At 37.4% G+C, this 1,153,433-nt stretch overlaps 1 non-coding gene across 1 annotated transcript; it reads left to right on the top strand.

Annotated features, from left to right (window-relative positions):
* Positions 1 to 385,581: 385,581 nt before the first annotated feature.
* Trnav-cac (transfer RNA valine (anticodon CAC)) lies at positions 385,582 to 385,654 on the top strand. The gene has a single exon. It is a non-coding gene; the product is annotated as a tRNA-Val (tRNA).
* The last annotated feature ends 767,779 nt before the right edge of the window (positions 385,655 to 1,153,433 follow it).

The raw sequence follows: 1,153,433 nt of genomic DNA, 5'->3' as shown, positions 1-1,153,433 counted from the left end.
GTTCTGGGCGAGGGTCCTGGGCCCTCACAGAGCCATCTCAATGTTATTGGGCTCTCCAAGACCTCCTTGGGAGTGACTGGTGCACGTTACTGCTGTGCACCAGTGTCTGTTTCCCCTTCCTTTATGCACACGTGCATAGCATACTTTCCCTTAGATTGTGCCTACTTCTGGCCCATGAAATAAAGATGGACACAGCATGTGTCAATATGGGCCGAGGCAGGGACAAACCCACATGGGACTCTCTTAGTCTCTTTCCTCCCCTCTTGCAGTGAGTATTTTTGCCCTTATTTTTATACATATCCTCTTACACTTGGGTCCTGGATTTAATTTGTAATATATGGACTCTGATTTAGTGTCACAAGATTTTTCTATCAGCCTAATTGGGTTGGAAGCTCATTGACAGAATATGTAAATCTATATGAACAAAGCATGCTGGATCACCAGAGTCTCTCAAAGTCACCCAGACCCACATGTGACTGAGCAAGAGGAAGACTTCTGTTGTGTTAAACCAAGGAGACTTGATGGTTTTTTGTTACTACAGCAAATCCTTGTCCCATCCTGATAACTGTGACAAAAATTGCATTGGTAGGGTTTGCTACTTATGTATGGCATTTGCCTGTGGTTGTATGACCCACAGGAATGAGTTTTTAAAGAACATTCCATAGTTCAGTGAAGACAGTGACCCATAAGAGGAAGAGCTCAGTTTTCCAATAATATTTGTATTAGCCAGTATTCTGATGCTATGACAAAATGCCTGAAAAAAAAAAAAAACAACTAAAAGGAGAAAGATCGATTTTATTTCACAGTTTCAGAGGTTTCAGTCCATGGTTGGCTGCCTGCATTGTTTCTGGGCCTGTAGTGCAGCAGTACATCATGGCTGATGGACATGGCAGAGTAATTAGAAAAGTCAGAGAGGGAGAGAGAGAGGGCTGGACAGAAGAGTGAGAAAGAAAGGGGCCAGTGACAAAATATGCCCTTCAATGACATATCTCCAGTGACAAACTTCCTTTAATTGGATCCCACCTCCCACAATTTCCACCTCCCATTTGTGCATTAGGTTATAAATCCATTAACACGGAACTAGAGCCCTCATGCCCCAATCACTTTTAAGTCCTACCTCTGCACATTGCTGCATTGGGGACCAAACTTTCAACGCAGGAATATTTTTTTTTGGGGGGGGAGTGATATTCCATACCAAAATCATAACAGGATTCAAGGAAATTAAACTCAAGAAGTGTAGGAATAACAGGCCCATCTAGGGAAGTTCAAAGCAGAAGCATGCCTAACATGTGTGATGTAAGAACTGGTCTGATTTGGTTTGCAAGGAATGGAACATTTCCTCATGTTTCAGAAATCACATCAAATTCAATTTGAGCAACTAGTTGCTAAGCATCATTCCTAAGGTGGATGGTTGTTCACAGCCCCGGGGGCCTTATTATGACAGTGCATCCAGGTTGATTTCATTCTGCTGACACTATTGCCTGAGGTCTCTCTTGGGTGACCAGAGTCAGATTTGCCTGTTATAAATATCAGAATTAGTACTCTCTTCACTGGTGTTAGCAGCTCTCAACCAATGGGTGAAGAGGGTTGGCCCGTGAATAGCCTCTGCACAGGGGGTGATCCATGCTGTGTGCATGCTGCTTGCTCTGCAGGGTCAAGTTCCAGTCACTCTCAATGATTCCCTCTCAATAACACCTTTTATTGGGTATGTCCTATGACTTGTCTGTTTTCTTACTCAGCTGGGGCTGAGTTGTTCTGGGGTCACTTCCCACAAAACACTTTGCACTCAAATACTCCTCTCAGGCTGTGTTTCTGGGGAATCCCAAAGTATGATAATTCTTTTTGAGGATGACTGTCCATGTGACATGTGAAAAGGGATAAGCAACAGGAATTTGCTACATTCTTGCAAGGAAAGGGAAAGGTAATCATGTAAATACTGCCTTTTTTTTTGGGCAATGTGCTCCATCATGTTTTCAAATATAATTGAAACAATCACCTCGTGAGGCAGATTTTTATCCTAATTTCGCAGAAGAATGATTGGCGTCATTTCTTGGCCTTTTGGCTAAGATCAAGTGCAGAAGAATGATTGGAAGCTCGAAGAAGTTAAAGCTAAAAGATGGAGGAAGAGTTTGCAGACTGTAGAGATTTGGGGGTGGGTAAAAGAGACCATAGGGAGCAGAGGAATCCTAAGCTTTGGGGACTCTGTCACAGGTCATGCTTCTGATCATCTCTTCCTACTGGGGAGAGTTCAATTGTTTTCCATTCAGTCTCAGAGATGATGATGGTGGACAAAATTTAGGCACCCCTTTTATCTCACTGAAAACAGCTCGGTTCATGAGGTTCTAAAGGATTTCCAGGGATGACCTTTCTTCAAGCCTACCCAGTACTTCTGTTCTTAATTGGACACGAATCCACTTGGGTTGTGAAGTTAATTTCACTATATGGCCTCTGAGTTAGTGTGCCCAGGGTGCCATAACAAAGTGCCACAGACAGGTTGGCTTAAACAGTGGAAATTGATGTTCTCCCAGCTCTGGAGGCTAGAAGTTTGAGAACAAGGTGTCAGCAGTGTCGGTTTTTCCTGGGGCCTCCCTCCTTGGCTTGTAGATGGCCATCTTTTTCCTGTGTCTTCACACAATCTTTTTTCTGTGTGGGCCTGTGTCCTAATATCCTTCTCTTATAGGGACACCAGTCATATTGGATCAGGGCCCACCACTATGTTCTCATTTTACCTTGATCATATCTTTAAAGGCTTCTTTCCAGTTACATTTATGTCCTGAACCAATAGGGATTTATGAGTTTTGGAGGGATACATTTTAGCCCATAATAGTCTCTACATGGAAGTTTGACCTCATTTTTTCTCTCAATCTTATTGGTTTGGAAGCTCTTTGACAGCATATCCTCATTAGTTTCTTAATTTGTGTGATGAGAGACGATGATAAAGCACCTCTTAGGCCCTATGAATGGAAGAAGAAACGTGGCTGAATGAGAGGTATGAAGGAGTGGGAGGGGAGACACTATGATATCATGTGGGAAGAGTATTCTAAATCTTGGGGAAGGGCAAGAGCATTTCTTGTCATCTGTCCCCACCAGGTCTGTCGGATGCCCTACACATATTCCTCTAAGGGCTGCTCGTGGCTGACTTACCTACATCCCTGCCTGCCACTCAGGCTCAGAATATCTCAGGCCTTTTCACCAGTGGGTCAAGGTCAGGCGAAGGGAGGCTCTTGAGCTGCCAAGAGGAGTTAGAAATTGGAGAAATTGCTCCCAGGGAGCTCTAGGCGAGGCCTGAGGCTGGCAGCTTAATGGAGCTGAGAGAAGGATTGGGCAGGAGCGTTGGGTGGCCTGAGCTTCCAGGGCCTTGAAGGAGTCACTGATAGGTGGAATGAAAGCTTCAACATCACCTGGAAATAGCACGCTGGGCAGGAGCAAACACGGCAGGCTCTCCTCTCAGGAGTTTGCAGCTTTGATTGCACTTTTGGGGTCAGTTTTGCATAGAGGATGGCAGGAGTCAAGTCTTTTATGAGGTCGCAAATACTATTGTCTCATGTTGAAACAATACTAGGGACTATGTTTACAAAGGGAATTTCATAGGGGCATTTGGACGCACAGGACTTAGAAGGCTGAAAAGGAGTGAAAAAATAACACCAGGGAACAGGGAGGTGAGGGCTCACTACAGACTATGGGAACGAGGGAGAGAATGGAGTAGCCCAGAGAAGATCCCCCACAGAGTCAGGGCTCCCCAGCTGGAGCTGTTAACCCAGGAGCAGAGACGGGGTCTCTGCAGGGCCAGGTGCTCCCCAGGTACAACCGATGCTTTGGAACTTTGGAAGCTCAGACAAGAGGCTCAGGGAAGATCAGATGTCTCCAGGCAGAACATTACCTGGCAGCTACAGGTACCTGGAGGGATCAAAACAAAGTTGGTCAAAATAAGCAGGGACTAAAATCAATTTTAGCTGCTGAAACTAGGGCCATGCATGGTGCAAAAGTGGCAGAACAAAGCAAAAAGACCTCTTTGCTCCTCAGAGTCCTCTCTTACAGTCTCCCTCTAGTGGCCTCTACGGGTAGGTGCCATCTGACAGAGGAGAAATGCAGTTTGCAGAGTTCCTATTCTAGAATCCCCAAGCAGAGAATAGAAGGTGGATTTTGAGAGGTACAGTCTGTTGGGATGTTATCACAAGACTGAAATAAAACTGGTAGATTATAAACATCAGCAATGCATTTCTCACATTTTTGGAAGCTGAGATGTCCTAGCCAAGGATCTGACAGATCTGGAATCTGCTGAAGGTTCAATTCCTGGTTCATAGATGGTAACTTTCTGCATGGTGAAAGGAAGAAGGGAGCTCTCTGGGGCCTCTTTCATAAGGGTGCAAATCCCATTCACAAGGATTCTCCCTCATGACCCAATTGTCTCCCAAGGTTCTGCCTCCTAATGTACCATCACCTTAGTGGTTAGGTTTTAACACAAAAAATTTTTGCGGGGGACACAATATTCAGAGTGCAGCAGGAAGTATACCCTAGTAACTGGCATGTAAGTTCATCTCTGGAGCTGAGCACCTTGATTTGTTGCTGTGGCTCAAGGTCAAAGTCCATGGATGTTAGAATCTCAAGGTCAATATATGAAGGAATTCTCTGGTCAAGTGAGAGGAATATAGACTGAGAAATCCCATGAATGTTGGATCTGCTCACCCACAGAGTTGAAGCTGCATGAGACATTGAGTGCCTTAAGCTCTTGCTCCCTATGTCCATTGGGATCCCAACTCTTCCCTGATGGGCAGCATGTGACATCTAGATGTGTGTGGTGCATGGCGGAGTGCCTGTCTCTTGTAGATGCTCCAACACCAGAGTTCCTTTCCTGTTCACGTATTTCTACCTTTTCGATGCTATGCAATTCAGAAAATTTCCCACAGGGACACAGCCAAGGATCTTTTCTGATTCAAAGCAGACCTGTTGAGCTGGCTTCCTGGCTGTCTTTGCCAGGAAGAGGTTTTTCTCTCAGGAGTGACAAAGGCGAGGTTCAGAGGGATCCAGCATCAAATCCCATCATCACAATTCCACAGCACGAGTCCCCCAAAAGAATAAGGCTAGCCTTGGAATCTCTGTGGAGTGTGAAGCAAGATTCCTCTTCCTAGATGCTTGGCTTTCATCTGCTCCTAAGCTAGTTAGCTGTAAGAGGGAAAAATGCTCCCAAGATATTGCACTTTAATTCTAATTTTGAATGCACGGTTTGAAAGCTCAGTTGGCGTCATTTTCAACCCTGGCGAGGTGCCGCAGGGCCTGTGGTCTTTTGGGGGGAATTTAAATCCTCGTTTTCCTTCTTTGAGGGGAACCCTTCATTTCTGGGAACTGCCTCACGCATCTCTCAGATGTTAGCCCACCAAAAATTAGCACAGAATTTTGTTGAAGGTTTTAAAACAGTGGTTCAGTGGTAGAGCACTTGCCTAGCATGTGTGAGGCACTGGGTTCAATTCTCAGCACCACATATAAATAAATGAATAGAATAAAGATCCATCAACATCTAAAAGAATATTTTAGAAAGTTAAAAATAAGAGAGAGAGAGAGAGAGAGAGATCTCCAAAGAAAAATGAGATTGTCCCCCAGGAGGAGTACCAAACCACCCGCCTGAGATACTCCCCCCCCCCACCCTCTGTGACTCCCCCTCTCTCCTGTTCTTTAAATGGCTGTTTTGTGAAAAAAATTTTTTGACAGAGGCAGCCTGTACCTCCTGCATCTTAGAATAGCATTTCCTCCAAACTGCTCAGGGGAACATTAGTTCCACGGAAGTCTAAGTGAAGTTATTACACAGAAAAGATGGTTCTGTGGCCAAATAAATTTGGGTTGAACCCAGTTAAGCAGATTTCTCTATTAAAGGACTCTGCAAAATGCCTTTGTAGGCTAACACACTCTGTGAACCACCGGAGGGAACCACTCTCTGTGGAACTCCCTCCCAATTGCACTTGACCTCCAAACTTTTGAATTTTTTTTTCCCCTATAGCACGTTTCCGCTCCAATTCCAACACTGCCCATTTGAAACCATCTTTCTTCCTCTGTGTGATTAAGATGTGGCTGGTACCGTGGCGATGTTCAGAGCTGGGGACTTTGCTCTTTGTCTGGGACAGGAACTTTAACTCTGGTCACAGGAAACTAGAAAGGGATGAGTTCTAATTCCTGACTTGCAGGTTCTGACTTGCAGGTTTCTATGGATGTACCCAGGAAGGACACCTCCCAATTAAGAGTGTGCTAGCACTGCTAAGGGGCTCTGAGCACTTTCTCACTAAGCCATATCCCCAGCCCTTTTTATATTTTTTTATTTTGAAACAATGTCTCCCTAAATTGCTTAGGGCTTTGCTAAATTGCTGAGATTGGCTTTGAACTCGTGATCCTCCCGCCTCAGCCTCCTGAGCTGCTGGGTTTACAGGCGTGCACCACTGTGTCTAGCCCAAATACTTTTGTAAAAGCTCACATCTTTGAGCTGCTGCTAGCTCACTTTTCGTTATGCTGGGGTCAGCAGCAAATTCACAGCTTGAACTCTAGACTTTCATTCCCTACATTTTCTGAGGACCTCAGGAGTTTATGTGCACTGGGAGTAGATTTAGAGTATCCACATGCCATCATACACTCTTCATGCATGTCCACAGATCACATCTCGACACGCACGCATGCAAGCACACACACGGGAGTGCTCAAGCCCAGAGCCAGTGTTAGGACACCCTTCTGAGTTAGAAAACTGCAGTATTTGTCCTGCTACATTATCCTGTTAGGACTCAGTAAAATGGGTGGATGCAGGAGCTTTTGAAATGCTGATATTTGGGGACAGTAAAGCATTTGGTTAGAACCCTTCTCCAGTTGTATTAAACCGGACATTTTCAACTACTATGCACTTTTTTCAAAAGTCCACTGAGAATCCATCCCTCCCAGGATAAAGAAAGAAATGCACTGAGTGAGCAAGAAGGAGCTTGAACTCATTTGTTTTAAACAAGGGTTTAGAATTGCGCCTGGAGGTAGTAAGCAAAGCATGAACAGGTCACCTCTGGGAAAGGAAAGGAATGCAATGGTTTCACTTCCAGGACCAGCAGCCAATTGTCAGCTGAAGGTCTGAGAGTTAGTAAAGGTGCCTTCTATGTGGTTATCAGAAACTTCTTAGAGCTGGGTGCAGTGGTGCACACCCGAAACAGAAGCATTCCAGGAGACTGAGGCAGGAAGATTGCAAGTTTGAGGTCCAATCAACAACTTAGTGAGACAAAATAACAGGTGGTAGAGCACCCCTGAGTTCCATCTCCAGTACTGCAAAAACAAAACTAAATGAAATCTTAGTCAAGGTATCATCACATGGGGGGCCCTGGGCAGCTAATGCGACAGTGGACAGAGTTTGTGATGTATGAGGGTATAATACTGCATTAGAACAAAAATCGTAGCTGAGAAGCAACATGGAAATTGGGTTAACAGGTGGCGACCTGTTAAACCACCTGACTTCAAGTGATGGCTCAGCTACTCACCAACTGGATAAGGCACAATCTTTCCTTGAGCCTCAGTTTCTTCATTTATAACACAGAGGCAATGGCACTCTTTTAGTGAAACTGTTATAAAAATTAGAAAAAAAAACATGTATGGCCTGTGTCTCAGTGATCAGCACGTGGATGACTGAAAAATGGACACAATTTTGCAGATGATGAGGCTGCGTCTCTCAGGGTATTGGGGATGAATGCTGCCCAAACTGTGCCGATAGAGATGACTTCCAAAGAGGAATTCATTTCTTCCTGAAGAGAAGGGAGATGAGCTGGGGTCACATACATTTCCTGTGGAAGAGCTTCCTTTTAGAGGCTAGGATATGAAATCTTTCTTTTCATTGCAGAGTATAAATATACTCGCAGAAGGCTAGAAAGTAGGTGGACGAAATCAAGTAGCTTAAAGGTGGCATAAAAGAGAGATAAAGTACAAAGCCAGATTAAAAAAAGGACACCATTTTATATCGAGTGAATCCACACAGCATCTCATCCACCATTTTTCTGACTGCCTTTCAGAATTTATTGGAACCTAGGTTATCAGTGAGCCAGAAGGCCAGCTTCAAAGGCAGACAGGAGGAAGGGACCTCCCTCCCTCCTCCTGTCTTGCTGTGATGCCCCAGGGTGCAACTCAAGCTTTGAAAAATGCATAGAGTGTCTGGGGCATGCACTCCTCAGCCTCCTCCAGAGCCAGCCCACCCCTGGGCACTTCCTTTTTTCCCTTTGCTAGGTTTGGGGGGCCCCTTGCTGTGTTTGCCCACACTGACCCTCAGCTTGCCGCCAGGTGATGGGTTTCTCTGTGCAGAAATCTGCTCTGCTTCTTGCTTTGTACTTTCCCTCCTGCTCCCTGATATGGCACCTGGAAAACCTGGCTCACAACCCCCCCCATCTCTTCCACAAGCTCTGGTTCTGTGAGAGGGCTTCCTAGGGGCCTCTTGCACTCTCAGGAGTATATGGGATTAAACAGGGAGGCAGGAAAAGAAGGGAGGCTTAAGTCACTACCCAAAACATGCAAGTGGATAACGGGTACAGCTGCGGCTTATATGAAAATAATGAAATAAATGTCTTTAACGAAATAAAGACATCTTCTAGGTGGATGACTCTCAAGCTGTGGTTGGAAGACCGCTGGCTGGTCTGCATGACCTCTCCAAGGACATCCTCAAAGTCAAAACCATTTTCATTACCCTGCTAAGCTGTTGGCTGCTCCTTCTATTCTCTTTCCCTCATGAGTTTCCGGAAGCTCGATGATATGCGATGGCATCATGTTCGCGTGGGGTGTGTACTTTTGTGTTTTAAAAAACTTCTGTGTGATTTTCTAATTTGACAAGGGTTGACAGATGGAAAGCACGTAAACAAAAGCGCTTTGGTGGCTCTCAAGACGTTTGAAGAGTCAAGGGGCCACAAGGTCAAGGTACTTGAGAACTGTTGTAGATGATGGTTGTGCTTTCGACTAAGGGGTGTAATTGGGAGAGAAATTCACCCAAAGTGAAAATTATGAAGATTCTGCATGAGGATTGGTGCAGAAGAGATAAAGAGCCCCTGGGTTCATGAATTGCACCTTTTACTCCTTTGTTTATTCCAGAAGGCATTTCAGTGATTGTTTAAGCACTCAGGCTCCTGCACCAGACTGTGTGTGTACGGATCCTGGCTCAGCCACCTTTTTAACTCTGTGACTTTGGGAAAGTTAATAACTCTCCCTGTGCCTCAGTTTCCTCATTTGAAAATCATTTTCTCATGGGATTATTGCCAAGGCTTAAGTGAGACGATGCTGGTAAACTGCTTACCCAGTGCGTGCCTGTCCTGGGGATTCTCTATTTGTCCCTCTCTGCACCTGTTCTGCACCACTCCCACATTATGCATCGTTCTGTACCTTACTTTGGATCCTGTGGGGTGGTAGCGAGAGCAGAGATAACTCTAAGGACTCCAATATTTAAATTTCTTTGCCCTCTGGTTTGCTATAGAGTTTGGGATAGCACTAGCAGGAGATGAAAGATGGGAAATAAGATAGGAACGTACTTTGGGGCCAGCTGTGCTGATAGGATCCCTTTCAGCCACAGCTGCAGCTACAGGTTCTGTGTCTGGGTCCTTGTCCATAGCTCAAGGTCCCACAGGGTCCTGGTAGCACGATCCTGTCCTCTTCCTTGTAGTCCTGTTGTGCTGCCAAATCCCACAAGCTTCTCCTATCCCTACCACAAGGTCAGCAGATGCTCGTCACTCCTTTCTGGTCCCCTTACCTCTGCATATAAGCCCGTGTACACCTGTGGATAGTCTCTTAGTTTTCTTCAAGATACCCTTGTTTCCTGCTGGCCTCCTAGCTGACACACTGGCCAGCTGCAAGTTCTCAGTCTGCTTTGATGGTGACCAGGACTCTGTCTCTACTGTAAGTAGGATGCTTTGGCTACGGCCACTGGGTCCCGACTCTCCTCTGGGCTCTTTCCCATGCTGCATACAGACAAGATGGTATTTGCTCCCAAAGAGCTTGCATCCTGAGTAACAGGATTGGACCATTTATGGACCAAAGGGTTCAACAGAAGCCCAGAGTCATGGATGCCAAAGGCCAATGTGGCTGGTGCGGAAAGTAAGTTCTGCTGCAGTTTGGAGGAGAAATTGGTGTTTAAGAAAGGGATTAGGCTGGGAATGCAGTTCCATGGCAGAGGGCTTGTCTAGCATGCACGATGCCTGGGGTCCATCCTCAGCATCACACATACACACACAAAAACAGGGGAAGCTGCATGGCTCAGATAGGGAGGTGGTGAAGGGCTATCTGGTGGATACAGATGGAGCCTGTAGAGGATGTGGAGTGACCTTGCTGGCGTCAGATCCCAGTACTGCACAGACGCAGCTGGTATGGTTTGGAGATGGTATGTCCCCACCAAACCTCGTGTGTTGAAAGCCTGGTCCCCAATGCAGCAAAGTTCAGAGGTGGGGCTTTTAGGCAATGACTGGATCATGGAGACTTGATGGCTGGATGGGCTTCTGGGAGGTGGGGCCAAGTTGGGGGGCATGCCCTGGAAGGGTTTATCTTCTCCCAGACCCTTCCCTTCCCTCTCCTCCGCCATGATGTTTCTGCAAAGGAGTCAGCTGGCCATGGACTGCATCCCCTAAAACCATGAGCCCAAGTAAATCTTTCCTCCTCCAAGTTGTTATTTCGTCACAGCAGAGGGCAGCAGTGACGGATGGAATGTACTGTGTGGTCCACTTGCAGGGTAGAGGAGGGGGAATGTGGCAGAGGTGAGGTGGGGTCACCGCTCAAGAGGGGAGCTGGGTCCACAGGGTGGGGAATGGCAGGAAAGGAGGGCAGGGTCGGGGGAGGGCTGCTTTCTGGGACAGTCATGTTGCCGAGTCCAGCTTCACCTCTCCAAAGTATGGACCCTCCCTACCCCAGGTCTGCAGATGCCTGTTGGGACTAGGGGACGGCCCCTTGTCTCTGCCTCTCACTCTGTGGATGACCTTGGCAGGCCAGTTTTCCTCTCTGGGCTCCAGTCCCCTCATCTGTAAGACAAGGGTGTGATGTGTGTGGTCCTTAGGGAACCTTGAGATTCTACCTTGTAAATATCACCTTGACCTTCACTCCCTGTGATGGTGCTTCAACGGCAAGGGAGCTAATTTTCAAAGAGGAGACCAATGAAAGGAAATTCTTTTCTTTTTTTTTTTTGTATCAGGGATTGAACTCAGGGACACTCAATCACTGAGCCACCCCCTCAGCCCTATTTTGTATTATTATTAGATACGGGAGTCTCACTGAGATGCTTAGCACCCCACTGGTGCTGAGGCTGGCTTTGAACTTGTGATCCTCCTGCCTCAGCCTCCTGAGACACTGGAATTATAGGCATGTGCCACTGTGCCTGGGTAGGAAGTTCTGACAATACTTAGCTCCTGCTATTTCCTAAGTATTATGCTAACAATGTCTCTACAGTGTTGTATTAGATAATTTTAACAGCCTTCCCTCAATTAGCCTTGAATTTGACTGAAGTAAGAGAAAACTAGGCTTAGTGTGGTTTAAGTCAATAGGATATATTTTTCTCATATAACAAGAAATCTAGAAACAGTTGTTTGCTGGCTTTGATTTAGTGACTCCAAAAATGTCAGGACAGAGGAGGGGATGGGAGGGGGCGGGGGTTAGCAAGGATGGTGGAATGTGATAGATATCCCTATCCAAGTACATGTATGAAGACATGAATTGGTGTGATCATACTTTATATACAAGCAGAGATTTGAAAAATTGTGCTTTATATGTGTAATAAGAATTGTAATGCATTCCACTGCCATGTATTTAAAAAATAAAATCAACAACAACAACAAAAAATGTCAGGACAGATAAAGATGTGTTGTCTTTTTTTTTTTTTTTTTTCCTTATGGACACAGAAGGGCTGCTGTAGCTCTAGTCATCACATTTGTGAAACAGAGTGTGGGGGAAGTAATACTGCCATGTTTGTCTGTTGGTTCTTTTTTTTTTTTTTTTAATCAGCAAAGGAAAACACTGCTACTCTCCCTCATTGATAGAAAGGAGACTGAGGCCTAGAGAAGTCGAGCCATTTTCCAGACACTGAAGATTCTTCCCTAGAGCCAGCTCCTCCTCCTTTCCATCTTGAATCAGCAAAACCTGCTCAAAGGGTACCTTACTCCACCTGGAGGCCTCTGTATTCATGTGCGATTAAATATCAAGGCAGGTCAGTGGTCAGAGGGGAAGCCACACTAGGGGTTGTCCACTTGGTCCACTAAAGCTGGATGTGTATGCAGAAGCTAGACCTATAGTTCTTGATGGAAATAAATGATCCTGGTGTAATTCAGGAAATGAGCCCAGCATTAGTTGTGACTGGAGGATGGATAATGATCTCCCAATGGTCCTGCTTGAGATTTTGGTGACCCCTGCTCCTACCCCTCATCTGCTCTATCTGGAACCCTCTCCTCCTCCTTAGTCTCTTGCTGGACTCCTGACACCCAGGAGGAATATTTCCATCCAGGCTGCTTTCCAAGTCAGCTCTGCCGTATCCTTGACCGGGACCACCTGGACAGGCACAGTCCCAGTCTTGGACTCTAAGGGTCAGCAAAGGCACAGGGTGAATGTGGTTTGTTGTTTTGTTCTTTCACTGGAAAATTACCAGATAATTATTTATTTTTTTTTGGTAGAAATTTAATTTAAGTGGAAGCAGAGACCTTGAAACAAGTTGCAAATTAGAACTCAGTGTGGAGAATTGGAAACACTAAGACCAAACCTTCTGCTGCTTTGCATTTCTCTGTCAAGAAGTGGGTGCAAGACCAAGGACGAGTGACCAGGGGTCAGCCCAGGGCAATATCTGCATCCCTTACCTGCGGTGATTTTGTTCTAACAGTGTTTGGTTTCAAATGTGGCTAAGGGAAGATCATCCTTCTGGTATTGGCTTGCATCCAGTATGCTGTTTCCGGGGGCCATTTGCCCATGTTCTCCCTGCTACCTGCAATACCTGCCCTACCTGGGTCTGGGTGGCACTTGCTCATATGGGGGATTTATGACGCTGTGCTGGAGTCCGCAGAATCTGCAAAGGGCTTCTTTTTTGGCTTCATGTTCCACCTCTCTGATTAGCTCTTTTTCTTTCTCTTTATGGATTTGTGAGATCCAGGAGAATTTCTGGACTCCATCCAGCCTAGTGCCCGGCGCAGAACAGCACTCAATCATCCAGGGTGTGCCTGCTTTGAACAAACAGCAAATGTATGCAGGTAAACAATCCACAGCTGGAGGAAGACCAGCCACGATTCCTTCATGCAAAAATAGAACCCTAGTCTCCATAGGGGTCACTCTGGGTCTGTAGCCCTCTGTGTGAAGCACAGCCCCTCTGTGTTCCTTTCTTGAACTTGTTTTCATTTAATATTTGCACCTAGATGCACCCGTTCCTGTTGGAGGGCTTGAATAGCTCACTTGACATTTTCCATTTTTTGGATGATTGTTCCTATTAAACTGTTATAATGAAACAAATGAACATTACTTTTTCCTCTTCTTCTTCTTCAAAATCTGTTTTTAAATGGACTGTGTACCAAGCTTGCAACAGCAGTAGATATTCCCTGGATGACTGAGCGGGTGTTTTGAAAGAAACTGCAGTGTGGGGCTGGGGATGTGGCTCAAGCGGTGGCACGCTCGCCTGGCATGCGCCGGGCACTGGGTTCGATCCTCAGCACCACATACAAATAAAATAAAGATGTTGGGTTCACCGAAAACTAAAAAATACATATTAAAAATTTTTTTTCTCTCTCTTAAAAGAAAAAAAAAAAAGAAAGAAAAACTGCAGTGGCCTTTAGAGCCAGGTCCTTGAGAAGATCTAGTCCATCTGTTTCATTTTGAGGACTGGAAAAGGAGACTAGTAACTGCTCCATTCACACTGTTAGTGGCATTACAGCTAGGAGCACTTATCGTTTGTAAGTTTACTTATTTTTCAATTACCAATGAAATTGTCTTGCACTTAAGCTCTTCTAAACTGTTGAAGTGTACAAACAAGGTGTTTTATTGCATAGGAGGGTGACTACGGTTAACATGAATGTGTTGCATATTTCAAAATAGCTAGACGAGAAGATTTTGAATATTTTTACTCCAAAGAAATGACTAATGTTTGAGGTGCTGGATATGATAATTGCCCTGTTTGATCATTGCACAATGTAAACATGTATCTAAACATCACACTGTACTCCGAAAAGATCCATAGTTATGTATTAACTAAGATAAAGTAAAATTTGAGCCTGGGTGTGGTGGCACACGCCTGAGATTCTAGCAGCTCTGGAGGCTGAGGCAGGAGAATCGCAAATTCAAAGCTAGCCTTAGCAACTTGGTGAGGCCCTAAGTTATTTAGCAAGACCTTGTCTCAAAATAAAAAATATATATATGTAAAGGGGTCTGGGGATGTTGCTCAGTGGTTAAACACTGCTGAGTTTGATCCCCAGTACAAAGAGAAAAAAGAAAAATATTAGCCCATATTTTGGGAAGCCTAAACAATGATGATATTTTATTACTTTTATAAATCAGCTTTTCTATATAAATATATTTAATAGTTATTTTTTTAAAAATGTAAACCTTTATTTTTATTTTTTAAGTGTTTTAAAAAAAATTATATATGACAGTGAAATGCATTGCAATATTTATTATACATATAGAGCCCAATTTTTCATATCTCTGGTTGTATACCAAGTATATTCACACCATTCGTGTCTTCATACCTGTAATTTGGATAATAATGATCTTCACAATCCACCATCATGAACCCCATGCCCCTTCCCTTCCCCTCCTACCCCCTACCCTATGTAGAGTCCGTCTATTCCTCCTATGCTCCTGCTCCCTATCCCACTATGAATCAGCCTCCTTATATATATAAAAAAACATTCAGCATTTGTTTTTTGGGGATTGGCTAACTTCACTTAGCATTATCTTCTCCTCCAATGCCATCCATTTAACTGAAAATGCCATGATTTTATTCTCTTTTATTGCTGAGTAATATTCCATTGTGAAAAAATGTAAACTTCAAAAGAAAAAAATAATATATATATATATATATATATATATATATATATATATATATATATATATATGAAGAAGAAAGTGAAGAATCACCCATAACTCGTCTCCAGAGTAAAGTACTGTTAGCGATTTGGTATACAGTCTTTCAAATGCTTTTTTCTTTAAATAAACAAAAAATGGGATCACACTCTGAATCTTGTTTGGCAACATTTTTTTTTTGGTCACTTATTAATGTATCTTAGACATTCTTTTGAAGGAAGAGGAGGAACCCACAGCAGCATTTTGAGTGGATTGTAGCCATTTTATGCATATGTCACAATTTATTTATCAAAATAGTTATTATTAGACATGCAAGTTGTTCCCTGCTTTTTACCATTTTACATAGTACTTTGACAAATGCCTTTGACTATGGAAGAATACACTTTTGTGCTAATTTATTATTTTGTTAGAAAAAAATTCTCATGAGGGTAATTTATAGGTCAATGTGCTTTCACATTTTAGATATTTGACATGGACCTCCAAATTGCATTGGAGAAAAGTAATGTCGGGTTATTTCTTACACAAGCGTATGAGACAGTTCATTTCTCTGTATCCATGCCTCATTCCATTCACATTTTCTTCTTATTTCATCAGTTTGGGTGAATTTATGTCTTTCATTGATATTTTAAAATTTACTATCATATAGTTGTACATAGTTTTTTTTTCCCCTTATACTGAATAAACAACCATTTCATGTTTGTGATTGTAAGCTCTTTCTCATTCTTAATATTTTATTAGAAGAGCAGAATGCTCTGGGCATGTTTCTGAATTGTTGCTTTTTCTCTCTCCTGCTGTTAGCAAAATTAGATTTTTCTGCAGTCCTCACTGAGAGCACTTGCCAGACCTCCTGGAGGTACAACTTCTGGAAGGATGGGGATCCCCCTAGGACTCGTACCCCCTGGAATTCTAAACTCTTGAGCTTTGTCTGCAGAGACCCTCTAGCCACTTGTCAGTCGTAGATGGGTTCAGGTTCTCCTACACTGGCACTTGATCCAGGGGAGGTTTCTTTTGCTCTGGGAACTTGTGATTCCTCATATCCATCTGTCTGTCTTCAGTTTGGTGGGGGCAGTGGATTATCCTGGGATGATATTTCTCTGGTGGACCTAAGGAGAGTTGTTGATGTTCGGTTCTGGCTCTGTTCTGGTTGCGAAGATGGGAATGACAACTCCCAAGTTTCTTCCACGTGGGAGCACGTTAGTCTCTATTATAGGTCTTGTCACAAGAAAAATCTCTTTTTATCCATTCTACTTTTTAGGGTTTGAGTGAATTATTTCTAGCTTTTATATTCAACAATTCCTTCTTCTTTCTTTTCATGGGTTTTATTTTTCTGTTTTTTTTTTCTAGCTTTTGGAATTAGATTTTTTTTTCTTGGTTTATCTTTCTATTTTTCTTCTATTCCCTTGTTCGACCAGTCTCTTTGATTGAGTCATCTGCATGCTGAGGTCATGATGCCCATTAGGGCAAGGAACCTGTGAGTTTTCTTTATACAGGGGACAGAGTGAAGCTCAAAGACAGTGGCTAATCTGCTGTGGTTGAATACATAAAATGAATGAGTGAATGGATGTTAGATTTAGGGTTCCATCCTCCTTAATCTGTATATTTTCTGTGTTTAAATTTATTTGACTGTTTCTTCAATACTTCAATATTTCCAGCTGAAAGTGTTGAGTTTTTTTTCCCCAAACATATTAAATGTGCTATTTGTATCAGGGTTTGTAAAATTTAATCTGGCCATCATATTTTTACTAAGTTTTTACAACATGATGGATTGATTTCCATTCAGTAGAAGGTACCATCTTTTATTTAACCATTGGCTGTCAATATAAGTTTGAGATATTGCCAATTACTTTTGTTCTTAATAAAAATCACATGAATATTTTTATGCATGGGAGTTTTTAAAATAGTATAGAAACCTTCTTGGCCATAAAATCAGTGTAATAAAATTTATGGGCTAAAGTCTTGAATGTTTAATTGTTATATTTTGACAAATGGTTTTCAGTAAGCATAGTACAAAATAAGTCAGCTATCAGCAAACCACAGAAGTAATCCTCTTTCTATAGTTGTGCTGATTTGGGGTGCTGTCCACCCGGCCTGCCTTCATCTCTGGCCCAGTGTTCCTGCTACCTCACTGTAGCACACTCTGTGCCTCATGAGATCTTTGGAAACTTTCCCAAGTTTCTTGAATGGAAAGAAGCAGAGAATAAAAAAGATGAAGAATTAAGATGATACACTTAATCACGTATGTGGCTTATTCTTCTATTTTTTAAAAAAGGATAAGATTGACTGAGCCTTTTTAAAGTCACAGAAGTACAAAGAAGAAAATAAGCCCCAAATGGCCCATTTATTATTGAATACATTTCCCAGGTTGGAAAAGTCAAACCGTGCAGAGTTAGAAGGAAATGGAAAGTGAAAGCCTCATTTCCCATTTTCTGTTCCTCTCCCTGGAGGTAACTACTTCCAAATGTGTCTTTGATTCTTTCCAGAACAAATTTATATACACTTACCAGAAAATTTATTGCATTTCATAGAATCCAAGACGCTTTGGTGGCAGCCCTTTCTTTATCTTACTGGAAAGCATCAATGGTCATTCTTCACACAAACTCTGCAGCTTGTTCATGGCTGGAGAGGAGTGACAGGGCTTGAGTTATAAGTGGCGTCTTTTTTTTTTTTTGTCTAAAAAATTCCCAAGTGCATCTTTAGATTAGTGAACTGGAACATACCTCCATATATTTTTATATGCATAAGAATGTCATGGTTTTCTCACCGTTCTGTATCTTTCAGGGAAGCTAAATACATTTTCCCAGGTCGCACGAGTCATGGTATTAGCCAGGATTCAAAACAGATTCAGCTGCTGTGGACGCACTGTGATAGCTGGCCCAGCTGGGGTCTCTAGCTAAAAGTGCCAGGGAAGCAGAGCTGGATTCAATGTGAAGAGACAACTCCAATAATGTGGTCTGCGTAACTGATCATGTGGATGCAGTTGTGTTTCAGCTGGAGGACCTTCAGTTCTAAGTATTATGGAAATATTCTATTCCAGATATAAAGTTGCAAGCTATCTTAAATGTCAAATAGGGGAGCTTTCCATGGACAAGCTTGGGGACAGGTTAAGAAGCCAATAGTCTGGTGTGCTTTGAGCGGGAGGCAGGAAGCAGGGTTATTGGTCGACTCTTGCCTCTGACCCACAATACAACACTGAGCAAGGCTGCCTTTGTGCCTCAGGCTTCTCATCTGTAAAATGGGAGAACCTGGACTTCATGATATGGATGCACCTTCGAACCCACAGATTCCATGACTTAAGTTTTTATGAATCTACAGTTTTGTAGGGTAGGAAGAAAATCTTATTAGATACTGATGTATGGGGTGGAGCCTTTTTAGCTTGGGTGAGATCACCCTGGGAACACTCCCTGTTTGGATCTCTGAAAAGGAAACACAGCATATTTGCCTTCTCTTCTCAAGACTTCAGGGTGACTGACAGCAAAGATAGTGAACAAAGGTGTAGAGGTCAGAGATCAAGATGAACTCCACTTATAACAAAAGTGATGTGCCACGTTTCCTGATTCCCAATGCTGAAGTCTCTCACTTGCAGTTGACTCCCATGGAGGTCACAGGGTATCACGGGATGTCACAACTAGGATATCTGCTTCATTCCAAGGGTGCAAGTTGTCAGTGCAATGAACCTGTGTTTTTACCATTCCATAGGAAAGGGTGGATTTGGAGGATGGGGTTCCTGAGAGCAAGAACTCATTCACTCACTTTTATTTGTGTGTGGGTTATAGTCTCTTTCTGGCTTCCTGTCATATTCACTCATTCAATGAGTATTTGCTGAGCATTTCCTATTGCTGAGATGCAGTAGTGGATAGGAAAGCAATTTGTTCTAATAGGGCTTCCAGACTACCAGGGGGACATGCTATCTATCTATCTATCTATCTATCTATCTATATCTATCTATCTATCTATATCTATATCTATATCTATATCTATATCTATATCTATCTATCTATATATATAGATAGATAGATATATAGGATTGAATCCAGGGGCACTTAATCACTGAGCCACATCCCCACCCTTTTTATAATTTATTTAGAGACAGGGTCTTGCTGAGTTGCTTAGGGCCTCACTAAGTTGCTGAGGCTGGCTTGCCATCCTCTTGCCTCAGCCTCCTGAGCCACTGGGATTACAGATGTGCGTCATCGTGCCTGGCCAAAACACGCTCTTATGTCAGGAAGTGCTGGGGAAAAACCAGGTAGGCTAAAGGCCCAGGGTGACCTAAGTGGCACTGAGGTAACCATGGTGGCTTTTTGAGATAGGAACCTGGAGGGAGCCTCCATGAGGGAAAGTCACTTCTGAGTGAAGAGAGTCTCTCTCTCTCTCTCTAAGTATGGGAATAACAAGAGCAAAGATCCCAGAGGGAAAATGAACCTGGAATGTTCTAGAAACATCAAGAAGGTCTGAATGGCCGAGAAGAGATTAGTGGGTGATGAGACCAGACTTACGAGTGATCCTGCTTCTTATGAGTCACTGAGGGGTGAGAGGTGTGGAGCCTGCTCTGCTTTCCGTTTCAGTCTAGCTTGTGTGGGAAGTTCAGGGGTGAGACGTGGGACAGGGGAAGCAGCTATGAGGTTCCTGCCGAGTCTGGGAGTAACAGTGGCATCTGTGACTGAGGGTAGTGGCAGCCAAGGTGGGAGGTGGCTGGGATCTAGATGTACTGTGCAAGAAGAACCAGGAGGGGTCACTGCCTGGGTGGATGGCAGGGGGGAAGGGAAGAACAGCTCCAAGTTTTGGCTTCAGCAACTGGGGGAATTGACAGCTATGGACAGAGGTGGAGAGGCTCAGAGAGAAGGTGCTGGAAGGAACTGGAAATCAGTCACTCACATCCGAAGGACCCATTATACATTCAAGGGGAGATGCCAAGTGTGGCATCGGATATGCGAATGTGGAGCTTAGGGTGGTCTGGATCAGGGGAATAGTTATATATCTTCAGCAAATATGCAGAAACTATGAAGGCCAGGAACTGGGCGAGTTGTAAAGCAGTCTTGCAGCAAGCTGAGTTGGGGAATATTCCATCATTGCCACACTTAGGTTGGCTCCGGGTTTGGGGATGTTGTGGGAGGGCCCTGCTTTGGCCAACAGTTCCTTCTGACTGTCCCTTCCAGCCTTTGGGGGACCCAGAATTCTAGGAATCATTGGGAAAACGGTGACAATATAGTGCTTTCACCCTGCTTTAAAGCATATTACCATTTGATTTAAAAACTGCAGGTGGAGAGAGAGGAGTAGCAGCATTCTAGAACTCCAGCACATGGAGGTCCCAGTTGGCAACCCGTATGGAGAATGAACTTAAAAGTATGTTACATGAGCTGCAAATACTGTTCATAGAGATGGAGCTCCTTCTTGTGACCACTGCACCTGGGTTTTATGGATACAGGCTTTGCTGGTGGCAGGAGTTGGGACCCAGGGCCATGGAACTCACCGGGATCTTTAACCCATCTAAGTGGCTTCAGCTGATCCAACAACTCTAGCTGGGACTGCAAGTGGAGTTGCATATAAAACAAAATATGTCTGAGTATTTGCTGCCCTTCATCCTGGTCCATGGCCGGGCCTTGAGAGGTGCCATCCATGTTACTGGATTGGGATGGTAGTAGTAGAGGATTAGAAGGATCAGATACTATCTATATCCTAAGCCTACTGGGTTTACTGATGGTTGGGATGTGGGTGAGAGAGAACACATACATCAAGGGTATCTCTAAGAGTTTCGACCTGAGTTATTGCTGGACTGGCATGAGAAAGAAATAGGAATGAGAAGGGGTGTGGTGAGGGTGAGCAGGGGGGCTGGAGGTATGCACTTGGGAAACACCCAAGTGTAGATGGCACTTGAAGCCACAGAACTGGATGAGCCCATGGAGGAAAGGAGTGAGCCATGGGGAAGAGAAGGTGGCGCCCTGTGCAGAGGAGGTTGGGCATTGTTCTTAGGGAAAATACTGGCCTAAAATTCCTTTCTAGTTGGGGCTAAAACTTGTCACATGGCAAAACCTCTTTCCCCATCCAAGAGGGTAAAGGTACCTCTGTTATCTCCGCAGAGCAGACAGGGCATTCAAAGGGCTGTGTGTGACTCATGTGCTTATCAGAAGCTTTTCGCCCATAACACCCCCGCTGCCCCCCACCCAATGCCTGTCTTTTTGTCCTTTCTTTTCCCCCTTTGCCTCGTTAACCTGTGTTGGCAAAATGCACAGGAAGGCTAAAATCAAAGCACACAGTATTTTAATTCTTCCAGCAAGAATGCTGGTCCCATAGATCTGCTTTTGGAGGAGGATAAAGAAGAAAATGTCAATTTGCTCCCAGGCTCGTACCCAAACATACACTGTGCATTATCTCAGCCATGCAAGACGAAAGGTGGTCCATGAATCCCTCAGAAAGTTCTGTGCTTTAGGTCAGTGGTGTTGGTTGGTCTGTTTTTTCAACTGCAGACTTGTAAGTGCTACAATGTGGATGTTGAATGCCTCTCTAAGGCCCTGTGTTAAAGGCTTGATCTCCAGGGTGGTGCTATAGGAAGTGATGTGGACCTTATGGGAGATCCTCAGGTTTACTGGGGTGTGAACTGGAAGCTGATTGTGGAACCCTGACCTTCCTCTTTGTCTTTTGTGCTTCCTAGCCAGGAAGTGAGCAGTCTTCTCTGTCATGCACTCCCAACTATGGCCATCTAGCATGCTCCCTAGAGTCCTCAAACAATGGATCTGTCAGATCTTGGGTTGAAGCCTTTCAAACTGGGAGCCCAAATAAACCTTTTTTGCTTTTTTTAAGTTTTTATGTCCAGCATTTTACTATAGTCATGGAAAGCTGAATAACACAGTAAGACTCCTAGGATTTCCTCATTCAGAGTTTAGTGTAGGCACTGAGTGTGTCTAATCACTCAAAGAAACAAGAGCCCTAGACCTATAGTGTGCCCACTATGTGCCAAGATATTGGACAGGGTGCTGGTAGTGAACAATTCTGGTTCCTTTGATGAAATGGCTCCAGAGACTGTCCGAGTGCTTCTCTGGTAGAAAAATCTATTCTACCCTGAGAACCCCAAGTACTAGGCAATCTTCAGGCCCAGAGTTGTTACAAGGAGTTGGCTTCAGTGCCCTCTTGGTAGATGTCACAGGTAAGACAGACACTCAATGAGTTCTCTTGAGGACCCTTCAGTATTATTTCCACCAAGTTTCATTTCCCAGATCCCAGATTCTTCATAGCACTGGAGAGTGGTACTTCCTATTGACTGGAGTGTAAGATCGCAAAGCAAAGGCAAGTCAAGTGAGGATTCTTAAAGTTCCAGAAGAGTGGGCTGGGGTTCACAGGTGAAGTAGGCTGGTCTCTTATCTGCTTGTCCTTCCTCCAGATTCCTCATAATGATTTCTCCTTTTTCCACCCAGCATAGACCTTCTGCAAAAATGTCAGGCTGCTAGAGACTAGTCTTCATTGTTTCAAATCTGGACTGTCCAATGGGTAGCCATTGGCTGTCACTAGAAATGTAGTTTGTCAGAACTAAGATATTCTGTAAGTATAAAATATATACCAGATTTCAAAGGCTTAGTATAGTAAAAAAATGAGCTATTTCATTTGTAAGTTTTTATATCGATGACATGGTAAAATGATAAGATTTGGGAGGTATGATGTTAAAAATATGTATTATGAAAAAAATTTGTATTATGAGAGTTCATTTTACCAGTTTCCTTTTCCCCTTTATAATGTGGCTACTAGGGAATTTAAGAAGACATGTAGGGCTTGCATTATGATTCTCACTGGTCAGAGCTGCTCTAAAGAGCAAAACAGGCAGTCATCTTCGACAGCACAGGTGACTTGTCATTGGGAGTGGTATTTCCAGAGTGAAAAATGGGACTTGCCACTGCACAGTGTGATCTGGCTTTTCGTGAAGCCCTGTGCATAGAACGACTTCCAAGACCCACAGTGATGTCCCCACTCCTGCTCCCTGCCCCTACCTCAGCACTGCCTTCCTCCAGCTCCAGTCATGTGGGACAACTCACCCAGTCACCCCTGGTGCCAAGCTGTTTCCCTGGCTTTGGTGTTTTCATGGAAGGGGTGAAGTGGTTTGAATGTCTGGGTTGCCGATATTCACAGATCCTAATCCCAAGTGGGTGGTGTTAGAAGGAGGGCCCTCTGGAGGTGATTAGGTCATGAGGGTGAAGCCCTTATGAACAGAATCAGTTCCGCAGAACATCATGGTGGAAAGATGTGAGAGAAACCACCAATCCCTTTGGCCATGTCTGTGAATCAGAAGGCTGGCCTTCATTAGACTCTGACTCTGCTGGTAACTTGATCTTGGACTTTGCAGCCTACAGAACTGTGAGAAATAAGTATCCATTGTATTAAAGCATCCAGTTTCAGTATTTTGCTAATGGTAGTCTGATGGGACTGTCACAGGGGTGAAGCATCACTCCTTCAGATTGCTAAAGCTGCAGAAATGGGGACAAAGACATAATCTATTACCTAATGTGTTAATCAGATTTTCAATGCTGTGAACAAAATACCTGACAAAACAAGTTAGAGGAGGAAAGATTCACTTAGGCTCATGGTTTCCAAGGTTTCAGATCATGGTTAGGTGACTCCAGGGTGTGGCAGAGGAAAGCTCAGCTCAACTCGTGCCATCCTGCAGGAAGAGGAGAGGGAGAGAGGGAGAGAGGGAGAGAGGGAGAGAGGGAGAGAGGGAGAAAGATCAGGGGCATAGTCTCCAAGTCCACAACCCCAGTAACCTTCTTCTTCTAGCCACACCCTACCTACATACAGTTATCACCCAGTAGCCCATTCCCATTGTTAATCCACCAAATGGATTAATCCACTCTTGAGGACAAAGCACTTATAACCCAGCCATTTCTTGAAGGCCCCAGCTCTGGACATTGCTACATTGCCTACCCATGAGGTTTTGTGGAATGTTTCAGATCTAACCCATAACATGGCTGTCCAAGCTGCCAAACCAAGGAATCTCACACTCGACTCTTACTTTAACGTCCATTGTGATTTCTTAAAGTGTCCATGTGTCTTAAACTTGAGTTTTCCTTCTTTCTCCAACATCATTCTTACTTGATCCCTGGAACAGCAGAAAAAGGTTAAATCCTTTCCCAGGCAGTGAACTGAGGCTGATATCTGTGGGGACAGGGAAGGGAAGTGACATTTTGGGGCTCCTTATTTACCAGGCACTAACTGGTTTTTCAGATCCGAGCTTTACTAACTCCTCACAACAGCCCATGAACAGGTGCCATCATTAATATTTAGAGGGTAAGGAGCCAAAGCTTGGCAAGGACCAGCACTGTGATCAAGAGCCCTGTGGCTGGGCTATGCTCAGAGTTCTTGGGTACATCTTCTTGACTGAGGGGTCTCCTTTCTCTGTGCCCTGTTGCCAGTCATAACTCCCTGCTGCTGGTGTCATGGACAATATTGTCAGCTTCTTGCTTTTCTCCTGTGATTTGCTGCTTTTGATTTGCTCTAATCTACAAGATGAGAAACCCCACACTTGTTCAGCTAGTCTGCAAAGTGAGGTGTGGGGCTCCTGCTATGTTCCCGCTCCATCTCTGGATTTAGAAAGAAACCCAGGCTCATTGATGGTAGGCACCAAGTACACTTTATTCACTGTGACCGTGGCTCCAGATTTCAGTCCCCATCCAGGGACTCCTCTCACGTGCCGGCTCTACTCATGAGTTGCCTGCATTCTAATCCTCTGGCTCCCAGTAGCTACTGTAGGATGAACTTTTGATTTGGTAACATGGGCACCATGTCCTCTGGCTTACCGTTGACTATCAGCACACAGATTTCACCTCATCCACAGTTCTGAAGAAGAGAGAATTTTGCTGCCTTCCCAGTCCACAAGTCTCCAGTGCTAAAGTAGATTAGGTCCTTGTTGGACCTCCAGGGTCATATGGGGGGCAATCGATAACCACATACTAGAGTTTATTTGCTTGGTCACTTAGGGGCCAGGTTCTTTTTCTTATTAGGAGACAAAAAGTAGCCTGAAGTTTGAGACATCGCTATGAATATAGTAATCCCTTCTTTTTTTTTTTTTTTTTTTTGAGAGAGAGAGAGAGAGAGAGAGAGAGAGAGAGAGAGAGAGAGAGAATTTTTAAATATTTATTTATTTTTTTAGTTTTCGGCGGACACAACATCTTTGTTTGTATGTGGTGCTGAGGATCGAACCCGGGCCGCATGCATGCCAGGCAAATGCGATACTGCTTGAGCCATATCTCCAGCCCCATATAGTAATCCCTTATTATCCTCAGTTTTGCTCCCACAGTTTCAGTTAGTCAGTCAACTGAGGTCCAGAAATATTAAAAGGAACATTCCAGAAATAAACAGTTCATAAGCTTTAAATTTCACACCATTCAGAGTAGTGTGATGAAATCTCATGCTGCCATGCTCCGTCCCTCCTGGGGGTCAATCATCTCTCTGTCCAACATTTCCGTGCTATGTAATCTACTTGCATCTTAGTCACTTATTAGCTGTCTTGGCTATCAGATTGAATGTTGCAGTATTGTAGTGATTGTTAAGTCATATATAGGAGTTGGTACTAACTATAGTTTCAGATAGCCCCACTGGTGGGTCTTGAAAGGTATCCTCCATGGATAAGGATGGGCTTTGCAATTGTGGCCAGTTGTTAGAATGCAGATATGGTAATTGCTGAGGTTTGAACAAGAGATGTTCCCCCAAAAGTTCACGTGCTAGGCAATATGAAGATGTTTAGAGGTGAAATGATTAGACTTTGAGAAGCTGTAACCTTATCAGTGCACTAACTGATTTGAGGTACTAATAATCTGAACTGACTTCTGGGTAGTAACTATAGACATGTGAGCCACGACTGGAGGAAATAAATCACTGGAGATGTGCCACTGGGGACATCTCATCCCTGGCTCCTTGCACACACTGTCTCTCTGATACCCAGCTGGGTAAGCTGAGCAGTTTTCCTTTGTCATGCCTTGCCACCATGATGTTCTATCTCACTTTGGGCACAGAACAATGGAGCTGGCCAACCTTGGACTGAAACTTCTGAAACCATGATCCCAAAATAGACTTTTCCATTTCTAAGTTGTTCTTGTCAGGTCTTTGGTGATGAAAAACTATCAGAGAAGCCTTTTCTCTCTGAAGGGGATAGATTTCAAGTCTCCCACTGAATGACTAAGACCAAGGAGAGTAGCAAACCCTATGTATACTATATTTTTTCCCCATGCACACATACCTGTGGTAAAGTTAATTTGTAAATTAGGCATAGTAACTAGATTAACAAAAATAATATTAAAATTGAATAATTATAATATAATAAAACTTTTGAGAATAGGCGTGTCTCTTTTGAGAGAGTCAAGACAAATACTAATGCTTTTGTACCATATTTGACTGTGGATAACTGAAACCATGGAAGTGACACCATGGTTAGGGGAGGACTATGTCACATATACATTTGATTCAACAATAGAAGTATACTTGGAATTTCAAAGGTATGTGTGCATTGGCTTTAGATATGCATGTATAATTTTTCAGGTTCTTTTTATTTAATAACTAATGACTCCAAAGAATAAATATTTACTAGATGCCCAGATTGTTGTTGTGGAGTTTAGAAAGGAAAAGATTCTGTTACTTCTGTTCAGGCAAATCCAGAGGAGATGCTTAAAGATCAACCCCAGACCCATAGTGGTGGAGGGCATCGAGGGATGGAGTCTTTTTTTCTTTTTTGGTTTGTTTTGAAAATTTATTTTATTTTATTTTTTAATTAGTTACACATGACAGTAGAATGCATTTATGCACTTTGATATATCATACATAGATGGGATGTAATTTCTCATTCTTCTGAGTGTACATGTTCCAGAATCATATTGGTCATGTAGTCACATATATAAATACAGTAATAATGTCTGTTTCATTCTATATTTCCTATCTCCACATATCCTCCCCTCCCCTCCCATCACTTCCCTCTATCTAAGGTAACGCTATTCTTCCCTAGTGCCTCCTGCCTTATTGTGAATTAGCATCTGCATATTAGAGAAAACATTTGGCCTTTGGTTTTGTGAAATTGGCTTATTTCGCTTAGCATGATGTTCTCCAACTCCAGCCATTTACTGGACGATGCCATATTTCACTTTTCTTTAAATCTAAGCTATACCATTGAATATATAGACCACATTTTCTTTATCCATTCATCTTTGAGGGACACTAGGTTGGTTCCACAGTCTAGCTATTGTGAATTGAGCTGCTATTAACATTGATGTGGCTGCATCACTATAATATGGTGATTTTAAGTCCTTTTGGTATACAAAGGAGTGGGAGTCCTTTATCTTTAAGATAAACTTAAGCCCCATGACCAGTCCTGCATCTTCAGCCCAGACCTTGCTGATGCTGATCAATGCAAGCAAGTTCTGGTGCTCTGAATTCTAATGTGGGAAAACTCCCAGAATTCCTTTCTTCATAATTGCTTTCTTCTTTACCTCATTGTCCCATTTTGTGCTGGTCTGTATTCTGCCTTTGGCCTTTCCTTGTGATTGATGCTTGAGGCTTATCCATAGATGTCAGCATAGGTGTCATCCACTAGATGACAGCATTTAGGAGCCCTAGCTGAATTCTTGGTGTTTTGTAAAATGACCTTGAATGGAGGAGAGAGTTCACGGGGCTCTGAGAATGAGAGGACCAAGAGAGGGGAGACTCGAATTCATGCTTTATTTTCCTCTCAATTTTTCCACATGTAGATAAAGATCATGCCAGCCAGTGTAATTCCTTTGTTAGGTGCAATAAATATACAGGGATTTACTTAATATTTTTGGAATGCTGTCCTGTCTTTGTGGTCCTTAAGTCTGAGTCCCTTGATCATTTAGGATAGTTTGCCCATGTTGCATTTCCATGAGGCATAACTTATGAATGATAGAATTCTAGTTTGAAGGAAAGGAAGTTGGTTTTCAGTTCTAAGTGTGTGTGTTGGGGGAAATGCTGCAAATATTATTAATTGATGCAAATACTAGGAGAGTTGTCCATCCCAGTCTGGCAGGACTGGGTAAAGGGGCCATGGAGCTGACCAGGTCAAAACTGATGAGCCTCTCTTGAGTCGTTGGAAAGGCACAAAATTCATATGTGGGACCATTTAATGCTCTTTGGCAGGGAGAAAAAGAAAAAAAGGGGCTAGTCAAAGTCTCTTCAAAATCCGATTTGGCTTTTTTCCAATGGGATCATTTATCTTCCCCGTATCTGGTTTTGCCAGTTAAACACTAATGATGCACATTCTAAGACATGATCTGTGAGTGCAATTTATTTCTGTATTCAAACCTCCCTTAAGAGTTTTTGCTAGAACAGATATACTGGAATAATATTAGGGATTAAATAAAAGAGGCACTTCAGAGGAAACAAATACACCAGTGGCAACTTCACTGGAGAAACAATTTTTACTTGTCTCCTCACACTCAAATCCAATAGTCATTTGCTTGGAGATTTTAGCTTCCAGAGATAAAAGGAACATATGGAAAAATCACTGATCAGTTAGTCGTAGCTACTGTGCACGAAGTGTAGCAGACACTGTATTAAGCGTGTCATACTCATGATCACACTTAATACATATTACAGCACCACAGGCCGGCTGCTGGTATACCCATTTCACAGACAAAGAGTTTGTTTCCTAAGCCTCTGAGTTCACTTTTTCTGGAGACTGCCTTTTGCTCAGCCTAGGAATTCCCTTTGCTATGTAGGTCCCTAGAAGGCAGCTCATGTCAGAAAGGTCAGACTGGTGGGCTAGAGTGGGATCCAGTTCCTGAAGTGTTCAGGGGGACAAACGTAGAGGACACACCCTTGCAGGGAAATACTCTGTGTGTCACCAGAGACTTTTCTGGAAGCCTTCACTCATCAAGTGCTTGGAGTTCATTTGGCATTTCTGCATGAAGTTTCCATCACCTATCCAATTACCATGAGATTATTCTCATTTGGGGTTCAAGCTGTTCCTTTGCATCTTGTATGTCTTGAGGTGCTTATCTCTTGATGAGACCACAATGGTGATTTTACTTTCTTTTTTAGTTTTTACTAGTTTTTTTCTTTTTATAGAAAATTGTTAGGGAGATGCGGAGATTTCTCAGGTGCCCCTTACCCCTTCACAATCATTGATTCCTCTTTGTCAACATCTCATCAAAGTGGTAGATTTGCTACAAGTGGGCTAATATCTAATGACAATATCCACAAGATTAATTCATTTCCTGGGATGTTTAGCTCTTCATAGGAATACAGTGGTGGTTCTTTAGTCAGAAATATTTCTGAGCCCTTTCCACTGGGACAGATGAATGTGAATTTAGATGTATTCTTTGTCCTCAAAGAGCTCACAGTCAGAATCAGAAGACAAATGTGTAAGTAGATATTTATAAAACACTGGCATGTGTAGGGATAGAGAGAGAACTTCAAAAGTTAAAACAGAGGTTAAACCTTATTGGGAATGTCAGGGAAGATTTTTCTGGAGGAAGAGATGTCTGAACGGAATCTTGAAGGTTAGGTAGGATTAGTCAGATGAGGAGAGTAAAAATAGAAAAGATAGCAAGATGTATTTGTAGAAATTCAAGCTGTGGGGTACTGGTGACACGTAAAGGGAATGTCAGGAGACGAGATCAGTGAGTTGAACAACAAGGGAAGAAGTTTGGACTTTGGTTGTGAGGAGCCTGCGAAGCGTGTTAAGTTGGGAACTTAAATGTTCATATGTGCATTTAGATAGAAGACCCAGTGGATTAAAGCAGGCAGTGAATTCATGCTTCCTCATTTATACCATAGACAGACATTTTAGAGAAGGTCATGAAGGGACTGTTGACTCCATGATTTTTCCCTTTGTTTTGTCCATAAGGGTCCTTGTGTGTGGACTCCATGTGCCGAGTGTCTGCAAACTGCTGTCCCAATCACTCTTCCTTTGGAATCGGCTGTCATTGGTGGCTTCTTTACTCTTGATCACATTCCTTTTTTTGAGGTAAGAAAAAAAAATGACCTTTTAAAGTCCCAAACATCAGGGATTATATTTCAACTTTGACATTCACTGTTGATCCCAAGCCTCAGTTTACTCATTTGTAATATGAGATGATAATGGCCACCCTTTGGGGCCCTGGGAAGGAAGGTTGTCAGCAGAGTGCTGTGGACATGAAGGTGCTCTGGTGTTAATTATCTCTCTGTGTAAATATCAAATACCTTACTGCTCTCTGAACTCAAAGTCACCTTTCCAATATTTCAAGGGCAAGGGGAGATGGGATAGGGAGTAAGACCCTGGGGGCTGTTTAATGAATGCTACCTCCTCCTATGTGTCAGTCATTTTGCTAGGGGCTTTGTGCACCATAAACTAATGTAAACCCTTGTATTGACACTTCAGGGCAGGTGCACAGGTTTACACATGAAGAAATGGAGTCCAGAGGAGTGGAACGCCTTGGGTATATCACGTGGATGTAAAGTCTGACATCTTGTTAAATCTTGTTCTTTTCATTATGCCAGAACTCTTACTAAGTACCAGGAATTTTTCTGGGCTCCATGAAACAGTAGAGTTGAGTAAGACATGAGACATTTCCCCAAGACGCTCATGAATCTGTGAGAAGATATTTATAGCGCAGTTAGAAAACAGTGTGGAAGTTCAGACACAGGTGTACTCAGGATGCTATCGTAACCCAGTGAAAAGATGCCATCGTAACCAAGTGAGAAGATGCCACCATCTGCAGGTCTTTGGTTTCTTTAAAGTTCTTTTTTTTTAAAGAGGGGGGGGGAGAGAGAGAGAGAGAGAGAGAGAGAGAGAGAGAGAGAGAGAGAGAAAGAGAGAGAGAGAGAATATATTTTAATATTTTTTTTTTTTAGTTTTGGGAGGACACAGCATCTTTGTTTGTATGTGGTGCTGAGGGTCGAACCCGGGCCGCACGCATGCCAGGCGAGCGCGCTACGGCTTGAGCCACATCCCCAGCCCCTCTTTAAAGTTCTTCTGAGGTCTGGAATTGGATGCTAATCATTAGACAGAACTTCAGGGCCGTTCCAGGGACATGCTTTAATGGAAGAAGTATTGGCCACATCTACAAAGACTTCCTCTCTGTGTCCTCCTGGTCTGTGGGTTAAGCCATTGGAAGTCACTTTGGAAGATTTGTGTATCGTTGAAAAAGCCTTGTCTCTGCACGCTTTCCATCCATTTGCTTCATCTGAAAGCTAAGTTTTCTTTTTAATAGGGAGAGGAGCACATTTCTCTGCCACCTGTTAGTGTTTAGCTTGCCACTGTGGCTTATTACTGCTGCCATCTGCTGCCAAGAAGTGTGCATTCTCTGGGTAGGGGTTCCTAAAAGTCATTCGAGTAGGAGAGGCTGATCTGGGAACAAAAGTGCAAACATTTACCATCAGCACAATAACACCCCTGGTTATTAGGCTTTCTTCTCTGATGGCCAGAAGTGTCACCTCTCCCTACTCCAAGCCACCTACTACCATCCACCCATGTTCTTCATAACCTTCTTTATGTTACTCCTAGTTGGCATGGATTCTGGGTCATCTCATCACTCAAAGTCACTGCTGAGCAGATTCAATCACAATTTAGGAACTATTGAGCAACTGACAACACATCCGTTTTTATCTCATGTACTGAATATTGGGAGCAATTTGACATTTAAGGAGACATCAGACCTTCTGAATTTTCTGCTGTGAAAAATGAATGAATATAACCTCATTCAGTTAAGTTTATTCATTTCCATAAATCTTTTCTAGGCACCATTGAGGGCTACGGTGATGAATAAGACATGGGTCCTGCCTCAAGGAGCTCCCTAGTCATAGTGTTGTACATGATCCTGTGTGTGTGTGTGTGTGTGTGTGTGTGTGGACAATTTCAAATGAGAGGGGATGTGTTCTATTGTGGGGAGAAGCATATGTAGGTCTCTGTAGTACCCCAGAGGAAAGAAATACATTCTTCCCTATAGACCTGGGGTCATGAGGTGAAGAGGTGAAACCCTTGTGACAGATTTGCATTTAGGAAAAATAAAATCATTGGCTGCATTGTGGTGGGCTAGTTAGGGAAATTCCAGAGCAGGAGACTCGTGTAATAGTCCAACTATGAAAGTGGAAAGAATATGATTCAAGAAAAGGCAGTATCATCAAGAGCCTCGGTGATACATTGAGTGAGGCAAACGAGGAAGAAATTGATATCAGAATGACACCAAACATTCTGACTTCCACAACAGGATGGTTAGTACAGCGATAGACTGAGATTCAGTTCTCAGATCCCAGAATGGAGGGCTGGTGGAGAAGAGCAATGGTTTGGTTTTAGAACTTTCGCGTGTAAAATGTTTTGGGAACACTTGAGGGGAGGTGCTAATTAGGCAGTTTTACATAAAGACCTGGAACTCAGTAGAGAAGTCTGGGCTGCTTTTATAAATGTGTGAGTCATTTTTGTTCTGGTGGTAACTGAAGCTGTGGGCATAAAAAACAGTGTTAATTGAGAAGAAAAGGAATGCTTGGGACTGGATTTTGAAGGATTCCACTATTTATGGGCTGAAGCAGGAGGGTAAAACCTGGAAAGGAAATGGAAAGGCAATGGCCAAAGAATAGAACCAGAAGGGTGTTCGATTATGGAAACCCAAGGAGAAGAGGGAAGATCAACAGTGCCAAAATACCACTGAAGCTTTGATTAAAGACAGGTTGGAAAATGTCCACGGATGGCATCTGCATTGACCTTATTGGACACAATAGCAAAGGCTCTTTAAGGTGAATGATGAGCATTGGGTCCAGATCTGAGTGGCCTTGGAGTGCATGAGATGTGAAGGAATGGCATCAGTGAGTGAGGCCAACTCTTTCTGGAGGTTTGATTGTGCAAGGGACCAGAAAGATGGAGTAGTAGCTGGACTGCACTCTGGGGCTGAAAGTAGGCAAACCAGAAAAGGAACAAGCAGAGAGCGGTTGTGAATATTGTAAAGAGAAGGGTCACTGGTAGTAAGGGATTCTGAAGGTGGGATCCAAAGTTCAGATGGAGGAATACTTGTGCCAGCTTCTGTCCTGTTGGCGCAGTGAAGGAGGAAGAGTTGGCTTCCCTTGGAGGAAAGTCTCTGAGTGGTTGGTTGTGGGCGTTTCCTGTCTGACAGCATCTGTTTTCTCTCTGAAGTAGGAGGCAGGATCATCTGATGAGAGAGAAGAGCGTGGGTGGGTATAGGAAAGGAAGCTTCAGAATAAAGTTTGGGAAAATTGCTTATAGAAAGTGCAGGAATGATGTCATAGGTTTGCTTGGCAGAATTGTGAGCTCCCTTGAACTTGAGGGTCAAGAGTATGTGGTTGTACTGAGCTGCCCAGGTTGGCTTTTCCTGCTTGGATGTAGGCATGGAGGTGGAACTCATGTGGCTTTTATCTGGATGGTGCAAAAGGAAAGCAGCAGGAGGGTCCGAGATATTAGGGTAAGGCTGAATAGTATTGAAACCGTGAACCGTGGAGTCTAATTTGAATTCATTAACGAAGAAAAGAGGGATAATGACCCGAGAGAAACTTTACTTCAAGAACTGTCATGATGAAAGTAATTGAGTGAAGAAGGTGGAAGGGGAAGAGATTGTGGCTGAAAGTTCTTGCAGTCGTGATTCTAGAAATGTAACCTTTACATTTCTAGAATGTTCTGGATGTTCTGAAGTGTGAGGGGGAGAGGAAGAGACTGTTGAAAGCAATAAGTCAAAGTGAGTCGGAGACCATCTGTGGGGTCATCTGTGTGGGTGCTGACATCACCTAGGAGGATGGCAAGGCTGGGAGGACAAAACGAATGAAGGAGAGCTGCTGGGAGATTAGCAGACAAGAGTGACCTCGAGGGGAAGGCGGCTGGATGTGGAGGTATTTACCTAGGAAAACCTAAAAATGGTTCTCAATCTCCCTCCAGAAGGTATTGGAAGTCATTAGAGCTATTCTTAAGGCATCTATGCCTATGCTTGGTCAACATTATTGGGAATTCTTGATTTGCCAGGGCATTGCTAGAAACTGGTGTGACAGGTGAAGGAGGCACGTTTCCCAAGGATCTTATCATCCAGCAGAAGACACAGATACAAAGACACGAAACTTCTCGATGCAATGAGTCGTGCTATTTCTGAAGGAAGGAAACGTTTTCATGGTGGCATGGAGGACTAATGAATGATGTAGAGAAGGGGAATGAGACATTTGGAATCAGATACCATTTGGGTTAGATATTGGAAACTGAGTAGTTTTACCAGCTGGTGAAGGCTGATAGAGGAATGTAGAGTTCAGTAATCACCAGGAGGAAAGGTCCAGAAGTGTGAGAATATTTGTGGAATATAATGCCTCTCAGCTGCATCTTGTCTTACCTACTAGGACGTAGTGATGGTTCGCTACCCTGAGGATGAGTTTCTTAGGAGATGAAGTCACAGGAAACTGCATGACCTATGGCCATGAAGATGGCCAGGAACTGTGGCCTTGAAGGGTGAACAATGAAAGAGGCATGTGCAGTCCCCTAACTCATGGAGAAGGAGGGAGATGTGTGGGCAGAAGAGTGCCATCAACAATTTTATACCCAGAGGTTCTCGTCCCAAGTGTACATGTGAGGAGAGACAGTTTTAGATTCATCAGAAAGAGCCCCTTTCATCTGATGGGAATAATTTTAGAAAGCCTATTACCCCGGAAGACAGTGAAGGCTTAACTAATAATTATTAAGGGATACTCATCAATCTTCATCGTTGAGATTTTTTTTTCCTTTTTTTTTAAAATACAGTAAATATATACAGTAAAGGCTATAGATTAAAATCTTGACTTTCCTTGAATATCACTGTATTTGACATCAAGTAAATGATTGACTTGGCTCCTATCCCATCTCTTGTTACATGTTTTTTATTTCCTTTGTGACTATTTATTTCTGACCTCTCTATCCTGTTGAAACTATAATCTTGATCTTATTCAGAATAAAGATCAAATAAAACCACTGTTAGGCCTGGTATGACTGAGTTCTGGTACTAGATTGAGCTCTGGTTGTGGAGGGCAGGGATTAAGTGCCCCCAATATTCATCTGTGTATTTTTAGTACTGAGCACTATGTAAATATTGGGTTATAAAGGGCAATTACAGGACTCATGTGCTAGCATCCTAATTCTGTGTCCATTGCAGGCATCACCAATTGATCACTGCACATTTCCCCCATGGTGCCTGACTGGCCTTAGAATTCTCAATTTAGTACTCTGGACAGTCACCACCAATCAATAGTGCTGGCCCATGAGATGAAGATAATATCCATTCTAGCAGTGCTATAACACATTACTGTTCAGTGGGTCATTTAGAATAACAGAAATTCATTCTTTCACAGTTATGGAAGCCAGAACCTAATATCCAGGTATTTTGAGTTGGTTTCTTGTGGAGGTTCTGAAGAAGAATCTGTTCGGAGCCTATCTCATAGTTTCTGGAGATTTTTGGCTTTCTTGATTTGTAGCTGTATAATTCCAATCTCTGCCTCCATTGTCACTGGGGCTATTTCCCTCTGTGTTGCTGTGTGTGTCAAATCTCCCCCTCCTTTCTCTTACTAAGACACTACTCATTGGATTCAGCGCCCATCCTAAATCCAATTTGATCTCAACTAGAGATTCTTAATTATATCAGCAAAGACTTATTTTCAAATACAGTCCTATTCACAGGTACTAGGGATTAATACTTTTTGCTCTGGGAGGCATGCTAAAGCCAAGGGGCCATGTTAAACCCATATACCATCCTTTGATGGATCAAGTGAGATCAATTGGTGATGCCTGCTATGGTTTAGGGACCAGTACTTTCCCTGGCTCAGGCACATGCTTGTCTTTCCTGTTCCTCAGTGCCTAAGTCCTTCTGCACAGCTTATCCAGTTTCTATAGTCAGCTGAGCCTTTCTTATGTTCTCTCAGTCAATCTTCCACCACAGGCTGAAGACCCACTCCTGATCCCTGTGCTGGAAGCTCTGGGTCATGCTCCTTGGTACTGACCACTGGCAGCCGAAGACTTCTGCTGTGAGACTGCCACTGGCCTGTCATGGCTTCTCTCCAAATTCCAGCAGCTGTCTTCCTACATGGATGGACTTACTTCAGTCTTGTTTCCTACCACTATCCAGAACCTGCTTGATGTGTGTCGGGGGCTCACATTTTCCTATCTGGTTTTTTGGTACCCAGTGACTCCTCACTCATGCTACTTTCAGATGGCCTGATGTTTTGATCCGGGTTATGACAGCTGTAGTCTGGCAATCAGATCTGCCTAACCTCAGGCCCAACCCAGGATAGAAGAACCCTTCTGATCTGGCTGCTGTCTAAATGCATAGATACACAAGGGGCTTTATCTGTGCAACAGAACTTGCTCCACATCTGCTGTATTGTGCCTGGTCAATCTTGCTTCTATTCTGGGTCCTGGGATCCACTGGTCCATCTCTCCCAATTCTGCTTAACCATTTCATATAATGTCATGGGAAAAGGCTTCAGCAAAGTAAATACAACCTGGATTGTTCCTGCAAAGTTTATTAAGAATGTGCTTCCTGGTACCTGCATATGTGGATTTTTAATTTTTTTTTTTGGTACCAGGAACTGAACAGGGGCACTTAACCACTGAGCCACATCCTCAGCCCTGTTTTATATTTTATTTAAAGACAGGGTCTCACTGAGTTGCTTAACACCTTGCTTTTGCTGAGGCTGGCTTTGAACTTGTGATCATCCTGCCTCAGCCTCCCAAGCTGCCAGGATTGCACATACGTGGATTTTAATATCATCACTGCTACTTACTGCTTAATTACCTTGGGTGGGCTGACTGGCTTCTTTGTGCCTCAACTTCTTCCTATGTAAAATGGACATAATAATGGAATCTATCTTTAGGATTCTATTGGTTTCTTTTGCATCAAGGCCTCTTCTTTTATTGAAAGCCATTAGATGAGATGACAATAGGGAGGATTGTAGTTATATATTTTGTCAGGATGCCATTGAAGACACTGGCCTGTACATGACACAGGGTTTCTTTTACATGGCTCTGGAGGAGAAATTCCTCCCAGCTCACATTATTGGGCAAAGCTGGATCATTAAAATTAGTTGTTTTTGTATTAGTGCCATGGGGACACTTGTGACACTTCCAGTTTTTTTTGCGGTACTTTGGCTGCTAGAAAGCTCAGAGCCCAATTTGTGGTCTTTCTCTAGCAAGTGGATTGGACAATATTATTTATTTCCATGTTCTCTTTCTTTGGCAATATCACTTCAATTTTTTGCAATGGATACATTTTAAATTGCAGCCCTACTCATGATAGCTGTTCCACCTCACCCTTGAAGGTAGGCCTCAGGCTACCATTTTGACTGATGTCATCTACTTCTGTGTGTACTGAATTGTGTTGCCTACTCCGACTCCCAACATTCATATGTAGAAGTCCTAAAATAATGGTATTTAGAGGTAAGTTCTTTGGAAGGTAATTAGGTTTAACTGAGGTCATAAAAGTGGGGGCATCATGGTAGGATTATAGGAAGAGACTCATAAGTAAGAGAGCTTGTTTCCTCTCTCTCTTCTTGCATGTGCTCAGGAGAGGTCATGTGAGGACACAGAGAGAAAGTGGCCATCTGTAATTCAAAGAAGTTCTCATAGACACTGGCCTTACTGGTACCTTGATCCTGGACTTCTAGTTTCCAGAACTGTAAAGAAATCAGTTCCTATTGTTTAAGGCAGGCAGTCTGTAGTATTTTGTTATGGTAGCCTGAGCTGACTAAGACACTCATGCCTGGGCTCAACTAATCACTGGATAAAAAGTAACCATCTATGACAAGCTACCCCAAAGCTCAGTTCTTCCTGGGAGTTTGGGGTTGGACCAAGAGAGAGTGTGGCTTGAGTCTAAGAAATCAACTTTGAGACTCAGGCAACCATATGCTGAGCATCAGGAAAGCCATGAAAGAGAGACAAGCAGATACACCAAGAGAAAGAGAACTGAAAGACAAGTCCTTGACATTCCTTGGGATCCAGAAAAAAACCTTGTTGCTGGCTACTGTCCTTCTTGGGACCCCATGACTTTTTGTTCTTCAATTCATGGATTAATTTTAAATAATTTTTTATTGCAAAAATCCCTTCCCTTTTCCCCTTTTCTTATAAAGATAGCTTGGGATCATTTGTGTTATTTGAAAACAAACAAACATTCCCCAGTGAGTCCATTTTTTTTTCTGGATGCTTCACCTTTTCAATATTTACCTCTTGGTGCTTTTCAGTCTTTTAAAAGGAACATCAGAATCTTGTGTGGGATTTTAAGTGTCTGAAAAGAATTCAGATAATTTCTTCTGACGCTGGGTAGGAGCAGCTGAGATAGAGAACAGGACAGGGCCTGGGAAGAGTCAAAACCATACAGGTGCTGCTGGTTGACAGGAGGGCCCTTCAGAGGTCGGAGACTATCTTCTGTCACAAAGGTAAATCAGGTTGGCCTGACATGACTTGTTTTTAGAGCATATGATTAACTCTTTTCCTAGTTTGCTCTTGTTTTGCCCAGAGTTGCAGATTGGTGAGTTATTTGTGCTTTTTCCTTAGAACACACCATGAATAGTCTCAATTATTGCTCCCAACAATCACGATTGCTGTTATTGTGGATTTATAGAAGCACTTACGTTTCTAAACATCCTTTTATGCCTCTCCATTTCTATGGTAACTTAGATAGGCTGCTCAGTACACACGGGCATCTCTTTGGGAAAACCTGATAGAAGAAAATCTGAATTTACAGAAGAGATAAATAAGAGGGTGGCTATTCACATGGTTTTTATAGGGGATTCACAGATAGCAGTTTCCCCTGGTGCCTTCAGTGCATTCCCTATTTTCGTTACAGATCATGAACAATGTCTTACACATAATAGGCTCTGAATGGAAATTCTGCTGATTGATTGATGAGCCACTTGGGAAGCAGAGAAATGTGAAGCTAGGGTTATAGTTTGCTGCTGCCAATTGGAGATAAATCAGAATGGAAAAGAAAGCATCTCTGAGCAGATAGCCACAATCAGTGGGGAAATGGGACTTGATTTTTAAAAAATGTGATTCACATACAGTTTTTAGGAAGCCGCTTGCTGCATAAACAGGGCTATACATGAATTTTTCACATCAATGTCTCCAAAGACCCAAGAGACCCTTGTTTGGGTCATGCATTCGGGCTACTTCCATGCTGGGACAAAGCATTTGTGCAAACAGGAGCTCATTTTCATTTTCTTGGGCTGAAACCCTCCCTGGGGAGGGGTTGCATTTTGCAAACTTGAGAACTTGAATAGCACGCAGGGAGCAGGGGCTGCTGGGATTCTCCTTCTTGCTGGGTGTTTATATTAGTAAGGATACTTGGTTGCAAAGAACAGATGTTCACTGGAGCTTGTTTGAACAAGGAAGGGAAATTTATTATAAGGAACAGAGTTACTTCCTCTGCTCCAAGGACAGGAATGCTGCTGGACCTCAGTCAAGGTTGCCAAGGAGGAGGAAGCATCTGGAATGCAGGCAGCTCCTATCTGTACACTTGTTTCATCTTTCTCCTTCAGGTCTGGCTTTATCTTCCTCTGCACACACATAGTGGCACACTGTGGAGAAGGAGGCCACCAACAACCCAGAGATACCTAGAATAGTGTTGATGTCAGACTTCATGACATCGAAAGACAATGTGTCCTGCACAGCCATATCAATGTTTATAGCAGCACAATTCACAATAGCTAAACTGTGGAGCCAACCTAGGTGCCCTTTAGTAGATGAATGGATAAAAAAAATGTGGCATATATACACAATGGAATTTTACTCAGCAATAAAAGAGAATAAAATCATGACAATTGAAGGTAAATGGATGGCGTTGGAGAATATAATGCTAAGTGAAGTTAGCCAATCCCCCCCAAAACAAAAAACAAATGCTGAATGTTTTCTCTGATATAAGGTGACTGACTCATAGTGGGGTAGGGAGGGGGAACATGGGAGGAATAGATGAATTCTCAATAGGGAAGAGGGGTGGGAGGGAAAGGGAGGGGGCAGGGGATTAGCAATGATAGTGGAATGTGATGGACATCATTATCCAAAGTACATGTATGAAGACACGAATTGGGTGTCAACATACTTTATATACAAACAGAGATATGAAAAATTGTGGCATATATGTGTAATAAGAATAGTAATGCAAAAAAAAAAAAAAAAGAAAAAAAAAGAAAAAGAGAGTGTGTCCTGTAGCAACTGAGACTCTGAGAAATGTAGAGGTCAAGAGCTACAGGTATGTACATTGGATTCCATGTGAATTCAAGCATCCCTTGTGTGTCTCTCCCTCTGACAGGTGCTCCGAGTGCGAAGGAGAAATAGTACATAACTGTCAAAGAGGTGAGCAGGAGCCACACCATCAAGAACCTTGTGGGGTCTTGTAGACTGTGATTAGGACTTGCATTTTAATTACAATTGGAACATATTGAAGGTTTTCGTCGGGGTTGGCTTTATTAATGTTGTGAAAAGACTACTCTTGCTTCTAGGGGAAGGCCGGATAGAAGGGTTGGAGGAGGGATTGTGAGACCAGTGTGTCAGGGTCTGTCACCACAGTGGAGGGGTGGTGCTGGCTGGGGTTAGTGTGGTGGCGTGGGGGATAAGTGTCCAAACTGAGGGTTTATTTTGGAGGAATAACCGCTAGGACTGGTGAATGAGTTGAATGTGGAGAAGGAAGGCAAGAAAGTACTCAAGGATTTAATTTTTAGGCTTTTAATCAAGCAATTAGGTGAACTGTAATGCCATTTTTTGAGAAGTAGACAGCTGAGGGAGATAAAGCGTATTTGTGTAGTTTGTGATGAGGGAAAAATTAAGAGTGAAGCCTGTCTGATTCAGTTGAAAGTGAGGTTTCTTCTGGAAAACCAAGGGCACATATTGGGTAGACCGAGGAAGATAAGAGTAGGTCACTGGATCAGTGCTGCCCCAAAGAAATACAATGTGAGCCACCAATGTGATTCACATATGTAATTTTTAAATTCACTAGAATCCATATTAAAAGGGTGAAAAGAAAAAATGTAAAATTAATTGAATATATATCTTATTTAATCTCATATATCCAAACCATGAGTTTCAGCATGCAATCAATATGCCTTAGTTAGCTTTTTAGCTGCTGTGACAAAAGTTTATTTAGGGGCTTATGGTCTTAGTCCATATAGAGCTGGTTCCATTCCTCAGGGTTCAAGGTGAGGCAGAATATCATGGCGGAAGAGTATGGTAGAGGGAAGTGACTCACATGATGATCAGGAAGCGCAGAGAGACTCCACTGGTCAGATACGCGCCAGTATATCTTCACTCCTCCAGTGCCCCACTTCCTCCAGCCACACCCTACCTCTCTTCAGTTGCCACTCAATGCCATCAGGTGATTGGAAGATATTGAAGGTTTTCGTAAGGGTTGGCGTTATTAGTGTTGTGAAAAGACTACTCTTCTTTCTAAGGGAAAGCTGGATGGGAGGGTTGGAGGAGGGATTGTGAGACCAGTGGTTCAGAGTCTCATAACCCCAATCATTTCTCCTCTAAACCTTCTTGCATTGTCTTACACATGAGGTTTTGGGGGACACTTCACATCTAAATCATAACACAGACTGAAACAGGTGGTGAGATAGTTTACATTTTTTGATACAATTTCTTCTAACTCTGGTGCATATTTTACACTTTTAGCATATCTCTATTCATCCTAACCCCACTTCAAGGGCTCAATAGCACATGTGTCTGGGGGTTGCCATATTGAAATGTGGAGCTCCAGAGAAGGTTGATGCTTATAGATATACATCTGGAACTTGTCCCATGAGGGATGAGGTTACCTAGGAACACCTAGGGAGTGTAGATGGAGAAGAAGGCAGAGGATCAGGAGCAAGCCTCAGGGCACTCCAAAGATGATGGGTAGGACAGAAAAGGAAGAGCCCACAGAGGAGGCTGGACTGAGTAGGCAGATACATTAGAGAACTGGGAATGTGAGGAGTTAAAGGAACCAAGTGATGCCAGCACTCTGAAAGGCTCCACAGCTGAATCGTCAAGTGTGAGCTGGCCAAGAATGGGAACTTGGATTTCTGAATGCTAGGAGCAGCGGAGGGGCCAAGACAGGAGAGGCAGGCAACGAGGAGGGGACCATAAGAGTGTGGATTTACTGGAGCACACTGAGGACGGCAGAAGAGGTGGTTCAACGGTGTGGGTGCTAGAGGTCCAGAGAGTCTTGTATCCCTGATGAGGACCCAGAGGTTCATCCTCTAGTCTCCACTAGTCTCAGCCACATTTACAGCCACACTGTGAGAGCGACATTCACATGCACCATGCTTCCCGGGGTCACATGGGGATCTGACGCAGTCTCCTGAACACCAGAGTTTGTCCTTGCTTCTTCCTACTCAAGAACATGAAGTGATAAGAGAGTCATGCTCTCTTTGGGAGAATTCTTTTACCTTCTGAACAGAAATCTCTTTTTAAATTTTAATTTCTCTTAATGAATTATTTGCAGCACACCTCCTAGGTGATGGCAACAAAGCACCACATCCCCAGGTAGCAGCTGAGAACTTGTGCTGTGGGTCATAGGAGCCCCGGGAGGGCTTTAAGCTCAAAAGAGGCAGTGTCACATTTGCATTTGAGAGAGACAGCCAGCAGCACTGAGAAATGGGAAGCCCTGCCTGGTGGTCACAGACCGTGTTCCGGCCAGCTCCTGCATCTCCGCAGTTCCTTTGCATCCTTTTATCTTTTCCTTTCACCTTCCATAATGAGCAGATCAAAAGCTGTACCCCGTTCAATGGCTCAGGATTCCTGCACAGACTTCTTTGTAGGCAGATTATTAAACAACACCCAGAATATGCCAAACACATGCATTACAGATCACAGGGAGACAGCGAAGGGTGTGAACAGAACAAAGCAGGTGCGGGCCCAGCAGCTTCAAGCTGTACTTGATCTGCCTTCAGACACAGCCAATTCCAGGGGGCGGGGTCATTAGAAGTGGCCTCATTTTTCCCATTTATTGGCTCTTCTTTCCCCATTATATCCCCTGGGATGCTGTCAGCTCCAGATTGTATTAATGAAGATAGGCCACTAGCCCCCACCCCCCGCAGATAGTTTCAATAAGGCTCAGTTGGTAGAGTGCTTATCTCACATGCACAAAGCCTTGGATTCAATCCCCAGCACCCCCCCCCAAAAAAAAAAAAAAAAATTGTAGGATTTACTTGCTCACATTCCAGGGAGTTTAGAGATAGTAGCCTTCTTGGATGTTGTGGTTTAGATATAAAGTATCCCCCAAAGACTCCTGTGTTGAACGTGTGGTCTCTAGTATAGCAACCTCCAGAGGGAAGTGATGGGACCCCAAGGGCTCTGACCCCATCAATGAATTAATCCATTGAAGAGTCACAGCTGGGTGGACTATTGAGAGACGGTGGAAACTGGGGGAGGTAGAATCTAGTTGGAGGGAGTGGGTCCTCTGTGGTGTGACCTTGGGGACAATATCATGTCCCTGACCTGTTTTTTCTGCTTTCTGGCTGTCACAAGGTTAGCAGCTTTCTACCACTATAACCTTCCACCATGATGTTTCCTTACTTCTAGCCCAAAGCCATGGAGCCAGCGGATCAGGAGACCTCCAAAACCATGAGCCAAAATAAATTTTTCCTCCTTTGAATTCTTTTCTTAGGTATTTTGTCACAGTTATAAAAAACTGACTAATACTGGATCAGGTGTAGTTTTGGCTCCTTAGGAAGCTAAGATGGGTGGACCACTTGAGCCCAGGAGTTTGAGGCCAGTCTCAGCAACATAGTGAGACCCCAACTCAGAAAGAAAAGCAAAAAAAGGAGGGGGAGAGAGAGAAAGAGAGAGCGAGAGAGAGAGCGAGAGAGCGAGTAAGCAAGAGAGCTTATAACTGTTATAGATCCTACTGAACATGGATCAGGAGAGTCCTTTTCATAAGATAAAGTGAGGCCAGTCCTGTGGGCCCTAAGTACTATTGTTCTTTGAATGCAATGGGTGTCAGTTTTACCCACCTCTAAAGTTTGAATTGAAACACATGTGTTCCTAAACCTAACACATCACATTTTTTTAAGTGGTGTTGGATTCAGAGCCAAGGGTGGAGGAAGGGTGGAGGTTTTTCTCCCCTGATACACTTCTTTAGAAGGTAATTGGCGAGGATGGGAATTCACATTTGAAATCAATATTTTGGAAGACTTAATGACAGCATGACAATTGCGCATTTGTGGATTTCAAAAGGGCAGCTCTGTGCAAATCAGAAAAGATGGAGCAAAAATCGGTCATTTCATGTCTTGCTGGAGAAGAGCATTCACCGAGAATGTTAACAAGCAATGAAGCTGCTGGGAGAGTCTCCCTTTCGCATTCCCCCCCGCCCAAGATTCTTGATAGCAGATTCAGGGTACAGCTGTTGAAAACAGGATTCATTAGTTAAAAAGCTGCAGCAACTTCCCTTTGTTTACAGAAATAAATTCTTACTTTTCACCAAGACATCTAAAGCCCTTTGCAATCTGGGCCAGCTTGCATTTCACATTCACTTTGCTAAAAATACCCATTGCCCTCTACAGGTTGCTTGTTTTCGAACACATATTCATCCAACAATTTTAATAGGTCCTCACAATGCATCAGCCTCTATATAAGGTACAGAGAAGACAGTGGTAATTAAAACCACACTCTTTCCTCTGTCGGATGCCCATCTGACATGACAGGAGGAGCCAAGGACAGCAGCAAGACATCAGCATAAGGCTTGGGTAGTTGGGTTAGGATCTAGGATCAGTCACATGTCACAGTCTCTGTGACTTTAGAGAAACCATTTCTCCTCTGCAAGTCTCAATTTCTGTACTATATAAAACGGATAAGAATACTGTATCTATCCAAATGATTGATGCTGTGATTAATAAGTATCTTAGTTCATTTTGTGTTGCTGCAACAAAATACCTGATCCTGGGTAGTGTAAAAGGAGAAGAGATTTATTTAGTTCATGGTGCCAGCATTTGCTGGGCTCTGGTAGTGACTTCTGGGTATATTACTACATCATGGCAAGGAGTATATGTGAGTGGGAGAGATCACATGGCAAGACAGGAAGCCAGAGACTGCTGAAGGGACAAGTTTGCTCTTTCTAAAACAACCTACTCTTGATGGAATTAATCCAGTCCTGAGTGATTGTGTTATTTCCTTCCAAGGGAGGTGCCCCCCTGACCTCACTACCTTCCACTAGGTTCCACCTCTTAAAGGTTTCTCCATCTTTCATATTACCATAGTGGGAACCTAGTATCCAACACGTGAACCTTGGGTTTCAACCCCATCCAAACCATAACAATGAGACAATGTATGCAAAGAGTTGATCCAAAGTGGGTGCCGGCTTCCAAGAGCCTTGTTACTACTGTTAAAGTCATCGCTGCCCAGCACGTCCTTCCTCTCCCACTTTCAAGTGGCCTGGAAACAGAACCCTGAACCCAACACTGGCCCTGCCTCATGCATTCCCCCAAAGCCGTCTTCCCTGGCAAGTGAGGAGCTCGGCATGACTAGGCAGAGGGAAGCGTTCAACTTCAGAGAAAGTAAGAGAGATGGTGTGACTGAATCCGGCTTTCCAAATAAGAAGACGTTTCAATGAATGTGAAAAATCAAGGAAAGACCAAAGAGAAGGGTTCTCAAGCCAGATTTCAGGAGGCTGAGAGCTGAGGCAGAGGCATGGAGATGGTGTGTGTGTGTGTGTGTGTGTAGCAAATGAGCCTCTCACCAAGCCCCCAAAGACTTATGTGTCCTATGAAGCGGATCAGAACCAAGAGAACCTCAGAGAAACCCGCAGACTCCTGGAACTCACAGCTGGGGACACTGCCCATCTGAACTTGTTAGTATATGGAGAAGCACTTTTGCTTGAAACTCAAGCTCATTTGAATCAGATTTTCCTGCAGCTAAACACATCCTAACTAGTGCCCTCTCTACCAGACTGTAAATTCCATTCTGGCAGGAATCTCAGTCATCTTATTTATTCTTGAAATACCTAGGTCCTAGAATAGTGCTCAGCATAGATGCATACATTTGCAGAATAAAATATGTGTAATAAGGTGGTTCTAATAATGTTATTAGTAGAGAGAGATGAAATTGATTAGAAATGATTCTTTAGAAGTATATAGTGGTCTCTCTTTAACCCTGGAAGTTATAGTACAATACTCCCAGTGGATGCCTGAAACCATGATAGTACTTGACCTCTGTCTATCTATCATCTATCTATCCATTCATCCAATGTTTTCTCCTATACTATGGTGAAATCCAATGTATGAATTAGGGACAGTAAGAGATTAATAACTCATAATTAAATAGAATAATTATGATAATTTACTATAATAAAATTATGTGAATGCAGTTTTGTCTTTCTTTCTCAAATAGATTTTTGTACAGTACTCACCTCCCTTCATCTTACTGACCACGGGGAAATCATAGAAGGTGAAGTGTCGGGGGTGTTCACAGGATAGAAAAATCACTATAGTTCTCCTCAACTACACCTTTGTAAAGTATGTAACTGCAAAAAGACATTTTTGAGACAACTGAGGAAGTGAGATTATGGGTTAGTTCTGCACCCTCCAATACCAAATATAATGCAGCATACACAGGCAATTTTAAGTTTTCTGGTAGTCACACTAAAGAAAGGGAAATAAAAGGAAGTACTGGGGACTGAATGGAGCAAATTATATTCCTTATAATGTGTGATTATGTCAAAATAAACCCCACTATTTTGTATAACTACATTGTATTAATACAAACTTTAAAAAAGAAATGATTAAATAAGCGAGAAGACATTACATTAAAAAAAAGGAAAGGGAAAGACACATACATGGAAAATAAATTTTATAATATTATTTTGCTTCAACAATTATAACCAAAATGCTGTTTCAATGTATAATCAATTTAAGAAACAATTAACTAAGTAATTTACATTCTTTTTTTGCTGCAGCTGAAGCATGAAATTTGAGTTTCCAGGGAGCAGGCCAAGACTCTGGGCCTCATGGGCTCTTCTGATTCTGGTTAGACCAGTCATTTTCTGGGTTGCATTGGCCGTTGGTTTTCCTTTCTGGGTCTCTCTGTTCTTTCATCTATAAAGAAGCCCAAAGTGCATAGTAACCTGAAGCTTTGGGACAAATGTTTGGAGGATTGTTAGTGACTCATAGTCCCTGTGCAGAAGATGAAATTTGGAGAGGTTGAGCATCTTGCCAGAGGTTGGGATTGAAACTAAATTTGACTGGAGTGTGCTCTTTCTCCTTCTTTGCTCCTTAAATCTTCTCTTTTTTGGACTGGAGAATATTTCACTATTCCAGGGGCAGAGGCCTCCCAGGAAGTAAATACCCTCTGTTATGACTTGCATCTGGAATGTCTCCCAAAGGCTCATTGTGTTGAAGGTTTGGTCCCCAGAGCAGCAGTGTTCAGAGACAGGACTTTAGGGGAAGGAACTGGATCATGAGGGCTCTGACCTCATCTGTGGGTCAATCCACTGATGGGTTCATAGCTGATGGCATTATTGGGGGGCAGTGAAAACTGCAGGAAGTGGGGTCAAGTTGGAGGAAGTAGGTCATAGGGGTGTGTCTTGGAAAGCCATTCCTGTTTTCTGTGAGAACTTTGCTTGGCCACACCCTTCTGCCTTGATAGTCTACTTTATCCCAGGCCCAGAAACCATGAAGTTGGCTGACTATGGAGACTGAAGCTCTGAAACTGTGAGCCAAAATAAATCTTTCCAACTCTTTAAGTTGATTTTTTTTTCCAGGTATTTTGGTCACAGCAGCAAAACCCGACTAGTACACCATCTTTCCTCCTAACTCTAGGATCCTGGTTGAAGCAGGAGGACTTTTCTCTCCTTTGTGGTCGGCTGGGCAGAATCTAAGGGAGACTAGAAGGTGAGGGTGGGTGTGGTGAAAACAGTATCAAATGCCCATTTGTTTTTTTTTGTAAAATCACATGGAATAATGCATGCCTAAGTAGTCCTACCTTAGAAAGCAAAGGCATGCTTTCCTCCTAAAAACAGGGGGGCTGGATGTGGTGGCACACGCCTGTAATCCCAGTGGCTTGGAAGTCTGAGAAAGGAGGATCTTGAGTTCAAAGCCAGCCTCAGCAATGGCAAGGTGCTAGGCAACTCAGTGAGACCCTGTCTCTAAATAAAATACGAAATTGGGCTCAGGATGTGGCTCAGTGGTTGAGTGCCCCTGAGTTCAATACCTGGAACAACAACAACAACAACAACAAAAAAACCCAAACAAACTAAAACCCCCTAAAACCACCACAACAAAAAATCTGGATGGGTGGGGTGGGTGGTCGGGGCTCTGCTTGATATTTTTAGCAAAGACTTCTGTTTAGTGTCCACAAGACTAACCTTGCAGGGCTGGAGTTGTGGCTCAGTGGCAGAGTGCTTGCCTGGCATGTGTGAGGCACTGGGTTCGATCCTCAGCACCACATATAAGTAAGTAAATAAATAAAATAAAAAGATCCATTGACAATAAAAAATATTTTAAAGAAACAAACACTGACCTTGCCAACATTTCATGGGACTTTGCATTTGCTGCTGCAGGGCCCTGGGAAGAAAACAGTATCTTTCATGAAGGGAAACTCCCCAGTTGCTTCAGTGGTATTGTGTTTGGAATCTGCTCTGCACAGCACCAGTACCAAGGGACAGTCAGAGGCAAAATTTGTTTGAACACTTCTGGCTCAAATAATTTCTTCTTAGCGGAGTGACTGAAACATGGTAATTTAGCAATTGACAGCCATTTTTCCAGTAATAACTGAAATAATAATTCATAATTAAGAGAAGTTCTAATAAAGGATCACATTTAAACTAGATACAAAACATTTACCCCCTGCCTCTGCCTCTTACTTATTTTATTCATTTGAAATATTTCTCATTTCTTTATTTCTCCTGAAACCAGATGAAAAGAGCTATTTTGCCCCTAAGTGAAAATAAGTACAATTTTCTTCCAGCAAGGCTCACCAGCAGTTCACCATTGACTTAGCACAAAGGCCAATTAACAGACAATCACCATCATTTTCTAATCTCCAGTGCCTTAGGAGTGGCTGGGAGTTGAAATTGAGTTGATTCAAGAGGGGCCGGTTCTGGGCTGAATTGTTCTCCTTTTTACCAGAAACGTAATGCCCATGTTTGGGGAGGGCTTCCAGAGAAGCAGGTGGCAGGTTCCTCATTAGCCCACTGTGTCCCTGCTCTGCCCACATCACTTTGATGGGGACTTTGAAGCGTGGCAGCGTAAGCTTCGAAGGTGACTGTAATTAAGTTCCTGCTGCAGGTGCCCTAGGCTTCCTAGAGTCTCACCTGGGTTGCAGGGACCTCTCATGGGGTGGGACAATGCTGAAGTGGCATCAGGATTTGCTATGAGAGTTAATGCTACTTCTAATTTCTGAGACAACTCGGAGACACCAAAGTCATAGTGAGCTGGGAATTTATTCTTAACGTTAATGGAAATAATTTGTGAAAACCATTTTCAGCTGTCCTTGCTCAGAGACTCTTGTGTTTTGTACTGCCGACACCCATTTAACCAATCATTTTTTTTTTATAGCAGGAGCAACTTAACCTTAAAAAAGAGAACAAGATATGTGCTGAATTACAGGAAGAAGCAAGCACTCTCGGCGTCTCTGCTGTTCAAGAGAGTCTGACGGCAGGAACAGGCATGATGGCTCCTTGGCCCGACTCCCTCCAGTAAGATTCACCTTCTTCAAGGGGGAAACTGAGGTGAGGTAGTTAGGAGATGAGGGACAGGGTTGTTGCTGCATCTCTCCAGGGCAGAAATGTGAGGGCTGGAACCACCTCGATAAGAGGAGGGGACAGAAAGGATAAAAGTGAGATACCTCATCTATCTCCCAGTATGTACTAAATGGGTGGCCACTGAGGGACACCAATGGCAAGGGTACAAAAGGAATAAGGATGGTACCTTCTGGCATTCCACATGCCAGGCCTCTTAGGGTAACCCAGCTAAGAGATGTCAGACCCAGAAAAGGTTTGGGTACAATTTCTTTGTTTTCCAGCCCCTCCTAGAGGCTACCAGAAGTAGCCTTAGAAGAAGGTGATTTTTTTGCTGCCTAAGGATACCTCTCCATCAAAGGTTACAGAAACAGTATTTGTAACTGTACCATTTGGATTCCCAGGAAGAATACAATTCTCCTACACTCCTAGGAGGACCAATGTGTTTAACCAGCATCTCCAGTAGACGCAGCATGCCTGATAGAGGGTACCTTAACAGGGACTCAGGACAGGTTTCCAGAGGAAGCCATGACAATGAACTAGACAAAGAGATCCAAAGTATATACATGTCGTCCAAAAGAGTGATTGTTAGAAAAAATAAAGCAAGGTAAGGAGGCAGGGCTTAGGTGTTACCTTGTTCTGTATGACCAGGGAAGACCTTTTTGAAAAGAAGACATTTGGGAAAGACTAGAAGGCAAGGGAGGGAGGGGGAGGGAGAGGGATAGAGGGAAGGGGGGAGAGAGAGAGAGAGAGAGAGAGAGAGAGAGAGAGACAGAAAGGAAGTTGGTGGATGGAGATATATGGGAGGGAGCATCCAAGGCTGGAGGAGTGGCAAATGAAACATCCCAAAGGCAGGAGAATACTTGACGGGTTTGCAGAATGGCAAGAAGGTCAGTTTGGATGTTGTTGTAAGTAGCATTGGTGCTGAAGAGTTGCTGGAGTGAAAAAGAGAAAGAAACATCCAGAAAAATTTTGAGAATGTAGGGATTTTTAATGACTACTGGACAGAGAGTGTGGTGGGAACTGTGGAAACTGGAAGATGACTCAGCTTTGGGGACATAAAGAGATGAATGGGGGGTAAGTCTAGCACTACAGGATAATTGGAAATTCAGGTTACCTGGGCAGGTATGATGAGGTCGGTGTGGTGGGTCCAAGCTAGATGGTAGGATAGCATGAGTTTTGGTGGGAGGAAGGGCTAGAAGGGAATGAATGGGGTTTTCTTTGTGCTACATAGAGATGAGGCCTCCTTTTACTGGTCATAGGGGAACTGGGTAATATTATTGGGAACACAGAGTTCTTCACTCATCAATCAAATATTGGGTATATCCACCCACACACTGCATATGTGCCTTAGGACATTCCATTAGTTTGAAACTTAATATTATCTCATGTGAATCTATAATGGCCTCCTCTAAACCCCTTTCCTACTGTGATTTTTCAGGAAAAAATCCTCCATCATCAACCAGTTACCTAATACAAAACACAAGTTACCTCCTCACCCGCTCTCTCTCCCACTAAGTCATCCATCAAGTCCTTTGGATACAACTCACTAGGCATCTGAAAATGGTCCCCAAGTCTCTCCTGGCATGCACGTTCCTATGTCCCAGGCCCCATCTCTAGTGGAGGTGGCTGCAGCAGTTGTTCCCTGGCTTACTCCCCTCTACGCTTGCTCTGCTACAACCTTCCTTCCATCCAGCTTCCTCATCTCCTGTCTGGCTAAGCTGGTCCAAATGGCTGCCCACTGTCTTGAAGATGAAATCCAAATCCCATGGCTCATAAGGTTTCCTGATCTTTCTTCTTTCCTCCCACCATTCCCTTGCTCTTAAACAACGCCATGTCACATTTTCAGTAGATGTGACAAACCTATCTCACGCTAATGATCAAATCAGACAGCTCCTGTGTCCCCAAAATTCTAGAAACCTAAGTGAAACTTAAGTAGGTGTCTCTCTCTAGCTAAGCTAGCGCTTTTCATGGTGGGAGCAGATGGCTTCTCCCAGTCACATCTGAGCAGTTTGGTTGGCCAATGGGGAATGGGAGTTACCTCCTTACCTGCCTTTCTGGTGGTTCTAGTGGAAAGGGTATCCAAGAAGGACCTTGGTTAGTAAGAGTTGCCCACCTCTGGGGCTGGGTGGTTGGGTATTTGGGGCATGGGTCCCATCTGGCGAGGAAGGCTTCTAGAAGATGCAGGACTGTTTTTCCCTGCAAGAGAAATTTGCAGAAGGAAGTTAGTAGATGGCAGAGGCACTCTCTGTAAGTTCATATTTTGGGGTTGATGGGTCCACAAAGGCAGGCCCACATCCTTATGGAGGAGGTGAGAGAACATTTGTCAGAGATATTTGAAAAGACAACTGTAGGAGGTTATGGTGTTTTGACTGATGGCAGGGTATTAATATCAGTTTCAAAAATATACCAGGGAGATATAAAACACCAACTTCTTAATAATAAAAATAAATATTTTCAATTAAAAATAGTGGATGTTGCTTTTCAAATGCAGAGCCAAAATTTCACAGACCCAAGTTTCTTACTATTCTCAGGAAAAAAAAAAAAAAAAAAAAGAACAACAACAAATTTGCTAGAAAAACAATTTGCAAAACACTCATTAGTCCAAAAGCGTCCCTGAGAATTCTCCCTCCAGGCTTCTAATGGGCCATGAAACTTGAATTCAATAAAAAATGATTTAACTGTCAGGCGGGTGAACTGGGTAGAATTCGGCTTCTTTGCTCTCTCATTATGGAGTATATTTTTTGGGGGAGGCTGTTCGTGTAAATACTATTTGTTCAAAGAAGCTCTTTGTAAAATGGCATTTTGTTTCACGGGGGGTGGGGGAGGGGGAGTCTGTGGGGGTTGACCTGTTGTCTCTTTTCCTGGATGCTCTCTGGCCTCCTCCCACCCTCTGTGGAATCCCGGCCACCTCAAACCCAAGCTGTGTCTTACTGGATGTGCACGGTGAGTCAGCTGGTCTGGGGAATTCTCAGAGCTCGTCCATTAGGTTCTTGCTTTCCAAACCATTAATTTTGTTGTTCTAGGCCTGTCGGGAGCTCTGTTGCTGCTTGTAAGAATAACAGCTCACTGCCAGCTCTTTCGGCATCTGGTACCCAGAGTGGCTGTTTTGCAGATGCTCTGTCTCCATAGCATTGCTGGCCTTTGGTGTGCTTGTGCATGGTGGTCACAGTTTAATAACCAACTCAGCAGGAGCAGGTGCCTCTCTCCCTGAAGGACAGAGTGTGTCTTCCAGTTATGTGGTGCCGGAGGGCTTTGGGCACCTAACAGGAATATTTTCATCGGAAGATTCAGCTTAGTCTCCGAAGTGGAAGGACATTGGAAATTCTTCCTAAACATTTTACAAAGACCTGGAGAAATCTGTTTAGGACCTAGTGGTTTGGATTTCTTGTTTCCTGTTTGGTTTGCATCTCTTGCTAGCACTCCACAAGAAGCGCATCCAGGAACCTGGCCCTGACCTGTGGCTTGCCTCTGCTGGAGGGACTTGGGATTCTTGGCAGCAGCCATTCAAGAGCAGCTGTGCCTGTGGAGGCTGGACAGAAGCCAGCTGGTCAGCACAGAGAGGTGGACATGGGGGACATGTGGATGAAGAAGAGCAGATGGGTCTTATCTCCTTCCCTTTGGTCCTACTGGATCTGGAGGGCAAATCAGCACTTTGAGGGCCAGCAGCTATCTAATTTAGTTTGGGTGACAGTTCTCCCCTTCCCACTCTGATGAGCCTTTTTCGGCAAATGTCATCCCAGGTGATTTAACAACATAGTCACAATTGGGCTTCCGGATAATAAAGTAAAGCAGAAAAGGACTTTGGCACTCAGTCCTGCTACTTCTCAGCTGGGTGACTTTTGAAAATTTTCTTAACTGCTCTGAGGCTTTATTTCCTCCTAAACTGGGGTTGTTGTAAAAATTCACTAAATTGAGATAACATGTGAACCTCTGCTTTGGGCAGAAGGCCTGTCATATAGTGAGCATGCTGATTACTAAGCTGTTGCCTCTTGGCTCCAAATCCACTCTCCTTCACTCTGTGGTCCTATGCCTGCCTCTCTGCAAACCGTATCTCCACATTGCTAGCTGCTCCCTGTTGGGGTCTATCATTAGCAGGTATTATGGGATGGGGGTTGGGGGAAGGCCTGGCTCTTTGCTGTTTGTCCCTTGCTCCTGTGAGCACCACCCCAGCAGTGCTCCTGCATCTCCTACTGCGGGAGTTCCAGCTTCCATCTTGTTCCTGTGCTCCCAGAACCAGCCTCCTGGGGCTCCCTCATGGATACCAGCAGCAGCCCAACAGTTTTCTCCCCTCCTTGTGGATGGGTCTTGGCTTCCTGGAGACCTTTCTTATCTAGGCTCTGACACTGCCAACACCCTCTTTGTTTCTGCAGATGTAGGCATCATAGAATGGTCAGAGGGCTGAAGCCCCGTTGGCTTTAAGGACACAGGAAAATGCCCAGAGCCAAGGACTGAAGGAAGCTTCCAGAAACCGGGAATGACAAAGAAACAGATTCTCCTGTAGAATGCAGCCCTGCAGACACCTTGATTTTACCCCAGGGAGACCCATGCCAAATTTCTGCCCAACTCAACTGTAAGGTGATCCATTTGTGTGGGTTTAAGTCATCAAGTTTGTGCTGTTTTGCTAAGGCAGTTAATGGGGTTGACGGCCTGCATCTCATTGGGGGTTCTTCTTCCTGCTCTGGAGAATCTAAGTCACTCTAAGACATAAAGAATCAAATAAGTAGTGAAGAGCAAGACACAAATATTCAGAAATATATTTACAAAAGGCGAAGCCCCTGGTAGATCTAGTCCACATGGGCTCTGGACAAAGAAGAGATGGCTACGGGGGTTTATTTAAGGGGGTACCTCAAAGGTAGGGATAAGGTTTCAAGGGTGGAGTCTTGCTTCATGATGTCTGGTAGTCAGAAGGTTGATTGACATCTTGGCAGGTCACACCCATCACAGGTGCTGTGTGGGATCTCTGGCAGAGTGTGAGGGGGAAGTTCACGTGCATCAGGGGGTCAGTCCCTGTGGGGGTGCCTCTGGATGTTCTCAATGCCAGAATTATACTCTCATGATGCTACTATGTGCATCATAGTCCACAAACAGCCCATGGATGACTTGTGACAGGAAGTTATAGAAAACTAAATTTGTACACCTATAACCAGGCTCAGCATTGACCCTGGCCATAAAGTCTGACGAAGGAGGAGATAACTAATGCTCCAACATAATTGCAAAACGTGGCCAGTTTATACCAATAGAAATGGATTCTAAGAAATGTAGAAATGGATTTTAAAATTTTAGACAAAGGAGGATAGAATTAACAATAGATGGGGAGAAATGTATTGATATGGGAGTACTTAGCCCAGATCTCGACATGTTGGTGTGTGAAGCTGGAAATGGATCTAATGGCTTGCTTGATCGATTGAATAAAACTAAAAACAACACAGTGTTGCCTCTTTCAATGATGTTAAGATGGCAGAACTCTCCTGGCAGGATGTGGGGAAGGAATCCAAAGGCTTAGGGAGATTGGGATTGGAGTGGAATTTATCATGTGCTAATTGTGATTTCTCCTTCACCTTTTCCTACATCTCCTGAGGTGGTCCAGAGGACAATCCCTTGATGAAATGATCAGGAAGTGTGTCAGTAGCCTTGGAAAGCTTTGTTATAGCCTCTGGAGCCAGGGATGGCGGGTGACATTGGGGGTGGGGGATGGTGCCTCCACTTGGGTGGATGGTCTGATTTCAGTAGGGAGGAGGGGATTCTGGAGTGGCAGGAGTCACATGCAAGGTGGAACTGCCAGAGACCAGGTGAGCACATTTATCATATGGGCAGCAGGGACAGCTGGGGACCAGAGTATTTTGGCCTGCAGTTATCTTTAACAGTGAAGCTGTCCCTAGGAAAGCAGCAGACGGGCAGCCTACTAGAAAGTGACTTGACCTGTGCAACAGGAAGAACTCAGGGTCTGTTGGCCAGAATCCCGATTTCAGTCACCAAAATGTAGTCACGTTTTTTTTTCACCCAATTTTCAGATTTAAGTGGGTTCACACCCTCAGCCTCTTGATTCAAGGGAAGATTAGATCCTTTTGAGGAAGGACCTCCCAGCCCTGCCTGATGTAGACCTTATAAAACTTCCTCTAAACCCCAATCCCTCTAAGTGAGCCCCACCCTGGCAAACCTGCCATCTTCACGGACTGGGTACCAGGAGAAGTGCAACCTGTCTCTGTGTCCACCCAAGGAGGTACACTGAGCTGGAGGCGTCAGGCACAGATTCTCGTGAAGAATGTGGGTTTGGAGTAGGGCAGACTGTTCTTGAATTTCAGCTTGACCACTTACAACTGCGTGCTTTGGATCATGGTGCTGTGTGGGGCAGAGACTCAGTTTCTTCACTGCTACAGCAGAGAGCCTGGAAGTTAAGAAACACCTGGAGTCAGACTCTCCAGGTTCAATTTTGACTCCTCCACCTATTTAGCAGCTCTGTGGCCTTTTACTTAACTTCTCTGCATCTCAGTTTCCCTACTTCCGAAGAGATGCTGTAATATCTACCCACTGGCTTCTTGTGAGGGTTAAATGATATCAATGGATACCAGTGTGTGGTCTAGAACAAGCGCTCAAAAGTGAGTGGTACCATGATTCCTGCCATATTAATGATCTAGGAGAAAGAAAATGTAGTAAGCGAAGGCAAAAACAGCTGTGAATAGAAGTTAGGTGAGGCTTTTATACGAAAGGCCTGGTTGACTATGCTTCATTACCACTCACCCCATCCCAAGTGTGAGTGTGCGTGTACACACACACACACACACACAGCATGCCACAAAGGAGCAGACAGCAAACAAGCCAACTTTATGTGTGAAAACGACTGTGCTGCTTCATCCTCCGTTGCATGGTGCAGGTGAGTTGGCAGGGGTGTTAGGAGTGATGGGCAACAGAAGTCTCAAGATGAGAGGGAAGCTCATCTCTTGTAGGGATTGGGAGGCACCGTAGGTCTTTAAGCAGGGGAGCTGTGGGGAGAGAGTCATACGCTAGCAGGGGTTTCTGTTGGATTCAGTTGCGCCCCTTGCCTGCCTCACATCGGCTCTCAGACATACTCCTGCCTTACGCTGCCGTCCCCTCCTCTGTAGGCCTGAACTGATCCTGACATTTTACAAGTGTCAACATGAACAATAGGAATTATAACGTTCTTGTGTGAAGGAGGGTGCCCGGCATCCATCGGAGGAGGCCTATTAGCTACCAAGTGCCATGTGAAGGGCCTTACATGGTGCGGGCATCTCAGAATGACCTTGGGAGGATGGAACTATGCACTTGACAGTGAGAAAGAGAAAATTAACCCCAGCCACAGCACAGCCATGGCTGCAGCAGCAGCAACAGCCACCTCCATAACGACGTTGACGGAGCTGTGCTGGGCCCTGAGCATCCTGATTTGACCTGCATTCAGTTGTTTAATCCTTGCAGTGAGTCCAGGAGTGTGTGACTTTGTCATGATTCCTATTTTGCGGTAAGAGAATCGAGGTCCAGAGTGGGTGTGGAGATGCATCCAGTAAGTGCCACAGCTGGGAATGTAAGCCAAGAACAGTCCGATTCTCAAGCTTCAGTCTTCCCACATTAATTTTGCTGAAGAAAAGGGAGTCCAAATGAACACGACCATGCTGAGAGTGGGCCAGGCTCTGGTGGGAGCTGGGATGCAGAAAAGAAAAAAAAGCGTGAGGTGGCCTGTTGTTTTCCAAAAGAGAGAGAAGGAGGAAATTTCCTTTCTCCTTGAAACCCAGATTCATTTGATATAGACCAGAGTGAGAAGCTGCTTTATGTAACTTGCCACAGCCCCTGCCCTAGGACCACCACACCAGACTGACCTGGTATTGCAATGTCCCTCTTGGATCCCTCTGCTCTTCTTGTCACGGCAATGCTATGTTTCTGTTTGGGCAGCTGGAACATGCCAGGCATGTGCTAAACCCCGACATGTGGTACTTTCTTGTACCCTTTCCACCAGCTCCGAGGTTGATGGATTTATTCCCATTTATGGAGGAGGGCATTGCAATATCAGGAAATTGTCTGAAGTCTCTTAGGTGGTGCTTATCTCTATGCCTTTTGGGTTTTCAGGCAAATCCCCTTTCTGTTCTACATGGCTAGTTCCTGGAGGAATTAGTTGAGGAACTTCTTCCAAAATATTCTCTGTCTCCAATTGGTTCTGAGACTCTTCCACTAGAAATGACAGGAGCCTGCTGAACTTGTAGATTGTGAATGCCCAGATGGCACAAACTGTCTTATCTACCATGGAATCTCCATCCCAGGGCTGATAAATGGGTAACCAGAAAGCAAACATTATCTAGCTCATAGGTTTTTACCCACAAAGGATCAAGACCTGTATCCCCTTCAAGTGGATGGGTTTATGAGGCCCAGGAGAGGTGGGATCTGGCTCCGGTGTGTAGAATACAGGCAGAGGTGCAACCAAGGTGAGCCACACCTTGCAGTTAATTATGAAACGACTCCATGGTGGCCCCCTTCCCTCACTGCATCCTGGAGTCCAGACCATTTCTGTGCCCAGGGATCCCATACGGCTCCCAGAAAGTTTTCTCTTGTTCTTTCATGGAAAAGTTTGAATTGCCAACTCTTTGATGACATCACCTCCAAGAACATTCTGCCCTCACTCCGCCATGCCCAACTCATCCCATTACAATTTCAATTACAAAGCTCATTTTCCCCCATTGGCCTGAAAGAGTCAAATAAATTCTCTGTCTGAGTGCATTTTTTAAGTGGCCATGGTGTTAGCTTATTTATTCTCTTCCTTAACACATAAATGGCTTCTAAAAAGAGGAGTTTAATTTTGCAGCTCACTGGCCCATCCTGTGCACCAGGAGCTCTGGTGGTTGCAGTGTGCTGTCTCCTGTCACTGCTGTCAGGAGACCAGGGCTGCCATTTGATTTCTGGGGACTGGAGATGGATGTGTCGCTTTAGAAGATTTTCATTTCTGCTACCTTTAAAATAATGACCACCATTCACAGACGACGGCTGTTTTGCATGCATTTGAATCTCTGCGCATTCCCCTGTGATGTGCCATCCTGAGCGTTGGACTTAGTGGAGGGAGATTCTCAAGAGGGATCTGCTGCTGTTCGGTCTTGTGACATTGGGCCTCAATTTTTGCTAAATCAAAGAACCTGATAGGGTAATATTTAAGATTCCTTTCCTTTTAAATTAGCTTCAATATAATTTTCTATGTGCCAAGAAGTCTTCTAGGCATGAAGATGAATTAATAAAGAAGTCCCTCTCTCATAGGCCATACATTGGGGACATGAGTAAATATTGTACAAATAAATCCATAAATGGTATAATGAGGTAGGGGGCTTAATGGAGCCATGTGTCTTGAGGGTATTGCTAAAGGAATGGTAGATACTGCCTGGCAGGAGTAGGTGTGTGGGATGGGAAGGAGAGGGGCGAAGAGACAGGCATGGCTGCAGGAGGTGGTGAGGAGGGGTCTGGGTCTGGGGATACAGGTCAGTGTTTCCTGGACAGGTGGGGCTGGGGAAGAGGTGCAAAAGCACCTGTAGCAGGCTGCTAAATACCTCCAACTGAAAATCTAAGTGTCACATCAAATCAAAGCTTTGTGAATTTGGGAGACTTGAAGCTTTAATTGGAATTCACAGAAAACGAAGCACTTTTGACAATATCAAGTATTTTTTTGTTTTTGTTTTCTTGTTGGAAAGTCCCCTTTCTAGGTCCTCCTTGGGTGCTATGACAGGGTTTAGTAAACATTTACTTAAAAACCCATATAGTAAATATTCGACTTTGCAGGCTGTACGATCTCTGGTCTGGGAACTGCTCTACCATTGTGGCCTGAAGCGGTCATGGACAAATACATCCATTACTAAATATGGTTGTATCCCAGTAAAACTTTATTTATAAAAGAGGTGGCTGGTTGGATTTGACCCAGGGACTCTAATTTGCTGACTCTTTTCTATACGAAGATACAATTTAAAAAAATTCAATAGCTCTATTGTTGGTAGGACAGTTTTACGGCAGTTTTATCTTGAAATTGTACATGGGATGATCTTTAAATGGTGTTCCTGATCTTCAGTGGGCAATTGGTGGTTGCTGCATGAGACTCTGACAAAGAAGAAGCTGTCTTGGGCAGGGAGGGGCTCTGTTCCCATCAGGCCTGGATCACTGCCTGATTATGCAATCAGTAAAACTTCCTGACTTTCCTTGGAATGCTCCCCTTCCGTCTCCCCATCTCCCCCAGCCAGCTGCCTCCCTGACGCCCACAACTTCATGCTGCTTCTCTGGTTTCTCTGCCTGGGACTGTTCTGTCCTTTGTTCCCAAGTACCTCCCTTGGACTGAGTCCCTACCTCATGCTGAATCCCATACCTTATAGTGATTATCTGATACATAAAGCTTAGATTGGACCGTCTCCTGCCTACCCTCCTGGGTCTGGGATCTTCTTTCTATGTTGGAGAAGAAAGGCCTGTAGGAACCAGGAGACCTAAGTTCAAGGGTCAACTTGGTTTTTAACTGGCCGTTAGAAAAATCACTTTTCCTTTCTGAGTGCCTCATCAGAAGAGGTTGGCTTTAGAACATCCAGTTTCACTTCTGCTCTTGTACATCATGACTGTGAGGTACAGTTAATTATGGAAGTAAAACTTTGATGGATTGTTACCATTTTTTTTTTAAAGAAGGAAAGAATTATTGAATTGTCAGAGGGAGGTTTTGATGAGAACATTTTGGGGGCTTCAGACCCCAGTTTATAGCCAAATGTCTGCTATGCTCACAGATAAGGAGAACCCTACCTGTGGGACACTGGACGGCTGGCCTGCAGCAAGATGTCCATGTGTCCATCTCTCTGGAATTCATTCTTTCATACTCCTTGGGCAGGGATGAGATCTGGTTTATCCATGTGAACTCCCCACACCAGCAGGTTACACAGTATCCCACACGTTGTAGGTGATCAGTAATTACTGGTTGAATTGAAAACTTTATGAAAAATTTTAATATTTGTTTGGGGGACTTACAAGTGACCCCAAAGTAAGAAAGTCTACGTTCGACAGGTGAAATTATCTTTTCACAGGTGAAATTATTGGGCAACCACAAAAACATCAATAAGCACTTAGCTTGTGCTGAGGCTTGATATTCATTTAGTCCTTGAAAGGGTGTATATAAGTTCTATTTTACCAGTGAATAACTATATTAAATCAATAGGATAAGACAACTATTTTTTCTTTATAAAATAGATCAATTGTATGTGCTGAGTTCTATTTGCTTCCGTATATCTACATTTATGTGTAATTCTAAAGATAATGCCAGGCAGGTCTTCTCATTATCCTCATTTCATGGGTGAATACACTGAGCCCCAGAGAGGTATCCTTCTTTGCCTAAGGTAGAAGGGGCACTTTGGGACTCCAAAGCTGATACTCTGATGATGTCAAATATGACTTGGATTTTCCTAGAAATCAGCAAAAATCCTTGATGAGTTACACAGGATTTTTTTTTTTTTTATGGGAATCTGTCCTAGAAGGTGGACCGGAGGACCTAGAAGAAATCCTTGATAACACTAGATCTATGTAAAGATGGTAGTTTGTATAAAGGTTTGTGATTAATGCCCTAAATTTTGTTTCTGATAATCAACCCTGGTTTCACTTTAGAATCACTTTTTATCAAATAAAAAAAAAGTGCCTATGCGTATTTCCGCCAAAGAAATGAGAATCTCTGAGTCTGAACATTGATATATTTTAAAAATTCAGTTAAAAACCCTCTGTGGCAAGTATAGCTATGGGGGGAGGGTGGCAATTGGGATTCTGCATGTGCTTCTACTTGTGTGGTTTGGAAAATTAATTTCCCACAGTCCAACTTGTCACGGAGGCCACACTCATGATACTTGGATGTGGGAGGGGATTCCATGACCCTTAGACCTTCTTCCTCAAACACAATTTATCCTAGATGCACATATAATGGAACCTGGGTAGCAGAGAATTTCACGGGGTACTTGCTGATAGAGCCCTTGGCTGTGGGCCTCCTGTGTGTCTGATTGAAGGGTCACGGGTGTGGTTGGTAACCACCTTTCTTTCCAGTGGCCTCTGTGATCTTTGTCCTCAGTAGGTGCCCCACAAGTGGTAACTATGATTAGAAGCAGCATTTTCAGAGAAGGACAATGAACATGATAATTGAGAGAACAGGAACTGGTGACCCACTTAATTCATTACATTTGTTGAGTGTTGGAAATTTACTTTGCAAATCCTTCCCACGTTGTCTATTTTATTTTATTTTTTTGGACAACATTCCCTTTAGCTTCCTGCAGAAGGGTCCTTGTGACAGGACCCTTTGACTACTTTTCCAGCCATTTTTCATGGTTCCTGCTCTGAGAAACCCATGCTCCAGCTATTTGGAGTCATGCACAATATCCTATGGGGGCCATATTCCTCATACCTCCACATCATTGCTCATACTGACTTTGCTCCCTCTGGAGTTCCCTTCTCACCTCTATTCACTTGGTAAACCCCTGCCATCCTTCAGAGTTTAGGCAGAGCATTCTCTTCTTCTTGGATATGCCCTCTGCCATCCTCAGCGGAGCAGCCTGCTCCTGCCCCAGCACCCTCCCTTGCAGCTCACGGGTCTGGTTCATCCATGTGCTTCTCTCCACTAGACTGCTAGCCCCTCAAGGTCAAGGTCAAGAATCTTATTCAGTTCATTGTTTTTGTTTGTTTGTTTGTTTTTAACTGCTAAGCACAGTGTCTGGAAAACGGTATGTGTTTGTTTAATCAATATTTGTTGAGTTACGGAAACCTTGTGACAGAGTTTTTGAAAGAGCAGGACAAGAGTAAGCAGTTTGTTGAGTCCTAAGTCAGTGGCTGTTTCTTGCAATATGATACTTTGAAATGGGACTGCTCTATTCTCAAACTGCAGGGTTCCAGCATGAAGGACAGACCCCAAATGAAATGGAAGCCACGTGTCCTCCTAGGAGGGGAACAGGGTGCTGGGGAAATGGGACGGGGAGTGAAAGAGTTGCTTTTTACTCAGAGAGCTTTTACATTTTGAAATTTGTGCCATATTGTATGCACTGTCTACTCACCAATAAAATAAAACAAGATAAAAACCATTACCTGCATGATGGTTACCAACATTTGTCTTTTGAGTGACTTATATTTGATTCCTATCACTTTCTAGCTGGGTGAACTTAGGTAGGCAAATTGCTAGCCTCCCTGAGCCTTGACTTCTCTATTTTACTGTAAATGTAATTATGACATCGACTGCAAAGGGTAAAGAAAAAGAAATAGAAAAAGAAAAAGAAAAAAAAAAAAAGGATCCACTGTGAGCCACGGGCAGGCCTGGTACTCACAGCTGGGGCTTAGTGTCCTCTTTTGATCATAAGCAAAGCCAGAAATTGTGGACATCAGACAAGGCTCCTCTGTGACTACAACTGAGCAAGATAAGCATGAGCTCACCTCAAATACAAACAAAAGGAGAACATGGTCCAAACCACTACAGTGACAAAGCATCCCCTATGCTGTCTAATGTGAGTTACTGCTGATCACCAATTACAGCTTTCGTCTCCATCTGTTCTTTTCACTTTCTAGATAAGAATGATCAAGTTAGTAAATTATAGAATTTCTCCTGCTTTCTGAAAGCATCCCATCCAGAGCCAAATATCCCTGTCTTGGATTCTTCCCCAGATCTCTATCATAAGCCCAAATCCTGTTAGAAATTCTAACATCCTCTTGCTGAGTTGGCCTCCCACTGAGGCATGGTATGTGTTCTCCTTTGTTGCAATGAATTAATAAGCTCAAATACAAGGTATTGATAGTTGTTTTAAAGATTAAATGAGGTCACGTTCATAAAACATTTAGGACATTGTGGGACACTGATAGTCCCTCAATGTATGCTGGATTATCAACATGATCATCATTATCAAAATCATCAACTGTTTCTTCTGCCTCTCTTTGCACATCTGAGTAATTTGTTAGATATTAGCAAAGTTAAGAATTGGCCATAGGCTCTTGAGTCTTATACCTGAGAACTTTCAACTGCATCATGGGGATTGATGCTTTTGTACAAAAAGAAAAGTGAGGTACGTTAGCCAAGATTCTCTGGAGAAACAAAACCAATAGCAGATAGATGTATAGACACACAAGAGTACATTCATTTTAAGAACTGGCTAATTTTATAACGGAGGTCCGAAGTTCTACAACAAGCCATCTGCAGGTGAGAGAACCAGAGAAATCAGTGCCATCTTTCAGTCCAAGTCACAAAGCCTGAGGACCTGGGGAGTCAGAGCTGTGGCCCTCAATCTGAGACTGAAGGCCTCAGATGTGGATGTGGAGACCCTGGTATAAATTCCAGAATCTGAAGACATAAAAACCAGGACCTCTGGTACCTGAAGGTAGAAGGTAGAGATAGCAGCTCAAAGAGAGAGGGAGAGAATTTATTTGTGCTTTACCTTTTTGTTCTGTCTGGGCCCTCCATGGGTTGAATGATGCCAGCCCATGTTGGTGAGGGTGGATCTTCTTGCCTCTGTCTGTTGATTCCAAGCTCATCTCTTCCAGAAACTCCTTCACAGACGTAACGTTTTACCAGACATCTGGGCATTCCTTAGCCCCGTTCAGTTGACACATAAATTTAACCATCAAAGAACCCCAGGGAATCTAGGTTAAAATGGTCATCGTTGATGTTTAATCTTGCCAAGAATTTCCTGGGTAGATTGAAAGCATATTTTAGAGGTATTACAATCCTTTGTGGAGCTGAAAAAAATTCAAGCAGAAATAATAAACGGTTTCTTAAAGAATTAGAAACTGCTCAAGAATCTATGAGAGGATAGAGAGGATACTTGCTCTCTCAGAAATGGTCAGGAGTGACCTTTAGGGATGGACGCATCTGTGCAAACTGATCCATATTAGTAAACCCTTCCTAGAGGCGGAGAAAGGAAAATATTCTTTTCTGTTTGCTTGGCCACTGTTTCAGGCAAGGTTTTCGCTGCTGTGACCCAAAGACTTGACACGGATGATGAGAGGAGAAAAAGTTTATTTTGGAAGCTCATACTTTCAGAGGTCCCAGTCCATAGATAGGTGGCTCCATTCCTTGGGGCTTGAGGTGAGGCAGGACATCAAGCTGGGAATGTGGGCGGAGGAAAGCAGACGGGAGCTTGGCATCCAGAAAGCAGAGAGAGATTCTACTTGTTAGATACAAAATCTACACCCCCAAAAGCAGGCCCCCAGGGACCCACCTCCTCCAGCCACACCCCATTTGCCTTCAGTTACCACCCAGTTAATCCCATCAGGGATAAATTCACCGATTGGGTTAAGACTCTCATAACCCACTCATATCACCTCTAAACCTTCTTGCATTGTCTCACACATGAGCTTTTGGGGGACACCTCACATCCATAATAGGCACCATGCAAAATAGCTTTTGTCTCTTTGTGCTTACGTCCTTTCTTTTGCTCCCAGTTTGGGCTTAGAAATGAGAAAGCAGTTATTGTTTGTGTTCAGGAATAATTAGGAGATTTTATCATGTAGAAATGCCAATTCTCTAAAGTCTTGTGAAGAGGGGGGATAAAATACGTATGCTTTATGATTAAAGCTAAGTAAAGTGATATGGAGGAAAAAATTTCAAAATCTTGATGCCGGTTGCCTCCATGTGGCAGGAGGGTGGCTTATTCTTCTACTTTTAAAAAATATTTTCTAAATACTCGAAGAGGAACATGTATTGTTTTTATGATGGAGAAAGAACAGGGATAGTGTGAAATGTTATTTTGTGCATTAATAGCGTTGTGATATCTTGTGGGACTAAAGATGATGGCGCCAAAGATTCACAGCAGGACAAGAGGCACCAAGTGACAGAGGCAGTATTGTGCATAGACTGGATAGGGGAGTATGGGAGGGCAGGGGTTTCCTGCTCATCCACAGAGAAGCACAAAGCCGCTGGGTGTCTGCCATGCCTATGTCCGCAGCATGTCAAGCATCACAATGACACTATTCAAATGAAGAAGGAGACTGTAGGCCAAGGTGAGTAAGAAGTAGCCTCTGATTTCAGGCCTGTGGTCAAGTGCAGTGCTGCTTTATGAGTATCCTTGGTTCCCACTCCCTGGAATGGTGTGTTCAGGGAAATGCAAGAAACTTGGTTTAATTAAATCTAGGTTTTAGTTCATTTTCAGTTGCTATAGCAAAATATTTGAAGCTGGGTACCTTTAAACAAAACAGGCTTATATAGTTCATAGATCTGGAGGTTCAAGCTCTGGGAGGATTTTATGGCAGATGGCATTAAGAGGGCAGGATTGTGTGCAAGAGAGAGAGATCACACGGTGAGACAGGAAGCAAGAGAGCCTGGGGAGGGCCAGTCCTGCTCTCTCATAACAACCCACTGTTGTGGGAGCTAACTGGGGTCTTATGAGAACTACTATGTTAATCCTCCCTTGAGGGCAGCACCTTCAATAAACTACCATCTCCCAATAGGCAGGGAATTCAGAGAAGAGGGGGCTAAGGTTGACATGCATGCGAGGCCAGCCTTGGTTCTCTTTGTCTGAGCGATTGAACTTGGGTGTCACATCCTGGAATGTGACAGTATACAAGGCATGGCGTAAACACAACAGATCTTGGGGCATGAACTGGCATGAATTTTTGTGTGAGTGTGTGTGTGTGGAAGAAGGGAAATTCAAATAATCTGAAATAATTTAATTGCTAAGTAATTTTACATCATTACTTTTATATTAACCAAACAAAGATACATTAAGGACTGAAGTGTGAAATCTGCATGAATTCTTAAAAGATAAAACACGAGAGTACAAAGAGATTTTGTGCCTGCTGCAGGCTGCTTCATGGTGTGTCTTCAAACCCGCAGGGATTCAGTCTCCTTGGCCAATTGGACGTATTTTTTCCATCAGAAACTGAATTCATGGAGCAGAGAATGGAAAAAGTTCTGGGATCATGAATTGGGAGGATTGTGGAAAGGAGAGACTGAGGAAGGAAACTGTGATACATTTTTTAAAAGCAAATCATGGGCATATGATGCTTACATTAGAAAATCACATTAGAGCCAAGGGATGATCTTTAAAAAATCATTTTAAGAGGGATACAAATAGGGTATTCTCTGTGAGCTACACAGATGAAGAACGACTTGAGTTGCTACATCATCCAAACTTCACCTCAGCCAAATCGTTTGCCAGCCTGAGGCAGCATCCATCCATCCATTCCACAAAGATCGATCAAGCCCCTACCACATGGAAAACCCTCTACTGCCTACCGTTCCTCCTGAGGAGAACAATTTCCTGCACTCCTCAGGCTCAGAGCTTCCAGATTCTGTGTGTGGGGGGAGTGCAGCCTGAAACTGAATTATGACTATGATTTCCAGCGTGTCCTTGTTGGTCTGTATTCTGTTCTTGTTCTGCTCGACTTGTACTACTAGTAGGCTCTGGGCAGGTATGTGACTATACTGTTGAATGGTCTGTCAGTTCATGTCTTGCTGCTATAACATAATACCATAGACTGTGTAAGTTATAAAGAACAGAAGTTTATTACTCCTGGTTCTGAAGGTTGGGAAGTCCAATATCAAGGTGCTGCCATCCAGCGAGGGCTGTCCTGCTGTATCTTAATATGGCAGAAGGCATCATATGGTGAGAGAAATCCAGAGAGATGGAACTTGTGGCCAAATCATTTCATAAGGGTTAATTCATTCATGAGACTAGAGTCCTCATATCTTAAAAATCTCCATTTAAGCCCCACCTCCCAACACAGTTACATTGGGCATTAAGTGTCCAACATTTATTTTTTGGGGGGACACTGTCAAAACACGGCAGGGTCTTCCTATCTTTGTGCCTTTCCCCCATCTACACCACTCTCTCTACTAGCAGTGCCTCTCTCTTGGCACGGTGTGGGATTCGCTAATGCATATGCAAGGACTTCATCATCTGCAACATGTTCTTCTGTGCTAAGCGAATAATATAAATAATAAAAACAATAATCTCAAAGTGTTATTATTGTAGTCATTAAACTATTATGCCATTATAATCAGGTTTTTCTCAGCTGTGGAGCTAATAACATCAAGGTGAAGAGGTAGATGCTTTTGAGCAAAGAGCTGAGAGAAACCTGGAGTAAAGCTAAACAAAGTGGTGGTATAAAGGAATTTGCACTCACCTCCACATGGCTGATTTCTGGGGGTCACAATGCCAACTGGGGTGTGAACAATTCTTGGCCATGTGCTCCTGAGAAATGCCTTGTATCTTGGGATTTTGCTTCATGGTTTGGGGGTACAATAATCTCAGGTATAAAATAAAAATTAGTTAGTTAGGAATGTAGAACCATCCTTCTCCCATGTGGTGATGTCCTCGCTAACCACACTTTCTTTCAGGAACAGGGCCTTTGGTGGATCCTGAACAGGAGGAGGTGTATGGCATTACCCTGGGAATAATGGGCTGAGGCTGTGGCTCCTTTCCCGGGGGGCGGAGGGGGTCCTTCTTCTCCTCTGCTCTTCACACCCACCTAGAGGTAATAGAAACAAAAAATTTTGGAGGGTTCACTATGCCTCAGCCTTTGTCTATAGCCTGTACCTACACTAGGTCACTTCACCCTCCCCCAAACCCAAGTAGGCAGGTGCTACTTCATCACCATCTTATAGGTAAAGCAAGAGAGGCACAGAGCGTAACTGATCCAAAGTTACACAGTCACACAGGTGAAAAGGATACTGGGATTTAAATGAAGAGCCTGTTGTCAAATCCCTCGTGCTGAGGTGTCGCTCAATGTTATTTTATTTTAACCTCTGGTGTTTTGAATAATGTGTCCACTTACCATTTTGGGGGTTTTGGGATACAGGGAGCTCTAGAACCAATGAGAGACACCATCATGAGTCAAATATTCTATCTATCCATAACTATCTCTTTGTCTCATTGTCTATCCATTTGTAATTCATCTATCTATAGCTGTCTGTCTCTATCTATATCTATCTATATCTGTCTGTTTATCTATCTATATCTATCTATCTAATCTGTCTTTCTATCTAATCTATTTTTCTATCTATATCTATCTATATAATCTGTCTATATCTATCTATCTATCAAATCGGTCTATTTTTCTATTTCTGTCTATCTATCTATCTAATCTGTCAATCTATATCTATCTATATATCTATCTTTCTATCTAATCTATTTTTCTCTCTATATCTGTCTATCTAATCTGTCTATCTATATCTATATCTATCTGTTTATCTATCTATCTATATCTGTCTGTCTATCTATCTATCTATCTATCTAACCTATCTAATCTTCTGTCTCTTTCTCTTTTTGCTCATTTTTTTCAGAGTATGAGTGGGATGGCTATTGTCATGTGGTAGAAAACCACAGGTTTTCGGATCAGAGACACCTGGATTTGCATCCCAGTTTCCATTGTATGACCTTAAATAAACCAATCTCCATGAACCACAGTTCCCGAATTTGTGAAATGATGACTATAATACCTATTTTTATTTTTTAATTAACTAATTACTTTTTAAAATTAATAAAGATTGTGCATATTTATGAGCTATAACAGGATGTTCTTATCTATGTGCAATATTATTTTTATTGCAGGAATATTGTGGAATTAGAAATAATGGTCTGAACTTATCCAGCACAGAGTAAGTGCTTCATAAATGTTAACTCTGCCCTGAGGAGAGTAGAGAAAAAATAGACTGCTTACTCTCTGCTTACATTTGAATATAACCTGTTATAAACTAAATGCACAAAACCATAATAAATGAGTCACCTGCTCTCTTGATTGCTATTAGAGAGGCTCATGTCGCTCCTATGACAGTGAACATGAGATGGCAACACCAGAGTATCCGTGAGCTCTGCTGCTCCTGGAAGAATGTGTCTCATACCAGGAACATATTAATCAGCCTAGGCTAGGCAATGATGCAGTGACAAACAACTCCCAAATCTCAATGCTTAGGCTTGATATGACAAACTTTTATTCACCTTTCACTCCACAGGTATACTATGCTAGATGGAAGACCCTGCTTCTCACAGTCTCTAATGGATGATGGATGCCTTGTCGTTATGTAGCTGATCCATCTGAGACATGCGGGCTTCTTGGTAGGATACTGGCATGGGAGAAAATGAGGCTGGAGGGTTTTACATCAAGAGTTAAATACCTCAGGCTGGAAGAAACATACATCACTTCAGCTATCATCCCTCAGGGCTGCATGGCCCTGCCTAATTGCAGAGAAATCTGCCTTCGGGCCCAGAAGGAGATGAGAAATGGATTTTGATAATCACTCAAAGATCCTCTTCATAAATGAGCTTATTTCTGACCAGTTAGACATTTCTTTGCAGCTTAGATCCCAATCAGAAAGTAATGACTTCTTCTAAAAGATACTGATGCTTCTTACCTTTTTCACTGCAGACAGGAGGGAGCCCCAGAGAGACTTAGGACACAGAGCACTCAGATCATAGGAAGAAGTCTCTTGGGTGGAGGCTTCTCTGGATTCAGGCATTGAGAGCACCAAGCCAAGGAAGTAGCTCTGCCCTAACTCCTTAAAGGGCAGAGCCTGAACCAGGCTTCTTTGGCTTCTTTTAATATTAGAAATTTTGAACAGTTGGAGATGAAGGCATTAGAGATCAGAAACTAGAACATCTGGATTGTCTCCTGGGTTCAATGCCATTACATGAATGAATTTAGCCCCTGACAGGGTTCAAAGACATGAACAACATTACTAATATCATTCAAAATAAGGAATGTCCAAACACTGGACATTTTCTTGATAACTCACTAACGCTGTATCATTCATGGTAATTTTGAGGCTTTTGAAGGGATATTCTTTTGTTTTTGAGCTGTTCCTCAAAACACAGGGCATGGTGTTCTGGTGGAAGAATGTGGGTGTGAGATTCCTGAAGTATCACTTATTAGCTGCTTGGCCTTGGACTTACCCTCTTGCATTCTCAGTTTCCTTATCAGTAAAATGGGTATAATGATAACCCTAATCTTGCAGGGCTGTCTTGAACATCAGATGAACTAACACTCATGAAGGAGTCCAGTGCTACACACAGTCAGAGCTGATTAAAAGCTAGCTATGATGTCATGTTCTATATTCACTCACCCATGGTTAGTTGGGATTTAATTTATGCTCTGTGTGTTCTCTGTAGCCTGTCCTGGGATACTGGGATTTACATCACAAAATGATGCTATTCCCATCAGTGAGGACCCTTTCTGGACCAGCAACATCCAAGATCCTGCAGTGGTTCTTAGCTAGTAAGTAAATCCTCAACTTGTCCCCAAAAGAAACTTGGTAATGTTTTCTTCCTCTTCTATCAGACGCCCCCCCCCCCCCCCCACCGCACTCAAGCCGTCTGGTTTCTGCCCACAGAATCAGTGAGGGAATTAGGAAGCCCCATTTCCAAGGTGAGTGGAGAACATGCTGGAAATGACAGTTGCTGCCCACCGAGCAAGTCATCTGGAGGTGGAAAACTAGAAAGGAGACAGGAAAAGGGGCAGAAATAGCCTCCATCAGTAAGTAGTTTCATTCTGAATCACGTTTGCTCATTTAAAAAACAGATTCCCATTGAAATGCAGCAGCGAAGCAGCACTTGGCTGGCCACCCAGGCCCTGCAAGAAGGAGATAACACAGGTATTTATTTGAAGACCCTTTTCCACATGCACACAGGACAACTTTCTCTAGCTAATTAGAAAAGTAGTTGCACTGCCAGCATTTCCCATCTCCTATCAATCTCTGCAGCAGACAACTGCTTGATGGAGGTAAAAATTTCAGTTTTGATGGTGTTTGGGTAATTCATGGGTGTCCAAATTAGAAAGTGATGGGGATGGAAAGGACCTTGGCGAATCATTTAGACAGAAGCTCACCTTTGCCCACGAGCTGTCTCTTGCGGCACATATATGCCTCGTCACAATAATGATCTCCATCTTTCCACGAATCCTTCTATTCAACAGCCATGTGTTGAGTAATAGTGCCAATAGATGGCTAGCGTTTATTAAGTATTTACTCGTATGGCAGACACCATGCTAAGTGCTTTACACAAATTGACTCATTTTCTAATAATAATGCCCTGAGAAATAGAGTATCACTATCTTATTATATAAATGAGGTTTGGGAAGGTTGAATTTGGGCACCAAAGCTCTTGCTGTGACTGGGACGTGCAAGGAGCTCATGGACAAGTGAACACAGTGTGCTAAGCATATGCAGCCACAGGACTATGTGTGGAGCTGCACCGAAGGCAACTTAGCCCAGTGTGCAGATGGTCAAGGCAGACATCCTGGGGGGGGGGTGATGTGTGGACTGAAACCTGAGTCGAAAACCTCATCTACATAATAGGATCGTGACAGGAAAGTGATTCCTTAGGGGATTATTTGTATAAAATTAGGAAATTTGTGAAATGCACTGTATCCATCATTGTTATGGTTTAGATGTGAGGTGTCCCCCAAAAAGCTCATGCAAGAAGGTTTAGAGGTGAAATTATTGGATTATAAGAGCCCTAAACCAATCAGTGAATTAATCCCCTAATAGGGATTAACTGGGTAGTAACTGAACGCAAGTAGAGTGTAGCTGGAAGAAGTGGGTCACTCAGGGTGTGTTTTGGGGTTTATATTTTGTCTGTGGTAAGGGGAGTGCGCTCTCTTTCTCTCTCTCTCTCTCTCTCCCTCTCTCTCTCTCTCTCTCTCCCCCCTTCTTGGTGGCCATGTCCTGACCTGCTTTTCTCTGCCACACTGTTCTGCCATGATGTTCAGCCTCACCTTGAGCCCTGAGGAATGGATCCAGCTGTCTGTGGATTTAGGCCTCTGAAACTGTGAGCCCCCACATACACTTTTCCCTCTCAAATTGTTCTTGTCAGGTCTTTTGATCTCAGCAATAAAAAAGCTGACGAAAACAACCTTGTAAGTAGATACTTAATAGCCAGACAAAAGCCCTGCCTCAGTTCCCTTACAGGGGGTGTATTTCACCAGCAATTCTGGCTTGCTTCAATGGTTGGTGCCATTGTGGCAAATTGAGATAAAAGCTTTGGAGGTTAGAAAAAGAAAAGGGCTGGATGGACTCACAGGCCTAGTCCCGGTGCATGGAAGAACCTCCCTAGAATTTGGTCTCTGGGCACAGTAGGATCAAAGACCAGGTGAAGAAACACTTTGGTTGAGTAATGAATGGGGTACCTGGTTCATCGTGGCAACGGTGGGAAGAAGGGGAGAGGCAATTATACTGGGGAGGAAGGAGGCTTACATTTCAGAAACACTACTCTGGCTACAGTAAGGAAAATGAATTGCCTCGGGAAAGCTGAGTTAGGGAGACCAAATTAGGAGCCATTGCATTCTGTGGGCAGATGAAGGATGACGGAGGTCCAGGAGGGGACAGGGGTAGGAGAGATGGCGAGGAATGGGTGACTTGATGCAGCACCCAGAGTGTGAGGATGGACTGAAGAAAGGGAGGTGAGTGAACAGGAGTAAAGTGGCGCCCACGTTTCTGAGTTGGTTTGCTGCATAGATGCAACTGGCATTTCAAATTAATGGGTGTAACCATGAAAGCGACTTTTTAAATCTTCCTTTTAATCTGCTAAATTGGGATGGAAACTTGGGTCGGTCTCATCACTTTTTAAATCTCCAGGTCTTTAGTCAGTTCAAGTCAAAAAAAACATGGCCTTAATTATCAAGTGGAATGGCCAATCCAATACAACAATGAGTGCCCCAGTCGTCATTTAGGTGTGGGGCCTCCAATTTGCCCAGCTGGGGTGTCTGCAGGTAGGATTTTGCCTGTGCAGAAGGCAATATAATTAGTTTCTCTCTGTTCCTAGCTCTTATTCTCATCTACTCTTCAGCTGTTGTCTCTGATCCCACCAGGGTAGAAATGAGGGTGGAGGAGAGAGACAGGGAATGAGAAGTCTTTAGTACACTATTATGGTTTGCAGATGAGTGTTCCCCTAAAAGCTTTGTGTTAATATAGTAAGTAAAATGATTAGCTCATGAGAACTATAACCTAATCAGTGGATTAATCCATTGGATGGATTATTAATTTGAATGGACTAATTGGGTGGTAATTATAGGCTGGTGGATTGTGGCCGGAGGAAGTGGGCTACTGGGTTCATTCCTTGGGGATTAGATATTTTGTCCCTAGCTCCTTATGCTCTCTCTCTGCTTCTTCCTGGCTGTCATGAGCTGAACAGTTTTCCTCCATCATGCCCTTCTGCCATGATGTTCTGTCTCACACAGGCCCATAGAGATGGAGTTGACCAACCATGGACTGAACCTCTGAAACTGTGAGCCCAAAGTAAACTTCCTCCTCTAAGTCATTCTAGTCAGGTGTCTTTGTCTCAGTGATGAAAAGCTAACACATCCATTAATCTCTTAGTGAAATGGACATGTCCTTTCTTGGCCTGGCAGACACTCACTTATGGGGACTTTTAGAGATTATTTGGTGTCTTCCTTCTGGGCCTCTCGTTCATGGGAAATGCTTCTCTTTCAAGAGAAGATGTTTTCAATCTTTTCTGAGCTTTTGTTTCTGCCTCTACATCTTGTGGTGTCTCCATGCTGAAGCTCCTCCCTGGCATATAAGGTCCATGGTTGGTCAACTCCATCTCTATGGGGGGTTGTGGGGAGACAGAACATCATGGTAGAAGGGTTTGATGGAGGAAAACTGTTCAGCTCATGACAGCCAGGAAGCAGAGAGAGAGAGAGAGAGAGAGAGAGAGAGAGAGAGAGAGAAAGAGAGAGCGAGCGCATAAGGAGCCAGGCACAAAATATCTAATTGATTTTAGGATAACCCTGGGTCAGCATTTCTGTCCTGATACAGTTCCAGCCATGAACTTCACTCGCCTTTGATCTGCCCTCAGAGTGGAGACACTGACTTCCCAGACACTGGACTAAACTCTGTCTCATTTAGCTTTGGTTTCCCCAAGCTGAGTCAACCTTGCTTTGTTCTTACCTGCATGGAGAGCAACTCAAAGCCTCCTACCTGTTGGAGTTCCTCAGAGGCTCCTCTCCATTCCTCACTGAAGTGTACGGTGTGGAACTTCCCGTTCCCCATGACCACCCTAAAATAATCTTGTTTCAAAAACAAGTGAGAGTACCAAATACTAGCAGACATCACTAACAGAAAGGTAAGAACTTGGCACTCCTGGGTTCTACTTTCAGTTCTGAGGGAGGGTCCCGATAATCCTCTCATTCTTTGACCCCCTTCCTTCATGGAGGGTCTCAGCTTAAGGACAGTGTCTACAGTTTATCATCTGCTCTATGGCAGATAGGGTGCTGGAGTTAAGTATGCATCACCTGATGTGGTCGTTCCTTAGGGCAAGGCCATGAGGAAGGTATAGGACTCCATTTTAACAGATGAGAAAACTGAGGTCCAAAGAGGTGAAGGGACTTTCCCAGAGCAGAAGAGCCTAACAGTTCACCTGGACTCTGCTCTGTCTCTCTGTCTCTTCCTGGCTGAATACAAAAGTCAGAGTCGTGTGGAGGCTCTAGTCTCACATCTGTCTCTTAGTCAGCCTGAGCCTGGGTCATTGCTGTTCTGTCCCACCTAAAAGGCCCACCTGGAGCACTGTTCTGGAGGTCCATTGCCAAGACCCCTGTCCAGAGTTGGCCAAGGCTGCTGAGACTGGCCCTCCTGACCCAGTCACTTCCACATGCCTTTTATTGATTAACAGAGACTACCATGTTCAACTACAGAATCTTCCTGTTTCCACGGCTCCTCATCCGAAATACAGGGACAGGATTTCTTTCTTACCTGGACCAGGCACGCTTAGTGCCAGACCATCCTAGAGGAGGTGGTCAGGGTGTCTATTTTGCCTTTCCCACCTTTACAAATTGGAGGAGGATGAAGCACTTGGATGTAGTGGTTAATATTTTCTGTTTTTTGCTAAAGGTCAAACTGGCAATGCTGCTCTGGCCATTTCTGGCATCTCCAATGAGTTATTTATGTTTTCATTAGTGTGTCTATGTACCCAGCACACACACCATTTATATACACAGAGATGAGATCTATGCATTTGAAGGATGTTTATGGCCATAGCCTTTCTGCTATTTTGAAAAAAAAAAAACCTCCAGGAAATATGGTGTTTTTCTCAGAATACCAATATAATAGTTGATATAAAGATTGGTGATGTGTAAGCTTTGACATTACATAAATATATATGGGCATTGTAAAAGTTAACAACCATTTTATTTATAATTATATTGCAGATTGATATTTTTATATCTACATTGTCAATGGTAACCTTTCTGTGTTCTCTTCAGTCTTGGCCCAAAATGTTTAGACTAGATTTTTATGTTTGTGTTTCCTACTGTAACATCAGGGTACACACTGCCTTTCCTAGTCACAGGAGTATTAGTGTCACCCATTCATTCCACCAGGAAAAAAAAATCTTGTCCCACTAGATCCATGATTCATGGGAGTCTGGTGCACAGTTTGATATCTCTTCATTGCCTGGAAGTAGACTATGATTTTTTTTTAACATACACATAAGACTATTTCTCGATCACCACATATATAGAGAGAGATTTAAAAAAAGTTATTTGGTTGGAATGTGAGCCACGGGACTATGAGGTACTCATTATCTGACTCTTCCAGATATTCAAGAATGTAAGTTTCAAACTGTGCTCTTTGCATACATATGAGAAAGTATAAGGAAGATGGCTGTCTGTCCTTAGCTTAGCTCTTCTCTAAGAGGCAAAAAAGCCCCATCTTAAACAGTTGATTCTCTCTACAAAAGACTTCCCATTGAACAAGGAAGTAGTGCTTTGAACTGGCAGGAAGCCATATTGGTATTGCTTTTAAAGTGGAAAGGGAAAAGCTATCTTTACATAACAAGGAGAACTACTGACCCCAGAACAGTCCTATTTTCTTTCTCGATGGGCACCACATTAAACAATACCTAGATGATACTGATGATTCTCCTGGCGGCATCTCAGTGCATGTGGATGACCAAGTATACTTTTATACAAAGTTAGGACATATAGATTCTGTTCTAGATTCTGCTTCCTGTCAGCTCTGTAACTTCCTTAAGCCTCAGTTTCCTCATCAGTCAAATATGGCTTTGAAAGGTACTCCCAGTCTACTTCATAAGATCACAGATGTAAAAGATTGATATGAGTGCAATGCATCATCTTTCTTTTTTGCCCCATGGAGTTGAGATCAATTCGCTAATGTTCCTTGGCTAAATTAAATCACTTGTTCTCTCATTCAACATATTTTAATCTAATTGTTAAGCTAAGGCTTAAATCTCTGTGTAAATGATGCTATCAGATTCAAGCATATGGGAAGCCCCTGCTGGTAGTGGCAGTTGTATTGTTTCTGATGGGTGTGCTTAATTTGCACACCACACCTCAAACTAGTCAAAGGCTTTCTGTGAGAGGTGCTGGATGGGCCTTCTGAGAAGGGATGTCTCACCATCTCCTGGCTTGAGAAAGATAGAAGTGGCCCCTGAGGAAAGAGTCTGAGTCAGATCATCCTGTGTGTTCTTTGTCCACTTGAACTCTTTGGGGTGATTTATTGCTCAGCAGATTGGCCACTCTTTAAGCGGAACAGGTACAGACATTTGAGTCAGGGATAACTGGGAGCCATGCACTTTATATAATAAATAATCATTGGGGATTAAAACTATGGCAGAAAACAGATAAATTCCCTATTCCAAGTCTCACCGTATGGTGGAGACTTCTGACAAACCCTCTAGGAAGGTATTAGGATTTCCACTTTCCCTATGAGGAAAATCAGGTTTGAGTTGTAAAGGGGACTGCCTAACTCGACACCAATATCATGTGGATGGTAAGAAGGAGAATCAGACCTTGGTCTCTAAGTCCTTGTACTCTCTCCTACATTTTGCCTTTTTCCCCATCATGTGCTTGGTTCGTGTTGAGTCAAAAGCTAGTGATGACCACCAAGTGATATCTAGACTAGCAACCAAGGCAGTTGGATGCCTCTGAGCCCAGGTGACACCACCAAAAGAGTGATGTCTGCAGTGGGTTGGAGAGTGGTGGCCACCAAGACTGCAGGTGATCATTGTAATTCTGGAAGGAGGTGGTACAGGTGGACTCTCCTTGATGAGGCCCTAAGTGCTTATGGATTACAACAGCCCCATCTCATAGGGTTTCATGTGTCTAGGTGAGAACCTTCCAAGGAAAAATGGCTCATCCACTACACGTCATCCAGGTCTTTCAGTTGTGGGCTATCTGACCAAAGGGTGACACAGATTTAAAAAAAAAATGTAAACATTTAGCAAACATTCAGTCTTTCTGAGGAAGTAAGTGGTTGGACTTCCATTTGCTTCTCTGCATTACTTTGCCAAAACTTTACATTTATCCTCAGGAGCAGCCATAGGAAATTATTCCCATTTCAATGCTTTCTAGTTTCAATCTATTCCCATTTCAATCATTCTAGTTTCAGTGCTTCTTGGCTTATAGACTTTCATCTTTTACTCTGGTCTGCTCGAATGGTTAATTTTATGTGTCAACCTGACAGGGCCTAAGAATGCCCCGATATTTAGCTAAACATTATTCTGAGTGTGTTCATGAGAGTGTTTCTGGATGATTAGCATTTGAATGGGTGAAATAAGTAAAGGAGATTTCCCTTGCCAATATGGACAGGACCCGAATAGAACAAAGGGTGCAGGAAGGAAGAATTTGTTTCCATTTTTTTCTGCCTCACCACTTGAGCAATACAGTGGATTGAATGTATTGGATGCTGTGTTTCCCCCCCCCCCCCAATCCACAAATTGAAACCCTAATCTCCAGGTTGGTCTGAGGAGGTGGAACCTTTGGGATATAGTTGGGTGATGAGGTTAGAGACCTCATGAATGGAATTAATGCCCTTATAAGAAGAGTCCAGAGAGATAACTAACTCTCTCACATTAGGACATAGCCGTGAGTCAGACATCTGTAATCCAAAAAAGGACCCATACTATAAGCCATGACCTCAGATTTCCAGCTTCTTCAACTTGAGAAAAGAATGCATTAGAGAAGCCCAAACTCACTACGACAGTCCAAACTCAGCTCATCTCCCCCTCTCCATGATTTCTCTGTTGATGGCTTCAGCCATATACAGAAAGCCCCTTTCTGTGCCCCTGTACCTATCAGCCCCCATTGCATTATCAATGGCACAGTACATTCCTCTTTGCATCTTACCTGTTTGTCTATTCCACTAGATTGGGAATACCTCCTGCAAAGGGTCATGGATTTATTTTCTGTCTCCATAAGACCTATAATAGTGTCTGACATGATGAGATGCTCAGGAAATGTTTGTTGAATGGAAAGTAAATCAACGAGTGAATGGGCACTGAACAGTGAATTGAAGGAAGCATTTTCAGGACTTTTTAAACACTCCCCATAGATCTTGGACATGGCATGTGGAAAGCTCAGATACCTGATGAGTTCCAGAAGTTCTATTTACCTTTCAATTTGGTTTTGAAGCATGTTATTCTGCTAGATTATGTTAGTGGCCGTGTTTGGACTATTAAATGTGGTTCTGTCTCAGGGGCCAGATGCCAACTCCCTGTCAACATCAACAGTTGTAAGTTTAGAGATAGTAGGGTCTCAGTATATTACTCCCATACTAATAGCAAAGGAGTTTAAATTTTCTGTCTGGCCCAGGTGAAGAAAAGGTTCAACTCCTTGAGGACAGGACATAGGTCTCATTTATCTCAAGAACTATGGCACTGGTCACATGACTTGGCCTATCTTTGGTGTAAATAAATGTTTGTTGAATGAAATGAGCTTGGAGTTATGACTGGTAACACTTTATGCAAAATCCCATTTAAGAATGAAGAAATGCTAAACTTGGGAGAAAACAAAATACCTTTGGATTTTCAAATGACTGATGATAACGTTAATGATTGGGAAGGTCATGATTTTTCTCTCTTCTCTGCGATGAACTCTGTACTTAGAACTTTACATTTATCATCTGAGTTAATCTCTGAATTAAGTCTGCAAATTAAAATTGTATCCCTTTATGGATGAAGAATTAAAGCTCAGAGAAGCTGGGTAATCTGTTTAAGTTCACACAGCTGGAATACACTACAGTTGGGATTGAAACTCGGAGCTGGTTTGAAATCAGTGTTTTTGTGGAGATGACTCAGACTTTATGGTTGGTGATCTAGAGACCAAGTTACCCCGAAGAAAATAAGAAGGCTTTTAGGCATTTAAACTTGGACTCTGCTTGGGGAATTCCTTCAGCAGGAATTCACCTTTGAATTTGAGTCTGATTGTAGCTTGTAGAGGGGTTTCCGGCATGGTCAGAGAGTACAGACTTCCACTGATGTTCTGTAGCCTCAGGGGTTCTTGCAGGGTTGAGATGGTCTTTGAAACGAAAAGATCAAAAGCACAACCTCTGACTTTCAGATATTGTTCCAACCTCCAGCATTCCTCTCAATTCACTGCAATCTGTGCCCTTTTCTTCTTAAAAGATAATTTAGACTCTGGCAAGATGGTTGCCCATTTGGTTTGCGTGTGAGAATGCAAGTAGATGAAATTAGCATTGCAGGCACTTGACAGTTGCTTTATTAATTAGACTGCTTTATTTAGCAGACACTTTTCTATCATCCTCCTCTTGCATATGCAGAGTAGGCAACTACTTATGTGTTGTGAATTGAGGAGTTCTGGGTTGGCCTCCTCTCGTCCAAAAATAGCTCCCCTATTAGCTGTCCTCAGACCTAGAGTCTTCCTATAGATAAGCTTCTGTGTCCTGGCTAGTTGTAAATTTCAAATTAACCCCAATGGGGTAGAAAGGAATCCTGGAAGTTGTACTTAGAAAAAAATGCTAGAATTTCTCTTGTGCAAGCTCCCACCTGTTCTAAAATAACTTTTCTACCATTTTTTTTTCCAGATCTGGCCATCTAGCTATTGCATGAATGCTTATAGTGGAGGGGTGGCCTCCTATCATAGTTAACTCTCTCTTCTGGGTAAAAAAATTCTTTCTTCTGCAGAGCTCACATCTGTTTCTGTAGATTTTTTGTCAACATGGAGAGTGTACCAAAAAATGGTGAGGATATATAAAGGTTAGTAGGCAGATACCTCTGCATCTCCTAATTTCCCCCACTCCTTGGAAGATGACTCAGTTTTCTCCATCAATGCTTATCAGTGCTTTTCACTGTGAAGCTCAGATTTCCCCATCTAGTCTGTGAATTTATGTATCACTATCCTCTCTAAAATATTTGAGATTTTCTGCTCTGGGGATCTCTCTCTTTTAATGTTAAATGTTCTTTCAACATTTGATGCTCTCTTATTTATCTCTAAAACAAAACTCAAAATCATCACTTGATCTTTCTATTCTTATTCAATTTTTTTCTTTAAGTATCAAATTCCTTGACTGTATAGATAGTCTTCACTTCAATTTCCCTTCATTTCTCCTTCCTTCCTTCCTTCCTTCCTTCCTTCCTTCCTTCCAACCATCCATCCATCCATCCATCCATCCATCCATCCATCCATCCATTCATCCTGCTTCTTTAGTCAATCATCTGGTCACAAAGGTGTTTTCTAAGTTTTACCTAAATGACAGAAATAAGGAAGCTCGTTCTGTGCTTATGGGAAATTGGAAGCTGATAACAAAGCCTCATGTCTGCCCTAAGCAAACAGCCCATTTGCCTGCCCTCCATTGCCATTTTGCTACCCATAATATCACTAGCGGTTGTCTCCATGGCAGAGTCTTAAAAAGAACCATATTTGAAGACTGCGGGGGAAACGTGGCTTTCAGACACCCTCCATGAGTTACAGGATATAGAGGTGGTGCTGAGGCTATCATCTGCCACCACCAACTAACAGATCACCTTTTTGCCTCTTCAGCATCTATGAACAAACCTACGTTTGTATTTAGCTTTCAAAAGACCAATGACAACACAAATATGCTTCTACATAATAACAACAAGACTCTCCTACAACATAAGTGTTCTCATTCTCTCCAGGAAACAAGAGAAACAAAGTCACAATTGTCACAGTAACTAGCTCTGCATGACATTCAAGTACCTGTATCAGTCATGATTATCTATAATAACTTATCACTTAAAGACTAAATTGTAAATTCAAATATGACCAGCCAAACTGTACAAAATAATGAGGGGAATAGAGACTGAAAAATAAAATATAATAAATGTAAGTATCCGAACACCAATCAAGGATATACACAGCTATTGTACTTTTAGTTTATGTAATTGGTGGAGGACTTACTTGGCATTTGAAATTTGCTTTTTTCCACTATCCATTCCAGTTCCTCTTTGCCCCCTACCAGACTTTTAGATGATCAAAGTTCTTTACCTGATGGGGTGACTTGAATTTTTTACTTTGAAAAAGTCTATATCTGACTGTTGAGTTTGACAACCCAATAACTTTTGCCATTGGGTATGGGATCAATAGACAGTTCCACTAGGAAATTCTTGACATATGTGGATTATTGACATAGTGTTCCCTGCCCCTATTATTTAAGAGCACTTCTATTTTTCTTTCACAATGAATAAATATCATCAAAGACAACAAGAAACCATTTTCTTTGCCTTTTGGACTGGAAAGCCAGGTAGCCGTCTCAACTTACAGTTCAATGGAATGATTGTTGAGTTCCTCAGTGAAACTATTACTACCTCAGCAACCAGCAGATCTCAATGTTAAAGCGTCAGAAAGAAGAATTTTGAAAGTTGGTTAGAGGAGTAACAACAAGGGTGGCCACTCTTGCTTTCATCGTCTCCCGCCATTTTATTTTGATGTCAGAGAGGGAGTCCTTTATAGGTGGCTGATTCACAGCCTACACTGCAGTTTTTAAAGATTGCTTCCTGATTCTGAGCTACTGCCATAACTGAGTTTTTATTAGGCCACTGCAATATTCTAGAAGGTCAGTGGTTTCAGAGTGATAGAGAAAATGGTTAGAGAAGTGAACCCTGAGGGCACAAGTCCATCGCCTGACTCATCCTGCTGAAATGAATTTCTTTGTAGGAAGCAATGTCATATGGAAGTAATATTATGGAAATAAAGGTATTTGGTGGGTTCAGGGATAAATCTATCCGAAGCATAGGGATATATAAAACAAATCCAAATCCAGAATAAGTCTATTTTAGTGAGGACAAATTGCTCACCCTTCACTAGAAAGAGCCCAGTACAATCTAACTGCCAACAGGTGTCTGGCTTCTTCCCTAGGGAATGATGTCATATTGTCAACATGGTTTCCATTTCTGATTTTGGTGGGTGGGGTATTTGGCAATGGTAATAACAGCCAGCAGAGATCCATATTGTTGAATTAATGTATAACTTCAATCAATGTCCTGATCATGCCTCTCAGGAGCCCCCTGGCTGGTGGGGAGAGACCTGAACCTGTCTAGAGTGGCTTATCTTCTCTACTTAGTTATTGAGATTTACTTCCACAGTAGGTTCCCCTTGGTGAAGGGTTGACGGAGTCACAGACAGCTCTGTTCTCAGTGCCTCTTCTTACATGTTCATGTCCCTAGTATTTCTTTCTCAGAGCTCCTGGTCACTTCTCTGATCCAAATCCATCCTCTCAAGCCTTTCCCCATGTGGCCAAACCATTGGTTATTGCTCAGGAAGCAATGGAGATCTATATCGCTGACCATCTCTCCTTGAGGGCAAAGTTTGATCCTTCGTGTTGTAAAACTGTTCCTTGAGTGGACTTTTGATTGGCCACCTATTTCTATCTAGAAGTTCGAGTACTGATTGAGGAAAAGCAGGACCTGAGGGTCAGAATGGAGACACTTATATGAATTCTGATGAGACCCATATTTCAACCCTCCACTCTGTGCTGAGCTCTCTTATCAAGAGGGTCTGGTCTTCTCTTGGATGCAGACACTGTGATGACCTCCCTGCAGGCATTTCACTTCTCAGGGCATGTAGAACTCAGCAGCCCCCAGGAAGATGTGCAATAGCTGTTGATAATCTCAGCTGTTCATCTCCAAAGGGGTGCTCTTCTAGAAGCTTCTGCAGCACTTCATGCTTACCTGCCTGATGCAGGAATAACAAGAGCTTTAGCTGTTTTCCCTCTTCCAAACTTCTGTGGTGCTTCTCAGGGAAAGATTCAAAAAAGGAACCAATCTGGCAAAAGAGTCTAAGAGATGTGGTTCTTGGGCCTCTGCCCAAGTTCTGCCAGGGAGAGCTTAGGATAGCAGAGACAATGACAAGTCCCAGCAGCCACCATTCACGCGAAGGACCTGGCAATGGGAACACTTTGAGGCTCTGAGCATAAGGAGAGGTGTTGACGAGGGAAGGAGGGAGATTTCTGTGAACCAGCTATTTGGGAGTTTAGAAATACAATAAAATATCTTCGATTGGGCAAAAGTTTTAACATCACCAGAAACAGTTTCATAACTGCCCTTGCTTGAAAAAGTAGTTTTCCAGGACAGAAAAGTGATATAGTCAGTCTCATACAAATGGCTTATGTCCTGGTAAACACTGCTTAAAGTTTTAAAAAATTAAAATTTCCAAAGATTCCTTGAAAGTGGTTAAAAATGTAGCTCCCTGTGCAAGTAAACAATTCTCTGTGGGATTTGCAAGAGTTGTTTGGGTTTATAAAAACGCTGAAGCCTTTCTCTCATGGATGTGTTTTCTCCTGAGCATGAAATATGTTCCAGTGGAAGCCAGAAGAGTGATAGAGCCAAGGAGTGAGTGAGACACATGTGTTCATTGAGAGGTTTCGACAAAGCATCCGGATGGGGGCATCTGTTATTAACAGTGGGAGCTTAATTGCACTCTTATTTCTCTTGGCCCATGCCGAGAAATAAGCCCAACCATCCCCTTTGGAGTGATTGCTGAAATGTGAGCTCTCTGGAAAAGAATAGGGCTTAACATTTGAAAAATGTGTACTTTCTTGGCATCAGTGCCCAGAGTATCTGAATCCTGAATGATGCATACATGATTACTTCTGATTAATATTTTAATTCTCAATATTGCACCAACAGGGAGAATTTGATGACTTCTATAATAATAGGGACAAGGATTTTGATCCAGGCATCAGAAGCAAACTTCACTATATCTGCAAGGACCCCTGATGCCCCGGGAAAACCCAGATCTGCCTTCATATACAGAAACCAGGCTCCAGATTCACTAGAAAGGAGTGGGTCTGTGTTGAGATCCTTTTTAGGGAACTAGGATAAGCTCAGAGGGAGCTTCACACCAAGGAAAGAGATCCCACAGTTGGGCCCAATCCTACAGTTGCAGAGTTGGAGAGGACCTCTTCCTGGGCTATTGCGGCTACCCCGGTAGGCAGGAAGATGGCACTGCAGGTTGAGGCAGGGTAGAAAGTGAAAGCTGCAAGGAAGGGCACCCTAGGATTCCAGAAGGAGCATGCCTGGTTCCAGCAGGGGCCTGGGATGGGAGGGTCAGGTCTGCTTTGTGGCTGGTGGCCGGGTCCTGGGGTTGCTTTTCCTACTTGTGCTTGTGGAGGTGGAGTTGACAAGTCATGGCAATGGTGTGAGACTTGTTAACACCTCAAGACTTGGTGGTGTCAGGAATTGTACCCCTGTGTGGCTCTGAGGAGCAAATGACAAACAGCCTCCATTTGTAGACTTTTCTTCTTTGTAAAGGTCCTTCGATGAGCACTTTTTGTTTTGAAAGCACGGTGCTGGGCACCAATTTGCTGGATGTGTGTGTGTGTGTGTGTGTGTGTGTGTGTATGTTTAAACCATCATAAGACACAGGGGATCAAGGGATGTCATGACTCATGAGGACTCAAATGCCTTCTCCCACTCAGCTCTGATGTTCTCTGAGTTAATGTAACTCTTATGAAGATTCACTCCCTTTGAAACCTGCCCTATGATTTTGCAAGCATGGGTACAGGAGTAAAGCAAGTTTCTCTTTCCTGTTTGTTCTGGTTTAAGTGCTGAGATGGTCTTTTTGGATCAAGTTAGAGCCCGTGAGCATGTCTGGTCTAATCTCTCTGGACAGGGAGATTTCAGTGTTCTGACTGGCTGGGCCTGGCTCATGCATCTGCTAGATAAGGGATAGGAACAGAATTATTGTACCTGAGCCACTTAAACTGAAGGGGGGAGGATGGGTAGATCCCCAAGATAAATTAGGGTCTATAACCAAGAAAAGAGGTAGGAAAAAATAACAAGTGTTTATGGAGAACAAGGGAAATTAGGCAAACAAGCCTAGTTCATAAAGCCATCAGCATGTGGTGTGCCACTATTGTCTCAATTATGGATATCGTTTGATTAGAATGACTGCCTAAAACTCTGACTTGAGAAAAATTCTGAGGCTGAAGTTTTGCATCCTGGCTTACAGTAAAAATCAGTGCCTCATGGATGCAGAAGCGAACGCTGCTGCTATAAGTGTCATGTGTTTGTCAACCCTGACCTAGAAGGTTCTTTCTTTCACCCTGCAGATCACATATGTGTTTTAAATGATATGTTTTTGTTTTTTCCTTTGAGAAAGAGAACATGAATCTAGGAAGATCTCTTTCCTACTGGAGATGAGCAATATACTCAAGTGTCTCTTGCTTTGATGAAAGTTCCTGGGTATCCTGCTCTCCACTTCCTTCTGTAGAAATCAAGGTAAAGCAGAGAGCTCGGCAAGTATTATCAAGATCTGGGTAGAACTATGGAGCAGCACCAGGGAGTGCTTGAATGCTTTTGCTTCTAGCACAATTACATTGTGAATGAGCCAATTGTGTGGAAGATGTAAAATGTTTCCAAGTGGATTTCTCATCTTGACAAACTCCTCCGCTAACCACCAGGGAGCGCAGAGCTCTTTAGCAGTTAACAGAACAGGCGCTAAGGATGAGAAGTTGGGATGCCAGTGGCCCCAGCCCTCCCCGCACTGAACAGTACAGTCAGCTGAGTCCACTGTGTTCTGTGGCCACCACTCCTGGCCTTGTGGCACACTCCTATGCATGGGCTTCCTGCTCTGCATTTCCTCTCTCAGCTGACGTTTCCCATTGTAAGACCTTGAACTTCATTTTTTACCACCATTGCTCAGGCACAAGTCAGTTTCCACCATGGTCATCCTATGAGGTTGGCAGAACATGTGTTTTTATAATCATTGCTCCAGAGTATAATATCCCATGTCCATTTGCTCATTCATCTAACTTTTTCCAGTATTTCCTGTGTGTCAGGTACATTGCTAAGTGCTGAGCACGCAAAGATAAAAATGCTGTTCCGCACCCTTGACCTTGAGATGCTCACATTTACCCCCTGGACACAGGGCCACCGAATCACTGTTCTTGGAAGTACAATTTATTCCCCTCACCCAATGCAGATTCTCCTCCTAAGATCCCATATTATGCATTCCACTGGAGGATAGGGCTTTCCTAAAATGATCTGCTCCTGAAGGCAGCACAGGATTTTTGCAGCAAGACATTTCTCTAACAGTTACCTGAGGTGTTTTTCCTGCGTGGAGAAGAAGTCCTGGTTGTATGGATGCAGAGAGAACTTACTGGTAGGAGGTTATCCCAAGAACAAAGGAAGATAACTCCCTAAAAATTTCTCTGTTCAAATGGTTGTTGATATCTCTCTGAAGAATTTTTAAAGAATGGTCTATAAACACCACACTTTGGAGTCATGTTTACAGAACCATCTATCATGTTTGCAAAGATCTTGAGGCAGGAATCTCTGGGCTCTGCATAGACCCAGCAATGCTATCCTCTGGGTATTGTGCAAGATGCCTTTGAACTACTCCACAGTGAACCAGGGAATCCTGGGGCCTCTTGAATCCTGGGTCAAATACCAGGAAATTCTATGCTCTTCTCTCAATTGTAGAAGGTATTAGAAAGGACATTAAAGTTATTTTTCTGCAATCATCTAATCCAATGCTTAAGCCAATGGTTTGTTTTTAACCACTTTCTGGAAAAGTTGTTAAAAATAAAGGATATTTTTAAGTTGATAAAGAGAACATTCTTATTTTTTTCTTCCAGGGTCAGGCTGTCCTAGCTGGAGATAGAAATGTTGAGGTAACGTGTGTGCACCCTTTTGGAGGAATTCTGCCACTTCTACAGAAAAGCACAAACCCGCCATCCTGTAGAACTGGGAAGACGTCATGGTGAGCCACAGAAGGCTCTCTGGACAGCCTTCACTCTGGTGACCAACAAAGAGCCTGTCTGTGGATGGTGGCCCGTGCTGTCATAGACAAAGGAAGCAGAATAACCCTCCACACTGCTAGCGGGTTGCTTTGCCTTTTTATGCTCTACTCTCTCTCCTTGGGCAGTTGAGGGCTTTGGGGAGCATCAGGCTGGTAGAGTTGGAATGGGGTTGTGACCAACAGTTTTTTTGTCCTTTTCATGCCTAATAAATCTACCTGGAGAATCCGGAAAATCACTCAGTCCCACAAGGCTGAGTGACATTGCTTTCTCCTCCAGAGCATACTCTCTGGGGATAATTAGGATTCAGTTATGCCAAGTCCATTTAGATTTTTAAAAATTCTTAAACCTTTCTGTTTGACCCAGTGCTGCCCTGACAAAGAATACAGAGGGTCTAGTTAATTTTATCCCACAGTTTTCAACTAATATGAGGCAAAATCCAATTATAGATGTGAAATTGCCTTCTTGACTGCATGCTCATGGTTGAATGTCACTGAGTCACCATGCACTCTTAGGAAGAAACAGTTTATCTTCAACATCCTCCGCAGTAAAGCGCCACCTGTAGCAGTGAATCACTGAGAACCGGAGGCTGTTTGAGCTGAACCTTTGCATACTAGCAGCCTCAAGCACTCTCACGGTCAAGGCCTTCGTTAATCTCTATTCACGGCAGATGTTACTTATTGTCAACTACTCACAAGGGCTCAGATCTGCTTTTTGTTGTGCTGTCCTTTGTAGGCATCCAAATGCAGTGGGACTGGTCTCCTCTAAAACCGGGCTTCTGGGGGCTGCTGTCCACTGTCCTGAGAATGGCTGTGTCTATTTTTTGGAGAAACCTGGGTTTCATCCCCTGATGAGTCCAGACCTTGTAAATTCCTTTATTCCTCTGTCCTGTCTGTGTCCCATCTATCTTGGTGATCATCTTTAGTCTACAGGACACTGAGGAATCTTTGCTATACCAACGTTGGTCTGGGGAAACCTGGGTGACCTCTTTCTTCTCCTAATATTTCCAACCATGGCCAAAGGGGTCCCATGTTGGACATGGTGATTCTTAAAAGGTTTTTAAATTTTTCCATCTGTGTCTTGGGGGGGGGGAGCACAAAATGAGCTTCATTTTTCTTGGATTCTACAAAAATTTTCATATGATTCTGTTTCAGAGTTTGTCTTAGAAATAAAGGGAAGGAAGTAGAAGGGAGAGAGGTCTTCTCTTTCTCTTTTTATTCCAAAATACTGTGTCCTCCTCTGCCTTCCTGCCTGGCAGGACCTTCCCCTGCATCATCAGCTTCTTCCTGAGATGGCATCTACCTTCCCTTTCCTGAGGCCAAGCTAAAAGAAAACTCAACACACACATAAAAACAAACAAACAAAAAACCCCTAAACAATCCCAGGATATCCCAAATGCCAGTGGATATTTCAAAAATTGTCCTTGTTGCTAAAGCAAGCTTAAGATTAAAAAAAAGTTCAAGCACCTCTACTCCCTTCTCCTTCCCTATGAGAAGCAAATGCAAAGAGCCAAGGGAATGGGTATGATTCTTCAAGGTCACAGATAACAAATGCAAATAGCCACATAGGTTCAGGGTGTTGAGGTACCACCACACTGGGAAGACAATTAAAGGGGTTTTGCATAAAAATAATTTTTGGCATAAAAATGATCTCTCCTTTCTTCTATCTGGGTTCTGGGTTTCTTTTTTTAATTTGGCAAAGGCAAAAAATTTTTTAGTATTTTTTTCTTTTAGATATCTATGACAGTAGAGTATATCTTGGCATAATATACATACATAGAGTATAGCTTATTCTAATTAAGATTCTATTCTTGTGGTTGTACATGATGTGGAGTTTCTCTGGTCATGTATTCATATACAAAGACAGGAAAATTATGTCTGGTTAATTCTACTGTCTTCCTGGGTTCTGGGTTTTTACGATGTGCCTTTGCAATCTCTCACAGCTGTTTCTGGATCTTGGCCACTTTGAACCCAGGCACTGGATCAGTAAGAGGTGGCATGAGAGGTCAATGGAAATGCATGGCAGAGTGTCCCACCTGAATTCCTTTTCTCAGAAGGGGTGATCATCTTGCCATGCCTTGAGCTCATCTTTAACTTCTGAGCTTTCTGGCTGAGGGCCGTTAGTTATCACCTTGTCAAGAATTATCCCCCCAGACCCTGTGCAGAATGACCACCTATACCTGGTGATCTGCTCTGAAAGTTGAAAATTTCTGAACACCCTCTGAGACATAAGGTAGGCTGAACAAATAGGAAAGAGGGCAGAAAAGAGAGTTGTTCTCACCTACCTACTGGGATGCTGAGCCAGGCGGGGACTTTGCTAAGCCCTGTTGCCCTCCAGCAAAGCCTGGGAGTGTATGAAGTACTCAGAGGTCCACTTTGATTGGAGGTTGAGTGGCAGGTGAAAGCCAAGGACTGGATCCATTTGGCTGTGAATACTGCTCACTGGCAAACTGAATTGACTGTAGCTTTCTTTTTTTGTAGCCATTTTCTTGATGTCAGTTTTACAAAAGCTCCACATTTTTTTCTTCTTAAAGGATGCCTTTTCACTTGGCAATCTATCTTATGATTCCTTCCTTGTTATTTCTTCGGCCTGCTATTTAGCACTGACTTTCTACAGGTGTGCCCAGAGCCCACAGTCATTCATCAGAGTGACTTCCTCTGAATCTGTCTCCCACAGGAGCTGCCTGCATGTCCTCCTTTTGTTCTGATATGACAAGATGACTTTAACAGCCAAATCCCCACTGTTAATTCATGTGGGGGAGATAGAACCTTCTGATGGATTCCCTTTCCCTTCTACCACACCACTGAACACACGATTTGATACTAACTGATTCTACACATGCGGTAAAACATGAAAAGATCACAATGCCTTTTTGGAAAGTTAAGCAAGCGCCTTCCAATTTTTTGATGCTGCTTTTCTTCCACAAAAATTAACCTGGAGAGTAGTTGATTTTCTTCTCTCAAGGAAGCTCTAAAAAGAGAGAGGAGATAAAATTGTGTTATTGAGGGCCATCCTTGAACTTGGCCTTATATCAGCTGCAGGAGGAACAGGGAGCCTTGCCTTGGAATTCACCACATAAAAGAAGATCAAACAGCTCAGAGAACCTTGGAGAAGTCTCTGCAGCCACTGGAAGTGCTTTCTGTGCTCGAAGACTTTGTAAGTCGTCTCCTTCTAATCATTTAAAGGCTCCTGAAATGTCTCTTCTTTTTTGCCCACTCATTTCTGGGAAGTGAAGGGTCATCAGTATTAGTAAAATATTGGTTTTGCTAACAATGAAATTAATGATGATGATAGCTGCCATTTGTCGGCACCGAGGTTGCCTCAGAAGTGCTACGGTGGGCACTGTTGTGTTTAACACTTGCCATGATTCTGCAAGACAGACATTATAATCTCCAGAGCACAGCTAGAGAACAAGGCTCAGCGCAATTAAGTTACTTGTTGAGGAACCCTGAGCTAGCAGTAAATGGCAGAGAATCCAAACCCAGGGCTTTTTGACTTCACACCTGTGCCCTTTCTGCGATTGCAGTTTAGTTCAATTTTATTGCAGGTCTTTTCTCTTTCTTCAGTCTCTCTTGTCAATGTCAATAGTACTTCTTTGATTTTCCTGAAAAAGGCTTAATAAAAGCAATGGGTCACGGTTTTGAGCAGTGACGCCTGAAGCAGAGAGAACATCCTTAGAAGATCTCAAGTGGTAAGTACAGGAAGCACACACACATGCACACACACACACCACTCTTATTTATTTTATTTCAGAAAGGAGTAGCTTATTTTGTTTTCATTGTGAAAGATTCAAACAATGTGGAAGTATACAGAAAAATATAGCTTTGGGTAGATTTTTTTCAAAAGTATAGATGCTGTGATTCTCCTTGGAGATTCTGATTAGAGGATGTGAGATGAGGCCTGGGGCTGGGAGAGGCCTTTCTTTACTTTACACAACCTGTCCAGGTTATTCTGACCCCTGATCCCAAGCCTGAGCTAAATAAGGATGCCCTTCTCTAGACCAAGGTCAATCCTTGCAACAATGGTTTCTCTACTGGCCTACAGTGCATGTCCTTTTCAGATCTCTTCTAACTCCCTTTCTGAGTGGGAAATAGAGCTGCTGCTGGCTTGGGAACAGGAGCATTAGAATGGAAGATGAAAGATGTGGAGGGGCCTGAGTATTTCAGACATCCTTTCCATCCCTTAAGATATAATACCTGGAATTGGCATGGCAGACATTCAGTACATCTTGATTTTCCAGGAAATTGTATTATCTTCTTTCTGAGATGCAGTGTGATACATCAGGAAGAATGGCTCTGCATGCATGAGGCAGACATGCTTGGCCAGGTGTTGGGTTCTTTTCCTTAAGCTGATGTGTAGGGACATCATGGGAACCAGTGGTCTTGACATTAGACTTCCATGTATGCATTTAGCCCTCTCACCTCCCTGGGCAACTTCCTTAATCGCTTTTGATCTCAAAGTCTTCCCGTATGAAATGAGAATGGGAATGAGTAGAGCATTCATTTAAGAGTTGACAAGATAATCTGTGCCGAGTGCTTGATGCTTTGTCTTAGACTTCTAGGCTCTATTTATCTTGTTCAAGTCATTTAGCTGCTCTTGGAAGTGAACTCTTTCTTGAAAATTACCTATAAAAACATCTATCAAATGTTCTGGTTTATTGTAAATATGCAATAAATCCTTGATCCTTTTTTAATCATTATGAAAACACCAGACTATATAAAAGAGTGTTAGGGACAAGAAAGGCCCTGCAGTCTAAGCAATAAAGAGGAAATCCCTTGAGATTGGCCACCTCTGCTCATAGATCTGTCTTCCTTTACCTCTTCAAGGTGATGAAAGGCTCAATACTCTTCCTGGTCCCAAGGAGGCAGGAAGCCTTTCAAAACAGGTAAACTACAGGAGCAAAGCACATCTTTGGTCCAGTCGAGATGTCAGTGCCTCCATCTTCAAGAGAAGAATCTGTTCCACAACCATTGTAAGGAGACCAGCAAACACTTGTAAGTGGTGCAAGTCACGTGTGTGATTTATGGATGCCCAGTTATTTAATTTGACTGCTGCCCTGGAAAGATACCTTGGATGACTGAAGTGTAAAAGAGACAGGGAGAATAGTGTCCGTGGAAGTTCCTTGACCTTGTTTGTATGCTTGTTTATGTGCTTATAAAACCAAGGTATAAAAGAAAGATTAAAAAAAAAAAAACAAAAAACAAACCTCCAGCAACTTGTGGTTTGGGAGCCGTTCTCTACTTCAGAGAAGCATTTGAAATGAAGCTTTTCAGACTCTTTTCTCCAACTTCACCCCTTCTCTTCTGTCAGTGGCTGCTGACGATGGGGACCTTTACAGGTCAGCTCATCCATCCTCCAGCCTGTTGACAGATCTGTTGCTCTGCAAAAAAAAAAAAAAAAAAAAAAATCTCAGACAGATGAGCGACTGTCCCCCTTTTCAGAGCTTTCCTGAAAAATAGAACATCTTTCATGCTCTGTAACCCACAATGGTAAGTATGTCTCAGATTAGCACAGCCTTCAAAAGCAGAATACTCAAGAGTTCCATGGGGGTGACATGGATGTCATGATTTAGATGTTAGGTGTCCCCCAAAAGCTCATCTGAGAGACAATGCCAGAAGGTTTAGCGGTGAAATGATTGGGTTCTGAGAGCCTTAATCCAATTAGTGAATTAATCCCCATCAGGGGATTAACTGGTAGTTGAAGCCAGGTGGGATGTGGCTGGAGGAGGTGGGTCCTGGGGCATGCCTTTGAGGTCTATATTTGGTGAACTGAACTTGCTCTTTCTCTTCTTCCTGGTATGATGTCTTGAGCCACTTCCCTCCACCACAGTATTCCCCCATGATGTTCAGCCTCACCTCCAGCCCTGAGGAATAGAGCCAGCTATCCATGGAATGAAACCTCTGAAAAAGTGAGGCCCCCAAGTCAACTTTTCTTCATTAAAATTGCTCTTGTTATATCTTTTGAACACGGCAGCAAAAAAGCTGACTAAAACAATCGATTATGCATCTTCAACTAAAGAGGACATGGAAATCAAGTATGTAAGGGTCAGAAATGAACAACTCTATACTTGCCCTGTGACCTCACTGACAATACCACCTATTGTTTCCACGGGAAATCACCTCCACTTCCAGCAGCTGTTTTTCAATTTGATCTAATGTTGCATTACCCCATTCAAGGTAGTCAATTAAGCCATCAAGACCTCCATTTAGGATAGGCAAAATAATTTTTTCCCTGTGCAGAGCTGAACCTTAGTAGACCAAGTTGGCACTTACCCTCCTGGGTGTGGCTTGAGGGCTCCCAAGTCCCTGGTGCTTAGGATTTTTATATCCCATATATTTTTAGTTTCCTTATTCAGTACCCATGCACACATACACTCTTAAGTCATTCCAGTGTTTCTCCCTGCAAAAACTGCATATATTTCCTGGAAGATTTTGTGTCTGGTGCTGTTGGATGGCTCTAGGCACACTGGGTCAGTGTCAACTAGTCACACCAGATGTGTCTGGCTTGCTGGAACTGAGTGCTTCTCTCTGCCCTCTTGATTGATCTCTGGTCTCTGCTTTCACATTGGGAGGACTGGAGGATGGCCTAGGAGAACTTTCTGTCCATTGGTACTGACATAACTGCATCACCCCTGTCCAAATTATCCCATGATGACACTAACAGTCATGACCCTCTGTGATCAATGTTCCTGCCAGGCACTTACCCCTTAACTGGCTTTGTGAGTTAGCATGCCTTTGTTTGTAAGTAAGAGAAGACGGTGACCAAAATTTGGTGGAGTGATGAAGAAATTTATTATTGAATCTAATGATGCAAATGAAATATTGCTCTAGGTCTGACACAATAAGAAGCCCAGGGATGACATTGAGAGGAGTCTCCCCAGTCTGCCATCCTCAGTGTTTTCCCTGAGACCTCCAGATGTCTCCCTCTTGCTCATAAATTGACTTCTGTTTTCCAGCAGCTACATTCAGATCTTGCAATGCCCGGGGCATAAAGACATTGTTTCTTCCAAGGTCTCCTTCTGAAAAGAGAAAGGCCTCGTTTACCAGAGTCCTTGAGAACTTTCCTCCTGCGTCACTGGCCAGCTGATTGCATGCTGATCCATCAATTTTCACAGCAATAGGAATATGACCCAAGATTGGGCTGAGGCTGAATCCATATTATCCTGGGCACCCAACCCTGAGGGAGGAGGAGGGACACCACTATCAAGGGTGTCTATAAGCAACTGAGCAATCTTGGACAAATGTACTTCTTTTTTTTTTTTTTTTTGAGAACTGGTTCATGATCATAGTGTTCATTTGCTTGATTGACAGCAATGGCCTGGGGTTTACACTGACTGCTGAAATCAAGAGAGACATGATCTTCACCCAACTCCAAGTTTAATTTTAAGAAAGGTCAGGAAACAGGAAATATCACAGCACACACATTAACAATGTAACTGAGATCTCTGGGGGTTCCCAAACTTTTAAATATTTGCACATTACTTTGTACTTGAACAATTCATTACCACAAGACAAAGCCAAGAGGGCACAGACAGTGACCCATTCTGGGGATCTATGACTTTTATACCCTGCTACACCTGGTTGAGGGGTGACTGACCAGAGGTCATCCCCAGTGCAGCTGCATCTCATCAGTAAGTAGTCTCTTATCAGTTGCAGGTTACTCAAAAAGTAACCTGAATGATGAGGCTCTGGTGCTCAGTCTTCACATTTTCTTGCATTTATCTTGGAGGTATTATACTTCTCTAAATTCCTTAAGTGAGCTTTGCAAGAAAGATTCAACTGAAGATCAAATCTGGGGTTCCCCTCAGGCTAGAGAAAAGGCCACTACTAGCCATTGACCCTTCCCTTCCAAGTTTAAAATGCATGCTATATTAAGCATTCTAACAGAGTGATAGGAAAATGATGTGCACTAAATAAACACTAGTGTCCTAACCTTTTCCTTTCTGCCATTCACTGTCATTTTTATTCTCCTCTGTGCCATTCTCAGTTAACTGAAAGAGATTCTGTTCAATGGTTTTGTGTGGTCTTTCACTTAGATTTGGGTCCATTAATATTCTTTCTACAAATGCATGGCAGTGAGCATTTCTTTTAGAATTTTTGTCAGGTTTCCAAGCAGTTGAAGGGTTCTGGGTATTTCTGAGGAAGCAGTTGGTTGCCATCACTTATCAAACCCCCCCTGGACCCAGCCATTTGAGCATGGCCATAGCTCAAGAAGGTGACAGTAAGATTTAGGGTGCAATTCTTCTTTCAGACATGTTTGTGTGTATATGGTTTCAGGCTTAAAGGGAATAAATTGCTAATGGAAAGACTGTCACCTCCTACCTGTGTAATTTCAGGAAAGTCACTTAGTAACCAATGGTAGCCTCATTTCTCTCATCATGGAGAGGGGGACAACATCACCTGTTGTCCTAGTCTGTACAGGTGGTGCTGTGATTTAGATATGTGGTGTCCCCCCAAAAGCTTGGGTCCAAATGTATGGAGGCAGCCAAAAACGGACTGAACCTCTGCAGCCATGATCTAAAATCAACTTTTCCGCCTTTAAGCTGTTCTTGTCAGGTCTTTTGCTCATAGTGATGAAAAACTAACTAAAGCAAGTGGCTGAAACCAAATAATAAACACTGGGTAGCTTATAGACAAATGGGAATCGATTTGTCACAGTTGTAGAGGCTGGAAAGTTCAAGGTCAAGGTGCTGACAACTCAATGCCTGGTGAGGGCTCTTTTCCCAGGTTTCAGATAGCTGTCTTCTCCCTGTGTCCTCACCTGGTGGAGAGAGAGGGAGGGAGCACAGAGGGAGGGAGGGAGGAAGGGAGGAACTAGGAGAGGGAATTAGAGAGATGGAATAGAGATGGGGAGGAGGGAGGGAGGGAGGGGAGAGAGAGGGGAGACAGAGAGATGGGGAGAGAGAAAGTGGGGGGGAGAGGGAGAGAGGGAGAGAGAAACTCTGTGGTCTCTTCTTTTGTCTATAAGCTACCCAGTGTTTATTATTTGGTTTCAGCCACTTGCTTTAGTCAGATGGGAAACTAATCCCATCACAAGTCCCTACCCTCGTGACCTCATCTAAACTTAATTGCCTACCAAATATTCTGTCTCCAAATACCATCACACTGGGGGTTAGGGCTTCAGTGTATGAGTTTTGGGGAACACAAATATTTAGTACATAACATTAATCTTTCCCAGGATGAAAGATGTGAGAGTAGAGGAGAAAAATCCTGTAACAGACAAGGGAGGGACCCTCTGTAGTCTGAATATTTGTGGCCTTCTTAAATTCATTTATTGAAACCATAACCCCCACAGTGATGGCAGCAGGTGGGGCCTTCAGGACATGATCCTGCTAAGAGGGTGGAGACCCCTTGAATGGGATGAGTGCCCTTATAGGAGCTTGCTGTCTTTCTGTCACATGAGAACATATCAAGAAGTTATAGCCACTGAAATAGACTGAGACAGGAACCCTGCTGGCAATTTATCAAATCACATAGACCATCAAGAGAAAGAGAAACAGTCTGTGCAACTTATGCCTCTCTTAGAAGGAGGGGAAAGCCCTGCTCAGTCCAGGAGGACCTGTCCCCTATGCATAGATGGATCCAGACACCTGCTTAACCCTTCTCTCCATATCTCTGGCCCTGAAAACACCTGCAAGCTAAATCATGGTCCAGGGGGCAGGCTGGGATGGGATTGGGGTGGTGGGTACCTGCTTTCAGTGCAGTGAACCAAGTGAGCCTGGTACTCCTTTAAAGTACAACAGAGGGAGGTAAAGCCATCATCTCCACTTCATAGATGAAGAAATCAAGGTTTGAATGGTAGAAAGCTTACCTGAGACCACATTCTCATCAGGTATGACGGAAGATCCCTGTGTCTCCAACTTTAGCGATTGATTGCCCACATCCTTTCCACCCTGCTTTAGCTCAGGAACAAGTGACGCAGCTGGAGAACCATTAATTTTCAACAGACCTGACTTCCCTATTAGTCCAGCCTCTGGCCTGAGGGCCCACCCCTGGATACCAAAGGACCGCATTTCAATGAACAGAACAGAGTCAACTTTTCTAGCCTTCCGTGGGGCAACCGAGGGGACAGAGCAAGAAGGTTCTTATTCTCAAAAAGTCTGTGGTCTTCAGGGGTGCAGGAGGCTGGAGGATGGTTCTGCAACTATTCACTGCTGTCCCCACCATGGGAGGAGCCTATTTCCTCTTTATGGTTTTTGCCTTGGCCATGAGACTTGATTTGGGCGTACAGCCCAAATGGGATGGAAATATCATCAGTGGCTCGGTTCTGGGCTGAGGCCCTCGGAGGCCCCGTGTCCTCCTGCTTGTCCTTATACTCTCATCCATGTCCATGAATGACTATGCCCCAGGAAGCGAGCTGGTCCCAGGAGGATGAGAGACATCAAGCAGACCCGGGGGCTGGCCAAACCAGCAGAAACACAGACGTGAGTGAGAAATAACACTTACTTTTTTACACCACCGAGATTTCATGTTGTTTTGCAGCAAAAACTGACTGGTACCTGGGGAGACATGAAGATGATAAAGTATAACAGTAGCATAATGTATGGGAGGAGGCAGAGGGGCATGATGAATGGCATCTTTCCCCGGGCACAGCTGCAGCCGTGTTGGTCCCTGCACGGCAAAGCTCGCTTCAGCAGGGAGCTGGATTCTGCTTCGGAGCCCCCTGCTCCGCCCCTCCCTGCTGCAGTTAAGTGGGTTATTCTCTGAGAAACAGGACTGACTCTTCCAGGTCCTATTGTTTAATTTGCCTTACTCATCCCGTGCAGTTAGGGCCTCCCTAGCAACCTCCAGGCAAGTCAATTACCAGCCTCCAGTTCGGCTAGAAACACTGCAATTATTCAGGAAGGCTTATTGAGCAGTGCACATTTTAACCTTAAGTGTTATAATTATGTCAAAACTTAAATGACAACCATTTGTCCTTTAGATAGCTTTGTGAGGGATCTGGAGATCTTTTATATTTTCCTTTTAAACACAGTTAAATTGCTAATGTCTCCTTTGCCAGATCTTAATTCTGAGCTTACATGTTAGTAAAACCAACCCAGTAATTACAGTGAGAGCAAGATGTCAATAGGGCAGCGCCACCGGGGAGCAGAAGGTGATCATGAGGGGTTCCCAGAAAGGTGACATCCTGAGGAACCACAGGAGATCATGTAGTTCCAACCTGGCACTTGTGTGTTTAAGTCTAGAAAAATAAAGGGTTGTGCTTAAAGTCACATAGCCCTTGGTTAGGGTTGGGATCTAAGATTTATGGGGCATCTTCCATGACGTTTCTACTGTCTTTTGAGTTTCTTTTTTTCTTTCCTTTTTTCTATAGTTGGTGAAACTGAGGCTCAGAGAACTGAACAATCCACCTCTTCCCACCTAACCCCCACAGAGAGGAAGGAAGGGTTTTGCTCCCTTTTTTACTACATTTGAACCCTTCAAGGTAATAATTAAGTTCAAGAACATCCAAATATCATCACTCATTGTATTCCAACCTATGCCACAGTCACGAAGTTGCTGGACAAGATGTCTCTTTTATTTCAGTAGATGTTCACATGATGTTCTACCACATATTTGGCCTAAAAATGGGGTTTTGTTTGGTCCATAACAGTGTATGAAATTAAAACAAAAGTTACCAAATTCAAAAATTGAGATATTCCCCATTAAAATCTTAATTTCTTTTATTTTCGTTTTTGAAAGAATCTGAGAGCTGACAATACTGACAGCATTGAGACAGGACATGCCATTGTCACCACCACTCTCAACCTCCCTGGGTCTCCATTTGAAGAAGTCTTCAGTCATCTTCTTGGCCCCAAAGATCTGCCATTTGCGCATGGTTTGGTGTAGGGTGTGGATGATTCCTGAGGGAATAAATGATTGCTTTCTCCCAGGCAGGGCTTTTGTTTACTTTCTAGCCATTTCCCCTTGCATTTCTCCCATCTCCTTCACATTTCGGAGATTTTATCATCACAGGGTAGGAAAAGCCAAGGCCGCCATTTTGGTGACCCTCCTCCATCAGAGGAAACAATTAGGTTTACTCATCTCCTGAAATGGTCACCCCAAGAGAGTGGTTTGCATTTTGGACAAAAGGGAATTACTCTGAGAGAAGAAGTCTTTATTCACTGGGTTGGGGGGACAGATGACTTCTAGAGAATACTCCCTGTAAGAACGGGGCACTAGTAAATAATGAAAGCAGTAAGGATGAAGACAGTGGCCGTGGTAGTAATGTGTGGACCTGATAAACTGATGTGACTCCATTTTTGAGAAACCAGCCTCTACCTCAGAGCAAAGCCTGTCCAAGGGGGGGGGGGGGGGGGGCGTGACCTTTGTCCTTGGAAAAACCCACAGAGCACTCCTAGGCACATAGCCACCCTGCTGAGTTGTTTGTCTGTAAATAATAGGAGAGATCTGCTGTGTCAGGTGTTCCTGACTCAGTTATGCTAGTTCCTAGAAAGACCAAAGAATGTTTGGGGCCCAATGCCTGACCCTGAAGACCCATAGAAACCCCCTAGCAACCACCAATCAGTGTGAGACAGAGAAGATACCTGGGTTGCCAGATGACCCCCCCAGTAGTCTCGGTGATTGATAACATGTTAGGAAACCGTGTAGTTTAGCACGTACACCCCTCGTGGCTTAAACCAATCAGTTCAAATGTATCCACCCCTTGAACTAACCAATCATCGTTACCCGACTTGTTCCCAACAGTGAATGTGCTAATCAATGTTAAGAGTTGTTGTTTGATTTTCCCGTGGTATGGAATGATTTGCTGTGTCATGTTGTGACACATAGAGTATCCCCCAAAACCAATAAAATCTCACTGAACAAAGGACCAGGACTCACTCCTTGGGACCCCTACATTGAGAACAGTTGTGAGTCCAGGCTCGAGCTTGCAATAAAGACTCTTGTGTGATTGCATCGGATTCGGCTCCTGGAGGTCTACTGGGGTCCCACAAATCTGGTATAATAGACCCACGAGAGCATGAGTAGCCTCCCAACAGCCTTTGGCACTGGCATGATGCTGGGTCCTCCTTGCAGAATCCTCAGACCTGAAATGTGGGCCACGAGGAAGGTTTTTCTCACCACTGGACAGTGCCATTTTTTCTGACTTTGTGTGAGTTTTTTTCAGGCAAGTCTTAGAAGAGCAATGCTACTTCAAGAAGCTCCATCTTTCTGCTCTAGTGAGGGCGTCTTTCACGATTATTACGATGCCCCGTTTTCCTCCAGCGTGCCTATGGAATGTGTAATGCGTTCCCAGTAGTGGGGTTTCCTCTGAAATCTTCAAAGGAATGAAACTTGGCCTCAAAAACTATCACAAAACTAAATTAAAAGGCATATGTAATGATTGTTTCCCACACTGGGTTTTGGAGTAAGAGAGATTGGCTTCTAATCTGGATCTTGCCATTTCTTGGTCATAGTGTTTGCTTTCTGTCTTAGCTGCTCCTCCTTCTTTCTTCCCACCCTCTCTGCCTTTCTCCCAGTCAACCTTCTATTCTCCCCTTCCTCATCACATCCTCCTTTCTCTTCCTTCTTTCCATTAAATTAGCATTTATCTGAATAGTTGAAAAAGAAATACGTTTAAAAAGGATTTGAAGCGCTAAAGTTAATGCATTATTAAGAACCAGATATTTAATGTGTAAAGATCATACTTCTGTGCTCTTTCAACTCCATATCAACATTCTGGGGTAGAGAAAGCTCTTGCTGTAAACTTCATCTTCAAGACATGGGGACTGTTTAATTGCCCCTCTTGAGATTCACTGTGCTGTTGGGTGAACAGCTGGGTTGAGGATCTGTCTCTTTAACTTGCTCCTCTCTATGGATGTCTATGAGCTTCTATTTCTGGTGACATTATGAAGCTGTCCAGGAGAAGTATCCATGGTCACCCAGGGTGCAGAGGAGGAGCTGAGAATATGACTGTAGCACCAGCCTGAGAGGCATTTGCTCCAGATCTGGCTGCTTTATTAGCTCAGTGAAGTTGGGCAAACTGGGGGCCACTCTGACCTCAGATTCAACACACCTGTAAAATTCATAGAAATGGGGCAAGAATTGAGTGGTCAGTATAAGTTAAATCCTTAAACTAGAGCCTAACATGGGCACAAAAAGACCTCAAAAATGGTACTTGATACAGTTACTCATTGAAATTTGCATAGCAGCTGCTTTGCTATTCAGAACCTGAAGGAAGATTGGGGCTGGAACCTAAGCTAAAGTATAATAAAGGTCTGATTATAATTATTGTTAGGAATACAACTGACTTTCTTAGAAGGCTCTGATGGCTTAATGATTTTACTTATTCTAATTCATTTGTGCTGGTAGAACTATAAATCATTGACCTCCTACCCCAAACTGTTTTCATGTTTCCCATAGATAAGGTGGTCTAAAATCCAGAAAGACAAATTTTCTATGATCCAAAAAGGTAGACGAGTAGACCCATCTCACTATTGAATAAAATAGAAAGTATCTGTGCTTCATTTTAACCCTTTCTTCATAGCCCAGGGCTCATTTTATTTCTTTGACTTCTGGGTTAAGTACCAGCATATAACAGACCAAAGTGGTCAGAAACCCTTGTTTTAGGCATCATGGTGAGTATATGTTGTATGTTAGTGTGTTGCTGAAAATAATTCACACTGTTAATTTTACTTTGATGTGCATGTTATAGTTAAACTTTTTGGATTGGTGACTTCTTACCAAAAAAAAAAAAAAAAAAGTCTCCTGGATTTTAAGCTGGGGATGAGGCTTTACAGGCTCAAGTCCATATCTGGATATAATCATCACCTTATCACTAAAGCAAGCAAATTGACACAGACTGAGCACACCCACCCTCAGTCAGAGGAACAGCAAAATCCAGTAGGAGTGTGAAGGAGAGTGAAGCCTTTATCTTACATTTTTACATTCATAATATACAGTGGAGGTGCAAGGGTGATATTTTTCCCCTTTATACAACCCCTTTTCTTCCTTATTATATAGTTGTAGATTTTGTTTTATTCTAGGAGGGCTTAATTTTTCACCCCAAAATGGTGACATAGTGACACAAGGATGGCTGTGGGTAGAGGGTGAGATGATCTTGGTGGGTCCACACTGCAGAGCTCTGTGTGTGTACACGTGAATGTGTGTGTGTGCCTGTGTGTGCGCACAGGGAGATATTTCTTGGATGAGCTGAAGACACTTGTACGCTCACCCCTCTGTCCACTCAATCCAAACAGGACTCGCACCTCCCTGCAGTGGGGCTCGTATCTTGGACAGGTCATGGAAACTGCTGTCACTTTTAGGTAATAAGACATCTTTTGACAAACAGCTTCACTTCTACAATTAAAATAAGCAGACTGTGTCCCAGAACCTAGAACTTCTTTCAAAGTGAAATCTTCCACTGACTCACAGCTGCACCTGCTTGAGACAGAAAGACTGAAGTGGGGCCGAGAGAGGGTGGCTTTCTTCCCTGTCACCAGCCTCGTTCTTGACGTTTTCCTCCACAGCTCTGTAGCTGCAAATTCTGGCTCCTGCAGGGTTGGAGCTGGAGGTGGGGGAGAGGAGAGGTGGGGCAGGGAAGGCTTCCTGCCCTTGGCTGGTGCAGATTTGCTGGGGCATTGGGGCTGCCCTGGTGGCTGCTGTATGGCAATGGCAGCTGCCTTGTCCTCCTGTGGGGCTCTCTGGTGACTTTTCCTGGGGTTCCTTGTTGGGCATGGCAGGCTCTAGTTTGGGTGCTGTGGCCTCCTCTCCAGTTCACAGATTCCTCACACTTGTCTCCAACACCTTCTAGTCTTGCACGGTCCTCAGACTCCATGAGACACAGGATCACAGTCAGGGTATTGCAGCTTGTGCAACTGGTTTGTACTTATTTCAACGCTCTGGTGTTGCCATGTAGAAATTCTTAATAAATGTTTTAGCTTGTGTTTTAGAAGTCCAATGGGACAATGCCACATGCACATGTCTGCTGAAGCCCCATGCAAAATACAGAATTCAAGGTGCCCTGTGTGCATAGCATCCTGGTGGACCCATGGCATGTGTGTGTCCAGAGAGAATCAAAGCCAGGATGACGTCAAATCTTCCAGCTTCTATGGAGTGTTGGCAGAAAAATGCACACATTAAGAGTGAAAAAATAAAAATTAAAAAGTTTGAGTTTGTTTTGTGCATGGGTTCTACTCTTTTGGTCAGAATGAAATACATACACATGTACAAGCTTTAAAATAAAAAAAAATTGCCCCCGAAGGGACTTAAGTTCAACGCTCTTTCTTATGTTTGCACTTACACCTGGCATTATGCAATGTGAAGAGAAAAATAGCACCTTAAATATATGTCTGTACAGGACTGTGCAGATGACAGGTGGCTTTCTCTGCTTATTAAAAGCTAGGCTCCAGAGAGTTTCTTTCGTCCTCAGGTTTATAATATATGGTGGAAATGGATTTTTTCCCTTCTAAACAACCCCCCTCTCTTTAGTAGACTTATAGATTCAGTTTTCTTCTAAAATAGGTTAACTTTTACCCAAGTGGTCAAATAGTTAACCCAGTGCTTGTGGAGGCAAGTTGAACTTAGTGAGTCCAGGGGGCAGAGCCATCCGTGTGTACATGTGTCACGTGTTTGCACTTACGTGTGCACACGTGCATTGGGACACAAACAAGCCCTGTCTGCAGTGGCATTGTTTCTAGCACATCCTTCAGAGAGGAGTCTTGAGTGATATTCCAAGTGCATCGTGATCTTCTAAATACTGAGCTCATCTGTGCTGCTAATGGGCTCTCCAAGCTGAGGAGAAGTGATTGCTCCCATTAGTCTTGAACAGAATATCAAATATATTTGATCTTCAGAGCACTTTGTCCCAGAGTAGGTCTCTGAAAAATCAAAGCAAATTGCATTCGGCTTAGGAACCAGTAGGACTGTTTACTAAATACCTAAAGCACTGTTCTTAGTGTGGGATTTGCAGACCACCTGTCCCAGAACCGCCTGGGATGTTTGCTTGTTAAACAAGTGTTTTCTGGGCTCCTCCCCAGGCCCGCTCAATTAGAAAATCTGGAGACGAGACCAAGAAAACTTTTACCAAAGCCACCATAGGATTCTTATGCACTTTAAATTTGAGATTTGGTGAGAAGGGCCCCTTCTCCCTGTGAAGTTGTATAGCTTCCTGTGTGGGGTGCTCTATCCTTGGATTTGGTTCTTGCCATGTTCTATCACTTTCTAGCTGAGGAAGTTACTTAAAACCCTATTAATTTTGATTTATATAAAGGGGTTTAGAGGGTGAGAAGTCATACCCTAAAGGATTATGACAAGGTTTAGAGCAAATACTATGTGCAGCATACCTGGTACTGCCCCTGGCATTAGTGCGTACTGATGAATGGTACTAATGAATGGCTGGTTATGGTCAGGCAGTTTCCCTGTCCATCAGCTAAGCCTAATTCACGTCTTGAAGCACCTGGGTTCTGAGGCATGCAGATGTGTGAGATGGTGCAGTGGGCTCTGGACCTACATCCCAGCAGGAGAGCAGGTGTTGTCAGTTGCTGCCAGATTCAGGAGTGTGGAGGAGACATGGACTCATGTCTAAACTTCAGTTTCTTCATCTATAAAGTGGGAGCTTAACACTGACCCCTGTTTCATGTGTTTTCTGCCCAGGACTATTTTGAGAATCAGTGAGCTACTGTCTGTGCAAGAATTGCAGGCACAGAAGTGGTTACCATTATACAAAACAGGTAAGGCTCCAATGGCATTCCAGAGCAATGCTTGGTGTGACTGGCGGAACTCTTGGGCAACATGTGGGTATCATGCGAGGGCCGCGTGGGGTGTCTGCCCCACTTGAGAAACAGCTCAACACCCTGCTGCTGGTGAGGAGCTTATTTGCATTTGTTGAGTCCTCGCTGCAGATGGAGAGGATCAGCAAAATTCTAAGGAGATTTTTGTTGTCGGGAAACAAATTCCATTGCCATATTTTCGGTTCTGTTGTCAGGGCCAGCTGGGTCTGGTCTTGGCTGCCATTTGAACATTTTTCTTGGTAGTGAAGAGTGTTGGAAAGATCCTTCCCACTCCCCGCCTTTGCCAGCTCCTCCCAAGGCTCCCAGGGCAGGGGAAGTGGAATCCACATGCCTGGGCACTGTGTGGCCAGACGGGCTGTTTGTAGGTGCTACTCCAGTTCATCTTCACAACTCCATTCCGGGCAGGTACTTCTGTGTTAATGGGTGAGGAAACTGAGGCTCAGAGAGGGGATAGCTCATGATAGTGAGTATCAGAGCTTGTAGGCAGCAATGTCAGGATTTAAATCAGGCATTTTCTCCTGTTTCAATGTTCAGCTCTGTGTTCCCTCTCATAAGCCTCTGTCCGTCTCTGCACACTGAAAGGTTTTACCCAGCTGTGACCTCAGATGACTTCCCACTTGTGCCCTCTCTGAACTCACCCCCAAACGGCCCTGCAGCATGTGCTGTGGAGTGGCTGAGGCATGTTATCTGTGATTGTGTTTTGGCAGAAGGGAGAGTGTCACTTGGTTTTCTAAACAGATAAGATCCTCAGGGGTTGGATTTATTTATTCATTTAACAGACATGAGTTGGACATCTACCACGTGCCAGATGCCATCCTAAGCCCAGGAATACAGAGTGGGCAAAGCAGACCTGGATCTATCGTTTGGATGTGCAACACTCCCCAGTGAAGGCTTGGTTCCCAGCTTGTGGTGCCATTGGGAGGAGGTGGAACCTGCAGGTGGGCAGCCTAGTGGGAGGAAGTGAGGTCACTGAAGGCATGTCCTTAAATGGATACTGGGACCCAGGCACTTCCTGTCTCTCTTTGCTTCCTGGCCACCATGAGGTGAGCTGCTTTGCCCCATCACGTGCTCTCTCCCATGATGCATGGCCTCGCCACAAGGCCAGGGGATGAGGCCGAGCAATGATGAACTGAAACTTCTGAAACCATGAGATGAAATTAACCTACCTTCATTTAAGTTGATGTTCTCAGGCATTTTGTCACCGAGACCCCAAACTAACACAGGCACATTTCATTACTTTCTTGGAATTATATGTTAGTGGAAGGCAGATGGAGAATTCAACCACAAACGTACCAACGAGCCAGCTAACACACTCATTCAGCTTGCTAGGTGGTAAAAAAAATGCCACGGAGACCAACAAAACAAGAAAAGGTTGGGAAGCATTGCAATTTTAAAAGGGATGCACGCAGCCACTGGACATTTGCCAATCGGCATTCGAGCAAATTTGTCTCTTGTCAGCAGCAGAGAAGTAGGGACCTGCAGGACACTGGTGCTAACTGAAATAAGCCAGGCACAGAAAGGCAAATGGTACACAATCTCACTTATACACAATCCGAAAAAAAGGAAACCACAGAAACAGAGTTAGAACAATGGCTGGGGTTGGGGCAGGTATTGGAGAGTTATTGGTTAAAGTATAAAGAGGTGCAGTTAGGAAGAATAAGTTTTGGAGTTCTATCATATAGGTGGTGACTGTAGTTCATAATATAATATGATTGAAAATTATTAAGAAAGTAGGTTTTTAATGGTCTCATCACAAAATAGTGTATGCTTAATGGATACACCATTCCACCATGCACACATATACACAGTATTATCCTATATACCCTAAATATCTAGAATTTATCACTTGTCAGCTTAAGAAATTTAAAGAGATAATGTAGAGGAGGAACGGCAATTGCAATGGTTTTGAGATTCAACATGCAGGTCTGTTTGCTGAGTGGAGAGGAAGTTTGTTGGCTGGCGTGGACCAAATGGGTCAGGAGATGATGAGTTCAGAGACATCATGGGTTGGGGCAGATGATGGGGTGCTCTGGGTGGATATGACACATCCAAATGACCATGCTCTGTATTATGAACAAGAGGGGGATTGTGGGAGACCAACCTTGCACTTGACTGAGTCACACTACCCAGCTGGGTGCTGAGGCACTCAGTCACAGAAATGTGGCAGAGCTTTCCCCACCCTTCTTGGGTTCAAGGGTCGGTGTCTCCAGCATGGGTGTGTCTTGCTACAGCCCCATGGGTGAAGCTATGCTCACCTGTTCCTTTGTAATATAACCCCTTGCCCTGTTTTAGGATAGAATCTTCCATGGAAGTGCCTTGTGTGTGTCTTACTGTGCCCTTGGGTGTGGCCTACCCAGGTGTCAGTCAACCTGCTGACAGTGGACATCATGAAGATAGACTCAGCCCCCTGAAACCTGACCCCTTGCCTCATTTGAATAGCTTCTCCTCAATAAAAGGGGTCAGCACGTGCTCTCGCTCTCTCTCTCTCTCTTCCTGCAGACCCTTAAGGTCAGAGGAGCCATCTCAGCGACCCTAAAGAAAAAGGTATTTGTGTCTCTTGTGTGGTTATTTCGTGCAGCCCAGTTAGCCCAGTTTAACTGGAGTGACCCCTGAGCCTTTTAGTCACGAGAACAGAAACCTGGCAGGGGAGTTAAGAGTCAGGTCCTGAACTCAGAGGTGACATGGCCTGAGTCACATTTCAAAAGGATCCTTCTGCCTGCTTTGCAGGCAAAAGCCGGAAAGAGATAGTGAGAAGTTAGAAACCTATTGCAATAATCCAGGCAAGTAGATTAGTGCCTAGGTCCACTTCTGCCTGTGATTCTTTCAATTCCATTCTCCCTCTGCTAAGGCTCATAGAAGACAAATCATAGGTGCTCGATAAAAGCAAACCATGGGTGCTCAATAGAAAATGTGTTGCAAAGTGAAAGCAAGAGTGGTAATGTAGCCTAGTGGCTAAAGAGTGTGGGATTCTGAGACTCAGATCTTAGTTCTACCTGTGTTAGCTGTGTGACCTTGATCCAGTGACTTGACTTCTGAGCCTCAAGTGCCCTATCTACATGTGGGAATGACGACATCATCCACCCAATGCACTTTTGGTGAGGAGGGCTTGCAATGATGTATATGAAGTGCTTAAAGGAGGGTTATTCATGCTCAATAAATACTCCGAATTACCACTTCAAGAGCAGGCTGTATGTGCGTTTGTTGAAGAGGGAAGGAACATGCTTACAGGATAATACTAGAATTTTGGTGAATTATTTGGAAATGTGGGAAATAAAACAGTAGTATTCCTTTTGCTGCATTTCCATTTGAGTGATACACTTTTTACATATAATCATTTTTATTTCCTGTTGCAAAATCAGATTTGGGTTTTGGTGCCATAAGTGACACATGGCACAAGCCAGAGGTGGGTTCGCGTTTCTCCCCAGTACGGAGCAGCCCCGTGTCCTTCTCCTTTGATGGAGCTTCATGGCAACCACATTTAAAGTTTATTGCTAATGTGATTAGTTTCTAATCAGAGCCGACCGAGATTATTACCTAATAGTTATTGCTCTGTACTTCCAAGCAGATGTCAGAAATAATGAGCCAATAAAACTGCTATTAATTTAGACTGAATGACAATTTTAGACCCTCAGAGCTGAAGATTAGGGGCCTCATAAAAAGCAGGGCACAAATAATTTGAGTGTTCAAAAGTAATAACAAAAATGGTGAGGATATGAATTAATAGGTAAGTGTTTCTAATTTAAAAATGGAGCATGTGGCTTGGAATATCAACATTTCTCCTGCACTCTCCCTGGATCATGGAGGAGAACTCGCCATTCCAGCCGCCAGGGCTTGGGCACAGGAGCTGAGGGGGATGTTCTTCGTGGGAAGATGTGGTGCAGCCGGGAGGTCTGTTTTTCATGGTCCTGTCTGGTTTGGGTGAGGGCCCGGGGCCAGGTTGACTGGAGCTTGGAAGAGGGGAGCTTCTCCCAACACCAGAGGGAGCCACCCAGATAAGTCTCCATTCCACTGCCTGGATCTACTGCTTCCCGGTTGGACTGACCTCCCTGTGCCTCTCCTGACACACACCCTGCTCTAATTTGAAATGAAATGTTCTCTCAAGGACCACGGGTTAAAGACCTCTGGAGCTATTGGGAAGAGGTGGAATCCTCAAGGATGGGACCTTCCTCGTAGTAGGAAGTTAGGTCATAGAGAGTATGAAGGGAATATAGGGACCCCAGCCCCTTCTAGTCCTCTCTTTTGCAGTCCTGATCATGAGGTGAATGGTTTCTGTGCCAGGCACACTCGCCATGACGTGCAGCCTCATGACAGGCCCAAAGAAATGGTCATGGACTCAAGCCTCCAAAATTGTAAGCTGAAATAAACCTTTCTTCTTTTTAAGTTGATTATCTCAAGTATTTTGGTCAAAGTAACGAAAACTAGACTAATAGAAACTTTATTATAGATGATTATATTCCTTGTAATAGATGTCATTTGTCATTTTGTGCACACCACTGGGAGTGTGATGCTTGTGTTGAAATCCCAATAGCATCACTCTCCGAGGGAGTGATTTTTTTTTTTTTTTTTGGTACTGGGGATTGAACATAAGGGAGCTTAGTCACTGAACCACATTCCCAGCCCTATTTTTATTTTGAGTCAGGGTCTTACTAAATTACCTAGGGAGTAGCTAAATTCTTGAGGTTGGCCTCTAACTTGTGGTCCTCCTTCCTCAGACTCCTGAGTTGCTGGGATTATAGGCATGCACACACCATCTGACTGAGGGTATGACCTTGAGCAAGGTGTTCATCATTTTTTAATTTCAGCTCCCTCATCTTTTAAATTCCCCATATTAATAGTACTTACATCACAGGATTACCAATAAATATGGACAGAAATAACAGACAAGAGGAACTTTGCAAGGCCCGGCACACCAATGACTGGGATAAGCTGCTGCTATGACATAAATGACACACAGGCTGTTGCCTTCACCTTTCTCATCCATTTCCTTATGTGGGTATCTATTTACCAAGGAGGAGGATTATGTTAGTTTTCTGTGACAAAATACCTGAGATAAGCAATGTGTGAAGAGGAAAGGTTTATTTTCACTTGAGTGAGTTTCACAGTTTTGGAGTTTCAGTCCATGGGCATTTGGGCCTGTTGTGGCACAGTACATCATGGTGAGAGTGCATGGCAGAAGAGAGCGGCTCACCTCACGGTGGCTGGGAAGCAGAGAGAGACAGGAAGGAATCAGAATCCCAATATCCCCCCTATATTGATATGTTCCCAATGACCAAACTTCCTCCCACTAGGCCACACCTCTTAAAGGTGCTGGGGTGGGGGGAGGTAGTAAGGGCTTCAGAAGATCCCACAGAGCCTTCCCTGAGAAGATTGCTAGACACATAGATGTGCTCCATTTTCCACCTGGTGGAATGTGGGCAGAAATGAGGTATCCCCCTCTCTCCTCCCCAGATCTGGCCCATGTCTCTCCCTGCCAGTCCTCTAGGCCCAGGAGACTCTTCCTTGGCCACTGGACAAGTGTAGAAGATGTAGCCATGTTCTTGGAGGCCCTGGGCTGGGAGGAGCTTGGTCTTAAATGACTGAGAGAGTGGAGGTCGCTGGATGGGTAGGCCTCAAGATAGTGAGACCCTCCAGGGGAGGGGATGTTTGTTACAGCAGCAAGGTTTTGCTGACTAATACAGACAGACAGGACTTTGCCAGGTTCCAGAGCAGGAGGAGGATGCTGCAGACAGAGTGAAGAACAGGAGCCCTGGTGGGTGTGGAGGTGTGAGAAGCCATGTGTGTTCTCTGGAAACTACAGGGGACCAGGATTTCAAGATGACATAGTGAGAAGGCTAGGGGAAGAGATGAGGCTGAGGTCACCTTGCCATCTGGAATCACATAGGAGGCATAGAGAGCATGGGAGGGATTAAAGTAAGAACTCTGATGGCAATTTTGTCAAGCATGCCATTCTGGGGCACTTCTCTAAGGGAGGGTGGCAGAGAGTGGTATGGACTCATTCCAGGCTGATGGTTAAGGAGGCTTTGGGACTCACTCAGGATGGGGGTGGAGTGGGTGAGAGGGATGGACAGTACAAGACCTGGGACTGGGGAATGGATTGAGAAGGCAGGAGCAGAACAGATAGAGTGACTAGCTAGGTAAAAGTCAAGGGACTTGGGGTTGAGGTTGTGGCTCAGCGGTAGAGCGCTCACCTAGCACATGCGAGGCCCTGGGTTCGATCCTCAGCACCACATTAAAAAAAATAAAGGTATTGTGTCCAACTACAACTAAAAAATAAATATTAAAAAGTCAAGGGATTCAGTGTGTGTGTGTGTGTGTGTGTGCGCGCGCGCGTGTTATTTTAAATTATATGGATGGCCCCTGACACACAATGATTTGTCTTATGATTTTTGATTTCAAGATGGAATGACCACTTTGTATTTTTTAATTTCCTTCTTTCTTTTTTCTTTTTTTAAACTTTCAGTACAGTATTCAATAGATTAAATGAGATATTCAATGCTTCATTATAAAATAGATGATTTTGTTCAACTGTGGGCTAATGTAGGTGTTTTGAGCACGTTTAACACAGGCTAGCCAAAGCTTTGATGTTCACTGGGTAAGGTGGATTAAATCCATTTTCAATTCAGACTATGTAAATCTGTGATGGATTTATCAGGATGTAACCCCATTGTAAATCAAGAAGCATCTATCTATATTGCAGGGGTAGGATAAGATGTTTTGATATATATCTGCAAAGGGAAATGATTGCTTACAGTTATGTAAATGAACCTATCCATCACTTTCCAAGGATACATTTTATTGTGTTAAGAGCACCTAAAATCTACTCATAGTAGATCCTAAATATACAATATGGTATCATTAAGATCACTCCTCATGCTGTATTGGGGTGTCTAGAGTTTTTCCTCCTATATTACTGCAAGTCTATGCCCTTCGACCTGCGCCCTTCTCTCCTCCCATTTCCTCCCCATCCTGCCCTTCCTAACCTAAGTGGTTATTTTGATCTGGGTTGAGGTTGCTCTGCTTCTATATCCTTGTGGCTATCCACTCCCTTTTATATATTTCTTTCCACTTTGTGGGCAGTGATGCTCTGTCTGCCACAAGTGTTGAACTTGGTTCTTCTTTTCTCAGTCAGTCCATAGCCAGGGCAGACACTGCCCTATCCTGCCCCTGACTCACTCTCCTAGGGCAGATCCCAGGGATGCACAGAGGGATCTGGGCATCCAGGCTGGCCTGTTCCCACCCCTGCTGGTGCTCACATTTTTGCACTCCCTAGTTTCCCTAGGGTGTTAAGCTCCTCAATTATAGGTGGGGTGTGGGGGTAGAGTAAACCCTTCTGTTGGGTCTGTTAATAAACTCATCCCAAGCCTAGAAAAGGGGAAATTATTTGAAATTGATTTGAACCTAGTTTTAACACGCTCAGCGCAGTCACCTTCTTTTGGTGCTCTGGTTAAAACGTGGTGTGTTAATTGACTTGCCTGTCTGGCCTGATTATTCTTGTTGCTGTAAAAGTAGAAATCAATATTAATATTTCCTCATTGTTAACTGTCTCTCTTGAGCCAATATTTTCCCCCTCCATCTCCTCCCATGACTCTGTTACCTTTGCATTTCTAATTGTGTCTGGAATTTATGGAGTGTCTTATTCTTTTTTTTTTTTTTTTTGTAAAAACACAGACACTTTGTGATGATGCTGCGTTTCCCACTGCATCTGTGATCAGTATTTGGAATAGATTGGTTTTCACGCCCAGCTCCTGAAGAGCACCCTCATTATCTGATAAGAGAAGATTATCTTCATTGCCCTTTCTGGGGTAATGAATCCTTCCCATAGCTGGGCTGGGAGCAGAGGGCATGTTTATCCGATGTGTGCTTTGGAGAGCTTTTCTGGGCACTTGGCAGTGACTCCTTGCTGTTGTGTGGCTCCCTGTGTGACCATGACCTCTGCAGCACGGGGTGCCTGCTCTTCCCCTGCCCGGGCAATAGGTGAGCTCACCTGTGCTTACCAGGATGTTTTTTTTTTTTTTTTTAATTGGTTGTTCAAAACATTACATAGCTCATGACATACCATCTTTCATACATTTGATTCAAGTGGGTTATGAACTCCCATTTTTACCCCAAATACAAGTTGCAGAATCACATCGGTTACACATCCACATTTTTCCATAATGCCATATTAGTGACTGTTGTATTCTGCTACCTTTCCTATCCTCAACTATCCCCCCCTTCCCTCCCCTCTTCCCTCTCTACCCCATCAGCTGTTGTTCAATTCTCTCCCTTGTTTTTTTTTTTTCCCTCTCCCCTCACTATCTCTTATATGTAATTATGTGTAACAATGAGGGTCTCCTGTTTGACCAGGTGTGTGCCTCCACGGCGCACGGTGCCCTGTGGTGTCTGTAGGTGGCGCTACTTCTCAGTTGTAATCTGGGTTCACAATTATTGCTTGTGCTGACAAGAGTCTCATTCCTCTCCTCGCACTCCACATTTGGTGCAGCTTAGTGATCTTATTATTCCTCTAAGAATGGCTCTCACACTATTGGAGCATAAAATCTTAATTCCTTATCTCTTTGGCCTTATCTCGAGGTACCCTGTGATGGAAACCTGAGAGCTTGTGGTGTAGAAACTGCTTGCAACCCCTGAGGTGCCTTCTGAGGACCCTCTTGTCCTTCTCCAAGCCTCTCCTTGAGAAGCCTCCTGTGTCTCGTGGGGTGCTGGCCACTTTCTCCCTTGAGAGTCCTCGTGTCTCTTTCCTGTTTTCCCACTGTACTCCCGAGCTCCCTCAGTGGGGCTCTGTCTTCTCCATCTCTCTATATCTGCTATCTGGCATGTGGCCTGGTGTCCAGATGTGCTTGGTGACAGTTTGTTGAAAGGCATCTTTTCATTCTCTGGCAAGATGGCCCAGACGGTGACTGTGTCACAGGTGTGGTTTCACTCCTGTGAGGAGATACCCAGCCTCTCTTTCACAGACGGATCACTCGGGGCACAGGCAGGATAAGTAGCTTGTCTATGGTACATCAGTTTGTAGTAGAGGAGATAGGAATAGAAGGCAGGACTGTGGTGCTTGATTCCTTAGAAAACTTGGAATGGAACCACCATTGACCCAGGTAGCCCACTCCTGGATCTTTACCCAAAGGACTTCAAATCAGAGTACTACAGGGACACAGCCACATCCATGTTTACAGCAGCTCAACTCACAATAGCTAAACCATGGAACCAACCTAGATGCCCTTCAATAGATGAAGAGATAAAGAAACTCTGGTATAAATGCATAATGGAATATTACTAAGCATTAAAAGAGAATAAAATTACGGCATTTGCAGGTAAACGGATGAAGTTAGAGAATATCATGCTAAGCGAAGTAAGCCAATCCCCCAAAACCAAAAACCAAATGTTCTCTCTGATAAGTGAATGCTGATCCATAATGGGGAGAGGATATGGGTTGAATGAAGGGACTTTGATTGGGCTAAGGGAAAGGAGGGAAAGGGAGGGGGCATCGGAGTAGGAAAGATGGTGGAATGAGACGAACATCAGTATATGCATGCTGCACATATGGTGCAACTCTACATCGTGTACAGCCAGAGAAGTGAAAAGTTGTGCTGCAATTGTGTATAAAGAATTGAAATGCATTCAGCTGTCATGTATAACTAATTTGAACAAATTTTAAAAAAAGATAGTTTAAAAAAAAACAACAACTTTGCCTTATCCATTTTAGTACATGGCACTTCTCTCCTCTCTGCTTGACCAGACCCTGCATGGGGACAGGCCCTTGTCCTCTGTGCTGGCATTCCTGCCTCTCTTATAGGTTTATATTGTGGTAAGAGGAGATGGCAGTCTTCATGAGGTCTGGGAGGTAGCAAATGAGCACTGTGTGCTGGTTTTTCCCTTTCTCCTTGTGTACACTCTCTGACTGTGTCTGCCCTGCTCTGGGTCTCAGGACCTGAGCTCTGCAGACCTCTCTTTGCTCTCTGACTGACATGAATTTGGCCCTTGGGAGACACTAGGTCTGGGAAGAGGAGATAGGGTGGCTCCTTTATTATGTTCCCAGAGCAATGGGCTTCAAACTCTCTCCTAAAGGATCAGATGCTTTGTAGACCAAAGGACAAAATATTACTTCTATACAGGCAGTCTCTGGTTTACTTTAACCTGTGATTTTTCCATCTATATGATGGTGCTAGAGTGATATGCATTCAGTAGAAAGTGTACTTCAGATTTTGAGTTTTGATCTTTTACCAGGTTGGTGATATGTGATATGATGCTCTTTGGTGACACTGTGCAGTGACAATAGCCACAGCTCTGTCAGCCCCATGATCACACTGGGAAACAACCAACACTATTCATTGTGCTGTGTTGCTAAGCTGGGCTGTTTGTGAGGCGAGGTGTATGCAATGCATTTCTGACTTAGGTATTTCCAATGTATGATGGTTTTATCGAGTAGTAGCCCCATCGGAAGCCTTGAAACAACTGTACTTATATAATCATCTAAAATAGAGCCATTGAAAAAATAAAAAGCCATTATTAGCTCATGAGCCCTTAAAAAAATAAAAACAACAATGATTACTACAAAAACCAAACCAAACCAAAACAACAACAAGAAGAAGCAACAGTGGATGGGCCAGATTTGGGCTGGAGGTTGCTGACCTTTGATCCAAGTCCAGAGTGGTGGTTGCCAAAATTGAACATGCATCAGAATCACCTGGAAACTATTCAGTCACAGACAGATCCTTTTCTGACTTTGTACATCTGTGATGGGGGCTGAGAATTTATCTGACTGACAGGTTTCTCTGTGGAACCCCTATTTGAGAACCATCCATATAGAGACAGCACTGGCAAGCTTTTTCCCCTGTTCCAGGGACTCTGTTCCTTCCCTTGACCCTTTTGGGCCTGCTGGGTGCTTTCCCATTCTTTGTTGGTTACCTTTATGCTGCCCAAACCTCTGCCCATCATCCTTCTCCAGACTCTCTTCAGCTAAACCCTTTGTGTGCGCCATCTTTGTTAGTTGGACGTTTACAGATATACTAGAAGTATTTTCATGTTCCAGAAGTGTCTGGGTAAGTGTGCCTGTGGCTTTTTATGTACATCCTTTGGAGAAGATTTCATCACTAATTTATTCTTGTACTGATTTCATAGACATTTCTTAAGAATCTCAGTCTCCTCCCTGTGTGGTTGTGTGGAACTGGGACCAGTAATATGATACACAGGAGAGACTGGAGAGCCATCAGGAAACAGGCATCTGTGATGCTGTGGGCTACCTATCTCCACGGGCTTGGGTCTGAGTGGGCTCTCCAGAGGAGGCAGCCTCCAGTGTGACTTGAAAGGAAAGGCAGACACAATCAAGGATGAGTTAGAGGGTTCTCCACCAGCAGAGAGTGTGTGGAAGCATGGATCAGGGGAGCCATGGGGGCTATGATTTGACTGAAGAACAATGTGTGTCTGTGTGTACCAGGGGTGGGGGAAGCAGGGTCTTGGAGTGGCAGGTAAAAGGGAGAAGTGAGTAGAGGCCAGATATGGGGCCCTGATTGTTTCTTGGGCAAACGAAGTAATGCTAGTGGTTTTAATCAGGGGAATGATGTGGCATGAGTTTGTAGTAGAAAGATCTCCTCCATGGAGAACTGTATGAACTGACCAGGGAGAAGCTGGTGGCTGGGGAAGAAACCATCCTAAGAGGCTGCTGGGCTGGTTTCCCACTGATCTGGGCTGGGTCAGGGCTGAGCCTTGAGGTGATGATTGAGAATAAGCTTTAAGATGGTGTCAAATCAAGCCACTGCCATGGAGCCCTGTCCCCAGTGAGTTTGTGAGATGTGAATGTTTATGTCAATGGCTTTGCCTTCTTCCCCTGGGAGGTGGTATTCTTTTTCTGGAAGAGATTGACCCCCCACAACTTCATTTGATGGCTTCATTTCACAAAAATTAATAACATCAAGGAAGTGGACCATTTAAAAGAGTTACAGCATCACAAGGCAGGGAAACCATGATACCTCAAGGTCTGTGATTCCTATGAAGCAAACACTTCTCTGAAACATTTACCCAACACCTCAGAGAGCTCCCGCCAACAGGACTACCTTTGTGGAAAGGTCAGACTTTTTAAAGGTTAATTGTTACCCTTAAGAAAAATGCAAAACAAACCACACAGCTGCATATTTAATAAGTGTTTGGGTACAGCATTTCCCAGCAGCACGATTCCTGGTTATTTGATTTAAGCAAACGAAGAATAGTCTAGAAATAAAGTGCCCATGGCTAGCTCTGACTTGAGGGAAGTGAGCTAGCCATCTTTGCCTGTGGCTTAAGGAGAATTGTCATTCTTCTAAAGAGTTCTTTCCCTATCAACCATAAAAAGAAACAAGCCTGACAGTAACTTGGCCGTTGCTAAAATCCTTGGTCTTTGCACTAGGGGGGCTGACTAGGACCTCAGGACCTCACCTTTGGGTATCACCCATCTGTCCTCTACTCTTTCTGTCTCAGAGTCTCCTCAACCCTCAGTGGCTGAACCGTCACCTCTCTGAAGTAGGTTCTCCTTCTGGCTGCCTCCTGTTCCTTCTGCATGGTTGACTGAAGAGCTTTCCTCTGATTTTCTGCAGGTGCTTCCAGTGCACTTTGTCCAAACCACACTAATGTCTCTCTCCTTTGGCACCAGTTCTGCCCTTGACCTCTGTCCACCACGGAGTACTCCCCTCCTCCTCAAGGAGGTCCCAGGGACTGACCTCACCAACTCCATTGTCTGCCTGACTCCATTTGCATCTTTTAACTTTTTTCCTCCTGAGCCATTTTGTTCTGCAGTCACTTTGAATTCCCAGGAGTCACAGGTCTGTTTGATAAGCATCTTTATGACAAGGGACTGAAACTACCCCCCAAATAATGTGGAGCTTTACAGAACAAATCATCCCATGATAGGACTGACACCCCCCCATATGAGAGCAATTATCCCATGAGAGAACTGAGGCTGCACAAAATCAGTCCTGAGGTGATGATCACCCAGACGATGGCTGGCCAGGATGACCTACACCACCAGTTCTGCAAACCTTGCAGCTGTGTAAGCCCCCAATCCTTATCTTTCTTCCCCTTTTCTACAAAAGCTCAGTTTCTGTCAGCTCTCCTGAAAACAGATCTTGGATCATTCCAGTCCTGTGTCTGCTTTTCCTGAAGCTGATTCTGATTAAAACTGTGGTGAGCCGTTTCTGCAGACTATGGTCGCCATTACAAGATGGCGCTGGCTCCGCTGTGGTCTGTGACAAACAACTCCTTATTTGGGAGAGTTGGCACATGATTTTTCACCACCCTATGAGAAAGCTCCACGTGGCAGCTTTGCATTGGGGCTTGAGATGCTTTATTAAGGCTGGGAGGGGCATCCGAGAGGAGGAAGAAGAAATATCAAAGGCCTGAATAAACTGCTGAAAGAAGATTCCTGAGTTGCGTCTTCCTTGCGGGCAAGGGGTCGCGACATAAAACTCCCTTCCTGCCCTTCACTACTGCTATCTCTTTGATTAGTGCATTGGAATGAGTGGCCAATCCTTTTGGGACCACTGGAGCTAGGGCCTTTGCCCAAGGACATTGGCAATACTCCCTGAGCTTATCTTGCCCCCAAACCCCCGACTTGTATTCTTGGGTTATTTTTTCACTACTTATTGTCCTTCTAGAATCCTGTCTACCCAGGTGACAATTTCTATTGACATTTTCTTTACTATCTACCTCAGGATGGTCTCCTTTCATTTAGAAGGCCACACTCTAGCCAGACCTTCTTTCCTGGGTCACTAGAATAATTTCCTAACTGTCTCTTCTGCAGCTCGTTCTTTGCCTACTGACACAAGACGCGTGTTCTTGAAGATCCATTGGGATTCTGCAAATGCTTAATGGGAATTTTTTGCTGCTTTCTTATTTTCTGTCTATGGAATGTGCTTTGGTTTGAAAGTTTTTGCCCCCTTCCCAAACTCATGTTAAAACTTAATCCTCAGTACAATCGTGTTGGGAGATGTTACCCTCATGAATATGTAATGTCATTAGACAAGTTTGACGGTAAGTTTGCCCTCTTGCTCTGCCCTCCCAGTTTCAATCATGGGTTGATGAAACCAGAAGTTCCTCCTGGATGTCAGTGTCTTGATTTTTTTTTACTTCCCAGCCCCCCAGAAATATAATGAAATGAGTTTCTGTTCTTAATAAATTACCCAGCCTCAGGTACTCATTTGGGGAAGAACAAATGGAGACAGAGATGGAGAACCAAATGGAGAATAAGATGGAGACAGAGCATAATGTGGCTACAACCCTGTTATGGTTTGGATATGAAGTGTCCCCTAAAGACTCTTGTTAAAAGCTTTATCCCCAATGCAGCAATGTCTAGAGGTGGGCATTTGGGGAAGTGACTGGATCAGGAGGGCCCTGACCTTATCAGTGGGTCAACCCATTGATGACTTCATACCTGAGAGGACTAGTGGAAGGTGGGAGAAAGTTTTTGAGGTTAGGTTAGTGGGTCCTTGGGGATGTGCCCTTGAGCACTCTATCTTGTCCCTGGGACCTTAATCTTTTGCTTTGTTTTCTGACCTCCATGAGGTGAGCAGCTTTCCTTCTCCTTCCATGATTTTCTGCCTTGTCTCAGGCCCCAAAGCAATGGAGCCAGTCCACCATGGACTGCAACCTCTGAGAATATGAGCCCAAATAAATCTTTCCTCTTAGTCATTTTGTCACAGTGATAAAAATCTGACTAACACCAGAACCTAAAATCATTGAATTGGCATTGGAATAGGGTTCTAAGAGAGGTAGGGAAAGTTTTGAAGTACAGGTTGGAGAACGTGCCTATATTTCCATGAACAGAGGAGACTCTCTCAATCAATTCTGATGAGGACTCAGAAGAGAAGAGCTATAAGGAAAGTCTGAGACTCTTAGAGCTTCCTAAGTATTCATGATGAGACTTTGGTAGAAATATAGGCCGTAGAGATGATTTTGATGAGGTCTCACATGGAAATAAGTAGCAAGTTATTGGAAACCGGAGAAAAGGCCATCCTTGTTATGTAGTGGCAAAGAACTTGGCTGAATTATGTCTGTGTTCAAGGACTTTAGGGAAAGCAGAATTTAAGAGCAATGAACTAGGGTATCTGCCTGAAGAAGTGTCTATGCAAAATATTGAGGGACTATGTGACTCCCTTTATGCATAGTAAAATATGAAAAGAGAGAAACAATTTAAAGGTAACATTTATAATTTAAAAAAAAGAATAGGACATAAAGATTTGGAAATCTCACATCCTCGCTATGTGAAAAATAAACATCCTGTCTAACACAGAATGCTACTCCACTCCATAAAACCTTTTTGGACATTTCATATTTCCTTGACTCCTCTCCACAGTACTTGGGTTCTGATGGGTGCCATGGGGTTGCTTCCTGAGAGAATTCACATGTATTTGGAAGGGAATGGGTATAGTTATCTCTCCAGAGCCCTAAATCGTTCTAACCACAGTTTGGGAACCAAACAATTACCTGTCTCTCCTGGAGGGTCCGCCTCTTGCCTAAGCTCTAGCTATCTGAATTTGAACTTCTAGACCACTGTTAAGTTTGCTTCCTAAAGGTACCAAGTGATCACAACCTTCTATCTGTCTTCCTAAACTGACAGGAATTGGTCTCAACCTTTCCGTACATTCTCAGTTTCTCTATCTGTGTTTTCCATCAATTGTTTCCTTACTAGTTTGTTTCAATTGGATCTCATCTTTCTAAATTCCATCATGAGGGCTTGGCATAGAGCTCACTGCCAAAGTCTGAATCTCTCTTCTCCCGCTTACTGGGCATTCAGAAACCCACCACATGGACTATGCTACTGTCGACATTCCTGCATGTCTGTTCGAAGGCTGTTGAATATTATTCCCTAGAAACAGAGAGATTTGTGACTTTTGACCTTGAATCATTCTGGACTGTGCAATTTTTCTATTCGTCACTATTGCTTCTCCACATCTGAAGCCTGCCTCCCTCAGAACAAACACTTCAATGTCATTCTGACTGCAGCTCCAAATCCTCCCCTTCAATCTGGCCCTGTCTTCCCACAGATGCTGCATCTTGGCTCCCATTCATATGACTGTGACCAGTGAGTCCCAGCTTGCCTGGTAGTTAAACCTGAGCTGGAGACCACATTCCAGGAAGTCTGGCCCAGCAGCTGAAGCAGAACAATCCTTCTCAATGATCACAAGCAGAGACGTTAAGGTTCTTTCCTCTTTCAGGATTAGGTGTCATGAGAACGTGCATTAGTCATCAATTTCCAGTTTCATTGGTTGGTTGTTGGTTTTATTTCTTATCTTTTATCACCCTGGTTGTGGCGTACAGAATGCTCGCTCTGTGTTTTTCTTTCCACCCACCTTGACCTGGATATCAATTTTTACATTATTACGCTGATCGCAAGGTTATGTCATCACTATTCTCTGACCTAGGCACCAACATAGCCTATGAAGAAGGAACAGTCACCTTTTCTCCTGGAACCGTAGGTCTCTGGTATGGCAGTCAGGTGGAAGGTAACTCTGATTCAATTCTAGAATGATAATTCATTGATTTTGTATTGCATTGAAGTCCAGTTTCTTTGTTTTAGGATCCTAGGTCTGTGCTTAATGTTGGTAAGATGTCAATGGGGCTCTGATGTCAACCATGCCTTGAATCTTCAATTGTGTGTACTGTATGAGACCAGAGCTCTCTACACACCTTCTGTGAATTTCAAACTTGAGTCTTCATGGTAGCCTACAGGCCTCTCGACTGACCTGATTCAAATTTATGCCTGTTCACCAGTTTCCTCCAAAATTTTACTTGAACCACGATTATGTGCTGCCTTTTCTGTGTTTTTGTTTGATTATTTGTTTTATTTATTCACTTATTTTGTTTCTGGTTCTTGGTAAGGAAATAGCCATTGCAGGTCAGTCAACTTTCCCTGTTTTTCCTCCCTCAATCATGACAAATAAAATGTTATCAGGTAAATAATTTTAAGTTGGAATTTGCAGAATTCATGATATTATTCCAAACTCAGTTGTGGGTAACATTTTAATGGGTTTGAATTTATAAGCAGGGAGTTTGGTGGTGAGTATTTAATAGTATTTGGCTTAATAGGTTAGTTCTAAACATGATAAGTGAGAAAAATGGTCATTAAGTCATCTATTTCCATGTTCACATTTGTTTCTACATTTGTTGGATTTTTCATTATTCCTCAAATTTCTTTTTTTTATTAAAATACTTGCATTCTTATTATTAACATTCACTTATAATTAAGATTTATAACATGCATTCGGCAAACTAATGGGAGTTGCAGTTGGGAATTTGCTTAGTTCAAATTTCCAGCCATTTAAAAATCACCATTTACTGCAATCTTGACTTTAACATTGAGGCATAAATATTTTTCGCATACATGTCTTATTCTAGGGGCCAGACTACTTTCTAGACAGTATTCTTTCCAAACACTCAGGGAGTCAGAAAATGTGGATGTGATTTGTTTTCATAGGAATTTCTATAGAAAAAAATTTTATTTATCTGTTTGGCCTGAATAATAATAATATCAAATTTCCTTCTTCTACTCTTGTCATGAGACTTAGAATCAAACATGTGCAATAACTTTCAGTTCCTGCCCTAGACAGCAGAATATTCCCTCCATAGTTTTATGATCACAAATATGATTTTCCACTACAATTTTAAGTTATAATCCATTCTCTTTTAATGATGTATTGCTACCTTTATCTCTCTTTGTCTATAATTGCATTTTAAAAATATAAAATGTCCATAATTTTGTCTTCTTTTTCATACTTTTTTCTTATCCTAAACACATTTCAATGTTTTTCCAGTCTTCATAAGTAGAATTGTCAACGCGTGTATAATAGTCTATCTGTATCTTCAACAATCAAAATTTTCATTTTCCCTCTGATATCTTACAAGTACATTTGCACAAAATGTTGCTTCTAGACTATGATTTTAGGGGAGCCGCCTGGATGCAATGCCTGGCTTCTCTCTGCCTTGGCTCTATGATTTAGCCTGAGTTCCTCATCACCCAGTGTCCTCATCTGCAGAAAGCTATTAATAGTCCCTCCTTGTAGAGCTGCTGCAGGGATCCCATGTGTCATTAGATGAAAAGCCTTTGGATCAGTGCCTGGCATAGACTAAGCCCTCCATAAACATTATCTATTATTCCTTTCTGACTCTTACTCTTATTTTTGCAATTGTCCACATTGGAAATTATCATCTAGTCCCCCAGGCTATCCGTGTCTCTACGTAGGTTATGTGAGACATAACCTTAATTCTCTTCACTTTGGGGTTTATGGAAAATCCTCTGGAAATTCTCCACTTTTTGATTTAAGTGGTTTTCCAGGTAGAGTCAAATAAAATGTCTTTGTGTGGAGGCCAGCTGGCCACGTTGCATTAATTACAGAAGTAACAATAGCTTTCCCTATGGAAGCAGCTGTTACTTTTGAAAATTTAGGTGACAGGTGCTTTGTGGAATATGCTTTGTTTGAAAACAAGTAGTTTTATTTCTTCATAGGTAGGTACAAACCAAGGAGCAACCCCAAATGTGGAAAGTTGTACAGAGCAATGCGAACGCTTGCGTATCTGTTATGTCTATTTCCTTTTGTGGAATCACAATGACTGCATTGTTGGGAAACCAATCATGCTGACATTCTGAATGAATTGATCTTTGACTAATTTACTATTAGCCAGTATCCCTATGGCTAGCGGTATTGCTTCCTTGTCTTGATTAGACAGTTATGAAGTTTGACAATTTAATTTCTTTTCTCTATGTCTCAATCTTTCATTCATCAAATGGAGAGAATGAATGAATCCCTGCTGAACTTTACAAGGATGTAAAACACTTTGAAATGTAAATATAACTGTAAATGCTTGTGTAAAATAAGCTATAAAGTATTATGCAGATATCTTATTAAACTAAACATTTCCTTTGAAAGGAGATAAAGGTTCAGAGATTATTTTTAATTCCCATTTTTGGGGAGCTTATCTTTCAATTAAAACTAGGAATAGCAGCCTTTGTGAATGAGGAAGTCTATTGAGATGTAGGGTTTTATTCACATGATGGAAGGACCCCTGTTCGGGTCTCTGTGTAATATAATACTGCCCTTTCTTTTTAGAAATACCTTTACTTTTCAGACACCACCTAGGTGAGTAGGTGAGAAGACTAAAGTCAGATTCACAGTTCTTCTCCCACTTTATGCTGGTGAGATCATCTCTGGGTAAATTCCATTTTGAACCAGCAAAGACAGAAAGTGTTGCATGTAGAAAGAACAGTACAATTAAAATTAGAAGGCCTGTATTGCTTTTGTTTCTCCAGAGTAATCATCAAGAAATCAAAGACCCTCTCCTTACCATCTCACACATTCATCCTCTTGCTGATTTCCTCTGAAATCTATTGCATGCCCAAATTATCCATATACCTATACACTTCTATTCAGAGTATCACTGGAGTCAAATATAACTCTTTTGTAGTTTTAACTATAAAAACCTTTCTAGCTAGCTATATAAATGTAACCTTTTTAGCTAGCTAAATTGCTTTCTAGCACTTCCTTGGAATTGCACAGATACATTTTGGTTCTATCGCACAGATTATCATGTCTCTGGGTTTTTATTTGCATATTAATCTGATATTAAGCTTCAATTAGAAAAGATAGTTATTAAAATAGAAATTTCATTTCATGCAATAAGATTCTCCTAAGGCCTTAGGAAGTTCTTCATTTTTAAGGAAAGAAGAATATATCTGAAAAGTACAAAACATACATGGAAAAATTGTTATAGGCTGAATTGTGTAGCTCAAAGCATGATCTTATTTAAAAATAGGGTCCCTGCCAATTTAATTAGTTACAATGAGGTGATACAGGATTGGCATAGATTCCAATTTCACGATGACTGATATTCTTCCAAAAGAGGGAAATTTAGCAAACACAAGGACAGCACCATGTGACAATGAAGGCACATGAAGGGTGATATTTCTATAAGCCAAGGAACATTAAAGATTACCAGAAAACACTAAAAGCTACAAAAAAGGCATGGAGAAGATGCTCCCTCACAATCCTCAGAAGGAAGAAACCCTGTCAATGCTTTGATCTGGGATTTCTACCCTTCAGAACTCTGAGACAGTACTTGTTTTTGTTATGTAAGCCTCCCAATCTGTAGTGGTTTGTTAAAGCAGCTCTAGCAAACTCATAAAGATTTGGTAACAGGAAATGTGGTGCTGCCGCAACAAATACTTAAAAATGTGGAAGTGGCTTTGGAATTTATTGAGGGGTAAAGATTAGAAGAGTTTTGAGGTCCTTGATAGAAAAATCCTAGATTGCGTATAGGAGAGATAGCATTGTTAAAGGTGCTTCAGGTGCGGACTCAGGTGGAAATCAGGAGCACGTTATTGGAAACTGGATGAAAGGAGATCCTTCTTATAAACTGGCAGATGAGTTGGATTAATTGTTTTCAATTATTTGGAAAGTAGAACTTGGACACAATGAACTTGGATATTTATCTGAGGATATTTCCTAGCAAAGTGTTGAAGGTAGGGCTTTGTTTCTCCTTGCTGCTTATAGTAAAATGCAAAAGGAAAGAAATAAATTGAAGAAGGTCCTGCTTAGCAAAAAGAAAGAAACTCTTGATGATTTAGAAGAGTCTCTGCTTGTCTTGATAGTGTACTCTGGAAACAGGACCAACGGTGTGGCTGAACAACACCATTTGCCAGAGATTAGGTGTGTGGTTTGTGGACCCCATGAGCCATTGCAGAAGACGTGCTGCCATTCTGGACTGAAGGAACAGAGAAGAAGGAAGGTTGTTGGGCATCTGGGATTCTCCTGGGCAGGAAGTTGATTGATGGAACTATGTGGCTGTTCATATGTGTTTTGCTATTGGTTCTGTGTGACTGGCATCCTTGGTGAAAACAGGTCACTCCTGTTCATTCTTCTTTTCTGTCTTTTATGTTTCTACTTTGCTGTGCTGTCTAAAACGTGGTTTATCATAAGAAGGAGAAGAATAGAATAGAATACAGCTGTAGACCCTATAAGCTTGATATCTGAGTTGCCAAACCACAGATAATGAGTTCGCAGATCTCTCTGCACAGCTGGCCACTTAGACACATATTGCTGTGAGTGACTAATAACACTAGGTCTTCTCCCATCTCAGCATTTTGTTCTGAGTGCTTGGCTCTGATCACAAAGAGTGTTCTTTCTGACTTTTTCCTCTTTGGGCTGCTGGGGATGTAGATTATGAGGTCTGTATTTGGAGCACATCCCACTGGGGACCTAAAACATGAAGTGCACAGCATCATGTTTCTCCTGACCATCGTAGGTCTCACGTGGTCCTGGCTCCTCCAGGAAAAACTCCAGCTTCTGATGCATCCTCTTATTATAGTTCTAATTCTCATGCCTGTCTCAAATGACCCACCTTCACCCAGGATGGTTTGGACCTTCGGTGGCCACTCTGTGGGAGGATGGAGAGATACTTGAGAAAAGAAAGGAAATGTGATTTTATAAAACCCCATGGGCAGCATTTTTTGATTGATATGCAGAGGCCTCCGAACAAAATTCTGATCCAAAAATCACTTAGAGTCTTTGGACAAAGTTAATGAACAATATGACTAAATTGGGCAAAAAGAAACTAGACTCATTTCCCTAGTGGATCCTCCTCCATCTCTTCCAGTTAGGTACTTGCCTGCATCCAACTCTCCCTCCTTTCCCTTATACTGTTTGACTCTTTCCTTCTTCACCTCTATCAACTCATCCCTTCTCTTCCTCATGTCCAGACTCCCTATCATTTGCCAGTGACTCTCCTAAACCCCTGTGTTAGTCAGATTTTCATTGCTATGACAAAATACCTGAGAAAATCGATTTAGAGGAGGAAAGATCCATTTTAGCTCATGGTTTCAGAGATTTCCATCCATGGTCATTTGGCTCCATTGCTATGGGCTTGTGGTGAAGTGTAGCATCAAGGCAGGGAGAATATGGCTGAGCAAAGCTGCTCACCACATGGTAGCCAGAAAGCAGAGAGAGAGAAGAAGGGACTGGAGGGCATGTCCCTAGTAACCTATTTCCTTCAATGAGAAAAATATGGGAACTTAAAGAAATGGTCTAGCATATCACTAAAAACAACAGTCTTAATCCTCAGAGAATTTAAAGACACCATTATAAAATAGCAGTGATGAGCTCCTGATTTTGAAATGGAAAAATGAGAAATCTCTGGTTGAACCCTACACTCTGATAGTCCTGGTGCTCCTGAGAGTGCCACTTGGTGATACTAGATTACTCTTAACTGGTATTTGTTAAATTTCTCCATGAAACTAGTCATCATGGCATAGACCAATCAGTTACTATCCTAAATCAACATTTGTAAGAAAACTTTAAAAAGACATCTGAGGTTCTTCTGGTGTCACGTGTCATTTATCAAGACCTATTCCTATAAAATTTGTAATGGTAGAGCCTGGCCAGAGCCAGATCCTTGAAAGCCCTTTGAATATGCTCAGATGGATTTTATCCGGCTTTCATACTCCATGGGATTTGAATATGTTCTAGTGACTGGGTGTCTATTTTTAGGATGAATTGAAGCATGTCCATGTCAAAAACTTACGACCCTTACTGTAGTAAAACAATTGCTTGATTTTGAATTTCCATCCTGGGCACATCAGCTTTTATATCAAGTGACTGAAGCATATACTTTATGGGAACCATTATGGAAGAACTCTGAAAAGCATTACCTTCCCCTCAAAGACGACTCTTGCTCTTACCATGCATAATTCTCAGGAATGTTGTCTTTTAAACTAAAATTAGCAACATTTTCAGAAACTCTTCAGCTGCCTTGCCCAAAGTTGCTTCAAAATGCCCCTTATGGCTATGTAGCCCTTCTCTCCGGAAAACGTTGTTTTCCCTCCATTAATTGGTAATTTGAAGGCCCATGTACTTAGAGGTTTCACTTCCAGTACTAGACACTGCCATGTTGCATGCAGACACAGCAGATTAGTGCAAAGAACCCATGTTACTATTTCCAGGATATCTTCAAGAGTTAACCCATCTTCCCATAATATATTGCTAAAGCACCTCCTGATAATCTTCAACCAGGAGAATTTCAATAATATTGGAAGACTCATCAGAGAAAATTGTTTTTATAGTTTTGATGTGTGTCTCTTCAAGAATTATGTTAAAATCCAATTCCCATGGTAGAGGTATTAAGAGGTAGAAGCTTTTGGGAAATGATTGAGAGTTTTCCTCCATGAATCGATTAGTGACCTGAGAAATGGGCTGTAGGAAACAAGATTAGGTCCCTTTTCGCCCTTCTATCACTTCTGCCCTGTGAGGACACATCCTTTATCCCATCTGGAGGACACAGCAACAAGGTGCTATCTTGCTTGGCAGGTGAGACCAGACTCCTCAGGAGACACCAACCTGCTGGTGCTTTGATCTTAAACTTCTGCCTCTAAAATGACACAACTTCTTTTGTTTCTAAATTTTATAGTCTGTAGCATTTTGTTATTGCAGCACATATGGGTGAAGACAGGACCATCTCATGTACTGGTAACCAAAAAATATGTAGTAGTAAAACTCTAGGAAATCGATACTTAGGTGAACAAACCCGCAACTAAACAACAAAATAATCAATTCAGATTTCTGTAAGTTGGATCCAAACAGACCCAAAGTCTGCTTCCATAAAGGCTGAAAACTGTGGATTCTTAAGAGACTTTCCAAAAGTTCATCTTCAGAAATAGTGGACCTAAGACCTTTGGAAGGCGTATATGGCCTCAGATAGTAAAAAGCATCACCCCAAACTTTGGATCAAGACCTCTAATTCCTGATTTGATTTTCATCTTCTTGCTTATAATCATCCTTATTATCATTTTCTTTATGTATTTGGTTGTTATTGACCCACATTGGCCAGCTCTTTTTCCATTTATCATAAGTATTTGGTCCCAACCTACACATTCTAAAACCATGCATAGACTATTTCAAAGAATCACCAATCCCCCTCAATCTTCTTGGCTTCTGGGCATGCTATCTGTCAGCAGACCCCCATAGAAAAAAAACCTCTGGGCAATTTTGGTCTCATCAAACAAGACCATAGGCAATCATAGCCAATAGAACGCCCACTGCACCTTCATGGAAAGCTGATTGTAAACAAGCCAATCTGTGACTCTGCTAGTATCTCTAGCTCTAATACAAGGATTATTACATTGATTGCTCCAACTCTAAGCAACTCCAAATTTGAATTCAACAAATTTTGTGGGATGATGGGCCACATTCTTACTACCTGGGAGAGACTAATAGAGATCTGAATGTTTTTTCAGCTAATTTTAAACTTTTGGCTTAAATCTCATTATCCCCATGTGTCCCTACTGACTGATATTTTCTTTTCAGCATGATGATTATTCTTTTTTTTTGTCTCAGAGTAACTCCTCACGCATTTAAAAAATAACATTTAAAGATGTCCTGTATATATAGTCTCTATTTCTGTGAATCACCAGTGCTGGGAATTTTGACTCACATGTGGGCTTCCAAAAAACCACCTTTGATTATTCAAAATAGTCTATTTACTGACTCACTGTTTATGTGAAGAATTAGATCAATGTTCCCAAAGGGTAGTAACTCTGTTACAGAGTTTATTAATGATACTACCCCTGCCCTGGATGGGATAAAGATTAGCCTCAATTCACTGGCATAAGGAGTGGTGGATGATTACATGGCTGTAGATGTTTATGTTAACTGTTTGTGGTAGAATCTATGCCATGGTGAGTTTGTCTTTCTGTACTTGGAGCCATCAAATAGACAATATGAAAGAGGCCATATGGAGAAAGCTATTTGGTTGTCTATGGTTGATCTTCACAGTCTGTATGGGATTTTTTCTTGGCTTAGGTTGAACCATAAAAGTTTCCTGGATCGAAATCATCTTGTAGAGATTGTTCTTGCATTTGTCATGTGTCATGATGCTGGTCTATCACATTCTATTTAGAGTCTTAAATGGTCCCATACAGCCATCCATTCTCAGATGATCATCATGATGACATGACAGCAGAAAGGTTAAGATCTCCTAGCCACCTATGGAGACGACTCTACCATCCTGGAGTGGTGAAAGCCTGGATCTCTAGCTTTCTTGGAATTGGCCAACCTTTCTCAAGAAAGAGACCGATCAAAGGGAGGGACTGAGAGACTGACTATATAAGTGAACAGTGGTCAGGTCATATGTGTCAATAGATCTGTGGCCCACATCAGCAGCAGGAAGTCCAGAAGCCAAACCACATCCTCTACAGCAATTGTTTCAGTGTGGTTGAGACTTGATCAAGTGTGGACGGCTTCCCTAATTTTTGCCCATACCCTGACTGGCTTCCAACTTGGAACTCACCAGAGACAGCCAAATATGGTCCCCTACATCAGTCACATAAGGTGTTCTACTTCCACTTCCCTGTGCAAACATCATCCAACCAGAATGCATTGGAAGTCTTTTCCTTTTCCATGCCCCTGCCTGCCTTTGAGTCGCTGCCAAACTCAAGGGATCGTGGCCAACTCCCTTGATACAGTAATCTCTGAATAAACAGACTGTGTTTGTTCTCAGTTTCATGACTTTACTTATTTCCATACTTCTTAGCAAGAAAGACTAAAGGGCAATCTCATAATTAAGAACAATGTGCATATGGGTGTGAGGGAGGAGAAAATTCTGAGTCAGGTAGGAAAGAAAAGGTTAGTCTGATTTAGTACAAGGGTGAAATAGACAATATTTTCAGAGTTGCCTTTTTTAAACTTTCAAGTTTAAAAACCTTTTTTCTGGTGCCTTGTCTCACACATGACAGACAACTAATGCATGGTTGTTTTTTTTTTTTTTTCAATGAATGAGGAGATGGAGATTTGCTTTTCATTCCTTCTATTTCCCACAGTAAATCCTCAGCCCCTACGCCAAGGGACATTATGGAGCTATTTTCTGCTGTCCCTGGGGCAGAATGTGATTAGTAAAAATTTGTTCAATATTTGTTTTTCCAACTTCTCTTTTGAGCTATGGTTGGGTTTTATTTTTGTAGGAACCCTTGTTTTGAAAAAGTTGCTAATTCATATTAGATTCCTTTTATTTAAAGGAATTACCCTGTATGCTTGCAAGGACAGGCGTGGTTGAGAATATTTCTTCCCAGGAAGTGATGTAGGTAGTATTCCCCAATTGTTAAAGTTAATTGTATTGAGGCCTTATGAGATCCACAGTTCATTTATATAGTAAGAGGATTATGAGAGGCTAAAATAAGTTTTAGTAAAATAAGCAAAGATAAAGCATGAGTGGACATTTTGACTTTACATCAGAGCACATGCATGGAGAGAGAGAGAGACCTCTGGTTGGACATGTCTTTACTCTGAGCCATGGCTTCCTGGTAGGTGTGGTGTGCAAAACTCACCATAGACTTTATCCAATCTTTTCCTCCATCTCTTCCTCTAAACAGTTTCCTCTCTTCAGTTTTTATTGTGAAAATTTTCTTATCAACTTTAAATTTTTGGTCTATGTAATAGAATACCATAGTGTGTGCACATGTGCGTGCACACACACACATTTATTTTAAATGGGGCTCACTTCTTTTGAGACGGCTTCCCTAACTTTCCTGGAATTGGGTCCCTCCATCTGTGGCTCTCTTCCTTGACACTCTGTACTTCCCTCCTATCACTTGTCCAGATTGGAATTTCATTCCTATTTCCTACCATCTGATTGACCTTTGTGCATGCTTTCATATCATTCTTGGCACATAGTGGTGGTTCAACAGATCATGGCTGAATTAATGGAATAAAGGTACTGCAATTAGCTAATGACTTAGCTATTTCTACACCTCTTTCCTCATTAGGCAGTGCTGGTTCCTCAGAACCTAGGGTCGAGCTGATGCACACTGGAAGCTTAATAAATGCTCACTTTTGAAGTGAACAGGTTGTATATATCTGGCATCATTACACCATCCCAGGGGGCATGTGAACCAAGAAAGCACCAAAAAGCTTGAGGAGAGGCAGGTGAGAAGCTTGCAAACCAAAGATGTGGCCACTTCAGAGCAGCTGGCTCCATTTCTTGCAGATGATCAGTGTTAAATGAAGGGCTAAGTCACCACCTGCAGTAGCCCTGGACATATTGTCATTTTGATTAGAAATGAGCTAGAAGATTTTCATTAAAGTGTAGTGAAAATTTTGGTCTGGGTATTAGATACCTGACATCTCCCTTCTATTTTGTCTTTAGTTAAAGATGAGCAAAGACTTTTACTCTTTGTACTTCACATTTCCTCACTTTAAGTGAAGACTTTGGTACAAAAACACTCTTAAATTTCTAACCCTAAAATTCTCTGTGCCTTGTAAAACAAGACAGTGTGCATGACATGAATTTTCATTTATTGTACTTATTTCAGCCACACTTCTGCAAGTTTAGTTTCATATTTTGGAAAAAGTGGAGCACTTTTAAGAGTATTTTGAAGACAGAATACTGCTGACTTAAAACATCGCCAGAAAACAGTACAGTCATGTGTTGCTTAATGAAAAATACGTTAGGTAATTTTTCATTGTGCAAATATTATATAGTATACATAAACAAATATTATATAGTATACATGTCACTAAGCAGGGTAATCTTATGGGACTGCTGTCATATATGCAGTTCTTTGGGAATGAAATGTTATGTGGCTCATGACTGTGTTTTCATACCCAACTTGTATTCTAAAGCTAACACACTACAGTAACATCTCACTCAGAAACATATTATCAATTAAAAGTCCATCATTCTAATTTTCTACTTCTGTATATATGATAAATATTATGTATGTATGTGAATTATTTTATCTCATCCATCAGAGAGCCATGGTGGTACAGTTTATGAGTTTGTGTGTCACACACAATTGGGTTCAACTTCATCTGTGGCACTTACCGGATGTCTTATTTAACAATTTATTTTACTGAATCTAAATCTTCACTTCTTACTCTAAGGAAGAATTCTGATGATATCTGTACCCCATTGTAGTTTTTGTAAGGATTATAAGCCTTAACACAGAGTGGGAGGGAGTAGGTGTGACGAAGCTCCATCAAGTTCCTGATACTATTGTGCATAATAAGTGCTCAATCAATGCAGGTCCCTCAACTTGTACTGCTCTCAACAAGCTTCTATAAGCCAGAGACTCTTTCTTCTTCACACATGCTATTCCCCCATGAGCAGCAATTTCAGAGTAGGGACGTAACATAGGCTGATGATTGGAGTGAAAGACTGCTCCAATTCCAAGAAGGAACATAGAATTGAAGAATGTTTTCTTTGGTCAGGGGAATTAGGAGGGGGATTAAACCTATAAAATGTAAATGTCACGGGGAACACTCAGAAGATGGGAGACTTCAATGTGCAGGGTGAAATATATTAGAGGCTGTGCTGTCAGGATCGACCAAAAAACTATTATCCCATTAAAATGCATCTCCTCTGGCTCCTCTCTGCAAGGTGGCACCGTTGTAAAAGTGTTGTGCATTATTTCTCAGTAAATCACAATGGAAATGCGGTGGAATTGTGCATGAGAACTTAAAGGATTCATCATGGTTTATTCCATTACAATAAACACCAAGAAAGTCATAATGGTATGCCATTTATTATATAGTCTCATCAACATTTTTATATGTTAGACAGAGTCTCCACAGGCTTGCTAATGGTATATAGGCCATAAAACCTTTACACAATAATGTTTAACTGTATCTGAAATACTGGAATCTTCTGGTGGTTGCATAAATGATCTGCTTCTTAAATCTTCTCTAAGAGAACATCAGAAGTACAACAAAAGGCCTCTGAGATTTTCTTCTTCAGAACAGGTAACAATCAGTCTCCAAATACTCATTGCCTGGATGCCATCTGCAAGGCTACCTTCTGGCTGTGTGTGATGGCATGTGTAGGTGAGTAGACATGATGACACCAGGTATTTCATATCAGCCAGCCAAACAAAAGGTAAGTGGGGACTTGGGTACACAAGTCACCCAAATCTCAATTGAACTTCCTTGTTGGGTTTTATTTTGGTTTGCTTTCACTGGGTCTCAAGCCAAATTTATTTTTTATTTAACTCCTAGAAAACAAGTATGAATGCATTGAAAAGGGATAGATAACATGTTTTTCATAATGAACCTGGAATGAACATGTTCTTCCACACTTGGGTAACTGTCATTGAATTTCTCTCCTCTCTCCTTCCTTTGGCTTGGCTTCATTCTTCCTCCTTCTCTCTTCCACTCATCACTTTTCTTCCCCCAAGTTTGGGAAGCACATTCTCCTTATAACTGCATTATGAAATGGAATAGCCTTTAGGCAGAAAGGAATTTTGAGATATCCTCAGATCCGAGCCCAGAGTTTTGGATTTAATTATACCTGAAAGGCCACATAGATGATTGTTGATCTAGCTCTGAACCCTCATTGCCTCATTCCCAGCATAAGCAGTAATGAAAAACAGTAAACTTCTCTATAGAAGATAGCCCACATCTTGCTTTAGGTCGTATGGTAAGATCCATCTCGGTAACTGCAGAGGAACATTCAATACCAATTCTCCATGCACACATGAAGCCATCAGCACATGTAAGGGTCTTATGGGTCCATAGCCGTGGGCATTAATACACAGAGTGATTGATATCATCACTCTATAAACCATAATTTATTGTCTGTGCTTCTTCCCAACCTCATGAATACTGATTGGTGGAGGCAGAACAAAGCGGTGTAGAATATGACTCCAACTGAGCATCTTCCACATGAAAATGAACATAATATATGATGCCTAGCAGATTAGCCAATGCATGTGTCAAAGGGAAGCAGCTCAGATAGCCTGGAAATTAACATTGATCTTTACTGTTCAATGGGTCCCTGAGTAGTGTTTTCTGTACGCTTATCTTTACATCTTTTATAAGTCATAGTGGCAACAGGTGTATTTTATAACTTAAAAGGAACAGAATCATATTCTTATGACATCAGACTTGTGTAATGAAGACTTTGTGCCAAATTGGGAGGGAAAAGGGGGTATTTTGCTTTTAAAAAGTATGTTGCATGCTCAGTGAAATTAGCAGGCTTTGAAGCTGGACAGGGCAACCTGAATGCTCGCTGAGTCCGGAAGGAGAGGTAAATCATTTATCTTCTCTGAACTGCAGTTTCCAAATTTGTTAAAGGAGCTGCTTGTGATTTAGTGGTGATGCAGAAAGGAAGGGGGCATAAATAATCAATAAGCTGCAGTTATAATAATAATTAAGAAAGTGTTTGCCTGGCAAATGCAGAGCATTAACTAAATTACAGGGGAAAGTTAACATTGCATAAGATACATATTTGGCACTATTTATGTGCAATTGATTTGATCATTTAAATGATGCTTACTAATAAATACAGTTTTTTCAAACAGCAAATAAGAAGGCATAGTATAACCAGATTCCATCTACAAGTATCTGAAAATACTTTGAGTGCTGACCTGGTTAGGACATAGAAAAGATAGAAAGCTGAAGTCCAGCTCCCTGGCTTCAAACCCCACCTGGGCTGTTCACTGATGGTGTGCATTTAGTTCCTCTTTCTAATCACTTGTAAGGATTCATGTGAGAAATAAGAAGAACCACAGCACATATATCATAAGACTTCAGCTATAATTAAATGCAATCCATGCAAGCATGTGGAGACAGAAAGTGCTCAATAAATATTTGTTATTTTTAGTGTTTTTGGTCTCAGTAACTGTAACTCAGTTACAGTTACTGGACAATGAGAGAAAGCTAGAAGAGTCAACCCTGATAATGTAGGATAATTGTTGTGTCTTGGAGGCATTTTCAAAAATAACTGGCCAATTAAAGAGATGGACAACTCACATTTCACTCTTTATTATTCCACACAAACTGAAAAATGACTCTGGTGCTCAACACCACCCCTGTATAGAAAGTCTTTAACTCAAGAAATGAGAAATTCAGATGCCATGTTACATCTAAAATATAAAAATTGGTTTGGCAGTGATTGGGGAATCTAAGAACTGATTGATTTGAAGCACAAAAAAAACCTTTGTTACCCCCCAAATTAAACTGGCATAGTACCAAGGGGACACTTCACTGAGCAGAGGCTGAAGTCCAAGGTGGGCAGAGAACAGATGGTGGTACAATGAGACCAGAGATGGTCAATGTCTTGTCAGTATTCTTGACTTCTATAATTCTGCCAGAACCGTTGGTAGCTCATGCATGAGCCTATTCCCCCTTGAGAGTTTAGGCAGGATGTGTTCTCATTAAAGTCAAAGATAAAACGATGAGTGCTCACTGGAGAAAATTTTTTTGTGGATATCATCAATTAAATCTCAGTGGTTTATAACTATATATTTAATTTCCTCCCACAGAACGTCGTAAAGAACTACAACACCTTAGAGAGCCACAAGTATTTTATGATCTGAAGAGCCCAGGAGATAAATAGGAAAACCAGGAAATCCTATAGAATAGACGGCAACTTCACTCACATTTTTAATTTTTAAAAATAATTGGCATTTTTCCCATGCTTTAATGACCTAGATTTTTCTTTGAATCCCTGGGAAACTTGAAGAATGCTAAGAAAGAAAATAAATTTGAGAGAAGAGACATTTCAAATTTGTAAAGATGAACATATGGCCTTGTTGGTTACTATGAGTCCTTAGTTCTACCTACCACTGATACCTGAGCATGTGTTCCTGGCTTGACCTTTAGTGACACTATTCTTATTTCTCCTATAGGTGCCTTCCATTAAGCCTTCTAGTAACCTTTCACTAGGGGGAAAAAAAAAAAAAAACCTGGCCCCTAGACTAATGGGTTTCAATCCTCTTATTTTTCATTGACCTTAAATTTAAGTCTGTTTTTCTGCACCTGCTCTCTGGGACCCTTTCTTTAATGAACCTATAGGTCCTTCTGATGTATGAGCATGGGGGTAGGAAAGATGGTGAAATGAGATGAACATCATTACCCTAGGTACATGTATGACTGCACATGTGGTACGACTCTATATTGTGTAAGACCAGAGAAATGAAAAGTTGTGCTCCATTTGTGTACAATGAACTGAAAAACTTTCTGCTGTCATGTATAACTGATTAGAACTAATACAAAATAAATGTTAAAATATTTAAAAAAAGAAACTTGTTTTGAGATGTCTTTACTTCCTATTACTTCATGGACAGTTTACATACCTGTATGCAAAGATACTATATTCCTTCCATTTTCTCATTTTCACATGGAAAAAATCAGTTTTAGGAAATTAAATGCTAAGTGGATCAATCTATGCATATGATCAAACTGATCAAATTATTATACAATCAATGATCTCACCTCAACCTAAAACTTAAAACAATCACGCATAAAAATAATTTCTGCACATGTGCAGTGGAAATTTTGCCTCTATCCAAGCACAGTGCCCAGTCCTGCTCAAGAGTGACTACTGCACACTAGGTCTTGTAAATATGTCCAGAAGTATTCGTTCTATGTGCACATACAAACACACATGCACATATTTTATGTCCTCTTTTTGAGCACAGAAATAAAAATACACAAATAAGATAACATTGGTTCAATCTATATTTTAAAGAATATATAAACAAATATAGATGCACTTCATGCTTTTTGAAAAAAATCATTATGTAATAATGTACTAGACTATACAGCCATCCCTCTGTATCCTGCAGATACCCAAGTCTGAAGATGTTCAAGTTTCATACATAGAATGGCATACGTTTAACATGTAACCTACACACATTTTCCTGTATACTTTATTTTTTAATTGTTCTTTTTAGATATACATGACCTTAGAGTATATTTTGACATGTCATACATACATGGAGTATAACTTCCAGTTCTTGTGGTTGTACATGATGAGGAGTTTCACTGGTCGTGTATTCTCATGTATGAGCATAGGAAAGTGATGTCTGATTCATTCGACTGTCTTTTCTATTCCCATCCTGCCTCCCTTCCCTTCATTCCCCTTTGTCTAATCCAGAATAGCATAATAGGAGTTCTATATACTTTAAATTATCTTTAGATTACTTATACTACCTAACAGAATGTTATGTAAATATTGTCACATGGTATTGTTTAGAGAATAGTGACAAGAAAAAATCAGGTTCATGTTCAATACAGATGCTTTTTTTGTTGAATTAGTGGATGTGGAATACAGACATGGAGGTCTGAGTGTGCATGTTACATAAAGGGTTTTCACATTGTGGCTGGAGACCCACTGCCTGTTTTCATGGGTAAAGTTTTAATAGAACCCAGTCACATGCATTTATTTGCGTTTTTTATGGTTGCTTTGCCATCACAATGGTGGGGTTGACTAGTTGGGACAGAGACTGTACTCACAAGCATGAAATATTTACCATCGGATCATTTAGAAAACTGTTCTCTGACCCCTGCAATGTGATATTATATGTCATATGACAAATTGAACAGTGCACAGGAGTGTACAGCTGGATGTGCGTCAACCAACAGAACAGTCACAGGTCACCAGCATCCAGATCAGAAATAGCATTGCCAGTGTCCCCTCATGCCCATTTCCCACCCATACTGACAGTATTATTACAATTATTATTATTTTGGTGGTACTGGGGATTTAACCCAAGGGTGCTTTATCACTGAACTATATCCCTTACTCTTTTATTTTTCTTCTTGATTTTATTTTGCGACGGGTCTTGCCTTAGCAAGATCCTCAGGATCTCACTAAATTGCTGAGACAGGACTCAAACTTGCCTCCTCTTGGTTCAGCCTCCCCTTTCAGAGTAGCAGGGATTATAGGCATGTACCACCACACTAGGCGGGCAGTATTCTTTTTAACTACTTTATAATATTCCTCTGTTTAGATGGACCTGAATTTGTTAAGCCATTTACTTATTCATGGGCACTTATAATGTTTTCTTTCTTTCTTTTTTTTTGTTAAAAATAATGTAGCATTTGCTGGGTATGGTGGTACATGTCTGTAATCCCAGGAACTCAGGAGGTTGATGCAGTAGTATCACAAGTTTGATCCCAGCCATAGCAATTTAGCCAGAGCCTGTCTCCAAACAAACAAACAGACAGACAGACAGACAGACAACTCCCTCTACCAAAGCCATTGAAATGTCTGGGATAAAGCTCAGTAGTAAAGCACCCCTGGGTTCAATCCCTAGTTTAAAAAAAAATGAAGCTGTATTTAACATTTTTGTAATTATATTCTTCTGATATTTGGAAATTGCATTTCATTTTAAACCTAATTTTTATTATTATAATAAAATTCAACATTTGTAAAATTTGATTTTTATTTTTAAATTATTATTTTAATTTGGGCTAAGATTTGTTAGTTACATTTCTTTTGGGAGGGATAATCTCATGACAACTTTTTCAATATTTTCTGCATTAGTCTGTTAAATGTTTAGTCTCCTGTTTGTGAGAATTGATTCTTTATAATTTCTGAGGTTAACATTCATTGTGTCTAAATTTGTTGACATTTTTATACAGGGACAAATAAAGCTTTCAATCCTGTACGTTTTTTTAATTTTCAGTTTATGTGGGGCTTTCAATTTTCATTTCTAAGGTTATAAATTTCTTCTTTCCTTTTTTGTTTATGTAACATTTTTTTTCTAATAAGCTTCTATGATCTATTTACCCATTCAATGATTTTCTTTTATTTTATTAATTTATTGCTTTAATTTTTCAAATTACTTTCTATGTTCTACTTTCTTGGAATTATTTTGCTATTAATGTCTTCATAATCTGATCAGTGAAATTATTCTAATTAATTTTTATTTATAAATTTAATATTTAAGACTAAAATTTTCCTGCAAACACAGTTAAATACAGCATTAAAATACCGATGCTTATTGCTATCAACTTTAAAATTTTCTAGATATTGTGCAATTAGACTTTTTTTGCTTTCATTCCTAGATGACTTAAGAGTTTCAGAAAATATCAGTGATTTGGTATTTTTGTTGTCTTTTCACGCTGTTAACTTCTAAACGTTCATAATGGTATCAGAGAGATCAAAGGATGTAAGTTAATACATAGTGTACATTGAAGATTTCTTTGTGGCAAAATATATGACCAATTAAAAGTCACGTTCCTTTGGCCTCTGAAAAGAAGTTTTGTGCTGTGGCTTCATGATGTAGAGTTTTGTATGTCGATTAGATCTCACATTAATCAGGTCACTGAGATCTGTAATAGTGTCATTAATTTTGTTCTACCTTGTTTTCAATGGCCAGAGCCCAATGTGTAAATGCACCCTACGGATTCTTTCCCTTTCTCTTTCTCTCTCTCTCTTGTTCTTGCCTCATAAATGTTTATGTTTTCTTGGGTGAAGATTTATGGCAGACCTTCCTTGTGAATGGTGCCTTCCATCATTGTTAAGTACACTTCATTTCATTTACTGCTTTATGCTTTGCATTCAGCGAGGACTAATATTAATAGTTGACTCCCGAATTCTTTCATTTCCATTTGCTGGTATGGTAGGTCATTACCAACAATTTTTCTTTCAAAATTTCTGAGTCATACTTTTTTAATGTCTTTTTTGTACGGCTGGGATGGATTTTCTGTTCTATGAAACCTGAGAAATGGTTTCTTTTAAAAGATAAACTCATCTTAATAACACTGATTGATATGGCGGTTACATTGGATGAGTTCATCCATTTTTAGCTTATATATATATATATTTTTTTTTTTCTACATTTTGGTAATTGCCATTTAAACTCTAAAGAAGCGTGGAACTTTTATACTGTATACAAATGTATCAGAATGTCTTCTTCACTGTAAATGAGCAAAGCTTTGATCTTTGCCTTCTGATATTTGGAAATTGCATTTTATTTTCAACCTAATTTTTATTATTATGATAAAATTTAAAATTTGTAAAATTTGATTTTTATTTTAAAATTATTATTTTAATTTGGACTAAGATTTGTTAGTTACATTTCTTTTGGGAGGGATAATCTCATGACAGCAATACAAAATCCATATTTTGTATTTTCTTTGCCCTTACATGTGCTTGTGTTCTTTCGAAAGCCTGTGAAGTTTATGCTTTGTTTTTAGTTTTTATGGTCAGTATTGTTATTATCCTGTTTGTCAGGAGCCCTTGGTGGGCTGTGTGTGGACTATGTTGCCCATCGTAGCCCAATGAGGGGGTAAGTCTGGCATTGGGAACCTCCCTGGCACACCCACAGGGATTGACCACCTGATGCAGGTGAACTTCCCCCTCAAGCTCTGCCAGAGATCCCACACAGCACCTGAGATGGGTGTGACCTGCCAAGATGTCAATCAACCTGCTGACTGCAAGATCCAACCAAGCAAGACTCTGTCCTTGAAACATTATCCCTGCCTTTGATGTCCCTTGATATAAATAAAGCAGGTGCAGGCTCCATTGTGCCAGAGTATAGACGCTCCATCTGTCTGATTGGCTTGCCCGTCCTGTCCTGCCCCCACTTTTTTTTTTCTGGTGCTGGGGTTTGAACTCAGGGCCTTGTGCATGCGAGGCAAGCACTCTACCAACTGAGCTATATCCCCAGCCCCCTGCCCCCTGCTTTTGAAACTACTTTCTGTGTCCTGTAGTTTTCTCGTTGTTCTATTTTCTTAGCTTTTATTTCTCAGCCAGCCCATTCCGCCGAGGGGAACCCCATTTCCATCGCCTGCCGGGACCACAGGTGAGACCTGTTGTCATTATTTTTCTGATAACTATAGTAATACATTCAACCCTACATTTCTTGACTTATGATGCTCTAGCATATAAATTCATGTCCTACTACAACAGAAAAAATAATTAGTATAGTTATATATTCTTTTACTGCCATTTGCTTCTTGACCTCTGATGTTTGACCTGCTTCTTTTCTACCTTCTAGGGGAACCTACGCCCCACCTTTCATCTACCACCCCTGCCTCTTTACAAATACCCCAAGTGCTGTGAGTTGATCATAGTCCCATATAGGAGTATCTTTGTACCTTAAAAAATGTACTCAAATTTCTATTTTTTTGGTTTCCTGTATTTAGCAATACTCATGGTATCCTTGGTATGAGGAATGAGCTGATCAAGAACTTACCTGTCCTCTTACTTTCTTCCAAATGCTGAATCAGTATGGGTACTTTCAATGTCTCCTAATTTCATCAAATTGTTACACCTGCTTTTTCATAGACATGAATTTGGGTTATAGTTGTTTTGGGGGCTGTTTTAGTGTGTATATACACATCCATCTGATAAAAATCACAGATTTATATAAGTAAAAAACAACATAATTCTTATGAAATAATTACATTAGATATTTTACAGTGTATGTATATATATATATATATATATATATATATATATATATATATATATATATCTCATGTAAGTTATATGTTTCTTAGATCATGGCAAAATACATGTTATATATATAAAATTTTTAATTTTTACCATTTTAAAGGGTATAATTTAATGGAATTTAGGACACTCCTAGTGTTGTGTGACCCTCACCACTATCTAAATGCAGAACATTTCATCCCTCCAAAAGGAAATCCCATGCCCATTCCCCTTTACTCTCTCGCCCTGAAAGCCGCCAATCTGCTTTTTATCTCTCTCTATACCTTTGCCAGTTTTGAACACTTCATTTAAACGGAATCGCACAATAAATAGCCTTTCATGTGTAGTGTCTTTCACGTAGTACATGACCCAGCAATTCCAGAAAAATACACAAAAGCACTGAAAACAGGTTCTCAAACAAAACAAATGTTCATGGTAAGACTCTTCACAGCAACTCAAAGGGAAACCAGCCCAAATTTCCATCAGCTGCTAAATGGACTATATCATGCAATATTATCCAGTCTTAAAAGGAAATGAATGGAATGTGGGTAAATGCTACACCATGGATGAACCTCTAAAAAACATCACATATTGCTTATTGTGTTGTTAGGAATGACTTGCATATTAATGGAAATTCTATATTTCTGTCTGGAAGACTTTGGTGCTCCAAAAGCCTAAAGTCTTGGAAGAAATTATTAAGAAAGGCAGACAGTGCACCCCCAGTCTCCCTCGCTGCCCCCAACTAGAAACCATTTCCTGTGTAGGTGGGAAGCGATGAGATCGATGAGGTTGAGAGGAACGGATGAGAGTAGAGTTTGGACAATCCAGAGAAAGGGATCTTGGGTCCTGCGTCCTCACCAGAGTCCCGGGCAGGGAGCAAGACCCAGAGAGCTTTGGAGGACTCAAGAGCAGAGGGTTTGCACGTGCAGTGGTGGAAAGTGACCCTGTTCTGGAACAAGAGCCAGGGTGCCTCAGCAGTAGCCAAGCTGGCTGCAGCTCTGGGGCCCTGTTGGCCTGTAGGCACAATGGCCCTGCCTTTAGATCTCATGAGAGTATGGGAGCAAGCCAGCAGAGGGCGTGTAAGTGGGCACAGAGCCACCAGGCCAGCAGCTTCCGGGGTGTGCCAGTGACTGCAGTTCTGGGAGGCCTGGATGTCATGATTTCTTCTGTGGATGTGGAAATCCAGTTCTAGGTGGCTTTCCCTGCCTCCTCTACAGACAGTTACAAACACTCATCTCCTTAGTGTACGCAGACCTTGGAACCTGAACGCGGTCTCGGGGAAAGTCGGAGGGAAACCAGAATCAATGGAGACAAATTTCCCTTCACTTCATTGGCTGGATTTTAGTTGTTACAGAAAAAGAATGATCATTTCTTTAAAAAAAAAGTCTTTTTTTTTTCCCAAGAGACATTTTAGGTTTACAGTAAAATCAAGCAGAATGTGTTAAGTTGGATTTCTGTTGTTATTATAATAAATACCTGAGATAGATCTGCTTAATGAGGAAAGGTTTATTTTGGTGTCTAATTTCAAAAGTTTCAGTCTAGGGCTGCTTGATCCTGCTGATTCAAGCACATGAGGAAGGAAGCAGCTCACCTCATGGCAGCTAGAAAGAGAGAAAGAGAAAGGGCCCAGGGTCCCAATATCTTCTTTAAGGATCTCCACGATCTAACTTCCTTCTATTAGACCTGACCTCTCTTTTTTTGGAATGGGGGATAGAGGAATTGACCTCAGGGGCACTCGCGCCACTGAGCCACATCCCTATTCCTATTTTGTATTTTATTTAGAGACAGGGTCTCCCTGAGTTGCTTAGCATCTCGCTTTTGCTGAGGCTGGCTTTGAACTCGTGATCCTCCTGCCTCAGCCTCCTGAGCTGCTGGGATTACAGGTGTGCACCACAACACCCGTCAGACCCCATCTCTTAAAGATTCCACCACTTCCAATAGCAACATGGGTTGGTGACTAAGTCCCTTTAATACATGGGCCTTTGGGGACAATTATCTAAATCATAGCACAGAAGGTTCAGAGATTCTCCACATGCCCTCATGTCCCCATATATTCATAGCTATCCATTAGAGTAATATGTTTGTTAAAATTCAGAAATTTGCACTGACACATCATTATTAACCAAAGTCCATGGTTGACTTTAAGAGTCACTCTCAGTGGATTAGGGCAAATTAATAATGACATGTACCCTCTATTATAGTCTCACACAGAGTAACTCACTGCCTTGAAACAATCATATGCTTTGTCTATTCATCCCTCATTTATAAAACTTAGGCAACTGCTGATCTTTTTACTGTCTACATAGTTTTCCCTTTCCCAGAATATCATATAGTTATAATAATATACAATGAAGCCTTTTTTTACACCTAGTAATATGCATTTAATTTTCCTTCATGATTTTCTCATAGCCTGACAGTTCTTCTTCTCCTTCTCCTTTTTCTTTTCCTTCTTCTTTTCCTCCTCCTTCTTCTTTTGGTATCAGAGGCTGAACTCAGGGGTACTCAAGCACTGAGGCACATCCCCAGCCCTATTTTGTATTTTATTTAGAGACAGGGTCTCACTGAGTTTCTTAGTGCCTTTCTGTTGCTGAGGCTGGCTTTGAACTCGCAATCCTCCTGCCTCAGCCTCCTGAGCCGCTGGGATTACAGGTGCATGTCACCGCACCAGGCTTCATTTCTTTTCAATACTAAGTAACATTCAATTATCTGGATCCACTTTAGTTTATTTTTCCATTTACCTACTGAAGGATGTCATAGCTGCTTTCAAGTTTTGATGATGATGAATAAAGCCGCTAGAAACATCTATGTGCAGGTTTTTGTGCAGCACACATCTTCAACTCCTTTGGATAAATGTCAGTGAGTACAATTCCAGGATCATATAATAAGAACGTACTTACTCCATTTGGCAAGAAACTGCCAAGTTGTCTTCCAAAGTGACTGTGACATTTTGCTTTCCCACTAGCAACAAACGGAAGTTCCTGTTGCTCTATGTATTTGTCAGCTCTTGCTGCTATCAGTGTTTTGGATTTTAGCCATTCTGATAGGTGTGCAGTGGTACCTTATTATTTTAATTTGCATTTCTTGATAACACATCATGTGGTGCATGGAATATGTTTTCATATGTTATTTGTCATCTGTATGGATCAATATATTATCATTTTATTGTGTGGGTTTTTAATTGTTAGAGAAAAATAAAGAGAACGCCAACATTATTTTTTAAAAAATTTATTTGTTCTTTTTATTTATACATGACAGTAGAATGTATTTGCAAATTATACATACATGGATTGTAACTTATTCTATTTAGGATCCCACTCTTATGGTTGGACATGATGCTGAGTTACTCTGGTCCTGTATTCAAATACAAGGCTAGGAATGTTGTGTCTGATTAATTTTACTGTCTTTTCTTTCCCCCTCCCCCTCCCTTCCCTTCATTTCCCTTTGGCTAATCCAGTGGATTTCCATTCTTCCTCTCCCCTCCCTCCCTTTTTGTGGGTTAGCATCTACAAATCAGAAAATACATTCAGCCTTTGGCTTTTTGAGATTGGCTTACTTCATTTAGCATGATATTCTTCAGTTCCATCCATTTACTAGCAAATGCCATTATTTCACTCTACTTTATGGCTGAATATTATTCCATTGTTTATATATAACACATTTTCTTTATCCATTCATCTGTTGAAGGACACCTAGGTTGTTTCCATAGCTTGGCTATTGTGAGTTGAGCTGCTATAAACATTGATGTGGCTGTGTCACTGCAGTATGAGTTTTTAAGTTCTTTGGGTATAGATTGAGGAGTGGGATAACTGGGTCAAATGGTGGTGCCATACCAAGTGATGTAAGGAATCTCCACACCACTTTCCATAGTGGTTGCACCAATTGGCAGTCACACCAGCAATGTATGAGAGTACCTTTCTCCCCATATCCTCACCAACATTTATTCCACTTGTGTTCTTTATAATTGCCATTCTGACTGGAGCAAGATGGAATCTCAGTGTAGTTTTAATTTGCATTTCTCTAATTGCTAGAGATGATGAACATTTTTTCAGATATTTTTTGACCATTCATATTTCTTTTTCTGTGTTTGTTCAGTATTTTAGCCCATTTATTGATTGGGTTATTTATTTTTCTAGTGTTAAGTTTTTTGAGGTCTTTGTATATCCTGGAGATTAATGCCTTATCTGAGGTACTGGTGGTAAAGATTTCTCCCATTCTGGACCTCTGTTCACGTTCTTAATTGTTTCCTTTGCTGTGAAGAAGCTTTTCAATTTGATACCATCCCACTTATTGATTCTCAATTTTACTTTCTTTTCAGCAGCACAAGGAACATTCTCTAAAATAGACCACATCTTAGTCCATAAAGCAACTCTTAACAAATACAGAAAAACAGAGGTGATACCTTGCATTCTCTCTGATCATTATGTAATAAAATTAGAAATTAATGATAAAATAAAAAAGCTACTCTAACACCTGCAGACTAAAAAGTATACTATTGATTGACCAATGGATTACTTAAGAAATCAGGGATGAAATAAAAAAAAAAAAAACTTAAAGGTAACTGAGAATAATGAAACAACATATCAAAATCTCTGAGATACTATGAAGGTAGTGCTAAGAGGAAAGTTCTTTGCATTGAGCTCATTCATTAACAGAACAAAAAGTAACCAAATTAATAGCATAATTTTACATCTAAAAGTGCTAAAAAAGAAGAAAAAACCTCACCCAAAGCAGTAGAAAACAGGAAATAATTAAAATCAGAGCTGAAATTAATGAAATCAAAGCAAAAAAGTTTTCAAAAAAATCAATGAAACAAAAAGTTGGTTCTTTGAAAAAATAAACAAAATTGATAAACCCATAGCCAAACTAACAAAGAAAAAGAGGGAGAACCCAAATTACTAAAATTTATGATGAAAAAGGAAATATCACCATAGACACCACTGAAATACAGAAGATAATCAGAAGCAACTTTAAAATCTATACTCCAATAAAATAGAAAATGTTGAAGATATCAATAAATTTCTGGAGACACACAACCTATCCAAATTCAATCAAGGGGGCACAGAGAATTTAAACAGATCAATTTCAAGCAATGAAATTAAGGTTGCCATCAGAAGTCTACCCACAAAGAAAAGCCTAGGACCAGAGGGATTCACACCTGAGTTCTACAAGACCTTCAAAGAATTCACACTAATATTCCTCAAATTATTCCATGAAATAGAAAAGGAAGGAACCCTTCTAAACTCATTCTATGAAGCTAATATCACCCTGATACCAAAACCAAACAAATATCATCAAGGAAAAAAAAACTTCAGACCAATATCCTTGATTAATGTTGATGTAAAAATTCTCAATAAAATACTGAGAAATCACATACTAAAACATATTAAAAAGATAGTGCACCATGATCAAGTAGGGTTCATCCCAGGGATGCAAGGTTGGTTCAATATATGGAAATCAATAAAGGTAATTCTCCACATCAATAAACTGAAAGACAAGAATCACATGATTATCTCAATAGACACAGAAGAAGCATTTGACAAAGTTGAGCATCCATTCATCCTCAAAACATTAGGAAAACTAGGGAGAGTGAGAACATATCTCAACATTGTAAAAGCTAGATACACTAAACCAGAGGGCAATATCATTCTAAATGGAGAAAAGTTGAAAGCATTCCTTCTAAAAACTGGAATGAGACAGGGATGCCCTCTTTCACCACTCCTTATTCAACAGAGTCCTCAAAACTCTAGCCAGAGCAATTAGACAAAAGAAAGAAATTAAAGGGATACAAATAAGAAAAGAAGAGCTCAAATTATCCCTATGTACTGAGGACATGATTTTATTTTTAGAATACCCAAAAAACTCTAGTAGAAAACTTCTGGGACTCATGAACAAATTCAGCAAAGGAGCAGGGTATAAAATAAACACCAATGAATCAATAGCATTTCTATACACCAAAGATATATCAGCTGAAAGAGAAATCACAAAAACTAACCCCTTTATGATAGCCTCAAGGAAAAAAAAATATTTGGGAATCAAACTAACAAAAGAGATGAAAGACCTCTATAATAAAAACTACAGAACACTAAAGAAAGAAATCAAAGATCTCAGAAAATGGAAAGGTGTCCCATGTTCCTGACAGGCAGAAGTAATATTATCAAAATGGTCCTCCTACCAAAACTGCTATACACATTTAGTGCAATTCCTATTAATCTCCCAAAAATGCTCTTCACAGAAATATAAAAAGCAATCATAAAATTCATTTGTAAAAATAAGAGTCCAGAATAGGCAAAACAATCCTTAGCATGAAAAGTGATACAGAAGGCATCACAATGCCTTAGATTATAGTACAGAGGTACAGTAACAAAACAACATGGCATTGGCACCAAAACAGACATGAAGATCAATGGTACAGAATGGAAGACACAGAGACACACCCACATAAATATAGTTGTCTTATCCTAGACAAAGGAGCTATAAACCTATATTAGAGAAAAGAGAGCTTCTTCAAAAAAAATGGTGCAGATTTAGCTACATAAGCAAGGACTCATCATGTATCATTTGCAAATGGAAAAGAATGAGGCAGAAGCACAGCAAGAATCCTATCCCACTGTCCCATGGCCAAATGACCAGAGGTGCCTAAAGGCCATGACTAGAGGAGTCTATCTAGGCTGCCATTTGGAGAAAGAGAGTAAAACTCTCCAAAATGTCTTAATTAAAGCTCATCATGCAAACTTATTGGGAGACATGCAGGGATTATGAAAGTGTGACTAGATAAAACTGAAGAATAAACACTTTGGCTTCCAAAGGACACTATGTGATTCTGAGGATGAGGTGGCCATCTGTGGGGTGTGCTGGCCAAGCCTGTATTATCTAGAAGGACAGAATTTGGGTGGAGGGTGAATCCGTGAGTCCTTTTTCAACTCTGAACAAAATACAACAAATAAACAATCATTCAATCGGGCAAGCTAGCAGCTTTTCAAGCTGAGTCTGCAATCTGTTTTAGAGATTGGCTTCACCATTAGGATGTTCCACAGCGGAGTGACGTGACCATTTTTCTCCTTTCCAGCTGTTTGTTATTGTTTAGACATACTTTTTGTGTTAGATATAAAATTACCTGACAAGGTAAAATGAGATGATGTTATCTGTTTAATAAACGTGTAATGGCCATGCTGGTTTGGGCAACATTGATGGATCAGCCCCTCTTTGGGATCCAGAGAAATGATTAGAAAGACCATTAACAAGTCTCTTCTTGCCTCTGGGAAGGGAGCATGACAAGATGACATCATCGTGCACACAGAGAGTCTGTGTGATCCTTTCCTAAGTGGGAGAGTGTCCGATCACTTCTTTCAGGACATTCTGTGATGCCCTAGGGGACGGTTTACATTCTGTAGTCAGCTGACCTACCAAAGAGGGGCAGCAGGTAGTTCAGCTATTTGGACTCATTTGATGTGCAGTACCAGTGCTCTGAAGACCTTTCAGTGGAGGATGACAGATAGCCAAGCTAGACAGCCAATGGTGTTTGATTATATAGACTCTGATGGCATCGGAGACCACTAGGGGCCTCCCAGGAGGTAGGCTGCTGCAGTGGGTGGGTCAGTGCTTGGAGCTCAGAGGGCCATGTCCAAATACCAGCTGCAGTGCTGACTGACTCGGATGGCCTTGTCTTCATCCATTGATACTGCTCTTACCACACACTACACTAGAGACTGGGTAATTTATAAGGAATAGAAATTTATTTGACTTATGGTTCTAGATGTTGGGAAATCTAAGCACATGGCCTTGGCATTTGGGGAGGGCCTTTGTGTTGGGTCAACCCAGAATAATGGAAGATCAAGAGAGTGTGAGAGATGGAGAAATTTTGGGAGCTGAATTTACCTTTTATTTTTCTTTCCCCATCTCCTGGGGGAGTCTTTTATTTCTAAAAATTTTCTGGGATGAAATTCCTAGTTCTGAAAGAATAAAGTAGAAAAAAAAAAGGATTCCACCAAAGCATCAAAACAACTACATTCGCATTCACTACATTTAATATTACATATTGAATTATATATCATACACACCATTTAAATTATATATATATATAAATATGTCATGCATGAATTATATACCCAAACATATTGTACATAAAATCCTTTTATCAGGAGCCTATTCCCAAGATAACTAACCTGCTTCTGTAGTAACCCTGTTAATACACTTGTGAGCGTAGAGCTCTTAATCACCTCTAAAAGTCTGCCCCCCCCCCATACCATCACAGTGGTGATTCAATTCCAACATGTGTTTTGGAGGGAGCATTCAAAACACAGCGTGCCTTGGATGAGTTATCACTACTATCCTGAATGCTAGATTTATCACCTGGAATAGGGACATAAACTCTATCCCAAATCCTCCCATGAAATCATTACATGAAATGAGAACCGACTATGCAGCAGAGTCAGTTAAGAAAGACACGTTCATTGTTACTTATTCGGCAAATACTAATGGAAAATATAGTATGTGCTAGGCACTAAAATGAGTACAAATAATAATAATGACAGGATGGAAAGAAAGTGTGATCAATACAAAAATATGTATTTTATCTATTTTTAAGGTCTTACTATTGTAAGGCTCACTGAGGGCATACAGAAAAGAAGGTTGTACTGAAGGGATAGAGGAAGCTTAGCTAACAGAACTGTTTGTGCTCAGCTTTGAACACCCAAGCAAGGGAATGACAGGCTCTCGTGTTATGTTTTTGTTCTATGACCAAAATACCTGACAAGAACAACTTAACGTAGGAAATGTTTATTTTGGCCCACAGTTTAAGATATTTCAATGCATGGTCGGCAGACTCCTGTACTCTGAACCTGAAATGAGACAGAACCTCATGGCAGAAGGGAGTGGTGGAGGAGGTACAGAGAGGGGAGGGGGTGCAGGAAAGTTGAACCCTTGCAAGGCAAGCCCCAGTGACCCACATCCTCCAAGGGACCTGTGCCCTACCTGCCTGTAGTTACCACCAAGTCCATCCATTGTAACTAGGTAGATTTACTATTTCAGCTCTTATAATATAATAATTTTACCTTAGGTTGACTATTCCTATATTAATACAGGAGCTTTATGGGGGGACATCTCGTATCCAAACCATGATACTCCCCTAGTAAGCAATAGAGAGAAGCCCAGCCCTACCTCCTGGGGTTGATGGTCTCCTAGGCTAGTGTTCTTTTTCACTGATGAATTCAGCAACTTGTTCTGAACTTTGAACAATTAAACACCACTCTGACAGTAAAGGCATTTAGGAGAGAAAGGCGTAAAACCACAAGTAAATCAAATATTAAAAACCATTTCAAGTGAAGCCTTCCATCAACCTCTCAAAACCAGGATTGACATTCCAATTCTCTCCTTAAATGATCATGTCCAACTTAAAAACAAAGTCTAAACTATGGAGGTTGGGGATGAGGCATAGAGATTGTGTTACGTGGCAAGAGTTATTTAAAATCACTGAGATAATAAAACCTTCATTCTTTAACAATAGTGAGATAATGAGATGTTAATACTTCCAAGATTTAATAGATTATTCTAATGAATATAACTGACAGCTTTGAACTGTATATAAAAACTTATTAATCTTTTGACAGATGCTGAGGGTTTTCTTTCTCTCAGTCTAAGTATATGATCAGAGAGTTATAGCTGAAATCACTCATTGACATTTTCATGGCATAGTACAATACTGAGGTGTTGGGCTGGGGTTGTGGCTCAGCGGTAGAGCGCTTGCCTAGCACATGCGAGGCGCTAGGTTTGATCCTCAGCAACACATAAAAATAAATAAAATAAAGGTATTGTGTCCAATTACAACTAAAAAATATTAAAAAAAAGCAATATTGAAGTGTTCTCTCTCTTTCTTTTCCTCTCTGCCCTCGTGTGTTTATTGAGTTAAATAAAACTTTGCAAAGCAAAAATTAGTAGTGATGGAATAGATTAAGTGGTGTGGGGGTCCAGGGATAAAACAAATTAAACACAAATGATAGTGGCTTTTATCCACTGCTCAGTAGGACTCAGTCTTATAAATTGAACAGGTTCATTCATTTCATGAAGCTGTTCTAAACATCTTGTTTGTGCCCAGCAAGATTTTGATGCCAGGGGTAGAAATTAACTGGAATGTGCTCTCTGACCTTAAAAATCTCAGTATGGAGGGAACAGTTGTGATGGGTGACCATGGACTTCCCTCCAAACAAGGAGGAAAGCAAGCACCTGGGATGGTAAAGGATGCACGAAGGGGCAGGGTGATGGATGGAAAGGCTTGGGACTGTTGGAACAGGGATACCAGAGAGAGTGAGCAGGAAGACAGAAGGTAGTGTATAGAGGGTGAGCTACTTAATAGGAAGACTGGATGGGGTACAGTTATTGATAATGAGTGTGTTTATAACACTGGTTTCCAAATTTTTTTTGACCATGACTCAACATAAGAGAAATCTATTATATTTCTTGACTCCAGTACCCAAGCATATAATTGAAACAAAATTTCATGAGATAATTCTTACCCTTACTGTCATCAGTGAATGCTGATATTTCCTCTTCTAATTTATTCTATTTTGTGTAATATAAAGAACGGATTTAAAGACTTAACTACTACATTGCCACTCTGGCTTAAAAATCACAGAGGATGAATGGCTGACAGGGGACAAGGGATAGGAGCCAAACCCATGGGTGGTGACAAAGTAAATTAATAAAGAGGCCAGAGTGTTAGATGAAGTAATCAAGGGTTTTTAAGTCACCAAGGATCAAGAGAGGAGTAATGGCAGAGAGAAAGAGGGTGGTTCAGGCGACAGATCTTGACTGAATAAGGGGAAGGAACCAGGCAAAAGGCAGGGGACCGATACAAGGGAAGGGTGGGTTATAGTCTGATAGAGTGTGCTTCAGAGGGGCTGGGAAGACGTGAAGAACCCGCTGTGGAAGCAGTTTTGAGGTGCAACAGGACATCTGTCCCATAAGACATGGGTGAGAGGGAGACGCAATTTTCACCTAGAAATTTTTTTGTGGGGAAGATACACCATCAGTTAAAATAAGGTGTGAGAATGTTCAGAGTGAGGTAGGGGTAGCAGGGACCTTGCCCTCTGGAACTCAAAGTCTCTCATCAAGTTTGAGGGATCAAGGAAAGGTGGGAGCTGGGTTAGTTTAGGAGATGTGTCGACCTTTGAGGGCAAAAGTCTCAGGGAGGAGTCTGGGACTGATGTGGGAGTAGAGTAGAGACTAAGGGGCTTCCACAGGGCTCTCTGGGGTGGAGGCTGAGCATCCTTTATAAGTCTGTTGGGCAGTGTGGAGCACCAAGTCAGGGAGAACTTTGCGGGTGCATGTCTGATGTTTCCACCAAAAGGAGATGAGAGGGAGAAACAAGATACCACCTCTCTCCTCTAAAGAAAGACTGAGATGTTTGATCCAGCAGCTGATTACACCAAAGTCTCAATGCAGGTACCGGTCGCCAAGGGAGAAAAGAGAAGCATTTTCCATTTCTCATTTCTCAGAGGAGGTGAGAAAGTGTCACACATAGGATGAAATCTAAGTTGGGTTTTGACTAGTGAAGCCTGCTCTTGGTTATAAAATGAAAAACAAACAAACAAAAATAGTCCAAAAAGTGAGAAGAGCCCTTCAGCAATGACAGAGAAAGCATATTATAGTAAATATATAAACCAGTAACACAAATTATAATATATGCATGTGTAAATAGGTCATAATGAATCCCACTATTATTATGCATCAATAAAAAATTTTAAAAGAATCACAGGATGCCCCATATATAAGAACATATTTATATGTTGATTCTTGGGATGGTCCAATAATCTGCCTATCTTCAGGTAGGTGACCTGGTCAAGTGAATGGATGTGGTCAATGCTCACAGCTTTACCTAGAAAGTCTTCAGCTTTCCATGGGAGGAGACCCTAGCCACTTGTTCATAGTTGTTCCCCAGAGGTGTCCCTGCAGGGCAATGGGCTCAGAGAAGGCAAATCATAAATCTTGAGTTACTGGATTGTGAAGATGATCAGACCCTGGCTGTTGGTCCCAGGCCACTTATTAATTTCATTCTTCTACCAAGTTCATATTGAGCAACCAAAAACAAGGAGGAAGATTGTGTGGATGGAAAATCCTCTTGGAGGAAGTGAGACCTGAGTTGGGTCTTGTCACTGCCTTACAACAAACCAGAGCTGCAATTCATTAATGCATCAAAATTGTAATTAATATACATATTTTTTAAAATTCTAATTATTGCACTGCTATTTTTTAAAGTGCAAAATATTCTATAATAGAAATACAGTAAGGGAAAATATCATTTCCTAAAGAGTTTCCATGATTGACTGTAGGTGTGGTGTGTTTGTGAGCACCACATTTGGGTATCAGAAGCACAGAGGTTGTGGTCCTCAACAGCCCCATGAGGGGTAACTCTAATGCCTCCTTCTCGAGGACTTTAGGTGGGATAGTCTCTGCTTCAGCATCTTAACCTGTAAAGCACAGGGGTTCTCATCTATCAAGATGACTATGTGTGATAAGCCATTGTTATAGATCGTGGCCGCCATTAGAAGATGGCGTCGGCTTCCACTGTGGCCTGTGGTAAACAACTCCTTTTATGGAGAGTTGGTGCGCAATCCCTGACCGCCCTATGAGAAAGATCCACGTGGCGGCTTAAGATTGGTATGCGGGAGGCTTTATTAGGCTATGCTTGGGCGCTCGGCGGGGGGTCGCTAGAAGATGATACTTGAATCAAGGCCTGAATAAACTGCTGAAAGAAGAATCCTGTGTCGTGTTTTCCCTTGCCGGCGAGGGGTCGCGACACTTGGTGGCCCGTACGGGGAATTAATATTCCTCAAACCCAGGATCCAGAACTTTCAGCAGTCAGGGTGGTGCACCGGTAAGTTCCCAGGTAAAGTGGGAATCCGCAAGCTAATAGCGGGACGCTCCTCTGTAGAAAAAGAGAGAGCAAGGATTTCATAGAACGGGACGCTCCTCTGTAGAAAAGGAGAGAGCGAGGATTTTTGTACTTTCACTTTCATTATATCTTTGGAGACATTATGGGCGTTACCTCTTCAAGCCCAATTTTGTTGGCCCTAGATGGGTTGCTACGTTCAAAAGGACTTAAGGTAAAGCAGAGTACTTTGCAGATGTTTTTGAGAGAAGCTGATATAGCGGCTCCTTGGTTTGCTTTTTCAGGGAGTCTTACGATTGCTAGTTGGGACAAATTAGGGAAAGATCTAGATTTCGCTCGTGAGCAAGGCACCTTAGAGGGTGGTGTTATACCACTTTGGAAGTTAGTTAGAGGATGTATAGTAGATAGTAAATGCCAAGAAGCTGTGAGTGAGAGTCAAGCTATTCTTGAGCAACTACATGAGGAAAAATCTGAAGGATCACATAGTGAAGTGGCAGAGAGTATTAAGAGTAAGAGTAATGAAAAGGCAAAAAAGCCTGAAAATAAAAATAGGAGAAGGCTCTACCCAGACTTGACCGAATTAAAAACGCCTGAGAACACAAGCGACTCAGAGAGTTCTGAGGACCTTGATATATTGCTACAACAACTACGCAAGATAAAAATGAAGAAGAAGAAAAAGGAGATACAGGGCACGCAGGCCTACTGTAGGAAGGGGAAAGGATCTAATATCAGTCAACAAAACTCTGAGGAGGAGGAGGTAGAATATCTAGAAGAAGATATGGTGCCGGTTGCCCCACCCCCATATGTGGGGGGGAGCCAAGGTTCCGGGAGATCTTTTCATGTGCAAGTTTGGAGGACAGTTAATACAGATATGGGACTTGCATACCCTGTATTTCAGGACAATAACAGGGGAAGATATCATGAGCCTTTAGACTTTAAGATAATTAAAACCTTGGCAGAATCTGTCCGCACTTATGGCATAGATGCCGCTTTCACTCTCACTCAGGTGGAGGGACTTACTAGATTTTGCATGACTCCCTCAGATTGGGCTAGTCTAGTCCGCGCTTGTGTTTCCCCAGGGAAATATTTGGATTGGAGAGCATTTATGTTAGAGGGTGCAATAGAGCAAGCTGCCCAAAATCACGCAGCAGGACACCCTGCCTGGGATAAGGATATGCTTTTGGGGCAAGGCAGGTTTGCTAATCAACAAACAGGATACCCCCCTGAGGTATATGACCAGATTAATAACATTTGTATCCGTGCATGGAAATCACTCCCAAATAGAGGAGAAGTGTCTGGCAATTTGACAAAAATTATACAAGGCCCCACAGAACCTTTCTCAGACTTTGTTGCCAGGATGGTGGATGCCGCAGGAAAAATCTTTGGTGACCCTGATAGAGCAATGCCCTTGATTAAACAACTTGTCTTTGAACAATGTACTAAAGAATGTAAAGCAGCTATTACTCCTTATAAAAACAAAGGCATAGAGGCCTGGATGAAAGTCTGTAGAGAAATAGGTGGGCCATTAACTAATGCAGGCCTTGCTGCTGCTGTCCTTCAATTATCACATAAATCCAGCCCTGTTGCCAGAAAGTGTTTTGGGTGCAGCGCTCCTACAAATTAGCTCAGGGAAGCACCAGGGCTCAGGAACATTGACAAATACTTCTGAGCTTAATATTACCACTATGGCCATTATTTCCCAGGTGTTAATTCCGTTGTCTCCTTCTAATCAGACCTCTAATGCCACTCATTTTAAGGCTTCTCCTTATTGCACTCCTAAGTGTGGCTTCCCCCCAATATTCACGCCTTGCCAAGATCATTCTTGGGAGAAACATCAGGTCGCTAAAGGTTTCTCTCTTTCCCCCTCTCTTAAAAGATACTTGTATAATTCTTCCAACAATAATTCCTCTATAAGAGCAGGTTGGTCTTGGTTTCAATGGTTGATTTCCAATGGAAAGGGAGCCACAGCTGATATCTCTGCTTTGGCTCAATTACGAGGAGTCCAAAGTTGGCTGTTTAATGTTTCTGGCAGTACCCAAGACTTGGAACGAGGTAGGAGACTCGGAAATTTTTCACGTAATTCACAATTAAGTAATGCTACGTTACTCTCCGCAGCAGTCTGTCTCCAATCTCCGTTCCTGTTTCTTTTGGCTAATGATACATCACAGGGGATGCTTAATTGTTCTAATGTTACCTGCTATTTGTCTGAGTGTTGGAATGACTCCTGGACTATGGCAGTGATTATGAAAATTCCAACCTTTGTCCCGATCCCGGTTACTGCAGATCCAGAATCTTTTCCTATTGTTGAACTGATTAGAGTCCATAGAGATTTTGGAATTATGGCAGCTATAGTGACAGTTGTGGCGGTATCTGCTGCTGCAGCAGTTACAGCTGGAGTAGCCATGGCCAGCCAAGTACAAACTGCTGCCACTATTAATCAGGTTATTCAACAAACATCCACCATACTTGAATCTCAAAGTAGAATTAATCAACACATTTTATCTGGGATTCTGGTTGCTAATCAAAGGATAGACCTGCTTCAAGCTCAAGTTGAGGAATTGTCTGTTCTAGTACATTTAGGTTGTGTTGATCAACGTGCACATTTATGTATAACCTCTGTCAGATTTAATGATTCCAGGAATGCCTCCCGCATCATCGGGGAGTATCTATCCGGAACCTGGTCCATGGAAGCAGAAAACTTGATCCAGTCTCAACTAACGCAGATTGCTGTTTTGAATAGTACCCGTATCGAACCAGTGACTTTGGGTCAATTCACCAGTTGGCTATCCTCTGCCTTTTCCTTCTTTAAGGAATGGGTGGGAATGGGCATTTTTGGTGCTATGTGTTGCTTCGGTGTTGTGCTTTGTTTGTGGCTTCTCTGTCGCCTTAAAACTCGCCATGCAAAAGAGAAGGCTATGATCGTACAGGCTCTTGCGGCCTTGGAAAATGGCATTTCTCCACAAATCTGGCTTGCACATCTTAAACAGTGATTTCTGGGCAGGGCCATTGCACCCCAAGTTAGTTTCACATTGCACTGGGATTGGCATGTCCTCTTTCTTATTCTCTCCCAGTGCTGAATAGCCCTTGCACTCTGCAGGTCTTGTTACCATTGCACGCAGATGGGTTTCAGGACTGGTCTTTCTTCTCTACTACAGACTCTTTACCTTCCTCTGGGGCTTAGGGATTATGTTGCCAACTTAAATTTTGTTATTATTTACCAGGCTACTCGTGTTATCCTACTTCTCGCCATCGTCACGATGCAGGATGCAAAGCAAGGCACTGCACTTGAGTGATTCCTCAGCGGACCTCAAGGAAAGCATGTCCTATTGCATGCGGGTTTGACGTCCACGCCCCGCCCTACAAAAAAAGGCGTTGGCTAATATGGGATCAGGTCTGGGGAAGACGCCTCCTTAGGACTGAACCATACATTGCAGCCACTTCTGCACAGTGGGATAGGACCTCTACTTTCGCCTGCATTGTTATTTAAAATAGAAGGGAGAACTATAATAAGCCATTGTTATAGATCGTGGCCGCCATTAGAAGATGGCGCCGGCTTCCACTGTGGCCTGTGGTAAACAACTCCTTTTATGGAGAGTTGGCGCGCAATCCCTGACCGCCCTATGAGAAAGATCCACGTGGCGGCTTAAGATTGGTAAGCGGGAGGCTTTATTAGGCTATGCTTGGGCGCTCGGAGGGGGGTCGCTAGAAGATGATACTTGAATCAAGGCCTGAATAAACTGCTGAAAGAAGAATCCTGTGTCGTGTTTTTCCTTGCCGGCGAGGGGTCGCAACAACTATGAATCTGAGGCAGACAGAATGCTAATGTACATGGAGTCAGAAAATTAAACTCACTAGCCATATTGTTAAAATAATAAAACGTCTTGGAAATCAGAGATTTCATTTTCGTATTCATCACTGATCACTGAGTTATATTCCTGTGGTCAAATAATGAGTTATATTATTAGCTACATAAATAATGAATAACATAATCAGTTTTTTAAAAAGCTATATTAAAGTGGAGGAAATTGACTTAAACTCCAAATATAAGGAGGTAGAGCTATTCTTTAAAGCAAGTTAATTTTTTTTCCTTTTTAACTGATACACTTTGGACCTGGCTAAAAGATAAGTATGAAAGTAGGAAATGGTCTTAGAGGCTTTTTAAAAATAGGTCTTAAATTGCAGTTCTGCATAGAAGCAGGAAACTTGATGATACAATGTATTTGTCTTCTCTTAGATTCACCTTTCTCTTTTTCCTGACTGCACAGGTGTCTTTCATGTTGAGCTTTTTAAATGACTAGCTTCATTTGCAATTTGCTAGAAGGAGGTCGAATGCAACTTCTGATTTTTGAAAGGAAATATTTTAGTGTAATAGAATGATTGAATACAAGGTACTACTGATACAGTTTCTAATAACTTCCCCAGAGATTAGAGAGAGAAAGCTGTGAATAGAAAACATGGTTATCTGAGTTTTAAATGTATATGGTTAAAATGAAAGAGTTTTTTTTTCTTTAGATAGAGATTGATATGGGTTTAGAAGTTGGGCACAGCAGAAGGGAGAAATAATAGCTTTAGCTGCACTGTTATCTGCTATTACTTATCATCGAGAATCAGCTAATGGTTTGCAATTCTTCCTCTTCTTTATTTAATAGGTTGGGGTCACATCTGCATATCTGTGATGAGAATCCAGCCACAAATAACTGTAGTTGTTCTAGGCATCTGCTGTGTAGTCATTCTAGATGATAGAAGAATAACAGAAAATATTGTAAAAAACAGCCTGCATTGTGTGGTTTCCTTAAGTGTGAAAAAGTAGTTATAAAAATCATTATTCTAGGGCACAGTAGAAGGTAGGTAGACATTAAATGATGGCTATTATTATTATGAGAGTATTTATTAGAAAGTAGGGCTTGTGGCAAAACAACCAACCAAGCAAACAAAAAACAAAAAAATCTCAGGTTTCCCCTTTCTGTTTTTTCTTTATTTACAATGTATGTTAAACTTTAGAAAAATAACAGATGAATCGATAAATAAACTGTGATATATATATATATATATATATATATATATATATATATACATACAATGAAATATTACTCAGCCTTAAAGAAGAATGAAATTATGGCATTTGCTCGTAAATGGATGGAGCTGGAGAGTATCATGCTAAGTGACATAAGCCAAACCCCCCAAATCAAAGGCTGTATGTTTTCTCTGATATGCAAATGCTAATTCACAATAAAGAGGTGGGGGCTATGGAAAAATAAAATTACTTTGGATTAGGTAGAGGGGAGTGAAGGAGGGAAAGGAGAGAGGAAATGTACCTTTTTATATAACAGGAAGTATAGGGTAGGAAGGATAATACAATGAAGCTGACATTATTACACTATGTACATATAGACTACACAACTGGTGTGATTCTATATCATGTACAACCAGAAGAATGATAAATTATACTCCATTTATGCATGATATGTCAATGTGCATTCTACTCACAAGTATAATTAATTAGAACAAATAAGATAAATAAAAAAGAAAAAAGTTATAAAGAAGTTGGTATACTGAAGAAAGGGGGAAATAATAATAACAATATGAAGAATGCCCACAACTCTTTACTTAGATTCACCTTCACCTATTGTTATTTGTTCTCTCTCTTTACATACATCTTAATTATCTATCTATCTATCTATCTATCTATCTATCTATCTATCTATCTATCTTGTAATTATCTGTCTTTATATTTTTCCTTCATCAATACATAATATATTTCATATACCATGGCCCTTTAAATGTAAATACTTTACTAAATATTTCCTAAGAATATAGATATCTTTGTACATAAGCAATGCCATCCTCAAATGCAACAAATTTAATATCAGTAGGATGCTTTTATCTAATTTTACCCTTCATGTTCTGATTTTGTCAGTTGACCTAATTTTTTTCATGGAATTTTTTTTTACCATAAACTAGAGAACCCAGCCAGGATCAGATGTTATATTTGGTTGTCATGCCTGGAATATTTCTATATCAGTCTTTGTATTTTATGACATGGTGTTTCTGAAGACCACAGATTCTAAAGTCAATGTTACATAAAAAGGTACATTTCCTCTCACACCTCTGCTGTCCTGTCCTTCCAACCCCTTGTAGATAACCAGTATCATGGTTTTCTAGATTATCCTTCTTGTGCTGCTGATGGTGAAGATGGGTGCATGCAGACTGCTTTTTTATTTCTGTTTCTTATTGAAAGGTAGTTTTTGTAAGGATTCTGGTTGTGGAAATGTACAGAACAGTATTCCTCTGGTGAGCAAACTGCTGGGGGTAACAGGTGCCCTGTTTTCTACACTTGGAATATTCTGCAGTTTCTCTCAGGGACTACTAAGATAACTAATATATGCAATGCCTAGCTGCCGTGGCAATGTCCTGCATGAGGAGACTCTGTGCTAGAGTCTTATCAGCCTCAACCTTGATCTCAGGCACACACACTCCTGGGAATACAGGAAACTCTCTTGTTAAACAATCACAATATTTCACCAAGCTCCACTGGGCCTGAAACTGTCCACATAACAGTAGTTTTAAACAATGGACTTTCTTGAGAGCTACACAAAACTCCTAACATTTATTTGCACAATGCAAATATAGTATGTAACTGGGGAATAAGCTGCATGATGTTGCTGACTCTGTAACCTGCCTAATGACACAATGAACATTAATGGACTACTGATGCCAGTGACCTAATGTAACCTATTGATAAAAATAATGCTGGAAGCTTGGGTGAGGGCTTTCTGCCTCTCTGCCACTCTGCCATTCTGCCATTCTGCCACTTTGCCTCTGCACCTTGCTTCTGTCTCTTTTTGTTTTCTTTACAGGTTTTCACTTTACAAGCTTTACAGTATCTTCTGGAAATCGCTTCACATTGGTTCATAAAATCATCTTTCTTATTTTTCATAGCTATATGCTACTCTATTGTGTGTGTGTGTGTGTGTGTGTGTGTGTGTGTGAGAGAGAGAGAGAGAGCGAGAGAGAGAGAGAGAGAGAGAGAGAGATTATACCCAAATCTCAAGTCTCTCTATATCTGGACACTGGTGGTTTCCAAATTACTATTTAATAAGACCAAATAATGTTGCAACAAGTAACAGTACATCTGGATGTGTATTGCTTGAAATTTATATTCAGGTTAATAGGAATGTTGAAGCTAAGGATGAATTATGCATATGTAGATATATTTTTAGAATTACCAAAATCTATAGAGGTATTCAATTTGGTATGGGCACCTGTACTGGACACAGAGCTGGGAAAACTCTATGGTGGTCCCTGGTGATGTACAACATTACCAGCTACCATTAAGTCTGGTGCTTTTAGTTTGGCTGACTCTTCTGTCTCTTTAGTAAATATTTCTTGAGAATATGGAATTTTTGTTCACAAACACAATGCTGTTTTCAACTTTAGCATCTCTTCCTTAGTCATCAAACCTGCTTCAATTGCTCACTTTGAGGAAAAGTGATGCTGACTAAGTTGGGAGCTGTCTTTTGTTATTTTTTCTTTTTTTCCCCTTATTTTTTAATTGGTGCATTATAGTAGTACATAATGGTAGGATTTGATGTATTCATACATGCATGAAATATAGTGATATAATTTGTCCAGTATCATTCCCCAGTATTTCCCCCTCCTCTCTGTGCCTTCCTGATCCTGGTCCTGTTCCTCCATTCTACTGACCTTCCTTCAATTTTCATGAAATTCCCTTCATGTTTCCATTCCTTTTTCCTCTTTAGCTTCCACATATGAGAGAAAACATAGAACCCTGACCTTATGAGTTCAGCTTATTTCTCTTAGTATAATTCTTTCCTCCTCCTCCTCCTCCTCCTCCTCCTCCTCTCTCCTCCTCCTCCTCCTCCTCCTCCTTCTTTTCTGATCATGCAGGAGAATTTCCTTCTTTTGAAGAGGACCTAATGGTGAAATCAGAAGGTGGAATAGGGCCAAGAGCCGAGCATGGAGCAGCAATGAATAAATCAGGGAGGGGATCAGAACAGAGCATTGGAAACATTTACTCTGTGACAATTTGAGACAGAGAATGCAATTGGGTAAGGAAAAACCATGGCCCAGGGCAGAGGAGAGTGAGCTCCACAAGAATCTGCAACTGCTGTGATTCATAGGAGGACTGTTTACATTCAAATGACCATCAAGACAGAAGAGTGATCAACATTATCAAGCATCTTCATCTGTGCTTGGATTAGTTGGGAGACACCTTCAGCAGCTAAATTTAGCTAATAGTTATTTTTCATTCTTAGACTACTATTCATTTTTTCCAGCTTAATTCAGCTCAGTGCTTACTGAAAATCAGGGATTATATTAGATGATGTGGCTTAAAGGCATATTCTCCCCAGCCCCTGCCTTCTGGGGTCTCCTGGTCATAAGTCCTCATGTGAGTGTGATACCCATAGTGACAGGAAGCTCCACCACAACCAGGTAGGTGTAGAGCAGGTGGTACTGGGATTCCTGGGACTCTTGAGGAGCACCAGACATTCCAGAGGAGGTGGTGGCCATCTAGCTAAATTTTAGCAAAATAATGAAAGAGAACCAGAAGACAGGCAATGGGATTTCGGCAGAGAGAACTTTCTCTAGACTGCAAATATAGCTTCGAAGAACAAAATGACAGGTATGCCTGTGTTCAGCTGCATACACAGGATGCCAAGTGGGATGCAGAGGGAGAGGGGGGAAAGACTGTCTTTAGACCCTCTTGTTACTTTTTATGGTCAAGGGGATATGCAGGGATTTTTCTTTTGTCACTAACCCAACTATCTGTGCATTGGTTCTAGTTGTTAACAATCAGGAAAAGCAGTGGAAATAATATTAATAATAACATACAGATGATCCTATAAGTAGATCCTATGAGAATCTATAATATGCTGATTTAGATTCTTTTGATAGGGTCACATCCCAATAAAACCAGTGTAAAAGGTGCATGGATCATAAGTAAAAAATGCATTTCATACAGACAAGCTGCCTTAAATGGGCTCAGAAAACTTACATTAGCCAATGATTGGCAAAACAGAGAGCCTATTTTATAATACAGATATTGTTGAATAATCTCACGGATTTATTGAAAAATTGTCCTGAAAGTGAAAAACAGAATTCTTGTATGGGTACACTTTCACACCCTGGTAAAGTTGAAAAATCAAGTCAAACCATCAGGGTCAAGACCATCTGGAGTCACTTCTCCTCCTCCTCCTCCTCTTCCTCTTCCTCTTCCTCCTACTCCTCCTCCTTCTTTATAATGACAGAAGTTCATTGCTCACAGCTCTGGAGTCCAAGATCAAGGTCATGGCAGAGTTGGGGTCTGATGAGGGCCTGCTTTCTCATAGACAGTCTCTTTTCACTCAAACCTTACATGGCAGAAGTGTGGAGGGTCTCTCTAGGGCCTCTTTTGTAAGAACACTAATCCCATTTATGAGGGCTGAATTACCTCCTAAATGCTCCACTCCTCCTACTCTCACCTTAGGGCAAGGATTTTGGAAGGATATAAACATTCAGACCATAATAACATCGTTGCCAGATTCTGCCAATTCTTTTTCACAGTACTATGCTTTTACCAATTTATACTTCCACTAAGAGTTTCTCAGAATTTCCATTTTCTTACACCCTCACTTCAACTCATAAATAGTTAAAATATAAAAAGTAAGAAGTGGTGCCTCAGTGTACTGACCTGTGTTTCCCCAGTTGCCAGTGATTTTGAGAGTTTTTTTTTTTTTCACATTGGTCATTGATGTTTTCTATACATAGCAGGTTTCTACCTCATATGTGTTTTTATGTCATTTGTGTAATTTGCTTGTTTTTTAAAAATTATTTTATTTTAATTAGTTATACATGACAGTAGAATACATTTATGCACTTTGATATATCATACAGAGATGGAATGTACTTTCTTATTTTTCTGAGTGTACATGTTTCAGAATCATATTGGTCATATAGTCATATATACACATATAGTAATAAAGTCTGTTTCATTCTACTATCTTTCCTATCCCCACATCCCCTTCCATCCCCTCCCATCACTTCCCTCTACCTAATCTAAGGTAATGGTATTCTTCTCTAGTGCCCCCTGCCTTATTGTGAATTAGAATCCACATATTAGAGAAAACATTCAACGTTTAGTTTTGGGGGATTTGCTTATTTTGCTTAGCATGATTTTTCTCCAACTCCAACCATTTACTGGCAAATGTCACAATTTCACTCTCTTTAAAGCTGAGTAATATTCCATTGAATATATATACCACATTTTCTTTATCCATTCATCTATTGAGGGACACCTAGGTTGGTTCCATAGTCTAGCTATTGTGAATTGAGCTGCTATACACATTGATATAGCTGTGTCACTACAGTATGCTGATTTTAAGTCCTTGGTATAAGTCAAGGAGTGGGATAGCTGGATCAAATTGTGGTTCCATTCCTAGTTCTCTGAGGATCTATGTACTGCTTTACATAATGGATGCACCAATTTGCAGCCCCACCAGCAATGTGTGAGTGTGTCTTTTCACCACATCCTCGCCAACATTCATTGTTGCCTGTATTCTTGATGACTGCCGTTCTGACAGGAGTGAGATGAAATCTTAGAGTAATTTTGATTTGCATTTCACTAATTGCTAGAGATGTTGACCACTTTTTTATATATGTATTGGTCAATCATGTTTCTTCTGTGAAGTGTCTGTTCAGTTCTTTAGATCATTTATTGATTGAGTTAATTTTTTTTTGGGTGTTAAGTTTTTTGAGTTCTTTATATATCATACAGATTAATGCTTTATTAGCGGTGCATATGGTAAAGATTTTCTCCCAATCTGTTGGCTCTCTCCTCACATTAGTAATTGTTTCCTTTGCTGAGAAGAAGCTTTTTAATTTGAATCCATCCCATTTAGTGATTCTTGATTTTACTTCTTGTACTTTAGGAGTCTTGTTAAGGAAGTCAGATCCTAGGCTGATGTGGTGAAGATTTGGGCCTATTTTTTCTTCTATTAGGTGCAGGGTCTGTGTTCTAGTGCCTAAGTCTTTGATCCACTTTGAGTTGACTTTTTGTGCAGGATGAGAGATAGATGTTTAATTTCATTTTGCTACATATGAATTTCTAGTTTTTTTCAGCACTATTTGTTGAATAGGCTTTCTTTTCTCCAGTGAATGTTTTTGGCACTCCTGCCTAATATGAGATAACCATATTATGTGGGTTTGTCTCTGTGTCCTCTATTCTGTACCATTGGTCTAGAAGTCTATTTTGATGCCAATACCATGCTGTTTTTGTTACTATAGATCTGTAGTATAGTTTAAGGTCTGGTATTGTGATGTCTCCTGCTTCACTTTTCTTGCTAAGGATTGATTTAGCTACTCTGGTCTCTGATTTTTCCAAATAATTTTCATGATTGCTTTTTATACTTCTAAGAAGAATGTCATTGGGATTTTAATAGAAACTGGATCAAATCTGTATAATGCTTTTTGTAGTACGTCCATTTTGACAATATTAATTCTGCCTATCTATGACCATGGAAGATCTTTCCATCTTCTGAGATTTTCTTCAATTTCTTTCTTTAGGCTTCCACAGTTTTAATTGTAGAGGTCTTTCATCTCTTTTGTTAGATTGATTCTCAGGTATTTTATTTTTTTGAGACTATTGTGAATAGGAGTAGTTTTCCTAATTTCTCTTTCAGTGGATTTATTACTGATGTATAGGATGAACTTGATTTATGGGTATTAATTTTATATCCTGCTACTTTGCTGAATTTATTTATTAGTTCTAGAAGTTTTCTGATGGAATTTTTTGATCTTCTAGATATAGAATCATATTATCAGCATATAGTGATACTTTGAGTTCTTCTTTACCTATTTGTATTCCTTTAATTTCTTTCTTTTGTCTAATTTTTCTGGCTAGAGTTTCAAGGATGATGCAGAATAAAAGTGGTGAAAGAGGAAGGACATCTTTGTCTTATTTTCAACAGGAATGCTTTCAATTTTTCTCCATTTAAAATGAAGCTGGCCTTGGGTTTAGCATATGTAGCTTTTATAATGTTGAGATATGTTCCTGCTATCCCTAGTTTTTCTAGTGTTTTGAACCTGAAGACATGCTGTATTTTGTCAAATGCTTTTTCTGCACCTATTGAGAAGATCATATGATTCTTTTTTAAGTCTATTAATATGATGAATTATGTTTATTGATTTTTATATGTTAAAACAATCCTGCATCCCTGGGATGAATCCCACTTGATCGTGGTGCACTACCTTTTTAATATGTTTTTGTGGGAGATTTGCCAGAATTTTACTGAGAATTTTTGCATCTATGTTCATCAGGGATATTGGTCTGAAGTGTTCTTTCCTTGATGTGTCTTTGTCTGGTTTTGGTATCGGGGTGATATTAGTCTCATAGAATGAATTTGGAAGGGCTACCTCCTTTTCTATTTCATGGGGTACTTTGAGGATTGTTGATGTCAATTCTTCTTTGAAAATCTTGTAGAACTTGGCTGAGAATCCATCTGGTCCTGGGCTTTTCTTGATTGGTAGGTTTTTGATGGCATTTTCAATTTCATTACTTGAAATTGATCTGTTTCAACCATGTATGACCTCCTCATTCAGTCTGGGTAAGTCATATGTCTCTAGAGATTTGTCAGTGTCTTTGATATTTTCTATTTTATTAGAGTATAAATTTTCAAAATAGTTCTAATTTCTAATTATATTTTGTATTTCAGATGTGTCCATTGTGATATTTTCTTCTTCATCTTGTGTTTTAGTAATTTGAGTTTTCTCTCTTTTTCTCTTTGTTAGCATGGTCAGGGGTTTATCTATTTTATTTTATTTTTTTAAAAGAACCAACTTTTTGTTCTGACAATTTTTTCAGTTGTTTCATTTGTTTCAATTTCATTAATTTCAGCTCTGATTATAATTATTTCCTGTCTTCTACTCCTTTTGGTGTTGATTTGTTTTTCTTTTTCTAGGGCTTTGAGATGTAGTCTTAGGTCATTGATTTGTTGACTTTTTATTCTTTTAATGAATACACTCAATGCAATAAACTTTCTTCTTAGTATTGCCTTCCTAGTGTCTCAGAGATTTTGTATGTTGTATCAGTGTTCTCATTTACCTGTAAGAATTTTTTTTATTTCATCCTTGAATTCTTCTACTATCCATTCATCAATCAATTGTGTATTATTTGGTCTCCATTTGTTACAGTAGCTTCTATTTTTTATTTTATTGTTGATTTATAATTTCAGTTCATTGTGGTCTGATAGAATGCAGGGTATTATCTCTCTCTCTCTCTCTCTCTCTCTCTCATATTTACTAAGAGTTTCTTTGTGGCATACGATATGGTCTGTTTTAGAGAATGAGCCATGTGCTGCTGAGAAGAAAGTATATTTGCTCATTGATGGATGAAATATTTTATATATGTCTGTAAAGTCTAAATTATTGATTGTATTATTTAGTTCTATATTTTCCTTATTTAGTTTTTGTTTGGAAGATCTGTCCAGTAGTGAGAGAGGTGTGTTAAAGTCACCCAGTATTATTGTATTGTGGTCTATTTGACTCTTTAAATTGAGAAGGGTTTGTTTGGTGTACACAGATGCTCCATTGTTTGGGGCATAAATATTTTAATTGTTATATCCTGCTTATATATACTCCCCTTAAGAAGTATGAAATGTTCTTCTTTGTCTCTCCTGATTAACTTTTGTTTGAAGTCTAATTTATCTAAAACAAGAATGGAAACCCCTGCTTGTTTACGCAATCCATATGAGTGATATATTGTTTTCCCATCCTTTCACCTTCAGTCTGTGGATGCCTTTTCCCAAGAGGTGAGTATCTTGAAGACAGCATACTGCTGGGTCTTGCTTTTTAATCCAACCTGCCAGTCTATGTCTTTTGAATGATGAGTTTAGGCCATTAACATTCAAAGTTATTATTGAGATATAATTTGTATTCCCTGTCATTTTGATTGAGTTATGGTTTTTCATTTGTTTTAGTTTCTCATTTGGTTGAGTGTCCCTTTAGTGTAGATCCTCCCTTTGCTGGTTTTCACTTCATCCTCCTGGAATATGTTGTTGAGAATGCTCTGTAGTGTAGGCTTTCTAGTTGTGAATTCTTTTAATTTTTGCTTATCATGGAATGTTTTAATTTCATCTTCAAATATGAAACAATTCTGATGGATATAAAATTTTTGGTTGGCATCCATTGTCTTTCAGAACTTGAAATATATTATTCTAGGACCTCCTAGATTTAAGGGTCTGGGTTGAGAAATCAGTTGAGATCCAAATTGGCTTCACCCTATACATAAGTTGATTTTTTTTCTCTCACAGCCTTTAAGATTTTATCTTTATTCTCTGTGATAGTCATTTTAACTATAATGTGTCTTGGTGTGGGTCTGCTGTAATTGTGTACTTTTGGGGTCCTGTAAGCCTCTTATATTTGATTTTCTATTCCATCCTTTAGGTTTTGGAAATTTACTGCTATTATATCATTGAAAAGATTGTGCATTCCTTTGGTTTGTGTCTCTGCTCCTTTATGTATTCTGATAACTCTTAAATTTGGTCTTTTCATGTTATCCCATAATTGTTGGATATTCTGTTCATGGTTTCTTATCATCTTCTCCACATGTTCAATTCTACTTTCAAGAGTATATATTTTGTCTTCATTATCTGAGATTCTGTCTTCCAAGTGGTCTAGTCTGTTAGTTATGCTTTCTATTGAATTTATAATTTGGTTTGCTTATTCCTTCATTTTGAGGATTTCTGCATGTTTTATTTTCATGATCTCTAACTCTTTATTAATGTGATCTTTCACTTCCTGTATTTTTTCTTTGATTTCACACCTTATACTATCCTTTACTTCACATATCAACTTAACCATATACATTCTGAACTCCTTCTTTTCTACTGTGTTATCAGTGGCTTCTGTTGTTGAAGCATCTTGATTTTTTGGAGTGCTTTATTCCCTTATTTTTTCATATTGTTAGTATGTTTTCCCATCTAGAAGTATGGATCTCAGGCAGCATTAATTCTACCCTGTAGACCTATAGTGTCCCTGAAGGTTTTCAGTGCTTTGCCTTTAATGGTCAGACCAATATCAACAGCATCCAGTGTACACATTATATAGCCTTAAACCTAATAGCTCCCACTAAGGCATCTACTGCTTTCTCACATTAAATCAAAGTGATTAGTTCAATAACTACTAGTTCTATAATACAAACACAATATTTGTTAAAATGATTTACAATTTCAAATGGTGGGTGAGAAAACAGAGGTAGTATAGTATGAAATGTTCTTGAGGGAGGAAGATAGAAGCTAGAAGTAAAAGTTCATAGGAAGAATGGAAAAGGAGCTGACTGAGATTGGCTATTGGTTGGAGAAAAGTTGGAAAGAAAATAGACAAGAGAGAGGAAGAATATGAACCAAGAGAAAAAATTAAGATGTAAGAATACAACAAAAATGCAAAATACCATTCATATATCATTGTCCTCCACACAATGATGCATAAAAAGCATCCTGTTCCAAATATGGTAGAAAGATTAGTAAATCAAAAAGTAAAATAAAAATAAAATAAATCTTGCTGGAAAGTCAAACTGTCAGTGTTCAACAGTTTCTCAGCCCTGTCTGTGATATCTCTCAGGATCACCACACCCAGATCAGACCTTGCAAATCCAGTCTCTATCCCACCAATCTGGACTTTGGATATGTCAGGCTTGACCACACAGTAGTCCCAAGATCTCAGTGCTGCTCCTACTTGCTGAGAGACCACCAGGGATACACTCATGCAAAGGAGCAACCCCGAGATGCAGCAGCCAGACAAGGGTCACCAGCCCTCTCAGCAGGAAGACCCCAGGCTCCTCCAAACCTGCAGGCAAGCCCACATTGGACCTGCAGGTAGCATCAGAATTCGCTGGAGCCATTTCTTGAGAAAGGAATTGTACAAGTGAGACCTAGAAATTGTCAGGTCTAGAGAAACAGTGGTTTCATGATAATTGGCCAGGAGGTCCTGGGAAGAGTGCTGCTTGAGTTTGAGCTTAGTTGGAATCGCTGTAATTATCACTCTCTTTTAGAAATCATCACATGGATTATTTGGGGTAAATATAAAGCATGAATTCTCCAAGGCAATGGGTTTGTGACATCTTCTCCACAAGGTGAGATTTAGCGCCCTGTAGATAGTGTCAGGGGTACTCAAGAAATGTTAGTCCTTGGAAATTCAGCTTTGGTCATTTTACTGTAAGTGATATGTGGGTCTGACCAAAAAGATTCCTGTTATTATTTAATACAGTTCTTAACAACACTATGTAGTTCTTTCGAAGTCTAAAACTAAGTGTGACTTTTTTTTGATTTGTTGAAGTTATAGCATCCGAGTTAGCAACAAACTGGTTTTCAGTTAGAGCCCCAACTTTCCTGTTACCCTGGAGGAGATTCTGACTACTCACCAGCTACTGAAGCTTCCACACCTTCAAGGCTGACTTTTCTCTCTTCCCCGTCTGTTCCTCTTCCTTTCTCTGACTTTCTGCCACCTGTTTCTCTCCCACATCGCATACTTTTCAATCTCAGCCGGGGCATTATTATATGATCCATAATTCCAAGTTGATGATGGATTGACCTGATCTATTAATGTCATTAAAACTTGTGAGTTTCCTTCTCTTCTTTTGATATAATTGGTAGAGCTGGCAAGAATTCTCATCTGGATATAAATGGTGGTGTCTGCTAGGTGTGTTCTTCATTAAGTTGACCCACAGAACATTCTGGAAACCACTGCCAACCCTCTATTTGGTTATACAACTCCCTGTTTTCTGAGTTTTTGTGTTTTCTCTGCTTGCACACTTGAAGCTAATTGGGTTTGTTCTTTCTTACTCACACAAATGAAAACAAATGCCCATTTGCAGATTAGAAGCAACTGTACACTGAGCAGAGAAATATAGTATCATACAAATGAGCACTTCTGAAACTCAATAGAAAGTGTAGCCTACTATGTATGATAGGATAATTATGTGTAAGTTTCATATTCATATATTAACCCCACTAATCTGGGGTTAGAGTACCTGTGAGAAATTGTTGATTTTTGTAAGATGATGTTGATTCTAGTCACATTATTAAACTGTATTGATTTTTTTCCTTCTCTAATTGTTCTTTTTTTAAAAATTGATCTTATTTCTTTAAGTACATGACAGTGGAATGTATTGCAATTCTTATTACACATATAGAGTACAATTTTTCATATCTCTGTATATATATAAAGTATGTTGACACCAAATATGAGTCTTCATACATGTACTTTGGATAATGATGTCCATCACCTTCTACTGCCCTTGCTAATCCACTGCCCCCTCTCTTTCCCTCCCACCCCTATTTTACTAATAGAATGATTCTATGCTCTAGCTAGATGACTATATTGCATAACAATAATAACAAAAATATGATTTCCTTCCTTAGATCATTGGCCATGACCTCAGTACAATGTTGAATCATACCAATGACAGTGGTTGCTTTAAATTTTACAACACTGAGCTTAACATTGGCTGTACATTTTTGAGAGACAACTTTTTAAGTTAACAAAGATTTCACTAGAGAGTTGTCTTTAAAAAAAAACTGGAAGAAGGGTTGAATTTTATCAATATATTTTTTCAGAATCTGTTGAACTGATAACATGATTGTTATCCCTTACTCCCTCTCTCAAATGTAATATAATTTCATGTGGTATAGTGAATCACTCTGAGAACATTTTTTGACATGGAGCATGCTCACTTCCTGAGACAAATCTATGGGTATCAAGTTGTTTTTGTAGTTGTATGCTGTCAGGTTTTATTTATTTATTTATTTATTTATTTATTTATTTATTTATTGCTTTATTTTACTCTGTTGCACTCAATTTCTTAGCAGCTTTCTGTTGGTCAGCTAGCTTTTGTCCAGTGCAACATCATAAGGCTGTTGGTAGAAGTTGGGCCTCCTTGGCCTTTCTGTACCCTAGAGGAATCGTGGAGCTAAGTTTTGTTCAAATGCCTCCTCAAAACAATTTGCTCCTGTCTCTATCTTATAATAATGATGTTGGTTATCGGAAAATTATATTTACTACTTTTTACTGAGTCAATTTTGACAATTTAAATTTTCCTGAGAGATGGCATTAGAGCAGATATGCTAAGTGAAGCTAGCCAATCCCTAAAAAACAAATGCCAAATGTCTTCTTTGATATAAGGAGAGTAACTAAGAACAGAGTAGGGACGAAGAGCATGAGAAGAAGATTAACATTAAACAGGGATGAGAGGTGGGAGGGAAAGGGAGAGAGAGAGAAGGGAAATTGCATGGAAATGGAAGGAGACCCTCAGGGTTATACAAAATTACATACAAGAGGAAGTGAGGGGAAAGGGAAAAATAATACAAGGGGGAGAAATGAATGACATTAGAGAGGGTAGAGAGAGAAGAGGGGAGGGGAGGGGAGGGGAGGGGGGATAGTAGAGGATAGGAAAGGCAGCAGAACACAACAGACACTAGTATGGCGATATGTAAATCAATGGATATGTAACTGATGTGATTCTGCAATCTGTTTAAGGGGTAAAAATGGGAGTTCATAACCCACTTGAATCAAAGTGTGAAATATATCAAGAAATTTGTAATGTTTTGAACAACCAACAATAAAAAATTAAAAAAATAAATAAATAAATTTTCCTGAGAGACCTTTTTCTCTTTCATGTTTTCAGATATTGGGAAAAGGTTGTACACATTCTTCTCCTATCACTTTAACAGTTTCCTCTTCATTGTCGTGTAAAAATGACTTCCAAGAGTGTTCCTTCAAATGTTTAATGTTTTGGTTCATCTTTTCCTTTTGTGTCTTTAAATAATTTTTCCAGGTTATCTCTTGTTAATCAGCTGTATTTTTCAATAATTTTTGCTTTAAATTGTGTCAAAACCTTTCTCCTGTTTATTAAGGTTTTAGAAAACCAGTTACTTTTTTCCATTTTTTTTTTCTTGTTTCCTAATAAAGAACTGCTATGGTTGAATTGAGGAGTCTCCTCCCAAGCTCCTGGTGTTAATGCAGGAATGTTCAGAGGTGAAGCGATTGGCTTGTGAGACTGAAACCTAATCAGTCCATCCTCATTGGAATGGAGTGACTAGGTGGTAACTGCAAACAGGTGGGCCATCGCTGGAGGAGGTGGGCCCCTGGTGCCCTGGGAAGGTGCATTTCCCAGTGGCCCTTTGCCCTTTTCTTTCTCACTCTGCTGTCTGATTCTGCCATGAGTGGAGAAGCTTTCCTCTGCCATGCCCTTCCTCTGTGATGCAGAGAAATGGAGTTGGCCATCTGTGGACTGAACCTCTGAATCCATGAGTCCCAAATAAACATTTCCTCTTCTAAGTTGTTCTTATCAACTACTTGTGATAAAAAGTAGTTATGATGCAAAAGCTAACTAAATCAAAGACTTGCAAAAGCTAACTAAAGCAAAGACTTATATTTCCTCTCATTAACGCTTTGGTTAAGTCTCTCAGTTTATATGAGAACTATTATGAATATTTCTGTGAAAATTTGAATTTTTGACATGTTATTTAACACAGTAATTAATTTAGACCATGTTTTTGTCATCCGTGTATATGGATTTTCTTTTGGATACCATTTTGTTGCTCTTGTCTACTTCGAATGTGTTTGGTTTAGCAAATGTAGCCTCTTTGATTTTTGCTTTTTAGAATTTGGTAAAATTTCTTTTGTGGCTTAACACATGATTGGCGCTGTCAATGTTTCATGTATGTCTGAAGAAAAAGTGCTGTTCTTTTAGGGACAAATTTTTATCTATATTTGGGTATACATCAAGCTTTTTAAATTTTATTTTTTCCAGTATCATCTTGTTTTCTCAAGTTTTACTAAGGTTTGTTTAAATCTACTTTCATGCCTTTGGGTGCCAATTTCTCTAATATTACCCACACATTTTTCTTTATATGTTATGCCATATTTTTCTCTATGAATTGGACTTTTTTATGTGATCAACATGAAATATTTTCACTTCCTCTGTGCTTATATTTCCAATATTGAATTATGTTAGTAGTTAATGTTAGAAATTATAAAACTACTTTCTTAGTTCTTTTATTTACATTTGAACTGCAAATAGATTTCCATCTTTATTTCAGTTTATCTTAATGTTTCATTATAGGTGTGTCTCTTTTTAACAACAACAAAAATCTCATCTTGTTTGTTATTCAATCTGAGTTTAGTTTTGAAACACAACATTTGTTTTTGAAGTAAAGCATACATATAACACAAACTATGCATTTTTTAACAATTTTAAGCATTTAAATCTATGATATAAATTATATTCTGAATATTATATAACCATCACCACTCTGTTTCCAAAATCTTTGTATCATTCAACAGAAACTATCACCATGAAGCAATAGCTCCTTATACTTTCCTTTCCCCAGCCTCTGGCAAGCTCTCATCTACTTACCGTCTCCACAGATTTGCCAGTTACTCTACATATTTATTTGTAAGTGGGCTGGTATAATATTTATTCTCTTGTGTCTGACTTAATTCATTATCGTAGTGTTCTCAAGGCTCTTGTATGCTGTTGTGTCTTAGAAGTTCCCTCCTCTTTTAATTGAGTAATAATTCATTGTATGGATCTAACACATCGTTTAGCCATTCATTAGTTGGACAGTTGAGTTGTTTTTCCCTTTGCGTTTTTCTGAATAGTTCTGCAATGAATGCTGACATATATGTTTTTTGAGTCCTTGTTTTTATTTATTTTAGGGTTCTCTCATTAGTTCTTCCTGGGATTGGCCTTGCTGGCTCATATGATAATTCCATTCAACATTTCAGAAACTGAATAACTGTTTTCCATAATGACTGTACTATTTGACAACCCCACCATGAATGTACAAGGTTCTTGATTTCTCTAAGTGCCTGGTATTTTCTGGTTACAGCCATCTCAGTAGGTATGAAGTGGTATCTCATTGTTATTTTGATTCGCATTTCTGTGAAGATTAGTGATGCTGAGTTTCTTTCTTTTATGTACTTCCAGGCCACTAAATATCTTCTTTGGAGAAATATCTACTCAGATCCCTCACCCATTTTAAAAATAGATTGTTTTTCTTATTGTTCTCTTGTTGTTGAGTTATAAGCATTCTTTATATATTTGCATATTAATATCTTATATTTGATTTTCAAATATCTTCTTCCATTCTACATTTTTTTTTTACTTTCTTCATAAGGTCCATGGATGCAAAAAAAATTTTCAATTTTAAAGGCGGCTGATTGAATCTCTGCTCATGTTTAATTTCTGCTCATGCTTTTGGGGTCATAGCTAAGTCTGTTGCCAAATTCATAGTCAAGAAGATTGACCTTATGTATGCTCCTAAAAGTTTTTTTTGTTTGTTTGTTTTGGGTTTTGTTTAGCTCTTATTATTAGGTTATTCATTTCAAGTTAACCTTTATATATGGTATGATGTAAGATTCAATTTTGTTCTTTTGAGTGTGTACACTTGTCAAATATCAAGTGATCATAGACGTATGGTTTTATTTCTGACTTGTGTGTTTCATTGGCTTATATTCCTGTTTTGATTATTGCAGTAATGTTGTAAGTTCAAATTTTGGAAGTGTGAGTTCTTCCAACTTTGTTCTTTCTCAAGATTGTTTTGCTATTTGGAGCCCCTTGCAATGCCATAAAAATTTCAAGATTGACTTTTCCATTTCTGCAAAAAAGAATATAGGAATTTTGGGAAGTGTTTTACTGAATCTTTAGGTTGCTTTGTATACTATCAACTTTTGAGCAGTTCTTACATGTAAATATGAACATCTTTCCACTTACTGAGCACTATTCACAATATCAAAGATGTAGAATCAACCTAAATGCCATTTAAGGGAAGAGTAGATAAAAAAAATGTGGAGTACATACACAATGGAATACTCTTGAGCCATAAAAGGAAATCCTGGTGTTTGCATTAATGGGAATGAGCTTGAAGGACATTAGGCTAAGTGAAACAAGCAAGGTACAGAAAGGCAAATATTGCATTATCTCACTCAAATCTAAAAATATATCTTGTAGAAGTAGAGAGTAAGTTAGTAGGGAGAAGAATGGGAAGGAAGTGGGGAGGGGAGATGAAGAAAGGTTGTGTATAGATAGGAAGCAGAGATCCTGGTTATCTATCACACAGCAGGGTGACGGTAGCTAAACATATTCAGGTTTTCTTCGCATTTTTTTCAGCAATGTTTTGTTGTTTTCACTATTACAAATCTTTCACATCTTTCATTAAATTTATTCCCAGATATTTTGTTCTTTTAGATGCTATTGTAAATAAAATTGCTTCTTTATTTCCTTTTCAGATTTTCACTATAGGTATATAGAAATACAACTGATTTTTCAATCTGAGTTTCTCTTTGTTTCAATTCACATTTATGTTGATTTAAAATATGTTTGGGCTTATTTTGTCCTTTCATTTTTCATTGGTGGTATATTTTGTGATTTCTTCCCCCCCCCTTCTTTCTTTTTGTATAATTAATTCTAGTGGTTTTGAAGAATGGATTCAAAAAATCTTTGAAAGAATATCTGTTCTTTTAATGGTTTCTCTTAAATTAACAGGTATACTAAATATTTACTATATATATATATATATATATATATATAACATTAATTTCCAGAATTAATTAGAAACTATATCTTTGCTTGGAAAAAAGCAAGAATCATGTCCTGTTTTAATTTCCTTTCCTTTTCCTCCACCCACCTGATATAATGTAGGGTTTTAGTTATATTATTATTATTGGTTATTTTAATTTTTCTCTCTTAGACTTAGTGATAGGTTTTAACCATCACTTTTTCTCATAATCATTTCCCTATCTACTATTATTTCTTGGATTTACTTTGTTTTCTGTTTTGCCAGAGTGCATCCTATGGTAATATTCTAGACTAATCTGTGAATAGTAAACCTAGTTATCTTCCTTAATTCTACATGTCCTTTAACTTTGCTCTCATTCTTAAATAATGAATAGCTTGAATAAAAAGTATTGATCCAAATTATTTCCTCAGTTCCTTGGAGAAATTATTTTATTGCATTTCTGCACTTAATGCTGTCAACAGTTTTACATCAATTTACTTATATTTCCTTTGTAAATAATCCTTTTTTTCTTTCTAGAAATTTTGAGCATGCTCTTTTTCTTTGGTGTTCATCATGATACATAAGCATAGATTTTCCTGTGGTATGATTTGGATTCTGTTTGAGGTTTCACATTTCTTTAAAATTCTAAGACATTTCTCCTGTTATTGATTTGTGTGTGTTTCTCATTTGTTTTCTGTTTTGAGAGTTGTTATTAAACAGTTACTAGAATATTTGTATATCACTTCTACTTCTCTTTCCTGTCCCTTTCTCTCCTCTCTCTCTTTCTCTCTTTTTCTTCCTTTACTTTCTATCTTTATGTGGTGTTTTCCTGAAGGTCAGATCAACGTTTCATCTCACTTAAAAAAAATCTTATCGTGACTTATTTGCAACATATTAAAGGATACACATTTTGTACATAAATTATTTATGTACAAAATAATGAAGTTTTAAAAAAATAAAAGAGTGCCAAAATATCTGAAGTCTCTTGTGCTCCCTTCCTCAATTAGCAACCTTCTTTTTTACCAGAAAGAATCAGAATTTTTCATTTGGTGTTTTACCATTATAATAGTCCTTTCATGTATGGTATTGCTTCTCATTTTTGGAGGGTGGGGGTGGGTACTGGGTATTGAACTCAGGGGCATTCAACCACTGAGCTACATCCGCAGCCCTATTTTGTATTTTACTTAGAGACAGATTCTCACTGAGTTAGTTAGTGCCTCAATTTTGCTGAGGATGGCTTTGACCTCAAGATCTTCCTGCCCCAGACTCCTTAGTGTCTGGGATAACAGGCATGTGCCACTATGCTGGCAACTTCTCATTTTTAATATCATATATATATATATATATATATATATATATATATATATATATATTTATATAATTTCCAGAATTAATTAGAAACTATTGTGATGTATTCCTTTGTAATTTTGCTTTTTATAAAAACTCAGCATTACATTTATGACATTCATCTATCTATTTATAGATAGTAGCTGCAGTTTATCCCTTCAAACTATTGTTTATTTATTTATTTTTATTGGTTGTTCAAAACATTACAAAGCTCTTGACATATCATATTTCATACATTAGATTCAAGTTGGTTATGAACTTCCATTTTTACCCCAAATACAGATGGCAGAATCACATCGGTTACACATTAAAGCGGTTGATTGGGCCTCCGTTTATTTATCCATTTTCCTCTTGGTAAACGTTTGGGCTGTTCCAGGTGTTTGCCATCACAGGAAGGCTTGTGAACACCGAGGCTGGCCTCTTTCTTATTGAATTGCAGATTGCCTTCCATATCCTAGAGAGGAATACTTAGAGGGTGATATGCATTCCAAATTCTGTCTTCCCAGGGGCTAATAGGTTATTTTTGTACTCTTCAAATGGCTTCTTTTAATAAAGACAAGTTTTAAAATTAGCGTGTAGTCGAATATATTAATTACCATCGTTAAAGTTTGCCCTTGTTCTGTCTTATTAAGAAAGACTTTCTTAAGTGAGGTCATAAAACGTACTCCAGTGCTTTCTTCTATTTTCAAGAATTGATTTTTTCATACTAAGTCTTGATTGCCTATGATTGATTATTGCTTATAGACTAGTTAAGAGAACTAATTTTATTTCAGTTTCCATAAATTAACCAAATATCTCAGTCTATTTGCAGCATCACGTAGCTATAAACAAGGTAATAGGATAAATGGCCATTGGGGCTGTTGAGGCAGGAAGATTGATCTCCCATAGGCAGCCAGGATAAGGGCCTTGGAGAAGAACAGGAGGGGAGAGGACATCATGCCAACCTGAAAGGAGACACTGGGTCTGAAAGGCATCCTGTGACTTGCTGCTCCCTTTCACCATTCACCATTAACCTGGTTAGTGGTGAGTTAGAAGATCTGCTTCTGTTTCTCACAGTTTTACCATGGCAACCCTTCCTTAGTTACCCTTATCCTTACCCCTACCAATGGTCAACCCCTACCCAAAATGCCTCCTCTTCCCAGACATGTCAAACCACAGGATTGGACCAGTCCTTTTAATTATGTAAATAAGGGATTGAAATTATGCACTTCTCATTGGTTTATGAAGCTGAAGAGCTTGATTGGTCCACCCTGGCATCTCTCCCCCAACCTGTGCTGGCCATCAGCTAGGCCTTTCAAAACCACTTCCCTCCCTCCCCTGTTGGTGTCATCTCTTGGAGCCCCTCCCTTTTGGGAGATCTGCCTTTTTTCTTCCTATTATTCTAATAAATAGTATTGCTTTGTTCTCACCCTTATGTCTGTGGATTTCATTCCTTGAATTTGCAAGACAAAGAACCTGATTGCTTAGATCTGTGTTATACTACTATGTACATTATGACCCTGAGTGATTTAGATATGATTGGCATCTACCAAGCTTTGAAAAAATTGTGCCATGTACAGTTTAACTCTTATCAAAAAAGGAAGATCCAGGCCAGTCAGCTTCTGTAGTCTTAGCCCAGAATGTGACAGATAGAAAGCAGCACAGGATCTTCCAGGTCAGAATGTCACTGCTGGGCAGCAGAACAAGATGTTAGTCCCTTCACACAACTATGCCAGAGAACCTGGGGCAGTGAGACTTTTTGGCTATTACTCACTTGCAGAATTCTTTGCACTCCATTGAGTAACCTGTACTTAGGGAATAGCTTATTTCTTTGTATTCTTAAGTTATAATCATTAGCTTAATATTTTGCAGGATCTTTATGTTGTAGGGTGTCACTTGAATGTTGTGTGCTTGCTATTTTATAATAGGTCTCTGATGGAGAGTATAGGAAACCCATCTGTTTGGGCCCAAAAGAAGAGAAAGAAAGATACAATTGGCTGCCATCTCTGTCAATCATCTTAGGTATAGGAGGAGGGGCAGTTGCTAAGTAGAGTTCATAAGGTTTGAGTGTGAATTAATTTCTTTTCCTGTCTTAGCTGAAGACCACGAAGTTATTATGAGTAAAAAGTGACTTATGGTATTCTGGATAGACAAACAAAGAGATTTTGTCAGAAAACAAAAACAGAAATGAAACACCTCCTCTAAATGTTTTAAGAATTACTTCTGAGCTAACAGTGGAAGTGAGCCATAAAAGAGCAACTTAATTGTTCTTAAAAACCTTTAAAGCAGTTTTTCAGAACATAGGCACAGAACCCTTAGACCTGACCTAAAATGACCTTGAGAACCAAATGTCTCTGTGACAAGAGGAACCTGAGATAGGAGAAGAGGGCCTCAGAGACCTAGATTAGAAGTAAGGTCAGACCAGGGTTCCACCTAGATGGCATTTGGGGCTCAGACTATTCCACCAAAATTTCTTGTTACAACCAATCACCTCTTTATTTCTTTTTTTAAAACTTTTTTTTAACTTGTTCTAATTATTTATACATGGTAGTAGAATGCATTGCATTTCAATGTACACAAATGGAGCACAACTATTCATTTCTCTGGGTGAACACAATGTAGAGTTGCACCACAAGTGCAGTCATACATGTACCTAGGGTAATGATGTTCATCTCACTCTACCATCTTTCCTACCCTCATGTGCCCTCCCATCCCTCCCTCCCCTTTGCCCAATTAAAATTTCTCCATCCCCCCAGCCCCTCTCCCCCGTTATGAGGTCAGCATCCACTTACCAGAGAGAATACTCAGCCTTTAGTTTTTTGGGATTGGCTTACTTTGCTTAGCATGATATTCCCAAGCTCCATCCATTTGCCTACAAATACCATAGTTTATTCTCTTTTAATGCTGAGTAATATTTCATTGTGTATATATAACACAGTTTCTTTATCCATTCATGTATTGAAGGCCATCTAGGTTGGTTTCACAGTTTAGCTCTTGTGAATTGAGGTGCTATAAAGATTGATGTGGCTGTGTTACTGTAGTATGCTGTTTTTAAGTTTTTAGGGTGTAGACTGAGGGATAGCTGGGTCAAATGGTGGTTCCATTTCAAGTTTTCTAAGGAATCTCCATACAGCTTTCCAGATTGATTGCATCAATTTGCAGTCCCACCAGCAATGTACGTGCATGCCCTTTTCCCCCACATCCTCGCCAGCACTTCCCGTTGTTTGTATTCTTGATAACTGCAATTCTGACTAGAGTGATATGAAATATTAGAGTAGTTTTGATTTGCATTTCTCTAATTACTAGAGATGCTGAACATTTTTTTTCTTCTAAGAAATGTCTGTTAGTGCTCTGATGTGCATGTGGCAAAATTTTTTCCCAAACTGTAGGCTCTCTCCTCACCTCATTGTTTATTTCTTTTGCCAAAAAAAGATTTTTAGTTTGAATCCATCCCATTTATTGATTCTTGATTTTATTTCTTGCACTTTAGGAGTCTTGTTAAGGAAGTCAGGGCCTAATCTGACATGATAAAGATTAGGGCCTACTTTTTCTTCTATTAGATGCAAGGACTCTGGTTTAATTCCTAGGTCCTTGATCCACTTTGAGTTGAGTTTTGTGCATGGTGAGAGATAGAGGTTTAGTCTCATTTTGCTGCACATGGATTTCCAGTTTTCCCAGCACCATTTGTTGAATAGGCTATCTTTTCTCCAGTGAATGTTTTTGGTGCCTTTGTCTAGTATGAGATAGCTGTATTTATGTGGGCTTGTCTCTGTATCTATTATTCTGTATCATTGGTCCCACAAGTCTATTTTGGTGCCAATACCATGCTGTTTTGTTACTATAGCTTTGTGTTATGTTTTAAAGTCTGATATTGTGATGCCTCCTGCTTCACGTTTTTGCTAAGGGTTGCTTTGGCTATTCTAGGTCTCTTATTTTTTCCAAATAATTTTCATGATTGCTTTTTCTATTTCTATAAGGAATGATGCTGGGATTTTAATTGAAATCATGTTAAATCTGTGTAGTTCTTTGGGTAGTATGACCATCTTGACAATATTGATTCTGCCTATCCAAGACCATGGGAGAACTTTCCATCTTCTAAGGTCTTCTTCAATTTCTTTCTTTAGTGTTTTGTAGTTTTCATTGTAGAGGTCTTTCATCTCTCTTGTTAGATTGATTCCCAAGTTTTTTTTTTATTTTATTTTTTGAGGCTAATGAGAATGGGGTTGTGTTCCTAAGTTCCTTTCAGAGGATTCATCACTGATATATAGAAATGCATTTGATTTATGGGTATTAATTTTATATCCTGCTACTTTGCTGAATTCATTTATTAATTCTAGAAATTTTCTGATGGAATTTTTGGATCCTCCAAGTATATAATCATGTCATCAGCAAATAATGATAGTTTGAGTTCTTCTTTTCCTATTTATATCTCTTTAATTTTTTTCATCAGTCTAAATTGCTCTGGCTAGAATTTTAAGGACTGTGTTGAATGGAAGTGGTGAAAGAGGGCATCCCTGTCTTGTTCCCATTTTTAGAGGGAATGCTTCCAATTTTTCTCCATTTAGAATGATGTTGGCCTTGGGTTTAACATACATAGCTTTTACAGTGTTGAGGTATATTCTTACTATCCCTACTTTTTCTAGTGCTTTGAACATAAAGGGTGCTGTATTTTGTCAAATACTTTCTCTACATCAATTGATATATCACATGATTCTTATATTTAAGTCTACTGATGTGATGGGTTACACTTATTGATTTCTGTATGTTGAACCAAACTTGCATCCCTGGAATGAACACCACTTGATCGTGGTGCATTATTTTTTAAAAAAACATGTTTTTGTATGCAATTTGCCAGAATTTGATTGAGAATTTTTCCCTCTAAGTTCATCAGGATAATTGGTCTGAAATTTTCTTTCCTTGGTGTGTCTCTGCCTGGTTTTGATATCAGTGTGATACCAGCTTTGTAGAACGAGTTTGGAAGGGTTCCCTCATCTCCTAGTTCATGGAATAATTTGAGGAGTATTGGTATTAGTTCTTCTTTGTAGGTCTTGTAGAACTTGGTGGAGAATCCATTTGGTCCTGGGCTTTTCTGGGTTGGTAGGCTTTTGATGGCATCTTCTATTTCTTTGCTTGAAATTTGATCTATTTGAGTTGTATATGTCCTCCTGGTTCAGTTTGGGTAGGTTTCATGCCTCTAGAAATTTGTTGGTGTTTTTGAGGTTTTCATTTTACTAAAGTATAATTTTTAAAATAGTTTCTAATTATCTTCTGTATTTCAATAGTGTCCATGATGATATTTCCTTTTTCATCATGAATTTTAGTGATTTGAGTTTTCTCTTTCCTTCTTTTCATTAGGGTGGCTTGGCTGAAGGTTTGTCAATTTTACTTATTTTAAAGAACAAACTTTTTGTTTTGCCAATTTTTTGAATTGTTTCTTTTATTTCAATTTCATTGATTTGGGCCCTAATTTTAGTTATTTCCTGTCTTCTGCTTCTTTTGGTGTTGGTTTGTTCCACTTTTTCTAGGGCTTTGAGATGTAACATCAGGTCATGTATTTGTTGACTGTTTCTTCTTTTAATAAATGAGCTTAATAAAATGAACTTTCCTCTTACTACTGCCTTCATTAGTGTCCCAGAGATTTTGATATGTTGTATCATCGGAGTTCTCATTTACCTCTAAGAATTTTTTTTTTAATCTCCTCCCTGATGTCTTCTGTTATGCATGTGTCATTCAATAACATATTATTTAGTCTCCAGGTGTTGGAGTAGCTTCTATTTTTTATTTTATCATTGATTTCTAATTTCATTCCATTATGGTCAGATAGAATGCAGGGTAGTATCTATTGTTTTTTGTATTTGCTAAGACTTGCTTTGTGCAATAATATATGGTCTATTTTGGAGAATGATCCATGTGCTGCTGAGAAAAAAGTATATTTGCTTGTTGATGGATGGAATATTCTTTATATGTCTATTAAGTCTAAATTATTGATTATTTTATTGAGTTCTGTAGTTTCTTTGTTTAGTTTTTGTTTGGAAGATCTATGTAGTGGTGAGAGAGGTATGTTAAAGTCACCCACTATTATTGTGCTATGATCTATTTGATTCTTGAAGTTGAGAAGGATTTGTTTGACATTCACCCTCTACTTCTGTTTCCCTGAGATTGCATGAATTCATTTACTATGGCATGGAGGCTGAATGGGGAGATAGATTTGAGCTTTTTTCCTGTTTCTTTGCTGGACACACTTTAACAAAGCTCTTTGTCTCTGCAAAAACCTGAAGCCATGGTATCAGCTTCTTTATGCTTTGCCCATGCTAGGTGTCAAGAGGGCCTCTCAGCCTATGTTCATTACAGCACTGTGCACATTACCCCAATCATTTCTTTTTGCATTTTTCTTTCTACTGCACTATGCAGTCTTATACTTGGACATATGCCCTTCGCCTGTGTATCTTCTCTCCCTCTCTCTTTTTTTCTTTCCTTTTTTATTTTTTAAAATCTGTTCTTAATTAGTCATACACGACAGCAGAATGCATTTTGACAGATTGTACACAAATGGAGCACCACTTCTCATTCCTCCTGCTGTACAGGGTTCAGAGTCACACTGGCCGTGTAATTATACATGTGTATAGGGTAATAATCCTATCTGTTGAACTGAATTGACATAAATGTAAGATCTGATAACTAGAGAAGAATAATAGAAACCCTCAAATAAACTTTTGGGTTCCAATGCTACTTGAGTCATTTATTGCCTTGATACTTCGGAACAGTTAATATCTGCATCTTACTTTACTGTTCTATGATATGAGAATCATAACTAGGGTTCTGTTGGGATTAGAAAGAATCACACCGTTCATTTGAAATGTCACACAGTTGAGCCTATATTTATATTTATTTGTGATGCTTATATTTATATTCCTTCTCTTTTTTCAAAAAATGTTTTTTCTCTTGTTTTCATTTTTAAAAGAGCGCTGTTAATGATGGTATCTTCTGTAAGCAAAGGATGAAACCACATGTGTTCTTTACTCCTTGGTCCTCTGCTGTGTCCTTGTATAGGGAAGACAAAGTGGATGAAGTGTTGGCATCTGGTTCCAGGGACCAGAGGCCACTTGAGAGCTTTTGAGAAATGTAGAATCTCAAACAGTTTGAATCAGAGAAGTGCATTTTAGGATTTTGTCCTAGGAGATTTAAATGCCCACTTAAGTGTGAGAAGAGCTGAGCCAGCACAAAGTGCTGAACCCAGATTTGCATAAGCCTAAGAAATTTATTCTAGGGTTGTGCTAATGAAAGGGGGCTGATGAGAACACACAGACTGATCCATTAAAGGAGGGTGGGCTTTAACTGCTCTGACTGATTCCACATCCCGTGGCTTGTATCATTGGTGTGCCAGCTTAGAGCAGCTGGACTTCGTGGTAGCCACCATCCCCAGAGAAACCATCCCAAATGTCCCCTCTGATATATAGCAGTGGCTTATTTCATTTTTCCTTCTAGGGTTCTTTCTTGTGCCCATGTCAACAGAATGTAAAGTCTTGTGACTCCCCAGGGATTCAGGGGACTGAAACTATACTCCCCTGCCTCCCTTTTTTTTAGTGTTTTATTAAAGAAAAAAAAAACTTCCAAAACAAAGACTTTAATATAATATATATTGATTTGTGGTGTTCCAAGTCTCATAGAAAACATATTATTACCTTTTGAAGGGAAAACCTTCAGTGACACTTTGAGTCAAGCATATTGGCCTAGTGAATCATATTTTGTTGTTTTCTTAAAAAATCTGTACATTTATTTGAGATTTGAGGTGCTCTCAGATCAATCTGATGTATGTTCTCTAAAACTAATCATTCACGAGCAACTCTGCAGTTTCCTTGGTGGCAGATGAATGTAGACTTACAGGGCCATCGAGATGAGGGCCTTTTGTCCTATCTTGTGTGATAACTGACAAAATCCCACCACAGAGAGTTGGGCAGATGCTTAGGAAGCACTTTTCAATAGGAAAAAAATGACTATTTTCCAGCTTATCTTTTATGTGTTGGTTCAGCAAACATTTCAAACACACTTGTAATAGAACCTGATCTCAAAGTAAAAAGATGAGAAAGAGAAAGCGTGAGAATTTCTGCCTTCAAGACATCAAGAATTTAGGAAGTGGACAAATAGTGTTCAATTAATGGTCAATGAAAAATGGTACAAGCGATTGGACTTAAGTAGAATGAGAGGAGTAAGGTACATAGAGAGTGCAGTCTGTCCCAAGGAAAGCAAAGGAGATTGCCTGAGAGGGGATTTGAAGTCACTGAGCAAGTAACTAAACTTAACTGTGTATTTTCCAGAGAAGACTCCATGAAGACTAAGGTGAGCAGAAGCACATGCCCCTGGAGAAAAGAGAGATAGGAAACAGTATTCCATTAGGTAGCATCCTGTGGTAGAGGCTTATTTCAATTAAAATTAGTAATAAGCGATTCATTTTTCATTGAATTTGGTACTCCTAGGGACACACTCAAATACAACTATCCTAAAAGAGAAAAGCTTTACAAAAGTATATTTATCTTTGCTACACACACAATGTGATTTGATCTTTTCTTTCTTTTTTTCTTTCTTTCTTTCTTGTTTCTTTAATTCTATTCTGTTTCATTGATTAAAACGATGGTCATCCCTTATTAACTTGATGACCATTCACTAGGAAATTTTTAGCCACAGTTTGAAAGACAAACTGGTGAGTCTGAGGATGCACGTGTAGGTGATGAAGCTGGAGAGACAGCAAGATCCAGACCACCCACGGTGGTGTTCTCATCAGCCCCCTTTCATTAGCAGAACCCTAGAATAAATTTCTTAGGCTTATGCAAATCAGGGTTCAGCACCTTGCTCTGGCTGAGCTCTGGCTCAAATAGGTAGACTTATTTGAGCATAAATGTCGCTAATATAAGAGAATGGATAAAATGGATCCTCATCTATTTGTCTTTGCTTTTTCTTTCCAGCACCTCATCCTCCCTGTCAGTAAAATTTCTCGTTTTGTATTCCATTATCTCCAGACTGATGCCTGCAGGTTTATCTTATAACCCAACTCACTTAAACTGTCTATGGGATTAGATTTAATCTGACTAAAATTTATATGTTGGCTTACTTAGTTTACCAACTATTCCATGAATCTTGTAATAATACTATGAAGTTAAGATTTTAATCTATGTTTTACAGTTTAATAAATGGAGACTTGGGGGAAGCTAACCGACTTTCATAGGATCCCACAGCCAGTTAGTGGTAGATCTAAGGATATTCCCTTTCTTCCATACAATCCTCAGTCCTTGATGGATTGATAATATCTTTTTACATAATGTAGTTGAATTTTAGCAGATATTTTCTGGAAATCATATTACTTATAGGTGACAAATATGATAAAGATATTTCAGATTAAAGACCAGTTAGAAAGGGAGGCCATTTTGTAGCCCTCAACTGACACCTGCTACACCCAGGGATGGCTATCTGGCTGCTTGTACCTGGAGTGCATAAAGGCCTCCATAGATCTGCACGTGCTGATGTAGTTAGGCATTTCTAGAATGTCTGTGCAATTTAAGTTCTGATATTCCACAGGGTCAAATGTAGAAAGGCTCTATCAAGTTGCCATGGTAAAAAGGCCAAATGAGCTACACTCATGATATAGACTCAAGATCTCAGGGAGAACATTCAAATCAGGAGAAGCAGCTCCTTTCGGTAGCCTTTGAACCCCAGCCATGTAGGAGGCTGTTGGCTGTGCCAAGAACCTTTTCTTATTCATTTGTTCAACAAATACTTGTTGAAGAACTAAGAAATGACAGGATCCAATGGGCAAGTGCAAAGGTGTGGAATAAGTTCAGATTCACTCATCCTACTTCCCTAAGGGGCATCTCAAAGGGGAGTGATGGCTACTGTCACAGATGAGGGAGTGTGGCACTAAGACACAGTTATCTCATTGCATACACTGGATCTACCCAAATTAGAGAGAGATGTGATATATCTGCAGTACCCAGGAAGCTCTGGGAGCACCGATCAGCTCAGCCCCTCACGTCCACTTCATTACCTCATCCTTTGTGTAGGGACAAGCCAGGCTATAGACCTATGCGGACCTTCCACCCAAGTGAGGCCTATAGAAACTGTCATTGTTCTGCCCTTGATTACTTGTGCTTGGAATGCATAAACGCCTATTCTCCACAATTACATCAAAGTGATTTTTCAAAACAAAAGGTAGATCATGTTATTTACTGCTTAAATTCCTCCAGTGGCATTTAATTCTGCATATGCATTTTCACATATAAAATCATTCTTTAGTAGGGAGTCCGGTGGTAGATGCACAGTTTATCCTTTACCCCAAATTTAACTCTCCTTGGTCAAATACCAATGGTGTTCTTGACTCTTTTCTTCTTGTGTGTTTGAAAACGAAAATGTTTTGTAGATCCTCTGACTTCTTCTCCCTGTTTTGTTTATCTTGCCACAAGATCTCACTGCTTTTTCCCCAATACTTTCTTTCAAATTTTTATTTTATTTTATTTTTTCAAAATAATACACATATATTCTTTAAAGGTCAAATTGTATTAGAGAATTGTAGCAAAAATAGGATTTTTCCAACTGCACCATTTCTTACCATTACTGTCTCTAATTGTTGCTTTCATAGACAACATTTTCAATATTTCTTGTTGATTATTTTAGTATTTTCCTTCATATTTCTAAAAAGCAGACTTAAATGTTATGTATTGATTTTTCAGTTTTAGTTATGATCTGCTAACTGCAAAAATAAAGAACTGCATAATCAATTTTTAAAAAGCCATATTAAAGGGGAGAAAATTGACTTAAACTCTGAAGACATGAAGGTAGAGCTGTTCTTTAAAACTAAGTTAATTTTTTTCTTTTTCTTTTTAACTGGTATGCTTAGAACCTGTCTAAAAGATAACTATGGAAAGAGGAAATGGTCTTAGAAGTTTTTAAAAATAGGTCTGAAGTTGCCATTATGAATTCTGTTTTAGTTTTCTGTTATCCTCCCCATTTTTCCTCCCTGGTCTTCCTTGAGCATTAAGCTCAAGTTTCCCTTCTCAGCTGCTGTCCTGGAACTTAGCACAGAAGTTAGAGAGGGAGAAAGAGAGAAAGAGACAGGAGTTGAGGCCAGAGGGCCCGTGGGCTCTGTTGAAAGGGTGGGTTTTATCTTCAATGCAATGGAAAGCCATTGGAGAAACTTAAGCAGTAAATAAACATGACCTATAATTTTGTTTTGAAAAACCAGTTTGATGTAGTTGTGGAGAGTAGATTGTAGAGATGGGAGAAATAAGAGACCATTGAAGAAACTATTGCGATAATTTTGAGGAGATACAAAAAATGGCTTTGTCTGGTGTGGTTGGTCAGTTTGTGTACAACATGGGACGTGTTGGATTCAGTGTCAAGGACTTGGGAATAAAGGAGAGCGGAAGGAAGGATTACTCCCAGGCTTTGGCTTCAACAACTGGATGGATGGTGGAACGATTTGTTGAAATGAGAAAAATTGGAGGTGAGCTTCTGCGTGTTACTGAGCTAGAAAGGAGATGGTCATCAAGGATTCTGTTTTGAATACATCAAATTGAGATTGCAATTGACATCCAAGAGGAAATGGCAGGTAGGTGGTTGACAAGACTATTAAGGAGCTCACAAAGATGCCTGTGTCTAGATGCCCGATAATGAGTGCCACTGGTACGGGAGTGGCATTTCAATCCACAGGACTGGCTGAGATCATATGGGCAGAGTTTGCGGATAGAGAAGAAAGAAGAGCTAGTTCTGCATTCAGTGTGCTCCAAGATCAAGGGATCTAGCCCAGGAAGAGAAGATGGAACAAACACTAAGGACTGAGGGCTAATGTGGTAGAAGGGAGACTGGGTGGTTGTGATGTCGTTCTCTTGGGAGGAATGCATGTTTGGAGAAGTAGGGAGTCTTTAGTTGTGCCCAAAGCTGATGACATGTCAAATAACAGAGAAGAAAAAGTTGCCTTTGACCACCTGGAGGATTGTGGTATTGGAAAGAATGATTTGCCTACTGTGTGGCTTTGGGACTATGAATATAAAGGGCTTTTTGAAGAATAATCATGAGAAAATAGGAGCTGAGATGGGTATGCTGTACCAGAGCTCAGGAGGCAGTGAGAATGTACCATAGAGGGCTCGACCTCCTTAGGCAAGTCAGGAAGTTGCCCTGAGAGCTAACAAAGATTGGGGGAATATAGGAATGAAGCATGAGGAGGGTGGGAAGGCGGGCTGAGGGGTACTCAGAAACCTGAGTTTCGTAAGATGTGCTCATCTTACTTGCTGATCCCAAATGCAGTGGGAAGTTATTGACAGATCCTTCCTTCCCTCCCTCCCTCTCTCCCCTTTCCCCCTTTCTTCCCCTCCCTCTCTTCCTCCCTCCTTCTTTCTTTCTTTTTTGTTTTAATTTTTATTGAGGGAAATTTTATATAATATCAATTATTTTTAAGCAAACAATTGGGCTGCAGGTGTAGCTCAGTGGAAGAGCACTTGTGTAACATGCATAACTCCCTGGGTTCAATCCCCAGCTCCACATAACAAACAGACATACAGGTAAGTGAGTAGCATTTAGTACAGTCATGATATGGTCTTACCATTTTATTCCAAAACACCTGCATCATGCTATAGCCATGCCACTCCCTATTCTACCTCCCCCAGCACCTGGATCAGCAACCTGTCCTTAAGCCAGTCACAAAAGACCCATAGTATGTGAATCCACTTATATGAGACCTCCAGAAGAGGCAAATACCCTATACAGTGGGCAGATTATTGAGAAATTTTCAAGAAGAGAGTTTTGTGGCTTTGAAATGTCATATATATATTATATGAACAGCAGACCGGGAGGTGGATGAGTTTGGCTAAAGAGAAACAATGAGAAGGCTTATACTACAGTCCAACTGAGAAACCAGAACAGCTTATTCTTAAACATCTGGGTCAGTGAGGGAATTATGTCACAGAAGTCCTTCACAGAACAAAGAAGCAAGTTCAACAATAGAAGTAAAAGTGTTTTATCTTTGGAAATGAGCGTGATTTTTTACATTTGACAATATCTCGTGTTAATTTATTCCATTGACTAATTGTTCTTTGGTGAAATGGAACTCATTTACCATTATGTTTGACATGTTAAATTAATCAGATCTTTTAAAAGGTTTCCAACTTTTGAAAGCCTCAGACAGCTCAGGATTGTATCCACATTTATCAAAACTATTTTTGACATGATATGCAAAGAAAAATAGCCTCTTCCATTTTCTCTATATTCCAGAGCAGGAGCATTTACTGGGTTGCAAATGATTTCCCTGTTAATTCAAGATAAAGTGATTTTCTTAAACCTCTTTTAGTTAGACATTTATTATTTACCAACAGGAACCTCAAAACACAACATTCTGAGAGTTGAAACCCACATAGATCACTTTCTAATTCCTTTTATTTCTTATCACCTCATTTCTGATTTTGATTTTCATAAAAGGTTTTCTCTTTTCTGTAATGAGATCTGTTGTGTGTCACACGTTTTCCATGTGCTGCCATTTTCCTTTAATGGAACTCCATTTGAAGTATCCATTTTTGGCTTGGAACGAAATGAGATTCTTTTGCAGAGCTATTGCATTAACGATCCCTGTTGTGCTTGTTCTAGTTCTTCAAAACCCAAAGTGATATACTTAATGGATCTTCTTCTCACATCTGACCCATCTTTTAATATTTCTGACTGATCCTAAATATTCCCTTCCCAAATCTAACCTTTATGCCTTTTTACTCACTAGTCTCCTTCCATCTTAATGCTTTTCTTAGATATAGTTTATCACTATCCGTAAGCTTCAAATGTGGTTCTTAATTTAGAAGATGCAAATATTTAAGAACAACTTTTGTGAAATTCAACTTTTGTGAAACTCAACTTTAAGAGGACCTTTTCAGTCTTGAATAAAGCTCTCACGACTTCTCAGGTTGCCATACATAAGGTCTCAACTGGAATGAATGCCCATTGGTCTCCGCAATGTTAAGAGGGTGTTTAATGGCTCCGAGTAGGATTGTCTTTGCTCTCTGACTGTCTCCCTTTCTCTTTTCAGAATTTTCTGAAGCCTCTGGACCTCTCTTTGACCTCATCTCCTGTGCCTCTTCCCATTGTTCTCCTCCTGGGAGGTCTATAGTTGCACTTTAATCTATTGTCCACTTTAATCCCAAAGTTGTCCCCAGTCCCCTCATCAACTCTCTCTTCCTCTTCATCACAGCTGTAATAGTCTATATCTACTGTTTTTATCCACTTGCATGTTGACCATCCTTTGAACCTGCTAAATTATCAGGCATCGTTCATTCTTCTTTTCACTAACCAACAGACAAACACCTGTCATGCACACAGGAGCCCTGTGTTGTTGACTAGGAATCTGACCATGAATCAGACAGATGTATGTCCTCAAGCAACTCCCATAAGGACAGTATGTTAATACTGAATCCAGCAGGACGATGGCCTTGAGGCTTTGCTGAGATGGAATTTGTCCGTTTAAAAGGGCTATTCGTATCAACAAAGTGTTAAAATATTTTTCTGTGGCATTTACAACGAATTTTTGCATTATTAAGTGCTTTCTAGTAGCCTGGCATTATTCAGGTCTACTGCACTCATTAATCTTCAGAGCAATCAAGGGTGGGAAAACATTATTATCCCCATTTTGTTGATAGAAAATCAGAGCTTCGGAAATTTCAAACTTGTCTAATATGGCACAGCTAATAATTAAGTTGCAAAGGTGTATTTTAACCTTTTATCATAAACATTTTCAAACATGAATTTAGCACCTCTCTCTCATTTGAATCATTTGTCTACTTTATGGCATTTTTCTTTCATCCATCACCCTCTCACCCTCCCCCCACTTTTGGCAGACAAGTATTTAAAGTGAATCTAGGATGTCATATCACTTCACCTGTATGCACTTCAGTATGTTCCTGTAATTGATATGAACTCCAATGAAGTATAAGTGCAACATGAACATCCTAATGAACAAAATGAACAAATTTCCTAATAATGGCTGCATGTCCTCTGACACTAAATTTATTCTCACTTTTCCCTGATGATCCTAAGAGTTGTTTTATTATTATTCTTTTTAACAATTAAAACATAAAATACGTTCACACACTGCACTTGGCCAAAATAACTATGAAGGCTCATTTTATTTTTAACAGTTTCCCTCTTTTCCTTGTTCTTAGGCCAAGGTTTTTTTTTTTTTTGCTATAGATTTCCCCACATTCTGTATTGGACTGGTTATTTCCATCTAAGCTCCACATTTTCTATATTCTATCAGGTCAATCTAGTGGCATCATTAGATTCAGGCTGGTGCGTCTTCTTTTGACAACAGTTTTCTTTAGAGGTGATACTGTATTTCACAGCAGGAAGCACAGAATGTCTGGCGATCTCCTTTCTACAGATGTCACAGTTGATAACTCTGCTCAAGTGTTGTCAATCTGTCACCCTTGGTAAACTCCTCCGTGAACCTTTCACTCATGGTATTTAAGCCATTGATAATCAATGATCGTCCAGTCAATTATTTCATTAGGTGTCACAAACCCTGCCATTTCTGCCTCATTCAGTATAGAAGTTCCCCCATGTCCATGGGGCATGGATTCCAAGGCCTCATGGATGCCAGACCACATGTAGTACTGACTCCTATGTATTCTGCCAATACCAGAAACAACTATTAAGTGACTAACAGGCATGATTTCATCATGCTACTCAGAATGACATGCAATTTAAAACTTATGAATTATTTATTTCTGGAACTTTCCATTTAATATTTTTTGGACCATGCATGGTTGACCACAGGTAGCTAAAACTAGAAAGTAAAATGGTGGAACTGGGAGGGTGGGGTGGGCTACTGTAGTTAGCATTCTCCTCTAATGAAATTTTTCCCTTCGTTGATTATTTGGTGATCCCCAAATATGGTTCGTATCCAAAAGTCATGCTAAGTGCTTGATGCTGACCCCTTATTGCTAAGTTTCAGAATAATGAATTGGTATATTATTAAGCAGGAACTCAGGACCATATGACTCCAGACCTTTTCAATTTCTACTTAACTGGAGAGTTTAAAATCCTACAAGAATAAAAGCAAAACTTACAAGTCCTCCTTCTTTTTGGCAGTCAGGAGGTTAAGAATCCAGGATGTCTGAGGCTCCTTCCTGCTGCTGTTTCAGGGGAAATGTCAAGGGGTCACCCAGGGCCACTTCATGGCAGGCTCACTAACCATGGTAATCACTACGGATTCTCAGCACTTAGGTGGTCAATAGCTATGTTTAATTAATCTGTTGTCTGAGCAGTATCCATTCATTCCCCTGTTCTCCTTCCCCCGGCTCCTGGCCACGAGGGCTAGAAGCATGTGCTTGCTGTGGTCTCCCCTTCTCCCTCACTTTCCAAAGCACCAGGTATATTTTAAGGAAGAGGGGAATTGTGTGAATAAGTGCAGTATTTCCTCTCCAGCCCCAAGAGAGTTGCCTTTGTCAGCATCAGCAGAAAATTGCAGATTGGAAGTGACTCGATGCGCCTCCTGAGCTTGGCCAGGCACAACAGCTGGAACCAAGCATGTTTCTTTGTGCCCATGTGAATGCCTGAAAATAATTTGTTTTCCCCTCCTGTGCTTTTAAAATGAAAATGATTTAAAAATAAACCCTCCATGAGTCTCCGATGCAATTACAGGAGGTTCAGTTCACTGGTCCTGTGCTTGTGGCTCTTTGAAGCTGGGGAGATGTGCAGGGATGTCCCTGGTCACCCTTTCCCTTGGAAAGGTTGTGTCCTCTTCATACCTCCATGTTGCAGTGTTCTTACTGATGATCCTAGAGGGGAGGGGAGAGATATTTAGAATTGTCGTATTCCAATGCTTCCCCAGTGCCCTCTCCTCTTGGAATACTTAAAGGAAATAGCAATTCCTGCATGACCATATTTTGGAGAGGAGAGGAGTAGTGTGTTAGAGAAGATGGCATCAAAGAATACAGAGAGAAGGGTAGAGGGTTGGATATGTAGAAGGAAAAGTTCTAGAGTGGGGAAGGGTAGCTGTCTGCATTTAGGTGCACCTCAAATGGACTAAGAGATTTCCCTCTTCTTTATTCCTCAATTCCCCAATTGGAATGACTCTTTGCCAATGGGCCAATGTTGAGTCTTTGAAAGAGCCAACATCTGTCGTGGGTGCAGTGGGCATGGACATAGGGTGCCCCTGCTTCTTTTCCCTATACCCACATTTATGTGGGCTCAGACCAGGGTTGTCAGGTGAGAAAAGAGATATCTGCCTTGTTCTCTGAAGCCCAGGTGGGGCCACTATAGCAGTCTTAGAGGCTATATCCTCACAACATGGCCCCGTGGTCTGAACTGGCATCTTATGTTTCCTGTCAATGGATAATGTCTTCTGAGGCAGAATTTGGACTCAGTATTATCTGGGCCAAGCTCAGGGCACCTTTCCCCAACAAACACACATATGTGTAAATGTGGATGCCCCTGCCTTGACTAAGTCCAGCTACTCTTTAAAATTCAGTTCCTTCTCCTAAATTTTTTCTACAGTAATGACTGACTTCTCTGTGACAGAAACATTTATTGTGTATATTTATGCATATATGGACTATGGTGAGGATTTAATTAGTGTTTGTTGGATGAATGAATGAAAGAAGTAGTGACCAAATCACAACAGGAAACACTCCCCAAAATTTACTCAGGAATTGATGGATGAAATCTCAGATTTCTTCTCAGGGTTCTTCTGTTTGCAGATCTTCTGACTAAGTTAGTAATAATTGTTCTCACTTGCAGACACCACCAGGAACCCACTCCTGTAGATACATCATCTCTGATTATCACCCCCATCTTGAATTAGTACAGTTGGATCATTTAAAAAAATTTTTTTTAAATGTAAAAAATTACCGATCTTTATTTTTTCAGAGAAGTTTCATGTTTATAGCAGGAAAGTCCTATGTAGCCCATTTCCACACATGCACAGCCACTCTCATTATCAACACAGTTGGATCATTTTCTATTTGAGGATACTGAGGTCCAGGGAGCTGAGCACAGTGATGGATTAGATGGGACCTGAAATTGTTCTCTTGCACTGCGTGGTTTCCTGAATGTTCATGCTGAACAACTGATCAGAAGTCAGTTTGGGGTTTCTCTATGGAATCATAATGAGTGTCTCCATGCACAAGAGCCTATATGCTGTATGTAAGGGGCTCACAGCACCCAGCAGATGCCTGGCTTACTGTCCATCTATGGACACCCACAGAGCTGCATTCACTGGGAGGCAGTATCCAGTCTTACTCCCAGAGACTCAGTGTCCCCCTTCCATCCACTCAGAGAGAGGACAGCTTTCTACTTCAAAGAAGGTGTGCATATAGTAAACTATCTCTGTGAACAGTTATTCTAGAACCAAGAATTTAATGAGTAATGTTTTGAGCTAAAGATTAGGTCAAAACTCATTTGGCAAGCCAAATCTCGTCTCTCCTTTGCATCCAGTCCTCCAATGATCTGTCACACTTAAAATAAAATCCAAATACCAGACCAAAGTCACCATGCCAACAGGGCAGGGCCCTTCCCTCTTACCTCCTCGTACCCTGTCCCCCTGACTCACTTCCTCCTGGACCTGTGACCTCAGGGCCTGTGCAGTGTGTTCTCTCTGCCTGGGGCTCTCTTTCTTCATGTCCTCGTAATTCAGATGCCAAATCACAGTGCTCTTTCCTGATGGTCCTATCAGATGAAAGCCATTCTTTTCCCATTGGTTTTCATGGGGTCTAGGAACAATGAGGGTCATTTCAGACGACACGAGTTCTGTGTGTTGTTATAGCTCTCCTAATTCTCTGCTATTACTGGTTTGACTCTATTTCCACCACAGGCTTAATATGTGTCTTGGACTCTGGCTGCATCTCTAGGGACTGGGCTTTGGTAGGGTTGTGAGGCTGACCTGGTTAGTGACTGTCAGCTTATTTGACTTTCTGGTTCTTGGTTCTATGACCACAGCTCAATTTTGTTCCCTGCCCTCTTATCTGAGTCCCTCCTTCCCCCCATCTCAGAGCAGATGGAAAAATTCTGCACATAACCCTTTATAGAACATGGTAACCTAGAATGTAGCTACTTCATCAATAAAAGATATGCCAAGCAGGAGAAGTTTTATGTATTCTTTTTAGCAAAGCCTTTGGAAACGTCGGTCAGAAACTACTCATCATTGGATGCTCTGCTGCCAATGATTGAGCCACTGTGGCTCAAACAGTAGAGATGGAGAGATGAGCTCTGTTCCAAAGAGTTTATAAACATATGGAGGAAACAGGCAAGCACATGAAGATGGGCAATGAGTGATGGGGGGCAGAACTCAAGTGAATGCTAACCCAGGGTGAGCAAACAGAGTTCCTGGGTCTGTGCAGCAGCACCTGGGAGCTTGCGGAAGTGCAAGTTCATGGACCCCACCTAGCCCTTCTCAATACCAATATCGATAAGGTAGAACCCAGGCATCTAGATTTTTTTTATTGTTACTTTTAAAGTTGATGTACTTTTAGACTGATAGAGAAAAAAAGAAGCAGAAATATGGAATTCCCATATCCCCCATTCTCTTCTCACTTTATTCTGTTATTAATCTGTTGAATGACTTGGTACTTGAGTTAAAATTGATGAGTGATATTGAGATATTACTATTATTATTACATGTTTACATTAGGCTTCCTCCTTGATGTTATCCTTTCTGTGCATTTTGACAAACACATAACAATGTGCATTCACCATTAGAGTATCATACAGATGAGTTTTACTGCCCTCACTTTCCCCTGTGTTCTGCTTATTCACCCTCTCCCACATCTCTCTAACTTTTGGAAACAACTGATAATTTTCCTATTTCCATAGTTTTAACTTTCCAGAATGTCCTATAGCTAAAATCATATGGCATTCTCAGATTGACTTCTTTCACTTAAAAATGTGTATTTGTTTCCTCTGTTTATTTTTTATGATCTGATAGCTCATTTGTTTTTAACATCTGAATAATTCTGTAATATATAAATATCAAATACAGCTTTTTCTTATGTTCATTTATTGAAGAGCACTGTAGGAGTTTTGTGTTTGGGATTGGGGTCTAACTGTGACTGTGACATGCTTGGTAACCAGGAAGTTTCTGTGCAAACACACAGAATGCCTGGCTGCTAGGAAATTTCTGTGCAAGACACAGAACACCTGGCTACTGGGAAACTCCTGTGCAAGATCATGGGATGCCTGCCTGCTATAGCAATGCTCTTCACGAGTTAGCCTGTTTCCCAGGCTTGGAATGCCCAGCAGCTACCCCTTGAAGCTATTAGGATAACTATGCAGGTGTGCTATCTGGTTTCCATGGTAATCTCCTTGGAGGAAAGGGGCTCTGTGTTTGTATTAACCTGGACCTTACCTCAGCTAGCCCTCGAGGTTAAAGGAATACTAGTTAGAATGTAGTCATGGTAACGGGTAATATGTAACCTTTTTTGGGTTAATAAACATGGCAGCAGAGAGGAACAGCCATCTTTGTCTGCCTGCTTCTACACGGTGTGCATGTGTCTGTTTATTTGACTCTTCACAGGTGTTCTCCGTAGGTATTCTTAACAGAACCTCTCAGTGGTTTTCAGTTTTGAGCGATTATGAATAAAACTGCAATAAACATGCATGTGCAGGATTTTGTGTGGATGAAAGTTTTCCACTCGTTTGGGTAAACAATTAGGAGTGACATTTCTGCTCTGTATGGTAAGACTTTCTTTAGTTTTGGAAGATCCTGCCAAACTGTCTTCCAAAGCATTTTGCATTCTCACTAACATGAATGGGGGTTCTAGTTGCTTCACATCCTTGTTAGCTCTCAGGGTTGTCAGGGTTTCAGATTTAACCTTTCTAGTAGGTATGTCATGGCATCTCATTGTTGTTTTAATTTACAACTGCCTAATGATATTTGAGATTGAGCATCTTTTAATATGCATATTTGTCGTCTGCATAACTTCTGTGATGAGTTGTCTGGTATATCTTTTCCTTACTTTGTAATTGGTTTTCTTATTGTCAAGTTTTAAGAGTTCTCTGTATATTTTCAATAAAAGTTCTTCATCACAGATATATATATATATATTTGGCAACTATTTTCTCCCAGTTTGTGGTATGTCTTTCCACGATCTAAAATGCCTCTAAGAGATTCACTTGGCATTTGGGAAACAAATTTAATTTAGACTAAAAATCTGGGTGCTGTAGGGTTCAGAACAGAGGCTTGAAGTCATCACAGATAACTCCATGGAGTTGCTACCTGCAGCCACATAGAACAGTCTTGGGACTCCATATTACCAATGAAAGTGTAAGAGAGAATAGGATGAAACAAAACAAGTAAATAAGGAATGCTATAAGTATATGGTACTTTAAGTGAACCTTAAATATGGAGAAGGCTTTAGATTGGTGGAATGGGATGGGATTCAAGTGATTAGAAAAGTCTGAGTAAAGGTCACTGTATGATCAGGGATGCTCTTGGGGGAAGAATAGAAATTAGAGGATAAGAGAATTGCTCTACTTACACATAAATGTATACGTATATTGTTGTGTATGTGTGTTTGGATAGCATGCTTTAAAACTTCTGATGGATTCTAAACATACTTTTATACTTTGCTGTCCATTTTGACAATTGGCCTGGTATTTTTATTTAGCTCTCCTGCCTCCTTAAGCCATGAGAGTTGTGAGCTCCTGGAACTCTCAGGGTAATGCAGGTATTATTTCAAGATCAGCCAAAGGAGTTTTAAAGCCATTGTCCTTTCACTCCCTAAGTATTATTTCCCACACGTATCTGCCATTTTCCAATCTTATCAAAAGCTACAACCATGATTAAAAAAAAGGGGGGTGCATTTTCCCTGTACATCTGAGAGGAATTGCTGAGTTCTTCAAAGTTCCCACCTGATGCCCTTTTCTACTTTCCTAAAGGTTTTGGCAAGTTGAGGTCTATGGAACTTGCTAAAGAACCCAAGGATGATACCTAGATAGAGACCTTTGTACTTTGAATATCTTGGTGCTATCCTCATAAAAAAATAATATGTGTGATCAAGTTCCATAAACAGCACTAAGATAAATGTAGGAAAGGTGAAGGATGTTGTCCCTAATTATAGTACATAGGGTTACACAAGATTGAAAAACGGGAGTTCAGTATTCAGACATCACTATGCCATTGTACAGGGAGAGGCAAGAAGAAGGGAAACTCATTGATCAGTGAAGAGTCTCCTTTACCATCCCAGGGGGTTGAGTGTGGATTCTGGATGCCCACCAGGAAACTTCAGACAATCAGCTCCAATTGCACATGATATGCCCCCCATCATGTGCCTGTTGCTTTAGAAACTTGCATGACCTAATGGAGAAGCAAGGGCACCTTGAATGCTTTCTGCAGAGGAGTGTCACAGTGGGACACTCACCATGATATAAAGAGCTAAGTTGAAAGAAAAGTAGATGTTGTGTTGGAGAAACAAAATGCCTGCTGATTGCATATTTTTCCCCATTAATATCAACGGAACATTTTCCATTTCTCTCAGCTGCTCTGAATTCCAAGCTGGGTGTCCTTTTTTAAGGTCCACAATTAGTCACCTGATGGAAGGAGGGCAGGGGGTGTGAGTGGGGAGTGAGCAATTGGAGTTGGTAAGAGAACTGAGGCAGCAAAGTCCGTGGGGAAAGGCACAATTATAGCTGCAGGAGAGGCTTGCCCCCATGGGCAGTGACTTCCATTTACCCACAGGTCTCCATTCTGCTGCATGGAAATAGGAAAATAAGTAGATGGAACAACACATTCCTTCCCCTGTGTCAGCCACACAATCTGAAGGCTGATGTCAGAGAAATCACACTGTTAATGAATTTCAGTTTTCAAACAAGAAATGTTCATCTGGTTCTCTAAAGAGAAACGCCTGTACCTGGAAGAGGTTAAACACACACAGGGGGAAGAGACTGGGAACATGCTTCTTCTGTATCATTTACTCTCTCATTTTCACGTATCAGCCGGGGAGCCCTGGAATCACCTCGCCAGTCGCCACCCATAAGAACTCCATTCACTTCTTTATGTGGTTTCTTCTTCTGCTTCTCACTGTGAGGAGTGGATAGATGGGTGTACATTCAAACTATATGTTTACAGAGAAAAAAAGTACACTTTTGAATTCTAAATTTAATATCTAGTAACATAACTGTGTATCTTTGGAAAAAACAAATTATGAGCAGCTTCTTTGTTCTTTTACAAACCATGTCTAGTGTGTTAGTCAGCTTTCCCTGACTGTAACACAATACCTGACACACAAAAAAACTTATAAGGAAGAAAGTTTTATTTTGGCTGATGGCTTCAGAGGTTTCAGTCCGGTTGCTTAACTGCTGTTTTGAGGCCTTTGGTGAGGCAGAATATCTTGGTGTGAGAGTGAGGTGGAGGAAACTGCTCACCTTGTAGCAACTGGGAGGCAAAGAGAGAGAGAGGGAGAGGAAGGGGCCAGGGTCTCAATATCCTCTTCAAGGGCATGGCTCCCGTGAACTTGCTTCCTCCCCTTAGGCCTTACCTCTCACAGGTTTTACCACCTCTCAATAGTGTTGAGGGCTGGGGACCAAAGCTTTTAACACATGGGTCTTTGGGAAACATTCCTGTCCCAAACTATAACATCAAGAGAAATGTGTACTCATTTCTGAAGTTTCCTTTACTTGAAATCAATTGATTAAAATATTAGTTTGCCACATTCTGGTTAATAAATAAATAATATTTTATTGGGAATTTAGGAGGGGCAAGGCATTTTGAGATATAAAGATGAATAGGGCATTGTTGTTGGACTTTAGAAGCAGAGATGGTCAGTAGATTCTATTCACAGAAGAAGCCACAGGGAAGCTTTTGGTACTGACTTTGTGGCATATTATTCCCTTCATAACAATGCAAAAAATAATAGCATGCAATACATTAAAACTAAAAAAAATTATCTCACTTAGCTACATTATAGTGCTAAGTTATTAATTAATCAAGCAGTTAGTTAATTCAAGTATTTATTGGGCATCTATTAAGTGTCAGGAAATTTCACAGGGTTTACTTTTATATCAGATAGGGATAAAGGCAGTATAGGAAGAAGTAGGTTGAGGAGATTGTTACGGTTTAGATGTGAGGTGTCCCCCAAAAGCCCATGCAAGAAAGTTCAGAGATGAAATGATTGGGTTATGAGAGCATTAACCTAATCAGCGCATTAATCTACTGATGGAGATTAACTTGGTTGTACCTTTAGGCTGGTAGATTGTGGCTAGAAGAGGTGGGATCCAGGGGGCATGACTATGATGCACATATTTTGTCCCTGGTGAGTGGAGTTCTCTCTCTCCTTCCTGATTGTCCTGTCCTGAGCTGCTTTCTTCCTTCTATCATGCACCTCCATCTTGATCTTCTGACTTACATTGGGCCCCGAGCAATGGAGTTGGCCATCTGTGGACTGAGACTATGAAACCGTGAGCAACAAGCAAACTCAACTCCTCTAAAATTATTATTGTCAGGTCTTTTGGTCACAGTGGTGAAAAAGCTAGCTACAACAGGAATAGAGACAGATTAGAGAGTTATTTTCTACAGGATAATCAGGGAAGGCCTCTCTGACAAGGTGACATGGGAACAGAGAGGGCTGGAGTCATATAGGTATCTGGGGAAACAGCAAGTGCAGAAGGTCTCAGGAAGCAATTATCTGGGCTTCAGGGCACAGCCAGGAAGGCTGGTTGGCCACAGAAGACAAAGAGCAGAAGTGAAGGCTTAGTATGTGTGGGTGCATAAGTCCTGGCTCATACAGAATGACTGGGAAGCCTGGAGAGAGCGGTTACATCCTAAATATTATCTAATGCAATCGACAGTGCAGTACTATAAAATAGTGCTATTGAAATTTTCAGACTTTAGGGCCACCCTGGATAAGGAAAGAGGGAGGGTGAACCAAACGAAAGTCCAGACCTGTCAAAGTACTAAGAATATTGAACTTGAGGTGGGTCTTGAGCAGAATCAGGGCGTGGTCCAGTTTTCATTTTACCAAGTCACTCACGTGTCATGCTGGGAATAGCTTGGAAGGTGGCAAGGGGCAGAGCAGCTGTTTGAGTCAGCTTTTTTTTTTTTTTTTTTTGGTGACTGTGACCAAAAGACCTGACAAGAACAATTCTAGGAGGAAAAGTTTGTTTTGAGGCTCATGGTGTCAAAGGTCTCAGTCCAGAGACGGCCAACTCCCTTGCTCTGAGCCTGAGGAGAAGTGGAATATCATGGCAGAAAGATGTGAAGGAGGAAAGTGGCTCAGAAGAGGGCCACCAGGAAGCACCGAGAGACTGAGCTCAGCTCACAGAATGTCTACCCCAAAGGCATGCACACAATGACCACCTCCTCCAGTCACATCCCCCCAGCCTGCACAGACTGCAGTCACCACCCAGGAAATTGCTCTCAGAGAGTAGCACACTGATCAGATTAAAGCTCTCATTACCCAATCCTTTCACCTGTTAGGGTTTAGATTCTAGGTGTCCCCAAAAGCTCATGTGTGAGACAATACAAGAAATGATTGTGTTAGAAGACACCTGACCCAGTCACTGCATGAATCCTCTGATAGGAGCTGACTGAGCGGTGACTGAAGGCAGTAGGGTGTGGCTGGAGGAGGAGGGTCACCAGGAGCGTGCCTTTGGGGTATATATTTTGTGAGATGAACTTAGTTTCTCTCCGTTTCCTGGTGCCATGTCCCCAGTGGTTTTCTGCTGCCACACCCTTCTGCCTGTTGGTCTGCCTCACCCCGGGCCCTGAGAAGTGCAGTCAACTGTCAATTGTGGATTGAGAACTCTGAAATCCTGAGCCCCCAAATATGCTCTTCCTCCTCTACATTTGTTCTTGTGAGGTCTTCTGGTCACAGCAATGAAAAAGCGGACTCAAACAACCTTCTTGCTATTGTCTCACACGTGAACTTTTGGGGGACAGCTCCTATCTAAACCCTCACACAGGTAATGAGTTCCAGTGGAAGTTGATGGTGGCTTGGACTAGAATGGAGATGGTGGGAAGGGTAGGTTCTAGGTCAAGGTGAATGGTAGAGCCAACATTAATGCTGCGTTGTCATGTGGTATGAGAAACCAAAGAGCAAAGGTGACTCTAAGCACTGTACTGGGTGGCTGGAAGTCTGTGAGAGGGCACTCACCAAGATGGCAAGGCTGAGGGGAAGTACATGTTCTGGTAGGAGGAGGAGTGAGTTTGGGCTTGCATTTTAGAACAGGAAGCTAGATTAGCAGGGGCAGCTGGATGCAGGAATCTGGATTTGGGGTGGGGTGGGTCGATCATTGTCTGAGAGTCCTTGAGAAACTGATGTGACTCCATTTTTGAAACCCCAGCTTCTACCTCAAGGGCTGTCCTAAGGAAGGGGGTGTGACCCTTGTTCTGGGAAAAACCCACAGAGCACTCCTAGGCACATACCCACCCTTGCTGAGTTGCTTGTCTGCAAATAACTGGAGAGACAGGTGTCCCTGACTCTGTAAGGCTAGGTGAGGACCCATAGCAACCCCCTAGCAACCATCAATCAGCATGAGACAGGGAAAATACCTGGGATGCCAGATGACCCTCCCAGTAGTTTATGGTGGTTGATAACATGTTGGGAAACCATGTAGTTCAGCACGTACACCCCTCTTGGCTTAAACCAATCAGTTCAAGTGAATCCCCCTCTTGTAGTAACCAATCACCCCTACCCAACTTTTTCCCACCAGTGAATGTGCTAATCAATGTTAAGAGTTGTTGTTTGATTTTCCTGCGGTATGGAATGATTTGCTGTGTGATGTTGTGATGCATAGAGTATCCCCCCAAACCTATAAAATCTCACTGAACAAAGGACCGGGTCTCACTCCCTGGGACCACTGCATCGGGAACGGTTGTGAGTCCAGGCTCAAGCTTGCAATAAAGACTCTTGTGTGATTGCATTGGATTCGGCTCCTGGAGGTCTATTGGGGTCCCATGAATCTGGCATTACATCCTCTGTGTGTGAAGGTTATTGACAGCTGTAGGTTGGGCTGAGATTCCCTGAGGAAGGAGTATAGAGAGATGTGAGGAGGGGGGTTGGCCTGTGGCCCACACCCAAGTGAAGATGTTGGGAAGACAGGAGATAATTTGGAAAAGGGACTGGGAAGGAGTGGCTAGTAAGAAAGAAGGAATAAACAAGAGAAAACGGACTTCTGAATTCCACTAAAGAAACTACTTCAAGGAAATAACAGTGATCTTTGATGGGCTCCTGTGCGGGGCAGTTTTCACTTTGTAAAAAATCCTAAAAGTTGACTTTTATGCCTCCATTTATTTATTTATTTATTTATTTATTTTTGAATCAGTATTTTCAACTGTTCACAAAATATCTGTGTGTTTGGGATGCTGTAATAAAATATCATGGACTATAAAATTAATAAACAATAGAAATTTATTGTATCACTATTCTGGGGACTAAGAATTCCAAGATCAAAGCACCAGCAGATTTGGTGTCTGGTGAGAGCTGCTTTCTGCTTCATAGACGGTGCTTCTTGCTGTGTCCTCCTGGGGTGGAAGAGGCATATAGGTCCCTGGAACCTCTTATTAAGACATCGGGACCCCCAAAAGATCAAGAGACCAGAGACCAAGATCCACGTAAGCAGCAAAGAGGTATTTATTGTGAGCTAGCTCACTCCTCTGTGCACACACAGCAACTGGTGATGCTGAGAGGTCCTGAGCCCAGGGTTTGCAGCAGTTTTATACACTCTTTGGGGAAGGCAGGGACTTTTTATACATCATAGCATCTCTTAGCCAATCATCACACACCACAGGAAAGTCATAAAACAACTCTAAAACATGATTAGCACATTCACTGGCGGGAACAAGTTGGGTAGGGGTGATTGGTTAGTACAAGAGGGGAATTCCTTTGAACTGATTGGTTTAAGCCATGAGGGGTGTGCATGCTGAATTACATGGTTTCCCAACATGATATCAACCACTATAAACTACTGGGAGGATCATCTCAGGTATTTTCACTGTCTCATGCTGATTGGTGGTTGCTAGGGGTTGCTATGGGTCCTCACCTAGCCTGACTGAGTCAGGGACACCTGGCGCCTCAGATCTCTCCTGTTATTTGTAGATAAACAACTCAGCAGGGTGGGTATGTTCTTAGGAGTGCTCTGTGGGTCTTTCCAAGGACAAGGGTCACGCCCCCTTCCTTGGACAGGCTCTGTTCTGAGGTAGAGACTGGTTTCTCAAAAATGGAGTCACATCAGTTTCTCATGAGGGCTCCACAGTCAATCACATGCTCATGTCTCCACTGCTTTATACATCATATTGGTGACTAAGTTTAAGTATATAAATTTTGGAGGGACACAAATATTCAGATCACAAACCAGGTATAATTGGTAGAGAACTAAAAAAAAAAAAATTTACATTGAGATGACTGCTTGAACCTGGGTTAGGCTGTGTTACTAGTTCACTGATCTTACAACATTTGTATCTCACATTTTGTACCTCAGCAAAAAGACAATTTTCTGTATGTCATTGACCTTTGGATCTGATAACATGTCATTGAAACTGCAAAAGTTAAACTCATAACTGCCACAAGTACACAACAAAGAGTTGCAGGTGTTGTGGTAGAAGAACATGTACCATTTGGGCAGAAAAAAATAGGAATAATCAATTTTGCTTTTATACAGCTGCTTATTTATAACTCGCCTTGTTCTAAACTATAATCTTCCAGCAGGTAAAATCGGTGCCTAAAACACCCATTGTCTACAGAAACTTAGACTAAGTGCCCGGGGGTGGAACAAAGATTTAAAAACATGTGGAGGCAGAAATCTTATGTTTGACTCACTTTGGCCAATTCTACAAATCATCTAAACCTTGTACAACTCTCAAAGTTTTAGTTTTTCACCCATGTGTTCATTTAGACTCTAATCCCTCAGGGCAAATCTGGCCCCCTGGAACATTTTGTTTGGTGAACCCCATGTTGCCTCACATTTACAAGCTGGGAGTTATGTATGTCCATATTTCTGTTTATTTTTGAAAACCTGAGCCAATAATAGTCACAACTATTAATTTATGGATTTGAATCACCTGAGTAATCACTTCAATGATTTAATTACTAAGACTTATAGACATTTGAGTTTGCAATCATTGACCCACAGGCTTTTTATTTATCATATAAGTCATTACAACATGAGTCTTCTTGAAATATAATCCTATGTGGGTTATTCAAACCTTTTTTCAAGATGAGACAATCAATTTTTGTGTGTGCAACACTGTTTCGGATGCTGGAAAAAAAGTCACTTAAATAATTATTCTTGACATATCAACATGAAATATATATGGTTCTGATAGCTCATAAATATATGCTGCCATATTTTTCAAGGTCAAAACCTGGTAAGCGATTGATAAATTGGATCTAGTATGTTGGACAAAATGTCTGACTGCATCATGTTCTAATCTTGGAAATGGCTTTAATTAGTTGGTTTTGGAGGGGGCCCACCTGTGGCATTCCAAAATATGCCATTTGGGCGTAAGAATTATTTTCAGCTGTAAGGAACTGAAAAAAAAAAAAAAGAAAAGAAAAAAGCAGAAGTAGAAGGAGCTCTCTGCCCTTTTGCCTAAACATAGGGCATAAGTTTCTCATGTGAAAATGTCTTCCTGTTTCCCTCTTGTTATTGGTAAGAAGAGGACAACCCTTATCAATGGAGGCAGAGATGGCACCAAGCTGCACCTACATAAATAAACATTACTAAATAAAGTTTTGGAAACCATGAGTTTCCCCATATATTTACCCTCCCCTAATTTTTCGGTTGATATTTTTATTAAATTATTTACTTATTCTAATTTGTTATACATGATGGCAGAATGCAATTCATTTCGTATTACACATATAGAGCACAATTTTTCAAGTCACTGATTGTACACAAAGTATTTTCACACCATTTGTGTCTTCATACATGTACTTAGGGTAATGATGTCTATGGCATTCCACCATCATTCCTACCCCCTTGCCCCCTCCCTCCACCTCCCTCTCCTTTGCCCTATCTAAAGTTCCTCCATTCCTCCCATGCTCCCCCCTCCTATCTCCATCATGAGTCAGCATCTTCATATCAAAGAAAACATTCAGCCTTTGGTTTAATTTATCAAACCTAGAAGCTAAAACTCACCTTTTCTTTGTGTAGTCTCATCTCCACAATTTTTAATCATTTGTTAAAATGCTACATAAGCCCTGAAATCTAACCCCTCCTTTGAGGTTTTTCACTTCTTTTCTGCAAAGCTTCCCATGCATCCAAAGAATATTTATATTAAGTAAAATTCATGTGCTTTGCTCCTGTTAATCTGATTTTGTCAGTTTAATTCACAAGCCCCAGTGAAAGAACATAACAGAATAGAAGAAAAGTGTTTCTTTCTTTATAGTTTATTCATTCACTTACTTTTATATTGATGCCTTTTATCTGGCAAATGCTACTCGGTTGAAAATTAGAAGGGAATAAACTTGTTTAGCTCACATTGTGTTTCAGTGGGAAGATAATACAAAATTATATCATCATGACTCAACAGGATAAATCCTTGGAAGGTGTCAGCACAAGGTGCTGCAGAATCACGGACAGGGACTGTTAACCTCATTAAGAGAAGTTATCTAGGCCTGTTGTTTTTGTTTTTTGTGGTGATGGAGATTGAACCAGGGCCTTGTGCAAGCGAGGGAAGCACTCTACCAGCTGGGCTATAGGCCACCTTTGGCGCAAGAATTAAAATCAAGAATCAATAAATGGGATGGAATCAAACTAAAATGTTTCTTCTCAGCAAAAGAAACAATCTGTGAGGTGAATAGAGAGCCTACCTCTTGGGAGAAAATCTTTAGCTCTCACACATCAGATAGAGCACTAAACTTTAGGGTATATAAAGAACTCAAAAAGCTAAGCACCAAAAAAAGAAATAACCCAATTAATACATGGGCCAAGGACCTGGACAGACACTTCTCAGAAGATGATATACAATCAATCAACAGATATATGAAAGAATGTTCAACATCTCTAGCAATTAGAGAAATGCAAATCAGAACTACTGTAAGATTTTATCTCACTCCAGTCAAAATGGCAGCTATTATGAAAACTAACAACAAGTGTTGGCGAGGATGTGGGGAAAAAGGCACACTCATACATTGCCGGTGGGACTGCAAATTAGTGCAGCCAATCTGGAAAGCAGTATGGAGATTCCTTGGAAAATTGGGAATGGAACCACCATTTGACCCAGCTATCCCTCTCCTCAGTCTATACTCAAAAGACTTAAAAACAGCATACTACAGGGACGCAGCCACATCAATGTTTATAGCAGCACAATTCACAACAGCTAACTGTGGAGACAACCTAGATGGCCTTTAGTAGATGAATGGATAAAATAATTTGGCATTGGGGCTGGGGATGTGGCTCAAGCAGTTGCGCGCTCGCCTGGCATGCGTGCAGCCTGGGTTCGATCCTCAGCACCACATACAAACAAAGATGTTGTGTCCGCCGAAAAACTAAAAAAATAAATATTAAAAAATTCTCTCTCTCTCTCTCCTCTCTCTCTCTCTCTAAAAAAAAAGAAAAAGAAAAAAATTTGGCATATATACACAATGGAATATTAATCAGCAATAAAAGAGAGTAAAATCATGGCATTTGCAGGTAAATGGATGGAGTTAGAGAAGATGATGCTAAATGAAGTTAGCCAATCCCCCAAAACCAAATGCCAAATATTTTCTCTGATATAAGGAGGTTGATTCATAGTGGAGTAGGGAGAGGGAGCATGGGAGGAGTAGACGAACTCTAGATAGGGCAGAAGGGTGGGAGGGGAAGAGAGGAGGCATGGGGTTAGAAAGGATGATGGAATGGGATGGACATTATTATCCAAAGTACATGTATAAAGACATGAATTAGTGTGAGTATACTTTGTGTATATGAAAAATTGTACTCTATGTGTAAGAAGAATTGTAATGTATTCCACGGCCATATGTAAATAAAATTAATAAAAAAAGAAGTTATATAGAGTGAATAACTCCTAATTTTTTTTGTTCTGGCCAACACCAAATAAATATCATGTATATTAAAATTGTTACTCTAAAATTGTGTGTGGTGTTTAAAAGGTCCCTATCAGATCCCATTTAAGGAAGGAGGAAGAGGTCCAAAGAATTTATCTGAAGTTGGTACCCAGAGTTAGAGTTGTATAACAACCCCAGGGGACTTTAGCAAAGAACTTTCCTGCCCTTGGCTTTGCATACACCATTGTTGGAGCAAGTCATTTATGGTCTATAAGTTCAGCCTGCACATCTATTAATGCAGCATTAGTTTAGATTAGCCTTTCTCAACTAGGGCTCCTCATATGAATTACAGAAAATGACTTGAGTGACAATTTTCTCAATTTTTCCAAGGATGGTGTATAAGTTATGTCATTTTAAATGCATGGAAAAAGAATTAATTTATTCCATACCGTGGCTACCTTGAGGTATTAGGGTTTAATTCTCTGAAGAACCCTGCTGGGCTCTGTGGTTTTTAATTGGTTCATTTGCTGCTCTATCCAGAATTCCATGTTATAAAGGAAGAATGTAGGTTCCTAGGTGTCATTAAGTGTCTCTTCTGTCTGTGACAGAAGCCTCACTGGTTTTAGGGTGCAGCCTAGGGGGATTATTGCTGCTGGGGCCAAGGCTCGAATTCACATAATTTAAGATTCAGTGGCTTGAGAAAAGTAAAGAAGAACCCTGGTGATGTAATATGCTTTCAGGGCTAAAGCCCCTGGTAGAGAAATATGAACAATCCAGCTCCTTGCTACATCATGGAGTCCTGGTTCCAAGAGAGCAAATTAAAATAATAACAGAAAATGGTAGGTACCCACTACAAAGAAGTTGGTTTTTATACTACCTGACTAAAACCTTACAAGAATGCCTGAGCTGGTCTTCCTGTTTCCCATTAAACAGTGAGAAGATTCAAAGGAGTTCAGTGACTCACCAAGATCCAGTCCTGCTTAGTGGCAGGGGCAGTGTTATGGTTTGAAGTTGGAATGTCCCCTCCAAAGTTCATGTGTCACACCACAGAATAATGGCTCTAGAGGCTGAGGCAGAAGGATCCAGAATTCAAGGCCAGCCTCAGCAAAAGCGAGGCCCTAAGTAATTGTCTCTAAATAAAATACAAAATAGGGCCAGGGATATGGCTCCGTGGCTAAGTGCCCCTGAGTTCAATCCCAGATACCAAAAACAAAAACAAAAATGTCGCGACCCCTTGCCCGCAAGGAAGACGCAACTCAGGAATCTTCTTTCAGCAGTTTATTCAGGTCCTTGATATTTCTTCTTCCTCTTCTCGGATGCCCCTCCCAGCCTTAATAAAGCATCTCAAGCCCCAATGCAAAGCTGCCACGTGGAGCTTTCTCATAGGGTGATAAGGGATTACATGCCAACTCTCCAAAAAAGGAGTTGTTTATCACAGGCCACAGTGGAAGCCGGCGCCATCTTCTAATGGCGGCCACGGTCTATAGGAACGGCTCACCACACAAAAACTGTAAAACAAACAAACAAACAAAAGATGATCAGAGGTGAAAATTGGATTACGAGAGAGTTGCAATGTCATCAGTGGATGAATCCACTTGATTGATTCATAATTTGAATTGATTTATTGTGAGGTGGTGAAAAACATCAGTAGATGGGTTTGGCTGGAGGAAATAGGTCAATGGGGCTGTGGCCTTGGGGACTATATCTTGTTCCTGGCCCCTTTCTATTTCTGCTTCCCAGTTGCCATGAATTGAGAAGCTTTCCTTGCCATGCCCTTCTGCCATAATGCTTCTGCCTTGGAGCTAGCTGACCAGGAACTGAATTCTCTGAAACATGAACCAAAGTAATTATTTTTCCTTTAAGTTATTTTCGTGGTATATTTTGCCACAGTCACGGAAAGCTGACTGACCGAGGCAGATTGCAAACCAACGTGTCTCTGTAACCTTGATAACCTCACACTGTCCAGCTTCTCCTTCAAAGTCAACAGTGATCCGGTGATGCTTCTTAGAGGTGGATAATGGCAAAAACATCAGATTGTCAAAATATGGAGATTAGATAAGTAACTGTGATAACTAGGCTGAGGCTTGGAGGGTACCAGGGTATTGAGTGGACGTATGTCAGTTAACCAGTCACTAAGCTTAAGAGAGAATCCCCAGTGCCACCTCCAGGAGCTGCCAAAAGACCAGCAGCTGTCTTGGCTGGAATTGATGCAAGGGCCACTGGAGCCTGTAGTCCAAACCTGCTCTGGAAATCAGATGGGGAAGGTCTGGATTGTGGTTGTACCTGCTGGAGGGTAAACCTGTGCTCATATTTTTGCTCATGAGCATTTGTTTTGAAATGGTCAGTGGATCCTGAGGATTCCGTGCATGCACCCTTCCAGGTTTCTTTCAATGTTTCTGTGCAAATCTCTCCCGCATTTAGTGAGTTCTTGACTTATTCCAAGGATTGTCTTGGGGCCAAGCATGAGAGTGCCCAAGAGTGCTCATTCTCCCGGGGCAGCCCTTCGCTGGTGACGGACACACAGAATCATGGTGGCCTGCCTCCCTTTTTCAGGTGACATGGTGTTGAGATGACCTCAACTTCTGAGTGCTCCTGAAGGATTAGATGAAGCTTTTTCTTTTTTTTAAAAAAAAAATTTATTTATTTATTTATTTTTAGTTGGACACAATACCTTTACTTCACTCATTTATTTCTAGGTGGTGCTGAGGATCGAACCCAGGGTCTCGCACATGTGAGGTGAGCGCTCTACTGCTGAGCCACAACCTCAGCCCCAGATGAAGCTTTTTCTGTAGGATGATTGTCTGAAATCCCTTCCCTCTCTCCCTTTCTCTCCCTCTCCTTCATTCTTCCTCCTTACCAAGTAATTTGCTCATCATTTTTGTCTCAGAAGCCGCTTCAGGGGGAAACTCATTTAAGACATACAATATTCATGCTCGTATGTTACATGTTTATATATTCAGCTACGTCCAAAGAACATGGAAAGTTGTGTTTTCATTGAATAAAGAGCCTAGGGTTTGGGGCCAGATGAATCTTGCTCAAATGCAAACTGAAACACCACTGTAGAGGGCGTTGGTCATAGTAGTATGCTCCTCTGGTTGCCCATTTCATAACATGTTCAATGTCAATAATGACATTTAAATTGGAGGAGCACCTGGGACTCAATGGCACTGCTTATTAAAGCCCCAGACAAAATAAGGTTTGAGACATCCCAGGAAAATCACAAACAAATAGCATTTAAAACATCAAGTTCATTGGAGTATATTTTTGCATAGATCTCTTATATCTATAAAAAAGGAAAGAAAAATCCCTACAGTGCTGTCCTTTCTAGGCAGACATTGCCCGCTTGGAGTGCTATATTGTTGCTGCCAATTTGTTCTCACCCCAAGGAGGTACCATAGCGTATGGACAGAGAAATAAATATTTCTGTTTGTTTCTTCATTTAGTATATGTCAGTCCTGCATTGATCTTGGCTAGTTCCCTCAGAGGGAGGCATGTAGAAGCAGCTTTCACAGCACAGATAAATATTAGAGGCATATTTAGTTCCCCACGGTGAGCAAGGCTGACGAGACAAACAGGCCCATCATGGAAGGATGTATTTGAAGGTACATTAAGGTCCAGCCATCAAAGCTACCCACCTGTATGCCCCAAAGACTGCCTTTCAGCAAACTCAGCCACCTCTCCTCTTCCTCTGGGCTTTGGTAGCGTAGGTCACGCTGAGTCTCATATTCTTGATGGTTTCTCCAGCCCAACATGTCTCTGCCCCGATTCACTGTAAAATGCTCTACTCACTGGAGCACATGGACATGTTTTTCTTTCCTGTGTTTTATAAAGAGTGAGAATTTTTTTTTCTCTTAAGACAGGGATGGGCTTTGTGTGGGCATCAATCTGCCTTGGGAAGGGAGTGAAGAAGACTTGAGCTTGTATTTTACAGGTCCCATCTCTGGCTTGGGATAAGGGTCCGTTTATTGTCTTATAATCATTCTGAATATACCAACCTGCTTTCCCCACCTCAGCCTTGGTTCGTACCATTTTCTCTACTGGGAATTTCCACTCCCTCCCTCACCCTTTGCCCATCTCTACTTACCTGGTGATCAGGTACTCGTACCAGGATTCAGCTGTAGCAGGGCCTCCTCTAAGTGACGTTTTTTAACCTCTAATTAATTTAGTCACCATGTCTTACTGCTCCCTCTGGCCCTGTATAGACTCCCACTGGAGCAGTGGTAGCTGGGTGCCCAAGACTGGGATAGCCCATGAGCAAGTATCAAGAAATTCACTTTGGGTGTTTGATGCTAAGGCACGTGATATATACTCATTCCACATTGGTTAGTAATGGAGCGGTCATAATGCCATATGCATTTACTGTGGCATGCTGTGTGCAGAGAGCACTCTGTTAGAGAGTAAAGAGGATCATTGAGGAAATAATAATAATAATTATTATTATCAGAAGAGAATTAGAAGTGCCCACAAAGGATCATGCCAATTTCCCAAAGAGTATATTTCTGTCTGTTAGGTTCACTGATGTTTCCCACTCTCCTAGAATAGAAATTAAAATGTAGTAGGCCCTCAACAAGCATGGTGTAAATAAAAAAATGCATTTTACCTGGTACAAATTATAGGGCTCCCAAGTGATGAAAGCTGTTTTACATCATAGAATGAGAAATTTGTTGCTTTGGATCACCAAGTCAGGCCTCGTTGTTTGAAAGGCCAACCTCTCTGGGAAAAAGCGATAGAGACATTTTCTATCTTGGCCTGACGCAACAGATACAAATTAAACCCATTTAAGATTGATTTTCAAATGTTCTGGTTTGCTAGAAGCGCAAACGGTTACCTGGAGGCCAAGGGAATTTGGTTTCTTTCCAACTCAAACACTCTGTGAGAAGTGCCTTTGCATGCTAGGTTCTGCCACGTCGCCATCAGCGGCCATGGCAAATATGTGTTGAGCTGTAGATTCCCAATTTAGGGAGTTAAGTAGAAACTGTTTTCCTGGTTGGAAGTCATTTTGTCTCTTCCTGGGTTGTTAGGTATTTCATCACAAGGGTAGCTATCGCCTCTGCTTTCTGTAACCTGGTAGTTTGAATAGAGGGCATTGAAACCATTGGTCCTCTTCAAGAACAGCCTGTGTCTCTGGAATAATTCCTAAAAGGCTCAGAGTGGGTATCTCTGCTGGGATTTTTTTTTTAATGGCAATATGGAATAATTCCTTGGCAGCCCAGGACCGCTTTGATTCTAAGTGAAATGACCAAGATAATTCTGTTCCAAGACTAGGAATCCAATGGGATTGCATTGAGCTGTTAAGAGAGAGCCTTGATGGGAGGAAACCAGTAACCAAATGTGGAGACACTTGGCCCATGTTTCCACCTTTCAATCTGCTATTTGTTATCCTTACTCTTTTAAGCCACGTCTTTAAGCATCGTCTATTATAGCTTATATTTGTAGGAAAGCCAATTTTGAACTTTGATTCTTAGAAAAGAATATGTTTCTCTGTTCAGGCTTAAGGACAAAGATATCTTTGCTTCACAGTGTCAGCATTCTGAAAGAAAGGAGAGGGAAAGAGAGTTGGAAGAGGCAGGGGACTGGCCTTGGGGCTGGAGACGGGATGGGAGACACAGATGGAGAGAGGTTCAGAAAGTAAAGCCCTGGAGCTCCTGGAGAGAGAAAAGAACAGGTGGTAGCTAAACATCATTTTGCTAGTGCTACTGGATAAACTGAAGAATCTCCATCAGTCTTCTTGCTCCTTATGTCAAAATGGGCATGTGTTTGTGGTTGGGCAGCGGAGACATGAGAAGAAAGGAAATTAAGATATGGGGAGTCCCATGGGGTGGCTTGGGTTTCCTAAGTGACAGGGGAGGCCAGGCAGTCCTATGCCTGCATTCCCAAGTGTCTTTCCTTCCTGACTGTCTCTCCAGCTGGCTCTGCCTGGCCCTGGAATGTAGACTGGCATCCACTAGGATTTGTCCCCAGGAGAGCTGTGCATCACTGTGCGATCCTGGAGATGATGCTTTGCAGTTAAGCTGTCCCCAGGGACTTGGCAGATTTAGCGATTCACCCTCCTGGAAAGTGTGACTGTATTCATATTGATGCCCCTGGGAGAAGGGTTATTGGAAAAATGGAATCATGGGACAATCTCTTTTACTGCCTCAGTCCATTTGAATCCATGCACTGCAGGATGCATAGGCAGTTTTATTTATTTATTTTTTTAGCTTGCTTCTTTTGTGAGTAAAAGGAAGGAAGTTATGCTTCCTGAAATGAGATCTTAATTTTTCAAGAGGAGAATCAATAGGCTGCCTCTTTTCAGGGGAGAGCCATGATGCTACAATTGGCCAGAGACCTGCTAACCAACAGCATGGTGGATTCACCTCTATCTCTCATCCTGTCCCCGTGTGCAGAGACCTGAGAAGGAAGCCCGGCAGCTCCTCTCACAAGCTAGACCCTCATCCACCTGATCCTCATTCAGACTGCAAGGTGCTTGGCCTCTCAACCTATGGGCAGGGGCTTTATACTGCCTCACAGAAACTCTTAGAGGTGTGGCTTGTTGTCCCCCTCTGTCCAATGACAGAGGAAATCTTGACATATAGGACTGGTGAACAGTGAAGGTAGGATTTGAACCTGGATTTTGCTCATCCAAAAGCCTATACAGTTAGCAAGTTACCTTTCTTGCTTATGTGTCCATGACCAGTTCAGAATCAGTAAGTCCAGCCTGCCATTCTGCTTCTGCATTGTACAAAGCAACAGTAGCATGTAGTGGCAGAAGTCTGATTTTCTTGAATAGAAATAGTGTATGGTGGGATTTGTTCTTTAAGATGGATTAGGATTGAGGACTGTGGTGTGAATGCAGAGAAATTGTTTTCCAGAGGACTCACTATCTATGAATTCCTAGACACTGCCTGCTTCTTCAAACCTTTCTTCCTAGAACCTGAGACTCCCACAGAGCATGTGGCAGATTTAGTTTTCAAAGTGGAAGATGTTGTTCTTCTTCACTAGAAATCCAGGTATATCAGAGCGGTGCTTGTGAGTACCACATCATCATACAGTCTACAATTCCTCCTTCTGTTTTAGGAGACAGTTTTAGGTAGCTTTGGAGAGGAATTTCTGATCTTCCACAGTGGGGCCAACCCCAGCTGACCATTAGAGCCAGTTGCCTCATTGAGGCAGGTACACTGCCAAGGTGTGAGATCCACTTACCCACTTACTGCAATGTGACCTCAGCCTGTCTCCGACCAGTTAGGTCTCCACTTCCTCATCTGTGAAATGGAGATAATACTAACTACTGTATCATTTCATATAAATCCTTAGGGTTTATATAAGGGAAAAATGCATTTGTAAATAAACTACACTCAAAGATGCCTGGCCCATAATTAGTTTTATACAGGAGTATAAACACGCATGTCAGGGTTGGGATTGATTGTGATATCTTATGGCCATAATTTCTAACCAACCCAGTTTTCCCCTAGAGGCTCTTTGGAAATATCTATAGACACTTTTGATGATGCATTCCTCTAATCCCAACAATTTAGGAGGCTGAAGCCAGCGCAAGGAACTTAGAGAGACAGGATCTCAAAATAAAAAATAAAAAGGAGATGTATGTAGCTCAGAGGTCTCACAACCCTGGGCACTACAAAAATGAACAAAAACTGGCATCTAGTAGGTAGAAGTCAGGGTTACTACTTATATAACCCTTCAAAGAAAGAGTTATATAGAGTTCAAAGTCCAATAGACACTAGTATTGCTGTATGTATATACGTGACTGTATAACCAAGGAGATTCTGCAACCTGTCCACTCAGAAAAATGAGAATTCATACCCCATTTGATTCAAATGTATGATATGTCAAGATCATTGTACTGTCATGAGCAACTAATAAAAAAAATAAGTCCAGTAGGGCTGAGGCTGGACCCCTGCCTTAGGGAATGCTTGCAGCTGGGCACCAGGTGTGTATAATGGAGCTTTTCTTTTCCCATTTATTCTCAGTGTGCACCATAGACGGACTTCATTATTTTGTGTGAATTTATAGTCAGCGGCTTCTGTAGGATGCCCCTGTTCTTTCCTTTAGGAACGCACCAGCTGTTGGGCCTTTGTGGGGAACAAACTATCTCATCAAGTGACATTGATCTCAGTGGTCCCACTCTAAAGTTCTCTGCAGAGCTGCCAGCAGGAGATGGATGAGAATCAGCCTTCATTTGGGGTTGGATCTTGGGGACTAGTCATTGAAAAACCATTGGGCCAGTTTCTGAGCTTCTGTGTTAGCCCAGTCAGTCAGAAGGTTCTAGAAGTTGGAGTGAAATCTCTGAGAGCAGTTCTTGACCAATGGTAGAGAGCAGTGTTCATTTAGCTTCTCTTATGTCCTTGAAGATCCTAGCCATTGGGGTGGTTGGTGCCATGAGTAGGAGAAGGGAAATAACAGACATAGAGAGGACCTTTCTGGAAACTGTCTTTGAGGTCTCCTTGGGAAAGCTGCCATTGCTACTAGTCAGTTTATTGTTATTGATACGTAATTTATCTGAATTATTATGACAATAGTTTTGACTCCATGTAAATAGCCCCCAAAGCCTGCAGATTCTGAACTCTGCATATTTTCTATTCCTGCATAAAAGAGCAATTATCTCAAGCATTTATGATATTGTCCAAAATCTTCCCAGCAGATGTTCTGGGCATTACACCTGGGTTCGGAGAAGTCTTCATTGGAATCAAATATCTCAGCATTAAAAGCCAAACTTTCAAAATGACATCTTGTGCTTGTGTGATATATAGTACAGGCTTAATCCTTATTCTAATGTTTGACTGACCATTTTTCCATTTTCTCAAAGCTCTTTAACTGATTCTCCTATTTAGAAAATGCCACCTTCCTCTCATAGATGACTTATGATTTTGGAATAAGAAATAGAAGCAGGAAGGAATTTTCCATAATAGCAATGCAGTATTTTATTTTCAGGATTACAGAGTGTTATTGAACATGAACGCAGTGTGCCTGCAACCTCATGGGACTTGCATTATATTAAAAAATGTGCATTTGATAAAGCCTTGGATATGAACTATGAGTCAGGGCAATCTTTCAAAGCCTTTGTGCCAAGTCTTATGACAGCAACAAATACCTAAATATCAGATTAATAATTGCATTCTGACAAGTTTGCAATCATGGCTACACATCACCAAAAGTGTTTATTCAGCACCTCTTAGGGAAAAAAAAAGTCAACAGAGCCTTTGTGTGAGGTGTTTTCAAGTAAAAAACAAACAACAATAAAATACAGAAAACAAACAGAGAAAGTATTTCCAAGTCATTTGTTGAGCATTTTGCATTATTTTTTTGTAGGGAGCGGTAAGCAAGGGTATCTTGTATTGTACAGGCAGTCAGACCTATGTAGAAATTTTAATTCTACCTCTTAGTACCTCCACGAACTTGGCACTTTATTTAACCTCTATCCTCCAGTTTAAAAAATTTCTCCTATATAAATTGGGAGAATAGTACCCTCCAGGTGGGTTTTAAAGATGAAATGAGATAGTGCATACAAATATCCTTGCACAGGTAACTGGGGACGCTGTGGAGAAGGTAATGTGTACTTTAGGTGATAATTTACAAAGAAGATATTTTGAAATTTTAATCTTCCAATTATTTTCTTTTTATGAATCTTTGGAATTGGGAGAGGCAGAAAGAAATTGGAAGTACAACAATTTTCTAACCACATCCAGCTAAGGTGAACTTAGTGGATTGTAGAGAACAAATCTTTTCCGAGGAAGCTGTGAAGGATGAGTTGGGTATGGGGTACACAGCTATATTCTCAGTGACTAGGGAGGCTGAGGCAGGAGGATCACAAATTCGAGGTTAGCCTCAGCAACTTGGCCACACCCTGTCTCAAAAGAAAAACATAAACAATGAACTGGGGATGTTGCTCAGTAGTAGAGCACGCTTGGGTTCCATCCCCATTGCTGGGAAAAAAAAATAAGAAAGAAAAGAAATGTGAAAAATGTAATAGACCATATTTTTAGGTACTATGACCAGTTGATGACAATCACAGTATGAGCAGATAGAACTTTGTTGGATCTTCCAAAATGCTGATGAATAGAAATGACCCTGACAGGGAGATAATTTGCATAAATGCATGGCTATTATTCTTCTCGCTTCTTCATTTGAGTCTTAAGATGAAGGAAAATTATAAAGGGCATTTCAATTTCTTTGTCCATATTGGTCTTCAATCCAAATTGAAAAGCAACCATTCGATAATCCTCTGTCACTTACTAGCTGTGCAATTTTGGGCAAGATATTTCATTATTCTAAACCTCTATTCTTTCATCTATAAAATGGTTCTAATCAGACTATCTTGTCCCCATGTACCATTGTGAAGATTCAAAGAGATAATACATACAAATACTTCATAACAGCAAAGCACTTACTGTTTTTATCTTTTCTCCAAGAATTCTTTTCTGTTTGCCCTGGCTCTTTGATCAAGTTTTCCCAGGGAGGAATGTTTGAGTGGCAGGTGACTTTGTAAGCCTCTGACAGCTACTGCTGAAATGGCTTAGGTTCAGGAATTCTGCCAGTTGTTGTGATGACCTTGCACTATAGTAAAAAATGGGGTGTGAAATTGACAGGAGAGGAAAACCATCTGTAATTAACTACCTTGTCTTTGAACTCCTGATTGCATCTGTCTATACGTGTGTGTGTGTGTGTGTGTATACATATATATTTCTTTATAAAGTATAATGAGGTTAAATGTTTCTGATGAAATTTTTTAACCCTTCTGTGACATTCTTCATGGCCATCTTTCCCGCAGTTCTTTCTGGAATAAAACTTTGCTGCAACACTTTCTAAGGAATTTTTAAAATACATGTATTTTAACTTTGGCTTTACATTTTTTTTAAAGTCTCACAATGGAAATATTCAGCATGATTTACAGCAAAATGAAAACTTCAGGAATTATAGATGCTTTCATCCTGGGATAACATTTGCTGTTTGCTGGGAACGAATGTCAGCCATAAAAAATAGATAGGAGCTGTTTATTTAGTGTTTTCATTTGTTGTAGCAAATCTATCTGTCAGGCGAATTTGACAACAAGATGAGCATCCACAGTTTGATTCACACAGGAAGAACAGGAGGAACTCTGCAGAGATTGGACTGCAGCCTGGTATATGAGAAAAATACAGGTTAATAAGGAAATCCAAATAAACCACACAGCCAGAAGGCTTACGAGAGGACGGGGAACGCCACTTTTGCCTGCAGCCATCTGATAGTGACATGCATTTTAGAAGGTCTCCAGCTTTAAATTTGTACCACCAAGGGACCTCTCTTCCAACTTGGGTTTTTTTAGGGTTACAAATTACTTTTACATTATTTGGACAGCTTAGTTCCTTCAGAATTTCTTAAAGGCAAAGACTAGTAAGGGAGATGTTATTAATTTGTTCAAAAGGGCTTCTTAAATACCTACTGTGTTCTAACAAATGCTAATGGGTGAGAGAGGAATGAGACGCATGGAGTTTGCTGGAAGGAGACAGGGATTGGGAACATAGTAACTCACATGAAATCATTCCCAGTCCAGTTGTACTAGGGCAGTGGGATAGGCTGGGGAGAGGCTAAGGAAGACACTTAGAGATGGGGTAGGAGATATTCAGTTTATTGAGAAATGTTTACAGGGGAGATCCAGGGATGACGGCTGCACAGGTATTTCACCAGGAGGTCCAGTAATAATAGGCTGTTGGAGGGTTTCACCAGAAGGTCCAATGGGGATGGGCTGGACAGTGCATCTCTGTTTCATATAGTGCTTCTCTCCGAAAAATAGCACCTCTGATCCTCCAGGATGCTTTGTCTGAGGCAGCCCTTTCCTCTTCATGGTGTTCTGCACCCATTATCACAGGGGTGGGGTTTCTACAGGTTAGTAACAGAAGCAGCATTAGTTTAGCTGGCTTTGTCCCCTTGTTTGATCAGCACCCCAAGGAACTTGGGGTACATGCAGGGAAGAAATTCTGTACAGAGAACATTAACAAGCTTTAACTCCCAGCATACACCACAAAGAAAGCCAGTGTCCTTCAAGGTAATATCTATCTGGACATTCTGGAATCAACTCACTCTCATTGCTCCCCACATTTAACTAGGTTTTTGAGAATGAAAAGGGACATTTAGGGACATGCTGTTTTACTATTCTTGGTTCTTTTTTTTTTAAGGACAATACACCTATAAATATGCAAATGGAAAGAAAATATAAGAAACATTCTGGAAGTAGTAGCTTGTGGTACAAAGAGGGGGAAACAGGAAACAGGAGGGCGTTTTCATTTTCATTTGTGGGTAAGTCTATCTGTATCAGAGAAAGCTTCAGAGAAGAGGAGACTGATGAGTCTTGAAGAATCCACAGGTGCCTGTTAAACCAAATTAGAACAAGCCCTATGGGGAAAAGCAGTATTTGAGCAAAGGCACAGGATGTAAATCCTATGACCCAAATATTAGGATCCACATTTTACTTAAGTCGAGCACGTGAGTCACGTCCACTTGTCATAAAAGATGTGGAAACCAATGCTTCTCCAGTGCATGGCACAAAGTAAGCACTCAATAAACATGTGTTGGATGGACATTGTAGCTATGCTCAGGTTAAATTTCAATCATACTAGAATTAGCTACTTTTTATAGATTGGACTTTATTAAAGTTCTTTCAATAGGCCTTATATAATAGACGACATCGATTTTAATAAAATGTGGATTGATTAAGGCAAAATGTCAGTTTTCTGCCCTGAACACAATCTCCCAAGTCATTAAACAACATTATAATTTTATTAGATCAATTCTATTCATTCACTTTAATTAAGAATAGCTTTTCATTTGACCTTCATTTTATTCTGGAGGGCATTTGATCAAGATTTAGCAAAGAGTTAAATACTTGACTCAAAAGCATTCTTTGGATTCTTAAAAAAGAAGAAGAAGAAAAAAAGCCATAAAATTTGCAAATGTGCTATTTTGATGGTTTTACCTAAACACGTAAATGAAATGAATGAATCCCATCACCCTAAATTTCAGTTTGAGCATAAGAAGGACAAGGACAGCATTTCAAAGTTATTTTATAAGTCAAATTCTTGTCTGTATGTCAGGTTCTAAAAACAAAATTATAAAGCAAAAGAGGTTGGTCTTTAGAACCCTCTGTGTTCAAGAGGTTTCTTGTCATTTATATGCTTACTTTTCCCCCCACTACTATTAAATTCAGTGTTGTTTTTTTTTCCCCAGAGAGAATACATAAAACACATGTTCCCCAAGATGCTAATGATAATCAAATTTCATGTGCTCCCTTGTCCAAGAGTTTTTGTATTATAATAGCAGGAAACACTTGATTCTTCAGCTGTAAACATGTCTCTAAATCCAGCTGGTTGTGACTGCAGGCCCTCACCATGGAACACCTGAAAGTGGTTAAAACAGTATGCCTAATGAGCTCGTAGCTCCTGGACAGTGGGGCTGACCCCTTTCTCTTGTCACTGCTGTGTTCTGATAGCCCCCAGTGTCCTGTCTGCAGGCTTGGCTCAAAGAGTGATTATGATCAAAGCATATTCAAACTAATTATCTAATTTTGATGAGCTATTTGTTTAATTTTGTGGATATTCCATTAAGTGGATGACCTTGTGAAGCATTGCAAATAAAGGAGAAAGAAGCATAACAAATCTTCAGGTACAATTAACTTGAGTCCCATCCAGTTCTCTTATTTCACATGATTTTTCTTAAAAAAAAAAAAGAGGCCTGTGAGGTCACATGCCTGTCATCCCAGTTACTCTGGGGGCTGAGTCAGGCAGGTTCCAAGTTCCAGGCTAGTTTCTGCAATGTAGCAAGACCCTATCTGAAAATAAAAATGAAAGGGCTCGGAATGTAGCTCAGTGGTAAAACCTGGGATCCATCCACAGCATCTCCAAAAATATTAAAAAAGGAAAAGATAATGTGCTTCTTAGATTCATGAGTTTCAGAGCACGTGGTCACTATTGGAGATGGAAAAAGAAATCAAAGTGAAATAATGATATTTTAACTCCATGCAATAAAATTCTAACAACGGATACCAGTCTGTTTCTTTTCTCCCTCCATGATTTTCTTTCACCTTTGTCTCCCTATGTTATTAATTTTCTGATTCCTTCTTCCCCAACTAGAACAAGAGGATTTTGAGAACAAGACCTGCGCAAATTATTGAATAAATTAATGAATTGATGAATGAATGAAAACAATTTTGTTGTGAAAATTCACATAACATTTTATCCTTATACTCCTGTAAAATAATAAAAAACAATCCAGAAGAGGTCAATGTAGTAGAATAAAAAAAAAAATTCAGGATGATATGTCTTAAAAAAAAAAAAAAAAACCTTACATGACTTTAGTGCAGTTTTCTTAATGATAAAACAAGACCTCTTATCTCTTCCAATATCATTTTGCAACTGTTTATTGGAAACCTGTTAGACAGCATTAAGCTAAGCAATGTGGAGAACTAATAAAAAAAAAATATGCTACAACATTCCTGTCCACAAGTGGATTATAATCTGGCTGGGAAAACAAAGTGGGTGTTGATCACAGTATGTGAAAATATCAAAGATTCCTAACTATGAAATAGTCTTCACAAGCAAGGGTTCTGCTATAAGCCAGATGCAAACCAAGTGTGTGCTTCAGGAAGCTTTGGAGGAACTTGGCCAAAATTACTAGAGGCTGGGAATTGTGGCGGAGGTATTACAGTAGTTTAGACAAGGAGTATTCCAACACAGTCCTGCAGAATGGGAAAGCTCTAGTAGTTGACAGAACAGTGGGTGGACTATAGTTTACAATAGCCTATTATATATGTTATGGATAACTAGAAAAGAAGAGCACAAAAGTTTCAAATATGAAGTAATGGTAAGGAGATGAAAGCATTAATCACCCCGATTTGATCAATATATATTGTATACCCACATGGAAATATCATGCTGTGCCCCATAAATCTGCCCAATTATTACAAGCTAATCAAAAATTTTTTAAAAAGTTGTTTAAGGAGATGGAAATGTTAACTGCTGTGATCATTGCATACTGTTATCTACATATATTGAATTATCACATAGCAGCCCATCAATTTGTACTACTAAAATAATTAAAAAGTAAAATGTGAAATCGCCCTAAAGAAAAGAGCAAAGCATTAACTTGTGTTTAAGAGTGGGTGGTTCATGGACACAGCAGAAAGGAGGAAAATGGGCTTTCAGCTGTGGAAGCAGAGTGCATGCAATTGATCACAGAAGAGGCATCCACCCAATCACGACTCAGGGCAATGGGCAATTGGTCCCCTGGAAACTGCAGAGAACAGTGAGGTTGGACTTCTGCATCTGAATAGTGTTTGGTTAAGAACATGAGCTTTGCAATGTAACAGTCCTCAGCTGCTTAGGGAGCAGCTCAAAGAAACTGGGTTTAACTTCAGCCCAAGAAGAAACAGAAAGGACCGTATAGCCTAGGCAGTGAGCATCCCTTCTGGTCAAGTTTTGATCACCTCAGCAAAGACAATCCCTTCAGGTTTCATTATCATTTTTTTCCCTTCTTTTACCTTTTTCCCACCAAGAATAAATGTATGTAGGTGTGTATGTGATAGATATTTTTCCTCTTAATTTTTTTTTGTAACTTTTCACTTTCTTTTTCTTCATTTTTATTTCCCAACTGCTTGTTATTTAAACTTGTTTTAACTTTAGAGGGGTAAGGTTTTGTTTTTGGTTTGACTTTTTCTCTTGGCATTTTTTTATTAGAGCCTTACAGTTACACATAGGAGGTGGGTTCGTTTGGACGGAAGTATACCTGTGTGGAATCTGATTTCAGTCCCCATTCCCCCTGATTTTTCTCTCCTTCTCCTTCCCCCTATTCGCTTTCCTCTACTGTACTGATCTTCCTTTCACTTGTTTATTACTTTTTGTTGGGTAGTTTCTAAATATACATAAAGGTGAAATTCCCTGTGGTGCATTTATTTATGCAGATAGTGTGATTTTTGTTGAATTCATTTCACATTTCCTCCCTTTTCCACCCCCTCTCTCTCCCCCTCCATCTTCTTTTTCTATTCCACTGGTCTTCCCTTTATAATTATGATATCCAGTCCCCTGCCACCGTCTTCCACATATGAGAGAAAACATTTTAACCTTGATTTTCTGAGTTTGGCCTATTTAATTTAGCATGAGGCTCTCCAGTTCTATCCATTTACTGACAAATGCCACTATTTCATTCTTTTTTTTTTCTTTTGAGAGAGAGAGAGAGAATTTTTAAATATTTATTTTTTAGTTTTCGGAGGACACAACATCTTTATTTTATTTTTATGTGGTGCTGAGGATCGAACCCAGTGCCCCATGCATGCCAGGCAAGCGCGCTACCGCTTGAGCCACATCCCCAGCCCAATATTTCATTCTTCTTTAAGGCTGAGTACCACTCTATTGGGTACGTATGCCACATTTGCATGATCCATTCATCTATTGATGGGCATCTGGGCTGATTCCATAATTTGGATATTATGAAATGTACTGCTACAACCATTGAAGTGGCTGTATCAGTATAGAAGCTTGTTTTAGTTCTTTTGGATATATACCCGCCCCCCCGCCAAAAAAAAAAAATGGGATGGCCGGGTCATATGATGGTTCCATTCCTAGTAATTTTGAGGAATCTCCATACTGCTTTCCAGAGTGGCTATACCAATTTTTGGTCCCATCACCAACTATTAGTGTACCTTCCCCCCACCACCCCCCCGCCACATCCTTGCCAACATTTATTGTCATCTGAATTCTTGATAATCGGAATTCTGAATAAGGGAGATGAGATCTTATGTAGTTTTGACTTGCTTTACCCTGATTGCTAGAGATGTTGATTTTTTTTATATATTTGTTGTCCATTTGTGTTTCTTCTTTTGAGAAATGTCTGTCGAGTTCTTTTGCCCCTTTATTGGTTGGGTTATTTTAGGTATTATGTTTTTTGAGTTCTTAATATATTCTGGATATTAATCCCCCAACATAGAAGCAGCTGGCAAAGATTTTCTCTCATTCCATAGGCTCTCTTCATACCTTTAATAATCTCCTTTGCTGTGTTTCTACATAGTCTTTTAACTTGATGGCACTTCAATTATTGATTTTTGGTTTTCTTGAGCTTTAGGGATCTTGTTAAAGAAGACAGTGCCTGCACCAGCACAGAGTATTGACCCCATGTTTTCTTCTAATAGTTGCAAGGTTTCTGATCTACTTTCTAAGTCACTGATTCAGTGTAGTATAATGTTGTGCAGGGTTAGAGATAGGGATCTAGTTTCATTCTTCTACATATGGCTATCCAGTTTTTCCAGCACCATTTGTTAAAAAGTATATATTTTCTCCAACATATATTTTTTGCACTTTTGTCAACTGTCAGATGGTCATAAGTGTGTGGGTTTGTCTGTGTTTCTTCTGTTATATTCCCTTGGTCTTCATGTCTATTTTGAGGCCATGCTGGTTTTATTACTGTAGCTCTGTAGTATAATATGACATGGGTATTCTGATGCTTCCTGCATGGCTCTTCTTGCTCAGAATTGCTCTGGTTATTCCGGTTCTCTTTTTATTCCAAATAAATGTTTTGATTTTTTTTTTTAGTTTTGTGAAGAACGTCAAATGTATTTTGATGGGGATTGCATTGAATCTGTGTAGTGCTTTTTGTAATATGGCCATTTTGATGGTATTAATTCTGCCTATCCAAGAACACGAAAGTCTTTTCACCTTCTAGGGTCTTCTTTGATTTCTTTTTTTCAGTGTTTTATACTTTTCATTATGGAGAGCCTTCACCTCATGGATTAAACTAATTCTCAAGTATTTTGAGTTTATTGCAAAAAGGATGATTTTTCTTCTTTCTCAGCACAACTGCTATTAGAGTATAGGAAAGCTATGGATTGATCTTATATCCTGCTACTTTGGTGAATTCACTTTTCAGAAGCCTTTAGTTAGAAGTCTTTTGAGTCTGCTAGATATAGGATCATGTCATCAGTGAACAGGTAATATGACTTCTTCTTTTCCTATTTGCATCCCTTTAATTGTCTTCTCTTGCCTGATTGCTCTGGCTAGAGTTTTGAGAACTATATCAAGGAGAAATAATGAGTGTAATGTTGAAGTGTGTTCTATGTATTCCTACTTTTCTTAGCATCCTTTTTTTCCCTCATTTTTATTTTTATTTTTTTAATTTTTTTTTTAAATTTTTATTGTTGGTTGTTCAAAACATTACATAGGTCTTGATATATCATATTTCACACTTTGATTCAAGTGAATTATGAACTCCCATTTTTACCCCATATACAGATTGCAGAATCACATCAGTTACACATCCATTGATTTACATATTGCCATATTAGTGTCTGTTGTATTCTGCTGCCTTTCCTATCCTCTACTATCCCCCCTCCCCTCCCCTCCCCTATTCTCTCTCTACCCCCTCTACTGTAATTCATTTCTCCCCCTTGTATTATTTTTCCCTTTCCCCTCATTCCTCTTGTATGTAATTTTGTATAACCCTGAGGGTCTCCTTCCATTTCCATGCAATTTCCATTCTCTCTCCCTTTCCTTCCCACCTCTCATCCCTGTTTAATGTTAATCTTCTTCTCATGGTCTTCGTCCCTACTCTGTTCTTAGATACTCTCCTTATATCAAAGAAGACATTTGGCATTTGTTTTTAGGGATTGGCTAGCTTCATTTAGCACAATCTGCTCTAATGCCATCCATTTCCATGCAAATTCTATGATTTTGTCATTTTTTTAATGCAGAGTAATACTCCATTGTGTATAAATGCCACATTTTTTTAATCCATTTGTCTATTGAAGGGCATCTGGGTTGGTTCCACAGTCTTGCTATTGTGAATTGAGCTGCTATGAACATCGATGTAGCAGTGTCCCTGTAGCATGCTCTTTTTAGGTCTTTAGGGAATAGACTAAGAAGGGGAATAGCTGGGTCAAATGGTGGTTCCATTCCCAGCTTTCCAAGAAATCTCCATACTGCTTTCCAAATTGGCTGTACCAATTTGCAGTCCCACCAGCAATGTACAAGTGTACCCTTTTCCCCACATCCTCGCCAGCACTTGTTGTTGTTTGACTTCATAATGGCTGCCAATCTAACTGGAGTGAGATGGTATCTTAGGGTGGTTTTGATTTGCATTTCTCTGATTGCTAGAGATGGTGAGCATTTTTTCATGTACTTGTTGATTGATTGTATGTCCTCCTCTGAGAAGTGTTTGTTCAGGTCCTTGGCCCATTTGTTGATTGGGTTATTTGTTATCTTATTGTCTAATTTTTTGAGTTCTTTGTATACTCTGGATATTAGGGCTCTATCTGAAGTGTGAGGAGTAAAGGTTTGTTCCCAGAATGTAGGCTCCCTATTTACCTCTCTTATTGTTTCTTTTGCTGAGAAAAAACTTTTTAATTTGAGTAAGTCCCATTTGTTGATTCTAGTTATTAACTCTTGTGCTATGGGTGTCCTGTTGAGGAATTTAGAGCCCGACCCCACAGTATGTAGATCGTAGCCAACTTTTTCTTCTACCAGACTCCATGTCTCTGATTTGATATCAAGCTCCTTGATCCATTTTGAGTTAACTTTTGTGCATGGCGAGAGAAAGGGATTCAGTTTCATTTTGTTGCATATGGATTTCCAGTTTTCCCAGCACCATTTGTTGAAGATGCTATCCTTCCTCCATTGCATGCTTTTAGCCCCTTTATCAAATATAAAATAGTTGTAGTTTTGTGGATTGGTTTCTGTGTCCTCTATTCTGTACCATTTGTCCACCTGCCTGTTTTGGTACCAGTACCATGCTGTTTTTGTTACTATTGCTCTGTAGTATAGTTTGAAGTTTGGTATCGCTATACCACCTGATTCACACTTCCTGCTTAGCATTGTTTTTGCTATTCTGGATCTTTTATTTTTCCATATGAATTTCATGATTGCTTTCTCTATTTCTACAAGAAATGCCGTTGGGATTTTGATTGGCATTGCATTAAACCTATAGAGAACTTTTGGTAATATCGCCATTTTGATGATGTTAGTTCTGCCTATCCATGAACAGGGTATATTTTTCCATCTTCTAAGATCTTCTTCTATTTCTCTCTTTAGGCTTCTGTAGTTTTCATTGTATAAGTCTTTCACCTCTTTTGTTAGGTTGATTCCCAAGTATTTTTTTTTTTTTTGAGGATATTGTGAATGGAGAAGTTGTCCTCATTTCCATTTCAGAGGATTTGTCGCTGATATACAGGAATGCCTTTGATTTATGCGTGTTGATTTTATATCCTGCCACTTTTCTGAATTCATTTACTAGCTCTAGTAGTTTCTTTGTAGACCCTTTTGGGTCTGCTAGGTATAGAATCATTTCACCTGCAAATAGTGATAATTTAAGTTCTTCTTTTCCTATTTTTATGCCTTTGATTTCTTTCGTCTGTCTAATTGCTCTGGCCAGTGTTTCGAGAATTATGTTGAACAGAAGTGGTGAGAGAGGGCATCCCTGTCTTGTTCCAGATTTTAGAGGGAATGCCTTCAATTTTTCTCCATTCAGAATGATGCTAGCCTGAGGCTTAGCATAGATTGCTTTTACAATATTGAGGTATGTTCCTGTTATCCCTAGTTTTTCTAGAGTTTTGAACATAAAGGGATGCTGTACTTTGTCGAATGCTTTTTCCGCATCTATCGAGATGATCATATGGTTCTTATTTTTAAGTCTATTGATGTGGTGAATAACATTTATTGATTTCCGTATATTGAACCAGCCTTGCATCCCAGGGATGAATCCTACTTGATCATGGTGCATGATTTTTTTGATGTGTTTTTGTATCCGATTCACCAGAATTTTATTGAGGATTTTTGCATCTAGGTTCATTAGAGATATTGGTCTGTAGTTTTCTTTCTTTGAAGTGTCTTTGTCTGGTTTAGGAATCAGGGTGATGTTGGCCTCGTAGAATGAATTTGGAAGTTCTCCCTCTTTTTCTATTTCCACAAATAGCGTGAAAAGTATTGGTATTAGTTCCTCTTTAAAGGTTTTGTAAAACTCTGCTGTATACCCATCCGGTCCTGGGCTTTTCTTAGTTGGTAGTCTTTTTATGGTTTCTTCTATTTCCTCAATTGATATTGGTCTGTTTAGGTTGTCTATATCCTCCTGACTCAATCTGGGCAGATCACATGACTTAAGAAATTTATCGATGCCTTCACTATCTTCTATTTTATTGGAGTATAAGGATTCAAAATAATTTCTCATTATCTTCTGTATTTCTGAAGTGTCTGTTGTGATATTGCCTTTTTCATCCCATATGCTAGTAATTTGAGTTCTCTCTCTTCTTCTCTTTGCTAGCATGGCTAAGGGTCTGTCGATTTTATTTATTTTTTCAAAGAACCAACTTTTAGTTTTGTCAATTTTTTCAATTGTTTCTTTTGTTTTGATTTCATTAATTTCAGCTCTGATTTTAATTATTTCTTGCTGTCGTTTTGCTCTTCTTTTTCTAGGATTTTGAGAAGAAATATGAGATCATTTATTTGTTGTTTTTTTCTTTTTTTAAGGAATGAACTCCACGCAATGAATTTTCCTCTTAGAACTGCTTTCAATGTGTCCCATAGATTCCAATATGTTGTGTCTGTGTTTTCATTTATCTCTAAGAATTTTTTAATTTCCTCCTTGATGTCTTCTATAACCCATTGATCATTCAGTAACCTATTGTTCATTCTCCAAGTGATGCAAGATTTTTCCTTCCTTCTTTTATTGTTGATTTTCAGTTTCATTCCATTATGATCAGATAAGATGCATGGTATTATCTCTACTGCTTTATATTGTGTAAGAGTTTCCCTGTGACATAATATATGATCTATTTTTGAGAAGGATCCATGTGCTGCTGAGAAAAAAGTGTAACTGCTTGATGTTGGGTGGTATATTCTATATATGTCAATTAAGTCTAGGTTATTAATTGTGTTATTGAGTTCTATAGTTTCCTTATTCAACTTTTGTTTGAAAGATCTGTCCAGTGGTGAGAGAGGTGTGTTGAAGTCTCCCATGATTATTGTATGGTGGTCTATTAGACTCTTGAACTTGAGAAGAGTTTGTTTGATGAACATAGCTGCACCATTGTTTGGGGCATATATATTTATGATTGTTATGTCTTGTTGGTGTATGGTTCCCTTGAGCAGTATGTAGTGTCCCTCTTTATCCATTTTGATTAACTTTGGCTTGAAATCTATTTTATTTGATATGAGTATGGACACTCCTGCTTGTTTCTGAAGTCCATATGAGTGATATGATTTTTCCCAACCTTTCACCTTCAGTCTATGTATGTCTTTTCCTATCAAATGCATCTCCTGTAGGCAGCATATTGTTGGGTCTTGTTTTGTGATCCATTCTACTAGCCTGTGTCTCTTAATTGGTGAGTTTAAGCCATTAACATTTAGGGTTATTATTGAGATATGGGTTGTTCTTCCAGCCATATTTGTTTATTTATATTACTAAACATGGTTTGTTTTCCTCTTTGATTATTTTCCCCCCTTTACTGTCCTACCTCCTACTGTTGGTTTTCATTGTTATTTTCCATTTCCTCTTCCTGTAATGTTTTGCCCAGGATGTTTTGAAGAGATGGTTTTCTAGCTGCAAATTCTTTTAACTTTGTTTATCGTGGAAGGTTTTAATTTCATCTTCCATCCTGAAGCTTAATTTTGCTTGATACACAATTCTTGGTTGGAACCCATTTTCTTTCAATGTTTGAAATATGTTATTCCAGGATCTTCTAGCTTTCAGAGTCTGTGTTGAAAGATCAGCTGTTATCCTGATTGGCTTGCCCCTAAATGTAATCTGCTTACTTTCTCTTGTAGCTTTTAAAATTCTCTCCTTATTCTGTATGTTGGGCATCTTCATTATAATGTGTCTAGCTGTGGATCTCTTATAATTTTGCACATTCGGCATCCTGTAGGCTTCTAGAATTTGGGATTCTGTCTCATTCTTCAAGTCTGGGAAGTTTTCTCGTATTATTTCATTGAATAAATTGCTCATTCCTTTGGTATGGAGTTCTATACCTTCCTGTATCCCAATGACTCTTAAGTTTGGTCTCTTAATGTTATCCCATATTTCTTGGATGTTCTGCTCATGGTTTCTTAACAGTCTTGCTGAGCTGTCTATGTTCTTTTCAAGTTGAAATACTTTGTCTTCATTGTCTGATGTTCTATCTTCTAAGTGTTCTACTCTGCTGGTAGTACTCTCAATTGAGTTTTTAAGTTGGTTTATTGCTTCCTGCCTTTCTAGGATTTCTGTTTGTTTGTTTTTTATAACCTCTATCTCCCTGTATAGTTGATCCTTTGCTTCCTGGATTTGTTTGTGTAATTCCTTGTCGAAGTGATCTTTCATTGTCTGATTTTGCTGTCTAATGTCTTCCTTGAGACTCCAGATCATCTGAAGCATGTATATCCTGAATTCTTTATCTGAAATTCCATCTGCTACAGCTATTACCTCTTCTAAAGTTGAGTTGACCTCCATTGCTTGTGGTCCTTTCTTTCCTTGTCTTTTCATACTGCTCGCGTTTCTTTCTGCTTGGTGAAACTGTTGTGTTTTTGAAATTTTCCCATTCTATATTTATATTGCTCTTGTGTAGTTGAAAAGTCTTCCTTGTGGGGGCAGGTGGCGGCTGTGCTTCTCCTCCAATTGGGGTGATCTCTCTACCATGCTGATGGGCCGCTGGGCCTGTTCTGCCGGTCGGTCGCAGGTCTGCCTACCTTGCGGGCATGGGTGGCGGCTCTGCTCTGCCCTTAATCCAATTGGGGTGACCTGACTACCACGCCGGCAGGCCGCTGGGCCTGTTCCGGGCGCGGGCGAAGGCTCTGCTCTGCCCCTACTCCCATTGGGGTGACTTGTCTACCACCCTGGCAGGCCGCTGGGCCTGATCCGCCGGTCGGTCGCAGGTCATTCTTAGCATTCTTAACATCAATGGATGCAGGATTTTATCAAAGGTTTCTTCTGCATCTATTGAGATGATCATGTAATTCTTGTTCTTAATTCTATTTAAGTGGTAAAGTACATTTATTGGTCTGTGTATGTGGGGCCAAACTTGCATCCCTGCTACATAATATACACTTCATCATGGTGTATTATGTTCTTGACGTGTTTTTTAATTCAGTTTGCCAATATTTTGTTAAGGATATTTGTATCTTTGTTGAACAGGAATATGGGTCTTTGTCTCATTTTGGTATCAGGGTTATCCTGTCTTCAGAGAATGTATTTGAAAGTTTTCCCTCCCTTTTGATTTCATGGAATAGTTTAAAAAGTTATTAGGTCTTCTTTAAAGGTCTGGTAAAGCTCAGCTGAGAATCAATCTATACCTAGGCTTTTCTAAGGCTTTTAATTGCTGTTTCAATTTTGTTATTTGATATTGGTATGTTCAGTTTTTATTTTTTATGTCTTCCTGGTTTTGTTTGGGTAGGTCATATGTATCTATAAATTTGTTGGTGTCTTTTAGATTTTCTAGCTTATTGGAGTATAAATTTTCAAAATAATTTCTAATGATCCTCTGGATTTCATAGGTGTCTGTGGTGATATCTGCTTTCCCATCTTTAATTATATTACAGAACTATGCTAGAAAACATGTCATGGAATTTGCACCAAAACAGACATGAATATCAGTGAAACAGAAAAAAAGACACAAAGACAAATCCACATAGGTACAGTTATCTGGTACTTGATAAAGGTGTCTAAAGCATATAATGGAGGATCATTAGAGAACAGCCTTTTAAACAAATGATGCTGGGAAAACTGAATATGTATATGTAGAAGAAATAAACTTGATCTCTATTTCTCATCCTGCAATTCAAAGTGGATAATAATGCCAGACTCTACCACTGATGCTGTAGTAATAATTAAAACTATGGAAGTCAAATATAACACCAAATATTTGATTTTATGCCAAACATAAGTTATGCTAACTCACTCTTTTTACAGATGGAAATTGTTGATCCTACCAATTCTGTTTATTGTGCCAATTAACATTGTAGATGTCATAATAGCAACCAAATTCTTAGTTTATTGATACATATTGTTTATATAGGACATTGCTAATATTTGGCTTCCCTGAATCTGTGAGGTACTGGAAACCAACAGGGGCACTCTAAGTACATAGGGTAGTTACTCTGGTGCTTCAGATCCATTTGGAAATATGGGTAGAAATACAACCAGTATTAAAAAATCAAGGGAACAAACTACCCCAAACAACCCAGAATGCCTCAACAACAGACTCTATTGACTTTAAAGTAAAGCAAATATCAGAGAAAAAATTTAGAAGGTTCATAGTTAAACTGATGTATAGGTAAAAGATGATATAAGGATTGCAATCAGAGAGAAAAGCATGAGAAGAAGATTAACATTAAACAGAGATGAGAGGTGGGAGGGAAAGGGAGAGAAAAGGGAAATTGCATGGAAATGGAAGGAGACCCTCAGGGTTATACAAAAGAACATACAAGAGGAAATGAGGGGAAAGGGAAAAATAATACAAGGGGGAGAAATGAAGGTCAGTAGAGGGTGTAGAGAGAGAAGAGGGGTGGGGAGGGGAGGGGAGGGGGATAGTAGAGGATAGGAAAGGTAGCAGAACATGACAGTCACTAGTATGGCAATATGTAAATCAATGGATGTGTAATTGATGTGATTCTGCAATCTGTATATGGGCTAAAAATGGGAGTTCATAACCCACTTGAAGCAAAGTGTGAAAGATGATATATCAAGAACTATGTAATGTTTTGAACAACCAACAATAAAAAAAAAATAAAAAAAAAGAAGTGAAAGATCAACAAGGAGATTGAGATTCTGAAGAAAAATCAATTAGAAATCCTTGAAATGAAGAAATTAATAAACCAAATAAACAATTCAATGGATAGCATAACCAATAGACTAGATCATTTGGAAAATAGAGTTTCAGGAAATAAAAACAGTATTTAATAATATTTAATCTTGAAAATAAAGATGCTCATGGAGAAAAGGTGTTGAGACCATTATCAAAAATTTTAAGAAATATGATATAATATTAAAAGGTCAAATTTAAGATTCATAGGTATAGATGAAGGATCTGAAATGCTATCTAAAGGAATGCACAATCTTTTCAATGAAATACTATCAGAAAATTATTTCCCAAAACTTAACAATGAAATGGAAAATCAAATACAGGGGGCATATAGGACTCTGAATATACAAAATTACAACAGCTCCACTCTAAGGTAAATTATTATGAAAATGCCTAAGAATAAGAATAATAATAGAATTTTGAAAGCTGATAAGTCATGTTTAGAAATAAAACAATCTGGATGTCAGCCAGTATTTCAACCCAGACCCTAAATACTAGGAGGTCTTGTAAAAATATATACCAAACTCTAAAAGAAAATAGATTCCAAGCAAAATCTTGTATCTAGCAAAATTAAGCTTCTGAATTGAAGATGAAACAAAACCTTTCACAATAAACAAAAGTTAAAGGAATTCACAACTAGAAAACATGCACTACAAAACATACGCAATAAAATATTTCATGAAGTAGAAATGGAGAATAAGAATAAAAACTTTCAGAAGGAGAAACTACACTGTAAAGATTGTCAAGCAAATGGAAATAAAATTCAACTGAAAAACCAGAAATAAATAAAAATTACAGGGAATAAGTGTCATATCTGAATAATAACACTGAATGTTAATGGACTAAACTCATCAATCAAAAGACATAGGCTGGCAGACTGGATTAGAAAACAATATAGAACAATATGCTGGCTCCAAGAGACTCACCTCACAAGCAAAGACATCCACAGACTAAATGTACAAGTATGGGAAAATACATATCATTGATGGATCTCATAAACAAGAAGGGGTTCCTATTCTCATCTGATAAAAGTTGATTTCAAACCAAAGTTAATTAGAAAGAACAAAGAAGTTCTCTTCATACTGCTTAAGGGAATCATACAAGAACAGGACATAACAATCATAAATATTTATGCCCTCAACAATGGAGCATCTATATACATCAAACAGACCCTTCTCAATATCAAAAATCAAATAAATCAATACACAATAATACTGGGTTAATTTAACATACCTCTCTCATCACTAGATAGATCATCTAAACAAAAACTTGATAGAGAAACTATGGAACAAAAAATTTACAATTAATAATATAGACTTAACATACTTATATAGATTATTTCATTCATCGATGACTGAATACATTTTTTTCTCAGCAACTCATGAAACATTTTCTAAAATAGAACACATCTTAGTCCACAAAGAAACTCTTAGTAAATACGTAAAAATAGAAATAATACTCTGTATTCTATCAGATCATAATGTAATGAAATTAGAAATCTATGATAAGATAAAAAATAGAAACTACATTAACATTTGGAGACTAAATAATTCTGAATAGTAATAATAATAATAATAATAATAATAATAATAATAATTCTGAATGAATAGTAAAAAAAATCAGAAGTGAAATTAAAAAAATACTTAGAAGCAAATGAGAATAGAGATAAAACATATCGAAGTCTTTGGGACACTATGGAGGTGGTTCTAAGAGGAAAGCTCATAGAATTGAGCTTATTCAATAAAATAATAGAAAGATACCAAACAAATAATCTGACATTACATGTTAAGGCCCTAGAAAAAGAAGAAAAAATGAATAACAAAATCAATAGAAGACAGGAAAAAATTAAAATCAGAACCAAAATCAGTGAAATTAAAAATTGAAAAAAAAAATTTCAAAATTTTAACAAAACAAAAAGTTGGCCCTTTAAAAGAATTAAATTGATAAATCCTTAGACAAGCTAACCAAAAGAAAGGGAAAAAGCTCAAATTGTTAAAATCAGTGATAAAAAAAGAAATATTACCACAAACATTACTGAAATATACAGGTTAATCAAGAACTATTTTGAAAATTTATACTCCAATAAGCTAGAAAATCTTGAAGACATTGACAAATTCCATTGGTCTTCACATCAATTTATGAACAAATGTCCTCAATAAGACTCCTACAGTGCAATAAATAAAATCAAGAATCAATAAATAGGATGGTATCAAATTAAAGAGCTTCTTCACAATGAAGAAAGAAAAAAAGAACAAGAGTAGAGAGCCTACAGAATGGGAGAAAATCTTTACCACCGGCATCTTAGACAGATTATTAATCTCCAGGATATCTAAAGAACTCAAAAACCTAACACCAAAACAAAAACCGAAATAACCCATATAAATGAGCTAATGAACTCAATAGACACTTCACAGAAGAATAAATATGAATGGTCAAAAAATATGAAAAAAGATTCAGCATCTCTAGCAATTAGAGAAATCCAAATAAAAACTACACTGAGATTCCACTTCATCCCTGTCAAAATCGCAATTATCAAGAATTCAAGCAACAATAAATGTTGGTAAGGATGTTGGGAACAAAGTTCACTCATATATTGCTTGTCAGAGTGCAAATTGGTGCAACAACTCTGGAAAGCAGTATGGACATTCCTTAGAAAACTTGAATGAAACCACTATTTGATCCCATTATCCCAAAATCAGTGGGACACAGTCACTTCAATGTATATTTAATGTATATTAAATGTATAAGCAGCTCAATTCAAGCTGTGGAACCAAAGTAAGTGTCCTAAAAGAGCTGAATGGATTTTTTAAAATGTGACAAATATGAACAATGGAATATTATCCAGCCATAAAGAAGAATGAAATTATGGCATCTGAAGATGAATGGATGGAACTAGAGAATATCATGCTAAGTGAAATTAGCCAATTCACAAAACCCCAAAGGAGAAGAATGTTCTCTCTGATATATGGATGCTAACACACTTCAAGGGAGGGGAAGTTTAGAAGTTCATTGAACTAGACAAAGGTAAATGAAGGAAAGGGAGGGGGGATAATATTAGGAAAGACTGTAGAATTGGGCATAACTTTCATATCCTCAGATATAAACACATGACCAATGTAACTCCTCATCATGTAAAACCAAAATAATGGGTTCCTAACTGGAACAAGTTATACTTATTCTATGTATGTATAATATTTCAAAATATACTCTGCTGTCATGTACAAAAATATTTTTTAAAAAGTCTACTACTAAAAAAAAAAAAAAAAAAGCTCAGGACCAGATGTATTCTCAGGAGAGTTCTACCAGACCTTTAAAGAAGAACTAATATCAATGGTCCACAAATTTTTCCATCAAAGAGAAAAGAAGGGAACTTTTTCCAACACATTCTATGAAGTTAATATTACCCTGATACTAAAATCAGACAAAGATGAAACAAAGAAAGAAAACTTTAGACCAATATCCTTGATGAACATAGAAGCAAAAGTAATGTGCAAATCACATACAAAAACACATTAAAAAGATAGTAAACTCTGATAAAGTAGATTTTATCCCAGTAATGCAAGTTGGTTCAAAATACTAAAATCAATAAATGAAATCCATTGCATAAATAGACTTACAGACAAAATGACATGGTTATCTCATTAGCTGCAGAGAAAGCATTTGAAAAAATATAACATCCATTTATGTTTGAAACACTAGAAAAATATGGATAGAAGGAACATAACAAAATATTGGAAAAGCTGTATATGACAAACCCTAGGTGAATATCATTTTAAACAGAGAAAATTTGAAAGCATTACCTCTAAAACAAGTACAAGACAGGAATGCCCACTTTCACCACTTCATTATTGAAATTGTAGCCAGAGTAATTAAGTGAGAGACAGAAATAAAATGATAAAAATAGGCAAAGAAGAGGTCAAGCTATTTCTGTTTGCTGACAAAATGATCCTATATTTAGAAGACCCAAAAAACTTCACCAGAAAACTTTTAGAACTTATAAACAAATTCAATAATGTAGCAGCATATAAAATTAACACCAATAAATCAATTGCATTCCTATACTCCAATGGCCAATCAGCTGAAAGAGAAATTAGAAACCATTCCATTAACAATAGACTAAAAAAAATACTTTGGAATAAATCTAACAAAAAAGGTGAAAGAATTCCACAATGAAAACTACAGAACACTAAAGAAAGGAATAGAGGAAGACCTTAGTAAATGGAAAGACCTCACAAATTCTTAGATAGGCAGAATTGATACTGTCAAAATGGCCATAGTACCGAAAGCCCTGTACAGATTCAATGCAATTTCATCAAAATTTCAATGATATTCTTCATAGAAATAGAGAAAGCAGTCATAAAATCCATCTGAAAAAATAAGAGGCCAAAATATAGCCAAAGTAATCCTTAGTGAGAAAAATGAAGTAGAAGTTATCACAACACCAGATATTAAATTATACTATAGAGCTATAATAACAAAAACAACATGTATTGGCACCAGAAATGGCAAGAAGACCAATGCAACAGAATAGAAGACACAAAGACAAACCCACATAAATACAGCTATCTGATACTAGACAAAGGTGCCAAAAGCATGCCGTGGAATAAAGATAGTCTTTTTAACTAATGGTGCTGGGTAAACTAAAAATCCCCATGTAGTAACATGAAATTTGATCCCTATCTCTCACCCTGCACAAAACTTAATGCATGGTGGATCAAAGAGTTAGGAATTAGACTATAAACCCTATGCCTATTAGGAGAAAGTGTAGGCCCAAAACTCTAACATGTTTGGCTCAGGAACTGACTTCCTTAACAAAACTCCTAAAGTGCCAGAAGTAAAACTAAGAATCAATAAATGGGATTGTATCAGACTAAAAACCTTCTTTACAGCAAAGAAAATAATAACAAATTTGAATTGGGTATTTACAGAATGGAAGAAAATTTTTGCCACCAGCACACTTCTCATAAGAAATATGAACAGTCAACAAATATATGAAAAAAATGTTCAATATTTCTAGCCATTAGAGAAATGCAAATTAGAACTACACTGAGTTTTCACATCACTCTAATCAGAATAGCAATTATCAAGAATACAAGAAAAAATAAATGTTGAAGAGGAAATGGGGAAAAGGTACACTCATTGCTGGTGGGAGTGCAAATTGATGCAACCATTCTGGAAAGCAGTATGAAGATTCCTCAGAGAACATGGAATAGAACCACAATTTGATCCAACTATCCCACTTTTTGGTTTATAGCCTAAAGATTTAAAATTGTCATACTATAGTGATATAGCCATATCATTGTTTATAGCAGCTCAATACACAAGAGCTCAGCTATGGAATAAATCTAAGTGTCTTTCAACAGATAAATGGATAAATGAATTGTGATATACATCATATATATTAGATATTATTAGATATAATATATAGATATAACAGGATTTATAATTATAATTTAATTTTAACATAATATTATAATTATAATATATGATATATATTAGACTATTACTCAGCCATAAAGAAAAATGACTTCATGACATTTGCCGGTAAATGGATGGATCTGGTGACTATCATGCTAAGTGAAATAATCCAGTCCCCAAAAACCAAAGGTCAAAGTTTTCACTGATGTGTGGAAGCTCACCCACAATAAGGTAGAACAAGAGAATAATAAATATTTAGTATATTAGTCAAATGGGAACGAAGGGAAGGAGCTAGAAAAAGAAATACAGTGGGTGAATCCAAAATAATTTTCCTATATACTTATATGAAAACACCATTTTGAATCCCACCATCATATACAACCATAATAATAGGGTCCTAACTAGAATAAGATATATTCCATGCTTATACTATTATATCAAAATGAACTCTATTGTCATTTGCAACTAAAAGAAACAATAAAATTTGTTCAAATATATTTCTAGAAATTCAACAAGGTGAGAGTAGTAAATTAAGGGAATACAAGTAGGAAATGAAAAAGTAAATCCAACAATTCCACCACAAGACTTTAGATCTGGTAAACAAATTTAGCAACATAGGAGGATATAAAATCTACATACAAAAATCAATAACTTTCTCATACTCTAATAATGAATATGCTAAGAGAGAAACCAGGAACACTATTCCATTCATAATAATCTAAAAATACTTACAAATAAATCTTAATAAGGTGGTGAAAGAACTCTACAATGAAAACTGTAGGATAATAAAGAATGAAGTTGAAGAAGACATTATGAGATGGAGAGTCCTACTATGTTCATGGATAGGTAGAATTAATATCATCTAAATGGCCATATTACCAGAAGAAATTTACAGATTTAATGCTATCACCATCAAAATACCAATGACTTCTTAACACCACTGGAGAAATCAGTCTCAAATTTTATATTGAAGAACAAGGGACCCAGGAGAGCCAAAGCCATACTCAGAAATAAGAATGAGGCTGAAGCCATCATAAAACATGATCTCAAATTATACTACAGAGGTCTATTAATGAAAAAAAAAAAAACATGGTATTGGCATAAAAACAATTTTGAGACCAATAGATTAGACTTGGAAACAAATCTACATAAAATCTACATAAATGTAGTCATCTGATACTTGACAAAGGAGCCCAAAGCATATTTTGGAGAAAAGATAGCTTTTTAAATAAATGGTGCTGGGAAATTGGTTATACATATGCAGAAGAATAATATTGGATCCCCAACTTTCTACCTGTTCAAAAATCAACTCAAAGTGGACCAAAGACCCAGGATTTAGACCAGAAACTCTGCAATACTAGAAGAGACCATAGGGTCAACACTCCAACACATTATTACAGGCACTCACTTATCAATATTCCTAAAACTCAAGAAATAAAACCAAGAATCAATAAGTCTGATAGGATTAAATAAAAAATCTTCTGCACAGCAAAGTAAACTTTAATAGCATCAAAACATAGTCTACAGAATGGGAGAAAAATCTTTACCAGCTAGTATTCTGGCAGGGGATTAATAACGAGAATATATAAAGAACTAAAAAACTTAACAACAACTATAATCTAACAACCCAATCAATAAATGAATAAATTACCTAAAGAGATATTTCTCAAAAAATAAAAATGGGCAACAAATATTTGAAAAATATTTAACATCCTTAGCAATCAGGAAAATTCAAATCAATACTACATTGAGATTTTATCTTGCTTCAATTACAATGGAAAACATAAGGATAAAAATAATGATAATTGTTGCCAAAGATGAGAGGGAAAGGTACAATGATACACTGTTTGTGGGATTGAGATTAGTATAGCCATTCTGGAAATCAGTATGGAGACCCCTCAAAAATACAAGGAATGGAACCATCATATGATCCAGCGATCCCATTCTTTGGTATGCATCAAAAAGAACTAAAACCAAGTGTGAGGAGTAAAAATTTGTTCCCAGGATGTAGGCTCCCTATTTACCTCTCTTATTGTTTCTCTTGCTGAGAAAAAACTTTTTAGTTTAAGTAAGTCCCATTTGTTGATTCTTGTTATTAACTCAGAATAGAGAGGAAGAGCAAGAGAAGATCACCACTAAACAGGGATGAGGGGGGGAAGGAAAGAGAGAGAGAAGGGAAATTGCATCGTAAAGGAAGGAGACCCTCATTGTTATACAAAATTACATATAAGAGGAAGTGAGGGGAAAGGGGAAAAAAAACAAGAGAGAGAAATGAATTACAGTAGATGGGGTAGGGAGAGATGATGGGAGGGGAGGGGAGAGGAGGGGAGGGAAGGGGAGGGGAGGGGGGATAGTAGAGGATAGGAAAGGCAGCAGAATACAACATACACTAGTATGGCAGTAGGTAAAAAAGTGGATGTGTAACCGATGTGAATCTCAATATGTATATAGGGTAAAAATGGGAGTTCATAATCCGCTTGAATCAAATGTATGAAATATGATATGTCAAGAACTTTGTAATGTTTTGAACAACTAATAAAAAAAGAAAGTATAAAAAAAAGAACTAAAACCAGCATATTATAGTGATACTATCACTTCAATGGTTATAGCAGCACAATTAAAAATATCCAAAATATGAAACAAGCCTATGTGCCTGTCAATAGATGAATGGATCAAGAAAATGTAGTATATATACCCAGTGGAGTATTACTTAGCTATAAAGAAGAATGAAATAATGGCATTTGCCAGGAAATGGATGGAACTGGAGACCCTCATGACAAGTGAAATGAGCCAAACTCAGAGAGTCAAGAATTGAATGTTTTCTGTCAGATGCAAAAGCTAGTAAGAAAAAAGGAACAAAAAAATGGTATCTCATTCCAACAGAAGGGAGATTGGTAATACAGAAGAGAAGACCAAAAGGGAAGGAGAAAGGGAGGAAAGGATGAAGAGTGAAGTTGACCAAATTATGCTCTTTGCATATGTGAATATATCACAAAACCTTCCAAATTTAAATATAACTATGCTGCACCAATTAAAAAATAAAGAAAAAGAAGTGAGACCAATGCAGTAGAGGAAGTGATCAGGGGGAGGGAGGAAGAGAGGGAATGGAGTAGTATTAGGATTGAAATGGAGACACCTACATTATATGCATTTGTGAATATGTTAAAATGAAACATTCTATTATGTATAACTATAATGCACAAATTTGTTTTTAAATTTAAAATGTGCACCACAATGGTCTGGCAATGGTTTTTCTTTTTAGGACCCAGAAAGTGCAACCAAAAAATTAAAAATAGACAAATGAGATGCCATCAAACTAAAAAGCACTTGCACAGCAAAAAAAACCAAAGTGAACAACAATCTGTAGGAGAAAATACCATAATATGATAAAGGGTTAATATCCAAAATATATAAAGCACTCAACACCAAAGCAAGAAAATAACCCAATTTTTAAAAATACACAAATGACCTAAAGAAACATTTTTTAAAAAACATTTAAAATGATATATGAAAAATACATGATATATGAAAAAAAATTTTCACCATCATTAATCATTAGGGAAATGCCAATTAAAACCATAATGTGATATCAGCTCACACCTGTTAGAATGGCTTTTATCAAAACGATGAAAGATTGACGTGTTGAAATGGATGTGGAAGAAATTCATATATCATTGGTGGGCATATAAATTAGTACAGCCATTACTGAAAATGGTACTGAAGAAAGAAACTAGAAATACAACTTACATATGATCCAGTAATCCAACCTTTGGGTGAATAGCCATAAGAACTGAAAGCAATATTTCAAAGGGATAGCTGTCTTTCTATTATCATTGCAGCATTGTTCACTATAACCAAGCTCTACAAACAGTCTAAGTGTCCATCAATGGATTAATGGATAAAGAAATACACACACACACAAACACACACACACACACACACACACACACACACACTAGAAAATTATTCAAACTTAACAAGGGGGAAATTCTGCTATTTATGGCACCATGGTTGAATCTGTATGAGACATTATACTAATTAAAATAGGCCAGGCACAATAAGAGAAATACTGTATAATCTTAGACACATGTGGAATGTGTAATGATACTGGAGGATGCACTGAGGAAGGCAGGAGGGGATGGGGAGTAGGTCAGAGGGTATTAAGTTTCAGATAGACAGGAGGAATAGGTTTTGAGATCTACTGCATAGCGGGGTGACTACAATCAATAATGATGTATCATATATTTGAAATAACTAAGAGTATAAATTTCAAAGAGCTCACCATAAAAATGGTGGTTAAGCAAGGCAATAAGGTCTGTTAATTGGTTTGAATTAATCATGCTACATTGTATCAAAACATCACCTTGTACCCCATAAATACTCACGATTCTGCTTTTTCAATAAAAATAATACTAATAAAAGATCCTTTAAAATTAAAAAATTTTAAATGTTTCTCGACAACAGGAACAGAGCACTACAAAGCCCTCAGTCCATTTTTTCTAAATATGACTTTCTTCCAACTGAGATTTTGTGATAGATCTGGCAGCAATGATTTCAAGGTTTGGCTTGCTGGTCAATGCTGCTCCTAACTGTGGCTAAATAAATGGAGTGAAGATATCTCTGCTTGAGCAGCATCAGGAGATGGGAGGATAAGCCACATGAGGAGGATGTACTCTATAACAATATATACAGTGGCTTCGTGTTCAATGAGCAATCCTCCTGGTGCCTTTAAAATAAACCGTGTTGATAGAGAAGTCTGCTTGATGAGTGATTTTTTGAGAATGTAACCATTTTTAAAAGGAAATACAAAATTTCATTCTTCTTTTAAGTCTGTTTTCCAGCTTTGTAACACTTCTGGAGCATGAAAAATATATTTTAAAAATGCCTACCCAGATAGGTTCTAAAAAGCCATGTCAGCTCCAGAGATACTAATCTTCCTTTAGACAAGCCTGCCACAAATTCACATGTGGTGTAACACTAATTAAAGTACACCTGAATTGTAATTGCGGGTTAGTTTTATCTTCTGCTTGGCAGGGATTCTGTCAGAAATTCCCTTTCTTTCAAATTTAAATGAACACATCACATGCATTTTCGTTGGATAACTGAGGGGCAAACCAATTATTTTTGCCATAGTTATTTTTCCCCTTGTCCTCCAATAAAACATTGTCTGTGGGTAGAGAGAATAAGATTGATATTTTTTAGAGTAAATCTAAGAAAAAAGGTGTTAACTTATTTTTGATCAATACCCCAATAAGAGTAAAAGATTATTATGTGGACAAACTTTAACTCTTTGGAAGAAAGTCACAGACTGAATTGTGTACCCCAAATTAGTATGTTAAATTCCTAACTTCCAGACTTAGAATCTTCTAGGAGGTAAATTGGGGTGGTCCTAATTGCAATGGTCGGAATGTTCATCTCTCTCTAGAATTCACATGTTGCAACTAAACCCCAAGGTGCTGATATTAAGAGGTTGGACCATTGGGAAGTATTTGACCATAAGAATTTCTGAGTTCCTGAATGGGATTAGTGATCTTATAAAAGGGCTGAAGGAGCAAGCTTGTCCTGTTGGTTCCTTCCATCTTGTGGGGAAAGAGCAAGCGGTATCATCTATAAAGCACAGAGAGGGACTTCACCTGACAGGGGATCTATTGGTTCTTTGATGTGGATTCCCCATTCTCCAGAACTTTGATAAACACATTTTTATCATTGACAAATCACGCAATCTAAGTTTTTTTTTTTTTTTTATATCAGCATGGATGAACTAAGAACCTAATCCAATATAACTGGTGTTCTTAGAAGAAGAGTTAATTTAGACATTGTTATGATTTGGATCTGAAATATCTCCCCAAGTACCCATGCATTGAAGGCTTGGTTACTAAGGCAGCATGCTCAAAAGTAGAACTTTTAGGAAATGATTAAAACCTCATCAATGTATTAAATCCATGGATTCATTAACAATTTGATAGCACTAAGGGGAGTTGGTAGAAATCTTAGGAGGTAAGGCAGGGTACCTAGAAAATGTAGACCAAGAGAAAATGTCAAAAAATGGGAGCTAGTGAGCTTGGCTCTGTCACAGATCTCTAAGTTTTCTTTCTCTCCAGGTCTTTATTCTGTATTAATAGCTTCTAAAGGATGGATTATGTTATGTCCCTTATGCAAATGGAATGAAAATGATGATTAGAAGGCCAAGTGATATGTCTGAGATCTTATTGCTGAAATTTGATGGAGCCAAGAGAGAAATCCAGACCAGAATATCTCTAAACCTGGGCTCCATACTAGTGTTAACAAAGTGAGCTTCCTGAAACATTATTTCCAAGAAATACTTTTTAAAAAGAGGAGTTGTAGTCAAATATAGTTCAAATACATCACACATAATAGTTTCCCTTTGTACATTCAAAATGGACATTGATATATTAAAGAATCTGAAAAACTCAAATTCCCCCCAGGTCCTTCCTGGAGTCTGGTTATTCCTGTGAAATGGGAGCTAGTAGGTTGCTGTACAGCACAGTGGCAAGGGCCAGACTCCAGGTTCAGCACTAAGGCTACTGTTCTGATGGACTGTCATTTAGTATCCACGTTCTCCATTTCTTGCCCATCATTATTGGCTTCCCAGGGGTCTTGATGGACTGCTCCAAACCCTGTGCGTATTTCTGTGTAGATTCATGGATGGACCCTACCTGGCAATAGTTCTGGCATCTGCCAGCCAATCTAGTGGAATCCCTGATCAGGTTTTTAGTCAGCTTTTTGTAGCCGTGATAAAATGCCTGATAAGAATAACCCAGAGGAGGAAAGGTTTATTTGAGCTTATCGTTTCAGAGTTCTCAGTCCTTGGTTTCCTGCCTCCATGGCCCCAGGTGAGGCAGAACATCACAAAGAATGAGCCTGGGGCAGGAATGCTGCTCAGCTCACAGCAGCTGGGAAGGAGGGGAGGGAAGGGGCTAGGGAGAAGACCAACCCTTCCAAGGCATGCCCCCTGTGACCTGCTTCCTCCAACTATGTCCCACCTGCCAGTAGTCTATCTGTCTATCATTTGGTTAATTTATCAAATGGATCAATCCACGGGTCAGAGACTTCATGGTCCAATCATTGTCTAAAGCCTCATCTCTGACCTTGCTGCATTGGGGACCACACTTTCAACACATGAGGTTTTGGGGGGGGGGTCATTTCAGATCCCATCCATAACACCAGGGTAGCCTCATCCCTGGTGAGAGTGGAGGCACCCTTGCTGCTGTCACTGGCCCCCCATCAACTCAGCCACACATGGATCGCTACTACCAATTGCTTACTGCTTCCTGTTTTCATAAAGTTCCCCTTGATGGCCAGTTTTAGTACAAAGACATTAGTACAAGACAAAGATTTTGGCTTTGAGAGAACCAAGGATGAAAAAAAAAAAAACAAAACAAAAACAGATGGGTAGGTGGTCAGGGAGTCCTCTGCAAGCACCCACTCGGTATCATGAGCTCCACTAGCATAGGATGGGTTTGAATATCTCCAAACCTATGCTCCATACTAGTGTTAACAAAGTGAATTTTTTGGAACATTATTTCTAAGAAATACTTTTTTAAGAAGAGGAGTTGAGGGGATGCTGAGGCTTTAGGTCTCTCTAATAAGCAATTCTGTCAAAGTTCATCTCCATTAAAGGAGAGTAATTCATGAAAATCCTTCCAAAGCTGAGTCATTGTTAGAAGCATTAGGTTTACTAATAAAATGAGAATTAACACTGATATAGCATTTTCTCTGTGCTAAGATCTTTCTAGATTCATAATTAACCCAGTAGAAAATTGCAATTATTGCTAGGCATAGTTGTGGCACACACTTGTAATTCCAGTGATTTGGGGGCCAAGCCAGGAGGATCTCAAGTTTGAGGCCAATCTAGCAATTTACTGAGAACCTCAGCAATTTAATGAGACTCTGTCAAAATAAAGTAGTGGAATAAAGTACCCCTGGGTTCAATCCCCAGTACTCTCTACCCCCCACCTATGAAAAAGAAGAAGGAGAAGAACAGGAGGAGGAGGAGGAGGAAGAAAGAAGAAAGTTCTAATTTTTCTAATTATCATCATTATCCCCCTTTATAGCTGTATAAAAATTGAGATAGAAAAAGGTTATTGAAGTTACTTATAGAGTCAGGATTTGAATCCAGTCAAATGACTATAGACTCTACGTTGTTCATTGCCAAATGATTTTACCAGTTCCTGGCCAGAAAAATAAAATTTAACCTTAAATTAGTTATGATATGCCAATAGAAGATTTTTATGACATAGACAACAATAAAGATGCCAAATATATTTTAAAAATCTGAGACCTTATAATTAAAAATTTTAGCTCCTTTTCTAAATTGGCTGCTGCTTTTGCCCAATAACTATTGGTCCAGTAGAAAGTGAGAAGACTCCTATAGCACAAGAATTAAAACCAAAAATCAATAAATGGGATGGACTCAAACTAAAAAGCTTCTTCTCAGCAAAAGAAACAATCTGTGAGGTGAACAGAGAGCCTACATCCTGGGAGCAAATCTTTACCCCTCACAGATAGAGCACTAATCTCTAGGGTTTTTAAAGCTAAGCACCAAAAAAACAGATAACCCAATCAAAACTCAGTAATAAAATGAATATAATGAATATTGTCAATTATAAGAGGAAATCTGGACTCCAAAGACTACTTGTAACTATTGATTCAATGGGAAAGTCGCTGGAGTGGTTTGATATGCTTTTCTATGTCAAAATATGACTCATGTTACAAAATATCCCAACGGAATAATTTTGAGGAATTTTAGAATGAATCAGTAATTGGTTTATGCTACAACTCCTAAAAATGAGTAATTTCTTTTATAGGTTAACTTAATTAGGATATATTAGTGTTACTGTACCACTGGCTAAATATTTTGAATATATGAGTGCTAAATCTTACATAAGTAATTCTGGTCGCTCCACTCATTGAGAAGCACAGTTCCATATCATGGGATGTATAGGTTGGGTAGTGTGTCCCTAATATAATGTCCACCTGAAGTTTCAGAATGTGAGGAAATAGGATCTGTGCAGCTGTTATTAGTTAAGGTGACATTATACTGGATTAATCCACTCAATCCATTGACTGGTGTCTTACAGAGGGATTTAGTTGGCAGCATCACAGCAAGGAGATCAGCGTGTGAAGGTGAAAGTGGCCATTGTGTTGCCTTAAACCGAGAATGTTGAGATTGCTGTCAACCAGCAGAAGGTACAAGAGGCAAGGAAGGTGTCTTCTCTGGAGCCGTTGGAGGGGGCATGATTACTCCTTGACACATTAATTTGGGTCTTAGTTGGCTAGAACAGGGAAAGAATGAATTTCTCTCATAATTTGCCCAGTCGAGGTAGCTTCTTACAGTGGCCCTAGGAAACGCATGCTCCTGCCTCTCTTCATCTACTCATTCCTCAGGTCAACTTCAATTTCTGTCTCTTCTGCAAAGCCTTCCTACTGCATGCAAAAGATACCACTTTTTTTCTAACCCCTAAGAGGGTTGTCTGGATCAAGCTTAATCATTTAGAATTCAGCGCAGGCTTTACCTCTCCAAGTACATCTTCCCTGAATTCTGCCAATACCTTAATAAGCAAGGGACTTTTGTTCTACGCTCCCTCAGCTCTGAGGTTTTGACCTTTATCACTGTATCATCATGTTATCTCATTGTGTACTTATCTGTGAGCCACTTGATTGTGTCTTTTATTTGTACCTAATGCCTTAGACCCTCAAGTGTGTGCTGGTTGAATGATATGCATGAAGGAAGCCTGGAGTTCAAGGAATTTTGCTCAATTGTTTTAATTTCCCTTAGCTCTTGCCTTTATTTTCTCAGTGCCTGTGGGCTTCCAAGAATTATAAACTTAATGTAATAACAGATCATAAGACTGGGTATTTTAATACCCCCAGCATCTTCAGAGAAGTTGAAAACGTATCAGAGATGTTTACAACATCCCTTCGAATTTTTTGTTATGTAAATACCTATTATCTTCATCTGCTTCTTTTAGCTTTGTTCTCTTGATGTTTATTTCTTCTTCATTATTTTAAATTATAAAAACATTGCTGAAATTGTATTTGATCATTATTTTTTAAAATAATATTCATTAATTTTTATTCTACTCTGCTGATTTTTTTAAAAAAAATTCCAGTTTCTCAGTTCACATCCATATTTGATGTTTACTAACTTTAATCACAGTTTTACTGTAATCTTGTTCTGTGATTCTGTTGCTGTTGCCTCTCCATTTCCATGGTAGTAGTGTATCCTGAATGAATCTGTTTTATTGGTCCAATCTTCTCTCTCTCTGTCCCTGCAGCAATACTGTGATGACTCCACGCATAGCATTGGTATATGCATTCTGGAATTCTTAGCAAAGAGCACAGACTAAATATGGTTAGAATATATGTGTCCTGATATTGACTCTCAAATAAAAAAAAAATCCATTAATTCTTGCTACCTAGTTTTGTAACATCCATTCATATAACAAATATCTGTTGAACATAAGCTCAGGGAATCAGGTAGAAGAAAACACTGAAATCTGGGCTCTTATGAAACTAATACTGGGGATGTGGGGAGGGGAGAAACAAAAATTAATCAAACCAAGAATTGAACAGATCATTTCAGGTGGTGATTAAGTAACAGGAACATAGTAAAAATGTGATGTGCTATGAAGAAAACAGAACATGGGGCTTTAGTAATTAGTAACTGGTGGTGTGTGGAAGAGGTTTTAGATTAGGTGATTGGGGAAAACCATTTCTTAGGGGGCAGCATTAAAGTTGAGACTGAATGATGAAAAAGTGCCAGATACACAAAAATAGGGGATCAGCAAGTGTGAAGGACCTAAAATGAGAAGGAAATGTCCTATTTGAGGAGGAGAAAAAAGGAGAGAGTGGTAGGAATCTAACTCAGAGAAGGACAGAAAGCTGGACTCATAACAGGGCCTTAAATTCTTGATAGGGAGGTTGGATTTGATTCTAAGCAAAGCAATGGAGAACACCTGAGAATTATAAGAAAGAGAGTGACGTGATTTATGCTCAAAAGGATTTTTGTGTGATAATTGGGTTGGGGGGCAAGTGTAGGAGCATAAGACAAGTTAGGGGGTAACTGCAGCAGTGGAGAGGTAGACTGATGGTGGCCTGAACAGCACAATGGCAACTGAGGTGGCAAGGAGTGTGCAGAGTCAGGAAGGGTCTGGGGATATAGCTCAGTTGGTAGAGTGTTGCCTTGCATGCATAAGTCCCTGGGTTCAAACCTCAGCCCCACAAACAAACAAACTGAGTCAGGAAGTTTTAGGATAGAAACTTATAGATGTATTGGCTGTATTAGGAGAGGAAAAGAGATGGGTAGATGAAAGCCTGAGAATATCATTGGATGATGGTGACGTATTCCAAGATGAAAAAGAACATGAGGAGAAACAAGTTGGGAAGTGAGTAAATCAGGGACCACCATGTGTGAGATGCTATAAGACAGAGTGAACAGCTTAATGTCTGAGCCTGGAAGTTTGGGGGAGAACAGAACTGTAGATTTGAATTTTAGAATCATTAATATATAGATAGTATTTAAAGCTGTGAAAGCTGAATATGTTCCCCTAGAGACAGTGTATCCATAAAAGAAGACACTTAGGCAAAGATCCTGGAGACCCCTAGTACTTAAAGTGGGATAAAGTGGACGATTCTGCACTAAGGCATGAAGAATATATTACAATCATTAACAAATAGGCACTTAGCAGAAGTGTATGAAGGAAAATCTGACAGTATTAGAGGGAGAAACAGATGATTCAACAATAAATAGGTGAATTTTTCAGTACTTGGTTTTCAATAATTGATAGAACAATTAGAAGTTCAACAAGGAAATAGAAAGGTTGAACAACACTATGAACCAACTAGAAATAATAACCAACTAGAAATAGACATCTACAGTACATTCCACCCAACAATAGCAGAATAAACTGTTCTGAATTGTACAGAAGATATTCTACAGGATAAAACATGTTAGGCCAAAAACAAGTCTCATTATTTAGAAGAATTTACAACAAAGTGTGTCCTCCAAACACCATAGACTGATAGCAGAAATCAGTAACATAAGGAAATTTTGGAAATTCATATATATGGAAATTTTAAAAAACTACTTCTAAATAAGAAGCTAAACAATAAAAAAGTCAACAAACTCAAAGTTGGTTTCTTTGAAAAGATCAACAAAACAGACAAACTTTTAACTAATCTACACTGATCCAAAATAGAAGGAAGAACTCAAATTACTAAAATATATGTGAAAGTGTGACTGTAACCACAGACTTCAGAAAAAAGGAGAAAAATTTATGAGAGAGTAATATGACACTAAATTGTTGACACTAAATATCAACAATTAGATACATTAAATGAAGTAAATGATTTCTAGATAGACACAAGCTATTAAAACTGACTCAAGAAGATAAAGGAAACGTGAATAGACATAACAAATAGAGGGTTTTCTATTAGGTATCAAAGATTTTCAGTAAAGATATCAGGACCAGATGACTTCCCCAGTGAATTCTAAAAAACAAGTAAGTAAAAATAAATACCTTCACAAACTATTCCAAAAATAGAAGCAGAGGGTGCATTTTTCTCCTCACTCCATAAAGCCATAACTACCCTGATATTAAAACAGATGAAAACTTTACATAAAAAACAACACAGGTCATCATCTCTTATGAATCTAGATGTAAAAATTCTCAGCAAAATACTAGCAAACTGTATCTAACAGCATATAAAAAGGATTGTATGTCATGACCAATGGGGAATTTCTTTTTGAGTAGTGTGAATTTGGTTTAATAAACAAAAATCAAACAATATGATATGTCATGTTAAAAGAATTAAGGGCAAAATCACATGATAATTTCCATTGATGCAGAAAACGCATTTGTCAAAATCCAATACCCTTTTAGAAAGAGAGCACCAAAGAAACTTGGAATAAAATGATACTTTGTCAATATGATCAAGGGCATCCATGAAAAACCCACAGCTGACATCATGTTCAATAGTGAGAGATTAAAAGCCGTCCCCGTAAAATCAAGACCCAGACAAGAATGTTCATTCTTGTGAACTTAACATTTGATATTGTATTAGAGGTTCTAATTCAGGGATTTAGGCAAGAATGAGAAGAAAAGAAAAGAAAAAAAAAAAAAAAAACCTCTTCCAAATTGAAGAGGAAGAAATCAAACTGTCTCTATATGCAAATGATATGATCTGGCATATAGATAATCCTAAGGAAAGAAAAGTCACTCTAACAAAAAACCCACTTTACATAATAAATGAATTCATAAAGATTGCATGATACAGGATCAATATACAAAATGCATCTCTCTCTCTATTGTAGCATATTTATATTAAAATGAAACAATTCTGCTAAAAGTTTCATCAAAATAGGAACAAGCTTATCCAAAGAAAACTCAAGACTTGCAAACTGATGAGAGAAAATAATGTTGAAAAAATTAAGGAGTATCTAAATAATTGAAAAAAATTCATATTTATGAATTGAAATACATAGCTAAGATATTCTTCAAATCTTTCTACTGATTTGAAGTAATCCTTGTGAAGATTCTGGCTGACTTCTACCCCTCCCCAAAGTTGACAAGCAATTTATACAAATGCAAAGGTTACAGAATAGTAAAAACACTCTTATTAAAGCATAAATTGGAGGCTTCACACTGCTACTTTTAAAACTTGGTGCAAAGCTATAATAATCAAGTCTGTGTTGTACTGACATGCTTATAGTCATTTAGGTTGATAAGATAGCAGGAGTCCATGAGTTTACCCTCTTATTTACAATCAACTAATTTTTGTTATAAGCACTAAAGTAATTCAATGGGGGAACTTATTCTTTTTAATAAATAATGCTGAGACACTGGAATTACATTGGATGGTTGCTTCACACCATACAGAAAAATTAACTCAAAATGAATTTTAAAATAATTCTATAATACTCTTATAGTTATTATACCAAAAGAACAGCCACCAAAGAAAACAACAGATTAATTGAGCTTTATCAAAATGTGAAACTTTGGTGCACCAAAGGATACTACTATAAAATGTAATTTGAGAAACCCTACAAAATGGAAGAATAGAAGAAAAAATATCCCAAATCAGATTTTATTGCTTGAAATGTATAAAGCAGTCATACAACTTGTGTGAGGCAGAATAGTGATTCTCTTGAGATGCCTACGTTCAAATCCCTGGAACCTGTGACTATATTACATCACATAGCAAGTGGGACTTTGTGATGTGATCAAGTTAAGGACTTGAGGTGGCAATGTTATGGATTATCTGGGTAGACCCAGGGTGACCCCTAAAGTACTGACAATAGGGAGGCAGAAAGATCAGAGCCAGAGAAGGAGATGTGCCAATGGAAGCAGAGGTCAAAGTGACATAGTCCTGGATCAGGAAATGTGGGTAGTTAAAAGACAGAGAAAATACATAGGAATGGATTCTTTGTTTGAGCTTCCAGGACCTCTTTAAGCATCTAGAACTCTAGAAGGAATGCTGCTCTGTTGGTACCTTGAATACAGCTTAGTAAGACCCATTTAGAACTTCTTACCTCCCAAAGTGTAAGGTAGTAAGTGGGTGATATTTTAAGCCACTATGTTTAATTTTTGACAGCAACAACAGAAACTGATATGGTATTTGGTTCCTGGATATGGGGTGTGCTTGAAACTAATGCAAAAAAAAAAAGTGTGGAGGCGGTTGGAGGATGGGGTAGTGGGCAGAGGCTGAAAGAATTTGAGGATCATGATAAGAAGCCTAAACTTCCTTAAACAGATTGTTATTAGAACTATAGATGCTAAGTCCTCTGTTGATGGAGGCTCAGAAAGAAGCAAGGAACATGGTAGCGAAAACATGTATAGTGTTACAGAGTATCTGAGTCATTATGGACGGAATGTTGGTAGACACATAGATGGCAAAAGTGCCCTTGATGAGGTCTTAAAAGGAAATGAGGGGCATGCTATTGAAAACTGGAGGAGAATCCTTGTTACATAGTGACAGAAAACTTAGTGGAATTTTATTTTACAGTTATGGGAGAAGCAGAATTTTTTATATTTATTTTTTAGTTGTAGTTGGACACAATACCTTTATTTCACTTATTATTTTTTTTTAATGTGGTGCTGAGATTCGATCCCAGGGTCTCGTATGTGCTAGGTGAACACTCTACCGCTGAGCCACAACCCCAGTCCCAAGAGAAGCAGAATTTTTAAGTGATGAACAGGATATTCAGTCAAGTTGAATGTTGAAGTTGTGAGCTGGCTTCTTGTTACTTACACTAAAATATGAGAGGAGAGAGACACAGTGAGGGAAGATCTGTTGAGCAAAAAAGGAACCAGGACTGGGTGATGATTTGGGAAATTCTCAGTCTATGTAGATTGCAAAACACACTAAAATTAGGAAAATAAAGTCAGTACTGAATGCCTTAGAAGCAAAGTCAAAGAAATAGCTGGATTATTCTTTTCTAGTATTTAGGAAGAATTAAGAGGTCAGCGTCTTTAATTCATAAAGACAGCTCTTTGAAGAAACTGAGTGTGTGGCTTGGACATTTATGTAGAAGTCAGGGATGGAGATGGGATTATCTAAGAAAGGAAGGTCTGTGGAGGAATCTATAGTCTAAGGAAGCGAATCTCCAGGTATACATAGGAGACCCATGTGGTTCTTGAGAATGTTATATCGGCAGAAACACATCATCTTGGACAAAAGCAAATTAATAAGTGAGAGAGGATGAAATGAAGGAGGTTATCAGACTTCTGAAGTTCTATAGCTAGGAAACAGGTTGATAAAGAGTTAGCTGCAAACGTCTTCTACCCTCCATGAAAAAGCAAAAATGATTTATGAACTGGGGCAACAGGCCCACAAAGACAATGGTGACATGTTCTCAAGCATTGACAATGGGGTAAAAAGTTTTTCTTTGAGAGTTACAGTGTAATAAGAGTGCAAATAACAATAGCAGCAGCAGCAGCAGCAGCAGCAGGAAGTAGTGTCATTTATTAAACACACTCCATATTGCAGGTATCATTGTCTACATGTTCATGTTATCTCACTTGATCATTCTGCCCATTCTATGAAGTAGAAAGTCTCATGCACATTTTAGAAACATGTAAATTATTGTTTGGAGAGACTAACAATATTGCCCAGGTTCACAGAGCAGGGATGGAACAGGCTGCTTTCAGAGATTTGGGTTACACTGTACTATATGTCCTTCTGATCCTAAAATGGATTAAGGTGACATATGAAAATCATCATGTGAGGAAAAAGGTACACTCATACACTGCTGGTGGGACTGCAAACTGGTGCAACCAATATGGAAAGCAGTATGGAGATTTCTTGGAAATCTGGAAATGGAACCACCATTTGACCCAGCTATCCCTCTCTTCAGTCTATACCCAAAGCACTTAAAAACAGCATACTACAGGGACATAGCCACATCAATATTTATAGTAGCACAATTCACAATAGCTAAACTGTGGAACCAACCTAGATGCCCTTCAGTAGATGAATGGATTAAAAAATGTGGCATATATACACAATGGAATATTGTGTATATATGCCACATATATACAAATGGGTGGAGTTAGATAATGCTAAATTAGCCAACCCCCAAAAGACAAATGCCAAATATTTTCTCTGATATAGGATGACTGACTCATAGTGGGATAGGGAGAGGGAACATGGGAGGAATAGACAAACTCTAGATAGGGCAGAGGGGTGGGAGGGAAAAGGAGGGAGCAGGGGGCTAGCAATGATGGTGGAATGTGATGGACATCATTATCCAAAGTACATGTATGAAGACATGAGTTGGTGTGAACATACTTTATACAAAAACAGAGATATGAAAAATTGTGCATGTAATAAGAATTGTAATAATAAATTCTGCTGTCATGTATTTAAAAAATAAAATTAATTTAAAAAAATAAAATTAATTTTAAAAAATAAAATTTAAATTAAAAAAAAAGGTACTTTCAGACCAATAGAGGATTCTTCAGCAAATTGGATTATAGCATTAATATAAGAGAAGGACTAGAAAACAGAAGTTAGCAGTTGCTCCTACATGCACCTACTAGAGAAGAAATTTTAACTAAGATTTATGAATATTTAGATCCTCTGCCCCTGCTAACCTTACAATGAAATATGTTGCCTTAGCTCTCAAATTATCTGGAATCCAGAGGATCCAAATACCCAAATGTTAGAGTCAAAAACCTCAAATTCCACACTCACCAAAAAGTTGACAATTTTAACATCTTCCTTGTAGATTGGTTCCAGAGAGACAATGCAGAGAGCACATAAGCCCAAGGAAAGGGGTCTGTAGGAAATCTCTTTTTCTCACTTCAGTCACTAAAATCAACAATATGGGAAGGGCATGGGTTGACCTTGTGATGTGGTGGTTAAAGCATCAACCTCAGAGGACGAAAACTTATGTCTGAATTATGGTTCCATCATTAATTAGTCATGCAGCTGGGTGCAATCTGTCTCATAGGAAAATAGCGAGGACAAAATGTGATGTGTTCATCCCAGTATTTTACACAAATTAAGCATTCAGTATAGTTGAGCTATTGTCATTATGATTATACCTTAGTCTCTGTATCTTGGCTAATTTGTCATCTCTCTAAAGTGACAGATTCCTGAGCCTATAAAATGGAAGAGAAGATCCGGGACTCCAATAAAACCCAGGAATCCCATGGAATTTCATGAAACAGAAAAAATTCAGAAAATAAAGCTAAAAAGGAGACAAAAAGAACTGCTTATTATTCTTGCTTCCAAGTAATATTGTAAAACCTCAAACAAAACAAACAACAAATAGAGCAAATCCAACTGTCATCTAACTTCACTATCATTTCATAAAAGAATGAACATCAAAATATAGTAAGGAAATAATCTCAGAGTAAAAAATAGTTCTTGGAATACATTTAACTTTCTGAAAAAACCCACCTAATATAACCTGGTTTTCCTGTTGGGTAGAGATGGTTGCTGTACGTGGACCAGCAATTAGAAAAGATTGGTAGAGGCCACTTGGACAGGTTTGTAGTCATCCAATAAATTGATGTTACTGGTAGTTACTGCAAACATGCAATGAAGTGTAGAAATATTTATATTCAATATTTTTCTAATGTTTCTATGGAGCTTTATTTGTTCTCATAGTTTTGTGGACAAATATTTACATAATCTGATTATGCTAGGTTATAGAGCTATTGCCAGTGCTGGTACAGAAAAGAACATTGAAATAATTTAAATACACACACACACGTGTATACTGAAATTATATATGTGTATATGTGTGTGTGTGTGTGTGTGTGTGTGTATCTCATTCAGCATGTGTTTTTACATTTCTGGTGGTGTTTCAGGATTTTATGTGTATTATTTCATCAAAACTCTTCAACATTGTCTGTAGTAAGTAAAATTATTATTCTCATTTACAGGCAAGATGTCCCTGACATATAGAGATTAAGAGTCACAATATAGTAAGAACTGAGTGGAACTGAGAGTTTCTCTCATGCAACATCTTACTCTATCAGAATAAAATTCCTTGAATGCAGTATACTAAGTAATCCTCTGGCTGAATTTTTTTTCCTACTTATAGTAGGAAAAAAGTCAAAGTAGGGCCTTTAGACTTGCAGGTGATGAGAATTGGCTTTTGGGAAGCAGCAATACCTTCCAGATGATTGTATTTATTTGTGATCAAAATTAAAACCAACTATAACCTAGACCAACTAGTCATCTCTTCATCTGCAGAACTTGCCATGAATATGAACTATATTATTTCAGCAAAATACCATGTTATTAAGATCTAGGAAAGCACATGTTACTTAGGAGTGCAGAGAATTAATCCCTGGCTCACCCTGAGGTTCACATCAGAATCAAAGAGCTGATGCTTAAATCTACTCCTGAAAGGTGAAGGGAATTTCTGAGAGAGGAAACAGCACCAGCCAAGGCATGGGGATATGAATGGCAGATGGGAACCATGTGACTCATGGTTCAAGGTCAAGACTAACCTAGAAAAACTGAGGGAAAATATTCATATGGAAGTCTACCATTATAATGGAATCTGAGCAGAAGAAAACTTTTAAACTTTGCTCTCTCCGCTGTATCCTGCAGGGTTATATCTATAAACAGAAGATGTTTTTAAGTGACCAGATACCTACATCTAGCTCTGGTTGTGCTGTGTGCTTCTTTTCTATTTGGTTAATTAATTCAAGCTTTTAATAAATCTAACCCCAGATTTAAAAAACACTTATAAATAGGAAAAATGAAAAAATAAAGACATCATCATATCAGGATTACTTACACCTAGAATTTTTTTTAATATTTATTTTTTAGTTATTGGCAGACACAGCATCTTTGTATGTGGTGCTGAGGATCGAACCCGGGTCGCACACATGCCAGGCGAGCGTGCTACCGCTTGAGCCACATCCCCAGCCCACACCTAGAATTTTTAAGCTCAGGCATGGAACTTTCTGGGACTTCTTGCAGTATAGTTATTTTCTCTCTAGAATCCTAAAGGACAAGACAATGCTATTGTGAAAGAGGGCTGGAGTGTCTCCTGAGAATGAGCACCTCTTCCTCCCGTGGCATCTCAACAGAAGTGTGCTTGCACTATTGGATTAGGAAGTGTTTTGCAATTAGTATGATTCTTGTGAAGGTGTGTTAATACTAAAGTCTATAACAATGAAGTCTACTGTCTCTGAAACTGGGCTTGTTTGGGATTATTCTGCTGTTGTGATTTATTATTCTACTCCTCTGCCATGTGGGAAGTCATGTAGTCAATAAAATCTCTTAAAATCCTTCTAAGCAGTTGGCCTCTGTTTTAATGTAATTACCTCAATATATAGAAGCTCTAACTAAGAGAACACACTGATTAAAATTAACTCTGATCAAGAGCTAAACATCTTGAACCTAAAACTGGAAATGATAAACCTCTGATAGGAAAGAAATGGGGAATGAACAAGTTGTGGAAACAAGAGGCTGGTGGGTGGTGCACGTGTTGTTAGAATGAAGGGGAAATACTTTAACAAAAAGGCTGCCCCTGCTAATTATAGGCATCTGTAATTTGGCTCAAGTTAAAAATTCTAGTTCTTTCTTTTTATCAGCTTTTCTGAAATTCCAGATTTTATTTCCCCTTCAAATAGCACTTTGTATCAGAATAAAATTCCTTGAATGCAATATACTAAGTAATCCTCTGGCTGAATTTTTTTTTTCCTACTTGTAGTTTCAAAGTAGGGCCTTTAGACTTGCAGGTGGTGAGAATTGGCTTTTGGGAAGCAGTAATACCCTCCAGATGATTGTATTTATTGTGTGATGAAGCAAGGAGCTCATTGTCATCCTCCACAATAATGGATTTATTTGACAGCTTTGATGTCTCCACTTGAACAGAAACACTGCTACTGCTGCATTCAACAGCAGATTTAATAGGATACCTTTTGGCTAAAATTATGGAAGAAAAACTTTCAGAGACAGAGTGAGCAGTGCGTTAAGTTGGACCAATCTGATGAGGTGAGAGTTCTTTGCCCTCTTTTGTGATCAAAATTAAAATTGATTTTTCTCTACTGTTTTGGTCGGGGAACTTTGTTTCTTAAGCCATCAATTTCTTGTTTCCATTTTTCCATAGGAATTTGGACACAGGAAAATTTTCAGAGGCAATCATCCACTGATAGGAGATTTAATTGAGAGATATATATATATATATATATATATATATATATATATATATATATATATATATTTGACATATATACATATGTCAAATGTCTTATATTAATTTTCTAATGAAATGTTTCTGCTAATTTATAATTACTTGAAAACAAAATGCACTTACTCTCATGTATAACTAAAAAGAATAGATAAAAAAGATTAGTTTGAATAAAGAGATAAATTAAATAGTGTTTCAGTTATCCAAACATGGTCTACTTCTCTATATCAGTACAATAGTTTCCAAATACAACAAGGTGGATTAAGGAATTTTTATTACCAAAAAGAATTGATAAATGGGAATAGATAGCATAAGCTAAAGGACTTCCTTCAGAGAATGTGTCCTGTGCATAGATTAAGTTGGCAGTAGCCTAATTCACAATGAGTTTAGAATACTCTTAGAGATAACTCTGCTGTCCTCAGACTTTGCAGCTCTCCTTAATTTCCATGATGTCACAAGTTCTCAAACTGGATCCTCTTGGGGGAGAGAGTTTATGGTGTGGATCTTGCTTCTTTTCCAACACCTAGTTCAATACTCTTGCCTTCTTGATAGAGACCCAGACATTGGCTCCACTTCTTACGCCCACCGGTGGTGATTGGACCAAAAGTAAGCAGAAACACACCATGAGAGAAATGGACCATGAAACCTGGCTCATAGAGATAAACTGGGTCCATCAGCTTTTCTTGGTGCTCTTAAGTGAGAAACAGTAAGACCCTGAGCCAGTGGACAGACAGACTGTGAGGAAGTTCTGCTGAGTTGCTGATCTCAGTTAACCCCACATATAAACTGAGGACATAGGCATTGAACAGAGGGCGAGGAAATGGGTAAAGAAGAAAGATAGGGAGCAGCCATGCAGAGAGAGCGAGCCTGGGTTTTGGAAAGGAGAGACAGACCTAAAGGAGAGGCCAATGGCCCGTGGGAACACTATTTCCTTCTTTGGTGCTCCAGTTCCTTTCTGGTTCTCATCCATGTGACAGTCCATCCATCCTTAAAATAATCGCCTCCTTTCTCCCTGGTAACTTCAAATAAGTTGCAGCTTTTTACTACCTAAAAGCTAAACAAAAACCAAATATCAAAAGTGTCTCCAGTTGCAAATATGTTTAAAAAGTACTGACATGATATTGTGTAAGTGTCCATTGGTTAATGGGCTTGCATAATAAAACTAAGGAACCCAGTGAGTAAGGGATCCTGGTCAGGTGGGAAAAGAAGGCTTGGGGAAGCTTTATCACCCTGTGTTGGTTATTCTCCTGAGTAACTTTCAGGCTGAAATCTAAAGAAAAGAGAAAGATACATGGCAAACAATACTTTTCTCTCTCTCCACCCACCTCCAATAATAATGGTTTACGCTCAGTTATGCTTTGGTATTGTGCTCTAAATTCTCATTGAGACATCAGGACAAAGACTGGTTCCTGAGGCTCACACTTGCTTTCATATTGAGCTGTGTTGCACCTACAACAGTGTTTGGGTTCCTTTAAAGGAGATCTATGTGAGACATTTCTTTCAGAGCTAAGTGCTGGGTAAGATCTTACTTCCCCTAAGAAACTGTCAGGGCTTCTCTTCATGAGCATCAAAAAATCACTGAAATGAATTGGGTGGCATCTTTATTTAAAATTACTTTTATTTTAATTAAAATCATTTTAAATTTTTAGTGATTTTTTTACATCATTATTGAGTCACCATGTCATATGATACCTGTTTTTGTTTTGGATGTCAGAAAGTCCTGGATGACCTTTGTCTCATACACACACACACACACACACACACACACACACACACACACATTTGGTAGCAGTGATTGAACCTGGTTGCACTTAACAACTGAGCCACATCCCCAGCTACCCCTCCCCCATTTTTTTTTTTTTTGAGACATGGTCTTGCTAAGTTCCTTAGAGCTTCACTAAATCGCTGAGGTTGACTTTGAATTTGTGATCCTCCTGCCTCAGCCTCCAGAGCCACTGGGATTACATGCATGTGCCACACCACCCATATCTTATATCTTTATTCTCTTTTTTTCTCCCATGATAGACTCCTGGGTTTAATTCTACTAAGCTTCACATTAACATACTAGCGGTAATTTGGTTATTTTTATTTTAAAATTTTAATTTCTTTAAGGTATGTCAGATTCTCAAACTCAGACTCTTCCCCCATCAATGTCTTGTTCATGCCATTTCTACTTCTTCTGCCCAGAAAGTCTTTGCCACCCCCACCTCCACCCACCAGAACACTTCAACACTTGCCCCAGGCACCACCTCCGGGAGCCCTGATAAGATCTTCAGACCCCAGTTCTGTGTGGTTCTCTGGTAGCGCATTAGGGTGAATGAAAGAATAATCATTCTATTTCTATTTGCAATGTACAAGCAAATGTGCAACAGGAATAAACTATAACTCTGATCATTTGATCTACACTTACATGGAAAAATCTAAAAAGAAAAAAAATGAGATTAATTTATATTGTTGCATTTAAGGACTTGTGTTGCTATCAGTTTATCTTTTATCCTTTTAGATTCTACCCATCCTCAATGTTTGCAGAAAGTCAATTTTGGACTCCACATTAATTTCATTTCCTAACATAATGAAACTCCACTGAACAATTTCACTAGCCCTGAAAAGTGTTTGGTCATTTGGGGTTGAAAATTAGCATTGGTCTGAAATATAACAAATCTCCCATTTAAAAATAAAGCCAAAGAGAGTTTTCTGGTTTTACTGCACATAGTGATCATTTGGGTGAAAAAAAAGTGTCTGCCCCATCCCTCACAGCACCAAATCTCATCGCCTTTCCTTCACTGCACAGCTTGTTAAATGTGAACAGTGCCTTGGATTTCACGGCAGTGTTAAGATTCTCACTGAAATTGCCTTGGAACTTGGTGGCCCCTAATTAATCCAGTCACTGCTAGACATTTGTGTGATATTGTTTATAGAGTTGACAGAGAAAAACCACTGAAAATGCTGCCTGGGCTGAAAATGTCATGAAACTGGAAACATGGACTTAAATGAGGCCGTGTTCAGTGTCTTCTCGGTATGCGCAGAATACAGCCATTGTGGTTATTATTATTAAGAATGTCGTTATTTTTAAAGAGCTTACAAAGGACAAATGTGTAAGGAGAGTTAATACCATGCTGACTTTGGATCTGGTTCTTTGAGGGACTTGCTGGAGGCGTATGAGCATGCAGACCTTTTGTTGATTTCAACCTGAAGGAAACAGGAAGAGGATAGAACTGTGGACCAAGAACCAAGCTAAGAGGTTATTGGAATCATCCAGGTCAAAATAGTGGGCCTACTAGATGTACAACAGAAGAAAAGAGGGTAACGATCATGATGGAGTAGATACCCCTGGGTCATTTTGTATTTTGCTATTTTGTGACTCTAGAAACATAAATTGAGTCCAGTTCTTACTTCTCTGGAGTTTCCAAATGTAACATGGGTGTCCTTACTTTATTTTCGTTAGGTGTTCAATGCATTGTCTGTTTCTTGGAGTTCACTCTTTCTTCTGGTTTCTAAAGAGTTGAGCTTATTCAACCAAAGCAACTACCCATTTCTTTATACAATTTGGTAATCTGAAAGTTGTCTGGAGCTATCTTGAACAATTGCACAAATTCATTATTTTACCAAATCCTGGAAATGAAATGAAACATTATATCCATTCCTATGTGTTAACAATATGTGCCGCCCTTCATCTGGCTCAACTTATCAGTAATATTAAGATGTCGCAATTTTATTTTGGAAACTGATCTGGCCTATTGAGTATGGCAGAATGTGATATAAACTAATAATGCCTGGCCCCTCCTGGCTTGCGGATTAAATGTAGATCTTGAAAACAGTCCTCAGAACATCTGAGCCATGGAGTACAGCCTAGTGATATAACTTACCCATAATTGTTTGTCTTAAATGGAAGTGTATTTTTTAAATGAAGATTTGTGACTATTGTGTTCATTTTTAAAGTCTCATAACTAGATTCCAGTTATAGAAACCTGGTTTCCTACGCTATGTTTTCCTTAATGTGCAAACAGGCAACAGGACATTATTCCTCATCAGCGCTATTAACACAAGGATAAATGCTGTCACTTTTTCATCTCCTGTCCCTTCTCAGTGCCTGGTCTTAGGAGACAGTAGATTAGTGCTGAAGCCATATACACTCAATAGCAGCCTAATTTGGCATATTAATATGCCATAGGAAAAAAAAGCCCTTACTGATAATTTACATACCAAGCAAACCATTCATTTAGGAACAAAAAGTCCCACATGTATCCATTAGTCATTTTCTGAGTTTGTACTGTGTATGGCAGGCAATAATTACTGCTGGAGTCTTCTGAAATGAGGATGGCTCTGTTCTCATCCTGCAGGAGTTCACAGTGTGATGAAGGTGACAACTCTATAAATTATTGTACAACAGCAGGAAGTGTTGAAATACAGATGTGCAAAGACATATTATGATGTGTCTGGAGGGGGCCTCACTGAACCCATTTTGATTGGGGAAACACAAAATCATAAGACCGCCCCCCCCCCCCCCCCCCGCCAAAGGCAATCTCCGTGGCAATTTCTGAGGTCATAATGCAAAGTTTTAGTTTCTTTTTACAGAGAAGTAAAATAGATCATCTTTAAAAATGAATCATAACAGCATGAACAGACCCTCTGCCATCTACTAGCTTAAATTAAAAACCATTCTTTCTGTAAATAATTAGTAAACCCCTATTATGGGTCAGATTCTTCTTATTAACTTAAACATTATGACCTGTGTTCAACATGATGGATGCCGGATACATACTACAGTGTCTTTTTCTAAGTCTCCACATTCATTAGTTCTAGCCTTCAACTCTTAAGTTTCCTTTTCCTTCTCAAAATAATAGTTATTATGTTATTAATGTCAAATTTGTAATGGGTAGAACTGACCAGAATTCAAAAGGGATGACTTTAGTGGCAGTTGCACTTGCAAACAGTTTATGTTCTCAAAAGATTTTTCAACCCAGAAATTATATATATATATATATATATATATATATATATATATATATATATATTATAGTTATATTATAGTTGCATTATATATATATATATATATTATCCATAATATGCATTATATGCATAAATGTATATACATTTCTCTGAGGGACTTGCTGAAGACATATGAGCATGCAGACCTTTTGTTGCTTTCGCTCTGAAGGAAACAGGAAGAGGATAGGACTGTGGACCAGATCAGGGGAATATATATATATATATATATATATATATATATATACACACACACACACACATATATATATATATATTATGCATAAATGTATATACACATATACATACATACATATATATGTGCATATATCTATTTTTTTCTCTAATAGAAAATGGTGGCTAAGTATTAATGAAGACCATGGAAATTCCATATATCCAAGAATAGAGAGGAATAGAGCCAAGTTCAATAGAGATGACAGGTCCTGGGCAGTAGTCTATTCTAAATGACAGATTGAACTATTGCAACAGCTGGCTATGAAGAGGGCAGCATTGATTGAAAACATAAAAAATAACATTTTTCATTCTTTTTCACAGGCTTCTCATTCTTTTCTGGGTGGTGTGTATGAAAAAATAAGTTCTGACTATTTTCTGCCATTTGAGTTTGGTAGAACTGCTATTCCTGCAGTCTTTATTCACAGTGTTTAGATTTTTTTTAATCACTTAACATGCTAAGAACAAGGAAAATGTTACCCATATTCGAAGAAAAAATTATAAAAGTCAGCCAATAGAAACTGGCCCTAAGATGATACAGAAGTTGCAATTGAGTATGTCGAAGAACTTAAGGAAGTTATATACATGATAAACAGATGGGGTGATTTCTGCAGATCAATAGAAACTGCCAAGAGAAATACCAACTGGAAATACTAAAGTTGAAAAATACAGTAGCTGAAGTAAAAATTTTACTGGAATGATTTAACAGCAGATTAAACTGGTGAACTTGAAGGTGGATCAAAAGAACATGTCTAATGTAAAATATGGCAGGAAAACTAGGTGAAGAAATCTGAACTGAACCATGGAGACCTGAGCAACTACCAAGCAGGGTAACCTATATGTAACCTGAGTCTCAGGAGAGGCAAGGGAAACTTTGAAAAGAAAATGGTTGAACACTTTTCAAATTAAATGAAAGACATCAACTTATATTTAATGATCCATAAGTAAGATAAATACAAAGAAAAACACCTGGAATACCACAAACTGCTTAAATCCAAAGATTAAAAATTTAACCTTGAAAGCTGCAAGAAAAAAAAAAAAAACAAGCTTTCATATTATACATTAGGAGCTATGATACAATAATGGCTGCAATTCATCAGACCCTGGAGGACAGAAGTAAATGGAATGTGGTGCCAAAAGGCTAAAGGAAAAAGCTGTCCACACAGTTCTACATTCAGCAAAAAAATATCCTTCAGATGCAGAATTAAATACAGTTGTCTCAAGATGAACATAAACTGAAAAAAAAAATCATTGTCCTCCATTTTATTCTGTGAGAAATGCTGAAAGAAATTCTGAAATTCTTCAGGCTGAAGAGAAATTATACCAGATGGTAAATTGAATCTGTATGAGGTATGAGCTTAATGGAAAAAGCAAATATCTAAGTCAATATAAGAGACGAGAGAATTTTCTTTCTCTAATTTTTTAAAAATGAAAATGTGTGGGATACTTAAAGCAAAATCATGACCTGATATTATAATACTTATAATGTTAATAGTTATATATGATAATTATAGAACAAAGAATGGCACTATGGTATTAGAAAGTGTTTTAGTCAGCTTTTTCACTGCTGCAACCAAAAGACCTGACCAAATCAACTGTAGAGGAGGAAAGGTTTATTTGAGGGCTCTCGGTTTCAGAGGTCTCAGTTTATATGAGGCTGGCTCCATTCCTCGGGGCTCAAGGTGAGGCAGGACATTGTGATGGACGAGTGTGGTGGAGGGATCCTGCTCACATGATGATCAGGAAGCAGAGAGAGTGGTCTCCACTTACTGATACAGATATCAAAGCCATGCCTCCCATGCCCACCTCCTCCAGCCACACCCCACCACTTCAGTTACCACTCAGTGAATCCCAAACAGGGGATTAAGTCACTAATTGGGTCAAGACTCTCACAACCCAATCATTTCTCCTCTGAATCTTCCTGCATTTTCTCACATGTGACCTTTTAGGGGACACCTCACATTGAAACCATAACAGATGTTTATGCAATTTTTACATAAAATAGTAGTAAAGTGTTATGTCTATGTATTCTATCTTATGTTTAGGATATAAATTGTAATTTATAATAAAAACATTGAGAAATAATGCACAGAGATATAGCTAACATGACAATAGAGGAATCAAAACAGAATACTAAAATATTTGATTATACTATCACATATAATATATAACATGACGTAAAGATAACAGCTTTGAATCAATAATGATTATTATTAATAAGTAATTTTAATAAATAATACACTAAATAATAATCAATAATTCAATAAAAACCTAATAATTAAATGGAACCAGAAGCACAAAAAGTAATTCACAACAAAAGCAAGAAAATGGTCAAGAAAAATGGGTAGAAGCAATCTGTGAAGGAAAAATTCATAAGAACTTTCTGAAATTATTAAAAGCTGTGTTGTTATTTGAAAAAAAAAGCTGGTAATAAATTTTTCTCTATAGAAAACAGTTTTTAAAATTTTCTAGGAAGAGTGATGTCTGACAGTGAATTCGAATTTTTTTCTTACCTTAAGCTATAAATTCATCTCTGAACCCTCAAAACATTTTATTTTGCTGAAGAATCTTATGTTAATAGTATTAGAGGAATGTTATAACAACTATTGCCATTAATGTTGTTTCTCCTACTACTTTTCTTCAATTTCTACTATTGTAGAAGTCTGCAAACTATGGATCTACTCTGGGCCAAGAGCTGTACATACAGTGTTTCGTTTTTTTTTTTACTACCAGAAATGTGCTTTTTTTAATTTGTATTCTTTTTGGTTATAACGATAGCAGAATCTATTTGGATATATTTACACAAGCATGGGATATATCTTATTCTAAGTAGGATCCCAGTGTTGTGGATATACATGATGTTGAGATTCACTGTGGTGTATTCACATATGTTCATAGGAAAGTTTTGTCAGATTCATTCACTGTCTCTCCTTTTTCCTATCCGTCCTCCTTTCCCTCCATTCCTCTGTCTAATCCACTGAACTTATATTCTTCCCCTTCCTCACCCTTGTTGTGGGTGAGCATCCACAAATCAGAGTGAATATTTGACTTTTGTTTTTTTAGGATTGGCTTACTTCACTTAGCATGATATTCTCCAGCTCCATCCACTTACTGGCAAATGCCATAATTTCATTGTTCTTTATGGCTGAGTAATATTCCATGTGTATACATATCACACTTTCTTTATCCATTCATTTGTTGATTGGAATCTAGGTTGGTTTCCATAACATAGCTATTGTGAATTGTGCTGCTATAAACACTGATGTGGCTGCATCATTGTAGTATGCTGATTTTAAATCCTCTGGATATACCAAGAAGTGGAATAACTAGGTCAAATAGTAGTTCCATTCCAAGTTTCCTGAAGAATCCTCTTATGGATTTCCAGAGTGATTGCACCAGTTTGCAGTTCCACCAACAATGTACGATGATATGTCCTTTTCCCACATCCTTGCCAACATTTATTGTTATCCACATAAGTGCAGTTGTCCCATACTAGACAAAGGCACCAAAAACATACATTAGAGAAAAGATAACCTCTTCAACAAAAGGTGCTGGGAAAACTTGAAATCCATATGTGGTAGAATGAATTTTAACCCCTATCTCTCACCCTGCACAAAACTCAACTCAAAGTGGATCAAAGACCTAGGTATTAGACCAGAAACCCTGCACTGGCTAGAAAAAGATGTAGGCTGAACTCTCCAACACGTCAGCTTAGGAACTGATTTCCTCAACAAGACTCCTAAAGGACAAGAAGTAAAAATCAAACATTAATAAATGAGATAAAAAATTAGACTAAAAACTTCTTCATAGAAAGGAAAAACAATCAAGAATGTGCATACAGAGCCAACAGAATGGGAGAATATCTTTTCTACCTGCACCCCAGTTAGGGAATTAATTTCCAGGATATACAAAAAACTCAAAAAGCTTAATACCAGAAAAAAAAAATCAAACCAAACCAAACCAATCAATAAATGGGCAAAGGAACTAAACAGATACTTCTCAAAAGAAGAATTACAAAGGGTCAACAAATATATGAAAAAATGTTCAACATCTCTAGCAATTAGATTAAAAATTAATTAAATTAAAACTACACTGAGATTTCACTTCACTCCAATCAGAATGGTGATTATTAAGAATACTAGTGTTCTATCTTTTAATCTGGATTGAAACCCATTTCTTGAATAAAAAAGTAGGGTGACTTGGGACACTTAAGTGTCCAACCCAAATTACACATCTAGTGAGTGGTGGACAGGCAAGATGACCCTGACCCATGACTTTAACGTGGGCTTATGCTGAAGGAAGAGAGGTGTTCTAGCAAGTGAAAAGTATTCTAAAAAGAGGGAGTGGCCACCTTGAGCCTCAAGGGTCATGATGGGAAGCAACTGTTAGATATTCATAGGAATGAAGACCACTGTCCACTGGAAGATGTTGAAATATACAGTCGGTGGTTTTCTGGGTTATAAGCAAACATGATTGACAGGCGATCATGATCCTTTAAAAAAGAGCGAGGCAAAAATTTGAGGTAGTATATAAACATAATTAATGGGAGAATAATTAACACACATATATGTGCTCTGACTCATAAAAATAATTCAGGAATTCAAATTTAGAAAGCAATGGACCCATTTATTAAAAGTTAACCCTGAGTCTGGACAGAGCGATCACCTTGGTGTCTATTGTTCCTTATACTTTTTAAATTTCAGATTTCTACCTGAAATATGCATTGTTTATAAGCAGAGACATATTTCTAAAAGGAAAAAAATAAATAAATGAAAGCATTTCAACAGCTCCAGGAAGAAACGTAAAAGAATAAACATAATTTCATGAAGCTTTAAAGAGTTTCTCTCATGGCAACTGCTTCTGAGAATCTGATAGCTTCTCTGAGGGAAACTCCTCATTAAACAATTTTCAATAATGTGGTAAGGAAATACAGCAAAGTTATTAAAGAGATGATGGCCCTCCCAGGATACACATACCACAGGGGCCAGAACCACTCTTCAAATATATTTTCATTTGACTCCTGCTCCTGTGGACTGAAGCTGTATTATCATACCTAATTTTTAAAGCTGTTTAATGGGGGTCATTCTTCTTGCCTTGAAACTGGTTTATTTTATTACTTTGGAGCCTCTGTGGAGTCTGACGATTTTATGTTCTTTTGATACTTGCATATGGTTTGGTTTTTGCTAAATCAAAGAATGTGTGATGACTTTAGAGGCTTCTCACACCTCACTGGCTTAGTGGTGGCTAACATTGCCTAAGGGGTAGAGTTGCTAATTATACAAATTATAAGTACGTTTTAAATGGCAAAGTCCTGGAAGTGGCCATGCATCATGCAGTACAATCACGCCAAAGGATACTTGTGTCTATCTATCTATCTAGCTCGCTAGCTAGCTAGCTACCTACCTATCTATCCATCATCTATCTATTCATTCATCCATCATCTATCTCTTAAACAATTAGAGCTGATGGGTATTTCAGCAAGGTCCAGTTTTCGGAAATGAAGGGGAATAATTGAACTAGAGTGTTTTAGTTAAAGACAGAGTGCTTCTCTCTCACTGAGTACGTATTTTGCTTATTAAACAGTTCTGTCCCAGGTTTTTTGAAATTAATCAACTCTAGCCAAAGGAGTTTGTATGACTAGTTGAAAGACTGCAAAGGTATGGAATGTTTCAGATGTACCTGAGTGAAAATTCTCTTCCCAGCTCCTCTAGCTGTCTGATTAAAAGCAAGGTATTCAGTCTCTCTCCACCTTATCTTTGGTACCTGTAAAAGGAAGATTCTTTGAACCAGCAGCAATTTACTTGATGCCAAGCACTGTGCTATGTGTGCATTGGATCATGTGCTTTATTTTTTCATCTGGATTCACTTGCATTTCAGGGAGGGTTATTGGTTTGTTTTGGGGGTTGAATGAGAGAAGTTTTGTGAAGTACAAAGCACAGGGTCTAATATCTCATAGGAACTCAATAAATATTTGCTCAGTTCTCCAGTGTCCTTTGACAAGGGCAAGGCACACCACGAGAATTAACTCAAATCATAAATTAATGATTTTAACTTTTTAAGCACTTATTTATTTTCTACCTGTAAAGATGCATTCCTTTTCCTTTCTCTGGTGAATTTTCAGCCTATATTTCAGATTCTTCTGTATTGACTCTCGGAACACTTATTTTTCTTCCTTCAAATTTCTGTGTCTCATAATTTATGCCTTTTGGGTCTGACTCCAAACATCATGCATTTGGAATTTTGCTCTCTGCTGTGGACATTGTTGGACAGGACTTAGAGTGTAATTTTACAGTTTACTACATTAAGTTTCAGGGCAAAATATTTTCTCCTCTGTACCCATTTCCTCATCTACAAAAAGAGGAGGGCATTAATTAAATGTACTCTGAGGGCTAATATAAGGATTAAATTAAATAACACTTGTGAAAATACAAAATGCATATATGATACCATGGATAATCCAAAAGTGCTAGTTCCTGTTCCCAATTGTCCCCCAAATTTATCATTTTTGAAGCACAGAACATTTAAAATTTTTGTTTATATCTCATATTTGCCCATCTTCATGAATCATTCTGGTCATGTTGAAACATGAACTTTCCTACATAAATGTGCTGTTTTTCTAAGATATACATTCTGAATTTTTTTAAAAAAAATTATTTTAATTAGATACATATGACAACAGAATGCATTTTGATTCATTGTACACAATTGTGGCACCACTTGACATTTCTATGGTTGTACATGACGTAACGTTGCACCATATGTGCAGTTGTACCTGTACCTGGGGTGATGATGTCCATCTCATTCCACCATCTTTCCTGCCCTTGTACCCTCTCCTCACCCATCCCTCCCCTTTGCCCCATCAAAGTTCCTCCATTTTTCCCATGTTACATTCTAATTTTTTTAATGTAATGAAATATTCATTTCTTAATACTTAACTAAGGTACCACTTCCTTCTGGAAGTCTCCTGCCTCCCTTAGGCTGGGGTTTCCCTCCTTTCCCAGCACAAACACACACCGTGTGTTCCTGTTGACTTGATTGTATTTCATTGATTATGTATGTGAATTTCTCCTCTGGTGAATAAAAGTCTTCTAGAGAGGTGATTGATTTATCCTGGTATCTCTAGAGAATGCTTCAGACCATAATACATGGGTATACAATGACTATTGGTTGGATTAATAAGTGATGGAATAGATATGGAGAAGACTCTAGGGAACTGAGCACTGTCACAGGGCAAAACTCATGCTAGACCAAAGGGATGTCTGATTGCCAGAGTGAACCATTGGCATTAAATTGCCCCAAAAATACTATTAGCATTTTGGTGATTGATTTATTACTCCAACTTTGCCACATCTCAAACTCTCAAATACAGCAAAGGACACACCAACAATTGCTACTGGTTAGCTACCAAGATGTCCTTTGGAAACATAAGCAGGTAAGAGCTTGCCTTTTTTGGTCATTGGTTTATGTGACTTACAAACACTGTTATGGTACAAATGCCACTGTATTTGTATGCATGCAGTAACTGATCTATAAAACATATGGCATTTTGAAATATTGATCTCTTCAGTGCCAGCAAGTAAGAGATATTAGTGTAGCCTGGGATTCCATTTGTAACTGTGGGATTAGAGTCAGAGAAGTGGAAAATTGGAACAGACCAAAATTCATGTGAAGTGGAAAGTACAGCTGGCGGTCTTGCTAAAGAAGGAGAATAACAAATAAGGGAAGCATTATTTTAAAAGCTGACTCAACCATCAAATAGGAAAGGAGCAGTCAGACGAATAGGCTTTAACTGCCTCAGCTTCCTGCGACTCCAGGTTGGTTTTACAGACTTAAATTCAGCACAACAGCTGGAAAAGGCAACACTGCATTCATTCAGAAGCAAGAAAAGGTGTCATCCCTATGGGGTTCCTGTTACTTCTGTCAAGCAAGTATGTGAGACGGTGAGTTCAGAAAGAAGTTAATTGTGGTCAGAAAAGATAGAAAATGTTAATAAGAGAGTTTTCCTAAAGCTTAGAATTTTATCTAAACTGGATTTCATAAATTTCTTCCAGTTATCCCTGGCTCCGTGAAGTCCTTCTAGATCCTTATTTTTATGTTCATCTGAAGGACTGACCATCTTCTTTTTTTCATTGCTTTTTATCTCTTTGGAAGGTTCTGTGATGACACCTTGCACACTTGCCATCCTGCATTTACATGCTCCCTCTGCTTCAGGCAGGGACCAGGTTCCATTAGTTTCTGCATCTAGAAATGGCATATTGGGCACACCTAGCCGGCCCAGGAAGGTGCTCCATAAGGACTTTTTAACTGAGTGGCTGATGAATAAATATAGAAGGATTTTAGAAATATTTAGTTCTATCCTATCCATTGGACCTATAAGTAACATTTATCTAAGTATTTATTCCTCATTTTCAGATGAGACTGATTCCTCCTGGGTTGCAGGGAAAAACTAAAACCCCCAAGATCTTTGTCTTTAAGAAAAAGCCTAGTAGATAATACACTAGATAAAATAGGAAAAGAGGCAGAACGAAAAGAAATAGTGCTCATAACACTTACAAAATTGAGGAATGTTTTCTCCTTGGCAGTTCTCCTCTCCTTGATTCTTCCTTCTCTAGTAGCTTTTTATGGGCTAAAGGTCTGCCATGTTCCTGAAGTGAAACCCTAAAAGATCATCTAGAAGTTTCTAAGGAAAGATTTTTACCTTAAGTGGCTGTGTTGGTCAGCTTTTTGTTTCTGTGACAACATACGTGACAAGAATAACACGGAGGAGGAAAGATTAACTTTGGCTTAAGGTTTCAGAGGATCTGGTCCATGGCCAATTGGTCCATCACCCTGGGCCTGAGGGGAGCCAGAATATCGTGGCCAAGGGACATGATCAAGGAAAGCCACTCAGCTCAAGGCAGCTGGGGAGCAGAGAGAGATGGCGGAGAGGACAAGGGGACAGAAAGAACATCACTCCTTCTAGCACAGCCCCAGGGATCCAACTAGATCCCCCCTTCCTCGTGGTCCACCTAGCTCTCCATGTATTAGTCCACCAATGAGGTCAGAGCCCTCATGAGCCAATCATTGCCTAAAAGCCTCACCTCTGAAGCTTACTGTACTGTGGATCATGCTTTCAGCACAAGAGCTTTAGGGGGATCATTCCAGACTCAAACCGTAACAGTGGCAAACAGAGTCACCAGTTATTTTGTTTTCTCTCCTACATTTCTTAGTCATCTTTCAGGTAAAGAGGGCCATGTGTCTGCTTCCGGTCCGAGAACTCTTGGGAAGTGCTGTATCCCCTTTCCACAATAAAGCAATAAAAAGCCCCCGTGCAATTTTTTTCTTCTTTCTTTATCTCTCTTATAGCAAAAGAAAAGGCTGCATCTTACAGATGGTGCCCTAGAAGAACAGTGAAACCTCCCATAGCCCAGGACTTTGACTATAACACAGCCCTCACCAATCCGCTGGGGACTTGTGGCATAATGGGTATTAAATTTGTGTGCTATACAGCTGCAATTGTGAGGATGGGGATGGGTGCTATGGTTGCATCAACTAGGCTATTCTGACTCATTCCCATCCCTTTACCAGTTTTCAGTGTTTCTGTTTTGTATATGTTTACAGCTACACTTTGTCAATCCAATATTATCTTTTATATTTCATAATGTCATGGATTTATTATTTTAAAAATATTATTCACCATATTAGGGCCTCGGAGTGGAGACAGTAGCAGGTACTTTTGCTCAGAGGCACTTGTGATATAATTTCAGAATATACATGTCTTGGATACATTTATGAATGGTAGGTTCATAGGACTGAGTTGAAATGGCTTGCAATGTGCTCTTTTCCTGTGAAGAAAATGTCTTGACACAGATTGTTTTTCCAATAACATCATTGTAGTGCCAGAGGAAACTCACCAATTGACTTGTTAGTGTATTTTGGTTGAGCAAAATTATCACATACCTGTTATATGCTTGATCATGTATTTGCTAGGATGCTATAATGGGGGGTAGAGAGGGAGAACAAGATGGATTATAAAACACAGATGCTGTTTTCTAAAAAAAAAAGAAAAGAAAAACATCCTTTATAGTTTTGAGGAAGAAAAATACAGATACAGTTAAAGCAATAATATAACAAAAAGGAAAACATTGAGTAAGTGTAATCTTCCATTGAGGCCCAAACACATGAATAAAAGTGGATCTGCTTTGGTATAATTGGAGTCTACCATCTTTTAATCTCCATGGTGATCACTTTGACTATTGTTCTTGGAGAGTGCCTGCTTTTCTTTGCTGAGCTCTAAATGGATGAGAAGGAGTAGATGAGAGAAGGTTTCTCAGAGAATTGCAATTTGAACTTGACCTTGAAGGAGATGGTACAAGGAAAGAGTTGGGAAAGCAGTCACCACTTTGAGAATAAAGATTAGAATGAAAGGGGTATGGATGTAACCGCCTGGGTGGACCAGGACTGGAAATTGTCTGTTGGAAAACAATAGAAAAGATTCAGGCTGTGGTGAGTCTTTTTCTCTCCTCAGAGATATTAGTTAACCTTGTCAGTTATTTAATTTTGTGCGTCTCCATTGCCAATTTTGTATTTTATGGGACGCTTTTACATTGTGAAAATTCTTTCATTTTTTAACAAGATATCTGTGTTTTAGTCATTTTAGTATCCACACAAAGCTGTAAACTCATTTCCCAATCTCTCTTTACTATCCTTTATCCTTTTTTCCCATTATTCTTTCTCTGACTGTTAGCACCAGATAGCTATAAAGTCTCAGGTGTAGCCATGGAGTTTCTAGGAGGATCATTTATATTCTGGATGGACTCTAACAGGATATTTATCCTCTCATGTCTTCATTCATCCTTCTGTTGTTGCATAAGTGTTAACTGATTGTCAGAAGTGGTACCAGGTGTTAGGGACAGAAAGAAGAACAGCATATTCTCTGTCCTCAAAGTATTCCCAGGGAGATAACTTTAAAATATGCTTCAACAAAGTGGGATGATTATGTCCCTCTGCAGAAATTCAGAGTGTCCTGTTTTGTGATCTACTTCCAAAGTTATAGCTGCTGTGAACATTTTTGTCACCCTCACCAGAGCCTAGGACCTTGTCCCTCTCCTTACCATTTTAGGGAAAAGGTCAAGTGACTTCTTGATATTGCTGGTCCTGGATTGTTCCCTCTCCATTCTTGGCTTCCTTGTTCCTTATTCATATCATTTGAATATTTGAAATATTATTCTGTTTGAGTGGGGTCTGTCTCTTTAATGCAGGGTGGGATGTAGATGTGTTAGACTAAGACACCACAGAGGACACAGAGTCCAACAGAAATATATGATGGGTGACCACTGGCTCAGGAAGGTGGCATTCTAGCTGGTTTTGGGAACATATTGAAAACTAGCCCTGGGGCAGGCAATACACACAGCTGAGCAAGTCAGGGAAAATAATAGGGTGCAATGATAAATATACCAAAGTTATTGCATTGGAAAACTCCAGTGATCAATATTCACATTGCCTTCTTAGTAATAAAACCATTTCCAATGGAGTTTAGGAGCCCATTCTGGTCTTGAGGTGGTAGCTAGACAAGATAAAGTATTAAGGTGTTGGGAAGTAGCTCTTGTAGGATTGCAGATTAGGCAAGGTCTTTGGAGTGCTAATCTACTGTTGATGGCAATGACACTATTTTTTTTTAATGTTAGCAAAAGAACTTGCAGTTCTTATAATTGCTGCATTTCCTTTGGTAAGCAACATCTAATCCTCAGTTTCCCCATCTATAGACACTGGGGATAATGGTATCCACTCTTGTGTGAGGGTCCATGGGAAACATATTCTTGGTGCAGATGTGTTGATGGATTTTGGAGCTCAGCACCTCAGTCTTTGGTTCATTATGTGCCTTATAGCTTGAAGTTTCTGAGGTGTGTGTTTTTGCTTGCCATGTGACAAAAGTCTGACTTTTAAAATAGCATGCATTTCAGAGTAAGTGACCTTGGTGCCAAGTAACCTGGATTCAAGGGACTCAGCAAAATTGTTCTAACGAAAGGACGTCTTTCTCAAACTTTGGGTCTGGGTGGCAAAGTGGCTAATAGCCCCATCTTATAAGTATTTAGCAACCCTAAAGGGCTTTGACCATTTTAATGAGGGAAAGAGACTTCTTAACATTGCTCTGATCTGGATCAAACCTTAAGAATCCTTGAAATGCCTATGCCTCCAGCAATGTTCCTCTATTGCTTTAAGAACGCAGACTTAGCTTATTTGTTGCATGAGAAATTTAGAAAACTGTCCAAGTAATCAACCTAATAATTTATTCAAAAACTGGACCTGTGACTTTTTCCATTTCTGTAAAGTTATTTTTTCCCTTCAGAAAATCCATTTTAATGAGATTGTATCAAAAATTACTTGTAGGGAAGGGTTTTACTGGAAACATATCCCAGTAAGTACCTTATCTAAAAGGACTAAAGGGCATAGAAAGCACAGATTTGTGCACCCATGATATCAGTTACAGACATATAAAATAAATAATAATAAGAGTGTAATGAGAATGGAAAATTCCATTGCACAAATGCTGCTAGAAGCACATCAGCATTAAAATATAACTAATGACAATCCAATTAAGTCAAGTATTTCCTCTTTGGTTTAGGGTTACTTGTTTGAAGCACTCCATGGCTCCATCCAGACCTTTATATTTGCTCTGACCAGAATTGGAGTCATGACTGAACATCATTTGCAATTTTATGGAAAATTATAATGCAGTATAACATGCTTTCAAGATATAATGACTATGTATTTGGAGAGTAGAGTGAATTATTAAATCACAGACTTTGAATATTTCCCTAAAATTGTTATGTGGATGAGTCAGTTTGTTAAGCTTTGATAAGAAGTTGCATTGGATAGTGTTGAAGTAAGATGAAAGGGGCACTAGACTTGCCAGATCCCTGTGACATCTGCAAAATGTTTAATCGAATAGGGTCTGCAATTGTGGAATAGTCGCCTCAGGTTTTCTTTCTTTTTCTCTCTTTCTTTTGCATTTTTACACTGTAGAAACATCTGTCAGTCAAAGATTTGGAGGACATCATTTCATCTGCGCTGTCCTTCTGTGTGCACAAAGGATGGTGGGAGTGAGGGGCCTTGGGTGGGGAGAAGTGAGGCTGGGAAGGGTTAATTTCTGGCTCTTGTACATGGATCATGGTGAATGAGGTCCTCTCAATGTCTGAAAGCATGTCTGGCACATGCTTTCTTTTTCATTATAGGCCCAGACTTAATAATGACATCAACCATCTTTGCTAAATTTCCAGAAGGAGTCATTAGACCAAAGAGGAAATTAATTTGTTTGCTTAACTGATTTTATTCATCTGATTCATTTGTATTGCTATAAGAGCTATGTGAGCTGCTACTAATTTTCAGGCAACCTTTAAGGTACTGACAATATGAAGATGAATAAGATGTGGCCCCTGCTCTGGGTAAACTTACAGTTCACTGGTGGATGACACATATGTACACAAATCAATGCAAGTAAGTGTAGAGGGTGGCCTATTGCAGAGATACAGCATGAAGTAGAGAAGTTGCCAATTTCCACTGGGAGGGGATACTTTGATTGTTGAGGGTTTTGCATGATGGTAACTGTTGATCCAATAGACAAAGGTGGAGCTCAGGAAAAACCTGATGTATCCAGTTTAGCTTGGTTGAAGAAGGACTGGAAAGCAAACATAGAGATTAACAGAGGATGGTAATGAAGGCCTCTAACACTTTTTTTATTAGTTGCTCAAGACAATACAATGATCTTGACATATCATACGTTTGATTCAAATGGGGTATGAATTCTCATTTTTCCACATGTACAAATTGCAGGATCACATTGGTTATACAGCCACGTGTATACATACAGCAATACTAGTGTCTGTTGTATTCTGCTGCCCTCTAACACTTTATTAAGGAGTTTAGACTTTTTATAAGCTCTGGAAAATGACTTAAAGACAGGATATAAATATGGTCAGGATTATATGTTAGACAGGTGCCCATGGAGAGGAAAAATCCGATGGCATGGGTGCAATTGGAGATAAGGAGGAGATGAGTGAGGAAGATATTGCAAGGGTATTAATGCTAACATTTCCTGAGCTCTTAATGTGTGCCAGACTTATTATATGGATACACCAATTTAATTCTTACTCTAATCCTGAATGGCAGTTTACTATTATTATTAATGCTAGTTTCTTGAAGAGATACTAATGTTTGTGTAGGCTAAATAATGTGATTGAGATGGGAGAGTAATAGTCAAGTTGAGAATAACTCAGATTTTTCATTACAGATTGGCCCTTTTTTTTTTTTTTGGTAAATATTCATGGCTACCATGAATCATGCCAAGGAAGAGCACAGGGAATGAAGATAGGGCCTGTTGGGCAGACATTCAGAAGGTAGAATCCAAGAAAGCTAATTTAATTGATGCAACTGTTTTCTTTCTCCTATAAATATGCCAGGTCATCTAGTCTAATATTCTGAAACTCCAAATTCACTGAGTTTTGAGACTAGTTTTCATTATAATAGTAAGTTTAAATTTACTGTGGAATAATCCATGAGCTCTCTTAAGAGCAAGAATATTCTAGGCTTTTTTCCTACAGAATGGGAACAATCTTTACCACAAGCACACCAGATAGAGCACTAATCTCTAGGATATAGAAAGCACTCAAAAAGCTAAACACCAAAAAAAAAACAAAAACAAAAACAAAACCCAAATAACCCAATCAATAAATGGGCCCAAAAATTGAACAGACACTTCTCAGAAGAGGATATACAATCAATCAACAAACATATGAAAAAATGTTCAACATCTCTAGCAATTAGAGAAATGCAAATCAAAACTACTCTAAGATTTTATCTCACTCCAGTCAGAACTGCAGCTATCAAGAATACAAACAATAATAAGTGTTGACAAGGATGTGGGGAAAAAGGTACACTCATACATTGCTGGTGGGATTGCAAATTGGTGTAGCCAATCTGGAAAACAGTATGGAGATTCCTTGGAAGACTTGGAATGGAACCACCATTTGACCCAGCTAGCCCACTCCCTTGGTTTATACCCAAAGGACTTAAAAACAGCATACTACAGGGACACAGCCACATCAATGTTTATAGCAGCAATTCACAGTTGCTAAATCATGGAACCAACCTAGATGCCCTTCAGTAGATGAATGGATAGGAAAACTTTGGTGTATATACAATGGAACATTAGTCAGCAATAAAAGAGAATAAAATCATGGCATTTGCAGGTAAATGGATGAAGTTGGAGAATATAATGCTAAGTGAAGCAAGCCAATCCCCCCAAAACCAAAGGCTGAATATTTTCTTTGATAGGAGGATGCTGACTTACAATAGCAATTGGGGTGGTGGGAGCATGGGAGGAACTTTAAATAGGGCAAAGGGGAGAAAGGGGGATAGAGGAGACAAGGGGGTAGGAATGATGGTGGAAAGAGTTAGACATCATTACCCTAAGTACATGTATAAGACACAAATGGTGTGAAAATATATACAATCGATAGTAGAGGGAACTGGGACCGAAGACAGAGCAGGCCCAGCGGCCTGCTGAGGGGCAGAGCCGCCCCCCACCCCCCTCGCCTGCCAGGTAGGGGAAGGGGGACCACCAACAGAAAAGGCCCAGTGGCCCAGGGCGGGACAGAGCTTCCAATCACTCCTGCAAGGTAGGCGGGCCTGCGACCCACCGGCAGAAGAGGAGCAGTCGCCTGCTGAGAGGCTGAGCCGCCCCCTCCCCCTGCGCCGGCATAGTAGAGGGAACTGGGACCAAAGACAGAGCAGGCCCAGCGGCCTGCTGAGGGGCAGAGCCGCCCCCCACCCCCCTCGCTTGCCAGGTAGGGGAAGGGTGACCACCGACAGAAAAGGCCCAGTGGCCCAGGGCGGGACAGAGCTTCCAATCACTCCTGCAAGGTAGGCGGGCCTGCGACCCACTGGCAGAATAGGAGCAGTCGCCTGCTGAGAGGCTGAGCCGCCCCCTCCCCCTGCGCCAGCATAGTAGAGGGAACTGGGACCAAAGACAGAGCAGGCCCAGCGGCCTGCTGAGGGGCAGAGCCGCCCCCCACCCCCCTCGCCTGCCAGGTAGGGGAAGGGTGACCACCGACAGAAAAGGCCCAGTGGCCCAGGGCGGGACAGAGCTTCCAATCACTCCTGCAAGGTAGGCGGGCCTGCGACCCACCGGCAGAAGAGGAGCAGTCGCCTGCTGAGAGGCTGAGCCGCCCCCTCCCCCTGCGCCGGCATAGTAGAGGGAACTGGGAACGAAGACAGAGCAGGCCCAGCGGCCTGCTGAGGGGCAGAGCCGCCCCCCACCCCCCTCGCCTGCCAGGTAGGGGAAGGGTGACCACCGACAGAAAAGGCCCAGTGGCCCAGGGCGGGACAGAGCTTCCAATCACTCCTGCAAGGTAGGCGGGCCTGCGACCCACCGGCAGAAGAGGAGCAGTCGCCTGCTGAGAGGCTGAGCCGCCCCCTCCCCCTGCGCCGGCATAGTAGAGGGAACTGGGAACGAAGACAGAGCAGGCCCAGCGGCCTGCTGAGGGGCAGAGCCGCCCCCCACCCCCCTCGCCTGCCAGGTAGGGGAAGGGTGACCACCGACAGAAAAGGCCCAGTGGCCAGGGCGGGACAGAGCTTCCAATCACTCCTGCAAGGTAGGCGGGCCTGCGACCCACCGGCAGAAGAGGAGCAGTCGCCTGCTGAGAGGCTGAGCCGCCCCCTCCCCCTGCGCCGGCATAGTAGAGGGAACTGGGACCGAAGACAGAGCAGGCCCAGCGGCCTGCTGAGGGGCAGAGCCGCCCCCCACCCCCCTCGCCTGCCAGGTAGGGGAAGGGTGACCACCGACAGAAAAGGCCCAGTGGCCCAGGGCGGGACAGAGCTTCCAATCACTCCTGCAAGGTAGGCGGGCCTGCGACCCACCGGCAGAAGAGGAGCAGCGGCCTGCTGGGAGGCAGAGCCGCCCCCTCCCCCCTGCGCCTGCAAGGTAGTCGGAACTGAGACCACCATCAGAACAGGTCAGACCTGCAACCGAGAGACAGAACAGGCCCAGTGGCCTGAGGAAGGGTAGAGCCGCCCCCCCCCACACGCCTGCAAAGTAGGCGGACCTGCGACCCACTGGCAGTACAGCCCCAGAGGCCTGCAGAGGGGCAGTGCCGCTGCCTGCGCCTGCAAAGTAGGCAGAACTGCGACCACCGACAGAACAAGCCTAGCGGCCCGCAGAGGGACAGAGCCGCCGCCGGCGCCTGCAAGGACGGCGGACCTGCTACCGACTGGCAGAGCAGGCCCAGCGGCCTGCCGGCGTGGTAGGCACATTGCCCCAATTGGCGGAGGGGCAGAGCCGCCGCCCGTGCCTGCGAGGGAGACTTTGCAACTATACAAGACCAATATAAATATATAGGGGGAAAATTCAATAGCACAACAGTTTCACCAAGAAGAAAGGAACGCGAACAGTATGAAGAGACAAGGAAAGAAAGGACCACAAGCATTGCAGGTCAACTCAACTTTAGAAGAGGTAATAGCTGCAGCTGATGGAATGTCAGATAAAGAATTCAGGATATACATGCTTCAGATGATCTGGAGTCTCAAGGAAGACATCAGACAGCAAAATCAGACAATGAAAGATCACTTCAACAATGAATTACATAAACAAATCCAAGAAGCAAAAGATCAACTATACAGGGAAATAGAGGTTATAAAAAACAAACAAACAGAAATCCTAGAAATGCAGGAAGCAATAAGCCAACTTAAAAACTCAATTGAGAATACTACCAGCAGAGTAGAACACTTAGAAGACAGAACATCAGACAATGAAGATAAAGTATATCAACTTGAAAAGAACATAGACAGCTCAGCAAGACTGTTAAGAAACCATGAGCAGAACATCCAAGAAATATGGGATAACATCAAGAGACCAAATTTAAGAGTCATTGGGATACAGGAAGGAACAGAGTTTCAAACCAAAGGAATGAGCAATCTATTCAATGAAATAATTCGAGAAAACTTCCCAGATTTGAAGAATGAGACAGAACCCCAAATCCTAGAAGCCTACAGGACGCCGAATGTGCAAAATCATAAGAGACCCACACCTAGACACATTATAATGAAGATGCCCAACATACAGAACAAGGAGAGAATTTTAAAAGCTACAAGAGAAAGGAAGCAGATCACATTTAGGGGTAAGCCAATCAGGATAACAGCTGATCTTTCAACACAGACTCTGAAAGCTAGAAGATCCTGGAATAACATATTTCAAACACTGAAAGAAAATGGGTTCCAACGAAGAATTGTGTTTCCAGCGAAATTAAGCTTCAGGATGGAAGATGAAATTAAAACCTTCCACGATAAACAAAAGTTAAAAGAATTTGCAGCTAGAAAACCATCTCTTCAAAACATCCTTGGCAAAACATTACAGGAAGAGGAAATGGAAAATAACAATGAAAACCAACAGTGGGAGGTAGGACACTAAAGGGGGGAAAATAATCAAAGTGGAAAACAAACCATGTTTAGTAACATAAATAAACAAATATGGCTGGAAGAACAACCCATATCTCAATAATAACCCTAAATGTTAATGGCTTAAACTCACCAATTAAGAGACACAGGCTAGTAGAATGGATCGCAAAACAAGACCCAACAATATGCTGCCTACAGGAGACGCATTTGATAGGAAAAGACATACATAGGCTGAAGGTGAAAGGTTGGGAAAAATCATATCACTCATATGGACTTCGGAAACAAGCAGGAGTATCCATACTCATATCAAATAAAATAGATTTTAAGCCAAAGTTAATCAAAAGGGATAAAGAGGGACACTACATACTGCTCAAGGGAACCATACACCAACAAGACATAACAATCATAAATATATATGCCCCAAAAAATGGTGCAGCTATGTTCATCAAACAAACTCTTCTCGAGTTCAAGAGTCTAATAGACCACCATACAATAATCATGGGAGACTTCAACACACCTCTCTCACCACTGGACAGATCTTCCAAACAAAAGTTGAATAAGGAAACTATAGAACTCAATAACACAATTAATAACCTAGATTTAATTGACATATATAGAATATACCACCCAACATCAAACAGTTACACTTTTTTCTCAGCAGCACATGGATCCTTCTCAAAAATAGATCATATATTATGTCACAGGGAAACTCTTAGACAATACAAAGGAGTAGAGATAATACCATGCATCCTATCTGATCATAATGGAATGGAACTGAAAATCAACGATAAAAGAAGGAAGGAAAAAGAATATATCACTTGGAGAATGAACAATAGGTTACTGAATGATCAATGGGTTATAGAAGACATCAAGGAGGAAATTAAAAAATTCTTAGAGATTAATGAAAACACAGACACAACATATCGGAATCTATGGGACACATTGAAAGCAGTTCTAAGAGGAAAATTCATTGCTTGGAGTTCATTCCTTAAAAAAAGAAAAAACCAACAAATAAATGATCTCATACTTCATCTCAAAATCCTAGAAAAAGAAGAGCAAAACAACAGCAAAAGAAGTAGAAGGCAAGAAATAATTAAAATCAGAGCTGAAATTAATGAAATCGAAACAAAAGAAACAATTGAAAAAATTGACAAAACTAAAAGTTGGTTCTTTGAAAAAATAAACAAAATCGACAGACCCTTAGCCATGCTAGCGAAGAGAAGAAGAGAGAGAACTCAAATCACTAACATACGGGATGAAAGAGGCAATATCACAACAGACACTTCAGAAATACAGAAGATAATCAAAAATTATTTTGAATCCTTATACTCCAATAAATTAGAAGATAGTGAAGGCATAGATAAATTTCTTAAGTCATATGATCTGCCCAGATTGAGTCAGGAGGATATAGACAACCTAAACAGACCAATATCAATTGAGGAAATAGAAGAAACCATCAAAAGACTACCAACTAAGAAAGGCCCAGGACCGGATGGGTATACAGCAGAGTTTTACAAAACCTTTAAAGAGGAACTAATACCAATACTTTTCAAGCTACTTTGGGAAATAGAAAAAGAGGGAGAACTTCCAAATTCATTCTACGAGGCCAACATCACCCTGATACCTAAACCAGACAAAGACACTTCAAAGAAAGAAAACTACAGACCAATATCTCTAATGAACCTAGATGCAAAAATCCTCAATAAAATTCTGGCCACTCGGATACAAAGGCACATCAAAAAAATTGTGCACCATGATCAAGTAGGATTCATCCCTGGGATGCAAGGCTGGTTCAATATAAGGAAATCAATAAATGTTATTCACCACATCAATAGACTTAAAAATAAGAACCATATGATCATCTCGATAGATGCGGAAAAAGCATTCGACAAAGTACAGCATCCCTTTATGTTCAAAACTCTAGAAAAACTAGGGATAACAGGAACATACCTCAATATTGTAAAAGCAATCTATGCTAAGTCTCAGGCTAGCATCATTCTGAATGGAGAAAAATTGAAGGCATTCCCTCTAAAATCTGGAACAAGACAGGGATGCCCTCTCTCACCACTTCTGTTCAACATAGTTCTCGAAACACTGGCCAGAGCAATTAGACAGACGAAAGAAATTAAAGGCATCAAAATAGGAAAAGAAGAACTTAAATTATCACTATTTGCAGATGACATGATTCTATACCTAGCAGACCCAAAAGGGTCTACAAAGAAACTATTAGAGCTAATAAATGAATTCAGCAAAGTGGCAGGATATAAAATCAACACGCATAAATCAAAGGCATTCCTGTATATCAGCGACAAATCCTCTGAAATGGAAATGAGGACAACCACTCCATTCACAATATCTTCAAAAAAAATAAAATACTTGGGAATCAACCTAACAAAAGAGGTGAAAGACTTATACAATGAAAACTACAGAAGCCTAAAGAGAGAAATAGAAGAAGATCTTAGAAGATGGAAAAATATACCCTGTTCATGGATAGGCAGAACTAACATCATCAAAATGGCGATATTACCAAAAGTTCTCTATAGGTTTAATGCAATGCCAATCAAAATCCCAACGGCATTTCTTGTAGAAATAGAGAAAGCAATCATGAAATTCATATGGAAAAATAAAAGACCCAGAATAGCAAAAACAATGCTAAGCAGGAAGTGTGAATCAGGCGGTATAGCGATACCAGACTTCAAACTATATTACAGAGCAATAGTAACAAAAACAGCATGGTACTGGTACCAAAACAGGCGGGTGGACCAATGGTACAGAATAGAGGACACAGAAACCAATCCACAAAACTACAACTATCTTATATTTGATAAAGGGTCTAAAAGCATGCATTGGAGGAAGGATAGCATCTTCAACAAATGGTGCTGGGAAAACTGGAAATCCATATGCAACAAAATGAAACTGAATCCCTTTCTCTCGCCATGCACAAAAGTTAATTCAAAATGGATCAAGGAGCTTGATATCAAATCAGAGACGCGCCGTCTGATAGAAGAAAAAGTTGGCTACGATCTACAGTCGGTGGGGTCGGGCTCCAAATTCCTCAATAGGACACCCATAGCACAAAAGTTAATAACTAGAATCAACAAATGGGACTTACTCAAACTAAAAAGTTTTTTCTCAGCAAAAGATACAATAAGAGAGGTAAATAGAGAGCCTACATCCTGGGAACAAATCTTTACTCCTCACACTTCAGATAGAGCCCTAATATCCAGAGTATACAAAGAGCTCAAAAAATTAGACAATAAGAGAACAAACAACCCAATCAACAAATGGGCCAAGGACCTGAACAGACACTTCTCAGAGGAGGACATACAGTCAATCAACAAGTACATGAAAAAATGCTCACCATCTCTAGCAGTCAGAGAAATGCAAATCAAAACCACCCTAAGATACCATCTCACTCCAGTTAGATTGGCAGCCATTATGAAGTCAAACAACAACAAGTGCTGGCGAGGATGTGGGGAAAAGGGTACACTTGTACATTGCTGGTGGGACTGCAAATTGGTGCAGCCAATTTGGAAAGCAGTATGGAGATTTCTTGGAAAGCTGGGAATGGAGCCACCATTTGACCCAGCTATTCCCCTTCTCGGTCTATTCCCTAAAGACCTAAAAAGAGCATGCTACAGGGACACTGCTACATCGATGTTCATAGCAGCACAATTCACAATAGCTAGACTGTGGAACCAACCTAGATGCCCTTCAATGGATGAATGGATAAAAAAAATGTGGCATTTATACACAATGGAGTATTACTCTGCATTAAAAAATGACAAAATCATAGAATTTACAGGGAAATCGATAGCATTAGAGCAGATTATGCTAAGTGAAGCTAGCCAATCCCTAAAAAACAAATGTCAAATGTCTTCTTTGATATAAGGAGAGTAGCTAAGAACAGAGTAGGGTCGAAGAGCATGAGAAGAAGATTAACATTAAACAGGGATGAGAGGTGGGAGGGAAAGGGAGAGAGAAGGGAAAATGCATGGAAATGGAAGGAGACCCTCAGAGGTATACAAAAGTACATACAAGAGGAAGTGAGGGGAAGGGGAAAAATAATACAAGGGGGACAAACGAATGTCAGTAAAGGGGGCAGAGAGAGAAGAGGGGAGGGGAGGGGAGGGGAGGGGAGGGGGGATAGTAGAGGATAGGAAAGACAGCAGAATACAACAGACACTAGTATGGCAATATGTAAATCAATGGATGTGTAACTGACGTGATTCTGCAATCTGTATATGGGGTAAAAATGGGAGCTCATAACCCACTTGAATCAAATTGTGAAATATGATATATCAAGAACTATGTAATGTTTTGAACAGCCAACAATAAAAAATTAAAAAAAAAAAAAAAAAGAAAATATATACAATCAGTATCTTGAAAAATTGTGCTCTATATGTGTAATATGAAATGAATTGCATTTTACCATCATGTATAACAAATTAGAATTTAAAAAAGAATATTCTAGGCTTTTTAAGCCAGAATAAAAACCAACATGAAATCCTTAAAGCTACCATGGGTCAAGGATCCTGTGTGCATCCTTTGAGGTCATGAAACGGTCTGTATTTGTTTCTATCTTAGTATTCACCAGGCTGCATTGGAGCAATCTGATTGCTGCTCTGTCTCTTTCTCCAAATTTATGTATTTGAGGGCAGGGATTATTTTCCAGTTCAGGTCAATTCAACAAACATATGGAGAATCTAGGTGTAGGTGTGATTTTCGGCTCTGGCAGTAAGTACATGCACAAGATGCAGTTCTGTTCCCAAAGCGAGGCAGGGAAAGCTGCCCTATCATAGTGCATTTCAATGCAGTGTGGTGAGAGCTCTCATGGCAGCATGTATGGGGCCAACAGAAGTCTAGAGGAGATACACTGTACCATGCTTAGTTTGGAAGAGAGGAACAGATTGGGCAGGTTTCCCAGAGGAGATTATTATGAGATAAAGGTTTACACCAGTATATTTTATTATTATTCAGGTATGGTCATGTCAACAGAAAGGGAGATGATTGTCATTGAAAAGATAATTTATTTTTCACAGTTCCCAATAGGAGAGGCTACATCATGTCCCATAGGGCTGGCTACTCAGGAAACACCAGGAACAGTCAGAGGAAGAGAAAGTGAGGAGAAAATGAGACTTTGTTCTTTTTTCTGTAGGGGAAGGATGAAGGAGGCAAGATCAACAGGGTTAGAATTGGCTAATCTAAATAATTTCATCAGGCTCTGAAGTTAGGACTGTCTCTAGTGTCTGGTGCCAGGCCCTGGAATGATTAGGACAGGGAGGTAGTAGCCCAGAGGATGAGAACCTGTAAGAGAGGTGATTGGGGTATGAGCTGTGGATTGGTTGTTTTGCATAGGGAAGGTCAAGGTCTCAGATGTCAAAACATCAGAATTCAAGAATGTAGTAAGGTATGATTAATGCAGTGCATCTTGGGGTAATGAAAAAGAATTATCCAGGCAGAGAATTGGTCAAGGGCACTCAGAAGACCTAAAATGACCAGAGAGGTTTTGAGCAGTGTGGTGCAATGTGTCCCTCAAATGCCCATAGTTCAGGTTCAGTGGAAGTGAACCTGAGAAAAACCAGAGACAAAACTGAGGCGAGCATCTCCTTCCTGGGAGGTCTGCATTTTGAAAAGAATTTTAGGCATTGAAACAGTTACAAGAAAAACCAACAGAAGGCTACTGTCCTTAGTCTACATGAAAGAAGATGGAGATTTAGACAAAGAATTTGACAGTGGAGAGGAAAAATGATGGCCTTCTGTGGAGGTAAAAATAGGATATATTGGGGTTGACTATTGGAGTGGCATTCATTTTGTACAAGGTCTTGCTGCGCAGGTGGTTCTCAGATAGCACTTATTAAACTCATTTCTGGGCCAAAGATACTCCCTCTCCAAGGCCTTACATACATCACTTTATGCATTCATTAGAAATTATTCCCCTGACTTTTATAATGGAATTTCCTTAAAGTGACTAAATCTCTTACAAATCATTGCTTTTGGTCCCTTTTTAAAAAAGTGAAAACAAGTCAGACATGATGGCCTATGCCTGTAATCCCAGGGGCTCAGGAGGCTATAATTCAGTGGTCAGGCACCCTTGGGTTCAATCTCTGATTAATCCACGTCTACTGAGGGGGTGGAGTCATTATACCACTTGGAGAGCCTCCAAGAAAGCCCCTCCCACTTTGCAGAACTGAAGAGATGATTTACAGGTTGCGCCCATCTGTTCGGCAGCAAGGAAACTTTGGACTTTAGTTTTATGGCAAAATGTGCCACAGACATGTGACTTTGCTATTTTTTTGGGCATTTTATTCTCACCAGGCTTTTGAGAAACTAGACACACGGTTGAAGAATCTAATTATTATCCTGGAGCCAGGTAGGAAAAGCTGAAACCTTCCTCGTGGATGAAAGCCAGTAACATTCACATCTGCTTGTCACTGGCTGGTGCTCAGTCATTACCAGGCGACTGGTGTAGAGAAGGTTTCTGGTTTGGTATCTTTCTCAAAATAGAAACAAAGGTATATTTTTTTGATACAGAAAGGTGTTTTAGCTTAATTTTCAGACAGGTCTCTTCTCTCATTGCAATGAAGATTTTATTATATAGGAAAGTACTGCATACAATGTAAAGAACTTTATAGAGGTTATTTTGCTTAGTTCTCAGAACAGCTCTGGGAGGAAATATATAAGGAATTTAATGAAAAGGCAGCAACAAGCCTTATTGGACTTGTCCACAAGAGTCTCATGGCAAAAATTTAAATTAGGTTTATTTGACTCCTGAGCTCATGCATTTCCCACTATGTGATTGGGTTTATGATTATTATCAGTATTGTATTATTTTATTATTGCAAAAGTGATATTTACTGATTATAGACAATTTGGAAAATAAGAAGAAAACTCTACCTATGACCCACTATAATTAATATTAGTGTATTTGCTTTAATTTTTTCTTTCTATTTTTACATTGCTGTGAATACTCTGCAGAGATAATTTTATATTATTTGGAAAGGTTTTAAATCATTTTTAGAGAGAGAGAGTAAAAATGATCTGAGAGACTGAAAATAGGAGGAAACATAAGCTGGCAGAAGTTGGAAGAGATGTTAAGAATTAAGAAACTCTGCAAACTGAGAACATGTCAATCATTCTAACTTATTTTGAAATACTTTTGTAGTCTGAAAGTAAGAGCATCCTATCACCGCCAATACCCATAGTTACAAGACACCTGTACCATTATGCAGCCAAACTTCCAGATTCTCAGTAAATTTCTATTAATTTCCCTGCCTTCCATATCAGTCAAATATTATAATAACTAGGTTATTATGACAGTTGGATTCCTCTCTCTAGATAAGGAAATGGTCACTGAAGAGTGAAGTTGTGTGGACTGTATCTGTGGGACTATAATTAATAATGAGATCTTGTTAAGCTCATCCAATAATAGCATTATGATAAAACTAAAGGAAAAAATGGATTCCATTACCTGTATTTAGAAACTCCTTCTTACCAATATTTTGAGATGGCAATCAGGAGCCAACTACTCCCTGGTGACTGATAAATTTGAACTAAAGTTTAATAATTATTTTCAAAGAGTTAATTATTATAATCTAATGCTCAGCTTCATTGCTTCAATAAATGGATCCCCTTATTTTAGCCATGCAAATTAGCATGTACTCTGGAATCCAGCCAAGGGAGGTTTTAGGACTCATGGGAATATGAGAAGTTCTACCAGCTAACTAACTTCAGTGGTGATATTTTCCTGATGCAAGATTTTTGTGTTAGCTGATTATAAAGTATTTTGGCTATTTAGCAGAAGTCAATACCAAGAATCAGTCTATGTGGCACAATACTAGAATTTGCAGAAATACGATTGGAACCATGTAGGCTTGATATGGGAGGGTGTGGTCAGGTGGATTGCTTTGTCTGAAGCTGGAAGTGCAACAGTGTGTGCTGGCAGTGGGGTAGATAATGCACTATTGGTAGAAAAGGCCAAAATCATAAATAAGAGATGATGCCAAGTTGAGATCAAACAGTTGGGTAAGTGTTGGGAAAACTTCCAAATTCTCAGATGGAGAATGAGGTTGGTTGAAGAACCAAATGTGGGTCATGTATCTCAAAGAAACACTGATATTAGGTGGCTAAAACTTTGAGACATGTCTTCTTGCTATTGTAGAAAATATAGTGGGGTCACAAAATTTGCTCCAAGCAGGTGATTCTCATTCCTCTAGGGCCATCTTAAAGGACCCATAGTGTTGAATGTTGTAACCATCTACAGATGATGAGTTAAATGTAGGTAATTGGATAAGGCACAGCGATACTCTGATTGTTAAGCTGACTGAAGACAGGAATGGTAAATGTTTAAAATAATGAACAATGTAGGAGCACAGCAAACATAGAGCTGTCATTACTGGAGCCCAGGAAAAACATATCAAAGAACTCTCAGCTGCCCTTAGTCAGATTAATAATTTCCCACCCACCTGAAGTAACCTTTCTGCTAGCCCTCCTATCCTCATTTGGAGGCTCTGGATTGTGTAAAAGTCAGATTTTTTTTTAATCTTCCAGATATTACAGCAGAAATCTCTTCTTTCCTCCATAGTAGTTATTTTTCGTTCTGGTTCTGTTTTTTCTGTGTTTGTTTTGGACAACACATTTTAATGTCACATTTTCTATCATTTTTTAATATCTTTCATCATTATTTTAGACATAAGTTTCTTGTTTTCCTGATCATAATCTTCCTGGCCGCAGAAAGGAAGAGTTGTATGTCTGCACTTCTCCTGCCATGCTGATACAATGCTCCACAGACAACATTTACAAAAGAGGTGTTTCTTAGTGGAGTGAGAATCAACAGTTACCTTTAAATACCTTCCAGTGTCTCCTTGTTGACATATTACCATTTTAACTTATTTAGAAGATTTTTTTTTTTCGCTCATGAGAGAGAAAGGAGAAATCCATGTGTTATAGAAGGCCTAGATATGGGGTTAATTTTGTGACCCTACTATATTTTCTACTTATAGTAAACTGAGAAATCATAAACAAGCTTAAAATGAAAGCAAAGACAGTGTTTGTTCTGGTAGAAGATATAGATTCAGTTAAAAACCAAGCAAGTAGTCGCACCAGGGGAAGAGGAACTGGGTTTCTAAAGGAAACAAAGGAGGACAATGGAATGAGGTGGAGTGACATCTTCTGAGTGGCTTTTGATTGGCCCTGGTAGTTCTATAAGTAGTTTTGGATAAGTTAAATTGGTGCTGGTCTCTGCTCATATGTAAGCTGTACTTGATGGGTTGCCAGGAGGCGGTTGTGCAGGAGGTGGGGTGGAGGTAGGTGATGGGTGGGAGGATATCAGTAGGCAGAGACTCTTCTGGAATAGTCCTTAAGTCAGTGGAAGCCTATGGTTATGCAACTTAAATGCTGAGGAACTTATGTCTGTGAGGCAGACTCCAGCCTGTCCAGTGTGATCCCTGAGGCCCACAGAACAATTCTGCTGTCTTGACCAAACTGCAGCCATCTTGATTTTTATTTCCCCATTCCTTAGTTGATGAGATAAAACAATTTATGTAAAAACACTTTATGAAAGTGTTTTTGTAAGGCCCTTCAAAGAAGCTGTCACTTTAATTCCATTAAACTTCTGGGAGCTCATGATTGCTTTGTAGGGTTTTTAAAAATACTCCTATTATTTGTGTTCATGTAGTTTGTTCTTTTCATCTAAAGGTATTCCGTGTGCATTGTACTGGAATCTAACAATATTTGAAGTGACTGTATGAGTTTGCTTGAGCTGCTATAATAAAAGGTGACTTAAATACAAAAACTTATTTCTTACAGTGCTGGAGGCTGAAAGATCAAGTTCAAGGTGTGCACAGGGTTGGATTCCTCTGAAGTCCCTCTTCTTGGCTTGCAAGTAACTGTCTTTTTGCTGTGTGCTCACATGACCTTTCTCGGTGCAAACTCTCCTGCTGTCTCTTCCTCTTCTGATAAGGACTCTAGTTACACTGGATTAGGGCTCTACTGCTATGATCTCATTTAACACTGATGCTTTGAAGGTTCTATATCTGAATTCAGTCATAGGTTTAGACTTCAATATATGAATCAGGGGTGAGGACACAAGTTAGTGACTTAACAGCAGTGACCTTATAGTGTAGTCCAGTCCTCCGATTTTGTACATGAGGAAACTGAGGTCTAGAAATGGAAAGCCTCCAGACCACCAGGGACAGCAGGGATAGGAGGTGTAGCCTTCGCTTGATTGTGATGCTCTCATGCCTTTCTTCCCATGTTTTTTTTTTTTTTTTCCACAAGCTTCTGTTGAGTTAGTACACAAGGAAAACAGGACACTTAGATGCATTTATTTTCATCTTAGGCCTTCAGGAATATGTGTGCAGAGAAATAACTTAAGCTTTATTTAGAATATATAGCAGATACAATCCCCCATCGATAATACAAGGGGTATTAATAATAAATCTTCTTAAGACTTTTTCTGACTTCTAAAGTACAGCATACATATTTTCTCGTGTGTATGTGTTGCATGTGTTGTGTGCTTATATGTGTGGTGAGTATGTGCATGAATGTACATGTGCCTGCATGTGTGTGTGTTCATGTGATAAAAGAGAAAATATCAGATTTAGACATGACCACATGTCTTTTTAGCTTTTTTTTCCCACTAGAAAATGGGAAAATGAGGACCAAGGATAACAGAAATGCAGAAATAAGAACGGAATACCTTCATGCAATTAAAAACTAGTCCTCTAACAAGTAGATCTGTAATTCTTCATAAACATATTGCTTAAGACAATTTATCTGGACCAGACAATTTAACCTTCATTTCAACATCGGTGCGAATTGTGGATTTGGAGGGGGGTGAGTGCTTCTGGGAGTTGTTGGGCTGTATGCTACCTGCCTGCACCCTCATTTTCTGACAGATTGTGCTTCTTCCACGGCCAAACTGTCCCACTGCCACTCCTTCCTCCACCACCCACATGGAGGGGGACCAAGGGAACTTTCTGACTTCCTAACTCAGATAAGCTATTGACATAAGACAAATATGGAATAGGTCTATATATGCCATGAAAAATAAGGCATGATATTTAATGGAAGCTGTCATAGACTTACTAGCTACACATACACCTGTTTATCCATTCTTAGTGACAGAACCTACCTCTCTCCCTGCTCTTTTTAAACCAGGCATGTGGCGTAAAGACTGAGTTTCCCATTCACCCTTTCAGCTAAGTGTGGAAATGTGACTAAGTTCTGAAAAGAGAGATTAAAAACATCCTTTCAAATGCCAAGAATGCAGTCGCAATGGCTAGAATTCAAGCAATCATCTTGCACCATGTGATAAAAGGTACTTCTGAGGATGAAGAGTAGAAAAAATGGGAGGAGTGTATGTCCTCCATGATTTTATGAAGCTGTTTCATTTGTCTGTTCCAACTCTCCTCAAAAGGAAAAGAAACACAAATGACCCACCTCTCACTTATTACATTTACTTTGTATTTCTGACAGACAGACAAACCTCACAAATTCAGGAGTCCTTATTAGGCAGACAAGTTAAAGACTCACCAAGAGTCAGCTTTTGTCCACCGTACGAATGCACAATATTTCAGCTTTTTTGTGTTAGTGGGTTAGTCTTACAATAAAGACATTATTTATTTTATCACATTTATTAACTTCAAATGACAGACTAATTTTCACAGATTATTTTCTTGTATAGATTTCTTTCTCTCTCTCTCTCTTTCTTCTTTTTTTTGGCATTTAGAAACCTAACACTCATTCTACAAGTTAGCTAAATACATGAGGGCAAGATATGTCATATTTACTACTTAAAATGTGGTCAAATGGTTTTGTTCAGGGAAAGATAATCTGATCATGTGCTCAGGCTTGTCAGTAATTTAGGGAAATCTCTAGTTGTGGCCAGAGTTCCCTTTACAAATCACACCTACTTTGTCTCTGGTTTGTTTAACATCACACGGAACATTCAGTTGATGTCAAATTAATAAAATTTATTGTGCCTGATGGGTTTAGGTACTTAATACAGAGCCTCACTTAAAATAATCTTCAGTGCAGTAAGAACTTTCCTAAAATGTTCTGAGTGCTGGGCTGTGATTCCATCAGCATTTTTGCCAGCAGGAAAAGGGAGGAGGCAAAGAGAATCACCTCCACCCTGCCCTTAAAAGAAATTGCTGGAAATCCTGTAGGACACTTTGGTAAAGATGGGTGGAAAGGAGAGTGTTTCACCTCACTGTAATGCTGGATATTCAAATTGTCCTCCATTGATGTTGATGCCATTACGTAGTAAATGTGGTATTTCCTTGGAAAATAGCAGACATTAATTCTGCCTGAAACTCTGTCTTCATTTTCAAAGCCACAGTTTTGCCAACCCTGTCACTGCACTCCATAAAAATACATTTTTCTTTCCTTCTGTAATTGATTAAATGGATTAATGTGTCAACATCCTTGAAATTTTGAATAGACTTCGTTGATATGGAATTTGAATTATGTTTATAATGAAGCCAGAGATTAGCAAGCCAACATTGACTAAGCACCCGCATTAATAAAGGGAAGACCAGGTAGAGAAGAGAGGCTTACAATAATTAGCTGTTGCTTTTTTTTCTTTCTCTTTTTTCCCCCTGTATCCAGGTGTTGAACTTCGTTCTCTCCGTTTCTTTCTCCACAGGAGGGGCAGCCTGCAATAAGTAGTGGCAGCAAGATGGCATCTCCCACCGAGAGACACTTGTACCACTTAGAGATGAGAAAGATGCACTAACTAAGGTGGGCATTTTCCGCTGTGAGTCTGTTTGTGCATGTCTAAAAATATCCCACATCTGCACAAGGACTGGAGACTCTCAGCATGTCTTGGTGGCAGTCTTTGTAGGGCTTTCCAGCGAGCATATTACAAGAGACCTTTGACATGAAGTTGAAAATTCACATTAAAGAAGGCTTACAAAAAACAAACAGTTATATCTATCTAAATGAAGTTGTTTCATCACATAACACTAATGTTCTTTTTCCCCTTGTACAGAAGCAGTAAGTCGGGAAGGGTAATTTGGGGGAATCTTGAGATTCAAGTCAGGAAATATGTACTTAATGTTGGCCTCTAGAGAGTGCGTGGTACTGATCCCAGGTTTATTTATTTATTTTTATTTTTTTGTACTAGGGATTTACCCAGGTGCCTTCAATCTTTGAGCTCTCTCCCTACCCCTTCTTATTTTATTTTTGAGATGGGGTCTTGTTATGTTTCCCAGTTGGCCTCAAATTTGTAATCCTCCTGCCTTAGCCCCCCAAAATAGCTAGGATCAGGCATCACCATACCCTGTAAAAATGACAGTTTTTAAACAGAAAAATAATGCACTCAGAGATGCACATGTAGAAGCCTGGATTGGCAATAACCTTTAAGATGGATAGCAGATGGAACCTCCCCAGGAGAGGGTAGTAAGCCCTGATAGAGGCTGTGAGAAGCTCATCTCCTTTTTATAATATATTTTGGGAACAGTTACAGTGGAGTTGTGCATACAAAGATGAAATGTCCTTGAGGAACGAGTGTAGTATTGGAGGTATAACACGACAAGTATGAGATTTAAGAGAGGTGAGAGGAGAGAACCTGACCAAGCAATAGTGTATGATATGGTAGGAAGGGATGGCAATTAAGGTTAGGTGAGAAAAGAAGAGTTTCTCAATGGAGGATAGACCTATCCAAGATAGGAAATGGTGATACACAGCTAGGGAATGTGAAATTAAGGGGAAAGCAGATCTAGTGAAGAATATTTATAGAGAGATGGGAAGGAACCCATAAGAACACAAAGGAAAATATGGAACAAGGAAAGCAGATACTATAGAATAGGTCAGAATAAGAATAAAGTGAGAATAAGGTGGGAAGATTAGTCATAGATTAAAATGGAGGTGACCCTTTAACTAAAACACCAGGGGGATATAGGGGGCTAGACAAAAAAAAAAAATACAGGCACTGTGGGGTTAAGAAAAGAGGTGATGGCACAGCAGTGCATTAGATGAAGGGGGTAGAAATAGGGGTGATGGGGCGAAAGAGGACAACTTTATTAGTACAGTATGACTTTTCACCAGAGTGAACAAGGATCAAGATTTAAGACAGATTGATATGGAGAAAAGAAAGGTCAAATGGGGTGCTCTGAGAATGCACGGGGCAAGGGGAATCTCAGTTCCAGGGAATAAGGAGAAGGTCTGAAAAGTCACACCTGATGGACGGTTGGGATAAATGGAGAACCCTCAAAAACCAGTTAGTGCACTTTTATGAAATACTCAGATACATGAGATTTGTGATAGTTTTTTTATAATATAGAAATTGGCATGTAAAATAGGTCCTAGAATGAATCAATGTAAAAGGTACTGGTTGGATTAATTCATTCATTAAACTAATGTTATGGAACATTTACTTTGTTCAAGAGACTTTTCCAAGTACTCAGTGTTCCACAGAGCACAGAAAAGATCCATGAGTCTTGAGGTATTATAGCCTAAATCTGGCATAAGACGAAGAAACGAGAAATGACAATACTATGGGTTAGGGATCATTCTTGTGAGCCGGGGGGACATAAGGCATGCACATCCTATCTTAAAGGATATATACTGTGAATGCATAGTATAAGGAAAAGCTTAACAGTACCAAGTACATATCATTTACAAGAAAGCCATAGCCCCCACAAACACCAGTGAAGGGGTCCAGAAGAGGCCTGGAAACTATAGACTGGACTTGGAGGGGAGTTGGAAGTGGGGTAAACTGAAGAAGATGGTGTGATGGTTAATTTCAAGTACCAACTTGACTAGGCTAAGGGAAGCCCAGATAGCTGGTAAAACATTACTTTTGTATTTATCTGTGAGGATATTTCTGGGAGAGACTGGCAGGTGTTGCAGAGCTGTGGATTCAAGCCTGGACATCACTCCAAAACCTAGGTTGTTTCTGTTTCATCCAACCTCCTGGAGAGCCACGTAGGGGGCACAGATCCATCTCTTCTGAGTAGACTGAGGAAAGAAGATGTGCCTTCTCCATTTTGGCTGGGGATCTCTATCATACTGAAGGTGGGGGAAGGGCATACTCTGTCTTTTCTGGTGTTGGGACGTCCATCTTCTCCTGCCTTGGACATGAAAACTCCTTGTTCCTGAGACTTTGAAATTTGGGACTTAGACCAGCAAACCCATTGCCACTCACTCAAAAAAACAGACATACACAATTCTCAGGCCTTTGGACTTAGACTGGGTTAGACTATGGCTTTTGGGTTCATCAGCTTGCAGGCAGCATATTGTAGGTGGTGTTCTTCTCCAAAATTGTGGGACAATTCCCATGAAAGATGCTGTCTTATACATCTATGTGTATACAACTGCTTCTGTTTCTCTGGAGCACCCTGATTGATAAAAAAGAGCCATACACAGTGGTTTGTCCCTACATGAGGGAAAGACTGGAACAAGTTAGAAACATCCACAATAAGGATTGAGTAATAGAGAAAGTTAAAGAAATATAACTGGCCTCCTTATTGCTTTTGGCAGGTGGGGGGTAGGACAAGAGAAGAGTTGGGTCCGTGCCCCCTACCTGGCTCTCCAGGAGATTGGTTGAAACAAAAACAACCCAGATTTTGGAGTGATGTCCAGACTTGAACCCACAGCTCTGCATCAACTTTTCTGAACCTCTGTGTCCTCATCATGAATGTTGTTATAATATTAAACTTTCAAAGTTGTAAAGATCAAATAGGATAATTTAGGAAAAAAGTGCTTGGTCAACTTACCTTGGGAAACGATTATTGTTTGACTTTAAGATGCTTCCTGGAGTAGTCCCAGGCAGAAACACAGACAGCCTGTGACCAGCTGTCATCTCAGCCCTTCCCTGCAGCAGCTCTCCCAAAGAGAGTGGGAAGTCATTAGCCCATCCCTGAAGGTCAGACCATCCAAGAACCTAGCCACTTTGTTGATCTCAGAGGTAGCATTTGGGTAATGAGTTTTCAACACTTGTCTGAGACTTGGAAGCTTTATGAATTCACATCTCAAACAAGAACTGAGGCGTCGATGACAAGCATCTGTGAGACCAGCAGGAGGGGACTGGGCATTTCTAATCTGAGAAGAAACACTTTGGGGTGCATAACACTGTGGCAAGCCTAATCCAACATTAATTAGAAGTTAATGATTTTACAAGATCATCCAAGAGTTTCAGCCGTCTGTAATCATGACATGCTCATTTTAGAGTAATGTTTTTCTCTAAAATTTTCTGTCACTTTCTCCCCAAACCTTTTCATCTCTTCCATATCTCACATACCCTTCACTTTCAACTCCTTCTTAGTATCATATCCAAGATTCTTTGGAATACCTGATGTCAGTTCTTGATAATGTGAAGCAACTCAGACAAAGTTAAAGTTGTCACTCGAACCTGGGAGTTTTCAAATTCTTGGGCATTAATCATGAGACTGTACCATGTAGGAAACATGTTTCATTACGGTTACTTTTTTAGATATATGATATGTTGTCCCCATCCCCAGTTTTCTAAAACAGGGTCTATGCCCATTTGAACTGGTTCACTCATTTTTAATTTTTTTTTTTTTGTTTTATAATTGTTAGATTGGTTCCCCATTCACTCACTCAACAAACATTTATCCATGCAATGAATACTTGTGGAAGGCAATCATGGAGACACATTGCAAGATTTACCTGGTAGTTAGAGTGTGCAGCCCACGTGCATGATGGTTTGAAGGAAAAAAGGGCAGAAAGGAAGGACACCTGTGGACCATTGACTAAATATTTCTGTTCCCTCCCTAGTTTATAAGTTGAAGCATAATCCCCAGTGTGAGGGTATGTGGAGGTGTATTCTTTGGGAAGTGATTAGGTCACACAAGCCTTTGTTCTATTAGTGATTTTATTAAAGAAGCTTGCAAGATACCCCTTGCCACTTCCGCCATGTAGAGATAGGGTAAGGTGTGGTCAAGAGGAGGCAGGATTCACCAGGCACTGACTTGATGGATGCCTTGATCTTGGATTTCCCAGCCTCTAGCTGTGGGAGAAACAAGATGCTGTTGTTCAGAGGCCACCAGCCTGTGGTATTCCATTACTGCAGCTTGAATGAACTAAGGCGAGTGTTGATTCAGGTCCTGCACAGGGAGAGGGATGGTTGTGCAGAACCTTACAGAGAAGTGAGCTGTGGGTTCAGGAGGGGCTCGTGGGACACATGGCAAGCAATGTTCATAGCACATGCAAAACCCTGGAGGTAAGAGGTGCTAGGCATGTCAAAGCCAAATATCAGATTGAATTTTGTGGGTGCTGATTTGGGAGCCCCATTGAGAAGAACCTTCAGTTCTATACTGAGAAGCTTGAACTTTTATCACACAATTTTAAAATTTTTATGGGTGCACTGTAATTATACATAAAAGTAGAATTCATTGTGATATATTCACACATGCACAGGATATAATTTGTTCAATATTGTCGCCCAGTATTGCCCCCATTCCTCCCCTCATCCCTCCCACATGGGTCCACTTCTGTTATTCTATTATTCTCCCTTCCAGGGCTATAAGATCTCTTTTTCTTTTTTTTATTGATTTTATTTTTTTTAAATACAGCGGAATGCATTACAATTCTTATTACACATACAGAGCCCAATTTTTCATATCTTTGTATATAAAGTATTTTCATGCCAATTCATGTCTTTATACATGTACTTTTTTTTTGCATTACAATTCTTCTTACACATATATACCACGATTTTCCATATCTCTGTTTGTATATAAAGTAGGTTGACACCCAACTTGTGTCTTCATACATGTACTTTGGATAATGATGTCCATCGTATTCCACCATCCTTGCTAATGCCCTGTCTTCTCCCTTTCCCTCCCTCCCCTCTTCCCTATATAGAATTCATCTATTCCTCCCATGTTCCCCCTTCCTACCCCACTATGAGTCAGCCTCCTTATATCACAGAAAAGATTTGGCATTTGTTTTTTTTTTTGAATAGGCTAACTCATTTGGCATTATCTTCTCTGATGCCATCCGTTTACCTGAAAATGCCATGATTTTATTCTCTTTTATTGGTAAGTAATGTTCCATTGTGTATATATGCCACATTTTTTTTATCCATTCATCCACTGAAGGGCATATAGATTGACTCCACAGTTTAGCTATTGTGAATTGTACTATGATAAACATTAATGTGCCTGTGTCCCTATAGTATGCTGATTTTTAATCCTTTGGGTATAGTCCGAGGAGAGAAAAAGCTGGGTCAAATGGTGGTTCCATTCCCAGATTTCCAAGGAATCTCCATACTGCTTTCCATATTGGCTGCACCAATTTGCAGTTCTTCTAGCAATGTATGAGTGTACCTTTTTCCCCACATTCTTGCTAACACTTATTGTTGTTTGTCTTCATAACAGCTGCCATTCTGACTTGAGTGAGATGATATCTTAGAGTAGTTTTGATTTGCATTTCTCTGATTGCTAGAGATGATGAGCATTTTTTCATATATTTGTTGACCATTCTTTTTGCTCTCTGACTTCCACATACAGGAGAAACCACATGATCTTTGACTTTCTGAGCCTAGTTTATTTTATTTATCATGATAGATTTTACGTATCAAGACAACACCGAGAGATTTGCATTTCCTGATGTTTACATTCACAGGAATGGAGAGGTTACACATTGAGTATAAAAATTCATTTTAAGATTTCTGAAATTAGTGTGGTATTAGTCAGGTTTGAAGGAATGCTGCAGGTTCCCTTCTCCTAAATATCTCCTTTAGGGCTACCTAAATTCTTTACTGAAAATAAAACAAAAAGCATTCTTTTTTGTAAGTAAAAGTGTTTTCTTTAAACAAAACACCCCGGATGAATTCCAAATCTATCAGTCATCCACATCTTACTGTAAATGTGTCTTCCAATTATAGACGAGAATGTGGATTGGTGAGATCTTGAGTTTTAGCAGTGTGATGATATGGGTAGGATCATTTGGTGGCCGAGTCATTGGAGGAGGACAGGTGGAAATTGAAGTGTATGGGGCAGGAGAAAGATGTGCTTGCTGAAGCAGGTGAGTGTAACTTAGAAGGTAGAAAAGGGACCAGGTTCCAGATTTAACCCATTTAGAGTTTCTTCCCAGAGTTGACTCCGCGTTGTTACATGACTTGTTAGGATAAATTTTATTACCTCTGGGAATTTCGTTACCATTCTCAGAAGGTGTCCCATGGAAAGCTCAGGAGAGGGAATTACAGACTGGAGTTGTGCGTTTGCAGCAATATCTTCTTAGAGTCCTGACTGCTTATCAAGAGCTGCTATAAATCATGACCTTATTTGATATGTCCCTGAATTAAAGCCATCCCAAAGGAGAATCTAAACAAATGGCAGTTCACCTCTTTCACAGTAGAGACTTCCCTTTTGATCCCCATAAAGATATGGGTCAGGCTTACCTATAAGTTCAAAGAAATTTAGCAGTGTAGAAATTATGCAGTGGATGCTTTCCAAAAGCTAGTCTTATACCCGTGACAAGAGCAGGTGTCACATAGCATGTGGCCTTTCCCAGTGGATAGTCAGCCAGCATTTTGAGCATTCATAAACTCCGAAAATTAATGCGGAATTAGCTGAAGTGAAGTTGATGTACAGCATGACAAAGAAATCATCAAATGAGTTGTAGTGGGTGTCCTTAGCAATCAATCAATTCATTCAGTTGATCAATTAATTTACATATGGACTCAATGAATATTTATTGAGCACTTTGTGCCAGGAACTTAGAAATGTATTAATATTCCTTGTGTTTTCTTCCAAGGAACACTTTACATTAATTAACATCTTCATTCCTTTGTTCAACCATAATTCATCTCTGCCTACCTCATAGAAAGTGGGAGCATTTTTGGATCTTTCAGTCGAGAGCTATAAGGCTGGTGGGGCAGGAATATGACAACTTTGATGCAAAAGAGAAATTAATGTGTGGTGGGAGGGACTCAGATGGAGAGCTGCAGGTGCACTGGAGAGGGGAGCACTACTTCCAAGGGGGGAAAGCAAGGCAGGTGTGCAGAGGGGCCTCTTGCAGAATGTGAGGATTTTGACATGGTGTAAAAAAGAAAGAAGATTCTTGGTGGGAGGTCAGTAGCATCAAAGGACAGAGATGGGATAGCAAAGATTGGATAAGGGGGATGCTCAATTTTGTCCATGTTCTTGCCATAGCAGGTAGGAAGAGGAATAATGTGAAATAAGATCTGAAAAGTCTGTAGCAGAAAACTACAGACACCTTGAGTAGCAGACAGAGGTGCTTGGATTTCATACATTTCTCAGAATTAAAATGGTTTGGCTAAAGCTGTGTTTCATGAAACTTAATCTGGTTGGAAGCATATGAAGTCCTTAGACTAGGAAAGATGGTGGTCAGAGAGTGAGGGGAGTACAGACCTTGTGATACCTTCATTTTCAGGGTTCAAGGATACAAAGCAGGGTTTCCCAGCTCTGCACGGCTGACCATCTGGAAGCATATAGCTTTACTGTGTAGGGCTGTTCTGTGTCTTGTGGAATGCTTAGCAGCATTCCTGCCCTTCCCCTGGATATGAGTACAAACTCTCCCTGTTCTGAGAACAAAACACTCTCCACACTTTGTCAAATGTCTCCACGGGCCCAAATCAACCCCTCTGAAAACCACTGTAGCAAAGGATTCAGAAGTAGTCTAAGAGGATACTAGTCAATAGTGGAGTGAAGATTCAAACCTGGGCCCTGCAAAGGCACAAGACCTTTTCCACCAATCAGCACTGTTGCTCACACCCCTATCCCCATTCCCCAATGCCTACACTTTTACAGACACACATGCACTCGCATACACACGCACATACACACACACACACATACACAAATACAAAGTGCACATACACAAGCACATATGCACATATCTACAAGTACACACACTGATACCTAAGCACACAGATATATCCTTGATTAAAATGAAACCTACAGGGCCCTAGGCATCTGGATGGGAATGAGAGTGGGCCTGGAATGGCAGGACAGAGGAGGTGAATGTGTACAGCTGGATGGAGGTCTGCTTTGGAGCTTTTGCTCATTTCTTATAGAGTCCTAACTCCTAATAAAGGAGGGCAGTGTATACTGTGGTTTTGTGTGATGGTGATTGGACTGGCAAGGAGAAGGCTGGGTTCTAGGCCTGGCAATGTTGGGATACCTGGGGATCACAGACTGCACCTCCTTGATGGCTCCCTGGCCTGGTCTGCTGTGGACTCAGGGGTGCCTGAGATGGATGGTAGAAATTAGCAAGAGTCTGGGAGCATTGAATTTCATCTCACCACTTTGTAGATCTCTGACTCCAGAGAACAGCCCAGCTCATTTTCTCTGAGTCTCTGTTTCCTTATCTGTTAAATGAGCATAGCACAGTTGTCTTCATTACATGAGTTAGGGTATTATAAAGAGCCTGATAGCATCAGTCACGGTGTAGGCACTTGACAAATGGCAGCTCTTTTATTATTCTTGCTATAAGCTTACATAGTACAGTCACATTGTATCTAAGATTATTTATAAAATAAGCAGTCTGAGCTCCTCAAGACCGGTGACTCAGATCATTTATAAGTTTATGCATTTATACATGTCTCATTTCCCTGGGTTAGGGTTTATCCAACATTGCTGGCCTACATTTAGCTTACTTGAATACTTTGAGTGTTAAATTTCTATTGCTGATAAAATTTCCTATTTCATAAAATAGAAAAATATATTATTTATCCCCAAGCTTCTAGGTTATTAGTATTAACCTCACATTTGATTGACCAAACTAAAACCTTCATTGTTTTTCTCTGAATTTTAGTGGCCCATGTTAGTGGTCTTTTAAATAAACTTAAATTAATCTGATTATGTGCCTTTAAAATTCACTTGAAATAAATCTGTTATGAGTTTTGATAGTTCTAAATCATACTTCAAATGCATTTGCATATATGAGTATGTGCAATTTTGTGTTCTATGCTGGTACACACACCCACACACTTATTGTTGCCCTCTCTCTATCTATTCATCTTGCAACCTTATCCACACAGCAGTTGACATCAGTTGTCCAACACAATTCATTATTTCTCTTGTCCTTTACCTTGTTCAAGTAGGATTTTTTTTTAAATTTTCTTCCATTACTTTTTCAAGAACCACATTTAGACTTTCTGCATGTTAATTGCCAGATTTGCTCAGGTTGATTTATAAGCTGATGAGCTTTTAAAGACATTTCCTATAGGACATTTGTTTTCTTTGACATTGTTTTGCTGCTAGATTCTGGGTTTTTGTTACCCAATGCCATGATCACTGCTGATTTTATTAATTTGTTGATGCACAGGAATGTGGTTTGAATAAACATTGCCAACTTTATTATAGCATGTGTTTTTCTTTCAGGTCATTTTATAGATTATCATCTTATCTAGTTTCCACTAAGCAATTAAGATAAGAGAGTCTTAAAATTAAGCTTTGAACAAAGATTTCAGAATCATCAGTAAGTAATAGGAAAATTGCTTACCACAAGTATCACTGGATTGCTTTTTATATCCCTCCCTTCATTTCTGTGGAAGCATATTTGTTATGATTTTGGTATTAGCTTTAAAAATGCTCCTCTATATCATAAACTAACATCAATTTCCATGCATGTATGAGTTTGTCGGGATTAACCCAACTACTATGTATAACTATAAAGCTCTAATAATAATTTTTAAAAAAACACATCCCTATACTTTTCAAAGTACTTTGGGTCTATGACAGAAAGCAGTTTCTATTCTAATTTTGTTTTTATTGAAAGATCTTTTAAGTCAGACATACTTTCATTTAATCCTGGTTTCATTGTCTGTGATCTGGGTTGACTTGATAAATTACTCATCATCTATGAATCTTGTATCTTTCTGGCCCATAAAATAAAGACAGTGATACCCCATTCATCCAGTGCCTGAAGTGCAAATGCCCCTGCTAAAAACTCGCTGACTAGCAGATTTCCATGGATGATCATAACCATCAAACTGCTTCCATCTCAGAGAGGTTCTTTCCTGGTACAAGATTGTTCTTTCTCTTCCTAAAAATGATTTTTCAGTGCCTCCCCTTGGTGTCCTATCCTTATGCTCTACTTGAGTCCTTGCCTCACACTTCAGTGGGGAAAACAATGCCCCAGATGTGAGGTCATCTCTCTCTTCCGTTCCATCTCCCACCACACCTGTGTCTGCACACCTGCTCTGTGCTTCCTCTTGTTGACATGAATGACCTGGGCTGTAGACCAACACTTCCAGATGGTGACCTGGTTCAGTCTTCCTTCCACACTTTAGAACTTTGATCCTGTAGTCTCTTTCCTATTCTTCATTTTTTTCATTTCTTCTCCATGGATCATGACCATTAATACAAAAATGAGTTCTGGTGTGATCTAGTTGCAAATAAACCCTTTAGTGGCCCAATATTGCCCTTTATCTATCGCCTCTTTTATCTATTGTCTTTTTTCTTTTTCAATAAATTTTATTAAAGGAATCACTACCACTGATCTTTCTTCCTTGATGTCCTCTCTTCTCTGTTCACTGGGCTTATATCTTTTCTACTCTTTTGGGCCAAGAGGACCCTGAACTTCCTTCTGGCCAAATCCAATGGCTATTTTTGGCCCTACCATCCATTCACAACCTCTCAGCGGCACTTAACACTGTTAACCACCTCCTTTGGAAATGACCTATTATTTTGCTTTTCAATCACACTATAATCTCAGAGTTTTCTTGATGTTGCCCTGGACTTTCTCCTCTCTTTGCTTGCTGAAAGTAGGACATTTTCCTCAGTCTTTGCTGCTGGGCTCGTTTCTCTACCAGCTCCCTGAGTATCACAATGCCCATGGGTACTAGGAATAACTGAGCAAAATGTAGGAGTCATGCTTGATTCTTCTTCTTCTTTTTTTTTTTTTTTTACCATGACATCCAATACATCATTAAGTATCGTTAAGTGCTAGATGATATACCTCCCATCTGGCTACTTGTATCCATGTCCATTCTCTCCTGGTGAATGACTGTAACCATATACTCATGGAGCTGCCTGTCTCCATTTGGCTTTTATAGAACAAAATGTTTTTTTTAAAACCCAAGTCACACAAAACTCCTGCATGGCTTTTCATCATCCATAGAAATGTCATCTTTGGATAATGATGTCCATTACATTCCACCATCCTTGCTAACCCCCTCCCCTCCCTTCCCCTCCACCCCTCTACCCTATCTAGAATTTATCTAATCCTCCCATGCTCCACCTCCCTACCCTGCTATGAGTCAGCCTCCTTATATCAGAGAAAACATTTGGCATTTGGTTTTTTGGGATTGGCTAACTTCACTTAGCATTATCTTCTCCAACACCATCCGTTTACCTGAAAATGCCATGATTTTATTCTCTTTTATTGCTGAGTAAATTTCCATTGTGTATATATGCCACATTTTTTTTATCCATTCATCTACTGAAGGGCATCTAGGTTGGCTCCACAGTTTATGTACATGTATGAAGATACGAATTGGTGTCAACAATACTTTATATACAACCAGAGATATGAAAAATTGTGCTGTATATGTGTAATAAGAATTGGAATCCATTCCGATGTCATTTATTTTTTTAAAAATCAATTAAAGTGTTCATTGATGCACCACTAAGTAAGAAAATGTATTATCTAACTATACATAGCATCCATTAAAAAACATGGATAAATATGTGGTATATATCTGTATTCACGTTTTTGCAAATTATTTTAAAGTTCTAGAATGCAAATGGGTGACAAGATTGCATGATTCGTTTTTTCATTGTTTATGAATATTTTCTATTATTTACAAATATATATGTTGTCTATTGTATTATTAAAGGCTAATAAATATGCATTAATATACATTTTAAAAAAGAAATATCATCCACTCTCCTTCACATAGTCTTTGTGTCTGATTTATCCCTTTGCCTTATACCACTGAGTCCTCATCCATCAAATTCTTAAACTCTTTAAACTCAATAAAGTTGACCTTTGCATCAGCTTGTTCACTCACAGATTTGGGGTCTCAAGTAAATATATTATTTTTAATTACTCTACAAAAATGTTCATTTCCCATTTTCATTTGGAAATATAATTTTGAGTTATGTTTTTGGGTGATCATGGGAAATCGGCATTCAGTTTTTCTCAAGATTCATTTTGCTGGAAGTCTTTTGATGTTGTACAGCCTAAGCCTACAAGACTTGGGCTTTGTAGGTGATGTAATGAAAAAGGTCTAAGAATAAGAAAGTAAGGAGCAGAATGTTGAAAGCATAAATTTGAAGGTAATTCAACAAGGTCTTTTTGCTAAGGGACAGATTTTACATATCAAGTTATCAAAAGATATACAACTGTTCTTCTAAATATTTCAGAAGACTGCTACAGGAGACTTTCTCTCAATTTTTTTAGTGCATAAAATAACATTGTGACATTTCATATAAATTTATTTTAATTGAATTATAAATTTTGTTAATAGTTTTATGGTCTTACAAGTAAAATAATCATTTAAATTATTTCCGTAATATTTTTGACATAATAAGATCTTATTTTCATTGCTCTGAAACTCATATTTTTTACTTAAAACATATCCAGTTTAATATTTAAGTATATGACTCATTATTTTTATGGCTATAAAGCAGTGATTGAGACTGATTTACCTTAACTTGTTCATAACTTTTCTTGTGGCGTTTAGATTATTTTCAGTTTTTATGTTACTATAAACAGTGCTGTAATAAATATATTTAGATACCTACCTCCTTTAAGTATGGAAATTTTAATTTCTATAGAATTGGGTCCCAAAAGGAAGATAGCTGAGTCATTGGTTTTGAAGTTACCCTCTTGCTCCTTTGATTTGTGAAAACACTTTGACTTTGAACATTCCACAATAACCGGTGAGACTTAGCATTTATCCATTTAACAAATACTTACTGAGTGCCTGATCTGTGCCAGATGATAAGTTAGTGTTGGTTTATTGGCTCACGACAGATGATTAGGCATGACTCTAATTCCAAGTTCAATGACTTTGTTAACATGTTGCTAGAAATCTGACAAGGTGAGAGGCTTTAAACCTCATAATCAACAAATGATAGCCCCTGCCCAGCTGTCTGGAAGTACTTGCTAATACACCACTATATGTGCCAGAGCCTGGGCTATGCAGTGTGAACACATCTGTGATCAGTGAGACAAACATTCCTGCTGTCATAGAGTTTGCATTCTTTGGTGGTCAAGAGAGAAATGACTGTGAAAATAAATGAACCAGGCTGGGGCTGTAGCTCAGTGGTAAAGTGCTTGCCTTGCACACGTGAGGTACTGAGTTCCATCCTCAGTGCCACTTAAAAATAAATAAAATAAAGATATTGTGTTCATCTACAAAAAATATTTTAAAAAAACAATAAATGAACAAACAAGTAAATCATGTTGTAAGTTAGAAGACAATATATTATGAAAAAAAAAGTAGACCAAGATAAGGGAGATTAGGAGTGTGTATGTGCTTGTGTGTGTGTTTGTGTGTTTGTGTGTGTGTGTGGCATGTATATGTGCTCTCTGTGTTTCGGGGGAGCTATGCAATTTTACATAATGTGGCCAGAGGTAAGCCTCTTACGAACTAGACATTGAGCAGATTTGAAGAAGTAAGGAAGAGAAACCTTAAAGAAAAGTAGTCAAGGTAGAGGATACATCAATCTGTGCAAGCGCCCTAATTAGGAGTGTGCCTTGTGTTCCTTGTGTTTCTCTGAAGCAGCAAAGCAGGCATCGTGGCTAAAAAGGAATGAGCAAGAGGGAGAGTGATAGAATACTGAGAGAGGAGGAGCCTGCAAGCACAGGAAGACCTTTGACTTGCACTTGGACAGATGTGGAAGCTGTTACAGTATAATGGACTGAATGTTTTTCTCTGCAACAAATTCATAAATTGAAATCCTAACAGCTAATTTAATAGAGATAGGAGATAGGGAGGTGGATTGGGAGGGGACCAGGTCACAAAGGTGGAGCCATTATCTGTGGGATTAGTGCCCACATAAAAGAGACCTCAGAGAGTTTTCTAGCTCTCTTTCTACCATGTTGAGATCACAGGAAGAAGTCACTAGTCTGCTACCAAGAAGAGTCCATCACTGGGACCTAGCATGTGGGTATCTAATCTTGGAGTTCTAGCCTCCATAAAAATGAGAAATAAATGTCTATTGTATACAATTCGCCCAGTTCATGGTATTTTGTAACAGCTGTCTAAATGGACTAAGCCCAGACTGGACTCAACAGACAGATTTTGATCTGAAAAGTGACCTGCCCTCTCACTGAGTGCACTTTCTTAAATTTATGGATACTTTGAATTTTTACTTTTGAAAATTGCCTACTTATATTCCATCAGATCTATCTACTGGATCTGTTTAATCCTACTCTATACTAATATGCAAGAATTCTTTAGACATTAGATATAATTATCCTTTTCCTGTCATATGCACTTGAAAGTACTTTCTTTTAGGCTAAAGTTTGTCCTTTGACCTTGTTTATGGTTTCTTATACTCTATGGTTCTATCATTATGCAGCAAATATGAAATATTCTTTCTGCTATCTGGGCTGCTGTCTGTTCAAGAAGACCTCTTTACTATGAGATTATAGTTAGAGTTAATATTTTTGCTTTCATTTTTTTACAATAAGATTCTAAAATCACATGTAACTTAATTTTTCGATCTAAGAAATTCACTTAAATTTCTTCAAGGTCAGAGGTGGGCAAATTATGGCTTACAAACCAAATTTGTCTTGCTGCCCATTTTCTTAAATAACATTTGTTTGTGTATCTTCCCAAAATGGCAGAGGGCTTGTGAAAGAATTTATGGCTTGCAAAGTTGCAAATATTTACTGTCTAGCCACTTACAGGAATATTGTTTTGGCTGATTAATAGACAATTATTTACATGTTACCATTAAAAAATCACAATTTCCTTATTAATTAAAATATCACATTTACCATATGTTAATTATCAGTTTTGTGTTTTATCTTGTGACAGTTACATTTGATTCTGTTCACACATCTATTGTATAATTACCCTTTTTATAATACATTGGGCAGATTTAAAACTTTGAAAAGCAAGTTACTGTTTAGTATTTGCTTTTAAATTTTTTTTTCTGGGAGTTGTGATACATTTATTTTCCATATATACTTCAGGAAAATATTTCCTATTTAAAACATTGGGATCCTAGTATCAATTTGAATAATATTGGCATCTTTGTAATATTAAAAGTCTTCCAATCCAGAAAACATGCTATGTCATCTTCTTTGAGTCCTTAAACAAAATTTTATAGCACTCTTCATAGAGGTTCAGGAATTTTAAATTAAATTTAATATATGATATTTTGTAATTTTCATTAATTTTGTAAATAGAATTTTCCTTTTTGCATACATATTTCCTTTTTGAGTTTTGTCGAATATGTAAAATGTTTTTATTAGTGCATTATAATTAAACATAATAGTGGTTCATTGTTAATGTAATCAGACAGGCACACAACATACTTCGGCCAATTTCATTCCCAGGTGTATACCTATTTCTAATGCAGAAATTTTAGTATTAAAACTTATTCAACTCATATTTAGCTACTGAATACATTAGCAAATTGTTTTATTATTTCAAATGTTTTTAGTAGTCTTCTGTGTTTTCTAGGCAAACCATCAAAGCTATTTTTGTTTAGTGATGTTGAAAAAACTAATGTTCCTAATGTTCCTGCTTTTTAACCACGCTGATTTTCATATTTCATCATTATTACTATATTCCTTTATTGAGTATTTTTAATTAGACTTTGCCACATTTAGAATTTTTGTTCTATTCCTTTTATGCTAAGAATTTTCATTAGGAATAGTTTCAAATATTATGTTAGCACATGTTGATGTAATCACATAGTTTCTGCTTTTTCCTTTTTAATTTTTTGTCCTAATAACTTATGTTGATAAATTTATTCATGCTGAATCAGTAGTCATGAGGTGCACTTTGCTTAGTTAAAATGTGGCATTTTAAAATATGATGGTATATTTGGTTTAATTAAAATCTATTAGGAATTATTATTTCTATCTTTATAAGAGAAACTGAGTTTTCTATGTATGATAACTGCATCAGTTTTGAGATTTTCATCTGTCTTGGGAGAGTTTACATAAGTAAAGGATAATTGTCCTGAATCAAATTGTGTGAGCCTATTACCCTCCCACATACATACTCATGTGGAAATCCAATCCCCAGGTGACTGTAGTGGAGAGATGGCCTATAGGAAGGGGGTACTTCAGTTTAAATGAGGTCATAAAGGTGGGGCCTGGATCCAAAAGGATTAGTGTCTATTGTCCTTTTCAGAAGAGACAGAAGAACTCCTTCTGCCCCACCACCTCCAGCAAACATACCAAGGAGAGATTATGTTAACACAAGAGCCACTGTAAACCAGCGAAAGAGTCTTCATCAGAAGCAGAATCCTTAACCTTGGACTAAGCATCCAGAACCATGAGCAAATAAATTTATGTTGGTTAAGCCACCTAATAGGTGTTATTCTGTTTTGGCAGATGAGCAGACTGACACAGTAATGTAACTGCTAGTACTGCTCCTATTTAGAAAGTTATCTTGAACTCAGTTACAGAATCTTCTGTAGATTGGACCTTTTAAAGTTGTAGACCTTTATAATCTATTGTAATCCATTTTTCTTAAAATGGACAAATCTTGCAAATTTGTATTTTTATAAGCACATCTTAATATTTTCAACTTCACATTTTAAGGAGTTGAGCAGATATCTCCTATAATAGCTACATTTTATACTATGAAGCTTTCTCATCCTTAGTGATATATATTTTAATTTTCGTTCTTTTGTTTTAATCAGTATTGCCAGGAAATGGCTATAGGTATCTTCTCGTTAGAAAGGGCTAGGTTTAGGAATGGATCCATCATATGATGCAGTTATACCACTCCTCAGTATTTACCCTGAAGATTTAAAGTCATTATAGTGATATAAGTACACCCATATTTATAGAAGCACAATTCACAAAAGCCAATCTATGGAACCAGCCTAGGTGCACATCAATGGATGAATGGATAAAGAAAATGTACTATATGTCCACAATATACTACAGTTTTGAATCATAAAGAAAAATGAAATTATTACATTTTAAAAAAATGTATGGAACTTGAGAACATTATGCTATGCAAAACAAGCCAAACTCTAGAAGGTCAAGTGTCATATGCTTTCTCCCACATGTGGAAACTAGAGAAGAAAAATGGGGAAAAAAAAGGTGTGTGGGGGGGTGGGATCTCACAAAAATAAAAGATCAGTAGAACAGAGGAAAATTTAAAACATTAAAAAAAATTTAAAAAAATAAAAGAGCTTGTTTTAGAAAAAAAACTTTATATTCTCTTATTTCATCAATTTCAAATTTATTTCCACTAATTCCTTGTCCTGGTTCATATAAATTATATAAATTTATTCTCTAATTTTTGTCTCCTCCTTCCTGTTAATGGCACTATTAATAAGTATTTTTAGGAGTATAAATCATTATTGTTATCCCACATGTTGAATTATAAGGCAATCTCTTTTTTTAAAAATTTTTATTTCTGCCTTGCTCAATTTCTAGAACACTTTTATCTATTTATTTATTTTGCATGAACAAATCAATTAAAAATCTGCAAAGTCACTTCAAAATCATTCTCTCAGCCTGGCCTTTTAAGAAGGATATCTCATAATTTCTAAGAAGAAAATTTCATTTGGTTATATTATTATTGAGGATTTCTAGTATGATTTTGTAAAATAATGCAGACTTTAAAATATCCTTCTGGCATCTCCTCCTGTTTTCCTGTGCAGTGAATAACATGAGTTTTTCTTATACATTACTCTATAATCTTAAAAAAAATAGGTTATTCTCTATCTTTCCAGTGTTGATCGGTTGAAACTTCCAGTTTATCAGCTCGAGGGAGGACTAGGGGATTATTGATCTCAGGTGCTCTAGACCCAATACGGTTAATTCTCTCAGGATTATTGGTGTCATCCTAGAGTGTCCCTTCTCCAAGGGACTCCTCGTGAGCTATTTGGTAGTCAACAGACTCTGGACAGCCGAGGCATCTTTACCTTAAGGTAACTATAGACCTGTCATACTCTAGGTTCTTTCTTTGTCACCTGTCCTACCAGGATGCCACCAACTAGCATCTTGTTATCTGGGTGCTCACAGGCAGCCGCAGAACACAGCAGCCCAGGTGAGAAGGGCAGAGAAAGGGGACCAGACACCTGAGGTTTCTTGCTATTTTATTTCTAAGGCAACTTAAATAGCTCCTTGGGCTACATTCTAGTTGAACAACTACTGCTTCTTTTTTCTTTTTAAAATGTCTGTGAAATATCATCCTGCCTTAATTGGATGCTCTATCTTGCTCTTTCTCTGGTTAGTTACCCTTCCTAGCTTACCACTTATCAGCACTATCATCATGAGCCCATTGAACCCCTCTTGGCTTTATCTTCATCTCAGCATGTCTGGTTCTCGTGTGAGGTAGTGGCAGTATTTGCCAAATGACTAGCAAAGTTCATAACAGGGGAGGTGGATATTGTCAACCACTGTTGACATTATTATTAATTACTTAGCCATTATTTTGGCAGTTCGCCTCAATTAGGCTGTCTCTGAAATGGAGTTAACTCTGGTAATAAAGGAACCCTTTCCTCTTCTTGACCTTGGAGATGCTCTTTGACAGTCCAGACCGCTATGGGTGGGGGGACCATCAGAGTTTACTGGCTCCAGTTCCTTGATCTCCTCTAATCCCCTGAAAAAATAGTGTCAGAGGAACTATCCATAGAGGTCATTTAGAAATACAATGCCACACACAATATCACAAAATGGGGTATTATTTAAATTCTGGCTTGGCCAGTGTTAGAAGTTGCAGTGTTATTTTAGCAATTTCAGCAGGCCCCGGAGTGCAAATAGTTGTAATTAAAGGCTTCCAGTAACAGCCCTGTCAAGTCCTTGTGTGTGTATCACATTTGGCACATGTTTCAAAGCCGAGAGCGATATTAAATAGACCATCTGTTGGTTTTCATTAGGTTTCCTCTCATCAACAGCACTATTAAATATAACTGAACCCATTTAAAAAACGTCCCTGACATCTGTGCTTCCAATTGGAACATTGATCAATATTAATAACAATGCTACTTCACCTGAATTTATTATTAATGAAAAGTTAAATACAGCATAAATATGAATGTTTGCCCTACAACACTTTTAATACTACTTCTCCAAACAAAGCCAGAGAAAGCACCCCGTCTTGCGAATTGGAAATGACAAAAAATAAATGCCTGAGTACGTGTGTGCCAATGAATCCCCTGGGTGGCCAGAATACCTGCAGCATCTGGACATGCAAAATTTCTCTTCAGCAAACCCTTCCTTGCAAACTTAGCCTGGTGATCTCTTACTGTCCTTCAAGAATCAGCTTAGGCACCACCTCCTCTTGGAAGTCTTGCTCCTCTTTTTGAGTATTGCTTACTTCCTCCTCCTCCCGTCTTTTAAATATCTGTCTTCTCACATTTCACTCTCTCTCCAGGAAGAGTAGAATCATGCCTTATAACTAGACATTAAACCCTTTGCATAGTGGATGTTCCCATTAAACAAAAGAATAAATAAATGAAAGTTTGAATAAAATGGAACTATAGAAGAAGGAGAGGAAAGGTAGTGAAGTGAATACTTACATCCTTTTCTGGCACAACACACAAGGAACGTGGCAAAGCTGGAGAATTTGGAGGATGATTCCGATATCAACTCTCAACAGAGGGGGGGTCTCCTTTTTTCTTGTTTCTGTTCTTCCTCTTTGCCCCACAACCCTGATCCTATATGCAGATTCGGTCATTGTTCATTTTCCTTCTTTGGGAACTCAAACACATTTTGGTTCAGTAGAGAGGAAACTGGGATGTGTGCATTTGCCTTTTCTCAGTTTGGTTTGGTTCCAGTAAACCCACCAAGCTGAGAATGTCTACTGTGTAAAATAATCTTTTGTTTATGCAAATACTTCTTAAATGGGAGAATGGGGAAATTATTAGAGTATTGTGGCGACTTAATTAAATGACACATGCAAAGTGTTTAGAGGAGTGTCTAGCGCTGAATAGATGCACAATAAAATGGCAGTTGTTGTGACAGCATTATTAGTATTGTTATTACTTTTCACTCATTATCACCTACTGATACATAGAATTTGGTGTTGAAAGCACTCTCCATGTACAAGCCAAATCCTAAGAAATTTATCATCAATATGGAGAGTTTAAGACTTAAGTTATATTTTATGATACAGGGTAAATCAGGGCATGCATGGTAAGTGATAATAGTTACAATGGAGGGACCACTAGTTGAGGAAGACTGTATGGATTTAATGTATATCCTGACCTGCTTCAAATTCCTTAATAAAATTCAGATTGTCTTGTAGGGGACCCATCAAGAGTTTTGTAGGCAAAGTAGATCTAAGGATGCCAGTGGGAGGTGGGGCCCTACAAGGAAGGCTCAGACATGTCTTCTTTGGACTGTTGTGGATGCTCAATGACAAGACGTCACACACAGCTGCAAGACTGAGGGAGAAGGCTTTGTATTACCTGCTACCCCAGGGTTCTCTCTTGGAGTGAATAACACTGCTTAAAATAAAATAAAGCAATAGGTCCAATTTGGTAACAAATATTAACTGAAAAGCTGGAAACAAAATTGTTTTTGAACATCTTATATATATATATACATTGTTACTTCTGGCCTCTTTTTTGTTTGGGGCTCAAGTGTTGATTTTCCATTTACTTGGTGTCTCAGTATTGCCCTTCAGCATTTGATGTGTTTTTCATCAAGATTTAAAAATAGTTCTTCAGCATGGTAATAAGGCAACCAAGACATCCCTAAGGTCAATATGAAATTCCCTGCTGATACCCAGCATTGATCAAAGGTAACAGCTAAATGTTTTTGTGAACTTTGTACAATGGAGCACACGATCACACCTACCCTTACTATTTTATAAAAGGGAATATGTTACATGCTATCTAATACTCTCTCTTCTTCTTTAAAGAAGATATTGATTTAAAGAAAAAGCTATTGACAGAACATGAAAGTCATTTCACAGCATTTTTCGGGATGTTTGGAGAATGTTGGTTGGGATATGTCCTTATTACACCAGAGTTGGAAGAACTCTGATGACCGTATATTGTCAATTTAGGACAACTTAAATCATACCTTAGTTTACATACCTTATATTACTTATTCAGATAATTAGGATGGGAAGATTTCTTGGAATCTTTTGAAAGATTTCCCCTGGATGATTGCTAAACACCAATCTTCTTTTGTTTGTATAAGATCCTAAACAGAGTCCCTTTGCCAGTTTAGTCTTCTATAGATGATGGTGGATTGGATCTTGAGGGTCTGTTTCCCTAGGGCTTCAAAAAAAACCACAAAAAACAAACAATTGACTTGATGCAACTGGTACACAGCTGGTTCCTTAGAGTGACAATCCCCAAACTTTATGGAACACCAGGGTGCTCTTAAATATGGACCTAAGCAGGTAGACACAACAGACTCAGGGGAAGTGTTCTGAATGCAGATTTCAACCTTCCAGATCCACATTCTGACAGTTCTGGGAGTTGGGATAACTGACATCTACTCCTCTAAAACCCGACCTCTGGCAAGTTATTTGTAGACTTCTGGTTGTTCAAGACTCTGAAGACACTTCTCAGGGAAAGAATAAATGTGGGCAATGCTTTCCCTGAGAAGGAAAGGAGTGGGATCATGACCTTGAGAGAGCCAGAGTATAAGCACCACTCCCTATGCGTGGCCATACATGATGTCTTCTCTCCCTGCTCACTGTGGAACACATCAGAACCCTTGGAATGTCTCTCAAGACAAGTGGAGAGTCAGACCTTCTGAGGTTTTCAGATATGGCAGAATAAATATGGGCAATGCAGAATCTTACCCTGGAGGACAGCCTTTGTCTGGCTCTGGGAACCAACAGGACAGTCTTGGGAAGACTGGTGTTCCAAGAATTTGGCCCTTGGCTGAGCAGGAACCATTGGGTATAACTTCTGTCCAGTGGCCCTCAGGCCAGTCCCTTGGGAAACATCTTCTGTTAAGGTATTTCAGTTGGAGTCAAGGGTCAGCCAGTATCAAAAGGCATCAAACCAATGCAAACCCAAAGCAAACATTCATGTTTGTTCTTTTAATGGAAGCTATTTAAAAAAAAATCATGACAGTTTTGATCAGTGTATATGAGATGGTTACTCATATATACGGATAGTACTATATAGCAGATACCTAATGCTCCCACTTTTATCCAGTAATTTTGATTCTCAGTTTCTATCCTAGGGGATAATCTGAATCTGAAATATAAATGATTACATCTAGGATACATACCAAATGTTATTCATAATAATTGAAAGGCAGAAACAGCCTAAATATAACAGTTTGGTAAGTTAAGAAAAGCTACATGAGGAAATACTAAACAACCATTAAAATATTTATGAAACTTAGGATATGAGAATTTGTTCTTGATACAATGTCAAGTGGAGGAAAAACAGTAGAATATAAAAAAGATGCTGTAAACCACATAAACATGCATATAATGATAAATGATGGGAAGGAAATATACCAAAATATAAATGGTGGAATATTCTTCCTCAAATCTGCCTTTTTTACCACTCTGTCTAGACTAAGTTCCCAGAACCACCCTTGTTTTCTTCTGTAGAACAACATTCTTTTTACTGATGAAAAAGTACCTGTTTGTTTGCTTATAAAATAGATCTTCCAAGAAACTGCAATATCTTTTAGGGTGAAGAATACTTCCATTTTGCCAAAAAATTGCAAAAAAATCTAGTTCTATAAATTTTAATTGGCTTTAATTTTAGATTCTAGAATAGAGCAGCAGAAGAGATTTAATAAAGAAGATTCAGAATGTCCCATCCCATCACCTGTGCAGGTTATATTTATAGCCAGAGGAAAAGAAATGACATGGAAAAACAACCTGTTTGGCTGCAGTTTCTAGTTGCCTTAAATGCTCCTATTTGAGGAGCATTTAGTTCCTGGTTGGCCAAAGATCCAGCTGCTATGATCGGCCAAGATTTTTTTGCTAAGATAAAAGGTTACAGTTCACTATGTACAGAGGCTGCCTTGGGCCAGACTTTATCACCCAAGTATGGAGACAAGTTTAGGCCAAATCTCAAGTGTTGGTGGTGCCCAGGTAGCCCACTTGGCTACCTGGTAGTCCTGCATGGGCAAATAGTTGGGAGATCTATTCTGACGCTGTGGCCTGGAATCCTGGACTGGCATAGTGACTGTGACGCCCACACAGGAGCAGGAATATTGCTCGCAGAGAAGCAGTATTCTCACTACTTGAGTCCCAGGTCACAGAGCGACACAGAATGCTGCTTCCCTCTGGCCCGCCATTTTGGATCTCCCCAAATGAACTCAATTTCATAGTTTTACCTACTTTCATTTATTGGTAACTAGTATGGGTTAGTTCCAGAACAGTAGACACTCAATGAATTGGTATGTTCTAAGTCACATTAGCTGATGGTATCTGTACTCTATACATTTATTACAAATTATATGAATAGACACATGCATATGTGCTTATCATCTTCCACTCATCCCAGAGTTCCACTTGAAATTTGAGATTTACTCCTTTTCTTTGTTTTTCCCTTCTGCCTTTTAAACACACCCTCTGATAAATAGCAGTTGGATAGGGTAGTAGATTTCATTTAGTCATACCTTACCTCAGTAGGACATCTTTTCTCTTGGTTACTGGTATGAGGCTATTAAAGAAATGACCACTCTGATGAAGCAGGCAAAGGGCCATCTTGGGTCTCTGATATGAATTGGCCTAAGTACAGTCAAATAGCCCTGCAGGGTTTGACCAGTAGGAACCATGGAGCAGGTCAAAACAGGTGATCCTTATCTTACCTTCATCTGAGGACTAACCCTGTCTTTAGATGTTTGTGAAAGATAAGGTAGGTATATGTATGTGTGTGTGTGAGACAGGGAGGAAAAACTAATGATAGATGCTCAATATTTGATCATAAAAATTGTACTCCAATTTATGCATAAATTTATACATACACATAAATATATATTCTAAGTTGTTATTTCTACATACAGAATTATTCAATCTTACTGACATACTCATTTATTTTTTTTTCAAGGCTTTTCAGAATTTTGATTTCAGAAAAAAAAATACCAATACATCTTTGTGCACTTCAACCCAATAGGAGCCCTCTGGTTGCTTTCTAGAAGCCAAGCACAAAGGGCTCACTTTGAGATCACATGAGAACAAAACATTAGTGTGCATGGATGAATCCTAGTTCCCTCCCCACCTCTCTTCTTCCTTCTCTCTGTGTCTCCTTCCTTTTCTCTCAGTCTCACCCTCTGTTCCTTTGCAACTCTCAAGTAGTAGCAGAGATTTAGGGAGAAGCAGATGAGCAAAACAGATTGGGTCCATTAACCTTGAAGCTGTTGTGCCTCTGAATTAGCATCTACTCTGGGTGTGAATGACTGTTGATTTCTATGTTTAAAAAAGCTGTGATCTCTTGAAAATTAGATTTAGGAGTATCTGAAATCGGCAGGGGGGCCTTTTAATTACATTTCTTTGAACAAATATTTTATCAAGCGAAAATTAACACACAATGGAAGTATTGACTTGAAGTCTTCCCTGGCATGCCAGTGTTGAGGCTTAATGTCTATTTTATTTCTTTAATGACAGAACTGGGGTTGTTAATTAGCTAGACTATAGAGATGACTCATCATCTTCCTGCTGGGTCTCTTACTAAGGAAGGAAAAGGAGAAGCTTACTTTTACCCACTCCCTGTCACCACTACTGTGGTGAGGTGTTCTGAAAGGTGGTGCATTGGGGGAGATCATTGTTTTTAATGTTTTGTAGAGAGGGCTCCAGGCAAGGCTGTCATAAATGGAGGAAATGCGCTCTCCCCAGATCTTTTGCTTCCTGATTTGAGATCTTTGCTTCAACACATGCTCCACCATTCACCCTGGGGCCATCAGAGCCTGTGCTGTGTTATTTTGTCTGTTGGCTTCCAAACCTGTGAGCTAAATTAACCTCTTGGCTTTATAAAGTTAACTTCTCTCTGACACTTTGTTACAATGAAGGAAATCTGACAAATGCAACTGCTAAAATCTCATATTCTACAGAATCCATACTTTTCTATTCCCAAGATTTCTTATTGAAATATCCATCTTCTTATAATACTTTTGATTTCATTTAATTTCTGCAATAATTTCTTCTTTCCAATTCTTTCTTTCTCTTTTTGGCCAGGGATAGTTCTGATCTATACCTATTGTCCTAGAATAACTATTAAAATGTGCCCATTGATGCTTAGGTAGGTCTTGATTTGGTAACAGGTGGGTGGTCAATCTGACTGATTTGAACCAACCAAGCCCACCTTCCCAACCTTATCTGCCATGCTTCCTCTTGCTCACGGCACTTTCTCTTATTTCCTTAGACCATTTCGTGCTTTCCTGCAACTTTGAATATGTTCTTTTATGCGAGCATGACATCTTCTTCATTCTTCCTATTTCCTCTTCCTCTGAAATTGCTTCTAAAGCTTTCTCAAACTTTTAGATCTAAAACAGCATTTCATGTTTAAAAGGTTATTAACATTGATTATGGCTATAATTCTATAATTACTGCCATGTTTGTCTTGTTGATATTTACTTCTACATTATATTCTACTTATCTCATAATATATATATTAACAAAAATATGTTAGATACATTAAAAAATTGGCTTGTGGTAGTTGAGAAGGTGTTTGGGTCCTAGTTCTGCCTAATTCCAACAACCAACGAGAGCAGAACTCTATGGCTCCTTGGGGTGGATCTCTCTACTCCTTTTTCTCCCCCCCCCCCCCCCAGAATCCTGCTTGGCTGGTAGCTATATATCTCCAGTGAAAAATAATCCTGCTGAAAGGGGTACCTAGAACAAGTACATATTGAAGAAGGAATAGCTTAGATTAATTGGTAGGCTTTAAGATGTATTTTTCTCTCTGAAGTGACCCGATGGTTGATTTTGTCTTTAGAAAAATATTAATTAACAATAAAAACATATATCATCTTTACTGCACTATTAGATCTTTCTTTGAACGGACTTTAGGACAACTTTTTTTTTTTAATATAGGAGGAAGAAAAATACCAAGAGAGGCAAAGAAATTCATCCAGAGTCACACAGGTGCTACCCAGAGATCCTGTGAAATAGAGTTCAGATCAGTTATCCTCGATTCTTGGACCTGAGGTCTTATTCATAAGAGAGCTCTATGTAACATTCCTTGGCCACTTGGGGGAGGTCATGGTGGAGTGCCAAAAACTCTTTCATCAGAGTTCCAGACTTGGTTACCTCAGAGAATTGCTTTCCACTTGGGCCAGTATTTTCTTGCAAGTACTCTGCTGCTCATTCAACTACAGGGTCCATAATGCATAGAAAGGTATGAAAGGATCAGCTGAGGCAGCACATAAGGAGCAACTTAAGACATGATTAATTATTTTCAAGCTAACTCATATGCCACCACCAGTCTGTTGCATATCAGTGTTGACATGTGTTGTGAATTTGATATTTCCTCCTGCCCTAAGATCATATGTTGAAGCCCTCACTCTCAATGTGTTGGTCCTTTGGGAGGTAATAGATTTAGATAAGGTCACGAGGGGGAACCCTTATAATGGAATTAGTACCCTTATAAAAAGAGGAAGAGACAGAAGAGATTTCTTCTTTCACCATCTGATAATACAGCAAGAAGAAAGCCTTTTGCAAACCAGGAATAGAGCTCTTATCAGAACACAGTCAGGTCAGTGTCCCCATCCTGGACACCCCCAGATCCCACAACGTTGAGGGATAAATGTCTGAAATTTAAACAACTTAGCATCTGATATTTTTGTTATAGAAATTTGGCCTAAGATTATAAAAATACATTGAAAATAATTCCAATGTGAAACCCAATTGGCAAATTGCTATGACAGCAGAAATTTGAAACGTGTTGATGAAAGAAAAGATTCCTGATAGTTAAACAGGTAATAGAAATTTGCTCATTTACCCAGTGGCGACCAAGCAATTAAAAAGCATCTCTGTAGATGGACACTTATTAATAAAAAATAGTTTGAAATGAGGTCCTACTTCTATTTCCTTTATAAATTCTTAACAGGAAGGTCATAAACTGAAATTTTGAATTAACAATAATCCTGGCCTCTAATATTTTCTTTTTCCCTTTGGTATTAAAAGTTATTTCCAATCAGTATTTTTAAGTTCAAGAAGCCCTGGAGATTAGTCAACTATAAAAAGTCACAGTTTTGAGTTAAATACCCATGCATCACTTACGACCTGGGGAATCTCCTTATACTGCCATTATTATTTCTTGGTGATACATGTAGCCCCAACATTTATCTGATGAGAAAGGGCAGAATATCTAGAGCCAAGCAATATACAAAACTAAGAATTGTCTTCCCACAGATGTTTTAAAATTTTTTGAAAAAAAGTTAATTTACTTCTTTGTTTCTCTATCAATAGAGTTGACAGATTAGCATATTTAGAAAATAATGGTGTATGCATGCATGCATTTAACAGTAGGCCTTTGAAGAGGAGACCCTGATCAGTGGAAGTAGAAAGAGAGATTTGCCCTGATAACGCAAACCTGGTGTGAAGGGAGCATGTTGGTAGATCATATGGTGCTTTAACCACATAGACTCTCTGAGGCTACCTGTTCATCTTGGAAACCTAGTTAGATTGCAAATTTTGCTAACTGTTCATCCTGGAAACCTAATTAGACTGCATTTTTCAGCCTCCACTGCAATTAGATAAAGTTCTGTGATTAAATTCTGACCAGTGGAATTTGAACAGATAATGTGGTATGGTATTTCTAGGCGTGTCCCAAGAAACTACTGCATGCAATTTTCCATAGCTAATTCACTTGGAAAGTAAACAAATTGATTTTATACCTTGACCCAAGCCACCATACGAAATCCCAAACTCCCATTTGATTTTTGCCTGTGGAGTCAGTAGTGCTGGTCAACTTCCCTAATGCCTGTTGGAATCACCCTTACTGCCAATACTGGATTCTACTGTTAGCAGGAGTATAAACTGGTGCAGCATTATGGGAGACAGTTATCCATGGGCCTCTTGCATTGATGTAAGTTTTGCAAGCAGACAGTTTCTGTCAGACTATATTTTCAAGCACGTCTATAGAGCAAACCAAGATACATGTTTCCCACTGGAGCAGAAGACAGATTGGTTTAATGCCCAGGATAATAAAGATAATGTTTCCCTCTGGCTTGAAGGTCAAACAGGTTTGATTGTGGGCTTTTTAAAAGATCAAGGTTTCCTAAACTCAGGGTTCCTTGGGTACATACATGTACATGCATATATTTCATGTAAAAGTTTTCAAATATTAACCAGTAGCATTTCATAGCTTTGGGGGGAGAGTTGGGAGAACTTTATTACGTATTATTATGTTCAAACATGATATAAGTAAAAACATTCTGCATATTGGTGAGAAATGATGAGAAAGGGCAGAATATCTAGAGCCAAGCTACATACAAAACTAAGATGGAATTTTCTTCCCACAGATGTTTTAAAATTATCTGAACAAAAGTTAATCTACTTCTTTATTTGTTTCTTTATCAACAGAGGTGGCAATATTAGCATGTTAAGAAAATAATGGTGTGTTTGCATGTATACATTTGACAAAAATCCCTCGGTTTCTGGTTTATGAATATTTATTACCATCTTTAAAAAGAGGTTAAATGAGAAAAACAGAACCACAAAGAATATAGTCATGCAATTTTGTCTTGAACAAGCTAATAAACTGCAAGCTGAAATAAAAACAGGAGTATAAAATGACCTAGTCCAGGAAACACTCCAAAGATCTTCTGATAAACTGGTAAGTATGATATTAAGGGAAAGGTACTTTGCAATCGAAAGACTTCAAAGGTTGCAAAACAGAAATTCAATGTTTTTCCTACTGTCAGTAAACAAAGAAATCCATATATATTTTCTTTCATAAATATACAATTCCAGCAACTCATTTTTACAGCCATTTTCCACTAAACCATCTTTCATTTTGATAACATAATTATAGTGGAACACAAAATTCTGTACTGAGGCTGAGGCTTCATTTAAGCTTCTCCAAGCTTCCTATTTAGAGTGCACTTGTTCTTGACCTACATATTGCTTAGCTTTTGATAGCTATCTTCAAAGAAGCCTCATTAATCTATTCATTGCAATTTCATTACCCCAAACACAGTCACACACACACATGGCCACTCCCTCTCTCATTGTCAATCCCAATTGGTGACTCCTCAGGGAGAATGTGTCCCATTTTTCTTTTTTAAGCCGCATATTAACAAAAAGGAAAACAAAAGAAGGCTCAACTTTGTAACATGGAAGAAAATTGGCTAATAAGCAAAGCTTAAGTGACACAGTCAGCACATGTGGGAACCTTTGACCACCCTTATGGTAAGGTCAGGTGATTCTGATTTCACATTTTTGCATGATGTTGTATGTGGGGGCTCACTCTTGAGGAGCCACCCAGTAACAACCATGGTATTTTAGCTTTTTCATTGCTGTGAGCAACAGACCTAACAAGAACAATTTTAGAAGAAGAAAAGTTTATTTGGGGGTTCGTGGTTTCAGGTCTCAGTCCACAGACAGCCAGCTCCCTTGATCTGGGTCCAACTTGTGGAAGAACATCATGCTGGAAGAATGTGGTGAAAGAAAGAGGCTCGGGACTTGGCCACCAGAAAGCAGAGAGAGAGCGAGCTCCATTCACCAAGATAACTGTGTACCCCAAACGGATGTCCCAAATGACCCACCTCCTCCAGCCACATCCTACCTGACTATAGTTACCACCCAGTTAATCCTTATCATGGAATTAATCCATCCATTATGTTAATACTCTCAGAACCCAACCACTTTACTCCTAAACTTCATTGCATTGTCTCACACATGAGCTTTTGGGGGTCACTTCATATCTATGCTATAATATGGGAATCTTAGAACTTATAATTAAGATTCATTAGAATCTTAATTAGGGGTAGAGAGAGAAGATGGGAGGGGAGGGGAGGGGAGATAGTAGAGGATAGGAAAGGTAGCAGAATTCAACAGTTACTAATATGGCATTATGTAAAAATGTGGATGTGTAACCGATGTGATTCTGCAATCCGTATTTGGGGTAAAAATGGGAGTTCATAACCCACTTGAATCTAATGTATGAAATATGATATGTCAAGAGCTTTGTAATGTTTTGAACAACCAATAAAAGAAATTAAAAAAATATTATTGCCAAAATTTAAAAAAAAGATTCATTAGAGAAACCATTGATCATCTTTACCTGGCTCTGTACAGAATGAATAAATTATACTTTTATTTGTATCTTTTGTAGTATCTAATCATATTTTGTTTGGGTCTCCACCATGTTAGATATGTCCTACTTACTTTTTTCAAATTTATAGGTCCTCAAAAAGTACCATGAAATTATATCTCCCTCCAAGGCTGCATTTGGCTTTGGCTTGGCTATTTGGAATTCATAACAATTGGTGTTGCATTCAAATAGCATATTTTCTATTGTTTGGGGCATAGAGATTTATAACAGTGCGTGAGAAGGTTTCTCTTTTGACATATCTACATTGATGAATTAAGGGGAATACTTCTCAATCACAAGCTTCTGCCCAAGTTCCCTTTTGAACAGAAGCATGAGCTCTCTGATGAGAAAAGAGATAAAGGAGCAGGTGGATAAAAGAGGAGATGAGCATGGAGTACATTTCTCAGACTACAAAAAGCTTCTACCTGCATCCTGGCTGGGGCAACTCCACTCTGTCTGGCATCAGCAAATCTGGTTGACATTTGTGTGAGTTCATCACTAATTACCCCCAGATTATGGGAAAAGATTAGCAGTTTTGTTTACTCTCCAATAAAGAAAGAAGAAAATTATGGATTTTGCTCTAAAAACTTTCCAAGGATCTCCTTACCTGCTTCAGTATGGCTCAGAATTGCCCTCCATTGAAATAAGCATATGTATTTTTGTAGGGGTGCCTGCATGGGAACATCCCTGGGTTTCTCTTGAACAAAGTCAAGAATGTTCCCTGAATTCATGCATCAGAAGTCATCTATTTTAGGAGTTGCAGGTGAATCTTCCCACAGAGTCTGTAAAGCCTTGGTGATATCATAAAATCCTCATTTCCTGTTTTTTTTATTACCAATTCCAAAAAGGTTCGCCTTCTTAAAAGACTCTTTTCTGAGAGATTGACTCTAATTTTCATGAGTTCCTCAGGTCAGAGGATGGGTGGTCTGGCCCTTGCCTCACACAGTTCTATATGTACCACATGCACGTAAGTTCTGGGTGTAGTTGAGGACAATTACTATAAAGCAATGTTTTAAAAACTTTCAAAAGCTGTATGATCATTTGAAGTGCCTACTAAAAATTACAGCTCAGGACTCCATAAATCTGGGTAACAACACTAAAACTCTGATAATAAAAGTACCGTACCAATGGTCATTATGATGTATATGGTCTTGAGTTCACCCTTTGAGGAGTAATGCATTTGAATGACAGACACTGGCTTGTGAATCAACAAACCTTGTTGAAGTTTCAGTGGCACAACTTAGTACAAGCACTACTTTGATTATGTTGATTTTTTTTCCATACCAGGGATTGAACCCAGAGGTGCTGAACCAATAAGCCATATCCCAAACCTTGTTTATTTTTTATTATATTTGGAGACAGCGTCTCACTAAGAGCTGAGGCTGACCTTGAACTTGGATCCTCCTGCCTCAGCCTCCCTAGCTTGCACCACTATGCCTAGTAATTATTTGAATCTTAAAAACCAGACTCGCTGTGGAATTACATGGACTGAGGTTCATGTCCTGACTCTTAACTTTCCTGTTAGCACTTTACTATTTCTTCATGCTTACAATGCTGCATAGTATGTGCTGAGGGCCATTGCTAAGTAAGAATGACGCATGGCATGACCCAGGTCATTTGCAGTGACATTGCATGTAAGGTGACCTTGCTCAAGGACCAGGGCAGATCTGGGTTTAGGGCGGATTGGGGTTTAGGGCGTTCCCGGTTTAGGACAATCCGGGTTTAGGGCGGTTCCAGGTTTAAGGTGTACCCTGCTGGGAATAGGGCGTATCCTGCTGCCTCAGGCGCGCCTGCTCCTTGAGTTCCTGTTGAGTTCTCGTGGGATTGAGAGAATATTTGGGATTTTGCCCAGAACGTGGATTTCCCCCAGAACGTGTGTAGAGTGCCGGTGTGAGTTCGGGAATAAAGAGTTGCTGTTTGAATCTACAAGGTGTGTGGTGGCTCGTGATTTTGTGCCCAGCCAGACTGCGGCATTTGGTGGCCTGTACGCGGAACGTCTGAAACTTGGAAGTAAGTGAAATTGCTGGCTTCTGAGAGAAGATGAGAGAATGGGTGACCATTTCAAAAAACAATGTGTTCTTGTTTTGATTTATTTTGTTTTTATTTCAAGTTGCCTGTTCCTAGAACTTTCTCAGGCAAACTGGGGAAAATGGTTCACTCAAGGTTTGAAGTTGTTCGCCTCCGAGGAAGATAAATTGTTAGAGAAAGGAGGCACCCCAGTAAGACCAAGAACAGTTAGGACATATGTTGATACAATACAAAAATGTAGCCCATGGCTTTTTAAAGATGAGTTATTAAGTATATCAATGGGACCATCATGGTATCCTGTAGAAGGATTTTTCTTCAACAAGAAAGAGATGGGTAGTTTTGTTTACTACATTTGTCTAAGACCTTGGTTTTTACAGACATCTGATTAATTTACAAAGCTAAAGTGTTAAAATAGCAACCACTAAATATAAAATCAAGTACTCTTTACTTATTAAGTTACATAAGTTAATATATTTAAACATTATGTGTGTTTTCATAAATTGGTGAATGGAAAAAAAGTTTAATATTGCTTTGGTCTGTGTCTTTGCTGAAACAAGGTTACTAAGTGTTAAGATTCTATCATGTGTAATTTATATACAAAGAGTATAAGAAGTTTCAGTTGGGTTTCAATTATATTATTATAGTACCATAAAAAACATGAAAGTATTTCATCTTATTAAAGTGGAGTAATTTGTCTAAATTCAAAAATTTTATAAGAGTTGTTTCAGAATGTGAATTTATAAAAAGGGTTAATGGCTACAAAAGAGATATAAAAAGATTCAAGATGTGGAAATATATTTTAATATGGAAGGTTAAAAGAAAAAAAAGTGTATCTAGATGAGATAATCTCTGTGTGGTAAAGTAAAAAGTTGTAAAATGCCATTTAAAAAGATTTTGAGAAAACTAGAATTACTTTAAAAGCTTGAGAAAGGAAGAAAGAAGAAAAAGATATTTGTACATGGAAGATTGACACAAAGCTTCTTAATGGAGTTAAAAAAAAAAAAGCCTTTGGTTGAAGGGCAGCCATGTAAACTAACATTGAAGCAATTTAAACAATCTAAGCCTCGTTTAAAAGAGTGAAGCTGTAGGTGGTGAAAAAGTACATTTAAAAGTACAGTATAGATGATAATTGGAAGGCTTTAAAAGGTTAAATTAAAGGTGGTTAAGATGCCTTCATTGTGTAGGAAAGAGTGCATCATTCAAAGCCTAGTTAATCTTAAAGGCATTACTTAAAAAAAATAAACACATGAAAATGGGAAGATAATAGGATAAAAGATACTTAGATAAAGAAGATTAAAAATTTGAAGTGAAAAACTTTAAAGACAGAAGTATAGAAAGTTAAAAAGATAAAAAGATAGAAAAGATGTAGGAAGATAAAAAAGATGTAGGAAGACAATAATTTTAAACCCACAAAATAGGAAACAAAAGAAAACTAAAAGAGAAAAAAAGCAACTAAGGGTGAATGTACAAACCTTAGGAAAAAAAAAACAACTATAAGATAGAAATAAGATAAAAAATGGTTGAAAATGTCAAGTAAGGTATTTCAGATAGAAAATGCAAAAAGCTAAGACAACTATTAGATACAGACATATACTTATTAAAGCAAAAAGAGGGAATTGGAAAGGGGTATATATCCCCCAAAGATAAACTTAAAATAACGCTTTTTACTCTAAACTTTTTAAATTTGGATTCATCAGGACTTAGTGCTGCGGAAAGACATATGTATCCAAAAAATGTACATAAGCCTAAGGTACTTTGGAAAGATATTCTAACAGGACAATGGAAAGGTCCTGACCCAGTGATTGTCTGGAGTCGGGGTTCTGTTTGTGTGTTTCCACAGGGAGAACAGCAACGGATTTGGATTTCAGAGAGACTAACCAAAGCAATTTCTACAGACCAAAAAGAAGATGATTTGACTCAAATCCATAACAGCTGATATCCAGAGCTCCAGCTTGGCTATTCTTACATCTGTGACAGTGATTAACCAGGATGCTTTTTTCAATATCTATTTTATTATTGCCTTTTCCCACATCATAAAGTTCTATTTTATTTTTTGAGGTCATACAAACCTAGGTTAATGTTTTTCTGATCAGTTTTATTTTTTGACTGTGGAGTTTTTAAACATTGCAATGGAGATTTCACCTGTGTAAAGCTACAAGGCCTTTACTATTGTCTTATGTGTTGTACGTTTGTGTGCACTCTTGTGTTTTGTGTTGTATGTCTGTGTGTGCGTATGTCCATATTTCTTATATGAGGAGCGCTCATGAAAAAATGGATCCGAATTATTAGTATTTTTTTTATTCACATGATTTAAATGGTTTAATTTAAATTAGGTAAACAGCTGTTAAGGATTGTTTTTAAAGGAGGTTAACAGATCTGTTTGTTTACTTTCACCTTTCCTTTTCATCGTATTTAATAATTCTGTTCAGGATAATGTCTCTTTAGCATCATTGTCAGAATTCCTATCTCCATCCCAGTGCCGGTGAAGACAAAGATAAAACCAAATGACAGCTTCTATGATAGCTATCACAGTAAACTGTATAAACTGATGCATCAATGAATATAACTCAACAAGTAATGCTCAATCAAGGAGTCGATTTACTTTGGGAGGAAATGGACATATTGATAGACTCCTCCGCTTTGAACTGCTTGCAGAACTTGCCTGGACTATGTATCACTTGTATACATTGTGAACTATCGTTTGGTGCAGCGAATTGTGGTAGAGCTGGCATATCTTTGCTAATGGTGTCACCAGTGATGCAATTTTTCCAAAGGAGCTGTCAATTGGCTTGGTGTCGTGGCATTTCTGTATCCTCCTCCCTTCTGCTAGTGATGGTCTAAAATTTGGGGGCCAACAGAGGTGAGGCAAAGAACTTCACCCCCCCACTGGCACCAAGGCCAAAATTGGGGGCCAACAGAGGTGAGGCAAGAACCTCATCCCCCAACTGGTGCATAGGCCTATCCACGAGTATGGCTGTATGCTGGACCGGTAGTCAATGACGGGTATGATCCAATTGCAGTGGTATCAACCTAAGACAGGAGGCTGACGCCTAGAGGTCACTTTTTCCCATGACAGGTAAGAACCATATGTTGAATTGGACAACCTACCAGGCAGGGTCCTTAAGCCACATTGCTTGTTGTTTAATTAATCAGAAGGGGGGGGATGCTGAGGGCCATTGCTAAGTAAGAATGACGCATGGCATGACCCAGGTCATTTGCAGTGACATTGCATGTAAGGTGACCTTGCTCAAGGACCAGGGCGGACCCGGGTTTAGGGAGGATCGGGGTTTAGGGCGTTCCCAGTTTAGGACAATCCGGGTTTAGGGCGGTTCCAGGTTTAAGGTGTACCCTGCTGGGAATAGGGCGTATCCTGCTGCCTTAGGCGCGCCTGCTCCTTGAGTTCCCATTGAGTTCTCGCGGGATTGAGAGAGTATTTGGGATTTTGCCCAGAACGTGGATTTCCCCCAGAACGTGTGTACAGTACTGGTGTGAGTTCGGGAATAAAGAGTTGCTGTTTGAATCTACAAGGTGTGTGGTGGTTCGTGATTTTGTGCCCAACCAGACTGCGGCAAGTATGGGTGCAAGGAACAGGTCATTCTGGGGTAGCTTACAAGTGAAGAGTCAATAAAGAGTGGTTATTCAGATGTCTTGGCTTTCTTCAGAGATACATTTGGAGCTGGGTCTTGCGGACCCCACTGTGGCTATATTCCAGAGAAGGAACTTTGCTCTCTATTGCTGTCTCTTTCAGGGTTAAACATGAGATGGACCTTGACAGTTATTAATCACATGAGCTATCAGTGATGCATAATGATCTGGGAATTCACCTGCTACTGTATCTAACTACAATGTAATAGTGGCTTAAGGGCCAGCTCTTCAGAGGTGTGATGAGAAATTCAACCTGCTCACTACCTGGAGACCTAGGGAGCATAGGGTGCAGCTTCTCCTTGGGTGAGAGAAGCATTTCTGGTTTCATCGAGTTCATTGCTAGGCAATCAGAGACAGCTCCCAGGAAACTTTGCAGAGACTCCATATTATTTCCCAGGGCTTATATGCGCATCGAGTGCAATAATAGGTGACAGGACCAACTGTTCAGATCCACAGTAAGTGTTTAATATTGGTTTCACTATTATTATTCATACTTCACCCCTATTCTGTATTCTATAGGGCCAAAGACACTTTTTAAAAGCTGTGTCTCCTCTGTCCCAAATAGGCTAATTGTTCATAATTGTTGATGTCAATGCTTTTGTTGTTATTAATCCCATTCTAAGTTGTAGATTCTCTTTCTTTTCCTGAGGGAAGTTTAGCCTGAGTGAGAAATTTTGTTTCCTCCTCTGGTTCTTAAGTTGAAGCCTATTATAATCCTAATGATTTGCCTTACAGTTTCCTGCATTCGAATGGTTAGAGGCTTTATGTGAGTAGCTGAATTGGTAAACTCCTTTTCCAGGGAAAGAAAGACCGAATTTTGCAAATATGGATTATTTGAAATATTATTTTTTGAAAGGCTTGCTTTGAAATTTTTAACAATATATCACATCTATCTATTCATTCACGCTTGCAAACTTTCTTCACAAGACTTTGTGTACTCTCATGGAATTATGTATAATCTATGACATTAGCATATGCAATTCAAAATGCTACAGGTTCAAATTTTAACAATAGTATAAATGATGTATATGTGGTTATGTGTATGTATACATGTATACTACACATGCGAATGAATTGCGTAAATATTCTTTAATGGTGCTGAATGGCCAGAGGATGAGTGCTCTATTAGCAATTGTTTTGTTCATTTTCAGTTTTGAGAATGAAAACTACTGTTTAGGGGGCAAGATGAAGTTCCTCCATCATGCTGAAGATTCTTCCATGTTTTCGCTGAAAGGAACTTTTTGTTCAACGTTTTAGAGGAATCGCCAAGGGCTCTGTTCTCTCAAATCGATTGATTGTCGTCTCAGAAAACACTGAATACTGCTCAAGGGGAAAAAAAAGAGTTAAAGGGAGAATTTCTGGTGTTAGAGAAGGGAAGGACACAGATCCACTCTTTCACTTCCACCATCAGAGGAAAGCACATTTCCACGTACATCCTTGCACATAGAAAGAAGGAACAGGGGACCCCCAAGCACCTGACTCTCCTTCCAAATGAACATATCTAACCTTGTGCTGCTGCTAAAATCTATTCTCACTTCTTTAACAGTATCACCTCCCCTATTCTTGAATCTGTTGTGTTCCTAAAACAAAGGCCTAACTGGGTTGAATTTTTTGTGGAAAAGCTCCTGTGCCTTCTGTTTTTTCTTTTCTTCTTTTCTTTTTTATTTCAGTGCTGAGGATGGAACGGAACCCCTGCTAGACAAGCACTCTACCACTGAGCTATATCCCCAGCCCTCTCACATTCTATTTCTTATGGAATATAAATTTAAACTCTGCAGCATGAAAATTCCTTCCTTCCATGATCTAGTCCTACAGAGGCTTCCAACTCCAATTTCCATTGCTATGGTTTGAAGGTTGGTGTACTTATGCTGTAACTTAATCTCCACAGTGATGCTTAAGAGGTGGGCCCTCTGAGAGGTGATTATGTAAATAAGATTGGGTGCTTTTGTAAAAGGGCTTGAGCATCACAGCATTTGCTCTCCTTTTCCCATTCCACCATGTGAAGATGTAGTAAGAGACACCATCTTGGCCAAAAAGGCTCTTTTACCAGACCCTGAGTCTGCTTGGTTTCGTTATTGTCTTTGTCGGGGCCTTCCTAGCCTACAGACATGAGAAAAATGAATTTCTCTTCTCTACAAATTGCCCCCAAGATATTCTATTATAGATAAACAGAACAAGGGCTCATAACTCTTCGTGTTGCCTCTATACTACAGAAACCAAACTATTCACTTGTTCCAAACACATCACACATTTTCACATTCAGTGTTTGCTGTCATGCTCTTTTAACGTCCACCAAATATGATTCTGCCCTTACTTTCTTCGTAGGGTTGTTGCGTGGGTATGTTTTCTGCCACCTCTTCCATGGCTACTACCTCTCTGTCCACTATCCTCTCTTGGACACTCTACCACAGAGCTGACATGCTAAGGCTGCCTGCTTGAATATTTGCCTGGGCAGGGGATGTGCTTTCTGCACTTCACAACTCCACACCCTGCTGAGTTCAGCACATGGACTTGCATAGAGATCAAACAAGAAGGAGGGATTATGCCCAGTGCATTAAAAGCTTTAAGAATCCTCAGCTCCTCAGTCCTACTAGCATATCTGATCCTGTGCTAGGAGCTGAATACTAAATGACAAAAAAAGAGAACAAAAGAAAATAAGATACTTAATAAACTGGTCAAGTATGTTGCATGAACTTATTTCTTAAGGAACTTGAGAAGGATGCATTTGGGGGACATTGAAGAAAAAATAGGCAAGGTTTGAGATGATGCATATTTCATTGTTTGCTATATAGATGGTTTTATGAATCTAATTCATTTTAAAAAATGTGATAATTGATATTCATCAGGCGTCAGTATGTAGTGTGAAGAGCTTGCGTGCTAAACAGTGTTGGGTTAAATATTGGCTTCACCCCTCTATTACGTTGTGACCTCAGAAGTGACCTCTAACTTACTCTGAACCACAATTTTCTTATCTCTGAAATAAGGGCAGTGGTAACTGTGCTGGAATTAAAGTAATACATGCCAAGGGCCTGGCACAAGAGCACTGCCATTTTTCAAATTATTCGCAGGAGTTACAACAACATAAAGTTAATGTAGATTTTATTGAATGCCTATAATTCCTTTAGATTTTGCAGTATATTGTTCCTAAATACTCTTTCAATAGCCTCTGTGTGTTTTCTGTGTGTTTTCATGCACATGTGTGTATAAATATATTTTATAATATCTGCCACATACAGAAACTGAATAAAAGTTTGTTAGATATCCAGAGAACCACCATTGTTTGTGATCATGACATTTTTATTGTCCATAAAGATTCAGGGAGCAGGGACTATTGAAGAGTTTAGTGTACACCTGCTACCCTCAACCCCCAGCAACCCTGCCCTCCACACAGTCCCTAGATAGGTCTTTAATTCTATAGATTTAAATTGCTGAACAATTATTATACCCAAGATATAATCTACCTACCACAATTTTTTCACATCATTTAAGGTGCTGATTGACATTTATGAGGATATTAATACAAACTTGAATAAATTGCTAATAAACTGCCACTGTGAGACTAAAATCGTACATGAAGTCAGAAATGTTTCAAACTTGGCAGCAACTAAACTGTACTAACTGGAAACTGGAACGGAAATGATCCTTTTGTCATTTGACATTTTGAAATCCATTGACCTTTATCTCACTTGCAACAGTATTATGGTTTTATTTTATGTGCTTTCTCACTTTATCCCCAGCTGGTTTTTTCCTTCTTTTTGATTTCCAGAGGATAGGATACACCTGCCCTAGCTGTGCTGCTGCTCCTTGGTAGTCGTGTTATTCAAAGTCGTGCAAACATGGGGTTAGAGGCTTGAGGCCAGGCGTCAGTAGGTGCTGGTGCATAGGGGTCCTAATGTTTGTTGATTTCTTGCAGAGAGACACCGCTGAAACAAGGGAATTTCTAAGTGAAATAAAGGAGGAGAATCAGAATTCTATAGGAGGGAGGAAGGACTGAAAAGGGTTGGAGAGAAAGAGAGAGGGAGGGAGGGAATTACAACTTTTCATTTCTCTGGTTGTACACGATGCAGTGTTGCAGTCATACATGTACCTAGGGCAATGATGTCCATCTCATTCCACCATCTTTCCTGCCCTCATACACCCATCCCACTCCTCCCTCCCCTTTGCCCAATAAAAGTTCCTCCATGTTTTTCATGCCCTCCCCTCATTATGGATCATCATCCACTTATCAGAACATTCGGCCTTTGGTTTTGGGGGATTAGCTTACTTCACTTAGCATGATGTTCTTCAACTCCATCCATTTACCTGCAAATGCCATAATTTTATTCTCTTTTAATGCTGAGTAATATTCCATTGTGTATATATACCACAGTTTCTTTATCCATTTAACTATTGAAGGGCATCTAGGTTGGTTCCACAGTTTAGCATTTGTGAATTGAGCTGCTATTAACATTGATATGGCTGTGTTATTATAGTATACTGGTTTTAAGTGGGTTGGTTTTAGACTGAGGAGTGGGATAGCTGGGTCAAATGGTGGTTACATTCCAATATTTCTTAGAAATCTCCATACTGCTTTCCATATTGGTTGAACCAATTTGTAGTCCTACCAGTAATGTATGACTGTGCCTTTTCCCCCACATCCTCACCAACATTTATTATTGTCTGTATTCTTGGTGATTGCCATTCTGACTGGCGTGAGATAAAATCGTAGAGTAGTTTTGATTTGCAATTCTCTAATTATTAGAGATGTTGAACATTTTTTTTATATATTTGTTGATTGAATGTATACCTTCTTCTGAAAAATATCTGTTCAACTCTTTAGCCCATTTATTGATTAGGTTGTTTGGGTGTTTTTGGTGTTAAGTTTTTTGAGTTCTTTATCTTAGAGATTAGTGCTCTATCTGATCTGCATGTGGCAAAATATGCTCCCAAAATGTAGGCTCTCTCTTCACCTCATTGATGTTTCTTTTGATGAGAAAAAACTTTTTAGTTTGAGTCCCTCCCATTTATTAATTCTTGATTTTATTTCTTGTGCTTTAGGAGTCTTATTAAGGAAGTTAGGGCCTAACCCGATGTGATGTAGATTAGGGCCTACTTTTTCCTGTTATGAGCAGCGTCTCTGGTCTAATTCCTAGGTCCTTGATCCACTTTGAGTTGAGTTTTGTGCATGGTGAGAGATAGGGGTTTAGTTTCATTTTGCTGCATATGGATTTCTAGTTCACCGAGCACCATTTGTTGAAGAGGGTATCTTTTCTTCAATGTATGTTTTTGGCACCTTTATTTAGTATGAGATAACTGTATTTATGTGGGTTTGTCTCTGTGTGTTCTATTCTGTACCACTGGTCTACATGTCTATTTTGGTGCCAATACCATGCCATTTTTGTTACTGTATCTTTGTAATATAGATTAAGATATGTTATTATGATGTCTCCTGCTTCAGTCTTCTTGCTAAGGATTGCTTTGGCTGTTCTTGGTCTCTTATTTTTCCAAATGAATTTCATGATTGTTTTTTCTATTTCTATAAGGAATGACATTGGGATTTTAATTGGAATCACATTGAATCTGTATAGCACTTTGGGTAGTATGGCCATTTTGACTGTATTAATTTTGCCTATCCAAGAGCATGGGAGATCTTTCCATCTTCAAAGGTCTTCTTTAATTTCTTTCTTTATTGTTCTCTAATTTTCACTGTAGAGGTCTTTCACCTCTTTTGTAAAGTTTTTTTTTCCCCCAAGGCTATTGTGAATGGGATAATTTTCCTAATTTCTCTTTCAGAGGATTCATCACTGATGTATAGAAATGCACTTGATTTATGAGTATTAATTTTATATCCTGATACTTTGCTGAATTCATTATTTACTTCTAGAAGTTTTCTGATGAAGTTTTTTGGATCCTCTAAGTATAAAATCATGTCATCAGCAAATAATGATAGTTTGAGTTCTTCTTTTCCTATTTGTATCCCTTAAATTTCTTTTGTCTAATTGCTCTGGCTAGAGTTTCAAGAACTATGTTGAATAGAAGTGTTGAAAGAGGGCATCCCTGTCTTGTTCCAGGTTTTAGAGGGAATTCTTTGCAGTTTTCTCCATTTAGAATGATGTTGGCCTTGGGGTTTAGCATAGATAGCTTTTACAATATTGAGATATGTTCTCACTATCCCTAGTTTTTCTAGTGCTTTGAACATGAAAGGGTGCTGCATTTTGTCAGATGTTTTTGCTGCATCAATTGATATAATAATATGATTCTTATCTTTAAGTCAATTGATGTGATGAAGTATATTATATTATATTTATATGTATGTTGAACCAACCTTGCATCCCTGGGATGAAACCCACTTGATCATAGTGAACTTTTTAAAAAAATATGTTTTTATATGTAATTTGCCAGAATCTTATTGAGAATTTTTGCATCAATGTTCATCAGAGATATTGAAATTTTCTTTCTCTGATGTGTCTCTGCCTGGTTTTGATATCAGTATGGTACCAGCTTTGTAGAATGAGTTTGGAGGGGCTCCTTCCTTTTCTATTTTATGGAATAATTTGAGGAGTATTGGTATTAATTCTTCTTTGTAGGTCTTGGAGAACTCAGCTGTGAATCTGTCTGGTCCTGGGCTTTTCTTGGTTGGTAGGATTTTAATGGTGTATTCTATTTCCTTGGTTGAAATTGACCTGTTTATATTGTGTATGTCCCTTTGACTCAGTTTGGGTTGATCACATGCCTCTAGAAATTTGTCAGTGTCTTTGATGTTTTCTATTTTACTGGAATATAAATTTTCAAAATACCTTCTAATTGGGTTCTGTATTTCTGTAGTGTCTCATGTGATATTTCCTTTTTCATCACATATGTTAGTAATTTGAGTTTTCTCTCTCCTCTTCAATTTGGGGTTCGTCAATTTTATTTATTTTTCTAAGGAACCAGCTTTTTGTTTTGTCAAATTTTTGAATTGTTTGTTTTGTTTCAATTTCATTAATTTCAGCCCTGTTTTTAATTATTTTTTGTCTTCTACTACTTTTTGTATTGGTTTATTCTTCTTTTTCCAGGGCTTTGAGCTGTAATATCAGGTCATTTATTTTTGACCTTTTCTTCTTTTAATGAATGAACCTAATGCAATGAACTCTTAGCACTGCCTTCATAGTGTCCCAGAGATTTTGATAAGTTGTATGAGAGTTGTTATTTACGTACAAGAATTTTTTATCTCCTCCCTGATATCTTTTATTAACCATGTGTCATTCAACAGCATATTGTTTAGTCCCCAGGTGTTGGAGTAGCTCATCTTTTTAATTTTATCATTGATTTCTAATTTCATTGCATTATGGTCAGAGAGAATGCATGGTAGTATCTCTATTTTTTGTATTTGCTAAGACTTGCTTTGTGGTATAACATGTGGTCCATTTTGGAGAAGGATCCATGTGCTGCTGAGAAGAAAGTGTATTCACTCGTTGATGGATGAAATATTCTATATATGTCTGTTAAGTCTAACTTATTGATTGTATTATTGACTTCTATAGTTTTTTTGTTTAGTTTTTGTTTGAAAGATCTATCCAGTGGTGACAGAGATGTATTAAAGTCACCCAGTATTATTGTGTTGTGGTCTATTTGGATCTTGTAGTTAAGAATAATTTGTTTGACATACATACATTCTGATTCATTCTTCATGATTGGGAAATTTTGTGATATTATCTCATTGAAGAGATTGTGCATCCCTTTGGTTTGAATTTCTGTACCTTTCTCTATCCCAATAATTCTTATATTTGGTCTTTTGATGCTATCCCATAATTCTTGGATGTTCTGCTCATGGTTTCTTACCATCTTCACTGTGTGGCCAACTTTATTTTCCAGATTGTATACTTTGTCTCCAAATGATCTAGTCTGTTGGTAATGCTTTCTATTGAGTTTTTTATTTGGTTTATTGTTTCCTTCTTTTCAAGGATTTCTGATTTTTTTTTTCAGAATCTCTCTTTCTTCAAGTAATCTTTTGCTACCTGTATTTAATCCTTTATCTCTTTGTTGGTGTAACCAAAGGTTGCCTGTATTTGCTTTCTTATCTCTTTGTTGGAGTGATCAATCTCTGCCTGTATTTGCTCATTTAGGTCATTCTATAATGCACAGATCATTTTAATTATGCATAGTCTGAACTCCTTCTCTGACATTTCATCAACTTCATTGTCCATGGAGTCTATTATTATAGTATCCTGGTTTTGGGGAGAACTTTTTTCCCTTGTTTTTTCATATTGTCTATGTGTCTTCCTTTCTTGCAGTATGGATCCTAGGCATTACAGTTTCTACCCTATAGTATTATAATATTTGTGCAGATTATCTTTACCTCTTCTTGGTGTTGGACATCTAGACCCTGCTGGTGTCCCATTATGGATGCTACTGCAACTAATGGTGGTGGCAGCAATAGCAGAGGTAACTCAAGATAGGAGTGGAGGTGCCTCAAGATGGATGCAACCTCTTTCAGAGATGGGGTTGAAAGAGTGGGCCCTACACTGGCTGTGGGCTGCCTGTTCTGAGATGCAGCTGCTTCTAAGCCCTGTCTGTTGTTGCAAGGTGGAGGCTACTTTGTGGGGAAGGCCATGGTAATGACTGCAGTGTCCCAAGATAGAGATGGGTTAGGTCTGGGCTCCCCAGTGAGCGGTGGTGAGGTGCATACCTGGCCTAATCTGGGCATGGGCTGTGGCATGGGTTTGCATAGGCTGTCCTGGGCCAGGGTCTGGGCTCTGGTGTGGGTCTGCTGGTCAGCAGGGGTGTTTATGGGCCAGGGCCTTAGCTCTAATGTGGGTCCACTGTTTGGCTGGATGGACCGGAGCCTAACATGGGCCTACGGTCCCTCATCGGTGGCAGGGGCTGTTCTAGGCCAGGGCCTGTGCTCTTGAGTGGGTCTGCCACTCAATCCATTTGGGGGGGGTCCTCTTTTCAATTCATTTAGAGATTTAAGAGTGTAAAAATTAGTGCTTGTGATCAGCATCTGCAACCAGCAATTAAAAATCAACATCATCTTGGCAACCATAACACTCTGCAAACTGACATCTTGATTCCCTGTCTTGTAAGGGATTCGGTATGCCTAAGTAATTCAAATTGTAAAGGAAAAGACATGATCTCTTGAGGTGCCTAGCAACATGTAATACATAGTAGCTACTCAATAAATGTTTGACTGGCTCACCATTCATAATCTGAAATGAGAAGAAATTGCGGATCCTGTTTAGAATTTCCCAAAGTCCCAGTGTATTTGTATGTCTGGATGTTTGTGTGTGTAGGTGCATCTGTGTATTTCTATGGTCTGAGAGAAGTCATGTGTGTTAATCAGTTTTGCATTGCTGTGACAGAAATACCTGCCAATAACAATAAAGAAGAGGAAAGTCCTGTTTGGGCTTGTGGTTTCAGAGGTTTAGTCCATGGTGGACCGACACCATTGCTCTAAGCCTAAGGTGAGGTAGGACATCATGGTGAAGTTTATGATGGAGGAGTGCTCTCAGCATATGATTATAATGGGTCAGAGACTGAGGACGGGCAAGTGGCCACAGGTAAGACAAACCCTTCCATCCAGGGCATGCCCCAGTGACCCACTACCTTCAGCTGCCCCCTCCACCCTTACCTACCCAGTCAATTCATTTAACCTAGGATGGATGTATTTATCAGGTTCCTGTTCTCATTGATCTAATCATTTCCACCTCTGAATATTCCTGTATTACCACAGGAGATTTGGGGGGACAACTAATATCCAAACCATAACACCATGAATGCGTTGTATAGTTTTAAAATTGTATCTGCTAATTTTACATGTGCATCTGAGCCTTGATGGTTTTTCCCCAGCTGAAGAACTATTGTAGAACACGGGGTATGATGTTCCCCCTTGATTTGATCACCACAGGGCAATATAGCGTACAGATTCAGAGCTTAGGCACATAATCTCTGGGCCCAGATCCATTTTTCCTGCATACTAGCCACATGATATTGGGCAAGTTACTCACCTTCGTAGGCTTGAATTCAGCAATACTGACAACATATTTAGAATAATGCTTACCACTCAATAAACGTCAGCCAATATTATCATGAACAGTGATATTATTTTTATCTAAATTTATAATGAGGTAGAATCTTCTGACTTTTTAATGTATAATAAATATTTGGATGGTCTCAATGCACCTTTAATATTATACTACCAATGCATACAAGAATAATAAAATTTCTACAAATCAGGCAATCCTTTGTGTCTCTAATTATCATCTCTTTCATCAATGTACTTTTTAAAAATGCATCTTCAAAACATTTCAGATGTACCGCTTTTCTTTTTCCAGAGCCACGGAAATGGGTTGCGTTATGGTCTGATAGTGTTACTACTGTAGTTGATGTCAGAGAGAGGACATTATATTGAAACTAATGGTCTTCACTAATAGTAAAAGATGTATGTCCCATGTACCTGAAGGAAGGCCTCCTGCAGTAAAATAGGAGCTGTTCATCAGAGAAACCTTTCAGGTATCATTTAATTTGAAAAGAGGGAGGAATTAAATTATCCAAGGAAGGGCACAGAGAATCCACTGAAGGCAATGGAATGAAATATTGATTTAATTCTGAGTCACATGCAGACTGAGTTATGCCATATTCCCAGAGCCTAGGCAGAAGCACAGGGCTCTGTATATTTATTTACTCTTGTAACTCTAAAGCATTATCTCTCTTTGCCACCACCAGAGGATGACAATAGCCAAGGAGATATTTAAAAGAAATGTTTTAGAGGTTACACTGCAAAAAGGAATTATGGTCAAGTACTGTAGAGAAAATAACTGCATTTGAGAATTTGAAGATGTGAGAACTGGTCATTATTCTGGATGGGAACCTTAATACAGTCAAGCCTCAGATTTTAATGGAGATGTCAGGAATTTCTGTTTGAGTGATGGCTAATAAGTATATGGTAGCTTAAATGTGTGTAAATTATAAATGTATAATTCTAGGTTTCTGTTATTATTAGAAAGAATAAAAATTTGAATTTAGGAAGAGAAAAAATTTGAGACCAAGTGAATGAAAAGAACACATAGATGCTTTATAACGTGCACTTAGGAAAGAGAAAGTATGAGATTTGGGAAGGGAAATTATAGATCCAAGCTATAACTTTGAATTCCAGAACTCTTAAGTAAACCTCTCTTCTCCATAAAGTTAGCTGGTCTGAGATATTTAATTATAGTAACAAAAAAGACCAATGTATGCAGTTATATCCTTCAATGCTAGCATTAATGGAGATCTGCCAATACTCTTTTTCCCCCTATAGATTAGGCATAATGATACCTAGTTCTTGATTATTTATGATGTTGTAGACTAAATGGTACAAGTAAAGCATTTAGCACAATACTGAGTAAACATGATTGCTAGTTATATTTATTATGTGAGAACAGGAAGATGAATGTCCTCCTGCCATCCAGTGTGTACTGGAAGAAGGTATCCTGAAAGGGCTTCGTCTAGCTCTATGGGCTGAGGGGGAAATACTCTTGGGGGTCCAGGGAACATTTACGCGTAACTACTGAAAACAAAGCAAGTTGAAGATTGCCCAAACTCTCCTTATCTTGAGCATTCAAGTCCCTCTGTTATAGAATGACACTGAAAGTTTAGTGTCAACACAACAATTCTCTGCTCTACCATTAGAACTTCGTCCTGGTACTTATTATTATTATAGATTATGTTGTACTAAAAGAGCATAAGTATCTCAAGAAATATTCCAGTGAAAAAATATATTCCACTGCTTTATTTTTTTTTAACCTAAGGCAAATCACAAGGTTGGAGGGCAATCAGGAGAATCAGTAAGATTTCCAGCATCTCAACAAGGAACACTGATATTAGCCTTCTAGGATCTTAACCAATGAAGTAGACCATTTCGCCTCCAGCACTTCTAGTCTCGCAGTTCTTTATCATTTTCTCACCTAATTTTCACTTTCTCTTCTCTCCCAAGCATTCCACTTTCAGGAAGCAGAACCCAACATGTAAAAGAAAGCAAAAATGGATTCTGCAAGGACACACAGTAGGGATTCCAATGGCAAGAAGAAAGTGGGTAGGAATTTGATTCTTGAGTGAGGCTCTCTCTTTATTCTTCTCTTCCACCGTCTTGGTATGTAGGTAGATGGCTCTGAGCTTCTCACTTCAACATTCCCTTGAAGGACCATAGGAAGAAGCATCAACAGCCAGGAGGGAGAGCAGAATCTCTAGACCTGATGGTTGCTGAATTTACAATCCGTCTCAGCCCCACTTTGGATTCCCTGTGCTGCAGTGATTTCTACACCCAGACAAGGATATTTTCCCCGAGCATGTGAGAAGCCCTATTCTCTGTGTGTGTCTGGTCCTCTGGCTGTCAGACAGCAAGCGGAAGAAAGTAGAAGACAAATATTCCTTTTGCAATTTTCCTTTAAGTGGACTTTCCCACCTACCTCAGGGACTAATGCATGCAATAAAAAAGTGATTTTGACACTTTAGTTCAATGCTTACAGGAGGAAGCAAGGCACACGTACAGAAAGGATTGTTTCACTGAGGCAAAGGAAATTGTTGTAGGTACTTTGGAAATTTCACTTCCTCACACAACTCAATGCTGGTCTCCCCAAAGTACAGTTGCATGGACTTTCATCAGCAGGGTCAGTCAGACAGTAAATCAGCCCTTTAGCCACTTATTAGCTTCTATGAATAAGTGAATGATGCAAGCACATTTTTGCATAACTCTAAGTTATTGAATAGTATAAAATGTTTATTCAGCAAACATTGAGTAAGCTCTGAGAGATAATTGTGCTTGAAATCTTTAGAGTTCCCCCATGGGTGTTCTAGGGTGCATAGTGAAGTAGAATGTTCTTACTAAAGAACATGTGTGAACAGGACAATGATACAGGTTTCATTGCACATTTGAATATTAAATGTTCCTTGGGGCTGGGCAGGGAGAAAGGAGAGCTTATGTTTAACTCAACGTTTTCAAAATTATCTCTTTCCAGAACACATTTTTTTCCCGCTCATTGCATCAATTAATGTTATGAAAAGTAAATGTTTGTTAGGAAGTACTGACTGGTGACTTAGAAATCATTATATTGATTAAGTTGCCAAGATAATTTGTAGACTCTGTGAATATTGCACTCTTAATTCATCCTTGGATGGAAAAAGGGTTTAGCAAAGGTGGGATTTGGCATTATCAAAAGAAGAGACAGAAGGTTCATTGAATTGAGCTTTTTTGGGGGGCGAGGGGAAATTGGAGGAGTCTTGAGATGTTTCCAAAATGATCAGTGGAGAATCTTTCATTCAAGATTATTTACATTAATTTCCAAAGGAAATTGTAAAAAAAAAAATTGGATAGTTTTCTAGCAAAAAAAGTGTTAAGATGTTGTGTAAATATTTTCATTTAAACATAAAGCTAGAGATAGATAATTAAAAATTTGTGAGGATATGATCATTCATTTATCTTTTTAAATGGCTTGTGAATTCATCTAACATTCACAGAGCATCCACTCTGCGGTAGGCAGCACCAGTCACTGAGGATGCTGGGATGAGCCATCAGACTCAGGCTATGCCTGCCTGATACTGAGGCCTATGAAGCTCGCCTCCCATCTACTTTTGAAAGAAAAAAAAATAGACTCAGTCCTGTCGGTTCCTCCTTCGAATGTCTGATTCATTCCATGTACTCTAGTCTCGGGCAGACCTGTGTCAAAATGCTCACAAAAGATTTTCCCATTTCACCGCCTTCCATTACAACAGAGCTATCCATGTCTCTGTGCTTGTGTCTCCTAAGTTAATCATTCTGACTGATATGGTATTTTCTGACTGATATGGTCAGGATGGTAAATACAGAATGATTAGCATTTATAGAAATTTTGAATCTTGCAGAGGTCTCCAGGTAGAGAAATTTTACTGTGTTCAGAAGTTTTGTCACTGGAAGAGTAAAAGGGCACAATTTACTAACTTTCCTCCAGGGGAAATATCATGTTACTTCTGAGTACCAATTCTTCTGTGTCCTACTGAGGAAGGAATCTTTTTAAAAAAACACTCAGGAGGGCAATATAAACAGAACACATGTTTATATTTGATGGGGAACGTATTAATTTGTTGTCCATGAAGCATCTTGGTTCACATGTGTATTTGAAGAATTTTAAAACATCTCTTCTACCCAAATACATGTTCTCAGAGACAATTAAAATTAATTTATATTCTTCTAATTTGACATAATTGCCAATAGGCCACAATTATTTGGGGGAGGGTTTTAATCAAATCAATATAACAAATGAACTTATAAATGTCTGCAGGATAAAAGGGAACTCCAACCTTCAAGTAACAATGAGTTCAAAGTAATTAAGTCAGGAAGATTAAACAAAAACTCATCTTGCATTCCAGAACATGGTGTACAGCTTTTTTAAATTTCCATGTTACTGAATAATAACAGCCTTTTACAAGTAGATGGGTTTGAAAATCCATCTATCACAGGCAAAAATGTGATTAGGAAAGGGCTTGTGGACTCCATATCACAATACTGGATAAAACAACCAGTGATTCCTCTTTGTGTCTTCTTGCCTCAGGAATCAGGCACAGAATCTGGAATCCCAGGTGGAGATAGTCTTCTTCTGACATGGGGACCTGCCTACCATTTTGATCAAGTCTAGGAGGAGTTTTTCCTACAAGGGTTACCTCTTTCGACTGAATCCACTGAGTCCTTTGCATGGAAGGGGAGGAGGAGGGGACTAGCCTTTAAGTAGAAGTATAAAGTGTGCTCATAGGGATCCACTCCACAAATAATCTGTTTTTATCTAATGGGATAAAACCCAAACTCCTTATTGTGACACTTCTGGTCTTTTCACCATGTACAACACTCTATTCTGCTGTCCCCTACTTTTCCTCAGACTGTTCCCCTTGCATGGATGCTGTCACCCAACCCTCAGTGGCTAATTAAGTGAGAATGTGTAACAGAGACTTCAGCAAGCAAATGAGAGGTCAGAGAGGACCCAAGCTGGAGTTCTGGATCTGTGAACTCCAGGTAATACTATAGGCTTTAGGTGGAGAACTTGCAAGAGGTACAACCCAAATCGATATAACAACAAAACAAAACAAACAAAAAACCATGTGAATGTCTGAAGGATAAAATAAAAACCTCCAAAAATAAAAGTCAACTACAAAAATTGACTAACTTCCATAAACACTGAGACTTAATGCAAATTATATTATTCCTAAAAGGACTAAGATTATTCCCTAACTGCCCCCCAGAGCATGAGATGACATAAATTTCACATCACAGGACCAAAGAAATGAAGGGATGGTATGGACTAATATGGAAATGACATCAAGATCATAGTCCTATGTTTTGAATAATAGAATAGATATGAATTAAATAATGTACCTCACTCAAATATTCTCACCTGAGATTTATATGCACCATAGAGAAAAAGGGAAATAATAAAAATGTTAAGAATAATAATTACAAAAAACATATATAGTGCAATGAAGTCAGTGAAAGTGGAAGAGCAATAATTTTTGATGGATGGAAGAAAAATAAACACACCAAATTTATGTAATGTAATGAAATCTGTTCTCAGCATCACAAGGAAATTCTACACAATTTTATGGCAACATATTGATAATGCAGATGTAATAGACAAATTCCTGGACACATTAAACTACCAAAACTGATTCAATAAAAAATAATGAGAGTCTAATGGAGTTATAAAATTAAAGATTGAATTACTAATCAAAACACTTCCAACCAAGAAAGCTAGTATGCAATGGCTTCCCTGGTGAATTCTGCAAAGAAGAATTAACACCAACAATTTCAAACTATTTTAAAATATAGACTAGCAGGAAACACCACCCAATGCATTCTATGAGGCCAGTTGAAGTCAGACAAAAGCATCAGGGTTAATATCCTTTAAAAATATATTTTCAATGTCCTCAAAGAAGAACTAACAAACTAGATCTAATAACATATGAGAACTACCTGTCATGTCCGAGTTGGATTTTTCCTAAGAATACAGAGTTTGCTGAACACACACACATACACACACACACAAAATCAATCAATAAAATATGCCACACTAATAAAAGAGAAAAACCACATGATCACCTCTCAAAGGAGAAAACAATTGATAAATCCAAAACAAATGATTCTCTCAGAGAAGAAGGAATAGAAAAGAACTTCCTCAACCTGACAATGGACACCTCTCAAAGGCCCACAGCAAACATCACACGTAATGATGAAACACAGAACACTTTCTCCATAAAACCAGGAAAGAGACTGGGACGTCCACTATGACCACTTCTGTTCAACAGTGTGCTGGATGCCCCAGCCATGGAGCTAGCCCAGGACAACAACAACAACAGCCCAAACAAGAGGCATCCACTTGGAAAGGATTAAATAGAACTATTGCAATGACATGCCTTATATATAGAAATTCCTAAAGAACACACACACACACCCCATAACACACATACACACATATACAACTACTAGAGCTAATAAACAAGGTTAGTGAAGTGGCTGAATAAACGAGAGATATATAAATGTCAGCTGTGATTCTCTCCATTAGCAATGAAAAACCTACAGATTAAAAATAAGAAAACAATTCTATTCATTAATTAATTTGTTTGTTTGTTTATTATATTTTTTGGTACCAAGGATTGAACCCAGGGGCACTTAACCACTGTGCCATATCCTCAGCCTTTTTAAAAATATTTTTATTTAGGGACAGAGTCTCACTAAGTTTCTTAGGGCCTCATTAAGTTACTTAGGCTGGCTTTGAACTCATGATTCTGCCTCTGTCTCAGAATCCTGAGTTTTTGGGATTACAGGCATGCACCACCATACCAGGCTAATTTATTTTTTTTTTGCATTTATTGGTATGTTACAGTTGTACGTAATTGTTGGGTTCGTTTTGACATAACCATATGGAGTTTATTTTATTCCATTTCAGTGGCTAGTGTCCCCCATTTCCCTCCCCTCCTTCCTCCTCCTATAAATATATATGTCAATGTATGTATCTATAATATTATACAGAATAGTTATAATATATATATTTTCCCCTTTTCCTCTTCTACTGTTCCCTTCTTTTTATTCTACTGATCTTTTCTGCTATTTACTTTTAGGATTTTTGTTGTTCTTGTTATTAGTGTCTTGTGGATGTACATAATGGTGAGATTCAGAGTGGTATATTCATATATGTACATAGAAAAGTGAGGTCAGATTCATTCCACTGTTCTTCCCTTATCTCATCCATCCTCTCCCCCTCAGCCACCTTCATCTATTCCACTGATATTTCTTCTATTTTGATGGATCAATTCTATTTCTAATAGCATCAAAACTTAGGAAAAAATCTTAACCAAGAAGTGTAAGACTTATAATTGACAAATACAGAAAACTGAGAATTAAAGACCTTAATGAAAGACATTGATTGGAAAACTAAATAATGTTCAGAGGACAATAATTCCCAAACTCATCTGTAGATTCAACATATTTCCCCCTATCAAAATTCCAACTGCCTTGTCTGTGGAAATAAACAAGTTGGTTCTAAAATTGTAATGGAAGGGCAGGGGACTCTGAATACCCAAAACAATTTTTTAAAAGAAGAAATTCGGAGGACTTACACTTTCTGATTTCGAAAATACTATAAATTCCAGGAATTAGGAGAGTGTTCTAGTGTTAAATAGATGCATAGATCCATGTAATATAAATGAGATCCCTTTTATCTATAATCAATTGATTTTAAGCCACAGTTTAGAAAGAATGACTAAAGGGTAGAAATAGCCTAAATTTATATTACCTGATAAATAGATGAACAATGTATATATATGCAATGGAATCTTATTCATCCATGAAAATGAATGAAGTACTGATTCATAATGTCATGGAATAAACCTTAAAACCTTCATGCCAAGTGAAAGAAGCTAGACACAAAAGGTACATGTTGTACTATTCTTTCTATATGAAATATTCAGAATAAGAAAATCCATAGAGCAGAAATAGTATTTGTAGCCAGAAGTTGAACAGAGAAGAGAATTGGAAATAATTGGTAACAAGTACAGGGTTTCTTTCTTAAAGCAATGGAAATATTCTGGATTTAGATAGTAGTGGTAATTGCATAATATTTACATGTGCTTATTATTAAAAAATACTGAATATATGTTTTAAAATTTAAGGAAATTTAATGTGATCTGAATTATACCTTAGTTAAAAATGCAAAAAAAAATATATAGTGAATCATTTAGGTGTCCAGTGAAGGTCCAAGTGCTCTATGTGCATTAGCTCCTTAAATCATAAAGATCTTGTGAGGTTATTACTGTATCTCTCCCCATTTCTCTTCTGGGGAAACTCATGCATGAGAAGCATCAAGAGGTTAAAAACTTTGCCCATCACAGTCAATGAGCAGAGGAGTTAGGAAGATGGGCAGAGGGATGTCCTGGTCCATCCTGTTAACAGGGAGTAGTGCCCAGGAAGGCGCAGTACTAGGTATTTAATGGTGTTCTATTTGTTCCTTATAAGAACCATATGAAGGAATTTTCATTATAACCACTAAAGAGATGAGGAAAGTGAGACTAAACAGTGGTAGCTTTGCCTGGGGTCACACCCACTAAGATGCAGGAATTCCTAGACGGTGAAACCAGATTGAACAAATGGCCAGTGTATGGAGACTGTTAGGTTGTTCATATGCCCTGAATGTCCAAATCCCTCCTGGGTTTTTGTCTTTTTTTTTTTTTTGGTGCTTCAAGCCTCATTGTGTTTGTCCCTATCAATTTCCTGGATCTTATAAAGCCAATTCCCCTGCTAAATAAATTTACTTTTTTAAACAGAGCAGGGAAATGTCTTAAAAGGAAAGTTTTGTAGACTGATGATAAGGAGGCTGAACACAGGCAGGAGTTTTACATTAAACAACTTTGTTTTTATCTGAGTTTAGAAGGAAGGAGGTGGCCACATCTTCCCCAGAGGAGCCAATCAATCACTCCTGTGTAATCTGTCAAAAGAAACTTCCTTTTAAGACACTTCCTAGCCTAACTATGTCTGTCAATTCAGCAGCGTGATGCGTGAGGTCTGTTCACAAAGAGAAAGAAAACTATAGGGTGCAGAAACAACTGAGAGGAACAGATGAGTTTTAGATTTCCTGGGGATAAGGTTACCCCACTCAACTCAGAGGTAAAAAAAAAAAATGGATAAAAGTTCACTCTTGAAAAGTAAATAAAACCAGAAGAAACAAAACCTAAATTAATTCTGTCAACTTCTGGCATAGCTGTGGCTCCTGGACCTCAGTGGGGTAAAAGGGAAAACATGGACACTGAAACCAGGTGTATCCCTGTTGGCCTCTGCCTATCTTTATGAACTTGAGCACGTCGCCTCAGTTCTTGGATTCCTAGTTTCAGATTCTGTAAAATGGCATTAATGATACCTGCTTGTCAGGGTTTGTATGTGGATTTCCTAAGATAATGGAAAACTTTGAGAATGATTTACAGCAGCATGCTTTGGGACTTTGGTGAGTGCAGTGTGCTTTCCCCTTCCCTTATGCACCTGTGACCTTGTGAAGCAGGCGCTTGTTGTCCATGGGTAGGTCCCATTTTCCACCCCCCCTTTGCATCTTCTGGTTCTCTAATGTTCTGATGGATGGGCTTCCAAGACCTTCTCACATACACTCTACTTTTGGGAAGGGATTAGCGGGGAGATAAAGTCTCTTTCTTCTTACTTTAAATTTCCTGGTAGTATAGGAATTCTAGAGCCTTTACCATCCAGCCATGATTTCTCTGGTTAGTCAGGTTTTTTTTTTTTTTTTCTGCTGGGACTAAAAGATCTGACCAGAGCAATAGTAGAGCAGAAAAAGTTTATTTGAGGGCTCACAGTTTCAGAGGTCTCAATCCACAGACAGCAGGTTCCATTCCTCCAAGCGCCAGGTGAAGCAGGACATTATGGCAGAAGAGTGTGGTAGAGGCAGCTCACAGGGTGCTTAGGAGACAGACTGAGAGACTTCACTCTCCAGATACAAAATATATACCCCATAGCTACACCCCCAATGAACCACTTCCTCCATCCACACCCCACCTGCTTCCAGTTACCACTTAGTTAATCACATCAGGGTTCCATTCACTGATTAGGTTAAGGATATGACCCAATCGCTTCTCCTCCAAACTTTCTTGCATTGTCTCACATGTGAGCTTTTGGGAACACATCTAAACCATAACAGTTTATAATGCAGGTGTTATTCAGATACAGTAGTGGGGCCAACCAAGAGATGATCACCATTAGTTTATTACTCACAGTTCTCAAGTAGAGGAGGCAAACCACGTTACTGGGAGCCACATGGAAACACACAGATCAGTCAGGAAGTGGAGGGAGTGAAGGGAAACTGACCACAAGAGTCTTTAGTCTAGTTAGGAACACCTCTGCTGATAGGCGCAGGAGCACAGGCCAGGTGACTCCCAGGTCCGCCCTACCGACCAGCAGACTTGGCCTAGCACTTACTCCTGGGCACACCTGGGAACCATACCCTATAGCCCACCTCCATCTTGGGACCCTGCACCCATTGCCCTTTCCACACAGTAGCCTCCACCTGTGACAACAGACAGGGCCTAGAAGCAGCTGCATCTTGGAACAGGCAGCCCAAAGCCATTATAAGGTCCACCCTTTCAGCTCCACCCCTGAAAGAGGTTGCATCCATCTTGGGACAACCCCCCCCACACTGCTATCTTGATTTACCTTTGCTATTGCTGCCACCACCTGTAGTTGCTGTAGCATCTATCATGGGACACAGGGAGGGTCTGGAAGCCCAGCACCAAGGTGAGGTACAGGTAAGCTGCAGGGACACTAAGATTATAGGGTAGAAACTGTAATACCTCAGACCCTCACTGCAAGAAAGGAAGACACAGAGACAACACACACACACACACACACACACACACACAAAAGGGAAGAAAGTGCCCCCAAACAAATGAGGATACTACAGTAATACAATCCATGGAAGGCACAGTTGATGAAAATTCAGAGAAGGAGTTCAGAATATACATAGTTAAGATGATCTGTGAATTTAAGAAAGACCTTAATGAGCAAATATAGGTAAACATTGATCACTCAAACAAAGAAATAAGGGAGTAAATACAGATAGCAAAAGATTATTTCGAGAAAGAGAAAGAAATTCTGAAAAAGAAAATCAGAAGTCTTTGAAATGAAGGAAACAATAAACCAAATAAAAAAAACTCAATAGAAAGCATCATCAACAGACTAGATAATTTAAAGACAAAGTATACAATCTGGAAAATAAATCTGACCATGCAGTGAAGATGGTAAGAAACCATGAGCAGAATATCCAAGAATTATGGGACAGCATCAAAAGACCAAATCTAAGAGTTTATTGGGATAGAGAAAGGCATAGAGATTCAAACCAAAGGAATGCACAATCTCTTCAATGAGATAATATCAGAAAATTTCCCAAACATGAAGAATGAATTGGAAAATCAAATACAAGAGGCTTCCAGGATAGCAAATGTACAAAATTACAATGGATCTATACGAAGCCACATTATAATGAAAATGCCTAGCATACAGAATGAGGATACAATCTTAAAGACCACAAGAGAAAGGAATCAGATCACATATAAAAAGGGAGACCAATTCATATCTCAGGAGATTTTTCATCCCAGATCCTCAAAGCCAGGAGATCATGGAACATCATCTACCACGCTCTGAAAGAAAATGGATGCCAACCAAGAACCTTATATCCAGCAAAATTAAGCTTCAGATTTGATGACAAAATAAAAACATTTTATGATAAACAAAAGTTAAAAGAATTTACTGAGAGAAAGCTTGAACTTACAGAGCATCCTCAGCAAAATAACCAGAGCGGGAAATGAAAAACAACAGTGAAAATCAGCAATAAAAGAACTATACTAAAGAAAAGACCAATCAAAGAAACAATTCAAATAAAATCCAAAAATAAACAAAAATGTCTAGGAATACAAATCATATTTCAACAATAACCTGAATGTGATAGGCCTAAACTTATCAATTAAAAGACATAGACTGACAGATTGAATTAAAAAAAAAAAGACCCAACAATATGCTGCCTTCAAGAGACTCATGTCACAGGAAAAGACATCCACAGGCTGAAGGTGAAAGGGTGGGAAAAAACATACCACTCACATGGACCACGTAAACAAGCAGGGGTCTCCATCCTCATATCCAACAAAGTGGACTTCAAATTAAAGCTAGAGAAAAGGGATAAAGAAGGACATTTCATACTGATTAAGGGATTCATACATCAACAAGACATAACAATTATAAATAGCTATGCCCCAAATAATGGGGTATCTATGTATGTCAAACAAACTCTTCTCAACTACAAGAACCAAGTAGACCACCACACCATAAAACTGGGTGACTTTATACATCTCTCTCACCACTGGATAGATCTTCCAAATAAAAACTAAACAAAGAAACTACAGAACTCAATATTACAATCAATAATTTGGACTTAACAGACATATATAGAATATTCCATCCATCAATGAGCAAATAAACTTTCTTTTCAGCAGCATATGGATTCTTTTCCAAGATATATCATATGATACGCACAAAGCAAGTCTTAACAAATACAAAAAAATTAAAATAAAAATAAAGAGCAATACTACCCTGCATTCTGTAAGACCATAGTGAAATAAAATAAGAAATCAATGATAAAAGTAAAAGGAGAAGCTACTCCAAAACCTGGACACTAAACAATACGCTATTGAATGATGCATGGCTAATAAAAGACATCAAGGAGAAGATAAAAAAAAAGTTCTTAGAGGTAAATGAGAACTTTGATACAAATTATCAAAATCTCTAGGATAATATGAAGGCAGTACTAAGAGGAAAGTGGATTGCATTAGGTTCATTCATTAAAAAAAGTAAAACTCAACAAATAAAGGAACTAAAATTACATCTCAAAGCCTGAGAAAAAGAAGAAGAAATCAATCCCAAAAGTAGTAAAAGACAGGAAATAATTAAAATTAGGAGAGAAAGCAATGAAATAGAAACTGAAGAAACAAATTAAAAAATTCACAAAACAAAAAGCTGGTTCTTTGAAAAAAGTAAATAAAAGTGACAAACCCTTAACCACCCTAATGAAAAGAAGGAGGAAGAACACTAAAGGAAATATCACTGCAGACACTATTGAAATAAGAAGACAATTAGAAACTATTTTGAAAATTTATACTCCAGTAAAATAGAAAACCTCAAGTACACCAACAAATTTCTAGAGGTATATGATCAACCCAAACTGAGTCAAGAGGAAATACACAATTTAAACAGATCAATTTCAAGCAAGGAAAGAGAAAACACCATCAAATGTGTAACAACCAAGAAAAGCCCAGGAACAGACAGATTCACAGCTGAGTTCTACAAGACCTTCAAAGAAGAATTAATACCAATACTCCTCAAATTATTCTATGCAATAGAAAAGGAAGGAACCCTTTCAAACTCATTTTACAAAGCTAATATCATCCTGATAACAAACCAGGTGGAGACACATCAAGGAAAGAAAATTTCAGACCAATATCCCTGATAAACATTGATGCAAAAATTCTCAATAAAATTCTAGCAAATTGCATACAAAAACATATTAAGAAAAATAGTGCTCCATAATCAAGTGGGGTTCATTCCAGGGATGCAAGGTTGGTTCAACATACAGAAATCAATAAATATAATTCATCACATCAATAGACCTAAAGATAAGAATTATATGATCATGTCAATTGATGCAGAGAAAACATTTGACAAAATACAGCACACTTTCATGTTCAAAACACTAGAAAAACTAGGGATAGTAGGAACATACCTCAACATTGTAAAAGCTATCTATGCTAAACCCAAGGCCAACATCATTCTACATGGAGAAAAATTGGAAGCATTTCCTCTAAAAATTGGAACAAGACAGGGATGCCCTCTTTCAACACTTCTGTTCTTGTAGTCCTTAAAACTCTGGCCAGAGAAATTAGACAGACAAAAGAAGTTAAAGGGATACAAATAGGAAAAGAAGAATTCAAACTATCATTATTTGCTGATAACATGATTCTATACTTAGAGGATCTAAAGAACTTCACCAGAAAATTTCTAGTATGAGTAAATGAATTCAGCAAAGTAGCAGGATATAAAATCAATACCCATGAATCAAATGCATTTCTAAACATTAATGATGAATCCTCTGAAAGAGAAATTAGGAAAAGTACCCCATTCACAATATCCTCAAAAAACAAAACAACAACAGCAACAACAACAACAAAAAAAAAACAACAATTCAGGAATCAACAAAAGAAGTGAAAGACCTCTACAGTTAAAACTACAGAACACTAAAGAAAGAAATTGAAGAAGACTTTAGAAGATGGAACCATCTCCCATGCTCTTGGATAGGCAAAATTATTATTGTCAAAACGGCCATACTATCCAAAGTGCTATACATATTCAATGCAAGTCCAATTAAAATCCCATTGTCATTCCTTATAGAAATAGAAAAAGCAATCATGAAATTCATTTGGGAAAATAAGAGACCCAGAATAGCCAAAGCAATCCTTAGCAAGAAGGGGGAACCAGGAGGCATCATAATACCAGGCCTTAAACTATACTACAAAGATATAGTAACAAAATGGCATGGTATTGGCACCAAAATAGACATGTAGACCAATGGAACAGAGTAGAAGATGTAGAGATAAACCCACACAAATACAGTTATCTCATACTAGACAAAGGTGCCAAAAACATACATTGAAGAAAAGATACCCTCTTCAACAAATGGTGCTTGGTGAACTGAAAATCCATATGCAGCAAAATGAAACTAAACCCCTATCTCTCACCATGCACAAAACTCAACTCAAAGTGGATCAAGGACCTAGCAATTAGACCAGAGACCCTGCTCATAATAGAGAAAAAAGTAGGCCCAAGTCTTCTTCACTTTGGGTTAGGCCCTGACTTCCTTAACAAGACTTCTAAAGCTCAAGAAATAAAATCAAGAATTAATAAGTGGGGGGTTAGGGTTGTGGCTCAGTGGTAGAGAGCTTGCCTAGCATATGCAAGGCCCTGGGTTCGATCCTCAGAACCACATAAAAATAAATAAATAAAATAAAGGTATTGTGTGCAAAAAAAAAAAAAAAGAATAAGTGGGAAAACTAACAAATTTCTTCTCAGCAAAAGAAACAATGAGGTGAAGAGAAAGCCTACATTTTGCGAGCAAATTTTTGCCACACATATCAGATACAGCACTAATCTCTAAGACATATAATGGACTCAAAAAACTTAACACCAAGAAAACAAACAACCCAACCAACAAATGGGCTGAGGAGCTGAACAGACACTTCTCAGAAGAAGATATACATTTGATCAACAAATATATGAAAAAAAATATTCAACATATCTTATAATTAAAGAAATGTAAATCAAAACTACTCTAAGATTTCATCTCACACCAGTCAGGATAGCAGTTATCAAGAATACAGACAACAATAAATGTGGCGAGGATGTGGGGCAAAAGGCACACTTACACATTGCTGGTGGGACTGCAAATTGCTGCAACCAATCTGGAAAGCAGTATGGAAATTCCTTAGAAATATTGGAATGGAACCACCATTTGACTCAGCTATCCCACTCCTTGGTCTATACCCAAAGGACTTAAAGTTAGCATACTATAGTAATGCAGCCACATCAATGTTAATCACAAGAGCTAGATGAGGAGCCAACCTAGGTGTCCTTCAATAGATGAATGGATAAAGAAACTGTGGCATATATACACAATGAAATATTAATCAGCATCAGAAGAGAATAAAATCATGGCATTTGCAGGTAAATGTATAAAGTTGGAGAATATTATGCTAAATGAAATAAGCCAATCCCCAAAAAACAAAGGCCAAATGTTTTCTCTGATAAGTGGATGCTGATCCATAAGGAGGGTCAGCATGGAAAAAAATTGAGGAACTTTGGTGGGAGAAAGGGAAGGGAGAGGTGGGGAGGGCTATGGGGGCAGGAATGATGGTGGAACAAGATGGACACCATTACCCTAGGTCCATGTATGACTCCACATATGGTGCAACGCTGCATCATGTACAACCAGAGAAATGAAAAGTTGTGCTAAAATTGTGTACAATGAATCACAATGAATTCTGCTGTCATATATACCTAATTAAAATAAGGAATTAATTTAAAAAGGAGTTTTTAGTGTAACTTCTGTCAGAAGGAAAGAGTGAAGCAGGGCAAACTGGCCTGAGTTGGCTAGTTTGAATCATTTTAGCAGACTCCGAGGTATAGCGACTGCCTCTTGTTGTCTGGTAGCTGTGCCTGGGTGATTAGAGCTGGGCTGGGCTGGGTCAGAGAGTGAGAAACCAACTGTAGGAGGTGGTTTGTATATGAAAGGCAGACTCTCAGGTGAGATGTTTATTAAATCTGAGAATTGGCTACCCTTGGAAGGGGCAGTCTCTCCAGGGTCCATTCAGAATGTCTTAACATCAAATACACAAACTATAAAATATGTTTACCCCAAGGCCACATCCTACAATAAAAACAAGACACGATTTGGTCTTACAAATCCAAATTCTAGTTCTAACTGATAGAAAATATCTGCTCTTTGGCAAGTCACCCTGTTATGGTTTGGATTATGTTAACAACTCCTGTGTTCATGAAGGAATATTCAGAGGTAAAATAATTAGATAGATAGCTGGGGTGTAACTAAAAGAAGTCTGTCACTAGAGGCATGACCTGGAAAGCTCTACCATCCTTGAAGTCCCTTAGCCCCTCTCTCTGTTTTCTGGCAGCCAGGAGTGGAGTAGTGCTCCTCCACCAGCCCTCCCACATTGGGCCCAGAGCAATGGAGCTGGCTGACTATGGACTGAACCTCTGAAGCCATGAGCCAAAATAAAGTTTTCCTCCTCTAAATTGTTCTTGCTGGGCATTTTGGTCACAGTGATGAAAAAACTGACTGATACTTTATTTCTCTGCATCTCAGTTTTCCTGTAAGTAAAATAGAAGTAGTTCACAGGGTATTTATGAGGATGATGTGATATGAAGTATGTCAGTTTCCTATTGCAGAATTGGTTCCAAGACAAATGATTAGAGCAACATGTGTGAAGGAAATGCTTCTTATGTTCCATATACTAGTCTGGTATGGCCGTGAAGAATTTAGACAAAGCTCTTCCCTGGTGTAGCTTAGATTCTGGAAACGGTGTGATAAGCAACAAATGAACAGGTTAAACGTATGGTATGTCAGGTGACAATACGTGCTCTGGAGAAAGAAAAGGTAGAGCGGGTTGTTATAATTTTTGCAGGGTGATCAGGGGAGGTTTCACAGGAAGGCAACATTAAAACTAAGATTTAGAGTAGGTGAGAAATAAGATGTTTGAATATCCGGGGGGAATGATACTCAGCAGAGTCATCAGCAAGTGAGTGGGGTTGTGCCTGGAGCCTCAGTATTGTGGAGGAGGACCTAGAGTTTGAAGAAAGATGGATGGAATGGAAAATGGAAAGAATATTAATCAGAGAGATCCTGAAGGGCTTCACAGGCCAGAGTGAAGCTCTTGGTCTTTACCAGTGAAGTCGGGAGTCAGCGCTGGAGTGACCTGACCTGGTATGACAGGACTTAGAAGAAATGAATCACTTGGGTTCCTGTGTTATAGGTAGACTACAGAATACAGGTAAACTACCCTCAGGGGAGAATTGCGATGATCCGAGTATTTTCTGAGATAATGCTAAAATGGATGGGACATTGCATCACAGGGGACTTCATAAGGATTGGATGCTGAATGACTTTATGGATTTATGGATGACAGGATTTGTTATCAGATAAGATAAGGAAGTGTTTGATAAAGAAGTAGTAGTTAAGTATGACTCCAAGGATTTTGCCTTAAACAACTATCAGAAGTCGTCATTAATAGAAATGGGAAAGAGGGTGGGACACCATGGTTTGAAATGGCAGGGGGCGGGGATGGGACAAAAGTAAGGCTGGATGAACAGGACTGAAAATACCTATTGGATATCCAAATGGAGAGGCCGAGAAGGCAGTTTTGTATATACACCTGGGGTACATGGAGGAAATCTAGACTGGAAGTAAAAATTTTAGGGTCATTTGCATATAGATTATATTTGAAGCCTGGAGACCTGATGGAATAATAAAGAAAGTGGACTCAGAAAAAGTAAAATAATAGGATTTGAGAACCCTCTAGGCACAATCCTCAGTCCTGACCTGTAAATCCATCTGCTACCCATCATTTCAGCATTGCTATCCTATTTGCTCTCCTTTGTTTTTTTTACATAGCATTAACCACCTTCTAATTACTATTTTATTATGTTTATTTTTCATTATTTGTCCCTCTCGAAAGCCTCCTCCCTTCCCCCCTGCTGAATTTAAACTCCTAAGGTCTTTGTGTATTTTATTCAGTCATCAAACATCTGACGTTAGGATACTCAAGAAATGTTCATTAATTGAAAAAAGAGAAAAATTAAAAAAGTGACTTTACTCATTTCTCTGTTGAAGGTCTTTTGACCTTAAAAGTTTGACTTTTAAAGGTCAACTTATCAAGAAAAGCTAAACCTTACCAACTTTCATATAAGTTGACAGTCTAAATTTTGATGACAAGTTTGAACAAGACCTTAAAAGCAATGGAATGAAAAAGCAAGAAGAGAACAAAAAAACAGAAATAATCTTGCTGGAGAACCCTGGCTCCTGAACTCTGCTCTGATCTGTTTGGGAATACCAAAAAAACCTAAAATGACTAAGACATCTTTGGGATGTCTTGGGACAAACCAACAGGAATAGCTTTGCTAATAAACACTGGCTTAATTCCACATAAATTTAAGAATGACCTTAACAAGTGTTAACTCTTCTAAAAAGTATGTTATATATTGAGGGTGCAGAAATGAGTAACTATGGCCAATATGCAGTTGAGATATGGTCACTTCAACAATAAGGAATGGGTGCAGACTGGAGGACCACAGGACAAGAGTCCTGGACTTGCATGGCACAGTTAGAAAGGTCAACAGGATGTCTTGTGAATTTTGAGGGTTGAGGAGCTTGAGTTTGTCAGTCACAGGCCTTTTCTGGAAACTTCTGTTTTGGTCATATGGATCCAGTCAGTTCATACTCCCCTCTTTACAAGTGGCCCAGAAGAACCACAGAGTCATACATATACAAGGCTCAAAACCCAAACCTTTGTTCAGTAACTTTTCATAAACACTTACAGAAGGTTAACTTTAGTTTGAGTACTGGACACTAGAAATGCCAGATTGAATACTCCATGGTTTGGGACAGTTCCATTTGGGATTTGGAAGTGAAAATTACAGTCCACAAAGATGTCTTTGCCCTACATCCCTGGAGATTCTATGCTGATGAATTATAGGCTTCCTTAAAGATGCATCTTGCAGAGAGGTATCAAAACTGGGCTCCTTCAAATTGTTTTCATGTTCACTTTCAATACTCAAAGTCTTGGCCATAAACTTAGTACATCTGGATTTTGATTATTTCATAGAAAGGAAAATGAGACACATTGTGCTCACTGTGGTTAAAGGCAATCGAAATAGAAAATCAGGTATTTTGTAAAATCCACAGATTAACAATAATTCAAGTTGTTAGTAGAATTAGAGATGAATAACTTATGTCTTTATAGCCAACAGGAATTCAAGGAAAAATATGCAACCAATGGATCTTCAGTGTAGCAACATGTCTCACTGAATGTCAGGTAGGCAAAAATATTTCTTTAGTTACCTCTTTGTGTATAACGTGGTGTGATGTGACAGAAATAATAGCACGAGAGGTGGCCCATAGCCTGCAATAGATTGCAGTGTAGTTATGTGGATAAGGGGATCAAGTCTTACATATTCATTGATGTGAAATTGTGACTTGGTTTTTAAATCATAGTAGGAACTATGTTACAGTCTAAGAATACTAACATAAACTAGCATAATGCATGCATAAGTCTATGGAGTCTGATTCTTATTATACATTCAAAGAAACTGAGGCAGAGAAGACCTGTGTAACTTCCTCAAAACCATGGAGTTAGTGAGTAGTGAACTCAGTATTTAAACCCAGGGAGTCTGGGCTTTTTGCTATCATATTAAACCAATCTCAGAAAACAGGCACACAGAATTAATGATCCTGGAGATCTGCTAATCCATATTCAGAGTTGTTTTCTTATAGTGGGACAGCACTTCTTGGAAGGAAGTTCTTTTGTTTTGTCTAATGAGATTCTTGGGAATATCTGTAAAGGGTGATAAACTAGTTCTCTCTGGCTATGTAACAAATTGTCCCAAAAGTTAGGGACTTAAAATAACAAACATTTATAATCTCAAAGTTTCTAAGGGATGCAAATCTGGGCATGGCTATGTAGGTGCCTCTGACTAGGGTCTCTTGCAAGATGGTGATCAAGGTGTCATTGGGCCCTGTGATCCTCCATGATAACTGGATTGGAGAGGACTCACTTCTAAGCTCATTCAAATGGTCATAGGGAGAATTCAGTTCCTGTGTGCTGCTGGACTGAGGGCCTTAATTAAGACTGTTGGCCAAAGACCTCTCTTAGTTCATTGCCATATGGGTCTTTCCAAGGGCAGCTCATACATTGTTGTTGGCTTTAATCAGAGCTTGCAAGATAGACATGTTTATACTAGACAAAGCCAACATCTTTTTTTGCAACCTAATCTCTGCAAAATCATCCTGTAAATTTTGCCATGCTTTATTAATTATGTAGGTAATTATGCAAGTAATTATGTAATTGGTAAGTCTAGCTCACAATCAAAGAAGGGAATTCATGACCATGTGAGTCCAGGAGGTGAGGGTCATTGAGAGCATCATGATGCTGCCTGCCACAGGCTGAGAGTGGACTGTCACTTAATTCAGAGGACTTGGTACAGTCTGCTGCCCAGACAACAAGGAACTGCTCTGGCAAATTTTCTGGATCTCTGAGAAAACTCCTGGGGAGGAGCGTGGGGGAGGTGGAGTCCTGGGTATTCTTGGCCAAGCCCTCTGTGCACTTGGCTCACTTGTCTGCCATCTGAAACAAGGACAGGAGATGAGCACAGTTCGTCCAGGCACCGAGCCTGCTGCAGTGTTTTGAAAGTCACAGCTTATTAGGGACTCCCTGAGGGTCCATGAATCTTGCAGGAAATCCGCAGGGTCCACCTTTGCATGGTGGCAAAGGTGAGCCACAGATGTCTCAAGAAGGGGAGACGGAGATGGTTCAAGAAGGGAGGCCCACACTGGCTCCCTCACTGACATTCTGCATATTCTAAGTCACATGCAGTATTTTTGTCTCAATTTTGCATTGTGCTTTTCAACTTATTTTAGCTCCTCAAAGGATAAAGATGCAGAACTGTTAAAAGCTCATTCTCTATTGGGAATTGGGTGGATTTGCTGGGGCTTAAGGTTTTGTCAGCCACGGTGGATGGTTCTTCTAGGTTTCTGGCCTTGGATGGGTCTGGCTAAGTTTTCCATCTTACCTTATTGTACACAGAGGGAAGGATCTGGGTAAGGACACTTTCCCTGTTTCTGGATATATCCATGGAACATTTGGTACATTTATTTAAACACTTTGAAATACTGTGCATGGCCAGAGTTATCATTATTTGGGCAGCAAAAGAAATAAGTCTAAAATGCCTGCTCAAAGCTGCTCTGGCCACAGATGGGGAAAGAGACAGGGCCCGAGGCAGGTCTAATAGACTGAAGAGGAGCGAACTCATGGCAAGACTCTTCCCCACTGAGGAAATGAACGCAAAAGCAATAAAAAGTTGGACAAACAAAAAGAAAACACCTCAAACTCTTCAACTGCCTGGGCTTATTGCTTGTACTCCCATCACGAGCAATATGATTCATTTCACATATGGAATTTCAGCAGAGGGGCTCCACTTTAACAAAGTCTAAACCTTCTTAAATGTCTACTCCATGCCTCATATGTATTTTTAAATACACCAAGAAATATTCTCAATAATTGCAATTGGGACAAGAAAGAAAAGCCAAAATAGTTTTCTTTTTCAAAACTGTCTTGTTGTTTGGTGGTCAAGAGTAGCTGGAGTAATGTTGGAGTTGGCGGTCAAGTGGTTCACACTCAGTGTAGTAAGGGGAATGAATGAAGGTCTTGAAGCAGAGCAAGCCCAAGTTCAAATACTGACTCCCCCTTTACTTTAGTAAAGTTACTAAAACTCTCTGAACCTCAGTTTCTTTATTTGTAAAATGCAGCTCAAAGAGGTTATCCATGCCTGGTACTCAAGAAGTGTGAATATTTGATAAGAGGAAGTTGCTTCTTTCTACTGCAGTAAGGGACAGTCAAATGTCTTTGTCTAGATTTCTGCATCAAAAGAAAGTGCACAAAGTGTGACAATCTTACATAGCCTTCCATCTTTAATAGAAATTGTTAGATTCAAGCTGGGCTATCAAAGTTGGTCTTTCTGGGAAATGTCAATAAAATTACTTCTCCCTAAAATGTGTTTCCATCAGACTATTATCCCCCAAACACGGCTGGGCTTTGATGAGGGACTCCACTGTGGCAGAATTTTCCATCATAATGGAAGGCCAGGGCCACTGAATCAGTATCAGATAAACTCATGACAGTTCACTCGAGAATACCGGCCTGATTCTCTGAAATTACTGAACATCATTGTGTGAGGGGGAAAAAAAATTGCCTTTTATTTTAAGGAAATTTTATCTGTAGTTTAAAATCTAAGGGGCTTTTGAAAAATGTAGCGAGACACAAACAAACTGAGAAAAAGAATACAAAATTGAATTACGTGATGCACCTTGAGAAAGAAGCATTTCAGAAACAAAGATCCAAATAGCATGGAACACACAGATCCAGCTAGGAGGAAACTTAATGTCCCCTCAGGTTTTCCAGAAAGTTGAATGGACATTGATGGATTTGTTTTTCTTTCAGATTAAATTGAACTTCTGATGTGAAAGTAGTTTACCAGTTCCTGATCTTGAAAGCCCCATTTTTTCCCCTTAACTAAATTTCTCTTGTATAGATGTCTTGTCTCTCGAGCAGCTTAAAAAGTGGTACACTGGGGTCTGGGAAGATTTAGGAAATTATTTATTTAGAAAAATTTGTGAGGAAAAACAGTGTTTGGCAAAAGTTACTTTCCCTCCAGTGAAGCAGAGTCTGGCAAATAGACCCTCTACTGGGCTTGAAAGTGGCTCTTGGGCTCAAATGCCCAAAGATATGCAAAAACAACTCTTCAGCAATTTTTCATAACTTGACAAGACAAATATCATCAGGACGGAAAGTTAACATTTGTGCAAATGAGGACTGCCCTTCTAAAGATGGAGATGGCACATGGGGACGCTTTAAGTGGACGGCAGTGTGGGCTGATAATTAGAGGATGTGCTGAGCACTGGCTTTTCCTTTACCTTCTGTGACGTAATCTTATCTTTAGGGTCAGTAGTTTAAGAAAAGATGCTTATTCTAATTCATAGTTCAAGAAAATATTTTAATTTCAGATGCTAACAAACATATCTAGACCCGGTAGAGATATCCACGGAAGTACAAAACAAATGTTCCTGTTCCCGTGGAGATTTACAGCATTCCCAAGGAATAAGTCCATGGATTGCTTCATTGTGTAAATTCTTGATTACATTCCAAATATAACAGGAAAATTAGGCAAAACGGGGCAGTTTTATTTTAGAATAGGTTTTTTGGCAATGATACCTTTGACACTTGGGGTTGGATGTGGGTGTAGTCCTGTGCATTTTAGGCGATGCAGCAACATCTCTGGTCTGTGCTCACCAAATGTCAGTGGAAATTCTCCTTGCCCTCTCATGACAATAATAATAAAAAAATCTGGATTTCATCAAATATTCCCTGGGGACAAACTGACCATCTTGAAAACGATTATTTTTGAGTATATCTTCCATGCCCCAAATTATTTTCATTTACTCTCTCTTATCTCAGAATCTACACTAAACTCTTCTTTCTCCTCCTCCTTTGTTAACACACCATCATGCTATTTAATAATCATGCTTAGGACACTGGACTCCCGACTTACATACAAGAGATCTTTACCAAGTATAGACTGAAACCTAAGGCATGTGTCAGAAAGTGAGGGGGAAGAAACCTGAAAGGTAAATGGAAGCAGAAAAGATCAGGAAGGGTTTTTAAAGTCAAGTTAAGCTGCTGGAAACACACACACACACATGCGTGTGCACACACACAAATATATGTTTATATGGTCATGGATAAGACAAGGCCGTAGCCCTTCAAGGAATTACAACCTAGTGGGGGAAATGTTGCTTTATTTTTGGAGAAAAACCATAAAAGGCAATCTAACCCATGTGCCAAGAGAATGGCAGAGATATTAAAAACAACATGGAAATCACTACATTGGACCAAAAAGAATGTACAGCATCGTTTTGAGATTATAAGAAGGAAAGCCAGTCAGAGGTAATGGATTTAGAAAAGACAGAACAGGGACAGCATGTATTTTTGTGGAATTCATGTATATGTTGGCATATTTGAAATATGTATGTGTTGGCATATTTGAAATAAGCAGAAAGTTTGTGTATAAGAGCAAGAGGATGGATTAGCTATCTATTGCTGCTGTAACAAATACCACCAATTTAACAACTTATAAAAACACCCATTTTTATCATGTTCTACAGGTTAGAAATCTAGGTTGGCCAGACTGATTCCTCTGCTATGAGTTTCAGAAAGCCAAAATCAAGATGTTTGGCTTGTACTCTTAGCAAAAGATCTGGGGGAAAAAAATTGCTTTCCAAGCTCAGTATGTCTATCAGCAGAATCTAGATCCTTGCAGCTGTAGGATTGAGTTCCTTTTTTCCTTGCTGGATGTCAGCAGGGACAGCCCTTATCTTCTAGTCTCTCTCTCTCTCTCTCTCTCTCTCTCTCTCTCTCTCTCTCTCTCTCTCGTCCTTGATTGAGGGCCCTGTATGACAGAATCAACAACAGAGCCTCAAGTCCTTCTGCTGCTTGGAATCTCTTGGACTAATCCTTCTGCCAAATCTTTTCTGATTTAAGCCACTTTTAAGGTGATTGGTAGGATTTGCTCAGACCTACCCACATAATTCAGGATAATCTCCCTGTCTCATGGTGCCTAACTAACCACCTTATATAAATTGTCATGTTCACAGAACACAGAGATTAGGGCATAGACATATTTTGAGTTGGGGGATGCTATTCTGCCCACCAGAGACAACTGGAGGAAATAGTGAGCCATGCACAGCAGACTTACACCTGTGGCCCTGGAAACAATGGGGCCCTATTGAAAGATTTTTGCCCCCAAAGCATTTCTAAATAAACTTTAAATTTTGGAATAACTTTAGATTTGTATGAAGTTATGGAGCACACAGAGTGTTTCTATGACCCCTTCATCTAGTCCCACTTCATCCTTTTGTATAAGCTGGTATATTTGTTCAAACTGATAAATCAACATTGATACATGACTACTAACTAAACCGCAGTCATTATTTGGATTTCCATGTTTTTTCCATTCATCTTCTCTCTCTATTCCAGGATCAAACCCAGGATACCACATTGCATTTAGTTGTCACACCTCCCCAGAGTCTTCTGGCTTGTGAGTTTCTCAGTTTCGTTTTTCACAGTCTTCACAGCCTTAGAGAATTCTGAACAAGTATCCTGCAGAATATCTCCTGTGATGGTTAAAATGAATTGCCAGCTCAACTGGATTAGGTGACTTTGGGGTATGATGATGAGGTTGTTGCCAGAGATTATTGGCATGTGGGACAGCTGAGTGGGGTAGACCGACTCTAAATGTGGGTGATTGCAGTGCAGTGGGCTGGGGGCCTAGGTGGAAGGAGGGGGGCGGAAGGAAGAAGCCAAAGGAAGGAGACTGTTTTTCTCTCTCCTTGGCTACTTGCTTTGCTGCTGCAGTCATCTGAGGATGTAGGATTCCAGATACTTCATTGTTCCAAAGACTCCAACCAGTAATTCTCTAGAGTTCTTAAGACTCTAGTCCTAGACTGGGGCTGTAGCCATTGGTCCCTCTTCTTCTAAAACTCCAGCTTCTTGGGTGGAGCAAGAAAATCCTGGTTCTTCCAGCTGCCGCAGTCTGGCTGGGCACAAAATCACGAGCCACTCAAGCAGGAACAAACTTTATTTCCAAAACTCCCGCAAATGCCACTTCACACACGCTCCCCGGGAATTCTCCCGTGAACCACGCAGGCGGTGTTCTCTCGGGACACACTACACCAACAGGAAATCCCTCCTCTGGAAATCCCTCCTACCGCACTTCCCCAACCAATGGGAACTCTCCCGGAGTCCTGGGAGAGCTCCAAAGTAGCAGGCCCAGGCGGACAGCAGGGGTCTAATATCCAATTGAATGCACATCTTAACATAGTCATTATCATCTCAATGGCTTGCTGGGGTCACCTTTCAACCAAAAATGCCATGTCATTTCTACTTGGCTATGGCTCTCAGTATCCAGCTTTCTGGAGAAATAGAGAGCTAGCTGTAGGAAGGAGAGAGTGAGGTAGAGGGGGAGAGAGAGACCAGGAGAGTGATGAGGAAACTTCAAGAGCACCTACAAATTACCCTTCAGGAGAGATCTGAATGTTTTCAGAGTGCTAATCATGCTCAATAAGGTAACATCAGTGACAATGAGTTCTAGGTGGCAAGGTAAATTTGAAAGATAATTCCAGTTTTTTACTTGGATTATTTTAGCTTCCAAAGGTATTATTGTTCTTACCTATGAGATCATTCATCCAGAAAACAATTGGAAACATGGAACTGCATGTCATAAGGAAGGTCAAGTTGGAAGAGACAGTCTGTTTGCAATAAGGCAACATTAAAATGGAAAACTTACTTCACAGGTCTCCAAACATGTTCATTCCCTAATCACTGCAATTTATTCAGGGAACCAAACTTCCATGCCAGACATTTCTTTGGCAATCCTTATCCCAGCCTTTCATTACAACTTCAGAATAAAAGCAAACTGAGGTCAAATGTCAGATTCCCACAGGAAGATAACCTGGGCCCTTTGTCTAATGAAATCTCAGCACCTGTCAGCTCACTGCTCTTCAGAGAAATCCAGGGTGGCTATTTTCCTTAACTTCAAAATTTAGCACTTTGAATGGAGCCAAGTTCCTTACAGCTGCTCTTATCTCCTTCTCTCCAGTGATCCAGCAAACTGAGTTATTTGCTGGCAGCCCTGACCCATGAGGGCAGGAGGTATATATAATATTTCTCTTTGCTTTTGCAAAGTACTTTGAATGGAACTGGAAGCATACCATATATTTGGGAGAAAACATGAGCTTAAAAATCAGGTAGACTTGAGTTCAAAACCTTGCTGTGTCATTTGTACTTAAGCAACTGGATAAGTTGTATTGTCCTTTGGACCTGCAGATTCAGCTGAAATATTGTGAAAATAGTGCATATCTCATAGAGAAGTTGTAGACATTATATGCAGCAATGTATTAAAGCTTTCAGCATAGAGATTGAATGCAGTAGATACCTGATAAAGATTAGAAAAAGAAGCCACTTACTTATACTTACTAAAGATCAAATATTGCACAAAGTAATTCTGAATTTATTCATTGAATCCTCAAAAAATCCATTAAGATCAGTAGACCACTGCCATTTCCATTATATAGAAGAAGAAAGTGAAAAATAGACTTTTAAAATGACTTGTCCTCCCATGTCAGGAAGAGCTTGGACCTAATTAAAACACTGATACTCTGGCTTCTGAATCTCTGCTCTTAAGCACTATGGTATACCATTATTATGCATATATCACATAATATTAATAAATTATAACTGTTATAATTGTTTAAAAAGCTTCCTGAAGTTACCATAAATGTAGGACAAGTCAAGAATATCTTGCATACCCACTTTTACTTAAAGTTCTCTTAGCTATTCTAGTCAATACAAGAAAAATAAAATGCACAAATATAGAAAAAAATTTCAACTGTCAGTTTTTTTAGTATAAAAACTCAAGATAATAACAACTCTAAATAGAAAGATGCATGTTTACCAAAAGAAAAGTTCAAATTCAAAGGCTTTCCTATATAGAAACTGTATAAGGCATTCTTGAGCATTCATGAAGGTCACACACAGAGATGATACTGACTGTTGTTTGAGATCTCAGCAGAGAATGTCCACACAAGCACCTGCCCAGGGCCTCATTCTCCTGGTAGTGTCAGGATCAGGATACCACTCAGCTTTTAATGCCATGTTCCTTTAAGTCTTTCATAATGGTCTCCTTGAGTCCCATCAGGTTTCCTCAAGAATCTTCTAGACACCTTCCAACTTTCCTAGTGCTTCTCAATTCTATAAGCACTACACATTTGAGATTATAGTTACAGTAGCACCCCACTTCTGGTACCAAATTCTATTCTATTCTTGACCCTGGATAACATATTACCAAAAAAACTTTGTTGTGTTCAGTAGATTCTGTTATTTTTCCTATGAGATTGTACATCAAGTATTTGAAAAGGTCCTAGCAGAGCAGGTCTTACTTAGTTTTTCTAGGAGGCTGCAGTCAGATGGCAGCCTAGCCCCCAGGAAGACAGTTATCATAAAGCCCAGTTGGGCTTTATGTTCAGGATGTGGTATTCATATCATTGGCAGTTTTTCTGGCAATCATCAAGGAGCTCAGCTATTTATGCCCACTGTACTGTCAAATGTGACCTCTCTTTAGCAAAGTCATCTCAAAGTAGTTGGCCTTTGTAACAAGGCTGGTTTCCTTCAGCGTGACTGATCTACAGAGTCGGTAGGAAGCTGCAAACTTTTCTGACCCATACCCAGAAGACACATACAAACACTTCTACCTTACTCTATTTCATGAAACCGTCACAAGCTTCAAAACTGGGAACACAGGCTCCACTTGTCAAAAGAAGGTCTGTGGAAGAATTTGGAGTCATGATTTATTGCCACATTAGTCAAGGAAAGTCTCAGCTGGAACTAATTTATGAAGTTTTTAGTCATTCTGAGAATCTCATGTATATAAATATGTTGTAAAAGTGGTTCCTACAAATAAATTCTTGTTTTAAAAAAGATTATATTATATAAATAAAATACATAAGAAAATATTAGTTAATGAGTAATTTGTCCCCTTCAAGTATTTAGAAAGAGAAAAAGTAAATAAATCTGATGGAGTGTAAAGGGAAAGATTTATATAGATGAGAGTCTATATTCATTGAGGAAAAAATGAAACAAAAATTGAATCAACAAATGTTAAAAGTTTCTTTGAATGTACTAACAAAATGTACCCCTCACAATTTCAATTAAGTACAAATAATGTTATAAATGAAAACAGAGAGGGTTTGTGATGAAGAATAAACTAACAGATTACATGACATAATAAAAATCATGGCAGAAAATTTAAAAACTTTAAATAGTTTCTTAAACCTTAGCTACAACACTCATCCCTCCAGCTTCTAGTGATGTAAATGACTCACAGGTTCCTATTCATTCTTTCTTGCAGAAACCATGTTAGCAAAGTCATGCCCACTTCTCAGGAGAAGGTCACCTCTAATGATTGGTGGATGCCAGATATAAATACTTGGATTCCTGGTCTTATGTGGGACACTTTTGAAAGATATCTGGCTCAAGAGTGCCCAAGGGGTTCAGATGAAATCTTTGTTATAACAACATTACGTTTCAATTTTTTTCCTCTGCTCAGTTCTGTTTCCATTACTTTCCCAACAGGTTTTGAACCTGAAAGCTGTCCTCAATACATTCATCATACAACAATCTCTCCCCTAGAGGCTGCTTCCTGGGAAACTCAACCTGTGACATAGATCTAAGGCCCTAGCATTCTATTTAAGGATTTTTCTTCATGATTTCTGACAAAAGGTATTTTGAAAGATAGAGTTGAACAGATGAGGCAAAAATATTTCGCCTTGTATTCCCTGACTGTTTCTCATGACTTTTTTTAATGTTGGGGATTACTACACATTAGGGAAAGAGTAAAGGGAAATAGGTATGGGAAGGTCTTGGTATGACCTGGTCATTTCTCAGGGTCCTCCATGTAACAATTTTATCTGAAACCTGTTAATGGATTCCCTCTCTTCCTAATCAGTTTCAAGCCATCATCTAGGCTAACTTCAGAAAAAGAGAAAATATATTGTTCTGTATAAATGAGAATACAAGAGGTGATATTAAAGGTTGGAAAGTTTCATGAAAAGTAATACAGAAACAGAAATGGGAAGATAGATGACCTATCTATCTATGGAGAGAATGAGTTATATAAAGTCATGGCCGCCGGCACATACTAGAAGTTACAAGTTGAGCGATGGCAAGAAAACAAAAGAGGGCTTCTTCTTCAGTGTTTACATCTTGTTACAGTTGGAAACTTAGGTGTTCGCTAAAGTTACAGGGAACTTTTTCTCTAGGTGTGGGCTTCAGGGCTGCACCATTGGGAGATAGTGAAGCTTTGAGAGGTGGGACCCAGTGGGAATTCTTTAGGTCTGGGGGTTGTCCTCTCAATGAGGATTGTGGGACCCAAGTCCCCACTTGATGTCTCTTTGCTTCTGGGGCACAAGGGATCAGTTTTGTTCTGCTATATAATCCCTTCCATTGCCACCTGCATTCCCACCAAAGGCCTAAAAGCATGTGACCCACTTGATCGTGGTCTAGATCTAGATCCTCTAGAACCACCAGCAAAAAAAAAAAAAAAAAAAAAAAAAAACCTGTTATATTTCTGTATAAGTTGATTGTTCCATGTATTTTTTATAATAACAAAAAGCTACCTAACATGTATCAATCCCTGGGGTAGCTATTGACTGGCTCTACTTGGACCATATACCACCCAAGTGGACCACATGGTACAAAAGAAAGTGGCATTATGATAGATCAGACCTGAGTGGCTGCATCCCTATAACTAGAATGAGGCATTGGTAGCAGAGCTGTGTTCAAGGAACAATGATTGATGGCCAGAGAATACCAAATTAAGTTTAGGAGATCTCCAGTTGGAGTACTGTAATACCAGAATTAGGAGAAAACATTAGCAACTGTGATGAATGTGTGAATTTCAGTTGTGAGATTATATAAGGCTCAATAGGATGGTCTTTGTAACCAACTATTGCACAACCTCATTGCACAACCATGTTTCCCTCAAATCTTTAAAACAGGTTTGCCAGGGAGGGTGGAGCATGCCTGCAATCCCTGTGACTTGAGAGGCTGAGGCAGAAGAATCTCCAGTTCAAAGATGGATAGTCTCAGCAACCTAGTGAGGCCCTGAGCAACATAGCAAAACCCTGTTTCTAAATAAAAATAAAATAATAGAACAAAAATAGCTGGAGATGTCGCTCAGTGGTTAAGTGCCCCTGGATTCAATCCCAGAACCAATCTATCCATCCATCCATCAATCAGTCAATACATACATACATACATACAGGCAGTTTGTTAGTTTCCCTTAGAAAAAAGAGTTCCCATGAATCCTGAAGGTGCTACCACTAAAATGTATCCTATGAAGTATGCAGATTCAAATGGTGCAAGGGTAAACTGTAGTTTAGGTCTGTTGTATCATCCAGGTTCCCCATTGCAAGAGTTCCTCCCAGGGTGGGATGGGATGTGAGCAGTGTTTACCTCTCCCCTGAACCACTCATTCAAGTTTCCTGTCACATTGGTTAGCATTATTCTGGTCTAAATGATTTACTAGTGAAGTGACCGGACCTGTATTCCTGATCCCTGGGCCACCACACCTCTTGGATCTCTGTTGTGCTTTTCTATCTAATGTCAAAATTGGGTAAGGGCTACAAGGAGATGCTGTTTGGATCCCCTGGGGAATACACACACACACACACACACACACACACACACACACACACACACACACTCTTTCCTGCCTTTTTCATATATTAAAAGCATTCTGGTAACCAGAGCCATTTATCCTAATAGGATGTTGACTCCTTTCCTTGCTGGTCTTTTGGCAAGAAGAATCGGAAGTGACCAAGCAGCAGCTGTTACTTGGGGGGAGTAGAACTCTAGCTGGGTTTTGTGGTAGGATTGTCCCCCATGTAGGAACTGGAGATGCGGAAACGGGAGGCACAGTTTCACCAAGGGGGAAGCCCCGGTGATGGCTTGTGGCCCCTCTTCCTTCCACTCTGGGTAGGCATGCTGTCACTTTTCCTTTTGTGTCTCCTCATAAACTCCATAGGGCATCTTTTCTCCTTGATCGCTACCTTGTGAGGCTCTAAGCAAAGGTCCGTTGGAGCTGTGCCCTGAGTCCTCATCGAAACTGTGAGATGATAACTGTGATCACCCTCCGCCTGGAGTCTGAGACAGAGAGCGTTCCTGCCTAGGCCAGTGAGGGTCAGTTTTATGCATCGACAGTACCTGGATCTAGTCTCCGGTTATGCAGCCAGATACTGACCTAGGGATTGCTGTGCAGATATGTTGAGCATGTAATTAACATCCATAATTGATTGAATTTATAGAAATCATACTAAAAAAAAAAAGCTGGGTAGGCCTGATTACAATCAGTAGAAAGGATTTAAGAGCAGAGCTGAGATTTCCTTGAAGAAGAAATTCTACCCAGTGTACAGGAGTTTTAGTTCTTTCCAAAGAATTGCCAGACTTCTTGGTGACCTGCCCTACAAATTTCAGACTTGCTTAGCTAACTCCCACAGTCCTGCAAACCAATACCTTGAAATAAATCATATGTATGTTAACACATATACGCATATATTTGTATGTGTGCATATGGTTATATTTCTAAATGGACACACACACACACACACACACACACACACTGAATGAATGTGTATCCTACTTGTGTGATATTCTGGAGATAATCTGATCTGGAGATAACCTGATTGACAAACAGGCCCTATTACAGTTTGGAATCTTTTGGTTTTCTCAGAGCCCATCCTTTTCTAATGAGAGCTTTGACCTTGTCACTACAAACCTGTTAAGGTAGAAAATTCAATCTCCTCTTGAATTCTGTTACTTATAATTAAACCTCGGACCTAGTCTCAGCTTTTCTTGTTACCCATTGTATCAGATGAGAGTCTCTTTAAATACGCTTAAGGATCCTCTGTCCTTAGTATTTAGGATTAATCACCTTCAGCTTTTCTCCATCTATTTTCAAATTGTTCATTGCCCACAGCAACATTCATTTAGTTCCATGGTCCTCATAATTACGCATTCTCAAATATTCCGAATCATCTGACACAGTGCATGTGTCAGGTGTTTTTTTCCCGCTATTATACTACCCCAGTTAGTCACTGAGGAGTGTTCATATTTTCCAGGTGGAAAGTTTACTATGGGAATGCTTTTAGAATGCATGTCTGTGGAGGAAAACAGGCAACAGAATTAGGCAGGATGATTGCCACAATAGTATAAGCATCAGTCAGTCCTCTATGAAGTTAGGAAAATGGATTTCCTGTTATGGTTTAGATGTCCCCCAAAAGCTCACGTGTGAGACAATGCAAGAAGTTTTGGAGGAGAAGTGATTGGGTTATATCCTTAACCCAATCAGTGAATTGATCCCTAATGGGATTAACTGAGTGGTAGCTGGAGGCAGGTGGGGTGTGTCTGGAGGCCATGTTTCATTGGGGGCGTGGCTATGGGTTATATATTTTGTATCTGGAGTGTGGAGTCTCTCTGCTTCCTGATCATTTGCTCTTCTCTGCCACTCTCTTCTGCCATGATGTTCAGCCTACCTAGAGTCCTGAGGAATGGCGTCTGCTGTCTATGAACTGAGACCTCTGAAACTGTGAGCCAGCAAATAAACTTTTCCTTCTCTACAGTTGTTCTGGTTGGGTCCTATTAGTCACAGTAGTGAAAAAGCTGACTATAACTGTTTCCCCTTCAGGCTCATGTGACATTGGATAAGGAGGTTGGGTACTTCCACTTTTGCATTTATCACTGGATGTGAACTTAAACCCGGGGAAGGATAAAAAATGTGAAAGGAAGTTCTTTTCAGCTAAGGGCAAGTTCCAGGGAAGAAATCTGAAAGCTGTTGGCTGCTAAAACTACCCACAATAGAGGTCTGAGGGTTTCTGTCCTGCACACCTTTTAGGGAGGTGCCCTACAGCATTCATTACAACCTGACATCAGAATCTATGGCTATAGAAAACAACCCAACAGGCTAAGAGCCACACACATGGATCATATCTTTAAAAATGTCCCAGTGTTGGTCACGGGGAATTCACAAGAATATAACAACCTTGAAGTTGACTGGAGTTTTAAAGTTGTGATGGTGTCAGAGAAACATAATATTTCCAGATACAGTTGTGTTGTCTCAATTAGTAAGATACCACAAAGATCCATAGAACTGTACCTAAAGGAAGTGAGATTCCCAAAAGATACAACTTTAGGAATTTAACTTGTTTCCGTGCCTCTGTTTAACATGATGATGGGGGTAAAAGTGCCAGAAAACAGTAAGGCAGCCAGACTGACCAATTGAGGATGTTGTGAGCTCCATTAGAGCAGAGGGATTTTACTTGTCCTGTCCAGAATTATGTGGCATGTGCTATCGATGAAGGACCTCTCTAAATTATTTCCTTTTCTCTGTTTTATAAATGGGAGTACTCGGATTGTTATTTTCATTCCATTTTTAGATTCATATGCTTTAGATGGTGAAATTGATCATTTATTCTATTCCTAGAGCATTGAAAGAGGATTTCAATAGGCAGAGTCAGAAAGAATATCCATTTCCTCTGAAGCTCAAGGTATTCATGCCACGCCATCAGTGTGTAGCATCTGGTATTAACTTTGAACTATAATCCCTTGGGAAATGTTGAGCATAATATTCATTGTACACAGATACTTGTGATTTGTTAGGTGGAACTGAATGTTTGAGAAGAAGGGTCTGAGTGCTTTTGGGTCACTAAAGGGAAGATTTGAGCTATTGTTCCAATTTTAAGTATGTTTCTTCAATATATAGTCCCTTCCCTTTAAGTTACTCTTATTCTATGTTCTAAATTGGTTCATGAATCATAAAATTCCTCTGGACTGCATCATTTATAGGACTGAAACGTAACACAAATGTATCGAGTAATGCTAATCTGTTTCTTGGGTCGGGGTTGGTATATAAACTAAACAGGGTAATTAAAGTTCTGCCCTGTGGTTATTGTGTGGACATTAGATGACAGTCATTCTTTTTCAGTGGGGGTTGCTGAAACTGAGTATTGAATATGGGATTACAGGTGACCCTTCAGCTCAGTGCTTGGAAAATGCTACCTACAGGAAAGAGTGAGATCAACACAGACATCTAAGAAATAAAGCAGAAAAGAAAGCACTACTGAGTCCAGGTGTAATAGAAATCACCTCTAAATTCAGCCTTCTGGGTTACATGAGGATGTACAATTTCCCTTTAGTTTAAGATAGTTTTAGATGGTTTTTTCTACCCCACATGATCAAGAGTCCTGACTAAAAAGACCAGCAGTAGATCTGCTTATTCCAGCCAATGAACTTTAATCAGCTGCTGTTCTTGCTCAGATCTTATTGGCATTGCCCCCGCATAATTTGTTCTTGGTTCCCGAAGTTCTCCCTTCACCTGACCTGTGTAATCCTCCCCTAATACTCAGACCCCCTCCTCTTCCTGTACAAAATAGCAGAATCAAAAGCTCTGAGATTGGTGCTGTTTTGGCTACTGGTTGATTGTACCTCTATAGGTAAGTTTCTTTACTTCTCCATGACTTTATTTCCTCATCTCCAAAATGAGAATTGGATGCAAAATTACTCCTAAGATTTAGCATTCAACTCTAAAGTCCTGTGATTTTATAACAAGAAGAAGCAGAGAGAAGAAATTGTGCAGTTAGAAGTTGCATAAACTTCAGCACATGCTTGATTCAAATGCAGACGCACTCAGGTGAGATAATTTTTAATTTCCTTTTTTACTGTTGGGTAAGGTCATGATGTTCTATAATATGTGCATTTTTCCCCCAGAAAGATAGAAGGAAAACTTGAAAAAAAAGCTATAAAGGACTCAGCAATGCCCAGCATTATTGTTGCTTGAATTCCAATTACTGGGGAAGCATTCTACACATTTTTACTCTTCACATTTCAACATGTCATCTCCTCTAAGTGGAACCAATTGCATTAAAGCAGTCATGAAACTATAGTCATCCTCCTCTCTTCACTAAAAATGCAATCATAAAAATTTTAAATGCACATATTCATTTTCCTCCCCTTCAGCCAAGCAAGTGCACCTTTTCAGTATTCACTGCAAAAGTGATTATCAGGTCTCTGTCTGTGAAAATCTTAATGGAAAAATTAGATACACAAGAGACTCCCGCTAAACTAAACATTTGATTTTATTACTTGGAAAAACAGTTGGTATTCATTTTTGCATCTGCCACTGAAAATCATTCGAGCTTTGTTAATTTTCCTGCTTTCCATTCCTTTCTTACATTGTGTGTGTGTACGCACGCATGCGCATGTTTATCATGTACGTGACTTAGGGAAAAGAGAAGGGAATCTTTCTCAGATATTCAAGCTAATACTGTAGCAAATATTTAAACTGTAGAATTTCAAGATTATATATACACACCAAAAGGGTTTTAACTTGCATCTAAGAATTTTTTTCACCTTAATTTGTTCCCAATCAATTACATCTGACTCTAAATCCCCTATTTGCCAAGTTAGATGAGAAGTTTAATTCCTTTGTTTTGGAGAAACTTCACCCTCTGGATCATCATTTCAGATTCCCTAGAGTCTACCACACTCAGAATGTTCAGTTCATGTCCCCTGATCAGCAGGGATATATATAGTCATCCAAGTCATCATGGTTTCCTGAAATCCATAGCAATATTATTTCCATATCAAGCTTGTACGGCAATCATTAGAATGAGGCTAGGACTTACCTCTTTGAGCAGAGGCATCTTACCATGCAGCTTGCTATGGGAAATCCTACCAGGTCTCCAGGGTGCTGAATTGGGAGCAGAGTGATTGCTACCTTCACCTGTGAGGTCTCTTATCGATCCTACTGGCTTCCTCCTTTGGATAGAAATCTAAAAAAAATATCTATATCTATGTTCTATCTATCCATCTATCTAAACCTTGGCCACACCTAAGCTTTGAAGTCTTCCCTCTCTAGGTTTTGAGAATAAAGATCAGGGATGGCTATCTTCTGAGAGTTTGAAAACTTCATCATTGAGTCAGGATAAATAAAAACAATTAATAACCCTCTTAGACAAAGCCCTGGTCACACACTGGAGAAAAGGGGAATGACCATTTCTAGTAAGTACTATTTAACACAGTTTCAGCAGAAAGATTATTCCTATCTGCATGAAAATTCCCAATTCTTCACTTAATTGTGTGACTTTGGGCTAATTACTTAGATTCTCTGTGTATGTTTCCTTATTTTTAAGTAAGGTTATATTACTTAATTTAGAAGACTGCTATGAAGGATAAATGTGCTATTATTTGGAAAGCATTCAGACAGTTGTCAGATACCTAGTTCACACTATGGAAATGTTAATTAACCATTAGCCACATTCTAAGCCTGTCTTTTCTGGATTTAGCAAGCCCTCAATGTCTGATGGAGAATCTGAAAACATGGTCTTCAGAATCAAAGTTTAAATCTTTGCTCTATCAATTGTTGGGCCATGGGGAATCCATATAACCTCTCAACTTTGGTTTTCTCATCTGTCAAATAGGATGGTTGCACATATTAAAAGAAACACTGTCTGTGAATCCCTTGGCAAAAAGTTTAGAAGAGGCTTTACCCTTGACCACAGAGGAGAATTTATTTCCTCCTTTAATTAACCACATCTAACTCTGTTATCACATCTTTGCCAAAGGACACCTTGCTTCATCTACGTTCTGGATATCTGATCTCCCATTTTCCTGATCACAGGGTAGAACCAAGGTAGGCATATGACTATGTGTAACTTCTTGTTGAATTCAGTTAACTCAACTGGGACCACAGAAGCAGCTCTAGATTATCTTTTAATTGGTTGTCCCCTGTCATCAGAAGAAGTGTACCATCTGTAGGCCAGAGCTGGTGGCAGGACTCAACCCCCCCAGCTACATTCATTTTTCATGAAGTGGAGCCTCACTAGGAGAGAGTTCTTGCCATGGATGCTCTGTCTCCAGCCAAGCAACCAGGCTGCCTGAATGGAAGCAGATGCAGTGTGCTTGGCCTGGTGGAGTCATCAGAAGGGCCTCCAGGTTGCCTGGGAGGATGCATCTGGTCGTCTTGCTGGGCCAAGTTTAACACATGGGCCTGTTAACAATATTAATGACTGTCCTCAAATGGGCCCAGCCAAATGTCATTTATATTCAACAGTCTTCCAACTCACTCTGTGTGGCAAAGCTGAGTGGGAGAAGTAAGCAATGTGCTTTTCATGTAAATAGCATCAATTCCCCCATGCAAGAAGATCTCAGCTCCCATCCATCACTTTGGTGCTTATTTCTTTGTTGGCTTATTTATAATTCAGTTAATCACGTGTCAAAGACTTATGGCTGTTGTTCTGTGTGCCTATCCCTTGGCCCAGGCACTTTGTGGAGCACCATAGAGGAGAACTGTTTGCCCTGGTATACTGACTTAACAAGCATTCTTTCATTTAACCATAGTTATCAAAGAATACTGACTCTTGGATGTGTTAAGCATTGATGATATGTCAGTGAACAGGACTATAAATGAAGAAAGAGGAGAGAAAAAGAGAGCCTGAAGTAGTCACAGGGCATTTTAGAGAGGAGGAAGGAATTGGGCATTGATTAAATGATGGGATACAGTGGAATAAGTAATTTCTTTTCTGATTTGTCACATTTAACTTAACAGCTCACCAGTGCCAACCCTCAGAGAGACAATGCAAAGAGCTTCTCTGGGGGGATCATTTTCTGTCTTATACTTTTCAGATTGTCTGCTATTTGTGGTTGTAGTTGCAACTGGATTGTAAGCATGTCCATTTCTCTACCCTGGGTTACTACTGGAGATTGTGGCAACAATTAGGATTGTTGATAAATGCTACCTTCTGTGCTTTCTTTCTGGACACATGGAGGAGTTGAACTTTCTTTCCCCTTTGAAAGTATGCCTGGCCATGAAACTAACTCTGGCAAATGAAATTCGAATGGAAGTGAACTGTGTTGCTTCCAGAAAGAAACTCAAGAGCCAGTGTATGATTCTTAATGATCCTTTCTTTTACCATGATCATATAAACGTGTGCAACAATGGAAACCCATTAGTCTGCACACTCTGATGACAGAGCCACTAGCTAATCCACACTGGCATTAGTGTGAGGGTAAAGGGCATGTCTGATATGTTAGCTCGCACAGATTTGGGGGTTGTCTTTTGTTAAAGCATAAGCTAGCAGATTCTGTCTGAACTGGAATTATAAAACAAAACAACAACAACAACAACAACAAAACACTTGTAACAGGGACTAGGGACCAGTCTAATGGTAGAAGTGGTGACTACCCCCATGCAATGATGAGAATCTCTCCAATTAAAAATTAAGAAAGCTTCATTTTCCCTATAGTCAGAGAGACTGTAACTCCTACTTCCTTCCTGTATCTCCTTCAAATTATGGCAGAATACTTCCTGTTAGAATGCAAATGGGATCCCCTACAGCTGCTAATTAGGCAGCCTCACAGACTGAGTTTGCCAGCTGTGTTTCTTTCTAGCCCAGTGGTTCTCATTCTCTGCTGTGGTCTACTGTTTCAGTCAGATACAAGGTGACCTAACTTCCCCCCCGCCCCTTGGTGTTCAATGTGAAGAATTTGATGGGAGAAATATTTTTAATTATAAAAATTCCTCCATGAATTGTATTTATATTTCATACGTGTTACTGCTTATTTCTAGTAAACTATGGTCCAAAATTTCACCTGTAATTATTTCAATTACAAGTACAGGTATCTGACCTGACTCATGGTGTCATGGAAAGAACAGAAAGGTGTTCAGGTCTTCTGTGACTTGAATAAGCTTGAGAAACATTTTAGATTATTACTTATTCTGTTCCATGGTTCAGGGATTCAGAAACTTGGATGTCTCTGTCCCCTGGGAAGATATGTTAAACATGGAGGTTTGCAAGAGGAAACAAAACTCACCAGGGAATTATGGTGTAAGAAGACCACAAACAGGTCATAAGCCCGTCTTCTAGACTTGGTGCTTTAAACTGTTGGCCTTTACTTCTGTGCACTTGCAAGATAGAGAGGGAGGTGCTGGGGATATAGCTCAGTTGGTAGAGTGTTTGCCTCACATGCACAAGGCCCTGGGTTCAATCCCCAGCACCACCAAAAAAAAAAAAAAGAACAAACAAACAAAAAAAGAGGGAATGGGAAGAGACAGGTGAAAAGGGAAAAAGTGTTCTAAGGATCAAAGAGTTTTAGCCCTTGGGAGAGAGAAGTCAGAATAAGGCACAAGGGAAAGAGTACTTGATTCGGCATCATGTGAGAGGGAGACAACCTGTGACTACAGAACTTCACTGTCAGGGTGGAGTACTAAGTTGCCTCTATTTCCTGTTTGGTCCAGAAAATTCTTGCTCAGAAACAGAAGGGTGCAAACCCAAAAAACAACTTCCCTGATGCCTCAGGAAATTTCTGCAAACCAATTTGTGCAGGCCAATAGTCTGCTCCTTGGCTCACCTGTGTAGTCTAGTCTATTCCTCAGACTCAAGACCTCACCCTTTGTGCTGCCAGTCCTATATTAGAATGACAATTGATTCCCAGGCTCGAAAGATATGCCATAAACTATTTAGACCCAGACCCCCAAACTCTATTAATATTCTGCTAAGCTCCTCCTTGTCGGCCACTACTAAATGTTGACATAGTATTTCCCATTATTGCACTAAGTAACAATTGGTGAAATGGAGTAGATTAGGATGGTTCATCCAAGTCAGAGATGGCATTTTCTTCTTCTTTAGAAATGGAAAGGCTATCTCTGAATATTTGCCCCAAAGTAGCAAAATACTTTCTAAAGAGCAAATTTATTTTCTCTCACATATTTATTTATGCTTGCTAATTAGCTAGTCCAGTACCAACTGCACAGGGATTTTGATTGTGTTGATGATGTACGTTCAAACAAATTAAAAGGAAACAAATGTGCCTGTTTTGGCCAACTTGCCCAAGTTTGAGATTGAGTCTGCATTATATCTCTTCCCAGGGAAAATTCAAACAGTTCTATAAAGAGACATATAGCTGGCACAAATGGGAATTCCACAATCTCATATGCTCCTGCTCCCTGTTTAAATTATCATTCCCAGTTTTATCAGTGCTGGAGAAATAGATGATGTGTATTTTTTGTTGTCCATGATGATCTTATCCTCACAAAATACAAAATGGATTTGGAAGTAGTTCGATTTTTCTTTGACAAAGCTTTGGCTGTAACACAATTTTGTTTGCAAACGAAGATTCTGCTTTTTGGGTTTTATCCAGTCTTAAATTAATTAGCCTTTTCCAATAATCATAGCTGGCATATCTCACATTCTAACAGACGGCAAGGACACATTCTGCTCTTACACTGAGATGCTTTTTGCAAATCAGATCCATCTCCAATAGACCAGACTCCAGTTTTGGATTCTTCCATCTAAATATAGATAGAAAAGAATATTCCCGCTCACCCAGCAGACAACCCCTGACACTGATTGAGCATCTACCATGGGTGCAGTCTTCAATTCTTGACTCCTTATCATAGTCCCATGACTTAGTTACTATGATTGACCTCATTTTAAAAACAAGAAAGTGGAAGGAGAAAGAATTTAAGTGAACTTCCCTATGATGGTAGGGATGATGTGGGGGAACTGGGTGAGACATCTCCCTGCTGTCCCCACAACCTGTGCATCTACCACACTCTCTACTAAGGTCTGGAGTTGATGCCTTAATGCACACCATGGTTTCTCTTACTAAACAAACCTAAAATGTCTTCACTGGGATTGATTCACTGTTTTTTTAATTTCCCTTAATAGCTGGGAAAAGGAATAGCTCATCGTTTTACATCTTGTGTGATCAAAAAAGGTGATTTCTTCCAGATAAAGGGGTGATCTGCTGACAAGCGAATGTAAACTTTTACCGCCAAAGACTGATACACAAATTCTCATGAACAAAAGGACAAAGTTGCACTCTACCAGCTGAGGGACTTCCCTTCCTCCTCCTGGGGCCCAAAGTTGTCTGGACCTGGATCTTTATTGAGATTGCTGTCACTTTGTTCTTCTTATCAGGACTGGATGTCTGCAGGCCCTGACCAACTCTTCTCCCAGGTCCTCTCATACCCCCAAATTGGCCATCTGTTGCCACATCTTTCTTCTCTTTCTGTACAATTTTTTTTTTCCATGAAGACATGCTGTATCTCATTCTCTATTTACAAAACGATATGCCTAGTGGTTTTATATACATTTATAATTCAATTTTCTCTGTGTCCTATAAGATTAATCCATTCCTTTTACTTATATTAGATCACTTGCCCACTAGCACAATAAAGGTGAAAGAAAGATAAAATTGGATTAGGCTCATAAAGGAGATTGTAGTGAATAAGAAATCAGAAAGATTCTTATTTTTTATAACTGAAAATATTTTCCAGGTGGCTCAGAGGCCTAGAAAGGAGGTGGAATTGTTTCAGTTTTAATGCATACCTATTCAGGCTTCCTAATAAATCACTGTACACATATTTGATTTTTCAGCCTACCCATCCCACCCAAACTTAATTTGAAAAATGCAAAGATGTATGCTTCATCTGTGGGTGAATGAGTCTGTTTAATTGGCAAGTTGTCATAATTTTTTGTAATTATGTTTTTTTAACTATGTGAAAAAAAGACAAATTGCAAATTATAGTAACATCATTTGTCATTTGGTATAACGATGATCTCTGAATTATAAGTGCTATGTGCACTAATGCATCTGCTATTTATCTGTGACAAATAGGATGATCAGAACCTCTAATAGATCGTACTTTTTCTCTCCTGGCAGGTTTATTTATTCTCCTTTCTGTGTTTAGAAAATCCACTCTTCAGCCTCTACTAGTACCCAAGGTAGAGATTTAGAACCAGGATTCAGAACAAACCAATTTTTTTTTTTTCTGGAAAGCAAACCAAAGAAGATTATGATCATGATTGGGAAGATGGCTATGTCCTTCCAGATAATTTGAGGAGGAAAATCAGACAATTGAAGCCACCATTTACTTAGAGCCAGCTCTTCATTAGGTATGCATTATTATCCTTGTTACCTCCAGGGAAGAGAAGTTGGGGAGGAGAGATGGTATGAGTGAGTGGAGTTTCAAACAAGGTTATATTGCATCCTATAGACATGTGTCCTTTCATGTGGATTAACTCTATTATATAAGTCAACTCACAGGTTGTGGGTGTTTGTGTGTGTGTGTGAGAGAGAGAGAGAAAGAGAAAGAGAGAGAGAATAATAATAATAATAATAATAATAATAATAAGACAGAGACAAGGTACAGAGGAAAGGAAGGTGGCAGAGTGGCTCTTTGTTCAAGTTGCCATGTTTATTTATAACAATAAGTTGCATTAGGTCATTAGTACCCTAACCACCTTATTGTTTAGAGTATCAGTAAGATTGCTTATTCTGCAGTTACATTTTATAGTTAAAATCTGCAATATTAGGAGCTTTGTGTAGTTCTCAAGAAGGTCCATTGTCTGAAGTTACTGTTAGTTGGGCAGCTCTAGGAGCACCAGAGCTTGGTGAAACATTGTAGTTATCAAGCAAGCAAGTTCCTTTATTCCCAGGAGTTATGTGCCTACAATTAAAGTCGAAGCTGATAAGACTCTAGCATGGAGGGCATTACCATAGCAACCGAGCATCCTATGCCTTTGCACAGAAACTTTCCCAGGCACCAAGCATGCCACAGCCATGAAGTCATCAGGGACCCCCATCCCAAGCACAAAACCCCTACAGTGAGAGTGTTTAATTATCTGGTTTATAAAATTATCAAAATAGGGATTACAATACAAAAAATCAAAATAATTGTTTCTACAGGACAGTCATTGAGAGAGCAAGGAGATAGCAGAATAATAAAGATCACTTAAATTTAATTTGCTAATGTCTTACTTCTATTTTAAAAAGGAAATAAAAGAAGGAAAGAGAGTAATGGAATGAAAAGAAGCTACTCTCCTTGAGGAAATGTACCTAAGTAGAACATTATATTTGTGTACCACATTTGTTTCATTTCTTCTGAAGTGTCTTTCCCCCGCTGTCCATCCTTGCTTGGTGGGGTGTCATCTCTCTGGAGTTCCTTCCCTTCTCGGAGATGAGCTCAAGGGAAGCTAAGTGACTTGCTCAAGTCACAGAGAATGAGCTTACCTTACTGAGGCGAGATGATTCTATTACACATGCATGGCTCTGTGTGACCATAAGATGACACACTCCCTCTGTGAACACATTGTTAGAACGCTTCATAAACAAATTTCTGAAGGTGATAGATTAAGAACATTTCACCAAAAAATGGAAATCACAACATTGTAACGTAAGTCAAGGTATGTTTACACATCGTTACCTGCTCAAGAGTGTGAAAAGAAGGAAATTAAAGGTAAATGCTGGATATTACAATGAAAATAAATAGAAAATTTAATTTAATAATCAAAGTGTAATTTTCTAGTAATGTTTTACTAGAAAATAAATTTCATATAGTACAACATTCCTTTACAAAACACAAAAATCAGTAATGGTGTTATGACGTTCATCTTCAGAATTTATGTTTATAACTATAATTTATCTTATTCTCATTAAGAATAAGGCTATAATTTAAAATACTCTCGGTTAAATGCTAGGTGATGTCCTAGATTTGATCTTGGAACACATAAAAGGCCTTACCTTAGTGGGGAAAAAAACTGACATAAGAATACAATCTGTAGTTTTGTTCATAGTAGTGTACTTTTGCTGGTTTCTTAGTGGTGACCAATATACTGCAGAGGTAGGAAGGTGTGATTATGTTATTTTCAAACATAAGAAGTGTCATGGCCAGCATTCCCCAAACAGAAGAGAGGTTAGCAAAAGAACTGCAAATTTCTTTAAGCAGAGTTTTATGTGACACAAGAGCCTTCAGAAATGAAGACCCAAAGATCCAGGGAGAACTGTCTATTTTTATGGATAGGTTTGATGAAGAATGGAGAGACTTGTAGAAATATGATTGGACAAGAGGCTATGATTCAATGGTAACACAAAAAAGGGAAACCCAGCAAGTCATCTGCTCAGATATATCACAAGAATCCTTTCCTTTGGGTATATGACAGGGCACCTATCAGGGCAGAAGGAAAAAGATCAGAATGAGAACTTCTTAGGTTTTATGGCTTGTATTGGGTAAGGAGAGTTCAAGTTTGTATGACCTGTTTTGGAAGAAAGTTTTAATTTCTATGAATCTCTTCATGGGAGAGGGATGGGAGACAGGCAGGCAAAGATGGTCAGAAAGACCTTTGGATCTGAGGTCCTTCCAGTGTCCTTTGGCTTAAAGGACATGCTAAGGCACCATACTTTGGGGTGTCATGATCTGAGCCCCAATAATACTGTTATAGTTAAAGCTTTGTCCCAGGGTTTCATAAACTGACTTTCAGACCACTCACATATAATCAAATCAAGCCTTTATTGAAGCACACCGGTGGTGGCTGACCAGAACATAAAGCTGTTCCCCTGATCAGCCCTGAACAATTGTAAGGGCACTCCTTATAAGCCTGAAAACCACAAAAGGGATGTTCAGGGGGTCTAGCCAATGCAAGTAAGCCGGGTTACAGAAGCGGGACAGTGCAGTCAAGCGGAGGGAAGCCTAACCAATCACAGTTATCCCAGTCACCCCAGTTACAGAAACAGAGCCCCGTTACCCTAGTTACAGAAACAACACCCCATTAGGTAGTTCCATGTTCTTAAAGGTTTCTATAGCAAAAGGAAAAGAACATCTTTCCCCAGTCATGACTCTTCGACTTAGCATGGTTGTTTTACAGGATGAAGTCATAAAACAAAATGGAGTCACATTTGCTCCTACTATCACAATATCATGGAGGTATAAGATGTTAACAAGAGTGGGAACTGCATAAAGGACAGACGGGGACTTTTTGAACTACGTACATTTTCTGCAAACCTAAACTTATTTCAGAATTAAAAGTTTATTAAATAATTCTGTTTTGAGGACTAAAGTGTAGTCTAATTCTCCAATCAATAAGGCTCAACTTAAACCTTGTTTTTCCTCAATGTTTGTTCTTAAAAATCCTAGAACTCTGGGGGTGTCACTTTTACCTGATAATTATACTATTTCATAAGTAATGGTTGAGCATCCCAAATATATTTAGCATTTTTTTCGGTTCTCTTTGGTTGCTCCTAAAGTATAGTTTGACATGAATTCATGAAGTCCTTCTTTACAGTCATCGCTTCTCTGTAGTATCAAATCTCATTTTGTTTTCTTACCTAACTTTTTCAAAGTAGGCCATCATGTATATATAAATACGTTCTCCATGACACCTCTCAGCAAATGCCCTTCCCCATTCTTCAGAATTCTGTTCTTGAGGGTCCACCATCTTTTCTTGGTCTATGAACCACTTGAGCTTAGCCCAGGCCTGGCTTGTGATCAAGGTTTCACAAGGATCTGTTCTCAGATCTGACAGCAGTTCATACATGATCTTCCGGGGGAAAAAAAATAATAATAAAAACAAAAACAACAACAAAAAAACCCCCAAGACCTTGCCCAGTTGGTAAACCATAAATTTGCTTCTTAAAAATGTAGGGTCCAACTATATTTCCATTCTTATTTAGCAGGTTCTGTGGTTTTACTGAACAATACATTATACTGGTTTCCACAGTCATGTCATGGGACTTTTGCTTTTGACGCAATTTCAAATTGAATTTTGTTCAGAACTCATTTTCTCAGAAACTTCCATTTCTTCAAAGGTCCTAACACCTGAATTGAGGTTTTTTTCCAAGAGATCAATGTAGGGATCAGGGAAAAAGTTTCTTCTTTGGAAAATGCTTTTCTGTATTTTTAAAACAAATGAAATTGGGTACAAGGACTTTATCATTTTGTTTGTTCATATTTTTATTCTGAAATTTTTTATAATTCTTAATTTTTTTATAATTCATTTATTTATTCCATAATATTTATTATGTACCTACTTTGTGCAGGACCCCTGGCTATAGGACAGGGGCAGCAGATGGACCAGGACTCTGTTGGCTTACTACATATTTGTTTGTTGGGGGGGTGAATGGTGTGTGTGTGTGCATATAGGGGTGCACAGGTGTTTAGGGGTAGTGTGTGGACAGTAATTAAGAAAGACTAACTGGGTGAGATAAATGGAGTGATGGCTTGGTAGAGAAGGCTACATAAACTAGTGTGGTTGGGAACGATCTTTTAATTTAGTGGTCTTTGAGCTTAGCTCTGATTGAGACAAAAGAGTTGGACTTTGAAGAGCAAAGAGCTGACATTCCATAGAAAGAAGAGCAATTGCAAAGGCCCCCAGACAGGAATGAGCTGGACAGAGGTCAAGAGTCAGAACAAATGTCCAAGTGACACAAGTTAGTGACCACAAGAGTGGTGTGGACAAAAGTTGGAGCAGTTGGGCTGGGCTCCTATGCTTGGTTCGCTTGGACCACATAAGCAATGGGTCTTTTCCCCTCTTCTGGTGAATGCAGTGGAAGATGGGACATACATTTTGCTTTCTCTCTTTCCCCAAAGAACTCAGAGTCTAGTTAGACTCTTATAAGTAACTGCGATACGTGCAATATTTGAGAACAACTCTTAGATACACAAAAAGTGATGTAGGAGCTCAGGGAGAAAAGGAGACCTCAAAACCAAAGGGAAGTTAGAGATATTTCATGGAGTTCACGGTCCTTAAATTGGCTTTGAAAGTGGAGTTTCCCCCTATGATGCCTATTCTGTGTTAGACAGGGTCAAACATTGGCTCTATAAAGAAGAGTGAGACATGCTATTCTTCATGGATTGGTGGGAGACACTGGCAGACAAACATGATGTCACATGGTGAGTGAGTGAAAGCACAATACACACATAGAGGTATTATGGCCACATGCGTTTGTTGTATTGGGCAACATGTGCATGAGTTCACTGCCCCAGAGAGAGAAAGCCAAGGTCTAGGGAAAATATGCAGGTAAAGAAATGGTGTGAGGGAAGCACAGAAATTAGAAAATGCCAACTGGTAATGGAATATTTGATGGGTATGATGGCAGGGTCACACTTTTGAACTCTCTGTGCCATAACATCTATCTTGTAAAGTAGACTTCCCATACTACATTCTATGAATTTACTACCTGTCTTCTTCATTATTAGGTGTACCTTGCACATGGTGGGCAGTTAATATAATTGTGTCACACTGATAATAAAGCAACATGAACTTCAGCATCTGCTTCTAGGTGTCAGTGGTTTATGGTTTGCAAACTGCCATTTGACTGACTGTTCAATATTTCCCTTAAGTAGCTTTACGGAACATGGTCAGGTGACCTATTGAACTTGCTCAGGACTCCCAAGCACTTCTGAAAGATCAGTAATCCTATAACAGCAAGTTGTACAAGATTCTATAAAACATTTCAAACACTACTTAGATCACATAAAGAGATTGAATTGACAAAATAGGTTATATCAACAAAGCTGAGATGATGTCTTTCTTGTGGGTTTAGACTTCCAGCATTTCTAGGGGGTCCTGAAGGTACTGTGTCTGTGAGTAGGTCAGAGGTACTGGGTTCTTCTCTGCTGGCTCTGGTCCACTTCTTCTGGTTGCTTTGCCAGCCATTTTTTTCCCTTATTAGAATTTACAGTTGGTTATGAAATATCTCCCATCTACTATGCATCCTACATAGTTGTTATGGTTTGGATCTAGAATGTCCCCCAGAAGCTCATGTGTGGTCCCCAATGCAGCAATGTCCAGAGGTGAACTTGGGGAGGTGATTACATCATGAAGACTGTGACAGTCTCAGTGGATTCATCCATTTGGTGGGTCAATCATTTGAATGGACTGTTGGAAGAGATGGGAACTGCGGGTAGGTGAGGCACTGAGGGAGGAAATAGATCACCGAGTTCTCTTGTGGGGCTCTTGGAGGACTAAGGGACTCGATGGTTTTCTCTGGTACTTGGCATCTTGTTTCTTATCTTGCCTTTTGTTATTTCTTCCTGTCTTCCTTAGAGATTTCTCATCATATGTCTTTAAACCAGGTATGTACATCCTTATGTCACAGGAATATTTACCAGGAACATGGATAGTATAAGAAAATCAATGTCTAGATTCTCAACTTCTCTCTGTCCTTTTCCTTTAAGATCATTCTGCTCAAGGCTTCATTGGCTGATTCTTCTTTCTCCATTTCCCTATCTTGTTGATCTTTTTCTACTTTACAGAGATCTCTTGTAAAAGAGAAACCTCTCCCCGTCTCCCCATCTGGAATTCTCTGAAGAGCTGTAATTCAGTGTGTGCAAACCTCCTAGGCTTCTAATAAGGGCAACTTGGGAATGACTCTGTCCTGGGAAGCAGGGCTTTATTTTACTAGGAAGTACACCCAGGCGAGGTTTCCCAAGGTGAATTCTCAGATTTCAAACTCAGCAGTGAGAAGCTCCTGAAAGGGGTGTGTATTAATTAACAAGTTTATTTAATTTTAAAAACAAAATCAGTTTCTTTGACTGACGGATTTGACAGTGAAGACTGGAATTGTCTGAAATTTAATGAAGTAACTCTGAAGATTTTAATTTAAAAAATATATATAAACATTATAAAACATGTAATACACTGAAAAACATATCTTTTGTACTTGCTACAATTATGCTCAAATTCTCAGATGTTAAGTTTATAATGTCTCTATGGTTTTCACAGTTTTTCCATAGGGCATGTGAACCAACCAGCTCACTGTTGAGTTTCCTATTCTCCACTTAGCCACTCATCTTTCTCTTTTTGTATTTTTCTGTCAGTCTTATCAGCAGTTCCTCAAAGCTTATATATGATATAGAAATGAAATTATTTTTAGAAAAGATCTGAGCACTTAGAATGACTTGTTCATCTGAAATGTGGTACGTTTATCAGTTTTTTACGCAGATGGAATAAAGTTGATTATGTGGCTCTTTTTCATATCCTGACATGATCTACTTTTACAGGCATTACACTAAAATATTCAGTTTGCACTTTCAGGGAATCAAAGCCTTAGGGAATTAAGGGGCTGCATAAACTAGTGGATTATTAATGAGCCTGTAGCTCAGTAGAAAGATAATTAAGAGTTTATTCAGAGAAAGACCTAATTCAGGGCAGGAGACCAAAAGATGGGGTCTCAGGCTTTAATTCACAAACAAAAGGCTTCCCTCAAATCCGGTTCCTTCTGGATGAAAGCAAATCCAGAATCAGTTGTCAGAAATATCCATGTTTAACGGAAAAGTTATTTTTAATGTATGTCTTATAACATTTATACCCAAGTATCTAAGGAAAATTGTGGTATAACCCAGAGATTAATTCAGTCGCAAATTTGAGATGAAACATAGCCCTCAGGAATAGCCCAGTCTGCTGAGATCTATCAAAGCGCTGGCACAGGTGGACACACCTTCCCCTCTGTCAGCCAACATGACAAATAGACTCCTGAGATCAGAAGACTGGTGGAGATGGAATAGGCATGGTATAATTATATATTTTCTCCTTCTTTGAACTTTGAAAGTAGGAATGCACAAAGAAAAGTTATCTTAATAAGTGAAAAAAAGTAGCTTTGCCTCTAGGACCAAGAAAAGCCAATGGTACCTGAGCAGCAAGCACCTTTGCCCAACTGGAAGCCGTGGTGATACAATGCAAAAAGGTAACTGCTTTGGATTGTGGATGTGCTCAGCCAAGAGTACACAAGTCCTGAGAAGTGAGGCACAGGTGCCGAGGGAAAGGGAGAGAGTGAGGGTGCTTGATTTAGAGTGACAAAAATATTAGGACCACATGTGTAGGGAGACTTCCGTGATGACTAGAAAATAAATAGGGATTAGACTCTAGAAAGACCACGGGGACTTTGCTAAGGTAGAAAGCAAACAATTTGAAAGTTGCTAGGATACTTAACTATAATGAATGGCAGATGATAGTCAACAAACTATGGCTCACGGGTCACTCCGGATCACTGCCAATGTTTGCAGGATCCAGGAACTAGAAATGCTTTTTAAATTCTGGGTTGGTTAAAATAAAAATCAGAAGAATGAATAAGATTTTGTGACACATAAAATTATGTAGATTTAGGATTTCAGCATTCATTAAAGTTTATAATCCAGCCAGTTTATTTATATATGTGTTATCTACATGAATAGTAGCAGAATTGAGTGGTTATAACAGGAACATATGACCCACAAAGCCTAAAATATTTACTGTCTGAACCTTTACAGAAAAAATTCCAATTCCTGGTTTAGAAAAGGATGTTGAGCTTTCAACAGATACACATTTTGATTCTTTCACTTTTTCTGTCACTTAGGTGGGTTAGTTTGTCCCAATGTTGTTTGATCCTCTGTAAAATGGGGATCTTGGTGGACCTTTGGTGTATTCACTTGGCATAAATTGTTGTGTGACTACTGGACACAAACAGCCTATTTTCCTCCTACCTGATAAATCTCTCTTTTTTTTAAAAATTTTGAATTCTATCTCATCTCTTTTTACCCCCAGGAATTCTAAATTATTTAATAGTTCACACCTTTCCTATATAATAAAAATTGTCTGAGATTGTCTTATGCATTGACTTAGAAATATTTTTAAGAAGTCAAACAAATTTCTTTAAAATCTAAAATAATCTTCCTTCTCAAGCTCTCTTCTCTTTCTAAACATAGCTAATAAACATTTTCTTTCATTGTATCACCAATCTTCTCTATTTGTTATCTCTATTTCTTTGTGCTCTTGACTCTCTCTATTCCCATCTCTCTTGTGGACTCCTGAGTACTAGGTCAACATGGACTTCCCTGTCCCTGGTCTTGTGGACAAATTTCAGTCTTGATTGATCTCCAGGACCTCATTATCTGTTGGTCTGGACCATTTCCTCCAAATTGGTATTGTCTTCTCTTGGACCGACTCAACCTGGTTCCTCCTGTTTCATTTCTCCTCTTTGCCCTCTCTTTCTACCGTCTATTAAATACGCCACATCCTAAAGACTCTTTCTACTCCACGCCTCCTTCCTTGCCATGTCAACAGCACATTTGATTTGGGCCACGATGGCTGAAGTGCATGCCTCATGCACCAAACCTCCACTGACCGTCTCCTTGACCCTTCTTGTCTGTCTCAAAAGCTCCTTAAGCCCTCTCCCTTCAAAACCAAAGGTGGAGACAACTTGTAAGCATGAAGAGTCTAAAACCTGAGACCATCTCATTTCCATTTGAGAATGAAGGAAATGGGACCAAATTGGTATTTTATAATGAAAAAAAAAATTGTCAATTAGGCTTTGGGTACTTATGCCCAGTCACTGATTCCATGGTTTTGCTTTGTACTTGTCAGATGTGCTACCTGTCAGTAATAATACTACCTCATTATCTGATTAAGGGGTGTAGGGTAAATAATTGGAAGTAGGAGAAAAAAAGTTTTAAAAACTCAGGAGTGTTTATCACAGAGGAATGATAGAGGGGATAGTTAGAGTGCTGGAGAATACTACATCTTCTTCAGTGCATTAACAAATCAAACACCACTTCTTCCTTTCTCTTAGTTCTTAAGTATAGACATACTTTTTTTTTCCCTTTCCAAGATAAATTTTACCTTTCTTATAGGACTTATATCTGTAGAAAATTTATGTGAATTGAAATAAGGACTGATTTTTCCTCCTTAAGCTTTGATAATCTGATTCAAATACAGAAAACAGAATGTTATTTTTTTCTTTTGAGTAATATACCGTGCTGCATAATTTGGACTTGGACTGGAAACTCTAAAATTACCCAAAGAAATGTTTCTCAACTTTGCATTCATAAAGCATGAGTGGTCTAGAAACTGGATAAAGAAACAACTCTGCACACTTGGAATAAAGAACTGTTTCCCCACATTTAGAGAATCAATTGAACAAATGGATGTTTTCTAAATTTTAAGTTTCTTATAATGCATTATTATTCACTCCAGTTTTCAAACAAATAATCCTCTAGTACCAGATGGTAATTAAAAATAATAGAAAATGCTAGTCAAATATTCATGTGTCTATTTCTGGGTTAGTTGCTTCCATACTTCCTTATAGAAACACTTTCTAAATTTCATGGAATTTAATATATAATTTAATTTATCATAATATGATTAAATATTACTGTATTGTATTATATACTATTATACTATTATAATAGTATATATAGTATATATTATACTATAAAGTGGTGTGACTTCCTGGTGTTCTATCACCAAAATGAGTTTGAAGGGGTCTAAGGAGAAGCTCAGTAGCAGAGCATTTGCCTACAGTGTGCAAGACCCTGGGCTCAATTTTTAGCTCAGCAAAAAGTTAAAAAAGTAAGTTTGAGAACTATGTACCAATGTGCTCTCTTTTAAGTAAGTTGGCATCTTGTGATCGATTTGCTATGTCTCATTGATTATCCACCGACTTCATGCACCTTGACACAACAACATGGCAGCAGAGCACGGCACTCTGGGCTATAAAAAATCCAGAAAGGAGAAGGAAGGAAGATGGCGGCGAGGGGAGTGCATTGCCCCCGTGTGCTGCTTCACTGTGTGGGAGTATGACAAGTCAGGACGGCTAAAGGATATCTTGTTGGGAATTTCCAGCAATAGTGGGGTGCTCCGGAACCTGGAGGAAGGATTTCCATCGCACGAGGATCAGCTACGGGGACTCAAACGCAAGAGGTTTGTCGCACGGAGGGTAACACTGCTTATTCAGCAAATCGCCCCGCGGCTAGAATCTGCAGCGTGCGCTGGGATAGAGACGCAGGGTTACAGCGCTGCAGTTTCTGCCAGCCGCGCAAGCACCGTACTCAGGGCTGAATTCTGGGTTCGAGACGGGGGAAGGAAGCGGTCCATCTCGGTTCTCCACACCGGTCAGACCACAGAGGAGGCCAGCAGCCACCATGTTGGTAAACTGACGTCACCACCGCTGTTTTCGACTGACCGCAGCTCATTCAGCCATAGAACAGGTAATTTCAGGATGCAATTCGCCTGCGGCTTGCAGACAGATTGCTAGGGCTCAGCGCCTGGGTGCTTCTTAGAACCTGATCTTATCAGAGTGAATAACCAGCGCGGGGCGGCCGAGTTCCGGCTCCCGGAACCGCCCTGGCCCAGGGCTGCTGAGCCTGCGGAGGCTGCTTCTTGGACCCTGCTCCTACCAGAGCATACAACAAGCACTAAGCAGCCGAATTACGGCTCCCGGAACTGAGCCCGCGGGGACTGCTTCTTGGAGCTTACATTTATAGGAGCTTACACCAAGCAAGGAGCGGCCGAGTTCCGGCTCCCGGAAATTCCCTGGCCCGGGGCTAGGAGCCCGTGGAAACTGCTTCTCGGTCCGGGTCCTGCTGAGGGCCGGTCAGGACTCACCCGGTGCTTTGGTTGCCCGGCAAGGGGAACGAAATGCTGCCATTCGCATAGGATACCAACATGGCAGAGATCTGATGTCTGCAGAAAGCGGCGGAGGAGGGAACTTCATCAATACCAGTGGTGACATAAGCAGTTGGTCTCCTGGTAGGGGGGGTGAGGCACAGTCACCCGAGTCTCCTCAATTTGTCGTCGAGCCAGAGGGAAGGAGCTGGGCAGCCGCCAGCGCCCGGAGCAGGCCCAGCGGCTTGCCAGCGTGGTGACCGCGTGACCCCAATTGGAGAGGGGGCGGAGCGGAGCCGCCACCCGCAACCGCAAGGTGGGCAGACCCGCGACCCAGTGGTACATGGGCGTGGTAGGAGGGGCAGGGCAGAGCCGCGGTTCGCGCTTGCAAGGTAAACAGACCTGTGACAGCCTGGCGGGTCAGGCCCAGTGGCCTGCCAGTGTGGTACACACATCACCCCAACTGGAGTAGGGGCAGAGCAGATCCTTCTCCCACGCCCGGATCAGGCCCTGCCGGTGTGGTGGTCACGTGACCCCAATTGGAGTGGGGGCGGAGCAGAACCGCCACCTGTGCCCGCAGGGTGAGCAGACCAGTGATCAACCTGCAGATCAGGCCCAGGGGTCCGCAGGCGTGGTAGGAGGGGCAGGGCAGATCCGCTGCCCGCGCCTCCAAGGTAGGCAGACCTACAACAGACCTGCGGATCAGGCCCAGGAGCCTGCCGGCGTGGTACAAACACCACCCTAATTGGAGTAGTGGCAGAGCAGAGTCGCCGCCCGTGCCAGGAACAGGCCCAGCGTCCTGCAGGTGGGGTAGTCACGACACCCCAATTGGAGTAGGGGCAGAGCAGAGCCTCCACTCGTGCCCGAAAGGTGGGCAGATCTGCGACCGACCAGCGGGACAGGCCCAGTGGCCTGCCGGTACGACAGACACGTCACCCCATTTGCAGTAGGGGCAGAGTAGAGCCGCCGCCCGCGCCTGCAGGGTAGGCAAACCTGCAACCGACCGGCGGATCAGGCCCGGTGGCCTGCCGGCATGGTACACTCATCACCCCAATTGGAGTAGGGGCAGAACAGAGCCGCCGCCAGCTCCCAGAACAGGCCCAGTGACCTGCCGGCGTGGTAGCCACGACACCCCAATTGGAATAAGGAGAGAGCAGAGCCGCCGCCCGCACCTGCAGGAAAGATACGCAAGCAGTATGAAAAGACAAGGAAAGAAAGGACCACAAGCAATGCAGGTCAACGCAACTTTAGAAGAGGTAACAGCTGCAGCAGATGGAATGTCAGATAAAGAATTCAGGATATACATGCTTCAGATAATCTGGAGTATCAAGGAAGACATTAAACAGCAAAATCAGACAATGAAAGATCACTTCGACAACGAATTACGCAAACAAATCCAGGAAGCAAAGGATCAACTTTACAGGGAGATAGAGGTTATAAAAAACAAACAAACAGAAATCCTAGAAATGCAGGAAGCAATAAACCAACTTAAAAACTCAATGGAGAATACTACCAGCAGAGTAGAACACTTAGAAGATAGAACATCAGACAATGAAGACAAAGTATTTCAACTGGAAAAGAACATAGACAGCTCAACAAGACTGTTAAGAAACCATGAGCAGAACATCCAAGAAATATGGGATAACATTAAGAGACCAAACTTAAGAGTCATTGGGATACAGGAAGGTACAGAGCTCCAAACCAAAGGAATGAGAAGTCTATTCAATGAAATAATACGAGAAAACTTCCCAGACTTGAAGAATGAGACAGAATCCCAAATCCTAGAAGCCTACAGGACGCCGAATGTGCAAAATCATAAGAGATCCACACCTAGACACATTATAATGAAGATGCCCAACATACAGAATAAGGAGAGAATTTTAAAAGCTACAAGAGAAATGAAGCAGATTACATTTAGGGGTAAGCCAATCAGGATAACAGCTGATCTTTCAACACAGACTCTGAAAGCTAGAAGATCCTGGAATAACATATTTCAAACACTGAAAGAAAATGGGTTCCAACCAAGAATTGTGTATCCAGCGAAATTAAGCTTCAGGATGGAGGATGAAATTAAAACCTTCCACGATAAAAAAGTTTAAAGAATTCGCAGCTAGAAAACCATCTCTTCAAAACATCCTCGCCAAAGTATTACAGGAAGAGGAAATGGAAAATAACAATGAAAACCAACAGTGGGAGGTAGGACAGTAAAGGGGGGGGGGAATAATCAAAGAGGAAAACAAACCATGTTTAGTAACAGAAATAAACAAATATGGCTGGAAGAACAACCCATATCTCAATAATAACCATAAATGTTAATGGCTTAAACTCACCAATTAAGAGACACAGGCTAGTAGAATGGATCACAGAACAAGACCCAACAATATGCTGCCTACAGGAGACGCATTTGATAGGAAAAGACATACATAGGCTGAAGGTGAAAGGTTGGGAAAAATCATATCACTCATATGGACTTCGGAAACAAGCAGGAGTGTCCATACTCATATCAAATAAAATAGATTTCAAGCCAAAGTTAATCAAAAGAGATAAAGAGGGACACTACATACTGCTTAAGGGAACCATACACCAACAAGACATAACAATCATAAATATTTATGCCCCAAACAATGGTGCAGCTATGTTTGTCAAACAAACTCTTCTCAAGTTCAAGAGTCTAATAGACCACCATACCATAATCATGGGAGATTTCAACACACCTCTCTCGCCACTGGACAGATCTTCCAAACAAAAGTTGAATAAGGAAACTATAGAACTCAATAACACTATTAATAACCTAGACTTAATTGACATATATAGAATATACCACCCAACATCAAGCAGTTACACTTTTTTCTCAGCAGCACATGGATCCTTCTCAAAAATAGATCATATATTATGTCACAGGGAAACTCTTAGACAATATAAAGGAGTAGAGATAATACCATGCATCTTATCTGATCATAATGGAATGAAACTGAAAATCAACGATAAAAGAAGGAAGGAAAAAGCATACATCACTTGGAGAATGAACAATAGGTTACTGAATGATCAATGGGTTATAGAAGACATCAAGAAGGAAATTAAAAAATTCTTAGAGATAAATGAAAACACAGACACAACATATCGGAATCTATGGGACACATTGAAAGCAGTTCTAAGAGGAAAATTCATTGCTTGGAGTTCATTCCTTAAAAAAAGAAAAAACCAACAAATAAATGATCTCATACTTCATCTCAAAATCCTTGAAAAAGAAGAGCAAAACAACAGCAAAAGAAGTAGAAGGCAAGAAATAATTAAAATCAGAGCTGAAATTAATGAAATCGAAACAAAAGAAACAATTGAAAAAATTGACAAAACTAAAAGTTGGTTCGTTGAAAAAATAAACAAAATCGACAGACCCTTAGCGATGCTAGCGAAGAGAAGAAGAGAGAGAACTCAAATTACTAGCATACGGGATGAAAAAGGCAATATCACAACAGACACTTCAGAAATACAGAAGATAATCAAAAACTATTTTGAATCCTTATACTCCAACAAATTAGAAGATAGTGAAGGCATAGATAAATTTCTTAAGTCATATGATCTGCCCAGATTGAGTCAGGAGGATATAGAAAACCTAAACAGACCAATATCAATTGAGGAAATAGAAGAAACCATAAAAAGACTACCAACTAAGAAAAGCCCAGGTCCAGATGGGTATACAGCAGAATTTTACAAAACCTTTAAAGAAGAACTAATACCAATGCTTTTCAAGCTACTTCAGGAAATAGAAAAGGAGGGAGAACTTCCAAATTCATTCTATGAGGCCAACATCACCCTGATCCCGAAACCAGACAAAGACACTTCAAAGAAAGAAAACTACAGACCAATATCTCTAATGAACCTAGATGCAAAAATCCTCAATAAAATTCTGGCGAATCGGATACAAAAACATATCAAAAAAATTGTACACCATGATCAACTAGGATTCATCCCTGGGATGCAAGGCTAGTTCAATATACGGAAATCAATAAATGTTATTCACCACATCAATAGACTTAAAAATAAGAACCATATGATCATCTCGATAGATGCGGAAAAAGCATTTGACAAAGTACAGCATCCCTTTATGTTCAAAACTCTAGAAAAACTAGGGATAACAGGAACATACCTCAATATTGTAAAAGCAATCTATGCTAAGCCTCAGGCTAGCATCATTCTGAATGGAGAAAAACTGAAGGCATTCCCTCTAAAATCTGGAACTAGACAGGGATGCCCTCTCTCTCCACTTCTGTTCAACATAGTTCTCGAAACACTGGCCAGAGCAATTAGACAGACAAAAGAAATTAAAGGCATAAAAATAGGAAAAGAAGAACTTAAATTATCACTATTTGCAGATGATATGATTCTATACCTAGCAGACCCAAAAGGCTCTACAAAGAAACTATTAGAGCTAATAAATGAATTCAGCAAAGTGGCAGGATATAAAATCAACACTCATAAATCAAAGGCATTCCTGTATATCAGCGACAAATCCTCTGAAATGGAAATGAGGACAACCACTCCATTCAAAATATCTTCAAAAAAAATAAAATACTTGGGAATCAACCTAACAAAAGAGGTGAAAGACTTATACAGTGAAAACTACAGAACCCTAAAGAGAGAAATAGAAGAAGATCTTAGAAGATGGAAAAATATACCCTGTTCATGGATAGGCAGAACTAACATCATCAAAATGGCGATATTACCAAAAGTTCTCTATAGGTTTAATGCAATGCCAATCAAAATCCCAACGTCATTTCTTGTAGAAACAGAGAAAGCAATCATGAAATTCATATGGAAAAATAAAAGACCCAGAATAGCAAAAACAATGCTAAGCAGGAAGTGTGAATCAGGCGGTATAGCGATACCAGACTTCAACTATACTACAGAGCAATAGTAACAAAAACAGTATGGTACTGGTACCAAAACAGGCGGGTGGACCAATGGTACAGAATAGAGGACACAGAAACCAATCCACAAAACTACAACTATCTTATATTTGATAAAGGGGCTAAAAGCATGCAATGGAGGAAGGATAGCATCTTCAACAAATGGTGCTGGGAAAACTGGAAATCCATATGCAACAAAATGAAACTGAATCCCTTTCTCTCGCCATGCACAAAAGTGAATTCAAAATGGATCAAGGAGCTTGATATCAAATCAGAGACGCGCCGTCTGATAGAAGAAAAAGTTGGCTACGATCTACAGTCGGTGGGGTCGGGCTCCAAATTCCTCAATAGGACACCCATAGCACAAAAGTTAATAACTAGAATCAACAAATGGGACTTACTCAAACTAAAAATTTTTTTCTCAGCAAAAGAAACAATAAGAGAGGTAAATAGGGAGCCTACACCCTGGGAACAAATCTTTACTCCTCACACTTCAGATAGAGCCCTAATATCCAGAGTATACAAAGAACTCAAAAAATTAGACAATAAGAAAACAAACAACCCAATCAACAAATGGGCCAAGGACCTGAACAGACACTTCTCAGAGGAGGACATACAGTCAATCAACAAGTACATGAAAAAATGCTCAACATCTCTAGCTGTCAGAGAAATGCAAATCAAAACCACCCTAAGATACCATCTCACTCCAGTAAGATTGGCAGCCATTAGGAAGTCAAAAAACAACAAGTGCTGGCGAGGATGTGGGGAAAAGGGTACACTTGTACATTGCTGGTGGGACTGCAGATTGGTGCAGCCAATTTGGAAAGCAGTATGGAGATTTCTTGGAAAGCTGGGAATGGAGCCACCATTTGACCCAGCTATTCCCCTTCTTGGTCTATTCCCTAAAGACCTAAAAAGAGCATGCTACAGGGACACTGCTACATCGATGTTCATAGCAGCACAGTTCACAATAGCAAGACTGTGGAACCAACCTAGATGCCCTTCAATAGATGAATGGATAAAAAAAAATGTGGCATTTATACACAATGGAGTATTACTCTGCATTAAAAAATGACAAAATCATAGAATTTACAGGGAAATGGATGGCATTAGAGCAGATTATGCTAAGTGAAGCTAGCCAATCCCTAAAAAACAAATGCCAAATGTCTTCTTTGATATAAGGAGAGTAACTAAGAACAGCGTAGGGACGAAGAACAGGAGAAGAAGATTAACATTTAACAGGGATGAGAGGTGGGAGGGAAAGGGAGAGAGAAGGAAAATTGCATGGTAATGGAAGGAGACCCTCAGGGTTATACAGTGGAGGAGGTAGAGAGAGAGGAGGGGAGGGGAGGGGAGAGGTGGGGAGGGGGGAGGGGGGAGGATGGGAAAGGCAGTGGAGCACAACAGACACTAGTATGGCAATTTGTAAATCAATGGATGTGTAACTGATGTGATTCTGCAATCTGTGTATGGGGTGAAGGTGGGAGTTCATAACCCACTTGAATCAAAGTGTGGAATATGATATGTCAAGAAATTTGTAATGTTTTGAACAACCCACAATAAAAAATTAAAAAAAAAAAACAAAACAAACAAACAAAAAAAATCCAGAAAGCATACAATATGTTGTAATGTTTTCAGTAAATTAACTTATTAATTCAGGATTGCAGGTTCACAGTAAATAGCTGTTGTCTCAGACTATGATTTGTCACCATCATTGATCTAAGCCCATACTTTTTTTTCTATTTAGTTACCTTTCATTTTATTTTTTAAACTTTGTTTCCCTGTGATCCCCCTTGCTAATTCTACTGTGCTCTAATTTTGATTCCTCTTTACTGGTTACTGCTCTTATTTGATATTATGTTCCTCTTCCCTCCCATTTTTCTTACAATTATTTACACTTATGCATCTATGAACTGTAGAGAACTGAGTGTTTTGTAGGTTCAGAGGCTTATTTTACTGATTTAATTAAGGAGCATTCAGTTGTGATTTTTTTTTTTACTTATATTGTTTTTGACATCCATTCCTATTAATATATGTAAACCTAGTTCTTTCCTTAGAGAATGTGTTTTGTACTACAATTTGCATGTGGTAATTTAAAAGTATTATTCCCATGTAAATTATTTTCTACTCATTTTTACAAATCAAGCCATGATGAATAGACACATCAATGTCTTTTTATCTACTAAATGAGGGTTTTTCTGATGGTACATACCCAGGAGTAGAATTGCTATAAGATAATGTATATCTTAATTTAAACAAATAATTCCAAATATATCTGAAAAATGGCTATTTCAGCTTTCAATCCCATTAGCAATAAGTGAAAACCCTGGCTTGTACATTTTTTTTGGCAATTCTATTTCTTTTATACTGATATTCCTTATTGTTATTCAATTAATTTCTCTTAATTTGTGAGGTAGAACATTTATCCATATTCTTAATAGTCACTCGGGTTTAACCATTATTAAATTGCTGCTTATTTCCTTTGCTCAAAATCAATACTGTATGTTTTTTGATTTTCTTTGGAGGAAAATTTAGTTGCCTTCTTTTTTTCCCCTGATACTTTATAAGATAATCACATACACATACTCCCACCTGATGCATATTCTCTGAAGTTTGTCAGAAGGAAAGAAAAGTCACAAAAATAAAGTGTTTTTTATCTGTCCTTTAATTGTATTTATATTTCTATTTAAGCATGCTCTATGCATTTTAACAACAGTACTGAAATGTAATCGATATTCAATAAGCTGCACTTCCAATTTATTTCTTTTGTTTGGTGTTTGTTCTTTTAGTGTTATACCAAAGAACTCAATGCCGAAATTTGAGCTTATACAGGTTTACTCTTATGTTCACTCTTCATAATTTGGTGCTTTTTCGAATTAACCTTTTTTGCCTGTAATAGAAGGCAGGTGTTAAACTTCACTCTTTTGTACATGTCTGTCAAATTGTCCCAGCACTGTTTCTTTCTTTCTTTCTTTCTTTTAAAGAGGGGGGGGGGGAGAGAGAGAGAGAGAGAGAGAGAGAGAGAGAGAGAGAGAGAGAGAGAGAGAGAGAGAGATATTTAATATTTATTTTTTAGTTTTCAGTGGACACAACATCTTTATTTTATTTTTATGTGGTGCTGATGATCCAACCCAGCGCCCCGTGCATGCCAGGTGAGTGCACTATGGCTTGAGCCACATCCCCAGCCCCCAGCACTGTTTCTTGATGACGTTATTTCCCTCCATCAAATGTTCCTGACACTCTTGTCAATAATCAACTGATGCCTATTTTCTCTTCACTCTCAATTATACTCATTGATCAATATGTTCACCCTGTGGCCAGGACTGTGCTGTCTTGATTCATGTTGTTTTGCATTACTTTTTAAATTGGGAAGTGTGAGTTCTCCAACTTTATCTTCTTTTGCAAGGTTGTTTTGGTTATTAAGGATCCAATGCAGTTCCATATGAATTTTAAGATCAGATTTTCCAATTCCTACAAAGAAAACTAGTAGAATTCTGTTGGGAATTATATGGAATATGTAAATAAATTTGGAGAGTATTTTCATATTAACAATATTAAGCCTTCTAATTAATAAGCATAAAATAATAGTCATTTATTTAGATCTCTGAATTAAAATTTTCTTTCAACAGTATCTGTGGCTTTCAGTGTGTAGGTCTTGCACATTTTTCTTAAATTTATTTCTAAAATTTTATTATTTTTGATTTCATTGGAAATGAAATTATTTTCTTAATATTATATTTGTATTGTTCATTGCAAGTATATGAGCTATTCTGTGATTTGGGTATATTGCTATTTGGCAAACTTGATGGAGTCATTTATTAATTTTAATGAGTTCTTAGGATTTTATATGTATGTTATATGATCTACAGAGATAGTTTTATACATATATATATATATATATATATTATATGTAGAGATATATAAAAACATGCATTTATATAATTTATATAATTATATATATAAATGAGAGAGAGAGGTTTTTGTTTGTTTGTTTTTTAACAATCCAGATGCCTTTTAATACTCTTTTGTTCCTAACTGTCCTGTCTGAAGCCTCTAGTACAATGTTGAAGTGAAGTCTCAGGACAGGGTCTTGTTTCTGGTCGTATGAGAAAAGTATTCAGAATTCACCTGATAGGATGGTGTCCTTTGTGGTTTTCTCACACATGACTTTGTTAAGTTAGAGAAAGTTTACTTCTGTTTCTAGTCTGTTTTGTGCTTTCAACATAAGGTTGTGTTATCCTTCATCTGTGTTTTCTGCATCTATTGAGATGATCATATGTCTTTTGATTTTTTAATTTTAATAAGATATTTAGATATTTGAACCACCCTTGCATTCTTGAAATAAATCCTACTTGGTTAAAGGGTTAAAACATATAGTCCATTTTTTGTTTTTTTCTTTTGTACTGGGGAATGAATCCCAAGGCACTTTGCCACCGAGCCACATCCCCAGCCCTTTTTTATATTTTATTTGGAGACAGGGTCTCACTGAGTTGTTTTGGGCCTTGATAAGATATATATAATTCTGTTAATGTATTCATTAGCAGGTTAGTGTTTTGTGGAAAATTTCTGTGATCTATATCAGAATTGGTTTTTAGTTGTCTTTCTCATGATGTTTGTGTGGTTTTAGTGTCAGGGCAATACTGCTTCATGCAAAGAGGGATTGTTTCATTCTTTTGTACTTTCTGGAAGAGTTTGCAAAGGAATTGATGTTAATTCTTGAAATAGTAGAAATGCCCACTGGAGCCAGGCATGGTGGCTCATGCCTGTAATCCCAGCGGCCCAGGGGGACTGAGGCTGGAGGATTGCAAATTCAAAGCCAGCTTTAGCGATTTAGTGAGGCCCTCAGCAACTTAGCAAGCAAGATGTTGACTCAAAATAAAACATAAGAAGGGCTGGGGATATGGCTCCATAGTAAAACCCCTGGGTTCAATCCTTGGTACAACAAGAAAGGAGGGAGGGAAGGAAGGAGGAAAGGAGGGAAAGAAATACTAGTGAAACTATCTGTATACAGGTTTTTCCTTGTGGGCGTCCTTTGGAATACTAATTTAAATTTGTTACTTGTTATCGCTCTGTTCAGATTGGCTTTTGGTTAGTAGTCTTTTTTTTTTTAGAAATTTATCTATTACATCTAATTTATCTAATTGAAAGTAGTAAAATTGTTCATAGTACTCCTTTATAATGCCCTTTTATTTTGCAATGCTGTTAGCAATGTCCTCTCTTTGATATTTGATTCTAATAATTTGAATCTTTGCATTTATTTTCCCTTTGGTCAGTCTACCTAAAAGTTCATCAATATCTTTGGTCTTTTTCAAGAACCAGCTTTTGGCTTCCTTACTTTCTATTCTTTATTAATTTCTGCTCTAATTTTTATTCTTTTCTTTTTCTGCTTTAGGTTTAATTTTCCTTTTTTCATATTAGAAGATTAGATTTTTAATTTGAGATCTAGTTTTTTTAATATGGACATTTTTGAGCTGTAAATGACCCACTAAACACTGCTTTTTCTTCATCCCATCTTTTGGTATGTTGCATTTCTATGATCATTAATCTCATTAGTATTTTCTGATTTTCATTTAATTTTCCTTTTATAATTTTTTTTAAATTCATAAGCTATTGTGAAGTGTATTAACTTCCAAATACATTTTAGTTTCTTAAATTTTTCCTGGGCTGTTGAATTATTTTATTCCATTGTAATAAAAAGTATATTTTGCATAATTTTATCCTTTTAAATTTATTGGTGTCTGTTTTATAGGCTAGCATATGGACCTTCCTTGAGAATGCTCCATGTGCACTTGAGCAGAAAATATATTGTGTTGTAGTTAGCTGGGAAATTTATCTTGATGTCTATTTTATAGTATTTTCCAATTCCTCTACTTCACCTTTGATAGTCTGCCTAGTTGTGCTAATAAAAGTATGATATTGAAGTCTGTAACTATTATTGTCTATTTCTCACTTTGTCTTTTGCTTCATGATTTTGAAGTTCTGTTGTTTGGTGTCTACGTTTATAACTGTTGTGACTTCCTGATTCATGAGCCCTTTTTTCACTGTAAGTGTCTCTATTTTTCTGGTAATTGGTGTTTTTTAAAAATTGTAAAGTATATTCTTTTTGGAATTAATAAAGCCACCCTTTTTTTCTTTTATTTGATATATATACATATTTTTGAATATATATTATATATGTGTGTGTGTATATATGTATATATATCAAATAAATATATATTAGAATCATTTTCAATCTGCTTGCATCATTGAATCTAAAGGGAACAGTATATCCTGTGAACAGTATGTTTATTTGTTTTAAATATATCCTGCCAATATTAACCTTCTGACTAGATTATTTTAAATGATTGATATAGATGCATTTATAGCTGCCATTAAAACCAAAATAACCTCCTGCCACCTACAGCCTGGTACATGGGAGCACTAATTTTTGATGTGATATTTATAATTATAAACTTGCATACATATATATGTATATTTTATGTGGGTTACTTTTGTCTTTTCTTTCTTTTTTTTTTCACTTTTGTGTCAAAAATGTGCTTTTAGCAGTGCATGGTGGTGCATGCCTATAGTCTCAACTTGTCCAGGTGCTGAGGCAGGAGGATCACAAGTTCCAGGCAAGCCTCAGCAGCAACATGGGAAGAAAATCAATCAGTCAATCAATCAATCAATAAAAATAAGGTCTGGGTTGTAGCTCATTAAGTCAGTCTAAAGAGATTATCTTCATTTTGTGTACTCAATTATTTCATATGTATCTTACAAATGTTTTGCAAATCTAACACACTTAATGAAAATTTTATTAGAAGAATATTAAATTTATAGATTAAGAACTGACATCTTTATACTATTAAACCTTTTCATATACAAACAAGTTATAATCTCCCTATCACATTTTCATTTATGTTAATAGAATAAATTTTTTTTTCATAAAGGTCTTGTCCTCTTTTTTCTTATTTAATTCCCAAGTAGTATAATGTCTATTTTGTTGTTGATGTTATGTATTGTTTCCTATTCTATAGGTTTTTCTTTTTTATTATGGATATTGAAATCTATGAGAATTTTTACATGGTTTTGTTGTTTAGCAATCTTGCTGGACTTTTTTTTAAATTTTTTTATTAGTTGCTCAAAACATTACAATGATCTTGGACTTTTAATTCTAATATCTTGTCAGTTTTATTTTCCTGTCAGTTATATCACTTGCATATACACTGATTTTATTTCTTTTCTTCTATGTTTTATAATTATGTTCTCTCTTGTTGCAGTTATCCTTGTCTTATTACTTACATTAAATAAAATATGTGGGGTTTTTTTTTCACTTCCTGTGTGAAGTATGACATTTTCCATATGGTTTTCTTATAAATAATACTTATCTAATTAAAGAGATTATTTTAAAGTTTTTTCTCATCTACAGGTATTTTAAATTTGTGAATATTATTAAATTACTCATTACTTTTTGTCATTGTTGTGAATTTTTACTTTAATCTCTTAATTGTGAGATAAAATGACAGTCTTGTAATTATTCATTTAATTTTACATCCCTAAGATATGATATGAAATCATGGATATGAAATCATGATTTTTTAAAATACACCCTTGGGTTTCATCGGCAAATATGTTATTTAAGAGTTTTGCATCTTTGATCAAAGGAAAATGAGTTGTCATTTTTCCACCTCTTCGAATATTACTAGCTGATTTAATATCAGTGTTGTATTAATTTTATTTCAAAACTGGTAATTTTTCTGTTTCTTAATTTTCTGAATAACTCCTTTATGACGGTGACTTTTCCTTTCAGAGTGCAGGGAAACCCCCAGTAAGCCATTTAGACCTGGGAATTTGGTCTGGGGGAGCAGAAAATGCTTGATGATGATTTCTGAGTTTTAACAGTTTTGTTAATTTGTTAATTTTGTTATTCAATTTCTATCACTTTTTTGTGCCCATTCTAGCAATTAGTGCTCTTTTGATTGTATATATTGATCCATGTTGATTAAATTTTTGGTTTGCAGCTTATTCTTAACCAAAATGTTCTTTTATTTTTAAATCACTTAAATAATAAATAGTAGATGTTCTCTTATTATTTCACATTTGTGATTCTCTTTCTGTCTGAGTTTGGGTAATTCATCTCTCTCTCTCTCTCTCTCTCTCTCTCTCTACTGTTTACTTGTGCTCTATTGATCCCTGTTTTCAGAAATTTCTCTTATTAGTTGTTCTAATTATCCTTATTGTTTCATTGTTCCCTAATTTGTGGATTTGAGATTTCTCAATTTCTTCTCTAGATTCTTTATATTGGTGTTAGTGGTTCATTGAGTTTCTTGAGGCAAACACTTCTTAAACTCATTTATTTTTGCTATTTGATTTTCATTGACAAATACTCAGAAATACTTCTTTGCCCTAGAAAAATGAATATAAACATTTTGATATTTTGGAATTCAACTCTTGTTTATCACTAAGTGCTTCAAAGTTTCCTCATGATTTCTACTTTAACTCATTGGTTGAATGGGAATATGCTTCTAAATTTTCTAAACTTGAGAATATTTTTAGGTATCTGATACTGATTTTGACATTTATTGGATTGTGGTCAGAGAAAATAGTTTTTGTGTTAAAATGAACCAAGATTTCCTGTGGCTTATTTAAAATTAATATGCTTTTAAGAAAAATATAAAATCATTTCAATAATGCAAAATTGTAAACATATATATTAGACTGCATTCGTTGAACATGTTGCACAAATCTAACTAATTTTGAGTATGATCTTTTGAGACTGTTTGTGTGTGTGTGCATGAGTGAAAACTGAAACTACATTTGTAGATTGTATACTTCCTATAGTCCTTTGTCCTTAGATATATTATGTAGTTCAAGGCTATGTAATCATAACTAATATATGTATATTATCTACTTGCTATAGATCTTTCATTTGATCAGTAATCACTTTTCTTTTTGTCACATTTCCATTTTTATTTGAATCCTATTTTGTCATAATAATAACCAGCTTCATTATTTTAACATTTATTGGTTCTATTTTCCCCATTTCTCTGTTTTCAATCTTGTTGTAACACTTTTCCTCATTTTAAATACATACTTTTAGGTCTATTATTGTTAGATTTTTTTTATTTGCCTTTTTCTGCCCTTGACAGTTAAACATTTCATTTTTTCATAGTAATACTTGGTTTTAATAACTAGGCCTTTAATAACCAAGGCCTTTATGCACACACATTTTCCTGATTATTAAGGATTATCAGTACCTAAATAATCTCCTAGGAGATAAAGTAATAATTTAATCACACATGTCACCCATTCTTTACTTCTCCAAGCCACCAGGCCAACTCAACCTCAAGTTTGAATCTCATATTGATTGTTACAGATTGGTAAGTTTCTTTTTTTTCTCACTAACAAAAATATATTTTATATTTTACAATTGTACTTCATTGGTTCTAAGGCCCCTTTTTTTTAAAAAACAACATTTTTATTTCTTAAATTAGTATCCTTCTAAATGTCAATATGGTAGGCAGGCTGGTAGTCAAGGTTTAATCTTTTTCTTTTTTGGTGGCACATGAAGCAATGGTGTATACTAAATGTTATTTCTAGTTCAATCAAATACATTATTTTTTGCTTGCTTTTGATTCTATTTTTGTTTTCTCATGGAATTGTTTAATACATTACTGTAACTTTTATCCACATGTTATCAGAGAGAGTCTTTCTATCACATGCTTTCTGAGAACACGTGTGACTTTGTGGTGGGTCCATCTTGACACCTTGGCACTCCATGAAGTCTTTTCCCTGAAATCTAACATCTTTTAAAAATGCATAATTATTTCTTTTTTAACTTATTCCCTTTTCTCTCGAGACAATGTGGCACTTTTACCTTTTCCTAATCTTATCTTTTGTGTTTTCCATTCTTTATTTCTTTGTGCTGCTTTTTAGAAGACCTCCTTCATCCCATCAGTTTATTAACTTGCTCTTTACACTCGTCTATTTTATATTTCAACTTACTATTATCGCTTTGAGCAGTTTTGCTTACTAGTATAGGAAAACTCAATTTTATTTTGAAGATAAAAAAGAACTTCATACCCTATTTGAATCAAATGTATGATATGTCAAGATCATTGTATTGTCTTGAACAACTAATAAAAAAAAAAAAAAAAGAACTTCATGGTACATGTGTCCAGGATATAACAGCCTTCAGCTGAAGTATGAACAGGGTTCACCTCTGATCTTCACTGCTCAGACTAATTTCTATTATGGTAGGAAAATTTCTGTGAGCTTCACATCACATAATCCGGAGTCATCATCTAGAAACATTTGTGTTCTTCAGGTTCTTAAAGAAATCAGATCTCCTTTTCAATTTCAGTACTTTAAGTTACATGCCAACACACAAATCAATCACTGTCATGAGAAGATCAACAGATATTGTATATCCAAGGCCAAATGCGCTTGAGAACCATACATGTCCCAATGGAACTCATGGGCCACTGGGCTTTTGGGATATTGTATGCTGGAGAGGCCTCCAGTTGGTGTCCATGAGTTGTTTTAAAACTTATTTTTCCTATTCAATATTGCCCAACCGTTTCTCAGTCAGAACAACCTCTCATTGACATGATGGATTATAAGAGTTTGATTCATTATCCCTTGATGGAAGGGAATCCTTTCAGAGACTCAACTACTCAGAGCAGAAAATTAAAATGATGTAGAATTTTGGGTAAAAAAAAAAACACCTATTATTATGGGATAAAATTTCTTCTAAATCTCACAGTAGAAGAAGACCTATTACTTGTTGGTAAGAACATTTTTCCATAGGATGTAAAGCCATCTAATGAAAACAATTATTCTTGTTTCTTTATTCGGACAGTATAAAAATAAATAAAATTAGAATGGTCCTTTCATGAATCTTGAAGAATTTCTGACAAGGGCAGAGATAATCAAAGAATTTTGATCATAAGGGGGAACTGAAATTTGCAGGTAGAAAAAAAGTTAATATGCTTGTAATGTAACATTAGAGAATGTTATACCAACCTAAAATGTGTTGCTATTCCCTATTCTTATTGTTGATTTACTTTTAAAAATTTATTCTCCTTGTTGCTTATATTTAAAGTCAGTTCTTTTAGTAAACTATTAAAATGTATGGGATGTAGTTCAATTACATTTTGTTTCAGAAAATCAACATATGTTTGATTTTCAAGTTTTATATTAGGTAGAAAATGTAAATAGCATCAGTTTGTTGAATAGTATAAAAATCTGCAAGATATTTTGGCATCAGCAATTTTGTCAAAGTTTTTCTGAGTCATTTTCTTCTCCATTTCCATGTACCTATATGTGCACACACTTAGGTACTGTATCAGGCAATGTGAAAATGGGCTATATAAATGACTTTATTCTTTTCTATATCTCATTTGCAGTTTAACTGTCTCTAATCTTGCACTTGAGGGCTTATTCAATCAAATTGCTTGCAGTGAAATGAAACTCGACTCTTATCTCTCACCAGTTACAAAAATGAACTCAAAATGAATTAAAAACTTAAATATAAGACTTTAAACTATGAAGATGCTAGAAGAAAACATTGGGGAAATGCTTCATTGGAATGTGCAAGGATTTTTCTTAAGTACAGGAATCAAAAGCAAAAGCAGCCAAATGGGATTTTATCAAACTAAAAAGATTCTGCACAGTAAAGGAAATAATCATCAGAGTGATCAGGATTGAGAATTTGCAAGCCATATGAATCACAAACGGTTAACATCCAGAATATAGGAAGAACTCAATAAAACACAACAGATATGCAATAGAACTAAGTATGCATTTCTGAAAAGAAACATACAACTGGCTAATAAGTATATACAAAAAAAATTAACAGAACTAATAATCAGAGCTATGCTAATCCAACCACCATAAAATATCACCTCACTCCAGTAAAAATGACAAAGATAACAAGGGAGCTGCTGAGGATGTGGAGAAAAAGGAACACTTTCATGCAGTTGGTGAGAATATAAATCAGTACACTCATTTTGGAAAACAGTATGGATATTCCTTAAAAACTAAAAGGACTGCCACTGGTCCAGTAATCCTCATACTAGGCATATATCCCAAAAAAGATGAAATCAGTATACCAAAGAAACATTTGCACTTCTGTGTTCATTGCAACACTATCCACAACGGGCAAGAAATGGAAACAACCAGTGTCTATCAACATATGAATGGATAAAGAAAATGTGCTACCCATACACCATGGAATACTCTTCTGCCATAAAAAAAGAACAGAATTTGTCATTTGCAACAGCAAGGATGCAACTGGAGATCAGTAGTTAAGTGAAACAAGTCAAGCATGGAAAAACAAGAACTGCTTTATCTTATAAGTGGAACCTAAAAATGTTGATCTCAAAGAAGTTGAGCATACAATGGGAGTTACCACAGACTGGAGAGAGGGGATGGGAAAGCAGGGGGTAAGGAAATGATGATCAATGAGTACTAAGTTGCAGTTCAGGAGGTAGAAGAAGTTCTGTGCTGCTGCACAGTAGGGTGACTGTAGAGAACAAGTCTATAAAGTATGTGTATTTCAAAAAGCTAGAAGAAAGTATTATAAATGTTTTCACCATAAAGATATGTAGTTGGGTGTTATAGTGCACACCTGCCATCCTAGTAGCTTGGGAGGCTGAGGCAGGAGAATCCCAAATTCAAAGCCAGCCTCAGCAACTTATTGAGACCCAGCCGCAAAACATAAGAGGCTGAAAAGACTGGGGATGTGGCTTGGTGGTTAAGCACCCCTGGGTTCAATTTCTGGTTGAAAAAGGTATATAAGGAGCTAGATATGTTTAACCTGCTTTAAGCATTACACAATGCATACCAAAATATCATATGGTACTCCATTAATATGTTTAATTTTTGTTTTTATAAATAAAAATTATTTAAAAAAAGAAAAAAACCTTACTCTTTCAAGCATGTTCACTAATCTGCTTATGAGAATTTTGAGCAGGGAGATCTCTGTTCTTGCGTACCCATGTCTTAATCATGTCTCAAATCCACTCCCATCTCTGTCTTAGGAATTTTCCACATCACTTCAGCTCCAATTCACTGTGATATTGTCCTCTGTTCAGTTCCCGCTATTTCACATGTCCATTATAAAGTTCCCTCACTTATATCACAAACTCTTGTCCCTTCCTGTGTGGAGCCTGCAGTCTAAACAACTATAGTGGGTGAGAGAAGCCGTGGAATGATTGAGTCAGAGGGGGAAGCTTAAGGCACTCCCTTTGAGGAAGTCAGGAACACAAAGCCAAAACAGAGATAAGCTAGCGGAGAAGAATGAGGAACAAGGTGTCCAGACAAAACTGGAAGTGAGAGAAAGAGGGAAGAAGGATGGAATGAGTAGGGAAATGCAGTAGTTCAGATTAATTTAGAAACTGGGATCTAACATCACATTTTACTGCATAATGTATAACATTTGTTACTTAAGGATAGAATATATATTCAGTGGTTGCTGGCTTGGAGAGTGTGAGTATAGTGAGGGCAGAGATCCTGTGTGTTCATCCTGGACTGTACCAGTGCTTAGAACAGTGCCTGGAGAGAGAGAGAGACTTGTCCATTTAAAAAGACTCCAGACCAGGGTATGGATTCCTCTTGACATAACTGCATCCGTCTTGATTCCTAACCACCATGATTGCTCCTGAGTAACCATAGTCTGTCTTCCCTGCATGGTTTCCCAGCTTCCTACAAAACAAAAAACATTAGACTGGTGTGTGGAGTTTTATACACAGCTGATGGTACCAGGGGTTTTCCTCTTTAATTAGTTTGAGATAGAGGAGGTCCATTGTGATTTAGATGAAGTCACTTTCATCCTGACCCATCTTTGGGTCCCATCTTTTTGACTGGAATTGCAGGGATCCACTGATCTTGCTGCCACCCAGGAACATGCTTCTGCCAATATGTCTATCCCGTGTGCTCCTGGATTCTCCTGCCTCTTTCTTCAGTCTTAGTACCATGGGGCCAGTTCTCATACCCTGGGACTGGGTTGTTCTGGAAAACTGGAAAAAAAAATAATGTTTAGTTAAAAGCAAACCAGAATGATCTTGTTTCAAATATTATGACCTTATTGTGAGAAAAAAAAAAAAAAACTAGCTTGTGCTTCATTTTGTGGGTGATTAATAAACATTGGGTCATTGTGAGAAGAACTTGGCTCACTGTGGAGGCCAAATGACCTCTTACATAAAGTTATGCATAGAAACCAAATAGAAAGATCAAATTCAGATTAACTCCAAAACTACTTATAAAATAGGAATTAGCACATCCTTTGACTAAATGCTACCTATGCTTATGTTGTCTAAACTAATCTTCTGTCTACAGTATTCTTATGTGTATATACTTCTTACTTTTGTCAATTTCATGCACAAAAATTATGCAAATACTCACTGTCCAATAGGACCACAAAAGAGACCCTAACTAGTGACTTGAAAATTGCTCTTTCTTGCAATTTACAGGAGCCACATCTTTTAGTTGTAAAGATGTTGGCACTTTGATACTCAGCAGATATCCTTCCCTTCAATGTCCAGACTCTGTGTTTAGGATGTGAGGGAGAAAAGGCATGGCTTTGAATGGTCTGTCATGATAAAGAGGAAGGTCAAGTTAGGGGGGATTGTGGATCATAAGTAATAATAATGGAAGGTCTTTTGGATCACTATTTGGAAAACTAGAGTCATGCCAGCTAGACCACTAGGACTTGTTTAGGGGCAGAGGAAATCTTAAACTTTGGCAGGAAACCCAAAGTTATAATGTGGGAGAAATACAAAAGTCTGCAGTAAGTATAAAGTAGTTATAGAGAATTTGATTAATTTACTAACTATAAGGAACCATCAAAATATTAAAAAAAAGACAAGTGAGGATACTGTATAGAGTGTGCCTTTTTCTTATGTTAAAAAATTAATTTTAGAGTTGAAATCAAAAAATTAAATTTCCCAATTCTTCAATTGATAACTCCTGTATAAAAAATTGAATCTTTTAAAAATAATTAGTAATACATCCCAAAGTGTATGAAAGACAAAGAGAAATTTAAACTCTAGTAATGATATATTATACACTTGAAAATCCCCAAGAAAGTGAATTTTAAAGGTTGCAAGCACAAGAAATCATAATCAGAAATATTTAAGGTAATGGCTATATTAATTAGTTATATTGAATTATCCTACATTTTATTCATAAATTATAACATCACTGGTACTGCAATAGCTTGAACCAGTTGCATAATTTAATCAATTTTATAGCAAAAGCTATAAGTAAGCAGGGAAGGAGAGGATGGGGGCACTCCTGCAATCCAGTTACTCAGGAGACTGAGGAAGTACGATCTAAAATTCAAGGACAGCCTCAGCAACTTAGCAAGATCTTGCCTCACAATAAAAATAAAAAGCAGCTGGAGATGTGGCTCAGGGGTAAAGTGCTCTGGATTCAATCCCCAACACTAAATAAATGTATAAAGAAAGCTGTAGGTGATACCAAGAAAAATCAAGAGAAAAACATTGTAAAAAGTAACACTTTTTCATGTATCTTTCCCAACTCATGACAGAAAAAGTGGACAAAAAATAAGGTTACAGATGATCTACTGTGGCATATTTTATAGAGATCACAAAACCTATTATTAAAAATATATATATTTTCAAATAGTAAAGTTGAATCACACAAATCATACTAAGGTTAAAGTCATATAGTAAAAACAGAAACTTTTGTTATAATGAAATAAAACTTTAAATTAATAAACAAAATATTAAAAATCCACTTGGAAATTTAAAATTAACTAATTTAGATTTTAGTGAAAACATTAAAAGTAAGTTGCACTTTGTCAAGCAAGCTTCACCTCTAAATAATTCACGTGTCAGAAAAAAAATTTATGATACTATTACCACCATAAGAAAATTCATAATATTTTCATATTATCTTCTAATATACGTTCCTTATTCAAAATCTTCTATTTAAAAAAAATGTTTTTGATGACTTTGAAAACAAAGTCAAACATTCTGTGAAGTGTTTCTCACTACATTTACTTGGTACCAACTAAATTTTGCTTTTTTAAAAATACCTTTATTTTATTTATTTTTATGTGGTGCTGAGGATCGAACCCAGTGCCTTATACATGCCAGGCGAGTGCTCTACCGCTGAGCCTCACCTCCAGCCCTAAATTTTGCTTTAAATATGTTTATCACATAGGTAGCCACATGCTTAAAATTTACAGAGTATACTACAGTAAAAACTTTCTAATTGTGTTATTTTCCTTGTTTCACTTTCCTCAGGCTACCAATAGAATCATTTTCACATTTTGAAAGTATCTTTCTTCCCTAGATATAAATATGTATCTCATATATACTTTTACCTTATATTTTACTAAAATGGTAGCATATTGATCAATCAAGGAGAGAAACCGTATGATCAATCCATAGAGGTTTAGCCTCTACATTATAAAAGCTCAAACCAATATTCTTCATTAATTCAGATGCAAAAAATATTTAAATGTATTAGCATATGAGATTTTACAATATATAGAAAGAATTATATACCATAACCAAATGAGATCTCTTTTAGTATGCAAGTATTGTTTAGTATTTGAAAATCAATCCATGTAATCCACCACATTAACAGGCTAAAGAAAAGTCATGATTATATTAATTGATAAAGACAGAAACATTTGACAAAAGTTAGCACCCACTGATGACAAAAACACTCAGAAAATAGAAATGAGGAAAATGTTCTCAGCTTGATAAGTTATTTACATTAGCCAAAAAAAAAAAAAAAAAAAAAAAAAATCCTACAATTCACTTTATACTTAGTAAAATACTGAATTGTTTCCCCTGAAGATCAGAAACAAGGCATGTATATTAATCGTCAGCAACCTAATGCAACACAGCACTGGAAGGTCTAAGGGCCAGAGAAGAGAACAGAAAACACATGGAGAAACCAAGTCAAATGTACCCAACTATGGTTAACAAAGTTGCAAAAGCCATTCAGGAGAGGAAACCATACCAAGATTGGCGTTGAAACAATTGGACATCCATAGCCAAAAAGTAAGCAAGACTTCCCCTAATTCTCATATGCTTCACAAAAATTATTGGATAGAAAGGTAAAACATAAAACTATACTACAAGCAATCATTGGGGTCTGTGGTTATGCTGAAAGTCCTTATTACTTTATACCAAAAGAATAATCCCTACAAGGAAAATTTGAGAAAATGGACTTCATTTTTTTATATGTTGATGGACCTTTATTTTATTCATTTATTTATATGCAGTGCTGAGAATCAAACCGAGTGTCTCACACATGCTAGGCAAGTGCTGTACCACTGAGCCACAACCCCAGCCCGAGAAAATGGACTTTAAATTAAAAATTTGCTCTGTAAGTAATTCAGTTAAGAGGATAAAAAGTCAAACTCCATAATGAGAGAAAATATTTGCAACTCACTTATTCTAGGAAGAAGTATACTGATAACATATAAAGAATTTATAAGTCCCAAGAGTAAAACACAAACAACCTAGTTTGAAAATATCTAAAAGACATGAACTGACATTATACCAAAAGGGCTGTAAGTGGCAGATAAGCACATGAAAAGATGTTCAACATCATTAACCGTTGAAAAATGCAAATTAAAACCACAAGGAGATGTCTCCACATATCTGGCTGAACTGCTTTAAAAAAGCAAGGTGGGTGGGTATGATGATATAAAGTGTTTGCAAGAATTTGAAGAAAAGTTGTGGGTATAATTTTGAAGTCAAACATTATGAACATTTTGCATTTTGCTAGATATTCCCCAAAATGTTTTAGCAGTTAATAATATCAGCAGAAGTAGAGCCCTAATTTTCCAAGATCATGAAACATGGTATGCTATCACACATTTTTTCTTTACCCATCTATAAGTGAAGAATGATTTGGAAACTTTCATAATTACCATTTAAAATTGTTAGTACATGTGGGGAGCTGCTCTGAATGACCACACCTTCCAGTCCTGGAGCAAGAGACTCTGACCAATCTCTACATTTTGGGGTGACTTGGGCGTTGTCCCAGCTTGGATAGCAAGGTATGGTTCCAAGTGTAGGTATCACTGTGGGGACTGAGCTACACTCACCTATTCCCTTGTAAACCTACCCCTTGCCTCATTTGAATGGCTTCTTCCCAACAAAAGGGCTCAGCACTTGCTCCTCTCTCTTTCCAGGGACCCCTAAGGTCAGAAGAGCTGTCACAGAACTCAAAGAAAAAGGTATTTCTCTGTCTCTGTGTGATTATTTTGTGCCAGCCCAGTTCACCTGGAGTGACCCTGAGTGTTTAGTCATGGAACACAACAAGCTTGACTATAAATTTTATATGTATTTTATATATTTTAAATTTTTGAAATGCTTCTCGTACAATTTTGGCTCCATTTTTTAAACTGTGTTGTTTTGTAATTTCATTCAATGGAAAAGAAAGCATTTTCTTTCCTGTGTATTGCAAAGCATTCTCCCTTCCCGTCTACATTAGGACTTTTACATCTCTTGTATTTGTTCCTGGAGATCTGTGGTTTACGGTGCACTGTCACTGTGGAGTGAATGATTTGAATTTCTCTAATTTTTTGATTATAAGTTTTACCTTTTTGGGGAATTAAAATTTTTGAAGTACAGCATGAGCTTATTTATTTATTTTTATTGCTGCTTGCTACGGTTTTCTTCCCCCAACAGACTCAGAGGGATGTTTTTTATTGGGCAACTTTGGAATACAATATAGACTCAAAGGTGTTTTATATATATATAAAAAAAAAAACCCAATAACCTTTATTGCACATGCTTCATAACTAAAAACATTATCTATTTACTTATTTATTTAGATATGCAGTGTTAATGACATGGTATTATAAACACATAGATTTTTGGCTCTCCAAGGATATTCCATGGATTACCAGTCTTAGGATCACCTGGGAGCTTGTAATAGATATGAAATCTTAGGCCCCAGGGTAAACGTACAGAATTAGAATCTGAATTGTAACAAGACTCCCAAATCATCCTTGTAAACATTAAGTTTGGAAAAGCACTTCCATAAATTTTTTTTTCAGAAAGCCTCAGGTAATAAATGCTAAGATTTTAGAACATGAAATAAATTTCATAAGGGACCTGAAAAGAAGAGGTCATTTTCAAAAGAGTCTTTGAAAAAAAATGAAGTAGAAGAAATTTAGAGTTGTCCCTAGGTTATTAGGATGGAAGAAATGGAAAATCATAGAAATAGACTATTGAAAAATTTAATTGTCTATCTTCATAACCAAGACTCACTATTAATGCTATGGAAAGAATTCCAAACAATGAAAACAACAAAGAACCCAACAAGAAGTGTTAATTGGTTGCTTTGCTGAAGCAAACTAACTTAAAAAAAAATGCAAACTTTAGGCTTAAGGAAATGCAAAGAAAGCAGACACGGGGCAGTAAGACTGGAAGCATCAATGGAAAATAAGTTTATTAAACTCATTGTTATTTTCAATAGCTGCCTAGTTCAGGCTCCATTCCTCTGCCAGGGGGACTTTGGGGGGCACTCCCCTCAATCTTTGTATTGCCCTCTTCAGAATTCAACTGACAGTTTAGTAGCACAATGTTCTAGGTGTCTGGGTCCAAATGACAGTCTGCTTATCCATTTCTGTTCATTTAATATGTGTTTTCAATTTTTATAATATTATTTTAGCCCTCTTAATGCTTTGTTCTCTGAAGACAGTCTTTCCTTGTTTGTGGGCAGGAAGTAATCTTGTAAGAAGAAAAATTTAAACTCTTGAGGAAAAGATTTTGACTTCTATTTTAAAAATGTCCACCACAGACAGCACAATGTTCTTCACATGAAAGCAGTTTGAAAACTATGTATCTTACTTCTCTGAAGATTTGGGGAGTCATTACATATTTACACAAATATGTAAAGTTATTGGAAGTTATTTTCTTACAATAACTTTATATATTTGTATAAACATGTAATGACTCCCCAAAATAAAAATATAAAGAGTATTCTGGAGAAATGCAAAATAAGAAACAGGAAGACTCCATCTCCACACCTAGACAATAACTGCAGCAGCAGAATCTCTCTATTTTGGAACTCTGCAGCATATTAAATGCTTGCAACATCCAGGGAAAGTCTTGAACTGTACATCATGCTTAATTCCTGTCCACATCAGTTCTTGGCTCAACAGTGGCTACCCATCCCCTGCACGCCACCCCCCCCACCCCATGACAGGCAGCTGTGCACCTGTTCCAGGAGTTTTCATTAAGCTCGTGGGACTTGGGGTGAGCAGTAAGGATCTTGCCTCTAAACAAACTTGATTGCTTATTGCTGCTTTTGATTGTGAAACCACAGGCACAGAGGTAGGAAGCCACTGTTGCAACCCCTCTCCATTATTGCAGGCCTGTGGCCCTACCACCCCATACTGAAGATTTAAATGGCCAGTATGTTTTTCCTCCTTTATTTTTTTCTTGCCCCTTTCAGGAGACAGACATTTAAAGAACAGGACATTTAAAAATGACAGCAAATACAAGGACATTTAGAAAGTTAATTTATATGCCCAGTGAAAGATATAGCCTCAAAAAGGTTTAGGAAGACCTTGAATTGACACTGCAAGGTGACCCTGATCACAAAGTTAGCCTACAACAATTCGACATGAAAACAATAGCAAACCTTGGAGAAGGGAGTTTATTTTATTTCCAGTGACCACATCAAGTTCAAATGTCCAGTTTAAATGAAGAGAGAGAGAGAGAGAGAGAGAGAGAGAGAGAGAGAGAGAGAGAGAGAGAGAGAATCACAAGGCATATAAAGCATGAAGAACATACAGTTTCTTTAAAGGATAAAAATTAAATCAACAGAAATCACCTCTGAGAAATACCAAAAGGAGGGCTTCTAAGACATGGATTTAAAACAACCATAGTTAAAAATACTCAAAGTTATAAGATAAGTTATGTTATAAAAGTTATAAGAAGAAAGATAAAAAGTTATAAAAGTTTTAAGAAAACAACAAAGTACATGTATAAAGGCACAAATTGGCGTGAACATACTTTATATACAGAGATATGAAAAATTGTGCCCTATATGCGTAATAAGAATTGTAATGCTTTCCACTGCTGTCATGTAGTTCAAAAATTTTAAAAAAATTTAAAAAAGAGAAAGCTTAAAAACTAAAGCAAGCATGCACCAAATGGAAAATAACAATAAAGAGATTAAAAACTTAAAACCAAAAAGAAATTCTGGAGCTAAAAATATCAGTAACAATTTTTTTTTAATTGAGGAAAACATAAAGGAATTTAAAAAGTAATTTGAGCAAGCAGAAAAAGAATGAGAGAACTTAAAGATGGGCCCATTGAAATTATTGAGCCTGAGGAACACAATGGGGAAAAAAAATGAAGAAAAGGGAATGATATAGGCATCTGCTCAACTGCATTGTAGATTCAAAACTCCTTATTCCTTTACTTTCATTTTATGATGGGGCAGCTTCAAGTAGATCCACATATGCACTGTGGGAGACCCAGAATTACAAGAGAGAGAGAGAGAGAGAGAGAGAGAGAGAGAGAGAGAGAGAGAGAGAGAGAGAGAGATGTGTCAAGAAATTGCTTTAAGAATGATAAATAATGATAGAAAATAATGATAGAAATGATAAAAAACTGCCCAAATGAATTGATGACAGGAATACACAGGTTCAAGAAGCTCAATGAACTTCAAGACATTCACATGAGACATATTGTAGTAAAATGTCAAAAAGACAAAGAAGGCATCTTGAAAGCAGTAAAGTGGTTTGTCACATACAAGGGGTCCACAATCACATCATAGGCAGGTTTACCATTAGAAACTTTGGAGGTTAGAAGTCAGTGATACATTCAAAGCGCTGAAGAAAATCATCCAAGGATTTGATATCTGGCAAAACAGCCCTTCTTCAAAAGTGAGGGAGATAATAAGACAGTCTCAGGTAAATAATATCAGAAGAAATTTGTTTACCACTGTTTTCCCCTGCAAAAACACAATGCTAAAGAGAGTCCTGCAGGTTCAAAGAAAGGACACTAGACAGTAACTTAAAGCTAGAAGCAACCTAATTGTCCACTCCTAGATAAGTGGATAATTAAAATGTGATGTACACACACACACACATACACACATTTCACCAATCACAAAACCACTGAGCTGTACACTTAGAAATGACTAGGATGGTCAATTTAATGTTGTGTATACTTTACCACAATAAAAACCACTTAATAATACAAATACGAGAGATTATTGCTTAATGGGTCTTATGTTACAGTGTTTCAGTATGATAATATTTCTGGAGATAAATGATAGTACCGGTTACACAACAATGGGAATATTCTGAATACCACTGAACTGCACACTTCAAAATGATTAGGATGATAAAGTTTATTTTATTTGTATTTTACCACAAGCAAAACTCTGAAAAAAAGTTCACATAAAACTTTTGCGTGCTAAGAGCTTAAAACATGGCCAGGATAAATCCTTCCACTTGGTTAGGATGTACATTTACTTTACAGCAAATTCAAGGCAAGTAGCATCCATAATAAGGAAGCAACCAATAACTCTTTTCCTTTTTCCTTTTAGAAATCTGTGGGATGAGAAGATTTGGACATTGACACACATTTCAGTCTTGCAGAGGCAGCATTCATCAGTGTCTCTTTTATAACACACACGGGAATGTGCTTCCTTTTGCCGGAAGTATCACTTGTTAGTGTTGAAACTTGAAATTTTGCATAGGGCTTTAGAAACTATTGCTCACTTTATTGAAAATATGAAATCCCTGAAAACAAATTACCAGTATCAAGTAAACCTTAAGAAAATAATGGTGGCAATATATAAAAGTAAAGCCATTTCAAAGTTCAGTATACTTCAGATTTTTTCCAAGCTTAATTAAAAATGCATGCTCATTTTAAAAAATTGGGGGGAAAAGAAACAAAAAAATAGAGAGTAGGACAGATTTTCATAGTTTCACACACAGTTGCAATTGCATTTTTGTATAACTGTTTCCAGAATATGTCCCTGCATTTTACAGATTTCTTAAATGTACTAAAAATGTGGAATTATTTTCAGGTTTTTCATTTAATATAAAGGTTTCTTACATGCATTAATTTCTGGAACTGCTAAAGTGTGTGTTCAGATTTTTTTTTAATTAAGTGTTTAGCACTCACTATGTTCCCAAACCATTCTATATGGTGAGCAAGGTTCAAGAAAATAAAAGTCAAGAAATATGGAGTCTTTAATTTGCAATGCAGATGAGCAGATGAAAGTATGAATAAGAAGGGGAGTTTCCAAAAGGGGAAAATCTTTAATATTCTCAGCAGAGTTAATCAGTCCCTCCCACTATACTTGCTAATTCAGGTCTTTACCCTCTATTCTAAAATGTCCCAAAGCTCTTAACTGATTTGGTGATGAGACCTGAGCTAACCTGAACTCATTTGGGAGCAAATATGATCAGAACAGATGTGAGGCTATTTATTGACTCTTGCACATTCAGTGTGAATATTCATAGACTACCTCAAAAACATCAATGTATTTGTTTATCGGGTGCTGCCTTACAAAAAGGTCATGATACCATATATATCATAGAAGCACTGCATTACCTCTTCTTAACATTGAAAAGTTCTGAATTCCAAAACTAAGCTGGCCTAAGGGTTCTGATAGGAGACTGTCCACACCAATTTCACACGGCTCTCATCTTAGTGAATTGCCATGCCTGATGTCATCCTTGATAGACTGGCTTCTTTAAGGTAGAGACTTATTTTCATCATCTGTCCCCAGTACCTTGAGCCTAATGCATGCTAAATTAATGACCCCTGTGACCTACTGTACTGGACAGAGAAGTTCATTGTCAAGTACAGCAGAGCATGAAGAACTAGCATCAGCATGTGAATCACAGTACCCCATTTCTTAACTTCTGGACTGCAGGGAACATTGGCATTTCAGGACATGTCCATTGCTATCTTGGGCACATCGGGTTTCCTTGGGGGTTGAACTTCAGCTAAAATTTGAAATTTTAAGCGCTTTATAATAGCAGTATGAAGAATGTGATATGTTTATAAAATTTCAAAATTTAACACATTTCTAGATGATTACATCGTCTAGATTGGCAAACGTCCGCTGTTAGACTTTTGCTTTTTTACTGTCTCTTGAATCTATGACACTAAGTCGCTGACTCATGTTTGGAAAATTTTTAATTTTGTCTCCAGGTCATCACAGCCAGGGTATTCTTGCTAAATACAAAGTTGTGTTTTGCAAATACAAGCACATATTTCCTTAGATAAAAATTTTAAAAATACCTTTGATGTCAGTATTTCTAAAATTTCCCGAGCTTTGGGAAGTAGTGCTTATTTCTTTGTGTTACATTGACAAACACTTTGTTCAAAATCTGATCTCTTTTTAGAAGAATGACTTAATACTAGAGATCAGAATCCTATTTAATATATAAAGTAATTTTGGGTCAAAGTTTTTTAAAGGTTACTGGTACTGTTCTTTCATATACATTTAGTTTATACTAGCAAACTTCTGACGATCAGAAAGAAAACACAAATGTCAGAACATTTAAACTATTTACAACCAGGAAGATCTCCTGGCTACTCAGTTCCACTTTCCTCATGAAACATACCAGCAGGGAGGGATTTGCATGTGATCAGCAGAACTGAATGGGCCCCTGGGCCCCTGGAGCCCTGTCCTTTCCATCTTGCTTCAAATCAAGCTGCAAATTACAGTAGGCCCCTCAATGAGGGAGTCCTATAGATAGAGTGTGTGCTCATAAAACAGCTATTGATTAAAATATTGCCATTAGAAACAAACCACAAGTACAAGGAAATGCCAGGATTTTCAGAAAAAAATATTATAAAATTAGGTCCCTACTCTTGGAATTATCTTCATATTTTTGTGTGTTTTTGAATACCATTAGCTATGCTTTGAATACCAATGTAGACCTCACTGAAGTCCCTCAAAGAAGCGCCTGAGGTAGAACAGAAAAGGGCCATTTGCTATCATTCCTATATTTGTTCCTTATACATAATGTATAATTTTTTTCTGGCTGCTTTTAAGATTTTTCTCTTTATCACTGAATTTCAGCAAATCACTAATGATGTGTTTGAGTGTGGTTTTCTTTTGTTTCTTGTTCACCAAGATTCTGAAATCTATGGGCTTATGGTTTTTGTTAAATTGGGGAAAATTTCAACCATAGCTGCTCGGAATGCTTTTTTATCCCCATCCCCCTTTCTCTATTCTCTCTTTGAGATTCTAATTATATTAGGTTGCTTAAAATTGTCCCACAGTTCATGGATGTTTTTGTAGGCATAGGAATAGGCATAGGAATGGGCAAATTTGAACTCTGTTTCTTTTATATTCCCACTCAATACATTTCTTTCTTTCCTTCTTTTTGGTGGTCCTGGGGATTGAACCCAGGGCCTTATGCGTGCTAGGCAAGCACTCTACCAATGGATCTATATCCCCAGCTCCCTACTCAACACATTTCTGATATGAGATGTGGTTCCCCCAACCTCGACCCATCAAGCGAACAATGCTGCAGGAGTGGACACTTGCTGAATATCCTCTAATTCAATTCAATTCTGAAACCATCTACCTACAAGAGAGCATCAGATCCCAGAGGCCGAGGACTCAGTCCCCTGCCCACACACCCATTTCAGATGCCAGTCCCAAAAGCCTGAAGTCATTTTACTTGTGCTTCAGAACCACCAGCCACTGGGGTTCCCACACTCCTCTCCTTGAGTCCAGTTAATTCAATGGAGCAGCTCAGCTCTCAGGGAAACACATTCCCAGTGTACCATAAAAGATATTTCAGGTGGCACAAAATGAAGAAAGATGCACAGGGCCAGGTTTGTAGGAAAAGGTTGGCAGCTTCCATGCCCCTTTCAGGTGTACCACCCTCCAGGAACCATCATACATTCCCTTCTACGAACTTTGTCTCCTTGGTATTTTATAAAGGCTTAAGTACATAGGTATGATTGATAAAATCATTGGTCATTAGTGACCAACTTAATCTTCAGATCCTCTCCCCTCCCTAGAGGCTGGGCCTGAGGTGGGGCTGAAGGTCCTAATTCTGTAATTCTGTTTGGTGTTTCCTGGGATCAGTCACTACCCTGAATGCACCTAGGGATGATCAGCTACCAGTCATCCCAAAGCACACCAAAACTCTTACTGCTTTGGAGATTGTAAGGGTTTTGGGAGGTGTATGACAGGAAATGGAAATAGATATCTGTGGTATATTTATAACATCACGATGCTCTATTCCTTTTGGTTTTAACCATCTTTTTTCTTTTTATTTCTGTATTTCGTTTTGAATAGTTTCTGTTGCCATATCTTCAAGTTGACTAATCTTTTTTTTTTCTTTTTGCAGTGTCTAATCTGCTGTTGATCCTACCAAGTGTATTTTTAATCTCAAGACATTATAATTTGTACGTCTAAAAGTTCGATTTTGATTTTTAAAAATCTTTTTGTCCTTTTCAACACGATATTCTCTGTAGTCTTTTGAGTATAATTAATAAAGTTATAGTAATTTTTATAGTCTGTCTACTTATTCTGTCTTTTATATTATGGGTTAGTTTTTTTTAATGTTTATTTTTTAGTTGTAGTTGGACACAATACCTTTATTTTATTTATTTTTATGTGGTGCTGGGGAACAAACCCAGGGCCTCACATGTGCTAAGCAAGCACTCTACCACTGAGCCACAACCCCAGCCCCCTATCGATTAGTTTTGATGGATTTTTGTCAAAATCATGGGTCACACATAGTTTTCTGATTCCAGATATACCTGGTGATTTTTCTTTTCTTAGAATATCTGACTTTGTGAAGTTTATTTTGCTTAGTGCTGAATATTTTTGCATTTCTATGAATATTGTTTAGTCCTAATTTGGGATGCAGTTATTTTAACCTGGAAATAGTTTTAGCCCTTCATGTCTCACTTTCAAACTTTGTTGGGTGGGACCAGAACAGAATGTTTCTCCCAGAATGAAATGAGGCAAAATTTTTCTGATGCCTTTCAAAGGATGAGGTTTTCAACTCTGCCTCCTTGAAGCAGGACTTATTTCTGGACCTGTGTGAGCTTCTATATCTTTCCCTCTAATTTGGGAAGTGATTATTTCCTTGGTCTCAGTGGTTTCTCCAGTGATCATTAATGGGCTAATACTTGAGTGAGACCCTGTGCACATTTCTGGAACTCCCTTCTTTCTCACGTACTTGAGCAACATTGGCCCCTGTAGCCTCCAGCTGCATCTCCTTATTACCAGAGTCCTAAACCAGAGGTGCAATTCTAGGAGTCCTGACAAATCAGATCTGGCCACTTGCACCAAAAAAATAAATGGAAAACATAATGGTTAACAGCAGGAAAGGAACTTTAATCGGTATGGCCATATTGGAGAGGCAAGGTGAGATCAAGGATCTCAGCCCTGTCTTCAGGATACTGATATGAGCTTCAGGTCTAAATGAGGAAGAACTGTATAATTGTATGTGCAAGGAAGCAGCCTTGGTCAAATTGTGGCCTGATTACTATCTCAGTTCTGGTTCTGACTGGTGGATCCAGAGTAATCCTTATTACTTGAGTCTGCAATTTCTATTTGCTACTCAGGATGTTTGGGCAATTTTGGTTCCCATGTGATGCAACTGCTCCTGGTTAGCAGGGTCAGTCTCATCATGGGGTGATCTCCCAGACCCTTGCTATTCCTGGAGGTTATAGGCAATGAATGAGACTTACAGGTGCCACTCCCTAGGTTTTTATCGGGGTGTTGTAGAGGGGGCGGTGAAATCTCCTTACAAATTTTGAAAATACCTTAGTTATTCTAATCTTGACGTGCTCAGTCTTGAAAGGAGATGTGATGGATTAGGTAAATTTAGGACTAATAAACCTCACACCAGTTTTTAGATGAATGCTCCTTAAATTATTAACATTCCTATGAACAGAGCTGAGCAGGAATATGAAGACAGATACCAAATGAAGGCAGAGATGCCTTTATTTGTTCTGCTTTTAGTTACTCATGGGGCGCCTGAAGACCCCAATGAAGAGTCTGTGCTGTTAGCCAAAGGAGCTTCTAATTCACTATTATATTCTCCACTGAAGGACACTCCAGGCTACAGCTTATTACTGCATTGTGAGCTTGAAAAACCCTCTCCAGGTAGAAAACTGATTCAGGTGTGGCCCACCTCATTTGTTTCCCCCCAGTGACTGCCCTTTGTTTCCTGAAGTTCATTGTCTCTGAAACCATGTTTCACCTATTATATGTAGTATCTTAGTTGTTTCTGGTGGGACAATAAATCTAATCCTTGTTGCTCCATTTTTTCCAGAAGAGGATATCTAAAAAGAGTAGTTAGAATCAATAGCTCAATTTGGTGGCGGGATTCTAAAAAATATGACACAAAGCAGTTGAATTGATCTATAATTTTAGAAAGATATTTTTGGACAAGCTTTCAAAGGGACCTAAAGTTAACACACACATACAAAAAGGAAAGTGTTTTATTTGGCTTTAGAGGAAGGGAAATGTCCTGTCCCATTCATGAGCACAGCCATAGTTCTGAACTAGAAGATTCAACTACCGGCAAGAGGAGACTGAACTGAGGAACCACACCAGGTTGGGAGACCAATCAGAATACAGGAAACACAGCCCAGACAAGAGCTTGTAAAAATGCAAAGTGGAGGAGATAATGAAGGAATGAAAAAGAGCAGTAGAGACCCATCCTCCACAGGTGGCCAGAGTGAGGACAAGATAGGAGCTGGAGATGGTCTGAGGTCTGATTCTGGCTCCCCGGGGCAATTACGTACAATTAAGGGAAATTAGAAATGCAAGATTAAGAATAGGTTTAGAGCCAGGCAAGGTGGCACATGCCTGTAATGCTCTGTACTCAGAAGACTGAGGCAGCAGGATGGCAAGTTAAAAGTCAGCTGTGGCAGCAACTTAGTGAGACCCTGTCTCAAAATAAAAATTTAAAAAGGCTGGGTATGCAGCTCAATGGTAGAGCATCCCTGGGTTCAATCCTCATAGGATTAAAAAAAAAAGATTGGAAAGGAGATTTTATATATATACATGTGTGTGTGTATACACACACACACACACATTATCTCCTATATATACAAATATATCTTGCATTTGATTATTTAGAGTATTGAGATAATCAAATGTCTTATCCCAATAATTTCTACCACTGAGAAAATAACCTTCTTTCCCCTATTTTATGGTAGTTTTCATAAGCCTTCTTTATCCTTAGTGCTTTCTTGTAATTAGCAATTAGTTTAATTTCTTCTCATGTCTAACTTAATTTTTTAAAATAAAAGCAAACATGATTTTATTTTTTCTTGTTTTTCCCTCAGCATAGAAATAGGTCCTATACCTTATGGAAATTACTTAATTGATACCTTGTGTTGTTTTCCTTGGACTAAACAGGCCAATTTATTTGTATCTTTCCTGTTTATGATACCTGGTTGAAACTCGTTTGAATGAACTGTGCTTTTGCCATTAGCAAAGGCCATTGCTGCACTTTGAAAGTTCATTTAAAAAAAAAAAAAACTACATGCTTACAAATTGATTTGCCCTAGTTCCAATGAATTATAACTAATCAACCTGAGTACGACATCAATTGCTGGTACCTTCTGTGACCTGTGCTAGGTGTAACGTAATGCAGCCTGGAGGCTCAGGCAGGAACTCTGCCTCTCCAGCCCCAGAGCGCCACTTGTCCTCTCTTCACATCCTGTCTCTCTGAGCCAGGTCTATTAGGAGCCATGCTCAAATTAATTTTTTGGTTTCAGCACAAATGCATGAGGGCTTCCATTTGAAATGTGACCTATTCTACTGGATGCACTTTATTTTAAAATCCCTTTCACATTTGGGACCCATAATAAGAAAAAAAATGTTTTCCCCATAGTGATAAAAGTGAGAAAACTGTCTAAAATAATATCTGTATGTCATATGAGGTCACACCCGGAGGTATTGATAAAAAAAGATGACGCAACTATTGAATGTCGCAGGACTTTCCTGAGTCATTTCATTTTGAATTTATTTGATCATCTTCATCTCCATTTAAATCTTTCTAAGAACTATCCACAATTAACTATTTCAAATTTTGAATTTTGTGACAACCCTGGAGATCCTTATATTTATTTTGCTTCCATCTTTTTGAGCCAGCATTTTTGTATGAAGGCACACGTGGATGTGTGTAAACTGTGTGGGTGAGTACAGGTAAGGGTCAGCATGTGCATGTGTGTGTGTGTGTGTGTGTGTGTGTGTGAGAGAGAGAGAGAGAGAGAGAGAGAGAGAGAGAGAGAGAATGTGTGTGTTGGCAAAGATGGCAGAATTGTCTCTCCTGTGATTTTTCCCTAGTGCTCAGATTTGGAAACAGTGAAACAGCTCTAGGGGTATAGAGAGCACTCCACTGACCTGGGTCCTACTTCTCAGTTTGCACCTTTTCTTACCAGATCATAGCATTAGGTGATCAATCAATACTTTCTATGATCTGCTATTACCTGGCCTCTCCAGACTCATCCCTTACGACTCTGGGCTTAAAATTCTGGTGTTGTGAAAAGCTGCCAGAAACTTCCAATCCCAGACATGTCACTTTTTTCCCATATTTACCTGCCTCAGTTATTTCCCCTTCTTTTGTTTATCTAATAATTCTCATTCACTTCGTAATTCTTTTTCCTTTTCAAGATCAACTCTTTCTCTTCATAGGCAGTCAGTCTTGCTGGGCTATATATCAAAGTGCTCTGTCTTCCTGTAGGCAACAGTTAAGAATCTCTTGAGAGGAGAGATGTAAAGAAGAAAAACTGGTGCTTCTCATTCACCCAACTCTGCTTCCTGTTGAGAACACTGGTGTTCCCCAGGGTGTCCTGCTTTCGTTCTTGTCCCACGCTCGCTGCTCTGGCCTTACCATCAGTCTATAAGCCAGAGAGAGTAGTGTCCACCTGGCATCTCAACGTCAATCCCTGTATTCCCCATCCTTCTCTCTAGTTATTCTGAGACCACATGACTGGTTCTGGATGATGGATTATGAGAAGTCATGATGTGTTGTTTCTGAACCAAGAAAGACAAGAATCAATGTGCCTCAGTGATCCTTCCCTTTCAACCAGGCTACCTTGAGGCAAAAACTGCACAGTGGAAATAATCTACATCCCTGGGTTACTCTCTGGCAAATACCCCATCATATCAGGTTATGATGAAACCTCTGTTGAGTTCCATCACTGATTTTTTTTTTTTTTACTGTTCTTGCAATATTTCTTGCAAATTATGCCAACCAATTTAATTACTCTCTATTTTTCTGGTCAAATAATTTCTTGCTTTGCTTACCAGGCTACTCAGCTTTCTGTTACTGTAAAACAAACAAACAACAACAACAACAAATACCTGAGATAATCAGATTAAGAAAAGAATAGGTTCTTTCTGTTTTACACTTTGGATAGTTTCAGTCCTTGGTCTCTCGGTGTCATTACTTCTGGTTTGTGGCAAGAAGAGTGAGAGAGCACTTTTTGGCAGAGGAAGCTGCTTACCTCATAGCAGCCACGGAGGGAAAGAGAGAGGAAGAGGAGGGGCCTGGGTCCCAATAACCCCTTCAAGGACACATCCCCAACTACCTACCTTCTTTTCACCAGGCACAGTCTCCTGAAGGTTCTAGCACCTCCGTACAGTGCCATAGACTGGGGACCATGCCTTCGACTTATGAGCCTATAGGGAATATCCAAGATCCAAATTGCATTGGTTACCCAGGGTCAATTCCTTTTCTTTGTTCCTAAAAAACATAGATTGATAAATCATCCATTATGTGCTCAAATCAACACATTTCTACCATTATTTGTTCCTGACATTGCTTCCTACACTAGACTATGAGGGGCTTGAAGGTGTTTTCTTCATTTTTGTATTGCTGGTGGCTAGCATAAAGCTTGATACAGAAAGGATCTCAGTTTAGGAAATCTTACAAACAGAGGAAATCCTTTGCTTGTTGGTTTGTTTAATTTGATTTTCATTTGGCTAGTTAAAAATGACATTTTGATCTTTTGGGATAAAAACACTTTCTACTTCAGCCACTATCTGACTCTGATGAAGTGATCTAACATTTCTGATCCTCTGGTTCCTTATCTAGAAAATAGGAACAAAACAATTACCAACTCTATCGAGCTATTGGTAAGATTAAATAAGATTAAGTGACAAAGTATACACAAAGTGTTTTGCAGGTACCTGATACATAGTGTAGTAGCAGCTGAATAAACAATAGCTATTATTACTATTGTAAGGGTCATAGCTCTTTTATGTAATGTGCTTTTATTTTCCCTAATCATAGATATAAATGCAGCTTAGTTAGCAAAATAATTCAATGGACTTTCTCTTAGACCTTTTTGTTTAAATGTAGTTATTTTCACCATTTCTAAAACAATGTTATTACCCTCATTTTTCCCCTTCTATATTGTTATTACACTGTTCCACAAAAGTTTTTCTATTGATATAAGAGGGAATAATCTTCCTTGAGACCTTTTTCATAACATTTAAGACCTCTTCTTAGTCTTCAAATGAAATTGTTATTATAAATTGTTGAGAGATGTAGTTTTGTAAATGAGAAAAGATAATCTTTTAATATCTAAAGATGGAGTGGTGGCGTCTATTTTTCTACATATCCACTTCCTGAGGACTAACTTCTTGGCAGAACTGACTGCGGGATGGTTTGCATTCTGCAATGTGACCAGAAATAATGACTCAAATTCAATAGAGGTCAGAAATGATCAGAAGTTAGAGCTCCTTGGCAGCCTCTTGATGTTCAATATCAAGCTGCTTTCCTAAACCTCTCCCAAATACATAATGAAACAAAAACACCCCCCACTTTCTCACACCTGCCATCCTGCTACCCACCCTAATTGCAAGTCAAAAAGAAATAGATTTAAATGAGCTGAGAGACCTTACCAAGCTCTCCTGGGTCAGAGGTGTGTTGCATTTGCTCACCTAGAGGAGCTTGCTTTGCTAATGTACCAGTGCCATAAATTACTCCTGGAGGAAATCACTTCATTATTCATGACTTAAAGGTTCCTGCTGCAAAATGGTGATCTATGTCATGTACTGTTGCATTACCAATTCAATTATTCTTTTGTCACGCAAACTCCCTGAGCTGTTGCAAGGGGTGGGGCAGGCTCTTCACAGCCCGCAGTGTGCGATGCTGTCCAGGAACAGCTTCTCCCCCCAGTCTGCAGCACACTGGAGAATTTATGAAATGACTCTTTGGGAGATGTCTGCCAATGATGGCAAATTGATGATCACTATCTAAACATTTAGCAACCCTTCAGTTATGATGTGGCCATCTTTAATTTGCCTTTCTTTCTTTTTGTTTGTTCGTTTTTATTTTGCTTTTTAGTTGTAATTTGCCTTTCTTAACTGATAGCATTTCATGTGTTTTGAAATGAATTTGGAGTTATGGGAGAGAACAAATCCTTCCTTACAGAATTTACCCTAATCAAATTCATTTTCTTTTCATTTTCCATTGTCTTAATGCTCTGAAACCAACTTTGCATGAAGTGATAGGCCAAGGTTTTTGAAGAGGTCCTCCCTCCACCCCCCACCGTTTTTTTTTTTTTTTTTTTTTTGTTGTTGTTGTTTTTTTTTTTTTTTTTGTATTATAAAGAAAAGACTTCAAGGCTGATAACCTGAAGACAAAAAAAAAAAAAAAAAAAAAAAAAAAAAAATTGGCAAGACTCAATTTTAGCCACATATTTGTGAATCAGAGAATCATCACAATTTACTGATTTCTTATATTAGAAGAGAAATAGAAAGTTGGGATTAGGAACCTCATGGGCAGGAATTGATCAAGGACAGTATGCTATTTTGCTCATTTATTTACCACCACCCCCCCCCACTTCACACACACCCTCAAGCCTCCTTTTTAATAGAGCCAAGACCTCTGGAGGAGTGAATTAACTCCATTCTACAAAAGACTTGTTCTCAGCCTGAAGTTAGGAGGGAAAGGTTAATACTTACTACTATCATATCTGTGGGAAGATATATTTAATCCTTAAAGTTGATCCATGAGTAATTAATTCAAATTCATTTTTGAAAAAATAGAAGGTCAAGAGAAATCTTACTCAAGATCAGGAAGATCCACCTATTTTGTGAAGTGTACTCAGCACACCCATAAAACTAATAATATTATAAATTGTTGGGCTTTCACATAAGTGATTAGTCTATGGTTAAGATAAAGGTGGATCTGGATTTTGTGCCACCTGAAAACATTCCAATTTGAAAACTTGTTTTGGCAAAAATGATGCGAAAATTCTAAACTGAAAATTATGTTCAGGGTCTTAAAAGGAACCCACCAAGTGTGGTACATTGAAGATTAAGCTTTCAAGCTGCATAGAAAATTTGCCTTTGAAGAAGTGTCGAGAGCAGATAAAAAAATATTTCCAAGTGTGACCCAGGGTCTCTTTGGGTCAACCATAGCAGTTGTAGGCAGTTCCATCTGCATCATCTCAGTAAAGCCATCTGCTGCTGCATGGCCAATTGCGATGATTTTCCCATGGCAGAATCCAGGCTACATGGTATGTGCATTAAAAAACAGAAGGGTAGTCCTGCCTCCAGAAGCACCCAATAATCTTTGCTGAAGGGGCCAATGTTCCCAATGGAGAAATCTTAATTTTTTTAGAGGAGTTAATAATCCATTCACACAGTCATCCAGCATTTTGGGATTATATTTCAGAGTAACTCCCATTACTGAAGCTCTAAGTCTTTTAAAACAAAATAAACAACAGCAGCATAAATAAATAAATAAACTTCAAATTATTCAAAACTTCTGCTCTGAATTAATGTAAGCTCTTTAGGAGAGTGGCTTTCAAAATTTTTGGTAAACACACTCAGACAAATAATATATTTTAGGTTATGATTTAGCTAAATGCATGAACATGTGTTTGTAAGAGTGTGTGGGTGTGTTTTTACAGTACTAAAGTGATACACACTTACATGCACTGAAGTCTAGTAACTTCTATTTTACTCTATTCTAGTTTGTTAAAAATGTCTTTTTCTTAAAATTTCCTGATTTAGAACATACAAAATTTTAGGAGAGGCTTAATTTTTTTAAAAATAAATGTCCCCTGCTGTTGGTTGTTGATCACAGAAGCAAATCATATAATCTCCAGGTGTGGAAAGATGAACTACGAACTATCAGCACTGGCAAACTGGTGGCATGAACAATGTGCAGTTGTTTGAGGTCCTCCCTGCCTGGTAACTATTTTTTTCCTGCATTTTCAATCTCACCTTCCTCTGTCTCTATGTCCTTCTGTTGTTCCATGGAGGACAATATGCTAGCCTGCATCTGTATAGAATGAAAGTCTTACTTTTGTTCTTTAACTAGGACTTCATTAAGCAGGAGAGGGGATTTGGACAGACCAGGTCTTGACTATAGCCTGTGAAACACAATCACTTGGGCTGCCACCCAGTCTGTCTGAAAATAAGAAAGACAAGAGTCTTCACCACACTCATTTCATTTAGAAAACAAAGGCACAAAGGACTGATGAAAGGTTCTATGCAATAACCTTTCTTGTCAACCAGAAGTAACTGTCAAATATATGCAACTACAATTGACTAGGTACTATGCCAGGCACATTACCCAGACATTCGTGATCAATTTGAAAGGCAGAAATCATTATGCCCACCTGATTTGCTTCTGTCATAAACAATCAACAGAATGGGAAATTTATCTTTAAAAAATTAAATCTGTCCTAAAATTATGTATGTTCAAAATCAGGAATTTTTAAAGAACAAAAACATTTTAATGAACTAGAATGGAATAAAATAGAAGTTACTAGACTTCAGTGCATGTAAGCATGTATCATTTTAGTACTGTATAAACACAAACACACACACACACATATATATGTATATATATATACACACACATATATATATAAAATCTGGTTGCAGCATGTCTGCTTCTGAAAAATGTTAAGTGCAATGTTTCATCGTCCTTCTCCAAGTAAAACTTGGGATATTGCCCAAGATCTACTCTGAATTTCCTCCTCAGAATCAGAACTAACTCCATATAGGACAAGGTCTACTTTGTCCTTCAATCATGGGCAGGGAATAAAAATTTGTCTTATGCATGAACTAATATATTGTTTGTAGTCAAACTAAGTGAACAACTATAAGTGAAAAGTTTATTGAAAGGAACTCCACATATATATACATATATATATATATATATATATATATATGGAAATATTAAAAGTATATTTAACTATATATAATAAATCATACATATAATTTTATATATAAACTATATTATATTATATATGTTTATATATTATGTAATTTATATGTGATATAAACATTATGTAAAATTCATCTATAAATAAAATATAATTATATATCATAGAAAATGATATATAAATAATATATATTTATTATATATTATTCATTATATATTATTTATATATCATTTTATGTGCTATATAATTTTATTATTGTATAATATGCATTATACTGTGTATATAAAATGTTATTATTTCTTTTATCAGCTGTGGTTCTTGAGTTTGAGGCAATTGGAAAAGTGTCCACAACCCTATTATCTCTTGTAAACCTTCTCTCTTTTAATTTTTTTTTGGTTTTCTTTGATAACTAGGAAGGCATGTTACATAGTTCTCAGTATGTCTAGTTTTGTTATCATGTTTGTTGGAAAAGAATGGCAACATAATATTTAAGTATTTTTAAAAGTCCCAAGTCCAAGTCCTAAAATATATAGAGAGAAGATATTATTTAAAGAAATAAGTATCTTGATACTTTGCAGGACATCTAGGAGGAGTAAAGTGTGACCTCCCCATTCTCTGTATCTCCACACACATATCATAGTAGGGCAAAGAAAGTCCACAGAGGCAGACTGGCACCTGGCAAATGGGTTGGTCATACAGCCCAGGCGCTGTGTCTGACAGCTATATATTCTGTGAGAAGGTGACAGTTCCCTACGTATAGCCCTCTATGTATATGAAATATTAATCATGATTAGAACTTATGAACACTTTAGAAATGGTCAAAATATGGGTAAAATGAGATTGGCTCAGGTGTTATTTGAAGCATTACAGAATTAAAATAAAGGTCTGATTCTTTTTAATTTGAAAATGAAACATATCTCTGTATATGCAGGAGGTATTTAAATAAGGAGGTTAATTGGATTTTGAGAAATACTATTTTTCTCCAATCAAAAATAATTTACGTAATTTTAAGCACTTGGAACACTTGTAGTAATAACATGAGTGTTTGGTCTAGGAGATTAAAGAGAAATAAAAAGACAAAGAGATGGAGCCAACATAGGAAGAAAAGTAAACAGAGAAAGAAACTTGAAGATTAAAAAGCCTTAGGGATATTTGAATCAGTGCAAAAACAGACTTTGAAGGAAGAGAAATGATGGCTAAATCATTACATTTTCAAGTTCTAAGCTAGAAAGGTCAAAGGGTAACAATAAATACACATAGAAAAAATATGCAAAGAATTTTGTTGTATATGTTAATAAAACTAGAATCTTCTGGATGCTCATGTTTCCAAGTGCTCTGCTAGGTACTAACAATATTTATTTTTTTAATTAATTTTTAAAATTTGTATATGACAGCAGAATGTATTACAATTCTTATTACACATGTAGAGCACAGTTTCATATCTTTGGTTGTATACAAAGTATATTCACACCGATTCATGTCTTCATACATGCACTTTGGATAATAATCACATTTCACCATCATCTGTAACCCCTTACCCGCTTCCTTCCCCTCCCACCCGTCTGCCCTATCTAGAGTTCCTCTAATCCTCCCATGCTCCCCCTCCCTATCCCACTATGAATCAACCTCCTTTTTTTTTTTTTTTTTTTTATTCATAGGAGCTTTATTTGTTATAGTAAAAAATCAACCACTTCAAATCCACCAGAAGATGTCATGGTTTGGATAAGGTCCAAGTTTGTCCCCCAAGGGTTCATGTGTTGGGAGCTTAGACCTCAGTGTAGTCATGCTGGGAGGTGTTGGATGTTTAAGACGTGGGACTGAGTGGGGGAGGTCATTGTCCCTAGAATGTCCATAGGACTCTGAGTTGGTTGACCTGAAAGAGTTTTCAATAAAAGAACAAAGCTGGCTCTTCTTGCTCTGCCTCACAATCTTGTGACATGATTTCTCCCTGTCTCACCATTTTGTTTTTCATCTGCCAGGACTTCTCCTAAAATGAGATCGTTCTATCACCATACCCTAAACCTTCAAAACCGTGAGCTAAATAAACCTCTTTTCTTTGACATTTCTTTTTTTTTTTTTTTTTCATTTTGCATGGTTTTATTTATCTTTTTTTTTTTTTTTTTTTTTTTTTTCTTTTTTTTTAATTTTTTATTGTTGGCTGTTCAAAACATTACATAGTTCTTGATATATCATATTTCACAATTTGATTCAAGTGGGTTATGAGCTCCCCTTTTTACCCCATATACAGATTGCAGAATCACGTCAGTTACACATCCATTGATTTACATCTTGCCATACTAGTGTCTGTTGTATTCTGCTGTCTTTCCTATCCTCTACTATCCCCCCTCCCCTCCCCTCCCCTCCCCTCCCCTCTTCTCTCTCTGCCCCCTTTACTGACATTCGTTTGTCCCCCTTGTATTATTTTTCCCCTTCCCCTCACTTCCTCTTGTATGTACTTTTGTATACCTCTGAGGGTCTCCTTCCATTTCCATGCATTTTCCCTTCTCTCTCCCTTTCCCTCCCACCTCTCATCCCTGTTTAATGTTAATCTTCTTCTCATGCTCTTCGACCCTACTCTGTTCTTAGCTACTCTCCTTATATCAAAGAAGACATTTGACATTTGTTTTTTAGGGATTGGCTAGCTTCACTTAGCATAATCTGCTCTAATGCCATCCATTTCCCTGTAAATTCTATGATTTTGTCATTTTTTAATGCAGAGTAATACTCCATTGTGTATAAATGCCACATTTTTTTTATCCATTCATCCATTGAAGGGCATCTAGGTTGGTTCCACAGTCTAGCTATTGTGAATTGTGCTGCTATGAACATCGATGTAGCAGTGTCCCTGTAGCATGCTCTTTTTAGGTCTTTAGGGAATAGACCGAGAAGGGGAATAGCTGGGTCAAATGGTGGCTCCATTCCCAGCTTTCCAAGAAATCTCCATACTGCTTTCCAAATTGGCTGCACCAATTTGCAGTCCCACCAGCAATGTACAAGTGTACCCTTTTCCCCACATCCTCGCCAGCACTTGTTGTTGTTTGACTTCATAATGGCTGCCAATCTAACTGGAGTGAGATGGTATCTTAGGGTGGTTTTGATTTGCATTTCTCTGACTGCTAGAGATGGTGAGCATTTTTTCATGTACTTGTTGATTGACTGTATGTCCTCCTCTGAGAAGTGTCTGTTCAGGTCCTTGGCCCATTTGTTGATTGGGTTGTTTGTTCTCTTATTGTCTAATTTTTTGAGCTCTTTGTATACTCTGGATATTAGGGCTCTATCTGAAGTGTGAGGAGTAAAGATTTGTTCCCAGGATGTAGGCTCTCTATTTACCTCTCTTATTGTATCTTTTGCTGAGAAAAAACTTTTTAGTTTGAGTAAGTCCCATTTGTTGATTCTAGTTATTAACTTTTGTGCTATGGGTGTCCTATTGAGGAATTTGGAGCCCGACCCCACCGACTGTAGATCGTAGCCAACTTTTTCTTCTATCAGACGGCGCGTCTCTGATTTGATATCAAGCTCCTTGATCCATTTTGAATTAACTTTTGTGCATGGCGAGAGAAAGGGATTCAGTTTCATTTTGTTGCATATGGATTTCCAGTTTTCCCAGCACCATTTGTTGAAGATGCTATCCTTCCTCCAATGCATGCTTTTAGACCCTTTATCAAATATAAGATAGTTGTAGTTTTGTGGATTGGTTTCTGTGTCCTCTATTCTGTACCATTGGTCCACCCGCCTGTTTTGGTACCAGTACCATGCTGTTTTTGTTACTATTGCTCTGTAATATAGTTTGAAGTCTGGTATCGCTATACCGCCTGATTCACACTTCCTGCTTAGCATTGTTTTTGCTATTCTGGGTCTTTTATTTTTCCATATGAATTTCATGATTGCTTTCTCTATTTCTACAAGAAATGCCATTGGGATTTTGATTGGCATTGCATTAAACCTATAGAGAACTTTTGGTAATATCGCCATTTTGATGATGTTAGTTCTGCCTATCCATGAACAGGGTATATTTTTCCATCTTCTAAGATCTTCTTCTATTTCTCTCTTTAGGGTTCTGTAGTTTTCATTGTATAAGTCTTTCACCTCTTTTGTTAGGTTGATTCCCAAGTATTTTATTTTTTTTGAAGATATTGTGAATGGAGTGGTTGTCCTCATTTCCATTTCAGAGGATTTGTCGCTGATATACAGGAATGCCTTTGATTTATGCGTGTTGATTTTATATCCTGCCACTTTGCTGAATTCATTTATTAGCTCTAATAGTTTCTTTGTAGACCCTTTTGGGTCTGCTAGGTATAGAATCATGTCATCTGCAAATAGTGATAATTTAAGTTCTTCTTTTCCTATTTTGATGCCTTTAATTTCTTTCGTCTGTCTAATTGCTCTGGCCAGTGTTTCGAGAACTATGTTGAACAGAAGTGGTGAGAGAGGGCATCCCTGTCTTGTTCCAGATTTTAGAGGGAATGCCTTCAATTTTTCTCCATTCAGAATGATGCTAGCCTGAGGCTTAGCATAGATTGCTTTTACAATATTGAGGTATGTTCCTGTTATCCCTAGTTTTTCTAGAGTTTTGAACATAAAGGGATGCTGTACTTTGTCGAATGCTTTTTCCGCATCTATCGAGATGATCATATGGTTCTTATTTTTAAGTCTATTGATGTGGTGAATAACATTTATTGATTTCCTTATATTGAACCAGCCTTGCATCCCAGGGATGAATCCTACTTGATCATGGTGCACAATTTTTTTGATGTGCCTTTGTATCCGAGTGGCCAGAATTTTATTGAGGATTTTTGCATCTAGGTTCATTAGAGATATTGGTCTGTAGTTTTCTTTCTTTGAAGTGTCTTTGTCTGGTTTAGGTATCAGGGTGATGTTGGCCTCGTAGAATGAATTTGGAAGTTCTCCCTCTTTTTCTATTTCCCGAAGTAGCTTGAAAAGTATTGGTATTAGTTCCTCTTTAAAGGTTTTGTAAAACTCTGCTGTATACCCATCCTGTCCTGGGCTTTTCTTAGTTGGTAGTCTTTTGATGGTTTCTTCTATTTCCTCAATTGATATTGGTCTGTTTAGGTTTTCTATATCCTCCTGACTCAATCTGGGCAGATCATATGACTTAAGAAATTTATCTATGCCTTCACTATCTTCTAATTTATTGGAGTATAAGGATTCAAAATAATTTTTGATTATCTTCTGTATTTCTGAAGTGTCTGTTGTGATATTGCCTCTTTCATCCCGTATGTTAGTGATTTGAGTTCTCTCTCTTCTTCTCTTCGCTAGCATGGCTAAGGGTCTGTCGATTTTGTTTATTTTTTCAAAGAACCAACTTTTAGTTTTGTCAATTTTTTCAATTGTTTCTTTTGTTTCGATTTCATTGATTTCAGCTCTGATTTTAATTATTTCTTGCCTTCTACTTCTTTTGCTGTTGTTTTGCTCTTCTTTTTCTAGGATTTTGAGATGAAGTATGAGATCATTTATTTGTTGGTTTTTTCTTTTTTTAAGGAATGAACTCCAAGCAATGAATTTTCCTCTTAGAACTGCTTTCAATGTGTCCCATAGATTCCGATATGTTGTGTCTGTGTTTTCATTAATCTCTAAGAATTTTTTAATTTCCTCCTTGATGTCTTCTATAACCCATTGATCATTCAGTAACCTATTGTTCATTCTCCAAGTGATATATTCTTTTTCCTTCCTTCTTTTATCGTTGATTTTCAGTTCCATTCCATTATGATCAGATAGGATGCATGGTATTATCTCTACTCCTTTGTATTGTCTAAGAGTTTCCCTGTGACATAATATATGATCTATTTTTGAGAAGGATCCATGTGCTGCTGAGAAAAAAGTGTAACTGTTTGATGTTGGGTGGTATATTCTATATATGTCAATTAAATCTAGGTTATTAATTGTGTTATTGAGTTCTATAGTTTCCTTATTCAACTTTTGTTTGGAAGATCTGTCCAGTGGTGAGAGAGGTGTGTTGAAGTCTCCCATGATTATTGTATGGTGGTCTATTAGACTCTTGAACTTGAGAAGAGTTTGTTTGATGAACATAGCTGCACCATTGTTTGGGGCATATATATTTATGATTGTTATGTCTTGTTGGTGTATGGTTCCCTTGAGCAGTATGTAGTGTCCCTCTTTATCCCTTTTGATTAACTTTGGCTTAAAATCTATTTTATTTGATATGAGTATGGATACTCCTGCTTGTTTCCGAAGTCCATATGAGTGATATGATTTTTCCCAACCTTTCACCTTCAGCCTATGTATGTCTTTTCCTATCAAATGCGTCTCCTGTAGGCAGCATATTGTTGGGTCTTGTTTTGTGATCCATTCTACTAGCCTGTGTCTCTTAATTGGTGAGTTTAAGCCATTAACATTTAGGGTTATTATTGAGATATGGGTTGTTCTTCCAGCCATATTTGTTTATTTATGTTACTAAACATGGTTTGTTTTCCACTTTGATTATTTTCCCCCCTTTAGTGTCCTACCTCCCACTGTTGGTTTTCATTGTTATTTTCCATTTCCTCTTCCTGTAATGTTTTGCCAAGGATGTTTTGAAGAGATGGTTTTCTAGCTGCAAATTCTTTTAACTTTTGTTTATCGTGGAAGGTTTTAATTTCATCTTCCATCCTGAAGCTTAATTTCGCTGGAAACACAATTCTTGGTTGGAACCCATTTTCTTTCAGTGTTTGAAATATGTTATTCCAGGATCTTCTAGCTTTCAGAGTCTGTGTTGAAAGATCAGCTGTTATCCTGATTGGCTTACCCCTAAATGTGATCTGCTTCCTTTCTCTTGTAGCTTTTAAAATTCTCTCCTTGTTCTGTATGTTGGGCATCTTCATTATAATGTGTCTAGGTGTGGGTCTCTTATGATTTTGCACATTCGGCGTCCTGTAGGCTTCTAGGATTTGGGGTTCTGTCTCATTCTTCAAATCTGGGAAGTTTTCTCGAATTATTTCATTGAATAGATTGCTCATTCCTTTGGTTTGAAACTCTGTTCCTTCCTGTATCCCAATGACTCTTAAATTTGGTCTCTTGATGTTATCCCATATTTCTTGGATGTTCTGCTCATGGTTTCTTAACAGTCTTGCTGAGCTGTCTATGTTCTTTTCAAGTTGATATACTTTATCTTCATTGTCTGATGTTCTGTCTTCTAAGTGTTCTACTCTGCTGGTAGTATTCTCAATTGAGTTTTTAAGTTGGCTTATTGCTTCCTGCATTTCTAGGATTTCTGTTTGTTTGTTTTTTATAACCTCTATTTCCCTGTATAGTTGATCTTTTGCTTCTTGGATTTGTTTATGTAATTCATTGTTGAAGTGATCTTTCATTGTCTGATTTTGCTGTCTGATGTCTTCCTTGAGACTCCAGATCATCTGAAGCATGTATATCCTGAATTCTTTATCTGACATTCCATCAGCTGCAGCTATTACCTCTTCTAAAGTTGAGTTGACCTGCAATGCTTGTGGTCCTTTCTTTCCTTGTCTCTTCATACTGTTCGCGTTCCTTTCTTCTTGGTGAAACTGTTGTGCTATTGAATTTTCCCCCTATATATTTATATTGGTCTTGTATAGTTGCAAAGTCTCCCTCGCAGGCACGGGCGGCGGCTCTGCCCCTCCGCCAATTGGGGCAATGTGCCTACCACGCCGGCAGGCCGCTGGGCCTGCTCTGCCAGTCGGTAGCAGGTCCGCCGTCCTTGCAGGCGCGGGCGGCGGCTCTGTCCCTCTGCGGGCCGCTAGGCTTTTTCTGTCGGTGGTCGCAGTTCTGCCTACTTTGCAGGCGCAGGCAGCGGCACTGCCCCTCTGCAGGCCTCTGGGGCTGTACTGCCAGTGGGTCGCAGGTCCGCCTACTTTGCAGGCGTGTGGGGGGGGGGCGGCTCTACCCTTCCTCAGGCCACTGGGCCTGTTCTGTCTCTCGGTTGCAGGTCTGACCTGTTCTGATGGTGGTCTCAGTTCCGACTACCTTGCAGGCGCGGGGGGGAGGGGGCGGCTCTGCCTCCCAGCAGGCCGCTGCTCCTCTTCTGCCGGTGGGTCGCAGGCCCGCCTACCTTGCAGGAGTGATTGGAAGCTCTGTCCCGCCGCGGGCCACTGGGCCTTTTCTGTCGGTGGTCACCCTTCCCCTACCTGGCAGGCGAGGGGGGTGGGGGGCGGCTCTGCCCCTCAGCAGGCCGCTGGGCCTGCTCTGTCTTTGGTCCCAGTTCCCTCTACTATGCCGGCGCAGGGGGAGGGGGCAGCTCAACCTCTCAGCAGGCGACTGCTCCTCTTCTGCCGGTGGGTCGCAGGCCCGCCTACCTTGCAGGAGTGATTGGAAGCTCTGTCCCGCCCTGGGCCACTGGGCCTTTTCTGTCGGTGGTCACCCTTCCCCTACCTGGCAGGCGAGGGGGGTGGGGGGCGGCTCTGCCCCTCAGCAGGCCGCTGGGCCTGCTCTGTCTTCGGTCCCAGTTCCCTCTACTATGCCGGCGCAGGGGGAGGGGGCGGCTCAGCCTCTCAGCAGGCGACTGCTCCTCTTCTGCCGGTGGGTCGCAGGCCCGCCTACCTTGCAGGAGTGATTGGAAGCTCTGTCCCGCCCTGGGCCACTGGGCCTTTTCTGTCGGTGGTCCCCCTTCCCCTACCTGGCAGGCGAGGGGGGTGGGGGGCGGCTCTGCCCCTCAGCAGGCTGCTGGGCCTGCTCTGTCTTCGGTCCCAGTTCCCTCTACTATGCCGGCGCAGGGGGAGGGGGCGGCTCAGCCTCTCAGCAGGCGACTGCTCCTCTTCTGCCGGTGGGTCGCAGGCCCGCCTACCTTGCAGGAGTGATTGGAAGCTCTGTCCCGCCCTGGGCCACTGGGCCTTTTCTGTCGGTGGTCACCCTTCCCCTACCTGGCAGGCGAGGGGGGTGGGGGGCGGCTCTGCCCCTCAGCAGGCCGCTGGGCCTGCTCTGTCTTTGTTCCCAGTTCCCTCTACTATCTTCCCAGTTCCCTCTACTATCCAACCTCCTTATATCAAAGAAAACATTCGGCATTTGTTTTGGGGGATTGGCTAACTTCATTTAGCATTATCTTCTCTAACGCCATCCATTTACCTGCAAATGCCATGAATTTATTCTCTTTTATTGCTGAGTAATATTTCATTGCATATATATGCCACATTTTTTTTATCCATTCATCTATTGAAGGGCATCTAGGTTGGTTCCACAGTTTAGCTATTGTGAATTGTGCTGCTATAAACATTGATGTGGCTGTGTCCCTGTAGTATGCTGTTTTTAAGTCCTTGAGGTATAGACTGAGGAGAGGGATAGCTGGGTCAAATGGTTGTTCCATTCCCAATTTTCCAAGAAATCTCCATACTGCTTTCCAGATTGGCTGCAACAATTTGCAGTCCCACCAGCAATGTATGAGTGTACCTTTTTCCTTACATCCTCGCCAACACTTATTGTTGCTTGTATTTATAATAGCTGCCATTCTGACTGGAGTGAGATGAAATCTTAGAGTAGTTTTGATTTGCATTTCTCTAATTGCTAGAGATGATGAACATTTTTTCATACATTTGTTGATTGATTGTATATCATCTTCTGAGAAGTGTCTGTTTGGGTCCTTGACCCATTTATTGATTGGATTATTTGTTATTTTGGTGCTTAGTTTTTTGAGTTCTTTATATACCCTAGAAATTAGTGCTCTATCTGATGTGTGAGAGGTAAAGATTTGCTCCCAAGATGTAGGCTCTCTATTCACCTCACAGATTGTTTCTTTTGCTGAGAAAAAACTTTTTAGTTTGAATCCATCTCATTTATTGATTCTTAATTTTAATACTTGTGCCAAAGGAGACTTATTAAGGAAGTTGGGGCCTAATCCCACATAATAGAGATTAGGGCCTACTTTTTCTTCTATTAGACACAGGATCTCTGGTTTTATTTCTAAGTCCTTGGTCCATTTTGAGTTAAGTTTTGTGCATGGTAAGAGATAGAGGTTTAATTTCATTTTGTTGCATATGGATTTCTAGTTTTCCCAGTTCCATTTATTGAAGAGGCTATCTTTTCTCCAATGCATGTTTTTGGCACCTTTGTCTAATATAAGATAATTGTAATTTTGTGGGTTAGTCTCTGTGTCTTCTATTCTGTACCATTGGTTTACCAGTCTGTTTTGGTGCCAATACCATGTTGTTTTTGTTACTGTTGCTCTGTATTAGAGTTTAAGGTCTAGTACAGTGATGCCTCCTGCTTCACTCTTCCTGATAAGGATTTCTTTGGCTATTCTGGGTCTCTTATTTTGCCAAATGAATTCCATGGCTGCTTTATGGTCATTTTGATAATATTAATTCTGCCTATCCAAGAGCAAGGTAGATCTTTCCATCTTCTAAGGTCTTCTTTGATTTCTTTCTTTAAGGTTCTGTAATTTTCATTATATAGATCTTTCATCTCTTTTGTTAAGTTTATTCCCAAATATTTTATTTTTTTGAGGCTATTGTAAAAGGGGTAGTTTTCCTCATTTCCCTTTCTGAGGATTTGTCACTGATATACAGAAATGCCTTTGATTTATGGGTGTTAATATTATATCCTGCTACTTTGCTGAATTCATTTACTAGTTTTAAAAGTCTTCTGGTGGAAATTTTAGGGTGCTCTACATATAGAATCATATATATCATCAGCAAATAGTGCCAATTTGAGTTCTTCTTTTCCTGTGTGTATCCCTTTAATTTCTTTCATCTGTCTAATTGCTCTGACCAGTGTTTCAAGAACTATGTTAAATAGAAGTGGTGAAAGAGGATATCCTTGTCTTGTTTCAGTTTTTAGAGGGAATGCTTTCAATTTTTCTCTATTTAGAATGATGTTGGCCTGGGGCTTAGCATAGATAGCCTTTATGATGTTGAGATATGTTTCTGTTATCCCTAGTTTTTCTAGTGTTTTGAACATGAAGGGGGTGCTGTGTTTTGTCAAATGCTTTTTCTGCATCTATTGAGATGAGCATCTGATTCTTATCTTTGAATCTATTATAGTGATAAATTGCATTTACTGATTTCCATATGTTGAACCAACCTTGCATCCCTGGGATGAATCCCACTTGATCGTGGTGCATGATCTTTGTGATATGTTTTTGTATTTGATTTGCCAGAATTTTATTGAGAATTTTTGCATCTATGTTCATTAGAGATATTGGTCTGAAGTTTTCTTTTTTTTTGATCTGTCTTTGACTAGTTCTGATAATGGTCTCATAGAATGAATTTGGAAGTGCTTCCTCCTTTTCTATTTCCTGAAATAAATTGAAGAGTATTGATATTAGTTCTTTAGGTCTTGTAGAACTCAGTTGTATATCCATCTGGTCCCGGGCTATTCTTGGGAGGTAAGTTTCTGATGGCATCTTCTATTTATTACTTGAAATTGATCTGTTTAAATTGTGTATATCATCCTGATTCAATTTGGGCAAATTATATGACTCTATAAATTTGTTGATGCCTTTGATATGTTCTATTTTATTGGAGTATAAGTTCTCAAAATAATTTCAAATTTTCTTCTGTATTTCTGTGGTATCTGTTGTGATATTTCTTTTTTCATCACGTATGTTAGTAATTTGAGTTTTTTCTCTCCTCTTCATTAGCATGGTAAGGGTCTGTCAATTTTATTGATTTATTTCTAAAATTAACTTTTTGTTCTGTCAATTTTTTAATTGTTTCTTCTGTTTCAATTTCATTGATTTCAGCTCTGATTTTAGTTATTTCCTGTCTTCTACTGCTTTTGTTATAGATTTGTTCTTCTTTTTCTAGGGCTTTGAGATGTAATGTTAAGTCATTTATTTGTTGACTTTTTCTTCTTTTAAGGAATTAACTCCATACAATGAACTTTCCTCTTAGAACTGCTTTCATAGTGTCCCAGAGAATTTCAATATGTTGTATCTGTGTTCTCAATCACCTCTAAAAATTTTTTAAATCTCCTCCTTGATGTCTTTTGCAACCCATTGTTCATCCAATAAAATATTATTTAGTCTCCAGGTGTTGGAGTAGCTTTTATTTCTTATTTCATCATTGATTTCTAATTTCATTCCATTATGATCTCATAGAATGTGTGGTAATATCTCTACTTTTTTAAATATTTGCTAAGAGTTGCTTTGTGGCATAATATATGGTCTACTTTAGAGAAGGATCCATGTGCTGCTGAGAAGAAATTTCATCCTTATTGAAGGATGAAATATTCTCTATATGTCAGTTAAGTCTAAGTTATTGATTGTATTATTGAGTTCTATAGTTTCTTTGTTCAGCTTTTGTTTGGAAGATCTATCTAGTGATGAAAAGGGTGTGTTAAAATCACCCAAAATTAGTATGTTGTGGTCTATTTGACTCTTGAACTTGAGAAGAGTGTGTTTGATGAATGTAGATGCTCCATTGTTTGGGCATATATATTTATGATTGTTAAGTCTTGTTGGTGTATGGTTCTCTTGAGCAATATGTAGTGTCATTTTTTATCCTTTTTGATTGATGTTAGCTTGAAGTCTACTTTATTTGATATAAGAATGGAAACCCCTGCTTGCTTCCGCAGTCCATGTGAATGGTATGATTTTTCCTAACCCTTCACTTTCAGTCTGTGTATGTCTTTTCCTATTGAATGAGTCTCTTGGAGGCAGTATATTGTTGGGTCTTTTTATTATTATTGTTATTTAATCTGCTACTCTACGTCTTTTGATTGGTGAGTTGAGGCCATTAACAATCAGGGTTATTATTGAGACATGATGTGTATTCCCAGCCATTTTTGTTTATTTTTGGTATTTAATGTGACTTGGTTTCTGCTATGATTATGTTTTCTTTTAGTGTAATCCTTCCCTCTGCTGATTTTCATCATTGCTTTTTATTTTCTCTTCTTAGAATATTTGCTGAGGATGTTCTGTAGTATAGTCTTTCTCACTGTAAATTCTTTTAACTTGTGTTTATCATGGAAGTTTTTTATTTCACCATCAAATCTAAAGCTTAGTTTTGCTGGATATAAGATTCTTGGTTGACATCCATTTTTTTTCAGAGTTTGGTATGTATTGTTCTATGATCTCCTGGCTTTGAGGGTCTGGGTTGAAAAATTTGCTGAGATATGAATTGGTCTCCCCCTATATGTGATCTCTTGTGGCTTTTAAGATTCTATCCTTATTCTGTATGCTAGGTATTTTCATTATAATTTGCCTCGGTGTGGATCTGTTGTAATTTTGTACACTTGGTGTCCTGAAAGCCTCTTGTATTTGGCTTTCCAATTAATTCTTCATGCTTGGAAAATTCCTGATATTATCTCATTGAAGAGATTGTGCATTCCTTTGGTTTGAAACTCTGTGCCTTCTTCTATCCCAATAACTCCTAGATTTGGTCTTTTGATGCTGTCCCATAATTCTTGGATGTTCTGTTCATGATTTCTTACTATTTTCATTGTGTGGTCAACTTTATTTTCCAGATTGTATACTTTGTCTTCATTTTATCTGACGTTCTTTCTTCCAAGTGGTTTAGTCTGTTGGTTATGCTCTCTATTGAGTTTTTTGACTTGGTTTATTATTTCTTTCATTTCAAGGATTTCTGATTTTTCTTCAGAGTCTCTATCTCTTTCTTGAAGTAATATTTTGCTCCCTCTATTTGCTGTCTTATCTCGGTTGGAGTTGTCAATTTTTGTCTGTATTTGCTCATTTAGGCCATTCTTTAATTCACAGATCATTTTAATTATGAACCTTCTGAACTCCCTCTCTGAAATTTCATCAACTTCACTGTCCATAGGTTCTGTTATTGTAGTATCCTGGTTTGTTTGGGGGCATTTTTCTCCCTTGTTTTTACATGTTGTCTATGTGTCTTCCTTTCTTGCAGTGTTTTGGATCTGAGATATCATGGTTTCTTCCCTATATTCTTATAGTACCTGTGTAGATTCTCTGTACCTCACATTGATGTTGGGCTTCCAGACCCTACTGGTGTCCCTCAATGTATGCTACTGCAACTAAAGGTGGTGGCAGCAATAGCCAAAGTAACTCGAGATCATAGTTGAGGTGCCCCAAGATGGAAGCAATGTCTTAAAGAGATGGGGCTGAAAGGGTGGGCCTCACACTCTCTTTGGGATGCCTGCTCTGAGATGCAGCAGCTTCTAGACCCTGTCATCAAAAAGTTAGGGGCTACTGCATGGGGAAGGCTACAGTGATGACTTCAGTGTCCCAAGATGGAAGTGGGTTAGGCTTAGGCTACTAAGTGTGGGGGGTTGCCACCTGAACCTACCCTGGACCTTGTCTTGCACAAGTCGGTGTGGGCAGATCTGGGTGGGGACTGGGCTCTGCTCTAGTCTGCTGGTTGGAAGGGATGGTCCTGTGCCAGAGGCTGAACTCTGGTGGGTGCCTGCAGGTGGAGGGGATGGACCCAGACCTACTGTGAGCCTGGGTCCTATGCAGGCTGGTGTGAGCGCGATACTGACAACATTTAAATGAAATACTTGGTCTAAGGATCACATGAATGAATTCTCTCATCTAGTGAGGAGATGGATTAAAGGAAAAAAAAAAGCTACATAAATGCAATATGCTAAATCCTTAAAAAGATGTATGTAAAATCCCATGGGAACACTATCCTAGTTATCAATTTTATCAACTTCACAATTGAGTCCTTTATAATAAATGTTTGGAATTCAGTTCTCACTGGATTTCGCATGTTCCTGCATGTCCCAGTCTTCCCAGAGAAGAAGCGTGGTGGATCAGTAGATCGTCTTGGAAGCTAGAGATAATGTATCCTTCTAGAATGACATAGAAGTATACTTTCCTGAAAGAAAGCCTTCCTCCCCTCACCAGAGATATTTCACTTGCATTTCAGTATGAGACATGCCTTTTCATTCCTTCTCCTGGAGGAGAATTACTGACATTTCAGGGTAGGGTAGTTGGACATCTCTCTACACAGGGTGGGATGGGCAGATGTGTAAACAGAATCTTCACAGCTCAGCATCCTCATTTTGAGGTTCCTCTTCTGAGCTGTAGGTATCCCATATCCTATTACATGTGCACTAATATCCTGCTCTCATTGTGTCCCTGTGGACATGACAGCACAGAAAACCTGGACAAGATACTGTCCTGGCTGCTGTTTTCCTGTGAATAATAAACCATTTGTTTCTGGTTACTCTGACCCAAGAATCTTGAGGTCTCATGCACATACACAAATGTGTACATGTGCACACAGGGGTCAGTCTATGCATGTAGGTGTCCACCTGTCTATCATTGGCCAACTGTATATTGCATTTTACTCACTGTTAAGAGAAGTTTATCATTGGGAGTTTGTGTTAGTCAGAGCTTAGTCACTGTGACAAAACACCTCAGAAAAACAACTTAAAGGAGGAAACATTTACTCTGGCTTGTGATTTCTGAGATTTCAGTTTTTGATCAGCTGGCCCCTTTGCTATGGGCCTGTGCTGAGGCAGAGCATCAAGGTGGAGAGGGTGTGGTGGAGTGTAGCTGTTCACCTCGTGGCAGCTGGAAAGCAGAGAGCAAGGGAGAGAGAAAGGTACTGGTGACAAGATATCCTCTTACTGGACATAACCCCAGTGATCTATTTCCTCCCATTCAGCCCCAACTCCTAATGGATCCATCACCTACCAATAATACCAGCAAATTATGAACCGATTAGTGGGTTACCATTGATGTGATAAGAGATTTCACGATCCAATCACTTCTCAAAAGCCTCACCTCCTACTGTGGGGACCAAGTATACAGCACATACGCCTTTGGAGGACATGGCAGATCCAAACCATAGCAGGGTTGAATTGTGCCTCATCCCAAGTTCATATTCTGAAGTCCTAAAGCCACTACCTCAGCATGTGACCCTATTTGGAAATAGTTATAGCAGATGTAATTCGTTAAGATGGGGCCATTATCATGGGTTCTAGTCCAATATGACTGGTGTTCTTATTAAAAAAAAAATGAGGACATATGGACACAAAAACATAGAGAGAGAACACCAAGTGAAGATGAAGAGGGAGATCAGAGTGATTCTTCCACAAGACAAGGGATGTCAAAGATTGCCGGCAACTCCCCGAACCATCTCTGGAAGAAGCACGCGGAATGCATCTGCCCTCAGGAGGCAACGTAAGCCTCCAGAACTCTGAGAAAACACTTCTGTGTTTAAGCCACCCAGTATGTGGTTCTTCATTATGGCAGTTCTAGAAAACATACACATTTATCAATACCTGTTTTACCCAACTGTATTAATTATAGTCCTTGTTTCCAAAGGGAGTGATAAAATTCAGTTAATAATTAATGTTCTCCTCCCACCACTAAATGGTGACTGACGCCTTTCATTCCATCTGCTCTGTCCTCAACTCTCAATCACTGGGAGTCTCAGCTTGTCAGGAGACTCCCTTTGTCTCAACCTGGCTGAATGTGTGGCTGATGTATGGTGAAGTGTGCTTAATGGAATGCAGGCCCCAGAGACCATCGTGCACTCAATATGTCTACCTGGCCTCTCTGTCTATCCAACCTTCTTACGTTTTTTTTTTTTTTTTTTTAAATCTCTGTCGTTTAACCTACCAGAAGATTCATAATTAATTCACTGTTGCTGGCTAAACTAAGCTGGAGTGTTTTGTGGAAGTATGGCAAAGGTCCCGCCTGGATCAGGAGTTAGTCGGTAATGAGTTTGAACTCCAAATTGGCTACTCCTTCACTACCTGAGTAATTCACTTGGCATATCTAAGCCATACTGTCCCTGTGATTTACCATGGCTACTACATCCATTTCTGACAGTGCTGTGGCGATTCAAAAGAGACAATTTGTACAATAAGATGTTCATGCTATATCAGTATGATGACTTTTACAAACTCAATTATCATTTGCAATGTTTTAAAATGAAACACAAATGCTTGTTTTTTTGATCTTTTTCAGTTTCTCATCATATTAGACATTGCCAGCCCCTACCTCATTGTGGAAACTCTCTTATTTCTAGACTTTGATACAACATGCTACCAATTTTATTGTGCCTCTTTGATTAATTACTGCTCTTGACCACATTCACAGGCTCATCCTTCTGCATGTGAACACTAATATTAAATGTTGAAGCTTTGAAGGCTTGACCTTGCTATTATCCCAGTGCATTTTTTATAAGGGCAGCCCGTCCATATGCACAACCCATCATCTTTGCCATGAATAGGTATCTCCACTCCAGCGATCTCTAAACTGTAGACATATACGTCCAGCTACCCACTTGAACTCCCTTCTTGTATTATTCAAGTTATTCACGTGTTCATTAAGACTGCTAAGTTCCTCCTAAGTTCCTCCTATTAGAAATCAAAGTGTCCTGTTCTTCATTCCTCAAATCTACTCCACCACAATCTAGTAAATTATAATTTCTTTATCATATAAAAACCTTTAATTACATGTAACAGAAACATAATGTCAATGTAAAGTTATTTAAAATTAATCTTTCATGTCAAATAATTTGCAACCCTGGTATGTAAGATATCCAGGGTTGGTTAAGTCATAATCAATATTTTTCTCTATTTTTCTCTCTGCAATCATTAACACATCTGCCTTAGCCTCAGACTATTTCTATCATAGTTGTAAGATTGCTGTAGCACATCTCAGTTCCACGCACAAATTCAACAATGCCCACTGGGGGAAAAAGGCCATTTCTTTTCAGGCATCTCTTTTGAGAATGCAGAACATTTTCCCACAGCATCCTGGTTGCCTCTGCTTACATGTCATTTGCCTGAATTGTATTACATGCCCATGCCCAAATCAATTACTGATAAGGGAACTGGAACCAGCTTACCCTGAAGCATTGAGAACTGTAGGTATCTGAACAAACTCAAGTCTTTTTTCGGTAAAGAAGATGATGGAAAATAGATGTTGGGAAATAACAACAGTATTTGCATCACTTCCCCAATATATCTCAAAACTACTCATTCTCTCTTCTCAATTTCAAACACTTGAGGCTCATTATTGCTCTTTGCTAAGAGCTGGACTTCTCTTGCAACCAGGAGCAGTTGTCTTGATAACCACATTCATGAGATTCAGTAGGCTTCATCCTACACACAACTTATGTAGTATCAAGAAAGACTATAAGGACTGGGGTTATAGGTCAGTGGTAGAGCACTTGCCTAGCATGTATGAAGCACTGGGTTTGATTCTCAGCACTGCATATAAAATTATATATATATCTCAACAAATTAAAAAAAGTTTTTTTAAAAAAGACTATAACATAGTCAAAACACAGAATTAGGAATTATAACCTTGGGGCACAGTTTCTAATTTCCCAACATTGCTTTACAGTTAGCATGAGTGTTTTGTGACAAATGATTCTGAGAGTATATGGATGTCTTCAGAGAAGCCATCAACTGTGACATCTTTCACATTTTATTCATTGCAGAGTACATGTCATGGTACCCCTTATCCACAGGAGACACATTCCAAGACCCTCCCTAAATGCTTGAAACTATGGGTGGTACTGAGCATGGTAAATACTATGTTCTTTTTTTTATATCTATATATTTTTTAAGTTGTATATGGGCATTATACCCGATTTTATTTTTTTATGTATTTATTTTTATATGGTGCTGAGGATTAAACTCAGGGCCTCACATGTGCCAGGCAAGCTCTCTGCCACTAAGCCACAACCCCAGCTCTGTGTTCTTTGTTTTAATACATGCATACCTATGATAAAATTATAAAATAATTAAGTTAATTGGGTTATTTTCTTCCCTGTGAAGTGCCTGTTCAGTTCCTTTGCCTATTTATCAATTGGGTTATTTGTTTTTTTGGTGTTAAGTTTTTTGAATTCTTTATATATCCTGGAGATTAATGCTCTATGTGATAAAGATTTTCTCCCATTCTACAGGCTCTCTCTTTAGGCTCTTGATTGCTTTGCTGTGAAGAAGCTTTTTAGTTTGATTCCATCCCATTTATTGATTCTTGATTTTATTTTTGTGCTTTAGGAGTCTTGTTAAGGAAGTTGGTTCCTAAGCCAATATTATGTAGATTTGGACCTACTTTTTCTTCTATTGGAATCAGTCTCTGGTCTAATGCCTAAGTCCTTGATCCATGTAAAGTTGAGTTTTTATGCAGGGTGAAACAGAGGGGTTTAATTTGATTTTGCTACATATGGATTTCCAGTTTTCCCAGTGTTTGTTGAAGAGGCTCTTTTCTCCAATGCATATTTTTTGGCACCTTTGTCTAGTATGAGATAACTGTATAATTCTGTGGGTTTGTCTCTGTGTCCTCTACTCTGTACCATTGGTCTACATGTCTGCTTTGGTGCCAATACCACGCTGTTTTTGTTACTATAGCTCTGTAGTATAATTTAAAGTCAGGCAAAATAATAATAATAATAATAATAATAATAATAATAACAACAACAACAACAACCCAGTTAATACATGGGCAAAGGAAATGAACAGACAACTTCACAGAAGAAGAAATACAATTGGTCAATAAATACATGAAAAAAATGTTCAACATGTCTAGCAGTTAGAGAAATGCAAAGTAAAACTACATTGAGATCTCATCTCACTGTGGTCAGAATGGCAATTATCAAGAATACAAATAGTGAATGTTGGCAAAAATGTGGGGGGAAAGGTACACTCATGCAATGCTGGTGGTACTTAAAATTGTTGCAACCACTCTGGAAAGTGGTATGGAGATGCCTCAGAAAACTTGGAATGGAACCACCAATTGAGCCGGTTATCCCACTCCTCAGTTTATACCCAAAGTGCTTAAAATTTTAAAATCAGCATACTATGGTGACACAGCCACATCAATGTTTATAGTAGCTCAATTCACAATAACTAAACTATGGAAACAGCCTAGGTGCCCTTCAACAGATGAATGGATAAAGAAAATGTGGTATATATTTGTAATAGAATATTACTCAGCCATAAAAGGAAATGAAATTATGACATTTGTCAGTAAATGGATGGAACTTGAGAATATCTTGCTAAGTGAAATAAGCCAATCTCAAACAAAACAAAACAAAAACAACAAAAAAGGCCAAATATTCTCTCTGATTTGTGGATGCTAACTCATAATAAGGGAGTAGGGGTAGGGAGGAAGGAATACAAGTACTTTATATGAGACAAAGGGGAATGAAGGAAAGGGAGATGGAATGGGACTATGAAAGATAGTAGAATGAATTGAATATTACTTTCCTATGTGCATATATGATTACATGAACAATGTAATTGTACATGAGTTTCAACCAGAAGAATGAGAAGTTATAATGCATATATGTACAATATGTCAAAATACATTCTATTGTCATGTATAACTAATAAGAACAAATTAAAAAATGAAATAAAATATTATAAATTATAAGTTCATTATGTTATAAACATAAATTAGGCAGAGTAAAAGATTAATAATAACTAATTATAAGAAAGAAAAACGATAATTACATACAGTAACAAAAGTTATGGGAATATGATCTTCCTTTCTCTCTAAATATCTTATTGTTCTCTATTCAGACTACTTGTGATGATGTAAGGTGTCACAATGGCATGGGATGAGATAAAGTGAAGTGAATGATACAGGCATTGTGACATAGTGTTAGGCTACTTGAACTCAAGCACTATGACACTACAGCAGTCAATCTGATACCCAAGTCAGTTACTATGTGACTCACTGGGGGTAGTGTGCACCATGTGGATACTCTGCACAGAAGGATGGGTCATGTCCCAGGTGGGACAGAGTAGGATGACATGAGATTTCATTACCCTACTTAGAGAAGGATGTGACTCAAAAACCTATGAATTTTTTATTTTTTGAATTTTCTATTTGATACATTTGGACCACACCTGATTGACTACAGGTAACTGAAATCGTGACAGTCAAAACCACAGATACGAGAGCACTGCTATAGTTCTGTCAGGGATAGTGACTACTGGTTGTGAGCGAGTCTGTATCTCAAAAAGTATAGATTACTCAAACACCATAGTAGAGCTGCTTGGCTTAGTACTTGGCAGGTTCATCAGGGTAGTATGTAAAGCTACATATTCCTTGAGTCAGAATTTCAAGGAACATTCAACCATGCATCAAAATTTTAGTTTTCTGTGGCTTAGACCACAGTTTCTCAAACCTCAATATTATTTTTGGTTTTTTTTTCTTTTTTAACATTTATATCATTTATACAGAATGGAGAGCTTCACTGTGGCACAACTATGGTCAGTCAGGCTATAGGATTCTTCATTGTGGGGGACTGTCCTATGCATCATAGGATGACTGAATAGCATCTTCAGCCCTTGCCCTCTCTAGACACCAGTAGAAATCACTTTGTTGTAACAACCAGAACTTTTTCCAGACACTGAAAAATGTCCCTTGAACAAAATTGCACCCAGCTGAGCACCCACGGGGATACAGCAAAGGCTTTAGCTGCCAGGTTGTTTCTCAAAGCTGAGCTGCATTCCTTGCCCCCTTGAAGTAAGGCATGGCACAGAGACTTTTCTTTTCTCCAGTGAAATGTGTGCAAAGGTTATGAGGTCATTTGTTTGAGAAATACTTCAATTCAGGGCGCAATTCTCCACTCTCTCTCTCTCTCTCTTCTGCCTAGGATTTGTAAACATTTGTAGACATAGAGTTGCCATGAGGTTGTGGCAGCCTGAAATACTGTGCCTAAAGGATAGTCACCCTGGGTAGTCACCAGGCTCCAATAGATACTGAATAAATGACAGATATACCTTTGTTTTTGATGTCATTGAAATCTGGGGGCTGTTTGTGACTTCTGAATAAACCTATCACAACTCCTACAACACCCTACCCACTCTACTGAAGCCAGAATTAAAGACAAGGCAGCCAATACAGATAGACAAGGAGAGAATGGAGGCTAGTTTGGGTTTGGGAAGTTGGAGAATCCCCTGAGGCATTAAAATGTTGATACCTTCAGAGCCCTTCCTCCACCCTTATCAAGATAACCTGCCCCTGATCCAACCTATTGCTAAGGTAACCTGTCCCACCTGTCCCAGGTATTGTTCCTCCCTACAGAGAGTTTAAAAAGTTGTTAATTAATGTGTCCTGGACTACCTCCCCAGCCCCCTGTCCTGGTCCATCTACCCATCTGATTGTCACCTTTTGGCCATCCCACCTGTGCTTAGTCACATAGGCAGGAAGGAGAGAGATAAGGGGAAGAGAGCAAGAGAGTGAAGGAAGCCTAGAACATTTTTAAAAGGCATAATACTCTCCTTGGGATACCAGGATACTAGCTATGGCCCCCTCCTCCCTCCTGGGGGAAGCCTGTATGGCCCCTTCTTAAATAAACCCTGCTTTATATGCTTACCTCGGCGTGCTTCTCTAATGTCATACTTCAACACGTGAGGGAGCAGAATTGCTACCAGTAACCAGCAGTATCATTACCCTTTCACCATCTCTGGTTTAGACAGTTGCAAAGATCTCTGAATTGCTCTTCCATGCACTTAATTGATCTCTTCCAAAGAAGTATTCATACTGCCAGCTATATTGTTTTAAATATGCAAATCTGACCATGCCAGCGCTCAGTTTATAGCTTCTTACTGACCTCAATAACTTCCCATTATTTCTAGGATTAAGTCTAAATTGCAAGTCTAATCCCCAAGGCGCTGCATTATCTGGTGCCCTGCTTCACCTCCAGACTAATTTTTTTTTTCATTAGTCTCTCTCAATCTAGTCTCTCTCAATCTCCTTAATCTAGTCATACTGATTTCAATTCCTGAACATTTTCTGACCTCAGCCCCCTCACTGGCTATCTAAATTTTGCCTGTTATATCCTTCCCTCTTCTAGTTAATCCTAATATTTTCTTCAGAGCTTGAATCAGTTGTTACTTCTTCAGAGATGGACTCCTGAACCTTTCCAGCTAAGCCAGTTTTCCAATTAAAGGGTCTTTCTCACAATACTATGCACGTCTCTCTGTAGTAAAGTTTCCTTAATTTGTAGGAGCACTTGGTTAATGACTGTGTTGTCTGCTAGACCAGAGGTCCCTGAAGGTCAGGGCGATCTTTATTCATCATTGTCTTCCTTAGCTTGTGCTCCAGGGCTCAATGCTAGTAAATCCCCACTAACATGGGGTGACTAAATGCTCTAAGTAACTGCTAGTTCCACTGGAAGGAAAGAAATGTCCAAGGTCTCCCTTCTGTTTTTCTTAAGCTTCCATAAAGTTTCTAGTTACAAAAATGAGATTGTTTTTAAAACCATAAATCTACCATATTGCTTGAATGTCTGAATGGATCTGTGGCCATAGACATTTAATGGAGCACTCATCTGAAATAATCAACCGGAACTATGAACTTCATTTATTTACAAGAACGATGACCTTATTCTTATCCTGCACTCTATCATAATTGAAGCAAACAATACAGCGATTCAGAGTTGGCTGAATTATTAATAACCGATACACAGAGTTGAAGAGCAGAGGTTAGAAATATATGGTCATGGGCATTTGTCTTTGCTCATTTATTTTGCTTAAGAATAACACCTCATGTTAGTATAATTCCTTTAAATTGTAAAATCACTTTTAATCCAGCTGATCCTGGTTGAGTTAAAGCAAAACTATATCTTCATTTTGTAAGAGTAACTGTGGCACAGAGAAGTTGGGTGATTTAAATAGGTCAAAAGTCCATGTGAATAGTAGAGTCAAGATGTAGCACTTTGCTGCCCCTCCCCCACCCTTGTATTATATGACTTATATACTTGCTGACATTTGTGGTAGGAGAAATATATGGTTGGCAAGACAGGAATAGGAAAAGGAAACTGGAAATGAGTTCATGGAGACCCTGAATTTGATGGTAGTTCCATTTACTAAAACAAATTGTGTATAGTAATGTTTTACTAAAGAATTGTGTATAGTAATGTTTAACCCATGCTTGATTTCCATGTAACAAGCATTCATTAAATGTTATTTTAGATATTTCTTAATATTATTATTCATCAAAACTTAATTACAAGAAATGTCTTATGATTATCTCTGCTGCCACTTCAGTCACTTATTTATACAAAAATATTACACAGAATGTTTGAAACAAGAAGGAGAAAGAGAAAAGGTTCCTAGTAGTTATCTATTTCTGAGCATCTTGACTAAGTCTTATTGTTCTGTAGAAAAGAGAGACCTAGAGGATACCTTTTTTTCTAAGGGAGTAATAATCAGTAATAATTGCCTTTCTACATGCAATTTTAGGGTAGTTTGTGACATACACAGATAATGTAAGCTCCAGTGTGGGGAAAAGTTATCTGAAAGTAAAACATGGTAGAAATCCAGTAATGGACACTCAGTGCTGGGATTGATGACTGTACAGTTTTATTTTCCAATGGGGAATTCTAAGAGAATAAAACAGGAACTTTGAGCTACGGTGACCTGAATTTGATACCTGGTGCTACCATTTAGGACTATGTTCAGGCAAATCTTTTGAGGTGTCTGAAACTCAGAGTGTCCATTTATAAATAAGATTACCATGGGGTCAAGTATGACTGAAAGATACAATGTATGGAAGGTACTGAGGGATGTCCCTGGCATACAGTAACTATTATTACCAGACTTACACAGCTGTAATAGCCTTTGCAACTATACCACGTGAAGGAGGTGAGGACTAGAACATCTTCTGTTCTCTGAGACAGCAGTTACCCAAGATCTCAGGCAAGTCCATGCAAAAAGAATACAGAGGCAACAACTTTGCCCTCAACTTTGCCCTTGCAGCTATAACAGGGCAGAGCCGTAGTCTGAAGACAGGAACTGGGGTGAGTTGAAGGGTGGATAGGACTTGGAAAAATATTGCCTAGGCTTACACTTTGTGGTTTAATTTTAGGGCTGTCTTGCAAAGATTCATTTTCCTCCTTTGCCAACCATTTAGTTTTACAACCCACTGTTTCTGCTCCCAAATTCATGACATATCTCAGGAGATTTTTCCATATGTGAGGGACAAAAAAAAAAACAGCCAGATGTGCTCCCATGTTCTGAATATGTGTAGAATGGATGTAATAGTGTTTCTTTTAAATAATAGCAAGCATTTTCAGAACACATTTTATACCTAAAGAGTTTAAGTCTCTGAGATTAGGAAAAATACCATTCCAGTATAGAACAGCTGAACAAACTAGGCTACAGAAATATCTTCTCCACTGGTTGAGCTCATACCCAAAGACCTCATATCCCAAGAAATTACTCAAGAAAGAGGAAGTAGGTAGAAATCAATTTTAATTCTGTACTTTTTTCTGCCTTGTTTTTTGTCAGAAACTTCACATATTTTACCACACCGAATAAGCATGAAAACAATGTCTCATAGATCTTAATATATTTTTTGTCAGCAAAGAAAATAAAATCAAAATAAGGAGGATATTGCTTTAATTCAAACTAACTTTAGTGAATACTAAGACTTTTAAATTTAATTTGATCATTTAAGGAAAGAGGAAGCTTTGATTTCAATCCCAAATGACTTTCTAGTTTGTTTATGTATGTTTGTTTAACATCATATTTTTTCATAATTGAATAAATCTTAGAGTGGAGTTAGAGTTCAGCAAATAAGAACATTATATTAAAAATTCAGCCAATATTTCTGTTTGGTTTTATATCACCTGAAAATAATAATCCTTCTGGCATTAAAACAGAGTTTACCTATCCTCTAATGCAAACTTCCACCTAGAATCTCCACAGTATACTTGAAATGTATCATTCAGGCACTATGTGATCACTTCTGGTGTCTGGGAGCATGTCACTGGAAGACAGAACGCAAAGCATTTTTCATTAGTCTGATGGTTGATCTTTGTCTTTTTCTCCAGGTCCAAATAGATTAAGTAACTTCCTTTTTCCACATAAGATGGAACTAAAAATGAGGATTCTTACCCTTATTTCAGTACCTGCATTTGCTGAATAATTGGCAGCTTTCTAACATAGCATCTTATAGCATCATCTGTTTAATTGGAAAAGCAATTCAGGAGATAGTCCTGCCATGGGGAGGAAAAGTCCCCTGAAGGATTAGGAAAGCAACAAAGAAGTGACCTATAGGCTGAATATTTGAGTTTTTACTTTTATCACTTTTATTGATTTCATAATAATTATCACATTCTGTTTCATTTCATTTTCCTGTAGTCTTCTTTGCATTATTATATACTGAATTTGACTTTATATTTTCTATTGGAAATACAGATTTGTACCCAGTGGAGATAGGTACCTAAGGTGGTCCTAGAATACAATCCGCAAGGTTGCCTGGCTGGGGAGACAGAGACCCAGAAATTTCTGGACTTCCTCTTCCATCAAAAAAGAACAACATCTAAAAACAAAGCAAAACAAAAAAGGGTCAAATCTCCAAACTGGCTCCAGGAACTGTCCTTAGAGAAATTCCTCCCTGTATAGTAAGAATTAAAACTCAAACGGAGACAACTGGCAAAAGCAACTCTAATCCTCAAAGGAAAGCCAGACCAGAGCCACAAAACAAAGAGCAATATAAGAAAATGCTACAATAATGGGAAAAAAAAATCACGACAGCAGAAGGGGGCCAAGGGAATGTGTGTTTTTTTTTTTTTTTTTTTTATGTAGGACATACAAGCCAGAATTGTGTGCTTTGAAAGCTCCCCAAGAGATCACACATGAAATTACAACCTGCAGAACAATTCTTGGGGCAGAGGAGACTCTGGGTTGAAATGCACAGCAGAAGATCTTAGGGCTTTGTGTCAGGGTGGCTTTAAGCCACCACATCTGACAGCATCCTCCTCTAGCACAGGGCTACCAAAGAGTTGCTTCACAAGCCTGTGGAGAGCGCCCTCCCCATCCCAAACATACTGCACCTGCTCCACTCAGACAATGGGGCTGTGAGTAGAGAAGTAGGAACCCTGTGAACCCAGGAGCCCAGAATCGCACACGATGAAGGCTTGTTGGTTTATTTATGTACTTTAAATTTTTTTTTTAATTATTGTACAATTGGCCCTCCATCCATGGGTACTACATCCATGGATTCAACCAACTGTGAATTGGCAATAGCAAAAAAAAAAAAAAGAGAGAGAGAGAGAAAAAATTAAGTGTACTATGTTTTTGGGCCTATAATGGTTGCATTTGTACTGATCATGTACAGATTTTTTTTTCCTGTGATTATTATCCATACAATACAGCCTAACAACTAATGATGTGGCATTTGCATTACATTAAGCATTAGAAGTAACCCAAACATTATTGGAAGTAAATGGGAGCATATACATAGGTTATATTCAAATAGTACAGCATTTTTAAAAGATTCTTGAACATACACAGATTTTTGTATCTGCACTGAAGTCCTAAAGCCCATTCCCTGCAGATACCGAGGGATGATTGTATGAAGCAAAAAACTTTGGTATACATTCACATTGTAAAATGCTACCGTTAAGAAAACTTTTTTAAAATAAATATAAACTGGGTGTTACAACTTTAGTCTTATACTTTTTTCCATTCCAACTTTTGCCACTGTCTCTCACTTACTCAGCGATGCTAGAAGAGCACAGATATTTTTAGGATCCAACTACGGAGAGGTTGAGTCAGATGTGTGTGCACTTACTTCAGTAAATCTATTTTCTAGTGTATTTATTATTCAGCTAGCACCTTAGTATGCAGTGTAGGAATGGTGTCTAAGAGGGACCCAACCACTCACTATGCCAAGTCAGCCAACATCATGACAAAAAGGTCCAGGGTCCAAGTGGTAAAAAAATCAAACTGTCATTGAGGGTCAGAAAAGAAATGGGTATGTATGTAGCTAAGGGGAGATAGGCTAGATATGTGCAGAATTGAAAGATAATCTAGGGAAATTCTTCCAAATATCATAGTCCATATAGGAAATAAACTTGATATATTTCTCCCAAACTTGAAAGTGTAATCTTAAAAATTTTACATGGTCATACCAATAATAACCTTGTTATGGTTTGGATCTGGAATGTCCCCCGAAAAGGCTCCTAAATTGAAAACATGGTCCCTAATGCAGCAACTTTAAGAGGTAGGACTTTAAAACTTACGAGGGCTCTGAAATCATCAGTGGATTAATCTGGATTAAAATTAAATGATAAATGAATGGACTGCTGGAAGCTTGGACCTAGCTGGAGGAATAGGTCACTAGGCGTTTGCCCTGGAAGGACTTGTTTTCTCTAGCCCCTTTCTCTCTCCCTCTTCCCTCTCCCCCTGTCTGTCCCTGTCTCCTTCCTAGCTGCCATGCGCTGAGCCATTTCCTCCACCTTAATATTCTGCTTTATCTCAAGCCCAGAGAAATGGCATTGGCCTGAAATCTCTGAAACAATGAATTCAAATAAACGTTTCCTCCTGCCGCAGTCGGGCTGCAGCAAAATAACTGGGGGGTGACGAGCAACTTGTGTACATTGATACAGCAGGAGTGGGAGCCGTTTATTGTAGGACAGGAGGGGTATATATACATTCCACACAGCTTATCTTAATTAACATAAACTAGATACAGCAGTCAACCAATAAGGAATCTCCACACTTAATGGCTCACTGGCGTTACTTCACAAACCACTCCCTCTGGCAAAATGCCAGGCGCCATCTTGACTTGTTTATAGACCCTAACATCCTCCTTTAAGTTGTTCTTGTCAGGTGTTCTGGTCACAGCAATGCAGAGCTGACTAACACAAACTTGTATAGCTAAATGAAACTTTTTAAATAAGATCAATAAGTAAGAAAATAAAAACTGAATCAAGTTACTAGAGACAATGTTCAACTATGTTCATATTCTCTTTACACAATAGAGATGCTACAAAATTTATGTCATGCAAATGGGCAAAGAGTTAGTAGAATAAAGGTATTAGATATGTCAGTTAATTGAGCAAAATAATATGGAGTTTATTCACATTTGTTTATTTTTAATGATTTGTATTGAGATTTAATAATTTGTATTGAGATTTAACTTTTGTGTTTTGTTTGGACTTTCAGTACTAACATTCCAGCTAATTTTGCATTTTGGAGTTTTGTATTCTTTTTTTTTTTTTTTGTAAGAGAACGTCCTGAATTTTTAAGCTTCTGGTGCCACAAATCCTACATCTGCTTTTGCTGCTTTCATTGCACTTACATTTCTGTGTCGTCTTTTACTTGATTACATGTCTCTGTTGCCTCCTAGGTGGCAAGGACTAAATCTAATTATTTCTAATATCCTCAGCACCTAATTCAATAAGACCTAGCAGTTGTTCAATATATTGTTGTTGATTAGAAATCTAGTTGATGGCTATTGTGAAGAACTCGGAGGGTGGTGATGTTATGCCCCTGATAAGAACACTAAAGCAATACCAAGACCCAAAGTGGTGTTTTCTCCTCAGGCCATTGACTCAGGAGGATACTGCTCCTTTCTGTGTCTCACTGAAAGGCAGGAGCAGACTCACCCCTGGCATCCAGGAAAGAGGGAATGAATACCACAGAGTCTCCCCAACCTGGACATTCATGTGTCTCCAAGGGAAAAAGATATGCAAGAAGGACATTTCCCTCAAGAGTGAGATTGGATTGGAGAAGGTATGGCCCTTCATACTGTATTCAAACCTGGAGAGTCCAACCCAGTTGTGTACGTTTGAGCTAAATTTGATGCCTCCCAGAATGCTCAGGTGAGGTTTGCCCTGTGTGTTCATAAAAATGACAGGTGTCATGCTGCTCAGCAGAATTGGTGTGTGGAGTGTGGTGGCTTGGAGACCTATAGAATGATTATCTGAACTAGGATACCTTACAGCACAGCAGGTAGGAAGACAAAAATGGGTGCCATATCTGCTCCCCTAAACCCCCTTCTGGTTACTAGTCAGCAGAGAAATCTGCAGTTAATAGGTAAAATTATGCCCATATAAACTTGGTGTTCATCCATGGCATGTATTTTGTTAGCTTCTTTCTATATTCTTATTGTCAGAGACTTGGCCATGTTGTGAAAGGGGAAAGATCATACTTTTCTCCTTAAATAAAATTGCTACATAAGACACAAGAGCCCTAGTTAAAGTTAAATCTCAAATAAACAACATGTTATTTTTAAATTATATATTCCTCATATATCATGGGACATACTCATACAAAATTGTCTATCTGAAATTAAAATTTAATTGAGCATCTGTCAATTGATTTGCCAAGTCTGGCAAACTTTCTTAGGAGCTAGATTTTCTTAGCTATGATGTCTTTAAACTTGTGATTTGTTGGAGATAAATGATAAGTGTATATCCCAATGTAATGCCTCTCAACAGAGAGCAAGGAGATGCCCTTAACATTAATTTATCTTCTTTTATAATATGCACCACATACCTTATACAAGATGTTGTTAAATGGTAACTCTTATGAGGGAAAGCCTAGAAGAGGTGATAGAACAACTTTAATGCACACTGTCTCCAATTAACAATCCAGGGGACCATATTGGCTTTAAAAAAAAAAAAAAAAAACCTAAATTCTCTGTGACAAACTCTACCTTTCTTAAATGTGCCTCTAAATAATATATACTCAATTATAGAATTGTCCCTTATTTCCATTCACAAGATAAGAGTAGGGTAACTGCATATGCGAATATGTGTTTTGCATTACGATTGGCATATTTTAGATACAAGGTATTCTAGAAAAATAATACTCTTGGAGAAATTTAGAGTTAAATCTTGGTTTCTCTCTTACATGGGATCTTAAACTACCCCTTGGTGCCTCCCTTTCCTCATCTGTAACTTGTATTGAAAAGGATACCTGTATCCTTTTAGTTAGAAGTAAATAAAAAGTAACATATTCTAGGTCAATATTTTATGCAGGACCTGGGATATTACCAGACCTATTAAACATTAGTGATGACTAAGTATTAAGCCAAGAGAGAAGAGATAGGATGAATCATTATATGTAAGCAGAAAGAAGAAGCTGAAAAGAGAAAAGAACGCTTGGGGAAAATATTGAAGATACTCTGACTTAGAGGTCAAAGACATAGGACAAAAAAGGAGCAAAACACTGTCCAAAGTTGGGGGCACGGTGGACTTACAGAGGATACTAGTGGGAACTGAATAATACGTGAAGGGTTGAGGAAGTCATGCAGAAGAAATGACCATTTTATAGAAAAGACTACTGAAGGATGTTCAGTCATCCCTGCATATCCTCAGGGGGTTGGTTTCAGAAATCCCATGCAGATACTGAAACCTGAGGATGCTCCAGTCACTATATAAAATGGAGAAGCATTTGCTTATAAGCCTCTCATGTCTGCCCCCATCCCGTGGTTCATCTCTAGATGACTTATAATACCCAAGGAAATGCCATGTAAATAGTTATGTGAATAGCTGTTCAGCTGAGTTATTTAGGGAATAATGAGAAGAAAAACAAGTCTGTATATGTTTAGCACAAATGCAATTTTTTAAATAATATTTTTAATCTATGGTTTGTTGAATCCAAGGATATGGAACCTGTAGGTCTAAAGAGCTGACTGCACTTGGAAGCAAATAACAGAAAAATACAAGGTCTGAAATCAACAGCATTACTTCCTCTGGAGCAGGGAGGTCTATTTCTTGTTGGGATTAAATGTGATTGCATTTTTGGCGCTTAGATCAATAGTGATCATGTAGTAGGTGATCAACAAACACTACTGTCTCTCAGTTCACCAATCACCCTTTTAACCCACAACACTTTAATGTGGATGTTTTGGAGTTTAAAGCTTATTTTAGGTAAATTGAACAAAGTTAAACTATATATATATTCTCATATAAGGTGGTTCAGTATTGAACTGACTGTATGAATTAAAATAGGCAGAGCGTGGAAAAAAAGCCTCTAAGGAAAATCAAAGGCAGTCAGAGCTCAGCACACCCCTCACCTTTAAAGTGAGTTGGCTTCTTCTCCATCATCATCCTCATTTGTAGGGGTCCTTGGCTCCATCCCCTAGAAGTTTATTTTTGAGAGGGTCCTTTTAGGAAATAGTCTTTAATTCCAATGTCCCTTAGTGGAGTTTGCATTTAATTTGGCATCTCTACTCACCCATAATTCCCTCTCTTAGATGGTGGCAGCTTACCCATTTACTAGCAATATGGCAATTTTCCCTTCAATGGAAATCTCTTTGAAGTGTCTACTTAGGAAGCTATTTATTTGATGTGGTTGACATGCTAATAGGAATAGATCTGGGTTTGCTGCAGTAGTATACACTGAAAGTGGAAGAAAATGTGAGAGATGCTGGCACAGGGACATTGCATATTCCAAGTCCTACTATTGAATGCTAAGTGGAAGACAAAGGGATTCCGAGCAATAATTAAAAAGGTCTGAACTTAAGTCTCCTATGTGTTAGAATTGAAGAGGCTACATTATTCAGTTTCTCTAAATAAATCACTGGTTAGAACTGTAAGAGGAGGAACTGGCTTGGATTTGTGTTTTCTACGATCTTTTTCTAGTCTATAATTAGGAGTTTGCTCATTTGTACATATATGTTAAAGCTGAGGCCCATGCATTAATTTGATTAATGATGAACACCATCTATTCATGAACAAGGGATTGGGGGAAGGGGAATAGCTGAGGTACAAAGCTTACAGTCAGAAGAGAACAATTTGGACACAAAGTAATAGATGATAGGCTGTGACCAGGGTGACGGTTGGATCCAACAAAGGGCTATGAGATCTAGGCCAATTTAAGTTGGGCTGGTCTAGAGAAGGACACAGAGAGAAAAATGATGGTGGACAAATATTTATCTGTTTTGCAATAATCTTGGCTCATTTTCCTTATGTCTCTCTTGAGTTCATAAATGAGAGCAGACAGCTGCTTCCAACTTTCTATTTCAAGGAAAGAAATGTTGACTCAGTGGAATTTCCAAGAGTTGTGGTTGGGTTGAGAAGGCATGGGCCCTCATAGAAGCCAGCTATTTTCAAGTCTCAGGAATCTAGTGCAATGTTTGTGTTTAGGGGACATTGTGCGTCTCCCGATGTTTAGCAGATAAAAAGCTTTTTTTTTTTTTTTTTGGAGTATCTTTCATAAAGAAAGATTAAATAGATGGCCTCCTCAGAAGACCACATACCTCTCATGCTCCAAACCACATAAGCTCAGCCACAAAAAGAAGACATAGTGTACCATAATTATTTTTATTAAGGAGTCTACTTAGTTTCAAAGGGAAAGCCACAAGCAAAATGAAAATCAGTGAATTTATTCAAATGCATATTTCACAGGCTCTCTCCACCTGGGGATAAGCAGCATGTAAGGAATGATTAACAAGAGGCCTGGTCTCTACCTTCATTCATGTTGTGGCATTTCATGCTCTTAGGTCCCCACAGGATATCACACGTGTTCCTAAGTATTTCATCTGTCAAACTTTCCTTCTCTTGTTCTGACTGCCCCTCTTCCACTGCTTGCTTTCCCCACCTCTTGAATTGATGCTTGAATGATTGATGTCCTCTGCCATGATTTCCTGACTTGGGAAATCTGTTCTGTTCTTTAGATCCATACACTGCACAATCCCCCATTCATGGGGAAAAGTGTCCATCTCCTCTTGATGTACTCCTGTTTGATAGGCAATGCATTTCTGTTTTTCAGAACTGTACAGAATTTTATGACAGAAGACATTGCTGAGTCCATATAGGTTTGTCACATACTCCTCACTGTCCTCTGTCAGTCCTGACGAAGCTGGAACTGAGAACAATCTGTTGATGGACAACATCTTGTATGTTCCATTTTTCCTCACTCAGATTCATAATCAAGGCTCTTTACCCAAACTTGCTTTTCACTGGGTGAATTATTTTCCTGGAAGAGTCATTTTCTGCTACAAATGTCTTGCAACACTATCATTTCGTTAGGCATACTTCAGAATTGGTCACAAGTTTACAGCTGAGACCATTCCCTGGAATTCAATGTGTTAAGATGATCTTGCTTTTGTAACTTCCCCCAAAGTAAATACCCTATGTAGCAGGCAAAGAGAAAGATGCTACTGATTTACTTAATTCATGGATTAAAAATTGGAAGAATATCTGTCAATAATTCTGAAATATAGGATGAATAATGAAAAGCACCAAGTTCTTCTTCTTGGTCCATTTACAAAAAGCCCTCAAGTCCTTGTGGGAATTTTGCCATGTAATTAGTGAGCAAAGAAAAAGAAAACTAAAGGGTAAACTGTGTAACATATTAATAATTTAGTTATTGAGACATACTTGTGATGTATTATGATTCCTGTTTTTTATATGAGGAAACTTAAGTTCATGGAACATAATGGGATACCCATGATACATATCTAGAATTATTATTATTATTATTATTATTATTATTATTATTATTATTATTATTATTATATAATACACAGTTCATTGTGGGGTATTTTTAACTCACCGAATTCAGACTTTAGATTTTAAGGCTATCAAAAAAAGTTTTAGATATTAAGCCACAAAAATACATATACAATTAAAGGAAATCAGGGAGGTGGGTTTTCAAAGCTAGTAGTTAAAAACCCTACACTGCTGCTGTCTAATCCAAGAGTTCCTATAAGGCTTTGTCTAATGGACTGAAGCAAGACAATCCGGCTCCCGAATCTGTGCCAATAAATGAGAAACTAGAAAAGAGTACATCTTGGCAAATAAAAGAGGGATACATTTATTCATCTAGACCTCTCTTGAAAAAAGAATGAGGGATGGCAAACCCAGAATGAGAAGGGGAAATTCCAGGAATATGTATGGGACCCCGTTTGATGTTTCTGTAATCTTGCTTGATGTGATTTGGGCACACGCTCAGTTCCCCAGTTTGTTGGACTTGCAGTTATACAAACCTCCAGGAGGACAGCTGTGAGCTGCCCCTGAGCAATCGCCACTGTCGGAAATGCCACCCCAAAACCCATCTGTGTGTCTTCAGGAGGCTAGAAGAGGAAGGTAACAGAAGTTGAATCCACTGGTGGGAAAGAACATGAACGTGAGAATCAGATAGACACGCTTTCAGGCCTAGGTTTGTTCTTTGGTATTTAATCTTGAGGAAGTTACTTAACTTGTATGTTCCTCTGTGTTTTGGTCAACATTTTTTGCTGCTGTGACCAAAAGACCTGAAAAGAACAATTAGAGGAGGAAAAGTTTATTTGTGGGCTCATGGTTTCAGAGGTCTCAGTCTATAGATGACCAACTCCATTCCTCCGGGCTCCAGGTGGGGCAGAACATCATGGCAGAATAGTGTGGTGGAGGAAAGCAGCTGGGAACAGGATACCAGGAAGCAGAGAGAGAGAGAGAGACAGACAGACAGACACTGAGCTCAGCACACAAAATATAAACTCCAAAGGCACACCTGCAATGACCCACCTCCTGCAGCCACACCCTGCCTTCCTATAGTCACCATTCAGTTAATCTCTATCAGGGGATTAATTCACTAATTAGGTTAAGGCTCTCACAACCCAAACCTTTCACCTCTAAGCTTTCTTGCATTGTCTCACACATGAGCTTTTGGGGAATATCTAACATCTAAACCAAAACAGTTTTATCAAAAACATGATGGGGTATTATTCTCTATTTCATAATGTTAATCGTAAGTCATATAATAGAGCTGTAAAGGGGAGCCTCTGACAAAATTAGCCCCATGAATCATGATTCTTTAATGAACCCAGTTGGGGGAAAAGGGAATTACCATTTGTAACTATAAAAGTTCCATTTTCATGGAAGTACAGGCTTCAAATTTCCTGTTTTTGCTCGGCCACCCTGTAGGGAAGTCATAGAAAGAACACTTTAAAAAGTAAAAGAAAATGCTATTTCAGCTCAAGAATGCTCAAAAGCCACTATTAATCAGAATTCAGATGTTCTAAGCCAAGAACATGTTCTATTGGGTAATACTTGGGATACATTATAACCAGTAGTATGTCTGTCTAGAAATTTGTTTCTTTGCATTTTCTTTTTTCTTTTGAACATGTTATGTACGGTATTTATACACATTTCTTTTCTTGTTAGTAAACAGTTTACTGTGGATAATGGGGAAATTGCAAATTACTATACATTGTCATAGTAGCGTTATTATTCATTAAATAATAGTTTTCATCTTATTTAATTATTTCCATAAAACTCATTTATAGCTTAAAGCCCTAAGGAATTTTCCTTAGTTCATTGCATTAGCTTTTTTCATTGTCATTTATTTTGTACCTGATTCTCCATTTCTTCTCTTTTCAAAATTCCTTTTTTTTCTTCTATTGTTGGTATAGTTATATTTTTATTTCATTAATCCTTAATATGAGCAGTTTCATCTTCTAAAAGCTCTGATAATTCAATCCATTTATCTTTCACTTAAATAGAAATCCATAGTTCATTTTGTGCATTTTTTGTTATGAACATATAGGTTGGAGTGTAGGTAGATAGGGAGAACATAACTGCAGTTGTATTCAGTTGTTTATTATAGAATGTCTTAATCTATTTTTTTGTTGTGGCAATAGAATAATTGAGGCTGTCTGTCTTATAAAGAATAGAGGTACATTTGGGTTCACTGTTCTGGAGGCTGAGAAATCCAAGAGTATGTTGCTGGCATCTGCTGGGATTCTTGTGAGGGCCTTGTGCTGCTTCAACTCATGGTGGAAAGCAGAAGGGCAAGTGCTAGATACAGACTACATTTGTGCAATTAGACTGTGATAATAACGGACAAGCTCATCCAGGGATCATCATGTCCCCTTCCTTGAGAACTCCATTAACTTCTCTTAAGATACCAGCAATCTCTCAACACCATTATGTTGGGTACCAAATTTTAACATAAATTTTGTAGGGGACAAACTGCAGTGAAATCATAGCAAATAATTTGGGCTCTATTCTTACAAGTTTTGCTAAATGTCCTGCATCATAGTTTATTATACCCAGGTGTGTGTGTGTGTGTGTGTGTGTGTGAGAGAGAGAGAGAGAGAGAGAGAATAGTAAGGTATGACATAGGCTTTGCTTAGTTCTCTCAATCCAGCATGTGGTGCTAGAAAACTAAAGTAGAACAAAAGAAAACAACAACAACAACAACAAAACCTGATTGCTGTATTTCCCACTTTTGATGAACCAAATGGAAGGACTGGTCTTATTGTATTAAGAAGAAAAAATTCAAGTTTTCTCTGAGTTCTTTTCTTGTGCCTTCAGTTTAGCTCTCTCCAACTGAAGATATTAATCAGTTTCTTAGGCTTTGTTTGATGGAGACCTTCTTTCCATAATACACCTTCCAGAAGTGAAGATCTTTACTGAGATCTTCACTAAGTCACATTCTCACCTTATCCTTCTACTTTGTTCATAAAATTTCAAAGTTTTGAAATATTATTGCATATCTTTTCCCAATTAAATTTCACCATTTTTTTCCAAAATTTATTTTATATAGGAAATAGATTCTGTGATCCATAAATTGTAGTTCTATACATAAAACCAAATACGTATGTTGATGATAGAGAGTTAGAGAGATAGATGATAGAGGAAATGCCTTAAATATTCCATGAGAAGCTAAGTAAATTGTAGTACAACTGTAATGTGGAACAGCATACAATCATGAAAACCATATTTATGGAGACTTTAAAAAATAACAGGAAATGCTATGTTAAAATGTAAAAAGCTAAAATAATGCACGCAGAGAAGAATAACCTTAACTATGTAAAAAATACAGAGTTTATGGTTCAGGGGATCTGACTAAACATATGTGTTTACTTCTTCTTCATCCAAAAATCCCATCAAGATGACAGAAGGAATGTAATAATAGCAATAAATCAATGTGGCAGTGATATACAGCCAGAAAACGTAGCTTCCTGCATATCAAACTAGTACAAAAACTTCAGAATTTTAGAAACGTGTGACATTTGATGACCACAAAATCCACAGGAGTTGCTGGATGACCTTGCTGCTTACCACCAGACTAATTGCACAAATGTAACTTGTTTCCAAAATGTCCCTTTTCAAGAATTTGCAGTAGCTCCCTGTACACTCTTCCTTCTATTAGCTCCTCTGCCTGACATTTAAAGTCTTCCAGGATATGGTCCAACCTTAGTTTGATTATGTTGTCCTTCTCCAAGTGCGGATCCTCAGCTAAAATTAGGCTGCCATCCTATTTTTTTACTCATTCCCTTCCTAACTATTGCCTCTCATCTTTCTGTCTCCTAAATATGCTCATATTCTTTCTCCAACCAAAAATGTAGCTCTCCCTTCTCTACTCCCTGTTATTCAAGCTTTCCCTATTTCTGAGGTTCAAGACATCAAATTTTCTCTGACCTCTGGGATTCCCAAGTAATGAATTCCTTTCTATAAATTTACACTGATTGGATTCCGTTTGTTGATTATAGGTTTGATTATTTTGTTTTTCAGCGATGTGAAACCTCTTGCGTTTCTTAGCAGATCTCGTAACTCTAGACTGTGGATACAGAAGATATTTGATAAATTCTAAATTCTTTCTTGTTCTTTGGATGCATCATGCTATGGTCTGTCTCTGGGTTCTGGTTCATGCCATTTCCTTTACACAGAATACCCTCTGCTGCCTTAACTTTCTTACATGCCCTATTTCCTCATAGAGGAGTGTTTTTGACTTTGAGTTAACCTTTTTTGTTATCTCTATATTGTACATTTTCTTCAAATACAGGACAGGTCATGTTATGATTTTTTTTTTTTTTTTTTTTTGCTGGCATCTCACTCTCTTTTTTCCACTAGAACATGTGTGGTGGGAAAAATTCTCTAATAGCTACAAGATTCCCACCACCTGATGTAGTCTCCCCCTTGTGAGTAGATAAGCTCTGAGAAGACAGTGGGTCACTGCCTCCATGATCGTGACTAATACGTTGGCTTTCATGGAACCTCTGAGAGCTCTATGAAAGTTGCTAAAGGACAAGGACATCAGAGTGGCCTCTAGGAGTTGAGAACAGCCTCTGCCTACCTATAGGCAAAGCAGTAGAGCCTTAATCTGTCATCCACATGGAAGAATCCTGATGCCAATTTGCAGAGTATGGAATCACATCTTTCCCCTGGTGAAGTGTCCAGAGATGGATACGACAGGCCCTCACCTTGATGTCAGCCTTAGAAGACTGTTTATGGAGGACTGTACTCAAACATGCTGGACTCCTGAATCTTAAAACCCATGAGATAATAAATTGTTTTATTTCAATCTGCTAAATGTTTGGTGACTTGAGACAAGTCTCTTCAACACATGCAATTCTTTGGAAATGGTGACAATTGAGGTCATCTGGGAATGTTTCCTGGGTGGTAAATCATGACATCCTCAGCAGTGAGCTCCTCACATGATCCTGCCTTCTCTGAATCTCTGATCACAGTGCCAAGTGCAGAGCGAGACTATAACACAGATTTTGGTGAACTCACCTGAATGAAATATCCCTGCTTTGTTCATAGTAGGTACAAGATTCAGTGATAATATTTGGTTTATGGTCATAATCACTAGGCGTTTATGTAACACACAAGCTATTGACCATGTATATACCTGGCTTTCTTTTAGATAGTTGGAATAAGATGGGGTGCAAAACAGGCAAGGATCTCTGCCCTCCTCAAAATGAGCAAAACCGATGCAAATAATAACTCATATATGCATATATGTATGTGTATCCACATGTAAGTATATGCGTGCACATATAAACTTGTATGACATATGCATGTGCACATATATACATGTATATACACACATTTATTTGTGCATGTATTTTTTAGAAGGTGATGTATGCAATGAGGAAAAAAAGCAAAGATCTTGTTTAAGGGAATCAGGATTTGGGGAGAGTGGGACTGAGGACCAGGCTGCAATTTTAAATGGGACGGCAGAAGTGAATCTCATTGAGCAGGTGTGAGCAAAGACCTGAGAAAGGTGAGAGGGATAGCCATTCCAGATGAGGGAACAAACAGCACAAAGTCATGAGGGAGGACTAGCCATGCTAGTGTGTTGGAAAGCACTGAGTGCAGGACAATAGAAACAGCAAGTGAGGGGAGGGTGTGGGAGAGAGAAAGCTGGAGGACAAATGGGAGTTGTTATGGTTTGAAAATGAGATGTCAACCGAAAGCTCATGTGAAACACAATGCAGATATGTTCATAGGTAAAATTATTAGATTAGGAGAGGTTTAACCAAATCAGTGCATTAATCAATTTTGTGCATTAATAACTGTTAACTGCAAGTAGGTGGTGAGTGGCTGGAGGTCAACTGGAAGCATGGCCCTGGGGATTATATTATTTCTGCATCCTCTTTCTCTGCTTACTAGCTATCATGCCCTTGTAACACGATGTTCTGCCACACCTTTATCTCAGCGCAAAGGAGTTGGTTGATCATAGACTGAAACTCTGAAACTGTGAGCCAAAATAAATATTTCCTCCTCTAAGTTCTTGTTGGATGTATATTGGTCACAGCTACACAAAGCTCACTAAAACAGAGGCCAAGTCATTTAAAACTCTCGAACTTTGAGACTTGGGGTTTCATGCATAGCAAGGCGAATTAAAAAGAAACTCTCATCAAATGCTCACTTTGTGCCATGCACTGAGGTAAGTGTATTATGTTCATTTGTTTTCTCACTGGTCCTCATTAGAATCCTATTTTTTAGATAGCATTATTAATAGATATCATTTCATTAATGAGCACACTTAGTTTAAAGGAAAGTGATTAACTCATAGAATATCCTATAGATTGTAAGTTATGAGAACTATCCAGGCTGTGTTTTACCACATTATTCTGAGTCTCAGTAGATTGGCTTCCATTTATTTTGTTGCATCAAACAAACATGGCATAGACATATGACCAAAATTCACTGCTTGCAAAGGCTGAGATGGTTCTCTGTGGTCTGAATATTTGCATCACTCTCACATTGTAGGTTGAAATCCCAACCCCAAGGTGATGGTGTTTGGAGGTGGAGCATTTGGGAGGTAATTAGATCACAAGGCAGAGCCCGTGAGCCCTCATGAACAGGATTAGTGCCCCTTCAAAAGAGTTCTGAAAAATATTGCTGACCCTTTCCTCATGTGAGGTCACAGCAAGAAGGCACCATCTATGAACCAAAAAGCATGTCCTCATCTCAGTGTTCTTTCTTGATCTCCCAGTCTTCAGTACTATGAGGAATAAGTATCTATTGTTCCTAAGCCATAAGTCTATAGTGTTTTGTTTGAGCAGCCGAAATGGACTGAGACAATTGGTGAAAAGTCTTAACATTGTCTCATCTCCTAGAAAGTACACTTTCAATCAACTGAGAAAATCTATACAGTCTTCATTTACTCTTATTTTTCCCACCCAACAAATATTTTCATGATTCCATATTACAAGTTAGTTTCTCTGAAAGGCCTTTGGGATCAAGCCCTGTGAAAAGAAGGGACAAGGAGGAAGAATGGACAGAGAAGAGGTTTTGACACAAGCCCAAGAAGAACCTCTACTAATTGCATAGGAATTCAAGTGGATCTCAGTTGGGATTTTATTCTCCTGCACCAATCAATCACCGGTTGTGAGCATCTTAAGGTTCCTCCAGGTCACGGCAGAACCGGTATCTACCACAATACACAGTGCTCCAAACACTGTTCCTCTGATTACCTGCATTGTTCTGGGCTCTACAAGGAAACCATAAGTAGATCTGTAATGTGATCTCACTGTTGTTGGAGAAGTAGCTCCGTTTCATGAAAAAGGAGGCAAATCCCCTGACATGTCTGCTATATTTGTGTGCAGAAATATATTTGGTATAGATCTATAAATTTAAGCTAATGAGATTTTTTTTACTGCTTTGCTGCTTATAATGTTTTGAATATATATAAAGATTCTCAAATGATACTTATCATACTTTTGGGGGGAAGAGGAGAATATTCTAGACTTGCGAAATCACATGTTGTGTGGGGGGGTTGTATTTAAAGAATTAGAGCAGAAATAGCATAAGGAAATATTTCACTTTTCCTGAATTTTTCTTCCTCATTCATGCTCACTTCCTGTCTTCCCCTTCATGGTTGCTGAGGGTCTGCTCTGTCGGTGGCTGTCAGGAGGACAAGTGTTTGAGTGTCAAAGGGCATATCTCACTGCAGCTGAGCTTCTGTGGACAGATGAGGAATTGTAAGATGGTATTGTTGCGCAGGTCATCTTTGATGAGCAAAAAAATGGAGCCCAGCTTAGAAGCATTCTTATTCCCAGATTTTTCTTTCCTTTTATTCCTCCTGAAAGAAGAAGAGTGATATCTTTTGTGTTATGTGTTATATTGAAGGCTCCCAGGTAAGCCAATCACAAAGCACAAAGAGTGAAATTCCTCTGCTTTCCACAGTTGGTAAGCAGAGAATTTAGAAAGCATCCCACCACCATTGTATCCATCTCATTATTAGGAAAGTCACTAACAGGATTCCACTCAGTTTATAATAAAAGAAAACAACAACAATTTTATCTGTGAAGTAGCATGCTAGTCTGATTGTACACATTTGAAAAATAAAGGTGCTATTTTGTATAGTCTTATTTACTGAGAAAGCAGTGACTTGCATTTTTATGTGAACTTTCTGTGGCTTTTATGCATGTTCAGGAAAGTTCAGCATGAAATTTCCATAACACTGAAAATCTGATAAACCTGCCTGCCCTGTTGGTATACAACTTTCCTTTTCTCAAAACTACCCATTGATCAGTCCTGTTGTATGTCTCCTATTATTTATTCAATGTGCAAAAATAAGCTTAACTCATAAAAATTTCAAAACCATGGTGTACTGACAATTATTGTTAACATAAATTCTCCAAAATAGTTTAAAGCAAGGACAGTCAAAGTAACCTTATTCCACTATTTAGCACCATAGGAGGCAACATGGATTCTCTGAACTTTGAGACTATTAGGAGATAAGGGCTTCCAGAACCTTATTACCCAATCATGGAATCAAAAAATGTGCTCAGCTAAGACACAGTGATGGACAGATCTTTCACACACATGACTGACAACATCAGCTTTCATGAAGCACAAAAAACAGTAAAGGAAACAAACTGATTCATGATTAACTAGGAAGAATTATCTGGATATATAGAGCTAATAGGTACCCTGGGAGGAATTTATTATGTTTGACCAGTAACTGAAACATTTACTTATTCAACAATCAAACATTTACTGAGTGTCTATTGGGTAACAGAAATTAAGGATACAGAGATTACAAACTCAGGCAGGCCTTGACTTGACTTACAGAGAAATAAATGAATTTCTAATACAATGAAACATAGGTGTCCCTAGAAATAGCTCAGAGAATATAAATGATATAGATAGAAATATGCAAAGATATAGGCTGGAAAACAAGCTCAGACTTGCAGATAAGGTAGAAGGTTTTCTTTTTCTTTATGGGAATTCCATGCAACCTCAAGTTTGAAATATGAATATAAATAAGCCAGGAAGCCTATCCACAGGCATCATGGCGATAGTAGGGCTGGTAGATTGGAATTGCATGAAGAAGAGAATAAATAGCCCATGAAGAGTCACCAGGTGGCTGGACTAGAAAATTAAACAATCCAATATGGCAGGAAAAGAAATCACAAGGCAAAGTAATGAGAGGTGAACCTGGAGGAAGAAGGCAAGGACTGGATCACTAGGGCCTTGCAAACTTCTACAGAGGAATTAGACTTTATTCTGAAGACAATAGGGAGTCACTGAAAGCTAAGCAGGAAAATTTCACAGATGTTTTTGCATGGGAGTTACATAGAGTGGTGTCAAATCTGTTAGGGTCCTGAAATTAAATTAGATGTCCAGACGAGTATTTTCCCCTAATGAACTAGAATCAAATATAATGGAAAATAAGATATGAAAAGCATTGTAAGTAGAATGTCTAATACTTTATTTCTTGTAAAATGTGTGTGCTGGATACAAAGTGGATTTTTCTTTTTAATGGTTACAGTCAATATAATTTGAGACAAAGCATTTTAGAAAGATCTTCCCAGCAGCTGAAAATAGGGAGTCCAGATATTTCATATTCTTATAATTACGTGATCAAAGAAAAGAGATGGACACTTCAGAGTCCTAGGAAGATGGGAAGAAATGTCATTTCAGTCTTGTGATGTCTCTGCGGTAGAGGAAGCCACAACATTTACAGTAAGAGATAGGAATGTGTATGATCTCCCAAATGGAACAACTCCTTTGATATATCCAGAACTGCTTTGCTCTTTCCTCCACCTAAGATGATACTGTTCCATTTCTATGTCAACATTCCATTAGTCAAAGGACAGCTAGAACTATGCTTGTTTCCATGAAATCTCTTCAGATCTCTGCATCTAAAAATAACTAGTGCCGTTCCTTTCCTGCCTTGTATCATTGTTATCTATGAAAGGTGTCTCATAGATCTCTTTCCATCACATCACCCTGTCGTAAAGTGTTCAGGGCAATCAGCACTATTGGAAAGCAGCTTCTTCTCATGTCTCTTTCATCTTCTAGAATGTTCAACCCTTGAGAGCGGGAATGTTACTGTCTAGCTCACTACCTTGAGGGCTAGCAGAGGGGCTGATGTGGACTAGAGATTGAATAAACATTCTTCAGTGAAGGAGCAGATGTGCTCACCTTTTCCAAGCCTGAAAGGAACTGGGGCAGAGCTGGTATGTGACCTGCCCCCTGATTTTGCAATACACAGGAATCAGCATTCACTTCATTATTACAACCCCAGTATCTTCATCCTGGTTCATTTCCTCACCACACCAAATGGCTTCTTTAAGCAGGAAAGCCCCAGACCGTGAGATTCAATGTTAAATAAACGCCCTTTTGAAATTTTATTTTGAATAGAAATGAATTACAGTAATAATTTGACTCTCCTGCATTAATTATGTAAAATATCTATGCCTTTTATTCAGTGACTTTAGAAACTTTTTTCAAATGTGAATCTAATCATTCAATGTCTGCATGAGGTGGAAGAAGAAGGGCATACATATTCTGGTGATTCCCAAACTGGCCATGTTGGCAATGGTTCCTTGAGTTCTGGCCTTATAATCTTTGGAAGGATTTCCAACCTTTTACCTAGATTTTTTTTTTCTTATTTATTTTTAAGGAGCAAGCCAAAATCAGGCTGAGAATATTTAATTATAAGTTGTGGCTTCCTTCTGAATTAAAATAATCAGTAATACAATTTCACCAAGCAACTCACAAGGCTCTTGTTTTTAAGGCTGACAGCACTTTCTGACTTAAAAGTTAAACAAATCTAGCATTTGACTAATTATTAAAGAAATTTGCTATTTAACCCTTTGTAGTCTCCCTGTTGAGAATATTTGGAAACTTGGCAGTTGAAGACAACTACAACAGACATTTCAGTATTAACATGCAAGTATCTACAGCATGATGGCCATGCAAAAGGATGATAGAATTAAAATGATTTCTATAACCTGACCAGGAATGATTACCTAAATCTCATGTTGGATTAATTGCTTACATATGATGTCATATTGTGGTTAATGAAGAGGAACTCTTTATTGGAATCAGAATATGAGAATTCTGATTACTATCCTACCATAAATCAGCTGTGCAATAATTAGAAGATACTAAAATGAAACAACTATAGGGAAAATGCAGTTGAGTTATAGGAAATGAAGACATATTTGAACTTGAATTCCACTTTCAACACTTACCATCTTGGTAGAGTTGAGCAACCTTGTACACCTTTGAGAGCCTCAGTTTTCTTTGAAGAGAGATGAACCAGGAAATTCTGAAAACTCACTGGTGTGCCATGCCAAGCACTTAAGAAAAAATACTGGTGATTCATTTTGGGGGAAATTAAATTCAGCTGAACTAAAAATGTGGCATATATACACAATGGAATTTAACTCAGCAATAAAAGAGAATAAAATCATGGCATTTGTAGATAAATGGATGGTGTTGGAGAAGATAATGCTAAGTGAAGTTAGCCAATCCCCCAAAACCAAGAATCTTTTCTTTGATAAGGAGGCTGACTCATAGTGGGATAGGGAGGGGGAACTTGGGAGGAATAGATGAACTCTAGATAGGGAAGAGGGAAGGGAGGAAAAGGGAGGAGGCAGGGGATTAACAAGGATGGTGAGATGTGATGGACATCATTATCCAAAGTACGTATGAAGACATGAATTGGGTGTCAACCTACTTTATATACAAACAGAGATATGAAAAATTGTGGTATATATGTGTAATAAGAATTGTAATGCAAAAAAATGAAGTACATGTATAAAGACATGAATTGGCATGAAAATACTTTATATACAAAGATATGAAAAATTGTGCTCTATATGTGTAATAAGAATTGTAATGCATTCCACTGTCGGGTATTTAAAAAAATAAAATCAATAAAAGAAATATAAATTAAAAAGAAAAAAAAGACAACTCCCCCCCCCAAAAAAAAAATAAGTAAATCCAGCTAAACTGAAACACCAGCGGGGCTAGTTCAGAAGAAGGCACACAAGATTCAGAAGATGTGGGAAATGATATTGAACAAGCAGTACATGGAGGAACAGGGGAGGCTCATCGTGGAGAGGAGAATGTCTCAAGGAGACACATACTGAGAGTCAGAAACAGGAGGCCTCTTTCAACGCTGCCATTCAATGTGCAAGTTCCAAGAAGCTGCTGACTCTCCTATTTTGACCCATGTTTTTTTGATTTGCAAAAAGAGTTTTGAAGAACTATCTTTACTCTCTAACATTGATCTGAATCTAAGGATAAACAGGACAGGTATTTGTGGATTTTTAAGAGGATCATAAAAGAAGAGACTTGGTTTTTGCTGCAGCGGAAGACAGAACTACTCAGAAAAGATGTATAGAGAAAGAATGTTGGCCAACATATTCAAACAATTAACATTATTTAAAAATAGATAGGCAGCCTTGTAAGGTAGTAAGCTCTTACTCTGTAATTATTAAACTTCTGTCTAACCTTAGACATTATTCCTTCTATTTAGAATATCTTTCCTCCCACCTTTTCACTTAACTAATATATATTCAGACTCAACTAACTTATTACCTCCTTGGGTTTACTTTCTAGGTGCTGTGTCTAATGAAGTCATTCCCCTTTTGTCCCTTCGGGCTCCATTGCTTACCTCTATTGTTAGAGCTAATCTTGGGGGGAAAAAAAGGTGTAATTACCAGACAATTTGTCATGATGAGATATTGAAACCTCCCCAAATAGAAAAAAACTTGAAAATCATAGGCTATCGATGTGATGAGATGCCTCAGTCATTTAAAATTTTATCCATGTTTTTTTCAGATGCAAAATTATGTTATGTTACAATATTGCTTAAAAAAAAGTAAGGTACAAAGTTGCCCATGTAAGGGTATTTTAACTGTTTCAAATGCAGATATAAATATTTAAAAAGAAATATATAAGTTAAATTGCTAGCTCATTTTTCTCAAAGTGGGCAAATCTTTATGGATAGATTTTTATTTTTTTCTCTGAACTTTTCTGTTTTCATATTTGTCAAATAAGTATATTTACTTTTATAATCAGACAATTGTTAAAATGGAACAACAATTAATTGTATTTTGAAAACCATGAGAATAGTGTTATTCATGTTACTCTGAATGTCTGGAATTTTATCAGATCTGAAGGATCCATGCTGTATGTAGGAGTGAAAATATGTCATGCATGATTTCTGATTAATAGTTCTTTTTTTGGGAGATTCTTTTGCTCTTTATCCTTACCTAGGACCTGGTGTCACAGTAGAGCAGAGACCCACGCACAATGAAGTCATATAGGCTCAGTTCAGAGAAATTATATTATTTAACCCACCTAAAAAAAAAATGTTCCCCATGTTTTTGCAAGTTCTTCATTTTACCTCACTCAACTATGACTAAAATACTGGATAGATTATTTGATTTGCTGATTTGGACTTCTACCCACTTCTCTCATTTATTTCGGTACCTGTTTTACTCTGTCCTGATCATATAACTTCTTCCAGGGCTCTTGGCATGAGGCAGTCAGGGTCTGTTTTGCTGGAAATTCAAAGAAGACAAAAGCCATCAGTGTGGGATCCAAAAGAAGGATTGGGGTCCATTGTGAGGTAACTGAAATAAGCTAGAAAAACTCAACTTTGTGAGAGTGAAGCTCCAGCTGTACATCTGGTACAATCTTCCTCAACCAGCAAACATTGAGAAATACCTTACAACATCCCAGGATCAGTGCTAGGAGCCTCTAGAGGTTCATCAGCAATGGCAGCAGGCACAGAGGCAGCCCATCAATTGCAATGTTGGATCATATGTGCAAAAAAAAAAAAAAAAAAAAACATATCCTAAATAGAATTCAATGCCTATATGAATGTGTCTTTAAATTTAGGCACATTAAAAAGTATTGAGTTTTAAGATAGAGTGGAAATATAGCAAAATATATGGGGGAAAGGAAGAAGGAGGTTTTAGGTCAATGAAAAGTGCCTGTGTAAAGCCTAGACATATTACTAGGCATATGTGGTGAGAGATTAATTTATTTTATTCATTAATATTTAGAGCCTATGTATATTAGGTACTGGACTGGGAACCATTCTACGTAATGAAAATCAGCTTCCCACCATGAGCTGATACAGTTTGAGGGAGGGGAAAAAAGAAACCTATTAACAAGTGAAACCATAATACCTATTATACCTACTGCCCTCAAGAAAGTGAAGCATAACTTCCCACCCCTCAAGTGTGACTTTCTTTCAAGGATCACAGGATGGAAAGGAGTGGGGCAGTTACTTCACAGTGGAGAAGCCTGAGACACACTGTCTCTGCCCCAGGACAATGTCAACATCACTGGTCCTAAATCATGTGACTGGTAAGAGTCTTTGATATGATCTGATGGAGATAAATAGCACTTTACCCCTGACCCTTCTCAAAACATACACCCCAGTCTAGTCATGAGAAAAACAGGAGGCAAATTCCCACAGAAAATTGCATAATAGGTTGGACCAGTACTACTGAAAAACGTTAAAAATCATCCAAACAAGTAATGTGTAAACATTATCATGGCCCAAAGAAGCCTAAGGAGACAGGAAAACTGAATGTAAGGTGTTTTCCTGGAAGATAAAGAGGACATTAAATAAAAACTAAGGAAATATGAACAAAGTATGGTCTTCGGTTCATAATGCATTGATATTATTCATGACAGATGCACCATAATAATGTAAGTTGGAATAAGAGGTGAAACTGAAGGTGAAGAGTCCAGACCCTCTGTACCATCGTCACAATTTTTCTGTAAATCCATAACTCACTTCAAAAAAAAAAAAAAAAAAGACCATTCAATCCAAAGTCTGTTGATAATAAATGCTATGAAGCACAGTAAGCCAAAGAATGGTGTTAGTACAGGATGGAGAGATAGGAGGTTATTTGGAAGAAGCCCTCTTGTTTATAGTGGGGTTGCAGAAGAGTGGATGGAAGAACAAATCTTGACTTACTATAGTCACAGAGACAAAAATGCATTTCACCAATGTCCTTTTATGGACAGGCAACCATGGGTTCAAATGTTTGCCCCCAACTGGAGGCTACCTGGGCATTCTTAGCAGTGCAAAAGGTAATGTTGGATGGAGGGAGTGAAGTTCTTACAGTCTCTAGTAACTCCAACTGTGAACATAATCAACACAAAGAAATCAGACCTGGACAGCAAACTAAATCATGGGAAGAAGTGAGGACTTAGGTCTTTAGGCATCAGGATGCTGTTATGGCTTGAATAATAACCTTCCTTCTTCATCCACTGCCAACTATATATCTGTTATGAGCAGTAAATGAAATCACTGCTCTGAACTATGTAAACCCTGGATGGTGAGATGGTGCTTTTGGGAACCCTGTGGTGGAGGAGTGCCTAGGAGAACCCCCATTTGCAAGATGACTCTTGTTAATGGGGAGAATTTTGTGATTGCCTTGGAATTCTCTAGTTCAAAATCTTTAAATTCAAATCCCAGTTGCCTGAAGGTAGAATCCCAACCAAGCTGTTTTGCTCAACTTCATCCTGTTTACCTCAAGAAGTTTTTTCACACTGAAACCCTTTGATGCTCATATATGGTAAACATACAGGACCTCTTGGTTGTTAGATCCAGACAGCACCAAAGCTGGATTGCATCAAATCCTGCTTCCACTTAGAAATTATAGAAAATAAAGACAAAGACTCCTTATCATTTTCTCAATCCAATCACAGCCTGTGTTCGGAGAACTGATTTGTGCTGCATGAGTTGCAGCATATATCCATTACTACTCAACCTTATTTTGATGGCTTAAAACATTAGGTTTGTTCTCTCACAGATATAGTGGCTAGAGTTTGAATTGAAGTGTTTGGTGGGTCCTCTTTGAATGCTCTTTGAAAGCAGGATTTGATGCAATCCAGTTTTGGTGCTGTCTGGGAATATATGCTCCATGCTTCTTTCCTGGTCTTACTGGAAAAAGTGTCTTTATAGAAGTAATTAAGTTAAGGATCTTGAAATGACATCATTGACACGGGCACTAAATTCAATGGCAAATCATTATAAGTAAAGTGAGAAAAGACACAGACATATAGAGAAAAATGGCATGTGAAGATGAAGGTAGACACCGGAGTCATGTACCTACAAGGATTGCAGCAGTAACCAGAAGCCAGGAGAGAGGTACGAAACAGATTCTGGCAGTGTATCCATAGGGAATGGGCCAAACACTTCTAATTTTAAGCTCTAGCTTCTAGATCTGTCAGAGAACAAATGTCTTGGCTTTTTTTTTTTTTTTTTTTTTTGTAGCAGGAATTGAAACCAGGGTCACTTTACCAATAAGCCACATCCCTGCCCCTTTTAATATTTAATTTAGAAACAGGGTCTCGCTGATTTGCATAGGGCCTCACTAAGTTGCTGAGGCTGGCTTTGAACTCACGATCCTCCTGCCTCAGTCTCCTGAGCTGCTGGAATTACAGGCATGTGCCACCACTCCCAGCTCAAAATCATATCATTTTTAAGCCAGTAAATTTGTGGTAATTTGGTACATCCATTCTCAGAAACTAATACAGGTGCCTACGTGTTAGAGTCTGTAAACAAGTCTGGATGGCGCCTGGCATTTTGCCAGAGGGAGTGGTTTGTGAAGTAACGTCAGGGAGCCATTAAGTGTGGAGGTTCCTTATTGGTTGACTGCTGTATCGAGTTTATGTTAATTAGATAAGCTGTGTGGAATGTATAAATACCTCTCCTGTCCTACAATAAACGGCTTCCACTCCTGCTGTATCAATCTACACAAGTTGTTTGTCACCCCCTGATTATTTTGCTGCAGCTGGACTGCAACACCTATGTAAGAAACAATGTGTTCACATACATAAACACACATGGATGATGTTCAGACTTTTAAAGTACCTAATTCTCAAAGACTGGTGGTCAGGACAGCCTGTGTTCTCCTCAGCCCCCAGTGTTTAGTGAACTGATATAAACAATAATGTGTGCTGGTCTAATATTGTGTTAGAAATTAATATATGCTTATAAATGAATGAAGAAAAGTTTGGAATGAATACATTGCCTGAGAAAAAAATGGACAAATCTATGGAGGTGTTAGGAGTTCTTCATGAGATCAGCAAGGACTGATTGATCAGCAGGACTTGGGTTACCAGGGGACTTTCAGTCTGACCTAATTTTGTTCCTTGATCTAAGATGATTCTCAACAATATAGTACTACAGAGGACAATATAGACTCTGCAGAAGTTCTCTTGGACCTCTGTTTTTGTTCTTTTGTCTTTATCCATGATCTGGTGGTTTCCAGTGTTTCCCCCTAAAACAGGAAGTTTCCTTAGTTTTCACTCCGTAGGATGGACATGCATCTCTGACCCTTCCCACTGTCACCTAGAGTAGCTCTGTTCTCCTGTTGGAAGAACAGGTCTTGGTCCACCAGGTAGACACTTCTCTGCTTTCTCCATAATAGGTGATGGACAGTTCCATCGTTTGTTTGTCCATTCTTCTGGCCAATATTGGATCTCTTCTTCTCTACCAAGCATTGTTTTAGATTCTAGGTACAGGGAAAACACCTCACAAAGCACATATTTTAGCGGATGAAAAAGAATATTATCATGTAAACACATAAAGATCATCTCAGGAGACAAAGTAAAATAAGAGAACAGACAAAGTACTTTGGATAGGGTGATCAGAGGTAAATACTCAGGGGGTGACATTAGAACAAGGACATATATTAGTATGCTTATGGGGAAGACTATTCATTCCTGGTAGAGAGAAGAAGAAGTGAAAACCCTTTGGTGTAATGAACTTGGCATACTGAGTAACAACAGGAAAGTCAGAGTAGGTGTTGTTGACTGAATTAGAGACAGAGAAGGGTTCGAGAGATTGGCATTTATTTATTGAGGTACTGGGGACTGAACTCAGTGGCACCCAACCACTGAGCCACAACCCAGCCCTATTTTGTATTTTATTTAGAGACAGGGTCTCACTGAGTTGCTTAGCACCCCTCCATTGCTGAGGCTGGCTTTGAACTCATGATCACATGCCTCAGCTTCCCAAGACGCTGGGTTTACAAGGTGTGGGCCACCATGCCCAGCAAGATTGGCTTTTATTCTATATACTATTATTTCATTGATTATTTTGAGATAAAACCACACTGTGTTGCTCAAGGTGATCTGGAACTCACAAGCTCAAGCCACCCTCCTGCCTCGGCCTCCCAAGTAGCTGATATTCACCACCAGGCCCAACTGTGTTTTTATTTTTAGCAAAGGTGGTAAAGTAAGGACTTGAATGGATTTTTATTTTTAAAGTACCATGCTGGTTTTGGAGTGGAGAGGAGATGTCAGAAGGCAGGAGCAAACACTGGGTAACAATAAAAGAGGCTTCTTTAGGAAGATCGTGGCCCAGAGGAGAGCAGCAAAATAGGAAGTACTGAGAGGCCGATTGATTTGAGGTCTTCAGGAGGGTGAACAGAAAAAGTGGATGGATTAAAAACTTGATGTGAAAGAGAAAAAGCACAGCTACACAACTGGGTAAATATTGATGCTATTTATTGAGATAGACTGGAGAAGAGTCAGGTACAGGCAGGAGGTGGGGAGCGCAGTTCTGTTTTTAGATGTGTACATTTGCAATGTATTTTTGGATGCTAGATGAGACACAGAGTGAATAAACTGGAGGGATTGAGGCTAGAGTTACAATTATGGTACTTACTGCCACAGGAAGGAGTGAGTGGAGAAGGAATTCCCAAGGTGGCATGGAGAGATAACAAAGGACTGAAATTGTTTTCAAGTCTGCAAAAAAAAAAACAAGTAGTGCTGCAACCCAAAGTGTCCCCAGTGTAAGAAGGATGGGCACATCACTTCTGGAATTACCATCAGTGGGGTCACTGCACTTACATGGAAATACCCCATGGACCCCCCATTAACAAAGACAATTAATATGCATTAATAAAATGGTCAGTATTAAATTGAAATTGTCGTTTGCTTTTCTTCCTCTTAGGTAAAATTAATAATCATTGGTGAGTTGTGGGGTATGTGTGCATGAGTGTGTTACAGGTATCACATGAGTATATGAACTCTTTGGAAACGGATGACAAGTTGGGATAAGAAATATAGGAGAAGTCATTCATCTTGAAGGCTTCCTCCTGATATTCCATCCTAAGAAATATTGAGAACCACACTTTATTAAAGTTGAGACTATTAAGTTCCGGTATTAAGTCGGTATTGAATATTTTTGAGTTCAGAATAGCAGAGGATGGGACAATTCCTTAGGAATATTTGGAAAGAAGTTTGAGGTGTGGTACCCAAACAATGGAGGTAAGGGCTGGAAATATCAGTTGAGGAGTTTTTATATGAATGAATGAAACCATGTGAGTGGGGCATGTTTCCCGGGAGAGAAGCCCACAGAAAAGAGACCATGACACCCACCTTGTCCCTGTGTGAAGAACGTGCACGGTCCTTGAACTCTTAAAAGGCCACCGAGAAATGTTTTTCCAAGAGGGCTGAACGCCTGGTGTGTGGCAGTTCTTAATAAATATCTTTCCAGTTCGTGAAAGAATGGAGAGATTGAAGGTCATAGCCCAGAGGAAAAATAAACAAACACAAACGACCTGGGAACCCAAGCAGGAATCTGAGAAGGAAGAGAGACATAGGACCAGAACCCGGATGGGATGATGTCAAGAAACCCAATGAGTGGAGAACGTTAAGGATTTGGAGTTGTTTTGCACTACCGAAAGAGGGAGAGAAATTCAATTAATGATGCATCAGTGTCCATAGTTTATTGATGAGCAGGAGGACAGCAGTTTGAAGAGTATGCAGTAAAACGGGAAAATAGAGGAGCAAGAGCAACAAATCTGGGGAACAAAGCGAGAGTGAGTCTTGGAAGCTTTCCTGGAAGAAGTGAGGCTAGACTTGAGTCTTAAATGACTAATAGGAGATTCCTGGGAAATAGGCGAGAACTCAAAATATTAAGTTTTTGTGCCTGTTTCTCCTCCACTAATCCTGCACAGCTACATGGAAAAGGATTTTCACTCCCAAATGTTATTGTATGCTAAAGAATCTTGTATCAGTCAGTCAGCTCCTAAGGGTGACTTCACAATTTTTTGAGCACCTACTATATGCCAGTCCCCTGTATAAAGTACTATGGTAGATACAAAGGTGCCAGAGACATGGTCCCATCCTCAAGGCACTGAGGCTGTATTTGCAGATAAAAAAAGAAATCGAGGTCCACTTACAGAGCACCAACTATGTGCCTGGTCCCATGCACTGGATTATGGGTACAGACATAAGACAAGCCTTTAGGAAACCCACAGTTCAGTAATGCTTGGATATACATGTAAATAGACCACTATAATGTCTCATGATAAATGCTGTGACAGTGTACTGTGGGACAGAGGAGGGCACCTAACCTAGATCAAGTGAGGGGTCATGGAAAGCATAGAACAAGTACATTTGGGGCAGAGTCTTGCAGGAAGCTCTGTCTAGGAAGTTGTCCAGGTGAAGCTATCTTGGAGCAGTAGAATGTTCTCCAAGGGTTAATGCAGAGATCTGACGGAGCATGTGGCATTTTTAGATTTAGAATAAACAGCTGGCAAGATTCAAAGGTGAGAGTGATTGGGCAATGGGCTGAAGAGAGAAAATTTTAGATAGAAAGTAGGACTTTCAGATTATCCGGAAAGTGTGACTTTCTAACCTTTTAGTGATTCCATATTTCTCAGCAAACCTTCAAATAACATTATCTTTATTAACGGCTTCTATAAACCGACTGGTATGTTGGAGTTCTGCTTCAGCACATCTGGATCCCAAATGGTTGTCGTTAGTCATTTCAAAGCCTTGGCTTATTTTATTTATGACTTGCTCCAATAAACACAGTATTCCTACATGGCATTTAATGTGAACTTTTGTCAGTGATTACTATTCAACACATGGCCTCTAATCTCCTTTGCACCCCATAGTACTTAATGAGCACTCATTCAACCAGAATTTATTGAGCGCACGCTACGTGTCCGGAACTGTGTTAGGTGTTTTACAGCAGTGTTTCTCAACCCTTTAGATCCACATTTCCTTTTACTCTACATTAAATATCATCCTCTCTTTTAATAGCAATTGAAATTGCAAATTTTGCTGTAATTTTAAAAAAAATGGATATTTGTAGAAGAAATTAGTTCTGATCTGGGGAATCTCAAGGGCCTATCTTGGCTCCTAGAATGATGATAGAAAGACAATAATGAAACTTCTTGCTTGTTTGAAACTTCTCTATCCTAAGTTTGTGCTTTCATTTAACTAATATTTATTGAACATCAAGTATGTACCTAGCAGTGACCAAATTTGGGATCATTGATGAATTTAATAAATAAAATGACATAAAATAGAGCTTATATTCTAGAAGATTCAGACAGTAATACAAATATAATGAACAAATAAATATGTATAATATTTTAAGGTCATAAGTACAATGGAGAAAATAAGAAAGGCTAAAGAAAATAGGAGAGCTGAGGTGGGGTTGGGTGCTCATCCCTGGCTTTATTGAATAGGTAACTTTTGAGTAAAGGCATGCAAAGAGGTCAGGAAGATATCTACAAAGTTTCTTTTCCTGTTCAGGTCTTGTGTGATGGCTGCTAACACTCATCATCTGTGCCAATAAAACCAAGTAAATGCACGTGGAAGATTGCTACACAGGGGAATTGGATCCCAAATGGTTGGATTGCTACACATTGGACCCTTCTTCCAAAGACTGAGCATTGGTTTGTTGAGAGCCACAGCCGAAGGGGCCCCAGCAAACTTCCAGCTGCCAGCAAACTTCCAGCTGCCGGCTGATGATTGGCTCACAGCGGCCCCAGCAACATCTAGCTGATTGGCTCCTCTGCGGTGATGCTCATTGGACTGTTTCCCTGCCCTTTCAGACCACGGAGCTGCTCATTGGGGGACTTTTTTGGCTCCGCCCACGTGACCCAGCCAATCGGCCTCAAGAGCAGGAGGATTGTGGGAGGTGGAGAGAAGCTTGTGTGGGAGAGAGAGGCTTGTGGAAAGCCGGTGGTGGCAGTTGAGGCACTGAGGGTTTTTCCTGAGAGGCTGTTTTGTTTGGCGTGTGTGGTTCTAAAAATAAAGTTAGTTTCTTTTGACAAGTGGCTCCTGATTGTGCCCAGCCAGAATGCGGCATTGGTTAATTAAGCTCACAGATGGATATAGAGGTGGCTGTAGAGGACCCTGGGACCTTACTACCTTGGTGCACACCCTGACTCTATTGTATCCAAATGTTTTGAAGCTAGTTGCTTAATCTGCCTGTATCTCATTTCTTCACGTGAAAGATGTAACATGAGTCTTTCCATCAAAGTGATGCTGTGAGAATTTAGTAATTTCATACGTGTGGCACAAAGAGATCTGGAGGATCAAGATGGCTGATGGCAGGCACTGATGTGTGACACACAAGAAGTTTCCAGTGATACCAACTACTATTATTTCTACTCAGAAGAGGGTTTTCCTCATGTATTGGACAAAAATGTTTAGGTACAATGTCAGAAAAATATCTTCTGCAGGCAGAGTCGATGAGATTTGATACTCTCCTTCAAATCATTTTCAAGAGCTTTGTCCTTGAGGGTCTCATCAATCTGAGAAGATATTTTAGTGCCAGTTCTCACTGTCCATAGATATATTTTGGCTATAAATGATTGAAGTATATCATAATAAGCAAAGATATTGGTACTTGTCCCTAAAGGTTTTATGTTCAGTATATTCAAAGCTCCAAAATATATGTTTTTATACGCTGAAGATAGCTGTAACATAATTTGGGGAAGTTTGGAGCAAATGATTGTTTTAATGGTGTGTACAAAATAACTTATTTCCCATTGACTACAAAAGACCTTGCAATAGAACTTTGTGATTGGTTTCCAGATCTGTACAGATAAAGACAATGCTTTAAATCTTTAACCTATTTGTCCTTAACATCATTAATGGACGACTGTCACAGCAAGGATAAAGACCTCTGGTGTATTATTACGCATTGTCAGAACCAGGTAGATAGAGAATGATGGGGGAACTTCTTAAAATTGAAGTGAGTTTAAATGAGTTGAATTTGTTTTGTTTTTCTTTAAAAAAAGAAAGGAAGAAAGAAAGAAAGAAAGAAAGAAAGAAAGAAAGAAAGAAAGAAAGAAAGACTACTATGTATAAAATCTGGTTACTCACACTAAAAAATATGTACTCATCATTAATTTCCAACTTGACTTATTCACTCCAGGATTTCTGACATACTTTAAAAAAAAGAGTTTCGTTTTTATTATTTTAACAGTAGTAACTACAGAAAGCATTAATTCTTCTTCACTTTGTTGAGCACAATCCCTGTTATCACTGTAGGCTTTAAAACTAAAAGCAAGAGAAAGTAGAAACTATAGGTTTGAGAAATGTTATTGATCTCTTTGGTTATATTAACAATTTGACACTTAGCTGAAATGTCTTCTAAAACTTATAATCCAAATTTTTTCCCCAAAGCAGTCAGTACATTTTTAAGTTCTCCATTTGAAGTTTTATTTTTTCAACTTAAAAACATTTTTTTCTATCTAACACAAATTTTTGTTAATCTATATGAATTCTTCATACTCTTTATTTCAATATTGCCAAGCTTCATGTGTAGGGAAAATTCATTTTAGAAAACCATGCTAAATCAATCAAATAAACAAAAGGCATCCGTTTTAAAATATAATATAAATGCAATTATGGTTTAATTCATAAATTGTTGTGATCCTATAATTTTTAAGTGAAGAAAGTTCAGCTTAGGTTTAAGACCTACAACAAGAGAAGAATTTCTACATTGTTCTTTACAATGTATATAAATAAACACTAACTAGGAATGCACTGAAGCTTAGTGTTGGCCTTGATATTTAAACAAATGGTGGCACCTGGCTTCTATTTCAGTCTTCAAAATGCTGAATGAATAAAGTTCTACATCAGTGTAATTTTTATTCTATGATCAGGTAGATTGTCACCAATTTAATTGCAAAGTGTTAATATTATAAACAATGCATATGTGTAGATTTTTAGTGTCTAAATATTCTTTCTCAGGTATAGAAAGATTGTTACCAGTTGAACATTTCTCTGCCTAACTCATACTTGGAAATTTTCAACTTGGTTGAAGTGTGGCTGTTTATTTATTATCGTTTTTATTATTATTATGAGTATGGAATCTTACAAAAATAATTGATGTGGATTGTGAAGAATACTAACTTTATATTACCCAGCAATGAAAATTTGAACAGTGAGTCAGGCACAGTGGCGCAAGCCTGTAATCCCAGCATCTCGGGAGGCTGAGGCAGGAAGATTGCAAGTTCAAAGCCAACCTCAGCAAAAGTGAGGTGCTAAGCAACTCAGTTAAGGGCTGGGGATGTGGCTCAGTGGTCAAGGGCCCCTAAGTAATCCCTGGTACCAAAAACAAACAAACAAAAAATGATCTTGAACATTTCTTTCGTGGTATGTTTTTATTACTGATCCAATCTCCTTCATCTTTTCCTTATTCTTATTTTCTATTTCTTCATAATTTGATTTTGGTAGGTTGTGAGTTTTTAGAAATTCATCCATTTCTTCTAAGCTACTAAATTTGATCACCTATTTGTAACTGTCAAAGTCTTTTTATGTCTGAGACATAAGTTGTGGCATCTTCTCTTTCATTTTTTATTTTGGTTCTTGTTTTTCTTTTCTTAGTTTGTCAGATTAAGAGTTTGTCCCTTCTGTTCTTTTAAAGATCAAATCTTTATTTTGTTAATTTTCTATTGTCCCCTATTTTTGAATTATTTTATTTATGCTCCTATCTTTACCTTTTCTTTTCTTGAGCTAACTTTGGGTCTACTTAATCCTTCTTCTTCTAGTGAACAAAGGTATAAGATTAAATTATTTATGTGAGATGGTTCTTTTATTTTAATACAGATGGTTAGCACTATAAACTCTACCATTAGTACTGCTTTTACTGCATCTCATAAGTTTGGGTATGTTTGCTTTCATTTTCATTTGTTTTGAGATAGTTTCTAAATTCCTCTTTGACTGTTTTGACCTATTTGTCCTTCAAGTCTATGTTGTTTAACTTCCACATATTAGTGAATTTTTCTGTTTTCCTTCTGTTGTATTCATTCTACTGAGATTGGAAATATACCTGCATGATTTCAAGATTCTTAAATTTATTAACTTGTTTTGTGACCTGATATGTGATCTATCTTGAAAAATAGGTATACTTGATATGAATGTGTATTCTGCTTCTGTAAGGTAGAATGTTCTGTTTATGTCTATTAAGTCTCTAGTACAGTCTAAGAACTTACACTGATCTTTCTGAAACTCTTCAAAAAAATTTAAGAAAATACACGACTTCCAGATTCATTTCATGAGGCCAAAAGTATCCTAATTCCAAAGACAGACAAAAACTATAGCCAGAAAAAGAAAACTATAGGCCAATACTCTTAAAGAATATACATGCAAAAAATTCTTTACAAAACACTAGCAAAACAAATTTGACAGTATATAAAAAGAATCACTCTCCATAATCATGTTAGATTTGTCACTGGGAAGTAAGGATGGTTCAACATAGGCTATCAATTAATGTGGTGCTTCAATTTACTAGATGGAAAGATGTCACAAGAACATGAATTGAAATATTTAATGTCCATACAACTCAACATGATCTAATAGATAGAATGCAATCTGTATCAAAATTCCAGGAAAAAAAAACACACAAAATATCCTTAAATTCATATAGAACCAAAAGAAAAGACTCCCCAAAAGCCAAAGCAACCTTGAGAAAGAACAAAGTTGAGGCATTTAAAGCAATAGAAGTTAAAACAATATGATAAGGACATAAAAATAGGCATATTTGCCATTGGAATAAAATAGAGAAACCAGAGATAAATCCATGTATGTACAGTCAACTTTGACAAAATTTGATCTTTGACAAAAATGTCAGGAATACACAGTAAGCAAAGGATAGCCTCTTAAACAAGTGATGTTGGGAAAATTGAACATCTATATGCAGAAGAGTACATTTGGGCCATTATCTTACACAAAATCAATTCAAAACAGATCAAAGATTTGGACACAAGACCTGAAATTATAAAAATGCTAGAAGAAAACAGAATAAAAACTTCATGGCATTGGTCAGGTAAAAATGTCTTGAATGTGACATGAAAAGCACAATCATCAAAAGCAAAACTACACAAATTGAATTGCATCAAACTAAAAAGCTTCTTTCCAGCAAAGGAAACACTCAGCATAGTGAGTAAACAGCCTATGAAATGAGAGAAGACATTTGCAAACTAAGTATATTATAAGGAGTTGATATGCAAAATATGTAAGAATCAATACCATAACAAAACATAAAATTACAAAACAAAATACAACCTGATTTAGAAATAAAGACAGGAACTAAATGTCTTCCAAAAAGTCACACAAAAAGCCAACATATACATGAAAAGACTATCAACATTAATCATCAGGGAAATGCAAATCACAACCACAGAGGAGATCATCTTACATCGAACTATCACCATGGCTAGTCTAAACAAACAACAAAAGTGTTGGTGAAAATTTTGAGAAATCAGAACCTCTGTACACTGTTGGTGGGATATTAACTGGTGCAGCCATCACAGAACAAAGTATGGAGATTCCCAAGAAAATTTAAAATTGAACTACCAAACCATCCAGGACTCCAGTTCTGGGTAGATATCCCAAAAGACTTAAAATCAGGACTTCAAGAAGACATCTATACTCATGTTACTTCCATTTTTTCACAGTAACTGTACAACAACACAAGTGAGACATCCATCATAAGAAGAATGGATAATTAAAATGGGAGAGAGATTCATACCACGGAATATTACTCAGTCTTAACAAAGAAGGAAACCTTGTCAGATGTGAAAAGATGGATGAACACGGAGGATTATTGGCTGTGAAAAGCCAGTAACTGAAGGAAAAACTCAGCTTGATTTCACTTACATGAGGTACAGCATCTAAAATATTTAACCTCATGAAGGTAGATTGCAGAAAGGTGGTTACCGGGGCCAAAGTGAGGTGAAAACAGGGAATTGATGTTCAATAAATGAAGTTTCCATTGTGGAAGGTGAATAAGTTCTAGAGATTCACAGTACAATGTTCTGCCAGTAGTTAACAGTATTGCATTGTATTGTACTCATAAAGATTAGTTGAAGGTAGATCTCTATTTTTTTGTTCTAAAAAAATAAACAATAAAATAATAGATAAATATTTTTTTCTAAACATAAAAAAAAACTAATAATAAAATTAAAAACAAAGAACTCATAAATATTTCAAAGTAAAAAATTTTAAAAGAGGCGGGGAATGTGGTTCAGTGCTCAAGTGTCCCTGGGTCCAATTCCTCATACAAAAAAATAAAATATAATAAAAGTTATCGAGCTGAAATTTACAAAACAAAATTATCCATTTTAAAGCAAGCAATTCAGCATATTTGAGTATATTTACAAAATGTTAAACAAGCACCATTCTGTATGTTTCCAGAATACTTCTGTAACTCCAAAATAGACTCCATTACAAGTTCTTCTCATTTTCTGCTTCCCCCTGACCCTGGCAGCCATCAATTTTTTTTTTTTTTTTTTGTATTTCAGTAGATTTAACTATTTTTAATATTTCATATGTATGCAGTCATGCAACATGTGACTTTTTATGTCTTTCAATTGGGTTTCAGTTGGCCTTTCAATTAAGTTGTTTTTGAGATTCACCTGTGTTAATTTAATTACCTCTTTAAAAACCTGATCTCCCAATACTTTTGCAAACTGAGGTTAGGAGTTAGGCCTTAAAGGTATGAATTTCAGGGGGGTGATTCAGCCCATAACAGTACCCTTTAAAAACAAACAAACAAACAAATAAGCTTGACAATATGTGAGGATATTTTCTGGGCTCTGTATTCTATTTTGTCAGTCTTCATGGTATAATCATACTGTTCTCATTATTGTAACTTTAAGTTTTAAAATCAGGCAATGAAAGTACTTCAACTTTGTTCTGTTGAAAGATATTTTTCTCATCATGTTCCTTGTGATTCCATGTGAATTTTAGGGGTTTTTGAAAACATTCTGTGAAAAAAATATTATTGGTATTGTGATAAGGATCATATGGAATTGATAGATGGCTTTAGGCAATATTTTCAACTTAAAAACATGAAGTCTTTCAATCTATAAACACAAGATGTCTTCCATTTCTTTACCTCAACATCAGTTTTTTTCATTTTCTGTGGGCAATTTTCTCACCCCTTTGGTTAAGTTTATTCCCAAATATTTTTGATATTACTGAGGATAAAAATATTTTTTAATTTCCTTTTTAGGCTGCTTATTCTTTTCCAAGAAACTGTATATAGAATGTTGATTTTGGTTACTGCAACTAATTAGCTGAATTTGTTTGTAGTTCTAACAAATATTGCATGGAATTTTCAGGGCGTTCGAAACATAAGATCAAGTTTTGTGCAAACATAGATAATTTTGCTTCTTTCTAGCTAGGATAAGTTTTTTTTTTTTTATTTTATTTTCTTAATTCTCCTGGCTTTAAGTTCTAGTACTATGCTGTGAAGAAGTAGCAAAAGCAGACATTCTTATCTTATTCCTGATCCTAAGAGAAGAATCTTGCAGTCTTTCAGTATTGAACATTAGCCTGCATTTTTAAATATATTTTTTATTGGTAGATAAAGTTTCCTTCAATTTCTAATTTTTTGAGTGTTCTTATCATGAATGGTGAGGAAAGTTGTTAGATGCTTTTTTCTGCATCAATTGAGATCATCAAGTATTTTTCCTTTCATTGTGTTAATTTATTTCATTTATGTGACATATTATAATGATTGATTTTATTATATTGAACCATTCTTGCATTCCAAGAATAAATCCCATTTAGTCATGGTACATAATATTTGTTAGATTTTGTTGAATTTGTTTAGTATTCTATTGAGTTTTCTTTTTAAAAAGTCAATGTTCATAGGGATATTTTCGTGAAATTTCTTTCAATACTTTTATATGGTTTTGGCATCAGAATAATGATGGACTCAGAATTATATAAAAATATCCCTGTATTTTTTAAAAATTATTCAAAACCTTCTGATCCAGGGCTTTTCATGGTTGGGAGACACCCCCCCCCCCCCCTTTATTTTGTTTTTTGAATTACTCATTCAATTTCTGCTTGTTATATCTATTCAGATCTTCTGTTCTTTTTAAATTCATTTTTGTAGCTTGTTTGTTTCTCAGAATTTATCCAGTTGATCTACATTTCCAAGTCTGTTAGTGCAGAATGGTATTCTTTCATAATCCTGCCACTTCTTAGAAGGTTACTTTCATTTTTACATCTGACATTAAGTATTTGTGATTATGTGATTATCTATATTTTTCTTAGTCATTCTATTTAACTGCTGGTTATTTTATTTTAGCTTTTTATAGAACCAACTTTTGATCCACTGATTCTATTATTTTTCTGTTCCCATGTTAGAATGTGGCATTCTAAATCAGAGTGCTCATTACCTTTGTATGACCTAATTTGCCAAGGAAACTCTCAGCTCTTCCTGCTGGGTTTACATGAACTTTTGTGTATCTCAGCCCTGATCCTTAGCCCCAGAGGACTCTGGATGGTTGTTCACCATGGGATATTTTTAAGTAATGCCTGATCCCTTTCCTCTCTGATTGTGTTCTCATTTAGGTGAAGCAGACGTGAGCACACTGTGCAGTCTTTCAGGTAGCCCTGAACTGACTAGGACAGACAAACATGATTAATTTGAAAGGCGTTGCAATAAGCTCCATCAGAGACCAGGGTCCCTCAAAAGAAATACAATCTTTAAGGCAGCAATGGCTCAGAGAAGGGTGTGCGAGGGCAATTAAAAATAACACAAAGTTTTCCTATCATTGATCCATCATTGATTTAGTTGTTGCAACCTTTCAAATTTTCAGAATTCTGACAAACGTGGTTCTAGCAAATATGTTTTTTTATGTTTTTGTGGAAGGACAGGATTTTATAGCAGCCTATTCCATCAGTTTGAGAACCTCACTTCTTCAGTGTTATTCTTTTCTTGGAGGGGGTATCAAACCCCAGGGTTGCTTTGCCACTGGGATGCATCCCCAGTTCTTTTTATTCATTTATTGGAGGGGAGACCAGAGACTGAACTCAGGGAAATGCAGCCCCTAAGCCACATCCTCAGCCCTATTTTGTATTTGATTTAGAGACGAGTCTCACTGAGTTGCTTAGCACCTCGAAGTTGCTGTGGTTGGCTTTGAACTTGCAATTCTCCGGTCTCAGCCTCCCAAGCCGCTGGGGTTAGAGGCATGCTCCACTGCACCCAGCTCCAGGCTTATTCTTGACCTTAGAAGCTAATTTTATAATGGCAAGGATGAGTTTTTTTGCCTCAATATACTGCTAATTTGGAAAACTAGGGCTTTTGACATTTGGCTAAAATAGGTATTGATTGCACCTTATTATGAGCTTTGCAAAATGCTCACTATTGTAACAAACTTTATTTACCCGTAATTGTCCCAAAACATAATGTGAAGAGTATTAATGAGGTTATTTAATTTACCTTTAGGGGAAATGAATGGTATTGTTATTGGCTTAGCTACCTGTAATAGTTACTTGTGTGTGAATCCTGAAAAATAAACTTGTTTTTCACATATAAAACCTGGATCTGAAATCTAACATTTGACTCAATTTAACAGTATCCAAAGGCAGATTAAAATATTTTAATGTGATAAAACCCTGTTTTCTAGCACAGAGATTTTAAGAAAATTTAAAAGATGGAAGAGGTAATAAAAATAACTTCCTTGAGTCGAAACCCAATATAGCTTCTAAACCCAATAAACAAAACAGTATTTTAGCTTAGTTACACTTAGCAATAGAAAGCTTGTTTATATGTATGTATATATAATGAATATACATATATATACATATATGTGTATATATATATATATATATATATATATAGAGAGAGAGAGAGAGAGAGAGAGAGAGAGAGAGAGAGAAAGCACACACGTAAAAACACAGCATTCTTAAATTGAACTTAATGTACAAAGGCCATTGCCCCAAATTAACACATACGTTGGTCCTCTGGACCCTGGTTAACAGCAGACCTTGCCTGGAATGATTTACCTTTTGTCTTTTCCATTTGTTTAGTATCAAGCACATATTTACTGTATTTGTTCTTCAAATAATAAGTATATTTTACATAAACATAGTTTTAGGTATCCCAATATCAATCTGCATTACTATATAGAATAGACTCATTTAAACTGAAAACACCCTTATCCATCAAATGAGTTCTGATAGGTTTCCTTAGAAGGTGACTGGTCCCCTCACTCCTCCTCCTTATTGCCTCAATAAACGAGAACTCCATGGGATGTGAACGTGACATTTTAAGAACTCTTTCTGTAATATTTCAGAAGACAAGTCATGTACTCAAAAGATCCTGAAACTATAAAATATTAGTGCCCCAAATCCCTTAGGAACTGATGATTTTTTAAATAATACTTCAACTTAAAGACTAAGAAATTGAGGGTTAGTGAGACATATTGTGACTTTCTCAGGTCACATAATGAGACAGAGAATGTAATAGCTACATAGCAATAATGGAGGGCGGGTGGGGGATTAAATGATGAAATGATCACTGTAGGTAACACTTGTAAAAAGGCAGAAATGGAATGGACTTGAATTGTTTAAAAGCTATTTAATATATCACAGCATTTAAACTTTCATAGCTCAGAAAAATAGAGTACAGTATTCTAAATAGGGGACCATAAGAAGATAAAAAGAATGGGTAACTTGTTCTCAAAGATCTGTTGGCCCTTCTAGAAAGCACTTGTTGGGAAATGTTAAGAAGTGAATAGCCTTTAGGAGAAAAACTTTATATATTGTTGTTTTAGCTTTTTCGCTGCTGTGACTAAAAGACCCAAGCAGCACAATTATACAGGAGGAAGATTTATTTGAGGGCTCACGGTTTCAGAGGTCTAAGTCCATGGAAGGCTGGCTCCATTTTGGGGGGCTCGAGGCAAGGCGGAACATGGTGGAAGAGTGTGGCAGAAGGAAGCAGCTCACATCATGGTGATTTGAAAGCAGAGAGAGAGAAAGACTCCGTGCTACAGATACAAAATATATGCCCATAGCCACACCCCCAATTAACCACTTCCTCCAGCCACACCCCACCTGCCTCCAGTTACCACCCAGTTAATCCCATCAGGAATTAATTCACTGATTAAGATAAGACTCTCATAGCCCAGTAATTTCTCCTCTGAACTTTCTCATATTGTCTCACACTTGAGCTCTTGGGGGACACCTCATATCCAAACCATAATGATTGTACAACATTTGTTTGCTCACATTTAAGACCATCTAATTAATGAGTGCCATGAAGTCCAACTGACAGGGATATTACTATTACCTCAACTAAAAAACATTGCCTTCCAAGCTCCTGAGCACAAGAGGGATTGAATGTGTCTACATTTGGGAAAAAAAAAAATAAATCTGTATAAGCAAGTGTTTCATGTGTGGTTTCAGTGATGTTTTTTTAGTCAGTGTTTTTGCCACTGCGATAAAAGGACCCAACCAGAACAACTGTAGAGGAGGAAAATTTTATTTAGGGGATCTCAGTTTCAGAGGTCTCAATCCACAGATAGCAGGCTCCATTCCTCAGGGCTCAAGGTGAGTCAGGACATCATGGTGGAAGAGTATAATGGAAGGAAGCAGCTTACATGAGGATTAGACAGCAGAGAGAGAGGTCTCCACTTACCAGATACAAATATATACCCCAAAGCCACGCCCCCAATGCCCCACCTGTCTTCAATCACCACTCTATTAATCCCACCAGGTGATCGATTCACTGATTGGGTTAACGCTCTCATAGTCTAATCATTTCTCCTCTGAACTTTCATGCCTTGTCTCACATGTGAGCTTTTGGGGGACAGTTCACATTCAAACCATCACATTCCACCCCTGGCCCCCCAAATCTCACACTCATCTGACAATGCAAAATACATTTAGTACATCCCCAAGAGTCCCATAGTCTCAACAGTTCTGAGTTCCTCAAAGTTCAAGTTCAAAGTCTTCTGAGACTGAAGAAAATCTTGCATTGTGAGCTCCTGTAAAATTGAAAGCAATTTATAAGTACCTGGTATATAAAGGTACAGAGTAAACAAAAAATATTCACAAAAATAGGGGCATAGAAAGAAGGGATGGGACCAAAGCAAGACCAAAATCCAGCTGGGTAAACATGCCCTGTAGCTCCACACCTGGCATGGGGAGTACATGGCACCGCGATGTTATCTTCAAAGGGCTTGTGTAGCTCTCGGCCCTGTGTTCTTGGTTGCAGCCCAAGTGGCCTTTCTGTTGGATTGTCTCTGCTTGAGTCCTGCAGCTTTCCTAGGACCGTGTCCCACCTGACTGGCATTTCTTAATCACAGAGTTCTTCACTGCAGCTCTGGCTTCCTTCTCACATCTCCATGCTTTGCCCTCCCAGGGGCTGCCCACAGGGACTCCAACCCCCTTGCACTTTTCCTGGACTCCCAGGCCTTCCTTTGAAATCTCGGTGGAAACCTCCATGAACCCCTAACTACAGCATCTTGCAATCCCGCAGAACCAGCACAACATGCTTGACACCAAGGACTGTTGACTTCTCAAACAGTAGTAAAGTCTCCTGGGACCCCGAGTACAGTGGTGTCGGAGTGCTTGGGTAGCTGAGCATGTTGAAAAAACTTCCTAGACCCCCTTGTGCAAGAAGGGTACCACACTGGTCTCTTCTCAAGAGAATTTTTACTTTTACTTCCTTGAGTCTGAGATGGGTATGGTCTTGCCAATTCCTGAGATGCCCTCAAGCCATGTTTCTTATTGTCTCTGGGCAAGGTCTTTAGCATTTATTTAGTGGCAGTATTGTCTTTAACAACTGCAACTTCCTTAGCCCCAGTTTTACCCCAAGAGTTCAAGTCCAAGTTCTTCAAATCTTTCTGCTTTGCTTTCTGATCCTGAATCTCACAATAAACTTGGCTAAAAGCCACCACTTCCTGAATGCTATGCTGTCCAGAAATTTCTTCTAGAGGCCATTCATGTTATGTTAAGTAGATTAAGTAGTCCATTGCTTTTAAAATCAGTCTCACAAAAAGTCTCAGGACATAGACAAAATGCAGACAACTTCTCAGCCAGAACATAACAGGAATGGCATCTAGTCCAATTACCAGTAGTGTCCTCCTTTTCCTCTAAGTCCTTTTGAGCCCTGTCTTTACTGCCCATGGTCCTATTGGCATTCTGGTCTTCTGAGTCTCCACCAGAATTGGTTATTAAGCTCCACTTATCATAATCTAAAGTATTTCCAGCTAGCACTGCTAAGTATCTCAAAATTCCTCCCACCAAGTCCAAAAAATTCAAAAGACTTCAGAACCACATGGTCAGGTTACTTATAGAAACAGCCCTATTCCTGGTACCAATTTCTATATTAGTCAGGGTTCTCTAGGGGAACAGAATAAATGGGAAGTATGACTCTAAAACTGGGATTTATTAGATTGGCTTACTTGACCAGAAGCTGGATAGTCCACAATGGCCATCTGCAAGCTGGAGAGCTGGAGGAACCTGTGGCTGCTCAGTCCAAGAGGCTCAAACCTCAGAACAAGAGGGATCAATGATGTTACCCTACTCTGAGACTGAAGGCTCCTGGAAACTCCCTGGAGACTCACTGACAGAGTCCACTTTGGAAAGTGAAGAAGCAAGAGTCTGATACCCTCAGGCAATCTTAGCAGCAATCAAGAACACATTCAAGAAGAATTGAACTTGCATCTCTTGCTGCTTACTTTTTCTTCAAACTTTCATTCTATCCAAGCCACCATCCTATTGGATGGTGCTGCCCACACTTGGGGGAGAAGTCTCCACTTCAGTTTGCTATCCCACATGCCAATCATTCCTAGACACACCCTCACTGACACATCCAGAAGCATCTTTGGGATCTTTGGCATCTCTGGGAAATCTGTTGGCATCTCCAATCAAGTTGACAATTCAAATTAACCATTATTAATGTTGAGACCAACAATAAGATATTAAGGAAAACTATAAAATGGGCTAACTTCAATGACATTTAAACTCATTTTCATTATGAATTTTTTCAATTATATAAAAAGGATAGACAGCAGTATAAAAATATTGAAGTGTTCCCCAGCATGATTTATGAAATGTTAATATTGCTATGCTTGTTTCAGATTATTTTTGCTTGTAGAAAAATTTAGGGTACAATTGAAGCTTCTATTCACTTTATTTCTAGAAAGTACCTCCCAGAATTAACATTTTTTTCTGAAGTTGGGGTATATGTAGCCTCTCATAACTACTTTATCTTTTTTTAATGTTTTATTAGTGCACTATAGTTCTACATAATATTGAGGTAAATTTTGACATAATTATGTCATATAATTATGCATATAATTATGCATATAATTTGTTCCATTTCAATCACTAGTATTTTCTCTTTTCATCCTCTCCTCCTTCCTCCTGTTCCCCTTCCTTTACTATATTGGTTTTCCTTCAACTTATTTATTGCTTTTAAAACTGGTGCTTTATAGGTAGACATAAAAGTGAAAATCACTGCGATATATTAATATATGTACGTAGCAAAATTTGGTCAATTTAACTACTTAATCTTTACAAAATGTGTTGATCTCTGTAATGAACACACAGTACTATTTTCTGTATTCTTTAAATGTATATAACTGACATTTATAATGTATCCTTTTTTAATTTGACTCAGTGTTGATAATAACTTATCAATGTCGACACACGCAGATTTGATTCATTTATCTGTGCTTGCTAATTTAATCTATTTTAAACTGGTGTAATAAAAGAATAACAAATTATCATTTTTTTCCTTTACTGGTATACATGTTGTTTGTCTATAATTATTTCCTATTACAAAATTCTGAAAAGGACATTGCATTATTTGTCTCCTTGTGCAAGTTTTTGAGAATTTCTCTAAGGCAGCTACCTAATAGTGGTATTCTGAATTGTAAGGTATGCACATCTTAAAATTTATGAGACATTGCCCTAAGGCTTTTCAAAATGACTGTGCCCTTTGTGTGCCGTATGGGACAGATATGTGTATGTACTTGTCAAATTGCCAGCTTGCTGGTTCCAGATCATCATTCATAGCTTTGCAGGTGACAAGTCACATTTTCTAGATGAAAAGGGTGCTGTGTTCTCTGACAACGTTGGCTTTTCCCTGTCTGATGGGTGAAACTATTCAATTCACAGAATATGCTAAAGTTTATCCACTCTTCTTATTTGTTGTTCTTTAAAAATTTTTCCTGTTGCCAAAATAAGGTATAGGGATTTACTACATGGCCTTTTCTGTGCATACTTGCTGCATATGAATCACATGCTTACCTGTGACATTCTGCAAGAATGCATTCAGTACTGGAGGAACACTGCCCTCAAACCTGCCCAGTCAACTCATAAAGATTCTTGGGTCACAGTCCTACTGAGTTCTTGAATCAACCAATGGACAAGAGTGGTTTTTAGTTGAATCATTGGTATTATGCCACATGCTAAAGGAACTAAAAAATATGAATTATCCAAATATACTGAGAGTCATTTAGGCATTGGAGATTTACTACCAAGAGTCCAAGAACCACTGAAGCTTGAAGCAAGACTGCCTCACAGGGTACAACAAAAGTCGGAGGGTCCAGACTGGATCCTCCTGAATGCTTTCAGGCAAACTCTTTCAAAAGAATGGAAAATGACCACATTCTTTCTTGATGCATTTTTACTCTTCCAATCAGATAAGCCTTTTATTTATTTATTTATTTATTTTTTATTGTTTACATGCGTGCCAATAGTGGAATGCATTACACTCATTATTGCCAATTTATAGCATAATTTTTCATAAGCCTTTTCTATCAATGGGAGAAGGTGAATGTTGTCTTTTGGTTTCAGGCACATAATCCAGGAGAAGCAATTCTTCTCCATTCTGCTCCATCAGCTCTCACTAGGTGGTGAGTAATGAATGAGGACCTACAATTGAGATCTTTCCAGTCAATCCAAGGAAAGGTAGGATCAAATTCTGTCACATAAAACCACTTTTGATCAATAAGAAAAGGTGTTCCTCTGTGTTCATGCAGGAATACCAATGGTGCATGTTTTAGTGGGAATGATTCAGTTGGAGTTTGGCCCATTAATCCTTTTATCAGGACAGACCTCTATAGGCAGCTCTTCTTACCTGACCATAGGTTGACACTGTCTGCTAATAATAACCCCATTGATTACTATGCTATTCCAAAGAGAGACTTGGGGAGGAGCAGAGATGCAGTGATGCAGACTCACATTCCTATCTTCTCACAATTCTTTCCAATATTTTTATAGATAATTTTAACTTGCAGGGGATTAAAATGCAATTCAGTAAATTTATTTCCCATTTGGTTCAATTGTGTTGTGAAAGTTCCATTTTTAATATCATTAGATTTCAATAAACAAATCTTTGCATATTTTATTGTAAAGATAGATATTGACCATAAAGTTATATGACAAGACCTTCATTTTTAAGAAAGACATGTATTTTTAGTCATTTTAGCTCTGTAAGCATTTTTATGCATGATGCATTCTGCTTTTTGGATTGCTTCATTTCTTCATGTTGCATTTTTTTTTGTCTGACATGTGCCCAAGAATGTAAGGATGTTCTTAGTGCTTTTGATACATAATGAACGAAGAATTAAAGGCTTACTGGCAATTTTGGAATTCCAGAAATCTAAACAGATTCTTTACAAATATGGAAGATTTGTGCCTATGATTTTTAAGTTAGATAATTTTTAAGTTAGATATGATATTCAAGCACTAAGTATTTCAGGTGTTGGATTGAGTCTGTGATCTGCTAGAGTTTGGAACCTAAAAATCACCTCTTCTATTTTCCAGGATGCAAAATATTAGAGGTAGCAAAACAAAACAAAACAAAACAAAGAAAGAAAAAGAAAAAGAAAGAAAAAAAAACAGTTGGTCAAAGGGAAGTAGCAATATCAGTTTTATTGAGCAATATGATTTTATCTGAGTCATAAAAATAACTGCAGAGTCTGGCTTTGACCTGAGTCTCATACTGCTGTTCCTACTTTCTCTGTATTGGTGGAAGGGGGGTAGAGTCCCAAGAAGAGGCAGCGGAAGCTGGGCTGAGGAGTGCAGATCCCGGATCTTGATTATGCCCATCTTGAAGACACTGAGAAGGACAGTGGCACTTCGACTCATCCTTGAAACCATGGAACAGGCAATAGAAGGCACAGTGTGTCCCACACACAGAAATCCTGCACACACTTCCCAGACTGGAGGCATGTCAGGTTCGTTTGAATCTGTTTATCTTCCTGTTAGGAAAAGAGGAGATGGGCCTATCCTCACAATGAATGTGAAAGTGAGGATTTAAAGGCAGTCCTTATGAGAACCCTCAAAGAGAATTATGGGTGCAGTATGATTTCACATAAAGGACAAGACTAAAGGACTTTGATTCCCAGACATTTACCAATAATTCTCCTTGAACAGATTACTTAATTACCTGAACTTTAGATGGTGAGGACTCTAACGCTATTTCATGGTATTGTTGAATGAACTAAAGGAGATAATATTGGTGAATGATTTTTCCTACTATGGAGTTACCAAATAGTTGACAGAAAAGTAAAGAAACATCAGACAAAAGAGATTCATCACCTCATTTTATACTATACCCTAGAGGTCAGAATGGGTAAATTTTAAATGCTGTATAGACATTTTCATTAAGAAGTCAATGTTTATGGAATCTTATGTGTCCTAAAGCCACAATTTATATAAATCAGCCACACATAATTGCTCACATATGTTCAACATTATTACACTAATATGAGTTAACTTGTTTTTTGTGTGTGCACATAAAATTAACAGATTTGTTTCTTACTTGATAGGCTTTGGAGATGTTGTAGCTGTTGAGTTCAGTAGCTGTGTCTATTCTGTGCTCTCTAGACATGTTCAAGGTTTTGGTGGCCACATTGTCTCTAGGGGCTGACATGTTAGGCAAATTACATGCCTATGTTCACTGCTGTTGATTGAAAGAAAAAATCAGTTTTTCCTTCTAGGGTGTGCATACAGAAGGGAGGTTATATAACAACACAGCAAGAAGGCAATTATCCAAAGCCAGAAGGAGAAGAATCACCAGAAATCATCCTTGTAAACTTGTCTTGGACTTGCAGTCTCCAGAACCATGAGAAACTGAATGTCCGTTTGTTAAGCTACAGTTTGTGGCATTTTATTATTATCAACCCAAGCAGATTAACATAGTAACTTTTTGAAAACAAAATAGCCTTATGAGGCAGAATTGTAAACTGTCTCAGTATTGAAGGCATAACCAACATAGACAGAATCCATTGTCAAAGTCAATGGATTTATTAATTCTAGGCATTTTAAGAAATTTCTGCTCAATCAATAGCTGATCGCTAAGATAACTGGGTAAAATCTTCAGTGCCCTCTCACTATAAATACAGTTTAGACAGTTCTTTCCCACAAGCATCAACATCAGACTATGTATGGGGAATAGGATGTGGTTTTCAGAGTTATCATATCACCTAAAATGTTAAGTTTTCAACAAAAAATTCTGAATACTTCAAATTAACAAGAAAGCATGGCCCATACAAAGGACAAAAGCAATCAATAGAGAATTGGGGAAGCTCAATAAGATATTAGACCTAGTAGACAAAGACATCATATTACCTGTTTTAATGATGCTCAAAAATCTAAAAGAAACCCTTTTGAAGAACTCAAGGAAAATGTGAGAACAATGTCTCACCAGATTAAAAAAAATCACTGAATTGAAAGAAATGATTTAAACAAAAGCAATCAATTATGTATAAGTCGTCATCACTGGCATTAATAAATTCCTTCTTGAAAACTATGAAGGCAAAAAGAGAGGAAGATAACATATTCATAGAGCTAAAATAAAATGAATGTCAATCCAAACTTCTATGATCCAGCAAAATTGTCTTTCATTTTTTTGAATTATCACAATCTCAGAAAAACAAATGCTGAAATAAGTTGCTGTTAGAAAATGTGTTCTAAGAAACAAAGTCCCTCAGGCTAAAATAAAAGAACACTGAAGAGTAACTTGAATCCACTAGACAATAAATAGCACAAATATAGATAGGTACATAGGTACATATAAAAGACAGGATCAGTGTATTTCCATGTTTGCAAACCATTTGCTGGTATATCTAATGTTTTAAAAAATATATAAAGCAGTAACTATACATTGTGCTTATAACAGATGATGGGCAAAGGCGTAACTTATATGACAAAGCATAAAGAAGGGAGAAGGAATGGAACCACATAAGAGCAAGGTTTTTACCTACTAATGAAATGGTCAGTGTTAATCTGAACTAAATTGTTATAAATTAACATGTTAATTTCGATCCTCAAAGGAACCACTGATAAAATCATTAAAAGTGGATAGTAAAAGAAATGACAAGATGACACTACAGAGGAAAATACCTATTTAACACAAAAAAGGCTATAGTAAAGGAATTGAGGAACAAAAAAGATCTGGCATATAACAACAGCAAAGTGGCCAACAATTGAAAACTTGTCAGTAATTGTGTTAAATGAAAATGGACTTAACTCCAATCGTAAGGCAAAGATTGGCATAATACTAAGACAAAATCAAAACCCAAACTATGGCCCACAATATGCTTCATACAAGATACTTTACATTTGAGGATACAAATACATTAAAATTTAAAACATGGGAAAAGATATACTAGGCAAATAATATCCCAGGTCGCAGAGGCTATGCTAGTCTCAAAGTGGATTTTAGGACACAAAATTTTACCAAAGATAAAGAACATTATATATCATAAAATGGTCAGTTCATTGAAAAGATAAAATAATTATAAACATATATATCCATAATAACAGATTCCAAGAATAGATGAAGCAGAGCATGTCAAAATTCTAGGAGAAACAGACATTCCACAATAGTACTTGTAGACTTCAGTCCTCACTGAGTAATGGCTAGACAAGTGGATAAAAGATCAACAAGGAAGGAGAAAACAGAAGATGTGATCAACCAGCTGGGCCTAACAAGACATCTACAGAACCTCAACCAACAACAGAATCTTAGACTGTGTTCTGTTGTATAACAGAATAGAATGTATTCTATACAGAATGTGCATTGTTCTCTAGGGCACCTTGAACACTCTCCATCGCAGGCCATGTCAGGAGACAAAACAAATCTGAAGAAATTTTCAAAGATTTATTTTTACAAGTGTGTCTCCAACAACCAAAAAATAAGATTTTAAATTATTAATAGATTGAAAATTAGTGAAAGTCACAAATTAAAAGCATATTTCTAAATAACTATCAGGTCAAGAAGAAAAAATTTCTTTGACATGAAGAAGAATGAAGTTTTAGTCAGCTTTCTCACTAGTTGACTGAAAGACCCAACAATAACAATCTTAGAGGAGAAAAAGTTTGCTCACGGTTTCAGAGGTCTCAGTTCATAGACAGCTGGTTACTATTGCTCTGGGCCCTAGTTGAGGCAGAACATCATGGAGAAAGAACAGGGCAGAGGAAAACAGCTCAGGATATGGCCCCAGACTGCTGTGGGGAGGGGGATGGTGTATGAACCCCAAAGCCATGCCCGAAGGGACCCATCTCCTCCAGCCACACCTTACCTGCTTACAGTTACCACCCAATTAATCCCTATCAGAGGATTAACACACTGATTAGGTTAAGACTCTCATTACGCAATCGATTCACCTCTAAACTTTCTTCTATTGTCTCACCCAGGAGCTTTGGGGGACACCTCATGTCTAAACCATAACAAATGACAACACAAAATGAAATTTATTGGAGGCAGATACTGCAGTACATAGACAAAATTTAAAACCATAAATATCTATATTTAAAAAGACCTTGATAACATAATCATCTACCTTAAAAACTATAAGAACAATGAATCTAAAAGAAGAAAAGGAAATAATAAGTATTAGAAAATAAATAAAATAGAAAAGCAAGAGAAAAATCAATAAAACCAGAAATTGATTTTTAAAAATATATTTTAAAAATTGGCTATATGGTCAAAGAAAAATGAAGAAAATTGTCATTACTAAAATCAGAAATGAAAGAAAGTACATTACTACTAATTAAGGAAATAAAATTATTATATGAAATAATGTAAATAATTATATACCTAGTAATTAAGTGGTGTAGATGAACTAAACAAATTCCTAAGAAAAAGCCTATAGAAATTAAATCAAGATGGGAAAAATTTTGAATAGACTTTTAGTGAGAAAATATATTGAAGTAATCAAAAATTCCCCACAAAAGGAAAGGAAATCTCAGATTTGAGGAATTCCATCAATCACCTAAAGAATATACATCAATCATCCTCAGACTCTTAAAATATAAAATAGGAAGCCACCTCAATTTATTTTATGTGGTCCTTATTCTCTCCTTCTCCTTCTTCTTCTTCTTCTTCTTCTAGTACCAGGGATTCAACTCAGGGGCACTGGGTCTCTGAGCCCCATCCCTAGCCCTATTTTGTATTTTATTTAGAGACAGGATCTCACTGAGTTGCTTGGTGCCTAGCTTTTGCTGAGGCTGGCTTTGAACTCAGAATCCTCCTGCCTCAGCCTACCAAGTCACTAGGATTAGAGGCGAGTGCCACTGCGCTTGGGTGTGGTCAGATGTATTTTGACACCAAAACCAGACAAAATCATCACAATAACAGAAAACTACAGACCAATGACTTTTATGAAAACAGGCACAAATATCTCCAAAAGAATACTAGCAAACAAAATCCAGCAGCATTTAGAAAAGTGTAATACACTGTGACCAATCAGAACTTAGGAATGCTGGGATGGTTCAACATATGGAAATCAATCAATGTAACATACCTAAGTAATGTAACATAGACTAAGGGGAATTAAGAAAGAAAAAAAAAAAAAAACAATATGACTATATTAATTAATGCAAAAAAATCATTCAAGGAAATTTAAACATTTTTCATAATTGAAAATAAAAGCTCAACAAATAAGGGATACAAGTGATTTCCTTGACATGTTAAAGAGCATTTATGAAGAAACCCATAGCTAACATCAGACTTCATCTTGAAGACTGAATATCATCTCTTCTAATATCAAGAGCAAGAAAAAGATGGCTGTTCCTTCAATTTCTGCTTAACACTGTAGTATATGTTTAGGCCATGGCAATTAGGTAAGACAAAAGAAGGCACTCAGATCAGAAGGAAGATGAAAATGTGAGATAATGTGCATGTGTGCGAGCGCTCGCACACACGCGCACGCGCCTTACAGCTAATAAATTAATTCAGCCAGGTTGCAGGCACCATATTAACATATAAACCTCAGTTGTATTATTGTATACTATCAAAGAACATTTAAAAATTCAAGGAAACAATTGCATTTACATTAGTAGAGAAAAATTGGATTCTTTAAAAAATAACAAAAAAGATGCGAGTCTTCTGTAAGGATTCTGGCTGTGGATATGTACAAGGCAGAGTTACTCTGGTGAGCAAACTCCTGGAGGGTAACAGGTGCCTTGTTATCCACACTTGGAATATTCTACAGTTTCTCCCTGGACCTAGTAAGATGACTGATATATGCTCAGTGCCTAGCTGCTATGGTAATGTCCTTCATGAGGAGGCTCTGTGGTAGAGTCTTATCAGCCTCAACCTTAACCTCAGACACTCAGCTTCTGGGAATAAAGGAACTGTCTTAGACAACACCAATGTGTCACTGTGCCTAAACCTGCCCACATAACAATAACTTTATACAATAAGAAATATATACGAATGATGTCAATGACATAATGTAACCTATGGATATAAATAAAGCTGGCAGCTGAAATAAGCAGCACTTTACTTTGCCCCTGCACCTTGATTCTGTCTGTTTTTTTTTTCCTGACAGTCTTCTGCAACAAAACATAGAAAACACTGTGAAAAAAAATTATATATGACTTACGAAATGGAAAGAATTGATGGATTGAATGTCGATCTTTGATAAAGCACACACTGTATGAACATCAACCTGATATCTCTCACTCTGTTTCTCTCTCTCCCTCCTTTACAAAAATACATAAGCTGATACTAAAATTTAATGTTAAAAATACTTCAAGGGACACACAACATCCAAAGCAGCCTTGAAAAAGAACAAAACTGAAGTGTTTATATATCCGATTACAAACCTATGAGGCTACAGTAGTCAATTCAGTGCAGTACTTGAATACAAGAAAAGACACACAGATATATAACATAGAATTGTGGGTCCAGAAGTAAATCCTCATATTCATGATCAATAATTATTCACCATGATTACCAAGGAAATTTAACAGGAAAATAATTATCTTCAATAATATTTTCTGGGGGGATCCAACATGGCGGCGGACGGGGAGGCAGCGCTTTCAGTACCTCTTCAATAACGGGGCCAGAGAGACGCATTGATACGCTTAGATTCTACCTGCTGAGAACCTCCTAGCAAAATTCCACTGAAGAGAGACCGGCCGGGAATTAGTAGGATTTTTGGAGGTGACAGTTTGCCCCAGACGAGTGAATCTCCACCACGCGGCGCAGAGGTCCAGACCTGCCAGCCGCCGCCCGCGCGACTTGGTGACCAGCGGCCGCCCGCCAGCACGGCTCAGCGACCAGCCTCCGAGGCGCAGCTCAGCAGGAGCGGTGCAGGGACTCTAGGAAGAGGTCTCTAGCCAAGCCTTCATGAAATAGTGAACCAGGAGCTGAAACCAACCGAGATTGGGTCAGACCAGAGACAGACCAGTCCCACCCCTCCCTTCGGACACTCCGGCAAGGAGCCTGGGGCCCGCCATAGCAGAGAGGTGACCTCACTGGAGTTCAGCCGATGGAATTCCTTCCCAGCGGAATCCACTTTAGCAGGTGTGTGACTCCCACCCCCACCAGATACAAGCAGCCGGGAAACCTCGGGAATCTCTCCAGGGGCGTAAATGTAGGGGCCGAGGGACTCCCGACCCCCAACTCCCCCTACCGCCAGTGGCGTGCGCATGACTGTAGGGGCGGAGGGAAGCAGAGAAGACTCCCCACCCCCAACTCCCACAATGGCCAACAGAGTGGGCGTGACTGTAGGGGCAGAGGGAAGCAGAGGGCATCCAAATCCCCAACTCCCCTTACCACCAGCGGCGACACCCAAGGTCTTAGCCGCGAGTTTCCAGGGGCGTGCCCACCAAAGGGGTCCGTAAAAATTAAACTGCGGGTTCCCAGATCACCGCTCCACAGCACTGGGGCTTAGATGAATGACAGAGAGAGTGCTCAGTCGTTCGGGAAATAGGACACACGGTGGGGCTGCAAGTGTAACCAGATCCTTGGGGAACCGCCTCCGGTGAGCAGGACCTGGCTGGCTGGCAGGAGGAAGGGGAGGAGGGGCCAGAGAAGTGAAACGGCTCTGGACTAACAGGATTGAGAGACTCCCAGGAGCCGCCTTACAGGGATTGCTGTCGGCACATAGAGGGCAAAAGCTCGGCTCGGAGGGCACAGCTCCGCCTACTGGAAGAGAAGAAAATGGATCTCTAAGATGTCACTTTTTTTCCTCTTTTTTCTTTTCTCCCCTTTTCCTTCTTTCTTTCTTTCCCATTTAAAGTTTTATTGTTCTTTCCATTCTCCTCTAATCTATCTGTCTCTCTCTCCTTCTTTCTTTTTAAGAGCACCTTCCTTCCCCTACCCCCCAACTTTCATCCCAAGCATTACATCTTCCATTACTTGTAATTGTCTAAATGCAAACAGGTGAATGTTTCGAGGCTGTCTATAGGGCTCCTAAATACCTAGCTACTACCAAACACCCTGATCCAATCGCCTGTTAATATCCCCCTTCAGTAGAGCAATCTTCCAAAGTAGCCAAGACATACTAACCCTCATACCATCATAGCACCTAACCTAAACATAAAGTCCTAAGACCAAACAACAAATCACTATATGCATACAGAATCCGGAAGCCTTATTAATTGAATGAATCAGCTTTAAAGTAAAATAAAGCCCAACATTTCTAGGCATAGTCTCCCACCACAAAGGAGAGACCACAGAGATATACAAAACCAAAACAAATTTATAGGAGAAAACAGAAACATAGCAGTTAAACAAAGTTGGAAAATAACGTGAACAACATGAAAAAACAAGGGAAAAAAGGATTACAAACAATTGCAGTACAACTTAAATCTACAGGAGAACCTAGAGGCATCAGAAAAATGGACAGAGAAAGAACTCAAGGCATACCTGACTCAGATGGAATGGAATCTTAGAGAAGTCATGAGACAGCAAGTCGAAACAATGAAAGAATACTTTGAAAATGAATTGCATAAGCAAATTCAAATTGCAAAGAAGGAACTCTACCAGGAGATAGAGATCCTAAAAAAAATCAAACAGTAATCCTAGAAATGCAGGAAACCATAAACCAAATTAAAAACTCAAATGAGAATATTACAAATAGACTAGATCAAATAGAAGTCAGAACATCAGATAATGAAGACAAAGTTTATCAACTCGAAAAGAATATAGTCAATGCAGAAAAGATGTTAAAAAATCACGAGCAATCCATGCAAGAGTTGGGGGATGTCATAAAAAAACCAAACTTGAGAGTCATTGGGATAGAAGAAGGTATAGAGGTTCAAACCAAAGGAATGAACAATCTATTGAATGAAATAATCTTAATAAACTTCCCAGATATGAAAGATGGAATGGATTGCCAAATCCTGGAAGCCTACAGGACCCCAAACATACAAAACCGTAATAGACTAAGTCCAAGACACATAATTATGAAGATATCCAACATACAGAACAAGGAGAGAATATTAAAAGCTACGAGAGAAAGGAAGCAGATTACATTCAGGGGTAAACCAATTAGGTTAACGGCTGATTTTTCATCACAGACTTTGAAAGCGAGAAGATCCTGGAACAACGTATTACAAACGCTGAAAAATAATGGATTCCAACCAAGAATATTGTATCCAGCAAAATTAAGCTTCAGATTTGACAATGAAATTAAAATATTTCACGATAAACAAAAGTTAAAAGAATTCGCAGCCAGAAAACCAGCACTGCAAAGCATTTTGAGCAAAATACTACAAAAAGAGGAATTGAAAAATAGCACCCAAAACTAACTGTGGGAAGTATCTCAGTAAAGGGGGAGAAAAATAACCAAAGAGGAAAAACTAGCCAAACTAAAATAAATAAATAAATAAACATGACTGGAAGTACAAACCATATTTCAATAGTAACCTTAAATGTTAATGGCTTAAATTCACCAATCAAGAGACATAGGCTAGTAACCTGGATTAAAAAAAAAACAGATCCAACAATATGCTGCCTCCAGGAGACTCATATGATAGGAAAAGACATACACAGGCTGAAGGTGAAAGGTTGGGAAAAATCATACCACTCACATGGCCCACAGAAGCAAGTAGGAGTGGCCATACTCATATCAAATAAAATAAACTTCAAACCTAAGTTAATCAAAAGGGATAAAGAAGGACACTATATACTGTTAAAAGGAACCATCCACCAACAAGACATAACAATTATCAATATATATGCACCAAACAATGGTGCTGCAACGTTCATAAAAAAAACTCTCCTCAAGTTCAAGAGTCAAATAGACCACAACACAATAATTATGGGTTACTTCAACACACCGCTGTCTCCATTAGACAGATCCTCCAGACAAAAGCTGAATAAAGAAACTATAGAACTCAATAACACAATCAATAACCTAGACTTAACCCACATATATAGAATATATCAACAATCATCAAGTGGATACACGTTCTTCTCAGCAGCACATGGATCCTTCTCAAAGATAGACCATATATTATGCCATAGGGCAACTCTTAGTAAATATAAAGGTGTGGAGATAATACCATGCACCTTATCTGATCATAATGGAATGAAAATGGAAATCAATGATAAAAGAAGGAAGGAAAAATCCTGCATCACCTGGAAAATGAACAATATGTTACTGAATGATCAATGGGTTACAGAAGACATAAAGGAGGAAATCAAAAAAATTCTTACAGATAAACGACAATATAGACACAACATATCGGAATCTATGGGAAACAATGAAAGCAGTTTTAAGAGGGAAATTCATTTCCTGGAGTTCATTCCTCCAAAAAAGAAAAAAACTAACAAATAAATGAACTCACACTTCATCTCAAAAGCCTAGAAAAGGAAGAGCAAAACAACAGCAAATGTAGTAGAAGACAAGAAATAATTAAAATCAGAGCGGAAATCAATGAAACTGAAACAAAAAAAAATCATTGAAAAAATTGATAAAACTAAAAGTTGGTTCTTCGAAAAAATAAATAAGATCGACAGACCCTTAGCCATGCTAACGAAGAGAAGAAGAGAGAGAACTCAAATTACTAACATACGGGATGAAAAAGGCAATATCACAACGGACACTACAGAAATACAGAAGATAATTAGAAAGTATTTTGAAACCCTATATTCCAATAAAATAGAAGATAGTGAAGATATTGATAAATTTCTTAAGTCATATGACCTGCCCATATTGAGTCAGGAAGACACACACAATTTAAACAGACCAATAACAAAGGAAGAAATAGAAGAAGCCATCAAAAGACTACCAACCAAGAAAAGCCCTGGACTGGATGGGTATACAGCGGAGTTTTACAAAACCTTCAAAGAAGAATTGATACCAATACTTTTCAAGCTATTTCAAGAAACAGAAAAAGAAGGAGCTCTTCCAAATTCATTCTATGAGGCCAACATCACCCTGATCCCGAAACCAGACAAAGACACTTCAAAGAAAGAAAACTACAGACCAATATCTCTAATGAACTTAGATGCAAAAATCCTCAATAAAATCCTGGTGAATCGAATACAAAAGCATATCAAAAAAATTGTGCACCATGATCAAGTAGGATTCATTCCTGGAATGTAAGGCTGGTTCAATATAAGCAAATCAATAAATGTTATTCACCACATCAATAGACTTAAAGATAAGAACCATATGATCATCTCGATAGATGCAGAAAAAGCATTCGACAAAGTACAGCATCCCTTTATGTTCAAAACACTAGAAAAACTAGGGATAACAGGAACTTACCTCAACATTGTAAAAGCTATATATGCTAAGCCTCAGACTAGCATCATTCTAAATGGAGAAAAACTGAAGGCATTCCCTCTAAAATCTGGAACAAGACAGGGATGCCCTGTCTCACCACTTCTATTCAATTTAGTTCTTGAAATACTAGCCAGAGCAATTAGACAGACAAAAGAAATTAAAGGCATAAAAATAGGAAAAGAAGAACTTAAATTATCACTATTTGCGGATGATATGATTCTATACCTAGAAGACCCAAAAGGGTCTACAAAGAAACTACTAGAACTAATAAATAAATTCAGCAAAGTGGCAGGATTTAAAATCAACACGCATAAATCAAAGGCATTCCTGTATATCAGCAACAAAAGTTCTGAAACTGAAATGGGGAAAAACACTCCATTCACAATATCCTCAAAAAAGAAAAATATTTGGGAATCAACCTAACAAAAGAGGTGAAAGATTTATACAATGAAAACTACAGAACCCTAAAGAGAGAAATAGAAGAAGATCTTAGAAGATGGAAAAATATACCCTGTTCATGGATAGGCAGAACTAACATCATCAAAATGGCGATATTACCCAAAGTTCTCTACAGGTTTAATGCAATGCCAATCAAAATCCCAATGGCATTTCTTGTAGAAATAGATAAAGCAATCATGAAATTCATATGGAAAAACAAAAGACCCAGAATAGCAAAAGCAATTCTAAGCAGGAAGTGTGAATCTGGAGGTATAGCAATACCAGATTTCAAACTGTACTACAGACCAATAGTAACAAAAACAGCATGATACTGGTACCAAAACAGGCGGGTGGACCAATGGTACAGAATAGAGGACACAGAGACCAATCCACAAAATTACAACTTTCTTATATTTGATAAAGGGGCTAAAAGCATGCAATGGAGGAAGGATAGCATCTTCAACAAATGGTGCTAGGAAAACTGGAAATCCATACCCAACAAAATGAAGCTGAACCCCTTTCTCTCACCATGCACAAAAGTTAACTCAAAATGGATCAAAGAGCTTGATATCAAATCAGAGACTCTGCATCTGATAGAAGAAAAAGTTAGCTCCGATCTACATATTGTGGGGTCAGGCTCCAAATTCCTTAATAGGATGCCCATAGCCCAAGAGTTAATAACTAGAATAAACAAATGGGATTTACTTAAACTAAAAGTTTTTTTCTCAGCAAGAGAAATAATAAGAGAGGTAAATAGGGAGCCTACATCCTGGGAACAAATTTTTACTCCTCACACTTCAGATAGAGCCCTAATATCCAGAATATACAAAGAACTCAAAAAATTAAACAATAAGATAACAAATAACCCAATCAATAAATGGGCCAAGGACCTGAACAGACACTTCTCAGAGGAGGACATACAATCAATCAACAAGTACATGAAAAAATGCTCACCATCTCTAGCAGTCAGAGAAATGCAAATCAAAACCACCCTAAGATACCATCTCACTCCAGTTAGATTGGCAGCCATTATGAAGTCAAACAACAACAAGTGCTAGCGAGGATGTGGGGAAAAGGGTACACTTGTACATTGCTGGTGGGACTGCAAATTGGTGCGGCCAATTTGGAAAGCAGTATGGAGATTCCTGGGAAAGCTGGGAATGGAACCATCATTTGACCCAGCTATCACCCTTCTTGGACTATTCCCTGAGGACCTTAAAAGAGCATACTACAGGGAAACTGCTACATCAATGTTCATAGCAGCACAATTCACAATAGCAAGACTGTGGAACCAACCTAGATGCCCTTCAATAGACGAATGGATAAAAAAAATGTGGCATTTATACACAATGGATTATTACGCAGCACTAAAAAATGACAAAATCATGGAATTTTCAGGGAATTGGGTGGCATTAGAGCAGATTATGCTAAGTGAAGCTAGCCAGTCCTTAAAAAACAAATGCCAAATGTCTTCTTTGATATAAGGAGAGCAACTAAGAACAGAGCAGGGAGAAAGAGCATGAGGAAAAGATTAACATTAAACAGAGACGAGTGGTGGGAGGGAAAGGGAGAGAGAAGGGAAATTGTATGGAAATGGAAGGAGATCCTCATTGTTACACAAAATTACATATAAGAGGTAGTGAGGGGAAAGGGGGGAAAAACAAGGGAGAGAATTGAACAACAGCAGATGGGGTAGAGAGGGAAAATGGGAGGGGTGGGAAGGAGGGATAGTAGGGGATAGGAAAGGTAGCAGAATACAACATAATATGGCATTATGTAAAAATCACCAATGTGATTCTGCAATTTGTATTTGTGGTAAAAATGTGAGCTCATAACCCACTTGAATCAAATGTATGAAAGATGATATGTCATGAGCTTTGTAATGTTTTGAACAACCAATACTACTACTACTACTACTACTACTACTACTACTACTACTAATAATAATAATAATAATAATAATATTTTCTGGAACAACTAAATATAAAAATTTTAAAATTAGAAAAAAAATTGTATCCTCACACTATACACAAAAATCAACTTAAAATTAGGAGATAATCAGTTATCAAAAAATTTTCAATGAGGAAAAGCCCAAAACCTTTCTATCAACCATTTAAGAAAAATTAACCAATTCTCTTAAACATAAAATAAAATAGAATGGAAGAACTACTTCTTAACTCATTTTTTGAGCATAATCCTGATACCAAGATGAAACACATCACATGAAAAGAAAATCTAGACCAATGTCCTTTATGTAAGAAAAGGCAAATGGGTTCACCAAGATACTGCAAAATTGAATCTGGAAACATATTAAAAGCAAAAAAGGAATGAGAACTTGAAAACTTGAAAGTTTTTGGTTTTTGCAAAAAAAAAGAGAAATAGTTTTCTAAAAAGAATGTACAAGGAAAATATGCAAAGAATATACAAGGAAAAAAATTATATGTGACCTAAGAAAAAAATTGTCATTGTATTTTGGAAGCAGATAACTCATCTGGTTTCACAGGTTCTCAGTTGGACAGCAATTTAGCCTTGAAATGAATTGTGCCTCAAATCTCATCTATACCTGATTTAGTTGGTATTTATGAGATTTTGAATTTGGTGCTGGAATGACTTGACTTGGGGGTTTCGGGATTGAGCAAATGTATTTTGCATATAAGAAGACAATTAATTTGGAGGGAGGTGGCACAGAGTGGAGTATTTGGGGTTCAATTGTGTTTCCTTTCAAGGAGTAAGTTAAAATTCTCACCCTGGTACTTGAGGATTTATTTGATGTAAGTTCTTTAAAATGATTGTGAAGATAAAAGATTATGAAGAGGGAGGAACATGTGAGGTCACCAGGAAAAGATGCCCATCTATAAGCTGAAGAGGGAGGTGTCAAAGGAGTCAACCCTGTGGATTCTTTAGACTTGGATTCCAGACAGCCTCAAGAACTGTGAGAAAATGAATTTCTGTTGTTTAAGCTACCTTGTCTGGGATACTTTGTTATGAAAACCCAAGCAAACAAATAGAACAGGGAGCTTTGAAAACAATATGCTAATAAATAAAAGAAAGTAGACACAAAATATCATATACTATATGATTCTGTTTATATGCAATGTTCAAAATAATAAAATTCATGGATACCTAAGGCAGATTAGTAGTGTCAGCCCCCTGGCCAGGGTGAAGGGGGGTGGATGTTGAGAAATGGGAAGCAACTATTAATGAATACAGAATTTATTTCTAGTTCCCAAATTACATGTACTAGAAACCACTATATGGTGTATCATGTAAATATATCTCAAGTAAAAAGAATCAAATCACAAAATTTATAATTTTATGTTCATAAAGCTTTAATCTCTCTTCTGTAGTTTGCTGCTTTGTCTCAGAAAGAGATAGTACTTCCAATGGCTGGGTGGAGTCTGAGTCATTTTCTACAGGGATGAGAACACCTCCTTCCACATCCTGAAAGTGCATGTGCAAGACCTTAGCATGTAAGTGTCCCACTGTTCCAAAGTTCAGGTGAATCAAAAAGACATACAACATGATCTTGGAATCCTCAGCCAAGAAAATATACCATTCCTCTAGGGTAAAAGAGTTCTAGAATCCAGCTTGCATTTTGTAAATCCATACTGCTGTTTCAAACCCAAGTCACTCACAGATCTTTACAGGTTCACATGCAGAAATTAGAAATGAGGGGGGGAAAGGAAAGGAGAAAATTGAATAACTTGTCAGGATGAAATGATGTGGATGAAGCATTCACCCTGTGGATGAAATGCTTCCTAGGACACTTTCTGGAGAGACTGTCACACTAAACCGAGGGGGGTGATTCTTCTAACATGGTTTTCATTTTGCCAAAGATTTTTCTCACTCTAGTAGAGTGTCAAGAACAGATTGGCCCCTTCCACCTGCTGTTTCCACAAGCTCTGTCTTTGAGACCCTATAATGAACAACGGCCTTGGCTTTGTTATTTTCTCCCAAACTGGGGAGAAGATCAAAGCCATCTTTCTGTTTTTTTGTTTTTGTTTTTTTAATTTGTTAGTTTTTCTATTCCTTCTATCTTATTTCATCTTTCCACTTTAATGTCATAAAATTTCAATCTCAAATTAATCTACTGCTGTAGGATGCTGAGTATCCTCATTGCTGACTAAGAAAACAGAATCTAGGTTAGATACACAGGTCCCTCCAAGCTCTGCCTTTTTTGAGTTGAGCTCCAGTTTTGGCTTCCATATGTGAGACTCTAAGAGATGAAAGGTTGGTTGGCAGGTCAAGGTCTCTAAAAGCATCTTTTCCATCTCCCCCCAAATAATCTCTTCTAACAGAGTGGATCATAGTTTGCTTTGTTAAAGATCATAAACAGACCCTCTCTTACCCACAGGTTGATTCTTTGGACAGTAACACTAGTTATAACCACAGCTGATCACTCTAACCATCAATGCAACAGCATCTTCCAAAATAGCCATGTGCCTTGATTGCTCTCCAAAGAGTTTTCTCTCTGGTGAGATATTTTAGTACTCACTGGATCATACTTGCATCTCTCTGTTTCTACTTCTAAACCTCATCTCAAAGCAGGTGTAGGTGTTGCAACCTAATTGGTCTTAGATGTTGAGTGGAAATGACTAAAAGCTGGAGGGATCCCTGAACTTTAATTTCTAGGCAACAACCTATACTCCCTGCTTCATTTTAACCTCATATGGACAAATTAATAAGGTAAGTACAGACTGTCTTGGAATTGTCTACTGAGTTCTCTTTTTTCCCCTAGTACCTTGTGGCTTGCTTATAAGTGGATTCAGCTTCCTTGGAACTAGTTGGGTCTCTCTGCAGACACAGAATGGCAGGCACTTCTTAGGCCTTGAATATGAGCTATATTGATTCAGTGTTTTATCAGCATTCTGCATAGAGTTGTGCAGATATTGATATTTTCATGATAATTTTGCTGTTACTTCTTATAACTTTTTCAAACCTTTGGGATATGTAGTTGGCTAATAGGTTAGATATGAGGAAATTGGCTAACTATAATACCATAACAAGATTTCACCAATGGAGGGGATTTGGTTTAGAGTTGCAATATTCTACTAACTACTGTTATCAATTTTGGCCTAGATAATTTTGAAAACAAAAACAAATCTACTTGACTAATAATAAGAATCATAACCATGGTGAAATGTGATAGACATCATTATCCAAAGTATATGTATGAAGACATGAATTGGTGTGAACATACTTTATATACAAAGATAGCAGTAGTTTTGTGCTGTATATGTGTAATAAGAATTGTAATGCATTCCACTGTCATGTATTTAAAAAATAAAATCAATTAAATATTAAGGAAGAGAAAAATGCAAAATAAATAAGAATCATAACAACGAGGAACTATGTGAATATGTGTATGAATGCATTTGTCTCTGTGAGTTTTTAAAATTTGTCTAGAGAAACCAACACTCTAGCAGTGACCTCAATATTTATGACACTTAGTGAAATTTAGCAAAAAGCGACAGCCATTGAAGACAATTTTATCAGATGCCCAGAATGTGGCCTTGAAGCTTATCTGAACCTGCTCAAAAAAATCTGATGAATAAGGAGTATAATGAGCTTTCAATTGGGAAGATAAGAGATGATGATCATCATCTGTGATTAAAGAGAGCAACGTCAGCTTCTGTGGAAGGACCAGAGAAAGTGACTCTCAGCTAGAGAAAAGGCAACTTAAATAGCAACACGTGTCATCGCCTCATGGGAGAGTTTGCCACCAAGAGCAATGGTCTTAAAGGAGAAATAAATCAGTTAATGCATGGGTAAAGATAAATGTGAAAGGCACTACTTAGGCCCACTTTCTGTCTTCAGTTGTATACGTGTAATAAGGATTCTTTATGTTTAAAATCATGAGAATTTATGCAAACATGATGGGAAGTCAGGGTGGAAGAGACTTTGGCTAGACCAAGGGTTGAGGCTTCTGTCTTTACTAAGGACTCGACCTCCATGGCGGATGGTCAGTAGTTTTGGAAACAGTATGATTCTGCCCTCTAAATATGTGGTCTTTCCTCTGATAATCAGCCTCATCCTGAAGCTGTCTGGGGCATGCCAACAGTCACTTCATTGGCATAAACTTAGATGTGGTTGAAAGGAGCTTATGATGAGCATCATAAGAGGCTCCTCACATCCTTATCACTCATGGGATTCTGAATGTTTCAGAAGCTCTGTGCCAGGACCCAGGGGAGAAAAACAAACAGATAAGCATTTCTTATATCACAATACCAAACCAAACATCTTCTAAATCATGAAAGGAACACTTGGAAGGTACTTTAATGGTTCTGCTTTCATTCAACATATTTATCTCAGCACCAGAGAGATCCAGCAATCTGACCTAGAGGGTTACCAATCCCTCCTTGTACGTATCTTCTGTCTATCTAGGCTCTGCATTTGGTCCTAGTAGGATACATTCCAAGAATGTGGAAGTCTTTTCTTTCTTTTATTATTTTGTTTATGACAGTAGAATGTATTACAATTCTTATTAGACATATAGAGCACAATTTTTCATATCTCTGGTTGTGTACAAAGTATATTCACACCAATTTGTGTCTTCATACATGCACTTTGGATAGTAATGATAATCACATTCCACCATTATTTATAACCCATGCCCCCTCCCTTCCCCTCCAACTCCTCTGCCCTACCTAGAGTTCGTCTATTCCTCCCATGCTCCCTCTCCCTATCCCACTATGAATCAGCCTCCCTATATCAAAGAAAACATTCAGCACTTGGTTTTTTGGGATTGGCTAACTTCACTTAGTATTATCTTCTCTATCTCCATCCATTTACCTGAAAATGCCATGATTTTATTCTCTTTTATTGCTGTGTAATATTCCATTGTGTGTATATGCCACATTTTTTAATCCATTCATCTATTGAAGGGCATCTAGGTTTTTTCCATAGTTGATCTATTGTGAATTATGCTGCTACAAACATTGATGTGGCTGTGTCCCTGTAGTATGCTGTTTTTAAGTCCTTTGGGTATAGACTGAGGACAGGGACAACTGGGTCAAATGGTGGTTCCATTCCCAATTTTTAAAGAAATCTCCATACTGCTTTCCACATTAGCTGCACCAATTTGCAGTCCCACCTGCAGTGTATGAGAGTACCTTTTCCCCCACATCCTCGCCAGCACTTATTGTTGTTTGTCTTCATAATAGCTGCCATTCTGACTGGAGTGAGATGAAATCTTAGAGTGGCTTTGATTTGCATTTCTCTAATTGCTAGAGATGATGAACATTTTTCATATATTTGTTGACTGACTGTATATTATCTGAGAAGTGTCTGTTCATGTCCTTGGCCCATTTATTGATTGGGTTATTTGGGTGGGTTTTTTTTTTTTTTTTTTTTTTTTGGTGCTTAGCTTTTTGAGTTCTTTATATACCCCAGAGATTAACTAAAATCAAGAATCAATAAATGGGATGGACTCAAACTAAAAAGTTTCTTTTCAGCAAAAGAAACAATCTGTGAGGTGAATAGAGAGCTGACATCTTGGGAGCAAATCTTTACCCCTCACACATCAGATGGAAGTCTTTCCTTTTCCAGAAAAGAAGATGCCCAACTGCCTTATCTTTCACTGGCCTTTGATGCTGCTTTCTCATCCATTTCTTATCAGAAGACCAGTTCCTACATCTCTTTCTGTTTTTTTCTTTAGATATCACTTCCACCCAGAAACCTTCATACACTCTTCCCCTGGCCAGGTCTGTATGGCATGTCCCTTCTAAGGGTTCTCTAGTTCTCTTCTGTACAATAAGTAGCTATGGACCACCTATTTTGTGCCAGGTACTAGGTTCTTGGGTTACATCTATGAGCTAAACAAAATTTCTGTCTTGGCATCTCCTTATAACTAGATGTTGGAGTTACATGTATCTCATTAGATTGTAAAAATGTATCTACTTTCCCTGTCTAGCTCTCATACTTACTTAAGTAGCTTTGTAGAAACAGGATTCATCCAATTATTTCAAGGTTTCATTTAAAAAGCCTGACATAATTTTTGGCACATTATTGATGTCAGTAAATGCTTGTTGGTAGAACTCAGAAGCGATCAAATCACTTCCTTATTTTTTTTTCTTTTGTTCTCTATGGTTTCATATATCAAAAATCCCTTGTGAAACTGTCTAACAAGTCAAAATAATTTATAATACAAATCTCTTTGTTGGATTTAAGCAACAATGGAGAACAATCCCTGGGGATTTGCCAAGTTCCCCTTGGCCATACTTCTGATTTTTGGCAGCAAAATTCTCTGCTACTCTGTATTAATATTTCCTAGAGTTAGGATATTTGCAAATTTGCTAGTGTTTCTAATGCTTTAATGAACAAGGTATAACTTTAGTAAATTGAATAACAGTAACTGAATTTTATATTGAGATTTTTTTTTTCTTTTTTAGCATGTCCAAAGATCCTTTGTTACCTTAATTTGTCAGGCACCTTGAGCTGGGACAGAATGCAGTCAGCCAGAGAGTCCACACTTTAACGAGGTTGAAATAAATCTTCCCTCTGTTCTGCTTGGGTTGTGTGATTTTGGGAGATTTGCTTAACATTCTTCAGACTGGCTCTTCTTATTAGCAAAACAGGAATTCTGATGGCCTCAGAATTATGTGAACATTCAAAGAGATATGGAAATTGTATACCTCACCAGTAGCGTGTCTGACACATAGTAGAATCACTGTAAATGTTTAGTTCCTTCCTTCTCCTAAGGGGGTGGCTTTGATTTTATGAGAAGGATTGGGGAAGGAGACATTAAAAAGTCAAATTTGGGTGAGAATGCTAAATGAAGACATTTTGAGGTACAGGTTTTAGGTCTCCCTTAGCTCAGCCTTAATTATTCAAAGGACTGAGCAGGAGTAACTTAGGGTAAATGCATCATTTTTAAAAAATTACCTGCTTAATCTACAGAGGCTCTTTCACTTGCTCCAGGCCTATAATTAAGGCTTGTCTGAATAAGAACTAGTATTTTAATCGGGGTATAAGAGGAGGAAGATGAAATGCAGGGAAGATGGAGTTCCCAGCTTTCTTCGAAATGAAAGATTACTCACTTTAGAGAACAGAGTAAGCCTTCAAAAAGTGCTTACAATGGGGAAATTTTAACATTTCCCTTTAACTACACAAGTAACATCAATGTGCTAATTATTCTAAAATGAGCTCAGAATTTGCTGTATGGTTACGCTTTATGAAATACTTGAGCCCCATTACACCAGAAATAAAATGCGGCAAATTCGTTTCTGTTAATTCATGCATAATTGAAGCAAGGGTCGGTTTGAAGCCTCCAGAATATGCACATTTTGGTTTCTTTGTTCTCATTGCTTTTGTAGTTAAAGGTTTACAACAAAAGGGGGTGCATTCATTGCACTCATAACTTTTATGAACAGTTTAAACGCATAATGAAGATGATTCATAAAAGTCTCTAATTGTATAAGCACATCACTAAGTACAAATTGTAAAATATCTTGTTTACTTTTTATATAAATCCACCGTAGATAAAAGAATATTGCAAACATATCATGCATTTGTGTACGATGGATATTGGATCTAATTTCCATTTAAGCATATGGACCCCATATTATTGGGATGAATTTTTTCCAATTGTTTTTTTAACAAAAATCAGAAGAAAAAAAGTATACTGGTAAGATCTTGAAAATTATGAACAATGAATTTCTTAACTAAAACTTTAAGCCAAATCCCATTGAAGTTATGCAATAGCTATTGCCTAATGATGGAATAGTATAAGCCAAACATATTTGCAGCTGCCTTTTCTCCTATATGTCTCCTGAACTGAACCCCTTTCCCCCGGTTCCCTAGACAGTGATCCAGGAATGAATTTCATTAGGCATGTGTCATTCACCCAGTATTTTGCTAATTCATTTGGAAATGAATATATTGCATAAGGAATTTACAGTGAACATCTCCATCCTCTGTAAAGTCTTTGTGGCAGCATTAATTATTGTCAACTTAAAAGCCATGTTGAGGTATCCTAACTGTGAAAAATAGGAGTGTCTTCTTTTTTTTTTTTAGCCAAAATAACGATGTCCACCCAAGGGGGAAAAACACTCACAAATTTTCATTGCTTTGGGTAAATGGCATCTGAGGGTCTGGTTTTATAGATTAAAAAAGAAGGAGAAGGAGGACATGGAGGTTATCGTAAAACAGTTCTTAACAGTGGTATTGGTCGACAAGAATAGCACAGAACATTGATTGATCACTGGTTACTTGCATTACACATTCCAGTAAAGAATTTGCAATAAGCAGGAACAAAGTATCATTCAATTTATCTATTATTCCCATGACATCAATATATCTACAAGGAACTGTTATGGGGTTAACAGATTAACCACTTCATTGTGAGGCTCTGGAATCCAGGCAGGCATGACTGCTACCTACTACCTATGTCTGCCAGGCTTAGTAGGGATTTACTGACCCTCTTTCTTTCATTCAAGTCTTCACTATCATCCCATCCTACAGGAGAGAACCAAGGATCATTTATTCACTGTGACACTGAAGTGACATGAGGAAACTGAGTTCTAAGCCAGTTCTTCAAAATGTCACCTGGGTTTTTTCCACTAATTGGGCTAGTGTCCTGGATTGCAGGAAACTACAGAATATGTGGGGATTCCAGGGGCTTGGGTCAAACTCTGAATTGTATGTGTTTATTTGCACAGAACATTCTCTTATTGTCTGTGTGTGTGTGTGTGTGTGTGTGTGTGTGTTGGGGAGGAAGGGGGCAAATACTTTCGCTGAGTTGAGCTTATAATTGGATGCACTCTCATTAGTATCTCCTTACAACACTAATGCTTACTATTTGGGATTGTATAGAAAGTTAATTCTAAGGCTTATAGAGCAATGTCAGTTTTGAGAATCAGCCCAGCTTAATACCACTGGGACTAATTGATAGAGGTTCTCCCAGTGATTAATCAATCACACAGATGACTAACATTAAAGTTGGTGGTGCCATGTCAATGCCTAAAGAGTAAAGAGGCAGGCTCATTAACCTTCTTTATTAAAGCAGAATTCCTTGGGAAACAACATGGTCCAGGAGAAACCATAGAAGATTTGGAGTCAGACAAACATGGATTCCAATCCTAATGTTTTTGTTTATCAACTGGATGACTTTAGAAGAGTTACTTGAAACTACTCAAAATTCTACTTCTTTCTCTACGATATGGAGACACAAACCGTATTTTTGAAGTTGGGAAAAGGAGTGAAAATAATATATCTGAACTACCTGGACCATAGGTTTTCATAACTAAAGTCTAATTTTTTGCATATACACTCTGTCAAAATTCTTAGTTGAGCCAAAATAACTATCATTTAAAATTATAGTCATAATTCACAATAAGTCGAATAAAATATTCTTGGAAGAATGAAGGACAATCTAAATATATGTAGTCTGTATCCTTCATGTAGTTGTGAATACCATGAGAGCCGGCTTGCGGCACCTAAAGCCATCTAAAGAGCTCGTCCATAGAACGCTGAACTGATTTGATTTTCTTGATCCTCTGGAGTTATACCTGAGCCTAAACTACAACTGTAGAAATAGAATAACTAAGCATGGAACAGAAGCCAGCAGCCCCACATACTAGCATTCTGTTCCCAAGGTTCTCTGCTCTACAAGACTGAAGGCTCTGGAATATTGCTTTAAACCACACTTTGACTAAACCTCACTCCACTTAAAATCTAGATTTCAATAATAATACCTATAATTAATAATCGTAAAAGAGGGTGGGTTCACTTCCAGAAATGTATATGGAGAAATAATACTTACAGGTTGAGCTTCCCTGGTCAAAAATTTAAAACCCCAAAATGGTCCCAAATCCAAAACTTTTAAACTGTTGACATGATACCACAAATTAAACCTTCCATACCTGATCTCATGGGTTAGGCTTCATTAAAAAAATAAAAAAAGAGAGAGAAGAAAAAAAATTAGAGCACTACAAATTTTGTAGAAAATTAGCATCATGCTATGCTTATAAGGCATATATGAAACATAAATGAATTGCGTGTTGAGACATGGATCCCATCCCCAAGATAACTCATTATGTATATGCAAATACTCCAAAATGTGAAAAAAAAATCCCAAATCCAAAACACTTTTAGTCTTGAGCATTTCAGAAAAATATTGTGGAAGATGTATACATATGTATGTGTGTGTTCATGAGTGTGTGTTTAGGAGGAGAGGGAGAGATCCTTCTAAATAGATACTGCTTGAGAGTCGATTAATAATAGATGTGGGCTAAAGGTACAAAGTTTTTTAAAATTTTTCTTTATTGGTCGTGTAGTATTCTTTGCATTGATGCTGCTATTGTTTGAATGTTTTCCCTCAAATTCATGTTTTGGAAACTTAGTCCTCAGTGCAACAACAGTATTGGGAAGTGTACTGAATGGGAAGCATTCTGGTCATAAAGGCTCTGCCCTGGTGAGTGGATCAATGCCCTATCAAAAGGCTGTGTTTGATCCTCCTCTCTTTTGTTCTTCCCTTCCACCTGCCTTCCTGCCTTCTGCCATGTGAGAACCTCACTGTATCCTACATGCCAGTGTTTTAATACTGAACTTCTCAGACACTAGAACTGAGGTAATAGATTTCTGTGGTACTTTGTTACAATGGATATATCCAGTTTTCATGCATTCTGTAAGAAAGACTGTTTGAAATGTTTTCTTGTTAAAGAGTGTGTACATGCCTGTAATCTCAGCAACCTGCTAGGCTGAGGCAGGGGGATCACAAATTCAAGACCAGGCTCAGCAATTTAGTGAGACCCTATATCAAAACAAAAAATTAAAAGGATTGGGGATGAGCTTCAGTGGTAAAACATTCCTGTGTTCAAACCTCAGTACCAAAGGTAAAAAAAAAAAAAGTGTGTATAAAAATTTCATTTCAAACACACATTCCCACCAATAGTATATGAAAAGTATTCAAGTTCTGCATTTTCTAGATCTGGGGGCGGGGGCGGGGTTGTTGTTATTGTTGTTGTTTTTGAAGAGTTATCAGTATGACAAATAAAAATGGCATTTCATTTTATTAAGATTTGTATCTTTTCAATTACTAGTAAGCTTGCTTATATTTTTGAAGGAAATGGAGACTTACAAAACCCTCAGGGAAAAAGGAAGCTCAGGAATTTGACCTGTAGCAATCTCCCTTATCTGCCCAAATATCCCTGCCTGAGGAAAGTAACTGACCCACTCCTCCCATGACACAACCCTGCTAACCCCAATAAAACTCAGACCCTTGTCATAGCCAGTCCCCATTTTGCTTCTTGAAAATGTGTTCCTCCTTTGTTTAACAAAGCATTGCTGATTTATTGAGGTCTGTCTCCATTTTCTTATTTATTTATCTATTTATTATTTGTTCTACTTAATTGTACATGAGAGCAAAAGACATTTGTGCACAAATAATTTCAATTCTCTGGTTTTACACAGTATATAGAACACTATGCATGCAATCATACATGTACCTAGGATAATGGTGTCCATCTCATTCCACCATCTTTCCTACTCTCATAACTCCTCCCCACCTTCCCCTCCATTTTCTTTTTCTTTTTTCTTTTTTTTTTTTTTTTTGTATTTTCTTTTATTTGCTTTCATTTTTAGTATGGTTCTGGCCCACGAAATGAATCAACTGATGAGTGAGATTTCTTCTGATCTATGCCAACACTTCTGAGCTCAGCCAGACATATGAAAAGCCAGTACCTTCTGTTATGGTGAGCATGTGTATGACTACTGCTTCTGAGCAGCGAGTCCATGTGGACTCTGTCCTGATCTCTGCTCTGAGTATTTATTTCTGCAAAAGCAGACTTCTGCCTAAATAAAATTAAACAAACTTTATGTTTTTTTTTTTTTTTTAAAGAACTAACTTGGGAAACTTCACTTTCAAGATACCTTAAAATAATTTAGAGATACCCTAAAGAATGTGAAGAAAAAAAATATAAAGCAAGTGTGTGGAGTTTCAGCTTTAGACAAAGTTTGAAACATGAAATCATCTGTATTTTCGGTTGCACAAAATAGCTCAACACAGACTCAGCCCAGTGTTTGAAGCGTGTGTGATGTTGGGGCTCAGAAATGACATCTCAAAGTCAAGTGCTTTGGATAAGGACTTGAAGATCAGGAACAGGTCCTCATTCCCCCAGCATTGAAGATTAAACACCTGAGAATTGCCAAGGAAAATGTAGAAAGCAAGTTTTATTTAAGAGAGGGACAGATGTAGTCGCCTTTCCCAGAGACAAGTAGGGACCAGAGGTGGGTGGTGGGTGCTGTAGGGAGTGTTTTGCTCTTTTAAAGACCCCAGAATCCTGCTTTTCCCCTTCTTCTCCTCCTATGTGCCTAAGGGCAGGAAAGGCAATCCCTCCTGTTAGGAAGTGAGATCCCTGTAGATGGTAGGTGACAGGTGTTAGCAACCCATTGAGCTGGAAAGTGTGATTCTGAAGGTTAGCTCTTAGCAACTTAGTGATAACCAGCCATTATCCTCTCTGGAACCTCTTCATTCATTATCTACACTGAATGCCAAGCCTTCCATCACTTGACATAGTTTGCTAAGGAATTTTCTGTCCCCTCAGTCCAGGTGGGCCTGCAGGCATATTGCTTTTGGGCAAAGAAAGCATGTTGGGGGTCAACACAGTAGGCCCATTTTATAGAATTATTCTCTTAACCTCATGTTCCCACCATCCTCCTCTGTTTGTCCCCTTATACTTTGACATGTTGGACACTTTGAACCAAAATAAAAGTAATCTCTGGGTCAGCGTCTGTTACCTGCCCATCCTCCCCCTTCTTTCTCTTTCAGGTGCAGGAAGGACTTTCTCTGAACGTTCTCTGAGTCAGTACAGGCCAGAACTTCCAGAAGGTTAACCTGCAGGAAAGAAGACTAGAGTTGACACTACAGGACAGACCAGATGAAATTTGTCCCAGACTATTGTCTGCCCATTTATCTCTCCTGAAAACACTTACTCTCTCTGTAATTGCCTTTATCCCCAAATGCACTCTCCTCCACGAAGATGCTACCACCATGAGCTTCCAAATCTCATTGAGTTATTGAGAACTCACTTTCCTGAGATGTCCCCATGCACATAATAAAAGTGCATGTCTTTTCTCCTGTTAATCTGTCTACTCTTTTATTTCAGCAAACTTCATTAAGGAAACTTCAGAGAGTGGAGGGGAGGCTCTCTTTTCCTCAATAGAGACAAGCCACAACTAAATTGCCCTGGTAATACAAAAAAAAAAAAAAAAAAAAGAAAATGTCACATGCCCCACCTTCCAGGATCTTAAACAGTCAAGAGGAGGAGGAGATGAAAAGGAGACAAGCATGTTTCAGTTCCAGGAGTCCTGATAGCAATGAGGAATTAGCTTAGGGGAATGTATGGGGCGTGTTGCCTAGTTATTGTGTCCCCTAGGCGAAGGAAAATAATTAACTTTCTATGCTTCATTGTTCTTAGTTGGGAAGGACCCCTGTAACGAAAGAGAGTCACATGGAAAAAGCAAACAGACTTTTAATAACAGGTATATCTCCTACCTAAGTGGGAGGAATCCATGTAATAATTGAGTAAATCTCAAAGTGGCCTAAATTCAGGCATAAATATCTTCTTCAAGTAAACAAAGAAAGAAAGGTTTAGGGTTGGGAGAAGGGATAGTAATGGGGAGGTAACCAAGAGAAGAACACCAGGTAAGTTTTGTTATGCAGATTTGTTAGTGCCTTTTCAATTGAAGATCCTCATATCTGGAGATTTGGAGTCATCTCTCTCTTGCTGGGACTGAGAGGAAATCACCCTTTATAAAGGGTGGTTTTCTTTATAAATGTACACATCTTTTTTCTTTTTGGTTGTGGGAAGGATGGACCCCAGGCTCCTCCATGCTAGACAAGTACTTACCACAGAGCTACACCCCTAGCTCTGGGTATAAATTTTTCTTCTTACAAAAGAATAAGGTCCTCTTTTATTTTCAGAGCTATTCTGTGTTTCTGTTTTCCAAAAGAAGCAGCTCAAAATAATCCTTATGTTAAAGAGGCATATTTTCTAGTTGCATATTCTGGTCTCCAACAGTCAAAATTTTGGTGTAGCATATCCTGAACCCCACAACTCCACACAGCTGCAAACTTTTCTAGAAAGAAATTTGTGTGTGTGTGTGTGTGTGTTTGCATATCTGTGTGTGTGCCTGCATATTCTAAGCCTTTATTGAATTCACTGCTTATAGAGATAAATGGCCAACTCTTACCCAACAATTTTAATATGATTTTATGATACTGAGAGCCAGAGGAGGAAGAGATAGATTATAGACTACTCCATAATACAATTAGAATAACAGGAAAGGAGGGAATTAATAAAGATTGTAGTTCCACATTTGCAAAAGAATTGCTGTAACCTGCACAAATATGAAGGTTTTCCAGATACAGGTGGCCATGTAGGTGAAGGCGCTAGAAATAGGATGGAGCTGTTATTAGGTTCAAAGCAAGAAGGCAGAGACTAAGACAGAAGAAATCAGCAAAGCTAATCACACTTGAGGTCCCTACTTTTAGTTCCAATGATTTCTGGCATGGTTTAAATTAGTTGACATAATATTTCCTTTTCTATTTATGTTTCCATGCTGCCTTTACTCTTTCAGGTGCAGTGAGTAGAGCTTCAAATGAAAAAGGGAAAAATGGCTTTTGTGCAGAATTTTGGGGGGGAAGAAGAAAAGCCAAGAATTGAAAAATGCCAGAAATTTTGTCAAAAAAAAAAAAGTGCTCTTGATCAGTTTTGCAAACCTAAACATTCCCCATAATTAATGCAAAGAACTTCTTTTGTGGCATTTTTAGTTCCTCCCTCACTTGTTTGGTTCCAGTCACACTCTGATGTTTGCATTCCTGCAAATCCTTCCTGAAACTCACTGCTCCTTTTCATTGGTGGTCCACTATTCTGTTTGACAAACTTCTTGAGGTGATTTTGCACTTTTTGAAAACTGAATAGTGATCTCAGGGGAAAGGTGCGGACTTTCCAGAAAGGTGTGACTACTGCAGAAAAGTAATGTTTGGAGATGTAGATTGGGGACTCAGGGCCCTCAAATGTTTGATTGTAGAATTTGGAACTTATTGAATAGACCTCAGAGGGCCCACATGAAAAAGGTGATGCTTTGGTGTTTTTTATTTATTTATTTATTTGTTTGTTTGTTTTGTGTGTGTGTGTGTGTGGTGCTGGGGATTGAACCCAGGGTCTTGTTCATGTGAGGTAAGCACTCTACCAACTGAGCTCTACCCCCTGCCCTGATGCTTTGGTGAGATTTTTTTTTTAATTTAAAAATAAATAAATAGATAAATAAATAACAGCAGAATGCATTATAATTCTTATTACACATATATATCACAATTTTTCAGATCTCTGTATATAAAATATTTTGACACCCAATTCCAGTCTTCATACATGTACTTTGGATAATGATGTCTATCACATTCCACCATGCTTTTTTTAATCCCCTGGTCCCTCCCTTTCCCTCCCATCCCTCTTCCCTATCTAGAATTCATCTATTCCTCCCATGTTCCCCCTCCCTACCCCACTATGAGTCAGCCTCCTTATATCAGAGAAAATATTTGGCATTTGTCTTTTTTGGATTGGCTAACTTCACTTAGCATTATCTTCTCCAGCTCCATCCATTTACCTGCAAATGCCATGATTTTCTTCTCTTTTATTGCTGAGTAATATTCCATTGGGCATATATGCTACATTTTTGTTTAATCCATTCCTCTACTGAAGGGCATCTAGTTTGGTTCCACAGTTTAGCTATTGTGAATTATGCTGCTATAAACATTGATGTGGCTGTGTCCCTGTAGTACGCTGTTTTGAAGTCCTTGGGTATAGACCATGGAGACAGATAGCTGGGTCAAATGGTGGTTCCATTCCCAGATTTTTTGGTGAGATTAATCAAATGTAAACCTAGAAGTTGAATGTTGGATAGAAATAGAAGGTAAGGCTGAAGACAGCAAGATTATTGCAGAAATATTACAAAATAGTATAGAAATATTATAGAAATACTATTACAGAAATACTATCATAGAAATATTATAGAAATGTGGGTGTAAACTCATATTGGAATTAAGATTGTAGAAATAGAAGATTAATTTCTGTTGGACATCTGTGTTGGAAGCTTTAAGAAGATACAAAGCTGAACCACACACCTCTTGTCTTCTCCCACCATCGACAACTCATTGCAATTTTTGTATAAGATTCAGTCAATCATGACTTACTGGAGAAAGCTTCCTTGACACCAACCCATTTTGACCTTGGTATCCAAATCCATACTCTGACAATCCTGATGCTTTCCACAGTAGAATGATCTTCACATTGTTATAGTGATATTTTTATGTGTATGTCATCCACTTTCAACTGTGAAGTCATTGAAGGCAGAGACGGTGCCTCAATCATCTTGGTGCCCCTAAGAAAGTTGTGCAATGCAGTTACAACAGTCATGGGAATGTTAAGGTATGGGAAGAAGCATATGTTTGATAAAAAAAAAGTATTATTAATGACTTTAGTGAAAAGAAAGTTGTTACCACTAGCATGAGAGCTGGAAAGTCAATGGAATGGTGGATTTTCTTGGAGAAGTTGAGTTCATTTAAACAGACATTGTATGTGAGGAGATATTTGGTGTCTGGCAGAGATCAAAAGAAATCAAAGGGACAGCATCATCAAGGAAGGGAGGTATTGTATGGATTTGAAGGAAGTCTAAGTAGTAAGACTAAACAGACAGGAAAGGACATAAATGAGGAAATACAGGCGCAGCGCTGAAAATCAGAGAGATTGATAATGTGATGGAGAAACCAGATCTGATTATACAATAAAATTATAAGAACATTATGATGAAGAACAAATGCCTAGGGAAAGGGTCAGTTTTCCTCCTCTGTCCCCTTTCAACAAGGAGCCTAATTAACCATGGGATTGGTTACCTATTGGATTGTAAATAGTCCTCTCTAGAAGTGTGACCACTCCCTCTTGAAATGTAAACACCCCTGCGCAGGCTTTTAAGGCCAGAGAATCAATAGATGCTAATTAAATTCTGCCTAAACTATAACCTTCTAGGCTTAGTTCTTAAAAATATAGCTCTTAGGGAGGCAAACCCAAGTTATCCTGAATTACTCCCGGGGTGAAGACCACTACCTTTGCCCTACTACACCTGTGAACTACTTATTATATATTCTCTGGGCCTGGTCTTTGGTCACATAGGCCAAGAATTCAAACCCACCAGAGTTGTAATGGTTAAGAAATGTCAAATTTCCTATAAAAGCCCCAGGTAACCTTAGCTCAGAGTCCAGAACCTCAGAGCACTAGTCCAACTACATCCACAGGCATAAATAAACCTGAGTTTTCCAACCCTTCCAGGGTGCTTGGTCTCTTGCGAGCATCATTTCCATAACACTAATATGTAGAAAGTTAAATGTAAAACAAAGTTGGCTCTCCAGTTCAGTTTGGGAACAGAATAATCTGAGCATTCCAGAGTTCAATTTTTATGTGGTTTTGACACTATGACATAGGATGTACCTGCTGTTCAAGATGATCCAGGAACCAGGGCAGGACACTAAATACAGCGGTTCAAAATGAAGCTCAAGTTACAGAATTTGTCCTCCAGTGAATACTTCTGGATGGACTTTATAGAGTCCAGGCAATTATTGATTCATTAACATATCATTATTAAATGTTTATTAAGTGGTAATCAGAGTAGGAGAGTTGGTAATGAATGTGTGCTAAATAAATGATAGATGCTTTGGGGATTAGAGAAGTAAAATAGATGCTGCATAACTAATTCTAAATGGAATACAAACATTTAGGGAGGACTAGGCAGAGTTCCAATGAAAACACATCAATTGATGTTGACTTGAAAGATGGATAGAATTCTATCAGACAAACACTGGGAGAAATTGGGAAATGCAAGAATCTATATTTACATCAGAAATTAATAGACGTATCTAAGAAAAACCCTTATACAATTCACCCCTCTTCCATAGCCCATGGTGACCTTCCATTTTATTTATGAAGAACATAATACAAAGCAACCACTGGGACTGAAAATCACTAGATCTGGAAAGTCCCCTGGACCAGATTGAGAACTGGGAGCCCAGTGAGCCTTCTTATTATTTAATGAGGTAAATTTGGGCAATCTGATTCCAATTTGAGTTTCAGTTTTTCCATATATTAAAAATAATATTATACTCATAAGATCTTAAATTTTTTTCTGGTGCTTTCTGTATTTTAACCATACTTGGGTAAAACACCCTGAAGAAGGTACCTGACCAACCCCACGTGGTACCTTTAGATTTTTCTCCCCCGGATGTTAAATAACTATATAGTGGGCCATTTAAAATATGAAATAAATGATGAATAAAATAGGTGGTTCTACGATCTCATAATTCTATAAACTGAGTAATAAAACTCCCTATATGAGAACTGGGTGGGAGTTCCTCTCCTTCGGCAAATTAAATCAACCCAAATCATCAGACCTTTAATTTCCATTTTAAAGTGAGAAAATACACAAGCAATCATCTAAAAATATAATTACAGGGTGAAATAAATAAGGCAGAGTGTGTATGTATGTGTGTATTTTAAATTACCCTTTTCAGGATAAATGGCTTTGGGGAATTATTTCTGCAGGATGAGTTCCTCTACTCATTGAAGAGCTTCCCCTCAAATGTATTCAAATGGGGGTGGAAAAAAAAGCATATTTCCCAGTGCTAAATTAATTGGCAATCAGAAAGGAAGAGAGGTCTCAGTCATTGGGTCCTCACGATGGGTGTGACCTCCAAAGCTAGCATCTCAGTTTGTACTGCTATAGTCACTTTTTACTGAAATAATGGGCCAGCTTCTTCTTCTTCCTCTTTTTTATTTTTTTAAGAAAACTATGAATTTTTCTTGAAAGTACAGACTTGCCAGCTTGCTTTACTGTTACGATTCAGAAGCGGCATAAAGTCCTCATTAACTGATGCCAACCGACTGGGAAGCGAGTTGATAGATGTCTTCTTACTGGTGGGAATGTAGGCAAGGCTCACTTAACATCTGCTGTGTGGAATTGTGACAGCCTGCGATGGGTGCTGTCACACTGTAAGCAAGCGGGCTGCAGAGCCAGTTTAGCTTCTGTTTAGCTCCCTTTCCCAGCATAATGTGTGCACAACAAAAAGTAATGGAATCCATGCACAGCCCTGAGTGTTCCTGCACATCCACATTATGTGAGAAAGGAACATGGAACAAAATGGTCACATTAAGGGCATGACAAATGATCGAGCAGAAATCTGTTACTTTTAGCCTTGTTGTCAAACTCACAGCATCCCATCTCAGAAATACAGGGTCTTCTGTAGAATTTTGCCTGCAGGTTCTTATTTGCCCCACAGGGAGAGGAAGAGGATGTTTTAGAAGATGGGGGTGAGCAGCGGAGGACATTAGCATGTCCCCCAGGCATTAAGAGCTATCAGCATGATTCTGCAAGACAGACTTAGTAATGTCAAGCATTTGCATATTTGGGGGAGCTTTGGAAGCAGGCAATCATGAAATTACTTAAATGCGAGCAGAGAGTTTATGTGAACATTTTTCTTGGGTCCAAATACACCAATTGGTGAAAGGTTAAGATAAGCTGTATGCATCCAAGTATTCAAATAATAGAGATCCCTTCCTCCACTCATCCCTTCATTCACTGTACAACTATTTATTGACTGATTGATACAACAAAGAAATCAACCCATAAAGTCCAGCTTTTATAAAGTTTCTTTTCTAAACAGATTCTCCATTCTAGCACTTTTATGACTTTAACATTTTATGTGGAGTTGTACATCCACACACGTGCGCACACACACACACACACATCCCACACACATGCACATGTGTGTACATGAATACAGTGTTTCCATCAGATAGCTTATTAATAATCAGAAATAAGAAGCAGTAGCAAAAACTGTTACCAGTAGTTCAGCCTGGGAACCTGCCTGGGTCCTGGATGACTGGATTTGGTCATCCATTGCAAAAGAAATAAGTAAATGATATTAAAAAAGTAAAGAAGAAAACAAAACAAAACAAAAAACAAACAAAAAAAAAAAACCAAAAACAAAAAAACAAACAAACAAACCTGTAATGCAGTTTGGAAAAAACTGGGGAGAAGCTGTTAATTTGTCTCCACCAATCTTATATTAAAAGTTAAAAGTTATAGAAACAAAAACTAGGAAATATACATAAGTAGATTTAGCAAGGCTGTGCTAGCCAGATGTTTGTCTGGACCAGGGGATAGCTTCTCAGTTTCCATTTTCAGCAAAAGAAAGTTTAAAGAGAAAAAAATATATATATACCTTTTGTAACCAGAAAACGGGAGTAAGAAAATCAAGTTGGGTTTATTAATTTTAAAAGGGCTCTGTGACAAAGCTATCTGTAGATTGTTTAAACTACAAATTACTGAAAAGTTACAAGGTGGTTTATAAAACTGTAGAGAATGTAGGGAACCAGGTTTAGTTATAAAGCCAGAAAAAAGGACCATGGCCAATAAACTCCATGGAGCCAACAAGGGAGGACAGTAGAAGAGAAAAAAGGATGCTCTGCTGACACAACTTCTGCATCTGAGCTTGTGAAGATATTGCCTCTGCTGTCTGTTTCTCAGGGTTACAGCCAATGAAGCAAGTCAAGTGACCTAGAACTTGACTCCTAGTGAAATACACACTGTCTTTGGGTAAACGTCAACAGCCTAAAGAAGGCAGCTGCTTCCTCTCCACCTGTTGATCATAGCTTCATGAGAACTGGACAAGTTTGATTCACCTCCGTCATTTCTATTACTAGCACTCAATGGGCTCCATCGCAGGTGCTCATCAAAAACAGAAATGGAAATACTTCTTAGGTGTGGTGGCTAAGGCTGCTTGACACTCCACACACTGCATTTCCTTTTTATTTTCAGTTTGATCCACCTCCTGATGTTTTATTTCTAAAAATAAAAACACTGGTTTCTACAAGTCAGTAGAATAAAATGAGTCTTTGGTCTCTTCCAGATAACACTGGGGTCCCGCTGAGCTGAGGCTACCCAGGAAAGTATTTCTCCCCCACCCCCTAGCAAAAAAGTCCAGAGTGGGAAATGAGGTAGACAGCACTCTGCTTGGCTGCTGGAGCCAGATGACAGATGACTCTCCGTGCCTCTCCTCTGAGGCCAGGCAACAGGCTTGGATTGACACTTTCCTGAGAAGTGTTTCCTAAACTAGTGAATTTTGCTATTCTGAAAACGTCACCTGGAGATTTAGAGTGGTCTGCCAGGTGTGTGTGTGTGTGTATGTGTGTGTGTGTTTGTGTGTGTGTGTGTATGTGTGTGCAGTATTAGTGTCCCACCCTGAAGGAGGCTCACAGCTCTTGGAAGGCTCATTATTCAGATAGACATTTAATCACAGGGAGTTGAGTGTCAAGGTCAGACTCCTTGAGAAGAGCCAGTGTGAGAAACTCTTCTACTTTCCAAGCTAATTTCATGTGTGCCATAAATCTTAGAAAGTTAAAAAGAGGGTGGGACTCTCCAGGTATTAACTTTAGCAACATTTTCTTGTAACTCTATGCTTTCTCTTCTTTGCTATTAGAAAGCCGTTCAGAACCTTTATGCACACAGGCTGGAAGAAATTAACCTACAAATCAAGTTCAGAAAGTCAAGAGTTTGATAGATAAAACTATAGCTGTTTACAGTTCTGAACAACAATAACAACAAAATATTATCTTTCTGTGACATGGTTCTATCTCTCTACCTTCCAAATATAGCAAAACTCAGCCCTCAGATATAAATAAATAGATATGCACCTACCCATTGGTGTATACCTGTGCACCACAAACAACATTCACAGTAACAGGAAGATAGAGAATCCACATTTATATGATTATCTAAAATGCCAAAGTGGAAAATGCTTTACTTGATTTCTGATTTATTCATCATTTATGCAATAAAACTACCACTTTTTAAAAATTTTACAGATGATAAGGTTGAGTCTCAAAAAACTTTCATAAACTTCTCCAGACAAAGCCACTAAAGAAATGGCACAGTCAAGAGTTGAGCCAGAGCCTCTTGGATTCAGAGCCACTGCCTTTCTCTTAAGTCATTTGTGTTAGTACTGTGGTGTTTTCATGGGGCATCCATGACCTTCAATAATATGACCCTCTTGCCAGGATCAGGTACACTCAAGAGTGAGAAGTATTTTTACATTTTTTTTTTCAGGATGTATTTTCAATGTGCTTTACTGAGGTTTTTATTTATTAATTTTAATTTTTTTATTATTAGTTGTTCAAAACATTACAAAGCTCTTGACATATCATATTTCATATATTTGATTCAAGCGGATTATGAACTCCCATTTTTACCCTATTTCAATGTGCTTTACATGCTGTTTTGATGATGTCATTTGAATATTGATTATCATCTGTGGGAACTTATTAGGTCTAGACTGCATACACGCTTTCATCCTATGCTTGAAGAACTTTGCCAGACTTGAAGAGAGAGAGAGACTATGAGTGAATTTGGGACCTAGACAAGGCAAGCTATGTGATTGCAGCCAAGTTCCTCAGGGGATAGATAAACTTTGTCATTTCTAGGGCCTGGGGATGTGGCTCAAGCGGTAGCTTGCTCGCCTGGCATGCGTGCGGCCCGAGTTCGATCCTCAGCACCACATACAAAAAATTACAAAAAAACAACAAAAACCTTTGTCATTTCCATTTTTCATCTTTCATCAATTTCAGATTCTTCTTCACCAAAATGTCACTTTAGTCTCCTCCTGCAAAATCTGCTCTTTCCTTTTCTTATTTTTAAGCAACGTGCCACGTCTTTTTATGAAAGTGTAAAAACTCATCTGCCAGTGTTCTATTCCAAGATGCCCAGATTAATATAACAAAGAGAGACTTCAGATTTCTAAGCCCACTCTTCATAAATAATCACAAGAGTTTCCTCAATGCACAGGCCAAATGAATTTGAATTCATTTGTAAGCCACTATTATGGTCTAGATGAGACAGTGTTGACTGAAATTAAAATTTTAGTTCCAGAAATGGAGAGTGAATGAAAATTTGAAAATATATTGGAGAGGGATAAAGGGATTTTCCTACAAAGTGAAAGATTAACCCTATGGACAGGAATGTGAGGTTACAGAAAAAAAAAAGCATCAGAGACAAAGCTGAAGGTTTGTGGGTAACTAGTGAATCTCAGTACCGACTGAGATGACAAAGTATAAGAAATGTATGTGAAGCAGCGAACCCAGTGTTTCAGTTTTACTTTATTAAAATTGAGTTGTTCCTTTCCCAAGTGAAAATGGTAATTAGGCCATTGATGTATTAACGTCAAGCTCACTGGAGAAGTCAAGCTGAAACACAAATGTGAGAATAATCGCTGTGCCAACAATAAATATTCTATATCCACAAATGTCTTATTTTAACAAGTAGCTATTCCAACATATTTATTCATGTGTATTTGAATAATACTACCCATGATACCCAATTAGTATAAATGCCCTTTGGAGATAAAAGTCTATATTCAAAGCAATTTTTTAAAATTAAAAAAAAATAAAAAGAAATTTTACTTTTTCTGATTTGCCTGCCTGGATACTTTGAAGAGTTTACTTGGTAAGAAAACAACAGGGTTCTTGATAAAACATGATTTTTTTAAAGAACATTGCTGGGCTTCAGGGAGAGATACTACTTTTTTTTTTTTTTCTTTTCAAACTTGAACTGAAACCTAAGTGGGCAGCAGTAAGCAGAAAGTCAATTCTAAACCTGGATTTATCCTGAGGACAAATAATGACCATGTTACAGGAATCAAGAAATACAGATCAAGAAATAAGAAGTGTGCTCTCAAGGTGAAGGAACAAGTTTGATCCTTAAAGGAGCTAACAAGGGCTCAGCTCCTTCCCACCGATTCTAGATCCTGGAAGAAACAATTGAATTTCTGGGTGATGGCATTCACCACAGTTACAACAAGGATTATGCTGATCAAAATCAAGTATATGCAGATTTACAATCAAGTTTTACCAGGAATGAGAGCCAGTAGAAGCAAAAAATTGCCTGTGTAAGTCCCCAAAATATCAGGTGCTGGAATTATCAAAGATGGAATATGGAATATTCAGATAGGAAATGTTTTAAGATATTAAAAATAGAATAACTGAATGAGTAAATGACTATCAAAATGATAAAAAAATAAATCAAGAATTAACAATATCCTTCCTTCCTCCTCCTCCTCCTCCTCCTCCTCCTTCTCCTCCTCCTCCTCCTCCTCCTTCTCCTTCTTCTTTTTGTACCAGGGATTGAACCTAGGGGTGCTTAACTACTGAGCCATATGCCAGCCTTTTAAAAATATTTTATTTAGAGACAGAGTCTCACTGAATTGCTTAGGGCCTCTCTAAATTGCTGAGGCTGGCTTTGAATTCCTGATCCTCCTGCCTCAGCCTCCCAAGCCACTGGGATTACAGTCCTGTGCCACCATGCCTATCTGAAATTCTTAATACAAATTTAATATTAGGCTCTCATGATTCAACAGGTGAATCATGCTAAACCTTTAGGAACACATTATTTTAATCACATAAAAATTTATTTCAGTTATCAAGAAAATAAGAAACGTTTTCCAACTCATTCTACATAGATAGTAAAACTGATGAGAGAACCTGATAGGGCAGTAAAAGAAAACTAGAGTCAATTTCCCTCATAAACTGAGAAAAAAAATAAAATGTTAAATCCTGCTTTTTTTTTTTTTTTTTAAACAGCAACTCATGATGAAGAATTGAAGAATTTGGCTTTATCTCAGGAATTCAAGGATGCATCCATATTAGAATAATCTTTGGAAATTACCATAATTACTGGTACAAATAGGGAATAATGAGAATGCACAAAATCATCTGATAAAATATAAGATGATTCATCAAACCTCAGTAAGTTAGAAATACAAAGGGACTCTCTTGACTTCATAAAGTGCATCTATCCAAAACTTAAAGCAGCTATTATTTTTATCAAATATTACTCTTTTTAGTGAAACATATTAGAATTATTTATCTTCCTCAATGACTTATGCTCCTTGCAGTAGAAGAAAAAAAAGTAATTAAAAATGTATAACAATAGGAAGGAAAAATAAATTTCTTACTATTTACCAATGATATGATTGCATACATGAAAAATTCATACTCCTTAGGTCAATTATTAGTAAAGGGGGCTAATAAGAAGAAATTAATTAATTTTCACATAGACAAAAGAAACAGGTGATTAAAGTCAAGGAAATATATAAGAACATTAGCAACAAGAAATAAGGAGTCATCTTGTAAACAAAGACTAATGACCTACCTGAACACATACTAAGCACATTGAAGCCATGATCTGTCAAAAAGACTCAAAAAGATCAAATGATGTCTGATACGGTTTCCTGCAGCCACCATTCTCTGGGACAATGTTCTTGCTGCTTCCAACACCAGTAGAGAAATCCTAAGAAATGGGCTGGGAGGAAGAGGAAACATTCCTCATGTAACTCATGATCAGTTCCTCTCTGGACTTGATCAGTAGACACAATGCAGTTGAAGTAAAAGCTGGCTCTGGCTTTATTCTTCCCGATCAATAATCAATGTTCAGGAAACACCACATGTGATCAGGGGTCAAGGGTCCCAGACTTAATGGGTGATCAGGAGTGTTTGGGTGAAGTTAGTGATTCCCACACTTGAACATCCATTAGAATCACCTGTAGAATTTGTTAAATCACATATTTATGAGTTCACCCAAGAGCTTCCCATTTGTTAGATCTGTGGTCAGTCCTGAGATTCGGTATTCCTACCAAACTTTCAGATCATGTTGAAGCTGCTGGTCCTAGGAAGACTCTAAAAACTACTGTCTTAAATACTTGGTTATATGCAGTTTTGTTTTGCTATTTCATTTTTTTGTTTGTTTGTTAGTGTTTGTTTTGGAACTGGGAATTGAACCTAGAGGTGGTTGGCCATTGATACATCCCCAGACCTTTTTAATTTTTATTTTGAGACAGGTTCTCACTAAGTGGCTAAGGCTGGCCTTGAACTTGTGACCCTCCTACCTCAACTTCTGGAGTCACTGGGATTAGGGGTGTGCACTACTACACTTGATACAGTTTTGATTAAGCTTTGCAGGAGGAACAAGTATTTCTGAAATGGAAGAGTAAGGTAAGGGTGAGCATAAACAACCAAATAACAAAAATTGTTATGAAGTAACATTAGAAAACTGGTGAAGGTATAAAAAATTAATTAATGACAGTGATTCCAGATACAGATTCATGTATGTATAGAATTTCAATATATAAAAGAGGTGGCAGTGCAGATCACTGGGAAATAAGTATGCTAGCCATTAAGAACAACAAAGACAAATGTGACTAATGTAGGAAAAAATGACAAGGATGTTTATATCACATCATACACAAATTTCAGATATGTAAAAGAAAAAATTTTGAAGTAAATATGGGGAGCATTTTGGTGAACTTGTGCTGGCAAAACAGTTCCTAATTAAACATAAATGTTAACAATAAATTAGGAGATTTTTGTTAACTTTATTTACAATATAATTAAAAATCCCTAATCATCAAATACCCCATTATAAAATTGAAAAACTAAAAAAATTGGGAGACCACAACTAAACTATACTTATATCAGGAGCTAAAATACAAATTTTTACTGTAAAATAATAAGAAAATGACAAATAAAATGCCCTATGATGAGGAACCTCAACTACAAGTGGACTTGAATTAGATTTGAGATTAGATATGATTTGGGACTTTGAATTTGTGTGACAATTCAGATTTAAATGAATAGTTTTCTTCTTCTTCTTCTTCTTCTTCTTCACTTAAGCTGATATGAATAGAGTCATAGAAATTTAAAAGGAGATGAATGTATTTTGCTTTGGAGAAAGATGCAAATTAGTGGGGAATCAGAGAGTAGAATGAATGAAGGAAGAAAGCCAGGAAGTTTTCCAGGCTACTCTATATTTTCCCCTTTCCTGTGAATAACACGTGTGCATTTGATGAGATAGTAAGTTACTTAAGCAGACAACATTATATGGCACAATGGGATAGCCACTCCCATGCTTACAAATCACCATATAAGATTGTCTGAGCCAATTGCAGTGATTTGCCTGCAAGTTTTAAAGAGAAATTAGCCAATGGAATAAGATAAGAAAAATACATTAGGGGCATAAGAGTTGGAAATAAAAATAGAAGTAATACCACCTTAACTTGTAGATACTACAATGGTTTAAATAGCAAAGCTCAGTGGATCAGTGATAAAAAATAACAAAAAGTTAAAGTTTTTAGTGAAGTAGGAGGATATAAAACCGATACTCAGAAATCATTAACTTTTATATACTCAAAGAATGACTAGTTGGAAGCTACAATATTCAACTAAAGTTTATTTAAAATATAGTAAGAAAAGCATACACGGAAATAAAATTAAAGATAAATGGATACTATCCTTATTTTTAAAATGTCAGAGATTCCTAAAAGACAAGTAAACATGAAATAATAAAAAGTTACTAGGTAGTATGATTCACTATTATAAAGAAATCTCCTAAAGCAAATAGTATAACTAATATAATTCCAATCAAAACTCCAACATGTTTGTTTCTAGAACTATGCAAATTGTGTTAAAGTTCATTTGGAAAGTAAATAGAGAAAATAATAGGAAAAAATTAATAAAGAAAGCTACAAGGGGGAAACTAGACTACCAGACATACAATAAAACTTCACTACAAAACCTTATTAATTGAATCAGTAAGACACTGGCTCATGAATAAACAGACCAGTGGGGTAAAATAGAAAATCTGCATATATTTTAGCATATGATAAAAGTTGAATATCAAAACAATGTTATAAATATGTTCTTACAAATAAACGATAATGGGGCAACTGTCCAGTATTTTTAAAAATTATATCTATTTCTACATCATATATTAAAATAAATATATCAGGAAGCTTAAAAAAGATATTAAATAATACATGCATTTTTAAAATAAGTAATTTCATTTATAACCTGGAGATAGTTAAATTTACCAACTATGAATCAGAGTTTATTCATAGAAAAAGTAATTATTGGTAACTATGGCTATAAGAAAATGAGACAGGGAGGGAGGGAGAGAGTTGCATTATAAAAGAAAAAGAGACTTAGAGTCAATTGAAAATGGAAAAATTAATTACCCCAGTTCACAAAATATGGACAATTTTCCTTAAATACAATTCTCTCATAGCCAGAAAATGCAAAAGAAATCCACCTACTATTCCCTTTTAACCAATAAATTTGTCAAAATTCCAAGACTGTAGATTATCATATGTCCTCAATGCATTTTCCAGAGCAATAACATTCTAGAAACACTTAGCACTCCTAGATACCAGATCCTGATTTCTAAATGCTGCTTTTTACTAAAAAGAACCAAGGTCTGCTCATTGTCCTGAAGAAGCAATGATGGGATTAGAAAATCACCATTTGGTAATCATCATACTAATAACTATTTGAAATAAAAATCATAAATGGATGTTAAATGAGTATTTGAAAATGTAATAAGAAGTAGAATATTTGCATAATCAAATTCTCTTTCCATAATATACTTATTAATTACAAAGGAGAAATTGTAAATTGATGGTGAAGTAATCTGTCAGACAGAACCTTAACCAGAATGATCAAAGGTGATTTTAACCAAAGTGATGAAAGGTGACATTACATGTAATGTGCAGAAGATAACGTGTGGCTCCTGAAGATAACATGTAGACCAGAAAGAGTAAAGAATTACATTTCTCATGTTCTCATGATAAATGCATGAACTGTACATAATCACAAGGAAACATATAAAGATAGTAGAGAAAATTTCTATGAAATAAATGTCCTGAGGTCTTAAAACTATCAAGGCCAGGGTTAATAGGCTGTGAAACAGATTCAGGTTAGAAGATAGCAAAGACACACACTGCTCAATGTAATGTGTGATCCCGCATCAGATGATGATGATGATGGTTATTAATATTCCTCTAAAGATTTTATAGGGTCAACTGGCAGAATTTGAGTAAAAACAACAGATTAATTCCAATATTTTAAAAATATTATTTTACTGATTTTGATAATGGTGCATAATTATGATTTTAGAAAATATACTTTGAGGTATTCAGGAGAAAAAGTGATTCGTGCCTTTGACTTGCTTTCAAGTTATCCAGAAAAATATTTAGAAAGATTGAATCTAAGCTTAAGAATTAAGGCATAATAAAAGAAATATGGTTTTAAAATATTGATATTGGACAATCTTGGTGAAGTGTACATGGAATTCTTTCCACTATTTTTGTGATTTTCTGAAAGTTAGAAAGTATTCAAAATAAGAAAGATGAAACACAAAGTAGATTTTTGAGGCATGTTTCATCATAGAAAATTAGATTCTATTGCAATGAGGCCAAAAGAAACTGAATTTTTGATATTTCTTTGTTTTAATAAACAATAAAATATATGCATGATTGCTCTAAAGACTGAAAGTGAAAACAGAGAAAAAAGTCAACAACAAAAATTTAATGTCTGATCCAGTTGCTGCTACATTCCAGTAACCATATAAAAATGTTTAGACATGAATTCTAATTTATAGATTTATTGCTTGCTCTCAGTTTAATGACAAGTACCTTGAGGCCATCAGGCTTGGATGGGAAAGAGATACTCATAATCAGATTTTTTGCTGCAGATCTCTATCTTGGCCTTTATAGCTTAAAGGCTTTTTCCTAACATTTAGGTCTAGAGAAAACTTCTCTAACCCTTGATAAACTTCTGCTTTTGCACTCTTTCTATATTTACTTTCATTTTGGCTTTCAAGTCAATAACTCTTTTAAAAAAATATTATTTTATTTTTGATTAACATGTATTGAATTGTGCATTTATTTATGGGGTTCAATGTTATACTTAACACATGCACATGGCATGCATGAATCAAATCCAACCTCCATTATCCCCACTCCTGCTCACCTTCCCAAACTCCAATCAGTAGTCCCCTTTCTACTTTCAAGTCAACTTTCTTGTCTTTTTCTATTTTCACATATGAAGGAGAACATATTAGTATCATTCCTTCCAAGTCTGCCCTCATCTCACCCAACACAACCTCCTCCAGTTCCACCCACTCTGTTGTAAACAATAGACTTTGACTCTTTATGGCCAAAGAATACTTCATTGTGTCTGTGTACCACTTCTCCTCATTAATCCATCTGCTGATGGGCACTCAGCCTGATTCCATGTCTTAGCCACTGTATAGGTTTGCAACAAACATGGATACCTAGGTATCTCTTTGGTGTGCTGACTTGACTTCTTTTGCATACATGCCTAGAAATGGAACAGCTGGGTCACTTTTAAGGAAGCTCTGTACTTTTCTTCATAATGGCTGCACTAATTTACATTTTCAACAACTGTATATAAGGATTCCCTTTTCTCCACATCCTCACCAGAATTTGTTATAACTGTTATTTTGTAATAACTGTAGGTTTGATTTGCATTTCTTTGAAGACAAACGATGTTGAGTATTTTTTTTTTTTCATATACTTGTCTACTTGTGTTTCTTCTTTTGAGAAGTAAATATTTAGATAGTTTGGTCATTTTTAAATTGGATTATTTTGTTATTGTTGTTAAGTTTTTCAAACTCCTTATGTATTCAAGAGGAACACGTAATCCTGGGTGGTAATCCTTTGTCAGATGAATACTTGGGCAAATCTTTTCTCCCATTCTTTGAGCTGTTTCTTTGCTTTGTTGATTGTTTCCTAAGCGGAACAGAATTTTTTTGTTTTTTGTTTGATGTCAACTCAATTGTCTACATCAAATGTTTCCTGTACTTTTGGAGGTCATAGTCAGAAAATTATTACATATTCCCATGTCTTGAAGTATTTCCCTTATGTTTTCTTTAACTAGTTTCGTTTCTTATATTTAAATCTTTGGTCCATTTTGAGTTGATTTTTGTATAGGGTAAGAGTTAAGGGTCGAGATTCAATCTTCTCCATGTGAATTATAGTTTTCTCAGCACCATTTATTGAACAGGTTGTCTTTTCTCCAGTGTATACTTTTGGCACAATTGTTGAGTATCAGCTGGATGTAGATGCATCAGTTTATTTCTGGGGTCTCTGTTCTGTTCCTTTGGTTTCTGTTTCTATGCCAGTGCCATGCTGTTTTGGTTGCTATGGCTTTGTGAACAATGTCATTGGTATTTTTCTGGGATTTCATTGAATATGGAAGTCACTTTGGTAGTATGAACATTTTAACAATATTAAGTCTTCTGATCCATAGCATGGGAAGTGTTCTATTTTTTTGTGAGTCATCCTCAATTTTGTCCATCTGTGTTTTGTAAATTTTATTGTAAAGGCATTTCACGTCTTTGGTTAAATTTATTTCCTAGGAACCGATAAACAAATTCAGTAAAGCTGTAGGCTAACAATCAACATACAAAAATAAGTAGCATTTGTATGCATCAAAAACAAGATGACAGGGAAAAAAGTCCCATTTTACAATAGTTGCCCCCCTCCTTAAAAAAATTGTGTTTATTTGTAATCTATTGTTAGTCCCAGAAGTAACAGACTATCAATATTTTATTTTCTTCCTCTGTCTCTGGGAGCCACAGGCTTAGAAGATTCTTGGTCCATCTTCCAAATAGTTTCAAGTCTCCAATATAAAAGAGATTCCAATATCTCTAACACCTAGCATACAGGGTCATCCTGAGCATTGATAGGTAAGAGAGAGGGATGGTGACCAGTTAGATTTCGTAGGCAAAATCTGGTCTGTAGCTGTATGGCATATCCATGTGCTTTCCATTTTTCAGAATTCAGTCATGTTTTAACCTCTCTAAAGCAAAGCACAGCTTTCTGTGCAGTAGAGAAAAAATATTATGGTGATCATTCTCTACTCAGTCTATACTTTATATAACAAGTATGTAGGATTTTATCATTTTCTCTCAATATTAATGTATTCTCGTATAACTCTTTTAAAATATATTCTGAGAATAACTTCATTATGGTGAAATACAAGTAACAAAATTGATCATTTTACTATTTTTAAGGGTAATAGGTGAGTGGTATAAGGGATATTCATGTTGTTATGCGACTATCACCATCACTGAACTCCAGAACATTCTGTTCCTCTCACACTAAAACTCTGTACCAGTACCTATTCTTCACTCTTCTGCTCTCTAGCAGCTACTATTTTGTTTCCTGTATCTCTAAACTAAATACACAAAATACTCTTAAGTGGATTCATATAGCATTTTTTCTTGTATGTCTGGCTTATTTTGCATAATTTATTAATATCATAGCCTCTGCCAGAATTTCATTTTCTTTTAAGTGTAAAGAATATTTATCGTATCTATATACCATATTTCTTTATTCCTTCATCCATGAGGGAAATTTGGGTTGTTTCCCTTTCTTTTTTGGAAAATAATGTTTCTATGAAAATTAGCATACAAATATCTATTCATGCCCCTTCTTTTAGTTATTTTTGGCTTAATATTTTGAGAAACAGCTATACTTTTTTTCTATAGTGGCTGTATTATTTTACATTCCCACTGGCAACACCTAAGGATTCCAAATTCTCCCCATCCTTATCAACACTTGTTAAACCTATTGTTTCTTCTTATAATAGCCACCCCAGCTTGGATCAGTGCTGACTACGCTTTTGACTGCATTTCACTAATGATTAGTCATGTTGAGCTTCTTTTCTTGTGCTCTTGGAAATCTGCATATTGCCTTTGAAGAAATGTCTGTTTAAATCCACTGCCCATTTTTCAATTGGGTTATTTAAATTTTTGTTATGAAATTGTAGGAGTCCTTTTTGATATTCTTGATATTAGTCCCTCATGAGAGACATGATTTATAAGTGTTTTCTACCATTCTGTGGATTGCTTATTCTTTCTTCATAGCATTCATTGATGAACAATGTCTTTAATGTTGATGTATAAAATTCATCTGTTTGTTTCTTCTGTTGTCTGAGAATATAATGTGAAGATTTCCTATTAGATTTCTTCCAAGAGTTATTTTTCAGTTTTAGATTTTTTAGTTTTGCTTTTACATTATGTTTTGATTCACTTTGAGCTAATTTTCTATATGATATAAAATAAAGGATCTAGTTCTTTAATTTTTATATGATATAAAATAAAGTCCCAGGCTCTTTCAATATGACTATCCAATTTCCCAACATATGTTAAATTGGTCTTGGCACCCTTGTCAAAAATCATTTGACCATATATGTAAGGATTTATTTTTGGGTTTCCAATTTTATTCCATTGGCTTATATGTCTGTCTTTGTGCCAGGACCACATTCTTGATTACTTTAGTAAGTTTTTAAATTAGTAAGTGTGAGACCTCCAATTTTGTTATGAATTTTCAAAACTATTTTGTCTCATTATCATCCCTTAAGATTCCATGTAAATTTTTGGATGAATTTTTCTATTTCTGCATTGGGATTTTGATAGGTATAGCATATTCATCATTTTAGGTAGTATTGACATTTTAACAATATTAAATCTTAAATTCATGCGCATAAAGTATTTTCACTTATTTGTGCATCTCCACCATTTTTAAGCAATGTTTTACATTTTCATTTTACATTATTTCCCCTCTTTAGTTAAGTTTTACTTCTAAGTATTTAATTCTTTCTGATGCTATTTTATATGGCATCATATTCTTAATTTTCTATTTGGATTATGCATTGTTAATATTTGGATTTGCAATTAAATTTTATGTGTTGATTTAATACATTGAAACTTTGCTAAATTCACTTATTCTAAATTGTGCATGCATGTGAGTGTGTGTTGTATGTGTGTATGTGTGTGTGTGTGTGTGTGTGTGACTTTGGGATTTTCTATAGCATAAGATCATGTCATTTGTGAATAGAGAAAATTTTGCATCTTCATTCCCAATTTGGATACTTTTTCTTATCTAATTCTGTGGTTTTGACTTCCAGTTCTGTGCTGAATCCAAGTGGCAAAACAGGCATCCTAGCCTTGTTGGTGATCTTAAAGAGAGAGTTTTTAGCCATTAATAATGATGTTGCCTGTGAATTTTTCATAGATGGCCTTTAAAATGTTGAGACATTTCCTCCTATTTCTGGCTTTTTTGTGTGTTTTTATTATGCAAGGACATTGAATTTTGCCAAATATTTTTTTCTGCGTCAATTGAGTTGATATGTTTTTCCCTTTGGTTCTGTTAATGTGATGTATCACATTAGTTTATTTGCATATATTAAACCGTGCTGGCATCCCAGGAACAAATTCATGATATATTTACCTTTGAATATGTTGTTGAATTTGGTTTGGAAGTAATTGTTTTGATGATTTTTACATCAGTCTTCATAAGGAATATTGGTCTATGGCTTTTTTATTTTGTAGCATCTTTATTTGGTTTTGTTACCAGGGTATGCTAGATTTGAACAATGAAAAAATATTTCCGCTTCATTGATATTTTGTAAGAGTTTCAGCAGAATTGTCATTAATTATTTAAATGCTTGGCAGAGTTTTTTCTTGTTTTGTTTTGTTTTTAATGAAGTCATCTAGTCCAGGACTTTTCTTTGTTGAGAGGTTTTTGATTACTTATAAAATCTCCTTACTAGTATTCACATTTCTATTACTTCATGATTCAGTCTGGGAAGGCTGTGTGCTTCCAGGAAATGATGTATTTCATCTAGGTTATTCAATTAGTTTGTGCAGGATTATTTATAGCATGTTTTTGTAATGCCATTTGTTTATGTGAATTCTCTATTTTGTGGGTTGGCAAATGGCATTACAAATTCACATAAAGTTATTTATTCCTAATTTTTATTTGGTGGCCATTCTTCTAGTTTAAAAAAAAATCTGTAGATTTAACTCTGTGTTTTTTATAAGAAATTGTCTAATTCTATTTTTACCATTAAGGAAATTTGTAGGTTGACATTTATTTTTTCCCTGAGTACTTTGATTCTATTATTGCATTTTTTTTGCTTTCATTTGTTGTGAATCATAAAACATCTAACTACATTAATGATAAGACATTCTCATTGTCAATAACTGGTGAGTAAGCCGTTTTTTCTCTTTTTGTTCTCTTTGATGCTCTATGGTTTACTAGTATATATCTATTATCTATTGATTTAGATTTATTCTCCTTCATAGTCAATGTTTTTTTCAATTTGAAACTCATGATACTTGGATGTTATAGGAAGCTGTCTAAAACGTTTTTGAATATTCATTTTATTCTTTGCTCATTTGTTTCCTTGTATACTTCTGTAATTCTTATTAGGAATATATCAAACCTTCTTAATCTGTATTTCATTTTTTTTTTTTTAAGTTCTTTCTAACATTTCTTATCTTTTCAGTTTTCCGCATAGTGTTTGAGGGTTTTGGGTTCCATGGTCATAATATCTTTGAAAGTTTTCTTCCTTTATTTTGACTCTCCTTAACACAGTTTAAGAGAAATCTTCTCTTTCCCCCTAATCGAATGAATCCTTTCCCCCAAGCATTTCTCCTATGTTCCTGTCCTCCTTGGTTTCCTTTCATAGCTCTTACTGCTACTAAAATGTTGGCTCTTAACTCTTTCCTGCCTTCCTTTCTCCTCTCCTCCTCCCTCTCCTTTCCACCTTTTGTCTTTTCCTCCTCTTTCCTCCTCACCACCCCCTTTCCTTCCTTCTTCACTTGTTGGACATTTTCTCTCACAAGCCAGTAGTAACTTCTCTGTTTTGTTCATGGTTGTTCTTCTAGAATTCCCAGCAGCACTTGATACCTAGCAGATGCTCAAAAAATATTTGATGAATGGATGATTATTTTTATGTCTTTCTTTTAATTCAAAATCTGTGCTTTTTCTTTTTAGAAGGTGTTTTAAAATATTGATTTCTCCAACTTTTGAATATTTTTATTAAACATACATTTACCCTCTTTTGGACTTTTTTTTTTGTTACTTTAATTACTCTCCTTATGGTTTGAATTAGTGGGCTGTCTTGGCCTAGCATCCTCCAGAGGGTTTGCAATCAAAGGCTGTGCATTCTCTTTGAGGAACAGTTCTTTTATCTCCCCCGCTCTTTTTGGGCTCCTCTCTGTTTGTGTTGATGAATGTCCTTAGTATCATTGGCTAAAGTATCAGAAGTAAATATAATTTATTTCTCTATTAAAACAGAATGGATAATATATGGTTTATGATCGTAGCTTCCTAGACATTCCAAAATCAGGCATGGGAGGGCCATGGAGTGGACTCAAAGGCTGCTCTCCTCAGTGCTCTCAAAGTTCACACGCTCATCCTAGGGGTGCCGTGTTGAGATCCTGGTTATCAGGTTTTCTGTATTAACTTCCATCATCTTAGGTGTGTAGTTGGCTTGAAGCAAAGCTTTCAAAGTGGTCAATACATTTTTTACCCTTTTTTGGGGGGGCGTGAGAACTGTGTTTTAGCCCCTCTTTAGAAACAACTTAGTTCCCTTTTCCGTTTATGGAGTTTTTCCTCTGTTGTATTAAGAAGGCAAAGTCCCAATACATCTACCTATTTTGTAATCAGAAACCCAGAATTCCAGTTTATGGCTTCATTCAAATTATTGATCTATATTCTAAGCTTTATAATTAAAAGAAGAAAAAGGCTATACATTTTATGTGGTCAGAATAGAGGGAGTAGGAGGAAATTAAAGCAAGAAGTTATATAAATTTAAAAAGTGTTAGGCATGCACAAATATGAATAATACATAGAGAAAGAATGCATATACTACACATATAAATTATCAAATTGTTTTATAAAACCATATTAAAGATCGGTCAAACGAGAGATAAAACACTGTCAATAGCCCCTTTGCTTGTATGCATGACTATAGTTTGCTATCATTGCTGCAAATATTTCATTATCTTAGGGACTGGCAAACTATGGCTGATGGGTCAACTCCACCCCATGACCTGTTTTTGCAAATAAATATTTTTTAATGTATTTTTTAGCTGTAGATGGACGCATAACTTTATTTTATGTATTTGTTTTTATTTGGTGCTGAGGATCAAACCCAGTGACTCACATGTGCTAGGCAAATGCTCTACCACTGAGCTACAAACCCAGCCCTGCAAAGAAAATTTTATTTGGATACAGCCATGCTTTATCATAATACAAATTTCTGATGTGACTGCTTCTGTGCTAAAATTGCAGAGTACTTGTGACAAAGATGGATCTAAACACTCAAAGTGTTTATTATCTATCCCTTTACAAAGAAAGCTTTTCAACCCCTTTATTACGTGAATATATTGCATTGTATTATCCATATGTTATTAACATATTCTGGTGTTGATAGAGATATAAATTATTATTAATCTCTGGTATGTCAAGCAGTGTTGCTCTGAACATTCTTCCACACTTCTCCTGGATCACGTATCTGCATGCCTTTATAAATGGGTATATTTAGGAGAGGAATGATTGGATTTCTGGAAGAGATTACCTCATAACAATAAGGTAATGCAAACAGTTTTCCAAGATATTGAAAGTCTATTCATTTTACATCCTTAGTAACATTTGATATTATCAGACCTTTTAATTTTAGTTATTTTGATGGATGTACAATTGCAATCTGAATTTTCTTAATGGTTAATTATTTTATAAACCTGTTTATTGACCATTTAGACATTCTCTTTTGTAAAGTTCATATTGAAATTCTTGTCTAATTTTCATTTGTGTTGTCTGTTTACATCTAAGTATGTGTAAGTATATAGATATTATATGGGATATATTCTTCTTTATATATTATATGTATATGTAATAAGTATATGTATATGTATGTGTGTGTGTGTGTGTGTGTGTGTGTGTGTATAAAATCCATGTTTTCCCCTTGGGACTTTCACTCATTTAATAATGTCTATTAATGAATTGAAATTCCTAATTTAAATATGGGCCAATTCATCAAGATTTATGATTACTTATTCTTTTTATTCCTTATTTAAAGATAATTCTCTATTTCAAGGATATGAAAATAGTCTCTTATGTAACCCTTTAGTTTTAGAAGCTATATAGCTTCACATGATTCATAATATATTGAGAGGCAGGACTTTCTCCCACTTCTCTATAATGACACATTTTTAAAAACTTTAATAAATTCATTGGTCCGTTTATAGGGCCTTGTATTTTGTTCAGTACTACACTACCTTAAGTCTTTTACCCAGAAGGACTTAGCCAGAAGAGCAAGTCCTCCTGATTCGCTTTTCTTCAAAAGTATCTTGGATGTTTTTGAGACTTTGATATTCTATATTAAGTTTAGAGTTATCTTTGTAGTTTATACACAAATTCACACATAAAACCTGATTTTGATCTTAATAATGTTTCCATGTATTTTATACACAGATCAATTTGGGAAATTTTTTATTAACCTTTTTGTTTTAGCTTCTAGGAGGCTCTGAAAAATGCTTTTGATTTAATGTTAATCTAAGTATTTGAACTTTCTCCCTGTACTTGAACTCTGTTTCTATTTTTGCATGTTTCTTTACAGTTGCATCAAATTACATTTGGAGTGAAATGAGGCAAATATTGTGGTTTAAAATTGTATCAACAGAGTGTGCCTAACTCAATATCATCAATGTCTATCTGATTAGGGTGATAGTACTAAAACCTATGTTACTTTAAAAATAGAGATTTTATTTTTGAATCCAACATATGGAGATCTTAATTCTGGTAGGGCTTAGATTTTTTACAGTCATCAATATTTTTACAAAATTAGCAGGTGCTATTGTTTGGATCTTAATTATTCCCTAAAGGCCTGTGTATTAAATGTTTACCCTCTCTGCCAGGATGGTGCTTTTGAGAGGTGGTGGAAAGTTTAAGATATGGAGCCTACTGGGAGGTCTTGAAGTCACTGGGGGAATGCCCTCCGAGGGGACTATGGAATCCTATCTCTTCTGTATTCTCTCCTTTTTCACACAAGGCCAAGAGATGAATCCACTACTACACATTGGTGCCATGATATGCCACATAGTCCTAAAACATTGGAGTCAATCAGTCTCTGACTGAAACTTCCAAATCTGTGAGCAAAAGTATATCTTTCTTCTTTTTAAATTAATTTCTCTTAGGCTTTTTTACAGTAACAGAAAGCAGAGTAACAGAGTAGTTATTTCTAATAGACAAGTTTGAGCATGCTGTATGGAGATGGGGGCTTTTTTATATCACCTCCAGCTTTGCACAGTACCCTGACACTTGTGCTTGGAGTTCAGTTATTTAATTTCCAAATAAATAAATCATGAGCATATCTACCTAAACTTTTTTGTACCATCATAAAATTATGCTACCATGAGGAGATAGGTGATATAAGCACAGCACTTTAGGATTATTTTTTTCTTTTATTTAATTTTAATACTATTAGTATTTTGTGCATGAACATAATCCTAACCAATAAATCTGGTTCTTGGTGAACAATTTTCAAAGCATGTGCTTGTCTTCACTGAACAAAAATGGGAGAGATCTATTGGGGTAAATTAATGAAGTTCAAAAGCAGTACATTTAGAAAGCCCATAGCTCTTCAAATATGAATTCAAAAATTTCTTTCTTTCTAATCCAATTTTCAGATATATCAATATTGGGGAAATAATTCCAAAAGTTTTTTTTTAAGAATTTTTTTATTTCATTTTAGTTAGATGTAATATTGGGGTCCAATTTGATGTAATTATAAGAGCTTGGAATAAAATTTGCTCCAATTCAGTCCCCACTACTTCCCCTTCCATTCTCCTTCTCCCTCTCCCTGTTCCTTTTGCTTTATTGATATTACTTTATTTATTTATAGCTTTATAAAAAATGAGTGCATTATGGATATACATAAAGATGAAATCTGCTGTGGTATATTCATATATGTACATAGGAAACTTTGGTCAGATTCCTTCCACAGTTTCTCCCCTTTCCTGTCCCTTTCCCTTCCCTTTCAATCCCCTTCCTCTTCTCCATTGCTCTCTCTCTCAAAAAAGATGCTTTAAAGATGTTTTATAAGTAAGGTAATATTTGTTGGGTTCACATATCACATTACAGGCATTCCACCTTTTGCAATTTAATTCCTTTAAATAGTGTATGAATTAAGCAAATTTTTCTATTTGCAGATGAGGATATTTAAATCACTGAACTTAATAAAAATTCCTATGTACAGAGTGAGTGCGGCCTGAGTTTGGATTTGAATCTTGGTTTTGGTTGTAGTATCACATCACATTCTTTCCACCATTCATACTGCCAGAGGTAGTATGGTGACATTGTTGACAAAGGTGTAAGAAAAGGGAACCAAGGTATCTGTGACCTCAGAGAATCACTTCACTGCTGGGTGAAACAGATAATAATTATTTCTACTCCCTTCCCTGGACTGTTATGGCTTAATTAACATTCATAAAGATGTTATGAATGAAATCATTGTCGTCACTAACAGGCATTTATGCCCCCACAGTCTCTGTGGACTTTTTGTCTTTTATCTCCCAGTCTGCCCTCGCAATGGAGCTTGTTGAATTTATGATCATCTTGGCTTCTTTACAGATGGGAAATGCCTCCTCACTGAGCAAGATTTGGCTTTTTTTTTTTTTTTTTTTTTTTTTTTTGAGGTAAGAGGGATACAAATAAAATGAGCCCTGCTGGCAGAGAAGAACATACTGACTGATGTAGTCAATCTATGAGAAAAGCTGTCCTGCTAGGGGCACTTTGACCAAGAGGTAGAAGGACACAATTAACACCAGCCAAGGATCATTTTTAACAACTTTCACAACCACAGTATTGTGTTCAATAATAACCATTTATTGATATTACTTTATTTACTTATAGCTTTATAAAAAATGAGTGCATTATGGATATACATAAAGATGAAATCTGCTGAAGTTCAAAAGCAGTACATTTAAGAAGTTCAAATCTTCATCAGTGATGATCATTTTAAAAATTTGTTATGTTTAATAAAATATTTGCAACTAAAAAAGAGTGTATTTGAGGATGAAATTCAAGAAAAAAATATTGCAGATCGAATTAAAAAATTCATTTAGCAAACAAATCTAGCATGCCTTGCATTTGACATTCTGTTGTACTGTTTTATATTTTACAGAAATTCATATTGAAAATAGTCAAGAGGAATTACAGAATGAAAGCCCACTCATGTCCGGTTTGTTTCTCTTAGAGTCCTTCACTGTGGAGTTTATTTTGACTCTTCTTTTTAAACACAAGAGTAGGCACTTCCTCTGGAGGCAGAAACTGTCCTCTAATGAACTGTGCGCTAAGTGAGCTCAAGTGGTTCCAAATCGTGACCAACTTGCTCTCAACACTAACACCTCCACTGCGGCGCCAAGTCTATGTCCTTCAGGGCCCATCTAAATGGTTAAGAGCTCTCAAATTGATTTCCATATAGAACACAGTATTTATTAAAGGGTAAGTGATATAAACTGTGCTCATTTGGTACAGCATTTGTGATATCAAAACTCAACAGCATCTGTTACAAATGCTTAGAACTTAAGTCATTTTTTTTTTTTTATGAAGAAGAACTACCTCTGCCAATAACACTTTTTAAGTAGCTAGTCTGTTACCCAATCTGGAAGACTTTGAAGAAAAAAAAAGATGGTTTCCTATATAAAACACCTTTGAAGGAACTAAGTAAAGATGAGCAAAAATGAGACCCAGGCTTCCAGTGTCAACTGAAGAATTTGTGAATGAATAGAGGAATGAAAACCTATGGTAGGACCCTGTGTTCCAGAAGAAGCTAAGGTGGCCACTCAAAAGGAAAACCGTAAGATAGAAGGCTACTTAGAGATGAGCCAGGGACAATGGGGATAACTGAAAATTCTCCCTCTTCTCAGTACTCTGGGGCTATGAATATTATTCAGCTGGGTATTGATTGTGATCAGAGTTGATAGTTGCAAAATCCTGCATAAGGAAGCACAGGATATGGAATGCCACAAACATTCCCTGCAGGAGAAAGCCAGGTAGACACTGAAGGCAGGCATTCCAATGGATGCCATCAGAACAGCAGCCTGGATTAGTAACATAATCATAAGATCTTAAGCAGAGCTAGGCTTGAATTCAGGCTCTGATATTTATTGGCTGTATCCTTTTGGCCAGTATACTTAACCTTCCTGACTATTAAAGTCTTTCTTCATTTACAGAATGTGGGGACGACATATAGTGTCTCAGGATTGTCATGAATGCAAGGGAAAACATTGTATGAAAACCTGCTGTCATGTTCAGCCCATCCACATAATGTTACCTATCTAGCTCTGGCAGCAGTCAAAATGAGCATGGAGGGCCACAGTCACAACCCTAGGAGGAGCCCAAAGGTATATCTGCAGAGCTGGGAGAATTTGGAAGTCAGTAGCTGGGGGCTCCTGAACAATCATTCTTTCACATGGGAGTCAATAGAATAAATTCCAGCTTTGTCTTTGCCATTGACAGGCTGTGTGTCCACTGATTTGCTACTTTGCTTCTCTGGGCCTTTCAGTTTCATCTAGAGAAAGGTTACCGTTTCTGGGCCATTCTGAATCAACTATTTTATACCAGCAATATTTCCATCACGATAATTTAAGTAATGATTGTCTTTGTGTTTAAGCTATGATGCTAACAACAACAACAACAAGAAAACACTATCTTTGTTTTGTTTGCTGCCTCACATCCCCAACTTTAATTGCATCTGACCCCACACTGTTCTCAATCCCACTGTACCCTGGAGACTCATTGCCTTCTTACCCCTTCATGCTGGTAAATTCCAAAGATTGCGTGGGACTGTGTTTTGAGCACAGTAGTTAGAAAAAGAGAAAAAAAAATGGTGCCATAGATTAATTTCCTAGACTATAGGGGAATTGGATTTTGTCTGGGTGGGTGGCCATCAGAGATAAGATAGCTCAGAAATATGGTTAGGATGCTAAAAGTGCATATCATTTATCAATGAAAAATATCACATATGCAATAGTTGTTTTTAGAGTTCCAATGTAGTGGCACTTGTTCTTCACCTATCCATTAAACTATTTAGTTTATATACATTAATTTATTGACTATTATGTTCTATTTTAGGAGTTGGGGATAAAGCACAAGATCAACACTGGAGATAAAGATAAATAAAAATAAGTAACTATATGTATCATGCCACAGTGGCTGGTTAAGTGTCCCAAAAGCAAACCATGGCAAGTAGCCAGCTATCGCTCCAATGATAAGGCTTCCCAGTATCCCTGATCTTAGTGGCTTTTATAACAACAAACGTGGATATCTTCTGCTCATAAGCAAGTAGCTGGCTGGAGTGAATCACTTTAGGCTGCTGTCAGGTTCAGATCTCCTTGTATTTGCAGCCATGGGAGCATGCTCTCTGTGGAAAATACAAATAGAAGAGGGTGAGTGGAGACTCCTGTTGCTTCTTAAGGCTTCAAATGGAAATACCATGCTCAGGTTAAAGGCCCTCAACCTATCGGCCAACTCAAGCTCAATAGGCAAGCCTGGGATAAAACAGGATATAAAGGGTATTCTTAGTGACATTGCAACATTATGTGGCAAAGGCATAGGTATATTGTTCTATTAAAGGGAGGAGTAAAGAACTAAAGACAGCAATGTAGTCTAGCACAAAGGAAAGAGGATGAAAAGTATAAATAGAGGAGCCCACGGTATTTTGTCCACAGTGATCCAATAGACCCCCATATAAGCAGAGACTTTGACAAGGTGAATGGGGTGAACATTTACAGGGAGAATATTCCAGACAGAGAGAGCAGCTGGTGAAAACTACCTGGAGCAGGAATTTGCTTCAGAGTTCAATGTGGCTGAGCTGGAGAGATGGAGGAGATTTAGTACTAGGTATGTTGAGGAAGGCAGGTCATAGTGGAGGGCTAGCGCAGGTAATGCAAGAGCTTATGAAGATCTCAGCCCTTCTGAATGAGACAGGAATCCATTGAAAGGCTTTGAGCAGAAGAGGGATGTCATTTGATCTAGGAGGTGGTAATATATGGGACTGATGGCTGTTTTGAGGGTAATTCATGGAGCTGTAGGTAGAAGTGTGGAGGTCATCTGGAAGGTTACTACAATATTCCCTACAAAGACCCACAATAGTTTGGTCCATTTTGGCAAAAAATGAGGAGACTCTGGATACATTATCAAAGTAAAGCTGATGAATTTTAAAGGTAAACTTGATATGCAAATGGGTCAGATGAGAGAGAGAAAGAAGTCAAAGGTGATTCCCAAATGTTGAGCTTGAGACTGGAAAGGTGCATTTCCATTAATGGAAATACTGTCAGATATGCAATTTGGGAAATCTGGTTCTCATTCATGAGGATAGGAACCCCTTTTCCTTTGTTCTGAGTAAACAAGAAGCCTTTATCAAAACAATGCTTCTACTGAAATAAAATCCTGTTTAGGTTTCTATACATTCTACTAAACCAAACCACTGTGTCATGTCAGCTAGAATTATGTCTGCGTTGACTTTTGCTCTACTTTGATTTTAAAAGTCATGAGAAAGGGATCCCACAGATAAATAATTCATGGCATCTGCATTTAAAGTTAATTTCAACCAATAGCATGTCATTAAAATGAGAATGTGAAAATAGTTCAATTTATTTTTTAATTAACTCTCCAGAAGTAATAGCTGACGATTGTCCTTGATCAGGTGAAACACTATACTTAAACACCTAACGGTATTAAGTATTTAATGTAAATCAATGAAAACAACTTCCTAAAATGTATTAGTTACTTTTATCTTTCTAGTCAGTTTTTAATAAAGATCAGAACTTACAAAGAACTTCCAAAATACTCTTTGGCTAGATTTGTCTATTTTTCCCCCCAGTAAATTCACAGTGGCATTCACTCTGGTGTGTTTACCACACCCAACCCCTAAAAACCAATTTCTCTTTTCTTTCCTTTCACTGCTTATATTCCACCCTATCTTTCAAGAGTCAGCATAAATCCCACTTCCTACCTGCAATAACCCTGCTGCTGGCCCACACTGATTTTGTATACTTCAATGTCATATTTTTATATGTAAATTAACATTTTCACTTATGATTGCAATAAGCTTTGGAAAAAAGTAAGTCATCATTCTAAGGACATAAATATTTAGGGGTTTGGGGTGTTATTTCCTCTTTTCCTGTTATATTCCTTCTTTTCAATGATTCTCAGATTTTGAATCAAAGAGTAGACACATAACAAGTCTGTGTCCTCTTTGGTCACACGTGGCATACTCTGAATCACTGGACCATTAAAGCCTGATCATGGAGTTTATAGAAAAGGTGAGGCTTGGAGGCTGTGTGAGGAGAATTAGGAGAGCAATCTATGCTCTTTTATTTGGTGTGGTCCTGGATGCTATGGAAGAGTTGGGCTTGATGCTTGAGATGTTTTGCTTGTGTCCAGTGCACCACTTACTATGTGATACAAGAATAAGAAGCTATGGTGTAGACAGGGAGAGGCTGAGTGGAAGTGGATCTTTGTTGCTGATGGACTAAATGAAACGATGATAAGACACAAATGAACACATCCTGAGAGACAGTGTTGCTGCAGAATGGCAAAGTAGCTCATAGATTCTATGGTCCATGAAGTACGGATTTATCTGTCCTCTTTCCAAGCCTCTGCCCCACACTGATGTGCTAGGAAGAGGTGAGGTGTCGAGAAGCAGGTCCTGCCCCTCTCCATGCCATGCTGCTAGAGCTGCAAAGCTCTTCCTGTCTGGAAATTTTTGATTAGAAAAAAAAAAAACTGACATCATTATACAAAGTACATGTATGAAGACTGGAATTGGGTGTCAACATACTTTATATACAAACAGATGTATGAAAAATTGTGGTATTTTTGTGTATTAAGAATTGTAATGCAAAAAAACAAAGTCCATGTATAAAGACATGAATTGGTGTGAACATACTTCATATACAGAGATATGAAAAATTGTGCTCTATATGTGCAACAAGAATTGTGATGCATTCCACTGCTGTCATGTATTTAAAAAATAAAATCAATAAGAGATTAAAAAAAATAAAAAATAAAAAGGCACACACACAGAAAAAAACCTGAAGGTTGTAGGTGGACAAAATAAGGTTAAGAAGCAACAACTCTTTCAATAATCAAAAATAAGTCTCAACTTTATGAACTCAGGTTGAGATTTTGCTAGGGAAACCCACTACTCAGAAAAGAAAGAAACATTTGACAAAAGTAGTTAGTAGTGTTTATCAGGAGAAATAAAAACCTTTCACGCTTGAAGCCCAATAACTTGTTTCCTTATTAAATTAGTTATGTTTTGAAGCTAGTTTTCTTCTGAAGAAAATGAATAGTAAAACCTACCTTGCAGAGTTGCAGTGGCTAGTAATAGTGGTCAGGAAATACCATTTAGTAATAGTCATTCTATTTCCTGACCATTAGTAATGTCATTAAAATGAGAATGTGAAAATAGTTAAATTTATTTTTTAATTAACTCTTCAGAAGTAATAGGTGACGATTGTCCTTGTAATGTTATATTTTATAAAATGCTTCATTTTATAAAAATATAAAGAGAAAGAACTTTGAATGCTGAAAACAATATACTCCTTTTATTGTGTTCTTTTAATTTACTTATGATGAGACTGAATGTCCTTATTCTTCATTCCATTAAGTAATTCCACTAGTATAGTGGAATATAATTCCACTAGTAATAGTGGTCAGGAAATACCATTTAGTTAGGTAGAACTAATATCATTTAGTTCTATCTAACAAACCATATCTATTGGTCCTGTTCAGGGTTAATGCAAGTTAAATGGTTCTAAACCATTTTTTGTGCACACTATGTGTACCAAATCCTCTTGTGTACATGGTTGAGAAAAGATTATGATACACACTGAAAAGGTTCCTTACCACTTCTTATCAGCTTGTGATTACATTTGGAAGCTTTCCTCATAGAACCTAAACATGCAAACTTAGAGTTAGCCTGAGCTTTTCTTTAACATTAATGGAATGAAAATAAGACATGCAGTCTTATCATAAGTAAATTAAAAGAACACCACAAAAAGAGTATATTGTTTTCAGCAAAGTTCTTTCTCTTTATAGTTTTTTTGTGGCAATGCTGTTGATATTTCAAGATTCAGACATGTCTGTCCTCTTACTATGTTAAGGTAAACAACTTCTTTATATTTCTTTCTTTTTATGTAAGTAGGCCTCCTCCTCCTCCTCCTCCTCCTCCTCCTCTTCTTCCTCCTCCTCCTCCTCTTCTTCCTCCTCCTCCTCTCCTCCACCTCCTCTTTCTCCTCCTCCTCTTCCTCTCCTCCACCTCCTCTTTCTCCTTCTTCTTCTTTTTGGAATGAACTTCAGAATCCATAGAACAATTCAACATCCAATCAGTCATTTAAGGCTGATATTCCAAATCAAAATGATTAGAATTAGGTGATTCTGATAGTATTCTTTGATTATTACTTTTTAAATTTGACATGCTGAAGAGAACATTGTTTTATGTCTTTAAAATCTTATAAATTAAAAAGAAGACATTTAATGAAAATCCAATGTGATTCTTTTGGAAAAGGGTTATTTATTATATAAATCAATGGAAAGAAAACTAATAAACATTCATAAACAACACAGTTTTGTTCATTTCCCTGGGTTTTCTTTTACCTCAACAAGCAAGTAGATACTGTTTCATCTCAGACCTGATTTAGGTTTAACTCTTGTCTATTAATAAAGTAAGTTAAGATGTACACGATATTTTAAAACGTAGCCAGGCAGGTGAAAAATTGTGCTCTTTGGAATTATCCAAATCTGCATTTGCATTCATCACCTATCAATTCATCATGGAATGTTCTTCCTGGACATGTTTCTGGACTTACTCTAAGTCTCAGTTTGCTGTTGTTCAAATGGGCTAATAATGAGTACTGTTCAATGGACATTGTCTGCCAAGTGATGAGCCCAGAATATTTTATTTTATTTATTTTTTCTCCAATATTTATTGGTTTGAAAAGCCTTCATTGTAGATTATTTAAAAACAGCTTTGAACATATGAAAACTGTCATATTTAATTACAATGAGTGTTTTATAGAGGATATTCATTATTTAGACACTGAAATGAATAAGTATTTCTCATTTTGTGATTTTTTTCCACATTCTCTCCAGCATTTATTATTATTTATATTCATATATATGCATGAGACAGCAGAATGCATTACAATTCATATTACACATATAGAGCACAATTTTTTATATTTATGGTTGTATACAAGTATATTCACACCAATTCGTGTCTTCATACATGCACATTGGATAATGATGTCCATCTCATTCCACCATCATTGCTAACCGCCTGCCCCCTCCCTTTCCCTCCCACCCCTCTGCCCTATCTTGAGTTTGTCTATTCCTCCCATGCTCTCTATCCCTATCCCACTATGAATCAGCCTCCTTATATTAGAGAAAACATTCAGCGTTTGTTTTTTGGGGATTGAGACCAGAGTATTTTAAATGGTATGGCATCATTTGGGGCATACTTTCAGATATACGATGAGTATGCACTCACAAAGGATATATCATATTTTGCCATCACCATGTTGTAGGAGCTGATTTGATGAGAGACATTTTAATGCAGTCAAAATAAACGAGTCATTAAACATTAATCTTAATGGATGAGGCAAATAAAACCTCTTTGGGAAGTGACTGACTTGCTCAAGGTCACATACTAGTTAGGACATAAATGAGGCCAGGCTCTTAGTCTCCTGAGCTAAATGTGTGTGTGTGTTTTTTTGTTTGTTTGTTTGACTTAAGGCATGTTTAATGAAGGTAATATCCAAAAATAGTACAGAGGATATTTAGAGGATATTAAGTCTTTTTAACAATTGGATGTTGTTTTTGATGAATTGCGTGACATAGTCATTGGACAAAATTAATAATTATCTCTCAAAAATTGAATATTGAAAAACAGAATCAGAAAACCGAGTTGTTTAAGTATAGTGATGTCTGTGATTATAATCACATTCAATATATTATCTTTAATACATACTACATTTAATATATTTGACATTTTATTTACTCTTTAAGTACTAAATATCAAGAAAAGGCAGTAGTAAACCTATTTCTAAATCACTATTTTTTCTTACAATTTAAGGCACAAAATAAACCCTCCCTAAATTAATGAAATACAATGAATCCTCCCTTCTTTAATAGGTTGGAATCCTTGTATGAAATATGTGATCATCTTTGGGATTAGTTACTTGCCCTTGCAGGGCCTTTTTTCCTATATATAAAATGATAATTTGAGCAATTTTGCCTCTAGGATTTCTGTTAAGTTTGTCACTTGCTCAAAATATTTGGCAATCTGCCTTTGGGGAGATGACAACTATTTATCATTGACTTTCCAACCATACCTTCATCTTAGAAATTTCTTTCACTTCACATATTTCTTGGAGGGCTACTGCATTTGTACAACATAAACCCAAACCTATGGTCATGACTGATGGCCCCAGAATGGAAACCTGACACAGAATGGAACTAACCCACACCCTGCACTGAGCCTTTCAGATAAGTGTTTTTTGAGAATTGGATTTATTCACTGGATTGTTTTATGTACAAATAAATGGAATGTACTTCACAGAAACTTGAATGAAATCTGCGGTTATATATGGGAAGGTGGTTTAAAGACTCAGGAAGAATCTTTCTGAAGAATTGAAATTGGAGCAGATTTGCCAAGAGATGTACAAGTCAGAAGGAATCTTGCACCTCCAAAGAAAAAGAGTAGAGCCCAGGAACGGGAGGGAGAAAGGAAGATTTGAGTTCTTGCTACACATAGCCAAGATGTCTACTGTGTGTTTTGGTGGCATTTCAGTGAATCTCTCCAATAAAAACTCATATTTGGGTCATCTTCAATCAGTTTTGGTCTTTGCAACCAGAGAAACCTGATCCCAAAGCAATCTTCTTTCGCTTGTCAATTAAACTTATGGCTGCCATTTAAAGTCAGGAATGGTGTGGAAAGGTGCCATAAAATTCTAGGAGTGTCTCCATCTTTGTTATAGAAACCTTGACTTGAATAGATGCCCAATAAATATTTGATTTGAATTCTTAATATTAAAGGGAATTGTGTTTTTGAAACGATAAGAACAAAACTTCTATGTAGTAGCTATTTTTCCAAGGCAATTTCTTTTTTAACATACAACAGAGGGGGTATTTCTATTATATCAATTGTTAAGAATCATTATCATGATTAGAAGTGAAAAAAGAGAGTGATGAGTTTTTTATTTTAATCCAGCTTCAAGAAAATTGGATTCTCTGTTGAGTACAGAACAACAATCGGAACCTAACAGGCTGTAAAAATATTGTTTGCTCTGTTAAGAAAAAGCCAAAAAAATTTATTTTATTTGAAAAATGTTTGGTAGATACTAAAACATCTGGTTAAAAAGTGAAATCATCAGTGACACATCTGGGTGTTTGCTCCATAAGATGTCAAACATGAGGATAATTAAAAATATAGAGCCAGATTACTTAAATGTTACTCCTTCATCCAGATGTTTGATGGTGTGTTAGACAAAAAACTTTACATGTCAGACATTAGGGTTATAAGGAATATCTAAATACCACCATAAATAAAATAGCATTTCTTATATGGTTCATTGGAAAGAATACATTAACCAATAATTAGAAACTGTGTTAAGTAATTTGCCTGTTGGTTAAAATCTTTTTTTTTTCATTTAGTCAGTAGGAAGTAATAAAACACAGAAACATAGAATGAATATTCCCAGAGGATAATTGGTCCAGCTGATTGAAAAATACATGAGTGGATTTCATTTCCAAACTGATTATTATTTTGTTGTTATACACATAAATATCAATGAGGTAGCATTTTTGGCTATTAATTAAAGAACATAAGAATTGATTTTTGGAAATGCATTAGGAAGAGGGACAAAATTTTGAATTTCAATCCTTGGGGTATGTTTATTCATGAAAAATAAAGTGTAAGTAGATGTAACTTGCATTAAAATTTAACTTTTGAAGTACTAAATGGCTTGGCCATGTTTGGGCCACAAATGCTGTCCCATGGGACAGTGGGAAGCTCTAGGGAATCAAGAATAACAGAAGGCATTTGGCTGATACTGCAGGTTTATGCAGACCATGGACTTCAATCGAGGAAGGTCAATGAATACAGAGAAGGAACACTGTACATTTGGGTGGTGAGCTACCATCTCCGGATTCAGAGGAAGTTAAATAATGCCATGAAGTCAGTTTTATAGACAGAATCTAATACTGTCTCATGGCCCAAAGCAACAAGTTTGTTATTTTTTTTTTCTTTTTTTAATTGGCTTTCTTCATTCAGCTGCATTAAAATGTCTCCCATCAAAATAGCTCCATCAAAATATTGGTAACAAATTAAGATCTATCCATTGGGAATATCCACCCACAATGAAGAATATACATTTTAAGTTCCGTTTAGATAAGAGGTCACTGGAGCTCAGAGAAGCCCAGTTACACAGCCAAGTACAACATTCACTCTTGAAGTAAAAAACCATGAACACAAATTCAGGTCTGGCTAGTTCAACAACCTCATGTTTTCATTTGCCACAGGTCCTGTTAAAGCATCAAAACATCAACTTTCTTATTCTGCACTGAGATGATAATTATTACATAGGAACCGTTTTCTGCATTAATGTAGATTATAGAGGCACATCACAAGCTCAGTTTAGAAACAGATTATTGAAAATATCTACAGTATTGTACAGAGTGTTATATGGGTGAAAAAACAAAAGTATTGGATTATCAAAATAGTGGTAGGTTTTGTTTGTCAGAGAGAGTTAGGTTTGAATTTCATTTTTAACACTCCATACTGGGGCAGATAACTTAAACATTTATTTGTAAAATAGAGGTAGCAGTAATACTATATTTTATCTAGATTGCCACCAACATAGAATAATCAAATTTTTCAAAATGTGTAACTCATGAACCTGACTTAGTGTTTAACATATAGAATTTAATAAATATGGAATGAATGCTAACATGAAGAAATCAATTATATATACATATACATATGTGTATACATATATATGTATATGTGTATATATATGTATATATATACACACACACACACACACACATACGTACCCACATACATGTGCATTCTTATCAATTTCCATCAACATCTCCCTCAAAGTCAAGGTCAAGATTATGTATGGTGGTATATTAGGACTAAAAAAATATGATTATTCATTCAAATATCTCACCATACAAGATATTTGTTTACTCATTTTAGATACTTTTTCTTAAGTTGTGATATTAAGAATTGAACCCAGAAATATTCTACCGCTGAGCTATAATCCCAACCTTTCTTTTTTTTTTTTGGCGGCGGGGAGGGGGACAGGGTCTTGATAAGTTGCCCAAGCTGGCTCTAAACTCACAATCATCCTACTTCAGTCTACTGAGTAGCTGGGATTATAAACCTGTTCCACCATTCCCTGCTCCTTCTTAATTTATAAGCCTCTGGGGGGAGCCTTAACTGCATGGAACCAGTGCTTTGGGCTAGGTCATTAGTATAGAAAGAAATGAAGAGTCAATACTATATCTAACTGGTTAAAATCCAAGACAGCATAATTCAGAAGTCAACTGGAACCTCCCAACCCATCATAATAATATTAGAATTCTTAACACTCAATATTCAATGAAATCCCCCCCCCCTTCTCTGTCTCTCTCTCTCTTTAATTTTTTTGGTTTGGGACAGCTTTTAACAACAACAGAAGTGTGTGACGTATTGTAATGAGGAGGGAATTGAGTTTTCCTGATGAACTTTGGTTCAGAATCTGCCTTCTGCCTATGTGTTCAGTGTGGTTATTATTTTCCTTGTATTTTATGATGCCTTAATTTTATACCAGAAAACCCAGGCATGACATTCATTCTTTTCTTTAATATTTGCAAATAGCTCTCACTTATTTTTACTGATGACCCTTAATTTAGGATGCTTTGACTTATGACTCTTTGCAATCTTGTGAAAGCAGTGTGCATTCCATTGAGACTGTTCTGCAAACTTTGAATTTGGGTCTTTTCCTGGGCTACTCCTGTGCAGTGCAGAGCAACATCCATCAGAGCAATAGCAGCTGCAGCTCCTAGTAAGTCCTGTGTTCATGAGGGGAAGCAGCTACACTCTACAGTGTGCTGTTGGCTAAGTTTGATGTTTGCTGGGTTAGGCATATTCAATGCACTCTCAACCTGCGAGGTTTCCAACTTATGATGAATTTATTGGGGTGCGTGCAATTTCATCAGAAGTCAGTGAGTATCTGCATGTTGCCACTTCTACTAAAGATATGATAAGAGAGGATGTAAGAGTAGTATTTACATTACAGATTATCACAATTTTCATAAGTGGTTGATAAAACCTACTCTCTAACGTCCTTTGCCCTTGACACTATGAAAACTATTTTCATCAAAAGCCTCAGAAAACAAACTCGGCTCCTTTCTCTCCATTTTCCTCCACCATGTCTCTTCCTTTTCTCTTCCCCTCCCCCAGCACAGGTATCTCATAAGGTATCACTTATCCATCTTTTGTGTTCTATTGGTGTTGTTTTGAAGGTTTTAGTTGGTATTGCAAGGTGACTATCCAATATTTTCTTATATAAAGAAAGATCTAGAATTGACTTTTGTCACACTATTATTTCATTTATTTCTCTACTTTAGTGTAAATGGTCCCTCTGATATTCACCTAAGTATTTTTCAAAGCATATTTAATACCCCCAATTGGTGACTTTTAGATTTTATTTTAAATTAAATTTATTAATATATATTAACACTGTCTGAATATTAAATAACTCCTACACAAAATGCCCCAGGAAATGGCAGGCACTGTGTTTCATATAATTGTTATAGTTCTTCCAGTTTGGATGCCCAAATACTCTCATCAAAGAAGTTATCTGTGGAGAGGAGCACTGCTTCCTTTTCATTCTCATTTGAAATAGAAAGTGTGAAAGACCCAGCAAGATTCAGTAATTGGCTGTCATACACTATTTAGATGCAGCTTTGAAGAAAATCCACTTCCTTTTCTACTGTTCTCCGTTTGCACCACAAAATATTCAAAATGGACAGATCAAAGTGAAATGTCCATTTTTTTTTATATTGCTTCTCTTTCATTTCTGATACTTTTTCTAATCCTTCTCTGGGTAAAGGTCAAAGATTGGGGGGATTTGAAACGCAAAACAGAATTGGAACAGAGATGGATTGTGTCTGTTGGTTGATCAGGAGACAGAAGCAGGACTTAAATTAGAAGAACTGGAACTGCAATATTTGAAATACTTGTAAAACATGTAATGTTGTCTTTATATAGCTGAGAGCAGGAATTTACCATCTGAGAGAAGAAAATGTTAGGTCTTGGGGGAAAAAAATGGAAGAAAGATATTCTTGTGAATTTGTTTAACTGAATGCTCTGTAAAGTTATTGATTACATGCCTGCGGTCCAAAATGGAATTCCACCTCTGAGAGATTGCCTTCTCCTGACTTCTGAACAGAATTGCCTCCAAGAAGATGGGTATGTGTCTGTAAGGAGACTGGCTTTATTTTGCAGGTGCAGTAAAGAATTAGTTTACATCATAATTATTCTCCTCTAGCTAACATCTGAGACACATGCACTTTCAGGTTATTTCACGTTACTTGATAGAAACGAGTCTTCGTTTTAGCTAACAACACTTGACAAAGATGCTTGGAGATTTCTCTCTTTCTTTCTGGATCTTACCTTGATATTACTTTTAAAAATTACTCAACATAAACATATGCTTAATTCTGTTTTTATTTTTTAATTGACTGAAATAAATAACTTTTTTGAGTTGTGGGGTCTTTCAATATTGCCCAGGCTGACTCCAAACTCCTGGGCTCAAGAGCTCCTTCTGTTTCAGCCTCCACAAAACTGGGACTATAGGTGCCATTGCCCCCATTTAAAGAATGGTCTCAGGCTGGGGATATAGCTCAGTCAGTAGAGTGCTTGCAGCTCTTACAGAAGACCCTGGGTTCAGTCCCCAGCACCACACACACAGATAAAAGAATGGTCTTTGCAGGTCACGGTGGCACATGCCTGTAATCCCAGAGGCTTGGGAGGCTGAGGCATGAGGATCGAGAGTTCAAAGCCAGCCCGGCAACTGCAGCAAGCAATTCAGTGAGATCCTGTCTCTAAATAAAGTACAAAATAGGGCTGAGGATGGGGTTCAGTGGCCAAGTGCACCTGTGTTCAATTCCCATACCCCTCCCCCCAAAAAAAGAATGGTTTTAAGATTAACAGGTAGGAAAGTGAGACTCAAGCAGAATCTTATGGTTTGAGAATATAATATCACTGAGACTTCCACTAGGTAACAAAGCATCTCAAAATGGCAACATGTATATAGGATTCCGTTCTAGAATTGTCTAAACATACTTATTAACACTATTCTGAAGGGTCACTCTTAACTCTTTCAAAACTAGATTGCTTAAGGAAAGGAAAGGGATAGTTTGGTATATTACATCATATAATATTAAACATATTTTTAATATTTATTTAATATTTTTAAAGGTGAATGTGAAGTCCTCTTATAAATATGATTCTTGTCCCTATACTGTCTCTGAATAAAAGGACAATTGGTTTGTCTTTAGATGAAGTTGTCTTCATGTTTTTCATCTTCATTCCTTATAGTTTCTTCTTCATGATAATGTATCTGTTTATAGCTTGCAGACTATATCTGATGCATTTTTAATCTTTAGTGGGGCATGGCAAACGCACAGGTGATTAGAAATTCCAAAAGAGCATTTTTTTTTCACCCCAGCAAGGTACTGTCCTTGCTTTTTACTCTTTGTTTTCTTTGGAAAACAAATACCACTTCTGGCTGCTCTTAGCCATCTCCCTCCACTGTGTTCTGTTCTGTGTCATTAGCAACAGGCAGCTGGGTAAATGTTGGCCCACATCCAAGAGGATGATTGCTTTTCATAGGCACTGGCTTTGCTGTTGGCTCTCTGACTAATGGCTTCTGTTTTTAATGGCTGAAATTTAGTATGATTAACTCTCCGGTGATTAATAGATGGTGTTTCTGAGAGCTAAATAATAAAGAAGCAATTAAACAAACCTGATATGTTGTCTTTACCACAAATCAAATAACACTTTTTCTTCCCGTTTCTTGGACTGTGGTTTGGAGGTCAGAAAGCTATTCTGACTCGGGAACAGGAGCCCTAGACAATGGCTCTGGAGGAAGGGAGGACAGGCAACACAGCAGGACACTCTTGTCCTTTGTTCTCACTGAGGTTTGTATTTTATGGTGTTCCATTTGGAAAATAGAACAGTCCTTGAAATCATGAGCCCTGGATTCTTCATCTCTAAAATAGGAGTAATACATAATTTGTGTGGTTAAGTGACGATTAGATGGCACAGCATATATAAAGCATCTTGCCCAAGGCTGAGTGTTCCCCCGAAACATGCTGTTTCCAGCCCCCTTTCTTTGTCCAACCCTAACACTCCATATTCTTCTGGGCGTCAACGATATTTGGAGAGAGAGTGGGGATCCTAAGAAACTCTCCTTTGCTCTTTAGCACTCCAGGGAAGAAAAAAAATGGTTTCTCCCTCCCCAAGATAAAAATAATTGTCATTTGTAACATGACCACTATTGTAAGTCATTATTATTTTTTTAAAAAGAGTTTAAGCCATGAATTGGCATATTTTTGACCTTCTTTATCAATCTCCACATCAATTGACGTTAGTTGTGCAGAATTTCAAGATCTCACCAGAAAGAATAACACCAAAACAAGTAGAAAGAAATGAACAATATAGACAAGTGATCTATTTTGTACTTTAAACATTTAAAATGTCAAATTTTTTTTTTCATGGCAGAATAGGAAGTTTTTTTTTTTTTTGTCTTGGAACAAATAAGACTAGATCTACTTATTAGTCATTTGCTTGGGTATAACTCAGTGACAATACCAAAATCTCAAGATTAACAAGGAATAATTTCTTGTTCACATAATTTTGCAGCTTAAAGCATTTCCCAATTTAACTTTTATAAGTTGGGGATGAGAAATAATCCCAATTATCAGCATTTATCTGCAACTTTTCTCTTGTTTGATGTATAATTTTCATATCAAAAAATGGATGGCTATAAATGTTCATATTAATGAGTTTTTAATAATAGCATATGTCCATGTTATTACCACCTAAAACAATATTCTAAAATTATCTAGAATATGTTCCATCATCTCCAAGCCTCTCATTTGTCTCCTTCACCTCTGCCATGACAATTTCTTCCACTATTGGTTAGTTTTGTTTTATCTGTAAATCAATTTAAATAGGATTATGCATTGTGAGCTCTTATGCATCTGATGGTATCCATCCAGCGTAATCTGTTTCTTTTACAGTTGTATTTTATGTGTGTCAGTTGCTAAAAACTTTTTGTTGCTGAGCAGTTTTCCATTGAATGAATATACAATCCCACAATGTATGTGCTCATTCTCCTGTTGACCAACACTTGGCTCCTGATTTGGACTCCGCGAATAAAGCCACTATTCAATTTGTAAGGGTTTGGGGAATGTATATTTTTATTTCTCTTGAGAAAATGCCCAAGAATGGAAAGGTTTCACTTTCTAATTATCTCTAAATTGTCTTTTCATTATCTCAACAGTCTTTCAAAGAGGGGAAGTCTTTAATTTTGATGAATTCCAATTTATCTTTTGTTTATTTATTTTTTAATGGATTGGGCTTTTGATATCATGTCCAAGAGATTTTTGCCTAACTAGTGTTTTCTTCTTCTAGTGGATATTTTAGTTTTTCCTTTTACATTCAGATGCATGATTACTTCAAGTTTATTTTTTTTGTATATGATACGAGGAATGTTTCCGAATTTTGTGTTCTTGTCTTTTTGCTTTTGTTTTACCTTTGCATGTAGACACACCACTATTCATTCAGCACCTTTGTTGAATATTTTATTAGATACATAAACATTGTAAACCACTAGGCTTTTCTGACATATTTACTCTTTCTTTATAAAATGACCTGTATTTCATTGTTCTGAAGTCTACTTTTTCTGATGCTAATATTGACAATCTAGGTTTTTCTTCTTATTATTTTTCTTAAAAGCAGGGATTAAACCCTGAGGTGCTTAACTACTGAGCCACATCCCCACACCTTCTTTCTTTCTTTCTTTTCTTTTCTTTTTTGAGTCAGGGTAGGGCCTTGCTAGGTTTCTGAGGCTGGCTTTGAACTTGGCGATTCTGACTCAGTCTCCCAATGGCACTGGGATTACAGGTGTGCACATGGCACCCTGCTGCCAATGTAGTTTCTTTTGGCTAGTGAGGAAAAAATGAGTCAGAATTCTTTTCCTTTTATGCCTATTTGTGTATTTGTAATTAAAATGAGCTTTTTCCCCTCTTCTAGGCTGCTGAATTGGTTTCTTAGGCTTTGCCACAGCAAATTACCACAAATGAGTGGCTCAAAGAACAGAAATGTATTCTTTCACATTTCTGGAGGGCACAAGTCTGAGATCATACTGTTGCTGAGGTCAAGCTCTCTCTGGGGTTTCTACAGAGAAATCTTTTCTTGCCTCTTTGCTTCTGTTTGTGGTTGGCAATCTGTTATTTCTTGGTGGGCAGCTGTATTGTTCTCGTTTTTGTCTCTGCTTTCACATGCCCATATTTTCTTCTGTGTGACTCTGCTCACATGGCCTTCTGGGTCTTCACAGAAACTTTTTAAAATAAAAACTTTTTAAAATTATTTCCTTTTAGTTATACATAACATTAGGACTCATTTTGACATAATTTTTAAAAATCATGGAATATAATTTTTTTCAAATTCAGTCCCTAGTATTTCCCCTTTCCCTCCCCTCCTCCTTCTTTCTGTTCCCTTCCCTGAACTCGACTGACCTTTGTGCTTTTTGCTTTATATTTTTTCTTTGGTTAGTGTCTTGTGGATATATATGATGGTGAGATTCACTACGGTATATTCACATATGTCCATAGGAAAGTCTTATTTTCTAAATCATCTGAATACATTAAGGTGAGAGGCTGGTTTGGCTCAATCTGAGATAAAATTCCTCTCTGTGTGGGGACCTATAAAACTAGAGAAATAATTATGTGCTTTGAAAATAGAATGGTGGACAGTTATGGGATAGACATTGCCATTCAAAAAGGGAGAGCGAGGAAGTAACGAAAGATTCACTGACTCAAAGAAATTTCAAAATCCTGCATAACAAGCATTAGGTTTTAAAACCTGAATATAGTCCTCCATAGCTTACTCTACCTTTGGGTCTGAAGAAGTTCATTCAGTCCCAGTATCTGGGCCAGTGGGGACCTTAGCAGCCTCTCTGTCCTCTGAGCCACTTTTGGCACATTCTTGAAGGATGTGCACATTCCATGACTGTTAGGACGGCCTTAGGCCTGAACCTAAGCAACTCCATTTTAAAACGCTCCAGTTTGAAACCTGCAGTCTCACTAGGCACAGCCGCAGATCCCTCCAGTATGGCCTCAAACAAGTCACTTCCCCTCACACGGATAACAGAGTGAAGCCCCTGGCAGGCTGTCCTCCTCTGATAAAAGGAAAAGGTGAAAAGATCAGGGCGGAGACCACCAGACCAGATGTTTCTGACCCCAGGGTAAATGATGTCACTGAGAAATTTGGTGGTAGCTGATAAGGATTGAAAAGGGGGTCAAACCCCCCCCAATTTTAGTATAAATGATAGAGCAAATAAACAGGGATTCAGCCAGCCCGTAACAAGGATGCACTTGAACTGGAGAGCCTGATGAGGACCTGACATCCCATCACTTGTCATCATTTCCTGAGCCTCTATGTGAGCCTCACCACTCCCAAACTCTACTGCCTTGTCTGGACCTTGGTGAGAGCTGCAACGTCTCCCTACACAACTGGTCGTCCACTCCATGCCAGGAAAAGCCTGCCTTGGTTCCGGACTTGATCACCGTGGTCTGAGTGAGTGTGCATCTGCTGGACTTAAAGCCTAAGGCTTAAGACTTTTGAACTTAGCGAGTAGGGGGAATGTCAGTCATTAGCCTATCATGATTAAGTGTGTTTTGCAGTGCTTAGAATTAATCTAGAATTGTTTGCTGTGAATTGATTATGTCTATTGCAGTGCCTAGCATTAAGGATTGTCGTTTTCTTTATTAAGAACCTATAGAGTGAAATTGTATTGCGTAATTTGAGTGAATAAAGCACTGAAAGGGGCAGAAGTGCATGGACATTCTTTATTTCTCCCCTCAACTGCAGATGTCACAATTTTGCCCCCTCGAGACAATGACCCAACCAGGTTCATCAGCCTGTGTCCTGCCTGCAGAATCCCTCAAGTCTGACAGAATCTACTCTGTGTCTTCTCATCTCTACCCCTTCAGTCTAAGCTGATGTTGCTTCTTGTGCTCTAACACACAATACCAAAAGCAATCCTAAAGTCATACGGTCCTTAGTTGGGTAGTTTTATATTAGTGACTCAGTTTCTTTGCTTGCTTTAGTTCTGTTGAGAGTACCTATTACATCTCGAGTCCCTTTAGCAAGTTGTATTTTTCTAAGATTTTTTTTTTCTATTTCCTCTAGTTTGTCTACTTTTTTTGACATACAGTTTTTTATAGTATTCCCTCATAATTCATTTCTTTCTGTAAGGTCAAAAGTAATGCCTCCACTTCCATTTCTAATTTAAATTATTTCAGTCTCTTCTCCCCTTTTTTTTTTTGAAGTATAACTAAAGATATATATATCCCCTTCCCTCCCTCCCTCGTTCCCTCTCTTCCTTCATCTACACCCTCAGCCATATCAATTTTCTTTATCCTTTTAAGAAACAACTTTTAATTTTGCTGATTCTTTTAAAAAGGAAAACCAAACAAGCAATCAACCAAACAAGAACCAAACAAACAAAACAAGAGAGAGACAGAGAGAAACCAACAAACAAAATATCCAAATACCTTTGCTGATCTTTGTCCATTGGTTCCATGTCTACAGCCTCCCTCCATGCTCAGCCAGGTCCCACCGAGCCAAGGTGACAATGCAGGAGGACATCTTGGCGTCCTCTCAAGACATTTCTGAGTACGTGTCCTTGGGGCATACTTGCTTTCTTTCTAAAATCTCCAGCTGCCATGATATCTTGGGAATGGTTGATTTGCAGTGTCTTCCAGCTCGACTGGCTGCTTTTCCAACGTGAACCTCAGTCAGGAGAGACAGAGAGGAACATTTTATGCTAGTCTTTCAGGTAGCTCTAGACAGAGTAGAATTTACAGCACGAAAGTTGCAAATAAGATTTTGTTCCTCTTACTCTGGAACCATGACAAAGGGTCCCGTTCTGGGAACACAGGCCACAGCTAGTCCAATAGCCAGACTGCTGAAAGGCAGTCCGGGTGGCACAAACTTTCCTACCACTCTGAAGTACCTTTTTCTTTTCAACATGTGTTTAGTTACTACACTATTTTTTTTTCTCGCTTGTTTCTTAATGTTTTGTTGAGGAGCCAAAAGGTTGGAGTTGCCTAGTCCACCATTTTGCATAGATTAGAAAGTTCTGGATTATTATCTTTCGAATACTTCTTTTGTCTCATTTGCTCTCTCCTTTCCCTTTGAAACACTTATTATAGATAGTCCTTGATTTACGATGCCTCTACTTATGATTTTCTGATAGTTTGGTGGTGGGATATATACACATATTCAGTAGAAACCACTCTTGTAATTTTGGACTTATATGATTCCCTGGGCTAGCAACATATGGTTGCAATATTCTGTTGTGAGGTGGGGCCATTGGAGCCACAGCTCCCATTTGGCCACAGGATCATGAGGCGAAACCAGTACAGTGTATGTATTGCCAAGCTAGGAAGTCCAGGAGATTAGGTGCATTCTATGCTTCTTTGACTGTTGCTGTTTTCAACTTAACACTGGCTTTATTGGACTGCAACCTCAGCGTGAATCCAGGATCATCCGGTACGTTTAGGTTAGACATTTCCTGTTACGGCTCAGACTGTTGATGTGTTGTTTATTTTATTTCACTTTATTATCTAGGTTTCATTTTTGATAGTTTCTATAGTTGCATTTTCCATTATCTTTTTAATTTTTTCTCATTTTTCAGATAAAGCAATTAAAACTCAATGAGGTTAGAGTCATAAAGCAAATAATAAGAATTACAGTTTAATGGTTACTTAATGGATGTCGGGCACTGTGTTCCTTTGTCCTTTCATCTCTGTGATGATTCTATGAGGTGGATTATCTTATTGTGGATCAATTATCTTATTGTGGATCCAATTATCTTATTGTGTATCCCACCCAGGGCTTTGTGCATTCCAGGGAAGAACTCTACTGTTGAGCTACATTCCAGGCCCTAGTTGTATTTTCAAAGTCATGAAAATTTCCTTTGCTCTATACAATCAGTTCTTAAGTCCACATAATGAATTCCTCATTATTATATTTTTCACTTCTAATATTTCCATTTACCCTTTTTTATTGTTTCTGTTTCTCTACTGAAGTTCCCTATTTCTCTGTCCATGTTGTTTAGATATTCTATTAGACTCCACGAGTGTTTTTATTCTAGTTATTTCTTCATGGTGATTTCTGACAGGCTTCTTTATTCTAAATATATGGCTTGCATCCTTTCTTTGTCTTTGATGATGGACCATTGTTTTCCTGACTTTGACCTCTGGTGTCCTAAAGAGTTTAGTTTTGGAATGTTGTCTAGCTGTTGGCTTCAGCCTGCTCTCTCCAGGGCTGCTAGGTGGTCCCACGCTCTAGGCCTGGGACCTATGATTACTAGCTGAGACTCTTTGTCCAACATTTCAGATGGGTACCCTGCACCCTCTGTGACCTGTATTCATTGCCTCTGCCCAACACCTGTTTAGACTGATATATTCCCCTGCACGTAGTAAGACAATTATCTTGTAGCTGAATTGAAACATACTAATAAATAATATAAGCCTTAGAATAGACGGACTTGGATTTAAATCTTCACACCATCTTTGTGAGCTGTTTGATTTTGGAAACATTGCTTCATTCTTTCAGGACTCAAATTTTTCACTTGTAGAATAGAAATAAGATAATTCACCTCGTAGAATCATCACAGAGATGAAAGGACAAAGGAACACGGTGCACAATGTCCATTAAGTAACCATTAAAGTATAATTGTTATTATTTGCTTTATGACTGTAACCTCATTGAGTTTTAATTTCTATATCTGAAAAATGAGAATTATGCCATACAGTAGTAGCTAGTATCATGTACCTTTTGCTATAAAATTGCATAAAAATTTAATGACTAAAATTTTGAATACAATTTACAAATTATCCATGTTCTTACATAGATCATATTCTCACAGAAACTCTCAAGGTGAGTGTGGTATTCCCCTTCTGTAGCTGAGAAAACTGATACTAGAAGGCATCAGACTGGTGCCCATGTCTCTATAACCCTGGTCCTGTGCTTTTTATGCTGCATGATTCTCAATTCTATAGGAGCAGGGCTGGAGGAACTCAACCGTTCCTATTCTTTAGGCCAATATACACAAATGGTCTCATGATTTCTGTTCATTTCCCTTAATGCATTATAAACACCACTGATTTGATGTTTTATGGCCTTCTGGGCAGTGTTTCTGAAAACTGTTCCATGCTGCATTTCATTTCATAATCTCTTGTCTTTATTTCCAAATGTAGCTATTTGTTCAGCCTGGTTTTGCTCTGCGAGGTGTTATTTACAATACCTACTAATTTAATCCTTGTTCAGGGAAAACTGGGGAGCAATTGCTGACTTCCGTGGATCATTAAAAATTCAAGCCTGAAAGAACTCACCTACCACTATAATCCTACTCTGCTTTTTAGCCAGTGACCTGTGTCTATATAGTGCTATGTGTGCATGTGTGTCTGTGGGGGAGGAAGGGGTCTCATTTCCATTTTACACAATAATTTGTGGTGTTTTGATTGCTTTACAGTTCTTCAAAGATTTCATTCACCACATACCCATACACAGATGAGCAGATATTATTCACAAACTGTTTATCATACAGCTAATAAAAAACAGTAAAATATTCCCCCATCACAGGATCTGGATATAAACGCAAATGCCAACAAACTGTGACACTTAAAATTTGAGAATGTGAAAGCTAAAAGAGAAATCACTCAGTATTGCCTCTGCTCACAACCACCAAAACTAACATCAAAAGCAAGTCACATGAAAACAGTCAGTGCATGGTGGCATTGGAATCAAAGCCCAAAACCCACCTTCCTTCCATCCCCGGGCTTTCCAGAAAAGTGCCCTTGTTCTGCCTTTTCATTTTATTTTAGCCCTCTTACCTGCCAGTGTTTTTATCTAGGTGGAGTTGGAGGCTTCATTACAGAGAAATCCGCTCCCAGGACTAATTTGAAGTACTTTTTTCAATGTGTAATGAATGCCTAGGGCCATCTTCATTTAATAGAAGCTTTAAATTGATGCAGCACATCAATCAGGTCATGGAATTTAGCACTGAACTCAAATATATATTTATTTAATTAGAAGTAGCATACACTTTTGGAAAGAGCTCAGGCTTATGAATTATTTTGAATTCTGTTTCTAGAGTTTGCTACTTAAACAGACTTTGGAAACCCCCAAATTAGGAAGATAGGGATTCTGGCTCCTTTGACCTGCCTAGGAGTATTATGGACAGAGGAGGTAACACCCATGAAATTCCTGGCTCTTATCCTAATGCATTTCCTACTGTGTTTTTTTTTTTTTTTATTTCCTAAATGTGGATTTAGAGTGTCGTTTCTACAACACATTGAACACATTGCTTCTTCTTGTGAAGCATGTCTTCTCTATCCAAAAATGAACCAGGGTAGTTATGGGGCTGAACTTTAGAAGATGTCAGAAGAAAGTGTATACATCTTTGCTTTGCACTGTGAAGTGCCCTAAGGGATCAGATCTCAGTGCTGTCCTTACCATGGCTTGTTCTATAAACATGCCATGGTATTTGCTGCTTAACAATAATCAATAAGAGATTGATTATTGTTAGTTGTGCATTAAAGGAAAGTACTTGGATTGCAAGTAAGAGGGAGGTATGTGTGTTGAAGACAGTATTATTAAGAAAACAAACATGGCTTTTTCTGAGAATAAGTAAGAGAGAAAGTCAAATCCTTGAAAAGGAAAAGCAGGGGAATAAAGGTTCAGAAGATTTATAAAATATCTAAATTCATCTTCCAAATAAATATTTTTATTTGGATAATCTCTCTTCTAAATGTGAAAATAGCCTTTCCAAAATATTTGGAAAATAACAGGAGAGAATGACTTTCAAATGGGAATCAGGGATTGTGGCTGAGTTTCTCTCTTGGTCCAGGATTGGACAGAGGAGACAGTACAGAGAGCAAATTTCCAGTAAATTTGTGGCTTCCAGCTTGCTGATGAAGCCATTCATTGCATGTAGATATTTGCATTTGCAACTGTGAACTTATTTTCTGGCATTGTAACTAAAATGTATTTCAAGGATTCCTCAGTAGAGCTAAAATGAAAGGCAAAGTAAGTGAGATCCTAAATTTCGTAAATATATATGAAACACACACACACACTTTATGAAAAATGAAACAACAAAAAACTTCAAATGAAAGAAAGATAGCCCTCTCACCACCACTATTGGAAAAATCAAACCTACCAAAAGGATCACTATCTTGCAAGAGAAAGAAGTTTTTCGTATTCAGGGCTAGAATGTCTGTGCTATATAATATTCACGTTTATCATCCATTCAGCTTTTGTTAAGATCTTTCAACTTAATCTAGTATTTCAATACATTTCTTTTTTTAAAAAAAATCATATCATATTGTGTTCTTACGATCACGGAATCATCTTTGAACAAGTATTATCTGTCAAGGAGAAAAACATCAAATTGGAGTAGCATTGGTTTGGTGCTCTTAAAATGGAATAGGGAGACCACTGTTAATCAGATCTCAGGCACACTGGCAGCTGACCTTTGGACTGCACTGTAGATACCCCATCACTACCACCATTTAAACCACAGTATCCCTTAACATAGTCATCCTCTGCTGACCTTATGGACAAGGGCCCCTCCTCCCAAACTACCTAGAGATTGAGACCACACCCAATCCCTTTCTTATAAAACAGTTGACTTCTTGCCACACTAATCATATTTCCTACCAAGTGATGAAATCTCTAGTCCCCACTCTCTGTGGTTTAAAGCATTTTCAAGATTGCTAGGGTAGGTGTCCTTCCAGAAAGCAACTTGAATGAGTCACAGATAAATGTAATTTTCTTTTTCTTGATTTTATTCTAGCTCCCACTACTATGTGGAACATTTTATATTCTTTGTTGTTTGTTCGTTTTGTTTTGTTTAAACTCCCTAAAAATCCTGTGAGGTTGGTGGTGTTCCTTTCATTTTATGATGGAGCCAACTGAAGCTGGATGGGGTCTGGCAACAGATGCAAGGAGAGTTCCTAAGTGGCTGGGATTGTTCTGGAGCCAAGTCCTCAGACTTCCCTGCAGTGTACATCCTGAACCAGCAAAGGGCACACTCCCCCCACCCCTCTGTAAGAACACTTCTAACCTCAACTCTCTGTGTTTCTAAGACATTTCAGAGAGCAAGACTAATGTAGCACTAAAGGATTTTCTACCATCAACCCAAACATTGTTTCACATCCCTTCATCTTTCTCGAGGTGATAATGAGTAGTTTTGACGGAGAGGGAAGGGCTTAGGAAGCCAGGGCAAGATGGTGAGTGGGGAGGTGGGGGGCAGGGCCAGCACAAAGGAGCATGGAGAGGGTCTTCTGATGAGGTCCACGTCCTGGCTGACATCAGTGCTGGGGGACACAAGCAGGGGACTCAATCAGGTAGACACTTTGCACTCATGCTCCTACGTAGCGGATCCAATAGAAAAACTAAAACAGAAGCATGAACAGAGAGGGTGTCAGTCAATAATAGTGAGGAGCCAGTGGACAGAGGAGGAGATAAGGAGAAAATTCTAGAGACTATAAAAAGAACAGGCCAAAACTCCTCCACCAGATTCCCAGCTCTGGGGACCCCTTTTCTTCAGTGCCTGTCTCTGTCGCTTTTGCAATTAACCAGCTGCTTGCTTCCTATCTCTGTGTCCTGTTCTTCAAGTTTTGTTTTGTTTTGTTTTGTTTTTGCTGAACAGAGGGAAGAACCCAGCACCCCTAGACAGAAACTTGATTTTTAAAATTATTCATGGTTTTGACATTTTTTGAGAAATTCGCATTTCATGTAAACACATCTTGAGGGTGGATGACTTTTATATGACAAGAACTAAGACATTAAAATATCTAAGTCTCAGGAATTCAGAATCATGTAAAAAATGCAACCCATGTGTTTGAGAACATCCAAATATGATACCAGTGTTTTCCTTTGTACTCAGATGCCATAGTGATAATTTTGTAGACAATGCTATGTTTCAATTTTTTCTGAAGATCAATTTTGAGAAATCTCATATTGTTTGAGATAAATAACACTCAAATGAATCAAAGGCCCACATTATTTATCTTCAGTATAAAGAAAAATATATAATTTCTTGTTTTCTACTAAGGTTTGAAAAGTATGACCTTTTCTTTGACATCAACTTTGTAATATTTACTGATAAAAATAAAATTATAATAAAATAATAATGATACTAGTAATAAACATTCTTCAAAGGCTTATATTAAGCTTTACGAAAAAAAAATGACTTAGATGCATTATTTAATTTCATCTTTTTTAGAATCCCCAAGAGATTCTAAAGGGGCTTTTAGAGTCATTTCACAGTTAGGCTGAATTCACTCAGCTTTTAAGTGACAGTTCTGGGAATTTTTTACAGTTAGACCAATTTCACTCAGTGTGTGACAGTTCCAGGAACTTTCTTCTCGAGAGCCCAAGATCTTAACCATTAATTATATGGTCTTCTACAAAGAAAGGAAAAACACTATGGAAAGATTGTGAGTTATACCTTGTGATTTAGGGGATTAAATTGTACATTTTTTTCTCACCATCTTATTTGTATATTGTAGCCAGTGCCATGTGTCTTAAACATGTTTATCAAGATTCAGTTTTCAAAATATTTGCCTTTCATTTTTGCTTTATGTTATAGTGTGATTTTATTAGCTTTTTCATTGCTGTGACAAAAAAAAAAAAAAAAAAAAAAAAAAAAAAAAAAAAAAAAAAAACCTGACAAGAACTATTAGAGGAGGAGATGTTTATTTGGGGGCTCATGGTTTCAGAGGTCTCAGTCCATAGACAGCCAAGGACATTTCTCAGGGTCTGAGATGAGACAGAATATCATGGTAAAAGGAGATAGAGGAGAAGAATAGCTCAGAACATGACAATACCAAGCAGAGAGATTGCTGGGCTCACCAAAGGGAAGATATATATATATATTCCCAATGCAGGCTGCCAATCACCCACCTATTCTAGCTACATTCGACCTGTCTATGGTGACCACCCAGTTAATCAGCTTAACTGGATTAAGGTTCTGATTAGATTGAGACTCTCATAAACTGATCATTTTACCTCTAAACTTTCTTGCATTGTCTCACACATGAGCTTTGGTGGATACCCAATAAACCATAACATTGATCGAAGAGAATGCCGATTTACATTAACTGACCTTAATATATGCATCTTATCTCTAACTTTGCATCGATTATATTAATAGTTGTAGGGAATAATAATGCTCTGTGCTCTTCTCTGTGATGGATGCTTTGCAAACAGTAACTTCTATTATCACAGACTCCTACCACGAAGCTATTCCTGGCCCTATTTTAAAGATGATGTTTAGTAGTTTGTAGAAAAACCCAGAACTAGTGAGTGGTAGAACTGAAGTAGAATTTAATACAGCTCTCAGGTCCAAGTCTGGTCTCTTGAACAATGACCCTGGGACAGAAGGGAGAAATCTCCAGGAGGGAGAAATCAGAGAGAGAGAGAAATCAGAGAGGGAGAGAAATCAGAGTGCTGAGATCTTTCTGGACAATTGTGCTTACAGTCTAGCAATTCACAGTTTTCCCAATTGTCAGACTCTTTTTGGATGCAATCAAAGCTGTTAGGGGGCAAAAGCTTCAGGCTGCCTCCTCTCTCTCTGCTGCTGATTATAGAGTTCCAAACTCCTGGGCTGTCTTCATCCATGGCTCTGTGCTTCCTGGTCAGACGCACCAGGCCCATGGGCAGCCTGCCAGACAGCTTCTGCTGCTCTATCCTTGTGGATTCTTACTTTGGATCACATCGTTAAGTCCCCGTCTTTTAAAAATTTTCATGAACAGAATGATTTTTGTTTGTTTGTCTGTAACAACAAATGCATGGAATTTGTATTCCTTGAAAATTAAAAAATATTCTTTTTGTTTTCCTCATGGGGAAAAATAATCCTTTGAGAGAATCAAGAAATCATTCATCTTGTTGCACAGTTTTAAAGCTGTCCACACCTATTTTGCAAGTTAGGGGAAAAGCAGAAGTCTAACCAAATTCTGGGAAATCCAGATATACAGAGGGTCTTCAATTTATGAGCATAATTTTGTGACTATTTGTGCACCAACTGATGAGGAAAACAGAAAAAGACTTTTCCCGTTAATCGGAAAAGTAAAGTAAAATAATTAAAATGGAAGAGGAAAAGGAAAGAAAGAAATAGAGATATAAAAGACTTTTCTCTAGCTTGGGGTACAGCTCAGTCATAGAGCACTTATCTAGTATGCATGAAGCTCTGGATTTGATCCCCAACATCCATTACATCTTACCATCTTTTATTTTTTTATTTTACCATGTACAAAAGCAATACACTTGGAATAGAAGGCCTGCTTTAAATTTTGAACTTTGTTCTTTTCCTGGGCTAGTAGGTAAGGGTAGGATTGTCTTTCATGATGATGGGCAGTAGCAGTGAGCCAAGACCAAGCACCCAGTCAGCCACAGAATCATAAGGGATAGTTAATACTCTACAATGTACTGTGTTACTAAGTTATGTTTGGTAAGATATGTATATTACATACATCTTCAACTTACTCAATATTTTCAATTTACAATGGGCTTATGTGGAGGCAACCCGATTGTTAGTTGAGAAGCATCAGAATTCACAAATATTCACCATGCACCACGAATTATTTTAAGTGCTAGGGAAATCAGGTAATGCCTGGATATAAATTCCTCAAATAACAAAGTGTTCAAGTTGTCTTTCAAGAAAAGCCTCCATCCAAGGATGGATCCACTCAAGAATGTTTTGGAAGTGGATTTTCAAAATGTCACAAGGTCAAAATCCCCTGGGAAAAGAAACCTGCAAACTACAGGAGAGCACCATTTTCAGATGCACCAAAGAATTAAAAAACTCCCCCAGTTACCATCCAATCATCAAGCAACTTTTCCTCTTCCTTCCTGTAAATTCCCCCATGTTCAGGAAGACAGATTTGAGCTTATAGCTTCTGGTCCCTCCTTGACAGTTGACCACATCATTCATAAAGAATTTTTTTTTTTTTTTGCCAAAATCCAATGCCTGTAGTTTGGCTTCTATGAACTTCAGGTAGTGAGCCCTTTCATGATAACACCAGGAACATGCTGACAAATAAAATGGACAGAATCCTGATTCCTCTGAGTGTGCATCCAATAAGAGTAATATAGACTGAACACATGAGCTGGTGTCAGATAGTGATAAGTCCAAGGAAGAAACAGTTAGGAGATGGAGGATGATAACTGGATCTTTTACACACAGTGATAAGCTAATGCCTGATTCTTTTATTGGCAACTTCAGTGTGTGGTGGCACATACTTGGAATCTGAGCTACTAAGAGATCCAGAGTTCAAAGCCAAACTGAGCAACTTAGTGAGACCCTGTCTCAAAACTGAAAAAGTCCTGGGGATGTAGCTCAAAGGGAGAGATCTTGCCTAGTATTGCAGGAGGCCCTGGGTTTGAACCCCAGCACTGAAAAAGGAAATTATATTTTAAATAGGTGTTACCCAAATGTTAACTATAACATAAAATAAGGCAAGAGAGACTCTCTCACATTCTCTGAACAACTTTTATATTTCTGGCATGATTCTAAGGACTTTTTAGAACTCCTACATTTATTTTTTCCTGGGTCCAGCACCTGTTCATCTTCTGGTTTCGTCCATTGCAGTAGTTTACATTTGTACTACAAATAAGGCTCTCCTTTAAATTTTTCTTTGAAGATGTCTAGGAATACTGCTTTAGACCAAAACTTCATTAAACCGAAAATTCATTTATCACAGGTGGAAACTAAGTGCTAAGTGGGGGAATTAGCTTGCCAAGTATCATAGGCCAAGCATGCCAGGGAGGCCCAAGCTGTGGTCCTTTCTGTCCAAGATCTGTGATTGGTCTCCCAGTGTTAGCTTTGTTGCTATAAAAATAATGAAATAAATTTACTTAAAAAAGAGAAAAGGTTTATTTTTGCTCACGTTTTCGGCCAGTTTGCTTTGCCCTGTTGCTCTTCTTCCTATGTTGGTGATCTGCCAGTTATCATCAATGTTGAAGTCTGAACATTAGAGAAGCTCTAAGAGCCAAGCATGTAAAGCAGGGTTTATTTAAAAAGGGGTAACAGAGACTTCTCCTGGGAGAGAGAAAGGGGCCATAGCTGGTATCCTGGTTTCCCCAGAAGTGAGGTGTTCTGTCCTTTTTATGTGTCCTTAGATTCATTCCTTTGTTTTCCTGCCCTCTTCCCCCTTACTTTTCTCCTTTCTGAGTAGTGACTAGGCCCAGGAACGCTCTCAGTGGGATGGCCAAAAGGTGACAATCTGGTGGGCTGAAGGGGGAAAGGCCAGATGGTGCAACCCTGGACACATTAATTAACAACTTTATAGCTCCCTGTAGGGAGGTTACCTTGGCAACAGGTTGGAGCAGGGGCAGTTTCTAGGGTGGAGGAAGGGCTCTGAAGGAGTTAACATTTCAGTCCCTCAGGGGACAGTCTCCAACTTGCAGGACTCACTCAAAATTGGCCTCCTGTATCTGACCTGACTCGGTTTACCTATCTATCCTGTCTGTATGATTCTGGCTTCAGGGGCACACTACATATTGGAGGGAGTATAGATCAAGGATGTCAGTTCACCTCATGGCTGCGGAAGAGCTAAGAGAGAGCAAGGGGAAGGGGGTGGGTCTAAGGTCCCAATAACCCCTTCAAGAGCAAGCCCCCAAGAAATAAGCTCCTTCCATTAGGCCCTGCCTTCTAATGCTTCACCACCTCTGGAACTCACAGCAGGTGGGGTAGCCTTCAACAACTCCAAAAAGCAAACTGCAGCAGCCACCTACGTGGGTGGAGTGGGGCGCACCCCGCACTGAGAGGGACACAAATCTTGCCAATGAAGTAATCCAGCCTTCACTTACTCAAGAAAGCTGAGATCTCAGCTGAGCCAGGATGAACCAGCAACTTTTACAAGAAGTCCATCCCGGGGGCTCAGCGCTCTGCATTCAACCTCCACACCAGAGCTGCATTTCAGAGGCTTAACTTCTTCTAAGCATAAGCTTATGGACATAAGCATAAACTCTGCCTAAAGCAGAACAAAACGAGGGTCAGAGGGGCAAGGGTACTGGAGCCCTTGGTTAATTTCAATTATTCTCTACAGAGTGTACAGTCAGGCTTCCGCACTGGGCTCTAAGCGCTGCTAAATGCGGCTCAGAGCTGAGCAGCCCGCGCTGGGAGGCCTCCCCTTGATGAATGGCTATTCATCCCAGCTTCCTGAGGCGGCTATTATTTTGTGGCTGCCTTGTGTTTGGCTGAATTGTCAACTGAATTCCCCCCTGACCTCTTTTTACCTTCGGAAGACAGAGGGAAAAAAAAAAAAAAAAAAAGCAGGTGGTGCAAGATTGCGCTGGGAAGCCGCCTCTGCCTTTGCAGGAGGCTCCCTCCCTCCCGGGCTCCGGGGAGGCTGACCGGCTTCCCTCCCCCAGGTGCGCCTGCGGAGCGCTCTCTGCGCTGGCCGGCTGCGGGATTCAATTGTACCTACAATCGGCGCGCAGTAAACGATTTTCCTAACAAGGAGCTCAGGGGACTAGGTAAAGAAAGTGGAAGAGGCAGTCAAAGAAGCGGGTAGGAGTGGGAGTCCCACGGTTTTTCCTCCACTTTGTTTCCAATCGTCTTTTCTTTTTCCCCTGGTGAGGATGCTAATAGAGTGAATACCTGGGCGTAGCAGGAGACAAAGCAGTAGAGATTTCAGTGGAAAGAAATGTAATCCGGACTAAAAAATAGCCTCTTTCCCTACCACTGGTGTGTGTGTGTGTGTGTGTGTGTGTGTGTGTGTGTACTTTGCCACCTATGAAGCAGTGTATTCAAACCATGATGAATACTGTGCTTGGAACAGAGCCCTCCTGGTGACAGTCCTGGCTCAGCCACCAAATCTGTGAGTACTGGGCGATTCAGTACACCCACTGGGGTTTGATCCTTTTAGCACAAGGAAGGACTTTGCTAATATCTATAGCTGTGCCCCCTACAGTTTTAGGCTATCATTTTCTTAAAGTTAAATTTCAAGATGGTAGCTGGTAGCTAACATTATATATCTAAACAGAGCAGTGCAGGTGATATTTAAATCTGTGAAATCATTTCTCTTCACAGTGTATACACTTACATAAACATGCGCACACATATACACACACATATAGGCTCGCTAAAGGAAAGTGTGAATCCCAGTTCTGTGAGCTTTTAACCTTGACCTTACCATTTCTTAATCGCTGCAAGACTCAAGGTTTCTTACTTTTTCTTCCTTAAAAGTGGGAATAAATATTATCTACCTTATAATTTTGTTATGGAATTTAAATGGGAAAGCTAGTACAACGATAGTTCTACTTGCCAGAGAGATAAGAATATATGGATACCATCATCCAACCTCAAAATCATCAGATTTTGTGAGAAAATGATCTGATGGGTAACTAGGGCATTTCCCTAAAGTCATTAGGAACTTGGAGTTGTTTTTTTTAACTTGTTTTTCATGCACCTGTGTTGGCTAGATCACAGAGCATAGGCTCATTCCCATGGGTGAATGTTAACTTCAGTACTTTGTAGACAACTTTATGACCACCTTGCAAATGTCTGTTACTTAGCTATCACTTTAAAGTGTTGAAAACATTAACTTTATGTTTTCTGGAGGTTCTTTCTTCCATATTCATCTTCTATTGCTTTTGATTTTAACAATATTGGTCCAGGATGTTATTGATGACAGCTACACACCTGGAAAACATAGGGTTTTCTGTTTGTTCCTTCAAAATTAATTTTGTGGATTGAATATAATTACAATGTAGAGTGTCATACTTTTCAGAGAACTGGAAGAGCAGAATTTGAGAATCTTCATTCATAACTAATTGGACTTTATTTTTATTTTTCAGGCAAATGCCACTGAGCTGAGGAACATTTAACAAGACAGAGGTAGTCACAGAAAGTTGTGGACTCAAGTTGAAAGGATCTAAGTTGTAAAATTAGACCCTTTTATTTGAGTTTTGTCTGTCATTTCCTCTCTGTGTAACTTGGGTAAGTTACATAATCAGCCTAAATCTCAGTTTTCTCTTATGTAATCTAGAGATAATAATATCTATTTTACAGCAGGCTGCATTTATTTACAGGGAATATGTTCCAAGACCTTGAGATGAGGCCTAAAACCATGCACATAGTACCAAATCCATATATATATATATATATATATATATATATATATATATATACTATTTTTTCCTATATATATATATATACAATATGATAAAATTTAATTAATAAATTAGGTGCAGTAGAAGAGGAACAAAAATAATAAATAAAAGAATTAAAACACTATGCCATGATCAAAGTTATGCAAATGTATCACCATGAGGGATTCAAGGAGGTCTCTCTTCACAAGCAGAGGAGACCTCTACTCAGACTTTCCAAGCTCTTGGCACATTAGAAAAAGAATTTAATCATGTATCAGATTTGAGCAAAGAGGAAGAACTTCATTAGGAAAAAAATGTGAAACTCACTGTCTCTTCCATCTAATAACATTTGGAATGTGCATGTACAATAAATTTCTTAAAATATTCCACCCTTAGCTTTATCTAATCTTCAATACACTGGGTAAGCTAACTAACAGTGCTCTTTGCATTAAAAGGAGGTAATGTTCATAAATGAATGAACTTATGGCAACTTTAAGATTTGTAGATTTCTCAGAACTTTGGGAGTGATGGGCCAGGAAGAGGGAAAAGCCTGGGGAGTAATCAAGGGCTTTTAGATTTAAAGCCATAGTCTCTTTTCTTCTCTTTTGTCTTTTTCTATCTTTATTCTTTCTATGCTTCCTCAAACATGGTCACTTTCTCTCTCTCAAAATACCTTACTGTACCGTATTGACCACAGTTGACCTCTGATGAATAACCATGGAAAGAGAACTTGCACATATGAAGGACTGTATATGAAAACTGTGCATATTACATAGGAAAACAACCATTCTGGACCACGCTGAGCACAGAGTCTGTATCCTAAATGTAAGTTCTGCACAGGGTGCCTCAGACACACTTGGATCCTGCAGAATGCAATGCGACCACATCAGAGTGAAGGTCTGCCAAAATGTCAGACTCTTGCCTGTAGTTCAGGATCCAGAGTGAAAGAAGACAAACATTCTTGTGCTTTTACTTTTTCTTTCTTTCTTTGAGGAAGAGGACATTTGCATGTGGTTCAACTTCAATAATTGCATTTGTAATGCCTTTGTGCTGTCCCCCGCTGTCTGACCTCCAGGATCTTATCCTAATAAAAAAAAATCAGTTAAACAAGTGTCCAAATTGACCAGATCGGCTAAAGCTGGAACAGGGGAAGTTGTTTTTCTCCTAATGAACTGTCCCCTGGACACAGGCAGTGCCACAGAAGTTCAGAAATGTTTATTATCTGTAGCATTTCTGGGAGTTACACTCTTTGTTAAACCCCACCACAGAGCTCAGGGGGCGACTGGTGTTTCATTAATTCACTGTGATGATTTGTCCTAATTATTCTAATTACTGCCTTGTCTCCTCAGACCAGCTGGTGCCTGAAGCAGAGGGTTATGTCACCAAGTCATGAGTACTGTGGCAGCTGCAGAATCCCAGGCACTGGACCTGCGGGATTCACCACCACGCAGTCCAGAGGGCTTCCCTGTTCCTGCTGCACAGTGTGACTTGCCTGTGGTGCTGCTGTGGCCTGCTTGTGGGTCTCTGAGGTCCTGCTGTGCACATGCCCTGTCTTCTGTTGCTCTTCTTCCTTTCCAGGAGAAAAGAACCCTGATCATTGGTATTTTTCCATCTTTTCTACCTGCTCCCCTGCCAGCTCCAGAACTATTTATGCCACATGTTCATTGTGCCTTCTACTATTTACACATCCCTGTCTGAATGATTCTTCAATCCAGTCTTGTGTTCTAACAACTGTTGATAACACAGATATATCTGTTTTTTTACTGCGTATTACAACATGCCAAAACGGGTGTTGACTATCTTGTGCACTGTCTTTTAAGTGTGAGGGTTTGCAAGTCATAGTAGAAACTATGATATCCGATCAAGTTAGGAGCCCTGGAATGAGGCTAGGTGACAAAAAAAAAAAAAAAAAATAGAAGTGTTGAAGACAGTCTTGATATTTGAGACTTACCTGGGAAAAGAGCCAGTGATCTTATTGTTCACAGTGCTTCCTTTGACCAACCCTCACTAGTTGACCAACTCCTGTTCCTATTCATATCCCAGCTTAACTGTCATTTTTCTGAATCACACCTTCCCCGTGCGGTGCACTGTAGTCCCTTCTGTTCCGTCACTTTGTCAGAATAGGTGGATCACCTCATGCTTGCTTACCTAGGTAGGCTAGAATCTTAGTGAGGACAGAAGTCATATCTTATTATCTTGACAAACCCAGGGCCAAGAGAGAACTTGCTCAGGGCAGGCCCTCTGCCCATGTGCCCCCAAGACTGAAGTTTGTGGGTCCTCACTTCGAGATGGCCAGATCCTCTCTGCGATTCCTGACCATACTGGGAGGTCATCTGCAAGAAGTCCTGCAAGGAAGGGACTTCTTGAAAGCCAGCTGACTAGGGTTTAGGGGTGACATGGGAGTGGGGAAACAGAAGACATACTGAGATGCTTCAATGGACAGAGGGACTTCAGGAAGAGTGATGATGGACCAAACTGTGTGTGTGTGTGTGTGTGTGTGGAGGGGTGGGAGGGGTAAACCAACAGAAGTCAAATAGTCCGGTCTCTACTTTGGAATATTTGTCCTGTTTATGTTACAAAATTGTTTGAGGGGTCAAACAAATGCAAACACAAAAGCACAACAAATCAATCATGCAGAGCTATCTCCATGCAGGAGTTTTGTGTTTAGTTGCATTTCATTTGACCCACCCAAGATTGGTTTGGTGGGCTCCGTTTCCCATAGTTGGCTATTTGCTACCTATATTTATGAACCTGAGGCTAATAAGACCCAGACAAACCTCACATGCAACTAGCAACTTTCGGGCTGGACCAAAAAGCAAGATGTGTTCATAGAAAAAAAAGATGGCTTAAATTTAAATTCAAATTTTAAAGAAGCCACAAAGACAAAATGAAACTCTTTGAATGCTTGATAAAAACATTTGATATTTATTAATAAAGAAATCACATTTAATGGAATTCAGTTGAACTATTAAACTGTCCAGTGAGTAGAAATTAATGTCCGTTCTTTGATCTTTTTTTTTTTAAAATATAATTATGGTAACGATTTAGGGTTTTCTAGACTGCATTCTCTGGGGAAAAATACTGATAGAAAAAGCAAATCAAACTTCAGGGCATTTTTCAGCAGGTTGTCCAAGAAATTGATGTTCTTGAGAGTAGTTTAAGAGCCACTGCCCTGAAGGAAGCCCACCAAGAAACAAGATTTTCACATGTAGGAGTGGCTCTGCCGACATGCATGGTTTATCTTTGCTCTACCCTGCTGCAGCTGAGGAGGTCCTGCCTGAGACAGGATGATGACTTCAAGGGAGCAGATAGATCTAGAAATCTAATTTAGTGCCATGGAAAAGGGTCAGGACTGGGACTCAGGGAGCATGTTCTCCAGCTAGGGTGACCGTGGAATTAGTTAAATTCCCTTTTGAGAGTGGAGAGGAGTCATGTGATATTTATACTGGGGCAACATGTATAGACTGGAGCAGCTGCTCTTGACAAATAAGGACCCTAATTCAGCCTGAGGCCAGTCATTTCATCATTCTGTGATCTCCTGGAACTCTCTCAGGCTTCTTAAGTTTCATTTTCCTCATCTGTTGGAATTCCTGTCTGTGAACCCTCACAAGTGTTATGAGAATTAAATGAGATAGTGTGTGTCGAAGAGCTTTGAAACAGAAAGGAAAAAAATAGGTATTTAGTAGCATTGTTATTGTGGATAGAGGTAAACCTCTTATAAACCACTCGTTTTTCCCCTTATTGATAAGAAGAATGGGAAACAATTGATAAGAAGTTTTAAATTATTCAGCAGCATTAGGAGTCCGCAAATGCTGCTGTTCAAGCCCCAAATTTGGGTCAGTAGTTTACATTTTAGCACTAACTTTCCCTTTTATTATGTTCCCTGTAGAACTGTTGGGATTAAGGCATAATGACAGCTTCCAAACTGAAAAATTACATTTATCAAAAGCACAGGTAATGACCAGTCCTAAACATTTGGTCTAAATATAAACTTAGTGCAACTACCTTTAGCCATGTGTATTGCCAGCTGACTGGAGAGAAAACTAATTAACTCATGTTGTATTTTTTAGTGGCAAATGATCATTTATTTGTTATTATGTACTGAGAAAAGAGATTGAGGACTGGGTCTCTCTCTCCTCACCCTGAAGAAACATACATTATTGTCTTCTCTCTTGTGTTTCCTAAGGGCCTCTGTGAGGACATGCTGTGGCAGATCAACTTCAGGGCCAGCTGTTGGAGGGATCTGAGACTCAGCAGAGAACCCAAGATCAGACAGCTATCAAAGAGAGGAGAATCAGGCAATGGGTTGCTCATGCAGCCACTAGACCCCACTCCTGCCTTCAATCTTGGAGTAAGACAGAAAGTCAAGTACACTCAATTTTCCAGGATTTGAGGAAATTATGCATATATGCTGAAGTGAGCCTGAAACCACAATAAAATGAGAGAATGAGGCAATTAAAAAACATTGCACTATTATGCTGTAATAATACCTGCTCACCTGGATATGCAGTTTTGCCAGATTCTCTCATCAAAATCGGTTTAGCTTAAAAGAAAAAAAAAATAACTGGGTAACTAACCTTGTCCTCTCATGCTCTCTCTTTTTAAAAATCCACTTTATTTTAAAATAAAACAGATTTAGTGTATTCTCTGACTTTGGACAGGTCTCATATTCCTAATTCTACACAGTGCATCAATATTTAAATGCACAGATATTCCATTTGAGAATACCTGCAAAAGACAAAATCATCATCAATATTACATTTCAAATCAAAATGATTTTCGCTTTAACACAGGATCTTCCAAGTACTTTTAGAGCTGAAATAAACCTGGCTCCTCTTCTATCGGCAACCCAGAGAAAAATAAAGTATGCAACTTCATCTTGCAAACTGCTGTGACGTTCCTTGGTCATCACCTGGGAACAGCCAAGAAGTCTGAGGGCCCCTGGCTGAGCTTGTCTTTGTGAAGTGGAGATGCTCAGTGGGAGAGTGTGGCTGCACTTCAGTCAGTAGGATGCCAGCGTGTCAATCCAGGTGCACTGGAGGGTGAATGATGCTAGTAGGCAGAGATGAAGGCACTCTGCCATAGGGAAGGGTACTAGCCAAACCCAGGTATCCCACAGGTGGTGATGAGCGCACTGCCAAAGCGAGGCCTGTCAGATGGAGTGAAGGGAGACAGATGCCGCAAGTACTATTCTATAAGGCAAAGCAGTGGCTGGGAGAGTTTATACTAGCACTTTCTCTGAGCCATGCACAGAGATCTTTCCTGCATTTTTTTCCTTGACTTTTTACTACAACCCTCCGAAGTAGGAACTATTTTATAATTGATAAATTGCTGAAATAAAAAATGATTAACATGGCTTACCCAAGACTACAGTTATGAATGATGATGATAAGATTGGGTCCTTGGTAATATGATTTCATATTCTGAATTTCTAACCACTCTGCTGAGACAAATATTTTTCAATGCAGAGGATTTGAGAATTGTCATAGTTATTTAGGGAAAAAGACGAAGGGAGAGAAGTGAGACAAATATTTTTGGCCATTTTTCATATTCTTGAGAAATTTAAAAATCGATTAGTGAGTATAAATCATTGGTAAGAATATTGTTGGATTTTTTCTTTCAAATGTAGACACACAGACTCAGGAATATGAAACAAAATTTCAGTATTATTTAGCTAATAATAGGGATTTTGCACCTCTGATAGCAAAGTTGACATTCTTTCCACTCTTTCAAGTTGTCGAGATGGGTTTCTCTGTAAAATAACAGAACAGCAAATATTGTCCCTACGTCTCTCCTTGAAGTATCTGGGGTGCTGGCCAAAGCATCATTTCCCTTCCATCCCACTTTTCTGAATGCTGACTCTAAGAAGTCATGTTTCCATACTCTTCTGGCTCTGCTTTCCTAAAGAGCCCTCTGAATCTACTTGTTCCCTGACCATCAAAGGGTATCCAGCTAGGCTACAGTCCCTCAGACCTTTACTCGGGGACTGGCTGCCTAATCTTGAAGATACATTGGTTTAATATGATGTCCTGAATTTGGGGGCCATTGGTCTTAAATGGTGCCTTCAGGTGAGGCTGTAAGGACTCAACTTAACCAAACTACATTCATGTTGGTCCTGACCACCATTTTGCCCATGCGTGGCATATGTTCTAAACCCTGTAAGAGAAACAAAGTTAAGATACTCAAATGAGAGTTTCATGCTATGTCTGGATTCTTTATTAACTAATATTTAACATGTTAATTGTATTTTTAAAAGCCCAGATATATACCAGTTGATTGCAGCCCACTTTTTTCTAGCTTAGCACATCAATTCCTTCTTCCGGCAGAAGAAGCACGAGTGTCTGTCAGTTCCCAATCAGTTGCACTTTGTGCAATTCCAGATTTGTCCACCTCTGTCTTTTTTTCCTCAGTGTCTTCTGCTTTGGCAGTGAGTTCTTATGCTCTGGTTGAAATAGTTGATCTGGATTGTCAGTTTGATTGGATTGACAGATGCCTAAGATTAAGAGACTTCTGGATGTTCTATGAGGTTGGTTCCAGTGATGACTGGCATGTGGAACAGCAAACTGGGGAGACCTGCCTTGAGTGTGAATGACATCATGTAATAGGTTTGGGCCTGGATACAACAAAAGAAGAGAAGGAGGAGGAAGGCCCAGCAGATTGCTGCTGCCATGGCCGGAGGACAGTGACTCTGGTTCCCTCACTCTTCCAACATGGACTCTCCCCAACGATTCTTTAGGGAGTTTGTAGGCCTTCAGTCCCGGACTGGGGCTACATCATTGGTCCTTTTTGTCCTGAAGCTTCAGCTTCTCGGAGGGAGCAGCTACTGTTTCCCCCAGCTCTCCAGACTAAAGACAACCACCAGGGACTATCCAGCCTCTGATCCTATAAGCCAATCTAATATTTAATAAATACCCTTTTACAATCTTAAATATAAATAAAACAATATATATGATTATATATATAAAATATTTATAATAATATATAATCCACTTTCATAGTCATATATATGAAATCTTACATATATATATGTGTGTGTGTGTGTATATATATATATATATATATATATATATATATATATATACGCTGTTGGTTCTGTTCCTCTAGAGAGCCCCTACTAATATACTAGGTTTTTCTGAGACAGAGACAATGTCTTATTTATTCAATAATATTTGGCACAGTGACTTTTACATATTAGCATGTCTGAGGTCATGAATTATCCAATGGGTGACACTTGTGGGGTCACATTTCCCATTCTAACATTTGACCGTACCAAGGATGCTGCTCTTTTCTACATGGAACTGTCTTTCTCCACTACACAACTTACCTACCAGTCAGGTTACCTAAACATGCCATTCTTTATTTTTGGCACCCTTTGAAGGATAATGGGGACTAGGAAAAGTCTGGTTCCAACTCTGCCATCAGGGAGCATAAGCCCTCTCACAGTTTCTCTATTAATAGAATGTGGTTAAAAATATCCATATGTTTGATTGTCTAGGTTTTCCATGAAGACCATTCAAGGCAGTGGGTGAGAAGGTGTTATAAACACAGAAAAGCACTACAGTGTGTGCCTCATTATTGTTTCATGTAATAAACCAAGTACTATGGGCCACATCTTTTAAAATTGTTTCAGAAATTACAGATGTACAGGTCCTTTAAAAAATACGTAGGATTAGGTGGGTATAGTGGTGCACACCTGTAAATACACCTGACGCAGGAGACTGAGGCAGGAGAATCTAAAGGTGGAGGCCAGTCCTGGTCAATTCAGTGAGACTCTGCTTCAACATAAAAAGGACTGGAGATATAGCTCAGTGATAAAGCACTCCAGGGTTCAGCCCTCAGTAACAGCAAGAAAAACAACAATAGAAAAATAAGATCAAAACTATCATTTTCTCTAGAAAGTAAATAGAAGAGAATAAATATCTTGTGGTTGATTCTCTACGCACAAACCTGCAAACTCATCATGGTAGCAGACTCCCTGCCCATTCTTTCTTACATCTGACTTTTCAGTAATCAATAAGAACAGTCCATTAATGGTGCAGCTGGTAGGGCAGAGAAACTGTTGTAGCAAAACATTTGAGATCAAGCTAATGAGAGCATGTAAGAAAGGGAAGAGGGCTGAATTGATGTTGAAACTAATTTATTTCATTAGCTAGCACTAGACATAAATTGCAGTGTAATGGAATTAATCATTTAAAATGGATTGTTCACTTAGAAGTTATAAAAAATACCAACATTCCACTTGGTGGTTTTTTCCCCCTCCCTTCTGCTGAATCAATTGAAAGGATTTGTTTGTTTTTAATGTATGAAGAGGTCCAAGACGTTCCTATAGCCCTATTTGGTAAATGGAGTGACACAGGGTAGCTAGAGCCTCATGGGCAGGGGATAACATGAATCAAAAAAAAAAAAAGAAAATGAAATAAAACACAAAGGAAAACAAACAAACAAATCCCTGAGCAGATTAGGAAGGGCAGTAGATTGATACCTGGATCACATGACTTTGGAAGAATAAATTCCTTTAAAATTTGGAGCCATGCTGAAATTTGGATTGTATTTCTAAACAGACACAAATTATTGTGATAAACCATTGATTTCAAAAACAAAGCTGCTCAAGAATTCTTGTGAACATGTGATCCAAAACCATTTAACAAATCTTTACTATATGAGATCTTTTGTTCCTTCCCGGCAGCCTTGACTATAGGATCATTAATGAAGTGCTGATGAGGAAAGGGCTTCTCCCTAGATGCAGTTTTATAGATGGCAGAGAGGTGGTGGAATGATCCACCTGACACAGTGCATGGTCAGTTTAAGACGTGAACCCAAGATTCCCCTGGCTCCACCATCAAGGCTCATCCTCCCATGGAATTATAGGGGGTGGTTGAGACAGGACGTTATGTACTAGTTTACTCATTTACGATATTCATTTTTTTTCTCTTTTATTGCTGAGTAATATTCCATTGTGTATATATGCCACATTTTTTTTATCCTTTCATCTACTGAAGGGCATCTAGATTGGTTCCACAATATAGCTATTGTGAATTGTGCTGCTATAAACATTGATGTGGCTGTGTTCCTGTAGTATGCTGTTTTTAAGTCCATTGGGGATAGACCGAGGAGTGGGATAGCTAGGTCAAAAGGTGATTCCATTCCCAATTTTCCAGGAAATCTCCATACTGTTTTCCATATTGGCTGGTGTGAATATACTATGTATACAACCAGATATATGAAAAATTGTGCTCTATATATGTAATAAGAATTGTAATGCAACCCGCTATTATATATAAATTTTAAAAAAGTAAAAAAATATATATATTCTATTTTTTTTAACTAATCTCAAATGTAATAAGTTACTGCCAAGATCAAGAGGTAAGAGAACCAACTTTAGGTCTCAGTCAATTACAAATATTACCTACTTAAATGTTTACCATAATTCTTTCCCGTAGATATTAAACCCTATCATAAGTGAAGAAAGTTCATCTCAGAAAGATGAACCCTTGCATGTAGGATCACATGCAGGTGACAGACCTGGCTTTGGAATCCAGGTCTGTTTTTCTAACCTATGTTCTTTTACACTGTGTTTTCCATATGGGATAATTTTAGTTTGTCTTAATTTTAACCAAAAAGAATAAGTGAACCGGTGTGACTCTGCACCACATTCAGCCAGAGGAAGGAGAAGTTGTGCTCCATTTAGGTACAATGTGTCACAAATGCATTCTATTGTCATGTAAAACTAATTAGAACAAATAAAAAAAAAAAGAAAAAGTGAATACTAGGTAGGCAATCAGGTTCACATCTAGGACCTGTAAGTCCACACAAATACATTATACTGATTGATAAAGTGTTTTTCTTTGAATAACCTGAAGCTTTTTCCAGAAATTATATTAAATGAGTTTCACCACATGTTCATTTTAAGTAGTTATAGAATCACAAAGAATCTTTAAAAATCAGCATATTGAAGGACCAGAAGAAAGTCCATCCATCAGAGCTGGGAACTGAGTGAGGTAGGTAGGTGAGATACTTAAGGCACAACCTTAAAAAACTGGTGGTTGATTTAGAGTCCTTCAAGTACTATATTGACCCAAAGAATGAGACTGTCTTAACTGTTGGGTCGTAGGTGCCTTGCTTTGCTCTTCAACACTATTGGAGCCCTAACAATAAGAGGAATTTGTCCTAGAGTTTTTCAAGACACTTGTACCCAGGAAAGGACCAACTAGAAAGTAACAATTGATGTGTGCTCTCATTGATCACTGTCATAAACACCTGAAACCCCCATTTACCTACTGCTGCCCAAGTGTACCCTGAACAGTACCAACTGTGCTCTGTGCTGCTATTTTCATAATATTTTGCATCTGTCATGGTCCCTCCATCCTGATCCTTTGATTTCTTTAATTAACATTCTTAAGTGTCCAGATTTGTGTGTCATGGAAAAAGATTCATTCTTCCTAAGTCTATTTAAAAATGATGAAAATGGTGTCTCAGACAGTCCAAGGGTAAAATGTAGAAACCTGGGAAGGTTTGTTATAAGCAGAGCCACCAGTAGTGAAGACAGAGGGTCTTCACTACAGAGGTCTCAGAAGTCAGCAGGAAGTTTCAGCTGCGTCTGGAAGTAAAGCTGCAGATAATGCAGCAGACACAGCACTGTCTGGAGACCTAGAATGGAAGATTTCCCCTATTGTGGACAGGAGGGGTCTAGGTGTCTAGGGACCTGTGGGATATTGTGAGTGATGGGTCCACATGAATCACATAGGTTGGCTGGGATCAAAGCTAAGATTAGAATACAGCAAATATCTCTGGAGCCATGGCATCTTGTATAAGCCTTGCTTAAATAAGACATTAATGGAATCTAATTTTAGAAGCCTAGCCTGGCTTTATAAATAGGGTTGCCAGATAAAATACAAGATGCCCGTTTAATGTTTAATTTGAAATTAACTCTGATTTTTTTTTCACATAAATATGTCCCAAATATTGTATGAGGCACACTTCAAAAAAGATGTCTGAAATTCAAATCTCACTGGGCCTGCTATATTTCTATTTGCTAAATCTGTAACCCTATTTATAGAGAAAGTTGGAATTTTTTTTTCTACTAATTTTAGGACTCAGTATTTCTGTCTAAAAGCTGATGGTTGGGGTAGAGAGAAAGAAAACTTGGCCACATGAAAGTTATTTGAATTGCAGGGTTTTTTTTTCCTTCTGCAAAATGGGTATAAAAATTTCAGCAAGGTCTTTTATGGATGCGGGGAGGCATGCATGAGATAATGTCTGAAATGCTCAACACAGTCCTAGGATGTAGTAAGTGTCCAATAAATTCCAATCCCTGTTAAAGTGATATTTCCCCAAAACAAGGATAGAGGAGCAAATGAGTAAATAAATGCCCTCCCGTTAATGCAGTACACTGTGAGAATCTGAATAACATTCATCAGATGTTATTTTCTACCTGGAGCTCAGGATTCATCCTATTCTATGTGGGAAACCATCAAAACAAAGTGGCATAGTAAGAAGTCCCATGACAGTTGTGTGGAAATGCTCTCCTTTCTTTTTAAGGTGAAGCAGTAATGCTTTGTAAGTGGCATTTGTGCCTTTGACAAATGGGAAGCTGACAGCGCTTAGACGTGGGTGACAAGCACAGAATAGCATCCAGTAGGCAGGTGCTGGGGAGGGGAAAACAACTCTTATGTGTGGCTGTCTGGATGAAGTCAGATTTAAGGAACTGAGAAACTCTCTATGTGGGAATTAGGCACAGGAAGGTCTTTTAGTAAAATCTGTTATCCTTTCTAAGACAGATTGTTTTCTAAACCTTTTTCTCCCCCTCCCCCCTTTGGCCCAGCGTATAGGATTGTATTGGAAAAATATTCCTAGAAAACATAATTCACCAGATTTTGATGGAAAACATTTCCCTTCGGTTATAAACATCTAAATAATCCATTGTGAACATCAGGAGTTATTGAAATCTACAATGTGGCTTTAATATATTCCTTTCTGTGGAATATGGGCAATGTTTTCTGAAGCTTTATTGAAAAATGAAAGTCTCCTATAAAATGTATTTCAGATCATTTAACTTTTCTATCTCCCTTTATGATCCAATGAATTTTATTCATTCTAGCAAGTCATACTAAACCTAAATACAGTAGGATTAAGATTAAAATACTGAGTATATGAATTAGGGTTAATAAAAAAAAAAATATCCAATAGATCTTTGTGCATGCAGCTCCTGTCACTTAAATGAAATGATGCAGCTCAGAGGTGGAGTGCAGATAAATTGTCTGATCTTTTTAAAAATTTGATGGCCACAGAAATCAGATCCAGATGGTTCTGTTGTTATAAATTAAGGTTGATCAAAATGACATAACTCCTTAGGGAATCTTTTCTCGAGACATTAAATCAAGTGCCTGTAATTGTATTTTTATAGTTCTATTCCATGGTGTAACTGAGGTGAAAAATTAAGAAGAATCTCTGGATAATAGCAAATAGCTCTTATATAGATTTCAGTTTCAATTGGTTGGATTAGCGAGAGAATATAAATACAAATTTTAAAAAAAAAGCTTTATAATGACCTGTGAACAATATCATTATCTGAACTATAATGAAATTCCACAAGTAGTTAGATAATGGACAGAAGGGCAATTCAGGTTATTTGTTAGGCTCTAGATATGTGGTCTGAGTTAAGACACTGCATAGATGCAGGTGTGTATATACACCATGTAAGTGCCCCATGGCGACTCCTGTAGTTGTCACCACTGGATAACGGAATCATGGAGAACTGTTTATGATACATGCTACTGCTCCTCACAGCCTTGCATGAATAGGTAGAGCCTAGAGAACAGGTAACCTTTGAAAGTCAAGGTGAAGAACGCTAAGTAGAGTGAGTACCAGAGGTTGACGGACTGTTTGGAAGCTCTTGATATACTCCATCAATAAAGAATCAAGACCTGAGCTCTGATTGTCACCGTTGAAGCAGAGAAAAGGAAAGAAATTTGAGAAACCTCAGGGCAGTGGAATAACAGGATTTTCTGTTCCTGGACAGGGAAGGGAGACGGTGGGATGCAAGAGTGCTCAGGTAGGTCATGACGCCACTCAGCAAGATGAAGGAGATATCAGAAAGGAAAGGATGATGGGAAAGACCATGACTTCCATTTTGCACAAGTTGGATACTTGTAGGGCATCAAATAATGACTGCTGCTAATGATTTTGATGACTATGGACATTCAAAATGTCAAAGGTCACTGGAACATGGAGAATGAACTGAATGGACTCAGTGGGTGAGAAACAATTCACATGAAAGAGAACGTATTCATCATTTTAAATGGCTCCACTGAGCTCTGATATTTATAGAATGGCTGAGAAATATGCAAAGCTGAGAAAAAGGTAAATGCAGTGCTGTGCTGGTGCCAAGAGTTAAATTCTCAGCAACTGTTCAACCTGGTGGTTGGAAAACAGCTATTATCCCATATTACATTGTATCAATTTAGAATACAGTAATTATATCAACACAGATTGTGCAAACTTAAAAGGCACCATTTCTTAATTTCTTAAAAATAATTTACTACTATATTTACACTGTTGAAATGGTTTGTACTTATTATATCCATGAGGTAGAAAAACTACAATGGTGTGCTATGTGTGACTCTTCCCAACTCTACTTTCAGTTGCAACACTGTGGTAGCCTGAAATTGTACTAAGATAATAAGTAAGTACTACAGATTAGGGTCTCTGCCCCACAAAAGCTGGTTGTTTAATATTTACCAGCACACCACTGAATAAAGAGGAGCTTCCATAGTCAAGGAATGGACACAGTCAATTTCAAAATGTGTTCTACTTAACAATTTATGAATTTAAAAAAAAGTGACTCCATAATTTAGCAAATAAAAAGAAGAATTATTTAAAAATAATTACTTTTTAGTATAACTCATAGTTTCTGTTGATCCCTAAAATTCCAGGAGGACACGAATGGGTCATACAGGCTTGGGTATCTCATGGAATAGCATGGCTAGAGCTGAGCAGGGCTGTCTGTGCCTCTCTCTCTGCATGTAGTTTTCCCACCGTGCTCTCACTCTGTGTATTAGTTTGGGCTCCCTTAAAACACAGTGACTTGATGAAGTTGTGCTTCCAGCATGGTGTCTCAGGGCTCCAAAGGCAAGCATTTTAGGAAAGAGAATGAAAGCTTTACCACCTTTCATTTTCTCGTCTCCAAAATCACAAAGTCACATCCTCAGCACATTCTATCCATTACTAAAAAGTCACAATCTGTCCAGACTCAAGAAGATGGGACTTGTACTCCGATTCTCAAAAATGGAGTTCAAGGTTGAAGAATAGCATGAGGGATTGGAGGTAGTTGGGGGCCATCTTTGGAAAATACAATCTGCCACAAAGCCCAATCCGCAAAAGGATCGGAGAAAAACAACTCTATGTAGCTATCACCAGGCATAGGTACTGTGGAGGGTACTTGAGAATTGTTGCTGTCATCAATCTGAGACAAAATTCTCATGTATGAGCTAGGAAGTCCTTTTCAAGTGACACAATAGGACCGAAGGTAGTTTTATTTGGAAAAAAATTTATGGAGTAGGGACGTTCAGGCTTGGATGGTGATTAATAATAACATGGCTTATGGCTTCAGAAAGTCCACAGGTTTATAAACAGGGACTCCTCACTTTTTGTGAACATGTCTCCTGAAGACTTTTGTCTTCATCTTGGCCATATATTATATATTTTTTCTCCTTTTTAAAAAATTTTTGCTTTTCTATATACATGGTTCACTTGAATGTTCTCATGTTTTCTTTTTTTTTAATATTTATTTTTTAGTTTGAGGTGGACACAATATCTTTATTTTATTTTTATGTGGTGTTGAGGATCCAACTCAGCACCCTGCACATGCCAGGCTAGTGTGCTACCACTTGAGCCACATCCCCAGCCCTGTTCTCACGTTTTCTAATTACAAATTTTAATACACTGATTTTCATATTTATTTCTCATCTGGCTATGATGCCTCAGGCTTTTTGGTTTTCTGGAGTGGAAAGGAAACTGCCTGCCCTTCTCCTCCAGTTAGAACCAGAGGTGGTGGTGGTGGTGGAGGAGGAGGAGGAGGAGGAGGAGGAGGAGGAAAGAAATTACATGCACGTGAAATTGGTAATGAAAGGTTGAATAATTTTGGAAAAAGTCCTTGGAAGAGTTTAAATTAACTAATAACTAGTTGGAAATAGGGCCACATTTTAGGACTTTTAAGAAATAGTTGAAAAAAAAAGAACCATATGTTGTGTGCTTTATTTTATAATTGAGAACCGAGTCACAGAAAACTTAGAGGCAGAGGTTAAAATTTATAAAAGATCTTAAGCTGTCCTCTAAGTTCCATAAACTTTTTTTGAGAATCTGCCAGGTACCAGGCTCCATGCTAGATTCTTGAGATCGAGCAGAAGTAAGATGGAAATAAGCATCTGGTAGGCTCTTCAAATATAGGTTGCAAATTAAATGATACCGTAGATCCTGCCAATTATAAACTCACCCTCTAATTTTGGAGATATGACAACTCTCCATGGGAATGAAAAGGCTAAAGAAAGCTGAAGGTCAGATCTAGACACCTTGAAAATGTGAAATAGCATTTTAAATTGCTGGTTTATTCCACAATATCCAGGTTGCCTCTTTGCTGTAGTCATTACATAATTAAATGTCTCCAACCCAGTTAAACTTTCTAAGCTGCATTAAATATTATAAACAAGTAATTTTTAAACCTGGCTCTTCCTTAGAAAAACTAGGCAGCTCTAATAAAAAATACTGATGAGTTCATATCAAACTAGATCACTTAAATTGGAAGAGCTGGTGGCAGTGACAGGATAGCCATTTTTGTCAATGCCTCCTGGGTTTTTTCTCATGTTCTACCAGCTCTACAAACTCCTGACCTCACCAGCTTATTTTTTCCCTTTCCCTTTGTGTGCCATTCCATCTGCCATCCTACTGCTCCTGCTGCAGTGTTCCCTGGTTAACTGAGTTCTCTGAAAGGAAGGTTTGTTTCCAGAGTTTGAGAAGTTTTCAGGAATGGTGGTTCTCAAACTTTGTAAATCTCTCTTGCCTGAGTGATGCACCTTCCTCCACCAGAGTTCTGGTTCAGTTAATACGGAGTGTGAACTGGTGATAACAATGTTTAATGATCCGTAGTTAATTCCAGTGCATGGCCATGTTCGAGAACAATTGTCCAAGGACATCTCAGTGATCAAGACCTGGCTGTCCAGTCAGGTGCAATTTAAATGTGAGGAAATTCTTAACGGAGAGCACAAACAGACTTCAGGAGGCAAGCAACAAAATGAATGATGGAAAGGAGTTCAGGTGGGGACAGTGGCGAATTGGGGAGAGCATGTTCCTCTGCTCATCCGGCAGAAGCCATCTGGCATGTGGTTGGATCAACCTCTTTTTCGAAGGAAGTCAAAAATATGGATTGTATTTTTATGCACAGTCTGCCAATTTTTAAATTTTGGCAACTAATTCACTTTATAAAACACATTAAATACACTGAAGAAAACCTGTCTTGTGTGAGCTGGATTCAGCCAGAGATTCTATAGTTTATGACTATAGAAAAAAGTCACATCCCTTTTGGTTGCTATGTCACAGTCACTTTTCCCCTTAGCTTTACTTGGGTTTTAAAAAAAATCCTTTAGTTTAGCTCCTATAGGAATGTGATGGCCTTGTTCTCCAGCTGCTTATAAACATTTGAGTAACTTTTCCCATGTTCCTAGGTGTATGCCTGATGCACACTTAAGGCAGGTATCGGTAGACATTCTGCCATTGGATCGCCACCTTGAGGAATGGGTAGGAGTTCATTAATGCAAAACATCCAAACCAAATCTTGCCATACTTGGATTGTCGATGAGATAATTAACAATTTCTTTGCTTCCTTCTGAGCAGGATGAGTTAAGGATTAGCTTCTCTCAGTAGATCACACATTATAGAGAAAAATGTCAAACAGCAAAGTAAAATGTCTTCCCACACAAACATCACCACAGTTACTAATGAGCTAGCTTTTCTGTCACATTCACAACTAGCAGGAGATGACCTGAGAATAAGTTTTCAGAGACGCTTTCTATTGGAGGAAATGTATTTTGCCTCTAAATTTATAGTAAAAAAAGTGGGTCGATTGGTACTTGCAGAAGCTATTTTAGTTCAACAGGAGAAAATTAACTATATTTTGCAAATAAAAAACTTTGGAAAAGTTACTCTCCTTAATTAGGATGGAAATGAAAACAATCTCCTCAGTTTAAATATTTTTATTTTCAATAAAGAAATTTCTCTTTGCTCTTCCTTACTCCATACATCATCACCATTTCATGAGACCACTTATCCATGACCTCAACTATATATATAATTTATTCACCTCTTTCTACTTCTCTTCCCTCCTTATCTCACCTAGATTTCTCATCCTGTGTTTAAAAACAAACTTTTGTAAGAGCAGGCATGTGAGGCAGAGACACAGTATAAAGGTAGTTGTCAGTTCCCTGAGCTCTGCTCTGTAACAAACTGTGGAAAGACACATTCTCACTTGGCAGGTATACTTGGTCAGTATATTTGTTAGCTTTCCATTACTGTGACAAAATGCCTGAGAAAATAAATTTAAAATAAGGAAAGGTCCATTTTGGCTCATAGCTTCAGAGGCTTCAGTCCATGGTTGCTTGTTCCCATTGCTTTGAGCCTCTGGCAAGGTAGCATATCATGTCAAGGAGCATGAAATAGGGCAGAGCTGGTCACCTCATGGCAAAAGAAGCAAAAGCAAAAGCAAAAAATAAAACAAAGATCCAAACCATAACAGTGAGACATGCATGGCCTCTCCAGATAGCTGTGCTGGAGGTTAGAAGCAAGGGTTAGAGGCTATGCCTGTGAATACTTAATATCTTAGCCCATTTTCTATTGCTCTAAGAAAGTACTTAAGACTGCATAATTTATGAAGAGAAGAGGTTTATTTTACCTCTTGATTTTGAAGGCTCACAGTTCTAGAGGTCCATAGTTCTGGCAACCATATCTAGTGAGGACCTTGTGATTCATGAAGAACGTGAAAGGAAAGCAGGCATGTGGGGAGAGACAGAACAAGAGGAATACAATTGCTTTACAACAACCTACTCTTTTAGTAATTAATCTAGTCCCTTAGAATGAGAACCCACTCACATCAGTTAGGCATTAATCCTTTCACAGGGGGGATTCCTCCCTGACCCAAGCACCTTCCTCTACATCCTAAGGCTGCTATTTTGGGGGTGAAGCCTCAATGTGAGTTTTAGCGAGGGCAATTTGTATTCTAATCATAGTGTTTGGCATTTCCTGTATCCCATTGATCAGAATCTATTCTAGGGGAGACCCACCTTCCACCTCAGGTTTCCGAACTCTCCTTCCCTATCCTGAGTGGCTATGTTGCCTGGCTATGATGGCAACTGTGGGGTAAGTCAGGTTCCATATGCTTGGCTTGGGTTTTCATTCAAGTCTAAAAGTGTAGGAAGAGCCAGTGCTTCCAGAGAGCAAAGCAAGAGGCAAAGCAAGAGGAAGAGGCACTGAGATGGGTGAGGTCAAGGGATCTGAGGAGGTGAACAGTTACATCCAATATGTACAAGCCAAGCAGCCATTTTTTAAAAAATTAATTAATTTACTTATTCCAAGTAGGTATATACAACAGCAGAATGCATTTTGATTCACTGTACACAATGGCAGCACAACTTTTCATTTCTCTGGTTGTACATATTGTAGCATCGCACCATATGTGCAGTCATACATGTACCTAGGGTAATGATGTCCATCTCATTCCACCATCTTTCCTGCTCCCATGCCCCCTCCCCTCTCTTCCCTCTCCTTTGCCCAATCAAAGTTCCTCCATTCTCCTCATGCCTCCTGCTCCATTATGGATCAGCATCCACTTATCAGAGAGAACATTTGGCCTTTGTTTTTTGGGGATTGGCTTACTTTGCTTAGCATGATATTCTCCAACTCCATCCCTTTACTTGCAAATGCCATAATTTTATTCTCTTTTAATGCTGAGTGATATTTCATTGTGTATATTATACCACAGTTTCTTTATCCATTCATCTACTGAAGGGCATCTAGGTTGGTGCGACAGTTTAGCTATTGAGAATTGAGCTCCAAGAAGCCATTTTAAGAAATACTATAAATGTGAATTCTAAAACAAAGGCAAGACTTAATACCCAGTTTTTCTTTTTTTTTTTTTTTGGCATGAGACAATAATCCCATAGGTAATCAATCTCAAATGAGTACAAGTATTTACTTTTGTTAGTAAAATTGACACAGGACAGATGTTTCATTTTTCATGGTAGTATTTTTGACGACAACGATCTATGCTGATCATTTTTTTCCTAGCACGTTATTTTCACTGTATTTCGCTGTTCATCCTAAATCATCACTGTAGTATTTAGATGACTCTATTGTTTTCTGAAACTGTGCCTTCCAATGAAATGGAATACTTTTAGAAAGAGGAGGACAAGACTGCAAGATAGCTCTGCCCAGGAGAAAGAAGAGCAAGGGTTCCCTTTTCTCCAACATTCTCCCCAGCACTTACTACCTTTTGACAATAATCATTCTAAGAGATGCAAGGTGATATCACATTGTGGTTTTTTATTTTCATTTCTCTGATGATTAATGATGTGTGGTATCTTTTCATGTACATGTGGGCCGTTTTTTAAATGTATGTATATGTGTATATATATATATATATATATATATATATATATATATATATATATATATATTGTTGATGGAGCTTTTGTTCATTTATTTATATGTGGTGCTGAGAATTGAATGCAGTGCCTCACCCATGCTAGGCAAGTGTTGTACCACTGAGCCACAACCCCAGCCCCATGTGGGCCATTTTTATGTCATTTTTGGACAAATATCTATTCAGGTCTTTTGCCTAATTTTTAATCAGGTTATTTGATTTTTTTCTTCTTCTTCATCTTTTTTTTTTGCTATTGAGAATTATCAATTTCTCACATATTTAGGATATTGACCTCTTGTCTTGTTAGATATAAAGTTTTTCAGTATTTTATCCCATTCTATCAGCTAATTTTAACTTTGTTGATTGATTCCTTTGATGTGCAGAAGCTTGTTAGTTCAATGCAATCCTGTTTGTCTATTTTTGCTTTTTTTAACTGATCTTTTGATGCCATAACAACAACAACAAAAAAAGTGCTAAGATTGATCTCAGAAAGCCTATGTTTTCCTTTAATAGTTTCATAGATTCAGATTTTGAAATTAAATCTTTATTCCATTCTGAGTTGATTTTTTGTCTATAGAGTGAGATAAAGTTTCAATTTTAGTTTTTTGCATTGGAGATAGTATCTCCAACATAATTTGTTGAAGAAACTATTGTTTCCTAATATTATGTTCATTGACTCTAAATGTGTGGATTTAGGTCTAGGTTTTCTTTCTGTTCCATTAGAGTGTGTGTCTATTTTTATACCTGTACTATACTGTTTGAATTACTGTAGCTTTGTAGTATGTTTTGAAATCACTAAGTGTGACACCTTCAACTTTGTTCTTTTTTTTCTCAAGAGTACTTTGTCTATTGGATCTTAATTTCTCTTTTCTATAAGAATTCCATTGGAATTTTGATAAAGAGTATAGTGAGTCTGTGGGTCACTCTGGATAGCAAAGACATTTTAACAATATTATCATTCTAATCCTGGAACACAGATGTCTTTCCATTTGTGTCTTATGTAAAACATCACAGAGGTTCCTCAAAAAAAAAAAATTAAAATAGAACTCCCATATGATCTAGCAATCACACTTCTGGTAAATACCCAAAGGAAAATAGGATCTGGAACTTACAGGGATACTTGCACTTACATATTTTTTGCAGAATTATTTATAATAGACATGGCATAGAGCAGACCTAAATGTCTGTAGATGGATGAATGAATAAAGAAAATGAGATCTATATATCTGTACATATACACAATGGAATAGGCTTAAAATAGAAGAAAATCCTACCATTTGAAACAACATGCATGGATCTGGAGAACATTTTAAATAGAGTAAGACACATAAAGACAAATACTGCATGATCTCATTTATATGTAAAACCTAAAATAGTCAGAAAAAAGTAGAGAGTAGAGTATCAGAGGTATAGTAGGGTGAGAAAGTTGTGTAGAGGGTCCAAATGTACCAAGTTTCAGGTACATAGGATGAAGAAGTTCTGAAAATCTAAAATATAGCCTGGGTACTATAGTTAATATTTCTGTATTGCATACTTGAAATTTGTTAAGAGGGTAGAGTGTAGGTGTTCTCACCAGAAAAAATAAAAAAATGAAAGAAAAAGGAGAGAAAATGGTAATTAAGTTGAGATGATGGATATGTTAACTAGCTTGATTATAGTGAGCATTTGCAAATGTATACATGCATCAAGTTGTAAACCTTAAATATATACAATTTCTCTGTCAATCATACCTCTAAAGCTGAGTAAATGCTTTTTAAAAAGTAAATCCTTGAAAAGAAAAGTATAGAAAAAATATATTAGGACAAATGAAAGCCGTTAATGTAGTTTAGATTTTTTTTAGCAGCCACATTTACAAAACTAAAAGATAAAATTAATTTTAATACTTATCTCAATTTAGTATATCAAACCAATCATTTCAACGTAAATAATACATGTGGAAAATGTTACTGAACTATTTTGTGTATTTTTCATAAAGTATTTGAAATTGAGTATATTTTTTACCCTTACAAATCACCTCGGTTAGATCAGCCAGGTTTCCAGTGCTCCATGGCCCCCATCTACTGACTACCACTTGGTCAGTGCATTTCCAAAGTGACATATTAAAGGTCAGCCAAGCATATTCAGGGAAGGGGAAGGAGAGGCTTGGAACCAATCCCAAGATAATGATGTTAGGTGGGAATATTTGTTCTCAAACTTGAGAGTGCTTCATATTCACCTTCAGAACTTCCTAAAACACAAATTGCTGGGCCCCAGAGCCTCTGATTCCCTAGGTCTTCACTGAGATTCCAAGGATTCTGTTTCTATTCCAGGTGGTGCCAAGACTGCTCCTTAGGCAGCCACTCTCTAAGGGGCATTGTGAGGATTAGGCTTTGGGAAATCAGCTTTGGAATTTGTAAGCTGTAAAAAGGACCCACGATTCCTAAATGTGATGTGAATCATCTCCTGTGTTGCACTAATGGTTGGTGCTATAGCAGGAAAGACAGGTGGTCAAATTGTGCTTAAGACTGTAATTCTCTCCCTAAGTGGAATGACACCCAGTAATCTTTTGGGGTCTTGTTAACAAGATTCATATACCTGCAAGTGAAGATGCAAGTAGATGAATCATTCATACAAAAAAATGTTATATATTTAATTTAGTATAACGTTGCATCACAATAAGATTCAAATCTTGTTTTAAATTTCCATTCACCAGAGGAAACGTGTAAACAGAATTTGAAAAATCAATTACTTTTGGGTCTAGAAAAATTATAACATGGACAAAATTTATTAATTTGCTTAAAATTAACTGTGAGTTCCCAATAATCTAGAAGTTCCTTTTTAGGTAAGTTGTATCTCATATTTACTGTTGCATTTCCAGTTTTATCTGTAGGTTATAATAATAGGTTTAAATATTTGCTTATATTAGTTCTTAATCAATAGATGAATAAGTGAATATATTTTGGTGAACTTGGTCTTTGTCCTATTCTGAATGTTTAATGCATTTCCAAAGTGACATATTAAAGGACAGGCAAGCATATTTATACACAAAAATAGATATTATGTTACTATGTTCTTTTCTGTAAGTATGAGAAATACAGCGTACTTCAGAGTTAAAACCTAAATGCCGACAAGCTGTGTTTCCCTTCTGATTCTGGATGGTGTGATTATAGAGTCCATTTCCAAGACTTCTCTCACTCCCTTGGAGCTTGGAGCTGAATTACAAATTACGTGATACTTTGGATTCACATTTCACAGTGTGATATTGTAATATATTGTAAGAAGAGATGTTACACTTGAATTTTTAACTGATTAAAAGGATATCTCTAGTGATGCAAGAAAGGAACCTCATGAATCTAACATTTTCTCAAATTTGGGCTCACAAATGGAGATCAAAAAACCTTAGTCAAGTGGAAACTAATTTAGAGTTGTTACTGTCTAGGATTTATACTTCCCCAAGTCACCTAAAGCTATTGCTACCGTTTGATTCAAGGGTTCTGATTTTTATAAAGTTGGCTGTGAAGTCCATTTCCCTATTGTATCACCATGTCTTATATATGATAAATCACAGGAGATTATTCTATAATGCTGTTGTTCAAGGCTGACCATGGGAATGCTCACATTGACTGAACTCCAAATCTGTGCCCCTCACTCTCAGTCACCACATGAGGTAGAAGTTATCACTGACTCACATTTTATACAAGCTACACTGAGGCTCAGTGTAATTGAGTAATTTGCCCACAAAAGACACTGAGGGCAGTTGGTAAAATCTGCTTCAGAAAGTTCGTCACACCCTCCACTTTCATCATTGAGCTGTTATAATCAGCAGGGAACAAAAGCCTTTGGTATACATCTTTCACTAGGGAAAACTCATGGATAACCACACCCTGGGTCACATTTGTATACAATGAAATGGGCTCTAAAACAAGAAAATCCTTAATGTCAGCACCTTAACGGCCCTCTTCCATTAAACCATTTTCTTGGAAAAGGGATTTTTCTATATCCTGAGGCTTTGAGAGCTGGACTTAGGTTAAAGGAACTGGAACATCAGGGATTTGTACACGAAGGGCAAGCACAATTGCTGTACTGGAGATATTCCCGTTGGCTGAACAGCTGTTCCCTTTTAAAAAATCTATAGAAGGTCATTTATGATATTGTGTCTGTTACAATGGCAGTTGAGGAAATCCTTGGTCGCTCTGTTTCTGCCATCTTGGAGATCACAAAACAATTCTGTCGTCCTTCATCTTGAAGCTGTGGAAAGGGATTTCCCATGAGTGTTAATGAATGAAAAGAGTTAAGGTTTCTTAGCTCAAAAAAGATAAAAGACAAAGGAAATGGAAATATGTCCCCTGAGGAATGAATTCATCATTTATTCTTTCCTGCTTCTGACATGAAATTCACACCATGACCTTTGGCCATGTCATAAACTCTGGATACAAGTTTTCTATAGTGTTTGGGCCTTAGGGGAGCAGTGGCTACTGTAATTCATACCAGTCACCATTAAGCGTTCCCCCCCCAAACATAGATGGCTGTTCTTTAGATAGTATTGTCAGCGAACCATATTTCTTCAAAACATTTACCAAGCTTCTAAGAGAACGTAGTTCATTCTGCAGAGGAGTAATGCTTCAGGATCACCCCTCTTCCTCAGTCAGGCTAATCTCCATTCTTATAACTACTCTCCAATACTTTCACTGGATGACAGATCACAGATTCATGAAGTCAACTGAGATATGGCTCATCAACTCAGTGAAGCACTGACATATGGCTCAATGGTCTTTACTTTTCTTGAGAGAAAAATATGATGTGAAACTATGTAAGTAGAAAAAATTTCAGTCAATACATGACTTGATTTGAAATAAACATCCGTGGAGGACATAAAGATATCATGAAGCAATTCTAGCCAGTTGTTTCACCCACCCTCTCAGTCAAGTCCAGAGTATGGTGTTATCTTTCCTTCTCACTTAGTGAAACCCAGCTCATGTCTGGGATGAGAATAAAAACCTAAGAACTTTAATGAGTAGCTTGGAGGTAGAGAAGGATACAGATTCAATGTAGTGAGATATGTGTCATGAGAGAGCTCGGAATCCAGAGAGGCAGGGAAAGCTCAGGCTAATTCCTCTCTTTTCCAATCTTGTTTCCACCCCTGTCATTCCACGGAGACAATACTTGCCAAGGATTCGGATGACTTTGACTCTTCATGCTGTCTTTTTTCTAGAAATTCTCTCTTCCCTTGTCTTCTCTGGCCAGCTATTTCCATATTTTTCTGTACTTCTCTGGCCAGGCACCCTCCCCACCCCCATGCAGGTCATCTTCTCCCAACAGCCACAAGTTCTTCACACTTCCATTTAGGGCTGCCATGTTAAACAATTCCATGGGACTACTCATGACCTAGTCAAAGGCACAGCTGATTTTTTGAAGCTGTGTGGTGCCACTTTGTGATATCTAGTGTTACAGGCAATGAAATCATTCATTTCCATCCTAGTCTTTATCTTATTATTTTGGTTTTCTTTACCTAAGCAATCATAACTATGTTTGGGACTTAAAATAAGATGCAATATGAATTTATGTCTCCATCCGTGCTTTTCTGTGTAACACACTCATCTTCACTTGACTATTTGACATACCCAGCTGGGTGTCTCAAATATAGCTAAAGTTTATTATGTCCCACGGCAACCTTAAAGATTTTCTTTCATATAGGAATCGTCCCTGTATTCTCCAGCTTGATGGATAATACTACCACTGAACCTGCCCATGCATCATCCTTCATGGTCCCTCTAACTTTGATGCCCTCCAAATTAAATCCAGTACCCAATCTGTTGATTTGCTTCCTCCAGCCACCGCCATTGGACAAGGTACCATCATTCCCCTGCCCTGCCCTGCTCTCCTCTAGGTGTCCTTTCTCCACACCAGGGCCACAGAAAATTCTCAAACTGCTAGTCTAGTCATGTCCCTGAGCATCTACCCATTCAAAGGGCTTCTTTCTTTCTTTCTTTCTTGGAAGTGATTATACACTTTAACTTGCCAGATGTTGTAACTATTGCTTATTTCCTCAAGCTAATCTCATTCTGATTTTTTTCTGGTTGTTCTTCTTTTCTTCTTTCAATTCCAACTGCAGTTAGCTTTGAAAATCTGTTTGAATAGGGCTGTTGCATGTATGAGCCTCTGTGCTGAAATGCCGTGCCACCTCTTCTACCCTCCTAGCAAACATGTCAGCTCACACATTATTCCATATTTTAGCTTGGGAATCATGTTATGTTCTACACCTTCCCCCAAATCCCAGACCAGGTCAGATTCTTCATATTGTAAGTTTCACAATACACATACCTCTCCTGCAGAAGATCATAATGGTATAATATTATGCTTATAAAATATTTGAGAACGGAGAGCTGACGTCACCATCCCTGTTTTCGACTGATCGCAGCTCATTGAGCTATAGAACAGGTAATTTCAGGCTGCCATTCGCCTGCATCTCGCAGACAAATTACTCAGGTTCAGTGCTAAAGAACCCGCGGAAACTGCTTCTTGGAGCCTGCTCCTATCAGAACATACACCAAGCCCAGAGCGGCCGAATTCCGGCTCCCGGAACTGCTCTGGCCCAAGGCTAAAGAACCCGCGGAAATTGCTTCTCGGTCCGGGTCCTGCTAAATACTGTGGAGGTAAATACCAACGGAGCATTCATAGGCAGTGGCAACAGGATTGAGACGGGGCATGTGAGGGCCGGTCAGGACTCACCCATTGCTTTGGTCACCCGGCAAAGGGAATGAAATGCTGCCATTCGCATGGGATAGCAACATGGCAGAGATCTGATGTCATCAGAAAGCGGCGGAGGAGATAACATCAACGATACCAGTGATGACAGAAAGAGTTGGTCTCCTGGTAAAGAAAGTGAGTCACAAACACCCGAGTCTCTCTCACTTTGTTATCAAGCCAGAGGGGCAGAGCAGAGCCGCCGCCCGCGCCCGGAACAGGCCCAGCGACCCGCAGGCGTGGTAGTGAAGTCACCCCAATTGGAGTAGGGGCAGAGCAGAGCCGCCGCCCGTGCCTGCAAGGTAGGCAGACCTGTGACCGGCCTGCGGAACAGGCCCAGTGGCCTGCCAGCATGGTAGACACGTCACCCCAATTGGAGTAGGGGCAGAGCAGAGACTTCGCCCGCACCCGGAACAGGCCCAAAGACCTGCCGGCATGGTAGACACGTCACCCCAATTGGAGTAGGGGCAGAGCAGAGACTTCGCCCGCATCCGGAACAGGCCCAACGACCCGCTGGCGTGGTAGTGATGTCACCCCAATTCGAGTAGGGGCAGAGCAGAGCCGCCGCCTGAGCCCACAAGGTAGGCAGACCTGTGACCGACCGACGGAACAGGCCCAGCGACCTGCCGGCGTGGTAGTCACATCACCCCAATTGGAGTAGGGGCAGAGCAGAGCAGCCGCACGCGCCTGCAAGGTAGGCAGACCTGCGACCGACCGGCGGATCACGCCCAGTGGCCTGCCGGCATGGTACAAACGTCACCCCAATTGGAGTAGGGGCAGAACAGAGCCACCTCCCGCGCCCGGAACAGGCCCAGCGACCTTCCGGCGTGGTAGTCACGTCACCCCAATTGGAGTAGGGGCAGAGCAGAGCCGCCGCCCGCGCCTGCAAGGTAGGCAGACCTGCGACTGACGGGAAGAACAGGCCCAGCGGCCTGTCAGCATGGTAGACTGATCACCCCAATTGGAGGAGGAGCACAGCCGCCGCCTGCCCCTGCAAGGGAGACTTTGCAACTATACAAGAGCAATATAAATATATAGGGGGAAAATTTCAATAACACAACAGTTTCACCAAGCAGAAAGAAACGCGAGCAGTATGAAAAGACAAGGAAAGAAAGGACCACAAGCAATGCAGGTCAACTCAACTTTTAGAAGAGGTAATAGCTGCAGCAGATGGAATGTCAGATAAAGAATTCAGGATATACATGCTTCAGATGATCTGGAGTCTCAAGGAAGACATTAGACAGCAAAATCAGACAATGAAAGATCACTTTGACAATGAATTACATAAACAAATCCAAGAAGCAAAAGATCAATTATACAGGGAGATAGAGGTTGTAAAAAACAAACAAACAGAAATCCTAGAAAGGCAGGAAGCAATAAACCAACTTAAAAACTCAATTGAGAATACTACCAGCAGAGTAGAACACTTAGAAGATAGAACATCAGACAATGAAGACAAAGTATTTCAACTTTAAAAGAACATAGACAGCTCAGCAAGACTGTTAAGAAACCATGAGCAGAACATCCAAGAAATATGGGATAACATCAAGAGACCAAACTTAAGAGTCATTGGGATACAGGAAGGTATAGAGGTCCAAACCAAAGGAATGAGCAATCTATTCAATGAAATAATAAGAGAAAACTTCCCAGACTTGAAGAATGAGACAGAATCCCAAATCCTAGAAGCCTACAGGATGCTGAATGTGCAAAATCATGAGAGATCCACACCTAGACACATTATAATGACAATGCCCAACATAAGAATAAGGAGAGAATTTTAAAAGCTACAAGAGAAAGGAAGCAGATTACATTTAGGGGTAAACCAATCAGGATAACAGCTGATCTTTCAACACAGACTCTGAAAGCTAGAAGATCCTGGAATAACATATTTCAAACACTGAAAGAAAATGGGTTCCAACCAAGAATTGTGTATCCAGCGAAATTAAGCTTCAGGAGGGAAGATGAAATTAAAACCTTCCACGATAAACAAAAGTTAAAAGAATTTGCAGCTAGAAAACCATCTCTTCAAAACATCCTCGGCAAAACATTACAGGAAGAGGAAATGGAAAATAAGAATGAAAACCAACAGTGGGAGGTAGGACAGTAAAGGGGGGGAAAATAATCAAAGAGGAAAACAAACCATGTTTAGTAACATAAATAAAGAAATATGGCTGGAAGAACAACCCATATCTCAATAATAACCCTAAATGTTAATGGCTTAAACTCACCAAATAAGAGACACAGGCTAGTAGAATGGATCACAAAACAAGACCCAACAATATGCTTCCTACAGGAGATGCATTTGATAGGAAAAGACATACATAGACTGAAGGTGAAAGGTTGGGAAAAATAATATCACTCATATGGACTTCGGAAACAAGCAGGAGTGTCCATACTCATATCAAATAAAATAGATTTCAAGCCAAAGTTAATCAAAAGGGATAAAGAGGGACACTACATACTGCTCAAGGGAACCATACACCAACACGACATAGCAATCATAAATATATATGCCCCAAACAATGGTGCAGCTATGTTCATCAAACAAACTCTTCTCAAGTTCAAGTGTCTAATAGACCACCATACAATAATTATGGGAGACTTCAACACACCTCTCTCACCAATGGACAGATCTTCCAAACAAAAGTTGAATAAGGAAACTATAGAACTCAATAACACAATTAATAACCTAGACTTAATTGACATATATAGAATATACCACCCAACATCAAGCAGTTACACTTTTTTCTCAGCAGCACATGGATCCTTCTCAAAAATAGATCATATATTATGTCACAGGGCAACTCTTAGACAATATAAAGGAGTAGAGATAATACCATGAATCTTATCTGATCATAATGGAATGAAACTGAAAATCAACGATAAAAGAAGGAAGGAAAAATCATGCATCACTTGGAGAATGAACAATAGGTTACTGAATGATCAATGGGTTATAGAAGACATCAAGGAGGAAATTAAAAAATTCTTAGAGATAAATGAAAACACAGACACAACATATCGGAATCTATGGGACACAATGAAAGCAGTTCTAAGAGGAAAATTCATTGCTTGGAGTTCATTCCTTAAAAAAAGAAAAAAAACAACAAATAAGTGATCTCATACTTCATCTCAAAATCCTAGAAAAAGAAGAGCAAAACAACAGCAAAAGAAGTAGAAGGCAGGAAATAATTAAAATCAGAGCTGAAATTAATGAAATTGAAACAAAAGAAATAATTGAAAAAGTTGACAAAACTAAAAGTTGGTTCTTTGAAAAAATAAATAAAATTGACAGACCCTTAGCCATGCTAACGAAGAGAAGAAGAGAGAGAACTCAAATTACTAGCATACGGGATGAAAAAGGCAATGTCACAACAGACACTTCAGAAATACAGAAGATAATGAGAAATTATTTTGAATCCTTATACTCCAATAAAATAGAAGATAGTGAAGGCATCGATAAATTTCTTAAGTCATATGACCTGCCAAGATTGAGTCAGGAGGATATAGACAACCTAAACAGACCAATATCAATTGAGGAAATAGAAGAAACCATCAAAAGACTACCAACTAAGAAAAGCCCAGGACCGGATGGGTATACAGCAGAGTTTTACAAAACCTTTAAAGAGGAACTAATACCAATACTTTTCAAGCTATTTCAGGAAATAGAAAAAGAGGGAGAACTTCCAAATTCATTCTATGAGGCCAACATCGCCCTGATTCCTAAACCAGACAAAGACACTTCAAAGAAAGAAAACTACAGACCAATATCTCTAATGAACCTAGATGCAAAAATCCTCAATAAAATTCTGGCGAATCGGATACAAAAACATATCAAAAAAATTGTGCACCATGATCAAGTAGGATTCATCCCTGGGATGCAAGGCTGGTTCAATATACGGAAATCAATAAATGTTATTCACCACATCAATAGACTTAAAAATAAGAACCATATGATCATCTCGATAGAAGCAGAAAAAGCATTCGACAAAGTACAGCATCCCTTTATGTTCAAAACCCTAGAAAAACTAGGGATAACTGGAACATACCTCAATATTGTAAAAGCAATCTATGCTAAGCCTCAGGCTAGCATCATTCTGAATGGAGAAAAACTGAAGGCATTCCCTCTAAAATCTGGAACAAGACAGGGATGCCCTCTCTCTCCACTTCTGTTCAACATAGTTCTCGAAACACTGGCCAGAGCAATTAGACAGACGAAAGAAATTAAAGGCATAAAAATAGGAAAAAAAGAACTTAAATTATCACTATTTGCAGGTGACATGATTCTATACCTAGCAGACCCAAAAGGCTCTACAAAGAAACTATTAGAGCTTAAATGAATTCAGCAAAGTGGCAGGATATAAAATCAACATGCATAAATCAAAGGCATTCCTGTATATCAGCGACAAATCCTCTGAAATGGAAATGAGGACAACCACTCCATTCACAATATCCTCAAAAAAAATAAAATACTTGGGAATCAACTTAACAAAAGAGGTGAAAGACTTATACAATGAAAACTACAGAACCCTAAAGAGAGAAATAGAAGAAGATCTTAGAAGATGGAAAAATATACCCTGTTCATGGATAGGCAGAACTAACATCATCAAAATGGCAATATTACCAAAAGTTCTCTATAGGTTTAATGCAATGCCAATCAAAATCCCAACGGCATTTCTTGTAGAAATAGAGAAAGCAATCATGAAATTCATATGGAAAAATAAAAGACCCAGAATCGCAAAAACAATGCTAAGCAGGAAGTGTGAATCAGGCGGTATAGCGATACCAGACTTCAAACTATACTACAGAGCAATAGTAACAAAAACAGCATGGTACTGGTACCAAAACAGGTGGGTGGACCAATGGTACAGAATAGAGGACACAGAAACCAATCCACAAAACTACAACTATCTTATATTTGATAAAGGGGCTAAAAGCATGCAATGGAGGAAGGATAGCATCTTCAACAAATGGTGCTGGGAAAACTGGAAATCTATATGCAACAAAATGAAACTGAATCCCTTTCTCTCGCCATGCACAAAAGTTAACTCAAAATGGATCCAGGAGTTTGATATCAAATCAGAGACTCGCCGTCTGATAGAAGAAAAAGTTGGCTACGATCTACATACTGTGGGGTCGGGCTCCAAATTCCTCAATAGGACACCATAGCACAAGAGTTAATAACTAGAATCAACAAATGGGACTTAACTCAAACTAAAAAGTTTTTTCTCAGCAAAAGAAACAATGAGAGGTAAATAGGGAGCCTACATTCTGGGAACAAATCTTTACTCCTCACACTTCAGATAGAGCCCTAATATCCAGAGTATACAAAGAACTCAAAAAATTACACAATAAGATAACAAATAACCCAATCAACAAATGGGCCAAGGACCTGAACAGACACTTCTCAGAGGAGGACATACAATCAATCAATAAGTACATGAAAAAATGCTCACCATTTCTAGCAGTCAGAGAAATGCAAATCAAAACCACCCTAAGATACCATCTCACTCCAGTAAGATTGGCAGCCCTTATGAAGTCAAACAACAACAAGTGCTGGCGAGGATGTGGGGAAAAGGGTACACTTGTACATTGCTGGTGGGAATGCAAATTGGTGCGGCCAATTTGGAAAGCAGTATGGAGATTTCTTGGAAAGTTGGGAATGGAACCACCATTTGACCCAGCTATTCCCCTTCTCGGTCTATTCCCTAAAGACCTAAAAAGAGCATGCTACAGGGACACTGCTACATCGATGTTCATAGCAGCACAATTCACAATAGCAAGACTGTGGAACCAACCTAGATGCCCTTCAATAGACGAATGGATAAAAAAAAATGTGACATTTATACACAATGGAGTATTACTTTGCATTAAAAAATGACAAAATCATAGAATTTGCAGGGAAATGGATGGCATTAGAGCAGATTATGCTAAGTGAAGCTAGCCAATCCCTAAAAAACAAATGCCAAATGTCTTCTTTGATATAGGGAGAGTAACTAAGAACAGAGTAGGGACGAAGAGCATGAGAAGAAGATTAACATTAAACAGGGATGAGAGGTGGGAGGGAAAGGGAGAGAGAAGGGAAATTGCATGGAAATGGAAGGAGACCCTCAGGGTTATACAAAATTACATACAAGAGGAAGTGAGGGGAAAGGGAAAAATAATACAAGGGGGAGAAATGAATTACAATAGAGGGGGTAGAGAGAGAAGAGGGGAGGGGAGGGGAGGGGAGGGGAGGGGGGATACTAGAGGATAGGAAAGGCAGCAGAATACAACAGACACTAGTATGGCAATATGTAAATCAATGGATGTGTAACTGATGTGATTCTGAAATCTGTATATGGGGTAAAAATGGGAGTTCATAACCCACTTGAATCAAAATGTGAAATATGATATATCAAGAACTATGTAATGTTTTGAACAACCAACAGTAAAAATTAAAAAAAAAATTGAGGACTGTCTGCCTTATCTATAGATCTGTAAATTTCAACATGACCACAAAAGTGTATAGCTTCATTAATACTGTATCATAGGGACCTAGCCAACTGCCACATGCAATGTAGGTTCTCCAAAATAATTGTTGAAAGCAATAGAAATTTGAGGAGATTATGTTCTTATTTAATCAGGATATCATATTATACTATCATTTATCACATCTTTTTCAGAAGCTAGCATTGATCAACACCAATTGTTAAGAAACATCTGAAACTGCATATTTCTGGGAAAATACTTCTATGTCGACTTTACTTGGAACAATTTAAATTTTAGTTAGTGTGTTATTCAGCTCTCAGTCACTGTAACAAAACACCCTAGAGAAACAACACAAATTTCATCTCATGGTTTCAATTCATGGTTGTTTGACACTATTGCTTTTGGCTTTTGGTGGCATAGTAAATCACGACAGGACTACATGTCAGAGGAGGCTGTTTACCTCAAGGTGACCAGGAAGCAAAGAGATCAAAGGAGGAGCCAAGGTCCCATAGTCTTCTTCAAGTATAGGACCCCAATGACCTAACTTCTTCCCACTCCTAAAGATCTTACCACCTCCCAATATCACCGCAGGCTGGTGACCAAGTCTTTAGTATATGAAACTTCAGGGAACATTTAAAAGCCAAACCACAAAACAATTTAAAAATACGGTGGAAAAACTTAAAATAATAATATATTTGGGGAGTTCAGTGGAAGATTCCATAGGGTTTCTTGGGCTCTAATCTCAGAGCTTTCGCATTCTCCCTATGTAATTTTGAACTATTTGAATAAGATCTCCTTGCTTCATTTTCTTCTTCTACAAGTGAAGTCTCAGTGAGCCTTAAAAAAATGAAAATAAATACATAAATGGCTCATATGTATCTGATTAGCTCTCGTCAAATATTTGTTCTGTTGATCTGAACTTCCTATAAACTATTGATTTAATTATTTTTTTTTTTTATCAAATGTTCTCACAGGTTAAGACAGTGGTGCTTTGGATTTAGGTATGGTACATTTTGTCCATAAAGACTTTAATGCCTGAATATGATGAGGTTAAATTTAACAGGGTAAAGACACAGTTAAACAGAGGGGGGTGGGGAAAGCTGGACAGGATTCTTCTCCCCAGTGATGAGGAAAGGAGGGTATCACACCATCATCTTCAATTACAAAAGTTGTCTGAGCCATTAGGAGACATTTCCAAGTCTAGCATAACAGTTGAGCATCTGCAGGAGTGCCCCTCATTGTAAACAAAAGGTTAATAGCTGTGCTGTTCCAGCTGTTTCACTCGGGCCAGATGTCTGAATGGCCCAAACTACTTAGCTGCATATTAGTGCCACATAAACAGCAGGCTGCTGCTTGTCGGGAGAGCTGTTAATTTCTCTAAAATGTTGCACTGAATGTCATTAAGGTTTGAATTACAACAAATTTGCTAAGGGGGTTATCGTAAGTGTTGGTACAAAAATTAGTCTGATGAAAGCAAAAACAGAAAATCGATCTTCCACCTGATTTGAGTGACACAATAAGACCTTAGACATATCACTTCCCTTCCCACTCTATATTTGCTTACTTTTAGTTTCAGTAGCTTGCCAGCATGGATGCATTCTGTGAGATTAATGAATTCTATCCAAATTGAATCTTATGAAATGGTCAAAAAAGTGTTCTGAAACATGTTAGGTGTTAATGCTTATTGAAAACATTGTCATAAGAGTCAACAATTATACAATGTTCTGTCACATGTAAGTAGAACATTCAGGTATAAACTGAGTTTAAGTTTCAGATTCGGTGCGCACTTTGCTAAGTACTTAACTCCTTACCTGATGGTCTGTGAGGTGTATCCGTAGCCAAGTGTCACATGCACATCATCTCATTTATAGGAATAGGCTGTTATTTTTTGTTCTCTCTACTTTTTTTGGAGACAAAACAGACCTAAAGATATTGTGAGTTTACTGATAGCTGGTGACAGAATTTTAACCATAATTTTAGGGCTTTATAGGCTGTGATTTTTGAGGTTCTTTTAATTTTTTAAAATTATTACAGATTATATGTTTTAGAGCAATTCTTGACAGTGGGCCACTCTGGGAGTGAAGACTTCATTGGTGGGATTAACAGGGAGAAAAGGATGTATGACAGAGCTCAGAGCCCTGCTAAGTAAGATGGCCTAGACCTGAGGGAGCAGCCTTCTTGAGAGGGTCTAATAACCAACCTCTTCTTCTGGTCCAGGGTACTTGCTGTTGCTACAGTAAATAGTCCCCATCTTTCTGACCTAAGATTCGTTTTTAACTAGTTTCATGCACTGTCTTTATGAATTGTTGCTCTACAACCACTGTTATGGTTTGGAGAAGAGGTGTCCCCCTAAAGCTCCTCTGTTAAAGCAGGAATGTTTGGAGGTGAACTGATTAGATTGTGAGAGCTGTAACATCATCGATCCTTCCTAGTTTCAATGGACTAACTGAGTGGTAACCATGGGCAGGTGGAGCACGGCCGGAAGAGGCGATTCATTAGGTATGTGCCGCGGAAAGGTTATTCTACCCTGAAACCCCTTTCCCTGCAACCTGCTGCCATGAGGTGGCAACCTTCCTCACTCATGCCCTTCCACCATGACATTCTGCCCACAGCATTGGACTTAGATGACTATGGACTAAAGCTCTGAGCCTATGAGCCCAAATAAATGTCTCCTCCTTCAAGCTGTTCTTATGGGATAATTTTGGCACACCAATAGAAGACTGACTAACACAGACCACTCACCCTTAGCAAGAAAAGAACATACATAATTTATAATTTTCAAACTTTAATACTATGAGAAAACCAGAAACAATTCTATTTTAAAACAAAATCTGTATTATCAAAAGAAAGGGAGCGCTAACGTGTGCATGTGTACACAGGTTCACATGTGTGAAGGTACGAAGGTATGCTAACTGCAGAAAATTACTTTTACTTATTATTGATACAATCTAGCAAAGTCAGTATTATTTTTGCATTTTACAGAGAAATTTCAGACAATGTAAGTACTATGCTTGGGGTCAGACACTTTCTTCCTAGAAGGATTACATCATTTTCCACTTTAATAATAATCAGTTTTCATTGATTTCATGGATGTAGAGATCAGAACAGTGGGCAGTGGAGGATAGGAAGCTCAAAGGGTTAGGCCGATATAGGGAAGTTGCATAAGGGATAACAATAGACAGAAGGAATAGTGAGATGACTTTAGTATTCTATATTTATAGATAATTTAGTATAAATCTGTATTTATAGACAATTTAGTATAAATCTTAAGAAGGACAGGTGTTCAATGTTTTCCAGCATAAGGGAGTGATCAATGTTTTAGAAATTGGTGATGCTAATGACCTTGACTTGATCACAGCACATTATATACATGTATCTAATTATCACTCTGTTCCCCATAAATATGGTACAATTAAAAAATAAAGAAAATATTTAAAATGTGATTGAGATATAAAGAAATAGATTGCAGCATAAGATAACTTAAGAATTCTGTCTACATACAATTTAAGGACCTATATTATTATTATTGTCAAAATAAAGTCTAACACATTCTATCTAGACATTAAAGTAGTCAGAGTCTTTAGCAAAAATGATAAAGAGGAACAAAAAGGGTCAGGACAGAAGAAGACATACTAAGAAATGTCTGAAACAGTACAAATTGGTTAATTACCAGTTACACAAGAGACGAGAGAGAGCACAGATGCACTGAAATTAATAGATATGCTTTAATTAGAAGTGTCATATTTTAAGAAGTCCTAATGCAGCTGGCTTATATAAATATCTCTAAGTGCTTCAGTTCTTAATGTTTGCTAGAAAATGAACAACACAAAGCAAACACCCACTTCTTACCTTCAGATCGCAAAAGAAGGACAGGCAACAATGCATTTTATAAAACAAACAATCAAAAACCTAATTGCTATAAAAAAGGGAGGAAAATCTCTTCTAGTACCAAAGATCAAGAGAAAATTTCTCTGATTATTTATCAGAGTGAGGAAGAAGGCAGATTTTTCACCAAGTAATGGTAATTATAATGACAACAGACTATATTACTAAAATATACAAGGTCAGTAATGTATTATCTTTAGTGTTCAATTTAGAATCTTTTAGGTATATCCTTTTATTACATGGTAGATATCAGAATAGATAGTAGATAACATAAATAGTGGATAACATAAAAACCAGGCACAGTGGCACATGCCTGTAATCCCAGCAGTTTAGGAGGCTGAGGCAGGAGGATCGCAAGTTCAAAGTCAGCCCCAGCAAGAAAACAGGTGCTAAGTAGTTCAGTGAGACCCCGTCTCTAAATAAAATACACAGTAGGGTTGAGGAATGTGGCCCAGTGGTCAAGTGCCCCTGAGTTCAATCCTGGGTACCTGGGTACCCGCCACCCCAAAAGAAAAGAAATGTAAAAAATCTAAAAACTTAAAGCCCATCTGTCTATGGATGTAGCTCAGAGATAGCATTCTTGTCTAGCATTCATGAGGCCCAGGTTCCAAACACAAACAAACAAATGATAATAACCAACACACACACACACACACACACACACACACACACACACCAAAAAGGGTTATAATTATCTAGCTGAAAAGAACCGCAAAAGAATGTATTTGAGAAAAACAATAATCCAGGTAGAAAAAGTGAGATTCAAAATGAAGCTTTAACAACACTCAACAAAATATTCAGATATTTACTTAGTTCCTATTGTTGCTGTTACATATTCTTATAAATTTTGTGACTGAAAATAATGCAACTTATTATGTTACAGTTCTAGAGGTTCCAAGACCAAAATCATTCTCTCTGGGCCAAATGTTGGAGGACTGGGTTCAGATGCCCTGGGGAGTCTTTTCTTTGCTTTTTTTTTTTTTCTCAGCCTTCCAGTCCACCTGCACTCTTTGGATCAGGGTTCTTTCCCTTGTCTTCGAAACCAGCTGTGCAACTCCTTTAAACCTCTCAAATCCTGTTTCCACAGCTGCATCTCCTTGTCTAGTAATTTCTGAATCTTGGCTTCCCTAACTTGGTCCATCACATTTTCAAAGTCCTTTTTATCATGAAAGCTAACATGGTTCCAGGTTTCAGGGATTAGGACATGGACATCTTTGAGGGACCCCTTATTTTGTCAGCCACATATGCTTAGAGAATTAAAAATTACTGACCACAAAGGAAGAAAATAAAGGGACTATATTTCTTTGGCTAAGCAACAGAGAGAAACCATATTAACAATGTTAGTAAATGGGCATCAAGTTAATTGTTAAGTAAGATAGAAAATTATTTAAAGACAAAATACAATTGAGGCAATCTAGTAAAAAAAAAATTCATAGGTAAGGTACAAATCACCCATGTCAGAACTCAAATACATCAAAAGTTAATGAGAGAACATTATGACCAACCGGACATGAATCAATTTGAAAATTTAGACCAGATGCACAAAATACAAGGGGAAAGAAACTTAAAAAAAAAAAAGACACAAGAAATAGAAACCATGAATAGTTTTGTATCTGTTAGAGAAATTGAAGAAGGACAGACAACAATGCATTTTATATTAAAAAAAAAAAACCTCAAAAACCTGATTGCTATAAAAAAGGGGAAGGAAATCTCTTCTAGTATCAAAGACAAAAAGAAAATTTCTTTGATTATCTATCAGAGTGAGGAAGAAGGCAGATTTTTCACAAAGTAATAATAATTACATTAACAACAGACTATATTACTAAAATATACAAGTTCAATAATATATTATCATTAGTGTTCAATTTAGAATCTTTTAGCTATATGCTTTTATTACATCATAGATATCAGAGTAAAACAAAGCCATTTAAGAAACATAAAAGCTGGGTGCAGTAATTAGTAGGAAAAAAATTTTGCTCAAAATATTATATATATATTTTTGTGTGTGTGAAGTTAGAATAAACTTGAAGTCCAAACTTTCATTATTATATGAAAGAATAATTGCCATCCAGTTTTTTCAAAAGCATTCATGCAAAACACTTGGACATGATATTAGTTACTTAAATCTAAGGATATATTGATAGGATGATACATCATAAATAAATTGGTTTAATTCTAAGAATATAAGGTCGGCTTAACATTTGTAAATCAAATAGTGCAATTCACCTTAGTAGCAGAAAAAATGAGAAAATTTATTCAACCACCTCAATATTTATGAAAAGTTTATTTTTATGTCATTCAGCACCTAGTCTGGACATGATTATATACTTAGAAAATCCAAATTTTATTTAGCAAGATCATTGGACACAATATCAATAGAGGGAAATAATTTTTATATGTATATTACCATAAAATTACAGAAGATAACATTTCAAGAAGAGACACTCTTTACAAAGACAAAAGATAGATCTAGAAAATATTTGTTAGGCCTTAGAACCGAGAACTACAAAATATTACTGAGACAATATACAGAAGGACTAAATCACGGAATTGTCTTTCATGTTAAGCCATTGACTAATTTTTAAAACAATAGTTGAAAAAGAGAAAATTGGGGAAAGAATTTAAATGGCACATTTCAAAAAGTCTATTTAAATCGCTAGTTAATGTGAAAATGTGCTTCATAGCATTAGTTATCCCAAAGCTATGATCTGATGCTGATACCTACTTATGAGAATGACCAAACTTAAAAGCAAAACAACAGTAACTTTTTAACACTAATATTCTCATATAATTCTAGTGGGGGTAAAAATTGGTACAGTCACTTGAAAGTCTGTTTCACAGTATCCCCTAAAGCTGAATGCTTGCATGCTGTATGACCCAGAAGTTCCACTGCCAACTGTTTATGGACCAGAATGTTATACCCATAGTCAGAGAAAGATACTCAAAAGAATGTTCAGAGCTTTGCTGTTCATGTGACTTCAAAGTGGAAGCAACTCACATGTTCATCACTAGAGTGGGTAAATAAGTTTTGGATACTCATACAATGCAAAAGTATAAAACAATGAAAATATGTCATCTATGGCCATTTCCAACACCATGAGCAGAAGACAGACACAAGAATATGTACATCATAACTACATTTATATAAATTTTGTATAAATAAAAAAACTAATATGTGATTCTAATTTATGTTTTCTTATATTAACATTAATTGGCTCTATTTTGATTAGCGTATCTAATTTTGATTTTTCTAATTGCTTAATATATAAAATAGTACAAGTAATTTAAGCAGCATAGATTTTTTTTTTTTTGACAGTGCTGGGGATGTGATGCAGGACCTCGAGCTTGTTAGCCAGTCCATTTTCAGTTTGTTTTAATTTTATAAAATCTGTGAGTCTATTTTCAGTAGTTGGGTTTAATTCATTTGCATGCTTTGTAATTACGGTATATTTGGTTTTAACATTAAAAGTTAGAGTGTTTTGTTTCAGGGATCTTCAGAGGTCTGTGGAGAACTCTGTATGGCTATATCAGTCTATTAGGTTGGCCAGGGTAGTGGTAAACTTTTTTTTTATACATATATATATATATATACACATGTATATATATAGTGCTGACACTCAAACCCAGTGCCTCACACATGCTAGGCAAATGCTCTGCCACTGAGCCACAGCCTCAGCCCAATGGCAAACTTGTCAAATTGTACAAATACTATAATGCACCAATTAAAACATATATCACATGATGATATAATATTTATTTTAAATATTATGAAATAAATATATCTTCATGAGTTAAAATGAAATTTCAGGGATTAAGAGACCCCTCTTACATACATGGAACATGATAGATGTAATGTTGTAATTTCAATAAAAATACTTACCCACATTATAAGCAGAATGCTAAAAATGAATTTAATAACAAATAATGGAAGAGGAAATATCAAAATTATCAGAGGAATATAGAAGAGCATATTTATGACCAAGTATATTATTTAAAAAAGCAAAAAAACCCCTCATTAATCATAAGAAAAACATAGCGATGTCTGACTTCATTAAAATGACAAGCTTTTACAACAATAGCAAAATATATCATAAAAAATTTAAAGAAATAGATATTAACAAGTAAAATGTATTTACAATGTGGGTAAAAATGTTTTAAATTTTTGGTAAGAATGTAAATTAGTATGAAATTTGGGAAAATTATAATATCTATTAAAATATAAAATAAACAGCAAAATTTACATATGTATAAGCAAATATATTTATGTATATATTTATATAAAAATAAAAATATAAAACTATATATGGCCTGAAAGGTTTTCTAAAAGACTAATTAATGTTAAATATAATGTAATACTCAATTAAAAGGAAAATTGACCTTAAAAGTTACATGGAGAACAAAGTTTCTGAAAGTGACATTAGATGTATTCATAGTGATCCTTTCAAGTACGTTTGGGCTGGGGTTGTGGCTCAGTGGTACAGAACTTGCCTAGCATGTAGGAGGCATTGGGTTCAATCCTCAGCACACATAAAAAATAAATAAATAAAATAAAGGTATTGTGTCCAACTACAACTAAAAAAAAAAATAAATAAATAAAAAGAAAGCACTTCAAAATGCTGTACTTTGAAAGTGTGTTATACTAAATTTAAACTAATGGATTCATTCTCTCTCTCCATATATATATATATATATATATATATATATATATATACACACACACATGTACATAATTCTTGTAAATAATTTGTGTGTGGCACATGTGCTTGTGTTCATGTGTGTATAAACTGTATAAATGAATTTGATTTATTCTAGTGGTTGCTTCTGATTAGGGCTGAGCCATAGAAAAGAAACAGGAAAAAAGAATGATTCAGGCTATGCCAAGAAGTTAGAATTGACTTTGTCTCCAAGAATTCATCCTTTGAATTTAAAAAATTAAAATTTAGAAATCTGTTCTTAAATTATTAATATTGTAATTATCACAATTATTAATTATTAAAGTTATTGATTATTATTACAGTTCTTGAAGGTTTATTTGTATATTGGTAATTAAATTTTAATTGTGATTTAAAAAAATATTTAAAATATTAAATATTGATAATAGGTTAAAATATAAAATAAAGATATTATTGAAAGAGTTTTGATGTGTATTAATTATACAGAAGGATATGTTTCATTGTGGCACACTGATATATGCATATACCATAACTTAATTATTTTCACTTCCCATTACCTCTCCTTCCACTTCCCTGTCCCTTCTCCTGCTCCCTTGGTCCCATATTGGTCACACTTACACTGTCATGTTGTCCCCCCCACACTAGTTTCCACGTATGAGAGAATACATACAATACTTCTCAGAGTCTGGCTGTCTTTGCTTAATATGTTGATCTCCAGTTCCACACATTTTCTTGCAAATGACATGATTTCTTTCTTCATTATGGCTGAATAAAACTCTAATATATATATATATATATATATATATATATATATATATATATATATGTATATATATTTTATCACATTTTCTTTTTCTATTGATCTGTTGACAAACACTTAGGCTGATTCCCTAACCTGGCCATTGTGAGTTATGCTGCTATAAACATGGATATCCATGTATCTCTAAATCATGCTGATTTTAATTGTTTTGTATAAATATCAAAATACTATGTAGATCTATTTTTACCTTTTTTGAGAAACTTCCAGGTTTGTTTCCATAGTTGCTGTACTAATTCATATTCTTACTAACAGTGTAACCCTACCAACATTTATTGTTATTTACATTCTTGATAAATGCTCTTCTAACTGGAGTGAGATGGAATCTCAATGTCATTTGTATTTGAATTTCCCTGATGGTTAAAGATGTTGAACATTTTTTCCTATATCTGTTGGCTGTTTGTATTTTTTCTTTTGAAAAGTGTCCATTCAGTTCGTTTTTCTCATTTGTTGATTGGATTATTTGGTGATGAGTTTTATTAAATCTTTATATATTCTGGATACTAATGAAAGTTTTTTTTAAAAAATTGATCTTATAACTATGGCAGTTTAGATAGCTATGAGTGGTGAGAAGATGATTTAGAACATTCTTATAAAAAAATCAAATACGGACCTGGACCAAAAGTTTCAAGACCTTAGATATATACTCACCGAGACTTCTGCTTCTTCTTCTTCTCTTATACATTAACATTAAGTTGGAGGTGGGAAGAAATAAGGAAAAAAGAAGTCTGTGATAATCATTTATTTTATTTGTTCATTTATTCTTTCATAGAGTATTTATTTAAATAGTGTTAGGTGCCCTGTTGCAGCAATCTCAATGAGATGTAATATGCCCTCTAATAACAGTTACCACAGCACAGAATAGTCTACTAATGGGCACTGCAGAAGACCTCACATTCCAGAGAGTTCTTGACAGAGGATGTGGATGAGAAAAGTAAGAAAGAATGCACAACATTACAGGCAAAGGCATACACTCATGAAAGGTCAGGGGCTTTTTGTCACTAAAACCATCTTGTCCTTTTGGACCATAGATTGTCCTATTAGAACCAGTAGAACTGGGCTAGAAATGAGGCCAGGTCTTGTGACCAAGGGCCTTCACACTGTTCTTCATTACATGGGAGTTAGGAAACCATCTTAGCATTTCCAGACAGAACATGACACAACAAATTACGGTTTTACAAAGACAATCAAATCCGTTGGTAGTCAAAGGTGTAATTGAGACCTCAGATAGAAAAGCAAGTTAGGTTGCTAGAGAAAAGTAGAGACTAATAAGGTAAAAGTAATGCAGATGAATAAGTGGAGGGAAATCAAGGACAAAAGTGGTACAGTATGGTGAGATTTGATGGCTGTTTGAATATAAGGAGTTAGATAGAATATAAGTGTTCATAGTTTTGGAAGAGCACTTGTGATATCCAGTTGGCAAGTGGAAATAGGAAAGCTAATTATGGGCCTTCTGCTTATGAATTTTAGGAGGCTTACATTGCAACTAGTTCTACTCTGTTTTTCAGAGATTCCATTTTAGCTAATGCACTTTATAACCCCTATTTACTCCATTTCATGGCTTTGGTTGTGGAAGGAAATTTTATTTATTGAAGTGGAATTTATTCTCCTATAGAACAGTTACTATTGATATACACTTGAGAAGAATTTTCTTATTTTGTTAGCATAATATAAAATGAAAATTTCCATGTAGGCCTGAGAAATATTAACATATGAACACATTGAGAAAGGATACTGATTGTTTTACTGAATGGTCAGGTTGAAGCAAATTTCTAATCCAAGTAGACAGTCTCAGATACAATCACCTTTGCTACTCTTAGAGTGTCACACTATTAAAATTGTCCATGGTTATTCAGATAGCAATCATTATTATACACTCATAATTTTTAAAAATGAAAAAGAAAAATCTGACTCCTTTGTAAATGGAAGCATGATTTAAAATAGCTGAAGGAATTATCACCTTAAGTTAGGAACAAATCAGATTGGAAACTAGGTGTGAAATCATTTATTTCTTCCATTTTGGGAAGTCAGAATGTCTCACTGAGTATTTTTAGTCATTTGTTCATGCTAAGAAATTGATTACTTCTTTTGCCTGAAGGCAAAAAGCTCTGAAAAGTCTTTGTCAAAATCTCGATGTTTTGAAAACAGAGATAATCATGGTCTCTACATTTGAACATATTTATTGGTCATGCTGTTACTCAGAATCGAGGCACAGATTCTGAACAATAAAATTCAATGTTAGTTTAAAAAATATGACTGCAAGTCTTTAATCATTCAATTAAATTGGGAATTCCTTAGTTTATACTTTCTCTAGCAAATAGATTCTTGTTACCTGAATCCCAATGACCTTTTCTTGATCCATTTCTAAGATGTTTATGTACAGACATAATATAAAATTGTATGTTGGGTTATTTTGTAATGGTTCATAGCGTTGGGTTACTTCCCTCTGGATGAGAGTGGAATAAATCAGTAGGAAATGGATATTCTTAGTGTCAATCATTATAAGAAGAAATTATTCCTGAGAGCAAGGTAGAAGGAAGCTAGATTAACCATGATTGGAAGAAGTCAGTGCCAGTGAACCCATGTATAATCTCCATCTCTGCCAACATGACATTTTTGTTCCTTTTATCATTCTAGTACTGGATGCCCAGTGTCAGAGACTGGCAGATATCAGGTACATGAGACATTTTGTTGACAGGTGGTTTAATGCCTCTACCATGGTGGATGATCTGTTTGAGCGTTGATATGTGATAACAAGATCTTCATACTTTGTGCTTAATTCTCATATATCTGTTTCCATCTCAGCCCTCCTTATACTCAATATTATAAGTTTTCTCCATGCAGGGTTCTGGTCAGTTTACCAGACCATTGATTACTGTTTATGGAGATTATATATATATATATATATATATATATATATATATATATATATATATATATATATATATTTTAGCCTTATAGTATTTCTCTTTCTGCACACAATAGATGACCAGTTATTCTGCTGGAAACTCTGTTTATTGGGAGTATTTTCTTTTACTATTCCATCTAAGGTCATCCTTGAGTGAGACTGTAATGAAATTGTAATCTAGTTTTAGGGTCTACCCACAAATCTAATCAACGATTCATAAATTATGCTGTTTTTCTTTTCTTTTCTTTTCTTTTTTTTAAATTTCTCCTCCTCTTTCAGTTTGTTGCAAGCACTCTCTCATGGGACTGTATGTGTGAACCCTGGTGCAAAAATGGGGAATAGCATGGGTCTTTGAGATCTTTGTTCATGCAGATTGCTTGTGCCCCCTAGTCCTGCTTATGTTTAGCTACCGATGTCCTATGCTAATATTTTATCATGGGCTGTTAGAGGACTGCTCAATTTAAGACTCAGTCTGGACCAAACTAGATCAGTTTTAAATCCATGATCACTTGGTGTTCCATGGCCAGATGCTCTGTGACTATCAGGGTTCAGAAGTACAAGCTGAGTATTTTTTCAGAATGCATAATTCTTCACAGATAATGATGTGATCTGTTTCTAGGAGACCAGAGGCTTGAATTGTGATTCTCCCATTTGAGGGAGGGGACATAAATGAAAATCTTATCTAACTACCGGTAATAGGAATATCATAGTAAACGGTATGTGAAGAATCAAGTGGCAGGGCTGCTTACCTCATGCTTTGGACTAGAATTACTTTAATTTTAAATAATGAAATACATGTGACATATAGACATACACCTACCACCGAGAAACAATGAAAAAATTTCCAAATTTTCTTATGAAACTCTTCCTTTATATGTTTATTAATATTTAAATAAATTACAAGAATACTTAGGACTAACTTCTGTCATGTCTTACAACTAATTCCCGCTTCCCCCAAATCTTATACCATTGTTTTTTTAATCAATCCTACATATGTATTTAAAATATTTTTCTATAAATATATATAGTCATAGTTTTTTAAAAAATATTTATTTTTTAGTTATAGGTGGACACAATATCTTTATTTTATTTTCATGTGGTGCTGAGGATTGAACCCAGTGCCTTACGCATGCTAGGCAAGCACTCTTTCTCTGAGCCACAACCCCAGCCCCTCATAGTTACTTTTTGCTTTTAAAATTTTATTTAAATAGAAAAGTACCAAATATGTTATTTCCAATTTATATCAAATTTGGTATATATTTAGAGTATGTTTCCAATTATATACAAATCTATTATTTTACAATTAAGAGAAAAGTTCAACATTATGCTCTTAGAGAAGTCTACTAGTTAAATCTTATTTTTCGAAATGTACCTCATGCACCAAGGGAGACCGCCCAGATTACCCCAGTATAGACCTTTAGAGGAGCTAAGTAACAGGCCTGATCTCTGTGCTTTGGCAAGGTTCCTCAGCCTTCTCTCTTCAAAATCCTTCCATGCTGAAAGCATTGTGTGATTGGGCTCAGAAATTGGTACCCCAAAATATGGTCCTTTGACATAATGTGCTAAAGAAGTAGTTTCAAAGTCTCTCTCTCTCCCCTTGCACCACAATCTTTTCACCACAAAAACACAGAGAGGGGCTTTCAATAGTTTCTTTTATATGTCTGAGGGAAGTTCTTCCAGAAAAGAAGAAGAAAGAAGAGATTGTGCTGGACCCTGGAATCTACATTAATCAGAGTAGAATAACTCTGATTGCAGGAAAATAAATTGAAAGTCCAACACCATCCCCAGAGATCAGATTAACTTTGTCCCAGGCCAATGTCTATTTTTAGGCCCATTCATCTCCCCTAAAATCTTTCACTCTTCCTTTAAAATAGCCTACTGTATTAGTTAGCTTTTGGTTGCTGTGACAACAACACCCCACAAGAACAATTTAGAGGAGGAAAAGTTTATTTGTGCTCATGGTTTCAGAGGTTCAGTCCATGGTGGGCCAACTCTATTGCTCTGAGCCAGAGGCAAGTCAGAACATCATGGCAGAAGGTCCTTCTACCTTTGTCTGCTCTGGAACCAACAGGCCTGATCCCACAGGCCTTCTATGCCCATTTCTTTCAGTCCACAGAAGGGCTAGAGTTTCAGGACACCTCCATCCCATGATTCTAATCCTTACATGTATTCTATGGGTCAATTTTTAACTGTAACCTTAACACTATAGGTTTTTAAGTTCATATGAACCACTTCATGTCCTGTGGTCCTCCCTCTTTTCAAAGCCAGCAACAGAAACTCTTTCTCATTTTGAATTCCTGTTGTGCTTCCAATCTACTGACTTGGGAATCTTAATTACTCCTGCAATATCCCTTCAAAATAGGACTTAGATTAGTGTTTGATTGAATAACTGAGAGTTGTGTATACAGCAGGGGCCGAAATCGTGGGGACCTTAAGAATACTGCATAACATTCTTGCTGTGTCCTTATGGGTTTCCCTTTGGAGTAGAACCCAGTCCTGGCTCTGAAATTTCCTCATGTTGAAACTGTGAGCAGATTAGACAAGTAATATCAAGGAGTCAGTTAGCCCTCTATATCCATAGATACCACATTTTATATAAAGGACTTGAGTACCCACAGATTTTGGCATTCAGAAGCAGTCTTGGAAGCATTCCCCCATGGATACCAAGGAATGACTACTTGTTTTAAGTGTATTATTCACCAGTGTTTATTGTCCACATTATATTTGCTAAGCATGAATCTGTTCATGAGAGATGATATGCTGGGTAAGGTTCAAGAAATTCAGACTTTAGTTTTCAGAGTATATCAAGAGTACAGCACATGATCTAATAGAGCAAACAATAATTTAATGGTAAGTGCTATGAAGGGAGAGCAGGATGTTATGATTAGATATAAGATGTCCGCCAAATGTTCATGTGTTAGACAATGTAAGAATTGTCAGAGATGAAATGATTGTGTTATGAAGGCCTTGGCCTATTCAGTGACTCAATTTACTGATATGGATTAACTGGACAGTAACTGTAGGCAGGTAAGATGTGCTGGAGGAGGTGAGTTTCTGGGGTTCATGTTTTGTTCCTGGTGAGCAGAGCTCACTCTCTCTGTTTCATGTTCCCATATCCTGAGGTGCTTCCTCTACACACCCTTCCACCATGATGTTCTGCCTCACTTCAGGCCCAGAGCAATGGAGTTGGCCATCTGTGGACTGAGACCTTTGAAAATGTGAGTCAAATAAACTTTTCCTCTTCTTATTGTTCTTGTCCGTTCTTTTGGTCACAGTGACAAAAAGTCTTCATAAAACACAGGATAATGGAGTGTATAATGGAGTGAAATCTCTTTGAGAATGCAATAGCAGAGCAAGGTCCTGAAAGAATGATTGAAAAGGGGCTGGGGATGTGGCTCAAGCAGTAGCGCACTCGCCTGGCATGCTTGCTGCCCAGGTTTGATCCTCAGCACCACATACAAACAAAGATGTTGTGTCCGCCAAAAACTAAAAGATAAACATTAAAAAAAAATCTCTCTCGCCTCTCTCTCTCTCTCTCTCTCTTAAAAAAAAAAAAAAAGAACAAGTGTTCCTTTAAAAAAGAATGATTGAATAGACCAGAAGTTGCTCCCAATATTTGTGCAAAAGCTAGAAGCTACAACAAGCTTCTCTTGCATCAGCATAACGAGGAGATCGAAAGAAGATAGAATTGAATGAGTGAGAGGCCACCATGTGAAATGACACAGGAGATGCCAGTTACAGGCATCCTGACACTCAGAGTGTGCCTGGCAGAATCCTCAGTACCTCCTTGGGAGCTTGCTAGAAATATAGACTGTCAGGTTCCACTCCACACCTACTGAGTCGGAATAGGCATTATAAGAAGCTTATCACTTGATTCATTTGCACATTAGAATTTCAAAATCACTGAGCACAAATAAAGAGTATTGTATGGTATTTGATTTTTATGGGTATTGATTAAACGCCAATGGTTTGAGAAAAGGGTTGATGTAAACTAAATTAAGTTTTTAAAAGGCATACTTTTGTTGTGTGGAGGATAGATGTTGGGGAAGGGTATCAGAGTAATGGAGGAGGTTTGCTGTCACTGTGGGTGCAGGTGAGAGATTCGTTATGTTCTTATTACTTCCACCTGGACTATGCATTCAAAATGGATTATGTGGAAAACAACTTGCATGGTGCATTCTTAAAAACAAATCATGGCTTTTTTTTCCTTTAGTTTTCAGATAAAATTTAATTTATGGATATTTTATTTTTGCTTTTATTATTGTTATTGTTAATACTTTTTACTTTGACACCCACTCTTTCTGCACTAATTTGAATTTTCACATGGAGAAAAGAGCTACTTTGTACACATCCAAGATGATAATTGAAGGTGATGGAGCAATTTCAAAATGACTTTAAAATAGTTATTTATGAAATCTTGAAATAGTAAGAGGGCCCTAATAGCTACAAATATGAGGTATCAATCTAATTAAAATCTAATTGGAAATCCAAACAATAAAAATTGTTAAAATAGGAAAAAAATTTCCACATATCAGATAATCTTGGGTGAACAAAATAAGTAAATTAGAGACATGGACAGGGGTAGTGAGCATTTACCTGGAACATATTACAAATGATAAAAAGTAATGACAAAGAAAGAGAAGTGAAGGGGCACAGAGTATCGATTTAGAGGAATGAACATATACCTGTAAAGAGCTCCAGAAGGAAAGGGTGAAGTAGCAGCCTGACGATACTAAAAATAATAGCAGCTGAGAAGTTTTTAGAATCAAAAGACATGGCCTGCAGGTGGAAAATGAACTGTAGGCTCTAATCAAGGTTTTAAAAAATGAAATCCCTTACTTAGACACATCAGAGCAAAACCAAAGATCTTCCAGGATGAAAAGAACTTGGAGGATGAAAACATTCCTCACCAGTGGGAAAGGACTAGATCAATGGAAAACATTCCTCACCAGTGGTCAGTTGGTTCCTGTGGTCTGTGTTGGGATGGCGATACTTCCTAAGGTTTTGAACTTCTGTATCCTGGGTCTCAGATTATCCTCAACACTGCCATTTCTGCCTAGCCAGCTCCTCCTACAGAACACCTTAGATCGCCCCAAGGTATAAGAGCTGAGAAATCTCACAGCAGCCTGCAGCCAGGGTATGGTGGTGGCAGTGCAGTCTGATTCGTCACTTGCCTGGGACACACTCGGGTATGTGATGTGACATTATAATGTCTCCCAAGGCAGGTGCAAACAAACTATCACTACCATGAGATGCCAGTCATTGCTAAGGTAAAATAAAGATCTATTCAAGCATGCAAATAATGAAGAGAATTTACCAGTAAACCCTAAAATGTGATGCAAATACTAATCAAAGACAGAACTTTATTGGGAACCTAAGTGGATTCAAAGACAAGAAACAATGGTGAGAAAAGAATATGGTAAAAGTTACTAGAAAGGGTAAAAAAAAATAAATAGATAAACATGGCTATTTAGGGAATTAAAACCTTGAACTAAAATGCTAAGCAAAAATAATATAGAAGATTTTGTGGGAAGATAAAAAAGAGATCATAATATTATTAAAACATGCTATGTTCCCCATTTCATTTAGGAGGAAAAAAATCAAGATATTTAATAAATTTTGACATCATTAGAAAAAGTTAGATATAAGTATTATGTAAAATACATGGCAACTATTGTGTGGAGAAGCCTGAACAGAAACTGTGGAAGGAAAGTTCACAGAAACATGAATGATAAATAATTATGTAAAACTGCATGTATATAAACATATATAAATAAATAAGATCTGGGAAATGCAAACTAAGACTATAATGAGAAACATTTTCATAACCTCACATGTGAAGAATTTAAGAATTCTGACAGCTGTGAATTTTAACACTCTTATAACTCTTCCTATTTTTACTTCACTTTGTAAAAATTAACATGTTACTTAACTTGTGATATAGAGAAACTCCTACACTGTTTTACCTTATCAAAGTCTTCCACAGCTGAGCATAAACATTCCATGGATCACTTTAGTCTACTCTCAGGGAAACTTCCTTAGTACACACTGGGATACGTGTACAAGAATGTCTGTAGCACCATAGTTTATAATGGCAAAAAAACAAAACCAACCAACCAACCAACCAACCAACCAAACAAACCCCACAAGAAACAGCTTGAATGCCCACCAATAACAGAAAGAATGAATATTTGGGGTATAGTTATGTAAGGGAATATTACACAGTAGTAAAACATAGATAAAAAAAGTAGCTTTGCAAGTCACAATATGTCTAACTCATAAAGCTGGGTACAGTGGTGCATACTTGTAATCCTAGCAACTAGGGAGACTGAAACAGTGGGATTGCAAGTTCAAGGTCAGCCTGGGCAACTTAGCAAGACCCTGTCTCAAATATATAAGCAAACAAACAAACAAATAAAATGGCTGGGGATGTATCTCAGAGGCCGAGCACCCTGGGTTCAATCCCCAGTACTCCGATAAATAAATGTCTAACTCTTAGATGCAGAAATAAGAAAAGACAATTGCATTCTGAATCACAGTGTTTTCATAAATTACAGACTGAAGTAAAACAGAGTGAGACATGTTTTTGGACACATAAGTACACAAGCAACATGGAAAGGAAGGACTGAAAGATAGAAAGGAACAAATGTGGGGCAGGATAGAAAGAAAAAGAAAGAGAAGTAAGAACGGAACAAGAACAAATTTGCAGTAGTCGGGAAATAGCTAAATGGATTGCTATTACATACACATTGTAATATTGCACAGTTAAAATAGATAAAAATATATAGTAACATGAGTTGCTAAAGTATAGTTTTGAGGGTAATAAATCATGGTATATAATATACTGACATGCATGAAGCCATTGAAGTAAACCCAAATCACAAATCAGGACACCTAGTTTTTTTTTTAATTTTTATTATTATTTTTATTTTTTGGCACAGGGATTGAACTCAGGGACACTTGGCCACTGAACCATATCCCCAGCCCTATTTTGTATTTTATTTAGAGACATGGTATCACTGAGTTGCTTAGCGCCTTGCCATTGCTTAAGGCTGGCTTTGAACTTGTGATCCTCCTGTCTCAGCCTCCAGAGCTGCTAGGATTACAGGCATGTACCATTGCACCTGGCAGGACATTTAGTTTTTTGATAAATATATACATAGTGAAAACACATTAACAAAACACACATTTATATTCACCATAGTGCTGTCTGTGTGGGAAGTATGAGGTAAGATAGGGGATGGGAGGGATTTAGATAGGGAAACATGTGTTTTTGTATTCTTGTATTTTCTACTATGCAAAGGTATGAATATTTAAAAGAATAAAAAACATAGGCCCGAGAGTTTAAATGATCCACTCCCAGCTATGCCTCTGTGCTGAATTACTGGGGAGCATCCCTTCACATCAACAGCACTCAAAGTGCCCACTTCAAAAACAGATTATAGTAAAATTCCTTAAGGTCTCTCCTAGCTCTGATAGCCTAGAATCTGACGTTGACAACGTCACTCTGTTTTTAGAAACAATGTTCTGACCACATGGTTGGGGTTAAGTTTTCCATTGGAACAGATGATCTCTAGAGAGTGTAAGAAAGCCATGCTGGTATAACATGCTCACATCATTCTCTACCTTTCACTGACCTTGGGCAACACCTGGATGCATGTTTTCAGTCATGTGGTTGGTGAGAGGCAGATGCGGATGAAAGGAAGTAATGCCTATGGTGGGGAAACGTGGTTTTACTTTGCAAAGTTTCCCTGGAGATAACAGTAGAATGTCAAGATGGTCACACCAGAAACTCTGGGGCTGTGAGCAGCATGGACATTATCGGTTTTGGTTCAATCCTCAGCTGATGAAGAATTTCAGATGTGGATCACCAGAAATCAGATTCTTTCTACTTTATAACTTCTGTTTCTGTGACTCTGCATGAAGTACTTATTAACCTCTTTAAGCCCCCAGGTCCAGTCTCTTAGAATTACTGAGAGGAAGAAATGCAGTGAGATATCACAGATACAATATCTAACATAACTCCTGGCACAAAAGTCCATAAATGGTAGTATTATTTCAGCTGGGCTCCTGCTTCAATCACTAGCATGATATTATTAGTAATATATGTAATAACAATACATAAGTGTTAATGTTTTATATATGCTTTTACTAAACATATCAACAATATGTAGCATTCTTGAAACAAAGCTGGGTTATTGCTCCATTTTACCAAGGTTTCTATAGACTTAATATTCTATAAATCACATATGTAGTCCTTGGATATTTTGCATAAAGCAACTCAAAGCAATCTGTTTTGAATGTGCATAGTTCATAGCTCTCTTCATATTATGTGCAAAGTAATCAGAAAATCCATATTATTTTCTTCTACAACAATATAGATTTGAGATCATTGTTTAAATAAAAAATATGCAAAGACTATTAAACCTTAAAAGATAGTAGTCATAATACCTTGCCTTTTAATAACGTTATAAACTTTCCGAAGTATTTTTAGACATATTCTGTCACCAGGTAATGGGAATCCAAACCAATGTGTCATAAAAGGAAGATAACCTCATGAAGAACTTCTATTTTCATTCACATAACTTACAAAAGATGTATTTTTAAGTTTCCTTCTTTGGTAGCAACTGATGGTCGCTATAGTTTGAAGGAAAACAATGTGGTGTCTTTGAAGGCCTTGAAGGTGGGGTTCATCCAAATTGAGGACATGTCTAGTCTCTGCACTTCAAAGGTTTTATGACCTAGGGCAAACTATTAAATTCCCTGAGGTATAGTTTCCTCTCTGTTAAAAATGGGTATAATAATATCCACTATTCAGAGGTATTAAAAAGATAAAATAGCTCTCTATGGAGTCATGCCTATTATATAAATGGTATATGAATGGTAGCTTCATCTTATTTAATCTCTCAACTCTTTACCAGACTGGAGTTTTGTCAGGTTGGACTTCCGTAACTGAAATACAGAGGTCTTGGTTAGAAGATGTCTTTGAATTACAGAATCAGTCTGGAGTGATTCAGGGTGTTTCCAGGAAAAGACCACAGGCAGGTATAACTCTTGACCGTGATGTAAATAACTCTGTGAGAAAACCATTCTTTTTTTTAAAAAATAATTAATTAATTAATTAATTTTCATTAGGTATATATAACAGCACAATGCATTTTGATTCATTATACAGAATTGCAGCACAGCTTTTCATTTCTCTGGTTGTACACGATGCCGCGTCGCACCATATGTACAGAAGAAGACCATTCTTGATAGTTCTGACAATCTGTAGGGAAGTAGATTAATATTATATTTGTATCTACAATAAGAGGGGACATAGAAAATGTAATGTTCCTTTCCAATGCAAAAGCAGTAGTCACAGTGTAGTTCCCACTGGAGAATTCTCAGCAGATTGTTCTTGGAGCCATTCATCAGCTGGAGAGATGGTGCATGGAGATGAGGCTGAGATTAGATTAGTACTGTATACTCTACTCCCTGGGCACTGAGAGGTGGTTCCCTCCAGCAATTTCAGTATAAGGTGAGGATAGTTTTAGGGGGAAGCTAATTTCTTATAACAACATCTTGATTTGTACCAAATTAGTTGAGTTACAAATGTAAGATGATAGGCAAAATATTTGACAAGCGGGACATTCCTTGCAACATTTTCTGTCCCTTTCAGAGCAGTAAATTCAATTGACTAAGAAGTAAATAGATTGTTGGTCACTGCTTTTGCTCTTTGTGTTCAGCTATAAATTGTACTTTGGAACAGGTATAGTCTCTGAAAGCATAATTTGACTAAAGCTGTGGATTGTTGGTTATATAGACTGAACTATGTAGGATGAAGAAGGTATGGGACTGTGAACTTGGGACTTTGCTATCTGATTGTTCTATGAGGAAGGAAGAGTGTCTGCTCTAGCATTCAAACACCTGTCACAGTGTCTTACAAAGAGAAGGCTCAATACCACTTGAATCACAAGACTTACTCAAAATAATCCCCTTGTTTTCAAATAAACATTTCCTCCCCAAAATGAAAATGCACAGAAATTAAAAAAAAAAAAAAAAAAAAAACACAAAAATCAGCAAATACACTAGGAAGTTTTTTAAAATTTTTGCTTCCTACTCTCACAATAGGCAATGATGTGATGATTAAAAAATTAAATATTTTCACATTACTGTTAGAGCTATTGTTTAGGACACTGCATTGCAAAGCACTTACCTGAAAGGAAAGCTGATATTCTGTTAGTGGTGGGGAGTTACAAGGGATTTCCATTTGTTCTGTGCACATCATTGTAAACTATCAATGTTCAGTGTCCACTTATGGGGTTTACATATACAATTTCTGCATGAGTTGTCTTTGCAAATGAAACTCACAATTTTCTTTACATTTATTCAACAGACTTTTCTCATTTCCACCAAGTGAAAATGAACCTTTGGGACTGAAAATATCTCCTATGTGTTTGATTATGCTGGGCAAATTTGAAATGATCTTCCAGCTTCAGCATTTGTAAAAATAAGATGATTTTTTTAATTGACTGAGCAAATGGTCTTCTTAGAAATGATTCCTGTATCATACACTATTACGTATTGTATGATATAAATTCTAAGGAAAGACCATGGGATTTGTAGTTAGACATAATAGCACATGTTCCATCTATCCTGCATAAGGGCTCAGAGATGCATGATAAATTATTTAAATTCGCTGCAACTAATCTTCCATATATATAAAATGAGAATGGAAATATTTCTCTGAAGTTCTGCTTCCAGAGAATATGGTAAACTAACCTAACGCTTAAAATGCAACCAACCTAACACTTGTATCCCCCATACAAAGGAGGGATAGAAAAAGAGATGAAGAGAGATTCAAGATGGCGGAATAGAGGAGGTTGCATTCCTGGCTGCTCCATGGGGTGAAAACAAGAAAGCAGACAGGTAGCTTCTTCACAAGGTGGGTGAACAAAAAAAAAATGGGGGGAGACTTTACTGGAACCTAAAACTGGACATTCAAAGCAGACTAGGGTACTTGAGGTTGGATATAATACAATCAGGAAAAAATCTCCAGTAGCACAGCTGCTTCCACAGCTGGGCTCGAAGCTACTCCAGCCAGAGAGGTCCCTCCATGAGCATAGTAGAGCGATAGGTGAATTAAAAAACCCACATTTTGGGGAGTCCTGAGGTGTGCGTGGGTACAGAGCATATAGAGACGGAAGACATTGCCCGACAAACCTGAAGGATGCCCTGCATGACATCTGTGTGTGGGGAAAGATGCTGCCAATTCTCCTGGTGGCTTGCGGAGATAGGAAGGAAGGAATCTTTTTGCAGCTGTGGCTTGGGGGCCAGAAACGGAGAAAGCTGATTCCTGGCAAATCTGAATTTTGCCCAAAATACAAGCCCAGTAAACACACGCTGCACTATATAGATTCAAAAGGAATTTTTATGAATAATCAAAGCACACACTACATAGAGTGGGCTTAAGTGACCAGGAGAAAATAAAATGTGGAGAAAGGTTTACACAGGGGACAAGTGGTCACAAAAATCCACCCGGCCTAACCCCTGCCCCCCTTCAATCCAACTGCTTTCAGGACCAGCTGGAAGAGATGAATCTGGCTGGGAACTCATAAGGGGTGGGGGTGTGGGGGATTGGAGAAATTGGTGATCGAACCCAAGACCAGTAAATGTAGGGTCTGCAGGTGACTTAGAGGACTAAGAATTGGCTCATCCACCATTCAAATGGAACCCAGGTGAGATAATAAGGAAAAGCTATCTAGAAGTTATAATAGGAACATATAATAATAGAAACATACATGGGCCTAAGTTTGAAGATTGGAATGTTTTAAATACCTGAAAATTTTGAGAAATAGATAGATTAATTATTAAAACAAGTGATAAAACAACATTAAATTTATAGAAAATATGTGTAAATAAAAGAAATAAAAACTGATTTTTCTATTCATACAAAGCACTTCTGATAGCAAACGTATGGTTTTGTTTTGTTTTGTATTTTTTTCACAACTAATTCTCTAGTTTTTGGCAAACACCAACTGGGTGTCCTACAATTTGATTTGCCTCTGACATTAACTGTCCATTATCAGTACAGACACCACAGCTTAAGGGCTTAGTCCCAAGGCCTCCCCACCATCTCAGATGCCAATTACAAATAATTAGTTTACTCACAACTTTTTGTCTAACTTGGCTGCAAATCAGAAGTTCCCATGGCACCTTCATCAGGTTTGATAATTTGCTAGAGGCTCTCAGAACCAAGAGAAGAGATTTACTTACTATTATTGATTTACTAAAAAGATTATTAGTAAAGGGTACTAATGATCAGAAGAGAGAGATTTGGAAACTTTCTATGAGTTTGGGGAGTGCCACCCTCCTGGAACATGGGTAATTCAAAAGGAAATTTTACGAATAATAAAAGATACTTCTCTCAACTTTATTTTTCTGGATACTAAGGTTTTTGGAACGAGGGGCAAAAACAAAATATTTCTTGAAAAGACATCCCTATCACCCCTATCACTCTAGAAATTTCAATGACTCAAGAACTCCTCTGCCAGGAACCAGGGATAAAGTTCAAGTATATATTTTTTATAGTACAACACTGTAAAAACTCAATCAATAAGTCATACACTTATATTTGCATGTGTTAGTAAATGGATACTACCAGAATAAATACTTTGTGTATGCAGGTAAAAAAGAAAATAATTACCACAGGTAAACCACAAATGAAGATTCATACATTTCAAAGACTTGAAATCTTATAGACTAAGTTCTTTGGTTAGAATGCAATAAAATTGAAAATCAATAATAAAAGAGCTATTGCAAAATTCCATTTTCGATAATTAAATAAGACACCAAAGAGATTTTGAAAAGTGGTAGAATATTCTGAGTTGTTCTATGTTAATACATTTGAAAACTTAGATGAAATAGTAAATTCCTATGAAAATATGAAATGCCAAAACCTGTCATTGAAATAAAGAACACGAGACATTCAGTAAGTATTAAAATAATTGAAGTGGTCATTGGAGAATTAACCAATAAATTCTACAAACTTTCAAGGAATAGCTATTTATTAACTTACAAAATTTGTTCCATGAAGTAGGAAAAAAGAATAGTGAGAATATCCATGCCCAAAGATTTTGAGTCTTTGATATCGATGAAATTTTATTTGTGGTTTATGTGTGTCAATTTTTTTAAGCTTATAAATACAACATGTTCATTTATATAGTAACCATTTATTAAGATTTTCCAGTTCATTTTATGAAGTTGGGGTAATTTTTATTCAATAGCTTAAGGTTTTCTAAAAAAAAAAAAAAACACTTTGGAGGTCTGCATGGCCAATTAACCAGTGATTTAAAATTAACTGAAAAACAAGGATGGAAAGCTCAGAAATAAAAGCATGCATTTATAGCAGCTGTGAGACTTAATGGAATGGACATGCTGATATAGTAGGGAAAATGTTAAAGATAAAAATCATTTAACAGAGAAAGGTGAAGTTTGATTCCTTTCATTCAATGCATAAATGTAGACAACAGAATGTTAAAAAAATCTTTAAAACTCTAAAACTAAAGGAGAAAAATATAGGAAATTGTCATTGAGGCTTGGCCTAATGGTTGGGGAAAGTGAGAGTCCACCAGATCCTCAAACCAAAAATTTTAATAAAAGCAAGAGTTGGTGGATCTTATTACATAAAAATGTTTCATTAAGGAAGGAAAATATAGATGATGTTAGCAAACACAGGACAGTTTGAAAGGACATATATACAATAAATGAAAAAACCAAGAATTAAGTTCTATCGCATAATACCCCTTACATAACCTAAGAGCATACTGAAAATCAACACCATTTTTTCATAACGTTGAATACCTATTAAGGATATATATTCCAAATCATTGAATTTGGAACCTTTGTAGGAATGTAGAACAGGATTGGAAGACAGGAAGAGTGAAGAGAAAGTAAGAGAAAAAGTCTTCCATGAACTGATGATAATTATGTGCCATAAACTGGAAGTCATCCTTAATTCAACTCTATATTTGAGTCCCAAAACAAATAAAAGATGTACAGAAACATGGACATGCTTAAATGAATAGTGCTCAATATATTTGTGTTTATCGGCAGTTTAGAACACTGGAATTATAAAGGACTTGGTCAATAACACATCTTATGCTTTTTATGTTGTCACTGTTTATCTCAGTTGCTCCTGAGGTGAACAGTTTAATTTCTTTTGTAGTTTTTTTTTTTTAAATCTTCAAGTGCCTTAATAAATGTCTGATCTTTCTGTAATCTCCAATTGATGTGAGTTTTTTTTTTCCTATTTTTTTATATTCAGTTCCATGTTTCTAGTTGCAGATACAGCTATAATGGTATGATCCTTAGGTGTCGTAAAAATACATACATATATAATAAAAATTAACCACACTTTGACAGCTCATCTATCAAGGGTTCTCATCAGACTGTTTTGCTGGGATGTGCTGGTAGATGAATGTGAGTTACATACACTCTAATAAAGCAGTCAAGAAGAAAACTGTGTAGCCTTTAAAATGATGGAAATGGTTTTAACAAAGATATCAACAATATGAGTGGAAAATAATATCAAGACAACCAAATTCCATATGTGGTATTTATAGTAAAACTGTGTTTGAGGAAAATATGAAACACTTTTGTAATGATTTTTCACTGTGGTGGAAAAACTGGTCTTGGCCCTGGCAGATACCATCCATGTAACCATCTTCCTTAGCCCTCCAAACCTGTTGTAAGCTTTGTCAATTTTTAGGTGCTGGGATCTGTGTGTTTATGTTTATGATGTCTAGAAAACCACCTTACTGATGTGCCACATCTGAGGCAGCCCTTAACAGGTATCCTTGGGAGTTAATTGTAATAGCAGAAGGAAAAAAAAAGCAACATAAAAATTGCTTTAGGACAAGTGATTCCCATCAGTGTGACAACTGATAGAGAGGCGGAAATGTCTTATATAGGACTTCCTGACATCCCTGACTCTCCTTAGCAGTATGTGCTAACTACTTTCTTGGTAGCTTTGCGTGTATGTGGGGGAGGGGAAACTTAGACAAAAATGTCCATTCTTCCAGTTAAAAGGAGGAAAATAGAAAAGAGAAATTGTGAAAAAGATTAAATTGCGATTTTTGTTGTCCACCAAAGTGTCGTGTTAGAATACAGCTGTGAAATTAACCTTGAGCTGTCTGAATATCTAAAGTGAAGAGGTAAGGGAAAGATGAGTTTAAGATCTCCTTTTTTTTTTATTTGAATTTCCATGCATCCATAATTCTCAGTGTTCTAATTTCTTGTACTCATAACTATCATTCAAGACAGACAAACCAGACCCTTTCTCCCATAGAAAAATCATGGTTAAAGGCTAATTGCTTTTAGGCAACTCCTTGGTGTTCTAAATAGATTGGACAGTTGCACAGCTTTGATCTCACGGTGAGGATGCCTGTCAAAGGATATGCTTTAGCCGAGTGTGGTGGCACATACCTGTAATCCCAGTGGCTCTGGAGGCTGAGACAGGAGGATGAAATTCAAAGCAAAAAAAAAAAAAAAAAAGGATATGCTCTCAGGTGAGCTCACACCTTCAGAGACATCAGGGTAATTCTGCAGACTGTCATATGAAAACCCTCAAACATGTATCTCCCAAACACGCACCAGAACAACTTGAAAATTCCTCTTTGAAAAGTAACTGCTAACCAGTTCCCATAATAAATCTTAGCAAACTATATTACATTAAAAAAAGCACTGAATTCTCATGCACACACACACATACACAAAAATAAGTGGATTGAAAGTAAGATATGCACGTTGTAATTTGTTCTGAATACAAATATGCAAACACTTAGCATTATTTGAAAATAAATAAATGTAAATTAATACAGTATTGAAATACTGCTTTTTTCCTGTCAGATATATAAAGAAAACATAATAGAAATACTTACTGTTTCTAAGGATATACAGAACTAGTAATTCATGTATGCTTTGGTACATAAGTAATGGAAAATCTATAACAAAATAATTTGAAATATACACATCTATTAGCAAGTTCATTGTAACATTATTTGTAATAACAATTTGGAAAAAAATTAAATATCCAACAATTAGAGCTTTTGAAAGTGTATTATGTTTGAACAACAATTTGAAGGTTCATAACACCATTGAGCTCTATACTTAAAATGGTTAAAATGGCAAATTTTGATATGTATGTATATATATATATTACTATATAAAAATGTATTAGATTGCATCCAAAAAAGATAATATCATAAAGCATTTTTATTAGTGGGGGAATATATCTCTATTTGTGTGTGAGTTATGTTCCTAAAATGTAAAATATTATTGTTTATTACTCACACTATGTAGGTATACTACATATTAATGCATACTCATTTACATTTAAATGGCATTGTAAAGGTTGTATCTTTAGTACAAACTTAACGGTTTATAGATTTTTTATTATTTTTGCTTATTTTTTTAATCTTTATTCAATAAGCTTGTCTTACTTAAGTTAAAAAAATGTTCATTAATGTAAAAATATTCAGAATAACTTCAAAAATGTGTTTCTGAGGTTGCAATCCAAAATTGAGGTTCAACAATGTTTATGACATAAGACAAATGAAACAAAAAATAATCCATTTTTTTTCCTAAAATTTTTCTTTCTCTGATGAGAACAGCTCTGAATCAAAAGCTGTTTTCTTGCAAGCAAGAAGCAATTAATTTCTTATTTTGTTTTTCACGAGGGAAACAGGTTGATTTGTCCATTTTAATTTAAAGTCTAATTCTCAGAAGATTTTCTGGGTACCACATTTATGTCCTTTTCTTATGATAATGTTGTTTAGGAACATAATTTTCTTCTACGAGGTTGTCCATTTCTTGAGAATTGCCTTCTGACTAATTTATTTAATGGATCCTTCACACTGTCCAACTTCATGTGTGTTTGTACATCATAGATTTTCAGTATATTTGAGGGCTACAAAATGGTAGCAAATTGACTTTCCCTTTACCTTCACTTTTTCTTCCTTCCTTCTTCTTTTCTTTTCTTCTGATGCGAGTTTCTCTGATGTGTACCTATTCTTCCCATTCAAAATCTCTGCTTTGCTCATTAGAGCTATTCTGAGGTGTTTTTCTGTGTCTTAGGGGAACACTTATATTCAGTGCACAAATATGTAAGAATGCACTCTAAAAGGATTCTGTGTTCACTGTGGTATGAAGCTCATGATGTTGTAAGTTAGCCATTCTGTTTCTGAACTGCCAAACTATTAAACTTTTATTCTTAATAGATGAACTGCATTTATTTTCTCTATGAATCTTGCCATTAATCACAGTTCTATTCCTTCGAGCAACAGGGTTCTTGGTTAGGGTTCCTTGATGTCCATTTATGTTCCGAGTGTATGTTCTCCAAGTTCTGTAAGCTGGCTAAGGAGGTAAGAAGTCCAAGTTGTTGTTTTTCATCCATTTTTTTTTCGCCAAGGTTATTGTCATAGATGAGCATTGATAATACAAATCAAAAATGTATTTTGTTTTCTGTATAGATGGTCCCCAACTTAGGAACTTTTGACATTATTCTGTGTGGTAGGAAAGTGATTCTCATCGAGTTGAAACTGCACTTGTAATTTAAAATTTGAATGCTTTCCTTGCCTAGTGACATTTGGTCTAATCCTCTCTTGTGACATTAGCACCAGCAACCACAGCTCCCAGTCAACCACATGATCACGGGGGAACTCCATCAATACCAGCATGTTGTGTTGATGAACTAGGATGTTTGTGCATTCAGTGTGTTTTTGACTTAGCAGTCTTTTCAATTCATGAAGAGTTTATTAAGATATAACCTCATCATGAATCAAGAAGCATCTGCTCTCATTTTCCCCATGCACTGGCATTCCCAAAGCATGCCTGGCTTGGGGCAGAGCCAGCATTGTTCTAGGGCACAAAGAACAGAGTCGTGAAAAGTGTAGACTCAACACTCAGGGATGGACACTGTAGGAGGGAGGGAACATTAAAAAGAATGTCCACTGAATATCCTTACTTGGCAGTCAGAGAGGGTCAATGCCAAATTGAGTTACAAACTTGAGGTACTGCTGTATGTTGCCATAAAAATAACATTTTATCTACTTCATATTACAATTGGTTTCAAACCATCGTATTTACTCGGCTCAACCACTCTAAGAAGAAATTTTGTTTTCCCCATTTTGAAGTTTTGTAGGATGAGTCTTGAAAAGTTATACACTTGCCCCAAAGATGCTTTCAAATTCTGGTAAAAGGACATCTTTCTCCTCATCCCATTTTCCTGTCTCTGTCTACAGAGAAACTCCAGGAAACACTCTCCTCCCTGTTATTTCTTCTCTTGGACACCTCTTCCATGAAGAGGCAAAGCTCCCAATCTAAGTGGGCAGAGCTTGAGAAACTGGGCAACCGTCTTCTAGTCTGTGGATACAGAGTGCACAAGGACGTGGCAAGCCCAATCTTCAAGTTCACTTTCTGCCAGTGTGTCTGCTCGACTTGCTCTTGTGTTCCTCAGCTCCAAGAGAAAAGCAAATCTTAGGCCCATATGTGCAGAGCACAGCTGAACGTCATCTTCCTGCTCCAGCTTCCTGACACACTGGAACAGTGGGCCTGAGTCATCTTGCTCACAGGCCATTTGTCTGAAAAACAGTTCCATACATCTAACTGGTCCAGATTTCAGGGATTAGAAAGTAGGAAGCTTTACTCAGATTCCTGAACCTAAGCTGGAGCTCTGTTAGGAAGAGATCTGCTCCAGGTGGTCATAGTGTATTAGCCAGGCTGTGGCCCAGTACTAAGACAGAGTGTGTGTGTGTGTGTGTGTGTGTGTGTGTTTGCTTTAATTTCAATTTCTATTTGGCTATCATGCTAGTGTCCATGCATAGTATCTGTTTAGTGAGCTTTTGCATCACTGTGACCCAAATACCCAACCAGAACAACATAATAGGAGGGAAATTTTATTTGGGGCTCAAGGTTTCAGAGGTTTCAGAAGATGCAAGGACAACTCTATTGCTCTGGGCCCAAGGTGAGGCAGCACATCATGAGGAAAGAGCCCCACCAAGGAAAACTGTTCAACTCATTGCTGGGTCAAGAAGCAGAGAAAGCAAGAAAGTGAGAAAGTGAACAACATAGCAGACACACCCTCCGGGGCACATCCTCAGGGACCTACTTCCTCCAGCTGCCCCTCATCTCTACCTACAGTTACCAATCAGTCAGTCCATACAAACCAGGATGGGCTGATTAGGTTGCAAATCTCACGATCCAATCATTTACCTCTGAACATTCCTGCATTAACAAGAGCTTTGGAGGAATACCTCATATCCAAATCATAACAGTGTCCTTGCAAATATATTTTTCTTTATACAAAATGGAAAAGAAGGAGAAAGTGGTAGCATTCTTGTACCAAAACCCCTGCCTGTACCCTAAGCATCAACCTTGTGCTGTAGGCTCCTAACTGTCCTGGGCAGAGACATGGGAGTAATTTTCCTACATTCATGTAGGAAAAACAAAACAAAACAAACAAACAAAAACAAAACACTAGGTAGCCTTTTGGAACACTTTTTAGTTTGAATTTACACAGGGAGAAAATCTCCAAGGATGGTAAGGGTCTTCCTCATCCTCTCTCTTAGGATGTAGATGGGGAACTTAAGTTCTGTCCAAATGTCCCTGTGCCATACTCCACCATTGCTGTTCCCCTCTCCAAAATACCACACCCTGGCCCCATGTTTAATGTCATATGTGTCCTCCCAGGCTGCACAGGATTTCCCTCTGAGAGATGATTCTCTCCTCCTTCATTTGGTTTTGCATTGAATTTCCTATTGGGCAGAAACCAGGATTGAGTGTTTCTGAGGACTTGGGTTGAGCAATTCACCTGGATGAAATGGAAGTGAAGATATGGGGGAGTGGAGCCCTTCTGAAGCTGTTGAATAGAGTGCCCCTTCACAGAAGCCTCGACAGCTTGTCATTCCATTTCTGTTTATCCATTTCTCTGTCCTTAGTGCATTGGGCTGCAAGCTTTTTAATGATTCCTTCCTTTGTTCATTCAACATGTATTATTTGGAGCCTGATGCATATGCTAGGGGGCAGTAACTAGGTCCCATGTTTCAAAGAAAGAAACACAAAGAAGAATAAGGCACAGTCACAGTCACGGCCCACAAGCAGCTCACAGTGTGATGGAGAGCCCAGTGAAGTAAACACACACAGTATGCCAACTGTTCCAGGTGTCAGCGAATGTGTAGGAATCCCTGGAAAAGAAGAATTCTATCTGCCCTGGAGGAGACCCACCCTGAAGCAGATCACGTTAAATAAAACCTGAAAGATGAGATACTAGGATTAGGTTAGGGGTGGGGGCTGTGAAAAGTAAGGAGCAAAACTCCTCCTATGTTCCAGAAGGAGGCAGCCATAGCAGTGTGACGTCTTTGTGAAAGCACAGGAAATTGCTGGCATTAAATGTAATGGAAAAAGAAGGCACAAGGTGTGTTTGTGTGAAAGGGGAGGTTGTGCGTTAGATTCCAGGTCTCCTTCTTCATCTTCATCTACCTTATGACCCCACAAAACATAGGTGCTCTCGTCTGCCTCTTGCTCTGTCTCTCTGCGCTCTCTTTTTCTAATGAACAGATAAATTAAGAATGAAGTAGATATTCCAAATGCCTCTTAGTAACATAAATATGTATGAATAATGGCTGTTGAAAGCACCAGGAGAAAAAAAAAAAGAACATTACTGTTTAAATCTCATTATTCCTTAAGTGCCTGTGTGTGCGTTTGCTTAATTACTTTAAATGGAAGCATATTTTGGGATTACTGTGACTTCTACAGAATAAATGAACTACTCAAACCATGGACCCCCAGATGCCCTTTTTGTTACATGAAATTATTACTGGACAGGTCCATTTTTTTTTTCTTTCATGTAGTATGCCAGCCAGTAAAATGAAGATTTTTTTTTTCTCAAGAGAGAAGGTTTATTCACTAGGTGGTTGGATGTGTGTAGATTGGGGAGCAAGTCTCAATTCTACCATCCCTGAAGATAGGGGGTAGGAGTACTTAGGAGATAAAGAAACCTGATAATTTGTTGTGTAGTCAAACTTATAGATCTTCCTAGGAGGCAAGTTCAGAGAATGGCGGCATCAGTGTGCCCTGAGGATGGAGTTTTTGGTGCTCTGATATCCAAAGGTCACCCATCAGACAGCTTCTCAGGCTTGGGTGAAGGGTTGGTGGTTACAAATGGTTTGAGAAAGACAAAAGTATTCTCCAAGTTTCTGAAAAACAGCTCAGGTAGCCATTATCCTTGCCACCCACACCTCAGAGGAGCATGCACAGGAAAGCTAATGGCAGTGCGCTGCTTAGCTATGTGACCTCTAAAGTTGGTGATAAAAGCAAGGAACCAAGAGAAAGTGAGCTCTCAGGTTTATTCAGGTTTTCTCTCAGTCTCCAAGTTATTAATATCCACCCTTGTCTATTGATTATTTAGAGGGCTTATTTCCAGTTGGAACATTTTACCACAGGTATTTTAGTCTGTGCTAAAAGCACCAAGACGGAGAACCTGTGCAGCCTGCCTGGTGGGATGTCGTGACGCCCTGTTCTTGCATTCTGCTGTCCTGGGCCCTGGAGTTGCAGGTACCTATGAGATGCTAGAAAAACTCAGGGAGGCACAGGGTGACCCTGGGATCAGGTCAGTGGGGGAGTTCAACAGAATGGGAAGCACAGAGGAGAAGTGGAGCAAGACTTGAGTATTTAACTGAGTGGGTTGGGTTACATCAGATTATCAAAATTAAACAAAACAATTTAGAGGCACCTACTCTGTTTTTATCCCTGGGATAAACAAAGACATATTTGAGTATAAGAAAAAAAAAATATTTTCACCATAGCTCCCACTGACATTCACTATGGGAATGTTAAAAAAATATTATTTGGGGTGTATGGGCCACCACAATGGTTAATGAAAATAGTAGATCTATAGTATGTGTTTTATCAAATTGCTATTGTTCCCTTCTTTCTGTAACATCATAATGAATCTCAGGAAAAGGAAGAGATTTTAGTGGAAATGAAATTTACCTTCAGTAGTAAAATTATACGAAAAATTGGAGTATGACCAACTGAGTAACTGGAAAAAGCTATGGATTTGCAATTGATATTTGTATAATCCTGGGCCAGTAACTTAACTCCTTATATAAGAGAATAATACATAATTTTCATCTTAATGTTAAGATTAATGAGATCATGCATGCAAAGTGGCAGGTAAATCGTAGTTATTGTTTCAACCAGTGTAGCTATTACTGTCATCTAACCTAATCCTCTCATTGAACGAAAAGAAAACTGCCTATGAACAGTTATATAAAAGCTAGTGGAAAGAATTTGAGCTAGATCCTGTTTAGTCTGATCCATAGTCAAACACATTCTTTCTCTATGAAATCAAAGAACATAGTTGGTTCTCCTTGAGAACATGGGAGATCTTATTATATGTTTTTAAAGGGTCTCTACTGCTTCTCTGCTAGGTGAGAGAAACCATGACTGGATATTGGAAGCCCCCTCACCCCACCCTGCCACCTTCTGAAACAATTTAGATGTCTGGGAGAAGTAGCCTCCCTAAAACATGTTTTCCAAGGGTGATTGAAAATGAGCCACTGACAATTCAGTACTCTCGTGTCAGCGTTGACATTTCCCTCTCCCTTCAGTGGTTGTCTCCGGCCCTAGAGCAGGACACAAGAGTGCCTATCACTTTATACACTCTCTAAGGCAAAAGTTCTTGAATTTGCTCAGGTGACTGAGCCCTTAGGAATCCTTTCATTCTTTGGGAAACATTTTTGGCATTTTGATAGGCTCACATTACAGTAAGCAAATAAACCAGACACCATTTATCTTAGGTCTTAGTCTGAAAAAGAAAAGTCCCAATCTAAAGGACAAAATGAAGATGACCTCCCCAACTTTTTTTTTAACTTGTAGTTGGGCATAATACTTTCACTTTATTTTTTATGTGGTGCTCAGGGCCTCACACGCACTAGGCAAATGCTCCACCCCTAAGCCACAACCCCAGCTCCCCAACTTTTAATACTAGATCCAGTTCAGATAATCAGGATGTTCATTTTATCACCCTTGTTTTCCTTTCCAGGACAGAAATTATAGGAATCCCTTAGGACAGCTCTGTAATAATAGTAAAGTAGGGCAGATGCTGACACATAGTAGTAACTGTTGATTAAGAAAAATATCAATGACAAATGTGACTAAAATAACTGGGTGAGTCAGTCCTTGGGTTGAGAACATAGATTTATTAAATTGATAAGTTTGGACTAAGTCTGTTTCCATACTTGAGTGATAAAATTTGACGCAAGTTGTATCCATATGTAGTGAAGTGCAACCCAACCAACTCAGTATGTAAACAAACTTCAACTTAACTAAGGGGGTATTCCTGTAACAGCTGAGTCTCAGCTATTCATAGCAGCAGAGTGTCAGCCAATCACAGGCTGCAACTGATCATACCATGTCATATAAGGCAAATGTGGACTGCAGCCATTCACATTGTTTCTGTATGTCACTTCCTTTTCTCTGGCTATAAATATAGCCAAGACATGTGGTTGGGTGGGGTATTCTGAATTAACTGCAGTCTGTGCTGCCTAGTTCCAGAACCTTTCTTGTGCTCAAATAAACTTTGTTAATTTCAACTCATCTTAGATTTTTCTTTAACAGACCCAAACACTTGTTTGTTCAAGTCCTTGTATAGTGTATCTATAAAATGTTGGAAAAGTTAATTACTGTGTAATAAAGTAAAAATGCATATGGTCTTTATCCCTGGTTCCTGGTACAGAGCTTCTAAAATCCTTGGAATTTTCAAGGAATAGGAATGTCATTTGTTACTCATAATCAGCCTGTTTCCATCTCACCTGAGTTTATGCTGATAAAATAAATTAGTATGAGGCTCTAAATTGGCTCAAGATGGGAATAGTCACCAGAAACACTAAGTGTTTATAAGACTAGAACTTCTAACCCCACCCTCAGGGAGGCGGGTGGAACAGCTCAACTTGAGCTCTGCAACAATTCTTGGGGAATGAGATTTGGAGACATTCTGGGTTGGTGAACACATCCATTTGTTAGGTACATCTAGAGAGGTGGTGGACCTTTGTACTACTACTCGATGTCTTATAACTTGTCCTATGCATCTCTTCCATTTGTGTGTTCTGAGTTGTACTTTTTATAATGAACTGGTAAACAAAAATAAAGTGTTTTGTGAGTTCTTTGTGCTGTTCTAGAAAAATTATTAAACCTGTGGAGGGGATCATGGAAGTCCCAGGTTAACAGACAGTTGGACAGAAGTATGAGTGATTTGGGACTGAAATTGACATCTGAAGTGGGGGCAGTTAAAGGACCAAGCCTTTTAATTTTTAGGATCTGTTTCCTACTCTGGGTCTTCTCAGAATTGAATTGAATTGAATTGTAAGACACAGTTCATATTAGAGAATTGGAGAATTGATTGTTGGTGTCAGAAAACACTTCACACTTGCCCCTCATAGTTTCTCTGCGAAATGGAAACAGTAGCTTCCATCTTCTGAGTTGTTATGTGTATTAAATTAGATATCATAAACAAAGTGTCTTCTACTTTGAATTTTGTACAGTATATTGTTAGTAGATGCTAACTATTTTTAAAGAATTTTATACAAAATGGTTTTAATTCCATATCATGCTGAAAATAGGCTCATAGATCTGCTCTCACATTTACGGTCTTTTAACCCTTGTCAGCTTAGGTTCTCTAAAAATTTCAGTACTCTTGTTAAGCCAAGGGCTGTAGACCAACTGCAGTATTTTGTTTGTGCTATATTATTTTTAAATTGAAACAGTTCAAAAGCATTTCTAAAATAATGAGTTTTCACATCAAACACCATGATTGTGTGCATCTTTTGAAAAACTTGAAGTTCTTGAAGACTAAGCTCCATTCTGGTGAGGGAAGGATGAGCTACTAATCTGGGATGTGGCTGCTTTGTTCAAAAGTGTGGCTCTTCAGCACCCCCTGCTCACCCATTCCTTATCTGACGATCTGGCCAATTCCTCAGCTCAACTTCAGGAGCTTGGTAGTCCTGAAGAGTCTTTGCTGGTATTGAAACTTTCTTGAATACTGAATCATTGCTATTTGAAGCAGGTTTTTACTCTAACACCCCCTTTCTATCGTTCATCTTGTATCTTGGAAATTCTGTTATATAATCAGAGTTGGTAACTAGGACAGAGCATCTAGTATTCTCAATGGCACTATTACAAAAGGGAGCAAGGGAACTGGGGATGTCAGGGTTGGAAGTGATGATAGAGATCAGAGAGTTGAACTCCCGCTGAAGGTCACATTCTGAGGAGAATCGAACCAAGTTATCCTCTGCATCTCTTTCCCAGCAGACGATTTTGTGTTCAGTAAGAGAAACATGGGGATATTAGAAACCTGACTGACATCTGGTGCTTCATTGCCCCCAACCAGACAGAACACAGATCTGGGGATGCTTAGCGAGAGTCATAGTGGGGAGAGAACAACAGAGACTGGGAGAAAATTGGGCCAGGTAGATCCAGAAAGTCATGGTCCAGGGGGTCTACAGTAAGGCAAGGTTGGAGCCTGCAGGGTGTTGAAGCCAGAGTCCTGGGAACAGATCCATATTGCAGGTCAGGTAAAGGACTCTCCAAGACATGTCAGATGAGAGGCAGTTAGACAGTGAGCAGAGTGCAATGATAGGCTAAGAGAAGTCATGAATCATAGTGTGCAAGCAATAATTTACCTTAAACCACTTCATCTCAGGCCTTATGATATGGATGTGTGCATTAGTTTGCTTCAGTCATATGCCAGGGAGATTTGCCAGCTTTTAATCAGAAAACCCATAATCCAAGGGTGGCTACTACAGGTATAATCATCCTTTGTAATCTCCCAGGGATTGGTTTCAACCCCACCGCCTACAACACAAAAATCCACAAATGTTCAAGACCTGTATATGAAATGGTGTGGTATTTGCATATAACTTATGCACATTCTCTTATGTACTTTAAATCATCACTAGATTTCTTATAATACTTAATACAATGTATGGGCTGTGTACATGGTTGTCATGCTGTATTGTTTAGGGAATCATAAGAAGAAAAAAAAAGACAGTGTTCAATCAGATGCACCCATCAGAGGCCTATCTGCATAGTACCCAACTGAGACCCGAGTTAACGATGCTCCAACCAGCTCTGGAGAGACAGCGAGAGTGTGCAGTGGCGGGAGGCTACGGCAGGATGGGCCCATACTTCACTTCATATGAAGTTTCAGTGGAATGCTCAGCATGCAGCAAATTCAAGTCTTGCTTTTTGAAACTTTCTGAAATTAAAAAAAAAATATTTGATTCTTAATTTGTTGAATTCATAGACACAAAAACTCTGAATATGAAGGGCCCACTGTATTTTTCCTTTATTTTTCAATTCTTAGAAAGGTGGCTAAGTAGAGATAATGGGCCATGAAATAAATATGTATTCAATGGAGAATTTTTTGGCATCCCATACCTGTGGATTAGGTACTCCCCACTTTTTAAAGCAATAAGCATCACAACAAATCTAGTGTCTACTGTACTATGTACCCTTAGAAACAAAGTGAAAACTTTGACATGTAAGCAATCTTGCATCTTGATGCTTTTTTAGAAGATTATTGGTCTCCGTATGCAAAGAGATGATTCACTGAAAAACAATGAAAATATTCCAACATTTGTTTTCAAATAACTTTCCTAGCAAGGTATTTTTAGGGCCTCAAATTAAAATGTGTGTAGTTCATTGAGCCGGCATGCTTGCTCATAAATGTTGTATATGTCCCAGAATTTGAACTGGGACTTGATTTTATAATTTCCTGGAAGCTAGGTAATGAGAGACTGCTCATTCTCACTTGCCTCCAATTATTGAGGGGCACCAGCGAGATCCTCAAAATAAACTGTTAGGTAGGGAGCAGGAAGCATACTCAGCAACTCAGTGGTATGGTGGGACTGTGTACATAGAGAAGAACAAGGGTGACCCAAGAACTGAGAAGACAGAGCAGAAATCCAAGGGGAATGGATGAGTTAGGAGGACCCTGGGAGTCTCCTGGTTCAGCAAAATCTCTTGTTCCCTGGTGGAGTAAGTTTGAGGTTGGCCTTAGCTGTGCTGGCTCTGGGGGACAGACAGCCTGGCATCTGGAGAGCTTTAGGAGACCTAGTTCAGAGTCAGTCCTAACTGGCCATGTGGACTTTTATAGGATCTGCATCCACTCTGGGTCTCAGCTTCCTGGTATGTAAGTTAGAGTTAGAAGGGAGACTCTGGCTGGGGCAGCAGAATGTGGTGAATGCAGGGAGACACCATGGACTTGGGGCCTGGTTAGAATTTCAGGTTCTTGCTGTATCATTAGGGCTCTTCATGCAAGTTGTTGAACCCATCTGAACCTTGATTTTCTCATCCATGAAATGTAGGCCATGACACCTATCCTAAAGACACTGTTTTAAATACTAAGTGAAAGGAGAAATGTGAGTGCTTGATCATGGCATTCGATGTAAGAAACACTCCATGATGTCACACTCGCTTCTGTTCTTTTCCTTTCGATTAGAACATTTGATTTTTAAAAAATGAAGTCAAGTTGTGACCTAGGCAACGTGATCTTGGGCCTGGTGATGTTCTTTCCTCAGCACGGGATTTGAGTTGACAGTTGAGTGATGACAGTGGAGTCTCCTGGTCTTGACATGAGGTGGCTCAGGGGCTATTGAGGGAATACAAAAATATTGAGGGAATGTAAAAAGTTTGTGTCTTAGTACCTCTTTACTAAGTAATGCTTTATCTTGCAGGGGGGGATAAAAAACTAAATAGGTAACAACGGTCAGGTCCAAACATATTAAGGGCCAAGGTGAAATATTTTGAGTATTTAATCATTGAGCATTAAAATAGAAAAAAATGCCCTTAAAATCTGTATGGTTTGTAAAGGGAAAGTTCCAAATAAGAATAAACATGAAACAAAGTTAGAGATGGGAAAGAAAAGGTTCTCACGTTGGCATGTTGGTCACCTCTTATTCTGTGCTATTTTGAGGAGGCGAAAGTACCCTTTAGGAACCACGTGACCTTCCTTCCCATGAAGCCCTCTCCTCGACCCCCAGGTGTGGACAGCTGTTTATTCTCTTCAGCTTTCTCCAGGGGTTCTCTATATCCCTGCCTTGGGTATGTATTTGGCCCTGCATGGTAGACCTGGAACACCAGAGCTCAGACACTAAAACCTTTTGAGTTAAATAGTGTTAGGAGATTATTTTCACCGAAGCCCTTAAAAATAGATGTATCCAATTACTGTAATTCTAATTTTTCAAATGTTAGTGCTTTTGACAAGTTGCAGCTCTGTTTACCCGTTCTCGCCGGAGCCTCATGCTTTCCCCCAAAAGAGCAGCATGAGGCTGGAATTTTCAGTTTATCAAAGCAAACGGCATGCATTTTCCAAAAGCAAATTGCAGACCAAAGACATTTGTCAATGAAAAGAAAACTACGTGAAAGGGAACACTCTGCTGCGTTTGCCTGCTCGTAACTTCAACCCAAACTACCTTTTGAAACATTATTTGGAAATCAGAAGAATTTCAAAAGGCACCATTAATGGATGTGTTGAAAATAGAACCCAGCTTCCTCAAGTCCGAACATAGAGCGCTTCATTCTTCAATAATTCAACCTTGAATTAGTCTTTAAGTTTCCAAAGTGTGTTCAAGTTTGAATTTATAAAGTGAAATTCAGAGACCCAAAGAGTAAGAGGTTTGCATCCTCCTGTTCTTTCTGTTCATTATAAGATCTCATCGTATGCCCAGGACCAGTAGGAAAAGTTGAATATACACTGTGTCCTTCCCTGGAGAAGGCATGGTTTATTGTAATTATTATCACATCTATCCAATCTGTTTTATTTAAAAAAGGAGAAGAAATATATTATTATGTGTAAAGACAGGCGACAAGAGATGACTTCAAAGGTTTATCAGGGATCACTACTCCCAGGTGTGGACTGCTGTCAGAAAACCCAGGACAGACACAGAATTTGAATTCGGGGTCAACCTGTCTTTCTGAAGGAAAAGGTTGATCTCATATAAGTGTAACTTATGTTTTCTTTTTGATATGTGATTAGATCAGAGCACCCCTTCCTACTTAGCATTTCTCCTCCATAGCCATTCATCAGTATTCTCATACACAGTATGTTTCCCGTATTCTCAAGAGGCATCTGCTGACATCTCTTGCCTTCTGGTCTTGGTTCTGCTAGCCTCATGAGAAAAAAAGCATCAGCAGGAGGGCGACAAAAAGATCAGATCCTTCCTCCCTGCCTCTGCTTGAGTTCAGACCCAGCCAGGACTGCAGTAGCCACACCATGGAGACCCTCTTTCATGCAAAATCCTCAGCCAAATTCCAACAGCACCTTCTCATCCCTTTGTTCCGGCAGGCCTAGGAATGGAAAGGGTTTCCCACTATTTCCCATCCAATGTGTGTCTATATCCCTGTGGGTTGCTAAGTCTTTCCACACCTTGGCAAATAGTTTCCCCAATTAAGAACTTTGAAAAATCCCAACTGAGCATGCTATGTGTATTATGCTGGGGTCTTGCCTTGTTACAAATTCACGTATCTAATTTTAAAAAGTGTCTTCCACTTTCTGCTCTTGCCTATAATTATAGCGCATATCCTTGGAGTTAGAGATAAGCAGACTCTCTGACTAGAATGCAAATGGAAACTGAATACTTAGACTTGAAAGTGGTTACCAAAACAAGTTCAGGAGTGAGCAGGGCCTTCTGCCCTGAGGAGATGAGTCTACCTATCCTCACAGGCTCTTTCCTTAGCAAGAACTGCCTCTCCTTCAGGTGCCTCAGGGGCTCTCCCTGCTGTGAGGTCTATGTGTTCTTTGGAGTCTCTGCTCAGTTATCCCAGCTACTACTGAGCTTTTCCAGGCTAGTACTGTTTCAGGAAAGAAAAGTGAAGACAGTATGTGACTTTGTTGCATACTACTAACCTCTTCGTGGAGAGTTCTGGTATTCAGAAGAGGAGATAATTCTTCAGTTTTGGTTTTGGGATATTTTTAGCACTTATTAATCAACAAGATGTATGATCTATACTGAGAACTCAGAATTTATATTTTTAAAAGAAATATAAATGTAAGTTCTTTCCTGTATGCAATTTCTTTCTGATTCCCCAAACCGAAATTTTTAATTATTTTATGTTGTTCTTGAAATGGCAAGCTTTCTCCAAGATTAATCTAAAGCACATGTCAAAACAGAACTTTCTTTCTCTTAATTTTATTTCTATTTGATCTATTTTCTTTAAGTTTTCCTAGCTCATTATGTCAGTGATTTAACTTTACCTTTAAAGTATTTTTTTTACATTAAAAGAACACTTGAAATAATTTTTTCCCCTTTTCACTCACAGAATATTCAATAGAGAGAAGTTTTTGAAGAAAACTAGCAATAAATCACTTTAAAGCTTTTATGGGGAGTTTTTACATATGAAAATTACTTGTCAGTAAGGAACCCCAGCTATAGGATAATCAGTTTTGGTGTAATTTATAGTTGCCTAAACTCAAATGCTTTGCCATCTATCAATGATTTCATTTATTTAACAATTATATTCCATGACTCCTATGGATAAAGCATGTTGTGGTATATTAAAAACAAAATATATTCCTTACTCTAAAAAAGTTCGAAATTGATTTCAGAAGAAGACAAAGAAGTTTAAATAAAGTAGAAAAGTAGAATAGAGCTTCTTCCCTGAGGTGGAAGATGAGGCTTCTAATCTCAACCACAGATCCGTAGGAAGCATCACCGACAAGAACAATGAGGCATGTACAGCTGGACGTCTGTGTACAGTGCTGGTTATCGATCTGCTCCTCAAAAAAGATGTGATAAATAGAAGCTAACAGAATAGAGGATGGTGTGTGTCTGCACACATGTGAGTGATAAGAGTATGCTACTATTTGCTCTATGAAGCCCAGATTAAAAATACTTCCATCTCTTTCTTCAGTATGGAAAGTAAAAACTGGGAGAAAGTACAGAAGTGGAAATACAGACCTATTTATCATTTTCTAGGATTTACTCTCTGGGTTCCATGGATTGATTGAGGTTCAAAGTTTAAAAGAAATACTATATATCCACTGAAATAAAATTCTATTTTATCTTGTTATTGCTAAACAGTTACTGAAAGGTGGTTGGTAATTCATTCAATAGGCGGTACATTCAGGCAAGATATAATACGATTAGTTTAAAGAATTACCTAGGAAAAATCCCTGGTAAAGGACCCAGCATGGATTAAAGAAATACAGTGTTTTTCAGGGACTTCCTTAACCATTCCAAAGTGCTTACTGGAAAAAAATAGTACTCTTCCTTAAATTTTATGTATCTTTAATAGTGTCCATTTCTGAAAAGCTGGATGATTAAATAGATTCAGAAAAGTGGAGACTGTGAGTTGTTAGGCTGCTTTGTGCCATCAAGAGAGGCTGGGGGTCTAGGCAGGCTGAGACTTCTGAGAAGTGACAAGTGTTAGGAGAGGGAAAATGTGGGGTTGCCATCCAATGGTCTCACAGCAGGGACTCTGAGAAGCCTGTCCACAACTGTAACCATCTCTTCCAGGTGAGACTTTGACAGAAGAAAGACACAGGAACCACCCCAGGTGAAAAGGACCATATTAAAGGGAACAGAAGCAAGTGGCCCTAGAGATCTACTGGGCCTTCTCCCACCCATACACCCAATCTTATTAATTTATGAGGACCCCTATGCCAAACTGCAATGCCAAGAATAACTTTGACCTTCATCATTGGCAAAGTCACAGTGCTTTGGTTTAAAGATCTTTATTGGCTTTATTTTCAATTCTGGAATCGGGAAACACTTCATTCCATAGAATACAGTCAGTTCAATGGATTGAACAGAAGAGGTTGGCTTTACACACGGAGGAGAGCTCAAGAAAGAAGAAACAAAGACAAAAAAGAATTTTGGTCATTTCAGAATTACTTTCCTTGTAACCATGGCAGGGAGAGAACAATAGGAAAATAAGTGGTTAGCCTGACTACTTCAGGTTGTTGTTTGGAAAGTAAGGATTAAGGCAGAGGGAGCTCTATTGTCATGGAATTTTGGCTGTTCTCTCTTTCTGGATTTCTCTCCTGAAAGATCAGTGACCTCACTGTGATTATTATTATTATTTTTTATTTCTATAACTCAAGAGCATTCTACCACTGAGTTACATCCCCAGCCATTCTTATTTTGAACAGGGTCTTGCTAAATTGCCAAGGCTGGTCTCAAACTTGTAATACTCCTACAAATGACTGGGATGGGTGCCCAGCTTCCATTATAGTTTTAATCTAATCTGTTAAGGCCTAGTGCAGAAACTGAGTCCAAATTAATAACCTCCTATAATTTTAATTAACACCAGCTAAAATACCAGACATTTAGTTAAATTTGGCTAGAAAATGACCAATCGGTGTTTGGACATGTGTCCCATTAGTGTGACATCCTGTCGTGTTAAGGATTTGTGACAATGGGGCAAGGAGACACATTATCTGTCCTTTTCCTTCCTCTGCACTGTCCTCACCATCCACTCTTTGGTCCTCAGGGTATTTTTGTGGCTGGCCCAGGTTGTAGCCTGCTGCTCAGGGTGGTCATCAATGTACTATCAGTGAAAACTGTCCTGTGCCTTTGAGTGGCAGCTTCCTTTTTGTTTCCTGGACACAGTGAGATGCTTATACCCATCCATGAGAATTCCTCCTGGATACTGCTCTCAAGTCAACCTTGTGAAATTTCCATCTGGAAACATTTCTATTTCCATACTGGGAATTTTGATTAGTAGTCTTATTCTGGGGGTTAGCAAAAGCACAGCCACATTTCAGCAGCTTAAATGACTTCACTAAAGATTACACACACACACACACACACTCACTCTCAGACAGCAGGTGTTGGATGTGAGAACTGATAAATATCACACCTCTTTTAGATACATAATCAGATCGAAAAGGGAACGTTTATGGAAGGGATTTTTTCATGGGGAAACTGTGATCAAATCCTACTTTATTTTCCTCACTCTCCAAAACATTTATTATCATTTGTTCTTTTCGTCTATTTCATGGCCAAGTCCCCTTCTTACTCTATAGTAATGATTGTCCCACAAGCCCACTCCATCTTGCACAAGCAGACATGCCAAATAATTACAGATCACACCCTCAATCAAAACCCTGACCACATAAAGAATTAATACAAGCAGGTAAGAAAAGTAAAATACTCGACTAGTGTTTCTATTATTCTAAAGGAGAATTGTGCTATTTGAACAGTAGCATTTAATTGTCATTATCAAGAAGACTTACTTCATTTTAAACTTCTCCTTTATTTAAAATAAACACCTCAGTGCTCATATTCCTGCCTGGGACATTTTTAGCAGTAACTGCTGGTTGTCAATGACAACAATCATACTTAATTGTTCATCCTGACATGCTCCAGCTCTCTATTAAACACAGATTACTCTAGATTGAATAAATGAATAGCAAAGATGCTGGCCAAGAACTCTGAACACATCGGGGGAAATAATGAATTACATCATCTTCTCATGAAATGCAGAAAGGGGCAGCACAGGTCAAGAGCTTGTTAGAGTTTCAGGTTGTCCATTTCTGCTTGAATCTTCAAAACCCATGTGCATTATGGATTTTATGTTGCAAGGGAGGAGAAGATGAAGGTCAAGTTTTTTGATTTGGGGTTATTTAGCTATTTTATTGTACTTCACATAATTTGGGAAGCGAATGAAACATATTTTGTTCCTTGTATGACTTTTTAGAAGATAAACAGTCTTCTTATTCACTGAATTATTTGCTTGCACTTTCATCTCAATATTATTAGCATTTTGCATATAAAGGTAACTAAATAGTACACTTTCATCAGTTATCAGAGACCATTGTAATAAAAATGGAATTAGAGCAATGAATAGCTTAGGAGAAAATTACAGAATGTCCTTTACATTCCTATACAGTTTGATGAGCATGGCTTTCCTTTGTTTTAATCCCTTCTTGATTTTTTTACAAAATTCCTGGGAAGAACACATTTTTTCTGATCGTTTTAAGTCCATCACAGATCATAGTACACCTATGTTTTCATTTTAATTGAAGATGAAAAATGTGGATTGTTTAAATAGACATGTCACTAAACCCAGATTATAGGAAGTATTTGAGTACCCTAGTAAAGACTTCATACTTGATAGGGAAGTGCAGATGTCAAGCTTTCCTGTTGGCCTGAACACTAATTAAAAAATCATCATGCATAATAATTATGATTAGTGTTATTTTGAAACATAGATGTAAACATTGAACACCTTTTATCAATTTAAGAATTCTATTCCTTATGAAAATTTGTCATATATGTTTTCATCTCACATAGTAAACGCAAGTTGGAGACTGGGGCTATAGCTCATGGTAGAATGCTTACCTGTCTAACATACATGAGGCCCTGGATTCCATTGCCAACATCTCAAAAAAAAATTCATTAAAGTAAGTAATATAAAGGACATGTTAAAGGAAATTGTCCTAAGTCACTGTTTCTTAAGGCTGACCTAAATTAATTAGTATTTCTGGGGTTTTAAAAAAACTACAATATATGAGACCTTTCCCTTGTTTACTGAAAAGAAAGAAATTTGAAGAGACTAAAGCAGGTTTTAACTAATGACAATCTTAAATAGAGACTGGAGGGACTAATACAATTCCAGTTCAAAGAGAAGTAGATAGCCATTATTTTAAGTATTGAAATCAAACTTTTCACTTATATATAGAAGTTTAGAAACCTAAGGTAGTATTTAAAATGAAGAAATTAAAGAAGATAACTTATTTATAAAGCTCACTGGGCAACTACAAATTACTTTTCTGAAAATGAAGTTTGGGTTTACCAGTAACTTGGAAAAAGAAGTTGAGATTTGGTTTTACAAGTAACTTAGAGAAAAATGTTGATATTTAGGCAAATAAAGAGGAAAAATCAGGTCAATTTAAGTTTAGTTAATGGCTGATCAGAAGTATCAGGTTTCTTAATTTGTCACCCTGATTCTCTTTATAAGTTAGCAAAAGGTGTAGAAAATGCCATAGCATATTCTCTGAAAATTTTTAGCAGAACTTAATTGGAGTCTTCATCTCACAGATGCCTACGCACACACCAGAAGATTCTAAACACATTGGAAACACCAAGGTCAATAATCATGCTATTCAGACATAAGAAACTCGAACATTTTGCACAATTTGCTTTGCATTTTTCAAGGCATAGCAGGGTGATAGTAAAAGTCTCTTTTGAATTTCCATCTCCTTCTGACATTTCTCCTATCTATAAAAGACATCATTTATTGAACATCAGGCATTTAGATATAAGTCATTACTTCTATTAATAGACATTTAAAATTATCCCTAATTTTCTGTATTATATAATCTTATTATATCAGTATTTTACCTCTTAATGCACAGGTATCAAAGTTGTCCATTAAACTTGATATCCAGAAGTTGGAATTCTGAGTCACAGTATATGCTAATGTTATGAAATCTCATCCCTTTTCTTTATTTTTGAATTTCTCATTCTGGCCCTATTTATACCTATCCACACTCACTGAAATGGTGATAGGTTTTGTTAATGTACTTGCCTGGCACTGTGTGATATTTTGAAGTATAAAAATCCTTCCAAGAACTGCGCGGACTGTAAAGACTGTCCCATTTTAGAGAGAGAAGATAAAATTAAGACAGACAAAACACATTTCTTAGATCTCAGCAAACAAACAGAATATCCAATATTGGAACTCAAAATCCTGGTTATTTTAATACACTCACAAGCCACCATAAAAGATTAATTTAGAAGCAAGCTGTTAGAAAATATATGAATCTGTCTATGCCTATGTCCATGTCTATGTGTGTATAAATACTATGCAGCCTATAATACAAGTGGATCAGTCTCCCACCCTCTATGTATATGTGCACATTGATACAGATACACAAAAACACATAACAAAAGACACATAGGATTAGAATAATTTCTTGACTGCCTATAATATTTATTACAAATTAATGCCTTTAATTACATAGTCTTTGTTGTAGTTTAGATTTGAGATGTCCCCCAAAAGCTCATGTGTGAGACAATATAAGAGGTTCAAATGGGAAATGATTAGAAGATGAGAGTTGTAACCTAATGAGTAGATTAATCCACCAACAGGGATTAACTAGATGGTAACTGAAGGCAGTAGGGCATGACTGGATGCTATGATGTTCTGCCTGACCTTGGGCACAGAGCAATGGAGTCAGCCTTCTATGAACTGAGACCTCTGAAACTGTGAGCACTAAATAAACTTTTTCTCTTCTAAAATTGTTCTTGTCAGGTCTTTTGTTCACAGTGGTGAAAAGGCTGACTAAAGCAGCCTTTCAGTTAGTTTTATAGGAAATCCCCAAGAAGAATCAATTTAAGGGGTAGAGTTGCAATATCTTCCCGCTTTCAAAGTATTTCCTTCATATCCTTCCACAGTATATGATATTTCGGCATTGCTACTTTGTTTCCAGGCATTAGAATCTCTAAAGATCCTATATTCAAAGTCTTAGGCCACTGAGTTAAAAATGAATGAATAGATCTGATATTTCTGAAGCACCTATAACCACTTCCCCGTAGCTGCTGGTGGGTATAACAAGTCACAGAGCTGATCTGTTACAACAGAAGTAGAAGGAGCAGGCAGAGAGTATGGCATGAAGCCCAGTCTGGAGGGGCAGGACAGAAGAATCCAAGGCCCCAAACAAGGACAGTGTCTCCCAAAAGAAAGGCAGAAGAAACTAGTCATGGTTGGCACAAGCCTGAAATTCCAGTGACTGGAATTCCGGAGGCTGATGCAGGAGGATCATCATTTTGAGGCTAGCCTGGAAAACTTGGGAAACTTTGCCTCAAAATAAAAACGGTTGTAAATATAACTTTGGTGGTCCATTGTCCCTGAACTCTATACCCAGTACTAAAAAAATAAATAAACAAATAAAAATTTAAAAAGCAGAAGAATTCCACTGGCCACTTGAAAATTTCCCCTGTTTGGTCCCAGAATGTAGGGAATTAAGTATGTTTGTAATTTATGCCGTCTAGTGGCAGTAGTTGCTGGGATTTCAAAGGCAGTAAGACAGGACGGACTCCCCAGGAGGTCACAATGCTGTGGAAAGGATAGATAGGCTTTAATAGAGTTGAGCCCAGCCTCTGTGGTCAATAAGACGCTTGCAAACAAATTAAGACGGAATAGCTTCTATCTAAAAAGCGTTGAAATGCTGCATAGATCTCTACAACATGTAAGAGCTGCATGGGGGCTTCTATAACTTGTTCGGAAAACTACTCTAAATGTCTTCTTTAAATACCACTTCCTTTCCCCAGGGTAGCATATAAATTCTCTCTGTTCTGGGCCATCTCTGCCTCTTGTTGTCAGCCTTCTGCTCCTTGCTCATCCTCTGTTCCACTGCTGTCAGGCACTGGGTTTCTTCCTGCCACAAGCAGGAAGACATAAGTCATTACTTCTATTAATAGACATTTAAAATTAATCCTAATCTTCTGTATTATATAATGTTATAATATCAGTATTCTACCTCTTAATGCACAGGTATGAGGTCATCTCCGCAGACGGTTTTTTGCCTTTCTCATGTGATTCTTCATTCCAGTGCAAGTTTTCTCAACCTTGGCATGACTGACAGTTTAAGCTGCATGATCCTTGGGTGTAGGGGCTGCTGCCTTGTGCATTGTAGGATGCTGTTAGGACTCTACCCACTAGATGCCAGTAGCACCTTCTTCCTGTGACAATCAGAGACACCTCCAGACATTGCCAAATGTCCTCTGGGGGACAAATATTTGAGAAGCACTCTTCTGGGTGCATTCTTTACCTCATCACCCTGGTGATTGTGATACAGAGTACTAAAAGATGTTTGGAAGGGTCGTGAGAAAGCATCTAACTCAAAATAGACAGGGCTGGCTAAAGGATGTCAGAAATGTCAGCACACGTGAGGTGGAAGAGTTTTTTTCGAAATACACCACGTATTGAGCCTGCTGATACATTACAATGGAACATCAGGGGAAGTATTAAGTAGTTTAGAAGACCAGAAAAGAAGTGGAAAATATTGCCAGGAGAGGTGAGTGGGAGGAAGAGGTAAAGAGTCTTGTGTGCCATCATGAGGAATTCAACTTTTCCTAGAGTTAAGAGGGGTAAACCGAATCATTTTAAGGACACAGTTTCATTTTAGAAAACATATTCGGATAGCTTTGTGAAAACTGAAATAAAGGCAACAAAGATGGAGAAAATTAGAAGACTATTGTTTTGGATTAGATATGAGGTGTCCCTTAAAAGCTCATGTGTGGGACAATGCAAAAATGTTCAGAGGTGAAATTATTAGAGTTGAGTGAAATGATGAGAGTTGTAGCCTGGTCAGTGGATTAATCCAGTAATATGGATTAATTGAGCAGTAACTATGGGCAGGTAGAGTGTGGCTGGAGGAAGTAGATTACTTGGGTGAGACTTTGGAGTTTTTATTTTGTATCTGGTGACTGGAGCTCTCCGTTTCCTGATCTGCTCCCCTCTGCCACCCCCTTTTGTCATAATGCTCTTCTTCACCCTGGGCCAAGACCTAGGAAACTGGCTGAACATGGAGTGAACTTCTGAAACGGTGAACCAAAGTAAACTTGTCCTCCTCTACATTCTTGTAAGATCATTTGGTCACAGAGATTAAAACACTAAAAGAACTGTTATACATCTTTTTTTTAAAAAAAAATATTTTTTAGTTGTAGATGGACACATCCCTTTATTTATTATTTTTATGTGGTTCTGAGGATTGAACCCAGTGCCTCACATGTGCTAGGTAAGCACTCTACCACTCAGCCACACCCCCAGCCCCATGTTATACATCTTAAGTAAGATTTATGTAATGCTTAATCATTGAGTGACAATCTTTGTTTCTGTTTCATTCTACATAGAATCAGGTGACTACAGTTACTAATAATGCACATTTCAAAATTGCAAAGGGAATGCATTTTAAATGTTACCACCACAAAAGTGATACGTATGTGAAGTGATGAACATTAATTATTTTGATTTAATTTTTGTAAAGTGTATGCATATATCAAAACATTACAGTATAGCCAAATATAAATCTGTATATCAGTGAACATTATTCAAAAATTTAAAGATTGAGCTTTAACAATTTTGAAAAAAACATCATTGTGAAACTTTGAAAAGGAGAGAAAACATATATTCATAAGCTTTATAAATAGTTTTCACTTTATTTTATTAGAATTCAATTTTTATTTATAACTTTCTCACTTTCTAAACTCTGAAGTTCATCCAACCTTAGAATATTCCCCCTGCTCCTGTTTCACACTCTTTGGAAGTCTCATACAGTCTCAGAGCCATGAACTGATTCTATATTTGATGACTACAATCTACATCTTTAACATGCATTTCCACACTTAATTCTAAACTCAACTACCCACTTCAATGTCTAATAAGTACTTTTCACACACTGTATCAGCAAATTTTGAAAACAGTACCATTAGTATATATTTTACATATGTCTAAACACACACACACACACACACACAGTGGATGATCTTTTAGAGTTTCAGACATTATTCCTTATTTCTTCCCCTAAAATTGGTTGTAATGAGTTTCTGTTTTCATAATCAATCTTTACTCAGCTAACACTATCTATTGTGCTTTACAGTCAAACTTTAGTTATGAGACTTGCCCTACAGCTTACTATTAAGAGAATCAATGTTTTATTTGACACTGTGTGCCTCAAAGCTCCTTATTATTAATTTGTGGCAGCACTATTACTTCCCAAATGTGTTGGCCTTAACCTAATCTCCAAATCCTTATAGGCATATGTCCAAGGGCATGTTATTAACTGAGAGTATTTACTCATAGTCTTAACAAATGGGATAAAACAGGAAATCTGGAGGAAATAAAAGCAATCCAATATTAATGGTTCATATTCTATTACAAATTGGTCTGCACCAAATAAGCAAATGTAAAAGTGATAGCATCTGCTCACTACCCACTTCAACCTTGCTTTTGTGTAATGGTGTATCATATTATGGTACATTTTCATTTCCAATTCTAATGCATTTTTTCTAATATTATTTGGTAGAAATTGTGTTTATAAAAACTTTAGATCCCAGGTTTATTGATATTTTTTGGTGCCTGTTTGAAGTAAAAAACATACCATTATAATATCTGTAATTTGTACATGATTATTTAGTTGTATATAATACATTTGCAATATCAGCTAGCCAAAAAAAGAAAAAGAAAAGAAAAGAAAAAAAAAGAAAGAAAGAAATGAGTTTGCAATAAGATATAGAATCATCTCTGGTCAAAGGCTGTGCTGTTGTCAAACCTCAGAAATAAATTTGGAGAAAAAATCAGATAACAACCAGTTTCTTTTGACTTGACTCAGGTTTTCATAATTCTAAAGCTCTGCTTCATTATCTCTTACATCTCTTCTATTTTCTTCTGGATGTGTGAGGTAAAGCTTATCCCATAACAATTCTTGAGCTTATGTTTTGCTATTCCTACCATCAGGCAGAATAACTTTCAGTCACAATGTCTAATTCCTATGAAAAGCACTTGTTATGGACTGATTATTTGTGTCCCCATCAGAACCCTGATCCCTTTTGTGATGAGACTGGGAGATGAGACCTTTGAGAGGTAATGAGGTCATGAGAGTGGAACCCTCGTGATGGAATTAGTGCTCTTGTAAGTAGAGACTTGAGTGACTTTGCTTTTCTTTCTGCTTTCTGCCATGTGAGGGCACAACAGGAAGATCGCCTGTCTGTAAACCAAGAAGAAAGCTCTCATCAGATCCTAACCATGATGGTACCCTGATCTTGGGCTTCCAGCCTCTAGTACTCTCAGAAATAAGTTTTTGTTAAGCCACCCATCTATGATATAGCAACTTGAACTGAGTATGAAGATCTTATTAAATAATATCAAAAAATTGAGATGTACCTCCACTGAAGAGTTTTTTATTCTCCTTAGAGTGAGGCAGTTCTCAGTTCATGAAATTAACAGAAATTCTCAAATGGTCTAATAGGACTCATTAAATAATTTAAAATAGACTATATTATTTTCCCTTTTGGCTCATTGAATAAACATTAAGCAACCAAACAAAATGTTACAACCTTGATTTGCCTTAGATTTAGAGAATAAAAAGGGAAAGGGAAAATGGAGGAAATCCCCTTGCTTCACTTCACTTTGCCAGATGAAACTATACTAGATAAACTATTTTGTAACATTGAGATGACCCTCCTTGATTTGATTTTGCTCAGATTACCCAGATATTATCAAGGCATACATCCCTTCTGTAGAAGAGATCTCATTTTCCATTCTCATTGCCACGGGTGCTCATTCCCCCAACCCTAAAGTGACCTGTCCCCTGCTTGCCTGAGTGTACCTTCACCTCAAAGTCCTTTCCAATCCTGTATGCATTAAACTTGAACCTTTCAATGCACACTGTTCAGGGTGCAAAAGTATGAGGGTAAAATGTGTTAATTTCTATTTTCCAGAAATAGCACTCTAATTGGTGAGGCAGATTTTCAAAATAAACAATTCACATATGTCAAAACAAGAAATATCTGGAGGGGTTGGGAAGGATACAGAGGGATGATTAGTTATTTTGTAGAATGGGTAAATAGGAAGTAGAAAGGTGAAGTTCAGGAAGAATTCAAATACCAGCCTGGGTGTATATAGATCAGTGGTAGAGCATTTGCCTAACATGAAGGAAGCCCTGGGTTCCATATCAGAATTGAAAAAAAAATCATATGTGCAATGATTCTTTTTTTATGTTCCTATGATTACTGTGGTTGCTGATCTGAAAGGTCTCTTCCAACAGTTTCCTTTTGTGTACTTTTTTCTTTCTAATGAGAAATATTTTCTCCATTTGGCAGAGTATCCTGCAAGATCCCTATCACAGCATTATTTTTTGATAATGATTTACAAATTGATTTTTCACTTTTCTAAGTTTTAACACTTTCTGGAAACTGGAGACTAATGGTCATTCATTTTCAGCAATCACAAGGAAAAATATCTTTGATGCCATGGAAGAAAATGAATAATATCAACCAAAGTGCTCTTCCTCTAATGCACTAGAAAATGATGGGAAGGTCAGATCGAATTCTCAAAAACATTTAAGAAGGGGAAGCATGTCATTGAATAATCAGCTTCATAATTTGTTCAAATGAACACAACTGCTTCCTTTCGCTTTTCTGTGTAGGCTCTGGACTTGGACTAGAGATGCAGCCTTTGATCTGCTCACACCTGCATAATGACAAAGAAGGAGATTCTTAGTCAAATATCATCTTTTGTTTCAGAAGGACTTCACGTGTTATAAAATTCATTATCATCTGTGTACTATTCAACTTGGGCTGCCACAAGAAAATACCATGAACCAAATGGTTTCAACAACAAAAATTTGTTTTCTCATAGTTCCAGAACCTCAAGTCTGAGATGAAGGTGCCAGAATTGTCAGGCTCTGGTGAGGGATCTTTTCCTGGTTTGTTGATGGTCACCTTCTCACAGCACCCTTGCATGGGTTTTCTTATGGTGCATACAGGGGCAGGAGTTGGGGTAGGGAGAGACAGAAAGCAGGGAAAGGGATGTGTGTGTGTGTGTGTGTGTGTGTGTGTGTGTGTGTGTGCAGAAGTACAGAAGAGGAGAGGAAGAGGAAGAGAAAGATTGGAGAGAGATTGTTATTTGGTGTTTCTTCTTGGAGGGGCACAAACTATTGTATCAGGATCCCATTCTTATGACCTCAATTAACCTTAATTATACTCCTACATGCTCTGTCTCCAATAAAGCTGCACTAGAATTTAGGGCTTTATCATAAAACTTTTTGATAAAGGGGAACACAAATATTTAATCTATAATAATCTGATATCACCTGGGATTCTCAGAAAGATAAGGAAGGAATGGTAAAGATTTCTATAATCATTTGTCAGTAAATATAGTGAAAATCAAGGAGCTTGATTGTGGTTTGAAAGCACAAAAGCATGAAATTTAAAGCTGTAACTAAAATTCCTATATCAGCATTTCTTCTCTATATTTATGTCTGTAATAGGTGTTGGGACCAACTTTGAGCTCAATGAGAAAGTCATGTGGAATAAACAAAAAGAAAGAAAAAGAAAAAGTTATACTAATTTTAGCACAAAAAGGTGAAACATCTACCCCTTTCTCTTGGCTTTAGAAAATACTTTTTTAGATGTACTTAAGGTCTTACCAGGCTGGCAGAAGGTTATAAAAGGAAAACATGAAGTCAAATGTTAATGGACTTCAAAACTTCCATCATATGAAAACAATGAGCCCAGTAGGAATCATAGAGAGATTCATTTCTTTTTATGAATGTTTGTTATGGTCTACTTCTAAAAAAACATGTTATGTTTTAAAACAATATTGTGGGTGTAAATGGTACAGTAATGTTATATGCACCCTTGCAAAAACAGTTGTGTAGATTTATTTCTAGGCTTTGGATTCTGTTTTATTGTTCTATATGACTTTCAATATGCCAGCAACATTCTGTTTTGATCACTGTAGCTTTGCAATATATTTTGAATCTAGGAAGTGTGGTGCATTCAATGTAGTTCTTATTCCTTTAGGTTGGTTTGGCTATTTGTAGTCTTTTGTGGTTCCATATAATTTTAGATTTTTTTTTCTGTTGCTATAAATGATGCCATTAGGATTTCCACAGAGATAGAGTAGTCAGTCATTAGTTCACAATATGTAGTATGGAGATTTTAACAATATGAAATTTCCATCAGTGAGCATAGGATGCTTTCCGTTTGTTTGGGTTTCTTCTAATTTCTTTCAGCATTTTGTATTTACTAGTATTGAAATCTTTCAACTCCTTATTCAAGCTCATTTCTAGATATTTTGTTTAGCTTGATATTATTGTAAATAGTATTATTTTTCTATTTTAGATATTTTTATTTTTATTTTTAGTTACATATAATATAAATATTTCTTACGTGTTGATTTTATATTCTGTAAGCTTACTGATTCCAGTTATGAGTTCTGACAGTTTATTATTTTTTTTGTGTGTGTAGGCTTTGGATTGCCTGTGCAAGAGATCATGTCATCTACAAGTAGGAAAAATTTTACTGCTTCTATTCCTATTTGGAATCCCATCCAAGTATTAACCAGGCCCGACCCTGCTTAACTTCCAAGATCAGAAGCGATCGGGCGCGTTCAGGGTGATACGGCCATACTTTGTTTTCCTTGCCTAAATCCCCAGGCTAGGACTTCCATTACTATATTGAATAGGAGTGGTAAGAATAAGAAAAAGATTTCAGTCTTTGATCATCCGATATGACTTGACTTCCAGGGTCTTAAATTTGACCTTTACCTGTTTTCATAACTTTTTCTATTCTTGGTTTGTTGAAAGTCTTTTCAAGAAAGGGTATTACATTTTTTTTTCATGTATGTTTTATCCATCTATTGAAAGGGTCATATAATTTTTACTTTTCATTCTATTATTGTGGTATATCACATTCATTGACTTTCACATGTTGAACCATCATTGCATTCCAGTGATAAATATCACTTCCATGCTATGTGATCTTGTTTATGTGCTATTTGTTTTGCTTCACTAGTATTTTGTTGGGTAATTTGTATACCTCTTCATCATGGATATTATTTCAAAATATATTGATATCTATGTATTAATGTCTATCTATTAGTTAAATCTCCGTGTATATAACTATGTATCTCTCTATATAAAATACCAAACTTTAAGAAAGAACAGTTTAAGTATACATCTCACTCTTTTTTGATCTGCAAGGTTTTTATTGAAATATCCACCTAGATTGTTATGAGGGTTTCATTGTATGTGACAAATCATTTTTCTCTTGATCCTTTCAAAATTCTCTTTGACTTTTCATAATTCAATTATAATATGTCTCAGAGTGAATTTATTCAACTTCAATTCACTTGGTATCTTTGGAATCTAGATGTCCATTTACATCATCCAATTGGTAAGTTGTACTCAATATTTTTTTGAAAATATTTCTGATTCTTTTTTCTTTACCTTCTGGAAATTCAGAGTGTGTATATTGGTCAGATTGATTTCCTAACTCCCTTAAGCTTTGTTAACCTTATCTCAATATTTTTATCTTTATGCTTCTATGAATTATTTATGCTGATATATCTTTGAATTTGCTTATTATTTCCTCTGTTTTAGTCTATGGTTGGATCCTTCTTGTGAATTTTTCAGTGCATGTTGTTTAGCTCGATGATTTCTGTTTTGTAATTTAAAAACACTGAACTTCTCACTTTGCTCTCTTGCCTTTGGTAAGAGTCTTATGAAAGTTATTTTTAATTCTGCCAAGTGAATCATTTAACTGCTTCATTAAGGTTGTTTTCTGGAGACTTAAATTGTTCCTTTCTTTGAAACCTTTGCCTGATTCTGTTTTTATTTTCTCTGATGGCATCTCCATATTAAACAAAGAAAGTACTTCTTCCATTTGTCATGGATTGGGCTCATATAAGAGAACATCCTTACCTATTGTTCAGTCTGAGATTTTGGGAGCTTCTGCCCACTGTTTTCTTCCACCAGGAGAAACAGGAAGGAACAATTTTGTTTTGTACTTATTCTGTACTCTGCTAGGTATGGTGCCTACCAGCCCAAATATTCATCTCCATTATCTCCATAGCAACCAGACTACGTTGGACATGTCAAAGTCTAGTGAGGCATTTATTAGTTATTTGACATCCATGAAGAAATTTGGGTGCTGCAGACATGGATTAATTTGTCCCCCCCCCCACCACCACCAAGGGGAGCTAAGAGTTTAGATTTTTCATCCTTGCTCTTTGCTAAGGGGGAAGAAAGATTAGTGGCATCCATAGCTCAAAATGCTCCTTCAGTTCTCCCCCAGGAGATTATGTCAGACCCATCAGAGCTCAAAGACAGGTCAAAACCAGTCCTAGGGAAGCCCCTCAGAAAACTGGAATCCTGGACATACAAACCAATCCCTCTTTCCCTCAAAGGAAAACAGAGGCTAGGGAGTCTCTTCCTAATCATATGACACTGAACAAGGGCAAGGTCTGTAATGCGGGGGTGTCTTGAATCTCCTTGCTGGGTTGAGTTGGCTTACTGTTCTCCTGAGGTGAACTTGACTGTGAATTACTGCTGAAGCAGTGTGTTTTGGGGAAGGAATGTCCAGAGCTTCCTATTCTGTCTTGTTGTTGATATTACCCTTTCTCTCTTTTGTGTATCTTAAATTAATATTTATGATTACACATACCTAACTATCTTATAGTTACAACAATCCATTTAAAATTCATAGCAATTTAACTTTGAGTATTATGCAATCTATATCTTTGTTAAAAATCTCTACTTCTTTATAGCTCCCATTTATTTTATTTATGGCAAAATTTACACATTTCTTGTATTTATCTATTAACAGTTCTATAATTATTGTTAGTGTTTATGCTTTTAACTTCTAAATTCTATACCAGTATTAAAAGTGATTTATGTTCCACTATGACAGTATTTCAAGTTTCTGTATGTCTTTTATCCATGACCAGAGAGATGCACACTTTTCTGTTGCTGTCTGGGATCCTTTCATTTTCATGCTGAAGGATTTTTCTCTAGAATTTTATGTGAGGAGGGTCTATTGGTGATGAAATCCCTTAAATTTAGTTTATCTGGAAAATTATTTATTTCTCCTTCATTTGTGAAAGAATTATTTGCTAGATATAGTATACTTGCTTGGCAGTTTTTTTTTTCTTTCATTACTTTGAATATGTCATGATTTTCTATTCTGCCGTTTAACATATCTTGCTGAGAATCTTGTGGGGGTTCTCTGATACATTATCAGTTACTTTTCTCTTGTTGTCTTGTTGTTTTTAAGACTCTCTGACTTTAATTTTTGAGAGTTTGACAGACAGACTGAATCTATTTTGTCTTTGAATTCACCCTAGTTGAACTCTCTTTTGAGTTCTTGGATTTTGATGTCCACCCCCCCACCTCAGATTTGAAAAATTTTTGCAATTATTTCTTCAAACATTCTCTCTTATCTCTTTACCCTTTCATCTTCTTCCAGAGCTTCTTCAGTGGTTTATTTAGTGATGTTCTATTATTCCTTTAGGCTTTCTTCACTTTTCTTCATTCTTTTTTTTTTTCTGTTCTTTTGAGTCGATAATTTCAAGTTACTTGGTTTTGAATTTACCAATTATTTTGCTAAATAAAGACTACTAGTGAAATTCTCTAGTGAAGTTTTCAATTCGGTTATCCCACTCTTCAGTCTAGAATTTCTATTTAGATCTTTTAAAAATAGTTTCTACCTCTTTGTTGATATTCTCATTTTGTTCCTCTGCTATTTATTTGTGTATCCTGTAATACACTGAGATTCTTGAAGATGATTACTTTGAATTTTTGGCAATAAATTCATGCATCTCTGATTATTTAAGGGACAATTTATGAGATATAGTCTATTTTTTGATTGAATCATGTTTCATAGTTCTTTCTTATGTCATATTATTCTTTTCTTGGGGCTTGGTGACTGGAAAAAATAGCTACATCCCTAAACATATAAGAATTATCATTATACAGGGTGACTTTCACAGTCATCCAAGCCAGGGATTCTGTGGGCCTCTTAAACCTTTTTTTGAAAAACATCTTTTCTGAGCTTGTATACATAATTTCCCAGTTAGAAAGTTTTATTATAAGTTTTGCTGGGATTGCATGCCTGTAATCCCAGTGACTCAGGACACAGAGAAAGAAACACTGTTAGTTTGAGGCCAGCATCAGCAATTTAGCAAGACTCTGTGTCAAAATAAAAAATAAAGAGGTCTGGGATATAACTCAATGGTAATCCCTGCACTGAAAAGGAGGAGGAAGTGGAGGAGGAGAAGAAGGAGAAGAAGAAAGGTTTATAAATTTCTTTTTACTTTTCAGAAAGTAATCTCTTCTTCCTTCTGCTATCTTTCTGTAGTACTGCTGGGTATTTGATGAAACAATAAGTCACTGATCTTTCCTTAGTTTTCAGTGACTCACAGGCATTTAAGGAAAGATGATGCTTCTTAAATGCTTACAGATAGGTGAGACTGAAACTAGTCCCTTGTCACATCCTCCGAAAAGCCAGAAAACCTAGCATTTTGCTGCTCTCTTTTCTTCTTTAGAGACAAACTGCAAGTTGGGCATTTTCTCCTGATTGTACCAATCTGATGGCTGGAGAGACGGTTGCTATAGGTAAAATCAACATATTTTCTTACTCAGTTAAATACAGTTATTATTAGCTTCTGGGTACTGTGACTTTTTAATTCATTTCTGGAGTTTCTATAAAGACTTTTCGGATCAAATTGAGTTTGTATTTTTGTGGAAGAATGAAGTCTGGGGATGCTCCTTCTGTGTTGCTGATCTAATTTGTTAAAACTTTAGACTTTCACAACACCGTTTTATTGTTATGAAAATAGCATAGCTTTCATGAAGTCATTTTATAATGCATAAGAACTGTGTAGAGAATAACTCATAATTACTTTCTACCTTAGTGTTTTTCCTTTCAGTAATTTTTTTCTATGAATTTCATAAGGTTACTATCATCCTGTGTAAACAAGCCTTACTTAACATTATATCTAACACATTCTCCATAAATGATAAACTATTCATAGAATTTTCATGATATTCAACTATATGAATATTTCATAATTTGTTTGAGCATTTCCTAATGTCAAACCATTTTAATATTTCCTTTTCCACTAGTGTCAGTGAAAGAGCAGTGAACATCTTTGATTACGTCTCTTCAACTGAACTGCAAAATGATCTAATCTAGTGAGTAAAAACGTGGGGTTTGTTTAAAATCTGCCATTAAACAATTGTGTGGCCTTGGACATCTTTATGTCCTGTGTTTCGTCTCTTACCTATCAAATCACATAACAGAGGATTCAATTCATAGGGTTGTTGTAAGGAATAAGTGAATTTATACACATAAAGAATTGGAACACTGCCTTAAGTTGTGAGTGCTTGGTAAAGACTGGTTGCTAGTACTCCTACTAAATATTTGATCTACTGTAGAGTTTGAACTGCTGTGCAATTTTAAGGCTGTGTTTTCATTGAGTTTAGTTCTCTTAATTGACATTTTACTACATCAAACTCAGAATAGGGTGGTTATTTCATAAACATTTGTCCTATAAAAAACCGTTTTATTGTTTTTCTAGGTTTTTAGTATGCTGGGTATGAAAGGTCAAAAATCTAAAGCAGTTTTTAATTTTCATTTTACTTGAGTCAGCAATAGTCAACTGACAAGTTTGAGTGGTGGCAGGACAATATTTTTTCATTCTTCTCAATCACAATAACTCAAATAAGAACATTTATTACTAAGCTCCTATTTGGAAAACTGGCAAGACCATGCACTTTGGAGTGTGAGAAACCTGAATTACTTCTCATACATAACATAAGAACCACAGCTCAGCTTTTTGCCGAGAGTAAATTTACTTTTTCTTTTCCTTTTTTAAAAATATAGATAATCACTTTTTTTGTAAAATCTAGCCATGTCTCATTCTATATTTTTCTATGCCAGAGAAGTATGCTAGGATATTATTCAGAAGTAATGTACATGAAATAATATTAAATCAAAGAGGCAAAATCCCTGAAGCTATTATGAATTAGCAGATTAATTCTAGGAATAAGACTTTACACAATTGCAAGTAAGGCAAGGGTAGGAAGTATCAGGATAGGGGATGGATTCAGTGTCGTGTCACTAACAAGTCCTTTTGAGGCACTGGAATGGATGTACATTAGAGCCCAAAAGAGTTGATCTGGATGCTGGGCATGTGAAGCTTTTATCATTAGAACATTAGAATCCAGGGAAAGTTGTTCTCACTGCATGATTATTTATTCTTTAAGTCTGTTAAAGTATCTGATGAGGTTCAAGACTCTTTTCAAGGCACTCTTGATCAATAAGTTTCAAGGAGCTGCTCTTGGTTGAAAGTCCTGTTGACAGTTTAGAAGAAACGCTGAACATATTGCTGGTGGAGAGGAAAGACAAACTATAACCTTCTAGCAACTCCACACTTAATGAGAAAGACCTTTCTATCCATCTTCTAAATCTCTTGTAAATTTCTCCTAGGCTCAATTCTTTTTTTTTTTTTTTTTTTATTGTTGGCTGTTCAAAACATTACATAGTTCTTGATATATCATATTTCACAATTTGATTCAAGTGGGTTATGAGCTCCCATTTTTACCCCATATACAGATTGCAGAATCACATCAGTTATACATCCATTGATTTACATATTGCCATACTAGTGTCTGTTGTATTCTGCTGTCTTTCCTATCCTCTACTATCCCCCCTCCCCTCCCCTCCCCTCCCCTCCCCTCTTCTCTCTCTGCCCCCTTTACTGACATTCGTTTGTCCCCCTTGTATTATTTTTCCCCTTCCCCTCACTTCCTCTTGTATGTACTTTTGTATACCTCTGAGGGTCTCCTTCCATTTCCATGCATTTTCCCTTCTCTCTCCCTTTCCCTCCCACCTCTCATCCCTGTTTAATGTTAATCTTCTTCTCATGCTCTTCGACCCTACTCTGTTCTTAGCTACTCTCCTTATATCAAAGAAGACATTTGACATTTGTTTTTTAGGGATTGGCTAGCTTCACTTAGCATAATCTGCTCTAATGCCATCCATTTCCCTGTAAATTCTATGATTTTGTCATTTTTTAATGCAGAGTAATACTCCATTGTGTATAAATGCCACATTTTTTTTATCCATTCATCCATTGAAGGGCATCTAGGTTGGTTCCACAGTCTAGCTATTGTGAATTGTGCTGCTATGAACATCGATGTAGCAGTGTCCCTGTAGCATGCTCTTTTTAGGTCTTTAGGGAATAGACCGAGAAGGGGAATAGCTGGGTCAAATGGTGGCTCCATTCCCAGCTTTCCAAGAAATCTCCATACTGCTTTCCAAATTGGCTGCACCAATTTGCAGTCCCACCAGCAATGTACAAGTGTACCCTTTTCCCCACATCCTTGCCAGCACTTGTTGTTGTTTGACTTCATAATGGCTGCCAATCTAACTGGAGTGAGATGGTATCTTAGGGTGGTTTTGATTTGCATTTCTCTGACTGCTAGAGATGGTGAGCATTTTTTCATGTACTTGTTGATTGACTGTATGTCCTCCTCTGAGAAGTGTCTGTTCAGGTCCTTGGCCCATTTGTTGATTGGGTTGTTTGTTCTCTTATTGTCTAATTTTTTGAGCTCTTTGTATACTCTGGATATTAGGGCTCTATCTGAAGTGTGAGGAGTAAAGATTTGTTCCCAGGTTGTAGGCTCTCTATTTACCTCTCTTATTGTATCTTTTGCTGAGAAAAAACTTTTTAGTTTGAGTAAGTCCCATTTGTTGATTCTAGTTATTAACTTTTGTGCTATGGGTGTCCTATTGAGGAATTTGGAGCCCGACCCCACCGACTGTAGATCGTAGCCAACTTTTTCTTCTATCAGACGGCGCGTCTCTGATTTGATATCAAGCTCCTTGATCCATTTTGAATTAACTTTTGTGCATGGCGAGAGAAAGGGATTCAGTTTCATTTTGTTGCATATGGATTTCCAGTTTTCCCAGCACCATTTGTTGAAGATGCTATCCTTCCTCCATTGCATGCTTTTAGACCCTTTATCAAATATAAGATAGTTGTAGTTTTGTGGATTGGTTTCTGTGTCCTCTATTCTGTACCATTGGTCCACCCGCCTGTTTTGGTACCAGTACCATGCTGTTTTTGTTACTATTGCTCTGTAATATAGTTTGATGTCTGGTATCGCTATACCGCCTGATTCACACTTCCTGCTTAGCATTGTTTTTGCTATTCTGGGTCTTTTATTTTTCCATATGAATTTCATGATTGCTTTCTCTATTTCTACAAGAAATGCCGTTGGGATTTTGATTGGCATTGCATTAAACCTATAGAGAACTTTTGGTAATATCGCCATTTTGATGATGTTAGTTCTGCCTATCCATGAACAGGGTATATTTTTCCATCTTCTAAGATCTTCTTCTATTTCTCTCTTTAGGGTTCTGTAGTTTTCATTGTATAAGTCTTTCACCTCTTTTGTTAGGTTGATTCCTAAGTATTTTATTTTTTTTGAAGATATTGTGAATGGAGTGGTTGTCCTCATTTCCATTTCAGAGGATTTGTCGCTGATATACAGGAATGCCTTTGATTTATGCGTGTTGATTTTATATCCTGCCACTTTGCTGAATTCATTTATTAGCTCTAATAGTTTCTTTGTAGACCCTTTTGGGTCTGCTAGGTATAGAATCATGTCATCTGCAAATAGTGATAATTTAAGTTCTTCTTTTCCTATTTTGATGCCTTTAATTTCTTTCGTCTGTCTAATTGCTCTGGCCAGTGTTTCGAGAACTATGTTGAACAGAAGTGGTGAGAGAGGGCATCCCTGTCTTGTTCCAGATTTTAGAGGGAATGCCTTCAATTTTTCTCCATTCAGAATGATGCTAGCCTGAGGCTTAGCATAGATTGCTTTTACAATATTGAGGTATGTTCCTGTTATCCCTAGTTTTTCTAGAGTTTTGAACATAAAGGGATGCTGTACTTTGTCGAATGCTTTTTCCGCATCTATCGAGATGATCATATGGATCTTATTTTTAAGTCTATTGATGTGGTGAATAACATTTATTGATTTCCTTATATTGAACCAGCCTTGCATCCCAGGGATGAATCCTACTTGATCATGGTGCACAATTTTTTTGATGTGCCTTTGTATCCGAGTGGCCAGAATTTTATTGAGGATTTTTGCATCTAGGTTCATTAGAGATATTGGTCTGAAGTTTTCTTTCTTTGAAGTGTCTTTGTCTGGTTTAGGTATCAGGGTGATGTTGGCCTCGTAGATTGAATTTGGAAGTTCTCCCTCTTTTTCTATTTCCTGAAGTAGCTTGAAAAGTATTGGTATTAGTTCCTCTTTAAAGGTTTTGTAAAACTCTGCTGTATACCCATCCGGTCCTGGGCTTTTCTTAGTTGGTAGTCTTTTGATGGTTTCTTCTATTTCCTCGATTGATATTGGTCTGTTTAGGTTGTCTATATCCTCCTGACTCAATCTGGGCAGATCATATGACTTCAGAAAGTTATCGATGCCTTCACTATCTTCTAATTTATTGGAGTATAAGGATTCAAAATAATTTTTGATTATCTTCTGTATTTCTGAAGTGTCTGTTGTGATATTGCCTTTTTCATCCCGTATGCTAGTAATTTGAGTTCTCTCTCTTCTTCTCTTCGCTAGCATGGCTAAGGGTCTGTCGATTTTGTTTATTTTTTCAAAGAACCAACTTTTAGTTTTGTCAATTTTTTCAATTGTTTCTTTTGTTTCGATTTCATTAATTTCAGCTCTGATTTTAATTATTTCTTGCCTTCTACTTCTTTTGCTGTTGTTTTGCTCTTCTTTTTCTAGGATTTTGAGATGAAGTATGAGATCATATATTTGTTGTTTTTTTCTTTTTTTAAGGAATGAACTCCAAGCAATGAATTTTCCTCTTAGAACTGCTTTCAATGTGTCCCATAGATTCCGATATGTTGTGTCTGTGTTTTCATTAATCTCTAAGAATTTTTTAATTTCCTCCTTGATGTCTTCTATAACCCATTGATCATTCAGTAACCTATTGTTCATTCTCCAAGTGATATATTCTTTTTCCTTCCTTCTTTTATCGTTGATTTTCAGTTCCATTCCATTATGATCAGATAGGATGCATGGTATTATCTCTACTCCTTTGTATTGTCTAAGAGTTTCCCTGTGACATAATATATGATCTATTTTTGAGAAGGATCCATGTGCTGCTGAGAAAAAAGTGTAACTGTTTGATGTTGGGTGGTATATTCTATATATGTCAATTAAGTCTAGGTTATTAATTGTGTTATTGAGTTCTATAGTTTCCTTATTCAACTTTTGTTTGGAAGATCTGTCCAGTGGTGATAGAGGTGTGTTGAAGTCTCCCATGATTATTGTATGGTGGTCTATTAGACTCTTGAACTTGAGAAGAGTTTGTTTGATGAACATAGCTGCACCATTGTTTGGGGCATATATATTTATGATTGTTATGTCTTGTTGGTGTATGGTTCCCTTGAGCAGTATGTAGTGTCCCTCTTTATCCCTTTTGATTAACTTTGGCTTAAAATCTATTTTATTTGATATGAGTATGGATACTCCTGCTTGTTTCCGAAGTCCATATGAGTGATATGATTTTTCCCAACCTTTCACCTTCAGCCTATGTATGTCTTTTCCTATCAAATGCGTCTCCTGTAGGCAGCATATTGTTGGGTCTTGTTTTGTGATCCATTCTACTAGCCTGTGTCTCTTGATTGGTGAGTTTAAGCCATTAACATTTAGGGTTATTATTGAGATATGGGTTGTTCTTCCAGCCATATTTGTTTATTTATGTTACTAAACATGGTTTGTTTTCCACTTTGATTATTTTCCCCCCTTTAGTGTCCTACCTCCCACTGTTGGTTTTCATTGTTATTTTCCATTTCCTCTTCCTGTAATGTTTTGCCAAGGATGTTTTGAAGAAATGGTTTTCTAGCTGCAAATTCTTTTAACTTTTGTTTATCGTGGAAGGTTTTAATTTCATCTTCCATCCTGAAGCTTAATTTCGCTGGAAACACAATTCTTGGTTGGAACCCATTTTCTTTCAGTGTTTGAAATATGTTATTCCAGGATCTTCTAGCTTTCAGAGTCTGTGTTGAAAGATCAGCTGTTATCCTGATTGGCTTACCCCTAAATGTGATCTGCTTCCTTTCTCTTGTAGCTTTTAAAATTCTCTCCTTGTTCTGTATGTTGGGCATCTTCATTATAATGTGTCTAGGTGTGGGTCTCTTATGATTTTGCACATTCGGCGTCCTGTAGGCTTCTAGGATTTGGGGTTCTGTCTCATTCTTCAAGTCTGGGAAGTTTTCTCGAATTATTTCATTGAATAGATTGCTCATTCCTTTGGTTTGAAACTCTGTTCCTTCCTGTATCCCAATGACTCTTAAATTTGGTCTCTTGATGTTATCCCATATTTCTTGGATGTTCTGCTCATGGTTTCTTAACAGTCTTGCTGAGCTGTCTATGTTCTTTTCAAGTTGAAATACTTTATCTTCATTGTCTGATGTTCTGTCTTCTAAGTGTTCTACTCTGCTGGTAGTATTCTCAATTGAGTTTTTAAGTTGGCTTATTGCTTCCTGCATTTCTAGGATTTCTGTTTGTTTGTTTTTTATAACCTCTATTTCCCTGTATAGTTGATCTTTTGCTTCTTGGATTTGTTTATGTAATTCATTGTTGAAGTGATCTTTCATTGTCTGATTTTGCTGTCTGATGTCTTCCTTGAGACTCCAGATCATCTGAAGCATGTATATCCTGAATTCTTTATCTGACATTCCATCAGCTGCAGCTATTACCTCTTCTAAAGTTGAGTTGACCTGCAATGCTTGTGGTCCTTTCTTTCCTTGTCTCTTCATACTGTTCGCGTTCCTTTCTTCTTGGTGAAACTGTTGTGCTATTGAATTTTCCCCCTATATATTTATATTGGTCTTGTATAGTTGCAAAGTCTCCCTCGCAGGCACGGGCGGCGGCTCTGCCCCTCCGCCAATTGGCGCAATGTGCCTACCACGCCGGCAGGCCGCTGGGCCTGCTCTGCCAGTCGGTAGCAGGTCCGCCGTCCTTGCAGGCGCGGGCGGCGGCTCTGTCCCTCTGCGGGCCGCTAGGCTTGTTCTGTCGGTGGTCGCCGTTCTGCCTACTTTGCAGGCGCAGGCAGCGGCACTGCCCCTCTGCAGGCCTCTGGGGCTGTACTGCCAGTGGGTGGCAGGTCCGCCTACTTTGCAGGCGTGGGGGGGGGCGGCTCTACCCTTCCTCAGGCCACTGGGCCTGTTCTGTCTCTCGGTTGCAGGTCTGACCTGTTCTGATGGTGGTCTCAGTTCCGATTACCTTGCAGGCGCGGGGGGGAGGGGGCGGCTCTGCCTCTCAGCAGGCCGCTGCTCCTCTTCTGCCGGTGGGTCGCAGGCCCGCCTACCTTGCAGGAGTGATTGGAAGCTCTGTCCCGCCGCGGGCCACTGGGCCTTTTCTGTCTGTGGTCACCCTTCCCCTACCTGGCAGGCGAGGGGGGTGGGGGGCGGCTCTGCCCCTCAGCAGGCCGCTGGGCCTGCTCTGTGTTTGGTCCCAGTTCCCTCTACTATGCCGGCGCAGGGGGAGGGGGCGGCTCAGCCTCTCAGCAGGCGGCTGCTCCTCTTCTGCCGGTGGGTCGCAGGCCCGCCTACCTTGCAGGAGTGATTGGAAGCTCTGTCCCGCCCTGGGCCACTGGGCCTTTTTTGTCGGTGGTCACCCTTCCCCTACCTGGCAGGCGAGGGGGGTGGGGGGCGGCTCTGCCCCTCAGCAGGCCGCTGGGCCCGTTCTGTGTTTGGTCCCAGTTCCCTCTACTATGCCGGCGCAGGGGGAGGGGGCGGCTCAGCCTCTCAGCAGGCGGCTGCTCCTCTTCTGCCAGTGGGTCGCAGGCCCGCCTACCTTGCAGGAGTGATTGGAAGCTCTGTCCCGCCGCGGGCCACTGGGCCTTTTCTGTCGGTGGTCACCCTTCCCCTACCTGGCAGGCGAGGGGGGTGGGGGGCGGCTCTGCCCCTCAGCAGGCCGCTGGGCCTGCTCTGTCTTTGGTCCCAGTTCCCTCTACTATGCTGGCGCAGGGGGAGGGGGCGGCTCAGCCTCTCAGCAGGCGGCTGCTCCTCTTCTGCCAGTGGGTCGCAGGCCCGCCTACCTTGCAGGAGTGATTGGAAGCTCTGTCCCGCCCTGGGCCACTGGGCCTTTTCTGTTGGTGGTCACCCTTCCCCTACCTGGCAGGCGAGGGGGGTGGGGGGCTGCTCTGCCCTCCTAGGCTCAATTCTAACCCAGAACCCCACAGTGAAAAAAATACGCAATTGGTATGAGCATAACTAAGTGGATGGAATGCTACACATTACATACCATAATGAAAAGTTGAATTAGGGTAGACTTTTGTACAATGTGAAAAATCAATATAGATTCCATATAATTGGAAAGTTCTTTAAAATCTCGATTCTGTCAAAGTTGGAAAAGAGATGAAATAGAATGTTATTTTTACTTAAGTGAATTTCAGTTGCTTTTTAAAATAAGGCCCCAAATTATGCCTTCTTTTTTCTACTTTTTCTTGCCCATCCTAGTTTCAGGAAGCTATCTTCCAGCTTATTATCCAACATGCATTCATTCTGTGTAAGAGAATTGGTTCAGCAATATCTTTTATTTACTGCTATTAACCTTGATCTATTTCCTTAGCCCAGGTCTTGCTTCTGTCTTGGTTCTACTTCTGTCTTGGTTCTACTTCTAAATCTCTCTTGCCTTTGCTTTTTTTTTTTTTTTTTTTGGTAACATTTTCATCTTCAGCTCTCTTTATTTATCATGGATTTTGGGCTGTGATTTGGGCTTGAGAATTATTCAGATTTCTCATTTTGGTAGTTTTGCATTTTTAAATAACAGATCACAGTTCAAATGTTCATATTTTTCCCCAGGCTATTCACTCATCAGACTTTCTATTTCCCCAGTGAATAAAACACGGAGAAGGGCAAAACTATGCCTTTTCTCATCAAATCCTAGCATGGCTTATTCATATCTGGAGGTGGTAGCCCAATTCTGTTACCTATTCTGAACCAGAAAAGTTAAAGGAGACTTTATGGAAATGTTCTACTCTACTGAGGGCTGCCTGTAAAATTGACTTCTGATTCACCTAAGAACTCAGGTGTGGAAACATGCCATAATTCAGATTTTAATCTGGGAATAATAGTGTAAGTAGCAGGTACTTATAAAAGCTCAGGGGGACTACAGAAACATAGATTACTGAGGCAAAGGATTATGGGTAGGAATATTAAACTGACCATGTAACTCCATCATTAAAAAGAAGCTGGAGTGGGGAATTAAGGAAAGCACATACAGGCTCTGGCAAGATGATGCTCAGAAGACATAGGAGGATCTTTAGTTTCCACATTTGGCTGATCCTTAGGCTCAGAGCATGCCTTAAATGAAAAATTGCCCTAGTACAGATGCAATCTGGAAAAACTGGGAGATGGGGCTTTTTTGTTCAAATGACCAATTTTCAACAACAACAACAGACACATAGAAAACAAAGGCACAGAAAAGCATGACCCATGGAAAGTAGCAAAATAAATCTCTAGAAACAACGACTGAAGAAAGATTATCAGAATTGGTAGACATAGACTTTAAAACCACTCTTTCAAATGTAATCAAGAGTGTAAAGAACACATGAAAAAAGAGAAAAAGGGAATCTGGAAAAAGATATGTGAACAAAATTAAAAAAATAAAATAAAAACAAAGATAGAAATTATTTAAAAAGGAACCAAACACAAAATTCTAGAGCTAAAAGTATAAAAATTAAATTGAAAACATTCACTAGAGGTATCAAGAACCCACATGGATGGAAGAAAGAATCAGTAAACTTATAGAGAGGAAATTGAAATAATCAAATTTGAGTATATTCCAGAAAAAGAAGAGATAGAAAAAAGGAAATAGATTATTTGAATACCAGTGGCCTCAAATTTCTTCAACTTGAGGAAAGACATGAATCTACAAATCCACAAATCTTAGCAAACTCCAAATAGGTTAAACCCAAAGAAATCAATACTGACTCACTGTAGCCAAACTTTAGAAGGAAAAAATAAAGATAGAATCTTGAAAACAGAAAAAGAAACAAGTCATGTATATTGAATCTTCAAAAAGCTTATCAGTGGATTTTCAGCAGAAACTTGCAAGCTAGACAGATATGTGTGAATATAAATTTAATGCACTTTCTGCTTCTTGATCTTACATCTCCTGAGCTGATTTTCTTACCACACCCTGTGCCACGATGCTCTGCCTCATCTCATGCCAAGAGTGATGGAGTTGGCTGTCTATGGGTTCAGACTATCAGTCCCAATAAACTTTTATTTCTCTAAAGTTGTTCTTGTCAGGTCTTTTAGTTACAGGGACGAAAAAGTTAACTAAATCACATATTAAAAGGGTTAATTCACCAAGAAGATACATCAATTGTAGACATACGAACCAAACCTCAGAGCTTCAAATTGTACAAAGCAAACATAGACAAAATCAAAGCTTGAACTTGATCTACAATAGTAATTAGAGATGTAAATGCCTCATTTTCAGTAATAGACTATTTAGATATAAGGTGAGTAATCATTAGTAAAACACAAGTCAAAAACTACATTGAGGTACCACTTTGAGCCCTGTTAAGATTGCTATTATTAGAAAAAGCAATCATGAAATTCATCTAGGAAAATAAGAGACCTAGAATAGCTAAAGCAATCCTTAGCAGGAGGACTGAGGCAGATGGTATCACTACACCAGATCTTAAACTATACTGCAGAGCAATAGTAACAAAAACAGCATGGTATTGGCACGAAAACAGACTGGTAGACCAATGAAGACACAGAGACTGACATACAAAATTACAATTATCTTATATTAGACAAAGGTTCCAAAAACATGCATTGGAGAAAAGATAGCCTCTTCCACAAATGGTGCTGGGAAAACTGGAAATCCACATGCAACAAAATGAAATTAAACCCCTATCTCTCACCATGCACAAAACTCAACTCAAAGTGGATCAAGGACCTAGGAATTAAACCAGAGACTCTGCATCTAATAGAAGAAAAAATAGGCCCTAATCTTCATCATGTGGGATTAGGCCCCAATTTCCTTAATAAGACTCCTATAGCACAAGAATTAAAATCAAGAATCAATAAATGAATGGATTTAAACTAAAAAGCTTCTTCTCAGCAAAATAAACTATCAGTGAGGTGAATAGAGAGCCTATATCTTTTTTTAAATTTTAATTTTAATTTTTTTTTATTTATATATGACAGCTGAATGCATTACAATTCTTATTACACATATAGAGCACAATTTTTCATATCTCTGGTGGCTTACAAAGTATATTCACACCAATTTGTGTCTTCATACATGTACTTTGGATAATAATGATCATCACGTTCCACCATTGTTTCTAACTCCATGCCCCCTCCCTTCCCTTCCAACCCCTCTGCCCTATCTAGAGTTCATAGAGAGCCTACATCTTAGGAGCAAATTTTTACCCCTCACACATCAGATAGAGCACTAATCTCTAGGGTATATAAAGAACTAAAAAAGCTAAACTCCAAAAAACCAAACAACCCAATCAATAAATGGGCCAAGAACCTGAACAGACACTTCTCAGAAGAAGATATACAATCAAACAACAAATATATGAAAAAAAATGTTCATCATCTCTAGCAACGAGAGAAATGCAAATCAAAACTACCCTAAGATATTGTTTCACTTCAGTCAGAATAGCAGGTATTTTGAAGAGAAACAACAATAAGTGTTGGTGAGGATGTGGGGGAAATGTACACTCATACACTGCTGGTGGGACTGCAAATTGATGCAGCCAATATAGAAAGCAGTATGGAGATTCCTTGGAAAACTGGGAATGGAATCACCATTTGACCCAGCTATCCTTCTCCTCAGTCTGTACCCAAAGGACTTAAAAGTAGCATAATACAGGGACACAGCCACATCAATGTTTATAGCAGCACAATTCACAATAGCTAAACTGTGGAATCAACCTAGATGCCATTCAGTAGATGAATGGATAAAAAATGTGGCATATATATAAGTGTGTGTGTATACACACACACACACACACAATGGAATATTACTCAGCAATAAGAGAGAATAAAATCATGGCATTTGCAGGTAAATGGATGGCATGGGAGAAGATAATGGTAAGTGAAGTTAGCCAATCCCCCCCAAAATGCCAAATGTTTTCTCTGATATAAGGGGACTGACTTATGGTGTGATGTGGCAGGGAGCATGGGAGGAAAAGACGAACTCTAGATAGGGCAGAAGGGTCAGTGGGAAGAGAGGGGCCGGGGGATAGCAAGGATGGTAGAATGTGATGGACATCATTATCCAAAGTACATGTATGAACACATGAATTGGTGTGAACATACTTTATATACAACTAGAGATATGAAAAATTGTACTCTATATGTGTAACAAGAATTGTAATGCATTCCACTGTCATTTATTTTAAAAGATTGCTATTATTAAAAAACAAATAAACAAAAATATAGAATTAGAATTACAGAAAATACATTACTTTCGGGAATATGAAATTATGCAAAACTATTAAACAGAGAATTAAAATTTCTCAAAAAATTAAAAACAATGTTTTCTGCATTCTACTTCTGGGTATGCATCTGAAAGAGGAACTGAACAGATAAATCTGTATACTCATGTTCACAGAAGCATTATTTACAATAGCAAAAGTAACAGCAAATGTCCATCAATGAATTAATGAACAAACTATGGTATATATATATATATATATATATATATATATATATATATATATATATATATATATATATAATGAACTATGTTTTCAACCTTAAAAAGGAAATGGATTCTGATATCTGCTTCAGTGTGGAAGAACTTTGAAGACATATACTAAGTAAAACAAGCCAATCACAAAAGAATAAATACCATATGACCGTTGTCACACTAAAAGGCAAAAAGTGAATATGGTTAGTACTGTAAGCTGGGTAACATGGAAGAATATGGAGTTTATGATTAATAGGTTCAGAATTTCAGATTAGTGAGAAATTTCTATGATGAAATTTTTGCCATAAAATTTCTGTGATTGGAGGGTGGTGATATTTGCACAAAAATGTGAATGTTCTTAATGTCTCTGAACTGTACTCTCTCTCTCTCTCTCTCTCTCTCTCTCTCTCTCTTTAGAGAGAGAGAGAGAGAGAGAATTTTTTAATATTTATTTTTTAGTTTTCGGTGGACACAACATCTTTATTTTTTATTTTTTATTTTTATGTGGTGTTGAGGATCGAGCCCAGCGCCCCAAGCATGCCAGGCGAGTGAGTTACCGCTTGAGCCTCATCCCCAGCCCCTGAACTGCACTCTGAAGATTGATTTAAATGGTGAATTTTATGGTATGTATTTTTCCCACAACTAATATAATATTTTTATACAACCAGAGATATGAAAAATTATGCTCTATATGTGTAATGTGAATTGTAATGCATTCTGCTGTCATATATAACAAATTAGAATAAAAAAAATAAAAACAGGAGTAATACAATGTACAGGATTTTTGTCAATTCTAATAAGGGAAAAGGAGGAAGAGGAGAAGGAACAAATAAATGATACTAGTTATGAGAAAGAGGAGATGAATTAAATTGAGAGAAACTTGAAAAGATAGATTGCTATATAAAATGATTTATCATATTTTAAAATCCACATGAAATAGATTCCGGGAAAATTATTAACACTCACTATAATCTATGGAAACTATATGTTGCATAGTATTAGGAGAATTGAATTTATAGTAAATATTTTACCACTAAATAAAGCAAAATCTTGGTCAGGTTTGCTAATAAATTAAAAATTTAAAGCCTGGAAAGCAAACAGACTGACAAAATTTTTTTCAGAGTACAAATATGTTTTTTTTTTAACAGAAAATGTTATGTAAGCTAAAAGCATTTTTCCATCTAACACAGTTTTCTAGCTGTTTACAAAGGCAATATTTTATACAAAACAATGAGCAATAGTAGTACACAAGATATAACTGTAAACTGATTTAACTAAATAATAAAGTTAGAATGAAGGCATTAAATGATCACATCAAAACACATCTAATTTTTTGGGGGGGAGGGGTACTGGGGTTTGAACTCAGGGGCACTCAACCACTGAGCCACATCCCTAGCCCTATTTTGTATTTTATATAGAGACAGGGTCTCACTGAGATTCTTAGTGCCTCACTTTTGGAAAGGCTGGCTTTGAACTCATGATCCTCCTGCTTTAGCCTCTGGAGCTGCTGGGATTATATGCATGGGCTATTGTGCCCTGGACATCTAAATGTTATTTATGAATTCTCAGTAAAATTAAAAAGCTCAAAGAATAAAACTGTTTTTATTTTTTAAAAATAGGAATAGAAACATTTAAACATTTAACATCTGACTTAAAGGTTATTTATCAAGTTATCATTTTTAGTGGCTTAACAAGAGAAGCATTCCATTTAAAGGTAGGAATAAGAAAATGGTTGGGAAGAAAACATGGAAAATGAAATTATATACAGGCGATACAAATGATTATTCAAGCAATTTCAGGAGAAATTTGTGTTCTTATAATTAACAAGCAGTTTCAGCAAAGAAGCTAAAATATAAGAATAAAAATACAGAAGACAATAGATAATTAAGACCCCAAGGATAACCAATTTGTAACAGAAAATGCAATTTCCAGTGTAAGCAGAGGCCATTAAACATTTGGGAAGTATAGATATGTGAGACAAACATAGAGATAGATGGATGGATAGATATTCAGAAAAAAATAGAAACATTTCTTTCAAGGATCCCAATGTCCTTTACACAAAAATATATCTGGTTTGAATATTATCTCTAAAACACAACCAATATGATACCAGTTGGGAAAGTAATTTTTGAAGATTTTTGGAAACACAAAGATTTTCTTTCACTCCAAATTTTAATATGACTCCTAATTGTTACGAAAAAAACCTTAATGACCTCTTCAGAAATATAGGTGATTATAGATTAAATCTTACATTTTCTCACCTTTTAGAAAATTATTTAAGTCATATCCCACTCGATTGGAACTGAATCCAATTAATTTCACAAAGAATCCTGAATACATCTGCAGAGGTAATGATTTCACTTTGAGGGATTCTTAAGCTCCTATTTAAAGGTTCATGTTTGAGCTGGGGTTGTGGCTCAGGGGTGGAGCACTCGCCTAGCATGTGCGAGGCCCTGGGTTCGATCCTCAGCACCACCTAAAAATCAATAAAATAAAGGTATTGTGTTCAACTACAGCTAAAAAATTTAAAAAATAAAAGTTCATGTTAACACGTAGCCATCCAAATCCAAGCAACAGTGCCCTAAAAAGAAAAGAATAAATAAATAAATCAAAGTTAGAATGAGTTAAATAGCTAATAGAAAAAAAAAATAGTGGCTTTTAAAGGAGAATTGAGGAAATTGCTCAGAATCAACCTAAGAAATATACAGATGGTGAAAACTGGGTACAGGGAGGGAAGAAGATGGCCAATCAGAGGAAGGAAGTAGTTCTCAGTATTTCTCAGCACCAGAGATACAAAGAAGGCAGACCGCTTCTCAGTGAGAAGGCTAACTTAGGGAACTCACTGGAATTTGATATTAGAGTGTAAAAGAAATCCTACAGAAAAAAGAAAGTCAGAAACTTGGACATAACATAAGAAATAGTATATTAGGGACAAGCCAGTTTGTCATCAGCAGTGGCAGCTGAGTTGCGGTTGGGGGGAGTGCAGGCAGACAAGGGAAAAAGTGTGGCCAGCTGATAAAGAAGATTTTAAAATAAAGAAAAACTTGCTTTGGGAGACCTGTAGATTAGAAAGGAAGGTTGATTTTAATGGGCACAGAGGTGGTAGGGAAGTAGTTCAAAAAAACAAACCACAGGAGTGGAAAGTGGTCACCGAGCTGTGCAGGGATCTCCTATAAACACTGCACCTCAGCAAGCAGAGACAGAAGACTGGGAACTTATACAGGAAATTACCACCAGTCACCTATTAAAGTTCCCAGAGGGTGCCTGAACCAAAGACCAAAATAGGCACAAAAATTAGACCTGGAACCATGCAGACTCCAAATATGAAGGGAGATAGCTCGATTTATTGCTGGAACCTGGTAAGAATAATTGAGAAGCACTTCAGTGGCAACAGAGGAGTGTGGGCTCTCTAGAGCAGTACCTAGTACTTTATAATCATATCAGTGAAGGTGAAACACCCTAAAGGTAGATTTTACTGGAGGCCCTAGAGATTCAGACTTCTTGTAGAGACCAACATCTCTCTAGCAATGGAGAGTTTGGGTCAAATCTCAAGTACCCACCAAGAGAGTTCCAAAGTTGAATCAAAGCTAAGCTCTAAGTGCTGGAACTTCTGATTTAGAACTGTCCCATCCCCATTAAAGAAATACACACATTTCATCACCTTAAGTCTATCCCACCCTAGGGTGGAGAACTGGAAGCCAAGCTCTGCTACCACCAGCTTTGCCTTCTTGCCATAACAGCTGACAGTTAAGTGACAAACAACACACAAGTATTGGACTTAGCAACTCTCAACCTTTAACCCAAGGACTACAAAGCCAAAAATAAATATAAAAGGTGAAAATTCATTCTTGCCAACATTTTGACCTCCTTAGTGGAAATAAGCCCTCTATTTCTCAGTAAAATTTTTTTCTCTTATCCATTTTTCTTTTTTTCCTCTGTATTTCATATATATATATATATATATATATATATATATATATATATATATATAAAATATATGTAAATAAATACATATATGTAAATATATTTAATCTTTTTACATTTTAACTTTAAATTTTTAAAAGTATCATTTCATTGTACTTTATTATGTTTTTTTTCCTATTCTGCAAGATCTCTTGTGTCTGTGTGTGTGCACGCACATGCACACAAAAGTGGGTGTGGGTGTGTTGTGTATTCTTACTGTCCAAATAGGTTCTCCCTATATACCTACACACACATACACACACAAACACACACACTTTAACTGCTTTGCTCTGCACCTGTTTATTTTTTAGTCTTGGTTTAATATATGTGGGATATAATAAATATATGGGTTTGGGTTGTTTTGATTTTACATTTGCTCATTTGTTTACATCTTAGTTTTAGTCCTTCTCATTGCTACTTCTCCCCACAGGCAAATTTTCCTGTTCTCTCTGCCTTTCTTTCAGGTTTTTCAATACTTTTAGTTAATTATTTCTTCTCTCTGTATAGCTAACATCTGCTACCTATCTTATGCCTCTCCTATGTTCACTTGTTTTTAACTAATTCAATTTTTTTCCTGCATTTCCCCCTATTTTTTCTTCACATAAGAAACTGTAATTCTACTAAATAATAGAATTATACTGTTTATGTAAATCCTACCCCATTCATGTCATTGTGAATATTAATAGAGTGGATGATGTAGTAGACATTTGCTATATAATGCCTGATCTAGCTTACAGCTTTTTATTGGCTTTATATTATTTATAATGTTGTTAAATTCTGACTCCACTAATCATATATAGATGGCAAATAGTGTTATAGCTGTCAAAGTAGATGCTGGACATTTATCTTAAGGTTGTACATTTGTTGCTAACATTAGTGCTATTCTTGGCTCCCCCTTACCCCTAAGAGGAGGTGGAAAGTGATTGGACACTTGAAAGTCACAGAATGAAAAACCTGCCTCAGAGCAATATCCACAACTCACCCAAGTAACAGAAAGTCTCACCACCCACAAGATCTACCCCCCCTTGAGCTTCACCAATACTTTATTGCATAGAATTGGGGAAACAAAAATTCCAACATCAATAACCCTGGTCTCATGGAGGAAATACCAGTGGACATACTCAGATCAGTCGGAACACCTACCCAAATTATAAAACAAAACAAAACAGGAGAGAGAGAGAGAAGTCCCCAAACCAAAAACCAAAAACAAAGCAAAAACAAACAAACTACACACAGAATGACACACATATAAAAGAGAAAGGGTAATCCATGTCAATTGATGCACAATTCTAATACCTCTGAAGACATAAAGAAACAGGCAAACAAACCACCCTCAAAAGACCCAATTCTCAATTTTAACAAAGGATCCTACAGATACGGAATTAGATGAAATACCAGAGAAAGACTGTAATAAACTAATTATTAAAATGTTCTATAAACTTAAAAAAAACTAAGAAATTAATTAAGAGAGCAAATACAGGAGATGAAAAACAATTTCAATAAAAATACTATCTCTATCAGTAAAGATACTGAAATATTATCAGCATTAGTAGAGGTAATGAAAAGAAACCAACCACACCTGGAAATGAAAGACCCAATGAATTCAATTTTAAAATTTCTTGAAAGCATATCTGACAGATTATATTGTATAGAAAATAGAACTTGAGGCCTTAAAGAGAAGGTACATAAACTTGAATACCCAGTATGTAATGAAGGAAAAAATAAAAGATCATCAACCAAGTATGCAAGAATTATGGGACAGCATCAAGAGAACAGATCTGAGTCTTTGGGATTGAAGAGAATATGCCTACATTAGAAAAACAGAGAGATCCCAAATGAAGAAGCTTATGTTCTACCTGAAGGCCTTAGAAAAGAAAGAACAAACTCATTCCAAAACCAGAAGAAGATAGGAAATAAATAATAAATATCAAAGCTTAAATTAGTGAAATTAAGAACAACTACCACCATCACAAAATATATAGGAGCAATTCAACAAAGTGCTGGTTCTTTGAAAAGAAAAACCAAGACTGATAAACCCTTAGCCAAACTAACCAAAAGAGAGAGAAGACCCAAATAAATAACATTAGAGTTGAAAAAGTAGATATTACCATGGAAACATCTGAAATCAAGAAGATCATTAGAAACTAATTTGAAAATTTATACTTCAATAAAATGGAAAATCTAAAGACATGATTTAATTTTCCTATACATATAAGGTACTCAAACAGAACCAAGAAAATATAGAAAACTTAAACAGATTGATATCAAGCGATGAAATTGAAATAGCAATTTAATTGCTACCAACAAAGAAGAGTCCAGGGAGTCCAGGACCAGAGGGATTCTTGGTTGAGTTTTACCAGACTTTAAAACAACTATACCAGTATTTCTCAAATTATTTCATAGAATTGAATAGGATAGAATATTGCCAAATATATTATATAAAGCCAGTTTAACAATGAAAACAAAACCAGACAAAGGCACATCAAGGAAATAAAACTACAGACCAATATCAGTGATGAACATAGTTGCAAAAATCCTAAATAATATTAGTAAACCACATTGAAAAACGCATGAATAAGATAATATACTATGATCAAGTGGGCTTCTTCCCAGGGATTTAAGGTTATTTCAACATATGCCAATCAATAAATGTAATTCACCACTTATATAGAATTAGGATCAAGAATCATATGATCAGCTCAATAGATGCAGTAAATGTCTTTGATAAAATCCAGCACTCTTTTGTGTTAAAAAAAAAAAAAACCTGGAGAAACTATGGATAGAAGAAAGTTACCTCAATGATATAAAGGGTATATATGACAAACCCAAAGCCAAAATCATACTGAATGGAGAACAACTATAAGCTATTCCTCTAATACAAGGAATAAGAAAAGGATGTCTGCTATTAGCACTTCTATTTCATATAGTTTCAAAACTCTTAAGCAGAGCAATCAGGCAAGAACAGGAAACAAAAGGGATATAAATAGAAATAGCAAGAAGTCAAACTATCTCTGTTATTGACATGATTGTATATCTAGAAAATCCAAAATGTTCCACCAGGAGACTTCTAGAACTGGGCAATGGATTCAGCAAAGTATCAGGATGGAAGATCAACATTAATAAATCAATAGCTTTCCTGTACTCTAACAGTGATTCTGCTGAGAAAGAAATCAGAAAAACTATACCTTTCATAATAACCTTAAGCAAAAGAAAAAAAAGAGAAAAAATAAATAAAGATAAGAAAAGAAAAAGAAAGTAAGAAATAAAGAAAAGAAAGGAAAGGAAAGGGGACAGACCCCCCTCCCCAATGTTATTGTATGGGTAGAATTAATATTGCCATATATTAAAAGAAATATACAGACTTAATGTGATTCCCGTTAAAACAACAATGACATTCTTCAGAGAACTAGAGAAAAACAGTACTTAAATTTGTCTTGACGAATAAGAGCCCAGAATAGCCAAAGCAATTCTGAGCAAGAAGAGTGATGCAGGACACATCACAATTATCCCCAATCTCAAATTATATTACTAAGCTCTAGCAACAAAACAGCATGATATTGGCATCAAAATTGACATGAAGACCAATAGAATTGAACAGAAAGCACAGAGACAAACCAACATAGTCACAGCTGATACTTGACAAAGGGACCAAAAATGTATGTTGAATAGAAGGTATTCTTTGTAATAAATGGTGCTGGGAAAACTGGATGCATAGAAGAATGTCATTTCACCCTACAGAAAGGTCAAGTCAAAATGGATCAAAGTCTTAGGAAATAAACCAGAAACCATGTAACTGGTAGAAGAAAACATAAGGTCACCACTCTATTATATAAATGTAGGTGCTGACTTCTTCAACAAGACCCATAAAGTTCAAGAAATAATATCAAGAATCAATAAAGTGGAATGGCATCAAATTAAAGAGCTTCTACACACACACACACACACACACACACACACACAATAGCCTGAAGAGAGAGCCTACAGAATGGGATAAAAACTTTGCCAGGGATTAATAACCAGAATATATAAATAACTCAAAAAACTCAATGCCAACAAACAAACAAATAAACCCCAATCAGTAAATGGGCAAAAGAATAAAATAGACATTTCTCCAAAGAAGAAACACAAAAGGTCAACAAATATATGAAAAAAAAAATTTTCAACATCTCTAGCAATCAGGGAAATGCAAATAAAAACTACATAAAGATTTTATCTCATTTCATTCAGAATGGCAATTGTCAAGAACTCAATACTAATAAATGCTGGCAAGGATGTTGGGAAAAAGACATAATCATATATTGTTGATGGAACAGCAAGTTAATATAATCACGCTAGAAAGTTGTATGGAGATTCCTCAGTAAACTAGGAATGGAACCACCCTATGACCCAACTATCTCTCTCATTGGTATTGTTCCCAAAGAACTAAAATCAGAGTACTATAGCAATATAGCTACTTCAATGTCTATAGCAGCACAAATCACAATAGCCAAATTATGGAATCATCCTGCATGCAAATCAATAGATGAATGGGTCAAGAAAATGTGGGATATATACCATATTCAATGGAGTTTTAGTCAGTCAAAAATAAAAATGAAATAATGGCATTTGCTTGTTAATGGATGGAAATGGAGACCCTCAGGCTAAGTGAAATAAGGTAGACTCAAAAAACAAAGGATCAAATGTTTTCTCTTATAGTCAAAAGCTAGGGCAAAATAAGGGAAAGCAGGTGGTGCTGGTGGGATCAGATATCATAAATATATAGGGAAGATTAGTGGAGTAGCATAAGAAGATTGAAAAGGAGGGAGGAAAGGATGGAAAGGAAGGAAATATAGGGTGAATTCAGCAAAATCATGTCATATGCATATATAAATGTATCACAAGAAATTTTACCTTTATGTATTTGTAGAAAGAACCAATTAAAAATGGATAAATAAAGACAGGGAGATGAGTCGAGTAGAGGAAGGAGACTAAGAGGAGGGAGAGGAGAGGGAAAGTGGGGAACTGGGCTTGAAATCAAATTACTTGTATGTATGATTTTTGTCAAAGTAAATCTAACTACTGTGTATACTTGCCATGCTTACAACAAAACAGAATAAACACACTGAGTATAAATTACTCCTCCAGAAATGAGTTACTATTATGTGATTGATGATTGTAAAAAGTGTTTCCTTTCCTTAAATCATATAATTGACTACTTTTTATTTGTACTTTCTGTTAATGAAATGAGAGACCATTCTGTTTAATATGGTTAATTAACCAGCACATATTCTAATCTCCTATCCCATCACGGGTATGGGAATAGACAGAAAAGGCAGGAAGTGATGAAGATGGAAGGAAGTTAAAAGTCAGAATCATGAACAAAAATGAATCTGAGAGGAATTGGAAGCTGATAATGGCTTTGACACCTATGTAGGGAGGGGACATCTGACTGTGAGTTTCATACCTTTGAGCAACTAAATCTGACTTATCTTCATATAAACAGTTGTCATAAGGTACTACCTCATCTATAAAGTAAGTTCTGGAAAAACTCTACCCTGCAGCACCAGGAAGTACTAGGAATACTTTCCAACTTCCAAGAAACTGGCTAGAAAGTGCATCACACATAAAATGGCAGAAGCCAGAGCTTACATCTCCCCACACTTACCAGGTTTAAGTTTACTCTATCACTTGGTGCAGAGATATCAAGAGAATTAGTTTCCACATTTGTTTGCTCACCATTGCTTCTTAAATGGATCCATCAAACAGTCAACAATATTTCTTAAGACTTGGTGTTTTATACTTGAATTTTACTGATATATGTCTTCCATTATATAAAACAATACTGTGCTTAAAAAGATTGTGAAAACTCTTTTCTCCTAAAACTAACTTAATATTATCCTGCAAATGTGAAATAAGAAAAATGAAATATTTGGAGAAAAAAATCCAAACATGTTCTAAAGGAGAATCCCTACAAACCAGGTACCTGAAAAACTTCACCAGGGGTAATTCACATGCAAAACTACAAATCAAAGGAAAACATACACGTATACTACCAGGGCTTTTTTAAAAGATTATTTTTTTTTAAAATTATACATTGTAACTGAAATCAATCAAAGGAATTTTAAAATAAACTTTTTAAAGTACTCAATAATATAATAGAAGTAAAAGAAGTTATAAAGCAGGTAAAGCACAATGTGAAAAAATATTCAGCCAGAAAAATGCAAACAAAATTATAGAAATTAAAATATAATCATTCAAATAAGAAAATAAACACTTTAGTAGATGGGTTATATTGCTAAGAGAAAAATCAGTAAATTTTAAGATCAATTTGAAGAAATTACCCTGAATCAAACAGAGATATATAGAGAGATGAAAAATATGAATGAAAATTTAAGATATTAGGAGGATACATGGGAACATCCAACATGCAAAAAATAGCACTTTTGGGAAGAAAGGGCATTATCAATAATGAGGAAACAATATTTGAAAACAAAATGCCTTTATATTTTTTGCAATTGCAGCCATATAGAAAGAGCTTCTGTGTCCTGAGCAGCATAATGAAGGTGATTCTACACCTCGGCTATCAAATGCTGGAACCGAACTTCAAAAGAAATGAAAGCCCTCTTAAAAGCTTCATAAGAGAAAATATCACAAATAAAAGGAAGAAGAACGTGACTGACATTTTATCAGAAGTAAACATAAAAGAGACGTTGAAATACTGTCCTCAGAGTTGTGAGGAAAAAATTACCCAACAATGATTGTACATCTATTGAAACTATATTAAATAATTTATATAGTAAAAAAATGCTTTCAGAAATACAATAAAAAAAAGTTTCATCAGAACCTCCTTAGAATAACTATCAAAGGAGAGGTTTCTTCCAGAAATAAATGGAACTATAAAGGAAGGAATGGGATGGAAGAAAAAGATTGTGAAAACTGTTATTAAATTAACTTATGTTTGCATTGTATATAATAATCATAATACTAATAATTTTGGTGACAGTGATGAGAAATACAGAGACAAGACAGAACTAAAATACTAAAATAACAAAGATGAGCAGGTATATTACTTATGAAGCACTTTAAGCTCATTGAAGGAGTGGCAAGGAAAATTGAGCTATTGATTAAATTTATTTTTTTATTATTATTATTTTTTTAGGTTGGATTTTTTTTATTAGTTGTTCAAAACATTACAAAGATCTTGACATATCATATTCCATACATTTGATTCAAGCGGATTATGAACTCCCATTTTTATCCCATATACATATTGCAGATTCACATCGGTTACACATCCAATTTTTTACCTACTGCCATACTAGTGTCTGTTGTATTCTGCTGCCTTTCCTATCCTCTACTATCCCCCCTCCCCTCCCCATTCCCTACCCCTCCCCTCCCCTTCCCTCCCCCTCCCCTCCCTTCCCCTCCCTTCCCATCTTCTCTCCCTACCCCATCTACTGTAATTCATTTCTCTCTCTTGTTTTTTTTCCCCTTTCCCCTCATTTCCTCTTATATGTAATTTTGTATAACAATGAGGGTCTCCTTCCCTTACCATGCAATTTCCCTTCTCTCTCTCTTTCCCTCCCCCCTCTCATCCTCATTTCCATTTCCATTTCAGAAGATTTGTCGCTGATATGCACAAATGCCTTTGATTTATGCGTGTTGATTTTATATCCTGCCACTTAGCTGAATTCATTTATTAGCTCTAATAGTTTCTTTGTAGACCCTTTTGGGTCTGCTAGGTATAGAATCATGTCTGCCACAAATAGTGATAATTTAGGTTCTTCTTTTCCTATTTTTATGCCTTTAATTTCTTTCGTCTGTCTAATTGCTCTGGCCAGTGTTTTGAGAACTATGTTAAACAGAAGTGGTGAGAGAGGGCATCCCTGTCTTTTTCCAGATTTTAGAGGGAATGCCTTCAATTTTTCTCCATTCAGAATGATGCTAGCCTGAGGCTTAGCATAGATAGCTTTACAATGTTGAGGTAAGTTCCTGTTATCCCTAGTTTTTCTAGTGTTTTGAACATAAAGGGATGCTGTACTTTGTCGAATGCTTTTTCTGCGTCTATGGAGATGGTCATATGGTTCTTATCTTTAAGTCTATTGATGTGGTGAATAACATTTATTGATTTCGGTATATTGAACCATCCTTGCATCCCAGGGATGAATCCTACTTGATCATGGTGCACAATTTTTTTGATGTGTTTTTGTATCTGATTCGCCAGAATTTTATTCAGGATTTTTGCATCTAGGTTCATTAGAGATATTGGTCTGTAGTTTTCTTTCTTTGAGGTGTCTTTGTCTGGTTTCGGAATCAGGGTGATGTTGGCCTCATAGAATGAATTTGGAAGGGCTCCTCTTTTTCTATTTCCTGAAATAACTTGAAAAGTATTGGTTTTAATTCTTCTTTAAAGGTTTTGTAAAACTCCGCTGTATACCCATCCGGTCCTGGGCTTTTCTTGGTTGGTAGTCATTTGATTGCTTCTTCTATTTCATCCATTGATATTGGTCTGTTCAAATTGTGTGTATCCTCCTAATTCAGTCTGGGCAAATCATATGACTTAAGAAATTTATCGATGTCTTCACTATCTTCTATTTTATTGGAATATAGAGTTTCAAAATAATTTCTAATTGTCTTCTGTATTTCTGTAGCATCTGTTGTGATATTTCCTTTTTTATCTCGTATGTTAGTAATTTGAGTTCTCTCCTTCTCTTCGTTAGTATGGCTAAGGGTCTGTCGATCTTATTTATTTTTTCAAAGAACCAACTTTTAGTTTTGTCAATTTTTTCAATAGTTTCTTTTGTTTCAATTTCGTTGATTTCCACTCTGATTTTAATTATTTCTTGCCTTCTGCTATATTTGCTGTTGTTTTGTTCTTCCTTTTCTAGGGCTTTGAGATGAAGTGTGAGCTCATTTATTTGTTGTTTTTTTCTCTTTTTGAGGAATGACCTCCAGGCAATGAATTTCCCTCTTAAAACTGCTTTCATTGTGTCCCATAGATTCCGATATGTTGTGTCTGCATTTTCATTTGTCTCTAAGAATTTTTTGATTTCCTCCTTTATGTCTTCTGTAACCCATTGATCATTCAGTAACATATTGTTCATTTTCCATGAGATGTATGATTTTTCCTTCCTTCTTTTATCGTTGATTTCCAGTTTCATTCCATTATGATCAGATAAAATGCATGGTATTATCTCCACCCCTTTATATTTACTGAGGGTTGCCCTATGGCATAATATATGGTCTATTTTTGAGAAGGATCCATGTGCTACTGAGAAAAAAGTATATCCACTTGATGATGGTTGATATATTCTATATATGTCAGTTAAGTCTAGGTTATTGATTGTGATATTGAGTTCTATAGTTTCTTTATTCAACTTTTGTTTGGAGGATCTGTCCAATGGTGAGAGAGGTGTGTTGAAGTCACCCTTAATTATTGTGTTGTGGTCTATTTGATTCTTGAACTTGAGAAGAATTTGTTTTATGAACATCGCAGCACCATTATTTGGTGCATAAATATTGATAATTGTTATGTCTTGTTGGTGAATGGTTCCTTTTAACAGTATATAATGTCCTTCCTTATCCCTTTTGATTAACTTAATCTTGAAGTCGATTTTATTCGAGATGAGGATGGCCACCCCTGCTTGCTTACGAGGACCGTGTGCGTGGTATGTTTTTTCCCAACCTTTCACCTTCAGCCTGCGTATGTCTTTTCCAATCAAATGTGTCTCCTGGTGGCAGCATATTGTTGGATTTGTTTTTTTAATCCATGTTACCAGCCTATGTCGCTTTATTGGTGAGTTTAAGCCATTTATGTTTAGAGTTACTATTGATATATGATTTGTAATTCCAGCCATGTTTGATTATTTCTCTCTTATTTTTAAATTTGGTTTGTTTCTCCATGATTAGCTCCCCCCCGCCCCCCACTCTCTGGCTTACTGAGGTACTTACCACTGTTGGTTTTGGTTATTGTTTTTCATTTCTTCCTCGTGTAGTGTTTTTCTCAAGATGCTTTGCAATGCTGGTTTTCTGGCTGCAAATTCTTTTAACTTTTGTTTATCATGAAAGATGTTTATTTTGTTGTCATACCTGAAGCTTAATTTTCCTGGGTACAGAATTCTTGGTTGGCATCCATTGCCTTTCAGAGTTTGAAATATGTTGTTCCAGGATCTTCTCGCTTTCAGCGTCTGTGATGAAAAATCCTTTGTTAACCTTATTGGTTTACCCCTGAATGTAATCTGCCTCCTTTCTCTTGTAGATTTTAATATTTTCTCTTTGTTCTGTATATTGGATATCTTCATAACAATGTGTCTTGGCGTTAGTCTACTGTGATTTTGTATGCTCGGTGTCCTCTATGCATCTACAATTTGTACATCCATTTCCTTTTTTATGTCTGGAACGTTTTCTATGATTATTTCATTCAACAGGTTGTTCATTCCCTTGGTTTGAACCTCTATGCCTTCCTCTATCCCGATGACTCTTAAGTTTGGTTTTTTAATGTTATCCCATATCTCTTGGATGTTTTTCTCTTGATTTTTTACCAGCCTTCCTGAGTTTGCTAGACTCTTTTCAAGATGATATATTTTGTCTTCATTATCTGACGTTCTGGCTTCTACTTGCTCCACTCTGTTGGTGATACTCTCATTTGAGTTTTTAATTTGGTTATAGTTTCCTTCATTTCTAAAATTATTGTTTGATTTTTTTTATAATCTCTATCTCCTGATAAAGATGCGTATTTGCTTCTTTTATTTGCTTGTGTATTTCATTTTCAATGAGTTCTTTCATTGTTTGAATTTGCTGTCTCATATCCTCTTTAAGATTCCTTTCCATCTGTCTAAGGTATTCTTTGAGTTCTTTTTTTGGCCATTTTTCTGATGCCTCTAGGTCCTCCTGTATATTTAGGCTGTCCTGCGTTGTTTGTACTCCTTTTCTTCCTTGCTTTTTCATGCTGCTTATGTTACTTCTTGCTCTGTTTGACTGCTAAGTTACTGTGTACTCCTATAAATTTATTTGGTTTTGTGTGTCTCTGGGGTCTCTCCTTTGTGATGGGAGACTATGACTAGAGATGATGAGTTTTGTTGCACTTTAGTGTAGATTCACTCATTTCCTAAACTGTGTACAGATTCTGATGGCATATAGCAGTCTGCGGTTTGGTCTTGGGACTTATATTTAGGTCGAATGATGTGATGCTATTGAGGTTGGTATCTCTTGGCAACCTTGGAAGTTTGCTCTATTGACGAGGGATATTAACAGGAGAATGGTCTGGAGTATTTGGGGGAAGTTAATGTCTTGGTAGCACTATATAACGTCCCAGAACATTGACCTATACATATTTAGTAAATTACACATAAACAGTGTTGTATTGCTTGGGAGGAAAGGTATTAAAAGGGAAGGGAAGAAGTCCCTAAAGAGAATGAGAGTAAACAGATAGAATTCAAGGAAAGGGGAATAAGGAAATTGAAAAGAAATGAAAAGACAAAAGAAAATAAAAAAGAAAAAATTATAAAAATATCATCAAAAAAAGTGAAAATAAAAAATACAAAAAATATTTTAAAAAATTAAAAAAGAAAAAAAATAAAATTAAAAATTAAAAAATGCAGTCTTAGAGTTCGATTAACTTCTCTTCCAGTAGGTGGAGCTGTGCCCACCGGGCCAAGCTTCTCCTCTCAATGCGCGGGAACCAATCACTGTGCAGCAGCTCCTCCTCCCCGACTGGGCGGGTCTCCACTCCTGAGTGCCTCAGGCCGTTTCTTGTGTCTAGTCACCTTGCCACTGGCCCAGTTCACAGGTGATGCTCACCACAATACTGGTTACGCGCCAGTTCTGCTGCTCGCGGGAGCCCTATCTTCTTGAACAACTGGGCACACTCTCCCTGCTTGCCAGTCCCTCAGGCCCTAAGGTTGTGGAGCTTGGAGCTGAGAGCCCTCGGCTATTTTGCTTGCCCTCCGGTAGCCATGCCCCCGGGAGCTGGTGCAAGAGACATCAGTTGTCTGCGCTGGTGGGAGCAGTAGCTGGGGGTCCCATGCCGCGGGTCCCGCGCCACTCCTGAATCCCTCAGTCTGACTATCGCGCTCACAGGAGAGCTGGGAGGGGCCCTTGAGGTTTCCCCACTGTGTGGAGGGGGGGTTAGGGGATTACACACCTGTCGCTGCTGGTATCAATGAAGTTATGTCCTCCACCGCATTCTGGTGACGTCAGTTCTCTGTCATGGTGGTATCCCATGCAAATGGCTATAGTTCGTTCCCTTTGCCTGGTGACCAAAGCAATGGGTGGGTCCTGACCGGCCTTCCCAAGCCCCGTCTCAATCCTGTTGCCACTGCCTATGAAGGCTCGGTTGGCATTTACCTCCACAGTATTCGGCGGGACCTGGACCAAGAAGCAGTTTCTGCGGGTTCTGTAGCACTGAGCCAGAGCAGTTTGTCTGCGAGACGCAGGCAAACGGGAGCCTGAATTCAGCGGCTCCAGGCTCGGTGTGTGTTCTGATAGGAGCAGGCTATTAGCCCCAGATCCATGTTAGCTCAGCAATGCCTAGTGATCTTGAGCAAACAGCATTTAGACGATTTAAGACTCCCTATGCCCGCGCAGCTGGAGAGGTCACAGACTTGATACCTCCGTGCCCGCTGCCATGTTGGATCCTATTGATTAAATTTAAATTTTGCTAATTTCATAGATATATCCCTACAATACAATGGAAGGATAAATATTAAAAAAGCATACACAAAGTATTTGATTTCTGAACCAATTTATACAACAGCAATAAATTAAATTCAGTTGGTATAATAGAAGATAGAACAGAGTTGCAAAACATAAGCAAAGTTAAGCATAGTAAAGAGAGAAGAAAATGTTTTATTGTAATCAAAATACCTAATAATAAAGCAGGAAACATGAAAATGTAAATGAATTAGACTCCTGCTTTAAGCATCTATCTGTTTATATAAAATTAAACAAGCATATATTTTCCATTAAGTTTCTATAATGCATTAGGTCGTAAATGTCAGGCCCATTTAAATTTAAGGAGTATTTATTTACCAGCTACCACACATATCAAGGATTATATCACACATTAAGAAAAGGGGATTAATGTACTTCTGAGTTGAGTGTCCTGAAATATGACCACTAAAAATCATAGCTAATTTTTTGATATCTCACCTACATGTCAGGCACTTAATATGTATTAGAATTATGCTTCCAACTTTCTTAAGATAGTTATTGTTTTCATTTTACAGATGATAAAACTGAAGTTGAGGGCTGTTAAGAAAATGCATCAGGCTTGTAAGAACATCAACTGAGTTTCAAAATTCTAAGTAATTTATAGTTCATGCTGTTTTCCATTGTAATTCATTGTTTTTTTGATGATGCTTTGTGTTTATAATTGTTTTATGAAAGCATAACCCTTTATATTTATGATAATCCTGAGATATAAAAAAATAGACTTCCCTATTTCATAGATGCGAAAAAAAAACAAGGAAAACCAATAAAGTGTTTCACCAACATTGCAACTGATTTATGAGAACCTTCTCATACAAAATTCAGATTCCTGGAAATTCTTTGTTTTGCACCAGAATGGGATGGTACTTCACCAAGGGCCCAACTTGCTTACTTTTGCAGACTGCATAGCTCTTTCCATCATCGTGCCTTGACTTAGCCACTTCCAGAGGCTCAGGCTGAAAGAAAACAAGAATGGATCAATCAACCAGTCACTAATGTTTCTTAAGGCTTGGTGTTTTATACTTGAATTTTATTGATTCATGTCTTTAATTATAATAGAACAATACAGTGTATGTATGATTTCGTCAAAGTGAATCTAACTACTGTGTATAACTAATGAACCAAGCACAGTAGTGGTGATGGGCACATCAAAGAAGGTCTTTTAAAATGAAATGGAGGGAAGTAACCCAGCCATGTAGACAGGAGAAGTTCAGATCAAGTAATGTGAAATTATTCAATAAAAGTATCACTGAAATGGATTCTTATTAGCCCAGTAAGGGATTGCCATGATCCAGGGCTTAGGATATTGGAGGCAGTGATAAAAGCATGTGCAAAGGCTTAGAGGGGTTTTTGTGTGTGATACACAAACCATGTAATATACATGAAAAGCAACATGTAACTTTAAAGTATATGGAGTAGGGTACAAGGAGTTGAAGAAGGGATAGAAGAATTTCAGGTAGGGGATCTTGTACGCTATGCCAAAAAGTTTGCGATTACTCTATACAGTATGAAAAACAGCATCAAATTAAAATGTGTTTCCTGAGAGCATCCATGAATGCATGCACAGGCACAGACAAACACTCTTATTAATGTCATAACTAAATTATAAGTCGTATTTGCTATGACAGGCAACAGCCCATTTCCAAATACAGTCTTAGCTTTACCTCTTTGGCTGACAATCAAAATATCTATGGACCATTTGTTTCTTGTCTAATTACTCCAGCTGGAAAGTTCAATACCATGATGCACAGAAGTGGTGAAAGAGGTATCCTTGTCTTGTTTCTGATTTTAGAGGAAAAGCTTTCAGTTTTTCACCATTTAGTATAATGCCGTATATGAATTTTTCACACATAGGTATTATTATGTTGAGGTAGTTTCCTTTTATTCTTATTTTTTAATTTTTTTCTTGTAAAAATGTGTTGCATTGCCAATGCTTTTCCTGACCAATTGAGATGATCACATTTCATTCTTCATTCTATTAATATAGGGTACAGCTGATGTATCCTTGCATTCTAGGAAGAAATCTAACCTGGTTATGGTAGAGGTGTATAAATGCTACTGAACTCAGCTTGGAAGTATCGTGTTGAGAATTCTTCCATCAATATTCACTGATATTTACCTTTCTCTTTTACTCTCTCCTTCCTTCCTTCTTTGTAGTGCTGTTGGTGTTACTGTGATGTTGGATGCAAAGAATGAGTTTGCAAGTGATCACTCCTCTTCAGTTTTTTGGATGAATTTGCTATTAGCTCTTTTGAATGTATAATATAATTCACCAGTAAAACCACTGGAGCTAGAAATCTCCTTTCTTTGGGAGGTCTTTGATTTCTGATTAAATCTCCCTACTATTTATTGGTCTATTCAAATTTTTTATTACTTCGCGATTCTTTCTAGATTTTTATATCTAGTGATTGTTCTGTTTTATCTAGATAAACAAACTGTTTGAGTAGATAATTGTCCCTGTTTTTTTTAACTTGTTTTTATTTCTGTAGAATAAAAATAAAAATATTATCCCTTCTTTTTTTTCTGACTTTAATAATTGGAATCACTCATCTTTTTTCTTTCTTTAATCAGTCTAGGTAAAAGTTTGTTAATTTTGTTATTCATTTCCAAGGAGTAATTCTAGTTTCTATTAATTTTGTTTATGTCCCTCTCTGTGACCTATTTTACTTTCATTTTTGCCAATCTTCATTCTTATTTCCTTCTTTTTGCTTTGTCTTTGTATGGTTCTTCATTTCCTAATTCCTTAAGTGGTTGTTAATTTGAAAACTGTTTTTTTTAATGTATTATTTAACTTCAAAGTTTTTATGTCATTATCTTTTTTTTCTTTTCATTTTTTGCCTTCATTTGACATTTTCTCATTTTCTTAGTTTCTCAAAGAATCGTTAGGTCACCTAATTTTATTTCTCTCATATATAATTTCTTAATTATAAATTGTACTTAAAAACATAAATTTTCTTATGTCTCCTATTCATATAGCTATTTTAAAACTTGTTGAGTCACAGTATTCATAAATCACATATTTCTGATTCTCTTTTCTACTACATAATCTGTATTTCGGGAAGGAGAAAGATGGTTTGGTCCACTCAGTTTCACTCTGATTATAGTAAATTTGAATACATTATGAACAAATTATCTTATGATGCATATGCAATAGACTTTAATCGTTTTTTTTTTCCCTTTTTGCTGCTTTTGTCTTCTTTCTTAATGTTTATTCATGTGATAACATTATGTTGCATTTTCTTTTTGGTTTAGAAATTTTCTTACAATTATTCTAAAAGAATGTATCACATTTATCATCTTTTATGATCATAATTAAGTTATGTTTAAGCAGTTTCATTCCTTTTAAGCAAACAATATTTAAATAACTATGCCCAGCAAAACAACCCCTTAGATTTTTCTTACTCTTTTTCTATCATTTACAGGACAGAGACTGCCTCTGACTTTAAATTCCAAATTGCTACATTTTGCATCTTTTTTAACACGTGTCAACAATTACTGTGATGCTCTACAATTACTTAGTGATTTTACCCCCATTCTGCCTTAGTTCTACAACTCCCTTCTCCCCAAGTATATTACTTAATTCAGTATGATTTTAGGAAAGGCTTCCATGATTGCAGCATTTCTGTATCTGTGTATGCCTGAAAATATTATTTTGGGTTTTTTTGTTGCTTATAATTTTAATTAATTCAATTGTTTTTCTGAAATAGATGCTCAACATTTAATGTTATTGATAGTTACATACAAATTTTACTCCAGATTGCTTTACAAAACAATTTTCTTCTTTCCTATTCTGAAATTTTTGATAACTTTGCCTTTTTCAAGTCTAAATTATCATATTATCCTAAGAATTTTTTTTCATTGCCTTGAATTTTAATATCAATGTTTTGATATGGGAAATTTTTTCAGTGTTATTTTTTTGTCTGTTGGTTTCCTTTATGGTCTCTTCAATTTATGTTGGACATTTTACATCATATGTGGTTTTGCTCTTCATGACCTTGACCTGCAAGGGTCATTGTCTAGGGTGAGAGAAGCCCATTCTGCATCCCTCAGCACACAAATCTGGTCTTCTTAAATCTTTTTTCCTGTTTTATTTTGGCTCTTTGATTTTTTTTTTCCAATTTCAAATTTTATGGACTCTTTTATTTTTCTTATGCTATAAAAAGCCTGTTTTTATTTTGCCTTTGCTTTTGGTCACCATATTCTGTTTTTACAATTGCCATAGAGTAGTCTTTACTGTTCCCTTTAAATCATATTTCCCTTGTTTATTTTTCCTTTTGTCATGCTTGTTCCCTTGAGTATTATTGAAGAAATCCAAATCTCATGTTTATATATATATATATATATATATATATATATATATATATATATATATACATTATGTGTATTTATGTTTCCTTAACTGTATTCTGATCACAGAAGATAACTGACTCAGGTGATGCAGATGGATATGCACTCACAATCTCAACCATCCTGGATTTTTTAGGGAACCACATTCCATTCTGAAACTCTTGACTTGTCCTGCTAAATGACTCCCTATTCTGTAACCTTTCTTTCCTGTTTCTTTGAGTTTGCTTACTCCCATTAAATAACATTTCATTTTGGATTTTATAAATTATTTAATTCTGTGTGTGTGTGCTTATGTTAAAAAATTGTTGTGAATGAAAAGTTTTCTGTATCATAATGATTTTAGTGTGTGTGTGTGTGTGTGTGTGTGGTGTGTGTGTGTGGTGCTGGGGATTGAACCCAGCCAGGGCCTTGTGCATGCAAGGCAAGCCCTCTACCAACTAAGGTATATCCCCAGCCCATCATAATGATATTTGTATTTATTTTACAGGCTTGAGATAGGAGATAATATACATACATTTATTCCTCTCCATAAACATTTACTTTTTTTAAAGAACATAAGGAATATCAACATAAAAGGATATAGACCTTTCGTCTATCATACAGCTGGGAAGATAATATGTCAATCAGGTCTTGGAAAATGAATAAAATTTCATAATAAAAAACATTAACCAAAAGCACTATGCAGATTTAATGCAATTTCTACTAAATTTCCAATGACATTCTTAATAGAAATGGGAAAAGTAGTCATGAAATTCATCTGGAAAAACAAGAGGCATAGAATAGCCAAAGCAATCCTTAGTGAGAAAAGTGAAGCAGGAGGCATCTCAATACCAGACCTAAACATACACTACAGAGCTATAGTAACAAAACCAGCACAGTGTTGGCACCAAACAGACATCATGAAGACCAATGCAATAGAAGAGAAGACATGGAGACACACCCACATAAATACAGTTACCTCATACTAGGCAAAGGCACCATAAACACACATTGGAGAAAAAATAGCCTTTTCAATAAATGGTTTTGGGAAAATTGGAAATCCACATGTAGCAGAATGAAATTAAACCCCTATCTCTCACCTTGAACACAATTCAACTCAACGTGGATAAAGGACCTGGGCATTAGACCAGAGATCCTGTGAAGAAAGTATATAGACCCAACTCAACCTCATGTTGGCTTAGGAACCTACTTCCTCAATAAGACTGCTAAAGTACACAAAGTAATATCAAGAATCAATAAATGGGACAGTATCAAACTAAAAATCTCTTCCATAGGAAAGCAAACAATCAAGAGTGTGACAAGAAATACAGAATGAGAGAAAATTTTTGCCACCTGCACCTCAGAAATAGCATTAATCTTCAGATACACAAATAACTCAAAAAACTTAACACCAAAACATATAAATAAATAACCCAATTAATAAATGGGCAAAAGAACCGAACGGATACTTCACAAAAGAAATTTTTTATCAACTGGAACATAGCACCAAAGGAATCTACAAAACAAACTTTACTAACTAGTCCTCATTTACCATTAGTTTTCCCATGTATTTACCTTCCCGTGTTTTTTTTTCCTGCTCTGGAAGCTTTAAACTGCTTTCTTCTTATCAGTTCTTTAAAATCTTTGAAGATATTATATAAGCCAGAGTTTTAAGCTACTGCTTTGAGTTACTATATTTGAAATTTCTCACATTTAATATGCATTATGTGCATTAAAAAGAACTTGCTTGATATTTTTCTTGAAAAAAAGAAATATGAATGATCAACAAATATATAAAAAAATGGTCAACATCTCAAGCAACTAGAGAAATGCAAATTAAAACTACACTGAGATTCCATTTTATTCCAATTCGAACAGCAATAATCAAGAATAAAAGCAATAATTAATGTTGGCAAGGATGTGGGGAAAAGGGTACACTCATACACTGCTGGTGGGACTCCAAGTTGGTGCAACCAATCTAGAAAGCAGTATGGAGATTTTTCAAAAAAACTTGGAAAGGAACCACCATTTGACCTGGTTATACCACTCCCTTGGAATGTATCCAAAGGACTTAAAAATCAGTATATTATAGTGATTCAGCCATATCAAGGTTTATAGCAGCTCAATTCACAAGAGCTAAGCTAGGTGCCTTTCAACAGATGAATGAATAAATAAAATGTGGTATATATATATATACAAATGGAATATTACTTATCCATAAAAAGAATGACTTTACGATTTTTTCCTAATAAATGAATGGATCTGGAGACTGTCATGCTATGTGAAATAAGCCAATCCTCAAAGAACCAAAGTTTGAATGTTCTCTCATATGCAGATGCTAGAACATAAAAAGGGGTGGTGGTGGAAGGAAAGAATAGATGTTCAGTGGATTAGACAATGGGGAATGATAGAAGGGAAGGGTGATAGGAATAGGAAAGACAGGGAAATGAATCAGCTATAACATTCTTATGTTCATATATGGATATACCATATATTAAACTTCACAAGAATGGGATCCTAATTAGAATAAATTATGCTCCATGTATGTATAATATGTCAAAATACACTCTACTGTCCTGCACATCTGAAAAGAATAAAAATGTTATCAAAAAATTGTTCTGTTATCAAAAAAAAATATTGGCTTTCATAACCTGAAATCTGGACAATATACATCCTATCCAGATGTTGGTAGATGTAGGTTACTTCATTCAATACCCAGAAATCCATCTATTTATTTTTTAAAAAAGGAATTCAATATAGTGACTTGCATGCAAAGTATAAGAAGTTAGTCCATGCTAGGAAATCTAAAATCAGTAATTATCTGATTTTGTTACTACCTTGGGTTGAAGGAGCATAAGGAAAAACGGATTTGCAAAAAACTCTTGTGTTCAGGGTGAGAAGGTGGCCCAGAATGCCTTCATGAACTTCTATATGAGATTATTTTCCTCAAAATTAACAGAGCCAGAATAAGAGATTTTCAAAGACAATCACTGACCCCACACTACAGTTATTATATTTTATGGTTTCTTTATAAGAATTTTCTTTGCATCTCTAGTAGATTGTTTTGTGTTTCATATCTCATCAGGAAGTTGAAATTCTGAACACACAAAAGAAGTGACCAGATTAATTGGCCATACATTAAAACTCAATATAAAGCAGCTTTGCAACAGAAGGAGTTGATAGTTTATTTAAAGGTCTCAACATGGAACAAAATAATAATGATGAACCCTTCATTGCAAATAGTTCAGGAAATGAGTAGAAGGCATTTTAGTGAGTAAATGAGAGAATTAATATTTCTGGGGAAAAATTAAATTAGACCTTACACGTAAATAAAAATTCAGGAAAGTAAAAGAGAACTAGTTAAGGCTAATATTTGTAAATTCTGTACATTTTGTAACTGTTCAGACATTATTGATATTTCAGGATGTTTGGGGAACATTTTCTGGCTTTCAAATTAAGATTTTGCTACATAAAGACAAGCACACAAAGGTTCAGAATGGAAAACATATGTTTTACTTTAACAATGTAAACTTTCCAGACACAAGAGAAAATGAATAGGGAGAAGTATTTTCACTGAGAAAAATGCTAAGCACAGCTATATGCTAGCATGTGTGGGCAGCTCAGAGAGGAAAATTCTGTAGGGGACCCACAATCTAGAGAACTTTCTAATTTTTCTTGTTGAGCCCTCCTTGAGCAGTTCAACACTGACAGCCTTAACTTTGTGCATAGGGAAACTATAGTCCAGCTTTTATGGAGGCAGAGAGACAATGTCAGGCAGATTCCAGCCCGGAAGGTCAAAGGGTGATACCTAGGAAATTCAGCCAACTGTGGTCTCTGGACAACTTCTCCTTCTGCAGGCGTGGGAGCTAAGTACAACCAAGAAAAGTAGCCTTGGGAAAGAGGTACGCCCTCTGGTGGAGGCACCAGGAGGTACCTTAAGAAGTATGTAAACAGCACAATGATATAAAATGAAGAAAATATTGATATTTCAGGATGTTTGAGGAACATTTTCTGGCTTAGAAAATAAGGTAAGGTATTACTGATATCAAACATTAGAAACAACCATTTTGGCATACTGGATGGATTCATCAACTATTGCCCAATTATGCTGTTATAAACAACTTCCTAATTTAGTGGTTTTCACAGTATGGAGATTCCTTGGAAAGCTGGGAATGGAACCACCATTTGACCCAGCTATTGCCCTTCTCGGACTATTCCCTGAAGTCCATAAAAGAGCATACTATAGGGATACTGCTACATCGATGTTCATAGCAGCACAATTCACAATAGCTAGACTGTGGAACCAACTTAGATGCCCTTCAATAGATGAATGGATTAAAAAATGTGGCATTTATACACAATGGAGTATTACTCAGCACTAAAAAATGACAAAATCATGGAATTTGCAGGGAAATGGATGGCATTAGAGCAGATTATGCTAAGTGAAGCTAGCCAATCCCTAAAAAACAAATGCCAAATGTCTTCTTTGATATAAGGAGAGCAACTAAAAACAGAGCAGGGAGGAAGAGCATGAGAAAAAGACTAACATTAAACAGGGATGAGAGGTGGGAGGGAAAGGGAGAGAGAAGGGAAATTGCATGGAAATGGAAGGTGACCCTCATTGTTATACAAAATTACATATAAGAGGATGTGAGGGGAAAGGGGAAAAATATCAAGGGAGAGAAATGAATTACAGTAGAAGGGTTAGAGATAGAAGATGGGAGGGGAGGGGAGGGGAGGGGGGATAGTAGAGGATAGGAAAGATAGCAGAATACAACAGTCACTAGTATGGCAATATGTAAAAACGTGGATGTGTAACCGATGTGATTCTGCAATCTGTATATGGGGTAAAAATGGGAGTTCATAACCCACTTGAATCAAATGTATGAAATATGATATGTCAAGAGCTTTGTAATGTTTTGAACAACCAATAAATATAAAAAAAAATTTAGTGGTTTTCAAAGACTTTCATTTCTATTGCTGTGTGTCTCAATTGGCATTGTCTTCTGGCTATGGGAGCTTCCAGATCTGTATTACCTGCCTTCACATTTGCTCTATAGCGCCAGTTTCCATGGACATAGTATTGAAGATCACTGAGGTGTAAGATATTTTAAAGAGAGAGCACTAGAACTTCAAATCTGGAATTTCAGGTCATGGCAAATTGTTATATAAAAGTGAAAAGGAATTAAATCAGTTACTTCAGGATGTTTATTGTAAAATGATTTACTTTGAAATTTCTCATAGAGACAGTAGTCCTTGAAGAGAAAAAATAACCTAGGAGAAAAGAAAATACAAGAGGTGAATAATCTATCCAATTCCTTGTGTATAGTTTTTAAAATAAAAATGATTTTAAGGTGTGTGTATATTAAAATATCAGATTGTATGCTTTAAGTATATGTAGTTCATGTATATTAAGTGCAACTCAGTAAATGTGTGAAAGAGGTTATGACCTTAGTAATCTAATCTAAAAATAGATGGAGACCATGTAACACTAGGTTTGGGTGGAGATTTCAAGAAGGATGCAAGATTATAGGGATAAGGGAGAAACCAATAACACAGAAATTAATGGAATTATGAAAGGAAAAATAAAGTGTTGACTATAATTAGAAAAACAGACAGTAAAAAGAATACGAAGCACACTTTTCATAGCAATAGAAGAAAATTTGTTTATTGGAATATAGAAAAAAAGAAAAAGAAAATCCAATAAACAGTAAACAGATTAAAATGGCAAATCTAAATTACATTATTAGACATATTAAATATAATTGAAACAGACAAAACAGGACCCATTAGTAAAGGGTTCCAGGAGGCACTGGGGTCCCTGGTCTCCCCCAGAGCTCCACAAACACCTGCTGCTGGCAGTGGGTCTTGTAGAGTGCTCAGCTGACAAGCAATTCTCCCTGTCACCCAGCTGTAAGCATGAGGATGGCACTCCTTGCTAGGATCATCTGTGGGACGGATTGGTTGTGCACACTGAGTTGCCAGTGTAGACTGAGGTCAGGTAGCTGGCAGACACCCACACCCACATCCTCGCATTCCTTCCTAGAGCTTGGTGGTGTGTTTTTCTGCTCTCCCTATGTAGGCCAGCAGGATAAACGTGTATCTGCTGCTGTTTCTGGGGTGAGACACCAAGCAATGGAGGTCGAAACTTGGTCATTGCACTTTGTTTGCTCCATGACCTCTCTAAGCACAGAAAGACAAAGACTGTCTGATATTACTTACATGTGAAATCTAAAAAGTTGATCTCACAGAAATTCAAAGTAGGGTACAGATGTGAGAAGGTGGTCAATGGATATGATTTATAGTTATGTATATTAATTATATGTATAATTATGTATTTATTCTGTTCTATTGCACAGTAGGATGACTATAGTTAATGATGATATTGTAAATATTTCAAGAAAACTAGAAGAGGAATTTGAAAGGTCTCACGACAAAGAAATGATAAATATTTAAGGCTATATGCTAGTTACCCTGATTTGATCATTACACAATGTATACATATATTAAAGAAGGACATTGTACCCATAACAATGTATGATCACGCCAATCAAAAATTTAAAAGCTTAAAATAGAAAAAATTTTCAAAAAGGGAAAAAAAAAGAGATTTATCTTTCAGCAATATGATGAACTACAGATTCTGAATGGTCTTCTAACACTGAGAAAAATACAGCACAACATGGATCACTGTGGTTTTAAATGTATTGTTGGCTTAGAAGAAGGAACCTTCCTTAAGGGTTGGGGGAAAATGAATTTAAAACTGAATTTAAGACGCAGGTGAACATGAATTCAAAAGGGAAAGCTGCTTTGAAGATACCTTATGGGAAATGAACCAGATTGTTAGAGTAGTCTCATCCAGGTTGGTCAGACCGAATTACACTCCATTATACCTCTGCAATTGCCATGGGGGGAACAAGCTTCAACTAGCCTTGGAAAGGAGGAGAGATGCTTGGAGCACACCTGCATTCCATCTGAAGCTTGCAGCAAAGTCCAATAGACCCAGCCTGCATCAGTTTCTCCCTTGGCTCTTGTTGCTTTATTTTTCCTATAGGCATAACTTTGAAAAGCAAGTCCTGATACATTTTTCTATACCTGATTGACTTAGAATTGTCTAAAATCTTAAATAGTCAACACAAAGACTGGGTTGTTGCCACTGAGTTTTGGAATAGTTTGTTACTTAGCATTATTGTAGCAATTGCTAACCAATACAATATTTTAAGAGATTCTGTAATCGAGGTTTTCCCAATAGAAACTGAGTTCCCAGGGTTTCATTAAGGAATACTCAACTTCTTTCTCAAGAGACAGGATTCAATTTTGCCTAGACCATGACATGTATAGACATGAAGTTGCCTCTTAATTGAGGAGGTGGAAAGAAGAACTGGCATCTGCTAGGAGCAAAGTAGAGAGGGTAATGGAAAAGGAACCTCAAGAAGACTAATAACCCTGTCAGTGTGTAGTGGATAATGTCCATGTTATGATTAGAAGGTTTGGGTCCCCCAGCCTATATATAGAAATTCTAATCCCCAGTGTGGGTTTTTTTTTTTTTTTTGGATATGCAGCCTGTTCATCATTAAATAAGTTTAAATGAGTTCACAAGGATAGGGCTTGAATCCTACAGGAGTAGCATCTTTAGAAGAGAGAACAACAGAGAGTTGGTTTTCTCTCCATGAACACGCACTGAAGAAAGGTCCTGTGCAGGACATGAGAAGGTGGTCATGTGCAAACCAGGAAGACAGCCCTCATTAGAAACCAAATTGTCCAGAAAGCTGATCTTTGACTCCTAACCTCTAGACTATGAGGAAATAAATTTCTGTTGTGGAAGCCACACAGTCTGTTATGGCAGCCTGCACAGACTGTTATCATGGGGATCAACATGAGTCCCTTCTTTAGCTTTAATATACACACAGCTCTGGAGAACAGAGCTCCTAAATGCTCACTGCCTCTCAATGGATACTTTGTGTATTCTCCAAGGGACTGGCTCAGGGCCAGTGACTCACTGATATGGAGAACCAAAGGCCCTGTCTTTACCTCAATTTGGGAGAACTGTTGTCATCTCTGGTATACAGCAGTCTCTAGACTCAGAAAAGCTTGCATTTTCGAATGTATCACCAAGTCATCCCTTCCTCTACTGAATCTTGCCTTCTTCCCTTAGCTACAGGTTTTTTTCTCACAAGAATGTTTCCCAATACATTTTCTACATTTACTTCTTGGCTTTAGAATCTGATTCCATGGGACCCAGGCAAAGACAGAGTTCATGAACCACTTTCTATATTGCGTTTATATTCCTGTTGTACCTTCTCATTAAATATTGTAGGCAGCTGATTGAGAGATGTCCAAGGGCTTGTCTGATGTTTAGCTAGCAGTGTGATAAAGGAAAGCATAGAAAACACTTGAGACTTGCAAGACTAGTGCCTCAGAAAGAACTAAGTAGGTAATGAAAGCTGGGGTGGATTTATAAGCTAGGATTCTTTCACGAGGCAGTCCAGGCATAACTGGGAAGTTAACATGATAAAATATAAGGATTCTTTCACCAATAAAGGTTGACTATTCAGGAACTTGTAATTTGGCATAATGGACATTATTGTACTTGAAACCCAATGAATTGCTGGGCATGATAGCACACACCTATCCAGTGGCTAGGGAGGCTGAGACAGGAGGATTGTGAGTTCAAAGCCAGCCTCGGCAATAACAAAGTGCTAAGCAACTCATTGAGACCCTGTCTCTAAATAAAATACAAAATAGGGCTGGGGATATGGCTCAGTGCTCAATTACTGCTGAATTCAATCTCTGGTACCCCTCCCTCCAAAAAACCTGAATGAATTTTGACACATACAGGATATTTTTGTTTATATATACACATTAGCAAAATTAGGATTATTCTTTATGTGAAACTTTATATATTCAGGTTTTAAAAATATTTTAGATTATAAAATAGTTCCCAAAAGCTTGGCTTTTAATGATTGTATAAATTCCCATACTAGATACATACCATAATTAGCTACTACTTCTTTATGTTGAACATTTGTATTCTTTTTTTTCTTTTTCTATTATAAATAGTACTGAGACAACTATTATATATATATATATATATATATATATATATATATATATATATACACACATACATACATCTTAAGGTGATTTTTTAGATTTTTTTCTGAAATATATCTGTAGAGAGTGATAAGAGTTGAAAGAAGGCTGATTTGAAAGCTTTCTATACACAGAACTGTGATTCCCAAGTGTATACTACCCAATCCTTCCACTCTTTCAAGCAGTACATGTTTACTGAGAAATATAATAGGAATTATTTTTATATTTTGGATAAAAAAAAAAAAGACAGTTGGTATGTTCCTATGAGGGTTACATTCTCATGTACATAATCCAGAGGGAAGACAGCAATAACAAGTATCAAAAGTAAGGTAACAGTAGATGGTGATCCACTCTATGAAGAAAATTCATCAGGCAGTGGAATGGAGAGTGAACACTGGTGGAAGGTCAGAGGACTCAGAGGAAGCGATTTTGAAAGTCCTGAATGACACCTGGGAGTCAGCCTGCCAGGGAATAATTGTTTATTGATTCATAGCACTCCTACAAAGCACTCATTTAAAAATGTCTGAGTTTGTGGGTGGAAGTGGCCTCCCATTATAGGTTTAATTTTATCCTTTTTATTATTTTGGAAAGCCTTCCTTTTAAAATACTTACCGATAATTTGGATAGTTTTCCTTGGGACTGCCTTATCGTACCTTTTGTCAATTTATTTATCTCTCAGATAATGAGTGGTTTTCTTACTAATCTATGTGAGCTTCTCATATATTAAATCTAAAGACCCTGTAATTATAAGTATTTGTCATAGATATTTGTTTGTAGTTTTGCATTCTTTTTTTTAGTTTGTTTTACTATTTCTATGGAAGATTTCTCTCTTCAAATTTTCATATCATTATACTCATCTTTTTCTTTGTGATTACTTATATTTGTAGCGTAGGCTTGAAGACTAAATTTTGAATGGTGCTTTTGTTATTTTGTTAGCCAAAGTTTTCCTATACTGTTAGAAGTTGAATTATAAGACTTCTAATCCAAAAATACCTTTTCTTTCCATTACACCATATTTCTTTATAAGGGAACTTGCAGATATACTTGCAGCCTGGGATGTTAATTTTTTAACTAAATCCTTTTTATCCAGCCAGTGAGCTAGAGCTTTGTCAATATCTGGAACAAATAGGCCACAGGAGAAAACAAACTCCAGTGTCTTTGAATTGTAAGGTCTGGACAAGAAACTGTCCAGTCTTTTGGTATTCTCAGAAAGGAGAGTAACTGTACAAGAAAATGGGAAGTAAGAGGTCTTCAGAGCCCAAATTGGAATCAAATTTCAAGTTCTCTGACAAGGAGATATGCAAGCTCTCTGCACAGTGAGAGACATCAATGGAAGAGCTGGGGTCGGAGTGTGTTTTCACTGAGTGTTGAGCTTATGGTGTTAGTTAGGCCCAGGAACATGGAGGACCACCCCAGAGAGTGGTGGTCTCTGAATCTTTTACTCAGTGAAACTAAAGAATAAAAACAACACAACTCATTAAATATATGGATGAATACATGTGTGTGTGAATATATATACACATACACACGTATCATGTGCAAGTTCATGTATAAGTCTTATTTAGATTACTACTAATAATGGAAATGATTTAAAGTATTTTCATTCTCTTTTCTGGGGCACAAGAAACAAAAACAAATTTATTGTAAAAATAGATAATTTTCTTGGAAAGTAAGGGCAGTATACAATGCAAGCTTTTTATTTGTTTTCTGGACCTGGAAAGATATGATGCTGTTGACCTTCAGACCCTATAAATTTCAAAGTGACTTTTAATTTCACATTCTGCAGTTACACTTCCTATACTCCAGCATCAAATTATATTCAACTATACCTCCAACTTCAGATCCCCACATTCCCCTCAGTATCCTCTCACAGACCCCCTTTCCTGTCCTTGTATTTTGCATCTATCTACCAGGTTTTCCCCTTCAAAAAGGGAGGGCAGGGCAGGGCAGGGCAGGACTGGGCAGGACTGGGCTTTCATTTTTACAGCATAAGGAGTTAAGCACCTGGCAGTTTCTCCAGCTGAACTCTGAGCAGCACATATGAGACTGTACCTCATTTGTTATATCAAATTTCTCAGATTTTTTACCCAAGTAAAGGACACAGCTAAATAGTCATTTTGCACTGTCATGTCATTATTAGCATCAATATTATTCCCATCAATTTTCACCTCCTAAACCATAGCTCATAAAAGGATCCACATATTCTAAAAGCCTGAAATAAGATATACCTGGGGCAAACATTTTAGGAATCAAAAAACATATTTTCTCTTTTCTGATATTTCCATGCAATAATAAAGGAAAAGGAAGCAAGAAAGATACATGGAAAATCTTAAAAGTGATTCCAATTTATGAGAAAATCTATTATTTGCATAGCAGGTAGAATGCAAATTTTGTAGGGTTTGGAGACTCTCAGCTCTGATTAGAGTCTCTGCAGCACTTTGACTTCTCTGGGTTTCCATTTCCTCCTCATTAAAATGCACAGAAAGTTTTTGTGAAATCATGCATATACCACATCTAGAAAAATGTCTTTCCTATTATATTTACTCATTAAAAATGCAACGATATTAGAGAAACAATTGTAGATTTTTCATTCCATAAGTGAACTAATAAATAAAATACCTACTTGTTTTTTATGATAATTTTTTCTCCTTGAAATAATTGAAAAGAAATCCTTAGCATTCCACTATGTTCTTCTTACTTCTGTCTATGAACCTTTCGAACAGCAAAATACGGGCAGCCCTCCCTAGGGAGAGTCTGTGTTTTGACAATTGCATGGTTGCTTAACAAGGTTTCCTGAAATAATAATTAGTAATGGTTTTAGCTGCAATATATATATATATATATATATATATATATATATATATATATATATATATATTCACTTTAATGTTTTATTTGTGTCTTTATTTTCTTAAACAATAAAGGATTAGAAAATCAGTTATAGGCGGGAAAGGGAGAGAGAAGGGAAATTGCATGGAAATAGAAGGAGACCCTCAGGGTTATACAAAATTACATACTAGAGGAAGTGAGGGGAAAGGGGAAAAAAAACAAGGGGGAGAAATGAATTACAGTAGAGGGGGTAGAGAGAGAAGAGGGGAGGGGAGGGGAGGGGGGATAGTAGAGGATAGGAAAGGCAGCAGAATACAACAGTCACTAGTATGGCAATATGTAAATCAGTGGATGTGTAACCGATGTGATTCTGCAATCTGTATATGGGGTAAAAATGGGAGTTCATAACCCACTTGAATCAAAATGTGAAATATGATATATCAAGAACTATGTAATGTTTTGAACAACCAACAATAAAAATTATTAAAAAATAAAATATCATTGCTGTCATAAATAAGAAATAAAGTACCATTAAGGATAAAAAAAGAAAATCAGTTATAGTATGGGAACTTATATTACTGATTTCATCAGATCAGGTCAGTTTTAGCCATTTTTTTCAGACACTGTAAATAGAAACCCAAATTGGGCAACAAAGTTTCCATTAAAATGTAGAAGGCAAATCAAGGGAAGTCCATTGTCAGGAAAAGACTCAGTAGACCTAGATTCCAGTTTAGGTTGTTTGAATATAGCAATAAGAAAAAAAAAAACATTAAACTTGTTTTAGATCTCACTGTCCTCAGTTGTCAAATGCAGATAATGACACTGACTTCCCTGATGCACAGAGCTATTATGAGGGTTATCTAGCACAAGGGTGAAAATATGTTGTAGAAAGAGCTGTCAGTGTAGTGTAGTGGGGTTTCTTAACAGAACCTGCTGCCACCCACGGCTCTGCTCTGAGCTGCCTCAGCTTGCAGTTTTTGGTGAAGGCCCAGAATACAATCCATTGAATAGAGGGAATATTTGGAAACTCTGAAATGGAGAAAAACTTGATTTAGGGTCACAAAAATGATGAAAGCAACCAAAGAAGAATACTCTCATAAGAAAAAAAAAAAGATATTTTTAAGCTCCTAATGAAATTAGCATTACTAACTCTAACTGGTTTTTATGCTCCCTGAAGTGTGCGGGTTTTTAAAAATTTTTATTGTTCAATCCTCAGCACCACATAAAAATAAAGGCATCGTGTTGTGTCCATCTACACCTAAAAAATAAATATAAAAAAAATTATTGTGCATTATAATTATACATAATAGTGAGATTCATTGTGACATAGTTGTACAAGAACATGACATAATTTGTTCAAATTCATTCCCCTTTGAGGTCTGGAGCTCCAGAGGGCCTGTCTTGGCCTGCTGTCCTCGGGCTTCCCTCCCAGCAATGGAGTTTTCCCTACACACTCAAGCTTGGCGTACTTTAGGCGTGCCGGAGATAAGGACCCTGTGTCAAAGTTTCCTCCCTTTGACACCCAGTAGAGTATCTTTTGGCTTCCCAGAATGAATGTCTAGTGGAGTATTTGGGGGAGGACATGACCAAATGAGAAAATAAAGTCTCTACCTTTCAATTAGGCATGATTGAAAGTATTAGTTGGCTTCCTTTGGAAGGAATACCAAAGAGTAAAATTCATTGTCAACTATTAGACCTATCATTTACCAACTGCTTTGGGAAAGTAACTTAAATTTTATAAACTTCATACCTTAAAAGAAAATATGGATACTGTGTTGGCCAGGATTATGCAGAGAAACTGTGTGAATATGTGTGGGTGTGTGTGGGGGGTTGATTTACATAACATATATAAAGATGGCTCTCTGTTTCTGTGGGTTATGAATCTGCACATTCATCAACCTTAGATTTAAAATATTAAAAAAATTTTAAAAAGGATTTATATATTGAACATGTATAGACTTTGTTCCTTTGTCATTATTCACTAAATAATATAGTAAAACAACTTAGTATTTACATTGTATTAGGTATTGGAAGTAACCTAGAGATGACATAAAAAATATGGAAGGGTGTGGATACGTTATATAAAAATATCATGCTATTTATATGAGAGCATTTTTGGATTTGATATCTGCTAAGGGTTCTGGAACCAAGCCTGCAGATACTTAAGGATGACTACATATAAGAGAGAGGGGGGGGGCGGGGAGAGAGAAAGGGAAAGAAATAAAAGGAGAGAGAGAGAGAGAGAGAGAGAGAGAGAGAGAGAGAGAGAGAAATTTGAAGGAATTGGCATACAAGACCATAGAGACTAAAAAATTTAAATCTCTAGTGCAAGCTGGCAGGCTGGAAATTCAGGTAAGAGTTGACATCACAGTTTTGAGCCTGAAATTTGTAGAGCAAGTCAGAATGCTGGAAACTCAGGCCAGATGTCTATGTTACAGAATTGAGGCAGAATGGTTGCTTTCTTGAGAAAGCTCAGTCTTCCCATTAGCAACCTTCATCTAATTGAGTGAAGCTCATTGCAAAGCAAATTTTATAGAATGATATGACTGATTTATTTAAACTCACCTGATTGTGAATCTTGATCATACCCATAAATAACTATAGAAACATCTAGTTGACCACACAACTGTATACTATAGCTTTGCAAATTGACACACAAATTTAATCATCATAGATGTCTACCTCATAGATAAATATCATAATCACTCTCAATAAGGGGGTTGACGCAATTTCCATTGACAGCATTAGAACTGCAGAGCTGAAGGAGTAAGGAACGTGAAAATATGAAGTTTCAAGCATATCAATTTGAGCTTGAAACCTTTGCCAGTTTGTCTAGACAGGTCTACAAATCATTTTAATATATGTAGCATTACTTTACCTTAAGGACATTGAAGATTTTCACCAAGAAACCAGGGAAAACAGTGTTCTATAGGAAAAAGCATTTAGAATTTGAGTGTTTAAGACCTGAACCTGAATCTAAGTTATGTCTTCTGAGTCAAGTGGGTGAGCTGCCTTGATCTTCAATTTCCTTATTTGCAAAAGGAATTTAATAACACCACTTCTTAGGGTTTGGGGTATATGTGAAACACATGGAGTATGGAGTCTAATACTTTCAAGGATGATTTATTTATTTTCCATTCACTTTTTTTTCCCCAATTTGCTATTTAGAAGCACATTTTCCCATCTGAGAATGACATTATAAAATTCTATAACTTTCTGGGTATTTAGAGTTATTGCTGTCATCCAGGGTAGTTCACAAATCCAATTCCACATCAAATTCAAAGTTTTTGCCTCTTTCATTATTGCCTATAACTGAGGTGGAAAGGCTTGGGGTTGCAACTGGGCAGGATTTTCTCCTTCAATTCTCCTCACCTTTGCTCTTCTAGATTTTGCTCTTTATGGTTGGGGCAAGTGCAGAGCTGCAAAGAGATAACAAAGGTTAGATGCAACTTGTGGTTGCTGCTATGATGCAGAACTTCTTCTGCCCTGCCCTGCCTTCCTTGGTGGGTGGGCACCTGCAGATTATCAGTACATATATGGTGTACCTGGTTTCCTTGGAGTCGTGGCCAGATTTCCTCAACATGCCTTGCAATGAAGAGGCACACGTCCCTTCATCCCTTCGTTGGCTGTCCCTATCAAAATCCCACACCTCCAACATCTCTTCAGGGGGGAACCCTTGGGCTAGTGAGATCTTACTTCCATACTGTCTGGAAGCCTTGAGGTTCTGGGAAGGGGAGGTACGCTTTCTCTTCCGGGAGGATGCTACTCATGGAAACCTCCCCTCTTTAGATATTATGTGGCAAGAAACCAGCATTCTGTGTCATTTGCACTCCCCACGGCATAGGAAGCATTAACACAGCCTTGCAGAGTTCTAACACTGTGAGCATCATCTGGGGTATCAAGTGCCAGTCTCTCTTGCAGGTGTATCCCAGCTTGTGATTGATTTGCTTACAGCTTTGCTGACCATCATTCCTTATTTATGGGGTGAGGATGGTGGAATTGTATCGTAGGACAAGAAGAGCACAGTTTCTCTTGTTCCTTGAGTATATTCTTCTCTAAAATACTGAAGACACTGAAGTATTGCCCCTCTCTTTTCCCCTCTGTCCCTCTCTCCTAAGTCATACACTATATGTCCTGATTGACAGGTATTTAGTGGAAAGACATTGTTCTAGAAATATTCCCCACCCTCTCTGTAAGCCCTGGGAGGCCATATATGACCCCATTTGTTGATGGCTCTCTTTTGAATATAGGACTTAATTGCCAATTACAAGGCAACTGGAAAATTTTCACTCTACATCCTATTACAGTAACTATTATTATTATCAGCAGGAACAGTAGCTCCTTTGTTCACATCAAACTGGTAGCCTTCTGTTTTCCTCCTTTATGACCATCATATAATGTGTAGTTTCTGGATGGCGACATATTGGGGCATAAATACTCTAACTTCCTCCCACATAGATTTCCAATAGGGGCTCCTTTACAATCATTTTATAGTTTTAAAAATAGCCTCATACCCTCTTCAAGACCTTGTTTTCTGTTTCTGAAAGAGTTATTGGTCTTCTTCGTGCTGAGAAAAAAATAGCATTCAAAGTACAGTATACAGCTTGTTCCCCAGGGCTGGATTTTCACAGGGTTACCGTGGGGGAGGCTAAGCTAGGCATTTCGGCAGGGCCATGTGCTTTGCTGCAACATCCTGACTCCAGGTCCTGTTAGATTTCAACACCCCAAAATTTCTTTCCACTTCCCACTGCAATTAGTTATCCTATAGGGAAATACAGAGCCAAGAAAATCCTGTGCCAGCTGGAACAACTCCATTTTACAGTGTGAAATATCATGCAGCACTGACTTAAGGGTGTCCTTTTAAATACCACTCATGCTATTCTGGGTTAGCTGAATATGATACATAAGTCTCTCCAGGTGGGTACCCTGGAATCACTGACAAAGAAGTCCTATGGACAGGCCAAAGGTAAGCAAATCCTTGCTTAAGGTCAAACAATATTAGAATGTCCCTGGCAGGGTCTGTAATCTGCCTCTCTCTCAACCCAATAAAGAATAAGAAAGTGAAACAAACCAGAGTTTCAATTAATCAAAATTGGATGCCTCTTTGCATGCTTATTATTCATATAGAGGATGTCTTCTCTTTCATATATTTAGGATTCTCCCACACAACGTGCTGAAAATTCTGTAGGTGAGGAAGGGAGCTTGCTGATGGGACCCAGCTTTGAACTAGTGCTGTAAGCTCTGCCAGTCCGTTCCTCTCAGCATCCGAATTTCTCAGTCCCCATTTTCTCTTTCTTTCATTGTGCTCAGGGGTTCTTTTTCCTGATCACGTTTTGCTGACATCATTCTTTCTCTACTCCTTCCCACAGGTGTTTCAAATTCTCTTTGAGAGCATTTCATTCTGTCTCAGCTTCTTTAATTTGCCTTCCACATGTGTTCCTTAAAATGGCTTTTAGGAGTGGCAAATGCTTTTGCTTTGGAGGATGAAGATTTTGGTTTGCGCTCACAAGAGGAAAGATGATTTGGTTGCTAGGATTCTCCCTCCTCTGAAGGCAGTGGGTTATAACAAATGACAACTAATTTCTTTCTGTTGCATTCTAATGTTCAAAATAAGGATCTCTTGTTTCTACTCATTGTGAAGCAAAGCCGTTTTATGATTTAGCAGTCATTTCAGTTGTGTGCAGAAACCTATGTTAACTGGTACCATTTTTTTTTCTAAATCATTCCATTGCAATTTCAGTGCCCTTTGTACATGGATGCCTCAAGCAGATGCCCACATGACCAGTCCATTACTATGTGTCTGGATCATCCTAACCCCTCTCTGCCAAGCCTGAACTCTATCAAGTCAGGCCAGTCAAACACACAGTACTCAGAGCAAATGGAAGTAAGATTTGAGCACTACAGATATTTTTGTCCAATTCAGAGGCACAATGTTTGCTCTGAACCTTGCTGTTTTACACAAAAGAGCAAGTTCCTTGCTCTTGGCTCTTAGCCTTCGTTATATATGACTTTGGTCCTGAGTTTGCTCCTCAGATTTCAAGAAATAGTTTAGCCTCTTGGTTTGGACCTCAGGAGTGCCCAAGACATTCAGTGTGGAATAATACTCAAGGTTATTAGGGCAAAAATCTGGGACTGGACTCACAGGTCAGCCACTTGTTAGTTTTGTGATCTTGGGAGAGTCATCTGGCATCTCAGAGTCTCAGTCTTCTTGTTAATGAAATTGGACTAGCTTCAAAAGGCTTGTTATGAGGATTAAATTAGAAACCACTTAAATTGCTGTGGCACTATAAGAAACATGGAGCCTTCAATACATACTATTTACAATTATTTCATTAGTTTTATTATTCTAATTATACATCTTACTATTGCCATTTCTAGTGGTTACCAGCCAGTTATCCTCACTGGGCCTTTGCCTAGGTGTTAGCTTTCCTGAAATCCCTTGGAAAGACTCACCCTCAGTGTGGTGAAGTGAACATTGGACATCCACCTCCCAGAAAATTATTCCTTGAGAGGTATCGATTAGAGTTTGCCTGTTAGAGAGATTTCTTCTAATGCCATTTTTTTTTCTGGGGAATACCAGGGATTGAACTCAGGGGCACTCAACCACCGAGCCACATTCCCAGCCCTATTTTGTATTTTATTTAGAGACAGGGTCTCACTGAGTTGCTCAGTGCCTCATCATTGCTGAGGCTGGCTTTGAACTCTTGATCCACCTGCCTCAACCTCCCAAACCACTGGGATTACAGGCGTGTACCACTGCACCCCGCTTCTAATGCCATTTTATATTACATATTAAAGTCTTTGTGATCTTGAAAACACTTCTATACATGTTAGAATACATTTTCTTACTTAATACACAGACTACTTTATGCAAAGGTTTTTAGCATATACCAGGTAAAGAAACCAATCAATAAAGAAATTTCAATAACATTAAGTAACCTATCTATAGGTTGTGGGATTAGTTTTTGTTTTAGTTTGCTATTTCACTGCTGTGACTAAAGATATGACCAGAACGACTATAAAGGAGGAAACGTTTATTCAGAGGCTCACGGTTTCAGAGATCTTAGTCCACAGAAGGCCAGCTCCAGTCCTTAGGGCTCCAGGTTAGACAAGAACAACATGGCAGAAGAGTGTGGTGGAAGGAAGCAGTTCACATTATGGTGATCAGGAAGCAGAGAGACTCCATTCTCCAGATACAAATTATATACCCCATAGCCATGCCCCTAATGAACCACTTCCTCCAGCCACACCCCACCTGCCTCCAGTTACCATTCAGCGGTATAGATTAAGGCTATAACTCAATCATTTCTCCTCCAAACCTTCTTGCATTGTCTCATAAGTGAGCTTTGAGGGGATACCTCACATTCAAACCATAACAGTATTGAAATCTGCTTTTTGAACCTCCACATGGAACTTTACATTAATTCGAGATATAATAGTGGGGATGTGCGCTGCAGGGGTAGGGCAGAGGCTGCAGTATCCTGTTCTGAAGGACCCTGGGGAACAGTCAGGGCCACTTAGACAACTTGACTGAAGCTCAGATCCTTCTGTAGAAAATGGAGAAGTTCTTAAGGAGATGTCCAATCAACTGCATACATATATATATACATATATGCATACATATATACATGCACACACATACACACACAAACACACACAAATATAGATGCAACTTCTAAATAAATAACCTTTGCTTGCTCTCAGTTGGGCACATGTCTTTTACAGGAGTTGGGGTGCCACAGACGAGGTGACTTAAGACAACTGACTGTCTCGCAATTCTGTAGGCTATACATCCAAGATCAAGGAATTAGAAGAGCTGTCCCTATTCACTTTGTGTACACATAGAAGGAACTGTTCCAGGCCTTTATCCTGGCTTCTGAGGTTTGCTGGCAGTCTTTGGAATCCTCTGGTTTATAGATCTGTAACCCTAATCTCTTCCTTAATATTTATGGACTATTTTCCCTGCGTGCATGTTTGTGTCTACATTTGCTTTGTATAAGGGCACGAGTCATATTGGAGTAGGATGATTCCTGATTTGATCTTAAGAATTATATCTGCAACAACTCTGTTTCCAGGTAAGTTACTTTCTGTGACAGGACTTGGAGTTTGGACTTCAAGATATTGACTTGTGGAAACACCATTCAACCCATACAGGTATTCTTTGTCTATTATATATATATGATATATATTATACATATATACCATACATATTTTATCTGTATTCTTTAATATCATACACACATGCATTCATCATCACATTCTATTCTGCTAGACAAAATTCCCTTTGGGTCATGACTCTTATTCATAAGTAACTATATCTCTAATTTGGCAAGACCCAGTGGTATACAACACACAGTTCCAATGCAGTGAGTTATTGTGAATACCCCCAAACCTGAGAATATAAGAGGCAAGACCAATAGATATGAATGATTATAAAGATTATGGAAAAATATGTAGTGATAAACACCTGTCTAGTTTGGGCAATTGCAACTAAAGATAATTTTGCTGCATTTGTCTGTGGCTGGTAGGGTGGACCTTAGCACATATACATGCAGCATAAGGAAAATATGAAGGAGGATCCCGTTGCTTCACATCACCCCTACCTCCTGCTCTGCATCAGGTCCATGTCAGACTGATCAGTTCAGGAATTTGGGTGAAATTTCAGGCACCCTTCTGACAACTAGGCAGTTAAGTTCAAGCCCTTTTGGAGTCAACCCCCATATGATGTCAACTTGATGGCAGGCCTGGAGAAGGCTGGCTCTGAACCACTCACTCAACCATCTGTGCATCTGGCAGCCCTTGAAGAAAAAGTAACTTCTAGTGTCAACTTGGTGTAGTTCTTTACTTTCATTCAATATTTGGGAATTATGCTATTCTAGGAATTCTTAACTTCCTCTTCTCACAAATTATATTCAAGACATTTTTTTTCAGCAATCCTGTCATATTTGCAATGCTATAGCCAACCCACTTGGTCACTTGACATGTTCTTTCACATATGTTATCTTAATTATTCATTACAACAACCATGCATATTAAATGTTGTTTGTCCTCAGGTTGTACAGCAAGAAACTGAACATCAAATAGGACAGATCAATGTACCATAATCACATGACTAAAAAAGTGGCAGAGATAGGATTAAAGTCCACAACCAAAAGCCACCTCAGTGTCTTTGTGTTATAGCACACTTAGGTGCTGTATCCTGAGGCTGACTGCAAAATTTGGTAGATATTTTTAAACCCAGGTAGTAAATAAAGGAAATTATACAATTTCAGAGCACATTTTAGTAAACTCCTAAGCACCTGCACAGCTAGACTCTGGTAGACCCCTGACAACAGTATCCTCCTAATTAAATTCAAATCAATCTGATGTCTTTTGTTTATAGCTCTAAATTTCTATTTAACACAGCTTTTGCTATAACAAGGTGACACAATGCTTGAAAGAATTGTCTTCAGTGTCCTCAGATAGGAGAAATGATTCACTTTTTTAAATTAACTTCCAATGCCGAAATCCAGCCTATTAACAAAAACTGAGCTAAAGGCATAGTTTTCACAAATAATATACTCTGGAGCATGTGATTGGGAGAAGAGCCGTGTTTGGAGAGAAGACTGCCCTTTTAAAAATTCTGACAAGATGTAAATACATCGCTTTCTACTTGAGTACCTGGATCCAATTTCTGAGAAGCATTTAGTCCTTTTATTATTAGTTACATCAAAAGCAAATAACCTTGATTTTTTACTTGGTCTAAATAAAGACAATGAAGGAGGCCACTGTCAAAGAGAGAAAGGTGTTAAGTAGCTGGTACTTGGCAGCAGAGGGCTGACCAGGAGAGACAGTGCTACATCACATGAGGCCATTGTAGAGTAAGAACCTGCAGCTCAGTTCTAAGCAGTGTGTTTCCCATCTGTTTGAAAAACAAGCTAGAAATCAAACAAACAAATGGGATGTCACATCGTGAGCTGTGTTCTGAATGCTGAGCTTCTGGAATACCTGGGGCTAGGAAGGAAGCCAATAAGTAGTACCCTTGTAGTTTCTCTCTGCTTATGTGCATTTGGGACACACATCTTCCTTCTGGGTTAGAACACTGGTGTCTCAGCTCAGTCCTCCACCATTGTTTCTCTGGAGTTCTGGCCTCTGTGTTTCTTTTACATGTAGTTGTGAAAATAATGACATCGGGCCAGTGTGCTGCTGCAAACTATGACACTTCCACACTGTATGAGCCTTGGTAAGACCCTTCTATTTCTAAGCTTTAGTTTTTACCCCCTTAAGGTGGCCATAAGAATACTGACCAACTCATGTTATTAATTGACTTAGTGTATTAAATACTTGTGAGCTTCATTCATAGTAATTGTTGAATTAGAGGATTTTCTGATGACCATATAATACTTGCTGCAGTCAAAATCCAAGATAAAGCCCTCGGTTTGGTGCTATGCTTCTGGGGCGGGGCGGCGGGGGGGGGAAGTCACGAGCCATCTCGAGTAGCTTTATTTTAAAACGGCAGTACAAGACTAAGATGGCACTCAATATTATTAAGGTATCTTATATGTTTTATAGAAGGATCATTTTTCACTCCAAAGAATAAATGTTGTACGATGACCGACTTCACAAAACTGTTATATCATCCCTTTTACCTCCACTCTCAAGTGTGACATTGCTCAAGTGACATGGAGAGCTAAAGAAATCAATATCCACTCTCATTCTCCTGTTACCAACCAATTGTTTCACATCTCCTTAGCCTTACTTTTATTTATTTATTTTGTACCAGAGATTGAACCCAGGGGTGCTTAATCACTGAGCCACATGCCCAGCCCCCATTTTTTTTTGAGACAGGGCCTTGTTAAATTTTCAGGCCCCCCTAATTTGCTGAGGCTGACTTTGAACTTGTGATCCTCCTACCTCAGCCTCCCTAACTGCTGGGATTATAGACATGCACCTCAGCATTCAGCTTTCCCTAGCCTTATTTTCTTAATCCCTATTAGGAATTGTCCCCTTCCCTATTAAAGTGCAGTAACCCCACAGAGGCTGTGTCTCATCCCTTCTTATTCTGCTTGTTTACTCTCTTTTTCCTGAACCAGAAGGCATCCACATTTCTGTTGGCCAATTTTCAAAAACACAAAGATATACTTTAGTACCATTTATATTTAAAATGAAAAAAAGAAAGAAAGAAACAAATATTTCCCCCTTATTCCCATTTGGCAACTACCATATTTCTCTTCTTTAAATTCACAGAAGCAGTTTCAAAAAAGATTGAGCTTCATGTTCTCTACTTCCTACGTAACCTACTCCAATAGTCTTTCCCACAACATCTTTTGTTCACTAATGCAAAGAAGCTACAGGCCAAATCTATGCTAGGCTCTAGAGATGTAATGGTAAGAGGGACACTGATTCTTTTTTCATGGCACTTACACAGGCTAGTATTAAACAGGATAAAACAAGTGACCACACTGATTATAGAATATACTTCCAGGAAATTAAAAAAACATTGATTAATTTGGGTAATGATTGAGATTCATGGGGCTAAGCCTGAAAGGTCTATGGAAAAAGTTCATGGATCCTCAATTGCAAGAAGAGAAAAACCTAGGTTTGATTCCAGTTCTTTGTGGAAGGTAGGAATGGACACTTCACACAACAAGCAATGTTAACTTAACATTTTAGTAATAAACAGAACCTAGTCAAGAGTTCAGAAAATAGTATCCCAGTTAGGGGAAAGGAGTATACGTCGAGACCTAAGGCATGGAAAAGCTTAGTTTTCCTGGAACTGAAGGAAAACCTGGAGTCTGGTGAATAAGTTGAGGAAGGACAGAGGCTGTGTATGGAAAGTAAGCACCAGGTCACTGTACGCCAGCTGATTCTCCTACTCAAGTGTCTTGAAAAACTGCATTTGTGAAAAGGAAGAGACCAACTAGGAGATTCCTCCACCAGGACTGAAGGCCGATGAGGGAGGTTCAGATTTAGACTGTGATGGTGGCATTGGAGCAAAGTCCATGTTTTAAGATGTGTTTAGGAATCATGCCCAAGGTACTTAGTACTAGAAATGTCCTCACTTTAGGATGATCAGATTTGTGGGATTTTTGACTTTATGATGGTGTAACAGCAACATGACATTCAGTAGAAGCCATACTTTAGACTTTGAATTTTTGATCTTTTCTTGGTCGAATGATCAGTAGTAGGATACTCTCTTGTGATGCTGGATGGTGGCAGTGAACCCAGCTTTTAGTCAGTCCTACAATAATGAGGAAAAACAACTAATACTCTACAGTGTATGTTGCTAAGCTGCAGTGTGCAGTCTATGTTGCTAGGCTACAATGCTTGATAGGTGAGGTGTATCAAATGCATTTTTGATTTACTACGAGTTTATTAGAATAAAATCTCATCATAAATGAAGGAGCATCTGTAATTTGGATGTGAAGAATGAAGATAAGGAATAACTCAAAAATAGTTAATACTTCTTAAGAAATGGTATTTTTGGTTAGGCTTACTGCTATAGTGGGTGAAGGTTAAATTATATTTGATTGATATTTCATTTCTATATATAACTATCAAAGCCAAATGATGGACTCATTACTGTCTAGTTTCTTTGCATGTTTGAAAAATTCTATAAATTATTAAAAAATATTTTGTATAAAATTATCATGAGAACTTTGATACGCACTTGAGATATCTAAGAGGAAGTGTCTCACAGATGCAGCATACATGATTCAAGAGTACAGCATTATGTCATTGTGATACTACATAATAATTCTTCCATTGATAACTTATGTATAATGGAATGATTGTGATCATTGCTATGCTTTAAATATGGATAATGTCTCTCAAAGTTATGTCTGTTAAAGGTTTGGTCCCCAAGGTGGTACCATAGAGAGGTGCTATGGACCTTTAAGGAGTGTAACCTTATGGAGAATTCTTAGGTCATTGGATGCATGTCCTAAAAAACGACTGTGAGAATTCCTATGTTCTTTTTCTCTAATTCCTGGCTCATCATGTAAGTGGTTTGCTTTGACACCATTGAAAACTACCATTGCCATATGGTGCTCTCACCAAAGGCCAAAAACCATGGGACCACCCAATCTTAGATGGGATTTTCCAGAACTGTCATCTAAATAAATATTTTTCTCTTTATAAGTTAATTGCCTCAGGTAGTCCATTACAGTCATGTGAAACTGAGTAATACAATCACTCAGGGAGAGCACGTGGGGAGAAAGTAAAAGCACAACAGAACTAAATTCTGAGGAACAAAGTTTGTAGATATTCTGCAAAGAAGAAGCTTCTATGGAAGGAGAGCTGGTGAGATAGGAGGAAACATGCATGTGTGTGTGGTTGTGAAGGAAGACAAGAAGAAAGTGGTTTAAGAGGGGAGTAAATGTTAGTGCTGTTGATTTAAGCAATGAGGTTATAATGAAACTAGAAAATAGCCATTGAATTTGTCACCATCGCACTCTTGGGGACTCGACGAAAAGAATGATTTTACTTGGGGTATTAACACTTTCTTTCCCTGGCTAAAAGTTAAACCAGTGTTTCTTTACTACTCCAAGTGTTTGTATTGGCAGATGAATTTCTGAACATACTGCAATTATTTCACAATGAGAAAATATCAATACCATTGCCCTATTCTGCGTCTACATAAAATGTCTGTATCTTGATCTCAGCTTGAGAGTATGAGTTGTACAGAACTTGATAATTAAGGTATATTATCTGCATGTGCAAATATACAACAATGAAACCCTTCATTCTGTATAATTAATATGCACTAATTTAAAAAAAAGAAAATTTAGGTTCATCTGGATAAGCCTGACAGGAGCTCTCATGGCAAGTGAGGTTTGTGGGTTACATTCCATGGCTTTGTTGACAATAAGAACATTCTGAGTCCAAAGAGAAAATTCCACTCAAGCTATCCTTCAGTAAGTGATTCTAGCACAGACCATAACACGCTGTCTGGCTCACAGAGGATGTGCAATAGACAGTAGCAATTAATATTTACTAGTAATTAATGCCCAGTCCTAGCTAATTGGGTACCCTAAAGAGCCCTCAACCAAAGGAGACTGTTTTATGACTGAGACCCACCATCTTGGAATGGTGGGAACTAAAATCCTCTCTACTATTTTATTATCATTGGATTTTGTAAAACTCAGGAATTATGTCATTTTAGACTGTGAGTTTCATTATTATTTATTGACTTCCAACCATATTTCATTATATTTATTGATGGTAGTAGGTATTTTTAGTTACAATTCCACATTAAAACTCACTACAACTCTAAGAACTATTTACTATTCTTGATTTTATTTATGGAAAAGATGGCTCTGAGAGGTTAATGATATATCTCATAGTCACTCACAGATTATGTATTCTACATAAGCTCTTCCACCTTCCAGATAATAAGTAGTTGGTGAATTAGTCTTAAAATTACAATGTTTAGTAATTTCACAATTTTGGGTCTTACATTTAGGTCTTTGATCCATTTTCAGTTGATTTTTGAATGTAGAAAGTGGTAGGTGTCCAGTTTCTTTATTATGAACTTGGATATCCAGTTTCCCCAGCACCATTTACTAAAGAAATAGAGAGTAGAATAATTGTCATTGGAGGCTAGGATGGGTATGAGTACGGGGAGCTAGAATAAGTTGGAGAACAGGTACCAAAATGCAATTCAGTTGCAGGAATTAGTTCTAGTATTCTATAACATGGTAGAGTGATGATAATAATTTACAACAATTTATAACATATTTCAAAATAACCAAAAAGAGTCAAAAATTCCTGAAAATAGAAACAATAAATGTCCAAGAAGATAAAAAATGCTAATTATCCTGATTTATTCATTATGCATTGCTTATATATCCCATAAATATGTACAAATATTGTTTCAATGAAGATTAAAAATTTTAAAAATAAATTAAAAATTTTAAAATAAATAAAAAATTTAAAAATAAGAAAAAGAAAAATTTTAAAATAAGTGTGCTTCAAGTTTCACATATATCATGATTTCTTCTCATTTGATTGAGGTCTGATTTTCTTTTCATCCTCACTTTTTCTCAACTTTTACTTTAAAAGCTGATTTATATTGGAGAATTCACATGAAAGCCTAGAATATCTCCTTCACTTTCCTGTCTACTTTATACTCTTTTGAAGGGAGAGAAGGAGATGAAGTAATACAAAAAGATGATTTAATAGTTTATGGGTAATTCTGAGAAACTGAAATCATCAGATTTATGAGAAAAATACGATGTATGGATCATGAGTCAAATGTTTCATGACAATCTACACAAAGTGACATTTGAAAACGCAAATTGTACCAAACCAGACATTTCCTTCATGAGAACCAGTAAGTAGAAATCTCAAATTGCTTTCCACCCTTCCTGCTGCAAGCTACACTAGGAGAAGGTAGTCAACTCATGACTTAAGATGGAAGAAATCATTCTTAAGAATTCCAAGTACTTTTAAATCATCAATCCTTTACATACTTAGCAGTATCTTTCTCAAAGAAAGGAAATGTAGTGCCCTATCATTTTGCGACTGATGTTGTGAAAAATGGGTGTTGTTTTATTTTTGGATGGGGAAGGATGGAGGTACTCATGTAGCTGGACCATGTGCTTTTCTTATAAGGTGAGATCCACAAGGAGGGGTAGGTTGCCTGGTGAAGGTAGTGGTACTGTTAACAGACCATGAAAACAAGAGTTATAAGGCCAACCTATTGTGTTATCTGTTGTTATGATAACATAACATCACTATAAAGGGAGGTTGGACTAGGAAGATTTCACAGAAACAGTTAAATGAAGGAAATGCATTTTAATCAAGATAATTTGGTATGTATTTGGAAATCATCATTTATTTGATGTTGAGCCCCATTCTCTGTGCTAGCCAAAGTACTCCAGCCATCCATTACTAAAAGCCTAGGAAGGTTTGCACAAGATGTGCTATTTGTCCTGGAAAATCTAAGGTCCTCCACATCCCAGCATGAAAACTGAAGACAGAGAAGAGGGCTGGTGAGCTCAGAGCATCAGTTTCCCTAACCACTGCATTAGGTTTCTGTCAAAACTTATTGCCACAAAATTCGTAGCTTAAAACAACAGGGATTTTTTTTTCCTCTTGGTTTTTGAGACTAGAAGTCTAAACTCAAAGTGCTGCTGGGGCCGTGCTTCCTTTGAAAGTTCAAGGGAGGGTCCCCCTTGTCCCTTTGGGCTTCAGGTGGACACTGGCTTCCCTCAGCCTATGGCAGTAGAACAATAGTCTCTACCTCCACTGCCACATGAACCTCTTCTGTGTGTCCGTGTATCCTGCCTTCTTCTCATAAGGGCAACATTCATTGGAGAAAGGATTCCCCTAAAAGGGAGTCCAGGATGGTTTAATTTCAAGAAATTTAATGAAGTATGTCTGCAAAGACCCTATTTCTGAATAATGTCACATTCTTAGGGATTTTGGAGGGGCACGATTCAACCTACTACACCCATAAATTGAGTTGGTGATCCTTAACCTGTAAGATCATTACCATGATTGAAAACCTGCCATGTAAAGTGTTTGATACACTGTAAGTGATCAATAAATTCTTTGTTTTTAGTGGTACTGCTATAATTATCTCTATTCTTTACCAAAATGGGTCTAGATATTGAACTCTATGTTCAATTCTTACTCTGTTCTCAGGCATTGATTATGTAGGTAGCTTGCAATAGACAAATAGGCATGATTGCTATCCTATTTAGTAGGCTGTGTGTTATAAATGATGCCCAGAAGTATAGGCATTGTGTTATGGAATTGCAAAAAAGGAATGGTAACTTCTGGAAGGATATGACTGACAACTTTCCAGTGAGGGTTTGCAAGAATCGTCATATGTTTAATAAGCGGAAAACTGAACCAGGCGGCAGAACTGGGATGTAACTAATTGGCTCCCAAATTAGGGTTCTAAGCTATCATGCTGTGCTGCCTCCCAAATTAAAAGCAGTAATGGAAAATTAATTTATTCTTTGAACAGAACACAGGTTAATAAAAATCAGAACTTTGTGAAAAAATGATGACAAATTAGAGAATTTTATCTTGTTAATGACAAGATTGAATATATGACTTTTGAAAATATGTTTGACAATATGTACTCAAGAGGTGGACAGCAAAGCTTACTTTTTTATCTGGAAATTCCTTATTTGAAAACCTAACTGTAGAAATCATATTTCATTTTTTAAACCCTTTTACACAAATATAGTCATAAATTTTGGTAGTATTTTTAACATGGAACATTAAATTCTAACCTCTTCAACTGAATACCATATAGTCATTATAATTTTTGTTTCAGAAGAAGGTAGCAGTTAGATATGGGGAAAATTGTGAATATTCTATAGCACCATAGAGAATTTATGGTCAAGAACACTTAATTTGTATATCTCAAAATAGCTAATAGAGAAGATTCTGAATACTCACAACACAAAGAAATGATGAATGTTTGAGGTGCTGGATATGCCAAGGACTGAGATCTGATTGCTATCCATTATACACATGTATTGAAATATCACCCTCTATCCCGTATGCATGTATAATTCTCTGTCAATTATGATTTTCAAATTTTAAAAATGAAAAATCGTTAATCTGTTGAAAGTAATTTGGCTTTATTGGCAGGTGGTTCATGTAAGAGATACAAAATAAAATTGTTCAATCCAAAAAAAATTAAAATTTGTGTAAATTATTAATATCATGTCTCTTAGACTGAGTTTTCCAGAAGTCAACCCTGAGAAAAGGGTTTGTTCAAGTTGTTTACTTGAGAAGTGAACATAAAAGGTGCAAGAAGAAGAGCCAAGAATTGAGAAGAAGAAAGGAAGGTGCTCAAAATTGTTGTATGGTCCAGTTTTCCCTCACTGGACCAGAATAATCCACAAGAACAACTTGGAGAAGGAAAAGTTTGTTTTAGCTGATGGTATCAGAATCTCAGTCCATAGATACTTGTCTCCATTGCTTAGGGTCCAAGGTGGGGCAGCAGGTCTTGGAGGAAGGGCCAAGAGGAGGGAAGCTGGTCCCTTCATAGCAGCAAGGAAGCAAGAGAGATGGAAAAGAGGCCCACAGGAAGATGTGGCATGCTCCCACTGACCCACCTCCTGCAACCACACCCACCTGCCTGCAGTGACCATCCAAATATTCAAACGAGGATGGACTGATGCAGTTACAGTTCTTACAGTCGTTCACTTTACCTCTGAACATCCCTGCATTGACATAGGAGCTTTTGGTAACACCTCATGTCCAATCCTAACAGGAGCTAATAAGTGGGTTCTCTTTTTCCTCCTAAATATAACCTACATATCGTAAAATTCAACCTTCTTGGCATATAGTTCTGTGGACACAGTCATATGACCATAACTGTAATCAAGATATAGGACATTTTTATCACTTTCTAAAACTTCCATTGTACTTTGCCTTTATAATCAACCTCCAGACCCTGGAAGATTGTCTTCTATCCCTATAGTTTTGTCCCTATATTTTCCAGAATGTAGTATAAAAGGAATCATATAGTATTAGCTTTTCAAGCCTGCTTTTTTTTTTATTTAGCATAATGCATTTTAGATCAACCATATTGTTGTGGGAACCATAGATTTTTCTTTTTACTGTGAAGTGGTATTCCACTGTATGGATGCACCATTATAGTTTTCCATTCATCAGTTGAAGGACATAGAGATTATGTCCAGTCTCTGCTGACCATGAATAAAGCTGCTACAAACATGCATGTGGATGTAAGTTTTCTTTTGTCTTTGCTAAGAGCCAAGTATATGATGCATGGCATTTTTGGTCGAAAGGTGACTCCAGCTAGCCATTGAGATGATATGATTATGTTAAGATTTGCATTCATATGGATATTGGACTCCTGCTGTTCACCTAGGCCAGCTACGGGGCTCCTGGAGAGTTCCCATTGGTTGGGGAAGTACAGTTCCTGCTTGAGTGGCTCGTGATTTTGTGCCCAGCCAGACTGCGGCAACTGGTGGCAAGTATATAACTAGGACTGGTATTGCTGGGATATATGGCAGGTTTATATGTAAACTTATAGGAAATGGCTAAATGTGCAATGGGGGCTCACTTCTTCTGCAGGCTTCTTGCAAATTGCCCCAAAATGCTTCAGAGTTTTACCACCCAAGCGACCAGGAAGCTATAGGGTTACTGTTCAAGATATGAACTCTGCAGCACTTATAACTCAGCTGGTGCAGAATGTATGTGTTCCACAGACTAGAAAAAGACCTAGCTTAAGAGGTTGGTGTTTCTCTAGGGAGCCCTGGGGTTGGCATGAGCAGAATGTTGAGGACTGGGAATACATTCTACACCATCTGGGAAACAAGTGGTGCCATTCAAATTCTGATAAAGGAGGCTGGGAATGTAGCTCACTGATAGGGAGATTGCATAGCATGTACAAGGCCTTGCGTTTGATTCCCAGCAGTACCAAATTCTGATATTTTTTTTGTAAGGCTTAAAAGAACATGATCTTCTTTGTTTCAGCAACCTTAAAAATAAGCACATTTATATATGAATATATTATGTAAATAATCATAACAATGCCGATCATTGCTGTGAGAAAGGTTATTCATAAAGCACTTACTATCAGATAATAACTATTATTATCTCTGCCCAGTGTGGTACGGCTAAGATATAGTAGGGCCTCTATTCAAAGTTAGGCAACCTGGTTTCAGAAAAGGTACTTTTAACTACTAAGTTGTGCCATATAATCCTATTATAAAGTAGTTAATGAGAATTTCTACAAATTACAAAAATAAAAACACAATGGTCGTATCAATGAACTGCATACATAATAAAATAGTAAAGGAAATATAATGTGCCACAGAAGATTGTGCTTGTATGGCAAGGTTATAGGGATGTTGCTTCCCCCTCATTTTTGGATACATTTAATTAGAAGAGCACATATTTGTATATGAAAAAAATTGTTTAAACTTTAAATTGTTCTTTTAATCTTTATTTTATTTACTTATTTTTATGTGGTGCTGAGGATTGAACCCAGGACCTCACATGTGCAAGGCAAGCACTCTACTGCTGAGCAACTATAAATTGTATGTTAAAGAATATATATATATATATATATATATATATATATATATATATATATATAGTAGAAAAGCTTTTTATTAGATATTGATGAATTATAGCTACATATTTATGAGGTAAAAGTGACTTAATGGTATATATGTAATAGATGATATGATATATATATATATATATATAGAGAGAGAGAGAGAGAGAGGTTATACAGTTATGCATATACACAGAGACATATATATCTATACATGCCTATATATTTTCTATTTATAGTAGAATGATTTTATCAAGCCAATTAACATATCCTTTACCTCAAACACTATTAAGTGGTGATGGGAAGAAGTGAAAATAACCCTTGAAAATCTGAGAACTGAATCCTGATGCTTCAGTTGAGAAACTGTCCCATTGCTGAGGCTTTGTCAATTGCCAGAAGACAAAGACAAGAGAGCTATTAAACTCTGTGTGCCGCACTCTTTGAGGGCATCTGTCTTTACAGGAAAGATTGATTCTGGCTCACAGGTAGTCATTATCACACTGTCTAACATCAAAAAGCGCTTCCTCCCTGCTCTGCCCTCAGCATCCATTGATTCTGGACATCCCTGGGTGGTCTTGGACTCTCCCCAGCACCTGCTCAGCCCCTGAGCCCTTCCAAACCCCACTTTGCCTCCACCGGCCACATTAAGTTCAAATTAAAGAAAGCTCTAGGCAGAACTTTTTCAAATAGTTGAAGCCAAAACAAAAGTTAATGAATTCCAGCCAAGGCAAAAGACCTCTGGATAGATGTTTTGCCCTTTTTATTCATTGAGCTCATGCAGTTTTTGTTTTCTCAATTTTCTTTTTGTAAAACTTTCTGTTCCTCCAACGTTTCCAAAATTAATTTTGACCTTCTGGCAACATTTTAATTTCACATGCCCCAGAAGATTCTCTTTGTTCAACAACTTACTTCATATATTTATATTCCTTTTAGAAAACAGCATTATCTTGCTCAATGTAAGTATTCATTATATGCCTAATTACACTAAGGACTGCACATAGAGGCGAGAGCCTGGTGCAAGGGAAGCCACACCAATTCCAGGGGAGCAGACCTAGGTTCAGGAATGACCCTGTCATTATTAGTTGGGTCACTGCAGCCTGGGGCCTCTCAAGCGTGCAATTCTGCCTTCACTGTAACCTAGATAAGAGTCATCTATCCTATTCCACTCTCAATTGCATGCATCCATAATATAAGGCATTTGGCTTCACATTGTCACAATCTTTTTACTCTGTAGCACTTGTCAGTACCTAAAATTCTTTTTCATGCATTTCTTGATTTTCTATTCTTTCTTTCATCTACTATTAAAGTTGCACAAAGGCAAGTGATCTTGCTGGTCTTCATTCCCACTGAATCTGCAATTTCTAGAAAGGAATGTGTGGCCAGGTAGTGTTCAGTTAGTGTTGCATGGATGAGGGCTAGATGAAAAAGAATGGATGAATGAAAGTGTGAAAGAATGAAAGTGAAAATTACTCTGGTTTAAATAAAGGAACAAATTTCCTCCCCACAGAAGTAATAAAAAGGACGACTTCCATAAGCAATAGTGTTTGATATTGATTTAAATGAATAGATGATCGGACATGAAAAGATGGAAGACCAGGGTTTGGGGAGAAGAGTATGAACTGAGAAACAGAAGGGGGAGGTGTTGAGGACCAGGGGGCATCACCGCATGACTGTCTACTGGATTTCACAATATGATGTACCTCAAACTTCCCCCCCTTCCACCACTCCTTTCTCACCAGATCCATTTCCTTATTCTCAGGCCAAAATCCATAGAGTCACCTGGATTTTTTTCCTTTGTCTTACAGCCCACTTCATTCCATCAGGAAGGCCCGTTGGCTCTACCTCAAAGTTCTTCAGATGCTAACCGTTCCTAACCACCTTTCCTGTAGCCACCCCAGTCACTGTCCACTCTTAGATTATCACAGGTTCCTTATCACAGGTCTTCTGCCGCTTCTTGTTCCCTGGTTACGATCTCTTCTCAGCAGGACAGCAGGATTGAACCTTCTAAAATGAAACTTGTGTCACTTCTTCCATGTCCCATGTCTACCTCTGGTTCTCTCTCCATGTGCTTAGAGTAGAAACCACATCCACCAGTCCCTCCTGAACCAACTGTTGCCAGCTCTCTCTGCCTTGCCCACCCTCTCTCTGCTTCACTGTGCTCTTCCACACTGGCCCTGCTATACCTCACACTCATCAGGGATGCATCCACCTGAGACCAATGATTTGGCTCTTTTCTCAGCCTGGACCTTTGTTCCATCAAAACCTGCTTGGGGATCCCTTACCACTAAAGTCTTTATCCAATTGCATCTTCTCAAGAAGGAGGCACTAGTTAATTGTTGATTCTATCAGCTTCCCCCGTTAGTCCTAATATCCCTAGTCTTGCTCCACATCTTCTTCTTTGCTTTTTTATTTTTTTTTCACACAAAGAACCTTTTAAGACACTATATGCTTGCTGATTTTCTATGTTTATTGCTGACTACCTACCATTCATTGCTAAAATATCTGCTCCATGAGGCCAAGGGATGACTGTCCAGTAGCTGCAGTGTTGCAAACATCTATGAGGGTACCTGGCACTTAGTAGGTCTTCAAGCATTGCTGTTTGAATGGATAAATGAATGATTGACAACACTTGGTTCCATTTAGCCCACAAAAATGGAACAGGTGCAGAAAGTGACAGATTCAGCCAGAAAAGGAGCCCGGAATCAACTACAAGGAAGCCTGTGCATTTGAGACAAGTGGCCATATACTTTATTCTGTGCACACCAGGGAGTGATTAAAATTTTACCGGAAGAAATTTGCATTGCTCATAGCTCTTTTTGAGATTTAGTGGAAACTCTGGTTGCTTTAAGGGGCCCTAAGAAAGTCCGTGCCATTTGAACCTGCCCAGGGTTACATAAAATAATAAGACCCATTTTCATATATAACCAATTGTTAACATTTCAAGACCCTGAAAAGAAAATGCAAATATGGAGAATTCAGTGACAAATTGTCTTCCTTTTATTGATCACTTGCAAGAATAAACCTCATTTTTTAAAATCAATTTTTAACAATATACCTTCATTAGTACATGATCAGCTCTCTCTCTCTCTCTCTCTCTCTCTCTATTATATATGTATACATATATAATATTCCAATACATATATATGTATACATATATAAGAGAGAGAGAGAGAGAGAGAGAGAGAGAGAGAGAGAGAGAGAGAGAGAGATCTCCTGCATGTCAGGCTCTGTGCTCAGTAGTGCTGTGAAAAGACAGTACAAAAGGCAAATCATAAAGCAATGACTCTCATTTCAGCTATTGCTGATATGTCCCTAACCGCGGGGGGCACATGCATGGCTCTCTGTTCCATCCTGCATGGGAAAGTTGCTTTTGGTAAAGAGATAGCACATTTTATAACATCAGCTGGCCCTTATGGTTACCCATTTGGAACCTTCCCAATCCTTTTCACCTCTTCCTAGTGGGGATGGCCCGTGTCCCACTGCAACTGCTGAAAATGCCTTATATTCCTATCTACAGTCTTTTTGTAGCTAGAACCTGGCATATAACCTGCCCAGTGCCCATGAATGACTGCAGGTAGCAGAGATCCTTTCTTTACTTTGACATATTCAAGAAATAAACATTATTAGAAACAAAAACAAAAACCTGGCATATAACCCATTCCAATCCAGTGAGTCTCCAGGGAGTGACTGGGCAAAAAAGGTTTCTCTCTGATAATGTTGAGCTTCACTTGTGCCTTGTGATCCTGAAAGAGTAATGGGTTAAAGAATTTCCCACCCTATGTATCCTGGGAAAGACTTACTACACAGACCTACCCATGTGACTTAGATGGTTCATGATGTCTTTTTTGATGTATAACCAGGCCATACCAGATTCATTTCATTCCTTTTCTCTGCCTCATTGAAAACTTACCTGAACTGCTGGTACCCACTGGGCAATCTTGGGTTTGCTGCCTAGATTTGGATTAGCTGCAGTTAAGCTTTTCTCTTTCTACCAGACCCCTGAACTTTGGTCCAGTTCCAGCCTAAGCCTGCACATAACACTTCTGAAAATAGTCTGCTTCAGGGTGAGGCATTTCTGTCTGCCATCTAATCCCCCACTTCTCCACACCTGGTCAGGATCCTTTCATCTATTCACTCTTCCCCATAAAGAAAAAGCCCTTCCCCCCCCCCTTTTTTTGCTTATATTTTAAAGATGCTTGCAGCTCTCAGGATGTGAGCATTCTCCCCACTATAATAACTTCTCTGTGATTAGTGCTATAAACTTTTCTAATAAAGCCTTTGCTTATCTAGGTAATGATTGTTTTTTATTTGACAAATCCTTAACAAAAACAGATGAATTAAAGGTAATTCCTCTCTTCTTTTTAACTGGATGTTATCCTTCTGCAGGGAAAACCTAGAAGGGTTTTTAGCTATCTCAATACATGAAGAAACCCAGGAACTGGATTTCCTCTGGTCTAATTGTTTATGTTAGGAAATGACCTTTCTTAGGGCTTAAGCCAAATAGGACTGACACTTTGTTACTAGCAAAAGAAACTACCCTCACTAGTACCTGCACTGAAGGTACGTTTACAATAATCAGATAAGGGGAATTAGGAAGACATGGTCTTGTTTTGGAATTTGTTAAAAAGATGCTTCAGGAATGAGGATGGATACTGGAGTGTAATGGTTTGTTGAATATCTAAAGTGAAAGATGCAGAGAGAAGCAAGTTTTTTTTTTTTTTTTTTTTTTTTTTTTTTTTTTTTTTTGCGGGGAGGGGATTAAACTTGTTCTGTAACAGAATAGAATAATTTCAAGACCTATGTTTTTTATTCCCCAGGTTTGTGACCTTTGACGGTAGTTTCAGTGCCTATTGAAGAGCATTTGCCATGAGTCTGTGGGATTTTCCTGGTAGGACATCTAATTTTAGGGTCTAGTAGCAACCAAGACATAGTCTATACAATTGAGGCATTCACAGTGTAGTAGGGGGGTTTAGAATTCTCAGACAAGTAATAGTAAATCAATATGGAAACTATGCTACTAAATGTGCACTATGTATTGAGGAAAAAAATTAACTCTGCAGGGTTTCATAGAAAGATCTTGTAATGATGAACATGTCGAAAATGACCAACAGTTTGACAGATGGATGAGGATGAGACAGACATTCCAAAAAAGGAGGAAAAAATGTATACAAATGCACAGGTGCACATGAGAGAAGTCTGGTCTGGACAGACTGTATGGCTATTTGTGGACCTCTCTCCCAATCTGCACTGCAGCCAATAGGGGTGAGGTTGTCAAAGTGGGAGCCTAGGAACTCAGAGCTTCTGTGAATGTCTCAGGTACCACCCTGAGAGGCCTGGCACTTGTTGTACCAGCGAGGAAGGTGGCAAGCTGTAAAATCCAGGCCTCCCATTGTGCTCACTGGATGACATCGGACGCCTGTCCACATTTCTCTCTGTCTCAGTTTCCTCATGTGTATAATTAGGGAAATAATAGTAAGAATATCAATGGGTTCTTATGGAGATAAATTGTGTAAATATATGTAATGTCCTTGGAACCTTGGAACGAAGCCTGGCACAGTAAATGCCATCTAAGTTGATACAAAAGCCTTATGGCTTTAACCAGAGGTGTTCTTCTTTATCTTGTTTTATAACTTCAGCTTTCACTTAAGGCATTTTTGAAGAAGGGTTTGCTTAAAATATTTTAAAAAACTCAAGCATAAATCCTAAGGATCCATTTTCTAAATAAATACGCAAAGACTGAGTATTCCATTCCAGGCACCGTGCTCAAGACAGAACAGCAGCAAAGATTTCAAATACCGCTGCCCCTATGGGCTTTCTATTGAATGTGGAAACATAAATGTTAAAAAATATTTATAGAGTTAGGGCTCCATATCTATATATTTTGCATGCACAGATTCAAACAACTGCAATAAAAAATATCCAGAAAAAATTGCATCTGTTCTGACCCTGTAGATTTTTTTTTCCTGAAATGGTTTTCCTAAATAATGCAGTGTAACAACTATTTACACAGCATCAGTGCACAAGGTACTATAAGTAATCTAGAGATGATTTAAAATATACAAGAGGATGTGTGTAGGTTGTAGCAAATGCTGCACATTTTTATATAAGGGACTTGAGAGTGTCCTTGGATTTTGTTATTCATGAGAGGTCTGGAATCAAATATATATATATATATATATATATATATATATATATATATATATATATATATATATACACTTATTAAAATGTACTTATTAAAGCAAATGTATTAAACGTACTTATTAAAGCAAAAAGAGGGAATTGGGAAGGGGTATATATTCCCCAAAGATAAACTTAAAATAACACTTTTTACTCTAAACTTTTAAAATTTGGATTCATCAGGGCTTAGTGCTGTGGAAAGGCATATGTGTCCAAAAAGTGTACATAAGCCCAAGGTACTTTGGAAGGATATTCTAGCAGGACAATGGAAAGGTCCTGACCCGGTAATTGTCTGGAGTCGGGGATCTGTTTGTGTGTTTCCACAGGGAGAACAGCAGCCGATTTGGATTCCAGAGAGATTAACTAAGGTCCTGACCCAGTGATTGTCTGGAGTCGGGGGTCTGTTTGTGTGTTTCCATAGGGAGAACAGCAGCCGATTTGGATTCCAGAGAGATTAACTAAAGCGATTTCTACAGACCAAAAAGAAGATGATTTGGCTCAAATCCATAACAGCTGATATCCAAAACTCCAGTTTGGCTATCCTTACATCTGAGACAGAACCAGGATGCTTTTTTCAATATCTATTTTATTATTACCCTTTCCCACATCATGAAGTTCTATTTTGTTTTTTGAGCTCATACAGACCTAGGTTAATGTTTTGCTGATCAGTTCTATTTTTTGACTATAGAGTTTTTAATCATTGCAATGGAGATTTCACCTGTAAAAAGTTATAAGGCCTTTACTATTATGTTATGTGTTGTACGTATTATATTATGTGTGCACACTTGTGTTTTATATTGTATGTTGTATGTACGTATGTCCATATATCATATATGATTAGCGCTCATGAAAAAATGGATCCAAATATTTTTTTTTATTCACGTGATTTAAATGGTTTAATTTAAATTAGGTAATTAGCTGTTGAGGATTGTTTTAATATGTGAACAAAAAAGGAGGTTAACAGATCTCTTTGTTTACTTTCACCTTTCCTTTTCATTATATTTAATAATTCTGTTCAAGATAATGTAAATTGTTAAGAAAATTGTTTTCTTTTAGTGCCTTCTGGAATGTTACATATTTTTTTCTTTAGCCATTATTGCCAGAATTCCTATCTTCATCCCAGTGCCGGTGAAGACAAAGATAAAACCAATCTACAGCTTCTGCAATAGCCATCACTGAACTGCTTGCAGAACTTGCCTGGACTATATATCACTTGTATGCATTGTGCACTCACTTGTATGCATGGTAAACTATCTGTTGGTGCAGCGACTTGTGGTAGTGTTGGGGTATTTTTGCTGATGGTGTCATCGGTGGTACGATTTTTCCAAAAGGAGCCATCACTGAACTGCTTGCAGAACTTGCCTGGACTATGTATCACTTGTATGCATTGTGAACTCACTTGTATGCATTGTGAACTATCTGTTGGTGCAGTGACTTGTGGTAGTGTTGGGGTATTTTTGCTGATGGTGTCATCGATGGTACAATTTTTCCAAAAGGAGCCGTCAATTGGCTTGGTGTATCTTCCTCCCTTCTGCTTGTCATGGTTGTTCAACTAAAATTGGGGGGCCAACAGAGGTGAGGCAAAGAACCTCACCCCCCTGCTGGTACAAAGACCTATCCACAGGTGTGACTGTATGCTGGACCGGTAGTCAATGACGGGTAAGATCCAATTGCAGTGGTACCAACTTAAGACAGGAGGCTGACGCCTTGAGGTCAGCTCATCTGATAAGGGTAAGGACCATATGTACTATTGGACAACCTAAGGCAGGCACGGTCCCTAAGCCACATGCTTGTTGTTTAAACAGAGAGGGGGAGATGTTGAGAGCCACAGCCAAAGGGGCCCCAGCAAACTTCCAGCTGCCAGCAAACTTCCAGCTGCCAGCAAACTTCTAGCTGCCAGCTGATGATTGGCTCACAGCGGCCCCATCAAACTTCTAGCTGCCAACTGATTGGCTCCTCTGCGGTGATGCTCATTGGGCTGTTTCCCAGCCCTTTCAGACCACAGAGCTGCTCATTGGGGGACTTTTTTGGCTCCACCCATGCGACCCAGCCAATCGGCCTCAAGAGCAGGAGGAGTGGGGGAGGTGCAGAGGCTTGTGGGAAGCCGGTGGTGGCAGTTGGGCTCTGAAGGTTTTTCCTGAGGAGCTGTGTGGTGTGGTGTGTGTGTTCTAAAAATAAAGTTTGTTTCTTTTGACAAGTGGCTCCTGAATTGTGCCCAGCCAGACTGCGGTATTATATATATATATATATATATATATATATATATATAATATTTGTATATTATATATATATATATATATATATGTATTTGTGTGTGTGTGTAAAACATGTTATTTTGTGTTAAAATCTCTTCAAAATATTAAAGCAAAGTGACAGAGAAAGCGTGTTGTGAGTGGGAGTTCCCACTCATAGGGGACAGGCCAGGCTCCATGAGAAGTTGGCATCTGGGAGAAGTCATCAAGCAGACAAGAGAGTGAGTGAGAGGTTGCTGGTGAGAGGTTGTGGATTTGAGGGGCTACAAGGAGGCCAAAGGAGGCAAGTTAGAAATCAGCTAAAAGAGAAAATGTTGGAGAGGGACCTGCCACTGAGGGTGAGGGGCTGGACACACTGGGGTAATGTTGGCAATTTGAAGAACTTTGATATTAGAGGACCAGAAATCATAGGAATGTTTGGAGTAGCAGCCTGGCATGATGTGATTTCTGGCTCATGGCAGGGCTAGGTTGGCGCATGGTGGTATCACAAATGAAGTGAGGGATAGTGGGAAGAGGGTGGAAATTCTTAGGAAATATCTCAAAAGGCTACTCAGAGAGACAGAGACACAGACCATGGCAGAGTTCATTCACTAAAATCATTTCTGAAGAATGTTTTTGGAATTCCTGTTTCTGAGAAGGTGTTTTAGTGTATTCCTGAGAAGATGGTCAAGGGTTATGGTAGCACAGATGGGGTGGGATTCTTGTTCTAGGTAGGTGCAGCCTGGTGAATTTCCTGTGTTCAGACGAAAGTGCTTAGCAATTCCCTAGCTTCACTTGTTTACTGATCTCTATCATAGAAGAGAATCTGACCCTGAGAAATGTGACTTAGTAAGGGCAGTTAATCTATGCATACAAAGAGCTACTAAATGGGTTTTTATTTTATATTTAGTCTTAGCCATTATGCACAGTTATATTTGAAACAATACTGGATAGATAAGTTATAAGCAGGTATGACTGGAAAAATACTCAGAAGGCATATCAAATATTGGAGAGAGAGCAGACTTTATCAACTTCCCACTAGGGCAGGGAGATATAAGGTATATAAGGCATTGAACTTGGAAGTCAATCCATGTGCAACCACGTAATGACAGGCAGCCTATCTCAGAATGGGATGCTGGAGCATGGGCCTGAGGGGGTCTCCATAATTCACCCAGCTTCAAGGTGCCCTTGGGCCCCAGGCCTCACTAGAGAGGAAATTATGGAGCAGAAGTTGGAATTATATCAGCATCAGAGAGGCCATGGAGGGAATAAACCACATTTCCCATGATTAAAGCAGATGAGCTGTAGGTTTAGCTCCTCTCCATTAAATTCCTGTTGAACTTGAGATCTCCCATAGGTGTTATCTTATTAATAGGCAGGCCAGGCATTGAGACGTTACGGAAGGAGGGAAGAAATGACTGCAGAAGTTCTGAAAATTCAAAAGATTTCGCCTCATGCACGCACAATCGAAAAAGAAACTAAGACTCAACACTTCTTATCAGGGATTTGCATGCATTCTCTTCTTCATTTTTCATATCAAACCTTCTCTTTATAGGTAAAAGAATAGAAGTTGAAAGAGCCTGAGTAATTTCCTCTAAAAGGATGCTATTTTCTGGATTCAAAATTAATCGCACAAATATTGAGTCCCGTGTTATTTTAAAGATATTACTTGTCCTCCGAGGACTGAACTGTGTTGTCTGCCATCTTACAGTATTTCAGTGGCAGAACCCAAGCTGTGCAAAGGTCTCCTGTGTTTTTATCTATAACTTTGTGCCTGTTCCTCAGATACTAATCCTCAGGGTCAATGACTCCGGAGTTCTTAGGTGGCTGTAGATAACGACTAGACACAGAACACTGTCTTTAGGTGATAGTGCAGGAATGAGGGAGACCCAGGAGCCCACTGTTCTACATTTTTCATTTACTGTTTTGTGGTACAAACTTCAATGACTGGAAGTGGTTGACTATTTTCCACTGACGACAGCAAAAATTTTGTTTCTTTTTCCAGGTCATATCTCTCCCATTAAATCACTTTGGTCCCTCACATAATGTCCTTCAGGGATGCCCTCAGGCAAAGCTATGAAATCCACCCTCTGCTCCCCGAATTTCTCCTTGCTTGTCCTCTCTCTCTCTCAATCTGTGGAACTCTCACCCACTTCTAGTGCTTGTGAAATCTCCCTCCTACAAGCTCAAAAAAATGATACAAATGATTATATGCATGCAAACATGCCCCTGTTTTGCAATTCAAAGGGCAAGCCAACTGTGATTATATATTTTATGTGTTACAAATGCAATGCAGATTTTTAATAAAAGGCTCAAACTGAGGAAAAGCCAGGTTCTGAAATCAATGGAGAATGGTTTGTGGGACATAAAAATCATCCCTCCCTTGTCATGGTTTCCTTTGATGTTACTCAGTAAAGTCTTAAGTCTCAAGTCACCCTATTTGTCTTAACATTCTAAAAAGATGCTCCACGAGACCCATGAATAAAAGAATTTTGAAAGACTTTTGACTGAGTGCTACTTCCTGGACCCAAAGATAGCAATTTTAAGTAGCTATGAATCTAGTAAGAGTGTCCCTAGGAAGACCAGCAAAAACAAAGAAACAAAGGACCAAAACCTGAACTCCAAAGACAAAGTGGCTTTGGAAGGTTAAATAATGGTACCTCCATGTCTGAATACGAGGAACCTGTTAAATATGTCATCTCACATAGCAAGAGCCTTTGTGTGTGATTAGGTTAAGATGGGCGGTAACTCTGGATTATCTGGGCAGGCTCAATGTCTTTATTAGGGTCTTTATAAAGGGGAGGCATGGGGTTGAATTCTAAGAGAACCAAATATCATAACAAAAAAACAGAAATCAGAGTCAGAGAGATTTTTACAATGGTACACTGGCTGCTGGCTTTGAAATTGGAAGAAGAATCCCTAAGCCAAGAAATGAGTGCAATCCCTATGATAAACTGAAAAGTCAAGCATATGCATTTCCACTAAAACCTCCAAAAAGAGTGCAATTATGCTAATACCTTGATGTTAGAACTTTTCACCACCAGAATGGTGAGAATATATATTTTTTATTGTTTTAAGGGACTAAATTTGTGGTCATTTGTTACAGGAACCTTAGGAAACTAATTCAACAGCCAATCGAAATCATCTGCTACAGGGCAGTTAATTTTTGAAAGAATAAGACTCAGAGGAGTTGAAGTGTTTATAGGGCAACACTTAAGATGGTGCTAGGAAAATATTTCAGGAGAATGAGATGAGAATGCATATGGCATGTGTGTGCTGGCCCTAAAGCCTTTGAAAACCGATGGCACCTATAAACAAATTGCATTTCTTGGAGTAAATATTAGTATTCTGTTAAGTGTCCTAAGTTAAGATTATAAATTGCTGTATGACACTGTAGGTGTTCTTTTCTCTCCTTTTGAAAATTTTGTCCAACAGAATATATAACTGTAAAGCTTGAAGCTAAGCGTTAACTTGATCCGCCTTGAGGTGAGCAGTGATATCTTTCAGGTGTCAATTCTCAGCTCTTGCAAGAGAAACATGGACCTGGGGCAAAATGAGTGTCAGTGTAACAGCAAAGAATACTCCTGTACGCAAGAGTCTAACACTCTTTCTCCCATCTGTCAAATTTCTTTAGGCCTACGATGAGTGAAAAACACAAGTTATGCACTGAAAATAATACAACTACTGTTTACAGGGTGAAAGTTGTCTTCGACTGGCTTGTGCCCTTGATCACAACTTCCTTGTTTTCCCTCCCACTTCCAAGAGGTTGAGAGAGACTGTTGCAATCCCTTCCATCTGTAGGAGGTGCTGATCTTTAGGACCTGTAGTGGATGCAACCCAGATTTGAATCCACTGAGGACACAGACATTTCTGGAAACAATATTCTATGTTCTACAGAGCAGCATTTTGAGAGAATAAAAAAAACTAAACTAAAACTAAGTCATGGATGAGTCATAGAACAGGCTTCTATTTAAAAGAAGACTATAGCCAAATGATTTTAAGGGATAACTGTAGCCCTTCTCTTAGGTACAATTAATGAAGATTCTGTTGCAGGTGGATGTGTATGGTAGTGTCCTAGGTCCCAGTTAAAGTTCTTTGCAACCACTCTCCTACTTTGCTCCCCCCTACATTAGAAATTCTGTCACCCCCATCCCTTCCTTTAGGGTCCCACAAGTCCAGGAACACACTGTGCTGTGTGCCATTCCACCCTTCTTTTCCAATCACTCTCCCAGCTCCAGCTTAATTCCTTGGTGGGCATCAATGTCTAATTTAAATATAAATATAACAAGTTGGCTGTGGCTGTTGGCTACTTTATTGGACAACATCCATCCAAACAAATACAGAGATTTGTTTTCTTAAGTTGTCCATTGGGTGGGGCAAAGGGTTAAGGAAGAGCCTCAAATCTCCATGGATTGACATTTTTTTCCAAAATGGGAGAAGGTGGAGAGGAGGAGCAATTAGCATTCATTATTTTCTTCTCCTATTTTACAATTTCCCAGAGTTCAACATGAATTCAAATGCTGCTACTCTTTCCCTACATAGGCCTGTTTACGCAGGACCCTGCCAGCTGGGCGTACTACCTGATGTGATATGACGTGGTTAACCACCATGGCCTGTGAGAAACCAGCCTCTTCCTGCTGTTTTTCTTTTAGTTGTTCTTTTTGAGTGCACATGACAGTAGAGTGCTTTTTGACACATTTTACACACATGGAGCATAACTCATTCTAATTAGCATCCCATTCTTGTGGTTGTACAGGATGTGGCATTTCACTGGTCGTGGATTCAGATATGAACATAGGACAGTGACGTCCAATTCATTCTACCATCTTTCCTATTCCCAGGCCCCCTTCCTTTCATTCCCTTCTGTTACAGCTTGGATGTGAGGTGTCCCCCAAAAGCTCATGGTGAAACAGTGCAGAAGAAATAATTGGGTTACGAGAGCCTGAACTCAATCATTGAATTAATCACCTGATAGGATTAACTGAGTGGTAACTGAAGGCAGGTGGAGTGTGGCTAGAGGAGGTGGGCATTGCCGTGTGGCTTTTGGGGGATATATTTGTATGTGGCAAGTAGAATCTCTCTTTCTCTGTTTCTGATCATCATGTGAGCTGCTTCCCCCTGACACACTCTCCTGCCATGATATTCTGCCTCACCCAGAACCCTGAGGAATGCAGCCTGCTGTCTATGGATTGAGACATCAACTGGGAGCCCCCAAACAAACTTTTCCTCCTCTTAAGTTGTTCTAGTTGGGTCTTTAAGTTACAGCATGAAAAAAGCTGACTAAAACACCTTTTATTTTCTACCCTCTGTACATCTGATTGTATGTTAGTATATACCTATCAGATAGAATATTCAGCCTTTGGTTTTGGGGGGATTGGCTCATTTTACTTAGCCTGCTAGTCTCCAGTATAACCTATTTACTGGCAAATGCCATGATTTCATTCTTCTTTATGGCTGAGTAATATTCCATTGTGTATATGTACCACATTTTCTTTATCCATTCATCTGTCGATGGGCACCTATGTTGGTTTCAAAACTTAGCTATTGTCAACTGAGCTGCTATAACATTGATGTGACTGCTTCACTGTAGTATGCTGATTTTAAGTCCTTTGGGTGTATGCCAAGGAATGGGTTAACTGGGTCAAATGATGGTTTCTGCTGTTTTTTGCTGCACATACTAAAGGACTGCCAATTAGACAAGACTTATAAGAATAAAAAATCACTTGACCAATTGTGGTTATAGCATGGATATATCATAATGGATATATCATTTTACATGGAGAAATCATAATCTTAAGAGACACATATGATGGTGGAAGAAAAAGGGACCTTTAGATGATTGTGTTGCACCACCTTACTTTATAATTGGGGAATTGAGGAAGCAGGTCAAAAAGAGAAGGAATTTTACATCCAAGGCATCTAAAGTAATTCAAAGAGATAATAATGAGTGCTTGCTCCAGAGCATGTATTCAAGTTATCTATGCCCCAGAAAATCTTGAATTCAAGTAAGATAAAATTTTAGCTCCCATAGGTGATGAACCTCCTCCCTCGCTTATCAGGCTTATTTTCCCTATAACAATTTGCAAAAGCCATAGGGAATGTTCTTGTTAAATACAAAGCCCCAAATGGTTTCTTCTGTTGTTTTTATGGCTTTTATTAGTAACGCTGAACAAATACCATCTCCCCTACTTCATCACTTACCAAGTTAAAGGAGCGTCCTGGAAATTGGGAAATATTGTGTTACACATACTATCACTGCAGCTAGTAAAAAGTTCTTTCTATAAATTACATCATTTAATTCTCTCAACAACCCTATGAGATAGGTATTGTTTTTTCCAGTAACCCCAATAAGTAAGCCAAGAAACAAAACTTAAGTAATTTGTTGGAGTTGGTAAGTGGAGAGCTGGCTGGTGGTGATGTTGGAGTTTGATTCCCAAGAGAATTATTTCCAGAGCTCATTTTTATTTTCCCTCAGTGTTTGAGCATCTGAAATACCCTCAATTCAGGTTCTTTCTCTTCTCGCATCCTCTTTTTTATTTCATAGAATGCAAGCTCATTTTTGAAATTGCAAAAACGTAGCTTTTATCAATATTTTGCTTATTGCAGACAATTCAACATATTGCTAATTTTGAATAATGAACTGAAAATAATTCCTTTAAAAAGAATGGAGTGAAAAGATCCCAAGGATGGGAATCAAGTAACTGACTTTCTCCTCTCAGCCCTCTTCTTAACTCAAATCACTAGCAATGAAAGGGGTTGTTGCAGAATACCAGGTACTGGAATGCTCTGTGGTCTTGCTTGAGTATTTCTGGGAGCAGAATTGGGCACAGGAATGAGAACCAACAGGAGATGCTGTTCCAGAATATTACATCTTCATTAACCCCCAGCCATGACAGAATGTCAAAGGAGGTGCTGTGGTAGCTGGCATGCACATTTTTAAACCAGGATTTGAAGGATTCTAATTTACACCCCTGCCCCTTGGAAAAGATCATTCACAAGATTCATAATATGGAGGTTAAGTTACTTATGAACATTTCAAGCTCTAAGGAAGAGCATAAAGGGAAACATGGAACAAATGAGACTTTTACCAAACTCACTTTTGTCAAACTAACGTTCACTTTACCAAGTCACCCTGAGGATATTTAGGATGATCCATCACACATTTGTGCACCAGATCCTTTCTGGCTGTCACCTGTGCCAGGTGCCCAGAGATACTTCCCTGAACTCAAAAGTTATATTTGGAGACTCGGAAGTGCTGGATGAAATTCTGAAATGCTCTCAAGGCACCTGTAAAACCTTTTCTTTTTCCTCAAAGCAAAGGTTCTTGGAAAATGTCATTCAGCTGTTTTCTTGTAGAGGGGGCATGATGCTTCAATTTGTGCCAGTTCCCAGGAAAATAAATGTCTTCCCTGTTATTTGGGGAAAACAGGAAATAGAGGCACAGGCCAAAGCATGTCTTGCAACTTTAAATTTAAAGTTAAAATATACACTCACAAAAGGCCAATTTGGGGGCAGAGGGGGTTATATAAATACATAAAGAGTAATAATACAAAGCAAGAGCAGTGCAGATTCTCATGCAAAATTCGTAACATACTTTCTCATTGGAGAAAAACTGAACACAAATGAAATGCCAAACAGAAGAAAGAAAAACTATGTTAAATCCACTAGTAAATGTTATAAAAGTATAATTATTACATTTTTATAAAAGTGAAAAAAAACAACACAATAGAAATTTTAAAAAAGGAGAGAAAATTTATTTACTCTTTGAATAAAATTATCTTTAAAATACATCTAAAAAATCCACTTAATTATGGCAAATTGCCAATTTATTAAATATGAAAGATATGCCTTGAACTAGGCCATACGTATATCATCTCATTTAGACTTCAAAACATTTAAATAAGCATAATTGCTTTCATGTTACAATGATGAAGCTCACTTATTTAAAATTCACCCATCCATTTATTTTCATGCTTGGTGATGGTTAATTTTATGTCAGCTTGCCTGGGCCATGGTACATAGATAACTTTGTCAACACCATTCTAGATGTTTCTGTGGATGTAAATTTTTTTGGAGAGATTTAACATTTCAATCATTAAACATTTAGTAAAGCAAATTGCTCTTCATAATGTTGATGATGGGTTTCACACAATCAGTTGTACATAAAAAAAAAAGCACTCACACTTCTAGAAGAAGAGGACATTCTGCCAACAGTCTGCCTTTGCAGTAAAACCATAGCCCTTCCCTGGCTGTGCGGTCTGATGTCCTACGCTGTAGAGTTTGCCCTTGCCAGCCTCCACCGCCACATGAGCTATTTCCTTAGAAGAAATATCTGCCTCTCTCCCAATCTCTCTCTCTCTTTCCATATATATTGATATAGAGATAGATATAGAGGGCTGGAGATGTGGCTCAAGTGGTAGCGCGCTCGCCTGGCATGTGTGCGGCCCGGGTTGATCCTCAGCACCACATACAAACAAAGATGTTATGTCCGCCGAAAACTAAAAAAAAATAAATATAAAAAAAGAGAGATAGATATAGATGTATAGATATAGATATTCCTCAACTTACAATGCCTTATGCCCTAATAAACCCATCACAACTTGAAAATATCATGAGTTGGATATACATTTGATGTATCTAAGGCAGTGAATATCATAGTTTAGACAACCTAACTTAAACATGCTCAAAACAGAGTAGCTTACAGTTGTGCAAAATCATCTAGCCTGAAACTATTTTATAATAAAGTGTTGAATATTTTATGTAATTTATTGAAAACAATACTAAAAAACAAACAAACAAACAAACAAACAACAGAATGGTTGCTTCCATACCATTTAAGTGGAGAGATAGTAAGTTGGGTTGTGTGTGTGAGTGTGATGGTTCAATGTCTTTGAAAAATCCTGACTATTACAGATTTTGGTTCAGAGAATGGTTCTGGAGGTACAGAGTATTAACAGGGAGTGTTCCAAATGAGTTCTGAGATTTCTGGAATTGATTATCTAATCTAATTAGATTCAAAGACACTAATGTCCATATTCGGTAGTCAAGAGAACCGATGCTTCCAAGTGTGATTTGACCACAGAGATATGCAAAATATCACCATTGGATGCTCATCATCAAATGCTTCTCAGAGGCAAGCTCTGGATGACCACAGATGTGATATTTTTTAATATTTTTGTCAAACTAACAAGTGTAAGGAGATTGGTCGATTGGCCCTAATTTTGCTTGTAGAGAAAGGAAAAAAAAATGAGTTCAGAGATTTAAATTCCCTACTAAAGGACCATATAAATGCCCTGAAAATTCCAGTGACTTCCCAAAAGGAGAACCCTATGTCCTTATAGCCGCTGAGCTGAGATTGTCACAAGATCAAGTCCAGGACCTCAAACTTTGTGTGGCTGAATTGCAAGGCAAATTGAATTGCTGACCACTAGGCTTGTTGATTATTGTCTTGAAGGCACTGATAGGGAAGGGATGGGATACTGAACCTGGACTGCGAACACGTGGGAAGGCTCTGAAGTTGGGCACACTAGTTCCTAACTTCTGATGAGTCATCTTTGCCAGTGAAAGCAGCCATCACACTCCCAGAACTGGAGATGACCCTAGCTTCATGGAGGAAACTGCAATGACTCTCCCCACCCCAGGTAATTCCTGAGAAAGATGCTGAGGATTCTGAGGAGGACCCCCACCCACCACTACTCTTTGCCTCTAGACTTATCCCTAGACTCAAGTGTTTGCAGGTCTCCAAACATGAGATAAAAAAAATATAACATGTGTGTCTGTATGCTATACGACAAAAGAAGTACTTGATTTTTTTTCAATTTATACAGAGAAATTTTAGAAATATGTGTAGGAATGAATATTAAAGATGTGAAACAATAGCAGATGGAACATAAATTTGAACCAAGCTGCATTTGTGTGCATGTTCTCACTAAGCAGAGATTCTGGCTTGAAATGTTCATTTTGGTGAGTCAGAAAGGGCTCTAATAGTTCGTTCAGTTCATGGACTAAATCATAGTCCAAGAGGTGGCCCACAGTAAATAAACATGAAATGCTGGACCTGCCTTGGCATATTGTAGAGGAAGGTACTCAAAGACTTAGGGGAATGGATATGTTAGAGTGGATTTATTGCCTAAGATCTACTTACCCACACTAGGACATACCTTTCATCAATACTCTGAGAAATGCATTATCATGTGAAGCCATGATATCCTAAAAGAATTCTGTGGTTGCTCTTGTCTGTGGGAAAGATTTGATAGTGGTAATTGCCACCACTGAATTGAGAAACTTAAATATGATGGCAGCAATTTTTTTTCTTTCTTTCTTTTTTCTTTTTTTTTTTTTTTTGTGGTGCTGGGGGTTGAACTCAAGGCCTTGCTCATGCAAGGCAAGCACTCTACCAACTGAGCTATATCCCCAGTCCCAAGTGGCAGCACTTAATTAATAAAAACAAGGTGGTCATAGTTACTATAATGGGCAGCAGGGATAAATTCTCTAACCCTATGTCAGAATTTAGTTAGAAGGGATTCTAATCACCTTCTCTTTCCCAAGACATCACACTGATGATTACACCATTACATGGATGATTGTTGCAGTTTACATCTGGAATGTCCCCCAGAGGCCCATGTGTTACAGACTTGGTCCACAGCCCATGGCATTACTTGGAGGTAATGGAGTATTTAGGAGGTGGGGCCAAATGGGAGAAGGTTAAATAATTGAGAATTTGTCCTTGGAGGGCCTGTTGGGATTTTTGGCCCCTTCCGATCTCTTTCTTTGCTTCCCAGTCGCCATGAAAATGAGGAAACTTTCTCTGCCATCATGATGTACTATGCTGCCACAGGCTTAAAGCAATTGGAATAAATGACCATGGACTAAAACTTCTGAAATTATACTCTAAAATAATCTTTGTCCTTATTAAGCTGATTATCTGAGGTATTTTGATACAGTAACAGAAAGCTGACTAAAACTATGGCATTATATTGATTGGACCTAATGAGCAAGAAGTTGTAAATCTAGTTGTATGCTAGACTTATTGGTAAGATATTTGAATGTCAGAGGATGAGAAATAGTCTGAAAAAAAAATTAAAGCATTTCTAACTCAGTAAATTTTCTAGAATTCCAGAGATGTGCGGCATGTCATAATACTCCTAATGTAAAGGGTAAGATGTTATATCTGATCCCTTCTACAACAAAAAAGAGATGTGATGTCTAGCAATCACTTTGTGTTTTTGAACTGACATATCATCTATGTATAGTACTTCAGATCATTTGCATAATGATCTGAAAATCTGCTAGTTCTGAATGGGGCCCATGACCAGAGAATGCTGTATTGATAGGCCCAGGCAATGCAAGGTGCTCTGCTACCTAGGGCATGTATTAGACAGATACAATGCTGTTGGGAGTGTCAGTATTAGGTAGGGTCACAGTTTAATGCATTTGTCAGGCCCCAGTAGTTGAATTTCTGCCTCCCAGCCCATGAGAACAACTAGTTTCCACTTCAGTAAAAGGTTTTGGTCTGCCGTTCCTGAGTAGAAGGCGGATTCTTAACTATAGGCTGCCAACTTACTATGCAATTAGACTTTCCCATCATGAAGGTCATGAAATGAGGATTAGAGGACCCAGCAAGCCTTGAAGTTGTGCATGCACTCCATCTTTTAATAGAAGATGATGCTGTATTACCAGACAAAGCTCAGATACCCTGAAGGAACAGAAAAGTTATGTGAAGATGTGGTCCAAATGCCCATGGTCCTCACAACTGCTATTCTTCTTTTTCTCGGTTTGCACCTATGGACTGATAGGGTATGTAGTATAATTGGGTGACAGAGGAAGTGAAAATTCAGTCCATGTTTACTGATGTTTTTGCATAATAGACAGGCACTCACTGAAAGTGGGCAGATGCAATACTATGGTCCTTTATTCTAGGACATCCCTAAAATATAGTGGTGAAGGGAATCCTACCAGGAGTGGAAATTTGAGCAGTATTCCTGTTTGTTTAGAAGAAGAAAAGCCAGATGTATGATTAAATATCAACTCATGGACCGTGACTAATCCTTTGGCTACATGGTCAGGGAGCTGGAAAAAACATGATTGGCAGTTTGGAGACTAGGCAGTATGGGGAAGAGGAATGTGGATGGACCTCTCTGGTGAAAAACCTGAATTTGTGTCTAATGTGATTGTTCACCAAAGGATGACCTCAGCAGATGAGGACTTAATAATCACGTGGATACCCATCAGCTTCTTTCCCTACCCAGTCCTTTTATCACTGAATCATTTATAAACCAAGCGGCCGTGGTGGCAAGGGTGGAAGTTATACATGGGCTCAGCAACATGGGCTCTCACTTACCATGGCTAACTGCTACAGCTCCTGCTTAGTGCACCATCTGCCAGCAGCAAAGATGAACACTATCTCCCCAATATGGCACCATTCCCTGGAGTGACCAGCCAGCGACCTTGTAGCTGCATGATTACACTGGGCCACCTGCAGAAGTGGAAAGGACACCATTATGTTTTTAATGGAATTCTTTCTGTGCCTACAAATTTCCCTTTCCTGCTTTCTGGGCATGTTCACACTGACCTAGTGGTTACCATTATTAACTTCATTCTCCAAATAAGGATTGTAAAGTTCAGAGGATAGATGCGCTGTTCTTTGCTACCTGGATACTTACAGCAATGTTTTCTGGTATCTCTCATTAATCTGTATACAAACAGAATTTTCCATTTTTGAAAGTTGATATTATGTTTAAGATCATCTAGGGTTAACCATCCTCTTTACCCTTATTTTTCAGATTTTTTCAAGCCATTCTTATAAGAATTTTGAAGGATGCTGTAAGGATATTGAAAACAAATACTACTTCAAAACCAATTTGGCTATTCTGTGGCAGAGGTCTAGAATTTTTAAGTCACAACAAATCAGAGTGTTTTTTTTTTAAAACATAATAAGACTATTGGTTGAAGTCACTGTGTGCCTATGAGCTCTCAGTACCATTTTCAATATAGAATTTATTTCAATATAGATAGTATAAGAGAGTTTATGTCCCATTCCTCTCTATTAGTCATGGCAAATGTAGTCTTTGCCTCCATTATTTCTTCTAACCAGGTAAGAACAAAGTTATTCATTTCTATACATTGAATTCATAGCAATTGTCTTGAGTTTTTTGGATCATTGGAATGAATTTCCTCAATTTAATTTGGTAGATATTTCACATACAAGACCACATTCTACACATATTTATTTTTTTAATCTCCATACTTCTTTCCCATGCAATAGCATTTGCTTGTAATTGCAGAACCAGGTGAAATAACAGGGATGATAATGGAAAATCATGTCTTCCTCCTGATTCAAATGGGAAGACTTTTAATTCCTCCTCATTAAAGCCTGAGGAGGGCTATTAAATTTGACATATTAAGTGTGTTTATACATCATGTGCACATGTGGATAAAGCACAGGCAGTGATACCTACCTCACGGCATGTTGTGAGAGTTAAAAGGCATAATGTATGGAAAGTACTCAGAAGCAAGCCTGGCTTATAGTAGATTCTTTGCAATGATGAATTTATGTTCCTGTGCAGGAGGTATCCAGCTGTTTATTCCTCTGTAAAATTGCAGCCATAAATTGTTGAGTTATATACACAAAGCACTTGTAATGGTGCTTGGAATATAAGAAGAGTTCAATAAATGTAAGCCATTAAATACAGCATTATTAAGACATTTTTTTCAAGAAGAGCTGCTGATTTTTGTCAAAATATTTGATGAGCTTTTTTAAACATTGACAATAATTTTCCTTAATTTTGGAGTACCATGTGCTCTTTCAATATATAGGTACATTGCAAAATGTTCAAATCATTTTAAACGTATCTATGTTCTCAAACATTGATAATTTCTTTGTAGTAAAAATATTTAAAATTTTTCTTCTAGTTTTTTTTTTAATACACAGTACAGTTATCTGTAGTCCCTTTACTGTGCAATAGAATACCAGAACTTGTTTCTCCATTTAACTGTAACTTAGGACACCTAGACCCCACTTTTCTCTATTCCTCCTTCTACAGGTAAGAAGGAAATACTGGGAAATACTATTCATAACTGTTATGAGACTTTTAAGATTTCATAGGTGAGTGATATCCCATGATATTTGTCTTTCTGGGCCTGGATTATTTTTCTTAACATTTTTTTTTTAATAAGTGACAGGATTTCTTCTTTATATGACTGAGTAGTATTCCATTGTGTGTATGTGTGCATGTAGCAGATTTTCTTTACCCTTCATCACTTGATAGACACTTAGATAATTTCTAATGTTCCAGTTAATGGTTATTATAAATAATGTTATAATAAACAAAGGAGTTTTTGGAGACTATTTTCACTTTTGATTTATGAATCAAATTAGGATGGCATACTTTCTAGTATTGACGTATTGCCTTTGTGGGAACAGTTCTTGATTTACATTCAGTGAGCTGAAAGAGTGTGTAATTAATTTTTTTTAGGGATTTTTAAAATAGATATTAAGTAAGAAATAAACCTTAGGTTTCCTTTGATGTCATTTTAGCTCAGTTTTGGTAAGAATATTTTGCCAACTTCTCAAAAATTATTACAACCTTTTCCTAAATAAGGACAGGGGGATGACATAGAAGAGTCTATATAAATTGGAGGTTTTTATTTGAGGAAAGTTCTTAAGGATTTAGAAAATTTAAATTCTTAAAGATCAGTAAAGATCTGCTGTAAAACACTCTGGACTATTTTTTTTTGTTTGTCTTAGTTTATTCTTTGTTAATACTATCTTGACTGCCTTCTGTATATCTTAATTTCTTTTAGTTAAATTATTTTAATTGACGGTTTTTTAGAATCTCTTTAGGTCCCCTGACTCTTGTGTGGTTATGGTTAGTGAATTCTATATTTGTTTCTGTATCCTCATTATATTCATCAATTTGTGTTATTTAATTCTTTTTGTATTTGTTGTTTAGATGTACATGGCAGTAGAGTGTATTTTGACATATTATACATACATGGATTATAACTTATTCTAATTAGGATTTCATTCTTGTGGCTGTACTTGATATGCAAGGGGGAGGGAAAGGACAGAATAGAAGTTCATTTACTTTCTTTTCTTTAAATTTGTTTTCCTTTACCTTCGGTCCAATTAAGTAATGTTTTTTTCCCCCAGATTTTATGTTTTCGTTTTTCTATTCGTTGTCTCTTCCTTTTTCTTATTTATCTTCATCACCTCCATTATAATTTATGCATTTTTATTTGTTTTTCCTAACATTTTTCAGTCTTTCCCATTGACCCAGTATTTAGGACTAGTACCATTTGAATATTCTTTCCGGGGGCCATTGATGTGGATGCATTCTCTTTCACACTCATTGTTTATAGAAAACTTTGGTTTTGATGTTCTCTTGAAGCAAGTGTTGCTTAGGAAGGATTTTTTTGGTGAGTTTGATCTCCAGATTATAATGATGACAGTTTTTGTACTATTTCCATTTTTTATTATGTAGCCTTTATTCATTTCATTTTAACTTTCTCTGTGCTGTCTGTGATGGTTTTGCTAGGGTTGTATGTTTATGTCTCTTATATTTTTGAGCTAGTTGCTAACTTTATAACCATGAGTTTCTACTTACCACGTTTCTCTTTCTTTAAACACTTTTAATATTTTCTTTCCATCACTAGTCAAAAACTACATTTTCGCAATGACTACTCTATCATTCAACTTTTTCATCTCTAAATTTTAGATGATTATATTTTTGTGTGCTTAAGTCAATGCCTTTAAGTACTCTCAGTTATTTTATATCTTACACTTAATTTTTCCCCCCCTGGCAGGAAAATATGAGATTATCTCACACCTTCTTTTCCTTTTGTAACTCCTGCTATGTAATTTTTACATCAGTGTTTACAGTTTGGGCATTTTATATTAAAGTCACAGTGCCATACTTTTTAAGCCTTTGTTCTGGAGTTAAATGTAGTTATTGCTTAGCTCCAACCCTTCTTAATGTTTTCTCAATCCATCTCTTTTTGGGCTTAATTCCTTCATAGTCTATTTAAGACTGCTTCATTAGAAATGTTTTATTTGTTCTTGGAAATCTGTGATGTATGTCTGTCACCTTCATTCTTAAACCCCTTTATGCCTGGTATAAAATTTTGGGCACATTTTTTGTTTATTTAGGGATTTATGAATTGCTCTACTGTTTTTCAGCAGAGCCACAAATACTAGCTTGAAAGATTATTTATTTAATTTAATGTTCAGTAACTTTATTAGGATATGTTTCAGGGTTAGTGGTTATGTGTCAATTCTTCCCAAGACTCAATGTGCTCTTTAATATCAAAAATCAAGTTTTCTACCTGGGAAAAAAATATTGAATTGAACTTTAATTTTCTCGTTTCTTTTATTTTCTTCAGAAGCAATGATTTTTCTTCAGAAGCAATGATTTTTCTTCAGAAACAACTATTACAAGAATGTGTCTTCTACAGCTATTGTAATTTCAGTAACCAATACTATTTTCTTTTCAGTTATTTTTAACACTTCATTCCCCTTTCTCTTAACCCTGTGTTCCACAGAACATTCTTAATTTTTCTATATTCATCCTCTCTCACACTGCTTTCAAAATTATCTTTATTTTGCATGGCCTTTACTTTTTATTTTCTTTTTTTAAACTTTTAGTTCTGCTATTAATGTTCTATATCCTTTTTTTACTTTGCTGTTTTGCTCCTTAAATGCATCTGGTTGGTTTTGAGCCCTTGTTTTCTCCTAGGAGATTCCTTCACAGTAATTTTTTCTTTTTCTTTTTTCTTTTGTGGTCATTGTAAGATTTTTTTAAATCTACCTGATGGCAGCATTTTTTCCTCCGGGAACTGTGTGTGTGTGTGTATGTGTGTGTGTGTGTGTATGGTGTAAATCAAAACATCATTTCTTTTTTTTTTTTTTTTTAACAGGCCCAGTGCTTATTTTGAATTGGATAAGAAGCACTTCACCACATTTACAGGAGTCTCCCTGTGAAAGGAACTCCAAGGCCCTGGTCCAGGCTAACAGATGTTCGGTTGTCTGCCTGTGGGTGAGACCTGGCCTAATTCAGAACAGCTGGCGGGCTCTTCACATCCACCTGCTTCTCACTGTCCCCACCCCTAATGCAAAGGCTGCCTCCTGTTTGTGCAGCTGGGGCACAACCATGTCAGGTATCACCTCCGTGATTATTCTTGGTGCCAAACAGCTTCTGTGGAAGCTCTCATCTTCATTCCCATTTTCTCAGCATGGGCCTCTGTGTACCTTCCGAGTGTGGCCCATCAACATCACAGTCTTCTCCAGCTTTGTACCACCTACTAGGGCAGCCAGAACCACTGACTTCATTGAACCTTGAACTGCACTCCATATCATGTTTTTTAGTTTCAATAAAAAAGCAACTTTCTACTATTGCTTCTCTTTTCTTTCATATCTGAAGAGAATTACAGAAAGCTGATTCAGTCTTATTTTCTAATCATTTTGTTACAATCATTCATCAAAACTGGACATCAGCCTGGTGCCATGGCACAAGCCTGTAATCCCAGTGGTTTGGGAATGTGAGTCAGGAGGCTCAGGAGTTCAAAACCACCCTAAGCCATGTCAAGGTGCTTAGCAAACTCAATGAGACCCTGTCTCTAAATAAAATACAAAAATTAGGGCTGGGGATGTGGCTTAGTGATTGAGTGTCCCTGAGTTCAAGCCCTGGTACCAAAAAAAAAAAAAAAAAAAAAAAAAAAAATTACATCCCCCAAATGTAAACTGAGCATAGTTTTCATAGTTTTTGGAAGTTTGGAGTAATGACAAAACCTAATATTTTGAGAACTTATGTTGTTCATTGTAGAAAATTTTAAGTGTGGAACCAAGAATAGACACTAAAGAAAGAATAAAATACCAAGAAACTGTCAGATAGCCATCAATGTTGTGGTGCAAATAAGTCTTAATGGAGAGATGGATTTCTTGTATGTTGGATGTGTCATTCTGTGTTTAGGGTGTCATTGAGGAGAGGCCTTTGAAGATGGCCGCTGAAGACTGAGAAACAAGCAGTTATGTTAAGTTGTGGAGACGGAACTTTTCAAAAATAGTGCATAGAAAGTGGTTAATTCCATCATTGGAAAGTGTGATGGACAGAATGGTAGAGTGCTTCAAATAATTTTTTTAAATCTTCTTTTCCTTTACTGCTGCAGTCCGGATGCAGCAAAATAACCGGGGGGTGACCAACAACTTGTGTAGATTGATACAGCAGGAGTAGGAGCCGTTTATTGCAGGAAAACAGATTTTATATATATATATATATATATATATATATATATATATATATATATACACACACACACACACACACACACACACATTACACACAGCTTATCTTAATTAACATAAACTAGATACAGCAGTCAACCAATAAGGAATCTCCACACCTAATGGCTCGCTGGCGCCACCTCACAAACCACTCCCTCTGGCAAAATGCCAGGCGCCATCCCGACTTGTTTACAGACCCTAACACTTTACTCTTTGGGGATTGAACTCCATCCCAGCTCATTTTTGGAATTGGAATTTCTTCTTCCAATTGGACTGAGATTTAATGTAAGATGTAGACAGGGGTAGAAAAAAACAGAGCAGGAAGATCCAGATGCAGTCAAGTTTTGGAGGCCAGGATTAAGGGCTTGGGTTTCAAGTGTACTGTGAATGATTTTTTAATTAAAGAAAAATACTTATGATAAAATCTGATATCCTTGACTGACATCCAGCATTTAAATAAATGTGCAGGAAAACAAAGAGTCTCTGGATTCACCAGGTAACTATTAAAATGATTGCTTCATACACAGTTTTGTGAATTTGAGCTTCCAACAAAAACTTACAGATATCCCAACCTCCTTCCCTCTAGAGGATCTGAATTGTAAGGCAGGTTCTAAAATTGATGGAGACCTAGGCACACCGCCCTCACAGAGCTCTAGGTACATCGTCAAGGGTAAATACTGGAGCCTAATGGAGAGCTTCTTTGAGGCAGTTTCTTCCAAACAATGTCTGCTTCAATTTTCATAACAACCCATTTGAAATAGATACAGATTCCTTCTATTTTACAGTTAAAGAACACATGTTCAAAGGTTTGAGGACTTTATCCAAGTTATTCAGCTAATGAATGGTAGAGCCCAACAAAAAACATGGGTCTATTCATTAATCATTAGCCAACCTGGGATCCCCCTGTGCCTGCCAAGAGCAGACTTGAGGTACACAGAGAATTGGGGCAAAAAGTACACTTCTGGCCTTTACAAATCACTCTCCATTGGTGATCATCTCTGCAAACTATGCAGGAGGTCTCCAGGGTGAAGCCATTTATTTATTTCTATCAAGAGAGCAGGCTCTCTTTTCCCGTAACTGTGCAGCCTTGGCAGTCAGAATTGATAACAGCTGCTGGACACCTGAGCTGTTCCACTTTTGCCAGGAGATAACAGAGGGAATGACTTGTAGCAGCTTCGGAACCCTGATGAGTTCAAGGCCCAGAGTAGAGATTGCAAAGGGTAATTCCCTGATAATTCAAGGGGAAGGAGAAGCTAGACAAATTCCCATTTCAGTCTTTGAAATTGTACCATGAGAAATGAATTGGGAAATCTGAGAAGAAAAATTGTCTCCTGTAGAGTGCTTCAAATCATTTTTTTTTAATCTTCTTTTCCTTTACTCTTTGGGGATTGAACTCCAACCCAGCTCATTTTTGGAATTGGAATTTCTTCTTCCAACTGGACTGAGATTTAATGTAAGATAAAATTTTATACTTCCCTCAAACAGATCAAATGTTTTAGATACAGGCCAGGAAAACTGTTGCCAGCTACCCACGTGTCATGATCTGACTCTCAATTTTTCTGGTTTGGTATTTTTAGTGTTGGTGCTACAGAGGTTTTTATTCAAATGTGGTAGTTTTCTTTCCTTTCAAATACTGAATGGTTTCAGTACTCTTGCAGGAGAGAGACAGGGCATGTCTCCGTTTAGGCATGAACCTGGCTTTAAAAAATTTTTATCCATTGTGAATTGAGTATCTGCCATATGCCATAGCGGGAATTCAAAGATAAATGGGATGCTGGTCCTGCTCTCTCAAGGCTCATGGTCATCATGGAGAAACAAATGTTCAACTAAGTAACTGCAGTGTGCAACAAGTGAGGCTCCACATACCTCGAATGTTCAGGAGTCTCCTTATATATTTTATCATTTGTTCATCTTCTTAGAAAGGAGGTATAAATTCTAAAGCATCCACCCCATATCACTGGTGTGTAATTTGTGTACAATTCTACAGGGAGATGAAAAGCAACTAAGGGAAAAAGACAACCTTTGTGGTTGGTTGCTGGTACTCTGAAGGCTGGGTCTTGGCCACTCACCACACATTGGGTTCATCCTTTTCATTGTTCGCTATGGTAAAGTAAATTTTGATCTTGTCTCTCTGTCTTGCCATCTGCTGTCAGTATCTTGGGTTTTGTAAGTCACAGCTTACCGGATAAGAAAAACAGATATCTCCCTATACAAAAAACTAAATTCAAAATGGATCAATGACTAAAGCATAAGACCTAAAACATAGAAATTGCTAGCAGAAAACATAAAGAAAATGCTTCAAAATATAAGCACAGCTGGGAAAAGTGTTGCACACCTGTAATCCCAGCGGCTCAGGAGGTTGAGGCAGAAGGATTGTGAGTTCAAAGCCAGCCTCAGCAAAAGTGAGGTGCCAAGCAACTCAGTGAGACCCTGTCTCTAAATAAAATACAAAATAGCGCTGGAGATGTGACTCAGTGAACTTGAGTTCAATCCTCAGTACCCCCACCAAAAAAACATATATAGGCACAGGCAACTCCCTGAATCAGGCCCCTATAGCTCAGGAAATAGTAGCAGGGATTGATGAATAGGATGGCATCAAGTTAAAAACTTCTTTACAGCAAAGGAAACACTTAACAGAGTGAAGGGACAACCTATAGAATGCAAGAAAATCCTTACCAGCTACTTTTCCAACAGAGGATTAATATATAGAATATACAAAGAACTCAAAAAAACTAACCCAACCTCAAATAAAAACACAATCAATAAATTGGAAAATGAACTGAACACTTTCCAAAAGAAGTATAAATAGCCAATAATGAAAAGTGTTCAACTTCTTTAGGCATCAGGGAAATGCAAATCAAAATGATATTGACATTTCACATCATCTCAGTCAGAATGACAATCATTAAAAATACAAATAACCATAAATACTGGTGAGGATGTGGGGGGAAAGGGACATTCATACACTGTTGGTGGCAATGTAAGTTGCTATAGCCACTGTGGAAATTAGTGAAGTAGTTCCTCAAAAAACTAAAAATAGAACTACCATATAATTCAAATATACAACTCCTTGGTATATATCCAAAATAATTAAAGACAGCCTATTGTGAACATACCTGTACACGTCTCGTCTCAGTAACTAGGTTATGGAATCGGCCTAGGTCTTCATCAACAGATGAATGGATAAAGAAAATGTCACACACACACACACACACACACACACACACACACACAAAATGTAGTTTTATTTAATGACAGAAGAATTAATCATGTCATTTGCAGGAAACTGCAGATCATTACATTAAGATAAAAAAAAACAAACTTGGAAAGACAAGTGTCACAGGTTTTCTCTTATATATGGAATCTAGAAAAAAAAAAGATGACATGAATGCAGAAAGTAGATTATTAGTGAAGAGGGAGGAGATGGGAGAGGTTAAGGATGGTTATTGAGGGAATGAAAATGGTCAAAATTTATGCATGCACAGATACGACACAATTAAATCCACAGTAAAAGTTAATAAAAAGAGCTATAAAAGAATAAACATGAGCTGTCAAAGGACTCAATTCATATTAAATATGAGAAAGTTGACAGAATCAAATAATAAAACAAAAACAAAGCAAACATGGAATCTATGTATAACAAACAGCCCAAACCAAGGGCTCAGGAAGGAGGGAATGCACACAGAGTGTGTGAATGACAACAAAGAATCTAGACAGTAGTAACTAATATTTTTTAGGTAGTTTTGGCTCCACAGGACATTTGTCAATGTCAGGAAGCATTTTTGGTTGCCACCATTTGGGTGGGGTGGTGGATATCTCCTGGTATCTAGTAGCCAGAGGTAAGTGATGTTGCTAAATGCCCTATAATATTCAGGATGCACACTCATGCCCAAGAGTCTCCCTGATCACAATGCCAATAGTGAAAAGAATTTTAAAAGGATTTGGGCAAATAAAACGAAAATCCATAACAAAGGAGCAAAACAAGAGAGTGAAGAAGGACCTGAGAGCTGAGGAAGCACAGGGAGTGGCTCTGAAATAGCACTGTCATCAGAAAGGAAAATGACACAAGCAAAATCAGTGAGATGGAGACATTGAAGGAGATCACCGTGATGTGAAGGACAAAGTCCCTTGGACCACTGTCCCTGAAGTAACGTTTTCCATAAATGCAGCCAAGCTGATTTCAAAGGCATAAAATGAGAACATCTTGTGTTCTTCTTCTGAAGGAAGACTCAGTCTGTTCCTCCAAGAGCAGATATGGTTCATACCAGGCTCCTTGGGGACATGAGAAGGGACTAAATGACTAATTCCAGCCCATACTAACACAGGTATCTTCCAAGTTGATTTTATTAACAGAAAACATCTTGCTAAAAACCACCATAAACTTTTTAGAAACCACTTTTAACACCTGAAAATAAGTGTGATTCCTCCGGGAAAAATTCAGGGAGAACATGAACAAAGGGCGTTATTGTGATATCTGAAAAGGATGTGGTAAAAGTAATAGTTTTTACTCATTAATTAGTTTTATTATTATTTGAGGTCTGGAGATCAAACCCAGGGCCCCTTGAATACTAGGTGTACACTTACCACGGAGCTGCATCCTGAACCCTCTATGTTTATGTCTTTGGGCTGAGATGTGATGGGACCTGAGTCCATCTTGATGCACCCTCCTGTACCACCTCCACTCACCTAGGAGCACAGGTCTGGTCATTTCCCAAGGTTCCTGTTCTGTAAATTTCTAGGAGAGATTTTGGGAACTAGTCTGGAAGCCCCCAAATGACTCTGATTTTTTAACAAATCAAGGAACCCAAATCAGAATATATTAAGGATTAAGTAATTTTAATTTCCCAATAAATAACTTTTCTTGATCTGGTGGCTCTTGGGATTTTATCAACAGGAGACACAAGTTGTAGATGAATCCAGTTAAGTATCTGCAACATGTATGTGGTTGGAAATGAACCAGAATGGTGGAGGGAAAGTGAATTCTTGCCTTATCACCCAGTTTATTTTCTGACTAGAAAACCCTTTCTCCTCCACCATGGCAGAAAGTTCTTCTTGTTTGTATGTTTCTTTATTTCTTTTAGTTTTTGAGAGAGAACTTATGTAAAAGGCCTCACAAACTTCCTGGAACACAGCATGTTCTGATCAATGATTTTTACTCTCTCATCTTGAATGGGTGTACCACACAGTATGTCATTATTCAGGAAGAAGCAAAGACTCATTTTCTATGCAGATCTTGACAGAATTAATATACTTTCCCCAAATGTCCACTCAGCTCCTCAGTCTGTAATATGAATAGGTCTCTTAAAAGAAGACAAATACCCAAAAAGCATGTGTGTGGTTCATCTTTTGGGAACACAAAGATAAGGGAGGGAACAAATGGAATAGATATGTGAAGCCAGACCCTCCTTAGATTCCTTTCCTTTTCCCACCAGAATGCTAACATGCAGCTTTTCCTGTGGTCATGCTTAATTTATATTGTATCACTAATAGGATGACAATATGTTAATTGAATTTGTTCAATTTGCTGTTCTTCTACTTTGGCAATCAAAAGAAATACAACTAGGGGTTCAAAGTATGGTTGTTCATTCAAGGCACATCAGGGGAAACAAAGAGACAATTAGAAAATTGTTTGATAAAGAGAAAATTAAGCTTAAGATGAGAATGTGGCAAGAGTGCTAACAACTTATTATGCCACTGAATCTATAAAATTTCCCACATAAATATAAATAGTAAGGGAGACCCAAAGGGTCAATAAAAATACTCAGGAAGCAAGGGACAAAGTCCACCCAGAAAGGAATAGCTCATGCAAAGCAGTGAGTGAGCACATGTTGCTGACTTCTGGTATTTCTTTAGGCAAATATAAAGATATACATCTTCTCTCTTGCTTACTCCAAAGGTAAAAATATTCAAACTTCTCAGCTTTGTGTGCTCAACTAACAAAATTCTGTGGAACTTCCCATATAGGTATATTAATTTCCAACCACTTAGGATTTTGATGTATGAGTACAGCAGAAATTTAACAAGCCCTGGTTGAAGGCCCCTTGGGTGATTTGATGCTATTGCAATAACATTGCTATGAACAAAACTGGAATATTTTCTCAGTTTCTCATTTGTTTTTCCATGTGTTTTAGAACTATACTTAAAGCCCCTTATTTAGCCATAGTCTAAAATACTTTCTTTTGTGAGTTGAAATGCCTCATGTTTTACATAAAATTTCTATAATATTGGGTTTATTTCTAGACCTTTCCATTTCTTTGGTTGGACATTCTATTCATTTTTCCAATTTTTATTATTCTACAATTGTTGAGTCTTGATAGTATATTTAATGTCTCTCAGAACTCCTTATTGCCTTTTTACCTTCAGTGCCATTAGAGCTTATCATTCATTGTTTATGTAAGATTTAGAATTTTAGCTTATCTAATTCTGAAATAAACCCTGATGTTTTCATTGTCTTAATGTTTATTTATAAGTAACTTAAAATGGATATCCTTAGGAGATTTCTCATTCTATTAAAATTATGCTATATATAAATATACTTCTATTGGTCAAATCTGCTTTTGAGTTCTTAAGGATTTTCCTAAGTTTCTGCAGACAGTTGTTTTCTGTACATTATTTTGCAATATGTGTTCTAGCCTTGTTTTCTCCTGTTGGAAAAGTGGAGTTTTCTTTGTCATTGTATTTCTCTTGCTCCTTTTAGATTTTTTTTATTTGTTTGTTTATTTTAGGTTCCCATTTAATTCATTATTAATTTTCCTTAAATTTATTTTTAACTGATGCATAAAGCATAGACTTATATATATTAAAGGGTAACACAATATTTTGAATCACGTATATATTATTCAATGTTTACCACACTTTAAACATACTTATTTCCTCAAACATTTATTATTTCTTATGCTAAAAACTTTGAAAATCCTTTCCTTTAGCTTTTTGAAATACCCAAAACATAACTGTTATCTATAGTCACCCTATTGCGTAATAGCATACCAGAACTTCTTTCTTTTATCTAATTATAACTTAGTATCCTAAGCATCCTTTCCCCATTCCCCATACCCATTTTAACCACATTCTACTTTCAATTTCTAGCAGACATTTCTTTTATATTCCTCATTTCAATGAGAACATGCAGTACTTTTCTTTCTATCCCTAGATTATTTCACTTACCATAATAATCACTAGTTCCATCCCCATTGTCATATATGACAAAATTATTTTTTTGGCTGAATAATATTCCATTCTGTATGTGTAACACATTTTCTTTATCCACATATCAGTGATGGAGACTTAGAGTGTTTCTGCTTCTTAGCTATGTGAATACTGCTGAAATTATTCTAGATGTACAGTTATTTTAAATGTGAGGATGTTTCTTTATCCATTCATCTATTGAAAAACATATTGACTTCATTTCCTTTGCATATAGATTCACTAGTGAAATACCTGGATCATCTGGTAGTTCTACATGGTGTTTTTCATATACAAAGTGTATGGATCTTTCTTTCTTTGTTAATTCTGTACTCTTCTTTGTCATTTTATGATGTTTATTTCCTTCTTCCAGTTACTCTGGGAATTTTCCTTTAAATGTGAATATCATTCACAAATTAGTGTGTGTTTTAAACTCCTTGCCACCTTTAATCTCTTATGTTTCTCTAATATATGAATGTTTCCAATAACAAAGTTAAAAAGTGTAGAAGTTGGAAAAGAGTGGAAATCTCTGTCTCTCTACTGTCTAAAAGAAGAAGCAGTATTTACCAGGGTCTGTCCACCTGCTAATCTAGATCTAGAATATATGTATGTGTTTGTGTTTATACACATGGCCATGTATAAATAAGTCACCACAAACTTCTTTTATATTGTATTTGTTGTTATTTTATCAAGAATGCAGATGAATATTTTCTTTTTTTTAATTTTTTTATTGGTTGCTCAAAACATTACAAAGCTCATGACATATCATCTTGCATACATTTGATTCAAGTGGGTTATGAACTCCCATTTTTACCCCAAATACAAATTGCAGAATCACATCGGTTACACATTCACGTTTTTACATAATGCCATATTAGTGACTGTTCTCTTTTTGATGGAGTAGCTCATATAATGTCTATAATTAAATTAAACAACATAATTGTATAAATCTATTTTTTAACTTAGAAAATTTAAATGCTGACCAATGCCATGAGTATTATACAATCAAATATATTAATAAACTTATTGACATGACTCTATAATACATTTGTTGGTTGCATCCTCTTTGATAAACAATTCAGAGGACAACAGTTTTATAATATCACATTTTGTAGAAAGAAAGACAACCTTGTCCTTTCTTGAGCATAAATAATTTGATTTTTTATTAGTTCTAATCAGTTATACATGACAGCAGAGAGCCCTTTGATTCATTATACACAAATGGAGTACAGTTTTTACTTCTCTGGTTGTATATAAAGTAGAGTCACACCATTTGTGCAATGATACATATACCTAGGGTAATGAGGTCTGTCTGATTCCACATACTTTACTATGCCTATGCCACATCCTCCTTCCCCTTTGCCCCATTCAGATTTCCTCCCCTCTTTCCATGCCCTCCAAAATATTTGGCCTTTTGATTTTGGGGATTGACTTACTTCACTTAGCATGATATTCTCCAATTCCATCCATTTACTTGAAAATGCCATGATTTCGTTCTCTTTTAATGCTGAGTAATACTCCATGTGTATATATACCAGTTTCTTTATCCATTCATCTATTGAAGGGCATCTAGGTTAGTTCCACAGTTTAGCTATTGTGAATTGTGCTGCTATGGTTGTGTCACTGTAGTATGTTGTTTTTAAGTCCTTTGGGTATAAACCAAGGAATGGGATAGCTGGGTCAAATGGCAGTTTCATTCTAAGTTTTCTAAGTAATCTCCATGCTTTCCATATTGGTTGCACCAGTTTGCAGTCCCACCAGCAATGTATGAGTGTGCCTTTTTCCCTACATCCTCACCAACTTTTATTGTTGCTTGTATTCTTGATAACTGCCATTCTGACAGAAGAGAGATGAAACTTAGAGTAGTTTTGTTTTGCATTTGTCTAATTATTAGAGATGTTGAACATTTTTTTTGTATATTTGTTGATTGATTATATATCTTTTTCTGAGAAGTGTCTGACCAGTTCCTTAGGCCATTTATTGATTGTGGTGTTTGGTTTTTTTTTATGTTAATTTTTTGAAAACTACAGAAGTTCTTTATATGAAGATTAGTGCTCTATCTGATGTGCATGTGGCAAAAATTTGCTCCCAAAATTTAGGCTCTCTCTTCACCTCATTGATAAATTCTTTACTTGATAAGAAGCTTTTTAGTTTTAATCCATCCCATTTATTGATTGTTGATTTTATTTCTTGTGCTTTAGGAATCTTGGTAAGAAAGTCAGGGCCTAATCTGACATGATGAAGATTTGTGCCTACTTTTTCTTCTATTAGGCACAGGGTCTGTAGTCTAATTTATAGGTTCTTGATCTCTGTTGAGTTGAGTTTTGTGCAGGGTTGGAGATAGTGGTTTAATTTCATTTTGCTGCATATGGATTTCCAGTTTTCCCAGCACTATTTGTTGAAGAGGCTATCTTTCTTCCAATGTATATTTTTGGCACCTATGTCTAGTATGAGGTAACTGTATTTATGTGGGTTTGGCTCTGTGTCTTCTATTCTGTACCATTGGTTTACAGGTCTATTTTGGTGCCAATGCCATGCCATTTTTGTTACTATAGCTTTGTAGGATAGTTTAAGTTCTGGTATTGTGATGCCTCCTGCTTCACTTTTCTTGCTAAGGATTGCTTTGTCTATGCTGGGTCTCTTATTTTTCCAAATGAATTTCATGATTGCTTTTTCTTTTTCTATAAGGAATGATGATAGGATTTTAATTGGAATCACATTGAATCTGTATAGTGCTTTTGGTAATATGGCCATCTTGGCAATATTAATTCTGCCTATCCAAGAGCATGGAATATCTTTCCATCTTCTAAGATATTCTTCAATTTCTTTCTTTAGTGTTCTGTAGTTTTCATTGTAAAGGAATTTGACTTCTTCTGTTAAATTGATTCCCTAAGTATTTTTTGAGGCTATTATGAATGGGGTAATTTTCCTAATTTCTGTTTGAGAGGATTCATCACTGATGTATAGAAATGCTTTTGATTTATGAGTATTAGTTTGATATTCTGCTGATTTGCTGAACTGATTTATTAATTCCAGAAGTTTTCTGCTAGAATTTTTTGGATCCTCTAAGTATAGAGTCATGTCATTGGCAAATAGTGATAGTTTGAGTTCTTCTTTTCCTGTTTGTATCCCTTTAATTTCTTTCATCTGTCTAATTGCTCTGGTTAGAATTTCAAGGACTATGTTGAATAGAAGTGGTGAAAAAGGGCATCCCTGTCTTGTTCCAGTTTTTAGAGGGAATGCTTTCATTTTTTCTCCATTTAAAATGATATTGGCCTTGGATTTAGCATAGATAGCTTTTACAATGTTGAGGTATGTTCCTACTATTGCTAGTTTTTCTAGTGTTTTGAACATGAAAGGGTGCTGTACTTTGTCAAATGCTTTCTCTGCATCTATTGATATAGTCATGTGATACTTGTCTTTAAGTCTATTGATGTGATAAATTACACTTATTGATTTCCATATATTGAACAAAATTTGCATCCCTGTGATAAACCCCACGTGACCAAGGTTAATTTTTAAAAATTAATTAATTAATTAGTTCTAATTCATTATACATGACAGCAGAATGAATTTCAATTCATAGTACACAAATGGAGCACAACTATTCATTTCTCTGCTAGTACACAAAGTAGGGTCACACTATTCTTGTCTTCATACATGTACTTTGGGTAATGATGTCCATCTCATTCCACCATCTTTCCTACCCCTGTGCCCCCCTTCTTTCTCTCCCTCCCTTTTGGCTTATCCAAAGTTCCTTCATTCTTCCAATGCTCCCCCCCACATCCATTATGGATCAGCATCCACTTATCAGAGAAAACTTTCAGCCTTTGGTATTTTGTGATTGGCTTACTTCACTTAGCATTACATTCTCCAATTCCATTCATTTACCTGAAAATGCCATGATTTTATTCTCTCTTAATTCTGAGTAGTATTCCATTGTGAATATGTACTACAGTTTCTTTATCCATTTATCTATTGAAGGGCATTTAGTTTGGTTCCACAATTTAGCTATTATGAATTGTGCTGCTATGAACATCAATGTGGTTGTATCACTGTAGTATGCTGTTTTAAAGTCCTTTATGTATAAACCGAGGAGTAGGATAGCTGGGTCAAATGGTGGTTCCATTGCAAGTTTTCTATGGAATCTCCATACTGCTTTCCAGATTGGTTGTACCAATTTGCAGTCCCACCAGTAATGTATGAGTTGCCTTTTTTCCCCACATCCTCACCAACATTTATTGTTGCTTGTATTTTTAATAACTATCATTCTGACTGGAGTGAGATGAAATTTTAGAGTAGTTTCTCTAATAAGGTGCACTATTTTTTAAATGTTCTTTTGTATGTAATTTGCCAGAATTTTATTGATAATTTTTACATCTATGTTCTGAGGGATATTGTCTGATATTTTCTTTCCTTCATGTGTTATTGTCTGGCTTTGGTATCAAGGTAATACTAGCCCCATAGAGTGAGTTTGGAAGGGTTCCCTCCTTTTCTATTTCATGGACTAAGTTAAGGAGTATTGGTACTAATTCTTCTTTGAAGGTCTTATAGAACTCGGATGAGAATTCATCTGGTTCTTTTCTTGGTTGGTAGTCTTTTGATGACATCTTCAATTTCTTTGCTTGAAATTGATATGTTTAAATTGTGTATGACCCCCTGATCCAGTTTAGGTAGATCATATGCCTCTAGATATTTGTCAGTGTCTTTGAGATTTTTCTATTTTACTGGAGTATAAATTTTCAAAATAGTTTCTAATTGTCTTCTGTATTTCAATAGTGTCTGTCATGATATTTCCTTTTTCATCCTGAATTTTAGTAATTTGAGTTTTCTCTCTTCTTCTTTTCATTAGGATGGCTAAAGGTTTGTCAATTTTATTTATTTTTTCTAAGAACCAGTGTTTTGTTTAGTCAAAATTTTTTTTTGTTTTAATTTCATAATTTCAGCCCTGATTTTAGTTATTTCCTGCCTTCTACTATTTTTGGTGTTTGTTTGTTCTTTTTCTAGGGTTTTGAGATGCAATGTCAGGTCATTTATTTGTTGCCTTTTTATTCTTTTAATGAATGGGATTAATGCAATGTACTTTCCTCTTAGCCCTGCCTTCATAGTGTCCCAGAGATATTGACATCTTGTGTTGGAGTTCTCATTGACCTCTGAGAATTTTTTCATTTCTTCTCTGATGTCTTGTGTTATCCATGTGTCATTCAATAGCATATTATTTAGTCTCCAGGTGTTGAAGGAGCTTCTATTTTTTTATTTTTCATTGATTCCTAATTTCAAACAGGTCTAATAAAATACAGGGTAGTATCTATATTTTTTTGTAATTGCTGACTGGCCTTGTGGCATAACATATGGCCTATTTTGGAAGAGGATCTATGTGCTGCTGAGCAAAAAGTGTATTTGCTTGCTGATAGATGGAATATTTTATCTATGTCTGTTAAGTCTAAATTATTGATTGTATTATTGAATTCTATAATTTCTTTATTTAGTTTTTGTTTGGAAGATCTACCCAGTAGCGAGAGAGGTGTATTAAAGTCACCCAGTATTATTGTGTTGTGGTCTGTTTGATTCTTGTAGTTGAGAAAGGTTTGTTTCATACACCTACATGCACCATTGTTTGGGGAACAGATATTTACAATTGCTATGTCTTGTTGATGTATGATTCCCTTAAGCAGTATGAAATGTCCTTCTTTATCCCTTTTTACTAACTTTGGTTTGAAGTCCACTTTATCTGATAAGAGGATGGAAACCTCTGTTTGTTCATTCAGTCCATGTGAATGATATATTTTTTCCCATCTTCAGTTTGTAGATGTCTTTTCCTGTGAGATGAGTTTCTTGAAGGCAGCATATTGTTGGGTCTTTTTAAAAATCTGATCTGCTAGTCTATGTCTTTTTTAAAAGTTCTATTTATTTATTTATTTATTAGTTGTAGATAGACACAATATCTTTATTTATATTTATGTGGCACTGAGGATAGAACCCAGTGCCTCACATGTACTAGGCAAATGCTCTGCTACTGAGCCATAACCCCAGCCCCATTCTATGTCTTTTAATTGATAAGTTTAGGCCATCCACATTCTGGGTTATTATTTAAATATGTTTTGTATTCTTGGTAATTTTGGCTTATTTTTGTTTTTTAACTTGACTTGGTTTCTCCTTTGATTGGTCTTTCCTTTAGTGTAATTCCTTCCTTTGCTGATTTTTGTTGTTGTTTTTCATTTCCTCCTTATGGAATATTTTATCAAGAATGTTCTGTAAAGTAGGCTTTCTCGCCATAATTTCTTTTTACTTTTGTTTATTGTGGAAGGTTTTTATTTTGTCATCAAATCTGATGCTTAATTTTCTGGACATTAGATTCTTGGTTGGCATCCATTTTCTTTCAGATCTTGGTGTATGTTGTTCCAGGATCTCCTGGCTTTGAGAATTTGGGTTGAAAAATTTTCTGATATCTGAATTGGTCTCCCCCTATATGTAATCTGATTCCTCTCTCTTGTGGCCTTTAAAGTTCTATTCTTATTCTGCATGCTAGGCACTCTCATTATAATGTGCCTTGGTATATATCTATTGTAATTTTGTACACTTGGAGACATGTAAGCCTCTTGTCTTTGATTTTCCTATCCATTATTAATGTTTGGGAAAGAGGTTGTTCATTTCTTTGGTTTCAATATCCATTCCTTCCTCTATCCCTATAAACCATATATTTGGTCTTTTGATGTATCCCATAATTCTTGTATGTTTTGTTCATGGTTTGCTAACCTCTTCACTGTGTGGTAAACTTTATTTTCAAGATTGTGTATTTTATCTTCATTGTCTGAGATTCTGTCTTCCAAGTGATCTAGTCCATTGGTGATGCTTTATATTGAGATTTTTAATTTCATTTATTATTTTCTTCATTTCAATGATTTTTGTTTCCCCCCCCAGAATCTCTCTTTCTTTTGCTACCTGTATTTGCTTTCTTATCTCTTTTTTTTTGTAGTGATCAATTGTTGCCTGTATTTGCTCCCTGTCATTTTTTGATTCACATATCATTTTAATTATGTACATTCTGAACACCTTCTTTGACACTTCATCTACTGTACTGTCAATATATTCTAATATTGTAGTATCTTGGTTTGTTTGGGGCACTTTCTTCCCTTGTTTATTCATGTTGTCTGTGTGTCTCCCTCTCTTTTGCAGCACGGATTGTAGGTATTGAAGTTTCTACCCTATAATCTTGTAGTGTCCCTGCCGGTTACCTATATCTCACTGTTAAAGGGAGATTAATGTTACAGCACCCAATGCAAACAATATACAGCCATAAATCAATTAGCTCCTATTTAGACAATTACAGTTTTATTGCTATAAACATAAATTGTATGTTTGGTTATCATCTTCCATATAGACAGTAGGTTTGCATAAGGGTTTACAGTTTCTATGGGTGGACAGAGAGAGAACAGCAGGTGGGTAGGATGTGATGTTTATGAGGTAGGTTGTGAGAATACAAAGGTATTCAATTACAGAATGGGTGAAAGGGGAATCAAAAGAAGTTGGCTATTAGCAGGAGAAAAGAGAAAGAGATGACCCCACACAAGGCTCTCTTTTGCCTCTGCAACAAGATGGTGTCTACTAACACACTTATTAAGGATACCTTTGGTGTAACCAGGCTCATAGGGACCTTGGTGATGGTCTTCCAGGTCCTGGTTGTTGTCCTTAAATGGAGTGGCCCCATCCCTCATTGGTGGCTGCAGTAGCATCAAAACTGTACCTTGATGTTGGGCTTCCAGGCCCCAGTTGGTGTCCCAAGATGGAAGTTGCCCTAACTAAAGATGGCAAAGGTGGCAGAGGAGGTAATGCAAGAGGTGTCTCAACATGAAGAAAAGTGATTTCAGAGATGAGGCTGGAAGGACGGGCTGTGCGATGGAGTTAGGTGGCCTGTTCAACAATTCAGCACTGTGGTGTGCAGTGCTGCAGTGGGCAACTGCCTCCAGGCCCTGTCTGTTGTCCCACCTTGGAAACAAACACGTGGGGAGGTCTATGGCGGTGGCTGCAATGTCCCAAGATGGAGGTGGTCTTGGGGGATCCACACGTTGGTGGATTGGGAACCACAGCACAGTGTGATGGTCCTCTCCCTGTGAGGCAGCGCTGGTGGGGCCCTCCAGTCTCTGGTGTCTGGGGAGGCTGGTTCACTGGTGAAGTCTAAATCTATTTCTTAATAGTGGACAATCCTTGAATTCATAGCACGAGGCTTTGTTTAAAAATAAAAAAAAAAAAATAGTCTGTGATGTTTTGCTTTGTGCATTTTTATTTTTTAGATCAATATTATATTTTCCCCTTTAAAATGGTCCCTTTGACCCTATACTCTGGAACATTTTAAATAGTACTGAAATTTTGTAAGTTGGGTGGAATTCTCCTATGAAGCCATATGTTTCTGATGTCCTTTACTCGGTATAATATTGAAAGATTTTCTATTTGCAAAGAAATCACTCTATTCAATTTCTGAGTTTTAGAAGTCAGTTTTGATAAATAATATTTTGTCACAATGTTAATATCCACTTCATTCAATTTTCAATGTTTTGTTTGCTTGTTTGGTTTGTGTTTGGGAGAAAAAAATCTTATGTTTTATTCTATTGTTTTTGTTCTGGTGATTACTTTCCACATAAACATATTTTGTTTATTTTATATGTTTGTTTTTCATTTTCTTCTTCTCAGGTAAATTAATGATTTATATTTTTTTCAAATAAAAAACATTCATTTATTAGTGTTTGTTGTTGGTGGTGATTTTTTTTATTTTCCAAAACATAAATTTATGTTTTATCTTTAAATTTTTTTTTCTGTAAATATAATTATTTTTCAACTTTTTGTTCTAACTTTCAGTGAGATGCTCAATTTGTGTACATTCATTATTTCTTCCATATTTATAATTATGCTTTTATTCTGAATGGATCTTTTGCAGTATCTTGGTTCTGAATGTATTGTTTTCATTATCACTGTTTTCTAGACGTTTGCAATTTGGATTTATGTTTATCTTTCAACCTAGGAGTTGCTTATTAAAGACTAAAATTTTTCATGATAATCAAACATTAGGTTTATAAGTATAATATAAATGTTAGGATGTGTGTGTCTGTGTGTGTGTTACTGATAATCGAACCCAGGGGTGCTCTGACACTGAGTCACACCCCCAACTCTTTTTATTTTTTATTTATTTTTTAATTACTATCTTAGTAATTTGCTGAGGCTGTTCTCAAACTTGTGATCATCCTGCCTCAATCTCCCAAGGTGGGATTAAAAGTGTGTACCACTTAAACACATGAAGATTTTAGACACAAGAGAAAGCTTACATAGCACAGCAAAGAGTGGGCGATAAGGGACCAAGCTGTAGAGAATCTCTATCTTGGAAGTTTACTACTGGTCAAAGATAACTCACAGGTTGTCTGAAATTGAGCAGATATGTATGTGGTGAATGAAACAAGTAGTTGGATTTGAAATTCATAAATGAAGTCAGCGATTAAATTTTCCAGTGATTCATTAAAAGTACTGCTTGAGGCTGAGAAGAATTAAGGCTGCTGACTGGGGCTAATGCTTGGGCAACTGTATGAGAGGAAGAGCTATTCACTGAGGGAGAAACTGATGGGTGAAGAACAGGCTTGGAGAAAAAGAGCAGGAGAGGTGTGGAAACTGGATTCTAGATACCTGAAAAACATACCAGCAGTGATGTTCTTAAGAGAGTTGGGTATTCAAAAGTGTTAATATTTTAATATTATGTTGAGTTAGTAATTCAATATATAGAAATGGCTGCCAGTAGAACTTCAAAATAATAAAAATGAAAGCACTGGGGAGGGGAGGAATCTTCAGTGCTGCAGGTATGATGGACCAGGCAGAGGAACGATAATCCATGATGAAGGCTGAGACAATGTATCCAGCCCTGGTCCCAGGAATGGAGTGCCTTGAGTGAGACACAGAATGTGAAGCAGGGAATGGTTCTGGGAAAGTATTAATCAAATATGCACATAAATGAACACCTGGAAAGAGCAAATTTCAAAAACCAAGACAAATTATTAAAACTATTATGCTTATTTAATCAGAGAAAACTGAGTTATAAAAACAAATGTTTCTTATGCTGGCACTTCCAGGACTGGGTTGGCCTCTGTATGGAATCCCTGGTTCTGCTACAGTCCTCACCCAGTGGTAAAACACAGCCTCTGTCATCCAGTCTCACTGTGCTTTAACATCGCTGGCGTGATCACTCTGACAGCTAGTTATTTAACTAAGTTATCAGCAAGCAGGTAATAGCCCCTCGCTTCAGTCAAAACAGTCAAATTAGTTGTACATGTAGATGAGCCTTTCCTTCACTAAGGTTTATGACATGGAAAGGGATGAATTAGAAAATAGAACAATAGCTCCCTGTATGTGACAGATGTGGCATCTGTCTAGAGAGAAAACACATAGTATTTATTGTCACCGAAGCTTGGAATAGCTTTAAAAGAAAACGAAAATGTGCTAACTTCATTCCAGTGATTGAAATGTACAATTTTGGAAGCTTTTATAGAAGGGAAGAGGAAAAACAAAGACAAGGTGTTGATGTCCAAATTGGTGATGTGTGAGTTAGCCCTTATCAAACACAATTATAACTTTTACAATTTGTGGTATTTTGATCTAGGAGAATTTCTTCAATGGAATTTCAAAGTCAGAAAAAATTTAAAAAGAATCTAGGGAAAAGCCATTTGGCTGAAATCAGACAAATCAGACATAATTCATTTTCAATGTGATTAAAATACATATTTTAAAAAAATCTACTATCTACACTTGTCCCTGTGTGCTTACTTAGGAATGCAATGCTCTTCCCCTCTCTCATTCAAAATAAACACACCATAATAGCAACACTCCATCTGTTGGGCAAGGCTGCCTGAACAACGTCCTATTTGATGGACAGTTGCCCCTCAGAAATACCAGGTAAGCCTCAGGCCTCTATCGTTTTGTGACAGTTTATCATATTTCAACTAGTGAGATTTTTAATATTGTGCCATGATTTTTGCAATGCTTTGTGATGTTGTTGTGCAATTGTTTTGTAAGAACATTTAATTTCTTCCAAACCTGAGTACAAGCTATTCTGTCCATTGGATAGACCCACTTATTTATTGGAGGAATAAATGTTGCATTCTTCTCTGTCTCTCTTTCTTCCCACCCTCCTTTTTGCATGCTTGGCTTTACACAAATGCTTCACTGGATCTCAGCCCACCCCTCTACATTGGTAACTTCTGCTGGGAGTGGCTGTACAGCACTTTGGTTTCCCACCTGTTTACCTGTGCTCTATTCTTTTCCTTCTTTGCCATCCAGAGCTACTATCAGTCTGGTTTGGGCCAGTTGAACTGCTTAGTTCACTGACATGGGAAATTCAATCTGGAAGTATGGTTTCAGTTTTAATTGCTAATATAAGTGACTTTTAAAATTTCCAATGAATGCCTAATTAGCGCAAATGTTTTTCATACTAACAAGTAATTATAGCATTCCAGACACGTTTACTCTAATTAAACAAAACTGTTTGGTTAATTACAATGGTGAGGCAGGACACAGTGAGTACTGTCTGGAACGTGCTTCTGTAGACATGCTCATCTGGGTAAGAACACATCAAAGTTTTCTTTTGGGCACTCTCAGGGCAGCTTCTGGTGGTGTGCCTTGCAGAAAGGGAAGTGGTCCAACTAGAGGCTCAATGCATCCTCATGTGATAGAGATGTCTCATGGGGTTCTTCTCAACTTCTCATTTTTTCCCTCTTCCTCTTTTTCTCTCTTTGAAGGAGAACAAATTATTCCAGTGTACATGTGGTGGTTGCCTAAAACAGATGCTGGAATCTAAGGTCCTTATCAAGACTCAAGTTAAGTTTTAAAGTTGTATGCATTTTGCATTATGTACTATAAAACGTCTGTTTTGAGTTTTGTTTAAGAAAATCTTTCCTCCAAAAAATAAACCATGTTCAACTAGAGCTTCTTGGGTTTCTAGCACAATGAAGTATACCTGTATGGTTGTGGCTTGACGGTAGGAACTATAGTTTCTCAATGCAAAATCCATCCTCTGATAGCTGTGGTATGTGCCTATGGAAGATGCTCATAGGTGTGGATCTCATCTGATGATCAGCATTGAGGATGGCTATAATCTACTTTCCTCTTATAGATGATATATATTGAACTACTGCTGAAATTTGAAATCATATCTTAAAAGGTTATTCTTGGCCTATGTATTCAGTATCCAGAAATATTCCCACAGAAAAAAGACAATTAGATATTTGGTCCCATTCATCTCCTTGAACCAAGCTGTCCTAACAGTGGGACTGGGGAGCCCCTGAAAAGAAATTTACACATAACCCTTCAAGGGGGACAATCGTGCTCCCTGAATCAGGTGAGTCACAAAAACTGAGACTGGAAGATCCATCTGTATGGGCCTGTGTCACATAAAAATTTCATACAAGAGAGATATGACTGAGGGAAGATGATCATGAAAACCAGTGGTCAGAGAAGGCTACTGGAGAAATTGGGTCTCACTTAAGCCCTGAGGGCAGGTTTGCAATACCCCAAGAAAATAGTCACACACAAGAATTGACTTGGAAGAAGTCAAGGAATAAAACTGGCCAAGATGAATGAGCAGGGAGAATAGGATAGATTTAAGTTGAAGATGAAAATGGAGAAAATATGTGACAGAAGCTTGAGAGAGACCAGGACTAAGACTTAGTTTTGTACAAAATCACGCCTGTGTGTTTCATTGTGTCATTTAACAAGCTCTCACTGTGTAGTGGGTGTTGAATCACCCTTTCCAGGTGTAGGAACCATGACTGTCCCCCAACCGGTGCGTGTGAGGGAGGCTAGGCCCTATGCTGAGTTCTCTGTGAGAAGTCAACTTTTATGTTTTTATTAATCTACTCACAGAACAATTTATACTGAAGTGTTAATGAGTACCAACCTATTTCTTCTATTAGGATGATGATTATCAAAATTTTTATCATAAAGATACATCTATTAAAAGTACTTGGACTTTTACAAATAATTACAATATTCACTAGAGTCGGTGACCCTGCTTCATACTCCATACTCAACATGCCTTATAAACTTCAAAGGAAACCAGGTGTTTGATGAGTTAAATAAATGCACACCTTGTTCACTTAAAATACTCACTAATCCTTTCCCTGATCCTGACTCAGAATAAGCATCTTAATGTTCATTAAAACTTTAGCCTCTATTTAGGTGGCCTATTAGCCGTGTTGGCATGTAATGATTTTGTTCTCTAAGCTTTCAAGTTAGACCATTAATCTAATGTAATCAAGATTTGAAAGACGGACTTAGCAAAGATAAACACAAAGACACTGTTCTTCTAGAGAATACTTTTGTTTCCTGATATGATACCATTTGCAGTCTAAATTCAGTTCCCTGTGTGATGGAGTGAATTAGAATGTAAGGGGACAAAAGGTGGAGTAAATAAAAGATGTGGATTTCTAGGCATGGATTTCAGGTAGCAGAGAACTGCTATCTGCATTGTAACTAGGGATGCAAAACACGGGGTTTAGTTTTGCACTATTTTGTTAGGGAGTAAAATCAAGTTCAAGAAAGCACTGATGTACTAAAGTTTGTTAAACTGTCTGAAGTGAACTGATCACCAGAATGAGTCTGGGTAAGTGTTATGGTTTAGATGTGTTGATCCCCAAAAGCTCACATGTGAAACAATGCAAGAAGGTTTGGAGGAGAAAGGATTGAGTTATGGCCTTAAACTAATCACTGAATTAATTCCTGGTTGGATTAACTGAGAGGTAACTGGAGGCAGTGGGGTGGGCTGGAGGAAGTAGTTCCTTGGGGACGTGGCTATGGGGTATGTATTTTGTTTCTGGAGTGTGGAGTCTGTTGCTCAGATTCGGGACCACATTGTGAGCCTGTTCCTTCTGCCACACTCTTCCTCCATGATGTCCTGCATGACCTTGAGCCTCCAGGAATGGAGCCAGGTGTCTGTGGACTGAGACTTCTGAAACCGTGAGCCTTCAAATAAATGTTTCCTTCTCTACAGTTGATCTGGTCAATTGCAGTAGTAAAAAAACTTATTAAAACAGAAAGTTACTGTCCTCTCATTAGGCCACAGTTTTCCTTCTAGAAAATGAAAGTGTTGGTCTGCAAATTTCTAAGAGACATTTTGATTCCATGCACTAGTGATTCCACGTAATGTTTGCTTCAGCTAGTATGCCACTAAGAGCTACAATTTTTTTTCTTTTTTTAATTTATATATAACAACAGAATGGATTACAATTCTTATTACACATATAGAACTCAATTTTTCATATCTCTGGTTGTATACACAGTATACTCACAACAATTCATGTCCTCATACATATACTTTGGATAATAATGATCATCACATTCTCAAGCTTCTGTTGCTTGAGATTTTTATAGATGTTCTATTTTGCAGGCATGATTGACTAAATCACTGGCTTTTGCTTTTAAATTCATACTCCTGCCCTTCCCCCCACCCTCCAGGAGGTGAGGGTGTGGGGTGGAAACTTTCGACCCTCTTATCTGATGGTTGGTTTCCCTGGCATCCAGATCTATTCTCCCAGCCCCATTCTCCAAGAGTTAACTTATTAGCATAAACTCAAATATAGTTGAGAAGCATTTATTATGGATAACAATTCATGTTCCTCTCACTCCTTTTAAAAAAGGGATTCCAAATGTTTTAGGAGCTCTTTATTAGGAACTGTGTGACAGAGACCAAGAATATATACTTCTCATTTTGTCCTTCCCAGCGCCCATGCTCACAGTCATACACCACTCACAAATACTTAAGGACAGAAATGCCCAAGAGTAAGGTCTCTGGGCCTGTGTAAGTTATTGACTTGAAGATCATTGTGAAGACTAAATAAAATATAACAGACAGCAGAAACACAGTAAAATCTCAAATGTAATTGCAATTACTTGAGGTTTCTCATGGAGGCTATGATGAATCCTACCTGGATATGGTTGTAAGAACTACAAATATTAAGAATTTCTAATACTGGATGCCCACTGGGTTTTCTCAGGGAATGAGAGCTTTCTTCCATTAATCAGGTCTGACTCTCAAATTGTTAGCAACACCAAATAATTCCTCCATCAAATTGACAAGTCCTTGAGATACCAATAATCAGTTGGCTTGGACTCTATTGTGCTTCCTTATTAAAAAAAATACAAACAAACAAAAAACACCAACATTTCAATGGCTTCAAACAATAAAGGCTTATTTCTTGCCCTTGGTTCATGTCATCTGCAAGTTTAGCTGAGATTCTGTATCCCCTGGACCCTAAAATGTGGTGGTGAAAAAGCCCCTCTATGGGTCATACTGGTCTCAGAGCAGAGAAGAAACAGATGATGGAACCACACAGTTGTTTCTAGCAGTTCTGTTCAGGAGTAGGTAGCAACACTTTCAATCCATTTCATTGGCTGAACAAGTCACATGACCTAGCCTTTTGTCAAGATGCTGGGGAAGTATAATTGTTACCCAGGCTTACATATTCAATATTTAGAATTAGTAATATACTGTAAGCTATGGAGTTTCTAAAAATATTTTCAAGTTTTGCTATAAATGAACAATGACAAACTTCAATTCCACATTTATTTATTTATATATCACTTGTCAGGTGCTCCATGAAGAATTTCTGTGTTGAAGACAGTATCTTACATATTGTAAATGATAGAGAGAAATAAGTGAAGAAAGAAAATGTGATCCACATATAGTTACAAAATATTTGATAGGGAGGAAAAAAAACCCTCTGCTTATTGTATTAGAAGAATGCCTCTGTGTGTATGTGTGTGCATGTGGGTGTATGTGTTTGGAAAGTGGTTATGGTGTCAAACCCACACAAGTTTTCTCTCTCTCTCTCTCTCTCTCTCTCTCTCTCTCTCTCTCTCTCCTCTCCTCTCCTCTCCTCCCACAAGTATAAGACTTCATGATAAGTCGTTTCAAAGCCATAAAAGGAAGAGAGAAAAAAGAGTGAACCAAGATACATTGAGTATATAGTCCATGTCTAGGAAATATAAATCATAAAAGCAAAGGTCACACCTGCTTCTGTTCACTTTTCTGTAGGAACTCGTGGCTATTCTTTAGAACAAAAGAAAATAAAGTGACCGAATACATGTTTTCAGAGTGAGAATAGAAGTGGTGCATGAATAGCAATGCACACAGAAGAATTGTGTAGCAAAACTCTTCCCTAATAGTGACATCAATGCTTGCTCAGAGTATCAGACCATCAGAGTCCACGTGTCCAGCAAGAAGGCAAGGAATCATCGGAGAGAGACTGGCAGGTTGGGGCCCACTCATCTTAGAGCACAGTTCTTCCCAACTTATAGAGAGCCAACTGGGGCTTTTTGTGGAGATTGGAATGTATGGTTTGCAGGTCCTAGTCACTGGAGGACTCAAGGAGTCTCTTTCTGGAGAATAAAAAGCACCATACTCTTATTGGGCTCACATGATACAAACCACATTTGGTAAGGAAACTCATGGTTATCAAAAGTCTAAGGTTTACCAGGAATTAGTTGTCTCCACTCATTTATACACACATATATATTATACATACATATGTACAACTATATATATACATATATGTGTGTATTTTATATATATATATATATATATATATATATATATACACATACATATATATGTGGGTATGTATATATATATATATATATATATATATATTATATGTACATATAATATATATATAAACATGTGAAATTTTTGGTATGTTTTGCCCATAAATTTAACTTCTTAGTATAACTTTGTTCTACAGCATATGTAAGAAGTGACTTGCCAGGGAAAACTTGCTTTGTAGAAGAAATCCAGTGTCCCTAGAGGGACTGTGTACTGTAACAGTGCCCAGCCTTCCACAAGATTTGAAGACCATTGAAAGAAAGCCTGCCTTTGTGTTGCCAGAAATGGGCTGAGCATCGCCCATGGGTCAGGTAAATGGGGAATGGTTGGGGAATGGTGATCACAGGGCTCTTCCTTGCTTTCCATCAATGGAGTCCACGAAATGTCTATGTACTCTTCCAAGCTCACAGACTTTGGCACAGTGCCAGTGAGATGGATAAACAGATACTAAAGAGCCTTCTAGGGCACATTCAAACATGTTTCTGTTTGGCAAACTCAATTCCTGTTTCCTTAATTGTCTAAGAAATGTGTTGAATTGCCTGTCAGCACTAGGTGCTGTGTGATGTTCTAGAATTTCTGTGGTGATGAACACGTGAACCACATATTTTTAGATCTCACTTGCAAGGGAAGAAACAGGTCATTTAATTTTGAAGTGATAGTGTAGTTTGTACTTTAGTTATGATGCACATGGAAAGCCAACAGAGAAATATAATTCTCTCTGGAAGGTTCTCTCAGGAATGTACTGTCAACCAAATTCTAGTTGGAAGAAGTAGCCAGGTGGTGAAAGCAGAACGTGAAATGAACTTTCAAGGTGCTACAAGAATTAAGTCTCTCTTGTCATGAGAAGCAATGATCAAGGAACAAATATATGGATAGATTGGAGAAAATACATGGAATTATACTGAATTTATGTTTTTTTTCCATGAAGAATGTCTTTTTCTTAATTAATCAGCCATAAAGGATTTGATGCTAAAATAAAGAATTTGGCTAAAATATATTGTTATATTGTGAGCATATACAAATATAGAACAACAAATCCCATCATTATGTACAACTATAATGCACCAATAAAAATGTGAGAAAAGAGAATTTGATATTATAATTTTATTCTGTGCCTGTAAGAGCTAGAAAGGACTGAATTCTATAACACTGTGATTTTTTGAAACCAAACCATAAATTTACATAACTGCAATGTAAACAGTTTCAAATTATAACTCTAAACTATCAAACAATAACTACTATCAATTATTTTGTTATTGACTAGCTCTATAGTTGTAATGCAGACTACATATATTTGTTGTTCACATTATTATTATATTATTTCTCAGGCAATTACATTTTTACTGCGAATTTGGAAGATTTACTTGATATAATCATTGAGTACAAGCAGAGTGCTAAGTATTTAAATGAGAATGCCATCAAATGAGTCTAATTTTTCTGGTACTGTTGCAACCAGATTATTTTTAATATGTTAGATTTATTAAAACATATTTCAATTATGCTGGAAATTTAAATTAAGCAAGCATTCCACACATAATATTGCCTCCCAATAAGGTTGACATTTACAAGATGGCAAGTAACATTTTGTATGCTTATTTCTTAAGTACTTTTGATTTTGTCAATATAAGATAAATTAGTCAAGATCAGGCAAACTGTGTTTAGGTATTTGGATTAATCTGGTGCTCCCTCTTGTCTGCAATATTGATAGGAATGTTTAGCAACTGTACCAAGTAGACTGAATGGCAAAAATGAATACAGATTTTGTTGTAAATTGCAAATAAGTAAAAAATTAATCTGGTTGACTTAATCAGGAATACAGAATAACATTAGCATTTCAAATAATTTTATTTTGATTTGCAGAATTCATTGGCAATGTAAAATAGCAATTTTATAAATCCACAGGAAAAAAATGGCAAAGAGAATGTTTTTTGCAAATTAATAAAGTTTATGTTGTAGAGACTCATTTTAGTTTGACTATCTGATGTTATTGTTTAGGAAAAGACCAAGCATTCTCATTAAAAATAACAGTTCATTCATTGCAGAAATGGTTTAAGACATACTTCCTGATTAAAACTTTTCTATAGATTCAAACACTGGGTGGTGAGTTAAGCGGTAGTGGTGTGACCTCTTTTTCATGTTGGCCAGAGTTCTTTGAAGTTGGTGCAATCCTTTACTCCACAAACCCTCTCCTCATACAGTGTTCATGGGAATGTTTCCAGGAATCCTGCACATCCACAGATGCTCAAGTCCCCATAGAAGCCCCTTATGTAAAATGGTGTAGTGATTGAGTCTTGTGTATTTTTAAATCATCTCCAGATTACTTATGATAACTGATACAAAATAAATATCATGTAAATAGTTATTATACTGTATAATTTAGGGAATAAGAATAAGGAAAATCTTGCACATGTATAGTAAAATTGCATTTTCTCAAATATCTGCTTTCTTAAACTTTTAAAAAAGAATTGAATTAATGCATAAAATGATACATAATTATAGGGTACCATGGCATGTTTTGATAAATGTGTGCATTGTGTAATGTTCAATCTCCTCAAACATTTAAAATTTCTTTGTGGTGAAAACATTCGAAATATTTTCTAGTACTTTTGAAATATAAAGTACATTATTCCTAACTACCAAATATTACACCCAAATTTATTTATGTTTTTAAACTTGATACCCTTTGATCAAACTTTCCCTCTCTCTCTCCTCCCTAGCTTTTGATAATCACTATTCTGTTCTCATCTTCTAGGAGATAAGCTTTTCCAGATTCCATGTATAAGTAAGGTCATGAAATAATTTTTCAAATATTTTTGATCTGTGGTTGGCTGAATCCATGGATAAAGAACCCATGAAAAAAGAGTTCGGATTACACTTTGAGTTAGGATTCGCCATAGTCAACATCTGTAGCCACAGTAAACAACTTTTGAAGGAAGCCTAGCCAGCACTAACACTCAACAATTTCATTCCCTTTTCTTTTAATCAACCTTTGTAAATAAACATGTCTTGCATAAATATTCAGTTTTAATTTACTCCAATTTTCTCAATTATTCTTCTAATTAGCTCATGATTATTATCAAGCTGATTTAGAATTAATCAGTTTTTCTGAACATATTTGTGAGAAGGGACAAATCTAATCATTTTTCATACTTTTAATTTCAAAATTATCTAAAGAACACAGTTGCCTTTGGGATAGAACCATATTTAGTTTCAGCACCATTAACTTGAGGGAGTACTCAGGTAGGTAAATTGACATTGAAATAAACAAATCAACCTTGAGAAAATAACCCAATATATAGTGTGTGCAGGATACATGGGAGCACACAATTCCTTTGTTCCCAGACCTGACCCATGTGAGACTTCTGAGGAAAAGAGGTCTAATATCTGTGCATCCCTAGGACACAGAATGGTGTGATGAGTGGTAAACACTTAATCTAATCATTCAATCACATTTATTGATTAACTACTATGAAAAAGGCGTTGTTCTAAGAAATTTCCTCCTTTCCTGCTGCTTTTCTAGTAGAGAAACAAATGTAAAACAGATTAACAAGTGCCTATATAATGTTTCAGATAGTGATAATTGTGGAAAAGATAAGCCCAGGGCAGGAAATACATTGAACGGTGGGTGGATGTGGTTGATCTTTTATATAGGGTGGTAAAGAAAGACCTTATTTCTTAGGTGACGTTTGACCAGAGGGAAGCAAGTCTGTGGAAGAGAAGAAAAATCAGTATAGAAAGAATAATAAGTGCAGGGCTGGGGTTGTGTCTCAGTGGTAGAGTGCTTGCCTAGCATGTGTGAGGCACTGGGTTTGAACCTTAGCACCCCATAAAAATAAATAAAGTTATTATGTCCATCTACAACTAAAAAATATTTTAAAAAATATCAAGCTCAAATGCTTATGGTTGTGTGGTTGAGGAAAAAAGAGATCAGTGCAAAGAGGGGAAATACTAGTAGGGCCTGGAGCACAGAGGACCTCCTAGACCATCATGGGATCTCTCAGTGAGAGCGGAAGCCAAAGGAAGATAATGAGAAAAGGTGCCTGTGTTCTCATGACATAGAAGAACTTACACTCAATGGTCTCCTATAGTGAACCGAACTAGAGATGGTGTCAGAAAGATTTTTTTTAGTTTCTGGGATTTTTTTAATTGATTTTATTTTTTAAATACATGACAGTGGAATGCATTACAATTTTTATTACACATATAGAGCACAATTTTTCATATCTCTGTTTGTATATAAAGTATGTTTACACCAATTCATGTCTTCATACATATACTTTGGATAATGATGTCCATCACATTCCACCATCATTGCTAACCCACTGCCCCCTCCTTTTCCCTCCCACCCCTCTGCATGCTCCCCCTCCCTACCCCACTATGAGTCAGTCACTGTATACTGTGGGACAAAATGTTTGGCTGTGTTGATGGGCTGGGAGAGATTGAGAGAAAGCAAAGGAGTTCAAAGGAGTATTGTCTCTGGAAATCAAGGATCATAGTTTATTACTTACTAAGTGTGGGAGGAGGCTGGGTTGAGGATCAGATCCAAAGTTGGGTTCTGGACTTGCTAAATTTCAGCCAATTACTTGCATCCAAATAGTGATAGGGCCATTCAGGTAACTCCAGGTGTGAACACAGGAGGAGAAGGGAGGGTTGCAGAGAAGAAAACAATCGCGCAGGACAGAAGACATGTGTAACTGAAAGAGTCACATTATTCCTTTCTTGGGGAATAAGGTAGTCTATGTGGGCCAAGGCTAATTAGTCATTTAAGAATGTAATGAGCAGGACTGAAACATGTTTCCCCAGCATCTGGCTTCCTAAAGGCTGTGCTAGCATTTCCAGGGTGCTCTGGTCTGTGGCTGAAGTGGAGTTTGGGCTGGTTTGACTCGGGCTCCTGTTCTCTTTCATCAATGTGTCAGTGTGCATTTGAACAGAAAAAATGTTAAACATAATCAATTTGAAGGGAAAACATCTGCAAATTGATTATGTATTGTGACCATAAAATCATATTTAATAATCATATGTCACTTCTAACTGTTTAAAGGACTTCCACATGAATTATGAACCAGTTGGTCACCATTCACTAGAGGTGCATTATGTACACATCATTGTAAGGAAAGACCCAATGGGTCTGGGGATGCAGCAGCTCAGTGGGAAATTATTTTCATAGCATATGTGAGGCTCTGGGTTCTATCCCTAGCACAAAACAAATACACATACACACACACACACACACACACACACACAAATCTCAGTATGCATTAGATATGCATAATGCACACTGACTAGGAAGAAAGGTTCCCAAGGGAGAGGTGGTGTTGGCCAGCAAGTGAGGAACTCTAGGATAGCAGAAGGTAGGGGCTATTTACCAGTCACCATAGTTATATTCTCATACTCTCATACTGGAGCAGTCCTTAGCTTCTAGTTGTGTTCTGTCTAATATGTAATCTTATTTAAGCAAAGAATCTCATTCCATTCTCCCAACGTTCAAAAGCATTGTTTCTTTGGCAGATGATTTTGAGGCCCAGAAAAGTTGTCACTTTCTTAAGATCAACCAGCTTGCTATTAGAAGTTCTGAACTTACACCCAGATGAACTAGATTGGAACACAGGCTGCATTGTTTTAGAATTCCTAAGAGTTATGACTCTTTGAATCCTTGTTCTCAACTAGGTTGTATAATATCCGGTATCTCTCCCTTCAGTTTCTTAAATAATATTTAGCACCCCAAAGTCTAAATATCTAACTTTATTTTATTTTATGTAACTGTATTTTGTTATATACCTTTACTTATTTTATATAGAATAAAATGGCCTGAGTTAAACTAATTCTAAAAGCAGTATCCAGTGCATTAGCCCTTTTTATAATTGTCAAAATGGAATACAAATTTTTAATTTAGTTATAGGTTTTCTGCATTTGAGCTATAGGACTTGATCTGTGATGCTATTTGGGGGAAATAAGTAGAAGATGTGTAATTGTGCTGACATTACAATCCAAAAGTGAAAAATTAACTATGTAAGAAATCAACATGATGTAGGATCAATGTGATCACTAAACAGATGAGTGTTGCCAGGGCAACTCTTCAGATGCTTCAAGCAATGGGTGGCTTGTTTCCCTGTCGATGCATATGATACATGGTTTTGGATAAAATCCAATTCAATTAAATGAGTATTTACTGAACCCTTACTATGTATCCAGCACGTTTTAAATTTGTTTCATGGAGTCATTCATATATCTGTTCAAATGCAAAGACTCATATGAAACACACTGGCTTTGACTTTATCTTCTAATACCAGAAAATTGACTTTTTTTTTTTTAATGACCAGTCTCATCTGCCAGAATCTATGTAAAATTCCTCAGCCAATGATTTGTTGGAAAATATTTTGACAGTAGTTTTTGCTTGATTTGTAGAATATCCACAATCTTTTGTGCCTTTGTTCTAACATATATAGGTTGCTATCAGAATCCTTAAAACTACCAGTATGTTCAGGGCAGATGGTGAGGATGAGTGCAGGCACCCAAACTCAACTTTTAGTATTGCTTAACTTTGATTTTAGGTGAAGTACCTGTACTAAAGCAACTAAATTTGATCTGCTTTTGGTTGTCACTACCCATGGCCCATCCAACACAGTTAATTAAATCTCCAATCCATTCACTCCTGCCAAACTTGTATCTTTTTTTTTTTAAACTTCCTAAGTATGCAGGAAGCCACAATGATCCTGTTAAAATCTAAGTCAGGTCATCCTGTTCCTCTGATCTAAACACTTTGCTAGTCTTCTTTTCTATGTGAGAAAAACCTCAGTTCCTTCACTCTTTCCAATGTGCCAGGTCACCTGCCTCCTGGTCTCATTTCCTCTTCTCCTAACATTTACTGTGTTCATTCAATAGTTGAATGAACCTCCCTGTCATTCATATGGCCACTCACACTCATCCACCTGACCACCCTGCTCTGGTGCCTAAATCACTATTCCTGCTAACATCCACACAGCTCACTCTCGCCTCCTTCAGTTCTTCCAGTGCTTTCTCAATGAGCTTACCCTGCACACCATATTCCTACTGCAGCCTATCACCACCCAGTATGCCCAGTGCCTTTCACTCTGCTTTACAATTTTGTATCACTTAACCTCTTCAAACACACTTTGCATTTTACTCACTTAGTAGCTCACTTCATTTCTCCTTCTAGTAGAATATGCATTCAAAGAGGGTAAAGATCACTTCTTTTTTGTTTTATTTTCCCCTAGTGTATCTCAAGCATCTAGAACAGTGAGTGGCATGTAGTAGTTACTCATTTTGTTCTTGAGCAAACCAATGGACATTAATCCTGAACCTTGTAATTTGTCTATTAGTTCAACTAACTTAAGGAATGTTTTTAGAAACAAATACTACAGGATGGCAAGAGAAGTCTGTACCATTCAAAAAAATCTCTGCCAAACCATTTGAGCTCATTTAGTCAGCTAAGAGGGAAGAAGGTGAGCTGTGGTGTTTAGGGGACAGAAGTTGCTATTGGAAGTGAACAGAGACCATGTTATGCAAAACATCATGCTTTGGCAGGAGGGAGCCCAAAGCAAAGGAGAGTCTTTTCAAGTTAGCTCAAGGAGCACCTACAAACAAATCTCCAGCCAGAGAAATGGTGTTACAAACAGCAGACGCTGAAACCCACTACTGAATGTAAAGTAGAAAAGCAGAGTAGATCAGAACATCTGAGGATATGATCTAGAGAGTGGTAGTCCCTCAAAACCCAGGGTGCTCTCAAAGCTTTGATCTAAGAGCTCTTAACCCGGGGGATGAACCCAGCATTCAACTGGATGGGAAAGAGAAAGTATAGCATTAGATGATTAAGGAAGACAAGATGGCAAGTGGGACTTAGATCTAGAACAAGCAAAGAAATGGCATGAGGTGAAACACTCAGGACCCAAGCCCTCACGAGCAGGGGTGGGGGCTTCTTTCCATTGATTTCTGGGCAGCCAACTTAGAAAGATAGGTCAAGAAACTTAACCTGAGTGTATGATTGCTAATTCACTGATTGGCTGGAATATTAATATAAAACACTAAATATTATTCTATTTAGTATCAATTATTATTAATAGTATTAAATATTATTCTGTTTAATATCAATATTAACAACTCGGTCAACAATGACTCAGGCAATGACTCCACAAATGAAGGATCTCAAGTTGGTTTGAATAGACAACCACTGTTAAGAAGGGAGTTTTAAAAATTTCTTATTATGAGCACTTTTAACATATAAAATATGGAGATAAATGTATAATAAATCCATGTAGCTGTTTCTCATGTGTAATGCTCTTCCTTTTCTGTCCAATTTTCTTTCATCTACAGGGAATCCTGCCCTGGACCATCCCCCTCCACTCACTGGGGTTAGTTCAAAGGGATTTAAATTTTATATACACAGAAGGAGAAGGAATGGTATCAAAGGCCAAAAATGAAACAAAGTATGAATAAATGGCACTAGTAATTGATTAATTCTGATGACTAGGACCCCCCCACCCATGTATAGGGTGAAAAGTAACAGTGGCAATATTATTAAGAGGAAAACTAAATATTAACTTAGAACTTCCTTTCCTATATTCAAGATATTGGGCTAAGGGCTTTTCAAGTTATTATTTTTTTAACTTTCACAACTCAATGTATTGTTATTATCTTCATCTTTCAAATAGAGAAATGGGGGTTTATGGAGGATAAGTCATCTTCTGTGGACTGCAGAAGAAGTAGATAAAAGAATTGAAATCAAATCTCCCATCTGTCTGAGCCCACAGCTAGAGTTCTAATCACCCTTCTGTACTAGTAAAAGACAGAAACAGAAATGAAATGCTATAGACAATTGATACATGCTTTTTTGTGTAGTGAGAATTTGTTCATTTTGATTTTTAAAGATCAGACTTTCTGCCAATTTCCCAGTGGGATAATGTTTCTAAGATAATTTTATAAAATATCAGCTGTCTTACAATCTTTCAGGGACCAAATTTTTGAAGAGCAAAATGTTGAACACTCTGGATTAAAGTTTGAACCCCTTTCTATTCTCATTGCTATCCCCCTCTGGACCTTCTTGCTCAGTCAGTATCATAATAAGAGTGTTGTGTAAAAAGTCTCAACTTCAGAATCCCCCCATTCCACTTCCAATGCCTTTTCAACTACAGTCTGTTCAATTTTTCTTAATGGAATTTATACATAACTAAGCTTCAAAGTACTTGGATTCTCAATGCTAACCTATTTCAGTTCTCTAACCTAACACTTAACTTTCTGTATCTCAGCTGTCTTACTAGTAAAATGGGTTTGGAGCTCTAAATAGATTATTTCCAAATTAACTCCAATTCTAAAAATTCAGTGGAATAGTCCATTTAGGGGAAAATATTTCACCTTTGTAGATTAATTTAAAATTAAAATAGTAATAAGGTACTGTTTAGCATTTACTATGGTCAGATATTTGTCTTTTTCTTAAAAAAAAAGATTGTACTTTTTTTATTGCTAATGGAAACTACTCTTGGACGCTTTCCAGTTCTATTTAAGTAAAATACTGTGTGCATGAGATGTCTTTGCATCTGTTTCATGTTTATAGATGGTCTCTATTCAAAAAGGGCCTCCCGCCTCTTCTTATTCCCATCTGACTTCTGAGCAATTATAGCTACTCTCTATTGAACTAGATGGAATAATTGTTCTCTTTATGTTCTTGCCTGAGAATGCACATGGCCACACCACTCTTGACACTTGAAAGAAGTTAATTATATTTAACCAAAAAGCGACACTTGCTTAACAAGGACAGCTAAACGTGTTAACTTCAGGCAAGCAAGGCTCAGCTGCCTGGTTGGCCATTTGGACATTCCCAATGTCCCCTCACTGCTGCACAGATGTCAGGGTCTTGCAGGTGAATCCCAGCATGCCAGCACCCAGGGAGTGGTATCATGAGCTGGTGCTGAGCTAATGAGATGGCATATGGCTCCACTCCTCCATTTGACAACTTTATCATTTTCTGTCTCTAGTTCAAGTTTGTAGTACTGCAGAACTCAGGGCTGCTGTTCACCATAGCCACATCACTTTTTTTCCTATCCCTTCAAACTCACTTTTCTAATTGGCTGGAGTGGGAAAGTTCTGCAGTGGTTTGAGCAGTTGCTAATAATGGGAGAGAAGATCTGGCTATCAGTGGTAAAGAATAGAGTCCTGTTGTTACAACTTTGGTTAGTATCTTAAGTAAACATCAAAATATAACATATAAGTATATACACACATCATTATAATATAATATAATATAAGAAGCATCCAAAGGCTTTAGACAATGTATATGTAAAGGACAAGAATGCCAGGGACCCAAAGATTGCCATACAGAATTATGCTGCTGTACAAATCTCTCAGTAAAAGGCACCTTTGTATATTATAGGTACTTAGATGATAAAAGCATTTGTGTGTGTATGTGTGTGTGTGTGTGTGTTGCAAACTCACAATGGAATTTTTTGATCATTACAAAAATCATTTGATAAGACAAAATTTAGAAATACCCTAAAACTTCAATATCAGAGATATTAACGATGATGCTTCAATAAATAAAGCTGTTTAATTGATGTAAAGTTTATATAGCAATATTAAAGAATTATCCAAAGTCATATAAAAATGCAAAATATCTGTACTCTGATTATATATGTAAAAGTGTGTATGTATGAACAAAGTGTGGAAAGGAACACAAAGATGGCTAATGTGCTAATATGGTAGGACTTTTTGTTCTTTTAAAGCTTAATTTTTATCAAAAATATTACCTGTAAGTCATACATCAAAATACATATTTATAAGTTTGTTATAAATTAGAAAATAAAATTAGATGCATTGATTATTTTGTCTAAAGTCTTTTGTGCATTTGATGCTCACAGTCATGTTTTCGGGCAGACTTTAAGCCCATTAAAACAGATTAACAGACCAATGTCAATTCTCCAATTAATTGCAAATGGCTGAACAATAATATGTACATAGTCCAGTTACCTTTCAACTACATTAAACTTTTACAATGAAAAATAATGAAATGAGGTATGTAAAAATGCATGTTACCCTACAATGTATATTGGGATGCAAAAAGACGAAAACCTACGGATTAGAAAGCTGCAACTTAGAAACAGTTTCTTCTTAGACAACTCATAAGCCTATTTTACTGTTGTATCTCAAATCGATAGAGTAATTTCTTTCACTGCTGCCAACAAGCAAAATTCTACAATGACAGCTGGTCTACTAGCAATCTAGATAAAATTAGTTTCATCTCTACAGAAATAGATTCCCTTGGCACACTGTGGACAGCAGGTGTCGAAGACAATGGTATCCAGGTCTAGAGAAGGGGGCTGATCAGGTGGACATGGGAAGAAAGGGAGACGGACAGAGACTGGGTAATACAGTGAGCAGGAGGTTAAGTTATATTTCTGAAGGTAGGGGAACTGGCCACAGAAGCAAGGCATGGATGGTTCTAGTGATTCTGTAACAATTTCAGAAATGCCAAATAATGGCATGAGGCCCACCACAGCCAAAAGAATGCTACAAGAATCTCACTTTGGCCAGAACTAGCAAGGACCACAGTAAGAATTTAAGGGCTCTGTCACACCATACCACAGGCCACAAGAGCCCTCTTTCCTCCAAGCAGTCAGATGCATCATTACATACAAGCAGAGAAGCAGTAGTATCTATGAGACTGAGGAAGTACCTACAAGAAGACATTCTTAAAAGAGATCGTTAAAAATATTGATTTGAACAAAGTTTTGAAAGAGATTAAATAAATTTTCTTGCTTATCAATCATATAAAGGATGATAAATGAAAACCACATCAGCATCAGGCAAAATGTGTTCTGTGCATTGAGTGACAATGCAATTAAATGATCATCCATATTGATGACCACAAATGCCTTTGCACGCTATGTTGTATATGTGAGCATTTATACTCATGGGCAGATGTGTATATACACACATATTGATATACCTTATTGACAGTACAACTGATACCTCATTGGAACACAGAAAATTCTTCTGTTCATAAATTTATTTTCTCAGTACCTAGCTTTGCAATACATACTAATTTTTCTCTGGTTTTATATCACACATAATTCACATTGATAGGTTATGTCTTTAAAATATTACTCAAATACAAATTGCAACATATTCTCCATTTTTGTAGTTCCATCTTATGGAATTTTTATGTAGGACCCTCTTTAACACTTTCACATTGCATAAGCTATCTCTTTCCTTCAACAAGAAACTTCAACAAACAAACAAACAAAACCTGTCACTAGGCAACATGGTGCATACATATAATCCCTGGGGTTCAGGAGGGTGAAGCAGGAGGATCATGAGTTCAAAACCAGCCTCAGCAACTTAGGGAAGCCCTAAGCAACTCAGCAAGACTCTGTCTCTAAATAAAATTTAAAAATGGGCTGGGGATATGGCTTAGTGCTTAAGAACCCCTGGGTTTAATACCCAGTACAAAAAAAAAAAAATCTGTCTAAACTGAGAAGACCTAAAGATGCAACTTCCTTATATTCTTATGAACATATGTACTGTTTCTACCAAAACATAACCAGAAAATATTTTCTTCTCTATTTATTGTGTAGAAAGTGTTCTGTATGTCTTTGAAGAAAATAGACTATTTATAGCCTGATTATTTTCCAAATTTTAAAACTTATAACTCATATCTTTAAGTTCATGATCATATCTATGCACTTTGGTTAAAATTGGCCACTTACCACTTTTATTTATTTATTTATTAAATAATAGTAGTTTTATTGGTTACATACAATTTTAGCTGTATTAATATGTATTATAACTTTTAGAGTTTACTTGCCACTTTTAGAGTATGCGTATAAGCACATATTTATATATAACTGTGTGCATATGAAATATATAACATTATATTATGTGTAATGTATATAAAACCTACATATATGTACAGTCTGTGTACATGTGGATACATCATATCAAGATATGTATATTTTATACACATATATTTTATTCACACATATACATTTTTGGTCAAGTATCACATATTCACCCATGTGTGATTTTGTGAGTGATATTAGGAAGACCTATTCATCTAAAAAAACTTTTTCTCATAAAAACTTCTATTGTAAACTTCTTAATGTCCCTCCATCTTATTTTTTTTAATGTTCCAATGAAAATCAAGTAAAATTTTGAAGGGGAAAGGAAAAATCACAGAAATGTAACTGTTCTTATTCTAGGGAATTTGGAGTTTAAAAAAACGAAGTATTTCTTAAAATTATGCCATGACAAGAGACCTAAAATGTCTTCTGATTGACAAAGCAGTCAATGTGGTCAGTCTAACTTTGATTCAGCCTCTGTGGACATGGCATGAAAGAAGGAGCTGGGCTGTGCTGGCCCAGTCTCCTAGGGTCCTGGTGCTCATTGGTGTTTGGACAGTTTGTTCTCCTGAGTTTTGTCCTGCTTCCTTGGGCACTTCCGTCCCTTCTCAGTCAGAAGCTGTACAATTCCTCAAACCTGGTCACCAACTCCTCTCTCTTTCTCACTTATCCCCTTCACCCCTGCCAAATCCTTCTGCAATGCCAGCCTGGTTCCCAAGCTGTAATAGATGAGAAAGAGAAAACAAATCATTTCATCAGTGTTTAGCATGTGACCTAAACCAGTTTTGTTTTGTTTTTTTGATGGACCCACATTTAGATTCCCAGATTTAAGAGTATTTATGTTTTCGTTCTGAAACTCTTCCATCTTTTTTCAGTATCACTCATCATGATATTTATCTATGGAGAAAGATTCTTTTCAGATGGTATCTTTTGTGTGTGTGTGTGTGTGGGGGGGGATACTGGGGATTGAATTTAGGGGAACTTGGCCACTGAGCCACATCCCTAGCCCTATTTTGTATTTTATTTAGAGACAATGTCTCACCGAGTTGCTTGGCACCTTGCCATTGCTGAGGCTGGTTTTGAATTTGTGATCCTCCTGTCTCAGCCTCCCAAACTGCTGGGATTTACAGGCATGCACCATCAAGTCCGGCCGGATCATATTTTTTTTTTTCTGAGAAAGTATCTTATGTTTTAGTAACTCAACCTCCGCATTATGTAGATATACTTATTTGCTTGGGGAAAGTTATGATTGAGAGAAACTTTGCATTTCTTTTTCCGTGAGTGAAAAAAAAATGAAAAATTGATTTTAGGATTAGAATTTACTTTAGATTAGTCTAGGCAGGAGTAGAATGCAAATAGCATGATTTCTAGCCACCACAAAGTGAAATGTTCCTCTATTGTTCCAACATAACTCAATAGCCATTAGATTCTGTGTTGTCATAAGTCTCAGATTATATATCTCACTCCTCATTATTAGCAAGAGATACAAGCCATTGTCAAGAAACTCCTCAGTGACCTCCAAAATCCTGCTTCAGTTACCCCACTGATGAATGAAAAGAAAGGTGACTTTTAATGAGCCACACATAAAATCAATAAACTATCAAAAATTGGATCACAAAACAACTCATCAAGTTTTATTTTCTCCATCTCCCTCAAGAATTATGTATTGAAATTCTTCATCTCCTAATGACCCCCTAGGCCTTACCTATCCTCAGTACACCTGATTAGCAATGCAGAAAACCAACATTTCCAGATTGGCACTCAGTTTCACAATTGCAAAGGTTGGATTATAAAATCCATTGCTTATTTGCAAGGGGGAAGTAATCTCATTGGAACAGTCTAATTAGGGCTATCTGTCCAAATGGCATGGCGGCTTAGCATTGACTCAGCTACCATGCCAATAGGATGGCACTCAGCCCATGGAAGACTCCAGGCTCCAGGCTCCAGGCTCCAGGAGAGTCCAGAGACTTTGCATTTGTTTACGTGGATGGTTTTGCTTCATGCCCTATTGCCTTGCTCTTCAGTTAAGCTATCATTCTCTGTGGTGGCTGACATAGTGTTTTAGTCAGCTTCCCACAACTGTGACCAAAAGACCTGACAAGAACAAGTCTTTGGAGGAAAAGTTTACTTGGCACTCATGGTTTCAGAGACCTCAGATGGCCAATTCCCTTGCTCTGTGCCCAAAAGATGAGGCAGAACATCATGGCAGAGGGGTGTGGAGGAGGAAAGCAGCTGAGACATGAAAATCAGGATGCAGGGAGAGAGAGTTTCACTTACCAGGGACAAAATATAAACACAAAATCATGCTCCTAATGACCTCCTCCAGTCACACCCTACCTGCCTATAGCCACTACCTATCAAGGGATTAATTCACCAATTGAGGGGCTCCCATAACCCAATCATATCACCTCTAAATTCGCATGCATTGTTTCACACATGAGCTGTTTTGGGGACACACCATATGTGCACCATAACATATGGTTATACATCTGCCCTTCCTCAGTCCTTCCTATACTTACCCTGCCCTGTCTCAATCTCTTATCTTGATGATCCTCCCATCTTTTGCTGAGGTCCATTTGCACAATTCTCAGAGTAACAACTTTCTTTAATGAGCTTTAGAATATTTTTTTCCATATTCTAGAGATCAAGAACATTTGGACATTTACATAACCCAACCCATCGTCACATATTATTCGTACACAAATGTTTGAAGCCCACTTCAATTTGAATTATTTGCAGTCTGGCTCACATACAGTTCAATTTCCATAGATCTCATCCTTCTCAACTATATGATGTATTTCTTTTTCACTTGTTTATTTGCCTGACTACTCCTTGGCACACTCTTTGTTCTTTAAATTATGGAAGTCCAAACATAAACGCATATATAAAAGAGTGGTATAAGGAAACTCCATGTACTTATTATCACTTAACTTCAAAATTTCATAATACATGACACTATTTATTTTGTCTCTATATGCATTCCCTCTTGGAGGCAGAGACAGGAGATTGCAAGTTCAAAGCCAGCCCCAGTAATTTAGCAAGGTGCTAAGCAACTCAGTGAGACCCTGTCTCTAATAAAATACAAAAATAGGATTAGGGATGTGGCTCTGTGGTCGAGTGCCCCTGAGTTCAATCCCTGGTACCCTCTCCCCGCACCCCCCCAAAAAAAAAATCTGAGTAAAACAAGCTTATAATTTTAAAAATAATTTTTATTTTAAAAGGTATAAATAAAATATCAAATGTTTTACTTCCAGAATTCCCTTATTCCCATCCCATCCTCTCTGCCTTTTTTTTATTCTTCCACTACACTACTATTCAATCTTACCAGTTCAACTTAGAGCTCAAATGAAGTTGACACATTGCATTTGAATGATCGGTCACCAAAATCTCTTATAATTTCTTGTTCCTCTGTTTTTTACTTTGATTTTTTTCTTGAAAACTGGGTTTATCACATCTGTCTATATCTGGCCTCCAGAAACTTACCATATTGAAATCACAGGTAGTATTTAAATTCATCTTTTATGTCTCACCTGCATGTCTCACCTGCCAATGAGGAGTCCACAATTAATTAAGAAGACTACTTCACTCAAAGACATAGCTCCTAATTAAGGATCTCCTTCAAATACTTAAAGGTCTCAAACCAAGCCAATCAGGCAGATGACCAAGATGGTAACTCCTATCATCAGGAGTTAGGAAAGATTACAGTTCTCTTCCTCTCTTGCTTTCTTGTTTTCTCATGATCTAATTTCCTGTATTATTAGCCTTATTATTTTATAACAAGATTTGACTGTTTGACTATGGTTAAACTTCAAAAATCCTTTCTAAAGAAATATATCTTAAGATGTTATCATTCATGTGTTAATACTTCATAAAAAAAGGATCTAATAATTAACAATCTATAATTCCATTTATTGCTCTAATTACACTTTGATAACAAGCACCATTGAGGGAGTTGGGGGCCAGAACTTTTGAGGCTGTATTCTGGCCATAGGGGATTTGGGTTTATTAAGAGAGATGGTACAATAGTGGAGCATCCTCAGCTGCAGTGTGATGTGATCTGATGTATATTTTAAGAGGATGATTCTGGCTGTTCTGAAGAGAATGGATAGAGAGACAAGAGTGACAGGAGATATATCAGAAGTAATTTCAGTAATAGAGGTGAGTCAGAGTACCTGTGAGTTCATGGGGATCTTAGAGACGGCATGTTATGGTCTGCATCTGGAATGTCCCTCAAAATCTCATGTGGGAAAGACTTTTATTTCCCAATGCATCAATGTTCAGAGATGAAGCTTTTGGCAAGTGATTGGATCAGAAGAACTCTAGCCTCATCAGTAGATTCATCCATTTGGTGGATTCACAATATGAGTGAACTACTAGAAGAAGGTGTAAACTATAGGCAGGTGGGATGTGGCTGGAGAAAGTAGGTCATTGGAGGCCTGCCCCTGAGGATTGTATCTGTCCCCAGCTTCTTCCTCTCTCTCTGGTTCTCTTTCCTTGCCATGAGCTGAACAGTTTCTTCCATCGTAACTTTCTTCCATGCTGTTTTGCCTCACCTCAAGCCTACAGCAATACAGCCAGCCAACCATGGACTGCATGGTTGGCTGAAACTAGGAGCCAGAATAAATCTCTCCTCCTTTAAATTGTCTGTGTCAGGTATTTTGGTTACAGCAATGAAAACTTACTAATAACATAGTTCTAACTATCACTCTTAAAGGAAGCAATAAACCAGCGTTGTAGCCAAGTGGCTTGTTTTTATGAGTCCATAATAGAAAAAGCTCAGCCCATAAACACACACACACACACACAACTTTTAAAAGAAAGTCCTGAAATTAATTTTCTCACTGAAATGCCTGATGCAATTGTGCTAATTCCCAGATTTCAAGCCTCCTGACCTATTCATAACATATAAATTACTGAGGAATTTGTGATTAATTATAAATAATACTATTTAACAGAATATGACTGTAAAGAATGGAAAAGTATATGTGACATTCCTCATTGTGCTCCTCTTCAACTAACCAAATCTATTTCAAATAATTGTCTAGTAAGGAACCACTGACACAAGCCCACAGGACTTATGCCCTGTTTTAACTCCTATGAAACATCACATGGGCCACCATGACGATCTCACATGAACATTTTTTTTCCTCAGTTTTGCCTAGTAAATTGCAATGTTAAACTCTGAGGGAAAATAACAACTGTTTTCCCATAATATATAATACACTTGAAACCCGGGGAGGTTAAAACTTTGTTTATAAGCAGTATATGTTGCCGGGTTTCTGTTCTCGTGACTAAAAGGCTCAGGGGTCACTCCAATTGAACTGGGCTAACTGGGCTGCAAGAAATAACCACACAAGAGACACAAATACCTTTTCCTTTGGGGTAGCTGTGACGGCTCCTCTGACCTTAAGGGTCCGCAGGAAGAGAGAGAGCAAGAGTATGCGCTGACCTCTTTTATTGAGGAGAAGCTATTCAAATGAGGCAAGGGGTCAGGTTTCAGGGGGCTGAGTCTATCTTCATGATGTCCACTGTCAGCAGATTCACTGACACCTGGGTAGGCCACACCCAAGAGCACAGTAAGAGAAGGGGACACACACAAGGCACTTCCATGGAAGATTCTATCCTAAACAGGGCAAGGGGTCATGTTACAAAGGAACAGGTGAGCGTAGCTCCACCCATGGGGCTGTAGCAAGACACACCCATGCACGACACACTGACCCTCGAACCCAAGACAGGTGGGGAAAGCTCTGCCACATTTCTGCGACTGAGTGCCTTAGCACCCAGCCGGGGAGTGTGACTAAGTCACATGTAAGGTTGGTCTCCCACAATATGAAATTTATAAGACATCGTTTGTATAAATATTAGGATAAACAAATGAAATTGCCAACATTCAAAAGTTCTGTATCTACAAAATATCTGTTTTATATAGTTTCATCTATCGTGAACCTCATGCTCCAACTTTCTGGAAGACAGAGGCTATAAAATTTCATTTTCTTCTCTCATAGCATCCTGTTGTAGACATGGACTTAGTCATCACTGTCACGAAAGCCTTTTGTGATCTATCATACTCCTTATTAAAATGCAAATGTATATTGGCATATTCATTCATTCATTAACCTTTAGACTATATTAAGAATATATTACTAGCAACCAGCTTAGTGACTGGCCAGAGTGGATGCTCCATATCTTTATTCAGAATGATATGAATGCAGGAGTTAATAAATCATATTTTCTTAATAATCACATGAGAAGCAATTTTGACTATAGGCTCTGAGGCCCAAAATTTCTGAGTTTAGATCTGGATCTAAAATTTATTTTCTGTGGGAGTTTAGACAGATTTCTTAAACTTACAGTACCTCAGTTTACTCCTATGTAAAATAGACAGTATTGGTACAGTCGTATATTGTTGATGGGACTGCAAATTGGTGCAACCACTTTGGAAAACAGTATGGAGATTCCTCAGAAAATTTGAAATGGAACCCCCATTTGACCCAGCTATCCCACTCCTCAGTCTATATCCAAAGGACTTATAATCAGCATCCTACAGTGACACAGCCACATCAATGTTTATAGCAGCTCAATTCACAATAGCTAAACTGAAGAACCAACCTAGATGTTCATCAATAGATGAATGGGTAAAGAAACTGTGGTATATATACACAATGGAATATTACTATTAAAAGAGAATAAAATTGTGGCATTTGAAGATAAATGGATGGAGTTGGAGAATATCATGTTAAATGAAGTAAGCAAATTGCAAAAAAATAAATAAATAAAAACTGAATGCTTTCTCTGTTTAGTGGACGGTGATCTACTATTGGGGGGATGGAGCATGGAGGAACTTTGGTTGGGCAAAGGGGAGGGAGGAGAGGGAAGAGGGCATGGGGGCAGGAAAATGGTGGAATGAGATGAACATCATTACTTTATATACATACATGATTCATGAATGATGCAACTATACATCATGTACAACCAGAGAATTTAGATAACGTGCTCTATTTGTGTACAGTGAATTGAAATGCATTCTGCTATCGTGTATAACTAAATAGAACAAATAAAAGAAAGATTATAGTGTGAATTCAATGAACTTTTGCTTAGAAGAGTGACCAACATTTAATACTTGCTATATACCTATTATACTCTATTTTGCTGAATTCTGATTCAGTGTGTGTGTGTCTCATGGTGGTAGTGATGGTGATGGTAGAAGGGGCTTCTTATTAGGATTATTTAAAAAAATATTTAGCATGAGTGTGCTACCCCATTTCTTGAAGAGTATGATATCTTGTTGAAAATGAAATTGTAATTTTTATGACTTTTCTTTTAGCTACTTCTGTGGAATTTTTTAAATTTTCATGGGGAGTCTTATCAGATAAAGCATTTGGAATTGAGTATTAGATTCAAACTAATTTAGATAAAAACAGTGAAGAAAGCTGATAAAGGACAATCATTGTCTTTGAGATCCCACGTAGGACTACCTTTATCCCTTGTTCAATTTTTCCTAGGGCCCCAAAACAATGTAGGAATCAAGGGATTCTCTTTCACAGGGACTCCAGGGACAGAGTCCTGCAGCAGAAGCAAGATTGGGCTGCCATTAGACACAAGCCTCCACCAATAATGGTCCAAGTTCTCAACTCTGCCACCTATCTCGTTTTTAATACCACTTTGATGCTTGGGCTGGTTGCTGCTGCTGAAAAGTCCCCCAGAGCCTGGAATAACTGAGCCAGAAGTTGAGCTGGGCTTATCTGTGAGGGTCCAGTGCAGATGATATCAAGAAGACAATCAAGTCAATCCTTGAAGATTTCCATCAGAGGAAGGTGCAGGTATGTGGGCGTATATGCACAATAAAACAAGAAGTTGTAACAAGAAAATAACTGAAATTAATAGGACTTGAGAAGGATGGAGCAGGTTACAGCCAAGACTGGGAACATTGTGAGGAATCTAAGATCATAACAATCTTGTTTACAGCCATAACTGTAGTCATGCATAGTGAACATATCAAGTAAACACTTGGATGGATTACTGAGGGAGGTAGGACTATATAATGAGTTAAAAATGCAAATCTTGTTGGATAACTAGAATATTATTGATACATTATCAAATAGGATAGAGAAACTAGAAAATTCAGGAAATCATTACATTTCTTCTTTATTGATATAATTCTCAATAAGCTAAAATATCAGTTATCTTTTTTCCTTTTAATTATCATATTTCTCTAAGGATTAGGGATATATTAACTAGCCCCCTACTCCTAATATTCAGTCTATTTGCTACAGTGCTAAGAACAAACACCGTACACATTAGGATGAGCAAGGCATGACAATCTCAGGAAGGAAAGTTTAATCAGTAAAGTCAAGATGGTAGAAGTTAAGCTCAGATTATAAAGAAAAATCACATGCATGTCCATCAGAAGTAATTCATTTGCAAGCAAAATGTTTTCTCTTACTGAATCTGGTATAAAAGATAATATGTGCAACACTCAAATCAGAAAACCTAATTTGAAATAAACAGTTAGCTTTGATGGTAGATGGGCAGTGGGAATGTAATTTTGAGGTCCTAGGTTCACCATGTGATCCCATCCTTTGGGAAAGCAACATTGTTTATATTCAAGATGAAACTGAATAAAACTCTCTTTGATCCAAGTTAATAGACCTTGCAAACCTCAGCTGTTTCATCAACAAAGTACTGCAACCTATTGCAAACAACAAAAAGCAAATGTGACTTTGATTCTCTGACTTCTCCCAGGATGGAAGGTTCTCTGAAAAGAGAGTTATTAAGTGCTAACTGGTATATAAATACCCTACATGACGCAGCATCTCCCTCGCCTTATAGAAGACTACAAAGTTAAACAGGCTATCACTGCTTTGTTTTAGGACTTTCTCACTGTGATTTTCTAGAAGTTTTCAGAGATCTCTTCTTGGTTATTAATACATTTCTGCTCTCAGTAGTGACAGACTGAAGTGCTACTTACCCATATGGAAACAAACTGCTTTTTGGCTTCCCTGTTTGAACGACAGCCAACATAACCCTGGGTTTCTGGTTGCAATTCCAAAGCAGAGATTCCCAAGCCATCAGCCAGAGGACAAACACTCTGCATCTATCTTATTTGTGCCAATCAGGAAGAAGAACTTAAAAACATTCAAAAAATGCACGTATCTGAACATCCAAATGTTCCAAGACCACTTTAGAAAGGTTATTTTTATAAGGTTTCAATTATGAAAATAATTACTATAAAATGTTATTTTATTAAATAAGCCACCTTCTCTTTCCATCTCACTGTGTGTGCATGTGCTTCTGAGATAGAGCCATCACAGAATAAAAAGATCAAGCAAATGTGATGAAGAGAAAAGAAATCATTGCTTCATCACAAAATTAATTCAATAATTAGTCATAGCAGAGTATAACAAAAAATTCTTTTGCATAAAGTTTTATATGTCTTAAAATCTATGGAAGGGTAGAAATATATTCTCATATTCAAATTAATAGAAATATGCAGCTATCTTTTCTCATGCCTGGATAATATAATTCTGGTAAAGCAAGTGCCTCTGTGTGAAACAGAAGATTCTGTGGAAATCATCCCAGCATGTGTATTTTTTAGTTAAGGGCATCTTTTTGCAGAGTAAAAAAAATAGCAACAGGGGAGTGATGGGGCTTCTTTTTGATAATGAAAATAAATCTGTGTCTTATTACAAAATATAAGTCATCTTGAAATACAAATTGATGGTTAATTTGGATGACAAGAAGAAACCAGAAAGTGTCCACATGAAAACAACTGGGTAAAAGCTCAGAGACAGATCATCTAAGTATCAGAACTAGTTCTAAAGAGAGAATAAGACTTTTTCATGGAAAAGATGGAGGGAGTGATTTTTATTAAGTTATTTTAATATGTTTTCCATATTTAATGAACATTGTGTAATTTTAACCCTCACCATCTTCTTTTACAATCCTGTCAAAAGTCCATGTCTATGTGTTCCAAAACTGAAGACTCAATCAACCACAGATAGAAAATATTTGGGAAAAATTGCATCTTTACAAACATAGAATTTTTTCCTTGTCATTGTTTCCTGAACAACTACTAGAAACAACTACTTAAATAATGTTTGTATTGTATTAAGCTATATAAATGATCTAGAGATGAGTAAAACTATACAAGAGAATGTATATAGGTTACATGTAAATACGATCCCATTTTATATAAGTGATTTGAGCATCTGAGGATTTGGGTCCTACAACCAATCTCCAGTGTATACCAAAGGATAACATTTGTTACCATCTTTGTATTAATTTCTGGGATTTCTATACACAGACAGCTAGTAAAGAGTGGGGCCAGAACTCAAACCTAAGTTGCCATCCAATGTCAGTGATTTTTCATGTTGGGAAAGAAGTTGCACTCCTTCTAAGTAGTTTTTGAAGAAAATATGACATGCTAGAACTTTCTTTTCACACAATGTTGGGGATAGAACCCTGGGCCTTATGCCAGCTAAGCACAAGCTTTATCAATGAACTACCCACCACCCAAGTTCCACTAGAACTTCTTAGGAGTTCAGAATATACAATTTGCTTTTATGAATATATATTTAAGTAACAGTGGATCTATGCACACACAAGGTAGTGTTTTTTTTTTTTCCACAAAATGTAATAGTATGAATGAGGTGGCAATTCAACAACTTTCCTCTTTTTTTTTTGTTTCAATTATCACAAAACTTTATGAAATGTATCTTATGGAAAAAACTTCAGATACTTTCTCACAGTCACAGGAGAGTAGCAGGCTGAAGCTCCAAGCCTTGGTTCTTGGGTCCCCATGAAAAAATAAACATAAATTTAGACATGAAAAGGCAAGCAAGAGAATTTTATTGTAAGTGAAAATAAAGTAAGGTTCAAATGAAAAATACTATCAAGAGAGAGTAAGTCAACATCTAGCACAGAAAAACAGAGGAAATGTAATGCTGCTTCAAAATTCACTCCTGTTTGATGTTTACCAGGCGAACTGGGCTACACCTTCTGCATCCTTCTCCAATCAGATGTTTAACTCCTTCTTCACATTGGATGGGGGAGTGTTGACAGTCATGGTAACCATCCCATTCATCTTCTCCAGTCAATGACTGTGCAGACTTCACCTTAGTGCACCCTTATGAAATATATTAAGAAACCTGTGGCCATAAATCCTAATTTTACAATGACCCCAGTAAACCCTGTCAGGAGTTAGTGTCATTGATCTTTCCTTCTTAAGGTATTTATTATTTGGCGCCCTTTGTTTCCACCTGTTCCTTCTTAGGATTATTACTCCTGTTGTTCTGCTGGTTACTTGATTATTAATTAAAGGCCATTCAATGACACCCTGTGATCCTGCTATATTTTTGGTTCACAGTCAATGCTCATTCCTAACTACTACCTAACAAAACCAGATTTTCTAGAAAGTCCTGATACTAAAAACTAAGCAATGAAAATGAACAAAAACAAGAAGCCCAGAATATCCAGAGAAAATTGTGCACTTTAAGGTTTCATGAAAGTAAAATATCAATAGCATTGTCATTTGTTATTATTTGCTCAGCCATTTCTAAGGAGAGAGGTTTATATCCCCTGGAAATTATCTCCTGAAAATTGTCTTAGCAAACTCTAAAACGGAAGTCCAATGTAGACCTTTAAATGAAAATTCATGGAATAGAGTGAAGATGAACATTAAGAACAGGATATGGCCTCAGAATTTAGGATCTATGAGTAAAACACCAGGTATAAAGAGTTAAGGTACTGGGCTGGGGCTATGGCTCAAGTAGCAGCGCGCTCGCCTAGCATTCATTCGTGAGGCACTGGGTTCGATCCTCAGCACCACATAAAGATAAAATAAAGATATTGTGTCCACCTAAAGCTAAAAAATAAATATTAAAAAAGAGTAAAGGTACTAAGGAGTTGTAAAACCAGGGTGAAATCAAGGGATGGTACTCTGAGAATATACCTCTGTGCAAACTCTGGGTATGGATGGTTCAGAAGGGGGCGGTCCCTGCTTCAAAGTCTTTAAACCATCATCCAGTCTTATGAAGGTGGAGCTTGATGGAATGATGTTTTATCATTCCATCCCCTCCTATGAATCTTTTTTAAGACTCTCTACAAAAGACATGTTTCTATTTCAAAATTTAGTAACATATTGCCTGGCTCTGACTCTCCTCCCAATTCCTGTCCTTCTAAATCATTTTTGAGAGCTAATTAGGTCGAGTGCCATTTTCAACTGCTACTTTGGAAGATAAGGTGCATTCCTACATATTGTGCACTTACTGCTGTGCACATCTGTGCTGGATATCAATCTGCAGGGATTTTGAAAATTAGCATCCTTTTAAAAGCAAAACAGGGTCATCAGCGAAGCCATGTATTGTTAATTGGTCTTTGGTTCTTACAGATGCAGCTTGGTCTGTGCTTGAAAATTTATAGTAATGAAATTAGCACATGTTCTCTCTCGTTTTTGAAAATAATCTCCTCCTTCACAAAGACACACAGAAAGAAAACAACATAACTAGTGAATATCTGTATCCTAAAAAGCAAATGTGCACTTTAAAGAAAAGCTTATAAATTCATAATTCTGAAAGGTGCACTGTGTGAACATAAAATACAAATCCATTTATATTGTCAAGAAAGTGGGTTAATATAATTTTCCACCAATTTTGAGATATGTCATGAGGATAATACAAAACAAAACAAAACCTTGATTGAAATTTTGATATTTGAGTGTCTAAGGTAGAAGAAAAATCAACCTTTTCTCTAATCATCTATCAGAAGCACAGCTTTTTTTCCCCCCACCACTTTGTATCTTATATTCGAGGTCTTTGGCCCCTGGAAGCAGGGATCAGTGCCTGGCGAGAGACTGCCTTGCAGCAACACGTGTCTGTGACTGAGACTTATCAGAGTGTAAATGGCATGACCATCTCCCCAGGTAGAAAAGATCTGATAACATTTAGTAAATTGATGCCTGGAGGGCTGAAGGAATTGACAGGTTTTATTATCTGTTCAAATGGGTCTTTAATTCTTTTAAGATAGTAAGAAAAGGAGCACGATTTCTGGCTAGGAATATATCTAAAGGGAGTTGCCGAGTGCATTTTGAATGTTCTGGAACTGTAGTAAAGACAATGGAAGAACAAAGGGAACCATGTAGGAATAGTACCTATGCATCTGGAGTGCCCTTGCTCACCCCATGTTTCATGTACATAATTTAATTGTTTAAAAAAATAATAAAAATGATAGAGAGAAATCAGGCAATATGATATATGGTTGAATGAATAGGCAGGTGATATAAAAATAAGGAAGCTGAAGGCAAATTGGGAGCAGCCTATGGTTCTCCCTGGAGGTTTTTGACTTTAGGGCAGGATTGGTCAACATTTTCTGTCAAGGACCATATAGTAAATATCTTAGGCTTAGCAATGACTCACTTTTGCCTCTAGAGCAGGAAAGCTGTTGTAGATTAAATATCAACACATGACCCTAGTTTTGTTTCAACAATATTTTACTTCTGGAGACTAAAATTGGAATTACATGATAATTTTCAAAATGTCACAAAATCTCCTCCCTGCCCCCTCAACCATTAAAACATATGGAACATATTTTGGATCATGAATCATTAAGAAAGCAGACAACAGGCTGGAGTTGGCCTACAGGCAACATTTATTGATCCTTTGTGGTCTTGTGCTGCCCACATCCACCAGGGGAAACGGGTGGGGGGGCATCATGACACTTTGAGTCCTCCATGACCATGGTGATTTGTAAAATGCACTCCATTTGAATGCCAATTTCTTTCCTTGAAGATTTAACCTGCAAGTTTATAAACTCAAACATTAGAAGATCTGGCAAATGAAAGAGAATTGTGGATTATTATTCCATTGAAGATTTTAAAAATACATAAAACAACTTTGATTGGCATCACTGAATACACCAAGGTTTATTTCTGAGAGATTAAAAAGTGCTACTTTCTATGAAATTGATTGACACATATGTCAGACTCATAAGATATCCCTGATGTGAAAAAAAAGTCAAAGACTACACTAAAACTGATTAATTCACTTCTTTTAGCTTTGTGGCAGGTGTAAATGATGCAACTACCTCCCCAGGAGATATTTATTATACAGGCAATATACATACAAATATGTATTTTTATTGTTGTGTGCTAGGATGGTACTAAACATCGCCACATTTCATTTACTCTTTATTATACTGACAGGTAACAAAACAACATGAAGGTTAAATAAAAGCCATTTTCTCAAGGTCAATTTACAATGGTGGTCCATTTACAGTTTAGTGATCTATGAAAATAAAGACAATGTTTGTAGTTTTCATCCTGCTCATATGGCCATCTTGTGTAGTATCAGTTACAAATGTAATAGACATGTCAATATGAGAATGATTGTTTGCCACATGATGTTTGTTTAGCCAGGGAAAAATAAAAAGTGAGAAGCATCCTTGTCACTTAGAATATTCTTCAAATAGGAAGAAGAGCAATGAGTGGTCCTGCACGGAGATTGCGTTGTCACACAACACAGTCTATGACGGCTTTCCTGCTGTCTCCTGCAAGGTCTACCGCTGCTATATGGATCTTGAATGTTCCCCAAAGCAAATGTGTTGGGGATTTGGTCCACAGGGAGGTGTTATTAGGAGGAGGTGGTGAAACCATTAAGAGGTAGGGCCTAGTGGAAGATCTTCAGGTCATTGAAGGTGTCCCCTCGAAGGGAATGGTAGGCCATTCACCACCTCCTCCTAATAACACCTCCCTGTGGACCAAATCACCAGGCCCTTCTTCTGTTCTCATGCTTCCTGGCCATGAGTTGAGCAATTTAGCTCCATCATGCACTTTCTGCCATGTCCATCCAGCAACTCCATGAGAGGCCTAAAGCAAAGGACCCACCTTCTCATAGACTGGAACCCCTAAAACTATAGGTCAGAATTGCTATGGTGGTTTAGATAGATATGAGGTGACCCCCAAAGTTAATTGGTGAAGCAATGCAAAAAAAGTTTAGAGGTAAAATGATTGGGTTATGAAAGTCTCAGTAATTCCCTTATAGGAATTAACTGGGTGGTAACTAGAGGCAGGTAGTATGATTGGAAAAGGCGGCTTATTGGGGGTATGATTTGGGAGTATATATTTTGTTCCTGGAGAGAGGAGCTGTTTCTCTGCTTCCTGGTGCCATGTGCTGAGGTATTTTGTCCAGCACACTATTCTGTCATAATGTTCTGCCTCAGCTAAGGCTCAGAGTAATAGAGCCGGCTGTCTATGGACTGAGACCGCTGAAACCCTGAGACCCAAGTAAACTTTTCTGCCAAAGCCTCATCTCTGCTCTGAGCTGTGCCCATTAATTCAGGGAGACACTAGATGAGGGGTGATGTGGGATGAAGAAAAAACAGACACACAGAGAGAGTAAAAGGTGGGGCCAGGTGGTTCAGCCAAGCCCTGGAAAAGTTTGACTAACACCAGAGCTAGCTCGGCATGTTTATTATATAAGTTTCGTGAAAAGGTTATTTGTGGGGAAGTTCAGCAAAGCAGGCAATATGAAGGACGCAGGACAGGTGAAATATTTAGTTATCTTTTTTCCTCACAATCCTCTATCCCTGGGAGTTGGTGCTAAACTCAAGGCCTTGACTGATAACAGCTTGCACTTTGGCACAGCATCACCATAGCAACTGAGGCATCTTGACCTGCACCTTTGCACAGGCAGCTCTCAGCAAAAAAGTAGCCAAGAGAGAGTCAGAGGCCATGATTTAATTCTCCACTCTCTACACTTTTCCTCCTTTAAAATTGTTCTTGTCAGGTCTTTTTGTCACAATTGGAAGAAAAAAGGTGATTAAAAAATAGCCCTTTTCTCCTTATGAGTCGATTATTTCAGGTATTCATTATAGTAACAGAAAGCTCACTAATATGATGTGTCATAAGAGGATCAGGTTAGGTTTTATCTCTAAAGGTCCAGTGACACAAAAATATCTCAAAGCATTTAAACCAATAAGATATACTGAAAATTCCAGAATTAAACTTTGTATCTTGTTTATTTGTTTTTTTTCTATCAATGCAGTCATGGTCACTCAAATATCACCTAATAATTCTACCTAGGGATGGATGTGTGTGTGTATATATATATATATATATATATATATATATATATATATATACACACACACACACATATGTGTATATGTATATATACACACATGTATACATACACACAAACATAAGAACCAACATACATTAATTATTTTTGTAATTATTCAAATACTGAGTAAGATTTGTTCCCAATTGTACAAACTTTGAGTGTTTGTCATCAAAGAATCACTATATACTTGATAGTGCATCTGTAATTCCAACAGCTGAGGAGGCTGAGGGAGGAGAATCACCAGATCAAAGCCAGCCTTGGCCACTTAGCAAGGCCCTAAGCAACTGAGCGAGACCCTGTGTCAAAATAAAAAATGAAAAAGGGTTGGGAATGCTGCTCAGTGGTTAAGCATCCCTGTGTTCAATTCATGGTACCAGTACTAAACAAAACAAAGAATCTCTATATAAATTATCAAATTATGACTAATGATAAGCAAGAAAGGTCACAACAGAATTGATTACTAATTATTATTTTTAAATAAATATAGTTGACTAATACATCTTACTTTGATTTTATCTACTCTGAGCTTAGTGAAGCTAGTGCACATGTACATTATCCTTTGCTTTTGATTTTTTAAAAGATATTATTGAAACTCTTAGCAGGTTCATGTGGTTCTTCAAGCAAAAATTTTCATAGGTATACATACATGCATATACATGGTTTTCCATGCAATATTTATGACTATAATTATAATTTTATATTCACTATACTGTATCATAAGTCTTTCACTCAAAGTATGTTAGTAATCATTTCACATTGAATTGCACAACTCTGTTTTTTTATTGTATAGATCAATCTTAATTCAAGGAGTCTCTATTCATTGACAAACTGTTCGGTTTTGCTCTTGTTTTAATTTCCTTTTCTCATTTTATTTTATAGTCATGAGTTTTGTGGCCTGATATAAGATTCCCCAAGGAGTTTTATTATGTTTATCTATACTTTCTTCTATATCTTTTGTTGTTGTGAGCCTTTGTAGTTTCACATCTTTATCTACCACTACTTTTTGTAAAGATGGCATTCATTATTTTTGTTTTTAAAACAGATCATTACCTTAATGTCTCAAAATCATTTACTGACTAGCTTCTCTGTCTCCAATAGTTGAAACATATTTTAATCTTTAAAATTCAGTAGCCTTATATATCTGTATTTATTTCGACCTCTTAATTCTTTTAAACTATCTAGATATGAAATAGCAATTATAAGGCATCTGTTGCCCTATTAATAAAGTATAATAATTATTTTGTCACTACACTGTCTGTTACATTAAAATAAGTGCAGGAATCTTGAGAGAGGGAGAATTCCTGAATGATCTGAGTAACCCAAGATACATGGTTTACTCAGAAAACCATCGACAGCTGGGCTGGACGAGAGAGCACTGCAAAGATTAAAAAGATCAGGAAGATGCCTGTAAGCAGGTATGGGCCTCTGCAACTGGCTTTCAAGATGGAAGAGTCAAGGATATGACCAGGAGCCAGTAAATATCACTACTCTGGAAGCTGAGAACAGCTCTCAGGTTATAGCCAATATAGAAAGGGGACTTTGACCTTTTAGCTGTGGAAACTGAATTCTGTTGCAACTTGAATCAACAAGAAAACTGATTTTCCATAGGGCATCCAGATAGAACTGCAGCTCTGACAACATCTTGACTTTAGTTTTGTGAGCCTTGAGTGGACTTCTGACCCAAAAAACTCCAAGGCAATTGATTTGTGTTGCTAAAATTAGTAAATGTGTTGTCACTTGCTATGGTAGCAGTAAGAATCTGATGTACCCACTGACTTTTACAACAAAGCTTTGCTACTACAGCCTAAGACAGTGGCTGACCACAGTAGGGTTTCTAAGGTGGGCCAGAGTTGCAGGGTTCCCTCAGAATAACATTGTTTTCAGGATTCCTTCAGAGTTTAGCTTCTATTTCTGGGAACTGTGCTGGAGTGTGAGACCCACCCTACCTATTCACATCCTTCTCTCTTCCTCCCAAGGTGTCAGGACTACATCAAGTTATGGAAACTCACCTCTTTCTGCCGTGCCTTCTCCCACTATGCTTTTTGGTTGTCTGAGATGTTGGCATCATTTCTCAAAACACCTGAGGAAATCTGCACAAACATCCTCCTGAGAAAGGAAAAACACTGACCAACTCCAGGCTCAGACTTCATCATAGGACAGTCTGTAGAGTCAGGATCTCACAAAAAGAGGAACTTCTAAATTCTTTTTTTTTATTAGTTGTTCAAAACATTACAAAGCTCTTGACATATCATATTTCATACATTTGATTCAAACGGATTATGAACTCCCATTTTTACCCCGTATACATATTGCAGATTCACATCAGTTACACATCCACTTTTTTACCTACTGCCATACTAGTGTATGTTGTATTCTGCTGCCTTTCCTATCTTCTACTATCCCCCCTCCCCTCCCCTCCCTTCCACTCCCATCTTCTCTCTCTAACCCATCTACTGTAATTCATTTCTCTCTCTTGTTTTTTTTCCCCTTTCCCCTCACTTTCTCTTATATGTAATTTTTGTATAACAATGAGGGTCTCCTTCCTTTACCATGCAATTTCCCTTCTCTCTCTCTTTCCCTCCCCCCTCTCGTCCCTGTTTAATGGTAATCTTCTTCTCATGCTTTTCCTCCCTATTCTGTTCTTAGTTGCTCTCCTTATATCAAAGATGACATTTGGCATTTGTTTTTTAGGGATTGGCTAGCTAAATTGGTGCGGCCAATTTGGAAAGCAGTATGGAGATTCCTTGGAAAGCTGGGAATGGAACCACCATTTGACCCAGCTATTCCCCTTCTTGGACTATTCCCTAAAGACCTTAAAAGAGCATGCTACAGGGACACTGCTACATCGATGTTCATAGCAGCACAATTCACAATAGCTAGACTGTGGAACCAACCCAGATGCCCTTCAATAGATGAATGGAACTTCTAAATTCTTTTCTTTTAATATGAAAAAAAGTTATTCATCCTTTGATTAGAGGTCCATACTTATAGCTCTCCCTCTCCTATGAAGAAAATAGAAAACCTTGAGAGATGGTTGCATTGTACCACAGATGTGTTTCCAAGCCTTGGTAAACTTAGAAGGATGTGTTAAAATCAATTTTATGTTAGATATGTGTATGTGTGTGTGTGTGTGTGTGCCAGTTTCTATATACTCTTTCAGAACATCATGAATTTATCCTTTTTATTTTGCAGAAAAAAAATGAGAAAAGGATTAAAAGATCTGTAGATTTAAAAAAATACCTCATTTGTAGAGTTGAATTGTGATTTGAGCTCTGTCTTTATGTCCAGGGTCCACATCTACAAACTGAAAGTCCTGTCTCTCTGCAGTGTTTAATATTACTTATATCCACAAACATGATGGTTGATGAGACACATTTGGTCTCATATTTAAAGTGTAGTCACTAAAATCTTAAATTTAATTTAATTACTTTATTTTTGGTTTCCAGAAATTTTCTAAAAAAAAAAATAGATGGTTTTATCAGACTTGGAGGCCCTCTTATTGAGAAGAAGATAGACATGTTCTGGAGGAAATGTACATCTTCTTGCAATTTACCTATTAAACAATTCTTATGAAAAACACTTATATACTGCTTAGCTTTAGAGAAGAGAAAAATTGTGGTGAATCAGACAGAAAGACAAGCCAAAAGTCTTTTTTAATTCATTCCAACAAAGGAGGCATTAGGATAGATGCCTTTCAACCCTGGATGTACAGAACAGACTTAGTTCATGCCTGCCAACCTGCCACAGAAAAATGCATAAATTCTTCTTGCTTTCTCACACTTACAAGAGTGCTGTTGCACATTATGTATTTTTCATTTCTTCATCCTTTTGAGATGCTTTTATTGATACCTACTCTGTGACAGGAAAGGCATTACAAAGATGAAATAGACACTTCGTCTGCTTTATTGGGTAGAAGAGACAGACATAAAAGCAATGATTGGAATTACATGATCAATGTTTTAAAAAGCAAGTGTATCTACCTCCTATGATCTAAAGAGAAGAAAAAGGGATTGTTCCTGGTGAAGTCAAGATAGCTTCAAGAACACAGGAGACTAATCATTTTCTGATTTCCCAGAGAAAGATACAGGACTGTGGAAATTTGGTTTACAAACAATACTCTACATTCTAACTTCCTGAACATTTGTAGTTGTTTTTTCTTTTCTTTTTTTTTTTTACTGTACAACTTGCTGGACATGGTAAAATTTGACTCACTACCTACTCAGGGAATGTTTAGCATTAGCCTAAGTAATATTTGTAATCTTGAAGAAAGACTACATGTTGGAAAAAAGCAGATTTATTTTCTTATTCTGAACTGAAATTTGGCTTGAAATAAAGTTCATTATTGGAGTAGAGGATGCTTTCTTAAATGCCATATCTGAAATAGTCCAGATGAATCAATATTATGTCAAAGTAAAATGAAGATTTATTGAATATTCATTGGGAAACATAATAATGTTCATACACTAACAGATACTTATTGCATTTATAAATGTCTTACTTGTTGGATAAATAAATGAAACAAGTGAATGAGAAACATATTTTAAGAAGCTTGCAAAAAATCAATGATATTCAGTCACAGCATCCCTTACTCTTGTTCTCAACAAAAAGATTTCACAAAGTCACAAAGTAGAGATCTTAAACAAATTCTCCAACATGAGCCAGGGGGAAAACTATTTTCCTTCTTTAAATCAATGCACTTACTTGATCACATCATGCATTCTTTAGGTACTATTATTTGAAACTATTCAAAGGAGTTAAGAGTTTCCCCTATATGTTTCATATTTTAAAAGCCCTTTGAAAAAGAAAATAAAGCAAACAGAAATAGGATGATAAGCTAGTTAAATCCAGAGATACAAAATTCTTGAAATGTGTAGTTGGATGAGAGTCTAGAACTCTTCAAATCTAGTAATTCTGAAAAGTGTATCTAATATAATCAGTTTCTTTCTTCATAGCTTTTAATGTAAATAAGCCACAATCCAAGTTAGGGGGTAAACCTGAATGAGTGATATAGTCTAACTTCTAGTTTGTTGCATTAACCTGCCCATTGAACACTCACTTTTAAATCACGAAGTCCTCTAACAGCAACTACTGGTTTTCTGAAGAAACAAATATTTCCAATAACATAGGGAAGGGATAATTAAAGTTCTCATGATTTTGAAGAATTGTATCTTGTAAAAAGTTATTCAGAAATTGTTGAAACATGACATTTTATTCACTGATATGTATAAATATATTCATTATAAATTGTATTATATTTACCAGTAAGTATATTATCAGAAACAAAAATCTAATTGCTCTACTACCTAAGTCTTCTTATCTCAGTCATCTCTTCTCATATGATTACCTATTTTATTTGTTCATTTTAAGACCTTCAGTTTTTATTCCAATAGTAAAATATAATCCACCTAAAGGAAGATATGTATAAACATATAAAGCATAAAATGCACTATTTTTTTCTCTTACTCATTGTTCCATCTATTTACTTGAAATGCCCACTGTTCCCAGTTCCCTGAAAATTATTCCAGATGTTTCTCTATAGTTGTACACACATTCACAATGGACACACCTGCACAAACACCTTCAGACTAGATGCAAACAGAAACCTGTATTTACACAGATTATGCCTATAGCACTTAGGAACTTGCATCACTGATACAATAGATCTTGGAGATGATTTATGTTTATATGTCAAGTCACCTATTTTTTATACATCTTTGTATTATATTATATAGTTATATTGTACAGTATCATATAGTTATTACCCAACTTTTAACTATTTATAAATTGATGGATTTTTAAGGTTCTTTTTGTTTTTTTAAATCATAATGCTATAAACAACATTCTTATTTGCTTGTAATTTTTTGGAAGGACAGAATATTTAAAGTTTAATAGTACAGTAATTTTACACTGAATGGTAATATGCTTTTCTAAAAATTATTGTAATATTCTATATATACAACAATAAGTGTTGCCAAGGATGTGGGGAAAAAGGTACACTCATACACTGCTGGTGAGACTGCAAATTGGTGCAGCCAATATGGAAAGCAGTATGGAGATTCCTTGGAAATCTGGGAATGGAAGCACCATTTGACCCAGCTATCCCTCTCCTGTGACTATACCCAAAGGACTTAAAACCAGCATATTAGAGGGACATAGCCACATCAATGTTTATAGCAGCATAATTCACAATAGCTAAAATGTGGAGCCAACCTAGGTGCCCTTCAGTGGATGAATGGATAAAAACAATGTGGCATATATACACAATGGAATTTTACTTGGAAATAAAAGAGAATAAAATCATGGCATTTGCAGGTAAATGGATGGCACTGGGAAAGATAATGCTAAGTGAAGTTAGCCAATCTCAAAAACAAATGCTGAATGTTTTCTCTGATACAAGGAAGCTGATTCATAGTGGGGTAGGGAGGGGGAGTGTGGGAGGAATAGAGGAACTCTAGATAGGGCCCAGGAGTGGGAGGGTAAGGGAGGGGGCAGGGGATTAGCAAGATGGTGGAATGTGAGAAACATTATTATCCAAAGTACATGTATGAAGATACAAATTGGGTGTCAAAATACTTTATATACAAACAGAGAATTGAAAAATTTTGGTATGTATGTGTAATAATAATTGTAATGCATTCCACTGTCATTTATTTATTTATTAAATCAACTAAATTTTTTTTTGTCGATTTACATTTCACTGTACCTAATTTACATTATTATAAATGTTTTTTCCTATATAGAAAAACATGGTATTACTTGTAAAATGATACTTTTACAGTACACTCATTAATTATTTCTGTTTTTTTTTTTCTGCCATGAAATATGTGTTTACATATTATGCCCTTTTCCTATTATGTTACACAATTTATAACATAATTATGTTATACAAGTTTTTATTCATCAGAGTATTCATATATCATGTATATTAATTATAGCTTAAATATTGCCCACATTTCCATTTTCTTAAAATTTTTGTTAATATTCTCTCTTCTGATAAAGTCTCCTGTGTTCATATATTTGAATTACTGAATCTTTTGCTTTGGTGGCAAAAGGTTTTGTATACTCTAAGATTTTCCTGGTTCAAAATTATAAATTTTGTATTTTCTTCTAGTATTTTGTAGCTTCTTATTTTTTAAATGAGCTAGGAAGTAATTTAATTAATAAAAACTTATGTATGCTGGTGGGGTACAATGTGGTTTGAGATATGTATATATTATGGAATTATTATACAGTGTGGATTAAATCAAACTAATTAACATATCCATTAACCTCATATACTTACCATTTATGGTCATAAGAACATTTAAAACTTATTCTCTAGAGCAAGTGGACTGGAAAAGGGAGGAGGAGAGGGAAAGGGAGGGTACTGGCAAATGAGATTCATCAAGTTACATGCATATATAAATGTGTCATAGTGAATCCACCACTTTGTATAATTATAATAAACAATAACAAAAATAAACAAAATATATACTGTGAGAAATTTCCAAGAATTGCATATATTAGTGAACATGCTGAGCAACAGATCTTCAGGATAGTAATTCCTATCTAATTGAAACTTTGTACCCTTTAACCAATATCTCCCAGTCCCCCACTACTATTTTTTACTCCTTCCTCAGTACTTGGTAACCATTCTTCAAACTCTTTTCTTCTATGAGTTTGATCTTTTTTGATTCTACATACAATTAGATTATAAGGTGTTTGCCTTTCTGTGCCCAGCTTGGATAATGTCATAATGTCAATAATGTTATGATGAAACAGAAGTGCAAATGTCATTTTAACATACTGATTTTATATTTTGCCTATATAGCCAGAAGGTATACTATTGGGTAATATGGTAGTTCTATTTTTAACTTTTGAGAAATGTCTGTATAGTTTTTCATATGACCATAAAAAATTAAATATCTGGAATCTGAAAAACCAGCCTCTACCTCAGAGCAAAGCCTGTCCAAGGAAGGGGGCGTGACCCTTGTCCTTGGAAAGACCCACAGAGCACTCCTAGGTACATACCCACCCTGCTGAGTTGTTTGTCTGCAAATAATAGGAGAGATCTGCAGAGCTATGTGTCCCTGACTCAGTCAGGTTAGGTGAGGACCCATAGCAACCCCCTAGCAACCACCAATCAGCATGAGACAGGGAAATACCTGGGATGCCAGATGACCCTCCCAGTAGTTTATGGTGGTTGATAACATGTTGGGAAACCATGTAGTTCAGCACATGCTCCCCTTGTGGCTTAAACCAATCAGTTAAAAGGAATCCCCTCTGGTACTAACCAATCACCCTTACCCAACTGGTTCCTGCCAGTGAATGTACTAATCAATGTTAAGAGTTGTTGTTTGATTTTCCCGCGGTGTGTGATGATTTGCTAAGAGATTCTATGATGTATGTGAAGTCTCTGCCTTCTCCAAAGAGTATATAAAACTGCTGCAAACCCTGGGCTCGGGGCCTCTCAGTGTGTCACCAGTTGCTGTGTGCGTGCAGAGGACCAAGCTAGCTTGCAATAAACATCTCTTTGCTGTTTACATTGATCTTGGTCTCTGGTGGTCTTTTGGGGGTCCCGAATCCGAGCATAACAAATCAATGTGCACCGGTTGCCTTTTCTTCACACATTTGTAGCTAATATGGATATAACCATTGCCCTTTTCCTTTCCTCCTAGTCATCTTCAGATATTCTAGTTATGCCCATCTTCATGGTGATCGTTTCTGTGATTTAGTCAACTTTGCAGCACTCTATCCAAAATACCTGATAAGAACAACTTAAAGGAGGCAAAGTTTATTTGGGGTTCATAGTTTCAGAGGTCTCAGTCCATCAAGTTCATTGCTTCAGACACAAGATGAAGTATCAAATCAGCATGGCAGTGTTTGGTGGAGTGCTACTTCCTTTAGAGTAGCCAGGAAACAGAGAGAGATAAAGAAAGAGGGAGAGTAGAGGGAGGGGAGAAAGGGTGGAGGGAGGGAGGGGGAGGGGTGGGAACTGAATCCCAAAGAAGATCAACCCTTCCAGGGCATACCCCAGTGACTCACCTCCTCCAGCCTGGCCCACCTGCCTAGGGTTACCACTCTGTCACCCTACTCATCTAGGATGGAACAATTAGGTTACAGCTTTCATAATCTCATCATTTCACCTTTGAATATTCTTGTATTGACACAGGAGCTTGGGGGAGGCACCTCATTCTCACATCATAACATCTTTTTTCTCTTCTCCACTGTGTTGTCACAGTTTTTTTTTTAAAAAATGGACCTTTGAGCCCTCCTAAAGCTATTATCATTCATGGGTAGCTATCTATATGCTGTTTATTATTGGGAAAAGAGACTTGCATTTCCTATGCCACCATCTTCTTCCTTATTATCATTCTTGTCCTGTTTTTATGCTTCCCTTTGTAATGCTCTTAGAATTCGTAATGTGAAATTCAGAGAAGCTCTCTGCCCTCAGTCCTCACCCTCATTATAAAAAGATAGCCTCATATATCCTGGAAAAAATATACCTGCTTTCCTGATCAATTTGAAATGATAGTTTATAAATAGTTTTAAACACACACACACACACACACACACACACATACAATTTATTTTCTTTTTTCTCCATAATCATGGATCTCTTTCTGAGTTCTTCAATAATCAGTCTTGTTCCTAAACTACTATGTTTTATTTGGTATAAAATTCAGTATCTGGTGAGGCAAAACTACACTCATTGCTCTTTATTCAAAAAGTATCGACTTGTTGGGATATTTATGTATTAACTGAATTTAAGGATTGATTTTTTCAAATTGTTTTGATAAATTTCTATGATGGTAAATATGTGAATATTGGAAGGCAAACGGTATTTCAATCTATATTTGTATTCTTATGTTAATTCCAACTGTCATTCCGTCTACTCAAGCATGCTTACTATATGTCAGGTACCGTTTTGGGCACTGACAATAGATCCATGAACAAATAACAGGCAGTTTGTATCTCTTTGAGTAACATTTCTTTCTTTTTTTTTTTTTTTAACAGAGACTTGACATTTATTGTGCAATTTTATCCCCAACAGAACATGTGGCATTCTAGAGGTATATGAGGTAATAAAATCAATACTCCAATTAGAACACCTGAAATAATTGGCTCTAGTAACAAATGTCTCTTATAATTAAAAATATTGAATGTTTAAAAAACTCTTATAACATTTTAAGTTCCTAAAAGAAATGTGCCTAACACTTAAAAAACAACTTACTCTTCTATATAAATTGTTCACAAAATTTTTTCTTTTCTATTCTATATTACATTTCAACACTGAAAATTCAACACATATAAAAAAAAAACCCTCATCATCCAAAATTAGTCATTTCTTTTAGATATCTGGTTCTGGTAAGTGGTACTTTTAACATTCTCCATTATTCAGATGAAAATTCATGAAACTACTTTACCAAATTTCTTTTTCCTGTCCCCATGTGGACATGTAAAATGTCTGTTTTTTTTTTTTTTTTTTTTTTTGGGGGGTCTGTGTCTACAGAGCCTTGCTTTTATGTTCTCCCTTCCATTTTAAAATCATCATGCCAATTCACAAGTGAGGCTGCGTTTATGCCCTGTGACTGTCCTATTCCATGTCTTCACTGCTGAAATATAGAAAATCTGAAACTCCATCTCTGACTATACCATGCCTCAACCTTCAGACTTCCAAGAATAAAGTGTTGTCTGACAGTTATGAAAGGCACCAAAAAGTCAATGGCAAATATTGAATTACTTCTGGAAATTAGTATAGTCCTTGGCAAAAATATTGAAAGCATGATAAAGAAGGAGCAGGTGACAGCAGATAATGGGGAAATTATAGTAGGTAGAACAGAGGGAAGAAGACTAGAATAAAAGCTCCAGAAAAAAACAAAAGCCTGCTTTTTTCTGTCTTTTTGTTGTTTGCCTATCATGTCTATCCACAGTGCCTAGAGTGCATATGTCCTCAGTAAATAAATGTTTAAATGAATGTTAAAGGTGGAGATACAGAAATTGATGTGAATTATTTGGCCAAATAAGGGTAGGTCCCAGGTCTCCTTATTTGTCCATTGGTGGCTATTGAACAAAATAGCTTAGAGATAAATACTTTATGGAAAAAAATAACTGGCTCAATATAGGACAACAAATCAGTTCTTCAATGCTTACCAGGTACCAGGTATTGTTATATGATTTACCTTCATTGTATTAAAAAATTCTTAAGCACATGATGTACTGAATCATTTATTTCCCTTTTAATAACAGAGAAACAGAGGCTTACAGGGGTCAGTCAATATGCCCAGATATCAAAGGTAAGTATGTGATAGACCCAAAATTTCAACCTATACAAGCGTACACAGATTTCATTAACAGCTATGAACTTCTGATAGTTAAGATGTATTCAGGTCACAAAATAAATTGGGAAAATTATCATAAGAATTACAAAATGCAAATACATAATCATGTACTATGTGTATAAAAATGTTGAAGAATTAAAATATGAAAATCAAGTCCTAATTATTGTACAGTAAGTTGTGTTAGGATTTTTAATGATGGTACATTCTCATGCTAGTTTTCTTTTTCCCCAGGGAAAAGAGAATTATAAAATTTTTATAATTTATTTTTTAAAACTATTTTTTTCAGAAGAAAATATGGTATGATCACACTTACAACTTTAGGCATAATAATCCTACATAAAGTATGACATATAATAGAATCATTGATTAAAATTATAATTTGTAAAACAAAAATGTGTAGGTTAATTAATCTTAGGAAATTTATTTCTATAATTAGACCATCCTTTGAAAGGAGGAAAACATGTACATCTGTATTATAGACATAGCAGCCATGTGAATAAGTACAACTATTTGGCAAAAGTAAAAATCTAGTGCCACAAAGATATGTTGTTTATGTGATAAAAAATTATCTATTTTGAACCAATAGAACTGTTGAATTATGAACCTCATAATTGAAAATTTTAAAAAATTGAGGAATCACCATCAAATTTAGGAACATAACAAGACTTGTGGTCATTCCAATATGATTTATATTATTCTGGAAGCTCTTGTCAAGGTACAGAGAAAAACATTTATAATGTAAGAAAATAAGAAATCTAGTCTTACCTTTACTTGGTATAGTTTACTATGCTAGTGTTTGGAGGGGAAGAGATATACTTGAAGATACAATCCACAGAGAAAATGATTTTATATCTGATTCTTCAGTTTATTTTCCATGTATACACATAAATGATCTCATGGAAGAAAAGGAGAAACACTTTCTGGTTTAGCAACAATAGTATATACTGTGCGTATTCCATTTGATACAATCCTTCTCCAAGACCTAGGAAGTTCTGTCCCAGAGTGTAGACTTCTCAACATTATATATTATTAAAATGTGGAAAGTTTCTTTTGCAAAGCACATTTCCAGATTCTACCTCTGGATAAAAGTGAGAACCAGGTTTTGACATAGCAAAATTATCAAGCCTTAAATCAATTGAGTGAAAGCATATCATAGGGATTTGAAGCATATGGTACCCCAGTTTAGACTAATTGATTCTACTCTCCACTGCTAAGAAGACAAAATAGAAGATAGGAAAGAGGTATGAGTTAATACTGGGACTTATCTCCCAGAGACCTAGAATCTTTCCCAGAAGTAGGAGCAAGAAGTTCCTTGGCCAATAGAGAGACCAAGGTGCTATGTGTAGTTGGAACAAGTACAGAAAGTTAATTTGCTGTTCTTCTACTCTGCCTGCTTGGCAGAAGCTAAAGTTTTGGGGACCACTGTAATTTTTTCATTCAGACTATCCAGTATTCCCTAATGAAACAAATAAGAAGACAAATAAAAACAACCATAATAAATAACAAAACCAAAAGGAAAATGGACAACAGAAACAGATTCATAGGGGATCAAGATATTGGGGTTGTCACATGAGTTTAAAATAACCACAAATAATATTAAAAAATAAGTGGAAAGGTAAACATATTAAAAAATACAATTTATATGTAGGAAAATAATGGAAATCCTAGGACTTACTAGATGGGTATATCAGTAGACTGCACACCGTGGAATAGAGTGTTAGTGAGTAACAGATAGATTCACAGGAAAACATCCAGACTGAAATACTCAGGAAAAAAATAATATGCATAGGAAGAGGGTAAGAAGATATTAAATGCATGTGACTGCATTTTCAGGAAGAGATGGGCAGGAGAGATAGATAGGTAGATATTAGGATAGAAGCAATATATTTGAAGAGATGCTGGTGGTTATGGATGTTCAAATGTTGATCAACAATATCAAGGAGGGCTATGAAACCAAACAGGATAAATATAAAAACTAATAAATCAATTAAAGTAAGCCAGTGAGAAAGTTAAAACCTTAAAAATTGCCCAGAGGGGTGGGGGGGAAATATAGTGCCTTAAAAGTAACAACGAAATGACAGCTTATTTCTCAGTGGAAAAGATGGAAAGCCAAAGATGATGGAATGGCATTTGAAATAATTGGTTTTCCCCACATGTTGAAGATTTTCTTAAAGCTCCTTCTCAATATCTAGTGATGTAAGAATTACATGATGATTATTCCTAAATAAAGAAGTTCCTTAACATTGGTAAACTTCATCTGACAAATCCTGAAAAATAATAAGCATTCTGAGAAAATAAGCCACATGGAGCATTGCCTAAATTTAAGCAATGAAATAGAATAAATAGGAAGGATGGGAAAATGTGAGCAGCACTGGCTCAAGCGGGTCTATTTCATGTGTTAACAACCCCCTCACACACAGAACAACAACCCTACACATATTAAAATACCTTTTAAAAGTTGTATTGGATATTTTATATGTTCATTTCTTTCTCTCTAGACTTTGTTACTTATAACCAAACAGCTTCATTTTTCCTTACATGCAGTCTTGGAACAACAACCTTAATGTATATTTTATTCTGCGCTTCTTTTCCTCATGTATGCTTTGTGCAATATCAGCTTCCTGCTCTGGTGCTTAGTAGGAATAACTACAGGCACCTCTTGCCCCATGCCTCTTTGTTCCTTCCATCCTGGGTGTCAGTGTACTCTCTGTGAACTGCATCTCTCAGTGGATCAATAAACTCTGTGAAATACAGCAAGCACGAGGCACTTTAAACCCATTTCAGCTTGATGCGTCCCTTGTGTACTCAATTTTGAACCCAAAATAGATTTTCTCCAACTTCCCTTGTTGGCTGCTTCCTGGGTAAAACATCACACGCTACCTTAGTAGCAATACTTACCGTCATCATGGTCTGACCACTATTTGCTTTAGGCTAGAATTCACAAGTGGGGAAGGAGTGGGAAAGAAAGGAAGTCAATAAAAAGAAAAGGATTATAATAAAAGTGAAAATCAAGGGATGTGACCTCTGTTTTATGGAGACTGTTCCATTGCAAATTTTAGTGACTATTTATGGAGTACTGAGGTCTGCTTTAATATTCACAAGGTCTCTAAAGTAGTATTTGGATGTGATCTTTCTTTACTTTACATAAGGAGCAAGTGGATGAGCTGAAATTCAAACACAGGAACATTTTCCTTGAGACATATTGCTCTAATATCAAAATGACTGATACAAAGTTTCTAATTTTTTCTTCCTCTTCAGTTTACTGAATATAGGGCTGTATTCTCTGTCAAACTCACACATATGCACCAGCAAAACGTTTATAGACTCTGTCTCTCAAATAACTTATTAAAGATGAAGTTTAATATTGTTAACAGCATGTTTGCTTGCAAATTAGTAAAATTAGTCTCTTGTTCAATTACAGTAGATAATTTTATTGAAGCTGTCCATGATTGTAGCAGATGTACAACAGGATTTTCTTTCTAATTCCAGAACATTCTTTTTAACACATCATAAGCACCAAGGGTGGGTTATTATAATTCCATTTGTCTCATTTGCAATGGTATTCAATTACATTTTATATGAATCATCAACACCTCTCCTGGTTTTTGACCCAATCAATGTACAATACTTCTTAATGCAGTGTGGCACTTACATTTTCTCACATATCTGACTGAAGATCCAAGAGGTAAATGCGATACTGGCACAGTTTGTGATACATAGAAAGCATCTAGTAATTAGTATTGACTATTTTTGTTCTGCTTTCCTTATTTGCTAATCCCTAGGTAGTTCCTCAGAATTTTAAGTGCTGACCAAATCCTGGTCAAATTTAATTTTGTTTCTTTTCAAATAACATATAAAGAGGGATTTTTATGACAGAGTTTTCAGTTAGATGTTAGGGATTATTTTCAATGTGCTTTGTGCTTTAAACAATTGGATAAAATTCACACTAAATCCAGCCCTCTTCTGACAATATTTTTTTTGGGGGGGGGATTGGGGATAACCACAGATTGAACTCAGGGGGACTCAAACACTGAGTCACATCCCCAGCCCTGTTTTATATTTTGTTTAGAGACAGGGTCTCCCTGAGTTACTTAGCACCTCACTTTTTGCTGAGGCTGGCTTTGAATTGTGATCCTCCTGCCTCAGCCTCTGGGATTATAGGCGTGCACCAGCACGCCTGGCTTCTATTGACATATTTTAGCCTTTGACTTGACATTGGTTTTTATTTGGTTTCCCAAGTATTTAAATAGTTACTGAAGTTCAGTTTCAGAAGAAAACAAAGACAGAAAGTTTCTTTATTTTGGTAAATGTTTCAAAGGGAAGAGTTCAAAGGTAATTTCAACTGAATTTGTAATCTGCCTTTGGACAGGAGTTGTTTGCGTTGTTGACTTCTACTCATAACTACATGATGTTGGGTGGGCAGATTCCTATCCATTTTCCTAGTTTCAGTGAACACTGAGCAAATACACACTGAAGCAAGTTTTCTTCTGGGATCTCTGTAGGCATTGCAGACTTCCTGTGTTGCAATATGAGAAATGTCTCTTCCAAAAAAAGAAATAGGCACATTTTAGTGCTACTTTCATAATAAACATGATTTGTTTTTTTTTTCCTTTTTAACTTTCTAGAAAATAAAATATCATTGATTATTGAGTAGTTATCTGGAGATCCGTAGAGGGAAATGTAACCAAGAGACTTCTGGAACTCTCTGCCAGTTCACTGACTTTGAATACAGTCAATTTGTTGTAATTACAGGAGATAAAATGGTGAACAAGTCCATTCTCATCCTCAACACTGGAACTTGTAAATGGAAATAGCTGAATATTAACATGTTGTGGCTAATAGCTTAAGAATGCAAAATGTATTGATGAAGATTTTTAAAAGAATTTGTCATTTCTGGGGTTTCAGTGAGAGGCAGGTATGACATATCCCTAACAAGATCCTTGGTACATCTTGAGCTACTAAGATAGGATAGCAATGGACCCCAATTAAAGGTTTTTTTTTTTTTATGTAAAACCCATTCCATGAAGTTAATCTGCAGAAACATTTCAAACATTCTAGCCAACTTCTTTGGACAGGGAAAGTGGGAAATGGAGGTGGGACAGATCTGGATGATGGCTACAGACTCAAGGGCTAACCAATAGCCTTAACACTTTTCTAATACCTGTTTAGCATAAGTTTTGACCAATAACCTTGACACTTTTCCAATACTTGATCAGTGTAGATATCCATCAATGTCCCTGCCCAGTAGCTATGTGAACCCTAGACTAGTACATCACATTCCCTCTCACCCTGTGGGAGCTCTGTCACCTTTCTTCTCACTTGAATACATCCTAGGCTTTGACACTCATTCTTCCTTATCTAATTCTAAGAAATATCTTCCTTATTTAATTCTTAAATTTTATTAGGAAAGAACCTGAAAAGAAGTGACTGAGAGTCATCTGGCCTCTGTCCCAACACTGGGGGACGTAGCCGATCTCTGACGGTGGTAACACGCCACTTGATAGTAGTGGAGAAGAATCTGACTTTTCTAGCTACAGCCCTAAGCAATGATGCTTGAAGGCAATCCCCTGCTGTAAGTAACTGCTAACACTAAACAGGCTTTCTGGGATTCAGAGACTGGCAGTTTATGCCAACCCTACCAGCCAGCAGAAGCCAAGAATCTGGTTTTGTGGCTGACTTCATTTTTACTACCATTTATCCTTCCCAACAGAGCTCCCCCACCTTGCCAGCGATCAAACCATCCCAGCTTCCTGCACAGACATGACTTATGTGGATGGCACTGGGTTGTAACGTGATGTCAGTTTCTATTTCACCATTATTAGATTGTAAGGGAAGTATGTGTTTGTGTTTTACTCTGTTTTGTGCTACCATAACTGAATAACACAGACTAGGTTATTTATAATGAACAGAAACTTATTGGCTCATATATCTGGAGGCTGGGAAGTCCAATATCAAGGTGCCACCATCTGACTAGGGCCCTTTTGCTACAGCATAGTATGGTGGAAGACATCATGTGGCCAAAGGGGGTGGGGGGAGAGAGAAAGAGAAAGAATGAGTGCACAAGAGAGAACAGAACCGTTGCCTTGATAGCAAATTGATTCTGGAAATGAGGTTGTTAATCCATTCATGGGATAGTACCCTCACAGCTCAATCACCTCTTAAAGGGACCACCTCTTAAAATTGTCTCAGCAGCAATTGAATTTCAACATGAACTTTGGAGGGAGCAAACCATAGCAACCTATAATGCCAAGAATATACGTGCCTCATAACATATCCTCTAAATATATTTATTGAATTGAATGGTACATCCAGGAGGGAGGAAGGAAACTTGTTAGCTTATTATTTTTTAATCTTCTCCATTCCTCTATGTATTAGTACATGCCTGAAAACAACACTTAATGAGTGTCAAAGGGCAAGTGAAGATGTTAGCTGGGAGCAGAGAGAGAAATATTAAACATTAGAAGGTTGGTCCCTTAACAGATGTAGAAATAACTCATTTGGATGTGAAACATTTTTATGCAGAATGATTCTCCGTGTGCTTGTGTTCATTAGCAATGGTCTCAGGTGTTTTCTTCACACTCATCATTTTCTTATCTTGACTTTCTTTTCCCTGAGCTATTGAAATATTAGCCGGCTCTTCTGACGGGCATCGGCATTACCAGCTTTATCAAGCATGACATCTCCTCCTAGTCTCTAATATTCCTCACAGATGGTGTTTCTCAATAGGAACTAGTTTGTCAAACATGACATTTACTTCCAAGGTTGCTGAGGGGTGGATTAGCAGCTTCCTCATAATTTTTACTGCTACAGGTCATTTTTTTCATAATTCCCATTGATAACTTATTAGTTACAGCACCTTGCTTCTCTGGAAGTCCAGTATGAAGCAGTTTAAAATTTATGCTTCACAGATTAGCTTGAATAAACCACTTTTGCTTTGATTTTATTTTTTATTCCATTTACAAAAGAGATCTCTCTGGAAATTTCTACAAATCAAGCAAAAGACCCAATTATTTTCTAGTGTGTTTGTGGTACATGTGTGTATGTGTTTCACATACATGTATGTTTTCATATATGTCTTCATATGCTTCAAGGATTTAGTTATGTGTGGTTTGTATATGAATAAGGGAAATGTTTGTGACTGGGAATTGAAAAGTGAGAAAAAATAGAAAATACAAAAATCTCTGTGTGTATATTTGTGTGTGTGTGTGTGTGTGTGCGTGTATGTGTATGTGTTTTAACTAAACTGAGGATGACATAAAAAATTTAAATGTTGTTTTCTTCTGTTTTTTTTTTTTAAACAATGAAGTTACTTGGAATATCCATGTAGAAGATTAATTTTTAAATGGATTGTTAATGCTATGTGGAGAAAGCTTGGGAATGTTAAAATCTTTTCAGCTGAATGCTGTAAGCATTTGTCCTCAGTACTTTCTTTTTTGTGGTCAGTTGTGATATCAGTACTATGAGAGAGAAGTCTTTCTGGCTTCTGGTTTCAGTGTAGTCCATAAACTATTAGTTATCACTGGGTTTCAGAGATTCCCATCTGTCCTGTTAATTCTTCCTTTTCAAAAGCATCAATTTTCCAAATTTCTGCTCATTGTCGTCAGAATGGGCACTGAGCACTGTCCCCTGGAGTCAAAGAGAAGGGCACTGAGCCAATATTCTCAAGGTCTTAAGACTCCTGAGATCATGCCTGGGTAAATTAGCATCTTAGAAAGTATTGGTTGGAGAGAAAAAAAATAATTGCAAAGACAGAAAGATATGAAAATTTCCGGGACATCCACAGCCCTTCATGCATTGGGTAGTAAGATTCAACACATATTTTGATTCATGCTTGCAAATCCACAGGGAAAGAGAAGACATACCTGGTAAAATAGCACCTGGGATCTCAAGAGTTCAAAATATCACGATACAAACTCCTTAAAAAATCTAAAACACTAATTGCCTTAGCCTATAAAAAACAGAGCACATTTGTTTCTAAAAAGTATAAAAAAAAAAAACAAATTGCAAATGTTATTAATAATTTAAACTCAAGCCGCACCAAAAGAAAATGCAGTTGCAATTTTAGAAATTAAATTAGTCACTTAATTGCATTTATAGGACTCACACTAACTGTGTGTGAGAAATTAGGTATTAACTAGAATTCACTGCAAGTGTGTTTTATGATTAGTTAAAATAGGCCAGTTTTAGGGTTGGGATGTTAACTGCTTTAATCATTCTGATTTATTAATTTTTCTCATTGTTTAATTTGTTTATTTTCCCTCTCATTATCAAGGACATAAAATGTATGTGCTCCTCAAAAAAATATCTTCAAGGTAATTTCTTATTCACTCTTTAGTTCTTGTGTATTTGTTCTAGTAGCACATTGAAGTAGAAGGAGCTTTCCATTTCATGTCAAGTTTGGTGATGTGAATTCTATAGTATTTCCATATGTGGTATGAAAAATCACTTCCATTTTTCTACTGCAGGCAATGATGAGAAAATTGCCTCAACTCAGGTACCATAGTCTCAGTTACCCATTTATAGGAATCATCCTTTGCTCCTTGGTCTCCACAATCAATCAAATGTAACTTATTTGGGAAATGAAATGACAGAGGTGTGATTAATGTCTAAATGACTTTATCATTTATATTTTCAGTGAGGAAGTACTTTGCATTTGTCTCAATGTTACTTATATGCTTCGATTATGATTGATAGTATTTTATTTTCAATAATAATTCCTTGACTTTTGGAATTTTTTTTCTGACTATAGTATTTTCTACAGAGATGTCAATCTTCCTGTAAACTTAATTAGGATTATGAAACAGATAAGAGAGATACCTAGTAAAATAGAGACAGGCAGATAGGGGTATGGGCTCCATAATTTTTTTTTTTTTTCTGAAATGCACAGGCTACTCCATGAAATTAACCTGGAGAAACATTCCAAACATTCCAGACTACTCTTTAGTTAAGGAGCAGCAGGAATGGGGAAGTGGGATGGACCTGAGTGAAGGCTGCAGAATCAAGGGCTAAAAGGGCACAACCAATCAGAAGGTCAAAGTCTGAATGAATAGCCTTGGCAATTTTCCAGTATGTGATTAGCATAAATATTGACCTTGGCATTTTTCCCAAACCTGATTAACATGGATAGTGATCAGGCCGCTATCCAGTGACTATATTAACTCCTAGCCCAGCACTCTTAGGTTACAACCCACTACTGAGTCCCCTCTAACTGGGATCTGTTTCTTTCCTTCCCAAATGAATAGATTCTATTTTTTTTTTCACTCTCACCCTCCATTGCCTGTGGGTTTTATTCTTTAAATTGATAAAAGAGAACCTGGAAAGAAGTCACTGGCAGGCAGCTGGGCTTTGCTGTAATTGTAAGTAGATATTTGTCTGCCATAAAGACCTGTAACACAGATCTTGCTCCTGGTTTTACTGCTGAAGAATCTGGTCCTACAGCTGAGACCAGTCCCTAGGCCACACCCTGCAGAGATTAGCAGCTGCTGCAGTGTGTCTCGACCCTCTCAGGGACTATAGCAGCAGGGACTGAGAATATGGTTTCCATTATATATTAAAAACATATCTTATGGTTCTCTATTGTTGGATAAATTTTGGGTCATCAGCTTGAAATTAATTGTTCTCCAAAAACTGGTCTCAATTTGACATTTTGGGCCTTGTTTCCACAGATGATGAATGATTGGATATCTGGGAGAAGTTGGGAATGATATTGTCTCTCAGCTCTGGGGAGGGTATATAGATGTTATTTATTTGCTATGATGAGTCAGTTAAGAAATTGAAATGCATAAAAGTTAAGAAATTCTCTTATTTAATGAAATCAAAGGGCAAATAAAAGTCACCTGAAAGGGGGGATTGTCACTAAAATGTAAATATAACATATATAACATGTGCTTAAGAAGCACATGTACCACACAGGATAGAGAATCAATGAAAGCAAAATATAATGAGCCAATAATCCAGGTATTTGCCTACATCTTCTAAGACTAGTTTATTGCCTTGCTCTGACTTTAGGCTCAGCAAGCAGTTTTCCATGGGTGAAATATTAGTGAGATATTTACTGCTTGGACGATGGTGTTCTGCAGAAAAGGAACACCATGGAAGGGGAGGAGATTGAAAATCAATACCCTAATTTTTTTTTTCATTTTTTTGATAAACTGTTTTTCTTTATCCCAGCTTCCTCAGGTTGAGAATAGAAACTGAGGAACTTTCCCTATAGCCTGGGAGGTGCCAGCAAAGGTTGAAAACCAGAATTATAAAATATTGTCTGGCTAGCATATCCTGAATAAATCTCCAAATGTGTATTTCCTGACTATTGTTCCTGTAAATTGTAAAGTAGTTTAGTTGCTTTGCCAGTTTTGGCCAAACTGTGACTGAATTCCTTTTTCTTGTTTATATCATTTTCCTCTTATTTCTGATACAGGTGGGCTACTGAATCCATTTTTCTGGGACCCAGTAGGACCTCTAATCTGGGGTGCCAGTAACACACATATATAGTAATTGTGTTTGGCAAGGTAACCTGTGTGTCCTTATATAGGACATATATCTGGTCTGTTAACAGGACCATTATACATCTGGATCTGGGAATAATATTTAAGTTCCAGATCTGAAACATTAATTTAAGGACAACTGACTCATCATAGCAAATCACAAAGGTGGTCCTACTGTTAGGTAGCCAGTCAGTCATGAATTGGGTGGGACAATGAAGGGAGACTCCACTGAAAACCACAGGGAGCCTTATCTGACAGAAGAAAATCTAGGAGAGCCTGGTATGCTACAACTTCCCCTAGCCACAGTTGCATTCACTTAAGAAAATAATTATTTCAAGATCATGTCACATCCTACCAGGTGAACTGAACCTTACCTTAAGTAAAACATCAAGATCCTCACAAAGAAAGCTTGCTGAGGGCTCTTCAGAGGGTAATAAACCAATTAAGAGTGTGACAAAGTGAGGCAAAAGAGGGGGACTCAATTTTCATAAAAAAACTCCTACTCCAAAAACACAACACCATTCTCCCTTGGAGGAGGTCCATGCAGTTCCCATGCTGTGAGGCAAAAGTTAAAAGGTGAACTTAGATTCATTCCATGTTTTTTTTCCTTAACCTTTCCCTTCTCCCCACCCCACTCCCAATCCACCTTCACTATTCCACTGATCTTTCTTTATTTTGGTGGAATCTGCCTTTCCTTGTTCACCCCATTTTTTCTCTTCCCCCCCTTTATTTTAGACTACCTTCTACATATCAGAGAGAACATTTGATCTTTGACTTTCTGGGTTTGGCTTCTTTCACTTAGCATGATAATGTCCAGTTCCATCCATTTACTAGCACATGATAGAAATCCATTCTTCTTTATGACTCAGGAAAACACCACTGTGTACCACATCTTCTTTATCTATTCATCTGTAGAGGGATGGCAAGGTTGGTTCCATAACTTGGCTATTGTGAATTGTGCTGTTATAAACATTTGTGTGGTTGCATCCCTGTAGTATGTTGATTTTAGGTCTTTGGGATATATACTGTGAAGTGGGATGGCTGGGTCATAGTGGTGGTTTCATTCCTAGTTTTTGGAGAAATCCCCATATTAGTTTCCAGAGTGGTAGCACTTGTTTGCAGTTCTACCACCAATGTATAAGTGCACCTTTTTTTCCACCTCCTCACAAACCCTTATTATTTGCATTCTTGAAAATTTCCATTCTGACTGAAGTAAAATAAAGTTTCAATGTGTATGTGATTTTTTTTTTTTTTTGTACCAGGGATTGAACCCAAGGGCACTTAACCACTAAGCCATATACCCAGCGCCCCCTGCCCCTTTATGTATTTTATTTGGAGACAGGGCTCACTGAGTTGCTCAAGGCCTTGCTAAGTTGCTGAGGCTGGCTTTGAACTTGTGATCCTCCTCCTTAGCCTCTTGAGCTGGTGGGATTACAGGCTTGCACCGCTGTACCCAATGTGGTTTTGATAGGCATTTCCCTAATTACTGGAGATATTGAACTTTTTTTTTTATATATTTGTTGGCCATTTGGAAAAATAGAGGAATGAATCTGATCAAACTGTCCTATGCACATATATGAATATACTACAGTGAATGCCATCATTATGTATATCCAAAAGACACCAATTTAAAAAACTGTAAGTAAATAGCAGAAAGATCAGTAAAGGAAAGGGAAGAGAAGTAAAGAGGAGAAGAGGGTAAGGGGAAGAACTGGGGACTGAATTAGAGCAAATTATATTTCATTCAATGCATTTATAATTATGTCAAAATGAGTCCGAATGTTAAGTATAACTAATATGAACCAATAAAAAATGAAAAAAGTAAAATTTATAAAAGAGGTGGACTTGGGAGGGACTCTGGATCCTTACCCTGGACTCCCAGTAAAACTGGAGGACAGAGGAGGACATTGTCTTCCTTCTCTCCCTTCTCTCCACTTTCTCTCTGGAGAATGTCCCCCTTTCCCTTTTTCTATTCCTTCTAATAAACTCATGACGGTTACTCTGAGTGACACGTCTGAAATCTTTCTGAGATGATTGCAAGTATCAGGGTATTGATGGTGGTGTCTCTACACTACTTAGTTTTGTGGATGGCCTGTGTTCTGTAACACTACCGTCCACTGGAGCCTGTTGGCATCTGCTCAATAGTGTCACCTGGGCCTCCTGTACCCTACTGCTCATGCTGCAGAGCCTTGCAGGATAATCACTCCTAGTTCCCATCATGTCTTCCTTGCTTCTTACAATGTGAGAAGACAATGAATCGGACCAAACTGTCCTATGTACATATATGAATATACTACAGTGAATGCCATCATTATGTATACCCAAAAGACACCAATTGAAAAAAGACAATCAGTGCTCCTTAAGTCAAATTTGAAAAGGCAGAAGCCTTGTTAAGGCAAGAAGTAAGCAGGGAGAAGAAACAAATCTCGAAGCGCACTTCGCTTCATGATTTTCTGAAAGGACAGTCATTTCAGAAAGGAATAACAGGTGGAGCCCCAGCCTACAGCTGCAACAGTTCACCATTAGCCACTTTAATTGTGTATCATGTAGGGCTTTGTTAGCAACATGACCAAAGGGTCTGATTTAAAAACAATGGAAACATTATTCTTCTGTTATAATTGTCTTTCTTTGAATCTTATTGTTTTGCTTTATGAAAAGTATTTTCTTGAATTCTTCCCCTCTAAGCGTCCATTTCATGCTGAAACAAGCTATTTTCCTGTTGCTTTTAGACATTTTATATCATCACGAATGGGATCAATAATATGAACCCAAGGAGGAGAACTGGGGCTACTTAAAAGCATTTCTATTCTAAATACCAAGGCTGTAACCACTGGGGGTGATATCCTATCTCTGACAGCATGGACACTTTCTGGATCCACTTCTAGCTAAGCCTAAAGAAGAACCTCCTCCTAGATGATGTTTATTAGTAGAAATTACTGTTGAACATGTGTTCGAGGTCAGTTGGAATTTGTGCAGATGTAGACTGGCATATTATAAATTATTTTTTCTTGGGTCAGTGATTAGCTATCCATAAGGATTATGACGTTTCACTTCACTTCATTTTTGTCCTTTAAAGTGTCCCTCTGCAATATAAATCTTTCAACCACTGCTTTCTATTTATAACGAATACAGGAGGATGCAAATAAAAAAGGGTAGAGAGGGAACTGAGAGGGCCTATTGTGGGTGATTTATATTGTAGAGTCATAAAAAAAAAAAAACAACAACAACTTCATGGTCAGTATAGCTGTACTAATCTACAGATTTAAAGCAACCAAACCCAATAAAAATTTCAGCCAGCTTTTGATTTCACATTTATAAACAATCCGATTTTAAAATTTATGTGAGAAGAAAACATTTATATTGAAAATGCAAAGCTGAAAAACTAATACTAAATCACTTTAAATTTTATGATAAAATTATAAAAATTAAGAGAGTACAGAATTGGTGAAAGAACAGACAGAAAGACTGATGGAATAAAATTTAGAAATATGTCTCCATTTTTATCATCCACTCTTTATGGTCAAAGGTGCAAAAACCATTCAATGAAGAAATTATAGTGTTTTCAATAAATAATGCTGGAAAAATAGATATCCTTTTGCAAAAATAAATAAATAAAGTGATAAATAAACTTCAAACTGTTAGGTATCTCTAGTAGTAGTGATTGTTGGAATGTATAACAAAGTCACCACATGGAAAAATATTGGTTCACAAACTTTGAGGATAAAAAAAAGTAAAAGGAATGAATTGGGGAGCGGGGATAAATCAAAAAAAGAAGGATATATGGGATTAACTCTTGGTGAGGTCCACAAAGGTTGAGATAAAACTAGGAGTTTTAGATTATTTCAGAAGGGATGTTCTTTAATGGCACAGTCTCTGTAAGATAAACTCTGACCAGGCTGACATCAGTACCCACATTAACATAAGATTGATGTGTAGATGAAGCCCCCCTTGAATAGGATGACCACCTTGATATTACAGAGAGGGCCAACTAAGGTCAAAAACTCCATCACCCAAAGCCTGATGCAAAGGAGTTGAAAGCCTGATAGGCAGAGTGTAGAAGGTGGTCCCTAGTTCTCAAGGCAAAAATGAACTGTAATAAACATTGTCAATCTCTGCTCAGAGAATATGCACTCTCTCTTGAGAGGGCTCTTTGCTTGAGCCTCATTTTACTTTCACTGTACTGTTACTTATAATAAAGTTGTCTTGCTTGACTTTCAGTATCTGACTTTAAATTTTCTTTCCTTAGAACACAAGAATCCTGGTTTGGTGCTTTCTTATGACAATGCTACCACTAATACCTATATAAAATTAAATTAAAAGGGATCATACACCTTTATAAACTTAAAGGTGAACTAGAAAATTATAAAACACCAGAGGAAAGAAAAGAAATTAAATATTTGTGATTTGGCTTAGAGAATTTTTTTCTACATTCCTTCAAAATGTTATACATAAAACTTTTTAAAAAATCCTTAAATTGGATTTCATCAAAATATAAAACTTTTGATATGTGGACAACAGTATTCAGAGAATAAAAAAAAAACAATTTAGAGACTAGGAGAAAATATTTATAAATCATATTTTATAAAGGATTTATATCCAGAATTAAAGGCATTTAATAATAATAATAGAATCTAATCAGAAAATGGAGGGGGGACTTTAAAGAGACTTTACCCCAAAAGACATGGTTAACAAATGGGCACATGAAAAGTTGCCCAATATTATTAGTCACAAGCAAATTTAAACTGCAATGACACTGAACAAGAAACCTATTGTAATGGTTAAAATGACACACAAACATACAAAGATCTGATATTTACAGTTCCGATAACCATGCAGAGAAAATAGGATCCTTGTTAATTGATGGTAAGACTGCAAAATGGTACACGCACTTTGATAAAAAATTTGTCAGTTTTTAAAAATAAAGTTAAATAGATAGTGGCCATATGACTTAGAAACTCTTCTCTAATTAGTTACCCAAGATAAGTGAAAATTTATATTCATGAGACACTTATATGGTATTCTGCAATGGGCAAATTTCTGGGACAGAGAACAGAGAGTGGGGGCCAGGGTTTGGGGTTAGGAAGTATCAGACCATAGAGGGGCAGCATAAAGACATAATTTGGGATGATAAAACTGTTTTCTTTGTTATATATGGTAGAGGATACATGACTTTGCATTTATCAAAACACGTAGAGTTGTCCACCGTGAGTTGACTTTATTTTGTGTGAATTAAAAAGAAAAAATATTCAAAACATATTATGGTTTACTTTGGCAAAATCTAATGTCCATTTCAGATTAGTTTAACTATGAATGCCTACAATTGTGATGTGTGGATAATAATAATAATCTGATAAAGTAAAAAGTGTTTTTGAGATTTTGTATTATCCATGGAGTTTGTGACTAAAGGAAAGGTCAAGAAAAAAAAAGAAATGCAACTGATATGTATTGATCAGAAATATAACTGGGGCTCTTTTCTAGGTTCTGAGCATGCATGATTGATTTATGTTGGTAAGTACATTACTTTAGTTTGATGGATTACAAAACTGAGGTGGCATTTTTGATGGAAATGAGAAACAAGCAATGAGAACAATGAGTTTTAGATTTCTTATCTGTGAAATAATTCAACTAACATTTATTCAGCATGTTCTATGTAGTAGGTATGCAGGTCAGACACAGGTCAGACAGGTCCTAAGGCTAGAATTATGGCAACAGTATTTTTTTTTAAAGTGAAAATAATAAGATGTGCCTTTTTACTTTATTGTGAGATTCAAGACACCTGGTGTTCAATCACTTTCAGGTGTGATACTGACAGAGCAAAGAAGTTGGGATAATTATATATTTTATATCCTGAAGATTTTTAGACACTTTGTAGAAAGGTGTTGATTTGCAAAGACAACATTAAACAATTTGGCTGGTCTGGCTTGTTACTTAAAGATCACTTTGGGCATCTTAGTGAAAATCCATTAAAATGTCCTCTGATCAGCCATTCATTCCGACTATATTGCAGGCCTTGCAAATTTAATTTTTAAAAGCTAGGTGGAAAAACCAGCATACCAAAAAAAAAAAAAAAAAAAAAAAGTGCCTGATTGAATTGTCAGGGCTCTGAGGAAGGTTACATTTTATGTTTTGGGGAAGACCCTTCTTGTTGGCTGGTAATGCTCTTGGAAAGCTGATGGCCTAAGTGGCTGGGAGCACAGTCAGGCTAACGTGGCCAGCCTCACCCGGAGGATAATTAGAGTCTCTTCTGCCAGACTGAGAAGTCATACAAAAAGCGTGCACCTCAGTGGACCATGTTTGAATTTCTGGCCAGAACAGAATAATTTCACAAAGGTAAAGAAAAGAGATGATTTCAAGTCCCCTCTGGAAAGAATAGGAAGAGCTTATATTAACCCACTTTTCATTATAAAGAGAGAGAAAGGACCACGACTAAGGAGGAAGAGAATTGAAATGCTATTTGTGTAACTTTTGCATGGAGGGAAAAAACACGATGCCCCCTCATTTCTCTGCGAGGTTGGGTTGCTCTTCTGGTCTGATCTGCCAGCTACAGGTCAACCAAGGAACATTTCTGGATGTTTGCCTTTCGCTAAGGTTTATTTTCAAAGTGTCTAAGAACAAGTTAGTACATTCATCTCAGAGAATAAGATCAGGCATTGTAACTGGGACAAAATAAGAATGAAGTCACTCAAGCAGATATTCTTTAATAAATGACAGCCTCACTCAGGGTCACTTGACACACTCAGTACTATTTTGACACATCTAATCCCACAGTTTAAGTATACTCAAATCACCTGTAAGAGAACCTCTAGGTCACTATCTTCAGCTAAGGATGTTCAGATGTGTTTCCCATTTATCTGACACTGATCATTTGTCATTTTAGGCACTGCAAAATCCTCCCTGTTGGGATTATATCATCGTTTCCTACAAATAGCTCACTCATAAATGGAAGAGAAAGAAAACTGCACAATTATAATATAAATTATAAATCTTATGACCAATTTTGTCTCACACCGATTAGTAGTAGTGGAGCAACATCATAGAGACTTCTCAGAGGTGAAGTTCAAAACTGAAACTCTAGGGACAAGTGCATTTTACCTGGAGAGATTGCATGCAGGTGGACAAAAAATAGGAAATTCTAAATGAAATGTACCATATGAGAATTGCCACAATCCCAAATGTTATAATTCCAATGTTGAAATCCCCAAGGCTCAAAAATCTCTAAAGTCCAGAATCTCAAAATCACAACTCCAAAAGATTAAAATCCCAAATATTAAACTCCTGAAAGCTGAATCCTCAAAACTGCATTTCCTTTGGGGAAAAAGACCATATTCTAGATAATGTCTTTTTGGGAATATGATCAACCTCATAAAATTTGTCTGAACAAATTTTTATTTTGTACATTTTCATAAAGATAAAACCTTAGCCAAAAAAGTCAGTTCAAATGTATTACCTAACTGACATACAGATATCAACTTACTGGAATAAAAAACTGAGAAAATGAAGATAATAATTTATGAAAACATTTTACCAATAAAATGTTAATGTGCAGGTCAGTTCTTTTATTTTACAATCCTTTTATAAACTGAATTTCTTCTTGATGGTGTTCCTCACATAACAATGTATTTATTTTTATGACTGTTTGAGCCTGACATTTATTTTTCTTCTCTCTGAATTGCAATCTTCATGAAAGATAAATGGTTGTTTTCTGCTTTTTTTTCATTCTATTTCTAATAACAATACTTGATTCCCTAGCAAGTATTTGAATAAATGTTTGAATAAATATTTTATAAATAAGTTTGAATGATTTTTATAAATATGCAAGGTACCACATTTCTAACTTGTCAGCATTAGTTTGTACAAGTAAATATACTATATATTTCATCTTTGCATTATTTCCAATACAAGAGGTGTTAATTCTGTAAGGAATTTTAGAGAGTTATAATTTATCTTAAGCATTTTCTTTGCAAATTTGATTTGGTCAAAATGGATTATCACAACATCGAGTTTGTGTGTAAGTATGTGTATGTAGAAATGCTGAAATCTCAATATGCTTTTAAAAAGATGGTTTTGTTGTTGTTGTTGCTGTACATATGTATTTGTGAAAGAAAACATTTCTCAAAATCTCTTTGGACCATTGCTTATGAAGTGGTGACCCATTATGGTCTTGGATCAATCTCATCAAAAACTTTAGGTGGTCCTTTATGGTATTTCTGATGAATGCAGTTATAAAGCTGGGTACACACAGTACCAACTCCACGGATAGACATGCATGTTTCAGGTTTTGAGTTATTCATTTTATTGCTCATTTGCTCATAAGTGTTATACTTTGTGACTGTTTTAGTATACCTGAGTGCTTATACTTACAAAAATAGGTATAATGTTACTTACTTATTATATAAGTGGCTTATAAAGCATTTTGTCATATTTTTATGTTTTTAAAATAAATACCCTTTAAAAATGTAAATAAATGTCTTAAATAATCTTTGAGGTTATTTTTTCCCCAGAAATATGGTTTTGTGACTCTGATTATCTATGGTTTATATTTTAGAGATTTCGGGTTTTTGAGTTTTCAGGAGGATTATGGTGTTTGGAATTTTATTTTTTCTTTTAGGATTACGGCCCAAACACAATAGATAGATGTACTATAGAAGATTTTACCTAAACTATTTGGGAATTAGGTCTATAGTCATACAGTAGCATATTATGATACTAATGGTATAGGTAGGAGTCATAGTATAAACAGGGTTTTTAATGTTTGGGTAAGAAAATTTAAGAGCAAGATCAGATCTCATGGAACCAGATTGTCTAAGGTGTGGCTATATCAAGATAATAGTGGCATTTTTGTTCAGATTAGTGAGCCCTCTAGACCCCAAGACAAATGCTGAACTATTGAATACCCTTAACAGGATCTTTAATGATAAAGAGGTGATAAACAGAAATGACTTTCAGCATTCAAAAGACAGCCCTTAAAAGTCTCTGTCTGGAGGTTATTCAAATGAATGTAGCTAGAATGGATTATGGAAATGAGGTCTTAAAGAATTGAATATGTTGAAAAGTTAGTGAATTCTTTAAAATTGAGCATTAAGAAAACAGGAGATAATCATGACAAAAGTGATTGAATTATATCAATTTCTGTGGTATTTGTAATTCTGAAGAGTAGATTTAGTTCTTGAATCAGAGGTCTTACAGGCATAGAGCAAGAAAGACTGTTGGTAAATATTTCCTGTATGGTCTTAACTGAATTTTGTGGGCTGGTGAGGAAGCCTTTGGGCTGTGGGCTTCAGAGAGTTAGGAGCAAGGACTACTTTTACATTTGGGTAAAAGTCAATAGCACCTGAAGACCCCCCTGATAGGAGGGTGCTGTCCATTTTAAACCAAGTGTGTCTCTTTTTCAAGAGTGAATTGCCCTGTCCTGTCTGATCCTGACTGTAGAGTATCTATGAAGACTTGTCACACACTGTTCCTTCTTTGATGATCAGTTTTGTGGGCTCTTGGAGTTCTGCAAAGGAAGGTCATTGTTCATTATACTTGCACCTGCTCCCATGAAATTGCTCCTGTACACTCAGTGACATTCTCTGCTCTTTGGTCTGATACTCATAATGCATCTGGGCATCAGTGCATGTAAGACACAGGACATGCAGTTCTAATCTTTGTGAGGCTCAGGTTTTATTTTACTTTTGATCCTGAAGGTTTTTGTGTCTTTAAGTGACTCCAACACCTTAGATCACCTTCATGAGAAAATGAAAGTATATTATTAGTCAAATTGTGCTGATTTATGACTCATCTAATCAGGTGACCATGTCTACATCAGCACTGTTACTTCTACTCCCAGCAGATGAGACCTCAATTAAAATCTAATTTAAAATTTTTTGTTGTAATTTTTTTTTTGAAAATTATGATACTTGAATTCGGACACATATCTGCTCTAATCATTGGTGAAACTTATGAGCAAAGAGTTCTTGAAATAGGATTTTAGAATGTCTAAAATAACTGTTTGCTCCAAAATGGTCCCCTTGTTGACTCTACCTAGAATTCTGCATGAGAAAGCTGAAAGAAGCCACATCTATCCACATTCCTGTAACCTACTCACAATATTTGACCCTTGAACTGATCTTTACCAATCATTTTTTCTGCATTTTAATTTCAAAAATAAAATAAAAGATTCATTTAGTAAAAAGAAAAATTCTTATCACTTCTGAATAAAAAATTTTAAAAGTATAATGCAATATCAGTAGAAGATATTTTTATTCTAAGTAAATAAAAAAGAAATACAACAGTTAAAGCAAATCATACCCAAATTAAGGGCACAGAATATACTAGTCCAAAATATGGCAAACTGGCATTTGAGAAATCAAGAGAAGCACAAAAGAGAAACCACAAGGTATTTCCCAGTCCTTGTCCACTGAACTGCTTTGAAAATATGTCATAAGGTCCTCACTCCAGAGTGATCCTACATTATATATGTAGGTACAGAAGAATCTGCCCAGATATCTATAAATTTGCCCTAAATCATTGCCATTATATAATACCCCTTTGTCCTCCATTTATACCTCTATATAACTGTCCACTCTTTATCAAACCAAAACATACAAATACACAGATTCCCTTATTTCTCTGGGTCTTCGTGTCTCAGTTTATGTGTTTCTCTCTCCATCTGTCTTCTGTTATAGGAACTCAGCCATAGGACTTTTTGATGGGTTAGGGAACCCATTGTTTTTCTTCCCTTCATCATTTATGTAACACATTGTAGTCATCTCTCAAGCACTGGGTTAAATTAAAACCAATAGTACTTAATCCCATCCATTGTGCCCGGAGTCAGGGGTCCAAAATAAATAAATATAATTCCTATCATCAAGAAGATAGTGAGAGGGAGAATACACATTAACAGTTCATTGTGACCTGATGTCAACATTTATGGGATGAAGATAAACCAGGATATTTTACAAGAACAAAAGAATTGCATCCACCCCCCCCCCCCCATGAACTGTGTCTGAGGACTTGCTAGACTAGGAGATGCCAGATCCAAGAAGTCACTAAGGGATGTGCAGAGGTAAAGGCCAGATGACACAGGGAGTGTCTCCCAAGCAGAGGGAGAACATGGACCATCCAACATGAGTAAAAAGCATGAGGCTAGTGGGAAGTCAGCATAGTGTTACCACAGTGAACTGTGGGATGAGGGAGTGACCTTAGGAGTTGAGATTGAAAGCTAGGCAGCCAGGATGATGGGCTGGGGAGGATGGATTTCACAATATTCAGCAGAAAGTTATAAGAAGAATGTTAGAATTTCAGTCTAGCACATAAATATCACTCAGGGAACAAAGAAACAAAGGGAAGAAATGAAAGGAGAGTTCTGTAAAGTGATGATATGTGGAAATCTTTAAGGGATAAGACTGAGGGACCAGCACATCACACTGCCTGAGAAGAATAGATATTAGAATGAGATTTTCTCCAAATCCATGAAAGCTTGCTTCAAGAAGAGAGTGAATGTCAGGGTAGGGATACTGAGGATTGTTAGGCTGTGGCTCATTCTGTACTTATGGACAACAGACCATGATGGCTTGTCTTATTGCAACTGAGTCTATTATTCCTGGTATCTGATGCTTCTCAAAGATGCCTACATATTTTTAAAGTTTCCACAAATCATTTTGTTTACAAGGCTAAGAGCATATGTTTGTAAACTTGTGTGGGATTATAGGTAAGTCTTTTTTCTTTCCAACGGTTTAATAGTCTGGTCACTAAAATGGGACCAATAAAAGTTACCTTGAAAAGTTGTAATGAGGATCAGTTGATATAAAGTCATATAAACCTCACCTTGTGATTCATACATGCTGAACTTACTCAGTATTATTCAGTTTTCTATGTCATTTGCTACACCATAGTAAGCATGAAATCAGTGTTTGATAATGCTGATCACTTTAAAAATGATTCATTGGTATGTGCTTTTGTGGGTTGGAAATATAATTAAATGTACTTGAGATTTTTATTTTAATGATAGTGTCAAATACCTTTGTGTTTGGGATCTTCAGTGAAGTTTTTACAGACTGTTTTCAGCTTTAATGTGACACAAAACAAAAGGGAATCCCAGGAAAGAGCATTGTTAGTGCTCCATTACTCTGATGCTAACCATAATTATCCATGCTTTAATAGACACCCCAGGTCTCTACTAGCTATTAGTCAAAGTGCCTATAACAAGGCTTGGGATAGGAATCACAATCATGATTCACACTTATTTTGGAACTATTATACAATAATTTTGCTCTGTTAGTTTATCATCACTGTAACCAACTTACCTGACAAGAACAACTTAGAAGAGGACAAGTTGATTTGGGGCTCATGGTTTAGAGTTTACCCCATGGTCAACAGACTCCAGTGCTCTGAGCCTGAGGTAAGGCAAAACATCATGGTAGAAGGACTTGGAGGAGGGAAGCCACTCAGTTCAAGGCAGCTGAGAAACAGAGCAGAAGAGAGTAAGGGGTAAGATAATAACCAAGAGCATGCCCTTAGTGACCTATGTCCTCTTGGCAGAAACCTCCATGATCCCTATAGAACCAGCACCACCTGGTTGACACCAAGGTCTGCTGCAACTTTGAGCAGTAACCAGGCATCTTGTGACTATGGTTCCAGTGATCTCTGAGTGCCTTGGTGTCTGAGCACAGTGAAACAACTTCCTAGACATCCCCATGCAAGCAGAGTGCCCCAGGTTCTCTTCTTAAAAGAATTTTTACTTTTACATCCTTGAGCCTGCAATGGATGTGATCTTGCCAGTTCCTGAGGCACCTCAAGCCACCATTCCTACAGTGTGTCTGTAAAGTGCTTAGTGGTCGTAATCTCTTTAGTGGTTGTAATCTCTTCAACAACCATACCTTCCTTGGCTCCATTTTTTTTTTCTGGCAAAATTTTAAGCTTTTTAAATCTTTCTGCCATGCTTTCTGTCCCGGAAGTTCACAGGAAATAAAGCTGAGAGCAATATTTGTGCCTTTGAAAGCTGGGCTGCCTTGAAATTTCCTCTGCCCGATTAGTCTGTTACCTTTAAATTTAGTTCCACAGAAAGTGTCAGGACATGAACAAAATGTAGATAACTTCTTTGCCAGAATGTAACACAAGTAGCCTTTGGTTCAATTTCCAATAGAGTCTTCCTTCTTCTTTGAATCCTCATGATGAGCCCAGTGTTTACTTCCTGCCCACAGTTCTATAGACTTTTTGGTAGTCTGCACTCTCACCAGAATCACTCCCTAAGTCCTGTTTATGAAATTTTTTTGTCATTGTTGTTCTTTTTAGGTATGCATGACAGCGTAATGCATTTTAACATTTTATACATAAATGAAGTGTAACTTATTCTAACTAGGATCCCATTCTTGTGGTTGTACATGATGTGGAGTTTCAATAGTCATGTATTTATATTTGAACATAATCAAGTTAAGTCTTTTTCAGACTGTACGTCCAGCCATCTCCCATTAAACCAGTTCAAAAAGCTTCTGAATCACATGGTCAGGTTAGCCACAGCCATGACGCCATTCTCAGTATTAAATTATGTTTTAGTCAGCTTTTGCATCACTTATCAAAATACCTGACAAGAACAACTTAGAGGAGGAGAAAGTTATTTTGGCTTATGATTTCAGAGGTCCAGTCAATGGTCAGCCACGGTCAGCTCTGAGTCCCAGGTAAGACAGAACATCAGAGTAGAAGGATATTAAAAAAAAAAAAAAAACTGTTAAATTTATGACAAATAAAAAGCAGAGAGAGAGGCAGTTCCACTTATCAGGGAGAAAATATAAATCTCCACATCACACCCCTAGTGACCTGCTTCCTCCAGCCATGCCCTACCTACCTACAGTTACTACCCATTAATCCATTCAAATTATTAATTTATCAAATGGCTTAAAAACAAATAAAGTTATAGCTCTAATAATCGAATTTTTTTTTTACCATTTTTACCATTCTTGCATTGTTTCACACATGAGCTTTAGGGGACACCTCCTATTCACACATAAGGCACGCCTAAATGCAAAAGGGATCAATACAAAGATGAGAAGCTTTAGTTCACAAAAGTAATTATTTTTTTGAGATTCAGTTCACATGCATTTACCATTATTAAACTATTGGAATAATATTTCCAACTAGAAATGTCTAACTAGGCATGGTCTGTGTTTACATACTCTGAAAAGAAAAGAAATTGGCCCTGAAATGAACTAGTCTTGCAGACTTGCTGCATTTGGTTAATGCAATTAATTTGGCAGAGGGGTCCTTTGGCTTAGGGAATGATTAAATCATCACATCAAAACTGCATGCTTTCTTTGGTGAGGGTGAATGCTACTGGCAGGAATAGATGTATGTTTAGTGGGCCATGAGCTTATAAAATTTGTTCACCATTTTTAAGAAAAAAAAGAATACAAAAATAACAAAAATAATGCTGGGTTCCTAAAGCCTTAGAGATGACAAAACTGTGATTGGCTTTTATTAGGAACGGAAAAGATTGCCTTTCCCCCAACTTGGGAGGCATTTTGAAAGAGAAAGATGAAATAAGAACTATCTATGCCTTACACATTGTTTTTGGAAAAGGGTTCATTAGTTTTTATTTTCATTCCCTGCTGTTGTCACCATGGGCCTAGGTCTAGATGTGAGCTCAATCAGGATTGAATAGAGCTGCCAATCTGTAAGTCAGGAAAGTCCTTATGAAGAGATTCCTCAGTCCTCTGAGTAGAGTTGGTTCCCATATGAAGCTGACTGTGCCTACTCTTTCACTATTTGGGATGTTAGCATCAATAATGATGGTCACAAAATATGGTCACAAAATATGGCCCCAAAATAGTAGAGTTGTTCCTCAGTATCCATTGAGGATTGGTTCCAAACCCCTTGTAGATACCAAAATCATCAGGTATTCAAATCCTTCATATAAAGTGGAATAATATTTGCACATAACCTGGGCACATCCTCTCATACATTTTAAATCAATTCTAAATTTCTAACAATACCGGATATAATGAAAGTGCTGTGTTGATTGAATCCATGGATGCAAAACCTGTGGATATAGGGATTGGCTCTGCCAAAATCTTTCTTGGCTTCATACAGTAGAGTGTGTCTATATGAGTATGATGGCCAAGGGTTTGTGAATAGAATTGATGTGTTTTACTTCTAATCATGAATATTAGAAGATCCTCCCCGGAACTTTCTTCTCTCTGTCATGGTTTCTGACAGTGCCAGAATATGGCTGCCTTGTCACCCTAGCAGGAGGGAGGACACATGGTTCAGAGCCCTTAGGTCTAGATGTAAACTCAATCAGGATTGAGTGGAGCTGCCAATCTGTAAGTCAGAGAAAGTCCTTATGAAGAGTTTTACCCACAATGAGCAAGAAGCTTGGTTACAAATATACCTTTCTTGTTAGAGGTCACAATTTTCTCAACTTTGTGACATGTGGGAACTTCTTGGATCCTTACAAAAATAAACTTTTGATAGAGCTACTATGTCAGTTCACATATTCAGTAAGTAATGTAGTGAGTACAGCTTTATGATAGATATTATCTAGGAACCAGGAAAACTTTACTGAGTCATAATCAGACATATTCATAATGCATATCTTGAATTGAAAGAATGGGGGCGGGGCTAGTTTTCAAGACATTTGCAGTTGTTACTGAATATTTTGGGCTCAAGTTAGTTCTTTACCAGGAATATATGAAAAGATATTGAGGAAGCAGAAAAATATGTTCATCTAATGAAATTGTATTACACTATTATTCTGTACCAAGAGTATTGCAAGTTCTTGTGCTGAGGGTCAGAAGAGTTCATTTAAGGGGATGTGAAGTTGGCATCACTTGAGGGAAATTTTGGCCGTAAAGGAGAGAATAGAATGAGGATTTCATGCTTCTGGTCATGTTTGGGTTGGGAATAGTGAGAGAGCTTGGGACATGACTATGGCAAAAGAAGCAAGGAGGAATATTTATACTGTCTCTAGGCTTTCAGAGACAGAAGTTAAGGAAACTTTAAATTTGATTTATGGTCTAACTAAGATCACTACATTAATAAATTGGATAGAAATTTCAGAATATATAATGCTCATGTTACTAAGCATTACCATATTGCATATCTTGGGAACCCAGCTGTTATGATTTGGATCTTCAATATCCCCCCAAAAAACTCATGTGTTAGGCAAGGCAGGAATGTTCAAAGTTGAGATGATTAGATTATGAGAGCTGAAACCGCATTAGTGGATTAATCCATTTGTCGGATTAATAATGTGAATGGATTACGGAATGGTAACTGTAGGCCGGTGGAGCATAGCTGGAGGAGGTGGGTCACTGGGGACACAGACTTGGACTCTTAACTTGTTTCTGGCTCATTGTACTCTCTTGTTTCTCAGCTGCCAGGAGTTGAGCAATTTTCTCCTTACAGTTCTCTTCTGCCATGATGTTCTGCCTCAGCCTAGCATGGACTGAACCTCAGAAACTGTGATCACAAAGTAAACATTTCCTTCCTTCAGTTGTTCTAATCAAGTATTTTTGTCACAGCAACACAGAGCTGACTAACGCATGAACCTAATGGTTCTGGTTCATGGAAAGAAACTTAATCTCTCCCTGAGTGAGGCTGCTGGGGGTCTATGAAATGACTAGAAGTTTCATTTTACAAAAACTCAAGGAAGTTTTTCAACTGTAAGAGAGATTTTTTTTTTCCTGGTAATTTACAAAACCTCCAAATGGAAACATGTAACTTCATTTCTATGGCAAATTTATATTTTGTCTGAATGTCCACTGACTTTTTTGCTTGTTGGTATCAAGAAACAATTCTTCCTTTAAATTCCTTCTTTGTTTTTTATTGATTTTTTAAAAAATAAATGACAGCAGAATGCATTACAATTCATATTACATATATAGAGCACAATTTTTCATATCTCTGGTTGTATATAAAGTATATTCACACTAATTTGTGTTTTCATACATGTCCTTTGGATAATGATGTCCATCACATTCCACCATCATTTCAAACCCCATGCCCCCTCCTTTCCCCTCCCACCCCTATGCCCTATCTAGAGTTCATCTATTCCTCCCATGCTCCCCCTCTCTACCCCACTATGAATCAGTCTCCTTATGTCAGAGAAAACATTTGGCATTTGTTTTGGGGGGATTGGCTAACTTCACTTAGCATTATCTTCTCCAAAGCCATCCATTTACCTGCAAATGCCATGATTTTAATGAGCTACTCATGGATCAGCTGTCCACCCCAAAGCTCAAGGAACTGGGAAGTGTTGTGGGCCACTTTTCTTTCTCTCTCCTATTAAGATGCTTTAACCTGTCTTGTCTGGGAGACACTCTCTGGGGCACTGTCCTTGTTGTAGCAGCCTGAATGAAGTATCCATTTCCCTACAGTTTGAGTCCAAACATTTTGAAAGTTTTTAAGTTCCTAGCAAGTTTTGAAGGAAAATGTTTAAAAAAGAGAGACATGATCAGACTAAGAGTGTTTAAAACTGATGAGAATGTGTAAAAGGTCACCCTTCAGAGTAACTGAGTGACTCATTACTCAAAATGTTTTTAAAAATATAATGAAGCCATATCTTTGGTACAACATTCAACTTCTAATTGCAATTTATTCAATTAAAAGAGATGTGAAAATTAATTTTCTGAATATCCTTAGAATATAATAATAATAATTTAACTTCTATATATTGAGGAGCCACTACATGGTAATTACTAGAATACATACTGATTGATCTCGAATTCTGAATAAACATGAGGAGGAAGTTGTTTTAGTTTTTTAGTGCTGTATAATAGGTTATTTTAAAAACTAGTAGCAATACCTATTTCCTATCTATTTTTTGTGATTCAGAGATTCAGGTTGATTCCCTCTCTGGGGTGAAGGCAAGGTATTAGCCAGGCTGAGCTTCTATCTGGAAGCTTGGATGGAAAAAAAAAAATCCATTCTCAAGCTCATCCAGGTTGCTGGCAGAGTTCACTTATTTGTGTTTGTAGGACTGAGGTCTTCACTTCTATCCTGACAACCAAGGCTTTATGTTTGTTCCTAGACACCAGTGGAATCCTTTTCCTTTCCATATGGCTTTATCTTTCAACCAGTCTTGTGCTTCGAATCTCCCTGACTTTCTCTGTGTCCTTGTTCTGCCTTTTCAAGTACTTATGTAATTGCATCAGGTGTACCTGGAAAGTCTCCTTTAAGGTTAGTTGACTTAAGACTTAAATTGCTGCTGCAAATTCCTTCCACAATAGTTGTGGATTAGCATTTGATTGGTTAGCCCAGTAATGGAAATCTTGGAGTGAGAGAGGCAACTTGGAACTTTGCTTTCCCCATAGTTGTATTTGCAAACTTCTAGAACTTGTTAAATCTTGGTATATTGTGGTCATACTTACTCATGTAAATCCCCACTTTAATAATTTTCCATCTTTTTGTTTTGATTTCACTCTGATCTACGATTCTAAGAAGCCACTTGCCTATAAGAGCCCTATTTTTAAATGAGTAACACTGCTCTCCCTCTCCCATTCCTGAGAACACATACCCAGAACACATACACTGTTAGTCATAAGATAACTCAGAATATCAACTTTCACTCTTCTGACGATGAGAATTTTTTTCAATAAACCCATTAACCCAAAGATCAACTACGCCGCGATAAAATAATTGGAAAATGACCTGACACTAATTTGGGACTATAACTAATTTGTAAAGTGAAGCAGAAATATTAATGCTTGCAAACCTGCTCTAGCCACATTGCCACACCCCCCAATTTGAATTTTCGGATCAGCTGTAAATCATGTCAGTGTCCCAATGCCCCTTTGTTATGAATCTTATATTGAAGTGCCAAAGCCGTTCAAAGGACTCTCCTTTCTCAGTGCTGACTGCTTTGCACTTTTACCAATTCGTGTTCTCCTGCTGAAGCTCAGGTGTCACATTTTGTGAACAAATGGTTCCTTTTCTCCTTCTCTTGTCAGACTGCCAAGAACCTGGCAATCACTGAAAGTTGGCTCCACTGGGCAGCTCTCTCACGCTGGCATGTGAGAGGTGCCCCCCAGAGAGTCCCTTGGCCTGGAACTCCACACTCCGTGGGGAGGAGATAGCCTACTGGCATCTGTTAGCAAATAGAGACTTTTCTTAACTGCTGATATTTCTCCTTATTTTTCCCATCTGCTCGACTCAGACAGCACTTTATACTCTTCCTGAACATGCTCTGTTCATTTCATCTCAGAATCTTTGTTCATGCTTAGCGTCTGTCTGAAAACTTCTTTCTTCCCTTCCACTTATTTAGGCTATGGATTCTTGATTCAATTTTTTTTTTTTTTTAAATAGACACAGGTATATTCAGAGTCTTTATTAATCCTCCTGTGTGTTTTGATAGTTTCTATCTATCCAGGATGTGTTTCATCTGTTATCAAATTCGCGAGCATTTGTTGTTCACAGCGCTTTTTTATTCTCATTTTTCTACGGAATCAGGAGACATCATGATTCTTCTTTCCTTTCCAATATTGGTAATCAGCATTCCCCCTTCCCCCGCCCCTTGATGCTGAATGAAAACAAACCCATTTTAGGTAGGAAAGAATTTTACTGATCAGACTCTTTCAGAAGGGAGAATACTCCAAACTTAGTTATAAAAGTAGGTTAAAATCAAGCAGGAAAACAAAAACAAAATAAAACTCAACAGCAAACAACAACAGTAGCAACAAAACCTTTCCTTTTATAGCAAGCAGTAAGCAGGACTACCAGGAATTTCTAAAGGAAAAATGAGTATACTTGAGTTGATAGCTCTACCAACCAACGTGGTCTGACAGGAAATGTCTCAGCTTGTCCCTGGGAATGATCAGTTGAGTCTCTGGATGAGCTAAGAAGATGTTCTGCATTTCTGTGCCTGCTCAAATTTGGAGTCAAGCCAAACTTCAGGGGTATTTAAGGAAGAGAGATGAATGATTAGAGTTTGGACCAACCCAAGTAGAGGTTAAAGTATGGAACATTTGGTCATTTGCTAGACTGGTTATAATTTTATAAGCTTTATCAACCATTTCAAATAACCAGCTTTTGGTTCATTGATTATTTTTATTGTTTTCCAATTTTTAATATCATGATGTTCTATAATGTTTCATTGTTTATTTTCTCCCGTTTCCTTTATGCTTAAATTGCACTTCTTTCTTTAGCTTCATAAGGAAGAAGTTTAGGTCTTTCCTTGTTTATAGTATGTGCACTTAATGCTATAAAATTTCATCTAAGCATTACTTTTGCTGAATTCCAAAGATTTTGAAAACATGCAAAAGTATTGTTTCAAAATTTGTCTTGGGGCTTCTTTGACCCACATATTTGTTATTTAGGGATGCCCATAACTTGGTATGTTGTATTTTAGAATTACAGTACTGTCTGTTTTGGTGATTGTACCATGTGAACTTGAGAATAATGTGTATCCCGCTGTTGTTGAATGTAATATTCTGTAGATATCAATTAGATCAAGTGGATTGATATTGTTCAGATGAATAGAAATAGTGGATCACTATTTTTTGCCTCCCAAAACTGTGACAGAAGTGTGGTCTTCAACTATAATTGTGGATTTGTCTATTTCTCCTTACAGTTCTTTTTTTTTTTTTAATAATCCAAATATATTTTATTTATTTATTTTTTTCTTATTGTTGGTTGTTCAAAACATTACATAGTTCTTGATATATCATCTTTCACACTTTGCTTCAAGTGGGTTATGAACTCCCATTTTTAGCCCATATACAGATTGCAGAATCACATCAATTACACATCCATTGATTTACATATTGCCATACTAGTGACTGTCATGTTCTGCTACCTTTCCTATCCTCTACTATCCCCCCTCCCCTCCCCTCCCCACCCCTCTTCTCTCTCTACCCCCTCTACTGACCTTCATTTCTCCCCCTTGTATTATTTTTCCCTTTCCCCTCATTTCCTCTTGTATGTTCTTTTGTATAACCCTGAGGGTCTCCTTCCATTTCCATGCAATTTCCCTTTTCTATCCCTTTCCCTCCCACCTCTCATCTCTGTTTAATGTTAATCTTCTTCTCATGCTCTTCGTCCCTACTCTGTTCTTAGTTACTCTCCTTATATCAAAGAAGACATTTTGCATTTGTTTTTTAGGGATTGGCTAGCTTCACTTAGCATAATCTGCCCTAGTGCCATCCATTTCCCTGCAAATTCTATGATTTTGTCATTTTTTAATGCAGAGTAATACTCCATTGTGTATAAATGCCACATTTTTTTAATCCATTTGTCTATTGAAGGGCATCTGGGTTGGTTCCACAGTCTTGCTATTGTGAATTGAGCTGCTATGAACATCGATGTAGCAGTGTCCCTGTAGCATGCTCTTTTTAGGTCTTTAGGGAATAGACCAAGAAGGGGAATAGCTGGGTCAAATGGTGGCTCCATTCCCAGCTTTCCAAGAAATCTCCATACTGCTTTCCAAATTGGCTGCACCAATTTGCAGTCCCACCAGCAATGTACAAGTGTACCCTTTTCCCCACATCCTCGCCAGCACTTGTTGTTGTTTGACTTCCTAATGGCTGCCAATCTTACTGGAGTGAGATGGTATCTTAGGGTGGTTTTGATTTGCATTTCTCTGACTGCTAGAGATGGTGAGCATTTTTTCATGTACTTGTTGATTGATAGTATGTCCTCCTCTGAGAAGTGTCTGTTCAGGTCCTTGGCCCATTTGTTGATTGGGTTGTTTGTTATCTTATTGTCTAATTTTTTGAGTTCTTTGTATACTCTGGATATTAGGGCTCTATCTGAAGTGTGAGGAGTAAAGATTTGTTCCCAGGATGTAGGCTCTCTATTTACCTCTCTTATTGTTTCTTTAGCTGAGAAAAAAACTTTTTAGTTTGAGTAAGTCCCATTTGTTGATTCTAGTTATTAACTTTTGTGCTATGGGTGTCCTATTGAGGAATTTGGAGCCCGACCCCACAGTATGTAGATCGTAGCCAACTTTTTCTTCTATCAGACGGCGTGTCTCTGATTTGATATCAAGCTCCTTGATCCATTTTGAATTAACTTTTGTGCATGGCGAGAGAAAGGGATTCAGTTTCATTTTGTTGCATATGGATTTCCAGTTTTCCCAGCACCATTTGTTGAAGATGCTATCCTTCCTCCATTGCATGCTTTTAGCCCCTTTATCAAATATAAGATAATTGTAGTTTTTGGATTGGTTTCTGTGTCCTCTATTCTGTACCATTGTTCCACCCGCCTGTTTTGGTACCAGTACCATGCTGTTTTTGTTACTATTGCTCTGTAGTATAGTTTGAAGTCTGGTATCGCTATACTGCCTGATTCACACTTCCTGCTTAGCATTGTTTTTGCTATTCTAGGTCTTTTATTTTTCCATATGAATTTCATGATTGCTTTCTCTATTTCTACAAGAAATGCCGTTGGGATTTTGATTGGCATTGCATTAAACCTATAGAGAACTTTTGGTAATATCGCCATTTTGATGATGTTAGTTCTGCCTATCCATGAACAGGGTATATTTTTCCATCTTCTAAGATCTTCTTCTATTTCTCTCTTTAGGGTTCTGTAGTTTTCATTGTATAAGTCTTTCACCTCTTTTGTTAGGTTGATTCCCAAGTATTTTATTTTTTTTGAAGATATTGTGAATGGAGTGGTTGTCCTCATTTCCATTTCAGAGGATTTGTCGCTGATATACAGGAATGCCTTTGATTTATGCGTGTTGATTTTATATCCTGCCACTTTGCTGAATTCATTTATTAGCTCTAATAGTTTCTTTGTAGAGCCTTTTGGGTCTGCTAGGTATAGAATCATATCATCTGCAAATAGTGATAATTTAAGTTCTTCTTTTCCTATTTTTATGCCTTTAATTTCTTTTGTCTGTCTAATTGCTCTGGCCAGTGTTTCGAGAACTATGTTGAACAGAAATGGTGAGAGAGGGCATCCCTGTCTTGTTCCAGATTTTAGAGGGAATGCCTTCAATTTTTCTCCATTCATAAAGATGCTAGCCTGAGGCTTAGCATAGATTGCTTTTACAATATTGAGGTATGTTCCTGTTATCCCTAGTTTTTCTAGAGTTTTGAACATAAAGGGATGCTGTACTTTGTCGAATGCTTTTTCCGCATCTATCGAGATGATCATATGGTTCTTATTTTTAAGTCTATTGATGTGGTGAATAACATTTATTGATTTCCGTATATTGAACCATCCTTGCATCCCAGGGATGAATCCTACTTGATCATGGTGCACAATTTTTTTGATATGTTTTTGTATCCGATTCGCCAGAATTTTATTGAGGATTTTTGCATCTAGGTTCATTAGAGATATTGGTCTGAAGTTTTCTTTCTTTGAAGTGTCTTTGTCTGGTTTAGGTATCAGGGTGATGTTGGCCTCGTAGAATGAATTTGGAAGTTCTCCCTCTTTTTCTCTTTCCTTAAGTAGCTTGAAAAGTATTGGTATTAGTTCCTCTTTAAAGGTTTTGTAAAATTCTGCTGTATACCCATCCGGTCCTGGGCTTTTCTTAGTTGGTAGTCTTTTGATGGTTTCTTCTATTTCCTCGATTGATATTGGTCTGTTTAGGTTGTCTATATCCTCCTGACTCAATCTGGGCAGATCATATGACTTCAGAAAGTTATCAATGCCTTCACTATCTTCTAATTTATTGGAGTATAAGGATTCAAAATAATTTTTGATTATCTTCTGTATTTCTGAAGTGTCTGTTGTGATATTGCCTTTTTCATCCCGTATGCTAGTAATTTGAGTTCTCTCTCTTCTTCTCTTCGCTAGCATGGCTAAGGGTCTGTCGATTTTGTTTATTTTTTCAAAGAACCAACTTTTAGTTTTGTCAATTTTTTCAATAGTTTCTTTTGTTTCGATTTCATTAATTTCAGCTCTGATTTTAATTATTTCTTGCCTTCTACTTCTTTTGCTGTTGTTTTGCTCTTCTTTTTCTAGGATTTTGAGATGAAGTATGAGATCATTTATTTGTTGGTTTTTTCTTTTTTAAAGGAATGAACTCCAAGAAATGAATTTTCCTCTTAGAACTGCTTTCAATGTGTCCCATAGATTCCGATATGTTGTGTCTGTGTTTTCATTTATCTCTAAAAATTTTTTAATTTCCTCCTTGATGTCTTCTATAACCCATTGATCATTCAGTAATCTATTGTTCGTTCTCCAAGTGATGTATGCTTTTTCCTTCCTTCTTTTATCTTTGATTTTCAGTTTCATTCCATTATGATCAGATAGGATGCATGGTATTATCTCTACTCCTTTATATTGTCTAAGAGTTGCCCTGTGACATAATATATGATCTATTTTTGAGAAGGATCCATGTGCTGCTGAGAAATAAGTGTAACTGCTTGATGCTGGGTGGTATATTCTATATATGTCAATTAAGTCTAGGTTATTAATTGTGTTATTGAGTTCTATAGTTTCCTTATTCAACTTTTGTTTGGAAGATCTGTCCAGTGGCGAGAGAGGTGTGTTGAAGTCTCCCATGATTATTGTATGGTGGTCTATTAGACTCTTGAACTTGAGAAGAGTTTGTTTGATGAACATAGCTGCACCATTGTTTGGGGCATATATATTTATGATTGTTATGTCTTGTTGGTGTATGGGCTCTGCCCTGCCCCTCCTACCACGCCCGGGGACCGCTAGGCCTGATCTGCAGGTTGGTCGCCGGTCTGCCCACCTTGCGGGCACGGGTGTCAGTTCCGCTCCGCCCCCACTCCAATTGGGGTCACTTGACCACCACACAGGCGGGCCGCTGGGCCTGATCTGGGTGTGGGCGAAGGCTCTGCTCTGCCCCTACTCCAGTTGGGGTGAAGTGTGTACCACGCTGGCAGGCCGCTGGGCCTGATCCACCGGTCTGTCGCAGGTCTGCTTACCTTGCCGGCGCGGGCGGTGGCTCTGCCCTGCCCCTCCTACCACGCCTGCAGACCGCTGGGCCTGATCTGCAGGTTGGTCGAGGTCTGCCTACCTTGCGGGCACGGGCGGCGGCCCCGCTCCTCCCCTCTGGCTCGACGACAAAGCGGGAGAGACTCGGGTATCTGTGACTCACCCTCCCTACCAGGGGACCAACTGTTTCCGTCGCCGCTGGCACCGATGAAGTTTTCTCCTCGGCCACTCTCCGATGACATCAGATCTCTGCCATGCTGGCATCCCCTGTTCTATGGCTGAATCCCATTTTCTTCTCTTCCAATAGGTGGAGCTGTGCCCTCTGAGCCGAGCTTCTGCCCTCTATGTGCTGACAGAAATCCCTGTACAGTGGCTCCTGGGAGTCTCTCAATCCTGTTAGTCCAGAGCCCTTTCACTTATCCGGCCCCTCCCCCTGTTCCTCCTCCCAGCCAGCCAGCCAGGTCCTGTTCACCAGAGGCGGTTCCCCAAGGATCTGATTACATTTGCAGCCCCACCGCGACCCGAACGATGAACACCCTCTCTGTCATTCATCTAAGCCCCAGTGCTGTGGTGGGGTGATCTGGTAACCAACAGTTTAATTTTTCCGGACCCCTTTGGTGTGCACGCCCCCAGAAACTTGCGGCTAAGATCTTGGGTGTCGCCGCTGGTGTTAAGGGGAGGTGGGGATCTGGAATCCCCTCTGCTTCCCTACAGACACGCCCCCGGTGGTTTCCTGGCTGCTTGTATTTGGAGGGGGTGGGAGTCACACACCTGCTAATGTGGATTCCGCTGGGAAGGAATTCTGTCGGCGGAACTCTGGTGATGTCACCACTCTGCTACGGCGGGCCCCAGGCTCCTTGCCGGAGTGTCCGAAGGGAGGGGTGGGACTGGTCTGTCTCTGGTTGGTTTCAGCTCCCGGTTTGCTATTTCATGAAGGCTTGGCGAGAGACCTCTTCCTAGAGTCCCTGCACCGCTCCTGCTGCGCTGCGCCTTGGAGGCTATCCGCCCTGACGCGGGGGCCACGTGCAGGCAGCCGACAGTCGCCGATTTGCGCGGGCAGCGGCTGGTGGGTCTGGACCTCTGCGCTGCGTGGCGGAGATTCACTCGTCTAGCGCAGACTGTCACCTCCAAAAATCCTACCGATTCCCGGCCGATCTCTCTTTAGTGGAATTTTCCTAGGAGTTTCTCAGCAGGTCGAATCTAAGCGTATCCATGCGTCTCTCTGACCCCGTTGTTGAGGAGGTACTGAAAGCGCTGCCTCCCCTCTTGCCGCCATGTTAAAAACCCCTCTCCTTACAGTTCTGAGAGGTTTTGGCTCACATATTTTGATGCTGTGTTAGGTACACATGTTTACACTTGCTGTGCCTTCATGGTGAAGTGACCACCCTTTGTCCCTGATAATTTTCCTCGTTTTGAAGTGTGCTTTCTTTGAAATTAATGTAGTTCTTCCAGTTTTCTTTCAATTACTATTAATACAGATTATCTTTCTTTCTCCTTTCACTTTTTATCTGAGTCTTTGTTTAATTTTATTTCAAGTTTTAACAGAAATATAATTATACATATTTACGGAATATAGTGTGGTATTTCAATATAGGTATACAATGGCTAGTTGGCATATCCACTGAGTCAAATGCTTATCATATCTTTGTTTTGGGAACATTGAAATCTTCTCTGTTAGCTACTTTAAAATCAACAATTAAATATAGATACCCTACTGTGTTGTCAAATATAGATGCCCTACTGTGCTACAGAACATCAGATGTTATTGCTTCTGTCCACTTCCACCTCTGAACTTTTTGACTCCCCTGTGTCTACTCCCCCTCCCACTCTACCTTTCCCAGGCTCAGGTAACCACTGTCTTTTCCCTGCTTTTTTTGAGTCTTTATTTTTGAAGTGGGTGTCTCATAAAAAAAAAAAAAAAACATGTAGAAAGATCTTGGATTATTATTATTTTAAGTTCACATTGACAATCTCTGCTTTAACACATTGCTCATTGTGGTAAGCAAAACCATGTCCCCAAAAGATGGCCATCCCCCAGTCTCTAGAACCTGTGAATATGTTAGATTTTCTAGCGAAAAGGTCTTTGCAGATGTGATTCAAGTTGAGATAAAGAGATATTTCATCTTGGACATCATGGGTTGGCCCAACTGCAGTCGTGCAAGTCCCTAAAATGGAACACAGGAGATTGGATGAAGGTGAAGTAATGCAAGGAGGCTTTGGTCTGCCTTCACTGGTCTTCCTGGTAGAAGGAAGGCAATGTGAACCAAATGTGGGCCATGTCTAGAAAAAAACAAGGGCAACAAACAAGGAACAGATGCTATCAAGAGTTTCCAGAAAGGAAGATAGGTCTGCAGACACCTTGATGTCAGCCCAGTGAGAATGTCCCAGAGTTCTGATCGATAGAACTATGTTTCCTCGGTCTATACCAAAAGGACTTAAAAACAGCATACTACAGATACAGCCACATCAGTGTTTATAGCAGCACAATTCACAATAGCTAAACTGTGGAACCAACCTAGTAGATAAATGGATAAAAAATATGGTATATATATATATATATATATATACATACATACATATACATATACATATATATATATATACACACACAATGAAATATTACTCAGCAATAAAAGAGAATAAAATCATGGCATTTGCAAGTAATTGGATGCATTTGGAGAAGATAATGCTAAGTGAAGTTAGCCAATCCCAGAAAAACAAATGGAATGATTTCTTGAATCCTCTAACTCTGTGGTAAATTATTATGGCAACAGTAGAAAATGTATGTGCTCATATTTCAGCTTGGAATCCAGCCTGACTCTCTTTAATACATATTATGCTCATATACCAACCTGGCCATGGTTTTTACTTATTTTATCCTAATACACCCTCATTGCCATTTTAACTGTTACTTGGTTCATGCATATTAGTTAATTTATAAGAAGTGTTAGTGTATCTGTTTTGATTGCCATTCTTCCCTAACCCCATTTCCAGGTATATTAAAATTTTCCTAAGTTTTTTTTTTTCATTTTTAAGTATATTACCTAAAGTAATATTGGGAATAGAGAAGAAGAGGTCAATTTGATTGACGAGGAAGACTATAGGTTGATGTTAAATAAGCCCGATTTCTTAGGTCCATGTTACTTAACCACACAGAACTTCAGTTTCTTCATCTGTGAAATAGTATTGAAAATATCTGACTCACAGCTTGATTATATTAATAGAAACAGAATAAGCAAGATGATTATGAGCATGAACTTTAAACTTGTGATGCTTTACTTTCACAGTAGTAGGATGCAAGGAGGAGGTTTATAACTAAAATTTTCTTGAGTGATTACAAAACAGATTCTGCAATTCCTGAGGGTCAACAATCCTGTATTAGATGATCTAATCTTCAATCCAATTATATGTAAGTAAATATGGCTCTTGTGCATACATCACTCATTTCCATAGTCTGAAAGCCCATAGTTAAATTATTTTCCCTTCATTTAGCTCATACTCATTACCTAATTGGACATGCATTACGTTATTTCAAAATTCAATCTTGTTGACAAGAGCAGACACTTCATATGATCATTTTAATTTTAATGTGTTTTTGGACTGCTGGGCATGTGACATTTTAGTAAAGTGGATTTTGTTTTCACAGCGCTTGGGAAAAGAACGTTCTTTATTAATTCGAGTGTTATGGGCATCGAAGATAATTTAATTAGATATAATTGATATAATTGTTATTTGACAACAAGAACAGATGTTCAGAGAAGGCAGAGTTTAAAATGCAGCAGTATCTTCAATCTAATCATTCCCTACATGTGTATGAAATTTGAAATTTTTTATATCTAACATACATTCATACATAGATTATACATTATATATATATATTATACATTATATATATCATAAACATACAATGTATGTACTGTGTAGTGTATATGATTATTTATGTCTATATTTTATATTAAAATATGCATATATGATATAAGATGTACATAGCATGCATAAGATATATAAAACGTACATATAATGAATATACACATGCATATACATGTAACTTATTTAAAAATCTTCAATTACAGTGTACTTTAAGACAAGTGGTTAACTTATCTGATGCTCCAGTTTGCCTTATGCTGGATTGTTAGGTTGTAAATCTGCAAGTATCTATTTGTTTTACTTCCGTATAATTTGTGAAGAGAGATAGTCTTTTTTTAAAACTGTTTTTTCACGGATGTTTATAATAGCACCAGTCTTAAAAGATAGAGATCATATCTTTCTCTAGAACAGAGACTAAGTTTGTTTAATATTCAGTCTAGTAAATTTATTTTGTCCCTCCAGAGGGGGAAAAAAATTGTAGGCTTCCTGGCAGTTCACTGTAAACCACTGGGCTCCCCAAACTGGGGTTGTTCATCAGTAACAACTAATTATGTATGCAGGCATTCTCTGGCCCTGCTCATGCTGCCTTATGGGAGTTGGGGCTGGCATAACTCGAGCAAAAATGATGATATTCTGGCTACTTCTCTTGCTGTGAGTAATAAACTGCCCTTTGACTCTGACCCAGAAGCTTCATGTATTCTACTAGCATCCATAAAGCAATGGTAGACTAACTTGTTAGGCAGCAAGTTAATCATAATTCTTAACAGAATGATATATTAGTATATATTAAAAAATAAGTATATTGTATCAGCAAAATAAATAAATTTCTTGTAGCCTCATGTTCAGGTAGAAGTCTAGAACCATGATCTTTTTGCATATGCAGAAATTGCTTAATGTAATTGATGCTAGTACTGAGCTTACATTAAGGCCCTAGATCCTATTCCAACTTGTTCTCTGCCTGTTTGTGAACTAAACACATTTATTTTTGTTCAATATGTCCCTCCTATTTACTTCACTTAATGCTCACAAATGCAAAATGCAGTTGTTTTAAAATTTCATGCTTCTTTATAAAAACATATTGTCATCTTTTTCTTATTGATTTTACAATATGTCTTTAATTGGTCTGATGTATTTATTACAGATATGAGAAGGATGGAAGATACAGGGATGTAAGGAGGATCAGTCCAGTTCTTCTTCTGTGGCTAAGTATATTTCCTATCTTTTTAGAATCCCTTTAGTGTTCATGGCTATGTTCCATGTATCAGATTCTGCAAAAATTCACTAGCAGAAGATATGACATCTTTACATAACCAAGGAGAAAAGGTCTGTATGCATCTTATGATAAGATACTGTTAGTTATGAGATGTGGAATATAATACAGTTACTTTTGGAAGTTGGACCACAAAAGAAACTGACTGAAATATGACAATAGGAAAATTACTTTGGTATTTATTATTTTGATGAAAGATGAAGACATATTATGCAGCTGTCATGACAGTGGTCACCATAATATTGTTGTCAAGTGTTTTTTTTTTTTTTAATTTTCTGTGCTTTGATAGTGGTAATGATTACTGTTGTTTCTATTTGCCCATAGTCACTAAACTATGCATTTATAACTGTGTAAATATTATCACATGTGACCTATTCCTCATAAAATAAAAAAAATATATAAGCTAGCATATGACAGAAAATTTTTATTTTCTCTATGACATCCCAGTCCCCCAAATGTCATAGCTTTTTATGGGGGTACAAGTTTTTAGGGACACCATGGTATCATCCTTCAGAAAAAATGGGGCTATAAGGTATAATGTCAATATGCTTCCCAAAGTTTACCTCCTGAAAACAAGTTTCATTTCAGAGGTAAAGCAAAGCAATAGGAAGGGACTAAGGTTATGAATAAGGGCAAATAGTACTAAAATTGTGAATTTTAATTAGGGTGAGAAAAAGAGGCAAACAGAAGAAAGTGAAGCCCTGTGTAACTTAGAATTATTTCCCAGCGCAATTTCATTTGATCTTCCACTTCACATGATTTCCTGTGATTAAAACATACAAACAGGATACCTTTTCAGCTCAGTGCCTCCTTAGTAATGAAAAGAAAAATTCTGTTGATGTCTTCCCAACAGCATAAAAGAGGAAACTCAGTTTGTTTTATTATTGTTGTAACTATTGTAACAACTATTGTTGTAACTATCTAAAAAACTTAAGAGAGCTGTAATAGCAAACTTATATTTCTTTAATTTTCAAGATGACTGAAACCTGATTTGCCATGAATGAATAGCATGTAGTAAAAACATTGTTTTGACTTCCTGGGTCAAATATAAGATAATCGAAGGGATGATTATTATTAGGGACAGAATGATATACAATTTATCATAATCAATATCATCTGTATTTTTAGCATAGTATAGAAACATAAAGAAGTAGTGTCCTTTCTGTTAATCTTCCATAACTATCACACAGATAATGGAATATAACCTCCTGATAGTGTCTGATTCACCGAGTGCCTGCCCTGTTCTAGTCAAATCAGGATGGCATATAATGCATGACATTTCATTTCTAAGTTCCATTCAAGATTGACCATGCAGGCATATCAAGGCCACAGACTTTAGGGTTGTGTTATGGTAAGTTTCTATAGACAGGACTGAATTCAGTGAAATATTTCTTTAAAATGACTAGGAAAATATGCAAGGGAATCAAAGACAATACCCAAATATTTCAAGGTAATATTTAGGGGGTGAGGACTAGCTGTAAGTAGGAGTTGAGACCTGGGTTTGGTAATGAAATGTTTATCAATAGCTCTGGATGTGCAACATGAGGTCAGGTAAGAAGAAAGAGACTGAACAGAGACCATGATGACACAGGGCATTGCTAAACTTCCCTTGTCATTGGGCATGGTGGAATATAACAGAGACAGGTTTCAGAAAAGGAATACAAATCTTGCTTGAGAGACATGTATCCTTGCAGTACATGATTAGAGCCGTAGGTCTTGACTCTATGGTAGATACTCTTCTCCCAGATGTCATTTGTGTTGTAAGTACCAATTCCTACACTCCATGTAAGTGTATGTCTGATTCAAATAGTTCCAACATAAAGCAGGATCCTCACTTGAACAAGCATCATTTCAGGTAGACTGAGTGTAGGTCTAATGCCTCAAATGGCAAAATTAAGCTCCAAATATTGTGCTTATTATTATAGATTGTGTCCTTTCACTGTGTACTTTCAAAATATGTAACAGTTAATGTCTGAATATAATACTGTTTGACAATAGGCATTGGTGGTCATTAGGAAAAGTGGTATGATAAAAAGAAACCATTCTTGGAAAATATGTAAAATATTTATATTTTCATGAAAACTCTTGTAGTTTTGATTTTGTGATATTTAAAATGGGGAAATCATGGTATTTAACATGTTGGCTCATTTGGAAGATCACATGGGAAAAATCAATCCTAGCTGACCAGCAAATGCTCAGAATAGACTGAACATACTGCAAATGTGATTCTCCAGACAGGGCAACATGATACATCTTCACATATCAAGTAAAATTTCTTTTGATGACTTCATTTTTTTCTATTAGTTTTTGAAATAATTTTAAATGTACAGAATAGCTGGAGTTTGTATCTGTCACTAGTTAACATCTCACATCCCTGGTAGAATTATTGACAACAAAAAAATTATTGCAGCCTTTTATGGAAGACTCAAAGAGAAATCCCCGTGATTTTGGAGCAAGATGATTTTCTTCTAAGTAAAACCCTACTGAGAGAAACAGCTATCCATATTGATAGCTTGCTACTAACTTATAGTAGACTTAGAGGAGTCGCCACTTTGTCTTAAAATGGTTTTTTATATGAAACCCTTGTCATGAGTCAGGTGTCATCTAATGAAGGTTCCCATATATCTCAGTTGCTCAGTATGAAGAGAATTTAAGCTCAATGCCTTAGGGATAACTTTTAACCATACATTCCACTTTTACTCTAAAAAAGTATTTTTGCTACAACAATAAAATACCCTGTCATGACATTGTGATACACCTAATCCCTATGTCTGACTCATTACATGATCATCTAAGTGAAGCACATAGAGAACTTGGCCCCTTCACATCCTGCAATCCAAACTATTTCATGAGCAGCGTTTCCCTGTACCATATGACTCTGCGAGTACTTATCCATTTTATGGTAGCCTATATAATATGGATTTTAACATGAGATTCCACATCATATTTAAAGAGGAAAATGGACAGATGCTTCTGGTAGTCATTTGATATTATTAGAGAATAGTAAGGGAGGAAAGAGTCGTGGAGAAGTGGCTGCATTCTGGAGATAGGTTGCTTGGGTTCAAATCCTCAGCCTTTCAAGCTCGTAGTTAACTGACTCTTATAAGCTGTGTGCTCTGAGCAACTTCTTTTGCCTCTTTGTGCCTTTTCTTTGCCTACATAAGAAGATGACTGTGATACTATATATAGGTTTGCTGTGGGATGAAGTAAATCAACGTACATAGAGCTTATAGAACTTTGCTTGACCTATGATTAGCCCTTAATTTGTTTTAAAAATTATCATTTGCTAGTCTTCTGGAAAATTGAAACTGTTTATTGAAGACCTAGCTATGACAGAATTTCTAGACAAAAGGACAATCCACATGAGTTTGAAGGATGCTATGTTCTAAACTGATGATAGCTCGGTCTTCAATCCTATATAAAGCTCAAATACACGTTGTAGAAGAAATAAATGGAATTGAGAACAAGAGGAAAGTTTTCTGTACTGTATCTATTGACTTCCTTTGGAAAAAAATATCTTTTCCATTCTGGAGTATTTATGTTGTTTGGCTGAATATTTTATTAACCCAGGGAAGGAATGCTTTCACCTCTATTTTCATGAATTGCACCACTCTACCAAGAACTGGACCTACCACAGGGCTATTCCAGGTTTCTCACAACATTCAGAGAAGCGAGTAAAATGGGGGTCTGTCAGGGAAAAAGGCTTGTAATACACATTGGAAAAGAGTGCTTCTATTGAAATCCTTTCCTCAGTGTTAGAAACAACCAGCACTTTTGTGCTGTTTGTCTGCAAAGCTTTGATGTCCTGGAAATGAAGGTTCATTGCAGCTGGATAGCAGATAGGGACCAGCTGAGGCAATCTCTGAGGGTAAAAAGCTATAGCAGTATTGCTGATATGTTAAGAACTTTATAAAAGTTTCATGTTTGTCAAAATTCAATTCCATACTTAAGATTTGTATATTTCATGGTAGGAAAATCATGCCCATGTCTCTGTGTATACACAGATGGATACACACACACACACACACACACACACACACACACACACACATATATATATATATATATATATATATATATATATATGTATATATATAAAACATATGCACATATATTTTTCTATATGTTCATAGTATACACATATATAGAAAAAAGCCCTGAATGATCTAAAGGAGAAATAGACAAATCCATACTCTTCATAGTCAATACTTTTATACATCTCTCAAGATAAATATCAACTTTAAGCCAATATTAGCAAGTAAAATGTATTCACATATAAAATGGATAGACCATCATGACCAACTATAATTATTTCAGGTGTGCAAGAAGAGTTTGTCATTTAAAAATTAATGGTACCATTCAATTATCAATCAAGTTAACATAAACCAATATCCTAAGCCAAAGCCTAGTTAAAAATGAGTAAGTTCAAATAATCTAAAAAGAAAATTGAATCAGTTAGCATTTTGAGGTGAAATTCATAAAGGATAAATGTAACTAATTTAAAATGTATAATTCATGAAATTTAGTACATTAATGATATTATACAGTTCCAAAACCTTTTCATCACCCCAAAGGGAAAGCCTTTATCCATTAAGCAAAAAGTAGTCATTCATCCTTCTCTTGTCCCCTAGCAACCATGAACTAACTTCCTTTTATTATGGATTTATCAATCCTGGAAAATGAAGACAACCAATATCATAAATATGTGATCTTTTGTGTGCAGCTTCTTTCACTAGGCATGCTATTTTTAATCATCTATATTCTAGCATGTATCAGTACCTCATTCATTTTATGATCAAATAATATTCCATTGCGTGAGTTTACTGTATTTTGTTCATCATTACTGATTGGCAATTTTGGCTATTGTGCATTAGTGCTCCCGTGAACACTCGTGTAAAAATAGCTTTTGAATATATTTTCAATTTTTTTGTATGTACCTATTCCTAAGAGTGGAATTGTTGGTTCATATAGTAGATTTAGGTTTAACTTTGAAATAAACTATCAAACCATTTTCTAAAATGATTATAACATACTGCATTTTCCCCAGCTCAGTATGAAAGCTCCAGGTTCTCCACATCCTCACTGAGAGTTGTTATTGCCTACGTTTCTCCATTGCAGACTTCCTAGTAACTCTGCATCTCTGTCTCATGCTGGTTTTTATTTGCACTTCCCTAACACCTGGTGATATCAAGCATCACTTTATGTACTTATGGGATGCTTGTAGATCTTCTTTGGTGAAAGGTCTATTTAAGAAATCTGTCCACTTTTCTTCATACCTTTATTTTATTTATTAATTTTTATGTGGTGCCAAGGAATAAACCCAGTGCCTCAAATATGCTAGGCAAATACTCTACCACCCAGCCACAACCACAGCCCTATCTGTCCACTTTTAAATTGGATTGTTTGCATTTTCATTGTTGAGTTGTAAATGTAATGATTGCATTTACAATCAAGAGCTAGTTTCCTCCTGTTTTATTTTTTGGAAGAGTTTGAGATAAATTGTATAATTTTCTTAAAAATTTTCATAGAATCCATCAGGAAAATTATCTGATCCTGGAATTGTTGGGAGGTTTTTGGTTGCTAATTCAATATTTTTATTTTTATAGGTATATTCATATTTCTGTCTATTTGTGAGTTGATTTTTATGGCTTCTGTGTTTCTTAAAATTTTCAATTTTATGAGGTTACCCAATGAGTGGGTGTATAATTGTTTGTATACATGTGAACAATATTCTCTTAGTACCACTTCTAATTTCACAAATTCTGTGGTAGTATTCACCTTCATTTCTAATTTTAGTAGTTTGAGTCTTTTTTCCTTTTAGCAGTCTAAGATAAATGTGATAAATGTTTGCAAATTATATGGATAGTAAGTCACTTTGCATTTTGTGAAAGTCTACACTTTATTGGTTTTTTTGTTGTTATTTTTAGTTGTTTTTGTTGTTGTTATCCACAGTTGTATAATTTAGTTAAAAAAACAACATGCAAACAACAACAACAAAAACTTTACCAGTCAGGCACAGTGGTGCATGCCTGCAATCCCAGAAACTCACAAGGCTAAGGCAGGAGGATCACAAGTTAGAGCCAGACACAAGCCTCAGTAACTTACTGAGGCCCTAAGCAATTTAGTGAGACCCTGTCTCAAAATAAAAAATAAAAAGAGCTGGGCAAGGTGGCACATGCCTGTAAACCTAGCACCTTGACAAGCTGAGGCCAGAGGTACATGAGTTCAAAGCCAGCCTCATCAATTTATTGAGGCACTAAACAACTCAGTGAAACCCTGTCTCTAAATAAAATATTTTTAAAAGGGGACTAGGGATGAGGCTCAGTGGATAAGTAGCCCTGGGTTCAATCCGTGTTAGATAGATAGACAGATAGATAGATAGATAGATAAAATAATAAAATGGTCTGGGGATGTAACTCAGTGGTTCTGGGTTTAATCTCCAATTAAAAAAAAAAAAAAAAAAAAACCAAGAAAAAAGTAACAACAACAACAAAAAAAACTTTTTAATCTTTTCATATCTAATAAGAATCTTTTCTTATTAGATAAGGTCTTTTCATATCTAATTAATCTAATTAATAAGGTCTTTTCATATCTAATAAGAATGTTACTGTCATCAGGAAAGATGGACAAGACTTACTGTTTCAATTTTTAGAGAACGAAGCTAGGGCACAGAAGCTAATGCCAAAGGACATTTGAACAGGTATAGATTAAGAATGAAAATCTCAAATTATTGGTTTTGACATTCTTTCATCTGGCAAATGCTCCTCAGGCAACGATTTTAAGATTCTCCCTAATCATATGTTACCAGAATAGTTTTATTTCTTCCCTTAATTTGTTGTTTGGAAAAAATGAGGTAGTACTAGGGGGAAAAAGAAAAGAGAAAAAGGACTTGATAATTCTCCAACATAAAGACTTACATCTTGAATTTAGATGTGATTTAATATTCTAATAATCTGTTCACCCTTGATTTATTTTCATTCTCAACCTAGACTATGTGAAGGCAAAGTATGGTGGTATCACCTTATTTGCTATCTAGCGGAGACTTGACCTTTGGTTTACGAGTGGGACCTTAATCATTTGTTAAATTGAAGAAAATCATGAGTTGAATGGATAAAGTGTTCACATAGTTAAATGATGTTTGCAATTAAAAGGAGTTAAGTCCTGGCATAGGCTGTGACATGAATAAGCCTTAAAAATTACATTATGAGCCCACAACTAATATCATATCCAATGGTGAAAAGTCAGAAGCCATTTATTCTTCAGAATCAAATATTCAGAAAGTTGAGTGCTACACATCTAATTCAAATGGGACTATTCTTCTTATATCTTTAATTAGCAATTTAGAAATATGGCATGACACCCTCTAAATGGCCCGACATCTGGAATTGGTAAAACATGAAGCATCTCACAGAAAGGAATTAATGGATTAAAAAAAAGAAAAGAAAAAAAAAAAGACTCTAACATCTATTGAGTGTTTATTGTTAATCAAACCAAATACTGTACTAAATTCCATTCATCTATTTTTAAACATCCAAAGATTCCTGTATTTTTTATTGGAGTATCGTAATTATACATAATAGTGGGATTCATTATACTATATTTGTACTCGGCATTTAACATAATTTGATTGATCTCATTCCTCAGTGTCTTCCCTTTCCTTCCCTCTGATATATATGTCCTACTCTCCCACTATCTCTTATATTATCATTATTTCAATGAGTGCATCATAATTACATATGTATGGGATTCATTGCATATATATATATATATATATGAATGACTCATTGTGGTATATTTTTACATAGACATAGCATAAATTGGTAGATTTTTTTTCTGAGTATTTCCCATGCTCTTTGCTCCTTCCTCCTTTCTCTCCTCTAATGGAAAGATCCAAAAAATAATTTTTCATCTGTACTTCAGAATTCCTTCAACATTCTGCCCTTAACAATACTAAAAGCTTTAATGGCTGTGTTTTTCCCTAGAATGTATTCATCAAGTGCACATCAACACTTAGCTGTGCTTTCTGATTTAGTTCCAACAATTCATTCTCTCCTATCAGAGATTCATTTATGAAAAATAGTGAGTTTTATGATTTTGTTTTTAAACACTTTCTCCCATTTAGTGTGGATGTATCTGTGTCTTGTTAACCTTCCCTTATCCTATGAAATTTTTATTTACTTTTACTCTTTTACTAACTAGTAACATAATTTACCTTACAATTTACATTAACAGAGAATTCTGAATTTAAAATTAAATGTGTAATCTTTTTGTGAAATTCTTCTATGAGAAGATTTTCCATTTGGAATCAGTTATATATTCATCAAGTCCCACATAAACATATAATTTCATATTTGGTCATTATCAATATTTTTCCTTTTATAATTTGTTTGGCATTTATTTTATCCCTTGATCACTGATATTTTTTTCAGTTTTACTGATAGTAATTAATTTAAAAAAAATGTATATGAACAATAGAGTTTCTAAGTACTTGTCCTACTAAAAACTCTGAGTTTGTTCTCCCATATAAATTCTTGGTGTTGAATTCTGGGTTGGAAATATTTTCCTATGTTTTTGGAATTTCATCGAGATATACATCTTTTGATTTTTATTCAATATGTTCTCAACTCAGCAGACTTTTTCAGTAAGAGTTTTTAAGTTTTTAAATATAGCAAGCAATATTACTGGAGTGCTTCTTTGCTTTTGGTCTTCACTTTGTGGTAGAGAACAGTATTAGCAGGATTCATTCACTAGGCTTGCTTCCAAGGAGGTATGACTGTGGGGGTAAGTTCTCCTCAGCAGAAATGAGCAGCAAAGAGGTGCGTTTGTTCTACAATTGAAAAGATGCCAGCCATATAAAGCTCTTGTGAAGCCTTGCCATCCTCAAGATTGTTGGGGATGCTCAAGACGATTCCACATTGTTCAGCCACTATACCTTAAACCTCAGGATCATTACACAGAGACCCCTTCACTCCTGTTAAACAGGGTACCGAATTCCACATGTTCAGCAAGAAATAATGGTTTATTTAATTAAGCTACAGAAATACTGAGATATGTTTGGTCTTACATTGTAATTCAACCTAAAGATTATCTAAATATGTTACATGTGCTAAATACATGACAGAATCCCTGGTATTTCCTTCTTGAACTTTGCATATTTTTCTATTCCAATTCTATAATTTTTTTGTTTGATTCCTGTGAGAGGTACTTCAGTCAACCTCTGTGCTTACAAGTTTTCAGTAGGTTCAGCCATCTTTTTCTTTAGGAGAGACGATTTTCATTTCGAAGCATCTTTTTTTTTTTTTCCTCCACCAGGGATTGAACTCAGAGTCACTTAACTACTGAACCATATCTCTAGCCCTTTTTTGTATTTGATTTAGATACAGGGCCTTACTGAGTTGCTTAGAGCCTCATTATGTTACTGAGGCTGGCTTTGACTCATAATCCTCCTGCCTCAGCCTCTGGAGCTACTAGGATTATAGGCATGTGCCACTTCGCAGGGCAGATTCTTTTTTTTTTTGGTATGAGGGATTGAACTCAGGGGCACTTGACCACTGAGCCAAATATCCAGCCCTATTTTGTATTTTATTTAGAGACAAGATCTCACTGAGAACTCGTGATCCCCCTGTCTCAGCCTCTCTAGCCACTGGGATTATAGGCATGCACCACTCCATCTGGCCCAAGATTCTTCATCGATTTTTTTCAGAACAATCTGTTCTTGTTTCTGTAATGTAATATTACTCTGTAGAAATTAATTGCATTTTGTAAAATTAATTGTTATTTTATATTATATAGTCTTAAGTTCCTTATTTAAAGAACAATTTACTCAATTGTTTTTGGTGATTTAACATTTTTTTTTGTTGTTGTTGTTGTTTTGGTTCTTCCTCAATTGCTCTTTCTTAAATATTTGGTAAATTTTGTTTGAGTGTTTCTCTATTTGAGAATACCTGTTAGCCTGTTCATGCACATATTTTATGCACTGTCAAAGTTACCCTTCTGAACTCAGTAGAAGGAAATGTGTTTCCAGTAGTCATGCATGATTCTATAGCATATTCTATTTTAGGCATTTTTGTTATTTCTGCATTTTTACTCATTTTCTGAAACAAAAAGTTCCAACTCTGTTTCAGTTACCTATACTTAATGCTTCAGCATGCAGGTGGCATAAATAGAGGCCAATATTCAAAACTAGCACAAATAGAGGCCAAGACATGTACTTTCTAAGCTAACTATGAAAAATAATCAGATCAGCTGCCCATCTTTGATCATCTTTCACCTGCCATTTGCCCACAGACTGCCTGTGACCACCCACAGACCACGCACCCATAGATTGCCTACTGCCTGCTGCCCACTGCTGCCTGGAAGTCCATTGTCAGGATTCCCACAAGTTGGGTTACACACAGCTGCTGCCATCTTGGGACACTGGCCAGGGCTTGAAGGTTTGCTGAAGCCACTGCTACCATCTTGGGGAACGGCCTCCTCAGTTTGGGGACACCATCCAGATATAGAAAATATATTATTGGGGTACCTGCAGGTCTGATTGCACCTGAGGTCTTCCTGCTGGGTGTGCTAGTGGCCGTCATCTGGCTCCCTCTTTGCAGGGTCACTCCTTTGTGTGAGTGCATCCCTGGTGGTCTCTCTGCAAGATGGAAGTGCATTGAGATCTTGGGGCTGCAGTAAGCCAGAGTCTGGGGAATCTAAAGCCCAAATCTGTGAGATTGAAGCTGGGTCTTTGTGGGTCAATCTGGGTCTGGCAAACCTATAGAAAGCTAGAGACTGGGGGAAGTGCTCTGTGGAGAGCACAAGTTGGAGAAAATGGAGAAAACCAGGCTCTCTCTAGCTCAGTGAGGCCTGAAGTGTATAGGGATGAAAGGGGTCAGCTACAATGGGTGGGAATTCTGGAAGAATTTGGAAGGGCATCTTGGCTAAGCAAGCCAACTGGTCCAGCAGCCACAGGGCTGCAGCTATCATCACACTTCAGACAATTCCATGTATCAGCAGAGAAGAGAAGCTGAGAATTTTTTTGAAAATCAATGGAAGCAGTCATATTTTCCCTTGAGACCCCCCCCCCCATCCATTTCCCCCCTTTCTCTCACATTTCTACCATCTTTGAATCCAAATATTTTCATGCATCAATTTATTGAGGAATGGAATATCTGAATAGTATATTACAGTTTTGTTGTGTATTTGTATATTTTTACCTTTATTTTTAAATTTGTATGTATATTTTTTCTCATTTAGATGTCTCTTTGAATTCACTTTCTCAATTCTCTCATGCTAACAGCCAACCTCTATTAATTCCTCCTTTGCTCTTAGTAAAAATTTTTTACCTCTGTCTTCTCTCTCTTTGCCTCATAAATATCATATCCTACACTACTGCTGTTCCCTCTTTGCCTATCACTTGGAACCATAAAGCCTTTTAGCAAACTTACTGTTTATATTGCAGAGAATATTTGAACACAACATTTCTGCTTATTGTGACAAAACTGTAGATCGTTTAATAGGAACTATTTGGTTTAACATTGTATATTGTTTGCAGTGGGTGCTGTTAATATTGGTCTGGTACTGGAATAGGTACTGGTTAAAGGTGAGGTACTGGAATCCTTCAGAAACACTATGAGGTTATAGGGTAGAAACTGTACTGCCTTGAAACCATACCACTAGATGGGAAGATATACGAACAACATGAAAAAACAAGGGAGCAAAGCACCTCGCACAAACAAGAGGTGCCAACAATAGGATCCATAGACAACACATAGAAGAAATGTTAGAGAAAGAGTCTAGAAGGTACATAGTGAGACTGATGTTCAAAATAAAGAATGGTATCAGAGAGAAAATATAGGAAGTGAAAGATCACATAAATAAAGAGGCATAGAGTATAAAAAGGAATCAAGCAGAAATCATTGAAATGAAGAAAACAATAAAAACAAATTAAAAAATCAATGGAAAGTATCACCAACACACTAGACTACTTGGAAGACAAAACCTCAAGCAATGAAGACAAAATATATACTATTGAAAATAAAGTCAATTATACAGAGAAGATGTTAAGAAATCATGAATGGAACTTCCAAGGATTATGGGATAACATTAAAAGATAAAATTTAAGATTTATTTGATTAGATGTAGGCATTGGAGATACAAAACAAAAGAATGCACAATCTTTTCAATGACATAATATCAGAAAATGTCCCAAATCTAAAGAATGAAATGGAAAATCAACTACAAGGGCTTCCAGGACCTCAATTACACAAAATAAGAGCAGACCCACACTAAGGCACATTATAATGAGAATGACTAACATATAAAATAAGAATAAAATTTTAAAGGCTGTGAGAGACAAAAAAATCAAATTACATATTGGGATAACCAATTCGGATCTCAGGTGATTTCTCAACTCAGACACTCAAAGTTTGAAGATCTTGGAATAATATACTTTAATTTCCAAAAGAAAATGGATGCCAACCAAGAATTTTATATCCGGCAAAATTAACTTTAAGATTTGAAGGTAAAATCTTTCCATGATAAGTAAGAGTTAAAAGAAATCACATCTAGAGAGCCTCACTACAGAACATTCTCAGCAAAATATTACATGAGGAGGAAATGAAAAAAAAAAAGAAATAAAAATCAGGAAAGGAAGGAACTACTCTAAAGGAAAAGTCAACCAAAGGAGAAACTAATTCAAGTTAAAAACCAAAACAATATCAAAATGATTGGAAATACAAATCATATCTCAATAATAATGGCATAGACTCGTCAATCAAAAGACATAGACTATCATATTAGATAAAAAAAGACACAATAATATGTTGTCTTTAGAAGATTCATCTCCTAGGAACAGACAACCACAGACCGAAGGTGAAATGTTGGGAAATAACGTATCACTCACATGGACTGCATAAATAAGCAGGATTTCCATCCTCATATAAGATAAGGTAGACTTCAAGCCAAAGTTATTCAGAAGGGATAAAGAAGGACATTTCACACTGCTTCAGGGAATCATACATCAACAAGACATAATAATCTTAAATATTTATGACCCAAACAATGGAGCATCTATAAACATCAAGCAAACACTTCTCAACTTCAAGAATCAAATAAACCACAGCAAAATAATACTGGGTGACTTTAACGCACCTCTCTCACTATTGGATAGATCTTTGAAATAAAAACTAAACAAAGAAACTATAGAACTAAATAATACAATCAATAATTTAGACTTAATGGACATATATAGAGTATTTAATACATCATCTAGAAAATACACTTTCTTCTCGGTATCACATGGATTATTCTTTAAAATAGACCATATGTTATGCATAAAAAAACTCTTAGCAAATAAAAAATAGAAATACTACTCTATATCTTATCAGATCATAACTGAATGAAACTAGAAATAAAATACAAAATAAAAATAGAAGCTACTCCAACACCTGGAGACTAAATAATCTGCTGTTGAATGATGAATGTATAGCAGAAGAAATTAGGGAGTAAATAAAAATATACTTAGAGGTAAATGAGAACACCAATATGGCATATCAAAATCCCTGGGACACTATGAAGGCAGTGGAAAGTTCATTGCATTAAGCTCATTTATTAACAGAATAAAAATTCAACAAATAAGTGACCTAACATGATATCTCAAAGTCCTAGAAAAAGAAGAATAAATCAACAATAAAACAGTAGAAGACAGGAAATAATTAAGATTGGAGCTGAAATCAATGAAATTGAAACAGAAGAAACAATTCAAAAATTGAAAAAATGAAAATCTGGTTCTTTGAAAAAATAAATAAAATTGATAAGCCCTTACCTACACTAATAAAGAGAGAGAGAGAGAGAAAATTCAAATAACTAAAATTTGTGATGAAAAAGGAAATATGATGGACACTATTGAAATACAGAAGATAATTAGAAACTATTTTGAAAACTTATATTTCAATAAAATAGAAAATCTCAAAGATATTGACAAATTTCTAGAAACATATGATCTACCCAAACTGAATTAGGAGGACACACACAATTTAAACAGTTTAATTTCAGGTAATAAAATAGAAGATGCCATCAAAAGCCTATCAAACAAGAAAAGCCCAGGACAGACGGATTTATAGTCAAGTTCTGCAAGACCTTCAAAGAAGAATTAACACCAATGCTCTTCAAAGTATTCCATGAAATAGAAAAGGAGGGAACCCCCTTCCAGACTGACTCTATGAGGCTAATATCACCCTGATACCAAAACTAGACAAAGACACATTAAGGATAGAAAACTTCAGACCAATATCCCTGATGAACATAGATGCAAAAATTCTGGTAAATCATATACAAAAAAAATATTAAAACAATAATGCACCACAATCAAGTGTGGTTCATCCCAGGGATGCAAATTTCATTCAACATATGGAAATCACTAAGCTTAATTCGTCACATCAATAGACTGAAAGAAAAGAATCATATGATGATCTCAATAAATGCTGAAAAAGCATTTGACAAAGTATACCACCTCTTCATGATTAAAACACTAAAAAAATCTGGGGATACTAGAAAAGTACCTCAACATCATTCTAAATGGAGAAAAATTGAAAGCATTTCCCCTAAAAACTGGAACAAGACAGGGATGCCCTCTATCACCACTTCTATTCAACATATTCTTGAAAGTCTAGCCAGAGCAATCAGACCAATGAAGGAAATTAAAGGGATAAGAATAGGAAAAGAAGAACTCAAACTATCACTATTTGCTGACAACATGATTCTGTATTTAGAAGATCCATAAAAATTCCACCAGAAATTTTCTAGAACTAATAAGTGAATTCAGCAAAGTAGCAGGATATAAAATCAACCCATAAATCAAATGCATTTCTATACATCAGTAATGAATCCATTGCAAAGAAATTAGGAAAACTACCCCATTTAAAATAGCTTGAAGCTATTTTTTAAATACTTGGGAATCAATCTAACAAAAGAGGTAAAAGGCCTCTACAATGAAAACTACAGAACACTAAAGAAAGAAATTTAAGACCTTAGAAGATGGGAAGACCTCCCATGCTCTTAGAGAGGAAGAACCAACATTTTCAAAATGGCCATGATACCAAAAGTGTTACACAGATTTAGTACAATTCCTATTAAAATCCCAATGACATAGAAGTAGAAAAAGCAATCATGAAATTGAAAAATAAGAGACCCAGAATAGCCAAAGCAATTCTTAGCAAGAAGAGTGAATCAGGAGGCATCACAATACCAGACCTTGATATATACTACAGAACAATATTAACAAAAACAAACGTCATGGTATTGGCACTAAAATAGACATGTAGACCAATGGTACAGAATAGAAGACTCAGAGACAAACATGCATAAATACAGTTATCTCATACCAGACAAAGGCACCAAAACATACATTGGAGAAAAGGTAGCCTCTTCAACAAATGGTGCTGGGAAAACTGGAAATTCATATGTAGCAAAATGAAATGAAATCTCTATCTCTCACCTGCACAAAACTCAACTCAAAGTGGATCAAAAACTTAGGCACTAAAACAGAGACCCTGGGCCTAACTGAAAAAAAAAAAGTAGGCCCAAATTTTCATCACATCAGCTTAGGTCCTGACTTCCTTAACAAGAGTCCAAAAGCCCAAGAAGTGAAATCAAGAATCCATAAATGGGATCGAATGAAACTAAAAAGCTTCTTCTCAGCAAAGAAAGCAATCAGTAACCTGAAGAAAGAGCCTATTGGCTGGGAGAAAATCTTTACCACACACAGCTCAGATAGAGCACTAATTTCCAGGATATATAAAGACCTCAAAAAACTTACCACCAAAGAAACAAATAACCCAATCAATAAATGGGCCAAGGAACTGAATAGACACTTCACAGAAGAAGAAAAGCAATCAATCAATAAACATGAAAAAAAAGTTCATCTTTGCTAGCAATTAGAGAAATTCAAATCAAAACTAAGATTTCATCTCATTCCAGTAGGACTAGAGTGAGTACAAGCAATAATAAGTGTTGACGAGGGTGTGGGGGAAAAGATATACATGGCTGGTGGGACTACGAATTGGTGCGACCACTATGGAAAGCAGTCTGGATATTCCTCAGAAAACTTGGAATGGAACCACCATTTGACCCACATATCCCAGTCCTTAGCTTTTATTCAAAGGACTTAAAGTCAGCATATTACAGTGATGCAGCCATGTCAGTGTTTATAGCAGCTCAATTCACAATAGCTTAAACTATGGAACAAACCTAGATGCCTTCAACAGATGAGTGGATAAAGAAAATGCGGTACATATACACCATGGGATATTACTCAGCCTTAAATAATAAACTATTGCATTTGCAGGCAAAGGAATGGAGTTGGAGAATATCATGCTAAGGCAAATAAGCCAACACCCCAAAACCCAAAGGCCAAATGTTCACTCTGATAAGCAGATGCTGATCTATAATGGCTAGTGGGCAGGTGGGTTGATGGGTGGGGATGTTAAACAAGAATGAAGGAACTTTGGATTGTGCAAAGGAGAGTGTTGGGGAGAAAGGTACTGGGCAGATGGGAAGAGCTGTGGAATGAGATGGACATTGTTACTCTGTATACATGTGTGATTACACTACCAATGTGACTCTTCACTATAGAGAGCCAGAGGGGAAAAAAAGAAAAATAATCAGATCAACATGAATGCTAAAATAATTGCCCTGGAGCACCTTCTGCTCAGTACATCTTTCATTTATGATCTTGAGAAACCTGTTGACTAGTCATACCTTTCTTAGGAATTGCCCTTATTTTTTTATTATTAACATATTTCTAAAAATCTTTCACTGGCAGATGGGAAGCAATATTTGTTCTCATAGATCTTATGACATTTTATTTTTTCCAATATATTTTCTGCAAATTCTGAAAGTCTTTAGAAGTTTGAGATGGATGCCTGTTTCTGATTAGTTCTTTCCTACCCCCAACTCATTTGGGGAACTTTTCAAAGTCAAGTCAAGCAACAGTAATTTCAAACAATCCCAACTTTTTCTCACTCAGTTACAGAATTTCTGGGAAGTCTCACAAATTGAAGGAGCAAAACAATATCCACCAATAGCTTTGTAGATGAGGCCATTCTTAATAAATGAAAATCTGTTTCTCACATACTAGGACATTAACAGTCATGCAGAAGAAATTGCCAAGTTTAGGAAATTGGTAGACCTATGGTTCAACAAGCAGTAGGCAGAACATATATTCCTCTGTGAACCTCTATTCCATAGATTCTTGGAATGAACCCATTTAACCATGAAAGATAAAGAATGTTGCAGATTTCAGAAGAATCTTCAAGAAATACACTAAGTTCTGTGAGCATATAACATATGCTTTCAGTAGTGTGATATTATGAATATTTTAAGCTTTATGTTATCTAATTCTCTGTTGAGTTCTTTAGCAGTTTACATCATTTAACTCTTACTACTCTCTATAGGTCAGGCACTTATTCCACAGAAGAGGGTATTGAAGAACCAACAGAATAAAGAATTCATCCAAGATCACAAAAGTCAGCAATGGCATTTGAACTCATGTTCTCTTGACTTCAAAGTGCAGGCTTTGATCACCATGATTGATTACTGAGTTTTTCTATACTGTGAAATATGCCATATTGTTGTATGTTACCCAAATCTAAATAATAATAATAATAATAAGAAGAAGAAGAAGAAGAAGAAGAAGAAGAAGAAGAAGAAGAATCCACTATACTTACAATTCTAATAAATCTTTTCTTTTCATTTGATGATAAGACATTAGTGATTCTGTTTGCAATCTGAAATGGAATAATCAACTAGAACAGTCTAAAGAATGAAATTATGTACTTAAAATACTTAGCATAGGTGCTGACAGAAAGTGCACATTTAGTTGGTGTTGCACTGTTGAAACCCTCTCATGTGCTTCATTCCAACAGGCTGGGCTCTCAATGACTGACACAATATAAATCCATGCTCAGCACTTAGCTGAGATGCACTTAAGTGAATGAACAGCCTCTAAAACCCCAGAAGTAGAATCTTTAGTGGCAAAATGACTTCCTATTTTTCTACTTTGTTATTCCCAGCACACAGACATGCAGTATTTGAATTCAAATTTCTGTATTAAAGTATGGGCTCTTTTCTTATAATCTTGACCACTTCATAATATCAAAATGTGGAGAGAGAATGTTGTGCATATTTTATTATGCCTACATGTGCATGTATTTAAAAGGAAGCAAAGTGTGATATACAGTGGTTTAATTGTTTTAAATAACTTCCGGTACATTTTATTGCATTCACTGCCAGGGAGGGAAAGTTGGATGGGGATAATAATTAAATAGACATTTAATACTTTTAGTTTTTGTGGGCTTTGGATACCTACCATTTGTTTGACAACTCTGTAGTTCTTCTACTACCTTCTTCTTTTCCTGAATTCCAGGTAGCCTGCAGAATGAGGGAACACAAAGATACAGATTGTAGGTTCAGATCATAAACTGATAATCACCTGCAGCATCCCATAATTTCCCTGCACGCAAGAAAAAGACATTTCTTAAGTCACGTAATTATAGTTTTATGTGATATCCTTCACAATTCTATTTGCGTGTAAAGCAATCCCCAACTGCCTACCATTTGCTCCTAAAATTGAAATGTAAATGTAATTGGAGGCTAATGCAGGATTATCATTGTTGCCTTGTTAGCTATTTATATGCATGTATTGTATGCACAGTAGATATTTTGAATGTAAGCAATGCTGGTAAGAACATAACAGAGACTGAGTCTTAAGAACAGAATGAGAAATGTATCTAACATCATTTACTTTGCTTTAAAACTCTGTGGTATAAGAAGGATATGTTATATGCAATACTGATATGAGAAAGTTAGAAGACACTGCTAGTGAAGTACAAACAGCAAAGTGTTCTTCTCATATAATACTGTCAAGCTAAATGACCTCCTCAAGAATGCTGACTTTGCATGTGGAAACCCTAATGCACAATTTGGGGAGCACTGTGATTATGATTCTTACTAATAACTCATGGGTTAATGATGTATTCCCAGTTCTCTTTAGTAACTCACTGTGGTTATGCAATTAACAAAACAGATAAGCTTTTCTGAAAATCCCTTTTTTCACACTTGCCTCTTTATAGGGTCATGATATTTGGAACTAAAATTAAAAAAAAAAATTGACACACTTCATCAGACCATATTCTGAGCTACCTTCCTGTACCACACCATCCCACAAGGATATTCTCCTGTACCTGGAACCGAGAGCTATGGAATCAGCTGACCATGGACTGAACTTCTGAAACCATGAGCCAAAATAAATGATTTCTCCTTGAAAGCAAAACAAAACAAAAGTGCTTTTCTTTTTTGAACCCAGTCAATATTTTGCTGGTTTATATATTACTTTTTTGCTTATTCAGAGTCTTGCTCTGTACCTTAATTTATATTTGGTTCTGGTATTGTTTAAAATTGTATTTGAAGAAAGAAGAAAATAATGACATCCTCAAAAAAAAATGATAAACCAAGAGAAGAAGGCAAATAACATCAACCCTCCTTTGTGTTAGTCCCCTGGATGATGTCTGCTGGCAAAGGAAGTTCAGATGTTCATACCTGTGTGTTCATTCCCTGATGAGATTGCTAATGGCAAATGTCACCATAGTGACTCCTTTTATTATTTATTTTTTTTTGTACTATTCTTTTTCAAAATTTTCTTACATCTGTCATCTGTATTTATCAAATCCCATTTATGTGGAATGGATAGGGAAAACAAAATTGTTGCCATTAGACATATTGAGAAATGAAGACTTATGAGGTAAACTTAGTCTAAGCTAACAACTCTACCAGGCAAGCTAGTTCAGATAAAGCCTTTAACTGGGTCTGCCTTATTGATTATTGTGTGATTAGTAGGTAATATAGTGCCTAGGACATAATTACTGCTTCTTAAATAGCTGTAAAATAAACAACTGGGTGAAGAGAGACAGAATTAGAGTCTACCGTGCTACATCCATACACCTATCCATACTCCTTCTCTGTTCCATAAAGCGAGAAAATTCATTCCTTCAACTTCTCTGAATTTTGCTTTTAACTTTTATTGTCCCATAATCTTATTGCAGAGCTCACTATAGACTCTAGCAATGGAGACTATAAAAGGACTTATGAGATGATAATAGCTTATAATCATGATCTTTTCCTTCTAGATTTAAATGCTGACTCCAATTACGAGTGTCATTTTAATTAATATTTCTTAACATTTATGCTGTGCTTAATATTTTTAAAGCACTTCAGAGTTATTTAGTGAATGGCCTAACATTCTCTTGAAGGATGGCATTATTATTATCTGCAAATTCTACAGATAAAGTTCTTGCTTAAGAAATTTGACAAAGACACTTGGCTAATTTTTAAGAGAAGGTAGCTCATTTGAACCTGTAGCTAGACAGGAGCATCATGGTGCAAAGAAAATAGTACTTTTTCTTGCTGGAAGTCAAGGGGTACATTTAGAGCCCCTTCTACTCTGCACTGTGATAGGCACAGTATTTATTTCCCATATCATCTCTCATCTTTAATAAAGCCTTCATTAAAACTTTTTTTTTCTTTCCTTTTCCTACTTAACTCAAGAAAGTCTCCAGTTTACCTCTCAGGAGGGCAGGTGTGCATGAAGACTATGGTCATAAGTGACAGAAGAGGAAGATCAGTTGTTGCAGGGCTGCCTCTTGACCTCCAGGGGGCTCCCCAGGGACTGCTTGTCCACTCTTTCATTCACTGCTCCTTGGTGAGTAAGGAAGTGGTTGTTCTCATTTGAAAGATAGAGCAGCCATGGTCAAGAAGATCTAGGAGGCTTGTCAAGGTTTGGTTGACTTCAGAGTCATCCTGATCTCTTATTCAGAGGCTCTATTGTGAAGTCAGTGAGTCAGTTTTCTTACTGTTGAACAGTCTGTGCCCAGAGTAATTTCACTTGTTTTGATTCTGCTAAAGTTTCATTCTCAAATGTTCCCCCAAAGTCCCATGTGTTAAAGGCTTGGCCCCAGCCCTTGGAATACTGGGAGGACCTTTAAGAGGTGGAGCCTAGTGGGAGGTCTTTAGGTCTTTGGAGGAATGCCTGTGAAGGCAGTTTTGTGGAACCCAGCCCCTTTGTCTTTCTTTCTTTTGTTTCCTGGCCATGAGGTGATTGGTTTTGCTCTTCCGTGTACTATCTCACCATTGGCCTAAAAGTAACCTGTCTAAGGGTGAGCCTCTGAAACTAACGGTGAGCCAAATCAACCTTTTCTTTTTGTAAGTAAATTTTCTCAGATATTTGTTCTAGTAACATGAAGCTAACACAGATCCTATCCAATTTAAGTTGTCCCTAGGTGTAGCATCTAAGAATAAATATGGGGCATTGAGAGTGTATGTAGTATAGAGGAAAAAGTTGAAGAGGTTTAATGGTCTGAATATAGTTCCCAGGCTCATTAGGAAGTAAATATTCAGTATTGGGCAACTAATTTAATGCATAATACCTCAGTTTTTTCTTTTGTAAAAGGTAATACTCTACCCACCCCAGAGTACAAAGTAAATACCCTATAAATTGTTATTTTTAGAAAATTACAAAAATAGTAAAATAAAAAGATAAAACTGGAAAAGTTTTTAGTGGAAAATATTACACTTTAGAATATTTTATACAATTATAAAAATAGCACTATATGGTCATCTTCATTGTGTTTCAGTGTTTTGTGTATTAACATAACACCATATATTAAATCAGTGTACTTTTAACTTATTTTTCATCTTCAAAAACTACATATGCTCTTGCAATAAATTATTCAAAGGAATTAAACTTATAGTTTTCCTACAACAAAAATTCAGGATTGAAACTAGAGATTCAAAGGATACCAATGTCAGACACTGCAAATGTATTTTCATAATACGATAAAACTGGTTTGTTAATTTAATACAATGCTATCAAATGCCGAGTTTAACAGAACTCAGTTTTCAAATTCATCACATGAAACAGAAAACATAAATACATAAAGGAATATAACATGGCAGTGATAACATTAAAATGCATGCTGCTTACTGTATGATCCAGCAACTCTGTTCCTTACTATTTACCCAAAGGAGGTGAATACACATCCACACAGAAACCTGCATGGAGATGTTCCTAAAAAAAGTTTTATTCATAATTGAACAAACTTGGAAGCAACCAAATTTGCCCTCAGTAGATACAGATACTTCCAAAAAGAAAAAAAAATGTAGTGCATACAGATAATGGGGTATTTTTCAGAGCTAAAAAAATGAACTCTCAATCCATGAGAAAACATAAAGGAAATTTAAGTGCATTTTACTAAGTGAAAGACACCAATTTGAAAAGGCTGCCTACTATACAATTCCAGCTATGTGAAAAGGCAAATGATAAAGATGCTGATATAGTCAGTGGTTTTCTGGAGTAAGGAGGAAGGGGTAGATGAAGAGGAGGAGCTAAATGCCAGTATTTCCACGTTTTCCACCATTATGATTTGCATGAATAATGACAGTTGATTCTTTAGACATAGTTATTTAAAATAATTTAGGAACCCTTCTTCAATTTCATTAATGTTAAGAAATAGCACTATATTCATCAAATCCCAGATTTCTAAAAACATACAATACATCTGGATTCTGACACTATTCATGCATACACACATTCACAAACACCTGGGTGTGTGTGTGTATATATATATATATATATATATATATACACACATATCTGTATAACATTTAAGAAGTTTATATATATTTATGTGTAAAAACATATGCAAATACATATATATATATATATATATATATATATATATATATATATATATACCTTTTAAAATCTTATTGGTGGATCTAAAGATAGAAAGGGGAGTAGACATATAATATAAGAAAAGTGTTGATTATACAATATGTATAAAATACTATGCTAAGCATTAGGATTGAAAGAGTTATGGGCTCACTCTCAAAATTTGGTTGGAAAAAACAATGGATTGTCAACAATGGGAATGGTCTCCAAGAGTAATGGTAAAGAGTGAAGTATCCCAAATTCTCCAGAGCCCCCATTTCTGAATAATTAGTGAAGACAAGTCTGAAGGAGATACATTTTTAGCAATTCTTCCCTCTGTTTAAGAAATCACCTCTTCACCAGGGCCATGCAATCCCATTTCTGTCTTGTTTTCCATACCACTTTCCATCCCATTATCATATTACTTAGAGTGTATCAGCTGCTTTGTTCAGATGGCCTGTGCTTCATTTGTAAATGACATTGTCAAGGCTATTATTGCAGCTGTTTGCAGAATGTCGGAAAGCTGTCAAAACTCAGCGGAGTCAAACTGTTTGCCGCAAACAGCAAATGAAACGCACTCATAAATGATTAAAGGCACTTCATAAGTGATCCTCACCAAGGAAATGGAAATGTTGTCAGACTGAGTCTTCATCTATCTCTTGCACCTGGGATGAAGCCAAAGACAGTTGCATCTAATAACTAACCAGGGGAATGTTTGCCTCTCTAAAGGAAGGGAAGCTTTAGAGGCACAGCTTTGCAATTTAAATGTAGTGTTGTCATATCAAATGGCTGTACTCTCCTTTTAAATCATATTACAGAAACCCTTTTCTTAGTCATTTTGGTAGCATCCATAAAGAAAACATTAACAATCTGAAAAATCAACATAGGACAATGAAACAACAAAAATAACAGCCAAATACACACACCTGCACACAGCCTGTAGTGTTCAGAAGGAACTAGCTCACTTTATTGAGGGGAATGTTAGATATGTTTGGTAAGCTTTGTCTTCAACACATTCATTGACCATAGAAAGTCAGAATCCCAAACAATATTGAAAGCCAATATTGAAAATCAAGGGCCTTAGTAAAAGTGAGTTGCGCAAGATCACATCTAGTTGAATAAAATTGAAAGGGTTTTGGTGGTAAACTGATGGTCCCCTGAACATTATTTTTATGTAAACTTCACTGTGTGTAGACAAAATGAGAAAACTAACTCCTAGAGGATACCTTTACCCATGCACAAGGAGACAGATTCAAATCACCTGTGGTTTTCTTTCTTTCTTTTTTTATGCATCTTTTTTCTTATTAGCTTTGTTCACATCAAATTAATATACAATGAATTTCATCAACTTTAAGTGCATAGTTCAGTGGGTTTTGACAAATGCATGTCACCATGAATGCAATATAGAACATTTACATAAGGTTGAGAGTTTTCCACCCCCATCAGGTAAGTCTTTTCCACTACACCCTGTCCGCTGACAATCATTTTTCTTTTCCTTCCCTATAGATAAGTCTTTTTTTTTTTTAGAGTTTATATAAACAGACAAGGTTTGTGTTGGGCTTCTTTCACTCAGCCTAATACTTTTGTAGTTTAACCATGTAGCATGTGTCAGCACTTCTATTCATTTGTTTGTTTAACATGTTCTTCACGTTAATGCTATCCTACTTTTCCTTTTCCAAGTTCACCAAACACTGTAGAAATTATCTAATGTTAAAGGTCTCATGATGGATTTGTGAATAGTTTTTGAAGGGGGTACCAGGCATAAACTGGGTGTGATCTCCACATTTTCTCATGAAACCCTTTACTTTCCATAGTGGAGTTTATTAAAAATGGAAGCTCATAGGATATTAAAGAAAAAGTTAAGAATCTCCTTATTATGCAAGCTTATTCCTTATTGGATGCATTTAAACATAACTGGGGTTATCATCTGCAAAAGATTTATGGAGGAAATTAGAACATGGGATGGAGATACAGCCAGATGAATAAAGATCTAATAAGGATATAAGAAATGGAGAAAAATTGTGTGCTTTTACGGAATATTATGCAGTATCTAAAGAACAATTTCCAGGGTTTCTGATTGTAGGGAGGTATTTTGTTATTGTTTTTCACAATGTGGCAACTTTTAGGTAATGGATATGAATGTCTGTAACTCTTTTCTATAGACATGTATATTCTGTCCAGTGAAATTCCAACTGACTTCTCTCTTCTTCAGACTCCAGGATGGCCTCCAATATGCATTCATTTCAATGCTCCTCATTTATCTGTCAACAGAATGAATGAAATTCCTTTTTTAGCTAACCATAAATGCTGCTTTTTCCATTGTACCATTATTAGCTCAGACATTTCCATGATATTTTGCTTCGGTATTATCAATTCCCTTTATACATCAAAAATATGTTTACATTTTGAACTCTCTTTTATCAAAGTTATAAAAATCTCCCAGGATAGATTTATCTTTTCCAAAACAGGGCAATCTTGTGAATGACATATGCGGGCTTTAGAGGAAATACATGGATTTGTTTCATAAAGATCTAGATTCATGAAGATGTAGCATTAGCAGGAAGCCTGTAACCTTGAAGAAGATTGGGTCATGTCGGAGTATCTCCCATAAGACCTGAATCTGAGGCTTCTTTAAGCTCTGACTTTTCTAGCTGCAAACAACGCAGGGAGAACATTAGTAGAAATATTTGGAGGAAATTATATGAATTGTATGAATTCCAAAAAACGTGTATGTCATTTTTATCTACTCTACTATCCATATAGGTGAACTCTTCATTTTATTCTCATAGGAAACACTTGAGGAAAATAGACGAAAGGTCTAAGTTTCATTAGACATTAAATATGAAGTGCAAATATTGTTAGGAAACGTGATGTCATCTGGCTGATTTCCATATGATGTTGTAATTCCCTGTATAAAATCTTTTCCAGGTGATCGCGTTAACCGTTTACCTCCAATGAACGGACTTCACCACTCCCCCAAAAGCCTACATTCTATGCTTAAGATGAGCACTCTTGCCATCCTAGGTGCTCCTTACCATAACATATATCTTTATCTATGAATTGCAAAGTTTTTGTACCATTTACTAAGGATTTATGCTGAGCTAAGTAGTGTACTAAACAAATAAATACCCTCCAAACCTTACAGCTCTGAGGTGATGTTGTCCCATTTTCTGGTGGTGTATACTGAACCCAAGTGGTAAGTAATTTCCTCAAAGACCCTATAGTTTGCCTTTTTTAAATGTCTGCCGCAGTCTGGCTGGGCACAATTCAGGAGCCACTTGTCAAAAGAAACTAACTTTATTTTTAGAACCCCACACGCCAAACAAAACAACTCCTCAGGAAAAACCCTCAGAGCCCAACTGCCACCACTGGCTTCCCACAAGCCTCTCAACCTCCCCCACTCCTCCTGCTCTTGAGGCCAATTGGCTGGGTCGCGTGGGCGGAGCCAAAAAAGTCCCCCAATGAGCAGCTCCCTAGTCTGAAAGGGCGGGGAAACAGCCCAATGAGCGTCACCACAGAGGAGCCAATCAGCTAGATGTTGCTGGGGCTGCTGTGAGCCAATCATCAGCTGGCAGTCTGAAAGTTTGCCCGGGCTCCTTTGGCTGTGGCTCTCAACAAATGTCAAAGATAGAGTTCAAATGCAGGGATGCATGACGGCAATATCTCCATCCCTCCCTCCCTCCCTCCCTGCCCTCTTCTTCTCCTCCCCCCACCCGTTCTCTCTCCTCGTTTTTTTCCCTTTGAAATCACCTAACAACTCAAATTCACATGTCAGGCCTGCAGTACTTATCAAGACATCAGTAACCCCCTCTTTTCGAGTTGTGATATTGCTATGCTTACATTCTCGAGGTCTTGAGAATAAAGTGACTGCTATCATAGAAACCTAGAGTCTGCCCTGTTTTACAAAGGGAATTGATCATGACCGTCATAGTGTTCTTTTGAAAGATATGTTAGGTATTGCTTGAGCCGCTTCAGAAAACAACCTAAATCCAAATTCAAATCAAAGAAAGCTATATTTACCTGGCCAGGGACTGTTACCCACCTGTAGAGACTGAAGCTCTGTGGGAAAACAGCAACCTCTTGGCCTGTGTCTTGAGAATTTAAGGACAAAAACTATAGCTCAGGGACTTTGCTTAGCATCATGTAAGCAAGCCAATCATAGAAGTCAAGACCACAATTAGCACAGCAACTCAAGACAATCGCATCTTGGGTTTGATCAGGTGTTTAGTTTGAGTTTGTGTAGGTGGTTAGCAAGGGTGAGAATCTACTTCAAAGTCTTGGGTCACCAAGAGCACTATATTCTGGGTTGAGTACAAAATTTTGTGGGGTACAGAAAAGTACAGAAAACAATATATTAAAAGAAAACAGCTTTCATTTCAGTTTCTCAGAAACAGCTCTTGTAATTTTTTTTAATAGAAGGCAGCAAAATGGAGTCTTAGGCCTGTCTATGACAATTCTTGCTTTATAATTGTCTTATCTCACTTATCAAAATCTTATGCCTATAATCTATATTTTTTACTACTCTATAACCTATAACTTACACTCGTATAGATTGTATTTATCAGTTCACACCACAACAGTATTGCAGGTGCAAGAAACAGAATCTACTCTAACAAGTTTAAGCAAAAATTAATAAGTTAGGCAGGGTGGTACACTACCATACTCTCAGTTACTTGGAAGGCTGAGGCAGGCATTGTAGCATGAGCAGTTTAGCAAGACTCTGTCTAAAAATGAAATATAAAATAAATAAATGATAAAAGGGCTGGAGGTATATCTTAGTGGTAGTGTACTTGCCTAGCAGGCACGAGGCCCTTGGTTCAACCCCCAATATTGAAAAACAATTAAAAAAATAAAATGAAATACATAATTTATAGTTTGGGATGTGGAATATTATATAAATCTTGGAATTTTTATGAAGGCCAGAAGGTTGAGTTCTGGACCCCTGCAGCCACGAGAAACCTGATATTACCAAGGCACTTCTGTATCCCAGGCACAAACTGTGCTACCACCTTGCCCAGCAGCTTCCTCTGGAGATGCTGGCAGGTGATGGCAGAAGTCCTTTAACTACTGTTCCCTCAAATTCAGACACTTTCACCACAACCCTTACCAACACTCCCTTTGATGCATCCTTCATTGTATTGATTTCTTTTGAACAGAATTGGACACAGGTATAGACAAGTGCTGCTGCAGGCTAATTCACATATCTCAGACTTGGTACAAGGAAGAGCAGGGCTCCTACTACTAGGGAGGAGGATGAGAAGACATAATAATGATCTAGGAAATTCCCCCAACCTGGTAAGTGTTCCCACTAAAATAATACATGATATACATCCACTGGAGGAAGTAGGATGTTTGGAGAAGCTGATTCTGTGATTATGAGAAAAAGAATTATTCACACATTTGCAAGGTCACCTGAAATATTGGTGTTTCTATTTGCATTCTGTAAAGATACCCATGATCTCAGAGCAGTTTGTTCTCAGCAGTGACTTAAGTTTCTTATCTTTTGAAAGCTTGAGGATGACAGCTGGATTTACAAATCTTTTCTCTGCTTTTTCATATGGAAGAGATCTGGCTTCAGTATACTAAATCTAGCCCCTTTCATTTCTTTCTGCGGGCTATTCCATAGTCATTTTTTTTTCTGTTTTTCTCTTTCATATGAAATTCCATAGATTGTATCATAATATCTCTCATACAGTATATCCTCTGGGAAGATATTTTAAATGCATGAAGGAATAAATTACCTATATTACCTAGGTCTACGCTATTCAATTTTATATTTAAGTCAGGTTAACTCAGACCTTAAGATGAAGTATTTTTTATTTTCTTTCTTTCATGGGAGAGACACATATTTTTTTTCTTATTTAAAGATCATGGACTATGGAAGATTCAGCTTTATTTTCCAAATTTTCAAAGAGCTATTTTTGAACAATTTAACTTGAAGTGACCTCTCTGGTTTATCTTAATCTCCAAGGCAAAGATCATCTGTGCTATTTATTTAATCATTACCAATGGGCTCTTCTAGGACTAAATGTGTGTGTGTGTGTCTGTGTGTGTGTGCGCGTGTGCATGCATATAATATTTCCATAAACTAACCAAAGGAGTATGTGGCCGACAAAAAAGGACTGGTGTCAGGAATCCTATAAGAAAAGTCAAGCTATGGATTTCTAATTAGTTTTCATATGATATGGTATCACTACTCTATAATCAACTTTGTTAAAAAATCTCTTTGCTACTTTTCTCTACTTATTTCCATATCTATTTTGGAAATATTTTGCCAAATTTCAAAAAAAAATGTCTTTGGGACTTAGATTAGGATTACATTTCACTAGATCAAGTTTTGTGAGAAGCCCTCCTATCTTTTTTAAAAATGAAAACCCTGTATTTTTCTGTTTGCCCTTTCCTATTAAATATAAGGGTCAATTCATTCACATCAGTCCCTACTTCAACACCTTATGGTCTTCACCAAGCTTGTGGAATTAGTTCATGGTTCTTGCTGTCTTTGTTTCTTCATGTTTTGTGATCAGGTGAGCGTTTCATCCTGTTTGGCTGGAATTATACCCATTAAGGCCTGGTGATCTCTCTTGTCAGGTCATTTGTCCATGCAGTTTAACATTAATCCTGGATATTTTATTTTAAAACTACTGCTGTATTTAATTAGTAATATAATTAACCAGGGTATTTGTATGTGTATGTGTGTGTGTGTGTGCACGTGCGCACGTGTGGAGAACATGTGTGCATATGCATGCAGGATAAATATCTGATATTACTCCTTTTGATATTGCCCTGCCTAACAGTGAGGGAGGGTGTGGACAATAGGAAGAGTCACACCAACACAAGGGTCAGTATGGGAAGTAGAGTGAGTCTAGGGATCTCAGAGCAAAGCCCTGAGGCCTAGTGCACTGGGCTAAGGGCAGGGGTGGGAGCAACACAGAAATTCCATACCATCCAACTGCCCATATCTACTTTCCAATTTATTACACGTCTTACCTCCTTGTGGATCTTGCTAGAGCCAGTTAACAGACCCATAACACACAAGAAAGAAAATTACAGTTACTTAAGACCTTTGTGTTTGTCTCTTCAGTTGCTCCTGGATACATTTACCCACAGTACCTAGTATCTATTTTTTCTACCTCCCATCTCCCTTCACTGAATTTCCATGTTCCCTGGGATTCCTAATCACCTTTCCGGCAACTCCAGCTCACATCCGTATAGGGATATGCTTTTTAAATCTGTAAAATACAGGTAAACCTGCTTGCAGTTTGGAAGACCGAAGGGAATTCATCCATCTTAATCTTTTAAGATGGGTTTGATGTATCTAAGATTAAGGGGATGTGAGAATCTTAACCATTTCTCTGCCCAAGGATGGTGAGTTCTGATTCCTATATACCTACATACATGACCTTATTTTCTAATCTGCAACAGCTGAATGAGTTGCATAGTTCCACCATTACAACAAAGTCAGTATGTTACAATATAAGTAAATGTTTAAAAAATATTTAATCATTAATTATTTTAGCACTCCCTTCATTCTCTAATATATTCATGACTAGAACATGAATTGTAGGGTCTAGTGCTCAGCCTCATCATTATTTGGACTTCTTTCACTGAAATTATCCTTGCTGAATGATCAATTGTATCACTGTTGCTAAATTCCATTTGTGCTGCTAATTCCCCAACTTACCTTTGTTGACCATTCTGAAGCACTTGATACTGTTGAGACTTGATTTAATTTTGACCACATGCTCCTCTAGGGTTTCTATTATATTAGCCCTTGATTTTATTTCTACCCTTGTGAATAACTTCACAATATCCTGTGCTTAACTGTCAAAGGATATGTTTTTATTGTGGTGATAAAAAAGCATAAAATTTACCATCTTAACCCTTTTAAATATACAATGCAGATGTTAGCAATCTGTTTTCTTTTTGGAATTGATTTCTAGTTTCATTCCATTGAGGTTAGAAAAGGTACTTGATAAAACTTCAATCTTAATAAGTTTATTAAGAGTTGTTCTGTGACCTAAAGTGTGATCTATCCTAGAGTGTTACTGAAAAGACTTTGTATTCTTCTACTGCTGGTGTAATTCTCTGTTGTAGGTCTATTAAATGCATTTGGTCTATATGATTGTTAAAATCATCTGCTTGTTGATATATGTTCTGATTCTTCTGTCCATTATTAAATATGGGGTATTGACATTTCCTATTGCTATTGCATTACAATCTGTTCCTTTCCTCAGATCTATTGATACTTTTTTATATATATTTCAGTGCTCCAAAGTTGGATGTATATATATTCTAGTGGTTATGTTTTCATGGTGTGTTGTCACTTTCATTATTGTGTAATTTTCTTCTTTATGTCTTACAGTTTTTACTTAGAGTCTATTTTGTATGTTATAAATGTGGATCACCTCTTCTCTCTTTTGGTTACCATTTCAATGGAATTTTTTTTTTTCAACTTTACATTTTTAGCCTATGTGTGTCCTTTTCTAAAATATTTTTTTAAGTTGTAGTTGGACACAATGCCTTTATTTTATTTATTTTTATGTGGTGCTGAGGATCAAATCCAGTGCATTGTACATCTAGGTGAGTGCTCTACCGCTGAACCTCAACCCCAGCCCATATATGTGTCCTTATATTTGAAGTAAGTCTCTTGTATATAGCATAGCTGTATCTTGCATGCATTTTTTAAAATTTTATATCCATTCATCTACTCAAAATATTTATTAAATAAATCATACATATACATTTTGAATAATCCTGATATGAAAAGGCTTACTATTGTCATTTTCTATATGTCTTATAGCTCATTTCGTCCCTCTTTCCCTCTCCTGATTGATATCTTCCCTTGTGTTTCAGTTATTTTTTTTTTGTATCAATAAGACTTGATTACTTTTTCTTTCTTCTGTGTTTCTTTTCACTTACAATGGAGCTTACTTAAAGCATATTTCAGTTATGCCAATCTATTTGTAATTGATAACAACTTAACCTCAATCACATCTAAAAATTTAAGAGTTCTACTTTTGTATTAATTTCACAAATTATATCAACTCATTTTTAAAATTTTTAATTGCTTTTAATTTTAGTTTTATTTTTTATTTTTTTAATCTTTTTAAGTCTGTATCAGATTTAAAAATGATTTGTGCATCATATCACCATTATAGTATTACAGGATTCTGTATAAGTCTCTCTATATAACTATGTCGGAGAGCTCTGCATTTTTGTAGGCCTTCGTGATGCTGTATGGTATGCTATCATTTATCTTGAAGGATTCTATTTGATATTTCTTATAAACTAGATCTAGTGGTTATGAAATACTTTAGTTTTTGTTTGAGAAGTTCTTTAGAGTTTCCTCATTTTGAAGGGATAATTTTACTGGATGTAGTATTATTGTTTCTCTCCTCACCACCCCAGGATGTATGTGTGTGTGTTTTCTTTTGGCATTTTGAATACATCATCCCACTTTGTTCTCCCCTGTAATATTTCCATTAAATATTCCATTGATTTCTAAGGGAGCTTCTTCTTTGTATGTGACAAGTTGTTTATATCTTGCTGTATTCAAGCTTCTCTTTGCCTTTGCCTTTTGACAATTTAGTTATAATGTGTCATAGTATGGGTCTCTTCAGATACATTCTAATCCAAATCTTTGAGCTTCTTGAATTTGGATGTCCATTTCTTCCTTAAGATTTGGTAAGTTTGGGCCACTATTTCTTTAAATAAACTGCTCCTTTCTCTCTATTCTCCTTCTGAGATTTGTACAATATCAGCTTGAAGATGTCCCCTAAGTCCCCTAAGCTTTCTTTGTTTTTCCTCATTTTTTATTTTGATACTGTGATTATTATTATTATTATTAATTATGTTTAATGATTATTTAATTATTTAATAATCATTAAATATAATTATTAATGATATAAAGTCCATTTTTGGAAATATATTTTGGTTCATTGATTGGGCCATGATTCCCTGTTTCTTCATATGTTTCCTGAATTTTCTTTGGGATTTGGGCAATTGAGAAAAGGAATCACCTCTCCTAGACTTTGTAGACAAGTTTTATGTCAGAAAACATCTTCACAATCTGTCCAGCTAATGACTCTGGAAATCTCTTTAACTTCTCTGAAAATGTATGCTCTCTAGACTTTTGTGTATAACTCCTCAACTAGAGAGGTTTATTAGTTGCTTTCTTAGAAGCTCATAATCTCTTGTTTCCTCTATTGTCTGTCTAATGGTGCTACAACTATTTCCTGAGCTCTCCTTTGTTTCTTGTGGCCCCCAACCATTCAAAGTATGTTCATCCCCCAGTCTTCTAGTCAGATGAGAAAGAAGCTGGAAATTCCGATATGTTCTAGAAAAAACAGAAAATTCATAACATGTCTCACTCTTCTCTTTCACTTACAATAAAGAAACTGAAAGATGGGTATTTTTTTCCCCAAATACACTAAGCTCCAAGGATTAGGTGAACTTTTATTAAGTGGAAACACAACTGATTTTCTTCTCAATTATAGTGCAGATTTTCCTGGCTTTCCACTTATTTGAGTTACTATAACCTCTGAATTGTTTTCTGGAATTTTCATAGTACTTTTTAGACTATATTTTGTCATTAATTTTATATCCCTGTGGGAGAATCTTGAGCATGGATTCCTCCATCAATGCCACTGAACCCCTAGTTTACAATATATTATCCAATACCATCATCATATCTTGTTTTCTTTGTTGGAGAAGCTGTGACAAATTACTATAAAACAGGTGCTCTACAAAGAGCAAAAAATTATTTTTCACAATTCTGTAAGCTAGAAAATCCTCAAGACACTTGGTAGATTTGATGTATAGGAACGAACCATTTTCTAATTTGTAATTAGTGCTTTCTTGCTATGTTCTCAGATACTCAGTGAGGCAAATAAGTTGCCTTGGGCCTCTTTTATAATTGCACTAATGCCATTCATGAGGGCACCACCCTCATGATCAGATTGCCTCACAGAAGTACCACTTTTTAATATTAAATTGGGGACTAGGATTTCTCCGTATGAATGGAGGGGACAGAAACATTCATTCAGTCTGCAGCAATTGCCATTGTGTTAATCAACCATGACCATGTTTTTCAAGTATCTTTTGTCCCAGACATTACATTGGGAAGTGTCACACATGTTTTACCAAATCTTTTATGATCAAAGTTAAAATAAGTATAATTATTATCATTTCATAAATGTAGTAATGTAGTGGAGAGACAATAAATAATTTGAGTAAGGACAAACAGATAAGAAAATCAAGACCAATATCTTTTTCTGTAAGTTGGGAAAGAGAGGCATCTTCATTTTTACAATATATTACTAACTAAAATGGGAATTTTCCACTTTTCAAAAGTTTATTTTTTTCTTTTTTTTGGCATGAGATGCTGATAAATTTCACATCTTGTGTATTTTTTTTTTAGATCTGATTTTCAAACTTGTTAAATATGTCTGGGAAGGGACAATATGTGCAACAGACTGGAATTTTTTTCAAAGAAAAGGTGATTCTATTGAATTCAATGTTAGTGGCTCAGGGAAGCTGGAAGTTGTCACAGTTAAATCTTAATTTTTGCTCAAGTATTTTTATTGCTTTTATGATCTGAATTTCTGAGTAGAGATATTTTTAAAAATAGACATCTTTTTCTCCTACCAGATTTGTGTCAATCACATTATTTCATTATCATCATTTGTTTTCACTGTCAAGTGATTCCAATTGTTCAAAACTTAACACGTAAGGCCAACTCCTGAATTTTTGATGTTCGTTGTGTAATTTGTTCTCAGTATTACATGAAGGATTTTCTTTAGGTGTTCTCAGTTCATATTTTTTTCCCTCAGGTGTTCATTCCTTTCCCCTCTAAAAATGAAACAGAAGTAGGTTGCATCTTTCTCAACTGGGGCTACGTTGGGAAAAAGGGATCAAAAATTTTGCACCTAACCAAGAACAGTGGTTTCAGCACCAAGACACAGCTGTTAACAGAAGTTTGGTGGGTCCCTAGAGAAGAATCCTGCCAGGCTGAGATCCCAGAGGTTCTGAGTATTTAAAAGGTACTTAACACGCTCTACTGAGGTGTGGAACAGATGCTGAAAGCCCACAGAATTCATGAGGGTTCTTTATAAAATCTGACCATATTGTCATATAACTCCCTATTGAGGGAGCAAAAAAAAAAAAAAAAAAAAAAAACATAAACCTGTTTTAATCTTGATTTTGTTGATGAAGAAATATATATTGAATATTCCATTCTGCCCAAATATTAAGAATGTTTGAGGAATATGTATGGGACTGATTAGCAAATTATAAAGTGAAATATAAATGTAAAATTTACTAATAATTATTTTTTAATTTACTCTGTGAAATGTACTTTAGACACATTCTTTTATTCCCATGATGACAATTAAAATTTCGATTTCCTTTCTAGAAATTTCCTGGTATTCACTTAAGTGGCTAATTCCTCCCCAGTCCTATTTTGTATTTTATTTAGAGACAGGGTCTCACTGAGTTGCTTAGCACCTTGCTGTTGCTGAGGCTGGCTTTGAACTTGCAATCCTTGTGCCCACACCTCCCATGCCACAGGCATGTCACACTGTACCTGGCACACTTAATAGAATTATACAACTTTCTCTGCACAGTGTCTCAGCTGATGTCTTGCTGTTAGTTCACTGGAAAAATGGAGCCATTAAATAAATATGTGCTATTCTATTTTTATACAACTTATCTTTACACCATACACACACACACACACACACACACACACACGTGCATGAACACGAACACGTGTGTGTTCATCCTCGCCTCCCCTCCCCCAACATTATAGTAGTTGTACTGTCTCTACTCATGAGGCCAAATTTTCTACTTGTGCACTGGGCTCCATTAGCTCTCATATACTCAAAATGTTCTTTCAGGAAATAGTTTTTCACATGCCTGCATTACCAACACTTCCCTCTTCCATTCTAATTGGTAAGAGGAAAGTGTGCTATAGAACTCTCATTTCTGAAACTATAGAATTGACATTAAAAAATACCACTTGATTAAAAAAATGCTAATGGATATTGTGGGTATAATTTAGCAGGGATTCTTTTATGAGTATGATTGCCTTCATAAAAATATTAACTTAAATCTCCAGGCAACTAAACTGAAGAAAGACTAGAAAATCTTTCTGATATTGAAACCAAAGTTTTGGGTGTTCTCAAGTTATTTGCTAATTTCAGCAACTTAGAAATACTGTGTTTAAATGGATTTGTGTAGATATATAAAAGCCCTTCAATTTTAAAAGGCCTCTTACTTTTTTGAGATACATATTTTTAAAGTGAAATCTATATATTATTTAGAACTTTATGTTTACATATAAACACATACATGCACATATCCATAATATCCATATATCTATATGTATCTATATCTAAAAGGATTTAAAAAAAGGATTGATAAAGACCACACAGAGAAAGAGATTAATGTGATGACTCTTGAAGTCTTCACAAAGTAAAAGATATGACTGGAGGAAAGAGGCCGAGCTATTAGTTAAGATCTTGGTGAGGCAATGTGCTCTCCGAGGATTCATACACACAGGCCTAACTTTACATCAGTCTGAAGTTTGAATGTAATGTAACTTATATTTAACCAATAATTTAATTGTTTTCCTTTAAATATTTTTTGGTTGCAGTTGGACACAATACCTTAATTTTATTTATTTATTTTAATGTGGTGCTGAGGGTCCAACCCAGTGCCTTGCATGTGCTAGGGGAGCACTCTACCGCTGAGCCACAACCCAGTCCAAACCCAAACCAATTAATTGTAAATGCTTAGAGATTGGTACTACCATCCTGCAAAACAAGTGTACATAATCTATACTTGTATGTGTTCTTATAGCATTACCACTATGTTCTGCTGTTTAAAAATGAGTATACAATCCCAAAAGTATGAAATACTGAAGAAAAATATTACTATAAATGGAAATTTGTAGAAAGAAAGACTCAAAGGAATACAGGTAAGTGATAACAAATGTATTCAAAATGTTTAAAAATATAATGAAGAGAGTTTAAATCGTCAACCAAGAATAAAATAGTAGACCCAAAGAAAAAGGCAAATATGCAAAATTAAAATTACACTGAGTGGATGAGTGAAACAACATTTTAGACAAGGTTAAATTCTGTGAAAAGAAGCTATATCTTATGTTATTATATATTACAAAAATCAAAGGGGAAAAAAAGAGAAAAATTGTAAAAAGTATCCTGAAATCTACTGGAGCTAAAATAAGAAAGTTCAGAGTAAGATTAATCCAAAGAAAAAATATTAGGAAAAAAAAAGAAGAGAAAAATTAAAAAAAAAAAATTGAAACTAAAGGAACATGAAAATGTTCCAGAATTTAAAAAGAAAATTTTGATTTTCAAATTTAGAAATAAAAATAATTACATTCATTTCATAATATAAAAAATACACTAAATACATTGTGGAGTAAGAACAATCAGAAATGGTAGAATTTTAACTGAGACAAAGAGAAAACAGATTTTTTTACTAGGGAACAGAATATTAATTGAAAATGTTTCTCATTTGCAAAAAAATGGAAGCCACAATACTCAAAAATAATAAATTCCTTTACTATGTTAGGAAAAATAAGTATAAAACTAAAATTGATTAATCAACTAAATTAATATATACATTATGTTAAAATCTCTCTTTTACTAACACATACACCCACATACACACACACACAGAGTACAAAATTGTCCTTTTTAAAACAGAACTTCCTGTAGTACAAATTTCAGAAAAAGAACTAAGAAAATGGACTTTCATTTAATAATATCTTGTTTGTCATTTATTTTTTACATAAATTGTGTATGTACTGTTTAGAATATCTCTTTCCTTCCTAATTATCGGTGGACTCAAGAGGAGTTGTTCCGGGTTGAACTAAGGAGGAACCACAGAGGAATTTCAATTATCACTTCAGGTGGAACATTTCATTTCCACTCACAAGGCACGGCTAACCCTGAGTCACACAGCTACACCTTATGAAGTAGGAAGGCTAATCATGTAGCTGGATTACCACTTCTCAGGTACAACATAATTATGATGGAAGTGGAGGAGAGCTTTTGCTGAACAGCTCAGCTAGCTCTCCACTTAGAGTTTAGAATAACCTTTTCCAAGATATGTTCTCCTAGAAAGACTGCTTCACTCAAGGGCAACTCATATTGTTCACCAAAGAGGAGTTTATAATTTCATAATATTGTATTTGCAGTCCAGTAATTTTACTACTGAGAGGGATTTTAGTGACTTTTTATCTTTCTTTTCATAAATTTGTCTGTTTGTGTTTTTCTGAGCTTCTAATAAGACTAGGCATTAAGCACAGAATGATAACCATACTATGTAGTAGTACCTGCCCTCCAGAGGCTGAGGGCTAAAGGGCAAGATGGGAATTAGATAAAGGAGTGTGTGTGTTAAGTTCACCAATTTACACAATACTTAGAAATTCTCTTCTGGATCCATGAATGTTCAAGTCTCTAACACACACACACACACACACACACACACACACACACACTGAAGTCACAGTTTATAAATTCTGGTTCTATCAATTGTCTCTTTATTATGATAGATCAATATTCTTTTTTCTTATATAAACTCTCCCACTTCTTCAACTCCATTTCTTTTTTCAAGTTTTGAATGAGTTAAAGCAGTTATTTGTATTATTCATGACATATTCGTCATAGATAATGCAAGCAATATGTCATACACTATTCTTTTATTTCTTTGTTGAATTTTTATTTTTTCATGGAAATGATTTCTCAATTTCTCTCTCTCTCTCTCTCTCTCTCTCTCTCTCTCTCTCTCTCTCTCTCTCTCTCTCTCTCTCTTTTCCCTTCCTCTGGAATCCGAGTCTAAGAATAAGTAGGTAGGTAAAGTTCTCTGGATACCTGTGGGGAATTTGTTCCAGGAGCCTACACAGACACCAACATCTATGAATGCTCAACTCCTTTATATAAAATTGATAATATATACAGAAGGCTACATGCATTCTCCCATATAGTTTAAATCATGTGTAGATTACCTTACAATGACTAATACAATTTAAATGTCAGGCAAATAGTTATACTGTATTCTTTAGGGAATAATGACAAGAAAAAAATTGTTAATGTTCAGTATACCCACAACTGTGATATTTATAACTACATTTTTATTTGCAGTTAGTTGGATCTTCAGATGTAAGATCCATAAATACATAGGGCCTACTAAAGTTCTCATATATATAAATGAATAAATGAAAATTCTGATTTATAACTTTTTAAATTACAAAGATTACATTTGTCTCATTGTGAAACATGATATTTCTAGGATACATGTTTTGTAGTAAAATAAATGAAGTCTTCAACTCAAATGCTGGTATACTTTGAAGCCACAATGTGGTGGTATATGAGAAAAAGATAAAGACCAAGATCCCTGAACAGGTGTTTCACAAGATCTGAGGATAAATTTTTATTTTTTGTTTATATTTTATTAGCCATGAGTGTATTAAATGACTCATAATTTTATATTATTTAGAATATAGGAAATATAATCAACAAATCAAGTGATGCTGCTTTTCTTTTTGCTAGTTTCAAAAATTAATGAAAAACATAAATGAGGTTAATATTTGAGTTAAAATTTTTAGTTCAATATCATAATGCAAATGAAAAACTAATATGAACCATCAGTAGCATACAGATATGACCATACATTGGGAAAAGCTACATGCTAAAGTATAGCAATTTTTCTCCTTATATATTATATATATGTGAGACATTGTGATAGATAGATATGTATGTTTAATATTTTAATTCATCCAAATAGATGCATACAGTTCTATTTACAGATAAGGAAATTTACATAAGAAAGTTGAAGTCCCCAAAGCAAGATAACTGGTAATGGGCAGAAAATGTCTGCCAAATACTCAAACTACTCAATTCTAATGTGATATACCTCATCCCAGGCTTTACCTCATTGTACAAGGAGTGGAGGAAAGTCCTCATGAGTTTTGAAAAAACTTAAGAGAAAGCATTTTTGTTTATTTACTAGGTATAAATACTCACTATACAATTGTTATGCAAAGCAGAGAAAATAGAAGCTCTTAGTCCTTTGTGAGAGTCCATAAGAATAATCAAGTTCACAGGGAACATTCACAAAGACTGACCACACTGGGCCATAAAACATAGCTTAAAATTTTTTAAAAATTGAAATTATACAAAATCTGCTCTAAGGTCATAATTGAACTAAAATTAAAGAAAAACCGATGACAGAAGGATAACTGGAAAATAAAAAAATATGTTAAGAATAAATAACTCACTTCTAAATAACAGAGGTAAAAGAAGTTATCTTAAGATAAATTTTAAAACATTGTTGAAATTAATGAAAGTAAAAAAGAAATATTAGAATTTGTGAGGTTCAGAAAAATCAGTCTTTTGGGGAAAATTTATAACATTAAATGCATAAATTAGAAAAAAAGAAAGATCTAAAATCAATAGTCCAAGTTTTCACTTTAGAAACTACAAAGAGAAGTACAAATTAAATCCATGAAATGAAGAATAAAAGAAATGAGAAGATTTAGACAAGAAATCAATTGTGAAATTAAAAATTGTGAAATTAAAGACAGAAACTCAGTAGACAAAAATTAATAAAGCCAAAAGCTGGGTTTTGAAAAGAATGATTAAATTGATAAGCTTGTAACTAGGCTAACAAAGGAAAAGGAGATAATTGCAAATTATTAATAACAAAAGTGAAAGAGGACATATTACAGATTCTGTAGATATTGCAAAGATAATAAAGCATATTATGAATATCTGCCCATAAATTTCTTGTGCCCATAAATTTGATAGCCTAGAGGAAATGAATTGATTACTTGAAAGATACATTTTTTTTTCAAATATGTAGTAAGAAGAAATAGTTAAATTGAATAGGAATATCTTCTTTAAAGTAGTTGAATCAATAATCATTAATCTTCCAAAACAAATAGCACTAAGCCCAGATGTGTTCACTGGTGAATTTCTTCAACCATTTAAGAAAGAATATATATCTGTACTCGATTCTCTTTCAAAAGATAGAAGTAGAGGAAATAATTCCAAATCTTATGAGGTCAGCTTTACCAAAATACACACACACACATGCACACACACACACACACACTCAAACACACACACACACAACATTGTAAATTTTAAAACATTGTTGAAATCAATGAAAGTAAAAAAAAGAAATATTAAAATTTGTGAGATTTAGAAAACTACAAACTATGAACCAATATCTCTCTTGAATATAGATGCAATGGTCTGTAGCAAAATATTAACAAATCAAATCCAGCAATGTATAAGAGTAATTAATTAATTAATTAAGTAAGTAAGTAAGTAATCCCATGTCCAAGTGGGATTCATTTTGCTTACACAAGAATCGTTCTGCATTTGAAATCAATTAATGAAAACAATCCTTACATAAATGAGTGAGTGGTGAAAATTCACATAAACATATCAACAGACAGAGGAAAAGCATTTGACAAAATCCGATAGCCATCATCCATGAAAAAAACTTTAAATGAAGGAGAACTTCCTCAATTTGATAAAGGAAAGACAGTAGATTGAATTGGATAAAACCTTCCTATATATAATCAAAATAGGATCCTAATTAGAATAAATTATATTTCATGTATGTATAATATCTCAAAAAGCACTCTACTGGCATATATATCTAAAAAGAAAAAAAAAAAGGTTAAAAATAACTGCAATTAAACAACAACAAAAAAAGAAAATCTACCCAAAACCTTACAGTTTGCCTTATATATAATGGTAAGAAAGAGAAAATTTTTGCCAGGTGTGATGGCTCATGCCTGTGATTCCATTTGCTTGGGAGGCTTAGGCAGGAGGATCTTAAGTTCAAGGCCAGCCTCAGCAACTTAGTGAACCCTTAAGCAATTTAGCAAGACCTTGTCTCAAAATATAAAATAAAAAGTTCTGGATATATGGCTCAGTGGTTCAGCTCCTGTGGTTTCAGTCCCTAGTACCAAAGAAGAAAAAAGGAAACTGGAAATTTTTCGTCAAGAAGAAGGACCAAAAAGAAAAAAAAGACAAGATAAGATCAAGAAGATAAAACTGTTTTGTACACAGATGACATGATGTCATCTATGTGGAAATTCCAAAATAATCCACTCGAATACGAGACAGAATACATAGTATTCAAAAGTATCTTTTCTATACACCAGCAATGAGCAAGTAGAAACAAATTTAAAATGTTTCATATTAATTGATTTTCAAATGCTGAACCATTTACATTAGCACACACTGAAGGTGAAATGGGTATACATGTAGCAAAATATGAACAAAACTATATGAAAAAATTTAAACTTATTTTTTAAAAAATAAAAGAGAGCTAAATAAATTGAGACATATTTCGAATTCATGGATTAAAAAGACTCTGATATTGTCAAGATATCAGTTCTTCCCAACTTGTTCTATAGATTCAATGTAATACCAATCAAAATCCCAGAAAGTGATTTTGCAGATATCAAAAAATTGATTTTAATGTTTATATGGAGAGTAGCCAGTATAATATTGAAGAACAAAGTTGGAGGATTAATGTGACCCAACACTTACAATAAAGCTACAGCAATCAAAACAATGTGATACGGTTGAAAGAAAAGATCAGTGGACCCCAGAAATAAACCCCCATGAATAGCATCAAGGAATAATTGGCAAAGGAGCAAAGGCAATTTATTGGTACAGACAGTCTTTTCAACAAACAGCACTAAAAACAGCTGGATATTCACATGAAAAAACAAAACAAACACAGGAATGAAGACAGATTTTACACCCTTCAAAAGAACTAACTCAAAATGATTTGTAGACTTAATTGTAAAATATAAAATTAAAAATCCTAGAATATAACATGATAGGAAGCATAGATTACACTGGATATCATGATGATATTTAAGGTATAACACCAAAAGCAGAGTTCATGAAATAATTAATTGCTAAAATTAAATTTTAAAATTTCAAAAGCAATGTTAAGATAAAGTGAAAACAAGTAACTGAAAGAGAGAACACATTTGCAAAGATATCTGATACGGGACTGTTACCCAGAATATATAGAGAACACTTAAAACTAAGCCATAAGTAAACAAATAACCCAAAAAAGTGGGCCATACACCTCAAAAGAAACTTCCCCAAAGAAGATATACATATGGAAAATAAGAATATAAATTATTGAGGCACATAATATGTCATCCAGACAATAAGTATTATAACAATAAGTTACCATTGCACACCTATTAGACTGACCAAAATCTAGAACATTGACTATACCAAAAGGTTTTGAGAATGTGAGCAATAGAAATCTTCAAATATTGTTAGTGGGAATGCAAAATGACCTGCACTTTGAAAAAAAAAAAAAAAGATGGGTTCTTACAAAGAAGCATAATCTAACCATATGATCCAGTAATTACACTCATTGATATAGTCCCATGGTAGTTACAAACTTCTATGTACACAGAAACCTACACACAGATCATTATAACAACTTTATCAATAATTATCAAAACTTTGAAGCTACTAAGGTGAACATGTGAATAAATGGTGGTACATCCAGGCAAAGGAATGCTATTTGGTGCTAAAAAGACATGAACTATCAAACCATGAAAAGACACAGAGGACAAGTAAGCACATTTTACTAAGTAAAAGAAGTTTATCTTTAAAGACTCTTGTATGACTTCAACCATATAACACTCTGAAAAAGGCAAAACTATGGAGACCGTGAAAAGGTCAATGGGTGGAAGGGAAGATAAATAAGTGGGAAATAGAGGATTTTTAATGCACCAAAGTTACTCTGCTTAATTCTGTACTGGTAGATATTAGTGCATACATTCTTTGTCCAAACTCAAAGAATGAAGAACAGCAAGAGTTAACACTAATGCAAACTATGGACCTTGGGTAACAACAGAGATCCATCAATTTTAACCAATGGTCTATTCTGGTAGGGATGCCAATAACAAGGAAAGCTGTGCATATGTGTGGATAAAGGGTATATGGGAACCTGTCCTACTCTAAATTTTGCTGTGAATCTAAAATAGCTCTAAAAATGACTTTAAAAAAATTAAACAAATGTAGTTGCATAATAATGTAATGGATGATATAAAGAGAGGTACCAGGATGTTTGCTTTTAATAGTTCCTATTTATATTATGATTATTTTAAATGGTAATGTAGATGAAAACATATAAAATGACATTTCCCTTTAGATATATTCTACTCTAATTCTGAGTATAAACACAAACACAAACACCATCTATATTCACTTATTTAAAAGCACTATTTGGCACATAATAACATTGTCCTTTGTTTTATCATTATTATTACAAATCAGTGAATATTAATAATATTTTAGTTCTTGATGTTATCTCAACATTATTTTTCTCTTCTAGGCATTTGCATATATAAATCTAGTGTAAAGTATTTGATTGGCATTAATAGAATGCTTAGCAGAAAATCTCTAGTATCCCATTCTGTTTTTCCAGTTCCTTTAGCATTCACACATCCCCTTCCTTTTGTTCTAAACTTGTTTCTTCCCTCTCAATTCCCTCTCACGGATTCTATGTTCTCCATGCACTGAGGCCCCAAACTTCCCCAAAATAGCCTTGTGTGTTTTTAACACACACTTCTTCCTCATTCTTCCTGCTTAAACAATCTATCCTTTTCTCCTCTACATTTGTTGTCTTCTTGAGACACATCAAAATCCACACAGCAAGCTGTCTGTTTCTCGTGCCGATGAAGTGTTCACAGGTACAATGGGAAAGATGCCTAATATTTCTGAGGTTGCTAACTCATTTTTGTTCCTGAGGGTGTTTCCTACAACTGAAAGGCTGGCTCTGGAAATTACACATAAGACAGGACAGCCTAAAGGCAACAGGTCCTTTTCAAACTGAGGAAGAGGACCCTGTGTCCCTTGCTCCCCTCACACAGCAGCTGGGTGTGAGCTGCCTGCCAAGGAGTGGTGCACCTGTGTGCTGGTGGGAGGGTTGTGTTAGTTCTGGGTGTCCCACAGCACTCCAGAGCCATCTGGAGAGCCAAGAGTGTGCCAGGGAATTAGCGAATTTGGACACAAACCAACTTACTTAAAAGAAAGACCAAACTTTCTCAATGTTTCTTCTTTAGAAAGTGATAAAAAAAAATTGATAGGTTTAGAGCCAGAAAAGAGATTAAAATTACTTCTTTACTTCTTAAAAGCTTTGTGATCTTATGTTTAATTGTCTAATCTTACTGTACCTATCCATAAAGTAAGAGATTAATAGGTATGTAAAGCTCTTGACCTTTTATGTGTTACATCTAATATTCATTTATTTTGAGTTCCCAAACTCTGGAGATACATGGCAAGTTTCGCACTTTGGCCGAGGAAAATTCGGTACTTACGTTGTGCAAATAATTATATAAATTCTTCACTCTTGATGAGTGGATTATAATGGTCCACCTATAAGTAAGAACTATAATGGACTATACTGGCTATGACTTCCTTCTTTAAAAACAGTAATGGAAAACAGACTGCGTGAGAATGACATTTCAGTGAAGAGACCAAGCAAAAACTCCCCAGATTCAGTGACAAGTTATCTGGATAGCATGACTTTTGAAAGGATAAGTTGAAAATGGTGCTTTCTCCTATGGTCTTGCTCTCTAAACCATTACCACAGTCTAATCATGAAAGAAATATCCTATAGACCTAAACTAAGGAACTATCTACAAAACACTCCTACAATTGCTAAGGGCATCAAAACATAAGGAAGGTCCAAGTAATTGCCATGGTCTAGAGGAGCTGGTGCCTGGTCTTCTGAGTGGGATTCTAGAAGAGAAAAGGAGAACATGTAAAAATTAAGGAAATAAAAATAAGCATGAAATTTATGTCATCCATCATGTATCAATATCAGCCATTAGTTTGACTTATGGGCCATAGTAATATAAGACACCAGCATAAGGAAAACTGGTGGGATACAGACAGGAATACTCTGTACCGCCCTTTGTCACTGTTGTACAAATTTAAAGCCATTGAGGAATCAAGTGGTGATTTTAAAAATCAAACCTAAATAAATTCACAGGGAAATTGTAACATGGGATTGTCTCTATTTGTCTCTTTTACCATGACTATTCCTCTTTGACGATTGGGCAAAAAAAGTGCATTTAAAAATACTCATTATATACAGAAAATCAATTTTGTCTAAAATAAAATTGTTCATTTATAAACAAAATGCTTTTAAAATGTTAATTACCAAAACTTGCTTTTGGTTGAAACTTACTTTGTATAGGGTATAGTATACAATTCTGTTTGGAAAAATGAAACCCAGTAATACTTTGCTCATATTCTCAGTTGAGTTTGGACTTTGCATCATGCAAAATTCAAAGAGCTTCTCAGATGAATGGGTAATGGAACTCATAAAATCATGACAGGTAATTTATACTTGATGAATTTACCCTCATAAAATTTTGTAACAAAAAAAATAAATCTAGGTAAAGCTTGTCTAAGCCAGTGTGTATAGGATCTGAATAATGTGGGTTAAAAAGGTCTTTGAGCCAGTTGGAGTCTGGCCATAGGAGTTTTGAGGAAGAGGAAAGGAAAATGAATTGTCTAATTTGTCCTTTGTGCTAATATTTACCCTGTGGATTTGTCAGAGAAAACTGACTATATTATAAAATAATTTTTACTTTGGTATTCACTAAGTCTCCATCTGGGCTTCAGAGAATTATCTAGTTACTTCCTCTGAGTCACAGATTTCTGTACCCATTTCTGGTTTATGTCCATTCATATGACCCAGTAGGCAGAGGCTTGGGAGTCAAGAATATCTGATTTAGAGTCCAACTCTAATACTCAAATGAAATAGGCAATGTATTCGGCTTTAAAATATATTACTTTCTTCCCTTCACAAGAACAGTCATAATTACTGAATGCACAAGCACCTGGTATTTGTGAAACAAGTATTAGTTTTCTTATTTTTTATTTCCATTTTACACAGTCTCCTGCCCTCTTCTCCAAAACAAAACAGATAAAACTTCATATGTTAGTTGCCATGTAAATTTTGTTTAATCTACAAAGTATTTCCTAGTTTTTAATTATTCTGTCGAGAATTTCCAGCAAAAGAACAACACTTCTCACAATCTGAACATGTTTGGAGTAATGATAGGTATGTTTTTGTCTCTCTAAACTTAATTTGAAGATACTACTCTGTGTTCAGATTTACAGGGTAAATTGTCAAATGAAGCAAAATTGACAGAAGATGGAATGGATGTACTTAATAATATGGTGTTAAAATGGTGCTAAGAGAGAATATTAAATAAATATTTGCCACTGTTAATGAGTTTAACATACATCTGACTTTATTCCATTTAATTCAATTTCAGGTTTTGGGCTGCAGAGAAATAATAGCTAATCCTCAAAAGGTATCCACTCTGACCAAAACTAAATAGCATATTTTTATAAAGTATCATCTGTTAAGGCCTACAATAATTGACTTATTTAGATAAAAAAAAAATCCCACTTATTTCAATATGATACATTTAAGACATTTTAGGTCTCTTCATTAATTCTTACTGCTCTGAATTTATCATTTACAAAAATGATACCTTGTTTTTCTTCTCCATTAGCATCCTTTACTATGTCCCAGGTGTCCACACAAGATAATTCCAAGTATTTCTACATGGCCATCATCTACTTTTCTTCCAAAGGTCACCTTGTGCCACTCACCTATTTGCAATTTATGTTCTAACAGTGATCAACTATATGAATATTCCCAAATGTTCTGTGCTGTTTCATGATTCTGTTTATTAATTTACCTTTTCCTATTTATCTTAAGGAATGCCACCTCTTGTTTAATTCTTGTTTAATGAATTCTCTTAACTTGTTTGGTTTTAGGAGCTCTCTTCTTCAGACAAAGTTAATACTCCAAATTTGAATTCATGTATTTTTTTCTATTGCCACAAAACATTTTTGCTTTATTCTAACATAGTTCTTAAATTATTGGCTAGAATAATGTTTATCTATGGACCAGAATGACTATCACCTTGAGTAATTATGATAATTCTAAAATGATCAATATTCTCTTTTCATAGAAAGGAAAAAACATAAGCTCAGGGATGTTGAATATGTTATATGAGAAAGCATTGTTATAACCCTCAAATATAAAGCCTATATTCTTTCAACTGTGCCAATGTCTAGTCCTATCTGCCCATTTCTTAAGTAGTTCTATTTCTAAGATTTTTTTCCTGCTTATTGTAGGAATACAAAATGTAGCTACTTTAATAAAAAGAGAAAATAATTAGTCATGATACCAGGGAATAGAAGAGACTTCATGAAGTGAAATGGAACTTGGCAGATACCTGATATAAAAAAGGACATACAAAGGCAGGAAATTTGGATAAAGAATGAGATTCCAGATGGGCACTTGAAATCAGTAAGAACACATGAGGTTCATGTTTCTTGATTTTGGTATTTATTTTGTTACCAGGAGAGGAGGAAAGGATCAGAGGATGTTAATATATATAATATTCATCTTCAAACAAAATTCATCTAAACTTGTAAAAAGACAATCAAGAACGGATTTTTTCCCTTTACTTTAAATATTTTACTTTTTAGACATTTAGATGTATAAAATAACTGATGAGAGAGGTTACCTACATATACCGTACCCAAATTTCCTTCTAACATCTTACATTAGCCTTTTATTTTTAATACCATTAATGAAACAATATTGAAACATTATTATTTCATAACATAATTACATAGTATATTTAGTTTTTCTCAATATTTACCCAATGATTTTTACTGTTCCAAATTCCATATAGGATAATACCTGACATTTATTGCAATGTCTCTTATTTTTCTTGCTTGTGGCAGTTTCTCAGACTTTCCTTGCTTTTGGTGCCATGTACAATTTTGAAGAGTACTGCTGATGAATTTCATGGGGTGCCCTGCTATTAGATCTTCTTTACTTGTATCAAAATTTCAACTTTCCCAAACAGCTGTCTAGAAAAGATATATGAGTTATCAAAGCTTGTTTAGAAGAAACACATCATATAAATACAAAGTATAAGCATAGTTTTATATTATAGTTATGAGCTAGGGACCAGGCAAAGCAGGAAACTCTGGCAGAAGAAATGAGCAATCGAGTAGCCAAAAGCTGATTTCAAAACTTTTATCCGCACTACCTATTTGTAAGAGTAATCGGACACTTGCTTACCACTTTACGGGGAAGTGTCCCCTTGCAAATGTGGGGAGAATCCTTTTAAACTATGGGTGGGGTGGGGTCTTAATTAGGATGGACACAATACTCCAAAACTGGTCAAATCATTAAGAGAATAATTTTGAGATGAGAGCATCACAGAGCCTTAGGGCACTCTTTCTGACAGCTTTTGCATGACTGTGACCAAAATTCTCTAAGAGAACAAATTAGAGGAGGAAAAGTTAATTTGGAAATCACAGTTTCTGAGAGCTCAATACACAGATAGCCAATTCCATGGCCTGGGCCCAAAGTGAAGCCAAACATCATGGGAAGGGGCCCAGCAGAGAAAAGCTACTCTGCTAATGGCAGGATCAGGAAGTAGAATAGCGGGAGGGGCTACAGGGGAGATGCAGCCTTCCAGGGCAGGATCCCAGTGGCACACTCCTCTAATCGTCCCCTAACTGCCTGCTGTTACCACTCCAACCACTTAAACTAGGATGGACTGATGATTACTTAGAGCTTTTATAATCTAATCATTTACCTCCGATTATGCCTACATTAACAGTAGTTTTTGGGAGGACACCTCCAAACCAACTCATTCTGCCCTGGCCCTACAAATAGCCAGTTGCTAACATCCTATTTTCTTAACGGTTTTATCCTTGCCCCAAATCTTAGTCCTAAATCTCCTTTGAAACTCAAGGCCAACTCTTGGCTGTGAGTCCATGTAAAAAGAACAAAAACAAGTTGACTATATTTGGTGTACAGTGTCATGGAGTAAACATTCCTATTCCAAAAGAGAGGAATGAATTCTGAAACAATAGGGGTACAGAAAGAAGGGATGGTGTTAACATAAGATGGAAACCCAGCTGGACAAATAGGTCATGACACCCCACTTGTAAGCCCACATTCATCAGCCAGGAGACATGCACATTAGATATGCCCCCAAAGGGCTTCGGCAGCCCTGCCTCTTTGGCCTGTCTGCTTCCGGCACACATGGACTCTCTTTTAGCCAGGCTCTCTGAAAAGCCAGCAGCTTACTTTGGCAGACAATTGGCATTATTTGCATCACTTAACACCAGGAGTCTTCATTCAGACTTCAGCTTCACCTTCACAGGTTCATGCAATAATCTCTCAGGGGCAGCCCACAGGGACTCTGACTTGAATACATTGTGTCTGGCCTCCAAGGACTTCCTCTGAATTCTCAACGGAAGCCTCCACAACACCCTTAACTTTAGCATTCTGCATCCCTATAGAAGCAGCATCACAAAATGATGCTAAGGTCTGCTGCCAGCTTGCTCAATACCTGGACCACCTGGAATCATAGCTGTTGCAGTCTGTGAGTACCAATGTGGTTTGGCGTGATAAAACAACTTCTTAGGCCCCCTGTTTGCTAGCAGGGTGCTCCCATGATCTCTCTCTTTCTTATTTGTTCTTTTTAGTTATACATGACAATAGAGTATATTTTGACATATTGCTACAAACATGGAGTACATCTTATTCCCAAGATATTTTTCTCAAAGGGATTTTTTCTCTTCTGTATCCTGAAGACTATGTAGAGGTGGTCCTATAAACTCCTGAGATATGCCTTAGGTATCTTTCCTATTATCTATGCGTGAAGTACTTAGCATCACTTTAGCACTTAGCTATAATTTCTTCAACAACAGCTTTCCTTGCTTCTAACTTCATAAGAACTTTTATGGTCAAACTGTGCTTTTAAAATCCTTCAGTATACCTGTCTAAAAGCTGCCATAAACATCTTACCACTGTCTGAATTCTAGGTTGCCTTGCAATTTCCTCCATTAGATCAATTAGCCCATCACTTTTAAATTCAGCCCATCACTTTTAAATTCATCTTAGGATGTCAGAAAAATGTAGCCAAGTTCTTTTCCAGCATATAGCAAAAATATCTGTCCCCAACAGTATACTCACTTACTATTAAAATTCTGCCCCCCACAGAATCCTCATTGCCCACTAAATCTTCATGAGCACCGTCTGAACTCCTATCATCATTCTGATCTTCCAAAGTCTCACCAGAATCACTCAGTGAGCTCTGCTTATAACAGTCTAAGGTTTTGCCAACCTGTATTTCCTCCTGAAAGCCATTTACAAAGGTTATGAACCCTAGAGTCAGATTAATCACAGTAATGGCCCCACTCCTGGTACCAACTTCTATTTTAGGTAGCTTTTGCATCACTGTGGCCAAAATACCCAATAAGAATAACTATGGAAAGTAAAAGTATATTTGGTGCTCATAATTTCAGAGATCTCTGTCCATAGATGGCTGACTTCATTACACTGGGTCCAAGGTAAGGCAGTACATCACTGGGGAAAGGACTTACGGAGGAAAGCTGCTAAGCTCAGGGAAGCATGAGAAGCAGAGAGGGGAGAGGCCATAAGGAGAGGCCAGGGCATGCCCCTCCTCCAGTCAAAATTTACCTGCCTATGTTTGCCACCCATACCAACTGGATAAACTTCTTAGGTTACAGCTCTCATAAAAATAATCATTTTATCTCTGAATATTTCTATGTAAACAGGAACATTTGGTGAATACCTCATCTCCAAATCTTAATAGACACAAACTATCTATTAATCCTTTCCCCTGAAAAATCAGATGATCTTTTGAAAAATTCTTGTAATGAACAATTTAATTTACCTGGGTAGAGACTGAATGTCATGGCAATAAAAAACAAAGGAATAGCAAAGTTTTGGAATCAGAAATAGAATAAGAGCATCAACGGATGTTACTGTAGTCAGCATGGTGTGGTTTTCATTCTCAGTATCCTGGGGAAGTGTGGGATACTTTATTTCAGTTCTTAAAATAGTTAAAATTATGCAGAGCAATTGAAAACAACAAAGCTCAGATTAGCCCAGCATAGCATACTCCACTGGATACACTAAGTGTTCAGCCAAACTACCACCGTATCTTTAGCTTACTTAAACCTCCCATTCACCGTTTCAGGTAATGGAATGAAGGCATTAATGCTCCCTTTTCCTGAAATAATCACCCTTTTCAAACAACAACAACCAAAAGAATGAGGTATGCAAATAGAAATTCATGTTTAATGCATCTAGGAGATATTTGTAAACCTGAAAAGAAGTCAAGTACTAGGGAAATGAAACAAGCAAGCACAAGACAGATATAAAATATTGTTATCCTGTACATGAGACACTCCTAAAGCAGACTCCAACATACTTGCTGAAATAAGCAGAAGCAAAAGTAGGCATATATATGATGGTGGGAGCTTACTTGAACTTTGATACCATGAGCAATTAAGGACTAAACTACCAACTAATGAAAAAAAAAATCATGGTCCCTTTCAAAGTAAAAACCTGTGCATAGACTGACTTTCTTCCACAGAAAGTGGAAGAAATTTTAAATTGTGAACAGTTTTCCACAACTGGTAACTTATTTGCTGATGTAACTTCTTTTCATAAAATCTTTTATTTTAAATTTTGTATTGTCGTAGAAAACTTCTTCCGAGAACACTTTTCTGGTTCCTTTTGCCAGAAGAATTTCCTGTAAAAATGTCCATTTAAAAGGAAACTGCCTCACTAAAATATGATTAACAATAAAATATAAATCAATGCAGTGCTACATAATAATGCAAAAGGAAAGAGAGCTGAAAGATTGGGGATATAGCTCGGTCATACAGTGCTGTCTAGCACTCACCAGGTCTTGGTTTTTATCCTCAGCACTGCAAAAACAAAAAGGTGAAAGCTAGAGATTAATAAAAACAAGAAGAAAATATTTAATCTTCACTGTAAAATGATTGCTAATTAATTAATAAAAATAGTATTTGATAATTTCTGTGAAATAAAAAAGCTGAATGTCTTTTTCAAAGAGAATTCTAGAGCTCAGAAAATGCATTAAATAGCAAGTAAAAAAAATAAAATTAAATCCACAAATTGAAAACATAAGACATAACTAAAAACATAAAAACATTAAGTCCACTATAAAGGATATCTTAGTACTTGAATTAAACAAATTAGAATTGAAAACACTGGATTAAAGACTGCAACTTATAAAAAAAAATAAATTAGCAAAACTAAAATACAAATGATATATCAATTGGGATGATTACTGTAAAAGAGATAAAGAAAGTTTTGGGATGTATTTTCCTCCAAAAAAAAAAAAAAAACCTCATTTAGAAGATTAATAGGTACATTTTTTTAGACATTTGGAAATTAGACGACTCCGAAACCAGTTGAAACTTTCAATAGTATAATGAAAGGATTTTCTTCAGTGCACCTTACAAAGCCAGCATGGTATCAATTAAAAAACAGGACAAAACCAGATATATTTTATTTGTAATAATATCCTAAAAAATTTGTAATCGTAATTTAGTGGCATACCTAGAGAATAATAGGACTTTCAAGAAGAATTTTTCCCATTTTTGTTAATTCATTATCACATTTTACCAGTGAAGAAGGCAAAAGAGAAGAATAGAATTACACACTTATATCTATAAATATTAAAAAGTCGTCTGCAGTATTGTGACTTCTTTCCTTGATATAAAACTATCAATAATCTATAAATTTTATAGAATAGAAATGAGAATTCAACATGAGTTAATATAGATTTATGCATCATATCTTGGAACCCATATTCTAAAAGAGCCTTCTTTATATGTAATATAAACTGTCTTTGAGAATACTGACAATCTTGGATTAAAGCTAGGTGCCTAAAGCAAGGAGGAAATCATCAAGTAAAGGTTTCTGGAAATTTTGCCAACAAAATATATCCATTAAATGATTCTGGTGAATCATTAAAGTCCCCTCTGGCTTTCCTCTAAGCCAATCCTAAGTACTAAGAGAGTGAAATGTGACAGTCCTTGTTATAAACTAGCAACTCTGGTATGTGACAAAGCAGAGGCAAAGTCCCTCTAGTTGTTTTCACTCCTGTGTTGAAAGGCACTGCTTATAAAACACAAGAACCTGCCAATAATGTGTCATTTTAAAATAATACAAGAAATGTAAGTGAACAAACACTTTGGAGGATTGGGAGTGATTGACTTCACGAACTTGAAGATGATTCTTTAATTTAGCAGACAATAGGAAAATGCCTTGAATTTGGAACCACCTCTTCTCCTACCCTACTTACACAGTAACCTTTGTAGTACCAGACCACTTCACTATTTTGATGAGAAATCCTCGGGGTAGAAAAGTTAATCTGAAAACACAGGAAGCTTGAGTTCTGGAGCACTTGAAAAGAAGTGTTGTTCTGTGATTTGTGAACAGTGGGGCAATTTTAATTCAGAATATCTTCCAACTTTGCAACACAGTGGGCCTACTTTAAGGAAGAATTAAAGGATTCGGCATGAATAGAAGAATAAGAGTAGGGGGAGAAACCATTTTTAGAATTCCTTAATATATTCTTAGACAAGGGACTTAACTTTTATTTGTCTTGATTTCACCCCCTGGACTTCTCCTTCATTTTTATACATGGAATGTGAAAAATGATAGGTGCTATTGGGAGTTTGAGTTTACATAGAAAATGTTAAAGTAACAATATTAAAAAGGGAAGAAATAGGAAGGAAAGTTTGTTGCACGCCCAAGAATTGGGAAACAGGATGCTGGGATGAGAGGCTATTGAAATGTGAAGGGATTTGAACCCATTTCTAGAACACACATTCTGAAATCAGACCATCTAAGTTTGACTCTTAAGTCTTTCATCTAGCAACTACGTGAGTTTGAACAAATCATTTAGAATTTCTAATATATAAGAAGAACAATTGTTGTTTATCTGTTTTCTATTACTATAACAGAATACCTGAGGCTTGATAACGTACTTTAAAAAGAGGTTTATTGAGTTCACAATTATGGCACCTGGAAGTCCAGGACCAGGCAGCTCCATGTATGTGGCCTCTGGTGAGAACTCATAGTGGATGCATCATGGTGCTAGCACATGTTAGAGGGGGAATCACATAGAGAGACCAGAAGCCAAAGAATGTTTCCAGAGTCAGGATCATTCTTTTATAAGCACTCACTGTCCAATGAGTTAACTCAAATATCGAGAAATACATTAACCCCTTCTAAGAAATCTTTGGGTACAAACTATAACTGCTTCAGGGAGATGTTGAAAATCTAAAACAACATAAATATATAAAATAATTAGTCACAATGTGTTAGGAGTATTGATAACCATGTTGTTTGGGCCTCATTTTGAGTGATGGGGGTCTGTTTGAGTGGGGGCCTGTTTTGTAGTACCATGTTTAAGATCATGGAGGTGAGTGGAACCGAGTAGCTTGGGAAAAATGCATCTGATAATTATTATCGTGTTTGCCATAAATTCTTTTTTTGCAGGTTTAAATACATGGCATATGTAAAAGAATAATAAAATTAGAAAAAAACTTTATAAACAAAGAATCTATTACACAACTAGTCACATTTATATGCAAATAATGCTTGTAACATTTGGATTTAAATTTTTTTTATTAATTTTTTAATTTGTTTTAATTAGTTATCCATGACAGTAGAATGCACTTATGCACTTTGATGTATCATACATAGATGGGATATAATTTCTCATTTTTCTGAGTGTACATGTTGCAGAATCATATTGGTCATGCAGTCACATATATACATACAGTAATAATGGTGGTTTCATTCTGCTACATTTCTTATCCCCACATCCCCTCCCCTCCCCTCCTTTACTTCCCTCTACCTAATCTAAGGTAACTCTATTCTTCTCTAATGTCCTCCACCTTATTGTGAATTAGCATCCACATATAAGAGAAAACATTCAGCCTTTGGTTTTCTGGGATTGGCTTATTTTGTTTAGCATGATATTCTCCAACTCCATCCATTTACTGGCAAATGACATAATTTCTCTCTTCTTTAAAGATGAGTAATATATATACCACATTTTCTTCATATAAATACCACATTTTCTTTATCCTTTCATCTATTGACGAACATGTAGGTTGGTTTCATAGTTTAGCTTTTATGAATTGAGCTGCTATAAACATTGACATGGCTGCATTTACTGTAGTATGCTGACTTTAAGTCCTTTGAGTATAAACTGAGGAGTGGGATTAGGGGGAAAAATGGTGGTTCCATTTCCAATTTTTTCAGGAATCTCCATCCTGTTTTCATAGTGGTTGCACCAATTTGCACTCCCACCAACAATGTATGAGTGTACCTTTTTTCCCACATCGTCACCAACATTTATTGTTGCCTGTATTCTTGATGATTAACATTCTGACAGGAGTGAGGCTAAATCTTAGACTAGTTTTGATTTGCATTTCTCTGATTGCTAGAGATGTTGAACACTTTTTCATATATTTATTGATCAATTGTGTTTTTTGTTTTTTTTTCTGTGAAGTGTCTGTTCAGTTCCTTTGCCCACTTATTGATTGATTGGGTTAAGATTTTTTTTTTTTTGGTGTTAAGTTTTTTGAGTTCTTTATATATCCTGAAGATTAATGCTTTATCTGAGATGCAGGTGGTAAAGATTTTTCTCACAGTCTGTAGGCTCTCTCCTCACATTATTGATTATTTCCTTTGCTGAAAAAAAAGCTTTTTAATTTGAATCCCATCTCATTTATTGATTATTGATTTTAGTTCTTGAGCTTTAGGAGTCTTGTTAAGGAAGTCAGATCCTAGGCTGACATAGTAAAGATTTGGGCCTATTTTTTTTCTTCTATTAGGCACAGAGTCTCTGTTCTAGTGCCTAAGTCTTTGATCCACTTTGAGTTGACTTTTGGGCGGGGTGAGAGATGGAGGTTTAATTTCATTCCAGTTTTCCCAGCGTCATTTGTCGAATAGGCCACCTTTTCTCCAGTGAATGTTTTTGGCACCTATGTCTAGTATGACATAACTATATTTATGTGGGTTTGTCTCTGTGTCCTTTATTCTGTATCATTCATCTACAAGTCTATTTTGGTGCCAATAGCATAATTTTTAAATATATTTTTCCCTTTGATTAAGTCTTACAATGATGTTCCATCATTAATCCATATTATTTAAAAAAAGTAAGGAAACTATATCACCCAGATTTTTATAACCACAGTCCATGATAGGCTATGATGAGTGACCAAAAGCTCTTTTTGCCCCAAAGGGAAGACTCAGAACTAAATGTTGGCATGAGGTCCCCAGATCATCACCCAGCAGGGAGGGCAATGTGTGAAAGAGAAGAATAGGGCTTAACTAACTCTGTGGAGTCAGCTGCTGTGACGGGGGCCAGCTGGTGCTAGTCCAAGAAAGAAAAAAAGAGCCCTACACTCATTTCAAGAGCTGACTCTTGGCAAGAAATATTCTCAAACTGGAAACTTTAGAGCTACATCACTATAATTTTTCCAAAAAGAGATGCAAAGCTGCAAAAAATTTTAATAAAATATCAATAGTCATAATAAACCACTTAAGTCAGTCATATTAGAGAAAAGACTGAATTAGTTTTATGTTGTGTCTGCAGAAAATATCACAAAAGTAGTCTTGTTTCCCTTTATCCTGAGATACATTCTAAGACACCCCAGCAAATGTCCCAAACTGTGGATAATAGCAAACCTTATATATACCATGTTTATTTTTCCTATACATACATAACCATAAAAATATAAAAAATATATAAACATACAAAATATATAAATTGGGCACAGTATGATATGGGAATAGGAAACACAGTAGAGTGATTGAGACAGAACTTTCTTATGTGCATATATGAATGCAGGACCAGTGAAACTCCACATCATGTACAACCTCAGGAATGGGATCCTACTTAGAATAGGTCATACTCCAGGTGTGTATAATGTGTCAAACCACACTCTACTATCATGTTTACCTAAAAATAAAAGAACACTAAAGAAATAAAAATATGACATTGTGACTTGAGAGAAAAAAAAGAATTGCCTTACCATTCCACCACCCCAGTGGTCTCCCTTACACTAAAGAATTTGCAGGAGCCATTCATTACCCCTTATCTGGAGTCAAAGTCCTGGCTTCCTACTGAAACTTCTCTAACAGCACTTCAACCAGAGGGCAAAGGTCCTTGGTTATAGCCTAGCAAAAATGTTAACCCCAGATCTCCAATTAGCATTGCTGACATGAACAGAGATATGGATTAGTTTATTCTGTGGTTGTTGATAAAGGTAAAGTGGTTGTTGTAGCATGATAGTCTCCATCCATTTACTGACAAATGCCAAAATTTCATTCTTCTTTATGGCTGAGTAATATTTCATTGTATTGATATACCACAGTAAGTAATGATGATTAATGATAAAATAGAATAATTGTAGAACAAACTATAATAAAAATTATATTAATGTGGTTTCACTTTATCTCCAAGCATCATATAGTACTGAACTCATAATTCTTCTTATGATAATGTGAGATGTTACAATGCCTCTGTGATAAGATGAAGTATAGTGAATGATGAAGGCAATGTAATGTAGTTTTAGGCTTCTACGTAAGGGCTACCTGAACATAAGCACTGTGACACCAACATGATTTATCTGATAACCAAGATGGCTCTACCAAAATGGTGATTTATGGGCAGGTAACATATAGAGTGTAGATACACTGAACGAAAAGATGATTCATACCACAGGCTGGGCAAAGTGGATCCATGTAAGATTTTATCATCTTACTCAGAATAATATGCAGTTTTAAATTTGTGAAATGTTTATTTCTGGACATTTTCATTTACTATTTTCAGACCATGACTAACCACACGTGACAATGGGAAACCAACACAGTTGAAAGTGACACGTATTTTGTCATTGGGGGGAGGTATTTTAGTGTCATCTGAGGACGTATTTAAATAATATATTTTTTTCTGTGTGTGGTTTCCTTCTTTTTTATTTATTTATTTATTTATTTTTGCATTACAATTCTTAATATACCATTATACCATAATTTATCATATCTCTGATTATATATAAGGTACGTTAAGGACCCAACTTCCTTAATAAGATGCCTATAGCACAAGAATTAAATAATATGTTATCAGGAATTTCTTCACCCAGGAGGAAGGACAGGTCTGCTCCTCCTACTAAGAATAGCTAAAACCATAGAACAATATGTTTATTTTGTTTGTTAAAAAAAATAAGTGAAAACATGAGAAAATTCTGTAAGATGGTGAGGAGGTATCTGACTTCTCATAAATGAAATGACAGAGTCGTGAGATTCCCGGGTTTTCTTGTTTCCTACATGCATCCCAGACTTGGAGTTCATAAATCTGATGTCAGTATCATAGGGTCCTTTAATGTCATTGGATGGAGACGAAAATATTTCAACAAAATCCTGCTGTCCCTTCACAACCAAAGACCAAGAAAGTAGAAAGCTCATAAGGAAGAACTATTTAGATGACAGTCACTTTACCTTTATCAACAGCTACAGATTAAATTGCTCATGTCAGCAATGCTAATTGGAGAGCCGGGGTTAGCATCTTTGCTGGGCTATAACCAAGGACCTGGGTGAAGTGCTGTTAGAGAAGTTTCAATAGGAAGCCAGGACTTTGACTCCAGATAATGGGTAATGAATGGCTCCTGCAAACTCTTTAGTGTAAGGGAGACCATGGAGGTGGTGGGATGGTAAGGCAATTCTTTTTTTCTTTCAAGTCACAAAGTCATATTTTATTTTTATTTGTTCATTTTTTTTCTTTTTAGGTAAACATGATAGTAGAGTGTGGTTTGACACATTACACACACATGGAGTATAACCTATTCTAATTAGGATCCCATTCTTGTGGTTGTACATGAGTTGGAGTTTCACTGGTCCTGTATTTATATATGAGCATAAGAAAATTATGTCCCTTCATTCTACTGTGATTCCTATTCCCATACCCTGTTCCTTTCCTTAATTCTCCTTTGTCTAATCCAATGAACTTCTACCCCTACCCCCTTATTTGGTGTTGGTATCCACCTATCAGAGAGGTCATTCAACCATTAGTTTTGGCGACTGACTTATTTCACTTAGCATGATAGTCTCCATTTCAATCCATTTACTGGCAAATGCCAAAATTTTATTCTTCTTTATGGCTCAGTAATATTTCATTATAGGCATGTGTGTGTGTGTGTGTGTGTGTGTGTGTGTGTATAAACAAAATGTATTTTTTATCCATTTATTTGTTGAAGGGCACCTAAGTTATTTCTGTAGCTTAACTATTGTGAATTGAGGCACTTTAAACATTGATGTGGCTGTGTCACTGTAGTATGTTGATTTTAAGTACTTTGGGTATATACTAAGGAGTAGGATAACTGGGTCAAATGGTGGTTCCATTCCAAGTTTTCTGAGGAAATCCATACTGCTTTCCATAGTGGTTGCAACAACTTAATACCAAAAACAAACAAATAAACAACAACAAAAAAATAACAAATAACTCGATCAACGATTGGGCAAAGAAGTAGAAAAGACACTTCACAAAAGAAGAAAGACAACTGATCAACAAATACATGAAAAAATGTTCAATAACTCCAGCAATTAGAGAAATGAGATTCCATCACAGTCCTGTCAGAATGGCAATCATGAAGACTACAAGCAACAATAAATTCTGGAGAGGATATAGGGAAAAAGGTAGACTCATACATTGCTGGTGGGACTGCAAATCTGTGCAATCATTATGGAAAGGATGGAAAAAATAAAAAAAAAAAACATAAATCAAGAAAACTGAAAAGAGGAAAGTAATAAAGAAAATTGATGAAATAAACCTGCTTTAATTTTGACACATAATAATTATACATATTTAGAAGACATTGTGACAGTCTGCTAAATGTATAAAATGAAAAAAAAATTAATGTTAAATATAGTTGCCCTCCTACCCAGGATTTTTTTAAATAATAAAATTTATAATTCTCTAAGAAAACTGACAAAGGAAAAAAAGGGGTAAAGGATTGAAATTGCCCATATGAAAATTGCAGCTGTAAGTTTTGCAGACTTCTAAACTAGAACAACACTCTTATGGGAATATGAACAACTCAGCACATACAAGTTTGGCAAATTAGATAAAATTAACCAATTCTTTAAAAAAAATCTATAAAGTATCACAATTCATTAAGTATGAAATGGATAATTTTAATGCATTCTATCTACTAAAGGGAGTTGGACTCATTGATCATAATCTCAAAATAAAGAGAAAAAAGTTTTTTTTTTTAAAACATATCTCATTTTATATTGTTTAATCTGGAGAATCCTACCAAAAAATGTTCAAAGAGAAAATGAAGTTATTCTATAAAGTCTCTCAAAAAATGGAGTTTGTAATATTCTTAAATTTATTTTATGAAGGTATATGAACCTAATTGTAATAGTAGACAAAGTCTACAAGAAGAATATCACAGAGTAATATTGACATGAATATAGAAAATAAAATTCTTAGTAAATACAAGATACAATTCAGCAATATAACAAGAATTATACATAAATACAAGCAAATCTGGCTTAAGACTCAGAAATCAACCAAATCAATCCCCCATAATAACATGCTGAAGAAGAATCATTTGTTTATTTTCTCAGTTGCTTCAGGAAAAAATCATTGGCAAAATACAGCACCCATTTATAAGAAAACTCTCAGAAAAAAATAGAAATAATATCTTTAAAAATTCCTTCCATTAATATAATTTTTTAAATGTACAAGACCAAACACCTTTTCTTGAAGATGGCAGGAGATTAATTTCATGTGTTCATTTTACTGGGCTAACAGATGCTGGACATCCAATAAAGAGTCATTTCTGGGTGTGCCTGGGAGGCTATCTCTGGAAGAGATTGTCATTTAAATCAGAAAAATGATTAAAGAACACCACCTCCCATCAGGGAGTGGGGGCATCAGGCAATCCATTGGAAACCTAAATAGAACAAAAGGCTTGGGCAGGGTGAATTCACCCAGTTGGAGCTAAGATACATGGTTTTTAACTACTGCCCCCACCCCCCATGGCTTTCCTGATCCTTCAGCTTTTAGACATTAGATTGAGGGACCCTTGATCTGTACATCCATGGGGCCAATGCCTCCTATGAATGTCCTCACATGGGTATGCATTCCTTGACTGCCGCAGTCTGGCTGGGCACAAAATCACCAGCCACTCAAGCAGGAACAAACTTTATTTTCAAAACTCCCGCCAATGCCAATCCACACACGCTCCCCGGGAATTCTCCTGTGAACCACGCATGAGGCATTCTCTCGGGACACACTACACCAACAGGAAAATCCCTCCTCCGGAAATCCCTCCTACTGCATTTCCCCAACCAATGGGAACTCTCCGGGAGTCCCCTAGAGCTCCAAAGTAGCAGGTCGAGGCGGACAGCAGGGGTCTAATATCCAATTGAATGCATATCTTAACATAATCATATCATCTCAATGGCTTGCTGGCGTCACCTTTCAACCAAAAATGCAATGTGTCATTCCTACTTGGCTATGGCTCTCAGCATCTCCCCCCTTCTGTTTAATTAAGCAACAAGCAATGTGGCTTAGGGACCATGCCTGTTAGGTTTGTCCAATTCAACATATGGTCTTTACCCATCATCGGATGAGCTGACCTCTAGGCGTCAGCCTCCTGTCTTAGGTTGATACCACTGCAATTGGATTATACCCGTCACTGACTACCGGTCCAGCATACAGCCATACTTGTGGATAGGCCTATGCACCAGTGGGGGGGTGAGGTTCTTTGCCTCAACTCTGTTGGCCCCCAAATTTGGCCTTGGTGCCAGTGGGGGGGTGAGGTTCTTTGCCTCACCTCTGTTGGCCCCCAAATTTAGACCATCACTAGCAGAAGGGAGGAGGATACAGAAATGCCACAACACCAAGCCAATTGATGGCTCCTTTGGAAAAATTGTATCACTGGTGACTCCATCAGCAAAGATACGCCAGCACTACCACAATTCACTGCACCAACAGATAGTTCACAATGCATACAAGTGATACATAGTCCAGGCAAGTTCTGCAAGCAGTTCAAAGTGGAGGAATCTATCAATATGTCTATTTCCTCCCAAAATAAATTGACTCCTTGATTGAGCATTACTTGTTGAGTTATTATTCATTGATGCATCAGTTTATACAGTTTACTGTGATAGCTATCATAGAAGCTGTAGTTTGGTTTTATCTTTGTCTTCACCGGCACTGGGATTAAGGTAGGAATTCTGACAATGATGGCTAAAAAAAAAAAAATTATGTAACATTCCAACAGGCACTAAGAAAACAATTTTCTGAACAATTTACATTATTCTGAACAGAATTATTAAATATAATGAAAAGGAAGTAAACAAACACATCTGTTAACCTCCTTATTTGTTCACATATTAAAACAATCCTCAACAGCTGTTTACCCAATTTAAATTAAACCATTAAAATCACAGGAATAAAAAAAAATCGGATCCATTTTTTCATGAGCGCTCCTCGTATATGATATATGGACATACGCACACACAGACATACAACACAAAACACAAGTGTGCACACAAACATACAACATATAAGACAATAGTAAAGGCCTTGTAGCTTTACACAGGTGAAATCTCCATTGCAATGTTTAAAAACGCCACAGTCAAAAAATAAAACTGATCAGAAAAACATTAACCTAGGTCTGTATGAGCTCAAAAAATAAAATAGAACTTTATGATGTGGGAAAAGGCAATAATAAAATAGATATTGAAAAAAGCATCCTGGTTAATCACGGTCACAGATGTAAGAATAGCCAAGCTGGAGCTCTGGATATCAGCTGTTATGGATTTGAGTCAAATCATCTTCTTTTTGGTCTGTAGAAATCACTTTGGTTAGTCTCTCTGGAATCCAAATCGGCTACTGTTCTCCCTATGGAAACACACAAACAGAACCCCGACTCCAGACAATCACTGGGTCAGGACCTTTCCATTGTCCTGTTAGAATATCCTTCCAAAGTACCTTAGGCTTATGTACATTTTTTGGATACATATGTCTTTCCGCAGCACTAAGTCTTGATGAATCCAAATTTAAAAAGTTTAGAGTAAAAAGTGTTATTTTAAGTTTATCTTTGGGGGATATATACCCCTTTCCAATTCCCTCTTTTTGCTTTAATAAGTACGTTTTAATAGTTTGATGAGCTCTTTCAACTATGCCTTGTCCCTGAGGATTGTATGGAATTCCTGTTATGTGAGTAATGCCAAATGATGAGCAAAATTGTTTAAAAGAGGTAGAAGTATAACCAGGATCATTATCTGTTTTTAACTGTTTTGGAACGCCCACAGTGGCAAAATTTTGTAATAAATGAGCTATAATATCTTTAGTTTTCTCTCGGGCATGAAGGGAGCCCATCAAAAATCTGGAAGAAGTATCAACTGTAACATGCAAATATTTTAATTTTCCAAATTCTGGCAAGTGTGTGACGTCCATCTGCCCAATATGGTTAGATATTAATCCTCTATGATTGACTTCAAGATTAACTTGTGGTAAAAAGGTCACACAATTTTGACATTGTTTTATTATATGTCTGCCTTGTTCCTTAGTTATTTTAAAACACTTTTGTAAAGTATTAGCATTGACATGGAACATTTTATGAAAATTTGTAGCTTCTTCTAGTGTAGAGAAAATATGTATGTCATGTTTAGTTTTATCTGCTAAATCATTGCCCAAACTAAGGGCTCCAGGCAATCCTGTATGTGCCCTGATATGTCCTATAAAGAATGGATCTTTTCTGTCCCAGATTAGACTTTGTATAGTGAAAAACAAAGAGAAAACAGTAGAGGAAGGGGAAATCCTACCAGCATCTTCAAGGGATACTATAGCATTAACTACATACTGACTATCAGAAAATAAATTAAATACAGAATCTTTAAACATCACAAAAGCTTGTAAAACTGCATTAAGCTCTACCTTTTGAGCTGATTGTTTGGGTACTAAAAATGTAAAAGTTTGATCAGGGGTAACTCCTGCTGCTGTACCATTATTTGACCCATCAGTGAATATATTTGGAGCTTTCATGATAGGTGTTTTTCTTGTCATTTTTGGAAAAACTATATGATGCGAGGACCAAAAAGACAACAAAGGATTAGATGGTAAGTGATTATCAAATGAAACATTAGATTTACACATGATTATTGCCCAAGTATTTAACTCATTAGCTAACTCATCTTTTTTCCAAAGTGTGTGTTTTTGTGTGTCTACTGCCAGAAAATTGTGTCTCTGTGGGTTTACCTCCGTATCTTCTATTATATTCCACTGATCTTCATTTCTGTTTTGGTGCCAGTATCACGCTGTTTTTGTCAGTATAGCTTTGTAGTATAATTTGAGGTTCAGTATTTGATGCTACCAGCGTTGCTCTTTTTGTTCACCATGACTTTGGTTATTCTGGGTCTCTATTTTTCCTAACAAATTTTAGAACTACATTTTGTACTTCTGTGGAGAATGTCATTGGTATTTTGATAGGGGTTGTGTTGAATCTGTATAACACTTTTAGTAATATGGATATTCTGACAATATTAATTCTGTCTATCCAAGATCATGAGAGGGCTTTCCTTATTCTAAAGTCTCCTTCAATTTCTTTCTTTAGCATTCTCTAATTTTCATTGCAGAGATCCTTTACCTACTGGAAAATATTTCAGTCTGTCATGTTCTCTATTCATAATGACAGGTGAGACTTTTGATATTTAAATTCCATCTCTCATGACCTTCAAATTATATAAGCTTTCTAGGTCTTGGTTTTCTTATCTGCAAAACTGAGTTAATCATAGTATATCTATCATAGAGTGGCTGTCATGATTAAACTATTGATTATATTTAAATTACCTAGAATTATACTAGGTATCTTATAATGTTTTTATTTTCAGTATTATGGTTTTGAATTCCATTACCCCTGAATTATTTCTTACACTCAGGAGAATATAAAGATGAACAGGGGGGTCTCTGACTTATAGCTGAGATTTCAGTTAACAGTTTAACTGAGCTGTACAAATATGCCTAGTGTCACCATATGGTGAACCCCTAAGCAAGTGCACTTTTATTAGAGTTTTTTTTTTTCTTTCATTCTACGATACTTCTAGAATGCTCCTAATTTCCATGACCCTTTATCGACTGTAACCAAACAAATAATATGGAAGGTGACTAGTGATACTTTTGTGCAAGAAATTGTCTTGGTGCAAAGGAGGGTTCCAAACGCACTACCAGGAAAGTAATCTCAGCCAGCACCTAGTAGCAAAGCTCACAGCTTATGACATCCATAGAAAGCACAGAGTGAAAAGCAAGGAAAAAGAGATAGCATAGGTTAAGATAGGACAGGACAGGATGCAAATAAGGTGGGAGGCCCTCAGTATCTGAATCCTGAGGCTGGCAGTGTAGACTGCCACACACATCTGTCCCAACACTCTGCCACCGTGGCTTTTCAGTCGATGTTGTAGATTGAAGGACAGAGTTTAGGTTCAGAAAATCAGGCCCACAGATGGAAAGTGCCCTGGGCTATTAACATATTTGCTTTATTGGAGGGACACAGGGACAAAGTATCTTGGCACAGCTGTAGCTTGGCAATTAATGCTATGAATAACTATGGAATTTATTTGCACTTTCTGAGCAGAGGACACATATGAGGCCAGAATGGGTGTTACTAGCATATGGCTAAATTAAAACTTCATGAAAATTAAGTACTCATGCCTGTTGAATGCATTCATAACATTTAGTGTCTCTACCTACTTATCACGAATATTTACTTCAAAAACATCTCTCCGTATTCCCATCCTTTCCTGTGTTTGAACACAATGCCATGCTCTCCTTCCTCACATGCTGTCCTTAACAAATTACATGAATTTTGCCCATATTGAACACAAGTTTTGTTTACTAACTAACTGCCTATTTTTAAAGTTTTGGTTGTCCTACAACCTACACATTTATTCATCAAAGCACATTTACATTATAGATGTAAACAAGCAGGCTGAGTGACAGTTTGGTTCCAAGTCACCTAGAACAACAATAGGATCCTCCTGGTACAAGGTGGAGCTCCGTCCTTCCAAGGGGAGAAGTTTCCCAACTATCTGCACCGACTGTCTGCACTGATTGGTGTTTCGGTCCTTCTGCTGCCCCAGGTATTGCTTGGCGGTGGCCATGGCCATCATGGCCCCCCTCATTTTACTCATTCATAATAGCGTTTAGAGACATCCACTTTGTTCTTCCTGCACTGAGATTCTTTCTTTGTGGGAGTTCTCTGCCTTCCCTCCTGCATAGCCATCTCAGGGGTGACCCTTAATCTCCTTCTGGGTACAGAAAAACATTGTTCCCTTCAAATGTCCTACATGTATTTGACAATAAATATAACAATCTTACAGCATTGTTGTATGGATATTTATTTTTCTATTTTCTATTCTCTGTATATTTATTATCTATTAATTTATGTATCTGTCATCTTTTTATCTAGTCTTTTTTCTCCCTCCCACCCTGTTACTTTTCCTTTCTTTTTTGCTTCCTTTATGTGTGCTTTCTCTCTCTCTCTCTCTCTCTCTCTCTCTCTCTCTCTCTCTCTCTCTCTCCCCTCTTTTCATCATCCATCTCTTCATCTTTCTATCTCTCCATCAGTTTGTAAATCTATCTAGTTTTGACAAAATCCTTTCTCTCAGAACGTAGGTCAAAGGTTAAATGGTTAAATGTCCCTTTCCACTGTTTTGGCTTAGATATGAGGTATCCTTCAAAAGCTCATGTGGCAGCTCTCTCTCTCTCTCTCTCTCTCTCTCTCTCTCTCTCTCTCTCTCTCTCTCTCACACACACACACACACACACACACACAAGAGGTGAACAGATTGGGATATGAGAGCCTTAACCTAATCAGTGCATTATTCCACTGTTATGAATTCAATGGAATAAATAAAGCAATTAGTCTATCTATCTATCTGTACTTTTAAATACATATAGTAACTGAAGGCAGGTAGGTAGAAATGGGTCACTGGGGGAATGCTTTAGGGTTTATATTTTCCCTCTGGTGAGAAGAACTCTATTTGCTTCCTGGTGACCAAGTCCTGGGCTGCTTTCCTCTTCCACACCCTTCTGCCATGATGTTTTGTCTCACCCTGGGCTCATAACAGTGGAGTCAGCCCTGTGAAAATGTGACTGCAAATAATCTTTCTCTTCTCTAAAATTGTTCTGTCAAGAGTTATTTTGTTCTTTCCTTCCTTCCTTCCTTCCTTCCTTCCTTCCTTCCTTCCTTCCTTCCTTCCTTTCCTTTCCTTTTCTTTTTTTTTTTTTTGCCACAGCTGTGAAAAAGCTGACTAAAACATCCACAATATATTTTTCAATGGGCAAATAAAAGTACATAAAAGAGGTTTGTACCTATCTTTATTCCAGCTATTCCACTGGGAATGAATATCAGTTTTGTGGGAGTGAATGCCTATGCAAAAAGAACCCTTATCATACAAAAGACACATAAAAGTGCTATAATAATTCCTTGCTATGGTGTGAAAATTATACATATCTTGCCAGGCACAGTGGTGCATGCCTGTGATCCCAGCAGCTCAGGAGGCTGAGACAGGACGATCACACTGAGCAACTCAGGGAGACCCTGTCTATAAATAAAATGCAAAATAGAGCTGGGGATGTGGCTCAGTGGCCAGGTGCCCCTGAGTTCAATCCCCAATAACCCCCACTCCAAAAAAATTATAAATGTCTTTGGAAAATTAAATAAATTTGAAGAAGAAATATTTTAAATGAGACAAGAGAATTTTGACAGGTTAAAATTGGAAAAAAAGGATTTCTTATAGATAATAGTATTAAATAAAAGCATATTTTTAGGTGCTTCAGAAGAAAGCACACAGATATTTATATACCCACAAATTGTAGATGGAGGAACATTTGCATACAACCTAACTAATATTATCTTACTTTTCATTTTCAATACTTTTATTCCTTGATTGCACAAAGCACTTTCTGTTACAAAAAAAAAAAATCCAAAATGTACTCATAATAAAGATATTTTTGTTTTAATGCCATACTTATTTTTCTGAATCTATTATTAAATGTTTATAATTGAAAACAATGGGTTCTTATTAACTGATGTTAATTATAATGCACCCACTCAAACTCTCATTTAAGGAAAAAAAGCACGATTAGAATCTAAACACCCTAGAAATCTCAAAGTAACTGGATTGTTTTTGGAATATGAAATCCAGTGACTTTTCCTCTTGCACTCTGACTTCTTTGGTCCTTTTTTCTCTACTCCTTCAAATTGGAGTAACTCCAAACTTCATCCTCAAAAATGTTTACTTGATAAATGAGAAAATCTAGTGCTGCAGTCTGGCTGGGCACAAAATCACGAGCCACTCAAGCAGGAACAAAGTTTATTTTTTGAAACTGCCGCCAATGTCCGGTACCGCCCGGGAAGATTTTTTCCACCCACGCGGCCTCCTCTCGGACCGCCGAGCGAGCTCCTCCCCCGGAACTCCCTCCTACTGTACTTCCCCAACCAATGGGAACTCTCCAGGAGTCCCGTAGCCGGCCTAGGTGAACAGCAGGAGTCCAATATCCATATGAATGCAAATCTTAACATAATCATATCATCTCAATGGCTAGCTGGCGTCACCTTTCAACCAAAATTGCCATGCATCATATACTTGGCTCTTAGCATCTCCCCCCTTCTGTTTAAGTAACAAGCAATCTGGCTAGGGACCGTGCCTGTTAGGTTTGTCCAATTCAACATATGGTTCTTACCCGTCATCGGAAAACTGACTTTTAGGCGTCAGCCTCCTGTCTTAGGTTGATACCACTGCAATTGGATCATACCCGTCACTGACTACCGGTCCAGCATATAGCCATACTTGTGGATAGGCCTATGTACCAGTGGGGGGGTGAGGTTCTTTGCCTCACCTCTGTTGGCCCCCAAAATTGGCCTTGGTGCTGGTGGGGGGATGAGGTTCTTTACCTCACCTCTGTTGGCCCCCAAAATTAGACCATCACTAGTAGAAGGGAGGAGGATACAGAAATGTCATGACACCAAGTCAATTCACGGCTCCTAGGAAAAATTACATCACTGGTGACACATCAGCAAAGATACGCTAGCACTACCATAATTCGCTGCATCAACAAATAGATCACAAAGCATACAAGTGATACATAGTCCAGGCAAGTTCTGTAAGCAGTTCAAAGTAGAGGAATCTATCAATATGTCCATATCCTCCCAAAATAAAGCATACAAGTGATACATAGTCCAGGCAAGTTCTGTAAGCAGTTCAAAGCAGAGGAATCTATCAATATGTCCATATCCTTCCAAAATAAATCGACTCATTGATTGAGCATTACTTGTTGAGTTATAAATCATTGATGTATCAGCTTACACGGTTTGTTGTGATAACTCTCAAAGAAGTTGTAGTTTCGTTTTATCTTTGTCTTCACCGGCACTGGGATGAAAATAGGAATTTTGACAATGATGCTAAAAAAAAAATATGTAACATTTCAACAGGTACTAAGAAAACAATATTTAGAACAATTTACATTATCCTGAACAGAATTATTAAATATAATGAAAAGGAAAGGTGAAAGTAAACAAACAGATTTGTTAACCTTCTATTTGTTCATATATTAGAACAATCCTCAACAGCTGTTTACCCAAATTAAATTAAACTATTAAAATCACGTGAATAATAAAAAAAAAATTTTTTTTTGGATCCATGTGCATGAGCGCCCCTCATATGTGAAATATGGACATACGCACATACAGACATACAACACAAAACAGAAGTGTGCACACGTAACATATAACACATAAGACAATAGTAAAGGCCTTGTAGCTTTACCTAGGTGAAATCTCCATTGCAATGTTCAAAAACTCCACAGTCAAAAAAACTGATCAGAAAAAACATTAACCTAGGTCTGTATGAGCTCAAAAATAAAATAGAACTTTATGATGTGGGAAAAAGCAATAATAAAATAGATATTGAAAAAAACATCCTGGTTAATCACTGTCACAGATGTAAGAATAGCCAAGCTGGAGATCTGGATATCAGCTGTTATGGATTTGAGTGGAATCATCTTCCTTTTGTTCTGTAGGAGCTGTTTTAGTTAGTCTTTCTGGAATCCAAATCGGTTGCTGTTCTTCCTGTGGAAAAACACAAACAGAGCCCCGACTCCAGACTATCACTGGGTCAGGACCTTTCCATTGTCCTGTTAGAATATCTTTCCAAAGTACCTTAGGCTTATGTACATTTTTTGGATACAAATGTCTTTCCGCAGCACTAAGCCCTGATGAATCCAAATTTAAAAAGTTTAGAGTAAAAAGGGTTATTTTAAGTTTATCTTTGGGGGATATATACCCCTTTCCAATTCCCTCCTTTTGTTTTAATAAGTACATTTTAATAGTTTGATGAGCTCTTTCAACTATGCCTTGTCCTTGTGGATTGTATGGAATTCCTGTTATGTGAGTAATGCCAAATGATGAGCAAAATTGTTTAAAAGAGGTGGACGTATAACCAGGACCATTATCGGTTTTTAACTGTTTTGGAACGCCCACAGTGGCAAAATTTTGTAAGCAATGAGCTATAACATCTTTAGTTTTTTCTCCAGCATGAAGGGAGCCCATCAGAAATCCGGAAGAAGTATCAACTGTAACATGTAAATATTTTAATTTTCCAAATTCTGGCAAGTGTGTGACGTCCATCTGCCAAATATGGTTAGGTATCAGTCCTCTAGGATTGACTCCAAGATTAACTTGTGGTAAAAATGTCACACAATTTTGACATTGTTTTATTATATGTCGGGCTTGTTCTTTAGTTATTTTAAAACGCTTTTGTAAAGTATTAGCATTGACATGGAACCTTTTATGAAAATTTATAGCTTCTTCTATTGTGGAGAAAATATGTATGTCATGTGTAGTTTTATCTGCTAACTCATTGCCCAAACTAAGGGCTCCAGGCAATCCTGTATGTGCCCTGATATGTCCTATAAAGAATGGATCTTTTCTGTCCCAGATTAGACTTTGTATAGTAGAAAACAAAGAGAAAACAGTAGAAGAAGGGGAAATCCTACCAGCATCTTCAAGGGATACTATAGCATTAACTACATACTGACTATCAGAAAATAAATTAAATACAGAATTTTTAAACATCATAAAAGCTTGTAATACTGCATTAAGCTCTACCTTTTGAGCTGATTGTTTGGGTACTAAAAATGTAAAAGTTTGATCAGGGGTAACTACTGTTGCTGTACCATTATTTGACCCATCAGTGAATATATTTGGAGCATTCATGATAGGGGTTTTTTTTGTCATCTTTGGAAAAACTACAGGATGTTTAGACCAAAAAGACAATAAAGGATTAGACGGTAAGTGATTATCAAATGAAACATTAGATTTACACATGATTATTGCCCAAGTATTTAACTCATTAGCTAACTCATCAATTTGATCTATAGTATATGGAGTAATAATTTTATTGGGAGAAATCCCAAACACTCCCTTGGTTGCTTTTATTCCTTTGAGTATTAATTGTCCTACAGCCTCAGGATACCTAGTAAGAATAGTATTAGGAGAATAAGATAAATGTATCCACAATAATGGACCTTCTTGCCAGAATACTCCTGTAGGTATATTTTTTGTTGGCAGTACAATAAATAATAAAGGCAAACTTATATCAATTCTATCCAAATGCATATTTTCCATATATGTTTCAATGATTTTTAATGCCTTTCTTGCTTCAGGCGTCAACATGCGGGGTGAATTTGGATCTGATGGACCTTTTAGAATATCAAATAAAGGTCCTAACTCTCCTGTTGGTATGCCTAGATAAGGCCTTATCCAATTTATGTCTCCTAATAACTTTTGAAAGTCGTTAAGTGATTTGAGTTGATCTACTCGTATTTGAATTTTGGGTGGACGGACCATGGTTGAGGATAATAAAACCCCTAAATAATTAATTGGAAGATTTAATTGTACTTTATCTATTGTTATCTCTAGATTATAATTTTTTAATAAATTTGTAAGTGTGGCATAACATTCTAGCAATGTGTTTTTATCTTTATGTGCCAATAACACATCATCCATATAGTGAAATATTTGTAGTTCAGGATTTTGATTTCTAAGTGGCTGGATTGCTTTGTTAACATAAATTTGACACATAGTTGGATTATTAGCCATCCCTTGAGGGAGTACTTTCCATTCATATCTCTGATCAGGACCTTCATGATTTAGTGCAGGGATAGTAAATGCAAAATGTGGACTATCCTCGGGATGAATTGGAATTGAAAAAAAACAATCTTTAATATCTATAGCTAAAACATACCAGGTTTTTGGTAAAGCAGACAATTGGGGAATCCCTGATTGAGCAGGTCCCATAATAACCATCTCATTATTAATGGCTCTTAAATCTTGCAATAATCTCCATTTACCAGATTTCTTTTTAATGACAAAAATGGGAGTATTATGGGGAGATACGGAAGGTTGTATATGTCCCTCCGCTAATTGTTGTTTGACCAGGTCATGGGCTATTTGTATCTTTTCTTTAGTCAGGGGCCACTGAGGAACCCACATTGGTCTTTCTGATTTCCAAGTAATTTTGATTGTCTCAGTGGCCCTTTCTGAAAACCCAATCCATGTCTATTTGTTTCTTGATTTATTTGAATTGGTGCTGTCATACCTTGTTCTTGTTCTCTTAATCTTTCTTCTTTCCTAAAGCCTTGTCTAGCCCTAGTAGTGGGCACATTAGGATTGATGTTATTTGTTAATGTCAAACCTAATTGATCTAGGACATTTCGTCCCCATAAATTTATAGGAAGATGATCCAATACATAGGGCTGTATAGTTCCTTCACATCCTTCAGGATCCTTCCAATCTAATACCATTGCACTTCTATGGGGATTAGTTGCCACTCCTAGGCCTCGAAGCGTTTGAGTGGCTTGTTGTAATGGCCAGTGTTTTGGCCATTCTTGACGAGATATTATGCTAAGGTCTGCACCTGTATCAAGTAGCCCATTAAAGTCATGTCCTTGAATATTTAGTTTTAGCATTGGGCGAGAATCTAGATTTAAAGACAGCATAGCCCAATCTACACCTGTGGAGCCTAATCCCCTGGAACCTCTTTCTACAGTACGACTGGAAAATTTATCATGTAGGCTGGGTATTATTAATAACTGTGCTATTCTATCTCCTGGTGAAATTACTGATATACCTCTTGGAGAACTAGCTATAATTTTTATTTCACCTTCATAATCGGGATCAATTACCCCAGGACTTATCATAAGTCCTTTTAGTGTTGAAGAACTGCGTCCCAGTAATAAGCCTACTGTTCCTTGGGGAAGAGGTCCTTTTACTCCTGTGGGAATGATTTGAACTCCCATCTCTGGAGTTAGTACTGCTCTGGCAGAGGCGCAGATGTCCAACCCTGCGTTCCCTCTAGTTTGTCTGATGAGGGATTTAATGGATAATGCGTCCTGGGCATTACCTTGATGGTGTTGCTGGGTTCCTCCATTGCCCCGTATATTTGTGGTTTTGGGCCCCGGAGCATTGGGCCCTCTAGTCCGTTTTTTGGCAATGGAGCCTGATGCCTTTCTCCACGATATCGTGGGTAAACACTTGGTTCTTGTCTGTTTTTTGATAACGGAATACCTTCTATGGTGGTTTGAGAATGGCATTCATTAGCCCAATGTTTTCCTCTACGGCATCGTGGGCAAATACCCGGTATTCTATTCCTTTGATACCTAGCCTTGTTAAACCCTCCTCCTATGGGGCAACTCCTTTTAAAATGTCCTGTTTGATCACAATTATAGCATGTTTTTGGCCTGGCATCTAAAGCCTGTTGTACTGCTGCTAAGACTTGCCCTTGTTCATTAATGTCTCTACATAATTTAATATATGTGTTTAAATCTTCATGTTTCCATGGTCTGATGACCTCTCTGCAGCAACGATTTGCTTGGTTATAAGCCAGTTGTTTTATAAATGGCATTGCCTGTTCTGTATCTCCAAATACTCTAGATGCTGTCTGAATAAGCCTATCTACAAATTCAGCGTAAGGTTCATTAGCTCCTTGTATTACCTTAGATAATTGTCCTTGTAAATCTCCATGCCCCTGTAAAGTTTTCCATGCCCTAACTGCGTCTGCAGCAATTTGTGCGTATACGCCAGGATCATATTCAATTTGTTGCCGTTGACCCTCATAAGGTCCTTTTCCTAATAACATCTCTAGATTTCTTTGAGGGTAACCGGCTGTTGCATTTCGTCTAGCTGTCTCCATGCAAAATTCCTCATTGGCAACCTTCCATAACAAATATTGTCCTCCATTTAGCACAGATCGACACATGTTAGCCCAATCTGCTGGCGTCATGTCTAAGTTGGTAATGGATTCGACCATGCTCACAGTGAAGGGTGCTTGCGGCCCGTAGGTTGTTACAGCCTCTTTTAATTGCTTCACTGTTTTGAAATCTAAAGCACGGTGAATTCGTTGCCCTCCTGCCTGCTCAAGTACAGGGCATGCTAATCTTTGGGGTCCTGCCTCAGGATTCCGTCCATCAACTACGGGAGTTGAGGGCCGCTCAGCTGTAGATGGAGCTGTTGGTTGAATTACGCCCTCTGGTGATAGAACGGGGTTAGTAGCAGCCTCCTGTTGTAATTCCCCGCCTGATGGTTGTTTTTCCTCTAAGCTTTCTTTCTTCAAATCTTCCTCTGTCTGACTAGCTTGAGAGACCTTCTCTTTCGCTTGACCTAACATGTTTTCTACCATAGTCTGGACTTCTAACAATTTACTTAACAGTCTTTCGGTTTGTTTTTTACTAGTTTCTAATCTACTATACAGGTAACGCAACCCAATAAGATAGCATAAAACAAAACCGAAACAGAATGAAACAAAAACCGAACAAAGAATAGTTGTATCAATTTTCTCTTTCTCAGGGCCGAACAACTTCAAACCTTGAGCCAACCAATTTTCCCAGTTTGCCTGAGAAAATTCTAGGGATAGGCAGCTTGAAACAAAAACAAGATAAATCAAAACGAGAACACATTGTTTTTTGAAATGGTCACCCATTTTGTTGCCTTCCCTCAGGGGCGAGCAATTTTACTCACCTCCAAACTTCAGGCGTTCCCCGTACGGGCCACCAGTTGCTGCAGTCTGGCTGGGCACAAAATCACGAGCCACTCAAGCAGGAACAAAGTTTATTTTTTGAAACTGCCGCCAATGTCCGGTACCGCCCGGGAAGATTTTTTCCACCCACGCGGCCTCCTCTCGGACCGCCGAGCGAGCTCCTCCCCCGGAACTCCCTCCTACTGTACTTCCCCAACCAATGGGAACTCTCCAGGAGTCCCGTAGCCGGCCTAGGTGAACAGCAGGAGTCCAATATCCATATGAATGCAAATCTTAACATAATCATATCATCTCAATGGCTAGCTGGCGTCACCTTTCAACCAAAATTGCCATGCATCATATACTTGGCTCTTAGCAATCTAGACAAAATCTTCATGAGTATGTGAGAAGAAGGATTACCTGCCCTTCTTGAAAAATCCACATTGATCAATTGCTCTTTTATATTCTGTCCTGTTTCCCCTCATAAAGCAATTAGTCAATCTATCTATCTATCTATCTATATTTTTAAATATATATATATATATATATATATATATATATATATATATATATATATATATTAAACTCTATATTTAAAATATATATTTTAAATTTTAAAAATTCTTAGTAGACTAAAGAAAAACAAAATTATATCAATGCCCTTCAAAATGAAGGTGGCGATTTTACTTTTGGAATATCATTAGATGACTTCAGTATGCTTTCTAAGATGCATGTATTTATGAGATAGAATGCCCAGAATCAAACTGACCTAAACAAACACTATCTTTATTTTCTATGGTGATAAGATGTCGAGCAGGAGAGCATTCTCCAGGTTTGGTGGAGTTAGTGGCTGACTGACATCACCAGGATCACACATTTTCTTACTCTTTGATGGGTCCTCCTCTGTGTGCAACTTGTGGATTCACACTTGGTCCCAGAGTGTCAAACGGTTATAGAACTTGCAGAAACCACTTCAGACATACAAGCTACAAAGAGGATCAAAAGGCAAATTTTTTCTTCCATTCATTTCTTATGTGGAAAACATTGCCTCATAATGCCATAGGAAATGAGACTGACAGGTTATATTAGCCCAATTCCTTGTCACTAGTACAAATATTGAGCATAAAACCACAAAGTCATCTACATTAGGCAAACCTTTAATGGGCACAGAAAACTACGCACTGGCAAACATTTTTACTTACAGAACCAGATGGTAAATATTTTAGACTTTCTGGGCCATTCAGTTTCCATCACAACTACTGTTGCAGCATAAGATCAGCAATAAAAAATACCAAAATTAAAAGGTGTGTGTGTGTGCTACAATCCTTTACACAAAAGTTGACAGGCAGTATTTGCCAATTCCTGGTTGGAGTCACTCTTTTGGGAATATAGTTAGTGCTTCTTCAGTGCATCCTGAGGGGAATCTAAAGATAAACCTTTGTTAAGTGAGAGAGCTTCTTTCTCTTCTCTTTTTTGCTACTAATGACATCTTCCACACACCGGAGGATTATTAAAGAGAAAATAAAATCGGAGATTTCTATTTTGATAGAGTTTGGACTCCATTGGTAGAGGACAGAAAACATATAAACAGTTATATCTACAGTATATTTCACAATAATCATTTCAGTGATAAAAGTAGAAGAGAGTTTAGAAGTACTGGGTATAAGATAAAGTTTTAAATAGGTTGAGAGAAACTCTCTGCGGTAGGTGAAGTTGGAGCAAAATTTTCAATGAAGTTAGGACTTCTGCTCATGTGAGTACTTGAGAGAGCTTGGGAATCACCAGCTGCAAGATTCCTAAGGTAGAGCCTGGCCCTTGATAGACTAAAAAAGACCACGGCAGAAATGGTGTCCAGGGAAAGAGGGAGTCTTAAGAAGTGAAATAGAGTACCCAAAGTGGTCATGACACATAGCGCCTTACAGACATGCATGGGTAAGCTCGTCAACGTTTAATTTCAGTAAGATTGGAAATCATTGGAGAGTTTTCATTGAGAATAGAAATTTTATTTTTACTTCTCTACTTCAATTTTTCTTTCCTTCTTTGCCTTCCTTTTTCCTACTTTCTTTCCTTTTTCCTTTGTTTTCTTTCTTTCCTTCTTTTCATTTGTAAATATAGATGCATTCCACTGAGTGCTAGACACAGCACTGCACACCAAGTATCTGAGATAGCCTATTATCTAAATCCATACTATAGTATCATATAATGGAAGAAATGTAGAAAGAGTTAAAAGAGATACTAAGTGGCAAGTAAAAGGAAAAAACGAAACCACTGAAAACATCACTTAACTCACATGGTGGAGAGAATGAGCTCCCACGGAATGATGCATAGATGCCCTGGATTAAATTAGCTGACTGTGGGAAAATGAATTAGAATTAATGAATCATAAACAAATATGCTTTAAGCTAAGAAATATTTCTTGGCAAATGTGAAAACTGAGAAAGAATGATATCATTGGTTAGTTCCCTAAAGTGCACGTGTGGTGGTCATGTGCAGTGAAGCCACGTAGTCAAGGGGGCTTTTCTTTGGGAAATGCATTCTCTTTCAAATGGAATGCCAAAGAAATACAATTTTTTGAAGATACTTTGACTATAAAACCCATGCATTTTTCAATAGGATCAAATGCATGCACTAATAAATTAAATTTTATCTTTATTTTATTATTAGTATAGTATTCTGTGTGGGCTCCCTCTCATCCAGCAAGGAGGCCCATGGAACAGGGTAGAGGAGAGTGTCAAATCAAGGAGTCACTAATCAAGACCTCCTGAAACCAAGCAGGGAGCAGGTCTGATTTTATTGCACAGGTACCATGTGTATATACTTGGGGAGTAACTAGGCAGATTACAGGCAGCCACCAATGCAATTTCTTGCTAACTGTCCCTGCAGCAACCAATCGAGAAGCAGGCCGTGGAGCAAGCACAGGGACTGCAACCCAGAGCTGTGCCTACAAGGTAAGCAGTCTGCCTAGCATGCGGGTAGTGGCCTGCCAATCAGGCAACCTTAACGTATGCCATGTATGCAGTTCTCCATGCACTTGTTCCCACAGTATTCTGAGGAGAAAATTGCATATCTCCAAATTTAAATATTTGATTTTTTCAAGCAATAGAAAGGTTGTAAACCCACCTCTCTGGAAAATCTTAAAGGTCTATTGATGATAGAGAGTCACAATTTAGATGATAATAAATCCTGTTAGAATTAGAAACTGATTTGGAAGTATGTTATCGTAGCCAGTTCTTATATATTCTTTGCATCTTATTAACATTTCATGTCAGGTCTAGTTTACTTACTATTTATTTCTATTGTATTTATTTTTGGAATGTTTATAAAAGTGATAAATGTCACACATATAAAGGCTGATTATAACTCACTTGACCAATGATAATCATCCAATGAAGATCTTTTTAACAAAAGTGTAGTTATGATCACTTTGTCTCACTTCATGTATTAATTTGTAATTTTTATTGTTTTCAAAATATCTGAAAATATTTTATTGTTTTAAAATATTATTTATAATTTCCTATAAAGTTAAAAGAAATGTGAACCTTTAACAGCTGATGTTAAATCAACATACTGCATGCATTCTAAATGATCAAAGCACTTTGAGTCTTTCAGCAAAAAGCCAAATTAAAATAAAGATCTCCCTTAACAATCATGGAAACAGTAAGATTAATAAGGTTGTAAAATAAGGTGACTCTTGGTTAAATATTTTTAGAAAGTTGTAGGTATAATTAAATTTAACAGATTTCTCAAAAATTTATTAGACCATACTTCATATTTAAAATCCCTAGGTTTCCAAAAATCAGAACTATTTTGTCCATTGAGCATTTGTTGAGGCTCTATGACACCATGGAATAAATTTAGTAAATAATAGCAAAGGCAATTGCATATGAAACAAAAGCACTACATTCAAAACCTTTACAAACACATCTCTTAATGGGTTCTTATAGTAAAGAGATGTTGGAACACAGTAAGTTTTGGTTTGGATGTTATATCCACTTCATGAATCTAGCAGAACAGAGCAGACCTGTAGTACACTAGGATTTTTTTTCTAAATTAATTTGAAAACTGCACTCTCCTACTTAAATAATGTAGACTACAATATATTCTCTTCTGTATACAATAATTACCTTGATTAATCAAGTGAATAAAAAGACACGTTTCAAAATGAGAGAAATATTACATGACTATAAAAAAAATCAATAATGTTTAGGGGTTGAGGACACAGCTCAGTGATAGAGTGTGTGTATGGATTGCACAAGGCCCTGGATTTAATTCCCAGCATTGTAAAATACAAATAAGCAAAAAAAAAAAAAAAAAGTAAATATCCATATTTTTCAATAACACAAGAACACAAAAAAACAAAGTTATAAAACATGTAGCTAGACATTTCTCAGAAAAGAAAATATATAAGGTCAATAAAATTTTGATATATAAAATAGTTTTCAAGATCAAAGAAAATACATCAAGACCACCAAAAAATAACATTTTTGCCTCTATCTAAGGGACCCAAATTAAAATCTGTGAATACCTGTATTCAGGATGAGAATAATAACAACAAAACTCAACTTTCCTGATGATATCCACATAATTGTCTTCATGAAAATAGTTATTATTTCAGAAAAAGATAGAAATGATAAATAATTCTGTTATTTGCTTCTACAATTACATCCCAAAATAACAAAATAAAACAAAAAATCCATTTTATTACATACACATTGAAATGTTCCACTCTTCTACAGATAGCAAATATTTCAATATTAATATTTAAAATAGATTAAGTAATCCAATAAAAAGAAGGAGATTGAAAGATTAAGTTAAAAAACATAACCCAATGTTATTCTGTCTGTATGAGGAATTTTTAATATAAATTCATTGAAAATTAAAGGATAGAAAAGGACATATTATGCAAATAGCAACCTCAAGAAAGCTGGAGGACCTTTACTAATATCAAAGAAAACAAAGTTTAAAACTCTACTAGGTAAAGAGAGACATTTTCTAAACATAAAAGAATTAATGTATCAGGTAGTCAAAAGCATATATTCTCCTAATAACAGAGTACCAAAGTACATTAATGGATTCTGAGAGAAATGAAAGGAGCAATAGAAAGTTCAACAATAGTATTTGGAGACTTCAATAATACCTCTTCAATTAATAATAGAGCAGTGAGGCAGGCTATAAGCAAGAACATAGAAATGAACAAAACTTTAAATTATACTTACCTGGTATCTGCAGAATGTTCAACACAACAAATAGCAGAAAATATATTCTCCTTAAGTGCACATGAAATATTTTTCAGTGTAGATTACATACTACTCCATAAAACAAATCTCAATACATTTAAAAGAATAGAAATAATATACAGTAAATAATCACAATAGAATTAAAAGTAATATCAATAACAGAAAGAAATTGGGAATATTTACAGATACTTGAGAATGAAATAGCACATGCCCACATAACCAAATAAAAATAAATTGAAAGAAAAATTAGGCAATGCTTTCAGGTGAATAAAAATGAAAATACAACAAATTAGTAATTGTCGGGTGCAGCAAATACAGTATTCTGAGTGAAAGTTGTAGTTATAAATGACGGTATTAGGAAATATGAAAGGCCCTAAAATTAGTAACCAAACCATCCACCTTATAGCATTAGAAAAAGAAGAGCAAACTAAACTCAGAACTAAAAGAAAAAATAATAATAATATTAGAGAATAGAGTGGAAATCAATAAAATAATTATTTGAGGGACATAGTAGAAAATTCAATGAATTCAAAAGGCAGTTATTTGAATATATTAATAAATTAGGCAAAACTTTTCTGAGAAACAGAGAGAAGAAAAATTATAAGAATCAAAATGAAGGAAGATTCACTATATGGTCCTTATAGAAATGAAAAAGATAATATAGAAATAATGGGAACAGAACATCCAAATGGATGATGAAAATTTGATTAGTCAGGAAATATGGTAGCCAGGGAAATACAGTTTTGAACCATAACAATCTATAAACTCTGTAGTCACCAGAATGGAAGATGAACAAAGAAATATCAACCAGTACTGATGATATTAAATGATGAGAGTATTGTAAAGCACTCATTATTTTAGATAGGATTGCAAAGCAGACCTAAATAGGAAAATGTTTCCACATTATCGACTGACATTAAAAATGTGCATATGCTGTGACAAAATATTTTCATTCCTAGGTATATAATAAATATATATATAATAAGTATATATCAGAGAGCATAATGACATCTCCATGTATCTCAAGGACATTAGCACATACATTGCATTTTAACAAAACTCTTAAAAAGAGAGCAATCTAAATGTTCATCAAAGTATAATGTATAGTTAGAGATGTATTTATACAATGAAATAGTGCACTGCCATTAATATGAAGACAGCACAGTTGCACATAGTAATGCAAATGGGTTTCATGCTGAGAAAAAGGAACCCGACCCAAGCAAATACACAGCATGCTTTTCTTTTATTATTAGGATAAATACTAAAATGACAGGGAGAACAAAAATGTAGGCTTTTGGATGTCTGTTTAGTTATTAAATTAAAAATGATTTCCATTAAAGTCAGGGTAGGGTCATATTTCAGGTTTAATATCTAACATTTTGATGCTAGGTTGGTGCATTTATGGTTGTTCATTTAATAAAACGTCTTGGGCATTTTTGCATAATTTGGGGGGAGTTTTTTATTTCACAACGGAAAGTAAAAATGAATGAATGAATGAATGAACCAATGAGCACAAGGCTACATAAATAAAAGTACATAGTGTCCTATACAGTAATGTGATTTTGTTTGAATAGAAAGAAAAAAAATGGAAAAATAAAACAAAAAGTGGTTTCCTTTAAAGTTCTAGTGAGAAATAGAAAAAAGGTGATTCATTTTGTTTGAACTTTATTCCCAAGGGCCCTGTTGCAAAAGATGTTATAATATCTTTTGAAGGAGGATCATCTTCCTACATATTGATAGAAAATTCTACTTAGTCAATTAAGAAGCTAAACAGTTGTGAAAACATCCTTTACACTACTATCTACCAGATACTGACTTATAAACAATACGCTATTAATGCTCAGCAACTCTGGGATATTGATATTTATTACATGCAATAAACTTGATTGCTCATAGAAACTAAGTACTTGAACCAAATTGATAGGTAGAAATGTTATGAATTAAATATAATTTTTCAAAAAGCAAAGTTCACCATGCCAAGATTAATGCCAAATCTAGTAACATTGCCTGATTTACTTCAAATTAGATGTAAATCAGAATCCAATATATATGAGAATACATGGCTGATTCCCAAGAATGCATGGTTGCCAGATTCTCTCAGGCCACTTTGACATAGCAGAATTTAATCTGATATACTCACCAGAACTGCAGTCCTATCTCTGTGCTCTCGGCAGGGCTCTAGAAGCTTGCTGAAATTTATTAGATGAGTGTATTCTCTCCCATGGAGTCTATATTCTACAGGAAAATGAACATACTAAAGGGAAAATGGAAACACCCTCAGTTGGGTGTTAACTGGCTCTTCTGTGGCCTCTTACACATTGAAATCTCTCCTACCCAAGTCAGGTTCTACTAAGAATTCTGCGTTTTTTGGCACATCTATGCATCTTATTGCTGCTTCTTATGTACAGTAATGCAGGTTTTTCCTGTATATTTCTTGCCTTCCTTGCTCCCATACAAACTTGATATCCCTGCTACAACCATACTTCAGCCATTCCAGAAAAGCCTCCAAAGTTTGTCTTTATCCACTTCATATTCAGCTGTGTCGTTTCCATTACTAAGAATGGCTACCGTATTCTGGTTTCCTTTTTTTTGCTAAGTGATTTTCTATTGTTTTTTTTCAATTTTCTCAATTATCTTATTAAGTAAGTATTATAATTTCCATTTAACAAATAAAACAGAAGCAAGAACCTGCAGTTTAAGGAGTAGACTTGGCTCTGTCAGTGGTCTATTAGACCAAAGGCTCACTTTTAGATGGGAGGACATTATGTTTCTTTTTGTTTTTGTTTGTTAGGTTTTGGTTCTTTTTCTTGGTGCTGGGGATGGAACCCATGGCCTCATGCATGCTAGGGAAGCACTTTACCCCTGAGCTGCATCCCCAGACCCTGGAGGACATTATATTAAGTGAAACAAGCCAGACACGGAAAGGCAAATACCACTGTGTCCTCTCTCCTGTGTGAAATCTAAAGAAAGTCAATTGGTCTGTAGAATAGTGATTACCAGAGGTTAGGAAGGGTGAAGGAGGGATTATTAGAGGTTGAGAAGGTTGGAGGAGGGTTTTTCGAATCCATCAGTACTTGCATGTGTTCAATCACATTGTATCACACTGAACTCAATTAATACATGTAATTAATACAGGATAATTAAAACTTACATTTTTATTTAATGCTTTATAAAGAAATACTATCATTTCTAGACAAAATGCCTTAGATCTGTTAAAGAGGACATGATTCCTTAAAAAGACTTTTTTAAAAATACCTTTTTATTGATGTACTCCATATAGAGAAAAATAAGGGCAAAGATCAATGTACTTATACCAAATGAGTATCAGCACCCCTAACATCATAAACAACATCCAGATAAAGAAAAAGAATATTTTTACCCTGGACGCCTCAGCATGCTTCTCTCTAATCCTCTACTCCACAGGTAACCACTAACCTGAAAAGAAAGAATATGAAGGTAAAATTAATTTTGAAGATTGAGGGAGCTAGTGTTGAGAGGTGCTTTCATCAAAACGGCTTTTCATATATTGCATCAGGCAGGCAGAAACTGGTGCTAATATCTCCAGAAAGTAGTTCTTGGCTAAGCAGGTGGCATGGGATCCATTGCACACCCCATGGAGCATAGAGACACAAGTAACTTTCAAGGATAATATTTGGAGAATTTATAAGCTGCATAAAGACCAAGTGAGATAGTGCCTGGCTATGGGGGTCTCAAGTTGACTGTTTGGATGCCATGTTAGGTATTCTGTCCTATATTAGCACTGTCATATAGTTTAAGCTGAAGACAAGGCCAGCCTCCCACAGAAATGTAAATAATTTATTTTACATCATGGTATAGCATGTTCTACCTTGGGAAGCATTTAACTTAGACAGACTTAGAATCAGTTCTAAATGTTTAGATAAATGTTTCTGAATCAATAGCAGCATTGTGACCAGCAATGAGGCTATAGACACTAGAGAGAAATTTTTAGGAAACCACAATGTATTCTCCTCAAGGAATATCTTAAAATGAAAGTACTAGTTGGATGCACATCTCTTATTTTTCCTTTTCTTTTTATTTGACAAGCCGTGCTCCATTTATAACTGCTTGAGCTTTGATTCAATTAGGTTTGACAAGATTCATGTCTTAGGGATGCAGCAAGCCTGGTTGTGACTGTATTCTGCTATTGGGGCATAAAATATAAAGATCACTAATAAAAATATAGGATTTAGATGAAAAAAATGTCATTCCACATCAGTGATTCCAGGATAGGTTGGAAAACAGCAATGATTTGGTTTACATGACTTTGTATCTGTGTTCACAGTGATAGCATTTAACAGGGATTAGGGGAGGGAGAGAGGAGGAGAGAGAAAGAGAGATACACACAATATACAAAAGACAGGGGATATGAAGTTCAGCTTAATTAATCTTTATACTTTGCACACGATTGTCTCAGACATATCCATACTCTGGGATAAAACGGTCCTTTCACATTGATGGTGAGAGAAACAGAGGATGCATACCTTTTGTGTGCAATGTATCATCAATTATGAGGAAGGACGATACCTGGTATAAGAAAGTATACCTAAAATTGTCAGAGGCCCACAAATTTTCCGAAGGAAAGGATATCCAAGTTAAGTGTACAGGTAAAGAGGGAGAAAACTAATATGAAAAGATAAACCAGCCTGAGCAAGGGCTCAAAGCTAATAATAATAATAATAATGATAATAATAATAATGTTACTAAATCAAAAACACAAATGCATCCACGTTCACCTGTGCACACCATTCATTCAAGAGACTTGAAGGGAAGTCTGTCTCCCAGCAGCCTTGAGGATTCTGCAGGCCAGGCCCAGGGACTTGGGTTTTATTCCAAGGGCAGTATGGAATATGGAGCCTGAGCAGACTACATAGTCAGATTTGAGGCATTGTGCTTCAGGAAAAAAAAAAAATCCAGGCAGATGTGTGGACATAGGATTAAGTGGATCAATGTTTGAGGCAGAGTTAATATATATATATATATATATATATATATATATATATATATATATATATATATATATATACTTTGAGGAGTTCATTGACTTGGGGAAGTTTTGCAGAGAAGGGTCCTGTTTAAAAAAATTTCAACTAGAAATTTAATTTTTTTATCAGTTTAACTTTTTTCACCAATTACTTCTCAGATATATTTGAACAAAAAACATATTTTGTGTGTGTGTCTGACAAGTAACACATATTAGTACAGTTCTTCTGAAAGGTTGTAGCATGCTTTATATGTTAGGGAATCGGGGGTCAAGGCTGGGGAATCCCATGGAGTTGAATTTCTCTGCAGAGGACAGCTCATGTTACCATTGGAAGTCTGGTTAAAACGTTCACACTGGGATCCAGGAAGAAGGCAGAGCAAGAAGCACCAGGAATCTGTGCATTTACCTAGCCAACTGCTGCATGAGCAGCATCAGTCTGTAGAACTATTTTGATCTCTAGAGTCTTCTGAAGTTTTGCATCTTCCAAGGGAGGGCTTGGGATGTCAGTTGTGACAACATTTTGTCACTTTTAGCTTTCTTTTCCTCCCCTGGGGAACTGAATCCAGGACCTTGCACATTCTAGGCAAGTGCTCTGCCTCACAGCAATAGCCTCAGAGCCACTTTCAGATTTTGGCATAGTCATAAGCTCATTTCCTTCAGTCTCGGCCCCACCGCAGGAAGCCAAGCTCATCTTCCTAGAACAGCCTGTGCTCCACTTGCAGAAAACAGGATGGACAAAAAGACCCTGTCTTCTAAATATTGGGATCTCTGTTGTGGTCTCTGATTGCTACCTCAGGAGCAGGTAGCCATAGTTGTGTCTCCTCCACACTGCTGCAAGCTCCTTCCTCTCTGGCTGAAGTGATTTCCAGGAGATAAGGGAATATAAAGAGCAAGCGCTCGCTCTCTCTCTCTCTCTCTCTCTCTCTCTCTTTTTCTTTTTCTCTTTTCAAGAAGCCAGGCATCAAAATCTGGGACATTCAAAGGCAACTGTCACTACAGACAAAGTTGTTCAGTATACCTGAAAACATAAAAGTATAAATCAATCTGAAGATGTGTGAGGTTAAAACCAACTCCAGCTAAGTTTCTCCTGTTATGCATTCACAACATGGTTCACTTCTGACACGAGGTGTGTGAGGATTTTCTTACCACACAAAACAAACAATTCTGTAGCGGCAGACACCAGCTGAGTGTTCTCTAATCCTCTTCAGTTCTGACACAGTCTACCTGGACATAGTGTCAGATCCCATAGGTTGGGGGCCCATTCACCATGACTCCCCCCACCCTGCTTTAGATGTCATGTTTTATGATTAAATCAGGTCAATTAAGTTGTTCAAGTGACTTATAGATTTGGGAAAATGAAGTTACCTGTTTATTACAAAGGGTATTATAAAGGGTACAGATGCATTGGGTGAGGTATTGGGAAAAGCGTGAAAAGCTTCTAGGCCCTGTCTGGTCACTCCATTCCCCACCAGGCATATCCACACAGGCAGCTGTCTCAAAGCTCCCCAAACCCTGACCATTTTTTTTTTTAAATGGAGATTTCATTACCTAGGCATGATTGCTGATTGACAGGTTGACTGGGAAAATGGAGAAGGATTCCTCAGAATGAGGGTCATATGATGTACTATCAGACACGGTAGGTCAGAGTCAAAAGACAGGAAACCATGGATGAAAACCAAAGTCAATACAGTATCACAGTTTTTCAAAGTGAAAATGATTATATTAAAAAAAAAACTATCCCTAAAAAATAATCGATGGCTGATTTACTAGCATAATGTCATAAAGATGCTCAAACAACTAAAAGCAGTTAAAAAACAAAACCCTTTGCAAAAACAAACAAACAAACAAACAAAAACAGGAACAAAATGAAATATCAATAAAGAGAAAGAAAGCCTAAAGTAAAACCAAAAAGAATTCCTGGGATTAAAAAGTTAAAAACAAACAAACAAACAAATAAGAAAACCAGAAACACAGAAATGAAGAATTCTCTAATTCACTAGAGGGATTCAAAGGAAGATTTTAACAGCAAGATGAGAGAATCAGAGAAATTGAAGAGAGGACAATAAGGATTATCAAGTGTGAGGACCAAAGAGAAAAAAAGAACACAGGTATGGTTAACAGAGCCAAAGACATCATCAAGTGTTCCAGATAGACACTGTGGGAGTCTCAGAAAAGGAAATGAGAGATGAAGGAGTGAAAAGAATATTTGAGGAAATAATGGCTGATATGTTACAAATTTGATAAAAAACTAAATGTAGACATTTAAGAAGCTGAATGAAATGAGCTTAAAGGTATCTACACCAGAGCATAGTACAATAAAACTTCAAAAGATGAAAAGAACATTTTGAAACCAGTAAGAGAAGAATGACTGATTCCATACAAGCAGGCACTGGTAAGAGTGCAGATGTTTTCCTCAGAAACCGTGTAGGTCCAAAGACAATGGGAGGATATATTCAAAATGCTAAAAGCAAAGAAAAAAAAAATCAAACTACCAACCAAGATTCCACTATTTGGTATATTGGTACAATATCTGTTACTCAACCAAGAGGAAACAATTAAGACATTCCAAGATTAAAAAACAAAACAATGGAGGGAATTTATTACTATATACACAGAGTCTTGAAGGGTAAAATGAAAGAATACTAGATAAAAATCCAAAGTCATGAAGAAGAAAATAAAGGTCTCAATAAATGTAAGTATGTGGGAAATTTTGAAAGCTGATATAACAGTGGTTGGGAACTGCACTTTTTGTTTTCTAAAAAAATAACAAAATTATGGAAATTGAACAATACATCCTTAACCAATGTATAAATAAAGAAATCAAAAGAAAAATTAGAAAATACTTAGAGATAAATAGAACTGAAAATACAACATATCAAAAACATATGATACACAATAAAAGCAAATGTAATGAGGGAATTTAAATATAGAAATGTGTCCATTACTTAAAAACATGAAAGATCTCAAATCAACAAACTGATTTCCAGTTTACAAAACTACAAAAAGAAGAATAAACAGAACCCAGAGCTATCAATCAGAAGGATAATAATAAAGATAGGAGCATACATAAATGATATGTATAATCAAAAAACAACAGAGAAAATCAATGAAACGAAATGCTGTCTCTTTGAAAAGATCAACAAAATTGACAAACCTTTAGCTAAAGTGACTAAGAAAAAATGAGAAATATCACAAATTTCTAATAACAAATGAAGGTGGCAACATTTCTCCTTGGTGCAGAAATACATAAAAGATTCCTATGAACAATTGTATGACAACAAATTAGAAAATCTACATGAAGTGGACAAATCATTAGAAACACAAAACCTACTAAGATTAAAAAGAAAGAGAAAATCCAAAACAAAAAGCAAAAACAAAAACAAAACAACCCTCTAACTACAAAGGATAGACTCAATAATTAGTAATCTCTGACAAAGAAAATTCCTGGACCCCATGCATCCCATGGTGTATTCTACAAATTTTTAAAAGAAGAAATAACACCAACCTTGAAATCAACCCAATTATCCACTTGAATGGACAAGCAAAATATGGTATATACATATGATTTGATATTATCCAAGCCTTAAAAATGAAGGCAAATCTGACATACTAAAACATGGATAAATAGTGTCACCTTAGGTTAATTGAAATTAGTTAGTTATAAAAGGATAGATACTACCTAATTTAAATTATATAAGGTATTGAGCATAGAAAAAATTATAGAGATAGAAAGTAAATTATGTTTGCAAGAAGGATAAAGTAATAAGAATTTATTTTTAATGAATACAGAGTTCCATTTTTGCAAATTGAAAGATGTAGATGGATATGGGGTGATTTTTGTGTAACATTACAAATGTACTTAATACCAGTGAACTGTACACTTAAAAAATGGTTAAGATGCTAAATTTTATGTTGTGTGTATTTTATCACAGTTACAAATGACAAGAGAAATGCATGCCCTCATGGAGAGAACATTGACTTGGAGCCAGCCAGACAGATTTATCAGTTACAGCCCAGTCACCACCAGCTCTGTGACCTTGAGTAAATCTCTCAAACTCCCTGTGCTTTAGTTCCTCCATATGAAAAATGATACTGAAAATAATATCTGTATCATTGAGTTGTATTAAGAACTAAATGGTATCTTCTGTGTAAAACCCCTAGAAGAGGACCTTGCACTTACCTAGAGCTCATGCATTATTGAAAACAAAGAAGGCATGTGGATTAAGAGTCAAAGGATTTGATCTTTCTATTCAAATTAGGACCTGACTAAAGGGGACACTATCAATGACTATGTATCCTGGAGAAAATATGAGGAAATGATGCCTGAATGTTATAAATGACAATACAACAGCATATTTTAAGTCATGACAAGTCCCAATCCAGGACCTACTATTTGCCTTATGTATAAAGTATTCAATTTTTCACATGGTGTGATTTGAAGGGTTGAAAGAGCAATGTGATTATACAGTGATCTCCACCAATATCAAACCTTTCTTTAAAAGTAAACAACCTTTGCTTAAATAAAGAGAAATAAGAATAACAACTACAATTCAAAGGACATTTACCATGAACCAATTGCACTTTCCACACATTATATCAATCTCACCACAGTTTCACATGTTATAGGTCACTCTCTGTATATACACAGAGGTTAAGTAATTGGTGTAAAGCCAACCCAATAATACACAATATACCCAAAATTAGAATGCGTCTTGATTTGAATTCAAATAGAGCAAAGGGGATAAAAAGTAATTACAATTAGATTACTTAAAACAAAATCAAATTAAATAAAAATAGAATTCCAAACTTTTCCCCTGTAAGATCTGATTCTGTAAGACTGGCACAGAACCCAGAAATATGAATATAAAGCAAGAACATTTTATTACCATTTCACAAGCTTAAGACATGTTAATATATTTTTTAAATTTTTACTTTGTTATTATGAACTGAGAGACTATCAAATGATATTTGAGTATTGTTTTTACTTTAGTGACTGATATTTTGAGACATCAGAACTTAATTTATAAATATAACATATCAAGTAGTCAAGTTGTCATACACATTTCTTATTAGATATTGTGACAAATATTTTACTCTTTGATCTGATTATTATTAGAAACATCAAGGCCACAATTTTGATTCAGGGTTGACATACAAAGGCATAATCCTTCCCTGATATCATTCTAGTATTCCTCTTTTTTTTTTGTTTAATCACTTTATATTTTTCATTTATTTTAACACAGTTTTATTATTTGTGTGTATATAAACAGCAAACACACACATTGTGGTCTTTGTCAATGTATATCTGTATATTTTAAGACTACCTCATTTTTTTGTTGTCATGAATAGGAATCTAAATCTATGTAAACATATATCATAAAACACGTGAAGGCGTCATTAAAGTAAAAGTATAGTACTATCAGATCCACTCAGTTGAGATGAGCTCTTTTTTTTCACTGAGTAATCAAGAAAGCAACCAAAGGAGAAAAATCAGGAAATTGCAATGAGGAATGATCTCTATGGCATAGGTTCTCAGAATCAGCCTTACAACTAAGATAGATATCTCCTTAGTCTAACAACTCAGTAGCATGAAAATAAATAGTCCAATTAAAAAACAGGCAAAGGATACAGAGAGACATTTTTCAAAAGAAAACATGAAAATGGCTAACGGGTATATGGAAAAGTGTTCAAGATCAGTAAACATTGAGGAAATGCAAGTTAAACCTATATTGCCTCACACCTGTTAGAATGGCTATTATCAAAATGGGAAAGACAAGTGTTGCTAAGAATATGGAGAAAAGGAAGCCCTTGCATAGTGTCAGTGGAAATGCAAATTGGTAGAGCTATTATGGAGACAGAAAGGAAGTTCCTCAAAAAACTAGAAGAAAAATAAACAAAACAATCATATGATCAACAATTTCACTTCTGGATATATATCCCAAGGAAAGGAAGTTAATGTATCAAAGAGATAACTGCATATTCATGTTCTTTGCAGGATTATTCATAGTATCCAAATATAAAAGCAGTCTAAATGTCCATCAAGAGTTGAATGCATAAAGAAAATGCAGTATGTATATATGTACATATACACATAAGTACACACGTGTACATAGACACAGTGGAGTGATCTTCAGCTTTATAGAAGCAAAATAAGGAAATTGTGTCATTTATAAAGGGCAGAAAACAGATTATGGTAAGTAAAATAAGCCAGGCACAGAAAGACAATACTACATGATTTCACTTATCTGTAGAGTATAAAGGAGTAAAAGCCATAGAAATAGAGAATAGAATGGTGGTTACCAGAGATGGGAATACTTGAATGGGTGATAGAAGGAGAGATGTTGGTCAAGAAGTACACAATTCCTATTAGAAAGGAAGAATTCATTCTCCAGATTTATTGCACAAAGAATAACCTGCATGTGAGGTGATGGGCATTTTAATTAGTTTGATTTACTCCTTCCACAAGGTATGCCTGCATCAAACATCACATTGTTGCCCATAAATATACATAATTATTATTTGTCAATTAAAACAAAAATAGACATCTTCTATTTCAGTGGTGTAATCTGTCAGAAGTACTCATTTTAATATGTAACTGGAAGCAATGCTCTCCAGAGAAGATTGCTTTCTGAAACAGTTGGTTGATCCCCAGTGAATCAGCTATAGGGAACTCATTTCTATGTCATGCTGATTATTTTTTACTGCAAGAAAAAAAATGGGTCATGTAATCAATGTTTGCTATCCATGAACTCTTGTTTATAGTCGAGAAATTTCTACTGTTTGAAGAAATTTTGATGAAAAAAATAATATTTGTCTGATTGTTTCTTTTCCTTCAGGTACAATGAGCTAATCCTTGTTTCAAATTATTCTTTCTTACAAACAACTGTTTCTGTAGTACAGTTAGAGCCATGGGGATTTTGTCTGAAATTCAGATTAACATAATAAAATCTGATTGAATAGCAAATATATTTTTCTAGATAAAGCAAAGGTCAGACATACTTGGGTAGATTTTTTCAACTTTTTCCAGTAGCAAAAAATAAAAGAATTGTATCTGAATAAACTCATTATAATCAAAACCAGAGAGAATAACATTAGTTGCAAGGTAATTTTGCATGAATAAGAAAATGTTTAAATGACACATTACCCATCTGTAAACTCTGCAAATGTTTCAAGTCAGCAAGGAGAAGGCAGATGTAATACAAACATGTTTTCATTCTTCTCAGTAAGCTTCTGGGTTACTGAGGAAATGCCTGGTCTTTTAGCTGGTAGTTTAGGATCTCAGTAGATTTTCTTTTTAGTTATTAGAACACTTATTATGTGGAAAGATGATAAGAGTGGAAGAAAAGTACATTATATAAACCAACATGGTCAGGAGAACATTGGCAAAGGACCAATACAGAGTCCTTAAGTTACCTATTTTTATTGTAAAGAGTAACATTTGTAAAGGAAACAAAAAGGTCCTTTCAAGATTGTGCACCAAATCACTGTAAGGAGACTAGTTAAATACAAATATATGCAGGCTACTCACCAGTGGTATGGTCTTGGCTTAATTACATAAGAAAAAAGAAATCAATATTTACTGAGACTGGGTGATTTCATTTCACATATTTTGTTTTATTATATTACTCATGTGCTACAAATGCTACTAATCTCAGTTTTTCAGAGGATCAAATTAATTACCCAAGAAATTTTCAAGTGACTCAAAAGTCCCAGAAGTAATAGGTTATAAATAAGGATTCAACCACCCCTACACCCATCTGACTTCAAACCCTTTTTTCCCACAATATGTCAGCCTGTCACTGAGTGAAGACTGTGTCTTTGCAGTTATTAAAAAAAAAATTAGTTATATTTTGGGGGCAATTATTTTAATTTTGTCATATTCATCATTAAATATTCTCCTTTAGTCTAAAATTATCAGAAATTTTATAATTGCTGTTTACAATATTTATTCAAATGTCTGATTGCTTTGACACTTGTTACTAACTTGCTTAACATTTTTTCAATGGTTAATATTGTTGTAGTAAATTCAATAAAGTTTCATAAAGATGGTTCCAAAATAATACAACATGAAATTGATTTTGTTATGGTTTAGATATGAGGTGTCCTCCCCAAACTCCTGTGTGAGTCAGTGAGAAATAGAGGTGAAATGACTGCATTATTAGGACATTAACCTAATCAGTTTGTCAATCCACTGATCAGGATTAACTGGTGGTTACCATAGATCGGTAGGATGTGGCTGGAGGAGATGGGTGATCAGGGGAATGCCCTTGGGGTTTTTATTTCGTTTGTGGTTAGGGGATTCTTTCTCTTTGCTAGTGTGATGTCCTGAGTAGCTTTCTTCTACCAAAGTCTTCCATTATGATATTCTGGCTCACTCTAAGACCATAGAGATAGATCTGGCTATTTATGAGTACATAAATAAAACCTCTAAAACTGTGACCCCCACGCTGCAAAAATAAACTTTTCCTCCTTAAAATTATTCTCATCATGGCTTTTGGTCACAGTGCTGTTATGCCAGATTCGTGGGACCCCAATTGACCTCCAGGAGCTGAATCCGATGCAGTCACACAAGAGTCTTTATTGCAAGCTGGAGCCTGGACTCACAACCATTCCGATGCAGTGGTCCCGGGGAATGAGTCCTGGTCCTTTGTTCAGTGAGATTTTATAGGTTTTTGGGGGATACTCTATGCGTCACAACATCATACAGAAAATCATTCCATACCACAGGAAAATCAAACAACAACTCTTAACACTGATTAGCACATTCACTGGCGGGAACAAGTTGGGTAGGGGTGATGGGTTAGTACAAGAGGGGGATTCCTTTGAACTGATTGGTTTAGGCCAAAAGGGGTGTACGTGCTAAACTACATGGTTTCCCAACATGTTGTCAACCACCATAAACTACTTGGGGATCATCTGGCATTCCAGGTATTTTCCCTGTCTCATGCTGATTGGAGGTTGCTAGGGGTGTTGCTATGGGTCCTCACCTAGCCTATCTGAGTCAGGGACACCTGGTGCTTCAGACCTCTCCTGTTATTTACAGACAAACAACTCAGCAGGGTGGGTATGTGCTTAGGAGTGCTCTGTGGGTTTTTCCAAGGACAAGGGTCATGTCCCCATTGTAGATTGGTTTCTTAAGGTTTCATAGGAAAAAGAAGGACTCTGTTGGAAATTGGACTAGAGGCCATTTGAGCTAGGTTCTGGCTAAAGAAGTTGTCTGCATTTTGTCCATGTCCTGAGACTTTCTGTGGCACTGAATTTAAAGGTGATGTATTAATTATTAATTAATCTGGTGGAAGAAATTTCTAGGCAGCATTGAGGCAGTGGCATGGATATTGCTGGTTACTTTTAGACAAGTTCATTGTGAAAATCAGGAGCAGAAAACAGAACAGAAAGATATGAAAACTTTCAGTTTGGCCAGAAAACTGGGAATAAAAATGACCTAAGGAAGTTATTAAAGACAATATAGCCAATAAAGAGACATTGCTAAGCACTTTACTCATAGATAATAGGAGAGATGGCTGGAGGGTATCTCAATAATTGGCAAGAACCTATTGAGAAACTCATGTGACTCCATTTTTGAAAAAACAGCCTCTACCTCAGAGCAAAGCCTGTCCAAGGAAGGGGGTGGTGTGGCCCTTGTCCTTGGAGAAACTCACAGAGCATTCCTAGGCACATACCCACCCTGCTGAGTTGTTTGTCTGCAAATAACAGGAGAGATCTGTGGTGCCAAGTGTCCCTGACTCAGTCAGGCTAGGTGAAGACCCATAGCAACCCCCTAGCAACCACCAATCAGCTTGAGACAGGGAAAATACCTGGGATGCCAGATGACCCTCCCAGTAGTTTATGGTGGTAGATAACATGTTGGGAAATCATATAGTTCAGCACGTACACCCCTCGTGGCTTAAACCAATCAGTTCTACATAATTTTACATCTACAGGATGTAAATCACCCTTACCCAACTTGTTCCTGCCAGTGAATGTGCTAATCAATGTTAAGAGTTGTTGTTTGATTTTCCCGTGGTGTGTGATGATTTGCTAAAAGATGCTATGATGTATGTAAAGTCCCTGCCTTCCCCAAAGAGTGTATAAAACTGCTGCAAACCCTGTGCTTGGTGCCTCTCAGCATTACTTTCATTGCTGTGTGCATAGAGGGGACCGAGTTAGCTCGCAATAAACACCTCTTTGCTGCTTACATTGATCTTGGTCTCTGGTGGTCTTTTGGGGGTCCCGAACTTGAGCATATCACTATCTCAGGCACAAAGTGTATTATGAATAAAAATTTCTTTGAGAAGGGGCCTGTGGGGAAACCTGCTTGCACCCAGTATCCTAAGAAGTTGTTTCACAATGCTCAGCCATCCAGCCACTCTGAGGCTGCTGCAGCCAGGGTCCCTGGAAGCTTAGCTATTGTTCAAGATGGCAGGAGACCCTGGCATCAACAATGTGGTGTTTATTCTGCAGAATTGGAGGGTGCTGGAGTTAGTAGGTCATAGAGGCTTCCACCAAGATTTCACAAAAAGTCTGAGAGGCCAGGTGAAGTACATCAGGGTCAGAGTCCCTACAGGCAATCCCTAAGAGAATATTGCAAGGAGATGTGAAGAGGAAACCAAAGTTGCAGTGGAGACACCCAAGCCCAAGAAATGACAGAAATGTGGGTTGTCTGCTGAGGAAAACAGCAGGAATTAAACAGATGCAAGCCAACAGAGAGGCCATGTGGGCTGCCACCAGCAAAGCCACAGGGGAAGAGCTACACAAACTCTTTGGAGAGAATATGATGCTATGTGCCCTAGATTTTGGACATCTACAGGATTTGTTTGCCCAGCTGAATTTTGGTCTTCCTTTGGTCTCATCTCTTCCTCCTATGCCTTTATCTATCCCTTTTGAAATGGACATGTTTACTCTGTCCCTTTGTATATTGGATGTATGTAATTTGATCTTGATTTTTACAGGAGCTCCCACTGAGAGTTCTCCTTGAGTTTCAAAGGAGACTTTAGCCTTGGAGTTTGAGGCAATGTTGAAACTGTTAGGACTCTGGGGACTCCTGAAAATGGACTAAACATATCTTACATTATGAAATAAGCATGAGCTTTTGGCAACCAAGGCTTAGAGGTGAAATGATTGCATCATGAGGACCTTACTAGGGATTTACTTCGTTGTAATTGTAGGCAGGTAGGGTGTGGCTAGAGGAGGTGGGTCACTGAGGATGTGTCTTTGGAGTATATATTTTGTCCTTGGTGAGAGTAGAGCTCTCCCTGCTTCATGGTGATAAGTTCTGAGCTACTTTCCTCTGCTACACCCTATGCCATGATATCCAGACTCACCTTAGGCCCCCAGAAATGGTGTCAGCCATCAATGGACTGAGACCTCTGAAACCATGAACCCCAAATAAACTTCTCTTCTAATTGTTCTTGTCAGGTTTCTTGGTCACAGCAGCAAAAAAGCTGACTGAAACATTTTTCTTCTCCCCCACTCAGGTTTTATACCCAGTTGTATCAAATACCAAGTGAGGGTCACTATTCTGTCTGGTGCCAAGCACAATAATTGTCTTGCTCTACTTATAATTTTAGCTGCATCAACAAATGGCCTGGACTCCTTGTCACAAAAGCCAGGGTACAAATGTTGCCTAGTGTCCTCTCTGAAAAATCTTTGGATGAATGCTCAAAACTTTGTCAGTTTATTCAGCAGAATGTGTTACTTTTAAAGGAAAAACTGGTAATTCTACATAATTTTACTCTGACCTGGGAGGGAGACACTACGTACTGTAATAAACACAGCCTTTAACATGAACAGACTAGACAACAAATACTGATTTAATAATATCCTTGGGGAGTTCAGCAAATTAGTTCACTCTTCTGATCCTCAGTTTCCTCTAATGTAAGATAAAAATAATTTGAGTGATTTTGAAGATCATAAATAATAATTTATATAATACTCCTGAAACATTGCTTATCATCCCTTTCCTAAATATTTACTGATATCTCTATCTGTTCCTTTCCCCAAACCCCAGTGATATTAAGGAATAGGCCAATTCTCTTTGTACATTTACCAAATGGTATTGTAATAATTTTTAAAAATGGAACACTATAAATGAGAGGATTTATTTTACATAAGTCAGTTTTACATCTGTCTTATATTGGTTTGATTATAAGGTACAACCACGGTCTCCTTCTTGTTCAAGGAGAAACAAACAGAGTGACTTTTCTAGAACTGCTACTCTGGGAACATACAGAACTCTAAGCTCAAGTCAATGAGGAAAATGGGGTCAGTAAGCCTATACCTTTTCTTGTATGACAGAATGTGAGCTGATACTACCAGGGAGTCTGGTATCAGGTTTCAGTGTTCACATTGCAAGTTCCACTATAAAGTAGGTACTGCTGCAAATTTTGTTGATGCATTGGTTGGTCACAGGTCTTCAGAGAAAATCAGCTCAGAACTATGGTGGCTGACAGGGTTTCTTGTAGGTCCTGCTACCAATCCTGGAAATTACTTTGGTGATCACACAAAGTTCAGGGAAGATGAATTTTGAAACAGGCCCTATTCACATGAAGGACAGGGAAAGACACAGCTACACAGAGCCCACCTTGAACCCATGTGAATTAGAAAATCCCTGGATGGCAATCACGCTGCTTTGACCATCTCTTTAGCTGATCAGTTGACTCAGTGTTTGTTAAGTATCTTTCTTATTTCTGAATTCAGTGCACCTTCCGTGTTCTGTATTTGTTGTATGGTCCTTATTATTATTTTTTTTTGACAAAAGTATTGGCTATTTTTGTGGGTGCAGCAAAATGCTGATTCTATTTCAGTGCTGAGCTGGGAGCAAAGTTAGAGGCTGCAAAGGGTCTCAGCTATGATTTTGGTTAAATTTGCTTTTGTCTCTAAATCAAGGCATATATTTCTTAGAGTCTTTGTGTTAATGTGAAACACTAAAAGTTCAACAACCAATGGATCTAAGATGCACTCAATATCTAAACTCTTCACAATGACTGAGTTGGTCTACCTCCAAAAATATTCTTTATTTGTAATTTTTATGAAAATATCCATTTTCCAAAGGATGTTTATAAACCAACTAAACTAGAATGAGATTTCCCCATTAATATAAAAGTCATAGATCTAAAATGATCTACTCTACATAATTAAATGTACAAAATTGTTTTAACACAGAAAGGTAGTTTCACAACACAATTGCATTATTGTGCAGCTGTACAAATTTTGAGTAATACAAGGTAGTAGTCAATAGAAAATCCAATATATAAATGTTGTTAAAACCATAAGCAGTTATATTGCACACTTGGAATTTACATTAAAATCAGAATGAGATTTCTTGTCTGACTCCTGTGTAATAAAGTGGAATATGGAACACTGTAGTTTTCAATTTCCTTATAAAATAATTTTGTAAGTAAAATTAGAAAAAAATAAATATGTAAGATATATGGAAAGAGAATGCTTCTTCATTTTTATGTCAATACTCATTTGTTGCCATTGCTGTTTCTTTTGTTGTTGTTTGTTTGTTTGTTTTTTACATCAGGCCTAAGTTGCCAATATTGGCTTCAATGGCAAATGCATAAATAATGTTTAGATTCCAGTAGTAACTGTGCCAGCCTCTACTCTTGCAGATAAGCCAGATGGTGACTGGCAATGAAGAATAAGGCTGAATAATCAAAGGAGCATGTGCTGTGGGGAGAACTGACCTTGGTTCCAGTCTTGGATTCACCACTTATTAACTGCATGAACCTGAACAAATTCCTTTAGCCCTCTGGCTTTAGGGCCTCACCTCTAAAATGATTCTAATACTGCCTTCCTAGGATTTCTTAAAGTTCTGAAGACAGAACACTGACATAAAACGAACCAAAGCAGATGCAAGTCCATACCTGGAGCTCAGACTGTTCTTTCCTAGGGGACACAGAGAGGTGGCCATGCAGCTGTGGCACCCAGAGAACATGTACTTGGTGGGCCGTGCAGCCTCAATCCTCAAATACGAGCATCTCACTCTACAAATAATATGAAAGTGAAATTTTTCTTTTGTAATTTACAAAGTTTCTCAACCTTTGATTCTCATTTCCTATTGAAAATGATCTCTAAGCTCCAGCCTCTTACGTATTATACAATTTCTCATCGCTCTCCCTTGGCAAGGAATCAATTTTTCTTTTCTATTCCCATTTCATGAAAAATATGATACCGACATTAGTTTTATTTCTTTCTGCCTTGTATTATTACTATATTACTTATACCTATATATTTTTTTTCAATCATGCGTTAGATCCTTGAAAGAAAGGCTTTGTCTGTTTCTCTACTATGTCTCTAACAGTTCCACCAATTGTACTTTTAATGTCCTCAACCCTACTCTCATAACAGGCAACGGGATTCTAAAATGAAACAGAGATTATCCCCAATGATATCAAATATACACTATAAAAATGAAATGGTTATTTCTTAGAAGATAAGAGCTGGATATCACTTTCACAAAAACAGTGACATAGACCTTAAAATCAGATATTAGTATTTAGGTAATTTTCCCCAATATCTAAGGCTGTTCCACATAATTTGTTGGCTCGCATTCTATCAAAACACGAAGAATGGATATAGCTTTCAACAGTAGATGAGTTTTAACAAATTTCACCATAGATATAAAAAAAGGCAGAAGCCAATTTTTTTCACTTACCGTAAGACACGTTATTATAAAGTTTTGATATTTAAAATACTTGCCATAACTATATTTCCCTTCTCTTTTCTTTTTCTTTCTTTTTTTTTTAAACATTATTACTGGATTTTTTTTTTTTTTTTTTATGTGTGTGTGTATATGTGGTTCTGGGGATTGAACCCAGGGCCTGGTGCATACATGGGAAGTGCTCTACAAACTGAGCTATATCCCCAGGACTCCTTTCTCTTATCTTTCATTATATGGGGAATCACTTTCATGTGACAACTAAGAATAAAACTGACATTGCTAAAATTCTTGTCTCCTGTTAATACAGCCTTGAGTTGCTTTGAAAACATAAAATCAGGAGAAGGATCTAAGGATGAAGATGAATTAAAGTTCTACAAGCTAAGACAGTGGATGGTCTTTGGCAGAGAATCCAGAAGTTGTTAACTGAATGTCCCATTTTTTTTAGGAAAATTTTGTACTTCTGCCCATCGCAGATTCACTTGATTCCACACTTCTAAAGGTCAATAATCTTCCTGCTAATTAGGCCATATTTGTTTTCATACGTGTTGGTACAAATAGTATCACATACTCAAAGTTAAAAGATCATTTGAATATTTTTAGGTAACTTTACACATTTTAAATGTTTTTAGATAACTTGGAGAATCTACGTGCTGTTTCTCTTTGTGTTGACCTTAATTTTATTTTTATAAGGCAGTCTTTTGTCCTGAATTAAACAATTACTGTTCTTTTTTTTTGACTCAAGGTGCTGTTTGCAATAGTTCCCACATACCCACCACGGATTGTGAGTGGCATGCACATGGGCACACACATACATACAGTATTGGAAGAATGCAAGGCACTCTGGAGCTCCATGGGCTTGCTGGGCAGGCCCTGAATCAGGCCCTGAAACACTGCATCCCTTGTACTCTTCAGTCACACAAAACAGATAAAGCAAAGCTTCCACCCAGCAAGTTTTGTTCACTTTTTGTTGAATCTTTGTTCCTGGTAAGTAGGATCATCCCATTCCTCACTTATGTATTTATGTTTTATTCCCAAAGCACTCTTTTAATATTTTCCTTTAAAAAAACTACCATATAATATTTATACATGCTTATGGAGTATAATGTGAATTATTCAATATGTGTATATAATAGAGAATGATCAATTTGGGTAATTAGCATTTCTATATCAAATATTGATCTTTCTCAACTGTGGCTATTGTCCAATTTTTGAACAATTACTTGTAGAATGGTTGCTGCCAGAAATGATTTACTTTACTCAGACTAGGGGTATTTTGTTTGTGAAGTGCCCTTAGTAGTGACTCCAACCAGAGTGAGGACGACACCCAAGTGGAGAACTGAAGCCTCAAGTAGTAGGATGCTCTTGCTTTGTAATTCTGATCCTGTGACTCTACATATCAATGACTAACAATATACATATGAGCACGCATGCTTGCACACACACACACACACACACACATTCTTTCTCTCTCTCTCTCAGACATATATCCCAATAGAGATAGCATCATGTAATAAAGTAGTTAGTCTTTACTAGCTGCTGTTTTGGGGAATTAACAATATGTTCAGGGTGTAAAAATGATCAATCATGATGTGTACATTGTACAGTTTCTTGCTCTAGCAAATGACTAAGCATTACCTTGTCACCTCATCACTTACCTACCCTCCAGTCTTCAACACACTTCCTGATATTCTCAGGTTAGAGCTTGTGTTCCCCTAAGCAGTGAAAGGAAAAGAACAGGTATCAAATGGGAAGGTAAACCAAGTGATAAGAAACTAAACACAAACGTATATATAGTGGATTTTATTGACATTCTACTCAGTTCTAAGGGGTTTCCAAGGAAGGTATGCAAAGTGGCTCAGAATCAAGTCTGTAGGTCAGACTCAGAAGACTACCTATTTATAAAAATAGGTATCACTAGTCTATAAAGTCCTCCAAATGCAACAGCAACTAGGGAACAGAATTGTACCGGCTCGATTGTCCTGTGCTCTTTGATTGCATTTAAATGCTGTGTCAGAAGGAGGTAATGACCTTAGTATTCTGATAAAACTTTTTCTTCAAATTATATTTTTACCTAGGAGTCAAGATAATGGAGATAATAATCGGTGCTGCCCATAAGACTGCTTACCATAGGGTCTTGGGAAAATTCACTGGAAACAGAGAGATTTTGGGTATTTACTAGTCCTGAGGCATGGGGAGAGCTCAGGACAACTGACACAGTATTCAACTTCTGTATGGAGGATGGAACCAGAGCTCCAAATTCTAGATTATGCACCTCTGAGAGTATCCTCTCTGACCCTGTCCACCCTGATTTATGTGGCCACATTTTCAGCTCATGAAATTTCCCCAAGCTGTGATTCATCACATAGAATTTGCAGTTTTCTCCAGACGTGATTTCAACGTCTTCATCTGGTTGTGCTGTGCTGTTCCCCACCTCTGTCTAACATTCTAATGGATTGCTCACTTGGAAGTGCCGAGGCTTTCTATTTGGTTCTGAGCCAGACGAAATATGGTGGCCAATACGTGCATGTGAGCACATGGAGAGAGGCTTTCTGGTCCCCATAGAAAATGGTCTCAGCAAATTGAACCACAGAAACCCTGTTTATTTTTGTTTGTTTTTTTGTTTGTGTTCCTAAAAACAGTTGAAACTGTTTTTGTTTTCTGTTTCCTCACTGAAGACTCTAGAGATGAACTTCAGTTCCAGAAGATTTATTTTCTTGGTAGTTTTTCAAATATCTAAAGTGTCTTCATATTTGCCCAGGACAACCCTGTGCCTGGAGAAAATTATAAACATTCTGGTGAAATTATTATTGGAACAGCCTTCATAAGTGGATCTCAGACAACCCACCATAAAGGAGGTTCAAGCACTTGTCTTCACTCTTGGCTGAACAGTAACCTGCATGAGAAACCACAATATTCCGTATTAGATTAAGATTGCAATTTTCCTGAGATCTGTTTTCTGGGCTTTGCATCACTCAGATTCTATCAAACCTTACCATAGGACTGAAGAAGGGAACGCCAGTGGGAATAGGAAGGAAAAGAGAGGGATTTGTTGTTTACTATTTCAGGAATCATATTGGCATTCAAAGCACTCTCGAAGACATTTACTTTCAGAAGTCTTCGCATTTTCCTGAGGGGCAGGTAAGTGTTTTTATCCCAATTTTACAGATGAAAAGCTTGAAACCAAAGGTTAAGTGACTGGCTTGGAGCCAATGTCAAGATCAGACTTCCAACATCAATGTTTGATTGCTCAGACCACTCAGTCTCGGCTCTGTCTAAGTATAACACAAATATTTGGGAAATAGTTTCAACTGTTTTTAGGAACACAAACATTCTGAATAGTGCTCTGGGTCAAAGAGACTTTCCACTGGGTTGGAGAAACCAAAACGAAGGAAGGCAGAAAAAATAGAGAGAGTTATATTTACCCCAGATTTTCACCACTGTAAATAATGTGTTGGTTAATTTGTTCATCATTTAAATTTTGTTGGTTAATTTGTTCATCATTTATATCTTCATGCAATCATTTAACAAACACTTGTTTAACATCCCACAACAAAATTATGAGTCTAATTGCAAACACGTACACATCCAAATGTTGAATGTAGGAAACACACATTTATAGCTATTACTTATTGTAATTGTCCAGGGTCAGATTGTCTGGCAAATGATTCACACATACTACCCAATATATACAAGCATACATCGTCTCATTTAAAGTATTATAAATCCTTTCATAATAGGTTTTATTTGTTCCAATCTTGTAGGTGAGAAAATTACCAATTTATACAAGAAGTCACTTGCTAAGCTGATGTTCAAACCTACTACTTCATCAGCTTTTTCACTGTTGTGAATAAAAGACCCGACAAGAAAAAATTAAGAAGCAAAAGCTTATTCTGGGGCTCATGGTTTCAGAAGTCTCAGTCCATAAATGACTGACTCCATTCCTCCTGATCTGAGGTACAGTAGGACATCATGGTGGAAGGGTGTGGTCCCCAAAGGTACACCTCCAATGATCCTCCTCCTCCAGCCACAATCTACTGGTCTTCAGTTACCCTTCAGTTAATCCCTATCATAGGATAGAGATTAAGTTAAGGCTCTCATAACCTTATCTTTTTTACATCCAAGGTTTCTTGCCTGTCCCATACATGAGCATTTTGGAGACTCCTTATATCTAAGCTACAATACCTAGATTGGTGTATGAAAAAACATCAAACTTTTTAAACAAACAAACCTGAATTCCAATGATACTGTCACCACTTACTAAGCATGTTGTTATTTAACTTCTACTAGTTCAAGTCTTTTTGCTTTGAAAATGGAGAGGTTAATGACTTATAGCATTGTCCAACAATGTAAGATTCTAGTGAAGATCAAGGAGAAATGTGGTTTCAGTGTCTAATAATTTTTTTTTCCCAGTAAGTTAAAGCCCTTCTTCTAACAGTACCTTAAATGTACTCTCAATAAAGCTATATTTAAAATTTCAGCTTCACTTTGATTCATTTTTGTAAATTCAAACATATGACATGTAATGATTTTTCTGACCAACTATGACTCGATGACACTAAAATAATTTCTATTTTTTGTTTGCTTTTTTACATTTTTTGGGGGAGGGTACCAGGGATTGAACTCAGAGACACTTGACCACTGAGCCACGTCCCCAGCCTTATTTTGTATTTTATTTAGAGACAGGATCCCACTGAGTTACTTAGCACCTCACTTTTGCTGAGGCTTTCTTTGAACTCCTGCCTCAACCTCATGAACCACTGGGATGCCACTATGTCTGGCTGATTTCCAATTTTTTATAAGTAATTGTTTCATTAGTGCATTATAATTACACATAATAGTTGGATTCATTGTGATGTTTATATATGTACATAACAAAATTTGGTTGATTTCATTTCCTGGTACTTCCCCTTGCCCTTCACTCTTCCCTCACACTCGTCCCTTTTCTATACTTTATCCATCTCCCTTCTAATTCCATAAAATACATCCTCTCACATAATCTATTTCCTTTTTTCCCCTCTAGCTTGAACATACTAGAGGAAATATAAGCCTTGGCCTTTTGAATTTGGCTTATTTCATAATATTCTCAAGTTCCATCCATTTTCCTGCAAATAACATAATTTTTTTCTCATGGTTGAGTAAAACTCTATTGTAAGTATATACTATGGTTTATTTTTCCATTTATCTGTTGATGGGCATATAAGCTGGTCCCATAATTTAGCTATTAGGAATTGCATTGCAATAAACATTGGTATGCATGTGCCACTACAGTATGTTAACTTTAATTTTTGGGGGATAAAAACAAGGAGAGGCATATGAATAAAGCTCCTTTTTAAAAAATCTTAAATGTAAAAGTGATTTGGTAAGTAAGGAATGAATTTTCAGATTAAAGATCAATGGAAGGCAGAAATCCAGAAGGGCAAACTGAAGTCAGCCACTGCTTTCAAATTAAGGCACAGCCACTGGGTATATTTGAGCTTTGGTCTTTATGCCTCTGTACAATGTAGATCATATAATGGGAAATTTTCTCATATCCAATGGGATATCAAACAGTTACAGCTTATTAAATTGATGAACGGAACATAATCCCAGTTGAAAGCAAAAAACATGGACATATTTACTGCTTGGGTGGCTCAAAAACTTCCAAGCTAAGAATTTAATTGTGAGTAACTTACATTAGTCGTATATCCAAGGATTGACAAGAAGCAAATGCAGAAATCCTCCAGATCATCTAACTTCAACCCAAGTCATAAAAATCGAAATGAAGTTCGGGGTGGTGGTACACATCTATAATCCCAGCAGCTCAGGAGGCTGAAGCATGAGGATCATGAGTTCAAAGCCAGCCTCAGCTATTTAGCAAGGCCTTAATCAACTTAGCAAGACCCTGTCTCTAAATAAAATATTAAAAGTGCTGGGCATATGATTTAGTGGTTAAGCACTAGACCAGTAATAATAATAATAAAAAAATCCCCGGTACTAAAAACAGAAAATAGGTAGCATGTAATAAAAGTCATACACTCTCAAATATATAAGAAGCCATTAAAAAGAATTGGCAGAAACAAAGAGAAGTGAAATAGGACCATAATAATATCAGATATGGTTCTGTTATATGTACATAAACACAAAAAATGTTGGGCTTAAAAGGATGTTAAAGAAACTAAAAAAAAAAAAAAACTGGCAAGGCAATTGGAGAAATAACCAATATAATTACTAGAAATGAGCTACAAGCATAATTAAAATTAAAAGAATTGATACATTTTGAATAGGTTAACTTAGCCTTCCCACACAATAATTATAATGTTTGGAAAAACATTTTTTAAAGCCCTGTTCCGTGGAACTGGAGAGTAACTTCAAAGAGGTTAGGGGTATTTCATTGGAAGGAGAAATTAGGTGGTGAGATTTACAAACGTTGACTTTCCAATGAGGTCACAAGCTATAGAAAGTCACCACCTTAGTAGTATGAAATGTCAGAAGTCAGAGAGACTATGGCTGTCAGAACAATTAACAAAATGGGGTATGGGATCCTAGAAAGAAATGAGTCATAGAAGGGTTGACAACCAACAACCTTTGCTGACTACCAAGTTATGCAAACATGGGGTGACCCTGCAAAGAACAGCAGAAAGAATCTAAAGAATGAGAGAACCAAAGAGGGATTTCAGCTGTTGGTCACTGCAGGTAAGACAAAATCTGGAGTTTAAATCAATCCAGATTAACTAATTTGTAGAGTAACAATTACATAGTTGTCTAACATAGCAGATTCAACTTTGAACCATATTGTATTGCATTTGAGTTTCAGAAGAAGCAGAAAATAAATTGAAGACAAATAATGCTCCCAATCTTCCCAATTTTGGTAAAGGATATCCACTTAAAAATCCAAAATGGAAATATGTGCTTCAAACCGGAAAATATAATGAAAACAAAAACAAACCAATTTACATTTAGGCACATTCATGTTAAACTGCAGAAACCCAGGAGTATGTTTTATTTCCCTAGGCTGCTTTCAAGACAATCAACCTAGGGGAATAATTATAGGAATAATGGATAAAACTCAGAGATTATGAGGGTCTTTAAATGTTGAAATAATACCTCTAAAGTAAAGAAAGAAAAGTTAAAACAGTCCATCAGATTTCTATGGAGAGCAAACCAAATTAAATTTGAGAGTGAGAGAGTAATATAAAAATAAGCAAATTTAACCAACACCTCGATAAAAGAGGCAGAATTTTTCACTAATGTATGAGAATGAAAAGAAATATTAAAAATTGGATATATATATTTGATTCACCCTTAAAGAAGAATAAAATTGTGTCATTTTGTTGGCAAATGGATAGAGCTGGATAATATCATGCTAAGTTAAATGAGTCAGACTCAGAAAGTAAAGCGTCTAATATTTTTTATCAGTATACACAATAAGTGTAAATGAATTAAATTTACAACTTAAAAGACAGAACATAGAAGAATGGGTAAAATAACAGGATCCATTTATAAGATGTCTAGCAGAGACTGCTGCTTTAAATTCAAAGATAGATTGGAGATGAAGAGATTAAAAAGCTAGTATTCAAAAGAGGGCTATACTACTATCAGAAGTAAATGCTAGCTGAAAAAAATTGCTATCAGTGACACAAAGACTTCATAAAGTCTTTATAAAGGGGTCAATGCATCAAGATTGTATAATACTTATACATATGTATTCACTGAAATGATTCAGACATAAATGGAATGAAAACAGAAATAGACAGATGTAAAACAAATTGAGACTTCAATAACCTATCTTAAATAATAAATACAACAATCAGAATATGACAAAAAAACCCTGGAATAACATATGGTCAAACTAGAAGAAATAGGTATATATATAGTACATGCCATCTAACAACAGTAGAAAACACATTATTTCCAAGAACAAATTGAGCAATGTCCAAAATAAATAATGTTAGTCCATATAACAACTATAAAAATTTTTTTTTGTAGTTGTAGATGGTCAGAATGCCTTTATTTTATTTGTTTATTTTTATGTAGTGCTGAGGATCAAACCCAGTGTCTCACGCATGCTAGGCAAGTGCTCTACCACTAAGCCCCAGCCCCAGCCCTATCAAAAATTTTAAAATCTTTAAGTCATAAAAGTATCTTCAGTGATCACAATGGAATGAATATAGAAATTGATAGCAGAATGAATAATATTAATTGATAAAAATATGGAAACCAGACAATGCAGTATAATAAACAAATACTCAAAGGAGAAATTGCAGGAAAATTCGAAAATATTTCCAAATAATGGAAGATGAAAACAATTTGTTAAAATTTATGAGATGCATTGAAAGCTGTACTCACAAAGAGATTTCTAGCTGTAAAGGCCAACACTAAAACAGAGGATTTCAAAAGAAATCACCTAGTGCTAAACCTAAAAAAATAGAAAAAGAAGCAATCTAAAATGAAAACAAGTAGAAATGAGGAAATAATAAACATGAAAGTAATGGCAAATGAAGTAAAAAACAGAAACTGAGAGAAGCAACAAAATAAAATGTTTCTTTGACAAAGCCATGGGTGGTGGTACACACATGTAATCCCTGGGACTTAGGGAGTACAATCAGGAGGATCAAAAGATCCAGGTCCTCAGCAACTTGGCCAGGCACTAAGCAACTTAATAAGACCCTGTCTTAAAAATTAAAAATCTAGGGATGAAGTCAGGGTTAGAGAGCCTTCAGGTTCAATGCCTGGGTAGTAGGAGGGAGATGTTGATAAAATTAACAAAAATCAATAAATCTGTAGTTATATTAATAAAAATAGGAGGAACTGACTTAAGAATAAAGAGAAAATATGAATAGAACTTTAGGATGGAGATTGAGCCAAGCTTAAAAAGTGTCATATCAAAGGGAAATCTACAATTAGATGGTTTCCTAGTGAATCTAACAAATATTGACATGCCGCAGTCTGGCTGGGCACAAATCACGAGCCACTGAAGCAGGAACAAACTTTATTTTTAAACTGCAGGAAAACACTTCACACAGCTCCCGGGGAATCCTCCCGAACGCGCCACGAGGCTTGTCCAGGAACCCCCAGCAGGAAATATCTCTCCCGGAAATCCCTCCTCCTGCACTTCCCCAACCAATGGGAACTCTCGGGGAATCCCCGGAAATCCCCACGAGAACTCCAAAATAGTGCGAGAACTCAAAAGTTGCGGCAGAGGCGGATAGTAATGCCTCGCCTGTCAATCAATACTGTTGGCAAAATGCCAGGGGCCATACAGACTCAGCCGTGGCTCTCAGCATCTCCCCCTTTTCGTTTAATTAAACAACAAGCAATGTGGCTTAGGGACCGTGCCTGTTAGGCAGTCCAATTCAACATATGGTCCTTACCCGTCATCGGATGAACTGACCTCTAGGCGTCAGCCTCCTGTCTTAGGTTGGTACCACTGCAATTGGATCATACCCGTCACTGACTACCGGTCCAGCATACAGCCATACTTGTGGATAGGCCTTTGCACCAGTGGGGGGGTGAGGTTCTTCGCCTCACCTCTGTTGGCCCCCAAATTTTAGACCATCACTAGTAGAAGGGAGGAGGATGCAAAATGCCATGACACTAAGCCAATTGAGGGCTCCTTTGAAAAATTGTACCACCGGTGACACCATCAGCAAAAATACTCCAGCACTACCACAATTCGCTGTACCAACAGATAGTTCACAATGCATACAAGTGATACATAGTCCAGGCAAGGTCTGCAAGCAATTCAAAGCAGAGGAATCTGTCAATATGTCCATTTCCTCCCAAAGTAAATCGACTCCTTAATTGAGCATTACTTGTGGAGTTATTATTCATTGATGCATCAGTCTTTACAGTTTGTTGTGATAACTATCGAAGAAGCTGTAGTTTGGTTTTATCTTTGTCTTCACCGGCACTGGGATGAAGATAGGAATTCTGGCAATGATGCTAAGAAAAAAATTATGTAACATTCCAACAGGCACTAAGAAAACAATTTTTTGAACAATTTACATTATCCTGAACAGAATTATTAAATATAATGAGAAGGAAAGGTGAAAGTAAACAAACAGATCTGTTAACCTCCTATTTGTTCACATATTAAAACAATTTTCAACAGCTGTTTACCCAATCTAAATTAAACCATTAAAATCACGTGAATAAAAAAATTCGGATCCATTTATTCATGAGCGCTCCTCATATATGATATATGGACATATGCACATACAGACATACAACACAAAACAGAAGTGTGCACACATAACATACAACACTTAAGACAATAGTAAAGGCCTTGAAGCTTTACCTAGGTGAAATCTCCATTGCAATGCTTAAAAACTCCACAGTCAAAAAATAAAACTGATCAGAAAAACATTAACCTAGGTCTGTATGAGCTCAAAAATAAAATAGAACTTTATGATGTGGGAAAATGCAAATAATAAAATAAATATTGAAAAAAGCATCCTGGTTAATCACTGTCGCAGATGTAAGAATAGCCAAACTGGAGTTCTGGATATCAGCTGTTATGGATTTGAGTCAAATCATCTTCCTTTTGGCCTGTAGAAATTGTTTTAGTTAATCTCTCTGGAATCCAAATCAGCTGCTGCTCTCCCTGTGGAAAAACACAAACAGAACCCCGACTCCAGACAATCACTGGGTCAGGACCTTTCCATTGTCCTGTTAGAATATCCTTCCAAAGTACCTTAGGCTTATGTACATTTTTTGGACACATATGCCTTTCCGCAGCACTAAGCCCTGAGGAATCCAAATTTAAAAAGTTTAGAGTAAAAAGGGTTATTTTAAGTTTATCTTTGGGTGACATATACCCCTTTCCAATTCCCTCTTTTTGCTTTAGTAAGTACATTTTAATAGTTTGATGAGCTCTTTCAACTATGCCTTGTCCTTGTGGATTGTATGGAATTCCTGTTATATGAGTAAGGCCAAATGATGAGCAAAATTTTTTAAAAGAGGTAGAAGTATAACCAGGACCATTATCTGTTTTTAACTGTTTTGGAACGCCCACAGTGGCAAAATTTTGTAAGCAATGAGCTATAACATCTTTAGTTTTTTTCTCCGGAATGAAGGGAGCCCATCAAAAATCCGGAAGAAGTATCAACTGTAACATGCAAATATTTTAATTTTCCAAATTGTGGCAAGTGTGTGACGTCCATCTGCCAAATATGGTTAGGTATCAGTCCTCTAGGATTGACTCCAAGATTAACTTGTGGTAAAAAGGTCACACAATTTTGACATTGTTTTATTATTTGTCTAGCTTGTTCCTTAGTTATTTTAAAGCGCTTTTGTAAAGTATTAGCATTGACATGGAACTTATTATGAAAATGTGTAGCTTCTTCTAGTGTAGAGAAAATATGTATGTCATGTTTAGTTTTATCTGCTAAATCATTGCCCAAACTAAGGGCTCCAGGCAATCCTGTATGTGCTCTGATATGTCCTATAAAGAATGGATCTTTTCTGTCCCAGATTAGACTTTGTATAGCAGAAAACAAAGAGAAAACAGTAGAGGAAGGGGAAATCCTGCCAGCATCTTCAAGGGATACTATAGCATTAACTACATACTGACTATCAGAGAATAAATTAAATACAGAATCTTTAAACATCACAAAAGCTTGTAAAACTGCATTAAGCTCTACCTTTTGAGCTGATTGTTTGGGTACTAAAAATGTAAAAGTTTGATCAGGGGTAACTACTGCTGCTGTACCATTATTTGACCCATCAGTGAATACATTTGGAGCATTCATGATAGGGGTTTTTCTTGTCATTTTTGGAAAAACTACAGGATGCGAAGACCAAAAAGACAACAAAGGATTAGATGGTAAGTGATTATCAAATGAAACATTAGATTTACACATGATTATTGCCCAAGTATTTAACTCATTAGCTAACTCATCAATTTGATCCATAGTACATGGAGTAATAATTTTATTGGGAGAAATTCCAAACACTCCCTTTGCTGCTTTTATTCCTTTGAGTATTAATTGTCCTACAGCCTCAGGATACCTAGTAAGAATAGTGTTAGGAGAATAAGATAAATGTATCCACAATAATGGACCTTCTTGCCAAAATACTCCTGTAGGAATATTTTTTGTTGGTATTACAATAAATAATAAAGGCAAAGTTATATCAATTCTATCCAAATGCATATTTTCCATATATGTTTCAATAATTTTTAATGCCTTTCTTGCTTCAGGCGTTAACATGCGGGGTGAATTTGGATCTGATGGACCTTTTAGGATATCAAATAAAGGTCCCAACTCTCCTGTTGGTATGCCTAGATAAGGCCTTATCCAATTTATGTCTTCTAATAACTTTTGAAAGTCGTTAAGTGATTTGAGTTGATCTACTCGTATTTGAATTTTTGGTGGACGGACCATGGTTGAGGATAATAGAACTCCTAAATAATTAATTGGAAAATTTAATTGTACTTTATCTATTGCTATCTCTAGATTATAATTTTTTAATAAATTTGTAAGTGTGGCATAACATTCCAGCAATGTGTTTTTATCTTTGTGTGCTAACAATACATCATCCCTATAGTGAAATATTTGTAGTTTAGGATTTTGATTTCTAAGTGGCTGGATTGCTTTGTTAACATAAATTTGACACATAGTTGGGCTGTTAGCCATCCCTTGAGGGAGTACTTTCCATTCATATCTCTGATCAGGACCTTCATGATTCAGTGCAGGGATAGTAAATGCAAAATGTGGACTATCCTCAGGATGAATTGGAATTGAAAAAAAACAATCTTTAATATCTATAGCTAAAACGTACCAGGTTTTTGGCAAAGCAGACAATTGAGGAATCCCCGATTGAGCAGGTCCCATAATAACCATCTCATTATTAATGGCTCTTAAATCTTGCAATAATCTCCATTTACCAGATTTCTTTTTAATGACAAAAATGGGAGTATTGTAAGGAGATACGGAAGGTTGTATATGTCCCTCCGCTAATTGTTGTTTGACCAGGTCATGGGCTGCTTGTATCTTTTCTTTAGTCAGGGGCCACTGAGGAACCCATACTGGTCTATCTGATTTCCAAGTAATTTTTATTGCCTCAGTGACCCCTTCTGAAAACCCAGTCCATGTCTATTTATTCCCTGATCTATTTGAATGGGTGCTGCTATGCCTTGTTCTCCTAATCTTTTTTCTTTCCTGAAACCTTGTCTAGCCCTAATAGTGGGTGCATTTGGATTGATGTTATTTGTTAATGTCAAACCTAATTGATCTAGGACATCTCGTCCCCATAAATTTATAGGAAGATGATCCAATACATATGGCTGTATAGTTCCTTCGCATCCTTCAGGATCCTTCCAATCTAATACCATTGCACTTCTATGGGGATTAGTTGCCACTCCTAGGCCTTGAAGCGTTTGAGTGGCTTGTTGTAACGGCCAATGTTGTGGCCATTCTTGACGAGATATGATGCTAAGGTCTGCACCTGTATCCAGTAGCCCATTAAATTCATGTCCTTGAATATTTAGTTTTAGCATGGGGCGAGAATCTAAATTTAAAGACAGCATAGCCCAATCTACACCTGTGGAGCCTAATCCCCTGGAACCTCTTTCTATAGTACTACTGGAAAATTTATCATGTAGGCTGGGTATTATTAATAACTGTGCTATTCTATCTCCTGGTGAAATTACTGATATACCCTTTGGAGAACTAGCTATAATTTTTATTTCACCTTCATAATCGGGATCAATTACCCCGGGACTTATCATAAGTCCTTTTAGCGTAGAAGAACTGCGTCCTAACAATAAGCCTACTGTTCCTTGGGGAAGAGGTCCTTTTACTCCTGTGGGAATGATTTGAACTCCCATCTCTGGAGTTAGTACTGCTCTGGCGGAGGCGCAGATGTCCAACCCTGCGCTCCCTCTGGTTCGTCTGATGAGAGATCTGATGGATAATGTGTCCTGGGCACTACCCTGATGGTGTTGCTGGGTTCCTCCATGGTGTTTCTGGGTTCCTCCACTGCCCCGTACATTTGTGGTCGTGGGCCCCGGAGCATTGGGCCCCCCTGTCCGTTTTTTGGCAATGGAGCTCGATGCCTTTCTCCACGATATCGTGGGTAAACACTTGGTCCTTGTCTGTTTTTTGATAACGGAATACCCTCTATGGTGGTTTGAGAACGGCATTCATTAGCCCAATGTTTCCCTCTACGGCATCGTGGGCAAATACCCGGTATTCTATTCGTTTGATATCTAGCTTTGTTAAACCCTCCTCCTATGGGGCAACTCCTTTTAAAATGTCCTGTTTGATCACAATTATAGCATGTTTTTGGCCTGGCATCTAAAGCCTTTTGTACTGCTGCTAAGACTTGCCCTTGTTCATTAATGTCTCTACATAATTTAATATATGTGTTTAAATCTTCATGTCTCCATGGTCTAATGACCTCTCTGCAACAACGATTTGCTTGGTCATAAGCCAGTTGTTTTATAAATGGCATTGCCTGTTCTGTATCCCCAAAAATTCTAGAAGCTGCTTGAATAAGCCTATCTACAAATTCAGCGTAAGGTTCATTAGTTCCTTGTATTACCTTAGATAATTGACCTTGTAAACCTCCATGCCCCTGTAAAGTTTTCCATGCCCTAACCGCATCTACAGCAATTTGTGCGTATACGCCAGGATCATATTCAATTTGTTGCCGTTGACCCTCATAAGGTCCTTTTCCTAACAACATATCTAGATTTCTTTGAGGGTAACCGGCTGCTGCATTTCGCCTAGCTGTCTCCCTGCAAAATTCCTCATTGGCAACCTTCCATAACAAATATTGTCCTCCATTTAGCACAGATTTACACATACTAGCCCAATCTGCTGGCGTCATGTCCAAGTTGGTAATGGATTCGACCATGCTTACAGTGAACGGTGCTTGAGGACCATAGGTTGTTACAGCCTCCTTTAACTGCTTCACTGTTTTGAAATCTAAAGCACGGTGAATTCTCTGCCCTCCTGCCTGCTTAAGTACAGGGCATGCTAATCTTTGAGGTCCTGTCTCAGGATCCCATCTATCAACTACGGGGTTTGAGGGCCACTCAGCTATCTCCATAGGGGGAGCTGTTGGTTGAATTACGCCCTCTGATGATAGAACGGTGTTAGTAGCAGCCTCCTGTTGTAGCTTTTTCCCTAATAGCTGTTTCTCCTCTAAGCTTTCTTCCTTTAAATTTTCTTCCTCTGTCTGACTAGCTTGAGAGACCTTCTCTTTTGCTTGATCTAAAATGTCTTTCTCCATGGTCTGAACCTCTAACAATTTACTTAACACTCTTTCAGTTTGTTTTTTACTAATTTCTAATCTGTTATAAAGATAACGCAACCCAATAAGATAACACAAAACAAAACCGAAACAGAATGAAACAAAAACGGAACAAAAAATTGTTGTATCAATTTTCCTATTTTCTTGATATGTGCATTTGTGGTCTATTTCTATCTCTTCCTCAGGGGCGAACAACTTCAAACCTTGAGCCAACCATTTTTCCCAATCTGCCTGAGAAAATTCTAGGGATAGGCAGCTTGAAACAAACACAAAACAAATCAAAACAAGAACACATTGTTTTTTAAAATGGTCACCCATTCTCTCGCCTTCCCTTAGGGGCAAGCAATTTCACTTACCCCGAAGCTTCAGACGTTCCCCGCACGGGCCACCAAATGCCACAGTCTGGCTGGGCACAAATCACGAGCCACTGAAGCAGGAACAAACTTTATTTTTAAACTGCAGGAAAACACTTCACACAGCTCCCGGGGAATCCTCCCGAACGCGCCACGAGGCTTGTCCAGGAACCCCCAGCCGGAAATATCTCTCCCGGAAATCCCTCCTCCTGCACTTCCCCAACCAATGGGAACTCTCGGGGAATCCCCGGAAATCCCCATGAGAACTCCAAAATAGTGCGAGAACTCAAAAGTTGCGGCAGAGGCGGATAGTAATGCCTCGCCTGTCAATCAATACTGTTGGCAAAATGCCAGGGGCCATACAGACTCAGCCGTGGCTCTCAGCATTGACATAATCCAGATGGTCCTTTTCAAAACCTTCCAAAAAATACCAGAAGAGGGAATAATATTCTCTGAGACCAGCATTACTCTCATACCAAAGACAGACAAAGACAATATAAGAAAATGGTAGATTCACATGTTTTATTGATGATAAAAAATTTCTAAACCAAATATTAATGTAAGAGGCTGAGGATGTAGCTCAGTGACAGAGCCCTTACCCGGCAGCATATGTAAGGCCCCTTCTTCAATCCTTAGTCCTAAATGGTTGTTTTAGTCAGTTTTTTCACTGCTGTGACTACAGGATCTCACTGTAGGAGAGGGAAAGTGTATTTGTGGGCTTACAGTTTCAGAGGAGTTAGTCCAGAGAAGGCCAGCTCCTTTCCTCAGGGCAGGAGGTGAGACAGAACTTCATGACAGAAGAGTGGGACAGAGGGAAGCAGCTGATATCATGGTGATCATGAAGCAGAGAGAGAGACTCCAGCTTCAGAAACAAAATATATACCCCATCCTCACGCCCCCAATTAACCACTTCCTCCAGCCACACCCCAGCTGCCTCTAGTTACCAATTAGTGAATCACATCAGGGATTAATTTACTGATGGGGTTAAGACTCTCACAATCCAGTCATTTCTTCTCTGAAATTTCTTTTCTCACACGTGAGCTTTCAGGAGAGACCTCATATCCAAATCATAACAATGGCATAGCATACATAAAATAAACACAGTAGCAGAGTGACAGAATTACATATAATAAATTTGTGGAATTTATCCTAGCAATGCAAGATTGTTTCAATTGAGTAAAATCAATCATTGTGATATTATTGCATGATACATGATAACAAAGAAGAAACATATCACACTGGATCATATCCATTGATGGTGAAAAAGCATTTGACAAAAGACAACACTCTATAAAAATGAAATCGATCATAAAATTGGCATACAATACACCTCTTAAACATGATAAAAGGCGTTTATGGCAAATCCCACAGCTAACATGGTATTCAATGGTAAAAAATTAAAAGCTTTTCTCCTAAGATCAAGAACAAGAAAAGAAGCTTATTCTCAATACAGTTAGGCTACACTTAGAACACATTACTGGAAGGTCTAGCCAGAGCAATAGATTAAAAACAAAACAAAACAAAACAAAAAAAAAACTTAAGCATTCACATTGGAAAAGAAGTAAAACTAACTATCTCTATTCACAGACTATATGATCCTCTACATATGTAAAGCAAAATCCCAAGAAACACACATACACACAAACTATTACAGTTAATAAACAAATTCACCAGTTACTGGGTATAAAATCAGCCTGTGATAATCAGTTGAGTTTTTACACAATAGCATTGAACAATCCAAAAGGAAATAAATAGTAATTCAGGAAAGTAAAAAAGAAATAGGCAGAGGAAATTACAAAGATTTGTTGAAAGTAATTAAAGAAGAACTAAATAATTGGAAAGATATTCCTTATTAATGGTGGAAAGGTATAACATTGTTGAAATGACATTTCTTCCAAAAGAATCTACAGATTCAGTGCAACCCTTATAAAAAATGCAATTACATCTCTCACAGAAATAGAACCTCTGTTCCTCATATTCTCATGGAATCACAAGATAAGTTGAATAGTCAAAACCATATTGAAAAAGACATAAAGCCATTAATCTGTGGTCAATTTATTTTTACAATAATGCCAAGCAAATTCAGTGGGGAAAATATAGTCTCTTCCACTAATGGTGCTGGCACAATTAGATATCTATAACAAAAGAACAATTGTTGGGCCCCTATCTCACACCATATAAAAATAACTCAATGTCAGTAAAAGATATAAATATAAGAACCAAAATCACAAAACACTTAGAAGAATTGCCAGGAATAAATCTTCAGAGTCTTTGGTAATGATTAGCAGGATGGAACACAAAAAAGCCCAAACAGCAGAAGAAAACATACATAAATTTCATTTGTCAAGATTAAAAATATTATGCATCACATGACCTATCAAGAGAATAAACATATATTCCACAGAAGTGGAAAAGATATTTTCCAAGCCATGTATCTGATGAGGGTCCAATATCTACAATGTAGTAACAGTTTACAATTCAGCAGCAACAACAAAATAATCTATTTAAAAACATGAATAGACAGTTCAAAGAAGAGGAATAAGAAGGAAGAGGATGAGGAGAAAAAGAGATAAAAGAACAGGGAAAGAAACTCTGTATCCTTGAGCTTTAGGAAATACAAATCACAATCGTGAGATTCCACTTCAGGGTGGCTATAAACAAATACTAGGAAAGTAACAAATGTTGTCAAAGATGTGGAAAAATTGGAACCCTTGTACATTGGTGCAAGGGTAAAATGATTTGACCAATGTGGGAAGAAATTTGGTGGATCCTCAAAAAGTCAAATACAGAATGGAGGAGACATGAATAGATGCACCACAGAAAAAAAAAATAAGGTACTGTAACTGTTTTGTAGGGTTCTAAATTCTGGATACAAGATAAAATACCATTTAGAATGAACTCTTATTCATTAAGTTTAAGATACTCTACAAAATTACATATAGAATGTACAGTATGAGGCAACTGTAATATAAAGTATGAACTCTGAGTGATTCATGTATGGTCACTGGTCATAACTAATGTACATGTTGGTACAGGATGTTCATTGCCAGGGAAGAAGGTATGATATGCCAGGGAAAGGGGTATATGTGAACTTTTTGAACTTTATGCTCAATTTTTCTGTGGTCCTAAAATTACTCTAGACACTACTCACACACTACTTCTTAAATTTGTTCTTTTTAGTAATACATGACAATAGAGTATATTTTGACATATTTCTACAAACATTGAGTACATCTCATTCTAATCATGCTCTTATTCTTGTGATTGTACGTGAGGTGGAGATTAACTGTGATGTGTTTACATATATACATAGGAAAGTCAAATCAGATTAATTTCAGGGTTTTTCCTATTCCTCTCCCCCATCCCTTCCTTTTATTCCCCTTTGTCTAATTTACTGAACTTCACTATTTTTTGCCTTTTCCCCTCGTTGTGTCTTAGCATCCATATATCAGAAAGCACATTCATCCTTTGTTTTGAGGGGGTTGGCTTATTTCACTTATAATAGTATCTAGATCTTTCCATTTTCTAGTAAATGTCATAAACTCATTCTTTCTTATGGCTGAGTAATATTCCATTGTGTATAGACCACATTTTCTTATTCTATTCATCTGTTGAAGAAAACCTAGCCTAGTTTTTGTGAATTGAGGTGCTGTAAATACTGACTTCCATAGTAAGTCTCCTAAAGCACAAGAAGTAAAATCAAGAATCAATAAATGGGGGCTGGGGTTGTGGCTCAAGTGGTAGAGTGCTAACCTAACATGCACTAGGCACTGGGTTCAATCGTCAGCATCATATAAATGTAAAATAAAGATATTGTGTACACCTAAAACTAAAAAATAAATATTTTTTAAAAAAATTAAAAATAAATGGAATGGTACCAAACTACAAAGCTTCTTCACAGCAAAGGAAACAATCAAGAATATGAAAAGTGCTCTTGGATAGGAAGAATTAACATTACCAACTGGCAATACTACCAAAAGCATTATACAGATTTAATACAATTCCTATTAAAATCCCAATGACATTCTTCATAGAACTAGAAAAAGCAATCATGAAATTTGTTTGGAAAAATAAGAGACCTAGAATAGCCAAAGCATCCTTAGCAAGAAGAGTAAAGTAGGAAGCATCACAATACCAGACCTTAAATTATACTACAGAGCCATAATAACAAAAATGGCATGGTATTGGCATCAAAACAGACACATTGATCAATGGTACAGAACGGAAGACACAGAGACAAAGCCACATAAATACAGTTATCTCATACTAGACAAAGACACCAAAAACGTTCACTGGAAAAAGGATAGCTTCTTCAACAAATGGTACTGGTAAAACTGGAAATTCATATGCAGCAAAATGAAATTAAACCCCTATCTTTCATCCTACATTAAACTCAATTCAAAGTGGATCAAAGACTTTAGGCATTAGAGTAGAGACCCTGCACTTAACAGAAGAAAAACTAGGCCAAATATTTACCATGTTGGCTTAGGACCTGACTTACTTAACAAGATTCCTGAAGCACAAAAAGTAAAATCAAGAATCAATTAATGGGACGGATTCAAACTAAAACCTTTTTCTCAGTAAAGGTAACAATTAATAATGTAAAGATAGAGCCTACAGAGTGGGAAAAACTTTTTACCACATATACACCTTATATAGGGCATTAATTTCCAAGATATATAAAGAACTGAAAAAACTTAACATGAAAAAACCACAAGTAACCCAATCAGTAAATGGGCTAAGGAGCTGAACAGACACTTTACAGAAGAAGAAATACAATCGATCAACAAATATATGAAAAAATATGTAACATCTCTAACAATTAGAGAAATGAAAAACAACACTAAGATTTTATCTCATTACACTCAGAATGGTAGTTTTCAAGAATACAAGCAACAATAAATGTTGGTGAGGATGTGGGGAGAAAGGTACTCTCATACATTGCTGGTGGGACTGCAAATTGGTGCAACCACTGTGAAAAGCAGTATGGAGATTCCTCAGAAAACTTGGAATGGAACCACCATTTGATCCAGCTATCCCACTCCTCAGTTTATACCCAAAGGATTTAAAATCAGCATACCACAGTGACACAGCCACATCAAGGTTTATAGCAGCTGAATTCACAATAAATGTAATTTTTAAAAAGTTAAATATAGAAACATATGTCTATATAAAACATATGACCCAGCAATTTCAATTACAGGTGTGTACCCAAGATACCTGTACACAAGTGTTCACAGTAGCCAAAGGCGAAACCTACTAAATGTCTATCAAAAAATAATTTTAAAAAATTTGATATGTATACACGATGGAATTTTATTTAGCTATAAAAATGTCTGAAGTAGCGATAGATACTGCAAAACGAATGAACTTCAAAAACAGTATGCCAAGTGAAAGAAAACAACAGCAAAGTCCCATAATATATCATTCTTTTTACATGGAATATCTAAAATAGTTAAATACAGAGAGACAGAAAGCTAGTTGATTATTGCCAAGGCTGGGAAGAGGGTGGATGAGCAATACCTGCTTTATACTTCTGTTTTTTTATTAGATGAAAATGATTGGGACTAGATATTGGTAATTATCTTACCATGTTATCAATAAAATAGGTGGCACAGAATTTTACACATTAAGATTTTTACATATTAAGATTGCTTAATTTCCTATTATATGATTTTTACATGAATTAAGAAAAAAGAAATCACCATAGATTTGTTAAGTAAAAAAAAAAGAGTCACATGGAAAAAGTGTTATTTGTCTGTTAATAATCAATTTTTTTTTCTTAGTGGGAGTTTTAAGGTTGATTATATACTGCATCTGAATTAATCCTGTTTTACTTTTTATAATGTTAAATAGATTCTTTAAAGAGAATATTAAAAACGTGGATCTGCTACATTTATTTTCATGAATAAATTCACTGGGAATGGTCACTGCATTTTATTTATAAATGATTGCTATGAAAGATACTTTAATTTATTTGAAGATAGTCTGATTTCTGAATTAGGTTAACAACTTCACCTGCAATTTATGAAAATGTACATTTGCTAAGCAAATCTATTAAGCAGAGCTAATGTTAAGATAAAATATAATTCAGTCTTATGTAGTTTCTTTATCATATAAGCAATTTTCATATCTTTAGATAGAAAGACTAGAGGGATAGAGATGCCTCTAATTATGTAGAATTCAAACTATGATTCACAACTCTCTTTGTTGTTCCAAAGCTCAACTGAGCAAATGATGGTATTGATACAGAATTTCATCTAGTATTAAATTATTCCTCTTTTCCATTTATAATGAACTTTCATTCAATTATGAAATGTACCTGTAAAACTCCAATATCAGTTCATGAATCTCTAAGAAAGTTTAGATAACTAAATGAGAACATTGTTCCCCCTATACTGTAATTCTGAAAGAAAATTAATTCAAAACAGTTTTTTTTTTTTTACTGGCTGGTTCATTTTGAAATTTCCAAAAAGTATTTTAATTTCCAAGCTAGAACATTTTAGTTGAGGTTTAATTAAGATGGGGATAATTTAAAAATCCTTTCAACATTATGCAACTATTTCTTGATCATTTATACCTTAGCTACTATTTGCTTTGTCTTTTTATATGCCAGGTATTCTTAATATTAAACATTATTTATTTTTACAGCAAACCAAGTAAATTGATGTTGTTAACCCTTTTTTACACATTAAGAAAAGTGAGGGTTATGGAAGCAAATGCAGTGTGGATGTGATGAAATAGATTTTGCAGAATTAAAAGTTCATGATTTTAAGCATTGCATCATTTAGTTGAATTCATTATTAATTCATATTTTTAAGGATAAAGTTAAAGAATATTCTGCCATAGGAAATTTTCAGTGTAGCTGAGGAGATACTACAAAATTAGCTACTAATTACTAATTCAGGAAGGACCTCTTAGTGCCAGCCACTAGGTTAGCTAAAGTATTCAACTTCAAAGCAACCTTAGAAGATAAGTATCATAATATTAACGCTTACAGATGAAACAACAGCTCTTAAAAGATTTTAAGAAACTCATTCAATGCAGAAAAATAAATGGAGGTGGTGATATAAAAGGCACGTATGTCTTGCCCATTCTCCCACATCTTCCTCAAGCTTCTCTTAGGTCAGACCAAACATTTGAATCCGCATCAGTCTTAGAGTCCTCTGTGTGCTCAGTGATTTATTGAACTTCTGGAAGCCCCAGTTCTTGGCCTTGTCTGAAACTGTCTGAATCTGTGGCCATTTTGTTGTAAATTACCTGCCAAATATAATGTTTAAATTGCTTTTCTTTCACTGGTAACAGGAAGCATAATAGATTGGAGAGGCAAGATATTGAAGATAGAGAGGTTAATTAAAAGACTTGAAGTTATGTAAATGTGAGGTGGTCAGGATCCCTAGTAGGAAATGACAAGAGGAATATGAAAGAAGAAAAGAATAGCAAATACTCCGGGGGGAGGAAGATATAACAAAACTCAATGAATGACGTAAGAATTTATTTAAGGGATAGAAGACAGAAAAATGTTTAAGTGCATTCCAAAGTCATTGGAGCTTAATGGTGGCAGGTCTGAAAGAAAGTGTTACCATGAGAAGAAAGCCTGGTTTCCAAACATGAAATACACAGATTCTAACTTCAGGGAACTCACAAGTTTTGAGGGAAATGAAGTAGAATGTGCTAATGCTGTTGTCTTAGGAATATTGATAAACCTCAGTTCAGAAACACTTCCATTATCACTGTGACTGATCAGCATGCCACAGGAACTGTGAGCCCCACACCTGTCTACAGATGAATGTACCCTAAACCTCCCAGGTCAATCAGCTTCTTTCTTCAGAGTTTGGGACAGGAATGCAGAAGGCAATGAGACTCTGTGGTTATGTAACCCTGTGACTAGGGCAGCCATATTGGAGAGAGTTTAGAGAGATTTGATCTCCCCTGAAGCAAGGAAGGAAGAAGACAGAGGGAAGTTAAGCCACAGAGAAAACCAGAGACTAGAGAGAACTTAACCTGGGTAGAGAGTGGGAGGCAGAGGAAGAAGAATCCCCAGTTCCTTGAAGCTCTCATTTTTTTCTATTCTCCTGTGAACTCCATTAATCTCTTCCCTTAATTTCTTTGTGATAAGTCTGTAGCTGTCAAAACACTTCCCCAATTTTGCTTTAAGCTATATTGAATGGATTTCTCTATTTTCAACTGAATACCTCACATCAAGGTAGTTATAGAAAGAAATGGGTTATGATAAACACTGAAAAGAGAAGCCCGACTTAATAATAGATCAGGAAAAGCTGTCTATATAAAGTAATCTAACATGAATTTTGAATGATGAGTAACCATTTGTCAATATCACCAACAATAAAAAATTAAAAAAAAATTTTGCTTATCAAGCTGTGATTCCCAGAACATTGCTTATGGAAAACTGAAGAACTGTATAGTATTCAGGGACACCTTAGAAAAAGTTACTTTGTTTTCCCTCAGCTCCTTACTCCCATCAGAACATGACCACAATGAGGCTGAATTTAACATGATAACAAAGAGACTTATGTGTTAAGTTGAAGCATTTTTCTTACTAGTGTGGGTTCTCCTGGAAAAGTTACCAAAGGGGATAACACATGTGCTTTCCCAGTCCTGGCATGGGCTGGACCACCAGCGTCTGACTTGGATTCCATGGGATATGCTTGCAAATGCTGATGTCTTGGGTGGCTGCTTGTCTTCCTGCAAGACTTGTCCTGAGGTAATCAAGTGTTAGTGACATCAGGTTGTGTGTCCTTCCAAGTAACTCATAGGCCAAGCGTTACACCTTCACACAGTTTGCAATCCTTACTCCTGCTCTGTGAACCACATGTGTTGGAATTTTACAGAATGGGCAGAAAGTTTCAGTCAAAGTCACAAAAATACTCTTCTGGGGAAAGTAGATACAGAGGCCACACAAAGAAAAAAACAAAGTCATCAATATTGGGACATTCAGAAAATGTACATCAACATTAGATGTTTCTTTTGCCTCTTCTGTTTACGTTATTAGGGGAGGAATGGGGTGCAGCCTCTGAAGGACCTCCACTGAGTTGGATAATTCTTAGCTATAATTTGTTTCTCTAATGCGAAACCTATTTATCTGTTGTTTCCAAATATATCCCTATTGCACTTGACAACCTGAAATTGGTAGACACATCTTGTTTTGTTGGGCTTCCATTCTGATGCACTGAAATATATTGTACTTTTTATGAACCAAAGTCTGATAACAATTCTGCATTGAGCAAATCTATTGATGCCATTTGCCAGGTGATTTTTAGTATAGTCTAACAATTTTTTTTTTTAAATTAAAGAATGTACTTTTGGGGGATGTAACACTATTATACACTTAGTAGATTGCTGTATAATGTAAATATAAACAAAACTTTATGTGCAACCAGAAATCAAAATATCTGTGTGACTTGCTTTCTTGCACTATTTGCTTTATTCTGATGCTCTGGAGCCACAATATCTCTGAGCTATGCTTGTGTTATCCAATTCATATCTCATAGAGGTTAAAATACCTTTTCCACTTAGGAACACTTAGTTAGGTCTTACTATATTTACCAAAGTTTGTTTCCCTGGGATAGTAATTAACTTGAGATTGAACAATTTCTTAATATTCCTCTTATGTACCAGCAGATCAAATGAAGGGGGATGGCAAGGTCAGTGATTTATAGCACAAATTTTGTTTTAACGTCCTAATTTCAAATTAAATATATTTGTAATGTGTATTTCTCCAAATATTATCTTAAGCTACATTATCTCCATCACTTGTGCTTTATCTTTCCATAAAAACAAAGGGAATAAATGGACTTTTGATAAATCTATTTTTTTGTTGTTCTGTTTTCCTGCACTCATATAATTGAGTCTCAATTTCTTTTTAACTTTGCTGAATTTCTACCCAAATTCCCTCTTTTGGTAGTTTTACCATATCAGCTCTAGGATTTCTTCTTTGAAAGGGATAAATTTAAAAAACTACAGTATTTTAGAGTCCAAAAAAATATTTAAGAGGTCTACAGGTGAATGATCTAAAAGGGAGTTCCAGCTAGGGCATTAATTGAGTGTATAATCATGATAAATATATGTAGTTTTATAAATGAGAATGGATATTAGCTTTTACAAATATATTATTTCATATTTAAATGATATCAGGATCTCTACACTTTGCAAGCTTTAGCACACTGACACAGGAAATCATACATTTTTTTCTCTGATTCCTAAAACTCTCTTTTAGTCATTTCTTTTATTACGACATATCCAGTCAAGAGATGTGGCAGTAATGTCCTTAATATTTACCGACAATAACTTCCCTATTGACCTCATTTTTGTAAAGTACATCCCAGGAGTCAAACCATCTACTTAAAGTGATAGAACAAGTTTGTGTACAAAATTCCATCCACTCTGGAGCTCAAATTTTCAGATTTCCAAGGAGTCTCCTTTCCCCTGGATCATGCCAATTCTTTCTTCACAGTGAAGGACAGTGGTATAAATCCTACAGTCTAGGAAAAAAAGGTCTCATTTTTAAAAGCTTTATGGCACACATCTATTTCATTTTTTTGTTTAATTTGTCATTATGCATTTTATATACATGAAAACTTGCGCATAATGTGAGTATATACTCTAAAAGATAAAACTCTACCCAGCTTAAGGAATAACATGTCACCAGTATATTTAAATCTCTAGCCTTTATATGCCTCTATTCTGATCTCGTGCATATGTAAACACAATCTTAAATTGTGTTATGCATTTTCTTGCTTTTAAAAAATGTGTTTTTTTTCTTACATATTCCCCGATGACATATTACTTAGTTTTATTTGTTATTTTAAATTTTTATGAATTAAGTCATACTGTATATATCACATTTTGGATTATATTCTCTATATAATTATATTTTATGAATTTATTCTCATTGGTATGAGTTCTTACAGTTAATCCTCTCCACTGCTGTACTATATTCAATTGTAACAAAATATCATGATTTATTTAGCTATTATTCTGTGGGTATAAATTTGAATATTTTCAAGTTATGTTTTTGTGAATATGGTTGCTGTAAACACTTAGTTATATGTCTGTTTTATATGTGAAAGAATTTTCCTAGTATACATACTTGGGGATAAATTTTCTGTGACATAGGTCACTCATTCAAAATGGTAGCAGCATTCCCATAGCTTTTATATTTGGAAACTTTTTGATGCAGTTCTGTATTTAAAATATTTGTCCATCTATTAATTGTGAATGGATGCTGGTTTGGTATGTACTGTTGAAAAAAGATGAATGTTTTTGTACTTGTTTACAGGATATTTATTTTTACCTTTTTAAATATGCATTGTTTATCTTTGTCCACTTTTCTATTATACTATTCATTGATTTTTGTGTGTATACGTGTGTTTGTTGTGTGTGTGTGTGTGTGTGAAAGAGAGAGAGAGAGAGAGAGAGAGAGCGCTCTTCCTCCAGACTGAGAAGCAACATTGTAAATACTGATATCCCAGAGATCAGGTTCATATTGTTGGAAAGCACAACATGAAGCTCAATAAATGGAAATCAATGATACTGTTTTTATTTTAAAAACATTATTTCATTTGTAAAATAATATCCTGACCTCCACACTATGATATATATATGTGTGTGTGTGTGTGTGTGTGTGTGTGTGTGTGTGTATACCAAAAAATTTCCCGAATTTTAAAAAATAATCATGACTATATAGCTTGCTTTGATCAAATAATCACAAGAAGAAATAATTATGCTACTTCACAGAGGAAGCTTAAAGAACTAGTACATGGTATGCTATCTTTCCTTTCTCCTGCTAAGGTGATAATGGTTAAATATATCAAGGTCAACCTCTTTATGTCAATATCACTGAGTGATTGAACTGAGCAGTCCCCCAGCTAACCCCAACTGATTATATAATGTCAGTAAGAAATAACTTTTGGCTTTGTTAAACCAATAGGATTTTGAAATTGATTAACTTATGTTCTAAATCTCACCTGTTCAGGACTTTATAAATTCTGCTTCATTAAAATTAGAAATTTTGCTTTTTGAAAGAAATCATTAAAAAAATAAAAGCCATACGTTAAGAGAAAACATTGACTACATATATGTCAGAAAAAAAGAACTGTATTTAAGACATATAGGGAAGTCTTACAACTAATGAGATGAACAAATAACTTTAAATGACAAGCATTTGAGCAGATGCTTATAACAAATACACAATTGATCAATAGCTTAATAAAAGATTTGCAGTTACATTAGTAATTAGAACATTCTAATTAAATGACAATGAGATAACCCCAAGGCACATTTCAATATCTAAAATTAAAGAGTATAATGGCCATGCCAGGTGTTGCCAAGGATGTAAAACAACTGGAAGTCACATGGTAGGTGTGTGATAGCTGGTAGGGATATGAAATTTTACTAACACTTCAGAACACAGTTTAGATGTTTTCTAAAGAGTTAAAAAGTTAAGTATGCACCCTGCCCCCAAACCATAAGACCAGCAGTTCTTCTCTTCATTATATGCCCAATATAAGTGAAAATATATGTACACAAATACTTGTGCTTAAATGCTCATAGCAACTTTTTTTGAACTAATTTCAAACTGGAAACAGCCCAAATATCATCAACCTGGGAATAGTTAAACATATGGTGTCACACTATACAATGAAGAGTACTAAGAATTATGAAGCAAAGAACTGATGATACATATAACAAAATGAATTAAATTTAGAATTATTATACTTAGTGAAAGAAGCCAGGGAAATGAAGAATATATTCTGCATATTTCCACTTAACAAAAATTTCAAAAAGTAGTACATTACAGTAATTTAAAGTGACTGTATAAGTCTGCTTTCTGTCACTGAAAGGAGACACCTAAGATAATGTGCATATAGAAGAAAAATTTGAGTTTGACTCACAGTTTCAAAGGTTCTAGCCCATGATCCATTGGTGTCATTGCTTTGGATCTCTGTTGAGGAAATGCTTCATGGAGTGAGCAGGAAGCAGAGTGAGTGTTCACCTTGTAGCCAGAAAGCAAAAGATAGAGGAAGGGATTGGGATTCTGCAGTTCCTTCAAAGCCACACACCTAGTGACCTAAAATCCTCTAACTAGACCCACCTCCTCCAGTTTTGATGTCTCCCAGTAGCATCACCCTCAGGACCAAGTCTTTCACATGTTGGCCTGCGAAGACATTGGGATCCAAACTACACCAGTGACACAAAGTAGATCAAAAGTTTCTTGAGGGCTAATAATTACTGACAAGCATGTTATTTTAGAGTGCTATTTAATTCATAGTTGTACAGATATACCAAAAAATAATTTTCAGTGTTCAACATGTCTAGCAATTAGAGAAATGCAAATCAAAACTACATTGAGATTTCATCTCACTCCAGTCAAAATGGCAATTATCAAAAATACAAGCAACAATAAATGTTGGTGAGGATGTGGGGAAAGAGTTACACTCATACATCCCTAATGGGACTGCAAATTGGTGCAACCCCTCTGGAAAGCAGTATGGGGATTCCTCAGCAAATTTCGAGTGGAACCACCATTTGACCCAGCTATCCCACTCCTTGTTTTATACTCAAAGGATTTTAAAATCAGCATACTACAGCAAATATCAGTGTTTATAGTAGTTCAACTCACATTAGCTAAACCATGGAACCAAACTAGGTGCCCTTCAACAGATGAATGGATAAAGAAAAAGTGGTTTATATACACAATGGAATATTATTCAGCCATAAGGAAGAATGAAATTATTGCATTTGCTGGTAAATGGATGGAACTGAAGACTATTATGCTAGCTGAAATAAGCCAATCCACCCCCCAGAAAGCCAAATGTTCTCTCTAATATGTGGATGCTAACACACAATAAGTGGGTAGGAAAGGGAAGAAAAGAAGTTCACTCAATTAGACAGAGGGGATGAAGGAAAGGGAGGGGGAAGGGAATAGAAAAACAGAAGACTGAATCAGACATAACTTTCCTATGTTCTTAGATGAATACATGACCAGTATAACTCCACATAAAGTACAACCACAACAATGGGAAGTTATACTCCGTGTTTGTCATGATATGTCAAAATACATTCTACTGTCAAGTATAACTAAAAAGAACAAATAAAAAAAATCTAAAAAATGCATACTTTAAATACATTCAGTCTATTATACTTCATTTAGATCTAAAGTCACATAAATAATATTTCAAAAGCCTTATAAAGTTTGCTGAAAAACTCCTTGGCAACTTTAAAATTGCCTTTAAAACTTCTTGTTTAAAATTTGTTCCACTGTTCAATGAATTTTGAGTAGATGAGTATTATTAATGATACTAACTCTTCCCATTACTACCCATTATACATCTCTTCATGTCTTTCCTTTTGAAATATCTTTTAGACTTACTAAAACTTTCTAACAAATTTATTGCATACATTTTGTTAAAATTTTCCTACACTCAATATTTTCCTATAATAAAATATTCATTTTATTTTAATTGTATTTTCTGCACATTCATTAATGAAATACTTGGATACAGTTAGTGTTTTATATGCTAACCTTGTAGCATTTCACTTGGGTAAAGTTTGTTGTTATTTTAATATTCTCTTTTTTAATTTGTTTTGGCTTTTTGTAAATAAACAATCTCATCAGAAAATAATAAATTTCTACTCTGTTTATTTTCATAGGTTTCTTTTTCCCTTTTCTTATTGTACATGCCAGTTCCTCTAGTACAATGTTGATGGATAGGTTGCTAGAAAACATCATTTTTTGTTGTTCATTCAGATAAAAAGAAAGTTTAGAATTTGAACACTGAACATGATGGTTAGTGTAGGCTTTCTGATAATAAACTAAAAATTTAAGAAAATTCTGTTATAATTGGCATGGGCCTTTATTGTTTTATTTTGATCATTTTTTTTTTGTTCTTTATAAAAATTTGTTCTTTTTAGGTATACATGACAGTAGAGTGTATTTTGACATATTGTATTTGCATGGAGTATAACTTATTCCAGTAAATATCCCATTCTTATGGTTGTATGTGATGTGGAGTTTCGCTGGTTGTGTATTCATATATGATTCATATATGAATACGGGAAAGTTATGTTTGATTAATTTTTATGTCTTTTCTATTTCCTTCTCCTCTCCTTTCTTTTCATTCCCCTTTGTCTATTCCAAAGAACTTGTTGTGTGTTATCATCTGCATATCAGAGGGAATATCCTGCCTTTGGTTTTTTGGGGATTGCCTTATTTCTCTTAGATAAGATTATGAAGTAATTTAATCTTATTTAAGATTACATTCAGGTCCAATTCCCCTTTTTTAAATATGGTAATTGAACTAGTATATTTTAATTTTCACAGAAACTTGCATTCTTCTAATAGTCACATTGATTCTAATATTTTATATTTTTAATATACTTCTGGACACAATGTGTGTATACACATATAGATACAAGCTATAAGGTATACATATATATGTGCGTTAATTTATGTTTGTACTTTATATACACAAACATATAAACAATAGCTTAGATCTTAGAAAACTTGAGGTCAGTTTTCCCTAACATTTATGTGATAAAGGCTTGGTCCTCAGTGTGGTGCTATTTGGAGGTGGTGTAACCTTTAAAGAGATGAAATTTGGGTAATCTGGGTTGTGCCTTCTCTTTCTTTAGTTCCTGGCAATGCAGCGAGCAACTCTGCTCTGCAACTCACTCTGCCATGAAGTGCTGCTCTGCCATAGCTCCCCCACCCCCAACAAAATGGCACCAACTGGTCATGGACAGGAACCTCCAAAACTGTAAGCAGAAAGACACTTCTCATTATAATTTGATTTATCTCAGAGTTTTGTTGTGGTGAAGGAAAGTAAAATACATAAATATTAGGTTTTTAATATATAGTCATGAGTGTGAATGACTTATAATTCATTTTTATATACTATCTTACTTAATTTTAAAATTAAAGAAATATTATACTTATCACATGAATTGGGAAGAATTTCTCCTTTTCCTCATTAAAAAAATTGTCAGAATACACACAGGATGTAATTAGAAAAGAAATGTATGGAATATAAAACAAAATAATCACAAATCATGCATCTGATAATACAAAAATATCATATAAGTAAACTCAACAATGTAATCAAACAATGCTTTTCAAAAATAGGCAAAGGATTTTAATATATGTGTCTCCAGATAATTCACAGAAATAACCAATAGGCTTGTGAAAATTTCTTTAATTATTTTGTAGATCTTTTCATTTATTCTAAGTGTGTGTTTGAAAATACCTTTTGTTTAGTTTCTTTCATGTCAGCTATTTGAATAAGAATATACTCTGTAAAAATGAAACCAATTTTATTGAAAGTAAGCTATTATCAAACTTTCAGATCTTGATTTCTCTGAAATTATTTTTCACATTAAATCTTGAAATTTATTTCACTGCATATAGAATTGTGAATTAACACATTCCTGCATATTGAATTAATGCTATTCCAAAGTCTTCTATTTCTAAAGCTCCTGCTGATGTCTCTTATCAATCTATCAATAAATCATAACTTTTATTATTTCCTCCAGTTGCTCTCAAAATATTTTGTGTCTTTGATATGTTTTGCCAAGCTTAGCATAAATTGTACATCTAATGCTGAAGATCAGTGTATGTTTTTGTTTTCAGAAATGTTACTTACTTCTCTTCCTTTCCTTTTATTTTCTAATCTGATTCTCTCTAAGTGAGAATATGAATTTTGGGAATTCAATTCATTGGTCATAATTAAACTATGATGTGTCAGGTTTTAAATTGTATTCTTTAAAGTTATTTAATTTATAATCCCAACAGGTTTTATAAAGAGTTTGTAATTGATCAGTTTTGTTAACCATCACCTGTAATGGTTTCTGTATTGTGGTGTTAGATGCTTTTTATTTGTCTTCTTCCTCTAAAGAAGACCTGTGTTCACAGAGAAATACTTTAGACAACATTTGTGTTTGTTTCTGAAGATGTTGAGGCTTTAGCAAAGTGAGTGACTGCGGGATATTTTGAGTCACATTTGTTCCATGAATTCTAGCTCTGTAAATCTGAAGATATCAGCTTATCATTTTAAAAATAATCAGGGGACAATTTAGTTTTTAATTCCCATAAAGAACAAGAAAAGTGTCTCTCTGTAGTTTTATAGATGCATATTTTCTAGTTTACACACTCGGGTCAACGCTGGTGGTAGTCTCAAGTTTATTTAAGGATCCAAATCTGAATTCCCACCCTCCTCAGGAGATTATGTCTCCTGTATTCTAGGCCCTATAGCACCAGGGTTCCTAGCCTCACCCAGAACAGGCGAGACCCATGATCTTTTACCCTGGCAAAATAATGCTCCATATTCTGTAGTTTTATTTACTTTAGCCATATCTCAGATATATCTTAAAAAGAGTTTTCTTCACATATCATAAAATTTAAATTCAGTTTTTCTATCAGAAGTTGTATCTCTACTTATCTATCATCATTCTGGAAACAGGAGTCATAAGAAAATACATTAGTCAGTTAGGGCTATCACAGCAAAACCCAGAGACTAGGTGGCACAAGCAACAGTAAGTTATTTTCTCAGAGTTCTGGAGTCTGAAAGTCCAAGATCAAGGTATTGGAAGGGCTAGCTCAACCTGAGCCCCTCTCTTAGCTTGTAGCAGCCTGCCACTTCAGAGCCTCCTCATATGACCTCTCTCTCCTCCGTATGAGTGACCACTAGTGTTCCTCCAGTCATCTTGGACTGGAGCCCTACTCTTAGGATCTCAATTAATCTTGCTTTCCAATTTAAAGGCTCTGTCTCAAAACATGGCCACATTTGATGGTAAGTCTGTAATCTGTGATCCTCAGGGGACCCAATTCATAATTATAAGCAGATTTTTACTTCTATTCTCTAAATTCAGAATTATTTGTTTTCTTATTAGCTCTGTCTATTTCAAAGTTAAGTTGGTATTTATCTTGATGATCTGTGTCTCATTATACATAAAGTTGTTGACAAATACGGGAAAATGAACATGTTTTAAAACATTTTTTATGATGTAAACAAAAGGATGCAATTTTAATATTGAACATATTGGTATTCTTTGTTTATGTTATTTAAAGTAATTCCAAATGGTTTATAATTGGTACATAATTATATACAGTAGGGAGATTCACTGGGTTAGATTCATATATGTGTATAACATAATTTGATCAAATCTCATTCTCCAGTACTTCCCATTTTTCTCCTCTTCTCCCTCCCTTTGATTCCCTTCCTCTCTTCTATTGGTTTCCTTTTAGTATTATTGTTTTTAGTTAGTGCAATATAATTATTTATAAAAATGTGTTTTGTTGTGGTGCATTCCTATAAGGGCAGCATACATTTCTCAGTGTTTCCCCATCTCCATCCTCCCTTGTTCTCCATTGCCTCCCTGTACTCTCTTGGTCTGTCTTTTGATTTCCTAAGTTTCCTTTTACACCCCCTGCCCCCTTTTCCTACTTACTGACTTCTACTTACTGACTTCTTTCTACACATGAAAGAAAACATCCAACTTTCACTTTTCTGAGTCAGACGTATTTTCCATGGGCCAGGGATGGAACTCAGTGGTAGAGAACTTGCCCAGCATGTATGAGGTCCTGGGCCTGATCCCCAGCGCTGCAAAAAGCAGAAACAAAACAAAACAAAAACACAAACAGTGCATAAAGGAGTTTTCTTGATGTTTGCTTCATTGACTTCCCTGCCACTAGGTGATAGTAACAGTGCATCCTTCAATCTCACATGCAATTTATTATTCCAATTCTAACAACAGATTCAGAAATATAATTATCTGAATGGATTTACTCTCATAATCCATAAACTTCAAGTTATTTTTTTATTGGTTGTTCAAAACATTACAAAGCTCTTGACATATCATATTTCATATATTTGATTCAAGTGGGTTATGAACTCCCATTTTTACCCCAAATACAGATTGCAGAATCACATCAGTTAAATAGAGATTTTATTTATTCAAGGAACGTTCCCTATAATCATTAACCAAATTTGAGTCATAAAACACTTTTCTAAGTCCTGAATTATGAATCACTTGAAGGAAGAGTTTAGATTTGGTGACATGAAAGAATCTTTGAGGAAAAGGAAAGACTTTTAAGGTTTACTCTGACTACATTTTGGTCACAATCCTATGGCTTGTATCTTTGCTAAGCAGGTAACTTTATTCATCTTTACTTTTGATCTGTTTTAATCAGCTATGTACTAAAAATAGCGTGGCTTCTATCTTATTCTCATCCTGATCCATTTTCAGGCTCCATGGGAGTAAATAATTTTATCTCCTTTATATTATTTTGTTTCTCCTCTCACATCTCCCCTTGGAAAACTTTATCCTAAGTATTCCTTCTCATTAGCAATCTGATTCCCAAAGATCCTAAGAATCAACTGTAGGTGTATTCCATAGTTGGTTTGTAGTAGATTTATTTTTCAAGTTTGTGTTTGATTAGTAAGAAAGGCTTTCAGAAATCTGGCTAGATACTACCTATAGTCATTTATTTTCCATGTACCAGTCTATGGATATGGAAAGGTTATTTACTATGGGTAACTTTTGTTCTATTCATTTAACTCAATATTTCACCTGCAATGTTATTCTAAGAATTAATGGCTGGTATACATAGTACATTGCAGTAATTTTGCATACATTTGTTATTCAATATAGCTACTATTTAATTTTTTCATGAGTTTACTTTTGTTCATTCCTATATCCTCAGTGATTAAAAGGGTTTCTGGCAGCTGGTGTGCATGTGTTATATATTTTTAAATTAAAGAATAAACCATGATTATTTTAAACAAATATTCTCACCGTCTTCTCAAAGTCTTCTCAGGAGTCTCGTCCCACACATGATTTAGCGTGTTGTTGTAGACTGTGTTTGTTTTGCTTATAAGTCATTTCCACTGCTTTAAAATAACTCATTTCTTTGAGTTCAGGGAATGACTATTATATATCTGTTACATTGTATGTGGCACTTAACCAAGAAATGGGTGTGTGATAGATTCCCCCAAGCACATTACTAAACCTTGGAACTGGAATGAGATTTAGGGGTCATTATATTAAACATCCACCCAGTGAAAGCACATCACATGAATTTGAGTCTTTTTTACTTCCAGTCTCAGGCTGTAGCTGTTTAAATAAAGCAATAACTTACATTTATCCTCTTAATCAGAATTGAGTTCTGCATTCACATGTTCAGTGAAGGTCGGACAGGGTTAGTCTCCAGTAACATTGACAGATCACTTGGAGGATGTTTGGACAGTCCATACATCAATCCGACTTCTGACAGAACATATTGCTTCTTGTGTCTAATCCCAATGAATAGAATGAGGTAATCACGGAAGCATTTGAAAGCTGAAAAGTTGTATATAGCATATTTATTTAAAACTTAGATGAATTGTGTGAACTAGTATTATATTTTTTTCCTCTTCATCAAGTATCAAATGAAAAAAAGCAATAGAGACATAGCAAACCAATGCCATTTTTGTGGTTTAACTTTTTTGTGTATCACTTTTCTACATTTCCAGAACTAGACATTAAATATTTTACTGCTTAACTCAACTGTGTACTTATGTTTTTTTAATTGATTTTATTTTTTTAAATACACAACAGTGGAATGAATTACAATTCTTATTACACATATAGAGCACAATTTTTTATATCTTTGTATATAAAGTATGTTCATGCGGATTCATGTCTTTATACATGTACTTTGTTTTTTTTTAAATTACAATTCTTATTACACATATATACCACAATTTTTCATATCTCTGTTTGTATATAAAGTATGTTGCCACCCAATTCGAGTCTTCATACATGTACTTTGGATAATGATGTCCATCATATTCCACCATCCTTGCTAATCCCCTGCCCCAAACCTTACCCTCCCACCCCTCTTCCCTATCTAGAATTCATCTAATCCTCCCATGTTCCCCCTTCCCTACCCCACGATCAGTCAGCCTCCTTATATCAGAGAAAACATTGGGCATTTGGTTTCTTTTATTTTTAATTGGCTAACTTCACTTAGCATTATCTTCTCCAACGCCATCCATTAACCTGCAAATGCCATGATTTTATTCCCTTTTAATGCTGAGTAACATTCCATTGTGTATATATTCCACATTTTTTTATCCCATTCATCTACTGAAGGGCATCTAGTTTGGCTCCATGGTTTAGCTATTGTGAATTGTGCTGCTATAAACATTGATGTATCTGTGTCCCTGTAGTGTGCTGTTTTTAAGTCCTTTGGGTATAGTCCAAGGTGTACTTATAAGCTGTAAGTTATGAGTACTTTTAAGACAGCATCCTCCCCACTTCTTCAAATACGCAGCACCAAATAAATATGTTGATCATCATTATTTACTGAATTTTTTTTTGTATTCCCCCAGATCAACACTCATGATGCTCTAGTGGTCATTATCAGACATGTACAAATCAGCAAAAATTTAATTGCCTAAATCATACAATCCAAGCAAGGTCAAACAAGAGAACACTCTATCTTCTTATTGAACTTCTCATACATAAAACAAGAGCTAGTTTTACTTATTTTTTTGTCTTTTTTTTTTTTTTTGCAACATGCTTGGTACCATATTTTTGTGAATTTCGTTGCTGATTTTACAGTTTTAAATTGCCTCTAAATCTGGTGCTGAATAGCTGTCCAGTGTCATTAAGCACAAGAAGGCTGAGATACACCTCACAGAGAAAATACACGTGTTAAACCTTATCCAGTCTTGAGCTGTAGTGCTGTTGGCAGTGAGTTTTTACTTAATCGCAACATACATTAAATAAAGTGACTTAAGAGAAACAGATCTAAAACAAGGTTATGCATTGATCAGTTGGATGAAAATGTATTTGACCAGTGGCTCATAGGAACCTGACCCTCTATTTCCCCTAAGGGCAATGCTTCAGTATTTATTAAGTTATTGTTTGCTGGAGACTTCATAGGGCATAACTACTGCAAATAACACAAAGTGACTGTGTGTACTTTTGTTCCACTTAACAAATGTCCTAGACATAGCTGGTTGCCTAATCCAATACCTACTCCAATTTTCTTCCTTACTAACAAAACTAATTTGTATACAATCCTGAGCCCAAGAACCCATTCTCTCAATGACCCTCACATTTCTGGTGTGCACATAATACAGCCTAACTGATGTGTGATAGCTGGAAATTCAATGTAAGTGGAAATTTCTGGAGTGGTCTCTCTATTCTTTGACCCTTTCTATTTTTAATTTCTGGTTAGCATGAAGCAGAGACCTGGTGTTGTGTCATTTATCATGCTAACAAAGAGCGGTGAAGTTAGATGGAAGGCAATTTGGGGGTAGAACATGCAGATCTCTGTGGCTCAGTCATCGTCTTCCCCTTGATTATTTATCTTAAAATGTCTATGTAGCAAAAATAGCTGTTTTTACAAATCCTGTTATTGGGACACATATTTGCCTTTCCTTGTATTTCAGGAACACCTTTGCTTTGCTGGAATACTTTTTAAAATCCTTTTTCCTATGTGTCTTCAGATATAAAAAGATGTGATGTGAAGGTTGACACTGCTTCCCTCCTAGATTGCCACCAGCCCTTGATCTTTGGACAAATTGTTTTTCATCGCCCTGGGAAATCTCCTGACATTTCAGGCTGTTTTAGAATACCATTCCATTATATCACCTTCAGGGCTAACACTACACATACATTTATCCTAATCTCTGGGAACATGAACTGAACATTCAATCTCTCTCTTTATAAGTGCAACGTATTTTAGGGAAAACAACGCTTTCCCTATAAGTAAAGGTAAGAAAGGACAATTCATATTTTTGGGGTACTTAATGTCATGTATCAGATTTGTAGACATACTAAGACATTTAATCTTCATGCACAAAAAAACAAACAAAACACCTTGTGAGTTAGGAATTGTTTTTTTTTTTTTTTTTTTTTGCAAATAAGGATTCTAAATTAAGAAAAGAGAAAACTAAAAAGAAAAAAAAATTACTGACCAAAGTTCTAAGAATTTGTATTAGTTACCTAAGTTTATATAGCAAATAATAGCTTAAAACAACAGTGATTATTTGTTACCTGTTACAGCTTGTTTAATTCAAGCACTCGGAAGTTACTGAGCTAGATCATTCTAGGATGGGTTCTCTCATGAAGTTAGAGATAGATGTCCTTAGGGGCCTCAGTCATCTGTGATTATGGGGAGGTGACCATTGCCTCATTAGGCGGTTCTTCTTCCTTCTCGGGAGAATGTAAGCCACCTAAGAAATTAAAATCTAGAATAATTAGTGAAGAACAAGAGACAAAGTCAGAATTAGTTTTAAAGTTTGGAGTCCCTGATAGGTCCAGTCCACCCAAGAACTGGGACTAGATAATTAGAAAATGGCTCCTGTGGTTCATTTAAGGGGATACATCAAAGGCAGGGATAAGATTTCAGGGGTGGAGTCTTCCTTCATGATGTCCTGCAGTCAGCAGGTTGATTGGCATCTTGGCAGGTCACACCCTTTTCAGAGTGGGTGTGTGGCTACAGCACCCCGTCTCTGGTGCTGTGTGGGATCTTGGGAAGAGCTCACAATGTGTCTAGGCAGTCAGGCAGAGGAAATGTCCACTGGAAATTCCCAGGCACTGGATTCTCCTATTCATCAGGCTTCGATGCTGATGCAGTCCACATACAGCCCACCAATGGCTCTCAACATAGATCTAACTGGGCCTGGTGGACACACTTTTTAGAGGGCTCACTCACTTGGCAGTAAGTTGATGGCCTCAGTTTCTTACTACATGTTCTTTTCTGTAGGCTAGAGTATGTTCATAATATGACACCTGGCTCCAGTCACAGTCAGTAATCCATGAGTTGAGTGCAATTTCTATTATGTCCAGTCCTGAAAAATCGCACATTATTACTTCCATTTATATAACATGAGCATGAACACAAGGAACAAAGGATCACCATTGAGTATCTTGTGTGCTGGTTACCATAGAACACTAAAAGTTGAAGAATCTTAATTCATACAAAATTCCCAGGTAAAATTTCCATGCATATTTTTTCACATAAAGTCATCTCAAGATGTTTAGGCTGCTAAGCGAAATAAGCCAATCCTCAATATCCAAAGGCCAAATGTTTTCTCTAATATGCAGATGCTAATTCACAATAAGGGGTACAGGGAATGAAAAAATTGTAAAATAAGAAATTATATTCCATCTGTGTATGATATATCAAAGGGCATAAGTGCATTCTACTGTCATGTATAACTAATTAAAACAAATAAAAAATTTAAAAAAAGATGTTTAGGCATTTAGTATGTTTCCATACTCAAGTAAGTAGTCCCTAATATTTAGCTACATTCACACAAACTTTCTTAGGTCATTGCTAAATTTCAGTAACTAATTACTTTGGTTCAATATTCATCCTTTGTAACAATTGCATATAATAAAACACATTTGAGGGGCTGGGATTGTGGCTCAGCGGTAGAGCACTCGCCTAGCACGTGCGAGGCCCTGGGTTTGATCCTTAGTACCACATAAAAATAAAATAAAGGTATATAAAAAAATTAAAACACATTTGAATTTCTTTAGCAACTTAAAATGTAAATCAGAATTAGAAGGGAAAAAAAGTTATCTTGCTTAGTCTGGTAGGTTAATATCACTACTACTCTAGACAGGAAAGTCCAGAATGAAGCACAGTATAGCTTTCCTCTCTACCCAAACATCATCTCCTGTTCAACTGCATTGGGATTTTCTTACAGGGTGGTACAATAGACTTGAAGCAAGGGAAATTCAGGGCTAATTAATTTTATCTCTTTAGACTATTGCTGGGAGGAAGTGATCTTTATACTTATTGGAAATCACATTGTGATTGGGATGATGTGAATGAAAATAATAGTGGTGATAAGTAAAAAACATTGATACTGCCACCTCAGTCATCATAAAATGGGAGTTTAAAGTGTACAGGCCCCTGTACTAAGAACATTGCATGTTTCATTCTTTTGATATCATATCAAATATGTCCATGATTTAGTCTTATTGCTCCATTATACAGATTAAGCTTTGAAGTACTAAGGAATCCAGTCAGTGCTAGATAGTTGAAGTACAAAGCCCAAGATTTCAAAAGCCAGAACCTTTTTATTATATGTAAATGTTTCTCTAATCTCTCGTTTCATGCTCTTATGGTTAGTGTAATTTTCCAAAGCACTTAACTCATTTTTCTTCATCAGATAACCAAATTAGCACTTTGTTCCTATGGCCTTTCCAAAGTCTGAGAAATTCCACATAAAAGAATTTTCCAGATGGCTGAAACTTAAAGTGCCCAAAATGAGTTTTAACCATTTTGGATGAAATTCTTTCTCAGACATATTTTACACTTTCCTGCCTCTTGAATGAGTCTATGAAACCTCACGTACCTCCTGAGGATATAAGCTCATTCATACCTTGGATGAGTATGTATAACCTTTTTTTTTTTTTTTGAGACAGAGACCAATGCCATCTTCACTCTTGTTCTGTACCTTCATACTTGGATAACTTTACAAGTAATTAAGCCAGGTAGGATTGCTTATCCCAATATCAAGTGGCTCCTGATAATTATTTCTCATATATTTACAGATGGGTTGAAACATACAACAGAAAGTTTGTCTTTTCCCCTGTTTAAATAACAGATTCCATTTTTCACTTTGCTCAGTTAAATCCTCAGTACTCAAATATTCACATAGTATTTTGAAATATATAGCACAAAGTAATATTTGCTAGTTACTTAAACAAGAATCTCTCCTACTGGTTGGTTAGTATATGAACTGATTATTCTTTGTAAAACTTCTCAGAGGTCACTCATAATTTTTCATTATTCTCTTCAATATTTTCAGATGTGATGTAGACTTAATAACCATTAAATAATTTGGCTTATAGTATAGTTCATAATATCACCATATACAACACTAAATATAAGGCCAATATAGAACCTATTCTCTTTCCTTAAGGGGCTGATTAGTTTGTCCTCTAGAAAAGGATGATTATGTTTCTTGAACACTTGTCATGTACTTGCATGCTTGAGACAGTTCTCTGAGTTAACTGGTATTCCCAGTATACATGTGGATTGATAGAAAGCTCCCAAGGATTCAGATGCCAGAGGTGATCAAAATCTGCCTCTCTTTAAAAATCTGTGACCTTGTGAATTACAACAAAGATGATGGAGTAGGACATATCCAACACAAACAAATAAAGCACTGAATTAGGTTGGGTGTGGTGGTGCATTCGAGTAATTCCAACAACTTGGGGGGCTGAGGCAGGAGGGTAACAAGTTTGAAGCCAGACTCAGCAACTTGGTGAGAGCTTCAGCAACTTAGTGAGACCCTGTCTCAAGGTAAAAGCTACAAAAAGGTGGAATTTTAGTTCAGTGGTAAAGCACTCCTGAGTTCAAGTAATTGGGGTGGGGATGTTTACCAGTTATAAAAGTACATTAACAATATGGCAACTTTTTGTGGGAGAACAAATGATTCAGAAAATGTACCAGTGACAGGATTACAGATTTGAAGATACATAAATGAGAAAAATGTATGTAGAATAAAAATTTTGCAATATGAAAAGAGCATTAACATGACTACTGGTTAAAAATATACAAATGGGAAAAAAACATGTTTTCTAAGATTCTGGGCAAGGGGAATAAAAGAAAAATGACTGCTGAGAGATGAGACTACCATGGTGATGCCACCCAGGAGTGATGTCAAAATAGGACCAGAATTTGATAAAGAGGAATAATAAATGTGGCAAAAAATAAAATGGTTTTGTGTTGTGACAACACATAAAAACATACTTTCACCATCTTTTTTTCCTAATGTTTGTTTTAAAGGAAAGAATAATGTTAAAGGGTCTAGAAAATATTTTTAGATTGCCTTGATTCTGTTTTGAAACTTTAGTGATTTCTTAAAAAAGCTGTTCAGTGCTTCCAGGTTCCTTGCAGGCTATGCTGAGGATGAGTGTTATTTGGGCTTATTTCAAGGAAGCAATAGAATATGGGTGCAAAAGTGTGTGCTTCTTCCCAACATGCACTGTCTTGGGACACGCCCAGTAGGGTTTCCACCTCCATGCACAGATAAAAGAAGCTGCAGAACAGTTAGGGTCAGAATTATTGATGTATCACAAGTGGGATCATTTTGACAAGGTCAGTTAAAGCCTGCAAAGATCTTAAGATTCTCTCCCCATAGACTCTGGTGTTTAGTTATAGGAAGATGCTTTACAAAAATAGCAAACTTGTCAAGCCAACTAGAACTTGTAAGAACAGAACCAGCTGAACAATCAATAACTTGATCACAGGCTAGTTTCCAGGGCTTCATAACAAGCTCTTTACCCTTCTCACTGTTGGCTTTCTGCCGATCAGTCTTTGGTGGGCACATTTCTCTCTTTTTAGTAGACAGTGAGCAGCCAAAGTTTTGGATATGCATATTTGAACATGTGTGAAATCGATACCTTAGGATCTAAAAACAGATTTTCCTATCCTGAAGAGAAGAGATTTAACTACCCATCCGGCAATAGAACAGATGGTGTTTGTTACAACTGGCAGATCAGGAACCACCGATGTAACAAAAATTTAGAAAGAACAGGAAAACCCCAAATTGGTGAATTCCTTTATAGTTGAGTCACGGTCTAAATACAGTTGTGATAAAGGTGTACATGAAGCAATATGGCAAAGAGTAAGCAAGTTTTCTCTGGGGCGTAGAAAGTCTGTCAAAGTCAGCACATCCTCTTAGAAAGGCCAAAACAATCTGATTCATTTTATGGAAGTTTTAAGTCTTTTATTGTGTGTAGGGGGAGAAAGTTAATATTTTAATTTAGAGTCACTTTTAGAGCTACTGCTAGCATAGATAAAAATTTATAGTTTCACAGCTGTAGAGTTTTTAGATTTAATTAGAAGAACCATTCCCTTTATGCAACAACTTTCTCATGAAGGTAGGCTGAGCTGATTTGAATTAATGTGCTTTAAATAATTTTTACTGAGTTTCCTGCTGTGAATAGCTAAGTAGGAGTTTTGTGGTGCGTGATTTTAAAAGGAGATTTTTTTTCCTCCTGTAACTGATTTTTTTTCCCCTAATCTTAGCAACAACAATTTATAAACAAACACTTTTACTAGGAGCAGAGAGGTCAATATGACCCTGGGTATTAGTTCTAGTTTTATTGGGAAAAGCGTGCTCTATTATTTGGAGACTAAAAGATAAATGTCTTAGAAGGTTTTACCTTTGCCTTTACAAATATTGCAAAATAACTGTAAAAGCAAAATAAGGGAATATTAACAGATGATATGTAGTTATATGCTAATTTTTAAAACAGGAGTTAGGATTGCTGAAATTATAGCCCGGGGAAATTCAGATGAAGTTGAAGGGTCAAGAAGTTTTACAAACCCATTTGGAAAGAAGGCCCAGCCTAGGAGAAATTTGTCCCAATCTGGCAGTTGTGGAGGATGCCACAGGGCTTGTCTGTGCTTGGGAACAAATTAGATTCCTTGGACTTTACAAAATCATTAACTTCGCGATCACATTTTCAGTATGACATATGGTTAGACAACTGTTTGATATTTTCTTTTGGTCAAATATTTTACATGTAATTTCAACCAAACAGCATAAGTAAAGGGGGCAGGGGGGGGAGATATTGGTGGTTTGATATTTTGGTAAGAGGATGATTAAATATGAATCATTTTACTCCATGTCAGCTGATGTACACACTTTGATTATACTATGAGATAAAAAATCAGAACTCATCATATTGTTTGATTGTTGTTACCATAATTACATATTTCTCCTAATTTCCTAGATGATCATTTCAAATGCTTTTGCTGCCCTTAATTCACCAAAATATTTCTCTTCCATCTAAGATGAAGATTGTTTGCTATTTCATTAGAACAGAAGTCTAGTGAAACTTCTATAAGCTTCTACCGCATCCATCCCTGCATGCCCCACTGGGCCAACATTCTCTGTCTTCCCTCTGCTTATCATCGTATTAAACTTTGGGTCTCCAGCAAAGATGCTAACATTGTTGTTCATTTATTAGTTTTTCAGTATATATATATATATATATATATATATATATATATATATGCGAACATATGTATATATATACACACACATACACATATACATGTATATACGTACAAACACACACAGCACTCAATATAGCCTTTAAGTGTTTTGTTATTTTGGCTAGAAATCGAATACTCCAATTTTAATATTTCACATCTATTTCGGTTCTATTTACCAATGAGCCATAGTAATATATGATTAAATTTGCTTTACTTCACTTTTATGTTAGTGGTGTTCATTTTATGGTCTTTTGTTGTTTACTTATTACATGAACAAATTTACCATGATCACTTTGTCAATTATCAGAATTTCCTCTACATACACACATACTTCTGATATTGTCCCTAAAGGCATATGTCCCATCACTCTGACCTTCTCTAGCGGTGCAGGCTACCCTTACTTCTTGTCTATATACCAGCCATTCTGACCTGTGTCTTCATTACTTCCCTACAAATACTTTTCCCTAGTGTCTGAGGTGGATCTTTAACTTCACATCTCATGTCTCACATGGTCTTGGTTTGCTTCTTTTTTAAAAAATATCAATTCCCCAATAATCTCTATCAAAGAATGCATTTGAGATAGTCTTTATTTTTCTTTTATTTGGTTGATCTTGCATGTCAAGACTTGTTTTTATTAGAAGTTCATACTTAATTGTCTCTGACCCCATCTCCCCATTCTGCAGCCTTGGCAATAGCTTTGGCAATCACAATTCTACTTTTGACTACTCCAGATACCTCTTAGAGTGGAGTCATAGACTTCTATCCCATTGCATAATGACTTTAAGGTTCATAGACATTGTAGCATGTGTCAGAATTTCCTTCCACTTTAAGCTTGAATAATAGTCCATTTGGAAACAGATGTAACATTTTAGTCATCCACTCATCCATCTGTAGACATTTGGGTTGTTTCCACATTTTAGCTACTGTAAAAAGTGCTGCTATCAACATGGGTATACATGCATCTGTTGGAATACCTTCTTTCAGATCTTTTGCATATATGCCCAGAAATGGAATTGCTGAATCATAGGATGATTCTTAGTTTAGTATTTTTTGAAGAATTTTCAAAGCATTTTTCATAGAGGTTGCAATGCAAAAAGGTTCCAATATCTCTGCATTGTTAATAGTCCATCCTTCCTTCCTCCCTTCCTTCATTCCTGACACCATAATGAGTCTTAAAGGATATCCCTTGTGCTTCCTTAATGATTAATGATGATGAGCATCTTCCCATATGCTTACTGTTCATTTGTAATTCTTCTTGGGAGAAATAACAATTCAAATCCTTTGTTCAGTTTCAAATAAGATTTTTAGCTTTATTTGTTTTTGAGTTATAGGAGTTCTTTATATGTTTTAGATATGAATTTCTTATCAGATAAATAACTTGCAAATATTTTCTTATATTTATTGTGCTGCCATTTTATTTTGCTGCACATTTATGCACATAAAAATTAATTTTAATAAAACCTACATCATCTTTCTTATTGTTCCCTATTTTTTTTGCGTCATATCCAAGAAGTTGTTGCCAAATTCAATGTAACAAGAATTTGGGGCCATGTTTTCTTATAAAATTCTTATTTTATAGTTTAATCTCATATCCATTTTCATTTGTTAAATAAAGAGTCCAACTTCATATTTTTGTATGTCGATATCCAGTTTTCCAAGTACTATTTGTTGAAAAGACTCTTCTTTTCATTCAAGTCTTGACACCTTAGTCCAAAATCATTTGGTCATTTAGGTGAGGGCTTATATCTCATTTCTCTCTATATCCATTCCATCGGTGAATATATCTATCTTACTACTTCACTACTTTGATTACCTTAGAGTTGTTTGTTTGTTTTATTTTTTGTGGTTATGGGGATTGAACCCAGGGCTTTGTGCTTGTAAGTCAAGCACTCTACCAACAGAACTATATCCCCAGCCCTACCTTAGGTTTTAATAAAAGTCAAAATTAGCAACTGTAAAGTTTCCAAGTTTTTTTTTTTCATAATTGTTTTGGCATTCAAGTTCCCTTGAGAGCACATATGAAGTTAAGTTGGATTTTCTCTTTGTGCAAAAATCATCATTCGCACTTTAAAGAAATTGCTTTGGGTAATATCAACTTCACAACACAATTATTTTAAATTAAATTAAAATTTATGAGCCCAAGAAGTCTTTTTTGTTCATGCCTTATTTTTTCAGTAATATTTTATAGTTTTCAGTAAATGTGCTTTGTCTCCTTGGTTAAGTTGTTCCTAAATGTTTTTATGCTATTGTGAATGAAAATGTTTTCCTAATTTTCTTTTTGGACTATTCAATGTTAATGTATGGAAATGTACCTAACATTTGCATGTTGATTTTGTGTCCTGAAATTTACTAAAATCTTTTTTTTATTTCCATTTTTGTCTATGTCTGTGTGAAGCCATTAGATTTTCTGCATATAAGATCATGCCATTTATAAACAGAAGTCATTTTGCTAATGCTTTTACAAATCACATGCCTATCATTTCTTTTTCTTGTCTAATTCCTCAGGATAAACTTCTTCTTAGTAGTATGTTGATTAGAAGGGAAAAGAGTGAATGTTGAAACTCATCGAATGTTTTTTCTGAATCAAATGAAGTAATCTGTGTCAGCTCCTATACTGCTTCATTCTGCTTCTGTGGTATGTTACCTTCATCAGTTTTCACAGGATAAACTTTCCTTGAATTCCAGTAATTCTAAATCTCTCATAATATATTCCTCTTTAATGTGCTGTGGAATTATATTAGCCAATTTCACTGCTGTTTTTCATCAATACTCATAAAGATTATTAGTCTGAATATTCTTTCCTTGTATTATCTTTATTTGGCTTTGGAATTACAGTCCTATTGATCTCAACAGAATAATAAATAAATATAGAAGTTCTGCCTACTCTTTAATTTTTAGGAGACTTTGATAAGGATTCATGCCAGCTCTTTAAGTGTTTGGTGAAATGTACCAAATAAGCCAGTATGGTCTTGGGATTTTCTTTTTGGGGATGTTACATATTATTTGTTCAATCTGATTACTAGTTAGAGGTCTAATAATATTTTTAACTTACTGTGATCTAATCTTGGCAGATGGTGTATTTCTATGGATTTTCAAGTTCCTCTAAGTTATCCAATTTGTTGACATTCAAATGTTTACAGTGCTCTTTTATAATCTTTTTACTTATGTAAAATCAGCAGTAATGTTTCTTCTTTTGCAATTTTAATTACTTTAATCTTTTGTCTTTTTTTGGTCAATCTGGTGGAGTTTTTAAAATTTTGTTGCTCCTATCCAAGAACCCCTCCTCAGTTTTGTTGTTTTTCCTGTTGATTTTCAATTCACTATTTTATTTACACTACTCTTTATTATTTCCTCCCTTCTGTTATCTTTGGGTTTAGATTATTTATTTTGCAGTTTCTTAACATGTGAAATATTATTAACTTGATGTCATTCTTGTCTTATGATATAAGCATTTTCTTCTTATTATTCCTCTCACTGTGTTCTATAAACTTATGTAGGTCGTTTTTACATTTCACTTGTCAAGATATTTTCTAATTTTCCTTAGTATATCTTCCTTAATCTTGGTTTATTAAGAATGTGCCATTTAATTGCTAGACATTTGAGAAAATTTTTAGTTTTTTTTTTCTGTTCCTGATTTCTATTATCATTCAATTCTAAGTGGAAATATACAATAAATACAATCTTACAAAATGTAATATGAATGCTTTCATGGACTCATAAAGAGTTTCTTGGAGAATATTCGTTGTTATCTGAGAAAAATGAATAGAATGCTCTCATTTAGTACAGTATGCCTTTGGTAGCAGTCCATTGGTCTGTATAACACACATTTGTTTAAGTCCTGTATTTTCTTATGGATCTTCTAATTTATTGTTAAATCAATTACTAAAAATTGAATATTAAAGGCTCCTATTATTATTATATTTTGAATATGTGTGTTTGCATATAGTTGTCTCATGTTAATGTCCCTCCTACTTTCCTTTTCTATCTTTTAATTTTTTTTTGCTCTCATTTATAGAGGACAGCTTTATCTTCTAACTGTCCAAATGTGATTCCTATTTATCCTACTATATTCCTATTTTCCAAAAGTTATTTTTCCTCTATTTCCATATTTATTTTCTTCTTAGAGCATAGATTATTTTTCATAGTATCATGTCTTTTTTATCTACTTAAAATATTAATAGTGTGGTCTTTAAGGTTTTCTTTCTTTGAAACAATACAAACCACGTTTATTTACTTTGTTATTTCCTTTTAAATTAGAAGATTTCAATAGATATCTATGAAGTTACCTATAAAAAAATAAAAGTAAAACTGTACATGTTTAGTGTTATCCTTTAAGCCAACTTGTCAGAATCATCATGGGAAACTTTTATTGTTTCCGCATAGTGTATAGCATAGCATTGTGTAGTGTATAAACTTTTATAGCTTCATTTATTGCTGCAAAGTGAAAACCTGATGATCAGAAGGTTAAAGCTAAGTGAAGGAAACTGCTGCAGGATTCAGGTTGTGTTACCCATATGCACACTTCATCCACCAATATGGTGCTCCATCCTCAGCTGCACACCAAATCACAGGTCTGAATATCTTTTGGAAGAATGGTCTTTCTATATAATGGATCTGTTCATAGCGAAAATTCCCTCTATTTTCCTGCCTTTGCTCATCTCTTTCCCTCACTTCCAGCACTAAGATATAGAGGGGATTCTTGCCTTTTCAAAAGAATATGTCACGTAACTCAGGTTATTTCTCAGCTTTATCTTAGAGCTCATATTTCCATTTCTTACGTACCTGTTACATGTTTCCCAATTCATCCATCCGCTTTTCCGATCCACTCTTTTTCCAGAACTGTGATATCTCCTCTAGTTTTCCATGTCTTTATATAGTATTTATAAAATCTTCTTTATTGCTATTTTTTGGAGACTGTGATTATAGGGAAATATGTTCAACTTGCAATCTGTAATCAAGACTTGCTTCAGGTTTTTTCACTTGTCCACTCCAAACTGGTTTCCATCCCCACAACCCTATAAAAAATTGCTCTCTCTGAGCTTATCTAATAACTTCATCTTGCAAAAATTAAGGGCTAATATAATATCTTGTAGAAACAGTAATGTGCCCAACTTATTCCTCATTTCTCAAATTTCAAGTTTGCTATTTAATTCAAATTTGAATCTCAAGGCTATAACACAAAGATTGGACTAATTTAGTACTATTTAAAACTTAGAGAATGTTCTCTGAAGATGATTTTTGGAATAAGTCTTGAAATATGAGAAGCCAGTCACAATTAGACAAGAGGAAAAGAAAGTGCACATGCTTTGACATAAAATGTCAGTTTTATAAAGGTGTAGAAGAATTCTAAAAGAGCAAAACTAGTATTGATTTAATGCATTAATTTAAAACATTGGAGATATTTATTTATTTTAAAATCATTATAAATGGTGTTCACCTTCTTCCAGTTCCATAACCTATAATGTGGTATAAATACTTTCCCTATGTCTATGGAAATTGGGATAGTCTTTCTAAGTTTCAATCAGCATTCAGAATTTCACTTTTTGTTCTTTTAATTGTGGTAAATAACTCCAAGATTTTCATCAATGTGAAGTTTTTTACTCTCATCATTTTCTTTGAGATATCTTTATTTTTTTCATCATAATTTCCTCCCTTATGCTAATAAATTCAAGTTGCCTAAGCTCTTTATGTTCTATGTTTATAGATTCTCTCATGAGAGAAATATGTACATTTTCATGGTCAGCTTATTCTTTTATAATTATTTTTATGTTTGGTTCAAATTTAAATTATAATATTATTATATTTTGGTTTGTTCTTTGACTATACTTTTATTGATCAATTTTCTCTCTCACCAATCTAATTTTATAAAGGTCACATGAGTTTATCATTAAAAACTATGACAGAAACTCAGCTACACATTTCTTCATCATCATCCATGAATGAGCTAAATGCTCAGCTACCAGTCACAGCCTATTTTGAAAGAAGTGTCATAGTTGGTCATTCCTCCTGCAGAACACCTGTTGTTTGCACAAGGACTTGTGGATTGAGAAGTGAATTTGTACTTCATGCAATATACTCACTGTTAATATATCATAGAGACTATGATTTGAACTACATGTTGGGGAATGTTGTTATTGAACTGTAGTAACTGAAACCATACATATCAGTGATATACAAAGTGAGAACAGCCTCTAAAAACACTTGAGGAAAGTAAATAGGACTATAGAATACAAATGACAGGAGTTGTGCTGTGGGTACACTTAAAGAAATGTTAGACTCTGCTTGTATTTGGGGGTCACTGTTATAACCATTAACAGTTATTCTCAGTAATGCTTCTTATACAGGGATATCCTTTCCCTATGGGTCTAGAGATATACATTTTACATAATTTTGGGGTAGATAATCTATATTATTTCACAGTTTTTTCCTGCTATTAAAAGTAGACCTATGCAAGAACCTTCTATTAATGAGTTTCCAATAGTTTTAACCAATACAAAATTATGACAAATCAGAATAGTTATAATACTAAAATATTTGCAAGTACAAAAGTTGCCTTATATTTTATGTTGGTCTTTACTACTAGCATATTGTAGCTATTAGAGTTAAAGGGCAGATATGAAACTATCTAGTTTACAACTAGAACTTGGTATTCCTTGCTGGCGGTTTCTGAAATTGGCAGTTGGGTTTTCCTTTTGAGTTCTTAGTTTAAGGGCTCTTATATAAGAAGTCAGTGGACCAACTTGGGGGACAGTTCTTGCAGCTGATATTCTTCAATAGAGAGTGACACAGTGTTATTGTTGTCATTGTTGCTGTTGATTTAGGTCTTTTGAGGAAATGTTTTTTGTAACACCCAGGAAAACTTGCATTCTTCTCCAAGTATCTCTGCGGGCTTCTTGAATCTCAACCAAGGCAGAGCATTGAAAGATACATGAGATCAAGATTTTCCCCATCCATTTGAAAAGATCTAGCCCAAAGCCAACACAAAAGCCACAGCAGAGTGCAGGGTACCCCAGCTGTGCTCTGTGCCTGCCTGTCAGTCATTAGCAGCTGTGATCCCACCTGCAAATGAGCCACAGGGTCAGGAAAAAACCCAGAGCTGGTATTTTTAATAGTTGTGAATTCAGAGTTCAGAAAGTAAAGGATTCCGTTTAACTCATGTGCTACCAACTTGGGAAAAAGCTGAACTCAAAGTGTCAATTCTGAATCTACAGAAAGGCACAGATGAGACCAATTATACTGCAAATTGTGGCATTTGCTCACTTTCATTGTTTAGAAGTAGCATCTAAAAAGAAAGAAAAAGAAAAAAAAAAAAGAAAGCTGAAAGAAAATAACCCAATGGGCAATGCTGAAATGAATGGCCTTTGATATGCTCTTCACAAACAAGCTAGCATTGATGATCTGCTCCTTGGTAACAGTGGGCTGTAGTTTTCATATCATTTTTAGCAATATCCCTGAGCTTAATACTTGGTGTTCTTGATCTGAACCTTTAGACAGGTATGAAAAAAGGAAAAAGGAGTAAAACGATAACATTTGCCTAATCAATGGGCTGGAAGAAACTCACTTTAGCCAGACTGCTAAAGGAGGGAACAGACAGTGTGTTTTATATTTTCATTCATGTGTACAGTGTCCTGTGCTGTGTCCTCATCATAGATTCTTCAAATAGCCATTTCTGGCCTTCCTATATATCTTCTCAGCTAACAAGCATTCATCTTTGTGCATCACTTGAAAAAAGGTGACAAATCAGCATTTCTCTCTAAATAAATTGAAACTGAGAATGTGAGGCAGTATTCTTTGTTCTCTTTCATTTCCTTAGTGTGATAGCACCTAAAAGCTATCATCCTCAGGAAATATTTCAGCATTATTTCTTAGAAAGCACTTTCTATTTCCAATTAGCATTTTCTATGGCTTTTTTACATTAATATCCCTCTCTTTTTTAAAAAAAAAACCTTTTTTCTACAAATATTTTATTTTAAAGTTTAAAATTTTACTTCCAAGACTAGGTGTTTGTGCAAGACAATGGCTAGAGATTCATTAAATGTTGCAGGGTTTTTCTGCCTGAATTGTATCCTTTTCGCATTATTGTATTAATTTCATGAAATATATGTATGTGTATGTGTGCATGTTTGTGTGTGTCTGTGTGTGTATATGTTCACATATTGCTAGAAAGCTTGCATTGTGAACTGAATATGCACTCTGAGGTGGTTTCTAATGGATAGTTTTCATTCACAGAGACACAAAATATGTTCAAAGTACAATGACATCTCAAGGGAAGTAGATTCTTCTCTATTTGTTAAGAGAAAGTTGATGGGGATATTGGGAATTATTCCTTGGAAATACTGTTGTCAAAATCATTGAGACCAGAGTCTCAGTTTTGTAATATAAACACTAATTTGTTGGAAACCCTGTGCCAACACTTTCAAAAATCCCTGGGGGTTGGAAGGTGAGTATAGTACAGGAGCTCAGAAGAAGAGCTAGTTAATAGATTATCTTAAACCAGTGAGAGTAGAGTTATAAGCAAAAGACCCGGAAAGAACCAATCAGAAGGACCATTCCAATATTTTTTTTTCATAATAAGTTTCACCTGTTTTAGAACTCCATGCAAATACAAGCATTCAGGCTGTACTCTGCTACTTAGCTTATATTGCAGAACATCATGTTTCTAATGTTCACCGTGTTTGTTATGTGTATTAAAAATTGATTTTTTTATCACACTGAGAAGAAAACCCTGTTGCATGAATATTCCATTGTTTGTGTAGCCATTGTTTTATTCTTAGATATTTGAATTGATTCTGGCTTGGGGCTGAGTATTGCAGAACTCTCAGGACACAGCTATCCCTATCCGATCCTCTGCACTGAGAGGACCAAACTCTAATATGGCCTCCAGCAGCATAATGACATGTTCCTAGAATGACTCCAGCGACCACTAAAACAAATGCTTGTGCCAGTGAGTGCCACATTTAGTTCTCTAAGTTCCAGTAAAATGAGAAGGGGCAAGGAGATCTCAATACCTTGGCTCCTATCCTATCAACTCCCCACAATCTACCCTTGCTGAAGCACCTGAGAACGATTGGCTACAAAAGCAAGAGTATGGTTTCTTCTGGAGAGGTGAAGAAACCTCATGTTACAGACCTCATAATATGATGCTCCATGAAATTAGATGTTACTGGAAGTTCACTGACCTTCAGATTCACAAACTCGCCTTCCAGCGTCTGGTGGGAGAAATTGCTCGAGTTCAAGTCAATGCTGCAATTCTAGAGCTCATCAGTTGGTGCTTGGCAAGAGGCAGGTGAGACCTATCTGCTCTGCCTATTTGAAGAAACCAACCTGTGTGCTCTCCATACCATCCATGCATAATTACGTTAAAAAAGAACCAGGTAGCAAGCCATAAACATGGGGAATGTGCGTAAGAATTTACTACAATGGGTAATGTTTGGTTCTCAAACATTTCTCTTTTTCCTGTTATGGGTAGTTCTGAACAGTAGGTGTATGTGTGTGTGTGTGTGTGTGTGTGTGTGTGTGTGTGTGTGTACTTGGCACAAAATGTACTTAAGTATATGATTGCAAGTGGTGAAATAAAGGACAGAAATCAGGTCTTGGCAGTTTTTGCATTTTCTTTCATGTGTATGTTTACGATGATTGTGGAGATATAAAGTATTAATGTAAGTCAGTATGTTTCAGTGAAAATCTCCAGCAATTCAACTTTATAACAATAATTAAAAAGACATATTGACTCTTTTCTGCAGTTCCAGCCTTGACATTTTAAAAAATAAAAAGTAAATTTCTTGTTGAGAGCAACCACATACAATAGTTTGCATCTGTTCTTCGTACTTTTTGAGTTCACTGATAAGCAAGTATACATTTGTGCTGGTGTGAGTCTTTTGCGCCTTTCCTGTAAGCTTACTATTAAAATACATTAAATTATTTTCTTTAAAAAATGCCTGAGAAAACACTGGGTTCAGGCAAAGTTTCTGTGTGACCCAGCCAACACCTGACAATAGGAACCTGATCTCCCCTTCTTAGACAATTTACTGAAATCACAACTGTGGATCTTTCCTCTAACCTTTTGAACCTTATATGCACCTCCTACTCCAAAGTGACTTTTATTGAGGACCTGAAAGCTATTTCTTTGAGATGGAATTTTCAGAAATGCTGCAGCCTCTGTCTTCCCAGTTCTTTGACCGTTGCCAGCTGACAGACACAGGTGGCCTAGTCACACTTAACACTGCCCAACCCTTTGGAACTTTGTCATGCTCTTTTTTTCTCTCCTCCTTCAACCACTCTCTCAAATGCCCAGTCACCTCTGTGTAGATCTTTCTTCTGCTGGTAATTACTGAATAAAATCTGTTTTTATTGATTTAAACTCAAATACATATTGTTTTTTAACTTTTGGGGAATGAAGTAACTTATGATCATTTTCATAGTAGTATAATTTTTTTGCATACGCATTTAAAATTTCTTGAGAAAGCAGCTAGAAATGTAATATCTGGGACATGAGACAGATGAATTTTTATGTTAATGAGAACTCCCAGACAGATTCCCCACACTATTGTGTTGTTTCACTCTTAGCACCAGCAATGTGTCAGAGTTCAAGCTGCTCCACAACATATGTGACATTTGGTGTTGTCACTCTTAGTAGTAACCACTCTAGGATATGTAGCAGCATCACAGTGAGTATTTAATTTTAATTTCTGTCATAACTAATAATATTGATTACTTTTATTTGCTTATTGACCACATATCTTTTCTTTAAATTGTCTATTCAGGTATTTCACATATTTTTATGGGTTGTGTGTCTTTGTTATTGTTATTGAACTGTAGGAGTTGTTTATACAGAAATTATATTACCCTTATATCAGAATAGCCATTATAACAATTTTCCCTTTGTCAGTAGTTTATATATTCATTTATCATGGCACTTTTTATGTACAAATATTTTACAATTTTGATGATGTCTCTTGTATCATTTTGGCGGGTTCATACTGTAGCTCCTGTCAAAGAAATATTTTTCTTCTCCAAGGTTACAAAAATAGTGACCTGCATTATTTTCTAGATATACTTTATTATTTTAACTTTTACTTCTATCATTAAAGTGGAATTAATTTGTGAGTATATGTGTATAAGCCAACTGTTACCATTTAGGGGTGCTGAGTTCCTTGTTTCTGTTCAGCAGAGTATTGAAGAACAGGACACAGAGATAGCAAGCAAGCAGCAGCTATATTGCAAAAGATACAGAAACAGACTCTCTGAATAGAAGGGGTCCATGAACTGGGAGTCTGGTAGGGGAGTTTTGGGCCTCTATTTATGGTCTCTGGAATGTCCTTTCCTTATCTCCAACCCTGCCCATGCTCTCCTCGCTGTTATTGATTGGTACCCCCTCTGTCCATGTTGTCTGTTTCCGTTTTACTATTAAATCGCCCACTTAGGAGTACAAGTACCGAAGTATCTGTCTGATTGGGTTCTCCACCTGTGTCCATGCAGCACTTTGGTCAGGTAGGAAGAGGACTCTCTCCATGCTCCTTTGTTCTGGCTCTGCCCCTGATCTCCTCTCTCTCATCTTGCTCTGACTGCCTGCACCCTTCTAGATCTCACTCCCTCACCAACTTTCTTTATTTTCCCACAATTACAAGATTAAAGAAGACTTGGAATTCTCTATAATTGCTTTGAACTCCTGGTTAAAAAATAATTTACTACATAAACAGGGAATCACTTCCAGGTCTTCCACTGTGTTCCAATGATCTACACATTTAACTGTTTTTAAAACAATGCTACCCACTGCTCATTACTGCGGTTTTACAATAAGTGTAAATTTGATTGCATAAATATTTTAAAATTGTTTTCTTAAGAGAATAAAATCATGTCATTTGTAGGTAAATGGATGGAGTTAGAGAAAATAATGCCATGTTAAGTTAACCAATCCCAAAAACCCAAATGTTTTCTCTGATATAAGGAGGCTGATTCATAGTGGGATGGGGAGAGGGAGCATAGGAGGAATAGATGAACGGATGGGGCAGTGTGGGAGGAGAAGGGAGGGGTATGGAGTTAGAAATGATGGAGGAATGTCATGGTCATCATTATTCAAAATACATGTACAAAGACATGAATTGGTGTAAATATACTTTGTATACAACCAGAGATATGAAAAATTGTACTCTATATGAGGAATAAGAATGTAATGCATTCTGCTGTTGTAAATAATAAATAAATAAATAAATAAATAAATAAATAAATAAATAAAATCTATGAAATATTCTACAGAGTTTTAATTGGAATGTTAAAGAGGAAGGAGGACAGTTTAACCATACTGAAGCTTCTAATCTATAGCTATATCCCTCTCCAATTATTCAGGATTTAAAATTTACTGATAATTTATACTTTTTTACATAAAAATTTCACACATCTTCTTAAATTCAAATCTAAATTTTCATTTTGAATTTAATGAGTTTACAAATCTTATGTATTTAAATTTTATATTTTTCATTATTTGTTGACAACATATAAAAAGAAATATTTATAATGAACTTGTAGGCTGTGGGATTGTTAAATTCACTAAAATTTTCTAGACTATTTATTGCAGATATCCTAGAATTTTCCACTAACTTGATTATGTCATGTGAGTAAGTCTGTTTTTGCTTTTTGCTTACCAAAATTAGTTTCTTTCAGTTTGTTGTCTTTCCAGGTTTGTTTGTGTTTTCTTATTTCATGGGGTAAATCACTTGCACAATGCTGGGGGTCAGTATCTTTGATTTGTTCCCGGTATGGGGCTGGGGTAGGGGAAGCATCAGTCTTTTGCCTTAATGTATGTAAGTCTCATTTATTTTCATAGATATTCTTTCAGATGGAAGAAATTTCCATCTATTTCTAGTTGGTGTGTGTTTTTAGAGGATAATTGATTTTGTATTTTATCAGATGCTTTTTCTGCACCTCTTGAGATGATTATATAATTAATTGATTTTTGAATGTTCAACTAATCTTTAATTCTTGAACTATATCCTTTCTAATCAGGCTGCATTGTCCTTTTTATATACAGTTGATATCAAATTGCTAATATTTTGGAAAAATAAATTGAGATATTTCAACTAGCTTATTGGAACAGAAATATCCCTCATTTCAGAGTTGTCTCAGGATTGTTGCACTGAAAACATTACAAGACAACATTAGTTAATTTGCTCTCCCAGGTATGCAGGGCATTTCTAGAATGAGTAGGGTCCTTCTGAAAACTTCTGGTGCTCCTTCTGTGTACAGCTCCCTCCTCTTCATTATGTTGCTCTGACAGTTCTGGCTGGAATGGTTTCTGGAAGCCCAAACTTGAATTTGGTTTCTTTGGCCTCCTTGCCCTGGACAGTGGCCAGTATCTCTCTCCATAAAGTGTCCTGGAGTAATCATGGGCTCCTCACCCCCATTGTTTCTTTCTCTTAAAGAAACCATACTGAAGATTCTAATCTATAGATATGTCCATCTCCATTTATTCAGGTTTTAAAAATTTACCAATAATTTATATTTTTTATATAAAAATCTCACAGATCTTATTAAATATAACTCTAAATTTCCATTTTGAATTAAAGATCACTTCCTGTGCTTCCTGTAAACAAAGGTCTGAAATCATTGTATCATATCCTAATTCAATTTTCTAGTTTTGATAGTAACAGGGTGATTTAATTCCTGGATAACTCCATCAGGAAGTCAGCTATGATATAATTTTGAAGCTATGTATAGGACTGTGTTACCTATCAAGGATATTAGGAGAATTGCATGAACTCATCTAGATATAAGTATTTGTCTTTCAAGGTTTAAAAACTCAGATGCCTTTAGAGACAAATAAGTAAGAAAAATGTACAAATTGGCAAGGATAGGATGTGGCTGAACTGTGACTGTAGTAGACAGTTCATCCTTCAGTAAAATAATCTCTTACAAATGTTTATCGGCCCTGTTAAAATAGTGTGAGTGCACACACACACACTCAGACATACACACACACACAATCACGACCTCTATAGCTATCAGTTTAGCTTCAAATTGCAGTTAACCATTTTAGAAATGATTATTATCAGAATTATTAAATATGAATCAAATGCAAATTTGTACAGGATCCTATAAGCCATTCTCTAATTTCCTCCATAAATCCCTTTATGTTTTGTGTGTAAGAAGCACTGAACTGTCCTGGGCTTCCAGAAAGGTCCCCATGCCCATCAGCCTTGACACATGTTCTTCTCTGTGCCTGTTTTGCTCATTGGTAGGATGTGCTCCATCTTAAAGTCTTTGACAGCTAAGTAGTGACTTTTGTAGAGATTTTTTTTTTCTAGAACTCCTAGGCATATTTAAGGACTCCTTTAATTGAGTTTTACCATTATACCTTGTAACTTTTAACTTGTTAATGAATCCCATTTTATTATAATTTCTTTTCCATAAAATAGTCTCATGATTTGGATTCCAAAAAGACAGAGACCATACCTTTTCATCTACGAATACCCAGAGCCAAATAGTCTGTCTAAATGAAAAGGGTTTAGTAAATCCACGGCCACAAGAATGAATAAGTAAGTGATCAACAAACTAATGAATCCCTTTTATTGTTCATCCAATTGCTAGAAGTTTTTGTGTATCACATGGGAAAAATTAAACTGACAAGCTAATGCAGTTAGGATTTAATAAAATATATCCTAAAGATCTTGGATTATTGGTACCATATTGAGAATCACATAGATTAGAGAAAGTTCTACTTAATAGTGTGCCTTCAGTAATGCATTCTTTATACCTCTTGACCTTAAAGGACAGAACATTTCAAAAAGAAAATCAAAGGTTGGAATCATATATCTAACCTCATCCATTACTTATCTTATTTTCCACAACATCAAATAATAAGTGGGGGATTGAAGGATCCTCTTCTCCAAATATTTGCAAACATCTTAAATGCTAAAGCTGATAAATGTAATTTTACTTAGAAAAAGGGTCTTTGCAGATTTTAATAAAGCCAAGGATACTTAAAAGTTTTTTTATTTATTTTAAAATTAGTTTTAATTAGTTGTACATGACAGTAGAATGTACTATGATGCATCATACACAAATAGAGAATAATTTCTCATTTTTCTGGTAATACATGCTGTAGGATCCCACTGGTCATGTAATCATATATGTACATAGGGTAATAATGTCTGATTTATTCTACTATCCTCATATCCCATCCCGTCCCTTCACTCCCCTCTACAAAATTCAAAGTAACTCTATTTTTCCCCATTCCCCGGTCCGTATTGTGAGTTAGCATCTGCATTCAGCCTTTAGTTTTTATGGACTGGCTTATTTCACTTAGCGTGATATTCTCCAGCTCCAACCATTTACCAACAAATGCCATAATTTTATTCCTTTTAAGGCTCGGTAATATTCCATTGTGTGTGTGTGTATCCATATATATGACCTGCATATTTATACATATGTGGTATATATATGTGATATATATACATATATTTATATCACATTTTCTTTATCCACTCTTCTGTTGAAGGGCATCTAGTTTCGTCTCATAGTTTAGCTATTGTGAGCTGAGCTGTTAGAAACATTGATGTGGCTGCATCACTATGATATGCTGATTTTAAATCCTTTAGGTATAAACTGAGAAGTGGAATAGCTTGGTCAAATGGTGGTTCCATTCCAAGTTTTCTGAGAATTTCCATACCACTTTCCATAATGGTTGAACCAATTTGCATTCCCACCAGCAGTGTATGAATGTTTGTTTTCTCCCACATCCTCACCAACCTTTATTGTTGGAATGACAGGTGAACCCAGTCATAGGAACCTGAGCTATGATTTGTAAAGTGGGAGACATTACTGAATATTGTCCAAGGTCGCTCTGGCACAGGCTCTAATTTCCCAATCAACTGCCGAAGGTGGTGATTTCTATTTTTTCTTAAGTACAATCCAGATAATGCTTAGTATACTTTTAAACCATTGTTCAGATTTTCCTTTTAAAGAATGACTATGGTGCGACTCTACATCCTGTACAACCACAGAAATGTTAAGTTGTGCTGCAATTGTGCACAATGAATCAAAGAGCACTCTGCTGTCATATATACCTAATTAAAATAAATAAATAAATTTTAAGAAAAGAATGACTAAATCTCCTTCTTGTCTTATATTCAATTATATGAATCCAAGATATTAGAGTCTTGTCTAGCTTAGGATCTCCACTTGGGTTGTATCTCTTTATTCTAATGAACAGGCAACAATCACAGTTCAGATTGTCACTATTTTAAGTATGTGCTAATCCATGATCAAGACCATTTTTATAAGTCATAATTTTGCTAAGAAAATCAATGTCCATGAAGAGTAAAGTATATGATTTAGTTTCCTTTGGTAAACATTCTTAGTGATCAAATGCCCACGCTGTTGGTCATGATACAATGATGGATCAGTGCCCGTAGGAGATCTTTCTCTCCATCACCTGTAAAAAATATGACCAGCAACACTGTAAGTGAGATAACTTAAAACTCAGGGATTACACAAAGATAAAATTCCATTCACACATAAACATTTTTATAATGATAATTTTTATTTCTTGCTTTTTATAAAAAAAAAAAATTATTTCTTGCTTTTTATACCTTGTAGAGTAAAATCATAAACTCTCCGTCATTTATAAAATGTTTGAAAATCTAAGATTTACTGTTTGAGTGTGTTTGTACATCAATGTTTCTATACCCAGGTATTGTGCCTCTGTCCTTTCATTAATCATATTGAGAAACCATTGATGACAGAGTAATATTTGAGTGACTCTAATATCATGTTCATCTGCATTTAGAGTCTGTGTTTTGTCCATAGTTCGGCTAAGTCGAGTTGAGATTGTTGATCACTTCCTCTCTCAGTCAGTCTCACATAAGAAAGTGGAGTTGGACTGAAACTAAGACAGTGATATGACGGCTTTGATACCAGGTCCAGATTGGAAGTCTTGGGAAGGGAAGAGGTTTGGGAAGCAAGTGCAGAAACTTGACAGATAATACTCCTTCAGAGTCAGAGAGTGATGTGTAACCCTTTAAAAGTGAATGGCAGAAGCACTACCAAAACATAAACCCTGAACACTCACTACAAGGGAAAAATAACTACAGCCAATGCATTCTGCGACTCAAAAGCCTAATTTTCCTATGAATGATGTCACAAGAAGGCTTAACTCTCAGGGGTTATATCTTGCTATCTGTTGAGAAAGAGGCACAGCTTGGGATTAAAAGATGGGCTCCAAAGTTAATATTTATTGCTTGATCTTTCCAGTTTTTCAGTGATAAAAGACAACTCCTGATACAGTTTATGGCTTATAAAAATGATCAAATGTAATATGATACAAAGATAGTTTTAAAAGTTTAATCTAAGTACAATTTTATTTTATTTTTTAGCTACATTGGCATGATTCTGAAATACCAGGGATTAGGGTAAGCAACTACAGCTATCACCACAGGGTTAATATGTTAATTCTTCCCTGCTCCTTAACATTGACAAGTCAGAAGAATAAGGACAGATATTTTGTAGTTTATTTTCCCCTCATTCCCAATTTTCACAAGGAGTCAATACCATCCTTTAGTGGAGTAATAAAGAGAGAATCAACATGACATTCTACAATTTACTAGACAAGCCAAAGTACCTTCCTAGGGGGTTTTGGTAATGAAATACTGTCGTTCACTTCATCCATTTCAAAATCAAATTAAAGGCCTAAGGGGAAATCTCCCTGAAGAATTAACATTTTTCATGTTGCATATATGTATAATACAATAATTCTTAAATTGGAGGCATTTTTTTTTCCTGAGTGTCATAAAAAGGAGAAGAGGGTGAAATGGTAAATTGGAATGAGCCTGAAGAATCCCAGATTCAACGCTTTCCAATTTACATTTTCTAAGGTCTGTTTACAATGGTTTGTAATCCCTCATCTCAAGATAATTGGCATTTTCTTTCATATGGCGGTTCTTCACTTTTCAGTGTTGGTGGAAAACAAATTCAAAAACATGTGCTTCCATAACTTTGTTCTTTTTCATTTGAGGGTGTCCACCAGGGTCCTACACATAGTAGGTCTTTGATAAAGGTCTGCCAAAAATCACAAGGCTGGCAACAACAGCAGACAACTCAAGGTTTTACCCCACTTCATTCAAGCCTTTGATGAAGGATTCTGATCAAAGAAGGAGACACTTGAATGGCTTGCTCTTGCGCTCTTTAGAGAACAGGGCAATCCTGCCTCTATTTAAAAATCCAAAACTATTGCAAATGTTTTGTGTCTCAGTGAGGGTGGAAGACTGCTGCCCTCTTCATTTGTCAATTTGTCCATTGCTGATCTTTGAAGAAAGTCCCCATTTCTGAAATGCTTGTAGTTGAGGAGTCTAATGAGAGGAAGAGGGCACAACGGACTCAGCAGATGGGTATAGAGGTTGCAGAGTCTCCTGGCCCTGTGGATGTGATACTGTATGATGATGTGCTTTGGATGAAACATACACATATGTAAAACCCTGGCATTTTACTGAGTGCTGCTTTTGTTGAATGGAAGTAGAACAAAGCCCTCAATTAAGATAAAAATTATGATTTTCAGATTTTTCAGTTAATTTGTTATGGTGATGCCTACGTTGAGTGGTAAATGCCAGGCCTTTGATGTATTCCCTATTCCCTTCCTTAAAAAGAACATCACAGGCAAAACTCCCCATCTTTATGTCTCTTTACTTTTGCAGTCACAGTGCAAACACTTTCTCATCTCTACAACAAGAAACAAGAAGTTTCTATATTTAAAATACCTACTCTTGCTTACATTGAAGTGGTAAAGGAGCATATGAAAGGCTTCTTATAAAATGCAATCCTTTTGCTTATCCATCTGAACTCTCGTTCTGACTCTTTAGAAGCAGCCAATTTTTGTATTAATAAATATCTCTTAATTTTTATCATATCTGAGGCATTCATTGCTTCTTCCTTCATTCAGTCAAAATACTATTTGAGTCACAAACACATGGTGTCCATTGTCGAGAGCAGGCTCACCCTGCTCTGAGTCACTCCATGGTGTTTTGAATAACCATTTCCACACTGTGCCCAACTCTGAGTTACTATTCTGCTTTATGAAGCAGGAATGTGCCATCAGCTACCCCATTTTGAGTTTTAAGTGCTAAGGTAGCATGATTCTGCCTTGTTCGTGTAAGTAAAAAAAAACACCATCTGCCTCGCACAATCATAAGGCACAAAATGATAAAATTAATTGCACTAATAAAAATGACTGCCTGTGAAGTTATCAAATTAATCAGAACCACATGGATGCATGGTCGTATCAAACTCCTATTGGAAAATCCAGACCCATGGATTTATTGAAAACTCCAGATTGCCAAATAAAGCAACCCCATCACCTGAGGCCTATAAAGGAGAAGCACCCCAAGATTGGACATGAGGGCACACTGACCCCATCACCTGGCCACTTGTCTGAGCCTTGCAATAAATCACTACAGGAAAGAACTTCCAAATTTCTGACCTGTGCCATTAGCAAAGCATGGTTTCTCCTGTCTGTGACAACCACACACAGCCCACTCCAAATTTAGACCTCAAGCTAACACTGAAATGGCTGCCTGTGTGGACCCTGGCCTAGAATAAGTTTCGGTGTTTTGACAGCTCTGTGCCCCGAACAGGTTCTTTGGCTGACCACCTACAGTGGCTCTTTGCATTCAATATCTGCTCTCTCTTTCCCTCTGCTTTCAGTTCAGCCTCCTGAACTCCTGTCACAGCCTTAACTCTTTCTTAACCTTTCTTCAACATGTGTGTGTGAAGTAGGATGGGCAACTTGAATATTATAGATATTGAATATTTAGATTGGAATAAAAGAAAGTGTGTTTGCCTGGCTCATGCCTATCAGGTGACCTGGGAGTACTTGGTGAACTGCTACTGTTGAAAGTGGTACAGCCTCTGAATTTGTTGTTGTTCAGTAAATCCTGTCATGTGGGAAGACAAAAATGTGTTTGGTCTATGTTAGTGCCACAGCTTGCTCATGACACCACTGCACTTGGCACTTGAGATTTGAACTTGACAGCACAGACTCAGGGTGGCTTAATTTGGCAGAGCAGTGCTTTTCAAGCTGCCTGGGCAAAGGGACAGAGCTTGACCACCAATGGATCAAAGACTGATGTTTTTGTACAAAGTGGCACTAGGAAAATAAAATCACAAAAACAAAAGCTACGAATCAAACATTTATTTCTTACATTCAACAAAAAAAGAAAGCCGTTGCCAAATTGCCCATAACTTTATAAATTTATATCTACATGTTCTCATCAAGGAGAGGCAACTTGACATCTCTGGCCTAAAGGAAGAGGGTGCTCAGAAGCATGTGTGTGGGTCACAGTAGGGGTTGACTTTCCTCCAATTCCTCTTACATCTTATAGTCAAGGTTGCTGCTCCCACCAGCCCCCTCAGGATGTTGATTCCCTCCCTTCTCTTTAAGGGTAAGCTTGCTTATAATTGTCCCAGGTCTTTAAAGGGAACGATGTGTTCAAATGGAGTCTTTCAGATGGGGCTCCATAAGATCTCCTGGGAGAGTCTGGGCAAGGAGACAGTTTGAAGTAACATAAATGAAAATCTTTCTTGATCCTTATTTTTTTTTAATCATTAACTTTAGCATTGATTTATGGATTCTCTTATGAAATTTGAATATATGAGTTCCTAACATGCCTTTGTCTTCTTTTCTTCAATGTCCAAATTTGTGGTTATCTCCCTATCCTTTGTTTTTCTTTGGCTGCCTTGGTAACACACATACTCATGTGTGCCCATGCTTGTGCAGAGAACACACACACGCGCGCGCGCATTCATGCCTGTGATTCTTGTTTTGTCAGTTATGTACTATCTCTTGAATTCTTCCTTCGTGAATTGGCACATTAACATTAATGATTTGTGTTATCTAAAGCCCACTCACTCTGTGTTTTTTCTGTTAACAACTGTCAGCTGTCTTTTTATAAGGATGGCACTGTATGCTGCTCTGTAATCACAGTTATGTTTTCTGGACTTTTTTCTATCCTTTTTTAACAAAAGAAAATCTCTTCACAGTGATTTATTGTTAGCATTTCATAAAACAGTGTTTACAACAGAGAGAAGTCAATTCGTAGGATCAGGTTTCCTCTTCTACAATTCAAACCAACAACCCCTGTGACAGTCAGGAGAGATAATTGCAAGCATTAAAGTTTTGGGGATCCTTTTTTCACTTTATCAAATACTTAAATATAATACTGTTTGGTCAACTTTACTTAAATGACACATTTCTTGTGCCTCTATTTTATTTGCCAATTTCCCTTGAATGTTTTTTTTTTCTGATTTATTTATTTTTTCATTTGGATAACTGATCACATTGTTTAGTTATCAAATTATTGAAGCAATTCTATTTTTTGTACTGAAAAATTGGTTTCATTGAGGCTTCTGAATTTGTATTCTAATTGAGATTTATTTATTTATTGTATTCTAATTCTATTCTAATTTGTATTCTAATTGAGATTTATTTATTTATTGTATTCTAATTCCAGATTTATTGATAGTGGCCATCCTGAGATTTCTTCATTAAACTCTGTATGATAACCACAAATGTCATTGTCCTGACTACTCTTGATTAACTGAATTACATCTTCAAGTATCCTTATCAGAAACTATTTATAAAACACAAATCTACAGATTCTTTGCAATGGCAATGTCCTGAACACACTTGTCCATAATGCTTTTGTTTAAGTACATATTCAAAGTTACATTTCCTCAGAATACTGTAGGCAATGATAGAAATTTCTATAATTAACTCTAATTATTACTTTATTTATATAATTGTTATACCTGTACTTTAGCAATTACTCATGGATTTTATTTCTTGCGAACTTCAGCTCTCAATGATATTGATGAGATACTGTCTAACAAAACAATTCTCACTTTTCTATCATATAAAAAGCATTCAGGATATTATTTTATTGTGTTATATTTTTCTAACATTATGTCTAAGTATGGATTTATTTATTTTGGGAAAAATAATTTACCATCATTGATTTTTAGCCCTATCACACTGAAGAACCATATATATCTCTTTTCAGTTGGGGAAATACTTAAAGTCACATGTGATTTATTATAACCACAAAGAAATTATCATTACCACAGAGTAAATCTTTCCTGTGTCTTTTCTGTTGTCTCCATCTTTAAATTCTCACAGTAGTAGCATCCCTGGTCTTAACTCTTTCTTTTTTCTCCATTAAACTATTTTTTTTTTTACTAAGACCATTCCTTATGTGTGTTCAGGAGGTTTTTTTTCCTTTAGATTATGTTCAGCTAATATCTGGGGACAGATTTTTCTCCTTGTATTATACACTTCAATTGTACATGACCAATGTGTAATGTCAAATATTCTCAATTATAGTATCATATAAAATATTATAAGACATTATCATCACAGTATAAAAATACCTTGTACAATGACATACATTAAATTCTTTTTTTTCTAACTTTCTTTTGATTTTCTGGTAAAAGTCTTGTGTTCTTTAATCTTGGTATTTCCTCTTCACTGAGATTCTTCAAAAGTTTGCTCAAACTTGTACATCTACTTAGATTGTAGAATGAGGGAATAGGAAGAGTGCCTGTGGGTTGTGGATATGACAGTGTGTAGACTGATGAGCTTTACCCTCGTGGATGAGTGCAGAGACCTTGGAATTGCCAGAAGGAGAATGTATTTAATCTGGTATTCCAAAACCCACAGCACATATTTTAATTTGTGTAAGATGGATCAGCTACCTCCTCAGCTATAATACAATACATTACAAAGCCGGTGTTTTTGCTTCAAAACATTGTTGAATCTCCTAATGACTGACTTCCTTTCTAAATTATTTCACATACATTAATTTATATATTTTTGGCTATTTTTTTTTTTTTTTTGCTATTCCAACAGGATCTCGGTAACCATGAGAGGCAACTTACATGCAAAGTCTGTCACAAGGTAAACAAAGTAATATTTTCTATATGAACACAGTTGGTACTTAGCACTTAACATATACTACTTGCCATAATATTTTTTACTTCTACCTTCTATTTTCTACATAAATGCAAGAATTAAATAATAATTCAAGTCTCATGGGTCATATATTGAGGTTACAATTGTGTAATTTAGTAAAGTAAAATAGCAAATAAACCAAAAAACTTGAAGGATTCTTATCAGACAACTTTACATTCCCTATTATTGATGTGGCATTCCTATACTATTTTAAATAAATAATTTATTATTTGAATTACGTATCCACGTTTTTATATTGAAAAGACAAATATAACAAAAAGTCAACTGTGAGTTCTTGGCTTCAGTGGTGCATAATGAGTGATTTTCCTTTGCTTTCAAGATTTTGTCTTTTTTGACAATTGCACTATGATATACTTAGGAATAAATCTCTGCATTGTCATCCTTGAAGTTCTTTGAGTTTCTTGGATGTGTAGCTTAGTGATTTTTTTTGGTCAAATTTCATAAGCTTCAGGCATTATTTATTAAATACATTTTTAGCTTTTACATACATTCCTTCTGCAGCCCCAGTGTGTGTGTGTGTGTGTGTGTGTGTGTGTGTGTGTTGGCAGTCGATGATATTCCACATTTTTCTGAGACTTTCTTTGTTTTTTTTTTTTCTTTCTGTTCTTTAGGATTTTATAATCTTCTCTGTACCTTCAAATTCACATATCTGTTCTTCTGCCCCCCTCAAATCGACTGTGTGATCCCCTGTGGTGAATTTTTCATTTTGGTTCTTGCACTTTTCAACTCTAGAAATTCCATTGCATTCCTTTCTTTTTTCTTATTCTTTTGTGCTGCTCTTGATTTTCATAAGAGATTGGATTGTCCCCCACTGTTTGATTCATTCAAACCTGGCTTCTTCTAGTACTTCAAATCTAGATATAATACCCTAGGTATGCGTATAAGTGGATATGCATGCCTTTGTTTTCCTGAATAAAGTCTGGGCTTTCTTGTTCATTTATATCTGTTTATATCTGTTAATTTTTGTCAAAACTGAACATTTTAGATAACAGAGTATAGATAATATCCACTTTGCAAACTACAATCCCCACACTCCATAACTGACAAAGCCTTGTTCTTTGTTTAGTGACTTGATTGTACTAATTCAGTGAAATCTTTGTCCGCATAATAGTTAGTTTCTGTTTTCACTCTTGAAAGGACCAGGCACTCTTTGGACATTTACACAGTCCGTCTGCCATCAGAGATCACTGTGGTCCCAGCTAGCCTCCTTTTGAGTGTTGCTTATTGTATTCTCCATTAAATTTTTAGCTGGTCTGCGTTCTTTGGTATCACATCCAGCTGTTAGCTTCTGCTAATTGCCAGCTGATTACTTTAGTTATTATTTTTTCCTTGACAACACACTGTGAACATAAATTGCTTCACAATCTGATCCAATTTGAAGTAGGCACCTCTGCACGAGCAGAGTGTTTCCTGTCTTGGAGGCTTGCTCCAATTTCTGGGAGGCACTTCCTCACTGTCTCTTTTCCTAGTTCTTGCTGCTAAACTTATAGTAAATGTGATGTTTTCTGTTTTACTGCCACTATCATGGAACTACCAGCCTCCTCTTATTTGTTTACAACCTAGTTGTTTTCTACAGATGAACTTCCCACATTCTGTTTCAGATAAGGTGATTTCCCTTAGAGTGGGTTGCAGAGATCTTTTTTCTTATAGTCAGCCTCACCTTCACAGGCAGAATCTCTGTGCCATTGAACTAGACCTGAGGTTGCATATAGTGAATGCTTCTCCCATATGGACACAAAGACTGTATGAGTGCCATGTTGGGTAGGGATGAAGGCCTTGATCTTCATGATTTGGTCCTTTTCATTGTAAAATGTTGTGACCTCTGAACAAAATGAGGTAGAAGCAATAAAAGAATGTTTCCTATTCTTAAATCTTTTATTGAGATGCATTTCTGCTTCTAACTAGAGGCTTGGTGGGAGGAAACCCTGATTCTATTGTCTGAACTTGCCAGCAAGAGAACTTGTGCATTACTTATTAGGAGAGATTTTGGTTGCCTAGAGTTCTACACTATAGCTCTAAGCTGGATGCTGGGAGAAGAGGAAGACTGATGGTCTTGGCCACAGAGACCTGGAATATAGTTTCTTTCACATTGAGTTGGATATGGAAGTAGATACAGGATTTTTAAATAAACATTTGTTTATTGTAATATGCTATTTGTAAATACTTAAGATATTAAGCATTGTGATGACTATTTACCAATTAAGTCTTTGTTCCACTGGGGAGAGCTTCCACTGAGCATATCACACTGCAATTTTGGATGTCAGAGAGGAAATTTGTGACTATGCAAATTTCATTCTAAGGACAGGAAACACTGTTTTTCTAAGGAAAAAGAAAAAGAAAAAAGTAAAAAGAACCCAGACTTTTGTCAGCTTTAGTAACAACAAAATGTTTTATGAAAGGCTTAGGACTGGAACAGTTTAGAATTATGAGTGAGATTCTGATGTATTGAAGATGCCTATGAAACTAACACAAATAGTCGTTAAGTTACTGAATAGCTGAGCCCCTAAATATGTGATTTGCAGAAGATCACGTTTAGTTTGTGTACAATAACTAAAATATATAGAATTAACACTAACAACACACTCATAAATTTCAAGAAGAAATTAGATATAATTATTTCTCTAAGGACTGAGCAAAAATAGATGTTCACCCTTGACCACTATCTATAGAGCTTTTTCACTTATCTGGAGGGTACAGAGAATAACGTATAGAAATAGATGCAGAGCAAGTCCATGAGCACATCATAATAAAAGATGTGGGAGGAACTCAATATTTTCTACCATTTTATTTGCAATTCTTAATATGGAAATGCATATTTATCAAATACCCAGGTTCTTTCACCAGAGTTTGGTAGTTAGTGTTTTGCTTCTCAATATGACATCATCATATTTTCTTTTCTTTATCAGTTTGATACACTGTCTTTCCAAGAGGTTTCTTCTCTAATGATTACCTCTGATATGCCCCATGGAAATTTAATTTTTCCCATGGTCAAAATTTGTCCCCATTTTCTTGCTAGTTTAGTCATTGTGACTGTCATCTGTGTAATGGTGGAAGCTGGAAAACTTTTCCAGTGAAGATTATGCAAGCAATCAGATTTTTTTTTTTTTTTGTTTGTAACTAAGTCTGGATGTTTTCAGAGCTCCTTCTGGTCTTCTTCAATTCTTGCTTCCATAGGCAGACACAGTTATTTTTTTAAACTCAGTTTTTTTTTTCAGTTGTAGGTGGACACAATATCTTTATTTTATTTATTTATATGTGGTGCTGAGGATTGAACCCAGGGCCTCACACATGCTAGGGGAGCCTTCTATCACTGAACCATAATCCCAGCCCCAACAGTCATGGTTATTAATTTCAAAATTCCTACTTTCTGTGAATGACAATCAACCCTTGATCATCACAAATTCTGCTTCTCCAATAATTCCCACTGATGATTCTTTGACTTACCACTATTTTAACAGCAATAAAAACCTTGCTTTATCAAGCTACCTTTGAACACACTGAATACACAAATAATTATATTCTTTTTATAGTTTCTTTGAATTCTCAATAGGATCATTTAGCATGGCCAAACTATCACTTGTCTGAATTTATTAAAATTATGAGGTGGAAGTCTGATTGCAACCACCTTTCAAAGAACCATTTGATTTTAATGACAATTAGAGAAAATATTTCTTCTGTATCATACAGAAAATAGGGCTTCATTTGCCTAGAAGTCACTAACTGATCAGAAGAAAAGCTTTAATACTAAGTGAGTCTGAAGTAAAAATCGCAATATGCCATATTAAAAGGCATTTTTGCATCTGGAAGAATGTTTATGTCATACCTCAGCAGTGAAGCCAAGTCAATGAGTACGTTGGGTATCTTTTCTATAAAAATACATAACTCTAAGTTTCTATCATACAAATTATCTTTTAGAAAAAAACATCTTGATGACTCCTTGCCTTCCTGTTCCTGTTGTCTTCTTTGCCTGGATTCCTACATGGCTCCTTACTCTTTTCACGCTAAAAGAGATGGCAACACAACTGTGCTACTGTAAGTCTCCAGAGGAGAACTGATCCTTGTCCCTCCAATTTTGTATTATCTGCATGCATTACTCAGGTTTTTGTCCCTAGGACCAAAATATCTGTCAAGAACTTGGAGGAGGAAAAGTTTGTTTGGGGTTCATGGTTTCAACGGTCTCAGTTCATGATTGGCTAACTTTATTGTTCTCTGGCCCTATTTGGTAGTTACATTAAAATACAACAAATAATAGAAAGTTTTAAAAAATATTATCCAAATTATTTCTGTATCATGCAATAAATATTGTTATTTGAATAATAGGTTGTGTTACAGTGAGAGGAGGATTAGAGGCAACATTATCAGGGAAAGATGGATTTTACATGATTTGAAATTCCAATTAATGCCTAAAAATTTCATGATTCATGGATTCTCTAAACTTTTCTTCTGCAACTCAAATGGTAGAAAAAAAAAATCAAAGCTCTGAGATATGGTATTCTCTGCTTTCTTTGAATACTAGATTCTAGCTGGCAGAACCTATGCTATATTTTCAGTAGGTAGACATTGAATGCTTAAGTACTATATTTAATTAGAAGAAGGATTTAAGAGTTTCTTATAAGGGAAAGGAACATCTGTGATACAAGAAAAGATTTTCACTACACTTTTAGGGCACATACAGCACTTACATCTAATAATGGCCCTCACAATTGGTGTGCAAGTAATAAAAAATAAAAAATAATAACATGCCTATAGAAATACATACACATGCAGAATAGTAGGGATGACATCAATCACCAGACGAGAACAAATCAATGTTTCAGTTCTTTGTGAGCCTAGAAGAACCTCTTTTTTATAACATTGTCGTGTAGTCTCATAAATGATTCTAAAGAGGGGCACTTGATCACAAAACATAATAAAGAAAGAAAGAATAATCTAACTTTCCTTGAAGTATACATATATGTGTATGCATGTATATGGATTTTTCCTTTTTCACATTTTAGTAGTTCATTTAAATTATTTGTAATATTGGAGTTCATTTTCATAATTATAAAAGCATGGAATATAATTTTCTCCAATTCAGTCCCCAGTGCTTCTCTTACCCTCCACTCTTCCTCCCTTGTTCCATTTCGTATACTTTATTGATCTTTCTTCTAATTATTTAGAGTTTTTTTTTAAATAATACCTTGTGGGTATGCGTAAAGGTGAGATTCACTGTGGTATATTCATATATGTGAATATAAGAGTTTGGTCAGTTCATTCCACTGTTCTTCCCTCTTCTCTGCTTGTCAATCTCCTTCCTCTATTCCAATGATCTCTCTTCTTTTATCATGAAAGGTCTCCCTTTTACTTTTTTCTCTAGATTTAAATAAATAAATACAACTACATGTGCTATCATGTGCAACACAGTGTTTTGCTATATATATACCTTGTGGAATGGTTGAATCTTGACAATAACTAAATGCATTACCTCGTAGTTATTATGTTACTAGCACATAGCATCTACACTTTTCATGCTTGTCAAGAATACAATGTTGTCATTAATGATGATCACTTTTTGTATAATAGATGTCTTGAAATTCATTCCTCCCATCTAACCGTAATTATGAGCTGTCTCTTAGATCCATATCTTGAAAACCAAAGAGAGCAAATTAAACATATGGCTATCAACACAGTCTTCAGGCATTTTATCAAGTCATGAAATGCTGCAAAATTGTGTTTGAACATATTTCTTTTCCTTCCCTTTACTTCCCTTAACTTTGGAGATTCTGTGCAGAAAAGCAAGAATTTGTAAATTGCTGTCTTACAGTAAACAAAATAAAACAAAGCTTGTTAAGAGTAGAAATGAGGAGTGGAAGCACTGATTTCTTTCCAGGATTTGTAATCTAAGTTTCTATTTTGATTGGGACTAGTCTGAAAACCATTTAGGTTTTCACAAAAAATGGACATGTGGTGCTTCTGTTTGTTTCTGTCATTATGTTTAATCAGCCATCCTACCTCATAAGATACATGTAGCAAGTATTTAAATTCAAAGCTGTTAATCTCCTTTTATTAGTCCACTTTGAATAAAAAGGAATATCCATTTTTAGTAAAATCAGAAAGTCCCCATCCTCTGGAAATTTAAAGGTGATAAAAATCACAAAGATAACTCTTAGTCAAATACAATAGACAACCCCTAATATATAGAAGATTCCCGGGAAAAGAAACTTTTGAAATATTCTTAAAATGTGCAACTTACACTGTTGAAGAATGACAATGAGTTGATCAAGCAAGTAGTGGGAAAGGTTATTTCATGCAAAGGCAAAGAGAACAGATTTGGGAGAGTGAAAATATTGGCATAGATATACTATAATGCTATAGCATCTGATGTTCCTTGAATAGATAGTCACACCATTCAATTTGATAGTCAAAGCAAATGACTCAGAATTCCTCTAAGTATCTTCTTATTTTATCTCCTTTTCCTATCTTGCTTTCAAAAGGATTTATTTCTCTAAGAAAAAGATGAGAAGAACTAGATTCATCATTCAAAATGGAGGTACTAGATCAACATCACCACCACAATTAGCATGCATAAATTATGTAAGTGGCAAGAAATGACTAGAGGATGTCTGGGGTACATATTTGATAAAAAAATAACCATTTCCTTTTTGTGCTATATCTAAATATTTATTTATTTTTTTAATTTTTTTTTAATTGTAGATGGACAGAATACATTTATTTATTTATTTATTTAGGTGTGGTGCTGAGGATTGAACCCAGTGCCTCACATATACCAGACAAGTTCGTTTACCACTGAGCCACAAACCCAGCCCCCATATATTATTTTTATAAGTAGCAAAGTTTAGAAATTGACTTAGTCTTTTTAAAGATAATTTTATTTTGAGAGAGAGAGAGAAAATTTTTAATATTTATTTATTTTTTAGTTTTCGGCGGACACAACATTTTTGTTTGTATGTGGTGCTGAGGATAGAACCTGGACCACATGCATGCCAGGCGAGCGCGCTACCACTTGAGCCACATCCCCAGCCCTTAAGATAATTTTTAATTTCTATTCATTTGAATATTATAAGAATGTAGCTATCAAAAACAAAATACCATTATAGTTTTTTGCCAATATATATTAATTATTTTTTTAATGATGAATACCATGGATAATATAAATTAACTCTTAGAGGTTGCTCATAATATGTGAAAATGACATTCTGGAAGTCCCCAATGTTTCTCTGGAGAGTCTACATGTTAGTAGCTAGACTTTGGTCAGAGACAATAATGAATTTAAATTTTTGTTCTCATAAATTAGAGCTATGTGACATTGTATAAATTTCTCCATTTTACTTATCTCTGCTTCCTTATTGAATCTCCACCTGAAATTTTTTTTTAAATAACATTTAATTTAACATGTAAAATAATTTTTTAAGTGGAATTATAGAGGAATGAGAAACTGTTGACTAAAACTTGTATACAGAAAAGACTTCAAAGGGTATGTGAGTGAATGAGTGTGTGTGTGTGTGTGTGTGTGTGTGTGTGTGTGTTTATCCCCATTGTTTAAGACAGAAAGTGTGAGTCCAATAACAGAAAATAATACAGAGCCTGACACAGAAATCAATAAATATATGTAGAGTGATTAAATGAGCAAAAATTAAAAAGGGTAAGTTGACAAAATACACACTTCTAAGTCCATAAAAATTTCCAAATTTGAGATTATCTGTGGTTTTTCAATTGGCAGTAAGAACTATATTCCCATTATATTATTTCATTTATCATTTAATTATGGCCAGAAAGTCTGTACTTCTAGCAATTCTAAGTGACTCATTACAAGCATTAAAGCACTACATTTTGAAAATCAATGATGTAAATGTCACTCAGAGATGAGATCTACACTTGCTACTAAGAAAAATGATTTTTACAAAGCACATGCACTCATTTGATTGACAGACCTTCAGACAGAATTCAATAGCTTCAAGTTGTACAAATGTAAATTTGCTGATATGTGAGCTGGTTTGTTTTAACTGAAAACATTTTAGGACCCCTGAAGCTAGATGGAGAGGGAGTGTTTGAGAGAGATGCATTAAAAGGTGCAAAATGATAGACATTTACATATATAGAAAACATAGGATAATGGGACCTTTAAAAAAATGAAGGGACAAAGTATCCTGTGTAAGTTTGCAATCTCTCTGTGTTTTATTGCATATATGTTCCATAAGCATGTTTTAATGTTAAAACTAGAACAGTGACAACTTTTAAATTTACTAGGTGCACTAAAATTCCCTTAGAAATACATAATCTTAGAGATAATGTCAGCTTTCAAGGTGCTTACCAACCAGCAGGTAGAGAAAGCCACCAACACTTAATTTGAAAATCAAGCTGCTGATTAGCAGTGCAAGACTGCAAGAGATGTCACGCGGTAGTAAGTGATTAATTGCCACTTGAATCAAATTGACAGTAATTGATAAAGGACTTCAAGGAAGGAAGAGGTTATCTAATGACCTTCAGTTATGCAGAGGTGAACCTGTGATGGGTGCCTCTTGGTGAAAACTCATGTAGAAGGATAAAGCACTCTAAAGTAGCAGTAGAAAGGACTAGAACACTAAAAGCACTAGAAAGTCTTTTAAAAGATAAAGTGGAGCAATAAAGTTGGCACTCTGTATCTCCTTGGAAATGTACTAGGTATTCCACATACGTTCATTTCCTTACACTTCACATCCCCGAGAATTAGATATTAGCACAGAGGTTACAGTTGAAAAAGCTGGATTCTGGAAGTAAATAATTGACACAGTGTCATATGATAGTGGAGTATGGGATTTGAATTGTGGTTGATAACTCCAAACTTGCTCCTGTTCTATCATATGCCTCCAACATCTGGTATATTTGGAAAAAAACAATAATATAAATTGGTGATGATGTCAGGTCAATGCATTTTAAATATAATCATTCCAGTTATAATGCATTTTGAGGCTGTCAATTTCAATCCTTTAGAAGTTTGGATTTTTCTCCTGCTGTAATCTGTCCTCAACTGACTGACATACAGTTTCTGGCCACCCCTTTAACTGTTGTAATTGCCTTCAAGTTCTACTCTAGGACTTCTTAGCATAGAGACACTTAGGAACTATTTTCTGGTTGAGTTTACTTTCTTATTGTGGCATTCTCCATTTTTTAAGACTAGTTGATACAAGATTAAATACAAATTTTGCTTTGAAAAATGCTTAGAAAGAAGAAAATGTGGTTTTCTTTGGGCTTTTACTTCTACATTGAAAAAAATATTTATTCTTAGACCATTTTCTCTTTTAAGTAGATGGATATTTTGGTGTTGCTAGAAAAAGAGGTGGGAATTGAAAGTTTATATATATATATATATATATATATATATATATATATATATATATATATACATATATATATATTTTTTTTTTCAAATTTTATCTGTGTTGAAGGTATCATGCTAAGGATAATAACCCAATTGGAAAGACAAACACTCCATGATTCCACTAAGGGAAGGTCAAGAATGGTGGTTAGCAGGGTCTGGTGGAAGGGGGAATTGCTGTTCAGTGAGAACAGAGTTTCAGTCATGCAAAAATTTCTAGAAATCTGTTGTACAGACACCTGATTAGAGATGACACTTGTAAATTTGTTAAACAAGGAAATGTCATTTTAGATGATTTTTACCATAATAAAAACAACCAAACTAGAAATTCACAACAGAAAATTATTGCGTTCAAGCACTTAAATAATAAACAAGGTAGTTAGAGATATCTTTAAAACATTCCTTATTGAGAATCCAACATGGCGGCCGGCAAGGAAGCAACACTTTCAGTATCTCCACATTAACCGGATCAGAAACACCCATTAAAACAGCTACATTCTACCTACTGAGGAACTTCTAGCAAAATTCCACTGAAAGGAGACCTGCCAGGAATTAGTAAGTTATATTAGAGGTGACAGTTGGCCCCAGACAAGTGAATCTTGGCTGGCCACGCGGGCGCAGAGGTCCAATCCCGCAGCCACCGCCCAACCGGCTCTGCAAGCGGCCCCTGGAGGCCCCGGGCAGCGAGAAGGGTCCCCGCCTGGCCCAGCAGATGGCCCCCACCATCCTGGCTCTCCTGGCGGCCCCGCTCTCTCTGTGATCGGCCACCCCGCCCGCCCGGCTCTTAGCCACGAGGCCGCTGCCTACCGGGTTCTACAAGCGGCCCCTGGCGGCCGGCGCGGCGAGAAGGGTCCCCGCCTGGCCTGGCAAACGGCCTGCGCCCTCCTGGCTCTGCTAACGGCCCCGCCCACGCGGCAAACTGCCCGCCCCCCGCCCTCCCGGCTCTGCTGGCGGCCCCGCCTCCGGCCAGCGCAGGCTCAGCTCTGTAGGCAGCCCCTGGCGGCCCGCACAGCGAGAAGGGTCCCCGCCTGGCCCGGCAGACGGCCTGTGGGCGCTGCTAACGCCCTGCCCACACGGCTAATGGCCCCCTGCCCGCCTGGCTCTGCAAACGGCCCCGCCCACCCGGCAAACGGCCCCCCCGCCCTCCGGGCTCTGCTGGCACCCCGCCCGCGGCCAGCGCCCCAGGCTCTGCAGGCAGCCCCCAGCGGCCCTGCGTGGCGAGAAGGGTCCCCGCCAGGCAGACGGCCTGTGCCCTCCCAGCTCTGCTAACAGCCCCACCCCCACTGCGAACGGCCCCGCCCACCCGGCAAACGGCTCCCCCCCCCCAGACGTTGTGAAGAAAATCTAACCAAGCCTTTATGAAATAGCGAACTGGGAACTAAAACCAGAGATTGGGTCAGACCAGAGACAAGCCAGTTCCACCCCTCCCTTCGGACACTCCAACAAGGAGGCAGGGGCCCGCCATTGCAGAGAGGGGAAGTCACCAAAGTTCGGCCAAAGAGATTCCTTCTCAGCGGAATCTACTTTAGCAGGTGTGTGACTCCCACCCGCATCAGATACAAACAACCGGGAAACTTCAAAATCTCTCCATGGGCGTGACTGTAAGGGCCAAAGGACTCTCGACCCCCAACTCCAAATACTGCCAGTGACGTGGGCGTGACTGTAGGGGCGGAGGGAAGCAGAGAAGACTCCCCACCCCCAACTCCCCCAACCGCCAACTGAGAGGGCGTGACAGTAGGGGCAGAGGGAAACAGAGGGCACTCCTGACCCCCAACTCCTCCTACCGCCAGCGGAGTGGTCGTGATTGTAGGGGCTGAGGGAAGCAGATGGGATCCTCGACCCCCAACTCCCATTACCACCAGTGGCGACACCAATGGTCTTAGCCGCCAGACTCCGAAGGTGTGCCCACCAAAGGGGTCCGGAAAAATTAAACTATTGACTCCCAGAACACAGCTCCACAGCACTGGGGCTTAGATGAATGACAGAGAGAGTGCTCAGTCATTAGGGAAATAGAGCACCCAGAGGGGCTGAAAGTGTAACCAAATCCTTGGAGAACCTCCCCTGGTGCACAGGACCTGGCTGGCTGGCAGGAGGAAGGGGAGGAGGGGCTGTAGAAGTGAAATGGCTCTGGACCAACAGGATTGAGAGACTCCCAGGAGCCACCTTACAGGGATTGCTGTTGACACATTGAGGGCAAAACTCAGCCCGGAGGGCACAGCTTTGCCTACAGGAAGAGAAGAAAATGGATCTCTAAGACCTAATTTTATTTCTTATTTTATCTTTTCTCTCCCTTTTTCCCTCTTTCTCTCCCCTTCCAAGTTTTATTGTTCTTTCCATTCTCCTCTATGCTATCTAACTCCCCCTCCTTCTTACTTTTCAAGAGCACCTTCCTTCCCCTTCCCCCCAACTTTCATCCCAAGCATTATGTCCTCCATTTTGTGTAACTGTCTAAATGCAAACAGGTGAATGTTTCGAGGCCGTCTATAGTGCTCCTAAATACCTAGCTACTACCAACACCCTGATCCAATTGACGGTTAGCATCCCCCTTCAGTAGAGCAATCTTCTAAAGTAGCCAAGACATACTAACCCGTATACCTTCATAGCACCCAACATAAAGTCCTAAGAACAAAAAACAAATCACTATATGCATACAAAATCCGGAAGCCCTTTATAAATTGAATGAATCAGCTCTAAAGTACAATAAAGCCCAACATCTATAGGCATAATCTCCCACCACAAAGGAGAAACAACAGATATAAACAAAGCCAAAACAAATGTATAGGGGAAAGCAGTTACAAAGCAGTCAAACAGAGCTGGAAAGTAACGTGAACAACATGAAAAAACCAGGGAAAAAAGGAGTACAGATAATGCAGGACAACTTAAATCTACAGGAGGACCTAGAAGCATCAGAAACATGGACAGGGAAAGAAATCAAGGCATACCTAACTCAGATGGAACGGAATTTTAGAGAAGACATGAGACAGCAAATCCAAGAATTGAAAGTATATTTTGAAAACCAACTAAACAAACAAATTCAAACTGCAAAGAACGAGCTTTACCAGGAGATAGAGATCTTAAAAAAAAACCAAACAGTGATTTTAGAAATGCAAGAAACCATAAACCAGATTAAAAATGCTAACAAGAATATTACAAATAGACTAGATCAAGTAGAAGTCAGAACATCAGATAATGAAGACAAAGTTTATCAACTTGAAAAGAATATAGTCAACACTGAAAAGATGCTTAAATCTCACGAGCAATCTATCCAAGAGATATGGGATCTCATCAAAAAACCAAATTTGAGAGTCATTGGGATAGAAGAAGGCACAGAGATTCAAGCCAAAGGAATGGACAACCTATTGAATGAAATAATCCTAGAAAACTTCCCAGAGATGAAAGATGGAATGGATTGCCAAATCCTGGAAGCCTACAGGACCCCAAACATCCAAAACTGTAATAGGCCAACTCCAAGACATATAATTATGAAGATAGCCAACATACAGAACAAGGAGAGAATATTAAAAGCTACGAGGGAAAGGAGGCAGATTACATTCAGGGGTAAACCAATTAGGTTAACGGCTGATTTTTCATCACAGACTTTGAAAGCGAGAAGATCCTAGAACAATGTATTTCAAAAGATGAAAAATAATGGATTCCAACCAAGAATACTGTATCCAGCAAAATTAAGCTTCAGATTTGACAATGAAATTAAAATCTTTCACGATAAACAAAAGCTAAAAGATTTCGCAGCCAGAAAACCAGCACTGCAAAGCATTTTGGGCAAAATTCTACAAGAAGAGGAATGGAAAAACAGTGCCCAAAACCAACAGCGGGAGGTATCTCAGTAAAGGGGGCGGAAAACAACCAAAAAGTAAAAACTAGCCAAACTAAAATAAATAAATAAATAAACATGACTGGAAGTACAAATCATATTTCAATTGTAACCTTAAATGTTAATGGGCTAAACTAACCAATCAAGAGACACAGGCTGGTAACCTGGATCAAAAAAACAAATCCAACAATATGCTGCCTTCAGGAGACTCATATGATAGGAAAAGACATACACAGGCTGAAGGTGAAAGGTTGGGAAAAATCATACCACTCACATGGCCCTCGGAAGCAAGCAGGAGTGGCCATACTCATATCGAATAAAATCAACTTCAAACCTAAGTTAATCAAAAGGGATAAAGAAGGACACTACATCCTGTTAAAAGGAACTATTCACCAACAAGATATAACAATTATCAATTTATATGCACCAAATAATGGTGCAGCAACGTTCATAAAACGAACTCTCCTCAAGTTCAAGAGTCAAATTGACCACAACACAATAATTATGGGTGACTTCAACACACCGCTCTCGCCATTAGACAGATCCTCCAGACAAAAGCTGAATAAAGAAACTATAGAACTCAATGACACAATCAATAACCTAGACTTAACCGACATATATAGAATATATCAACCATCATCAAGTGGATACACGTTCTTCTCAGCAGCACATGGATCGTACTCAAAGATAGATCATATATTATGCCATAGGGCAAATCTTAGTAAATATAAAGGAGTGGAGATAATACCATGCACCATATCTGATCATAATGGAATGAAACTGGAAATCAATGAAAAAAGAAGGAAGGAAAAATCCTGCATCACATGGAAAATAAACAATATGTTACTGAATGATCAATGGGTTACAGAAGACATAAAGGAGGAAATCAAAAAAATTCTTAGAGATAAACGACAATTCAGACACAACATACCGGAATCTATGGGACACAATGAAAGCAGTTTTAAGAGGGAAATTCATTTCCTGGAGTTCATTCCTCAAAAAAAGAAAAAACCAACAAATAAACGAACTCACACTACATCTCAAAACCCTAGAAAAGGAAGAGCAAAACAACAGCAAATATAGCAGAAGACAAGAAATAATTAAAATCAGAGTGGAAATCAACGAAATTGAAACAAAAAAAACCATTGAAAAAATTGATAAAACTAAAAGTTGGTTCTTTGAAACAATAAATAAGATCGACAGACCCTTAGCCATGCTAACGAAGAGAAGAAGAGAGAAAACTCAAATCACTAACATACGGGATGAAAAAGGCAATATCACAACAGACACTACAGAAATACAGAAGATAATTAGAAAGTATTTTGAAACCCAATATTCTAATAAAATAGAAGACAGTGAAGACATCGATAAATTTCTTAAGTCATATGAGCTGCCCAGATTGAGTCAGGAAGACACACACAATTTAAACAGACCAATAACAAAGGAAGAAATAGAAGAAGCCATCAAAAGCCTACCAACCAAAAAAAGCCCTGGACCAGATGGGTATACAGCGGAGTTTTACAAAACCTTCAAAGAAGAATTAATACCAATACTTTTCAAGCTATTTCAAGAAATAGAAAAAGAAGGAGCTCTTCCAAATTCATTCTATGAGGCCAACATCACCCTGATCCCGAAACCAGACAAAGACACTTCAAAGAAAGAAAACTACAGACCAATATCTCTAATGAACATAGATGCAAAAATTCTCAATAAAATCCTGGCGAATCGAATACAAAAGCATATCAAAAAAATTGTGCACCATGATCAAGTAGGATTCATCCCTGGGATTCAAGGTTGGTTCAATATACGGAAATCAATAAATATTATTCACCACATCAATAGACTTAAAGATAAGAACCATATGATCGTCTCGATAGATGCAGAAAAATCATTCGACAAAGTACACCATCCTTTTATGTTCAAAACACTAGAAAAACTGGGGATAACAGGAACTCACCTCAACATTGTAAAAGCTATATATGCTAAGCCTCAGGCTAGCATCATTCTAAATGGAGAAAAACTGAAGGCATTCCCGCTAAAATCTGGAACAAGACAGGGATGCCCTCTCTCACCACTTCTATTTAATTTAGTCCTTGAAATACTAGCCAGAGCAATTAGACATACAAAAGAAATTAAAGGCAAAAAAATAGGAAAAGAAGAACTTAAAATATCACTATTTGCGGACGATATGATCCTATACTTAGAAGACCCAAAAGGGTCTACAAAGAAACTACTAGAACTAATAAATGAATTCAGCAAAGTGGCAGGATATAAAATCAACACGCATAAATCAAAGGCATTCCTGTATATCAGTAACAAAACTTCTGAAATGGAAATGAGGAAAACCACCCCATTCACAATATCCTCAAAAAAATAAAATACTTGGGAATCAACCTAACAAAAGAGGTGAAAGATTTATACAATGAAAACTACAGAACCCTAAAGAGAGAGCTAGAAGAAGATCTTAGAAGATGGAAAAATGTACCCTGTTCATGGATAGGCAGAACCAACATCATCAAAATGGCGATATTACCCAAAGTTCTCTACAGTTTCAACGCAATGCCAATCAAAATCCCAACGGCATTTCTGGTAGAAATAGATAAAGCTATCATGAAATTCATATGGAAAAACAAAAGACCCAGAATAGCAAAAGCAATTCTAAGCAGGAAGTGTGAATCGGGAGGTATAGCGATACCAGATTTCAAACTGTACTACAGAGCAATAGTAACAAAAACAGCATGGTACTGGTACCAAAACAGGCAGGTGGATCAATGGTACAGAATAGAGGACACAGAGACCAATCCACAAAATTACAACTTTCTTATATTTGATAAAGGCGCTAAAAGCATTCAATGGAGAAAGGATAGCATCTTCAACAAATGGTGCTGGAAAAACTGGAAATCCATATGCAACAAAATGAAGCTGAACCCCTTTCTCTCACCATGCACAAAAGTAAATTCAAAATGGATCAAGGACCTAGATATCAAATCAGAGACTCTGCACCTGATAGAAGAAAAAGTTGGCTCCGATCTACACATTGTGGGGTCAGGCTCCAAATTCCTTAATAGGATGCCCATAGCACAAAAGTTAATAACTAGAATCAACAAATGGGACTTACTCAAACTGAAAAGTTTTTTCTCAGCAAGAGAAACAATAAGAGAGGTAAATAGGGAACCTACATCCTGGGAACAAATCTTTACTCCTCACACTTCAGATAGAGCCCTAATATCCAGAATATACAAAGAACTCAAAAAATTAAACAACAAGATAACAAACAACCCTATCAACAAATGGGCGAAGGACCTGAACAGACACTTCTCAGAGGAGGACATACAATCTATCAATAAGTACATGAAAAAATGCTCACCATCTCTAGCAGTCAGAGAAATGCAAATCAAAACCACCCTAAGATACCATCTCACTCCAGTAAGATTGGCAGCCATTATGAAGTCAAGCAACAATAAGTGCTGGCGAGGATGTGGGGAAAAGGGTACACTTGTACATTGCTGGTGGAACTGCAAACTGGTGCAGCCAATATGGAAAGCAGTATGGAGATTCCTAGGAAAGCTGGGAATGGAACCACCATTTGACCCAGCTATCGCCCTTCTTGGTCTATTCCCTGAGGACCTTAAAAGAGCATACTATAGGGATACTGCCACATCAATGATCATGGCAGCACAATTCACAATAGCTAGACTTTGGAATCAACCCAGATGCCCTTCAATAGATGAATGGATTAAAAAACTGTGGCATTTATACACAATGGAGTATTACGCAGCACTAAAAAATGACAAAATCATGGATTTTGCAGGGAAATGGATGGCATTAGAGCAGATTATGCTAAGCGAAGCTAGCCAATCCTTAAAAAACAAATGCCAAATGTCTTCTTTGATATAAAGAGAGCAACTAAGATCAGAACAGGGAAGAAGAGCATGAGGAAAAGATTAACATTAAACAGAGACGAGTGGGGGGAGAGAAAGGGAGAGAGAAGGGAAACTATGGAAATGGAAGGAGACCCTCATTGTTACACAAAATTACATATAAGAGTTTGTGAGGGGAAAGGGGAAAAAAAAAAAAAAAAACAAGGGAGAGAATTAAACAACAGCAATGGGGTAGAGAGGGAAGATGAGAGGGAAGGGCAGGGGGGATAGTAGGGGATAGGAAAGGTAGCAGAATACAACAGTCACTAATATGGTATTATGTAAAAATGTGGATGTGTAACCGATGTGATTCTGCAACTTGTATTTGGGGTAAAAAATGGGAGTTCATAACCCACTTGAATCAAATGTATGGAAGATGATATGTCATGAGCTTTGTAATGTTTTGAACAACCAATTAAAAAAAAATTTAAAAAAAAAAACATTCCTTATTATTTCCAGAGTGCAGTGGCACATACCTGTAATTTTGGAGATTTTGGAATTTAAGACAGGAAGATCATGAGTTCAAACCCAGACTTAGCAACTTAGCATGACCCTTAATCAACATAGCAAGATCCTCTCTCAAAATAAAAAAATTAAAAAGAGTTAGGTATGCAGCTCAGTTATTAATGCCCACCCCCTGCCAGCCGCTGGGTTCAATCCCTGGTACAAAAACCAAAACAAAACAAACAAAAAAAAACTTGTTTTGAGACTTATGAATCTGATGAGTACCTGAAAGAAATTTCAAGGAACTGAGCAAAATTCATGTAACTTGATCATTCAGTTAAAAACAAAAAATGGCAGACTTGTTTATTCTCCAGTATCATTGATTGGGGCACTAACTAACCTGGAATACGTGAGTGGCATAAATATTTTTAAATTATCATTTTACTCAATCTGTTATCTGAAATTGACATCAAAATGCCAATAGTGAGATATAAAAGGACATAACATGCAATTAGTAATTGTAAAATGTTAGGTTGGCTGTGTTACTATAAGACAAAGTAGAACTCAGATCAAGAAATGGTACAGAGAATAAAGCTGAAAACTACATATTGACAAGGTAGTAAATTCTTCCAAAAGATATAGAAATTAGTCAACATGTATGCTCCTTAAGCAGAGCTTCAAAATAATTGAAGCAGAAATTGATGGTACTGACATGAGAGTCTGACAAACACTCAAATATAACTAGAGACTTCAACAATCTCCATTAAATAATTTATATAAAATATCGATGGAAGATCATTAAGTATGTAGAAGACCTGAACACCTTTATCACACAACATAATCTAATTGACAACTTTAAAATACTTTACCCTGTAATAGACCTGTCAAATCATAAAACAAAGCTGAGTAAGTTAAAATGATCAATATTATAGAAATTACAGTTTGGACCCAAACTAATTAAACTAAAAATCATTACCAAATGGTACCTGTAAATTATTCAAATACTTAAAAATTAATAAAATGTTTAAAGATCCTGAGATCAGAGGGAAAATGCAAAGGAAATTATACAACATTTTAAATTGAGTATGAAAACCACCGCATATCAAAATGTATGGGGGGGCTGGGGATGTGGCTCAAGCGGTAACGCGCTCCCCTGGCATGGGGGGGGGGGCGCGCTGAGTTCAATCCTCAGCACCACATAAAATAAAATAAAGATGTTGTGTCCACCAAAAACTGAAAAATAAATATTAAAAAATTCTCTCTCTCTCTTTCTCTCTCTTAAAAAAAATGTATGGGAAACAAATAAAACTCTACATAGAAGGAAATAGAGAGCACACAATGCTTATACCAGAAAACAAGTGTTTTCAAAGAAATAATTTAATCTTCAACTTCAAACAAGCAGGGGAAAACAAACTAAAATAAATGCAAGCCAAAGGTAGAAAAATAAATATTAAAGCTGAAACCAATCAAATAGAAAACAGAAGAAGAATACAAAAATAAAATTCTACCAAAAGTTAGTTCTTTAAAATGATAAAAAGTTTAAAAACATCCAGGTAAACATACTAAGAAAAAAATAGAAAAGAAATCAATAGCTAATACAACTCAATTATTAGTGAAAGAAGGGACAACATTCAGATACAACCACGCTCCAATGGTAATGTATGCCGCAAGCTTTTCCAAATAAATTTGATGATAAAGGTACAATATTTCTTAATGGAAAAATTTCTTGAAATGTACAAACTTTTAAAACAAACAAACCAAAAAAAATAAGTAATATTAGTAGGAACTTATTTTATGAGGCTCACGTTATCTTAACACCAATACCAAACAGAGGCAATACAAGAAAAAAAAATCCAGAATCTAACACCTTTCATGGGCTTGATCATGTAAATGTCCTTCACAAATGAAAAGTAAACAGAATTTCAGCAATTTTATAAAGAAAAACAAAACATTAACAAGTGATATGTATCCCAGCAATACCAGATTTTATAGTATTCCAAAATTAAAGATAATTCACCATACCAACAGACAAAAAATATATATCTCAATAAATGTAGAAAAATACTTGATGAAATTCAACTTTTATTCATGTTAAAAATATTCAGCAAAAGAGAATGGAAATGAACTCTCTTAGTGTGGTAAGTGGAGAGTTTAAAGAAGACTGGCATCTTACATAGGTCGAAAGTGTGGATGCTTTCCTCCTGATTCTGGAGACAAGACAAGGCTTAGTAAGGTAGACTTTTAATACTTACTATTTAATACTTTATTTGTGGTAAGATGTAGTCAGTGTAATAGGACAAGAAAAAACAGAAAAGGCAGTGAATCAGGAAGTAGAAAATTGGGTTTAATTGAAACTGAAATAATTGTTAACATCCCAAATCACAAGAAACTTTCACGATAGCTATTAAAAATAATAAGTGAGTTTAGTAATTTAGTAGAATCCAAGGGCAATACAATTCTAGTCATACTTGTATATTCAACCAATGAAGCTGAAAATTTAAAAAAAAATGTACTAATTACAATAGTATCCAAAATGATCAAAATCTTAGAATTAACTATAAGAAAATATGTTCCAGATTAGTATGATAAAATCTGAAAAAAATCAATGAAAGAAATAGTGGTTGACTGAATTGGGGAGAGTTACCATATCTATGAATTAGAAGATTCAACATAATGCCACAAAAATGTAATGGATTTTTTTGTAGAAATCTACAAATTGATTCTAATAATCATATGGAAAAACAGAGAACTTAGAAGAGAAAAAAATTGTTTAAAACAAATGTAGTTTGAAAATTGACATTACCTATTTCATTCATTAAGACATTGTGGTATTGACCTCAGGATAGACAAATATAGATGGAATCAACAGAAGAGTCCAGAAATAAAACGCATACATACATATGGTCAGCTAGGTTTTAATAAAGGTACAAAGTTAATTCATTATTTAATACACAATAGAGGAGAGATTTTTTTCCAACAAATGGTACTGGATTAATTTGTTATATGAAATAATAAAAAAGAAAAAAAATCATATATTCTTCACTCTGTATACAGTGTTCAACTCAAAATGAATCAAACATATATAGCTCTATTTTAGTAGTCCCAAACTAGAAACAGCCAAAAAGGCCCATCACCTGCAAGCAGATAAATTTTGTGCATGCATACAATGAAATACTACTTAGAAATTTAGAAAGTAACGATACCACATGCAAAAACAAACAAAAAAAATACCGAAAAGCACGCAAAGCAAGGAAGTCAGATGAAAAGTTTTACAAAATGTATGATTTCACTTATGCAACATTATTTAACAGGCAAAACCATAGAGATAGAATGCTGATCATGATCATTGATTGAGAGGGCCTAGGGTTGAAGGAAGGAATGGGACTGAAAAGGAGAAAGTATGAATTTTTCAGCATCATGGGGATGGTCTAAATCTAAACTATGATGGTGTTTATACTATTTTAAACATTTGTTGCAACTCACTGAGCTAGTAACTAAAAACGATTAATTTTTCCATGTATAGAATAGGTCACAGTAAAACTCAATACAACTATTTGTACAGCATTTTTTTTTTCATATGCTTGGAGCCTCTACTGGGTCTAGTTGTCCTTAAGGTTCCTGAGGGAGACTGTTTCTATTCATTCTTTAAATATTATCTTCTTCAGACATTAATATAAATAGAGACAGAAATATAAAATAAAATAATAATAGTTTCTAAAACTTTGAGATTACCAATATAACCTACCAAATAATTACTGGTGTTAAATTTGAGATTAAAAGTTGAAAATAAAACAAACAACCAAACCAACAAAACAAGCTCAGCACCATTCACCATCCTCTTCTTGACACAGATGACTCGATGTCTGTGCAATTCCTTTCTGGTCACTTCTGGCAGGCCCCAGGACCTCCAACTGACATTTTCAATCATGCTAGTCCATGAGACACTTACCTTGCATATCCATTGTCCATCTCCCAAACATTTCATCAAATACTGGCTCAGATTGTTTTCACCTGATCTGTTGTTTGACTTTCTTAATTAGACTCTAAGCTGCGAAGAGGTCAGGGTGTAACTACAATATTTTAAGAAAAATATTAAAATTTAAAAAATATTAAAGTTTAAAACATTAAAGCTATAAATTTTTTGAAACTATTTCTGAAGGAAAAATAAAGAATATATTTTGGTGTTAGTCAGCTTTTTGTTACTGTAAAAAGATATTATTATGATATCTGTATAAAGATACTAACCCAAATATTAGACATAATAACTGAAAGGAGAAAAGATTTATATTGATTCAGAGTTTGGAAGTTTCAGCCGATGATCCACAGACTCCGTTGCCCTGGGCCTGAAGAGAGGCAAAATATTAGGGATGAAGAGCAACATGGAGGTGACTACCTCAGCTTGTGGCAGTAGGGGTAAGAGGAAAGGTCAGGAAACAAGATATAATCCCCAAGTAAGTGTCCTCAAGGACTCACCTGCCAAAACCTGCATGGCTGAACGCTAGAAACTGGCAAGGGATGATGGTGGATTAAGAACGACACACAAACACTTATAGAGAAAAAGCTGGGACTAAGTGGGACACTGATCTCTGATGAAGGAACAGTGACCTGGAACTAGCTCAGCAAGTTTATTATATTAGTGTTTCACAATCAGGAAGTTAGTGGACATTGTTGTTTGTGCACCAAAATGTCAGAAAACTGGAAACATTTTGTAGCTATTGTATTGTTGCAATGCTAGGAATTTCCTATTTTTATCCTGCTGCTCCCAAGAAGCCCATTGCAAAGCAGGTAGGCTTGTAGGTTGGACTCAAGGTCAAGAATGTTATTGTTCTGTATGCAGAACTTTCTCAAGCAGGGCATTACTATAGCTCCTGGGCAATCCCAGGGCAAAATACAGCCACAGCTTGCAGAAGTCAAAGAACATGATCCAAGTCACTGCTCTCCACACCCTCCCCAACAAGGCCCCACCTCCGGGTTTCCATCACTTCTGTGGTCTACTCAAATCATGACTCCCTCAGGGGATTAATCCATTGGTAAGGTCAGAGCCCTCAAGTGATCTAATCACCTCTCAAAAGCCTACCTCTAAACATGGCCACACTGGACACCAAGTCCCAAAGACTTTGGGGGACATTTCATATCCAAACCATAACATTAGGTGTGTGAAGGCAAGAGGAGATTTTAATCGCATCTCTATTGCATTTTATTTCACACCTCCTCCCACCTGGCTCCTTCCCCATAAAAATCTCAAGCAGGTTCCTATAATTAAGAGATGTGCTGCTGTGATTTCTTTGTCTTGCATTACTTTGCAGTCTATTCAGCACAGTTAGGCTTTTATTGTTCCATTTGAGTCTACTTGCCCTAAATACTTTCCTTTCCCCATTGTCTGCAATTTGGCAAAAAAAAAGCTTTCAGAACTCATCCCTCCTTAAATTCTGTACAATTTCAGAATGTCATTTTGCAGTTGAGTTAACATTTTCAGTTCATAAAATGCAGAGTCAGGGATCAAAGACTACACACCATACCCGGTCAATGTAATCTCTCTCTCTCTCTCTCTCTCTCTCTCTCTCTCACACACACACACACACACACACACACACACACATACACACACACTCCAGAAAAAAAAAAGAAAAATTGCTTTAATGCTACCTTACTCTATTATAAACAATATCATTTGATATTATTCTATCTACACTATTAAGACACTGATTTAGAAAACCAACTACCAACTGGCATCTTGTAGAACTCAAAAGATAAATGGCAGAATAAATATTCTACTTCTTCCATTCCAAATTATCTCTAGGTTTGATCAGTATGATTTACTTTAAAAATTTATTATAGTGTTAATAAGTCAAATCATTAAATATATAGAATATATAGAAGTGAAACATAGTTGTTAGTTTTTCTAATTTGTATTTTCTGATATGAAGTCTTAAAATGTGTTGACTCTTTTTAAATTGTTAACATAAAAGAGAAAAAAAAGAAAAAGAGAAGAAGAAAACCACAGAATGAGAGGTTGTGAGAATTAATACTAAAAATTATTTCCTTCTTGGTGTTAACATATAGTCTTGTGTTTTTATTTTCCTTTTGATTTTGTGTTCTGTAACTATTTCATTCAATTTAAAAATTTATTTTGTGACCTTTGGCAAGCATTTTAAATATAAATGCTATCAATATACCTGTATTTCCTTTGTTTCTAGACATTTTGTTGTAGAGGAAATTATTTTATTAATATTAATAAGCCGTTTATTTCTAGCTTTCCATTTTAAATAATATATTCTCTTATGCCTACTTTAATGTTCTTTTATAGCTATTCTTTAGTTCATTTGGAATTCATTTTCATGATTTTTTTCTAATTTTTAGTGACAAGAAATTCAGTGTTTCAACATATAGCAAATTCATTAGCAGTGATTTTAAAGAAATAGTCTCAACCATTTATTATGTGTGTTTCTAATATTTTTGTCTTGTGGTCTAGTTTTTCTTAGTAATATCTATTAGATGTTAGAAATTACCATTTTATCATGCATTAGTATAAGTACTTTTTTTCTCTTTTTATTTATTTTTATAATTGCTGATATGGAACTCTCTTTTTACTCCTGATCTTAGTAGATTATTTGGAATATACACACTAGTAGATTATTGTTTTCTATATTTGTTAAATACGTTTTATATATAACAATAATATTCAATTACGAAGCCTGACCAAGAAAATGACATTTTTCAGTTTATTCATCCTTATTTAACTCCACATCCCACCCATGAACAATCATAATCTTCATGTTTTTGTTCTACTTTCATGTTCTTCATTATTTTATTTAAGCAAATCATTTCAATGTGTGTCCATAAAGAATTTATAGTTTATGTAGACTATTCATTTATTTGCTTCTGATAAATGAAAGGATGGTGTATGTCTCATCACACAATTTGAATCTCTCAATGTGATTGATGGTTTTGTGGTTCATTCACATTGCTAAAGTTAAACATCTTTCTTGTATGTATGGATTGTGCATCCTCTTCTGTGATATATTTCTGTTTTGTTTTATGTGTTTATTTTTAACTTGGTTCTATACAGCAATTCTGAACATTTCATATAATTTCTGTTACAGATCTTCAGTTGGTCATTGTGTTGCAAATATCTTCCATTCCTGTGCTACTAATCTTTTTGCTCTGTTCATGATCAGTGAACAGACATTTTTAACTTGAAAGAAATTGAATTATTATTTCATTTTATAGTTTACACTTTGTATAACAAATTAAGCCATAAAATCTTATATGCAGTTGTCTATGATTTTTTTTTTTGCAATTGACTTTAGCATGTATATCTATAATCCAGTTAGACTGATTTGAAAATGGGTGTGTAAGGATTTTTCTTACTAGTTTGAATCTTATTTTATTTATAAAATATGGCTACGAGTTTTCCAGCATGAAACATTGAAACATTCAACTTTTCCTTCTGAAATACACTATTAATATTTTGGTCTTTGTTTCTAGACTTCCTATTATGTTTCCATAAATGTTATGTTTCAATTCTGATGGGAGTATATCAATCTCTCAAATACTATAGCTTAATAACTCTCCTTCATATATTCTAAGGCTTCTCTTCACAATCTGTCTTGTTCACTGGTAGACCTTTGAACTTCTACATAAATTGATGAATACAGAATTGGTGAATACACAGTCCCATATATACCAGGTGTACACACTTATGTGTACATATGTGCACAAACCATTAACATTTTTTTCTATTAAATTTAACTAAATCTACATATGAATGTGGGGTAGTTCAACATTTTATTATATGAAGTCACCAATCTATGGATACGATAGCTTATAAATGTTTTCCACAACAGTTACTAATATGGCATTATGTAAAAATGTGGATGTGTAACCAATGTGATTCTGCAATCTGTATTTGGGGTAAAAATGGGAGTTCATAACCCACTTGAATCTAATGTATGAAATATGATATGTCAAGAGCTTTGTAATGTTTTGAACAACCAATAAAAATATATATCTGTAAACCAGAAAAAAAAATTAAAAAATAAATAAATAAATATCAACCTTCTAAATAAAAATACAACAAAAAAATAAATAAATAACAAGATTTAAAATAAAAAAATAATAAATTGTGTATATCATCCTGAAAAAAAAAATTATATATAAAGGTATTAAATATCTTTTGACAGATCTATAAATAGTTGTCTTATGCATTAGAAACTAATATAAATAGCATATTTTATCCTATTTTCCAAATATAAGGCCAAGCACAGTAACATATGCCTGTAATCCCAGCAACTTAGAAGTCTGAGAGAAGTGGATTGTAAGTTTGAATTCAGCCTCAGCAACTTAGACCCTGTCTCAAAATAAAAAGTAAATAAATAAATAATAAATCAAATGTGGCTCAGTGGTTAAGCCCACCTGGGATTCACTCCTGTACCAAAAAACAAAGTAAAATAAAACCAAAACAAATATCTTTACTAATGAATAGTGATACACTCTACTTGAAGATATTGTTATTTACTTATTTATGTATATGCTTCATTTTTTAGAATAGCTTCAAGTTTACAGAGCAATATAGCAGATGGTACAGAATGTTGCTGTATTTTCCCTCATCCTGAGTACTAATTATTCTCATATTAAAGTCTTACATTGGTGTAATACATTTGTTTTAATTACTGCACTGATATTAATACACAGTTATTAATAAAAGTTTATTTTTTTCTGATTTCTTCAGATTTTACCTAATGCATTTTTCTGCCCTAGGATCTCATTCAGGATATCACATTATACTTAGCTCTATGTCTCCTTAGGGTCCTCTTTGCTATGACATTTTCTCAGACTTCCCTTGTTTTCGATGACTTTAATAATTGATCTTATGTTTCCTTTCAGATACGTTGTAGGATGCCCTCCTTTTGAAATATGTTTGAATTGTCCGATGTTAGGGTTATTATTAGTATATTATATGGTATTAGATCAGGATGTAACAGAACTTACTACTTAATTTTTTTTTTTTTTTGTATAGGGATATCTAATTGTTCCAGCATAGTTTTTGAAAAACTTTACCAAATCTCACATTTCATAACTTTGGAAATTTAGTGAAAATCAGTTTACCAAGAATGTGAAAAAAATATTTCTGAGTTCTCATTAGTTTTCCATTGTTTTATAGGTGTATTCGTGCACAAACACCAAATTCTCATATTCACTGTAGCTTTACACTTGTTTTAATATATAAGGCACTAAATAATTTTGATGAATTATTTCTAAATAATTTTGATGAATCTGGGTGCTTTGAATTTCCCATTGAAATTTAGAATTAGCTCATCAGTTTCTATGAAAAAGCCTGCACCAAACTTTTTTCCAATGTTCATATTATAATTACAGAAAATTTGAGAGGAAATCTTCATTTAATAATATCAACCCTTCCAATTCATCTTCTGTTACTTGTTTCTATTTTATTTTCTTTTTGATTGTATTGTAATGAAATTATTTTCTGAGTTTTAATTATGGATTTTTCATAGCTAGTTTATACGGTTGACATTTGTTAAACATTTATCTTTGTGACTTTGGTAAACTTGCTTACCAATTCTAGTAGTGTTATTATTTTTACTCATTTCAAAATAGATTCCTTAGAATCTGCATATCAATCAGATCATGCTGCCTCTAAATACAACTATTTTGCTTTAATTTTTGGACTCTGAATACCTTGCTCCCACTACTGTATTGCCTACAACCTCAAAACGGCATTGCCTAGAAGGGGTGAGAACCCATACCATGTGTTATTCCTAACCTTAAAGAATCATATCTTGGCTGTGGTCTTGTAAAGGACTGAGGAGCAGGAAAGAGAGGCTGCAGGTGGGCAGACATTACCTTCATTTTGATTGCTGCACGCTCAAGGCAGCAGGTGAAATTGCTTGAGGACAACACTTCATTGTATTTAAGAAGTTGCTGCTTCCTGTCGGGGCCCTTCCACCATGATGTTGTGCCTCATCTTGTACCCAGAGTAACGGACTCTGCCAGCCTTGGACTAAACCTCAGAAACCGTGGGCCAAAATAAACTTTTCCTCTTTTCAGTTGTTCTTGTTGGGTGTTTTGGTTATGGTAATGCAAAACTGTCATCTTCCTTCTCCTCCTTTTTTGGTAAATTGTAAAAGCCTGGATTTAAACACCAAAATAGGGTAGAGTTAGTTGCCTACCTGAGTGCTAAGATGTCTGCAATCACCTAGGTTCTATTTGATGTAACAATTTACCCCCTGGCGATATTGCTTATAGCTACAATGGTCTTTTATTTACTTCCTTTTTTGTATTATTAAATGCTGAAAAGATACCTTTGTTCCATTTTTGAGAACTAAAGAGAAAGACATCTTATGTCTCTTCTTTGAAGGAAGTGGGGGTTCTGTAGAAAAAGTAGAATCCATGCTTTTGTCAGAGAGAAGAAAAACTTAAATCTCAGTAGTTTTTCATTTACCATTGAATCAGAGTACATTCTTTGAGAATACACTCAGTGTGGGTTATGTGGTAATTTCACAGTAGACAGATGGTTTTTGTATTGTTTTCTTGTTTGTTAATTCACCTGCATCTTCTATCCTTGACTCCTCTGGTTATATACTATTGTATACAACAATAATTATATTTTTAAATTATGCTAACCATGGTTGCTGTATGTAAGGAAATGAGGGTATTTTTAGTAGTTTCTGATTTATGCATTCAGCTAAAACATTAAGCAGAACAATAAGAATTGCCATTTTAGGGAATCACAATAGAAAGAAGAAAAATTAAAGCAAAAATCATTAAAAAATATTGATTCTGGAGAATGGAACTAGGATGAGGAGAGTTGGAATAGAGAATGTGACTATTTTTTAGAAGGCATTCTAAGTGTTTTGTAAGCTTATACATGCATTTTACTTATTATAAAAATATACAAAAATAAATACTCCAAATCACATAGCACATATTTAAACAACTGAGTCAATTTTCATCCAATTAAGGGGTTCCATTATTGCTCTGTGGAAAAATGTGTGTGTTCTGAACCACTTATTTGAAATTTAATCACAATCATCTGGTCATTTTAATTATGTGGATATGTACTTTGCCTATTTTAATCTCTCAAACTTTTTTTTGAAAAGGATCATTTCTACAGAAAGCCTGGAGAGCAGGACAATGAATAAAACTGACCCTTCAACAAAACTTGCTATTTGGAGACATTTACCACATTTAATCCCCTCATGCATATACAATTCATGCCTGGGTATGTGTGTTTGTGAGCAAATTGTAAGCATTGCATTTCACTTTTCATACTTCAGCAAGTGCCTTCTTAGAATAATGATAACTTCCTATAAAATCACATCATCACACAATTTCAATGAAATGCTGTTATCATCACTTATAAATTCACATTCAAGTCTCTTTCAGTCATACTGAATGTGGTTTCTCTTGTCTTTTTCAAAGTTCCTCACCCAAGAATATTTATATTTATTTGTTATATTTAAGCTACTACTATTTGAAAGAATATATATATAAATATATTTATTATCTTGTATTTATTGCTTCGTTAGTCCTAAATCTAGAACATTCTCCATGTTTCTTCTCATGGTTTTCTTTTGAGTTACCTAAGCCAATTATTTTTTATAATCTAACACATTATGAATTTGCCAGAGCACTACTGATAATTACTACTGTATTACAGTAAATATTTGAGAGCAAGGATGCAATATAAGTGACACAGAGTTCTGGTACTTTGTCAGGAGGCATATCATTTTAGAATGTTCCAAACTTAGTGATGCCAAATTTGATTATTTGGAGAAACTGGTAAACACCAGATATCTCCATTTGAATGGCATATTGTCCCCTATTAAGTACAAATTTCAAGCAATCTGTGGGGCAATATTTTGAGACAATGTGATGTCCTATTCCCCTGTGACTTTTCACCAAATATTTTTGCATATATCACCACCCTTTCTTAAGTATTAGTTCAGTAGTTCCAAAATGATCTTTTGTAATTATAACAATTTTTTCTTATGTACATGGCTTTTCATTTTCTGGGAAAATGTTATCTTTCTTCCAAACTAATATTACACTTTCCTGCCTCAGATTTAAAATAAGCTATTTGTATAATAGTTAAGTGATATTTAAAGGAAATGGTGTTTTAGAAATAAATTTGTAGGTTAGGTGATTGCATTTAAGATATATCAAAAGATATAAAGTTTGTATATTTTGGCTGGGGATACAACTCAGTAGCAGAATATTTGCCTATCATGCATAAGGTCCTGGGTTTGATCTCCTAAACTGAAAAGAGTCTGCATATTTATATTTAGGCATATGAATATTTGAATGTATACTGAGATTTCCAAGTCATATTTAATATGGAAGGCCTTTTCCTTTCTTTCTTTTTTAGAAAAAAATCTGTATTTTCTTTCATAGTTAAAATCTTGGTTATTAGTAACATTAATAAATTCACTATTTTCATATTACAATATTCACAGAATGATTTCAGATTTAAAACACCAATATTACTTCTAAAATAAACTAGCTAATTAAACTTTGATTTATTCATGATTGTTCTCCCTTATGGTGTAGCCCACTAAAGATATGAAAGAACTTTGCTAATTTTAAGATTTATTAGATTTATTTGAGAAGAAGAGAACAATCAACAGCATTCCACTTACCCTCCAAAGAAGAAAAGTAAATGGATTAAATGTAAGTCAGGTTCTTTTCTGGAATGTTTCCTGAAGTTGGAGGCAAATAACTCTCATAATATCTGAAAAGAGAAAGACTCCTTCTGGGAAAAATAGTACCTGGGGGCTGACTTGAAGGGCAGAAGCTACCAGACAGTGCTTATGTTGGTGAGATTAGTTAGCAATATTTCATGAATGGCTAAAAGACAGTTGTGTACTTGCATGGGGGATGTTAGACATAGAGAGGGTTGACCTTCAGGAAGGTTTTCCCTGTGAGATTTTTGAGCTTCTCCTCTGATAATGATTGTGAGTCGATGCCAGTCTTGTTCAATCTTTTTTCTTTCATATACAAAACAAAAGCCTTACTCTGTAGAGGAAGGGAATGATAACTACAGCGTTGGAATCTGGTGAAAACCCATTGCAGCTTGGAAGTATTATATAGGGGGAAAAAATAAAAAGGCTCCATCCATGGGAGAAAGGCCCAAATACTTGATATGCTCTACATTACCACTGAAGAAGGAACAGACATTCACTTGAAGACCAAAACTCCAAGTCAGAGTTTCATGGTGCTGACTTATAATTAAGACTTAATCAAAATACTGAAGAATGCTGCACCATCGCTATGACAAGAGCTAGAAGGAAGAACAAGAAAATACAATTGAGGTAGATTGGAGATCAGTAAGAGAAAGATTCTACTTACCAAGTCACACACACACACACACACACACACACACACACATACACACACAGCTGAAATATTAAAAGCAAGAAAAAAAATAGTGAAATTTATCTGTATAGTTAGTACATGTATCAAATACAAGGCATCAGAGCATAAATAATACAAAAATACATACAAGCATGATATGTGGTGCATTTAAAGTTCTTTTATTAACATCAATAAAATTTATCCTCCAATCAAGCATTGATCAGATTAACATAAATTCTTAATCTAAAGGCTTAGAGAAGGAACATCTTACTCATCTAATGACCTACATAATATTTCCAGCCTTCAGTGAGGTAAAAAATACATAGGAAAAAAATAAAGAATATGAAGAAACAACACAAGTACCCAAATCAAATCAAGACATATCACAAATATAAGAATTATCAGACATATTCTATAACAACTTCCTTAATATATTAAAGGTCATAATGGAAAAGATAAACTCTATGCAAAATCTGATAGATAAACTTACCTCAAGGATAAAACTGTGAGCAGAAAAAAACAAAAAATAAGACAAGCACTTTAATGTCATTTTTCACTGAGAGCATCATCAATAGATTCAATATAGCAAAGCCAAGAATCATTGAACCTAAAATTAGATCTGTCACCCAACATGAAAACCAAATATCACAGGAAAAAAGCAACATATAAGTGTTATGCGGCAATTTAAACCATTGTAAATTTCATGAATATGGAATTTAAAGAGACAATGGGACAGAAAAATACTTAAAAAATATGACAGTCAAAAGTTTCCAAAATTAATGATAAATTCCAAACCAAAAGTGCAAAAAGCTCATAAAACATGAAGTTGAGCAAGTAACAAATATATTTTTGCCTCAATATGTCACATTAAAATGTTAAAAAATTAAACAAAGAAAAATTATTGAAAGCAGCATTAGTCATGGTAACACACTGACTATAGAAGAAAGTGACAAAAATTATAGGTTATTTATAGATAGAATTCACATGAGTGAGAAGAAAATAGAAAACTATTTTAAAATGATAAAATTTTAGGTTTATTAAGAAAAAACATTGCACATCAAGAATTATATGCCCAAAGTAAATTGCCTTCAAACATGAGGAAGAAATAAAGGTTATTTTAAAGAAATGGAATTTGAAGCAATCAATTACCAAGAAACTATTCTACAAAGAATGATAGTGGAAGTTTATCAATAAGAAGTAATATGATATGGATCAGAAACTTTATTTTTAATGATATTAAAATTTTTATTTGTTCTTTTTAGCTATACAAGACAGTAGAGTGTTTTTTTGGGGGAATATATATATATATATATATATTAGAGTAGCTTCCCAATCTTATGGTTTGTACATGATATGGAGTTATACTGGTCATGTATTAATATAATGAGCATAGGAAAATTATGTCTAATTCATTCTCCTGTCTATCCTATTACTATCCCCTCTCCTTGGTCTTCATTACTTATGTCTAATCCATTAAAAATCTATTCCTCTCCTCCATATTCTGTATTAGCATCCAAATATCAGAGATTACATTTGCCTTTGGTATTTGAGGATTGGCTAACTTCACTTAGCATGATAGTCTCCAGTTCCCTCCATACCAACAGATGTCCTAAATTCATAGTTCAGAATGGCTGATTAATACTCCATTGTATGTATACACAACAATTTTCTTTATCCGTTATTCTGTTGGAGGGCACCTAGGTTGGTTCCATAGTTTAGTTATTGTGAATTGAGATGCTATAAACTTTTCATGTGGCTATGTCACTATAGTATGCTGATTTTAAGTGCTTTGGGTATATATCAAGGAAGAGATAACTGGGTCATACCATGGTTCCATTTCAAGTTCTCTGAGTAATCTCCATACTGCTTTCCAGAGTGGTTGCACCAATTTGCAGTCCCAACAGCAATGTTAAGTGTACATTCCCCCCACACACACATCCTTGCCAACATTTATTGTTACTTGTATTGCTGATAATTTTCATTCTGATTGGAGTGAGATGAAATCTCAGTGTTGTTTTAATTTGCATTTCTCTAATTGCTAGTGATGTTCAACATTTTTTCATGTATTTGTTGACCAAAAGTATGACTTCTCCTGTGAAATGTCTATTCAGTTTCTTTGCCCACTTTGCCCATTTATTGATTGGATTATTTGGTTTTTAATTTTTGATTGATTTTTTTGCAGGTGTTTGGTTTTTAGAGTTCTTTATCTATCCTAGAGATTAATGCTCTGAGGTGCAGGTGGCAATGATTTTCTCCAATATTTTGGGCTCCCTCTTCAGGTTCTTAATTTGTTCCTTTGCTGTAAAAAGCTTTCTAGATTGATACCATCAAATTGCTGTTTATTGATTTTACTTTCTGCACTTTAGAAGTCTTTTTAGGAATTTGGTTCCTAAGCCAACATGACAGAGCATTGGGCCTGCATTTTCTGTTGATAGGCATAGAGTCTGGTCTAATACCCAGGTCCTTGATAAATTTTGAGTTGATTTTTATGAAGGTTAGACATAGGAATTTCAATTCATTTTGCTATATATGTGGATTTTTAATTTTCCTAGCATTATTTGTTGAAGAGGCTATCTTTTCTCCAATGTATGTTTATGGTGCCATTGTCTAGTATGAGATAACTGTATTTATGTGGGTTTTTCTCTGTGTCTTCCATTCTGTACCATTGGTCTTCATGTCTCTTGATGTCAATATTATGCTGTTTTTGTTACTGTAGCTCTGTAGTACAATTTAAGTTTTGATATTGTGATGTATCCTGCTTCACTTTTTTCACTGATGATTGCTTTGTCTATTCTGGGCCTTTTAGTTTTTCAAATGAATTTCATGACTGCTTTTTTATTTCTATGAAGCATGAATTTGAATTTTAATAGAAATCACACAAAGTCTATATAGCGCTTTTGGTAGTATGGCTATTTTCACAATATTAATTCTGCCTATGCAAGAACATGGAGGGTCTTTTCATATTCTAAGGTCTTCTTCAATTTCTTTCTTTAGTGTTTTGTAGTTTTTCATGGTAGAGCGTCTTTCACCTCTTTGTTGGATTGATTCCCAAATATTTTATTGTAGCTATTATTAATAAAATAGTTTTCATAATTTATCTTTCAGTTGATTAATTACTGTTGTATAAGAATGCAATTGATTTATGGGCGTGTTAATTTTATGCCCTACAACTTTGCTAAATTTATTAATGAATTCTAGAAGTTTCCTCTGGAATTTTGTGGGTCTTGTAAAAATAGCATCATGTTGTCAGCAAATGGAAACAGTTTGAGCCTCTCTTTTCCTGTTTGTATCCTTTTAATTTAATTTTTCTGCCTAATTGCTTTAGCTAGATTTCCAAGGAATATGTTGAATAGAAGTGGTAAAAGAAGATCCCTATCTCTTGTAGTTTTTAAAGAGAATGCTTTAAATTTTTCTCCATTTAGAATGATATTGGACTTGCGTTAAACAGATAGTTTTCAAGGTTTTGGTATGTTCCCTAGCTTTTTTGTGTTTTATGTGTTTTGATCATGAATAAATGCTGTATTTTGTGAATTGATTTTTTCTGCCTCTATTGAGATAATTATGTGATTCTTGTTTTTAAGTTTATTAATGTGACAAATTATGTTTATTGGTTTCTGTATGTTAAAACAACCTTACAAGAGTGGGATGAACCCCACTTGATCATGATGCACTATCTTTTTAATATGTTTTTGTATCTGATTTGCAGTATTTTATTGATAATTTTTACATCTGTGTTCATCAGGGATATTGTTATGAAGTTTTCTTTCCTGATGTGTCTTTGTCTGGTTTTGGTATAAGGATGATTATAGCTTCATAGAGTGAATTTAGAAGGGTTCCCTCCTATTCTATTTTGTGGAATGATTTGAGGAATATTGGTGTTAGTCTGCTGAGAATTCATCTGGTCTGGGCATTTCTTTGTTGGTAGGCTTTTGATGGTGTCTTCAATTTCATTGCTTGAAATTAATCTGTTTCAATGGTGTATGTCCTCCTGGTTTAATCTGGGTAGGTTGTATGTTCATAAAATTGCCAGTGGCTTCAGGATTTTCTATATTATTAAGAGTACAAATTTTCAGAATAGTTCTGATTATTGTCTGTGTTTCAGTTGTATCCTTCATGATAGTTCCTTTTTCATCATTAATGTTAGTCACTGGAGTCTACTTTTTCTCTGTCTTTGCTTGGCTAAGGGTTCATCAATTTTGTTTATTTTTTCAAAGAATCAACTTTTTTTTTTGTTTCATCAATTTTTTTGAATTATTTTTCTTTTATATTTATTGATTTTTAGCTGATTTTAATTATTTTTTGTCTTCTACTGTTTTGGGTGTTTACTTGTTTTTCTTTTTCTAGGGCTATGAAATGTAATGTTATGTTATTTATTTGGTGACTTTCTATTCTTTTAATAAATGAGCTAAACGCAAGGAATTTTTCTCTTGATTCATACCAGAGATTTTGATATGTTGTACTGCTATTCTCATTTACCTCTAAGTATTTATTTTTTTTTATTTCACCCCTGATTTCTCCTGCTAATCATTGGTGATTCAATAGCATATTATTTCTTCTGCAGATGTTAGAGTAGTTTCTAGTTTTTTATTTTAATTGTTAATTTCTAATTTCATTCATTATGATCTCATAGAATGCAAGATAGTATCTCTATTTGTTATATTTGCTAAGAGTTTCTTTGTGGCCTAAGATATGGTCCATTTTAGAGTAGGATCTTCATGCTGCTGAGAAAAAATATGCTCAGTCATTGATGGATGAAATATTCTATATATGTCAGTTAAATCTAAATTATTAATTATAATTTTTAGTTCTATAGCTTCTTTATTTTGTTTTTGTTTAGAGAATCTATCCAGTGGTGAGAAAGCTGTGTTAACATCTCCCAATTATTGATATTGTGTTGGGATCTATTTGATCCTGACATTGAGAAGGTCTGTTTGATGTACATAGATGCTGCATTGTTTGGGGAATAAACACTTACGTTGTTATTTTTTGTTGATGTACAATTTCCTTAAGCATGTCCTTTTTTTGCCTTTTGATTAATTTTGGCTTCAAATCCACCTTATCTGACATGTGGATAGAAACCCCTGTTATTTAGAAGATCCATGTTAATAATATGCTTTTATCTTCAGTCTGTGGATGTCTATGCCTATGAAGTGAATCTCTTGGAGATAACATGTTGTTGGGTCTTATTTTTAATCCAATCTGCTAGTCTATGTCTATTTTATAGATAACTTTAGGCCATTTATATTGAATGTTCTTGACAAATGATTTTTATTCCCTATCATTTTTATTTATTTCTGGTTTTTAATTTGAATTAGGTTCTCCTTTGAATAACTATTCTTCTATGTAATTTCTTCCTTTTTCACTTTTTATTTCTTCTTCATGAAATATTTTTATTGAGGATGTTTTATAGTGTAGACTTTTTAGTTGTAAATCCTCTTATCTTTTGTTTATCATGGGAAATTTTTATTTCATCATCAATTCTGAAGCTTAATTGTGCTGGGTATAGTATTCTTGGCTGTTATCCATTCTCTTTCAGTGCTTCATATATATTATTCCAAGAACTCCTCACTTTGAGGGTCTGGGTTGAAAAATCCAGATTCTTTTCTCTGTCATTTTTTTCTAAAAGCCTTTAAAATTCCATTCTTATTCTGTATGTTAGGTATTTTCATAACAATGTGCCTTTGTCTGTTTTAATTTTGTATATTTGGGGTCCTGTAAGCCTCCTGTATTTGATTTTCCATTTTATTCTTTAAGGAATTAGGGAATTTTCTGATATAATTTCATTGAAAAGATTTTACATTCCTTTGGTTTATATCTCTGATGCTTCATTTATCCTGATAAATTTTTTAATTTGGTCTTTTCTAGTTATCCCATGTTTCTTGGAAGTTCTTTTCATAGTCTCCTAACATCTTTTCTCCATGGTCAACTTTATTTCCAAGATTATATATTTTCATTGCCTGAAACTCTGTCTTCCAAGTGGTCTAGTCTGTTGTGCTTTCCATTGAATTTTTACTTTGGTATATTGATTTCTTTACTTTGAGGATTCTGCTTGATTTTTTTCCCCAATATCTCTACCTCTTTATTGAAGTGATCTTTCACGTCCTGTATTTTCTCTCTATTTCACTAATTACATAATCCTTTACCTTGCAGGTTAGTTTAATTATGTACATTCTAAACTCCTTCTCTGACATTTCTTCCACTGTGGTGTCAATGGATTCTGTTCTTGAAGTACCTTGGAGCAATCTGTTTCCTTGCTTTTTCAGGTTGTTTGTTTGTCTACCTGTCTAACTGTACAGATCTGAGGCAATAAAGTTTCTACCCCATGGACTTATGTGTTTCTGAAAATTTCTAATACCTCACCATCTAGGGGGATATGAATAATAACAGCCAATGCAAACATTATACAGTATTAAACCAAATAGTTGCTGCTATGATGTGTACAATTTTAATTGTCACAATAAACAAATTACTTGATTACAATAAAAACAGTAAGTTTGGAAATATGTTTAAAATACTGAATGGTGGACACATAGAGAATAGACATGATGTAGGATGTGATGATTCTGAGGGAGGAGAAGATAGAAATAAAAAAGAAGACTGACTGAACAATAGAGATTGGCTGTTAGCAGAAGAGAGAAAGAGACTCCAGGTGTGGTGGCATATACCTGTAATCCCAGTGGCTTAGGAGGTTGAGGCAGAAGGATGGCACAATTTCAGAGCTAGCCTCAGCAAAAGTGAGGCACTAAGCAACTCAGTGAGACGCTGTCTTAAAAAAAAAAATACAAAATAGAGCTGGGGATGCCGCTCAGTGTTTGAGTGCCCATGAGTGTAATCCCTGGTAACCTGCCGCCCCCCCAAAAAAAAGCGGGGGAAAGAGAGAGAGTGAATCAAGGGAAATAGATATGTGAGACAAATATATATAGATGTATAGAAAAGATTTTAAAAATTAAAAATATGGGAATACAAAAGAAAACTGAAATATGCTATTCAAATATTCTAGTCCTCATAATACTGTTCCATGAAAAACAACTGGCTTTTAAAATGCCAGAAATAGAAAAAAAACACATATGAATAAGTGTAAATGTCCACAGACCATTAAGGTCACAATTAAATAGAGAATAGAAAATGAAAATAAAAAATCTCAATAAAAAGTTAATGAATTATTTCCAATGGAGTTCAAGAGATTCTCAGCTTTTTCTTTTCAGCAGTGTTAAATGGCATTGTTTATCATGGAAGGTTTTTATTTCATCATCGATTCTGAAGCTTAATTTTGCTTCATCTTCAGGGAGGGGTTGCTGGAGTGAGAGGTAATCCCATAGGCCAAACTTCTGGAACAGAATTTAGTCCTAGGTGTGCTTCGGGTTCTTTTCTGAATACCTATTGTCTGAAGATTTTGAATCAGTGCATCCTCAGGGCCCAGAAATTACCAGTCCACACTGGAAGACTGCACCCAAGGGATTTTCCCTGGATTCCAATCATGTGGTGGAGAAGCCAATTCTTAGTTAACTCTGTCACCTATGGATCCCATGTTTCCCAGTCTCAGGTTCAGCCTCCAACCTCAATCTCCCTGGCCTCTGCCCTTTTGAATTTCTGGCCAAATTGTTTCTCCCAATGAGTCCTCAAACAGCTGGATTAAATGGGGAGGGTGGGAGAGCAAGCTGGTTATCCTTGTCCAGTAGTTCCATGGTCTACTGGGTAAACATGTTATTTTCTCTTGGTCATTTAGGGACACTCTTTGTCTTGCAGTGTGGGTTTGCCAGTCTTGCATTTTAAGCCAAACTCAGGTTTGCCAGGAATCAGCTTCTACATCTGCTGGCCCCCCTGCTGCAGCTGTATAATGGTTTCTTCCTCTGTCTTCCACAGGCAGCCAGGAGAGATGTGGCTTCTTTCCCACACAAGGATATTGGGAAGCATGCCTTTCAGTTTAGTGGGGCAGTGTCTTTGAGGATGTTTTATAGTGTAGACTTTTTAGTTGATAACTGTTTCTATGCACATGAGAACTGAAAATATACACAAATCAATTACAGACATTAACAGTCAAGTTTATCACTATAAACATGAGCTATAAATGAACATAGGGACAGGAGACTAGAATGAGGACAAACAGACCAAGAAATAAATACAGCTGATTGTTTACCTCAGGAAAAATGTACACATGTTATTTACACACAATTTATAAAAACAGAGGGAAAGAATAATGAATATAAATCCATATTGGAACCTCATTGTACTGACTCCTGTAGACACAAGGCAATGATGAAGCCTAAGGTGAGTGAGGGGGATTTTGTGAAGGAAAAATTTATATTTCCAACCAGAAGAGGTAATTAATTTTCTTCCTCTTGAATCTGAGTTGCATTTAGTGTCTCATTTTAACAAATAGATTGTAGGAAGAGAGAAATAATTTTCAGCGTTGAAACTTAGCTAAAAAATACCCTGATAAATGTTAACATTGCCAACAATAACTTGTATGGCTATCATATACCCCTTGCATTAGCAGTGCACTTCACATTGAACCAGGAAAGAATCTTAGACATATCTAAATTGAGGGTTATTTAAAAAGAGGTAGATTGTATTTCTAAGAATTAAAGAGATCAATACTATACAGTATTACAAAGGGCAGAAACTGGCATCACTAAATGCTAATGAGAATGAAGTGCAATAGAAACTTGCATTCAGTGATGCTAGGAATGCTTTTAAAATAGTGCAGCCACTGTGGAAGTCAGTGTGGTGCTTTCTTACAAAACTAAGCCCACCTTTACCATATAATCCAGCAAAAATGCGTCTTGGTATTTACCCAAATGAGTTAAAAACTTATATGCATGCAAAAAACTACACACAGGTGTTACAGCAGCTCTATTCAAAATGTCAGAATTTGGAAGCAACAAAAATATTCTTCAGTAGGTGAACAGATAAATAAAGTGTGGCATAACTACTCAATGTATAAGGTATTAAGAGAAATCAGTATAAGATATTAAGAGAAATCAGATATCAAGCCATAAAAAGACATGGATGAAACTTGTCATGGTTTGGATAGGTGGTGTCCCCCAAAAGTTCATGTGTGAGACAATGAAAGATGTTCAGAGGTGAAATTATTTGATTATGAGAGTTGTAATCTAATCCACTGATATGGTTTAACTGAAATATCTGTTGGTGTTAGGGAGAGACTGGAGGAAGTAGGTCACTGGGTATGTATGCCTTTTTGGGTTTATATTTTGTCACTGGTAAGCAAAGCTATACCAACCCTCTCCCCGCCTTCTCTATTTCCTGATTTCCATATCCTAAGCTGCTTTCCCCACACCTTCTGCCATAATATTCTGCCTGATCTTGAGCCCAGAGCAATGGTGTAGGCCATCTATGGGTCTATGGACTTAGACCTCTGAAACCTTCAATGGCAAATAGACATTTCCATTTTATTGGTATAGTCCAATCTTTTGATCACTGTGACAATAAAAAAGCTGACTAACACAAACCTTAAATTCATATTTAGTAAGGGAAAAAGAAGTTCATTGGATTAGACAAAGGGGCATGCAGGGAAGGTAGGAAGGATGGGAAGAGGAAAGATAGTAGAATGAATTGAACATAACCAGTGTAACTTCACATCATGTACAACAACAAGAATGGGAAGTTATAATCCATACATGTGTAATATGTCAAAATACATCCTACTGTCATGTATAACTAAAAAGAACAAATTTAAAACTTTTAAAAAGGCATTATAAAAATGCTATATATGCTTTATTATACCAACTGCAGGCCATTCTGGAAAAAATGTGAAGCTAGGAAGACAATAAAAAGATCAGTGGCTTCCAGAGTTGGAGGATGGATGAACATTTAGAGTAGAAAGGATGTTTAGGGCAGTGAAACTACTCTACATGATACTATAAAGGCAGACCCCTGTCGCGTACATTTACTCATACCTATAGTATATTCAATATCAAGAATGAATTCTAATGTGAACATAGCCAATAGGGAGATAATGATGTTTCACAGTAGGTTCAACAGAGAAAATAAATGCATTTCCACCCTGATGGAGTACACTGAAAACAGGCTGTGCATATATAGGGCTGGGGATGTTTCTGTACCTATTATGCTGTGACTTAAAACTGCTCTAACAAAATAGTATTATATAACAAATAACAAACTAAAATTGCCATAAAAAATTAAATTTGAAAAAAATATCAAGAAGCACACATTAATGTGTAAGGAGTTGTGAAGAATTGATTGATACAAGAAGCCTTTTGCACACAAAATTCTGCACACAGCGATTTACAATAGTCTTAAGTGCATAAAAAAGCATATTGGTAGAAAATCCTGTGAAATTTTAGTAAAGTTGTGAATAGCAGGTAACAATATTAACTTCATAGTTTTTATAAATATATTATGTTTGCAGCAGATGTTAACATTACAAATGAGGGGAGGTAAATACGATTTTTGTAACTCTGGTAAATTCAATTTGTGTCAAAATTAAATGCTTATAAAATCCAGGAAACATTTTATTGAATTACTTTTTTTGTGTAATTATCAAATTTATATATACAAGTAATTATTCATCTCTTCTTATTTTTCAATTAAAATTCAGTTTTTTCATACTCATGAATATATTTGAAATTATAAATAATTATAAAGAATAATTATGTAAATTATAATTACATAAATATATAAATTATAAACAATTATATATAAATCTATAAAATAATTATATAAATTATAAATAATTTGCATGATTCAAAATGCTAAGTTATAAAAAATAATGTCAGAAAAATCTTCTATTTTTCTCTCTTCTATCCCGTTTCTACCAATATCTTCAGTGAAACATTTTTCATTAATTTTTGTTTGATCTTTCAATAATTATTATTTCTTTAAATTACTATTTAGTTTGCTGGGATTTTTTTTGATATGTAGAAAAATTTCATTTGTAGACTCATATTTAACTTTATATTTAAAGCTTTTATAACAGTAAAATTTCCCTTGACTAATCTTGATTGCAAATATCATCTTCTATTAGATTCCTGAGGATGGGTTAAGAGATACAATATTCTCTACATTCTTACATGTTTAAAGTAGTTTTTGGACAACTTTGATAATTTAAGTCAGTTTGGCTAAATATTACATGTATTTTTAATTAACTGCATGTCTTCTCCATCTCTTTGTTTTCCCTTTCCTCTTTGTTTCTCCAAAGACATCTTTCACTGTAGCACTGAACAAAGTGCTCACTTTCTGAAAGCCAGTGGAAATAACTGTCAGTGTTTCACTGATGTTGTACTTTAACACGTCCCACATTGTGGCATCTCTTATGTTGTTACCTGAAAGCATCACATTGTGCAAGAGAATCTTAGATGGCCCCATGAGGGTGGACATTACACCATGTGTTCCCCATTCTGTCTCTTATTTTTCAGTTTTGTTTATTACATCTTTCTCCATACTTTCACACACACACACATAAACATATGTGCGCGCGCGCACACACACACACAGAGTGTGAGAGAGAGAGAGAGAGAGAGAGTATATATATGCTTTTTGCTTTATCCTTGCTCTTTTTTTGTTAAATTCCGGGATTAAAAGATTGTCTCACCCTGGATTTTGATCAATTGTAGATATTCAAAATATTTTACATTACACAGGTTTAGTTTTTCTATAAATCATTGGTCTTAGAATTAAGCAAATATATAGTGACTGAGATAATGACTCAATTCTTTTAGTCAGCTCTTTTTGCTGCTATGACCAAAAGACAAGATAAAAACAATTAGAGGAGGAAAAGGTTATATCAGGGCTTTGGGTCTCAGAGGTCTCAGTCCATAGATGGCAGACTTGGTTCTGTCAAGGTGAGGAAGAACATCATTGTGGCAGACAAAGTAGCTCAGGACATGACACCAGGAAGCAGGGAGATAACTCCCCTCACCCAGACAAAATATATATTTCAAAGGCATGTCCCCTTTCACCCACTTCCTCCAGCCACACGCTGATGGGGTGACCAGCTCCCCCACAGAGCAGGTTCCTGATCAGGAGGTGTGAGCTGCCTGGGAAACTAAAGAGTCTGAAATAATCAGTTAAAAAAATAACAAAAAGCCAAAGATTAGATTTAATAAGAGGAGAATCTGTTAGGTCTTCCAATCCTGAGAGAAACTGGAACTGAACAACTAAAAAGGGCTCCAATTCTTTATTTCAGGAGGAGTACATCAAAGGCAGGGGTAAGGTTTCATTGGGAGGAGTCTTGTTTCAGTGCTTGAATCTCAGTATGGCAGGGGTCTTGTGGTAAATAGGTTGGATTTTGGCAGGATACACCCATCTCCAGGAGGCTGTTTGACTCTAAGGTTATGAGCTAAGAAAGGGGTCAGCTTGATCCAAACATTCTCAAACTCGAGGATTTCAACACAGGAATTCCCAGAGGAGTGTCTCCCTGCCTTAATGGCTAGAGCAAACTATAATTATATATATATATATATATATATATATATATATATATATATATATATATATATATATGTGTGTGTGTGTGTGTGTGTGTGTGTGTGTGTGTGTCATTATATGTGTATACGTAAATATATATATATATATATATATATATATATATATATATATATATATAGACTTTGCTTTTATTCATAGTTAGTAAGAATTCCCTTCTCCTGCCTGCATGGAGGGGAGGCAGAGGAGTTCTAGTGGAGTGTCAAAGTTTCTACTAATGCTTTTAATGGGCATAACATCACTGCTTTCAGGATATCTATCAGTGGAGGCCACTTATGGAAAAGTAATGAAGAACCTCTATCCTGCCTAGCCAGAGTGACATAGTGGCAGTCTCAGTGAGAATCTGTTCTATATAAGTATCCCTCAGAAATCTGTTTTCTAAAAAACTCTCAGTATTAATGATTTAGTTCAGCTATATGTATATATAGCTTCCAACAATACCCTACCTACCTGCCTACGGTTACCACCTAGTTAATGTCTATCAGCAAATTAATACACTGTTTAGGTTAAAACTCTCAAAATCCAATCATTTCACTTCAAAGCTTTCTTGCATTGTCTCTGTTATGAGCTTTTGGGAGACACCTCATATCTAAACCATAACATTAACAAATTACTTATTTCTTAAAACAAATGACGTATTGTTTAGTTTTCCAATTACCATGTGACTATCCTCCACAAGAGACCCAATATAAAACACTTTACAAATTTTCTTGGTAGCTATGAAAAATGTCTGCCCACTCCTCTAAGTTGTTCACTCAGAAGGTAAAGGCCTGAGAATCTGGATGATCTATGGTATACATCCCAAGTCCTAGGATTCAAGAACTGAAGTTCTGATACCCAAGGGCAGAAGGTAAATGACCCATCTCTGCGGAATGACTTGATCCTGCCTCTTCCTTTTTAGTCTATCCAGGCCCTCATCTAATTGGTGCACACCTGCATGCTGAAGCCTGACCTGCCTTAGCAGCCTGATCATTCATTCAAATGCTCATCCCTTCCTAGAACAGCACCAAAGAAACATCAGGAAATAGTGTTTACCAGCTACATGGATATGTATCCCTCTTCCCAGTCAAATTGACACATATGCTTGACCATCACAAGCTCTTCAGTGAATTGTGTTGCCATAAGTTTCTTATTTTCAATTTGCATTGCTTATGTTTGTAAATTTCGTAAAGTTGAGTTCTATTTTTTATTTATTGAATTTTGCTTTTGAGGTCACCTCTAGGGATTCTTTACCAAGTCCTCAATTTGAAACATCTATCTTTTTTTAAAAAAATTCATTTGCCTCTTCTAATTCATTTGTATTTTTACATTTGATATTTAAATCTATGATCCATTTTAATTATTTGGTATAACATTTGATGTTGGAGGTTAAAGTTTAAATTTTGCCTATGAATATCCATTGTTCCTGCATAATTTGTTAAAACTCCTTTTTAAAATTTTTGTCAAAAATAACCTAGCCTTTCTTATGTGCAGCAATTTATAAACTGTCTATTGTTCTTAGTTAATCTGTCTACCTGTTTTGAATAATATGCAATATGTTTTCTCTTCTTATTCTGCTTTTTCTAAATGTTGATTATTCAAGTTCCTTTGGCATTCTGTGTAAGTTGTAGGATTAAATATTCTATACCCATAAAACATCTTTCTGAGATATTTTGATATAAACTGCATTAATATTCTAAGTCAAATTGCAGAGAATTAACATTTTTCCTATGTTGAGTCCTTCAATCCATGGTGTCTCATCACTTATTTAGATACATTTAATTTTCCTTATCAGCATTTAATTTTCGACATACAAAACTTGTACATGTTTGATTAGATTTAAACCTGTTTTTTTTTTCCTTTTTCTCTCTTCCTTGTTCTTCCCACCCTCCCCCTTTTCTTCCTTCCTTCCTTCTTTACCTTTCATTTTTGTTATTGTTGTTGTTCTTCATTCTTTCTTCTTCCTGTTTTTTTTTGGGGGGGTGGTAATAAATGGCATTGCATTTTCAGTTTTGGATTTCACATATCCATTGCTAGTATTTAGAAATTCAATTGATTTTTGTATGTTGATCTTATATCCTGGGGCCCTGCTGAACTAAATCATTAATACTGAGAGTTTTTTAGAAAACAGATTTCTGAGGGGTGCTTATATAGTATAATACTCTCTCACTGAGACTGCCACTATGCCACTCTGTCTAGGAAGGACAGAGGCTCTTCATTGCTTCTCCCTAAGTGGCCTCCACTGAGACCCTAGAAGCAGTGGTGCGTGTCCATTAAGCATTAGTAGAAACATGGACATTCCCCTAGAACTCCTCTGCCTCCCCTCCATGCAGGCAGGAGAAGGGAATTCTTATTACCTATGAATAGAAGTGAAGTTTAGAGTGCTCACACAGCATCCACCTACATTGTTAAAGAAGTAGGCTCCTTTCTGCTCCTTGGAGATGACCGTGCTACTCCTCACTCAGCCTAACTGCACACCATCCTGACTGTGAGTGTGGTCATTCTTGTTTTACCACAGCAAGGATAGCACTCTAGTCTCTCCATCCCATCTTTCCTGATGGGGTTGAGGGTCTGATTTCTTTGTGTGGTGTTTGGTTAGAATGCTCATTTCTAACCTGATAGGATGTCTTTTTCTGCATCCTTTGGGAAAGAATGGTTTTCGTAGGTTTTTTTTTTTTTTTTTTTCCCCTGTGCTCATGGATTCTTCTGGAATGCTGCCTACTCTCATATTTAGTTGAGGATATTTGAGAGAAAGATAACCTGGGAAAATAAGTACTGTGCTAGTCCTCAGTTTCTGAGGTCTCTACCCAGGTCACTTCTGTACTCCATCTTCCATAGTCTTGTACATGTTTTAAATATAATTTCCTGTTATGGTTTGGATGTGACATGTCCCCCATTTGTGCAATAAAGTGCAAGAAAGTTTAGGGGAGAAATAATAGTTATGAAAACCTTAAACCAATCAGTGAATTAATCCTCTAGTTGAATTAATTGAGTGGAAACTGACAGTGAGTAAGGGTGGATTGGGGAGGTGGGCATTGAGGTTGTGCCTTTGAGATATATATATATATATATATATATATATATATATATATATATATATATATATATATTTAGTATCTGTTCAGTGGAATCTCTCTCTCTGCTTCTGATCATCATGTGAGCTGCTTCCTTATGCCATACTCTTCCACCATGATGTTCAACCTCACCTTGAGCCCTGAGGAATGGAGATGGTTGTCCATGGACTGAGCCCCTAAATAAACTTTTCCTCCTCCAAAATTGTTCATGCCAGGTCTTTTACTCATAGCAGTAAAAAGATGACTAAAATATTGCCACAGTTTTCAGTTGCACTCACCAAGAATAAGGAAAAGTATGTTTATAGCATCTCATCAAAAACAGAAATCTCTGAAACATGTTTTAAATCAAACTATTTATATGAACAGAAACTCCACAAAAATAGTGGCCCAGAGCCCTAAACAAAATGGTAAATTACCCTGTCTATAACACTCTAACATCACCATACCCAGCTGTCAGATGGAGAGAAATAATAAGCATTTAGTTGAATATAACGTTATCCCAATTAGAACTAGGGTTCTCTTAGTACATACAAAGACAAAATGGTTATTAGGTAACCAGGTATATCTCTCACACATTTGTTTTGTTTAACAACTTGTTTTAAAATAGTGTGTCTTTTAGGAGACCACAGTAAGATTCTCTTAACTGTTTATGAATATGTCATTTTGTGTGACTATCCAATGGAAAAATACTCATATGTAAACAAGTTAATGCTGTACTGTGACTTAAATGATGCCCATCTAAAATGCTGGAAGAGTCCAAGAGCTGTGTGGTGTGTGTGTGTGTGTGTGTGTGTGTGTGTGTTTCTTGACCTCTGGAATGACAGTAATGGGCTCAGTCTAATCTGGAAGGCTTAGGTAGAGAGATCCATGTGCTCAGCTCAAGATGCCCAACTATAAGGCCTTGGCCTTATAAGCTTTGGAAACACCCACTCTGTTCAGGTGTAGCATGGTCATGAAGGAAGCTGGGATTCTCATTCTGAACTTAGGAAATTGGGGTAAAATTTGAAAGTTAGAAATGTTCAAAACTTAAAAGGCATGTGATAAGTGCATTTGGGTTATATATAGATCAATGAGTATTTTTGAAAACCTAAGAACTTCTCCTAAGAAAAACACCAGAAATTCACTAAGAGATTTGGAAAAGTGGTATAAATAAATAAAAAGATTGATTAATCTTTAGAAGTAAAGACTTAGCAATACTAGTAATCAATTATTTTGCATAAAAATAATTTAGACTTTAACTATAGATCACACTATATTAAAAATGCACTTAAGTGAATTTTCATTATAATATTGTTAATAACATTTTCTCTATTGTGTTCCAATACTTATTTTGTTAAAGTGCTAAATAGACAATACTTATAACAGTAGAAAATATATTTAAAGATTTATACAAACAAATATCTTTTTTATTATTCTACTCTGTTAACTCAAAGTCTATTTATATGAATAAACATTTTTTCTTTTCTATTTTTAACATAAATTTTCAAAAATAGTCAAATATGAATGTATGTTTATATATTACATTTTCCCAAATGGCAGCAAAATTCAACATTGAATCATTTAGACCTATTTCCATTACTTCATAAATAATATATCTTGGATATTATTCCTTTACAGTAATGATGCGGTCTTGTTTTTTTAACCTATTTAATAAAAACTTTATTTATATAGAAGCATAATGTACATATATAGGTAAATTGGCATATTTTGTTACTTTACAATTAGTTGCCGTATTAACAGAGTAATGTTTTTATAATTGCTGTGCAATAATCCAGTGACCTGATTAGAATATTTTTATATTCCACTTTCACAGTATACAATCTTTCTACTTGGTTCCTTGAGAGTCAGTATTGTACTTTCATTATAGTCATTGCCTGTTGCCCTAGTGTCTGATCTATTACCTATACAATGACAATGGCACCACATGCCTTTTATTGAGCATCCTGCAATAGAAACATGGATAACTCCTTTGCAAATTTTATTTCATATACAACCTATATAATAAATATATAAGGGAGGTAAGAGTTTTATTTTGTTTTTGTGAGATGATGATAGTAAGGCTTACAGAGGTTAAGTCACTTTTTATATGAATGATGAGCATGATAGATTCTGTACCTCTTTACCTCAAATGTTGAGTCATGAATCCTGTTATCCCTTAAATTACACTATATGAATTTCTTGCATCATCTAAAAATAAAAAAAGAGTAACTTTTTGAAAGATCAGAATTTATTACTGTAAAATCATGGAAACTCCATATAAAATATATCCTTTTATTTCATATATATGTTTCATTAGAGAAAATGTTTAAATGACTAAGTATGTGCTATAAAATCAATAAATTTTATACAGAAAGTTCAAGGATTCCACATATTTTATACATAATATTCTATATTTAAATATCTCTAATTTCCAAATGCTCTTCTTCATGCTGATTTATTCTGAGTCCAGACTCTGGTCAAGCTCCCTGCTTAGCTTTTTGTAGTCTTGTTTTTGAAGCCTCCTGTAATCCAGAAGACTTTCTCTGCTTTGATGATGGCACAGAGGGAATTTGACATTGATGTCTTTGAAGAGTGAAGGCAAATTGTTCAGTGGAATGCTCCTGAATTTGGATATGTGTGTTTGTGTTCTGATATTGGATATAGGTTCAAACTTTTTTTTCAAGAATGTTGCTAGGCAATTCTGCCATTGTTTAGTGGCCACTTAGTTAGTCTTTAGTGATGATATTTAACTTGATCATATGGTTGAGTGCAGAAGTTAGATGCTCCCCTTAAAACACCTTTCCCTTGTGTTTATTAGATAAAGGTATAGGTGAGGGTTTAGACTCTGTGGACATCCTACATTTAACAGCAATTGATGGTGGATTATTTTTTTCTTTTTTCTTTTCCTTTTTCCTTTCTTTTCAGGCTGTACTACTGCTTAAATGTATAGCCTTTGCACATGCTAAGCATGCAATCTACCACTGAGCTATAGGCCTTTCTTTTGCTTTTTTTTTTTTGCTTACAATTATACTTAACTGCATAAGTAGTTGCCAAATGGTGATTTTCTAATTCTAGCATTCCTACGTCAAGATTAGATAGTATTTTTTAGAGGGGGTGGTACCAGGGATTGAACCCGGAATTGCTTATCCTCTGAGCCACATCCCCAGTCCTTTTTATATTTTATTTTGAAACAGTGTCTTACTAAATTGTTAAGGGCCAGGCTAGTTGCTGAGGCTGGCTTTGAGCTCATAATCTTCCTGCCTCAGCCTCCCAAATCACTGGAATTACAGGTGGGTGCCAACCTGTCTGGCTGATAGCATTATTCTTATTTTCTTTGGGGGATGGGGTACCAGGGATTGAACTCACAGACACTCGACCACTGAGTCACCTCCCCAGTCCTATTTTGTATTTTATTTATTGACAGGGTCTCACTGAGTTGCTTAGTGCCTTGCTTTTGTGGAGGCCGGCTTTGAACTCTGCATCCTCCTGTCTCAGCTTCCCCAGCTGCTGGGATTATAGACATTTGCAACCATGCCTGGCTGATAGCATTCTTCTTTTTTTTTTTTTTAATTTTTTATTGTTGGCTGTTCAAAACATTACATAGTTCTTGATATATCATATTTCACAATTTGATTCAAGTGGGTTATGAGCTCCCATTTTTACCCCATATACAGATTGCAGAATCACATCAGTTACACATCCATTGATTTACATATTGCCATACTAGTGTCTGTTGTATTCTGCTGCCTTTCCTATCCTCTACTATCACCCCTCCCCTCCCCTCCCCTCCCCTCTTCTCTCTCTGCCCCCTCTACTGACATTCATTTGTCCCCCTTGTATTATTTTTCCCCTTCCCCTCACTTCCTCTTGTATGTACTTTTGTATAACTCTGAGGGTCTCCTTCCGTTTCCATGCATTTTCCCTTCTCTCTCCCTTTCCCTCCCACCTCTCATCCCTGTTTAATGTTAATCTTCTTCTCATGCTCTTAGACCCTACTCTGTTCTTAGTTACTCTCCTTATATCAAAGAAGACATTTGGCATTTGTTTTTTAGGGATTGGCTAGCTTCACTTAGCATAATCTGTTCTAATGCCATCCATTTCCCTGTAAATTCTATGATTTTGTCATTTTTTAATGCAGAGTAATACTCCGTTGTGTATAAATGCCACATTTTTTTTATCCATTCATCCATTGAAGGGCATCTAGGTTGGTTCCACAGTCTAGCTATTGTGAATTGTGCTGCTATGAACATCGATGTAGCAGTGTCCCTGTAGCATGCTCTTTTTAGGTCTTTAGGGAATAGACCTAGAAGGGGAATAGCTGGGTCAAATGGTGGCTCCATTCCCAGCTTTCCAAGAAATCTCCATACTGCTTTGCAAATTGGCTGCACAGAAAATTCTTCTTTGTACCCATTCCTTTTCTCTTCCTTCCTCTTTTTTCCCCTTTCTGCCATTATTATTAAGGTTTCATGAATTCTGTTTCTTTCTCAGGGTATCAATCACACTAATAATAATTATTGTTTGATATTTTTATTATTATTATTATTATTATTATTATTATTATTATTATTGTTGTTGTTGTTAGTGCTTAAATTATCTTCAACAGAGTGAATAATATTTCCATTATTATTTGGAGAATATTTTCTTCTTCTCTTGCACAGTTTAAGTGTTATTCTTGAGTTTAATTTATATTTAAGTGTACTTATATTTAAGTTATATTTATAACTTATATAACTTAAGTTATATTTAAATGTAATTCTTACCTTCACAATACCAAAAGTTATTCAGAAATTTATTTTTTTAAAGTCTATGTATCAAATATATACAGTAGAATTAAAATGTGATGTTTGGTACCTACTATTACAATGCAACACCCCTGATTCACCCCTTTCCCCCCAGTTATATCTCTTGCCTTCCATATATTCACATCTCTTGCCTTCTCTAAACAGACCTATATCCAGCAATACCAAAGGGTTTATTCACTTTATTTCACTTGCAATAATCTGAAACTTGTAGAAACTATTAAACCAGTACCACAACCTACAAGAAACTTACTAAATGCAGTTCAAGATTTTCTTTGAGTTGCTTGAAGTGGAAGCTGTATATTCACTTAGAAAAAGTCACCAAAACGTATTCAAACTACATGGATTTATTATTTTTTGAAAGTGGTTTTATTATCATTTCATTCAGTTAAAAGCATATTTTATATTTGTCTTCAATTTAGAATAATAAGAACTTTTTAAAAAAATGTGATGTTTTTTAAATATTTGAAATATTATTATGGTTTAAAAGTAAAAATTATCCAAAATACATTCTCAGAGATACTCTTTATCTCTTCCATTCCTTTCCTCAGTGTAGTTAGCCAAATAATTAATTTCTGTTTATTCTTTTTGTGTTTTCTTTTTGAGAAATACATGCATTTTTTTCATTTTCTTTATCATACAAAGTCTTCAAACTGTATATATTTTATTTGCATCTTACATTTTCCCTTGAACTCTGAAATTTACTCTATTTCTATTATAAAAATTTACATTTTACTTTTCATTTAGATCTGTATTTTGTCCATTATACAAATGCACCATAATTTATTCAACCACTTTCTTCAATATAATTGTGGGGGTGGTTTCCACTCTGCATATCTATATTGTCTTTCTGTGTTTTTTGGGTGAATATTCATCATAAATGTCAAAACCTGGATATATTTGATTCCAGTGTCCTTTGCAGATTCCACATTATTAAATTTTGCCAAATGACTATGATATATATATTGTACTACCCTATACAAATGCCAGCAATGCAAGACAGTGCTTTTCTGCCTGTGCTTTACAAAACATTGTTTTGTAAGGTTTTGAGGGTTGACAAAGGATATCTCACTCTAGTTTGTTTTCATTTCTCATTGTGAATAAAATGGAACAATTTTCATTTGTTTAAGGTCTATTAACTTGTCTTATTTTATAAAGGAATGGTTTATATTTAATGTAAATATTTTCCATTGTGTGTTTGAAGTTTTTATCAGGATGGCTATTTATTTATTATGTTAGATATCAGTCTCCTATGTATATTGTAAATATTTATTTCCAGCTTTTCATTTGATTTTTGTTTTGCAAAATAGTTAATATAATATTTTAAAATCTAATTTTATAATTTTTAATTTTTATTTCTTGAATTTTGAGTTACAGTTTAAAATATTTTCTATTTTCAAGCAATGAAGGAATTCATTTATCTTTGCTTCTATTATTTGAATCGTTTCAATTTTCAAATTGATATCGTTTACATTTGGACCTTTTCATGGTTTATACTGTTAGGTATGGTTCCAGTTTGCCTTTTCTTCAATGTCTAGCTGAACTTTTGTAAGTGTTATTATTTACTAGAAGACTATTTTTTTCCAGGGCTTTGAAATATCTGTCCCATAAGAAAGGTCTAAAGCTTTTGCTTCTAATCCTAGACTTTTTGTTGTGTTTCATCAATCACTTTCTTTTCTCCACATGCTAGCATCATACTGTTTTCTATGTTAAAGATTCCATAATATGATTATTGTACTAAGGTTCTTTAGAGGAACAGAATCAATAGGAAGTATAATTACAAAAGGGTATCTTATTAGGTTGGCTTATGTGACCAGAAGCTGGATAGACCACAATGACTGTCTGCAGGCTGGAAGAACCAGTAGCTGCACAGTCCATCAGGACCAAAGTGTTCTGGAGAATCTGCTTTGAAAGAGTGCCACATAATCAGAGGACCACAGCAGCAATCAAGAACCTCTTCAAGAAGAATCCAGTTTGCTTCTTCTGCTTCTTTCTTGTTCTTCCAACTTTTATTCTATCCAAGCCATCATCCTATTGGTCCATGCTGCCCACACTTATGGAGGGTCTTCATTTCAGTTGACTATCCCACATGCCAATCATTCCTAGACACACCCTCATTGACACACCCATAATTCTCTTAATTCTTGGTATCTCTTAATCCAATCAAGCTGCCAATTCTAATTAACTATTACAATTATTTACTGCTTGAGCAACTCTATTCTATTTCCAAGGTCTTTCTGGCTATCATTACATGTTTGTTTATTTTTTTTATTCAAATGAATAGTATATTTAAATTTTCTTTATAAAAACACCCAATTAATATATTTTTTAACTTTAGAAATGTCATCTTTATAATGTTTACTCATTATACCAAAGAATAAGATAATGCCTTTTCATTTGTTTGAGTCTTGTTTTGTGTTTTTCAGTAAGGAATGTTTAAGGTTTTCCTCATGTAGGGTTAGCAAGTTTCTCATTCAATTTAGTCTTGATTATTATGTCTTTTTTTTAATTAAGCTATTTTAAAAAGGATGTAACATTTTATTTTATCATTAAACTGATTCTGCATATGAATGCTATTGATTTTTGTGAGTTAATTCTACATTCCATGGTCCAATTAAATTTTTTGTTTCATCATTGCAATAATTTGCAATAGAAATAATTTTATTTATCTTTTCTGCATTTGTTTTTCTGGTTTAATTACATTTTTTAATACTTTCAAGTCAAATGCTAAATATTAATTGAGATGCATGAATTCTTACCATTTTCTTGACCTTAATGGGAATGGCTTTGGATAATTCCACATTAACTAAGATAAATGACTCATTCTTTTTAATGTAGTAGTCCATGATATAACATAATTTATTTAATGAGCATATACTGATGGAAATTTAAGGACTTTTCATCTTTAGCTATAACAGAAATTGCTGAAAGGACATATTTATGTATAAAACACTGAAAATTGTATGACTATATAAAGATAGAACTGAACTGGATCAAGCAGCATGTTAAAATTCTCTATGGTTTCTAAATTTATCTCAATATAAATTTATATTCATTCATGCCAACTATATATGATTTCTTGTTTCTTATTACTCTTGCCTACATATTGAATTATGCCATGTTTTTTATTTAAGCAATAAACAACAATGGTATAATGTTGTCATTTAAATTTGCATTCAATATTAAATGTGAAAAAATAAAAAAAACTATACAATAAAGGAAATTAGCATGGAGCTCATGCCATGAAATCATACTCAAACATTCTTCTTAAAAGAGAAATGCCTATTTATTTGAAGAATCGTTGTATTTATTTTATTTGCCCTTTGCAAGATATTAATAAGATTCTTTGTCAGTTTTAACTACATCAGTTCTTTATTATTTCTTGTGATTTTGCCATGCACAAATCTTTATTTTATTATTTGGTAAATATTGTCACCTTGATGGCTAGACTATGTGGCATAATAAGAAAGGTCTCTTAAATACCAAGGTTATTAAAACAGTCACTCAATTATTTCTATCTAGTATTTCTAAAATTGTTTTTTATAATATCCAATTATCTCTTTGGAATATACTTGGATGAAGGTTATGAATTCTTATGTGCATTTTTTTTCTAGATTTTCACGAAACAATTTTTTTAAAAAATATTATCTTTCTATATTCTCCAATAATTTAAATTATTATAATTTCTCATGCCAGGGTGCGGGGGGGGGGGGACTAACCCTGTGTTTTACTTATTATGAACCACACACTTTTCTAAGACTTTACATCTAGTATCACTATGAGTCAACTCTGTCAATTATTATACTAATAAGTAAACAAAGCAGTTCAGCGCAGTGCCATATGCCTGTAATCCCAGAAAGTGAGACTGGAGGATCATGAGTTCAAAGCCACCCTTGGCCATTTTGTAAGGTCATAAACAACTCAGTAAGAACCTGTCTCTAAATAAAATATAAAAAAAGGGTTAGCATGTGACTCAATGGTTACACATCCCTGGGTTCAATCTCTGGCATAATAATAATAATAATAACTAAGGAAAATATGGTATAATGTGATCAGGCTCATTTATGAGGTAAGGGTGGTGCTAAGATGCAAATGCAGGGAGGATGAACTCAATGTCCATGTGTTTTTCCCACTACAGATGCTCCTTGGAGAATATCTCAGTGGATTTGCTGGAATTTGATTGTGTCCTCTATTCAGGATGTATGACTTCTTTGGAAAAGCTGTGCTTTCTAACTTCGCCTGTGATCCCCAGATTTGAGGTCCTTTATACCACCTTCCTGCCTCCTATTAAAATATTCATGTAGAATTTCTCCACATATCTAACAAGGACTCACTCTCTCTATCTCTCTATCTATATCTCTTTCTAACTCTCTCATTTCTCTCATGCTGGGGATTGAAACCAGGGCTTCATGCATGCTGAGCATAACCCCTGCCTGAGTTAGCCCCATTTTTTTGTTTCATAAAGGCTAGGAATCCTGCCCCCCATTTTATGTTTATTTTAGATAATTACAGAGCTAACAGGGGGAAAAAGTGGTATTCCACATTACCAGTTTAAGTCAAACTCAAACCTCAGTCATAATGTCCTTAAGGAGGATAGAAGCTAAAAATGCTCTATTCCAAATACTTTGCTCTTTTGTACTCACCAAATTTTTTACAAAGAATAAAAACTTCTTAAAATAAAAATAATAACTCTTTGGAGACTTAGACATATCAAATTAACATGACAGAAATCACAACATGCTGAAATTGAAAGACAGGTAGGAAAAGCCTTCCTGTATCAAAGAAAGAACTAATGGCTAGAGCTCAAGTGGCACCTGATGTTGCTCTACTGACAGTGTTCTCTCACTTCACATTGGGCTCAAGGAAGAGCACTAAAGAGTTCAAATGCTAGGACAGGAGAGTCATTGGTGGGCTACATAACAAGGGGAATCCATGCCTCAAGTGCTTCGCAGAATCTGGAGACTAATAAGTTCTCATAGGATAGAAATCATTCAACTCCAAAATAGAGCAATGGTGAGGAATTTTGACAATTTTTTCTAGAGCTTTTGTAATAAAATAAAATATTACCAATGAGAAACTGAGATCTACAGCATTTCTTCATAGGGTTTGTAGCTCAAATTCAAAACAAATTTATTACACATGAAATCTCAAACATTACATTAAATTAAAAGCCAGTACAAACTTCCCAGACTAAAAGCAAATGAGAAAGCAATATATAAGAACAGTGTGGCAACTGCAAAATTCATAACAGACACAAAAAATAGATAGGAACTGAAGAAAGAGAAAGAAAGACTTTCTGAATTCAAGATATGCACCAAAACCACATCCAGGAAGCTCAGAGATCACCATGCAAGACAAATAAAGAATAAAAGAACTATACTTGGATATTTCATATTCAGATTGCAGAAGGCCAACACCAAACACAACCTGGAAGATTAAAGCAACAATTAAAATAAGCCAGGCACAGGGGCACATGCCTGTAATCCCAGAGTCACTGGAGGCTGAGGCAGGAGAATTGCAAGTTCAAAGACAGTCTCAGCAACTTAGTGAGGTACTTAGCAACTCAGCGAGCCATGGTCTCAAATAAAATGTAAAAATATAAAAGGGTGGGGAAGCTGAAGATGTGGCCCAGTGGTTAAGCACCTCTGAGTTCAATCCCCAGTACCAATAATAATAAGATCCACAAAACATAGAAGAAAAAAAGACCTGACCTACAGAGGAAAATGATAAGGACTACAACAAAATTTTCCTTAAAATCTTAGACAAGCAATCGTATTACAAAATGAAATATTTAAAATGTTGAAAGAAAAAAATTCCACTAACCCAGAACTTTGTATCCATCAAGTGAAAAACATTTCCAGACAAAAATTGATAAGTAAAAGTATCAATTGAATGAAAAAATTGACAGTAGATCTGCCTTGCAAGAAATGTTAAAAGAAATTCTTTTCAGAAAAGAACAATGGTATAGTTAGAAAAGTTGGCTGTACAGAAATAAAGAGAAAATAATAGAGAGTGAATGAAAGTAAAACAAAATATTTTATTTTTCCTATTCTTAATTTATCTAAAGTTGATTTATAGTTTAGTTAAATATTCCTAGCAACAGGTATTTTAAAATTATAGTTTGTGGATCAACAAATGAGAGCAATAACACTCACAGTAATGCTATAAGTGATGGTAGGGAGAAACTCTCATCAGGTATCTACATTGTTTATGAATCACTAAAGTGCTATTTGAAAGTGGATTCCAATTATCTGCAAAAAATATACATGTACTGAATATTTCAGAAAGCTAGAAGAAAGGATTTTCATACCATCTTCATAAAGAAATGGTAAATATTTGAAGATATAGATATGTTTAACCTGATTTAAACATGTCACAATATATATATATACATCTGCAAAAATATACATTATAAAATCTAGGCCAGCCAGTAAATCCATTCTAAAAGAAAAATAAATTGTATGTTAGGAAAGGAGAGAAAATTGAATAATACAAAATGCTCAGTTAAAACTTAGAGATGACAGAAGAAAAGTGAAATATACAAAAAAGGAGAGAGAACAGCAATCAATTGCACAAATAATTACAGTAATTAAACCTTATTAAGAATCACTTTAATGTGACAAGTTTAAATTAAGCTATACTAAAAGACAGAGACTCTCAGGATACAAACAAAAAGTTTAACCTTTTCTTTTTTTAATGTAAAACCTTTGTTTATAAACTGTTATACTCAGAAAGACTGATGCTAAAGGATGGGGAAAGGCATACCACCTTAACACTAATTAAAATAAGTCTGGAATTACTGTACTAATTTTAGAAAAATAATTCAGGTAAAATAAATTAGAAAGGCAGACAAATCTAAAATCAATAATATCGTCTTCTACCTTAAGTAACCTAAAGAATGAAACTAGACCCTATCACTCATCAGTTGCCAAGATCTACTCAACATGGATTAAAGACTTAAATGTAAGGCCTGAAACTGTAAAACTATTAGGAAGAATCATAGGATAAATGCTTCAGGATTTTGGAGAGGGAATTTTTGTTTTGTTTTGTTTTGGGACAAAAGCAAAAATTGACAAATGAAACTATCAAATGAAAAAAAAAAAAAGTCTTCTCAACAAGAATAGCAATCATAATGAAGAGACAACCTGTGGAATGGGAGAAAATATATGATACTAAATATCTTATGTGTGGTTAATATTCAAATTAGACAAATAACTCCAAAACTCAATTTCAAAAATACATGCATACATAAATAAAAATAGTAATACCCACAAAATAATCTCTCAAAAGAATACACACAAATGGTCAATAGTTCCATAGAAATGATTAATATTATTCTTAGGAAAATATCAATTAAAATCACAGTAAGATATCACATCACCCAGTAAGCAAGGATGGTCTCAAAAAGGCTAAAGGTAACAAGGGCTGGTGGAACTGCGGAGATAGGAAACACTTGCATACTGCTGGTGGGAATGTTAATTAGTATAATTATTATGGAAAACAGTATGAAGGTTTCTTGAAATTTTAAAAATAGAACTACCATAGGAGCCAACATATCACTAAGGGTTATATCTGCAAAGGTAATAAAATCAGTGATTTCATCTCACTCCAGTCAGAATGGCAATCATCAAGAATACAGGCAATAATAAATGTTGGCTAGAATATGGGGAAAAATGTACACTCACACATTGCTGGTGGGACTGCAAATGGGTACAACTGCTATGGAAAGCAGTTTGGAGATTCCTCAGAAAACTTGGAATGGAACCACCATTTGACCCAGCTATCCCACTCCTTGATTTATACTCAAAGGACTTAAAATCAGCATACTATAGTAACAGCCATGTCAGTGTTTATAGAAGCTCAGTTCATCATAGCTAAACTATAGAACCAACCTAGATGTCCTTCAATAGGTGAATGGATAAAGAAAATATGGTATATATTCTCAATGGACTATTACTCAGCTTTAAAGAAGAATGAAATTATGGCATTTGCTAGTAAAGGATGAAGTTGGAAAATATCATGCTAAGCGAAATAAGCCAATCCCCCCAAAAACCAAAGGCCAAAAGTTTTCTCTAATATGCAAATGTTAATTTGCAATAAGAGGGGTTGGGGCCCTAGAGAAGAACAGAGTTACCTTAGATTAGGTAGAGAGAGGTGAGGGAGAGGGAGGAGAGGGGATGTGGAAATGGGAAGGATAGTATAATGCAACTGACATTATTACTGTATGTATATATGTGACTGCATGACCAATGTGATTCTACAACATGTATACTCAGAAAAATGAGAAATTATATCCCATCTATGTATGATATATCAAAGTGTATAAATGCATTTTACTTTCACGTATAATTAAAACAAATTAAAAAGTTAATAAAACAATCGATATTTCAAAGTGCTACCTGAACTGTTTATTGTAGCACTATTTCCAATAGCCAGGAAAGGGAACAATCTAAGTGTCTATCAAGTGAATAGACACTTGAATTAAGAAAATGTGGTGTGTGTACTCAATGGAATACTCTGCATCTGTGGAAAGAATTTAATTCTTATTATTTATGACAATGTGGATGGAACTGGAGACCTTTATGTTAAGTGAAATAAGCCAGTTACAAGCAGACAAATACTGCATAATCTCACTCATGCGGAATCTACAAAAAGATGATTTCCTAGAAGTTGAAATGAGAATTGTGGTTACCAGAGGCTCTGAGAGTAGGCAGAGGGAGGGTACTATGCTACAGTTAAGCCTAAAAAGTTCTGGTGTTCAATTCTATAGTCGGGTGACAGTAGACAGCAGCAATGTACTGAACATTTCAGAAAGCTAGAAGAAAGGATTTTCATACCCTCTTCATAAATAAATGGTAAATATTTGAAGATATAGATATGTTTAACCTGATTTAAACATTACACAATATATACACATACCAAAACATTCCATTTTATCCTATTAATACATATGTCTATAAAATTTATATATCAGGGGCTGGGGCTGGGGCTCAGCGATAGAGCGCTCACCTAGCATATGTGAGGCCCTGGGTTTGATCCTCAGCATCACATAAAAATAAATTAATAAAAAAGTAGGTATTGTGTCCAACTACAACAAAACAATAAAATATTGTTTTAAAAAATTTATGTATCAGTGTTAATGAAAAATAAATTTGAGTTACTTTTAAAAAGAAGCAAGACAAGAATAAATATGAAGGAAGCAAAAGAAAAATGATAAAAATTAAAGTCGATGAAGAGGCAAACAGTGAAAATCAAGAAAAAACAGCCAAACAAAAGCTGATTCCATAAAAATATCAATACAATTGAAAAATCCTTAGTTATTTAAGCAAAGGAAATTCAGAGAAATCATAAATTAATAATATCAGAACTGAAAGAAGCTATCACTACTGATCCCATTGACATAAAAGAACAATTAAAAAATTACCATTTTAAAATGCATTAATATAGTCCATCATGACAACAGACTAAAGAATAAAATTGTATTAATGGATGCAGAAAAATATATTAGGTAAATTCAAAAATCAATTATTAATAAAAATTCTCCATAACCTAAGATTACTTGAAAAATATTTCTCAACCTGATAAAGAATACCTATGAAAAAACTATAACTAACTTAATAATATAAAATGAGATTATTTTCTTGGAAAATACAGAACAAGGCAAGGATATCCTTTCCCACCACACCTATTCAGTGTTGCACAGAAAGACCTACATGATATAATAACAAAAGAAAGGAATTTAAAATTTACACAAATTGAGAAGAAAGAAATAAAGTGAATTATATTACAAAATGACATGATTGTCCCCCTCCCCCTTTTCCTCTTAAAAATAAAGAAAAATGACACCTTAAAAAATGACATGATTGTCTATGAGAAAAATCTCTAAAAATCAACAAAAGTTTACCTGAAACTAATGAGCAATTAGAGAGCAGTTACAATATGCAGGATTAATACACAAAAATCAATCATTTTTCTATAAATCACCAACGAGCAATTGAAATTTAAAATTAAAAGCATTTCTATAGCACTGAAAAGCAAAAAAGAAATCTTAGGAGGTTTTTTAAATTTTTAAATTTTATTTTTAGGTATCTAAGCTAACAAAATTTGTATGAGATCTACATCAGGAAAACTACAAAATTCTGATGAAGAAAACTGAATAATTAAAAACAAGTAGAAATGCTTCATGTTCATTGGTAGGAAAAGAGTATTGCTAACAATCTATTCTTTCCTACTTGAACTATAGGCTCAACAAGATCCCAAGCAAAATTCCAGCACATTATTTTGTAAATAATTTGTAAATATTTTGCAAAAATATCCTAAACTTTATATAGAAAGGCAGAAACTCTAATCAACGAACAAATCTTCTGGAAGAAGACTTATACTGGAGGTCTTACTCTAAAGACTTAAAATAAAAGTGTATTCATTAAAATAATCTGACACTGGAGCAAGAATGAACAAATAACCAAATAGAACTGAATGAAAAGCTCAGAAATAAACACATATAAATTTATTAAACAGATCATTGACAGAGGAACAAAGGCACTTTATTAGAAGTGGACAAATTGTGGTATTTTGAACAAATGGTTCTAGAACTGGACACCCAGATATTAAAGATACATATGATTGTTAACCTATTGTATTTTGTAAAATTTAATACAAAATTGCTCATAGATATAAATGCTAAATGGGAGAATGTGAAGTTTACAGGAGATATCAAATGAGATAATTTGGGTTAGGAAATGAGATACGTTGGGCAATGAGTTTTAGATATAACACCAAAAGTGTTACATAGTGAACAAAATTAACAAATTGCTTTTCAATTACATTGAATACCCTGGTTCTACAATGGTGATTGTTGAGAGAGTAAAAACTTCATCATAAAAGAAATAGTAAAATACATATCTTATTGAGGATTTTACATACGAAATAGCACAGAAATCTTAAAGCCCAAATAAAAAGAAAGTGAATAATCTCATTTAAAAATTGGAAAAAGTTCTTTAAAAGAAAACAAACAACCTGATTTCAAACTGGTCAAAAGTTCTGGAGACATCTCATCAAAGAAAAATGTTAAACAAGCATATCAAAAGTGGACATATTTCATGTGCTAGAGAATCATAAATTATAACAACAATGTGATTCCACTACATAACTGCTAAATGGTGAGATGCAAAATACTAACACCTACAAATGTTGCTAAGGATGGGGAGACAAAGGAACTCTCATCATTGCTTGTGGGACTGCAAACTGGAAGATAGCTTGGAAGAGACAAGTCCAAATACATTCTTACCCTGTGTGTGTGCGTGTGTGTGTGTGTGTGTGTGTGTTTCCACACCTCAGAATGTGACCTTAGTAGGGATAAGCACTTTATCAAAGATAGGAAACAACAAGATGTCTTCCAACAGGTGAATGGATAAATAAACTATGATATAAAGGTACAATAGAATCTTAATAAAAGAAAAAAAAAGAAGAAATGAGCTATCACACCATGAAAGAATATGGAGAAATCTAAATCATACATTGCTATAAGAAAGAAGTCAGTCTGAAAAACCTAAATACTGTACCATAACAGTCATCTGACTTTTGGAAAGAGGTATATAGAAACAATAAAAAGATTATTGGTTGCCAGGGGTTCAGATAACAGGAGAAAGGGATGAATAGGTGGTGCACAGATCATTTTAGGATAATTTTAATATTCTGTATGACACTATAATGATGGCTATGTGGTACAACACATTGATCAATAGGACATGAACATTTACGTGCATTATAGATTTAACAAAGATGTATAGGTATTTGCTGATCAATTGTCACAAATTATCAAAGTAATGAAAGATGTTAAATCTAGTGCAAATCATGGCTACAAAGAAAGGCAATGTGGTTTCTTTTTGAACTTTCCATTCTAGTTTTCTGTAAACCTAAACCTGTTCTAAAGAAAAAAATTCATAATTTCAAAAATTTAAAAAAAAAAAAATGCCAAGGAGAAAATCAGAATTAAAAAAAATAGATTGACATCAGTTTGCTCTTTGGCATCTGTAAGAACCCAACAGAGTGAAACTGTACGCTGAAAATGCTCAGGAAAGTTGTACACTCAAAATTCTACACTTAATTAAATTCTAATTTAAAAGCATGTTTAATAAAAGTGTATTCTGATAAACAAAGACTGCAAGTTTGACACAAATAGACCCTTCCTGAAAGTGCTACAAAAGAATGTATTTCAACAAGAATCAAATTAAACCCAGAAGGCAGGTCTGGGATAAAAGAAGCAATGCATCTACACACTAGAAACTCTCCTAATCAAAGGTTTCACTGTCTCAAGCTTGTTTTCTTGACATAATAACAAGTGCTACATTTTTTTTGTCCTTTTAGAATAACAAAATCAGTATCTAATTATTAATTAAAATAGGAAATACATGAGACTTTTGTTATACAGCAATGAAATCTTCACAAATTATTGGTTTATTTCTCAAATCATTAAGTACTACCACGTTCATGTAAACTTCTCTACAGAGTAGAACTATCCAGGGGATGTTATTTGATAATTTTATAAACACCAGTACTGGTATCTCACTTTGTGATCAATCTCTGTTACATTTGAGTTTAATTCAGAACCTGGGAAGATAGGCCATAGGGCATAGATCATTAGGTCACTCTAATGCATGCATTGTTTCATGGGTAATGTTATATCATCAGTACAATTTCCATGCCTACAGCTGAATGTAAAAAATTAGTGATGGTCCCTAATTATCTGTGCATACTAATGATAAAGGACAGGGTAGTCAACTTAGGTCAACTGGGCAGAGTAATGAGTCATTTTCTTTTGCACAACAAAAGACTTGTCAAGAATAAACAGAAGGGAGCCATAAAGAGGCTCCTTCACAGATGTGCTTGCATATGGTGGAACAGCACACATTTAAAACACTTTAATTATTATGTAGAAGAGCAAATTAAATGTTCTGCAGCCACGAGGACATCTTGAAGGCAAAACATGCATAGTGAGTCATAAAATAGTTCTGCAGTCCCTTTCAATGCTGCAAGTCCCTTTCAGCACTTTCCTGAAGAAGATGCTGTCACTAGCCCAGGTATAAATCTCCATTTCAAGAGGTCTCTTCAAAATCAGGTCTGGCCTAAAAATAGTCATATGCTCATGAGCCAAAGATTTGTTTTTAATCTAATTTATATTAAGTCCATTTGGCCATTGTAAATACATATTACCAGGGTTTATTTCCAAACTCTGAATGAGACACTGTAAATTATCTTTTAGAGATCTGGGAAGAAAAAGAAAACAGGAACAAAAACACAGAAAAAAAAGAAAGAAAGAAGAGAAAAATTGCCTGGGTGATCAGAAAGGATTTTAATGGGAAAAGATTTGTTCTGACTCCACTATGAAACCAGTTCAAATCCTTGTGCAAGTCATTAAATTTCCTTGTATTCAGTTTTCTTATATGTGGTGAATTTTTTGCATAGCATGAGTTGAAAGACCAATTAGTCATTTAAAATATATTATGAAAGTATAATATGGATGTCAGCATCATATTTAGTTTGCTAATTGATGCACTTGACAGTGTTCAAATTTTCCAAATGTTTAGTTGCATCATTTACATTATTTCTTCTTTATATGACTTTTGCAAATGACTTCCTTGGTATAAGGATGTGCGTGCACACATACACATATGGAACCTTCACACTTGATTCACACCCATGCCTCCTTGGTCACTTACTTGTTTGGGTCATGGTGTAAGGGTAAAAGAAATTGAAGTTAAAGCGTAAAAGTTAAAGGGTAAAAGACCAGGTGTTGTAAAAGTTTCTAAGCTGCAAGGTCTGAGTTAAAATGTAAAGGAGGTATTCTTAGGTTTCTATGCTACCTGCAAAACCTGAAATTTCTGTAGCTGTTAAGACAATGCTTAGAACCGCCCAGTAAACATTTCCCCTGATTGTCTGGTTGTTTAATAACTGAAGGGGTCTGTGTGGTTGCACGTAGGCCTTGCAGGGCCTGAACCAATCAGTTTGAATGTGTACTCTCCTTAGGAATGACCTATCACTCCAGCCTGACCTGTTCCCGCCAATGAATGAACTAATCATGTTTAGGAGTTGTTGTTCAATTTTCCCGCGCCTCATGATGATTTGTTCTGTGGTATACAAAGCCCTCCGCCCTCCCCAAAAAGTGTACTTAAGCAGTGCTCAGCCCCTGCTCGGGGCTCTGGGCTGCTTTCCCTTCTTGAGTGGGCACGGAGCCCCAGCATGCTGGTTCAATAAATCCCCTTCTGCCAATTGCATGAGTGGTCACTTGGTGGTCTCTTTCTCCGACGTTTCGTGGGACCCTTACAATGGGATGCCCAGATAGGTACTTAACCATTATGTCTGAATGCATCTGAGGATCTTTCTAAGAGAGATTTGTGTTTGATTGGTGAATTGTGTAAACACATCGCCCTCCCCAAGTGAGTGGGCATTATCCAACCTGCTGCAGGGCTAAATCCAACAAAAGGCACAGTGAGGCTGAATTTTCTCTCCTCCAACATATTAAGTCTCTTCTTGCCCTCAGAATGGAACTTATATCATGGACAATTTTTATTTTTAAGTATTATTATTTGTACTACTAGGGATTGAACCCAGGGACACTCTACCAAGGAGCTGCATCCTCAGTCCTTTTCATTTTTTAAATTTTGAGACAGTCTCACTAAGTTGCCCAGGTTTGCCTTGAACTTGTGATTCTCCTGCCTCAGCCTCCTGAGTCTCTGGGATTACAGGAGTACACCACTGTGCCCAGCTTGATATTGAGCTTTTAAACTCAGACTGTAATTTATGTCACTGTCTTTCCTGGATCGGTGGCTTGTAGAAGGCAAGTTGTGGTATTTCTGAGCTTCCATAATCATGCAAATCAATTATTCATGATGAATCTCATTCTAGATAGAAACATCTGTACCCTATTGGTACTGTTTCTCTGGAGAACCCTAATACAACTCTCACCTGTGACTCTTCTTTGGAAGAAGCCTTCAGGGTTCAGAGGCTTAATTGCCAAATGTGTGCAGAGAGCTGGAAGTTAGAGTATGTCCCCATAGAACAACTTTAATTAATCCAATACCGACTGCTCAGTAGCATAAATAGATAGATAGATAGATAGATAAATAAATAAAACCAAGCAACTATGTCTCATGTCAGGTAGTACATGACAAAGTTCCCTTATGGGAAGAAGCTGTCTCTATCTTCAGAAGCTGCCATAACAAAATAACTCCTGTGTGCTAAGCACAGAAGTGTCACCTGAGAACCGGCAACAGTCTGAATATGAGAGAATTTTTCAATAACTTGAAATTGGTGAGGCCCTGAGGTTTCTTTTAGGAGAAAATACTACTGTTAATATAGTCTTTTTAACATTTTAATCTAACATTTCTTTTTCAGAATGATTTTTAAAAATTTAAAATAGTAATATTGCCGTTTTTGCTTGCTAAATTAAAGGCAGATGTTTAGTAGGTAAAAAGGAAATCAAATAGTTTAAAAATTACTGTTAAATAAGTCAGGAGTTACTTACCTAAAAGCAAATTCATAAAATAATAAAAGAAATAAGAACTTACATCTATACTCAAATTCTTTAACTAATTATGAGATTGGCTTTCCAAATATGTTTTGATATTTTTTTCTCTCCCATCTCTCTAAGTATTATAATACAACAGATATGTCAGAGTATAACATTTTTCTTATTAGATTTTTTCCTGAATTAATGATAAATTGTAAAAATTCTCTTTGGTCACATTGTTTCTCCTCAATACTTTCCAAATCCCACTACCTTCTGGGGACACAGGGCAGGAACATGTAGAGATTCATCCCAGAGACATCCACTCTGGTGTGGACCCATATTGAAGGCAATTCTAAACTTCTGTTTCCATAAAAACTTTTTTGCTTCTTATTTACCTACAAAAATATCATTCATTTTAGGTCATCAAAATTCATCTCTTAAAACAAATACAAATAAGCATAATAATAACTACAAAAAGTCTAGTGTGGATTCACTTCCTACCCAAATCAATGTCCCTATGCAAAAACACATATTGTTTTCTTGGATAGAATTTATAAAATCTATAAGTTGCAGTATTTTGAAGGACACTAAATATCATACAATTTGACTACTTCATTGGAAAATGACATCATTACAAGAGTTGCTTTAAAATTACCCACCCAATTAGCAAAAAACAACAGAAAAGGACAATAAATTAAAATCATTGTCTCCTAATATATCAACATTTTGGAGGGAGATGTTGTTTTTCACTGGTTTTTTTTTTTTGTTGTTGTTGTTTGTTTGTTTGTTTTTTGTATGAGGGATTGAACTCAGGAGCACTCAACCAATGAGCCACATCCTCAGCCCTTTTTCATATTTTATTTAGAGCCAAAGTCTCACTGAGTTGCTTAGCCCCTTGCCATTGTTGAGGCTGGCTTTGAACTTGTGATCCACCTGTCTCAGCCTCCAAAGCTGCTGGGATTATAGGCGTGTGCCACAGCACCCAGCTGTTTTTCACTTTTTTAAAATATTTTTTTTCATTATCATAATCTATCAGGAAAATAACTGGTCATTGAATATCATACTTCTCTCTTCTAAACATATTTTATTTATACATAATGAGATAATTCTTTTACAAAAGATAATGAGAACATTTTAGGTGTTCCATTTCACATGTGTGCCCTCCCCAATATTACAGCCATCACAAACTTTCATGCCTTTGGTTTTATAACAAGAAAGTAAAATAAGATGTTTCAGATAAAATAACTATAGCAAAGATTTATTTTCCCTGAAAACAACAAAAGTAAACAAAACACAAAAGAAATGAAGAAACAATCTCACCCAGACAAAAACTCTGGCACTAAAATCCCCCTAAATTTTATGTAAAAATATATAAAAAAAATACACACATGTGGAACCTTCACACTTGATTCACACCCATGCCTCCTTGGTCACTTGGTCACAATCCATATGTATATGGATTGTGGCAAATTAGCCATTGATTCAGACATACTTGAGCACATTTTCATTTTATTTTCTTTCTATATCATCCAACCTGTGCATACACAGCAATATTTTTGAATGTGGACTATTTCAATATTTGGGAAGGTTGTCCTCTTTAAGAATTGCTAAAGCTCCAAAGAGAAGTGAAGAATTTATCTCACTGTTTTGTTTTCCAGAAGTACTCTTCTGTCTGATTTTTCAGTTCCTTAGATGACAGCCACCCAGGAAATGCACAGATAGATGTATGATTGATTAGCTATACAGACTGCTCCCCAGAGTGAATTAGGCAGCTAAAGAAACTGAACTAGACAGGAACCATGATGAATGCCAGACATTAAAAACATCCATATCTTTTTCTTGAATAATAAATCTAAAAATTGTCTACAGTAAAAGTAAAAAGATTAAAAAATAATAACAAGCCTTAAAATCTAAATTTATAAGAAGACAAATATCATTAGTTGAATTATGTTTATTAATTATGTATTATTCCTTCATACCACTTACCTTTCTTTAGAATGATGTGATAAAACATTGTACAGACCCTAGTTATTGCTGATGATAACTTCCAGGGACCACGTTGGGTAGCGCTCATATGGAAGTGTTGTATTTGATGAATGTCAATATTTTTCACATGGATGGACGTAAAGATTGAGGATGTTTTGTTTTGGTCAATAACAGCTCCACAATACTTGATTCTATCTACAGAGGGCGAAATGAGAGCCAGACATCCTTTCTGAAGTTGTGACAGACCTGATAAGCAAACCTTTGGTACTTTGAAAATCATAATCTTGAGAGATTTAAAAATCTCTATTTGCTAGATTGTAAAGAAGTTCATTATTCACATTTGTAACAACGAAAAACTCCCAAATTATCTACTTCCAGTTAAAATTTAGTATGATTTGATTATCCAGTATCTATCTGAGAATACATAGAAGAGGGTGTGTATGAAATAAATCATTGAATTTTGTGTGATGATTATGAAACTCCATTGCTTATTTAAACAAGATACATATATAGCAGTTACTAAGGAAAAAAATGATCATGAAGCTCATCTGAGTAAATTTCCAGGTTTTTTCATGTTATGTATTTATTTATTCAAATTGAGACTTCATTAATTGATTTTTTAATGAAATATTTAAGATTAATTATGATAGATATAAAAAACAGAAGAATATGTCTTTCTTTTTCCTTTGGAGCCATCATTATTAAATCAATATTTTTGCTATAGAAAAATTAATTGAAATAAAGGAAAACTGAAAATTCTTAAAAAATTTATTTTTTCAGAATCATAACTCATGTAATTAATAAAAACAGTTTAAAAAGCAAACAACATTGTTTTCCTTAAAGTCTTCATAGTAAGTGATCAATTCATATTTTTAAATGTTAATACATATAACAATCTCTACTGTCAATTCTGGTAGGTGTTGAGGAAACATGTTTCACAACTAAAATGTTGCCAAATAGGGAGGAAAGGAAAATAATGGTTTGGAAGAGCAACTGTGTATTTGCAACCCTGGCCAGAGGGTATAATTAGGGGCCTGTGGATGAGACAAAATTTGAGTTGAGTTACAATCCTCAATTTATGATTGAAACAGCTAATAAAAAAATGAAGGAAGGCTGGGGCTATGGTTGGCTGAGGCTGTAGCTCAGTGGCAGAGCACTTGACTAGCATGCTTGAGGCACTGGGTTCGATTCTTAGCATCACATGAAAATAAACATAAAATAAAGGCTTGCTGTCTATTTACAACTACAAAAATTAAGAAAAAAGAAATGAAGGAAAAAGCCAGGTGCAGTGGCACATGCCTGTAAATCCAGTGGTTCAGGAGACTGAGGCAGGGTGATCTCCAGTTCAAAGCCAGCCTCAGCAACTTAGAGAGGCCCTAAGCAACTTAGCAGGAGCTTGTCTCAAAAGTTAAAGAAAATAAATAAATAAAAAGGGCTGAAAAAGTGGCTCCGTGTTTGAGTGATCCTGTATTCAATCCCTGATACCAAAAAAAAAAAAAAAAAAGAGAGAAAGAAGGAAAATAAAAGAGGATTCCACACATTAAGACACAAAAATATATTTTAAATTTATTCCTTTGCAAACATGAACATTTAGAAATAGCTATTTAATTAAAAGGAGTTCCTAGAAATTCACACACTGCTATGTATATGTATATGCAAACACATTTAATTACATCGGCCAAACATAAATAGGCAGAGTTATTCCATAGCTTTCCTCTGAGTACTCATTTTTCTACAAATAACACCTTGAATGAATATAAATATATGACAACTTCCCCTATACCTGATAATTTTAGCATTTACAAAAAAAGGGGGGAAAAAGTAAATTTTATATAACTAGCAACCACTGTTTTCATTATAGTTCCCATTTTAAAGGATGGCTGACAGTCTTCTCAGTCAGCTACTTCACAAACCAGGATACAGATAATTTATAACATCTGTACATTTCATTCTTATCTTAGCTAACAGGTCTAATCTAAAAAATTAATATTAGTGAACAGAGAAAACATTTCTCTATTTCAAAGGCAAATACTTCTAACTGAAAGGATAAAAGAAACTGAAGTTAAAGACCAGGCATTGTAAAGCTTCTAAGCTGCAAAGCCTGAGTTAAAATGTAAAAGACAAGGTGTTGTTAAGTTCCTATGCTATACTCAAAACCTGTAGCTGTTAGGACAATTCACAGGACTGCCCAGTAGATATTCCCCCTGACCATTTAGTTGTTAAATAACCTGGGCCCTGTGCAGTTTGGCGCATAGGCATTCAAGGCCCAAACCAATCAGTTTAAATGTGTACCCCACTTTAGGACTAACCTATCACCCCCGCCTGACCTGCTCCCGCCAATGAATGTACTAATCATGTTCGAGAGTTGTTGTTGGATTTTCCCGCGCCTCATGATGATTTGCTCTGATGTATGCAAAGCCCCCGCCCTCCCCAAAAAGTGTACTTAAGCACTGCTCAACCCCTGCTCGGGGCTCTGGACCGCTCTCCCTTGTTGAGTGAGCACGGAGCCCCAGCGTGCTGGATTCTTCAATAAACCCCCTTTTGCAATTGCATGAGTCGGTCTCTTGGTGGTCTCTTCCTCCGACATTCGCCGGACCCTTACACTAACAAAAAGGTAGGTAGATGGATCCTTTGTTTTTCAACTGTCCTTGGATTTGAAGCTTATTCTGTATTATTACCTAGTAAATAAAAAGATATTTACTCAGTGGATGGACTGAGAGCATGGATGAAGTACACAGGTGTAAGCACCATCATGGACTCAGCCTCAGCTATAGCACCAGCTGTGGTTGATTGACAACATATTCTGAATTTATAATATCCTAATTACCCCTAATACAATGCACCTACATACTCAATTCTGTGTGTTGTATTAATATCCACCATGGGTCTTTTCCATGCAAGTTCTGGCAACAAGAAAAGATTATGTCACAGGCAGTATGAGCTTTATATTTATACAGAAATTGTGAACTTCAGAGTGTAATATGTGACTTCTCTTGTTCTGTCCTCCCCATGCATAGTATCTAACCTTATTGTGCATATAAATGGTATTGTCACAATTATGTCTAATAGTATATCATATATTCATATATATGTAATTATGCTAAGATAAAAGAGTTTTTATTTGCCCAATGTGATTCTCAGTCAGAGGTAGATCAGCTTTCCTATGGGGACATTTTAAACTTCAAGGATGCATTTTTAGTTGGCCCCATGAGTGGGAAATGCTATTATAAATGCACTGGGCTGTTGTGCACAACAAATAATTTCTTATCCAAAGTGCTGATGTTGTGTTCTTGGAAAGCCAAGAAAAGGAGGGAGGGTCATTCCACACAGGAGGTCTGGCATCTATCCAAATTATCAGGAGTCAGAACATCACAGTATATTTTACCTGATGTACTCCAGTTCCTGGAATACAGCAGACTTTCACCAAATGCTTGTAGATGAACAAGTGATCAAAGGGAATTCCTGCTTCCTTTCTTGACCCCTTTCTAGGTGCCTGAAAAGAGTTCTGTTAACTTAACTTCAGGTTATTGCCTTTGAATATAATTTTTTAGGCAATGCAAGGTGGAATGGAAGACTATATATATATACATACATACACACACACACACATATTGCATTCAGACAAAAGCAAGGCAAATATGCACTTTGTACCTGACATTTCAAAAATGTTTATTGAGCACTGATTCTGAGATCTGCATTTTTGCTAAGTACTCAGAAATTGAGGGTAAAGCAGACATCAAGTGAGGTTGTTTTCCTTGAATATTGTTTGATTCCTGAGTGACTTCATAGCCAAACATTGCTTTCCTGCAGTCTTCTCCAATTATTCAAGTTTTATGTAGTTTGCCTCATTTTCACATTCATATAGCACCTTGTGTGTCTTTCTGAAATGGAATATCATACTGACATGTTTTTAAAGAACTACATCACTAGGTTTCTTCATCTGGTGAAATTCATCTATACATCTTGTTGTGTTAAAACCAATACTCAGCTCTTTAACATGATGGGAAAATCATTAGCTTTTCTTTTTTTGTCTCTTTTACCAGAATCCAGGAAGAAAATTGTGAAGTCAATGTGTCCTGGCAATGATCTGAACTCCCCTGGATTTATTCATACTTTTGAGAGAAATAAGTGATGTCATTGTGGTCCTAAAGAAATTTCCAGATAGTTGACTTTTAACACTGAAGTTTCTCGGTGTGTGTGTGTGTGTGTGTGTGTGTGTGTGTGTTTGTGTGTGTTTCTCTCTCTCTATCTATCTATCTATCTCTGTGTCTTTCTCTCTCTCTCTCTCTCTCTCTCTCTCTCTCTCTCTCTGTGTGTGTGTGTGTGTGTGTGTGTGACAGACATGGGCATGAATTATGACTCTTGATCTTGGCTTTATGTTCTTGAATATATCATTCAGTCAATGCATTCTCTGGTCATTTATGACTAAAAGTGAAAATGATGACTCACAAGTGAACTAGAGTTGAGAGTATTCTCAACTTTGATTGTAATCAAGTCAGGATTTCACAGGAAATATTATCTTGTGCATCCATCTCTGACATTGCATTTACCTCTTAAGATGGTGGATTCCACATACATATAACTGTGAGATGCCTTCAAGTCCTAAATCCATATAAGTTTAGAAATATATTAGTGTTATTTAAGATACTTTGTGGATTATATCATGGAATAACTATCTATAAGCCAAATCTCTTTCGGTTCTATGAAGTATCATATATTGGCTTATTAGTGTGAAATTATAAAGTATATTATAAATTGACTATTACAGTGTGAATATAGTTAATAACTGAATACTATATACTTCAAAATTGCTAAGATAATAAATTTCCAATATTCTCATCACAAAAAAGTTAATTATTTGAGGTAATATGTTAATTAGTGATTTAATTATTCTATATTATATTTAAAGATTATGTTAAGCATGGTGGAGCATGCCTGTAATCCCAGCATCTCAGATGGCTGAGGCAGGAGGATGCAAGTTTGAGGCCAACCTAGACAAGGTCAAGGCCAATCTGCACAATTTAGGGAGACCTTGTCTGAAAATACAAAACAAAAATAAAAAATATGAAATGGGCTGAGAATGTAGCTCTGTGGCAAAGCACCCTGGGTTCAATACCTACTCTGCACAAAAACAAAAGCAAAAATAAAAAAAAAAAAAAAACAAAAAACAGAAATAATAACATCACCATTATATAACTTATACATACATAATTTCATATTTGGTAATTTCCTTGACCATTGCAAAGCACTTTAAATAGAACATGACTATTAATGTATCCTAGTGCCTACTTAGCTTCTTCGTCTTCTTCTTCTTTTTTTTTTTTTTTGGAAAAAAAAAGAGTGAATAATGTCTCTCAAAAGTTTTTGTATATATTCTATTCTCAGTCTACTGCATTTTCCACTAGATATTTGCTCCAAAGTAAATCACTCAATCTTCCCCTAATTTTTCCTCTCTTTGGAATGCAGCGGCCAACTCATAATGCCATTGTAAGAATTCAATGTGCTTAGCATAGTGTCCAACAGGTACTGGATGCGCATCACTTTATAAGGTCACCTCGTTTTGTGGTCTTGCAGTAAACGTTTCAGAATGACACTGATGACATCCTGAAAGTCTATAATCCACACACCCTTGTTTTGCATTGCTCTGACTTGGTTTTCACTAGGTTCATGTAAACTGCATCAAAACAAAGGTGATTCTCTTTATCTTGGTATTCTAAAAGTGTAGTGAAAGCATGTTATTTGAAGCATGTAACAGTTGTTTATACATGAGGAGTACAGGAAGAAGAAAGAGAGAAAAGGAGGAAGGCAGGAAGACTAGAAGGAAGGAATGGAGAAAGGGGAGCAAGATAAATAGAGAAAGAGGAAGGAAGGAAGGAAGGAAGGAAGGAAGGAAGGAAGGAAGGAAGGAAGGAAGGAAAAGAAAGGATTAGGGAGGAGTCAGAAAAAAGGAAGGCAAGAAGGAAGGATATAAGAAAGGAGGGAGGAAAGAAGGTGGGGGAAAGAAGGAAAACCAATTCCCTCTTTTTTTTTTCCCATCAGCAGCATGGTCTCAGCCCTGGAGGCTGGGCTGCATATCTAGTAATCTTTTCTGTCCTGTTCTGAGAACAGATATTGTCTATTTTAAAAATGATACAGAATGCAGGTCCTGGAAATGCTTCATGGCATCGCAGTATTGCTCCAAAGCCTGCCAGCAGCACCCAGTTGTCCTTCAGGTGATCCAGTTTTCCTCACCGACCTTTTCCTTCTTAGTTTTCCTGAACAGAAAAAGAAAAAAAAATAGTAAAGTAAGTAAAAAGGAGGGAAAAGAATTAGCAGGAAGAGATAGACAATGGTTCCTTTGGCAATAGATTGTGTTTTCACTTTCCTGTTGTGTTGGTTGAATTTCAGGGTTCAGGAACTGGAAGGTTTTTAGCTAAATATTTCATTTAGCCCAGAAAATATTCTATTAGGTGACTTCCCCTTCCTACTCTGCCTGGCTACAAGACTGTGATGAGAGTGGAAAGGGCTAGATGCAAATGTCTCTGATAAGTATATGCAAGCCTCAGAGTGGAGAGACAGCGAATTTGACTTCCACTAGGAATTGATATGGTGGGGCTGTGGGTTGATGTGCTGCCACGGAGTCAAATAAAATGTGTGTGATTTAGATAGGCAGTCCTGTCGAGGGAGAAAACTAGTTTGGAGAGATTTAATTGCTGTCAGGGTTGAGTGAAAGAACAGAAATGAGTAGGTGTCTCACTAGCTTAGAGAGAGTGTTTTCTTTAGTACCTGTTTTCTGGTAAAGGTAGACTGGGTCTCATGGGTTAATTGACTGGCTAATATATATCAGCTGCTAATCCCATCTCTTTCAACACTACCCTTCATGCACAAGTCCTGAGCTAGAGATAATTGAAGTGGACAAAGCAGACACATGATTAAAAACTAGAAAGAAGAATTTCATTGGCATTTGTCAGGACTGTTCTAGTTTGCAAATGATAGAAATCCACTGGAACTGGTATAGGCCAAAGGGGAATTTATTGGCTCATCGGCTCTGTGCTGGGTTATCTTTGTCTCTCTTGATCTATTCCTGCTTTTCTCTACCTGCTCCTTCCCCAAAAGGTTGGCCCCTATGAACTCTGTAAATGGATTCCTTGCTCTTGTGCTTCTTATTTGGAAACTGGCAAGAGTTCACAAAGACAAGGAGAATGAGTTGGGTACTCCTGCATCTTTTATCAACTGATTTTTGGCTACATTCCTTATGAAAGGTTATAGTTACACTTATAAAACTTTTTCTATACAACTTCTTATTTGCCATTGGTCTTATTTCCATTCTTTTCCCTTTTGTCTTAAGAGTAGCAATGGTTTTCCTCTCTTACCACTTCAGGACTTGTGTTCTCAATTTTGAAAATAGATACTCTATTGATTGAAATGTCTTGAGTTACCCAGCTCCAGGACTCATATATTTCTGTTCTGAGGGAGTCTTGACTAATATCATCTATCTTGACCAAATCATCAACAACTCAAAGTATGAAAGGTCAAGGATGAAATTGTGCTTTGGAATATCTACAGTCAAAGGCAAGCAAACAAGGCTTTCTTTTTCATTTTTTTTTCTTTTTTTTTGAGATATATGTATCTTGTACAAATGTATAATTCTCACTCATTGAAAATAATTTACACTCTGTCTTCCAACAGAAGGCAAAGAAATAAAAGCACCAATTTTAATCCTAGATTTCTAGTCACATATTTTCCTTTACAAATGAAAAATGGCTCTATTTGTGAATTATTGAGAGTGAAAAGATGAGATTTTTATTGTAGAACAAAAATGGGCCCCTTTGCTAATATATGCATGCATCCCTAGATCTACACTTAAAGCTGTTCATTTTCATACTGATAAGTTCCTGCTACTAGGCAGGGGCCATACAGCTAAACCCAGAAATGTGAAAGGGAAGGTAGCTGATGTTTACTGAGGGTAAGTGATAGTCCCTTCAACGAGAATTTTAGAAGTACTTCATTTCTTTCTAATAAATAGACAGACTTTGAATGCTCTTTTGCCCATGTTCCACATGAAGAGATAGAGGCTCAGAAAATTAATTAAAATACCAATATGGGTGCAGCTGGGTTTGGACTCACTCTTTTTAATTACAGTCTAGCTTATACTCTGTATATTACAATATTAGTATTTGCCCTAGTTAAATGCTAAATATGGTTCACAAAATGTATGGCAACATTCTGTGAGGTGAGCAGGTCACTCACCACTAAGTGAGACACTACTTTGGTAAATTTACTACAGTCTAAATTTAGTCTTCCCTTATTTATATGGGCTCATAAAACTGGTTTTGCTCATTTGTCAAAAGTAGATCCATCTCTTTTTATTATACTAACAGTATCTTAGATACTGCAATTGATATATAAGATCAGAATGCCAGTTTGCAATGAAATATGTTACTTTACATGATCTTGAAGACACACAGACAAATAGTAATCAGAAGATTGATGTTGACCATGGAATTAGAGTAACAGGGATTAAAATACCAGAACAATGCTTATTGGTGTCAGCTAAAATTGTCAGATGCAATGATTACCCAGGAGGGTCCTTTTCCAATGGGACCAGAATTCTAGGAGCCCAGTGGATGGGTTTGGTTAATATTCATTTTTGTGACTTGCTTTTTCAACAGTTTGTATGTTAAAGAGTTTCTTACTTTTAACCTGTTTTATGCTAAGCTATGTTTACATATTCTGTCAATCGAAGTTACAAAGGAAATCATTCAGTCTCTTAAAGAAAGTTAAGAAATAAAATCTACTTTTCTTTTCAGTGTGTATTTTAACATTTAACATGTTAAATGTTAAATCCATGGGGTGGGAAGATGAGTGAAAGGATATAAGCTCTACTTACATTTGTAAAGATAATAAAATGTTTTTGATTCTAAGTGTCTTAAGGACTTTAAAATGAGTTGAATGAGGGCCATAAAGAAAATGTGCGCGTGCACACACACACACACACACACACACAGAGAGGCTGTTAAGTTTGGATCTTAAAATCTGACAAAGATCCTGAAAATAGAAAGTAAGAAAAAGAAGGGATTTCTACTAGTGGAACCTAAGAGACACAGAGCCTAGAAGTCACATCATCACATCATATTCTTCACAATGTTTAGGGCTAAGGTGGAGCTCAGTGGTAGAACATGGGCCTAGCATGTGTGAGATTCTGTGTTGGACCCCCAGCCCCACATGTCAAACGTTTCAGTTGCTGAGATATGGATTGAATTGACCCCCAAGATACAATTCATGTCAGTATGATCTTTTGACATTTGTAGTCCTCTGGAGAGATACAAACTTATTGCTATGGGATTCATATTCAGCATCTTACCAAGTCAGAGATTGAGGTCTTTGTTTATCAACACTACTATGTTATTGGCACTGCCCTAAGCTCAAGGAATACAAATATGGATCAAATGTTACCTCTGTGAACTCTTTGATTAGTGATTAGAGGCACAGACAAAATAATATAGTCATTGTAGTAATTAAAATAATAAATATAAACAGAGTGTGTTACAGTGACAGAGTGGCAAGCCTTTGAGTCTAGGCTGGAATATGAAGAGAGGATTAGCATAGAAAATTAGGCTTCAGTGAATGGCAACTGTGTAGGGGAAACCCAAGGGACATCCATAGCATGATCAGATTGAATAGACTTGTACAAAAGTGTCAAGGAGTGAGTAGCAGTGTGCTCTCTCATGGGTGTATGGCTTTAAGTAGGATGGTGGTTCATTTCAACCACTCTTTGCTTCATCTCCACTCTCATCCTTGAACACTCACCTAATTAGTATTTGTCACATTGTGAATGGTAAACACTTATTCAGGGTGACTTGTGCTATGCAGATACTGAACATAGGTACCTTTAATGGTAAACTTAATGGACACTTCATGCCCTTTCTTTTTCACATGAGCATTGATTTATGAAGACATAGCTGCATCTGAGGTGCATGTGGTAAAAATTTTCTCCCATTCTATAGGTTCTCTCTTCACCTCACTGATTGTTTCTTTTGCTGAGAAAAATCTTCTAAGTTTGAATTCATCCCATTTAGTGATTCTATTGATTTTATTTCTTGCACTAGCCTAGTCGGGGCCTAATCCAACACACTGGGGATTTGGGCCTACTTTTTATTCTAGTAGGCACAGGGTCTCTGGTCTAATTCCTAGGTCCTTGATCCACTCTGAATTGAGTTTTGTGCGGGGTGAGAGATGGCTTAATTTCATTTTGCTGCATATGGATTTCCAGTTTTCCCAGCACCATTTGTTGAAGATGCTATCTTTTCTCCAATGTACGTTTATGGCACCTTTGTCTAAGATGAGATAATTATATTTATGTGGGTTAGTCTCTGTGTCATCTATTCTGTACCATTGGACTACAAATCTGTTTTGGTGCCAATACCATGCTGTTTTTGATACTATTGCTCTGTAGTATAGTTTATGGACTGGTATTGTGATGCCACCTGCTTTACTCTTCTTGCTAAGGATTATTTTGGATATTCTTGGTGTCTTATTTTTTAGATGAGTTTTATGACTGCTTTTTCTATGAGAAATGTCATTGGGATTTTGTTTGTAATTGCATTAAATCTATATAGTGCTTTTGGTAGCATGGTCATTTTGACAATATTAATTCTGCCTATCCAAGAACAAGGGAGACCTTTCCATCTTCTAAGGTCTTCTTTAATTTCTTCCTTTAGCATTCTGTTGTTTTCATTCTAAAGATATTTCACCTCTTTCAATAAGTTGATGTCTGATTTTTTGAGGCTATATTATAATTATAGTTTATCTAGGTTTTCTTTCAGAGGATTTGTCAGTGATATACAGAAATGCCTTTGATTCATGGGTATTGATTTTATATCCTGCTACTTTGCTGAATTTATTTATCAGTTCTAGAAGTTTTATGGTGGGATTTTTTTTTTAACCTCTAGGTATAGAGTCATGTCATAGGCAAATAATGATAGTTTGAGTTCTTCTTTTCCTATGAAATTCCTTTAATTTCTTTTGTCTGTCCAATTGCTCTGGTTAGAGTTTCAAGAACTATGTTTAATAGAAGTGGTGAAAGAGGTCATCCTCGTCTTGTTCCAGTTTTGGAAGGGAATGCTTTGAATTTTTCTCACCAAAAATGAATAAATAAATAAATGACCTAATCAATAAATCATCTAAGGAACTGAACAGACACTTCTCAGAAGATGGTATAAAATCAATCAACCAATATATGAGAAAATTTTTGACATCTCTAGCAATTAGAGAAATTCAAATCAAGACTACTCTGAGGTTTTATCTCACTCTAGTCAGAATGGCAGCTATCAAGAATACAAACAACAATAAGTGTTGGTGAGGATGTGGGGAAAAGGCACAATCATACATTGCTGATGAGACTGAAAATTGGTGCAATCAATCTGGAAAGCAAAATGGAGATTCCTTGGAAAACTTGGAATGGAGCCATCATTTGACTCAGCTATCCCAATCTTTGGTTTATACCCAAAGGACTTAAAAACTGCATACTACAGGGACACAGCTACATTAATGTTTATAGCAGCACAATTCACGATAGCTAAATTGTGGAACCAAGCTGGATGCCCATCAATAGATGAATGGATGAAGAAAATGTGCTATACATACACAATGGAATATTACTCAGCATTAAAAGAGAATACAATCATGGCATTTTCAGGTAAATGGATGGAGTTGGAGAATATCATGCTAAATAAAATAAGACAATCCCCCCAAACCAAAGGCCAAATGTTTTCTCTGATATGTGGATGCTGATATATAATGGGAGTGGGGTGGGGGCATGGGAGGAATGGAGGAACTTCAGATAGGGCCAAGGGGAAGGAGGAAAAGAAAAGTGGCATGGAAGTAGGAAAGATAGTGGAATGAGAAGGACATCATTACCCTAAGTACATGTATGAAGGCATGGATGCTGTGACACTAATTTGTGTACAACCAGATAAATGAAAAATTGTGCTCTATATGTGTACTATGAATTGAAATTCATTCTGCTGTCATGTATAATAAATTAGAATAAATAAATAAACTTTAAAAAAAGAAATAGCTTGTAGTAAGAAAACCCAACTTTAGGTACCATTGTGGGTATGCAATTTTACTTACCTAAGGTATTATGGGAGGAAAGACTTGAGTAGGTGGTCCAACTAAGAAAGTGATTACAGTAGATAAATGCTGCAATAATATAGGACAGACGCTATGGCAACTCAGTCCAGATTAAATGGTGAGAAGTTGATGTTGAAGATACAGCTGAAGCAATTTTCTGATGAATTAGATATGAGGAGGAGAAAGAGATGATTTCTGCAAGACTTAATGATTGCCTTGAGTGAAAGCAAAACCAATATTTTCATTTACTGATGAAGAAGAAAGAAGTTATATGCTCATTTATTTAGGCAGGCAAGGGAATCTGGGATTATTTTTTAAAACTATTAATGCTTTAGATGTGTATTAAATATGCAAATGGATATATGAAACAGGAATGTACTAAGAGAGATGAGAGCTTGGGGTCTGTAATTCCATGTAAATAAAATGGGTAATCTACATATTCAAGATAGATAGAAAAAGAAATCATGGGCATGTAGTTATAATGTTTTATAGTGATCTTGAATGTTTCAGAAGTGATGGTTTCTAGAGTGACTGGAGGTAGGTAAAGTTGAGTTAGTAGGTATGAATAATTCTTTTAGGAACTTTTGCTCTAAAAAAGAAAGACTGGAAGGAGATTAGTAGTTTAGGTAAACAAAGCAAAAAGTTGGAGATATATTAGCGTATGTGTTTGCTTATGTGAATAAATCGTTGAAGTGATAAGAAAAGAAGAGGTAGTTGAATGGATGGATGGATGGGTAGATAGATAAAGAGAAAGATGTAGATAGGGGATAACTGGTAATATAGATGGCTAAAGAAATAGTTATAGTGAGACATGCTTGAGTGGCTAAAGAAGATGAAATTTTATGGAATAGTAAAGATACTAAATCCTCAAAAAATACTAGCAACAGAATTCAACAGTGTATTAGAAAGATTATACATAATGATTTAGATTTATCTCAGAAACATTATATTTGTTTAACGTAAAAAAGAAATCATTTATTATACCACATTAATAGAGTGGAGAGAGAAAAGCAAACATGTGATTGACACAAGAAAGGCATCTGGCAACATCGAACCCACAGAAATCTAGGAATACAAGTCCTAATCCCATGTGTCTATGAATGTGACTTTATTTGGAGATAGGATGTTTGAAGAGGTCATTAGTCAAATAATGATGAGGTCAGATTATATCAGGTGCATTTTAAACCCAGTGTTTTTTATCCTCATAGGAAGGTCATATGAAGACACAGGGACACAGAGAAGACCCACAGTGCAGATGGCCATGGGATGGCAGTGGGCAAAGCTGAAGTTACCCAGCTACAAGACAAAGGATGATAAGGATTTCCAGCAACAGCAAGATGCTGGAAAAGGGGTAGAAGGATTATTTTCTTGAAACATCAAGGAGAGTCTGAGCCTGAAGACACATGAGATCGTCACTTAATGCCTCCAGAACTGTGAGAACAAAGTTATATTGGTATAAGTCACACAGTTTGTGGTATTTTATCCTGGCTCCCCTATAACACTGTTACATGAGCAATGGAATATTATTTGAATGTGAAAAGGAATAAAGTAGTTATATGTGGTTCTGATGTGGATAAGCCTCAAAAATATTATTCAGAGTGAAAGAAGCCAGACACCAAAGGTCAGATATTGTATGATTTTTTTGTGTGTGTGTATGAAATATCCAGGATAGGCAAATCCATAGAGACAGAGGTAGATTGGTGGCTTCTTATGGTTTTGAAGGAAAGAGAATTGCTTAATGGGTTCTGAGTTTTTGGGGGGATTATAAAAAATATTTTGAACTAGATAGAGGTTTTGTTTATGCAACAATGTGAATGTGGCAAATGCCAATGAATAATTCAATTTAAAATGCTTAACTGATGTTCTGTTAATTTCACCTCAATAAATTTAAAGGTATTGGCTTTGGTTAGAATTGTAAAAAATTTAAGGAGAATAAGCAAATCCCAAAGTGGGTGGATTAGATGAGCGACTGTATGTCCAAGTTGCCTCTATACCTTTTCTTGATGCTTCCCATGTGATCACACCTTTTTCTGTTCTTAAATGGGACACATCTAAAAGTATTTTTACTTTTTATTAAAGATCTATGAGTGATGGAAGATATTTGTGAGTGAGCACAAGGATTAATTGTTAATTTAGAGATTTCAAATTTCATCTTTAATTTTGGTTAAATAGGTTGAATTCAACATGTATAGAATGGATCAACTAACTCTCTGCCATTGGTTGTGTTTGGACCCTGTGACAAATTATCATTCTAGGCTTGTTGGTGAAAGTTTTTACAAGTGAACCAAGTTCTTTGACAGAGCCTTGTTCTGTTAATAATTGAGAGAGAATGTCTATGTTTGCTTCAGTTTAGAAACTTATGCATGTGAATTCATTTTGATTGTTGATGAATATTACACTCCTTAAATGAATAATTTAGTTTAGGAGAATAAACCAAACATATCTATCAAGAATCACTTAATTCTACTCTTTGGGCTTTTTTTCTTTCTGTTTGCATTCCTACTGCACATATTTGCAATCAATGAGGACTCATGCTTGCTTCATTTGCAGTTAATGTAATAGTTGTTGAGAGAAATTCCTCTCTTGATTACACTGCTTAAATATAGTTAAGAAGGGTTCTAGACTCCCCACCAAGTTCATTTGCTCTTAAATGATATTTTTCATCAATGCTTTGGTATTCCCTGTATCCAGCTTCAACAGCTGGACATAAGTCAGAAAATAATTTGATTCCTTTGTCATGTGTAATTAAACAAGAATTTCTGGGTGGGTGGAAAGATAATTCTGAAATTTGATACATGGAATATTTCATATTTTCTTAAAAGGTAAATAAATGTACCTCAATTTATGTTTATTAGTTGAAATAGTACAATGAATGGCTATAGCTATTACTCTTTCTTTGACTAAAAATGCATCCCAATGGTGAACATTTTAATATTTAGATATCTCTCCTGTTTTCTTCCATGTATAATGCACTCGATATTAGAAGTACTATGGAAATAAATTGAGGTTTAAGAGAATCAAGTCTAAAGTCACAGAAAAAAAAAGCAAGAGGGGTGTTCTTTCACTTCAGTGACTGACCACAGGATAACAGACCCTGGGAACGAAACTTGTTCTCTATGTTCTGCAGTGAGTATGGTCAGGAAGGATGCATGTTTTTGCTATCCTTGCTTTTTTGCCTTATACCTTTGTCCAGCTGAGAGTGAACATTAATTGATGAAATACACAAGATTTGTAGGAGCCAACAGAAATGTTGCTATCCTTCCTTTCTTTAGTGGACTGCTTGCCGCCGTCACGATGGCTTCACAGGGGCTGTCTGGAGTGTATGTTCCTAAGACCACTTGCCCAAAATACTTGTGAACCATTTGCATTTGCTTTTGTTCATTCTCTCTCCTATTTCTAGCCTGGGAGTACATGGTCTAAAAGCCTGAGCATGACAGATGTGCCTTGAGCTGTGTTCTCCAAGTAATCTGCCTAACTCTCTTCTGTGACCAGTATCACCAGGATGTGAAATGGAAAGGCTAAAGAGTTAGAGATGTCTTTGGAGTATCACCTTTTGAATCCAGGACTCATTAACACTTTACTCACAGGGTTGGAAATAATAATTTCAAGATTATAAAGACAAGCTTTTCATATTCATACATCATCTCTGGTGCTATGCCAAAGTGCTTCATGCTTATATGTCCCCGGAGGTGATGAGGGAATCCAGGATTATCTCTTTCCCAGAAGACCATGGGGCATCACAGGTCACACTTCACAGTCTATAAGAGCTTAAGCATATTTCAGCTCTCGGCTAAGAGGAGTGTCTTAGAAGCCCCCCTTCGTAGACGAAAGCCTCCAGAAGATGTTTGGTTACTTTTGAAAGTTGGTCAGTCTGAATGTTTTACAGAAGTTTTAGAGGCTTGGGGCAATCTGGATATAATCTGATTCATAATTTAAGAGTCATCTCATTTCTCCCTTTCAGGCAGTTAAAGATTTCTAAATTATCATAGGCACATTTAGACATTTATGAAAGATCTCTGGGGGAAGATGACTTCAAAGCCTTCTCAGTAGCTAATTCAGAGACTAATGACCTTTCCAGTCAGTTTTTCCTGAAGTTGAAATTGAATTGCTATGACAATCAAAACTCATTTATCTTTAGCATCTCTCTGGGACATAGCATAAACTCGAAAAGTTTTATAATAGATTATTTGGCAGATGAATTTCAAAAATACCAACAGTAATAGACTTACCATCTAATAATAAAATCAAGAAGAAAAAAAAAAACAAGTACATGAAACAATAGCTCGTAAGAAGCTACTAATTGGAGCCAGCAACCCAGAAGGAACTGGCCAAAATGGGCAATGTGTAATATCAAGGAATGAGGTGGTATCACAAGGTTAGAATAACATTGACACTAAATAGGTTACACAAGATCCCTTTGTTATTTACATATAACAACATTATTCATAATACTCTTTTCAGCAAGTTCAAGGGGAGTGAATTCATGACGATGTGTTTTTTTTTTTTTTTTTTTTTTTTTTTAAGCAGTCCACAGGGAGAAAACGAATGGTCTAGAACAAGAGGGAAATTAGGCTAACAAGAAATCTAAAGCCAATTTATTTTTTTCTACGATACTTTGATCTCTAGATGTGAGGAGATAGGGAAGACATAAATGTTTGTGTGCTTCAGGTGAGGTAGTGTCCATGTCTGCCCCTAGGAGGTAAGTCTCTATTAATCAAAGTCACCCATGACCATTCCATCCTTTGTGATAGATGGGGATGCATTCAGTAAGTGCAACCCCAGGAAACATTTCTGTCCATCTTAAAGCCTGGGAAGAAGAGGCTTAGTTTCCTTATTCTTGTCATTAGATTTAGCAGTTTAAAACTATGATGGCTGGAACAGCAGCAGCCACCTAATGATCTCAAGATCACAAACTTGAAAACGATGCCAAAAAACTGAGTAGTCAGGGTGAAAATATGAGATCACATTTATAGGTTTATGAGTTAACTATACTGGGACCCACTTGGCTCCCCTACTGAAAACAAAACTATATTAAATGTTATGACTTTGATATGTAATTGTGGTAAAAAGAGATAATTAGGAAGGTTAGCTTCTTTTCCCTTCTTTTCTCCCTGTCATGGTTAGAATTTTAAATTGCCCCCAAAACTATTGGTTTGATGCTTGGTCTCCAGCCTGTGGCATTGTTGGCAAGTGATAGAACCATTAAGAGGTGGACGGGGCCCAGTGGGAGGAAGTTTGGTGTTACGGTTTGGATGTGAGGTTGTCATCCCCAAGCTCACATGTGACACAATGCAAGAAGGTTCAGGGGAGAAATGATTGGGTTGTGAGAGTCTTAACCTAATCTGTGAGTTAATCCCCTGATCAGGATTAACTGAGAGGCAACTGAGGTGGGAAGGTATGGCTGGAGGAGGTGGACATTGTGGCATGACTTTGGGGTAGCTTTGGGGTATTTTCTTTTTTCTTAATTGATTTTATTATTTTTTAAATACACGACAACAGTGGAATTCATTACAATTCTTATTACACATTTAGAGCACAATTTTCCGTATCTCTGTATATAAAGTATGGTCGCGTTAATTTATGCCATCATACATGTACTTTTTTTTTCTTTGCATTACAATTCTTAATACATATATATACCACAATTTTTCATATTTCTGTTTGTATATAAGGTATGTTGACACCCAATTCGCGTCTTCATACATGTACTTTGAATAATGATGACTATCACACATTCCACCATCCTTGCTAATCCCCTTCCCCCTCCATTTCCTTCCCACCCCTCTTCCCTCTCTAGAAATAATCTAATCCTCCCAAGCTCTCCCTCCCTACCCCAGCTTTGGGGTATTTTCATATCTGGAAAGTAAAAACTCTCTCTCTGCTCTCCGATCACAATATGAGTTGCTTCCCTCTGTTACACTCTTCCTCATGATGTTGAGCCTCACCTTAAGCCCCAGAAATGGAGCCTGCCTTCTATGAAATAAGACCTCTGAAACTGTAAGCCCTCAAACAGACTGTTCCTCCTCTAGAGTAGTGCTGGTTGGGTCATTTAGTCACACCAGCGAAAAAGCTGACTAAAATATTAAGTTATTGTGGGCATGCTCTTGACCCTGGCCTCTTGTTCTTCTTATGGTCTTGGCTAACATGATGATGAAAATTTGTTCCACCTTACACTCCCTGCTACACTGTTCTACCTGCAACAAGTCCAGAACAATGGGACCTGACAATGTTTTTACATCTATGGCAATTTTCATGCCAGATATGAGGGGACAGGGCAGACATGAGTGTTTATAGAGGAAACATAAACATCTGAAACCTTGAGCCAAAATATTTTTTTTTCCTTCACATAAGTTGTTATGATTTGAATGTAAGATGCTCCCCAAAATCTCCTGTGTTGAGGCAGAAATCTTCAGAGGTGAAATGATGGTATTGTGAGAGCCTGTAATACAGTTGTTCCATCCTCATATGAATGTAACTGTAGCCAAGTGGGTTGTGACTGAAAGAGGTGTGTCACTGGGGGCGTGCGCTGGAAGGATGCATCTGCCCTGTGGGTCACTCTCTCTGCTTCCAGAATCTATCATAAGATGAGCAATTTTCCTCCACTCTGTCCTTCCCTGTAATATGCTGCCTCAATTTGGACCCAGAGCAGTGAAGCTGGCCATCTATGAACTGAGACCTTTGAAGTTGGGAGCCACAGATAATTTTTCTTCTTCTAAGTTGTTCTTGTCAAGGTATTTTGGTCACTGTGACACAAAAGCTAACTAAAACATGAGTTTATTTTCTCAAGTGTTTCGTCACAGCAATGAAAAACTAATAATTCCTTCCCTCTCCCTCTCCTTTCCTTTCTACTTCAGTGTCAGTGAAATTGGTAGAACAATGAATGTGAATCCTATTTAAGATAAGTTTATCTTATTTAAAACAAGTTTTTTCATCAGGAGGTGAGTAAAAGGATGCTAATATATAAGTTACAGTAATAACAAATATTAACCAATGGCTGAGCAGCAGTAGAATAGAAGAAACTTTCTCCAGGGAATCCCATTTATGAGATTAGTGTCCAGTGACACCAAGATATGAGAACATTTCGAGAACACATCATTCTGCTCCAGTATGATGGAAATGTGACTCACTTATGAATCACTTTTTAGATATAGAAAACAAAAAGCAGAGTAGAATAAAAAAATCAAACTAAGAAGGAGGAGAGATTGTCCCTGTCCTGATGCTCTTATGGAATCATAACCATAACCAGTACAGAGTGTCCTCCTCACACATATGAAAACACATGCTCTGCTCATCATTAAAGTATCATTCATGTTAAAAAAATAATGACAAAATGCTTTAAAAAGGTATAAAATAACTCATCATCACCACAGTAGCATGATTAAGACATAACTATATTCCATTTATTCAACATTTGATTCATTATATTTAATGATGAATAGAGAATATTATAGATACCACTTTTCTGATAAGAAAATAAGAATATTCCTAAAATGTATACAACCAATTAATAAGAGACATACAACTTTATATATATGAAAATAAAAATAAAGTAGTGTTTTAGTCAGCTGTTTTGCTGCTGTGACTAAAAGACCTGACAAGAACCATTTTAGAGGAGGAAAATTTTATCTGAGGCTCATGGTTTCAGAGGTCTCAGTCCATAGACAACTGGATCCATTCCTTGGGCTTGAGATGAGGCAGAACATCATGGCTGAGGAGTGTGACAGAAGGAAGAAGCTCACATGATGATGATCAGGAAGCAGAGAGACTCCACTCACCAGATAAAACATATATCCCAAAGATATATCCCCAATAACCTACCTCCTCCAACCATGTCCTATGGACCTTCCTTTATCATTCAGTCAATCCCATTAGGGAAATAATTTATGGATTTGATTTAGGCTTTCATAACCCAATCATTTAATCTCTGAATGTTCTTGCTTTGTTTCACACATGAGTTTATGTGGGATACCTAATATCTAAATCGTACAGGTAGAGATGGGCCTAGTGGATTTAATTCAACTTATCTCACACTAATTTCAAGAGTGATGGACTCAGAGGAGATTGGTCACAGCCAAGTATATTTCTTTAACCCTCAGGCTCAGAAAAATTTAGACCTTGAAACACACTGGACAGATTTCATACTGGGTCACTTCATAGAGTGATCCCCTGTAGAACGCCTTCACATGCTTGTAGGGATACAAGTCTGTTCATTATTAATCTTATGATATGGAAAATAGTTCATTTGTATGGAAATAGCCGAATTGGCTTGATGTGTTCCTTGTTCAAAATGAAACACACATTTCTGATTAAAAGCCAAATCTTCCTTTGAAAAGGTCAAAAATGATGGCTTCAAATGAAATTATTTCAGCTCTGTTGTATGCAGGTCACTGATGAAATGCCCTGTCAAAATATGATCCGCTTCTCTATGATCCGCTTCTCTAGTGTTTCTATATGATTGCAAATTAAGAAAATCCCCTTCTTCTTTAAAGTTTTAAAAAGCAATAAGCTTTCAATATATATATATATATATATATATATATATATATATATATATATATATATATATATATTGCTTTCATATACATTGCATAAAACTGAAATGCATCAAATAATAAAAAATAAAACTTGGGACACCAAATCATCAGTGATATATACTTTAAGGAATTTTAAAACCAGATTTCTAGTGAGCATTATGACACTACAAAAGGTGCACATAAGCTATTTCTTGACCTTGTATTTCTTCTCAAGATTTATGGATTCATATACAAAAAATGAGGACAAACTGTACATCCTTGAATACCTGTGAACAGAAATGCTTGTGGAAACAACGTTCATGATAACAGAACTGGAAACAATCCAAGTGCCCATTAACAGTGGACTTCTAAAATAAATCTTAAATTCAGGAAGCTGAGGCAAGAAGATACTGAGTTTGAAACCAGCTTCAGCAACTTAACGAGGCCCGAAGCAATTTAGCTAGACCCTATCTCAAAATAACAAATAAATAAAAGAGCTGAAGATGTGGCTCAGTGGTTAAGTGCCCCTGGGTTCAATCCCTGTACCAAAAATAAATAAATAAATGAATAAATAAATAAATAAATCCTGATATGTGCCTCAATGTATGTGACTTGGAAATACGGCACTATCATGACATGAAAGAAAACAGATGGATCCCACAGACAGAATATTGTGCTAAAGAAGTCAAACACAATCATGACACATGTATACTTTAATTTATATCAGGTTTAAGAGGTGGCAAGTTTTATATATGGTGTTTTGTGTTTTTGAGCAAATTTGGACTTTTTAAATGAGATAGATTAACAGAGAAGATCTGGACTACTAGAAACATTTCCTATTTCGATTTCTATGCTATGTATATTTGTAAAAAAACACAAGTAATTCACATAAAAAATTGTAAATGATGTGTAATAAAATCAATTCATTCAGAGCTCCTGATTTCAAAATTCTCCATTGGAGGTAAAAATTTCACAAATTTAATGCCAATTTGATTCTTTAAAATCTTGTGAGTGGACAACCAGGAACAGACTGGTGTGTTTCTTATAACCAGCTTCTACATAACACGGCTTCTAGCTCTTCTTTACATTAGCATAGATAACGAGCAGTAAATTTGAAACAAGTTTTCATGCACATTTATGATAGTGAGTTATTTTTAGGTTTCACTCCAATGATTAAATTATTGGAAGAAAATATATACTCACCGTTGTATTTATTTGAAAATTATAGTTGATTTATATTGAATAGTGTGATTATTCCATGTAAATTGGGTTTCTAATCTGCAATTGGACTTCAACAGTAATAATGATTAAAGTAAGATTATTTATATAGGTTATTCATATATAATTAATGTTTCATTGTGAGCAGTGGTTTTCAAATGTTTCAGGAAGAAAAATAAGAAGTTTTATTTGACTTAATTTATGAAAATATTGACTTTCATGTATGTTATTTTGTATTCTTGGTTTATCATGCATAGTGTGCACAGAAATCTTTGAACCAACCAAGGTTTAATAATTTTCTTTAAACAGTAGTGCTTTCAGGGTAATGGTTTTATTCAGAAAACAATTTCCAATTATCCCTTCTATTTTCTCACCAATGTTCTTAACTATATTTTAATGATTTTGATTTCTAGATAATGATATTCATTCTCACAGACCAGAGAGCTCCAATTTCATCCAACTATTTTTTGCAATGAGCCTTTCTCATTGCATTATCTTTTAATACAGGAAAGATTTTGTTGTTTTGTTTTTAAGTCAGAGGACTTCATTTTTATTTTTATTTTTTTTTCCTTTGCTGGGTGGATCACAAGGCCTTGTACAGACTAAGCAAATGCACTACAGGAGCCTTACTTAGTTCTGGGCTTTAACTTTTGATTGTCCAAGGATTTTTCTAATGTAGGTAGTTTTACTATAGTCTTTAATAAAGTCAAGTTCAAGGTTTCATACCTGAAAGGGGACTAGACCTTACCTGTGTTTGATGAGCTGACTTGGAAATACCTCTCAAAAACTAGGGATTTTGATGTTAAATCCCACCTTCAATCCATTAATAAAATTAAAACATTTTCTATCTTCATGAAAGCCTTAGCTAGACATCTGATTCTGAGAATTCTGACAACATTGATAATATGTGTCATGCATTTCAAATTTTTCTATATATGCTTTTTTATTCAAAAAAAATAAAAAATAAAAAGAGCTCAAAATATGGCAGGTAATGTACATAAATGCTTAAAATATAGGGATCAATAGGACACAGTCCAACACTTCAGGTATTTCACAAGTAATTGAGGAAGGAGTGTATTTGTAAATATTTATTAATTAAATACACTGCTCTGCAAAAAGCACATGCAAGACAGGGATTTAAGAAAGAAGGAGGTAAATAACACCAATTACCATAAATATATATCTATATGAAAATCATTTCGCACTAACAAGCAATAATCCTTATAAAACATGCACAAGACAAATTTTATAATTTCAAAAATAAAGCTAGAATTATCTATTTTAAAATAATTAATATCTTTTACTCCAATATTTCTTTTTATTTGAGTGTTGGTGTATATATGTTGACTTTTATATACATATGTGATTATTTTATACATGAAATTCATATATGTAAGACACATATTTTATATATGCCATAAGTCCTGACATATATTTATGTGTGAATGCGTGATTGCTTGTGCTTCTTTAATTTTGAAAATACCAACAACACCAATGGTATAGCATTTCAAAGAGTTGGTTCTAAATTCAGTTCATGTTGGAATTATTTCTAATGATTGTCATAAATGAAATATGTCACACACAAGAAACAGTTGAAATAAAATCTACTAAGCAAAGTTCTTGTAACTATGTTGGCAATGTGTCCATATTCACATGTTAAGTAGTTTCCATGATTGTAAAACATTTGCTGCTGTTTTCTGTTATATAAGATTAAAGTCTTTTTGCGCTCTAAACTAGAAACACTCCTGTGTTTCTAGTTTAGAGCTCATACTAGACTTATAAGTGTCCTGCTCTCCCCATTCTTTATTATTAATATGGACTACATTATTAATAGTGTTTTCAATTTGCAATTTCCTTCTAAGTATCTTTTGAGATTGTATGTCTATTTTGTTTGGATTTCTTTAATTGAATTATACTATTTAATTGCCGCAGTCCGGCTGCAGCAAAATAACCGGGGGGTGACGAACAACTTGTGTACATTGATACAGCAGTAGTGGGAGCCGTTTATTGTAGGATAACAGAGGTATATATACATTCCACACAGCTTATCTTAATTAGCATAAACTAGATACATCAGTCAACCAATAAGGAATCTCCACACTTAATGGCTCGCTGGTGTTACTTCATAAACCACTCCCTTTGGCAAAATGCCAAGCGCCATCCAGACTTGTTTACAGAATCTAACATGTAATTTTTAAGTTAGACTAAATATTAGTTAGATTATATAATTTGTAAATTGATTAATTAGGTAAATAATAGCTGCAATATTTTGCAATGTACTGAAGGCAGATCAATGAATCAGGTACTACTTTGAAACTCTTGCTCTTTGACATTTGGAACAGTAGAACTCACATAAAGTTGGGGATTTTGAAGTCTAAATTTCAAAAGTTAAAAAAAAAAGAGTCCTTCAAATACAACATAAACACTTGCCAAATATTTTATTCAGTGCGTTAACCAATGATTTAAAAAAGAAGGAAGGTAAAGATGATTAGAAGAGGGTTGAGGTGGTGTATATGTGCAGAAGTTCGATAAAGGGATGATGGGATAATGTCACTTGGTTGAATGTTCATAGAAGGACAATGGTCATAGTAGCCAAGTTATGGAACGAGTCCAGGTGCCTGTGAACAGACAAATGGATCAAGAAAATGTGGTGTATGTACATGATGAAGTTTTACTCAACCATAAACAAGAATGAAATTATGTCATTTGTTGTAAATGGGTAGAACTGGAGAACATCAAGATTAATGAAATTAGCCAGATTCAGAAAGTCAAAAATTGAATGTTTTCTCTCCTATGTGGAAGCTAGAAAACAAGAGACAGGGGGAGATAAAGGAGCTGAGAAAAGAGAAAACTCATAAAAATAGAATGGAGACCAGTGAAGGAGAGGAAGGTGATTGAGAGGAAGAAGGAGAGGGTATACGGAACTACTAGGGAACTAAATCTACCAGGTTATGCTATGAACATATATGACTATACTAAAATGAATCCTGCATATATATATATATATATATATATATATATATATATATATATATATACGTATATATGTATATATATATATATATATATATATATGTATATGTGTATATATATATGTAGGACAACAGATGTATAATATATGTGTATATATATATATATATATATATATATATATATATA

Source organism: Marmota flaviventris, chromosome 11, assembly GCF_047511675.1.
Source record: "Marmota flaviventris isolate mMarFla1 chromosome 11, mMarFla1.hap1, whole genome shotgun sequence".
Taxonomy (NCBI): Eukaryota; Metazoa; Chordata; class Mammalia; order Rodentia; family Sciuridae; genus Marmota; species Marmota flaviventris.
Note: the sequence above shows the minus strand (reverse complement) of the source record. Positions and strands in the feature narration are given on the sequence as shown.